General features: G+C 40.2%; 19 protein-coding genes and 1 long non-coding RNA gene across 33 annotated transcripts; 15 read left to right on the top strand and 5 right to left on the bottom strand.

The window, feature by feature from the left end:
- Positions 1 to 99,061: 99,061 nt before the first annotated feature.
- On the bottom strand, positions 99,062 to 248,512 carry LOC124111027 (phenolphthiocerol synthesis polyketide synthase type I Pks15/1-like). 4 transcript variants are annotated; one of them, XM_048383543.1, is made up of 8 exons: positions 149,818 to 149,852; positions 147,144 to 147,222; positions 137,526 to 137,747; positions 137,182 to 137,342; positions 118,236 to 118,439; positions 112,928 to 113,109; positions 108,727 to 108,901; positions 99,062 to 104,583 (listed from the first exon to the last, which is right to left on the bottom strand). In XM_048383543.1, exons 3-8 carry the CDS (start codon positions 137,744 to 137,746, stop codon positions 99,377 to 99,379), a joined length of 6,150 nt encoding a protein of 2,049 aa, XP_048239500.1. In that variant the 5' UTR covers position 137,747; positions 147,144 to 147,222; positions 149,818 to 149,852; the 3' UTR covers positions 99,062 to 99,376. The 4 variants fall into 4 exon arrangements, with proteins under 4 accessions (XP_048239500.1, XP_048239501.1, XP_048239499.1 ...); XM_048383544.1 differs by lacking the exon at positions 147,144 to 147,222 and having other exon boundaries at positions 149,818 to 149,855; XM_048383542.1 differs by lacking the exons at positions 108,727 to 108,901; positions 112,928 to 113,109; positions 118,236 to 118,439; ... (2 more) ...; positions 147,144 to 147,222; positions 149,818 to 149,852 and adding exons at positions 246,085 to 246,170; positions 246,273 to 246,447; positions 246,847 to 247,028; positions 247,308 to 247,672; positions 248,243 to 248,512 and having other exon boundaries at positions 99,062 to 104,503.
- On the top strand, positions 188,505 to 191,806 carry LOC124111025 (gastrula zinc finger protein XlCGF8.2DB-like). Of its 3 annotated transcripts, none has more exons than XM_046470572.2 (2): positions 188,505 to 188,572; positions 190,221 to 191,806. In XM_046470572.2, exon 2 carries the CDS (start codon positions 190,434 to 190,436, stop codon positions 191,460 to 191,462), a length of 1,029 nt encoding a protein of 342 aa, XP_046326528.2. In that variant the 5' UTR covers positions 188,505 to 188,572; positions 190,221 to 190,433; the 3' UTR covers positions 191,463 to 191,806. The 3 variants fall into 3 exon arrangements, with proteins under 3 accessions (XP_046326528.2, XP_046326527.2, XP_046326525.2); XM_046470571.2 differs by having other exon boundaries at positions 188,518 to 188,586; XM_046470569.2 differs by having other exon boundaries at positions 188,518 to 188,674.
- Positions 218,131 to 222,466, bottom strand: LOC124111029 (patched domain-containing protein 3-like). The gene is made up of 4 exons (XM_046470576.2): positions 222,417 to 222,466; positions 220,738 to 221,742; positions 219,885 to 220,094; positions 218,131 to 219,086 (listed from the first exon to the last, which is right to left on the bottom strand). The coding sequence occupies exons 2-4, from the start codon at positions 221,717 to 221,719 to the stop codon at positions 218,131 to 218,133; spliced, it is 2,148 nt and encodes a 715-aa protein (XP_046326532.2). The 5' UTR covers positions 221,720 to 221,742; positions 222,417 to 222,466.
- A 30,444-nt stretch (positions 248,513 to 278,956) lies between the features above and the next one.
- On the bottom strand, positions 278,957 to 291,246 carry LOC124111031 (patched domain-containing protein 3-like). The gene is made up of 4 exons (XM_046470578.2): positions 291,053 to 291,246; positions 284,269 to 285,279; positions 283,908 to 284,114; positions 278,957 to 283,491 (listed from the first exon to the last, which is right to left on the bottom strand). Exons 2-4 carry the CDS (start codon positions 285,251 to 285,253, stop codon positions 282,113 to 282,115), a joined length of 2,571 nt encoding a protein of 856 aa, XP_046326534.2. The 5' UTR covers positions 285,254 to 285,279; positions 291,053 to 291,246; the 3' UTR covers positions 278,957 to 282,112.
- An 18,887-nt stretch (positions 291,247 to 310,133) lies between these two features.
- LOC125373039 lies at positions 310,134 to 311,936 on the top strand. The gene is made up of 4 exons (XR_007218302.1): positions 310,134 to 310,268; positions 310,364 to 310,415; positions 311,251 to 311,359; positions 311,861 to 311,936. It is a non-coding gene; the product is annotated as an uncharacterized LOC125373039 (long non-coding RNA).
- A 635-nt stretch (positions 311,937 to 312,571) lies between these two features.
- On the top strand, positions 312,572 to 320,501 carry LOC124111023. The gene is made up of 9 exons (XM_048383565.1): positions 312,572 to 312,820; positions 313,119 to 313,220; positions 314,799 to 314,907; positions 315,019 to 315,098; positions 315,371 to 316,147; positions 317,025 to 317,129; positions 318,070 to 318,178; positions 318,999 to 319,078; positions 319,857 to 320,501. The coding sequence occupies exons 1-9, from the start codon at positions 312,605 to 312,607 to the stop codon at positions 319,980 to 319,982; spliced, it is 1,704 nt and encodes a 567-aa protein (XP_048239522.1). The 5' UTR covers positions 312,572 to 312,604; the 3' UTR covers positions 319,983 to 320,501.
- A 1,537-nt stretch (positions 320,502 to 322,038) lies between these two features.
- Positions 322,039 to 802,139, bottom strand: LOC124111021 (dystrophin-like). Of its 8 annotated transcripts, XM_048383638.1 has the most exons (75): positions 802,020 to 802,139; positions 788,309 to 788,476; positions 700,622 to 700,683; positions 700,329 to 700,421; positions 698,695 to 698,775; positions 677,208 to 677,300; positions 675,387 to 675,478; positions 674,933 to 675,013; positions 674,272 to 674,387; positions 672,091 to 672,305; positions 643,509 to 643,700; positions 640,881 to 641,062; positions 627,383 to 627,527; positions 625,920 to 626,010; positions 624,688 to 624,926; positions 623,557 to 623,736; positions 622,455 to 622,718; positions 621,746 to 621,833; positions 621,016 to 621,257; positions 620,158 to 620,308; positions 617,737 to 617,909; positions 617,144 to 617,359; positions 616,092 to 616,205; positions 614,688 to 615,014; positions 613,764 to 613,977; positions 613,277 to 613,380; positions 612,819 to 612,971; positions 612,401 to 612,562; positions 611,627 to 611,755; positions 611,157 to 611,330; positions 610,283 to 610,438; positions 607,273 to 607,440; positions 606,688 to 606,870; positions 605,178 to 605,333; positions 592,745 to 592,903; positions 590,819 to 591,052; positions 589,182 to 589,322; positions 588,611 to 588,775; positions 547,551 to 547,955; positions 533,910 to 534,085; positions 513,263 to 513,404; positions 511,957 to 512,132; positions 511,073 to 511,217; positions 510,384 to 510,533; positions 507,643 to 507,834; positions 506,940 to 507,159; positions 505,874 to 506,040; positions 495,685 to 495,802; positions 489,582 to 489,793; positions 488,751 to 488,905; positions 476,803 to 476,992; positions 391,728 to 391,897; positions 391,113 to 391,269; positions 389,733 to 389,862; positions 388,302 to 388,453; positions 386,255 to 386,389; positions 381,167 to 381,297; positions 380,802 to 380,896; positions 366,649 to 366,709; positions 363,388 to 363,449; positions 360,800 to 360,874; positions 359,979 to 360,183; positions 357,551 to 357,636; positions 356,212 to 356,369; positions 355,495 to 355,661; positions 354,408 to 354,519; positions 352,527 to 352,663; positions 333,475 to 333,543; positions 332,617 to 332,661; positions 330,897 to 330,963; positions 327,308 to 327,399; positions 326,520 to 326,751; positions 325,600 to 325,771; positions 324,729 to 324,803; positions 322,039 to 323,937 (listed from the first exon to the last, which is right to left on the bottom strand). In XM_048383638.1, the coding sequence occupies exons 2-75, from the start codon at positions 788,397 to 788,399 to the stop codon at positions 323,786 to 323,788; spliced, it is 11,211 nt and encodes a 3,736-aa protein (XP_048239595.1). In that variant the 5' UTR covers positions 788,400 to 788,476; positions 802,020 to 802,139; the 3' UTR covers positions 322,039 to 323,785. The 8 variants fall into 8 exon arrangements, with proteins under 8 accessions (XP_048239595.1, XP_048239594.1, XP_046326517.2 ...); XM_048383637.1 differs by lacking the exons at positions 788,309 to 788,476; positions 802,020 to 802,139 and adding an exon at positions 774,643 to 775,087; XM_046470561.2 differs by lacking the exons at positions 788,309 to 788,476; positions 802,020 to 802,139 and adding an exon at positions 774,643 to 775,087 and having other exon boundaries at positions 610,355 to 610,438.
- On the top strand, positions 795,090 to 836,771 carry LOC124129005. The gene is made up of 8 exons (XM_048383834.1): positions 795,090 to 795,122; positions 798,821 to 798,916; positions 802,149 to 802,264; positions 826,214 to 826,365; positions 827,107 to 828,039; positions 828,422 to 828,609; positions 834,888 to 835,285; positions 835,863 to 836,771. Exons 1-8 carry the CDS (start codon positions 795,090 to 795,092, stop codon positions 836,065 to 836,067), a joined length of 2,121 nt encoding a protein of 706 aa, XP_048239791.1. The 3' UTR covers positions 836,068 to 836,771.
- Positions 836,772 to 853,477: 16,706 nt separating this feature from the next.
- LOC125373126 lies at positions 853,478 to 857,116 on the top strand. Its single transcript, XM_048383999.1, has 3 exons — positions 853,478 to 853,571; positions 853,956 to 854,965; positions 855,599 to 857,116. The coding sequence occupies exons 1-3, from the start codon at positions 853,508 to 853,510 to the stop codon at positions 855,599 to 855,601; spliced, it is 1,077 nt and encodes a 358-aa protein (XP_048239956.1). The 5' UTR covers positions 853,478 to 853,507; the 3' UTR covers positions 855,602 to 857,116.
- Positions 857,117 to 863,187: 6,071 nt separating this feature from the next.
- On the top strand, positions 863,188 to 868,110 carry LOC124111019 (deleted in malignant brain tumors 1 protein-like). Its single transcript, XM_048384000.1, has 2 exons — positions 863,188 to 865,426; positions 867,202 to 868,110. The coding sequence occupies exons 1-2, from the start codon at positions 865,062 to 865,064 to the stop codon at positions 867,404 to 867,406; spliced, it is 570 nt and encodes a 189-aa protein (XP_048239957.1). The 5' UTR covers positions 863,188 to 865,061; the 3' UTR covers positions 867,407 to 868,110.
- A 9,225-nt stretch (positions 868,111 to 877,335) lies between these two features.
- LOC124111018 (cell adhesion molecule 2-like) lies at positions 877,336 to 881,134 on the top strand. Its single transcript, XM_046470553.2, has 4 exons — positions 877,336 to 877,493; positions 878,930 to 879,033; positions 879,562 to 879,766; positions 880,984 to 881,134. Exons 1-4 carry the CDS (start codon positions 877,442 to 877,444, stop codon positions 880,992 to 880,994), a joined length of 372 nt encoding a protein of 123 aa, XP_046326509.2. The 5' UTR covers positions 877,336 to 877,441; the 3' UTR covers positions 880,995 to 881,134.
- Positions 881,135 to 886,305: 5,171 nt separating this feature from the next.
- LOC124111017 (heavy metal-binding protein HIP-like) lies at positions 886,306 to 891,879 on the top strand. The gene is made up of 3 exons (XM_046470552.2): positions 886,306 to 886,447; positions 891,028 to 891,186; positions 891,593 to 891,879. The coding sequence occupies exons 1-3, from the start codon at positions 886,366 to 886,368 to the stop codon at positions 891,841 to 891,843; spliced, it is 492 nt and encodes a 163-aa protein (XP_046326508.2). The 5' UTR covers positions 886,306 to 886,365; the 3' UTR covers positions 891,844 to 891,879.
- A 38,761-nt stretch (positions 891,880 to 930,640) lies between these two features.
- On the top strand, positions 930,641 to 933,264 carry LOC124111008 (myb/SANT-like DNA-binding domain-containing protein 4). Its single transcript, XM_046470538.2, has 8 exons — positions 930,641 to 930,883; positions 931,516 to 931,678; positions 931,881 to 931,941; positions 932,106 to 932,168; positions 932,416 to 932,490; positions 932,690 to 932,743; positions 932,857 to 932,901; positions 933,033 to 933,264. The coding sequence occupies exons 1-8, from the start codon at positions 930,720 to 930,722 to the stop codon at positions 933,221 to 933,223; spliced, it is 816 nt and encodes a 271-aa protein (XP_046326494.2). The 5' UTR covers positions 930,641 to 930,719; the 3' UTR covers positions 933,224 to 933,264.
- A 19,728-nt stretch (positions 933,265 to 952,992) lies between these two features.
- On the top strand, positions 952,993 to 957,737 carry LOC124110997 (organic cation transporter protein-like). Its single transcript, XM_046470529.2, has 6 exons — positions 952,993 to 953,143; positions 953,521 to 953,739; positions 954,266 to 954,492; positions 955,675 to 955,856; positions 956,125 to 956,276; positions 956,701 to 957,737. The coding sequence occupies exons 1-6, from the start codon at positions 953,007 to 953,009 to the stop codon at positions 956,813 to 956,815; spliced, it is 1,032 nt and encodes a 343-aa protein (XP_046326485.2). The 5' UTR covers positions 952,993 to 953,006; the 3' UTR covers positions 956,816 to 957,737.
- An 11,123-nt stretch (positions 957,738 to 968,860) lies between these two features.
- On the top strand, positions 968,861 to 970,990 carry LOC124129762. Its single transcript, XM_048383833.1, has 5 exons — positions 968,861 to 969,051; positions 969,622 to 969,689; positions 969,895 to 970,047; positions 970,450 to 970,488; positions 970,851 to 970,990. Exons 1-5 carry the CDS (start codon positions 968,861 to 968,863, stop codon positions 970,922 to 970,924), a joined length of 525 nt encoding a protein of 174 aa, XP_048239790.1. The 3' UTR covers positions 970,925 to 970,990.
- Positions 970,991 to 988,124: 17,134 nt separating this feature from the next.
- On the top strand, positions 988,125 to 990,978 carry LOC125372893 (complement C1q-like protein 4). The gene is made up of 3 exons (XM_048383595.1): positions 988,125 to 988,242; positions 989,911 to 990,066; positions 990,753 to 990,978. Exons 1-3 carry the CDS (start codon positions 988,170 to 988,172, stop codon positions 990,974 to 990,976), a joined length of 453 nt encoding a protein of 150 aa, XP_048239552.1. The 5' UTR covers positions 988,125 to 988,169; the 3' UTR covers positions 990,977 to 990,978.
- A 63,322-nt stretch (positions 990,979 to 1,054,300) lies between these two features.
- Positions 1,054,301 to 1,060,810, top strand: LOC124111016 (heavy metal-binding protein HIP-like). The gene is made up of 3 exons (XM_046470548.2): positions 1,054,301 to 1,054,458; positions 1,059,531 to 1,059,695; positions 1,060,523 to 1,060,810. The coding sequence occupies exons 1-3, from the start codon at positions 1,054,386 to 1,054,388 to the stop codon at positions 1,060,771 to 1,060,773; spliced, it is 489 nt and encodes a 162-aa protein (XP_046326504.2). The 5' UTR covers positions 1,054,301 to 1,054,385; the 3' UTR covers positions 1,060,774 to 1,060,810.
- Positions 1,060,811 to 1,093,356: 32,546 nt separating this feature from the next.
- Positions 1,093,357 to 1,098,497, top strand: LOC125371590 (heavy metal-binding protein HIP-like). Its single transcript, XM_048384554.1, has 3 exons — positions 1,093,357 to 1,093,514; positions 1,097,291 to 1,097,455; positions 1,098,210 to 1,098,497. The coding sequence occupies exons 1-3, from the start codon at positions 1,093,442 to 1,093,444 to the stop codon at positions 1,098,458 to 1,098,460; spliced, it is 489 nt and encodes a 162-aa protein (XP_048240511.1). The 5' UTR covers positions 1,093,357 to 1,093,441; the 3' UTR covers positions 1,098,461 to 1,098,497.
- Positions 1,098,498 to 1,111,350: 12,853 nt separating this feature from the next.
- On the bottom strand, positions 1,111,351 to 1,131,164 carry LOC124111015 (toll-like receptor 2). Of its 2 annotated transcripts, XM_046470547.2 has the most exons (3): positions 1,131,014 to 1,131,164; positions 1,129,811 to 1,129,908; positions 1,111,351 to 1,114,677 (listed from the first exon to the last, which is right to left on the bottom strand). In XM_046470547.2, exon 3 carries the CDS (start codon positions 1,114,670 to 1,114,672, stop codon positions 1,112,222 to 1,112,224), a length of 2,451 nt encoding a protein of 816 aa, XP_046326503.2. In that variant the 5' UTR covers positions 1,114,673 to 1,114,677; positions 1,129,811 to 1,129,908; positions 1,131,014 to 1,131,164; the 3' UTR covers positions 1,111,351 to 1,112,221. The 2 variants fall into 2 exon arrangements, with proteins under 2 accessions (XP_046326503.2, XP_048239940.1); XM_048383983.1 differs by lacking the exons at positions 1,129,811 to 1,129,908; positions 1,131,014 to 1,131,164 and having other exon boundaries at positions 1,111,351 to 1,112,603; positions 1,114,544 to 1,114,679.
- Positions 1,131,165 to 1,140,201: 9,037 nt separating this feature from the next.
- LOC124111012 (toll-like receptor 4) lies at positions 1,140,202 to 1,150,933 on the top strand. Its single transcript, XM_046470542.2, has 2 exons — positions 1,140,202 to 1,140,500; positions 1,145,972 to 1,150,933. The coding sequence occupies exon 2, from the start codon at positions 1,145,977 to 1,145,979 to the stop codon at positions 1,148,425 to 1,148,427; it is 2,451 nt and encodes an 816-aa protein (XP_046326498.2). The 5' UTR covers positions 1,140,202 to 1,140,500; positions 1,145,972 to 1,145,976; the 3' UTR covers positions 1,148,428 to 1,150,933.
- The last annotated feature ends 2,500 nt before the right edge of the window (positions 1,150,934 to 1,153,433 follow it).

Genomic DNA, 1,153,433 nt, shown 5'->3' with positions numbered 1-1,153,433 from the left:
TCAGGTGTCCAGATAATGTAACTTATTGCAGCTCGACGAAACCGAAGCATGCTCAAACCATCTTGATCAATTGCCTATACATATTGTTTTTACTCTCCTTTAGCGGCAATCAATCAGGCCTTTATCAAAGGGAAGCTCCTCTAAACCTCGTCTATAAGACATCACGTTTGTTTAGAGCCTGTCTGTCTTGTCATAACTTTACACAGAGCAATATTTGATGTATACACAGCGAAAGAATGAAACAAAGTAAACATTCGGACATCCAACTGTTTTTGTTTTGGAAAAAGGCCTCAAGCTGTAAAGTTCGATAAGCACACGTGATCTCGCTGTGTCGTCGCCAAATTGTCTTCGCACTGATTCTCTCCAAAGTTGCTAAATGTCTCAGCGACGTCCCAGTAACAATGCAAATACGTAAACGTCAGCTATTTTTCCGTATATGGTCATTGGCTTGGAAAACGACTAAAATTCATTAAAATTGATTAATTGGTTAGCGTCCAGAAAGTTTTTCAAGTTTGTCCATTTGAAGACGGAAAAACGATTTTGCTCCGTCTTGGTAAACTGTTAACGGCCAATCCTTTAGGAAGCATTAGGTTTGGTATTTCTGGCATGCCAAGTTCTAGCTGTCGCGCGAAATGAAGCGAGATTTTGTGACGGTCACCACGAGCCCACTTGCCTACACAACCTCTGGCGACACTGAATAGTGTTACAATGAGCATGTAGAGCATTTTGTCCGTCAAAAACATGGATGTGTATCAATAATATATTATTTTTTTATAACTTTATATTCCTGTTGCATGTTTACACATGGGCTATACTATGTAATACATAGGCAGTAAACAAAAGTTGAGAACAAAATTATTGTTTTGGAAACAAAAGATGACATGATGACCAAAATTTCTAGAATTTATCGATAGTATTACTTATGAGAGCTGTGTATTTTGTAAGCATGTAATATTTGTAAATCTCTTTTTTTTAAAACTGGAAGTTCGGTACCTTTTTTGAATATCTATATTTAAAAATTACGAATTTTACATTTATAAGATCGTTGTGTCGTTTTTGTCAAATCCAAGCAGAATGTTTTTTCTTGTTAATGTGAGCTTAACTTGAATCTCATCTGATAGTCACTCTTCCAGTTTTTGCCATATGGGTTTCACTTTGCTACAGACTGCCAGTGCATGGGAAACAGATTCTATACTACTTAAACAAAAACTACATGTCTCCGAATCAACTAGTCGCATTATAAAAAAGTCTTCTATTTGTTGGTAGTATATGATGTAATACTTCATACTGGAACCATTGTAGTTCAGTATCTTTTGTGCATGAGAATGGTATATGGTTATAAGTATTCCACACGCTTAAATCGAGATCGTTTTCTGGAATATGTTTCCATTTTGCACAATATTGGTTATTGACATTAAATTTTGTCATCAAGGTTCTGTAGTATGACTGGCTATTGCCATTCAGTAGTTCAGACAGATATGTAGGTATAAATGGCTTTTGAAAGGTCTGTATGTCCTTAAAGTCGACAAAGTTATGAGCAATACTGTTTTAGTGCGCTTATTATCCCTCTATATCTTAAAAAATTGGTGTTTACATTGTATTTGTCTTTAAACTGTTCATATGATAGAAAGTTTCCGTTTTTGCACAAAAGGTCTTTGACATAGTGTACACCACTTTCGCTCCAATTTGGATAGTGAACTACTTTGTTATCTATTAGAATATTTTTATTGTTCCAAATGATTTCTGAGGTTATAGTATTAGTAACTAACTTAGATGTGTTGACAATGGATGTAAAATCCCACCAGGCTGAGAGAAGATCGCTGTAAAACGTATTACGAATCAGCGGACTGAGAGTATCTTTAAGATTCGAACAATTATATTCAAATATTTCTGCAGAACCTAGTTTCGGTAAATTGGCTTTGAATAATTTGCCCCATTTAGATGTCTGTTTATCATATCGTTTAATTACTGTGATTTTTTGAGACTGTATAATTTCTTTAAGTTTAGGAGCATTTAATCCTCCATCTTTCACACCGCAGGTGAGTTGAGTTCTGTTTATTTTATCTGGTTTATTTCCCCATATAAATCTAAAGCATGTTTTTTCAAATTTTTCAATTACACTTTCTGGGGGGTTAGGTGTAGTAGCAAAAAGATGGTTTAGTTTTGGAATGATTAGAGATTTTAATACAGTGATCTTTCCAAGAGGTGATAGGTTTCGGACAGACCAGATATGCATGAGTGTCTCACAGTGTCTTAACTTCTCTTTGTAATTAGAATCTATCATGTTTTCCAAGTCTATGTCGAATTTTATCCCAAGGAGTTCAAAGTTACCTTGATCCCATTTTAGTTTCCAATTATGGCATATTTTCAATCCTTTGCATTTTTTGGAACCAAACCCAATAATTCTTGTTTCATCGACATTGACTTTAAGTCCGGAGAATCATCTTGCAAAAAATGTTAGTACTTGTGGCACTGATTGTAGACTGCGTTCTGAACAATCTAAGACGCATAATGTGTCTTCAGCAAACAGACTCAGAAAATAGGAGGTTGGTTTTTCACACTTTTTGTCCAGGTTGCTTTTGCTCTTATCATTTGCCCTTGAGTTTTTACCCTTATAATATCTTCTAGTTCTAGTTGCAATTCCTGATTTCGTTCATAAAGTTTGTTTCATATCTTCCTTTTCACATTCGTCCAATTTGATTTCTTTACATTGTAATGTTTCAATAATTCTTGTTCTTTTTTATTTCTCTCTTTTTTTCTTGTATGAAGAGTACTAAATGGTTTCTCCTCTTATCATTAATAAACGAGTTTCAAAGAAAAGTTGGTCATTGATCGAAAATTCATTTGCACAATCACTATTATCATTTTTGTATTGTCGTATAGTTTCAGATATGACATTTCTTATTTTTTTCACATAATCTGGATCTCTCAAAAGCGAATTGTTGAATTTTCAATACCCTCTCCCCCTTTGCAAAGTGAATGTTATCGATAAAGGGGAGTGATCAGACATGAAACTGGGTTCAATAGATGTATTAGTTTTAGATGATAACATATTGTGGGAAACTAAGAAATAGTCGAGTCGAGCCTGTTTAAGCGGAGTAGGTTGTCGCCAGGTGTACCTTCTGTCTGCATGGTGACTGTATCGCCAAGGGTCTATTAGGTCGAGTTCATCTTTGAACTGCTCAATACGCTCATGGGCATTTTTATTTTCCATGTGCTTGTAATTATATGTATCCATAAAGAAAACTTGGACTTTTTTGGGACAAATTACAATGTGATTGCTGCTGAAAGATTTTGTCAACAGGTTCAGTTCTTCATACAACTTCGGATCATCAGCATTTGGTCCGTACAAAATTTTCAATCCAAGTTTATATCTATCTATCGTGATTTCAATTATAATCATATTGCCCTTATCATCAGAAAAGATAGTGTCAAGATTAAACGCAAGATTATTTGAAAAGTGTATGGCGAAACCACGAGCGTTACTTTTATATGAGCTAAAGAAGCAATGTTTGTTACCCCATTCTTGGCATATTGTCTGTTTCATATCTTCAGTAAAATGTACATCTTGCAAACAGTATATTGTGGACCTTTTACGCTTAAGAAAATTGAATGTCTGTTGTCTTTTAACCCTGTCATGAATACCCCTACAGTTCACTGATGTTATCTTGATCTTTTCAGTCATTGCAGATTTTAATAGATTCATGAAACATGGTAGACTGCAACAAAGTGAAATAATGATATACAGTAATGGTGGCCATTAATCCTTGTAGTAGCGATAAAGTGATGGAAAATATAACTATGCTTTGTTCTTGGTTCATGTACATTTGAATGAAGTAGTGCAACAAAATGAAAGAAATAAAACAAACTAAAAACAAACATTTCATAGGTGTCTGGTAGTTTTCAGCTCACGGATAATAGCAATTGTGTGACTTTACCAGTTGAATTTTTGATTTACTAATGTAACATCAATTGGATACTCACTGATATCTTGTAGTATCAAGTCCATGTGAATCGAACATAAATAGGAATAATATCCTTCAAAGTAGTTATTGATCCGTCTTTAATTAATAATGAATAATATCAGCTCCACCAGTGATTAATCCGTAGGAATACACATCAGGAAAGAAACACTGATACAAGGCCTATCCTCGGCCACGTGGTAGCAGATAAGAAAAGCCCGCGTGAAGTATGTGCGTATTGTCAGGGCACGTGCACAAAAGTTGTTTCCAATAAACTGCTCATAGTTGTAAGGTTTATTTGAATATCTATCTAGCCTTTTTACATGTTGTTCCTAAACACAACAAGATATGCTAAAAAGCAGATCAGGCAATGTTTAAGTGATTTTTGTCACAAAATTTATATTATATAAATTTGGTAATAAGCCTGACAGATGCTAGATAGTTTTTCAACCTTTGAACATAGGTGTACAGGGGATAGTGTTTTTTTATGTATGGGCTGTATAAATAATATGTTCCCACAGGTAATACATGTCATACATTTGGCAAAATGTATTGACTCAGAGCATTATTGTTAATGAAAGCATATAGACTCGGCATGCAGTTGAACACATCACCCATCCCCTATATTGATAATCCTTCTTGAAGAGCTACGAAATCATAAGCTGCATTAGCGCATTTTTACACATTATCTTTTAATTGGCATGTTTGGCTTCTATTTCATAACTCAGTTTTATTTGCATGGATTAATGTGGAATCCTGGAAGGGACATTGTCGCGTTGTCGCATTGTCGCCCTCTCAAACAACAAGAAAAACGTGTCAAATTAACCAAAGCGCGAAAATTCGACAACGCGTTTATTTCGCCATTTGTCGCGTTGTCGCATTGTTGCTTTTTGTATAATCTTCTATTTTTACCAAAGGGCGACGATGCCGTAGCGCGAAAAGTTCAAAATATGTCTCATTGTCGCCTCATCACATATGTGTAAAAAGGGGCCTAAAGTTCTGTTACAGTTAGGAAGTGGTAACAAACATATCCGTCGTAGAAATTCAACCTGATACATGTACGTGCGTCCGCGGTTCCATAACGTTTTATTGTGAGCTCTTCTCTATAAGTGCTCAGTGTTCAGTTCCAAACATGGGGTAGGAAATGTGTGCTCCTGACAACCGCAGAGCTTGCGACACACTGTATGTATACTGCATGTTGTAGACAGTATATTGCAGTTGATATACAGTATACTGCATGTGATACTTATTTGGGGAAAAGTGACATCTTTCAAGATTCAAAATTCAAGTTGCATTTATTTCTTATACAACAGAACACCGTCATATATCACTGGAATACTGCTGATAACGGCGTTAAACAGCACACACAATTTGTTTTCATAATGGAACGCTGCAGTCATTTAAAATAGAACCATATACATACGGAGTACCAACTCAGTCACTCTGTTTCGAACATTCAGCAGAAAATATATATTAACCAGCTGTGAGGAGAGATATCAAATTTTTACAAGCAGTCGAAGGATGATAAAGGACTCCTCACTGATTAGGTTCTTGTTTACTTAAGAGCTCAGTTGACCATGTTAGATGATATAACCAAAACACAATTGGTCTTGTCATTGTGTGGTATGAGCTGTGACGTAGATAATAAAGTAAAAAAGGAGACCAACTCAAAGTCTACAATGATTAGGAAAGTCTAGATTTGCACACCTCTAGGCTGAAATTACGAATAGTTATGTGCTCCTTTTTAATGTTATAATTTTTATTTTGTAGACATGGATAGACCAACCAGGAATTTTTTTTATGAAACATTAATATCTCATATTACCACTGATCTAGTTACTATTTGATATGACGAAGTGCATGATCATGGACATGTTCAATGTAGTAATGTACATACAGTACTTGTCAACTTGATTATAATTTTTATTATAGTGTAACGCGATATCAACGATTATATGATATCCTCACTTGTCATCGATGTATTGTTGACATCGAACAATGGACGACAATTCAACATTCATATGGGACACCACCGGTGTCAATAACAACTTCGAAGTAATAAATATGTATCTACAAAATATAATGTAAGGGAGCCCAGAGCATTGCTTACTTGAGCTAGACTCCTTTAAAATGTATTATCCATGGTCTGGGATACATACACGGGCGTCAGTATCACATGGAGGCCTGATGCGTAAAGAGAATCCCGCTCGGGCCAGCCTGGGTCAGTGTAATCGGTTTTGGCTGTTTAATGAATAGAACAAGGCTCACGAGCAAGGGCACAATGTAGAGATTTAAGCATTACGAGCTCACACAAGTGTGATATCAGATATGTTATTGTGATTTGAAATCTCTTTTTGAACAATTGCGTGTTATTGTATACTCTGTATTCTTTCGTCATGAAAGAATATATATTTTCTATGTTGCTTCTGAATTACCCACAAATAATGAGAACTACAATGAAAACATCTATCTGGAGATATAAAATAACACTGATATCTGATGAATGGGACTTTTCGACTAATATTTCCTTCTTAAACACTGCCCGTTACAGGCATTCTAATCAGTATATACTCTTCAAAAAAGAAAAGAAACGCAAAGCCAGCTTTGTATGTGGTAGGAAAATACATTCATACGAAGAACCTTACAAGGTATTGAGCCAAAATTTTCTGGCGAGAACACTTGGTGATTATAGTTATCTCAGTTATCGGTACATAGGATTGAGTGAGTTTTGATTTACAGTCACATCGGCAGTATTTCAGCCATATCGTGACTACAACCATATAAACATACATACGAAATATTTGTAAACTTTCTAAAATACCTGTCAGCAAAGGACAGTAAAATAACTAGAGTTTCACAGACATATTTAAAACTTGTATTGAACGATAAAACGACATTACTATACATAACAAAACATGATAAAAACGAGCTAGAGATCGCCAGCAACCAAAGTTAGGCCACCATACTGGGGACCGTGGGGACTTACAATACTTCTGCTTCCTACACGGCTCCCCCTGCAGGATTTACACCATGCCTTCAGCCGCTGGTGATTACAGTCAGTTGTAGCCATCAATTAAAACTTACAAATAAAATACGATTAAAAATGGGGTAGACCCAAATGTAGTTTGAATGATGTGGAACTTACGTTGGTTGTTTGGTTGGTTGGTTGGTTTGTTTGTTGTTTAACGCCGCACTTAGCAGTATTGCAGCTATATGACGGCGGTCTGTAAATAATCGAGTCTGGACCAGACAATCCAGTGATTAATGTCTTGAGCATCGATCCACGCAATTGGGATCGATGACATGCATCAACCAAGTCAGCGAGCCTGACCACCCGATCCCGTTAGTCGCCTTTTTACGACAAGCATAGTCGCCTGGAACTTACGTACTCTTTCATGGGGACAATAATTTTACAGTACTTCAATCCCTTTCAAGAATACAGCCATTAACCACCTCAGTTTGCAAATTTAATCTACCAATTTTTAAAATGACATATAGACAATTTCAAAACATATCAATCAAATGTTTTCAAACAATTCAATTTCCTTTTCAAAACCAATAATTAAATGAGAACCTATACCAAAGATCCTTTATAGTTGATGATTTGAAATATGTATCCCTTGTGATGGCAAAATCAATACAGTCAAGCAGGACATGCTTGACCGTGATTCGTTCATCACAAGGGATACAGAATGGAGGATCCTCACCTTTTAATAAATATTCATTTGTATATCTGCTGTGGCCAATACGACACCGTCACATAATGACCTCTCCAAATCTGGACTGACAACCCAAGTAAGCGTAACCGATAGTTGGTTTAATTTCATTTAATGTGTTGATACCTACTTGGGTGTCCCACTTTTTTTGCATAAGATCTTTGATGTAAGATCTTATAAGAGGTTTATAATTATTGTACGGGATCAGAAGTAGTGTCACAGATTTGTTGAGTGCTGATTTTGAAGCAGCAACGGTCATTGTGTTACCTACGATACCAACATGGCTGGGTAACCAACAGAAAACGATGTCGAATTGGCCAGTAGCAAGATTATTGAACAATTCAAAAATGGCATGGCATTTTTCTATATAATCACAGAATTCAGCGGTCCGTATCCCCAGATTGGCCCATGAGCCACAAACAATGTATTTTTTTTTATATTTCTAAATACAGTTTTCCACGCACAGTGCATGGCGTGACCAGCCGATTGAAAAAACCTTGCCCATTCTACCACCCGTCTGGGTGAAGTTAGGGTCAAAGTGGTGTGTTGGGCAAAAGGATTATTTTTAAATAAATGAGATGTAAGTAATTAAGATCAATGTTTACAAATCTGTGTATTGTGGTTGTTGTTTTTCTGTTGTAACCTAGCTAAAGGTAACGTAAGGTGAGCCAGGTAAACATCGACATTGTTCTGCGTAATTTTGCGTAGGCCATAGTGTCTGACAAAGCTGATATTTTTAAAATTTCTGCTGAAGTAACCAAACAATAATATAAATAAATCTTGCCACGATTACGCTTCAGACCAACGCCTCAGTACCCAAAGCCAATGTAGGCAACAAATAGACGTATATATCTGTCAAAATAGTACAAAATAAGTGTTAAGTATTTTGTTTTGTTAACATTTTCAAACGAACATACATCCCTGATTACTGTCGGCTGGTTCTAGCCAGATCATTTGTATAAGTGACATAGACAATTTATTATTAGATTTCTAAATGTATTAGGACTGTAGGGTATGTATGTTATAACTCAATGTTATATTCTGACTGATATCTAATTGATTTACTACCGGCATATACGAAAGGTGATTTTTGTGAAAAGTCAACGACAGAAAATTATAAAGAATTTCTAAAGCATGAAAATGAATAACATTTTATTGGTGCCGTTCCAGAATTTCATATTTTTTATTTTATAATGTCCAGAAACCCGAGATCCCTAATGAGATACTTTTGTAAATGAATGCATTGTAATTCAAATATACGATATTTAGATATACAATAACGATGATATACGAGATATACAGATAATGCTGATTTTTTTTATAAAATGCTGATGGTTAATTTGGACATTCAAAACTTCAACGCTTCAGCTTCGATTATCTTCCGAAACAGATTCCATCGGTCGTAAAAGGCAAAATAGCGATACAAATTATTTTTACAGATCACCGAGAATCACCGGGTGTTCGCGAAAAGGATAAGCGCGCCCTTACTATTTTGAGTCCAAGGCATAAACATGGGGCTTTAGGGCTGGCGACATATATATGGCACTTTTCACTTGACTTCCAACATTTTTACAAAGTGTCATATGCTAAGCGGCTGTAAAGCCATTACACATTGGGCTTTCAACGTTAGCAACGCATCACCAGAATAAAAATCGTAGTTATATGTTCAGGGTAATATGCTCTCTACAATTTTGTCAAACAACCTATACTTTTGGCCGCCCCGCAAGTTAATTGTGGGACAATCACAAAACATCTTTAATTTGAAACTGCCTCTTTAGAATATATATCCGGTACGTTAGGTTACGCTGCTCCGTGCATTATTTGACTTTCAATAGAGGGTTTCATGCTCTCCCGCGCACGCTCCGGGATATTATTACACGATTGTTTGTTGGAGCCTTAAAAACTACGCTCACTGCAGTAAAATATTCCCATTCAAGCCTAATTCTTCTAGGGAACACAGAGCGTTTGTCTGTCTAAATATTTAGCATACACATTTCACGGTCAAATAACGTGAGAGGAGCACATCACCCGAGAGAACAACGGGGATCTAAAGGTGTCACCTCAAAACATAAGTCGCTGAGTTCATGATGTGAGGTATTATCAAGTTTATATTTATAGACATCAATTCTATCTTGTGTAGAAATTTAAGTCACTCTCATGCGATGTTGTATATTTGAACTGAGCATATCAGTGCATGTTTAATATTTAGATTTATGATTCAGAGTGACAAAAACCTACCCACAAGACTGTATTACTGCCCTTGACGTGCAGTGGAATTTGTTCCGGTGGATAATCGAAACTGGTTGTTGTCTGGCGTTGACGTTTTGTTCACTTGAACTGGGTCGATCCCAAATGGTGACTGTTTTTCACTATTCGTAATCTTATTTAATTTCAACCTTGATGATCAGTTTTGCCGAGTTTCATCTTTTTAAGTCTCAAAGTATGCTTACAGTGTTTGGACAAATAAGGTTTCTCATATATCTATCCATGGTGACGTTTCTTCGGCGGTTCAGTATATTACCATAAGATAATATAATAACATAGTGTCATAGATCCACATCTGACTCAAAAACAAGAATTTTTTTCTTTCCTGTATATCATGTTCTTTCATACATGCCTAGAATCTCTCTCACACCAGTGCTATGGGGTTTAAAAACTGAGAACTACAGTTTTAGAAACACTGGTCATGGTTCGTTGCACCAGAGGCTGTAATCTATTCCAGTAAGCAGATGAGCCTTGTCATAACACTCTCTCATTCTAATTTATGATAAATAAGACAATATAGTTATTGGACACAGAGAAGACAACTATGTTTACGATATTTACATCATGGAAACTACATGTAGTCATATATTAATAGATAAAAGATGAAAACACTTCATTTTGTTCTTTGATAAGTTTATTAATTAATTGTAACTGTGAACTGCCTACGAATATAGTGCCTCAAAATTGAAATCTTTAGCTAACAATCTACTTCTCAAGCATCAACCATACAGCGAGCCTGACCACACAATCCCGTTAGTCGCCTCTTATGACAAGCCTAGTCGCCTTTTACGGCAAGCATGGGTTGCTGAAGACCTATTCTACCCCGGATCTTCACAGGTAATCAGGCCGATTCCAATATAGCGTTCAAAGGAATCTAACTTGTACCCCACAGCTTTATTGTCTCATGTGGTGTGCCAAGCATGAGTGCAATTGTTGCTGCCCTAATGCGAAGGGAATGAGATTTAAATGCAGCCTCTGGTAGTTGACTAAACATGAGGGCATTGGCTAGTAAAGCTGAAAACTGTGCTCTTGTAACTGGAGAATGGTTGATGTGATGCAAAAGAGTTCAACAATCCGTAGAAATGAGAGAGAGTATAGTCGTGAAAAGAATAGTTTCATAACTACACGGTTTAATGTTACATGTGCTTACCTTAAGCAGTAAGTGCAAAATATCAGGTTTGCTTTTGCCATTGCGTATGCCGAGCTACCTTTTTCTAGGTATGAATTGATCAGTGGTGTCTGCAATTTTCATTACTTTGTGATACATGCAGATTGCTAGCGTATGTAGTGATGCAGTTGAATGATCTTTGATGTGCAGAGATAAATTTGTGATATATTGTAGTAAGTGTTCTTTAGGGGCTGGCCATAGTTCCGGTATGTTGTAAATAAAGCGACACAATCATTTCTATATCCACTAGAAATCTCTGCATAAAGCAGATTCGACAGTAAAATCATTCCTTTATTTATATCTGGCCAACAATTTGCTACTCATTTTGTTTACCTTATATGATTGTTGAATTTTATGAAAAATACTCAGGTGTTACTGTTTAAAGGATGTCTTCAGAACCATCAGTCAGAAAAGGGTTCAGCAATCTATGTAGATAAAGTTTCCAGAAACAAGGCTTAAATGATCTTCCATTATTTAGTGTATTATATTTCCATTATATTGAGAGTAATACCCGGCTACGAAAGCTTCGTTTTGAGCCGGATTTGAAAGGCACTCTTGAACTTTAAAAGCACATGTCGGAGCAAATTATCCTCACGAGTAAGAGAAATTCTGTGCTAAGTTAGAGATAGGAGCGATGGAGGTTGCGACTTCACTTTTTAAACGAGATTCTGGTGGCGAATGTTTCCAGGGTATTTAGCATAAAAGTAAGAACATAATTATCATACCATGGATAATCGAGGATTAGATTAGATCAGACATTCACTTTGTTGAATGCACACTTGTCACCATTTGTGATACTTTCATGAATGTCATGAAAAATACAATAGGTGCCTACTTGGAACCTCATATCGCTCATTGTAACTATATGTTTATTTGTTCTTTAAGATTGTTTGCAGAAACAATGTGAATTCCATATTTTTGCAGCTACTTGTAATACTGAACAATGGCTGACGGAACAGCCATTATTGGCTTTGGGTGCCGGTTTCCAGGTGCCACCTGCCTGGAGGAATTCTGGAATGTCCTTGCAAAGGGAGAGAACCATGTGGTGGACATTCTCCCTGAGAGATGGAACATAGACGCTTTCTTTGACTCTGATGTCAATGCTGCGGGAAGGAGCTATGCTAGGAAAGCAGGCCTAATAAAGGAGTGAGTACCAAAGCTATATACAGCTTGGATATACTTAAACTAGCTTTACTAGTTTCATAAACATAATAGCACAGGTTTCATAACCATACATGTATGTGGCAGAATCCCTTATGAGTATACAAGCCACAAAATACTAACATAATATCCTTTCAGCTTTGATTACTTTGACAACAAACTTTTCAAAATCAATGAAACCGAGGCTGCCCAGATCGACCCCCAACAGCGCCAGTTGTTGGAGTGCACGTACATGGCGCTGGAGGACGCTGGCTTCACCAGACAACAAATAGCGGGACAGAAAGTGGGAGTCTACATAGGTTTGTTCATACCTTCAGAGTTATTATTTTTCTTCATGGAATTTAGATTTTCTTTTTTTTTGCACTCAGCAATATTTAAGATATATGACAGCGGTCTGTAAATAATCTATATCATGTTACGTGTCGATTCCCAAATAGAAACAATTAGTTAACCCAGATATCTGTACTGAAAAGAATTTAGTGTGAAACAAACAAGTTGTATACAATCAACACTTGTATTACACAATTAATTAGGTTTACAAACCAATACAAATTACTGCACAGCAACTACAATGGCAGTATGCAATAGAGTGGTAGTACAATATTCAATGGCAGTATCACATACAAAATATGATGGCAGTGGTGATAGCAAAAAGTTCAGTGATCAAAATATTCACCTATCTGCAACAGTGGACAAGCTTCCGACATAGCCCAGGCTGGGAAACCGGGGTGATAAGTGATCTTAACCCCAAGATAGTCTTGACGTTATGTGAGATGAAATGTGAGATGAGACAGATTATTAATGTGGAGCTGGCGCGTGACTAACTAGATTCCAGCACTTTCCACACAGTGCCAAACCAACCAGTCCAATGTCACTAGAACATCAAAGAATATTCCTGATGTTTTTGTTACGCTTGACATCCATTCATGCTATTCCGGAACTTCCTCACCTCTGCTTACATTAAATGGTACTACATTCCTGACAACTAATCATTGCCCAAATACAATGCAATGAACTTCTAAACAATAAGATACAGTTACAATCATTGTTTGACGTTAATTTACACTGCCATGTAACAACAGCATGAAGGCATGAATTTGTAGGGAACTTTTGTTATCTCTCAAGAAAAATTAAATGTGAGGTATTCAAGAAGTAGTAATAACAATTTCATTTATTAACTTCCATGTCTTCATCTACACAGTCATCTTTGTTGTGATGAAATGCCCAAGATATTTTGCTCTAAACTTGTGATAAACAGAAGTAACGTCCATATACTATATCTACATGTAGATACTAAAAACATCATTCTTCTACTAAAAAGGTTCCATGACCAAGGATTATGGTGATCTGATCTCCAGCAAATCACCAGATGTTACCAACCACACCATCACTGGGCAGTCAAGTTCCTTGTTATCCAACAGGGTGTCCTACGTGTACAACCTGACTGGACCATCCATGGCCATAGACACGGCATGTTCCTCATCCATCGTAGCCATACACCAGGCAGGACTGGCACTCAGAGCAGGTCAGTATTCACTGACAAAACCATAGCAATGCACGAAATAACAATGGAATGCAGCAAGGTATGACAAGGCAGCAGAAAGATTTTAATAATTTCAGTGGTTCAAAGTTTAATGATTATATATCCACCTAAGATATTACCAACAACGGATTAATGAACAGACAGTTAGTGTGATATCCACATTCTTCATTGAGATCATATATATGATTGGATTAATAAGTCCAAATAGTTAGCTTTATTTATTTGTTTTGGATCACTGCCCATGTTTGAGGACATAGATAAAAAAAACTGCTGTTATGAATGTTCCCAGCTTGTTTCCAACTCTATCTGCTGTAGTTTGACTGACAAATATATACTTTGATCTTTCTTACCTTCTAAAGAATTGTTAATATTAAATACTTTCAGGTGATTGTCCTATTGCGATTTGTGGTGGCGGGAACCTTATACTTCACCCAGCATATTTTATCAAGTTAAGCAAAGCTCGGATGTTGTCTCCCACTGGACAGTACCGTGCCTTCTCCGCAAATGCTGATGGTTACACCAGAGGAGAGGGATGCGGAGTTGTCATCATGAAACTCTTAAGTCAGGTAATTGCATAGTAATGTGTGTCCCCAAAATAACCTAATACTATATAACTGAACCAACAAAACCTTTTCCATATCCAACAGCAATCTCTGCATGAAGCAGAGTCGATTGTACAATTCCGACTATACCATGAGCACGTGTTTATGAATCACCATCAAATAGTAATGGTGGGATTCGCGAAAAAGTTAGCGTATCGTGCACCACCGGTGGCACCCGTTACAAACACACGCAAATTCAAGTCAATTGTTCACCTGAAAGAACACGGGATGATATGTTACAAGTAAAAATTGGTAATTGTAACTATGCAGCCAGGATATCATTTGACAGAGGATATCATTTGACAGAGGAAAACATAAACATCCATGCCATTAGTTTCATATTTCAGGCTTTGCACGATGGTGACAACATTTGGGGAACTATTGTGACGGGTTTGAATCAAGATGGCCGCCAGGTTACGCCCATCACAGCTCCCTCAGGGAAACAACAGCAGGAAATGCTCAATGACATCTACACACGACACGGGATCGACCCGACTGACGTAGATTACATTGAAGCTCATGGTATGTTTCGATGAAACACATTTTATCTGTTTTGATTGAAAGATGAAAAATAGTATAGAATCAAGGACATATATGTCAAGAAGTACCCTTTTCAATGGTCGATATTTTCGTCTTTTGCCAAGTTACTGACCTTATATAGTGAACAAATTGTTTGGAAAATATTTTAAAAAAACAAATAAACGTAATTTGTTCCCGAAACATTGCAAAAAATTTATTTGGAACTATTTGTCCTCAAGATTGTCAAAGAGAATTATTGTTCACTGGACATGCTGGTGTGTTTTGAATCAGTTACTACAAACCTATCTTGTCTCTAACAAAGCAAATGAATATTGTAGCCACCGCTACACTACATAACAACCCAAATGACAATGACTGGAAAGAATCCCTATTCTGTAAATATTACTTTCCCAGGTGATGCGGCATCAGTGTGTTGTGAATTGAGACGTCTGATTGAACAATAAAACACAAGTATTTTTCAAATTCATGATAGAATTGCTCATAAACCATCAGAAACAACATGGCTTAACTAGTTTGACCATTTATCAAGTTGGTAATTAACATTCTCTCGTAAACATTGAAATATCAGCATGAATTAACAAACAAAAGTGGCATGAGTATTTTGGCATTTAGCATTAAATAAGTGGGATAGTCATGTGTCTTTTATGATAAATGCTGAAGTTGACCTTTGCAAACATTATCTCCTCAGGCACTGGAACCAAAATAGGTGACCCTGTAGAAGCTACAGCACTGGGGACTTTCTTTGAGAAGTATCCCCGCCAGCGCCACATCGGTTCAAGGAAGACCAACATTGGCCATCTAGAAGCAGCAGCAGGTGTTGCCGGATTCATCAAGGTCCTGCTGATGATGAAACACATCACAATCGTGCCATCCCTACACTTTGACAAACCCAATGAAGCAATTGACTTTGACAGGTTTCATTTTGTAGTACCAACAGAAAATACTGACTGGAAACATCATAAAAAGGTTGCATGTATTAACTCATTTGGCTTTGGGGGTAGCAATAGTCATGCTGTTTTAAAGTCATTCACAATGGAAACATCAGTTATGAGAGACATTTCCTTACCAGTTTGTTTCTCCGGCTCAAGTGAGAAGACATTGAACAAATCAATGTCAAAATTCACTGAAAGTGGGAACAGTTCTGAATTCAGTGTTCTTGCTTACACTTCATGTATGGCCAGAGAACATTTTGCATTCAGGAAGGCTTTCTTTGCAAACAGTCATTCTATTCTGAAATCTCAAATAGAGACATAGTTACAAATGAGAAACAAGCCATCTCACTGTATTTGTTTTCTGCGGCATGGGAACAGCCTGGGAAGGAATGTGCAATGATCTCATCACCAACAATGATCCATTCAAGGGAAAGATTATGGAAATTGACAAATCCCTCTCCAGGTTCGTTGACTGGTCCTTGTTGAAGCGGCTCCAGGAATGTGATGATGTGAATGATCCTCAGTTCGGTCCAATAGCCATCTTTGCTTGTCAGGTGTCACTAGCCCATGTCTTGGAATACTGGGGGGTGAAGCCTGCGGCTGTTGTAGGTCAGTCAGTGGGGGAGGTGGCTGCAGCACACATTGCTGGGATCCTGTCCCTGGATGAAGCTGTGAGGGTTATCTACCACAGGACTCGGATCCTGGCTGAAACAACAGGTGGAAAGATGATGCTTGTCAGGAATGTTGACACTGGACAAGTAAAGACAGCCTGCGGCAAGCACCAGGGACAGGTAGATGTAGCTCTTTACTACAGCCCAATCTCATGCACTATTAGTGGGGATGAGAGGTCAGTTCTGTCAGTCAAAGAGGAATTGGAGCATCTTTCAGGTAGTAACACACTGTTTCATGAGCTTCCCGTTACTAGTGCATTTCACAGTCCTTATATGGATTCAGCAAGATCTGAGCTTGATGAAATAGTATCCAATTTGAAGACATCAAAGATGACAAGTATATTTTTGTCGACAGTTGATCCAGATATGGATGAAATTGCAGTTGCCTCAAAGAATTACTGGGGCCAATATGATGCAAATATCATAATGTCTGAAATATCCCAAGTCTTTATAGTCAAAGGTCATGCTGAATTTGAAAGCCTTCATGGAAGCATATGTGGACAGACGTTTAAAAAAGAAACCAACCCAACGCCAGAGTTTAGACTAGAACGAAAGATGACCAGTCTGGACACTATTCCTTATTCAACTTCTGATGATGAAATATCACAACCTTTCTTCACAATATCACAAAACATGCCAGAAAGGGGGAAAAACGACATTTTGTTTAATGCACAGTCTGTTGAATTTCACTCTATATTCCTGTCTGAACAAGTTCTGCACACTCTTGACAAAGGAGACCACATGGAAAGCAGCAAGGGAAGTCCTGTTGTCACATTTGAATCAACTGGCTTTGTACAAAGCAACAGTGGAAGAAAGATGTACATGGCTTGCTATCCACACCAGGTTAGATATATATGCTATGTCCCAGTGAAGTTCATGTTGAATGTCAGACACTTAGGTCATTTTGAGACAGGGTATATGTTGAAGTTGTACTGTCTGTGGCAATTGTGTGATGAGTGTAACACAAAAGATGCCATAATACTGTACACACAACAGACAGGGAAATATGCAGAAGTAATGGAAATCATATTGTTGTCAAAACAGACAAGGAGAATTTCATTACTGACACCAGAAGAAATATCAAGTCACCAAGGACATCATGTAGTCATATCAACTACACAGATTACAGAAGATCTAGTACAACAGATTGTCATTGCATCGAGCTGTCTTGAGCAGCTTATATCCTTTGAGAAGCTGATGTCACTCAAAGTGATACATCTCCTAAAGACTGCAAAGCCAAGACTTAAAATAGCAGTCGTCAGGACGCATGAGATTCTTCCTTTCAATCAAATGGATGAACATATTCCAAAGTTGTACACATGGATAAAGAAAAATAAACAAAATATCAGGAAGATAGGCTGTCGTTTAAGGGATTGCAAAGACATAGCACTGAACCAGCAGTTTGCTCCTATCAATATTGCTGAAATCCTAGAAACACGGGAGTTCAAGTTGCAAGAGAACAACAACATCACCACAACACAGTTGAAGATACCCGAGATTCTCTTGTTTGACAGACGGGGAATGTACCTTGTTGTAGGTGGATTGACAGGACTAGGATGGGAATGTGTCTTGTATCTGGCTTCCAAAGGTGCTGGGTGCATTACTATTATCAGCAGGCGTAAGCCAGATCCAACCAAACAGGATGAAATGAAGCATGTGTCCCAGATCTATGGATGCACTGTTACATAAGAGCAGGCAGATGTTCAAGATATCAAAGCAATTGCATCAGCTTTGAAGAAGCTGGGAACCCGGTTCCCTGCCTATACTTTGAAAGGGGTATTCTTTGGAGCTGCTGTTCTGAAGGATGGAATTCTTCTGGAAATGACGAGAGACAAGTTCAAGACAGCTTCTTCTCCCAAGGTTGCAGGATCATGGAACCTGCATCTCCTGACAGACCATCTTCAACTGGACTACTTTGTTCTGTTTTCATCCGTAGTATCAGTCTTTGGAAATGCTGGACAGACAAACTATGGCGCAGGGAATGGATTCATGGATGCCCTAGCTCATGTCAGGAGGCAAAATGGCAAGAGTGGTCAGACTATAAACTGGGGCCCTCTGAATATGGGCATGTTGCAGGAAAAGCACATCAAACAGATGGAATCATTTGGATATATTCTGATACACAGGAGAAGTATACCAGACTGTCTCACACATATCCTCATGTTGAATAAACCACAGATAATTATGTGTGGTCTCCATTTGGTGAAATTTGGACAAAACATCAACAGGGAGACCGATTTGGATCTGGCGTCTCGATTTAAATCAATCCTGTCCCCATTTAAGGCAGCTTTGTCTTCAGCATCACCAAGTAATGTGGACCAAAGAAAATGCCCTGGACAAACTTTTGAAGTATGTGATGGCTGTTGTCATTGATGTGGCAATGCTTGATGAATCTTCAATTGATGTTCAGCAGGGAACCAGAGACCAGGGTGTTGACTCAATGAATTTCATGCAAATTACTGGAAAAATCATGGATGATACACATGTCCAGTTGTCAGCAACGAAACTGAATGTCGAAAACGCTTCAGTGACTCAAATCTCACAGTACATTTATGATGAATGGATGATCAATGGGAATTATGATCAGAAACTTGAGCAGCCTCTTCAAATCAAATATTCATCAGAATCTGATACCATTCTCATGTCAGGAGAACAGTTTGTTTTTGACAACTATTTGAGAGATCCAAACCATATATCTCATTTAATTATTGTGGAATTCGAACTGCCTGACGTTTTTGAACATACATCTCTGAAGGAAATCCTCCAGGAAAACGTCAGAAGACACCCAATGTGCAGAACAACTTTTCATGTTGTGAATGGAGAAGCAAGAAAGTCAACACTGGGCCCGGATGATGATATTGACTTCAGGATAGGTGATTTGACAAATCGTTCTGATGTTACACGTCTCACAGAAGAGCGTTTCTATCTTGATCGCCAAGGACCAATACGATTTGTCTTTGTGAAAGGAAATCCCACTCACCTCATCGTTGTCTTCCACAGAATCGCCTTTGACTACCAGGGAATCACAATTATGACAAACGACTTAAAAAATTTGGTGCAAGCATTCTCAAAGGGTCAATCTCTAAGCAGTGTACAGGGTGCTCCAGACGTCCCCATTGGTCCAGAAATAAGGACAATCCTCCAACCAAAATATCAACACATTAAACAGTTTTGGATGAAAACACTTGACAAAGTTCCACACATTTCCTTTGCAGACAGAACAGTGTCATCCACGCCACAAATGGACAGTATACGTGTACAGAGGATTGTACCAACTGATCTGTACCAGAAGTTGAAGTCTTTCACTGACAAAGAAGGGCTATCACGCTTCAAGTGTCTTGTAGGACTCATTCAACTCCTCTGGTCAAGCAGAGCAAATGGTCAGAAATTTGCCATGTCAACATATGCTGACCAAAGAATCTTTAGCCCAAAGATAACAACATCTGTTGAAAGAGGTGTTAATTTTACACCACTATCCTGTGAAGTAAGAGATGTTGACAGATTGTCAGTTGTTAGATTTCTCAGAGACAATGGTACTTTACTTGAGCAATGCATAGAGAATGGAATATTTCCTTTCGGAGATCTAAAGAATTTCCTTCCAAAGGATCACTACAACAATGTCATGACGTCCTTTGTCACATTTGGGAGTGATGAGATGAGGGACACGCGGAAAGGAAACGACATTGGTAGGGACTTTCGTGCCACCGTTCGGGTGAAAGCATTGTTTGGCCCAAACACAGAACTGTATTTTGACATTCTCAACAGGAAAATGTCTCAGACAATAGCCATTGTCCTGTATGCTCGGAAAGATTGTTTCACTGAAAAACGCATCCAAATGATCCTCGATGCATTTTTGGGATTACTCGGAGACACACTAGCAAATCCCCAGATTACGGGGATCAGTATGTGAAGTGCTAGGAGATACCGCGGGCATGGAGAACATTTATTTCATTTATCTTGTTCATAGCATTAACGCTGGTACTTATTTTGCAAAGAATGAAATTGTTTCTTCTATTGTGTGATGTGTGATACAATGATCAGTATTGATAGATCAGCTACCTTGTTGTCAGTGTAGATGTAAGCTGTGTGAAGAAACCTCATGCGCTCCTTGTGCAGAGCCGTTACTGTATCTCAGCAGCAGATGGCTGAGAGAGAGAGAGAGTCTGGCGACACCGCGAGGAACTTTAATTGGATGCTTGTGTTGTTGAGAGGGACTCGTGGGGTAGTCCGAGCATCATGGTGTGGGGTGGAATTGGTCTTGCACTGAGGGTCGGCCCTGTGGTCTTCCAGAACATTGGTCCAGGGAGAGGCAATGGTGTCACAGCAGCTCGGTACATTGATAAAGTCTTGAGACCACACGCCATACCTCATTTGGCACGTCGCCACAACCACGAGTTTCAGCATGATAACGCCCCTGTCCACACTGCGAGAGCAACAAGATACTTCCTCCAGCAGAATGGCATCAGAACCATGCAGTGGCCTGCCCTCAGCCCCGATTTAAATCCCATTTGAGATTCAAAGACGGCTGAATGACGTCCAACCAAGGCCGACAACTGTAGATGAACTGCGTCAGGCGTTCCTCAGAGTGTGGGCTCAAGTGCCTATGGCCTTCATCAACCGCCTCATCCATTCCACGTATCGACGTTGCACGGAAGTCATCAATGCACATGGCGGACACATGACATACTGATTTGTGATGCCATTTTCTCAGAGACTAGTGTTGTGTTTCACTTTAAGAACATGTGACACTTTAATTTCAACCTTGATGATCAGTTTTGCCAAGTTTCATCTTTTTAATATGTCTCAAAGTATGTTTACAGTGTTTGGACAAATAGGGTTTCTCGTATATCTATCCATGGTGACGTTTCTTTTGCGGTGTATTATATATAGACATGCACATGTACATATGTACAAAGATGACTGACGATTGATGAAATGACCATGTTTGCCTCTTTCATACTATCTTATTTGGACATCGTTACTTAGTCATTTTGAAATGAGTTTGTGTATAGTGCTCATCAGTGGGAACAGTGGCAGGAGAACAGGTGTGTTCATATTCATATGTGCAGTCAGGTTGAAACTGTATATCTAGTTTGGGTACATTCATCATTATCATGGTTTCATAGTCCAAGCTAATATCAGTGTTCTATTATATCTAAACTATGTCATGTGCTACTGATGTGAATAATACTCAAATTTGTGTTGTAGCTTAACTTTGTCTTATGATTTTATCTTTCAATCATTCAAACTATATACATTATGATTTAAAACATAAACTGGGAAAAACACAACATTTTGCTTTTTTATCCCCCCGGCATATAATGCGGGGGGATATAGCGATCAGCCAGTCTGTCTGTCCGTCCGTCCGTCCGTCCGTCCGTCCGTAATCATTTCCTTTTCCGGGGCAGAATTCGAAAACCATTCAGTGTATTTGATCGAAACTTGGCAAATCTATCAGGCACATACTGAAGTGGTGCCTTTTGATATTTTGGGATTTTTCTAAGTTTTATTTTTTCAATTGTTTATGGAATGAAGTTGGACATAGACTCAATTGGGGATGGGGTTCGTTTCCGGGGCAGAATTCGAAAACCGTTCAGTGTATTTGATCGAAACTTTGTAAATCTATCAGGCTTATACTGAAGTGGTGCCTTTAAAATATTTTGGGATTTTTCTAATTTTTATTTTTCACACTTTTTATGGAATGAAGTTGGACATAGACTCAATTGGGGATGGGGTTCGTTTCCGGGGCAGAATTCGAAAAACATTCAGTGAATTTGATCCAAACTTGGCAAATCTACCAGGCACATACTGAAGTGGTGCCTTTTGATATTTTGGGATTTTTCTAATTTTTATTTTTTAAACTTTTTATGCAAATAAAGTTGGACATAGACTCAATTGGGGATGGGGTTCGTTTCCGGGACAGAATTCGAAAACCATTCAGTGTATTTGATCCAAACTTGGCAAATCTATCAGGCACATACTGAAGTGATGCCTTTTGATATTTTGGGATTTTTCTATTTTTCATTTTTTCAAATTTTTATGGAACGAAGTTGGACATAGACTCAATTGGGGATGGGGTTCGTTTCTGGGGCAGAATTCGAAAACCATTCAGTGTATTTGATCCAAACTTGGCAAGGCTATCAGGCACACACTGAAGTGGTGCCTTTTGATATTTTGGGATTTTTCTAATTTTTATTTTTTCAAATTTTTATGGAATGAAGTTGGACATAGTCTCAATTGGGGATGGGGTTCGTTTCTGGGGCAGAATTCGTAAACCATTCAGTGTATTTGATCCAAACTTGGCAAATCTATCAGGCACATACTGAAATGGTGCCTTTTGTTTGTTTTTTTACGAATTTTATTGTTTACAATTTTCATGGAAAGAAGTTGGACCACATGTAGACTCCATTGGGGAACGGGTTCATTTCCGGGCCAGAATTCGAAAACCATCCAGTGGGTAAACAATGTATGCTTCTTAAAGAACATTCAACTGTTGACTCATTACATACAGAATTGCACATTTACTAGTGCTGCCGGGGGGATATGTCATCTTTGTGATGACTCTTGTTTTTACAAAATTCTCTATTGTGTCTTGAATACTATTTTCATTTTCATGTGTGCATTGCCGTTTTGTCTACAGGATATACTTATTCTTTTAAAAGAGAATTGTCTTCTCTACATCAGGCCGGACAAAGAAAATCAGCAGAGGGATTGTGTCTTGTTTTTTATTTGTGTGGCTATTTTTTAAGTGTGTACATATTCTATATTTTGGTTGCCCTCTGGTGGTTTTCCTTGGGTAAGTCTATACATATATATTCAGTGTTCCCCAGTAAATTTGATGATGGATATTATTGTAATTATGTTTATGTATTTCTTCTTGCAAGTGGTAGTGGTCTCACATTATGGTGCATGTAAGGCATATATTACACTGTAGCTTGATATTTTTTAACCAGTACTATTATGTAAAACTTGGAACACAGGGAATTACAACTGATTAACATGACTTCAGGTTTCTCCTATCAATAACTTCCATTGTATATATGTACCTTTTCATCCAATGTGCCTTATTTCAGTGTAACTATTTGCACCAGATAATCGTATTCCTCATTCTCAGTTATTACAGATAAACATGAGAAGTATAAAAATGTCTCAAATCTAAATACATACATAAGCTTCTCGTTTCTAAAAACTATCCGTTTTCACATTAATTGGTTTGTACTGTATATCACTCTCCCCTTCAACAAGGTTGGCAGCTTTGGGGATTCTAGTTGACCTGTGTTGATTCTGTGCTCACCTATGCAGGTAGCAATAGTACTATAGGTCCCCATTGTCCCTGGTGAGGTGATCTATCTTCAGTTGCTGGCGATCTATAGCCTTTATCATATTGTATCGTTACGTATAGTGAAATCTTCTTATGGCTGTATGCTAGTTTTAAATAATATTCTGTGATCTTCTAGTCGTTTTACTGTCCTTTGTTGACAGGCTTTTATTGTATTGTTTAAATGTATATATTATGTATAACTTTTGTCAGTCACGATATGGCTGAAATACTGCCGATGTGACTATAAATATTAACTCACTCACTCACTCACTGTGCTCACCTGGCACATGGTATAAGTAAAAGTGCATTGGTCTGTTCAAACATGAACCCAACGTTGGACTTAATGGATATGAAATATGCCTGTTACCATAAATGTATGAGTGTAATGCAAACACATGTGCAACAGAGGGATGGGGTGGAAAGTAGAATGTACGGTGTGCACATTGTATCAGTATGCCCGGTAAATGCAATCACAAAATCGTTTTTACTTTTATGTATGGTATTTGGTACAATAAAAAACGTAATATGTGTCTTCGTTTGACATTGATCTGTTTGGTGGCAAAACAATGTTACTCGCATGGAATGGCCAGCATCTTCTCCTGATATGACACCCATTGAACACGTATGGGATCTGTTAACGAGGCGTGTTAGGGAGAACCACCCTCCACCTCAAGATGTGCGCCAGCTTGCTCAATGGCTGGGTTTGGAGTGGCATGCCATCCCACAGAACACACTACAGGCATTAGTGACATCCATGAGGCGTCGTTGTGTTGCATGTGTGGCTGCTAGGGGCGGACACACTCGTTACTGATCTCTTATGGCCTGGATTTCCAATGTTGACCCCAGTGACATTATTGACATCAACACTTGTTCACGTTATAAAATGTAGTGGATTGTTCATGATTCTTTCTTACTGCATGCTCGGTCATTATTGAATTAAATACTCATGTCTTCGTCTTCTGTTCCTTTTTGATTTTAAGTGAAAAAATGAACACCCTATTCGTGATACACTGTAACAGTGCCACCAGTCTCCATCCACGCCCTAATCATGGTACACTGTCACTGTGCCACCAGTCCCCATCCAAGACCTAATCATGGTACAATGTCACTGTGTCACCAGTCCCCATCCAAAACATAATCATGGTACAATCTCACTGTGCCACCAGTCAACATCCACTACATAATCATGGTACACTGTCACTGTGCCACCAGTCCCCATTAAAGACCTAATCATTGTACACTGTCACTGTGCAACAAGTCCCCATCCACGCCCTAATGTTGGTACACTGTCACTGTGCCACCAGTCCCCATCCAAGACCTAATGTTGGTACACTGTCACTGTGCCACCAGTCCCAATACACGCCCTTATCATGGTACACTGTCACTGTGCCACCAGTACCCAACAATAACCTATTCATGGCACACTGTCATTGCGCCATCAGTCCCAATCCAACGCCTAATCGTGGTATACTGTCACTGTGCCACCAGTCCCCATCAACAAACTATTCATGGTATACTGTCACTGTGCCACAAGTCTCCATCAAAGACCTAATCATGGTACACTGTCACTGTGCCACCAGTCCCCATCCAAGACCTAATCATAGTACACTTTCACTATGCCAAAAGTCCCCATCTAAGACCTAATCATGGTACACTGTCACAGTGCCACCCGTCCCCATTCACGATCTTCTTATGGTACACCGTCACTGTGCCACCAGTCCCCATCAATAACCTATTCATAGCACACTGTCATTGTGCCACCAGCCCCCCTCCAAGACCTAATCATGGTACAGTGTCACTGTGCCACCCGTCAACATCCAAGCCCTAATCACGGTACACTGTCACTGTGCCACCAGTCCCCATCCAAAACCAAATCATGGTTCACTGTCACTGTGCCACCAGTCACCAATCCAAGCCCTAATCATTTTACAATGTCACTGTCCCACCTGTCCCCATCAACACACTAATCGTGGTACACTGTCAATGTGCCATCAGTCCCCATCCAAGGCCTAATGAAGGTACACTGTCACTGTACAACCAGTCCCCATCCATGCCCTTATCATGGTACACTGTCAATGTGCCATCAGTCCCCATCCAAGGCCTAATTATGGTACACTGTCACTGTGCAACCAGTCCCCATCCACGCCCTTATCATGGTACACTGTCACTGTGCCACCAGTCCCCATCCAAGGCCTAATGTTGGTACACTGTCACTGTGCCACCAGCCCCAATCAACAACCTAATCATAGTACACTGTCACTCTGCCACGAGTCCCCATCAAAGACTTAATCATGGTACACTGTCACTGTGCCACCAGCCCCCATCAATAACCTATTCATGGCACATAGTCATTGTGCCACCAGTCCTCATCAACAACCTAATCGTGGTACAGTGTCACTGTGCCACCCGTCAACATCCAAGCCCTAATCACGGTACACTGTCACTGTGCCACCAGTCCCCATCCAAAACCAAATCATGGTTCACTGTCACTGTGCCACCAGTCACCAATCCAAGCCCTAATCATTTTACAATGTCACTTTCCCACCTGTCCCCATCAACACACTAATCGTGGTACACTGTCAATGTGCCATCAGTCCCCATCCAAGGCCTAATGAAGGTACACTGTCACTGTACAACCAGTCCCCATCCATGCCCTTATCATGGTACACTGTCAATGTGCCATCAGTCCCCATCCAAGGCCTAATTATGGTACACTGTCATTGTGCAACCAGTCCCCATCCACGCCCTTATCATGGTACACTGTCACTGTGCCACCAGTCCCCATCCAAGGCCTAATGTTGGTACACTGTCACTGTGCCACCAGCCCCAATCAACAACCTAATCATAGTACACTGTCACTCTGCCACGAGTCCCCATCAAAGACTTAATCATGGTACACTGTCACTGTGCCACCAGCCCCCATCAATAACCTATTCATGGCACATAGTCATTGTGCCACCAGTCCTCATCAACAACCTAATCGTGGTACACTGTCACTGTACCACCAGTCCCCATCCACGCCCTAATCATGGTACACTGTCGCTGTGCCATCAGTCCCAATCAAAGACCTAATCATGGTACACTGTCACTGTGACACCAGTCCCCATCCACTACGTAATGACGGTACACTGTCACTGTGCCACCAGTTCCCCATCCACGCCATAATCAAGGTACACTGTCACTCTGCCACAACACCAAAGACCTAATCACTTTCAAGGAACAGGGTTCCATCAGTCTCCATCCAAGACCTAGTTACACTGTGCTACCAGTCCCCATCCAGAACCTAATCATGGTACGCTGTCACTGTGCAAACAGTCCTCATCCAAGACCTAATCATGATACAGTGTCACTGTGCCACCCGTCCAAATCCAAGCCGCAATCAAGGTACACTGTCACTGTACCACCAGTCCCCATCCACGCTCTAATCATGGTACACTGTCACTGTGCCACCAGTCCCCATCCACGTCATAATCATGGTACACTGTCACTGTGCCAACAGTCCCCACCAAAGACCTAATCACTTTCATGGAACAGGGTTCCATCAGTCCCCATCCAAGACATCGTTACAATGTGCGACCAGTCCCCATCCAGAACCTAATCATGGTACACTGTCACTGTGCCAACAGTCCTCATCCAAGACCTAATCATGGTACACTGTCACTGTGCCACCCGTCCACATCCAAGCCGTAATCAAGGTACACTGTCACTGTGCCAACAGTTCCCATACACGACCTAATCATGTTACACAGTCATTGTGCCACAAGTCCCCATTCATGCCTTAATCGTGGCACACTGTCAATGTGCCACCAGTCCCCATTCCATCCACGCCCTAATCAAGGTACATTGTCATTGTGCTACCAGTCTCCATCCAAGACCTTATCATAGTATACTGTTACTGTGCCACCAGTCTTCATCCAAAACCTAATCGTGGTACGCTGACACTGTGCCACCAGTCCCCATCCAAGCCGTAATGAAGGTACACTGTCACTGTGCCACCAGTTCCCATCCACAACCTTATCATGGTTCACTGTCTCTGTGCCACCAGTCCCTATCCACTCCCTTATCATGGTATACAGGCACTGTGAAATCAGTCCCCATCCACGTCATAATCATGGTACAGTGTCACTGTGCCACCCGTCCACATCCAAGCCGTAATCAAGGTACTGTCACTGTGCTACCAGGTCCCATCCAGACCCTACTGATGATACACTGTCACTGTGCCACCAGTCCCCATCGAAGACCTAATCATGGTACTCTGGCACTGTGCCATCAGTCCCCATCCAAGACCTAATCATGGTACACTGTCACTGTGCCACCAGCCCCCATCCACTACCTAATAATGGTACAATGTCACTGTGCCACCAGTCCACATCCACTACCTAACGATGGTACACTGTCACCGTGCCACCAATCCCCATCCAATACCTAATCATGGTACACTGTCACAGTGCCACCAGTCCCCATCCACGCCCCAATCTTGGTAAACTGTCACTGTGCCACCAGTCCCCATTTGCACCCTAATAATGATCCACTGCCATTTTGCTATCAGTCTCAATTCAGGACCTAATCATTGTACACCATTACTATGCCACAAGTCCCCATTCAATCCCCGCCCTTATCATGGTACACTGTCATTGTGCCACCAGTCTTCATCCAAGACCTAATCAAGGTACACTGTCACTGTGCCACCAGTGTCCATCAATAACGTAATCATGGCACACTGTCATTGTGACACCAGTCCCCATCAACAACTTAATCATGGTACACTGTCACTGTTCCACGAGTCCCCATCCAAGACATAATTATAGTACACTGGCACTGTGCCACCAATCCACATTCAATCCACTCCCTAATCAAAGTACGCTGTAATTGTACAACCAGTCCCCATCAAAGACTTAATCATGGTACACTGTCACTGTGCCACCAGCCCCCATCAATAACCTATTCATGGCACATAGTCATTGTGCCACCAGTCCTCATCTACAACCTAATCGTGGTACACTGTCACTGTACCACCAGTCCCCATCCACTACGTAATGACGGTACACTGTCACTGTGCCACCAGTCCCCATCCACGCCATAATCATGGTACACTGTCACTGTGCCACCACACCAAAGACCTAATCACTTTCAAGGAACAGGGTTCCATCAGTCTCCATCCAAGACCTAGTTACACTGTGCCACCAGTCCCCATCCAGAACCTAATCATGGTACGCTGTCACTGTGCAAACAGTCCTCATCCAAGACCTAATCATGATACAGTGTCACTGTGCCACCCGTCCACATCCAAGCCGCAATCAAGGTACACTGTCACTGTACCACCAGTCCCCATCCACGCTCTAATCATGGTACACTGTCACTGTGCCACCAGTCCCCATCCACGCCATAATCATGGTACACTGTCACTGTGCCAACAGTCCCCACCAAAGACCTAATCACTTTCATGGAACAGGGTTCCATCAGTCCCCATCCAAGACATTGTTACAATGTGCGACCAGTCCCCATCCAGAACCTAATCATGGTACACTGTCACTGTGCCAACAGTCCTCATCCAAGACCTAATCACCACACTGTCACTGTGCTACCCGTCCACATCCAAGCCGTAATCAAGGTACACTGTCACTGTGCCAACAGTTCCCATACACGACCTAATCATGTTACACAGTCATTGTGCCACAAGTCCCCATCCATGCCTTAAAAAACACTGTCACTGTGCCACCAGTCCCCATCCAAGACCTTATCATGGTACACTGTCGCTGTGCCATCAGTCCCCATCCCAAACCTTATCATGGTACACTGACACTGTGCCACCAGTCCCCATCCAAGCCGTAATGTCGGTACACTGCCACTGTTCAACCAGTTCCCATCCACAACCTAATCATGGTACGCTGTCACTGTGCCAACAGTCCTCATCCAAGACCTAATCATGGTACAGTGTCACTGTGCCACCCGTCCAAATCCAAGCCGCAATCAAGGTACACTGTCACTGTACCACCAGTCCCCATCCACGCCCTAATCAAGGTACATCGTCACTGTGACACCAGTCCCCATCCACTACGTAATGACGGTACACTGTCACTGTGCCACCAGTCCCCATCCACGCCATACTCATGGTTCACTGTCACTGTGCCACCAGCCCCCATCCACGCCATAATCATGGTACACTGTCACTGTGCCAACAGTCCCCACCAAAGACCTAATCACTTTCATGGAACAGGGTTCGTTCAGTCCCCATCCAAGACCTTGTTACAATGTGCGACCAGTCCCCATCCAGAACCTAATCATGGTACACTGTCACCGTGCCAACAGTCCTCATCCAAGACCTAATCATGGTACACTGTCACTGTGCCACCAGTTCCCATCCACAACTAATCATGGTTCACTGTCTCTGTGCCACCAGTCCCTAGCCACTCCCTTATCATGGTATACAGTCACTGTGAAATCAGTCCCCATCCACGTCATACTCATGGTACACTGTCACTGTGCCACCCGTCCACATCCAAGCCGTAATCAAGGTACACTGTCGCTGTGCCAACAGTTCCCATACACGAACTAATCATGGTACACTGTCATTGTGCCACAAGTCCCCATTCATGCCTTAAAAAACAATCTCACTGTGCCACAAGTCCCCATCCAAGACCTTATCATGGTACACTGTCGCTGTGCCATCAGTCCCCATCCCAAACCTTATCATGGTACACTGACACTGTGCCACCAGTCCCCATCCAAGCCGTAATGAAGGTACACTGTCACTGTGCCACCAGTTCCCATACACGACCGAATCATGGTACACTGTCACTGTGCCACCAGTCATTATCCACTCCCTTATCATGGTATACAGTCACTGTGAAATCAGTCCCCATCCACCTCATAATCATGGTACAGTGGCACTGTGCCACCCGTCAACATCCAAGCCGTAATCAAGGTACACTGTCACTGTGCCACCAGTTCCCATACACGACCGAATCATGGTACACTGTCACTGTGAAATCAGTCCTCATCCACCTCATAATCATGGTACAGTGGCACTGTGCCACCCGTCAACATCCAAGCCGTAATCAAGGTACACTGTCACTGTGCCACCAGTTCCCATACACGACCGAATCATGGTACACTGTCACTGTGCCACCAGTCCACATCCAAGCCGTAATCAAGGTACACTGCTGTCACTGTGCAACAAGTTCCCATCCACGAACGAACCATGGTACACTGTCACTGTGCCACCAGTCCCAAACAAAGATCTAATCACTTTCAAGGAACAGGGTTCCACCTGTCCCCATCCAAGACCTTATTACACTGTGCCGCCAGTCCCTAACAACGCCCTACTCATGGATCACTGTCAATGTGCCACCAGTCCTCATCCAAGACCCAATCATGGTACACTGTCACTGTGCCACCAGTCTCCTTCCACGCCCTTATCATGATATAATGTCACGGTGAAACCAGCCCCCATCCACGCACTAATCATTGTACATTGTCACTGTGCCACTAGTCCCCATGAACACCCTATTCAGGAAACACTGTGACTGTGTCACCAGTCCCCATCCACGACCTAATCATGTTACACTGTCATTGTGCCACAAGTCCCCATGCATGCCTTAAAAAACATTCTCACTGTGCCACCAGTCCCCATCCAAGACCTTATCATGGTACACTGTCAGTGTGCCACCAGTCCCCATGAACACCCTATTGATGACAGACTGTCACTATGCCACCAGTCCCCATCCACGACCTAATAATGGTATACTGTCACAGTGCCACCCGTCCCCATCAACGCCATAATCATGGTACACTGTCACTGTGCCACCAGTCCCCATCCAAGGCCTAATCACTTTCAAGCAACAGGGTTTCACCAGTCCCCATCGACGCCCTAATGATGGTACACTGTCACTGTGCCACCAGAACCATCGACGCCCTAATCATGATACCCTGTCACTGTGGCACAAGTTCCCATCGAAGACCTCATCATGGTACACTGTCACTGTGCCACCAGTCCCCATCCAAGACCTAATCATGGTACACTGTCACTATGCCACCAGTCTCCCTCCAAGACCCAATCATGGATCACTGTCAATGTGTCACCAGTCCTCATCCAAGACCCAATCATGGTACACTGTCACTGTGCCACCAGTCTCCATCCACGCCCTTATCATGATATAATGTCACGGTGAAACCAGCCCCCATCCACGCACTAATCATTGTACATTGTCACTGTGCCACTAGTCCCCATGAACACCCTATTCAGGAAACACTGTGACTGTGTCACCAGTCCCCATCCACGACCTAATCATGTTACACTGTCATTGTGCCACAAGTCCCCATGCATGCCTTAAAAAACATTCTCACTGTGCCACCAGTCCCCATCCAAGACCTTATCATGGTACACTGTCAGTGTGCCACCAGTCCCCATGAACACCCTATTGATGACAGACTGTCACTATGCCACCAGTCCCCATCCACGACCTAATAATGGTATACTGTCACAGTGCCACCCGTCCCCATCAACGCCATAATCATGGTACACTGTCACTGTGCCACCAGTCCCCATCCAAGGCCTAATCACTTTCAAGCAACAGGGTTTCACCAGTCCCCATCGACGCCCTAATGATGGTACACTGTCACTGTGCCACCAGAACCATCGACGCCCTAATCATGATACCCTGTCACTGTGGCACAAGTTCCCATCGAAGACCTCATCATGGTACACTGTCACCGTGCCACCAGTCCCCATCCAAGACCTAATCATGGTACACTGTCACTATGCCACCAGTCTCCCTCCAAGACCCAATCATGGTACACTGTCACTGTGCAACCAGTCCCCATCCAAGACCTAATCATGGTACACTGTCACTGTGCAATCAGGCCCCATCTACTCCCTAATAATGGTACGCTGTCATTGTACAACCAGCCCCATCGAAGACCTAATCATGGTAAACTGTCACTGTGCCACGAGTCCCCATCCTTGCCTTAATCGTGGCACACTGTCACTCTGCAATCAGTCCCCATCCTTGCACTAATCGTGGTACACTGTCACTGTGCAACCAGTCCCGATCCACTACCTAATGATGGTACACTGTCACTGTGCCACCAGTCCCCATCCAAGACCTAATCTTGGTAAACTGCCACTGTGCCACCAGTCCCCATCGAAGACCTAATCATGGTACACTGTCCCTACCACCAGTCTCCCTCCAAGACCCAATCATGGTACACTGTCACTGTGACACCAGTCCACATCCACTACATAATGATGGTACACTGTCAGTGTGCCACCAGAACCATCCAGGCCCTAATCATGATACCCTGTCACTGTGGCACAAGTCCCCATCGAAGACCTCATCATGGTACACTGTCACTGTGCCGCCAATCCACATTCAATTTAGGCCCTAATCATGGTACATTGTCACTCTGGAAACAGGCCCCATCCTCTCCCTAATTATGGTACACTGTCATTGTAAAACCAGCCCCATCAACGCCCTAATCATGATACACTGTCACTGTGCAACCAGTCCCCATCGAAGACGTAATCATGGTACACTGTCACTGTGCCACCAGTCTCCCTCTAAGACCCAATCATGGTACACTGTCAGTGTGACACCAGCCCCCATCCACTACCTAATGATGGTACAATGTCACTGTGCCACCAGTCCACATCCACTACCTAACGACGGTACACTGTCACTGTGCCACCAATCCCCATCCACGCCCCAATCTTTGTAAACTGTCACTGTGCCACGAGTCCCCATCCTTGCCTTAATCGTGGCACACTGGCACTGTGCCAGCAATCCCCATCCAATACCTAATCATGGTACACTGTCACTGTGCCACCAGTCCCCATCCTTCTCTTAATCGTGGCACACTGTCACTGTGCCAGCAGTCCCCATCCAAAACCTAATCATGGTACGCTGTCACTGTGCTACCAGCCCCCATTCACACCCTAATGATGATACACTGTCACTGTGCCACCAGCCCCTATCCACTACTTAATGATGGTACAATGTCACTGTTCCACCAGTCCACATCCACTACCTCACGATGGTACACTGTCACTGTGCCACCAATCCCCATCCACGCCCCAATCTTTGTAAACTGTCACTGTGGCATGAGCCCCAATCTTTGCCTTAATCGTGGCACACTGTCACTGTGCCAGCAGTCCCTATCGAAGACCTAATCATGGTACACTGTCGCTGTACCACCAGTCAACATCCACTACCTAATGATGGTACACTGTCACTGTGCCACCAGTCCCCATCCAAGACCTAATCTTGGTAAACTGTCACTGTGCCACGAGTCCTCATCCTTGCCTTAATTTCGGCACACTGTCACTGTGCCACCAGTCATCATCCTTGCACTAATCGTGGTACACTGTCACTGTGGCACAAGTCCCCAGCGAAGACCTAATCATGGTACACTGGCACTGTGCCACCAGTCCCCATTCCATCAACGCCCTAATCATGGTGCATTGTATTGTGCTACCAGTCTCCATCCAAGACCTAATCATAGTATACTGTTACTGTGCCACCAGTCTTCATCCAAAACCTAATCATGGTACGCTGACACTGTGCCTACCGTCAACATCCAAGCCGTAATGAAGGTACACTGTCACTGTGCCACCAGTTCCCATCCACAACCTAATCATGGTTCACTGTCTCTGTGCCACCAGTCCCTATCCACTCCCTTATCATGGTATACAGGCACTGTGAAATCAGTCCCCATCCACGTCATAATCATGGGACAGTGTCACTGTGCCACCCGTCCACATCCAAGCCGTAATCAAAGTACTGTCACTGTGCTACCAGGTCCCATCCAGACCCTATTGATGATACACTGTCACTGTGCCATCAGTCCCCATCCAAGACCTAATCATGGTACACTGTCACTGTGCCACCAGCCCCCATCCACTACCTAATAATGGTACAATGTCACTGTGCCAACAGTCCACATCCACTACCTAACGATGGTACACTGTCACTGTGCCAACAATCCCCATCCAATACCTAATCATGGTACACTGCACTATTCTGAGTATATCGTGAGTATGTGTTTACGAATCACTATCAAATAGTGAGTGAGTTGGGTTTAATGCTTTTTTTAACATTATTACAGTAATATCACGTCGTGTCAGCATCATGTAGAAGGAAAACACAGAGTGACGTTTATCACTTTGGTGAAACCCATGAGCACTGTGTGGTGCTGACAAACCTACTGGGCAACTCGTGCCTTTCATCAAATAATTTCATTGGTTCCAAATATCAACGAAAAGGTGGCATTCATCACAAACACATGCAAAGGCGAGTCACATGTTCACCTAAAAAACACACGGGGGCATAAGATATAGGAAATTACATCGGACATCCTTATTGATGCATCAAATTTGGAAATGTCCTCCACATGACTTCCATTAAACATTTTGAAAGCTTAACTGAGGAGTTGAATGTTGTAACCTAGATGAATGCACTTCTGAGCATGAACCGTAAACCGATGTTGAAAGCATTGTATGTCGCAATCCAGATGAACTACTTTTGAGCAAGACCCGTAAACTGCTTTTTGATATATTCGCAGAAAGAAAATGTACTAATGCATCTCAAAATGTCTGAAATGTAGATAGCGAAGGAGCTTTGGGAATATTGCTCGACATAAAGGTTACTACTACTGGATATTTAAAGTCATCCCTCTTGTCACACAGTCTTTCAGAGCAGTCTTTGTCGCTTTGAATCTTTATGCATACATCTAGATCTAAGTAAGAAATATACAAGGCGGTTTCACTGGTTTCTTTCATTTCTAGTTCAGGTGGCTAAATTGGCGGAAGGGAATTGGCTATTTGACAGTTATTGATCATTGATATAACTGAACCTCAAGTTAAACTTCTTGGCCAAATTGCTTTGTTCTGATTTGTCAAACCGAGCAGAATGTCAGATTCATATGCACAAAGAAACAGATCAGTAAGAAGGGGAGCGCAATCAGTGCCCATGTAGATGCTTACGTCTTGCCTAAATGTCTTACCCCCAGATTTCACATTGATGTTATCAATCAGAAGGTCCAGCATTTGACATACTGTTTTCTCAGTAAACTTCAGATGACATTTGATTTCATTTTTGACAAATTGCCCTGATCCTGAAGTTCGATGTGTGGGATAATGGATTTCAAAGTTGACAACATATTAATATAATTGAATTTGGTTCTTTTCTGAGATTAAGTTTTTGGGAGTCTGTGAATATAAAGAATGTCCTTCTATCTTTGTAACAGAGAGTGTATACATTTTATAGCTCTTTGGAATCCAGTACAAAAGAGGAAAAGACATGTCTTCAGATGTTAGAGTCGAATCAAAAGTTGATACTGCTTATACATGGTTTTGACAGGTTTACACATTTGTTTGAAGGGAGCAATGACATTTCCTGCTATCATAGTCAATTGGTAGAAATGTAGCTTAATTGCCATGGGAAGAGATGAGTGTTCCATTGCACAGACGAGGAATGCTGAAGCAGTTGTTCATCTTTACAGGCACAGGGACGAGACTGGGAGACCCTGTAGAAGCTACAGCTCTGGGGACCTTCTTTGAGGAGTTTCCTTGACAACGTCACATTGGTTCTGTGAAGACCAACATCGGCCATCTAGAGGCAGCAGCCGGAGTGGCTGGACTCATCAAGGTCCTGCTGATGATGAAACACAGCACCATCGTGCGATCCCTACACTTCGACAAACCCAATGAAGCAATTGACTTTGACAGGTTTCGGTTTGTGGTGCCTGTTGAAATGTTGACTGGAAACGGGAGAAGAAAATTGCATGTATCAATTCCTTTGGGTTTGGTGGTAGCAGCAGTCATGCTGTTCTGAGATCTTATTCTGTGGAACGTTTAGGCATTTGTAACGAACCAGATGAAATTTTACCAGTTTGCTTTTCAGGCTCTGATTTTGATACATTACACAAATCAATTTCACAGTTCTTCAAACATCATGGGGAGTTACATTTCAAAGCCATGGCATACACATCATGTGTGTGTAGGGAGCACTTGCATTTCAGAAAAGTGTCCTTCTCAGACACCTTTAAAGATCTTAAATTACAAAATGAAAGCCAGTTATCAAACATATCTCGAACTCTCAAAAGAGACAAAGGGCGCATCATATTTGTATTTTGTGGAATGGGTACAGCATGGGTTGGAATGTGCAATGATCACATGAAATGCAATAAATGCTTCTTAGCAAAGATGCAGGAAATTGAAGATTGCCTCTATCACTTTGTAAACTGGTCTTTAATCAAGAGACTGCGTGCTAATTATGATGTGACAGATCCTTTGTTTGGTCCCATTGCCATCTTTGCTTGTCAGGTGTCTCTAGCTCACCTCTGGGAATCCTGGGGGGTGAAGCCTGCAGCTGTTGTTGGTCAGTCAGTGGGGGAGGTGGCTGCAGCACACATTGCTGGGATCCTGTCCCTGTATGATGCTGTGAGGGTCATCCTCCACAGGACTCGGATCCTGGCTATGGGGCCACGTGGAAAGATGATGCTTATCCGAAATGTTGACATTGAACAAGTAAAGACAGCATGCAGAAAGCATCAAAATCAGGTAGTTGTACAGCCCAGTCTCATGTACTATCAGTGGTGATGAGAGGGCTGTTCTGTCAGTCAAAGAGGAATTTGGGCATTTTTCAGATAGTAACACACTGTTTTATGAACTTCCTGTTACAAGAACTTTCCACAGTCCCTTCTTGGCTTCATCTACACACCAGCTGGACAAAGTGTTGTTGCCTTTGCAAACATCAAAGATGGCAACAGAATTCATTTCATCATTTGACCCGGGCTTAAATGAAGAAGCCAAAAGGTCTGTTACCTACTGGGGTAGGAACATAAGGGAACCAGTCAGGTTCTGTGATGCCATTATGAAGGCTGCTCGCAATTTCCATAACAATATCTTCGTGGAAATAGGCCCCAAACCAGTATTAAATTCTCACATACGGGATATTTTTCAAGCATACATCTCTGGATGTAACAACTGTCTCATCTATCCACAAAGGATCAAAGTACACTGATATGTATAATGCTCTGAGTGTACTGTATAACTCTGGAGTCAGCATCAGGTGGAACAGTTTCTTTGATGAACAGATGCAGCCAACAAGTTATCCAGCTCATGTTTTCGATGGAAAACTTGTTCTGTTGGTATCTGACACTGAACACCAAGTGCTTATGTGTAGAAAAGAGAATTCGGGCGGCCATCTGTTTCTGAAGGGCACTGTTGAATCTGGATCTGCAAGATTAATTATTGATCCAAACATTTTTAAAAGTGTGTTTGAGCACAAGGTGAAAGGAGCAATTATTCTTCCAGGTGCCGTGTATGCCGAGGCTGCACTTGCTATTGCAAAAAGGATAGCTTTAAATGAACACGAGGTAGTAAACATCTCAGTGTCTTTCAAAAGGCTATTAAACCTACACACAACAGGACACACAACAAACATTGAAATCAAGGATAACACAGACAATATCCCCAAATGTGTGATGGCAGTTACTATTAGGAAAGGCACAACAGAATACGCAGAAGCAGTGATCAGGCAGACTCTGGATGACGTCACACCAGACAGGCTTGATGTGCTATCAATTAACGACCGATGTAAGCACACGCTGACAAAGGAGGATATTTATGAGAAGTTGGAAAAGGCTGGATTCAGTTATTGGGTAATCATGTCTGTTATTCAAAGTAGCCGGGTGGCTGAAAAAGAAAGTCTCACTTTGATTGACATTGGATCACAGCTAGGAAGTGAAATGGAACTTACAGTTCTTCACCCTGCTGTTCTGGATGGAATGTTTCAAGCAGCTGTTACTGTGGCAACGGACATGAAAGAGATGCTTCCATTTTTTCTGAAAGGTTTGGTTGTCAAGAAGAAAATATCAAAGAACATGCTCATCCATGTTAAGGTTCTTCAAGAAACAGAAACGCATGCAACACTTTCACTATCATTACTGACAATGGATGGATACGTCATCGCGCACATTGCAGCTTTCACGTTGAAGGTGATTGGCGTGGAGACTTTTAATGTCAGAAACGTTGCTTATGAAATTCAGCCCAGGGCCATAGATCATGGTGTTCCAGTCTGTAACAGTAAAACATTTCAAGATGTTTAGATGTTTAGCGATGGTGACAGCTCACTCACCTCAGTGCCTTGGAGAACTCATGATATTTCCACTTTAATCGGGAGCAGTTTTCCTCTTGAACTACAACAGGCAACAGCAGTGGCTGTCCTATTTCAAGCAATGCCTGAGAAAACTGAAGATGGGTTGTATCTGGAGAGATACTTGGAGGATAAAATTATGCCACTGAGATCTCTCATCCTCTACATATCCGAGAAATTTCTCAAAATACCAATTCTTATCATGACAAAGACTACTCCTGCTGATCGCCTTAATGCAAACAAAGGGCATGATGCACAAGCTTGCATAAATGAAGGTATTCAAGCTTTCATTAGATGTGTCAGACGAGAATTTCCTAGAATGGCCATAAAGCTTCTAAAGCTGATTATAACAGTGTTTTAGAAATCCAAAACTATCCAGAGATCGAGATGAACAACAAACAGTTCTATGGACAGGTGTTTGACCCAGTAAATATATCTACACCACATGTTCGACCAGAAAGTCAAAGAAATGGTTTGGGGACAATTTTAGTTACAAAAACGAGAGAAACTATTACAGAACCATTCTTTGCAGTTTCAAGACAAGCATCTCAGACGGCAGTGAAAGAAGTTAGCAGTTAGTTTGCAGTTCACAATACATTCCTGACTGAACAGGTGCTCTGTGCTGACGATAACGAGGACAACCCAATGACCTATCCAGTTCTCACTTATCAGTCGAGTGGAACCATTGAGACATCTGATACAGATATAACAGCTGTTATTTGCTACCCACATCTAGTCATGCCAAAGACCTGTGTCCCCAAGAAATTTGTGATTGATTTGAAGGACCTCAAGAATTATAAAACAGGATCCTTGTTGAAACTTTATTGCATTTGGCGATTATGTGATCAAGTGATGAAAGAAACTGCAATATTGTACACACACCAGACGAAGAAATATGCTGAGGCAATTAAGGTTCTACTGTTGGCCAAACAATCACAACCAGTTATATTGTTGACACCAGATGAAATACCATCTCACCATGGCAGCCCAGTGGTTATATCTACAATACAGATAACTGCAGAACTAGCACAAATGATTGTTCAGAAATGGCATTGTCTAGAGCACATTGTCTGCTTCAAAAATATGATGAAAACCTCCATTTTAAAACTGGTGAAATGTGACAGATTACAACTGAAAGTATCCATTGTGAGGTCCTTGGAAATTCTGTCATTCAGTGAAATGGAGACACATATTCCAAAACTGTACATGCCGATTAAGGACAATAGCAGAAGTGTAGATGAAATATTTCGTTGTTTCAAGTCTGTGTGTGACTCATCTCTTATGTCGCAGTTTCTACCAATTGACCTTACCGAATTTCCCACTAACAAAGGAATGGAATATTTACAGAGATGCAAGCCTCCATACAGAACAAGTCGGTATACCAGAGGATATGCTGTTTGATATGACTGGAATGTATCTTGTTGTTGGAGGTTTGACTGGATTGGGATGGGAATGCGTCTTGTATTTGGCTAGCAAAGGAGCAGGATGTGTTGCAATTCTCAGTAGACGTACTCCTAATGATGACAAACAAGCAGACATTGAACAGATATCCAAGGACTATGGATGTAGTGTGACATCAGTACAAGCTGATGTTCAGGATATCAGTGCGCTGAAATCAGCATTGTCGGAGTTGAAAACTAGTTTCCCTATGTTCTCATTGAAAGGGGTGTTCTTTGGGACTGCTCTGCTTGAGGATGGTCTACTTCCGGACATGACAAGAGAGAAGTTCCACACAGCTTCTTCTCCCAAGGTTGCTGGATCCTGGAACCTGCATCTCCTGACAGAGTGTCTCCCACTGGACTACTTTGTGCTGTTTTCATCTGTAACATCAGTCTTTGGAAACGCCGGGCAATCAAACTACAGTGCTGGGAATGGTTTTATGGATGCCCTTGCGCATGTGCGGAATAAAAATGGTCAGAGTGGACAAACTGTTAACTGGGGCCCTCTGCGAATGGGACTGCTGCAGGAAAAGTGCATAAAGATTCTTGAGTCATATGGATATAAAGTCATACAGAAAAAGGACATACCAGAATGTCTAAAACATACTCATGTTGAACAAACCACAAATTGTCATTTGTGAACTTAACCTAGCAAAGTTTAGGGAGACTCTTCAAAGAGAAAACAACCCGGATTTTGCATCTCGTTTTCGGCTGCTTGTTTCTCCTTCTGCATCTCCTGTGCGACCAGCTTCTCATCCAACTTGGAATCTGAACGAATTGACCAAAGTCTCAAAAGAAGAAGCCATGTTGAAACTCGTGGACTATGTGAAAGCTGTTGTTATTGAAGTTGCCATGCTGGACGAGACCGCAATAGATGTTGACCAGGGAACACAAGAACTGGGTGTTGATTCGATGAATTTCATACAAATCACGGCGCAAATCAGGGATGACACACATGTTCAGCTGTCGCCAACAACACTGATCGTCGAAAATGCGACGGTGTCCCAAATTTCGAACTATATCTATGAACAATTGAGAATAAACGTTCAACAGGAGTAAACACAAGAGATATCCTTTCTGTAACAGTCAGCATGCATGTAGTCATGCCATGAAGGACAAACCTGACACAGGATATTGTCATGTCAACCAGTATCTCGCTGCCACAGCACATAGTCATGTCATCACGTTGTTACCTGACACAACATACAGCCATGCCATCAATTAGCTCTCTGGCACAGCATACGGTGATGCAACATGGACCTATCGGTAATCACGGTAGCAGTCTGCTGTACTGTTTACTTCATGCTTTGCATCAGGTTTGGTTTGTTTGTTGTTTAACGCTGCACTCAGCTCTATGACGGCGGTCTGTAAATAATCGAGTCTGGACCAGGCAATCCAGTGATTGATATCATGACGATGGTCCACGCAATTGGGATCGATGACATGCATCAACCAAGCCAGCGAGCCTGACCACTCGATCCCGTTAGTCGCCTTTTACGGTAAGCATAGGTTGCTGAAGACCTCTTCTACCCCGGATCTTCACGGGTCCTTTGCATCAGCATTTCCCTGTCATTACTCAGTCCTTTACAGGACTGATTCTTATGTTGTAAACACTTTATACAGATGTTTTGATAGCATGAATGTGAAGTTTCTGTGTATCTAGGATAACCTGTCCGTGATCATGATTCTTTGAAATTATGACCACTTGGACCAAATACACAAATTAATTAATAGATTACCCACTAGGAGATTGTCAAAATCCGCACCGCATAACATTTTAATTTCATATGGCCTGTCAGCTGGATGTGGGAGGAAAATCCCGAAGTGATGCAGGCCTTAGATGTTTACCCTTTTGGTGAAACCCACGAGCACGGGTATGGTGCGGACAAACCTATAATTAAAATCGGGTCAAACCGGGATTTGAACGCACTGTCATAGGTTTCACACTGTCAAAGATGTTTTACTGAGATTGCGTAAGATTCCATATAGAAACGGTGGAAATAAAACTACAAAATATATGCACAGTAAGTACAAAACACACAGGTACATACAAAGGAAGTACATTATAACAATTTATTTTTAAACAAGTGTATTATAATCATATGGAAACGATATGATAATGGACCAAAATTATGGTAATGTTGTACATACAAGGGATATATATAATTGTAGATATGATAACAGGTCTTGGAACTTGTTTCTGGATAACTGTTTGGTCAAATGTATTGAGAAGTGACTCTTTTTTCAGAGTGTACCAAATTCTTTATAATGATACTTTGTAAAAATGATTCTCTTTCTTGGTTGTTCTTTATAAGTGTTGCCCATCTCCTAAGGCATTGCATCACCACTTTGTGATTGCTCAAAAAAGAGTTTTGAGAAATGTGACTTATGACCTTTGTTTTTACAATATGTAAGATACTTCTCAATATTTATAGATGACTTGATCAACCTGTATGTTCTTAACTTGTTGTTGGATATAAGGGAATCCCTTAATGAATGCTTTTACATGTCTTGAAAGTTGGACTGAAGTTTATTTTCAGTAGATTCATTACATTTGTGTTGGTGTTGAATATGTCAAAAGTTTGTTTTATTTAACACAGGCAACATTTTGACCGGAAAGATTGTTATTTGCTTCCAAAGCATTTAAGAAATGACATTTGTTTTGTTATCTATAAAGGACTTGTAATGAATTCTTTTTTATATTATTGGTACAAATAGTGGGTCTATGCCTGACAGGCCCAGTTATGTGTTTTCTTGCCTACTCATAGTAATGATTTATAAAACTGAAGCTGTAGTCTTTCTGGAATAGTTTTTAACATTGCAAAATCTACACGCAAAACTTCACAATTGTATTATTAGTTCTATAAGGGTTTTAACAATATTATTGCAAACTTTACCAGGATATCGTCACAAAAGACTGATGTTTTTAACCTTTGGTAAGCACCCGTGGCTTTCATGTGAGTGACTGTATATAGCTTTTGATCTTTCCATTTTTTAAAGTTTTGTACATAGATATGTTTATCTGTCAGCTTTGGTTTTGGTTTTCCTTGTGCTGACCATTTAAAGACATTGTTGTTTTTATTGTGCTTTCCAAAAAATAACTTAAATTAATAACAACCAATTTGTACTTTACACCAACCCGCTTCTCGCTTACACTTCCTTCCTCTGCATATGACATTATATGGCGGGGAACAATTGATGCACTGCAGCAATCTCAACTTGTTTGTGTAGTATGTGTATTTAAGTGTAGTAATAGAATATTATGCAGATGTATGGATTTGTGTATACAATGGATTATATAGTGTCAGGTGACCGGAGAGGAACCTGTTCAGTGTTGAAGGCTGCTGGCCTCTGTGGTAGAAGACTGACCAAGGAAGTGACGACGACCGACCAACTGGAACGAGAGGGATATGTAGCCGATGTGCACATTGGACATACGTCTTTGGAGACAGTTATATCATATCTGTTAACGTTATTATAAATAGATGGTGACTGTGATGTTCCTTAATGTACTAGTAGTAGTGTGTGGTGTGTTCTTTAAAAACTACCTGATGCCTTGCTTTATTGCTGTGATGATGTTGATGTATTAATATGATGATGTAATATAGTTGTTAAGGTATGTATTGGTGGGGAGCAGGCAGTTAGGAAGGAGAGTGGTGAGTTATGAGTAATTTCAAACTATATGTGTGTATATGATATGAGAGTGGGTTGACATGAAATGTGTTAGTGTGTAATATTTTCATTAAGTTAATTGGGTTGGGGTAAATTGTTAGGTTTAGTAAATAAATTAATTATTAATTCATATCTGGAATTGTCTCTGTTTTGACAATCAAAGGTGCCGTAAATTGTAAAATCATTTCAGATCAATTATGTGAAAAACAAAGTACTTTGAAAGTGCTTGAAAACCGTCTCATGCAGTAAAGGATTCAAGGATGAAAGTACATGTCTTGTACTTAAAATGTAATTGAAAATACACATGGCGCTGTTTGTAATAACATTGGACAGAAATTCTTTCTTGAAAATTGTTGTTTTACTCTTCTCATGTGCACTCATGGATGAATGTAAATGTCTTGTACTTAAAATGTAATTGAAAATACCAATGGCGCTGTTTATAATAAAAGTGGAAAGAAAATCCTTCTTGAAAATTGTTCTCATGTGTATCTGCATACATCATGGTATATCTACATACGTTATAGTGTGTTCACATTTCTCGGTATATTTGCATACGTCATAGTATATCTGCATACGTCATTGTGTGTTCACTTTTCTTGTTATATCTGCATACGTCATGGTGTGTTCACTTTTCTTGGTATGTCTACATACGTCATGGTATATCTACATACGTCATGGTGTGTTCACTTTTCTGGGTATATCTGCATACGTCATGGTATATCTACATACGTCAGGGTGTGTTCACTTTTCTGGGTATATCTGCATACCTTAGGTGTTTTCACTTTTCTGGGTATATCTGCATACGTCATGGTATATCTGCATACGTCATGGTTTGTTCACTTTTCTGGGTATGTTTGCATACGTCATGGTATATCTGCATACGTCATGGTGTGTTCACTTTTATTGGTATATCTGCATACGTCATGGTGTGTTCACTTTTCTTGGTACGTCTACATACGTCATGGTATATCTGCTTACGTCATGGTGTGTTCACTTTTCTGTGTATATCTGCATACGTCATGGTATATCTACATACGTCATGGTGTGTTCACTTTTCTGGGTATATCTGCATACCTTAGGTGTGTTCACTTTTCTGGGTATATCTGCATTCGTCATGCTATATCTGCATACGTCATTGTATGTTCACTTTTCTGGGTATATCTACATACGTCATGGTGTGTTCACTTTTCTAGGTATAACTGCATACATGGTTTAACTTCATACGTCATGGTGTGTCCTATTTTCTGGGCATATCAGCATACGTCATGTTATATTTACATACGTCATGGTGTGTTCACTTTTTTCGGTATATCTTCATACGTCATCATATATCTACATACGTCATGGTGTGTTCACTTTTCTCGGTACATCTCCATACATCATGGTATATCTGCATACGTCATGGTGTGTTCACATTTCTAGGTATATCTGCATAAGTCATTGTGTGTTCACATTTCTAGGTATATCTGCATACTTCATGATATATCAAATTACGTCATGGTGTGTTCACTTTTCTTGGTATATCTGCATACATCATGGTGTGTTCACTTTTCTGGGTCTATCTACATACGTCATGGTATATCAACATACGTCAAGGTGTGTTCACTTTTCTGGATATATATGCAAACGTCATGGTGTGTTCACTTTTGTGGATATATCTGCATACGTTATGGTATATCTACATACGTAATGGTGTGTTCACCTTTCTGGGTATATCTGCATACGTCATGGTATATCTGCATTCGTCATGGTGTGTTCACTTTTCTTGGTATATCTGCATACGTCATGGTTTGTTCACTTTTCTGGGTATATCTGCTTACGTCATGGTATATCTGCATACGTCATGGTGTGTTCACTTGTATTGGTATATCTGCATACGTCATGGTGTGTTCACTTCTCTGTGTATATCTGCATACGTCATGGTATATCTACATACGTCATGGTGTGTTCACTTTTCTGGGTATATCTGCATACCTTAGGTGTGTTCACTTTTCTAGGTATATCTGCATACGTCATGGTATATCTACATACGTCATTGTGTGTTCACTTTTCTGGGTATATCCGCATACGTCATGGTATATCTACATACGTCATGGTGTGTTCACTTTTCTGGGTTTATCTGCAAACGTCATGGTGTGTTCACTTTTCTGGGTTTATCTGCATACGTCATGGTATATCTACATACGTCATGGTGTGTTCACTTTTCTTGGTTTATCTGCATACGTCATGGTTTGTTCACTTTTCTGGGTATATCTGCATACGTCATGGTATATCTGCATACATCATGGTGTGTTCACTTTTCTTGGTATACGTCATGGTATATCTGCATAAGTCATGGTGTGTGCACTTTTCTTGGTATATCTGCATACGTCATGGTGTGTTCACTTTTATTGGTATATCTGCATACGTCATGTTGTGTTCACTTTTCTGGGTATATCTGCATACGTCATGGTATGTCTGCATACGTCATTGTGTGTTCACTTTTCTGGGTATAACTGGGGGGAACGGGTGGCCCAGTCGTCTAAGGCGCCGCGATTCGCTGTGCAGAGTTGCGTCCCTTGCATACATGGTATCAGTACATACGTCATGGTGTGTTCTATTTTCTGGGTATATTAGCATACGTCATGTTATATTTACATAAGTCATGGTGTGTTCACATTTCTGGGTATATCTGCATACTTCATCGTATATTTACATACCTCATGGTGTGTTCACTTTTCTGGGTCTATCTACATACGTCATGGTATATCTACATACATCAATGTGTCTTCACGTTTCTGTATATCTATGCAAACGTCATGGTCTGTTCACTTTTGTGGGTATATCTGCATACGTCATGGTATATCTACATACATCATGGTGTGTTCACCTTTCTTGGTTTATCTGCATACGTCATGGTTTGTTCACTTTTCTGGGTATGTCTGCATACGCCATCATATATTTACATACGTCATGGTGTGTTCACTTTTGTGGGTATATCTGCATACGTCATGGTATATCTACATACATCATGGTGTGTTCACCTTTCTTGATATATCTGCATACGTTATGGTGTGTGCACTTTTCGGGGTATATCTGCATACGTCATGGTATAACTACATACGTCATGGTGTGTTCACTTTTCTGGGTTTATCTGCAAACGTCATGGTGTGTTCACTTTTCTGGGTATATCTGCATACGTCATGGTATATCTACATACGTCATGGTGTGTTCACTTTTATTGGTATATATGCATACGTCATGGTGTGTTTCCCTTTCTGGGTATATCTGCATACGTCATGGTGTGTTCACTTTTCTGGGTATATCTACATACGTCATGGTGTGTTCACTTTTCTAGGTATAACTGTATACATGGTATAACTTCATACGTCATGGTGTGTCCTATTTTCTGGGCATATCAGCATACGTCATGTTATATTTACATACGTCATGGTGTGTTCACTTTTCTCGGTATATCTGCATACGTCATCATATATCTACATACGTCATGGTGTGTTCACTTTTCTCGGTACATCTCCATACATCATGGTATATCTGCATACGTCATGGTGTGTTCACATTTCTAGGTATATCTGCATACGTCATTGTGTGTTCACATTTCTAGGTATATCTGCATACTTCATGATATATCTAATAACGTCATGGTGTGTTCACTTTTCTTGGTATATCTGCATACATCATGGTGTGTTCACTTTTCTGGGTATATCTGCATACGTCATGGTATATCTGCATACGTCATTGTGTGTTCACTTTTCTGGGTATATCTACATACGTCATGGTGTGTTCACTTTTCTAGGTATAACTGTATACATGGTATAACTTCATACGTCATGGTGTGTCCTATTTTCTGGGCATATCAGCATACGTCATGTTATATTTACATACGTCATGGTGTGTTCACTTTTCTCGGTATATCTGCATACGTCATCATATATCTACATACGTCATGGTGTGTTCACTTTTCTCGGTACATCTCCATACATCATGGTATATCTGCATACGTCATGGTGTGTTCACATTTCTAGGTATATCTGCATACGTCATTGTGTGTTCACATTTCTAGGTATATCTGCATACTTCATGATATATCTAATAACGTCATGGGGTGTTCACTTTTCTTGGTATATCTGCATACATCATGGTGTGTTCACTTTTCTGGGTATATCTGCATACGTCATGGTATATCTACATACGTCATGGTGTGTTCACTTTTCTTGGTTTATCTGCATACGTCATGGTTTGTTCACTTTTCTGGGTATGTCTGCATACGTCATGGTATATCTGCATACGTCATGGTGTGTGCACTTTTCTTGGTATATCTGCATACGTCATGGTGTGTTCACTTTTCTGGGTATATCTGCATACGTCATGGTATATCTCCATACGTCAATATGTGTTCACTTTTCTTGGTATATCTGCATACGTCCTGGTGTGTTCACTTTTCTAAGTATAACTGCATACATCTTATCAGTACATACGTCATGGTGTGTTCTATTTTCTGGGTATATTAGCATACGTCATGTTATATTTACATAAGTCATGGTGTGTTCACATTTCTGGGTATATCTGCATACTTCATCGTATATTTACATACGTCATGGTGTGTTTACTTTTCTGGGTCTATCTACATACGTCATGGTATATCTACATACATCAATGTGTGTTCACGTTTCTATATATCTATGCAAACGTCATGGTCTGTTCACTTTTGTGGGTATATCTGCATACGTCATGGTATATCTACATACATCATGGTGTGTTCACCTTTCTTGGTTTATCTGCATACATCATGGTTTGTTCACTTTTCTGGGTATGTCTGCATACGCCATCGTATATTTACATACGTCATGGTGTGTTCACTTTTGTGGGTATATCTGCATACGTCATGGTATATCTACTTACATCATGGTGTGTTCACCTTTCTTGATTTATCTGCATACGTTATGGTGTGTGCACTTTTCTGGGTATATCTGCATACGTCATGGTGTGTTCACTTTTCTGGGTATATCTGCATACGTCATGGTATAACTACATACGTAATGGTGTGTTCACTTTTCTGGGTTTATCTGCAAACGTCATGGTTTGTTCACTTTTCTGGGTATATCTGCATACGTCATGGTATATCTACATACGTCATGGTGTGTTCACTTTTATTGGTATATCTGCATACGTCATGGTGTGTTTCCCTTTCTGGGTATATCTGCATACATTAGGTGTGTTCACTTTTCTGGGTATATCTGCATACGTCATGGTGTGTTCACTTTTCTAGGTATAACTGCATACATGGTATAACTTCATACGTCATGGTGTGTCCTATTTTCTGGGCATATCAGCATACGTCATGTTATATTTACATACGTCATGGTGTGTTCACTTTTCTCGGTATATCTGCATACGTCATCATATATCTACATACGTCATGGTGTGTTCACTTTTCTCGGTACATCTCCATACATCATGGTATATCTGCATACGTCATGGTGTGTTCACATTTCTAGGTATATCTGCATACGTCATGGTGTGTTCACATTTCTAGGTATATCTGCATACTTCATGATATATCTAATTACGTCATGGTGTGTTCACTTTTCTTGGTATATCGGCATACATCATGGTGTGTTCACTTTTCTGGGTATATCTGCATACGTCATGGTATATCTACATACGTCACGGTGTGTTCACTTTTCTTGGATTATCTGCATACGTCATGGTTTGTTCACTTTTCTGGGTATGTCTGCATACGTCATGGTATATCTGCATACGTCATGGTGTGTGCACTTTTCTTGGTATATCTGCATACGTCATGGTGTGTTCACTTTTCTGGGTATATCTGCATACGTCATGGTATATCTACATACATCATGGTGTGTTCACTTTTCTTGGTATACGTCATGGTATATCTGCATACGTCATGGTGTGTTCACTTTTCTGAGTATGTCTGCATACGTCATGGTGTGTTCACTTTTCTGGAAATATCTGCATATGTCATGGTTTGTTCATTTTTCTGGATACATCTGCATATGTCATGGTATATCTGCATACATCATGGTGTGTTCACTTTTCTGGGTATATCTGCATACGTCATCGTATATCTACATACGTCATGGTGTGTTCACTTTTCTTGGTTTATCTGCATACGTCATGGTTTGTTCACTTTTCTGGGTATGTCTGCATACGTCATGGTATATCTCCATACGTCATGGTGTGTGCACTTTTCTTGGTATATCTGCATACGTCATGGTGTGTTCACTTTCCTGGGTATATCTGCATACGTCATGTTATATTTACATACGTCATGGTGTGTTCACATTTCTGGGTATATCTGCATACGTCATGGTATATCTCCATACGTCAATATGTGTTCACTTTTCTTGGTATATCTGCATACGTCATGGTGTGTTCACTTTTCCAAGTATAACTGCATACATGGTATCAGAACATACGTCATGGTGTGTTCTATTTTCTGGGTATATTAGCATACGTCATGTTATATTTACATAAGTCATGGTGTGTTCACATTTCTGGGTATATCTGCATACTTCATCGTATATTTACATACGTCATGGTGTGTTCACTTTTCTGGGTCTATCTACATACGTCATGGTATATCTACATACATCAATGTGTGTTCACGTTTCTATATATCTATGCAAACGTCATGGTCTGTTCACTTTTGTGGGTATATCTGCATACGTCATGGTATATCTACATACATCATGGTGTGTTCACCTTTCTTGGTTTATCTGCATACGTCATGGTTTGTTCACTTTTCTGGGTATGTCTGCATACGCCATCGTATATTTACATACGTCATGGTGTGTTCACTTTTGTGGGTATATCTGCATACGTCATGGTATATCTACTTACATCATGGTGTGTTCACCTTTCTTGATTTATCTGCATACGTTATGGTGTGTGCACTTTTCTGGGTATATCTGCATACGTCATGGTGTGTTCACTTTTCTGGGTATATCTGCATACGTCATGGTATAACTACATACGTCATGGTGTGTTCACTTTTCTGGGTTTATCTGCAAACGTCATGGTTTGTTCACTTTTCTGGGTATATCTGCATACGTCATGGTATATCTACATACGTCATGGTGTGTTCACTTTTCTGGGTATATCTGCATACGTCATGGTGTGTTTCCCTTTCTGGGTATATCTACATACGTCATGGTGTGTTCACTTTTCTAGGTATAACTGCATACATGGTATAACTTCATACGTCATGGTGTGTCCTATTTTCTGGGCATATCAGCATACGTCATGTTATATTTACATACGTCATGGTGTGTTCACTTTTCTCGGTATATCTGCATACGTCATCATATATCTACATACGTCATGGTGTGTTCACTTTTCTCGGTACATCTCCATACATCATGGTATATCTGCATACGTCATGGTGTGTTCACATTTCTAGGTATATCTGCATACGTCATGGTGTGTTCACATTTCTAGGTATATCTGCATACTTCATGATATATCTAATTACGTCATGGTGTGTTCACTTTTCTTGGTATATCGGCATACATCATGGTGTGTTCACTTTTCTGGGTATATCTGCATACGTCATGGTATATCTACATACGTCATGGTGTGTTCACTTTTCTTGGATTATCTGCATACGTCATGGTTTGTTCACTTTTCTGGGTATGTCTGCATACGTCATGGTATATCTGCATACGTCGTGGTGTGTGCACTTTTCTTGGTATATCTGCATACGTCATGGTGTGTTCACTTTTCTGGGTATATCTGCATACGTCATGGTATATCTACATACATCATGGTGTGTTCACTTTTCTTGGTATACGTCATGGTATATCTGCATACGTCATGGTGTGTGCACTTTTCTTGGTATATCTGCATACGTCATGGTGTGTTCACTTCTATTGGTATATCTGCATACGTCATGTTGTGTTCACTTTTCTGGGTATATCTGCATACGTCATGGTATGTCTGCATACGTCATTGTGTGTTCACTTTTCTGGGTATAACTGGGGGGCACGGATGGTCCCAGTCGTCTAAGGCGCCGCGATTCGCTGTGCAGAGTTGCGTCCCTTGCATACATGGTATCAGTACATACGTCATGGTGTGTTCTATTTTCTGGGTATATTAGCATACGTCATGTTATATTTACATAAGTCATGGTGTGTTCACATTTCTGGGTATATCTGCATACTTCATCGTATATTTACATACCTCATGGTGTGTTCACTTTTCTGGGTCTATCTACATACGTCATGGTATATCTACATATATCAATGTGTCTTCACGTTTCTGTATATCTATGCAAACGTCATGGTCTGTTCACTTTTGTGGGTATATCTGCATACGTCATGGTGTGTTCACTTCTATTGGTATATCTGCATACGTCATGTTGTGTTCACTTTTCTGGGTATATCTACATACGTCATGGTATATCTACATACATCAATGTGTCTTCACGTTTCTGTATATCTATGCAAACGTCATGGTCTGTTCACTTTTGTGGGTATATCTGCATACGTCATGGTATATCTACATACATCATGGTGTGTTCACCTTTCTTGGTTTATCTGCATACGTCATGGTTTGTTCACTTTTCTGGGTATGTCTGCATACGCCATCATATATTTACATACGTCATGGTGTGTTCACTTTTGTGGGTATATCTGCATACGTCATGGTATATCTACATACATCATGGTGTGTTCACCTTTCTTGATATATCTGCATACGTTATGGTGTGTGCACTTTTCGGGGTATATCTGCATACGTCATGGTATAACTACATACGTCATGGTGTGTTCACTTTTCTGGGTTTATCTGCAAACGTCATGGTGTGTTCACTTTTCTGGGTATATCTGCATACGTCATGGTATATCTACATACGTCATGGTGTGTTCACTTTTATTGGTATATCTGCATACGTCATGGTGTGTTTCCCTTTCTGGGTATATCTGCATACGTCATGGTGTGTTCACTTTTCTGGGTATATCTGCATACGTCATGGTATATCTGCATACGTCATTGTGTGTTCACTTTTCTGGGTATATCTACATACGTCATGGTGTGTTCACTTTTCTAGGTATAACTGTATACATGGTATAACTTCATACGTCATGGTGTGTCCTATTTTCTGGGCATATCAGCATACGTCATGTTATATTTACATACGTCATGGTGTGTTCACTTTTCTCGGTATATCTGCATACGTCATCATATATCTACATACGTCATGGTGTGTTCACTTTTCTCGGTACATCTCCATACATCATGGTATATCTGCATACGTCATGGTGTGTTCACATTTCTAGGTATATCTGCATACGTCATTGTGTGTTCACATTTCTAGGTATATCTGCATACTTCATGATATATCTAATAACGTCATGGTGTGTTCACTTTTCTTGGTATATCTGCATACATCATGGTGTGTTCACTTTTCTGGGTATATCTGCATACGTCATGGTATATCTACATACGTCATGGTGTGTTCACTTTTCTTGGTTTATCTGCATACGTCATGGTTTGTTCACTTTTCTGGGTATGTCTGCATACGTCATGGTATATCTGCATACGTCATGGTGTGTGCACTTTTCTTGGTATATCTGCATACGTCATGGTGTGTTCACTTTTCTGGGTATATCTGCATACGTCATGGTATATCTGCATACGTCATGGTGTGTGCACTTTTCTTGGTATATCTGCATACGTCATGGTGTGTTCACTTTTCTGGGTATATCTGCATACGTCATGGTATATCTACATACATCATGGTGTGTTCACTTTTCTTGGTATACGTCATGGTATATCTGCATACGTCATGGTGTGTTCACTTTTCTGAGTATGTCTGCATACGTTAGGTGTGTTCACTTTTCTGGAAATATCTGCATATGTCATGGTTTGTTCATTTTTCTGGATACATCTGCATATGTCATGGTATATCTGCATACATCATGGTGTAATCACTTTTCTGGGTATATCTGCATACGTCATGGTATATCTACATACGTCATGGTGTGTTCACTTTTCTTGGTTTATCTGCATACGTCATGGTTTGTTCACTTTTCTGGGTATGTCTGCATACGTCATGGTATATCTCCATACGTCATGGTGTGTGCACTTTTCTTGGTATATCTGCATACGTCATGGTGTGTTCACTTTCCTGGGTATATCTGCATACGTCATGTTATATTTACATACGTCATGGTGTGTTCACATTTCTGGGTATATCTGCATACGTCATGGTATATCTCCATACGTCAATATGTGTTCACTTTTCTTGGTATATCTGCATACGTCATGGTGTGTTCACTTTTCCAAGTATAACTGCATACATGGTATCAGAACATACGTCATGGTGTGTTCTATTTTCTGGGTATATTAGCATACGTCATGTTATATTTACATAAGTCATGGTGTGTTCACATTTCTGGGTATATCTGCATACTTCATCGTATATTTACATACGTCATGGTGTGTTCACTTTTCTGGGTCTATCTACATACGTCATGGTATATCTACATACATCAATGTGTGTTCACGTTTCTATATATCTATGCAAACGTCATGGTCTGTTCACTTTTGTGGGTATATCTGCATACGTCATGGTATATCTACATACATCATGGTGTGTTCACCTTTCTTGGTTTATCTGCATACGTCATGGTTTGTTCACTTTTCTGGGTATATCTGCATACGTCATGGTATATCTACTTACATCATGGTGTGTTCACCTTTCTTGATTTATCTGCATACGTCATGGTGTGTTCACTTTTGTGGGTATATCTGCATACGTCATGGTATATCTACTTACATCATGGTGTGTTCACCTTTCTTGATTTATCTGCATACGTTATGGTGTGTGCACTTTTCTGGGTATATCTGCATACGTCATGGTGTGTTCACTTTTCTGGGTATATCTGCATACGTCATGGTATAACTACATACGTCATGGTGTGTTCACTTTTCTGGGTTTATCTGCAAACGTCATGGTTTGTTCACTTTTCTGGGTATATCTGCATACGTCATGGTATATCTACATACGTCATGGTGTGTTCACTTTTCTGGGTATATCTGCATACGTCATGGTATGTTTCCCTTTCTGGGTATATCTACATACGTCATGGTGTGTTCACTTTTCTAGGTATAACTGCATACATGGTATAACTTCATACGTCATGGTGTGTCCTATTTTCTGGGCATATCAGCATACGTCATGTTATATGTACATACGTCATGGTGTGTTCACTTTTCTCGGTATATCTGCATACGTCATCATATGTCTACATACGTCATGGTGTGTTCACTTTTCTCGGTACATCTCCATACATCATGGTATATCTGCATACGTCATGGTGTGTTCACATTTCTAGGTATATCTGCATACGTCATGGTGTGTTCACATTTCTAGGTATATCTGCATACTTCATGATATATCTAATTACGTCATGGTGTGTTCACTTTTCTTGGTATATCGGCATACATCATGGTGTGTTCACTTTTCTGGGTATATCTGCATACGTCATGGTATATCTACATACGTCATGGTGTGTTCACTTTTCTTGGATTATCTGCATACGTCATGGTTTGTTCACTTTTCTGGGTATGTCTGCATACGTCATGGTATATCTGCATACGTCGTGGTGTGTGCACTTTTCTTGGTATATCTGCATACGTCATGGTGTGTTCACTTTTCTGGGTATATCTGCATACGTCATGGTATATCTACATACATCATGGTGTGTTCACTTTTCTTGGTATACGTCATGGTATATCTGCATACGTCATGGTGTGTGCACTTTTCTTGGTATATCTGCATACGTCATGGTGTGTTCACTTCTATTGGTATATCTGCATACGTCATGTTGTGTTCACTTTTCTGGGTATATCTGCATACGTCATGGTATGTCTGCATACGTCATTGTGTGTTCACTTTTCTGGGTATAACTCGGGGGCACGGATGGTCCCAGTCGTCTAAGGCGCCGCGATTCGCTGTGCAGAGTTGCGTCCCTTGCATACATGGTATCAGTACATACGTCATGGTGTGTTCTATTTTCTGGGTATATTAGCATACGTCATGTTATATTTACATAAGTCATGGTGTGTTCACATTTCTGGGTATATCTGCATACTTCATCGTATATTTACATACCTCATGGTGTGTTCACTTTTCTGGGTCTATCTACATACGTCATGGTATATCTACATATATCAATGTGTCTTCACGTTTCTGTATATCTATGCAAACGTCATGGTCTGTTCACTTTTGTGGGTATATCTGCATACGTCATGGTGTGTTCACTTCTATTGGTATATCTGCATACGTCATGTTGTGTTCACTTTTCTGGGTATATCTACATACGTCATGGTATATCTACATACATCAATGTGTCTTCACGTTTCTGTATATCTATGCAAACGTCATGGTCTGTTCACTTTTGTGGGTATATCTGCATACGTCATGGTATATCTACATACATCATGGTGTGTTCACCTTTCTTGGTTTATCTGCATACGTCATGGTTTGTTCACTTTTCTGGGTATGTCTGCATACGCCATCATATATTTACATACGTCATGGTGTGTTCACTTTTGTGGGTATATCTGCATACGTCATGGTATATCTACATACATCATGGTGTGTTCACCTTTCTTGATATATCTGCATACGTTATGGTGTGTGCACTTTTCGGGGTATATCTGCATACGTCATGGTATAACTACATACGTCATGGTGTGTTCACTTTTCTGGGTTTATCTGCAAACGTCATGGTGTGTTCACTTTTCTGGGTATATCTGCATACGTCATGGTATATCTACATACGTCATGGTGTGTTCACTTTTATTGGTATATCTGCATACGTCATGGTGTGTTTCCCTTTCTGGGTATATCTGCATACGTCATGGTGTGTTCACTTTTCTGGGTATATCTGCATACGTCATGGTATATCTGCATACGTCATTGTGTGTTCACTTTTCTGGGTATATCTACATACGTCATGGTGTGTTCACTTTTCTAGGTATAACTGTATACATGGTATAACTTCATACGTCATGGTGTGTCCTATTTTCTGGGCATATCAGCATACGTCATGTTATATTTACATACGTCATGGTGTGTTCACTTTTCTCGGTATATCTGCATACGTCATCATATATCTACATACGTCATGGTGTGTTCACTTTTCTCGGTACATCTCCATACATCATGGTATATCTGCATACGTCATGGTGTGTTCACATTTCTAGGTATATCTGCATACGTCATTGTGTGTTCACATTTCTAGGTATATCTGCATACTTCATGATATATCTAATAACGTCATGGTGTGTTCACTTTTCTTGGTATATCTGCATACATCATGGTGTGTTCACTTTTCTGGGTATATCTGCATACGTCATGGTATATCTACATACGTCATGGTGTGTTCACTTTTCTTGGTTTATCTGCATACGTCTTGGTTTGTTCACTTTTCTGGGTATGTCTGCATACGTCATGGTATATCTGCATACGTCATGGTGTGTGCACTTTTCTTGGTATATCTGCATACGTCATGGTGTGTTCACTTTTCTGGGTATATCTGCATACGTCATGGTATATCTCCATACGTCAATATGTGTTCACTTTTCTTGGTATATCTGCATACGTCATGGTGTGTTCACTTTTCTAAGTATAACTGCATACATCGTATCAGTACATACGTCACGGTGTGTTCTATTTTCTGGGTATATTAGCATACGTCATGTTATATTTACATAAGTCATGGTGTGTTCACATTTCTGGGTATATCTGCATACTTCATCGTATATTTACATACGTCATGGTGTGTTTACTTTTCTGGGTCTATCTACATACGTCATGGTATATCTACATACATCAATGTGTGTTCACGTTTCTATATATCTATGCAAACGTCATGGTCTGTTCACTTTTGTGGGTATATCTGCATACGTCATGGTATATCTACATACATCATGGTGTGTTCACCTTTCTTGGTTTATCTGCATACATCATGGTTTGTTCACTTTTCTGGGTATGTCTGCATACGCCATCGTATATTTACATACGTCATGGTGTGTTCACTTTTGTGGGTATATCTGCATACGTCATGGTATATCTACTTACATCATGGTGTGTTCACCTTTCTTGATTTATCTGCATACGTTATGGTGTGTGCACTTTTCTGGGTATATCTGCATACGTCATGGTGTGTTCACTTTTCTGGGTATATCTGCATACGTCATGGTATAACTACATACGTAATGGTGTGTTCACTTTTCTGGGTTTATCTGCAAACGTCATGGTTTGTTCACTTTTCTGGGTATATCTGCATACGTCATGGTATATCTACATACGTCATGGTGTGTTCACTTTTATTGGTATATCTGCATACGTCATGGTGTGTTTCCCTTTCTGGGTATATCTGCATACATTAGGTGTGTTCACTTTTCTGGGTATATCTGCATACGTCATGGTGTGTTCACTTTTCTAGGTATAACTGCATACATGGTATAACTTCATACGTCATGGTGTGTCCTATTTTCTGGGCATATCAGCATACGTCATGTTATATTTACATACGTCATGGTGTGTTCACTTTTCTCGGTATATCTGCATACGTCATCATATATCTACATACGTCATGGTGTGTTCACTTTTCTCGGTACATCTCCATACATCATGGTATATCTGCATACGTCATGGTGTGTTCACATTTCTAGGTATATCTGCATACGTCATGGTGTGTTCACATTTCTAGGTATATCTGCATACTTCATGATATATCTAATTACGTCATGGTGTGTTCACTTTTCTTGGTATATCGGCATACATCATGGTGTGTTCACTTTTCTGGGTATATCTGCATACGTCATGGTATATCTACATACGTCACGGTGTGTTCACTTTTCTTGGATTATCTGCATACGTCATGGTTTGTTCACTTTTCTGGGTATGTCTGCATACGTCATGGTATATCTGCATACGTCATGGTGTGTGCACTTTTCTTGGTATATCTGCATACGTCATGGTGTGTTCACTTTTCTGGGTATATCTGCATACGTCATGGTATATCTACATACATCATGGTGTGTTCACTTTTCTTGGTATACGTCATGGTATATCTGCATACGTCATGGTGTGTTCACTTTTCTGAGTATGTCTGCATACGTTAGGTGTGTTCACTTTTCTGGAAATATCTGCATATGTCATGGTTTGTTCATTTTTCTGGATACATCTGCATATGTCATGGTATATCTGCATACATCATGGTGTGTTCACTTTTCTGGGTATATCTGCATACGTCATGGTATATCTACATACGTCATGGTGTGTTCACTTTTCTTGGTTTATCTGCATACGTCATGGTTTGTTCACTTTTCTGGGTATGTCTGCATACGTCATGGTATATCTCCATACGTCATGGTGTGTGCACTTTTCTTGGTATATCTGCATACGTCATGGTGTGTTCACATTTCTGGGTATATCTGCATACGTCATGGTATATCTCCATACGTCAATATGTGTTCACTTTTCTTGGTATATCTGCATACGTCATGGTGTGTTCACTTTTCCAAGTATAACTGCATACATGGTATCAGAACATACGTCATGGTGTGTTCTATTTTCTGGGTATATTAGCATACGTCATGTTATATTTACATAAGTCATGGTGTGTTCACATTTCTGGGTATATCTGCATACTTCATCGTATATTTACATACGTCATGGTGTGTTCACTTTTCTGGGTCTATCTACATACGTCATGGTATATCTACATACATCAATGTGTGTTCACGTTTCTATATATCTATGCAAACGTCATGGTCTGTTCACTTTTGTGGGTATATCTGCATACGTCATGGTATATCTACATACATCATGGTGTGTTCACCTTTCTTGGTTTATCTGCATACGTCATGGTTTGTTCACTTTTCTGGGTATGTCTGCATACGCCATCGTATATTTACATACGTCATGGTGTGTTCACTTTTGTGGGTATATCTGCATACGTCATGGTATATCTACTTACATCATGGTGTGTTCACCTTTCTTGAAATATATGCATACGTTATGGTGTGTGCACTTTTCTGGGTATATCTGCATACGTCATGGTGTGTTCACTTTTCTGGGTATATCTGCATACGTCATGGTATAACTACATACGTCATGGTGTGTTCACTTTTCTGGGTTTATCTGCAAACGTCATGGTTTGTTCACTTTTCTGGGTATATCTGCATACGTCATGGTATATCTACATACGTCATGGTGTGTTCACTTTTCTGGGTATATCTGCATACGTCATGGTGTGTTTCCCTTTCTGGGTATATCTACATACGTCATGGTGTGTTCACTTTTCTAGGTATAACTGCATACATGGTATAACTTCATACGTCATGGTGTGTCCTATTTTCTGGGCATATCAGCATACGTCATGTTATATTTACATACGTCATGGTGTGTTCACTTTTCTCGGTACATCTCCATACATCATGGTATATCTGCATACGTCATGGTGTGTTCACATTTCTAGGTATATCTGCATACGTCATGGTGTGTTCACATTTCTAGGTATATCTGCATACTTCATGATATATCTAATTACGTCATGGTGTGTTCACTTTTCTTGGTATATCGGCATACATCATGGTGTGTTCACTTTTCTGGGTATATCTGCATACGTCATGGTATATCTACATACGTCATGGTGTGTTCACTTTTCTTGGATTATCTGCATACGTCATGGTTTGTTCACTTTTCTGGGTATGTCTGCATACGTCATGGTATATCTGCATACGTCGTGGTGTGTGCACTTTTCTTGGTATATCTGCATACGTCATGGTGTGTTCACTTTTCTGGGTATATCTGCATACGTCATGGTATATCTACATACATCATGGTGTGTTCACTTTTCTTGGTATACGTCATGGTATATCTGCATACGTCATGGTGTGTGCACTTTTCTTGGTATATCTGCATACGTCATGGTGTGTTCACTTCTATTGGTATATCTGCATACGTCATGTTGTGTTCACTTTTCTGGGTATATCTGCATACGTCATGGTATGTCTGCATACGTCATTGTGTGTTCACTTTTCTGGGTATAACTGGGGGGCACGGATGGTCCCAGTCGTCTAAGGCGCCGCGATTCGCTGTGCAGAGTTGCGTCCCTTGCATACATGGTATCAGTACATACGTCATGGTGTGTTCTATTTTCTGGGTATATTAGCATACGTCATGTTATATTTACATAAGTCATGGTGTGTTCACATTTCTGGGTATATCTGCATACTTCATCGTATATTTACATACCTCATGGTGTGTTCACTTTTCTGGGTCTATCTACATACGTCATGGTATATCTACATATATCAATGTGTCTTCACGTTTCTGTATATCTATGCAAACGTCATGGTCTGTTCACTTTTGTGGGTATATCTGCATACGTCATGGTGTGTTCACTTCTATTGGTATATCTGCATACGTCATGTTGTGTTCACTTTTCTGGGTATATCTGCATACGTCATGGTATGTCTGCATACGTCATTGTGTGTTCACTTTTCTGGGTATAACTGGGGGGCACGGGTGGCCCAGTCGTCTAAGGCGCCGCGATTCGCTGTGCAGAGTTGCGTCCCTTGCATACATGGTATCAGTACATACGTCATTGTGTGTTCTATTTTCTGGGTATATTAGCATACGTCATGTTATATTTACATAAGTCATGGTGTGTTCACATTTCTGGGTATATCTGCATACTTCATCGTATATTTACATACCTCATGGTGTGTTCACTTTTCTGGGTCTATCTACATACGTCATGGTATATCTACATACATCAATGTGTCTTCACGTTTCTGTATATCTATGCAAACGTCATGGTCTGTTCACTTTTGTGGGTATATCTGCATACGTCATGGTATATCTACATACATCATGGTGTGTTCATCTTTCTTGGTTTATCTGCATACGTCATGGTTTGTTCACTTTTCTGGGTATGTCTGCATACGCCATCGTATATTTACATACGTCATGGTGTGTTCACTTTTGTGGGTATATCTGCATACGTCATGGTATATCTACATACATCATGGTGTGTTCACCTTTCTTGGTTTATCTGCATACGTCATGGTTTGTTCACTTTTCTGGGTATGTCTGCATACGCCATCGTATATTTACATACGTCATGGTGTGTTCACTTTTGTGGGTATATCTGCATACGTCATGGTATATCTACATACATCATGGTGTGTTCACCTCTCTTGATTTATCTGCATACGTTATGGTGTGTGCACTTTTCTGGGTATATCTGCATACGTCATGGTGTGTTCACTTTTGTGGGTATATCTGCATACGTCATGGTATACCTACATACGTCATGGTGTGTTCACTTTTCTGGGTTTATCTGCAAACGTCATGGTTTGTTCACTTTTCTGGGTATATCTGCATACGTCATGGTATATCTACATACGTCATGGTGTGTTCACTTTTATTGGTATATCTGCATACGTCATGGTGTGTTTCCCTTTCTGGGTATATCTGCATACGTTAGGTGTGTTCACTTTTCTGGGTATATCTGCATACGTCATGGTGTGTTCACCTTTCTAGGTATAACTGCATACATGGTATAACTTCATACGTCATGGTGTGTCCTATTTTCTGGGCATATCAGCATACGTCATGTTATATTAACATACGTCATGGTGTGTTCACTTTTCTCGGTATATCTGCATACGTCATCATATATCTACATACGTCATGGTGTGTTCACTTTTCTCGGTACATCTCCATACATCATGGTATATCTGCATACGTCATGGTGTGTTCACATTTCTAGGTATATCTGCATACGTCATGGTGTGTTCACATTTCTAGGTATATCTGCATACTTCATGATATATCTAATTACGTCATGGTGTGTTCACTTTTCTTGGTATATCGGCATACATCATAGTGTGTTCACTTTTCTGGGTATATCTGCATACGTCATGGTATATCGACATACGTCATGGTGTGTTCACTTTTCTTGTTTTATCTGCATACGTCATGGTTTGTTCACTTTTCTGGGTATGTCTGCATACGTCATGGTATATCTGCATACGTCATGGTGCGTGCACTTTTCTTGGTATATCTGCATACGTCATGGTATATCTACATACGTCATGGTGTGTTCACTTTTCTTGGTATACGTCATGGTATATCTGCATACGTCATGGTGTGTGCACTTTTCTTGGTATATCTGCATACGCCATGGTGTGTTCACTTTTATGGGTATATCTGCATACGTCATGTTGTGTTCACTTTTCTGGGTATAACTGGGGGGCACGGGTGGCCCAGTCGTCTAAGGCGCCGCGATTCGCTGTGCAGAGTTGCGTCCCTTGCATACATGGTATCAGTACATACGTCATGGTGTGTTCTATTTTCTGGGTATATTAGCATACGTCATGTTATATTTACATAAGTCATGGTGTGTTCACATTTCTGGGTATATCTGCATACTTCATCGTATATTTACATACCTCATGGTGTGTTCACTTTTCTGGGTCTATCTACATAAGTCATGGTATATCTACATACATCAATGTGTCTTCACGTTACTGGATATCTATGCAAACGTCATGGTCTGTTCACTTTTGTGGGTATATCTGCATACGTCATGGTATATCTACATACATCATGGTGTGTTCACCTTTCTTGGTTTATCTGCATACGTCATGGTTTGTTCCCTTATCTGGGTATGTCTGCATACGCCATCGTATATTTACATACGTCATGCTGTGTTCATTTTTGTGGGTATATCTGCATACGTCATGGTATATCTACATACATCATGGTGTCTTCATCTTTCTTGATATATCTGCATACGTTATGGTGTGTGCACTTTTCTGGGTATATCTGCTTACGTCATGGTGTGTTCTCTTTTCTGGGTATATCTGCATACGTCATGGTATAACTACATACGTCATGGTGTGTTCACTTTTCTGGGTATATCTGCATACGTCATGGTATATCTACATACATCATGGTGTGTTCACTTTTCTGGGTATATCTGCATACGTCATGGTATATCTACATACGTCATGGTGTGTTCACTTTTCTTGGTTTATCTGCATACGTCATGGTTTGTTCACTTTTCTGGGTATATCTGCATACGTCATGGTATATCTGCATACGTCATGGTGTGTTCACTTTTCTTGGTATATCTGCATACGTCTTGGTGTGTTCACTTTTCTGGGTATATCTGCATACGTCATGGTATATCTACATACGTCATGGTGTGTTCACTTTTCTGGGTATATCTACATACATTAAGGTATATCTACATACGTCAAGGTGTGTTCACTTTTCTGGATCGTCATGCCGAAGACCCGGGTTCGAATTCCGACATGGGTACAATGTGTGAAGCCCATTTCTGGTGTTTCTAGAATATTGCTCAAAGCGGCGTAAAACCATACTCACTCACTCACTCACTTTTCTGGATATATATGAAAACGTCATGGTGTGTGCACTTTTTCTGGGTATATCTGCATATGTCATGGTGTTCACTTTTATGGGTATGTCTGCACACGTCATGGAATATCTGCATACGTTATGGTGTGTTCACTTTTCTGTGTATATCTGCATCCTTCCTGGTGGGTTCACTTATCTGGGTATGTCTGCATACACCATGGTACATCTGCAAATGTCACGGTGTGTCAACTTTTCTGGGTGTGTCTGCATACGTTATGGTATATCTACATACGTCATGGTGTGTTCACATTTCTGGGTATATCTACATACGTCATGGTATATCTAAATATGTGAAGGTGTGTTCACTTTTCTGGGTATATCTGCATACGTCATGGTGTTTTCATATTTCTGGGTATATCTGTATACGTCATGGTATATCTACATACATCATGGTGTGTTCACCATTCTAGGTATATCTGCATACGTCATGGCGTATCTACATACGTCTTGGTGAGTTCACTTTTCTGGGTACATCTGCATACGTCATGGTGTGATCACTTTTCTTGGTATACCTGCATACGTCATGGCGTGTTCACTTTTCTTTGTTAATCTGCAAACGTCATGGTGTAATCACTTTTCTTGGTATGTCTGCATACGTCATGGTATATCTGCATACGTCATGGTGTGTTCACTTTTCTGGGTATATCTGCATACGTCATGGTGTGTTCACTTTTCTGAGTATGTCTGCATACGTTAGGTGTGTTCACTTTTCTGGAAATATCTGCATATGTCATGGTTTGTTCATTTTTCTGGATACATCTTCATATGTCATGGTATATCTACATACGTCATGGTGTGTTCACTTTTCTTCATTTATCTGTATACGTTAGGTGTGTTCACCTCTCTGGGTATATCTGCATATGTCATGGTATATCTGCATGTGTCATGGTGTGTTCACTTTTCTGGCTATGTCTGCATACGTCATGGTATATCTAAATACGTCATGGTGTGTTCACTCCTCTGGGTATATCTGCATACTTTATGCTATATCTACATACATCATGGTGTGTTCACCATTCTGGGTATATCTGCATACGTCATGGCGTATCTACATACGTCTTGGTGAGTTCACTTTTCTGGGTACATCTGCATACGTCATGGTGTGATCACTTTTATGGCTGTGTCTAAATACGTTATTGTATATCTGCATACGTCATGGTGTCTTCACTTTTCTTGGTATGCCTGCATACGTCATGGCGTGTTCACTTTTCTTTGTAAATCTCCAAACGTCATGGTGTTATCACTTTTCTATGTATGTCTCCATACGTCATGGTATATCTGCATACGTTATGGTGTGTTCACTTTTCTGGGTATATCTGCATACGTCATGGTGTGTTCACTTTTCTGGGTATATCTGCAAACATGGTATATCTACATACGTCATGGTGTGTTCACTTTTCTGAGTATGTCTGCATACGTTAGCTGTGTTCACTTTTCTGGAAATATCTGCATATGTCATGGTGTGTTCATTTTTCTGGATACATCTGCATATGTCATGGTATATCTACATACGTCATGGTGTGTTCACTTTTCTTGATTTATCTGTATACGTTAGGTGTGTTCACCCTTCTGGGTATATCTGCATATTTCATGGTATATCTGCATGTGTCATGGTGTGTTGTCTTTTCTGGGTATGTCTGCATACGTCATGGTATATCGGCATACTTCATGGTGTGTTCACTTTTCTTGGTATACCTGCATACGTGATGGCGTGTTCACCTTTCTTAGTTAATCTGCAAACGTCATGGTGTAATCACTTTTCTGGGTATGTCTGCATTAGTCATGGTATATCTGCATACGTCATGGTGTGTTCACTTTTCTGGGTATATCTTCATACGTCATGGTGTGTTCACTTTTCTGGGTATGTCTGCATACGTCATGGTATATCTGCATACGTCATTGTGTGTTCACTTTTCTGGGTATATCTGCATACGTTAGGTGTGTTCATATTTCTAGGTACATCTGCATACGTCATAGTATATCTACATACGTCATGGTTTGTTTACTTTTCTTGGTATATCTGCATACGCCATGGTGTGTTCACTTTTCTGGGAATATCTGCATACGTCATGGTGTGTTCATATTTCTGGGTATATCTGCATACGTCATGGTATATCTACATACGTCATTGTGTGTTCACTTTTCTTGGTTTATCTGCATAAGTCATGGTTTGTTCACTTTTCTGGGTATGTCTGCATACGTCATGGTGTGTTCACTTTTCTTGGTTTATCTGCATACGTCATGGTATGTTTACGTACGTCATGGTCTGTTCACTTTTCTTGGTATACCTGCATACGTCATGGTGTGTTAACTTTTCTTAGTTAATCTGCAAACGTCATGGTGTAATCACTTTTCTGGGTATGTCTGCATACGTCATGGTATATCTGCATACGTCATGGTGTGTTCACTTTTCTGGGTATATCTGCATACCTCATGGTGTGTTCACTTTTCTGAGTATGTCTGCATACGTTAGGTGTGTTCACTTCTCTGGAAATATCTGCATACGTCATGGTGTGTTCATTTTTCTGGATACATCTGCATATGTCATTGTATATCTACATACGTCATGGTGTGTTCACTTTTCTTGATTTATCTGCATACGTCATGGTGTGTTCATTTTTCTGGGTATATCTGCAAACATGGTATATCTACATACGTCATGGTGTGTTCACTTTTCTGAGTATGTCTGCATACGTTAGGTGTGTTCACTTTTCTGGAAATATCTGCATATGTCATGGTATGTTCATTTTTCTGGATACATCTGCATATGTCATGGTATATCTACATACGTCATGGTGTGTTCACTTTTCTTGATTTATCTGCATACGTCATGGTGTGATCACTTTTCTTGGTATATCTGCATACGTCATGGTATATTTAGATACGTCATGGTGTGTTTACTTTTCTTGGTATATCTGCATACGTCATGGTGTGTTCATATTTCTATGTACATCTGCATACGTCATAGTATATCTACATACGTCATGGTCTGTTTACTTTTCTGGGTATATCTGCATACGCCATGGTGTGTTCACTTTTCTGGGTATATCTGCATACGTCATGGTGTGTTCATATTTCTGGGTATATCTACATACATCATGGTATATCTACATACGTCATTGTGTGCTCACTTTTCTTGGTTTATCTAAATACGTGAGGGTTTGTTCACTTTTCTTGGTATGTCTGCATACGTCATGGTGTGTTCACTTTTCTTGGTTTATCTGTATACGTCATGGTGTGTTCATATGTCATGGTATATCTGCATACGTCATGGTGTGTTCACTTTTCTGAGTATATCTGCAAACGTTATGGTGTATTCACTTTTCTTGATATATCTGCATACGTCATGGTATATTTAGATACGTCATGGTGTGTTTACTTTTCTTGGTATATCTGCATACGTCATCGTGTGTTCATATTTCTATGTACATCTCCATACGTCATGGTATATCTACATACGTCATGGTCTGTTTTCTTTTCTGGGTATATCTGCATACGCCATGGTGTGTTCACTTTTCTTGGTATATATCCATACGTCATGGTGTGTTCATATTTCTGGGTATATCTGCATATGTCATGGTATATCTACATTCGTCATGGTATATTTAGATACGTCATGGTGTGTTTACTTTTCTTCGTATATCTGCATACGTCATGGTGTGTTCATATTTCTATGTACATCTGCATACGTCATGGTATATCTACATACGTCATGGTCTGTTTTATTTTCTGGGTATATCTGCATACGCCATGGTGTGTTCACTTTTCTGGGTATATCTCCATACGTCATGGTGTGTTCATATTTCTGTGTATATCTGCATATGTCATGGTATATCTACATACGTCATGGTGTGTTCACTTTTCAGGGTATATCTGCATACGTCATCGTGTGTTCATATTTATGGGTATATCTACATACGTCACGGTATATCTACATACGTCATTGTGAGTTCACTTTTCTTGGTTTATCTGAATACGTCATTGTTTGTACACTTTTCTGGGTATGTCTGCATACGTCATGGTGTGTTTACTTTTCTTGGTATGTCTGCATACGTCATTGTATGTCTCCATACGTCATGGTGTGTTCACTTTTCTGGGTATATCTGCATACCTCATGGTATATCTACATACGTCATGGTGTGTTCACTTTTTTTGGTATATCTGCATACGTCATGGTGTGTTCACTTTTCTTGGTATGTGTGCACACGTCATGGTATGTCTGCATTCGTCATGGTGTGCTCATTTTTCTGGGTATATCTGCATACTTCAATGGTTTGTTCACTTTTCTTGGTATGTCTGCATAAGTCATGGTATGTCTGCATTCGTCATTGTGTGTTCATTTTTCTCGGTATATCTGCATACTTCATGGTATATCTAGATACGTCATGGTGTGTTCATATTTCTGGATAAATCTGCATACGTCATGGTATATCTACATACGTCATTGTCTGTTCACTTTTCTTGGTTTATCTGAATACGTCATGGTTTGTTCACTTTTCTGGGTATGTCTGCATACGTCATGGTGTGTTCACTTTTCTTGGTATGTCTGCATACGTCATGGTATGTCTGCATACGTCATGGTGTGTTCATTTTTCTGGGTATATTTGCATATTTCATGGTATATATACATACGTCATGGTGTGTTCACTTTTCTGGGTATTTCTGCATACGTCATGGTTCGTTCACTTTTCTCGGTATGTCTGTATACGTCATGGTGTGTTCACTTTTCTTGGTATGTCTGCATACGTCATGGAATGACTGCATACGTCACGTTGTGTTCATTTTTCTGAGTGTATCTGCATACTTTATGGTGTGTTCACTTTTCTGGGTATATCTGCATACGTCATTTTGTGTTCATTTTTCTCGGTATATCTGCATACGTCATGGTGTGTTCACTTTTCTGGGTATATCTGCATACCTCATGGTGTGTTCATATTTGTGGGTATATATGCATACGTCATGGTTTATCTACATACGTCATGGTGTGTTCACTTTTCAGGGTATATCTGCATACGTCATCGTGTGTTCATATTTATGGGTATATCTGCATACGTCATGGTATATCTACATACGTCATTGTGTGTTCACTTTTCTTGGTTTATCTGAATACGTCATGGTGTAATCACTTTTCTCGGTATGTCTGCATCCGTCATGGTGTGTTTACTTTTCTTGGTATGTCTGCATACGTCATTGTATGTCTGCATACGTCATGGTGTGTTCACTTTTCTGGGTATTTCTGCATACCTCATGGTATATCTACATACGTCATGGTGTGTTCACTTTGCTGAGTATGTCTGCATACGTTAGGTGTGTTCACTTTTCTGGAAATATCTGCATATGTCATGGTGTGTTCATTTTTCTGGATACATCTGCATATTTCATGGTAAATCTACATACGTCATGGTGTGTTCACTTTTCTTCATTTATCTGCATACGTTAGGTGTGTTCACCTTTCTGGGTATATCTGCATATGTCGTGGTATATCTGCATGTGTCATGGTGTGTTCACTTTTCTGGGTATGTCTGCATACGTCATTGTATATCTAAATACGTCATGGTGTGTTCACTCCTCTGGGTATATCTGCATACTTTTCGCTATATCTACAATAGTCATGGTGTGTTCACTTTTCTTGGTTTATCTGTATACGTCATGGTGTGTTCACTTTTATTGGTATATCTGCATACGTCATGGTATGTTCACTTTTCTGGGTATATCTGCATACGTCATGGTATATCTGCATACGCCATTGTGTGTTCACTTTTCTGGGTATATCTGCATACGTCATGGTGTGTTTACTTTTCTAGGTATAACTGCATACATGGTATAAGTACATACGTCATGGTGTGTTCTATTTTCTGGGTCTATCTACATACGTCATAGTATACCTACATACATCAAGGTGTGTTCACGTTTCTGAATATATATGCAAACGTCATGGTGCGGTCACTTTTGTAGGTATATCTGCATACGTCATGGTATATCTACATATATCATGGTGTGTTCACCTTTCTTGGTTTCTCTGCATACGTCATGGTTTGTTCACTTTTCTGGGTATGTCTGCATACGTCATCGTATATCTGCATACGTCATGGTGTGTTCACTTTTCTGGGTATATCTGCATACTTCATGGTATATCTGCATACGTCATGGTGTGTTCACTTTTCTTGGTATATCTACATACGTTGTGGTATATCTACATACGTCAAGGTGTGTTCACCTTTCTGGATCGTCATGCCGAAGACCCGGGTTCGAATCCCGACATGGGTACAATGTGTGAAGCCCATTTCTGGTGTTTTGGAATATCGCTCAAAGCGGCGTAAAACCATACTCACTCACTCACTCACTTTTCTGGATATATATGCAAACGTCATGGTGTGTTCACTTTTTCTGGGTATATCTGCATACGTCATGGTGTTCACTTTTATGGGTATATCTGCACACGTCATGGAATATCTGCATACGTTATGGTGTGTTCACTTTTCTGTGTATATCTGCATCCTTCTTGGTGGGTTCACTTTTCTGGGTATGTCTGCATACATCATGGTATATCTGCATATGTCATGGTGTGTCAACTTTTCTGGGTGTGTCTGCATACGTCATGGTATATCTACATACGTCATGGTGTGTTCACTTTTCTGGGTATGTCTGCAAACGTCATGGTGTGTTCACTTTTCTTGGTATGTCTGCATACGTCATGGTATGTTTGCATACGTCATGGTGTGTTCACTTTTCTTGGTATATTTGCATATCTCATGGTATATCTACATACGTCATGGTGTCTTCACTTTTTTTGGTGTATCTGCATACGTCATGGTGTGTTCACTTTTCTGGGTATATCTGCATATGTCATGGTGTGTTCATATTTGTGGGTATATCTGCATACGTCATGGTATATCTACATACGTCATGGTGTGTTCACTTTTCAGGGTATATCTGCATACGTCATCGTGTGTTCATATTTATGGGTATATCTGCATACGTCATGGTATAACTACATACGTCATTGAGTGTTCACTTTTCTTGGTTTATCTGAATACGTCATGGTTTGTACATTTTTCTGGGTATGTCTGCATACGTCATGGTGTGTTTACTTTTCTTGGTATGTCTGCATACGTCATTGTATGTCTCCATACGTCATGGTGTGTTCACTTTTCTGGGTATATCTGCATACCTCATGGTATATCTACATACGTCATGGTGTGTTCACTTTTTTTGGTATATCTGCATACCTCATGGTGTGTTCACTTTTCTTGGTATGTGTGCATACGTCATGGTATGTCTGCATTCGTCATGGTGTGCTCATTTTTCTGGGTATATCTGCATACTTCATGGTTTGTTCACTTTTCTTGGTATGTCTGCATAAGTCATGGTATGTCTGCATTCGTCATTGTGTGTTCATTTTTCTCGGTATATCTGCATACTTCATGGTATATCTAGATACGTCATGGTGTGTTCATATTTCTGGATAAATCTGCATACGTCATGGTATATCTACATACGTCATTGTCTGTTCACTTTTCTTGGTTTATCTGAATACGTCATGGTTTGTTCACTTTTCTGGGTATGTCTGCTTACGTCATGGTGTGTTCACTTTTCTTGGTATGTCTGCATACGTCATGGTAAGTCTGCATACGTCATGGTGTGTTTATTTTTCTGGGTATATCTGCATATTTCATGGTATATATACATACGTCATGGTGTGTTGTCTTTTCTGGGTATTTCTGCATACGTCATGGTTCGTTCACTTTTCTCGGTATGTCTGTATACGTCATGGTGTGTTCACTTTTCTTGGTATGTCTGCATACGTCATGGAATGACTGCATACGTCACGTTGTTTTCATTTTTCTGAGTGTATCTGCATACTTTATGGTGTGTTCACTTTTCTGGGTATATCTGCATACGTCATTTTGTGTTCATTTTTCTCGGTATATCTGCATACGTCATGGTGTGTTCACTTTTCAGGGTATATCTGCATACGTCATGGTGTGTTCATATTTGTGGGTATATATGCATACGTCATGGTATATCTACATACGTCATGGTGTGTTAACTTTTCAGGGTTTATCTGCATACGTCATCGTGTGTTCATATTTATGGGTATATCTGCATACGTCATGGCATATCTACATACGTCATTGTATGTTCACTTTTCTTGGTTTATCTGAATACGTCATAGTTTGTACACTTTTCTGGGTATGTCTGCATACGTCATGGTGTGTTTACTTTTCTTGGTATGTCTGCATACGTCATTGTATGTCTGCATACGTCATGGTGTGTTCACTTTTCTGGGTATATCTGCATACCTCATGGTATATCTACATACGTCATGGTGTGTTCACTTTTCTGAGTATGTCTGCATACGTTAGGTGTGTTCACTTTTCTGGAAATATCTGCATATGTCATGGTGTGTTCATTTTTCTGGATACATCTGCATATTTCATGGTAAATCTACATACGTCATGGTGTGTTCACTTTTCTTCATTTATCTGCATACGTTAGGTGTGTTCACCTTTCTGGGTATATCTGCATATGTCGTGGTATATCTGCATGTGTCATGGTGTGTTCACTTTTCTGGGTATGTCTGCATACGTCATAGTATATCTAAATACGTCATGGTGTGTTCACTCCTCTGGGTATATCTGCATACTTTTGGCTATATCTACAATAGTCATGGTGTGTTCACTTTTCTTGGTTTATCTGTATACGTCATGGTGTGTTCACTCCTCTGGGTATATCTGCATACTTTAGGCTATATCTACAATAGTCATGGTGTGTTCACTTTTCTGGGTATATCTGCATACGTCATGGTATATCTGCATACGTCATGGTGTGTTCACTTTTCTTGGTATATCTACATACGTTGTGGTATATCTACATACGTCAAGGTGTGTTCACCTTTCTGGATCGTCATGCCGAAGACCCGGGTTCCAATCCCGACATGGGTACAATGTGTGAAGCCCATTTCTGGTGTTCTGGAATATCGCTCAAAGCGGCGTAAAACCATACTCACTCACTCACTCACTTTTCTGGATATATATGCAAACGTCATGGTGTGTTCACTTTTTCTGGGTATATCTGCATACGTCATGGTGTTCACTTTTATGGGTATGTCTGCACACGTCATGGAATATCTGCATACGTTATGGTGTGTTCACTTTTCTGTGTATATCTGCATCCTTCTTGGTGGGTTCACTTTTCTGGGTATGTCTGCATACATCATGGTATATCTGCATATGTCATGGTGTGTCAACTTTTCTGGGTGTGTCTGCATACGTCATGGTATATCTACATACGTCATGGTGTGTTTACTTTTCTGGGTATGTCTGCAAACGTCATGGTGTGTTCACTTTTCTAGGTATGTCTGCATACGTCATTGTATGTTTGCATACGTCATGGTGTGTTCACTTTTCTTGGTATATTTGCATATCTCATGGTATATCTACATACGTCATGGTGTCTTCACTTTTTTTGGTGTATCTGCATACGTCATGGTGTGTTCACTTTTCTGGGTATATCTGCATACCTCATGGTGTGTTCATATTTGTGGGTATATCTGCATACGTCATGATATATCTACATACGTCATGGTGTGTTCACTTTTCAGGGTATATCTGCATACGTCATCGTGTGTTCATATTTATGGGTATATCTGCATACGTCATGGTATATCTACATACGTCATTGTGTGTTCACTTTTCTTGGTTTATCTGAATACGTCATGGTTTGTACACTTTTCTGGGTATGTCTGCATACGTCATGGTGTGTTTACTTTTCTTGGTATGTCTGCATACGTCATTGTATGTCTCCATACGTCATGGTGTGTTCACTTTTCTGGGTATATCTGTATACCTCATGGTATATCTACATACGTCATGGTGTGTTCACTTTTTTTGGTATGTCTGCATATGTCATGGTATGTCTGCATACGTCATGGTGTGTTTATTTTTCTGGGTATATCTGCATATTTCATGGTATATATACATACGTCATGGTGTGTTCACTTTTCTGGGTATTTCTGCATACGTCATGGTTCGTTCACTTTTCTCGGTATGTCTGTATACGTCATGGTGTGTTCACTTTTCTTGGTATGTCTGCATACGTCATGGAATGTCTGCATACGTCACGTTGTTTTCATTTTTCTGAGTGTATCTGCATACTTTATGGTGTGTTCACTTTTCTGGGTATATCTGCATACGTCATTTTGTGTTCATTTTTCTCGGTATATCTGCATACGTCATGGTGTGTTCACTTTTCTGGGTATATCTGCATACGTCATGGTGTGTTCATATTTGTGGGTATATATGCATACGTCATGGTATATCTACATACGTCATGGTGTGTTCACTTTTCAGGGTATATCTGTATACGTCATCGGGTGTTCATATTTATGGGTATATCTGCATACGTCATGGTATATCTACATACGTCATTGTGTGTTCACTTTTCTTGGTTTATCTGAATACGTCATAGTTTGTACACTTTTCTGGGTATATCTGCATACGTCATGGTGTGTTTACTTTTCTTGGTATGTCTGCATACGTCATTGTATGTCTGCATACGTCATGGTGTGTTCACTTTTCTGGGTATTTCTGCATACCTCATGGTATATCTACATACGTCATGGTGTGTTCACTTTGCTGAGTATGTCTGCATACGTTAGGTGTGTTCACTTTTCTGGAAATATCTGCATATGTCATGGTGTGTTCATTTTTCTGGATACATCTGCATATTTCATGGTAAATCTACATACGTCATGGTGTGTTCACTTTTCTTCATTTATCTGCATACGTTAGGTGTGTTCACCTTTCTGGGTATATCTGCATATGTCGTGGTATATCTGCATGTGTCATGGTGTGTTCACTTTTCTGGGTATGTCTGCATACGTCATAGTATATCTACATACATCAAGGTGTGTTCACGTTTCTGGATATATATGCAAACGTCATGGTGCGGTCACTTTTGTGGGTATATCTGCATACGTCATGGTATATCTACATATATCATTGTGTGTTCACCTTTCTTGGTTTCTCTGCATACGTCATGGTTTGTTCACTTTTCTGGGTATGTCTGCATACGTCATCGTATATCTGCATACGTCATGGTGTGTTCACTTTTCTGGGTATATCTGCATACGTCATGGTATATCTGCATACGTCATGGTGTGTTCACTTTTCTTGGTATATCTACATACGTTGTGGTATATCTACATACGTCAAGGTGTGTTCACCTTTCTGGATCGTCATGCCGAAGACCCGGGTTCCAATCCCGACATGGGTACAATGTGTGAAGCCCATTTCTGGTGTTCTGGAATATCGCTCAAAGCGGCGTAAAACCATACTCACTCACTTTTTCTGGATATATATGCAAACGTCATGGTGTGTTCACTTTTTCTGGGTATATCTGCATACGTCATGGTGTTCACTTTTATGGGTATGTCTGCACACGTCATGGAATATCTGCATACGTTATGGTGTGTTCACTTTTCTGTGTATATCTGCATCCTTCTTGGTGGGTTCACTTTTCTGGGTATGTCTGCATACATCATGGTATATCTGCATATGTCATGGTGTGTCAACTTTTCTGGGTGTGTCTGCATACGTCATGGTATATCTACATACGTCATGGTGTGTTCACTTTTATTGGTATATCTGCATACGTCATGGTATGTTCACATTTCTGGGTATATCTGCATACGTCATGGTATATCTGCATACGCCATGGTGTGTTCACTTTTCTGGGTATATCTGCATACGTCATTGTGTGTTCACTTTTCTAGGTATAACTGCATACATGGTATAAGTACATACGTCATGGTGTGTTCTATTTTCTGGGTCTATCTACATACGTCATAGTATATCTACATACATCATGGTGTGTTCACATTTCTGGGTATATCTGCATACGTCATGGTATATCTGCATACGTCATGGTGTGTTCATTTTTCTGGATACATCAACATACGTCATGGTGTATCTGCATACATCATGGTGTGTTCACTTTTCTTGCTTTATCTGCAAACGTCATGGTGTGTTCACTTTTTCTTGGTGTGTCTGAATACGTCATCGTGTGTTCATTTTTCTGGGTATATCTGCATACTTCATGGTATATCTACATACGTCATGGTTTGTTCACTTTTCTTGGTATATCTGCATACGTCATGGTGTGTTCACTTTTCTGGGTATATCTGCATACGTCATGGTATATCTGCATACGTCATGGTGTGTTCACTTTTCTTGCTTTATCCGCAAACGTCATTTTTTGTTCAATTTTCTAGGGTATGTCTGCATACGTCATGGCATATCTGCATACGGCATGGTGTGTTCACTTTTCTGGGTATCTCTGCATACGTCATGGTGTGTTCACTTTTCTGGGTATATCTACATACGTCATGGTATATCTGCATACTTCATGGTGTGTTCACTTTTCTTGCTTTATCTTCAAACGTCAAGGTGTGTTGACTTTTCTTGGTATGTCTGCATACGTCATGGTGTGCCTGCATACGTCATGGTGTGTTCATCTTTCTTGGTATATCTGCATACGTCATGGATATATCATGACGTATGCAGACGAACCAAGAAAAGTGAACACACCATGACGTATGTAGATAGAAAATGACGTATGTAGATATGCCATGACGTATGTAGATATACAATGATGTATCCAGATATACCATAAAAAGGAAACTCAACATGACGTAGGCAGATATACCACAAAAAGAGAACACACCATGACGTATGTAGATATACAATAACGTATGTAGATGTGCCCAGAAAAGTGCACACACAATGATGTATGTAGATATACCAAGACGTATGTGGATATACCATGACGTATGTAGATATACCATAAAAAGTAAACAAAAACATGGCGTATTTAGATATACCCAGAAAAGTGAACACGCAATGAAGTATGCAGATATACCCAGAAAAGTGAACACACCATCACGTATGTAGATATACCATGACGAACACAGATATACCCAGAAAAGGGAACACACAATGACGTATGTAGATATACCATGACGTATGCAGATATACCAAGAAACGTAAACACAGCCTAACATATTTAGATATACCATGACGTTTCTAGATGTACCCAGAAAAGTGAACACACCATGACGTATGTAGATATACCATGATGTGTGCAGACATACCCAGAAAAGTGAACACACCATGACGTTAGTAGATATACCATGACGTATGTGGATATACCATGACATATGTAGATATACCATGACGTATGTAGATATACCCAGAAAAGTGAACACGCAATTACGTATGAAGATATACCATGATGTATCCAGATATACCCCAAAAAGTGAACACACCGTGACGTATGTAGATATACCATGACTTATGCAGACATTACCCAAAAAAGTAAACACACCATGACGTATGTAGATATACCAAGAAAAATGAACACGCAATGACATATGAAGACATACCCAGAAAAATGAACACAGCATGACGTATTTAGGTATATAATGACGTATGCAGACATACCCAGAAGAGTAAACACAGCATGACGTATACCATGACGTACATACCATGACGTATGTACATGTATCCAGAAAGGTGAACACACCATGACGTATGTAGATATACCATGATGTATCCAGATATACCCAGAAATGTGAACACATAATGACGTTTGTAGATATACCATGACGTATGAAGATGTACCCAGAAACGTGAACACACCATGACGTATATAGATATACCATGATGTATGCAGATATCCCCCGAAATGTGAACACACCATTACATATGCAGATATACCATGATGTACATGTATGCAGACATACCCAGAAGCGTGAACACCATGACGTAAGCAGATATACACAGAAATGTGAACACACAATGACGTATTTAGATATAACATGACGTATGAAGATGTACCCAGAAAAGTGAACATACCATGACGTTTGTAGATAAACCATGATGTATGCAGACGTACCCAGAAAAGTGAACACACCATGATGTATATAGATATTCCATTGCATGTGTAGATATACCATGGCGTAGGTAGGTATACCATGACGTATGTAGATACACCATGGCGTATGTAGATGTACCCAGAAAAGTGAACACACCATAACGTATGTAGACATACCCAGAAAAGTGAAGACGCAATAACATATGTAGATATAATATGATGTATGCAGATATACCCAGAAAAGTGAACATACCATAACGTATGTAGATATATCATGACGAACGTAGATATACCATGATGTATGCAGATATACCCAGAAAAGTTAACACACCATAACGTATGTAGACATACCCAGAAAAGTGAACACGCAATGACGTATGCAGACATACCCAGAAAAGTGAACACACAATGACGTATGTAGATATACCACGAAGTATTAAGATGTACCCAGAAACGTGAAAACACCATGACGTATGTAGATATACCATGACATATACAGATATCCCCTGAAAAGTGAACACACCATGACACATGTAGATATACAATAACGTATGCAGACATTACCAAGAAAAGTGAACACACCATGACGTATTAAGATATAGCATGACGTATCTAGATGTACCCAGAAAAGGGAACATATCATGATTTATGAACATATACCATGACGTATGCAGATATACCCAGAAAGGTAAACACAGCATGACGTATGTAGATATACCATGATGTGTGCAGACATTACCCAAAAAAGTAAACACACCATGACGTATGTAGATATACCAAGAAAATTGAACACGCAATGACATATGAAGACATACCCAGAAAAATGAACACAGCATGACGTATTTAGGTATATAATGACGTATGCAGACATACCCAGAAGAGTAAACACAGCATGACGTATACCATGACGTACATACTATGACGTATGTACATGTATCCTGAAAGGTGAACACACCATGACGTATGTAGATATACCATGATGTATCCTGATATACCCAGAAATGTGAACACATAATGACGTTTGTAGATATACCATGACGTATGAAGATGTACCCAGAAACGTGAACACACCATGACGTATATAGATATACCATGATGTATGCAGATATCCCCCGAAATGTGAACACACCATTATGTATGCAGATATACCATGACGTATGCAGATATACACAGAAATGTGAACACATAATGACGTATGTAGATATACCAAGACGTATGAAGATGTACCCAGAAAAGTGAACATACCATGACGTCTGTAGATAAACCATGATGTATGCAGACGTACCCAGAAAAGTGAACACACCATGATGTATATAGATATTCCATTGCATGTGTAGATATCCCATGGCGTAGGTAGGTATACCATGACGTATGTAGATACACCATGGCGTATGTAGATGTACCCAGAAAAGTGAACACACCATAACGTATGTAGACATACCCAGAAAAGTGAAGACGCAATAACAAATGTAGATATACCATGATGTATGCAGATATACCCAGAAAAGTGAACATACCATAACGTACTTAGATATATCATGACGAACGTAGATATACCATGATGTATGCAGATATACCCAGAAAAATTAACACACCATAACGTATGTAGACATACCCAGAAAAGTGAACACGCAATGACGTATGTAGATATACCACGAAGTATACAGATATGCCCTGAAAAGTGAACACACCATGACGCATGTAGATATACAATAACGTATGCAGACATTACCCAGAAAAGTGAACACACCATGACGTATAAAGATATAGCATAACGTATGTAGATGTACCCAGAAAAGGGAACATATCATGATTTATGAACATATACCATGACGTATGCAGATATACCCAGAAAGGTAAACAAAGCATGACGTATTTAGATATACCATGAAGTACGTAGATGTACCCAGGAAAGTGAACACATTATGACGTATGTAGATATACCATGACGTAAACAGACAAACCCAGAAAAATAAACACACCATGACGTATGTAGATATACCATGACGTATGTAGATGTGCCCAGAAAAGTGCACACACAATGATGTATGTAGATATACCAACACTGCAAACACGAAAACGTCGTTTTTTTCCGTATATGGTCATTGGACGGAAACACGACGTTATTTGGACGTATTCAAACCATCGTTTTTCCGTCCAAATAACGTCGTTATTTGACATCGGAATTTACTGGGAGTGAACGATAGCGTTAAGCTCCTCCTTTTCTTGATTGACATCGTCAATCAAGCAACAGCGTCTACCGGTATTTCTACTTCTCAGATTTCCCCGCGTGTTAGATTACAGGCGCGCGTTTGACGCTGCACTCGGAGCGCTTAGCGGAAGTACTTAAATCAATCGTTCTGCGCATGCGGATTACTTAATGCCTTGACCAAATTTTCCGTTCTGTGCATGCGCGATTTCGCGTATTGTTTCCTAGATTTAATGTCACCACTATTTGACAATGGTTCATAAACACAGTCACGTGAAGGTTCGGAATCGTAACGAGTAATTCCATTTAAATTGAAGAGGATCCCCGGTGATATGGGAGATTCCAAGATGAAACTATTCTATGGCTATCTAGGCTGCCACCCAAACCGATCTAAACGGGACCCGATAGCTTATTGTATGCTATATAGTCATATGGAAGTGGACAAGAACTATACATTGTATTCCGGCCGATTGTTCTTGCATTTACTTATAAGTCAGGAAAATGGACTTAAAAGGGGATTTGTTGAATGTAATTATTTTAATTATTAAATGTTGTCTATACACTAATCTGGACGAACTTCTCAATGTTGTGTGTTCTAAAGTCAACCTCTCACATAACATTATATTGTTCATAGTATCAAAGTTTAATCAACAATATCAAGAGCAGCGATTTAAACCACTGAAACACCCAAACACAAGGCTGTTATCAGGCGCTAGTGCAGACGTGATGCATCGTAAAAACTGTATCGTGATGTCTTCAGAAATACAATTATACTACGAGATAGTACGGCTAACGCTGACTCACCGGTGGAACAAAGACAATATCGCTAATACAGATATAACGTATTTGAATGTTAATACTAAAGACAAACAATCATTATTTTTGCAGTGACGATATAACACGTATACACGTTTATTGTTAACTTTCATCAGTTTTGCTCTTCATTTTAATAACTTTGTTTTGACATATACATGTTGCAATACCCGACAAGCATGTTATACATAATTATGGGGCAGTTTTCAATCTTGTACTGACCTACTCTGGTGTTAATGAGCGATGTTTATTGGCTTGGGTGTAAAACCCCGTTTTTCTGGTAATCCTATTATTACTTAGTTTATTTCTATCTAATGACACCCTGTTCACTGGATCATGGCTCCGTGACTATCCATAACAATTAAGATGAACATTCAGTTCAAGTAAATGAATGAGTTTGTTTTGACGCTACAGTCAGTCAAAAAACCAATGCTGTGAGGTTTGATAACACACTTCTACCAGGTCGAACATCGTGGATCCTCATTTTCTGCCTAAAGAGAATCATAGTTCATATGCTAATCCATCTGCGAATACCCTCCCACTCAAGATGACCTTACTTGTTGCGTAATCTATCATCTATCCCCCCAATCTCACCCCCGCCCCCACCCCCACACGCACGCACGCACGTACGCACGCACGCGCACACGCACACACGCACGCACGCACACACACACACACACAACTGACCTAAATAACCTGGACAGGAAATACTGCTGATAGCCTCTGGTCAACTCAGCCGCGCCGACGCAGAATGTTCGTCCAACTCTGCAGGGGGCATTCTCAGTGGCTTCAAACGCGCTGAAATGTTTTCGCCTTGCATCCAAGATGGTGGACACGTGAAATCGTATGAAATTTGGCTATTTTAGGTCCTATCTCTTTTTTGATTACCCAATAAAGTCAATTCATATTTACACGGTTGTGAAGAAGCTTACAACTTTATAAGACTTATTCATCTCATTCCAAAAAAGCTACTCGCGCTCAAATAAAGTTGTAGTTATTATGTCACTGTTTTATTTCTTTAAAAATATATTACATGTTCAACAATAACAATTAAGATGAACATTCAATTTCCGATATAAGTAAATGAATAAGTGTGTTTTACGCCACAATCAGTCAAAGACCAACGTTGTCCGGTCTGATGACACACAATCTACCAGGTAGCACATTGTGTACACCCTATCCCCATTGAAGTCTCCACTGTGGGTATTCCTGGGGACGAAAAGGCCCCATGTACCTAGGAATTTCATCAATACATTCATGCGCGGCATTCTCTGCCTAAAGAAGATCATATAGTTAACATGCTAATCCAACTCGAACTACCATCCCGCTCAAGATAAATGTTTTATGTAACATCCAACAGGCCAAGATTTACGCACGCACGCACGCACGCACGCGCACACACATATTTGGATTTACCAATCCCTGAATTGAGAAGACGTGCGTTACGAAGCTCCTCCAAGTCATCATCAATATCCGTATATGTCTGTGATATCATTACCCATCCAAAGCCGAATATACATTTATTGTGTTTTCTTGTCAACAAATGTTATAATTGGGATAACACTTTCTGAGTAAAGTACAGATTATCGTACTTTCTTGGGTTTAGTCCCGTCCGGGATTTGAACCCACACTGTGAGTGAGGCACCCAATCGCCAGAACACAAAGTTGGCGATCTAACCCAGCAACCGAACCAAAAATGTTAGTCCAGATGACGTATACTTTGTGTACTCCTCTGACAAGAGAAAAATGGCACGGCTAAAGAAAGTGGTCAACAGTAACACACATTATATTTGGATACCACTTTCTAAGTAAACTACATATTTTTAGGGTGGAGATAATAGACGTTGATGGTTGATTATCAATGGACAAATTAAAGACAAAACTTAACTTATGAATGATTGGTAATGGGAAATGGACAATGGGCAAACGGGAGGCGGGGTAATCAGCGCCATGCCAGTTATCTGTTGGCTTCCCTTGTTGCGTTCCCTTCTTTGCTATCTTTTTACTTTTGTTGTTCTCACAGGTACAAATATATGTTCTCTGCCTCATAGCATTTAATAATATGCACCTGATGAAGGAAAAAGTATATATTCTGAAACGCAGTGTTCCTCCGTTGACATCCATAAATATTTTTCCTTGTGTGTATCAGTTCTTAATGCCCTTCAAAGACTCAATCTAGCTTTGTTTTTAAATGTGGTGATATTTGCGTAGAATATAATATGGCCATGCCTATATACATTTGGGTCTTTGTCTACATAAGCATTTAGACATACAATTTAGAGCTAAGGACATTGCTAATTCTGCAGGCATGAAGTACACGTCATAGCAAGCTGTGATCTTTATTCATACTTTAGATATTCGTAATGGAGATCTGTAACTGAAGTTTACCGTAATCTTCCGCAACTCTCACCTCCTGACCAGTTGAACGTCTTAGTGCATTCAGATGCCATTGTAAAATTCCAGGCTGCCCCTCTTTCTGTGATGTAATGACGGATGAAATCTATTGCGTTATAATAATCTCTGTTTGCTGATATATAATATGTACATGTTGTAAAGTATTTACGATATTTTAAACGTGTAATTCGATACATATGCAATGCAATGTGAACATAAGTGCGGATGCACGAAGGCGGTTATAGTCATAGTTATACTGCGATGGATGTAGGGGAATGGTAGGGGTGTGTATGTATGTATGAAAGCACGAATACCGATACATGAGGGAGGATATAGTTATAGTTCGATGGATGTTGGGGAATGGTGGGAGGATGGATTATGTATGAAAGCATGCGCATGGATCCATGATGGCTGACGTAGACATAATGGTGGGGAAAGAAGAATGTGATGTGTGTGTGTGTGTGTGTGTGTGTGTGTGCGTGCGTGCGTGCGTGCGTGCGTGCGTGCGTGCGTGCGTGTGTGTGTGTGTGTGTGTGTGTGTGTGTGTGCGTGCGTGCATGCGTTGTGATACGAGGGTTGGCGAACATGTTGTCAGATGATTGTGTGAGTTAGTTAAGTGGTTGAGGATGTGGCAGGTATGAGTATTGATACATGCAGACTTGGGGTTAGGGGAATGGGGGTGCCTGTACTGAGGTCTTTTGTTTCACTCACTTATAGTGTTTTCTTTCACTCAAATACTGTTTTACGCATTTTAATGACTGAAACTGTAGTGACTCAAAGGTCATACTGGCCGGGCATTCAACATATCTACCCCAACTACATACGTAGCCATTTTTATGGTGTACAATTCTTCTTTTACCTCACACACACACACACACACACACACACACACACACACACACACACACACACACACACACACACACGCATTAATTGTTTTATTAAATGTCTCTTCGAGAGTCAGTAAGAAACTAGAAATAACTGCCTTTGTTCTGTAAACCTCACATAGTTTCAGCTTTCGCCTCTTCCTTTGTGGACTGAGGTTTCACATTTGTAAAATGATCTCTCTTATCTGTCTGTACCATCAACTTAACTGCCCTCACCCCCTGCAGTTTTCCCGTCCCATATTGCCAAGCAGGTGACCCACAAGCAGGAATACCGCCCTCCTTCAGTCCAGTGATACTGTGCCTAGCACAATATGTTGGGGATACGTAGCCTTGCTGTGGGCAAACATTTTGTAACAATTTGGCAAACTTTGATATGTAAACAGCAAATATTAATCAGTTTTATTTCAACAAAAACGGAAAAAATCGGATCCTACTTATTTTGTGGATACCATAACAATAAATCAAGCCAATAGATCGTTTGAGCTGGCATGAATATAAAAAATAATTAGCAAGTCGATAGTCATAATTCCCTCTGTTGGTCCCACGTGAAATGTTCTTCATGAATAGAATAGATGGCTGATAGACGTTCGACCGAATAATATCATTTGCTAACTTCAACTGTTCATCTAATTTCCATGAATGTATGTTACATAGTTCATATGTTCATGGGCTTCTTCACTGAATGTATAGTGTGGAGGACTACTTCACTTGAGGATAAGTAACATAAATAATGACGATAATTATGATAGTATTGCCATTATTATTCCTTCAGATTATTAAAAAAAAGTTATTATGTTTTCATAGAGAGAAAGAGGTATGGAGATTGTGAGATTATTTTTAGCATCGGAATTGTTAACATAATTCTTAAAGATATTATGTTTTGTTTGTTTGTTGTTAAATGCTGCACTCAGCAACGTAAGGATATTAAAACATTACATTTAGGTTCAGTTGTATTTTTATATTTGTATCATTTTGCAAATGTTACAGAGACCTGATAAGGGATATATAATAATGTATAGTCGCTATTCTTAAAGTAAGAATATGTTAGATTTATCAACCAGAAATATTGCACACAAGAGGATAATCATATTTCATGACACTATTCAACGTCGAAGTCAACGATATTTGTGTATGTTATTGCTACATGACACGGATACGTCATAATAAAGCAATTAGAAATGGGCATTTGATGATATAAGATAGCTACGTGATAAATCACAAAGAACAAAGAAGGAAGCGATATTTATTTCACGATAAAACATTGTTCTATCATGACGTCATTTATTGAGATTCGAACATGCACTCGCAACTTGAAAAGTAAAATTTGTAAATTTGACCTTATTTTTGAGAGGTATGTGTCTAGTGAGTTGTTCCCAATATATGTTGCTGGAGAATCCGAAAGTGAGAGTGATATGACAATCGGTATTGGGAGAAAAGGTACAGATGATTGACGAGAAAATTGTGAGAATATGCGGGACCAAACTCAAATCCTAAAATGGATTTATCTAGCATGGCCGCTGTCGGATTCTATTCAAGGAATCATCATTATTTAAGTACGGGTAAATATTGTAAAGCGTGTATTTTTTCCTAATTTAACACCCTAAAAGAGGCTGTACGTAATGTTGATATCTCATATAGAAATAAACGAGTCTCGGTCGTTGTTTATCGTACAATAAACAACTCCCACTCGTCGTTTGTTTCTTAATTACATGACCATATACACTAACATTATATCTTATCATGTTTATCGGTCAACAAAAGCGACATAAGCATTTCCATTATCATGAGAAACCCTTGCCAAAAGTAGCGCCAACTGCACCATTGCGACAACATCAGGAGCATGTTTCATGATTCATCATAATAAATGATGACATTGGATGCTCGCAAAAACGCGAGCTCATTCCGATCCACTAGTGGCACCCGCCTAAAACACATCCAAAGGCGAGCCAATTGTTCACCCGAAAAGGCAGAGAATTGCATCTGACATCATTTTAGTCATTGATACGTCAAACCTGGAAATGCCGTCTACACGTCCAACACAAAGCCCAAGCCAGGACCCAAATCCTTCAAACCCGGCCAAAGTTCTGTTAATTACATACATTTCCCCCTAACCTTAAATAATCTATACTAGTTCTGAAGTAAATCGTATTTACCCGTATGAATCGTCTTATGTTATTTATTGCCGATAAACAGAATATGCACACTTTCTGAAAGTACTGTGTGATAAGTCACTCACCAAACCTATACTCTCGATATACATGCTGCTCTTACTTAAAAAAGAATATTGGGTTAACAAGATACGTATATTAAAGTACCATGCTTTCCTGATGTGCTCTCATTCTAATTTGCAAATAATGGCATAAATAGTTACCACTCATCTTTCAATATTTTTCAAGGTTGGGTTAATCACGAACATATTTGAATATGTACAACATCTATACTTACTTATCTTTATACTTAAAGGCATCAGGTTTGTCTGTCATAAGACCCCGAAACAAATATGTCCAACACAGCCCAATATTTGGCTCTTGGCTCCTTGTTCTTATATTTTATAAGAATTGTTTAAACAACTGTTTTTTTTCTGTAAAATATGTTCATTTCAGAAATTAGATGTTATTTTAGCATTAGGTCTGTGGTACGTTTACTGCATCAGCATTACATTAAAACGATATTACATTATATAAATCCATACAGAGAAAATGCTTAACATTTATCTTTTAAGGAAGAGTGCAGGACGACTTGCTTTATACATATAAATGTGGACATATATGTATGGACATTTGGTTTCCAACATACAAGACGGACCATGAAATTATGACTTGAATTTGGACCTGGCTTTCTGGTGTGATGTAACACCCCAGAATCTCCGGTAGAAAAAGGGCTCAAAGCACGAATTAAGATCACGAGATGATACTGATGTATGCATCTGGACATATATTTGCGTAGTATTACTACCTTAATTCATCAGTATTTATGTATTTTGCATAAAAGGATATTATAGGATCGACGCTGACATGCGCATATAACTTATTCACCAGTGCTGTAATATTTCATTTCTTCTGACACATATCGACACGAGAAATTATATTTAAATTTAAAAGGAGCCCAAGTGGGATAGAAATTTGAGTCTGAACCTGTTGAACAAGGCTTGTTTCATTTTGGGCTATAGCATTGCCGCAAGGCCTGGGCGGAAGGGAACACCTGTTTGCACCCATCAGATACCAATCACAACTTCTCTCTCCAAACGAAAACAAAATACGAAAAATGTCGGAAGTGTATCCTTCTAATTTTCTATTTAGATACATGTTTTAACTTTAAAGTAATTATATGTATCTCATGTATTATTGGTATCTGTGATGCTGGTACCGTTTTGTTGCAATTGTGTAGCTTTTGTGGAGTTATTATGAATATCAAATACATGCCTTGAAATATGGACTTGTGAAAGAACTCATCATTGAATCATTTGCATTTAAATTAATGCATATACCATTTACTTGGCGTGTATGGACATATTATCCATCTACTTATACACACTTATTATGGACATATACAGAATTTCATTGTACCTTATTATTTAAAAAAATACCCGTGAAGATCCGGGTTAGAATAGGCATTCAACAACCCATGCTTCTACGAAGGCGGCTTGGCTCGTTGACTTGGTTGATGCATGTCATCGTATCCCAAATGCGTAGATCGGTGCTCTTGATGATAATGACTAAATTGTTTGGTCCAGACTGGATTATTTACGAACCACCGTCATATAGCTGGTATATTGCTGAGTGCGGCGTTGAACAACAAACAATCAAACAAAATCTATATAATTATTAAACACCTTCCAACAATGAGAAATTAAACTATATTTTCTAAATATTCTGTTATATATTCAGCCCAAAACCGAAACTCCACAACATATCCGATTACACTGATTAAGGCTGTCCCAGTTCTCCATGTGATACTGACGCCCGTTCGTCTCCCAGACCATACAGGATAAGTTTAAAAGGAATCCAGCTCAAGTCTAGAACGATTTGGCAAGCCTAGATTGCCTTAATTCTATCCATGAAAGTAAGCATTAATAAAACAATATTGTTCTTGTCTGCTTCAGATTATATTTTGTAGATACTTATTTTAACTAGGAAAATTGTACTGACACCGGCGCTGTCCCTATTGAAGCTATCCATAAGAATTTCGAATTGCCGTCCATTGTTCGATGTCAATACATCGATGACAAGTGAGGATATCATAAAGTAATCGTTGATGCCGCGCTACACTTTGATAAAAATTATAATCAAGTTGACTGGTATGTACATTACTACAGTGAACATGTACATGATCATGTCAAATACTATATTATTATTGTGTGATGAATTTAACTGGATCAGTGGTAACATGTGATATTAATATTCCATCAATTTCTTTCCTGGTTGGTCCATCCATGTCTACAAAATGAAAATAATACAATTAAAATGGAGCATTGAACAATTCTTAATTTCAGGCTAGAGCTGTGGAAATCTAGACTTTCCCAATCATTATAGACTTGAGTTGGTCTCATGTTTTACATTATTCTCTTGGGTCAACGTCACAGCTCATACCATACACTAACAAGACCAGATTGCCCCCCGCCGGAGCTCCTGGATTTTGGTTATATCATCTAACATGGCCAACTCTGCTCTTAAGTAAACAAGAACCTAATCAGCGAGGGGTCCTTTATCATCCCTATGTGGCTGCTTATAAAAATCTGATATCTTTCCCAAAGACCTGGTTAATAATATATTTTCTGCTGAATATTCGAAACAAATAGAGTGAGTTGGTACTACATGTACATATGTATACGGTTCTATTTTAAATGACTGCAGCGCTCCATTATGAAAACAATTTGTTTTAACGCCGCTCTCAGCAGTATTCCAGTGATATATGACGGCGGTCTGTTGTATATGAAATATATGCAAATTGAATCTTGAATCTTGAAAGTTGTAACATTTCCGCAAATAAGTATCACATGCAGTATACAGTATATCAACTGCTGGGCTGGAGCACACATTTCCTACACCTCTCCCTTCGGCAAACACATCACGAGGGTTGCAACGAGCTCAGTTGTCCAATACGGTCAAGAGTAAGATCTTCCGGAAGACCACTGCACTGGAGGTATGTGGAATATTGAGGAGGTACTACGTGTTTGGAACTGGGAGTTGAACACTAAGCACTTTTAGAGAAGAGCTCACAATAAAACGTTATGGACTCGCGGACGGTTTTCATTTCAAGACGTACATGTATCAGGTTGAACTTCCTAACTGTAACAATAACTGAACTTTACGCCTTTTATACACATTTGTGATGGGGCGACAATGCGACAACGAGACATATTTTGACCTTGAAAATGTCGCGTTAAGGCATCGTCGCCCTTTTGTAAAATAAAGAAAAGGATTACCAAAGAGCGACAATGCGAACACGCGACAATGCGACAAATGGCCAATTGTCGCGCTTTTGTTAATTTTGACACGTTTTGCTTGTTTTTGTAAAGGCGTCAATGCGACAATGCGACAACGAGACAATGTCCCTTCCATAGTAATCCGTGCAAATAAAACTGAGTAATGAAATAGAAGTCTGACATGCCAGTTAAAAGATAGAGTGTTGCAGCTTCTGATTTCATAGATCTTCAAGAAGGGTTATCAATAATGGGATGGGTGATGAGTTCAACTGCATACGCTGTGGTTAACAATAATGCTCCGAGTCAATACATTTTGTCAAATGTATTACATGTATTACGTGAATGAACATATTGTTTATACTCGTCCATGTTTTTGACGGACAAAATAATTTACATGCTCGGTAAAACTGAGGACGGGCATCATTGTGTGTTTCCGTGCTTTGTTCAGGTGAACAATTGACTTGTCCTTGCATGTGTTTGTGACGGGTGCCACTTGTGTGGCAGAATACGCTCACCTTTTCCCGAACACCCATTGGATGACCTGAACCACTTCGGATTTTTATCCCACATCAGTCTGATACACCATGATATAACTGAAATACTGATATACTGTACAGTTGAAAATGATGTTTAATGCGATTACCGTAGTGTGTTACTGCAACTGTTCATATTTTGTGCAGTGATGTTATGTAATATGTAAAAGAAAGCATATTCAATTATCCAATTGATTTGAATAGAATATACTTGCGTCAGTGTATTTTATTAACGCCCCAAATCGTAATTTAATCACATAAAATAACAGATCACGCATGGTGCCTTGACTTACTACTAGATTTAATGGGCCACCCCGGAATAAAATAGTTCCCCCCAAAGCGAGGAACATATGTTTTAGTATGTTTACAAGAAATATATTCCAAACAATATCCTCATGAGATAAGAAGATCTTTTACAGAATTACCTCAGTAAGTCAATTACAACGACAGAGCGTCGTAATACATTTACATCAAGTACAAAATGGCCGACACGATAAACGTGACGGGAGATATTTTCGAAGTTGTTAATTAACCTGTGGCTATTTCAAGCCTTTGGCATCACTGATCAATTGGCCGATCATTAAAAGGTGATTGTGAAGATGTGTCAAATAGATACTAAGGTAAATTCATAGATTTCTGTAAATTGTCACTGCGACATTTTGGATTTTTTTTCGTGTTTTTTCTCTCTGGGATGGGTTGTAGCGAGGGTATCCTTAAATGGGCTTGCAACCACGCTTCTGTATGAATTCGTACCAGGGAATTCCAAGGGTTTTCCCCAGGAATGTGGAAGTAGTCAGTGTTTACGCCTTTTCAAGAATACAGTCACGTGAAGAACGTCATGTGACCGACCTCGCGTCCAAGTCGTATATCTTGTAAACTTCACATTAAAATATTAGTTATTGTTATAACCAAATGAAACACAACCCATTATCCGATAGGGGTAACTGTACATAGCCGTTACCACAATAAACTTAGTAACATTGTTTGGTTTGACTTCTTGGCGCGTGTCTGAATTCCATTAACATGTAATATATCCTATAACTAGCTTATCAACAAATCTCGCTGCACTGCGCGCGACAGATACTAGAGCAAGGCATGCCAGAAATACGAAACCTAAAGCTTCCGAAAGGAAGCCTTGGGCATCACGTGCGCCGGGGGACCCGCGCCATCTGATTGGCCGTCAACAGTTGTACAAGGCGGAGCAAAAAGCATCGTTTTTCCGTCCATTTTACGCTTGAAAAACTCGACCCTTTTCTGGACACTTTCTAGACGCTGACCAATTAATCAATTTTAATGAATTTTTAGTCGTTTTTCCGTCCAATGACCATATACGGGAAAAAACGACGTTTTCGTGTTTGCAGTGCAAGACGTATGTGGATATACCATGACGTATGTAGATATACCCTAAAAAGTAAACACAAACATGGCGTATTTAGATATACCCAGAAAAGTGAACACGCAATGAAGTATGCAGACATACCCAGAAAAGTGAACACACCATGACGTATGTAGATATATCATGACGTATGCAGATATACCCAGAAAGGTGAACACATCATGACGTACGTAGTTATACCATGATGACTGCAGATATACCCAGAAAAGTGAACACTATGACATATGTAGATATACCATGACGTATGCAGATATACCCAGAAACGTAAACACAGTCTGACATATTTAGATATACCATGACGTATCTAGATGTACCATGATGTGTGCAGACATATCCAGAAAGGTGAACACACCATGATGTATGTAGATATACCATGACGTGTGCAGACATATCCAGAAAAGTGAACACAGCATGACGTATGCAGACATACTCAGAAACGTGTGCACACCATTATGTATGCAGACATACCAAGAAAAGTGAATACACCATGACGTATGCAGACACACCAAGAAAAGTGAACACACCATGACGTATGCAGACAAACCCAGAAAAGTGAACACACCATGATGTATGCAGACTTTCTCAGAAAAGTGAACACACCATTACGTATGCAGACATACCCATAAAAGTGAATACACCATGACGTATGCAGACACACCAAAAAAAGTGAACACACCATGACGTATGCAGACACAACAAGAAAAGTGAACACACCATGGCGTATGTAGATATACCATGACGTATGCAGACATACCCAGAAAAGTGAACACACCATGACGTATGTAGATATATCATGACGTATGCAGATATACCCAGAAATGTGAACACTATGACATATGTAGATATACCATGACGTATGCAGATATACCCAGAAACGTAAACACAGCCTGACATATTTAGATATACCATGACGTATCTAGATGTACCATGATGTGTGCAGACATATCCAGAAAGGTGAACACACCATGATGTATGTAGATATACCATGACGTGTGCAGACATATCCAGAAAAGTGAACACAGCATGACGTATGCAGACATACTCAGAAACGTGTGCACACCATTATGTATGCAGACATACCAAGAAAAGTGAATACACCATGACGTATGCAGACACACCAAGAAAAGTGAACACACCATGACGTATGCAGACAAACCCAGAAAAGTGAACACACCATGATGTATGCAGACTTTCTCAGAAAAGTGAACACACCATTACGTATGCAGACATACCCATAAAAGTGAATACACCATGACGTATGCAGACACACCAAAAAAGTGAACACACCATGACGTATGCAGACACAACAAGAAAAGTGAACACACCATGGCGTATGTAGATATACCATGACGTATGCAGACATACCCAGAAAAGTGAACACACCATGACGTATGTAGATATACCATGACGTATGCAGATATACCCAGAAATGTGAACACATCATGACGTATGTAGATAAACCATGATGACTGCATAAATACCCAGAAAAGTGAACACTATGACATATGTAGATATACCATGACGTATGCAGATATACCCAGAAACGTAAACCCAGCCTGACATATTTAGATATACCATGACGTATCTAGATGTACCATGATGTGTGCAGACATATCCAGAAAGGTGAACACACCATGATGTATGTAGATATACCATGACGTGTGCAGACATATCCAGAAAAGTGAACACAGCATGACGTATGCAGACATACTCAGAAACGTGTGCACACCATTATGTATGCAGACATACCAAGAAAAGTGAATACACCATGACGTATGCAGACACACCAAGAAAAGTGAACACACCATGACGTATGCAGACAAACCCAGAAAAGTGAACACACCATGATGTATGCAGACTTTCTCAGAAAAGTGAACACACCATTACGTATGCAGACATACCCATAAAAGTGAATACACCATGACGTATGCAGACACACCAAAAAAGTGAACACACCATGACGTATGCAGACACAACAAGAAAAGTGAACACACCATGGCGTATGTAGATATACCATGACGTATGCAGACATACCCAGAAAAGTGAACACACCATGACGTATGTAGATATACCATGACGTATGCAGATATACCCAGAAATGTGAACACATCATGACGTATGTAGATAAACCATGATGACTGCAGATATACCCAGAAAAGTGAACACTATGACATATGTAGATATACCATGACGTATGCAGATATACCCAGAAACGTAAACCCAGCCTGACATATTTAGATATACCATGACGTATCTAGATGTACCCAGAAAAGTGAACACACCATGACGTATGTAGATATACCATGACGTGTGCAGACATATCCAGAAAAGTGAACACAGCATGACTTATGCAGACATACTCAGAAACGTGTGCACACCATTATGTATGCAGACATACCAAGAAAAGTGATTACACCATGACGAATGGAGACACACCAAGAAAAGTGAACACACCATGACGTATGCAGACAAACCGAGAAAAGTGAACACACCATGATGTATGCAGACTTTCTCAGAAAAGTGAACACACCATTACGTATGCAGACATACCCATAAAAGTGAATACACCATGACGTATGCAGACACACCAAAAAAAGTGAACACACCATGATGTATGCAGACACACCAAGAAGAGTGAACACACCATGGCGTATGTAGATATACCATGACATATGCAGACATACCCAGAAAAGTGAACACACCATGACGTATGTAGATATACCATGACGTATGTAGATGTACCCAGAAAAATGAACATACCATGACGTATGTTGATATACCATGACGTATGCAGACACACCCAGAAACGTGAAGACACCATGATGTGTGTAGATATACCATGAAGTATGCAGATATACCCAGAAAAGTGAACACACCATGACGTATGTAGATATACCATGACATATGTAGATGTACCCAGAAACATGAACACACCATGACGTATGTAGATATACCATGACGTATGCAGACATACCCGGAAAAGCGAACACACTATGACGTATGTAGATATACCATGACGTATGCAGATATAGCCAGAAAAGTGAACACACCATGACGTATGTAGATATGCCATGACGTATGCTGGCATACCCAGAAAAGTGAACACACTATGACGTATGTAGATATGCCATGACGTATGCAGGCATACCCAGAAAAGTGAACACACCATGACGTATGTCGATATACCAGGACGTATGTAAATACACATGAGAACAATTTTCAAGAAGGATTTTCTGTCCACTTTTATTACAAACAGCGCCATATGTATTTTCCATTACATTTTAAGTACAAGACATTTACCTTCATCCTTGAGTACACATGAGAAGAGTAAAACAACAATTTTCAAGAAATTAATAAATCGACATCAACGGGCAATACAGCACAACATGAGGTAGCTTCTGCCTTTAAGAATACACCACACATTACTAGTAGCACATTATGGAACTTCACAGTCACCGTCTATTTATAATAAAGTCAACACAGTAATGATATAACTGTTTCCAAAGACATATGTCCAATGTGCACATCGGCTACATATCTCTCTCGTTCCAGTTGGTCGGTCGTCGTCACTTCTTTGGTCAGTCTTCTACCACAGAGGCCAGCAGCCTTCAACACTGAACAGGTTCCTCTCCGGTCACCTGACACTATATAATCCATTGTATACACAAATCCATACATCCGCATAATATCCTATGACTACACTTAAATACACATACTACACAAACAAGTTGAGATTGCTGCAGTGCATCAATTGTTCCACGCTATATAATGTCATATGCAGAGGAAGGAAGTGTAAGCGAGAAGCGGGTTGGTGTAAAGTACAAATTGGTTGTTCTTAATTTAGTTATTTTTGGAAAGCACAATAAAAACAACAATGTCTTTAAATGGTCAGCACAAGGAAAACCAATACCACAGCTGACAGATACACATCTCTATGTACACAACTTCAAAAAATGGAAAGATCAAAAGCTATATACAGTCACTCACATGAAAGCAACAGGTGCTTACCAAAGGTTAAAAACATCAGTCTTTCGTGACGATATCCTTCTAAAGTTTGCAATAACATTGTTAAAACCCTTATAGAACTAATAATACAATTGTGAAGTTTTGCGTGTAGATTTTGCAATGTTAAAAACTATTCCAGAAAGACTACGGCTTCAGTTTTATAAATCATTACTATGAGTAGTCAAGAAAACACACAACTGGACATGTCAGGCATAGGCCCACTATTTGGACCAATAATATAAAAAAATAATTCATAACAAGACCTTATGGATGTCATTTTTAAAATGCTTTGGAAGCAAATATCAATCTTCCCGGACAAAATGTTGGCTGTGTTAAATAAAACAAACTTTTGAAATAGTAAACCAAGAAAAATATGTAATGAATCTACAGAAAATAAACTTCAGTCCAACTTTCAAGACATACATTAAGGGATTCCTTTAAATCCAACAACAAGTTAAGAACATACAGGTTGATCAAGTCATCTATAAATATTGAGAATTATGTTACATATTGTAAAAACAAAGGTCATAGGTCACATTTCTCAAAACGTCTTTTGAGCAATCACAAAGTAAATATTGAAAGTAGTGATGCAATGTCTTAGAAGATGGGCAACACTTATAAAGAACAACCAAGAAAGAGCATCATTTCTAAAAAAAATCCTCAATCATTATAAAGAATTTGATACACTCTGTAAAAAGGAACACTACTCAATTCTTTTTACCAACAGTTATCCAGAAACAAGTTCCAATACCAGTGATCATTTCTACAATTATAAATATGTCTTGTATGTACAACATTACTTGAATTTACTCCATTCCCATATCGTTTCCATATGATTATATCTTACGCAACCTCATTAAAAAATCTTTGTTGTACGATAGTTTGTTACAGTTGTGTACGGGGGCACGGTTGCCATAGTCGCCCGAGGCGCGGCAATTCGCTATGCAGAAACCTGATACGCCAGAAACCTATGACAGTGTGTTCTAATCCCGGTTCGACCCGATTTTAATTCTAGGTTTGTCAGCACCATACCCGTGCTCGTGGGTTTCACGAAAGTGGTAAACATCTAAGACCTGCAACACTTCGGGCTTTCCTCCAACATCCAGCTGACAGGCCATGATATAACTGGAATACGATCCAATACTGTTGTGTACGGTTTCGTTTGGTTCCCTGGGTTTGCGTTTGGATTACTTTCGGTTTAGATTTGGAGTATCTTTAGAAGAATGTTACTATGTTAAACCCAACATCGTGAATATATCATGCAACCTTATTATTTTTTAGGAAAATAATTGCAAACTACAGACCAGCAAGTTAATTTCATATGTACTTAGAAACAAAAAACATATACGTGTGTATAATCTGTGCCGGAAGTAAAAGAAACTGTTAGTGCAATTAGCCATGTAGAACCGTAAACCACTGCACGAAACGGTATGAACTATTCATTACATACAGTGAAATGACTTGAAATAATACTGTGTTTAACTATGCACAGCAAGCACAATACAACTAATTACAAAGTATCAACTCATATCAAACCGGTTGTTGTACATGTGTTGTTTTTACAAGATTTGCAGGCACACTTTTTAGAAGCCTGCTATTTAATCGTGCTGAACAATGTGTTGCAATAGAAGTGTGAAGGGAGAAAGATTGAGTGCGCATCACATGTTTGATCTGAAGTCCCTGGATATTTTTCTGGCTGGCTGCCTGAATAACATACGATACATTGCAAAGGTAGTGCGCAATAGAGCTATTATGCTAAGGGAGATAATCACTCACTCTCAAAATCCGCAGGTTGAAAAAGAGAGGATGTACAGCATTGCAATGTCAGTGTGTGATAAAGCTATATACCATGCCTATAGCTCAATGAGCAATATTATATCATTACAAATATGGACCGGTTAACTTTAGCGAAAGAAGATAAATTTCCCCTTAGTATTTTTAGCTTTCTTTAAAAAAAATAATTGAACAAATTGCATGGCTTATCTACACTACTAAGCATGACTAAGTCACAGAATGTAACAGGCGATTGGTTAAAACATGTCCAGATTAAGTCACCCTCAGACTCCAAGTTTAAAGAAACAAAAAATGGCGCTCTTCTTCAGTCAAAGTAACCCTAACACTTCCCCGCCTTCAGGACGGAGAAGAATGATACAGGCACAAGATTGAATGTTCAATATAAAAGGCATAAGCAAAAAAAAAACATCTATATAAGAATATTGCCCACGCCCCGAGGCCACAATCTCTTTTATACCCACCCATTCACTCAGCACATGCAATAAAGTAGTTCACGCCAAATCAAAGCAACTAACACAACCACCACACATTAAGACATTATAGATTACATACAGTACAACACAACGCTTACATTAACAGTGAAATCAAATTAAAATGTTATGCGGTGCGGATTTTGACAATCCCCTTGTGGGTAATCCATTAATTAATTTGTGTAATAGAAGCACATCCAAGTGGTCATAATTTATAAGAATCATGATCACTGACAGGTTATCCTAGATACACAGAAACTTCACATTCATGTTATCAAAACATCTGTATAAAGTGTATACAACATAATAATCAGTCCTGTACGGGACTGAGTAATCACAGGGAAAGGTTGATGCAAAGAACCTGTGAAGATGTGGGGTAGAATAGGTCTTCAGCAACCCATGCTTGCCGTAAAAGGCGACTATGCTTGTCGTAAGAGGCAACTAACAGGATCGAGTGGTAAGGCTCGCTGGCTTGGTTGATACATGTCATCGATCCCAATTGCTTGGACCGATGCTCATGATATCAATCACTGGATTGTCTGGTCCAAATTCGATTATTGACAGACCGTCGTCATATAGCTGAGTCAGGCGTTAAACAACGAACAAACCAAACCTGATGCAAAGCATGAAGTCAACATAACAGTAGACTGCTACCGAGATTACTGATAGGTCAATGTAGCATCACCGTATGCTGTGCCAGAGAGCTAATTGATGGCATGGCTGTATTTTGTGTCAGGTAACAACATGATGACATGACTATGTGCTGTGGCAGCGAGATACTGGATAACATGACAATATCCTGTGTCAGGTTTGTCCTTGATGGCATGACTGCATGCATGCTGACTGTAAATGAAAGGATATCTCTTTCTGATTACTCCTGTTGAACGTTTATTCTCAATTGTTCATAGATATACCTCGAAATTTGGGACACCGTCGCATTTTCGACGATCAGTGTTGTTGGCGACAGCTGAACATGTGTGTCATCCCTGATTTGCGTCGTGATATGTATGAAATTCATCGAATCAACACCCAGTTCTCGGGTTCCCTGCTCAACATCTATTGCGGTCTCGTCCAGCATGGCAACTTCAATAACAACAGCTTTCACATACTCCATGAGTTTCAGCATGGCTTCATCTTTTGAGATTTTCCTGAATTCTTTCAGATTCCAAGTTGGATGAGAAGCTGGTCGCACGGGAGATGCAGAAGGAGAAACAAGCAGCCGAAAACGAGATGCAAAATCCGGGTTGTTTTCTCTTTGAAGAGTCTCTTCAAACTTTGTTAGGTTAAGTTCACAAATGACAACTTGCGGTTTGTTCAACATGAGTACATGTTTTAGACATTCTGGTATGTTCTTTTTCTGTATGATTTTATATCCATATGACTCAAGAATCTTTATGTTCTTTTCTTGTAGCATTCCCATTCGCAGAGGGCCCCAGTTAACAGTTTGTCCACTCTGACCATTTTTATTCCGCACATGCGCAAGGCCATCCATAAAACCATTCCCAGCACCGTAGTTTGATTGCCCAGCGTTTCCAAAGACTGATGTTACAGATGAAAACAGCACAAAGTAGTCCAGTGGTAGATGCTCTGTCAGGAGATGCAGGTTCCAGGATCCAGTAACCTTGGGAGAAGAAGCTGTGTAGAACTTCTCTCTTGTCATGTCCGGAAGTAGTCCATCGTCAAGCACAGCAGCCCCAAAGAACACCCCTTTCAATGAGAACATAGGGAAACTAGTCTTCAACTCCGACAATGCTGATTTCAGAGCACTGATATCCTGAACATCTGCTTGCACTGATGTCACACTACATCCATAGTCCTTGGATATCTGTTCAATGTCTGCTTGTTTGTCATCATTAGGATGACGTCTACTGAGCATTGCAACACATCCTGCTCCTTTGCTAGCCAAATACAAGACACATTCCCATCCCAATCCAGTCAAACCTCCAACAACAAGATACATTCCAGTCTTATCAAACAGCATATTCTCTGGTATACCCACTTGTTCTGTATGGAGGCTTGCATCGCTGTAAATATTCCATTCCTTTGTTTTGAGAAATTCGGTAAGGTCAATTGGTAGAAACTGCGACACAAGAGATGAGTCACACACAGACTTGAAACACAGAAATATTTCATCCACACTTCTGCTGTTGTCCTTAATCCACATGTACAGCTTTGGAATATGTGTCTCCATTTCACTGAATGACAGAATTTCCAAGGACCTCACAATGGATACTTTCAGTTGTAATCTCTCACGTTTCACCAGTTTTAAAATGGAAGTTTTCATCATGTTTTTGAAGCAGACAATGTGCTCTAGACAATGCCATTTCCGAACAATCATTTGTGCTAGTTCTGCAGTTATCTGTATTGTAGATATGACCACTGGGCTGCCATGGTGAGATGGTATTTCATCTGGTGTCAACAATACAACTGGTTGTGAATGTTTTGCCAACAGTAGAACCTTCATTGACTCAGCATATTTCTTTGTCTGGCGTGTGTACAATATTGCAGTTTCTTTCATCACTTGATCACATAATCGCCAAAGGCAATAAAGTTTCAACAAGGATCCTGTTTCATAATTCTTGAGGTCCTTCAAATCCATCACAAATTTCTGAGGGACACAGGTCTTTGGTATGACTAGATGTGGGTAGCAAATAACAGCTGTTATATCAGTATCAGATGTCTCAATGGTTCCACTCGACTCATAAGTGAGAACTGGATAGGTCATTGGGTTGTCCTCGTTATCATCAGCACAGAGTACCTGTTCAGTCAGGAATGTATTGTGAACTGCAATTGAATGGGTAGTGAACCTAACTTCTTTCACTGCCATCTGAGATGCTTCTCTTGAAAGTGTGAAAAATGGTTCTGTAATAGTTTCACTAGTTTTTGAAACTAAAATTGTACCCATACCATTTCTTTGACTTTCTGGTCGAACATGTGGTGTAGATATTTTTACTGGGTCAAACACCTGTCCATAGAACTGTTTGTTGTTCATCTCGATCTCTGGATAGTTTTGGATTTGTAAAACCCCGTTTATAACAGCCTGAAGACAGGTGTCCGAATCTTCCATCAGCTTTAGAAGCTTTATGACCATTCTAGGAAATTCTCGTCTGACACATCTAATGAAAGCTTGAATACCTTCATTTATGCAAGCTTGTGCATCATGCCTTTTGTTTGCATTAAGGAGATCAACAGGAGTAGTCTTTGTCATGATAAGGATTGGTATTTTGAGAAATTTCTCGGATATGTAGAGGATGAGAGATCTCAGTGGCATGATTTTATCCTCCAAGTATCTCTCCAGATACAACCCATCTTCAGTTTTCTCAGGCATTGCTTGAAATAGGACAACCACTGTTGATGCCTGTTGTAGTTCAAGAGGAAAACTGTTCCTGAGTAAAGTGGAAATATCATGAGTTCTCCAGGGCCCTGAGGTGAGTGAGCTGTCACCATCGCTAAACATCAAAACATCCTGAAATGTTTTACTGTTATAGACTGAAACACCATGATCTATTGCTCTGGGCTGAATTTCATAAGCAACGTCTCTGACATTAAAAGTCTCCACGCCAATCACCTTCAACGTGAAAGCTGCAATGTGCGCAATGACGTAACCATCCATTGTCAGTAATGATAGTGAAAATGTTGCATGCGTTTCTGTTTCTTGAAGAACCTTAACATGGACGAGCATGTTCTTTGATATTTTCTTTTTGACAACCAAACCTTTCAGAAAAAATGGAAGCATCTCTTTCATGTTTGTTGCCACTGTAACAGCTGCTTGAAACATTCCATCCAGAACAGCAGGGTGAAGAACTGTAAGTTCCATTTCACTTCCTAGCTGTGATCCAATGTCAATCAAAGTAAGACTTTCTTTTTCAGCCACCTGGCTACTTTGAATAACAGACATCATTACCCCATAGTTGAATCCAGCCTTTTCCAACTTCTCATAAACATCCTCCTTTGTCAGCGTGTGCTTACATCGGTCGTTAATTGATGGCACATCAAGCCTGTCTGGTGTGACGTCATCCAGAGTCTGCCTGATCACTGCTTCTGCGTACTCTGTTGTGCCTTTCCTGATAGTAACTGCCATCACACATTTGGGGATATTGTCTGTGTTATCCTTGATTTCAATGTTTGTAATGTGTCCTGTTGTGTGTAGGTTTAATAGCCTTTTGAAAGACACTGATATGTTTACTACCTTGTGTTCATTTAAAGCTATCCTTTTTGCAATGGCAAGTGCAGCCTCGGCATACACGGCACCTGGAAGAATAATTGCTCCTTTCACCTTGTGCTCAAACACACTTTTAAAAATGTTTGGATCAATAATTAATCTTGCAGATCCAGATTCAACAGTGCCCTTCAGAAACAGATGACCGCCCGAATTCTCTGTTCTACCCATAAGCATTTGGTGTTCAGTGTCAGATACCAACAGAACAGGTTTTCCATTGAAAACATGAGCTGGATAACTTGTTGGCTGCATCTGTTCATCAAAGAAACTGTTCCACCTGATGCTGACTCCAGAGGTATACAGTACACTCAGAGCATTATACATATCAGTGTACTTCGATCCTTTGTGGATAGATGAGACAGTTGTTACATCCAGAGATGTATGTTTGAAAATATCCCGTATGTGAGAATTTAATACTGGTTTGGGGCCTATTTCCACAAAGATATTGTTATGCAAATTGCGAGCAGCCTTCATAATGGCATCACAGAACCTGACTGGTTCCCTTATGTTCCTACCCCAGTAGGTAACAGACCTTATGGCTTCTTCATTTAAGCCCGGGTCAACTGATGAAATGAATTCTGTTGCCATCTTTGATGTTTGCAAAGGAAATAATATTTTGTCCAGCTGGTGTGTAGATGAAGCCATGAAGGGACTGTGGAAAGCTCTTGTGACAGGAAGTTCATGAAACAGGGTGTTACTATCTGAAATATGCCCTAATTCCTCTTTGACTGACAGAACAGCCCTCTCATCACCACTGATAGTACATGTGACTGGGCTGTAGTGAAGGGCGACAACTGCCTGATTGTGATGCTTCCTGCATGCTGTCTTTACTCGTTCAATGTCAACATTTCGGATAAGCATCATCTTTCCACTTGGCACCATAGCCAGGATCCGAGTCCTTTGAAGGATGATCCTCACAGCATTATACAAGGACAGGATCCCAGCAATGTGTGCTGCAGCCACCTCCCCCACTGACTGACCTACAACAGCTGCAGGCTTCACCCCCCACGATTCCCAGAGGTGAGCTAGAGACACCTGACAAGCAAAGATGGCAATAGGACCAAACAAAGGATCTGTCACATCATAATTAGCACGCAGTCTCTTGATTAAAGACCAGTTTACAAAGTGATAGAGGCAATCTTCAATTTCCTGCATCTTTGCCAAGAAGCATTTACTGCATTTCATGTGATCATTGCACATTCCAACCCATGCTGTACCCATTCCACAAAATACAAATATGATGCGTCCTTTGTCTTTTTTGGGAGTTGGAGATATGTTTGACAGCTGGCTTTCAATTTGTAATTTAAGATCTTTGTAGGTGTCTGAGAAGAACACTTTTCTGAAATCCAAGTGTTCCCTACACACACATGACGTGTATGCCATGGCTTTGAATTGTAACTCCCCATGATGTTTGAAGAACTGTGAAATTGATTTGTGTAATGTATCATAATCAAAGCCTGAAAAGCAAACTGGTACAATTTCATCTGTTTCGTTACATTGGCCTAAACGTTCCACAGAATATGATCTCAGAACAGCATGACTGTTGCTACCACCAAACCCAAAGGAATTGATACATGCAATTTTCTTCTCCCGTTTCCAGTCAACATTTTCAACAGGCACCACAAACTGATACCTGTCAAAGTCAATATCTTTATTGGGCTTGTCAAAGTGTAGGGATCGCACGATGGTGTTGTGTTTCATCATCAGCAGGACCTTGATGAGTCCAGCCACTCCGGCTGCTGCCTCTAGATGGCCGATGTTGGTCTTCACAGAACCAATGTGACGTTGCCGAGGAAACTTCTCAAAGAAGGTCCCCAGAGCTGTAGCTTCTACAGGGTCTCCCCGTCTTGTCCCTGTGCCTGTAAAGATGAACAACTGCTTCAGCAATCCTCGTCTGTGCCATGGAACACTCATCTCTTCACATGGCAATTAAAGCTACATTTCTACAAACTGACTATGATAGCAGGGAATGTCATTGCACCCTTCAAACAAATGTGTAAACCTGTCAAAACCATGTACAAGCAATATCAACTTTTGACTCGACTCTAAAATTTGAAGACATGCCCATTCCTCTTTGTACTCAATTCCAAAGCGCTAAAAAATGTATACACTCTCTGTTACAAAGATTAACCATAATTCTTAATACAATCAAGGAAGGACGTTCTTGATATTCACAGACTCCCAAAAACTTAATCTCAGAAAAGAACCAAATTCAATTACATTAAAAGGTTGTCAACTTTTAACACCATTATCCCACGCATCAGGATCAGGGCAATTTTATAAAAAATGAAATCAAATTTCATCTGAAGTTTACTGAGAAAACAGTATGTGAAATGCTGGACCTTCTGATTGATAACATCAATGTGAAATCTGTGGGTAATACATTTAGGTAAGAATTAAGCATCTACATGGGCACCGATTGTGCTCCCCTTCTTGCTGATCTGTTTCTTTATGCATATGAATCGGAAATTCTGCTCGGATTGACAAATCAGAACAAGGCAATTTGGCCAAGAAGTTTAACTTGAGCTTCAGTTATATCAATGATCATCAACTGTTAAATAGCCAATTCCCTTTCGCCAATTTACCCACCTGAACTAGAAATGAAAGAAAGCAGTGAAACCGCCTCATATATTTCATACTTAGATCTACATGTATGCATAAAGATTCAAAGCAACAAAGACTGCTCTAAAAGACTGTATAACAAGAAGGATGACTTTAAATATCCAGTAGTAGTAACCTTTATGTCGAACAATATTCCAAAAGCTCCTTCGGTATCTACATTTCAAAAATTTTGAAGTGCATTAGTACATTTTCTTTCTGCGAATATATCAAAAAGCGGTTAACGGGTCTTGCTCAAAAGTAATTCATCTGGGTTGCAACATTCAATGCTTTCAAAATGTCTTATGGAAGTCATGTGAGGACATTTCAATAAGGATGTCCGATGTAATTTCCTATATCTTTTGCCCCCGTGTGTTTTTTTAGATGAACATGTGACTTGCCTTTGCATGTGTTTGTGATGCGTGCCACCTTTTCATTGAACCAATGGTATTATTGATGAAGGGCACGAGTTGCCCAGTAGGTTTGTCAGCACCACAATGTGGTTTTCTCGCTTCTTTCAAAATAGTTGGTCGAGATTTAGATTAGGCTTTTGGTAGTGTCAATTGGACATTGTTGTTACATGGCAGTGTAATATATTACGTTGTTTTTGTTGAGATTCAGTAAAAGCTCATAGCATTGTGTTTTCACAATGGTTAGTTTTCTGATGTAAGCAGTGGTGTGGAAGTTACTGTTACTGTTGATGATTTTGGAGTGAACTGTAATTTGGAATCCTCTAGAACAACTAGAGTATATGATATATAACCTGCTCGAAGGTATTTAGACTATATAAGGGAGCAAGAGAATGCCTTTCTCATATCACATTATATCAAGACGAGAAGATCATTGTTTTCACTCTGAATATTCTGCCTAGGCCTATTTTGGAAACTTGGCCACTATTGCTGCTAGGTGAATGCTATTCTCACTAACATTTTTGCTATTACCACAGTTATTATACACTGAACAACAAAAGTTCCTGTGACACTGAATAAGATTTAATGCAAAGTTATGTTTTATACCAAATCTGAAACAATTTCGGTTTGCAACAGATAAAAGACTCCTGTAAGTGTTCAAATGGTTTTATTTGCCATACTGACTTCAGAAAAGGCGTGATTTCATAAAAAAAAACATGAACATGCCAAAATGTCAATTTACAAATCAATAGCGTGTGTGTCCGCCTCTGGTTGCGATGCAAGCAACACATCTTCGTCTCATGGAATGGACCAGGCGTCGCACAAAGTCCTGTGGGATATCTGTCCATATCTGCTGGAGCATGTTTCGAAGTTCCTCAGACCTGGATCAATCTCACCCACATGTGCTCGACTGGTGAGAGATCAGGGGAGCGAGCCGGCCAGGGGATGACATTCACATTGTTTTGTTGAAGAGAATCCTGAACAAGTCGAGCAATACGAGGCCGGGCGTTGTTATGTTGAAAGGTAATGCCTGGGCCATGACGACGCAAAAACGGTATAACAACAGGGTCGATGATCTCGTCGCGGGAGCGCTGTCCATTGAGATTTCCCTCTACCACTATCAAACGGATCCTCTGTCTTGCTGTAATGCCACCCCATACTATAACGCTGCCGCCCCCGAACCGATCTTCTTCAATGACACAATGATTGACGTAACGTTCACCTCGACGTCGGTACACTCGAATCCGTCCATCGCTGTGGCTGAAGTGAAAACGAGACTCGTCAGTGAATAGAACTTGTCCCAACTGCATGGCCGTCCAGCGTAGACGTTGTCTGCACCACTGTAGACGTGCTTGACGGTGGTGTCCTGTCACAATTGGACGTCTGGCGGGTCTTCTGGCGACAATCCCTGCATATCTGAGGCGTCGACGTACGGTTTGTGAAGATATTCGTCGAAGGCCAGGGATGCTTCTTCCAGGTACTGTTGCTGGCTGGAATCGATTTCGTAGGGGTGTTGTTCAAATCCAGTTGTCTTGTCGATTATTGGTTACGCATGGCCTGCCACTCCGAGGATGGTCTCTGACTGCATTCGTCTGTTGCAAACGTTGCCATAAACACCAAATGGTGTTTCTGTGGACGTTAAGTTGCCATGCAACATCACGTTGACTCGATCCTGCTTCAAGCATACCGATGGCTCGCAGACGCTCATTTTCGGACAGGCGTGGCATTTCGTAATGTTGAATAATTGCGTAATTTTGTTGTTTTTCTAAATGGTTGTTGTCAGCACGATGTTAAACAATGCATATGGAATAACGCACATGTTTTTATACCCATTCTTGGGGCTTGCATAAAAGTAAACTTTTGCATGGAATGCATGCTTTTCTGTATTGCAAATTGGGGGCAGCCCGAGCAAGGCACGTGATGACATCAAACCTGTTACAAATAGACTTCCAACATAAACCCCAACAGAAAGCAATATGAACATGCCTGTTTGAACAAGGGTCGTCAAATCGCAGACTGATTCGAAATGTCATCATAAATACTTGTTTTAGAAAGTAGTCTTTGTTTTATATAGGTAGTCTTTGAATTTTCTGAATACTTACTGTTTAAGACATAAGATTAACATAGCATTTTCCGGGGTTCGACAAATACGCCGGCCAGCTCGACAAATGCTAGTGAAACTTGACCAGCTGGCCATTTAAATAATATGGTGTACCAATCGCTTTAATTCAGGTTAAAACTCACTCGATCTTTTATTCAGTCAACAAATGCCGTACATCAACTTGTCTCTGCCAACTACCAAACTTAGTTACCTCCCTTACCGAGATCGTTACACGACGTATAAAATATCTGTAAAGTGGCTATTCACATGTATGTCCGTGTGGCATGCACGTGCTATGATAACGACTCTACATAGGAAAGTGAGAGACCAGTTGTTAGTAACCAATAAATTCCATCGTAGCAAACAGGAAGTGATTATGGTGACCAATCAAATTAATGCTACTTTCTACGCTTCACATACCGGTATTCTGTAATGGAATTTTTTAAAGCCACTGCGGCAAATTGAAAAGCCCTGTGAACCAACACAAAGTGCAAGAAAGAGGGGAAGGACATTCCAACAATCATGGAAGTTTAAATTTCCATGGTTAGAAGTGCATGAAACAAAGTCAGTAAAGTCATGAATAAAATGACTTTAACTATATTGACAAGTGTTTGCTCTCTTAAATTTCTGAATTTTTGTTGGACTTGTACCTTAATATCTGGGCCAGTAGTTTTTATTTCCTACTGGACCAGTGGGCTTGTGTGTAGATAAGACATTTGTCAAACCCTGTAATTTTCTTATGACAATTAATAAACATCAAAATTTGCTATTGTTGCAAGTCTTTCAGAGGCAGACGTCATGGGTATTGTATAATATAGCCTACATTATAAGACTTTACGGTCAACTACAACATTCGTGGAGAACTCAATTTTATATAAATGTCGTGAACCCACCATGAGCTTCAATGTAGTCTACTTCAGTCGGGTCGATCCCGTGTCGTGTGTAGATGTCATTGAGCAGTTCCTGCTGTTGTTTCCCTGAGGGTGCTGTGATGGGCGTAACCTGGCGACCATCTTGATTCAATCCCGTAACAATAGTTCCCCATATGTTGTCACCATCATGCAAAGCCTGAAATATATAATTATGGGATGGATGTTTATGTAATCCCCTGTCAAATGATCTTCTGGTTTCGTGGTTATAGTATTAATCGATTTGGTAAAATCTAAATATTTTTTTACATTTGTATACTTATCCTGCAGAGGGGAGGGCATATCTGCGATGGATGGGCCTTCAACATAGTAATGCAGGATAAGTATAAAAATGTAAAAATGTAAAAACTATTCAGGTTTTACAACATTTGTTACTTATCCTGCATTACTCCTTAATGCATCTGTATCGGACGCTTTGGAGGTGGGTAAACCTTTAGAATGCAGAAACCTCAATAATTTACAGCTGAAATACGACACCAATTGGTCGATAAACCGAGAAGCAGAAAAGTTCAGAAATACGCCATTACGGTAGGGTTGTTCAAATATCAAAACGATTGAACATAGGAATTAAAGAGAAATTCCCCATACACATTTAGTAATAAAGAAAATAATAGCTAATCAGCTACATTCTTTACTCACTACGTCATAGAGCCAGTGTTGACAAACAAGATTGTCTGATATCCTTCCGCTGGCGGTAACTGAGTGACTGCAAATGGAAGTAGGTTGGCTCTGTATAGGGCGAGTTCATTATTTGCGTCGTGGGTTGGTTGGTAACCAGGGCCAAAACTGTGTAAAGGCATGGTAAAAGCCAACACCCTGAACTCGTGAGGGTAATTCGCTCTCGGCGGATTCCGTTTGGATATCACGTAAGCCTGAAGCATGACTGCGCGTTACCATAGGGATATGGTGTTGCGACTAACTTTGGTCGTGGACGTACTATACATCGGTATAAATAATTGCTATCTCGAACCACGCTTAGTCTTGGAGCGGCGGGTGAAAACTCGAACTGCCCTCAGCGAGCCCAGGAGAAACCTTCCTCTTCGGCTCCAACAACAATCGATTTTGGTTGGATGGTGAAGAAACGATAGGATTGGCCTGATCCCCACTTGTCATCGTACAGTCGTCTGGGAGAGGAACAATGAACTAAAGCTATTATAGCTTTTGCTGCCTGCGCCGAATAGCCCTTCACATTTAAACGCCGTTTAAAGACAAACCATGCATGCAGCCGCAACCTGTCTGACGTTGGGTGAGGCAATTTGCTGTGAGGGTGGATGAGTAGGTTGGACCACTGTGGGAGGGGTAGTGGATCGTCTTCTGCTAGATTTTTCTGAGCCACCAGGACGCGACCAAAGTGAGAGCAAGATACCTTGTCTCCTTGATCCCTTGTGTCACCTTGGGAAGTAAAACTGGTGGCGGAAAAGCGTACGCTTTTAGCCCTTCGCAAGGGATGCTGAACGCGTCCACCGCCCAAGTCCGCGGATCCAGTTACGGGGAGACACACGTCATTAGTTGGTGGTCTAGTAGCAAAAAGTCGATGTTTGGTTGCCCGAACTTCTGAAGCAGTAACTGGAATACTTCTGTGTGAAGTTCACACTCAGTGGACGCGATAAAGAATCGGCCAGAAAGTTTCGACATCCGGGGATGTGCTGAACAATAAACTGTAGTTGCAGACGATCCACTGCATCTTAATGTCTGTTGTAGGAGAGAGCGAGAGTGCGTTGTTCCCTGGTTGCGCAGGCACCACACCACAGTTCTGTTGTCTGTGGATATTGCGAGTTGGGCTGACTGTAGTAGATTCTGCCAATGTGATATGGCCAGAATTAAAGCTTCCAACTCCAAGTTGTTTATGTGCCAGTTTCGCTGAGCGCCGGACCATAGCCCTGAGGCTGTCTGGCCCTGCAAGTGAGCACCCCACCCCTGATGGGAGGTGTCTGCGAACAGGTGTAGATTCGGGCATAACCCGAATAAAGAGCCTCCTCCTAAGACAACTCCACCAACTGAGGTAAGGCCTTAGTTGAGCCGGCAGATAGAGTGATGACCTTGAGTGGATCATGACGCCTGATGTAAGGGTTAAGGAAATGATGAATTGGGTGCGGTTGTTAGCGGCCTATGCTAGTTAAATCCTGTGCCGAGGTGAGTAACCCTAGCAACACTTGCCATTGGCGAAGCGTGCGTGGTTGGTGTAGAGCAGGTGACAAGAGGCGTAGAATTTTGTGCCATCTGTCCCTCGGTACTGATAGGAGATCCTGGTCTGTCTGGAACAGGCCTCCTATGAACTGAAGCCGATAGGAAAGAGATAACTCCGACTTCGCCTCGTTGATTATCCATCCCAGTTGATAAAGTAGCCGTCTGCCTGGTGAATTCCCGGTGGCGTACTAACGTTGGCGTGTGTTGATGACACAGTAGACCGTCCTCTATCTGCGACTCGAAGTAAGTGTTCGTCAGGTGTAGAAAAGCATTGTAGATAAGTTATTGGCTTCATTACTCTTGTAGCTAGCTATGGGGTCAGTGAGATGCCAAATGGGAACACTACCCATTTGTAGTGAACTCCACTAAACTGGAACCTGAGGAATCTGGTGTCGGAGGGATGGATAGTCGAGACTGATCAAGGTTCGAACGCTTTGATGTTGATTCTGAGCAGTCTCAACGTCGTGAGGCGGCAATAATGCGGACGCTTCGGGTGACGTTCTTTGAACACGGAGAGATTTGGATAATTCTCATCTTGTCTGAGTCCTTCATGGGTACCAGGCAGATGTGAGGATAAAACCCCGGTGTTAAGACTGGGTTGTGAGCCATCTCTACAGCTCTTCTCACCAACAGTATGTCTATGTTGGATTTTCCAAGTTAAACTGTGGTCAGCCGTTGGGTTACCTCTACGTGTACACTAAAACCATGATGTAGTACAGTGAGTACGTAGTCGTCCTTGAGACTTGCCTCTGCCACGCCACTCCGGTATTGTTGATTTCTGTGGAGGGTGAACTTCTGCAGTCACAGTTACGGGCGTCATATTACCCGCCGAAAAGAATGGTTGGGTGGTACTGAGCGAACCATGTCTTGCCCTATTCAGCGATTGTGACATTCGTCTCGTCTCACGATGGGATTGCTTCATAATATGATTGCGTGTAACCTGCCTTAAAACTCGTTGGAGAGAGATTTACATTAAGAATTTGGCGAGAATTTGGCGAGCACATCTGCGTGCATGCCGAAGAACGTGGATAAAGATCTTTGGGCGATTTTCCCCACGACAATATGTACAACGTGGAGCATAAGTTTCACAATGAAAGCCTTGTTGACGAAACGGTACCGGAAGAATGCCGCAGAATTGAAAAATAATCTATCGGAAAAGATACGAGTTGAAAGTGTATACAATATCTTTATATACGCAACTCAAGGTAAACCAAAGCTATTTACATTTAGAGTTTTGCGAGCACATGTGCGTGCAAGCCAACCAACGTGGATGATAACCTTTGTAAGATTTTCCCCACTACCATTTGTACAACGCGCAGGCATAAGTTACGCTATTAAAGAATTGTTGATGAAGCGGGACTGGAAGAAAGCCGTAGAATTGATATCGATCTAGCGGCAAACATATTTTACGAGTTAAAAGTGTATACAATAAGTTATACCGGTATATGTATGCGCATCTCACTGTTAAGCCAAAGCTAGTAGTATTTAAGAACACAAGAATATGTTATACATACGGAGCTGAGAATTGTGAACAATTTGACTACCCTGGCAGGCAACCAATTTATAATGGCGACGAACAACAAATATGTGGCGGGGAAAAAGTCTTTTTACGCCTAATTAATTCATATAAACTACACAACATAATGAAAAGAATATTAAAGAATACATCACCCATCGCAGATCAATTTTAGAATTGTAGGCGAAAACTAAAGGTCTAAATTAATTCAAAAGGAGACCTCCGCTGGGACAAGCAGTGGTGTAAAGAAGGTGACCTTAGGTGTCATCAAGCTCACAGGACAGCGGAGGTGGTCAGTAAAAGGGACTTCAGAACAACAACTTTGTTTCTTCACCCAGGACCATCGCTGTAGCGCTGTCCTTCTAGTTGTCGTAAGGTAATCAGTGAATTCATTTAGGAGTAATGCAGGATAAGTAAAAAATATATACTTTTGCGACACACACAACTGTGCAATTGACTTACTTGACTTAAGAGTTTCACGATGACGATTCCACATCCCTCTCCTCTCGTGTAACCATCGGCATTTGCTGAGAAGGCGTGGCACTGCCCAGTGGGAGACAACATCCGAGCCTTGCAAAGCTTGATGAAATATGATGGGTGAAGAAGTAGGGTTACTCCTCCACAAATTGCCATTGAACAATCACCTGGAAAAATATAACAAGAGTCATCAGAAAGATGACATATCCCCCCGGCAGCTGTCTGTAAAGTAGCCACAAGTAAATGTGCAATTCTGTAGGTAATGAGTCAAGAGTTGAATGTTCCTTAAGAAGCATACATTTTTTACCAACAAAAGATCCACCATGGTCGCATCCATTTGAAATGGAAAGAAAAACGTGGGTTTCTGTGGGTTTTTTTTATGCAAACAAATGACAAATTACAAGAAACAAGCGTATAGTCAACGAAGTCATCTATATCCCCCACCCATTTTAACACGTTATGGTCCCAAACCAGGTATCTGACCCAAAATTTCTCTTAACCCATGTCAAAATAGCTGCAATGGAAATTCTAAAATAAACATTTCTAAAACTCCTTAATATCAAATGGCACCTGTTCAGTATGTACTTTATATATGGACATGCACTGTTTGGCAAGGAAATATTTAACAGTTTATTTGTTGTACTTCATAAGTGAACCAACCCTATATGAAAACTTAAATCCAACTTGTTGCCATGGAAACGTAAAAAAATAAAAAATAAAAATTCCTACATAGCAAAAGGCACCAGTTCAGTATGTGCCTGGTAGACATACAAAGTTTTGTAAGAAAGTATTTTTGATTTACGCTCCGGAAACGAACCTTATAGAACCTAAGTCCAACTTGTTGCCATGTAAACGTAAAAAATAAAGATTTCTAAAATTCCTAAATAGCAAAAGGCACCAGTTCAGCATGAGTCTGATAGACATGCAAAGTTTTGTATGAAAGTTTTGAATGGGTTTTGAGTTATGCTCCGGAAACGAACACCACCCTTATAGAACCTAAGTCCAACTGGTTGCCATGGAAACGTAAAAAATAAATTTGAGTTACGCTCCGGAAACGAACACCACCCTTATAGAACCTAAGTCCAACTTGTTACCATGGAAACGTAAAAAAAATAAAAAATTCTAAAATTCCTAAATAGCAAAAGGCACAACTTCAGTATGTGACTGATAGATATGCCAAGTTTCGATCAAATACAATGAATTATTTTCTAGTTCTGCCCCGGAAAAGGAAATGATTACGGACGGACGGACGGACGGACAGTCGGACGGAGAGACGGACGGACAGACAGACTGGCTGATCGCTATATCCCCCCGCATTATATGCCGGGGGGATAAAAAAAAAAGCATGTAAACAAACGAACGTCCTTGACAAAAGGACACTGTGGAAGGGATGAAGAAGAAATTTCTTTAGGAAAAGAATATAATGTTTGCTCGAATTCATTGTTTTATTTGTTTGTGAAGCATCACATCAACGTTATACTATTTTTCTCGAATAATATCTGACGGTTTTTGTCAGGTTCATAGTGATTGATTGATTGATTGAGTATGGTTTTACATCGCTTTAAGCACTATTCCAGCAATATCACGTCGGGGGACACAAGAAATGGGCTTCACACATTGTACTCATGTGGGGAATCGATCCCGGACCTTCGGCGTGACGAAGGAACACTTTAACCACTAGGTTACCCTACCGCCCCATGTTCATAGTGGAAAAGAAGGTTGTTCTTGATATTTGCGTTGGCAAAGCAAGAAAGCAAACAAACGCTTTCAAAAGCGTACGATTGATAATGTACAGCGAGTATGGTTTGATGTCGCTTTTAGCACTATTCCAGCAATATCACGTCGGGGGACACAAGAAATGGGCTTCACACATTGTACTCATGTGGGGAATCGATCCCGGACCTTCGGCGTGACGAAGGAACACTTTAACCACTAGGTTACCCTACCGCCCCATGTTCATAGTGGAAAAGAAGGTTGTTCTTGATATTTGCGTTGGCAAAGCAAGAAAGCAAACAAACGCTTTCAAAAGCGTACGATTGATAATGTACAGCGAGTATGGTTTGATGTCGCTTTTAGCACTATTCCAGCAATATCACGGCGGGGGACACCAGGAATGGGCTTCACACATTGTGCCCATGTCGGGAATCGAAGCCGGGTCTTCGGCGTGAAAGGCGAACGCTTTAACTACTAGGCTACCCGACCGCCCCTGATAATGTACAGAACAACTGTATAACAATATTAACGAAATAGAAGTATGTATAGAAGTCCTCCTGGACAAACGGCCAATGGAGATTCTATGACAGGATAGATTATCTAATGCTTGACGTATGAGCCGTCTAATGAGGATCGGTTGGCTAAAATGTGTGACCTGCCGGATTGAAAGCCCCCTTGGTGTGGGCTCGTTATGTTGTCAATTTCAATTATTTCAAGGTTTTTATTATATTGAGCAGCATTAAGATCGCATTTGGTGGATTGTTGTAAATTCGCCTGCTCTGAGTGACAGTCATGAGATGCTATGCCCACCTACCCTCAGTGACAGTCATCGGGTGTTACACTCACTTGCTCTGAGTGACAGTCATGAAGTGTTGTACTAACCTACCTTGAGTTATGAGGTACTATACACAGCTTCCCTGAGTGATAGTCATGAGATGCTCTACCCATCTGCCCTGAGTGACAGCTATTATTAGTTATGATGTCTTAAGTTGCCGTATGCGGTGTCATATTAGGTTAGTTTTCTGCTAACCTAATATGACACAGAATGCGGCCACTAAAGACACCGTAACGAATTTATTATGCCGACAAGTTTACACTAGTTGGTATCTTCATCGCACATGTCATGTCAAAACGTACAACCGGGACAAACCACTGGACCAGTACATATGTTTAAGATACAACGCTTTAATGGAAACATAAACGTTTACAATGGAATTTATAATGCCCTAAATGTGAATGTTTAAACAAGTATTATAGCTAAAATGGACAGAATTTTCATAAAAGTGTACGCATGTTAACAAAAATTTGCGGGCAACTGTTATTTGATAGCAGTCCGCCTTCCCATAACAACGGGCTGCTCAGCAATCTATTCTATTGCTAGGTGACGTCATTGGCGTCACGTTTCTTGTTTGTGACGTCATCCTATATCATGTTCTACGATGTTGATATTTGTAAATCGGTTACCTCTGTTGCAAGCTTATTTTCTCTATAATATTTATAAAAAAAGACACGAACGTGGTTTCTTTAAACATCAGAATTAAGATCAGAATTAACATCAGAATTAACGATCTTAAAACACAAAACAGTGTTGAATAACGAATATCTGTACCAGAGTTTTCATGAGAAATATGTGAGGCGGGTGTTGCCAAATCAATATTGACTGCTACTGACGGAACGCGGTCTAATATTAGGTCAGTACCAGCCATCTTGGATGTTTACTGACGGTATACGGGCACATATATGGGGCTAGCAGTTCTGCTCTCTGATTGGTCAATCTCACTTTGAGGCATAATAAGAGATGTTATACCCACCTGCTGTGAGCGACAGTCATGAGATGCTGTACCCACCTGCTGTGAGTGCCCGTCATGAGATGCAATACCCACCTGCTGTGAGTGCCAGTCATGAGATGCTGTACCCCCCTGCTGTGAGTTCCAGTCCTGAGATGCTGTACCCCCCTGCTGTGAGTTCCAGTCCTGAGATGCTGTACCCACCTGATGTGAGTGCCAGTCATGAGATGCAATACCCACCTGTTGTGAGCGACAGTCCTGAGATGCTGTATCCACCTGTTGTGAGTGCCAGTCCTGAGATGCTTTTCACACCTGCTTTGAGCGACAGTCATGAGATGCTATAAGCACCTGCTTTGAGTGCCAGTCATGCGATGCTGTAACCACCTGTTATGAGCGACAGTCATGAAATGCTATACCCACCTGTTGTGAGCGACAGCCATGAGATGTTGTACCCACCTGCTGTGAGTGCCAGTCATGAAGTGTTGTGCCCACCTGCTGTGAGTGCCAGTCATGAGATGCAATACCCACCTGCAGTGAGTGCCAGTCATGAAGTGCTGTACCCACCTGCTGTCAGTGCAAGTCATGATATGCTTTTCACACCTGCTGTAAGCGACTGTCATGAGATGCTATACGCACCTGCTGTGAGTGCCAGTCATGAGATGCTGTACCCACCTACTGTCAGTGCCAGTCATAAGATGCTGTACCCACCTGCTGTGAGTGCCAGTCATGAAGTGCTGTACCCACCTACTCGGAGTGCCAGTCATGAAGTGCTAACTGTTCCAAAGTAGGGGAAGCTGATATTAAAGGGTTCAGACTGTTGACCCTAGCAGGACGAGCTCCCAACATCTGTTCCATGAAGCAACATCTAACTACTGAACTAAGCTACCTCAAACAAGTATTTACACAGTATAACCTCCATCCTGAGCAACTAGTATAACAGACGATACAGAACATCACCAAGAAATCTCAGAAATCCCCACGTTAACAGCCTGCACCCTTTGTTATCAGCCTCCCCTACTTTGGAACAGTTAGCCATAAAAACCAGAGACTCTTCAAGAAACAGGCCAACATTGATGTAGTTTTCAAGAGAAGTCATACCATTCAGAACACAAATAAAGCCCCAGGGAAACCACCATCCAGTCACAAGCTATAACCATCAGGAGCAGTGTACCACATTCTGTGCAATTGTGGACAAACTTACATAGGAGAAACATCTAGGCCCCTCAAAACCCGAATAAAAGAAAATCAAAGCTCAGTCTCCAAAGATGACTCTAAATCAGCTCTATCAGACCACATCCCTGCAACCCAAGCAACAACATTCAGTGGGAGAGAGTCACAGCCCTCACCACCAACCTCAAAGACTTCAAGATCAGGAAACTACAAGAAGCCATCAACATCAAAAGATTCCAGCAGTCAATCAACCGTGACCAAGGCTATTACATACCATTACATACCATTACAACTCATCAAAGACCCCTCAGCCATAATCCCGTTGTTTATATTACTGGCTTCATCCTTTGTTTATGTCACTGACTTCACCGATGGTTGTCATCACTACCCTTCTTCATAACAGGTCTTGTGTATAAACATTACCTCCTACTTGTATATATACTTGCAAACTACACTCTGTGTATCACTTGCTTGATAACGTCGCTCTTAATTGTAATAAAGAAGTTCTTCATCCAGAAATTATTTTCCTTACTTAGTATTCCAACTTCTAAATGCCTATCAAAGAAGTCATGAAGTGCTATACCCAACTGCTGTGAGTGCCAGTCATGAGATGCTATACCTACCTGCTTTGAGTGCCAGTCCTGCCTGGTGTATGGCCACGATGGAGGAGGAACACGCTGTGTCTAAGGTCATTGACGGTCCTGTCAGGTTGTACACGAAAGACACCCTGTTGGATATTATAGAACCGGCCTGTCCTGTAACGGTATAGTTGCTGACATCCGGTGATGCAGCTGATATCATGAGACCATAGTCCACAGCCATGTTTCCTACAATTGAAACAATGTTATATTACCATGAGTGTCGTTGCCACTTGATGATGGAAAATGACTAAATAAATCTGTCAATGCATAAGTCATCAAATCAAATCCGCAATTATTGAACTATTATAAACCTACAATGAATATCTGCATCAGTTGTATGTGCACTTGTGTGGATTGAATGTCCTGTGCAGTCACAAGGTTGATGACTGTCCATATGATGCCTGGTGTCATAAAGATTCCCCACTTACCCCCCTTGATGCCATTTGGACATGTATGTCCCTGCACAAAACGCTGTTGCTGTGCAGGGACATATAGATCTATGTCCTTCTGAAACCTCATGCTAAGAGAATTGAAATGAAATATTATTGGATTACCCTAAACCCATAGCAATTGCAACATCGCAAAAAATAGTAAATTTCTAACACATCTGAGTCATTTTCACAACTCTACTGTCCATAAACAACGCATATGAAGTTAGTCAAATTCCTTTGGTTTACACTTTCGTTCAAATGTGCCGCCATTGAATTATTATTTTTCAGTTTGAACAAATTGCACCGACTGATTGAAAATCCACATGCGAAGGAATGTTTGAAACCTTCATAATTATGTTGGTTAAAAGTTTGAAAATGATCAAATATCTACGCATCTATGTATTTATCAATGAAACCCATTAAATACCCAGTTTAACGATGGTGAATGGAGTGTATTTCTTTCTTCACTGTATTTGAGCAAGGCATCGTTTATCACAAAGAGTACCAAAGCGTATTTAAAAACATTCATACAGTAATACATAACTACTGACATCTGTAAAAAACAGTTTGTGTGAAAAATTGCCGCTTTTCATATTCGTACGTATTCTTGGAAATTCCATTAATGCTTTCTAAACCTCAAATTGAGCAAAAACACAGAAAAGGTACCACAACTTCTTCGCAGAACTTTTTAACACATTGGCGACCGAAGTTGAAGGTCGCTCAGTGGTACTATTCATTGGAGAAAATATGTTGAAAGTATGTCTCAAAGAAGAAACAAAAAGGCACATGATAAACTTAATCACACCATTTTGGGTCATTGTTGTTCATGTTCATGTTTAATGAAGCGTGCCAGTTGAAAGACGTTGAAAAGTAGGTTGGTACGAACGACATATATGCAGTGCCGAATATATTTATAATTTATTGGTTATATCAATATATAAACAAGAACTTTATGATTTTGAATTATGAACGTGTGAATGTCAGTTAAAATAACTTGAATACCTGTTCCCGATTAGGCTATTTATTACTTCGGACCAGAGACCATATAATAAATAATAGATCTATTAAATAGTCTCTGTTCGGACTGAACGAGTTCGTGTGTCCAAAAAAGAAATAGCTTGGTCTTTGATCTATATGAAATTATTAAATTCTTAATCCATTGTTAAATTTCAGTATGTAAATTTGGCATTCATGCTGATTGCAAGCTCCGACGTTCATACAGTTTGGCCCTCACTCTGTGAAAGTTCATTTAAGAATTGACCTTCAATTTGTGTGAGTTCATTGGAGACAAAGAAGATGTTTTAATGAAGAAGACGGTGCCTACAAAGAAAAGAAACGTCCTCAGTGCCGTTATTGGTGGGAAGCCCATAACAGAGTCTTCTATTGTGAATAAAATAGTTCCACATCAGGCAAAGACATATGTGCCAAAAAGAAAAATTCAACCACCTAAAAGCTCCAAACCAATATCCAAGACGAAATGCATCGCCCCGACCGTCAACAAGCAAATCGGGGGATAATTCTCACGTATCTATCAACGATATCGATCTTCTGACAGCGACAGAGAGGCAGATAATGAAGTTTGTTGTGTTTACAGCAAACGTGAGCCACAGGCAACTGGCAACTGTTATTCAGAAGTTTACACTAACTACGCTTAATGTACTCATCCAACCTGTCAGCACTGGGTACACCTTCGTTATTGCACTTCCGTGCGTGTAGTTAGAAGAAACTCTGAATTCTGGTGTCCTTGCCATAACGAAAAAGAAGAGTAATATCCAGACTGTATCTTGTGTAAATACATTGTATGTTAATTTTCATGTTTTCTTCATTTTTTAACATGTGTGTAGCATTTTTTTTAAATTACGAGAAAAACGATAAATCTGACAACGTGGCATTGTGTGATGTACTTTGACACGGATAGCATTCCATACATTCCACTGTATGCGGGAGAGCGAGCCAACCAATCAGGTACCGAACTTATGTGACGTTGTTTCTAGGTCATGTTTGTTGGCTTAAAACATAGCGGACGAAGTATCGATCGATCTGACTGTAGATTTCATTGGAACTTGCCAAAATTGAAGCTAAAAAACAGTAGTTAAGGTGAGCTTTTTTTTTCATTATGTTTGCTTTGTTTTCCGCTAGTACGGCGCGGGATTGTGTATGTGATCGAACTTATGTTACGCAAGGGTACGTGTGACTTCATGTTTACACTGACAGCCATACCACCACCAGTTATATCGAGTGATAAAGTAGTTCCTCGAAAAGAGAGGTGACATGAGTGTATGGATGCCCAAGTTGCTCTGCAGAAACATCTTACTCAAAACATGTGTTCAAATAATATCACCATTAGATGATAAAGGTCTGTAAAGAACTACCTCAGTAAGTCAATCATAATGACAGCGCGTCGTAATACATTTATATCGAGTACAAGACGTCAAAATGGCCGACACGATAAACGTGACTGGAGAGATTTCCGAAGTTGTTAATGAACCCGTGGCCTTACATGTGTTTGTCATCATTGATCAACTGGACGATCATTGAAAGGTGATTAAAAATGCGTCCACCAGACACTAAGGTAAATTAGTAGTAGTAGACAGTACCCTAGAACCGCCCGAGATTCTGGAACCGGAAGTGACTCTGCGCATGCGCAAGATTGCGGCACACCCTGGTCCGGGGGAGGGGCGTGTGCGCATCCAAGATGGCGGCACTTCATGTTCAGGGGAGGGCGGCACCTCCGGTTCAGGGGAGGGAGTGCTTCTACGTCACGTCCGGTTCCGAGAGGGCATCCCCATCTAAGATGGCGGCGGGAGGGAGGAGGAGGTGGGTTCTTTGTTTTGTTTTGTTGTTGGAGAGGGTAGTCAAAGCAATGATGAAAGAGATCTTTCAAGGAAGTGGGAGGCCCTGGAAATGGCCGTTTGGAAGGGGAAGATGATAAAACGGGAACCGAAAACGGGAACGCAAATCAGAGCCACCTTCCTAGGATGACGTTTCCGTTCCCGTTCCTGTTTCCCGTTTCCGGTTCCCGTTCCTGTTTGTTTCCAACGGCCCTTTTCAGCGCCACCCATCTCTCCCGAAAGATTGCTTTCATCATTGCTTTGACTACCCTCTCCACCACCACCAAACCAAAACAAAGAACCCTCCTCCTTCCTCCTCCTTCCTCCCGCCGCCGTCATCTTGGATGGGGGATGCCCCTCGGAACCGGACGTGACGTATAACCCACTTCTGAGTGACGTCATCAAACCGGATGGCGCACGCTCCTCCCCGGAACCGGATGTTCCGCCATCTTGGATGCGCACACGCCCCTCCCCGAACCGGAAGTGCCGCCATCTTGCTCATGCTCGGGTGGTCCCCATAATCTCGGGCGGTCCCCAAAGCACTGTCCTCAACAACTTAAATTCATAGATTCGCTGTCAGCCTGGATAGTCTCGAGTCGATACTACGATAGTTTGGATGTGCATTTCTTCGTTTGTTCATTAGAATGGGCCCTTGCGAGGATATTCGTGAACAATCATGGAGTCAAGCTCTCTGACGTTTCTTAATGTATACTGAAACGCTGAGACCAAGACTAAAGGTTCTAAATTATCAGAAAGAACGCTTATGTATGTTTTCGTGCTAGGGAATTCCCAGTGGTTTCCCCAGGTATGTGGAAGTATTCCGTCAGTGTTTACGTCATTTCATGAAAACGATCTCGTGAAAAACGCATGAACGACAAATTGTGTCGTTCATACACTTATGAACGTCAATTTCGCGGTCATGTGACTGACCTCTCGTCCAATGGAAAAGCCAATGAATATGTATATAATGAGTAGTATAGGTAATGGGGGTTCTGCCGCAACTCCACTGGAGCCAGATTTATATACCTATACTGCTACTACAGGGGGAATTTTTTATGTGTAAACACTGATGCGATTTAACGATAGTCATGAGATTAAACTAAATTGTAATGAAAATATTCTCTATTATTTTTATTCTTGCATATACCATTATTTTTAACAAAGTGATATTCAAAATTTTTACTAAGTTCTTCGTTCATTTTACTAGAAGACAAGACTATATACTCTTCTTGGTAATTGGAAAGAAACATTTGATGACCATATTTTGTTGGTTTGATATCACTGATATAATATATACCTTGTGGTAATTCTCTGATAATTTTGTCCCTGAGCATAAATTTCATTATTATACATTTATGTAAGCATTCTTCTAAATGTTGGTTTTGGCACGGAATAATTGTCTCCCCTGTTCTATGAACTTTTTTTCCTCGTCTTCCCTACTAATACCACTGGTCTTTGATGGAATCTCCTGCTTCATTGCGTTGTATTTGGTTAGTTCTGACAACACTAAACGAAACTCCTCTTCAGATATTTTACAATCAGCCATTGTTGTTGAAATATGATCCTCAATGCTGTCCAACTTTGCTTCGGTGAGTATCCGAATATTATCGTGTTTTAATGCTTTCTTTTGCAACTTACGAGAAATTAATTTTATCGCTATTACTGCCAGTCCTGAGACTCCGGCGGCTATTTGCATTCCAAGTACGATAGTCGCGGCAATTATAGTTGATAATAAACCAACAACGGCTACACCAAGTCACATGCTAGCCGTGACAAGCGCGGTGTCAACTCCGTCGAGAGCATTCACAGCTCTGCGATACTTTTTATACAATCCAAGTCTCAACTCCCTCTCCTTCTCTATTCGATGTTTTGTGTCGCTTATTTGATGTAATCGAAATTCATCAACTTCATCGAGCGCTGGATATAAATCCATGTTATTATTATATCATATAATAGTCTTTAATTGGTCTTGCTTAAATGTTTTGAGAGTATACATCAACCTTATCAAATGTATATTATACGGCATGAATATCTTAGTAAGAGAAATGCTGTCACTTTTAATGATTTGGACCCCCTCAAGGGTTGCAATGGGTGATGCTCCAATATGAATAATACTGCAACGTCGACGCTCATGTTTCTTTAGCCATTTAATCGATAGACCTGGTAATATTTCATAGGCATCTTCCGGTGCATCTCCGAACAAGACTTCAATAATAAGCATAGAAAGATTAGGTATTGCACTCAAGTTCTGTTTAATATCATTGAATTCAGTAACCAAATTTAAACTTACATTTTTAACTGCCGGACGACTAAATAACATATAACCTGGGTTTTTTGGCAGGGGAGAGACTAACACACTTTTCCGTTTTGATGGGATATAAGCCCTGAGTACGACCCCACTATTATTATGTTAGTTATATTATGTGCCTTACCCGTCATCACATACGGTGGGGTAATGACGATATTCAGTAGCCACTCTATGTTTGCTTCAACCATAGATCATTTATTATCATCGTTGTGAGTAAGATTATACAAAGTGTTTTTATGGAGTCTACTAACGTGGACATCGCTTGAATCTCCTAGATTACCTGTGAATGTAACTTCTTTCCGCTTGTATACATTATCTTGTAAGTGTAAAGCATATAACTTACCATCGGTAAGGGGTTTACCAAATCCTTCTGTGTCTCCTAGATCGGAAAGCACAATTGTATTACATTGTCTAAGGGCCTGATGAATCAACGATTATTTATAATATGGAGTGTTACTCTCAAGTATCCTATATTTACAGGTTGGTGTTTTACATCTAATAGAGAAATTTTGAGGTCTGAAATAATACCACGCTTTAATTTTATATATTGTAAAGATGAGAAAGATTCTGTTTGACCGCTATTATATATTTCATCTTTGACTGGAACAGATCTGAGTAGAGTTGAAGGACTTTCTAGTTGAATATTAACCGTCATACTGATCTGATCAAGATTGATGCACAACTCTTTATAGGGAACTAAATCGGGTAATGTATATCCCTGTCATGATTACTGTTATTTCTCCCCTCCATCCAAGAGTAATTGCTAAATTCGTTAAAAGCTTTACACTCTTTTCTCCAGCGTTCAAAATCAGTATCCCATTCGACTCATTTTGTGTGAGACTAATTCCATTAGGCTTAAAAATTTCATCATTGAACGAGCATACACTGTAATACCCATCAGGTATAATAATGTATTTGTCAATAACATTGATTTCACCTAATATTGATACCTCATTATTTCTTCTCGCAGCATTTATATTGGTCCACCGAGTGTAATACATTACATCTCATAGAGCGACTTCAAGTTGTCCATCCGAGTTATCGATAGTATGAAGCAGTTCAATAGACTGACCATTTGTTATTCCTGGGAGTGTAACATACATATTAAATATACAATGATACTATATCATAGCTTAAATATGAAATCAACTTATATTACTAATCAGTCGATTTTAGTAAGTGCCTCTGCTAATTGTTTTGTTGAATTCCCTGATATCTTTGAAAAATACAGGTTCACGGCAATAGTGATAAAATGGTGCACAATTGGTTCCACAATCCAATGCAATTTTGGCAGAATCAGCTAAACTTTGCCATATGGTGTGCAACAACAGGATGTGGTGTATCTCTTTATGCCCCAGGATTTGAACTAAATAAGTCTGTTTTATCATTTCACGTGTACTATCAGATTAGACGTATACCTAAAGAAATTAGTGCCCCATTACCGCAGGATTGAGCATGGAATGCATCAAATAATCTGTACAACAGGTGGGCATTCGAACGTTTTTGTCAGGAATTTAATGTTTCTACGAGTAAAGATTGGCATCTGAGTGGAGTTAACCATGGTCTAGGTATTCCGTATGCTGGTGCACACTCTGTTAAAGAAGTCATCGATGATTTACTGAAAAGGGGTCGGCTTCTTCCAAGCTTTGCTCTCTCGAGGAACGAGTGGAGAGATGATCATATGAACTTTAAGGGTGGTGTTGCTTTCACCGTCCAAAAGGTTGAGCAACCACCGCGAAATGCTTGGAATGAATTTCTATATGATAAAACAGAAAATAATTTTACTAACCCAGGAGTTAATGAATCAATAAGAACTTAGGTATGGGCAATTCTTGGTGCACAATCGCAAACACGAACGGGAATAATCGGTTCTGGGACGGCACTCGATGCGCATAAACAGTTTGTCGAAAACGTGGAGGATGCTATTAATTCACCAGTTGACATACCATCTCCTTTAAAACGTTATCAAGATGTATTACAGCACGATCAATCCAAGGTAGACTACGTTTATGCGCCGGGACCCACAAGTTTTGACTAAGCCAAGTGGTGGTCTTAGCTAATAAATTCAAGAGCCAGGAAACAATCCTCCCTTTTATACCGGGAAGTGCAGATGCGGCTTTCCCAGCAAGCTTTCCCAGTGCTGAACTTAATGCTTTTAAATGCTTTTTATCCACTCTTTTATACCACCCCCATCACTAGGTGGTGTGCCACCTCCTGTACCACCGGTTAACGCAAGAGTCAAAGTCGATACAATAAATCCCAATGCGGTTAAAATACTGGCAATGGTTTTCCCCTGTTCTCTGAACAATGTTTTAATTTTATTGGCTAGTGTCGCATCATCCTTAAGGACTTGATCGATAGTGTCTCGAATTCGACTGATTTGTGAACGAAGTGCCTTTCTATTACTGGAAGCAGCTTCGAGGTGGGCCGATCTTTTGTCTTCTAAGTTATACAATCTTTCTGCAACGTCTACTGAATTCATCAACCGCCTGTTCAAGTTTTGTTTTCTCATAAGATATATGCTTGTCAAGTTCGGAAAGCTTGGCTATATTATTGATGAGTTCTCCCCGCATTGTTTGCATTGCCTTGTCAAGACCTCGTAATTCCCTAAAACTGAACTCTGAGGATGGTACGCTGACCATGGAATTATCGTAGTAGGTATCCAAGATTTCTTCGAGTCCGTCCGAGGCCACCTTTGAGCTTTCTTCCAAATTATCTATGTAACCGAGTTCATCACGCACAGTCCGAAGAACCTTAGTAGTCTTCGTGGAAAGTTTTTCTCGTCGTGAGTAGTCTACAAATCTAATTCATTACGAACAAAGTTGATGCCATGTTTAGCTGCTATCGTAGACAAAGCTAGGGGCTTACGAGTATGATAATGCAGAAGGTCAATATCAGGTTCACCGCGTATTCGCAATATTCCTTTACTATCTATCGTAAAGTTTGAATAGTCATGACCAATTGGGCTAACATCTTTAAAGGTATCGTAATAACCATTAACGGTTGATTGTAAAAGTTCATCGTTAAGATTCATAAAGCTGGTTTCATGAATACCCTCTTCGATTGTACTAGTATCAGTTATGTTATCTAGATTAAAATCATCCATTTTTATATTAAACATAAGGTTACATAATTTCAATATAACAATATCTTCGCAATACGGGCGCAAGTTAAACCCACACTGTAGACTTCGAGATCCATTAGGGGTCAAAGCAATTCGTCAGTCTGTAACTATAACTAATAACCCAAGTACCATCGATCAGAATCAAACACTTCTTGTTCGCTTTCCTTATCTCGGCACACACGATGTGTTAGTTCCGGGAACTGTCCGACTAGCATTTATGATTAGTTTGACTTCTGCCGACGTTAACAGGGAGCCTGTTCAGAACATAGGTCGTGCTATCGTTAAGAAAATCGCGATTAAAATTAGCGGTAATGAGGTTTTGAGTATCAACGATAGCGATGTATACTATTGTTACATGGATCTCTGGAGAACGGATAAAGAGCGGGAAAACTTACAGTACCAAGGTATTTGTAATGAGAACACATTGAGACTGCGTGTGGGTGCTGATAATTGTGATAATACCATCGTAAAAGATCTCGCTGTTGCCGGCGCATTAGGTAACCGATTCCGCTAGACTTTGAATTACTAGATTCCCACATGCCCTTTTATCAAGCATCCCTAGGCAATAGGTTAGAATACGAACTCACTTTTAATGACTACGGTAGAGTAATCAGAGCTGCTGAAGATGCTAGCTATCCCACTGACAATATCTCACTGGAGTATAATATGATAACAGATCCTGAATAAGCCAGACAAATTCGTAACCAGTATACTGGAAGTTTAGCTATTTTGTACGATCCCGTGCTTCGACACCGAAAGATCATAAGGAGCAAAAAAGATACGACAAGGAATATCAATCTAAACGTCCCCATGAGATCGTTGAAGGGTATTTTAATGTTGTTCGAGGACCCCTCCGAAGCATTTAAAAGAAATACCGAGAAGTTCTACAATCACAAGATTACAAAAGTAGAATTGACTATCGAGGGTGTTCCTAATCAACTATATAGTCAAGGAATGGTAGCGTATCAACAATGGGATGAGATTAAAAAACTCCCTTCTATAAAACGAAACCCAGAAAATAACACGGTCGTGAAAGATCTGTCTCATGGGGGGTGTATCGATGGGTGAATACCTCACGACGCTATGCGCTATGGCTCGACATGGAACAACGGACGATGACCAACTACACGGCAGTGGGCGGAGAATAGAAAATGCTAGCAAGGGTGTCACTATACAGATAACGAAGCTCCAGGAATCAGCTGGTAAATTAAACATATATGTGTACGTGATTATGGGCGCGCAACTTAATATACAGAATGGACGATTTGTGCAAGCAATCTATTGATAATCTTTTACCTAAAGAACCGCACTGCGCTATCATTTGCGGGCAAATGGGTTGTGGAAAAACAGCTTTTATTCTAGATATTTTAGAAAGTTATTATCGGGACGTTTTCGATCATATTAGTATTCTGTGCCCGACTATAAGCGTTAATAAAACATACCTATCGAGAGATTGGGTAATGAATGATGACGGGGTACACAGAGTTGATCCGGGTGATTGTTTACAAGACTGTTTACGAGTATGTCACGAAAAATACTAAGGAGAATCAACCCTTTTCATAATAGACAACTGCAGCACGAGTAAAGAACTAACCAAAAAGAAAGATATGCTTTCATATTTAGCATTCTCTGGTTGGCATACTCAGCATAGCATTTGGGTACTTACTCAAAAATACAACTCTGTCCTGAAAGATCTCAGAGAGCAGACCAAATGGGTAGCCCTGTTTCGTTGCAAAGACCGTATGAGATAAAGTCAGAAAACTGTTAGATTCAACGAAGCACTGTAAACTCGTACTACAAACCAATCAACCAGCTGCTTATTCAATTGCTTAGCAAATGTAGCAAAATTATAGCAAAAATATGGCAAAATTATAGCAAATATAGCAAAAAGTAAATATAGCAAGTAAATTGAACATTAGCGGTTATTATGTAATAATGTGGCTTGAAATCCTCATTCTTTCACAACAGTTTATTATTACGGGCTGTATTGGATATTCCATATCATATTATGTTAGACTTAAATATCTCCTTAGGTATTACGTTATGGAATGCGACGGACTCATCGAACAAATTCTCAAAGATGAGCCAGATCAAGATGTATATAAATCTTTAGATAAACATAGAGAAAGACTCGCTGCTTTGGTAGCCGGTGGAAAATGTTCCGAATATTTGGGGGGAATTATACCATCGAAAAAATTGATAACATGACCGATGAAGAAATTTAAAAACTGTACACAAGTTACGAGTCTAGACTGGGAGCTACCATGACTAAAACAATAGGGTCGGCTATGTTACAACTATACACAGTCGTAGCTAGTACTTTTCTCCCTATCCCGGCAGACGATTGCATGTGTTTATGCGAATCTCTCATCGAACACGCTATAAGCTCAGTAAGCTGTAAGTTTTATCATAGATACGGAATGTTCTTAGCTCCACTCACCACAGCTTTAATAACGGCTAGGTATTGTCAATTTAAACATAAGTGCCCACTTAATAATAATGGAGACTCAAGTGACACCACAGATTGTGGAACAAGTGAACAAGGATGCACAACAGATTGTAAATGAGGAAATAACACAAGCCAGAGTGACGAAGAAGAACCCCAAAACAATCGCAGAAAGGGTGGGCTGTTGAGGAAAGCGAAACTAATGCATAATTCAAATATTGAACATAGTCGTCCGATTAAAATCTTGGGCACTAGTAGGAGTTGTTGCTATAGTGGTGGTATTGTTGTTTTATAAGACCGGAGAAGAGAAAACATCACCCCCAATGTCACAACAAGTTCAATTAGAGGTTAGCCCCCATATAATGGTATAAGAAGCATGACTACTCCAGTTACAGATTGTAAAATGTTGGTAAACGCAACGTATCATTGAGTAGTGGTCACCAACCAAGCTAGATTTTAATGGTTATGATATCGGTATGATGATTGTCGATATTGGATTGGCTATAGCAACAAAAGAAATGCTCATCAAACAAGGGCTTATCCGGAAAGATATAATGAAGTAATTAAACATTTGAATATTTTATATTATCGAACATGGCATCAATTGCGATGATGGTTGGTTGGGCTTTGTGAATGCTCTAGCTTTTTCGGGGATAATTTTTTATTTTCTACTCTGAGGGAATCAAACGCTAAAGAAGTTGAAGAGGAGAGCAAACGACATAATAAAGCATTAGAACAACTCGAAGTAGCCCAGTCACAATGGACCAGGAATAGAATATTAAGATTAGATTTTATTAATGAAGAACCGGTAAACAAGGACATTCAATTCAAACGTTTAAGGATGGGGAATCTGCCATGCATGAATACTTCCTCGTTTATGGAAAAAAACTTGACCCAATGCGGAGACCAACAATAAGTCAGTTTTATACACCATCAGAGGAACAAAAAAAAACCGCGAGATAGCATTTATAATGTTTGGGTTATCTGTTATCGCTATTTATAGCTTCACAATACGCATAAACCATGACCAAGTTAGGGCGAGTCTTATCAGCCATTATAACCTGTAAACACACTGTTTCACCCTGACTGCTTATCTATAAATGGCAATGACAGCTATGACTCACCAGTGGAGATGTAAGGCTGAGCATGCATTTAGACAAATGATACTAGAAGTGTATATTTATCACAATGGTGAGAGGCACATCAAGATGTAAATTCATACGCTTGGGCCAATCTCAAATTTGTGGAAAGAGCTGTATGTGGGACTTTTGTGGAATCCACTCCATGCCAATTAGAAAAGGGCACATTAATTATTTGTGTTCTGTATGTGGGATTGGGGTCAAAGGTAGTTACTGTTAATGTAAGAGTCACGGTGGTGACAAGAAACGGTTTCAAATTATTTATGAGAGGAAAAAGGCTTACCAAAATGAGATAAATAGATTGGGTAGAATTCAAACCAATTAGACATTAGTTCACATGTATTTATATATCACAATGACTTATGTTGTCAGAGGGCTGAAAGCTTTGGCAAAGCAACGTGGTCTACATTGATATTCTCGAATGAGAAAAGCTGAATTGATCGATCTACTCGGTTTGGAATACAACAAACCCCAGACTGTTAGAGAACTCAAAGCTCAAGCGAAAAACATTGTGCTGAGAGGTTATTCTCGAATGAGAAAAGCTGAATTGATAGCTTTACTAGATAATAAACAATCCGATGATGTTGATAATAAATCAGTTGACGATGTTGAAAAAAATAATGAGTTAAAATTTGTACCCTCATCCGTCGGGATTGGTAAATATCTAAGAGGTTGGAAGATGGATATTAATTCCAACATGGATGTTAATGATGTTAAGCCTATCATATCGAGTAAAATTAAGGAGGAATTAGATCATTTACATAGTATAAAATACAAGCTGACGATTAACATGTCATTGAGTAAAAGTAGCGCAGACGATAGCACTGAATATACCAAACCATATTTCTGGAGCAATCAAGAAGTTATAACCGAATCCGATACTATAAGCGCATCATTAGATACATCAATTCAGAGGATACAGGAAACTTTAGAACGCAGGACTAATAGAGTTTTGGGTTGGGGTGTAGATAAAATCGATAGTTTATATTTAGATATAGCAAATTATATGCCCTTTAAAGGTGGATCTTATATAGATTTACCCCCGTATTATAAAAAGAAAAAAGCCATAATTAATGTAAAAAATAACATATTCACAGAATCAATTCATTTCTGATCGAAAAAGATGGAAAATATCAAAAGAGTTTAAACAGGCTATTATATGATCAAACAAAACATAAGGAAAAGAAATATTTCTGTGAAAGATGCCTGCATGGGTACAGCAGACAAGATCTATTAGAAGCGCATAAAGAAGACTGTAGAGGTATTGGACAGACTGCTATCAGGATCGATATGCCTAAAGAGGGGAAAAATATATTAAAATTTGAACATTATTGTAATCAAATGCCAGTACCGTACGTAATTTACGCCGACTTCGAAGTGCTTATCAAACCTATAGAAAGTACTGAATGAAATAATCAAGATAGTTTTACGTACAAAACTCAAGAACATATTCCTTGTAGGTTTGGATATATAGTTGTAAGGTATGATGGGAAAACAAACCCGTCAGTGATTTACAGAGGTCCCGATGCAGCGGGAAAGTTCCTAGAATATCTACAAAATGAAGAGAGAAAAATCAGGGAAAATTTATCGCGTAAGAAACCCATGTGTATGACGAGTGATGATTGGAGGGCCTATAAGAAGTCAGTTAGTTGTCATGTTTAAAATAAACCCCTGAATTGGGATTCTGTAAGAGATCATTGCCATGTCACGGGTAATTATCGGGGAGCTGCGCATAACGAGTGTAACTTGAAACTAAAAATGATTCTCAAACAATACCCATCCCTGATGTGTTTCATAACCTTAGAGGATACGATTCTCATCTCATCATGCAAGCTATCTCAAAGACCGACGGCGGCTTAACGTGCATTCCTAATAATATGGAAAAATATATATCGTTCTCGTTGACTAAAACTACACATTATACGGACAAGGATGGGAAAGTCGGAATTAATGAACTTAGATTCATAGACTCTGTACAGTTTCTGTTATCTTCCCTGGACAATTTAGCTAATGCGAACAATCCCAATGACTTTGCAATAACAAATCAATATACCGATCGGTGCCGTCATTTGTTGCTGAGAAAAGGTGTATATCCTTACGAATATATGGATGATTGGTCTAGATTCAACAAAACTAAATTACCACCCCTTGAATCATTCTATAGTAACTTAACAGAATCTAAAATAACCGATGCCAATTATGAACATGCTCTGACGGTCTGGGATAAATTAGGTTGTAAGAATTAAGGTGATTATCACGATCTGACTTAAAAACCGATGTACTGTTACTCGCCAATATATTCGGGATATTTAGAAAGACATGTTTAAAAAAATATGGCTTGGACCCGGGATGGTACTATTCCAGTCCTGGACTATCTTGGGATGCATTGTTGAAGAAGACCGGTGTAGAACTAAAATTACTCACCGATTACGATATGCACTTGTTTATTGAGAAAGGATTAAGAGGTGGTATATCGATAGTAACGAAAAGGTATTCTAAGGCTAATGATAAATTAGTGGAAGGATATGATCCGAGTAAACACACATATTATATCTTAACACTAACAATTTGTACGGATGGGCTATGAGTCAACCTTTACCCATGGATGGTTTTGAATGGGTTGAAGTGAATGATATCCATACTATCAATGTGAATAAAGGGTACATACTAGAAGTTGACTTGGAATATCCAAATTCGTAACATAAAGACAATGACAGTTATCCGCTAGCTCCCAAAAGATAAATGGTGAATAAAGATTGGATGTCAGAATATCAACACTCCTTGATGGGTAATACTAGGTTAGCTAATGTAGAAAAACTCGTACCAAATTTGATGGATAAGACAAAATATATAGTTCACTACAGAAATATCCAGTTATACCTATCGTTAGGTATGAAACTAAATAAAATACACAGAGTTCTAAAGTTTGATCAAAGCCCTTGGATGGAGCCCTATATAAGGTTGTACACAGATTTAAGAAAGATAGCTACCAGCGATTTTGAAAAGAATCTATTTAAGCTCATGAATAACTCAGTATTTGGTAAAACTATGGAGAATCTAAGGAAGCATGTTGGTGTTAAATTAGTCAGATCTAATGAGGAAGAAAGACTCAGGAAACTTATAGCCAGTCCGTCTTTTAACAGAAGCAAGATATTCGATAACGACTTAGCCGGGTTGCATATGCAGAAGAAGAATATAAAATTCAACAGACCGGTGTACGTTGGTATGAGTATTCTTGACTTGTCAAAACACTTAATGTACGACTTTTATTACAACGAACTTAAGAAGCAGTACGGCGATAGATGCGAGGTGTTATTTACCGACACAGATTCTTTGTTGATGGAAATACAAACCGAGGATGTGTATAAAGATATGGCAGAAAAAAATAGATATGTACGACACGAGCGATTACTCAAAACATAATCGACTGCACAGTGTTGTAAATAAAAAGGTGTTAGGGAAGATGAAGGATGAATGTGCTGGGACTCCTATAGCGGAGTATGTCGGATTAAGACCTAAGATGTATTCTATAAAGAAGTCCGATAATGGAGAGATAAGAAAAGCTAAGGGTGTTAAGAAGTATGTGGTAAAAAAGCATATCAAACACGAACAGTATAAAGAAGCATTATTCAATGGTAGAACATTCAAACACAAGATGAACTCTTTAAGAAGTTACAATCACAGGATATATGGATTAAGAATGAACAAGACATCATTATCCCCCTTAGATACAAACAGATGGATTGATAAGGATGGTGTAACTACCTATGCTTATAGTTATTTAGGGTGGTAATACTGTATCGTTGGGAACTGTGAGCAACTCTTCTCGTACAAATGCCCTGCCCTCCATCTTTAAGATAATAAAGAATAAACTCTCCTTCTTTCATAACCAATCGACTAATGTTATATATCTTAAGGGACTAAATCGGATCGGTTGCGCGACGTAGGCCTACTTCGAGTTCACTGGGCTGGTATAATATCTTACGCTTATTCTATCTGGAAGTTTTTGTTCTTTGCCTCTCCTCGGTGCTGAAGATTCGGAAGTCACGGATTTCATTTAATCGCATCGGATGGTTTCTTCCCGATTAATCTCATTACATCATTATTCAGCGCTGATACAACAGCTGATATTCGTGTCACCCATTTGGTTGATCTCAATCGTTCCGATTTCATTTCGATCCCATACTGATAGCCAAACAAACGTTCCGCTAATGTCCGGTTAAATCTTTCAATGATAGCTTGACTACGGTGGGCCTCTTTTTCACCAAGCCTGATTTCGACATCATGCTTCGTTAACAGTTTAGTTACTCATCCCATAAACTCGTGACCCGGATCTACTTGAAATAGCTAAGGCCATTTTAGTGGTCCACGTTTATATATGCAGCTCAGTGCATTAGCTACTTCTGTTGAATCTTTCGAGGTTAATGGCTCAGCCTCTTTGTACCAACTAGTCACATCCACTACGGTTAAAGTGTATTTATACATTTTGCATCTAACCTTATCATGGGGAAGAAACAAGAGGTCAGCCTGATGAACTTCATTTGTTGTAAAAATATCAAACTTCTTCCTCGGTATATAACGCGGAGCTGGTAAATATATTTGCCACACAGCTTGTTTTTTTAACCAATCCTTGGCCACATCTTTAGATACCTTAGCCGCAGTGGCTAATTTTTTTATTGCTCCTATACCTTTCCAATATCCTCGTGGGATATAGTAAATTTTATTCATTATTAATTAATATTGATGTTTCTTTTAATTAGTCTCATGACGATCGTTGAATCGCATCAGCGTTTACACATAAAAAATTCCCCCGTAGTGGTGGTATAGGTATATGAATCTGGCTCCAGTGGAGTTGCGGCTGAACCCCCATTATCTATACTATTTAATGAGTGATTTGTACATTTGTCTTATATATCTCATTTAAACAGTTACAGGTTTTGTGAGTGATGATGCTTGGAAATTTGGAAAATGACTCGTTTAGAGTATCTAAAACAATTATTTAAGTGACGTCTTAGTAATATCATGTAAACTTCACGCTGTCATTTCATTAGGCTTAAGCATTACATCTAGGAAAACACAAATGTATTTCATGTTTATATACATATAAAAAAATAATCAAAAATGTTCTCAGATTATTCTGTGCATAAAGATATGTGCATCTGTAGGAATACTTTTCATTTGATAATTGATAATCTATAGAAATGATAATCGTTTCTCCAATTTTATCATAACCAAGGACGTATATACATCAACACAGCTATAGAAACTAAATGTTGTTTTGTCTTCTAGTCCTTATCATGATAAACCCTTAAAATGGCAAATTTCTTCTAGTCCGTATTATACCTTAACTATTGGGCAGTTTGCCAAGGACTATTGGACAAGTGCCAATTTCTAACGCTGCTACACATGTACGTCTTTGTCGTAATGTATTCTGATCAAGTTCGCTCAACTGACATAACCTAGTTCATAAATTTGAGCGGTAAATGCCACGAGCAAGTGGGGCCGTGAGAGAAGACAGCAAGTCGTGATCGTATTCGTCACGGCTTGCGCTAATCTGAAACGTCCGTTTTTTCGGGCGGGTAACATGTGCCTTTTCAAATTCGTCAAACACTACCAGTTACACAAAGTTTACGTTGAAATGATGTTAACCTGTTACTTTAGAAAACGGTATTGATAATAGGCTACCACATCGCCATGGAAATCAGTCGTCAAAATGGTACCGACAGATAGATTGATTATAGAGTTCAAATTCGACATTTCATGACAAAAATCACACATAAATCCAACTGATAAATACATGTTAGCTAATACAGGTCCTTTGGGTTTGTGTTCAGTGTTCCATGTCTTGAATACTGCTTGAAGGTCATGCAGTGGCTGGTGATGTAAACAGGGACGCGAAAAATGGAAATCGGGAATATATGAGCAGATCGCAACGTTAGAATCTTTGATGAATCAATGCGTTTATCATTTACACATTATTACAGATTTCAGACCATCACTAGAACAGTAAGCTATGCTTACATCATGATGTTTCTGTCAAAGAAAATAGTATAGTAAATCCAAAATCAGCGCTGAACACGATCGACGACATTTTGAAATAGGCCAACCTGTATTCAAAACTAAAGCTGTCGAAAAAGGGCATTTTCGTATTGTTCCTGCTTCACGAGCATCCGCCATCGCCCGGTAGAAGTATTTTCAGTGAACCGATTTACATGAGCCGTGAGGAATACCTTTCGGTGCCAGATAAGTAAAAATATGCCATGCATAATGGCATGTTCTTTGCAGATTACCTAATGTGATTTTTTACTACGAAAGGAATAATGGCCGAAAAGAATAATGATTTATTGCAATGAAGTAAACACAACACTTCGTGTAACTTTTATTATGAAATGCGATTTCGTTCTCCTCTTGCGAAAAGTATGTAGATCTAATTTTAAATTTCATAGTTAAAGTTACACATTACAATTGATATGAGCATGTAGGTAATAAACCACAGATTTTAGGGATAAGATTTCATTTCTTTATTATAAATAGATTTTTCATAAAAATGCATTTTCCGATATGATATGCAAACGATAAAACGTTGCAATTTCACTAATTTACGGACAAAAAATGGCGCCACACATATTTAACAGATGTTTAAACAAACCTATGAACACTCCCACTTTCTGTCCCGCTATCTGTTGTCTGGTGATGCCGGCGTCCTCCAGCGCCATGTACGTGCACTCCAACACCTGGCGCTGCTGGGGGTCCATCTGGGCAGCCTCGGTTTCGTTGATCTTAAATAGCTTCTTGTCAAAGTGATCGAAACTGTAAAATAAACATGAAGGGGTAATTTCTCACAATGCTTGATTATAGTCAACTGAATTGGATCATAATCATAATCACACAACAATAGTTTGTAACAAGCTTCGCCCTCATGATCACAACTTATAAGAAAACAATAGCGAAAATATTATTCATGAATATACGACTATTGTTGATTTTTATTACTTTTCTATGAGCCCTGCTCTCCTTGCGTAGCTCTTCCCCGCAGCATTGACGTCAGAGTCAAAGAAGGCGTCCATGTTCCATCTCTCAGGGGGAATATCCACCACGTGGTTCTCTCCCTTTGCAAGGACATCCCAGAATTCCTCCAGGCAGGTGGCGCCAGGAAAACGACATCCCACGCCTATAATGGCTATTTCGTCACTCATGCTTCCTTTCGACTGCATCCTAGAAAAAATGAAACTAGGGCAGTTAGACATATCAGCGTCACCTCTCCCGGGCTGTCAAACACCTTTTTTTATCTTCATCAACCCATGACGAACATGCATTGCTTGAGCATAATAAATCTCTCTAGACATCTCAGTAAAATGTCACTATACCTCACGTGACATTAGTATGTATCGTCAAAAGTGAAGCTCTTTATTTTTACTCTTCAGCTTTCTTAAGAAATAAACGACGAGTTGTCGTTGTTTACCGTACAATAAAACACTGCAGGGAGAATAAACCATGAGGGGCGTAGCAGAGTATGGAAAGGGTTTTGTCTATCCTATTTATATGGTACAGGCAATCTGGCTCTTCTGCATCTTCTGTATAGTTCAAGCAAAATGGAATTTTATTCACGCATACCTTGCTAAAGAAAGGCGTTTTCTGAAACAAAGCTTGACAAGTTTATTGCTATGGTGTGTTTTTAACATTTTAGTCCCCATTATATTGTGTCAATAATTGATTTATTTATCAAAACTAATTACTAATTCCGTTTTGGACATCAATAAATAAATTTTCTTGAAATCACGAATTTGAAATGTATTTATTGATATTTTCTTGGTATATATCACAACATATAAGCTATTAGTAAACACTATTGTTGTTTCAAACGTCTGTCACGCTGTTAATGTTATGGGTATATTTATTTGTGCTTGCTTGTGAATTAGTGATAATAAATTTCCAGATATTTAGCAATTGTAATAGGCTAAACCTGACATCGTGCTAAAAGAACTCTCGTAATCTATACAGTGAAGGGATCATTTTATGTGAGCAGTGCAGAATCATTATATTAATTGATATCAGAAATTCACTTTATTGACATGTAAAATTCGCCATTAAAATAATTAGATATTACAAAAGAAATATTGACATTACAAATTTTATTACAATACATCATTAAATAAATCATTTAGATCACTAAATAAAATTAATGGTATCAAAAATGCTTCTGATGTTTAAAATATCTCAAAAACGTTTTGATATGACATCTTATTCGCGAATTATTTTCAAATTATTATATTTTATTTTAAAGAGGTCATTGTGCGATCGTATGGGCCATATACTCATGAATATCTATTGGAAGGTGAAGATCCTCTATTCTCTGTCCCTTGTGATGAAAGAATCACGGTCAAGGATGCCCTGCTTGACTACATTGATTTTTCCATCACAGGGGATATCTATACTCTTTTAAAAAGGGGCGGAAGTGGTCTAGAACACCCCGGGATACTCCGGCACATACACGCCAATTTCGGAGCGGCGATGTCCTGCAAGCGGTGACTTACTTTTAACGGCGTTATTGGACCGTGAAAGTTCCATGCTTACCCGCTTTGTGTTCTCAGGAAAGATTAGTCTTGAAGAAGAAGAAGAAGAAGAAGAAGAAGAAGAAGATTTTATTAACAACTCACTTGTATACCACATTTTTGTTAAACAAATTAAAAATGTAGTTACATTAAAATTGTATACAACCAATCGCAAAGCGATTTATGAGAGACGGTACATTGTAAACAGGCACATAGTAAAAAAAAGCAAAAGCTAAATATTAAAATATACATACATTAATATACAATACAATGTTTAAGACTCAATGATATAAAATATTCCTCCGGGTATATAAAATGTCATGGCAGGTTCTGGTACAGTAAAAGGTGAGGTCATCAGTTGATAGAATCCTAATATATTTATCTTGCTCTGTCAAAGAAGTAAAATCTATCCATAAACTGTTGCACTTGTTGATGAGGCTAAAACGTATTTCGTCGTAAAGGGGACAGAATAAAAGGACATGCTTCTCATCTTCTATGACATTTTTACAGTTAAGACACAGCCGCATCTCTCTGGGTATGTTCTTGTATCTGTCCGTTTCGAACCGGAGAGGGGCCACGCACAATCTAAACGTTGCTAGTGCACTACTTCGTTTGCGTGGGATTGGTCGACTGACATAGCTTCCTTGTCCATATTCACTCTTAAATTGTTTGTACGACCGTAACTTGCTGCTTCCACTATGTGTTGCTTCACTCCGGATTGTTTCCTCCCATGACTGTTTGTATCTGTTAAAGACTGTATCATGTACAGTTTTAATAAAGAGACCCTTTTCCAGATTGCCGTCGTATAGAATTAAATGACCCAAGTTGAAGTTCTGTAAAAAGTTCCTCACACGATGATTCCAGTTTTTCAATGATGTCTCATTTTCCCATCGGAATATTCTCTTGTTGATTCTCCTTGTACTTGTGTTGGTCATTCTCGCCCACTGTCTAGCAACACATGTCCATTGTCGGACCTCCGGTGGCACCCATCCAGAATCTCCATTCACGGCCAAGTTAGGGGCGTATTTTCCCAAACCAAGGTAAAACCGAATCGCTCTGTGGTGTAGCGCATTGACTGGCGAATGGACCTTGGTACCCTATATTCCTGCTCCATAGGACATTATTGGCCACACTATTGCGTCATAAAGCTTTGAATACACGTTAAAAGGCAGATCTCCAAACGATTTCACTTTTGCAATTAGAAGTCCAGGGGCCCTGCTTGCAGATTAGGCGCCGCCTTTGCCATCAGGTTATAATCTAATTGTTCTGTGAAGAGCACTCCCAAGTAATGATAATTATCCACAATCTTCAGGACATTATCTCCACATCTGAAAGTTGCCGCTGTCTGGGTCACGGATGATTCTTTGAAATGAATTATATTTGACTTGTCCTTATTAACGACCATCTTCTTGTTGCCACACCAGGTGTCCAGCACTGACAGGAGTGTGTTGAGATCCTCCGCTGTCTCTGCAAGAAGAGCTACGTCATCGACGTATGCCAGGAAGCTGACAACGTCTTCACCACATTGTACTCCGATCCCCAGTCCCTTCATGGTTGATATTAAGTCATTAATGTATACATTAAATAACATTGGCGATAAAATACATCCCTGTTTAAGCCCTTGTCTCACATTGAACCATTCGGTGTTAGAGTGGTTGACACGAGCAACACATTGTACGTTGTGATAGAGGGATTTCATAGCACTAAACATTTTACAATCGATTCCAGCTTGGGTCAGCTTATGCCACAGTCGTTCCCTTCTAATGCCGTCATACGCTTTCCTAAAATCTACAAAAGCTACAAATGTGGACTCTTCTTCAATTTTCTCGTTTCAATAATGGATGTCTTGAATGAGGATCTTTTTCTGCACGCAACGAATTATCGTGTTACACCCTAGAGCGTGCGCGGGAGGTTATGGAAACCTCTTTTGAAAGTCAAATAATGCACGGAGCAGCGTCTGCTAATAAACCGGATATCTATTCTAAAGAGGCAGTTTCAAATTTCGGAGCTGCATTCAAGTTGTTTTGCTCTGCATATTTTACTGAGAGTGTCATAGACTCGAAAATAGTCAGGGCATGCGTAAGCCTTTCGCGAACACCTTGTGTTATTATAGGCATAAAAGTGTAATATATATTTAGATAATTAACAAGTAATTAAAGTAATAAATAAGCATTAAGATACATTCTGATTCTATAAAAGATCAAGAGGGAGAGTTGGGGTCGGTAAGTCGGGAATATGTATATGTATAATACAGGCAGCTCTGGTTAGTTGAAGACTACGGGAGCATGCCTGGCCACGAGCATCCAGGGACGAGGGCAGTAGGTCGAGGGTTATACATGAACGAAAAATGATTAACAGATGAGGAAATAGATAAAGGGGTAAAATAGAGTTGGGAGGTACGGGAACGTCAGGGACATTGGACATATATGGTCTGAGGGGGGAAATAGTCCGAATTCCAAAGGGTGAGGAGTTACATGATAGCAAGTCCGAATAAGGTTCTGGTTATTAGAGAAGAGTGGGGAAGAACGACCTAAGGTAAGGGGGGAAAGGTGTTTGACCAATGAAATAGGACAAAATGGGTAAAACCTTGACGTAAGCTGGGGGGTAAAAAGACGGGGAGACCCAAGCTTCGGGGAGACTAGAGGATCCCAATTGAGCACCACGATCTCGAGCTTACTCTGAAAAACACCAGTTTACGCCTCCAGTATTTCGGCCAGGGCTGAAGCTTTGCGGCTAAAGACCATAAACCATCGTGACTAGAAGTTGGTGATCAATCTTGTGGTGATTGAATAAACAGCCATCAACGAAAGAAAACTCTTTGTGCTCATTGGGAGAACTACGGTAATTTATCCAAGGCCCTCGGGTACTGACCTTGTACCTCTCGCAACATCCCAGTCTGTCAGCACCAAGAACGAGGGGATTACCATGGTACAGGTGAGGAGGTAACGACTGTTACACTCCGGTTAATTAACACCAATTAACACCTGTAATTAAGGTGTAAAAGTACCTTGGATAGTGTCATCACTGATTTTCAGTGATCCGTTTATATAGTTTGTATCACTATGTTGCCTTTAACGTCCAATGGAATATGTTTCGTTAGATATTCGAAGCTGATTATTTCCCTGACTTTGAAGTTTTGAATGTTCAAAGTAATCTTCACCATTGCAAAACTCATTATCTGCAGTTATATTGTATATCTAAATGTCGTATACTCGAATTACAATGCATTCATTTACAAAAGTATCTCGGGTTCCTGCACATTATAAAACCACCAATAAGACATTCTAAAACGTCACCATTATATGTTATTCATTTTTTATGTTTTAGAAAATGCTAATTATTTTCTGGAGTTGACGTTTCACATTTCCAAAATCACCTTTCGTTTATGCCGGTAGTCATCTTCCCGAGGCAAGTGAGTTAACTGACTTTTAAAAGTCCAGTTTCCACCCTTGCCGAACTAGGCTGGTATTATGGAAGTACATTTTGGCTGGCCATAGTCCAATCAAACTCGCGCAACGAAATCGAAATCCAGTTCGTAAACTGTCGTGCAGATTCGGTCGATTGCAGGATTTGCATGTGCACCGCCAACTCGTTGTCAACAGATATTTTCCAAATCTTTTCATGTTTTTAATCAAGGTGGTCACGTGATTTGATGCACTTCACGATGTAAGACCCGTTTCATCACAATATAGATCTTGATTACCGATCAGATCGTTTTGACTGGGCGTCGCCATTTTGTTTGAAGCAAATGCAAGTGACACGAGAGGTGGAATCTGATTGGTCCATAGGAGAGGCATAGAAGGGACATAACTCGTAATAGCCACCGATGGCGCTACGATCGAGCCCAGAAATTCGTAGGTCGGTAAGGGTGGAAGCTGGACTTTTGCAGTCAGTTAACAAGTGATCTGGCTAGAATCAGGCGACAGTAATCAGGGGTGAATAAGAAATCTATGTTCGTCTGAAAATGTAAACAAAACAAAATACATAACACTAATGTTGTACTTTTTTAGATAGATAAATTCGTCTATTTGTTGTCTACATTCGCTCTAGATATTGAGGCGTTGCTCTGGGGCATAATCGTGGCAAGAATTATTTATTTTTATTGTTTGGTTAATTCAGCAGAAATTGTAAAAGTCTCAGCTCCATCAGACACTATGACCTATACAAAATCACACAGAACAATGCCGATGTTTGCCTGCCTTTCCCACGCATTATCTAGGTCACAACAGTAAACATAACAATACCTAAATTGTTTTTAAATCATACATGTCTCATTTATGTAAAAATGATCCCACAATCAACGAAAGTCTTGACTGAACATCCAGTGTCCTCCTGTTATGAACACATCTGGTGTTTGGGGTTTTAGATTAAAGTAAAATGTACCCACATGTATTCATTTTATGCATCTTCGTGTATTATGTGAATACCTTTTTATTAATTGTTACTTGCTACAGTTAGTTGTTATAGCACATCTGTCCCGTTTTTACAGTGATTTACTCACCCTCAATGTCAATACATTGTTCACACTTTAAAAGAAATATGTTGTGAAGAAAAGGTGTAAAGTAGCTATTCTATTAATCCAATATTATGCATATTATGAACCAAAAGTAGTTGAAATGTACGCCCTGAACTAAAACAGACCACGACACCAAACACCAATGTATCAATAATTTATTGACGAGCAAAACCTGTCAAACTACTCTTGCATAATCAGTTGCATGTGGGGATTACATTTTAGATACGGCCATTAAAACACTTGTTTGTTGTAGCATTTTTTTTATCCGTGATGTACCGGTGAAGATCCGGGGTAGAATAGGTCTTCAACAACCCATGCTAGTCATAGGAGGCGACTATGCTTGTCGTAAGGGGCGACTAACGGGATCGGGTGGTCAGGCTTGGTGACTCAGCTTCAGCATGTCAACGTATCCCAAAGGCGTAGATCGATGCTCATGACACCAATCACCGCTTTGTCTGGTCCAGAATCGATCATTTACAGACCGGTGCAATTTGAGTTTTTAATTCATAATTCAATGAACTTTGAAAAAGTTAAACGTTAGGGATATTGTTATTTGGTAGTTTAATTTATTTTTCAACAATGTAGTAATTGTACATTGTTTCTATTAAGATTCATTGTGAGTTTATAACATTGTGTTCTGACAAAAATTATGAAATTTTCTTGTCCCTAATGTCTTCCGAAATTATCTTGTCCCTAATGTCTTCCGAAATGCCGATTTTAAAACTTTGTGAGAGGGAGAAGGCTGTGGCAAAGACATGTCCCAACTGGATTAAAGCGGTTCATATATCCAAAACACTCCAGAAAGCCTGGTGTAGACGACGGTCTGTAAAATCCATTCTCACAACCTCGATCAAAGTCACTCTCAGTTGGGAATTTGCCATTTGGGTGGTATAATTATGAAAGATAGGAATTATAGATCATACATGTTTTACCAGTGTCACATCGATATTAATACAATACAGCATATCATGCAGCATATATGTTTTTGGATACTTTTGATATTCAAAAACAATGTATCTGGTAACACAGTTAAGAACTCTTGAGGTGTTTGATCGCTTTAACACATCCGCATTTTGAGTAGATTCACTGCTAATTAGCTGTAAATTGATAATCACGTGGTCAGTTTAAATTAATTGTATTTTTGTTTTACGCAGTTCATATGTAGTTTGTACTAATGTATTTCTGCGTGTAATATTTATATAATAAAACGGCATCCACGGTTCAAAATATTCACGTCTAATCCCATAAGCCCGATATCGATTAGCCCAAGCCTTAAATATATTACAGTACACACTGGTTATAATGCCACCGTTTGTACATTGGGAAATATGGGATTATAACCAGGTTGGCATTATTTCCAGGCATTTATCCTAGTTACATATTTACACACTGTACAATTATGAATATTAATTTGGTTTGGAAAAGTCTTTGACTGGCGTTTGTCTTGAGCCAGCTTATTTAGTTTCCCCAAAGAAAGATTAATAGAGTATTCACTGTGAAAACAACTAAAATTAATACACTTAAGACAGGGTCTGGTTTACAAAATATGAACGATAATAATACATATTGGTGAACATTACCCTCTCCCATACCAGCCCCCACCCCACCCTTTGGCGCTCGTGCAAACACATCAAACATTGCCACAAGAGACATGGGCTTGAGCTCAAGCGTGACCCAACCACGAATGAATGTATATAGACTGTGGTTACAGCTACCTAGCATCACTGCAAACTCGAAAACGTCGTTTTTTCTGTATATGGGCATTGGACGAAAAAACGACAATTTTTTTTATTAAAATAGATTAATTGGTGAGCGTCCAGAAAGTATCCTGTTAAACGTGAAGTTTTTCAAGCGTAAAATAGACGGAAAACAATGCTTTTTGCTTCTATTTCGGAGGTGGCAGGTTTCGTATTTCTGGTTGCCGTGGCATACTTTTCTCTAGTAACTGTCCCGCGCAGTAGTTTTAGGATATTTAAACTGTCATTGAAATTCAAACCAAACCATGGTTCCAAGCTTATTGACATCACATATCCCACCGCTATGCACATTACCTTTATCGGACACTCAGTTCTGTATTATTTGGCTACAACAATGAATGAAAGTAAATCTTACGAAATATAGTGATTAGAATAGAACATTTTTAAGTGAGATTTGTAGTCACTTACACTCAACATTGTCATTATAATTGTTTGTAAATTAATTTTGTATGGGTTAAATACTGTAAAAGTTTGCCTGCCGCAGCCTTGTACATTGCACCAGTGTTATCAAAATAACTTTGTTAGAGGAAAAATAACAGTGATTTGTGGAATTTCAAGTTTACCCCGCCAGTTGCATTGTAGACTCACCAGGGCAGCCTGAAAATAACTTATATGTCAAATTTGGAAATGTCCTTCACATGTCTTCCATAAACTTTTGAAAACACTACTGAGGCCTTGAATGTTGTAAACTTAATCAAACAACTTTCAAACAAGGGTCGTTTACGCTCGTGAGAAATTTTCGAAGAATTGAGCATTCTCTGCTGATGTGATATTTAATTGTTGTTCTTTTTTATCATATTGGTATGAAAGTAGAAGTTGCTGTTTACGTAAATACAGGCATTTGTGTTTTGTATCTAATATATATGTGAAGGTGTGCAGGTAATGTATGTAACTGTATTTCTGAGTGACGGTAGACTGGAAATGACTGATGAGAGTATAATTATGAAGCCGGTTGTCCGTGTGTGTGCGTGTGCGTGTGTGTGTGCGTGTGCGAATGTGCGTGCGTGAGAATGTGCGTGTACGTATGACTGTGCGGGCATGTTGAACTTGTTGAGTAACACTGTCCACAACTTGCTTGAAATCATTATCAGTTAACATTTACGAAATATGGCCACGGAACCTACACGTCGTGATGGATTCTGACTTAATTTGTAATAATTGCAACTCACACACAGGTTTTAACAACTTTGCACCTAATATTTCTGATCACAGAGTGTTCGCCACAATGAATGTTTTTCAAAACACGAATAATTCATATAAAAGACAGGTTTGGCTTTGCAAACATGGTGATTTTAATAAAAGTAGCGTTCTCATTTCGCAAATTAAGTGGAATAGACAATTTGATGTATGTAAAGATGTTAACTACATGTGTGGTGTGTTCATTCGAATATTAAATGCATCATGACATACCACATAAAACTATAACCGTTCGACCGTCTGACAAAGCCTGGATTAATAATGAACTCCGACATAAATATAGATCACCAGACATACACGGCAGTATTGGTGACATAACGAATAAAAACATAGCAATAATTTTGATAATATGAAAAAGGTCATATTGAAATATAAATCGATTACTAGGTCCGCAATTGACTAATAAAAATAATACTTATTACTGGAAACTATTGAGATACATTATAATAGATGGAGAAATGACAACATATATTCACCCGGGTTATATCGATGCTAGGACCTTTAAGCCTTTACTGATACTGACAAGGCTAAAGTTCTTAATGATTATTTTGTTCTATAAATACTGTTTCAACTAATAAGCATCATTTACCTCCCTCTGAACAGCGTTGTGAATCCTTCCTTGCTGACATCACCGTACAAGACCAAGATATTACTATCTAGTAGTAGTCCTGATAACATTTACCAAACATTGTTAAAGCCAACAGCAGATGACAACAGCATTATGTATGATCTTCAAGAAATATCTACACTGTTCAACATTTCCATTTGACTGGAAATTAGCTTATGTTATGTCGTTGTATAGGAAAGAAGACAAATCGTTTCCTTCGAGTTATAGACCAATAAGCTTATTATCCATAATTTGTTTTAAAATTATTTACACAACAAGAAATCCGCTTTTATATAAAGTCAAATCTGGATTTGTTCCAGGCCACGCTCCTGTCTCACAAGTACTTGAAATACATAATAACATTGTTTTATCTGTTGACAAGCACAAATTGTATCGTATGATATTCTTTTATATCTCAAAAGCGTTTGATTGGGTTTGACATAAGGATCACTATATAAAATTGAAAAATTGGGTATTAATTGAAAACTCGTATCATGGTTACATTATTACATTTCTAGACAAAAAAGTGTTTGTAAAAATTGTAACCTATGCTCATTGAAATACACGTCAGATGGAGTACCCCAAGGTTCAAGTATTAGGTTCCTTTTTATTCCATGTATACACACATGATTTAGCTTAACAATTCAACTCGTTTATTTGCTGATGAGACGTCTGTTGGTGCATAGTCAGTTTGAATATATCTGAACATAATTGTCATGATTTTTTCTGTCACATGTACCAGCACTTTGTAAGGATTACCCATGGCGACATTGAGTGTAACATAAATATAATCCAATCAGTAAGAAATCCGTCACACATTCACAGTTCATGTGGGGCAGAGGCAATTCAAACACAGAGTAAATCGTTGAAGTGTTTTAACTGTGACACAGGAACGATCAACCTCATTAATGTAATTGCCAATGTCAATGAGTCGCCATTGTCAGGCTTGTGTCACTGCTAATGGTGGTCATACCAGATACTGACTTGTGAACTGACAGTTAAACCCACACGACTCTTAGCCAGACATAGTGTTTATAGAGGACATAATGTTGACACTGTAGTGATAAATTCATATTTCATGGACATCAATATATTTTTCTGTAGCAAACTCGTTCTTTGTTTTCATTAATTTATTATTTCCCATGATCGTCAGTGATGCACGGGAATCTCTTTCCACAAGTATATAACGCAAGGCACTAATTCAAAACGAAAATCATATATATCATATATCATACTATATTCTATGCATGTTTCTTATTCTTTGTGTAAAGTATAATAGCTACATTATAAAATACATAACATGTAACACAACACAAACTGAAACATGTTTTTTTCATTGAAGTATGCTAACGTTTAACCGAGAAACTCCAGTGCTCTTTCAGTAAAACGGGATCTCTTTACCTTGACAATTTTTCTCTTGATGAAATTGATGATGAATTGTTCAGTTACTGATCTACTCTTCTGAGCAGGGTAAAATGTATTAAATGTTTGCACTCAAATGTTTTACATATTCAATGACAATGAGAGGAGGGATCATGTCAAGATGTTAATGTATTGTTTAAACCGGTGACCTGGCGGAAACATGTCCATAGTGGTATTTTTCCTTACCAGGCCCGCAGCACTATAGTGAGTGTGTTGGGTCTGATGCTGCAGTTTTCCAGTTATATTATGGCGTCCTAGCGCTATAAGATAAATGACGTTACACAAGGATTCATAACAAAAGGTATCAGTATATATGAAAATAGACCAAAGTGGTCTATGTTGAAAAGCATCTTGTGCTTATCAACTATTTAAATACATACGCCTGGTATTTGAATTTCTACATAACTTTTTGAGGCATATGAATATTAGAAAACTTACAAATTTACAAATGTGTCACTGCCCAATGAAAACCCCTGTAAATGTTGAAATTTAATACCCTGCAATGTAGGACAATCGAGAGAAAGACTGATATAAAGTTTTACTGGGGAATCTACTTTGGAATTGATGCTTGGAAATTTCTGAAAATCTGGTCATAGCGTTCGTGATAATTGTGCTTATACATATGATAATATACGATGTACGATGGTCATATATTTCGAAGGGGGAGCTGCATATGAAATAAACCTATTCATGATTGTCGCTGTATTGTAATATCTCGAAAAAGGCAGGAGATGGGCACAAGACCGTAGAGAACAATTTCCCTATTATTGTTGAAAATCTCGGGACATGTTATCTTTTCCAAATTCCATTTAGCGCTGTCATGTTAACGGACAAATACCTTTACGTTGCAAACACAATATGTGAAACCTTGTCGTCACAAAGTCGAAAAATCTGGAGCTCGAGGCAAGCAAAACTAAGACCATAGTGCCGATAGGGATTGTGCAGGATGTATGTTGTCTACTTAAAGTAAGTTTAATAGCAAGGCATACTTGTGTTCGTTGTGTATGGCTTAATGTGCCTCCATAAAAGTAACAACAAAAAGTGCGCAAGGCAGTAAGAAGTGTCAAGACTCGACAATTGAGTAGAGAATCAAGATATAAGAGATCCGTAATGCTTGTACACAGTTTGTAGAAATAAGGATACAGCGCTTAAAAGGAACATTCATTCGAAGTCAAACCAAGATTGTGTTCTTAATGTATCAATCTTTTCGTATAATGTCAAAAGAATAACTCACCTACACCATGTTAATGGTGGCAAACTTCATGGGTGCACCTGAGGAATATGTATACAGCTTTCTATTAGTCTGAATATATATATAGATATATGTGTACAATTTGTCACGTGACACGTTGTACACGCAATATGCAAACGTCTAGTGTCACGTGTTCTGGATTCACGCCCAAATTGATAACATCCTGAAATGTTGAGTGGGCGAGAAGAAAACTGACTGGGTGGCTTGGTAAGAAAAACTTGAAACTAGCATCCTTGTACGGTTAAAGGTAAGAGAAATTTGAAACTAACACTTTATGCTATATCTGAAAGAGATTGCAGTCTCAGTAGAAAGATCATGCTCCAGTGTACCTTATACTTAAACGTCGTGAAATGTAAACGCAACAGGCTGGAACTGCGGAAACATTGCTCGATATTAAGGGAACGTTTTCTGTTGAGAAGATTAAGTCATCCGTCTAGTTATACAACCGTGTGGATATTTGTTCACACTAAATCTTTATGCATAGACCTAAACATGTAACAGTTGAAGCGGTCTCACTGGTCTCTTTTATTTCTAGCTCAAGTGTGTAAATCAGTAGAAGGGAATTGGATACTTGACCGTTATTGGTCGATACCTGAAGCTTAAGTTAAACTTCTAAGTTGAAAAATCAGAGTGCTTGATCGAATATTTCCTCGCTGCGACCCATACCAAAGACGCAGAACCAAACTAACGACTCAAACATGCATAGACTGAGAGTCAACAACATTCTACAGCAATCTATTTATTACTTCAGTATCAATTTAAAACATCTTTATTGTCACCTTTGATTATGTGGCCAATTGATTCGCCACACTTATTCGCCACATGTTCATTAACAACTTAATAATCACCATGGCATATATTTAATATCTCAGATAACATTGGTCGATCATACTCAATTACATCAATTTGGAAGAGGAAAGAATATTGCCGACATTCCTGTTTTGTGCCCCTCTAATACGTGCACAGTAGCCCAGCATCTTGTGTACGGGTTTGTTGGCAGATTAAAACGTCAAAGGCCACCCGCTATGTTAACAGAACTTGTCCAGACACTGTAAGGCTCCCTCAAAATGATCATTGTGAGCTTGATTGAGGCCATGCCAAGCCGCATAGCGAGTGTTTGACCAACCGTAGGGGTATGACCCGTTATAGATAAAATAATTTCAAACACATCCCTCTCTCTTGGTTGTGAGAATACACCGTGAACCTGTTCTGTTGATTGTTATGTTACACATAGTCCTTGCTTTTTTTCTTATCCATCTATAACCATGCATCTTTGTATTTCTGTAATCATCTGTTATTTTTTATATCTACTTTTTTTAAAGTATATATAAGTTATCGCGAAAGCGAGACTTCATTCAACATGGCGTCGCTAAGCGAGTGATCGCGTTCCGTTTCGCCAGAGAAACGTGTTCACTGCTAAGTAATGTTCTGTTTAGTTGTACATGTGAAGTGAGTGGTGTAGGTTCCTTGGGAAAGGGACGTTACACGTTAGTCTGATTGTGAGTGCTCCTGTTTAGAGCCAGTGACCAGTCCCTACTATCCTGCTTTATGCCCCTGCATAGACCCAGTGACTGAACCAGCCTCACTACTCGCACTCGCATTCCCCACACTCGCATTGTTTATGCATGACACTCTCAAGGGCCACAGGTACATAGTTCAACATATTAACAAGGCATGCGTGTTTCTTTGAACTAACAATCCATTATTATGTACAATGCAATATTTTGTAATAATGTAACATTTGATGTTGACAAGAGCATGTAGAACAAGCTGATGTTTGGATACCATGTAAACTTCTTTGCACTATATTTGTTTCTTAATTGAAGGTTTCCACATATACAAAAACTTATAATCATTTTCTACAGCATTAAGGTAACAAGATGTACAGGTATTGTTAGACGTTTGTAATTTGCCATTTGATCAGAATAACCTCCTCTGAATTGAGCGACACTTGGATCATTATATTGTAACAAATATTAGATATACTTCGAGTATAACCTGTTGTTTGAAGACAGAATAGGTATTTGTATATTTGCAATTTCTTAGTTTTTGCTGGAAAAAATTTCACCCGTTTGGAGTAATTATGGCATATATATTTCGAAATTCCCAACACCCTGATACAGCCATGCATGTCCGAGGCCTAAACTTAAAAGAGTATTTGTTGCCCTTTGTTTATATTGCGTGAGTGACTAGTATTTTGATCGAGATAGAAAAGGCTTCTACTGGGTATTGTGTGGATGGAAGAGTCGTTAGCTTTCTAAAATATAATTTATGCAGCTCTTAAGCATCTGCCACATTTCCCAAGTACACTACCATTTGATAGATAGGCTCAAACCCGAATTACGCGTTTATATGCATAAAGACTTTTTTATGATCCATAAATTACAATTATTGTAGTATACATTTAAAGGCAGAATTTTTGCAGCATTGACATCATAACTTTTTAACTTTAACAGATTTATTCTCGGCTATTTATTGCCACTCAAAGTGAACAATATTCCAAGGTAATGATGAGTTAAAACTACCTCTCTATATATGCATCTTTGTGTATACGTTTTTTTAAAACAAGATCACAATGTGAAAACACAATGCCATTAAGAAACTGGTCATTTGTAACAAATGTTATATTTGGGATAACACTTTTTTAGTAAAGTACAGAGTGAGGCAACTAATCGCCAGCACACAAATTCAGCGATCTAACCCACTCAACCACCGAGGCTTCCACAAGTGACCCACTGGCTTGTCCCTGTGATCCTACCCTACATATGTGTGTGTGTGTACAACCAGTAGCTCGTCCCTGTCATCTTATGTGTGTGTGTACAACCAGTAGCTCTTCCCTGTCATCCTACCATACATGTGTGTGTACAGCCAGTAGCTCGTCTCTGTCATCCTACCCTACAAGAGTGTGTACAACCAGTAACTCGTCCCTGTCATAGTTCCCAACATGTGTGTGTGTGTGTGTGTATGTATGTGTGTACAACCAGTAGCTCGTCCCTGTCATCCTACCCTACATGTGTGTGTACAACCAGTAGCTCGTTCCTTTCATCCTACATGTGTGTGTGTACAGCAAGTGGCTCGTCCCTGTCATCCTACCCTGCATGTGTGCGTGTGTACAGCAAGTAGGTCGTCCCTGTCATCCTACCCTGCATGTGTGTGTGTGTAAAGCAAGTAGGTCGTCCCTGTCATCCTACCCTACATGTGTGTGTACAGCAAGTAGGTCGTCCCTGTCATCCTACCCTACATGTGTGTGTCTGTGTGTCCAACCAGTAGCTCGTCCCTGTTATCACCAGTAGCTCGTGTGTGTGTGTATGTACAACCAGTAGCTCGTCCCTTTCATCCTACCCTACATGTGTGTGTATACACAATAGCTCGTCCCTGTCATCCAACGTGTGTGTGTGTGTGTGTGTTTGTGTGTGTGTGTGTGTGTGTGTACAACCAGTAGCTCGTCCCTGTCATCCTACCCTACATGTGTGTGTGTACAACCAGTAGCTCATCCCTGTCATCCTACCCTACATGTGTGTATATATATACAACCAGTAGCTAGTCCCTGTCATCCTACCCTACATGTGTGTGTGTACAACCATTAACTCGTCCCTGTCATCCTACCCTACATGTGTGTGTAAACACAATAGCTCGTCCCTTTCATCCTACATGTGTGTGTCTACAACCAGTAGCTAGTCCCTGTCATCCTACCCTGCATGTGTGTGTGTACAACCAGTAGCTAGTCCCTGTCATACTACCCTTCATGTGTGTGTATACACAATAGCTCGTCCCTGTCATCCTACATGTTTGTGTCTACAACCAGTAGCTAGTCCCTGTCATCCTACCCTGCATGTGTGTGTGTACAACCAGTAGCTAGTCCCTGTCATCCTACCCTACATGTGTGTGTATACACAATAGCTCGTCCCTGTCATACTACCCTTCATGTGTGTGTAAACACAATAGCTCGTCCCTGTCATCCTACATGTGTGTGTCTACAACCAGTAGCTCGTCCCTGTCATCCTACCCTGCATGTGTGTGTGTACAACCAGTAGCTAGTCCCTGTCATACTACCCTTCATGTGTGTGTATACACAATAGCTCGTCCCTGTCATCCTACATGTGTGTGTACAACCAGTAACTCGTCCCTGTCATCCAACATGTGTGTGTACAACCAGTAACTCGTCCCTGTCATCCTACCCTGCATGTGTGTGTATACAACCAGTAGCTCGTCCCTTTCATCCTACCCTACATGTGTGTGTATACACAATAGTTCGTCCCTGTCATCCTGCATGTGTGTGTACAACCAGTAACTCGTCCCTGTCATCCTACATGTGTGTGTACAACCAGTAACTCGTCCCTGTCATCCTACACTGCATGTGTGTGTATACAACCAGTAGCTAGTCCCTGTCATCCTACCCTACATGTGTGTGTGTACAACCAGTAGCTCATCCCTGTCATCCTACCCTACATGTGTGTATGTATATATACAACCAGTAGCCAGTCCCTGTCATCCTTCCCTAAATGTGTGTGTGTACAACCATTAACTCGTCCCTGTCATCCTACCCTACTTGTGTGTGTAAACACAATAGCTCGACCCTGTAAGAAGAACCAAAGGGACTCCTGGAAACTACTGCGTAAACGTAAGCGTGCGCATAATGACTCATCCCCTGGTGTTAATGAACTATATGAATACTTTAAGAATATAAACGCACAAGAGTATGATGATACAGTTCCTAAAAATATTAATAATACACATGTACCCCTAGATTGCTCAGTTCTTAATGTTGCCATAACACAACAAGAAATTAGTGAATCAGTATCACAACTGAAAAGAAATAAAGCATCAGGTGAAGACTTTGTAGAAAACGAATATATTATTGACTCAATAGATTTATTTCTCCCATTTTTGGTAAACTTTTAATGTCGTACTTGACACAGGTAACGTTCCCGACTCATGGTTAATTTGGGTCATTAAACCAATCTATAAAGGTAAAGGTTACTCGTGTGATCCTAGTTAGTATAGACCCATTACTATTTTGAGATGTCTGGGAAAACTTTTTACAAGAATACTTAACTGTAGATTATCCAGATTTTTAAACATTAACTCTTTATTATCCCCTTGCCAAGCCGGTTTTCGTAAAAGTTACTCAACAGTTGATAACATGTTTGTTCTTAATTCAGTTATAGAACACAACAAACAGAAATTGTACTGTGCATTCATTGACTTTTCCAAAGCTTTTGACAACGTTTGGAGAGTTGGTCAAAAATGTTAACTTATGGTATCTAAGGAAAATTCTTTACATTAGTAACATATTAGTAATATGTATTCCAATATTAAATCCTGTATCGAGTTTAATCATGAAAAATCTGCGTTTTTCCCAAGTTTTTCGGGGGTCCGACAGGGAGAAAACCTTTCTCCGTTATTGTTTTCTATCTTTATAAATGATTTAGAATCCTGGCTAAAAACATTTGATTGTAATGGTGTTGATATATCCAGCAAACATGATTTGAATTTAGTTTGTCTACAACTACTAGTTGTGTTATATGCAGACGATACAGTGCTATTTGCTACTTCAGCGTCAGCCCTGCAGAGGTCCCTGGATTATTTTCATGTATATTGTCAGAAATGGAAACTAACTGTAAATAGTGACAAAACTAAAATTGTTATTTTTGGAAGTGGTAAGTGTAGAGTAAACAAGCTATCGTTTTACTTTGGCAAAGAAGAAATTGAAATAGTTCATAATTATAAATATCTAGGTTTTAACTTTCACAAAAATAGAAAATTGACATTTGGTATAAGTGTTCTAGCCACACAAGCTAAGAAATGTAAGTTTTTGTTATTGAAAATGGCAAGAAACAATGATTTACCACTTGACTGCGTATTTAAAGCATTCGATTTAATGATTTTACCCATTATGTTATATGGCTCTGAATTTTGGGCCCATGTTAAAATAGATATACTTGAAAATATACATACCAAGTTTTTAAAATTAGCCTCTGGTCTCAGAATGTCCACACCGAATTATTTCTTATATGGTGAATTTGGAAGATTTCCTATCAGCATCCATGTTTCTAAAAGAATTATTAGTTATTGGTATAAACTCAACACGCCCCTGTCTCACTTTAAGTTATCCTCGGTACTGTACAATTTCATGTCTTTAGATAGTGTGTTAAATAATCATTCTTATTCTTGGCTTAAGTTTGTTGAAAATATCCTTAACTCATGTGGGCTAAGTAATGTTTATATGTTCCCAGGTAATTTTAATAGAACATGGCTGCTTAATAAAGTAGAAACTACACTAAAAGATCACTTTTACCAAGTGTGGAGGAATGCAATATTATAAACACATTAAGACCCTACCATCACTTGATGCCTTTATCTTATTGCCCAAATATATTTACTACCCAATATTAAAATATAGAACATCCAATCATTGTTTACCTATTGAGACAGGGCGTTGGTATAATACTCCAAGGGAATTTAGAACTTGTAAATTGTGTGACTCTCCGACAATTGCAGACGAGTTTCATTATATATTTCGTTGTCCTGCTTTTGATTAAAATGGAAAAAGATTTATTTCAACAAAACTAACCAAATTTTCAAATATGGCATCTTATAGACGGTTGTTTACATCATCGGATTTCACTGTTTTAAGAAACTTTTAGCAAAGTTTATAAATGTTATCTTCTCTGTAATATCAAAACTTAGATCATAGACATGCTTATTATATCTACCACTGTTTACCTACAATATTTTGTTTTAGTCCGCCGCCATTTTTACTGCTCGTATATAATGACTGACAAGTAAAATGTACTCTAATACCACCATGCGTGGTTCTCTGGAGAACCATGCGTGGTTCTCTGGAGAATAAAGTGAAGTGAAGGGTTGCTGAATATTCTTACCAGACATGTTTACTTGGGCTGAATACAAACCCTAAAGGCAATAAATATAGTGGTGAATATAGACCCCCATCTAGACATTATATAGAGTAGTGGTGTTTTATTAGTGATGAAGATGGACCCCATGGGCATTGTAAACAGTAGTGATGGTTTAATGGGATGAAGATAGACCCCACAGGCAATATATATAGTGGTGAATATAGACCCCCATCTAGACATTATATAGAGTAGTGGTGTTTTATTAGTGATGAAGATGGACCCCATGGGCATTGTAAACAGTAGTGATGGTTTAATGGGATGAAGATAGACCCCACAGGCAATATATATAGTGGTGAATATAGACCCCCATCTAGACATTATATAGAGTAGTGGTGTTTTATTAGTGATGAAGATGGACCCCATGGGCATTGTAAACAGTAGTGGTGGTTTAATAGGATGAGGATAGACACCACAGGCAATATATATAGTGGTGAATATAGACCCCCATCTAGACATTATATAGAGTAGTGATGTTTTATTAGTGATGAAGATGGACCCCATGGGCATTGTAAACAGTAGTGATGGTTTAATGGGATGAAGATAGACCCCACAGGCAATATATATAGTGGTGAATATAGACCCCCATCAAGACATTATATAGAGTAGTGGTGTTTTAATGGCCAACCAACTGCCCACATGTGTTTTATATCCATCTGGTTCCTCAGCTTGTGTTATCTGGAATAAGGGAAAATATTATAATGATTACTGATCATGTATTTCATCTCACTTTGTTATTTGCGAAAAGTGTAAATTGAATTTGAAAAAAAATATCGAAACAGAGTTTATATAAATAGGGCATTATATCATATATTGTTTGAACATAAAAAGTTTTGCCACTGGAATAACTTGAATTGTATTTTTTTTTTCAAATTCAGTTTTCTTTTATATTCTACATGTATGAGGACCATTGTTAAGCAGTACAGAATGGATTAAATTGTTGTGTGGACGTGTGGATGAAAGAGGGGGGAGAAATCAGAATCTCTGTTCATATGGTTGTCTATCTGTCCGAAGTCGCGGCTCGCAAATACTGTACTGGACGATCTTCAAAGACACATAAACTACATGTTATATACCTGATGTGACTAATTGCGAGTAAAACAACGTATCAATGACAGCCGAGAGAGCGATGCGGAGCGATAGTGTAACGTGATCACATAAGCTCCGCCGAACGCTCACGCGATGGGTATAATAAATTTTCTCCCAACCAACGCAGAGTGCAATGTTACGTCTTTGTTGGGTCATTTTAACTTCATGTCATTGTGTCACATCTGATGCGCAGAGATAAGCCTGTCCAGGCGAACTACTCAAACAACAATAGGTCGTTATGTCAAGCTTCTGTAGGACAAAATCCTTACAGAGTTCTGCGTGCAATATTCAGATGGCTCTGTGCCCTCACCTATTGTTATAGGGTACAGGTGTAGGCAGCCGTGGTTAAGTGGGTAATAATAGGGACCTATTATCATCAAATAATGTACATGAGAAAACTGTTCACCTATTATCATCAAATAATGTACATGAGAAAACAGAATTTTGAAATCTATGTATAGTGGTATAAAATCGTGTGTAAAGGTACATAGCATTGAATCAGATTTTTTCCCTCGCCTTGTAGGAGTTAGACAAGGAGAAAACTTATCACCTGTTCTATTTTCTTTGTTTCTAAATGACTTGGAAACATTTTTAATGTCCAAAGACTGTCCAGGTCTGTTAACTAACTCAGAAATAACACATTCCATGCTAGATGTATCTATTAAATTGTTTGAACTGTTATATGCCGATGACACTGTCCTTCTCGCTTCCTCAAAAACGAATCTCCAAAAAGCTATCAAGCATTTTTTAATCATATTGCAAACTTTTGAAATTAACTATCAATATTGATAAAACTAAAATTCTAATATTTGGTGGTAATAAAAATGATATGAGTAAAGATATTTATCTCCGTGGTGTTCCTTTAGAATATGTCACTGAATACAAATAGCTTGGTGTTATATTTGATAAAAAGTGTTCTTTTAAAGCATCCATTGCTAATCTATGTCAACAGGCTACAAAATACATGTATTTCGTACTACGTAAAAGCCGTAACCTTAATTTATCAATTCAATGCCAATTATATCTTTTTGACACAGTGGTAAAACCAATCTTATTATATGGTTGTGAATTATGGGGTTTTGTTAATCTAAACAAATTGAAAATGCACATTTTTGTTTCATGAGAAAATTATTACCTGTTAAAAAGAGTACCCCTTTATGCATGCTTTACGGTGAACTAGGTAGAGTTCCGTTATCTGTTGATGTTAAAACCCGTATGTTAACCTTTTGGTCGAAATAACTTACAGATAAATCCAGCAAAATATCTTCAATCAATTACTCTATTGCATATAACATCCATAATACAGGTGTTTACAACTATGACTGGATTTCATGTATTCAAAATGTTCTAAACAATATTGGTTTAAGTTATGTATGGTTGTCACAGTCTCCTGTTTCATCTTCCTGGCTCAAAGCAACAGCTCACTCTATTTTAACTGATCATGCTAAACAAACCTGGAGCTCTAAAGTGGAAAATTAAAAAAAAAGTGTAGTCTATTCTCTCTTGAAACCACAATTTGAATTAGAAAATTATCTGACGTCCCTACCCCTAAATAAAGCTATCCCTCTACTTTTATTTCGTACTACATGCCACCACTTACCAATTGAAAAAGGAAGATGGAATGGGATACCTATTTGTGAAAGAAAATGTAAACTGTGTTTTATTGATGATATTGGAGATGAATTTCACTATATTTTTAAATGTCCATATTTTACTAAAGAAAGAATTTTGTATATCCCACCTACATATTCTAAAAGACCTAATATGATTAAATTTCAAAGACTTTTCACTTGTAAAGAGATATCTGTATTAAAAAACCTTAGTAAATTCTGTAAATATGTAATGCAAATTGTAAATTCTTCCGGCTAACCACATATCCGCTATTATAATGTGTGTGTGTACAACCAGTAGCTCGCCCTTGTCATCCTACCCTACATATGTGTGTATGTACAACCAGTTCCTCGTCCCTGTCATCCTACATGTGTGTGTGTGTACAATAAGCAGCTCGTTCGAGTCATCCTACCCTACATGTGTGTGTGTACAACCAGTTACTCGTCCCTCTCATCCTACCCTACATGTGTGTGTGTACAACCAGTTACTCGTCCCTGTCATCTTTCCCTACATGTTTGTGTATGTGTGTGTGTGTGTACAACCAGTAACTCGTCCCTGTCATCCTACTTGTGTGTGTGTACAGCCAGTAGCTCGTCCCTGTCATCCTGCATGTGTGTGTACAGCCAGTAGCTCGTCCCTGTCATCCTACCCTGCATGTGTGTGTGTACAGCCAGTAGCTCGTCCCTGTCATCTTACCCTGCATGTGTGTGTGTACAGGCAGTAGCTCGTCCCTGTCATCTTACCCTGCATGTGTGTGTGTACAGCCAGTAGCGCTCGTCCCTGTCAACCTACCCTGTGTGTGTGTGTGTGTGTGTGTGTGTGTGTGTGTGTACTCTGCATGTGTGTGTGTACAGCCAGTAGTTCGTCCCTGTCATCTTACCCTGCATGTGTGTGTGTACAACCAGTAGCTCGTCCCTGTCAACCTTGCATACACTGCAAAAAAATCCATCTATACAAGCTTGTATATGTTTTGGAAAGATGATATATCCGAAGCATATACAAGTTTCGAATCATGAGATATACAATAATATACAAGTTTGTATATATGACATATACAAAAATATACAATTTTGTATATATGATGTATCCAAAAAACAATTTTCTTTGTATATATCAGTAAAGGGAGATAATTGTTATGTATTCGGGTATAATTATTGTATATGTGCAAATTGAAGAGTTTTAAGTTGAGCACTGTGTTGCTTTGTAAATGTTGGTAAAGGGGAATATTGCTCGTACGGTACGGTAAAATGTGAGCCATAATTCTTGGGAACAATCCACGCGAATAGCTAGACGATTGTTGATGCGGCGTTAAACAATAATCACTCAATCACTCAAAAGAAATAGATATGTTCCCTGAAAACGGGAAAACACGGAAAGTTAGAAATGAAACCCGAAGACATGAAAGTTGTGAAACCGAAGCGAGTGGGGACAAAAACAGGCGAGCGAGCCTGCACGTTTGCTGTTCATTCCTTCTCGGCCTTCGGTTTCAAAGGGTGGTTTGGACAATGAATATGCATGAATGTCGCTCAATGTCCTGTGCATGACGATACACGTAAGCATAAAGGGAATTCCCTCGACGGTAATATTGGGATTCCCTGACATTCCGCAGTAATAAAAGTAGTGCACCTCGGTGGGCGTGGCTTAAGTTTTTACTTTTATTGGGAAAGGAATGCAATAACAAGTGACCAATTTAGCTAATCGGAATGCAGGAATTTCAATGAACACAGCGAAAATTTAATAATTATCCTATAGACGGGACGAGAGTAATAATACACTGAATACCGCAACAAACTATCAATATCCAATGTGAATTATAACATGTGAGTGAACGCTCAATGGCTCAGTCATTTATCCGAAGCCCTGGTCTCCCACACTCCCACTCAATTGTCAAATGAACTGGCAACCTGGTGAAGGGAAGCGATTAAATTGATGACCTAATGGGAGTTTCAGCTTGCATAATAGTGTTTTATTTAACCCGAACCTTAACAGAAAGGTTAATGGGGGCATATGAACCTTGATGGCAAAGGTTTCAGCATAAGTGAAATTATAGTTAACCCAATATTTAAAATGTTGGAAACGTATCATCATCTTATATTAGTACCGATAATATGAGCATAAACTATTCAAATACATACCCTTGATATCCGGAATGATACATAACTTTCTAAGGCTTGAAAACATTTGAAAATTATATATTTACAAATGTTTCCCCACCTAAGGAAACGTTCATATTTCAAACCCTAGTACACTTAGAAAGGACTTGGAAAGCTCAGCACCTATTACAATTAAAAGGAATGCATTCGAGTACTCTATGATCAAGTATTTACTGGGGTATCAACTTTTTATTTCATGCCTTGGAAATGTCAGAAATCCGATCAGAGCATTCAGGACAATGGCGCTTGTGCATACAACAATACACGGTGATCATATGTCTCAAAGTTGAAGCTCCATATCAAATAAACGCCCAAAGTTAATTCATATCGGAAAACACCACATAAAGCCAGTCACAGCATACATTTTCTATTGTATTTGCGTTTGTTTCAATGGTGTAAAATCCGGCTTTTAGAAACTTGTAATGTGTGTCAAGATATGTATATTAAATACTAATCACAAATAATCAAGTCATTTTGATCCTCACGAGTTATGCAGATTCACGTATAATTCAGTTATGTGTTAGAAATATTACATTGTCAATAATCTGGTCATCTCCATTTTATTGAATAACAGTAACTTCAACGTATGTTTCTTGGCATCCCCTGAGGCGGTCGGGTAGCCTTGTGGTTAAAGCGTTCGCTCGTCACGCCGAAGACCCAGGTTCGATTACCGATATTGGTATAATGTTTGGAACCCATTTCTGGTGTCCCCCGTCGTGATATTGCTGGAATATTGCTAAAAGCAGCGTAAAACCATACTCACTCACTCACTCACTTGACATCCCCTACTGTGTGAAATTCGATGCTGAGTGAAAAGCTGATTAAAAGGGCATGTCATTCTTTGTAATAATACAGTTAATGTATAAATTCCAAAAAGATATTTACTCTGGTAAAGGATCCGTATCATATGGATAATATATGTTTTTTTATTGCAGATACTGAGGTAATAAAGCACAACAGAGATACTCACCCATGCCACTCTGCAGTACCGTCAAAAGAACCACCAAACTGAAGCGCTTGTAAATCATCCTCTCCATAGTTTGTTCATGGTTCCTATCACAACAAAGGACGAAGATCCTAAATGTCTATAGAGATGGCAGGGGGGAAAATCATTCCGCATCTGAGGGAGAGAACATCCCGTCACTGATAAGGCCTACATATACATGTACACCAAGATTTTACATCCTTGTTTTACAGGATCCTTGTTTTGTTAGTGAGAATATATCAGAAAGAATGTTTCAAAGTCCATGTTTGTGTCAGATGGCTACATGGAAGTTCTATTTCATCCCTGCGAGTGAGTGTTTTGACGACGCAGTCAACAACGTTCAAGCCAGATCAGGAATCGAATCGTAGAAGTGTGACAGAAGTATTCCTGTTGTGGTAGTTCTCTTGCACTCCTGCATTTTGTTCAACATGTTATAAGAAGATGGTCACTGAGAGGGGTCCTCGGGGGAACTACATGCATTCTTCAAAGAGGGATATGTCCTTAAAAGTGAATTTGTAACATCGTACTTCACAGTAACAATATTACAAGTGTTGTTTCAATTTAATCCTCTAGGTCACACTTACTAGCATGCAAGTCTTACCTTATTCACCTTCAAACTCAGATCTGTACAACTAAGAATACTCTTTCACAGAATGTAGGCGAATGTATTTATAATAATTTATTATACTTGTAAGTGTTTTATGCGTAATATTTTCCTTTATCATTCAAGTTAAAGTTCCATATAATTTGGCATTCTTGTTGAGTCCTCGCTCACAACAGAAAACGTTTTTCTCGTATCCTTCATTGCATGTAAATTTTGTATTGGAATAACGATGATTATTTTTCAATGTCTGTGAAAAGACTTTTGAAGATATTGGGATACTCAAATAGCATAAAGTAATCTAATGATCTCTGCATTTATATTAGCAGTGGGCACTTCCTTTCCCTAGAAGACGTCTAATTGGTAACAACGTTGTAAATAGTGTTTAATCCTTGCCCGATAAGTTAAACGGGTTTTAATGCCTAAATATGTTTGTATCCTAAGCTTGTTTCGGAATTGCTTAGAATGAAAACGTTTCAGATTTAATTAGCAAAGCAAAATGATACAAGAATCAGTTAATCAAGTACATTTAATATCGAAATTTGTTTGTGTCGGACGATATTATCTAGTAAGTATATGTGATTGATCACTTACAGTCGTTAATGGTGTCACCAAACGATCGAAATTTCTCTTCTGATACGCTTGATTTAATTGCATTGTGATTAAATTTCACCAAGACCCCAAACATAAGTTTGATATAACGATTGTAACAGAAGAAGATTGACGCGCGAAAGAGACCGGTTAACTAAGGAATGACACCATTAACTATATTACAGTTTTCAAAAACATGTTTATGTTCAAAACATGTGGAGACTTTAGGATGTTGAGATCGCGGCAAAAGTCTTACATGACATAACGTGTTAATAATAAATCAAATTAATCAAATTCTCTGTTCCCTTTGGGACTTAAACATAAAACTTAAGCACCAGTTTTATACCTCAACATATTTTTACAGTGTATTAATGTGGTAATATCGTTTGAACACGACCCTTAACATTTCATTATTGCAGCAGATAGCAGAGCAAAATACGATGCAGTTGATATATAATATAATATAATAGATTTGAAAGTGATACTTAAACAGTTAATTTGAAACTGAAGGGTATTATGTTCAAGTGGTGTCTGTGATTATGTTCATGCGTGTACATGTGGAACGCAATAACTGAGAGTATTGATTCAAGGAACATGTACCTTTCACTGCTATTATTAACTTACCATAGACAAACACTTGGAAGGGTAATATATGTAATAAAATCATTTTCATTTACGAGGAGGAAGGCAAAGACAAAAGCCATCACTATTGTCATAATAATATGCGATAACATCAAATCTTATAATGGCGTAAAACACTATTGGCAATGCTAAATCTGCCCTTGAAATTTCGTATAAAGCAGGACCGGATCGTACCGTGGTCTCGTGGAAAGAGCGTCAGTCTTGAGAGCAAGGGCGGTCGGGTAGCCTAGTGGTTAAAGCGTTCGCTGGTTACGCCGAAAACCCGGGTTCGATTCCCGACATGGGTACAATGTGTGAAGCCCATTTCTGGTGTCCCCCGCCGTGATATTGCTGGAATATTGCTAAAAGCGGCGTAAAACCATACTCACTCACTCACTTGAGAGCAAACGGGAACACTTCTTACTAAAAGACTTTGAAAGATGGTACTTGTTGTCGGCATGGTACCTCAGTGGGCTAGCATTATTAAAACGAATTTATAGTCATTAGGAGAAGCTCTAGGAAAGCTGCATCTGCACTTCATGGTATATTAAGAAGTATTGTATCCTGGCTCTAGAATCTATTCGCTCAGACTGCTACTTAGCTTAGTCAAAACTATTTGATACCTAGTGTTTGTTTATCAGTAGTAATTACAATTTTATTATTATAACCTACCACGTGAACAATCTTAAGTTCAATGTTACTCGGTGTCATATACAGACCTGTCCCAAAAACATAGTCTACTTTACCACCAGCATACTGTAGAGCATCTTGATATGTGTTGTTGGCCGAAGGTGGATCAACAGGTGACGAAATAGCTTCCTCTACGTTTCAGCAAACTGCTTTTGTGCAACAAATGCTGCGAATCCACCAATGATGTCTGTACGTGTTTGCCCCTGAACCCCAACAACAGCCCATACATAAGTTCTGACTGAGTCATTAAGTCTTTCAGTACCGGGGTGAGTAATAACTTCTGATTTATTTTAAATCTTCAGCATATTGTGGTTGCTCAACCTGTTGAACAGCGAATACAACTCCACCCTCAAAGTTCATATGATCATCTCTCCACTCGTTACTCGAGAGAGTCCTATCGAAGCCAACCACTTTTCAATAAACTATTGCTGACCTCTTGAACAGAGCGTGTGCCACTGTATGGGATACCTAGACCATGATTAACTCCATGCAGACGCCAATCTATATGTGTTGAAATAGCAAATTCACCACACATATGTTCATATGCCCGCTGATTGTATTGATTATTTGATGGATTCCATCCTGTGGTAATGGTTGACTTAAATCTGCAAGGATACGTCTAATCTAATAGTTTATATGAAAAAAAAGAAGAAAAAAACAACACACACACACACACACACACACACACACACACACACACACACACACATACACACACCAGAAAACCAAGATGCATTCGCGCATTTACTCTAAAGATATTTCTATCATGTTTCCCGTTCAAGATATTAGTGTTTACAAGAGTTCAATACACAATCTGAGTCAAATTAAAAACTTCACATTTTTAAAAGTAATCCCATATATGATATACTACGGACAAATGTATCAGAGAAGGTAATTTTTAATCATTAATGTCCAAAGAAGGATTTTAATTAACGGTGGTAACCATAATTTGTTCCAAGCACCTACGGTATTCGGAAATAACATCAACAGTTTAAATTATAAGTCCCTAGCACGAGAATCTGATGGCACACAAGTTCAGTAGCGTGTATGGCCACCATGTGCGTTGACAACTGCCACACAACGCCTCCGCATGGACCTTGTGATGCTTGTGAACACATGATTGGGAAGACGACACCATTGTTGCTGCAAAATGGTGCCAAGATCTTGCAAATTCTGTGGTTGGTTCTGGAGAGTGCGCAGACTTCTGCCAAGAGCATCCCAGACGTGTTCGATGGGATTGAGGTCTGGAGATCTTGACGGCCAGTCCATGACGTTGACTCCAGCATTCTGAAGGAAATTCCTTGTCAAAATTGCTGTGTGGGGTCTGGCATTGTCGTGTTGGAAGATCAAACCGGGTCCATGTGCTGCCATAAAAGGCAGAAGCCTTGAACGTGCATTGCCACAGAAAGCACCCCACACCATGATACTTCCGCCTCGAAATCTGTCAACTTCCTGTACACAACACTGGGCGTAACGTTCATGACGGCGCCTCCACACCCTCGCCCTACCATCAGCAAATCGAAGATTAAATCGGGATTCATCACTGAAGACGACTTGATTCCAATTCCTCTGAGCCCATCGTAAGTGTCGCTGTGCCCACAATTGACGTTGACGTCTGTGTAATTGAGTCAGAATCGGCCCGCAGTATGGCCGTTGTGCTTGAAGGTGAGCAGTTCTCAGACGGTTTCGAACAGTTTAGGCACTCAGTCTACCCCTAAACAGTTCATTTCTGGTTGATGTAGCCGTCAAAAATCGGTTACGGAGGTGACGTAAAACAATCTGACGATCCTCTGCATGTTACGTCACACGTGGTCGACCTGGCCGAGGGCGATCAACGGTGGTACCCGTTTTTTTCTTTTTTGTTAATGACTGCTAACAAGTATGGCTGATAACACGTGCGGTATTATGGCCACGTGACCACTTGCACGTAAAAAACCACTTTTTCCACTATAGTGCTGTGCACATGATTTTGATCGATTCACCTGCACAAAAACGGGTGTTATCTGAAGACAATACGTGGCCATTACTGTTTAAATACACAATAAGGGCCCACAATGATAACTGGTCAAAATGTTAAAATTTTAGGATTCTGAAGTTTTTAATGTGGTTCAGTATATTTGGGTCTGACAGTACCAGTATAATATAATAAGGATTTTTAAACCGATTCAACAAATTGTTGATGTGAAATTCGTCATTATCAATAAATAGGACAAACTGAATAGGTTATTACAGACAGGTGTTCAAAAGTCTCAATGGCCATGGATACTCGTTATGTGTTTTATGTCATGTTCATGTCGTTATTTATGTCAATTAGGCAGGCACATTCTTGGTATCAATAATCGTGTATATGCTCAAACAGTTTTTGTTTTCACGTTGTCAATTCAAATTGAAGGAACATTATTACGGCCCCAAACGCGAACGTTCACTTCTGTCTCCCAAGTCTGTAGACATATTCTGGTTCCACTAGACGGTTACTGTAAAATACCTTGGTTTATCAGGGTTGTGTTATGTACTCCAAGATGTGGGGAAAACTGATGAAACAGTCAAATATAGGAAGAGTAATCCATGTGAGCATCTGTGCTATCGGTGTTTATGTAAGTTGTTACAGTGGATTTGTATCACAGCATGAACTCAACAGATCATTTTTATATCCAAGTGTTTTTTTAGAGTTATTTAAAACTTACAAGGTTCTTGTAAACTCACACACACAAACAAACACACATACACGCGCGCACATACACGCCAAAATTTGAACATAGCACAGCACCATTGGTAGATCCCGATTGCAATTTTAACTATATCCATATATTAAGTGAGCACAGGTCGTTCACCCGAAATTCCCATAGACGACTACAATCACATTGCAGAGAAGTCTCAGTTTGCTAAAATTTGATATAATTCCTTTTATATTGATGCATATTCGTATCAGACAGACATGTATTTCATCCGTAGAAAGGCGGTCAAGCCTAGCGTACAATTCACAGTTACAATTAATTTATAAACTACCTCAGAACAAAATGAAATGTTTCATCCATTATCCTTTCAAAATTGAGTAGCCCCCATGACGTAAATATTTTTAAAATAGTTCTCTTGTCTCTGTCAAATAATTAAATTGTCTTATTTATCATTACTTAAATTGAGACAATGTTATTACAAGGCCCATCTGCTTACTGGGATAGATTACAGCCTCGGATGAAACAAACCATGACCGGTATTTTCAAAATTGTAGTTCTTAGTTTGTATGGCCTCAAATCAGTGGCGTGGGGGAAATTCGAAGCCTGTAATAAAAGGACATGATATATCAACAATACGTGTCTTGGAGTCAGATATGGATCCATGACAACGTGTTATTGTATTATCGTATGGTAATATAAGGTATTATTCTTTTCATATCGAAACCAGAATGATGTTGTTGCTATATTAGTATCAAAATAATTTAGATATTAGAATCAAAAATAATTTAAATGTAATGAAGACAATCTCTTAGTGTTTATAAATATAAGATAACTAACATAGGAAATGCCAAATGTATATGCAATAAAGAATGTCACTAATTGTAAAATCATGATTAAAGTAAGCATCAGTTCTAAAAATTTGAAATAATATACATTCGAGCATAAAAAGTTTAGCATCTTCAAATGGCTCTCCACATGGACAAGACGGATCGGGGAAGATTTGCCATTAGTATCGCTGTACCTTGTTTCACAATTGCAAGTTGTCTGTTAAGATACTTAAATTATATGAACTATATGATCGCTTATGATACTGTGTTATAGACTACATGAACACACAACAAATGTTAAGTAATTATATGAAGGTGATTTCATAAACATAATTTCATCCACAGCTTATTCTGTTCAGTTAGTTTAATTCCAACGGAAATGTTCATGCATCAATGTTTTATGAAGCTATGTACAAACGTAGATTTGTACCCTTGGTAAATGCATATAGCTGTACATCTACCGTATTTTCAAACAGACAAAACGATTACTTGTTACACTGCAGCAGATGACATCTTTACTACCTTTGCGTTACAAAAGAAACTGAGCATATTCTATCCCAGTAGATGGAGAAGAGGATAATCCCATTGTTGTTTGGTCAGTTAAGAGAACTGTTACATGAGAATCATTTGCCAGACATTCTCATTCACAACAAACCAAACACGAATTTAAATATTATATTTACTAAATAATGCAGCCATTATATTTGATAAATACGTTAATTAGAAGTGAGGCGCTCTAACAGAACAGAACTTTGGTTAATGAAGACATGAGTTAACAATCTACGTCTTGTTTTATAAGATGTAGAACACAAAAACCCAAATATTGGTATTCGTCACCGATGTCTTTTAAACCACATAAAGTGCATATTATTTTATTATGTAGGATACATTGCCACCAACCTACTCTAATTGGCATATAAAAGTCAGCCAAGCATCATCTATGTAGATTATAGTTTCATCGATCGCGACGTCGATGTTACTTTCATCTACGTAGATGATACAATTTCTTAGACCGTGGCCCTAATACGCTTCCTCAAGGTGATGACATTGAATTAATTTTGTTGATATGACTCATGTCATTTGAATTGTTAGTGCTGTAAATAAACATATGAGTAACAGTTTGTGGTGTTCTTTCCTTCCCCCTTACTGGCTGACAGATTGGTGAAGAAAGGACTGAGTCGTAGGTAACAGGCATGGGACGAGTAATGAATCAACCATTACTAAAAGTGTCTAACAAGTGAGATGTCTGACAGATGGGAGGACACCAAATTTTCGGGTCACCAATTCTCGAACAATGAATGTAAAGACACTGGACAACGACAACCACCGGACTTTGCCGGATGGTGACGGAAGCCAGACAACTAAGCGAGAGGGAAACGGTACGGTCATTAGACCGTGACTGTACAGTTTTTCTCCCTTTTTCCAACATTTGAAATATTGGGTTCACGTTTCTTTGTTCTCACATATGTTGATACCTTTGCCATCAAGGCTCATATGACCACACCCCCGTCATAAAGTTGTCCTTTGTAGTGAATTCAATATGAAATCGGCTATTAACTCAAGATGTCAAAGTCTTTCATGTTTTATTTCCTAAAAGATGAGGATAAATTTTCCTGCTTTTGATTTAATAGAAGTTAGATCAACAGTTTAAGTCAAGTTTTTGAAGATAGCAAATGGTAGTTTTCGATCGAGCTGCCACCAAAACTACATCATAGAATTCTAAGTCGACAGTCTTGGTGTTTTCGTTTGCTGGTTAGCTTTTACAGGTCAAAAGCAAAGTTACTTTCGTGACGCATTTTAGGCCTGTCATACAGTTCCTAAAACAAATATATCCAACACAGCCGATGCAAGTCAATCATATTTGGCAAGACTAGATTACTGCAGTTATATATTTTATCAATATAATTAAACAATTGTTTTTATTTTTGTAAAATATGTTCATTTCAGAAACTAGATGTTAGTCTTCCCAGCGGTCTAAACTCGCATTAATTTGGTTACACGTTACATGATTTACAGTATTCGTGAAGAATATTTAACAATTAGCCACAATTAGAGCCTTTTTCTGTAGGAGGAGAGGGAATGATAAGCATAGACTTGCTAATTATTTTATGATATTCAAGCTAGCTCAAAAGAAACTTGATTTATGTTTGTAGTACACCCCAAATATAAATGCCTTCCAGGTGAAGGCTATCACTTAAAATCAAAATAACAAAGCAGATTTTAGTCAAAGACACATCTCTTGGGGTAAAAGTTCATCTCTGTCACCATTCTATGGTATTTCTGGAAAGGAAAGTTAACTTACAAAGTTGTAATATACGTGAAAGGCTAAATGTTGCTGATTAAGCGCAAAGATATAAACTCTCACTGACTGCTCAGTAACACTCATGTAATATTAGTAATATTCAAATAAGTGTACTTGTTCTTGGTGTGTGTGACGTGGATATATATATATATATATATATATATATATATATATATATATATATATATATATATATATATAAGCAACTAATGTATTATGATCAGGGTCCACTGGTATCCCTTCAGCAAGTGCGAATCAGGTCCTAACACATCTGTTCTGTCATGTATCACGCGCTATGCAGTCGAACCTCGCTTATCCGGACAATTGCTTTTTCTAAAATGTTGTCCGGATAAACGAGTTTCTGGATATCTGAATACCTTGTTAACTGACCAGGAGTCCTTCCTCTACCTCAATTCTACCGAGGCATATGTGATATGAATGGCAAAAATATGATTTAAGAAGGATCGACTAATTACTAATAAAATACACTGTGCTGTACAGACCTACACAGCATGCTGTGACAGCGCACTGCATAATTGAAACGGCTGAAGAAATGCATATGTAGCCTAGTTTAACAATGCACTTGTTTTGGGTACAGATGTGACGGCGAGGTTAGGGCAACCTGACACACATGAGCATTAATAGCCATGTTTACCTGTACAAATTGTTTGGCAGGTAGGTTTTGTTAAGATTTGTTATTTTGTTCTCTCTCTACGCGCTACTTCCTTAATCACAATTTAAATCCTAAATAGACTTTAGAGCTTAATTCTGTGGCAATTTTAGACCCTCTTTTTCTGTATTTACCTGAGCTCATTTCCCCTAATGTTTACATCATCTCATAAGACTATGATATATCAATGATGTCAAAGATGTCTGACATGTTTCTTATGCACAGTTTATGAAGCTAAACAATGTACAAGTGACTTGAGGACAAAAATACGCGCTATCCATTTGATCGACGTTTGTATGTGATTTTTGGGGAGAGGAGGTGCTAACTACAACTTCAAAACAGAGATCATATTAGATTACTAATGAGATGGTGATAAGGCTCAGGTTATCAAACAATCTGAACTCACAGTCTTGAATTACTACACAATACACTGCCTGGGACCCAAGCTTCAATGGCTACAGTGTGCAAAGATTGTTTGTGAATCAGATAAGCTATATTGTGAGATTTAGTTCTCAGGATATTAGTTCTTGAAATGCATGACGTAGCAGTCCCCTCTTCCTCCCATACTCCTCCTCTCCTGTACTAATGACCAGCCACTCTGCTTCCTCCCATACTCCGCCTCTCCCATACTCATGACAACTGCATCTGCTTCCTCCAATATTCCTCCTAACCCGTAGTCACGACAAGCACCTTTCCTTCCTACAAAACTCCTCCTCACCGATACTAATGACCAGCCACTCTGCTTCCTCCCATACTCCGCCTCTCCCATACTCATGACAAAAGCGTCTGCTTCCTCCAATATTCCTTCTCTCCCGTACTCATGACACCACCTCTGATTCCTCCCATACTCCCCCTCCCCCGTACTCATGACAACCGCCTCTGCTTCCCCCCATACTCCGATCTCCTGTACTCATGACAACCACCTCTGCTTCCTCTTATACTCCTCTAGCTCCCATACTCATGCATATGACCACCCACACTGCTTCCTCAATGACTCCTCCTCTCCTGTACTCATGTCAACCACCTCTGCTTCCTCCCATACCCCTCCTCTCCCCTACTCATGAAACCACCTCTGCTTCCTCCCATACTCATCCTCTCCCGTACTCATGACAACCGCCTCTGCTTCCTCCCATACTCCTCCCCTCTTGACTCATGACAACCGCCTCCGATTCCTCCCATACTCATCTTCTCCCGTACTCATGACAACTGCCTCTGCTTCCTCCCATACTCATCCTCTCCCATACTCTTGACAACCGCCTCTGCTTCCTCCCAAACTCATCCTCTCCCGTACTAATGACAACCGCCTCTGCTTCCTCCCATACTCCCCCTCTCCTATACTCATGACACCACCACTGCTTCCTCCCATACTCCTCCCCTCCTGACTAATGACAACCGCCTCTGCTTCCTCCCATACTCATCCTCTCCCGTACTCATGACAACCGCCTCTGCTTCCTCCTCTCCTGTACTCATTACAACCGCCTCTGCTTCCTCCCATACTCATCCTCTCCCGTACTCATGACAACCCACTCTGCTTCCTCCCATACTCCCTCCTCTCCTGTACTCATGACACCACCTCTGCTTCCTCAAATACTCCTCCACTCCTATACTCAGGACGCCACCTCTCCTTCCTCCCATACTCCTCTCCCGTACTTATGACCACCACCTCTGCTTCCTCCCATACTCCTCCCCTCCTGTACTCGTGACCACCACCTCCCCTTCCTCCCATACTCAGCTCCTGTACTCATGACCTCCACGTCTGCTTCCTCCCATACTCCTCCACTCCTATAATCAGGACGCCACCTCTCCTTCCTCCCATACTCCTCTCCCGTACTTATGACCACCACCTCTGCTTCCTCCCATACTCCTCCCCTCCTGTACTCGTGACCACCACCTCTCCTTCCTCCCATACTCCGCTCCTGTACTCATGACACCACGTCTGCTTCCTCCCATACTCCTCTCCCGTACTTATGACCACCACCTTTGCTTCCTTCCATAGTCCTCCCCTCCTTTACTCATGACAACCGCCTCTGCTTCCTCTCATACTCCTCTCCCATACTCATGACCACCCACACTGCTTCCTCAATTACTCCTCCTCTCCTATACTGATGCCCACCACCTCTGCTTCCTCCCATACTCCTCCTCTCCCGTACTCATGACAACCGCCTGTCCTTCCTCCCATACTAACCCTCTCCTGTAGTCATGACAACCGCCTCTCCTTCCTCCCATACTCACCCTCTCCTGTAGTCATTGCAACCACGTCTGCTTCCTCCCATAATCCTCCTCTCCTGTACTCATGACAACCACCTCTGCTTCCTCCCATACTCATCCTCTCCCGTACTCATGACAACTGCCTCTGCTTCCTCCCATACTCATCCTCTCTCATACTCATGACAACCGCCTCTGCTTCCTCCCATACTCTTCCCCTCCTGACTCATGACAACCGCCTCTGCTTCCTCCCATACTCATCCTCTCCCGTACTCATGACAACCGCCTCTGCTTCCTCCCATACTCCCCCTCTCCTATACTCATGACACCACCTCTGCTTCTTCCCATACTCCTCCCCTCCTGACTCATGACAACCAACTCGGCTTCCTCCCATACTCATCCTCTCCCGTACTCATGACAACCGCCTCTGCTTCCTCCTCTCTTGTACTCATTACAACCGCCTCTGCTTCCTCCCATACTCCTCCTCCCCGTACTCATGACAACCGCCTCTGCTTCCTCCCATATTCCTCCTCCCCGTACTCATGACAACCGCCTCTGCTTCCTCCCATACTCCTCCTCTCCTATACTCATGACACCACCTCTCCTTCCTCCCATACTCCTCCTCTCCTGTACTCATGACACCACCTCTGCTTCCTCCCATACTCCTCCTCCCCGTACTCATGACAACCGCCTCTGCTTCCTCCTATACTCCTCCTCTCCTATGCTCATGACACCACCTCTCCTTCCTCCCATACTTATCTCCCGTACTCATGACCACCCACTCTGCTTCCTCCCATACTCCTCCTCTCCTGTACTCATGACCACCACTTCAGCTTCCTTCCATACTCCTCCTCCCCGTACTCATGACCACCACCTCTGCTTCCTCCCATACTCCCCCTCTCCTATACTCATGACACCACCTCTGCTTCCTCCCATACTCCCCCTCTCCTATACTCTTGACCACCACCTCTGCTTCCTCCCATACTCCCCCTCTCCTATACTCATGACACCACCTCTGCTTCCTCCTATACTCCTCCACTCATGACACCACCTCTGCTTCCTCCCATATTCCCCCTTTCCTATACTTTTGACCACCACCTCTGCTTCCTCCCATACTCCTCCACTCCTATACTCGACACCCCTTCTCCTTCCTCCCATACTCATGACCACCACGTCTGCTTCCTCCCTTACCCCTTTCCTGTTCTCATGACAATAACCTCTGCTCCCTCACAAACATCTCCTCTCCCGTTGTCATGACAACCGCGTCTGCTTCCTACAATCTTCCTCATCTCCCGTACTAATGACCACCCACTCTGCTTCTTCCCATACTCCTCCTCTCCCGTACTCATGACAACCGCGTCTGCTTCTCTCCAATATTCCTACTTTCCCGTACTCAGGACACTACCCCTCCTTCCTCCCATACTCCTCCTCTCCTGTACTCACGATACCACGTCTTCTTCCTCCCATACCTCCTCCTCTCCCGTACTCATGACAACCACGTCTGCATCCTCCCAAACTTCTCCTCTCCCGTACTCATGACAAGCACCTTTCCTCACCCCCCCCCCCCCCCCCCCCCCAAATTCTGCTCTCCTGTACTCATGACCACCACCTCTGCTTCCCCCAATACTCCGCCTCTCCCATACTCATGACAGCCACGTCTGCATCCTCCCATACTCCTGTCCCGTACCCATGAAACCACCTCTGCTTCCTCCCATACTCCTCCTCTCCCGTACTCATGACAACCACCTCTGCTTCCTCCCATACTACTCCTCTCCCATACTCATGACAACCACCTCTGCTTCCTCCCAAATTCCTCCTCTCCCGTACTCATGACAACCACCTCTCCTTCCTCCCATACTCATGACAACCACCTCTGCTTCCTCCCAAACACCTCCTCTCCCGTACTCATGACAACCACGTCTGCTTCCTCCCATACTCCTGCTCTCCTGTATTCATGACCACCACCTCTGCTTCCTCCAAAACTCCTCCCCTGCTGTACTCATGAGAACCGCCTCTCTTTTCACCCATATACCTCCTCTCCTTTACTCATGACACCACCTCTGCTTCCTCCCATACTTCTCCTCTCCCGTACTCATGACAACCACGTCTGTTTCCTCCCATACTATTCCTCTCCCGTACTCATGACCACTCACTCTGCTCTGATCAAAAACAGGACAATCCGCGACGGTTTTTCGGAGTATTTTCTTTTAAATCTTTGATTATATTTTTACGCGGAAGATGATTTTTCCGAGGACTACTGTCTTAAAAAACGCGATTTTCCGCGGAGATTTCACATTATAACAATGTTTACCGTACAATTAAACCGTACAAACCAAATTCAACACTTTTAAGTAATAACGATATAGCTTTCATCCTCTGTGCAATCCACTCAGTTGGCTTATCTGCTATGCGCACGAGAGCATGTTACAAATCACTTCGCGGCATCCCGTACAAACCAATCTGAGCTAAACACAAATCGATTTCAACAATTTCAAGTGATTATTATAAAGAAGTCACCGCCAATGCAACCACCTCCGACTGCTAATCCGCTCTGTGCATTTGACCATAAAGTCTACACGCATACTTGTTCTCCTTTTTGCAGTGTATCTAATATACTACACGCAGGAATAAGAGACATGTAATATGGTATGAGGTATGTGGGTTTTTTATTTGTTCCAAATATATTTTATTGTCCAAGGAGACAAAGGCATGGGGCACAAGTGCCTTACTTTTTGCCACTTCCACGCTATATACAATTAAACATAATATCTCGCATCGGAAATTAACACTTTACACTTGAAGTCACACACACACACATACAGTGCTCCACTCATCACAGTTATCGTTTGTCTCTTTTCCTCATTTGCTTGTAAATATTGTGTTGAAATAAGGATGAATATTTTCCACTGTCTTGGAAATGTCGCCTGAAGATACTTGGATACTGAAATAGCATATATTGAGTACAGAGGGGGAGTATGGAAGGAAGCAAAGGTGGTGTCATGAGTACGGGAGAGGAGGAATATTGGAGGAAGCAGACGCAGTTGTCATGAGTATGGGGGAAGGGTAGTATGGGAGGAAGCAGAGGTGGTGTCATGAGTACGGGAGAGGAGGAATATTTGAGGAAGCAGACGCGGTTGTCATGAGTACGGAAGAAGCGGAGCATGGGAGGAAGCAGAGCGGGTGGTCATTATTACAGGAGAGGGGGAGTATGGAAGGAAGCAGAGGCGGTTGTCATGAGTATGGGAGAGGAGGAATATTGGAGGAAGCAGAGTGGGTGGTCATTAGTACGGGAGAGGAGGAGTTTGGGAGGAAGGACAGGTGCTTGTCGTGGGTACAGGAGGGGAGGAATATTGGAGGAAGCAGACGCGGTTGTCATGAGTATGAGAGAGGCGGAGTATGGGAGGAAGCAGAGTGGGTGGTCATGAGTATGGGAGAGGAGGAGTATGGGAGGAAGCAGAGTGGGTGGTCATTATTACATAAGAGGGGGAGTATGGAAGGAAGCAGAGTGGGTGGTCATGAGTATGGGAGAGGAGGAGTATGGGAGGAAGCAGAGTGGGTGGTCATTAGTACGGAAGAGGAGGAGTTTGGGAGGAAGGACAGGTGCTTGTCGTGAGTACGGGAGGGGAGGAATATTGAAGGAAGCAGACGCGGTTGTCATGAGTACAGGAGATGGGAGTATGGGAGGAAGCAGAGGCAGTTGTCATGAGTACGGGGAGGAGGAGTTTGGGAGGAAGGACAGGTGATGTCATGAGTACGGGAGAGGAGGAATATTGGAGGAAGCAGACGCGGTTGTCATGAGTATAAGAGAGGAGGAGTATGGGAGGAAGGAGAAGTGCTTGTCATGAGTACAGGAGAGGAGGAGTATTGGAGGAAGCAGAGTGGGTGGTCATGACTACGGGAGAGGGGGAGTATGGAAGGAAGCAGATGCGGTTGTCATGAGTACGGAAGAAGCGGAGCATGGGAGGAAGAAGAGATGGTTGCCATGAATACGGGAGAGGAGGAGTATGGGAGGAAGGACAGGTGCTTGTCGTGAGTACAGGATAGGAGGAATATTGGAGGAAGGAGAGGTGGTCATGAGTACAAGAGAGAAGGAATATGGGAGAAAGGAGAGGTGGTTGTCATGACAACCACGTCTGCTCCTCCCATACTCCCCCTCTCCCGTACTCATGACAACCGCGTCTGCTTCCTCCCATACTCCTTCTCTCCCGTACTCATGACATCCACGTCTGCTTCCTCCCATAATCCTCCTCTCCTGTACCCATGATAACCACCTCTACTTACTCCCATGCTCCTCTTCTCCTGTACTCATGACAACCACGTCTGCTTCCTCCCATATTAGTAGTATAGAACGGGTCTGCAGGAACCTTTTTTGGTTGATCCGGTTGATCCAGGCGGATGCGAAAGTGATTGGTTGATCCAAGTCACGTGATCGGATAGGATGACTCATACATCAACAGCGCGTCGGGAAAGGGTGGGGAATGAAAGGTGTGTGTTTATAAGGCAGAAATGAATTCATAAGAAAACAAAAGTAAAGGGTTATGAATAGAGCTAAATGTATAGCGTGCTGCTCTGAATAGACAAGCGTCGTCGTTTAACCCGCGCTCGCTAGAGCGTGCGACCTGGTTTGATGAATACAGGGTGTGTGTTGAAAGTACATCATACCACAATAGAGACGGATTGTGTCAACTTTATATACCCCGGATAATGGAAAAAAAAATGCACGTCTAGCTGGATCAAATTCATCTTGTCCCGACTTGCATAGTTGATGTTTCAATGCTAGCGTTTCCATTTAACGCGATGACAAATAAACCGTGCGGTTTGAGTTTTAACCGTGTAACATGATGTGCACAGTTTTACTTCAGAACGTGCTATTTTGAAAATAGATAGAAAACTGATAAGTACATGTACCAGTGTGAAGGCACGAAGCTAGGTTTGTTGGGAAAGTGATGGAAGCAATCTATAGGACATTTTCATGTTTACAATACTCACCCTTAATTCGAAGAAAGAACAGAGTTTATCATGGAAAATTGTTTGACGAGGAAAATGTTTTATTGGAAATATATGTCGAAGCAGGTTTATTCATAGCTAATGTATAGCAGAGAGACTAAGCGACCGACCGCCCATAACATTGTCAACATACCCCGGCCTTACAGTTAATGTTAACATACCATCCTCGCCTGAAGCTTCCCATTCATAAATTGTGTGACCAGTGTCCCGTATTTATGATATGTTAGGGAAGATGTGTTGTACATTTGTTATTTTAAAAGGGAGTTATTTCAGAGAGGATATATATGGGTATTCCCCCCGTCATTAAACCTTTCTTTCGTTGCATGGTGTCTTTTAAACGTATCCGGTATTTAATACATTTGAATGATGTAGGAAAGTATGTGCGTGTAGATGTTGTACGTATATCCGAACACGAATGTATGACACCTTTCAATAGATCAATTACGGTTCTAACTACGACACGCAACATGACTATGAGCGTGGTTAGCAGTTCATATTTATAAACACATCGTAAATGACAGATTTCTGATGAATGAACTCTCCCGCACACATGTCTATAGGGTTATGTTCGCCCAAACTGTAAACAGTGACACATTGATAACAGGAAGGGTGTGTGGAATGCACTCGTCCTTGTAAGGGTAAAATACGCGTTTAAACTCACCATTTAAATGATGACATTACTTTTTAGATGTATTGGTATCAGTGAGTGAGTGAATTTAGTTTTACGCCACACTCGGCATTATTCCAGGTCTAGGACGGTGGTCTGTCAATAAACGAGCTTGGACCAGACAATCCAGTGATCAACAGCATGAGCAGCGATCTGTGCAACTAGGAACCGATGGCACGTGTCATCCGAGTCGGCGAGACTGACCAACCGATCCCCGTCAGTCACCGATAAGCATGGGTTACTGAAGGTCGATTCTATAACCCGGGACATTCACGGGTGTAGTATGACGAAGACTATTTACTAATATGCCAAAAACTGAGAAAAAAACCAAACAGTTCATTCGTATCATTTATTGATTCGAGTCAATCGGTTCCATACAAAGCCGTGATATACGAATGGACAATAGTATTCACTCTGGAACATTATTTAGTCACTCATATACACATGCTGCTGCTGCTCGAAGGCCCTATTGTTTAAACAGCGAGTCCATGTTTTGAAACACATTTCATACTGTTGAATGTTTCCTTTTCTACGCTGTTTTAAGGTTGAATGGTTGTCTATAGTCCATGCTTTATCCATTGCTTGTAACGATTTCCGTCCAGGAGGTCCCAGTTTCACAATTCCTCTCACCTACAGGGAAATTCGGCGTTTCTTATCGTTCAAACGCCTCAGTTTACGAGGTGTTTTCAAAATATGAATCAAACTAGACGCATGGCGTTGACTCGGCATTCTCTTCTGATTGTTAGACTGATATAGTAGTGATGGGTATTTATGCCTAATCGTTCTGCTCACGATCATCATCCTCCTCCTCGTCATCACCGTCGTTATCCTCTGCAACGCTATCAGATTCAGTCTCACTTTCTATTTCAGGCATATCCATCAAAGGCAGGATCTCTTTCATCTTTGGTTTTAGGAGGAGTTTGATTATATTTTTGAGAACGGATTGTTCCGTGGAAGGATTCATGTCTCCCAGGTTGTATAGCATGTTTTGAAACAGAGGTGCCTCTTTAAAGTACGTGGTATATTCCATCGCATAGTTGAGAGTACTACGCACTAGATCCTCCCACCTCAATTTCAATCTTCTCTCAATCCACTCTTGCGTTCGTCCATGTCGCTTGTACTGTTTTTTCTGCAGTTTCATCTTGTCATGAAACGTATCGTACACCTGCTTCCAGATGCGCTGTAAGCCTACATTTTGCCACTCCTCGGCTTCCATATTAGTGAATGTTGACTTCCCACGTGGAGGTTTGACGGCAAGACCACTGCCTTTCTGGGAAGAGGCTAGGTCGTCAAAGTCACTGTCATCGTCATCACTCTCGAGTCTGGCACGCTTTCTCTTAGGTTGAAGGCTATTGGCCGGACACCAGTGTTTGATATGTCGCTGTAGATCGTGCATGTTATCTATCAGCATCTCGCAATCTGCGCAAGCCGTGGCCATAGTCAATGATGTCTCACTACTCGTGTCTGAATTGGTTTCAATTGGCGTGAGCTGATTTTGGGGCAATCTCTCTTCTTGTGTCAGAGGACGATCCAGAGATTCTGTTGTAGTCAACTTCTCCCTACGCAGATCAGGTTCAGACTGTGTTGTTGTTCTCCTGTTTTCCTCATTTATGAGGTTAACATGCAGTCGATCCTTATCTTTGGTGGTAGGTTTTAGATCGATGGTGAGTTGTCCATAAGGGTGTTTCAGCAACCTTTTCATACATAGCCATAAAGTGATCCATAAGTTCGGGGGAAATTCTACGAGCGAAGAGTTTGATTTGCTGTTTATCTATGGGGGAATGAAACTGGGTGACATAATGCACGTTCAAAGCAATGTCTCTCGATTCCTTACCTCTCGGAAACAGATTTTGTATCAAGAGAAAGATCAATACATTCTTGTGATGTGAGGTTTGTGTAAACAGCCGCGAAATACGCTTGTCGTGCTTTGCTTCGGCCAGGAAATCATCCAGGACCAACACATTCTGTTGACGAGCATCAAAGTAATCCTCGTCCAAGATATCGTAGGGAATTCCTTTTACAAAGGTCAGCTGAGGCAGCTGCTCACCGAGGTCCTTATATTATGGCTGCCATTGAGTATAACACCAAACGATGCGGGTAGGTTGGGGTTGGATCAGGCCATGCCGGAGTACATGAGAGGTAAACACAGACTTTCCACAACCACTGGGTCCCACAACGAGCGCATTTGAGGGAATCAGGAACTTGAATTGTTCTCGAAGATCAGATATACATGGTAAATGAGGCAGCCACGAGTGGACTTGCGATGGCGGCGGCGGCGGCGGCGGATGTGCTTGTAATGGCGGGTTGGCTTGACGCAGCGGCGGCGGTGGGTGGACTTGCGGCGGCGGCGGCGTTAGCGGGTGGGCTTGTAATGGCGGGTGGATTTGCGGCGGCGGCGGCGGTAGCGTATGGGCTTGCGGCAGCGGCGTTAGCGGGTGGGCTTGTAATGGCGAGTGGACTTGCGGCGGCGGGTGGGCTTGTAACGGCGGTGGTATGCTATGTTTATTTCTCCTGTGTCGTAACATGACATCTCTTCTTGAAACATTTTTTCACAGTTCGGACAGGTGGCAACCCCCATGGTGATCCAATACGGTGTGCGATTAGAGGGTATGAAGCTTTCTTTTATACCCTTGACTCTGTTGACGCTTCAAGGCAGCAAGTGCCCGTTCCACCACAGCCTTCAACTCCGACACATGTTGTATTTTCACGGGTTGGGGTGTTGTCTTCGATCCCTGTTTGGTTGTCATCGTTTTCATTTTAGGTGTTACCTGTCTCTTCTTTGTCTACAGCGTCGACTTCTTGGCTGCTTGTGGTTTCTTTCTCTGTTGTGATTTTCTCAACGTAGTCTTCCTAAATATATCTCTAGGGTCAAGTCTAATCTCTGATGCTTTCTTCATGTTGTTCACGTCCAATCCGTTTGCTGGCGAGAGTAAAACTGTTTGTCGGGCCACACTACTGTAGAGTTTATACTGTCTTACACGTGCAGGGAATCTTGGAAGACACTCTTTTCTTCACAGCACACTTGTGAGTATGTTAAAAAAGCGATCAGTATGTGTATTTTAATTTGGTTTTACAATACACACTGGTAAATAATCCTTGGTGGTCTTCACCTTTGGCTTCCACAGGCAGCAGGCCCAGTAACCCATGCTTATCGGCGACTGACTGGGATCAGTTGGTCAGTCCCGCCTCTCTGAAATAACTCCCTTTAAAAATAACAAATGTACAACACATCTTCCCTAACATATCATGAATACGGGACACTGGTCACACAATTTATGAATGGGAAGCTTCAGGCGAGGATGGTATGTTAACATTAATTGTAAGGCCGGGGTATGTTGACATTGTTATGGGCGGTCGGTCGCTTAGTCTCTCTGCTATACATTAGCTATGAATAAACCTGCTTCGACATATATTTCCAATAAAACATTTTCCTCGTCAAACAATTTTCCATGATAAACTCTGTCACTGTTTACCGTTCGGACGAGCATAACCCTATAGACAAGTGTGCGGGCGAGTTCATCAAACAATTTTCCATGATAAACTCTTTCGAATTAAGGGTGAGTATTGTAAACATGAAAATGTCCTATAGATTTTCTATCATGTTGACATGATGTGTTTATTACAATTGGTTTGAATACTTCTTGAAATATCGTGAACATATTTCAATATCACTGATGTAATTTAATAACCTTACATGTTACATATGTTTTTATAACTGTCTCACAAATAAACATTTATGGTACTAGAGATTTATTTTACATGTCAGATTTGTTTGTTTTGCATGATTGATATTCAAATGCATAATAAAATAAATTGATGAAAGCTAATGATATTATATTTTTTCTAAACTTTATTTCAAGTGTTCATATAAGATAGGATGGTGGAGTAGCCTTGTGGTTAAAGCGTTTGATCGTCACACTGAAGACCAAAGTTCGATTCCCCACATGGCTACAATGTGTGAAGCCCATTTGTGGTGTCCCCCGCTGATATATTGCTGGAATATTGCTAAAAGCGGCGTAAAACCCTACTCATTCACTCATATAAAAAATGATTATTGAAGATGCAAAACCATCTTAATCTGAAACTGTTCCAGGTGATTGCTGAAGGTAACAACACTAAATAATTATTATCATGATTTACCCATTCCTTGATTGTGGGGTTCTAAGGTAATTCCTTTTGGACATATACATCTGTTTCCACCTCTCTTTAGAGTCACAACATTACATTCATAAAGCAAAGAATTTAATCAAAGATGTCAGGGCATATGTTCATATGAAATTTGAGCTCTGGTTCATCTCTTACTGGTCCACTGGTGTAAACAACTCATCGCATTAGGCCTGAACACTGTATTTTGTTTTGAAATTGGATTGTTACCACATGATATAAGGTATGTTAACATTTAGAACACACTGAACACAGGTTATGCGGTTGATCTGCATGCGATTATTTCCAGTCAGTTCGGACAAAGTTTTAGGGGGTGGTTGTTACAGATGTTTTTGTCGAAAACGTCAGATCAGGAGGTCTAAATTTCCAAACAAAAATTTACAACTTGTTTGATAGGCATTACTTAGAAGTTGGCGGATGACAAGATAGACACAATTTTATGGATATCAACTTCTTTAATACTGTAAAAAGCGATGTTTCGGTATAGATCCTTATACCGTTGTCAAGCAAGACTGAATGTGCAAGTGGAGGATTAACAGTAGAGGATTAACAGTAACAACAAGGGCATACATGAGTGGGATAACATAGGTAGGTGTGACAACAAGGATGATGCTATCACAACACGATGGACAGAAAACACATAGCTAGAAGCCAATGGGGCATGAAGCCAATAAACAGGTGATTATTGTTTGATGAGTTCATAGTAGGCGGATGGGATGAAATAGCCTTGATCTCTGTTGATTGATGGGTTGTGGCGGCGAATGTCGACTGCTTCTGTTAGTTTTCTTTTGGTGAAATCATGGAGGTTGTTGGCGAGGTTGTTTATTGGCTTCATGCCCCATTGGCTTCTAGCTATGTGTTTTCTGTCCATCGTGTTGTGATAGCATCATCCTTGTTGTCACACCTACCTATGTTATCCCACTCATGTATGCCCTTGTTGTTACTGTTAATCCTCTACTGTTAATCCTCCACTTGCTATATATATTCTGCACTATGTCCCTCATTCAGTCTTGCTTGACAACGGTATAAGGATCTATACCGAAACGTCGCTTTTTACAGTATTAAAGAAGTTGTTATCCATAAAATTGTGTCTATCTTGAAAAATTTACAATTTCAAATATTTTATATTAATTTTAAATAAGTTTTAATTATAGTTTCTTAAATAATTTATATATATATATTGATAGTGACAGTAAATGAGCTTTTTGTAAACATTTTACATATCTCTGGTCCACTCAGTTAAACAACCCACCGTTTTTAATAATTAATTATATATTAATCCTTTCATATTTTCTTAAGTTTGTAAACATTGTTTTTAAAAATCTGGCCTCATAATGGATGATAAATAGTTTCCCTGCAAAGTTGCAATGCAGTTTTCTATGAATGGTTGTCAGACGAACCAAAAACTAATTATCTATTAAATAGATATAGGCCAACTGAAGTAACTGGTTTCAAACACTTAAACACATCAATGGGGTGATCTATCGTTTCACTTTCAAATGGGGACGGTTTTGTTCGGCTGATGCTGATGTGACATACGGAATTTAGTTACTTATCCATAAAATATGGCAGTTATTTTGAATTCGGATGGGGGAAAAATCAAAGAGAATCTATTTTTCCCCAGTACGTTTCCACGCGGCAACCGACTTTAGAAACGTACTGGGACGTACCCCATTTTCGTGTTACTCAAAGCATATGCTCTCGTAATCTGGTAATGTGTAATCTTGTTGAGACAACGTTTGCCAAGTAGCACTGGGCCTAGATTTTCGAAACGATCGTAGCCCTAAAATTATCGTAAATTTGTCGTAAGGAAATCGTAGGCTATCGTAGCATATTTTCGAAGCTATCGTAGCCCTAAGATATCTTAAGTTTGTCGTAAATCTAAGATAGCCCTATACCTGTCGTAAGTTTATTTTATCTTCATCCAAGATGGCTGCATACTTTTCCATAGATATTTTGCCAAACAATTAGTCCGCTTTACGTTCAAACATTGACATTTCATTTTGTAAAACTGAGTGATTCAAATTGACACTTCGAAAACACGAAGAACGCATCAAGGATTTCACGTCAAAAATGTTCTTAATCGCGACAGCGATACACATAACTGTGGAGTCGATAGCTTACATTATTTTTCTATCCGAGTCCATGCTGAAGAAGTGTGAAACAACATACCTTTTCGATAATTTGGGAAGGTGTCGACAGGCTACAGTAATGACCGTGACCTTATTGATAGTTTAGGGGGAGCTAATCTTAGTTCAAACTCTAGTTGAGAGTGGTTTCCCTTTGTATTCGCCCGGGACACCATGCTCAATGGTACAGTTTTCATAAAGCGCAGAGTTCCGCTGTTATATTTTCTGAGTCGCATTTGTGTCAATGCTTTAGTCTTTATTTTCGCATTTTATAAAACTATATCAATCTATATGTGTAAAAACAACCATAAAGGTTTCGCATAAGTTTTTACATCTAAAATCGTGTGGGATTTGACTAAACAAGGAAATACATGTGATCAAATATTTGTATACAATAACTTATATTTTTCTTGCAAAAGTAATTGTAATTTGTTTCGTTTAAATTCAATACCTACGTTATCTATATCCTCTTGAAAGACAAATATTTGATAAAAAGTGATTAAAAACTGTCTGTTGAACAATTGCATTCTTTAAGCCCAGGTGATTAACGGCATATAGATGTATTCCCTTATAAATATAACAATTTACCGAAATTTTGACAGCAAAAGTTAAGCACAGATTTTTGTATCGACAAATCAAATAAAAAATGAGTTCCCATGCTCGTTCTGGTTCTCGTCAAAATGTAGCATAGATTGCAAATTGTCCAAAATTCACTTTCAAATATATGTTCGTAGAAACAAAGTTTATTAAATGAAATTTACTGATCAACATAAAATACACATTTTCAACACAATAATCTTTGCATTCAATAAACGGGTTTTAAAATATTTTGATGTTTTTAATATTTAAGTCTACATCTTCCCGTTTTATGTTTAAAATATATATATATATACTTGAGACCATTCAAACAATAAAATCGTTGTCACGTTTAGGGTCAACGGACAAATACTAGTAAACGATCCTCAGCAATGCTGTCAGACAAGCCAAACACCATTGAACTACGTTCTGGAATAGATTTGACACATTACAAAGTATTTCGCTCCTTAGTCAGATTTAAATGAAATCAGACAAATCAGTTTATTAACTCTACTTAATTTAAAAGGATAGAAAATGACTACATTATATGTATGTTTACATTAACTTGTGGCGTGTTCCATGAGACAACATAACTTGGCAATTCCGAAATTATCTCTCTTTGCGAACGAAAATTAGTGTCACTTTTAAATTTTGAAAGAATTATGGATCTAGATAGATAAAAAATAATGTCATCATCTGAATACTTATAGGTTGATATTGTATTTAAGTCCTTGGTTACTTCGTGAAATATATTGGTTACATAAATAACAAAACAAACTTAACAAGCTTAGATTGTCATAAAATCTTGCTTGTGGGTGCGCTGCTTCCTGAACAATTTTTGTTTTGAGTGTTTCCACGTATAATGTTGGTGTTTACACTAATATAAACTTGACTTTTGACATAAACACAAACATATACAGTATACATCACTTAACATCAGACTTGAACACGCATGTTAAATGCTGAACGCATATGCTGTTCGATCAAAGGTCTTGTCGTTGTCATTTAGAATAACGTCCCTTACTTTCGTCCTTGACTTTGTTACGCGATGTGTTTATATCATAAAGTTCTGCGTGGTCACGAAAGGACCATTTGAAGGGAAAATAGTGAAGTATCTTTTGGCACATTATTTCTATTCTAATAGCTAAAGTGTGGTAACACTAGACTTATTGATTATAACATGTTTTGGCTTTGAAAAATGCTATTGCATGGCACACGAATGCTTTTTGTGTTCGGTTAGTCATGGCATCTTTTATCATAAGAACAACACGTCTACATGTAGGACATATGTAGGATTGTACAGAATTTCACTCAAATATGTACGTGTTAAACAATTTGACATGACAATGTGATCATGAATTCCGTGTCAATTATCTATGTTGTTATTGTCAGCAGCTGGGAATCCCCGTGACGTCATTGGGAAACACCCGCTTTTTCGATCTCTAACACAAATGAGTTCTCTGTCAGAGTTACGATAGGTATCGTAGCTCTGAACGATCTGCGACAGGTTTACGATAGTTTCGAAAATCTATCTTATCTTAACCTTAAGATATCTTATCTTTGAACGTAAGTTGTTAAGATTTATCTTAGCTAAGATCGTTTCGAAAATCTAGGCCCATCTAGGTGATGGGAATTTTGCGATTTCTTGATGGGTCAAAGGAACTTCTTCGGATCAGTCAATATATCGGATGCCATGGTGTATCACCATAAACTGGTACTTAATATCTTTTGCGTTGTGACAAGACAGGGAAACCAGTTAAATTGGCACCAATTACGTCATAATCTAAGGGGGATAACTCAGGCCTGTTCAGCTCGGAAACCGAAGGCCTCATAACGGCATAACATTTTCACACTTACCGTGAGCTTCCTACTTTCACTGTGAGAAAAATGAGGGTATATTTTCAAACACTGATACTAACTAATTCTAAAATTGCGTTTTGTTTAAAATAAGTAAGAAAGTGATTTTTGCGTGTACACTTCCCCTTTAACTGTGTAAACATTGGTCCGTTTCTGTCATTCTTTTGGGACCGTTTTCACTTGGTGCCGTTTCAGCCGTAACCTAAGCTCCACATCAGCGCATGCTACCTTCATAGTCCATTAGCACGACATGTTGGTAGACTGGTTCCCGTTCGTTCCTGCGACAGACTTGCAAAGCAGAGCAAGAGCAGCGGGCGGAGGATCCGGGAATCAGTCTAGACATGTTGGTAACGGTACATCGCTGCAGGAAGCTTTATACCGTTATGCCCGCGCATGGAAAGTAAGGAACTAGAAGTATGTCTAGAAATGTTGTCAGTGAATTTGCTTTATGATTAATCTGTTGTGACTCCAACGGGCACCCGACAAAATCATAACATGCCAGGTGTGTTCCTAAATCGTTGATCAACAACAAAACACAACCGTTATCATCTGTATTTACCATGTGAATGATTAGCTACAGTCACGATTGTCCTGTTTTCGATCTAACTTCCGAAACGTGAAAAGTTATTCATAGTATGGTATACGTATGTCAATTGTTTTGAACATTTTGTATCGATAGTAAAGTTGGTCAGTGATGCGATTTACGTGGGTACTTTTTTCTATTTCTAATAACAACATACGATAGGCCCTAATGGAAGGGCGAACAAACGTTTCGAATTCGTGTTTACACTGGTTGGGCTACTCTGCGTTTTTGTGGATCACAATTCCCATGCACCGTGAAAAGTTGCTCATGATATCAACCACTGGTCTGCTCGGATCAGACTCGATATTACTAAAGAGTTGACCCGTGAAGATCCGGGTAGAATAGGTCTTCAGCAACCTATGCTTGCCGTAAAAGGCGACTATGCTTGTCGTAAGAGGCGACTAACGGGATCGGTTGGTCAGGCTCGCTGACTTGGTTGATACATGTCATCATATCCCAATTGCATGGAACAATGCTCATGATATCAGTCACTGGATTGTCTGGTCCAGACTCGATTATTTACAGACCGCCGTCATATTGCTGGAATATTGCTGAGTGTGGCGTTAAACAACAAACAAACAAAAACTAAAGAGTCTGTTGTGATATATCTGCTATATTGCTGACTGATGAAGAAAAAATCCACTCATTCAATGATTCATTTTCTAAGCTAAATAGGATTTATTTATTATCATTGATATTCCACAAACTCAACACCATTAAAGATAAAGAATGGGATTTAAAAATGTTGTTCCTAGGTTCTTTGACGCACCAGCATTGAAGCAAACTTTACTTTTCCAAATCCTGTCCCTTTGCATTTGCACAACACGCTGAAGGAATCACCACTCCACAAATTGTGAAAATTTGTACTCAGAAATTATTTATCTCACATATGTTTTATTAAACTATATATATAGCAACAAATAACACAACATATACATATATACATTCTTGGTTATCAGCAATCAGCAAGTACAGAACATGTTCGACCCGTGAAGATCCAGGGTAGAATAGATCTTCAGTAACCCATGCTTGCTGTAAAAGGCGACTATGCTTGTCGTAAGAGGCGACTAACTGGATCGGGTGGTCATGCTTGGTTGTCATCGATCCGAATCGATCCGAGCCTTGTTGCCAATTTTGTGCTATTTTCTAGAAATTGTATGTCAATTAATCCTTCTTCTAACAAGCCGAGAAACGTTATCAGGGCGAACAAAGATTCGAACCCACAGTCATATGTTTCTGGCATCTCCAAGGGATGCAAATATAAATCAAAGGAAAGGCTAAGTGTTATGAATAAGAATTTGATATGCGATGGCATTTTTGTCCACCATTAGTTATGGACATTAAAAATTGATCATTTCATGTGTGAAGGGGTAGACAATCAATCATTGATTATTATCATAATAATCTCATAACAACATAACTATGATAACCATGTTATATGTAAATGATTTTATTTGACTTTCAGATTCCTCCTGCTTGGAATTCTGGATGAACTTGACATAGGTGCTACAACAGCTGTATCATGCCTTAATAATTATGAAATTTGGGGTATTGTGGAGGTATAATTTGACAACTCCCTACTTGCTCAAGACTTGAGTATTACATTTAGATGACATTTTATAATTATATATAATTCTTGGAATATAGCGAAGGAATATTGTTTGAAGTTTAGGTACCAATGACGACGGAATCGTACAACTGTGGCGTTTGCAAGCGTACTTTCAGTCGGAAATATAATTACACTCGTCACTTGACAATTCACACAAACTGCCAAATATTTTCTTGTGAGGCATGTGGAAAGGAATTTAAGCACCAAGGGGGTCTTGAGGCACATGGTAAAATCCACACAGGGGAGGATCTCTTCAAATGTGATGTGTGTGATGACAAGTTCAACTACAAAAGTAGCTTACAACAACATATGCTTATTCACAAGGATGTAAAGGCCTTTGAGTGTGAGTTCTGTAGTAAATCTTTCCGTAAGATGGGCACTCTGAGAAGACACAGGACCATTCACACAGGGGAAAAGATGTATTCTTGTAAAATATGTGACAAAGGTTTCACCCAGAAGAATAACTTGACAGTGCATTTACGTTTACATTTAGGTTTTTTATTGCACTCATGTAAGTTGTGTGGAAAACGGTTCAAGCGGAAGACTGATCTCAAAGCACACCATCAAGTTCATACAGGAGTTCCCAATTTTTCTTGCAGTATTTGCAACAAAACCTTCTCACGGAAATTCACTTTAAATCAGCATCAGGCTGCTCATTCAGTTTCGAAGATGTTCAGCTGTGATTTGTGCGGAGAATTGTTCACATACCAGAGCACATTGATAAGACATAAAAAATCAAAATGTGCGAAGACCTTTTCCTGTCATTTTTGTAAGAAGATATTTACCAGACAGAATCATCTCTCAAACCATCTCAAAGGCCATACTGAAAATCTTTACAAATATTATTCCACTCCAGCTGATGAGTTCTCTGACTCGGACCTGCTTGAAAGCTACTCGTGTTCCCTGTGCCAGAAAAAAGTCAGTCACCTCGACCTCAGCATGCATTTCAGGCTCCATACAGGGGAGCTAGTGCAGTGTGAGGAGTGTGAAGAGGTCTTCTCAGACAACAAAATGTTTGAGCTGCATGTACAGACTCATAATATGCAAAGTATAGTCGATATCACCACGATTAAGTCGGAGCAGTCATCTGACAGTTAGGGTTAGGCTAACCAGCTTGTCCCTAGACTGCAAGTGGAAAAACTTATTGTTTTATTCCTGTCACGTTACACAATTACGTAGAAATGAGTTTGAGAATGAGCTGGAGTTTGTTTATTCGTTGTGTTGATTGTAGCACATCCACTATTTTTTGTTAAAGTTTCTTACAACAATATCAGGGCACAGTTGTAAGTATGACATATAACTGAACTGTGTCCCCCTTTTCTAATGACTTGTTACATGATCATGATGATGTTTGTTTGTTTGTTTGTTGTTTAACGCTGCACTCAGAAATATTTCAGCTATATGATGGCTGTCAGTAAATAATCAAGTCCAGTGATAGACATCATGAGCATCAATCTATGGTATTGGGATACGATGACATGCATCAACCAAGTCAGCGAGTCTGACCACCTTGATCCGTTAGACACTTAACCCGTGAAGATCGGAGGTAGTATAGGTCTTCAGCAACCCATGCTTGCCTTGAAAGGCGACTGTGCTTGTCGTAAGAGGCGACCAACAGGATCAGGTGGTCAGGCTCACTGACTTGGTTGTCATCGTATCCCAATTGTGTAGATCGATGCTCATTATATCAATCACTGTATTGTATGGTCCAGGCTCGATTATTTACAGACCATGTCATAAAGCTGTAATACTGCAGAGTGCAGCGTTAAACAACAAACAAACATTGAAACAAACGAAACTTAGACACCTCTTACAACAAGCGTGGGTTGCTTAGGACCAAGCCTAACCTGGATTTTCACTATGTTCACCAGGATTCTTATCAATTAGTTTTTGCTTTTGTTTGTGATTTTATTAGCTTTTTTGGTATATCGTTTGTATTCAACATCTTGTTTATGTTGTTCACTTCACTTCCTAACAAATAATAAGTTGACAAATAGTTCTGCAAAACAGTATCAATATGTACTTTATTTCATGAAATGTGTATTTGATTGTTTTGTGACAATGGTTGGTAGGTGGAAAAAAAGTATGAATATTTTTTTTTTGGTCTTCGTGTCACATGAGTATGTAGCCATAAGATAAGATAAGATAATATTTATTGCAGAAACGTTCCATTACGGGACAGATGCAATTTTAAAAGACAAGACATTATGATTTATATATACATATATACAGACATACATAATTTACATTCCTGTAGACACATACAGAAACAAAATAATCAATATCACATATTTTTATACATAAAATGTCAACGGTTGATTATGAAGGGGTATTTATTGTTTGAAATTATAGATGTGGAAACAAATGCAGTTGATATTGACTGCTTCATTATTTGACAGGATGTATTGAAATAATTTGTCTTCATGACTGTGGACATTTACATTTATATTTTGTCTGGATAGTTTTTCAAAGAGTATATTTCTTTCTCGAATGTGTTTAATACAGTGAAGTAAGTAATGTTTTTCGTTATCAATGATTGAACATGTAGAGCATAGCCTCTGATGTAGTGGGGTTGGTGGCTTTGTGTGTCTTCCAAGTTCAATATTTAATTTATGGTTACTTAATCTTAGTTTAGAAAAGTGAACTCGATATTTTTTTACTTTACAGTGACTGAGATAGGGTTCTAATTTTATTTCATTTTTAACTATCCTATATGTCCTAAGTTTGTTTCCTGTGCCTCTTGTTGTATTTACATCTTGAAGAGATTCCTTGAAGAGGGAGTTGAATTTAGATTTGATTGTCTCTTTGAATATTGGTGATAGGAAAGCTGAAATGCTCAAATTGTGTTTTCCTAAGAATAGATTTAGCTGGTAAACCCATCCTAATCGTTTTTTCACCAAATATGTACTTTCTGTAAAAGCGTTCTGAAGTATTATGTTTTTGGAAGAACAGACATGGTGATAAAAATTTGCTATTTTGATTAATACTGTGTTGATAAGGGGGTAGAGTCCTAGTTCAGCTCGGCTTGCCCAGTTATGTGTTGTTTTGTTGACACCTAATATGGATTTACAAAATTTGAGCTGCAGTTTTTCGGGGATAAATGAATCAAAGTTGTTCAGGAGGATTGAATCTACACCCCAGATTTCACTATTATATAAAATTACTGGCTCGATTAATGTTTTAAATAGTTTGCAAGCAAGAGCTATTGGTATATCTTGGTTAAAAATGGTGGACTGAAGCTTGTGGTAGGCCCCTAGGCCTTTTTTCAAGAGAGGTTTAGCACTGTTTTTAAGTTTACCATTTGCTTGGAATCGTATTCCTAAATAGTTATAACTATCTGTAACTAGTATTTTTGTATCACCTATGGTCCAAGTATTCTTTTCTTCTGTTTTAATTGATTGTCCAAACACTACAACATTTGTTTTATCACTATTAATCTTTAGGTTATTTGTGGCACAAAATACCTTTAGTCCATCAAGTAACACTTGTAGCTTTTGGGGGGAATCGGCAAATAGAACTAAATCATCGGCAAACAACAAATGACAAATGTTGAAACCATTGAGTGTTATATTATTGCTATCTGATTTGATATAATGTGGAAGGTCATTGAGGAATATATTAAATAATGTGGGAGACAAAATGCACCCTTGTCGTACCCCAATGTTGGATTTAAAGGATTGTGAAACGCCCTTGTCAGTTTTCACTTTATAAGAGATATCACTGTATAGTGATGATATTATTTTAAATATGTTTCCTGAGATTTTATTTGATAATACCTTTGTTAGGAGTAGTGATCTGTCAACTGAATCAAAGGCCTTTTGAAAATCTACAAAGCAAGTGTATAGTTTTTTCTTTTTACTTTTTGTAGAATCTATTAATGTTTTAAGAACAAATACATTATCTGATGTTTGGTAGCCCTTCCTAAATCCAGACTGACAGTGGTCTTGTAATTGATTTTTGTCCATGTGTTCCATTATTCTTTCATTAATAACCTTACAGAATAGCTTACCTAAGCAGCTGCTTAGTGCAATACCCCTGTAGTTGTTAGGGACAGTCTTATCACCCTTCTTATGTAATGCGGTAACAACCGAGGCTGCCAAGCTCTGTGGAAAGTGACCGCTATTTAATACGTCATTAAACAGTTTAACCAACTGATCTATCAATGAACAAGATATTGATTTTAAAAGTTCGTTACTTATGTTATCTTCGCCTGGACTTTTGTTTGTTTTGAATTGTTTTATACAAGTGAGAATTTCATTAGCTGTTATTGGTTTATTAAGACCGTCACATATATGCATATCTCCATGTCTTGAAGAATTTTGTAGAGGATCCAGAGAAGATATTTTTGTTTTAGTGTTGTAAATATTCCTAAAGTGGTTTGTTAGCTCCTCAGGATCAGGATAAACAGATTCCTTTGGGATGAGGTTCTAAGTTTATTTAATAGTTTCCAGAATTTTTTGGGTTCCTTTTTTGACAGGGTTTCCAGTTGTTCAATGTGATTTTGTTTATAGATACGTTGTTTTCTTCTGAGTAACTTCTTGTATTCTTTTTTGGATACAAGAGCCCTATTTTTAATTGATATATTGCTTTCTTTATTGAACTCTTGATATTTTTGTTCCATATTACGTTTTGCCGCTTTACATTCAGCATCATACCATTGGTTTTTTGGTACATTTGATTTATTTTTGCAAGGTTTTGTTGACAATTTGTTGACAGTTTGTAATATATCAGAGAAGGCATCAACAAGCGCTTCACATTCAGAACCATCTTTTGGACTGGAGGTTAACATAAAATTGTTTAAGGCAGTTTGAATATTGAAGTTTGAGGTAGCATCTTTAACACATGTGTGGCTGTTGGAATGCCAGCGTCTTCTACCCCAGTATTTAGTAAAGATTACATTTGTGGCCTTATTAATGTTTTTGTTCATTTTAGGGAGTTGATCTGTGGTTACTGAAAGTTTAAGGGATAGCTGGCAGAGATCTGATAACAATGTTAATGGTTTTATGTTGAAATATGAAATATTTTGGTAGATTCCTTCTGTGACTAACGCGTAATCAACAACACTATGACCATTATACGTGTGACATGTAAAGTTGCCAAGTCTGTCACCAATAGTTCGCCCGTTTAATATTATTAATTTACAGCATGTGGCTATATCAAGGAGCGATTTCCCATAATTATTGGTTTTAAAATCAAGACTACATCTTCGGGTTTGTATGTCTGAGGTTATATCACTGGGTAGGTCTGGCAGGTGATCTATGTTTGTATTATCAATACATTCATCCTCGCACGCTGTACGGGCATTAAAGTCCCCCCCCAAAATGATCTCACCTAAATTAGAGAATTTGATTATTTCTTTAAGGAGGATGTCAAATGGATCAATATTGCATTTTGTCCAAAATGAGGACCCTTCAGGACCCTCGACTACTGTTTCCAATACTATGTTTTCTAGATACACTAATGGTATGAAATCCATGAAAGCAAACATCACTTTGGTTTTCCCATGTCTCAGTTAAACCAAGAAAGTCATAGTTTTTCAGTTTGTCATACAAATCATTGTCTTTTGTATGATGGAGTCCTTGTATGTTCCAAAATGAAAAGTTCATATCACTCTGGGTGTACATCATTCAAAGAATAATAAAACAAAGCAAAATATAGCCTAATGTGGCACAGGCAGGAAAAAGCATGTTTGCTGAACTGCCAGGTTGGTCCGGAGGAGAGTCATCATATATGCATTGCACAATCTTGTTTTGGTATTATTATGAATATAATCCACATGGAATTTGGCACTTGAGGATGGTATGATATAATCCTTGGATACATGAAAGTAAGGTATGTTAATATAACACAGAAAGTTGATGGCACATCAAACCAATATGGAGAATAAATATACTCCATCACTCTTTTCAAATAACTCCAGAGAGGCACATACAGAGTTTGCGGATTATGTCCTGTGCTGAATCACTTGTTTGTAGTTGTGATGGTGGCGATGACCACCATATGGAGGCGGGGTCCATGGACGGGTTCAGTTGAGCGCTTGGTCCTGTCTGTGGGGGGACAGGCCATGGGGGTGGTACCTGGTGCCCAGGAGGTGGAGGTGGTCTCAGTTGTCCATTCCTGCTGTCATGGGATGTAGGATAAGGGGGCAGCAGCTGTATCTGCCAGGGTTGCTGTGATTCCTGGGGTTGATGTAACATTAGATCAGGATTTACATTTCCAAACATTGAATGATGGTGATGTTTGTTGTTGTTGTCACTGATCTGATGCACTGGATTACTTGTAGGCTGAGGTCTGGATGCTTGTATATCTCTTAAGTTCGATGACAGAGGTGGAAAATTAGTACGATCAGGTTTTGGCGGTGTCATAAACGAAATGTTGTCCGTAAAGGAATTGACGAAAAGATGGATTTTGTGTTTGCTTGGGTGAACCTTATCATGGTACATGTTTTTCTTAGGAGCTCCTGAGGCAGTAATGAACACACTGTCATGGTTAATAACGTTGTGTTTGTACTTCTGTCCAATACGTCTTATTGTATCGTTGCCTTTTGCAATGGACTGGAACAACATTCCACGTGTGGAGCTTGGCACCATCAGAGACAAGTGTATCTTTGCCCTGGGGAATGCATTTTGACATTTCATTATCAATTTTTCATATTTGTCTTGGTCCAGTGAGAAATGTGGTGGAAGCCAGCAGTCGTTTACACCAACATGAAGTACCAATGTCTCCACTGAATGGTTAACTTTGAACTTATTGAGTTCTTCGAATAGTTGTTCAGTGGTTGTTCCAGAGAAACTGAAGACTGCTGAATGATGAGAGTCTGGGAGGTGTGGCCTTACAAATCTTAAGACTGAGTCTCCTATGAACACAGTCTTAACATGACTGTTTACTCTGAACATTTGCTCCTGTGCACTAGTGGTGATTTGCCCTCCATTTCTGGTGTTTCTATCATTCTGTGATGACTCCTGCTGTGAGGTTTTGTCTTTCACTGGCCTTCTGTCCTTCACTACTGTGAATTCTGAGGGGCTTGAGTCAGCACTAGGGGGTGAAGTTGGTTGCGGAGGCATGCTGCTCTCTGTTTCAACTGCTTGGCCATCCGAGGTCACAGGGGGTGCAGGTTTGGGATGAGGTGATGAGGTGATGAGTTGTTGATGATTTCTTCTCTGTCCTCTATGAGTGTAATACGAGAGGCCAGTTGTCCAATCAACATAGTAATCTCAGTGTCTTCGGGAGGTAGGGGGGTTACAGAACGCTTCTCTTTCAGGGATTGGACTCTGTGGTTTAATTTTGTGATGGATTCTTGCATGGTTTTATGTCTTTTGGTATCTGAAATACGTTCAGATTTTAACATTTCCAGTTCTTTTTCCATTTTAGTGTATTTTAGAAACAAATCTTCAAATTTACCAGCCCAGTCACATTCGATAGCTTTAGTCCTGTTGCCTGTTTGAATAGAACTGTCTTTGATTAGTTATTCAGTTGACATCATGTGTTCTTCAAGGTGAGCTTCTTGTGCAGTGAAAGACTCTTTCAGTGAGTTCACAGAGTGCTGGTAGGTCAAAATACTACCGAAATCCTGTGTCTTTCTTGATGATTTTGATTTGGTCATTTTATTGGTTTTCTTTTGTGGGGTAATCTCAGTTTTGTCAGCACTGACCCTCACAAGTTGGGATGTCCTCCTGTCCTCTTCTGCCATAAGTGTTGGTAGATTTGAGATGATTCCTTGTTGAATGTCATCCACGAGTGATATGAGTTTGAGGACTTCCTTTTCGTACCAATCTTTTGCTCCTATCCCCTGGAATTGGAGCCTGTTTGAGGTCCGGTAGATATGCAGGGTTCCATATCTCTTATATTGATTTGATACTGAATCAAAGAAAGACACAATAATGTTATTTCACATATAGCCCCTGTCTCGTCTCTGTGTTCTTTCCATTCTGTATGGATATGTGTGCCCGATTCACTTGACACCCAGTATAGTTGGAAAATTGCTTGTCTATATATTTCAAAAATGTCAGTCCTCAAAACAACATTACAGCATCTGTCAGAGTTTTTCCAGCATACATCTTCAAGAGAAACATTTTTGCTGATATCTTGAAGGTTGTCTATTTTCTTTTTGAGCGCCTTTTCTCTGTTAAGTGTAAAGTTAGTAACTTTGGTTTCACTCACTCTATGTCCTTGGCACTCTTCTGCTGGGATGTCCCTCAGGTCAACCAGGGGTCTCTCCATGCCGGCCATGTTGGCCTGGAAGCACTGGCTTAGCACATGCTGCAGTTATGATTCCTCAACTTTGAAGATGTAGAAGTCGTGACATTCTTTTTGTTGACAGGATCACATTCTTGATGACTTCTTACATCTTGACTCATACATATGAGGTTGTATTCCACTTTTTTACTGAGTTATCCGCATAATTTTCTGCTACAGATGTGAAGTGTAACCCATTAATCAGGGGAGGTAACCCATATATATTCAGAATTTATGAAGCTGGTCACATCAATCTTCTAGTTTAACATATTTTATGCTTAATTCTCTTGAAAATATAAACTATTATTTCTTCCACTTGTAATTTTTTAGGGTCCAATGATCTGTAAACAAATTTGTGTTTTTAATGCCTTACTGGTGCATTGGAAGGTCTGTATCATCACCAAAGTAGATATGTTTCAACGCGCGGCCACATAGGTGTGCGTTCGTGTGCCCGAAAAAGTATATATATGTTGTTACACTACGACGAATAAGCTTTAAGAAAATACTGAATTATGTTACTGAAAAATATGCACATAGGAGAAATTCGCTGTCCAAAATCGGCAAATTTGGCTCTAATTTCGTACATTTCTCTCCAAATTTGACTCTTTAAATTTATTTTTCTACTTTTTATATCGTTCGATAACAAGCATCTAACAGTCAACTACGTACATTTGTTTATATAGGAAGCGTGTAGAAACGGGTTGTTTGTGTTGTCACATGCAGACATCTGTAATGCATCGACAGGCAGTCACGCCTACAAGTGACTCTCTCTCAGGCCGTCTTTCACTGCTTGTTCGGAGAGCCGTCTCTCGTACGCGTAACGGGGCTGTGGGTTGACTTGTTTAGCAGTTGCGAGCAGTTTGAGGAAAGTAGATATGTTTCAACGCGCTGGCACATAGGTGTGCGTTCGTGTGCCCGAAAAAGTATATATATGTTGTTACACTACGACGAATAAGCTTTAAGAAAATACTGAAATTATGTTTCTGAAAAATATGCACATAGGAGAAAATCGCTGTCCAAAATCCCCAAATTTGGCTCCAATTTTGTACATTTCTCTCCAAATTTGACTCCTTTAATTTATTTTTCTACTTTTTATATCGTTCGATAACAAGCATCTAACAGTCAACTACGTATATTTGTTTATATAATCACATAGGAAGTGTGTAGAGACGGGTTTTTTTGGTGTCACATGCAGACATATGTAATGCATCGGCAGGCAGTCACGCCTACAAGTGACTCTCTCTCAGGCCGTCTTTCACTGCTTGTTCGGAGAGCCGTCTCTCGTACGCGTAACGGGGCTGTGGGACGACGTGTTTACTAGTTGCGAGCAGTTTGAGGAAAGTAGATATTTTTCAACGCGCTGCCACATAGGTGTGCGTTCGTGTGCCCGAAAAAGTATATATATATTGTTACACTACGACAAATAAGCTTTCAGAAAATACTGAAATTATGTTACTGAAAAATATGCACATAGGAGAAAATCGCTGTCCAAAATCCCCAAATTTGACTCTTTCAATTTACTTTTTAATATTTTATGTCGTTCGATACCAAGCATTACTCATTATTTCACAGAAATACTTTGTTTTCCAACATTTTAACTTCCACCTAAAAATATTTTACCCACTTCCAAGTTGTTTTCCTAATACGTGATCAAAATACATTTCCTCCTTGTTCTAACCACGAAACTTCGCGCTAAATAAATATCGTACATATTATACGCATCATTCTGATTCAGACACATTTAGTGTAACAAGACGGATGTTCCGGTTGAACATTTTAGTCAGGCATCGGTTACCTCCCTTTATCGGCTTGTCGACCAGTCACTTGTACGCGAGACGGTTTCGAAGAAAGTAAACATGTTTCAACGCGATGGAAAATGGGTGTGCGTTGGTGTGCGTGAAATAATATATATATTTTGTAACTCTACGATGAATAAGCTTTTAGAAAATACTACGTGTTAGTTTCTGAAAAATATGTACATAGGAGAAAATCGCTGTCAAAAACAGAACATTTTGCTCGGTTTTTGCACATTTTTCTCCCAATTTGACCGTTTATTTTTTTTCTTATGACATTTTTTTCATGTCATTCGATTACCAGTAGAATGGTCAATAACTGTACTTAATTTTGTTTTATTATTTTCACAAATAACGCTTGTAGAGACATTTTTGTGCAACATGCAGAAATCCATGGTCCACTGACAGGCCGTCACGCATACGAGTGTCCCCTCTCAGGTGGTCACTTGTACGCGAGACGGGAGAGCTTTTTTTTTTTACTGAGTTATCCGCATAAATTTCTGCTACAGATGTGAAGTGTAACCCATTAATCAGGGGAGGTAACCCATATATATTCAGAATTTATGAAGCTGGTCACATCAATCTTCTAGTTTAACATATTTTATGCTTAATTCTCTTGAAAATATAAACTATTATTTCTTCCACTTGTAATTTTTTAGGGTTCAATGATCTGTAAACAAATTTGTGTTTTTAATGCCTTACTGGTGCATTGGAAGGTCTGTATCATCACCAAAGTAGATATGTTTCAACGCGCTGCCACATAGGTGTGCGTTCGTGTGCCCGAAAAAGTATATATATGTTGTTACACTACGACGAATAAGCTTTAAGAAAATACTGAAATTATGTTACTGAAAAATATGCAGGAGAGCCGTCTCGCGTACACGTTACGTCCTCTACTGATCACACACCTGTCTAAAAGTGGTGGCCTAATTGAACACAGGTAGCTGAGGTAGTGCTCATATACAGGTGCTAGACCCCATGTACTCACTCACTTTACAAGAACAAGGGGAATTATCTACATTTGTTTCTTGTTTGCATGCTTATTTATTTATTTACTTGGTTTATCATGTCTTTTTTATATCAATTGAATTGATGGATTAAATTAATTGGATTTAAGTTTTAAAAATATTGAAAAGAGTGATCTTTTGAAGTTAATTGTATTTCTTGTCAAGAATTTGGTAGAATGAATATTATTGTGTGTCCCTTGGGACGCAGCATGTTTTTTTGTGTGCATCCATTCTATGTATATATATGTGCTAACTAGACGCATGATTCTGCTTCGCATAGAACCCTGCTTCCTGATTTGTATTTGTTGATGTGCTACTTTCTAAGAAAAGTTTAGATTTTGTCATCACATGTCATTTAGTGATGTTCAGCTGTTTAATGATTGGTTACTTGTAAAGCAAGGCATGCTCAACTAGTGCCCAATAAGTGCCTGCCCGCCTGCCCGTGGCTAATAACTTTTATGTCGGGCTGCATGAAATTTTCCTCCACCTGCCCAACTGTCTGACAGATAATTTTAAGACTACTTGTCAGCACCATACCCGTGCTCATGGGTTTCACCAAAGTGGTAAGACCTGCATCTCTCTGGCCGTCCCTTCCACATTAAGCTGACACCCTGTGATATACATGTAACTAGAATACTGTTTGAAGCGGCATCAAACCAAACTAACTTACTCCTTCACTTAGTCAACCAGCGATACAACAGATTGGTTGTGTCTTACATCACACCAGGGGGCACGGGTGGCCCAGTTGTCTAAGGCACCGCACTTCGTTGTGCAGAGTTGCGTCCCTTTGGCCTGCCAGAATCCTATTATTGTGGGTTCGAATCCCGGTTCAGCACCATACCCGTGCTTGTGGGTTTCACCGAAGTGGTAAACGTCTGAGACCTGCATCACTTCGGGCTTCCTCCCACATTAAGCTGACACGCCGTACACGATATAACTGGAATACTGTTTAAAAGTGGCGTTAAACCCAACTCACTCACTCACTACATCACACCAATACATAACAGTTGAGATGGCGTTAGAGAATAGAGACCTCCAAATTTAATTGAGAGGCCAATGCCTTTAATGTTAAGTATTTGTGTTGTGTTGTGTTTACTTGTTTCCTAACCTACACCTGTTGTTTTGATGTGGATGTATGTGTATACATGTACTTCTGTGTAGTTGTAAAATGAATGTAATAAATGTCAGAGCAATGCATTTTACACAAGTTGAGTAGATACATCCTCCATCTTGGGATCAAAATAAACAGGATGAGTCACCCCTTAATTATTTTTTTTGTTTTTGTAACAAGATGGCATTAATAATAATATAAAAATATTGATGAGAATGGTCCAGTGCTTTATATCGCTGTACTGTATGGAGGTCTTGTTGGAACTTGGTGGAGTCCATATTATGTGTGATGTTTGTTTGTTGTTATCGCTGCACTCAACAATATTCCTGCTATATAATGGCGGTCTGTAAATAATCGAGTTTGGACCAGACAATCCAGTGGTTAACATCATGAGCATCAATCCACACAATTTGGATACAATGACATGCATCAACCAAGTCAGCAGGCCTGACAACCCGATCCCGTTAGTCGCCTTCCAAGACAAGCATAGTCACCTTTCACAGCAAGCATGGGTTGCTGAAGACCTATTCTACCCAGCACCTTCACGGGTCCTGCAGCACATTTTGACAGAAAAGTGTCGCCTTGTAGCACCAGGACTGATAGATTTGATAACTGGTACACGAACGAGGGGATATATATCCGTATTCTATCTCACAGTCTGGGAACCATATTGTTTTCCCTTCCGCCTAGCCCCATATCTAATACCAATACAAAATCCCAAATCTGTAGCTTTAGTTAAAAAAAACACATTTTTTAAGCCTAAAAATGGCACCTTTATTTTTAAAATAAGAAAAACTCACTTCACTATCTATGCAGTAAATTATTAATATGAACATATAATAACATGATAATTATTGTCTAACTTGAAAATCTGTATCTTACGCTCTTTTGCATTTTAGTACTAGATAGTTTATCAAATTGTGAGAGTGGTGTCCCTTTGTTGACACGATGATCAAAAGGGCCTACAAACATCACAACAGATTATTATGTAGGATTAGAAGCCACACAACATAGACATGTACTTTTCAACGTAACATTTTCAGTCTCTTGGTGATTACATTAAACATCAAAATGTTTGGAATTCGTTATCATAATAATACAGATGGAAATGTTTTTCAGTCACTTTGTAAAATAACTCAATATTTAGACTTTAAAATTAATTTGAAAATGTTACACATTTTGACAGTAAAAAGATATACACACTATAAAAAAAGCAATGCTCAGGTGAAATATTTACTTTGTGTTGCAAGTCAAAATAGTGTTAACGCAAATCGCAAAATTACCAAGCAAGTGACTTATCAAAACTTCGTCACCATTACCGATGCTACCCACAAAGATACCTACATTTCCCTATTATCTCGAAAACTGTATTTCATTTTGTTGATCAATGTGAGCCAATACGCCCTTATTACTACCCATAAAAGTGACTGATGCGCTTACGAATTGCGCAGCAGAGGTCGCGAACTAGTCTAGATTTCTGCTATACATCCGGGTACTCACTGGGAAAAAACAATAACAAAGGCAACAACCAGTCCCGGGGAATTGCGTTAGATCAGTGCCCCTTTAAGTGTTTGAAACCAGTTACTTCAGTTGGCCTATATCTATTTAATAGATAATTAGTTTTTGGTTTGTTCTGACAACCATTCATAGAAAACTGCATTGCAACTTTGCAGGGAAACCATTTATCATCAATTATGAGGCCAGATTTTTAAAAACAATGTTTACAAACTTAAGAAAATATGAAAGGATGAATATATAATAAATTATTAAAAACAGTGGGTTGTTTAACTGAGTGGACCAGAGATATGTAAAATGTTTACAAAAAGCTCATTTACTGTCACTATCAATATATATATATAAATTATTTAAGAAACTATAATCAAAACTTATTGAAAATTAATATAAAATATTTGAAATTGTAAACGTTTGTTTGGAAATTTAGACCTCCTGATCTGACGTTTTCGACAAAACATCTGTAACAACCAACCCCTAAAACTTCGTCCGAACTGACTGGAAATAATCGCATGCAGATCAACCGCATAACCTGTGTTCAGTGTGTTCTAAATGTTAACATACCTTATATCATGTGGTAACAATCCAATTTCAAAACAAAATACAGTGTTCAGGCCTAATGCGATGAGTTGTTTACACCAGTGGACCAGTAAGAGATGAACCAGAGCTCAAATTTCATATGAACATATGCCCTGACATCTTTGATTAAATTCTTTGCTTTATGAATGTAATGTTGTGACTCTAAAGAGAGGTGGAAACAGATGTATATGTCCAAAAGGAATTACCTTAGAACCCCACAATCAAGGAATGGGTAAATCATGATAATAATTATTTAGTGTTGTTACCTTCAGCAATCACCTGGAACAGTTTCAGATTAAGATGGTTTTGCATCTTCAATAATCATTTTTTATATGAGTGAATGAGTAGGGTTTTACGCCGCTTTTAGCAATATTCCAGCAATATATATCAGCGGGGGACACAACGAATGGGCTTCACACATTGTAGCCATGTGGGGAATCGAACTTTGGTCTTCAGTGTGACGATCAAACGCTTTAACCACAAGGCTACTCCACCACCCTATCTTATATGAACAATTGAAATAAAGTTTAGAAAAAATATAATATCATTAGCTTTCATCCCCTTTATTTTATTATGCATTTGAAGATCTATCATGCAAAACAAACAAATCTGGCATGTAAAATAAATCTCCAGTACCATAAATGTTTATTTGCGAGACAGTTATAAAAACATATGTAACATGTAAGGTTATTAAATTACATCAGTGATATTGAAACATGTTCACAATATTTCAAGAAGTATTCAAACCAATTGTAATAAATACATCATGTCAACATGATAGAAAACTATAAACTGTTTTGGCTATTAATGAATTATTAACATGGTATAAAAATTATGCATATATCATATCTTCTTCTGTAGGCTTCCCTCCAGATTGCATGACAAAAATATATATTTAAACGGTATCATATGAATATGTAGAGTTATTCGTATAATTCAACCTCTGAACACATTTAATGTCTTTGTTGTCAAAACTGCTTATGGCCAGATTTAAGTTCCAAGATTCAGATTGTGATGTTGCCAGAAACTATTTCTGGTGCGCCAAGATCAACACCACCAACTCCGGGTTTGCGTCTATGTTAGAGGACTTGCTGTTTGGCGAATTTTATGACCACCCGAATAAAAAAAACGGACTTAGTACAGACAGGTTTGCCTTTTGTGAACGACGATAACATCGATAAGAATCTTAATTGCAATTGAAAATGAAAAAGACTAAACTTGACAAGTTGACATTTATTTATACAAAATTTATACAGTAAAGCGAAACACGAGACTACTCACACTTTCAACAATGGCATCAGAATGTAAACAAACTCATTTTGCTACAACTTTTAGACATTCCGTAGACATTTCGTAGAATTTTGTAACGTTGTGTGAAGAAATAAGAACGTTGTGACGTTTTTTATACGTTTTTGTAACCGCGACGTCAGCACAGTGCGGCACTGAGCGGTATGCAGGCTGACAGACGTCCAGGCATCATGAGGGTCAATGACACAGACGGTTCAGAATTCGAACTGTCAACAACAAAAGGGGATCAAAGGTAGCATAGAGCGTTACCTTAACGACATGATTACTAACATATGCTCGCGAAATCGATGAACTCAGAGAGGTTTTGAAATATAACCAAAAATAATTAAAATAAAAATACAAGGAAAAGGAAACTTACAACAACACGCTGATCCTGTGTCCGATATGGAACTAAATAAACTTCGTGAATGCGAAACAGCTTGGCACCTAGTCTCCAGTTACAGTGTTAGTCTATCAACAGCTATTCGACCATTATGAATTACATCAAAATTTATCATGCAAAACTGGCTCCCATAGTAGATATCGCATGGGTGACAGTGTTGACACAAAACAGCAATTCTTGATCGGCGACAATTTTCCCCCCTTGAGACACGTCTTTGATATGATTATGGGTAATAAATAGAATAACCCCCTCGGTACGAGTGATAACAGAAAATATGTCACTCGTGAAATTAATGTTTTAAGTTCCTCGCTAAAGCAACATTAATTTCACCTCGTGGGTTATTCTATAAGTATTTCATTTCTCCATAGAGACGGTGGGGTAGCCGAGTGGTTAAAACGTTTGCTTGCTCGTCACGCTGAAGACCCGGGTTCGATTCCCCACATGGGCACAATGTGTGAAGCTCATTTCTGGTGTGACCCCTGAAGATCCGGGGCAGAATAGATCTCCAGCAACCCATGCTTGCCGTAAAAGGCGACTATGCTTGTCGTAAGAGGCGACTAAAGGGATTGGGTGGTCAGGCTCGCTGACTTGGTTGATGCATGTCATCGATCCCAATTGCGTTGATCGATGCTCGTGGATCTGATATTATTCACTGGATTAGTCCAAACTCGATTATTTACAGACCGCCTTCATATAGCTGGAATATTGCTGAGTGCGGCGTTAAACAACAAACCAACCAACCAACCATTTCTGGTGTCCCCCGACGCGATATTGCTGGAATATTGCTAAAAGCAGCGTAGAACCATACTCACTCCTCCATAAACGTCAAATATGATCATGTCATAGAATGCTGTCTGTAAGTTCTTACCTGAAAGGTACAGGCGGCCAAACTTGTCATGGCGTATTTCACCATACGAAATGTTTGTGTTCAGTTTTCCTTTGATTGCGTCTGTCATTTTCTTGTTGTTTCTTGATTGTGCAAATGTAGTAGCAACCGCAGGGCGAACATGTAGTTTCCGGGCGACCTCGCATCCAGGAAGTAGCTGTTGCGGTTCATCTCCCTGTGTAATTGTTCTTCTACTTGCGAATTTATTGTGCCTTTCATTTCGGGAACAAACGTTATACGCCTTAGCAGTTCCTCCTCTCTTGGTATTTCCTTCATGAAATCTATCAAACAAACAGAACGTTTCCTTTGAGGGCGGCAAGTCAGTGTCGGAGTCCACAGCATTGACTGGAGCTACTGTTAACCATTCTTTCATATAAGGAAAACTCTTAGAAAATATCCCTTAGCTGGCAGTTGCTTCGGCCAAGCGTCCCTCGTTAGAAGAGAACATGTTCTTCCGCCGCTTGTTTCCATGGCGTGGCATCATAGAGGCTAGTCACTTATGTCTTGACATAGATCGATGTGGTCTCTCACGCTTTCAGGCCTCAGTTTGTTTGTTTGTTGTTTAACGCCGCACGCAGCAATATTCCAGCTATGTGACGGCGGTCTTGTATGGACAAGACAATCCAATGATTGACGCCATGAGCATCGATCCACGCAATTGGGATAATATGATTGCTATCTCTTGTTGTCATCCATGTTTCCTGGTGTGACTCTGCACCAGTGTATTTGTTGTCATTTACTTGAAGCTCAGTTAATGAATTTATTACAGGTATAATTAATGGTAGCACCACTCAGATTACCCGACAAAGGATCCCATTTGGCATTTCTTATGTCTGGGGTAAGTATTTAATCTAAATCCATGTTTGAAGTGGGTATAATGTGTATATGTAAAATGCACGAGGCAGCGCACTTTTTTGTAAATCATCTGATCATTCCTCTCCAACGAAGGATCAACAGAAAATACGCTGATTGATTAAAAATCCGTTATCTTGCACAGTGGATTTGTCCAAAAGTAAGTGTTTACATGTGTAGGTTTACTAAATCAGACGGAATATCATATCATGGCGTGAAGTGCCGATGTAAAAACAACACACTTAATTCTAGCTTTGTTCAAAGGATTAACCGATATATACGTTGATTGATTGCTCATTGTTATTTAACTCAATGTATTTTTTTAAGAACATTATGAAAATAGTTGTCACGCGTGTTATCTCAGCTGACCAATGAGACTTGATACTTATGTGAAACACCTGAAACAAACTTAGTGATCATTTGAGAAACGGACACGGGTTATAATATCCAGAAAAGCTATATATATATTTTAAAATATTTGATTGTCACAGAGCTACGTGACATCGAATATTTTTATTTGTACTGCTACAGACGCATGGGATATTGTTCCTTTATGTGGATATTCACGGAACAAGGTAGCTACCTAAATTTATACATATAACTTTGGTAGGTTGTAATTATGATATTTGCATTTTGTTTTCATTCATTTGCTGTCGCATTGAATAGAATCATTCTCCCCCCCCCCCCTACGTTTTCGTTGGGAAGTTCTTCGATGCGCGACAGACGTTGTTTTCACAACCCTTTTCGTTTGTAGGCGTGTATGTTACAGTCAATGTGTAAAATGTGATTCACTCAGGCAATTTATAAAATGTCTAAATATTTCAGTAATTTACAAATTGACTGAAACATCTGTCCATATATTTAACAGATTGACTAACAATTATTACGAGGTTAAAAGGGCTTCACAATAGACTAATTATGCTAGGATTAGAAGCCAAAACTATAGAAATGTACTTTCGTTTTCTTTTAATCCTATCATTATCATCACTGGGTGATGAAATTAAAACCTAAAAATGTTTGGAATTCAAAATAACATAAATGGACAGATTTTGAAGTCAATTTGTAAAATAATTGAATATCGTTTGATAAATTGCCTAAGTGAAAATTTTACACATTTTTCTAAATATACACACGACAAAATAAGCAAAGCTCACATGAAATATTTACTTTGTGTTGCAAGTCATAGAGCGTAAACGATAATCGCACAATAGCAAGCAACTGGCTTTTCAAATTTTCGTAACCGTTACCGATGCTACCCTCAAAGATTCCTACATTTCCTTATTATAATCAAAACTAAACTGTATTTCATTTTGTTGATCAATGTGATGATAAGCCCTTATACTTTAAATAAAAGCGACAACTGCGCTTACGAATGGCAGCTGGGAAAACCGTCAAAAAGCTTAATATACGTCCAACGCTGGCAGCACCCGGAGAAAATACCTGGATCATACTTTCCCTGAACTCTCAAACCTCAAATTGACACTTTCAGACACTTAGTTATCCTTACGTTTGCATACACCATTACTCTTACTTTACGTACAAGACCGCCTCCGTGGTCTAGTGGTAGAGCGTCCGCCCGGAGAGCGAAAGGTCCGGGGTTCGATCCCGACCGCGTCATACCAAAAACACGTTAAAAGATGGTACTTGTTGTTACCCCATCTGGCGCTCGGCATTAAGGGGCTAAAACAAGGACTGGTCGGCTCGGAGTCAGTATACTGTGTCTGAGTGGGGTATTCATGTTAAACTGCGACATGGTATCTCAGTGGGCTAGCACTATAAATCGGCATCAGTCCGGACTAGTACAAGCAGCCACACAAACACACACACGTACATGCACGTCGCTATATAAGTGCAATAATCTTGGACGCGACGTTAAACCCCATTTCACCTCACCTCACCTACTATACGTACATATGAGTGAATAACACGAATGTAAATGAACGCCTTCATTACTGAGGCTAAGTTTCGTTTTATAAGAACTTAAATTGAAAACAGAATAATGTTTTTAATTTCTTCAGTTTATTAGCAAAATCAAATTATATACTTATACAATTCATATCCATACATGACGACGTGGAAGCAGTTTGCGTCGCCAATTGGTGCCAGAATGTATGGTTTTGGGTCCGAATCCCGGATTCGCTCTCATTGTTTCAAAGTTTGCCAGCTGCATACGTGTGGGTTTCAACAGAATGGTAAATGGTTATGACCTGCATCACTTCTGGTTTTCCTCCTACATCGAGCTGACACGCCTTCATATGCTTGTCGTAAAAGGCGACTAACGGGATCGGGTGGTCAGGCTCGCTGACTTGGTTGATACATGTCATCGATCCCAATTGCGTGGATGGATGCTCATTATATTAATCACTAGATTGTCTGGTCCAGACTCGATTATTTACAGACCGCCGTCATATAGCTGGAATATTGCTGAGTGCGGCGTTAAACAACAAACCAACCAACCAAATTCATATAACTGAAATACTGTTCGAAGCGGCGTTAAACCCGCCTCACTCACTCACTTGAAGCTTACTGTATGTTACAATAAATGTCACACATAACATAGACATTTCTGTGTAAGGAATTAATAAGGGTACCCCCAACCAAAATATGTACAATGCATCCTATTTCGTGTTGTGCTATGGTTGGAATATGCCTTACATAAGTAAACATGATGATCATCATTATAATCTGTACCCTCGTGGGGATCAGGGGTTCGAACTGATCCTCAGCAGCCTGTGTCAGTCGTAAAGGCGACTAAAGGATCAAGTGGTCAAACTCGGTGACTCGGTTGATTTGCGTGTCATCGTACCTCGACGGCGTGGATGGTTATATACAATTTCAATTACAGAACTGACTGGTCCAAACTCGATGATTTATAGACTACCGTTATTTAGCTGATATATTGAGCGAGTTCGATCGCCAACAATTGTGTCAACCGGATATGGTAAATGCGCATGTATGGCAGACTGACGCGATGAAACTCGTCTGGTCGTCACTACGGTAAACAACATGGCCGATCTTGGCTTAGCTCATCTATTTACAGTCATTGAACTTTTGATTGACGATGATCTTGAGGTGCTTTTGACTGAGAACAGGAAGAAATGCAGTTTGCTAGCAGTTAGTATTGAACCGAGAGAATGGATGCCAAAGGTACAATTGTACATGGCAAATGTGATTCGTCTGTTTGACTTACCAGAGCACATCGACGACTTTTCTACACACTTCCGTGTCACAAGACGTCTATTCGAGATAATACTCGGTGACATCTACCCGTACCTAACGAGGACTGGAAGTGGTCCCCATGTGCCTGTGGCACCTGAAAAACAGTTACTGGTTGCACTCTGTTATATTGGAAATGCCCAGTCCATGCGGGAGGTAGGGCATACGTTTGACCTGTCGAAATCAACGATACACAAGACTGTGCTCTCCGTTGTTGGTGCGATTTTGTCACTCAAGGATCGTGTGAGTATAAACATAGTCTCCAGTTATTATAATAAATCCACAACATGACCAACTTCGTTTTTAGTTTCACCTGTCCTGTAAAAAAGTATTCATGTTATGTTGGTGAGGCACAAATCAGCTTGAACAATTGTCTATATCTTAAACCCTTTCATTTTTTTCTGCTTAGGAAATTGATAGAGTAATGTGTTATTATTGTGAAAAGCAGAATGATCACATGAAGCTTTGTATTTTTGTTGATTACTGATGAGATAAAAATTCAGGTGTGTGTTGTTTGTCATTACCGCCACACACACACACACACACACACAAAATTCCCCTGAAATTGTGTCTTTGGCAATTCAGCAAAAACAGATCCAAACATATTCAAATATTTGAACAAAAAGTTTCTAAAAATTATATCTGAATTTTAATATTTACATTTCAAAAGCACTAAGTTAGCAAACATTTGGAAAAAAACTCATCTTTTAATTGATATAAAAATACTTTCAATATGTTGAATTGAAAATGCTTGTTTACATATGTATTTAATATTATTTTATATAACAGCAGTGCCCTTTTCACAATCAGTTTGAATTTGGCCTATTTCAGATAATCAAATGGCCTACTCCCCAGGAACAGGTAGACATTGCTGATGAAGTTCAGACTGCATGTGGATTGACAGGTGTTGTTGGTTTCCTTGATGGAACACACATTCGACTTACTTCTAGCCTAGATGGTGACAGAGATTATTACAATCGAAAAGGATTTCCATCAATTCAGCTTCAGGTATACATGGCTTATTACCCAAGTTTACCTGTAACAAATGTATATGAATGAGTAGATAAAAATGATGTCATGATATTTCCCATTTATAACGGTTGTACTTGTATATTTTCCACACGATGTGTTCACTAAATATTTCAAATGTCACATGTATAGGTTTGTTGTTCTTTCATTGACGAGTAATGATTTCTTGTTTCAGATTGTTGTGGACCACCGTATGGTCATCACCAGCTCCTACACTGGATGGCCAGGCTGCACGCATGATGCACGTGTTCTAAGAAATTCATGTTTGTTCAAAAGGGCAGAACAGGGGGAATTGTATTTGCAGGATCATCATATTTTGGCTGATAACGCCTACCCCTTAAGGAATTGGCTCATCACACCTTTCAAGAACTTTGGAAACCTTACTCCCCAGCAGATACGCTTCAACAAAAGGTTGTCGAGTGTGAGACAAACAGTAGAGAGAGCCTTTGGACACCTAAAAGGGAGATTTCGAAGACTCAGGGAAGTTCCCTTACATGATCATTCAGCTATATGTCAGATGATAATTGCATCATGTATTTTGCATAACATTTGCATCTTGAATGAAGATGATGTTGAGGCATTTGTGCAAGCAGATCCACACCTAAATGTCAACAACTACCAGAATGTGTTTCAAAATGGTCGAAATGGAGTGGCTCGTCGTTTGAGACTTGTCAATGCAATGTGAAAACGACATGCATTTCAGACTACCTTGCCAAGAAGTCACATGCACATTGTGCCAAAGTTATGTATACGTGTTTCAATTCATCAGTGATGAAATCTTCATATGTCAGTATCATTTGTAAATAAATTTAAACAGCTCTCAACTCATCTGTCACTAAGTTCATTACTGTACCCTTGTGTTCTTCCTGACTACTTTGTTTTGACTGATACACTAAAGAGCAAAACAAACTGAATGTACTTCTGCTTAGCAAATTCTTTATTAACAAGAGTCATCCGTAGATGACAAATCTCCCAGCCCCCACACATTTGAAAGAACAAATCTTCGTAGTTCCATGTCAGGTACACAAAACTATGAAAAGAGTAAAAATGAAACTTGTAACCATGGAAACAGAATTTTTTTTCTAAAAGGCAAAAGGCACCAGTTGACAGCCTCCTGGTATTTGTGTACAGTTTCACGAAATAGTGCCTATTAGTTTCAGAGATGTGGTCCGGAGAAACACATCGCCATGTACTACAGTAAACTTGTTGCCATGGAAACATGAATTTTTATTTTTTTAATTTTAATATTAATCCATTGCAGCCAAGTATAACTTGTTTTCATGGAAACAGGAAAAAACAAATTACAAAAAAGATGGAAAGACAGACAAGGTGTCAATGATATCCTCCCACATAAACTTTCTGATAACAACTTTGTGAAATATAAAGTAAGAACATGTTTTCTGTAGCACCAAGACACGTTATCTGGCATGGCCAATACATTTACTGTTCATCAGTCCAATGAAACCAGTTTCATAGCAATGAAAACATGATTAAAAATATCTTAAGCCTTGCTTAAGGGTAAACAAATTTGTGACAAACCACATGTTTGGATATGGTGTGCAATGCATCAGTACACTACACTGTACATGAACTGTACGAGAATCTGATGGGGGAATGTTTCTCTTTTTCTTGTGTGAAGTATTTCACTAAACATTATATCCTTTTACGCTTCAATAAATAAATAAGTAAATACATTCCTAAATAGCAAGATAATAACAACATTGCATTACCCAGTTCACAAAAAAAATATCCTTATTACAGGAAAATGTACGGATGATCAGTCAGGGAGAAGATAGCACGCTGTCCATCTTTGCCCTGCATTTTAGTGGTATAAGATCTAGCTAGAGTTGATCATACATAAAGAAAGATGCCTCATGTGACATGTTCAAAACCTCATGTGACATGTTCAAAACAAAAGTGAACAGCTATTTTTTGCTACCCAAATACTACTGTTTGTTTCCTTTCAGTGTGCATTGATACTTCTGTAATAGAGACAATCCAATTTTCAAATGCACAGTCAGCACTTATGGAGCTGTAATGCCAAGCCTGGATGGATGGCTTTCTTCTCCCTGGCTGATTACAACGTGAACAGTTGTAACAAGTGTAACTCCACTCCAATATATGCTAAATTCAAATCAGAGCCTTAGTGTCCAGTAACCTAATGATCAGTAGGTTAAACGTGTTAAACATCTACACAGAAAACATGAACGCAACTGTCTGTTTAACATCTGCAAGTTCAGTTATTTGTTTTTTTTACAGACTCCTCATAGAGATCCAAAAGACGATCTATTCTTCGCATCTTGTCATTATGCATGCTTGTTATCTGTTCATTGAACTGGTTGTGGTGGGACTCAATGACATCCATCAGTGACAACTTTCTTTTCTTGTCCTTTTTCACCTTTTTCTGAATTCGGCTTCACACCAGAAGATGTATGTTGAACATCTTGGGAATTATCCTCATTAGTCATGTTGCTGTCCAAGATCATTTTGGGCCGTGTAGATGCCTTGGTACCATATTGCTGGTCAAATTCCTCACGGAGCCGAAAGTACTTGGCCTCCGATCCACTGGGGCTGTCAATTATTTCTCTCCATCGCTTTTTCAAACTATTATATTTGTTGAGACACTGTTGAGGAGTGATGTTAACATTAAAGGTGTTTTTGATTTCTGTGGATATTCCCTTCCAAAGTGTGTTGTGATTGCGTGACACTTGAAAGTCATCACTTTTCTGATGTCTCAGGTGAGTTAGAAGTGATTCCTCATTCTCTTTCCATATGTGAATCAGTGGACATGGTGAAGCAGAGGAAAAATGAGCACCTGATTCTTCAGTGGTGGCGATGGCAGCAGCTGTTGATTTTCCAGTGGATTTGGTATTGCCAGTATCAGTTGATACTTCTTGAGTGGCTTCTTTTTGTTACTGCTGTGGGTTTTGTGGATGTTGATCTCTCAGTAAGGTATTTATGATCAATTCCTTGACTGCAAGTTCTGAAATAATAAGGTCTAAGTTTGAACAAGGATTCACAAAAAGCAGATATTCGGTTTTCCGTTATTTCAAATAAGTTATTTAACAGAACATATTTTAGGAAATTGCAAATTTGTGATTACAAGGTTTTTGTTTTGGCCACAGATTTTATTTTTCTACATTCCTACATTTGGTTTATAGGCATCTATCGGAATTTCCTGAAACGGAAGCAACAAAACTCCTTCCATATTCTAAGAAATTTGTGCTACAAGCACTAATGTGCACAAAAACCAAACAACATAAGGCTGTTCACCTCTACTTATTTTCATTCCTCAGCTTAATTCAATTCCAGTCACCATAGAAATATTTCATACCTGTTCCCCTTGACGTCAAAATCGTGGCAATCTCATCTGTGCAATTGACCCGTATTATGGTCCCATTTCTGGTAACTTCTAAAGTCTTCATTCTGAAATTTCAAGTGGATAAATGCCTATAGATAGATAACATTTATAGTCTTGAAAAAGCGAGATAGTTCTACCAAGCAAGTTACCCATGAAGATCCATGGTAGAATAGGTCTTCAGCAACTCATGCTTACCGTAAAAGGTGACTATGCTTGTCATAAGAGGCGACAAACAAGAACCGCATGGTCAGGCTCGCTGACTAGATTCATGTCAACAATCGCAATTGTGTTGATCAATGCTCGTGATGTCAATCACTGTATTGTCTGGTCCAGACTCGATTATTTACAGACCACCGTCATATAGCTGGCATATAATTCTGATTGGCTGCCACTGATAGCCTGCCTTAAGACTGTTCTGTTCATAGACAATGGCTTTTACAGGCAAGTTACTGTAATCTTGACATTAACATGAGCGTGAATTAAATGCGAAAAATGTGAGTGGTCTTTGCTCGCATTATTAAAAATCTCATTTACATCAACAACAACACACTTTGGATAGCAGAAATACCAAATAAGACATACGCTGAAAAAACCTATGTATTCCACATCACTGTTCATTGAACTTCATTCAGTTCGTTAATGTAAGGTTGGATTAAGGTGAGGATTCTCCTATAAACCTGACATGAATCCACTCATGCTTGAGAGGAGGGGTGTTACATTCATTTTGTGTCACATTTTTGGCAAGGGGCCAAAGGTCGCATTCTTTTGGAGACGCATTTATTTCACGATTTACGGTATTCATTTTAACAGACTATAAGATTTGCGTCACAACAGATGCAATGGGGAAATAATATTGCTTATTTCCTACTTAGATGGAGTCAAATAGGCAACTTTCTGCATCAGGGCAAACCCTGCACTGTCAAGGCCATGACAAGCAGCCTACCTTGACAATGTCTATCTGTTAGTTTCAATCTAGAGTTTGTACAATGTACTATAGATATAGAAATATACTACAGATATACTACAGATAATAGTAAAGATCTCCATATTTAAAAAAAAAAAAACCTGCAAAGACCTACCTGGTCAACAGCACTTTCTGTCAGACAGGCTAAAATTCTATTGCTATTTTTTCAATCAGCATGGAAGGGCTCTCAATCAGCTCGGAAACGTCACACTTCGTGGAACTTCTGTAACGCAAGAAATTACATTATCAGGGATGTGAGCAGGTCCCCCCTCCTCCCCCCCAACAAAAAAAAGAGAGGAAAACTGTAGGGGGGTCAGGGGGCATGCCATCCAGAATTTTTTACAACATTTCTAGGCATTTTAAGCACTTTAAAAAAAAAGTTAATTCAGTACTTTTAACAAATTTAGGCATACACATGTAGCTTCCGCGCACCTGGCTATCCCCCCTCCCCATGTCTAAAAGCAATGCTGCCATAAACTTCACCCTACCCCAATCCCCCTAACACAAGACCAACTGTCACAAGCGTGCAATGTCTGACCCTTTCCCCTATGTTGAAGTATATTGAAAAAAACTTACCTTGTACTTACACATTATCTCCATTATTTGTAATTTTTACATCTAATTTGTGGCATTTGATTTAAAACTTTGATCACAGAAAAACACACACGGGTGACTAACATATACTGATATATAGGCCTAGGGTCGAGATCAAACCGTGGCGCACTGTAGGCCTACTCCCGGTAACAAAAGCGCTAAAATCAACACACATGTCAATGTGTTGCAAGTATATTTGAAGGAGACGTACTAAACAGTTTCCACTACATAGGATTAAACATTTAATTTTTTTTAACTAAGTCTGTTTACCTCGCTTTAGTAAATTGAAAAAATACAAACCTTCACACAGCCGCCATTTTGAAGCCTGCGCAACCAGAGCGTGTCAGGTGGCGGGACCGTAGTTGACTTGTGACGTCACTTCAGTTGGACCAGTGGTCGTTCGATGACGTTCTAGTCGATCCGTGGTGGTACTATAGCGCGATCGAACTCGCTCATTGTTATGTGTAGTGTTAATCAAACAATCGAACAAATAAACCATAATTTGTAAATTATGACTCCACGTTTGCCTGGCCTGAGGCTGAGATTTCTTCCTTGTATACGGTCTTTGAAGGTTCTGTCCTGTTATCGGCAATAGGACCAATCAGGGACAACAACACCGGCATAAGAAGCACTGCATGTGACATCCCAAACAGTATGACCAACACCATTATGCGGAAGAAGGACTGGAACACATAGGACTGTGAGGCCACCAATGTACATATACCTATAAATGTTGACAAGCCGCCATTGAATATGGGACCAGCAGCGTGTGTAATGGCGTTCCTTGCACGGTCATTCCGTGTTTTTCCTTCACTTAGCATATAGGCAGAACACACGTGGACGGTGAAGTCCACAGAGAAACCAACACTCATCACCAGGTGGATCATTGTGATGGCACTGAGGCTCAAATCCCAGATAGCCATGAAGCCAAAGATCCCTAGATCATGAGGATGTTGAAGAGGACGGCGAGGACAATGACGGGGTGTGGGAGGAGGATGGCAGTGACGACCACCATGACAGCTACAGCAACACCAACGGTCCTCAGCACCGTTGGCAGGACTGACACAAACTGCTCAAAGTAGATGAATAAGGGATGGTAGGCAAATGTTTGCAGCGGGCCGGACTTGGATATCTGCCGCATTGACAGCATTAGACTAGCCTGGTCCATTGAATCAGGGACGTTTCTTGAAACCATGTGGCACCGGGCTGCCGTTATGGTTTCATTAGGACCAAACACTACATCATTTCTTAAATCAGACCTGTCATTTAAGAACCTTTTCAAATTCTCAACAAAGGCTGAGTTTGAAGTTATGTTGAATTGTTGAGAAGAAGCATAGTCCAAAAGCCAACATGCTTGACTGTCATTATTCATAGTCGAAGACTGTCCTATATAATGGAAGAGTTCCCTGACCTGCTTGAGTGTGGTCTCGTTTCTGTAATCAATATCTGCCTGGGTAAACACAAACTGGACAGGTAGCTTGACCCCAAAGTAGTGATAGTTGGATAAGCTATAGCTGTAGTAATAGGAAGATGGAGGGACAAGAAGGTTCAGGAATAAGCCCTGCTTTAAACCTGTTACACCCCAGATAGAGACGGATACGTAGACCACAAACAACAAAAGCGTTATGGCCTTGCCAGGGATGGTGAGAAGAAAGTTTGTGAGACACAATGATGGGAATTTCTCAAAGATGGAATCACGTCTTTCACGGGGCGGCTTGCCACCACAGCAGCATATAATCAGGAATGGCCTCCCTTGTTCCCGAAGAGCCTCCCGACTTGAGATCTTGTGGCACGTGCAGCAATGGCGGGATGCTTCCACACGTCGTCCTTGAAGGGACATGCACCCGGCAAAAAACGTCGTTTGAAAAAGGAAACACAACAGTATGGCCGCACCTGAAATAAGACATAGGATACAGTACATGTCAAAAATATAAAATATTAATCAGAACATGTTTATTTCTCACCTTATTTGAACATTCTACGTAAAGTTCAATTACTTACCCGAATCTACTGAGAATGAATACTATTGTTATAAAACACAGTGATGTAAGTTATTTAGAAGAATATTTATCTACGGTAACTACGGTTATAACAAACTCAAAGGGACCACTAATTTTAGGTCGTTATAACCGTAGTTCGTTATAAGCATATAAACAGCAAATGGCCGAGGATAAAAGCCATTTCGTTATGTCCGTCTGTTCGTTATAAGCGTGTTCGTTTAAACCATAAAACGAATATCAACTGATTCTGTCACTCTTTTATATCAACTGCATCATGAGGGGCAGTCGGGTAGCCTAGTGGTTAAAGCGTTCGCTCGTCACGCCGAAGACCCGGGTTCAATCCCGACATGGGTACAATGCGTGAACCCCATTTCTGGTGCCCCCCGCCGTGATATTGCAGGAATATTGCAAACAGCGGCGTAAAACCATACTCGGTCACTCACTCGGCCAACTGCATCATGAGATTTGTTTAACGTTGAATGTAACTAAAGCGACAAAACCATTTCCATAATCATAAGAAATCTCTACCAAAAGCAGAATCCTTTGTACGATTCCGACTACTGCTATATCATGAACATGTGTCTGTGAATCACTATCAAATAGATAGGATACCAGCTGTTCCATGCATGAAACTCATTATATGTATTGGGAATTATTGTGTATTTGCCTCGTTTACATCGCCTCTACGCACCTGTGAAGATGCAGAAGTTTCTGATACCGAGGAAGTCGGAGGAAGCTCCGATCATGAAAGCGAGGAAGTCTGTCAGGGAGGTGATGGTGATGCCGACCCCAGCCAAGCTGAAGGTGCGTCCAACACGTGTTGGGATGTCCCACTCGTCGCCGTGGATGTTAGTCTCCGCCCACGCCGACATCATTAGGAACATGTCGTCCACTCCTACAGCTGTAAGTGGAGCACAATAGTAGCTAAAACTGCAATTCAATCATTAATTGGAAATCATGAAATCAATGCATTAGGTAAATATTGCGAGCTTAACCTTAAAGACGTAAAGATCCGGGTTAGTCTTCAGCAACCCATGCTTGTCGTAAGAGGAGACTGCTTGTCGTAAGAGGCGTCGAACGGATAGGGTGGTCAGGCTCGCTGACTTGGTTGATGCATCGTATCATGATATCAATCACCAGATTGTCTGGACTATCATTTACAGACCGCAGTCACATAGCTGGAATATTGCTGAGTGCGACACAAAGCTTAACATTAGCCTCAAAGGTGGACAGCTGGATAATGGGGCTAAGTAACAAAAATCAATATTTTATGTCATGTTTTGTGTTATTAACGAAATACCCCGGGTGGATTCCTGTGCTAGTCGTAAGAATAGACTCAATTGATGGGGTGATCGGGCTCGGTGACTTGGCTCATTGCGTGTCATTAGAAACCCCGACTGCGTGGAGCGTTTCTCACAATACCAATCAGTTGCTTGTCTGGACTAGACTTGATTATTCACAGATCGCTGTTATAGAGCAGGAATATTTCCGAGTACGGCGTTAAACAATACCCTAAAACCTAGCTTGAACATTACGATACCTACCTAGAACCATGATGGGCATGATTCCGACCACGTTCACCCACTTGACACCACAGAGACATACCAAACCAATGCCTGCCAGGATGCCGAATCCTGCAGCTAGGATTCCAGCTCTGGCAAGATGGTTCCTGGAGCCAACACAGTCCCCACTAGCCACGAGACTGGCGTATGTGATCAGCATCGAAAAGGACAGAGAGAACCAGTATACGTCACCATCCGTGTTCTGGTTGAGTTCATCGCCTGGAGACTGGGACGTCGCGAAATGAACCCGTGGCTGCTTAAAGAAAGAGGATTCGTTCTTCATGTGTGCAACAAATGTGTCTTCCCACGTGAGCGTTGACGCCAACATCGTGTCATTGTCCTGCCGCAGATGGAAGGTGAGTTTCATCACTGACGCTGATTGGAGAACCTCGCCTGAGACATTCACACCTGCTACAAAGAAAGAGATGTCAACGTCGTTCCATAACGGGTAGGTGACGTTACCTTGCTCAAGAGAGGACAGGAAGTCATCTTGTAAGAGGAAGCCACCACTGATGACACACACGTCTGATGCGCGCGCACACACATCCGTGTAGTAGATTATCCTGCCTTGAAAACCCACTTTAAACTGTTTAATCTTGTCTACCAGGTTCCTCATCTCGTCAATGCTGGTATTGGAGAAGATATTTCCTTCTGTGATGGCGATGACCTCCCCGTATCTGTCCTCGGCGTTCAGACTGTAGGTGTTATAGTTCGTTCCTGTCCGGTCTGGAAAAATGGCCTTCATTGTTTCTCGGTCCTGAGTCGCCTGGCTGTTGATGGGGGTGTACAGGCGCTCCACCTCCGTCTCCGTCTCCATGCGAAGAAGACCCAGAGCCAAGAGACCCGTTGACACCAGTGCAGCGACGATGAATACGACGGGATGACGTCCAACAAGTTGGCCGTAGCGAAAGAACACTCTCCCATACAACCTCTGGGCCGACTTGTAAAACGTTATAAACTGCATAGTGGCGTCTTCAACGGTGAAATCTAAATAAATTAAAATATGGCATTGTCAGTTATTATGTTTTGATAAGATTTAAAACCTTTTATACAACTATTGATAAAAACCGATCGAACACAGAGTCAACGAAAACAACAATACCCCAAATATTCCACAACTAGCAACAAGAATATTGTATCACAAACAAATGTGCTGCATTTGTATAATCGCACCAATGTTTACATGAATACAGATCACGTTAATATTTTGTTTCTTTGTTTGTTTGTAATTGTTTAACGCCGCACTCCGCAATATTCTAGCTATATGATGGCGGTCGGTGAATGACCACCCGATCCTGTCAGTCGCCTCTTACTCACGTTAATAAACAATCTGACATCAATTTATTATGAAACGAGAAATTATCTGTACATCAATCAACTATCTGGAAATTAAATGACAAATTCACAATTTAATGAATCAATACCTATTTTATGTAATAAACCATGCCTGTATCTACCTATGTACACATTGTGAATTAAATATATGTCGTGTATATTATTGCTTTTTATATGCCTGAAAAAAATAAAACTATGAATGTACAATCACTATATTATGCACAAAAATGCTGGCGTGCCTATCTCGCATATCAAAGATCCAAATCAATCTCGAATTGCAATTCTTTCCTTATAATTGCTTAATATATTACAGCCGTTTTACTCACCGTGCGAGAAATCTCAGATGTCCATTGGAATCATTTGTTCCGAGGCGGGCCGGCCCAAACGTCATGCCTACGTATACACCACGTGCAAGTATATCGCACTTCCTGGTCTCAGATTTCAAGTATAATTATTCATATGAAACTGTCAATATATGGCTGCAGCTATTGTTATGTTGATTACTAGTATACGTAATGGTTCGTGCAGCATGCTGTAAAAACAGTCAACTAACCGCCAGCAATAAAAAAAATTCAGTTGTTCACGTCTCCTTGGAACATGCATCAGTTAACATTCTCTGACATATGTTTTGTTCTTGATAATTTGTTTATTCACATGCGCGGCTGGGACTACTTGATACCGATAATCAATAAACTTGTAGGGCTGATCAATAAGTCAGCTACAATATTTACCAAGTTTTAACTTGGCCATGGTGTCCATATATATTATGACTATTTTAAAATGTATATCTGCACAACCATCGAAAGTTGTTTCAAATCATGTTCCGATATGTCCAATTGACTAATACCAGTTGTATATAAGTTACGCAAATTCAATTTGACAGTAGAAAAACCTTATGGCTGACGTGACCGTAATTCAATATTAACATATCGTTTTTGCTTTTAACAACCTCAGTAAATGCACTATCGTGTCACTGGATTTTCCGGTCCACGACATGATTGTCTGTTTTGTTTGCAGGCCGCCTTCGCATGACAGGAGTATCATTGTTCGGCGTCAGGCAAACATTTACTTTTTTATGCCAGTTTATGCGAGTGGCGTGTTCTACGGTTAGAGCAGGGCATACTTGCCTTCTTTGTGAGCACCTGGTTCATTACTGACTTTTAGTGGTTTATTCAAATCATTTCTACCGCTATTTTGCCTTTCCGCCCTGTGGGGTGTTTCGGTAGATACTCGAGGCCATGCTATGTTTGTAATCTGTAGTTTGTTCGGATTCTTACTCTACATAATTTGCCTGAGAATTTTGGTTCTATTTAATTCATTTGTGTCATGGTATTTTTACTTCATACATGTAATTCAAAGACACTATTTGTAGAATATAGAGACGTTAAGTTACTATGCAACACCGATATGCTTTGGTCACTGCATGAACATATTGATTAAATATTCTTGTATAGATGATAATAATAATAATAATAATAATAATAATAATAATAATAATAATAATAATAATCAGGGTATTGACAACCTCACACGAAGAATCATGGCAGACAATAGATCCCACCATCCTCGCTCTTCCCTCAATCGCATATATTTACCAATCATTGTGGAAGGACGTGGTTTTTTTATTAACGTTAGGGCTCTTCATGATAGAATTATTTTGTGCACTCTTGTAAAGCATGTCAAGACTCATGATGAAAACAACGCATTCCACAGTTTTCTAAAACGAGCCCAGAAATGAGTGTCAACCAAGCGAAGTCGGCCCAGACTCAGTTTTTCAAGGAGAGGCTTTCTGAACGACCACTGCATCGAGTTTATGTGCAGTGTGTTGAGAAGATCAGCAATCCTGCAGAGTCCTTCGCTTGGATGAAGTCGCCTGGCCTGAAAAGTGAAACTGAAGGCTTTCTGTTTGCTGCTCAGGACCAGTCACTTCCCACTCGAAACCGTCAATGTGTGATTTTGCATCAAAATGTAATATGAAATGTTGATTATGTAATGAATTGAATGAGACTGTCCAACACATTGTCAGTGGATGCCCAGCTTTGGCACAAACACAGTATCTTAAGCGACATGATGGTGTAGCTCGATCCTTTTATTACCGTCTTCGCCATGCTTGTGGTTTTGACCCAGAGGTCCACCCATGGTACGACCCGGAATATGTAGAGGGCGTCATGGGAAATGATAAATACAAAATTCTTTGGAATAGGCCCATTTGCAGCCTTAGACGTATCCAGGCCAACAAACATGATCTTGTCCTTTTTGATAAATCCAATGAAATCATTTATGTCATTGAATTTACTGTCCCCTTTGACACTAATGTGATTGACAAGATTGAGGAAAAACATGGCAAATATGCGGACCTCGCTTTCGAAATGTCACGCTTGCATCCCAAGTACCAAGTTGTCCGACTCCCCATTGTTCTCGGTGCCTAAGGTTTGGTACCTCCCAATCTGTTGAGTGGCATTGGGAGAGTACCCGGGATTGCTTCCAGGAATACAGCCCTTCTGACAATCTGGGTAATGCAGAAGGCTGCAGTGTCTGGGAGTCTTCACATTCTCCGAAAAGTTCCGGGTGGGTTTGACTAGGCAGCGCTTCCTGGGAGAAGTCCCATTCGCTGTCTGGGCTGCGTGTAGAGGGGGCAAGGGCCCTGAGCTGATGATGAGCCTAACATGCCTCACTGTGCCAGGATCACCCAAACCCTCTATGCTGCATTTTTTATTTTCATCTGTAAACAATAATAATAAGAAGAAGAAGAAGAAGAAGAATTTCTCTCAATGGTATTTCTTTGTTGTTTAACGCCACAATCATGGACTTTCCAACTGTATGACGGCGGTATGTAAATAATTGAGTCTGAACCAGACAAACCAGTGATTCACATCATGAACATCGGTCTACGAAACTTGGACACGATGACATGAATCAATCAAGTCAGCGCGCCTGACCACCGAATCCCCTAAGTCGTCTGCTACGACAAGAATGGGTTGCTGAATATCAATTCTAACCCGCATCTCCATGGCGGATCTCTGGCAGCTGCCGTCTTGAAAAAGCAGGTCACCCGGCTCGTACAGATCTTCCTTGTAGTCTCTAAAACAACCAATGGCATTTGTCCAATCAATCACTGCATCAAGGAAGGTCTACGTTGTGGAATTTTCATTCATGTTAATGTCACCAGGGTGGATTATGATCACGACTAGTGAACCACACACAGGTCACATCTTTGTCAAGAAATACCAATACGTTGTAGATAAAGGCTTTTCCTAGAAAGGTACCAACATCGAAGCCAGGAGATAGTATCAGCGATATTGTACAAAGTCACCCCCCACTGAGCAACAGTGTCTCGTTTAAAAGAAATTATATATTTTTATTTTATATTCGATGTTTACAGGGACCAACTGGGTTCTTGTAACGATAACAAGTACGTAAACAACATTCTCAAAGGCTACGTAATTCAGTTACTAATGACGACGGATATGTGCGTAGCATTATGATGATATACGTATGCTTGCAGAATAGGATAAATACTTTATTTTAGGTTTCACTCAACATCGCACAAATTTACTATCAGCTCAACGCCCAAGAGCTAACATCACAAAACATAATGGATAATGTATGTGTGTCTATCGTCTGATTCATAGTATAGAATCCTGTCACTACATCCTGTGTACGGAAGAAATGATCTTAACTAGAGCCAATACAACTGCAACTTCTTTCACATGACACAACTAGTTCCTTAAATATCTAGCTTCAGTGTATGGTTTCTTCAGATGATATGTAGGACACATAATGACACATGGTTTCTTCAGATGATAAGATGATACGTAGGACACTTAATGACATATGATTTTATCGGATGATCATATGTAGGACACTTAATGACATATGGTTTTATCGGATGATATGTAGGACACCTAATATCATATGGTTTCTTCAGATGATATGTAGGACACTTAATATCATATGGTTTCTTCAGATGATATTTAGGACACTTAATATCATATGGTTTCTTCAGATGATATTTAGGACGCTTAATATCATATGGTTTCTTCAGATGATATGTAGGACACTTAATATCATATGGTTTCTTCAGATCATATGTAGGACACTTAATGACATATGGTTTCTTCAGATGATATGTAGGACACTTAATGACATATGGTTTCTTCAGATGATATGTAGGACACTTAATATCATATGGTTTCTTCAGATGATATGTAGGACACTTAATATCATATGGTTTCTTCAGATGATATTTAGGACACTTAATGACAAATGGTTTTATCGGATGGTCATATGTAGGACACTTAATGACATATGGTTTCTTCAGATGATATGTAGGACCCTTAATGACATATGATTTTATCGGATGATCATATGTAGGACACTTAATGACATATGGTTTTATCGGATGATATGTAGGACACTTAATGACATATGGTTTTATCGGATGATCATATGTAGGACACTTAATGACATATGGTTTTATCGGATGATATGTAGGACACCTAATATCATATGGTTTCTTCAGATGATATGTAGGACACTTAATATCATATGGTTTCTTCAGATGATACGTAGGACACTTAATATCATATGGTTTCTTCAGATCATATGTAGGACACTTAATATCATATGGTTTCTTCAGATGATATGTAGGACACTTAATGACATGCAGTTTCTTCAGATGATATGTAGGACACTTAATATCATATGGTTTCTTCAGATGATATTTAGGACGCTTAATATCATATGGTTTCTTCAGATGATATGTAGGACACTTAATATCATATGGTTTCTTCAGATCATATGTAGGACACTTAATGACATATGGTTTCTTCAGATGATATGTAGGACACTTAATGACATGCAGTTTCTTCAGATGATATGTAGGACACTTAATATCATATGGTTTCTTCAGATCATATGTAGGACACTTAATATCATATGGTTTCTTCAGATGATATTTAGGACACTTAATGACATATGGTTTATCGGATGGTCATATGTAGGACACTTAATGACATATGGTTTCTTCAGATGATATGTAGGACACTTAATATCATATGGTTTCTTCAGATGATATTTAGGACACTTAATGACATATGGTTTTATCGGATGGTCATATGTAGGACACTTAATGACATATGATTTCTTCAGATGATATGTAGGACACTTAATGTCATATGGTTTCTTCAGATGATATGTAGGACACTTAATATCATATGGTTTCTTCAGATGATATGAAGGACACTTAATATCATATGGTTTCTTCAGATGATATGTAGGACACTTAATATCATATGGTTTCTTCAGATGATACGTAGGACACTTAATATCATATGGTTTCTTCAGATCATATGTAGGACACTTAATGACATATGGTTTCTTCAGATGATATGTAGGACACTTAATGACATGAAGTTTCTTCAGATGATATGTGAACCCTTAATAGCATATGGTTTCTTCAGATGATATGTAGGACACTTAATATCATATGGTTTCTTCAGATGATATTTAGGACACTTAATGACATATGGTTTTATCGGATGGTCATATGTAGGACACTTAATGACATATGGTTTCTTCAGATGATATGTAGGACACTTAATATCATATGGTTTCTTCAGATGATATTTAGGACACTTAATGACATATGGTTTTATCGGATGGTCATATGTAGGACACTTAATGACATATGGTTTCTTCAGATGATATATAGGACACTTAATGTCATATGGTTTCTTCAGATGATATGTAGGACACTTAATGACATATGGTTTCTTCAGATGATATGTAGGACACTTAATATCATATGGTTTCTTCAGATGATATGTAGGACACTTAATGTCATATGGTTTCTTCAGATGATATGTAGGACACTTAATATCATATGGTTTCTTCAGATGATATGTAGGACACTTAATATCATATGGTTTCTTCAGATGATATGTAGGACACTTAATATCATATGGTTTCTTCAGATGATATGTAGGACACTTAATATCATATGGTTTCTTCAGATGATCACATGTAGGACACTTAATATCATATGGTTTCTTCAGATGATCATATGTAGGACACTGAATGACATATGGTTTTATCGGATTATCATATGTAGGACACTTAATGACACATGGTTTCTTCTGATGATGTTTATAGCGCTTAATGAGATATGGTTTCCTTGATATGATCATATATAGGCCATTTAATGATAAGGTGTCTTCGGATTATATATGTGGGTCATTTAATGACGTATGGTTTTACATATCATGATATATAGGGCACATAATGGTATATTGCTTCGTCAGCTGATCATATGCAGAACTCAATGACATACTCTCTTTAGATAATCATATTTGGGGCACTTATTGACAAACTGGTATCAGTCTTCAACATCCCCTGTTTTATTTGCCCCAGATTAATCTGATGTTGTGACTATCAAAAATACCCAATATCCTTACATCGTTGTGTAAATCCATTCAAGAATAATGTACAGTATCGACACTATTTTTGACAATCCATGCAGCACCAAATCCGAATGGCAACAGGATATCTATATTACACGTTACCAAGTGTAGTACTGAATATTTTCTAGACAATATAACATTCCATACGATAATCGAGGGAAACGGTAAAAGGCATGGTAAGCGTTTTGTCCAATATTAAATAAATCTCAGGTGAGGAAAACAACACATCGAGAGACTTCCACATTCACCATGCACCCATGCTGACGGAGAACTCCACCCCACTTTAAGAAAAACATTGCCATACCTGATGCTGTACTCTTTAAAATGGGGGGCACGGATGGCCCAGTCGTCTAAGGCGCCGCGATTCGCTGTGCAGAGTTGCGTCCCTTGGGCACGCCAGAAACCTATGATTGGGGATTCGAATCCCGGTTCGCCCCGATTATGTTTCTAGGTTTGTCAGCACCATACCCGTGCTCGTGGGTTTCACAGAAGTGGTAAACGTCTGAGACCTGCATCACTTCTGGCTTTCCTCCCACATTAAGCTGACACGCCGTGATATAACTGGAATACTGTTAAAAGCGGCGTTAAACCCAACTCACTCACTCACTCTTTAAAATGCGTCATACTTTTGAAATCCCCATATCTCCAACCCGTATAAAATTATCATTTTGCCATAAATTGGTACATCGAAAAGCCACCAAGTATTTGCTGATACTTTGTTTTATGTTCATTACCATGTTGTCACTTTTCATTTTTACACAACCTAACACCACTCCGAAATACAACTATCATGGTGGGCTTAAATACATATACTCAGTTTCCATAACTTCAAATTCTAGTCACACGTATACATGTGTTTGCAGACTAAACACAGTATTTGAACAGTCTGGCGCCATCTGCAAACAGTTAATATCGTTCATAAATCGTTCGTTCGCAAAGAACAATGAAGAACCAAGCCAATGAAACATTGTTCTATCATCACGTCATTTCTGAAGATTCGAATATGGGCTCGCAACTTGATGGCGTCATATATTGGGCAACGTTATTTTTGAGAGGGAAGTGTCTAGTAATTGTTTCCCATAGATGTATCTGGGCTACGTAGATAAACGCAGTGGCCGAGCAATCGCATCCAAAAGTAGGAGAGATATGACAATCGGTATAGGAGAAAAGGTACAGATAATCGACGTGAGGATTGTGATAATAAGGGGGAAATACCGAACCTGATACACCTAATCGTAAAATGGACCTGTCCGACATTTCCGAGGTCGGATTCTGTTCAGGGTTTCATCATTATTTAAATATGGGTAAATATTTTTAAAGCTTGTACAGCTTATCAACATCCTTAAATAGTCTGTACATAATGTTGATATCACAAATATGAAATAAACGACTCGTGGTCGTTTATTTCTTAAATCAGGTCAGGAAACAGTAGGATGTCCCTGTATAGAAGAACTCCTTCATGTACAATGAGGTGAAATGGGGTTTAACGTCGCGTCCAAGATTATTGCACTTATAAAGCGACGTGCATGCACGTGTGTGTGTGTGTGTGTCGGGAGGGGGGGGGGGGGGGGGGGGGGGGGGTGTTGGCGTGGCTGCTTGTACTAGTCAGGACTGATGCCGATTTATAGTGCTAGCTCACTGAGATACCATGCCGCAGTTTAACATGAATACCCAACTCAGACACAGTATACTGACTCCGAGCTGACCAGTCCTTGTTTTAGCCCCTTAATGCCGAGCGCCAGACAGGGTAACAACAAGTGCCATCTTTTAACGTCTTTTGGTATGACGCGGTCGGGGATCGAACCCCGGACCTTACGCTGTCCGGGCGGACGCTCTACCACTAGACCACGGAGGCGGTCTCATGTACAATGAAGACAGAACAGTGGCCCTGACATGTAAACAAGCACACTGGAGACACGGCAGCAATCGGCTCCTCTCTATTGAGTCACAAAATCTGTAAATATTACTTGCCCCAATTAATCAGTGAGATGTTTCTATATAACATCATGTAATGGGAAACTGTTGTGCTCTGCACATTACCCAGCCCACATACTATCTGAACACATGATATCATCACCATTTAGTAGTGATTCATAAACACACGCTTATGATATATTCGGAATCGTAAATCGGCAGATTTTAGAAGAGATTTCTAATGAAAGGACTCGTCGTTATGTCATCAGTTGTACCAAGAGTGAGTGAGTGAGTGAGTGAGTGAGTGAGTATGGTTTTACGCCGCTTTTAGCAATATTCCAGCAATATCACGGCGGGGGACACCAGAAATGGGCTTCACACATTGTACCCATGTCGGGAATCGAACCCGGGTTTTCTGCATGACGTGTTGTACCAAGATGTACTTATTCGGTTCGTAATTCTTTCGAGTCATAAATGTAATATCACTTTTACTAAAAGAAGATCGGAATTGGGGAAATTTCGAAATTGAACTAAGCCACAGACAGGTAAGATAGGACTCAAAGTTTAAGTTCTTCCTTCAAAGCGCGTATAAACATTTGAAGAGTCTGTATACAGGATAACCACGATGGACAGAAGAAATCCCATTACACTTACTGTTTAATATACAATTTTTGTGAGCGGCGAGCGCTACCGGTAGGTCAGACAGTCATGTTACCCTTCCGCGAACACCCGGTGTCACCACTGATTTTCAGTGACCAATTCATATAATGTTGGTGTCCTTACCTCGTGTACACGTTATTATGCAATCCATATATATTACCACTCACCATGTGGTCGTTAGATACAGCACTGCCTGTTTGTTGACTGTTATTTGCGTGCATAGCTTTAATTGTATGCTCTGCGGCAGAGATAATGCGATAACATTGGTGATTATTCAACTGTCGAAAAAAATCACGTTCGGCCTCCTACAAAGATGTTTTTATATTGAACCTTCTTCCTGGTGCGTCCTTATCCACTGAGACTTATTATCCCATTGGTTCTATATCGGTTTTTCTCCTTTGCTCGGAACACCTCAAAATAGAATCCAATCGAAGAGTTTTCTACATCAAGAAGCAAAGTTTTATCGTAGTAATTTGTATTTTATTTGAACTTTTTTTCATATTTTATTTGGGACACGGTGGCCGAGTCGTCTAAGGCCTCGCAATTAGCTGTTCCTATCCCTACCAGGAACCTATTGTCGTCGGTTCGAATCCCGGTTCGCCACGATTATGTTTCTAGGTTTGTCAGCACCATACCCGTGCTCGTGGGTTACACTAAAGTTGTTAAACGTCTGTTACCTGCATCACTTCTGGCTTTCCTCCCACATTAATCTGACACGCCGTTATATAACTGGAAAACTGATCAAAGCTGCCTTAAAACCAACTCACTCACTCATATTAAATTATCGTAAGTAACATAGTAATCACCTCGAGGGCCCATCATGCGTGGACACCTGCGTCACACTTCTGCCTTCTGTCTTGTTCGCGGAGACAGAAATGTACGAATCAACTCTCAGGCGTCCTCTTTCCTTTATTGCGATGATCCTGTTCTGAACAACATGATTTGGCAATTTGGAGTTGGACTTCCATTCTATTTGAGTGAACTATAAAATATTTGCTTAAATCCAGCATATTATTTGAAATACATCTTCATATTATTTCATATAAATCCTGCAGTTTTACTTTTCAAATAATAGGATTTATAAAATGAGTATAATCGGAGATAAATCCTACAAATACAAGAGCTATATCTTACAGTCCTATGGGATATATCCTGCATGTTATAGGATATACATCCTGCATGTGGTCAGAGTAAAATGTTATTTGATTTCAACATGTATGTTATAGGATAAATATCCTTGGTGTGATCAGAGACATATCCTGCATGTTATCGGAGATTGATTCTGCATGCTATGAAGATACATTCTGTGTCGTATGGAGATAATTATATTCTGCATGTTATGAAGATAAATTTTGCATGTTATGGAGATATATTCTGCGTCATATGGAAATATATTCTGCATGTAATGGAGATACATTCTGCATGTTGTGGTGATATATTCTGCATGTTATTGAGATATTGAATTTTGCATGTTATAGAGATATATTCTGTGTCATATGGATATATATTCTGCATGTTATGGATATATATTCTGCATTTATGGAGATATATTATGCGGCATATGGAGATATATTCTGCATGTTATGAAGATAAATTTTGCATGTTATGGAGATATATTCTGCGTCATATGGAGATATATTCTGCATGTTATGAAGATAAATGTTGCCTGTTATGGAGATATATTCCGCGTCATATGGAAATATATTCTGCATGTAATGGAGATACATTCTGCATGTTGCGGTGATATATTCTGCATGTTATTAAGATATTGAATTTTGCATGTTATAGAGATATATTCTGTGTCATATGGATATATATTCTGCATGTTATGGATATATATTCTGCATTCATGGAGATATATTATGCGGCATATGGAGATATATTCTGCATGTTATGAAGATAAATTTTGCATGTTATGGAGATATATTCTACGTCATATGGAGATATATTCTGCATGTTATGAAGATAAATTTTGCATGTTATGGAGATATATTCTGCATGTTGTGGAGATATATTCTGCATGTTATTGAGATATTGAATTTTGCATGTTATAGAGATATATTCTGTGTCATATGGATATATATTCTGCATGTTATGGATATATATTCTGCATTTATGGAGATATATTATGCGGCATATGGAGATATATTCTGCATGTTATTAAGATAAATTTTGCATGTTATGGAGATACATTCTGCGTCATATGGAGATATATTCTGCATGTTATTGAGATATTGAATTTTGCATGTTATAGAGATATATTCTGTGTCATATGGATATATATTTTGCATGTTATGGATATATATTCTGCATTTATGGAGATATATTATGCGGCATATGGAGATATATTCTGCATGTTATGAAGATAAATTTTGCATGTTATGGAGATATATTCTGCGTCATATGGAGATATATTCTGCATGTTATGAAGATAAATGTTGCATGTTATGGAGATATATTCCGCGTCATATGGAAATATATTCTGCATGTAATGGAGATACATTCTGCATGTTGTGGTGATATATTCTGCATGTTATTGAGATATTGAATTTTGCATGTTATAGAGATATATTCTGTGTCATATGGATATATATTCTGCATGTAATGGAGATACATTCTGCATGTTGTGGTGATATATTCTGCATGTTATTGAGATATTGAATTTTGCATGTTATAGAGATATATTCTGTGTCATATGGATATATATTTTGCATGTTATGGATATATATTCTACGTCATATGGAGATATATTATGCGTCATATGGAGATACATTCTGCATGTTATGAAGATAAATTTTGCATGTTATGGAGATATATTCTGCGTCATATGGAGATATATTCTGCATGTTATGAAGATAAATGTTGCATGTTATGGAGATATATTCCGCGTCATATGGAAATATATTCTGCATGTAATGGAGATACATTCTGCATGTTGTGGTGATATATTCTGCATGTTATTGAGATATTGAATTTTGCATGTTATAGAGATATATTCTGTGTCATATGGATATATATTCTGCATGTAATGGAGATACATTCTGCATGTTGTGGTGATATATTCTGCATGTTATTGAGATATTGAATTTTGCATGTTATAGAGATATATTCTGTGTCATATGGATATATATTCTGCATGTTATGGATATATATTCTGCATGTTATGAAGATAAATTTTGCATGTTATGGAGATATATTCTGCGTCATATGGAGAGATATTCTGCATGTTATGAAGATAAATGTTGCATGTTATGGAGATATATTCCGCGTCATATGGAAATATATTCTGCATGTAATGGAGATACATTCTGCATGTTGTGGTGATATATTCTGCATGTTTTTGAGATATTGAATTTTGCATGTTATAGAGATATATTCCGCGTCATATGGAAATATATTCTGCATGTAATGAATATACATTCTGCATGTTGTGGTGATATATTCTGCATGTTATTGAGATACATTCTGCATGTTATTGAGATACATTCTGCATGTTGTGGAGATATTTTCTGTATGTTATGGAGATTTATCATCCAAAACTGGCTCCCACAGGAGATATTGCTTGGATGAGATCAAGCGATATCTACACTGTAGATATCGCTGCAATGAAATTACATCACAATGCTTTGCAGACCATTGTGACGTCACTGGCTACCATGACTTCACAATCAAATGACATCACTAATCGCTCTGCTACTGAAGCTGTTAGCAGTACCTTTTACACTTAAGACACTGCTTATTACTGTCTACAAACTGAAAAGGTTTGAAGAATGATGTTGGATGATCTTAAATCTCTTGTGTCTTTTGATATCAAATATATCACCACTCGTTGATAAAAGTGGAAAACATACTCGGCAAGCCTCGGAGTTATCCCGCTTTTATCAACTTGGGTGAGATTCTCTATATATTCTGCATGTTGTGGAGATATATTCTGCGCCATATGGAGATATATTCTGCATGTTGTGGAGATATATTCTTCATGTTATGGAGATACATTCTGAATGTTATGGAGATATATTCTGCATGTTATGAAGATATATTCTGTGTCATATGAAGATATATTCTTCAAATATATTCTAAATGTGATAACGCGTAATTTTCCAACCTAATTCATGAATAGGAAATGACAAAATGACCATGAATAGCTGAATGAATAAGAACAACTGAGCAGAATGAAAGAGTTTTTATTAATTGAAGATGTGTTACAAAAACATGAAAACCTGGTAAACAATCTTGACTTAATAAATAGATTAACCACTAGACCTTTTCACAAAACAGAGGCAACCAATTCACTGTCACAGAGTGAGTGAGTGAGTTGGGTTTAACGCCGCTTTGTACAGTATTCCATTTATAACACAGCATGACAGCTTAACGTGGGAGGAAAGCCCGAAGTGATGCAGATCTCACGCGTTTACCACTTCGTCGACTCCCACGAGCACAGGCATGATGCTGACAAACCTAGAAGCATAATCGTGGCGAACCGGGATTCGAACCCACCATTATAGGTTGCATGCCCAAGGGACGCATCTCTGCACAGCTAATTGCGGCGCCTTAGACGACTGGGCCACCTGTGCCAATTGATGAATTGAACTGTTACTGTTATTATTAATATGTACATAACATCAACATCTTAAAATATGTTCGTAACACAGTGTCTTATATTCTTATTATCTCACCATAAAATGTTCTTTATGTATAACTCTGATAAAATGATATCAATAACGTGATCAGTAAATACTCTTCGTGTAAAAGAACACAGGAACATGAAATTAATTTTCTTGTAAATGATTATAATAAAGGATATTTATGCAAGTACATCGATCTCTTCTTAAATGGGATAAATGACATGAAACGTATACAAAACAATGGAAACATTCAACTGATGAAGCCTAAATGATATTTGCTTCTAAAAAAAGCACTACCACGAGTTTCATTCCACAGCATAGTACCTCTGCCACAGGAGGTCAGCGCCATGTGACGATTCGTCACATCTTACACAGTCCATTCAAGATATTGCATATGTTTTTAATCTGTTACATTTTTGACACGTCTACATATCTAGATAAACATGTGTCTTAGAATGGTTAACTTTCATTGAGAAAATATCCTAAATCCTATTTCCATTTGCATAGTTATCCCGTGTTTACATTCGTTCTACGGCTCCACGTGCTGCCATCAAAGCCCTACGGAGAGCTAGCGATAAGGTCACTTTGATGTGTAAATATGTATTGTCATGCAACTCACTGCCGCAGTAGTAGCATATCTATATAATTATTCAAAACAGTATGTAAAGTGCCCCCAAATACCTGCATGAGTCCGTTCAATTATGATTTCTGAAAAAGCGCTTTTGTTTACAAACAAGAAAAAAAGTCCGGTCACGTGATAAACAAATTAGCCTGTGGCAGTGGTGTTACGCTAAGTCTCCAATGTGCTGAAACAGCTGCCATGTGCTGAAGAAGAGCATTAGTTTCGTATGACAATTGTTCATATAAACGCAAACGACCAGACTCTGGTATTCATGTATGACTTGAATTTATAGATACATTTTAGGATGAAACGATGGGTTTTACTATCACTAACTTATGATAAGGGTGAACAATGCTACATGCTCGAGACAGGTTCTTCACTCACCAATTATATCCATTCAGAGTTGAGTGGCAAGATGAAGAAAATGACATAAGCTCTATATTAATGTAAAGTGTAGGTAGTTCCACATGGACACATAACGATGATGGTTTGGCAGATGGATGGAGGTGCCGACTAAAGAATGGCTTTATAAAGACAAAGCATGGCTACTGTAGGATGGTTTTACTCAGATATATGGAGTGCCTAATATAGGATATTTCTTACACAGAGGAGTGCCTACTGTAGGATGGTTTTACTCAGAGGTAAGGATATCCCTACTGTAGGATGGCTTTACACTGAGGGATGGAGTGCCTACTGTAGGATGGTTTTACTCAGAGCTATGGATAAGCCTACTGTATGATGGTTTTACACATAGATATGGATATCCCTACTGTAGGATGGTTTTACACAGGGGGATGGATATGTCTAGTGTAGGATGGCTTTACACAGAGCGATGGACTGCCTATTGTAGGATGGTTTTACTACGAGGTATGGATATACCTACTGTAGGATGGCTTTACACAGAACGATGGATATCCCTACTGTAGGATGGTTTTACACAGAGGGGTGGAGTGCCTACTGTAGGATGGCTTTACTCAGAGGTATGGATATGCCTACTGTATGATGGTTTTACACATAGAGATGAAAATGCCAACTGTAGGATGGTTTTACACAAAGGTATTGATATGCCTACTGAAGATTGGTTTACACAGGGGTATGGATATGCCTACTTTAGGATGGCTTTACACAGAGTATGGATATGGCTACTGTAGGATGGTTTTACACAGAGGGGTGGAGTGCCTACTGTAGGATGGCTTTACTCAGAGGTATGGATATGCCTACTGTATGATGGTTTTACACATAGAGATGAATATGCCTACTGAAGGATGGTTTACACAGGGGTATGGATATGCCTACTTTAGGATGGCTTTACACAGAGTATGGATATGGCTACTGTAGGATGGCTTTACACTGAGGGAAGGAGTGCCTACTGTATGGTGGTATTACTCAGATGTATGGATATCCCTACTGTAGGATGGCTTTACACATAGAGATGGATATGCCTACTGTAGGATTGTTTTACTCAGCGGTATGGATATGCCTACCGTATGATGGCTTTACACAAAGGTATGGATATGCCTACTGTATGATGGTTTACACATAGATATGGATATCCCTACTGTAGGATGGCTTTACACATAGAGATGGATATGCCTACTGTAGGTAGGTTTTACTCAGAGATATGGAGTGCCTACTATAGGATGGTTTTACTCAGAGCTATGGATATGCCTACTGTATTATAGTTTTACACATAGAGATGGATATGCGTACTGTAGGATTGTTTTACTCAGCGGTATGGATATGCCTACCGTATGATGGCTTTACACAGAGGTATGGATATCTCTACTGTAGGATGGTTTTACACAGATGTATGGATAAGCCTACTGTATGATGGTTTTACACATAGATATGGATATCCCTACTGTAGGATGGTTTTACACAGAGGTATGGATATGCCTACTGTATGATGGTTTTACACAGAGCGATGGACTGCCTACTGTAGGATGGCTTTACTCAGAGGTATGGATATGCCTACTGTATGATGGTTTTACACATAGAGATGGATAGGCCTACTGTAGGATGGTTTTACACAGAGGTATGGATATGCCTACTGTAGGATGGTTTTACACATAGAGATGGATAGGCCTACTGTAGGATGGTTTTACACAGAGGTATGGATATGCCCACTGTAGGATTGCTTTACACAGAGGTGTGGATATGGCTACTGTAGGATGGTTTTACACAGGGGGATGGATATGCCTACTGTAGGATGGCTTTACACAGAGCGATGGATATCTATACTGTAGGATGGTTTTACACAGAGGGGTGGAGTGCCTACTGTAGGATGGTTTTACCCAGAGGTAAGGATATGCCTACTGTAGGATGGTTTTACTCAGAGGTATGGATATGCCTACTGTAGGATGGTTTAACACATAGAGATGGATATGCCTACTGTAGGATGGTTTTACTCAGAGGTATGGATATGCCTACTGTAGGATGGTTTAACACATAGAGATGGATATGCCTACTGTAGGATGGTTTTACTCAGAGGTATGGATATGCCTACTGTAGGATGGTTTTACTGTAGAGTGCCTACTGTAGGATGGTTTACACAGGGGTATGGATATGCCTACTGTAGATGGCTTTACACAGAGGTGAGGTGAGGTGAAATTGGGTTTAACGTCGCGTCCAAGATTATTGCACTTATATAGCGACGTGCATGCACGTGTATTTGTGTGTGTGGCTGCTTGTACTAGTCCGGGCTGATGCCGATTTATAGTGCTAGCTCTCTGAGATACCATGCCGCAGTTTTAACATGAATACCCCACTCAGACACAGTATACTGACTCCGAGCCGACCAGTCCTTGTTTTAGCCCCTTAATGCCGAGCGCCAGACAGGGTAACAACAAGTACAATCTTTTAACGTCTTTTTGTATGACGCGGCCCGGGATCGAACCCTGGACCTTCCGCTCTCCGGGCGGACGCTCTACCACAAGACCACGGAGGCGGTCCTTTACACAGAGAGATGGAGTACCTATTGTAGGATGGTTTTACACAGAGGGATGAGTGCCTACTGTAGGCGATAATAGCGATACATATAATGCTAGACCGATGACCACAGATACTTAACAACATAATTACCATGCTGGTTACACATTTAAGGGGCGATGATTTTATACATATTGTTTCCATGCAAACAAAAGCAAAACAAAACCTGTCCATATTCATAAGGACATATCTGATAAAAGCAAAGTTGATTGTACGATTCCGTCCATATCATGAACATGTGTTTATGAATCACCATCAAATAGAGTTGATACCATAAGGGTTGACAAATAGTTGCATATGTCTTTTACAGCAGGGAGCACACATTGGACACTTTCGCTTTCCTCTCCACTTGCTGCTTCAGATGTTGAAGTGTCCATTCAGGATGATTTGCTACATAAGAAACGAGGCGCAGGAATGTTTGCATGATCCATTGACCTCGGGGAAGAGGGAACATGTCAGACCTCAAATGCAGCTCAATGTATTTTGAATTGTCCTTTTTGTTGTATACAAATACTTTTGTTTCTGCAGCAGGGGCAAATGTCATATGGCTTTCACCTTCCTTATCATTGAAATGCTCCTTCAGTGTTTGATCTTCGTACACAAACTGATTAGTGTGCATATTTTTGGAATTTTCCCCGGAAAGCAAGGCTTTGATGTTTTTATAGAGGAATAGGCCATTCTTCTTACATTCTCTAAGTCTTTTCTTGTTCTCATTGAGGAACATTTCCACTGTGGTTGATCCCAGATCTGAAGTGTCTGCAATGACAGGGATGTAGTTTGCACATCTACCTACACATCTTACCAGTGAGGGAACATACTGACGCAAATCTACAGGGATTAGGATTGATGGTGAATTCGTATTCCCTATAAACGCTACCATTAGTTGATACACACTAATAATGAAGTCAAATGGTGTTGTATTCCGTGATGTTGTAAATCGGAGCAAACTATCATTAGTTGCATCATCCATTCTTCTCCCAATGAGTATGCTACTGCCATATTCTCCAATGTAGGCATTGGGGCTTATAGAAAGTGTGGTATATGGTATCACATGCAGGGTTGACTTCCAGAATGCCTCGAGGTTTTCGTACAGTGGAGCTAATACACGTTGTATCTCTTTAGCAATATTTCTGTCAGGGTTTGTTTGAACATCTGACAGTAATTGTCCATGCAAAAGAGCATCTCCAAACCTTCGAAATTCTTCTACCAGTAGCATCACCCCTTTGAAGTCAAATGCAACACGGTGAAGAAGAAGAACAAGCTCTGAAGTATCAGACAGAAAAATAAATTTTATCGGTCCTGTCTTTTCCAAGTCCAGGAGATCGTGGGCTTTGCTCACTATTTTAGCGGCAGATTCTCCTGTGACTATTTGTAAGCTGTCCGGAGATTTGGATTCTTCTCTTTTGACATCACCGTTCAGAAAAGCAAATGTTGTTCTTGCTATATGGTGTCTGGAGAGACACTCAGTAGCTACGTCAACCATTTGGGAAGTATCCAAAACATCTGGGAGAGACAGTACACGTGTATAAATGAATCCAGACTTGTTCAGACTTTGCTGTTCCTCTTCTAAGACATTCCTTTCAATAGAGTCCTGGATATCAGTTTGACTGATAACATTTTCATGCTCCTCTGTGTATACCTCTGTATCTGTGACGTTGAAAAGACTTTCATTAATCATACTTGCTAAGACAGACACCGGTTTTACCAGAATATCACTGGCTGTAATCTCTACACGTGTATCAGCATGAATTTGCCCAGCAACTTCCATGGCATACATTGAGTCTAGTCCTTGTTGAACTAAGGGAACCTCATCTTCAAAAGAAATTTCTTCAAGCAAAGCCTTTTTACACACTAGTGTCCTTAGATAGCTTTGTAAGCGATTCATCCTGTCTTCTGTTCCTAATAAACTTAATTCTGCCAAATCCAACTGTTGTTCACAAGAACCTTCCTCCGGTTGATTGAAAAAGGATTCCAAATAGTCATGTAGTCGGAGCATTACAATCTTCTCTTTGTCTCGCATTAGTTGCTTAGCCATCCCCTTTCGGTCAACGTTTATTACAAACATCTGCACTTTATTCAGCATCAGTGTTTGCTCTAGGCAGCTGCTTATGTCTTGTTTCTCAATCACAAGCAATCCTTACTCTCGTAAACGGTCCCGTACATACTTTGTACTATGCTGTAGAATTCCTGTGTCTAGTGGACCCCAGTTGATACTCTGACCATTCAACTCAAACCTTCTCCGCAAATGTGCAAGTCCATCCAAGAAGCCATTTCCCGCACCATAATTAGATTGACCAGCATTTCCCATTCCAGATACTACAGATGAATGCATGACAAAGAAATCCAAGCATAGGTGTGCAGTGAGGAGATGCATATTCCACACCCCAGTTACTTTTGGAGAGACCACTTTGCGAACCTTTTCTTCTGTCATATCTATTAGAGGGCTGTCATCAATAACGGCTGCACCATAGAAAATACCACGTAGTGGATATTCTGAAAATTTGGCTTTAAGCGTTGCCAAAGCAGATTCCAAAGCCTTGAAATCTGACACATCTGTTTGGATGAATGTCACCACACAACTGAATGTTTCTCTTAGAAATTGTACTTGCTCTTGTTTCTCAGGATCAGGCGCACTCCTGGAGAGAATAACTATGCACCCAGCTCCCCCTTTTGCAAGGTATGAGACGCACTCCCACCCAAGTCCCGTACGCCCACCAACAACAATGTAGGAACCACGTCTGTGGAAAGGATTGTTGATTTGTGTTCTCATGATCTTCATGTCCAGTCCATCTTCTTCTGACAAATCTAGGCATGTTGTCTGCACGAGCTCTGCTATGCTGAGAGGTGTGCAGTCACCTTGTGGGGAAAATTCCCTTGTGTGGGACACGAAGAGGTCTGGGATTTTCTTCTGATGTTTCTCAATCCAAGCAATGAGTTTAGGCACATTTTCAAGCATTGCAGAAGGAGAAAATATGTCAAATGGACGCACGATGTACACCGTTGGACTTGATATACCCGAACGGAGGAATTGGAGTGTTCTTTCTTTGTTTATTGTTTCAAATGTGATTACAGTCTCAAGTTGAGACCATTTTGAAACAAGGTTTGTGAGAATGTCAGTAGATATCGCCACAGTTGTGATTAAGGACCGGTGGGAGCAATTTTCGTCTGTAGCCATTTCTTCTGGTGTGATGAGGGCTACAGATTTGGTGCCATTACACTGTAACATGTCAGAAAGAACCTTGGAAAGAGCTTCAGTTGCCGAGGAGAACAGGATTGCTACATGTTTCAGTTTTACCACATGGCTCAAATTCCACAGGCAGTAGAGCTTGATCAATAGGCCAGGCTGGTAACACTGAAACTTAGCAATATTGATGGTGCACCGCTTTGGGAGCCTAACACTCAGTTTTATAGGTGATGGAAAGAGAGCCGCGATTTGAGGTTGCACAGATCCATTTCTAGATGCAACCCTGCCAACAAACTCAAAACACAAGATCGGGTACATATGAATGTCTCTGAAATGTTGATTATTAGCTGTGATGCTGTGTAAGCATTGTTTATGAAGTACAGCTGAAACAACCGAGATATCCATGGCATCTTTTTCAACATAATGCTGTGTGTCAGTATCTTGGACAAATGATGGTTCAACAATTTTACAGTCAATCGCTGAACACAGAAGGGCATCACCTGGGTCATGAATACTGCTGGTTCTGTAGTTTGGAGCTTCTTCAGAAATGAGTTGCATTGACAATGTGTAAATGCTGTCGTTTTGAAGCCGTATTTCTGGGTATTTGGTTGGAGGAATTGCATGAAGTCTTGCCAGAAAGTGTTTCATATTTTTCATCAATTCCCCTCTTGTACCCACAACAACTTCCACCAGTTGAATGATCAGTGTTTTGTGTTCTCGTATGATGCATCTTACCGTTGCTGTCATTGCATCATTCAGACATGCTGTAGCAGCTGCTGCATCAGTTGCAGACTTGGCTTCTGTTGCTTCTGACATGATTATCAAAGGTGTCTCTGCACGTTTGTTTGTAAGATAGAGAACTATCAACCGTAGAAAAAGGAAGCGCTTAATAAGTTCTTCTTGAATAGTGTACCCATTGTCTGTTGAAACCTCAATTGTCCGAAATAGGAAGCACACACTTGATACTCCTTCTATAGCTGATTCCAGCTCATTCTTCATCCAATCAGTTGTCAGCACATCCATGCTGAAAACGACCTGAGTGTTATCATTTACACTCACTCTTGTATCTGTGAATACAGCAATCTTTGTGTTCAGGGGATCTTCTTTGAAAGTCTGGTCCAGTCTTTTCCAGGTTGGTACAATGACGTCATAGGTGTCAGTACCTATTATCTTGATCTTGAACACTCCTACTTCAGCAAGAATTCTTCCATTCTCAGAAAGAAGCTTCATGTGAAATGAGTGGTAACGTTCAGTTGAGTGCAATCTTTGGGTGTAGGTGAACATTTCCGTCTCTAAAGCTTGATTCAGGTGTACATCCTTTAACTGAACAGGAAAGAACTGTTTATCTATTTCAGTGGATGTTGCTGCGGCTGCTTGAAGCATTCCATCAAGGATAGCTGGATGAAGAAAGGTGTGATCCATTTCTTTTCTAAGCATCTGAGGGATTTTCATTTTGACTAGTGCTTCCTCTTGTCCAGTACATGCATAGTCAATTGTGGCAAAGTTGTCACCATAGCTGAATCCAAGATGTGAAAGGTTTTGATATATATCTTCCCTGCTGATATTTTCTGAGCATCTTTTCAAAATACGCGCCATGTCTACCCTCTCCTCCGTGGGTTGCTCTTTTCTGTGATCTATCTTTCCTTGTGCATGAACAATATCATTTCCTCTCACTTGGAAGTGGGTACAGCTGTCACTCGGTGTAACGTCTACAGACATATCAGCTGGGAAACCCTTCTTCAAAATAAATGGATTTTGAAACACAACTGATACTGTTGATGCGTAGGGATTCGAAAGCTTCAGCAGACTAGTGATTCCAAATCCAGTCTCTGCATAGGTTGCTCCTGGAATAATGATAACATCCTTGATTTTATGCTCATAGATGGAACCAAAGGATGATGGATCTATGAGCATCTTCAGTCTGGTGTCTCTGGCCACTTGTATCATGAAAAGATGATGCATGGCGACAGATGCTCCTTGAGAACTATCCTCTGTTTCATTTGGGAATGCCATGACATGTTTGTGTTCGAAAGCGTGTGTTGGTTCAGGGGTTGTAAATCTGCTCATTTCACAAAGTCCAGACCAACATATGTTGCAATTCCACGCATACAGTTCACCAAGGGATTTCAAAAGGTTTTCATATTTCGAATTTGGTGTCATTGATGGCACAGTGTCTGCAGTCTGAGAAGTGCCTTGTAAGATATCTTCAATGTGTGCTTTCAGAACTGGGCGTGGTCCAATCTCTATGAAGACATTGTGGGCATTTTCTTTCATGGCAGCCTGTATACCATCCCCGAATTTGACTGGTTCTCTGACATTCTTTGCCCAGTATGTTGCTGCTCTAATATCCTCCTCTGTGAAGTTTGAATCAACGGTTGAAATGAATGGAATTGTAGGATGTTGCGTTTTCAGATTTTGTAAAACAGCATCAATTTCCTCCTTGTAAGGATCCATGTGATGGCTATGAAAGGCAGTTGTCACTTGCAGGTCTATAAGTTTCATGTCTCCATCGATTTCTGATAGCTCAACTTTAAGCTGATCAACTGCAGACGCATCACCACTTACTGTGCATGCTTTTGGGCTGTAGTAGAGACCAACAGAGATTTTGCCTTCATACTTCTCACAGTGATTTTCCACTTCTTTGGTGTCCATATTCTTCACAAGAAGCATTTTGCCACCGGCAGCCCTGGACAGGATCTTTGTCCTCTGGTAGATGACCCTCACTGCTTCATCCAGGGACAGGATCCCAGCAATGTGTGCTGCAGCCACCTCCCCCACTGACTGACCTACAACAGCTGCAGGCTTCACCCCCCACGATTCCCAGAGGTGAGCCAGTGACACCTGACAAGCAAAGATGGCAATTGGACCAAGGACTGGATCTGAGACATCATCTTCTTTCAGTCTTTGGGTGAGAGACCACCCAACAAAGCGTTTCAAAGACACGCCAATAGATTCCATGGTTCCCCGGAACCCTTTGTTTTGTTCCATCAGATCTAGACACATCCCCTTCCAGGCGGTGCCCATACCACAAAAGACGAAGACCGGTCGCAACTGTCCCTTCTTTGGTTCTGCTCTGCTCTCTGTCTTTATGAAGTCTGTTAGTTGAACTACAAGACTCGACATGTCACTTACAACAAACAGCTTTCTACATTGGAAATGTTCTCGTCTCACACATGATGTGTATGACAAGGCATGAATGTCATAGTCATGATTTTCAATGGAAAGAAACTGTTCAATGCTCTTTGTCAGAGTCTGGTGGTTAGAACCAGAAAAGCATATAACAATAGGTTTAGTACACGAATATGTGCTGTTAATTTGTCTGTTTGAAATGCTTTTCACTAAGGCATGACTATTAGCACCCCCAAACCCAAACGAATTTAGACATGCTACCTTCTGATCAGGTAACCATGGGACTGTTTTTGTTGGTACATCAAACTGAAACTTGTCAAAGTCAATCTCTTCATTGGGCATGTCGAAGTGCAGGGATGGCACGATGGTGCTGTGATTCATCATCAGCAGGACCTTGATATCGGAACCAATATATCGTCTCTTTGATTGTTGTTGTTGCAGAAAGAAATGCCCAAAAGCTTTGACTTCAACTGGATCACCGATTTTTGTGCCTGTTCCTTTTCAAGAAAAGAGAAAAAGTAAGTATGATGATTTTATGGATAAATGAGGCATACTGTCATAAAATGCGAAGTGATAAACTCAAAAATGAAATAATTTACCATGTGCCTCTATGTAGTCAATGGATGCTGGGTCGATGCCATGTTTGGTATATACATCTTGTATCAATTGTGCCTGTTGCTCGCCAGATGGTGCTGTGAGAGGTTTGGCTACATGCCCATCTTGATTCAAACCAGTTACTAACGTTCCCCAAATGTTGTCACCATCTTCCAACGCCTGAAACATAACCGTATCAATGAATTAAACTATTTTTCAATTCTGATATTCTAAACAAATATTGAAATGCAAATAATGTATGTTTGTGTGGCATTTAGAAGTCGGGAAGTCGGACATGTAACTGATGATTAGTGAGAATGGACATCGCTACGTTTCGGTGTAGATTCTAATATAATATCATCATCCATATTTTCCGCCATCAGTTAAGACGTTACAAACATGCGCAAAGGCAGGTAGACAGACAGACAGACAGACACACTTTACTTACCTCACCTTGTATATTGCATCTTAATTATTACAATTAATTATGTCGTCACATTCTGTCATGTGTCACATTTCTTATTGGTATAACAAAACCACATGACTGGGACAAAGTAAATGTTCTTCTCAATGGTTCACCTGCTTAAACGGCTTGATAATGACTATGCCGCATCCTTCCCCTCTTGTGTAGCCATCTGCATTGGCCGAGAATGCATGACATTGTCCTGTTGGGGATAACATCTGAGCTTTGCTGAGAGGTACAAACACTCCTCCAGACAGAAGTAGATTCACTCCTCCACATATCGCCATGGAGCAATCACCTGTGAAAGACAAGCAGTGAATTGGGTTATGAAGGTCGAGGAGTGTACATGAACGTCCACCTCGTTATTAAGACTAATTTGCCAATGAGATATATCTTGAGACCGCCGTCAAACCCAATATGACTATTTGATAGCACGTCAAACGTTATGACGTTACGCTCTCGGTAGTGGAGAATCAGCTGGATTTTTAGACGTCAACAGGCCAGTCTGGAAAACTACAAATGTTCCATGGCTTTTCATACAGACGATGTTTAGACAAGTGTAAACTCTATCTTTCACCTTCTTTCATAGCTAGCCCAGCTTGATGTATGGCCACGAGGGATGACGAACATGCTGTGTCTATGGTCATGGATGGTCCTCTGAGATCGAAGGCATAGGACACCCTGTTGGATACAATGCTGTTGCCTGTGCCAGTCACGGTGAAGTTGTCAACAAGATGTGGGTGTTTGTTGGCCAGCTGGGTGAAGTCATTGTTCATGCAGCCGAGGAAGACACCCACTTTCTGTCCCGCTATTTGTTGTCTGGTGATGCCAGCGTCCTCCAGCGCCATGTACGTGCACTCCAACACCTGGCGCTGCTGGGGGTCCATCTGGGCAGCTTCATGCTCATTCATCCCAAACATTTTGAAATTGAAATGAGCATAACTGCAAAGAGTGAGTGAGTCAGTGAGTATGGTTTTACGCCGATTTTAGCAATATTCCAGCAATATCACGGCGGGGGACACCAGAAATGGGCTTCACACATTGTACCCATGTCGGGAATCGAACCCGGGTCTTCGGCGTGACGAGCGAACGCTTTAACCACTAGGCTACCCGACCGCCCCCATAACTGCAAAGAGAATAGTACATATCTTTCCTAGTATTGTTTGAATAATGCATTTCAAAGAGTTGTATTTGATTTATCTCATGGAAATGAATAGAAATACAGTTGAAAGTCTTCATGCTAACAATGTGCTTGCTTGTAAACCTATTTATCAAAGATTTAAACATGCTTCCACTGTCTCGTTTCATACTGATCAGTGAATGAGTGAGTGAGTATGGTATTACGCCGATTTTAGCAAAATTCAAGCAATATCACGGCGGGGGACACCAGAAATGGGCTTCACACATTGTACCCATGTTGGGAATCGAACCCGGGTCTTCGGCGTGACGAACCAACGCTTTAACCACTAGGCTACCCGACCGCCCCTGATCAGTGAGTAAATATAAACATACTTCTTAATGAAACCTGCTCTTGGGGCATATGACTTGCCAGGGGTGCGTGGGTCTTTGTCATAGTATGCATCCTTATTCCATCGCTCATCAGTGATTTCAACGACATGGTTTTCGCCATTCACAAGGACCTGCCAGAATTCTCTGAGGCAGGAAGCACCAGGGAAACGACAACCAATGCCAATGATGGCAATTTCATCACCAGTGGTTCCCAGGTTGGTGTCTCTACTGCCTTTCCTCGACATCTCCCTTTTGAAGAATGGCTGGTTTCAGTCCCGAACACTTTGCTAAAAAACATAAACACAAAGGAAAATTGTACAGATCAGTTATGACAACTGCAAATACTTTGTTCTAAACTGGTAGAGGGTGTCCAAGGAATCAGCTACTACTAAGGAATCGACCATTTTATATTCGAGGGATGGGTAGGTGCGGCTGAGAGTTTGTCTTGTGATTAGATAATGTTTTAGCTGCAGCTACAAAACCAGATATTTGTTATATTTAAAGCTATGAACCTTAATTTCTTTTTTTCCCACCCTCATGCCCAGAAACACTATCTGCTTAACCATCTACTTAACCCCTTCGTCAGGCGAGTGACAGTAAATATATCAAGGACGGATATATGGTGACTGTACAGGCGAGTGGAAGCAAAGATATCAAGGACGGATATATGGTGACTGCACAGGCGAGTGGAAGCAAAGATATCAAGGGCGGATATATGGTGACTGCACAGTCGAGTGGCAGTAAATATATCAAGGACGGATATGTGATGACTGTACAGTCGAGTGGCAGTTAAGATATCAAGGACGGATATATGGTGACTGTACAGTCGAGTGGAAGCAAAGATATCAAGGGCGGATATATGGTGACAGTACAGGCGAGTGGCAGTAAATATATCAAGGACGGATATATGGTGACTGTACAGGCGAGTGGCAGTTAAGATATCAAGGAGGGATATATGGTGACTGAACAGTCGAGTGGCAGTTAAGATATCAAGGACGGATATATGGTGACAGTACAGGCGAGTGCCAGTAAAGATATCAAGGGCGGATATATGGTGACTGTACAGTCGAGTGGCAGTTAAGATATCAAGGACGGATATATGGTGACAGTACAGGCGAGTGCCAGTAAAGATATCAAGGGCGGATATATGGTGACTGTACAGTCGAGTGGCAGTAAAGATATCAAGGAGGGATATTTGGTGACTGTATAGTCGAGTGGCAGTAAAGATATCAAGAACGGATATATGGTGACTGTATAGTCGAGTGGCAGTAAAGATATCAAGGGCGGATATATGGTGACTGTACAGTCGAGTGGCAGTAAAGATATCAAGGAGGGATATTTGGTGACTGTATAGTCGAGTGGCAGTAAAGATATCAAGAACGGATATATGGTGACTGTATAGTCGAGTGGCAGTAAAGATATCAAGGACGGATATATGGTGACTGTACAGTCGAGTGGCAGTAAAGATATCAAGGAGGGATATATGGTGACTGTACAGTCGAGTGGCAGTAAAGATATCAAGGACGGATATATGGTGACTGTATAGTCGAGTGGCAGTAAAGATATCAAGGACGGATATATGGTGACTGTACAGTCGAGTGGCAGTAAAGATATCAAGGAGGGATATATTGTGACTGTACAGTCGAGTAGCAGTAAAGATATCAAGGACGGATATATGGTGACTGTATAGTCGAGTGGCAGTAAAGATATCAAGGGCAGATATATGTGATGACTGTACAGTCGAAAGGCAGTCAAGATATCAAGGAGGGATATATGGTGACTGTACAGGCGAGTGGCCGAAATATATCAAGGGCAGATATATGGTGACTGTACAGGCGAGTGGCAGTAAAGATATCAAGGAATGATATATTGTGACTGTACAGTCGAGTGGCAGTAAATATATCAAGGACGGATATATGGTGACTGTACAGTCGAGTGGCAGAAAGATATCAAGGGCGGATATATAGTGACTGTACAGGCGAGTGGCAGTAAAGATATCAAGGACGGATATATGGTGACTGTACAGTCGAGTGGCAGTTAAGATATCAAGGGCGGATATATGGTGACTGTATAGTCGAGTGCCAGTAAAGATATCAAGGACGGATATATGGTGACTGTACAGTCGAGTGGCAGTAAAGATATCAAGGGCGGATATATGGTGACTGTATAGTCGAGTGCCAGTAAAGATATCAAGGACGGACATATGGTGACTGTACAGTCGAGTGGCAGTAAATATATCAAGGAGGGATATGTGATGACTGTACAGTCGAGTGGCAGAAAGATATCAAGGAGGGATATGTGATGACTGTACAGTCGAGTGGCAGTAAATATATCAAGGAGGGATATATGGTGACTGTATAGTCGAGTGGCAGAAAGATATCAAGGAGGGATATATGGTGACTGTACAGTCGAGTGGAGGTAAACATATCAAGGACGGGTATATAGTGACTGTACAGTCGAGTGGCAGTTAAGATATCAAGGACGGATATATAGTGACTGTACAGTCGAGTGGAAGCAAACATATCAAGAGGAGAAATACATGTCGTCTTCGCACTTGAAACAGAATCTCGAAATGTGGCGGTGATTAATAAACGAAGCTAGCAACATTTGGCCCAAAGGTGAAAAGATCGGAGAAAGTCACCAGGTGCTTGCGAAAAGGGTAAGCATGTCAAGAATCAAGAGTAAGTGAGTGCGTTGGGTTTAACGCCGCTTTTAACAGTATTCAAGTTAAATCGCGTCGTGTCAGCTTAATGTGTGGGGGAAGCCCGAAGTGATGCATGTATCAGACGTTTACCACTTTGGTGAAATCGACCAGTATGGGTATGGCGCTGACAAACCTAGAAACATAATCGGGGCGAACCGGGATTCGAACATACAATCATAGGTTTCTGGCGGGCCCAAGGGACGCAACTCGCGGCTGCGGAGCGAATCGCGGCGCCTTACACGCCTTAGAATTTATTCCCGACCGCAGCTCTATGACCTTCGGCTGTCATATTCAGTATCTCAAAAGGCTATATATACTTTACAGTTGTTCTATGGCATAAATAATCTCAATGGACAACATTGTAAACGGTCTTTTTCAGTAGCTCAAAAGTCTATACCTTACATTGATTTATAGTATGAGAAGCATTACGTGTCGATTCCCAAATTAAAACAATATGTTAACCCAGAAATCTGTACGTAAAAGAACTTAGTGTAAAACTAACAAACAATAGAGAGATAAAAATCAACAAATGTGTTACAAAATTCACTAAGTTTACAAATCAATAAAAGTTACTGCACAACACATACAACGGCAGTACATATTAGAGTGGTAGTATAATATTCAATAACAGTATGCAAAGCGACGACAGTGGTCAGCATCTAATACAAAAATACAGTGGTGATAGCAAACGCCAGTGATAATACTATGTATCCACCTTGTGGTCTAATACAAATGCAGTGGTGATAGCAAACGTCAGTGATAATACTATATATCCACCCAGTGGTCAATGACAGTGGTCAAGTTTCCGAAAGGGAATTAGGGATGATGAGCGATCATCACATGAAAGCTGGTTCCAAAGCAATGAAATACGTGAGGGATACGTAAGTACGCTATTGTCCCCTTATATACAACGTAAGAAGCCACTTGTCATTTCTATACCGTGCCCTCACCACATAGAACTTTACTGAAAGTTTGGTACTATCACCGTCCGCGGTATAACGTACCGGAAGTTTACACACCACCCTAGCATCTACATATAGTAACTTCCTGACGATTGGTAACTGTCCAAACAATGCAGTGAGTGTCTCCCTATCGAATGGTAATAGAAACAATGCAACTCAGTTACAATCATTGTTAAACAATAAAATACACTGCCATATAACAATGGCCTCAAATCTTAAGTAAAGAATACTAATTATTATTTCATACTTCTTTAATATAAAACTTGTAAAGGAACGCTTGATGTTTGAAAACAAAGAAAGAGCGATCCTAAGTATTCTTTTGCAAATGGGTCATTGAAGGCAAAAATAAAAAAAATAGTGTTGTTAAAGTATATGCCAATATCATACTAATCAGTAAATTCCAATCTATTAACATTTACAGAGAAAAGAATGGATTAAAACACAGTGAATTTTTGACAATTTTCAAAATATTTTATTTATTTCGTAACATATTACTGAATAGAAGCTATATCGTGGTATACAACAGTATAATCAACTACATAGAAGTTACATCAAAGTATACAACAGTGTTATCAGAAAAACTGCCGTTCAGCGGCGAAATGTCTTGTGTACATAAAGGAGTTTTGACACACATACATATCTAGACTCTGTTTATTAAATTTAATGCTCATACACCTGAAAGAAATTACTTTTTAACATAAAAAGTAAAGGAATACCGAAACAATATACGTATGACATTATTCTTCAATACCATTCATCATGTAGATAACAGTTTGTTCAGAATGCAGAAAACCCTTACTGTCAAATGACGATGTCCATGTCTTGGACAAGGATGACAATCAGCTGATTTATACAGACGGGTTAGCTACGCGACAAATACACGTGGCCTCCTTGATTCCTAACAACACTTCCCGGTGTGAAACGATTGGCTAAAATTTGCATACGCCTTATACCCATATAAGTATCTCAGACATTAACAGTTGTCTTCTGGCATGTATACTTGTTTTGTTAACATCAAGTTTAGAGAGAACATTGACAATAACCTAACGGAATCCCACTGGCCTATTTTAAGAGTAACTTTTTCTATGATATAATTTTGCACAATCTGTCCAAATGAACAGGAGGTTTTACGCATTAGACGCTTATATGTAACGCACAGTGTATTAGTCCAGTGAAATACAATGTGGTACAGGTGCAACCTGGCCGACCTTTGTGTCATATCACCAAATTCCTCATCATATTTTCAATGAGGAAATCCAGCAATTAACAATTTGTTTTCTCAGTAAATTTCAGACGACATTTGCTTTCATTTTTGACAAATTGTCTTGAAACTTTGAAGAGTTGAACAGATTTGTCACAGTGTACTATTAGTCCAATGAGGTGTGTCGTAAGTGCTCTGACTACCTACCTTCTCGAAGTTAACATGTAAGCGCTGTTAACAGGAAAAACTGTGAACGTTATTGAACGTTGATATTGCTTTGAAACGTTTAGCCAATCCAGAAACATACTCCACTAAATCAGTCAAAGACCGCATGCTCTTGAATTTGAAATTTGCACACGGTAATCGATGCCTTAAATTTAAGTAACATTCTCAGACAAACATCAGTTTCCAAAAGATGTGCCATAATATTCAAATTAGCACCAACTATTTCATTTTCCCATAGCAACACCATTCATGCAGCCTGTTCAATTATAGGAACCTGTTGCAGAACGTGGACTTGGCAGCACTACTTGTGACTGCCAAGACCAATCATACTGCTACCAATTGTAGGTCATATAGGTGACTCTATTATTGACAACAATCTTCCCTACGTGAAAAGTTTGGAGTTATTCCCATTGTAAAGGTCTCAGACATCATAATCATTATTCGTTGGTATTACTACGTTAATTGTTAGGACTTTGGACTGAGTATAAGTGACATATCAAATAATGACACATGGAAGGCCATTATTTTACCTGAGGAAGTAATCCGCCCAAACCTTCATTTGTAATATCAACATTTGCCTTGACTCTAAAACCTGAAGACCTGTTCATTCCACTTTTGTGCTTGATAGGCATGTATTGCTGGGTCCAGCAAATGCACCACCAAATCCCTGTCTCAAGGATAAACCATAATCCTTAATACAATTAAGGAAGCGTTTTCTATATATTCACAGAACTTATATGAGACAAGTGGAATTAATAACATGTGGATTCTCAAAAACTCAAAGGATTTGCTTGCTTTTTTATAATCTAAAAAACATCCCAGGCTCAATTCTGTTTTTTTCCACTTTGTGAACCACTATCCAACATGACAAACATGGAAAAATCTCATTCCTTGATCCATGGGGCTTTTGTTACAAAACGTGGTGACCATAGATATTGTTACATGTCATCTTCAGGTCAATTTGACAAAAATGAAAGCATCTGCCATCTAAAGTCAAATGAGAAACCAATACGTGAAATGCTGGACTTCTCAATGATAACATCGAGATTTGGGTATGAGGCAAGAGCTAGGCATGTCCATGGATACCAATTGCGCTCCCCTGATCAATTTCTTTATGCATATGAATCAGAATATCTGCTTGGATTGGCAAAGTCAAAACAAGGTAATTTGGCCAAGAAATTTAACTTCAGCTTCAGGTATATCGACGATCTGATATCGTTCAATAACCATCAAATGGCCAATTCCCTTCCACTGGTTTATTCACCTGAACTAGGAAAAGGGGGCCAGTGAGACCATTTCATCTGTTTCATTTTGAGAGCAATGTTCCTGCATCTCCAGCTCTTGCTGTCTACATTTCATTTTTTTGTGGTACAATCGAGCGTGCTCTTTCTACCAAGATTGCAAAGAGAGTCATACAGTTCTTGCTCAGAAGTTGTTTGATCAAGGTAACAACATTCAAGGCCTCAGTAAAGCTTTCAATTTTTTAATGTCTTATTTATGACATTTCCAAATTTGACGCATCAGTGACACAAATGATGTCCGATGCATTTCCCTATTCTGACTCCCGTGTTTTTGTTTCAGGCGAAAAATTCACTAACCTTTGCATGTATTTGTGATGGTGCCATCGGTGGGGCAGATTACGCCCACCTGGTATCATCACTATTTGATAATGATTCATAACCACATGCTCGTGATATAGTCTGACTTGCACAATCTTCTCTCCTTTTGGCAGATATTCCATATGAATATAGAAAGGGTTTCGTCGCTTACACTTATTTGTATCACTTCAAAGAAGTAATGAACAACTTTTAGTTGGACTGAAGAATGATTGGAGAATATGCCTAAGGTGGTACCATTAATTGCGTTGCTTAACTATGTCTCACGTTTTGCAGACATACGTCTGGGACCTTATCTTGCATGGTTCTTCTACACCATGTACCTCGTATACTCGGCCGCTCTGGAGAAATAGGTGGTCTTCTAACGTTACACAATGCGGTCATATTTCTTATTTTGGCAATACGCGATGACACCAAAACGTACCAGGAAGATCGTAACCAGTGTGTCATGCATTGCCTGCTATCAGATAAGTGATCGAACATGTTGGTTCCAAGAACAGCATTATAATGATAGGCCTCAGTTAGGCTTTAAAACGTTTTATGGTATACAAATGGAGACAATTCCCATTTTGTCGCATCCAAAACTATGTCCGATGTTAATACCTATTTTGACTTGTACGATATGAACACATGACTTCCCTGTGGCCCGTGAAGAACCGGGGTAGAATAGGTCTTCAGCAACCCCATGCTTGCTGTAAAAGGTGACTATGCTTGTCGTAAGAGGCGATTAACGGGATCGGGTGGTCAGGCTCGCTGACTTGGTTGATACATGTCATCGATCCCAATTGTGTGGATCGATGCTCATGATATTATTCACTGGATCGTCTGGTCCAGGCTCGATTATTTACAGACCGCCGTCATATAGCTGGAATACTGCTGAATGTGGCGTTAAACAACAAACCAACCAACCTTTGCAAGGGAAACAGTCCAATTTAGTTCACACATAAGAGCTAGATGAACATGCTATTAATACACGTTTTAAATAAAAGGTGTAGTTGAAAATAGGAAAGGATGTAGAGCATCTTATGACAATTGCGTGAGCCTAATGCTGGAAATTGTGGCAACATGGAGAAGTGAGAACGTGACTCAAAGTACCGTATAACGTGACTCTAAAATGTCCCTAAGATCTTATAAACATGTAGATAATTCCAGTATAGTTCCTGCAAACAATACTTTGTACACAAGAATGGGTACACTGGTACTGATATACATGTAAGCACATTCTGTGAGATAAGTGGAAACTATAGCTCATGTATTTTGTTACAGTCCCCAAACAGGTAATCTTTCATAGTACCATTAAGTTGATTTAAGTTGAATAAAAAATTACAAAATTACACATTTGTTTTAGGGACGCACAATTGGATATTCTAGAGAATGGGGGTGAGTCCTTTGATGTTTGTTAGAGACACACATGATATCATCTGTTACTACTTCAACACACACAATGTTGTCTGTGAAAGTAGGATTCCAACAGTATAATTTGTTTTACAAAACATTTCTTTCAGGACATCCATCATGTGCAACAAATGTTATTTCTTTGGGTAAAATATGAGGGCAAATTATTTGTTCCCAGTTTTTATAAGGAATGAATGAATTTTTAATAATGTGAAATGGGAAGGACCTTCGAAACCTTCTCATTACAGTTGAAAAACATACGTTTTACTTCTAGACTATCTCACAAACCCCATGTTTTAATTATATCAAACAATAAATACTGAAAAATAGAGGTAGCAAAACAAACTTCTCCAGCGTCTGGTTTATACGCCACATGATTAAATACAATGAACACCAATGTAAAATATTCTTTTACAAAATACATATACCATCAATGAGCATATATGAATACAATGACATGATATGTATAAATGCCATACACAGCAACTGAAATAAAAGGAATTTAAACAATAAATTAAAAAAAAGAAAGAAAAAAAACCCCTCAACATTGCTAGAGTCTGCCCACCATTATATTGGTTCATATTTTATCGTTCAAAAGTATAATTTGGGTTCGTGTGAACAGTACGTGAGTTATACAACCCATTGTTGCAATCTGTGGCCCATAGCAAAAATATGTTGCGATACCAATGTGCTTGTCATACGTAAGAAAAGTCTCCGCTGCTTTCCTGGAAGTTATGTAAATGCGTCACACAACTGAAATGTGCATGAACGTCCCAGCACCCAAGGCTCGCTATGTCACAGACATCACGAGGTCACAACGTGGCTTGCCAGTTGTCTTCCTGGTTGCAACCATTTCGTGGAAATGTAGTGACACAAACCATTACAAATCATGTAGCACGCATAGAGGTGTAGAGTTACATACGACTTACATATTGATTTCTTTGTCATCATACTGAAAGAGAAATGGGTTTTTTATTCGTCCATTAGCTTGTTCTTGGAAAATGATTACGGCGTGATTTAAATCATGTTTTTATTTCTTTCTTAGAAATTATTTACATAACCATTATGAAAGTACCCCATAATCGTGCAAAAACGGTGTATGGAGTATCACCTTTGGTTATCTGTCTATTGGTTGTGGCTTACTAGCATGACAATAGCGACAAACACGACCTGCCAAAAATTGGTTACGGTAACATGTCGATCCTATGGTCTTGACAACAAGTCAAATGAATCACTTGGAAGAATACTGATCAAAATATATCACTTAGTGTCAACAGTAATAAGAAGCCAAGTATTTGTGAAGGATGACATACGAATCCTGATTTCAATGTCGCCCGACAAAGACAATTTGTCTCGCCCTTATCAACCGTAGACGGGAAAGAAAAACAATGTTTGTTATACATCAGAACAGACAATTGCGTACGGTTAGAAATCAGTGTCGTGAGATATTTAGACACAAGGAGGTTTCACTGTAAAAGCTATATAGTTTTTCTCTCAGTGGTACTGATAAAGCATTCTGGTCTCATATCTGAGGGGGCACGGGTGGCCCAGTCGTCTAAGGCGCCGCGATTCGCTGTGCAGAGTTGCGTCCCTTGGGCACGCCAGAAACCTATGATTGTGGGTTCGAATCCCGGTTCGCCACAAATATGTTTCTAGGTTTGTCAGCACCATACCCGTGCTCGTGGGTTTCACCGAAGTGGTAAACGTCTGAGACCTGCATCACTTCGGGCTTTCCTCCCACATTAAGCTGACACGCCGCGATATAACTGGAATAATGTTAAAAGCGGCGTTAAACCCAACTCACTCACTCACTCTAATATCAGATACTTAAATTCCAGCACAACTTTTACGAAAGTTCTCATAATTAGTAACGATTGGATAATTTATGTCCTACACATTCAAGATACTACCTTCAATGATGAATTTGTTAAGTTTTCCAAGCACTATATTACATCAGTTCAAAACATGTTGTAACGTTTGTAATAATGTTGGCTACAATGGTGTACTGAATAGTGATATTACTCTGTAGGAAGTTATAAATGTCATACAAGAACCAAAACTGGTCAATGTAGTCATTCCATCTGCATGTCTCTGTAAATTGATTAACTGTATTTTTAAGGCTGGTAATTTTCCAGAGCAAGGGGACCCGTGAAGATTCCGGGGTAGAATAGGTTTTCAGCAAACCATACTTGCCGTAAAAGGCGACTATGCTTGTCGTAAATGGCGACTAACGGGATCGGGTGGTCAGGCTCGCTGACTTGGTTGATACATGTCATCGATCCCAATTGCGTGGATCGATGCTCTTGATATTAATCACTGGATCGTCTGGTCCAGACTCGATTATTTACAGACCGCCGTCACATAGCTGAAATATTGCCGAGTGCGGCGTTAAACAACAAACCAAACCAAAACCAGTCAGGGAAGTTTTATGTTTGTTTTACACTAAAGGCAGTTTACATGATGTAAACAACTAGATAGGAATTTCTCTGATGTATGGATGTGGAAAGATATTTCACCATGCTGTTGAGAGTGAATATCAATATTTAATTATATTAGTCATGTGTCCTATATTCTTAAGTATATACCCCTCCACGTTAACAAGGACTATTTAATACAAATTTTGAAATCTTGTTGTCCAGGTATTGTTATTAATTACAGTAACCATATCAAGGATACATTCGCTGTGCAATCCTTGTTCTACTGAGTGCCATATACCGTATTCGACGTAAGAAGCGCCCAGGGCGCTCTCAATATTAGAAATAGGGGGCTCTTATTAGAATATAATTTTGGTGAAAGGTCGAAAGATCGTAAATTTTATGGTTTCTGCTGACAGCCTGAAATGATACAAAAGAAAAGTCTGTGCGTATTATACACGACAGATATATTTTTCAAGAATTTAATTGCCCGTAATTAAGGATGCATGTAACACACGAGTGCGTATTATACATGAATAAATGTACACGAATTGTGTACATTGTTCAGTCGGAAGGGTGCTAATTGGGATTGTTCACTAGCCAATATATTGGAAAATATCGCCGTGGGCGCTTATTACGTCGAATACGGTACCTGTAGCACCATCAATGCTTGTGGCTCATTTACACAGATGGTATTATATGTTTATTTGTACACTTTGTACATGGGCCCTAGGCCTCATACTGAATAAAAGTTGATTGATTGAATCGGAACCTTTTTATATATATTTTACACAGTAAACACAATCCTATGGTGTGGTGTATGTTCATAGCTCATGAATGGTCTTCCTGAAACAATTCACTTTTAAACGGCCGATGAGTGTTTTTTGTGCTTACATTTGAAAACCAGGGGGCAGTTGTTGTGAATATTCTGGTAATGGTAAACAATACTGTGAAGTGTTTTTGAGAATGATCATCTTGTTGTACATAATTTTCTTCTGCAAATCGGGGCGGTCGGTGAGTGTAGTGGTTAAAGCGTTTGCTCGTCACGCCGAAGACCCGGGTTCGATGTACATGGGTACAATGCGTGAAGCCCATTTCTGGTGTCCCCCGCCATGATATTGCTGGTATATTGCTAAAAGCGGCGTAAGACTTAACTCACTCACTCTTCTGCAAATCTTCCAGAAGCTGTTCCCTTCTACCTGTAACTCTTTATGTCTCCCTATCACCCCCCTTCCTACTCCCTGTTACCCCACATTTTCCTTCTCCCTGTAACTTCACTCTTCTTTCTTCCTGTAACTTCAGACTCTTCTTCCTCCCTGTAACTTCAGAATATTCTTTCTCCCTGAAAACTCCCAGTCTTCTATCTCCCCGTAACCCCAGAGTCATCCTTCTCCCTGGAATCTCTTCCTTCTGTCAAAGTAATTTTGTCAAGAACTTAAACATGGGCTTCAGGTATATCGATGATCTGATATCATTCAATATTCATGAAAATAGCCAATTCTTTCCACTGCCTTGCCCACCTGAACCAGAAATAAAGGCGATTAGATCATATTTATACATTACAAAACATACAACAACATGTCTAAATGTCTTCAAAAGTCTTTCTCTCTCCATCCTATACAACGCGCATTCCTTATCATACCATGGCTGGAATACTTTTTGTGTGTATATATTATTTTTCATACTGCTGAAGAAAGTATCCTTATATCGGAGTCAATATCATTCAATGCTTCATCACAGCATGACATTAACATTTCTAAAATAGCTGGAGGCAAAAGATTTTCTCAAAATTCAGACAGTTTGTCAATGTCCCACATGTATTTGAAACGAACATTTACACTAGCACGTGCATCTCGCCTCCCAGCACGGGGCAAGTTTGAACTGGCGACTGAAATGAACATGAAACTGGCAGATGCGGGGATTCCCCTCTCGATATAATGTTAAAGCTGTTGCACAGGGTTAACAAATTAGTGGAAGCGATAAAATAGTCGATCAACACTTGTTTTCACGAAGTAAAATCGCCTATTCCTGCATGATCACCAGCCCTTCCATTTAGTCTAAGTTTTTACCATATTTGTTTACAATTTTATCACAAGAGTATCTCACAAGATTCAAACTGTCCAATATAAAATCAAAGAAGTCTGTATCTAGACGTTCAGCAATATCATCAGTAACAAAATCTACCTCTTTACCTGTCCGGGCATTACGATCACCTCCAAGAATAATATCTACATCTCCAATTTTCGGTATAACATCAAGCAGGTCTTCTTGGAACAAAGTGATACCACACTTGCAATATATATTATCATACCATGACGACCTATCTGGGTTTATATACATTGAACATAACGAAATAGTTTTACCATGTGCAACATTTTTTTTTCGAAGAACACAAAAACCGCATTATGGCCAATGTGTTCAAATATTACTCGAATATACGGTTTCAATATTTTTTTCAGTAGCACAGTTCCACCGGCTAATCGCCCACAATGCGCAGTTCTTACTGCATTAACACTGTAATAGATATAGTAAAAATAAATCTTTGAGGTCAATATCTTTGACCAAGGTCTCTGATAGGCCAATAATGTCATATTTGTGGAGAAATGAGATAATGTCACTATCTGATAACTTTGTTACCAAGCCATTCACATTCCCTGTTCCAGTGCCATGCTGAGAGCCCATGTAAGATCGCAGGCGTCTGCGACTATCTGCACTTTGATCCCCTGAATTGTTCTTGGTGTTTGCCGTCTCTAGATTGGTGATTGGGTCCCGTGAAGAGTTGTCACTCTGGTTAGATTGACGTTCGGCTTCCTTGATGAATAGCCTGCCATATTTCATCTTCCCGAGGCAAGAGAGTTAACTGACTTTAAAAGTCCAGTTTCCACCATTGCCGAACTAGGCTGGAATTAATCGGCTCGATCGTAGCGCCACCAGTGGCTATTACCAGTTATGTCCCCTCTAAGCCTCTCCCATGGACCAATCAGATTCCACCTCTCGTATCACTTGCATTTGCTTCACACAAAATGGTGGCGCCCAGTCAGGACGATCTGATCGATAATCAAGATCTATATTGTGATAAAACGGGTCTTACATCGCGAAGTGCATCAAACCACGTGAGCACCTTGATTAAAAACATGAAAAGATTTGGAAAATATCTGCTGACAACGAGTTGGCGGTGCACATGCTTTGCAAATCCTGCAATCGACCGAAATCAGCACGACAGTTTACGAACCGGATTTCGATTTCGGTGCGCGATTTTGATAGGACTATGCATAGACTCGTTAGTCCAGCCAAATTGTAACTCAATAATACCAGCCGAGTTCGGCAAGGGTGGAAACTGGACTTTTATAGTCAGTTAACTCTCTTGCCTCGGGAAGATGGCCATATTTAAAGTAGCTCACCTTATTATCTTCTCTCATGTTATTTAACACCGTACGCTGTTTTATAGTGAGGTCGCTCGAAATTTCAACAGTTCATTTTTGAAGTTATTCCTCCTACCCAAGGCCCAGACCTTGCCCAGACCTTGTACTCATGCTCATGGGTCGAGGTGTCCTTCTTGGTCCTGTGGTGCTTGGTCCTAGTCTATGGGCAGCTGCGATGGAATCAATATTAATGGGCGTGTCCCCTGGATCCGAGTTGTTGTTCAGTCTTCCCAAATAATAACCCAAATAATATCATATTGTTCTTTCGGCTTTACTGCTCTTGCTTGTCTGTCTCCATCTCCATCTCAAACTTCTCTAATCTATCTTGCAGCTTTCTCCATGTATAATGATCTCCCTCCGGTGACCTTTCTTCAACTTACTCCAATCTCTTCGTCACATCGTCGATATTGACTCTCATAACATCTAGCTGAGTTCTCAGGCCCGCTAGGTCCGACTTAAGTTCAGTTAGGGAATCATTCACTTTACTAGTATCCGACATAAAGGCCTTTAATCTCCTTAGACAAGTTAGAAATGTCCCCCTTTTCAAATCTAATTTCTGTTAAAAATTCGTGTTGCAAATTTTGTGATTCCTGATCCCTTCCTGTTGGTCAAGGATTTACCTATGTCACCGCTTAGGATGAGAAAGATACTGTTTACAAAAAGCCCGAGGTCAGTGTTTACCTTTCAACACGTCCACCGATCCGCCCGGGAAGTCCGTGGAACATGCCTTCACTCGATACGACGTACACATTGCCAGAAGTTACACCATTGTTGTAGCTCGTTTGATACACTTTTGCCGCCACCACAGATATACTTAGTAGAATCAACATAGTACTCAATAGTCTGTATCTAAATTCAAGTTCAACTGACCATGTTGTGTTGAGGGTGTATTCACCAATATGGCGGCGTCCTCGCTTCGCACAAGGTTGACGCCAAATTCAATTCCAATGTCCATTTTGTGACCGATCGGTGCTTTGATGTCTAAGGTGGCTTCTCTTTCAGTATGGAGCGTGTGATTCGTAAATTTTAGTAGTCTCAAACTCCCACCAATGCCAATCAAGAGATCTAACTCCAACCTGTAATAAAATTCAAATATTTTTCCTGTCTCTAAGGATGTTCAGCTGATGAAAAGACAATGTATTATGTGAGGGAATACAATGTTTGCATTTTTATTCTCATTTATGGATTTAATAATGTCGCAAAATAAAGTTATAGTATAACATGTGTCAGCTCAAAGAGAAAATAATGTTATGATAGGAATAGCCAACCATCCTATATAATATATTGAAATTTTGGTATTATGTTAAAGAAATGTCCTACATAACGGAGTTTTTTTGTTTTGTTTTATTGTTTCACGCCACACTCAGTAATATACCAGCTATATGACGGCGGTCTGTAAATTATCGAGCCTGGACCAGGCGATCCAGTGATTCATATCATAAGCATCGATCCACGCAAATTGGATATAAGGGAGACCGCCTCCGTGGTCTAGCAGTAGAGCGTCCGCTCGTCCCCGGCTGCGTCATACCAAAAGACGGTAAACAATGGCACTTGTTCGTACCCTGTCTGGCGCTCGGCATTAAGGGGCTAAAACAAGGACTGGTCGGCTCGGAATCAGAATACTGTGTCTGAGTGGGATTTTCATGTTAAACTGCGAAATGGTATCTCAGTGTGCTGGCACTATAAATCGGCATTAGTCCGGATAAGTACAAGCATACGCACGCACGCACGCACACACGCACGCACGCACGCACCCACACACACACACCTCACCCCACCTCTGAGTAATTAGATATATGCCCCATGTTATATACACAAAGAAAAAAGTTAAGCACCACCCTATTTCTGAACCATGACAAATGGCAAAACTCATGGCATGGGATGACTGACCACAGGAGCTGGGCGATACCAATGTCATCGGATAGAACAAATATTTGACAACCAAAAAACAAAAACATCATGGTAACACAGGTTCTGTTTATGACCTCAGACAATACGGAGCTGCAGGATTAAGTAAACGACTTATGTTTGATGTTTCATGTGAAAATGTTCCTTTAAGTCTCTACTTGACATGACATGTGAAACAGATCAGTAGCGGGTATAACCGCGACGTGCTCGGATGACGCTTTCCACCCTACGTCTCATGCCTCCAGTCAGACGTTGGATCTGTTGATGGGTCATTCAGCCGTCTTTGAATCTCGTCCCACAGGTGCTCAATGACATTTAAATCGGGACTGAGGGCAGGCCACTGTATGGTTCTGATGCCATTCTCGCACTCGTGGTTGCGGCGACGTACCAAATGAGGTATGGCGTCTGGTCTCAAGACTTGATCAATGTACCGAGCTGCTGTGACACCATTGCCTCTCCCTGGACCGATGTTCTGGAAGACCACATTGCCGACCCTCTGTGCTAGACCAATTCCACCCCACACCATGATGATCGGACCACCCTACGAGTATCTCTCAACAACACAAGCATCCGAATAACGTTCCCCTCGGCGTCGCCAGACTCTGTCTGCCATATGCTTTTGAGAGACAGTAACGGCAATCGTCTGAGAGGAGGACTCTTCTCCACTGCTGGTGTTGCCAATGCTGGTGCTGTGTTGCCCACTGAAGACGGTCCCGGCGATGACGTGATGTCAGAATGGGTCCTCGGTGTGGCCTGTGACAGTGGAGGTGTCTGCTCGTCAATCGTCGACGCACGGTGTCCGCACTAATGTGTTGCTGGTGTGTCCCCAGGCCTGTCGAGCAGTTTCCGCAGCAGTAACAAGCGATCTTGAAGATGCTGTCACACAGTCTGACAATCCTGACGTCGGGTGGTGACCCTTGGTCTTCCACTACGTGGTCGGTCATCTGTAGTGTTGGTGGTCTGGTACCGTTGCTGGAGCCTGTATATGGTCCTTATGTGAACTTGAAATGCATTGGCTACATGCCGGGCGCTTTGTCCAGCTTGCACTCGTCAAAGGGCTTGGTGTCGCATATTTCTTGTCAATCTTGGCATGTGGTAGCAATTCAATAACGAATGAATGTTATCCGATCTGGGTGGATTTTTATAGGGCAAGAAATGGGGGAAAGTATGTGCATTTCAATTTGCACATAACTCACGTGCATCGGGTTACCATGGTCGTTGCCGTGATGCGTTTGGCCGATCGGTTTTATTGTCATCTGCTTTGTTTTTTTATCATCAAATTTCATTTTTACGGACAAGGTAATGTTTAATTTTAGAAACTTTGACAAAAAATACCCAGATATTTAAATGACAACTTTTCATGCAATGTTTCTTAGAGTGACGTTTCTTTTGCGGTTCAATATATAAACCAGAACATCATTTCACAGGGGGAAACATAAACAGCCAACCCATAAACTTTATATTTCAGGCTCTGCATGATGGTGACAACATTTGGGGAACTATTGTGACGGGTTTGATTCAAGATGGCCGCCAGGTTACGCCCATCACAGCACCCTCAGGGAAAGAACAGCAGGAACTGCTCAATGACATCTACACACGACACGGGATCGTACCGACTCAAGAAGACTATATTGAAGCTCATGGTAGGTTCGCGACATTGCTTAAAAGTAACACCTGCACTGAAAAACGAACTCATATTACTTGCCGTGTCTGAGGTATATCCTGATGTTAAATATCACCTTAATGTCTTACGTTGTCTGCACTAACCGTGAAGTATACATAGCCACTATAGGACGCTTTGTATTGTATTGATATCAGTATGTCTTAAAGATATAACTCAAATCTTTCAAATAGTTCTTCATTTTATTAAAAGTACCATCTACAATGTACAAATACAAAACGAAAATGTTATGATCGTGATGTGTTTTGAAAGTAAGGCTTCACTACTCGTTGTTTTCATCAGTATGTCTTTTAACCAATAAATGAAAGATATTTAAGCATTTGTTATTGTTAAAACCCTTATAAAATGTTATGTCCATTTATAAGTTGACCCTTATTAAAAAAGGGCAATATACATATTTTATTTAGTCGGAGTTTATGTAGGAAGCCCATTTGTATTAAGTATTTGTACCAAACAATTCTGTGCACAAATGTCTAATCTAAGTGTTTATCACGACCAACTCTTTAAACACATTTCTTTGAAGGGGCCACAACACAATCTGTTATTATTATGTGTTTCAGATAAAAAACACTGTCAATTGTAGAAAAATACACAGCATTATTTTGTCATGTGAAGGGGGATACAGTGTTTCCATGGCACAGACGAACGATGCTGAAGCAGTTGTTCATCTTTACAGGCACAGGGACGAGACTGGGAGACCCTGTAGAAGCTACAGCTCTGGGGACCTTCTTTGAGAGGTTTCCTCAGCAACGTCACATTTGTTTTGTGAAGAACAACATCGGCCATCTAGAGGCAGCAGCCGGAGTGGCTGGACTCATCAAGGTCCTGCTGATGATGAAACACGGCACCATCGTGCGATCCCTACACTTCGACAAGCCCAATGAAGATATTGACTTTGACAGGTTTCGGTTTGTGGTGCCTGTTGAGAATGTTGACTGGAAAGGGGAGAAGAAAATTGCATGTATCAATTCCATTGGGTTTGGTGGTAGCAACAGTCATGCTGTTCTGAGATCTTATGCAGTGGAACGTTTAGGCGATTGTAACGAAACAGATGACATTTTACCCGTTTGCTTTTCAGGCTCTGATTATGATACATTACACAAATCAATTTCACTGTTCTTCAAAAATAGGATAAACGTCATGTGTGTATAGGGAGCACTTTGATTTCAGAAAAGTGTTCCTTACAGACTCCTACAAAGATCTTAAATTATGAATTAAAAGCCAATTTGTCAAACACATTTCAAACTCCCAAAAGAGACACAGGACGCATCGTATTTGTATTTTGTGGAATTGGTACAGCAAGGGTTGGAATGCCCAAAGATCACCTGAAATGCAGTAAATGCTTTTCAGCAAAGATGCAGGAAATATCTCGCCTGTCAGGTGTTTCTTGCCCATCTCTGGGAATCCTGGGGGTGAAGCCTGCAGCTGTTGTAGGTCAGTCAGTCGGGGAGGTGGCGGCAGCACACGTTGCTGGAATCCTGTTCCCGGATGAAGTTGTGAGGGCCATCTATCACAGAACTCGGATCCTTCCAGGTGGGATGATGATGCTTGTCCGGAATGTTGTCACTGAACAAGTAAAGACAGCCTATGGGAAGTATCAGGGTCAGGTAGATGTAACAGCCCAATCTCATGTACTATCAGTGCGAATGAGAGGTTCATTCTGTCTGTCAAACGGGCCTTGGGACACTTCAATAGTAACACACTGTTTCATGAACTTCATGTTACAAGTGTTTTCCACAGTCACTTCATGGCTTTATCTAAACGCCGGCTGGACAAACTGTTATTTCCTTTGCAAACATCAAAGATGGCAACAGAATTTATTTCATTAGTTGACCCGGTTTTAAATGAAGAAGCCATAAGGTCTGTGACCTACTGGGGTAGGAACGTAAGGGAACCAGTCAGGTTCTGTGATGCCTTTATGAAGGCTGCTCACAATTCCAAACGCAATATCTTTGTGAAAAAAGTCACCAAACCAGTATTAAATTCCCACATACGGGATATTCCAAGCATACCGTTCCTAATATATCAACTGTATCATCTATCCACAAAGGATCGAAGAACACTGATATGTATAATGTTCTGAGTGTACTGTGTACCTCTGGAGTCAGCATCAGGTTGAAGTTTCTTTGATGAACAGAGGCAGGCAACAAGTTATACAGCTCATGTTTTCAATGGAAAACCTGTTCTATTGGTATCTGACACTGAACACCAAATGCTTATGGGTAGAACAGACAATTCGGGAGGTCATCTGTTTCTGAAGGGCACTGTTGAATCTGGATCTGCAAGAATAATTATTGATCCAAACAGCTTTAAAAGTGTTTTGGAACACAAGGTGCAAGGAACAATTATTCTTCCAGGTGCCGTGGATGCCGAGGCTGCACTTTCCATTGCAAACGGATAGCTTTAAATGAACACAATGTAGTGAACATAGCAGTGTCTTTTAAAATGCTGTTAAACCTAAATCGGGGACACATAACAAACATTGAAATTAAGGATAACACAGATATCCCCAAATGTGTGATGGCAGTTGCAATCAGGAAAAGTACTACAGCATACGCAGAAGCAGTGATCAGGCAAACTCTGGATGAGGTCACATCAGACAGACTTGATGTGCTATCAATTAAAGAACGATATAACAGCTGTTAATTGCTACCCACATCTAGTCATGCCAAAGACCTGTGTCCAAACATCATTTGTGATGGAAATGAAGTACCTAACAATTATGAAACTGGATACATACTGAGACTTTATTGCATTTGATGACTATGTGATCAAGTTATGAAAGGCACTGCAATACTGTACACACACCAGACGAAGAAGTATGCTGAGGCAATGAAGGCTCTTTTGTTGGCCACACAAACACAGACAGTTGTATTGTTGACACCCAATGAAATACCATCTCACCATGGAAGCCCAGTGGTCATATCTACAATACAGATAACTGCAGAGCTAGCACAAATGATTGTTCAGAAATGGCATTGTCAAGAGCGTATTGTCTGCTTAAAAAATATGATGAAAACCTCCATTTTAAAGCTGTTGAAATGTGACAGATTACACGTGAAAGTATCCATTGTGAGGTCTTTGGAAATTCTTTAATTCAATGAAATGGAGACACATATTCCAAAGTTGTACAGCTGGATTAAGGACAACAGCAGAAATGTGGATGAAATATTTCTGTGTTTCAAGTCTTTGTGTGACTCATCTCTAGTGTCGGAGTCTCTACCAATTGACCTTACCGAACTTCTCAAAACAAAGGAATTGAATATTTACAGCGATGCAAGCCTCCATACAGAACAAGTGGGTATACCAGAGGATATGCTGTTTGATAAGACTGGAATGTATCTTGTTGTTGGAGGTTTGACTGGATTGGGATGGGAATGCGTCTTGTATTTGGCTAGCAAAGGAGCAGGATTTGTTGCAATTCTCAGTAGACATAATCCTACCGATGACAAAAAAGACATTGAACAGATATCCAAGGACTATGGATGTAGTGTGACATCAGTGCAAGCTGATGTTCAGGATATCAGTGCTCTGAAATCAGCATTGTCGGAGTTGAAGACTAGTTTCCCTATGTTCTCATTGAAAGGGGTGTTCTTTGGGGCTGCTGTGCTTGAGGATGGACTACTTCCGGACATGACAAGAGAGAAGTTCCACACAGCTTCATCTCCCAAGGTTGCTGGATCCTGGAACCTGCATCTCCTGACAGAGCATCTCCCACTGCACTACTTTGTGCTGTTTTCGTCTGTAACATCAGTCTTTGGAAACGCTGGACAATCAAACTACGGTGCTGGGAATGGTTTTATGGATGCCCTTGCGCATGTGCGGAATAAAAATGGTCAGAGTGGACAAACTGTTGACTGGGGCCCTCTGCGAATGGGAATGCTTCAAGAAAAGAACATAAAGATTCTTGAGTCATATGGATATAAAATCATACAGAAAAAGAACATACCAGAATGTCTAAAACATGTTCTTATGTTTAACAAACCACAGTTTGTGATGTGTGGACTTCACATGACAAAGTTTGAGGAGACTCTTCAAAGAGAAAACAACCCGGATGTTGCGTCTCGTTTTTGGCAGCTTCTTTCTTTATCTACAACTTCTTCTGTGCGACCAGCTTCCCATACAACTTTGAATCTGAACGAAATGAGCAAAATCTCAAAAAAGGAAGCCATGTTGAAACTCGTAGAGTATGTGAAAGCTATGTTATTGAAGCAGCCATGCAGGGTGTTAATTTGATGAATTACATACAAATCACGACGCAAATCATGGACGACACACATGTTCAGTTATCGCCAACAACACTGAACGTCGAAAATGCGACGGTGACCCAAATATCAAAGTATATTTATGACGAATGGAGGAAAAATGTCCAACAGGAATAAAAACAAGAGATGTCCTTTCATTTCCAGTCAGCATGCATCCAGTCATGCCATCAAGTAACTACCCGATACCTCATACAGTATTGTCATCAAATAGCCACCTGGCATAGCATGCAGTCATATATATTATCGTAGCTACCAACCACAGCATACACTCATGACGTCGAATTGATACCTCACACTGCATGCAATCATGCCATCACGTAGTTACCTCTAACAACTGACAGTCATGTAATCAAGTAGATACTTGACATAGCATACAGTCATGCCATCAAGCTGCTACCTGTCGACCCTCACAGCCATGCCATCTAATAGTTACCTGTCACAAACAGACCAAACACACTTGCAATGAACTACTCAAACAATGTATTACATTGACTGGTTCACTTTATTATGGCACATAGTTGAAAGTTAGTCAGGCCTAGAACTTTTTGACCAGCCCTTGTATATAGGCAAATCACATCTTATTTTTATGAAACATTCTTTCACAATTCTATCTGTACATATCAACTGGAGTCGTATAATGTATTGTGATGACCATCACGAAGAATGTATAAATATTAATGTATCCTTAATGTAAAATGTGCAAGTTATGACAGAATGTAAAAATTCCTAACTATTTCCCTGTTGTATTTTTTATGGTTATATTACAGTGTAAGTTTTGCAGGTATACACCAGTATATTTTTGCCAACCTCGTTTTCACGTAATTCAATGTTTCGATATTCGTTTTGGTAAGAAATCTATCAGAGGATCATAGCATGCTGTTATAGAACTTCAAAACACACTGTTATCTCGTAGAATAATCATATGTCAATGCCATCATGTTATGTATATTGTTTAGGTTATGTCAGTACCTCATAAGCATCGATGTCTGTTGACAGAGTTTTCAATTGACCGTAACTTTTGAAGAATTTATCGTTCCAACCGTAGTTACGCTAATTAACCATAAGATACAGATTTATCATACCTTCGTTCTTCAACAAACATATTTACCAATGTCTGTATCAATTTGTGATCAGGGCTGAGGAACGTGTTTTGCTGACGCCCGCCATTTTCATCTTTGTAACAACTGGTCGCAATGCAGTTTCTGAATTTGGCTAAAGCTAAGCAATTTGAGTTATAAAACTATTTAATCTAATGAATAACGTACAGAGGAACCCAGAATCGTATTTCATGATATCTGAAGACGTGTATTAAAGTTGATGTTAATTCTGAACTGTGTGAGTGAGTGAGTGAGTGAGTTGGGTTCAACGCCGCTTTTAACACTATTCCAGTCATATCGCGGCGTGTCAGCTTAATGTGGGAGGAAAGCCCGAAGTGATGCAGGTCTCAGACATTTACCACCACGGTGAAACCCACGAGCACGGGTATGGTGCTGACAAACCTAGAAACATAATTGGGGCGAACCGGGATTCGAACCCACAATCATAGGTTTCTGGCATGCCCAAGGGACGCAACTCTGCACAGCGAATCGCGGTGCCTTAGACGACTGGGCCACCTGTGCCCCCTCTGAACTATGTAATCTTCGCTGATGTATTCATGCGCAGCATTTAGCATCACTATTTATGAACATGTTTCTCATAAATATGACATCCAGTGCTACTGTCAAAGCATATCAGTCGCCAATTCGTGTTATTAAACGTTTTGTGAATCAGATGAACACAAATTGCCTAATGACGTTTGTAATCTTCCTCTTTGAATTGTCCATCGTAATTCCCAGTCGATGTTGCTTGTTGTTATTACGTCATCTTGGCAGGCAGCAAGGACGTAGCTTCGACGTAGCAGGACGTAATTGTTTTCTTGTGATATTGGAAGGCAATTAGGGAATCAATTAGACACAATTAATTGATTAGTATAAATACTCATTTTTATATCAAATTACCTCCTGAGATGGTTTGCTTTCCTCTATATTTCAATGATTTTACGTTGTAAAAGTAGATCCCTCAAAGGAATAAGGACGTAATTGGACGCAATTTCTCGTAATTTGATTGGTCAAAAATAGACATGTGACCATTAAATCACACCTATAAATACGATGAGATCCATACTTGGTCATTCTGACTTTGGCAGTCTACAGGTCAGTTTCAATCCAAGGGCAGATAATTCAGCCCAAGAGTTCCCCTTGTCCTCACATATTCATTTCTATAAATAGACTGCATTTCTGAAAACAGACACAAATTACTATCTAAGTAACTGTAAAGTCATTCAGATAAAGAAGCCATCTATATATATACCAGTAAACTACCATTATAGTTACATGCAATAATTATTTTGCCCTGACACAGGTCCTTACAAATAAACCTCAAAACTCAGAGGGATCACCTTATTTGGAAGCATTGCGTTATCCATATAAGATATTGTTATACCTACATGAATAAAGAAAAGAATTATTCATTGAACAGAAGTGTTTGACCCTCAGTGACATCCAGACGTCAAGGTTTATCGGAAGTTCTGGTCCGGGCCGCTACAATATGCATATCAATAAGTAAAAGTAATCATAAGTCCAGGATATTAATATCAGTATCAATACCATCATATCCATACAAAGATGTATATTCTCACAAGTACTGTTCCACGTGAAATTCAAAATGAATATCCATGCTTCAGAACAGTCGACGATTTGAAAGTGTCGGCAGTTTGATTCCCCAAACCACATTGCAATATACCGTATTCAGTGTTATAATTATAAGATAATAATAACCCGCTCATTAAGATGACTTATGGAAAAGAGTTAAACCCCTCAACCATTTTTAGAAATAATATGACAGTCACAAAAGGAATGAATCGTGCACTCGTTGGACTGAGTGTACACTGACAGACTTGAATGGGTGGGTAGCAATTTCAACCCGTCCGGACAATATCTTTGTTTGTTGTTTAACGCCGCACTCAGCAATACCAGCTATATGACGGCGGTCTGCAAATAATCGAATCTGGACCAGACAATCCAGTGATTGAGATCATGAACATCGATCCACGCAGTTGGGATCGATGACATGCATCAACCAAGTCAGCGAGCCTGACCATCCGACCCCGTTAGTCGCCTTCTACGACAAGCATGGGTTCCTGAAGACCTATTCTGACCCGGGTTTTCACGGGTTCCGTCCGGACAATAAGCAGACCTCGAGTCAAAATGGGGGCAGCTTCTTGGGATGAATCGATGAATGGGAAGCGTACAACTCGAACAGGTTGTGTGTTAACAATATATAACTTCAACTGAATAAGTGTCCGTAGCCAAGCAAATGGTGAATTTATCAGAATAATAATTTCAAGAGATTTATTCACACATGGTGAAAAGAACATCAACCGATGATATTATAGCTCAGTGGACACATAACCTAATGTCACATACGTATGTGGACATTGCTGTTGCTAAGATGTATGAAAAAAGACAGGAAAACAAACCTTCATTTCAAAGTCCGACGATACAGTAAGTCACATATATTTACCTTCATTCTACTTTTTCTCAATTTAAGGTTCTTCTCAACCACAGTCAAATGTTTAAATTAGAAATTCACGATCGAAGAAAAAAAATATGAAAAACTAATTAAGAGAATCGTCAATGATTAACATAAGTAGACAGGTCACGACGATTGTTGGTTGGTTGGTTTGTTGTTTAAGGCCGCACTCAGCAATATTCAAGCTATATGACGGAGGTCTGTAAATTATCGAGTCTGGACCAGACAATCCAGTGATTAATATCATGAGCATCGATCCACGCAATTAGGATCGATGACATGCAATCAAATCAGCGAGCCTGACCACCCGATTCCGTTAGTCGCCTCTTACGACAAGCATAGTCGCCTTTTACGGCAAGCATGGGTTGCTGAAGACCTATTCTACCCCGGATCTTCACGGGTCTCACGACGATTGTAACAAACCTGCTCACTCATTTTTCTTTTCGTTGACAGTTATGATTTTGTCTGTTTCAGCGAACTGGGTTCGACTGACAATTTTATTAAACTAGAATACCAGATTGTAGCCGAAGAAAATGTCTCATTACACTAGTTACCCGTATACAACTATCAAAATACTACTGGTTTGAAACCTCCACTGGTTATATATCAGAAGAATTGAGGACCATATCATCAGTCCTTGTTCAACATTATTCCATGATCATCATCCTTTAAAGAGACACACGAAAAAGATCATGTTAATGATAAAGAAGCAGTGACGAGTCTATCCTGTTGCACAACCCTATCGGACTTTACTATCCGAACACACACAAAATGTGATTTGTAAGAAGGCAGTAAAAATGACTCCGAGAATTTTCATATTTTGGACCCCTCCCTTTTAAAAATAGGGATCCGCCCTAGGCGCACTAGCACTTTGTCATTCATTTTGCTGCATTCCAGATCTATTTACGTTTATGTTTGAAACTAGTTAAAATTCACAAAGTAATGAAATCTTTGCAAAGTAAGTGAATGAAAACCTGCATCAATATTAACACTCAGATGAAACTGGCAATGACGACTCCAGGTGATAAGCACTATCTTTTGGACGTTGGCATTGAATCACGTCCGTCACGTCACGTCCGGGTATAATGTAATGTGAATTCTCTTCTTGATAGATCAGTTAATCGTGTAAATTGTGCAGTTGTTATGTAAATATTACTTACCGTATTCGACGTAATAAGCGCCCGGGGCGCTCTCAAAATTAGAAATAGGGGACTCTTATTAGAATATAATTATGGTGAGAAAAAACAGAGTTGAAAGATTGTAAATTTCGTAATTTAGGCTGACAGCCTGAAATGATACAAAAGAAAAGTATGTGCGTATCATACATGACAGATATTTTTTCCAGAATTTAATTGCCCATAATTAAGGGTGCATATAACACACGAGTGCGTATTATACGCGAATAAATAAGTCTTGTGTACAATGATCAATCGGAAGGGGTGCTAATTGGGATTGTTCACTAGCCAATAGCAAATATCGCCGTGGGCGCTTATTACGTCGAATACGGTATATTTATGTCCACTGAAAAGAAATAGTTGTCTAGCAGACATATAACTGCTCTTGCAATATTCGCGGTGTATGAACTACGTTGCTTACTATGATTGTCAAAGCTAAGTGAAGATGCTTGCACCAAAGATGGTGGATACACCAACAACCTTGTGAGTGAGTGAGTGAGTGAGTGAGTGAGTGAGTGAGTGAGTGAGTTGGGGTTAACGCCGCTTTTAACATTATTCCAGTTATATCGCGGCGTGTCAGCTTAATGTGGGAGGAAAGCCCGAAGTGATGCACGTCTCAGACGTTTACCACTTCGGTGAAACCCACGAGCACGGGTATGGTGCTGACAAACCTGGAAACATAATCAGGGCGAACCGGGATTCGAACCAACAATCATAGGTTTCTGGCATGCCCAAGGGACGCAACTCTGCACAGCGAATCACGGCGCCTTAGACGACTGGGCCACCCGTGCCCCCCAACAACCTTGTGCTGGCCACCCATGAACAACGTTTAGGAATATATTAATGTAAGTATATCTTCTACTGTCTGGCATACAGCTTCGTGACCTTACTAAATATTTTATTGTCATTCTGTTAAAAATAATATGATGTTCAATAATCGCTCTCTATTCTAGTATCATTTGTGTTAATATTCAATATATCTGTAACCAGTCAACAAGCATATAAAAGAATTCTTATTTTCAAATTGCTCACGAGACGACCTTTTGACATGACAGCGAAGAAGATGGAACGCAATCACAAGAATTATTACGCCAGAGTGAAAAGAACTACTTCTACCTCAGTAGTAATAGCAACATGAACCTACGCGGATGGTAATGTGTACCTACGTGGATAGTAACGTGTACCTATGTGGATAGTAACGTGTACCTACGTGGATAGTAACGTGTACCTACGTGGATAGTAACGTGTACCTACGTGGATAGTAATGTGTACCTATGTGGATAGTAACGTGTACCTACGTGGATAGTAACGTGTACCTACGTGGATAGTAATGTGTACCTATGTGGATAGTAACGTGTACCTATGTGGATAGTAACGTGTACCTATGTGGATAGTAACGTGTACCTACGTGGATAGTAACGTGTGCCTATGTGGATAGTAACGTGTACCTACGCGGATAGTAATGTGTACCTACGTGGATAGTAACGTGTACCTATGTGGATAGTAACGTGTACCTATGTGGATAGTTACGTGTACCTATGTGGATAGTAACGTGTACCTATGGAGATAGTAACGTGTACCTACGTGGATAGTAACGTGTACCTATGTGGATAGTAACGTGTACCTACGTGGATAGTAACGTGTACCTACGCGGATAGCAACGTGTGCATACCGGTGAAGATCCGGCGTAGGATAGGTCTTCTGCAACCTATGCTTGCAGTCAAAGGCGACTCTGCTTGCCGTAAGAGGCGACTAACGGGATTAGACTCGTCTTACTTGGTTGAAACATGTCAACGTATTCTAACTGCGTGGGTGGATGGTCATGATGTCAATTACAGGATTGTCTGGTCAAGACTTGATTATTTACAGAGTCTTGCTGAGTGTGGTGTTAAAGAACAAACAAACAAGCAATGTGTACTTACTTATATAGTAACGTGAACTCTGTGATAAAATAGACATATCATGTGTAAATAATAGTAAGACTAATACGCAGTGTAAACTCTATGGCTATGTGTTCTGATGTTCTGACAGCCTCTAAAGTAGACTCTGCCGTGTGCCAAATACTCTCCGGTGAGGTACTGCAAGAATGACTGCATCGCATGTACAAAATGGAATGTACCATAACAATAACAAGATACAAAGCGAACGCAGTGTTGTATTTACTTATGTTGAGATGTATCTACAAAGATCGCAACTTCACATACATCACAAGGTCACACCGTGGCTCACATTGCCTGCTGGCTTCTTGGTGAAAATCATTTCGAGGAATTGTGCGCTCATACTGGGTAATGTCGTGACACAAACCACTACAAAACAAATGAGAAGAAATCATGCAGAAAAATCTGGCGCGCGATAGACATAAATAGCCTTCGTATTGATTTTTTTGGTGTCACATTTCAAGGAAAAACCGGTTTTGATTCGTCCACTGACTGCCTTGTTCTTGGAAATTGATTACATCGAAAATCATAAAAAAAAGTTATATGGAATAACACCATTGATTATGTGACTATTGATTGTGGTATGCTGCCATGACACCAGTGAGGTAATACCTGGAATAGTTGCCGACTTTCTGACAGGCAAAAGATAGGTCACCTGTAAATCTTATTGGCTCTCTAAACGCCCAGCCACATGGATCATATTACAAGAAGACGGCAAGGATCACCCACGAACAAAATATCTCTGTATACTGTACAGAATGTGTCGCATATCACCAACGGAAACCAAGCCAAAACGTGACCCAAAGCTAACGGGGTTTCGATGTTATCATTCGAATTTATAGAGTTCTCGCGTTCCCTAGTTACGCAACTCTGCACAGCTATTGTGGCGCCGTAGACGACTTGGTCTTCCGTGTCCTTCATTGACAAAGAAATGCATTGTCATGTCTCTCATTAATCTTTTCCCACTACCAAAATGTGTTTACAGATGTTTATAGGCTTTAATAAAAAATGGCCTGCTCAGTTTGTATTTACATTCTTTTGAACACTGAAATGCAGATTTTGCTGGTATAAAATATAAGTACCCTATGTTGGTTTCGAAAGGATTCCACCGGATTTATGTTGAATCGTCAATTATACAATAACCGTATGTACGTCTCGATTTTGATTAGTTAGCTGTTATCTTGCAATTTTATCCTTTGTGATAATAGACCGTCTCCGTGGTCTAGTGGTAGAGCGTCCGCCCGGACAGCGGAAGGTCCGGGGTTCGAACCCTGGCCGCGTCATACCAAAAGACGTTAAAATATGGTACTTGTTGTTACCCTTTCTGGCGCTCGGCTTTAAGGGGCTAAAACAAGGACTGGTCGGCTCGGAGTCAGTATACTGTGTCTGAGTGGGGTATTCATGTTGAACTGCGACATGGTATCTCAGTGTGCTAGCACTGTAAATCGGCATTAGTCCAGACTAGTACAAGCAGCCACACACACACGTGCATGCACGTCGCTATATATGTGCAATAATCTTGGACGCGACGTTAAACACAATTTCACCTCACCTCACCTTTGTGATAATAAAGAGCTATTACTTTCGTTTAACGTCAGTTATCAATATTCTATGTATATTACTGCGGTCTGTTAGTGATTAAATCTGGGGCAGACAAACCAGTTATTATATAGTACGATAACATGCATGCACCTAAATCACCACACCTGACCACTTGATTCATTGAGTCGCCTATACCTAATAGCATGAACAGTATATTCCAAGAAACTTCTATGTATTTCCCGCATTACATAAAATCCAACGTCTTGATATCATAAGAAATTCGGATATGTTTGTTAATAAGTCCATGTTACTAAGGACAAAATGATGTAAATTGTAATTACAACAATGGCTGCTATACAACTGCTGTAACTGCCGATGGCCTACGTAACCTTGCTGAATAAACAACAACAACAACAACAACAACAAGATTAATGCAAGCTTACGAGTGATCCAAAAGTTCATGTGCTTGATAAGAGAACTTAAGAGGAAAAGGCAGGGATACTCGTCGCCTCTCACGCAAGGCACATGACAAGGAAATCGGCCTAGTTATCATATTACAGGCGATAAAGTCATGTGTGGCGGCAAAGGTCCCAGTGTTTGTGATTAATTCCTCAAGATTATGTTACCCCAACACTGCTTTCATTGTACAAGTAGTACGCAGGTATCTAAAATTGCATTGATATATATGGAATGATATAACAAAGATAAGAGACTGGTTTATTCATATATCACAGTAGGGAAGGCAATACATCACAAAGAAAGTCATCCACATAGCATTAAATAATCAATGATCAATGGTTCTAGTGTTGTAGTTATACAGACACCAGATCAATAATTGGTGGTAGTGTATGACAGTTTGGCAGGTACTTTTTTACAATGTCCATCTCTGGTAGATGAACAAAAAACCTTCTTCCTGTTACACATGTTACCAAACTGTGAACCTATTTCAGGATAATTATATGGTTTATGTACATGGACAGATGTACTACGAAATCAACATAGATAAATAACATGTGCACACTAAGACAGTTAAACACACATAAGTAGATGACCATACTATCTGAATGAATATTGGGACAGTAGAAACCCAATTGGTATAAATGTCATATTATTTGCAAACCACAGCACACCAACAGTAACATATTTCAGAACAGAGAGTATGTACTCTTTCTCTGTATTGCTGAGGTTAATACATACATGTTATTTCTTTCTCAAATACTAGTATTGTGGATTTACATCTCATTGGATTTGACAGAAATATTCTAGTTTAGGTATCTGTGTGTTCAGAGGGAGGACATATTTAGGTGTATGTCTTTTATTTTTGTGTATGTGTTTAATTTTGTAAAATTCTCAATTCTGAAACGAACACATGTAATAATGTTGCGTATTACCAGTGGTCTTTGTTATATGTCGTCTAGACAAGACAAGACAAGAAGTTTATTGTATGAAAGGCCTCCGGCCTATATACAAATACACACAATGTATGCATACTTTCAACATATAAGTGCGTTCTAGGAGACATTTGTATTTACAAGTTCTTGCCGAATATTGAGTGCTTGATGGAGAAATTGAGCTAAACTGTAGATTACACCAGAAGATTGATTAGACATAAGTGATATAAGGGATGTGGTACATTGCTGTTTAAGGTATTTAGCGGGTACAAAACGTTTTCGGATATCTTGGTAAAACTCACAGATAAAAAGTACATGAAATTCGTCCTCAACACCCATATCACATAATGGTCACAAACGCATAGATTTTAACGTATTTAGTCTTCTTCCGGTATTTACTCTAAAATCACTCAGTCCCATACGAAAACGCGTGAATGTTGAACGAAGATTTAAATTACAAAGAACACTTAAATATTTTTCAGGCTCCAGTAAGGATTTGAATGATCTATACACATCTTATCTGCTACTTGCATTTAAATTAGACATCCATGTTTGATAAAAGGTATTTACAATTCTTTCTTTGAACATATTTACAAACATACAGGTGTTACCAACTCCTTGATAAATCCAAGCATAGCCAAAGCCATATGAGAACAAAAGTACCCGAATATTTGATGCCCAAGTTGTGTAACCCAGATTATCATAGTTGTATAACATATTGTAAGCTTTCCTTAGCAGTCGCTGTTTGTGCATAGTAAGTATTTTTAGCCAATATCTGATACAACGAATATATGAATTAACGTACAGAGGATATCTACCGCACTCTCCGTAAACAATATTATTAGGGGAGTTGACTCCAGTCATTAAAAAAATTTTACAAGCAAGAAGATGTCCTTTTTTCGATTGTATTAAAATGTTTAAAACCCCATAATTCAGAGCCATACAAAAGTATTGGTTGTATCTGTGTGTCAAACAATTTAAAGAATATACTTGGGGATAAAGGCTGGAGTTTAGATAAAGTTGACAATAACATGACCATGGCTTTTTTACCCCTTACAGATAAATCCTTTACAAGATTACCCATACTTAAAGTGTTAGAAAATAGAACACCTAGGTATTTATACTTGCTAACAACTTTAACTCTCGAACCCTTATATAACCATTTTTCGACTGAAGCTAATGGGCCACCTCTTCTAAAAACGACTATGTTTGTCTTTTCTAAGTTTACAGTTAACTTCCAATCATCAGTGTAATCAGTCAAAATGTTTAATTGGTTCTGAAGACCCGAGACTGAGTGTGATATAAGAATAACATCATCAGCAAACAATAATAAGAACAATTCTAAAATATCCGGACATAATTGGACCCCGTGTTTGCCACTATTCAATATTTCTATACACAATTCGTTAATAAAGAATGAAAATAGAATGGGACTTAATACGCATCCTTGTTTCAAGCCAAGCGGACAATCAAAAAAGTCAGTGAAATCACCTTTACAACGCACACACGCCCTGACATTAGAGTACATACTTTTAAGAATCAGGTACATTTTGCCCCGTAATCCAGCTCTCCTAAGGCACACCCACAGTTTATGACGATTTACAGAATCAAAAGCCTTCCGGAAATCAACAAAAGCTACATACAGTTTTCTCCCACGTTTCATCAAATATTTTCCTATAATTGCATTTAATGTAAAAATATGATCTGGAGTCGAATAGTGTTTTCTAAACCCGGCCTGATATTCTGGAATTCTATCCCTCATATTGGCCCATAACGTTAGTCTGTTGTTTAATATACTCGAAAATACTTTCCCCAAAATACTGTTTAATGTTGTACCTCTATAATTATCTGCATTGCTAGCATCTCCTTTCTTATGAATAGGTATAACAATGCCCTTCGACCACGAACTTGGAAATACGCCTGAACGAAAAATCATATTAAACAATTCTGTAAGATAGGGCAAAATTATCTCCCTTGATGATTGCAGCATTTCAGCAAGAATATTATCCAGTCCCGGGGATTTACGTTTTTTTAAGTGACTGAATTGCTGTCAGTACCTCATGACGTTGAATATCAGATTCAAGGATTTCCCGATCTATTTCAGAAAAGAAATCATCTTCATTTATAGGATCAAATATGTCATCAAAAAGCGTATGATCAAATACGTCATTTGTTGAAAATACTTCTTTAAAATGAATTGCCCATTCAGCTTTTGAAATGCTACCAGCAGGGATGTTTTTCATGTTAATGGATCGAACCTCTTTCCAAAATTTCTTAGCATTACCCATTGCATTACATAGCTGTCCAATTCTATTGTGTCGTATCTTGTTCTTATATAACCTGATTTCGTACTAGGAGGCGAGCTTGCAGGACTTATGAAAGAGTTGGTTACATGCCTGTTAGATCGGAATATGGCCCAGATGACACAACGATGATATCTTGAGTCAAGGTTAGGAACTCGAATATCAACGAGGGTAATCTGGGGGAGGTGACGGTGGACGTGAGCTTGCAGGACTTACGAAAGTTTTGGTTACAGGGCCAAGGATGGACAATACAACAGGGAGGAGGAACACAGCATGCAGCATGCCGAACAGGATCACTGTGAACATGATCTTGAAGAAGGAGTTGAAGATGTAGGACTTTGAGAACACCAGCACAAGAATGCCCAGAAAGGATGACAGTCCACCGTTTAATATGGGACCAGCTGCATGGACAATGGCAGATTCGGTTTTCTCTCTCCTGTTTCTTCCCTTTCCAATCATATAGGCAGAGCACACGTGCACGCTGAAGTCCACCGAGAAGCCGACAGACATGATGAGATGGATCATTGTCACTGAGCTGAGACTCAGTCCCCAGATGTAAAGGAACCCGAAGATGCCAACGAGGATAGAAACGATGTTCAGGACGACAAGGAAAACCAGAAGAGGATGAGGAAGGAAGATGCAGGTGACCACAGTCATGACGACCAGTGCCACGCCCACAGTTTGTAGTGTATTGGGTAGGATGGCAACATACTGCTCAAAGAAGATATAGGCTGGGTGGAAGGTGTAGACAGAGAGAGGTGAGTTGTCTGCCAGAGCTCGCATTCGAACCATAACATCGGCTTGAGCGTTGGATTCTTTAATATTTGTTGATAAAAGATAACATCGGGAAGCTTCGATATCAGTATCAGTTGAGTCAAATACCACATCGTTATCAAATACTGTGGTTGTAGTAAAAAATGTTTTCAATCCCGATACAAAGGCTGTGGTGCTGCTGTTATCATAAACAGCTGTTGCTTTATAAGAATCGAACCAGCAAATCAACGAATTCTCATCTACTCCAGAGTCTGTTTTTGCACTATTGATCAGAGACTCGATATTATCTACAGTATTCTTGTCTGTGTAATTTGTGGTTGGGCCAAATACAAACGGGACAGGGAAAGAGCTTGAGAAGTATGCATCATATATCTCACTATAGGAATAATAGTATGAATCTGTGGAGACCAGGTTCTTCAGAATCAAACCTTGTTTGAAGTTCAATGTTCCCCATATTGACACTCCGAGGTAGGCCAAGAATAGCACAATCACAATTACCTTCCCCCACACACTCAGTAACATTCGTGGCAGGTACTTCCGTGGCAGTGTCTCAAAGAATCGTTCATCCTGACCCCTCTCTGTTGGTGGTGAGCCTCCACAGCAGTACACTCTGCAGGTCGAGGCGCCATCTTTCCTGAGTTCGTCTCTGGATTTAGTTTTGAGGCAGGTCATGCAGTGTCTGTTACTGTTAACCCGACGGCCATGGAGGGCAAGGCAGGGGGAGAAGAGGAGGCACTGGTACAGGTAGCAGAAGATGACAGCCACTCCTGTGAACGAGAAGAATATATAAATCAACACCATGTTAGTTTTCGGGGTGAAACGAATGGACTACAGGGGAGAAGAGAACCTGCGCTTTTGGCAAGATTGCTAAAATGCGGCCCAGAGAATTTAAGAATTTGTCAAATTATGAAATGAACAGAAAGCAAGAAAACCATTTTGATAACGATAAGAAATCTCTTTTAAAAGAAGAATGCATGGTACGATTCCGACTTCACACCATCAACCTGAACACAAAGAATGTACAACACACACCGAAGGGGAGAAAATAACCTGCTCAGAAAGGTCCATTAATCTGAACATACTCTATGGAAACCACTAATCTGTATAGAGACAGATGGTAATTGACATCTTAATTGAACCAGGTAGGTGTAACTGGTTTGGGGCTAATGTACATCATACTAACCTGTGTATACACAGAAGTTCCTCACACTGAGAAACACAGAAGACACGCCAGTTAAGAAGGCCAGGAGATCAGTGAGGGACGTGATGGTGATACCGATACCCGCTGAGGCAAAGGTCATTCCCATCCTACTGGCGACGGACTTGTCTTGGTGAGGGTAGGTCTCCGCCCAGCTGGACATCAACAGGAACATGTCGTCCACACCGATACCTTCAACAACAAGAGGATGTGAGTAATGATTTGTTTCACAGCATGGGAGATTCAAAGTGCGACTAATGTGGCAAGGCTACTTAAATAAAATATATCTGACCATTAATCTCTTGTCTGTATTCTATAACTCTATTATCAAACTATTCGAACATACCTATGATCAGAAATGGTGTTACACCGACGATATTGACAAACTTTACACCACAAAGGCTGACAAGTCCAAACGATGACATGATGCCAAATCCAGCTGCCATAACGCCAGCCCATGATGCCCACGTCCTCGATGACACCACATCACCTCCGGCGACGACAGTGGCATACGTGATCATCAACGTGAAGGTTATGGAGAAGAACAAGATGTCTCCGTTTGTGTTTTTGTTCAACTCTGTGTCTAATGAATGGGAGGCAGCATAGTTTATCCTTGTAGATGTTGTGTTTAAACTTGCTGCTCTCTTCAGGAACGCTTCTTCCCACGCTCTTGCTTTTGCTTTGTTAACCGTTGAGTCCATTCGTAAATTAAACGTGACACTCAGGTACTTTGCTGATAGCACTATTCCACCTGTCGAATCAACCTGTCCCAAAATTGCTGATAAGTCTATGTTATTCCAGTTTGGGTAGGTGATTCCACCAGCCAGATAAGCATTATATACAGCATCTGTTGTGAGGAACTCTCCTGAAACAAAACAACTCCCGTTTTGTCGAGCACAGATATCATCATACTTGATCACCACCCCATCATATGTAATACTGATATCTTTTATTGTGCTTATATGATTCCTTATTTCTTGCAAGGGTGCATTGGACAGTACATTTACATCTGTCGAGCTGCTCACTACAAGTCGGCCATACATGCCGAGATCTGACAGTGCATGCCCTCGGTAGTTGCTCCCTGTTGCGTCTGGGAACGTGGCCTGGTACTGAACTCTGTCTTGCGATGCTCTGCTGTTAATGGGCGTGTACAGTGTCTCTGTGTCAGTCTCGTTGGACAATGTTATCATACCACAGCTGAGACAAAGGGTTACTGAAAGTGAGGCAACTACCAGTACAACTGGGTAGGTGCCAATGAAAACACCGATCTTTCTGAAAATCCTCTGGAAGAAGCCAGACACAGCCTCGAAGCATCTATTTAGGCAGCCCATCCTGGACTATTCATTTGCCGTTACATCTGGAAAAGATTAAATGAAATAATGTTAGAAAAGGGTACCGAACACGTATGGTGGTCACGATATCATTTTCATACATGTTGAGTGAAATGGGGTCGAGTGAAAGATTATTGCACTTAACGATGGGCATGTGGCAGCTTGTTCTAGTCTGGAGAAATACCAGTTTTATAGTGCTGGCCCACTAAGATACCATGACGCAGTTTAACATAGATAACCCACTCCGACACATTTTACTGATTCTAAACCCAACATTCCTTGTTTTGTCCCCTTACTGTCGAACGCCAGGCAGGGTAACAACAAGTCTCTATTATAGATGTCTTTTTGTATGATTCCGGACCTTCCGTCAAATATAATTTGCTTGTTTACTTCATGATTGTCGGTTAACATTTTGTTAATAAAAGCGTGTGGAATACATATTTTAGGACGGTTTTTCATGTGGTCTAGTAAGGTGATATTGCTTTTGTAAGTTTTATGTAAGTCTATTTCGGGTATTAAAATCGTTTCAACCATACATAAGGTGCACAGAGCCGTTGCGTGCACAGAGAGATCACGATTGAATAGTTATATTTTTAAATTGCAAATTACCAACCACACGGTATTGTTCATAGATTTATTGTTTCATTAGTATCAGTCAGTCTGACATTCGCAGAGTTAGAAACTGAACCTTCGAAAACTGTAAGAATACCTGAAGACTCAACGTTTTAACTCTATAAATTTTGTTTGATTTGTAATGTCCGTATGGCACACACACACACACACACACACACACACACACGCACACACGCATCAGAATACCGTTTTACATTAGGATTCTTGATAAACGGAATAACAACCCGGGGTCCATCTTCAAATACTTGCCGTTATAAGAATCAACAAAACAATATGAATATGAAATGTGAAACGAAATTTTCTGCCGTGTACATTCTACTCCTCTGTGATACCATCTTCGAAGAGTGAGTGAGTGAGTTTGATTTTACGCCGCTTTTAGCAATATTCCAGCAATATCACGGCGGGGGACACCAGAAATGGGCTTCACATTTTGTACCCATGTCGGGAATCGAACCCGGGTCTTTGGCGTGACGAGCGGAAGCTGTAACCACTAGGCTACCCGACCGCCCCTGAACAGCACAAAGAGATGAACAAATATTATTTGTGAATGTCAATGATATAAGCAGGTACTTTACACTGGAGCAATTACATTAATTCATCCTGGGAACAATATATATAACGACCATGGTAACTCCGTGGAAGCAAAAGATATGACGTCCACACAAAATGAAACCTTTTTCCTAGTATCTATTTCACCGATTCCCTTGTATCCTGGATTGTATTAACACATGCTGGGTATGGCAGGAGTACTGCTGGGCGCATAGTTTCTATTTCATCTATTCCCTTGTATCCTGGATTGTATTAACACATGCTGGGTATGGCAGGAGTACTGCTGGGCGCATGGTTTCTATTTCACCTATTCCCTTGTATCCTGGATTGTATTAACATATGCTGGGTATGGCAGGAGTACTGCTGGGCGCATAGTTTCTATTTCACCTATTCCCTTGTATCCTGGATTGTATTAACACATGCTGGGTATGGCAGGAGTACTGCTGGGCGCATAGTTTCTATTTCACCTATTCCCTTGTATCCTGGATTGTATTAACATATGCTGGGTATGGCAGGAGTACTGCTGGGCGCATAGTTTCTATTTCACCTATTCCCTTGTATCCTGGATTGTATTAACACATGCTGGGTATGGCAGGAGTACTGCTGGGCGCATAGTTTCTATTTCACCTATTCCCTTGTATCCTGGATTGTATTAACACATGCTGGGTATGGCAGGAGTACTGCTGGGCGTATAGTTTCTATTTCACCTATTCCCTTGTGTCCTGGATTGTATTAGCACATGCTGGGTATGGCAGGAGTACTGCTGGGCGACGTCAGGTAACCACAAATAAACACCTACTTTATATGCAAATTGTTTGAGTGGCGGGTGATACCTGTTGACATGCTTACCCTTTTCGCGAAGCCCTGGTGTCATCACTGATTTTCAATGATCAATTCATATAATTTTCACAGCTACTCTGTCTTCTACGTCTGTTCGTGAAATGATCGCTTGGCAGATACTCGATACTGATTATTTTCTGGCGTTAAGTGGTTTAATTATTATATACATATGAATGAAATACTCAAATTTATCAGTGACGATAGATCAAGTTATCAGTCACTAGTGACAGATATAAAAAAGTTATATCAGTCACTAGTTACTGATATAAACAAGGTGCCGGAACTACTTTCTCCTGAATCAAAACATTAAAGTGTTATCCCCCTTTGTTTACGTCAGATGCCGACTGTACTCAGTCTCAACCGCAGGTGCATATATTCTCTTCAACTGACCACAGGAACTTTTTGACGAGTCTGATGTCTGGAAATAACATATATGGCAGTGTTAATATCACTCGTGCGCCGGACATGCTTCGCCAGACATTAGGCACAACTGGCGACAGCGAGACGTACCGCCGAGGCGACAAGCGCCCGCTTGAATTTTCCGAATGTTTCAGTTAAAATGTTCGGGGTTCTATAAATGTGTTTATGTCAACTTTCATACTTTTCTGTGAGAAAATTTGATCAAATTTGGCGGATTTTGTAAGCCTGGAGAGCGCTCAGCTGATCGTTCGACATGGTCACAGTTCTAACTGTTTATATATTCCTACGCCAATAAAATAATCGCTGTTTGAAAATGATTTTTGTTTTCATTTTAAACAGGAATGTTTAATTATGACAAACAAAAATGTCAACGGAACTTAATACTCGTTATGAAATAATATATTTCGCATAACATATATTAACAGGGCTAGTTTTATTTACGAACTTTATTCTTTTCGCAAACCCCGTTTATACGGCGGTGGTAAAGGGGCGACAGGGAGAACTTAGTAATTTATCAGACACTGTTTTCGAAAAAATATATAAATTGCAAGTAATAAAAATAAAACATGTATAAAATAAATAGAAAATTCAATGTGTTTTCTCAAATACCACTTTTATCTCATCTCTCGTGAAAATGCGTCACTCGTGAAAATATTAGACTCTCCCCACTTAACTCGATGAGATAAAAGTGGTATTTGAGAAATCACATTAAATATCCTCTATATATTCATATGTATTTTGTTATATCTGCCATATCTAAATATGTCATTATCATCGCCATCGAAGTGCAACTGCTTCCTTGTTTCTTGTCCTCGACAACCAAACAGAATTTATTTCCTTAATTGTCAAACTAACCAGGGATAAAGATCATATTTCAAAATATTCACATATTATTAACTTAAAAATGAAAAAATATTAATATGATTTATTACATTTTGATTTTTTTAAATGATATACTTGTAGATACAGGCATAAATTCACATATATGCAAAATATCTAACATTATTATTTTCATAAAATAACTTTAAATATTGGAAACTACGAGCCTTAAAGATACATGTCCGTGATATGTAATAGATACAGTAGCTGGTACTGAACTTGTGTAGGTTTTTCAAGCTGAAATACATATTAATAAGATTGATGCTAACTGTTCTGGGGTTTTAAGCAAACGCAGTCGGCAGCACCAGGACATTTAGACTGGTGTAGTCTCAATTTTGTAATGATAATAAATTAACAAAAACAAGCAAACACCCAACAAGCAGATAAATAGTCAATAATTTGGAACATTGTTCGAAGTTAAGTTAATAGAGGCGTTGATGCATTCGGAACACTTCAAGGAAGAGAAACAAATATATCTCGAATTTCTAAATGGTATATTTGAAATTCATATTGGAATCAGGGACAAATGTGTTTCTCATCTATTTTGTTTCATTTAAACTTCCTTGTTTTTTTTAGATCGAAACACAATGAATTTTCATTGTATGATCTTAGAAACTTTTGTAATGTCATTTCCAGAGTTTACCTAGAAAGAAGATATTCGTTAGAAACATACCAATCACTTGTACAACATTTTCGAGGAAATATAATGATATAAATTATTGAGTATTTCTTCAAGCCAAGGCCTTTGTTCATTTCGTTACTGAATGCCTGTGATTGTAATTTGTCAGGTACATGGAAATATATTGGGTGTCTGGTATAACAAAGAGTACGTTTCTGCCATAATAGGCTCCGTTTGCACAAGAAGACTATTGTGAAGTCATATTAGTTACCAGTAACGTGTTATTATACATACATGTAAAGTTTTGGTACTTCTGCAATCATATATGTAAACATAAGCATATATACTTGGATTAAATCGTTAAAATAAACTGTTGAAATACCTGAACATTGAATCTACACTTAACGTCCATTCTCGCCCATTAAAACCTCGAAATCCTGATAACCATCGACACTATATTGACCTATTTGAATCGAAAAATGATTAGGTGTTCTATGTTATGTAAATGATACTCAGGAACAAACAGTAACAGTTACCGGGTTTGCTACCAGGAATACAGCCATTCAGATAATCTTGGTAATACAGAAGGCTGCAGTGTTAGGGAGTCTTCACATTCTCCGAAAAGTTCTGGGTGGGTTTGACTAGGCAGTGCTTCCTGGGAGAAGTCCCATTCGCTGTCTGGGCTGCGTGTAGAGGGGGCAAGTAAGAGCCCTGAGCTGATGATGAGCCTAACGAGCCCCACTGTGCCAGGATCACCCAAACCCTCTTTGATGCATTTTTTTATTTTTGTCCGTTACTACTACTACTACTACTACTACTACTACTACTACTAGTCAATTTATATGGCGCTGTACCCATGCTTAAGCATGCCCTAAGTGCTAAGACATTTATTACCCTGGACAATGGATCAGTGTCCACTCAACAATCATTCTCAGTTCCCTTGGTAGTATACAACCAGTGCTGCCTGATTGGTGTTAAACGTCGCATTCAGCAATATTCCATGTGACGGCAGTCTGAACATAATCAAGTCTGGACCAGACAATCCAGTGATTCAGATCCTGAGCATCGATCTACGCAATTTGGATAAGATGACATGCATCAGTGGAAGTGTATTTTACCAGATATGATTTAATCGCATTTGGAATCCAGACGGTCAGTAAATAATAATAAGAAGAATATATAAAATAGAATAAAACTTAAGCAGAGCAAATGTTGTCCGAAGGTTGAGTTGAACAAGTCTCTGACACCATCCTGAGCCGCCGATGTCAGTCTGCATTTTCGGTCAGGAAATGATTAGCGTCATCTCATATTTTGTCAGTTGTTCAAACTTAATTTGACCCGTGAATAGGTCTTCAGCAACCCTTTCTTGCCGTAAAAGGTGACTATGCTTGTCGAAAGAGGCGACTAACGGGATCAGGTGATAAGACTCGCTGACTTGGTTGATGCATGTCATCGTATCCCAATTGCGTGGATCGATGCTCATGTTGTCAATCACAGGATTGTCTGGTCCAGACTCGATTATTTACAGACCGCCGTCATATAGCTGGAATATTGTTGAGTGCGGCGTTAAACAACAAATCAACCAAACAAACAAACTTAATTTACCAGTTCTCTATAATATGATGTATTGGTAGGAAGTAGAACCAATTTGACATTGAGCCGTCTCTGACACCAACCTGAGCTGCGATGTCAGTTTGCATTATCAGTCAGGGAATGAAAAGTGTCATCGCATATTTTGTTAGTTGCTCAAACCTAATTTACCGGTTCGACGATCTTCTCAATAATATGATACACTGGTATGAAGTGTAACTAATCTGACGTTAGTTTGTGTAGATGATCATGCTTGAGCAAGTACTTACCCCATATAAGCTGGATCTTGGCCTGTCGTTCGTTGAGAACGTCTTTGTATCACATTCCAGCGGTCTTTACTTATATGTAGTCTACTGTGGAATATTCTATATTCAACATCACAGGTAAATTCGTCCAACGAATCATGGAGATATTGAGATTCCCTCCCCTCAATGCTACCTGGCCACGGTGATCAGTATCTGTATCAACGCACGGATCAGGAAGTAGACGTTGCAGCCAATCAGTGGCTTGCACTCACGTGACTCAAACACAATACTGGACGTTATGAGTAAGATCAAATTTAGTCTCAATTTATCCTGGTACGCGAGGGTGGTGTGGTAGCCTTGTGGTTAAAGCATTATTTCGTCACGGGTCGTCACATTGGCTCAATGTGTGAATGCCATTTTGGTTTGATGAATTGATACAAGACATTTGTTTTCACCTACAGCATCATACCATGATATTTGTTAAACTAAAACCAGGACCAAATCCGCTAATAAAATGAAACAACATCAATTGACACCACGCATAATGACAATGAAATATGACAGACTGATAACATGAGGTGAGATAAGGTTTAATGTCGCGTTCAAGCATTGCACAGCATGCACGTGTGTTGAACTGCTTGTACTGGTCCGAACTTACGCTAGTTTTATTGTGCCAAGTAAGATGCCACGCCGCATTATAACATAAATACTCCACTCAGACACATTAATCTGACTCCGAGTCCGTCTTTCTCTTGATGCCCAGCTCCAGGCAGGGTAACAACAAGTATCATGTACGTCTTTTGGTATGACGCAGCCAGGAGATCGAACCACCAACCTTCCGGATTCCGGGCAGACGCTCAATCCCTTTCACCTCAACACGAGTTGGGGATGACAGACGAATAGATGTGATTCATCAACCTCAAGGATATACTAGATAACGTCTTCCCCGATGTACTTATAGAAACATTAGAACCTGTCTAGTAATGATATGTATCTATCTGGCTTTCTTTTCTCAGTCTGCCTTTTTAGTGATAATTTGTATGTACCTAGCAGACTTTTCGTTGTTCTTCTAGTGATAATTTGTATGTACCTAGCAGACTTTTCGTTGTTCTTCTTGTGATAATTTGTATGTACCTAGCAGACTTTTCGTTGTTCTTCTAGTGATAATTTGTATGTACCTAGCAGTCTTTTCGTTGTTCTTCTTGTGATAACTTAAGCTTGTGTCGTCCTGGCACTTTTCGCTTGCTTCTGATTGTCGTAATAGCTGTGTTTTAACCTGGAACGATCTGCTTCTTCGTTTACAAGTAGAAACCTGAATCTACCTGGCACCCTTACCTACTTTGCCAGTGCTAACACCCCTCTTGTGTATGTCGAGCAAATAAGTCACTAAAACGGTGCACGGTGGTAGGAAACTCCCCGAGGTAGTAACACAGGAGTTGTGTCCCTTTCATCACACCTCATGCCAGGTACACACAAACTATCACTAAAATAGCAGACGGAGAAAAGAAAACCACAATACATACATATCATTACTAGACAGGTTCAATCCCTACCAAGTCGGGTGTTTATCCACTAAGAAATCCCCAGCTGGTTTAAAACGGTATTGAGGTTTGGTGTCATGTATTAAATGAAGATATTGTCACCAGTAAGGTAGTTTGATCTTGGGAATATAAATTCCCAGCCTATTTCTGAAGTAATTAAGGGGCCGGCCATTAGATATTTAGGCTAACATTTTAAATTAATAGCAATATCTGGTTTTGCAGATTAGGCTGAAAAATTCTAACCTCCATACAAAATAGAATTCTTACTCTGGCAGATAGATGTTAAGGAGATACATATCTGTTGAAATATAATATGTCAATGCTAGTGAAATATCATTCTCGATTATCTGCCGAAACATGTTCCATTGGGTATAAAAGGCAAATTAAAGTTAAAATTATATGAATTGATCACTGAAAATCTGTGATGCCACCGAGTGTCCATTAAAAGCGTAAGCATGTCCTGTTTAATCGGTAGTTCCCGCCACACACACAATTTGCATACAAAAGTAAGTGTTTATCTGTTGCCTGTTGCCTGTAAACAATCGAGTCTTGACCAGACAATCCAGTGACAATCTAGCGCATTTACAGTTTTTTTTAAAAACTAAACACGATTTCTTAATTTTGAAGTACAAGTGCAGAGCTTATATACATTTAAAGAGAAACACTTAAAAAACATGTTCAACAAGCAGAAGGGCACAATTAGTACCTATGCGAAGACCTGCTACCAAATGTTCTATCCGCAAAATTGAGTTATGGACTGGCCTACGATTTCAAGTATATATCTTTTAAATATGTCCACATTTCCACTCCGCTTGTCTCATATATTCCATGGCAGCTTGATATTTTTCAGAATTAAGGTGAGTATACTGAAACTCATTGACAACATATACACTCTTCAAAAAAGGGTAAATAAGACCATTTTTAGTAAATTTATTGTACGTAATAAAGTTGATATATTTAATTTAATATCATAGATACAAATATGACATTTTGGAGCTACATAGTCACATGTTGTCGTTGTACAAAGGCATTGACAAGTGTTCATTGTCATGTCACATAAGGCCACGAGGTGGCGCTGAACTCAGTATCTCGTGTGACCGCCCGGGGCAGCAATCACGGCTCTGCATCTACTCGGCACTGGATAAGTGCACGAATTCTGTCCTTCGGAAGTGTCTGCGGCGTGTTCTGACGTTGACGTACACGTCGATCGAGTTCATCCCAGGGGTGTTCGATCGGGTTGAGATCTGAAGATCTCGAAGGCGTTGATGTTGGCATTATGAAGGTAGTCTACCGTGACACGAGCTGTGTGTGGTGGAGCATTGTCCTTTTGAAACAGCTCCCTCTGGAATTCAATGATTGGAAGAAGGTGAGGTTGAAGAATTTGATTCATGTAGCGATTTGCTGTCAAATATCCCTGAACCACAATCAAGTCAAATCTCGTGGTGTAGGATATGGCCATGTGGAGCAAAAGGCTCATTTCGACGACGATAAACACATTGTCTCCCATCTCGCCGGTGAAGAAGAAATCGTGATTCATCGCTGAACCCAACTCGTCTCCAGTTTCTCAAATTCCAAGGCTGTAAGGTATGGCACCATCGCAAGCGTCGCTGTCGATAGATCTGTGGCAAAACAGAAATTAACTGGTCTTCTGGGTCAGATTCCAATCTCGCGAAGATGGTCACTGACAGTCTGGTACGATGTCATCCTTAAACCAGGGTTGCGTCCTGAAGTCTCCGTAGATGTGGCATTGCGATGAAGTATGTGGAACAGTCGAATGTAACTCTTGGTCGGCCGGTTCTAGACGGTCTGCAGTGGAATTGATATGTATGTATCGGTCACAAAGGCGGCAAATGGTGCTGTGGTGGACGTTGAAGTGGCGTGCAACAGAAGACTGCGATTCCCTTCTTTGGATACGTCCTATGGCGATGATCCGATCGGCAGCGCTGAGTCTCGGCATTTTCAAACTTGAAAAAATGTTGACAATTGAATGACAAATTATTGGCTTATGCTTGCCTTTTTATAGCCACTACCACGAATGCCATAACTTGCACGTGCATTTTGCTTTACTGTTTTTCTCCATGACATTTTTGAACAAGTGTGAAAACAATGCCGTTTAAGACATTGCAAATCGACAATGGCTGCGTTTTGACGCACCGTTTGTCGAATATCGGGCCACCACCATTTTCAAATAACATATATCCAATCTATATACCGCATTTTTTTTTAAGGAAGTATATACTACCTGTGCGTTCATTTTTTGAAGAGTGTATTCGATTTAAAAAAAATATATTTTGCAAAATGGCCACAAAAATCAAATTAAGTTGTTCTGGGGATTTAGGCATCAAATAATAAAACTTTACAATGACGTACAAACAAACTACGGGTTCGAATCACATTTGAAGTAACTGTAGATGGCCTATATCACAAAAATCAAATTAAGTTGTTCTGGGGATTAGGCATGAAATAATAACACACTACAATGACGTTCAAACAAATTACGGGTTCGAATCTCATTCGAAGTGTCTGTAGATTTGTAGATTTGTAGATTTGTAGATTTCGAGTTCATTGTGTGTGAGTATAGCTTTGACAAGGATTTGGTGGTACATTTGCTGGACCCTGCAATCTATCTCTCCTCAAATAGAATATAATGAAGCTTAGGAATCCAGTGTCCTCCCTGTTCAATGTCAGAGAATGACCATTTAATGTTAAACATTGGACAACATTATGCCATTTAACAATGGACAGATTATCATATCGATTCTGAAAACATAATTCCTATTTTCATCTGGACATCCGATTTACAAGTTTTTCATCTATAGTGATGTTACATGTAACCAGTGATAGCGTCTCATATGGTTCAAATTTATGTCTATACATAAAGATTCAGAGTGACAAGAAACTCTCTCTAGGACTGCATGACAGGAGGGATGACTTCATTTTTTCCAATTGTAAGCTTTCCCTTTATGTGGAGCAATATTTCAGCAGTTCAAGCCTTTGGTGTCTACATTTCACAACTTTTGAGGTTCAATCAAGCATGCTCTTTATTTATGGAGGACATTTCTAAACATGTTGCATCGGTGACAGGTGAACAGTTGACTTGCATTTGCACGTGTTTGTGATGGGTGCCAGGATACGCTCGCCTTTCGCGAACAGCTGGTATCATCACTATTTCATAGTGATTCATAGTGATTCAGTGGAAGGGAATTGGCAATTTGACCATGATAGGAAATGAATATTTAATATGATAGTTCAACTGCTATCTGAAATTAGAAGTTTCATGATAATAGTAAGGTTAAAAAGTATATAGTTGGAAAAAAACTTGCAGAAAGCTGATCAAGCCTTTTGTAAGCCATGCATCTCTTGGTTTGGTTCACGGCAATGCTGACCTGAAAGTTGGGAATTGGGTAACATGATCAGTATTGCACTATAGGTCAACAGTATAATCGAATAGATATATCCTCAACGGATTTGGCTTGGTCTTCAGTGCATTTTTGCAATACCAGTGAGCCACGATTTTTTAAAATATTTTCACCTTCCGTCTTACCCATTAAGTCTTCAAGTTCCTTCAAAACATTTGAAAGCAATATAACTGAATTTTAATCCCGGCGAAGCTTATCATTAATATAATCTGAACACCTCCATCCCCCACCCCAGTCCAAAAGAAGTCTAATGTTCACAAAACATCTACTAACTCTATAGCCTCATGTTACTATATTTTCAAAGGATTCTAATAGTAATACTTCGAGTATCGAATGGGATCTCTCGCAGACAATTCCCCTTTATCAGTATATGTATATAATCAGGCTTTAATCCTTGTGTGCGTGGCGGGTGCTTCTAATAGGGCAGGGTATGCTTAACCTTTCCGCGAACACCTGGTGTCATTACTGTTTATTTTCACCTCTGTTTGGGCTCGTATGCCCAGGGAAATTTGTTTCGGGGGAGTCTTTCTCTGGCGTTGACGTCTGAAGTTCAAGGCTCCCACATAACAGTTTCATTTCGATTCCTGTAACAGGACAAGATACTGACAACACTGACTCTCTCTGAAGAATGAAGAATGGAACTACACGGTGCATATAAAGCGGAGTGTCGTTTTGTGGCATATTCGTTATTAAGTAACATAGACGCCGTAAGTTTACCCAAACTGACCATGCTATCATCTGAAAGTATTGGAAACACGTGAAATTCAGAAATACATTTCTTTTACTATCACAATAACATATCCCCATGATGGAAACTTAAACCTTCGAAGCCACTTCACACTTGATTTTTTATGTCAACAATAAAACGTGGCCCATTTATCTCAAACCGCTGGTCAAAATTGTCCTTAATCTACTAGGAATCGTCTATCATGGATTCGAATCCAAGATGAAAACAGCATAATGGTCATTGATCTGTTTTGAAATGCTGGACAGACAAACTATGGCACCGGGAATGGATTCATGGATGCCAGGATGCATGGATGTCAGGAGGCAAAATGGCCAGAGTGGTCAGGCTGTAAACTGCGGTCCTCCAAACATTGACATACTGCAGGAAAAGCATGCAAAGCAGATGCAATCATTTGGATATGGACTGATACACAAAAGAAGTATACAAGACTGCCTCTCGCCTCATGCTGAATAAACCATGGGTTACTGTGTGTAATCTTCAGCTGGTGTAATTTGGACAAACTCTTCTCAAGGAGGGTAACATTGAGTTAGAGTCTCGTTTTCAATCTGTTTTAGCTCCATACATGACAGCTGTGTTTTCAGCATTACTCGGTACTGTGAAAACATTTTACTTTGAAGCACTGTAAAAAAGAACCAAAATTAGAAGCAATGGCAAAACTACTGATGTATGTAAAAACTGTAGTTGTGACCAAGTTTCATGACGTAGACTTTTCTTTCATCGACAGGGCCCAATACGAGTTGTCTTTGCTGAGGTACATCCACCTCATATTTTCTCAACATTGTCTTTCATAGAATTGCCTTTGAGCCTTTGGCTACCAGGGAATCGTCACCGTCATTAATGGCATAATGGAGTTGGCTCAAACATTCTCAAAGGGACATTCCTTCAGCAATTTGCCACTTTTACCAGACAGACCTATTGGACAGGAAATAAGGTCTGTACTTCAACTATGATACTACTGCCGAATTTTGGAAGCAGAAGTTGGTGACGGTTCCTCGCATATCACTGGCGGACAAAGCTGAGGCATCCCAACCACAGATGGACAGTTTTCGTGAAGAAAAGAGCCTGACTGCTGACATGTACCAGAAATTGATGCTGTTCTCTAAAAGTGCATAAGTTGCCTGTTTTCCAGTGCCTACTTATTCAACTCCTTTTGTCCCTAAAATCTCATCAGCATAATGTGAGGTAAAGGTGGTGTGAAATGGGGTTTAACGTCGCGTCCCAGTTATTGCACTCATATAGTGACGTGCACGTACGTGTGTGTGGCTGCTTGTAGTCCGGACTAAGCCGATTTTATAGTGCTATCCCACTGAGATACCACACCGCAGTTTAACTTGAATACCCCACAGTATAATGACTCCGAGCCGACCAGTCCTTGTTTTACGCCTCTTAATGCCAAGCGCCCTGTATGGTAACAAGAAGTACCATATGTTGATGTATTTTGGTATGACGCGCCCGGGGAACGAATCCCGGACTTTCCGCTCTCCAGGCGGACGCTCTACCACTAGACAACGGAGGTGGTCTCGGCATAATGTCACCATATCAACATGTTGATCTGAGAATGTTCCGCCCAACAATGTGAACATACGTGTGGTATGAAACTGTTTGATCAGATGACAGTGGCTTCCTTCACGAAAATAGCAAGGAACTGGATGAATGCAAAGGCAATGGAATATTCCCCTTTGGAGACTTACATAAGCTGACAGCACAGGAGCATGTAAGGAATATGATGAGAAACTTTGTTATATACGACGGGCGTTCAATAAGTTTTGCAACTTCAATATAAGACCAAGTTGCAGAATATCTTTAGCACTTTTATTTTTCAATATAATCTGCATTTACCTCGATACACTTATTCCATTTGTCCTTTCAGCATTTGTCCTTCCAACACTTTTATAGAAATCCGCAGATTGGCCCTCTAACCACACCTCTGTGGCAGCCTTTATGTCCTCGTCATCCTGGAAGCGTCGTCCACGAAGGGCAGATTTGATTTGCCGGAACAGGAAATAGTCACTGAGGGCGAAGTCTGGGCTGTACAGTCAAATCACCCAGCCGACAGCCCAGACTTCGCCCCCGGTGACTATTTCCTGATCCGGTAAGTTTAAACAAAATGTGACAGAGAAATTACTGTTTGGGCCAGATACAGGTTTGTGTTTTGACATAATCACACGGGAAATTTCTCAATCAATTATGATTTCTCTCAATGCAAGGTCAGGTCGTTTCACTGAGAGGCGCATGAACATTGTCACTGATACGCATTTTAGACTGTTAACAGAAACACTTTAAGATCCGGGCATGACGATCACTAGTTTAAGTAGTCTCCGTTTGTGTTTTTGTTCAGCTCTGCGTCTAGCGAATGATTGGTTAAAGAGTGCGGCGTTAAACAACAAACCAACCAACCAAATCACCGAAGTGGTAAACGTCTGAGACCTGCATCACTTCGGGCTTTCCTCCCACATTAAGCTGACACGCCGTGATATAACTGGAATACTGTTTAAAGCGGCGTTAACCAAACTCACTCACTCACCCATACGTACATTAAACTCAGGTTCTTTGCAGACACCACTTTTCCACCTGTCGCATCAACCTGTCCAAGAAAGATGCTGATATGTCTTTCTTATTCCAGTTTAGGTAGTGATTCCACCAGCATGATAAGCATTATGTACATGAGAGTTTGACTATATTTACTAATTTCCTCGCTTTACGGCCCATTGTAAGTGAACAAAATAAAAAATGCACATGCAAACTATCGACTCGATCCCTGTCTAGACTGACAGTGACAGTCCAATTGCAAAGTCAGCAATCTATGAAGTTACCTCAGAAGGTGTCGGCCCGGGAAGTCGAAAATCTATTTACCAGTAGTACCGGAAAGGCGAATGGAGGGGTAAGGGACTGGGGACCGGGAAGGCGAATGATAAGATCAGTGATGTGTACCCTCGTTATGTATACAACGGACACTTATACATTGAGGACACTGGGGTGTTGTGAGACGGAAAAGTGAAGAAAGAGATAAAACAAATTGAACTCAACTTACTTCCATTGAACTCGTGAGACGGAAAAATAAAGAAAGAGATAATCTACTAAAATTGTTAAAATTGAACTCAGAGAATGTGATTACTAACTTCCATTGAACTCAGATTAAGTAATCTAGTAAAGAAACGATGAAGCTATAACAACACGCGGGAATCAGTTAATCTCTACTACTATATCTTGTATTGAGAAGATGCGACTTTAACGCAAAAGTTGTTTGAATTGTGAGTAGGATGTCTCTTTGTTCTGAAACCCAAGTAAGAAGTATATAAGAGTTTTATATGTACAAGATCATTAACGTTCAAAACGATGGCTAATGCACAGGTACGTTTGATTTTCATCGCCTCTGTTCGTGGCGGCAAGCATCTTTACTACAGTGGTCATAAGTATCGTATTAACAAGAAGGCTGATGAGAAGACTTATTGGAAGTGTGTCACCAGCCAGTGCAAGGCCAAACTCATCACCTCCGATGATGTCCTTCAGTCACAAGGACAGGCACACAACCATGTAGAACAGCCCTTCATCATGCACGTTGATGCCTTCAAATCGAAACTAGTTCGTCGTACCAAGACCGAGGTGACTCCTATACCCAGGATCTACGATGATGAGATCGCCAACCTGAGGAAGAACCATGACGTTGTACCTGATGGTGTGCTGGCTGCGATCCCGACCTTTGCAGCGATGAAGACTATCCTTTACCGCCAGCATCACAAGACTGTTCCACGCCTGCCCCAAAGTAGACTACACGTCAACTTAGAAGGAGAGTGGACCCGTACTCAAGGAGGAGAGAGATTTCTTCATACAGTACCTATGTCAGAAGGCGAAGACCCTATCCTTATCTTCACTACTGACAAGAACCTAGAACTGTTGTGTGAAGCAGACATTGTGTATGCAGATGGCACTTTCTCGTCTTCTCCGAAGCTGTTCGACCAAGTGTACACCATTCATGCTGAGTTTCAAGAGCATATGTTCCCTCTTGTATTCTGTCTTCTACCAAACAAGGCAGAGTGTACTTACGTGAGAGCTTTTGAATACATCCAAGAGGCTGCACACAACTTAGGTTTTGACTGGACTCCCCGGGTGTTTCAGCTAGACTTTGAGCGCGCTGCCCACAACGCCGTTCAATCTGTGTTCGCAACTACACATACTAGAGGCGGCTTCTTTCACTTTACCCAGTGTATGTGGCGACGCGTACAGAAGGAAGGACTGACCACAGAATACACTAGCGTTGAAGAAGTGAAGAAGGTTGTAAGACGAGCTTCTGCCCTTCCCTTGGTGCCACTAGACATGGTTGAAGACGTGTGGGCTGATGCGATTGCAGACAGTCCTCAAGGCGTCAAGGTGACGCGCTTCAAGGACTATGTTACCACTACATGGGTAGAAGGATCTTGGAGCAAGGACCTGTGGAATCACTTCGGAAACCAGGGACGCAGAACAAACAACAACCTTGAAGGATGGCATCATCACCTGAACAAGAGCGCCCAGAAGACCCACCCTAACATCTTCGAGGTAGTGAATCTTCTGAAACGTGAACAATCTCTAACAGAAGTGAGGGTTGAGCAGCTAGGCGCTCACCCAAGAGCACCTGCTCGGAAGAGAAAATACCGAGTGATTGACTCTAGACTCCGTGCCTTGAAAGAAGATCTGTTGAACCAATTGACGACAACAATGGACTACACTGACGATGTGGCAGATCTACTGCACTGGGAATGAACTGAATTATTACATAAATGATAAAATGTATGTCTATATACATCTTCAAATACATGCATGATATATGATATGTTATACTATACTTGTTATGTATTGACTTTGTTGCCCAGATTAAATAGTGTCCTCATTTCATTGGTGTTTTCTTTGTAATTAACAAGTACCGGGAAGGCGATCATCTGCCATAATAAGAATTTTTGTGATGACCGGGAAGGCGAACGTAATTTCTAACTCTGAGGTATTGATTTTCGCCTTCCCGGCCCATAACCGGGATTGGGGGAAGGCTCCTTTGTGCCGTGGGCCGGGAGCCACGAAGAAGTGCCAGTAAGCGTGAACCCAGGGGAGAGTTGGGTTACATAGACTGGCGGCAAGTCTCCCTCACCAGATCCCGTATTACAGGGCTGTGGAAATACGGGACGCCCCCCGCTCACCATCTGTCTCCAGAACTCTCACACCGGCTTCTTGAAAAAAAATTCAATGTTCTGTACTTTTTAAAATCAAAATACATTTAGTGTTTGTCAGAAGAGCTAGTTACATACTTAATCAATTCTAAGTCGATTAAATGGTTTGTTTACGGTAGGCGAAATTATTTGACCATAGTGTCATTGCCAAACCCTTTAGTTCAATTCTAATTGATCCAGACTGCACAATATCGGGGGAAATCATCATTACATCTCTGGGTTTTTTTGGTACCGTTAACGAAGGCGAAAATATTGCATTAGTGTGTCACATCATGTATGACGAACAATACACAATACATTACTAAAAATACAACATCTGGCCGATTCAAATGACGGGGATTGCTAATTGTAACAACCTGTAAATACCTCCCATCTTCGGTGAGGCGCCGTTTATGTATTTCAGATCGAAGTGCGGCGAGGGGGTTAAGAAAAGTAGAACTTGACATTAAATTAATTAGGGAAGCTACATCTTTCCCAAAATCTAAGATCAGAGTAAGATTGAAAATGAACTTCATCTTCAACAGCATCACAATTACAGAATTTACAAAATCGTTCTTTAAGTGGAAATTTCAATGACATTTTTGTTTAAGTATTTTTAACAATCCTATTTCGTAAAAATGATTTCTTAGTTATGCTTTTTTTCAAATCTACATTTGTAGGTATGTGGGTAGGTAGGCTGTCTGATAAAGACAGTGCCTTCTCACGTGAACAAATTCCGACCCTCTCTGATGTTATTGTTAGACATCGGGGAATTCGTAATTCGAATTGATAACGCAATCATGCGGCATACGGGCATTCATTGGGAAATGAAGGACTATTGGCTTGGTGGTGTTCATCCAGGCGTGGTCACCCGCTACTAACAATATTAACCCGTGAAGCTCCGTGTTAGAATTGGTCGTCAGCAACCCATGCATGTCGTAAAAGGTGACTAACGGGATCGGGTGGTCAGCCTCGCTGACTTAGTTGATGTATGTCATTGTATCCCAATTGTGTAGATCGATGCTCATGATGTTAATCACTGGATTGTCTGGTGCAGGTTCGATTATTTACAAAAGCCGTCATATAGCTAGAATACTGCTGTGTGTGGCGTTAAACAACAAACAAACAAATGTAGATCTCCAATCATCATTTATCACCATGCATTTGGTGTAGTCTACCGTGAGGACGAGCGCAGAATTCTCTGGAATGCAGAGAACACCGCAATCTATGTGTACAAAGCTTTGAAATTCCTTTTGCCTCCAACATTTGAGAGAATTACCCTATCGCATCCGCATTGCGCATTCATGCGCGGGGCTTTTGACGTTCAATGTGTATTGTGTAGTACAGTGGAATATCTGCTTTGGACTTCATTGAGTCATTGTTTTGACATCCAGGTGAAATGAACGCTTTACTTGTTGTGGGGCCAAAAGTTAGTCTGACTTAGACAGAGGTCCGTATTAGGAATATTATAACATATGATAACACATGTAAATAGAAACAAAGTTCAAAGAAGTATTATTATGAATCATAGTACATTCGACACAATTGATATCGCCTTGTATTACAAATGCTGATTAGTTAAAGTCCTGTCTCGACATATTCCAGTGTGCGCGGTAATATTTGTAAATGTAATATGTGTGAAGAAAATATGTCCATATTAGTGATAAGGTAGCTCAGTGTCTCAATCAAGTTTTGGCACGTCACGCCGAAACTGCCGAGCTCGATTCCTTTCATCGGGGTAATGTTTCGAATGAAGCCCATTCCTGCAGCCACCCGACGCCGTGATATAGCCGTTGAAGCGTATAACACCATACACGTGTATTAAGTGCACTTATAAACTGATTTGAAAAACTATTTTACTCCTTCCTTAACTGTTTATGTATAACGTAACGTAAAAGGAATCGCTCTATACCCCCGTCTGAACACTGTATGGCTTCCCTTTAACACGGGGGGTTGTTATCTATACAAACGTCCCTCTGGAAATAGCCTGAAAACTAAGTGGCAAATCTGTGAGCCTCGCTTTTATCGCATCAAAATACTTTAAAATACGGGTTTGAAATACTATGTTCACCTTCCTTAACTATTTAGGTATAAAATGACGTAAAAAGAGTCGCTCAATTCCCCTTTTGGAAAACTATACGGGGGGCTGTCTGTGCAAACGTCTCTATTGAAATAGTCTGAAAACTTAGTGGCACATCTGGGAGCCTCGCATTTTTTGCATGGAAATAGTTTAAATACGGGTTTGAATACTATTTAGGTATAACATAACGTTAAAGGAGTCGCTCTATACCCCCGGTGGAACACTATATGGCTTTCCGACGTTTGCATAGACAAACTCCCCCCCCCCCCCCCCCCCGTCCCGTGTAAAAGGGAAGCTATAAAGTTTCAGACACGGGGTATAGAGCCGCTATTTTAAAGTTATTTTGTGCCTAAACGGTTAAGGAAAGAGATAATAATATTTGAGACCCGTATTTTAAACTATTTTCATGCGAAAAATGCGAGGCTCCAAGATGTGCCACTAAGTTTTCAGGCTATTTCCATAGGGACGTTTGCATAGACAACCTCACGTGTTTGAGGGAAGCTCTATAGTTTCCAAGAGGGGGGTATAGAGCGACTCTTTTAAATTTATTTTATGCCTAAATGGTTAAGGAAAGAGATTATAATATTTCAAACCCGTACTTTAAACTATTTCGAAGCGAAAAATGCGAGGCTCCTAGATGTTCCACTAAGTTTTCAGTCTATTTCGATAGCGACGTTTGCATAGGCAGCCTCCCTTGCTTGAGGGAAGCTCTATAGTTTCCAAGAGGGGGTATAGAGCGACTCATTTTAAGTAATGTTATGCCTAAATGGATGAACTATGTCAGGCTATCCGGAAACTGAAGAAGGGAAAATCTGGGGGCCCTGACCTGGTGATTAATGAAATGATCCTGTGTTCCTCCTCTATTCTTATAGATCACTACCTTAAACTCTTCAACACCATCTTAGATGCTGGCACTTTCCCCTCACAATGGAGATCGTCATACATCGTACCTGTCCACAAGAAAGGGGATCTTAAGGATGTTAACAATTACAGAGGCATAGCCTTGGTTTCTCAAAACTGTTTTTATCAATATATAATATTGACCGTCAACGAAGATTGAAAGGCTGTTTTAGATAATTAAATTATGCCAACCCCATGCGGATTTAGGACAAACTAATAACCTATGAGTAGTCATTTTTTAGAAATTATTATAAATAAATTACCAATATTTGTTACAAATTCAATTTAACGTAAACGGTCCCAAAATGCAGGAAATAGCGTTTGAGAGCCTCGCGCTCTCGTGAAATTGGTTTTTCTTACACTTAAAATTAGCCTGGTCGCACCCCTGATGTCCCATACCCATTTAGTTGTGATTTGTTCTGTCTAATACTCTATCATCTGTACAATTCCTATAATAATAGTTGTCATCATAAGAAAAGCTGTACATTTCTTTTAAATTTCTTGCATTAAAGTCATCCGAGGCGTTTTGCTTCGAAGCAGGGTATTAGGGATTTATTCTCCGTCTCATAAATCCACGTGCAGCCAGTCTTGTTCGTGAAGGGGTATAAGGGATTTAGTCTCCCGCTGAGAAATTCATTTCCCTAAAAGGCTGAATACATAGTATTTTATCAAGATCACGTGAACCAATCAGATCTCAGCATTCTGACATAAAGGTACAAATATAAAACACGTCTCGTAAAATGATCAAACTTTTTTTTTGAATTGCATGACTTTATTCCATATGGAATGTATGGAACGTATGAAGGCACTTCACATATCAACCTCAACAATGTCTCCCAACACAGATATACCACCCGAGTAGCGTCCTCGGGGTCGTTTTGTGGATGACTTATAGCAATCTGTGAGTGGATCGAATAATCACAAAAATACGACGAAATATGAAAACCATGCAACCATGTCCCTGTGAGTCCTCTTACATGACTTTTCAGAAAATGTGTCTCCATTGAGAAAATCGGTGGGAATGAAGCCCAGAAGGGTAATCAAGTGTCCCTTCCTTGCCGGTCATAAGCGGAGAATACTTTTAACATGGTGTTTGGCCCGGAGAGCTTGGAATCTGAGGTTCTGCTCTATGTCACTGATGGCCGATAGAGGGTTTGGAGGCACAAACATATGGCCTACACACCCAGGAACATGAGACCTACGACCCAGTTTGGTGGAGGTTTGGTAGTTGCTTGGGGTTGCCTGTCACACGATTGTAAGCTGGATTGTATCACCATCCAATGCAACCTTCAATGGTGATCGGGGGCGGTCGGGTAGCCTAGTGGGTAAAGCGTTCGCTCGTCACGCCGAAGACCCGGGTTCGATTCCCGACATGGGTACAATGTGTGAAGCCCATTTCTGGTGTCCCCCGCCGTGATATTGCTGGAATATTGCTAAAAGCGGCGTAAAACCATACTCAGTCAGTCAGTCAGTCAATGGTGATCGCTACATCCGTAACGTCCTGCAATAATTTGCCGCATTTCCACAACCACCAACCCGACCTGTGTACAGGGATGACAATGCTAGGCCACATTGTTCCCCAGCAGTAACAGCTTTTCTCCAGAATGACACTGTAGCGACTCTGCCGTGGCCTGTCGTGATATCATTAAAATCATATCTAAGTTCTCGCTTCCGCTTAACAAAGCTTTGATTAGCGATAGCGAGAACTAAGATCCGATTTTAATGAGATTGCCATGAGACCTGACCTGAACCTGATGGAGCATATTTGGGACGTCGACATTTTGGGGCATCGAGTACAGGCACTGGACCCACCCGAACAGACTCTGGCCCAAATGGGGGGAGCTCTTCATCGGGAATGGCTGCAGATGCCCAGTCAGCAGATCAGACGACTTACGGGAGGATGAGACGAAGGCTGGGAGCTATCATCTGGTTTACCAGCTATTGCTGATTTGTTCATCATGAATCATGATGTGGAACTGTGTTCCTGACTGCACCTGCATACTTATTGTGGCTACTGTTTGCGCATAAATACAGTGCCGCTGAGTTTTTGTTAGAATCATGATCAAAATGTCAAAACAGGATAATGTTTTTATGTTTTGTTATTGTCAATGGGGTCTTCTTGCAAACCACATTCGTTTTTCCTAGGTTATGGTATTAGGGTTTCAATGCCAACCCTCGTAGGACCGGTCATATTGTAAAATATACAGGTGGTTTGCCCGTGTTTTCTACCAGTCTGATGATGACGGTATAATGGTACCCTGGTTGACGTCCTATATACTTGTGTATGTCATGCCTGTCGAATGAAGTAATACGCCTTCTTTGCGCCTCCGATAACCTTCTTCGTACCATGTTTACAGATGATGCTTCTTAAATGCAAGACGGTGACGTTAAATACCCACAATTGGGTGTACAGATACTGCATTTTAGCAATGCACGGCGGGTTGCATGCTGCACGTGCATGTCGTGCTGCAGTGTGACGTCACAGTTGACATTGTACTGTCCTTTCATTTCAGGGGATATTTCAGTATCAATTATTTCCAGTGGTGCTTAACGTTTGTCTTTGTGTTAGGACTTTTTTCAAGCATTCTCTGGGCACGCCAGAAACCTATGATTGCGGGTTCGAATCCCGGTTCTCCCCGTTAATGTTTCTAGGTTTGTCACCACCATACTCGTGTTTGTTGGTTTCATCGAAGTGGTAAACGTCTGAGACGTGCATCACTTCGGGCTTTCCTCCTACATTAAGTTGACACGCTGTGATATAACCGGAATAATGTTAAAAGCGGCGTTAAACCCAACTCACTCAGGCATTCTCAACATGAATACAAAATGAACTAAATCAGAGGTAGTTAACTTATCGATTCTCTCCTTGCACTCTCGTCAAGTTTTTTCGGGAGAAAAATTCAAAATTCGTTTTTAATCTTTATATAAATACTTGGACACATTATGTCATGACCAGACACGGAGTGCATGAGTGAATAACAATCAAAACAATTCCAGACATATCGGGGCGGCCTGTAAATAATCTAGACTGAACCAGGCAAAGCAGACCATGACGCTAGTCACACATTATTGGCCCCCAATCCTCATCGGTCGTGACGACGCACATTGTATAAGTGAGTGAGTTGGTTTTTATCCCACGTATATCACAGCGTGTCAGCATGATGTGGGAGGAAAGGCCGAAGTGATGCAGGTCTTAGAAATTACCCATTTGGTGGAACTCACGAGCAGGTTTAGTGCTGACAAACCTGAAAAAAAAACTTAATCGAGGCGAACCGGGATTCGAACCCACAATCATAGGTTTCTTACGTGCTCAAGGGACGCAACTTTACACAGCGTTTTGCTGCGCCTTAGATGACTCGGCCACCCTTGACCCAGACACGTATTGGATCCTTGAGCACATTTTGCCCAGACATACCACAGGGTTCAAAACAATGAAAAAAAGACGGATTCCAGGTCGGTGATAGACAGTGGACCGGGGTATTTATTACTTTCCGATTTAAGAATCGGAGTTTAAACCGGAATATTCATTTCAGAATAATTTATGAGAATTAGGAAACAAATAAGTTTTAGGAATTCCACAACCGTTCCTTCTTGTATGAAATATTAACTTTGAGACAAGAATACTATGGAGGAAACATTAACCCCGAACTGTTGACTTTTAATAATATAGCTCCTGTTTACCTAAATGACTAAGAGCGGCGAAAAGCGCTCACTTTACCAGTTAACACAAATGACCTCGTGGGGAGCCGGCTTTGAATACACCCCGGCAACTAGCCTATATGCATGAATATACAACATAACACAATTCCATAAGTTTATAAAAATATCTCATTTTCATCGCATTAATACGTTTATCGTCGTGCCCCTACCCCACCCCTTTGACTTAGGTTGGTTTTGTTTACGAGGCAAAAAAAACCACAATTGAATAATCAAAGTAATTTTGCACCTACACATCATGTGAGAAAAGGCAACAAGTTGGATTTATCAGTGATGGATGAAGGTTGAATAAATGAGAGTTGGTAACTGTACCAATTCTAAATTTCGCGTCAAGGTAGAACAGTTTCCCCAGTATGTGTGCATGAACATGTATTTTTCTTATCAAATTAGATTCATAGTTTCACTTATTCGAGGAGTAGTACTGTATCCGTTCGCGACTCGTATGTAATGTTAGCTTATACACTACAAAGACAATGCCTGTTTTCATATTGTTAGTGTTAGTGTGCATGGACCTGCAAATGTTTGTTTGACTGTGTTAACACGGAGTATAGACTAACATCTAGTCTCTGAAATGAACATACCGTACAGAAAAAAACAGTTGTTCAGTTATCTAATAAAAATATAATAAAAGGGAGCCCAGTGACTCTCTTCATTTCCTGATACTGCAGTAATCTAGACTTGCCAAACATTATAGACTTGCATGGGCTGTATTTGATATATATTTGTATCAGGGTCTTTAAGACAGACTACACGGAGTATTGACGAAAAGAAACAATTCTCTATCGAACAGTATCAACGCACCCAACATACACTTGGTTTAAATCAACAATGTATGAGTGCAAACTTTGAAAGCTGGGCAACTGTATTTCTCGCCCCTATGTCTAGAATAAACCCGGCGTAACTGACTGGCTTATTGTGACGTCATAAAGAAATATATATTATGACGTAAAACATTGTGACAACTGCATTCCCACCCTGGTGATCGTACAGTGCGGATGCAAAATTTCTACCATCTACTGATTCAGAATATATAACGTCGTGCGACAGACATCCGTTATTGCAAGGTAGGTGCGACTGTACTAGCGGACTGGTAGTGTGTTGATAAAATAAGTTTACATATTTGGATGTCATGATATCAATCACTGGATTGTCATGTCCAGACTCCATTATTTACAGACCGCCGTCTGGAATAGTGATGTGTGTGGCGTTAAACGACATACAAACAAAAACAAACGAAAACTTATTAAACTCAAAATAGCTTCAGGAAATTTCCATAATCGCATTTTACTTCACGTGAAGATTGCTCTTTGGTATGCAAAGAAGGGGGAATTAGTCAACATTTGAAAACATAACATATGTGGCTTTAGTAAATTAGTAAAGAAACCAAATTATGAAATGAAAGTAAAACCACACAGATTACATTATTGTCGTATATAGAGTCGACAACATATTTGTTCTGTGACGTAGTATGATTATGACGTCCTCATTGTGCACTACGTCACGCATATACGTCTATGACGTCACGTCATTGTCCTACTGCCACAGTAAGACGGTCGAGGTTCTGAAAACGGGATACTTTTTCACTGGTATTTACCGAAATCTTGAAAGTTAAAGTCAAAGTGATCATCTATATTCCATCTATACCAGCAAGGCACAAGGTAGGTAAATTCAAACATTTTTGAAAGCATATTGCACGAAATAATACAAAACATTACATTGAGTACAACTGTGAGTGAATTGTCTCTGTTCTCAGGTTAGCAACCATGGTTAGCTCCCCAGAGGCTGGGATAGTGCGAACGTTGAAGGTAAGACAAATATGTTTCGTGTTGTTGCCCAAAAGGTTCCACGTGATCATGCTTGTAAGAACCGACTAAATAGAGCATCGGACAGATAACATTGCTCCACATCAGAGTTGAGCCATTGAGTAATCATTCTCATTGGGTTTATTATATTTTTCTATGGGAATTCAATATGTTTTACTGCCATTGGTCCAGCCTATTGTGTATTTTGAACCAATGTATATGAGACATATTTTAGAAAATAATTACTCTTGAAACTCTTTTTCATAAGACTTTTAATTTGTATCTGTCCACGTGTTCCCCAAAATGTGTTGCATAAGTTGACAAAAAATAGCGATACATGTCAAAGCATGTTTGTGCATTATTCACTGCAGTTTATGCATGTAGTGCCTGCATCCAATCAACGAATAATAATGTGCGGATAATTATGCACATTGCTGGTGCAATTTTGGGGTGTTTACAAAATTTTAACTTGTATTTGTACGCATTTCAAAAATAATTGGTTAGTGGTGAGTTTATTGGCCTATTTCACGCAGATGCGCGGCTGATATGAGGCTATGTGTGTGATCTGATGAATCGAGTGTAATTGTAGTCCGACAACCTCGATCATTGTTCGTTCAATCAACCATTTGTCAGCCCCAGACTCGGATATGTATATTTTCTCAATGTAGCTGGAAACAACCGCAAACTAGATTCAAATGAACGGCTACAACAAGGATGGATAAGTGTCTACTTATTTTCTTGAATCAAAATTTATTTAAGAATTAAACGTATCAAACTACTGTATTCCTGACATGTATACCATAGGGCCCTGTAACCGACATATGTCTTTTGTTATCAGGAAGAGAGAGACAAATTCGCCTGCCAGTTTGGCAGCCTGGAGAAGTATTTGACAGAAGTCCGTGAAGAACGTGTTGCCATGAACAGGCACACGAAATCCTACAGATCCGGTGAGCGCATTCACAGGACGGACCGTAGCTTTCTGATTGTCTTTGTATTTACATTGAGGCCAGACCTTTTATTCTTCCTTTACGAATGAGCCTGCTTAAAATAACACAAAGAAAATGAAGCAATACAAATGCTTGTTCTAACATCACTTTGCATGATTTTGTTTTCTCAAGAAGGAAAATAACGATTTCCATGTACCTACAATGAAAATTGCTTCACCGATTAACTACATTCGTGTTGCACATGTATGTTATAGTGTGATTACAAAGCGAGGATTTACAGTTTGCTACGGAAGCCTCATAGGGCCATCTGTATCGAAAAACAATTAAAAGAAAAATGACCCTAAAAGGCTTCCGTAGTTTGCACACGGGTTTTACCTTTATTTCCCCATAAACGTAAAAATATATAGAAGTCAATTCTTAAATACTAGTATACAAACATACATGATATATATTATTGTGCAAAATTTCAAAATATAATCTCAATATTTTTCACTTGCACAGAACTTGCAGGTCTAGGTAGTTCTCAACAGGAAAAGCGCTTGAAAGGAATCGAGTCCAGGCTTCAAACACTTCGAACCAAGGTAAGGCCAGATTTTTTCCCTGCATATTTCTTTGTTTAAGAATGTTGATAGTGAGAAAATTGGTCGGTAGATTGAAAAAAAAGTATTTATAAAAATGAAATACATTGTAAAGGATTTTGTTAATCGTTTTAAAATTTGATTTGGACCGGTGGGTGATACAAAAAAATAATCCTGGCCTGGTATATAAATATAATAATATGACAGCGGCATTTCTTTGTATTATTGTCCGTAAGCAATGTAAAATGTAAGGCAAAAGCTGTCACTGTTATGCCTATGATTCTGATAATGCTAAAGAAGCTATCCACGAACGTTATTTTCATTTTAAAAAGGTCGTGGTATATCCTATTCAGAAAAAAACCAGATAAATTGAGAATCGGAGGCAGACAGGTCGCGATGCATTTGTCATATATCTTGTAAAATAAGAGTCGGGTGGCGACCTGGTCGATAGTGTTCCACGGTACCCGATGACGCAGGACAACGTTCCAGACGCCGATGTTACTATACGTCGTGTTTCATAGATAAATTATGTTGAATTGCCGCATCATTCATTGAGATCTTCGGAGATAGATAATAGTTCTGAAAGAAACCAGAGCGTCATCAATCGCCGGCCTTTTCCTTGCAGTCGAAAAGCATCAGCTACCAAGGGAGACAACTGTTGGCGTCCATGGAGAAAGAGCTCTGGGAGATGGACCTTTACATCATCAGACGCAGCAAACATAACTTTGGGGATACCAAGGTGGCCAACACGCCCGAACAGCCCTGCCTGCCTCACCCTGACAGTCCACGAACTCCTGGACAGGAAATGCTCGCTGTCACCCTCGGTACCAAAGGAGACATCACTTGTAACCTTGATGTCAAAGTCCAGAAACAGCCAGCTGAGGTAGTTACCGTATTTCCTCAAATAATCTCATTTCCCAACTGTGTGGGTTGCAGATTTTAATGGAGGCTTACAAATCAGTCTGTAGTTTATTAATATGTAATGTGTATAACTTAATTTTGTTTGGAAAATTAAATTTCTAATGAGGGAAAAAAACAGAGCCGAGTTTTTAGTTTTTACAGGCTGAGCCTTAGATAAATTAGGAACTTGAAAAGTAACTTATAAGTCCTTTGAAGATGAATAAAATCACATAAGTTGATATTTCCATCAGTTGTCAGAATATTATTCTTGTATTCGTCAGACTTTGGCTGGACCACTGAAAACAGTCCATTCTATCAAGGTGGATTCCAAAATGAAGAATAGCCTTCTCCAGACACCACAGACAGATCTCCGTACACAGCTTGTAAGTATTCTTTCATTTGTGAGCCATTTTAACTTTTCCTTGTTTTCTTTCATATAATTTGCTAAAGTAAATGTAATTTGAAAATGCTGGGTTTCTAAATATGATTTTTGTTATGTTCCTTCAGTGCAGAACATGCTTACTGTTTTTATGAACACGGGGTCATAAATGATTTTCAGTGATCTATTCACCATTATTTTGCTTTTTACACACAATGGAATCTATACTATTCAAAATAAGTTAAGGAAGACCTGATTTTTTCACTATCTGTAATCGGTCATGACAGAAAATATTGGGTGTTCTTTAAATTGTTTTGAGTAGAGTGAGTGAGTATGGTTTTACGCCGCTTTTAGCAATATTCCAACAATATCACGACGGGGGACACCAGAAATGGGCTTCACACATTGTACCCATGTCGGGAATCAAACCTGGGTCTTTGGCGTGACGAGCGAACGCTTTAACCACTGGGCTACCTGACTGCCCCTTGTTTTGAGTAGTCACTGATGACCTGGTCTTCAGCAACCCATATGCTTGTTGTAAGAGGCGACTAACGGGATCGGGTGGTCATGCTCGCTGTCTTGGATGATACATGTCATCATATCTCAATTCCGTAGATCGATGCTCATAATGTCAAACACTGGATTGTCTGGTGCAGACTAGAAAAATTTCCAGACCGTCGTCATATAGCTGGAATATTGCTGAGTGAGGTTACAAACAAAACAAAACTTATGAGTAGTATATTTCAGCAGATAATAGAGACTGATTATTCTCTGGTCATGACATATCATATTTAATTTTGCCTCACTGACCAAGAAACTCTGTAATGCCAGAATTTAAACATCATGCTATAGTATCTTTGTGTTGACTGTCAATGTAAACATGCATTTCTAGCAAAATATAATGTTTGTCCATTGGACCTTCAAATTTCCTTGCATACCTCAAGATAAGGGGATAGTGGACCAAATGATGATGGTGAGGTGGTGAGGTGAAATGGGGTTTAACGTCGCGTCCAAGATTATTGCACTTTTATAGTGACGTGCATGCACGTGTGTGTGTGTGTGGCTGCTTGTACTAGTCCGGACTGATGCCGATTTATAGTGCTAGGTCACTGAGATACCATGCCGCAGTTTAATATGAATACCCCACTCAGACACAGTATACTGACTCCGAGCCGACCAGTCCTTGTTTTAGCCCTTAACACCGAGCACCAGACAGGGTAACAACAAGTACCATCTTTTAACGTCTTTTGGTATGACGCGATCGGGGATCAAACCCTGGACCTTCCGCTCTCCGGGCGGACGCTCTACCACTAGACCACGGAGGCAGTCAAATGATGATGGGAATACATCTATCACTGTTATGAATATGATAGTGTTATAGAACATGAGCAGCCATATTGCCAGCATCTTCCCATGGCAAGAGTGCTTACTAGGCTGTTTATCAAAGTCTCTTAGAAACTATAGGCTTTGATATAGGACACATTTATGTATGGATGTATTGCCAGAATCTTCATCTGTTATATCTATAGGCCCTAATGGGTGTGTTGTCATGACTAAAGTGTCCTGAACATATTCTATTCAGGAGGAGAGAGACAGATTTGGTTTTGAGTTTTCCCAGTTTAAGAAGATTTTGGTGGAGATACGTGAAAAACGAATTTCATTCAACAAGCAGATAAAGATATTGCAGACTGGTAAGCTTGCTCTTGTAATATTGAATTCATTTAAAAGTTCCATTTAATTTGATTCTTACTCATGGATAAATGTTTTAAGATGCGACATCTCATTCCATTTTCCCTCTTCAGACATTGCAGCCCTACCTAAGGTGAGACAAGACACCAGGCTGAACAGTATCAAGACAAAAGTGACCGCATACCGGAACCAGGTAGGTTTTGTTTTATTGCTTGTCTGTTGTAGGTTGTGGACTATATTTAATTTTAAAGGGATCACATTTTGGCTAAGTAATTGCATGGATGGTATATATACAATCAGGTTTTGTCTTCTTATAGCTTATTTTGGGTGAAGACGAGAAGAGAATGGCTGAACTTGATATTGACTGATTTTTATCAAAGTTATCAAATTGTTTTTTGCAATGTCTTGATTTACAAATCTTTGCTTTTGGACCAATGTGCCAGCATATATTTTCTGTTATTGCAGTCTAAACGCCTCAGCTATGAAGGGAGACAACTGCTGGAGTCCATGCAGAATAATCTTTGGGACATGGATCTACACATTATTCGAGAAAGTGGCCACTGCAACAATGATGCCAAGAAACAGGTTCCGCCTTCGAAGAACTGCCTACCACATCAAGTCGCTACCTCTGACACATCTGTTGTAGACAAGACATGGAGGCCCAACGTTTCCAAAGCTGCAAATGATGAAGGTGTCAATAGAGGAATGAAGTCTTCCACAACATCTGCAAGATCTGTCAGACCAACAAGGAAAAGAAATGCCACCATTGCAAGCCCAACTTCATGCTCCAGTACAGTGCTGAAGAAGCCTCTGTTAGCTCCAAGCCTGGCGAAACGGGTGAAGAAAAAGAAGGGTATGACAACTGTCACCAATACAAGCTTTACTTCATCCTCCAGAGACAAGCCTACAACTTCTGGAAACCAGGTACCGGACAGGCCAACAGAGAAAGAGGTCATGATGGTGGAAACTAAAGCAAGCCACAAGACTTCTCGTGACACCCTGAAGAAGTCTGATCCTTCAGCTTCTGCCATCCATATCCATTTGACACAGAAGGTCAATCCTACTGCACTCAATGCAAGCCATGTTTCTTCTCAAGGCACCTTTAGGAAGTCAGACCACACAACGCCTGCAATCAAAGTGAAGCTGACAAAGGAAAAGCCCATGACTGCTGCCACCAATGCAAGCAACAGTTCCTGCTCTGGTGATGACCTGAAGAGGAAGTCCGATTCTGCTGCCATTCAGGTCTGATTATTTACACAGAATGTGCCATTTAACAAGAAATAAACAAAAAAGCATACAAGATTGACAAAACTAGAAGTTATATACAGTCAAGTCCTGTAATCCGACATTGTTGGTTGCATATGATTATGTCAGATTAAATAGGTAGTATCAACGTTCGTGATCGAAAATTGGACAACTTTCTAAATACTTTTTAAAGCATAGTCTGGAATGGAAGTCGCTAATTGAAACTAGTGCCTCAATGCTTAAGAAAGCTGCTTTTTTAGTGGCTAATGTCGACTTCCTGTTAGTAATTTCATTGGTCGGTCAAAGATCGCGAAAGGTCGTTCTGACGTGACCTGTAATGGGATGTCCTCAGCGATAGCGAGAACTTGTATCCGATTTTAATAAGATTGAGGTAATCTAGACATGTGATTAATCCTGTTTTGTTTATTTAAAGCAGTAATTGTTTATTATTAAGCAAATTTATCTCTGCAGCCGTTGAAATATGCAGCTACTCACCGACTTGTCTTGCATCAAAACGCGGGCAGATGACCACGGAGTACACTGATCACTGTGTCGGATTAACGAGACTGATTAATGAGTGATTTCAGCAATTCGTTGCATTAGGTGTGTCGGAGTCGGAGTGCGAGACTGTCGGATTAACAGGTCTAAATAGCACTGATTAAATCAGTTCCCATTATTTGTGTTGGATAAAGCCGATTGTCGGATAAACGAGTGTCGGTTTAACAAGACTTGACTGTAATACAAAATGAGATAGATTGATAGGCTATCCTTGGTGCTGTTCCTAGCATGTTACATTCATCAGTGGTATGGAAGCAAGTTGTGTATACACCGTACAACTGAATCTCAGAGTTATTGAACGAGAATTGTGTTCCAGACGATGCCCTGTAAAGCCGCCACACTGAGACCTGTCACAGCAGGAACCGGAGATTCCAGGAAGATGAGCTTGCAGGAGGCACGGACCGTTCTTCAGATCCTTCAGGTGAGACGTTCGTGTGATCCACAAATAGTATTGTACCGAGAACATGAGAACGGTGTGGACCATGGGTTGCTGAATGTTTATGCCACAGCATCCCATCCATATCATGTTGCCAGTAAATTATCAAGTTGTGACACGGACCAATGGTTAAGAGCGTTATCACGACCAGTATGGCGTACTTTTGACTGGAGCATTGTCCATTTTATTATGATATTATTTAATAATGTCTCAAAGAACCTTACACAAGCAAACAAAACCGAATACAACAAAAGTAAAATTGAAACATTGTTTAATAAAAGTAATAAAATAGTATTATGCTTTTGGAACACAACAATTTTTTAATTTATATATATATAAATGACATATAAATGATGCATCAACTATTCTTAAATAAACAGATAAAGTGCACGAAAAAAATTAAAATGAAAAACATTGTTCCAAAAATGTGATAGAGGTTTTTATGCATTCGGAACACGAGGGTGAAGAAAACATTGTCTGGGGTATTTTTATTAATATTTTATATTTTTTAAAGTACACGTTTTGTGTTGGGGTTTTGGTGTTGGGTTGGTTTATCAAATTTTGAAATAGGTTCAATATATTTTGCTGTAGGGGTGTTGGGTAGCCTAGTGGTTAAAGCATTCGCTCGTCACGCCCCAGACCCGGGGTTCGATTCCCTACATGGGTACAATGTGTGAAGCCCATTTCTGGTGTCCCCCACCGTGATATTGCTTGAAAATTGCCAAAAGCGGTGTAAAACCATACTCACTCACTTACAATTTTGTAGATGAAGCTAACATGAATAGAATAAACAAAATTTTGAGACAAGTGTAGATGTTTCATAATACAAGATTTCCATGATTCTAGTTCCATGCATTTAACTATATATTCAAGCAACCAGATTGTGAAACAGACAGAACATCCATATCTTGTGTTTGTGTTAAAGATGCAGCATGACCTTTTGGTGACCTCTATGGGTGGTATCCGGTTAGAACTGGACCTGGGGCAGCAGGAAGACTGCATCTGGCGGAGTACGATGGATGAGCTGGACACAGGTAGACAGATCACACAGTGTTTGATGTTCTTTTCAGGAACAGGTGATTCCTCAAACACATCACCCTTGTCGAGATACTGGTCTTCTGCAACCCATGCTTGTTGTTAGAGGCGACTTAAGGGATCGGGTGGTCAGATTTGCTGACTTGGTTGATGTCATCATATCTAAGTTGTGTTGAGCAATGCTCATGATGTCAATTACTGGATTGCCTCCTCCAGACTCTGTTTTCAGACCTCCATCATATTGCTGGAATATTGCTGAATGGAGCATTAAACAACCAAAAGGGAATAGTACAGAATTTAATGAATTTCTTTCAAATATGCAAAGTTTAGGTGCCTTAGAGAATTATAAGAGGTAATTTCAAACATACTTAAGAAGCCCTACATTGTTAGGCTTAAAAAAATAACAGAATTGGTTCTCAATCAGTGACTTAAAAAAATATATAGAGAGGGTGGGCTGTGTTTAAACTAGTATGAAACCAAATAAACAATTGTCCATCAACCTGGGAAAGGGCCTCCCTACATAACAAGCATTCAAACTCCTATTGCCGCCATGACCAACACACGAGATGTGCAGTAAAGCAGTGTGCATGTTAAGGGAAGTAACTGCATGGTACATTGCATTGGATTATTTTTAAGTATTAGGATTTTAATTTGGGGGAGGGAAATGGAAATAAAAGCAAAATGTGCAACAGACTTTATGATGATGTGGGTGGTGCCTGAGAACCAAGATGATTATTTTTTTTCGCCTTACCAAAGTTTCCAATTTGCATGGATTCAATTCTCTTTCTGTGACACTGCACTGTTGTTTTATCACACCAGAGTTGCACCAGACGAAGCGAAGCCCCAACAACCATCGGGTGGCATCACTGCGGGCAAAGGCCACTTACCTGAGAGTGCAGGTAAGGGCATACATAGTTTCCTTAAATGAGGAGGAGTTATTTGAGTGAATCAAAGTGCAAAGAATTTGTAGTTAATAATCGCAATGCAGTCATCAGGTCTTGTGGGGCGGTCGGGTAGCCTAGTGGTTAAAGCGTTTGCTCGTCACACCGAAGACCCGGGTTCGATTCCCGACATGGGTACAATGTGTGAAGCCGATTTCTGGTGTCCCCCGCCGTGATATTGCTGGAATATTGCTAAAAATATTGCCATCGGGTCTTGTATTTTCTGAACACTTCTACCTCGTTAACTGTTAGTGTTTACATGTATAGCCCGTGGAATCATTCTTGTGAGGGTGAGGTGAGGTGAGGTGAGGTAGGGTTTAACGTTACAAGATTTCTGCACTCATATAGTGCTGTGCATGCACATGTGTGGGGGGCTGTTTGTACTAGTCCGGACTAATGCCAATTTAATAGTGCTCGCCCACTGAGATACCATGACGCAGTTTAACATGAATACCCCACTCAGTCGCAGTATACTCACTCCGAGCTGACCAGTCTGATTCTGCTCCTTAATCCTGAGCGTCAGGCAAGGTAAAAACAAATACCATCTTTTAATGTCTTATGGTAGGCCAGGAGATCAAACCCCCGACCCTCCGCTCTCTTGACAGACACTCTATCCACTAGACCCAGGGCCAGGTTGTCAGTCAGACCACGTACATGTTTGGGTAATCTTAAACACCTTATGTCATGGACACTTTGCAACACAACTTGATACCACAATATCAATTGTTTGTTTCAGATGTCAACTCTGTCACTCCGGGGGAACGTCTACCTCACCAACATGGAGCGGGTCATTGCCCACCTGACATGTGTTATTAGGGGGGTCAGAAGCAAGATAATGGCTGCCTCTTATCTTAACACCTGAGTCACGATCTCAAGCAGATGTTGTGTACATGTGTACAAACTTTCAAGTGTAAACATTGTAGTCTTAGGCTTAAAAAAATTAAAGAATAGGTTCTCAAGCAATGGCTTTTGAAAATATAGTGCGACTGTTTTTTGGGGGGTTGTTCAAGCTAGTATGTAACCAAATTTTGTTTACAATAATTTCAGCAAAATCCTGTTGTTCTTCTTAATTATTGTAGCATTTCACGTGTGTTGGAAAAGCGAAATATTTTAAGATTTCTTTTTTGAAAATGGAAATAAAACCGAAACGTACGGTGGACTTTATGATGATGCGGGCGGTGCCTGAGAACCAAGACTATTTTTGTTTTTGTCTTACAATGTATGCCATAAATACAGATCAAGGATTCTTGATATTCCATTTCATATTTTTTGTTGTTGGTTTCTGTGTGTAAACATATATCAGTGTCTCATTGTTTGTAAGGGTCATTGTAAATTATGTAATATATTTGTATATTAGTTTTGTTGATTATGATAATAAATGTAAAATATATAATTTATGAATTGCTGCATGTCTTTATTCCTCATTTGTTCTGGTGTGTGTGAAACTTCGCAAAAATCATTCTTATGGCTCTTCTCTGTGCGTATTGACCGCAGTAGGGACCAAGGTTAGAAATGTTGAAGCATCCGTTGAAGCATGCACTAAGTGCTAAGACCATTATTACTGCAGTCAATAGATCAGTGTACACACATTTTGTTCCTTCTCAGCTCCCTGGGGAGTATACAACCCAAGCAAGCTAGGTGCTAGAAGGTTATCCGTCACGTAACCATCTCATCCTACTGGGTACCCATTCACTGCTGGGTGAACAGAAGCACATTTTGAACAAACTCCTTTGCCCAAGGAGACACCACATGTGACATGTGCTTCAGTGTGGGTCAGGACTGAACCCCTAGAAACTCTCAGGAGACAAGCCGCCAAACATGGTCACCCTTCCAACTACTCTCCGAGACCAAAGTTGTTTAGCTTCACCTGATATGTGCCTTGCATGCTGTACACAGGACCATGCGCCACCACAAATGACTGTACTCCATTCCTGAGATTGATTCCTAGACAATATCACTTGAATCAGTAGCATCCACACTGACAGTATAACATTAATTACCTGCTGTAGGTTAAGAGTGAGTATGGTTTTAGGCCGCTTTCAGCAATATTCCAGCAATAGCATGGCAGGGCCAGGCACACCAGAAAATGGGCTTCACACATTGTACCCATGTGGGGAATCAAATCCTTGTCTTCTGCAAAAGCAATTGCATTAATCCAAAGGCTACCCTATCACCGTCAAGAAAGAATGAGTTGGGTTTACCTCTCTTTGAACCGTATTTCAGCTACCGTATTCGACGTAATAAGCGTCCCGCTCTAATATGCGCCCAGGGTGATATTGTCTTATATACTGGCTAGTGAACAATCCCAATTAGCACCCCTCCGATTGATCAATGTACACAAGACTTATTTTTTTGTGTATAATACGCACTCGTGTGTTATATGCACCCTTAAGTATGGGCAATTAAATTCTGGAAAATATATCTGTATAATACGCACAGACATTTCTTTTGTATCATTTCAGGCTGTCAGCATAAACCACAAAATTTACGATCTTTCAACTCTGTTTTTATTTCTTATCAAAATTATATTCTAATAAGTGCCCCCTATTTCTAATTTTGAGGGCGCCCTGGGTGCTTATTACGTCGAATACGGTATATATCATGGCATATCAGCTTAACGTGGAAGGAAAGCCCGAAGTGACACAGGTCTCGATCGGGATGAAACCCATGAACACAGGTATGGTGCTGAGTGAGTGAGTGAGTGAGTGAGTGAGTGAGTGAGTGAGTGAGTGAGTGAGTTACGGCACTTTCAAGCAATATTCCAGCAATTTCATGGCGAGGGACAGCAGAAATGGGCTTCACACCCATGTAGGGAATCAAACCCAGGTTTTATGCGTGATGAGCGAATGCTGTAACCAGTGGGCTACCCGACCGTCCAGAAGCATAATGTAAGGCAAGAAGGACAACACAACAAGGTAGAAGGTTTAAATACAATATATTACATTTATTGCTGATACAATTATCTATAATTCACATAATCAATAGGTCACATTGTATGGTCAATCAGACAGTGTTCAGCATCGCCCAGATTAAAGTTCAGTGAAGGGACTCTGGAGGCCCAGGGTAGTCACCATGTTGAAAACCAGCATTAGAAAAGTCACCTTAGTGTATACTGAGTAATAAAACAGTAGTGAAAAGTAGCTGGTCACTTTCATAAAATAACTTGTTTGGCACTGTTAAAACCGATTTCCTCTTGAGAAATATGACTGCAGAATCACCCTAACATGATGAAATTGTTTATTATTTACATATTTAAAAGTGACATGCTGATGGAGTCCATACGTTGATCACAACATGCAGACTGTGCATCAGTAATGGAAGACAATTGGGAAACAAACATCAGATTTTGCCAGTTGTGGATGTAACACATCTCATAACTTCCCCCGATATCTAACGAGTCACAGTTCCTCAACGAGGGAAGTTTACGAATTTCATAATTTCTTGCAGTATTAACACTCAATTATTGATAAATTTGTAAAATATCTGAAAACTGTCACAAAAAGTACTTTGTAACTGAGGAATATAATTTATGCATGACTTCTTTTGGTGATATAGCTCCCCGAATATTGGTAATTATGCTGTAGTTCCTGATATAGCTATACCACTGATGAAAAGACAATTTTTCAAAATCCAACAAAAGAAGTTCAAGTTTCTGTGGCAACCCTCGACATTTGTAGTAAAGTGAAAAGTTATATATTCTTTGTACTTTTTATGTGATTGGAGAGAAACTTGCTGCCTTTTCTGTGCCAAATAATGTAATGTTTACAGGCACCTGCGTGTTATTATTTGTGCAACCTCAAGGCTTCTCTGATAACATTAAAGTTATCTGACAGAACACAGAAATTGGAATTGTATAATCGGTGCTATTCTGTTTTTGTGATTAAAATTATTTTGTTAACCATGTGCTGGGTCTAATAAAATAATATCAAAATAATCCCTCAGATATAAACTGAACAGACAAAATATAATTATTTGATGTATGTTCAGTCACATATTTCATAATGTGCAGCGACTAGTGTCAGAACTGTCATTGTTTTGAGTGGTAAACGGAATAGAAAAAATATGGCAGAAATATTATTCTGTGAAACATTAAATTACCACTGAGAGAAACTGATATGATATCTTACAGTTTCCGACGACAGACCCAAATGTTTAAATATGATGTTAATTCATTCTAGAATAGTAAAAATATCAGTACATTTAAAAGATGGTATAATCTGTATATATCCCGGTACACTGAGAAGGCAGAACTAAATGCATTATAATTTGAACAGGGTAAATATTTATACCACTTCATAACAAAATGCTGGTAACAAAAGATAAATAATTAGAACAGAGGTACAAGTTTGTAGGAATCTGGTGATAATGTACGCCGGATGTAACATCTGGTTGATAAAACCACTAAAATCACATAAAAACGTAAGGTCGTTATAACTCAATTCAACACAAAACAGTTGACTGTAGGGTTTTCAGCTAAGGGCACAATACACAACGTTTGACCACGGTCAGTACTGTAGCTCCATCTGCAGGACTCCGGACTAACAGTTTATGTTGCATTGTGACCACTGGATACAAACGTCACAACCACTTTTCGTTTCTGTACAATTGTTCTTTTCAAAATGATGTTATGATCATGATGATGTTGCTATGAAAATGCAAATGTTGCTATGAGAATGCACTTTTTGCCGCAGGGGTGGGTCCGTGTTTGGACTCATCAATGGCAATTTCGTCTTCATCAGTCATCACTGTAACTAGGGAGCCGACAGCCTTCCCGACCTGCCCTGCCATATGGAACAGGTTACCCACGTTGTTGGCACCTGCAACAGAAGGGAAGATAATCAACGGCTCAACTTAGTCAACAACCACTAAAAAATTGACTGTGAATGGGTTTTGAGGACAGAAAGCAATATTTCACCTATATTAGATCTCTACAAACAGACTGATAACCTAGACAAATTCCAGAAAAAAAATTTCTATCCAGTATTTTTTAAAATAAATCATGTTTTGCAAACACTGACCCACAACAGTACAACATGAAACCTGAAAACCCCAAGATGTGTGGATTTCAACTTTTTCCCTGATGAAAGAGCAAGAAGTAGCCTTGAAACATGGATAAAGAAAATGAAATCCATATTTCTTGCGTCACTTTGAACAACGTTTTTGATAAAAACATAATTTATTTCTACCATTTATTAGTTTCCTTTCTCTCCATTGCTTGATAATCTAACCTATGATTATGAAACAAATCTTAAAAAGGCAAAGTCTAAGAGGAATATCAGTTCTCACTTAAATCCATATATACTACAGTAAAATACGTTTATAACGAACATGCTTATCACGAACTGACAGATATTACGAATTTTGGTCCCGGACATTTGCTGTATAGATATTGTATATATGCTTATAACGAACTACAGTTATAATGAACTAAAATTAGTGGTCCATTTGAGTTCGTTATAACCTAGTTTACTGTACTCAAAAGAAGTTAAAGAACACTCAATGTTTTCATATGGCTATAACAAGGCCATGACGGATTAACTATAGTCATATTAAAATAATCGGGTGGTCTTTAGTATCACTAATAGAATAGTCTGTTATGGTGTCTTACCTTTTGACCTGTCTGTGTTAAAAGATGCATTTGGTTCCCCTGAGAAATCACAAAGCTCCTCCTCTCGACTTGTACCTGACAAACAGACAAGTCGACCACATGTGATGAGAAAAACCCCAAGGGGGACAACTCTTGTAGACCAAATATCCAAATCTCAACAGATCAATGTTTACAATAAGTCTATGAAGCAACTGTATGTCTTATAAATTTATTTCTTTTTGATAATTTACCGTAGCTGAGATAAGTCATCTTTGAAAATGTGAATAATTTTCCAATGTAGACTTCACCCTGCCTGTTTCAAGGTGTACTGTGTTTAATAGCTATAGTCTGGAAGGTAATTTAAGGTACCGACGTTTACTACAATATCTGAAAAACTATCAGACCTACTCCAGTCAAAGTTGGTATGAGATTATTAAACAATCATACATAACTGGATATTACATTTAAAGACAATCGGTGCATGAATAAAAAATCTGTCTATTTAGCTATCACTATAATTCATCAACAACCAGACCTGTTCGTCACGGGTGGAACGAGCATTCATTGAAACAGCCATCTGCATAATGCTACCCCTGCGTCACAGGGCCATATGACACAGTTGAACCAATCAACTCAACTCGAAAGGGTGCACGGGAATCACTCACGTTGAGACGCCCAATGCTAACACCGTATTCGTGCGTGCGTGATTCCTGTGCACGCTTTTCAACATTCAAGTTTATAACCCCATAATATACAGAATAAAATAAGTCATAAGTATGTTTGGGGTGTTTTTTTTATGAAATTGTGTGCTCAGGCTTAACTACAAAAATAATATCACCAAACTATTCGTGATCCCTAACTTTCTTTTTACAGTATATACAGTATATATTACCAGCTGCATATCCGTTGCCATTGATGATCCTGGGCGTGGACTCCAGCTGGGGGTTGAACCTGTACCGAGGGGGCCCCCCAGGCAGAGAGCTGATAGAAGAGGAGGGTGTGGTCATTGGGGTTGTCCGTGACGATGAATTGAGTGACAGCGGTGTGCGGGGCTCTCCTGGAGGCTGTGGAAACAAGTTCTTCTCAATTAGGCCTCAACTCTTAGTTAATGATGCTGTTTTATTGCTGGTGTGCATAGAGAAAATAACAGGTGATAATCCTATTATTCCATGATGCAACCAACTGATTGCTTGATAACATACGTTATTAGTATGAAATATCAAGTATTCCAAACAGGGGTATATAATTAATAAACTCAACCAGCATGATAGTGTAGTAAATAATGGACTTGAATAGTTGCTGAGAGTGTATGGAGGACAGCAGCCTTGTAGACCACCATTAATATCATATGCACTTCATATGCAAACAGCCTGAGGGGGATTGTTGTGACTCCCCCCAAAATAAAAAATAAAAAATAAAATAAAATTTAAAAAATTAAAAATAAATAAAAATTATTAAAAAAAACCTAACAAGTGTAGTATGTTGTAGGCAGTAAAATGACAGAAAAGATTTTGATATTTTGGACCCCTCCCTTTTTTAAATGCCAAATCCCCTCTTGCTACTTTAGGGCTTTATATGGCGTGTTGTGTTAAGCCGATTGCTTGTGTTTCCTTGTAATACCTCAAGTGAATGTGTAAGTACTATAACACAGAGCATACCAACAAGGGGAGATAATCATGTTGTTAATCACAACAACATTCATTTGGCCCAAGTTCACCTTTACTACTTATCAACAATGGCAGAAACATAAACTTGTCTTCTTGAAGGTGTATGTAAGAGTATCAAACTAGAAATCAAGGGGAGATAACTGACCTGGTCGAGCAGTTGTCGTAGACGGTGTAGCTGTGCCTCTAGTTGATGGTTGTGGTCTTCTAGTATCCTCATCCGTGCCTCCAGACGACCTTTGTGTTGCCGTAACAACTTTGCCTCTGCAATCATCTCCTCGTCCCTACTTGTGTTGCTGTCTCCATCTTCTGACCGGGCCATGCTGCCCTCGTGAGCGTTGTTGGCTTGGCGCAGACGGTCATATTCAACCTGTAGTGTTCTGTGAGAGAAACAGTATTCCATGTCATGCAATAGGAATAACAGGAAATTTAAGAAATGAGAAACAACATGAATAAACTATAACATAACAAATTGTCTTCATATTTGCCATTGAAATTGCTGAGTTAAACATACTGTCACACATCAGGATAAATCTCAAATGCAGTGTTAAATACTAAGCCCAGGTCACCAAGCATTGTTCTGACAATGTGGCTACGTTACATTTGGGGAGGTTGGCAGTCACAATTGTTGAGGTGGCAATTGCACTAGCTGTATCACATATTGATGATGATCGGGTATTGGTAATTACAACAGCTAACCAGGGGCCCTCAATCACAAGTCATCCTCCCTAGAAACGTCCTTAACAACATTTGTTATTCGATACTTTTCCATCCATTATCTTATTCTCTAAGAACCATCCCAGCGCAGCCATTTTGACCACTGAGTCCCCATTGTATTTTACAAGCATGGCTGTGGGTCCATATTATCCCAGAACGCAACAATTATTGTTTAACAATCAATACGTATACAGATCAACATCATATCGATGTGCCTACCTGTTTTCCTCTTCTAGATCTTTGATTAATATTTCCAGCTCCGACTTCTGGTCTGAATCCACTGCCATCATGATCTGCATTGGGCTCTTCAACTGTAACATAAACACCAACCTGTACACCCCTATCACCACAGTGGACTCCCTCTACAAATATGGCCACCACTTGTCGGCAATAATGATAACATGATAGTCAAAGAATGGCGGAACTGAGGCAAGAGGCAAGGTTACTCAAACTGATAGTCCAATTCTTGGCCCAAGTTCACCCCACATCCAACCCTCTGCAAAGTTGCGTCCCTTGGTTTGCCCTGAGTGTTTCTAGGTTTGTCAGCACCAACATCTGAGATCTGCATCACCTGCATTCCTCCCACACTAAGCTGACATGCCATGTTATAGCTGGAATACTGTTAAAAGTGGCATTGATCCCAATTCCCTTCCTCACTGACTACAACTACCACTACAATTAATTGTTCACATTTGTACAAACTGTATGAAATTGCACAGTTCAAACATATCATGAAGAAATTATCAAAGTCATTATACTTTGAAATCAAATAAATAACAGTTTACTGATTGAATGCAGCATGAACAAAGATGGTTAACTTGAGCAAACTGAAGTAATCAAGGGAGGTCACTCCCAGCTGGACTGCTAGCTCTGTATGCCATCATTAATCATATCCAGATTCTGCTGTGATAAATCCAACTTTTAGTGAAACCTTGGCCTAAATTAGCCATCAAGTTTCCTGCAGACAAGCAGGGAGAGTACACGTATCCAGTGCATGTTGTAAAACCTAGGCAGATCGGCTCAGCTGTGTTCGATAAGCTGGCACTATCAACAACCATTAAAAACGCTACTTAACGTTTCCCTTAACTTTTAGCGTACATCAAGTACATCTTGACAGATAACACCTGTTTCATGTAGACTGGATTCAGTCCATGTTTCCAAAAAATTGAAAACGTAATAATGTCATAGTATTGACAATTTGCTACAAGGCAATGGAGACACTTGTAAGAATACAGGAGCTTGTCATCCATGGCCGCAGTACTCCGTACACAAATGTCTCAAAATATTTTATAAAATTTAGATAACTGGCAGCTGCAACTTTCCTCAAGTTTTAATCACCCCAGTTAAATGTTCTCTGACATCTCCCACCTGTTGCTGACCTGCTCACGCTGATAACTCCCTTATCGTACCAATTGCAGCTCAGCAGCTCTAACACTGCAGCTCTTACTGGCCTCATTCCCCCTCCAACCACACACACGTCTCTCCAGTCTTACCACCTGTACACAACACTGATACCTACTGATGTCATATTCCCCCCTTCCCACATCAGCGGTGTAACGATGCAGCTCTCCCCAACCTCATCTCCATCAACTATCCCCAGACTTACCACTACCCCTACCCCCTTCCATGCAATATAACCCACCTGACTACACAACTCTTACCAATCTCATCTCCCCCTTCCCCCACTCATCAGCTGTGTCTCACTGCAGCTCTCACCGACCTCATCTCCATCCACCCCCACACCCCCATCCATACCCCAACCCAACACACCCATACCCCCACACCCTCACCCCCACAACCCGACCACCACACACCCATACCCCCTACAACCCCTCACCCCCACAACCCGACCACCACACACCCACCCATACCCTCACACACCCATACCCCCACACACCCATAACCCAACTATCACACACCCATACCCCCGACCCACACACCCACACCCACCCCACACACCCATACCCTCACCCAACCCCCACACACAAAACCCCACACACCCGTAACCCGACCATCACACACCTATACCCCCACCCCACACACCCATACCTATACCCCACCCCCACACACCCATACCCACACACCCCTTGCCATCCAGGTGTGTTGATCACACTGCAGTTCTCATCTCCACCCCCATCTGTGTACAACACTGATACTCCATCATCTCGACACCCCACTGATCGCATCTATGAATGTATCTGCAGGAACCCCATCAACCACACCTGTCTACACACACCTATACCCTCACCCCCACACACCCATACCCCTACACACCCCTTGCCACCCAGGTGTGTCACACTACAGTTCTCATCTCCACCCCCATCCGTGTACAACACTGATACTCCATCATCTTGACACCCCACTGATCGCATCTATGAATGTATCTGCAGGAACCCCATCAACCACACCTGTCTACACACACCCATCTCAAGCTGCATCATCCACAGTCACTGGATACCATCTCAATGTCTCTTCAACAACAGTCTTCAGTCCCTATTGCAAAGGTCACTTATTCCTGACGTTATTTTCCAAAATTAACCTCCATGTGATGTGTAATTCTATCAACAAACCTTTCATTAAGGGCTCATACACTGTCATACTACCTCTCTGTATGTTCCAACTATCCTAGAGCAAATGTCATGATAGTTTCTTCATGATGTCTGAGAACATCTGTAAATTGCCTCAGCTAAATGAGATATATAAATACCAGATTCTCTTACATCAACAAACTGAGGTAAAGGCAAATCTACATGGCTAAAAGGTTAAAAAACACTGTATCTTGCATCCTCTTCAACACACAAATACAAAGCCGATCATTCAGCAGACACTACACAAGAACTAAGTGGAAACAAATTCCCATGTTTATTGTATGAGGCGACCTCTTACTTTTGTAAGAGTAGTCCAAAGGACTAGTTAAAACCTTATTTCACCAGTCCTCAGAGATTGTAGCTAGTCCTGCTTGAAGAAGATACAAATGGGTCAAAATCACAGCCTAGTCAATGAGGACTACCATCTTTGGATTTCTACTAGTCCTCTGCAGAGTTAAGCAGTCTCAGGCTGGTGTACTAGCATGGATTTCGAAGTATACTGAGTATTAGGGCTGGGACAGGTAACTCGGATATTCAGGTCGGGTGGGTACTGAGCAGGACCCGGGTACCCACAGGACTACCTGGACCTGTGCTTAGTCACGGGATATATCGTTTAATGACAAAACTTATCTAAAACTCAATGGTCACACTACAAGTCACTTATGTTCCCATTTCTTTCTGACTATGCACGCATTCCTTCTGACTTTTATATGTTTGAAAAAAAGATAAAACTTCATGCAGTCAACTTCAGTGTATGCATGACCAGTTCGTTTTACACATGTATCTAAAAACATTTTGCCAGGGCTACGGTCAAACTTTACCCAATCGGACACTTTGTAGCTATCTCTTGAGACCTACAACGGGTACCCGGGTCGGGTCAGGTAATAGCCAGGGCTACGGTCAAACTTTACCCAATCGGACACTTTGCAGCTATCTCTTGAGACCTACAATGGGTACCCGGGTTGGGTCAGGTAATAGCCAGGGCTACGGTCAAACTTTACCCAATTGGACACTTTGTAGCTATCTCTTGAGACCTACAACGGGTACCCGGGTCGGGTCAGGTAATAGCCAGGGCTACGGTTAAACTTTACCCAATCGGACACTTTGCAGCTATCTCTTGAGACCTACAACGGGTACCCGTGTCGGGTCAGGTAATAGCAGGGTGGGTACCCAGGTAGTAAATTTGGACTCGTCCCAGAGTATATACTTTAGTTACTCACAGCATGTGTGGTTGTGTCCCCGTTCAGACTCTGGCAGTACTGGGCAATCAGGTGGTGCTCGTCCTCTCTGTACAACAAATAACAGGAATCAGTGAACACCTCACAACAGACAACACCTTTATTGATGGAATACCTACACAAGTCAGTCTATCCATTCCTATGTTTATGTTGTGTGGAGATAACAGGTCGAAGCCAGAACAACTGGAATCACTTACGGCCGGAATGAAACATTGAGTAGGGATCATAAGTTAGTTGTGTAGGATCAAGTCTGGTTACCTAGCGACAGCTTTGCATGAGCGTGAAGGCAATATTACATTTATACGAGTGCCCTTCACTTATAATCATCCCATACTACAGTACTGAAATAAGCACAGCTAACCTAGACAGTATCTAGCCAGGACTCCGATGGCCAACTTAAATGGCAGTGTGTTACAATGTTTTCAGTACTTTTCAAACTGAACTGACAGTCTTGCATAACACCAATCACATCTACCGTATTCAATGTAATAAGTGCCCAGGGCACTCTAAAACTTAGAAAAAGGGGGCTCTTATTAGAATATTATTTTTGTGAAAAAAAACAGTTGAAAGATCGTACATTTCGTGGTTTATGCTGACAGCCTGAAATGTTTATTTACGACAGATATATTTTTCAAGAATTTAATTGCCCATAATTAAGGGTGCATATAACACACGAGTGCGTATTATACACGAATAAATAAGTCTTGTGTACATTGATCAATCGGAAGGGGTGCTAATTGGGATTGTTCACTAGCCAATATATTAGCAAATATTGCTAATGGTGCTTATTAGAGAGGGTTGCTTATTACGTTGAATACGGTATATAACATAGGCCTCAATACAACAGCACCAATTACCAAGCGAGATAATCTCATAATCATTTGACCAGCGTGCAAATTCAGATTACAAGGCCTTAAAAGACAAGGAAAAACAACTAATTCTCAGAAAATAACCATGGCAACACATCCCAGTCTTCCCCAGCCATTATACCTCAATCCCGTATCAAAAAACAATTATCAAATTGATATTTCCTAAATAGAATATTATAAAATAACCTACAGCTAATCCTAACCCACAAAAAGGGAATTTTTCCGCGACATATACTAAAGCCTGCTACTAAATCAATGGCCTGCTACGTCCTGTGATGATATTACGAGTCGTACATAGATAACCCACATTCAGCTCTGGGAGGAGGACATTACAGGACAAGATAATGGCTGCAGCGTCTGGCAGCAAGATGAACATTAAACCTATACGACCAAAACTGGCACTTAATCCTGCTTTATGATGATAATTTAAGAAAAGCTTAAGTTATAAGCCTATCGTAAGTCCTACAGCCACAGCTGACATCCAGCATTAATATTGCCATGAGCAGGAACACGTCCTGTAGACCTGAAAGATAAACCCTTATTCTTGTATCCAGACATAAACAGCCCAACCGTAAAGGAAAACTAGCAAAAAACAATAAAAACCAACTTAACAACAGAGCTGTATTTAATATAAAGCATATAATAGACAAGGTACATGCAACCTAAAGGTTAGAACAGCTGATGTTAGGAAAGGGTATGAAATAAGCAATAATAAACAACCACCTTCTCATTAAGCAGAGCTGTATTCGATCTATAACATGTGATAGATGTGGTAATGGCAACCCTGACACGGGTAATGTTAGGGAATGGTACGAAATAAGCGAGCAACTTACGACTCGGGAGTGGAGGATGCTTGCCTCTGTTCCACCTCTGCCAATCTGAAGAGAAACCCGCAACGTCAGTGAGCTGGTAATATCTCATACACACACACACTCACAGGTGACTCACTGGGAGACAAGCACCGCCTGGCCATACACACTGACAAACATATATACATATATACAATTACATATTTATCTTTAGAATATCTTATTTGGATATTAGAAATGGTAGAATTTTGAGTGAGTGAGTGAATATGGTTTTACGCCGTTTTTAGCAATATTCCAGCAATATCACGGCGGGGGACACCAGAAATGGGCTTCACACATTGTACCCATGTCGGGAATCGAACCCGGGTCTTCGCCGTGACGAGCGAATGCTTTAACCACTAGGCTACCCGACCGCCCCGGTAGAATTTGAAGGAACCTAGATTTGTTTTAGTTCTTTCATGAAAGATCGATTAATTCAAAATGTTTCGGAATATTTTCAAATCATCTTTTCAGTCATATTTTAAGAACAGGTTGGTATTTTTTTGTTTTTCTGTGAAAGCTTAACAGCTCCTATTCCCTGTTCCTCACAGACTGACGATCAGGCACAATCATGGCAATCCTGGTTTCATTGATTATCAATTCCGGGCAATTTGCAGACAAATTCACCACTTTTCATTTTACATGCAAAATAAAACTACATTCCTCAATGAAAACAGTTAAGTTCACAGTGACCTACCACAAAGCTACCTCCATTAACGTAACCTGGGACAGTGGCCTGTTTCCATCTCGCACTGCAAGAGGAATAAACTCCCCTATTCCCATGTGCTACCTCGCATGCCACAAGAATACTAATCCCATAATATCCTTCCACGACCTGCTCACCTGTTTGCATAGAGCTCCAGCCGAGAGTGCATATCTTGTGAAATACTATGCTGGGGGGAGGGAGAAGGACTGAAATAAACAATCAAATATGTTACCATGGTAACAGCACAATCTCATTGGATAAAAAACCCAGCACGATTCCAAAAAAAGTGAAATTCAATTTTGGCATTGCGCTGCATTATAGGAAAAGGTGTCAATATTGAAAAATCTACTTGGAAATAAAAACATTGCATGAAATTGATTGACATGATTATTAAAAGATGGAAAAAACTGCCTAAAAAGTTAGAGAAATAATATCCAAGGGAGATATAAAGGTTATAGCCTCCACGTTTGTTCATTTGTTGTTTAACGCCACATTCAGCAATATTCCAGCAATATGACGGCAGTCTGTACATTATCCAGTGACTGACATCATGAACATAGATGAATGCAATTGGGATACAATAACATGCACTAAGCAAGTCAAAGGGCCTGACCACCTCATCCTCTTAGTCACCTCTTACAACAAGCATGGGTTGCTGAAGACCCTCATGTTCAACTTAAAAAATATTCTAACTATAAAGTACGACTGTTTTAACATTCTTATCAAAACAACCCTTTCCTCATCTGCAAATTTAAGTTTGTTTATGTCTAACCTGGCCTTTACTTTCACTCAACAAACAAACTGCAAACCAGTAGTAAGACAAGACTGTCAAAGCATCAAACTACGAGACGCCATCATTAAATAAACTTCGACTCCTCATCGCCGCGGAAGTGAAACTTGTCGTCTATCTAATCATGTTGCCCCCATCTCTGTCTTGTAGACTTTAACCATGATGACATAAGCAATGGTTCTTCCTCGGCAAGACAGACAATACAAACACATCACCATGGGACGATTGATTTTAACAGACTAGTGAAATGCAAACACATTTCCACACATAATATTCATAACTATCACACAATCCAAGTCTCCAAGTCCTTCCCTGAGGAAATCTACCACAGAATTACCCCAATTCAAAATATGTCGAATCTCCAAACAGTTACAGGCACCTAGTTACAACATTCAAAGATTGTAGACCAATTTGTCCGATTTTGAATGAAGGATTTCTGAGTAATCAAGTCTTTGTGGACAGATTACAAGATTACTTTAAGACTAGTTTTATCCAATTGTTCCCTGATGGCATTCAAGACAGTCAGATCTTATTCTTCACAGCAAGAATTCCCAATCAGAGAAGAAATCTTAGAGCTTTTTGACAAATAAACTTGTCAGAATGTTGATTATGTAATCACAATTTCCAAATTGTTAATGCCAAAGAACTATTTGTGGGGGATATGAACCATTAGCAGTCTCGATAATTACACAGTGCCACCACTACAGCCAAGCCAAAGGAATTATTTTTAAGAAAAACTGATAAAGGTTCAATATTCCTGCCAATAAAGTTTGAGTCAGGACCACAAATATGTCTTACCTCACCACTGAATATCCAAAAAGCCACTGCATGTAAAATTCAGAAGCATTTTACTGATGGTGAGTAGGGATATTGAATGAAACAAATATGATAGTAACGGTGAAAATTGTGGTTTTATCACTGCGTAGGCCTGTTGATCTGTGTTAATGACAGGATGTGAACAGCTCGCTACAAGACCTATGTGGCCAGGACCTAATTCAGTCTCTGTACACTCATTGCCATTACGGAGAGTATGTTGGGATAGGCTCCAGGCGGTGAAAACATTATTGGACTCTAGGAAGCAGAATGAGTGAGTGAGTTGGGTTTAACGCCACTTTTAACATTATTCCAGTCATATCACAGCGTGTCAGCTTAATGTGGGAGGAAAGCCCGAAGTGATGCCAGTCTCAGACCTTTACCACTTCTGTGTAACCCACGAGCACAGTTATGGTGCTGACAAACCTAGAAACATAATCGGGGCGAACCGGGATTCGAACCCACAATCACAGGTTTCTGGCATACCCAAGGGATGCAACTCTGCACAGCGAATCACAGTGCCTTAGACGACTGGGCCACCCATGGCCCAGGAAGCAGTTTGATAATCCTTCAACATCAACGCCAGAGAATAACCAGTTTGATTATCTGCCGAAACAGATTCCATTGGGTGAAAAAGCTCAAACCACCAGAAATGCTGCTCTTTCAATTTGGAGAAAAAGTAAGAGAAGTGTGAAAATCATAGAAGGAGTTCAAAGAACTGATACCATAAATGTTTTTCTTTCAACATTCCAAGTCCAATAGTAAAGCATTTTAAGACAATTTAATAATTTAGGCACTTCATCATTTGTTAACATGAGCATGTATTTGACAGATGCTGTTTTTTCTTGGATATAGATATTAAGGTGAACTGGTGTTCATCACAATTTAGGACATTTTGTCAAGATGACAAAAGTGAAACAGTTTTAGGTTAATGTTTTTCACACAGTAATGTTTTTTGTTTATGAAAAATATCTGTAATGATAAAAGTTGACCATAGATGTCATAACGAAGAGGCTTGACATAGAGAATCTCACCTGAGTGTCTTTTGATATCAAACATATCAACGAGTGTTGATATATTTGATATTAAAGATATGAGGGTGAGATTTTATTTATCATCAGTTTGTAGACAGTAATGGCTTTTCAAATAACACAATTCTGATACAAAAATGAATTGTGACCAAAGCAAAAAATATATATAAAAAATTGACAAATGAAAACTAGAATGCCATGCTTACCCCTTCAAATTTCCCATGTCAGAGACGTATGCGAGTTCAGCTAGCAATCCAGTGACTTGCTAACAGGTCTGGTACTTTAATGTCTCACACACCATGAACAGTATCTTGCCATCAAATGCAAATAACAAAGTCGACAAAATGAGGCAACCCACGAGTAAGGCAAATACCGGAAGCCTGACAGATTAGGACAGCAATTGGTACAAATCCTTGCTGTCATTCAAAACATCACAAGATAATGGACTGATCGACTGAATTAAGACTTGCCATCTGAAGCATGATGCAACCATGTCCATCTTGGCGGCTATAGAGTGAAGCACGAGAACCACACCACCAAGCCCTGCCCCAATCACTTGTCTGGCCCAATGTGTTATTACATGTGCCTTGGACAAGGCCAGTCGATACACCCGACAGCTGATTACGAAAACACCAGGAGGCTGCAGAATGTAACACTGTCTGATATTTCCTCGGCTCTATCACAGATGTCAGCCGCCCTTGTTCCAATATCAACACACTGGACAACTGACCGATTCCAACATTCCAGATATTGTCATGGCTGGTCACAGCTACTGGACGCAGTTAGGTAATATCAACAAGCGGACTGCGAATCTGCAGAAAGCCATCACTTCAACAGCAGGCTGTGCACCGACAGGCCCGGTCGGAAAAACCCTGTCCAACCTCGTTCAATCAATACCCAAATGAAGTTAAAGTAGCTGTGCTGCGCAGTCGTTATGCTAAGCCAATCAAGGAATCGCAATCTTCAGATGGCCCACATACAATATGAAATCCCAATTGCTGACAAAATAAAATTGGAGCTTATGTAAAAAGATCTGGTCTGTCAAGCACTCCTGAAATGGTTCATGTAAGATGAAAATTGTTTTCTGAAGGGGGTCTTCTGGAGAATATCGACATTCCAAGTCTGATAGAAATAGTTTCCCTGATCGATAGGCTTTTTTGTTCAATCTAATTTTTACACCAGTATCATGTGACTCTAATGTTTTCTTCTGTTTATTTTTCAAGTTTCAGACATGTAAAACCACTTTATGATTTGCCATTTGAATTGATAAATTTCAGAGCTTAAAATCTGGAAGACGAATAGACACTGAAACCCTCCCTCACTTCCTCATTCATAGCAAGTCATGTATGAAATATAAAAAATGACCCACTAACTGTTCAGTCGAAGAGTTTTTATATTGTGTGCACATGCATGTGCATGTGTGTGCATGCACTTCTGTAATAAGCCGAGAAAGTTGTCACAAGCTTTCTCCAGCTAGTTTAGTTCACACTGACAATGTCACCTGCCCTATGCAAACCAGCACAATTTACTTCCTTTGTTATTTGCGAATTTAACAATTTTTTAAAATGTTTATTTATGATATTTTCAGGGAGTAATGACTTGATAGCTGAGAAGATTTATTTCAAGAACCTTCCTTTACAAAACTCTGCATGGAGCCACGGATTATGCCCTTGATGACTTGTGCATCACAGATCAATAATATAATGCCTTGGTTAAAAACTCATACACGCATAATATGCTATTACATGCTAAAGGATCCCAGGTATTGTTTCTAAAGCGGGATAACTTCACATAATAACTTTATACATAAACTCCCTAATAATCACTTATTACAAAGACAGGGTGGTAATACAAATCTTCCCGAGGCAAGGCAGTTAGCTGACTATATAAGTCCAGATTCCACCCTTGCAGAACTAGGCTGGAATTCCTGGGTTCGATTGTAGCGCCACCTGTGGCCATTACGAGTTATGTTCCTTCTATGCCTCTCCTATTGACCAGTCAGATTCCAATTCTCGTATCACTTGCATTTGCTTCAAACAAAATGGCGGCGCCCAGTCAAGATGATCTGATCGATAATCAAGATCTATATTGTGAGAAAACGAGTCTTACATCGCAAAGTGCATCAAATCACGTCAGCACCTTCATTAAAAACATGAAAAGATTTAGAAAATATCTGTTGACAATGAGTTGGGCTGCAATTGATCTGCATGACAGTTTACGTACCGGATTTCAATTTCGTTGCAAGATTTTGATTGGACTATGCATAGACTCGATAGTGCAGCCAAAATATAACTCCATAATACCAGCCTTAAGTTCAGCAAGGGTGGAAACTGGACTGTTATAGTCAGATAACTCCCTTGCTTCGGGAAGATGGGTAATACAAGGCAATGCAAAACAGCTATATTAAAGGTGTTAGGTCTTTTTAATAGGTTGATTCATCATGCATGGTGGTAGTTTTGGATGATTTTTGTTTGTTTGTTGTTTAACACCGCACTCAGCAATATTTCAGCTATATGACAGCGGTCTGTAAATAATCGAGTCTGGACAAGACAATCCTGTGATTGACATCATGAGCATCGATCCACGCAATTGGGATACGATGACAAGCTCCAACAAAGTCGGCGAGCCTGACCACCCGATCCCATTAGTTGCCTCTTATGACAAGCATAGTCACCTCTCACAGCAAGCATGGGTTGCTGAAGACCAGTATTCTAACCCGGATCTTCACGGGTCAGTTTTGCATGTACGGGAGGACAAGGATATTCCTGTGAACTAAACACCCTTCTTGTTTAATCAATATAAAAAAATCACTTTTTAAGCCGAAATAAACTACATTTCCACAGAAACACGACAGCACTAACAAGCTGCAGCCTCTCTGCAGACCATTCCTCATTAAATATTGATAGTTTACACGCATTCCACAAGGATAATCTATTAACCATCAAAAACAGACATATTTCACGTATGACATATACACTTTCGCTCTAGTGGATAGAGCTTCCCTGCTTCGATGTGAATATTTATATAACGTCTCCTGTGGGCACGTGGTCCATCACTACCATCAGAAACAGGTCAATACAATAACATAGGAAGTAATCCAAGTTGAAAAGCTCGGCCAAGCATCAATTTGTTAAAAGCGAGAGCAGAAAATACACAATAAAGCTGTTTGATGTGCCATATCAACCTGTCAAGCAGATAATGTGCGCGTCAGAAAGTCGTCAATGACATGCTATTAGACAACCTCTTGGAACAAAACTTTCAAAGTGGTAGGAATAGCGAGCCCTTGTGTCAAATGTTGACAGTGAGTGCAATGGGTAGGACTTACAGTGGGATCATCCCTTCGAACTATCACTTGAGGTCTTGTACTGTTATGGTTGCTCTGATCTGGCATATTAATATCGGGAGTTTGCAAAGGTGAAGGTGATTGTTTGGCTACTTCACAGACAGTGACATTTTGTCATCCTGTTGCCATGGAAACTTGAAACATTCATCCTACCTTAGTACCGAGCTGTTAGGTGTAATGAATATTTTGGACTCATTGTCTAAGGAGTGAGTGAGTTGGGTTTAACACCGCTTTTAACAGTATTCCAGTTATATCGCAGCTTAATGTGGGAGGAAAGCCCGAAGTGATGCAGGTCTCAGACGTTTACCACTTCGATGAAACCCACGAGCACGGGTATGGTGCTGACCACACAATCATAGGTTTCTGGCATGCCCAAGGGACGCAACTCTGCACAGTGAATGGCGACACCTTAGACACCTGGGCCACCCGTGGCCCCCTCATTGCCTAAAGGTATACATAAGTACATATGAGTTTTGTTGTTTACATATTGACCACATGCTGTCAAAAGTCGACCAAGACATATTATTTTTTTTGCATGTTCTTTCATGATGGATTTTGAAATTAGACAAACTAAAACACAATTATTACAAATATATGTTCAACTCATGGAAATAAAAAAGCGAACATGCTGAAACATGGCAAAGAAATATTTCTTGATGCAGTCAATGCAGCTGCTTCATATCAACAAAAACTAAGATTGCTTTATAATATTTGTTTCTTGTTTAATGTCATATTCAGCAATATAATAATATTTGAGCTATATGCCTGCAGCCTGTAAATGATGAAGTCTTTACCATACAAACCACTGATTGATATTATCAGCAACCTCAAGACATGATACACAATCCCCACACATTTCTCAGAAACATAGGTCCATGGTGATCCACACATTGCTCAGAAACATAGGGCCAAGGTGCCCCACACATTGCTCAGAAACATAGGGCCATGGTGACCCACACATTGCTCAGAAACATAGGGCCATGGTGACCCACACACTGCTCAGAAACATAGGGCCAAGGTGACCCACACACTGCTCAGAAACATAGGGCCATGGTGACCCACACATTGCTCAGAAACATAGGGCCAAGGTGACCCACACATTGCTCAGAAACATAGGGCCAAGGTGACCCACACATTGCTCAGAAACATAGGGCCATGGTGACCCACACATTGCTCAGAAACATAGGGCCATGGTGACCCACACGGCCAAGGTGACCCACACACTGCTCAGAAACATAGGGCGATGGTGACCCACACGGCCAAGGTGACCCACACATTGCTCAGAAACATAGGGCCAAGGTGACCCACACATTACTCAGAAACATAGGGCCATGGTGACCCACACATTGCTCAGAAACATAGGGCCATGGTGACCCACACATTGCTCAGAAACATAGGGACAAGGTGACCCACACATTGCTCAGAAACATAGGGCCATGGTGACCCACACATTGCTCAGAAACATAGGGCCATGATGACCCACACATTGCTCAGAAACATAGGGCCATGGTGACCCACACATTGCTCAGAAACATAGGGCCATGGTGACCCACACATTGCTCAGAAACATAGGGACAAGGTGCCCCACACACTGCTCAGAAACATAGGGACAAGGTGCCCCACACATTGCTCAGAAACAAAGGGGCAAGGTGACCCACACATTGCTCAGAAACATAGGGCCATGATGACCCACACATTGCTCAGAAACATAGGGCCAAGGTGACCCACACATTGCTCAGAAACATAGGGCCATGGTGATCCACACATTGCTCAGAAACATAGGGACAAGGTGCCCCACACACTGCTCAGAAACATAGGGCCAAGGTGACCCACACATTGCTCAGAAACATAGGGCCATGGTGACCCACACATTGCTCAGAAACATAGGGCCAAGGTGACCAACACATTGTTCAGAAACATATTGCCAAGGTGACCAAAATTTGGCTCAGAAACATAGGGCCATGGTGACCCACACATTGCTCAGAAACATAGGGCCATGGTGACCCACACATTGCTCAGAAACATAGGGCCATGGTGACCCACACATTGCTCAGAAACATAGGGCCATGGTGACCCACACATTGCTCAGAAACATAGGGCCAAGGTGACCCACACATTGCTCAGAAACATATTGCCAAGGTGACCAAAATTTGGCTCAGAAACATAGGGCCATGGTGACCCACACATTGCTCAGAAACATAGGGCCAAAGTGACCCACACATTGCTCAGAAACATAGTGCCATGGTGACCCACACATTGTTCAGAAACATATTGCCAAGGTGACCAAAATTTGGCTCAGAAACATAGGGCCATGGTGACCCACACATTGCTCAGAAACATAGGGCCATGGTGACCCACCCACAGCTCAGAAACATAGGGCCAAGGTGACCAACACATTGTTTAGAAACATATTGCCAAGGTGACCAAAATTTGGCTCAGAAACATAGGGCCATGGTGACCCACACATTGCTCAGAAACATAGGGCCAAGGTGACCCACACATTGCTCAGAAACATAGTGCCATGGTGACCCACACATTGTTCAGAAACATATTGCCAAGGTGACCAAAATTTGGCTCAGAAACATAGGGCCATGGTGACCCACACATTGCTCAGAAACATAGGGACAAGGTGACCCACACACTGCTCAGAAACATAGTGCCATGGTGACCCACACACTGCTCAGAAACATAGGGCCATGGTGACCCACACACTGCTCAGAAACATAGGGACAAGGTGACCCACACATTGCTCAGAAACATAGGGCCATGGTGACCCACACATTGCTCAGAAACATAGGGCCAAGGTGACCCACACATTGCTCAGAAACATAGGGCCATGGTGACCCATACATTGCTCAGAAACATAGGGCCATGGTGACCCACACATTGCTCAGAAACATAGGGCCATGGTGACCCACACATTGCTCAGAAACATAGGGACAAGGTGCCCCACACATTGCTCAGAAACATAGGGCCAAGGTGCCCCACACACTGCTCAGAAACATAGTGCCATGGTGACCCACACACTGCTCAGAAACATAGGGCCAAGGTGACCCACACACTGCTCAGAAACATAGGGCCAAGGTGACCAACACATTGTTCAGAAACATATTGCCAAGGTGACCAAAATTTGGCTCAGAAACATAGGGCCATGGTGACCCACACATTGCTCAGAAACATAGGGCCATGGTGACCCACACATTGCTCAGAAACATAGGGCCAAGGTGACCAACACATTGTTCAGAAACATATTGCCAAGGTGACCAAAATTTGGCTCAGAAACATAGGGCCATGGTGACCAACACACTGCTCAGAAACATAGGGCCATGGTGACCCACACATTGCTCAGAAACATAGGGCCATGGTGACCCACACATTGTTCAGAAACATATTGCCAAGGTGACCAAAATTTGGCTCAGAAACATAGGGCCATGGTGACCCACACATTGCTCAGAAACATAGGGCCATGGTGACCCACACATTGCTCAGAAACATAGGGCCAAGGTGACCCACACATTGCTCAGAAACATATTGCCAAGGTGACCAAAATTTTGCTCAGAAACATAGGGCCAAGGTGACCAAAATTTTGCTCAGAGGTTAATTATTTGTATAATGACCCAGGCCCCCTAGCAAGCTAAAGCACTCTACTAACTGCTGTATGTAGCACACATACAACATGTACTGTGCCAGAAAAGTGAAAATTCAAAGAGTCCAAATACCAGTACCAGTACCAAGGTAAAATGGCTGAGTATTGGAGTGACAATCAATAACCACACCTGTCTGTGATGTAACACAGTCAGTGGGTGGAAGTCCACATACCATGATACAATCTAGCCATATCACTGCAGGGGATAACAACACCTAGTTTTATAACCTGTGTTGGGAATCAAACCCAGGTCTTTGTAGCGATGAGTAAACTCATTAACCACTAGGCTACCCCTACGCTTCCCTACGTAACACAGTCAACAGCCATCCTCTGCTGTGATGTGTCGGCTTCCAAATCAGGTCTGATCTGATCTGTGAGCAACGATAATCACTCTCTGCCTGCTAGTATTTGGCAATGATCGTCTGTCACTCCACAACACAAAAGTTGTCTTGCAAGCAGCCCACAGTGGGGAAATTACTACTGAATCACAAAGCTACGTTTTATCAGAATGTTTAAAATCAATTAAATGGAACATGATAGGTTGCATCAGAGACCACACACAGACCACTGAATAGTCTCACGTTATACCCATACAATCTAATTGTCTGCCATTTGTCGGAATGAAATGTATCCAAAAGATTGAATTTTCCTTTAATACAATCACATTAACTAGGAACTATTTCTGTCCCATGACTTAAATATTCAACAGAAAATATTAACTGTACAAAAAAATTAAAATGTCTATAGTTTAATGAATAAATTGTTCTGTGCAGGGATAATCTGTTCTATGCTGAATCTTGGATTTGAACATTGTGATGATATGATCTGGCATGCTCAAGGGACATAACTCTGCAGTCCCTTTGTGCTATGGAAACAACAGCTATTCAGGCTTAATGCAAAGTTTCAACTGATGTTTGATTGGCAGCTGTTGGATTTATGCTCTTGGCAATAACTTTCCTTTGAGATATAAGCTGCCCTGGTGTCCCTGTTGTTTTGGGTTTAATGTGTACGTAGCGTGATTATCCACACGGGTAGGACAATACAACAATGTTTGCAATCACTCGCAGGATTGATATCAGCTAGTGGGCAATAAATCACCTGTTAATTTCCATCGTGCTTAACGCAAACACAAATCGATCGGTCTCAACAATACTGTAATGATTATCCTAATACTGCAAACTTCAAAACTATCAACTATCAAAAGGAATGACTACAAAGACCAAGCATTGTCACAAAGCCTAGTCCATCTCCATGTTGACGAATACTACAATATGGAAGCATTAGTGTGTTATGGATGATTGTAGGGTGGGGGAGACAATGCTGGTCTAATTGGGTTTGCAGGTTTATTTTCAAATATCAACTGAAACTATCAATTATATTCAGGAAATGATATCAGCATTATACTTGAATCAACACACAAAAAATGAAAAATGCATCATTGGAAAAAACAACTGATGAAGTTGATTATTTAAAATTAGTGTATGACTTCATTCATTTGAAAATGTTTGAGGAAAGCATCAAAACTGTATTTTTTTACAAACCATCCACTGTGTCAAACAAGTGCATATCTACAATGTTTTTAAATAGTATGATCTAAATAAATATTTGTCACAAATTTGTTTGAAGAAATACAAATTGTATGAATGGTATAAATTGTAAATTGGTGACTTTCTGAAATAGATGTGATGCATCTGAAATTGATTTGTTTTAATGTCATGGTTAGTTAAAGATTTGTGAACAGGTTTGATATTGTTTTGCTTTCCTTTACATTTGATTCGCGAAAACCAACATGAAGACAAAACAACCTGAATCAGCCTTTCAGATAGAATCTTTTATCAGGATATCAGAATGTTTGAAACGATAGCCTTAATTCCAGCTGAATATCCATGTGAAATAGATTCCGATATTTACGAGGCTGAATCTGGCAGCGATCAATAAGTGAACACAATGTACAGGTACAATTCATGACTAACAAACTAACTGGCATAACTTAATAATGCTAACAACACAGTTCCATGATGCAGAGTCTGATGGGAGCTGCTGTGCATGTAAAAATACCCATACACTTCAAACAATTATTTCGTTATCAATTAATGTGATTTGCAAAGCTACCCTGGGACATAAATGATGAAATAAATGAATCAGATTACTTTATAACTGGATAATACCATAAAACCATTTAGCTGTGATTAACAAAGCACTTCTGATAATGGCATACCCCAGTTGCATTTACTCAATACACACAAAAGTTAGTTTAGTTGAATCAATGGTAGCTAAATGAAGTTATGGTTAAAATGCAAATCATTGTATGAAATATTTTGTAAGATCATTTAATCATACAAATAATACACGGAAATGTAAAATATGTTGATGCTATCAAATTCCAATCATTCAACAAGACTATTTCCATTATATAATTCATACTGTAAAAGTATTCACATATCTAGAAATACTAGTCACATATAAACTATACATACATATCATAATATATAATCTCCATGTTGACTTCAGTGTCCTCCAACACACATATCCAAGTAAACAGTCCGAGAATGAAGTGACCTTCACTTGAATTCAAAACCAGTTATCTTGCACGGATGGCAGCGTGCATCGAATCATTCCTGCGTTGAGTTGTACGTTGTGGCTGACATAGCTGGATAGTCAACACGTCGCTCTCACCAACCTGGTTAGAGTGAACTCAGCATGTGTGGCTAGTGCTCATGTCAAATATACACCCACAAAAGGGAATTGGCAGGGCTTTCATGGAGGCTGATAGACTCAGTCGACAACCTCATGAGCTTTGAATGTTACAAAATTGTGGTTTATATTCCTGATTATATATCCATAAGCATTCTGAACTAAAAAATAAATAACCACTATTGTCTTTCCGCATGTTGGCTTCACTGGGGTGATTTTCAGTAGCAAACATGAACAAAAATCTTAACATTTAAATTTGTTGTCTATATAACATTAAAAATTGCTGCTATTGTCTTTCTATGTTCAAGGCTTCCAGAATATATTTTAAGTCCCCAGAAGCTCTAAAAAGATTAAATGACAAATCCCTCCAGGCAACAAAAACAATGACGATATTTATATGTGAATTTTATATGCCCCTTCAAAAGTCTAATAAACACGTTGTTGTCAACTCTTCCCATTCTCCTTGACTTATCGGGGAAACAACAGAGAGCTCCATCACTCCGGCGCCATCTCAGAGAGGCAGACTTACCACTTTGGTGAGACCCAGAGTATGTCTATATATATGGGATCTTTAAGTGGCATCTTAGAAGCCGTAGTATCAATGAAGATAGAGCTGTCTACAGGGTTTTACTTCTTTATTCGGTACAGATGCTAGTACCCTTATCAAGTACTTGTTGATTAAGGTACTTAAGACATCTGTACCGGAACATCTCTTTGAAACCGTTTGTTTGATTGGCATTCTAGCAGTTGGTGAGTAAGTAAGTAAAACCTACTTTATGGATAACAACTTCTGGTTTATTGCTATTCGCACTGATAGTCTCATCGAAAGTATTTAAAAGTTTCAATCCACAAGTCAACTGTATGTTAATGTGCAGGATGCTGACACACCTTGGACCATCAGGACATGTTCAAGTAAATTAATGAACACACAATTCCAGATGGGTTTCCTTTTATTACCAGACTGATCTAATTATGTTTTTTTCCTGCCCCTAGAGTGATCATGTGCATTGGGGTGTTTTAAGCAAATGAAAGTAATGGCTCCCAGCTATCAGTTGTCCCTACACACTCCAATTAAGGAATGTGACTGTTTTTTAAAAAAAAAACGCTTAAATTTTGCCAGGTGTCTGGGGGACTATTTATGTGTGTATTGTAATAGTATCAATCACAGAAATTACCCTTGATGCAACGGAATCTGCGGAATTCCGCAGAACCGCAGAAAATTTCATCCCTGCCTGTTACCTGGAAACTCAGCATTCAAAGCACACATCTTTCTTTTGACAAAAATAATTCTGGTGATGTCACGCTATTGTTCGAACCGAGTATTATTTGCCATGAACAATTTCTGCCACACAGATTAAACACCCAGTCGACACGAACTATTCCACTGTCATCATACATCCGCGAGGGACCTGTACATGCAATCACCTGTTTCATGCCGACACAGGTGTAGCTGGTTGTTTGAAGTTGGCGTTAAACTATTCATGATAACAATACACTCGGGCACTCCATGACCTTGGGTAATATTTTTAAGAAATCCATGATTTTTAATCCTCGGCACAACATAATACATACTTTTTTAATTTTTGACACTTTTTAATAACATCATTTGCACCTAATTTTTTTTTTTACTTTATGAAATTTAAATCTAGAAAACCTAACTTGAAAATGCTTCCAACAAGATAATAAAGATGAACGTCGCCTGTTATCTGTCACCTATCATTGAAAGACATCATGATAAGCAGTGGTTAGGAAACCTCATCTATTTCAAAGCACCAATTTAACTGGCATGTGTCAGAAACGTCCGTCAACTGTAATGAGCATCCCGATAATAGGTGAACAAATTTATCTGTGAAATAGGTTTAATATCCTAGTTTATCAAGTTTAATAGCAACCGTGTGAGGAACTTTATGATAAACAACAATACAAAAATTGTTTCCCTGTTTCGTGCCAGAGTATTTGTGGTATCTCACTGCTGAAATAGATTTTATCTGTCAAATTACATCCTAAGATAGGAAATCTATTGGAAAATCAATATCTTAACCAAAAAAAATGCCTTATATTTTCTGCTGAATAAGGATGCTATATTGGTGACAACTACCTCAAGGAATATGTTTTTAAATAATAATTTCAATCGCATTTATAACCCTTAATTCTGACAAAAAAGTTACTTTGAATTTGAAGAAGATGAATTCTGGAAGTTGAAATAACTTTGTAAATTATTATTGTTGAATTTTACAGAGATAACAAAATTAAATCAAAGTCGACTTTATCTCAGTCCTGGAATTCTGGGAATGAAGTCTTGAATGGCATGACATAAATTTCCGACAATCTATCAAAGTTTGTCACATGATGTGAATGTGACCATTTGTAATTCAATTACATGTGTATTTCCAAAAAACAAACTAATTCCATGTGAATATGGCTCAACAACAGATTCACTTAGGAGAAATGTGTCTGTGTCCAAGATGCAATTACAATTCTCCATCACTCAACTGTCACTTAAAGTACACACGAACCTCCAAACATGGTTAGGTGAGACTGGCAGATGATCCGTAGAGATATATTCCGCTTCCATAAATATAGCTAATTTGTTGTTTGAAAAGAATGAGGCAAGTTACAGAGGAATATAATCTATTTACGTATATTGAAAATGAGCCTTTAAAACAACTAGGTCATTGGGATGCCACTTCGCTTTGCAGGGGCTTCTTGAATGACAGTAATGGAACTTGTCAACATTTCACAAAGTTTCAAAGAGGACTTATGCAGCAAGGCTAAAAAAGATTCTCAACTGACAAAAATACTTCAAATGAAATTTGACACTGTAACCAGGATCTAAATTCTCTAATTACATTGCCAGCACAGAAAAGCATCTTATGATATTAGCGTGCTAACCGACATGTCACGACCTTTGTGTATTAGGTTTCCTGGTTATAGGTGAGGTGAAATTGGGTTTAACGTCGCGTCCAAGATTATTGCACTTATATAGTGACTTGCATGTACGTGTGTGATTGTGTGGCTGCTTGTACTAGTCCGGACTGATGCCGATTTATAGTGCTAGCTCATTGAGATACCATGCCGCAGTTTAACATGAATACCGGCCACTCAGACACAGTATACTGACTCCGAGCTGACCAGTCCTTGTTTTAGCCCCTTAATGCTGAGCGCCAGACAGGGTAACAACAAGTACCATCTTTTAACGTTTTTTGGTATGACGCAGTCGGGGATCAAACCCCGGACCTTCCGCTCTCCAGGCGGACGCTCTACCACTAGACCATGGAGGCGGTCTTTCCTGGTTATAATTCAATCCTTCATTTTGGGGAAATGTCATTGAATAATACCCAACTCTAAAGGGGAGACTGAAGATGTTTTGACTAGTTTCCAATATGTTTATCTGATAAGGGTAATTCTGCAATACATGTAACAGCATGACATGTATGGAGGTACAAAGTCAATGAAACCTTTCTCAAACAATATCAACTGAACTGCTTCATTTTTCATAACAATGACAATATAAAAATAATGACCCAAAAGTTTTTGTTTTGAAAGATGAATCTGTTAAGAAATGGATCACCATGCAAGTTGTTTGAGGTCTGTGTTTCAGGTGAGGTGAAATGGGGTTTAACTTCGCTCTCATGGGATTACTGCACTTGTATAGCGACGTGTGTGCGTGTGCGTGCGTGCATGCGTGCATGTGTGCACACTTGTACAAGTCCGGACATATGATGGTTACATTGTGCTAGCCCACTAGGATACCATACCACAGTTCAACATGGATACCCTTATCAGACTTTGAGCTGACAAGTCCTTAAATTTTTGTTTTATCCCTTTAATGCCGAGAGCCAGACAAGGAAACAACAAGTACCATCTTTTAACGTCTTTAGGGATGAGCCAATTGCATATGATCAGACTTGTCATCCGTGCTAATTCAATCCATACATGGTTCTCAGCTCTACAATTCTACTACCTCTAGATGTATCAAGTAGGTATTCAAGCCAAACTATCAGGTCAATAGTAAGAGTGAGTGAGTGAGTATGGTTTTACGCCGCTTTTAGCAATATTCCAGCAATATCACGGCGGGGGACACCAGAAATGGGCTTCACACATTGTACCCATGTCGGGAATCGAGCCGGGTCTTCGGCATGTCGAGCGAACGCTTTAACCACTAGGCTACCCAACCGCCCCCAATGGTAAGAGAGTGTACAACCTGTTAAACCTGACAGCTATTTTCCAGTTGTTGTTTTGTGGATAGTTTTGCAAGAGGGATTGCATGTTCCCATGTCTACTGTCAACTTCCAGTCTAGATCCAGGTGGGTTTTTTGCGTCCTGTGTGAAACGTACACACACAGACATTGTGAGTAAATGCGGTAGTGAGTATGGCCGTGCGCCGCTTTTGGTAATATTCTAGCAAAATCGGCTTCACACATTGAACCCATTTGGGGAATCAAACCCGGGTCTTCAGTGTGACAAGCGAATGCTTTAAACACTAGGCTACCCCACTGCCGCTCATCTTCCTGAGACAGGGAGTTAACTGACTGTAGAAGTCCAGTTTCCACCCTTGCCGAACTAAGCTGGAATTATGGAGTTACATTTTTGCTGGTTGCAAATTTCGGTTGGTTGCAGTTTTGCAAAGCATGTGTACCACCAACTTAGCGTCAACAGATATTTCCAAATCTCTTCTTATTTTTAATCCAGGTGCTAACGTGATTTGATGCACTTTGCGAAGTAAGACCCATTTTTTAACAATATAGATGTTGATTATCGATCAGATAGTCTTGACTGTGGATCAACATTTTGTTTGAAGCAAATGCAAGTGATATGAGAGATGGGATCTGATTGGTCAATAGGAGGGACATAGATGGGACATAATTTGTAATAGCCTCTGGTGGCACCACGATTGGGCCTATTTCCAGATCCAGCCTAGTTCGGCATGGGCTTAAATTGGTCCTTTACAGTCAGTTAACTCCCTTTCCTCGGGAAGATGACTGCCCCTGTCGGTAAGCATACTGTCGTCATAAATAACATGGAGGCACCCGGTCCTGTGAACAGCACATAGGAGCACGGGTATGGTGCTGACAAACCTAGAAACATAATCGGGGCGAACCGGGGTTCAAACCCACAATCATAGGTTTCTGGCGTGCCCAAGGGACGCAACTCTGCACAGCGAATCACGGCACCTTAGACGACTGGGCCACCCGTGCCCCCCTAAAGCATATGTGGTGTCTCCTTGCTTGGGCAAGTGACTTTGTTCAAAATATGCCTCTGTTCTCCCAGCAGTGAATAGGCAGTGATGAGATGATGATGGCTAACATTCCAGCCCCTCACAGGCAGCTTGGGTTGCATACTCCTCAGGGAGTTGAGAATGAAATGGAGTTTACACTGATCCATTGGCCAGGGGAATAATTCCCTGTACTATGAGCATGACATCCAGCTACGGAAAGCACCATACAAATAGACTATTAATACTGACATTATCAGGAGGAAAATATGAAAGGATAGTTAGATACAGTTCAGCCAGATATATATTTCGTGAAGAGCCAGACATTCAGAAGTGACAAGCTCTGTTTGCACAACAAGAATCGGTTGTCAGTCAAATAGCATCTAAACCTGGTGTGTGTGTATGAACCATAAGCTCACAGTCTTGTGTCTGTGATGGGCTATAGTCTTGTTAATGCGACACTGACAACTTCCAGTAAGTATGTTAAGTAAGGGAGTTACGATCATCTTAGTGCAAAGGTTGCTTTAAACTTTCTCATGCCTCAAATTTCCCTAAGCCTATAATCCAATAGAGCTAAGATCACTTTATACTTTTTCATGCCTCAAATTTCCCTGAGCCTATAGTCCCTTAGCGCTAAGATCGCTTTAAACTTTCTCATGCCTCAAATTTTCCTGTGCCTACAGTCCCTTCCTATATTCTCAAACCTAAATGTGTTTTCTGTTTTTCAAAGTCTTTGAAATATTAGATTTTAACTTGCCCAAGTTTTAAATTTACATCAATTACATCTTCTTAAACCAGAAACTTAAATTTGCAGACAAGAAACATCCTGTTTAACAGCGACAATATGGTAATCTGCATCCAACTGTGAGAGACAATCAGGCAAATCTGCATCCACCTTTACAGCGTTCGAAATACCTGCCTGCCCGACCGTCCGAGACGGGTTGATTTCAACTCGGGCTGCCTGATTTTCAAATCCCCATGCCCGACGGTCGGGTTATATTTCATATGTGAAAATATTCTAAATATTTCCCAATGATAAGCATTAATTCACATGTAAAGATGAATGATAAAATGTAACCAAAAAGAAACCCCGTTAGCTTTTAGACAACCTAAAATTTAGGCCCTATTTAGGAATAAGGATATTTACATGATGTATTCTAGGATATTATATACAAATCTGACCCAAAAAGTGTTTGCTATTTCTTTTCTTGCATAACTTCATGTTCAATGAATTCGATTTAAAGTTTTAATTAAATTATCCTGAGAAACATATGATTATAGTGGGCAGGCAGGTTTTGGTCAGGGCTGGCAAGTATTTCAGCTAGCCAGTCCTGTGGTCTGGCTGAAATCTTTGGGAATTTCATACCCTGACCTATAGCCTCCTCTTAACCAGATTATCAAACTTAAATTTGCAGACAAGAAACATCCTGTTTAACAGCGAGAATATGGTAATCTGCATCCAACTGTGAGAGACAATCAGACAAATCTGCATCCACCTATAGCCTCCTCTTAACCAGATTATCAAACTTAAATTTGCAGACAGAAACATCCTGTTTAACAGCGAGAATATGGTAATCTGCATCCAACTGTGAGAGACAATTAGTTTTATCTATAATGGAAGGAGAATCCAAAATGTAGCAGATATTTCTGGACCTACCTTTCTAAGTTGTCCCCTTCCAAGACAGTTTGAACAGGGAGGTAACCGAGGCGAGGATGTTTCTTGAAATAACGTTTTGACTTGAATTTGTTCTTGAAAACTTTGGTGAAATCTCTCATATCTTCTCCTGAGGTTGTCTGAAACAATTTAACGTTACAACATACAACAGTACTGTCAATGTATCATTCAGGTTTGAAAAAAAATAAGGAAAAATAAATGTCAGATTAATTGACAAATATCGTGGAAGCAAGAGCAGAATTCTAACCAATCAAATTCTGTTATTTTTTATTGAGTCCTTTTAAGTTGAAATACATATTACTCATCCCTCATTACAAACAAATAAATTACATCACAGCGAAATGGCAAATTGTTATTCGAAATAACATGTTTCACATGAGAAAAGATTGTGAAAGTAATATAATGGATTTTCATGGTTTCTTTGATGAACATTCAAAGGCAGCCTTCAATTTATGTAAACACTTAAAATTTGATCTTTTTCCGCATCCACTGTATTTTAAAAATAGTGATTTATGTTCTTAGTATAGAAGTCTGAAAACAAATTCAAAGGCTGTTTATGTTCTTCAGGAAGACATCCATAACTTCAAGATCCTAATGAATATTCTGCAAAGCTATTACTGGTTTTAACACCTGCTCACGGCGGAACCCTAAGTTAATTTACATCTCTCATGCCTCTTTGTTGATACGGGGGCACGGGTGGCCTAGTCATTTAAGGCGCCGCAAATTCGCTGTGCAGAGTTGCGTCCCTTGGTCACGACAGAAACCTATGATTGTGGGTTTGAATCCCGGTTTGCCCTGATTATGTTTCTAGGTTTGTCAGCACCATACCCGTGCTCATGGGTTTCACCAAAGTGGTAAACGTCTGAGGCCTGCATCACTTCGGGCTTTCCTCCCACATTAAGCTGACACGCCATGATACAACTGGAATAATGTTAAATTCGGCGTTAAACCCAACTCACTCACTTTATTGACATTCTTAAATGGGTCATTGCTCATAACGCTGAAGAGCCGGGTTTGATTCCCTACATGCCTACAATGTGTGAAGCCCATTTCAGATGTCCCCCCTCCCACCCATGTAATGTTGCTGGAATATTGTCAAAAGCGGAGTAAAACCTCACTCACTCACTTTACCGAGTCAATGATTAGGCCAAAGAAAGAGAGTTTTGTTTGTTTGTTGTTTAATGCCGCACTTTGCAGTATTCCAGCAATATGACCGATGTCTGTAAATTATCATTCTGGACCAGACAATCCAGTGACTGACATCATGAGCAGTGATGTATGCATTTGGGATACAATGACATTAGTGAGCCTGACCATCTGATCCTGTTAGTCGCCTCTTATGACAGCAAGGGTTGCTGAAGGCCAATTGTAACCTGGATCTTCACATGGTAGAAGTGAGTGAGTAAGTGAGCAAGAGAGAGTGGGTGTAGTTTGTGAAAGTCAGCAATATTCCATCTGTATCATGGCCGTCTCTAGCAGTCATATTGAGGCAAACCAGTGACTGATAGTATGAGCATGAAGACAAAGAATCAGTCACATCAAAGAGTTGAACGATGTGATCCACTTTAGTTGACTCTTACGACACTAAGTTTCTAGGGATCAAAACTAAAAAGAAGAAAAAAGGGATCACAAAATATATTTGAGGATATTTTTTTGTAGTTTAGACACACAATTTCATGAAAATATCCAAAAAAATATTTATGAACTTTGTTGTCCAGTATAGGTAACAAGTAGTGGAATTTTTTTTAAATTCCAAATTGTAAATATTTACTGTAGACTTGGCGCTGAATATCGGCCTCTGGGCAGGTCTATGTAAATCCATGATCATGATCAACGTAATGATAAATGGTTATCCATACTCACAGCAGTACAGTATTCTTGCATAGGGTGTGTCAGCTTATGACTTTTATGTTTCCTCCCAGAGAAGAAACAGTTTTGGCAGACATCAAAGTTAAAGCACCGCAAACAACGATACCTGAAAAAAAACAAAAAAAACATTTGAACTTAAATCACAAGATAAAATTTTGAAACAATCCTAAACAGCAAAAATAAAAATGATAAAAATTACAAAATAGCAAAAGGCACCACTTCAGCATGTGACTGATACATCTTTCAAGTTTCGATCAAATATACTGAATGGTTTTCGAATTCTGACCCAGAAAAGAACCCCATCCCCAATGGAGTCTATGTCCAACTTCTTTCCATAAAAATTTTAAAAAATAAAAATTCGTAAAATGATATGCCGGGGGGATAAAAAGCTGGGGTAGTGTTTAAAGCGTTTGCACGTCACGTTGAAGGCCTAATTAACCACATGGGTACAATGTGTGAAGCCCATTTCTGGTGTCCCCCACAGTGATATTTCTGCAATATTGCTAAAAGCGGCATAAATCCAACTCGCTCACTCACTCATTCCATATAACATAACAATTAATTGACTATTATTTGCTAAAACAAATCGCCTCTTTCAATTTTTATTTATTACATTATTAAGTGACCCCAAAAACAAAAACAAAAACAAAACAACAACTACAAATAAAAAAAGTAATATATATATATATTCATAAAAACTTAAAGGAACATTATGGCACAAGTTGCATTTACTTGGCCGAAAGTTGTACACGATACTGTCCAAAAATGACATTTGTGTCACTTCTTGTTTATTCAAATTGCTATCTTTACTCTGTTTTTTTTGGGCCACAAACTGGCTTAAATTACACACTGAGAACCAGCAGGTATCAATAAGTGAGTAAGTGAGTATGGTTTTACGCCGCTTTTAGCAATATTCCAGCAATATCATGGCGGGGGATACCAGAAATGGGCTTCATACATTGTACCCATGTCGGGAATCGAACCCAGGTCTTCGGCGTGACTAGCGAACGCTTTAACCACTGGGCTACCCGACTGCCCCTTCATCAATAAGAGAACAGTACGCCACAAGAAAGTGTCTCACCTGAACCCCACTATAGGGAATTCTTTACAAATATTGCACTTGGCCTGATGTTTGGCTGTCTCAGCTGCTGCAAGTCTGTGCATGACCGGCAGCCACACCAATGACTGGGGCTCCATCTTGGACCAGTCGAGGAAGTGAGAAGCTTGAATCTCAGGCCGCCCATTTGCCTGAAAAAAGCCACACAGGTTGGAACATCAGTTGACCTAACAAGAGGTAATTTATGTAATGTTGGGTGTTACTGAACTGCTAACACGTTATCCTGCCTAATTTCAATTGTATTGTCACTGAAACAAATCATGACTTAAGTTCCATGATTCCTTTTGAATAAGGGGAGACAATTTTACATTAAGCAAAAGTTGTCCCCCCTTGATTATATTTTGTGCTTATTGTGAAGTCCTTCACAGGCATATTCTCTCACCATTTTGATCAGAAATTATGACCCGAACTTAAACAGTTTCTATATCAGCACTTGCTGAATCCTGCCCAAGAGGAAACCACTATGGCTGATATTTAAACTCAACAGTAGTTATAGCCTCATGTTCCCTGTACGCTTATAGTAAAACTCTGATGTTAGTTGATCATCAGCTGGATTGACACATCAGCACATACTGTCCTAATGTAAACCGATGAGAAACACATCTGTCTACAGGTAAACACTCTGATCCTGACCTACATGACGCAGGATATTGTTCACCTGCAGATACCTCACAGACTTACCTTAGCAAAACAGCTTCGTACACTGGGCTCGATGTTGCTGCCTCCAAACGCTGCGACCTCCCCCAGCTGACGAGGAATCTGAATACAATCATGGACGAGCAGTCCCAACTTCCGCTGATCCGTAAACCCGTTTGTGTCCGCTATCAGGCGGAAAATGACTGCAAAGAAATAAAACACACATAATAATTGTAATTCCACGATACAAAAGCAAATCAATAAATGAATGAATAAAAAATGAATTGAAAAAAGAAGAGTGAAATTCAAGACCACAAAGGTTCAAATTGACTGATTTGACAAAACAGACCAGGTAGGAAGAGTATTTTCCAGACCATTGTGAGTGAGTGAGTTGGGTTTTCCCGCTGATCTCAGCAATCTCCCAGCAGTATCAAGATGGGGGACACCAGATATAGGTTCACACATTGAGTGAGTGAGTGAGTTGGGTTTTCCGCTGATCTCAGCAATCTCCCAGCAGTATCAAGATGGAGGACACCAGATATAGGTTCACACATTGAGTGAGTGAGTGAGTTGGGTTTTCCGCTGATCTCAGCAACCTCCCAGCAGTACTACGATGGAGGACACCAGATATAGGTTCACACATTGAGTGAGTGAGTTGGGTTTTCCGCTGATCTCAGCAATCTCCCAGCAGTACTACGATGGAGGACACCAGATATAGGTTCACACATTGAGTGAGTGAGTGAGTTGGGTTTTCTGCTGATCTCAGCAATCTCCCAGCAGTACTACGATGGAGGACACCAGATATAGGTTCACACATTGAGTGAGTGAGTGAGTTGGGTTTTCTGCTGATCTCAGCAATCTCCCAGCAGTACTACGATGGAGGACACCAGATATAGGTTCACACATTGAGTGAGTAAGTGAGTTGGGTTTTCCGCTGATCTCAGCAATCTCCCAGCAGTACTACCATGGAGGACACCAGATATAGGTTCACACACTGAGTGAGTGAGTGAGTTGGGTTTTCCGCTGATCTCAGCAATCTCCCAGCAGTACTACGATGGAGGACACCAGATATAGGTTCACACATTGAGTGAGTGAGTGAGTGAGTGAGTGAGTGAGTGAGTGAGTGAGTGAGGGGACACCAGATAGAGGTTCACACATTGAGCCTTGTAGGGAATCAAACACAGGCTTTTAGTGCAAAAAATGAATGTTTTAACAAACAGGATACTCCACCAGCTCTCAAGACCATAAAGCACCATACGAAGCTGAACATAATTGTGGACAGATTCCAATTTAACCAACAATGTTTGACACAATTTAAGAGACAATTGGTTCAGGTTCAAACTTAGCATTCTGTATTGAATTGGTTAAATTGTAAGCTACTTACACCTATACTTGTCTTCTAGCTGCGCCTTGCACATTATGATAATTCCTATTTTGAAAGACAGCACCCGCACCTTGCCACTCCTTGCCCTGCAAAACAACATAACAGAAATATAAACACTGATCTTGTAGCATGAAACATCTCTCTCATGTGTAGGTGACGGAAATGAGTGCATATTGGTGAGTCAGCAGCTATAATACGGTAGTAAACTACTGAAGTCTGGACCAATCAAACCAGTGGTTGATAGTGCAAACAGCTGTCAGTACCTAATTGGTGTGATGGCACACAACCTGGTCGGACCAATAACCAACTCATTAGTCTTTTTCACAACCAACACTCTGAACTTTTCTACCCTGGAATCCTCATGCGTTACACATGGATTTTATGCCAGTAATATTTTGGCCATTTCACTGTTTGTGCCAAAAATGTCTGCGTCTTCGTAATTGTTTCTAGGCATTATTTTCAGCAGATATTAATGTAAATATATTAACTTTCAGTAACTGCATTATTATATCAAACAAAATATTACAATATTTTACTAGACTCTGGCTTCTGACTTGATACTTAAGTAGAGACTGCTGCAAGCTTGACCTGGAACAGGCACTCCATTGGCTGATACAGTGAGTGTCGATGCACACCACTGGTACAATAACACCTCAATCTGCCTTGTACACAGTGGTCACAACCCAACAACCACATAGCTACCACATCCACTCTCCAAGTCACCACATCCACTCCGAGTCACCACATCCACTCCGAGTCACCACATCCACACTCCAAGTTGCCACATCTACTCTCCAAGTCACCACATCCACACCGAGTCACCACATCCACTCCAAGTCACCACATCCACTCCAAGTCACCACATCCACGCTCTAAGTCACCACATCCACACTCCAAGTCACCACATCCACGCTCCAAGTCACCACATCCACTCCGAGTCACCACATCCACACACCAAGTCACCACATCCACACTCCAAGTCACCACATCCACGCTCAAAGTCACCACATCCACACTCCAAGTCACCACATCCACGCTCAAAGTCACCACATCCACACTCAAAGTCACCACATCCACACTCCAAGTCACCACATCCACACACCAAGTCACCACATCCACACACCAAGTCACCACATCCACACTCCGAGTCACCACATCCACACTCCAAGTCACCACATCCACACTCCAAGTCACCACATCCACACACCAAGTCACCACATCCACGCTCCAAGTCACCACATCTACTCTCCCAAGTCACCACATCCACACTCCAAGTCACCACATCCACGCTCCAAGTCACCACATCCACTCTCCCAAGTCACCACATCCACACACCAGGTCACCACATCCACTCCAAGACACCACATCCACATTCCAAGTCACAACATCCACACTCCAAGTCACCACATCCACACTCCAAATCACCACATCCACGCTCCAAGTCACCACATCCAATCTCCCAAGTCACCACATCCACACTCCATGTCACCACATCCACTCCGAGTCACCACATCCACACTCCAAGTCACCACATCCACTCTGAGTCACGACATCCACACACCAAGTCACCACATCCACACACCAAGTCACCACATCCACACTCCAAGTCACCACATCCACACCCCAAGTCACCACATCCACACTCCAAATCACCACATCCACACCCCAAGTCACCACATCCACACTCCAAGTCACCACATCCACACACCAAGTCACCACATCCACACACCAAGTCACCACATCCACACACCAAGTCACGACACCCACACACCAAGTCACCACATCCACACTCCAAGTCACCACATCCACACCTCAAGTCACCACATCCACACTCCAAGTCACCACATCCACACTCCAAGTCACCACATCCACTCCAAGTCACCACATCCACACACCAAGTCACCACATCCACACTCCAAGTCACCACATCCACACTCCGAGTCACCACATCCACACCCCAAGTCACCACATCCACACTCCAAGTCACCACATCCACACTCCAAGTCAGCACATCCACACTCCGAGTCACCACATCCACACACCAAGTCACCACATCCACACACCAAGTCACCACATCCACACACCAAGTCACCACATCCACACTCCAAGTCACCACATCCACACACCAAGTCACCACATCCACGCTCCAAGTCACCACATCCACACTCCGAGTCACCACATCCACACTCCAAGTCACCACATCCACACACCAAGTCACCACATCCCCTCCACGTCACCACATCCACCTCTCCATACTTGTCTTTCTGTCAGGGAAACGTGCATCAAAGCTTTTAGTTAATCTGTCCTGCAACCCATATCTGCTCGACAATGTCACCTGAAATTGGATTATTGATTTTTATTTAGCCTTATCTTCCTACACTGGGAAGCTCTTAGCTGTGAATCCCAACAGGAGGCGGTGTCTACTTACATGTCGTAGACATCTAGAATCCAGTTTAGCACCATATCAACACAGAAGGGCACGTTGACAAGAGTAGGGTGTTCGGTGGCCACAACCTCGAACATGGAGGTAACACAGTTAATGATTTCAATGACGTCCATGAGTTTGTCATTTTGTGCACGGAGGCCGTGACGGTCGAAGGAATCTGCTGCCGTATTCATAGACACAAGATCCACTGAAAAACAAGAATAGTGTTCACCTTACAGAGTTATCAGTGACAAACTTGGAACGTCAGTGCTTGCATCATTAAAAACACCTGCATCTTAAGACAGCAAACTTTCGTTAAGATGTATTATTTTATTTCACACCAAGTCTGCTCAGTTAGTCCAGGATCAAAGCATTATCTGACAATGCAATTTCAATATTGTACTCAAACTGATTACGAACAATGCATTTTGAAAAATGATACGAGAAATGTATGGTAAAAATTGAGTTCCTGTTTCCAGAGAAATTAGATTTGTCAGAATTAATCAATTTTCAGATCAAACATTCATGGCTAAAGAGTACTGTCTCTTTCTAAATGTACATGTTCTTTTTATACTCAAGGCAACTTTTTATAACAGTCTACAAACTAAAAAGGTAGGGAATGTCTTGGATGATAAATAGAAACTCATATTTGAGTCTAAAATAAAAAATACCAATACGCATTGGAAAGGTCAAAACTCTTCAGCAAGCCTCGGAGTTTGAAACTTTTATCAACTCGTCTTGTTATGTTAGTGTGAGATTCTCCATGTAGGTCATGTGAAGATGGCCACTCTGATATTGTTCAAGACACAGATGCTACAACTTACTACATAGCTTCTTCTGCAGCATCCGCAACTTCATCGCTGTGCGGTAGGCGGCAAACCTCACATTGTTCAGCTCATCTGAAAGAAGACGCAGTTTCATTATCACCACAAACATGCGGCAAGGCTAGTCGATCCTGTCTCACCGATCAACAATACTGAAGTCAGTCAAAATTAAATAAAAGGGAAAAATACTGTGTCTTATTGAAGATATGCTTATTTTGAACGTATTATTGTCGGATCTGGTTGTTGATGAAATATAGTGATAGCTAAATAGACAGATATTTTATTCATGCACCGATTGTCTTTAAATGTAATATCCAGTTATGTATGAGTGTTTAATAATCTCATACCAACTTTGACTGGAGTAGGTCCAATAGTTTTTCAGATATTGTAGTAAACGTCGGTACCTTAAATTACCTTCCAGACTATAGTATAGTTGGTTGGTTTGCTGTTTGACACCGCACTCAGCAATATTCCAGCTATATGACGCCAGTCTGTCAATAATTGAGTCCAGACAATCCAGTGATTGATATCATGAGCATCGATCCATGCAATTGGGATCGATGACATGCACCAACCAAGTCAGCAAGCCTGACCACCCGATCCCGTTAGTCGTCTCTTACGACAAGCATAGTCGCCCATTCTACCCCGGATCTTCACGGGTCATATAGTATCTTAGTAACTAAGGACATCTGTTAACAAGATACTCAATTCAAAATTTAAAACAATTATTACAATATCATACATTTTCATAATCAAGTGGAGAACAACTTTTAAAGTGACAATGTGTGTAGATAGTTCACCTTTAGCACCAACAAACAATGTCGGCATTTCCTTGTCAAACACTTTTATAAGCCCAATCTCACTGCAGCAAACTAAAGGTCAAGTACATTACTCAATAAATCAACTTTGTCAAAGTGGTTCGCCTTCAACATTAAGAAGCAGGTACACATATGCTCCGGCTCAGACCTCAGAAATGATGTGTAAATTAGCACTCATGAAATATACTTACAAACTGCCAGTCCTGTCAGATAGTAGGGTTGTGTGTGGGGCCCTAATAGGGTTGTGTGTGGAGTCCTAGTAGGGTTGTGTGGGGCCCTATTAGTGTTGTGTGTGGGGCCCTAGTAGGGTTGTGTGTGTGGCCCTAGTAGGGTTGTGTGTGGGGCCCAGGGTTGTGTGTACTGTAGACTGATATTTAGTCCTAGAAATAGGTGTCTTATTAACAAAATATATCTACAAAATAACATCCAAATGGAGCCCAGAACAATCTTTAATTTCTAGAGCTGAGGCAATTTGGACTTGCCAAATCATTCTAGACTTGAGTTGGGACTTTTTTTCAGTTTATTCTCTAGTGAGTGAGTATGAATTTACGCCGCTTTTAGCAATATTCCAGCAATATCATGGCAGGGGACACCTGACATGGGCTTCCCACATTGTACCCATGTGGCGAATTGAACCTGGGTCTTCGGCATGAAGAGCAAATGCTTAAACCACTAGGCTACCTCACCGCCCCCAATTTAATCTCCAGGGTTTGGGAGACAGTCTAGGTGTAGGATTGACCTCTACCCTGTTGTCCTTCTGACAGACTCACTCAACACTCTCTCAGTTGACACAGCACTGATACAAGGGCAACCCTCATCCCCACCAGTACATCGGACTACTTTACAGTACAGTAGACCATTACAATATTGGAATTATATAAGTAAATAAGTAAAGATTACTGCTGCCTATAGATTCTGTTTGTGAATATAATTTTCTATTTTAGTTCATGATTTGAAATGAAGAATGTATATACTTGTCCTGTAATGAAAGTGTGAGTTCAGTGTTACATGGCCATTCTTGTGCTACAAAACCAGTATTAAAGAGTGGTATGTCAAAAGCATTGATATTACTTAAAGGGAGGTCATGCTTGTTCAATTAGAAGCCCAGTTAGTTTATTTTAAGTCCCCAAAACCTTTATTTCTTTGTCTGCACACTACAACTGTAAGATGTAAACCTATCTACCTGTTAACGCTCAGCCTTAAAACACTAACATATGTTTGAGGTTCACACATGACAGTGTCTAGATCTAGAGCCAGACTAGACACAGGCACCAGTCCATGGTTCAACCCCCCCCAACCCCCACAAAGAGATCGTGCCCAGGAGGGATAACTCCCAGACAATCCAGTGATCAATATTGTGAGCACCAATGACATACAATCAAGTCACAAAGCCTGATCACCTGATCTAAATGGTTGCCTCAAACGACCAGCATATATGGTTGCCTCAATTAACCATCATAAATGGTCGCCTCAAACGACCAGCATAAATGGTCGCCTCAAACAACCAGCATATATGGTTGCCTCAAACGACCAGCATATATGGTTGCCTCAATTAACCATCATAAATGGTCACCTCAAACGACCAGCATAAATGGTCGCCTCGAACGACCAGCATAAATGGTTGCCTCGGACAACCGGCATAAATGGTTGCCTCCAACGACCGGCATAAATGGTCGCCTCGAAGACCAGCATAAATGGTCGCCTCGAACGACCAGCATAGCTTGCTGGGATCTCCTCCAACCCAGACCCCCACGGCTCTACAAGACTTACTGAGTGCGAGCATTAAGGCGGACATCTCGGGGTGGTCCCACTGGGTGGTTTCTGTGGTGTGACTGAAACAAAACATAATCATTACGTCTTGGTATAGTGACTTTACATGAATGGTCAGCGTTAGAAATTGGCAGTAGTCCTGTAGTCCTTGCCAAACTGTCCAACAGTTAAGGTATCATAAGGACTAGTAGAAATTTCCCATTTTTAAGGGTTCTGCTATAAGTTATCATCATAAGGACTAGTGGACTAAAACTGTTAGTTTCTACCACTGCCATTACGACCTGTATTCATGCACTTATTATACCAACAAAGTCCCTTTAAGAAATATATCAACTTGATATACCCACAAGGTCCCTTTAATAAATATATCAACTTGATATACCCATAAGGTCCCTTTAATAAATATATCAACTTGATATACCCATAAGGTCCCTTTAATAAATATATCAACTTGATATACCCATAAGGTCCCTTTAATAAATATATCAACTTGATATACTCACAAGGTCCCTATAATAAATATATCAACTTGATATACCCATAAGGTCCCTTTAATTAATATATCAACTTGATATACCCATAAGGTCCCTTTAATAAATATATCAACTTGATATACTCACAAGGTCCCTATAATAAATATATCAACTTGATATCCCCATAAGGTCCCTTTAATAAATATATCAACTTGATATACCCATAAGGTCCCTTTAATAAATATATCAACTTGATATACCCATAAGGTCCCTTTAATAAATATATCAACTTGATATACCCATAAGGTCCCTTTAATAAATATATCAACTTGATATACCCATAAGGTCCCTTTAATAAATATATCAACTTGATATCCCCACAAGGTCCCTTTAAAATTACTCCAGGTGATAAAAGTTTCAAAATTGAAATGTGACAAAACTCCCAATTTTCTCCTTGGCTGCAAATTCCAACATGTACCATGGACATACTTTCATGTATGACAGCATACGCAGTATAGCAGACAGTCTATCTGGTGAGTGCTGTGTAATGCCAACATTATAATTGTTAAACAGTGGACGTATTAAACACACGTATGTCCAGCACGTGACTCACTTGTAAAACATGGCCAACACTATCATGACAAATAGCTGTGGATGACCTTCCTCAAGCCACCTACTTCAAGCGATTCTCAAGTGCATGCAGTTTGTCCAATATAAATGTCATGTTTACACAGACATGCGGAAAACGTAAGTCTCAGAAACAAGAGACATTGCCTTACATTACATAGTAGATGTATGTCATGTTCACAGCTGTCAGTACACTGGTTGGTTACAACACACACCGTCCCTTAATGGCACTACACACAATGTCTCAGTCTCATTGTGGTATAACATACAATATCTCAGTCTCATTGTGGAATAAGATACAATATCTCAGTCTCATTGTGGTATAACATACAATATCTCAGTCTTATTGTGGTATAACATACAATATCTCAGTCTCATTGTGGTATAACATACAATATCTCAGTCTTATTGTGGTATAACATACAATATCTCAGTCTCATTGTGGTATAACATACAATATCTCAGTCTCATTGTGGTATAACATACAATATCTCGGTCTTATTTTGGTATAACATACAATATCTCACAGTCTTATAGGGGAATAACATACAATATCTCAGAGTCTTATTGTGGTATAACATACAATATCTCAGTCTTATTGTGGTATAACATACAATATCTCAGTCTTATTGTGGTATAACATACAATATCTCACAGTCTTATTGTGGAATAAGATACAATATCTCAGTCTCATTGTGGTATAACATACAATATCTCAGTCTCATTGTGGTATAACATACAATATCTCGGTCTTATTGTGGTATAACATACAATATCTCGGTCTTATTGTGGTTTAACATACAATATCTAACAGTCTTATAGGGGAATAACATACAATATCTCAGAGTCTTATTGTGGTATAACATACAATATCTCAGAGTCTTATTGTGGTATAACATACAATATCTCAGTCTCATTGTGGTATAACATACAATATCTCACAGTCCCTTAGTGGTATAACATACACTACATCACAATCCCTTAGTGGTATAACATACACTATATCACAGTCCCTTAGTGGTATAACATACAATATATCACAGTCTCTCAGTGGTATAACATACACTATCTCACAGTCCCTCAGTGGTATAACATACACTATATCAAAGTCCCTTAGTGGTATAACATACAATATCTCAGTCTCTCAGTGGTATAACATACACTATATCACAGTCCCTTAGTGGTATAACATACAATATCTCACAGTCCCTCAGTGGTATAACATACACTATATCACAGTCCCTTAGTGGTATAACATACAATATCTCACAGTCCCTCAGTGGTATAACATACACTATATCACAGTCCCTTAGTGGTATAACATACAATATCTCAGTCTCTCAGTGGTATAACATACACTATATCACAGTCCCTTAGTGGTATAACATACAATATCTCACAGTCCCTCAGTGGTATAACATACACTATATCACAGTCCCTTAGTGGTATAACATACAATATCTCACAGTCCCTCAGTGGTATAACATACACTATATCACAGTCCCTCAGTGGTATAACATACAATATCTCACAGTCCCTTAGTGGTATAACATACAACATCTCACAATGTCATTGTGGTATAACATTCAATATCTCATTTTCTTAGTGATATAACATACAATATCTCACATTTGTTTAGTGGTATAACATACAATTTCTCAGTGTCTGTGTTATAACTTAAATACCTCACAGCTTCATAATGGTATTATATATGTTATGGTGCTACACTCTCTCTCTCCAACTGTATACTGGGTACCTGTCAGTATAGTATCTCTGACTGGGTACCTGTCAGTATGGTATCTCTGACTGGGTACCTGTCAGTATAGTATCTCTGACTGGGTACCTGTCAGAAAAGTATCTCTGACTGGGTACCTGTCAGTATGGTATCTCTGACTGGGTAGCATTCAGTACACTATCCCTGGCTGAATATTGAATATGAGGAGGCACAAGCAATCCTGTTGTATACTGGGTACCAGGAAGCAAACACTATCTAGCTCCATACTGGGTTCTAGTAAGTCAACGCCACCCGGTAATATGCTTAGGGAACCACATTCATCTTGCCAACTTGCCAGGTTACACGTACATTCCATCTGGCTGTATACTGGGTACCAAGAAGTTCTCATGTAGCCACAAAGTGGGTACCAGGCAGGGATATACTCACTTGATATAGTAAGGCACTTTATTCCCTGACACAGATCGCTCAAAGGGGGACTCCACAGACACTGCAACAGACAAAACACATCATGGTCAAGCTAAAAGGTCGGGGTTATAAAAATGAAATAAAAATCATTGGCAGACATTATGTTCACATTATCTTTTTTATCATCATTAAGGATAGCTATCATTTTTTTATCCAAAAGAATAATACTGTTTGATATTTACTAACACTGCTACCCCACGTGAGAGAAATAATTTAACTACCATTAATATCCATAGTCTATTGTCTCTTATTAACCAAGCATGTTTATTAGATTTCTAATGGAACATGGTGGCCTTCTGCTGCCTGACATAAATCACTTAATGCTCAACGTTAAAATCAATATGGGGCCTAATTTATGCACCAAAATATGATTTTTTATGACCAGGCCGATCCCCTACATGATCTACTTCAGCTCATACCTCAGTGCTGGGACATGAAACTGTCCTAAAGGAGTTCAAAGATATTTTCATGAATCTTAATAAACATCATTATGCATACTGTCATAATGCAGGACAAACCTTAGACTTTCACAAGTCTCTTAGGCAAAAATTGTTAGTTTAAATCATAATTTCTAGATGATGTAAATAATAAGAACAAGTTGTCCCTATAAGAGACTGGAGTCCTTAGTAGTGTCACATATCTAGACTTGCCTATTAGGAGGATAGAATTACTACACATCCATGAACCTTTCTTTCAGTACAGCCTTGGAGCAAGGCTAGACAAACCTTGGAAGTACAGCTTATGATAATTTGAAAATAATAGCTGGAATATAATTGATGGATGTTTCAGGAACAGCGGTGACAGTAATATTCTAAATAACAGATGAGAGGGACATTTCAATACATATTTTTGTATTTCTATTCTGAAAATAATATGGGATATGAATTAATGTAGAATAGTATTAACAACACCGGTAAGCCACTTGAAACTTGGAATTATTGTTCATTTAATCAGAACAAACATTGTAGATAAGCAAACTATGGAAGCTGTCCTTTACTGGTATCTCATCCAAGGCTTGTATACAATGCATTTTACCACATTACATCTTTAAAGAGTATTTACTTCAGAAGAGAAAAGTATTCACATTCTTATCAGTTAAGTTATTGTGTTAACAGAAGAGGTTACTGTGCCTGGATGAAGACTCTGTCTATAATTCCATCATCAAAACATACTTGTCTTGAACCTTTTGTTTAACAAATATCTTTTCTATATTAAAGTTAATTCCATTCAAAACAGCAGCTTTCGAAATAAATTCTCCTCTTAACAAGCCACACAAACATTATTCTTTCAGGCTCTGTGAAAAACACATGATGGAGATTGAACCACAAGATGCCTGCCTCCAGAACCAGGCTTCCTCAGCCAGCCGCTGCCTCCATTACACATGGTAATGTTGTTCAGAAAAAAGAAGACCCAGTTTCGCCATCTGGTCTTACTTGCTCCACTCCCATCAGGAATTCCACACTTTGTTTAAAACAGGACTCTCTCCTTCAGCCTAGCAGGACCACTTACAGCATCAGCCATCGACAACACCAGCAATTCAACAACTACAACCACGAGACAAGTCTTTGCAGATGTCGACATCAGCCCCAGTTTGCAGCACGTTTATGCCAAACAAGTCTCACAAACCACAAAACCACACATTTTATTTAGCCTTCATTTTTGTTTCCCAGAGGGTTAACCTTTCGTATTGTTTAAAGTTTCGAATGTTTACAGCAAAAGCAAATCTAAATCAGAGAGAGCATCCCAACATAAACATGCGCACGTGCTCCTAAAACCTGCACGCTGCAAGTCTGCGCCAGATGTAAGACGCACTGAAAACTGAAACAACTCTATGACCCCTCTCTTGTGTTGAACTGAGTGAATGCAGGAGAAGAACAGACGGTGTAGTGGCACAGTGGTTAAAGTGTTTGCTGGTTACCTGAAAAACCCACATGGGTGCTTTCTTGTTAAAAAGCACCCACAGTGACAGACCTGGCATATTACTAGCTAACGCACAAAACCTTCTTCATTCCCTGAGGGACCGCCTCCGTGGTCTAGTGGTAGAGCGTCCGTCCGGAGAGCGGAAGGTCCGGGGTTCGATCCCCGACCGCGTCATACCAAAAGACGTTAAAAGATGGTACTTGTTGTTACCCTGTCTGGCACTCGGCATTAAGAGGCTAAAACAAGGACTGGTCGGCTCGGAGGCAGTATACTGTGTCTGAGTGGGGTATTCATGTTAAACTGCGGCATGGTATCTCAGTGAGCTAGCAGTATAAATCAGCATCAGTCCGGACTAGTACAAGCAGCCACACAAACACACACACGTCCATGCACGTCGCTGTATAAGTGCAATAATCTTGGACATGACGTTAAACCCCATTTCACCTCACCTCATTCACTGAGTGAATATTGTTTTACGCTACACGTGATGTCACACATTGTGGTCACCAGATTCTCCTTTCCATTGGTACCATGAAGAGCATTGAGAGCTGAGGTCTTGTACTGTCCCCACAAAATAGTCAAATACTGTTTGATACATGTCTAAAATTTGCAACATGTCATTCCAAATGGAGAGATTATAATAATATGTATGTTGATACATGTATTCACGATCCGTGAAGATCCGGGGTAGAATAGGTCTTTAGCAACCCATGCTTGCCGTAAAAAGCAACTATGCTTGTTGTAAGAGGCGACTAACGGGATCCACAAATTGCGTGGATCGATGCTCATGATATCAATCACTGGATTGTCGTGTCCAGACTTGATTATTTACAGACCGCCGTCATTTAGCTAGAATATTGCTGAGTGCGGCGTTAAACAACAAACCATCCAACATGTATTCACATAGTTCGTTATGACTGAGGATTAAAAGAGGATGTTTAGCATCATGAATGTAGTAGGTATCTGTCATATATCGGACACACTCCAACATGAACTATGTAGACACTTGTGTACAAAGTGCCAAGCTGGAATAAAGGATTAAAACATCATCCATTCCTTTCCAGAAAAGTCATGACATTTTCTTTGTAAGTCGGAAACAACCAAATCACAACAGAAGAGTGAGTGAGTGAGTGGGGTTTTACGCCACTTTTAGCAATATTCCAGCAATATCATGGCAGGGGAAACCAGAAATGGGCTTCACACATTGTACCCATGTCGGGAATCGAACCCGGGTCTTCGGCGTGACGAGCGAACGCTTTAACCACTAGGCTACCCGACCGCCCCACAACAGAAGAGGCTAGGGAGAATGCTGTAAAGGGTGGTGCTGTGATGATCTAATGATCCATGACCATAGGTAGATCCAGGTGGTGGATCCAGGTGGTGGATCCAGGGGGTCCGGACCCCTTCCTTCTGAAGTTTGTTTGTTTCTTTGTTGTTCAACACTGCACTTAGCAGTATTTCAGCTATATGACGACAGTCTGTAGATAATCAAGTCTGGACCAGACAAACCAGTGATTGACTTCATGAGCATTAATCCACGCAATTAGAATACGATGACATGCATCAACCAAGTCAGCGAGTCTGACCACCCAATCCCGTTATGACAATCATGGGTTGCTGAAGACCTATTCTACCCCAGATCTTCACTTTTGAAAACCAAATGTAGTATGTTGTAGGCAGTATAATTATTTAGAGGGAGGATTTTGATATTTTGGAACCCTTCCTTTTAAAAATGCTGGATCTGCCCTTAATGAGACTAGCTCAATACAGCATGTATTTTATCACATACAATTTTCTTATGATCTGATACAAGGAATTGTCACAAAATCAGGGGCGGTCGGGTAGCCTTATGGTTAAAGCGTTCGCTCGTCACGCCGAAGACCCGTCTTCGATTCCTGACATGGGTACTATGTGTGAAGTCCATTTCTGGTGTCCCCCGCCGTGATATTGCTGGAATATTGCTAAAAGCGGCATAAAACCGTACTCACTCACTCACTCACTCACAAAATCAATCGCAGAGATCCACATAATAGCTATCCAAGTTTCTTTTGAAAACCGACATTGGAAGTCACTGGGCTAACAACACTGTCATCAAACACTTTCTGTACAGTTCTAACCTTAACAAGAACCATTAATTCAACCATTAAAATAACAAGTAGCCACACTTCCTGTACCCCTGTAGAGCTGGATATAGGACACAGTCATTGAAAAATCTACATTATGAACAGATAATAATCAGACAAATATTGACTATTTCCGAACAAGAATATGTACTTTACCAGAGTGCTGAACAATGGACGAAGTACTTGCGATCCACTGAAATCTTCAAGAGTCTACTCCGACATGCAACAAAATAACCTAGTCCACGAACACAGGCTACCTGTCCCGAAAGGTGGTTGAGGTTGGCGACCCATCGATGACAACAACACTCTCACATTGATAAGGGCTGGACAGAGTACTCGAAGCTTTAACAGCTCCTTGAGACTTGATAAGAGCAGCCCTAATGATATTAGCTGTAGGTAGACAATGTTTGATCAGCAACCCAGTTGATGGAAATGCTGGTGTATCGGCATTGACAGGTGATTGACAGGTCATGAGCGAGAGCCTCCTGCCCATAATGTCAAATGAATGTCAATCCCGATTAGATTACAGTGATGATCTCCAGATGATACTTACTGATTATTACTAATGACAAGGATCTTTTCATTAATTAGAGGATTGATTTAATATGATCAGCAAAAGGCAATAATGGATGACAGTCATGATTGCGGAGAAAACTAAGAAATTCATACAAGGATGAAATAATCACTACAGTGAGGGAGGGTCAACAGGTATCGGATCCTGGCGTCGCCAAGGGACTTAATTATACGAAATTATTATCCTTGATCATTGGGTCTCTCTAAACATCATGATCAGGACATAATGCTGACAGATCAAGGATTATTGTGGTGGCATATCTGGGATTCAAACCCACAAGTGGATCCTGTCATGACTAAGGGACATAACTCTGGAGAGCTAATTGCAGTGCATTAGACTAGTTGGTCACCCGAGGCCGAGGAAAAACAGGAGAAATAAGGCTGGAGAAGAAATAGGATGGAACAAATGGATAAATGGATGTTTGCAGTGATGGACGAGTGGATGACAGGGAGACAGACACATGAACAAGAAAATCAATTTTCTTCTTTTTTTTTAGTGGACACAAAATTCTATATTATTGATTTTCAATAACTTTTACAAAACAAATTTTTTTCATATCCAGCTGTTGTTATAGATACATTTCATAAGTGATTCTGATTTGATTTTTGGGAACACACTGGCGCATATGTTGCCATACTTGTTCATCCGAAACAACATAAAATACCATAGAGTACATTCAGAACGAAACTTTCACTAATCTAGGCCAGCATCTGATATTGATATACGAAGCAATATGACTTGACTTAACTGTTTATAAGGAGGGAGACATTCATCTTATTTAAATGACAAATAGAATATTGGCATCTCATCCAAAAAGATATATAAAAATATTGTTAATATTCCAGCATCACAAATTGTCATGACACATACTACCTACCCGACAACTGTTGCAAGATCAGTTTATACAATCTACATCAATGAAATTAAGAGCTAAGATAATTAATACACAAAACCAAACATTCATAATCTGAAAACAGATGATACTTATTAAGACTACTTTCATTATATTTAATATTAGTAAACAAAAATTATTTCCAAAATCATAAATATGGTTATTATGAATGGAATACACTTTTTGTGTACAATGAATAATTACTAAAAAAAGACCAGATATCTAAGAAAGGTAAAATGATGATTTTAAAAACATTTAAAAAATAGCATAAAGCATGTTAAAAGCCACATTACCTTAAAATGCATGTACATCGCTACACGTCACCCAAAACACTGCATGTGGACGTTAACGGTAACACTCTATCACATGTGGCTGGTAGCTCATAACATTCTTATCACACGTGGTGAGTGGATTTACGTGTTGGGCAACGTTGCTTCAAGATGTGACTAGAATTAAAACAATCAATATATGGATCCTTATCTGCAGATATTCTTTGAGAAACCCCATGAAATGAACACGCAGGTATGACTGGTCTCAAATCTGCTGTGACTAACAAGCCTAAAATCAACATGCAATGCACGAGTGTCCCTGCATGTGAGTTGGTGCATCACGTTCAGCCAAACGGACATGCTTCCCTGATGTTTCGGATCACAGGTCTGACATTGATGACTCACTGATCCCAGGCAGAGAACCAATGGTCTTCTGCCTGGCACAAGGAACAATATCCCATTGAAATACGACAGCGGAGGCTTGAAAAGCCATAATAAATAACAGAGAGGCTGCAACTGAAACCGTTTAACAGAAGAATGTTTTGAATACAAACAACCAGACAATCTAAAACAATATTCCCAATTCTTATTAAAATGTAAAGGCAAATTATTCACACAAAATTAGTTCCTTGATATCACCGTATTTCAAGATACGCAAATAACAACACCCCCCCCCACACATTGATTCCCCCCCTCAACCATATTCTTCATCTTCTAAACACCTTTCCACCCATCTTCAGAGAAAACTCAAAAAGTAAACTAACTATGACGAAATTGAAAGCAAACACACCTGACTCCATGAAATAAGCAGGTAAAAGAAGTATACACAAGAACCAGTCCCCATAATCGCTCCATCGCAGCAGAGACACCTGAATCTATGAACTGAACCAGGAGATGAATCATTTGTTGTAAACAGAATAACTGTCATAAGAATCTACACAATCGCAAAACCACCTGAATCCATGTTATGAACATGCATATGAAATATACGTGTTGTACGTACGGATCCTAGCTGCGTAATCACCATATTCAATGAATCTATGAAATGTACATGCAGACGAAATATACACATGTTACACAGCCGCGCTACCATTATCAGTATATTCAATGCCCGAGACACCTGATATATATTGTATACATAGGCTTTCACAATTCATGCAATATAAGCAATCACAATATTCACCCGGAAAGACAATGAAATATATGTTTTACACTGCCAACCCTCCCACATCCCCATATTTAACATATCAGTAGTACCATTCACTCACCGCCAGTCCACGACCATAGTGCACAGTAACTACCGTCCGGCACACCTTACAGCAACCACACGATGCTCACACTCGCAGAATTCCACCAGATAATACACATCCATGCAATTATTGATTTTTTCAGTCACAGAATACTGTTTCAATATTTTATACCAGTAGCAAATATGACAGTGTGAAGTTTTATCAGCTACATTCCCTACAGGTACAGCTGAAGCTGTGAAGGGAATACTGAACAGTTGATTACAGGCTAGTTACAGGTAACTACAGGTAAATCATCTGCCACTCTCAGGTATGTTGGGAAAGTGGTGTACATTTCACAGGTAAAGCCTATAGGTGATTAAGCCGTAAGGACCATGCAGTGTTTGATCAGAGTCCAAAGTTTCAACATGTTGAATGTCCTGATTGCTTATAATCAATGCGGTTGAGCTTTTCAAATTTATCCAAAGAAGATTAAACCTCCACCTTGCCAGAGAAAGGGTTAAATGAGCCTCTTCAATTTGCTTATGAAGTCAGATGAAGAAGAGCCTTTTGTGGTAAATAATATTCTACTCAAAAGAAGTTAAGAACCACTCAATTCTTTCATATTAATTTGTCATGCCATGACAGATTGTAACTATATTGATATGAAAGAATCAGGTGGTCCTTAACTTATTTTGAGTAGTATATAACAAAAGTTTTGATTAACTATTGCAACCAATTAACCAATTACAAGATACATATTTCATATTATCATATGCTGCTCAATGTAAAGATTACTTCATGAACGTCCTAAACAACAAACTTACATTTCTTAACCATTGCACACAAAGTACATCCCAACGGTCAACACTGACTGCCTGACCATCGATCCTGCACAGCAACGATCTTATTGAATAAAGTCCTGGTCAGTATTTCAATGACCATGGTCAAATGAGCACTCTGTGACCCCATATCATCCAATACAGGTGAAGTAAACAGGTGATTAATTGTTTCCAAGTGGACACGACCTTCATCCATGTGTGACACGACCTTCAGCCTGGCAGCAGGACACAGTATGATGCACACAGCATCACATGGATCATTCAGTGTGACAAGGGAATGGACTTCATGTGCACTGACCAGACACTGGTTTATCTGACATGAACACTGGTGATTCTGTGGCCTAGGTGATACAAGTCATGTTTACATGACAGCATGACACTGAGTTGTATGGGACTCAACATGGCAACAGTGGACAATACAGGACACTGGGTACTGACAATTTTAATGGTCAATCTGTCCTGAGAAACATGAATAAATTAGGACCATGTACAAAGTGCTCGTGGATAGCATACAACATGGGTCATGGTCAGTATCCATTCAGGTAGATAAATACAAACTGAAGCTGCTTCTACAGACTCTGTAACGCACATCAACACACGTACCTGCATATTTACTCTCCTGTCATACCATGTTAATACCAACCTTGTACATTCATATAGGTGTAAACCACCATCACAGAGATATGGACTGACCATAACGGAATCTTTAAGAGTACAAAGCTCCACTTCCAAAACAAAACTTAAGCAGTACACAGGCCATCGTAACACTTTTGTCTGAGACATGATTTGTTGTTTTGATACTCAATATAACCATTAAAAAAAATTATGTATTTTTCTCTTAACGTTTGAATTATTGTCTGTATGAATGAAGGATGTCATCAAATGCTTGATTAATGTACTTTTGTACAGGTTTTGAGATTTTGAAAGACTTCAATATACTATATCCTCCAGTGGTGAGAATGTGCTCGGATCTGACCAGAGATTGTGGAGTTTCAAGTTACAAAATGACATTCCATTAACAGACTCAGTGCTGGTCCTTATGCAGAGAGGGCTGGGGATGACTTATCTTGAAGACATTTAATGGAGATAATATTACCAAGCAAAAACCACTGTGTTACAAAGTAAATAGTACTTCCTAGGACTGTAATCGCCATAGCCTAATTCACCTTCAGATAGCTAGAGCCTCCACTGTCAGCCTTACTGTCTCTGTGTTGACCATGCGGCATGTCACCTGGTCGTAAATATCAATCAACCTGAGAGACAAGCATCCAGGTAAACAAACAACTCCACAGGTAAGGAGGGAGGTGGCAAAGTCTCAGTCAGCAATTGGGTGTGGTGGCGAGGGAGAGATGGACAATAATCGGGGTCACCCACTGGTCAAGTGCAAACGTCTTGTTACAACATGATGCTACATTCACTCCGTCAAGCACTGTCGCGATAACATTGTGTATGAGTGAGGGAGTTGTTCTCACAAGCCATTTCATCAGTATTTTGTACACTAATCAGCTGAGACTTAAATGTGTTAAACTTTAACTCACTCACTCATTAAAGGAACTACATTGTGTAATCATCTACATGGGGAACGAGATAGAATTTCTAATTTTCAAATCAAAGATTTTGAGGAAATTTTTGTCAAATGGGAAACATTTTCTGAGATGGTTCAAAACATGGAAGGTAAACAAAATTTACCTTTCACCATTATTTAAACACTGATAAACATGAATGAAGTAATTTGCTGACCAAACAACAAAAAACAAATGCTGTTTCTAAGAGAAAAACAACAAGAAAGAAGTGAGCAAAGCTCACATACCCCCGTTATCCCCGCTGTTCAACAACAAATAGTAAATAGTTTGTTAATTAATGAAATATACCTGTTGCTTTAAGTCAGAGGAACTGCCCTTTCCTTTGTAACTCCATGAGGATGCATTATGTTTGAAATGAACACATGTTTTTGCAAATATATTTCAATCTAGTGTGGGATAATCAATGCTTAGCACAACATACATTCTTGATGTTTCTTAATGTGTCCATGGAAATGGCAAAAATTAAAAAGTTCAGAATCTTCAAACTAGCAAAAGGCACAAGTACTCATTGTGGTAAATGTGTGTAGCAAGTTTGGTGAAGCTAGGGTGCATGGTTAAAAAGTTATAGGCCGTACAAAAGCTCGGACGGAAGGATGGACGGACGGAATGCTATATACCCCCAATTTACTTCGTAAATGGGGGTATAATTATTGAAGAGCTGGAGCTGGTTGATGCTGCACATCCTCTATCACTTAACCTACAGTATATGCAAGCATGAACACCAAGGGACTCCTGTCCGAAATCCAAAGTTCAAACTGTTACATATTAAGTCCTTATATAAAATTACCTCCAGGACCTCTCTAATGTCTGACAGTTGTAGATGTTGCTGCATTGGTATAGAACACACTGACAGTAGATGGAAGCAGAGCCTCGTACAATGCATGGCCAAACAGTCCGACAGCCCCAGCATCCCTCACTGAACAGCAATGTCCAACATGAGTGAGATATACCCCGACTCGAAGCCTGTACACTGACAGTAGATGAGAGCAGAGCCTAGTACCGGGTACAATACATGGCCTAGTACAATACATGGCCAAACAAGCCTAGTACAATACATGGCCAAACAAGCCTAGTACAATACATGGCCAAACAAGCCTAGTACAATACATGGCCAAACAAGCCTAGTACAATACATGGCCAAACAGTCCGTCAGCTCCAGCATCCCTCACTGAACAGTTATGTAGTACAACATGAGTGAGATATACCCCACTAGAAGCCTGTACACTGACAGTAGATGGAAGCAGAGCCTAGTACCGGGTACAATACATGGCCAAACAGTCTCACAGCTCCAGCATCCCTCACTGAACAGCAATGTCCAACATGAGTGAGATATACCCCACTAGTAGCCTGTACACTGACAATCTAACTGTGTCACTGTCCAAGCTATTTAGCTGTATCACAACTGATTACAAATGCCATGGCAACAGATTGTTGAGAAAGGGTTCGTTTACCTGTGGGAGTCATGTCTGAGCAGACCTTGGCGGAAGGCATTGCGCTGAAATCTACACACGTATGTAGCACTGATACTGACGACTTGATTGACATACTTATCTCTGCCCACTGTGTAAACTGGGGGAGCGGATAACAATGTTATCACATTAACGCTCACTTTCATCCTGAACACTGATCAAAGGAAATAAAGGAAAACAAACAACTTTCAGTTGATTTTCCTATTGATATAGAACTGACTGGGACACGGCAGTCATATTGGTTATCAATATTTTTCTAAAGCCCCCCCTTTCTTTGAATAATGGGCTTGTCCGCCAGCTGTTAAAACTAACATTTGGACCTTCCCATTGAAGTTCAAAGGGTGACTGGAAGTATGTGCGACTGCTTGACCTCTTATATGGGGCTATCAGTTTATCAGTTCCAAACATTGACATAACAGTACTTATCTTAAAGGTGTCCTCAAACTCATTAGACACAGGTAATTTCATAACATTTTGAAACGAAACCTTGTACACAAATACAAATAACATGATTGACATGCATGTCAGGAAATACTGTTTCAGATAGAAAGACTTTAGCCTGGCTCCAAGGCTGTATTGATGGTAAGTCCATTGGTGTGTAGTAATTCTATCCTTCTAACAGGTAAGTCTAGATCAGCGGACACTAGTCTCTTATAGGGACAATTTGTTCTTAATATTTATATTATCAAGAAATAATAATTTAAACTATTAATATTTGCATTAGAGACTTGTGCAAGTCTACTAGAAAGTGTCTGCATCGAGCATCACTGTCCATAATTCCCCCCAGTTCAGCGGTAGCTTATGGGCTAGTGGTAACAGCGTTTGCTCAATATGCCCAGGTTTGATTCCCCCATCATCAGGTTACAATGGGCGAAGCCTACTCTTAATGTGCTATAACATGGTAGTCTAAACATGGTCCAAAACCTAACGAGTCGGGGGGCTATGATTTTAGCACCCACTGTTAAAAAGATACATCTAAATTTGTCATTTCATTTGTGTACTCATCCCCCGTCATGATGATAGTGATGATGATAATGATAATGATATAAAATTAAGTTTGTTTTCGTTTTATTCCGCAGTCAAGTGAATATCACATCTTGTCTGTAGTCTCCTGCCCCACCTTCTCACAGACATAACATTCAAGCTGTGGCTCAGGCTCCGAGCAGTAAAATCCCTCTCCTTATCATTTAAAAAAATATTTTGTCTTTGTTCAGTGTAGCAAAAGAGATACCTAAATAATTATGTCCTAATTTCATTTCAAAGGAAAATGAAAAATATTTATACAGAGCTACAGATAAACTGTGTATTTGTGTAAAATACCAACAACAAAAATGTTTAAAACGCCATTGCTTTCAATTAACTTGTGTACAGAAATGCATTCCTTAAATGAAAAACTCAAATGTATAAAAACACCACACGTAAATACCCAATGAAGCTTTTTCAGCATGCACACAACAGAGCTAATTTCCGAAACACAATTACGAGCTAATTTACTTTTTAAGCCAAGTCTATATAGAACCCTTATCTACATCTAAAACATTTTGCATTTTTTTATATATCTCAAAATGTTTACTTATTTTGGGAAAACCCAATAGAGTGGTGATCCAATTAAAATGGAAACCTTTGATTAAAAACTCAATTGCTCAAAAAGTTATCTGGAGCTCTGTATATAACATTGTCACAAACAACCCCCTCCCCCCCACCCCCAAACCCTCCACAACAGCAGCAATGAGCTCACAATCCAAATTGACAACCTTTAAAATAAAATTTCTTATCATCTTTAAATCTTGGAAAAACATCTCCAGACTTTTTACAGCTGCTTGAAACGAGGTCAACATTTCCGAACATGATGTCCTACAACTGCAAAAGGCAATAATTTATTTGTTTACTACAAAACGACTGCTTCAGTGAAACCTTTTCCTGTACACCTTTTCCCCATATAAATAAACATTACGTCTCCCTTAGACAAGAACAGCTATGTTTATTGTTGTGAGTAAACAAGTGATTGCTGCAAGCCCTTTCAAGTGGCAATCTAGTCGGTGGTCAACACGAGATTCGGGTGAGATAAATGCCGATCTATTCCATCACTTCCTGCAAATACAACACATGTTTGAAGTCTGATGTCCAAATTACCAACACATTGCACAGTGTTTACTATGAAATTACACGTACTTCAGACACCACACAGTAATGTCACACGTATATATATACTGCTCAACACTTGGTAAGGACAGCAAGCTATTTCATACTGGGTTGGTTGGTTGGTTTGTTGTTTAACGCCGCACTCAGCAATATTCCAGCTATATGACAGCGGTCTGTAAATAATCGAGTCTGGACCAGAGAATCCAGTGATTGATATCATGAGCATCGATCCACGCAATTGGGATTGATGACATGCATCAACCAAGTCGGCGAGCCTGACCACCCGATCCCGTTAGTCGCCTTTTACTACAAGCATAGTCACCTTTTACGGTAAGCATGGGTTGCTGAAGACCTATTCTACCCCGGATCTTCACGGGTCAATTCATACTGGGAAAACATTCTGCACACACTCTGACTGGCTTAAATGTATGCATGTGGACTTCTTTTTTCTTCTTTTTTTTTGTTGCTCATTGTCCCATTTTCCCCCCTGGCCTTCCTTTGTATCGAGATTTCTGTTTTTTGACAACTTAAATGGCTTTAAAGTCATTATTTTGGTGGTTTTGATGTATTTTAGTTATACAGTCGAATGCATTTTGAAGAGATTTCCATATATCTGTACAATCAACTATGTGCTAATCAACACACAGGAAAAAAGTGAGGTTTTCCTGTCTTGTACATGCACAGGAGGCAAGAGAAGCAAGATAGTATTGCTTGCACAACTAATTATGTATATTTGATGGTGAGGAGGACTTCTGTTGAAAACCTGAAGATATTTTTAGTGTGATGACAAGCCAAATTGCGGGAATTAGGCATTGATATAACAGAGGTAGAGTATCTGCAAGAATGATTACAAACAACAAGATATGGGCCAAAACAATGTATGTAGAGTTTAGTTGTCATTGGTTTAGGGTAATGGTTGCATAAACAAAACCATTAAAACCACACACTAAAGGAAATAAAGGTTAAAGACTCGTCACCAAAATGCCAAGTGTCGTGAATTCAGACATATGCAACCATAGATCTTTTTACTTATGATACTTCTAATAAAGGGATTAAAAAAGAAATTTGACATACCTGAGAGAAAATGTTGAGAGTTTGGACCAAAATCTCTATAAGCTTCTTGTAACTGCTTTAATCGATCTTCTATCGCTATTTGTAAGGCCTTCCACCTGAAAATATACAGACATTTTACACAAAATACCTTTCCAAATAATATTTATACCATTGCTTTCAAGCACATAGCAAATATCACATGGCCAAAGAAAACAACCAATACCAATATTGTGATTATTTACAACAAAGTACATGTACCAAAGCCAATTAAAGGGAGGTAACTCTTGAATACATGCAGAAATAGTTCCCATAAACAACATTTTAAATGACTTATCAACTTCATCATATGAACTTCATGTTAAAAAAAAAAGATTCATATCGCTTACCTTGTGTTGAAATCTTCAAGTTTACGGACGTTGACGTGGGACAGGATGACGTCTGCTGCTTGAAGGTCATTAGCTTCGTCATTGACATGGTCAACCTCCCCTTGAATGGGAGCCACCTTCTGCTGGAAGGCCTGCAACAAACAAGTCAAACTTTAAAAAAAGCATCCACAGATCACAGATCATAGCTTGCAACACAAGGCTGACCATTTGTCATAATTATCATAGTAAGTGAGTTATTATGATTTTACGCCGCTTTTAGCAATATTCCAGCAATATCACGGCGGAGGACACCACAAATGGGCTTCACACATTGTACCCATGTCGGGAATCGAACCCGAGTCTTTGGCGTGACGAGCAAACTTTAACCACTAGGCTACCCGACCGCCCCTAATTATCATAGATTTCCTCCTGTTCCTTGGTCAGCCCCACACTGGGTGTCAATGTAATGGCCCTTAATTATAACTTAATATAAGATAGCTTCGCGAAAATCGCAAAGAACAAAGACGAGTGGTTTATTTCATGACAAAACATTGTTCTATCGCGACGTCATTTCTTGAGATTGGAATATGCGCTCGCAACTTGATGATGTCATATACTGAACAATGTTATTTTTTTAAAGGGAAGTGATAAGTAAGTTGTTCCCCATAGATGTAGCTGGGCTACGCAGATAAACACAGTGGCCGAACAATCACATCCCAAAGTGGGAGAGATTTGACAATCGGTGCTAGGAGAAAAGGTACAATCGGCGTGAGGATTGTGAGAATATCCAGGAAATACCTAAGTTCACCCATCTGTTCGTAAAATGGACTTGTCCGACATTTATGAGGTCGGATTCTATTCAGGGAGTTACCATCGTTAAAATTTGGGTAAATATTTTTAAAGTTTGTACATTTTATCAACATCCTTAAAGAGGCTGTACATAATGTTGATATCTCACATCGGAAATAAACAACTGTGACCCTCATGGTTTACCAGTATTCTCCCTGTAGTGTTTTATTGTACGATAAACAACTCCCACTCGTCATTTATTTCTTATATAACAAAAGTTTGTTTCTTAAAGCCTCTGCTTCAAGCCATTCATTATACACTTTGGGGTCTGTGTTGGTGTGTGTGTGTGTGTGTGTGTGGGGGGGGGGGTGGGGGGGGGGGGGGGGGGGGGGGTGTAGAATTGTTGAAAAAGTACAGTACAATTGCTGTACCACCCCATAATTAATTTACCTGGTACAAATTATTCATAATGGTCTTTTAAATTTTTTTGCAAAAGGGTAGATAAAGATAATGAAGTTTTCTTAAACTGCTTTGAGTATATTTAATATGTATAGAAGCTGACAATCACATCAATATTGACATACAAACATCAGGCAAATAAACTCCTGCCATTACGGACTGTTGCAGCCATTTGTAAATGGCAACATTGTTAACAGCTGTAACTGTTGGTCAGCATTCAGGTGTTGTGGAGAACAGCTTTGTGCATAGCTGGTGTAGAATACAGCTGTTACAGCCTGGATCAATACCTCATGTATTGATCAATACATTTGTGCTGCTGTGATCATGTTTATTCATTACAACATCGAATCATTTCTATTTTTTGTAATTAATTCAACTTTAAGTGAATTATTTTGTTAGTCCACAATCACAGCCTCAATATTACTATAAAACACAGAATCAAAGAGGTGTAAATAATTTCTGCCTGAAATGTGCCAAAATTGAATGATAAATTTTCTCAAAAACTTTATTGGAATGTTGTTTATTGAAATTGATCACACGACACATTGATAGAAAAATAAGGGCGCTGGGTGTCCATGGGATTTTCTGCTTTTGTTTATTAATCAAGGGACTCATTAAATTTTTACCATTAGGGTTATAGGAAGGACCTCCACTCTTTCATACTCCATTTCAAACAGTGATGTCAGATACAACATGATAAACGACTTGTTTCTCTCCAGTACTCTGAATATTTAGTGAATATAGTGAGTGAGTGAGTGAGTGAGTGAGTGTGTTGGGGTTAAAGCCGTTTTGAACAGTATTTCAGTTATATCATGGCGCGTCAGCTTGATGTGGGAGGAAAGCCCAAAGTGATGCAGGTCTCAGACGTTTACCACTTCGATGAAACCCACAAGCACAGGTATGGTGCTGACAAACCTAGAAACATAATCAGGCCGAACCGGGATTCGAACCCCAATGATAAGTTTCTCGCATGCCAAAGGGACGCAACTCTGCACAGCAAATGAGGCGCCTCAGACGACTGGGCCACCCCCTGAATATATTCCACTCCCCTAAAGGAAACAACTGTTTGGAGCAGATTGCTAAGGCAACACATTTTTAATTCTATGTTTCACAGATATATTCCAGCTTTTCCACACAAAGATGGTTGAAGTAATAGTTAAAATAAATGTCAATTATTTCATTATTCACATGAAAGTCATTCTGTCAAGGACTTAAAACTGCAGGTGGCCTCTTGAATCACTGATAGTGATGAAGACATGGAATTTATATACAACATTTTATTTGGTATACAAGGGACTATATTACTAGTTACTAGTGGGAAACATAACAAAAATAAATATTTTAATGTTTAATTTATTTCTTAGATCACTGCTTTTCAGTAGGGGTGGCCAGCCCATGAAATTAAAAATATAACATGTGTGGCCTAAGGGCATTATGGCAAGTAACGAATATATTCTGTTACAAGTGACATTCTAGAACTACAGAGAAATCTCATCACGTCTTATCATGAAAATATTTTGTGACTGGTAACATGGCTAGGATGATAACATTTCTCACCTTCTTGACTTTGGGGTTCATAAATCCAACATTTCAACGATAAGAAAAGCAGAAATTTATCAACAATATGGGCATCAAGACGGATTGCTCTGGCTGCTGACAAATTATGTCTCCTCATGTGTAGCATCCATCAGGGATTCCATCGCGTTTTGTGATGTCGGTAAATTTGAAATATCAGTGAGTGAGTTGGGTTTAACGCCCCTTTTAACAGTATTCCAGTTATATCGCGCATGTCAGCTTAATGTGGGAGGAAAGCCCGAAGTGATGCAGGTCTCAGACATTTACCACTTCGGTGAAACCCACGAGCACGGGTATGGTGCTGACAAACCTAGAAACATAATCAGGGTGAACCGGGATTCGAAACCCACAATCATAGGTTTCTGGCGTGCCCAAGGGACGCAACTCTGCACAGCGAATTGTGGCGCCTTAGACGACTGGGCCACCCGTGCCCCCTGAAATATCAGTACTGTATCATATAAAATTTATTAATAAGAATATTAGAATTAATAATTCTCTGCGACATAAACATATATTCATTAAGATTACCATGATAAACATAGACAATGAAATGAGAAATTCAATTTTGAATGTTTAATGGTTGGTTGGTTTGTTGTTTAACGCTGCACTCAGCAATATTCCAGCTATATGACGACAGTCTGTAAATAATCGAGTCTGGACCAGACAATCCAGTGATTAAGATCATGAGCATCGATCAACGCAATTGAGATACGATGACATGCATCAACCAAGTCAGCGAGTCTGACCACCCGATCCTGTTAGTCGCCTCATACGACATGCATAGTCGCCTTTTACGACAAGCATGGGTTGCTGAAGACCTATTCTATCTTCACAGGTCGAATGTTTTATGGATCAGCCTTATTCATATTTAGCATTAAGTTGATTAATTGCAGGTGTATATAGATTATTTTTTATCTGTACACCTATAGAATAATGTAATTATTAATTGATAAATTGATATATCGTGATACTTCTGAGTCAATATATCAGTAATAAGATACCCAATCAGAGACACTCCTAGCATCCATTGATAAACCAGAGATGTAAAACTTCAGATTAGGATGTTTAATTACAGAACTGTAAATCAGAGTTTGAAACCATAACAGTAAAAAGTCACTTGAGTGACAAGTCCTACCGACTCGTACCAATTTCTTTGATTCAAGTCCGAAACTGCTTTCACAAGTTGCTGGCCAATCAAGCATGTGGCAGCATTTGTAAACCCAAAGCTCCTAACATTGTCACAAGGAACTACCCCTGTGTGGAGCTGTTAGAGATGTTTTGTTCAAACTGGTTGAGTGTATTGTGCTCTGTCCACATGTTTGAACTCTGGACTATATTTTAACAGATCAAGCACATTATTCAATGTCTTGCCAGTTTGGGTCTGCTGACAGCTTCCAACCAATGCGATGTCCTGTCAACTTTGGAATTCATACATAAAAGATCGGACTTCCTAAAATCCAAGTGGACTGTATTATACAATGTCTGAGTAATGTGGATGCATGCCAAGCAATAGAGTGTCAAAATCTTGTCAGCTTGTTATTTTTGTTTTAAAATTTGACTATGGATGTACAAAACTCAACTTTGGATAGAGATGATGAGATCATATTAACTATTATTAGCTTAATAATTTCTTAAACACAGGTTGGAAAATAATTCAGTTTTATCACGGAGGGAATCCCAAATTGATGCCAGTCTTAAGACACCTAGATTGAGGTATCCGGTGAGGTATCTGGTGAGGTATCCGGTGAGGTATCCGGTGCCAGACAGCCGGATTCCAGGTGTCCAATCTGGTATCCGGCAAGGTATCTGCCACCGGATACCCGGATGCGTTTCGGAGGTAGTCGGAAGAGATCCGGATACCAGAAACTGCTTTTTATTTTTGCTGTGCATGTACCACAATGTTTTTGTTTTTTTGTAGAATAATGCCACACTATTCCAGCCATATGACAGCGGTCAGTAAATAATTGACTTTGGAACAGACAATCCGGTGATTTACATCATAAGCATCGATCTACCCAAGTGGGATATGACGGCATACAATCAACATGTCAGTGAGCCTGACCACCCGATTCCATTAGTCGTCTCTTCTTCCAAACCCATGATCACAGGCCAGAGCCAACAAAACCAGTATCATGATCGAGGTGGTTCCAACACGCAACACATGGATCCCTTTACAGTGAAGGACACAAGCTACGTTATTGATGACCACTTTGGTGAGCCATGAAACAATAAAACATCCTTCTAAAACACTGAGTGGTATAAGAAAACAGTAGGTCACTTTCTTACCTTAGTTGCGTCAATCTCATCCTGGAGGTTTTCAATGATGATGTCGCCGACCGACACCCACTTGGCTTTCTCCTGTTCAGCCTGCAGCAGGTGGCCGTTGAGATCCTCCATTGCTTCATGGAACATCGCCATTTTCTGAAGTGGGGAAATCATTGACATGTCTCCATTGCCATAAACATCATATCTGACAGGCAGGGTAAAAACATAATGCTACATCGGCAGTAATTCAGACACACGCAGAGTGAGTTCAAACTTAAAGTCACATTGGCAGTATTTAGGCCATATCGTGACTAGAGTTAAACATTATTACTTGTTGTTGTGTGTTGTTTAACGACGCACTCAGCAATATGCTATATGACAGCGGTCTGTAAATAATCAAATCTGGGCCAGACAATCCAGTGATTGACATCAAGAGTATTGATCCACAAAATTTGGGATCGATGACACGCATCAGCGTGCCTGACCACCCGATCCAGTTAGTCGCCTCTAACGACAAGCATAGTTGCTTTTTATGGCAAGCATGGGTTGCTGAAGACCTATTCTACCCCAGTACAACAACTTACAACAAACATTGTTGTACAGTATGGACACTACAACAACTAGCAATATATCACATTGATAGTTTTGAAACTAGTTTGAGCACATTTAACTGAGAAACTGTTCTCAACAACAAAATATAAAAACAGGAACAAGATCTGACAGGCAGAGAGGAAAGAACTAAAGGCAAATGTGAACAGATAGATTTCAACAACGGCTTCTTGAAGAGATGCATTACATAATCACATCATGGAGAATAAACAAGTCGACACTGAGTCTATCTTGCTTCAATCAACCTATGTGTTTTTTCAGTCAGGGCGAACATTAGACACGTTATCTCATCTGCCTTTGTTGTGACTTGGGAAAAGAAAATGGTGGCAACTTTCAGGATGTAGATACAGCTCTTTAGGCTGATAAAGTTTACAGCTATTTGTCTGGCTCTGGTCCAGGGTTCACCAACAAATGATCGTAGCTACGACTGTTTACGTCTTGAAGTACACGAGGTATGAAAGTGGTACTGCTACCCTCACATAGTGAATATGGGCCCCTGGGACCTTGTTTGCTGTATAGTTGGGAACTTGGCACCCAGCAGCGACAGGGGTGGCAAAATGGTCGACAGAGGGGGTAAATGATTGACAGAGTGGGCAAATGGTTTATAGAGGGGGCATATTCTGTAAAGAAGTTTTCATAGATGCTAACATAGGAGGATCTAGAAGGGAGTTCAGGGGGTCTGACACCCCCCCTTGAGGTTCAAATGAAGTATGTTGTAGGCAGTTAAATTGACTGACAGAGGATTTTGATATCTTGGACCCCACCCTTTTAAGAATGCTGGATCCACCCTTTGCCATCCTCAATTGGCAATTATTAATATGTGTGATAACTGGAGTCAAAATCTAGTCATTTAAAAGACCATTTAACCATTAGGATGATTGTTTGTATTCGTTCGACAAAATTCATCTTTTATATTGCATCCCCCGAACTCCCAAAAATCTGGAAACGTGAAAAGCAAAAGTTATGTGACAATGCCTGTTAGGAGTTACACTATGAACTAGAGGATAAAAGCTTTGTGACATACAGTAGACGTAACTGTCTTCCATAAAGTCATATCAACATACCGTCTGTTTTTTTAACCAACATGCTTTCTAAAGCACTGCAATCTAGTAGTGAAAATCAATAAATCAGAGGAAACGTTTTTTTGCTTAAACTCATATACTTCACTTTATCACATTGATAAAAATATCATAGTGATTCTGACATGTCATAAAGGTTGGCATATCTCATTTTGGGTCATCCACAGCTCCAAAACTGTCACAAGCTATCTATCTCTTAGCTTCATACATATATCAACAGACACATAAGAGTTGTCCCCCTTTAAAGTATATCACAATCTTAAATTACAGTCATTTCCTTTTCTTTGGTATTAAAATAACATGGAAAGGAATTGATGTTAATCTGCCTAGGTGAGATTCAGTAATCCCCAGTCTTGTTAGTCACATGTACGTGGACTCACTTCAATAACTTCATCGATCTTCGATTGCCACTCATTGCTTCTCTGGTTAATCTCGATCCACTTTCTGTTGAGCAGTCGAACTTGTCGCCGGATCTTCTTGATGAGGTGCCGAGCGTCCATGTCTGCTGACACATCCGTCATAGAACCCTCGTCTGACAAAACACACATTAACACTTGCAAAAACTCCAAAGGTGAATAATACAGTTCAGAAAAGGAGATGTAATACCGGATGAAATATCTGCATGTTGGACACACTACTACCGTAATCTAAGAATGAAGCCAATTTTAATTAAAATAATTGACATGAGTGTGTGAATGAATTGAGTTTTATAAAATTTGTATGACTTCATGAAATTGTTTGTTGTTTAATGCCGTATTCAGCAATAGTCCAGCTGTATGACAAGGGCCTGTACACAATCGAGCCTGGTAATCCAGTGATCGATATCGTGAGCAATGATCCACCCAATCAGGGTACGATGACATGCAATCAACCAAGTCAAAGAGCCTGACCCTCGGTCCATGATGTCTTCCCCGAGGTAGCTGGGAGGAATTCCAACCAGACATGCCCACAGGGTATTTTATGAAGTGTAATGAACCTCACAGATTTTACCCATGTTGGGAATCAAACCAAGGACTTGGGCATGAGCCCGGCCGATGGTTTAACCTGATTCCCCCACTCCCCATAATACAAAGTCAAATCAGTAAGCTTTATGAACGCTACAAGCGAAATATATTTTACTGAAAATATCATGTTTAACTTTTATGTAACAGGAAGAGTTAAGTTTTGTGCACCTACAAAGTCAATTTTACATTGTAATCTAAATCATGAAAATATGTATAAAACCACTTATATCACATAAACTTGTGATTAATTACAGCATTTCTCCAATATTAACAGATGACAAATTGTTGGTTCAGAATAAATCTTATATCATTTGAATTTCAATCTGATATTTTATCAAATCAACAAATAATATTTTAAAGAGGAGATGCATTAATATATTCTCAGGCTGTTTACGAATTCTCATTAATTTCATGTATACCGGTAATACCATTTGAAAAATCGGGAATAAAATGTGGTTTACCTAATAACAATCTAAGTCTTTATACAGTGGTTAGAATTTAAACCTATTCCATTGATTACACTTAAGGAATTCACAATCTAGTTCCTGTCCACAGGCGCCCGTTCCACAAAGCGATCTTAGTGCTACGACTATCGTAAGCCTATGTTAAAGTATGGGAGTTAAGATTGACTTAGTGCTACGACTATAGTAAGCCTATGTTAAAGTATGGGAGTTAAGATTGACTTCGCGCTACGACTATAGTAAGCCTATGTTAAAGTATGGGAGTTAAAATTGTCTTAGCACTAATTTTGCTTTGTGAAATGAGGCCCAGAACTACAGGAGATGATGCTGTCGACACGACCCTCACCTGTTTCGTTACTGTCCCCGCTGTCTGTACTGAGCCTCTTGTCGTCACCCTCTTCGCGCAGGTAGAAGCGACCTGCCTCCAGGCTCTGCTCCACTAGGGGGCGCTTCAGGTTCAGCTGATCATGGAGCCTCTGTAAATACAGGCATATACAGACTTAGCTGGTAGGTTCATAGTGAAAGCCTTGTGCATCAAGGGAGATAATTCTTGCAGCGCTCTCATCTGAATTGGCCTTCATGGTTTAACCTTTGCTTGTTTTGGGGTTTAACGCCGCACTCAGCAATATTCCAACTATATCATGGCAGTTTGTAAATAATCAGCTTGGATCAGACAATCCAGTGACTGACATGAGCATCGGCCTATGCAGTTGGGATATAATATCATGCATCAACCAAGTCAGTGAGCCTGACCACCTGATCTCCTCCCTCCTCTTTTGAAAACTACAGGTTTTTGCCCAATTGTAACTCAGATCTTCACAGGGGCTTTAACCTTTATCAATGAATGTTTGTAATTGAAAAGTGAAAGAGTGAGCGAGTCGAGTTTTATATCACAGTAGGGGAATATCAGTCAAATTAAACAAAAGTATTGGTGAATATGTTACTGAAGTTTTGATCACTAAACTGTTGCACGGATAAAACTTATTCAACTGCTTTCCTTGCAACATATACCACTCAAAACAAGTTAAAGAACACCCACAATTGTAAGCTGTGTGTTGCACTACCCACCAGCAGGTTAACTATAATATGAAAAAATTGGAATTTCTTTTACTTCTTTTGAGTAGTATATCTGGCAATGTACATCTGTATTTTTTTTCTCTTGGCAGACAAAAGATATCCTGTTTCAAGGATGAATCGGTCTTTAATTTAAGAGGGATGTACCATACCAATCAAAAGAAAGTTCATTTACATTGAGATCTCTTCTTTCAGTTTCATTTTGAAAAAAAGCCACCTCGTTAATATAGTTCCAGGTCAGTATCCTGAACTCATAGTTAATGAAAAACCTTCTCTCCAAATTGGATTTTTTCTCCTTAATCTCTTGCCATAAAGCATTTAGGCATGTTCATCCAGAAATCAGTTCAAACAAGTTCCAAGATCATAAGTGAGGCCTGACTAAATTCGGTGAGATACAGATTTCGTCAACACAAACAAAGGGGGCGGTCAGGTAGCCTAGTGGTAAATGTGTGCACTCATCATGCTCAAGGACTGGGTTCCATTCCGAACATGAGTACAATGTGTGAAGCTGTCCGCTGCTCTGCTATTGATGGAATATTGCTACAAGTGGTGTAAAACCCGACTCACTCACTCACTAACATAAACAGATATGGAAGACATGAACAAGCAGAGTCCTTGGTGATGTGGGTAGTCTGTTCCTGTTGTAGCTCACCTGGTTCTCGGAGTGCTGGCGCTGCACGCTGATGAGGTCTCCACCGATGGGCTGCTGTTGCTGGAGCTCCTCTTGCCGCTGCAGGATCCAGTTGATGAGGTTCTGCAGCGTCCGCAACAGGTGCATCCACTGCTCTGCATTGCTCTCCAGCCGACCCCTGCACGACAAACAATAGTTGCTGGTTATATACTCAACCCTTGACTATATTGCACACCTTACCTCCATACTGACAGACTATTCCCCATAGCTCACCTCCCTGCTATATACAAAATATCCCACACCTGATCTGCATGCTCTATAGAGTATACTTCACACCTGACCTCCATGCTGTATAGAGTATACTACACACCTGACCTGCACACTATATAGAATATTCTACAGATCTGACCTCCATGCTATATAGAGTACGCTACACACCTGACCTGCACACTATATAGATTATTCTACAGATCTGACCTCCATGCTATATAGGGTATGCTACACACCTGACCTGCACACTATATAGAATATTCTACACATCTGACCTCCATGCTATATAGAGTATACTACATACCTGACCTGCACACTATATAGACAATATACCACACCTAACCTGCACACCATAGAGACACATACCGGATCTCCATGCTCTTGGTCATGAGGCTGAGCCACCTCTGATTCATCTCCTCAAGGCGACGGTGCAGTTTCTGGGCATCTGATGTCCCCATCCCGCGTGCCAGTTGGTTGCCTGCACTGTTCAGAGACTCATACGCCCCCTGGTGGCCATCGACTTCGGCTTGCAAGTCCTGAAACACAAATCAGAAACATTAGCATGTATCAGTACATAGTAGATATTGAAGTGTATTGCAAAGGCAGGCCACTCTCACTCGCCTGCACAATCGTAACGACAAAGGACTTACAGTGTACAACTATAAGAGTCAACACGAAGTATTCTCAAAAGCATTGATAGAAGAACCTGCTAGTTGCTTGAAGAGTAATAATCTAATTAGACATGACAACAGAAATTAAAGTTACATTCCAAACATTCTTTGAAGGTTGGTTGCCTTCAATCATAATTTGTTCCCAAGTCGTATGAAAAATACGTTATTGGCATTATCTGTCATGGTATTCTTATGGGATGTTCCAATTTCTGTCTGCAGTGGCAGTAAATGTCAGCATATCAGTCCAGGGATTTCAGCATAAAGTTTTGTGGATTCTCGTTTTGTTTCTTTGAAAGCAGCCAGTACGAAACTGAGACATGTGAGTGAGCTGGGTGTATCGCTGCTTTTAACAGTATTCCAGTTATATCACGGCATGTCAGCTTAATGTGGGAGAAAAGCCTGAAGTGATGCAGGTCTCAGACGTTTACCACTTCGGTGAAACCCATGAGCACGGTATGGTGCTGACAAACCTAGAAACATAATCATAGGTTTCTGGCATGCCCAAGGGACGCAACTCTGCACAGCGATTCGTGGCGCCTTGGACGACTGGGCCACCCGTGCCCCCACTGAGGCGTGTTCTTTGAACATTACCACAGTTGTCTGCACCATGAACAGACATAAAACTGATGGCAATCCATCTCAACGTTGCCAGAAGTCTGCATCTGACACTAAGTGATCTGACACGAGCAATGTATATTCAACATGCAATAATGACAGATATCGCATAGCTCCACAGTCGTATTGCATGCTTTTTATCACAGTATCTCACTCATGTACATGTCAACAGAAATATACAATACAAAAATAAACGCCATGTTCAGAATGTAGGAAAAAGCAACAACTGTCAAGGCGAACCCCATTACACGGTTGCCCTTTTATCATGTTGGCATGGTAGATTACCATGAAATGCATCAGGCTACCAACAAAACGGACTCCAGCGAAACAGCAGGTATCTAGAAAAAACTAGGCAAGTGATGGAGCGCTGCAGACTTCAGGCCCACAGCAATACAATCCTCCATGTGTTGCTCCCCGTAATGAACAGCTTTCTGCAAGATGATCCACTCTGTGAGAGAATGACCTGTAATTCAGCGAGACTTTTGTCACCGATTATCTTGGAGGTTTTTTGGAGGACGTCAGTTGACTTAGATGGGTCCTTCAGCTCTTAACAGCTCGAGCCCGAACACAAGCTGGGTAGTGAACAATATGTATTGTGGTCAGAAATATAGGTGAACTGCCTGCAGTAATATTGGATCTGCTTTCATTTCACAGTACCATGGATACCGAATATCATGAGAACATAAAATATTTCCAGCTGTTTGAAGGTAGAGTCAGAACATAAAAGATATTATGTGAGTGAGTAGGTTTTGTGTGAGCAAGTTAGTGGGTGGGTTTTGAGTGAGTGAATGGGGTTTGAGTGAGTGAGTGAGTGAGTGAGTGAGTGAGTGAGTGGGTGTGTGGATGTGTGTTTGGGTGAGTGAGTGAGTGAGTGAGTGAGTGAGTGAGTGAGTGAGTGAGTGAGTGAGTGGGTGGCTTTATGGTTTCATTGAATGAGCGAGTGAGCTTTGGGTTTGTGGGTGGGTGGATCTTAAGTGAGTGAGTGAGTGAATAGTGTTTGGGTGAGTGAGTTTGGGGTGAGTCAGTTGGTGGTTTTATAAATGAGTAAGTGGTTGGGGACTTGGGTCGAGTGAGTGAGTGAGTGGGTTTTGATCGAGTGAGTAAGTGACATGCATGTCAAAAGAGCCCACTAAATGTGGATTGAGTGGACACAATGACCTATTTGGCTGACAATCACCATGTTCTTATCCTTCCTCATTCTGGCAATGACAAGTTTGCCTGGTCCAGACTTGACTACAAACATGCTGCAACGTTATGACATGAATATGTCTGACTTCCGCACAAACAATTCACTCGATCACTCAAGAGGTGATCATTTATAAAACTACAGGTCAGGTGACATGTTGAACAAACACCCAACATCCTTTAACATCGAACATCACATTTTTATCGTTGCTATAGAAACATACCACATTGAAACGTGTAGATAGAACTTTTTTTAACAAAATAAATTCAATTTGATAACACAGAACATCCCTGCAGTAATTTCCGAAACATATGACAGAATATTCCAAGTATTTATCTAGCCACCTCTCCTATAGCAATTAAAATTCCCTGCAGATGAAATCCAATCGCAGAAAGCCTAGCAACGGCTATAGGTAGAGCCATAATGAGGCAACGATTTTTCATTTCCTCAGAGCACTCAGCGGCCATCTCCCTCACCTCGTTTGTAAGATGTGCAGCCCAAGATTGCCGAGTCAGCGTATTGATCATCTCGACACACTATTGTCAGGGCCTGTCTGGCCGATTGAGACTATTCTCTACCAATTATAGCTATAGCTTAGTCCCAAATGCTTGAAGTATTCACTCCTAATAAGAGGTTATCATCAGATATTTTCTCTGTTACTCCCTTGACAACTCAGAGATGTTAAAGTAGCTTATACCCCTCCATGGAGAAATCAGTGGTACATAAATGTTCTTCAGCTTGCGTACAAAACAGTTTAGGAATTTTAAAAGTATGCAAAGAAAAACTTTAAAACAGATCCTCTGTTTGGCTTGTCTAGAAGCAAAATAAATGTTTTTCATTCTGAGTATAAATTTATAACCAAATATCATGGGACTAACTTAGAAATATAGCATCCTACACATATTTTTCATCAATATATGGAGTTAACTTCATATTCTAATGGGAATAAATGTTAAAAGCTGTTTTTATGAAGGAAATTGAAAACACAGGTTTTGACATCAAGCAAATAGCACTTCTTCTCCAAAAAGCTGGAAACATGTCAGTAATATCACCCAACTATTGCCTCAAACATATTGGATTTTCCAGAGCTAAACCATTTATTCTCAAAATCAATAAACACAAACATTTATTTTTATCTTTAAGTAAAGAAAAACTTCATCATGAACTTCACAATTGAATTTCAAGGTTGTCTGTTAAAAATGTTGCCTCACACAGTGAAAATCCAGCCAATTTAAAAAATGAAACTCCAATCCAAGAAAGGACACAAAACCTTTCCCCAGGTGGACATAATTCAATTCACAAAGAACTCTTGAAAAGGATTTTTTCTGACTTGTTGAACTTGTAGGAAATTGAGATCCATTAAAAAATTGTTCACACATTTTTATTTCCAAGACAATCTGTCCAGAAGGATCAAATTTGCCACATCTAACCGCCATGTCTTGAGGAGGTATCAAACTTTCATGCTGAAGATGAAATCTTAACTTGGGTGATTTTACTGTAATCGGTTTGTAGTGACATGGAAAATTACACTAACAAACTCTGCAAACATTAATGTACTAGAACGTGTGATAAAATATATTAGTAACAAGTTGAAGTTTCATATTTAATATCAAATACTTATGTTATTGACAAAACTAAAATTTGTCTAAGCATGAACATACATTGATATCTGGTACATATGGTCAACATGTGCCTACTAACTCAAACTTGGTGCAGAATATTTGAATAGTTGACACAATATGTGTGTGTGATCATATCATGTAATGCTATTGCCATTTCACTTTAAAATTATGTTGACACCTGCCATGTGCTTGCTCATTATACACAGTCACACAGGTACACAGCCCTAAAGGTACAGTCACAGCCACACAGGTACACAGCCCTAAAGGTACAGTCACAGTCACACAGGTACACAGCCCTAAAAGTACAGTCACAGTCACACAGGTACACAACCCTAAAGGTACAGTCACAGTCACACAGGTACACAGCCCTAAAGGTACAGTCACAGTCACACAGGTACACAGCCCTAAAGGTACAGTCACAGTCACACAGGTACACAGCCCTAAAGGTACAGTCACAGTCACACAGGTACACAGCCCTAAAAGTAGTCACAGTCACACAGGTACACAGCCCTAAAAGTACAGTCACAGTCACACAGGTACACAGCCCTAAAGGTACAGTCACACAGGTACACAACCCTAAAGGTAGAGTCACAGTCACACAGGTACACAACCCTAAAGGTACAGTCACATGCAGTCACACAGGTACACAGCCCTAAAGGTACAGTCACAGTCACACACGTACACAGCCCTAAAGGTACAGTCACAGTCACACAGGTACACAGCCCTAAAGGTACAGTCACATGCAGTCACACAGGTACACAGCCCTAAAGGTACAGTCACAATCACACAGGTACACAGCCCTAAAGGTACAGTAACAGTCACACAGATACAAAGACAAACATGTGAGTAAATCCGCGACCACATATTGTAACTACCAGATCCTCATTTATAATCAACTTGGGAATCTAATCTGACTCTGAATCCTCACACAGTGTATCTGACTGACAAGTGTCAAACACACAATCTGAAACTCCAAGTAGCAAATTAAGATATGCTCTTTAGGGCACCAACTATACAGCTGAGTTGACAGTGTAAAGAACCGTCTACAAGGGTACAACAAGGGCAACTGTAAATAACCATAGGTCCTTCAAGGTCACGGTCCACACACTCTGGGACACAAGTGTCTAGACAAAATATTTGAAAGTAAGCCACACATAAATAAATTAAAACTTCATACGTTGAAACAAAATCTGTGGTACCATTCCCACTTGTCCTACAGTTAATCACAGACCACGAAGTGACTGCCATCAGGTTGATCCCCCTCCACCGACTATAATTATGAAACCCAATCAGCTGACATTGCAGCCAAATTGGTTCCTGTGACCACTGACGATCCGTTTAATCTTACAGTGTCTTCACAACAGTTCAATATCAATCACGTCTACTTGGAGACAATTGTGGTGTGACCTATGTCTTGTGTCAAGGGGCTGTAGAGGTCAGTCAACTCGCCAGACACAAGGTCAAGGTCAAAGGACACACCAAAGTGCAACTGATCACCTCGTGAATAATGCATCACAAGTGTTACACAGTCTTTATTGAACACACTGGGAGGATTACTTCATAGCTGACCAACTGTTCCTTGAAGAAATAAAACAAGTATTCATCTATTTTATCGGAGAGTGTCACGGTAAAAAAAACCATTCTATTGGAAGAATTTATCTTCCCAGAATGGAGCATGCCATTCCTTCGCAGTGTGATAATAGATATATTCCTCAATCATATCCTATATCAATCATTCTTCCTTTATGCATTACACATGCATAGAGCTACACAACAAAGAAACAACAGAATGCAGAAGGTATGAGCAGGGAGTTCATTCATAGCTTCCACAATCCCTGTCTGGAAGTGTGAGGTACCCTCACTGACACCGCTGTGATAAATCAGTGCAAAATCCACATGATTACTCACTCAATTCACATAAAAAGTAACACAGTGAGCAGGTTTTAAATCACCTTCAACAAAAATCTACTCGTATCACATCAAAAACATTCACATTTTACCAAGAAGAGAATTGACCCTCAGGAAGACAGGCTAACACTTGAACCATTGGGCTACCCAACCAACCAGCTAGGACTTAATAAGATTAGTTCTGCAATTTCTATCCCTTGTAAACAAAGAAGATGAAAGCTGGTTCCACAGTGAGTCCATTCCACAAAAAGATGTCTGGAAGACTGTAGATAGATCACATTCCTTCCTCCCTGCATCTCAGTGCCGGCTAGTCCACAACATTGTCCTGTGGAGTGGGGATAGAGCAGTCCTATGTGGCCATCTGTGTCTCCCACATGCAGTCTTCATCTACAGGATTGTGTATTTCTGCTGGGGCCCCACAGTGCAGGGAACTGCTGCAGGAGCTGCTGGCATCAGTTGTGTGACTATACCCACACATGTTATGTGACTATACCCACACATGTTATGTGACTATACCCACACATGTTATGTGACTATACCCACACATGTTATGTGACTATACCCACACATTATGTGAATATACCCACACATGTAATGTGAATATACCCACACGTTATATGAATATACCCACACATTTTATGTGAATATACCCACACGTAATGTGAATATACCCACATGTTATGTGAATATACCCACACGTTGTGTGAATATACCCACACATGTTATGTGACTATACCCACACGTTATGTGACTATACCCACATATGTTATGTGACTATACCCACACATGTTATGTGACTATACCCACACATTATGTGAATATACCCACACATGTAATGTGAATATACCCACACGTTATATGAATATACCCACACATTTTATGTGAATATACCCACACGTAATGTGAATATACCCACATGTTATGTGAATATACCCACACGTTGTGTGAATATACCCACACATGTAATGTGAATATACCCACAGGTTATATGAATATACCCACATTTTATGTGAATATACCCACACATTTTATATGAATATACCCACACGTAATGTGAATAAACCACACTTGTTATGTGAATATACCCACACATGTTATTTGAATATACCCACACGTTATGTGAATATACCCACACATGTTATATGAATATACCCACACATGTTATTTGAATATACCCACATGTTGTGTGAATATACCCACACATGTTAGGTGAATATACCCACACATGTTATATGAATATACCCACACATTATGTGAATATACCCACATGTTATGTGAATATACCCACACATGTTATGTGAATATACCCACACATGTTATGTCACATAGCTTAAACTTTTACTACATGTACGATTTTTACTTTTTTGGAAGAAAACAATTTCAAGATTGTCTTAAATCTAAGCTCCTGGGTCCATGTGAATTTCTCCTTATGCAAAATATAATGTTTTGGTGTTACTTTTTGACTATATGTTAAATTGGCTAAATGACTTATGGCTGAACGTCGAGTTTGAATTTTTGGTTTCATATCAAGAATATCATGTCAGTCAGTGAGTGTGATTGCTAATACCAACACAGTATTTGAAATTATGCATTTTAATACGTAAAGGTGTCATTGTCATCAGCCTGATTTAATGGTTCCTACATTAAAATAACAACAGCAATAAAACCCACGGACCCAAGGAACCCCATATAATTTAACTCTGCTGACATCAGTGTGTGGGCATCACTGAAATAAGGGTTTTTAAGAATTGTTTGTAATGTACTACTCAAAAGAAGTTAAAGAACACCTGATATTTTCACATGACTACAGTTAATTTGTCATGCCAGGAAACAGTAACTTATTATAGTCCTATGACAACACAGAGTGTTCCTCAACTTCTTTTGAGTGGTATACACATGACAGTGGTCTATCTTGACTACTCTGTGTGTCAAATAATCGTGAAGGTCTGACCTTAGTCCTGCACCATGACCGTGGAATATATTTATTCTCTGAAAAAATAATAATCTAGAAATGCATACAAAAGCAAGTCTAGCCAGCTCAAGCTAGCTCTATTCCACAATCTGAAAACAGCATAGGGAATTTTTGTATATTTTTAGAGTCAAGAAGGATATTGTGTAATATAAGATTTCAGAGACTAAATGTTAGTCTAGTCTGACCTGTGTGTTAAGGGATTGGTCACACAGCTGGGCATTATAGGCCAAGAAGAGACTACACATCCTGAAATAGGTTATAACTGCTTCAATTTGCCCAAGCCATGTTGCAGGTATACTGACTGAGTATTAACATAGTGTTATAGTTTATCTTTTCCTCTGACAGATCCGACTGATCTGTTTATTAGTTTCCAATATTTCCAATACACACAGTCCCATGGAATAGAGAAATAATCTTGATATTTCCAGTCGAAGGTCTACATCATTACTGATTGATTGATTGGTTGGTTGGCTGGTTGACTGATTGATTGATTCATTCATTGATTGAGTATAACTTAATGCTGCATCAGCCATACAATATGGCGGGTGACCTTATCTGAATTCTCAACAAAAATATAATATGCATTAAGGCCAGAGACTCTTCAGGACAGTCTCAGAAGAAGAGGAATCTTGATATTCTGAGCCAGAGTCTACATATTGCCTATATCAATCAGAAAAAAAGAAGATGATAACAATACCCGGAACCATCACCCCGTGCATGGTTCTCATGTCGCTAACTGAGTAGCTTCATGTTGGGAAATATTCAAATCCATAACTACAACAAAAACAACCTGGTGTCGTTATTAGCCATTTTGAGTTCTTACGAAAAAAAGACATGGTCTCATTATCTTCCATTTTGTGTTCTGATGGAGTGCTGTAAGCCAGGATTGTCTATCAGACATTGATGATTTCGGCATCACTCAACTGGTGTGTAAATTCCACACTGACATTCTAGTCATCAGCTAAGAAGTAGCAGACATAATCAGAACGCCACAGTTTGCCATTTTAAAGCAGGGCATTTATTAGAAGGTCTAGACTTGGTGGACACAGACACCCGACAGCAATGATGAACACACCTTTACGGTAAACCAAGACGTACCACAAGCCTTCATCATGATGTCTAGCTTAATGGCAATAAATCTTGCCTTGACATGCAACACGGCGGTGGCACATTCTCGTGGCACACTCTCGGTGGGGGACTGCTGTGTCCACAGCGTTCTGGAGACTACAGACAGACATGGGGAGAGTGTGGGGTGAAGCTGCAGCAAGAGCCCTTGCAGTAAATCAAGTCCCGTAGAGTCGTGGGTAAGATGGAGAAGAGCAAGGTCTGAACATGACAGTAATAGCTGACCAAATCACATCCCCCTGGTGGCGTAGGGAGATATAGATGGTATTGCTGACCTGGGACTGCAGGGGGTGGCCAATATTGATGTACTGCTCACTTGGACCTATAGGTTTGTTTGTTGTTTAACGCTGCACTCAGCAATATTCTAGCTATATGACAGCAGTCTGTAAATAATCGAATCTGGACCAGACAATCCAGTGATTGACGCCATGAGCATTAGCATTGATCTACACAATTGGGATCCGATGAAATGCATCAACAAAGTCAGTGAGCCTGACCACCCATTCCCATTAGCTAGGCACCTTATACATTAAACATCAGTTGCTCGGCAAGAACCAACAATATCTGTGATGAATCCCTTTGATCTGGACATTTTGGAAGATGGCAACAACCCCAGCCTTGAGTGCCTGGAGATGACACAGTGAGTCCAAGTACTGGTACTCCTCCACTTAACTAATTATTATTGCCTTAGAGACTTGTGGAAGTCTAGATGGTACCTTGTATTCTGTGTCAGAGTGGGGTATCCATGGTAACTGTTGCATGGTATCTCAGAGTGAGTCCAAGTACTGGTACTCCTCCACTTCAGGCCATCTTTACACCTCATTGACAAGGACCACCTCTGTGGTCTGGTGGACAGAGCATCTGCCTGGAGGTTCATGGATGTATAGTATATCTATCCTCATAACAGGCAAGTCTAGATAATCTAAGGATGCCAGTCTCTTGTAGGGACAACTTGTTCTTATTACTTATAGAATCCCGAAATTATGATTAAAAACTAATTATCATTGCCTTAGAGACTTGTGGAAGTCTAGAAGGTACCTTGCATACTGTGTCAGATTGGGGTATCCATGATAACTGCTGCATGGTATCTAAGTGGGCAGAGCCGTATCAGAACAGCATAAAAATGGACTTGTACAAACAGCAACAAGTGCAATAATCTTGAATGTGACATCAAAGCCCATTTCACCTCCCTACTTCATCGACGATGGACATTGATCTGAAGGACCTTGACCACCGATTAGTCTGAGTATCTCCACTGACCATCAAGTCACCATCAGCCTCATCAACACTTGCATAACAGGACAGCCTCTAACAGAGCTCTTCACAAACACAAACTGATCTGTATCTATCATCCAATAAACATGTAAATTGAAACCTTAATGATGAAGGGGTATTCATATTTGTCTCTCTGTAATGAAAGATGAGATGTCAGAAGACTCGGATCCACCGTCTCTTAGCAGAATCCCAGATCTCATCTCCGGCAGGTTTCCTGTCCACCACAAATAGACCCATCATAGTTGCAAGGGTTTTGGTTTGTTGTTTTATGCCACACTCAGCAATATTCCAGCTATATGACGGCGGTCTGTAAATTGGGATCGATGACATGTATCAACAAAGTCAGGGGGTTGATAGGCACTTGGCTGTTAACTAAGGAAGGTCCTCAGATCACTGATCAAGTGGAGATGGTCAGTAGTTTGATCCCTTGGTGGCATCATAGCATAAGATGTTAGATGTCAGTGTTAGAAACAAACAATTTTAGTCCACTAGTCCTTACAATGTAACATACAACAAAACCCTTAAAAAGGGCAAATTTCATGATTTTATGACACCTAACTATTGGGCAGTTTGGCAAGTACTATAGGACTAGTGCCAGTTTATAATGCTGCTTGTTACCCTGCCTGGCATTTGACAGTAAGGGGATAAAACAAGGACTGGTCAGCTTGGAGTCGATACATTTTCTATGTAGGGGATTCATTTCAAACTGTGGCATGGTATCTCAACTGGTTAGCACTAAAAAACCAGCATTAATACGGACTTGTACAAGCATACTCACACACACATATGTGTATACATGCATGTATGTCACTATGTAAATACAATAATCCTGAACATTTAACTTCACCTCATTTACATCTACCTGTACTTCTATCTGGACCCCCTTTATCCCCTTAATGCTGGCAAGGTACCATCTAGACTTTCTCAAGTCTCTTAGGCAATAATAATTAGTTATAATCAAAATTTCTGATTCTATAAACTCGTTATGGTAGTGTAAAGAACACAAAGATTTTCATATTTAAATAGGAAAACTAGAAATACATGTCATTATTTATAACTATGGCTCTATCTGTGTTATAGGTTTTTGTTGAACAATATCAAAATAATGTGATATTTCAAATCAACTAACAGCAACAGAAATACCCGTTTATACCTACATGTTTGTCATGTTGTCATACTTCCAATTACCTTAATATCCTCGCACGATGGTGTTGTTTAGAAAACATGGAAACTTCAAAGGGGAAACATTCTAATGGTATCACATTTCTCGTAACAAACCAGGTGGAAGGATCGTGCTAATTACCGTGGAAACCCAACCCTTTCCAGCATGCCAGGCTGACCGCAAACCAGAAACAGTTCTACCACACACAGACAAATCTTATTTCATGCCCAGGTAATGACCCCTTTCCAGATCAAACGTTTCAGGTTACCTTTTGAGAGAAAACAACGGAAGGTGTCTTTAAGAATTAAAACCACATCTCCTGATGGAAGGATACCAAACTCCCATCCGAAGAAACCAGACTCTCCACCATCTTGGCACAATGCCTGAGAAGAGAAACTTGCTTTTACCTTCTGACAATTTTGGTCTTTCTGACCAGTGTTAATTAGGTTTTCTGATGATTTACCACCATTTCAAGGCCCTGGCCACTTGAAGCAATTGCTGGACGCGTAGACTAACACTATTTAGTCACCGATACATACCACCGTCTTGCATTGTGGGCAACAAGGGTAATCGAAAACACAGCTGGAAATATAGTAGACACATTCTACACACAGAAAGTCATGGATTTTTCTTTCCGACCCATTTTCTTAATATTACTTTTGTTTTTTAAGTCGATTACCAGTTGTCCACTATTCCATTTTTTTAGGGATATTAACCAGTAGTTTAGTTTAACATAACTTGTTATGAATACCATATTTTCTTTAGTATAGCGCACCCCCTCTAGCGGATTCAGTATTTTGGAAGTGAAGCAATTGCTGGACGCGTAGACTAACACTATTTAGTTACCAATACATACCACCGTCTTGCATTCTGGGTAACAATGGTAATCGAAAACACAGCTGGAAATTTAGTAGACACATTCGACACAAAGTACACACAGAAAGTCATGGATTTTTCTTTCCGACCCATTTTCTTAATATTACTTTTGTTTTTTAGGTAGATTACCAATTGTCCACTATACCATTTTTTTCAGGGATATTAACCAGTAGTTGGCAGTTTAACATAACTCGTTATATGAATACTTGAAATGTGAAAATGGAAATATAATTCCGGAAGTGTGTCAGGGTTGTAATGTGGGTCAGTTGACAGATTGAAGAACACAAATCTATCTAGAACTCCGTAATGTTGGCCATGCATGCCTATCGGTACATTACAAATAGCCACATGATTGGAGTCATGTGGTAATCCATGTGAAATATTTTGACAAATGAGAGGAAATGTCAATTTCAAGCTGATTTCCAATCAATACCTTAGACCGGCGACTCATAACTTGTCATTTTCTAAATCTATATAACCACCATTATAGTACTTCATCACATTTTCAACGCATGTTTCATCTGACAACTTTGCATTTCATTTCCGACGTACCATGACTTTAGTATCTCCATCATCAAATCCACCTTCTACTCCAGTTCTGAACATCCCAATATCTATCAGATTACCAGCAGGATAAAAAATTGTCTGCTATTTGGAGTCCAGCTAAACAGATGATATCTTTGCCATAATGTTTAGTTTATAAACAGCATGTAATTTATTTTTTAGTTTTGCATTGATGACTCATCATCAGGCATTAATGGCGACATACGCCCATGTTGATTACAAGTTTATACGAACACGGAGTGATTGCTAGTTTTGTTTCCACCACCACAAGCAGAAATAATGACAATAAAACATCATTGGAAAGGCATCATTCTATTTGTAGCATCTGTGAGAAGGAAGGTGTTTCAATCTACTACACAAATTTCTTCGCTATTTTCCTCCGATAAAAATCACTGAGAAGCAAATAAAACCATTGAAGCAACTACGTCTGCTTTAATGAGAATGAGTCAGTGAGTGAGTTGGGTTTAATCCCTCTTTGAAGAGTATTCCAGTAACATCACGGCATGTCAGCTTAATGTTGGAGGAAAGACCAAAGTGATGCAGGTCTCAGACGTTTACCACTTTGGCAAAACCCACGAGCATGGGTATGATGCTGACAAACCTAGGACAAAATTGGGCAAATTTAATCTATTACAAAACTTTCCTCACTATTTTCCTCCGAAAAAAATCACCAAGAAACACACATAAAACAATCAAATAAAGAAAAAAGAAAAAACCCTTTTCGTAATCAATAGAATTCTCTGCAAACAGTCCACTGTATGGTTCCAGCAACTTCAGGAGCAACTGCGTCTGCTTTCATGAGAATGAAAAATTGGAGAATGGAAATTCATTGAGTGAGTCTACATTGCTTTATACTGCTATGGCAAAGAATATAAGCAAACAAATCACCATTGAAACAGTTGATTCCATTTGGACAATGACCATGTTTCTGGATAATGTGACACATGTTCACACTTAAAAACAACAGAATTGGTGTACCCACTCAAAATAGGCTTTGCATTCAACCCCAACAAATTTGACATTTTGTAGGATAAAAATGAAAAATCTTTAACAATCAACACGCATGTCAAACATATTCTGAATTCTTATACCATTAATTTCAAGATATTTTCCCTTTTTTCACATTTATCTTTTCAGTCATTCTTATTATTAATTTCTTGTCATAATGGCCTTGAAAATCTGTAAAATCAGTTATAAATCTGTATGACCTTAATATTACTAATCTGCAGCCACAAACAACTGCAATTTATCACTGGAGTTTGCAAGTCAATCTTTTGTCATGTGGACAACAAAATACTCTTTCTTAAAACTAATCCAAAATATTTCGGCCCGGCCTTCAAGACAAATAAACATTGACAGCACTATTCAAACAACTGCAGGCAATACCAACCATACATTCCCTCATTCACAGAAACCCCTAGAAGTAAAGAAACACAGCTTATCATATATGGAAGTGTATCTTCATTCTGGCAACAGTCTCCTGTCCTTCCGGGATCAAGCATCTGTCGGTCCATCTGCCGCAGGAATGCAACCTAAGACCTCAATATGGCTCAACCATTCCCTCTGTCAATACAAACCCATATGGTGCCATGTTTCCAAATATTTAGCAAGACACCAGACATGAAAGTCACGTGCTAACAACATGCTATCTGACTGAGCGCTGTCATGCACCGATGGAACGTCAGGGAATCAACTGTTAGCCATTGTCGACTCCATTGGTGTCGTGCTGGGTGAAGTGAGAGACTTGAGCTCTTTAAATGAAGCATGCCCTAGTCAAGAAGCCTTTTTATGATTGATTTTGTCCATGGTGGAAACGATCATAAAAATTGCAGCATGAGTCATTAGGAGACTTTAGAGTGTGATTTTTAAAGAAAGATCAATAATTGTCAGAAAAAACATAACGCTTGGAAAATTGTGTTACGCTGACATGATTTAGACCAAACAACTCTGGTGACAGTTTTTATATATCGTACCAGGCCAAACCAAATAAACAAATATGGGTTAAAACTGATACTATCAGTATCAGTACATTCAGTGGCAAATGAATTCAAAGATAAACAAATCGTTATGTAAGTTATTTTTGTAAATACACTTATTGTTTTATCAAAAGACTAAAGTTTGTCATTTTTCTGAAATCCATGATATACCCATTTAGAGACATGCCCTTTTGCAGCCGAGTGAGTGAGTGAGTGAGTGAGTGAGTGAGTGAGTGAGTGAGTGAGTGATTGAGTGTGGTTAGCTGCCTTTACTAATATTTCAGCAATATCACATTAGGGAACCCCCCAAAATGGGCTTCACAAGTTGGGAATCAAACCGGGGTCCTTGACGTGAAGGGCAAACACCTTAACCACTAGGCTACCCGACAACCCCTTGCAGCTAAACAGTAAGATTGGTGGAATTAAACCAAAGACCGTCAGGGTAAAATATAATATAATCAAGTGAAACAGGTGATGAAAAAAAAACTCCTAATCAATCATATGGCCTATAAAAATACTTGCAGCAGACTTTAAAAATGTAGCTCCAAACACAAGAACTAGTCAACAGGAAACTAGCACCTATCAGAGACTGTGATTGAAAACATTGCTATACCCTTTGATGAATTGCTTCCAATAAAGAATGTAAAGGTCCTCCTCATGCCAACAAATCATACTTAATAACAATTCGCCTGCCAATTTCTCCATGTCAACCGACACCCTGAGTTGTGGATGGGTCTTGCTAACGATAGCACCAAGCACTCAAAATGGAGGCAAACAGTTTGCCTTGCAGCGCGGTGTAACTTGGACAGCTAGGGATTTCTAGTTTAAACACCACAGATGAAATGGTTTGTTCTGCTAATCGCCTTACGTTCCAGAACAAACGTGTCATATTCAAGCAGCAATGGAAGTGAAATCATGTGTTTAGATTACGAAATTGACTTCTGGATCTGGTGTGAATATCTGGTATCAGTACCAATTTAGCTGCAAGATTGAGTTGGACTGATGAACAGTGCTATGAGAGTGATTACATAACATTCTTCTCTTAGCATTGCTGAGGGAGGAGAGGAGTTCTGACAGTTTTATTGAAACCTACGGATTGCCCAGCTAAACCGGTCTTAATATTAAGGTGGCGATGTGTCGGCTGCTGTGTCTGTGTGGAACAATAGTCATTTGTAAAGGACATTCAATACTCTGAGATGTTCCTTGTAGCCTTTTATTGTAAGGGAAGCATGTTGAGAAAGGTGCAGATACACGACAGCCATATTTGTGTTCATCAACATCATTGCCTAGAAAACGAGAATCTGTCCCTATCAACACCATGATCATGATCATCTCAAATAAATTGAAATCACTCTCATTCAAAGAGTCAGTTAAATTAAAATTTAATGCTGAATCAGCAAGATCTCAGCAAGCTTATAAGTAATAGTGAGTGAGTGAGTATGGTTTTACGCCGTCTTAGCAATATTACAGCAATATCATGGCGAGGGACACCATAAATAGGCTTCACACATTGTCATAAGATCATAAACAATTTCCCCAGCAACCCTGCAGCACCCCATGGGGACAAGGGTTAAACAATTTCCTCAGAAACCCTGCAGTACCCCATGGGGACAAGGGTTAGACAATTTCCCTATCAACCCTGCAGCACCCCATGGGGACATGGGTTAGACAATTTCCCCAGCAACCCTGCAGCACCCCATGGGGACAAGGGTTAGACAATTTCCCCAGCAACCCTGCAGCACCCCATGGGGACAAAGGATCAGACAATTTCCCCAGCAACCCTGCAGCACCCCATGGGGACAAAGGATCAGACAATTTCCCTATCAACCCTGCAGCACCCCATGGGGAGAAGGGTTAGACAATTTCCCTATCAACCCTGCAGCCCCCCATGGGGACAAGGGTTAGACAATTTCCCTATCAACCCTGCAGCACCCCATGGGGACAAAGGTTTAGACAATAGCCCTATCAACCAATTGCCAGTTCTACGTGATTCTGTGTCGATGATGGAATGAGTGTCATGTGATGGGCATGGCATGGGCTGTTGTTTATACTGTCAACCACTGGACAGTTTGCCCCAGACTTGATCATTTACAAGCTGCCTTGATACAAGGGGAACAGAGCTCACAGCAGCAACACATTCCCTCACCCGTCTAATGACAATCCTCATCCACATCATCAGCTTCAAAATAATCCTCGTGACGACGACAACATCACGACTACAACAGTGTCAACAACTTCAGTCAGCAGCAACAGCCCCGACATCAAGTCCAATCCTATGCATGACAATAGGCACCATTACACAACGCTGATAAACCACGACTTTCGGAGCCTAATCTTGGCGCTCCCACTACACATGCAACCAACAATTTACTAATAGCCCTGCATGAAGCAATCACTGGCCTTTGCCCTTTCAGAACCAACTATCTAAGAGTCGCTCAACACAGAAGTGCCCTGGAATAGTTGCCTAATCCCCTTTTTCAAACCTGCTCACAAACAGTTCCACAAAACCTGTCTCAACACACTCAATTGATTTTCCATGTTCCTGATCAAATCTAAAGCGAAAGCTGGTGTTTATGAACAAGTTCCTCATGGTGTTTCTGATGGGTACAGACCCATCGGTCCTTCCTTACCCTCATCCTTCAAGCAGATGGAGGTGGAGGTGAATCTTGCTGTGGACATTAAAACAAACAGAGGCTTCGCCATATGAGGCCAATAGGAAGTCATATACTGTCTGTTGTTGTCTTTACTCCGGGCACGTCTGCCGAGCAGGCCCATCCAAACATACAAGAAATGTGCAACATTGAACTGAGATCAAACATGTCTGCTGGTACGAGGGGTCAGACACGGTGTACATTTGCAGAATTGTCGGATCCACACGCGGTGAGGAGGGTTTTCATACGGGTTTGATAACGATATGTCATAATCATGGGATTGAACGAAGAACATGATTCAACAGTCTGCATGGAATAGTAAACATAAAATGTCAACACCAGAGAATTATCAGTCTTGACTATCTGCCCAAACAGATTCCATCTATCGATCCCTAATAAGCCTTTTTATGTTTGTTCTGGGGTAGAAATAATAACAGATTCCATCTAGCAATCACTAATAAGCGTTTTTATGTTTGTTCTGGGGTAGAAATAATAACGGCTATACAGTGAGATTATACAGAGTGAGTGAGTGAGTGAATGAGTCTGTGAGTGAGTGAGTGAGTGAGTGAATGACTCTGTGAGTGAGTGAGTGAATGAGTGAGTCTGTGAGTGAGTGAGTGAATGACTGTGAGTGAGTGAGTGAATGAGTGAGTCAGGCTGTGAGTGAGTCAGTCTGTGAGTGAGTGAGAAGAGAGACTTAATCTCAAGATTATCTACAGTTCAGCACAATTAGACTTGTCAATTATAACAAAAGTTCAAACAATTCACAAAGGACTTTTGAAGACATATCAGTGACTTCAAATAAAAATCTGTTTCCATCCAAAAGACTCTAAATTCAAATCCCATTATATATTTCGGATCAATATCTAAATTATTCAACAAGACTTGAAGACTATGAGATCTACAATGAATTAATCTCAATGGATGTGAATAAACTTAAACCCTTTCTAAACAATCTTCCTAGAAATGTCAAGCCAACCCAATCAGGAAGCAATTGATCTTTTAATTCTATTGAAGTGAGGAGATCTTAATTTAACCACACGGCGCTCGCTCTCTCTCCCCACTCTCATGGAACACGGCAGCCAATCAATCGGCAAGTCTCGCCAGTAGCACGGCCAAACATACATATGCCATTCACAGCACAATACACTGTGTACCTCACACTTGAAAATACTTATTGGCCAGTCCAGGAATAAAAGTTCCCCATCCCAAGAAGAATTCACTAATGAAAGATCAGACCTATTGACCAAAACTGTAGTTTTAAGTGTTGTGAAGCAGTGCTTCTGAAACTAGAACTTGGGTTGAGTGACCGAACAATTTTTCACAATACAAAAGGGAGACATAGAGAATCTCACCCCAGAGCTCCAGATAAGCTTTTGGTGTTGTGAGTATTTTACCCATGCATTTTAAAATCATTGGGTATCAGTAATTCTATCTGGGTATTCAAATTTCTGTTACCCACTAGTTTTTACACATGTGGGTATTTAAGTTAAATATTTAAAAACACTATTCATCTAGTCCCTGCAAACTGGCGTCGTGTGGGTTCGAGAACTTTATAGGATTCAAAAATACCACGATACTTCCACAAGAAAGTGTGATGGCAAAATTTTTAATGATCGTGATGTAACTATCATGGTGGAGTTTGGCAAGGTTGACAGAATGCCCGTTTATAATTTCAAAATATGTTACTGATTTGCTAATCGAATACGCAGGGTTACTTCACAATATTTTGATGATACGCACAAGTTTTATTTTTGTAGCTTATCTGTAATGTTCGTTGCGTTTTTGATACGCTTGGATTTTATTTTACTGCGTATTTCTGCATTTCTGATGCGTGTTTTACGCAGATACTCAGCTTATCTGGAGCTCTGTCACCCTTGTGTCTTTTGATATCAAATATATCAACACTTGCCAATAAAAGTCCAAGACTGAAGCTTGCAAAGAAGTTTTAAACTTTTATGGGTGAGTGTTGATATATTTGATGTCAAAAGACACTTCTGTTTATCGTCCAAATTCATTGCTCCAATTATTCCAGCTTGTAAACATAAATAACTAGTGTCTTGAGTGTAAAAGGTCCAGCTAACCAGCTTCAGTGTAAGAGAGATTAGTGATGTCGTTTGATTGTGATGTCTTGGTAACCGATGACATCACAATGGTCACCAAAGCATTGTGATGCAATTATATCTCACCCAAGCATAAAGATTCCAGCAAAGGGAGACATTTCATTGTGTTGGGTTTGGGGAAAACAAGTTCCTGGTAATTCCCATTCTATTTTTAGTAAATCAATAAGTCAATACCGTAAATTATCGGACCCATTCTTGGCCAATGAATATCACAGAAATATTTGCATTACATACTTCAAAAATATCTTGGTGCACTCAGCAATATTTCAGCTATATATGACGTCAGCCTGTAAATAATAATGTCTGGGCCAGATAATCCAGTGATTGATACAGTGAGCATCGATCCATGTCATTGGGAGAGTTGACAGGCAATCAACCGAACCTGACCACCTGATCCATCGCCTCTCGTGACACCAAGTTGAGGAGGACATACCAGGTATGCTAACCAAGAACATAATGGATGATGATGATGATGATGATGATGATAGTGACTATGATGATGACTCTGATATCATCAATGAGGATTCTTCTTGTTGCTGAAGACGAGGCCAATTATGTTAACGATGACAATGAAGATGAGAACATTTCTGATGTGCATGAGAGTTGGAGTTGATTTAAGTCAATGACTTCAAATTCTAAATAAGAATAATCAAATTACTCTCTTGCATTTCACCCGAAATAGAAATCTCCAATCAATAAAAGGACAAAATGTCTCTTACAGATCCTAAAACCACCACCCTCCAAGGTTGGTCGGGTCCACAGCCTGGAAGTCAAGTCTGTGGAGTCGGACATCAATAATCTTTCCTGCGCTTGCATGAGAAGTTCACATTCTTTCATCATATTTTTAACAAGGTCTCTTTTTCGAACCCGACAGACAAATTTTGGGGCAGTTTTGTAGTCAAAACACTGATCAAAGAATGACAAGCACAACAAAACATTCACCATCAGCCATGGAAGAGAAACACATCAAATAAAAGTCATTATGTCTGAACAGAGGACAGCTACCATGTGGCAGCTTCATTTACATAAAGTGTCCGCAGTTGAAAAAGTCTAATGGTTAAGGATACACAGCAGGACATTGTATGCTCCCCTTTGAGGTCTGGCTCATAATGAAGCCTCCCTTTGAAGCCACAAGGTTAGCCGAAAGCAGACACAGAATAGTCAACTCTTATATGTGAATTCTGTTTGAGATCATATAGGCTTTGAACATTATGAATCATCTGTCAAATATCCTGTCTGAAATGACTTCACTCCTTCCAAACATTTGCAAAAATGACAAATGTAAAATTCTGGAAAAAGTAATTCATTACAAATACAAGATTTACAGTAAATATAAATTCCCAAAAGTCACCACGAATCAAAAGTTAGTGAAATCACCACAAAATTGTTTCATAAAAAACTTAAGAGACGGGCTCTAATTCTCAATTAAAGACTAAGTTTCGAAAATAGTTTTCAAGAACTTTCACATCTGCCACTTTCCTGTCATCCACTTCATCAGGGGTATAGATGCAAGAAAGTTGCACATGAGAGATGCATCACTTCCTGCGTCCGCAACCCTCCACGGACACTGCTACCGAGCACTCAGCTGTCTGTTCAGGTCTAATCAAGCAAACGTGTCTCAGAAAAATTGGAGACGGTAGGTAACAGACACCTATCTGCCGAACCATCACAAAAACCTTCCTCAGCATGGGAGCTGAGGTACACGGACATCGAATTAGTCCTAATGTTGCCAAAAAAATTAACCTCCAATACTCTCAGCAATTTGCTGTATGCAGACAGGCAGGCTGCAATGCTGGTGGAGACAGCAGTGGCAGCTCAAAAAGTCAGTGCGGAATCGTGGAGGGAGGGTAACACAAATTCTTCATTAGTACACAGCTTACACTTCTTGTTGTTACTATAAACTCCATTTTTTATATAGTACCAGACTGAACCAATTTGTGTTCATCTCAATGACATGGTGCAGCGTCAGACTGAACAACAGCGACTTATGTAGAAATGTTGAAAAACCAGGCCACCGATCCTAAATGCTAATCCTTGAAAAGAAAAAGATTATATCATTGGTCTCAATCAGCAACCTGTTTTATCAGGATTCAAAATATGAAGTACTTGTTTTGTTCAACTGGAATTTACTAAAGATTTTGATCGTTCCAGACTTTCAAACACATAAAATAACAGTGTCATGTTTGACGAAATATCGCATAAATAACAGCCAAAAGTTAATAATGGCTTATTGGTAAATGCAGCCATTAATTGGTATCTTCATGTTAGCAACTTCTGCTTAAAGAATTCTTGTTACAAAATCAACAGTGACAGTAATAAGTAGTCCTGTATGAACCCCATCCACCAAACATAATTCTTAATAACCAACAACAAGTTCAATCCACCTAAAACTTTTCAGATATTCTCTTATTACAATCAACATATAATTCTCAATAACCAACAACAATTGATATCTACCAAACTTTGTCCAATTTCTCAAGTACAATGAAAGCCTGGCAGACCTGACCGAGGCAGTCAAGAAGCTTCCCCTGGTAATCAGATTTCCAGCAGCACTGACAGAAGGAGAAGGGCCCAGGGTCCACAGTGTCCATCTGAACACTGTCTTCATGTGAGAACTAGTGGTGCATGAACTAGTAGTGGTGTGGGGATGGAGATGGTGGTCTATTATCGCCTCTCTACGGTCACATATCAACTTCATAAATCCTCCAAACAGTCACCAAGGTGATGGAGATTTAATAGTTTTGTTCTTGGAACAAGTGTTTCAGGCTTTGAGAGAGTGCTATTTGTTCGGTTCAGCTGTTCGGAGAATTCACTTAAATTGGGTTGATTGGATGGAATGGCACCACAATATGATTACTTGAAATACTTCCTTAAAATAATTTGCTTACGTGGCTCAAGCAATTTGACAGCATTGTCCTGCAGCTTCCCATTTTGTTTGATCATGAGCATCCACTATGTGCGGGTGAATTTTGTTTTCAGCATTGCAACTGCATCATGGCATCCTGTAAATAATCAGCCAAGGGCCATGCAGACCAGGAGTCGACAGAAGAAGCAATAACTGACAGAAGCAATAACCAACAAGAGAAGCAATAACCAACAGAAGCAATAGCCGACAGAAGCAATAACCGACAGAAGCAATAACTGACAGAAGTAATAACTGACAGAAGAAGCAATAACCGACAGGAGAAGTAATAACCGACAGAAGAAGCAATAACCGACAGAAGCAATAACCGACAGGAGAAGTAATAACCGACAGAAGAAGCAATAACCAACAGGAGAAGCAATAACCGACAGGAGAAGCAATAACTGACAGGAGAAGCAATAACCGACAGAAGCAATCACTGACAGAAGCAATAACTGACAGAAGAAGCAATAACTGACAGAAGAAGCAATAACCAACAGGAGAAGCAATAACTGACAGGAGAAGCAATAACCGACAGAAGCAATCACTGACAGAAGCAATAACCGACAGGAGAAGCAATAACCAACAGAAGAAGCAATAACCGACACCATCGGTACAACCGCACACAATCACCCACATCACAGCGTGTGACCCGATCCTCATGGGTGGGTGGGCTTGAGAAGATGAGGAAGTAAGTTGAGTGAGTGACACAATGAGTTCTTGAGTGAGCAGGCAAGCCAACCATCTGCTGGAAAAGGTGTCAGTCCACTAGGTGTGAAACCCAGCATAGCAAAGTTATCTTACTTCAAACATTGAGAATCAGCCATGTGCCTTGTTGAAAAAAGAAAATAGAATCTGTATAATAAGCAGAACATTCTTCATTAAGCAGAGGCTAACTTCTTGCCAAGAATTTAATTTGAAACTATTAAATAGGCAGATTTTCATTTCATTTTGTAGATTCAATAAGACTGAAAAAAAATCCTCTCCATCACCGACGTCTCTTGAAGAAACTGTTACATTTGCTCAAGCTATTATTCAAAGTGAGCTGTGACTCAAGTCTGAGACTCCAGCAGTGTGTCTAGTGGACCAACAATAGCCAATATGCAAGGATTTCAGTGTGTAAGCAAGCAGTAAGTTGACATGGGGTAATCCCCTCAGCTCTATTGATCCTGTCACAGGATTATCTGTCCCTGTGTAACTCTCCAGTGGAAGAGGACAGCTCCTTACCTCCCAGACAAATACAGATGTGGTACTGTTCGATATTTGAATGTGCCTTGGAAGACGACTTGACTGCTATGAATATAGTGGTTGTGTCATATGTGACTGTTGCAAACATACGACCTTGTTGGAAATGTTTTCTTGATACTTACTTGTGGACATAATGGGTTAACAGTATATATATTGTTGCCCAACTGTAATGTCACTTATCTGCCACTTGAGTGAGTGAGTGAGTGAGTGAGTGAGTGAGTGAGTGAGTGAATGAGTGAGCGAGCTACAATTTCATACCACATTGGCATACATCTCCACACAAAGTAATCAGTATATCTTTCTTAAAACTGAATTAATATGCGAGAGAGAGAGAGAGAGAGAGAGAGAGAGAGAGAGAGAGAGAGAGAAAGAGAGAGGGAGAGGGAGGGAGGAGAAGGAAGAATGAAGCGGAGGAGGAGGGAGGGTGAGGAGGAGAAATGAAAAAGATAATAAAGAACAAAGAAAGGATGAAGGAAAGGGTGAAAGAAAAGAAAAAGAAAACAGGTGGATAAATAAAGGGTGAGAAAAATGCAGAGAAAGAAAGCAAAAAGAATGAAAGAAGGGAATTGAGTATTAAAGGGTGCAAGAGCCAGGGAAGGAGACCACTCTGTCCCCCTCACAGGACGTTCAGGGGAAGTATCTACAGCACTGCTGTGCGCTTGATGGATTTGAGTGGTCAGTAATGGTCACTCTTCATCTACTTGTGCTGCTGAGATACATTAATAACATCACAGCCCCAGGAAGGCAGTGTTGGTATGGCATGGACAGACTGCCTCGGACCAGTAGCTGCTGCTGCTGAGGAACTGACGAACTGTGGTAATGGCGAGTCCATGCCAACAACCAACATCAAGTGTGATGTATTAACAACAGCGAGAAGGGTTGGGGAGGGGCACTTGGTACCCCACTGACAGGCATAGGACCATGTCTAGACTGCCTGTTGTCATAGCAACAATGATGCTTCACTACCACTTCAATAACTATCAGTCTTCCGGGCAGAATTATGAATGTCGATTAATTACTACACATTGAGTGAGACAAGGATCTACTTTCTGTCCTTCATTGCTTCTGTCTGGAACTAAAGGAGCATGAAGGCTATTTCAAGACAAGACCGAATATCTCTTACCAATATTCATGTTATTCTAACATAATAAAGACGTAATTTCAAGATGTTTACAGATTTACTTAAAATGACGCATTCAAATTATCACCAGGCAAAACCAAAAAATCAATGTAAACAGTCTAACAATATGGCATGCATGTTTGTCAGTCACAATACAGCATCCATTATCTGTGTTCCAATCAGAAAAGAAACCTGCCCTAACAAAGAATAACATCCATGGCATAAAATAACATTTACCATACACCATGTGTATTGGATGACCAGAGATATAAACAGACCCCCTACTTGCCCCTTGAAATCCCAATCTCAATAACCTGAGTTGATGTGGACAGACCACGGAATGCAGCCAATCATGAGCATATGATTTAAATAAGCAAATAACACACACATATTGATTAAACCACTTCATTTTTGATTAATATTAGTCAAATATATCACATAGCCATGAATTATTTCTGTACGGAAACAAATTGCACTTTGTCAACCTGACGAACACAAGAACACACTTGTTAAGAATACCCTCTGATACCTGAGCTAGCTTAATTAAACTGATAAGACCTTCACTTAATTAACCTCTGCCAAGGGACAAGGTGTATCTCGGCCTGACCTAATCTCCCCAATACCGGGCGTGATAAGGAAGACTGGACAAGTGAACTCTGGACACACCAAGACTCAATGGAGACGCAAATCAAATGGGCCACGCTTGAAATGGACAAACACAAGTTTAGATTCAAGGATTCATCAGAAGAATTCCTCTATCTCTAGCCAATATGGAGACATAGAAGGCTAGGTCGTGAAACGTGACTCTTCCTTGGGGAGACAAGAACAAAGGGGTGAAATGGACAGCCAGCTCTGGCTTCAATGGTTGGGATCTGATGTTTGTTAACTGAGATACCAAAAAAATTATGAGTGAAGAAAGAAATGAAAAATAAATTAATGAATGATTGAATAAACAAATAATGACAGAACAAATGAGTACTCGGATGTCTCATCCACAACTACTCTATCAGAGATGCTTTGAGATGAGCGACTTCTAAATACATCCTACATATGCAGCCAATCAAGAATGACAATGTACATCAAACACACCATAAATCTTGGAGAACAAAAAGCTCATTACTTCTCTAAACACTGATAAGAAGTGTAATAATAGTCAATTACAGGAAACATACAAATCAAAGACGTGATAATTGTGACAGGCAGATAGGGGAGTATGGCTTGTTTTCTCCCTGGCCTGTAATTGTGTCAGTCAAAGCTGACATCAGACAATGCACTAAACCGACTCCGATGTTCCTGATGTCCTTGGGAACGGTAAGGTGCTGCTAACGACTCTGGTGATTATAAGGTTCATGTGGGTCTACCTTGTTTTCCATGGAATGAGATACGAGGCTGATGGCAGCACCAGAGAGTGCTAGACAGTGGCTTGATTGAGAGGAATGTCCAAAGTGACAAAGATTGTAGAGTACAGACGTTTACCAGTTTGGGGAAACCAACAAACATCATGCTGGTGCTGACAAAACAAGAACCATTCCACATAATCAGGGATTCTAACCAACAGCCAGCAGATCCTTTACAGCCAAGGGAGACAACTCTGCCACCACTTTCACTTTGAAAACAAACAGATTCATTAACAATTGTGAAAGATTTCTCACACAAGAAACAGATCTCCAAAAGATGCAAGTTACAATACCAACAAATCAGTTCATACTAATCAATCAAACAGAATCTGTTATCCACAATGAACAAATACCACAGACGTGACACTATAAAGAGTTATCTTTCTTTGATGAAAGTCATAAGAAGTTATTGTTTAGCTTCTCAACACCTTTTTGTCAAAAAAGGATTGTGTTAGCATCTGCACATAAACGTCCTGCGACACACAACAAAGAGCTTCAATCGATGACACTGGCAGAACACAAAACTTCTAAAGCTGCATGAGGAGTTGGTAAACATTGCTTATGCATCTACAAAAAGAATCATGTTTCCTGGATAGATGTTTGATCTAGCCTTGCAATGATATTGAAAGGTCGGCTTCAGAGCCTTTACACTTTGATTGACTGACAGATCAATTGACAGATCAACGAACCAATTGTTTAAGTAATTAAAAGGGCTGCCTTGCCAAACCCTACTATCTTTTTTACCAAAGGACAGTACCTGTCTTGTAAAATTGATTCTGTGACTGAACAAATAATGACACATTAGCTGTTAGTTACAGGCTAATTGTGGTATTAGCTCAAATCTCATGGTAGGAAAATGACTGTTGTTTTGGTACAGGAATGTTAATTTTGAGGAAAAGCTTAATTTAATCTGTTGTTACCCAAAATGAGACCTTTGAGGACAAGACTAAGTGAGCGAGTGCGTGAGTTGGGTTTAACACCGCTTTTAACAGTATTCCAGTTATATCATGGCGTGTCAGCTTGATGTGGGAGGAAAGCTGGAAGTGATGCAGGTCTCAGACGTTTACCACTTCGGTGAAACCCACAAGCACGGGTATGGTGCTGACAAACCTAGAAACATAATCGAGGCGAACCGGGATTCAAACCCACAATCATAGGTTTCTGGTGCGCCAAGGGTTGCAACTCTTCACAGCGGATCTCGGCGCCTTAGACGACTCGGCCCCTGTGCCCCGACAAGACTAAGATCTTACGGGACAAACATGAGACCATTAAGGACCAGGCAGGAAATCTTTGAGGACCAACATGGAACCTTCAGGTCAAGCTTAGTACTAAACCTGCAAGGACAAGCTCTAGTAATTCAGTGGTCAGCATGTAATCATGAAATACAAAGATGAATCCATCGAGGACCGGCAGGATTTGTTTCTTTTGTTTTGTTTGTTGTTTAATGCTTCACTCACAGACTACAGACATGGGGAGAGTGTGGGGTGAAGCTGCAGGAAGAGCCCTCAGTAAATCAATCCCGTAGAGTCGTGGTTTAGATGGAGAAGAGCAAGGTCTGAACATGACAGTTGTAGCTGACCAAATCACATCCCCCTGGTGGCGTAGGGAGATATAGATGGTATTGCTGACCTGGGACTGCAGTGGTCGGCCAATATTGATGTAGTGCTCACTTTGAACTATAGGTTGGTTTGTTTGTTGTTTAACACCACACTAAGCAATATTCCAGCTATATGACAGCAGTCTGTAAATAATTGAGTCTGGGCCATACATTCAGTGACTGACATCATAAGCATCAATTGGGATATGATGACATGCATCAACCAAGTCAGCAAGCCTGACCACCCGATCCCTTCTTTGACAAGCATGGGTTCTTCATGGACAAGAGATTTCTGAAACTTTTCAGGACAAACAGGAAACCATTTGAGAGAAGCACAAATTGGTTTTTTTTCAATGGGAATGTGAACCAAGGACTGAAGCATCTCCGGAGAAGCACCATATTTCATCTGCTTTCTACAATTTTGAGCTGATGAATGACTCTTGTCAGTTTGGCGATTAATAACCTGTCCTGTCACACCTCATCAATAACACATACATACAATTTTCTGCTGCAGTAATCATCATTAAATCATTCACCATAACACTGTGTGACAAGCAGCGTGAAAACACTAATTCCAAACAGTCAACAACATCCAGAGATGGAGCTAATGATTTATCTACCATGGATAAACATGTTCTCCGCATCTCATACACAGACTATGCTTCCTGAATATCTCCGGCACACCTCCCCCTTGTTCTGGAGGTGGTGAGGAATTCCAGAGGGGCAGGCTCCAATGTATAGGTCAACGAGAGGTCAATGGTGTTGAGAAAGTAAAGATTGGAAAACAATCCCTCAGAACTGTTTCTGGTCCACACTAAACAGACTGCTTCATGTTTTGGCAGTCTGTTGAGTAATGTGTGAATGAGTGAGTTGGGTCAAAACTCTGCTTTGAACAGTCATATCATGATGTGTCAGCTTGACGTGAGGGTAAAGCCAGAAGTGTTGACTTTTACCACATGCTTGGTGAAATCCACAAGCACAGGTATATATTGTAGACTTGCATGGGCTTTTTTGGATATATTTTGCAATGGCTCTGATGAAGCTCCATGTCTCCTGTTCAAAGGAGAACAATGGTGTAGTCTGTCACACAGACCCTGAAAACATATATCCAAAACAGCCCATGTAAGTCTATAATATTTGGCAAGTCTAGATTACTGCAGTATCAGTGAAATGAAGAAAGTCTCTTGCTCCTTCTGATTATATCTTATAAAAATAACTTTACTGTTTTTCTGTAAAATATGTTCATTTAAGAGACTAGATGTTAGTCTAGTAATGGTGCCGACAAACCTAGAAACATAATCAGGGCGAATGTAGAGTTCAAACCATCAAAATAGACTTGTGGCACGCCTTTGGATCACAGTGAATTGCAAAGCCTCCTACGAAACTCCGTGTCTCCTGTTCAATAAAGAGTGAGTGAATTTGGTTACCTCAACTTTAAACACTACTTCAGTTATATCACAGTGTGCCAGCCCGGATTGTCCCCATACAGGTTTCTGCACAACTAGTGATTACTTAGTTGTTGTTTTTTAAGAACATGCCGGTATGTCTTTACTGTCACTCTACCAAGTAATCAGCTTCAAGGACTAGATGTTTTTAAATGTTCCACATGAACATTTGTAGCTGTTTGCTGTGCATTTAAATTTGTTCAATCTGTCACACTCAATACATTAGACTTGCACAAGTCTCTAAGGCAATAAGGTCAAAAGACTGGCATTCTTAAAGCATACTGTCCGCTTATCTAGACTTGCCTATTATAAGGATAGAAATACTACGCATCCATACACTTTCCAGTAAGCCCTGTGAAGATCTGGGTTAGAATTGGTCTTGAAAACCCCTGCTTGTCGTAAGAGGTGACTCATATGATCGGGTGATCGTAGTTCATGCATGTCATCATATCCCAAATGTGTCGATCGATGCTCATGATGTCAATCACTGGAAATTGTCTGGTCCAGACTTAATTACCTACAGACCGCAAACACATAGCTGAAACACTGCTGCTTTAAACAACAAAACAAACAAACTTTCCAGTAAAATAGGTATCAAACCTCATCGTCTGTTCCTGAAAATTGTGGACCAGTCTAGTTATTACTCTCGTCTACCACCTGCCATGTTTGACATGAACCATAAAACCCTCATAAAAAATACATGACTCCAGCAGTTGGTAAATACAATAAAAATACAAAGATTAATATAAAAAGCCGCCACACAAACTTCTCAATTCCAATATTGCTTCCAGTAATCAAGAAGACCAAAACACTCCTGAAGGATGTCAATTTCGATACACAATAATCAATCATATGTGCCAAGCCAGGACCACTATGTAGAAACACAAGGGCTTCTGAGTAATACACAAGTGAAGTATGATATATCAAAGGTACACTCATCTGCAGTTTCTGCTCGGCCTTCTCGACACTAGATGAACATTATATAAGGAACCGCGATTTCAGCCAGACAAAGCATCCGTTGGTGCCAGCTCTTGGCGAGCTTATTGTCTCGGGTGTATTGCTCTAAAGTAGCATTTGACATTATATTGAAACCCTGAAATGTTTCCCGAGTAGAAATGCAAACAAGGTCAACAAGTTTTATCTTTACAAACTGGTAGAATAATAACTGGCCAAAATTGAAGTACACAAGGTAGAACAATAACTGGCCATGATTGAAGTACACAAGGTAGAACAATTATATAACTGGCCAAGATTGAAGTACACAAGGTAGAACAATTATATAACTGGCCAAGATTGAAGTACACAAGGTAGAACAATGACTGGCCAAGATTGAAGTACACAAGGTAGAACAATAACTGGCCAAGATTGAAGTACACAAGGTAGAACAATGACTGTCCAAGATTGATGTACACAAGGTAAAAAAAACATAATGGCTAAATCAGATTAGAGAACACAGTTGTGTCTGAATGTCAGGATATTTCTTAATGGCTGCTTTGGCTCGGAACCACCTGAAACATGATGCGTTCATTACAGCCACTGAAAGTTGGGCGTTAATGTTCTCTATGCATCCATAAAGAATAGGCTACCAGTTGTATGAAAGGCAACCTGTAAGCTGAAGATATTTAATCATGTCCAAGAACATTCTGATAATATATAGTGCCCCCACACTAGGCATGTACAGGCAACACTTAACAAAAGTTTCAATCAGCTCAGTCAGGTGAGTTAAAAAATATCTACACTGTAGATATCGCTGCAAAGAATTACATCACAATGCTTTGCAAACCATTGTGACGTCACTGGTTACCATGACGTCACAATCAAATGACATCACTAATGGTTCTGTAACTGAAGCTGTTAGCAGTACTTTTTACACTTAAGACACTGCTTATTACTGTCTACAAATTGAAAAAGTTGGAAGAATGATATTGGATGATAAATAAAATCTCACCCTCATGTCTTTTGATATGAAATATATCAACACTCGTTGATAAAAGTGGCAAAAATCCTTGGCAAGCCTCTGAATTTTTCCACTTTTATCAACTTGTGTTGATATATTTGATATCAAAAGACACTCGTGTGAGATTCTCTATTTGTCACACATACATAAATTGTGCCAGTGTTTCTGGTTTCTGTGCATCAAGTAAGAGTATTAACTCCGAATGACATGCAATATATAGATATATATATATGTAACTATTTATTTCATAGATGCAAACATCTTCAGAAAAATGCATTGTCTAACTATTGTGTACTACTAATGAGCTATTTAAAAAATAATAATATGTTGATAATCTTGCCTTGTTCCAAAATGTCAAACTAAATGATTTCATTTTAGTACTACTTGCATCAAATATGTGCAAGAACAAATATTATCACATATTGAATGACATTTTTCATTTGGAACTCAAGTCCTACAAAAATATATTAATTATCCTGATGACCTTAAACATACTCCAGTGATATTCCTCCTACCCCAGATCCCACATTCTAAAACCAGAAACATATTTCCATGTACTGTCTACATCACAGCGGCATCAAGCGGGATGGATATGTTATCAATTTCACAAGGGCCATAAGAACCATTGTTCAAAGAAATCAGGTTATGTCACATTTTTTTCACATTTTTTGAACGTTTTTTCAAAGAAAAGCAAGAGAGGGACCAAAAACATAACTGTTTCTTTAGCCTTTGAAACTGTCAACGTTTTTATTGTCTTTCTCCAAAGGATTTAACACTAAATCTGTTTGATCGCTGCCAATATATGCTTCAAAGCTTGTAACTTCAGTTGTCCCATCCAGTCTTCGCCAATGGAGCAGTCACTGTTGAGGGTTTAGCCACAACTATGCAACCATAAACCACAGGAATGCTATTAGCACATGGAGGCTACTTAGCCCAGTCGCTGTAAACTTGTTGGATCGTGAAAGAAAAACCCTTTGAAGAGAACAGAATAAGCCTTGGTGGTGTTTTATAGGACCTGGGATGTCTAAAAGACTTGTGCCAGTTTATACAACTTTAGGATTGTTTTACACGGAAGACAACAGCTAAATGTGTCAGCCTTTCATGGCCGATGGTTTGGCAAAATCAAACTGTTGATTGATAGCCTAGAAAGTGTTTTGTGTTGTAACACTAAAATTATCGGCAATTGATGTTTATAAACTTTATAAACTTTATAAAAATATGTGTATGCAACGGTTGATTTCTCATCTGTGAAAACAGTTTCGTGGAACATGTGCCTATCATAGAACGAGATCAGTTGCAATTATTTCTCACAAATATTCCTGGTGTTCTGACATCACTATGACGTCATTTAAAGATGTAGATTTCACAGATTTACTAAAAAAAACACAAGCAAGACAAATTTCTCTCTACCAAGAATAGTCATAATCCACAGTATCTACAGTATTCTCTGAAACTTGGAAAGGTTATGTCATTATGGAACTATTTGCATGTAAATCTGGTTAGTTTGCACACAATGGGCAACACTCCAAGATATCTGAATAGGACCAGTGCTAAAACGACAGGATTTGGGTTAGGTCCCCAGTAGGGGGGGGGAACGATACATCAGGACACCGCTTCATCGTAAGTTACGATACAACGATATGATACACGATACATTTTCTTCTGTATCGATACAAGATGATACACTGGCTATAATATATTACTTACTACTCGTTTAATGACCCCCAGGAATTTTGTCAGTCAAATATCGTAAATGTGTTGTAATTAGCATTCCAAGTTCACTACTAAAAATAGCAGCTACGAACATGTGTCTACAGCTAGATTTTCCTTTAAAACAGACTCCTAAATATTTATGTTTCCAAGCAATTTGACGTAAATATAGAGAATCTGAGGATTTTTGCCACTTTTATCAACGAGTGTTGATCATACACAAATAGTGTAGATTGGTGTGCATGATTTCAGTCAGTGATTTGCTTGGTCCAAACTCAATAATTTACAGACCTCAAATATTTCTGATGCTGCATTAAACATTGCTCACTAAGCCTTAAAAAAATAAAAGAATTGGTTCTAAGGCAGGCAATGGCTTTTGAAAATATAGTTCTGGTGGGGAGAGTTTTTTTTGTAGTTGTTGTTCAAACTACTATGTAACCAAATAAAACAATTGTGTACAATCAACCTGGGAAAGGGCCGCCCTACATAAATGTATTCCTTGATGAGTAAAACACTGGAATACAGTATTTGACTACCATTGGACTACCAGTGTGTGGATAATACACGCATACAATGAGCTTTGATTTTATTTCACAACGTGAAGATGAAAAATTTATCGTAAGTTTAATGATTTGTTGTCCAAATTTGCAAATGGCAAAACCAGCAAACAAACTCTTATTCCCGCCATGACCATAACATGAGATGCGCAGTAAAGCAGTGCGCATGTAATGGGAAATAACTGTTATATTGTATATCATTGTTTTTAAGTATTGTAGCATTTCAACGCCGGGGTTGTGTGTTTGAGACGCGAAATATTTCAGGATTTTTTGTTTTCCTGAAAATGGAAATCAACATCAAAACAGGAGGCAGACTTTATGATGAAGCAGGAGGTGCCTGAGAACCAAGACTAATATTTTTTTAGCCTAACTAACTCACTCACTGACACAGCCTCAACATGAGATACATGTATGGCCCATTGCTATGACACAGATGAGTTATGGAAGGAGTTCAGGAAATATCAATTCAACGGAATTACCCTGATGGATCAAAGAAACATTTATCAGTGATTCTGTTGAAGGAAATATTTCTTTCCTTGTCCACTTTAACCTTCACTAATACCTGACTACACCCTGAAAAAGTTCAAACATTGATCGCCTATATTTAGCTAGGAGCATATCCAGGTTATCTGACAAAGAATTACACAAGGCCATTTTTCTTTCAGAATTTGCACATACAGTAGGCCTTGCTTCAGGAGGAGGATGTTTTATGGGAGCTGCCCGTGTTCGTGGGTGGCAGCTAGGTATCGGTGTATTACATCCAGTCAGCATTGCAGGTCCCTTGGGGACACTGCTTGAACTAGACCCGACATACTCTACCTCAACCCTAGCAACACAAACATCAACGTAAGGGCTCAGGGGAGGGGATTGGGAGAAGCAACGAGGAAAGACACACTATACCTCACCCCACAACACAAACATCAACGTAAGGGCTCAGGGGACAGGGGTAGGAGATGGGGCGGAGTACAGACATACCACACCTCACCCCTACCAACACAATCATCACCGTGAAGGCTCAAGGGACAGGGGTGGGAGATGGGGCGGAGTACAGACATACCACACCTCACCCCTATCATCACAATCATCACCGTAAGGGCTCAGGGGACAGGGGTAGGAGATGGGGCGGAGTACAGACATACTATTCCTCACCCCACAACACAATCATCACTGTAAGGGCTCAAGGGACAGGGGTGGGAGATGGGGCGGAGTACAGACATACCACACCTCACCCCTACCAACACAATCATCACCGTAAGGGCTCAGGGGACAGGGGTAGGAGATGGGGCGGAGTACAGACATACCACACCTCACCCCACAACACAATCATCACCGTAAGGGCTCAGAGAAGTGGGTTGGAGAGGGGACGCGAGGGAGAGGTGGGTGGGGTAGGAGAGGGTGCGTGGTGGCAAGGGTGGGGTGGTAAAAGAGGGTGTGGGATGGAAGAAGGGTGGGCAAGGGGTGGGTTGGGAAAGTGTAAGAAATAGACACTTAAACCTTGTCCGAGGAAAATATATTTTCTAAATCATTACAACTTAAGACTTCAACAATAAAGAAGATGAAAGCATGTGAACGAAGAAAGGCTATACACTGAAAGCTGATGGTGTTGAGGAAGCATTGAGGCAGAGGACCGCTTGCTGCATGGTCTCCAGTTTGATGGAAGACATGATAGATCGGACAACACAGAAATCAATGGCACAGGAACAAGAGCAACAGCCCTGACACATGATAGCCTGGCCCATGAAGAAGACATATGTGTGCAGATGGGGAGAAACATTCAAAGCATGTGAAGGGGAAGAAACCCAAAGCACATGAGTGGAGTGGGATGTGATTAGCCATTATTACAAAGGTACAGGGCCCAAGCAGCAGGCAGACAGGCGGGAGATACGGTATTTATACATCATAAACAGGAGAAATATGGTTCTGTGACTTAAGCGGGAGGGATGTGTGGCTTCACCACAGATGCTCAAGCTCAAGCATGATGGCTTTAAACAGTCTGGACCATCTATGTTTTAAGGCTGTAGTAGGTTTATGATCCAGAATCAGTTTTGGGTTGTTTCATTTCTTGCAATTCATTTACCAGACAGAAATAAAATATGTAATGGTTTCAAGTAATGTGCAATTTCATATCTGACTTATTAGAATTTCAGAACTGAATCAATTTGGGAGAGATATTGACTTTTTTATATGGGTGAAGTATACTGCTGAGCAAGCAAAAAAGAGTCACACTCAACTTATTAAGTGACTTAAGACACATTCTGGGTAGTTATTCAAAACTTTAATCTCAGTGTGTATACCGGCTTGATAACCTACTGGTAATTGATAGTCCTAGACCATGACTATGGAATATATTTATTTTATGAAAAAACAGCAATCCAGAAACGCATACAAAAGCAAGTCTAGCTAGCTCTAGCTAGCTCTATTCCAGAAATCAGCATAGGGAAATTAAAAAAAAAAAAAAAAAATTTTTAGAGTCAAGAAGGATATTGTGTAATATAAGATTTCACAGACTAAACGTTAGTCTAGGTAGCTGAGTGGGTTACTCGGTATGTTGTTTGTTTGTTGTTTAACGCCGCACTCAGCAATATTCCAGCTATATGACGGCGGTCTGTAAATAATCGAGTCTGGACCAGACGACTCAGTAGGTGAATAGACCTTAATGTAATATAATTTAATGCTGCACCAGCAATATTTGAAGTTGTTCCATCTTCATAACAAAGACTAAATCTTAGAAATGATTCAACATGCCATACAAGGCAAACTACTCTACTCAACTTCAAAAAGGGAAACATTTTGAACTGTTGCAAAACTCAGAGGAGAGCTCATTGATATATGTTCCTGTAACTATTTCACCTTGAGGCTGACGATGAGTGAGTGAGTGAGTGAGTGAGTGAGTGAGTGTGTATGTTTTTACGCCGCTTTTAGCAATATTCCAGCAATATCACGGCATGAGGCTGATGATGAGGTCCTTGGCAATGTCAATACTATTCATTGGACATCACCAAGCAAACCAGGCTAATTCAGCCCCAAACTTGTTTGTTTGTTTGTAGTTTAACATTACACTCAGCAATATTCCAGCTACACCATGGCGGTCTATAGATAAATGAGTCTGACCAGAGAATCCAGTGATTGATGTTGTGAGCATCGATCCATGCCATCAAGGCACGACACACAATTACCCAAGTCATGAAGTCTGACCATCCGATCCATAACGTTTCCTTAATTACATCAACATAGATTACAGTGAGTAATTTTACCAAGCATCGTTATAGTGGTCCCAACCTTGACACAGAGAATATCCCTATCAAAGTTGAGTGGTACATCTTACGTTTATCACTGCAACTATGCCACTACGGGTTACATTACTTGGAAATAAGCTCAGCCTTCACCCACAAAGCATGTAGTATCTCTAACCACAAAGCGTGCCGTGCAGTAATAAACCTCATCTGTTCTCCATCTGTTTCAATGTCTAGCTCAATATGAAGCTGATATAAAATGGGACAAAATTAATGTCAGCTTGAGATGGAGGCCAGACTCCATCAGAGAGCCATCTGCGTCAATCCAGGACAATCCTGGAACTCCATGAAGGCTACACCAGCCTTCAAAACGATATTGCCAAACGCCAGCAAACCTTGAACTGGTCAGTCAGTCCAGAAGTCATTATTGCCCAAATGACCCTCTGATTACAGCAATTGGTCAGGTGTCACCTTGGCTTGACCTTCCTAATGTTTCTCAACTTGGTTTAATTGACCACAGCTGATAACAACGACCCCCCCCCCCCCCCCCCCGCTTGTGATTCTGGAGCATACGCATATTGTATGTTGAAGGCATCCCACCCTAACAGCAGTTCACACAGTATGGGTGTGTCTAATCCTATTATTATACTGTAGGACTTTTGGTGTCAATGCAATTAGCAATACAAAACTTTCAATACAAACTTTTGTATTATTGTATAATCTGTATTATAACAAACTACCAATTATAATAAATCCTCACTTTCTGCTTTGAGAAATAAATTTGATAACAACTTTCTCGTGACAATTTTGTTGTATAGTCATCAACATGTTCATGCTATCAACCACTGGTTTTTCTGACCCACACTTGATTATTTACAGCCTGCTGTGAAAGGAATAAAGTGATAACGAAAAAAAATATTGATGAATGAAATTTCATTTCCTTGCAGCGTGACAAAACTTTTAGTTATGCAGACTACTTTCAACACTATGTTAATGCATTTACCCCCAGCAGTACCATGCCTAGGAATGAGGGATTTCTAATGCCTGGGGTGTATATTGATGAAACTTCTGAACCACATCAGTAACTGATCTTCCTCTGGAAGAAGTAACACCCTCCACCAACTCTACGTGCTGAGAGGAATGGCAAACTGGGACTTTCCACACAACATGAAAGTGGACCCTTTGAAAGCAGCAAACAAGACTTCATGAAATATAGATACCAACCAAGGTTTGCATTCAAAGAAAACACACAAAAACCAATTAACTCTCTAGCACTGAAAACGACACCACGACCACAAGATCTAAATCTAGTTATCATTCACAGCATACAAGGATCTGGGTCGGAGTTAAACACAAAATACACTGCAGGTCAGGCCGATGCCGGCACACCGCCAACAGGAGGCTTTCAAACACCTCCGGTCCTCGTATTTGTGTCCAAGTGCCAAATCTTGTATCTCAGAATAAATAAAGTTTGCTGAGAGGCTGACCTGTACACAGGCCCCACCTTTCAACAGTTTTATCTGTGTGTTCTCGAGGTCCATCTTCTTGATTGGTTATGTTCAAGGGGAAAATGACCAGTAAAATGGACGCCAGGTGTGGAACTTGGCACTGGAAACTTGTTAACAGCGACAAGGAAGAGCTCTACCCTGTGTTTCCAGTAATGAGATAAGACGTTAATGGAACTGTTACTTCGGTCAAAGTGGCTACATTGCACAAAGAATGTCTATTAAACCGTGCATTGTACCATATGTTGACACAAATAGAAAGAGAAACTGCGAACATGAAATGTCAATTGAAAAGGATCAAACTAAATCGGTTTCGAAATAACATGCCTTGGTTTTTTTATGATTTATGAAGTCTTTTTGAGCTTATTCTGATTTTTTTTGTAAATATTTACCATTTTCACACACAGGACAAACACTCCACTCAAACTGTAATTGGGCTAATTATAATGACGGCCTCTTTGAAGACGAAGTCAACACTTGTCAATCACACGCTCAGCTGGCCACAAAACATAAAGGTCTGCCTCTTCCACGGTCAGGTGTTCAACATGAATTATTCACCAACTTTGAACACCAAGCGCCAGGTCCTGACCTGATTAACACATTCCAACGGCCATAACAATAACAATATGTGCTCTTGAGACCATTCCATGTTTACAAATCATAAATATGCTTTTTGTCCAATATTTTGGGAGACACGTGCAGGGCCAGGTTTTTCATATAGGTGACATAACACTTTCAACAGATCGCTCTTGTTAAACTATAGGACCAAAAAGTGTGACAATGTGACTCAGTATGAGTCAATATACAAAACCTGACCCCACATGCAGGACAAAAAAATAATTATCATTTTTTCCTCTGTGTCATAAAAATGGGAGACAATATGCTGGCCCTGGGTATGCCTCATAAAATATGGGGCCGAAAAAATATTATCCTCAATTCTTTGTTCAGTCCTAAAAAATGTGAGTCAATGTGAGTCACCATACAAAAGATGACCCTGGGTGTGACTCACCGATAGCCTTCCTGAAACATTTCCTGAGTTTTTTTCTACCCTCTCCTATCATGGTTTAGTCATACCAAACAGGACTAATAACACAGATATTAATGTTAAAATATCTAAAACAAAAATGAGCATATAAAAAACCAACTGTTGAAACATTGAAAGCTGCTCCACCTCAGAAACATCGAAACTTGTTGAAACATTTAAACTTTTTGAAACATTTAAACTTATTGAAACATTTAAACTTGTTGAAACATTTAAACTTGTTGAAACATTTAAACTTGTTGAATCATCGAAACTTGTTGAAACATTTAAACCTGCCAAACCTGTTGAAACAACAACAGTCAGCATCCTTCTCGAACATTAAACTCACTGACACATTCAACCTGCACGATGACATGTCCAAAGACAGGAACTGACATAATAATCACATGATTAATAGTTACAAAGAAGCAGGCGAGCTCTCAGCAAGGCCCTTTAAATAGCATCAATTACAAGTATTCCAACTACACTCGGACCTTGTGCTCGTCATGATATAATTAATCCCCATTCATCCCGATTGTCCCAGATAATGGATGGGGCGGCATTAGCTGGCAAGGAAACTGACACATTAACACTGCCATATCTCCTAAATGTCAGGGAAATAAAATTTATTCATAGGTTAAATCCAAGAACTGAAACTGCTATCGAAACACTTAATGATCACTCAAAGCTGTCAAGGAATAACAGGATAAGACAAACACAAACACGAAAACAAAGACAACCCTGGTCAGGTCTGAGGCAAATGTAGGATTCATATTTTAGATCACAAGGACTTATTAAACCTTGTAGAGAATCAAGCCCAGATCCCCTCCCCTTGAAGAGCAAATGCATCACCTACTAAGCTACATCCAAAGAAGTTGACAAAAGTTTAAAACTCTGTGGCTTGTCAAGTGAGTGAGTGAGTGAGTTTGGTTTTCGCCGCTTTTAGCAATATTCAAGCAATATCACGGCGGGGGACACCAGAAATGGGCTTCACACATTGTACCCATGTCGGGATTCGAACCCGGGACTTCAGCGTGACAAGCGAACGCTTTAACCACTAGGCTACCTGACCGCCCCTGTGGCTTGTCAAGGAGATTTAACTTTCATCAACACGTGTTGATATATATGATATCAAAACACATGAGACTTAGATTCTATTGATCATATTAAATCATACTTCCATCTTCTTCAGTTTGTACAGTAGTAAGCAGTGCCTTGTGACTTAACAGAACAGCTAACTTGCTGCAGGGGCAGGGAGAATACTGATGTCATTTGATTATGATGTCATGGTGACCAATGATGTCACAAAGGTCTGCAAGCATTGTGATACGACTTCTAAACAGCGTTATCTCCGAGGAGGTATTGCTTGATCTCATCCAAGCAATATCTCCGATGGAAGACAGTTTATAATGATAAATATCTTTAGCATCCAAGTTTTGAAGTGAGTTGGGATTAACGATGCCTTGGACAGAATTTCAGCTATGTCATCATGGTCAGCTTGATGTGGGAGGAAAGCCTAATTTAGGTTGTAGATGTTTACCACATTGAGGAAACCGAAGACAAGGTGCTGACAAACCAACAACCATTATCAGGAATCTGAAACACTATCAGCAGATCCTGACACAGCAAAGGAATGCAATTTGACACAGAGAACTGCAGGTAACCCTTGACCACCATGCACCTAGGTTTCACAATACTCTATATATCTCTCATCACTACAACAGCCACAATGCACCATACATTATCTCTGAACTACTTGCAGCTTTGAGGTGGTGAGGTGAAATTGGGTTTAACGATGTGTCCAAGATTATTGCACTTATATAGCGACGTGCATGTAAGTGTGTGTGTTTGTGTGGCTGCTTGTACTAGTCCGGACTGATGCCGATTTATAGTGCTAGCTCACTGTGATACCATGCCGCAGTTTAACATGAATATCCCACTCAGACACGGTATACTGACTCCGAGCCGACCACTCCTTGTTTTAGCGCCTTAATGCCAATGCCATCTTTTAACGTCTTTTGGTATGATGCGGCCTGGGATCGAACCCCGGACCTTCCGCTCTCCGGGCGGACGCTCTACCACTAGACCAGGCGGTCTCTCATTGATGAAGACAGGTATGAGGGTTGTAAGTTGGCCTTGAAGTACATCACACATACACAGATAAACAGCTCGTTAAGACACAAAGTGGGATGTAAGTAATGTGCAGGTATGCCCAAGCACCAACACCTGTTAATCATCACATCAAGATCGGTAAAATACAGATAATTCCTTCCTGGAAATATGTGATTAGGATGTCCAAATGCTTAGAGGAATGGTGTCAAAAACCAACAAGATTGTTGCCTCAAATACCTCAAACATTGATGCAGCTGTGTTCTGCAATATTCCCTCACTCATCCAAGGCTGGTGGTAAACGTCTGGACAGACAAACCAGTGGTCAAGTAGCACAGGTGAGGAAGCCTGGAGGCCGAAGCTGTTACCTCATCATGCCTAAGGCCTGGGTTTGATTTTCAACATGTGGAAGCCCTTCTTGATCCCAATATCCTCTGGCCAAGAGTTTTGGCAAACTGTGATCAAAATTTTGTTCATGGCATGTTCTAAAAGACATGAAGTCTAAACCATGAACCGAGAGTGAGTGATTATGGTTTTATGCCGCTTTTAGCAATATTCCAGCCATATCACGGCGGGGGACACCAGAAATGGGCTTCACACATTGTACCCATGTCGGGAATCGAACCCGGGTTTTCGGCGTGACGAGCGAACGCTTTAACCACTAGGCTACCCGACCGCCCCCCCAAGAACCAAGAACCACATTTGGCTGCATTAAAAAGAGAGGTAGACGTAGCACTCCATGAGTTGTATTACAAAGTCCGGAGACTCAGCTCTGGAACTGTTCTTTGGATGACTGAGTGACTGAAGTTTCACATTGATTTCAACAATAATCCATTCATACCGCAGCAGAGGACAAAATGAACCAGCCTCTGACAATGTACCTGATGAATTCAAACCCAGGTCTCCAGGGTGACAGGCAAATGCTTTGACCACTTGGCTACCTCAATGCTAAATTTATACAGTATGCCAATATTAGTGAGTGAGTGAGTTAAATTTTACATCGCATCGGCAATATTTCAGCCATATAGCGATGGGAACAAGGTATTAGATTTAAAACATCTGTCGACAAAGGACAGTAAAATAGTAAGGTATATCACAGTTTTTAATAAAACAAACCAGATCCAATAATAGCATGGGTCATAGCTGTGACATTTATGCAGGGCAGCCACGAGGTATTATGTCTAATAAGGCAAAAACTGACACAGGAAAACTGCCATTTCAATCCTCAATTGCCATCCAGGAGTCATTTCAACCTCATCTTTAAAAAATATGTCTATTCTTAAGCTGAAACTTGAAGCACCAGGTTGCCGAGAACTTTCATCTTCATCGTAAACCCACAAATATATTAATTTCTCAGTGATGCAGTTTGAACATATCAAATGTCAGTTAGCTGTGTGTGTCTAATTTTGTACACAGACACTGCGGGGTATTTGACATCATAAAAATAAAAGTGGTGTTCTATGTATTGCTGCCAGATGGAAATGACATGAATGTAGGGAAAAAATGACAGCATTCTGTTACATCTCTGTTACACTGAGTAGAAGTTGGTCTCTAAAAGAAGATGGCACCAAGAACGTCTGGCTTCAGCTCGATACCATCACTACTGTTATGCACCAGCATGGATTACATGGAGCCAAAGAATTTTCTTTAATACTTCCTTTGTAATAATTGAAAATTACATTATAAAGAGAAAGTATTTCTTTTATTGTCACTACAGCTACAAAAGATCTTTGAAAAGAAGGAATCAAGACATGAAAAAATGTAAAAATATTGTGAATATTTTTCATTGTCACTTATCACGAAAAAGTGTTTGAAAAGAAAAGTGGTTTCATTATTGAAGATAACAAGTAACTGATCAAAATATCTTTGAGATGTTAATTTCAGCGCCATCAATTACACGTCCATTTACGACACTCTGACTTTCGGCGGCTTCTTTCATGTGAGAAAGTCTGCAAAGAACTAAATTGGCAGGCACAAAGATTGAAAGTAATTAAAATCAGATCTTCCAACGATATCATCACTCTGAAAGTTTACCCTTTCAATTCCCACTTGTTACTGTGTTATTTTCCGTTTTACACTAACATTTATTGCTATTTTGGCAGCAGAAGGGTTAATTGCTTATTTTTAGCAGCAAGACGTGCACAAGCAGGCTCTAAAAGACACATAAAAGAAAGTTTCATTTACATGTTGCATCATGGGTGCAAAAATGTTGTCAAGGTTAATCACCAACTTTTTTTATGGTGGTATTACTGAACCCATGTTTTGCTTCCTGTCTGACGAAGATGGAAGGGGTCATATGAAAAGAACCTAACAAAAGGGTTAAGAACCTGTGATAAATGATTTCAATAAGCCAGCATTGAGAAGAGACCTACTTCAATGTGGCAGCATTGAGAAGAGACCTACTTTAATGTGGCATCTTAATACAAGAGGGACTTCAAAGCTCTTTATACTTTATTAGAGTCAGAGAAAAGTCAATCAAATCCTTTTACATTGAACATTTAAATATGACTATGATTCTAAGATCAAGTAATTTTACTGGAATTGTATTTTTCAAATTATCAAAATCAGTTTTTAGATGCTAAAAAGAATCATTATTTGGAAGTTAATGTTGAGTAGCTGATATAATATCTGGTACGAACATATGAGAATTTTCCAGGTTAGCTATCAATATGTCAGATGAAAGGGGAGTTTGTAACATGACACTTGTGTTAGGAGAGACCAAGAACTTCAGACATCTAGAAACAGGTTTAATCTAACAGAACCAATATAACAGATGTAATATAACAGATCGGATATAACACATCTAATTTAAGAGATAAGCTATAACAGTGAGTGAGTGAATATGGTTTTACCCCGCTTTTAGCAATATTCCAGCAATATCACTCTGGGGGACACCAGAAATGGGCTTCACACATTGTGCCCATGTGGGGAATTAAACCCTGGTCTTCAGCGTGACGAGCAAAAGCTTTAACCACTAGGCTACCCGACCTCCCTCAGTTATAACAGATCTAACAGATCAGATCTAACAGATCAGATCTAACAGATCAGATCTAACAAAACAGATCTAACAGATCAGATATAAACCAGGGTGGCCCAGAAGGAACTGGCGGATCATGTAAGTTAATCAAATATTGATGCTGGTCAATTTCACAGCTATCTTACCTGTTCAAATCGATTAAGTAACCTCTTCAAACTGAGACTGAGCTCTATCATAAACGGCGTGTATATCCCGGCCAGAGTTCCTCCTCCGTCCTGATGTCATGTACAGTCCTTGCTAGCTGACCACTCACACGACCACTGTCCACCTCCACCGGCATCTAGCACGATACTGACCACGAAAAATGAGCACAGAGTCCTCTGACAATCTGCCTATAATCTCCACGAGGCGAAAGTTCCACTGCCTGAGTCCATTATAACTTGAGTTGGGGTTAGGAGGTGTGATAGGTGTCTTGGAGGAATGATAGCGAAATGGGCAGTTGAGCCGCACACGGAGACATGTCTATAGCGACATTGACAACATGTCAATCACTGGTCACTGTCATAGAGCACTCGATAAGGTAATCCGTGTACACATGTAAGAAGGAATCTTGCTACAAACGTAAACATCGGCAGCCAGGCTAAAGACAGGCTTAACTAAACAATAGAGAATCCATACAACTGAGAGGTATCAGAGGAAAGTAAATGAACAAAAGTTGAAACAGCCTAGAGAAGGGGAGGCACTACGAGCGCATATTGCGCTGCAGGCTGCTAGAGGGAGAGAGCTAGTGAGTGCGCGTGTGGAGCGACCAGACGGGACTGATGCCTTCTCACAGCTCTATCACAATCTTTCCCAATGCCCTCACTTTGTTAAACATGGACTCAGTAATGTACACCAGATGATAGTGGTATGATCCAGCCTGCTGCCAAAACCCTGCATCTCCAGCAGCAGAGGAGAGTCCATTGTTTACAGGAGGGAGTTCAGGATGGGATCTGTCAAATGTCGCCCTGTTGATAGGATGGTATTTCATTGATATCACTCCCAAGACTCACAACAGCCCCAGTGTGATATTCCACGATGATAGGTACACAGACAGTGACATATTTGAAACAAAAACTCATCATCACAGATGTTAATTTCCCAATTCGTATCACCTCAATGAAGGGGGAAATAACATTAGAGATAGGAGATATTCGATATGGGAGCATCATGTGTTCATATTATTCTGCCATTTTTATTGATTAATTTCCTGGAATCGATTTCAAATCTACAATGTTTTATCTAAACCTGATATACATGGCAACCATCATCATCACCGGAGAAATATTATATCCTCATCCTTTGATGTTTTGAGGAAACACATGAATAAAATATCAAGAAAATATAACATGAGATCATCGTGTAGCAAATCATTTCTGAAATACAACCATTATTTCTATGTTGATAAGAATGATAAAGCAATTTCAAAAGTAATGTGATCCTATCCAAAAATAGATTACAACAATGACCCTGTTAAAACATAAAACAAACTTGTACTCATACCCATATTATCTTGATCATATATAAAAGGGAACATTCTTATCCAACACGATGAAACTATTTAAAATCAATTTGACGTTAAATTACATGAAATCTTCTCTGACCATGTACACTTAAAAGTCAAACAGTAGAGGCCATTCAGAATAAGATAGAAAAATAAAACCTTCCAAAACGACTCAGAAGAATTTCCTTATTTGATTTGCTGCTCCCTAGTCTGAGAATTGAGTTAATTACACTGAACACGCACATAGACTGAAACTGGCAGCGTGTGTGAGTATACCTTTGGGCGACAACGGAAGACAAGCAACACAGCATCAATACTGTAAGAGCTTCCTTACCGTCCGACATACACTGACGACCTCCACAAACAATTCCAGTTGATTAAAATCCTCATCTACGGAGGACTATGTTTTCCAGATAAACCAGGAAAACAGGAAGTCCTTGGACACCTCCATATCTGGAATCTCCCCATGGGGAATATATCCGATATAACCCTGGCCCAGAAGGCTGTTATCTGACAACTTCCCAACAGCGACACAGTGTATACATCTTCTTCTGCTTGAAGATACACAGTTAGAACAATGGAATACAATTAAAACTGTTACAACATGTTGCAAGCTGTATGGCATGATTGGCTAGTGGTCTTGAGTGTTTGGAACTAGACAGAGAAGAGTGGTTTTACTTATGTTGGAGTAGGAAATAAAATGTACAGAATGTGATTGTTTCAGAGAGTTTATGTCACACTGTGTCGTCTAGGATCTGCATTCTTCCTTTTACCAGATGTCTTTTTATAACTGTTCTGATGAAATCTCAGGAAGAGATTCCATTATCTGAAATATATACCGTATTTGCCCTAAAAACAGCTTTACCCAATCTAAGCAATCCCCTATGCAACTATAGTGAGATCTTCCATTTACAGATCTTTACACACACCTGCACTGATGACAGGTTAGAAACAGCAACACAATAATCTGAAATACATACCGTATTTCACCTAATAACAGTCTGTATCCTAAGACTCCCTATTACAATATATATTAATTGTTGATCCCCTTTGCTCCTCCAGGTCATTTAAGATGATAAAGGGGGGCGGTCGGGTAGCCTAGTGGTTAAAGCGTTCGCTCGGCACGCCAAACCCGGGTTCGATTCCCAACATGGGTACAATGTGTGAAGCCCATTTCTGGTGTCCCCCGCCGTGATATTGCTGGAATATTGCTAAAAGCGGCGTAAAACCATACTCACTCACTCAGTAGGATGATAAAGCACTTTCTTCAAGGCAACATATTCTTGTTAGCCAAAACATTCCCCAGTCATTTCAAAAAAACTTAACAAAAACAAAAATTGATTGAGTAAGTTGTGTTTAACATCACTTTGAACATGAGTTCGGTTTGTCGCAATATGTCAGTTAAAATGAACGGAAAGAACAAAGTGATGTAAGTCAAAGACATTTCCCAGAATGAAACCCAGAATTATGGGTTGGTGCAAACAGACCAAAGACTATGAGGGATTTGAACTTATGATCAGCAGATCCTGGCATGGCTAAGGGATGCAACTCTGCACAAAAGACTGCTGTCTTAGACCACTGGACCACCAGTGCTCTTTATTGTTTGCTTGACTGATGTACAAATGTGCTTTGTTCTGGAAAAATATGGCTACAGAATAAAGACGGAGCATGTCAAGTGTTGCCTTCCTAATTCAGACCAACTTACTGAAATGCTGTCGGCACTTACTGGGATGAATACAGTCTGTCAGATCAAAGGCCAGTCAACACGATCACTGGGATTTCATACCCACTCATCACCAACGGTTTGACATTATACACCATGGAACCTCTCTCAACAATCATGAATATTCATAACCATAATTTCATTAGCATATCCCATAGTTCATTTGCATAAATTCGAAACCATGTGCGTTTCATCATCAAAGGAAAAACTAATTCCAATTGATTGCCCTAATTAGGACATCCTCGTCAGCTAGCGAACAACTTGTCAAATAAATGTCAATTTCAATCATTTCTGCCATCAATATTATTTACTAATTGAGTTAATTACATCATTCATCACGTCAGCATTAATAAATGTTTATATTACACAGGTGAGAAGGGACATATGGTAAATACTGACTGGAATGAAAGTGTTATACAAATCCTGGGTGTCCTGAGCTGATTGAGTATGCTACATTAAATTACATATCAATCTTAATTGCAAATAAATAGGATGGTCATGCAGTGTTCACCACCCAAAGACAAAACCATAGCAGACTTGGAATAGAGACAATCCCAGAAGTGTTTTTCAAACAAAATCTTAGCGAAAACCAAATTTAATCTACTGTCAGTAATATCGCACAGCTGCCATCATATTTTTCTTCCTAAATTTAATACTTCTATTCTAGGTGGGATGGATTTGAGAGTCGATGGAATACACTGGACTTATTTAATTTTTTCTGGTTCAATTGTTGCAGAGGATGTGCCGATATTGGCGCCAATATTGGCGCTGACAACATGTTGTCACAACTCCGTGATTGGTCAGACTTTGATCATGGCTGGGAACTCTATAGACACGGATTTACATGGAAGAAATGGAAAATAAACTTCCTCAAAACATTTTTTTGCGTTACATATCCAAACATTTTTCATTACAAATTTAAATAATTTTGTATTAATCAGCAGTACTTGTAGATATTTTCTTCTTTTTTTTTGTCATAAATAACAGACACAACTTTCAGGCCATCAGTCTGTGATAAATAAGATTTTTTAACTTCATTAATAATACATATATTTTGAATAATCGAATCACTTTTTAAAAAATGTTCTTAATCAAAACCAGAATGTCTCATTTTGTTCTTTTTCTTCATTTAAAAACGAAAATCCTGATTTTCTTCTGCCAATGATAAGAAACCTGTCAAAATTATGCTGTTCATATGTATAAGTCCTCACAGGTAGAGAATGAATGGTGTATATAGTTGCTTACAAATTGTAATTCCTTAAGATTTATTGACATGTACAATGCAAGGTGCTGAAGTGAGTGAGTGAGTTGGGTTTTATTCCGCTTTCAGCAATATTCCAGCAACATCACAGCAGGGAACAAAAGAAACAAGCTTTACACATTGTACCCATGTGTGGAATCACCCGGCCGGTGTGACGAGCGGATGGTTTAACCACAAGGCGACCCCCACCACCCTGTGACGATACATAACAGCATGTATATATACTTACTACAGAATGACAAGCCTGGGTAAAATTGGCAGGAATTTAGCACAAGACTGATGTGCACTTTCCGTGAATCCTAAATTCCATCACTGAGTCGCATGATGCAGCATGGCCGATTCATCATGGTGGCAGGCTTTTTAAAGTATTTTCTTACACAAAAGACATAAAACAGGAACAGCTTATTTATGGCGATCGCCATTTTTATGAAGGACAAATGCATCTTATGTATCCTAACCTATCATTGGAATACTTGAATCAATGGTTGGTTGGTTGGTTTGTTGTTTAATGCCGAACTCAGCAATATTCCAGCTATATGACAGCGGTCTGTAAATAATCGAGTCTGGACCATACAATCCAGTGATCGATATCATGAGCATCGATCCAAGCAATTTGGATCGATGACATGTATCAACCAAGTCAGCGAGCCTGACCACCTGATCCCGTTAGTCGCCTTTTACGGCAAGCATGGGTTGCTGAAGACCTATTCTACCCCAGATCTTCAAGGGTCACTTGAATCAATGGATTTTGATCTGTACAAGCAGAGGATCTTCTTGTCCAATACTGGTGTTCAGTTTGCCAGTACACTCCCTACTGAACATACCTGGGTACAATCAGTGGGAAGACACCTTGGTAAGGAAAGATTCCGGCGACGTCAGTTAACAGATAACAACCCAAAGGTTGAGTCTGGAGCTCACAGAAGTCCTCAACAATTGTTACCAACCATGAAATAGGGACCTTATGGTTGAAAAATCACATTTTGTCTTTACATAATATTTTAAAACTACAGCATCTTCGGAACACAAAAATACAATTCACAAGCTTCAATTCATATTTATTACAGTGATACAAGACATCACACATGGCGACCTTCACTGAAGTAAGATGACATTAAACATCTTAATGACATCACAGCGAAATTGTATCATGGCACCCATAAGGTCCCTTTTCTCTTGGTGCGTTGGGGGGCACAGGTGGCCGACGTCTAAGGCGCTGCGATTCGCTGTGTCCCTTGCGTCCCTTGGGCACAGCAGAAACCTATGATTGTGGGTTCGAATCTCAGTTTGCCCCGATTATGTTTCTAGGTTTGTCAGCACCATACCCGTGCTTGTGGGTTTCACCGAAGTGGTATAGGTCTGAGACCTGCATCACTTCAGGCTTTCCTCCCACATTAAGCGGACACGCCGCAATATAACTGGAATACTGTTAAAAGCGGCCTAAAACCCAATTCACTCACTCACTTGGTGCGTCACAAACAGTGTACTTCTGCTTGCTCTACTTGTGTCAGAGTATGTTATAAATATGTTAATTCGCTGACAGTTAAAGGCTGCCCTATATTGGAGGGTATATATCAGCTTTCTTCCATCACATGGTTCTACGATTAAGGTAATTTGTCTGTCGGCTCTGCTGATGAAGTTCTTGTATTGCACACATCAGAACATTGTTGCCATTTAACATTCGAGTTGAGGCAGCAAAAATATGATACATATAATTTTTCTTCACGATTTATGGCAAGTACTAATGAAATATTCCATAAATCAGGGACTAGTCAAGATAATGAATACCTACAAATCATGCCAATATCTATTTTAAGCACAACTAAATATGATCACGGCTCGATCCCAGGACAAGAAATGTGAACCTCTTACAAGATCTTTCATTACTTAAGATAGGACACGGTTAGCAAAAATATCACACGTTCAACATTTAGGGGTCCACTTTGATTCGGAGAATTAAGCAGCCACCCCAGGGACCACGGACCCCCTTATTTGAACACGGTAGAGTGTGTTCACAAATGTGTTGCTGGAGTGTAACAGTATATATCTCATTACCTTTCAAGGTATGCCGCCACCAATGCCGCCACCATTGCCGCTAAACCGTTCTGAAGACAGGTGCAACACTGAGTGCCAGTATCTATCACAGACTTTTTACCAAACCAAAACATCTTCCTATTACATTTTCAGCTTTTATGAATGTATTATGATCTGCTAATAATGTGCCAGTATTCCATACACCTCCAGCAGAATGTATCGTTGCATGGTAAGAAAATTTTGACCTCATCAGAACAACATTATTTCTGTTATGTTTCAAAAAGTTATTGAGGCGGTCTTACTTCCATGGCTTTGTCATTTTTTTTAAACCCTTCACTAAAAAGTAAATCTACAATAACACATTTAGTGTACAGCATGTTTAAATTTAAAATGATGCCACTCTATAGCTTTGAAGATGATCTATGTATACACAACTGTGGTGTTTCGTTTGTTTGTTCTTTCAACACTCAACAATATTCCATCTATGACAGTAGTCTGTAAATAATCAAGACTGGACCAAACAATCGTGTGATAGATATCATGAGCAACCACACGCCATTGGGGTACGATGACAAGGGGGGTTCCAACATTTTTAAAAGGGAGGGGTCCAAAATATCAAAATCCCCTCACTGGATAATCGTACTGCCTACAGCATATAACATTTGGTTTTCAAAAGGGGTGGGGTGGGCTGGGGGTATACTACTCAAAAGAACTAAAAGAACACCAGAATCTTTCATATCAACAAAAGTCGTATGAAGAAGCAGGTGTTCTTTAGCTTCTTTTGAGTAGAATATTTGTTCTGTATCAGTCTGTTTGAATAATTGACACAATTCTTCAATATAATCAATTTTACCGAAAAGTTTACCAAAAATCAGGTAGAGTCCCCTAATATCTATGTAATAAGTAATAAATGTGTTACATGGGGCAAACAATAATTTGAGACAGCCTCAATTCAGTACTTTGAATATGCATGAAAGACGATTCAAGGGAGATAATTTCATAAAAATGATCCAAACTTAGATCAAATCACAATAGAAATACCTTTAAACAATCAACGAGCACAGCCATCATTGTGTCCCAAATACTCAAAAAAAAATTCTTTCAAGTCAAAACTTTAACTGGCCTGGAAAATTGGAACCGGATTCTAATTCAGGATTATCCTTAAAAGTTAATAGTGAAGCAGGACGAGTGGGTTTGCAACTGTCTTGGGACCTGTTACAATGAGCCAGCATGACACTCCATATCGATTTCCTTCTATCAGATATGATGTCATGCAAATTTTCCATCTGACTTGTTTAATTGCTCAGGTCATGTGATCAGGGGCTGATGTCTCAGTGGATTAGATTAAAGGCCGGGTGAAATACACAAATCTCATTAAGCTTTGTCATCCAGTTCACATGGGCAATGACGTAAGGCTGCAGCTATCAAATTTTGATGACATACTTTTCCACTGCAGGAAAAAATATCTTAAATGAAATTCTTTCAACAATTTAATTTTTTTTAATGGTTTACTTATAAAATGTGGGAGTTTTTAAAATAATTGGTATGAAATAGCTTCTTATTTTCAGAATTAGCCTGAATATCAGCAAGCAAAGCTATAACAGGTGTCAATACCTGGACATACTGGTTGGGTAATTGTAAAAAGAGAAATGTAATATTTTTTTGTATACTAAACAAAAGAAGTTGTAGAATCCCCTTTTTTTTCATATGACAACAGTAAATCTGTCGCAGCATGGCAGTCATGACGACAGTGGGTTCATGACATGACAGATTAACTACAGTCATGACGACACCGGCTTCATGATGACATTGGGTTCCTGACAAGACAGATGAACTACAGTCACCACGACAGTGGGTTCATGACATGACAGATTAAATACACTTGATGACAGATTAACTACAGTCATGACATTGGGTTCCTGACATGACAGATTAACTACAGTCATGACAGTGGGTTCCTGACATGACAGATTAACTACAGTCATGACGACAGTGGGTTCATGACATGACAGATTAACTATAGTCACATGACAAATCGGGACTTATAATAGGTATATATATGTACATGATATTTAGGTTAGCAGATTTGTGTGTGATTTGTTCTTTACACCTAGTTTAGGTTGTTGTACAAGATGTGCAATAGACCTGTTACATTTGGCTCTCTTAGTTCTTCCCGTGGTACGGAGCAGACATAAAGTTATTACTTCCCTAGATAACACCATACAATTACAGGCTATTTATTTCTGACACACCACTTAGCAAGTATGAGCACTTGAGATACAGAGTATGTTGGCCACATCGGCAATTACACCTACAGTGAAAACTCATTAACACTGGACAGATCACTCTATCACTGCCCAGGACTCACCACTGCCCAGTGATATAGGACCATAACGCCCTGCCTAGTGGTCACTTGATAGTGGTCAGATATTGAACTGGCTATTTGGGGGTAATAAAACACAGTATCTTGGGTTTGTGGTCAGTTGGTAAATACGGTCTCAGACATATTGTAACTCCTAGAATGGTGATCAATTTGTAACATAGGCCAGCTTGGTCTGGCCATTTTCTGAAATCTGGACACAACACACAAATCTTGTAGTCAGTTTGATTTATCTAGACTTGGACAGATGAGGTGATATGTCCATGTAACAACCAGACTTTTTATCAGCGTGTGTGAGAGACCTGGGTTTTGTGGGCCACTTTTAGAAATATTTCAGCAGCAGTTGGGTTTAAGGCCGCTTTTAACAATATTCCAGTTATATCACGGCGTGTCAGCTTAATGTGGGAGGAAAGCCCGAAGTGATGCAGGTCTCAGCCGTTTACCACTTCAGTGAAACCCACGAACACGGGTATGGTGCTGACAAACCTAGAAACATAATTGGGGCGAACCGGGATCCGAACCCAAAATTATAGGTTTCTGGCGTGCCCAAGGGACACAACTCTGCACAGCGAATTGCGGCACCTTAGACAACTGAGAGAGAGAGAGAGAGAGAGAGAGAGAGAGAGAGAGAGAGAGAGAATGGACCTCACACACTGTACCCGTGTGGGGAATCAAACCGAGATCTTCGATGTGACGAGCGAACGCTTTAACCACTAAGTTACCCCACCTCCAACTTTTTATCAGTTAAGGTTACAGAAGTCAACCACCTCTCAGCAAAACCTACTGACGGCAGTTTTGTGGAAAATAGTTCTGTCAAGATTCATGACAAGGGGGACCGAGACCCAGCTTTCACAGGTCTTGACAACTGATAGTCAGTGAAGCCAAAGTATGCACACCATCCGTAACATATTAGTCAAAGGGTCAATAATCATGGCAACTACAGATACATCGGCTGAGGTCGATATCATCTGAGTTGAATCCTGGTATCATTCTGCTGTAAGATACACTGATTATTCCACAGTCTGACATAACGATGAGTTGACGGCATGGCCAAAGGTCAGTAAGTCCATAATTCCTCGGATCAATGGCATATTGTCTCTGAATATAACGCCATAATGCAACAGATTAACAACATTTGTCATTCCCACTTAGTAATAAAATTGCGGAAATTCCTATGAAGCTCTTGATGAGAAACGTAATCAATTTCATACCATTTGAAATTTACGACCTATCACGATTGAAGGCTTCACATAATGCTTCATTGATTAGCAATATTTCTGCAACCGATCGCCCAGCTTAAGCAAAGATGACTGCTGGTATCACTGAAAGGTTGATTGAAGCATCAACGTCTAGCTGCCATGGTTCCTGCAACAGATATGGCATTGTGCTACCAGCCTTTCTGATTCCTTCACAATGGATGACGAAACCAATGAAATTAACAAGAGCAGAAGTAGACTGCTGCATTGTGGGACAATGGAGGGGGCGGAAGTTGGGCAGGGCAAGTTGCTTAAACCTCCGAGGGGGGTAGATTCTTCTCCTGGTTTCAATTACAGCTCTCATCAATATCCGGAAAAATGTCAACTTGCAATCCTATCATTCTGTTTAGAGATTGAAGAAAAATCATCAGTGTTCAATAATTATGATTGATAACAACAGGACATTTCTATTTGTACAAGCCATGATACAATGCATCAGTTAGTTAAACTGCAGCCCTATACTTCATGGTCTACAGATTTAATAAAAGCTGTGGATATTTAGCCATTACTGTGTATAATGTTTAGAGATCCTCTCTATTAGATTCCTATTTTATGGCAACAATGTCGTGACAGTGAATAATATTTCAGGAAGGTTTTCAAACATATTGATTAATAATACACTCAGGATTGTAGGATTTGTCCAAGCATTTAGAAATCATGTCATACAAGAAATATGAAAATAATATTCTTTCAAATAACCTGAGATTTCCTCAGCACGAGCAGAGAGGTACACAACCATTTGACATTTCAGCAGTTGCCCAGACAATAGTAGGATAAAACAGAACTCTGTCACACACACACTAAAAACAACAACTCAGATCAACTTTTTGCCTCTTTTTACCAAGTGTAATGAAAAGACGAAAAGATTTCCAGCAGTTTAATATCTGATCGGCCATGCAACACGTCGGATACCATCCTGACGATTGATTTCATCCGGCTTGTCAATTTCAATTTGGGGCGAAATCTGACTAGCAGTAGCATGCTTTGTGTCAGAAAGAGAACCGACCAACATGGCAGACACAAATAAATTTTGCTTGTTCCTCAAAGACAACGTCCATTTCAAAGGGAAATTTTAACATGTAATGTGAATGTGTGTCGACATAAATTGCATTAAATGGCAATTTAACAACTGTTGTGGATTTGTGCCGAGATAAATTGTATTTCTGCTTCCCACTCTTCTGGTGGTTGCACTGTACAAAAAAAATATTCCTGGAAAAGAGCAGAGTGTTTTTGTCAATACTTTACCAAATTGGTTGAAGCCCACTTTGAACAGGTGGAGTTTTTTGTAAAACATAACTCTCAAAGAAATGGTTCTTCCATGGTCATTAAACTGTCAGTGACAAAACGACAGGGCTGACAAAGAGGGATGACTGGAGAAAGAGGCAGTAAAATCCTTCTAGGAAGAGGTCATCAGTCCCAGTCATTACTTGCCCCATCAAATAGCTGAGGGGATTGGGGATGAATGTCAGGGTCAGGATTATTGCACTTATATAGAGACATGCATGTACGTGTGTGAGGCTGCTTGTACAAGTCCAGACTGATGCTGGTTTTATAGTCCTCACCCACTGAGATACCATGCTGCAGTTTAACATGAATGACTCCGAGCCAATAAGTCCTTGTTTTAGCCCTTAATGCCGAGAGATAGTAAGGGTAACAGTACCATCATTTAAGGTCTATGAATATGACATGGCTGAAGAACGAAGCACTGACCCTCCACTCTCTGGGCAAATGCTCTATCTACTAGTCCATGGAGCTGATCCCACATAAACTAAATAAAACTGGCATTGTGTATTTCTTATTGTGGAATATGAAGAATACTCCAAGTTTACAAAACACAAACATACAAACACAGTACTACCAAGTGGTTGAAACAAAAATCCTCCCATACATATTTAATTTAATTTACATATATTTAAGTTTTCTGATGCATTTCCTGGCCACCAAAATTTACCAAATTTAATGTGATCTTAAAGATAATTTTCAATGAAGTTATAACATCAGAAAATATTTTTACTAAAATCACTGGATACTGAGATAAATCATTAAACACATCCCAGTGCATTAATCATGTAAACAAATGCAAAATTAATAACTATGAAACCGATTTCAACAGGTGGAAAACTTAAAGATTTTTTTTCAAATCCAACACTGGGAACAAATCAGGGATTGATCTGGACCGACTCTGAGGCCAGTATTCGGTCATATATTGTGTGTAAGATTTCCAATTCACGTTACTATACAATTATAAAACTATTTTTGTGATGACTATTTCACTGATAACAAGACCAGTAAATAGGAAGAGGTCTTAATGCTTCGTTTTATATTCTTGCATTGAACACAATCTCCAAATACAGTGTTCAACTAACTATAAAAAAAAACAACCTTTAAAAAATCCAAATTTTGAACAAAATAACAATTGGTTTCAATTTTGCCAGCCAGGGGCACTTACTTTAGATCTACAGATAACCCCTAGACTAACATTTAGTCTCTGAAATCTTATATTACACAATATCCTTCTTGACTCTAAAAATAAAAAAATTTCCCTATGCTGATTTCAGTGGAATAGAGCTAGCTTGAGCTGGCTAGACTTGCTTTTGTATATATTTCTAGATTATTATTTTTTCATAAAATAAATATATTCCACGGTCATGGTGCAGGACTAGATAACCCCCTGCATACATTTATAAACTAAACCATGCAACCATGCAGCCTACAAGTTATGACAGCACCTTAGGGTGTAAAGCAAGTATTGTACATGTAAAGGTAACACTATATTGGCACTACCAACTGGTACTGGTCACAACCAACTCATTGGGATTATATAGCCTGTGAAATTGACCAGTTATGAAATACAGAGCCTCCCAGTCCAGAACATGCCCTGAAGAGAATAACGTGCACCCAAAGCATTAAACATCGATAGTCTAACACCCACCTAATCATGTTAATCAAAGTGGCTGCCTCAGCAGCATCTATAGCACGTTAATCTGTGTCGTCCTTATATCACAATTTAAGCCCATCTTGGTCGGAGGTGCACATACCAGTCTCACAATTATGGTCGGACCTGGAATGGATGCCTTCTGACAAGGAGAGTTTATCATTCTGCCATAATTGATCAGGGCTACGATCCATGGTTCCCAGTGGTATCAGACGTGGAGAGAAATGGCTGGTGACCAGTCCCTTCTGAAACACAGCTAACACTGAGCTGACATGTAGCTTCGTAATACCAGTGTAGGTATCTTGTTTAACGCTAATAGCCGTTATTCTTTCAATTTGGGGTGAGTGGTCTTGACATTTGACACTAAACACTGAATCATAGCTGTTTAACTTGCAAGCCAAACCTATCCTTGGTTTGGGGTTATATCCAGTGTTAACAGCCTCGAGGACTTGGCCCGACACCCTTCATGTCGGCCTGTGTTGCTTCAAGCCGATGGACCTGCCAGTGATCATCCTTGCAGGACTTTACCAATCAGTGATGGAGATGAGGTGACAGATGACACCAGACCAAGTGTCACTTCATCTTTCAAAACTTAAACTAAAGTGTTTTCAGGGTCTATACGTTTAGAATAACGGTATTTGTCCTTCAAATTGCTTGCTTTGTTTGTTTATTTGTCTGTTGTTTAACACCACACTCAGCAATATTACAGCTATATGACGGCAGTCTGTAAATAATCAAGTCTGGACCAGACAATCCAGTGATTTACATCATGAGCATCGATCCACGAAATCAAATTGCTTTGTACAGGAAGAACTCATATGCGAATTGGGGAAACTTTGGTGTTGCACTGTTTTTTGGCCGTTTTCAAAAAACATTCTTAGAGTTCTAAAGCATGGAAACATTCTTAGAAATATCAAAGTTACAAAGTAGACACAATTTATGGATAACAACTTCTTTATACAGTAAAGGCAACATTTCGGTATAGATACTTATACCGTTGTAAAGCAAGGATCTATACTGAAACGTCGCCTTTACAGTAATTAAAGAAGTTGTTACCAATAAATTGTGTCTACTTTGTCATCCGTCAACTTTTAAGTAATGTCTATCAAACAATTCCATATCAAAGTTACTTTTAAACATAAGAATTGTGCACAAAGTCACAGTGTTCAAGTTCTAGGACTAAGCTTAATCTTGAAAGTGGCAAAAACACAGTAGTTACAATGAATGGTGTATTCTGATTTATGTAGAAGAGAAGTATTGATGGTTTTTAAAAATAAGAATCACAATTTTGGGCAACATTGCAATGCTTAGATCACTCGGTCCCCTTTCTCCATGACCTTCTGCGATGTGTTTCAAGGCCATGGCACGATGACATGTGGAGATATTACGGTCTTCAGGTTTTGTCTGATATGACGAAAGCTGAACTGTACAATGTCAGCACTTCATATTAGTTTCCACAAGTCATATCATTAATATCAAGCAAACCAATAATCATAAATGTCCTCATATCAGATATAAATGATTATATCCTCCAAAGTTTGACAATCAATATTTTAAGCCTTGTTAGTGCAAGATATCAACACATGAGTGAAGCACGTTATACAGAATTTGATATTATTGATGACAATTAAAATGAATCTGCAATACTTCTACATGACAGCGGTGTGTTCTGCACGACTTTCAAAACAAACTTTCTCCAATACTCAGTGTGATGAACAACTAAATATTATTGACCAAAGTGCACTTCTGATAATTAAATTTATTTGGCTGAAGATGTCTTAAATTTTGAAATTCCCTTTCCACAATCGAAGGTTTGTCATGGTTCAACTATAATGAGGATTTTTCTGCTTGAAGGTACAAAGCCCACAGTAATGGCCCCTTTGCAAGTGACTGACAGATTCGAGAGCTATTCTTGTCCCTTTTCAGAAGCAAATCAATCTTAAGAGTTTTTAGCCTTCTATTTCACAATTATATGCCATGTCCTGAGCTGACAATGCCCTAGAAGGCACCCAAATAAATCCATCAATTAAATTTTGGTTCTCTTGAACCCTACCTTGAAGAGTTTGGTGATTAGGGCGATGTGGAGATTCTGGAGGAACTATGGGTAAACCCGGAAAAGAAAGTGGGCAGTAATTGATCAAAGTTGTTAAGTTGTTAGCCAATTTTTTGTCCTGTTTGGCTTAAATACGGCTCAGGGGCGGTCGGGTAGCCTAGTGGTTAAAGCGTTCGCTCGTCACGCCAAAGACCTGGGTTCGATTCCTGACATGGGTACAATGTGTGAAGCCCATTTCTGGTGTCCCCCGCCGTGATATTGCTTGAATATTGCTAAAAGCGGCGTAAAACCATACTCACTTACTCACTCACTCACTAAATACAGCTCAGAACAAAAGGTCACAGAAGGGTCAGGAGCTAAAATGCATTTAGAAGAGGAAAATATAAGTAAGAAATTATTTCATATTTATTCGTAACTATTTATTTGAGGTAATGATTATTTGTCAAATTCTTTGACACGTACAGCTGAGGTTTCTTTGGAAATATTTCATGACAAAACAACATTTTTCATCCAAATTTGGAAGAAATTTGACTTGATGAATTGGAAGAGAAAAGAAACAAGATCTCAAATCATGGCAGTTTTGACCTGGCATTTAACACAAAGGGGGGTAACTCTTGACACTAAGCTTGGACATTAACAGTCTCTAAAAAATTAACACCTGAAACAGGAAATATCTATCACTGTCAGAGAGATGGATGATTTTTTCACCAATTAGAGATTGTGCTGTTCATTATTCTTGACACAGACTCTCTTGAACCCCCGACTGAGACATTTCTGGTTGGAACTAAATGTTTATCAAACAACATCTTTCAAGGCCAAACCCGACAATGAGAGGGAAGAATACACTTGTTAATAGACTGAATTGAAATATGATCATTAAAACAAAGTGTTTTGTTTTAGATGTTACAAGGTTTTACAGCATGTGAAACATTAGTGCAGTCACAGAATATAGACATATCATTGATAGTTACAGCACTAAAATCAGACTTGCCCTCATCACAGCGCTAAAATCAGACTTATGATCATCACAGCGCTAAAATCATACTTAAGCTTATCACAGCACTAAAATCAGACTTATGCTCATCACAACACTAAAATCAGACTTATGCTCATCACGACACTAAAATCAGACTTATGCTCATCACAGCACTAAAATCAGACTTATGCTCATCACAGCACTAAAATCAGACTTAGGTTAGCAACAGCACTAATATCAAACTTACATTAGCAACAGTACTATTATGAAACTTATTTTCGCCACAGCACCAATATCAAACTTACGTTAGTAACAGCACTAATATCAAACTTACATTAGCAACAGCACTAATATCAAACTTATGTTCGCCACAGCACTAATATCAAACCTACGTTAGCAACAGCACTAATATCAAACTTACATTAGCAACAGTACTATAATCAGATTTACACTTATCACACCACTGACAGCGGACGTGCTGAGCACAGCACTCGCAGAGGCTCTGAACAAAAAATCAAATTGAAAACATAATAGATTTACTGCACGGTTCGGAGATATTAATACTTTATGATGAAAGACAAGTTCTGCTTCATAGCAGATTTTTGATTCATTAACGTCATTAATGCTGATAACCTGAAACTGTTAATATAACGCACTATGATATTTCATCACGTTCCCATTAATGTCTACGCAATCTTTCCCTGATTACTTCACAGAAAATGGTCCCCTCATGATGGTGATTTATACTCTCATGTCGCAGAGGAGTCTACTTTATGAATCTCTCAACTGCCAGTTGACACCAGAGTTAAAGAATTCCTTAACGAAATCAATAAAAGTGTGACAGTGCCACTGAGATAGCTCACATAAAACTGCAATAATGCAGCCAAAGACTGGCACTAACTGCGAATGGTGCTATTGTTCTACCACAGCCTTGGTACACTGGCCTACTTGGCTAAATTGTCCTCATTCGCAAACACAATGAAAAAAAGACACTGCATGAGTTCAAGAGCATTATCATCTGGTCTCAGTACTTGTTAAATGTAGATTGTCCTTTTTTGTCCTTCAGTTCCGTATGTCTTCATAGATTGTCCTTTTGTGTTCTTCAGTTCCTTATGTCTTCATAGATTGTCCTTTCTTGTCCCTACTTTCCTTATGTCTACATAGATTGTCCTTTTGTGTCCATCAGTTCCTTATGTCTTCAGAGATTGTCCTTTCTTGTCCCTACTTTCCTTATGTCTTCATAGATTGTCCTTTCTTGTCCCTACTTTCCTTATGTCTACATAGATTGTCCTTTCTTGTCAAATCAGTTCCTCATGTCTACATAGATTGTCCTTTCTTGTCAAATCAGTTCCTCATGTCTACATAGATTGGACTGTCTTGTCAAATCAGTTCCTCATGTCTACCCTCTAACTGAACTCTTAAAGCTAAACTTCATATGATTTAATGTTTAATTTAATCATTGAACAAACTGCACATTTATTGTTTATATCTCCTGACACTGAAGAACAACAAATCTTAAAATCAATTCCGATATGCCAAGAGCAAAACACATTGGAAAACTGACAAAAACAACATCCCAATTAATTCCCTCTATTACTCAAACGTAAAAGGACCCTGAAGGTTTTACTGCCTACTAACATAATACAGAACTGTGATTCCTCATATTGATTGTCTGATTCTCAGAGATTTCCTTCCTCTTTTCACCTGCCCGTACATTATCTTCTATATCACCCCAAGCAAGTCCAGTCTTGACTTGTCCATGCTCTCATGATGGAGATTTAAACCATATTCTTTTCTTCTTCTCCCCCACTGAATAAACTCGCTTGGAAGCCAGCGGACCGATCTATAGCACTAATTGGTTGTTGATAGAGGAGTGGTCAGTTGTCTAAAGATTGGTCCAGCGTCTTGACCAGGGTCAACATTGATTGTATGATTCACAACACTAAATAACCCCCTTGACATGATTGACTCTCGGTACTTAATCTGAAATATGGCTGAACAATATTGTGCTTTTACATCACTGTCACGTTGTCACATCTTGGTTGCCATGGTTACAGTACAACCGACAACCGCCAGAGTCTACTTCCTTTACACCGAAGGTAACAATTGTTCAAGAATAGATATGTTAAGTTGACCTGAGTAGGCAGGATCATATATCTACAATTACCGGTAGAGTTGCTAAGTGAGTTGAAGGATCGAAAAATCAATATCTTGAAAGATATAGACACATAAAGGGTTGGCGAGCATCTTATAATGGGAAATGTCCACTTTTTAAAATGACAACTCATTGCTGACATAACGTTAAAGAGTGTTGGGGTAGCCTAGTGGATAAAGTGATTGCTTGTTACGCCGAAAGGCACAGGTTCGATTCCACACATGGGTACAATGTGTGAAGCCTATTTCTAGTGTCCCCACCATGATATTGCGGGAATATTGCTAAAAGTGGCGTAAAACCCAACTCCCTCACTCACACAAACGGTATTCAATGATATCAACCTGTGAGTGAATGAGAAAGGCATAAGCAACTGCTTCCTTGTACAGGAATAACAGAGATTCACACTAAAAGGACATATTTGCAATATTTTAGCTTGTTTTTGTAATGTTTTTATTTTAAGCTCATAGCTTTCCGCCATGGGAGCCGTGCCAATTTACACTTGTCAGAGGGGTACACAAAGTATGTGATCTAGACTACCAGTTGTCAGACTTTCAATTTTGTGGCTGGGTGGGTTACATCGCTGACTTTGTATGCTGGCGATTAGGTGCCTCACTCTGGCAGTGTGGGTTCGAATCCCAGACGGGACTCAACCCAAAAAGGTACAAGAATCTGTGCTTTACTAAGAAAGTGTTATCCCAAATATAACATCTGTTACTGTTTATCTTAAATTTTCAGTTTTCGTAATTAGAAACCTCTGTGCAGTTCTTTAGTATATTTCTTGTTGCCTCCTACCCCTTGGCATCGATCAACTGAAACAATCCATGAAACATAACACAATAGATATATTCTTTTACAAAATAATTATCACATACAACTTAATGTCTGTTTGGTTTTGAAAGCAAAATGTCAAAAACCTACAAACTACCAAAGTACCCTATCGATATCTCCTTGTCAAATCTAAACACACACTACAAAGAAAACGTCATGAATGTCGTCAAAGACGCTCCACCCAATAGATTATTTCCTACATAACTAGTGTAAATTAGCAACGTTGTAGGTGGCGGAAATGTGTGTCGTGCACGGCACCGTTGTGCCGGGGGTATCAAGATGACTACCTGTGTCAGGGTCGTCATTATCAGCAAAGATTTACAGGTGACAGGAGGCCTCATAATCAATAGCTTCCACCTTCGTCCACCGTTCTCATCCCTTCTGCAACCTGAGGATGGACTTTGTCTTGTTCCTCCAAGGCTTGTTGATGGAGACGTCTTATTTTCCTCTACTTAGGGCGGCTGTGCAACTGGCCTGCTTGTCACCTTCAAAGCACTTGCTTTCATCATTGTTTTTGGTATTGTCATCTTTGATATGGGAACGTTATGAAAATAACAGCTACAGGGCACTGTAGCTCACCTGAATTTTGCAAACTTTAAACAATATGCTCAAAAACAAATAAGTACGAGGGTAGTCCTGGACTCATAGGTTCGTAGTACATTTCAAACATTATTGTTTGTGTCACAAGTAATGTGACTTCAAAAACCTGGAACAAATTGCTACCATCCAACAATCAATCAAAGATCTGTTCTTAATGCTTAATAGGACCGAAGTGATAAAGGTGCATTAATTTTCATTGTAAACAAACAAAGAGCTATGAAATTTTCACAAGTTTCCGGCACACCTAAGGATATAACTACACAGTGAATCGTGGTGTCCTTATGACATGGGCACCCCTGCCCCTTCAGTAGACATAGCAGTGCAGACATTGCTGTATTTGCACACAACTTATACACACTGTATATTTTTACCTACGAGGGCAAACATATCAGACTTCATAAAAACCATGTCCTTCCACAACATGAGACAACAGTGTATTGTTTCCGGACAGAATTGTTGATGTCATTCCAATCTTATTGTGACATCTGGTCGAATGACGTCACACCAGAATCAACGTCAAAGCTAAAGAATGTTGATGCATTCGACAAATTGTGGTTCCACTGCTGTTGTGACTTGCTGTCCCTATAGGTTAACACTAAAATTTGTATCTGTATGTAGACATTCTTTGGTAATAAATACAACATTATATTCATGTCCATGTTATACTATGTTTATGACACTTGATACAAGCCTAGCAGGGCAGAAATACAACTGTGCCCACATTTCAGCCATCTTGGACAAGGGCACATCAATTATTCACAGAAATACAGTAGCTCTGTAGAACATCAAGTATCCCACTGTGTGATTATTCTAAGATGTTGTTTTAAAATCAGGATAAGAAATTATCGATTTTTCTATTTCGAATCGAGATTCAGCAATATCATAATAGGTCATCAAGAATGGCTTCATACATTGTACCTATGTGGGAATTCAAACGAGGGTCTTTAGCAAGTTGCTCTATCCCCAAGACCACGGCAGCCGTCCAGTGTCACAACGAACATGTGGGAATCAACAAAGTTAAGACTTCAGATGAGCTACCTTATTAGCATGTAGGAATCAAACCTAGGACTTCAGCCCGACAAGCAGATGCTTGAACCATGTTTGTTCTTTAACGCCACACTCAGCAATATTCCGGCTACATGATGGCGGTCTGTTAAAAATCGTGCCTGGACCAGACAATCCACTGACTGATATCATGAGCAGTGATCAACGCAATTGGGATACGATGACATGCATCAACTGAGTCAGCGAGCCTGACCACCTGATCCCGTTAGTTGCCTCTTATGACAAGCATAGTCACCTTTTTACGGCAAGCATGGGTTGTTGAAGACATATTCAAACCCGGATCTTCATGGGTAGCTTTAGCCATTAGGCTCCCCTATGATATATATGGAATAATATGTGGGGAATCAAACCTATGACACAATGACAAGCAAATGCTTTCAACATGGGTTACCCAACTATTTTGATATAGAATAAGCGTTGTTAAAATATGACACATTACCTGAAATGGCACTCGTCTATGAGGCGACACGCTGACGACTTTGGGAGTGGTGATCCGCTGACAGTTCGGCACGGGGACTTTGAAATGGGCATGTCGGAAAGGCTCCATTTCTGATCAGTACTCCTTACTCTTAAAACACAACCTTGTCCATTTCAAACTGATGGAGCCCCAACAACCTCCCAAAATAAACTCATGTAATTTGAGGATGAACTCTCATAAACATCCTAAACCCTTCATAGCCTAATGCCTATTTTTCTGTTTCACAAAAGATGAAAACAGCGTGAATGATGACCCATTACAGGACGAGATCCATCAAAAGGAATTTTTCACACATCAAAGTTAAAGTTATCCAAGTTGAATGAAATTCTAATTGAAGCTTATTTGGACGTGGCTGCTACGTAAACTGCAATGCATAGGAATTCAATTAATCATTGCTTCTAACACACAGTGAAGAAACCGTAGATGTAAAATCGACAGACATAGATTTCAATCATCATGAAAAACATCGTTGTTCAGTCAGCCAATGAGAACACCTGTCACAAGTCATTCCTGGGACACACCGCTTTATGCTGGAGAACGTAAATGCTGTAACATTTCCTGGCAAAGTGCACAAGTAGGTAATTCAATGTTGTTTCATGCCATCACTATCAAACTTCCGCATCAACAGGCCTGCGTGTTCTCCAACAGCCGACACTGGCAGGTTTATGTTGCAAACATGTCTCCCAGGACTTCAGTCCATCAGCCTCAGCCAAGAAAACTTCCAATTTAGATCACGAGTTGTCTTTAGTGTAGGCAGGTGAGCTATATGGGTCAGGCAGGTGAGCTATATGGGTCAGACAGGTGAGGTGGTTCCTGTCTTCACGGCTTGTTGTAATGATGGTCAGTACATATCATATATCAATTGAATGCTGACATAAAGACTGTAATGGCATCATCCATTGCTGTCACAAGGACTGTGAAATATATGTATCCATACAATGGTTGCACAAGGACTGTCTTCATAATTGTATCCAGAATTTTTTTTTCTCAGGGGCTGTCAGTATTAATCTAGCCAACTAATGCTTTCACAAGGACGGTCAGAACAATTCTATCCAACCAGTGCTCTCACAAGGACGATCAGAGCAATTTTGTCGATCCAGTGCTCTCAAAAGGACTTTCAGAACAATTTTGTCGATCCAGTACTCTCACCAGAACTGTTAGAATGAACGTATCCAACCAGTTTTTTCACAAGGGCTGTCACCACATAGACATCCAACCAATGCCTTTACAAAATATGCACTTCCAACCATAAAGTCTTCATGAAAAATGAATGTCAACTAAATTTCATTTCGCACCTAACAACAAAAGGACAATCAGTACAGCCCCAAACACACAAGCCTCCATTCATTAGCTGTCCCAGCCAACTCCTGCACCCCTAGCTCCTCTCCACAGCCCTTCCCCCACTGGTGCCATCCAAGGACTGGTGATACGTCGGAGCCATGTACGTTTCACGTGCAGTTGGCATCGCTCCGTCCAGCTGACAGAGTGTCCGATACAGCACGTGGGGAGGAGACAGTGGTCAATATTGATCCACTGCCTGATTACATGCTGGCCAGTCAAAGGATGGCAAATACGCAAAGTGCGACGACACACGAACCAACCTGGGCTAAAATATTGATGTCCCTCCACACGCGAAACCCGATTACAGCCAACTCAATTTCCCCCCCAGAATCACAGTTAGCTACCTTGGCCTCTATCTCTCGAGTTTCCTGCTTCTCAAAATGTACTCCCTGATTGACGAGCTGCTTTTGACCGTGAACCAAAATCAACCAGAATTGACTGAACGGCTCAATCCATCGTAATGCTGAGCCAAAACTGTTGCTACCGCAGGTGAATGTCAGTTTATACGGCCACCAACCCATGAGACTCATTCAAACCGACTCCATTCCTGAACAAACCCACTTTAACTGATCCGAGATTAACAGACTAGCATAGCGAGAAAACCTGCCTGGTATTTCTCATTTCAGTTGGATGGTATCACAGAGTGGGTGTGAACTTATCAAAGAATGCCAAGTACCGTCACCATGGAACAGTTTCTCCATATGGGATTTCCACAGCCTACAATCGCTCCGAGCATATTCTATGCTCATACTGTGCGTGCTCAAGTAGGACTATACCCCTTGTCCCGCACAATGGGCAGCTTTCAAAACTAACGCTAGTATCACTGTGATAACTTCAATGAAATATTCATTGCCAGAGTGTTACCGACGCCTTCATTATTAGCTAGTAAAACATTGGCTTCAGTGCCTAAACACTATTCCCATACCACACGTAACTTTCATTTCTAATACAGGCTTTGTCGTTATCCGTCATTCATTTAAACCTTTTCATGGTTCAATGCTGATGAAGCTTGCCATGTGACTTGGCGAAATTAACGCTCAGTCGCTTATTTCAAAACATGTCATCAGCTGGGTCATCTTAGGGGCTTATTGTGGATCAGCATTATGCGAGGACATTAGCAACATCAACAAAATGAAATATTCAATTAATACCAATCTTGGGGGCAGAAAATTGTCAGATTTTACCTAAGGTGATCAATGGTTTCTTTTGCGGGTCGCTCTAATTATAGATCAACTGATTATTGATTGCTCTGCATTTCTTCTTCTGGTTCAATGATCGGTGTGAAATGGACAACACTCCACGGCTCTCAGGCTGTAGGTGGATGAATAACCCAGTGTTGGGGAAAAAAAACATAAAAATAAATTGGTCCAGTATTTGTAATCAATGGAAAACAATAATCCTGTAACGGTTTTCATTTCCACTCCTGAAGAGTTACTAAAAGAATTTCAATATCAATAATGAATATTGTTACAAAAACACATGACTTGAGAAAAAAGAGTATGCAGATGTGTCAACATTATTCCAACAGATTATTAAAAAGTGTTAGAATTCTTTATTATGTTCAGTGTATAAGACAATCTTTTTATGACACCTGTCTAATAATATCATTAGATATTAATGACAGGTAATTATTCAAACCATGGCACTGTTAGTGAAGGATGTTCTTTGTTCTTTCAATAATCAGAGTGATATCAATAAAATATCCCATTAAGCCATAAAGACCCATAAACATGTTTACTCTCACTTCTACCTCTCGTACTCCCTGGAGAAAGGGAGACAACTGTATTACCATATGGCTGTATCTATGAAACAATCAGGCCTCCAGGAGAATACACTGTAAGTATAATATACACCATGCTGCCAAGTCTGGAGTTTCAAATCAACAGGCTTGGCTGCAAACAACACTCTTGCATTCCCTCTCATGAAAAAAACCCCACAGATCTTTTTACAGCATTTTTTCATATACAATCCAAAGTTTTTTTAAAGGAGGTTTTTCATATTCCGTGACATTGCCATGGAAACTGTTTGTATCAATTGACAACTGTCTCCAGAATGTTTTCAGTGAGTTTCTAAAAGAAAATCAGTGAGTAAAAAAAATCTGATTACACTAACCAAGCTGAAGCACTAAACACTTATAAGCTATGTTCATATACGGTATGTCTATCATACCTCCGTGTCAGAATGATGAGATCTGATTGGTCCACATGATCTTGATGAAATACTGTGTAACCCTCCTTCGAGGGGAATAAATTTCTTATCAGGTGAATAAATGTTTTATACCCCGCCATGAGCAAATCTGGCTGCACGTGGATTTCTGAGACAGAATAAATCCCTTATACCCCAGTTCAAAGCAAAAATTCTCAAGCTTTTTCCGAATCAATGGAAGTCACGTGACAAGGTGCAAGTTAACCTCAGCTCAATCGAACAGCTGTTTTCTATCAATTTGAATTTGTTTGAATTCTTTTAAAATGTCATATTTAAACATGTCGGTAAGATAAATTCGTTGTAGCAGGAACATGAGGGGAACATGGGGTTTCATGCATCCCTCATTCGGTTTTAGACCGCTCACCTCCGGCTCAGGGAATAAACCCCAACTCGGGGACACACAAAACCCCATGTACCCCTCGTACGTACACGGCGATATTTGCTAATATATTGGCTAGTGAACAATCCCAATTAGCACCCCTTCCGATTGATCAATGTACACAAGACCTATTTATTCGTGTAAAATTCGCACTCGTGTCTAATATGCACCCTTAATTATGGGCAATTAAATTCTGGAAAAATATATCTGTTGTATGTAAACATTTCAGGCTGTCAGCAGCATAAACCACGAAATTTATCTTTCAACTCTGTTTTTTTCCACCAAAATAATATTCTAATAAGAGGCCCCTATTTCTAATTTTGAGAGTGCCCTGGGCGCTTGTTTCGTCGAAAGTGAGGTATTACACAACTTCTAACAAAATTCCAGCATAATCTCAGCAGTGGCACCGAGAATGGCAATAAGTGTTTTATACATGTGGGGAATCAAACCCAGTCTTCAGTATGACAAGCAAACACTTTGACCACTTGGCTTTCTAACATAGACACACAGTTGATTTCTCAATTTCAATTTCTTCATTCATGCAAAATTTCAGTTCACATTTTTAAGCAAGAATATAGAGTCAAAAACTGTGTTGAAGTTGAAGGGACCAACATGAATACTTCGAGTTATCGGAAGTTCGACACAACCTAAAATAATGAATAAAGAAGGAAAACACCGGAACCAAGCTTTTACATTGAGGCAACCGTAAGTTTGACGGATCAAAGTTCAACACAACAGTGTTTGACTGTATTGGAATAACTTGCTTCATAATGACACTAGCATCTGTACTCAAACATTGCACTGAGTGCGTGTGTTTGGTTTTACGCCGCTTTTAGCAATATGCAGGGGACACAGGGGACACCAGAAATGGTCTTCACTCATTGTACCCATGTCGGGAATCGAACCCGGGTCTTCGGTGTGACGAGCGAACGCTTTAACCACGAGGCTACCCGACCGCCCCGAACATTGAACTGAAGAAACACAGAAGCTGAAATCCATGTCAACTGTCTGTGCTGATGCTTCACCTTCCAAAATGCTACTTAAAGAATATGTCCTCTTAGAACGGCAATGATATGAAGATTATCAAAACACTCAATTGCAACATGCAAATAAACCATACGTGTCCACAATCCATCACAAAACACGAATACATTAGTAATTGACAGACATTTTGTCAGAAAACGAATAAGAACACTGTGAGAATGAATACGCCCAATTTCAACAGCCTCAGACAATCAACTAAATACACACATATCTATTTCTTGCCCAAAGCCTCTATTATTGGGCAGACAAACATCTATTATCTTATCATTTGCCTGGAAATTGGTTTAGAGATGAATTAATATACTCGCCATCAGCCAGCTGTCACATTTTGTTTATTTTGATTATTTAGATCAGAGACAGTGGATGATGAATAAAACGTCCGATTGTCAGATGACATGAAATGACATTCTGCCAAGGAAATAATGACTCCATTTCAATTACAAAATAAAATGACACATCAATAATCTGTCAACTCACAACTCGCTTAGACAGAAAATAAACACAACATGTTTCCATCAGCAATTTCAATAATGACCCACACTGGCATATTTTGTTAAAAAATTGTAACAATGATTTATAATCACTTTCTTTCTAAACAATTTCAGTATCAAAACAATCCAAACTCCTTACCTTAAGCAGCTGGACTTCTGTCCAGTAGATTTGTTCCAGCAAATCTTCCTGATAATTCATATCTGCATCTCTCCTCATCATGTAACAGGTGCCCCTTTATTATATGGTACATCCGATTGCGTCTCAGTCTCTCTCAATGTAGTATATACGACAGCAATGACAAGTAAGCTCCATTTCAAATGTCTTTGATAAGAGGTGTCACTTAATATAGAAAATAATATTGAACATCCCTCACTATGACGACTTCACTCCATACAGTATATAAACACTGCAATGACATAACTCCATCTTGTGTCCCTTGATGATGTATAACCAAGTGGCGCTAGTTCCTGGCACGGCACATCACACAAATGACACACTCTGTGTCATTGGGCTATCATTGTTTCCAGATCAGAGAAACATCTTGAAGCTATCTGCAACACAGTCCGGTGTCCATTTCGTGTCAACTGTGTTCAGTTTCACGTCAATCCATGTCTATTTCAGCCTCAGCTGTACCACTATACTTAAATGTGGAGGCTGCTGAGGTTTCAGTCTACACCATGCTCGGCTTACGGTTGCGTGCCCTTCCTAAATTGTTCGTGCTTAAAGATACAGTGGATCAAAGAAGATCTCTAATCAATTACAAGACCTCGCAAAAAGACTTGAAAACGCTTGTGTTCGGTAAAGACTGTTGTCATTGACAAGTTTTTACATTCTGATGCTATTTTTGACATTCACAAGATTTGAGGCCGTCAATGACATGTAGATCTTATCGAATTGGCAAGTTCAAATCTATGTGGATCATCATAAAACTATCATGTACACTTCCAATCCGGAACACCACAATTTCAGCTCCATCAGTATCCGTGGGAATCCAACTACACCTAACCCAGATGCATCACTAACGAAATACTGATACGGTAGATATATCAGCAGGTGATTGTTTATATCACATTAGTTTCACCTGAACGGTGGCAGCAGCGTGACGCATCAGCTCTGTGTATTTCTGTCCTCTGCCACAGAGCTGAATACAACTCTAACAGAATATGTTGATATACCATGTATGTGTGTCACTATACATCCCCAGGTAGATATACTTTGTATCTGTCACTATACATCAATAGTTAATATACCATGTATCTGTCACTATACATCCACAGGTAGTTATACTTTGTATCTGTCACTAAACATCAATAGTTAATATACCATGAATCTGTCACTATACATCCCCAGGTAGTTATACTTTGTATCTGTCCTTATACATCAATAGTTAATATACCATGTATCTGTCACTATTCAACAACAGTTAATATACCATGTATGTGTGTCACTATACATCCCCAGGTAGATATACTTTGTATCTGTCACTATACATCAATAGTTAATATACCATGTATCTGTCACTATACATCCACAGGTAGTTATACTTTGAATCTGTCCTTATACATCAATAGTTAATATACCATGAATCTGTCACTATACATCAATAGTTAATATACCATGTATCTGTCACTATACATCCCCAGATAGTTATACTTTGTATCTGTCACTATACATCAATAGTTAATATACCATGTATCTGTCATTATACAACAACAGTTAATATACCATGTATCTTTCACTATACATCCCCAGATAGTTATACTTTGTATTTGTCACTATACATCAATAGTTAATATACCATGTATCTGTCACTATACATCAATAGTTAATATACCATGTATCTGTCACTATACATCCCGAGGTAGTTATACTTTGTATCTGTCACTAAACATCAATAGTTAATATACCATGTATCTGTCACTATACATCCTGAGGTAGTTATACTTTGTATCTGTCACTATACATCAATTGTTCATATACCATGTATCTGTCACTATACATCAATAGTTAATATACCATGTATCTTTCATTATACATCCCCAGGTAGTTATACTTTGTATCTGTCACTATACATCACAGGTAGATATACCGTGCATCTTTCAATATTAATACACAAATATTACCGAGATATCAAAGGCAATCACCAGACAGCCATCATCATACATATACAGATGCACGTTCGACTGACACAAACATATTTTGAATGATGAGCAGACAGATGTTACCAATTTGCTGAAGAATTTTCTTAAGGGCCTGATGAGAACCTGGCGCGCTCATCTGTCAATCACAAAACCCGAAGGGGGGATTATAACTCATTCCTCAAAGAGCATATTGAAATTGTTTTCCAGAAATCACACTAAATGATTCAAGATAACCCAAAACATGACACAATGTAACAAACAGAAACTGTGGATATTATTCTTACCTAGTTATACAAAGTGTTGCCAAACCAATGACTTGAACACAAGGTAAGGATAACCAAACTGTAGACGTTATTCCTACCTAGTTATACAAAGTGTTGCCAAACCAATGACTTGAACACAAGGTAAGGATAACCAACTGTAGACGTTATTCTTACCTAGTTATACAAAGTGTTGCCAAACCAATGACTTGAACACAACATAAGGATAACCAACTGTAGACGTTATTCCTACCTAGTTATACAAAGTGTTGCCAAACAAATGACTTGAACACAACGTAAGGATAACCAACTGTAGACGTTATTCCTACCTAGTTATACAAAGTGTTGCCAAACCAATGACTTGAACACAACGTAAGGATAACCAACTGTAGACGTTATTCCTACCTAGTTATACAAAGTGTTGCCAAACCAATGACTTGAACACAACGTTAGGATAACCAACTGTAGATGTTATTATACCAATAATTTGAAAAATTTATTCAAGAAAAACTGTCCTCCATTGATGCCGATGTGGCAATCACCTGACAATATGTCACCACTGAACACCTTACTCACAACAACTGTCAATTTCATCATCAAATTGAAATGTACGAGGTGCAGATTGATGGTGCATAACAGAGAAATGTACGCCAATTATAAGACTTCACTACCAGGTGATATTTCACACCATAAAACCTCCATTCCCCAGAAGGGAACCACTATGAAACATACAATCTCATTGTAATCCCATGCAAGATTTTGAGCAGTTTCATACACCTACACCTTGATCAAATAATACCAATATCCCTTGAACAACAATGATCAAAGATAACAAAATGCCCTTAACAAAACACAATCAGAATTGAAATGAAAACTGATTGGAAAACATAATATTTAAATGCTGCTGAAATTTTGTTTAGATTTTGTATTCCCATCTATTCGTACTGATAACATATTATTTGTAACAGTATGTTAACTTTTTTTGGCCATTCCATCTGCTAGCAAACAGCCCATGGATATCCGCACAGCCCCACACCGTGGAAATGTCATTGGCTAATCCCCAGGGTAATCAACGCCACCATGACAAATGTATGAAATCGGAACTTGTCAATTTCAGTGCCCATTTGAACTATGAAAGCGGAGACACAATGTGTGTCATTGTTGCTCATGACAGACGTGTTCTTGTAGGGCCACAGTAATGGAAACACCGATATCCCCATCCAGGAGGGTAGCACATTTTATGCAACGCCATGTTGTATCTGTACACGGAGTCTATTGCCAATTTCATCCAGGAAACACTTGAACGGTAATTCCTCCAAACACCCTCCACACTTGTTCTCCAGAACTCTAATCAATTGTAACGCCAATCACCAAAACGCTTTCTTCATAATCTTATGTTTTTGTCAATTTCGTCATGAAAATCAACTTCACACATTTCAATAATCACTGATGATTACATCCTGAACCAGCTCAAATCCAATCAGGTCTTTCAATATTGATTCTCTTAACTTTCAAATCTTGAAATATACTCCACTCTGTATGAAAAGTTTGAACAAATGTGAAAGTTGCCGATTCACAATTTCCAAATGAAACAAAACTGTGTATTTCAAAATCACTTTTCTTGAGTAAACTCCGACACCTTGGACATGAATGCCATGTACATACAGCCTTGGCAGCTAGGTCCTAAGAACAGCAGGTACTGGGTTTGTGTAATAAACCCAACTTCTGTATCTAGGATGGTCTGTGACGAGATAAGAATACAAGCAGACCGATCAGTGGAGCAGCCATGGAGAGAGCCGACTGGATCCCAACGTCACAACACACGCCCTCCTATCCCCACTGATACCATCTGTACCTGGCTAAACTCTTCCAGTCAGGTTCCTTTTTTGTCTCTAAGCAACAAAAAAGCTCTTTTCCTGAACAAATAGATTGTCTTGTTTCCATGTCAACTGTATCTGTGAATCACTTTGGCCTAATTCTTGATCAAATCATGACGGTGATTTCTTTTTTTTCATAAAGAAGAAACTTTTCAGTTTGTCATTGAATTGATGAAGATGAAATAAAAGCTGCACACAAATACACAATAGGTATCACTTTGAACAGTTTGTGTTAAAAATTCAATATGGCTGAAGAGTATCCATATAATCTGAAAGGTTTCTCAGCAATGAATATGGTCATCAGACAATGGAGATAGAATTCAGCAGATTCTCAGTGTAATATGGTATTGGTTTGTAAAATGAAATATGTTTTTTTCTTGATTCTATAGGGTCAATGTCTGTTGTCTTCTACTTTTGAAAAATACACCAACACAAGGGGTGACAGCACCCTGGTCCTGTCAATCTGAAATAGTTCTTCTCTACCAGACAAAAAAAATGAATCCAAAAAATTAAAAAATTATTTCACCCAACTACCACACTACAATTATTTCAGTTCTGTCAATCCTGTATGTCTAGATCTCCACCTGAAATGACACTCGTGACGACAACGCACATTTCAACCAATGGTCACAGAGTTAGTATTCCATTCCATCTAAACACTCACAGTCCGTCTAAAACTCAACTTGTTGGAAAAAATGTAGGTTTCATCTATCATCAGTTGCCTAGCAATTATTAATAGTTCCATGCAAAACAATCCGTTATGAAGGCCGTGTATATTTCACATCCTGATTGATGCATCTCATCCAACGATCCTCGTCTAACAGGCCCCAGGACACATCAATTTCACAAATGAAACGCAAAAAGTTTGACCATTGGATTCCCTTTTGAAAAAAAATGTCAAAAATCCATTCCCTATTCCCCTATGGGTAGTTTCTTGGAGCATACTTTCACGAAGTAGTTTCCAAAGTGAAGGTAAGCAAACACCTTTGCCTTGAAGACAGCTGTGTGTGTCAGTCGTGTTTAGTAGTCGGGCACTGAAGTCCTGAAGATGCTTACCCAGGGACTGCTTCACAAACTAACATGTCGTTATTTAACCATTGGACTTTTTCTTGTACATTTCATGTAGTGAAGCTTTCGTTTCCAGCGCTCTGGGGAATGGAGTCATAAATCGCAGCAAGATCACATCTTATAACAGATACATGCAAAGATGTGAACTGTGTGAGTGCTTCACACACAGAAACACATCCCTGGAGGTATGAAGACAATCTTTCCAATATTTCCACATTTCATAACTGAATTCCATTAGTTTAAAGAGAGGGATTATAATCCAACTCCAGATTTTATTAAAAAGATTTTGAAAGAAGACAGTTGGTTGGTTTATTGATTTACGCCGCACTCAGCAATATTCCAGCCATATGACGGCGGTCTGTAAATAATCGAGTCTGGACCAGACAATCCAGTGATTGACAGCATGAGCATCGATCAACCCAATTGGGATACGATGACCTGCTTCAACCAAGTCAGCGAGCCTGACCACCCGATCCCGTTAGTCGCCTTTTACGACAAGCATAGTTGCCTTTTGCTGCAGGCATGGGTTCTTGAAGATCTATTTTTCCCCGGATCTTCACTGGTCAAGAATTCCACTATTCAAGCTCCTGGGGAAGAATCATCAAATGATTCAATGTCCCATGTGCATCAACAGGTATTGAAATGATTCAATGCCCCATTTGCAACAACAGGTATTGAAATGATTCAATGTCCCATGTGCAACAACATGTATTGAAATGATTCAATGCCCCATGTGCATCAACAGGTATTGAAATGATTCAATGCCCCATGTGCAACAACAGGTATTGAAATGTAAGTTTCTGTATGATTCAAACACAATCCTGCAAATCAGTGATCATTAACAAAACTTGAATCTTTCAAATGACGACATACACACATCTACCCACAATTTCAACACAAAGGACAAGAGAGTAGCCCAAACCAAAATGTTTTTGCCTATCCTGCAAAGCAATGCTCTCACCGAGACACATTCATCATACTGTTTATACTCTAGATCCAGTAGTGTGTTTATGAAATGATGGTATGTTGATATCATACTCCACGCGTGTCTTCATCAAAGCTTCCCTCAGGAAAGAAAGCAGCCCAAAGTTCCGGTAACCCCCCAAGCAAAGTCGATACATTTGTTCATCCACCAGCTTATTTCTTTCCCCCATGAAACAACAGGAACAGTCAGAGGTTGGCATCAACTGCAAGTTGTCTTTGTAAGGGGAGAGTTTTTCTCTTCAACAAACATTGTTTTGTAAATTTGCTAAATATTACTCTGTCAATCAAAACATAACAGATGGGTTTTTTAGCAGTTTCAACCATGTTATGTGAAGCGACTTTCCAGCCCCAGGTTACAATCTGGGAGATATCTTGGCTAGTTCCTAACCTAGAACTCACACTGCCAATTATCTTCAGAAGAATTCAGGAATTTTTCTGGTACAAAAACACAGTGCCTGTCACTCAAAATTTTCAACAATTGTCAACAACATTGTGAAACAGACAACCTTGTCTGTGTTTCGCAACCCAAGCACTAATCTGTAGCATAAGCTCTGCCACCTACCTCCAAGTAATTGGTGAAATGACAAGACAGGCCAACCCCTCCCAACAACAAAAGTAAAGACATCTGTATTTTCTCTCATATATTGTTCCAGTGATGCAATATGTTCTTTAAAACATTGTTGAATATGTATCAATATCAATATATCATGTACCGTATTTGACGTAATAAGCTCCCTGCTCTAATAAGCGCCCATGTCGATATTTGCTAATATATTGGCTAGTGAACAACCCAATTAGCACCCTTCCGATTGATCAATGTACACAAGACTTATTTATTGTGTATAATGCGCACTCGTGTGTTATATGCACCCTTAATTATGGGCAATGAAATTCTGGAAAAATATATCTGTCGTATATAAACATTTCAGGCTGTCAGCATAAACCACGAAATTTATCTTTCAATACTGTTTTTTCCACCAAAATAATATTCTAATAAGAGCCCCCTATTTCTAATTTTGAGAGCGCCCTGGGCGCTTATTACGTTGAATACGGTATTATTATGCCAAATATATGTCATAATCTACTATGTTTCTACCCTGTCTTATGAGGACGATCTGTACATTAAAACCTTTTCTTTAGGGCCTCGTTCCACAAAGCGATCGTAGTGCTACAATTGTCTCAAGTTAGAACGTAACTCCCATTCTTCATACGGGAGTTACGATCATCTTAGAGCTACGATCATTTGTGGAACAGAGGCCTGCTCTTTTTGACTAATGTGATTAAATAAAAAATTAAGATTAACAAATTAACATACGGCATGAAATGACCATTCCTAGAAAATGAATATTCAATCTTTAAACCATTAATGTCAAAAGGAGTCCAAACATAGCTTCATCTTCATTTCATTCTCATCAGCATCAGAAACACAGCCAGCAGTATCCCCAATCTCAGCAAGCACCTGCTCTCAACCTCAATTTCATAATTCTTTGGCATCAAGAAGGCAATATGTGACAGACCTTCACACCAAGCTGCTGGGATCTGGTGGGGAAATGTACAAGCAATCAACATGAAATAGCCACCATCTTGAGTGGTGCAAATATACCTGGGACTTTGAACTCGGCATATTAGTGACCGGCCTCAGATGTGTACCACATTTAAATATGGTTATTGGTATTATAAACACATCACAGGATCATATGGAACAGGGGTTTGGAGATGCTCAATTGATCCCCGAGAGACTGAGGGTCTGAACAGGTGGGTATCAGTGGGCACATTCTGTGATTTCTAAATCGTATGTCGCGTTGGAAATCAAGTCAATGTCTCTTAAAGAATAAAAACATCAAAGGAATGGACTCCGTGAAGTTAATGTTTATTTCCATGTCATTATCATTGTCTGTTGAACCATCTCACATTGCAAGTAGTTGATTATGTCTAAGGAGAGGTGAAATGGGGTTTAACGTCATGTTGAAGACTATTTCACGTATAGAGCGTGAGGCTGCTTCAGATTTGTGCCTGGTTTATAGTGCAGGACACTGAGACACAATGCCACAGATTGATACAGACCTTCCGTTCTCCGCGATTACACTCTATCCACTACACCACAGAGGCCATCCAATATCAGAGAATCAGATGGGTGAGTGAGTGAGTGAGAGTAAGAGTCTAGGAAGGAGGGAGACAGGGAGAGAGAGAGAGAAAGAGAGAGAGAGGGTGGGGGAGAGAGAGGGAGAGAGGGAGAGAGGGAGAGGAAGAGGGAGAGAGAGAGGGAGAGAGAGAGAGAGAGGAGAGGGAGAGAGAGAGAGGGAGAGGGAGAGAGAGAGGGAGAGAGAGAGAGAGAGGAGAGGGAGAGAGAGAGAGAGGGGAGAGGGAGAGGAGAGGGAGAGAGAGAGAGAGAGGGAGAGGGAGTGGGAGAAGGAGAGGGTGAGAGAGAGAGAGAGGGTTGGGGAGGGGGGAGAGAGAGAGGGAGAGAGAGAGAGGGAGAGGGAGAGGGAAAGAGAGGGAGAGGGAGAGGGGGAGGAGAGAGAGAGGGTGGGGGAGGGGGGGAGAGAGAAAGAGGAGAGGGAGAGGGAAAGAGGGAGAGGGAAAGAGGGAGAGGGAGAGAGAGGGAGAGAGAAAGAGAGAGAAGGAGAGAGAGGGAGAGTGAGAGAGTGAGCCCCAAAGTGATGCACTTCTTATGTAGTGGTATGTAGAGGTATGGTGTTGACGAACCTACAAACAAACAGGGGCATCCCCTCCCAACCATTGGGCTGCTGAGCCCATGCTAAAAAGGCCAAGATTCACTGTGAAGCAGGTAAAGTACCTATGTTATTGAGCAGATCTTCCCAGTGGACACACTTCTACAGCTGGTCAATATGTTGTTGTGTACAGGACACACAAAGTCCCGCGCCATGACTATCGAATTAATTTTTTTTAGGTATATCTTTTTCACTAAAAGCCAAGGCAAGTTAGGATAAAACTAACCAAGTCTAGTTTGCTTGATTCCACACAGCAGAAGAGGAAAGGTTCTTTCGAAGAAAAAAAAGAAAAATTATTATAAAGAAATATTTTTATTGACTAAGTGTTAGTCTGAGGACACACATACAACATGCATGTTCACTTTGATGCTGACACACCAGAGAACAGATTCAGCCCATGAACTGTAGCTGTGTATCTGCATCGCCATGGAGACCAGACATTACAAGACTTTAAACATGCATTTGGGCCTACTTTGGAAAACATGGTGAATACATCGCTGAAGGTTATAGATGCAATGTATACAGCACATTTCCGCCCAGAAGGTTTGATTCACAGGTGATGTTTTTCATCAGTCTGTGCATTGTAAATTTTAAAATATAGATGTACCTGAAGCAACACAACGGAATATCCTGCGAGAGTTAAATGGAGAGTTAAACTTCGGAAACAGATCTGAAGTTTGTGGATACTGGCATGTGAACTAAAGAGTATTTAAAGTCTGTTATTTAATACACAGGTAAGAAGCACTCAAGCTAATAAACTTTGGTTTGGTTGAGCAAGCATAGAGGTGACTAACGGGATCGGGTGGTCAGGCACGCTGACTTGGTTGATGCATGTCATCGCATCCCAATTGCGTGGATCAATGCTCATGATGTCAATCACCGGATTGTCTGGTCCAGACTCGATTATTTACAGACCGCCGTCATATAGCTGGAATATTGCTGAGTGCGGCGTTAAAGAACAAACAGTTGATCCGATGGTGTTAACTATTATTTTACAGAAACATAGTAACCATGTTTTTATAAAAATTTAATGACCAAGGTGCCCAGTGATTTTCTTCATTTTCAGACTGAAGAAACCTACACTTGTGACACATGTAGACCTGCACAGAATTTTGGGATATGTTCGTTTCCATGTGTTGCCAGACTACCCAGGTCAATGCCCTGATTCAGTAGCACCCAGCATCTGAATAAGCATGGATGCCACATTCCCAGCCTCCAGACCCGGTCACACTCAGCATTGGTCAGACTTCCCAGCTTCCACATGCACTCAAATAGACCACATCTTCTGGATCAAGTGTAGAGCATTTTCTTGTATCACAGTAAACCAACCCGAATCCCAGTAACAAGACAGGCTGCCATCAGTAATAGCTTGACAACCGTGACTGAATTATGCTGCCACTCCTACCGTAGTCACAAATCTTTTTGTCATGGGAGATTATTGGCATCAAATTTGTTTCAGCTAAGCAATTGCGAATTTTGTTTTTCTAAAACAATATACACATCACTAATTGCCAAAAAGACAATGCAAAAGAACTCAGCCCCTTCTTGTCACATTGTGAGTGATAAACAAAGTATCTCCAAAATAGATTCTTGCCACAAGATGTTTGATTCAAAGCAATCCTATGAGTGAGTGAGTGAGTTGGGTTTTACTCCATATTTAGCAATATGTCATGGCAGGGGACACCAGAAATGGTCTTCACACATAGCAACCATATCGGGAATCGAACCTGGGCCTTTGGAGCCATGAGCGAATGCTTTATCCACAAGGCGACCCTTCCCTCAATCCCTTTGAAGAAACAGAAGCTGACAAGTCTTGTTGTTAATGTGTTTACCTTTCATACACAATAACCAGGTGGGTGAATAAAATGAGTAAATAGAACAAAAAAATGAATTAATCACATTATAAAAAAACAAGCCGCAATAATATCTTCTGATTGCTTTTTACTCTGAAACAGCATGGTTATACAGCTAATTTTCACATGCAATGGCGTGAAATTAATTCAGCTCGAACACTCATTCTAATTAATTTCCCATGCTCGGGGAATTGGATGACACAAATGTGTATATATCAGAGTCATGATTATCACCATGGGGATATATACACCAGGATGTCAGTTTTTCAAACCCTACGCGCGTACTGTACTTGATGAACTTTGATGATCGAGTGATACCACTAATTCCAGGCCTTTATTGTGGATCACTGCAACCGACTGCAAAATTATTGGTTTTGTTTAATGAAGGCATGTTGAGCAAGAAAACACTGCTTCAGGCTAAAACATGGCAAACTTCCCTGATGAAGCGCATTGATTCAACATGCCAATGATAATTAAAAGCTATTAGTGATTGATATTGGTGAAAGGAATTACAGGTTTGCATAGTAACTTGGAATTGTCATTTCAGCTTTCAAAGACAACTGAATTAAGCTTATCAAATATTTGCTTAGAGTCTTCACATGCATTGGCCAAATACTGTATTCAACATGCAAGGTGTCCTGTGACAAGAAGCATCCCCTACCTCTCATTTGTGTCACTGGTTTATCAAATAGAGAATCTCCCCAGAGTGGCTTTTGATATCAAATGTATCAACAAGAGTTGATAAAAGTGGAAAAAGTCCGAGGCTTGCCGAGAAGTTTTACCAATTTTAACAACGATTGTTGATATATTTGATGTCAAAAGACACTCGTCGGAGATTTAAATTATCATTCAACATCATTCTTCCAACTTTTTCAGTTTCTAGACATTACTGTTTCATCTTATTGAAATAATCAAAAGCTTAACCAAATTAATACATTAGTCTTCAGCAAGCTTGTATCCAAACTTAAATGCATGGGCGCTGATGGTTTGATAATATAAAATTCTTGTTTTTCATGATCTACCCTCATCTAAAATTGCCCTGCCTCTAACATATATTTTCAAGCATGCAAAGCGTACATCAGAAGAAGAGTCTGTAAAAGTTTCTCACTCGCATTCAGTTCTGATACCATCTAGAGGCAGATGAATTTAACCCTGCTTAAAACTCCTTGCAATTATGTACTCGGGTCATAATATATCTCAAAGAACATGAAACAGATACTTCACCAAGAATCAACCAAGTACATCAGTCAAAAAACAATGAATTACACATTGCACCCTGTTCCATTAGCTTTCTTAAAGGAGCCTCACCTGAGGTCAATTGGCAGTCCAGGCAAGTTCAGTTCAAATCCCTTAAAAAAACACCTCATTGTATCCTCACTATCCATAATGACACATATCAATCTAACTAGCAGTTTAATGTTTGTCCTTATACACAAACAAAGTTAATGCCAGAATTGTTCCCATGGCACAATGATCTGGAAAAGGTCTCTGTGGACCCCTCACCCCCTGAAGACTGGTGAAATGGTATAACTTTTAACACATGTAAATCCAATGGAGACTTGGGAACAGTGCTAAGACAGCCATACAATACAAGACAAGGCATTTGAACCAAGTTCCATCTAAGATTTACTATTTCAGTATTACGTAAATGTCAATGTTATATGTGTCTTCAAAATAACAGGCTGATGCTTGTATGCTGCTCTACATGATGCACCCTTGAATGGATATTGACATTTTCACAAAAGACAAATGTGTGCTATCTCTGAACATAAATAAACATTGACCGTCTTTCCACAGCAGGATCATGAAATACCAAGGTAATAATTATCTGTGAATGTCAGACTTTCTGAATTATTGATTTTCCATTTATAAAATAGTAATTCACGCAGTACAAAACTGAAACAGCCAATGTGATCCTTCAACCCTAACTGAGAACGTGCCCCTAAAGTCGATGTGACTTCCAGTTGATGTGCAAGCTGGTGTCATCCTCAGGTTGTTGTGACCTTCAGTTAATGTGACCTCCAAGTCCATGTGACCTCGAGTCGATGTGATCTCAAGACCCTCAGGTCCATGTGACCTCGAGTCGATGTGATCTCAGAGACCCTCAGGTCCATGTGACCTCGAGTCGATGTGATCTCAAGACCCTCAGGTCCATGTGACCTCGAGTCGATGTGATCTCAAGACCCTCAGGTCCATGTAACCTCCAGCTGTGACCTCGAGTTAATATGATCTCAAGATCCTCAGGTCCATGAGACCTCCAGCTGTGACCTCGAGTCAATATGATCTCAAGACCCTCAGGTCCAAGTGACCTCCAGCTGTGACCTCGAATCGATGTGAACTCAAGACCCTCAGGTCCATGTGACCTCCAGCTGATGTAACATCGCGTCGATGTGATCTCAACACCCTCAGGTCCATGTGACCTCAAGTCAATGTGATCTCAAGACCCTCAGGTCCATGTGACCTCCAGCTGTGACCTCGAGTCAATGTGATCTCAAGACCCTCAGGTCCAAGTGACCTCCAGCTGTGACCTCGAATCGATGTGAACTCAAGACCCTCAGGTCCATGTGACCTCCAGCTGATGTAACATCGCGTCGATGTGATCTCAACACCCTCAGGTCCATGTGACCTCCAGTCAATGTGATCTCAAGGCCCTCAGGTCCATGTGACCTCCAGCTGTGACCAAGTCAATGTGATCTCAAGACCCTCAGGTCCATGTGACCTCCAGCTGTGACCAAGTCAATGTGATCTCAAGACCCTCAGGTCCATGTGACCTCCAGCTGTGACCAAGTCAATGTGATCTCAAGACCCTCAGGTCCATGTGACCTCCAGGTGTGACCTCGAGTCAATGTGATCTCAAGACCCTCAGGTCCATGTGACTTCTAGCTGAAATGACCTCGAGTCGATGTGATCTCAAGGCCCTCAGGTCCATGTGACCTCCAGCTGTGACCTCGAGTCAATGTGATCTCAAGACCCTCAGGTCCATGTGACCTCCAGCTGATGTTACCTCAAGTCGATGTGATCTCAACACCCTCAGGTCCATGTGACTTCCAGTTGACGTGACCTTGTGTCGTTAAGACCAAAAGACCATCAGGTCCATGTGACCTCCAGGTGATGTGACCTTGACTTGATGTGATCTTAAGACCTCCAGGTCCATGTGACCTACACACAGTTGATGTTTACCTCCAGTCAGCGTGTGCCCACAACAATGTTACTCTGGTCAAGGTTACATTTAACAATCAGGTTAGAGAACGAACTCAAGAGAAGTTGAAGTACTCACCCTAAACTGCTCCAAGTATTCGTTACAAAGTTCCTCATTTTCCCGAACTTCCTCTTTCGCAGTCTCGTCCGCAAGCCGGACGAAGCTGTGTTCCATGCCCTGAAGCCAGGCGATGAACTCCTCCATGGACGTGTCGAACTGCTGCAGGGAGTTGTGGTTGTCCTGGAGGGCCTTCCAGTTGTTGGTCAGTCTGAAACACAATCCAGGTTTCAAATTATTCATATATTAACAGACCCGTGAAGATTCTGGGGTAGAACAGGTCTTCAGCAACCCATGCCTGCTGTAAAAGGCGACTATGCTTGTCGTAAAAGGCGACTAACTAGATCGGGTGGTCAGGCTCGCTGACTTGGTTGATACATGTCATCGATCCCAATTGCTTGGATCGATGCTCATGATGTCAATCACTGGATTGTCTGGTCCAGACTCGATTATTTTACAGACCGCCATCATATAGCTGGAATATTGCTGAGTGCGGCGTTAAACAACAAACAAACAAATCATATCCAGTCTTAACCATATGGTCTTTGAGCACCATGCAGCATGGACAACCAAGGAAGACACCATTTTGTTGTTTCTAACTGAAAATATATAATCCCTGACCCCAAGGTAAAACACATATAGAGGCATTTCCAACCTAGATCTTGATGTTGTATAACTGCCTTGTGTGCAGCCGAGGCGTTGTGTCTCTGAAATTAGGGTAATCAGTGGATCGCTTTACATCATGCAATTCATTGAAACCATGTGGGCAATTGAACCTGTGTTACAAGCATGACAAGCAAATACTCTGACCACTCCTCTACGCCAACCCCAGTAAGTTGCCTCAGATAGGTGGAGGCAAAAAGTGGGATGAACTCTATCTAAAATATAGCCGAGGTTGACATAAAAAAAAGAAAAACTGTTAGTCATGAAGTAAAAAAGATGAGACAGTCACAATATACTACAATGTGAAACAGATTTGTTCTTAGAAATCAGAGTACAAACAGAAGCTCGAGAGAAACAATACCTCAGAAAAGAGGGTTTTCCTCCAAATAGTGCCTATTTCCTATCCAGGTCTTTGAGTGACTTGGAACATTAATTGTCTCCTTGTCATTACATCGCCTATGTGGTCTACTGGATAGTGTGTTTGCCATGAGAGCGGAATGTCAGTGGTTTGAACCCTGACTGCGTCAAGCAAAAAGACATTAAAAGATGGAACTTGTTACCCTGATGGGACGGGTCGGGTGTAAGTGGGGTACAAATAAATCCATGGTATCTCAGTGGGCTGAGGGGCGGTCGGGTAGTCTGGTGGTTAAAGCGTTCGCTCGCCACGCTGAAAACCCGGGTTCGATTCCCGACATGGGTACAATGCGTGAAGCCCATTTCTGGTGTCCCCCGCCGTGATATTGCTGGAATATTGCTAAAAGCGGCGTAAAACCATACTCACTCACTCAGAGGGCTAGTACTATAAAACCTGCATTAGTCTTGTACAATCAGTCCCACTGACACTGACACCCACACACGTCATTATACAAGTGTAAAAATCTTGAACTCAACGTAAAACCCCATTTCACCTCAGAGTCACTGTCAGACTGACACAACATTTCTGTACAAAAAAGGGAATTTATGGGAATTGAATGACACTTGTCCGAGCCAAGTCTTCCTTAACAACAACCATCCTGTTACCACCCTTTGGACAATGGCAATGTACTCCAAGACAGGGGTCGGACAATATACTCTACATCCTAATATCAGACATTCATTAATTTTAACCCATATGCATAATTTAATATCAAGACATGAATATTTAATGCAAATTAACTCCTGCACATAGGATGTCCAACCCTGGGGAGTCCTCCACAGTTTATTCCAGGGGTTCTACAAAGTCAATTCTCATTTCATGGTGGCAATGTAAATGTCCGACCCTGGGATTGTTGGATGTTTCTCAGATTCCATTACACCATGCTTATCAATATTTGATTGCCAGAAGTCACACAACTTCTTCAATACCACCAGCAACAATTCAAGTCCACAAACCTTTTAAACATCCAGAGTTACCCCCCTTTGTGTCATCACAACTAAATTAATAGCAGTTGAGAGCAAAACACTGCATTGAAAGACAAATTTATTCTACTCGTAATCAACACTATTCACTAATGAGCCATTCAGTCATGTTTATTTTATTACAACAGACAATTTGATGAGTGAATTTACAATTATCATCATGCCGCATTGACAAGCCAGTGAGTTTTTGGTACACTTTTCACCATCAATAACACTTTCAATACTTTCAGCAAGCATACTTTATTTAATTGTTAGGCAAGGTTTTGTGTGACAGCGCTATGGAGGTTAGGCTAACAATACAGTTTGTTTGTTGTTTAAAACAGCACTCAGAAATATTCCAGCCGTAACCCAGGAAGGTAAGGCCTAGTTCTTCCCTGGGAAGGTTAGGCCTAGTTCTTCCCTGGGAAGGTTAGGCCTAGTTCTTCCCTGGGAAGGTTAGGCCTTGTTCTTCCCTGGTAAGGTTAGGCCCAGTTCTTCCCTGGGAAGGTTAGGCCTAGTTCTTCCCCGGGAAGGTTAGGCCTTGTTCTTCCCTAAGAAGGTTAGGCCTAGTTCTTCCCTGGGAAGGTTAGGCCTAGTTCTTCCCCAAGAAGGTTAGGCCTAGTTCTTCCCTGGGAAGGTTAGGCCTAGTTCTTCCCTGGGAAGGTTAGGCCTAGTTCATCCCTGGGAAGGTTAGGCCTAGTTCTTCCCCAAGAAGGTTAGGCCTAGTTCTTCCCGAAGAAAGTTAGGCCTAGTTCTTCCCCAAGAAGGTTAGGCCTAGTTCTTGCCTGGAAGGTTAGGCCCAGTTCTTCCCCAAGGAGGTTAGGCCTAGTTCTTCCCCTGGGAAGGTTAGGCCCAGTTCTTCCCCTGGGAAGGTTGGGCAAAATTCTTCCCCGGGAAGGTTAGGCGCAGTTCTTCCCCAAGAAGGTTAGGCCCAGTTCTTCCCTGGGAAGGTTAGGCCTAGTTCTTCCCCAAGAAGGTTAGGCCTTGTTCTTCCCTAAGAAGGTTAGGCCTAGTTCTTCCCCAAGAAGGTTAGGCCTAGTTCTTCCCCAAGAAGGTTAGGCCTAGTTCTTCCCCAAGAAGGTTAGGCGGAGTTCTTCCCCGGGAAGGTTAGGCGGAGTTCTTCCCCGGGAAGGTTAGGCCCAGTTCTTCCCCGGGAAGGTTAGGCCCAGTTCTTCCCCGGGAAGGTTAGGCCCAGTTCTTCTCCGGGAAGGTTAGGCCTAGCTCTTCCCCGGTAAGGTTAGGCCTAGTTCTTCCCTGGGAAGGTTAGGCCAAGTTTCTATTATACAAAAATCGGCCTCAGTCCAGACCAGTGCAAGCAGCAGAACACATTTGACAATCATTAGGTATATATTTAATCAAACAATATTTCTTTTGAAACTTAGAAAGGAAAATGCTGAGAAATGGATTTGGTTATGTCGTTAAGCTTCTGACTATATTTCAACATTTTCCCATACAATGTGTCCCTTTTTAGCTGAACAAAATTAAATCTTTTTCTCGCTTACATAACTCATGACGAATGTTTGCTGACAATCAATGACTTTCAGAACGAACATTGCAATCCATCAACATGGGCTGATAATTACAAGAAATCGGCTTGTAAAACGAACTGTACAGAAAACACCTCTCACATGCACATCCATCACCGTCCGTCTTGAAACTGATGAAAAATGCATCCATAGTCAAACACGTGCCGATACTGAGAGCAGTGATATTTTCTTGCAAGGAACATCATTTGCTGCACTTCTGTGCCCACAAAGATGCAATATATAGCTCCAAGACAACTAATCCCTGGGTCTGTCTCAATATCTGCTGTCATGCTTCCTGTGATGACAGCCATGGAGGTGACCTTGGTGTCTGTGGGTGCAAGGTGGCATGTGCTTTGGTCACTCTGATGTGTTCGGTCACTCAGATGTGTTCGGTCACTCTGATGTGTTCGGTCACTCAGATGTGTCCACACATAAACAAGCTAGGCTCGATTTGGGAGGCTGGACAGGGGACTTGCTATCATCGAGGTATGACGACATGTTTCATCGTCAAAGTGCTTGGTCAAAGTGGTATCCATTTGATTTCAACACTTTTCCAATAATATTAATTAAAAAATAACACATTTGACAATCATTAGGGATCTATTCATATTCATGGAATTTATGGGAATTGAGTGACACTTGTCCGAGCCTAGTCTCCCTTAACAACAACCATCCTGTTACCATCCTTTGGACAATGGCATTGTTCTCCAAGACAGGGACTGGAGAACATACACTTCATCTTAATATCAGACATTTAGGAATAACACTTGCATGAAATGAATACCACAGGTCAAGTTTAATCCATATGCATAATTTAATCAATATCAAGACATGAATATTTAATGCAAATTAACTCCTGCACATAAGATGTCAAACCCTGGGGAGTCCTCCAGAGTTTATTCCAGGGGTTCCGGTATGCATATGCTTTGGTCACTCCAGGACAACACAAATTAACAACAAGTCAGGCTAGATGTGAAAGGCTAGATGCGAGAGGCTAGATGTGAGAGGCTAGATGCGAGAGGCTAGATGCGAGAGGCTAGATGTGAAAGGCTAGATGCGAGAGGCTGGACATGAGACTTGCTTTCATCGAGGTATGACGACATGTTTCATCATAAAAGTACTTGGTCAAAGTGGTATCCATTCTCCTGATGCAATGTTATTGTCACCTTACAGGAATAGAATGTAAAATTGGTTCTTACCCAGATGATATTATCAACATATTTACTATGCTACATACCTGCATAACAACCTGTGTCGTCTGCTTATGGCCTCCCTCCTACACAGTCCATGTCTCCTCCACCCCACACACCTACCCCACATCCACTGACGTCCGCTAGGGGCAACACCACCTCCCTCCTACACAGTCCATGTCTCCTCTTCCCAACACACCTACCCCACATCCACTGACGTCTGCTAGGGGCAACACCACCTCCCTCCTACAGTCCATCTACCCTCAACCCCACACAGCTACCCCACATCCACTGACGTCTGCTAGGGGCAACACCACCTCCCTCCTACACAGTCCATCTACCCTCTTCCCCACACACCTACCCCACATCCACTGACGTCTGCTAGGGGCAACACCACCTCCCTCCTACAGTCCATCTACCCTCAACCCCACACAGCTACCCCACATCCACTGACGTCTGCTAGGGGCAACACCACCTCCCTCCTACACAGTCCATCTACCCTCTTCCCCACACACCTACCCCACATCCACTGACGTCCGCTAGGGGCAACACCACCTCCCTCCTACACAGTCCATGTCTCCTCTTCCCAACACACCTACCCCACATCCAATGACGTCTGCTAGGGGCAACACCACCTCCCTCCTACACAGTCCATCTACCCTCTTCCCCACACACCTACCCCACATCCACTGACGTCTGCTAGGGGCCACACCACCTCCCTCCTACACAGTCCATCTACCCTCCACCCCACATACCCACCCCACATCCACTGACGTCTGCTAGGGGCAACACCACCTCCCTCCTACAGTCCATCTACCCTCAACCCCACACAGCTACCCCACATCCACTGACGTCTGCTAGGGGCAACACCACCTCCCTCCTACACAGTCCATCTACCCTCTTCCCCACACACCTACCCCACATCCACTGACGTCTGCTAGGGGCCACACCACCTCCCTCCTACCCTCAACCCCACACAGCTACCCCACATCCACTGACGTCTGCTAGGGGCCACACCACCTCCCTCCAACACAGTCCATCTATCCTCTACCCCACATCCACTGACGTCTGCTAGGGGCAACACCACCTCCCTCCAACACAGTCCATCTACCATCTTCCCCACACAGCTACCCCACATCCACTGACGTCTGCTAGGGGCCACACCACCTCCCTCCTACAGTCCATCTACCCTCAACCCCACACAGCTACCCCACACACCTACCCCACATCCACTGACGTCTGCTAGGGCCACACCACCTCCCTCCTACACAGTCCATCTACCCTCTTCCCCACACACCTACCCCACATCCACTGACGTCTGCTAGGGGCCACACCACCTCCCTCCTACCCTCAACCCCACACAGCTACCCCACATCCACTGACGTCTGCTAGGGGCCACACCACCTCCCTCCTACAGTCCATCTATCCTTAACCCCACACACCTACCCCACATCCACTGACGTCTGCTGGGGCCACACCACCTCCCTCCAACACAGTCCATCTATCCTCTACCCCACATACCCACCCCACATCCACTGACGTCTGCTGGGGCCACACCACCTCCCTCCAACACAGTCCATCTATCCTCTACCCCACATTCACTGACGTCTGCTAGGGGCCACACCACCTCCCTCCTACAGTCCATCTACCCTCTTCCGCACACACCTACCCCACACACCTATCCCACATCCACTGATGTCTGCTAGGGGCCACACCACCTCCCTCCTACACAGTCTATCTATCCTCTACCCCACATACTTACCCCACATACTTACCCCACATCCACTGACGTCTGCTAGTGGCCACACCACCTCCCTCCTACACAGTCCATCTACCCTCTTCCCCACATACCTACCCCACATCCACTGACGTCTGCTAGTGGCAACTCCTCACTCCCATCTCTCCAATGTGCATGTTCTATCTCACTGTGCACTGCCAAATTGTGCATCCGACCTTGGGCTGATCTCTCACTATATCTAAAGCCCACAAATTAGCCGTATGACGACAGGATGAGCATCACATCGTGATACACACTACACCTCCCGTTTTGTGCGGGAACTTTGGAGCGCAGAGTTCGTCTCTACACACTGGAGCAAGTCAGGCTGTATCATCATGTTTGATACTGATATACACTGTATTCAAACATGCTAAAACCCTCATGCTACAAGGAAATCCTGTTTCAAAAGGCAGAAGCAATAAGGTACGTTACCCAGACCATTCTGTTCACTCATTATAATAATGAAAAGTATAGAACGAGGGTCCCATGAAGCTAATTCACCAAGAAGTATACAGATCTAAGATACCGTAGAGTAGATCCATGAACATCATAGGAAAACATACTCCCTCTGTTCAGCCTTGGAACACCAAACACTACATATGACATTTCTGCCAGGGCTGCCTTGAACCTAGACTGACATCTAGTCCCAGAAACAAAATTATCTTATTCAAAAATATATTTACATAAAAATTTAATCAAATCCAAAAGGAGGCAAGGACAATTCTTAATTTTATTTTTTCATTTCATGGAGTTGAGGCAATCTAGACTTGACCAATCATTCTAGTCTTGAGTTGGACTCCTTTTTTAATTTATTTTCTAGGGTCTGGGAGACAGTCTACCTTCAACCTACCTCGCTTGGATGTACATGCATGTGGGGTCGTGTTGACCTTCCGCACGTGCGTGGCATGTCGCATGTTATTACAGCTGACCCTGGAGAATGTTGCACAATGTTTCCATGCCCAGGGACTCAGCAAGTGCTTGTTGTGGCTAGTGGTTTAGATTGCATATGTCACTGGTGAATGAAGACCACCATGGTATGCTAGATACTCATCACTGAGGTGAGTGTGTCTTACAAGAAACGCCACGAATAGCTGCAAAACTGCTGAGGCGGCGTTAACAATATTCACTCACTAACTCTCACAAGAAATATACTACTCAAAACAAGTTAAAGAACATCCACAATTGGAAGGCGGTGTGTGTTCCAGCCAGTCATGCCAGATTAACTATAGTCGTATGGAAAATATGGGGTGTTTCTAAACGTCTCTTGAGTAGTATACATCAAGTTTATTACTAAACATTGTGTTTATTCATGTGGGTATTGCTAAACCATATTTCAAATATGTTTTCATATAATGTTTGTTGGTACTGGGAATTAAACTGGCCGGAGACTTGTCTACATCAATAGCGGGGAATAAATCTGCTAAGATTATATTTGGTTTGACACAATGTAATATCACATAGTGAGTATGGTTTTACGAATCTCAACTGATATTCCAGTTAAAACATGGCAAGGGGCAGGGGCAATGGGTGTCACACATTGTGCCCATTTGCAGAATCAAACCTGGGTGTTCCATAGCTTGTAACCACGACTACCTTACCGCTTCTATTTCTGTACAAATAATGATGCCAAGGCATTAACAATTTTCAACTGTTCTGCCCAAGAAAATCCTATTCCACCACCTCCACCACCACCAAGGGTGTGCGGTATTACCGGTACACCGGTATATTGTGGTGCAAATCTTCAGCAATACGTATTGCGATACATTAAAATGTAAATGTAGCAATATATTAGGGCAAATATAAATAAGTATATTTATGTGTTCCTAATCGATATGGAGATGGAAAATAGTATCTTTCTGATACAACTTGCCTCCGACAATCTTTTTATCAATTAGCGTGTACACATCGCGACTATCAAGCTCCTCACAGCAATAGCCCGTTCGGTTAGCTCTGTATACCAAGAGTATAACAAAGGTGTCACGTGTTGGGATGGAGCTTGCGCTACCATGTGACCGTATTATCTCCCTTGATCGTTGCTGGGATACAAAATGGCAGATGATTTTGACATCGTCCCAAATAAGGGACACTGACTGATGGTATCTGACATTAATACAGGGGGGGCGGTCGGGTAGCCTAGTGGTTAAAGCGTTCGCTCGTTACGCCGAAGACCCGGGTTCGATTCCCGACATGGGTACAATGTGTGAAGCCCATTCTGGTGTCCCCCGCCGTGATATTGCTGGAATATTGCTAAAAGCGGCGTAAAACCATACTCACTCACTCACTCACTCATTAATACAGGGTATAACTCTGATTAACTCATGAAAAGGTAAATTGGCAATATATTGCAATACGTATTGCAATACAGGTTAGAGTATGGCAATATATTGCAATACAAAATCCAGGTCAATACACAGGCCTAACCACTACCACCACCAATGGTGTGATGATGATACTAATGATGATACTGATGATGTTTATTTTGATGGTTTTGTTGACAATAACTTGTACAAGCACAATGTAGTTAAAAAAACAAGTTCCCCATATCCCAGTGATGCAGGTGGCCAGAATCATCCTGTGTTGCCTCGCTCACAACCCCTCTCCTTACCTGTTGAAATATTAATGAATAGATTGGAAAGTGTCCGTCAGTGAGCCTACACAACTGCGAAACAAACTCTGCAATCTGTGAAATCCAATCAACTTCAATATCCTACAAAAACAGCCTATCAAAGACAACTTGCCACAACAGACTGAACACAGGGAACTCAACACACTGGATAATATCTCACCTTCATGGCAACGTTTGTGAAAAAAATCTCGGCAACCTTTTAAACCTGATCATCCTGCTTCACAAATGTGATGTTTTGAAATTCATCTGATTTAGGATTCAGTGAGAGATAATGTTAAACCATAATGGACTTGTGTGGTGCTGCTGCCCTTCATTCATCTCCTTCCACTCCATCACACATTAATGAAAGGATATGTGGCCTCTTTACAGCTGGTGAGTCAGTGCATTGTAACACTGCATGAGCCAATACTCTAGCACCAATACTCCTGCATGGTGTGACTCTAGTACCAATACTCCAGCCATGGTGTGACTCTAGCACCAATACTCCAGCAGTGGTGTGACTCTAGCACCAATACTCCAGCCATGGTGTGACTCTAGTACCAATACTCCAGCCATGGTGTGACTCTAGCATCAATACTCCAGCCATGGTGTGACTCTAGCACCAATACTCCAGCCATGGTGTGACTCTAGCACCAATACTCCAGCCATGATGTGACTCTAGCACCAATACTCCAGCCATGGTGAGACTCTAGCACCAATACTCCAGCCATGGTGTGACTCTAGCACCAATACTCCAGCCATGGTGTGACTCTAGCACCAATACTCCAGCCATGGTGTGACTCTAGCACCAATACTCCAGCCATGATGTGACTCTAGCACCAATACTCCAGCCATGGTGTGACTCTAGCACCAATACTCCAGCCATGGTGAGACTCTAGCACCAATACTCCAGCCATGGTGTGACTCTAGCATCAATACTCCAGCCATGGTGAGACTCTAGCACCAATACTCCAGCCATGGTGTGACTCTAGCACCAATACTCCTGCCATGGTGAGGCTCTAGTACCAATACTCAAGGAATGGTGTGACTCTAGCACCAATACTCCAGCCATGGTGTGACTCTAGCACCAATACTCCAGCCATGGTGTGACTCTAGCACCAATACTCCAGCCATGGTGTGACTCTAGCACCAATACTCCAGCCATGGTTTGACTCTAGCATCAATACTCCAGCCATGTTATCACTGGATTGCCGAATTCTAATAGAAGGTGAGGTGAAATGGGGTTTAACGTCGCGTCCAAGATTATTGCACTTATATAGCGACATGCAGGTACGTGTGTGTGTTTGTGTGGCTGCTTGTACTAGTCCGGACTGATGCCGATTTATAGTGCTAGCTCACTGACATACCATGCCGCAGTTTAACATGAATACCCCACTCAGACACAGTATACTGACTCCGAGCCGACCAGTCCTTGTTTTAGCCCCTTAATGCCGAGCGCCAGACAGGGTAACAACAAGTACCATCTTTTAACGTCTTTTTGTATGACACGGTGGTGGGTCGAACCACGGACCTTCCGCTCTCCGTGCGGACGCTCTACCACTAGACCACAAAGGCGGTCTCCATGACAAGTGATTGAAACAACAGTCTCAGCAGAATTTACAATTAAATCGGGGTTAGACACGTCCGTTCATCTGAGACTAGTGAACATCCAGAGGAACTAGTTGTTTTCTTCCTCAATTAGTTATTTTACATAAACCACTAGTCCGAAATCAGCTGCACACTTGTTGGATGCAACAAGAAGATTGTAATTACTCATCTAGGCAATATTCAATATATTACCATACAGTGAGACATGATCAATCCATGCAGCTTTCCATCTGCCAAGATTAACCAATATATATATTAACCGTCTGCTGACAATGGCATTGCAGGAAAGAGGTGGCACCACAACAGAATGCATCCATGCATACTGAAACAATAATGAAACTACAGATCCAACATTTCTTGACCATCAACCCATCCTGCAAAAGAACTATACAAAGTACAAAGAGAAATCTGACAGATCATAACCCATTGTCATAACTTTCCAAACTTCTGAAGAAGTTTCCTGATGAAACAATCCTAGTCTTGAACGGATTCAAATGTAACCAGACAACCTTGAAATTAAACTTTTGACAACGCCAATCATTCCTGGGACAATGTAATGAAGAGGAAAGTCAGGTGAACCAACTCCCACGTTGGACTTCATGAGGCAGCGAGTTTTGGGCTGCTGTCAGTAACATTCTGCACACATTTCATTTTGTCATCCCTCAGGAAATTTGTTTGGCATTATACAGGCCAATTCATTCACTAATTCGTTTGATCCTAAAAGTGTTTACCACAGTTCAAGACATGACTGTGACCTTAGCTCTGACAAGATCTTCAGTCTTGTGGAAGGTGCAAGGACTGAGACCTAAGTTGAAATTGGTAAAACTACACTTGAGTACTTTTCACTTTGCATTTCAACATTTCAACATTTCAACAAAAGAAGTGTGAGGGCTAAACACAGCATGAGCCTTTCTCATTCACTGACATAGGTCTGTCATGAACAGAAATAGGGGTTGTCTCCCTTAGCAGTGCCAGGATCTGCTGGTTTGGGTTAAATCCCAAATTTGACTGTATCATGATCCTTGGCAGGGAATACTTTCAAAGTGGTGTTGAACCCAACTCACTCACACACTTTGAGGTTGTGGTATCTTCGGGGGCATGACAAAGAAAACATCAATAATAACTTGCCTACCGATAAAATGTAAAAAAACATCAAATATGAAACATGAATCTCATAAATATGCAAAAACTATGTTCATATTGTAATAATAGATAACATTTACCTGTTTAAGAGTGTAGACCATCGATTGGTCAGTCTCTCCAACTGAAGACGAACCTGTCTTGTGTCATCTTGATTGTAGTCGTCGATTAATTTTTCCGCCAATCGTTTGAGATTGTCGACAGTATCCTGTCGCTGGTTCACCTCTTCCTGCAGCTTCTGTAAGCCATGAAACAGTAATCTTGAAACTGGCCCTGAATAATTGATACACCGGCTTCTACTGTCATCATGTCAGAGGCAGAGGAAAACTATTACAACTGCGTTATCACCTTCTGACATTCCTGACAATCAAATCTTTACGCTGACAATCATTAATAAGCTGCACAATTGCTTACAAGATTTGTACGCAATATTCGTTCTTGCAGAAAACAACCAATACCTGAGGATTTGAAAGATTTAGAACATCATTCCAAAAAAAGTGCCATGGCACTGTAGCTCACTTGGAAATGTAGTCAACAGTTATAAATGTAAACAGTTAACAAAGGATACTGAGAACAAATGAATATTACATTTAATATGTTATTTAAATTGAATTGATTTTTTTCTTCAAATTTTCAACACTTGACATGAAATATTAATACAGAATTCTTTGATAAAAAATGTGAATGCATGCAAAAGTTTGAAATGTGGAATATACAAAAATTAGTTTTTTTATATAAATTGATTTATTGACACTGATTATATGAATTGAATTATTGTTGTGTTTTCAAATTTGGAATGTGGATAACAATTACTATTTAATGTGGAATCAAAGAATATTAGATTTTTATGCAGTATTTAAAAGGATTTACTTTCTACATATAAACAAGATAGACAAATTCATAAACTTTGCTACCTTGTGCTCCTTCAGAAGTCTGTCAACATCGTTCGGAGACTGGGGTCTGATTGGACGAGCATCCAGCTCCTCCTCGATCTGTGACAGCCATCGTTCAAACTCGGCATACAGCTCGTCAAACTGTCTGCACTCCAAGAGCATATCATCGAGCAGGTTCTTACGTCTATTGACATTCCGGAAGGCCTCGTCCCAGTGCTCACGGAGTTTCTTAGCTGTCAAATATAGAAATAACATGGAACAATTTTAAACAAAATCATAATCATGAAGCACATTTCAAACACAATAATTCTGGCATTGATTTAAATCTTTCAAATTGATTTTAAAATTATTTTCTAATTTTCCTCTCCAATTCAAAGATTCATAATTTTTTTAACTTGATTATTTTTTCCATTCACAGAAGCCATGTCATAATCATGAAGCACATTTCAAACAAAATAATTATGGCATTGATTTAAATATTTCAAATTGATCTTAAGTCTACTTTGTAATTTCCCTCTCCAATTCATAGATTTATAATTTTTTAAACTTTTTTTTCTTTTTTCCACTGACGGAAGCCATGTCAGTTTAAAATATAATCAATTTCTGGTTGCTTCGCGGATGCAGACCACCAATCATGGCATTACATTGATGGCTATCACCATCATCATACATCATTTCATCAAAAAGAGGAGTTTGTCACCAGGTTCACTGAAAGCTTGTCATTGTTTCAAGATAATATGTCAACAAGTGTGACAGCTGTGAAAATCACATGGTAGGAAAGTGTTGCCTTTTAATCTCTAAAGCAGACTCAGAGTAATTAGGACTTGGGTGTAGATGGATGGTCACTGGAGAGTGAGTGAGTGAGTTTGATTTTACGCCGCTTTTAGCAATATTCCAGCAATATCACGGCGGGGGACACCAGAAATGGGCTTCACACATTGTACCCATGTCGGGAATCGAACCCCGGGTTTTCAGTGTGACGAGCGAACGCTTTAACCACCAGGCTACCCGACCGCCCCTGGTCACTGGAGAAATTCCAGAGGGGACTATTTCACAACCAAGTTTTTTTTGTAAAAGGCTAAAATGGCTTTTGAGTGTGTGTGTGTGTGTGTGTGTGTGTGTGTGCGTGTGTGGGTGTGTGCGTGCGTGCGTGCGTGCGTGCGTGCGTGCGTGCGTGCGTGCGTGCGTGCGTTTGTTGCACTCAGCAATTCCAGTAAATAATCAAGTTTGAACCAGACAAACCAGTGACTGATATTGTGAGCAACAATCCACGCCATCAGGGAACAATGACACACAGTCAAGCAGGTCACTGAGTCTAGCCACCCAATCTATTAAGTAGCCTCTTACGACCAGCATTGATTGCTGGAGACCAATTTTAACTCGTATCCCCATAGTGTATTGAGTGTGTGCATGACTTGGATGTAACTCTGCTTTGAACAGTATTCCAGGAATATTACAGTGGAAAGCCTGAAATGTTACAGTTTCTGAACACTTTGACAAAAGAAGCAGCAAATCTTGAATCTGATCCCAAGGAGCATTGGACACTGGCATGGCCAAGGGAAACAGCTCCTCACAGAGTTATGTCCCTTGGTCCACAGTAAAAGAAAATGGCGTCTGAACTTTGGCAGCTTTTCAAGTTTCACATCTAAGCCCTATTCAGTCATATGACAGTGATGGTAAAATAATATGCTTTAGACATTATTACAATGTCCAGAATCAAACTGAGTCATTGGTGTGATGAAAAACCCGACTATGCTTGACGTAAAAGGAGACTAACGGGATCGGACGGTCAGACTCGCTGACTTGGTTGATGCATGTCATCCATCCCAATTGCGTGGATCGATGCTCATGATATTAATCACTGGATTGTCTGGTCCAGACTCGATTATTTACAGACCGCCGTCATATAGCTGGAATATTGCTGAGTGTGGCGTAAAACAACAAACCAACCAAAACCAACTTGAACCACTGGACTATAATGCTTCCCTCTCATTTCATACTACAGGGAATTTATGTTCACACAAAGTGCCTGACACACATCTGCCAACAAAGTGATCGCATCACTACCACTGTTGTAAGACAAATACCACAAACTTTGTAATGGCCCACACAGATAATCTTCCAACCCTCTCCCAACTAACAACGACCACCAATGCTGGTGCATCCTCAAACTGTTCAGCTTGCTATCCAGACAGGTAATCACCACATTACACAGGAGCTGTCAGCTTTAAACTACTGAACTAAATCAACAACTTAAATAGACCATCCTAAATACCTCACAAGGTTAATGATTTCTAAAACTGGTTATTCTGTGTAGGTTATACGATATCTTCTGTAGAAGGAATTAACTCAATTTGAGCTGACATCATGGATTCTTATGAGAAAGTCTTCAAGGTGAAGATAATGCACCATATCACAATCCTACTTTTGTGAAACCCTGTACCCATTATATTGAAACATCTTGAACAGCAAAAGATCGATATACCTATTGAGGTTTGTATGGATAAATATCCATCCACGCTCAACATCGCTAATTCACAAAACAAACCCGTTTCTAAATGACACAATATGCATCAAAGCTCAACATCGCTAATTCACAAAACAAACCCGTTTCTAAATGAAACAAAATGCATCAAAGCTGAACATCGCTAATTCATGAAACTAACCCCATTTCTAAATGACACAATATGCATCAAAGCTCAACATCACTAATTCACAAAACTAAACCAATTTCTAAATGACACAATATGCATCAAAGCTCAACATCGCTAATTCACAAAACAAACCCGTTTCTAAATGACACAAAATGCGTCAAAGCTCAACATCGCTAATTCATGAAACTAAACCAGTTTCTAAATGACACAAAATGCATCAAAGCTCAACATCACTAATTCACAAAACTAAACCCATTCCTAAATGAGAATTCTTAACAGAAGAAACCCTGACATCAATAAAATCTTGATACTGAGATCCACCCAAATGCTGAAAGAATTTTATCATTGCTGAGGTCCACGAACTCCATCAAAGACACCTGACATGAAATCACTGACCTTTCAAAGATAAAGACTATTGTGCTCACTCAATACCTGATAAGCTGACCATTCAAAACAACAGGACATTGTTTGAGCTGACATCTGAAATCCATGAAGAAAGTTTCCAGTAATTAGCATCCTGGGGCAAGCTATGTTTTTTAAACAAACAACACATCCAGATCAGTGTTAATTTCAAAGCAAAGGTCAGCGATAACCAGCAGCGATAACAGCCATCTAAGGCATTGAACATAATCACAGATTATGACATGTTCTTTAGGGATTAGCTGACAAAGGAGATGCAAGGTTGTACATTCAGGACGTTTTTTGTCATCGATGAAAATGCGGTAACCGTAATGCTGACAGGTTATAGTTTTGACATTCCATAAAATAATTAGAGTATGGGCTGAGTGAATGTTTGTGACCTTTGCTGGTGCTGTAGGGACAGCAGTGTGGTTGGCAGTGTGGTTATATCACATACATCAGCTTGAGAATAATGCTGAATGTCAGTTTTTGAATATATGACTCCCGTAAGGATGAGGCAGAATGGGTCCCCTGCACCCCATTCTTGTCTCCCCATGAGGATTTCGGGGCAGAATAGGTCCCCTGCACCACATTCTTATCTTTACATGAGGATTTCGACCCGTGAAGATTCCTGGGTAGAATAGGTCTTCAGCAACCCATGCTTGCCGTAAAAGGTGACTATGTTTGACGTAAAAGGCGACTAATGGGATCGGGTGGTCAGGCTCGCTGACTTGGTTGATGCATGTCATCGATCCCATTTGCGTGGATCGATGCTCATGATATTAATCACTGGATTGTCTGGTCCAGACGCGATTATTTACAGACCGCCGTCAAATAGCTGGAACATTGCTGAGTGCGGCGTTAAACAACAAACCAACCAACCAACCTTGAGGATTTCGGGGCAGAACGGGCCCCCTGCACCCCATTCTTGTCTTTCCATGAGGATTTCGGGGCAGAACGGGTCCCCTGCATCCCATTCTTGTCTCCCCATGAGGATTTGGGGGCAGATTGGTCCCCTGCACCCCATGCTTGGTGTAAGGGCCCACAAATGAGGATTGGTTGGTCAAAGTGTGTGTCTGATTCTGGGTTGCTGGGATTATTTACTGACTGACGTGATATTTCTGACTCTGATGTAACATTCACCATATGGGGATTAGAACCCTTGTCCTTGAAGTGATGAGCAAACGCTTTACCAGCTGGGCCATGCTACTGCCCTCCAACAGAACAAGAACTGAAGCATGTTTTTCAGAAGATTTCTTCTTGATGTTTGTTATTAACTTATTGTCTTTTAATCTTACAGACGTGATTTGAGTTCTGTTACAAACTGACACTCAAAACACTTAAATTTTCTTCATTGCTCATATCGAAATCGTAGCTAGATTTGTAGAGTAGCAAAAAGTTCTTATATATTCTAAAGAAAAGTCAATGAAAAATAACTTAAATATCTTGCCAATTCCTATTGCTGTGGAACATATTATTAATCATACTGACAAAAAATCACCAAAAATTAAATTTTCTGAAAATGTTACAAGGAGAAAATGCACACTTAATCTGTGAACAGAGTTACTTCAGACCAGACAAGAAGCAATCATCCCGTGGTTTAGGAACCTCAATTTGTAGCAATTTTTAAAATGTGCCACCAGTTCTATCTCACTATCCCAGCAAATGATTATGGAAAATGACTGCACCAATTATTCTCTAAACTGCATAGTTCCTGTTGCAATATTTTTCGCATCATGAAACCACATTTTTCCCCCTACTCCTGCATCTTTGAATGCATCATTTTAACGAAAATGGCCTCAATTTAGAGGCACTCAAAATTCCACCCTCCAGCCCCAATTATGTGTAGAAATCCTTGACAGCTTTAACCGTTTCTAAATGTAGGAAAACGTTTGTGTAGACAAAGCAGTGCCGGGGACCAGTGCGTTACCTCTGATGCCATGCTGGAACTGTAACCCTTTAACTGTCAGGTGCTTAAACTACTGTAACCTTTTAACTGTCACTGTCACTGTCATGCTAGAACATTTACCCTCCAACTATCAGGTTCTTATACTGCTGTAACCCTGTAACTGTCAGGTGCTTACACTACTGTAACCTTTTAACTGTCACTGTCACTGCCATGCTAGAACATTTACCCTCCAACTATCAGGTTCTTATACTGCTGTAATCCTGTAACTGTCAGGTGTCTTAATGCTGTAACTGTCAGGTGTCTTAATGCTGTAACCCTGTAACTGTCAGGTGTCTTAATGCTGTAACCCTGTAACTGTCAGGTGTCTTAATGCTGTAACCCTGTAACTGTCAGGTGTCTTAATGCTGTAACCCTGTAACTGTCAGGTGTCTAAATGCTGTAACCCTGTAACTGTCAGGTGTCTTAATGCTGTCACCCTGTAACTGTCAGGTGTCTTAATGCTGTCACCCTGTAACTGTCAGGTGTCTTAAGGCTGTAACACTGTAACTGTCAGGTGTCTTAATGCTGTCACCCTGTAACTGTCAGGTGTCTTAATGCTGTCACCCTGTAACTGTCAGGTGTCTTAATGCTGTAACACTGTAACTGTCTGGTGTCTTAATGCTGTAACTCTGTAACTGTCAGGTGTCTTAATGCTGTCACCCTGTAACTGTCAGGTGTCTTAATGATGTAACTGTCAGGTGTCTTAATGCTGTCACCCTGTAACTGTCAGGTGTCTTAATGCTGTCACCCTGTAACTGTCAGGTGTCTTAATGCTGTAACCCTGTAACTGTCAGGTGTCTTAATGTTGTCACCCTGTAACTGTCAGGTGTCTTAATGCTGTCACCCTGTAACTGTCAGTTGTCTTAATGCTGTCACCCTGTAACTGTCAGGTGTCTTAATGCTGTAACCGTAAGTATGGCTGAAAGCATGAGTGAGTGAGTGAGTGAGTGAGTGAGTGAGTGAGTGAGTGAGTGAGTGAGTGAGAGCGATGACACTGAGCCTGACCACCCAATCAGCCCTGCCACCAAGCCTGACCACGCCAAGTCACAACTGCAAGCCTGGCCACCAGATCAGACAAGTTCCCCAGCCTGCCCACCTGATCCCCTTTTATACCAGAACCTACCTCTCTCTCGGAGCATCTGGCGGTCGTTCTCGCTGTTGGTCTGCCTCTGCAGCTGGTCAGCGGTACTCAGGACACTGTCCAGCTGGGCCCTGCGGGTTTCCATGTCCTGCAGGATCGCCTGCAACACACAACACACAAGCTCACTCACCATACAGGGCGCTTCTACAAGACAACGAAAATACAACACATTCTCTCAAAAATATCTCTACACTGCAGTGCTGGGTTTAACTGTCACCGAGTGAGTGAATGTTGTTTTACGCACCAGTTCAACAGTATTCAGCTACACCAGTGTGGCCGGACAATATATTGTCTGAGCCAGGCAAACCAGTGGTCGACTGCATGAACAATAATCAATGTGGTCGGAACATGAAGACAAAGTCAGCCAGGTCACTGAAACTACACTCCATATCTGAGTCAGCTCTTACACAAGATGCAGTGCTGAGGACTGAATCTGCAAGACTCCACACAGGGTCATGTATGCCTTCAAGCTCCTTGCTCTGTGCTCTGACAGAATGATCACACACTTTCAGACACCAGAATTCTGTAGTAAACTCAGCACTGTTCATTTCCATAAGTAAACAGATTCTTGATCCAATTTGGTAGGCTGGCTGTTTAACGCCGCGCTCAGCAATATTCCAGCTATATGACGGCGGTCTGTAAATAATCGATTCTGGACCAGACAATCCAGTGATTAATATCATGATCATCGATCCACGCCATTGGGATCGATGACATGCATCAACCAAGTCAGCGAGCCTGACCACCCGATCCCGTTAGTCGCCATTTACGACAAGCATAGTCGCCTTTTACAGCAAGTATGGGTTGCTGAAGACCTATTCTACCCGGGTTCTTCACAGGTCTCTTGATCAGAGATAGCCTGCAAGCTGTCATAAACATTTCAACCTCCTCACAAAGACAATGACCAAACGTAGAGATTTTCAAAAGGTAACATACCAGTAGACAAACACTGCTGAGAATTCAGAACGAAAAGTGAACTGAACATCCAGACAGATAATATCCTGGGCAGGCAAAGAATCAATATATACAATGACAAACAAACATTTTTCATGATCTACTCAAGTTACATACTTGCCAAATTTAACACCATCATTTCAACTCACACTTACTGATTTTCTTAATGCCCACCCCGTATCAACAAAGAATTAATGTCGTCTCTTAAGTGATAATATTGCTCAGTAGACACTAAATAAAATATATTTGTGTAACATGCACATAGCAAAGGAGTTAATCTCTGGTTTTACTCCATCTCCCAAAAAGAATGAGAAGAAAAAACTCCTTTCAGTTATCAATTCTTGAATAAAAAGCAGTTTAACTTTCTTAAAACTAATGTTGAGAGAAATTATGGCTTTTTGGTGGAACAATCTAATCAACGGAATGCTTGGTCTTCTTCTTAACTCACATAAATTCATCCAAATCTGCTATTTAATTCAAGTCACAGAGAGGGGAAGTTTATTGAGTGTTTGTTGAAGAAATATGTTCATGAAGCGCAAGACAAATGGTAATAGTTCAAGTTGCTCCTAAAGTTCCTAAATGATTTGCAATTGACCACCCAAAATATCAATTACTCCAGCAGTCTCTTCTTAAAGGTGAGGTGAGGTGAAATGGGGTTTAACGTTGCGTCCAAGAATATTGCACTTATATAGCGACGTGCATGTACATGTGTGTGTGTGTTTGTGTGGCTGCTTCTACTAGTCCGGACTGATGCCGATTTATAGTGCTAGCTCATTGAGATACCATGCCGCAGTTTAACATGAATACCCCACTCAGACACAGTATACTGACTCCGAGCTGACCAGTCCTTGTTTTAGCCCTTTAATGCTGAGCGCCAGACAGGGTAACAACAAGTACCATCTTTTAACGTCTTTTGGTATGACGCGGCCGGGGATCGAACCCCGGACCTTCCGCTCTCCAGGCGGACGCTCTACCACTAGACAATGGAGGTGGTCTCTTCTAAAAGGCTTCATTCATGCTGTTGTGGAGTGCCGTGGTTATAGTAACTGTTTCTTATTGGCCACAATGTGTGCAATTGCTGCACAAAGGTGGATTTATTGTGTCCTAAGTCTTGCTGTGAGGCTGATAGCAGAACACTGCAGTAGCAATCTTTCAGCTTCCATTTTCAGATTTGGGTGAGTTCGTTGGTGAGTGAGGGAGTTGGGTTTAACGCCACTTTGAACAGTATTCCAGTTATATCATGGCGTGAATGACTTACTGAGTGAGTGAGTTGGATTGAATAGTGCATGGAACAGTATTCCAGTTATATGTATGTGAGTGAGTGAGTGAGTGAGTGAGTGAGTGAGTGAGTGAGTGAGTGAGTGAGTGAGTGAGTGTGTGTGTGAGTGTGTGTGTGAGTGAATGAGAGTGTTTCTTTTGTTTTGTTGTTTAACGCCCCACTCGGCCATAATCCCGCTATATTAAGGCGTACCAGACAATCCAGTGATTGGGATACGATGACATGCATCAACCAAATCAGCAAGCCTGACCACCCGATCCCATTAGTCGTCTCTCATGACAAGCATAGTCACCTTTTATGGTAAGCATGGGTTGCTGAAGACGAGTGAGTGAGTGAGTGAGTGAGTGAGTTGGTTTTAACACCCCTTTGAACAGTTTTTAAGTTATATCAAGGCGTGTCATCGTAATGTGCCAGAAGTGATGCAGGTCTGACATTTACCACTAAAGTGACACCCACAAGCGTGGGTATGGTGCTGACAAACCTTGAAACATAATCACAGCAAACCGAGATTTGAACCCACGATCATAATTTCCTGGTGTGCCCAAGGGATGCAACTCTGCACAGAGAATTACAGTGCCTTAGATGGCTTGGCCACCCTCAGCTTTGAATGTTTGGGAAGGGTTTGATGGTATTCATTAATGATCAACTCTCTGTATTGTAGTTATGATGCCGTATAGGTCTGTAGAATTACTCTACTTAGAACTACTCAGGTAGAATTACTCTATGTGAATGAGTGAGTTCGGTTTAACGCTGCATTTAACAGTATTCCAGTTATATTGCGGCATGTCAGCTTAATGCGAGAGGAAAGGTCTCAGATGTTTACCACTTCGGTGAAACCCACGAGCACGGGTATGGTGCTGACAAACCTAGAAACATAATCGGTGCGAACCAGGATTCGAACCCACAATCATAGGTTTCTTGCGTGTCCAAGGGACACAACTCTGCACAGTGAATCGCAGCGCCTTAGATGACTTGGCCACCTGTGCCCCCTACTCTATGTAGAATTATCTGTGATATATCGTTGATGCTCTTATACAAAACTGAGATCATTTAGAATTGTTTTAGCCCTATTTCTCTGGATATAGTCATCATATACTAACTAACTTTGATTTAAAATTCAAAATCACATTATAAATAATAAGAAAACATTAATAATATTCTATCCATCATATTAAGACAGTAAACCCAATTAAAACGCTAATAAAGAAATTACATTGAAAATATTTGGGATATTGTACATACATGAATATGATATATTTTTCATGCATACATCCACTGTATTTAACACGAGAACACACATTCAACACACAAACGACATCATGTATAGCACCAATAATCATAGTATTTAAAAATAGTGCCAAGGTACTGCTGCTCACCCAGTATATTCAGAGTAAGCGGAATGTTATGTCAAAGGAGATCTCTAGTCAGCAAGTAAGGCAAGTGGGGCTGTGTAATGTGGTTGGGTTGATGTGAAAGGATAGAATAATCTCCAAGTAAAGGTCTTCACCAACCCATGCTTGCCCTAAAAGGCGACTATGCTTGTCATATGAGGCGACTAACGGGATCGGTTGATGCATGTCCCAATTGCATGGGTCGATGCGCATGATGTCAATCACTGGATTGTCTGGTCCAGACTCGATTAATTACAGACCGCTCTCATATAGCCTGAATATTGCTGATTGTGGCGTTAAACAACAAAAAAACAAACAAACACAAAGCTAATTCCTTGACCTCTCAATTCTTTAAAAATGTCATTTCTCAATATGATTTTATTACTACAAATAATAGAAAACACACTGAAATTTCTGCTTTTCGATCAAGAGAAGAAGAAATTGATGGATGGATGGACAAGCGCCATGCTATAAGCTCACTAGGACCTTCAATCCTGGTGAGCATAAACATTGCCCATGAAAACACAAATAAAATATTATGGTCATGTGCAGAGAATAATTAAAGAAAGGTGCAACCACACTGTTAAAGGGAGATAACCCACAACACTGACGTCACTGATGATGATTGTGAAGATTGTAATGGCCAATGTTCCTCACACAGGGGACAAGCAATGGACCACTTCCTCGTAACATTTGAAGCACCTGACTACAAGCCCAGCGGTTTCACTAGGACATAAACATCTGAAAATTTTAGTAAGAGTGATTGAAGCCCAAATACAGTATTTATGGCAGATATGTAATAGAGGTAGAAGTTTCATAAGAACTATAGAGCTAGAACTGTTTGCAGCAAGCGGTCCTGGCCGGACAGTGAATGCAGCATCAAGCAGGGTTTGAACTTCGCAGAATCATGATAAAGATTGATGAAAGATATCTTTCCAAATGATGCACTAAAACAAGTTATTGTATATCACTCAAAAAAAGTTAAGGATCACCCACTTCTCTCATATTACTATAGTTAATCTCAGCAATTATTAAAAAAACCAACTATGGTTAATCTGTCATGGCATGGCAGATTATCTACAGTAATATGAAAGAATAGAGTGGTCCTGAACTTCTTTTGAGTAGTACATCATACATAACAAACTAATTTTTTTTTCTACATGTGACGTCATCAGCTGTTTGAGGACGCTCCCTGCCCTTCTGCCCTTTATTTGATTTCTTTTGATTTTTTCAATTCTTTTGATCTTGGACTAGCAACTCATGCATGGATTTACACATGAATGTTTAATTAAGTCCCTTGACAGGATGAGAGAAATGCATGTGGTAGCCTTACCTGAGACATAGAGAAAACGTGTTTCTCATACATTTGAGATATTTATTCTGTTTTTGTTTTTATCAAATACAGCGTGGGAAGTTCAACGAAGTGTTACAGAACCAGGGTGCCCGAAACACACAACCCACAAATGTGGAAAAATAAGTGACAATAGTGTCATTACATTAAATTATTCAGCATTACTTCAACCAAATCCACCTTTCTGAAGACGTCACATGTATGAAACAATTCCCCCCTCGATCTTGCTAGTTCAGATTGCAGAGTGTTCCCGCTCAAGCATGACTCAAAGCCAGCAAGCTACACGGGTTAGTGATCATGCACGGGTTAGCTCAGTTCAGTCAATCCTCACTCTGTCTCTCTCACACACCTGTACTGCTGCACTTAACATCTGTACTGCTGCACTTTACACCTGTACTGCTGCACTTTACTCCTGAACAGCTGCACTTAACACCTGAAAAGCTGCACTTTACTCCTGAACAGCTGCACTTTACTCCTGAAAAGCTGCACTTTACTCCTGAACAGCTGCACTTTACTCCTGAACAGCTGCACTTTACTCCTGAACAGCTGGACTTTACTCCTGAACAGCTACACTTAACACCTGTACTGCTGCACTTAACACCTGTACAGCGGCACTTTACTCCTGAACAGCTGCACTTTACTCCTGAACAGCTACACTTAACACCTGCACTGCTGCACTAAACACCTGAACAAGTGCACTTAACACCTTTACCCTACTGTGTAACAACTGTTTTGTCAAAGTCTTACACTGTTACACTTAACACCTGTACAGATACACTGAAACACCTGTACTGCTGCACTTAACACCTGTACTGCTGCACTTAACACCTGTACAGTTACACTAACACACCTGTACAATTACACTGAAACACCTGTACAATTACACTTACACACCTGTACAATTACACTGAAACACCTGTACAATTACACTGAAACACCTGTACAATTACACTTACACACCTGTACAATTACACTTAACACCTGTACTGCTGCACTTAACACCTGTACAGCTGCACTTTACTCCTGAACAGCTGCACTTTACTCCTGAACAGCTGCACGTAACACCTGTACAGTTACACTAGACACCTGTACTGCTGCACTTAACACCTGTACAGTTACACTAAACACCTGAACAAGTGCACTTAACACCTGTACAATTACACTTACACACCTGTACAGATACACTGAAACACCTGTACAGTTACACTTAACACCTGTACAATTACACTGAAACACCTGTACAGTTACACTTAACACCTGTACAATTACACTTACACACCTGTACAATTACACTTAACACCTGTACTGCTGCACTTAACACCTGTACTGCTGCACTTAACACCTGTACTGCTGCACTTAACACCTGTACAGTTACACTTACACACCTGTACAATTACACTTACACACCTGTACAATTACACTTAACACCTGTACTGCTACACTTACACACCTGTACAGTTACCCTGAAACACCTGTACAGTTACACTGAAACACCTGTACTGCTACACTTAACACCTGTACTTCTACAATTACACATCTGTCAGCTACACTTGAACTACAAATTCCAATCTAGAAACATATAACCAAAATATACTTCACCTAAATTCACATTAAAAACATCGTGCATTAAATAAAACAATATACAGTATTTTAAAACTTCCAAAACAAAATTGTTCAACACTCTAGAGGGCAGGGAGAGAGAGAGAGACAGGTGTATGTGATGGCACAAGACAGGACGGAGGACAATCAGGGGAGGCAACACACCTTCAAATGTAGCAATTGGGCACTGATATCTACGACCATGACCTGTAGTGCGTCTATATCTACAACACTGAGGCCATGCACAGAGTCAATGTCCGTGCTCAACCCACATGTATTCTGGAAACGGTAAACAAACACAAGTTAGGAGTTAGTAGCTAGCTAAGCTCTCTGCAGGTACGCCCCTATCACATCTCATACGCATAAAGCGATTATCCAGAAAACTTTGAATTCTGGGACATCTAAACTCGGCAACATGTTTCATTTCTTTCTACAAAGAGAATATTGAAAATTTCAAATATCAAATTTCAAATTATCACAAAAAGAAATTGTGAACAGACTAAAATTAATGAGATAAGGAAGGCACTTCAAACTTTTCTCATCGTCAGCAGAAAATGAGTTTAATAAAAATAGAAACGCTCAGAGGAGAATGATACTTTGTAAGTCATGTCTAGTTTGACGGTTTATTATATTTTTGAAATATCAAATATCACAAAAAGCAGTTGAATGTTATTGATTTTCGTACAGGACTCTGCAGAGAGGTGAAGAAGCATGTTTAAGTTCGGTTTTACATTAACAACTGAACAAAAATTCAAATTCAACAGAACTTCAATAATATACAGAATTTTTCAAATCTGAACAAAACAGAATATTAACAAAACCTTTTAACACAATCAACATAAATTTAACAAAAACAGGATTTAACATAACCAAAATGCAAATGCCTTTTGTAAAACTTCACGATAATGCACAATATGCACATTTTACTAAGAATACACAATCTCAAAATCTAGAAATAAATGTTTTCAAACAGATTCCTCCAAATCTTATGTGTGTATTTTTTCTTTTGCCAAGAATCCCATGTGATGAGAAATAATTCATCGTCAAAATATTTCCCAATTTATTTTTTATTTCATCCAACGAGCTCCAGATCACATGTTCCAAGAAATCATAGAACGGAAAAGTGAATTTCAGTCACATAACATTCATTATTGATTTTATCGGTAAGAAAACAAGAATATGAGCTGGATATTCTTTATTCAATATCTCCCGATTTAGATCGGATTTAGATTTAGATCAGAAAATTTACGATCTTTCAACTCTGTATTTTTTTCTCACCAAAATTATATTCTAATAAGAGCCCCCTTTTTCAAATACGGTATATATGTCCTGGTGAAAGTGCTGAAATCACATGCTCCTAAATCAGCTTTTTAAAACAAACCTATTTGGGGGCGTGGCCTAAAGCTACCAGCACAGTGTTGACAACTGTTTTCATTGGCTAATTTGTTGTTCATCTGTCTCTATCTTGTGCGGTTGTAATACATATACTGTTTCTGCTATTTCTGTTAATCCCAAAAGAATAACAACATTGTATACATTGTTGAATGTGTGAAACAACCATTGATCTTGATATTGTGAATAATTAAAATAACAATTAACAATCGGTACCAGTGTTATATTTCTAACATCCTGTTTGGGTAATAAACCACCAGCTGCCCTTGGTCCCATTCCCCACAGTAAATGACTGTCAGGAATTAATCCCGAGTAAACAACTCAATGCATATTCAGTGTTGTTACTAAGGTGACGTAAGCTGTGGACACGGTAGTCAAATCGAGGAGCAGATGGAAAAAAGACATAATGTATTAAATAATCCGAGGCTGAATCAGGCAGAATGGACATCGGTCCGATCATCGTGACATTTAAATTGGGCAGTATACGTCAAACACCACATTTTAACCCTAGTAAGGGGAATCCCCTCACTGGCGGAAGTTTTTATTTTTTACCTCTCGTTTTTTATCATCTGTTTTACACTATTTCTGTTCTTCAAAAATATTGTTGGTCAAGCATTTGTGATTACGCATCCCCTAAAGTATTAAAATCTGCAAAGTCGCTATGTTGACTTTAGTTGCCCTTTAAGGTACAAATCTTGCATCTATGGTGCCATCTTCCCGAGGCAGGGGAGTTAACTGACTATAAAAGTCCAGTTTCCACCCTTGCCGAACTAGGCTGGAATTATGGAGTTACATTTTGGCTGGACTAACGAGTCTATGCATAGTCCAATCAAAATTGCGCACCGAAATCAAAATCCGGTTCGTAAACTGTCGTGCAGATTTCGATCGATTGCAGGATTTGCAAAGCATGTGCACCGCCAACTCGTTGTCAGCAGATATTTTCCAAATCTTTTCATGTTTTTGATCAAGGTGCTCACGTGATTTGATGCATTTCGCGATTTAAGACCCGTTTCATCACAATATAGATCTTGATTATCGAGCAGATCGTCCTGACTGAGCGCCATCATTTTGTGTGAAGCAAACGCAAGTGATACGAGAGGTGGAATCTGATTGGTCCATAGGAGAGGCTTAAGGGGACATAATTGGTAAAAGCCACTGGTGGCGCAACGTTCGAGCCCAGTAATTCCAGTCTAGTTCGGCAAGGGTGGAAACTGGACTTATAAAGTCAGTTAACTCACTTGCCTCGGGAAGATGCTATGGTGCCTGATTGAGCTGTTACTGGAATACAATAAATATTATAAATATACACTGACGATGTATGTTCCCTGTGTTCCTTTGATAGCACGCTTAAAGCACACTTGTGTCAGCAGAAAGGAATTTGAAGTCATTATTATCATGTGAAGTCCCCAAAGAAAGATAGCAAATAGCTCCCTAATACAGTCTGACAAACAAATGACCGATTTGACATTATTAAATTTGGTATACCTAGAGTGGAACATTTATTTGCTCCAGAGCTCATTGGATGAAATCGTAACGTAGTGCATATATATGTACATATATGAGGTGTGTATAGATATATATATTGGTTGGTGGCTGTCATTATGTTCGAGAGGAAGAAAGTGATAGGCAAGGGGAGGTAATTTCAAAACATGCGAACAGGTTGGAGCGAAGGAAGGCATTCAAAGAGTGAATGAGCTAAATGCAGTCAGTGCAAGCAAATGCTTTTAGTTGGAAATATTGAATAATATTCCACCATTACCAAACCTTTAGTATCTGATCATTGTCACAAATTGACATATCAAGGGAGGTAACTCCATGTGCTATTGTGGTGCACTTGACTAATCTGGGCCCCATTAAACATAGCGACCTCAGCATGACGGCTATCATAAGTCTGTGTTAAAGTACAGGAGTAAGGATAACCTTTGTGATAAGATTGCTTTGTTGAATGGGGCCCAAACCAACCTCAAGCAAAATACTGTTGATTTCCTGGGACATTTTCTTGATAAGTCTATCGAACGAGCTGCACACAGAGATAATGATATATCATTCACCCATCAGAATGAAAGGAATGGGGACGATGCTGATCCTAAAAAAAGCCGATATATATGCATGATGCGATCAAGGTGCTTCTAACCATGCATTCAACATGCAGTGTTGCCATGACAACTTGAGTATTACATGGCACATACAGCCCGTATTGCCCACCTTCTCTCTGCTGATAATCTGCTCGATGTCCTTGATGTCCCCGACTGTCACCTTCTGTGTCTTTAACATCCGTTCTAGCACTGTCAGCCAGTCTCGTAGATCCCCCACGGACTTGTCGAAGTCAGGCCAAGCAGAGGACGGTTGCTTTTCAACATGGCCCACTTTCACTGAAGATGGGAGAATGTCAGTCATTGAGAACACTTCCACACTACCCAGGTTACATTTTGTTATGAAAGAACATATAGCAATTAGGTGAGGTAAAAGGGGCTTAACGTCGCGTTCAAGATTATTGCACTTACAGTGCTAGCCCACCTAGATACCATGCAGCCATTGTGACATGGATATCCCAGTATTCTGACTCCGAGCCGATCAGTCCTTGTTTTATCCCCTGAATGCTGAGTGCCAGGCAGGGTAACAACAAGTACCATCTTCAGGGATGAGAATTGATTTTTTTTTTTAGATGAAACTTATTTGCAATGGAGTGTGGTTCATAACTTGGGGGTGTTTAAGAGGGATGCCATCTTATTTTAACAAATTTGTAGTCACAAAAATTTGCAGAAATTCGCGGATTCGCAGAAGATTCTCACTCCTGCATCTTTTAACATCTTTTGGTATCATGAAGAAGACTCAATTTTGATTCCCAACATTGGTACGAAGTCTGAATCCATGACTGGGTGAATCCCCATGATACAGCAGGAATGTGGCTTGAAGAGCCTTAAGGCTAAACACACTTCCAACACTTGGATATTACACCTAACCAGATGATCCGTCCTAGCCTCCTCACCATGGGCGAGACCCGTGAAGATCCAGGGTAGAATATGTCTTCAGCAACCTGTGCTTGCCGGAAAAGGCAACTATGCTTGTCATCAAAGGTGACTAATGGGATCAGGTGGTCAGACTCGCTGACTTGGTTGATGCATGTCATCCAAATTGCGTGGATCGATGCTCATGATGTCAATCACTGGATTGTCTGGTCCAGACTCGGTTATTTACAGACCGCAGTCATATAGCTAGAATATTGCTGAGGGAGGCATTAAACAGCAAACAAATAAACAAACAAACAAACCTTGAGCGAAAATCTCTTCCACCATTGCCTCCTGGCGTGTCTTCAGGTTGTCGGCGAGGTTGCGGACGTCCTCCCAGTCGGAGTTGAGTTTGTTCATCTGTGCCTGGATGTTGGAGGGCATGTCCCCGCCCTGTTCCACACACTCCTCCACGTACTGGCGGTACATGCGGTTCACGTTGTCAACGTTCACCTGCCGATTCTGTATCGCTGCCTTCGTTGTCTGGCAACGAGAATTGATAAGTAACTCTCAACGTTTACATGGGATGTTAACAGTTTGAAGTGTCTTCAAATATGAGAAAGATTTTCTTGGCTCAAAATTAAATATATAACAGTACTCTGATTTTCTCAAACAAAAAGTAAATATAAGAGTAAACTGATTTCTACTAAAACTGAAAAGTTTAATTTGAAATTATTGTATCACAGGGGCTTGTCAAGGAATTTTGATGAAATTGAAAAAGAATTGCTATGTCTTTTCAGCGACAGAAACAACATTAGCTCAAATGAAACATTCCACGCCTATGCCTTGTCAGCCATAACCAACATCACGACTGTCTCTTTAAAGGGTCAGTAAGTTGTCTGGTCCAGACTCGATTATTTACAGACCGCTGTCATATAGCTGGAATATTGCTGAGTGCGGCATAAAACAAAAAACCAACCAAAGCAACTATTTTAATGGAACCAAGTGCTTTGGAGAATGACCTACCTCAGGGTCTACAATGACGGAGTCGTTGCCGTCTGCTGATGTAGCCGACATGATGGGTCCGGACTGGGTCTCGAGGAGCGTCTTGGTTTCCGTCATCCAGGACTGCAGCTGACATGTTTCTGCCTGGTACAGTCGGAGGCGCCGCAGGTAGGTCTCGATCTCCTGGATCTTGTCGGGAACATCCTTGATTACCTGTGGACAAACACCAGGCTCAGCAACTTCCACTTCAGGATATTGTGCTTGATGACAGTGGGAAGCTACTACATCCCCTCTGCCTATGAAGATCTAATCAAGCAAATACTCTTTTTCAATTAGTACCCAGTCCTCCTGTTCCAACTTTTTAATCATACCTGTATATCTGGCTTCATTACCTGTGTGCCACCTTTGTTATTCTTACTGCACATCTAGCTTCATCCAATTATCTGTGTGCTACTCATTATCTATCACATCTTGTTGTTATTGTTAATGTCACAACATATCATGTATATATATATATACCGTATTCGACCCAATAAGCGCCCAGGGCGCTTAAAATAAAGAAAGAAGGGGTGGGCGCTTATTGGGACCAATTCAGAGTCAAATTGGCGTAAATTCATCAGTAAGCCTTAAGTCACAAATATCAAAAATAAACAGAATACAGTCATGCCCCGCTTATACAGACTTTAAATGTCCAGAAACCTCGGTTCCCGGAGGATTTTCATTTAAAACGAAATAATTACCATATAAATTTCCGGAACCATTGGGGGGCGCTTATTGGGACATGGGCGCTTATTGGGTCATGACTTGGTTGTGGTCACTCCAGCTTGATAACAGTGCAAGACTCTTCATAGAAAAGTTGCTAAATGCAATAAACTAGAAGTTGTTATCATTAGGGCTGTTACGATTCACTCGCATTTTTGGTGATTCGAACCGTATCCATTCATGAATTGAATTCGTTATTCGTGGCCACTAGAATCGAATATTTATGAATATTCAAGCATGTGCAGTTACATACCCTGTACCTAAAAATATCCATAAGAACATATTATATGCCTAGATTTCTTTCAAAGACAACACTGTTATAATAATTAATTTAACAGTTTTGTGGTCACTGGTCATTGTCACATTTGAGCAGATACTAGTACCTGGATAAGTCCAGTATATAAATGTATAATGTATTAATAATTAACAAACCATGTCAGATAATTTATGTTGTAAATGTTTCACTGAATATAACAAATAAGACATTCACTGCTGACTTTTTATTGTATTCGTGAATAAATATTCGTATTCGTTGCCCTATTTTCGTGATAAGGATCGTATTCGCCTCATAGTGTATTCGTTGCAGCCCTAGTTATCATACTATAAAATAATATAAAGTTGTATGTTTTTTATTTAGATAGTAGAAAGACATCATTAATTCGATATAACCTGCAGGGCTTCTGATAATTGCGTTAGCCACTCAGTATTAACATACATGTCGTCATTCACACTGGGAAGTGATAGTTTTCTTTGGGTAGTCAATATATTTTTACTTCCTTTGAGTATTTTTACACCAATAAGCAGACATTTAAAAAAAATACTTCTACTTGAAATGCTGGTTCGTCTGAAAGGATATATTTGCTAATTACACTAATTGTTCTACTGTTGGGGTTTTGAAATTGTTCATGCATATTTGTTCGCACATTGTTAATAGGATAATAGTAATTTAAAAGCTCTGAACTTGTTGACAAAGAACCAAGTTAACAAGCGTTTACTATTACAACCCTAAGCAGAAGTAATACAAAAAATGATGGATCTCAAGTTTTCATACAATACCCTTCTTACAAACAAATTCACTCTACTGAACTTGACATAATAAAAACATTGGATAGTTCTTGAAGCCTTCATAAAATCCCTCTGAAGTCGACTATTGTCAGCAAGACTGGTTCTTTTCACCAAATATAAAGAGTTCTTGTTTCATAAATGTAAAGAGACAACACTCCCCAAACGTACGTCTTATTATTTAGTACTGACACACAAGCTTGTCAGGTTCTTTAAGACTCACCCGAAAGAAGAAAAATGGCAAAATGTATTTCTGGTTTTTAAAATACATAAATACTAAGGCTGGGATGATACACCACCTGTGTGATCCAATACGTATCATGATACCTTGCTCAGAACTGATACGTATCACAATACTTGCATGTGCTCTTATCTGTGACAAATAAGCAAACGTTTTCATAAACAGGATGGCCAAATACCTGGCACACTAATGATTTACTGTTGGCAGTGTCAGGTATGGCACAATGGATGAAAATATTTATGTTTTCACTACTTATTTTCACGAGTAATTAGTGTTTAGTGTAACATTTATTAAAGAATACGGTAAGAAATGTTACTTTTTACTTTGCGTGCGATTGTGATTGATACTTGTATCGAAAATAAAAAAATCGCGACCAACCTATGCATTGCGTTATGGTCCCACTACTAATAAATACTATCAATATTCTGTCCAAACATAAAGGTTGAAGGGAAAACTTCCAGCCCTGAGGTTCTCCTTCAATGCAGCCCTCACTGCACTACTGAATTCCCATCACATAGTCAAAACATTTTCAAAACCACTCTTGCTTGTAGTTACCTCCCCTGATTCAAGCTTGCTTTTCCCGACAAACAACCCAACCCAACCCAAGAACGACAAACAACCCAACCAAAGAACAGGTGAGTTTCATGATACTATATAACCAAGACAGCCAAGTTTGGCAGTTGCCACGGTTACCTACCTTCTTCCATCGACTGTTGAGGTTCTCCAGATCCTTCTGGATGTTCTCGGCGTCCTGGTTGGACAGAGATTCCGTCTTCAACATCTTGATCCCATTCCTGTTGACAGCATCCAGACTCTGTTGTCGAGGTCCAATGTCGTCTTCGCGATCCTGACAACAGAAGCAACAGCCTTAACATTGAGTGAGTGAGTGAGTTGGGGTTAATGCCACTTTGCACAGCATTTGAGCCAAATCATGACATGTCATCTTAATGTGGGAGGAAAACCTGTGAAGTGACGCAGGTCCTAAAATGTTTACCACTTTGGTGGAACCCACGAGTATGGGTATGGTGCCAACAAACCTATAACCCTAACCCAAACATTTCACGAGACGGTCTGTTGAGATACACACCTCTGGTCCATTACAGTGAGTGAGTGAGTGAGTATGGTTTTACGCCACTTTTAGCAATATTCCAGCAATATCATGGCCGGGGACACCAGAAATGGGCTTCACACATTGTACCCATGTCGGGAATCGAACCCGGGTCTTCGGCGTGACGAACGAACGCTTTAACCACTAGGCTACCCGACCGCCCCCTGGTCCATTACATGGACAAAGATGAACATCACACGGTTTGAGAAAGACATTGCAAGTGTATTCTTCAGGAAATCATACAAAACACTGCTGAAAGTTCAGCTGTTAAATCTCACCTTGACCTTCTCGAGCAGGTCCTCGAGATACTCCTCGTCAGGGCGGATCGTGGAGGACAGGATATTCTCCGTCTCGTCGATCCAGAAGAATAGTTCATCCATGTCATCAGTGAACTCGCTTGTCTTCACGCTTCCTTCGTCAATTCTGGTCAAGCATAAACAGACAGGTAAGATACGGAACCAACAGTTCACACCAGCAGCATGTCAGCCGACATTGTGAGTCATTGTTGCTGATAGTTGCTGCTGTATTCATTGAATCTCGGTAACTGTACATTTTTTAACATTTTTTAACAAAGTATTATTTTACTTATAAAGCAATGTTTATGCATGCATGCGTGTGTGTCTGTTTGTACTAGTCTGGACTGATGCCGAAATGGGCTTCACACACCTCCTTGGTGTAGCGGAAGGTCCGGTGTTTGATCCCCGGCCGCATCATACCAAAAGACGTTAAAAGATGGTACTTGTTGTTACCCTGTCTGGCGCTCGGCACTAAGGGGCTAAAACAAGGACTGGTCGGCTCGGAGTCAGTATATTGTGTCTGAGTGGGGTATTCATGTTAAACTGCGGCATGGTATCTCAGTGGGCTAGCACTATAAATCGGCATCAGTCCGGACTAGTACAAGCAGACACACACACACACACGTGCATGCACGTCGCAATATAAGTTCAATAATCTTGGACGCAACGTTAAACCCAATTTCACCTCACCTCACCTTAACCTATGTGAATGTTGTTTTCGGAATTGTACAATGGATGAAGATGTCTTATGATGATGGAAAGGGTTTTGTTGTTTTTATTTACAATGTTCAATCTACATCACAGTGGCCAGCAATAGCTGAGTACTTTCTCCTCAACAAGGTACTATTTACAACGGATCCACCCACCGATCATGTCTCTCTGTGACATCGGTGGAAATAACCCTCCATCGCTGGTTGATGGCGGCCAGCTTGTCTCGGAGTCGGTCAGCATCAGGTGCTGCCGACAGTCGGATGATCTCGTTGCCTGCAGCGTTCATACTGTTGACTGTGCCTTGCTGCAGACGCACACTGTTTTCCAGCTCCTAAACACACAAAAATAGTTGTGTCATTTGAAGATGCAAGCATCCAGGCAATATTGTCAATCCTCACAAGGAGGTAGGGATCGGGGTTAGTGAGTTCACAGGGTTCAAACCAATTTTTGAAAATAACATGGACCCAAATGTAATCAACCCCTCAAATACCTTCATGTCTTTTTGTCAAGTAAACCCTCTACTCTCACACAGAGTGAGTGAGTGAGTATGGTTTTATGCCGCTTTTAGCAATATTACGGTGGGGGACACCAGAAATGGGCTTCACACATTGTACCCATGTCGGGAATCGTACCCGGGTCTTCGGCGTGACGAACGAACGCTTTAACCACTAGGCTACCCGACCACCCCCACTCTCACACAGAAGGTACAGCAATGATGTGTGCAGTATGTGTATGAGGAAAGGTCAAACTCAAATCCTTATTATGTCCTGACAATTCCCAAAGTTGATTACAAATAGTATGTAACATTTTCAAATGGTAACAAGAGCACATTATGCAGGATCACTTGCAATACAAGCACATGTAATATCACTACATCTGAGGCCCAACTTTTTTATTTTTTTTTGTTAACAGATTTAAATTTTGTCGCAAGGTGGGACAAGAGAATGAAAATAATTGCATTGTGCGGCATTATTTCAATCACCTTAAAGTTTGATTTGGATTTCTGTTTTAGTCATACAGTAAACTACGTTTATAACGATCACGCTTTTAACTAACTAACGGATATTATAAACTATTTCTCGGTCCTGTCAATTTGCTGTATATATGTTGTACATTTGGTTATAACAAACTACGTTTATAACGAATAAAATCAGCAGTCCCCTTGAGTTCGTTATAAGCATAGTTTACTGCACACAAATCCTACGTATTTTCTTTATTGTTAAAGCAATCTTTACCATCGCTGGTATTAAAACCATCAGTTCCATAACCAAGAACAACAAATGTCAGGATTAAAGTTCAATATCAAGATAAGACAATGATGTGTTTTTAATTTAAGCCACATGGTCCAAAATATAGAAGTTAACACAGTGAGTTGCAATACTCACAGTATTTCAGTTGTATTTCGGCGACAATATCACCTATGCTAAAAAAAAATCAGTGAAAATTTGTATGATTGCTTACAGTGAAAACCCTGTCACTGGCCTGTATATCGTCAGTCTGCTTGGCGTCGGCCAGTTTGGTCTCAGCACTGTCCAGCCACACTGCCATTTCCTTCATGTCAGTGTGGAACTGGCGCCATTGTTCCATGGCCTTGTTCCACCGGCTGAAACATCCACCATTTACGTTAAACAACACATAAAAATACACAATCACTCCAAGAATATTAGGATGAAACCATGTGAAGTATGGAATCGAAAACATCAGGAATCAGGGAATATATTCTGCAACAAACAAGCCCTAAACAAATAATACATAAGAGTTTGGAATGCAAAGAACATGAAAACATAAGTTACCATGTAGTAATGCGTACCGGTTGATAACAGGTCACATACACATGTACCACCAGTGTCGTCAATATTTACACTATGTCACACTGCATGACACACCTGTGAGTTATAGTCCGTGCATTGTTTGAAAACATTCAGTTCCAGTTCCAATGCCAAACCGTGACAAATCTGACATCAACAAAACTCAACGCCCAACTACAAACTGTTGAACAAACTGGCAGCAGACATCTTGTTGCTGACTTTGATGCCATTTACCAATTGGGAAATCAGAGTTACCTCCCTTGCACTGTCGGGGGAAAAAGATGTGCTGTTGCTGGCGAAACTGGCACAAACACTCAAAGGCACTTTTGAGGCCTAGATGATCATGATAAATACCTCTCTGAATGAGAGAGGGAGATAACAGAAGCCTTTTAAGCACTAGTCCAGCCATATAATGACAGTGACACAAATATAAGGCTTCAAATTTGAATACATTGTAGTGAGCTAGGGTTTTGATTTGATCAATGAACACCATCGCTACCCTCTGCTCTTAATAGAACTGCAAATTAGTTATCACAGGAGTTTGGTTGACCGGGTGTCATTATTAAACAGCAAGTACCGTATTCGACGTAATAAGCGCCCAGGGCGCTCTAAAATCTAGAAATAGGGGGCTCTTATTAGAATATAATTTTGGTGAAAAAAACAGAGTTGAAAGATAAATTTCGTGATTTATGCTGACAGCCTGAAATGTTTATATTCGACAGATATATTTTCCCAGAATTTAATTGCCAATAATAAAGGGTGCATATAACACACGAGTGCGTATTATATGCGAATAGGGGTCGGAAGGGGTGCTAATTGGGATTGTTCACTAGCCAATATATTAGCAAATCTTGCCGTGGGCGCTTATTAGAGCGGGGCGCTTATTACGTCGAATACGGTATACACCAAGTTACATACTTCAGTTACATACAGCTGTCATAGATTGCTGAGTGCGACATTAAACAAACAAACAAACAATTAGAAATGATTGCTGTCGTGTATTTGTGATGATCACTTGCAGTCCCACTATCATTTGCAAAAAAAACCGCACTGCTGAATAAAACGATGTGTATCAGCAAAGGCCATGTGTAAAATTCGACCGTGCACTTAATATTTCCGTACTTTGAAGTTTTTTATCCTCGTCGCCACTGTAGTGTATTTGTAAGACTGTACATCATGCTCAGGTACTTGTACGACCCACACCTAGTCTGGGAGGAACATCAAGCAACAAGACGTCTGAACTGATCGTGAACGATGATTTATTCGTAACTGACCACAGATACATGGTCATGACGTCTCTCCCGATGCTGGGGCATCCGACGTATGACGTAGTAGCGCATGCGCATTGGCGCTCACAATATGTAAACAAACCAAACACAACAATTGTATCGAGAGATTAACTTAAGAGCTCCAGTGAGTGAGGGAGTGTATGGTTTTACACCGCTTTTAGCAATATTCCAGCAATATCACAGGACCCCAGAAATGGGCTTCACACATAGTACCCATATGGGGTGTCGAACCCGGGCCTTCGGCGTGACAAGCAAAAGCTTTAACCACTAGGCTACTGACAGCCCCTTAAGAGCTATAAGGGATAAGAGATCATATGTCACAAATGAATTAATTTTGGATGACGTCATCTTCAATTATTTGCAACAATACCTTGACATGATATCACATGAAGGGCAAGGTCACAAACAATGAAAACAATGGGACGACTGGCTTGAACTCACTATCTGCATGAAGCAAACAACTGAAGAATGTCACCAATATCCATGCCCATATGTGTAATACTACTCATTAGAAGTTAAAGAACACACAATTCTTTCAGTGAGTGAGTGAGTTTGGTTTTACGCAGCTTTAAGCAATATTCCAGCAATATCACGGTGGAGGACACCAGAAATGGGCTTCACACATTGTACCCATGTCAGGAATCAAATCCGGGTCTTCGGCGTGACGAGTGAGCGCTTTAACCACTAGGCTTCCCGACCGCCCCACACAATTCTTTCTTATTACAGTAGTTAATCTGTCATGCCACATATAATACATAGTTCTAATACCCAATGGACCCGTGAAGGTGCAGGATAGAATAGGTCTTCTGCAACCCATGCTTGCCATAAAAGGCGACTATGCTTGTCGTAAGAGGCGACTAACAGGATCGGGTGGTCAGGCTCGCTGACTTGGTTGATGCACGTCATTGTATCCCAATTGTGTGGATCAATGTTCATGATGTCAATCACTGGATTGTCTGGTCCAGATTTGATTATTTACAGACCGCCGTCATATTGCTGGAATATTGCTGATTGCGGCGTTAGACAACTTGATACAAACGAAACAAACAAATACCAAATGATTCATTGTGTATGAATTTTTCCATGTTTTAAATGTCGTTGGAAGTGGACACAGCAACGCAACATTAGATACAAACAAATTACCATACATAGTCCATGGAGGCTGCCCTATGATAAGTCTCTAAGGCAATAATTATTAGAATAAATCATAATTTCCAGATTATGTAAATTATGAGAACAAGTTGTCCCTTAAAAGACTGGAGAGTACTGTCCACATATCTCAACTTAGAGGATAGAATTACTTCACATACGTGGACATTTCTTAAGTTACAGCCTTGGAGCAAGGCTAGCCCTACAACTGCAAGACTGAATGTACACTGTTATACATTGTCGTACATTTCATCCTGCTGGCTTGTCATCTGTCCATCACACTGACAGGTGAGGAGGTCAGCTGGTGCACTAAGTCAGTCAACCTAATCCCAGCCTTGTCCTGACATCACTATACATGTGTCAGATTAGGCTCTGACGTAACCATACATATGTCATACTAAGATTCCAACCACAATTAGGGTCCTTCAGATGACAAGGTAGAACTTGGTGACATGACTCATTGGGTCAGACAGATCATGCAGCGAGGGAGATGGGAGCGTTACTGTTATGACTGGAGTGAGTGAGTGAAAATGGTTTGACACATCATCGGGGCATGATGCCCCACAATCAGCCAGACTGCTGGACCACCAGGTCCCCGTCTTACTCGGCAATGACAGGCAGCAGGTACGAACCAGAGGCCATTTCTGATACATTATTTTCAAAAACCTACATCACCTTACCTTCAAGAACACATTTGTGCTTGCATAGTTATGGAGTGAGTGAGTGAGTGAGTGAGTGAGTATGGTTTTACGTTGCTTTAAGCAATATTCCAGCAATATCATGGCGGGGGACACCAGAAATGGGCTTCACACATTGTAACCATGTTGGGAATCGAACCCGGGTCTTCGGCGTGACAAGCGAACGCTTTAACCACTAGGCTACCCGACCGCCCCGAGTGAGTGAGTGAGTGAGTGAGTGAGTGAGTCTAGTTATGGAATATACTTTTGTTTGTTTGTTTACTTGTTTGCTTGTTTGTTTGTTGTTTTATGCCACACTCAGCAATATCCCAGCTATATAACCATGGCCTGTAGATAACTGAATCTGGACCAGGCAATCCAGTGACTGATGATGTGAACAACAATCCTTGCCATCAGTATACAATGACACACATCAACCAATCACCAAGCTTGACCACCTGATGCATTTGGTCGGCGCTGCTGACCAGCAATACTAGGTTGCTGGGGATCAGTTCAAAATCGGAATCCCCACAGGGTTTGATAAAACTGGATATTTAGGAACTGAATGCCTATCTCATCTCGATCGCACCTGATGTGACATGCATGTGTGGTGAACAACAACCAATTTGCTCTCCGCTTAACAATAATTACCAACGACAATCCTGACCATGAAATGAACCACTCAATTATTTACAGCCATTATCAGTTACATAGTGTAACATGATATACACATGTCTCCCACGCAGCAGTGGGTATGCAATACTATTATCATTACCGTATTAACCGTAATTACTGCAACAGGACCTCATGAGCGAGTAAGTAAGAGGCATTTTACACTGCTTTTACAAATATTCAAGCAATATCACGGCGGGGGACACCAGAAATGGGCCTCACACATTGAACCCATGTGGGGAATCAAACCCGGGCCTTGGGCGTGACGAGCGAACACTTTAACAACTAGGCTACCCCGCCGTCCCTTCAAGCCTGTATCCAGTGGATGCTGGAACAGCTTAGGTAGAGGTAAAATGGGTTTAACCTTGCCTTCAAGATTATTGCTTTGATATAGAGACCTGCATGCATTTGTGTGTGGCTGCTTGTACTTGTCCGGACTTATGCCAATTACCGTATTCAACGTTATAAGTGCCCAGGGCACTCTCAAAATTAGAAATAGGGGGCTCTTATTAGAATATTATTTTGGTGGAAAAAACAGAGTGGAAAGATAAATTTCATGGTTTATGCTAATGGCCTGACTGTTTATATACGACAGATATATTTTTCCAGAATTTAATTGCCCATAATTAAGGGTGCATATAACACATGAGTGCTTATTATACACGAATAAATAAGTCTTGTGTACATTGATCAATCGGAAGGGGTGCTAATTGGGATTGTTCACTTGCTAATATATTATCGCCGTGGGCGCTTATTACGTCAAATACGGTATATTGTGTTGGCCAATGAGATACCATGACTCCAAGCCAACCAGTCCTTGTTTTAGCCCCTAAGTGCAGAATGGCAACAACAAGTATCATTATTGAGTGTCTGTTGGTATGACGTGGCTAGGGATCGAAACTACTGATGCTCTGCTCTCCGGGAGACGCTCTATCCACCAGGCCATGGAGGGGGTCACATACATCAAAACATCCAAGTTGCCAGACAAAATGGGTTCTGAACAACTTGAATCAAACTGGTAAACATGGCCAGAATCTGGTCATTCTCACACGGAATACAAATTACCTAGGGAATACGGTAGTCATAATTCTGTGCATGATTTATTCTCCACCTGCCAAAGTCCAGGGAGAGAGAAGCAAGTCTATATTGTGCTAACTGGATGTGGAGTTCTCCCAGCCTCCTCTTTTGATCGATTCCTCACTGCTGTGATCACTCATACATCAACAGCTGGCCATTTAACAAGCATAGATGTCTCATGAAGCACAGATTAATGCAATACTTGCCCCCACAGTTCTTATGAGGGCCATGCTAATTTGTGCTGAAGCTTACATACACATTCTACATTAAAGTTTTTACTCCATTAGATAGCTTAAACCATGTCTAGCATAAAGCAAGTCTACATATTATTTGCATTTCTTACTTTTACTTTGTTTATCTAAGATCTTATATAAGCATTTTATTTGATTCCAGTTACCGTATTCGACGTAATAAGCACCCCGCTCTAATAAGCGCCCATGGCGATATTTGCTAATATATTGGCTAGTGAACAATCCCAATTAGCACCCTTCCGATTGATCAATGTACACAAGACTTATTTATTTGTTTATAATACACACTCATGTGTTATATGCACCCTTAATTACGGGCAATTAAATTCTGGAAAAATATATCTGCCGTGTATAATAGGCACAGACTTTTCTTTTGTGTCATTTCAGGCTGTCAGCATAAACCACAAAATTTACGATCTTTCAACTACTTCACCAAAATTATATTATAATAAGAGCCCCTATTTCTCCCTGGGCGCTTATTACATCGAATACGGTAACAACACATTAATCAAATATCAGCAAATATGAAATAAAACTGTATAAAGTCAGGTGTTAGGAAGTTAGTATTTGAAGAAGTCCATTGCATTTATATATTCTAACAGCATAAAAATACTCAGCACATTAAGTAGTCCTACATAGCGAAATGCAATGAATATTAATAATATTATAACCATTATGAATAATTCACACACAAGAGTTGACAAGTAGGTTGTGAGATATATAGCAATATGGATACAAATATGATGTTTCCCTGTGAACATACTCACATTATAAGTCCTGGATCATGAGGCAGGGTAATGAATCCTCGGCCTATCTCCGCCATGGTAGAGTATTTCATGGAATGTATCAACTGTGCGTATCATAAGAATAAAAACGTTTCCTTCACCCTAGGGAATCTCCTGATTCATGTGAAATATCACTTCAAACACAGAGAATGGCTTGACACTGTTGTCACCCTCCTGGCTCTGGTACTAATTCCTCAAATTCATCCCGAACATCTTCAAAAACTGATAAATCTCCATCAAACACAACACTCATCCAGCCTTGTCTCTCAATATCCACAAAAGTTCACTTAAACGTGTGGACAAAACTTTTCCAAACTTCTTGACAGCTGTAAACGTTGAGTGACACAAGCCCCGCCCTTCCTTCTAATCCTCCTTGACCATTGGCTAACTGTCCAGTCTGGATCAAAGCAAATCCTATCAAACAATCTGTCAGCAAATCCTTAGACCAGCAGAGCATTGAGAAGTCCCCGCTAATTGTGGAGTGAGGTCATTCAGCAAGTCCATTGTATGCTGGTTAAACAGCACCACGGGATGCTAAGTAGAAACCAATGACCTCATTTAGTAAACAATATGCGCAGATTTACTTTTGAACTAACACTCTTTGGCTTTTAATGGAGGCAAGATTCTACCCAAAGACTGAACAAAAATGGAAAATTACAGCATTTTAGCCAACTATTGTTCACTCACATAAAGGCTAATAAATAATAATATTGTTATTCCTTTAAAAAGACAATATGTATCTTTTGAAATGAATACCCAAGTACAAAATAAGGAAAATTAAACTGTATCAATCTTCAAAATAACCCTTATAGAAAAACTGTTCCTTCACGTGAGGTCCAGCAAAATCACTCTACCTGTATGATAAGTTCCATGACAGTAGTACGCCTTGCTGAAAACACTTTCCCTACCACACCTGTGCACATAGAGGAATGAATATACAGGAAGATTCGTCACAAATGGATTCATGTACGTCGAGAAATACACACCACATTCACCACAATTCAGATTCCCTACCTAGAGCAACACAGAACCACAGACATCACGTTGTCCGGTAACTTCGTCAATTACAAAGACGATCTACCATCTCAAATGTTTGTCAAGATTAGTAACATGACACCACGTGAGATTACCACCCATCAAGTACGAGGGTCTCGATTATTACGAGGACTTAGAATATCCATATGTGGACATAGCTTTAAGTACCACCGTTGTCAAAATAGATCTACAGTAAGCTGTTGTTGATAAATTGAATTGATGATGAAACAATGCTATGAATGATGCTAATATAGTCTATAAAAGATCAACAAATTGGCCTGTCAGACAGATGCTAAAGGCCATTGTTGTTGATAATTCAATCAGTCAAGGGAGGTATGTGCAGGCAGTGCCTTCTGATTTAGTATCAGCTATAAGTAATCAATAGCGACTGCATGTTGTTGATATCCGTCCTCAGGCTATCCCTACTGATGATATCCGCTGTCTTGATCTACAAACATGCGTGATGTGAATCTGGTTATTAATATGCACTGGTACAGAAAATGATGACTCCACATATCCTTTGGCAAGAAAACAGACCTCGGTCAACAAAATCTCATCCTCGCACCTGTTTGTGAATTCAATGATAGGCTATAGATGTGTTGTACTTATTCCCAGGCTTGCTTCAAACCCATTTGAGAAATGCAGCATTAATATCCCATGCAGATCAAAACACTCTCTTCATTCCTTCTTGAGATTGATGACATTTGAAATATTTCCACAAAATTAATATCCCCTAGTCTTCATCCATCTCGATCCAGGGCGATCAGAAAGCTTTCTATTAAGGTTTTACTAAATGTCAGTAGACAATGTATAAGCTGAATCAACACAAGAAGTTAAGAATCCTAGTTTCCAGGTCAAATCGCCTTCCTTCACAATCCACTTTCGTCAGAATGTGTCGTCTCCCCGACATCCATTAGAGAAAACTGATACACACTGGTCAGTTTCAGCTGCAACCTATGTTCATCCGTTACGAGATCTTCTGTCACTCAGTCAAACACACAACCCTTTCTTCTCTGGGCGACATCATCCTCGGAGTAAACACACACGGATTAGCAGACGACAATGGTCACAATGTCGCACCGACTGGACGGTTGACCAAAGGCTAAGAGCAATTTTCAAGCTGAACTATCTGTCAAGTATTCAAAACATTGACACAATTGCTTGAATTTCTACACTAAAAGTCATTATGTAAATAAACATGATAAGTTAATCAATCAAGACATGAAGTAAGTCTATAATTTTCCAGCATCAATCACTGTCATCCAGCTACAAATTGTAGGTATTTCGTTACATCATAAGAAGTAACTCCTTGCTCCTATTCTCCTTGAGTGGTGATTAATTAACAAGTATTATTCTAACCCCACTAAGAGATTAATTCTTGTTATAAACCTTCATAAATCCATGTGATCCTTGAACAATGTTGTATAATATCCTGATTAATACAATAATCCTGGGCACCGCGGTATACACAGCGTATCACCCTTCAAGAGGAGTATATCACACATAATCCACTCAGGTATGTTAACGATCCAGGTATGTTAATTACCTGTAATGGCCACATGTCAGGTCCCGCTCAAGGACACAGTGGACATTGGTCAGTTTACACCACCATTATCTATCTCACCTGTTTGTGTCAATAAACAGGCTATTACCTGTAATTAGTGGATTTACAGGCGTTAATTTCACAGGTATGTTGATTGCAATGGGTTTCTCTTCCGAACCGATATATATGTCTGATGTATTTCACACTTGTCATGTCATAAATTCATCATGATAGAGGAAACTGTAATTGAAAACTGTGCTGTGCCTTTGTGGTTGCTGAAACAATGTCAGGACCAGGAATGTGTCTTCGGAACATTCACAAATCTGTGTCACATGAGTGCTTGTGTTGACTTGACACGTGTTTATTGCAAACTGTTTTTCACTTGTCATATCAAAAATTCACCATCAAGAAAACTGGGGATGAAAGTTGTACTGTTCCTGGGACCACATCAGGCCCCGAATCAGAAGCATTGATGAATGTATGTCACATCCCAAACACTTCCGTGACCCACTAATCCCCCAGCCTGCAGAAAACAGTACACCCCAATTTGGGACGAGTCAATATATCCATACTGCCATTATATACTCTTGGCATCCAGGGAGGCAATTCATCCTCATGAGAGTCCCAGCACTCGCTGGCATTGATTCTGTACCATGTAGATATTGGGATCAATAATTCATCAAAGTCGGAACGTTTTGCTGAGTCCAATACAACACCTCACTGCATCTCAAACAGCCCATGGAGATCACACATAAACACACCAACTCCACAAATCTTCATAATCATCAATTTCTGCCACTCAATGAAGGAACACATGATCCCTTACTCTCAAACCGATTCTTTCCACTCCAAAATAAGTCTCTACTCTCCAAACAATTGTGTTGGAGAGCAATCTGAATCCTTGTTGTCGTTTATGGTAATGGAACTCTCCCAAATCAGACTTTACTTCTCTACATAAATCCCGAACGACAATTCGATAGAAAAGGATTCCTTTTTGTGGATTCTGTAACACTTTATGGCTTATTTGTGTCTTTGCTACTCCAGACTGACAGATTTAACAATAGAAGCACATTTACAACCTGAGGATTTCTCTCGATTTCTTTTTGACTTCTGTTCCTTCCAATTCTTCCTCACGTTACGATCTTCTTCCTCGACAATCAGTACCGAGTCAGCTAAGGAGGTTGCCATAGCATTGACACCAGCCGTTCATCCGTGACAATCAATTCCTCAGCACTTAATCCGTATCTCCAACTCTCAAACAACAGAATTACCAACCACAACAAAGAAAATGCCTGATGTGGAATTACTCACTTGTTGTCACGTTTCATTCATCACATAAACGTCCACATCACTCACTGAAAATGTAAATACCCATTCGCAATGAAACATTCCCAATGTCCAAACTGACAAGCTGATACGGTATCAGTTTCAATGTCTTCTTGAAATGTCATCCTAATGTCTTTTCATCAGTGCAGGTGTCCCAACATGGATGCCATACGGACATCCTCAAGAGATAGATCTGCGTGCACCACAGCACCCTGTATCACTGTCCATCTTAATCAGACAGTGACGTGGATGCACACAAGCATCCCAGTGCAAAGTCAAGTAGATAGCACTATCAGCACAGGTGTGTGATATTGACATAACTCAGTGCCGGGATATACATGTCAGATCACCCATGTCAATGTCGATCACTCATCAAAGGGTCATGAAGCATCTTAGATGCTGATCTAATGTATATGTTCCTAAATATCTGGATCCTTGCAACAGAAGCGTGACAAATAAAATTCTGAGAAAACATTAATCCTGCATGCCAGAGTTTTAAAAGACATAATTTATGAATTTTTACCTTATCTTCAGAGAGGTGCAGCATTTTTGGCAAGACTTAGAAATAGACAAAATGGATATTTATCCATGGAAACTGTCGCCATAGAACACTTGTACACAGGTGATAAGGAGTGTAAAAGTGGCTAAATGTAATCAGTTCCACCTGTTGGATAGTTTAGTAAATTAAAGCTGCACATCGTAACTAGGAACAGGAGGTGTGATATCAAGAATTACTGAATGCAGCATGCCATCAGTGATATAAGACACTAACACATGATTGTTTATTTGTTGTTTAACGCCGCACTCACCAATATTCCAGCTGTGTGATGGCGGTCTCTAAATAATCGAGTCTGGACCAAACAATCCAGTGATTGACATCATGAGCATCGATCTACGCAATTGGGATATGATGACATGCAGCAACCAAGTCAGCGGGCCTGACCACCCGATCCCGTTTGTCGCCTCTTACAACAAGCATGGGTTGCTGAAGACCTATTCTGACCCGGATCTTCACAGAGCTGCAGCACACAATGATATGCCAGCCTTTTAGTGAGTATGTCCACAGTTCCAGAGTCACATCACACTGAATGCAAAGTGTTAAGAAGAGAGTGAATGTTGTTTTACGCTGCAATCGGCAGTACTTCATCTGTATCAGAGGCCTGGTCAAGTCGTGGCCAGTCAAACCAGTGGTTGATAGCATCAGCACATATACATTCCAACCAGGATACACTAAATTTAAAACAAAAGCTTCCATATTGTCGTGCATAATTTCCTTAATTTCTAATCTGAAGTACCTTTCCACTGATGTCGTCCTCATAACGCTAGGACATCATGCAACCAGGCTACAGTGTAGTGATGTCAGCTCAAGAGTGTTGAAGAGCAACAAACATTCTCTTAAGCTGTATTGAGTGAGTCAAGTTTTACACCAATTTGAGTAATCCAGTAATAACACATTAGGGAACACCAGAAATGGGCACCACACAACCCAGAGAATTGAACCTGGGCCTTAGGCAAGATGAGCAAACACTTTAACCACTAGGCTACCCCACAATGCCTTTATCTATTGGAATATGCAAACTGTAAGAAGATGCTGTATCTTTGACAGTTGGACTTTTAGTCACTGATTCTCAGCTGCATCAAAGCAGGATGCACAACAGTTAAAAATCTGCATTTAAACAAAAACATACCAATAACAATCCTGAAGCACACCTCCCTTAAACCTACAGAAATATGTTCACCCAAATAAAATTCTGAATTAAATGTCAAACCATTGAAATCAACAGAATATGAGAATCTCATTAAGAAAACGAGTCAGCATGAAAACCAATCCAGACAGCCCATTCTCATTATCAATGTTCAGCAATGTGTTCACCAAAATAAAATTCTGAATTAAATGTCAAACCATTGAAATCAACAGAATATGAGAATCTCATTAAGAAAACGAGTCAGCATGAAAACCAATCCAACAGCCCAGTCTTATTATCGATGTTCAGCAATATGGTCACCCAAATAAAATTCTGAATTAAATGTCAAACCATTGCAATCAACAGAATATGAGAATCTCATTAAGAAAACGAGTCAGCATGAAAACCAATCCAACAGCCCAGTCTTATTATCGATGTTCAGCAATATGGTCACCCAAATAAAATTCTGAATTAAATGTCAAACCATTGTAATCCACAGAATATGAGAATCTCACTAAGAAAATGAGTCAGCATGAAAACCATTCCACACAGCCCAGTCTTAGTATCAATGTTCAGCAATATGTTCACCCAAATAAAATTCTGAATTAAATGTCAAACCATTGTAATCCACAGAATATGAGAATCTCATTGAGAAAACCAGTTAGCATGAAAACCCGTCGAAACTCCCCAATCTTAAACTCAATGTTCAAGCAAACAACTCGAGATCCAGGAAAGAGGAGAATCTTCAGAAATCTTGATGAGATGACAACAGAAATCATAAGCACAATACAATGGCAGCACTTATGGTCAATTCCCTCAACAAACATGATACCATCAAGTAGGTATGCACACACTTCACTGTCAATTCGACCTCTTTGATCTCAATAACCTACGGACACACACACTGATCGCCCGAGTATGTTTCAACTTGACCTCTTCTCAGGACGAGATCATTGTTTGTCTTCTTGAGCTGCTAATGGCAACGTGGTGTGGACAACATAGGTACTCGGAGAGGTTGGGAGTGATGGTGATAGCAGCTTGGAACAAATCATATCTGGCCCAGGTTCATTAGTGGTGACAAGGTGAGGTGAGGTGAAATGGGGTTTAACGTCGCGTCCAAGATTATTGCACTTATATAGCGACGTGTATGTACGTGTGTGTGGCTGCTTGTTCTAGTCCGGACTGATGCCGATTTATAGTGCTAGCTCACTGAGATACCGTGTCGCAGTTTAACATGACACTCAGACACAGTATACTGACTCTGAGCCGACCAGTCCTTGTTTTAGCGCCTTAATGCCGAGCGCCAGACAGGTTAACAACAAGTACCATCTTTGACGCGGCCGGGGATCGAACACTGGACCTTCCGCTCTCCGGGCGGACGCTCTACCACTAGACCACAGAGCCGGTCCAGCATGACAAGACAAGCAGGAGGTACTAAAGCTGCATTCGGCCTTGGAAGGAGTCGAGTCTTAGACCTGACGAGGATGAGGTACTGGAGATCTAGTCTGCAGTGCAAGAGTCGAGTCTTTAAATGACAAGCAACTGGGGATTTATTCTGCCCTGGAAGGAATCGAGCCTTACAACACGTTTCCCCCCTTGCCGAACTAGGCTGGAATTATGGAGTTCCATTTAGGCGTGTCTTATGCATACGCCAATCAAAATTGTGTAACGAAATGGACATCCTGTTTGTAAACTGCTATGCAGCTTTCAGTTGATTGCAGGACTTGCAAAGCATGTGTGCCGCCAACTTGTCTTCATCAGATATTTTCCAAATCTTTTCATGTTTTCTAATCAAAGTGCTCACGATGCGTTTGGGTAGCCAAGTGTTTGATGCATTCGCTCGTCACGCCAAAGATCTGGGTTCAATGCCTCACAAGGGTACAATGTGTGAAGCCCATTTCTGGTGTCATGTTATTGCTGGAATATTGTTAAAAGCAGCTTAAAAAAATACTCACTCCCTTAAGGTGCTCACGTGATTTGATGCACTTCGCGAAATAAGACCTGTTTTACTACAATGTAGATTTTGATTATCGATCAGATCATCTTAACTGGGCGATGCCAGTTTTGTTTAAAGCAAATGAAAGTTATATGAAAGGTGGAATCTGATTGGTCAATAGGAAGAACATGAAAGGGACATAACTCATAATAGCCACTGGTACCGCGACGATTAACCCCAGGAATTTCAGTCTAGCTAAGCAAGGGTGGAAACCGGACTAAAACAGTCAGTTAACTCCCTTGACTCAGGAAGATGCCATGGCATACACCTAGTTGAGAATATAAGTCAGAGTAAAAATACCATCAAAACATGAAATGATATGTCTCTCTCAGGTGCAAACACAAACACAATAAAAAAAATTGCTAACAAAATAAATTATTAAAATCATTGATAAACTGAAAAGCTAAACACTCACTCTAGCCTAATATTTATCAAAGAGTTAAAACAGTTCCTTAACAACAAAGTGTCGATAAAATAAACTTATGACATATTTCTGCAATACCTAAAATTTACAGAACAACCATATTATTAGGAAATATTTCCAGAACATTGTGTGCTTTGCACACAAATTGACAGTTGACGTCAAGGTTCAAAACACGTCTGGCATTTTCTTCACCTCAGTAATGAAATTGGCCAACACCCAAAATGAGAACCCAGCAAATTGTAAGCCTCCAAATTCAATTTGCAGCAAAATGGTGTAAAACCTTTAGAAACCTCAAAGCCAAAGCTAAACACATGTCACCGATGACAACAAGAAGCAAACACTGCACACAGCGCCAATGCAAGTGCCACTAGATTATGTCTACCACATTACCTCCCACTTCAGGAGATACACAGTTACACTGTAGCTCACCTGGAGATGTAGTCAACTGTTAAAAATGTCAACAACTAAGAAAAGTTGTTGTCGGCACTGATATTCAAATATTTATCATATATATATTGATATATGTAAAATGTAAAAAATAACACTAAAATCGTTATGACTTGAACAAAATATGACATTATCATTAAGAAAAACATAAATGCTTAAGTTCAGCTCCATCAGCCTGAAAATTTCAGAGGAGAAGGGGGTTGCAGAGCCAAATACGCATATTGAAGAATTAACAAAATGGTAAGTACACAAAGGTCAAATCACTGTCAAAATATAAAATATCATAAACAATGGAATATTATTTTGAGACCCACTTCTATATATTCACATAACTTTCATTACAACTTCTATCTATCTATTCACATAACTTTCATTACCACTTCTATCTATTCACATAACTTTCATTACCACTTCTATCTATTCACATAACTTTCCTCACCACTTCTATCTATTCACATAACTTTCATCACCACTTCTATCTATTCACATAACTTTCATTACCACTTCTATCTATTCACATAACTTTCATTACCACTTCTAGCTATACAAATAACTTTCATTACATTCTAAAAAAGAAATGTCTGAGTACTGCACATAAATAGATTTTTCAATATGGCTGCATTGGTGGCCATATTGGAAATCAAATTTGAACCTCTGTAAGCCAATGGAGTGTATCAGTGGTAGAAAGAAACTCATGAAGTTTAAGCTTCATTGGCCGATGGCTTCTCAGGAGATGATGCTTGTAATTTACCGTATTACCTGTTGTTGAAGAGATACACAATTACATTACAAAACAAACAGGCCATGACTCACTCGACGTCCAGTCAGGTGAGCTATTCACCAGTGGTCGTCTTCAAGCACTGTCTGTATCAGTTAAACATCCCTGTATCACAACATTTTATTTTAAGAAGTTATTGAAGTCTCCCTGAGAAGTACTTGTTACTAGTGTTTGAAGTGTGCAGCTCCGTCTCAACTAACCCAGACTTCCAAATGTCACATGAGTGGGTCGGAAGGCTACCTGAGAACTGACTGTAATTAGGTTTTAAGCCTGACAACTCTGGCTCAAAATGCCTCCGTCTTCAAAGTTGAGTTATTTTGATAATTGTTTTCATAATGGGCTAGAAGGACTGGTGTGATGGGGGCAAGGTCGCCACATATGTGATAATCCAGTTGATAATATCTGGATAACAACCTCCAACATTGTTTTGTTTTGATTCTGATACAAACTGTGATGCTAAAAATTCTCCTCCAATAAAATACTCATGTGCAAGAGAACTTCTGAACGGATATGGATAATGGCGTCACTTCCAAAATGGTGGCTACTGGGAACTGAATATTAACATAATTGAATAGGGATATCCTGCATGGTAGAGGATGCATCAATCAGTGCCCTATTGGTGACTGATTATTAACAGTTGAGTGAGTGAGTGAGTATGGTTAATAAACCAATGTTTTTCATAAGAATATAGTTAATCTTTCATGGCTGGTGGGTATTGCAACACATAGCCTTCCAATTGTGGGTGTTCTTTAAATTGTTTTCAGTTGTACCATATTTGACGTAATAAGCACTCAAGGCGCTCTCAAAATTAGAAAAAGGGGGGTCTTATAAGAATATAATTTTGGTGAGAAAAAAAAAACAGTTGAAAGATCGTAATTATTGTGGTTTATGCTGACAACCTGGAATGATACAATAAAAAAAGTCTGTGCGTATTATACACGACAAATATATTTTTCCAGAATTTAATTGCCTATAATTAAGGGTGCATATAACACATGAGTGCAATATTATACACAATTAAATAAGTCTTGTGTACATTGATCAAATGGAAGGGGTGCAAATTGGGATTGTTCACTTGCCAATATATTAGCCAATATCGCTGTGGGCGCTTGTTAGAGCAGGGCGCTTACTACGTCGAATACGGTAAATATATATATAAAATATATATATAAAATTACATAAACAAAGGCAAACGTTCAGTAAACCTGACATCAATTATGATTTGACCTTTGACTGACAGCTTTAGAGAAAGATCCCATCCTGACACTTTGTCTGCCATATACCCAACTGCCATCTTAGACCTTCACATTGGGGCCAGCCTGTTAATCTCTCCAATTTCCTATATTTTCTCTATCGACCACATGGATCAGCAAACCTCTGATCGTATCAACTAGGGAAATATGTCTGGTCCTATGCAGGGTCTACTTCAAAAGACAAAAACACAAAAGTAAAAACTTCCTTGTTGTGAAAGTTTGCCTACTTTGAACAAAGAACATAATGAAAGCTGTAGGTTGGCTCAAATCGTTTGACATAATAAACTAATTGGCCCACATAATTTGACATGGCAAATTTCGCCCACATGATTAATTACAGAAAGTGATGCAACAACACTGAGTGTTTTTTGGGGTAATTTATGTGACTGAGTACCAGCAATGTTGAAAACTTCATATGGCAGTGGGCATCAAGAAGGGCTCACAGATTGTACTCATGGGGATTCAAACCCAGGATGACATGTGAACACTTTACCCGCTCGGCCATGACCGTGGGATCAGTGCTGAATATCTACTTGATAAAATATACACATGGAGGCTACCTCTCAAGCATGCTCCAATATTCTTCCAATATCGGATGATTCATAGCCAGATATTATCACTAGGGCTGGGACGAGTCAAAATTAGCTACCCGGGTACCCACACCGCTATTACCCGACCCTACCTGGGTACCCGCTGTAGGTCTCAAGAGATAGGTACAAACTGTCCGATTGGGAAAAGTTTGACCGTATTCCTGGCAAAATGTATTCAGATACTCAAAAAAACGATCTGGTCATGCATATGCACTGATGTTTACTGAATGAAGTTTTAAATTTTTTTCAAACATATAAAAGTCAGAAGGAATGTGTGCATGGTCAGAAAGAACTGGCAACATAAGTGACTTGTAGTGTGACCATATACATAGAGTTTTAAATAAGTTTTGTCATTCAACAATATATCACGTGACTAACCACGGGTCCGGGTAGTCCTGTGGGTACCCGGGTCCTACCCGGGTCCTACTCAGTACCCACCCGACCCAAGTACCCCGTCCCAGCCCTAATTATCACACATACCTCGTCATCTTGTCTGACTGCATTTGTGTACTAAACACTGTACATCCTTACAATTCAACTGTCCAAGGTATTACCCATAATATGTGGTTTCAGTATCCAGTTTCCCTTTCATCAGTGATGATTTAATTGAGTGCTTCAGAAATTGCAACATGATGACGTCAGGCTAATGTTATTGCAGTTGAGTTTGAGCCAGAGTTTCACTGGCCTTTCTGAATGTGCATTTTAAATAAGTACAACCAAAGGAGCTATAGTTAATTATGCAAAATACAAGAGAAATCATATATCAACTACTACATGAATATCATGACCGCTCTCTTGCTCCCCATCCTACCAAGCATGCAACAAAGCTGTTTTTTTCTCTTCATCGGTTAAATTGAAATAAAATAAATCAAACTTTACCCAATAATCAAACATTTATCACCAACATCATACTATAGTGAGTGAGTTTGGTGGGTTTAATGCCACTTTTAACAGTATTCCAGTTATATCACTGCGTCAGCTTATTGTGGGAGGAAAGCCCGAAGTGATGCAGGTCTCAGACGTTTACCACTTCGGAGAAACCCACGAGCACGGGTATGGTGCTGACAAACCTAGACACATAATCGGGGCGAACCGGGATTCAAACCCACAATCATAGGTTCCTGGCGTGCCCAAGGGACGCAACTCTGCCCAGTGAATCACGGCGCCTTAGACGACTGGGCCACCCGTGCCCCCCATCTTACTATAGACAATGTATGAGTGAGGGAATGAATGCTGTTTTACATCCTACAGGTATGAGGGAATGTGGACACACTGGAAACAGAAACATCTGTGGTTAAAGCCATGAGCAACATTCCACAGTTGAGGTACCATGTAACCAGTCAACCATTGTATCCATCAAATACACATTGGTTGCAACAAATATGGCTGCTTGGAACCGATTCTCCCTGAAAACACCACAACACCCATTGTATCCATCAAATAATGGCTGGTGGAGACTGATTCTCCCTGAAAACATCACAACAAGCCAGTGATTAGACATCCATTGTATCCATTCAATACACATTCTCCCTGAAAACATCACAACAAGCCAGTGATTAGACATCCATTGTATCCATTCAATACACATTCTCCCTGAAACACTGTGGAGAAAACGAACTACCTCATGATATACCACACAGCATCAAAGACTGTTGGAACATTCAGATTGACAAACCAGCCAACACCCATCAGTCAGGACGAGGCGGACCATCCATCCCACACCTCCAATATCTGCAGCCATCATGTAGCCACATCTACATAGTGGATCTGTTTCAACCACAGTTGAGAAATACTCCAAAAGCAAGAATCCATTATAAAAGCAGTTTGAGACACTGACCACCAAGTCTTGTTATTGTTGATAAAAATATTGATTTTTCGCAAGATCCCAATCTAGTCTGAGGTTTAGCATGATCTTTCGTCTGTCTTGGATAATACAACATCTAAATCCTCACCACAAGTTCGGGTAGGTCCTAAACATTACCAGTGTCATTACATTAATTACACACTCGTCAACAGATGTCGATTTCTACACCAACATGCTTCCCACAATACAGTGCCCTATCAATATAGGGAACTAGGCCATGGGACGTTAAACCACAGCATTGTCAATTTCCATTCAAGAGCCAATGAAGGCAATTTCCTAATGGGATATGGGTCAAATAACAGCTCTCTTTCCATGAGGAGTAGAAAATAGATCAGCCTTTTTCTTGTCAGCTGATCATGGTCGTGTGCTGTCTGGCGATCAATTACAACCCTGAGACTCAATTACATTAACACAGAGAAACAGTCTAGACATTGGTCGGTTCCTCCTAACACTCACAGTTCTATCATACGACGATAACCGATGTGCATTATGCATGCACTGATGTTGATATTCGGAGATGAAAAACTGACATGAGGTCATTCATGTACCTACCTTCATCAATCACAGCATCCTTAGAATTATGTTTTCTTTTTCAGTGTGGAAGGCCTTTACGGACAGCATGGTATTACAAATTTCATAAACAGCTGATTTTTGAAAGGCTGGAGGATGACAAGAGTTACCTCCCTTTGATTATGCGCTCTCACATAAATAATTAATTCTTGTGTTGTGGTTGGAACTGATTGATCCTTGGTCATGTCAAATAACCGTTGTTTAGTATTTCCTTTTGTCAAGATTTTGTTACCTTGTTCTTCTCCTACATGTGTTTGACTGCTAATATTCATTTCATAAAACAGATTAAATTTATACTGCTAAAAACCACCAGATTCAACAACTGTTAATGTCTGCTCAGGTACGTGAACTAATAAAAAACTCAAAACGGTCTACATTAAATCGATTGTCTTTTCGTTGATCCCTAAACTTGCATTGTTTCATTTGACTGACCTAATCAGTGCCTCTTCTTGATTGTGCATTGCAATAGGAAATCCAGGTTTGTTTGTTTGTTTGTTTGTTGTTCTTCCCCAAATATAACATTTGTTACATTTGACCACTTTCTAAATGTGTGATTAATGGGGACTATTCTTTTGATGGAATCTCTATAGGGGATACTAAGGACTGTAATATACCAGCTGTAAAACCCACTCATCACAAGTTGAATCCGATGACCAGTCTTCAAAAATTCACAGTAGTCTGCAGGCCCGAGACTACTAAATTGTGCCGAGGACAAGTAAGAATCCAATGATGGTAGTCCTCATAGTCAAGCAGCCTTTAAGTATGATGAGCATGATGAGCGAGCACCTTAACCACTGGGCTACCCCGCCACATGTAAAGAATCTGAACATATATTTCACATAATAAGGATCTATGATGCAGTATTCTCAATCTTAAGTCTTCTACTCACTCAAGTGTCTCGGTGTAGGCGCTGTTGACCGCTGTCCAGTCTCGGTGAAGGTGTCCGGCAATGTCGTGGATCCTTGCCACCTCGTCTTCATTGGCTGACTGGTACAGTGCATCCTGTTTCTGTGACTCCAACTCATCGACCGTTCCTCGGCACTTGTCTAACTCATCTTTCAGTTTCTGAAAACATTCAACAAAGGACACATATTTAGGATGGACAGATTTATAGCTGAGAGTATCTGAATCACTTCATGGAAGGTGCCTTGGCAATTAATACATGATATCAACAAAGTGAATGAGTGAGTGAGTGAGTGGGTTTTAAGTGAGTGAGTGAGTGGGTGAGTGAGTGAGTGGGTTTTGAATGAGTGAGTGAGTGAGTGAGTGAGTGAGTGAGTGAGTATGATTTTATGCCACTTTTAGCAATATTCCAGCAATATACTGATGGGGGATACCAGGAATGGGCTTTACATATTGCACCCATGTGGGGAATCGAACCCGGGCCTTCAACAGGACGAGCAGACGATTTAACCACTAGGCTACGCGACTGCTACGGTATAAACCTAGACTGCAAGTACAGTTACTAACATGAGAGGAGGAGGTTAGTCAGCCTCGATGGTGCAGAAGTCGCTCATCATGCATGTAAAGACCTGGGTCTGATTTCACACATCGGTACAATGCTAGTTGGAGGAGGGGACCATCTGGATCAGGTGGTCTGGCTTGATGACATAGTTGATGACATAGTTGATGACATAGTTGATGACATAGTTGATGACATAGTTGATGCCATAGTTGATGACATAGTTGATGCATGTCATTGTACTCAGACACTGCCTGCCCAACTGCCCGTGGCTGGTAACTTTTCTGTTGGGCTGCATGAAATATTTGTCTTCCTCCCCGACTGTCTGGCAGACAATTTTAAGACAAGTTACGCATTAAGTTTTATTATAACTCCTCGTAGTTCTGAAGTAATTGTTAGCAATATTTCAACTAAATCAAGACACAATTGTTTCTTAACATTTTGAAATATTTGTAATGTATTAATGCAGGCAACTTTGAATATAGGCAGGCAACGTTTATGGTTCACCTGCCCAACAGTCTTGTTGGGTTTTAGAATTAACACTGATTGTGGGATGGTACTTATGATATTAATCACAGGATTGTCTGGTCCAGACTTGATGAATATTGCAGAGAGGAAGATTAACAACAAATAATACAAACAATGTGTGATGCTGTTGTGACGTATCTACAGTATATTACAGTAAATAAGAACTTCTTTCTTTCTTTGTTGTTTAACGCCACACTCAGCAATATACCAGCTATATGACAGCGGTCTTAAAATAATCGATTCTGGACCAGACAATCCAGTGATTGACATCATGAGCATCGATCCACACAATTGGGATACGATGACATGCATCAACCAAGTCAGCGAGCCTGACCACCCGATCCCGTTAGTCGCCTCTTACGACAAGCATAGTCGCTTTTTACGGCAAGCATGGGTTGCTGAAGACCTATTCTACCCCGGATCTTCATGGGTCAGGTAAATAGGAACTATATTAACTGTCATTTAACCTTCACTGAACTTAGCCAAGACCATCAAGACATGCCTTATGCATAATGATTGAAGGGTACCTAAAATCCTCCCAAGTCTACCAAACTGCACAAGGGGTTGTGGCACATTGAAACACTGAATCGTCTATGACTCCTGACATACAAATAGGAGTTGTTTCACTTACAATACTGACAACACAGTTATGAAGCCATACATTTCTAAGTTACTTTTAAAATCCTTTGTATTTCTAAGTATCAATGACACAATGTTAGGATCAGTAATAACCATCTAACCAACTTCAGTGGCAGATATATTAGTGAAATCATTTGATTGTGACGTCATGGTAACTGATGACATCACAATGGTCTGCAAAGCATCGTGTTGCAATCTCATTGTAGCAATATCTCATAGGTGATATCACTTCATTTCATAGGGGCAGCCCTTGTGTCTAAGGTGCCATGTTATGCAGTGTGGGGGCACAGGTGGCCCAGTTGTCTAAGGCGCTGCGATTCGCTATGCAGAGTTGCGTCCCTTGGGCACGCCAGAAACCTATGATTGTGGGTTTGAATCCCTGTTTGCCCTGGTTTCCTTGTTTGTCAAATATCAAACAATGTTCTCTTGATTAGTGAGTGAGTGAGTTGGGTTTTATGCCGCTTTTAACAGTATTCCAGTTATATTGCGGCGTGTCAGCCCAATGTGGGAGGAAAGCCCAATGTCGGAGGAAAGCCCAAAGTGATGCAGGTGTCTGATGTATACCCCTTGGTGAAACCCACTAGCACGGGTATGGTGCTGACAAACCTAGAAACATAATTGGGGCAAACCGTCATAGGTTTCTGGCGTACCCAAAGGACGCAACTCTGGACAGCGAATCGCGGCGCCTTAGACGATTGGGCCACCCATGCCCCCTCTTGATTGGCATCAGTTTCATAATGAAGGTGCCCCCGGAGATCACAGGGTACATGGAGTAGGTTCCAGGGCCCCATGCCTGCCATAAGAGCCAACTGATGGGGATTGGGTCGTCAAGATGATTTACCAGTTTTGCGTGCCATCTTGACCAGATAGTTGCTCAGGCTATCGACCCCTGGTTTATCTGGCCCACGCATCATTAAGTACAGGCACCCATGCAAGTGGTATTTTCAAAATACCTTCTGTTTCAACACTACCAAATGCTTAAATACCTCCATGTTGAATTTCCATCACACTTCCTACAACAGCCATGTACGAGATGAACCAATACCTGATAAATTTCTGCCAATCAGCATCCAACACCCATGCCTCAAAAATACACGGTACTATTTGAGCACATTTGTAAAACAAACAATCTTTAGCTTACAATTAAATGCTGAGAAACTTGATACAATCTCAAAGTATAGTCAACTCATTTCACACATCCCCCATACCTGCAACAGTGTTCCCCCACCACAAAAACAAATCGTGTTTGCTTAAAAAACATGTAAGGTACAAAGAAAAGTTAACAAACTGGAAGAGTATAATCACTTTTCATCATGTGAATGTCAAGATATGAGCCTCTGATTTGAGCTTGATGGACTCTGTTGGTTTCAGCTGACACAAGTGGCAATCAAGCATCAAACACATGAGGCTACAAAATACACCTACAGGTGTCCATCTCCTTACCTTCAACATTGAGTAACCTATGACCTGACTTCAGTTTCATATTTTTTTTGTATTCCTTTTATAACAGCTTAAAGCTGGCTGGTTTTTTACATCCATCTTTATTTCAACGATGAGGTTTAGTTAGATATACAAGGAAAGATGAAGGGCAGTATATTTTAGTGTCTGACAAGGAACGATTCTTAAAGTTAATTGAGGCAACTCATTCCAAGGAATACATTTGAACTGAAACTACAACTGGTTGGTTGGATGGTTGGTTGGTGGGTGGGTGGGTTGGTTGGTAGTTGGGTGGGTGGGTTGGTTGGTTGGTTGGTTGTTGGTTGTTGGTTGGGTGGGTGGGTGGGTGGGTGGGTGGGTGTACGGGTTGGTTGGTTGGTTAGTTTGGGGGTTGGGTGGGTGGGTGGGTTGGTTGGTTGGTGGTTGGGTGTACGGGTTGGTTGGTTGGTTGGTTGGTTGGTTAAACAAGTTATTTCTATTCCTCATTCAAGACAATTTAATTGTACACACATCTGATAAAAATCAAATTAAACTTAACCAGGCACAAACTTTTTTCACAAACAACTCGAAACAGTGTCACAGTTTACTCATAAATCTTCAATTACATCCATTTCAACAAGACAGCAAGAGATCAAAGGGATGCACACATTCACTTGACGCAGCTTCCAGAGCCATTTCTGAACATAACTAGCAGTGTGCGTTGTTTCCCTGCAAGCTCCCTCCTCCACTGGAACTCTCGTTACTTGTAGCTGCTGCCATCCTGGGCAGATAGGGTCTGGAGCTGTGTTCAAAGACACCTCTCTCCTCTCTATCTCTCAATGAGCGTTATCAGGGCTGTGGATTACACTTGCGACTGCACCCACGTAAGACCTGATCATCTGACAGGCCTCTACTGGCATGACTCTTTCCAAAAAACCTCATGGACCTTGCACACTTCAATTCCCTAACAACAAAACACTGTTTTTGTTTTTGCTTTTATTTATCAAAAATAGCTCTTTAGGGTGGCTTTGATGTTGATATTTCGCTCATTTATTTCGAATCGGCTCTGTCAGGTTGGGAATAGGGACGACACGGACATATTGTGTTCAGCTGATGATCAGTATGGCAGGGAAGCATGGTTATATGTCTGGGTGAGGTGGGTGAATTTGGGGTTAACATTATTGCATTTATATAGCCACATTCATACACGTGCGTGCATGTGGCTGCTTGTAGACGTTTAGTACACAAAATAAAGTTCTCATATTTAAAAATAGCTACAAACTAAAAAAAATACCGTATTCGACGTAATAAGCGCCCAGGGCTCTCTCAAAATTAGAAATCTGGGGCTCTTATTAGAATATTATTTTGGAGATGAAAGATGAATTTCGTGGTTTATGCTGACAGCCTGAAATGTTTATGTACGACAGATGTATTTTTTCAGAATTTAATTGCCAATAATAAAGAGTGCATGTAACACACGAGTGCGTATTATACGCAAATAGGGGAAAGAACAGTGCATATTATATGCGAATAGGGGTCGGAAGGGGTGCTAATTGGGATTGTTCACTAGCCAATATATTAGCAATTCTCGACGTGGGCGCTTATTAGAGCGGGGCGCCTATTACGTCGAATACAGTATATCAAAAAGAGCCCAGAGCAATGCGTGCTCAAGCTGAGGCAATCGAGACTTGCCAATTCCTTCTCGACTTCGATTCCTATTTTTATTTATTCTCTTGGGTCTGGAAGACAGACTTAGCTGCTTGGACTAGTCCTGACTTATATGTATAGGTGTAAAGCCAGTATATGCATATAAATGAGTGATTGAGTTGAGTTTTACCCTGATATTTCCAAAACATTTTTTTAAATTTACATTAAGAAAAATGGAATTATTTTACATTCAAAGTTGAACAACAATGAACTCACTTTCATCTTTCAAAGGTCACTTAATAACAGGAGTGTAACGACATATCGAACTATCAATGCCTTACGATAGTACTATATCATTAGGAATTTAAACATGACAATAGTACCCGTGTTGATAGTATGCATAACAATTAATACTTTCAAAATAAGAACTCAGCAAATTTCATACCTGTTTGTTAGCAAATATTCCAACAACTTCAGATTAGAGTTACTTCCCTTTGTTTTGAGTAGCAACAAGGAAAATGGTCCATGCTTAGGATGTCAGCAATACTTCATTCATTTCTATTACACTGATTAATATAATTATTAACCCTTAAAGTTTACTACTATCGTAATACTATTGCAATAGTGTTGGCTACTATTGCAATACAATCGCAGTAGTGAATAGCCAACTTTTACCTTTCAGTCACCCTTACGTAATATTAGTTGGTTGGTTGGTTGGTTTGTTGTTTAACGCCGCACTCAGCAATATTCCAGCTATATGACGGCGGTCTGGACCAGACAATCCAGTGATTAATATCATGAGCATCAATCCACGCAATTGGAATCGATGACATGCATCAACCAAGTCAGCGAGCCTGACCACCCGATCCCTTTAGTCGCCTTTTACGACAAGCATAGTCACCTTTTACGGCAAGCATGGGTTGCTGAAGACCTATTCTAACCCGGAATCTTCACGGGTCACATAATATTAGTAGTGGGATGTGATACCGATGCATCGGTTGATCGCAATTTTTTACTTCATGATACAGTATCAATCACAGTCGCACACTAAGTAAAAAATATCAATGTTTGCTTTTATAACTGTTACCCCAAACACTAATTAGTAGTGAGAATTAGTAGTGAAAACATAAATATTTTCCTCCACTGCGCCATACTTGACACTGCCAGCTGTGTCAGTGAGCAAGGTATTCGGCCATCCTGTCTATGAAAAAGATGGCTAACCACAGATATGAGCACATGCAAGTATCGTGATACATGTCAGATTGTGAGCAATGTATCATGATACGTATGGGATCACAAAGTTGGTGTATCGTCCCAGCCCTACGTAATATACAAAGTTCACAGAACACCTGGTTCCTTCATATTGCTACAGTAAATCAGTCATGCCATGTCACTTCTTTCGAATCATACTTTTATCCCACATACCGTATTCGACGTAATAAGCGCCCAGGGCGCTCTCCAAATTAGAAATAGGGGCTCTTATTAGAATATTATTTTGGTAAAAAAAAAACAGAGTTAAAAGATAAATTTTGTGGTTTATGCTGACAGTGTGAAATGTTTATATACGACAGATATATTCTTCCAGAATTTTTTTGCCCATAATTGAGGGTGCATATAACACATAAGTGCATATTATATGCAAATAAATAAGTCTTGTGTACATTGATCAATCGGAAGGGGTGCTAACTGGGTTTTTTCACTTGCCAATATATTAGCAAATATCGCCGTGGGCGCTTATTAGAGCGGGGCACTTGATACGTCGAATACGGTATCCCCCAAACTTCAATCACAGGCATCACAGTTCCGAAACTACTTTCATTAATGGTTTCCACTGACACTCTGTGCACTTGATCCCCACTGCCAAACCAGTTGAAAAAATATTTACATTTTCCCACTGCCATTGGTGTGGCCTCAGGTTACCCAAGAAGAAGAGGAGCGTATCATCCCTTCTCATGAACAAAACTCCCGAACTGTTGGCTTTGGCAGCCATCCAGTCGACCACACTCGAACAATACACAACTCTCTTCTCCCTGCCTGTCACTCATGCTATTTAAAAGCAATGACTAGTAATTAACAATTAGAGTCCCGCTGTGGCTTATATTATGGCTGAGGTAAATCTGGGTTCAGTGGTACACGTTGTCATGGTAGGAACTCTTCAGGGGTAGGAGGTAGATTGTTTCTTACTCGTTTATTATTCTTTCTGGTTAGAGTGATAGTCAATCTCAGAATAAATACCTCTGATTATGAAAGTGGTTATATTACCACATTCAACGTAATAAGCGCCCAGCTTTAATAAGCCCCCACGGCGATATTTGCTAATATATTGGCTAGTGAACAATCCCAATTAGCACCCCTTCCGATTTATGAATGTACACAAGACATATTTATGCACCCTTAATTCTGGGCAATTAAATTCTGGAAAAATACATCGGTCGGATATAAACATTTCAGGCTGTCAGCATAAATCACGAAATTCATCTTTCAACTCTGATTTTTTCACCAATATAATATTTTGATAAGAGCCCCCTATTTCTAATTTAGAGAGAGCCCTGGGCGCTTATTACGTCGAATACGGTATATGGAAATAGAAATATTGAGGACTTTACAGCATGTTTTTATTTGGTGTTGATGTGAACATCCTGGTTCATGCAAGAGTGAGTGAGTGAGTGAGTGAGTGAGTGAGTGAGTGAGTGAGTGAGTGAGTGAATGTCGCTTAACGTCCCAGTCAGCAATATTCCCGCTGGACCACACACTTCAATTTAGACAACCCTTACAACCAACAACACGATTGCTGGGTACCAATGGTGGGTCCAGGCAGGGACCCCAAGAATGGGTTTCAGACAGTGTAGCTCCGGCTAGTCAAAGCCCAGGTTCTGGACCTGCTAAATCTTAGCACGAACACCTCCCCTTAGGCTGACAGACGAGTTGAAAAATTGTTTGTATCATTCAAGGCTACAAATTACCAATGAATACAAAGACACCATGATACAATGGAAGTTGTGTTCTTTTAGGATAACTGAAACAATCTAGTTAGCAGAATGTGGAGAGAAAACAACTAAATAGAAGCAGTTTTGATAAATATTGATCATACTGAAAAGATGCGGTATCCATTTTGCCAAGCCAAATGCCACAATTATCAAATCTGTTATTGAGAAGAAAAAAAGATTTTTGTCAAGAAATGTATTCACACAAGTATCATTACCATCAATCCAATGGCGACATAAAATATACTGTCAGCAATACAACAAACTACAACTATTGCACCTACATCACATGAACCAATTTGTATTTCTTCTTATGCAATTTTTCGCCGTACCATGTGTGCCTGGAATGCCATGCTTGATTACAGGCGTGCTGTTGTCCTAACAAATCCTATCAGGAAGAATGCAAGTGCAAACTGCTTTTTTTTCGCAACACGAAAAGTTCAAAGTATTTATTTTGGAACACAACTTCTTATGACAAGTGCCCAACTACTGCTTCAGATAAACTGTTACGAAAATCAGAAATGTTATATTTTCTTATCTCGGAAACATATGCTTGTGAGCCAAATATTTTATAAAGATAGAATTGATTATGACAATGTGCCAGCACTGAATCTACACAGTCAGAAACCTGCCTTGAAATACACTACAGAGACTGACGTATCGCTTCAATAAACAATAAAAAGATATCCTATTTATTTGTGAACAAATGCAGACAAAAAATATTTCACACTTATCTGCTCATCTATTATTCTGCGAAATGTTTCTTTTGAGATTACGACAAATAAAAACATTATTTCCAGATGTAGGGATTCTCAGATGTCTGCAGAAAACCTTTTCTCCCTGAAGCTTCGACAATACATGAAGATATCCAAGATAAACTTTTGCAAATCAGCAACTTTCAGTGAGCTAGCGTTTCCCTAACCACCTATTCGATGACTGATCTATACAATTATACTACTACCCTGAACACATATCAACACCAGTCACTTCATCAGTTTCACCACATCAAGAAGGCTAGTTTCCAACATAAATAAGTCATATTTTCCAGCTGAAGATAATCTCTGTAACAAGACTTCACTGGCTTATTTGCCATTTCACACATCAAGGATATTCCGAGGCTTACAATACAGAGCTGAACACGTGGTCCTCCATTCACGAAACTGTCATCCCTATTCTTGATAGTCTGATTCTTTGCAGTGTTTCAAGGAGTGAGTGAGTTGGGTTTAACACCGCTTTTAACAGTATTCCAGTTATATCACGGCGTGTCAGCTTCATGTGGGAGGAAAGCCCCAAGTGATGCAGGTCTCAGACGTTTACCACTTCGCTGAAACCCACGAGCACGGGTATGGTACTGACAAACCTAGAAACATAATTGGGGAGAACCAGGATTCGAACCCACAATCAACTCTGCACAGAAATCGCGGCACCTTAGACGACTGGGCCACCCGTGCCCCCTTGTGTTTCAAGGAGCTCTTCATAAAAACAAGAACAAATCATTTTGAAATAATCATTATTGTTTATTTATCAAGATGCTTACTATATACTACTAAAAAGAAGTGAAAGAACACTCATATTTTTTTATATGACATTAGTTAATCTGTCATGGCGCACATGAAAACATTTGGGTGTTCTTTAACTTGCATCGAGCAGTATATGTAAATCCCCCATCTAAACATCCTTTCCTGCCAATTCTTATTATGACTTACCGTAGTCTACGTAATAAGCGCCCAGGGCGCTGTCAAAATTAGAAACAGGAGGCTCTTATAAGAATATTATTTTGGTGAAGATAAATTTCGTGGTTTATGCCGACAGCCTGAAATGTTTATGTACGACAGATATATTTTTCCAGAATTTAACTGCTCATAATTAAGGGTGCATATAACACACAAGTGTGTATTATACGCGAATAAGTAAGTCTTGTGTACATTGATCAATCAAAAGGGGTGCTAATTGGGATTGTTCGCTAGCCAATATATTAGCAAATGTTACCATGGGCGCTTATTAGAGCGGGGCACTTATTATGTTGACTACGCTATTTCCATTCATATACTTCCATGTAACAACTTTAACAATACAACCAATTATTTACCTGTCTCAAATGACAAATAAGAATGTTTCTTTAAATGTTTTTGAGAAAGTTGGTCAAAACACATGAAACACGCATACCAAGTGTAACCCAGTAAATGTGGACAGTGACATTCAAAGCAACACTGGCCGGATTAACAACTTTCATGATTAACAAATATCCAGACAAACAATTACATCCATTTAATACTTTCTCTCCAAACAGCTTGATTTCCCCATAGTAACTGTCTGGAAGATGTTTCAGAATTCACAAGGTTTCACTGTTTCAAAACATGAAAACACTTTCTTACTTTGTTGATGCTAAAGCTGATCACTGACCAGAGTTATTTTGACTGGATTTTAAAATGCCACGACAAATAATGAAGCCAGTGTTTACATAAAATGAAAGAAACAATTATATTTTATCATTGTGCTTTCCTGGCCTGGACTGAGAAATACGCAGATGAAATGGATAGCATAGACACAATGAAAACTAAGCTCCTGACATAGCTGCCAACAAACTGACTTTCAAAGAGATTTCTTTGCTCAAGTCTTTGAAATGGCAGTGTGTGACATTTGTGGTAGACAAATCAACAGCCACAGTCTTCAGAAATTTGAGTTGATCTGTGATAAATTGAACGGGACAGACTAATTTTTGTGTTTTCCTGTTAAACTGACCATACTGAATAATTGTCCCCAGGAAAAATAATACAAGGACTTTTATAGATTTATATTACCTGTAGCCTACATTAAGTCAAACTAGTGAGTGCATCTTATTTTAAGGCTTCTATGATTTATACCATGGCATATGTCAGGTAGGGCTGGGACGAGTCCAAATTTACTACCCGGGTACCCACACCCCTATTACCCAACCCTACCCGGGTACCCGCTGTTGGTGTCAAGAGATAGGTACAAAATGTCTGATTGGGAAAAGTTTGACAGTAGCCCTGGAAGACTGTATTTAGATACACATATAAAACGATGTGGTCATGCATACACTGAAGTTGACTGAAGTTTTAGCTTTGTTCAAACATATTTAAGTCAGAAGGAACGAGTTCATAGAAATGCGAACATTAGAGACTTAAAATTGTCATGTTACCATGAAGATATACAGTGAATTATTGTCATGAAACAATATATCACGTGACTAACCACGGGGGACCGGGTAGTCCGGCAGATCAGGTCTTGCACTGCCATAGATAAACAGTCCTTGGCACTCATCTGTTAAAGTCACACTCTGAACTCAGATTGGCTGCAGGTACAAAGCACCGACATCTCAAACACATTCACTGAAGAGATTTGTTTGTTTATTGTTTTACGCTGCACTCAGCAATATTCCAGCTATATGACCGCGGTCTCCTAATAATCGAGTCTGGACCAGACAATCCAGTTATTGACATCATGAGCATCGATCCACGCAATTGGGATACGATGACATTCATCAACCAAGTCAGCGAGTCTGACCATCCAATCCCATTAGTCAGCTCTTACGACAAGCATAGTCGCCTTTTACGACAAGCATAGGTTGCTGAAGACCTATTCTACCCCGGATCTTCACAGGTCTCACTAAAGAGAAACTATATAGTCACAAGAACACATTCATGTTTCTCAGATCTTCATACATCTAAAGGACAAAAAAAAGATTTAGCTTCTTGCGATATATGAACAGGAAGTACAACAGCAGATTTTTTAAGAAATGAAGAAACTGTCTTCTCAATTAAATCCCCACATTGCAAACAACCTCTAACACTGTCTGGTTTTCAGTGTTAAATATGTCTTTCTTGATAAAAGGCGGTTGTATAGAATATCACATTCAGAAAAAAACTTGTGGAACTGATTAGGTACATGTGTGCAGGTGTTCCATTATTGGCCCAGTATTTCCAGGAATGAGAGAAACTCTACCAGGAGATACAGGCTTCCTGAATTTCTGCTTCACCTATGATCCAAAGGTAACCAGCAATGTCTACATCTCATCTGAACGGACACTTCATCCAGAGATAACATGGTTTATCAGTTAATCATTCTACAGAAATGTAATGTCCATTTGAGTGTTAGAAGCATGTACATAAAGGGTTTTTTGGTTTTTTTTGTGTTAAATGCAACACTCAGTAATATTCCTTAATATGATGACACCCTGTACATGATCAAGCCTGGACCAGACAAACCAGTGATTGATATTATTTGTAACATCCCACACCAGGTGGGTACGATGACACATAACTTAACCAAGTCACAAATTCAGAATTTTCATAAATTCGCCTCATACACAAGCACTGGTTGCCAGGGTGAGTGAGTGAGTGAGTGAGTGCTGAGTGAGTGCTGAGTGAGTGAGTGCTGAGTGAGTGAGTGAGTGAGAGTGAGTGAGTGCTGAGTGTGTGAGTGCTGTGTGAGTGCATGAGTGAGTGAGTCCTAAGTGAGTGAGTGAGTCCTAAGTGAGTGCTGTGTGAGTGCATGAGTGAGTGAGTCCTAAATGAGTGAGTGCGTCCTAAGTGAGTGAGTGAGTGAGTGCTGAGTGAGTGCATGAGTGAGTGAGTCCTAAATGAGTGAGTCCTAAATGAGTGAGTGCGTCCTAAGTGAGTGCATCCTAGGTGAGTGAGTGAGTGAGTGAGTGAGTGAGTGAGTGAGTGAGTCCTAAGTGAGTGCATCCTAGGTGAGTGAGTGAGTGAGTGCATGAGTGAGTCCTAAGTGAGTGAGTGAGTGAGTGAGTGATGCTGCCTTTCAGCAATATTCCAGCAACATCACAGAAATGGACACAACAGATGGGCTTTATATTACCCACAGTACTTGTTTCTTAGAAAATGAAGAAAAAACAGATTCCCGACTACAAGCGGAGGCATAAGCTAAGTTCCTCCACTGTGGAATGGCGTCACATAAAGTGACATCACAAAACTTTTGGCACCTTAACAAACAATGAAAAGAATGAAACAATTGGCATGAATTAGCCAACAAGTACAGCAGACATTACTCAAATGCTCATTGAGATCAACTGACTACACTATCACTGATAGCCTCCACTATGGTAATATGCCAATATTTGTCTTCCCTTCCCAACCAGATCAAACAGTCGTACGCTATCACACGCCATGTTTTCAGAACCGACATCCTGACATGTGCTATGATTTACATTTCTGAGCAATCTCTATTTAACACTTCTATTCAACAGTTCTAGCTGTAGGCAACATGGCAATGTTGTGAAAACAATTTACTCAAACATACACACAACAAGTGCTGTAATACTTCATATTCCACAAACAACATGACAGACATATTAACAAGGTGCTACTGGAACATAAACATCCCCATCACCACCTGCTGAAGTTTACTTACCGCCACACAAATATATCAGTAAGGTTGTAAACAGCAAAGGAAGAAAGTTCTCTACTATCCTTTATTAGGCTTAGATAGAGCAATAAAACACCGAAAAAACATGCACACATTTTCATATGTATACAAATTAGCAGACTGGATAAGTGTAACAATTTTTTCACACTACTAAATCAAGGAGTATGAGTGTTTGTTTATTTGTTTATTTGTTTTTTAGCCCACAGTCCGTTATTCCAGCCATATGACGGCAGCTGTTACGTCTTAAGCCTCCTTGCATAATTTGTCATATCACAGCATGTCAGCTTAATGTGAGAGAAAATTTTGGTGAAGCCCTCAAGCATTGGTATGGTGATAACAAACCAGGGATCATTATTAGGTTGATTCAACCAATGATCATATTATCCTGGTGCACCCAGGGGACGCAACTCTGCACTGATTAGACCTTGAAAATGTAACGTGACCTCACCTGTAACCGTTCCTCCTGTGCTCCGATCTCCTCGAAACCCCGCCCTTCATCCAGCGGGGGTAAGCTCAGCTGCTTCTTAATCTCTGAAATTCTCATGAGCGTTCTTCGGACATCCTGCACGTACTGTGTCGGCGAGCGAACATTGGAAGTAGTGCGTGTCACACTAGTAGACACAACGTTAAACGACGTCCGTGTGATTTGACTGTCCCCGTTTGTGAGATCACCATTTGTAATGCTGGGTGGCCGTGGCTGTGCAATCTGCTGACTGATGTCCTGCCACCGTTGGTTCAGCTTGTGCATCTCTGGGGCAACGATGGCCTTGGCGCCACTGGACTCCAGTTCCCCTGCACGTTGTCGCAGGAAGTCCAGCTCTTTCTGGCGCCGTCGCATCTCATCTTCAAAAGCCTGTTGGAACAAAATATTAGATTTAAAAACTAGTGTACTGAAAATACTTCATCTGGGAACATCTGTCCTATTAGTGCCATGTTCAAGCCAAACAAATAAAACTAGGAGACAACAACCAAACTATGTAATGTGAATACACCTCAAACAGGAATAGCCACTCACGATGTGTTGCAGTCTGATTGGTTGGTTGGTTTGTTGATGAACGCCGCACTCACCAATATTCCAGCTATATGACGGCGGTCTGTAAATAATCGAGTCTGGACCAGACAATCCAGTGATTAATATCATGAGCATCGATCCACGCAATTGGGATCGATGACATGCATCAACCAAGTCAGCAAGCCTGACCACCCGATCCTGTTAGTCGCCTCTTACGACAAGCATAGTCGCCTTTTACAGCAAGCATGGGTTGCTGAAGACCTATTCTACCCCTGAATCTTCACGGGTCGTTGCAGTCTGAGTGCCGGGGTCTTAATCACAACAATGAAAATGTAATGGGGATTTATTCAATAGTTTGGTTGCTCTCTACTGGTTTTATTTGGTAGGTCTGGTGTTTATATCTTGACAATACATAGTAAGACTAATCTGGCCACAATGAAACACTATTAAAAGATGTAACACTGTGACACTGAGAAGGCAACATATATGCAGGTACCATCATTTCTCTACAACGAGTTGGCCAATTTTTAGGATCGGAAGGTAGCCTAGTGGTTAAAGTATTCGCTTATCACATCGAAGGCCTGGGTTCGATTCCCGACATGGGTACAATGGGTGAAGCCCATTTTTGGTATCTCACCTCACGATATTAGTGGAAGATTGCTAAAAGTGACATAAAACCATTTTCACTCACATGCTCACTCTTTTTGTGAAACCAATGAGGACTCGTATGGTTTTGACAAATCTAAAAACATAATCATGGTGTATCTGGGATTTGAACCTGCCCAAGAGATAAAAATCTGCTCAGTGAACTGTGGCACCTTTGATGAAAAACCAGCCAAATGTGCTTCAAACTACAAAGAGCAAGATAACAGAGGGTTTGCCACAGCTTCACAACATAAAACAATAGATCTGAAAACTGAATCTCTGCCAAAGTCGGTGAAGAATAATACATATCTCCCTGTCTTTTGTAACTGATGGGCTATTCCCACAGATTGACAGAGTTATCCCCCCTGAATACTACATGTATATTGCCTCGTCAAGGTAAAGGGGCTCTTGGTGAAGTCCTACACAAATATCTCCCTGTCTATTATAACTGATGGGTACTGTCAAGTTCATTTCCACTGATTGACGGAGTTGTTCCCCCTGTGTGATATACGTGGATATACTGCCTGGTTCAGATGGATGGGCTCTGGTTCAAGTCCTACACACATATCTCATGTCTGTTACAGCTAATGGGCATTGTCAAGGTAACTTCCACTGATTGACGGAGTTGTTCCCCCTGTGTGATATACGCAGATGGTGGCCCAGTTTGGATGCAGGGCTCAGGGGTGAAGATTAAGGCTACAGGAGGCACTGAGCATATCAGGAGTTACATGTGCATGACAAATTGCCTGTCAGGTGGACGGAGGAGAAGAACATTAAGCTTTTTTTATAGTCTCCACACACACCTAAGGGGTGATGGCCCATCCGATACTAGCTGTAAACTGTTCTGTATCATTCAAATGAGTTGTGGTATTGAGTTCCTTTCCATAAGCATTTGCAGACATGTTTACCACAGTGCGACTGGGTGTAAATAATTCACACTTTTAAATAACACTTCAAACACGGAAATGTAAGGCCAAAGAAAAATACACAGGAGGTGCTGTTTAGAGAATTATACAATTGCAAGCACTTAACATACATTAACCAACAGTTACACAGTGATCAGACATGCATACCAATAACAAATAGTCTTTCTAGTGTTGACATAAACCCAGAAACCCAGTAAAAAGCCTGCCACACTTTCAGAAAAGAATTATGACATTTCGGTAAGTATAATCCATTATATTTCTGTCAGAGGTCTGTATAAACATGCAATTACTGTAGTTTTGTCCTCAATTACAAAGCCACACTGTGCTGGCATTTCTACAGAAACCTCCTCTGGGAGTTATCCCCCTTGCTTTGACCCTTGATGACCTTCTAAGTGTCTGATTAATAAACACCCAATTATATGTGCTCTCTCCTCTGAGGTTCGCAGACAAGACTGGTGTGAGTCAGCTGTTGGGGAAAAGCTATCTGGGCAGCCGCCTGGGGGCCACATCAGGTTGATGGTTTCCGCACAGTTGTACCTTCTGGGACTATCAGCAGATTTACTGTCTGACAATTACCTAAATATACCCTTATCAACAGTAATAATGTGTCATTCAAAGTCTATCTTATCTAGGAATGTTACTGAATGCAAATATTTCCAATTCTGAAACTATTTTTGGTGGATGCCATATTTCTCACATTGATAGAACGCATATACAATTATTGAAAGTTTACACAAAGGAAATCATTCTATACTTGCAGTTCTGAATGCATATCTGTATTTGGTGTTTTTGTCCCGCTTGTATTATGTCTACATTTTGAGGACAAGTTGCCTGTGAGGATCCAGGTAAGAACACAGGGCCCCAGCATGTGGCAAGAGGCGACTAAACTGATCGGGTGGTCACACACACTGACTTGTGCATGGCCCAAAGTGAAGAAAATCTTTCAATAACCCGACAACTAAGCATAAGAAGAACAAGCTACCAAACCCATTTGCAAGTGAATGAGTGAGTATGGTTTTATGCCGCTTTTAGCAATATTCCAGCAATATCACAGCAGGGGACACCAGAAATGGGCTTCACACATTCTACCCATGTCAGGAATCAAACCCGGGTCTTCGGCGTGACGAGCGAACGCTTTAACCACTAGGCTACCCGACCGCCCCAAACCCACTTGCAACATTTAGAGACTGGGGCAAATTGACAGTCCTCTCACATATTTGACCACAGTCATTCAAAAACTACCGTGTATGTTTGTTCATTCAAATTTTCTAATGCACAGAACCATAATAGTTAATGATCAGCATTACAAAGAGGCAAATCTCAGTCAGGGCACTGACTGCCATGTCTCAGCCTACACTGGGCACTAGACCTTGGGGGTATTGTACTTCTTTAAGTGTTCATGTTCAACTACTGGGATGTGACCAATAAACCTGCAGTCACAAATCATAATACTCCTCAATCTCTTGAATATTTCTCATACGGATCTTTGGGCTTTTTAACTTCAGGTCGGTTGGTCGAAAAAACATAAAAATATAAATTCCAATCTCAAATGGTTTTTTTGATTTCCTCAAAATGTTGAGTAGGTAGGCAGCCCTGTGTGGATATTGTGAGGCGAGTTTAGAGTTACCTCCCTTCCGTAAAATCATGTCTGTTGCAATATGTCATAATCTGTTGTGTTTTCAAGTTATAAAGATTAAGTTTTCAACAGGTTTTAATAACAGTATTCTAAATAATTTATTTACATTGATAGCAACTGAAAACAATTTTATTTAACATTTTACTTATGTTTGGTTGCCAGAATTAAAAAAACCTTGCTTTGATTTGATTTCTTTTTACAAATTTCAAGTTTTTGTAGCCAGCCAAATCTGAAAAAAACTTCTGCCCTTACCTTCACAGGCAAGACTTAGACCAGGAGTTTGAATGCAGATCTCCAACATGGCAGAAATGTGATTGATACAACCATTTTTCTCTGCCACTTGAGAACAAAGCCAACTTATCTGCACAAAGAATACCAAGCTGATACAGCAATTAACATCTGCCGCACACTGTATCAAAGAGCTTCGGCTCGCCTACGTCTGTTCTGACATGCTGAGTATCTTTTAAAGTTTTAGCTTCAAAGACAACTTGGCAGGAATCTGGTACATGTTCAATTATCTAGCCAGCTTATGAAGTAGTTTTTTATTTGGAGGACAGTTGTTATTATTGTCAATCTCCCAAACAACATTCTTCCTGCACAGTGTGTACATGTGACCTTGTATTAACTGTAAAGGTCAACAGATGCCCACTGCTAACAGGAGGTTCCAGTTGTGTAAAGTGCCAAATTTGGCGGAACAGTACGTGGCGCAATCCTCAGCAGTGTTTGGAGCTGTTGATCCTGGGTTCGAACACGAGATTTGTTCATGATGAGTCTCGGTTTGTCTGCACCAAGCTCAGGGGTTTCAACAAAGGGGTAAATGTCTTCTCACCAAGTAAGCAATATTCCCTCAATCAGCAGTCAGTACATCATCAATCAGTACATACTTCCAGTCACAATTTGGCTGGACAACTTTTATAATGTACTGGTTGGCGTAATAGTGATAGAATTGCTTTTACTGATTTATTTTTTTATTTATTTATTTACTGTATTCGACGTAATAAGCGCCCCGCTCTAATAAGCCCCCACAGCGATATTGGCTAATATATTAGCTTGTGAACAATCTCAATCAGCACCCCTTCCGATTGATCAATGTACACAAGACTTATTTATTCACGTATAATACGCACTTGTGTGTTATATGCACCAAATATATTTTCACCAAAATAATATTCTAATAAGAGCCCGGGGCGTTTATTACGTCGAATATGGTATTTATTTATTTCTTTATTTATTACAGAAAAATAAATTCTATCAATAGCCAGCTTGAAATACTCATAAGTCCCGCTAATATGACATGTCCTGTTGTGTGCAAGGCAAGAAATATTGAACGGTTCTCAAAATCTGCACTACCATCATTTTCTGTCCAAGTCAAAGTCGTTGCTATCGAAAAAAAATAAAATTTAAATCCCAAACTATCAAAAGGCACCAGTTTACCACTAGACCTATCTATGAGCCAAGTTTCATGAAGAAATATTTACATTTTTAAGATTTAAAGAGTCCTACCACCATTTTCAGTTTAAGTCAAAGTTGTTGCCATGGAAACTTGAAAAGTTTTTAAAAAATCCCATACTGCCAAAAGACACCAGTTCACCACTATACCCCTCTCTATGTGCCAAGTGTGGTTAACCTATCTTTCATGATTTTTTAGTTCTGCTCCGGAAACGAAACGTGAAGGACGGACGGAAGGACGGCACCCATTCCACCTCATGGCGGGGGATAGTTAATTACAGTAGCCGTATATAATCAAGTCCTGATGAGGCGAACCAGTGACTGGCAGTGTGAGCATCAATCCAGGCCATCATGCCATAATGACACACAATCTGCCAAGTCACAGAGTTTGACAACCTGATCCCTTTTAATTGATTTTTAAAACCTTCCTAAGTTAATGAAGACCTACCACAGAATCTCCACAGGGATCTCATTCAAAGCAGCATGGCAAAAGAGGCTAATTATTTCATGCCAATGTAATCATAAACTTACCGGAAAAAAAATTTCGTATTTTTTTTATTACCATTCCTCTACCAAGAAAAATGAAGCAAAAATGAATCTTATTTAAAAGTCGGCAAAAACTGTCCTCTGAACTCATACATATATGTACCCTGCTTCATCAGATAAACTCTTAACTTTCTTCATGATTCAGATACATTTGAAATTGTTCTTCAAAACTTGCACAGCCAGCAAATTTACCGTCTCATTTGTAGGTAATAAAATAGTTATCAGACATCTTCAGACTAAAGCAGTGAATGTGCAACTCGTAGACAACAAATATGTGATCTTATCTTCGAAATCGGCCATCTTTAAGGCCTACCTGAAGTTAAATGTTATGCTTGGGTTTCTGAACTGGAATGGCAAAATGAGGCAAAGGAAACTGATTGGAACCATATGTTAAAGCATCTGACATAGTCATCTGTATGCTCATCTGTTGAGCAAAGTCAAGAAGAAGCTGTGTAGGTAGGGAATCATTTTCCTAAAATCCTGATGAGGTCAATTGTGAGCTTTCAGTCATATCAATAACAGTGAATGAGTGGTTTAGGCTGTCGTGCAATATTCTAAAAATACCACATAGGGAGCACCATACTTAGGCTTCACATATTGGACGTAGCAGGGACATATGGTGTGACAAGTAAACACTTCAACCACTTGGCTATATTAAAGATCATAATGGCGCAAATCTGGGTTTAAGATTCATGACCAACGGAGCCTGGTATGTCTAAGGGACACAACTCTGCACAGTATTTGACATTTTGCCACATGTCCATTGATGTAACATTTAAACTAATATAAAACTACAAGTGAGTGAGTGAGTTGGGTTAAACACCGCATTTAACAGTATTCCAGTTATATCCAGTGTGTCAGCTTATTGTGAGAGGAAAGCCCGTAGTGAATCAGGTCTTAGATGTTTACCACTTCGGTGAAACCCAAGAGCACGGGTATGGTGCTGACAAACCTAGAAATATAATTGTGGCGAACCGGGATTCGAACCCACAATCATAGGTTTCTGACGTGCCCAAGGGATGCAACTCTGCACAGCGAATCGCGGCACCTTAGACGACTGGGCCACCCGTGCCCCCTATAAAACTCCAAGGTGTGGTGCCCATTTTCAGTCTAGGTCTACCCATTACTGCAGTGAGTGAAACATACGTGTACATACACTATACTGCTACACTAATATTCATCACACAACTGGAGCTCGTAGACAAACAAAGGTGAGTGAGTGAGTGAGAATGGTTTTATGCCGCTTTTTGCATTATTCCAGGCTTCACACATTGTACCCATGTCGGGAATCGAACCTGGGTCTTCTGCGTGACGAGCGAACGCTTTAACCACTAGGCTACCCGACCGCCCCGATATTTTGGTGTAACCAGACACTGTCTGAATCTATGGGGCCCTGGGATCCTAGAGGTTTGGTCCACTGGTATCTGAATCTTGGGACTCCGTCAGTCTCTGACATTCAACATCACGGCTAAGACAACGACCACTTAACTTTCATGCTTAATTTCAACACTGGTAATTAAACTTACAAAGACCACCAATTGCCAAAGCCTATAACGATTACCCAGAGAAAATGTGTCTGTTAACAGACGGTTGTTCTAAACCCTAAGACGCCTCCATAAAACCACTGTCAAGGAATCTGAAAACTGCAGACAGTTTCAAATATGTTTCATCTTATGATTCTGTGCTAATCCACAACTAAAGAAGTCGCCTTACTTTACACAACCACAGCAGACCTGATTGATTCAAAACCTGTAGCAATCTTCAAAACCAGCGACAGACATCCCTGAGATGGATTTTCATCAAAGATGAAGTCCAGTTAATAGGAAATTGGTAAACCGATCGTCTTTGATGTATTTGTTCTTGTACGTTTACCAAATGCTGCTGTCAGAAGCACCACGTGTGCTTCATAAACGACTGAGTTATTTCCACAAATGTCAAGAAGCAACGTACAAAACCTGAGATGATTTTTCCAACTGAGTTCAGCTGAACACCATATGAATGTCATACAAGCCCACACATTCTTTACGAAAATTTACATACGTTACTATTCCTAAACAACTCATCTGAAAAACTGGTGGCCATTACTGCGATGCATTGGATGCACTGTTAGTTTCTCTGTCAGAGTGCTTGAGAGGGGTACACGATAGGAGATATAATAGGATTTCCATTTACCGAAAAAACGTTTCTCCATTTTTTCATACTTAAAACAACTCAAGCAGACAATTGTTTCAAGCGTCTGTAACTGAATGAGCTAGTTGTCTTACTTTCGGTCGTTTTTTACAGTGATGTTTCTTCTCATGGTTGAGGTGGTTATTGTCTGATTATGTGCTAACTCTTGTTCTGCTGGTGCCTTGAACAGAATTTCAGCTGTGCCACCTGCCAGGTCAATGAGGGAGGGTAGGGAAAAGCGATGCAGGTTGTTATTCAGAGACTGACCACTATATATTCAGCTGGGGTGGGGGGGCTGGCCAGAAAATATATTTTGCTGCTTCAAGATATAACTCTTTTTCTTAGTGGGAGGAGGAGTTGAAGCTTTTGTTTTATAACATTTTGTCGTAAATCTTGAAGCTCTGTGTCTTTTCTTGTTTGTTTGTTTGTTTGTTGTTTAATGCTGCACTCAACAATATTCCAGCTATATGACAGCCGTCCGTAAATAATTGAGTCTGAACCAAACAATCCAGTGATTGACATCATGCCCCTCGATCCACGCATTTGGGATACAATGACATGCATCAATTAAGTCAGCGAGCCTGACCACCCAATTCCGTTAGTCCTCTCTTACGACAAGCATAGTCACCTCTTACAATAAGCATGGGTTGCTGAGGATTATTCTACCCCGGATCTTCACGGGTCACTGATTAGGTACAGGTGTGCAGGTGTTTCAGCATTATTGGCCCAGCATTTCTAGGAACGAGAGAAACTCTACCAGCAGATACAGACTTCCTGTATACACCAAAACCAGTCTTTTCTTTCCAAACCCCCACTATCCTACCTCCAATATCAAATGCAGACAGACCATGGACTCAAACACATGATCAGCTTATCCAGGCAGCCAAGGGGCACAACTCTGTACAGTGAGTTGCAGCACCATGAACCACTGGGTTGATCACATGCAGTGGGTGAGTGAGTGAGTGAATCAGTTTAATGCTGTTTTGAACAGTATTTTTATAAATAGTATTTCACAGCATTTCACCTTAATGTGGGAGGAAAGTCCGAATTGGTGAAACCAACAAGCAGTTATGGTGTGACAAACCTAGAAAGCAAAAGTCATAACCAAATGGGATCATAATAAGGGTTAGTACGGGATTCAAACCCACTGGCATAGGATCCTGGCATACCAAAGGGACACAACTCATGACATTGAATAACTGTATTACACAACTTGGCCACCAAAGCCACCTTATAAGAGAAATAGACTGAAAGTACTTTCTAGATAATTCATGACTCCAGGCCACCATCAGCTGTAAGATTGCAGAGTGCAATTAAACATCAAGCAATCTTTATCCAGTTTGACAAGAATGTTCCTTTGAATGGACCCCTTCACAGTTCAGTGTATCGCCTTGTCCCCTCCCCTCCTCACCCCCTCTCCCTCCATCTTCCCCTCTAACAAAGGCCAGGGGGGTATTGGCGCCATGAGCTATACCCAGTGCCCTTCTGGGTGTATACACCATTACATCTGCATGTATAAACCAGCATTATTCCACATCTATATATTGCTGGTGGAGCACTCCTGTCGTCAGACTGAACCACTTCAGAGGTCTAAACACTGGCAGTAATCTCATTACCGCTGCATAAAAACGCATCTCGTTGCTTTCAACATTGAGATTCATCACCTATTTATAACACATAATTTTCAACAGACATCATAATAATAGAATGAAATGGGTAAATTAAATATTTTGGAAAAATAAATTTATTGCTTTAGTTCAAAATATGACATTGATGTATGAGAAAGACTTATCGTCATGTGTTAATACATCATCAGGCGTTAGATAGTGAAGACAGTTGCCAAAATGAACATTTATGTGCATACTTTTCTTTAAAACAACAGGTGAATATCTTACTGATAAAATGTATTCATGTTCTCTTTGACATAAAGTTTCCATAAGAGTCCATATTACCAAATTCACCCTAATAAGGTGCTCCCCATTAGAAATTAAGGTGTAACAAAACACTTTGTCCCGTACCACACAAATCTTGACGGTTAAAGGTCACGATAAGCTACACCTGATATGTGAAAGTGTAACACTTGTCATTTGAGGATGCATATTGGATGGACTGAACAGAAAACCACTAAAACTACACTTGAGTTCATAATACATAAAAGGTAATGATGCTTAAGACCTCTTGTACATATCATCAGAAAATTGCATTTTATGTTTAACTGTCATATAGTGAGTGAGTGAGTTGGGTTTTAATGCCGCTTTTAACAGTATTCCAGTTATATCACGGCATGTCAGCTTAATGTGGGAGGAAAGCCCGAAGTGATGCAGGTTCTAGACGTTTACCACTTCGGTGAAACCCACGAGCACGGGTATGGTGCTGACAAACCTAGAAACATAATTGGGGCGAACCGGGATTCGAACCCACAATCATAGGTTTCTGGCTACCCAAGGGACGCAACTCTGCACAGCGAATCGCGGCGCCTTAGGCGACTGGGCCACCCGTGCCCCCCAACTGTCATATAATTTTACATGCACCCTTGCATATATTTGTATCATTTTGTATCGATAACTGATAGGCTACTTGTATCATTTTGTATAGACTTATGATACCATGATACTTGCATCATGGTACAAAGTATTGTATAGCGACAATCAGTCATTACGCACCGGTCACAAATGTCCTCCATCTCATCCAGTAACAGGTGCTTGTCAGGTCAGTTACTATAACTGGCACCATGCAGTCACATGGCCAAAATCAGAGGTTCCGAGGAAGAATATTTGAAATGCAAAGATCAAATGTTTGATTTTGACACACTTTCTAAACTATGGAATGTTGTTTTAAAGACCATTTTAAAAAATATATACACTAAACTGATCAAGCATTTCTCATTGCAATAGGTCCTCTGTTTCCATGGAAACTGTTTCAATACACTTAATGAGTATGGCCTTAATTTGTGAACAGACCAAAAGTACACACCATAAACACTGCCCCTAGCATGGTGATGCTAAAATATCAGCAAATACTGTACCACAGGTTTCTTCAAAAATTCTTTCTAGGTAATAAATTTTATATTTTTCAATATTTGAATGAAATTCAAAATTGAATAGCATCATTTTCTCCATAAGACATGTTTTTTGCATGAACAGCATTCTCAGAACCTCGTAATTTTTTTTTTACAAATCACTCTGTGTATACAGTTGGTATTAATAAGTTTTCTTGTCTAGAAGAAATGCACCACCAACATTGCGCTACTGCACAAAACAAAGTGGCTATTTGTTGGCGTCAGTCAACCCCCAATGACGTACGTAACTCCATTAACATACAAAGTGCTCTCGTCAATTTCCACCAAGGTACACCTTGTACATCCCCACTGCAACAAAACACCACAACCGATTTTCTCCTCCAAAATGTCAGACCAAACTAATATTTTCCTGACAACAAACCCCACATACAAACACGCCTGCCACTCTAAAACAGAAGTTTAATTCAAGAACAAAATTGTCAATTTCGCGTCTATTGCGGTTTTATCAAATTATTGTACATGATGTTGTATGAGCTCTGGAACCCAGAATTCAGCAAATGTCAAAAGAATGGCAAGTCCACATTCACTGCGGGCAAGTCATCGCTCCCAGCAGGGGACGAGAATCTAAGTCAGATGTTGTAGGGAAATGTATAGGAACCAGGTCGAGACTCAAAGACGTGCTCGCCGCTCCTCACGCGCACTCATGCCCGGAATGCACATGCAGCTAGAGTGATGGCTACCTGGTCGTCCCGGGTTTCCGGAGTCCCGCTACCAGGGCACATGTAGCGCAATCAGAAGTAAGCTTAGTGAAGCACAGGAAACAGGGTGGAAAAATACGAAATATTTGTTCGTAAATACGATCAGGTTGTTGTTCGAGAACTGCTTACTTTAAGATGTTTAAAGATGCAGGTGTTTTGATTGGGTGGCATTTCGGGAGTAGTTGATGGTGACATGGAATATTCAGGTGTTGAGGCAGCAATGTCACACGCTATGGGGGTGGGGGGTGGGGGGTGGGGGGTGGGGGAAGAGTTATGTGACCTGTAGGGTGGAGCTGTGCCAGGGCAGATACTTAGCGTGTGGTGTTAGTGTTGGTGGGGGTGGCAGGTGGGGGGGTGGGGGGTGGCAGAAGGAGTGTCAGGGGTGCAAGGGTGTGGTGTTTGTGTTGGTGGGGGTGGCAGGTTGGGGGGTGATCTGTGGGGGCAGGAGTGTCAGGGGTACAAGGGAGTGGTGTTTGTGTTGGTTGGGAGGGGAATGGAGGTGGTGATCTGTGGGGGCAGGAGTGTCAGGGGTACAAGGAAGTGGTGTTTGTGCTTGTTGGGAGGGGAATGGGGGTGGTGATCTGTGGGGGCAGGAGCGTCAGGGGTGCAAGAGAGTGGTGTTTGTGCTTGTTGGGATGGGGGTGGTGATCTGTGGGGGCAGGAGCGTCAGGGGTACAAGAGAGTGGTGTTTGTGCTGGTTGGGATGGGGTTGGTGATCTGTGGGGGCAGGAGCGTCAGGGGTGCAAGGGAGTGGTTAATATAGGATGGGTACATGAGCCTAGCTGTAGGTGCCATGGGCTGCACAGCCTGGATCACTGTAAGCTGAACAAGGTTAGAAAATGGTGAGGCTGCACGATGAAGGAGGAAGCTGACACACATGATTAGTGAGTGAATGCCATTTACTACTATCAGCAACACAACAGCTATATCCTATGATCAAATCTGGACCAGGCAAACCAGTGATTGACATCAGGCCTGGCTACAATGACACACTCCATCACCTGATCCCCGATTTCAAGCTCCCAACACAGCTAGGATGCATGGGGACTGATGAATGGTCAGTCTGGGAAAACCCACCAGGAGACCTAATACCTTCAATGTTAATGGGGAAGGGGAGGTGTCATCGTTATTGGACAAAACAGGACAAAACAACGAATATATCCAGAGTTCCCGCTGGCTTTTGAAACTATCAGTCCTTGTGGGCTGGCAACTCTAAAAATTACCAGTCCCCCCTAATTTTTGCCAGTCCCAACTTTCAACAAATAAAAAAACATATAACATATGAAAATTATTTGGTTTTAATTCTTTCAACTTCATGTTCAGTGCAAAGATGACATCTCTGAAGTAACTTAGTTAGATCTATACGTCATTCACATAAACTTCATTCACAATTTTCTCTTTGTTTTTTTTATATTTCGAGACAAAGTCGCTACAAATGGATATTTCACCTAGAAATAGACAAGGGGAAACCCTGATGGTAACAGACAAGCTGACTTTGTTTGAAAAATGTACTTATATGAATATCACTGATGTTTTGTTCAACAACAAGGATTTATTTGCCAGGCCACAGGGACTGGCAGTCACATTAATAACCGGTCCAAGCCTAATTTTACCGGTAAAAAACTGGTAATAACCGGTAAACGGGAACACTGATATCCAAATACTGACACCATGATCAACTAAAGGTAATACAAGACCTGAAGAGATGCATACTGAGTGTGAGTAAAACACTGGTTCCATTTCATTTCATACACAATGTTAGGCCAAAGAGACACACAAAGAATGCATAAATTTGGTAAAACCTACGCTTTAATTCCAGTCCATAGTAACAGCCTGGAACAGATTTGTACTCAGTTTTATACAAGAAACAATAAAATACCTATTAATCCCCTATTAAAAAACGAAAAATGAAAAAAATGAAGTATTTGATCTGAGAAAATAAAAAATATGTAATTCTTTAAACATCTTCCTGTGACTTACTTGAATACATAGAATAGACAGCTATAATGTGATATACAGATAGCAGACTACAAGCGTTGAATACACAGAGCGACCAAGTGATACAGACATTCAATGTGTAACGTACACAGACATCGGCAGGAGTTACTGCATGCATAGCCTCAATACACCTGCTTGTTATTTCCTACTTATTTAGTATATTAGAATAAAAAACTATTTCTTGGCTTTTTGCTCAGCCATATAACATGACAAATGATCTGTATGAGTGATATCGTGGAAACCTGTTAATCTGGGTGCTAGTATTGACAGTGACATTGTATAAATTAACATATTTCCAGCTTTATGAATGACAGGTACGGAGTAATGTCCCTTTGTCGGTTCTGGACTCAGCAAGGTTAAACCACTTGGAGCCAGTTTCACAAAGTGAGGTGAAATTGGGTTTAACGTCGCGTCCAAGATTATTGCACTTATATAGCGACGTGCATGGACGTGTGAGTGTGTGGCTGCTTGTACTAGTCCGGACTGATGCCGATTTATAGTGCTAGCCCACTGAGATACCATGCCGCAGTTTAACATGAATACTCCACTCAGACACAGTATACTGACTCCGAGCCGACCAGTCCTTGTTTTAGCCCCTTAATGCCGAGCGCCAGACAGGGTAACAACAAGTACCATCTTTTAATGTCTTTTGGGATGACTTGGTCGGGGATTGAACCCCGGACCTTCCGCTCTACCACTAGACCACGGAGGCAGTCCCACAAAGTGACAGTAACATTGGGATTACCATAACTCAGTGTTATTGTTGTTAACGCCACACTCAGCAATATTTCAGCTATATGATGGCAGCCTGTAAGTATTAGAGTCTGGACCAGACAATTCTGTGACTGATATTGTGAGCAATGATCCATGATGTCTGCGTACGAGGACACGCTATCAAACTAGTCACGGAGCCTCACCACCTGGTTGCCTCTTACGACCAGCAAAGGTTGCTGGGAACCAAATTCTAACCATGAATCCCCATGGACAAGTCAATGTTTATGTAAGAGAGTTAAAACAGTCTCAGTGCTCGGACCGCTTTGTGAAATTGGGCTCTGGAAGGCAAGATATCGACACCAACGAAGTACAGACTATCATGGTTTCACTGTATATGCAAAATGGATGATGTGGGTGGGGAGATGAAATGAATCTTGTTTTTATTAAACTTATGCTAAACAAAAGAATTAAAATGAATTACGTTTTTGAGCATCCAGATTCCGAACGCCAGGATGCAAGCAATGAAGCAGAGAAAGGCCAAGGACATCATCGCCGTCAAAGCTGTGATCAGACCAATGATGTCATCTGCCATCTTTGCTGTTGGGTAAAACTCCGCAACTCGTGAATGTGCAACAACCATTAAGAGCTATGGAACTTCCAGAATGTTTGGAAGAAACGGCTGTCACTTCAAGCGAGAAACTTCTTTTTTTCTCACTGTCCTCTCATAAATGACGAAAATCATAGTATGGTGCAACTGATTTCATACACACATCAAAGCTATGTCTTGTGATGCAATTTTCCATGTCACTTCTTCGATTGTCAGGAATCAAGCAATTTCTCACTTCAACACATCACAATTTTCCGTTTTCATTCATTGACTTGTTTTTTTCTTTGCTCCCAAATTATCCATATGTGATCCAAGTAGTTTCTTCATTTGGCTTGGAATGATTTAATAACATTAACCTCTGTGAATGATACATCCGCGAGGTCCATATACACCAACAAAAGGTCACAGATGTCCATATACACCAACAAAATGTCAGGGAAGTACACGCTCAACTCAAAACAGGCTTGTTGAATTTGTTAAGCATCAAGGTCACAAAACTGACCTTGAAATCACAGAGAATTCATGTGATGCACAGGTCTTGATCCATAATATCTGCACCCTCCGGCAATATCCAGACTTCACGTCTGCTGCAAGATATTCTGTTATCACCCTTCCCTACTCCCCCACAAACAGCCCTCAACTCCTGGCCCCTGTCCTCATACCTTTGATAGCTGGTGCTCTAGCAGGTCGTAAATCCCAGCAAGAATCATCATAATTGTTCCACACACAAAATCTTCATCAAGACAATACCCACTTAAACAAGGAACACCTTATCAATGACAATCAGAAATCAACAAAAAAAACTGCAATGAAAAAAAATTCTTCTCAAAGCACCATTGGTTACACTCCACTATTTTCTTGACACCAATCCTTCCAGAGAAATCTTCACAGATTATAACTATCTTAAAAACATTCAAATGACCCTGTATGGGGAACACTTATCACTGACTTTTTTCCTCTCCGGGGAACTCTGTTTTTGTGGACGTTTTTCATCCACATATTCTCACCTTGTAAAGGAACCCCGGAAGGTGATGGGTCGAAGGTTTAGTTTTCCAGTGCTCTTATCTCTAATCTGATACTAGTCTGGTACAATGACTTCCACACGTGGGTATGGCACACATACAACCCTTGCTTCCAAACCGGCGCTACAAACCAAAAACAATGTCAGAGACAGGAAAGAGTGAGGACTATTCAGAGCCTTATCATATAAGTTGTGGATCAGTTCCTGCTCAATTTACCAAAAATAACTGCAATATTACAATATTTCCACTTCAAATCCTCAAATATTTATTAATCTGTGGTTCTTGTACAATTTAACATTCTATGATCAAAGATCAAAAACTTTCTAGAATAGAATGTTATGTCCCACCATTGATATTCCATTTTGAAATTATTTTTTGGTCTAATCTTTGAGCAAAAGGATCTGTAAGAAATAAACTTTCATGATTCACACCATAAATAAACTCCTTTTATATTCCAAAATTACCTGAAACCACCTGCCTGTGTTTGATAACAAAATCCTCAAAACACATCAACGTCAAAATTCTCTTAAAACTGATGATATTTAATTAATCACTTGATATGACTGATAGTTTTTGCAAGAGTACCTCATGGGATTGATGGCAACATAAACTAACTCTGCTTATCAGATAAGCGAAATAAAATCTCCCTAGGAACTATAATGAAGAACATATCCTATTTCCAGGAACAAAAAGATTCAAACTTATCAATTAACCAGAATTTTGGCAGCAACTGTAAAGACTAGAAAATATATTATTAAAATCAACGTCCCTCCCAACTTACGAAATCCTTATGAAATTTCAAAGCAAGCATACCTGAAGAGATCCTTGAAATGCAACTTAGGAATGCAACACAATTTAAAGATTCCAAAATATTATTTTTTCCATAATTTGAACACAATCCTCCAAGAATCAAAGCTCCATTTGAGGAAACTCAGCAAGCATATTTGTGCCTGTAGTTGGCTCTGTGATGGCGAAGGTATCAATGTGAACGACCGCTTGTTTCTCACCACTGTAGTGCCTACCTAACAAGTCTATTGCCATGTGTTTCATTTTCTCATCCCAGCATTCCAACAGCGCCTTTGCATTTTGGTGAAAAGCGTATTCACCACCAAACGAAAACAAAAATGATTGAGAATCACATAAATCTTCTCTGGGATACTCTTGTTCCAAAATTACCAAAATTCTTCTGTGAAAATGGAAAAGTTACGAAAAAAAGACAATGAGAAGCAATTCTTCAAAATCTATCCCTTGTGATCTTGATCTTTGCCTAGACGCAAAACAAATGTTGCTGGACGTAAGGGGATCAGGCCACAGCTGGAATGTATGAAATAGTTGGACGTCCTGAAACAATGCTTCCTGAATCTGCACCACACACCTGTACAGCTATAGATAACAAACCTCTCGACACGTCTAAAACGTCCCTGATTCCTAATCAAGCAACTTCAGGTCTCATCCCGTTTCTTGATGGTTATTCAAAGCCGACTCTACAGCTATGAAAACAAAACGTCACACCTCAAGGAATATAACCCTGTCATGCAACCAACAATTACTGCTCTGACAGGTTAACTCCTTCATGACATAACAACATCATTAAGACATCCAGGTAAGTTCGTTAAGAAATCCAGGTAAGTTTGTAAAGAAATCCAGGTAAATTTGTAAAGAAATCCAGGTATGTTTCAAAGAAATAACATTTGGTTTTTCACACAGGAGGAACGGCCAGGCTCCTGCCTACTCTGACTGACAGATTTCGACAAGTGGCCACAGGAAAATAAGCACTTGGCTCATAGAGCAAAGTGTTAACGTGTATGATGGTGGGCAAAGAGGGGCAGTTTGGCTACACTTCACAAGCCAGAGAGACCAGGGAGAGAACGTGACTGCTCCTGAGAATTGCCACAGACTCTCTCCATCACGGCTGGGGGGTCAGGGAGCCAACTGCACATACTGCAAGTACCTGCCTGTGTTGGAGCTCCCTCCTCCCCAGTACCCCCCTGGAAGGTACCGCCAGGTGTGCATGTGCACAGAGAAGTATAGGGATATATATCAGTTTCGCCATTTTTGATTTTGTTAAAAGGTGTGTTGTTCTGAAAATCAAAATCGTTTCATATACTGTTATAAAAGCCTAGTGGATATTCAAATCATCAACATCATCCTTGTTTTCCTCATGAAAACATGAAACAATTATCACGGTTATCATCATCATCATCATAAGTTATCTCTATTATGAAACATGATTTTTTGATACCATTGCATGGCTTTCATCATCATCATCATCATCATCATTGTCATATTGTCATCATCATCAGTAAATCGTTTTTTTGAAACATGATTTTTTATTATCATTGCACGATTATCATCATCATCATCATCATCATCAAGAATTAAACATTATGTACAACTAATTACCATTGAGTGAATGAGCTGCTCGGGATGTGTGTGGACTGCAGGGTTAGCCATCATCGAGTTGCGCTTACATGTTTCCCTTTATTCATGATCCAATACAACGTCCATCTCATGTTAGTTTCTTTGATAAGAATCATACTATATACATTCTAACGGAACATTATCACTACTATTAATCTGGTACGTTCACCGACCACCAACTACAAAACACTCTCCTCCACAGTTTCTTCCAATCACAGCCAACAATTCGCTGTTCTTGCAAAAAAGTCATGTCTCCCTGCAGGAACTTCACAAGATTCCAGTTGGACAAGAAGTCTCCAGAGCGGAGATTTATGTCTCCATGTCTCGGAAACACATCACCTCTCGACACTGCACGTCAGTGACAAAACAAATTTTGAAATGTTTTTTGTTGTCAGAATAGCCCAAATTATTTTATGCCAAAATTCTGCCCCAAAAAATTCAAACTGATTAAAAAAAAGAAAAATTATTGCATTATTTAAAAAAAGAAATAACACTCAACTCCAGTACCAAATATTATATATTAGCATTTTAACCAAGAAAATCTTTTAAAGAAAAAAATATATGCATGCTCTAGCAATAAACAATTGTGGGAATACAAATATCTGACACATTTCAGTGTTCCATCTTTGTCTTAATGCCACAAGAGTGTTTCACAATTTTTCCAGTTAGTAATTGCTATATTTGAACATAAAAATGAAAAGTTTAGACACAATAATAATATCCGTGGCATTACACCTATGTCAGACCACACATTTTCAAAAACTTGGTTTACAAATCCACTGACTCCAAACAATTTAAAAAAAGAAAAGAAATGAAACACAGTTGACAGATGACAAAGTGACAAAATTTACGGATAACAACAATATTGTAATATAAAGAAGTTGTTATCCAAATGTGACCTGCCCGGAGAGAAGGGACCTCTGGAAGCTCGGATACAATTGTGCTGTCATGTCATAAAGAAAGACGTTTGTTTGGCCTCAACTTACTTCCGTAAAAATCGCCACCTAGATCAAAGCAGATTGTACACAATTATCTTATTCTGCTCTTGTCAGGTTGTAATATGCTAAACGCATTATTTCAAAACATATTTGCACAGATGTGAACTTTAGATTAACCAGGCATTATATCTCAATTTTACAACAGGTATTATATAAAGTGAGTGAGTGAGTGAGTGAGTTGGGTTTAACGCCGCTTTTAACAGTATTCCAGTTATATTACGGCATGTCAGCTTAATGTGATGGAAAGCCCGAAGTGATGCAGGTCTCAGACGTTTACCACTTCGGTGAAACCCACGAGCACGGGTATGGTGCTGACAAACCTAGAAACATAATCAGGGCGAACCGGGATTCGAACCCACAATCATAGGTTTCTGGCGTGCCGAAGGGACGCAACTCTGCACAGCGAATCGCGGCGCCTTAGACGACTGGGCCACCCGTGCCCCCTATTATATAAAGTCTGAAAATGGGATTTTGTAGAAAATAAGTCCAAATGTTTGATGTCAAGTATCTCTTTAATAAATAAGAATTGAAGCTTGTGTATTGTGTTCCTGTGTTCTGAAGATGCTGTAGTTTAAAAATATAACGAGAAATCAAAATGTGATTTTTCACCCCTAAGGTCCCTCATCACATGGTTGGTCACAAATTGTATCTATTTAGCTCTCCCCGATCTTTAATGGTCTGTAATCATGTCTGTTGAAAAATATAATTAGAAAAATAAACTCAGACACATTTCTCCCAACTGATTCTATCTGCAAGAAGCAAACACATCATAAACTCAAACAAGGATTACCAGGGCTTCATTACATTAAAAACGTTATTCTAAAACCGAAATTGCTAAGCCCCAAGTTTTTCTACCGTCTTTCATCTCGTATTGTGGCATTCTTCCGACTCCCCAGTAATGATGGATGCCACATGCTTGTTGGCCCACTCCTGAATCCCTCCATGCAGTCATGGAGAAAAGTTTCCGCCACAACAAACTGACTATTTGTTCTCTGGACCGTTCACCTGGTGTGAGCATGTTTAAGCATAAGTGTCTTCGATTATTTCATAGAAGGCAATATTTAGTGCGATAAATATTTCAATATTTTACTCGGGTTCATAAATAAGTTCAAGTCATTTTCAAGGCTACTCTGTCACACTTGATAACACTGAATATGAAACCTTGACAGTTTTCAGTAGTTGTGTACAAATTAATTGAAATTAAAAAGGTGAAAAGGCAAAATATTTCCCGCACTGTCAACCCGGAGTTAGTATTAATATTGCGTGCTGACAAGGTATATTCTCTATAAAAGGCTATTTATAGTGCACATATTTCCACACCACTCAGGGGCATGCTCAAAGTGCTGTTATTACCCCGGTCAGTGGATCAGTGTGCACTAAACAATAATTCTCAGCTCCTTGGGGAATATACAACCCAAGCTGCCCATTAGGCGCTAGAAGATTAACAACCACATTGCCATCTCATCCTACAGGGTACCCATTCACTGCTGGATGAACAGAGGCATATTTTGAACTTGCCCAAGGAGAGGCCACTTGTGTTACATGTGCTTCAGTGTGGGGCAGGACCGAAGCCCAAGAAACTCTCAGGATCCAAGAAACTCTCAGGATCCAAGAAACTCTCAGGATCCAAGCTGCTCAGACGCAGTCCTCCATTCAAGGATTCTCCGTGACCGACTTGCTTTTACTTGACCTGATATGTGACCTGTGACCTGTGCAGGACCACGTGCCACCTCGTACTTGTAGAAAAAAGTGACAAAAAGTGAATCCAGAAGACCTGAAGTAAGTACTGTATAGGACATAATAAGCGCCCTGCTCTAATAAGCGCCCACGGCGATATTTTCTAATATATTGGCTTGTGAACAATCCCAATTAGCACCCCTTCCGTTTGATCAATGTACACAACACTTATTTATTCGTGTATTATACGTATGTTATATGCATTCATAATTATGGGAAATTAAATTCTGGAAAAAATATATCTGTCGTATATAAACATTTCAGGCTGTCAGCATAAACCGAGAAATTTTTGATCTTTCAACTATTTCTAACTTTGAGAGCGCCCTGGGCGCTTATTTTGTCGAATACGGTAGTTGTGTTACATTAAAAACAGCCAAATTTCATGCCAACCAATGTTTTTCAATCATCAACCGATTGGGATGATCAAATCATCAACGATAATCTTTCAACCATTTCTTAACACTAGTCTTTAACATTTGCTGGAGGCTATGTTTAGAAAGGTAGATCTTGAAGTACTTAAAGTAAACCTATTCATGATGAGCAGGTGGGGTGTTACAAGAGCACAAATAACAATTTGTTGCTGCCTTCCAATATGGCCCTGACATTCAAAATACTACATACCGGAAACAAACAATGTATACCAAATGTAAAAGTGATCATTGTTTTCCAGAAATTTCCTTGTTGAAATTGAACGACATTTATCTCAAATTCGTGTGCAGTTAGACACGAACACAGCACGTTTTAGTCACGAACGCAGTATGTAATGACGACAATATGAGTGTAAAGTTTATTGGGTCTACAAAACAACTTGGCTTCAGAGTGGCTGAGCCTCTATTTTATCAGACGTATAATTCCACTATATTTCCTACTGGAGGTTTATCTGGTTTATGCAATGACTATAATTCAGATTAAACGTTAACTTTATTTTCTTCATTTCCCTACTATATTATGACTGCAATATGCCAATAGTGAGTGAGTGAGTATGGTTTTTACGCCGCTTTTAGCAATATTCCAGCAATATCATAGCGGGGGACACCAGCAATGGGCTTCACACATTGTACCCATGTCGGGAATCGAACCTGGGTCTTCGGCGTGACGAGCGAACGCTTTAACCACTAGGCTCCCCGACCACCCTGCAATATGCCTTTAATAAACACATCTAACAAACAAATCCTGTTATATACACAGTCAAGCTTTCCGCCTCCCGGCCTTCATAAGACCCCTACTTCATTCTTATGTTTGCAATAAATGCTTATTTTTTAATTTTTTTAAAAAGTTTTCCTGTACTGAGTGAGTGCATATGATTTTACGCCGCTTTTAGCAATATTCCAGCAATATCACGGCGGGGGGACACCAGAAATGGGCTTCACATATTGTACCCATGTCGGGAATCGAACCTGGGTCTTCGGCGTGACGAGCGAACGCTTTAACCACTAGGCTACCCGACCGCCCCCTTTCCTGTACTGCCTCTTAACAGTATGCGATTCAAGATCCTTAAAGAGAAATAATTCTCTTCTGGCAAAATAATCAGTTAAATAATTTGACTGAGGACTAGCACTCTTGTGAATGTTTATTTTTCGGTTTTCGATGAAAGCGGTCTAACTGTTTCCCCTTCACCTCCAATTTGTGACGACCCAACTGAAAAATCTGTAAAGAAATAAAATTCCTACGACAAACAGTCTTTTTGATATATGAAAGTGAACGAGTAGCGTGCACACGCTGGCAGTAGCAGCAGGGATGTTGGCTCAGGCAAACTGGCAAACTAACACTGCTGCTAGCTCAATGTTGAGGATTGTTTCAAATCTAGCAGCAAATAGTTATCAGAATTACACAATGAATTTCTCACTTTCACACAAGGCTCCAAAAAATGTCTAGACCTTTATAGCAGGGTGTGGAGCATCTTCCCTGTTTTAATCAACTACCTGTGACAGGGGCCGACTAAAGGTGGAGTCATATCTGACTGTAGAACACCTTCACCTGTTGCCTAGAACCCATCAACCTGTGTGACAGGGGCCGACTGCAGGTGGAGTCATATCTGACTGTAGAACACCTTCACCTGTTGCCTAGAACCCATCAACCTGTGTGACAGAGGCCAACTACAGGTGGAGTCATATCTGACTGTAGAACACCTTCACCTGTTGCCTAGAACCAACCCATCAACCTGTGTGACAGGGGCCGACTACAGGTGGAGTCATATCTGACTGTAGGACACCTTCACCTGTTGCCTAGAACCCACCAACCTGTGTGACAGGGGCAGGCTACAAGTGGAGTCATATCTGACTGTAGGACACCTTCACCTGTTGCCTAGAACCAACCCACCAACCTGTGTGACAGGGGTCGACTACAAGTGGAGTCATATCTCACTGTAAGACACCTTCACCTGTTGCCTAGAACCCACCAACCTGTGTGACAGGGGCCAACTACAAGTGGAGTCATATCTGACTGTAGGACACCTTCACCTGTTGCCTAGAACCCATCAACCTGTGTGACAGGGGCCAACTACAAGTGGAGTCATATCTGACTGTAGGACACCTTCACCTGTTGCCTAGAACCAACCCACCAACCTGTGTGACAGGGGCCAACTACAAGTGGAGTCATATCTGACTGTAGGACACCTTCACCTGTTGCCTAGAACCCACCAACCTGTGTGACAGGGGCCGACTGCAGGTGGGAGTCATATCTGATTGTAGAATACCTTCACCTGCTGCCTCATTTGTTGTGTGGAGGTAGCCTATCCGTCAGTGGCAGCACCATCACTGGCAACACCATCAGTGGCAGCGCCATCAACACCGATACCATCAAACAGCCAGAGACAACAGCACTGACACATTGAGGGGATGCCTGGCTTGTGACCTGATTCCACGACAAGATGATGTTATCTTGAAGAACTCAGCCCTACACAAGAGTACAAGGTGTCGGTATGCTGGAATAATGCTTTCTCCAAACGATACTTATTACTGATGGTTACGAAGTCCAAGCCAAGAATACAACCTGAAACAATCCCCGGCCATGTTATACTAAAAAACATCAAAAGATGGTACTTGTTGTTTCCTTGGTGCTCCGCCTCCGCGGTCTGATGGTAGAATGTCCGCCCGGAGAGTGGAAGGTCCGGGGTTCGATCCCCGACCACGTCATACCAAAAGACGTTAAAAGATGGTACTTGTTGTTACCCTGTCTGGCGCTCGGCATTAATGGGCTAAAACAAGGACTGGTCAACTCGGAGTCAGTACACTGTGTCTGAGTGGGGTATCCATGTTAAACTGCAGCATTGTATCTCAGTAGGCTAGCAGTATAAATCAGAATCAGTAAGGAGTAGAACAAGCAGCCACACACACGTGCATGCACATTGGTAAAAAGTGCAATGACCTTGCATGCATCATTTTACCCCATTTCACCTCACCTCACATAGTTCAGGGAAGCGTTTTTTGGTTGTTCAATTTGTTTTCTGATTACGATAAAAGCTGAACTTTTGTCAGTGATTTACACTGAGTAAATAGGGTCGGTCCTGTGGCACTTTGAGCAATATTTCAGCACTAAAACAGCAGGGGCACCAGGAACGGGCGTTACACTCGAGGATCCAAAAATATACAAGTTTTCTAAAAGGTTCACATGGATGCTGCATTCTATAATAAATTAGAACAGTGTCACGTGACAAAGCTTGTGTAAAAATATAACAATCAAGTTCCAGATGGTTTTGGTTGGTTGGTTGGTTTGTTGCTTAACGCCGCACAAATAATCGAGTCTGGACCAGACAATCCAGTGAATAATATCATGAGCATCGATCCACGCAATTGGGATCGATGACATGTATCAACCAAGTCAGCGAGCCTGACTACCCGATCCCGTTAGTCGCCTTTTATGGCAAGCATGGGTTGCCGAAGACCTATTCTACCCCGGAATCTTCATGGGTCAGTTCCAGATGGTAATAACATAATAATGTGCTCATTAATAATGCGTCAATCCAAGCCCTAAGGCATCCTCAAAGCACCACATTATTACCCCAGTCAATGGATCAGTGTGCATTTGAGTTTCGTTCTCAGCTCCCTGGGGAGTATACAACCCATGCTGCCTGTTTAGGCACTAGAAGCTTACATTAGCAGCCACATTGCCATCTCATCCTACTGGGTACCCATTCACTGCTGGGTGAACAGAGGCACATTTCCAACAAAGCCACTTGCCTAAGTGAGTGAGTATGGTTTTACGCCGCTTTTAGCAATATTCCAGCAACATCACGGCGGGGGACACCAGAAATGGGCTTCACACATTGTACCCATGTCGGGAATCGAACCCGGGTCTTCAGCGTGACGAGCGAACGCTTTAACCACCAGGCTACCCGACCGCCCCCACTTGCCTAAGGAGACACCACAAGCGCTACATGTGCTTCAAAGTGGGGCAGGTCCGAATCCCCATGAACACACTGTTATATTAGCAGCACTTTACCATACTGACACTTTATTTATGAGAAGAGTTCCTAAGAGTTTATTTATGAGAAGTTGAAGGAAAACAGTGCCATTAACCTCACATAAAACATCTTCCTTGACATTCATGAGTCGAGTTCTTGTAATAGTGAGAAAAAACTCATAATCAATATAACTACAAATTTTGTGGTCTTGTCCAAACAATAGATCTCCAAGATGATCAACTAGGTTTTATAGTTCTAGTGTGTCAGACTAGGGGGTCTGTATTTTTGTTACTTTGTTGAGTGAGGTGAAATGGGGTTTAACGTCGCGTCCAAGATTATTGCACTTATATAGCGACGTGCATGCATGTGTATGTGTGTGTGTGTGGCTGCTTGTACTAGTCCGGACTGATGCCGATTTATAGTGCTAGCTCACTGAGATACCATGCTGCGGTTTAACATGGATACCCCACTCAGACACAGTATACTGACTCCCGAGCCGACCAGTCCTTGTTTTAGCCCCTTAATGCCGAGCACCAGACAGGGTAACAACAAGTACCATCTTTTAACGTCTTTTGGTATGACGCGGTTGGGGATCGAGCCCCGGACCTTCCGCTCTCCAGGCGGACACTCTACCATTAGACCACGAAGGCGGTCATTACTTTGTTGAAATCATTGCTTCGGATTGCCAGGAGGAAGGCATGGTTGGTTTGTTGTCAGTTGGTTTGTTGTCTAACGCTGCACTCAGCAATATTCCAGCTATATGACGGTGGTCTGTAAATAATCAAGTCTGGACCAGACAATCCAGTGATTAATATCATGAGCATCGATCCATGCAATTGGGTTCGATGACATGCATCATCCAAGGCAGTGAGCCTGACCACCCGATCCAGTTACTCGTCTTTTACGACAAGCATAGTCGCCTTTAACGGCACGCATGGGTTGCTGAAGACCTATTCTACCCCGGAATCTTCATGGGTCTCCGTAATGATTGACAAGCAACGATTCAGGTTACAGCCAGGTTACACATTGTTACAGTAAGTATTCATCTCATCATCATTCATATACATCAAACATGGGATCCTGGGAGATTTGTCCAGGCCTGGTGTTGACACAGGGAGACATGCATGGCCTACTGGCCATCTGTTATTACCCATCAGAATGAGTGAGTGAGTATGGTTTTACGCCGCTTTTTTAGCAATATTCCAGCAATATCACGGCGGGGGACACAAGAAATGGGCTTCACACATTGTACCCATGTCGGGAATCGAACCCGGGTCTTCGGCATGATGAGCGAACACTTTAACCACAAGGCTACCCAACTGCCCCTATTACCCATCAGAACATCTGAGAACAAGGCAAGCACAAACAAATGCTGGCGATACATTTCCCTACAAGAAACAAGAGTGGACCCGCTGTCATTACCACGGTGATTCAACACCCAAGTCAGAGTTCGTACACTACCTGCAATCATGCATCGGCAGATGTAGCCAACTCACAGAAACTTATCAGCAAACTTTGTCAAACTCCCAAAATAAACCATTTCTGTTCTGCAATTTGCAAACTTTACCCATAAAACAGCATCAGGCAATTTTGTGGCAATGAACTTCACCATGTGAATCGAACAGTACACAGCAAACATACGTGAGATTACCCACTAACCTCCAGCATGACGTAACACATGTTTCCTGGCTTTCCTAACAGCCAGTTTCACTGTACTTGACCTTACCATAATCATTCTGCTTAGCGAACTTTAACTATACTTGACCATACCATAATCATTCTGCTCAGAGAACTTGGACTATACTTGACTATACCATAATCATTCTGCTAAGAGAACTTGGACTATACTTGACTATACCATAATCATTCTGCTAAGAGAACTTGGACTATACTTGACTATACCATAATCATTCTGCTCAGAGAACTCGGACTATACTTGACCATGCGTAATCATTTTGCTGATACCAACAGGAATTCACATAAACATTTTCCATTATATTTATAGTCCGAGAAACAAATTTGAATCGAACCAGGGTTCAAACCCACAATCATAGGTTTCCTGTATGCCCAAGGTAAGCAACTCTGCAACAGCGAGCTGCAGCACCTGAGACAACTTGGCGACTCGTGCACCCATCACATATCCTGATTATCATCCATTATTGCTGGTGGTGTCTCTGGTGTCATGGAGCTGTCATACGTTCATAATAACAAGTATTTGTTGCATGCAGCATGTTCATACTATTGGGATTATTGCGGTACCCCATTAGAGCGTTTTCCAGATCCAAACGATAACACTTCAACAAAATTAACTGCAGAGAAAATGGGAAAAACCTTGACGAGAGTTTCTGATGCTCCATTGTTTCTGTGAGATGGCAAGCAATGTTCAAGCCCCTGGCGGGATAATGTAAACACTCCTAGATCTGATCACGCTGCAACCAGCGGCGGCAGCAAACAGTTCCTTGTTTGTGATCTACTTAGTGCTAGCTCTGGGGTGTAGTGTACTGGAATAGATATCAATTTGGGACGTACATGGGATAAATGTTTATGTATGATACTGAGCAATACTCTCCAGACAAGCTACTTGGGCACAGGCAGGTCACAAAGGGGAAATAATTAGGAATGTATCATTTTTTCCCCTGCAATGATGATGACAACTATCATCATCATCATCATCATCATCATCATCATCATCATCGGTATCAGCAGCATCATTGCAATCATCATCCTCGTCATTGTCGTATTGTCATCAACATCAGTTATCATTATTACGAAACATTATTTTTTATCATAATTAGTATTTTCAATATTCTTCTTATTATCCTAGTTTCAATATTCTTCTTATTATCCTAGTTTCAATATTCTTCTTATTATCCTTGTTTCAATACTCTTCTTATTATTATTATCATTGTTGTTATCCTTACATCAATCAAAATTCTTCTTTTTCTTCTTCTTCTTCTTATTATATTATTATTAACATCATTGTTGTTATCTTTACATCAATCAAAACTATCTGTAAAGTCTCTTTATCAAAATGATTTCAATGCATTAAAATGAACATGACAACAGGTTGACTATTCCTACAAAATTTGAAAATGGCTTGAGAGAAATATAAACTCCTGTTATAGTTGTGGGGTATTGAATGTGTTTACTTTGTGTGAGATGCAGGGTAACATGACATTCATCAGTATCATCCAGCACATGCAGGTAACACCAACAGCAGGTTCTGGAACTACACAAAACATCCCCCATACCTCAGCAGTGAGGAACAAAACCCCAGAACCATGGCAGTTTGTCAACGCCTGCCCCATACGTTGTTTACTGCATCCCACTCCACTAAACATAAGTAGCCTTCTGATTCCCTTCAACTAAGTTAACCTCGCCCTGTTTCATTCCTACCCAACCCCCATTACAACCCCACCAACTACTACACCCCTCCCCCTCTGCCATCTGTTCCTACCCATCTGACTCCCTAACCCTGTTGTGCTACCATACCCCATCTCCCCTAATTCTCCCAGCCCTGTGGTACTACCACCTCCCCCCATACCCCTATCCTGTGGTACTACCACCTTCCCCTCTGACCCCCTACCCTGTGGTTTATTCTACCACCTCCTCCTCTGACCGCCCCACCCTGTGGTACTACCACCCCCCAACCCTGTGGTACTACCACCACCCCCTCTGACCCCCTACCCTGTGGTTTATTCTACCACCTCCTCCTCTGACCCCCCACCCTGTGGTACTACCACCACCCCCTCTGACCCCCTACCCTGTGGTTTATTCTACCACCTCCTCCTCTGACCCCCCAACCCTGTGGTACTACCACCACCCCCTCTGACCCCCAACCCTGTGGTACTACCACCACCCCCTCTGACCCCCCACCCTGTGGTACTACCACCTTCCCCTCTGACCCCCTACCTGTGGTTTATTCTACCACCTCCTCCTCTGACCCCCCAACCCTGTGGTACTACCACCCCCAACCCTGTGGTACTACCACCACCCCCTCTGACCCCCTACCCTGTGGTACTACCACCTCCCACCACCCAGTCGTCCCAATGCTGTGGTACTACCAACTACAACCTTCCCCTATTGCCCCCACCATTCACTACCACCCTATCCCTCCAGTCCCTAACCTCAACCTGAGGATTCTCTCTCCCCCAACCCCCCACACAACTACCACTCACGTCCCCTTACCCCCATGCAACATGTCCTATTCTACCTCTTCTCCCTCTGATCAGGGGGGCATAATACTCCTCTTCTCCCGCTTATCACCTACCCCACCCCCCAACCCCCACCACGTCCATCCTCATCAGGTGAGTCCGTCCCACATATGATTATCTCCATCCACTGCCTGTACATCCAAGCATCCACAGAGACCCCAGCAACACAGTAACAGGTACATCAATATACACACCCTCCTGTCAGACTCCATGTATATTATTGTTTATCACAGCTAGGCTGGCCAGTCACAATACTCAGGGTAATGGTCAGAGCAGGCTGACTGCGTGTTATGTTGAGGAATGAGTCTGATCATCCAGTGATAGCAACTGGCTGCGTGTTGCCATATGTCACGGCGCCACATGCACACAGCAGCCACCTCTAGGGATCACCCATCAACTGATGGAGCTTGGTTGTTTTGTTGTTTAACGCTGCACTCAGCAATATTCCAGCTATATGACAGAGGTCTGTAAATAATCAGTGATTGATATCATGATCATCGATCCACACAATTGGGATCGATGACATGCATCAACAATTCAAAATCCAGCTTTAACACGCTAAAAAACCTCATGTACCTACTTACCAAATGTTTTCACTGTCAAAATCCATAAACCGAAATAAATCTTTTTAAAATCTGGCGTAATGTTGGACCATTCAGGACATTGTCAGAACAGTGCTGGACACTTAGTCTTAACCTTGGTGTAGTCTCTCCAACAGACAACCTCCACCCACAGCAGTTCACCCCTCTCAGCTCTATCAGCCTATACTCAACCCGTGAGATCCTGGGGTAGAATAGGTCTTCAGCAACCCATGCTTGCCATAAAAAGTGACTATGCTTGTCGTAAAAGGCGACTAACGGGATCGGGTGGTCAGGCTCGCTGACTTGGTTGATGCATGTCATTGATCCCAATTGCATGGATCGATGCTCATGATATTAATCACTGGATCGCCCTGTGTCAACACCAGGCCTGGACAAATCTCCCAGCATCCTATGTTTGATGTACGAGATGAATACTTAATGTAACAATGTGTAACCTGGCTGTAACCTGAATCGTTGCTTGTCAATCATTACGGAGACCCGCGAAGATCCGGGGTCAGAATAGGTCTTCAGCAACCCATGCTTGCTGTTGAAGGCGACTATGCTTGTCGTAAGAGGCGACTATCGTGATCAGGTGGTCAGGCTCGCTGATTTGGTTGATGCATGTCATTGATCCCAATTGCGTGGATCGATGCTCATGATATTAATCACTGGATTGTCTGGTCCAGACTCGATTATTTACAGACCGCTGTCATATAGCTGGAATATTGCTGAGTGCGGCATTAAACTACAAACTACAAACTTTCTCAGCTTGGAAACTGAGAGACTTAATACATGAGAGCACATTTTAGAATTATTTTTGTTTAACCTTGTACAGAAGTTTATTTCACAAACCCTATGTTCATCTAACCCTGATGACGGCGTCCTCTTGTTCTACGACTATTAACAGAGCCTGATCAAGTAGGGGCATCTAGGGTTGAAGCAACTGTCACGCCAAACATTGTCACACCAAAAGTTTCCCTAGCCATTCACTACTCAAAACAGAAAAAACAACTATAAGATGATTCATGGAGGGGGCTCATCTGGCCACTGACTTTCAATGACAGCACACCCTCTGCCCCTGTGCTATTTGTGCTGGCCAAAGGCTAAAGGGCCAGCATTTTAGTCGACCTCTGATAATGTGAGTGAGGAAATGGAGCTCCCACCACACACAGTATCACAGCTATCTCAGACATCAATACATGTTGCCTCCACCAGGCAAACCAGCAGCGTAGCTACCCTCACCATGATTACAAATATCTGTCTCACGCAGTGCGACATGGTTACATGAAGTTCAATAAGTAGGTAGGCTGTTGCATGGGATTCCGCTACCCCAACCAGCCAATCACTTTTCTCACAATATATTTGTATCACATCAGTTGCTATATTATGGTGTTTGAAGAAAATTCTTCATAGAACTATAAGTTCCCTGCCCCGCCCCTCCCCGCCCCCCTGCTCATCCACCCACCCACCTGCCTACCAAGACCTATTGCAGGGTAAGTTTCCCAAAACACGAATACTTTGTTTATGACTAAAGAGCATCCTTTGTTAGATATCTTAAGTAGAATTTGTACGTGCAGACACGTAACAGAACATTTTAATAAGAAAATGTAAATGTATTTGTTAAAACTGAACTGTACTATGGGCCATATGGCCTTACATAATGAATAAAGAGTCTGAGTGTCTGTCTGTCTGTCTGTCTGTAAGAAAACAGCTGCAGTGAGTGAGTATGGTTTTACGCCACTTTTAGCAATATTCTAGCAATATCACGGCGAGGGACACAAGAAATTGGCTTCACACATCGTACCCATGTCGGGAATCGAACCCGGGTCTTCGGCATGACGAGCGAACGCTTTCACCACAAGGCTACCCGACCACCCCGAAAACAGCTGCAAGTGATCGAAAGGATCAAAACTTCCTTCTCAAAACAAAACGAGAAAATTGTCCAGAATTTATACATTCTTCAACACCAATTTTCCCATCCATACAAGATGAGACATTATCATTGCCAACTTCGACTTCGTTATCACCAAGTTTGAAGGCCCCAAGTGATCATCTGCCACTTTGTTTTTATCTCATCCGTTTGTTTTAAAGTTTAAATTTGCCCCCTGCTGCGAGCTTGAACTTCCTACACCATTGACGTAAACACAATCATGACGGAAATCAGTTTGGGAGATCGGGGAGAAGAACATCCACAGACACAGAATCCCAGCATCTGGCATCATGCCCTTTCCCTCGTCAGTCAGGTACCTGGGAAAAACACTACTGGCACTGCTAAATAAGTACTATCGGGGCTATACATAGAGAGTTTTCTTATCAAGACAATGGAGCCATACACGATGGATTAAATTCATTGCCAGGCATAGAAGTTATTAAGGAGATTAACATTGATACTGATATACAATTATTATGAAAATAGCATCATTGGCCAAAGCTGTTGTATAAATTGTATGATGTTTTGAGATGAGAAATATGGACGAAGTTATTGGATTTTGATATTTGAAAGTATTGTTTTCTAAAGAGCTTTGTCCACATTTAAAGCAGTTAACATATGTTCTTGGATAATATTAGAAATTGTGCCAAGTGGACAGGTTGTCAAAAAAAGGAAGGAAAGTGAATGATTGATGAATTCAAGTTATCATTTTGAAACAGTGTTCATGACAGTAACAGAAACAAGTTGAACTCTGTTTCAAATTTCGGCAAAGCCAGTGTTTATTGTTGTTTTATATACATGTATTCTAAACCTTAATGCCAGCAGGGTCTGCTAACACTTGACACTTTACGGTAGATCTATACAGTACAAAGATCTACAATACTGTGGTTAATGTTATCTTCATCTCACAACATAACTGCAAGTGATACCACTTAATATTATTTAATTATTTATTTATATAAATTAAATATTACTATTAAATATTTATAAATAGCATATTCGACGTAATAAGCGCCTCGCTCTAATAAGCTCCCACGGCGATATTTGCTAATATATTGGCTAGTGAACAATCCCAAATAGCACCCCTTCCGATTGATCAATGTACAGAAGACGTATTTATTCGCGTATAATACGCACTCGTGTGTTATATGCACCGTTAATTATGGGGAATTGAATTCTGGAAAAATATATCTGTACATAAACATTTCAGGCTGTCAGCATAAACCACGAAATTTATCTTTCAACTGTTTTTTCACCAAAATAATATTCTAATAAGAGCCCCCTATTTCTAATTTTGAGAGCGCCCAGGGCGCTTATTACGTCGAATACGGTATAACTAATAATTGATCATTTGTAAAATATAACAAAAAACACACTTGCTCCCAACTCGTATTGTTTGGAGCCATAAAAAAGACTTGTCGTCAAGACAGTAGTATCCACAAGTAATAATCAATCCTGATTTTGGAAACAGTGTCAGGAAATGAAAATTATTCTGCTTTTGAAATGTCAAGTTTCAGGTAACATAATTCAGACATGAGACCATGGCACCATGGAAACCAATCTTACCGACATTATTGAACATTAACCAAGGTGTGCAAGATAATACTGCTTGTCAACTACTATTAGCTGATACACCAGAAACGGAAACCTCAAGCTGTTAATATCAAGAAAAGGTATAAAATGTCAGTTATCTAAAAACCTCAGCACAAACAAATGAGAGTGTTATATGCCATCAAGACAATAGCATCTTCCACACAAATAATCATTGTCAGCACAGATGGTGAGCTCTGATAACGCATTGTTCTGACAGCAATATCTACTAAGCAACGCCACATACATCTAATCAGTTAAAATGGATTTAACTGTCAGAACATGAACAATGACATGAAGTTAGTTGTTAATATTTTGACTCAAAACTTTATTATATATTTAGTTGCCTTCCAGCGTGTTCTGGTCAAAATTACTGCACACCTATATAATTGAAATTCATCAAGACAGCATCTAACTCATCACATAATGTGTTCCTCACAACTATGCAACACTATATACAGATGACAAACAGTCTTCTGTCAACCAAAACTGATAAGAAGGCAGTGTCAAGTAGTAATAGAATCTGGAACTGACAGTTTGTTTTAAATAATGACAACAGTATAGCATGTAACACTGTTTTCCTCACAACTAATATTGGTCATGCAGATTGAGCTAACAGGCTTCTGTCAGCCAGGTTTACCATCAATGGTGGATTCCTGGCCAACTACTGACAGTTGTTTATCAAGCTTATCACAACCAATTACCTTTTATCTTAAAAGTTATGCAGACAAGTTTCCTACAACGGCAGATATTAGATGAGATTATCATTTCTTTCTTCTGGAGGGAGGGGAGAAAATGTCTCTGGTTGTCAAAAATAATCCATAAAATTACGAAAATATAGACACTTAAAGACAGGCTCCTTAAATTCTGATTCTAAAATATACAAAAATATTTTCTTATCGGAGCTTTTTCCATATCAATTAACAATCTTCAAAAGCTAGTTATAGATAAATACATCAAGATGAAGTATTAAAAAGATTTCTCTTTAAAAATGATTAATAATAGTCTTACTCCTTCATGTTCATTATTGATGGTGCTCCTTCGTGAAAGCCTGCCAACTATAAACCAGGCATAAAGCACAAGTATAGTCACTCCTGTGCTTAAATCATTACAAATTACATAACAGACCTCTTATCTTTATTCCCCAATTATTCTATTTCAGTTTTCCAAAACATCTGCAAATGCAAATAATTTAACAGACTAAAGCAATATGTATCTGAATAAACACTGAATTAAATACAAGTCAAAGCACACATGTCCAAAGCACTCCCACAATAAATTCTCCAAGGGGCTCTCTATGTTAATGTAATATATCATAAGGGAAACGGTATCTGCAGTGGAGGAATAGACAAACACTTGGCCCAGGTGTCCGCACCTGCAGAGACAAATGTCTACCTGCAATATGGCCAGCCCGGAGAGTGGCAAACCCAAAAGTCAGCCCAACCATGAAAATGCCACATCCTATGCCGAAAATCCTAACCTCCCAACATTTAAAGCATTCCTTCCGTTTTAATCGACTTCTTTGACTTTCCGCAACATGTGTTCACAAACGTCAGATGCTTGTGCTCAATTAATGTCAGTCTACTTGGAGTATTCTCATACCAAGCCAGCTCCTCTGTAATATTCCTCTTAGTATTTCATGTTTTACCGATTACCGTGGAAACGGTGCCTAACAAATGGGTTTGGCGAACAATGGTGGGAGTATGTGCAGTATATCTTCATTACACACGCCCCTACCTGGCTGGGGATGTCATGGTGATTGATGAAACAGGGGAACAGGACCTGGCACCAGTTCTTGTCGTGTGAAGACGTAAGCATGAAGAAATACAACATCTGACAAGCATGATGACATCCCCACAAGGTCTTCTGATTAGAATGAATGATAATTAAGAATAAGAATAATCAGAATGATTTTTTCTTTGTAAAAGTTCAGGTCTAATATTGAGCGTCTCCTATTCTAATTTCATTATAACATCTGTTAGAATGACACATTTTGAATATTGGTACACGGCCAATTCCACATTGAGAGTGAGTGAGTTTGGTTTAACGCCGATTTTAACAGTATTCCGGTTATATCATGGCATGTCAGCTTAATATGGGAGGAAAGCCCGAAGTGATACAGGTCTCAGAAGTTTACCACTTCGGTGAGACTCACGAGCAAAGGTATGGTGCTAGCAAACCTAGAAACATAATCGGGGCGAACTGGGATTCAAACCCACAATCAAAGGTTTCTGGCGTGCCCAAGGGATGCAACTCTGCACAGCGAATCGCCGCGCCTTAGACGACTGGGCCACCCGTGCCCCCTACATCAATTTTACTTGTTAAAATGCAAATCAGAATGGCCAGTGAATTCCTTGCTCAGAATCAATTGCAACAACAACAGCATTTATACACAGCAACTTGTCACCCATGCCTTTCTATTATTTCATTGAGTGCACATATTTGTTCCAAAACCCACAGACTACAAGAGAGCTCCCCGATGCATGGAAGAGACACCTAGAATATGCTTTACACACTACCCATGATGAGACAGAAACTTGGTGCTAGGCGTGTGGAATCGACGCTTTAACCACTGGGACAAACACAGCTCCTTACAAAACCCACAGACTACAAGAGAGCTGCCCGATGCATGGAAGAGACACCTACAATATGCTTTACACACTACCCATGATGCGACACAAACTTGGTGCTAGGCGTGTGGGATTGACACTTTACCAAAATGCTACACACTGACACAAAGACTATGAGAGAGTTCTCCAACACAGGCCAATCTTGGTGGATGTCAGTCTCGGTATTCCCATCTTGCTGATTGACAAATGGGGCATGCTGATAACTTCCCTTGCTCGCAGGTGTGCTGGAATACAACCCGAGACGGAATATATTGACCGTGGAAATCATTACAGTTGTCCCACCTATTTCTCCCAACAGTAAACAATTCCTGGCTGAAACATTGCCAGGAAACACAACCCACAGGGACGGCAGGGTTGATGGCGAATAAGGTGAGGTGAGGTGAGGTGAAATGGGGTTTAACGTCGCGTCCAAGATTATTGCACTTATATAGCGACGTGCATGCACGTGTATGTGTGTGTGTGGCTGCTTGTACTAGTCCGGACTGATGCCGATTTATAGTGCTAGCTCACTGAGATACCATGCCGCAGTTTAACATGAATATCCCACTCAGACACAGTATACTGACTCCGAGCCGACCAGTCCTTGTTTTAGCCCCTTAATGCCGAGCGCCAGACAGGGTAACAACAAGTACCATCTTTTAACGTCTTTTGGTATGACGCGGCTGGGGATCGAACCCCGGACCTTCCGCTCTCCGGGCGGACGCTCTACCATTAGACCACGGAGGCGGTCCTGGCGAATAAGGCAAGACACTGTTGTATTTATGTAAAAACTAGTAAAATCTAAACATTTTATACACTAATCCTGCATTACTCATTGACTGCTTGCTTTTGAAAGAAATGAAGCTGTGATTGGTCCTGCTGATGAGAAAAGAGGTTGTGCCATTCAATGAGCAGGACCCCCAATCACCAGCTGCCATGCTGGTTTTTTCATGAAAATATGCTAGACAAATAAGTACCGTATTCGACGTAATAAGCGCCCCGCTCTAATAAGCGCCCACAGCGATATTTGCTAATATATTGGCTAGTGAACAATCCAAATTAGCACCCCTTCCTATTGATCAATGTACACTTATTTATTCGTGTATAATACGCACTCGTGTGTTATATGCACCCTTAATTATGGGCAATCAACTTCTGGAAAATATATCTGTCGCGTTTAATACGCACAGACTTTTCTTTTGTATCATTTCATAAAACAAGAAATTTACAATCTTTCAACTCTGTTTTCTATCTCCAAAATTATATTCTAATAAGAGACCCCTATTTCTAATTTTGGGAGCCCCTGGGCGCTTATTACGTCAAATAAGGTAACTTGTTTCTTTAGCCATTTTATACATGTTTTGGAGATCAAAGATATAATCTATAACTTGGATGTAATTTTTTTTTTAAAATGACTTACAGATTATTAAAACATTTTTCGGTGAAAGAGTGAGTATCGATTAATGCTTCTTTGAAAAGTATTTCAGTTTATATCATTCCGCTGAAAGTGATGCAGGGCATGGTGCTGACAAAATATAGATCTGCTAATGATCTGCCCATTAAAAGTCCGGCAACTCTGTCTGGGGCAGTAGCATGACCTGGACCACTGGCCCACCCATGGCCTCTTTAGTCATAAGGGAAAATCACATACGCAGGAAATAATTGAGAATTCTATTTTAGACTCTCAACTGTCATTGTGTTAGTGTCAGAGATTTGTTAATCTTAATAGCTACTGAAAAATGTATTTTGAAGTATCTTATAAACAAGTTCTTAATGAAAAAATATTTGATGAGCATGTTTCATGTGCTAAATTTTGGTGTTAAATTCACCATGCTTGAAAAAATGAATGATTATCAAAAACATTTTCAGCTCAATTATTTACATACAACAAGAAGAAAAGTTGAAAAAGGTAAATAATTCAATTATCTCACAAAGTTCATTTCCCTGCTTGAAACAAAAGAAGTGGAAAGCTCGAATTTACTTTTGTAATTTTCTTCCAAACACTGATTACCAAGGGATAAAAACACTGAGCAAAAACCAAAATGGTGGATAACAACTGAATATAGAAACAGAGTTCCACAGGAGGTTGTGGTAACATGCCGCCAATCTCCCTCTGTTGACAAGAGCGTCAAGACATTCTCACTGTACATAGATACGCCTCTACATACAAATCTGCTATTTCTACCTTGGCAGACTGCATATAGCTTCCACTGTGTAAGCCAATCCCACGACCATAGACTCGTGCCTTGGCCGAAAGCTATAATCATCACAACCTCGTTTACGATCTACACACTCAGTCTCACACCTGCCCCACTGACGGTTAAACTAAGATCATTTTCTATTTCATGTACTCAAATCCTAAACAAAATAAAGCAATCCACTTAGGGACGATGTTGTCATCAACGGGGAAATGTTTTTTATCCTAAACAAAGTGCTGATTGAAATCTCGTTATAGACACTGTAGAGGAAGATGTTGAACTGGGGAGTACCTGCATCCTTTCAAGCCAGGAGCAGGGAAACTGACACATCCGATGGCTAAATGTCTTTCGGCATAAAATGCTTCATTTTCTCCACGGTTCTTTGAAGTCGAAATCTGCTGGAAGTTTTTATTGAGCTCAAAGCATGGGGAGTGGCAGAGAGCATGTAATGATTCTATTAGCCAACCTTTCGTGTGATGACTCCGTTACATCGCTACAGTGGAAGTAATTCACACATTTTTGGGGTAATTTTACAAACTACATTGCATGTTTCTGGAGGCCATGACAAAACTATCAACATGCCCCTGATCACATAAACATCATCGATCAGACAGCCATTGGCAACAATAAATGAAGGCTGCCACGTGATATTATCCTATTATCACACTGAGTGATTAAACTTTGGGTTTAACAACTCTTAGAGCAGAATTTCAGTTGTATCAACGCATGTTTGTTTTATGTGAACTATCATTCCAGTTATATCAGGGCGTTTCAGCTTAATGTGGGAGTAAAGCCCGAAGTGATGCAGGTCTCGGACATTTACTACTTCGGTGAAACCAACAAGCACGGGTATGGTGCCTGCAAACCTAGAAACATAATCAGGGCGAACCAGGATTCCAACCCACAATCATAGGTTTCATTATAACATCTGTTAGAATGACACATTTTGAATATTGGTACACGGCCCATTCCACATGAGAGTGAGTGAGTTTGGTTTAACGCCGATTTTAACAGTATTCCGGTTATATCATGGCATGTCAGCTTAATATGGGAGGAAAGCCCAAAGTGATGCAGGTCTCAGAAGTTTACCACTTCGGTGAGACTCACGAGCAAAGGTATGGTGCTAGCAAACCTAGAAACATAATCGGGGCGAACTGGGATTCGAACCCACAATCAAAGGTTTCTGGCGTGCCCAAGGGATGCAACTCTGCACAGCGAATCGCGGCACCTTAGATGACTGGGCCCCCCGTGCCCCCTACATCAATTTTACTTGTTAAAATGCAAATCATAATGGCCAGCGAATTCCTTGCTCAGAATCAATTGCAACAACAACAGCATTTATACACAGAGACTTGTGCCTTAGCTGAGTCACCCATGCCTTTCTATTATTTCATTGAGGGCACATATTTGTACCATAAATCACAGAAAATATTCCTCCTCTTTTCTCCAAGATCAAAGCCATGAATATTCTGCTTCAGTTTTCTTTGTATTAGCATTAAATCATCAAAAACAGACGAAACATCTTTCTGCTCTGGCATCTCATGACCCATGTGCACTGGGACACAGTAGCATCAGCCACAGGGGGACGGCCGTTGCAGTCCACATCTGTCTCCCGAGAACTGTCAGCTCAGTGTGGGAGGAAGCCCAGGGATTATAGCTGTTTACCACTTTGGTCAAACCCACAAGCACTGATGATTGGTGCAAATTTTAGTTTCGAACTTATGATTAGTGAATCCTGGCACATGTAAGGGATTCAACTCTGCACACTAAAAAATGGGGCTTTAACTGCAGGGCATATATAATTCCAAGGTATCAGGGACCTTGTGATCAAATTCCATCTTAGACATGGACTATACAGGAAAAAGGAACAAGATTTCCACCTTGAGGTCGACACTCTCTTAGTCTACATGGGAGGTACCAGATCCCCACATTGAGGCTGATGTCTTCATGAAGATTATGCCAAGGGACAAGCTATAAAGAGGTACAAGATCCTCATCTTAATGTTGATGTTCTCTTTGACATGGACGATGCTGGAGGTATAGTATCCTCATGTTGAGGTCGACCTCCACTTGGACATGCACTGAAGAAGAGGTATAATATCCCCACTTTGAGGTCGACCTCCACTTGGACATGCACTGCAGAAGAGGTATAATATCCCCACTTTGAGGTTGACCTCCACTTGGACATGCACTGCAGAAGAGGTATATATATCCCCACGTTGAGGTCGACCTCCACTTTGACATGTACTGCAGAAGAGGTATAATATCCCCACTTTGAGGTCGACCTCCACTTGGACATGCACTGCAGAGGAGGTGCAAGATCCCTACCTTGAGGTCGACGTCCCTCTTGGACATGGAAAGTCGGCGTTCTGCGTTGTCCAGCCATAGTTCCAGGTCCTTCTTCTGCCGAGAGAACTGATACCACACTGGGGCAATCACGACAAGACGGCGTTTCTTTGTTTCGCTGTCCTCGCGAACTGTGTTCCACTTACACTTTCAAAAAAGAAACTTATTATCAGGGCATAATTCATAAATGTTCTTTTTCAGAACAAACAATACAGGACATAGAACCCTTGTTACTAGACATTGATGCAGTGGACTTGGCATCAATCATGGTTGCAAATTGGAGTTTAATGTTTTAAAGTATAGTATTATTTAGACCTGTTGTAACAAAAAAACAACAAAAAAAACATTGTTTGTGTACAAATTCACATCAGTGCATCCAGGAAATGGTCATTCTACTCCTAACGCAGACAGACAGACAGACAGACAGACAGACAATGAAAATGTCTTTTATAACAACAATTATAATATTTTGGTCAAAATCATAATGCCTCATAAAATTAATATTCTTTATTATTTGGCATCTTTCCTCCAAGAATGTTCTCATTACATTTACCTTCAATTCCTGCAGTCTCTTGTGAACTCGACTGTGTGTGCCTTGGTCTCGACATGCCTCGGCTGCCTGCAAGAGGTGTTCCCCTTGACCGATCACCTCTTCCACTGGTCTAACAAGGCTGTGAAGCTCCTCATCGACAAGCTGAAGAAGACATCAATGAAATGTTGAAATCATTACCTACACCATGAGTATTGATGCTTATCCTAGTGGGAACACAGGGCTAAATACAGACCCAGTACAAAGAACACTGGCGTACAAAGTCACTTCACCAAGCAATGCCATGATCCCTAGGTTGTCGGGTAAACCACCATGAGTTACAGTCACAGCAGTTAATCTGCAAGTTTGGGTCTGGATCAGGCAAACCAGCTTTTGCACAGATTTAAGACAGCCGTAGCTCAAAGACGATCATATCTCACACACTTCAGCACAGTTTTAAGACAGTCAGAGCTCAAAGACAATCATATCTCGCATACTTCAGCACAGATTTAAGACAGTCAGAGCTCAAAGACGATCATATCTCACACACTTCAGCACAGATTTAAGACAGTCAGAGCTCAAAGACAATCATATCTCACACACTTCAGCACAGATGTAAGACAGTCAGAGATCAAAGATGATCACATCTCCCTTACTTCAGCACAGATTTAAGACAGTCAGAGCTCAAAGACAATCATATCTCGCATGCTTCAGCATAGATTTAAGACAGTCAGAGATCAAAGACAATCACATCTCCCATTACTACAGCACAGATTTAAGACAGTCAGAGCTCAAAGATGATCTCATCTTACACACTTCAGCACAGATTTATGATAGTCAGAGCTCAAAGATAATCATATCTCGCATACTTCAGCATAGATTTAAGACAGTCAGAGATCAAAGACAATCACATCTCCCATTACTACAGCACAGATTTAAGACAGTCAGAGCTCAAAGATGATCTCATCTTACACACTTCAGCACAGATTTAAGACAGTCAGAGCTCAAAGACAATCATATCACGCATACTTCAGCACAGATTTAAGACAGTCAGAGCTCAAAGACGATCATATCTCACACACTTCAGCACAGATTTAAGACAGTCAGAGCTCAAAGACAATCATATCTCACACACTTCAGCACAGATGTAAGACAGTCAGAGATCAAAGATGATCACATCTCCCTTACTTCAGCACAGATTTAAGACAGTCAGAGCTCAAAGACAATCATATCTCGCATACTTCAGCATAGATTTAAGACAGTCAGAGATCAAAGACAATCACATCTCCCATTACTACAGCACAGATTTAAGACAGTCAGAGCTCAAAGATGATCTCATCTTACACACTTCAGCACAGATTTATGATAGTCAGAGCTCAAAGATAATCATATCTCACACACTTCAGCATAGATTTAAGACAGTCAGAGCTCAAAGACGATCATATCTCACACACTTCAGCACAGATGTAAGACAGTCAGAGATCAAAGATGATTATATCTCCCATACTTCAGCACAGATTTTAGACAGTCAGAGCTCAAAGACAATCATATCTCACACACTTCAGCACAGGTCTATGACAGTCATAGTGCCAAGACCATGTTGTGGAATGGGACCTTGATCAGTAAAGTTCCACCACTACGTCTCATCAGCAACTGCTTACCTGAACATTGGCCTCCAAGTTGTCAGAGATGTCGTTCTGCTGCAGGTCGCCGTGGGTGGAAATGTTGCTCTCGAACACTGCCAGAGTGGCCACCACACGATCACACTGCGTGTTGAAGGGCTCCTCGCCTTCCACCTTCGACATTTGTCGCTCCAGACTGTGACCTCTGGAGGACATCAATGGGGAGGTCTTGGCCATCTCGATGATCTCAACATGGCTGGTAGATTGTTTCTCCTGGACAACCACAGAAATATGGGTTACGAGGCGAGGCGAGGTGAGGTGAGGTGTGGTGAGGTGAGGTGAGGTGAGGTGAGGTGAGGTGAGGTGAGTGTTTTAAGCCGCTTTTAGCAATATCCCAGCAATATCAAGGGAGGGGTGGGCACGAAGCAACTATAGAACAATACCAGTAGCAACACCCCATACCTCATAAAATGGAAAGTGTTGCCAATGTAATAAACCATTCTGATAAACTTGGTATCATGATTTGACAAATATGCATATGAAGTCACCGAGCAGGAACTACTTTTAGTAGTATCCATACATTAATGTGATTCACGTATAGTTGTCACATCAACTCACTGTCAACAACGTCGCACATTGTAACCACCAAATCTTCACTTTAGTCGGGTCTTGAGAAAAGCATTGGGTGCTGGGATGAGGCAATCTGTACTACAGTTTGTAGAAGGTGATTGTATTTTAGGTTGACTCCTCACTTGTAAGATCTACTTTCTTCTTGTCCAACATGATTACCAACACAAACTACAAAGGTAACTTTACTGTTACCAGCAATAACTATTTTTGATTGGCTTAATTATTGCAAGAGATTTGTCACATGGTGAGGTGAGGTGAGGTGAAATGGGGTTACGTCGTGTCCAAGATTATTGCACTTTATCGCGACGTGCATGTGTGTGTGTGTGTGTGTGTGTGTGTGTGTGGCTGCTTGTACTAGTCCGGACTGATGCCGATTTATAGTGCTAGCACACTGAGATACCATGCCGCAGTTTAACATGAATACCCCACTCAGACACCGTATACTGACTCCGAGCCGACCAGTCCTTGTTTAAGCCTCTTAATGCCGAGCGCCAGACTGGGTAACAACAAGTACCATCTTTTAACGTCTTTTGGTATGACGCGGTCGGGGATCGAACCCAGGACCTTTCGCTCTCCGGGCGGACTCTCTACCACTAGACCATGGAGGCGGTATTTGTCACATGGAAGAGGATGAGTTCTAATCCATTCTACTTCTTGCAACATGTTGCATGTTACACTAGAACAATACAACTCTGGGTGTTCACAATACAACTCAAATACATGTCACATGCAGTGGTAACAAATCCCACTGCGAGTATCCCCTGTACTAGTCTCAAAAGAATTAAACTAGCTCTACTGCTAACCTGAGCACCACCTAGACTAGTCTCCGACCAACTAGCCCTAGTGTAGACCTGAGCACCACCTTGACTAGTCTCCCACCAACCTGAGCATCACCTAGACTAGTCTCAGACCAACTAGCCCTAGTGTTGACCTGAGCACCTACTAGACTAATCTCCTACCAACCTGAGCACCATATATACTATTCTCCCAACAACTAGCCCTCGTGCTTACCTGAGCACCACATATAATAGTCTCTCACCAACTAGCCCTCGTGCTGACCTGAGCACCACATATACTACACTCCCACCAACCTGAACACCATATATACTAGTCTCCCAACAACTAGCCCGTGTGCTGACCTTAGCACCACATTTTCTAGTCTCCCACCAACTAGCCCTCGTGCTGACCTGAGCACCACCTAGACTAGTCTCCCAACAACTAGCCCGTGTGCTGACCTTAGCACCACATTTTCTAGTCTCCCACCAACTAGCCCGTGTGCTGACCTGAGCACCACATGTACTAGTCTCCCACCAACTAGCCCCATGCACTGCTGACCTTGAGTTTGTTCGAGACCTCCTCCCATCGCTGATTGAGGTGAGTGAGTTCTGGTTCCACCATCTTGTTGTAGCGGTCACTCTTGGTCATCAGGCTGATGGCCGAGTCTCGGACCTCGTCCACCTGGCTCCGCTGATCATTCATCTCCAGCTGCAAGCCCTGAATGACACAACATGACATTCCACATCACCAAACAGACACATCCAGGAAGGTGAATGAGGACATCTGGGGTAATAACCTATTATATGATATACTTAGAATAATGTCATAATTCCCTCCCAGCTCGACCTGATTGAGGTGCCCTGAACAGGGATTTTACTCTCATCTTTTCTGAACCAAAAAATTAAGGATCAGGAATATTTTGGTGAATATTTTTATTAAATTGTGGGCTCAGTTTTCAATACAATAAAATATCACCAAAAATAGTCATGGTCCCTTTTTGTTCAGCATTTATTTTTGAGATCCTTGGGGACTCTCGGTAATACATTTGTGGAGGTCATGGGGGCATTTAAATGGTTTGGTTTGGTTTGTTGTTTTACGCCGCACTCAGCAATATTCCAGTTATATGGCGGCGGTCTGTAAATAATCGAGTCTGGACCAGACAATCCAGTGAGTGATGTCATGAGCATCATTCCACGCAATTGGGATTGATGACATGCTTCAACCAAGTCAGCGAGCCTGACCAGGTGATCCCGTTAGTCGCCTCTTACGACAAGCATAGTCACCTTTTACGGTAAGCATGGGTTGCTGAAGACCTATTCTGCCCCGGATCTTCACAGGTCGTATTTAAATGGAAATATTAGATAGTTTCATTCATTCTAGCATACATATTCTTCTGCGTCAAGTGGGTCTTGCAGTTCATATCATTTGCGTCCATTCTTAATCTTATGAGCAGACAGGCAATATTTTGTGTCTGGTAAAATCCTGTCTGGATGTCGTTGGTCAGGGAGGACGAGTTGGAGCAGGGTACATAGTACGGTGAATACGGTATGTATTGTGTGTAGTTGATTACCACATACAAGCCTGATATCACTGTACAGGAACTGGTCCATGTCAACAGATGAAGGCTGTTATCAACACACAGAAGCTTAATAATTTCAACAGGGGCGGTTGGGTAGCCCAGTGGCTAAAGCGTTCACTCGTCATGCCAAAGACCTGGGTTCGATTCCCAACATGGGTACAATGTGTGAAGCCCATTTGTGGTGTCCCCCGTCATGATATTGCTGGAATATTGCTAAAAGCAGCGTAGAACCTCACTCACTCACTCACTAATAATTTCAACAATACACAAGGTCTGTAATAAATTTACAGGATTCACAAAAATAGTGTCATAAACTTTTGAACAGGACCAGTGCTACCAAATACTCACTGTTCACATCGAAAGTTTGCAGGACCACTTCAGAACATCAGTTATCAAGTTTTCACATGTTTCTATCAATACAGCTAACAAAACAAGGAGACTGACATTTTATATTTGTCACAGTCATGATTAGTTTTCTCTGGTATTCGTCTCGTGGACCAACTTATTTGTCGAAGGCTGATTTAGATTTAAGTGATTTTCCTTCTTTTTACAGACATCAAGGATTGATCTAGACATGCTCAAAGGTCAATATTCAGCCCCAATCCGAAACAAATGTCAGTAAAAATTCCCAAATTGGATCTAAAACAATTCCCAATTCCTGTTATTATAGTTACGACTAATGGCATCTGTTTTGGATTTGTAGAGGTGTCTTGTATTTCACTGATAACAGGAACACTAAAGAGGAAAAGTCTCTGAGGCATAACTTTACCTATCTGCATTGAATGCAAAGTTAAATTACTTTGTTGAAATACCTCTGAATTTTAGAAGAAAATAACCAGGAAAAATTTTGAACAAAATAATGATTTCCCCCCCCCCCCTTCTCGATTTGCAAGGCACTTAGTTCGGAATCCACGATAAATCTCTCTGGATATAACACGGCATAGTCGACACAAATTTAATCCATACTCCGGGGTGATTGGTTTTACAAGATAGAGTATTTTTCAGCTTGCTCGGTATTGTGAAAACAAACCTAACACAAGCCTAATGATAATAAATATCTTAATCAATCTGTCTGAACAAGTGATCAATTGTCAATCAATTTATGTTGTTGATGGAAGGTTAATATTTTCCCTTACATAATTAACCAGCTGATCAATACACTGGGCCTGAAGGGAAACGTGGCACACTGAACTACTGAACCCATTATCCAGAGTGAGTGAGACAGTTGGGTTTGATGCTGGTTTGAACACCATTTCGGTTACATCACGTGTGTGGGCTTATTGTAGGATAAAATCCCGACCTGATACAGGTCCTAGACATTTCGGTTACATCACGTGTGTGGGCTTATTGTAGGATGAAATCCCGACCTGATACAGGTCCTAGACATTTCGGTTACATCACGTGTGTGGGCTTATTGTAGGATGAAATCCCGACCTGATACAGGTCCTAGACATTGATGACTTTTTGTGCAACGAACAAGTTTGTTTGTTCGTCTGTTATGTTTTTTTTGTTTGTTTGTTTGTTGTTTAACACCGCACTCAGCCATACTCCAGCTATATGGCGGCAGTCTGTAAATAATCGAGACTGGACCAGACAATGCAGTGATTGATATTATGAACATCCATCCACACAATTGGGATACGATGACATGCATCAGTTAGCCTGACCATCCGGGGGCGGTCGGGTAGCCTAGTGGTTAAAGCGTTCGCTTGTAACGCCGAAGACCCGGGTTCGATTCCCGACATGGGTACAATGTGTGAAGCCCATTTCTGGTGTCCCCCGCCGTGATATTGCTAGAATATTGCTAAAAGCGGCGTAAAAACTATACTCACTCAATACTCACTGACCATCCGACCCCATAAGTCGCCTATTACGACAAGCATGGGTTGCTGAAGACCTATTCTATCCTCGACCTTCACGGGCTGTCTCTTACAACAAGCATGGGTTGCTGAAGACCTATTCTATCCTCGACCTTCGAGGGTCGCAACAAACCAGTACAGGTATAGTTTGGACAAACCAAGAATCTTATCAGAAAAAGTGTCTGCAACAAATTCAAATTCCTGGAAAGCACAAGAAACCACCATCCATTTCTAGAGTGGTACGATACTCAGCAGTATTCCAACTACATGACAGCAGTCTGTAAATGAAGTCTAGACCAGACAATCCAGTGATTGACATCATGAGCATCAATCCACACAACTGGGATACGAAGACATGCATCAACCAAGTCAGCGAGCCTTACCATCCAATCCCCTTAGTCGATTCTTACGGCCGGGGTGAAATGGGATTTAAACCCACTATCATAGGTTTCTGGTGTGCCCAAGGGATGTAACTCTGCACAGCGAATTGTGGCACCTTAACCAACTGGGCCTCCCGTGCGCCCCAGACACCTCAAGAAACCTTAATAAGAAGGTTATAGGCACTTCTGGTTTAAAGAGGGGCGGTGGGGTAGCCTTGTGGTTTAAGCGTTCGCTCGTCACGCCAAAGACACGGGTTCGATTCTCCATATGGGAACAATGTGTGAAGCCCGTTTCTGGTGTCTCCCACCCTGATATTACTGGAATATTGCTTTTAAAAGTGGCATAAAAAATACTCACTCTGGTTTAAAGGCAGTACTTTGCAAAAGCCAAACATAATACAAGACAACTTTAAACAAAGTTCCAACTTCAGGACACCGGATATATCATTAGTAAACAGTATCCTAACATCAAACCAATGACTGAAGAGAAAATGATACCAGAAATAAAATCAAAGGTCCCCTTTAATCATCAGTGAATCAAGCCAAGTCTGATCCCAATTTAAAATTGGCCCTCATTTATCTCACAGCTTAAAGATCAAACACCCTGATCCTGGTAACTTGGGTGGTATTGTTTTTGTGCAAACTCCGCAAACATTCTTTACAAACACATTGAAAACACAATACTTGGACTATGCTGTATCTTCAAATTGAACAAAAAATATTTCTTCAGATATCAAATTTGCATATATCAAATTTCCTTATTCAGAAACGATAACATTTCTTTAAAGCTTGTTATTTCTTTATACTATTCTTTCAACAGCCAAGAATGTTTTTTCTCCCCTTACATGCACATTCTACAGCACCACACTTAATCCCATTTTATTTCTTGATAGAAACCCATCACAAACAGCGGGGAGTCGAAATAAAGCAGTGACGCAAACACATCACGTAAATACATCTTTTCCCACCAATCTCTCCCAATCTAAACATAGCCTTCACTCTGACATATCTAGTGTATCATCCCTGATGCTGTGGCAGGCCCATCATGTATCTACCACATCCCACCTGTCTCGTTAACACCTGGACTGTCTGCCAGGTAACACACAGGTGAGTCGGTTCATTCCCGCTGCCGATACGAGGAAAATTTATCAGCATTTTGCAAAACAATTATGGTTTAACAACTGGAACAGAATTTATTTGTTTATTTATCTTTAAGAATCCTTTTAAGAAACTTGGCACATCTGCATGTGCTGCAATTATTGCTGTAAATATTATGAATCATCTTTTCATGGCAGGTTTTAATTTAAAGGATTTCTGCTGAGCGAATATTAAGACCCTCTTTGAAAACAGATCAAGTCAGTATACATATTTCATTGACAGTAATGATTCTAAGATATTATAAAGTATTTCATAATGAGTCTACAAGTTTCCTCACATCACTGGTTATCCAGGTTTTTGTATTTTATTCTATTGAAATAAACACCCTGAACCACCATAATTTTGTTTTGAGTCAGGGTTGAATGACACGTGCACGATGCTAAAAATAGCCATTCAATCAAATTACATTTGACTTTCAAAGCAGAAGTAGCATCAGTACTTGGCTCGCTAGACTTCGTTCAGATACAACTGGGAACATCTTGCAGCATGAGTAGTCCTGGCTAAAATTACCATATTCGACGTAATAAGTGCCCAGGGCCCTCTCAAAACTAGAAATAGGGGCTCTTATTAGAATATTATTTTGGTGAAAAAAACAGAGTTGAAAGATAAATTTCGTGGTTTATGCTAGCATAGACAGCCTTAAAGGTTTATATTCGACAGATTTATTTCCAGAATTTAATTGCCAATAATAAAGGGTGCATATAACACATGAGTGCGTATTATATGCGAATAAGGGTCGGAAGGGGTGCTAATTGGGATTGTTCACTTGCCAATATATTAGCGAATCTCGCCGTGGGTGCTTATTAGAGCAGGGCGCTTATTACGTCGAATACGGTAATATAAAGAATACCTACTCGCAACTTGGGATTCCAAGTTATCTGTCCGTGAAGGTTCGAAATTCACGAAATAAATTCATGCGGAAAAGATACGTAGACTGGAGGTCTCTTTCATGATCTCTCAACTTCTACCCATCCTGCACTTGAAATCGAGAACAAGTGAATATCATGTCACGACACATTCAACACTTTCAAGATCCTTAAGGGGAGGTCACCAAGTGAGTGAGTGAGTTGGGTTTAACATCGCTTTTAACAGTATTACAGTTATATCACGGCGTGTCAGCTGAATGTGGGAGGAAAGCCCGAATGATGCAGGTCTCAGACGTTTACCACTTCGGTGAAACCCACGGGTATGGTGCTGACGAACCTAGAAACATAATTGGGGCGAACCGGGATTCGAACGGGAGGTCACGAGGCACAGGCTTCACATGTTGTACTCGTGAGGGGAATGGTACCTTGGTTTCAGAGCATGCATACAGTTGACTACACGTGAGACATGATCATCGTTCCGACACCCATCAGTCAATATCAAGCTGTGCCTTAATACAGTGTTCCCGTTTACCGGTAATTACCAGTATTTTACCAGTAAAATTAGGCTTGGACAGGTAATTCATATGACTGGCAGTCCCCGTGGCCTGGCAAATACAGCACCTTATAAATCCTTCTTTGTTGAACAAAACATCGGTGATATTCATATAAGTACATTTTCGAACAAAGTCAGCTTGTCTGTTACCATCAGGGTTTCCCCTGGTCTATTTCTAGGCTAAATATCCATTTGTAGCGACCTCGTCTCAAAATATTAAAAAAAGTGAGAAAATTGTAACTGAAGTTTGTGTGAATGACGTAAAGATATAACTAAGTACCAGCGGGAACACTGTAATACAGGGCCGACACAATGGGGAGTCCAGTAGAGAATAGGACCCAAGCAGCCTACACTTGTCATACAATATACAAAGAAGACCTCTTGACAAAGTCATATGTGAAATCAAGCACCTGAGGACCCTAGGACCCGACCTCTGAGGTGGTCAGACCACCTCAGGTGTTGGATCCAAGGGTCTTTGTTTTCGCATATATATCATCAATGGTAATCGTTTTTTTGTTAAACCGAAATCCATTTTTCAGTTTATGAAGCCTTTACACTGTCCTCTGTTTCATTATAGAAGCCTAGCTGTTTGTACCAGATGCCATCTTGTATTCTAGCAGATGAGTCAATATCCATCACGTCTGTACTGATCACGTGATGAGTCAATTTTCGAGAGAGTCAGTCATGTGATTTGGGGTCTACATTGAAATGTAGCTTTTCGTTACGTGGTACGGATTAACCAATGTAATTGCAAGAATCTTATTAGAGGTGTAACACAGTGACTCAATGGATCTGGTCTGTCAACGTGGAACGATCCTCATATCAATCACTGGTTTGACTGATCCAGTCTTGAATATTTACAGGAAGCCATCATATAGATGGAATGCAGCATAAAACAACAAAAATAAAAATATTTATGGTCTCTGTTGTGTGAGCTTAACCTGCCTCGTCCCGCCGGGTGTAGGTCTGTCCCCTCACCACACCATGCGGGAAACATCCCCATCAACAACAACTCAACGTGACACACCTCCACAGGCTGACACAGCACCATCACATCCCCATCAACAACAACTCAACATGCCACACCTCCACAGGCTGACACAGCACCATCAACAACAACTCAACTCAACCTCCACAGCACTCCGACATCTATGATTCAACCTCCTCGGTGTATTACTACAGCACCACTGACTCATCCTTGACATTAGCCAGAGTTGTCAATATCTGTGTTCTGATTCCATCGTGGACAATCAAGGCGTGATTTGTGATCAGTTACATTTCATGGTAGAGTGAGTGAGTGAGTGAGTGAGTGAGTGAGTGGCTGGGTGAGTGAGTGGCTGGGTGAGTGAGTGAGTGGCTGGGTGAGTGAGTGAGTGGCTGGGTGGGTGAGTGAGTGGGTGAGTGAGTGGCTGGGTGAGTGAGCGGCTGGGTGAGTGAGCGGCTGGGTGAGTGAGTGAGTGGCTGGGTGAGTGAGTGTGTGAGTGAGTGAGTGAGTGAGTGGCTGGGTGAGAGTGGCTGGGTGAGTGAGTGAGTGGCTGGGTGAGTGAGTGAGTGGCTTGGTGAGTGAGTGAGTGGCTGGGTGGGTGAGTGAGTGGCTGGGTGGCTGGGTGAGTGAGTGAGTGAGTGAGTGAGTGAGTGAGTGAGCGAGCAAGTGAGTGGGTGAGTGAGTGGCTGGGTGAGTGAGTGGCTGGGTGAGTGAGTTTGATCACATCTTATGAATGTATATTCTGGATTGTGTTATACTATACAGTGGTGTCGGGGGGGGAAGGTATTTTTCACTCAAATGTTCAATAAACAGGGGAATTCTCTATATATATTTCACATATTTCTCAAAATGCTGAGTGGACATGGGTAGCCCAGTGGGCCAAGTTCCCCAACTCTCAACAAAAGGTGGCTGTAGACTCTTTGGGCTTTCCTAGCGCAACACAAATTGACTATCAGTGATGTTAGTGAAATATTCCCCTAACAGTATAAAGCTGTACATTGCTGATTCAGTGAGTGAGTGAATTGGATCACAGGCAGGGGACACCAGACATAGGCTTCACACATTGTACCCATGTGGGGAATCGAACCTGGATCTTCAGCCTCATGAGCGAACGCCTTAATCACAAGGCTACCCAACCGTCCCCATTGCTGATACAAATCACTGGCATACTGCATATCATACTATGACTGTAGTTCTCTTTATAACAGTATGTCTCTGTGAAGTCTCCAATCACTCAAAATTCATTCAATGACCAAAAAAAAAGTAAATATGACAACCAATTTGCTGTGTAGGCACAAAATAAAAATTTGCTCAAATAATTCTTTGATAATAAAAATATCTAAACACAAAGTCATCATAAAAACTATATTTGTACAACGTAGCAACTAAATAACACCTGATAAATAACATTAAAACCAATAAACACCACCATCAATTCATCAAACTCATCAAAATCTACATAAACAAAAAATAATTTCATAAACAAAACCCCACATTAGTGTCAACACCGCTAAAAGTCGAGATATTCACCCTACCTGTGTATTTCCTATGGGAATCTACGATGGTGACACCAAAACTGTCATCACAGAGCCCACTGACATCAGCGTTGCCTTGAAATTCAACCTATTGTATACGGTTGTATTGTATATCAGTCCCTGACCATTTAACACCAGACCTGATGAAGTGTGACTTGAGAGAAGCAGGTTTTAGTCATTACTTCCAGACAACCCTCCTCCATGTCAATGGCTTGTCGCAGGACTCACATCGCCGTGCCATGTACGTGCAACTACAATTCAATCGCCTTGTACACTCCGATGCCAGCCCATTGATTTGCACTGAGATGTCCGTGGCCAGCTGCCTTAGACGGAATACCTTGACACTGGGTAATGTGGAACTGTCACAGTGGTATGATGGGTTGAGATGGGGAGGAGGGGCGAGATGGGGGAGGATAGGGCGAGATGGGGGAGGATGGGGCGAGATGGGGAGGATGGGGGAGCATGGGGAGGATGGGGGAGCATGGGGAGGAGGGGGCGAGATGGGGAGGATGGGGCAAGATGGGGAGGATGGGGCGAGATGGGGAGGATGGGGCGAGATGGGGGAGGATAGGGTGAGATGGGAGGATGGGGCGAGATGGGGGAGGATAGGGCGAGATGGGGAGGATGGGGCGAGATGGGGGAGGATAGGGCGAGATGGGGAGAATGGGGCAAGATGGGAGAGGATGGGGGATGTGGTGAGATTGGGTGAGATGGGAAGGAGGGGGGGAGATGGGGGAAGATGGGGAGGATGGGGGGATGGGGCGAGATGGGGGAGGATGGGGCAAGATGGGGATCAGATGGGATGGAGAGGGGCGAGATGGGAGAGGATTGGGCGATATGGGGAGGATGGGGCGATATGGGAGAGGATTGGGCGATATGGGAGAGGATTGGGCGATATGGGGAGGATGGGGCGATATGGGGGAGGATTGGGCGAGATGGGGAGGATGAATGTTGCACATGAGACTTAAGGGCTAATTACAGATGTGACCAGCTGTTCAAAATTGGGAATAAGAAAGCTTTTCAGTGCTGACTTAAATGATTTTCTGTGGTGGATAGTTTTTTAGGTTATAAAAAGACAATTTAAAGAAAAATGGAATTCAAAGATACCTGCTGGAAAACTATGTGAGATAACAACCATTCTTTGAATGATACAAATCTATGGCAAAAGTTTGAACTGCACAATAACAATACTACATATGTCAGATAAAACTTCTACATCTTCATTGAATCCTTTGATCATCAAATCAGGAAGAGATTTTACAATAAGGACAACACAAAAAACAAAAGTAATCTATCCACGAAATAATTGTTTTGCAAAAGTTTGTATTTCACAAGACAAGATCTTAGTTGCTTTTTCTTTTCAAGAAAACAAATTACGATGAAGAAAAATTAAAGTTTAGGATACAGAAAAAACAACAAATCAACACAGAATTAAATATTTAACTATTTAAACTAAATATGCAATATCAAATTCAATATTAATCAAATACAGCCCAACCTACCCTCAAAAGATCCACAGTGACACATCAAATATTCGCAGATTAACCGAACCATCCGTCAACGTAAGACAAAATCAAGCGCCTTTACCATTTATACAATATCTGTATAATTTTATTGAAAATCAAAAATGATGTTGCCATGGAAACAGTTTCTACATGGATAACTGATTGCAACAAAGTAATCAAGACAATGCCCATGGCCCCGCCTGTCAAGTGTCCACCTTGGTTGTAGTGACGCAATGCCAGGGGCAGTGTCTGTGGCCGATGTCAGCAGCCCACGTGTGTGTGTGTGTGTGTGCAGCACTGCAGTGGACTGGCCGGCCACAAGAATCAATACTGACTGCTGGCTTTTTGAAATTGACGCGTCCATACCAGATGGAATAATCTTAAACTGTGTTTGTATTTGATGTTAACAAAGAAATATTTACTTGAAGGTGGAGAACTCTGGAGACTCCCTTGCTTACTGTGTTTGACTAGTGAGTGAGTGAGTGAGTGAGTGAGTGAGTGAGTGAGTGAGTGAGTGAGTGAGTGAGTGAGTGAGTGAGTGAGTGAGTGAGTTGGGTTTAACGCCGCTTTTAACAGTATTCCAGTTATATCAAGGCGTGTCAGCTTAATGTGGGAGGAAAGCCCGAAGTGATGCAGGTGTCAGACATTTAGCACTTCGGTGAAACCGACGAGCAAGGGTACGGTGCTGACAAACCTAGAAACATAATTGGGGCGAACCGGGATTCGAACCCACAATCATAGGTTTCTGGCGTGCCCAAGGGATGCAACTCTGCACAGCGAATCGCAGTGCCTTAGAAGAATGGGCCCCCCTTGCCCCCTGACTAACTTTCAACTGTGGGCCAAAACAAAGTGAACTAGTCAATGTGGTTCATTGTTTGAGAAGTTCATTGCAAGTGTATTTGGTCTGTTGAGGCCATTTGTATATTAGTGACAGCCAGTTGAATGTGATAGGGGTCCAAATGGACACAGAAATGGAAAAGAATGAGTACCGAGCAGTCATCAAGTTTTTTACTTTTAGAGAAAAGTACTCCCCAAGAAATTCATGACCACATGTCACAAGTTCATAGGGATGAGTGCCATAGCTATTTCACTGTTAAACGCTGGGCAGCTATGTTTAAGGCTGGGAGAACAAGCCTTGATGATGACCCTTGGTCTGGATGTCCCTCTACTTCCATTCATTCAAATAGAAAGAAAAACTTATGCTGTCAGATAGACGTTTTACCATTGCTGACCTTGAGGAAGACACAGGTCTTAACCATGGATCCATTGAAACTATTATTCATGAACATTTACAGATGAATAAGGATATATTCTTCTTGGGTGCTAAGATTTCTAAATTCTGATCTTACGGTAAAAACAACTGACAGTGCCAGAGAAAATTTAGAGCTAATTGAGGAGGATTTCGTCAAATTCAAAAAGGGTTTGACCATGTAACCAAACACCAAGCAGACAATATCTCTCACACGGCTCCCAGCAGAAGCTCCTGGGCTGTCAGTGATGTCAACTCTATAACTCAACTCTGTCTTCACTCACGGTTGCACTGGATGCAGAACATTAAATCCTGCATGCATACACATTGAGAGTGAGTGAGTGAGTGAGTGAGTGAGTGAGTGAGTGAGTGAGTGAGTGAGTGAGTGAGTGAGTGAGTGAGTGAGTGAGTGAGTGAGTGAGTGAGTGAGTGAGTGAGTGAGTGAGTGAGTGAGTGAGTGAGTGAGTTGGATTTAACGCCACTTTTAATAGTTTTCCAGTTACATCACGGCGTTTCAGCTTAATGTGGGAGGAAAGCCCGAAGTGATGCAGGTCTCAGATGTTTACCACTTCGGTGAAACCCACGAGCACGGGTATGGTGCTGACTACACATTGAGAAGGGATGCAAAAAGTATAGGTGCTTAAATCATAATACACTACATATAATTGTAGACAGCAAGAAGAGGCCTTCCTATTTTGGTAAGAAATGCACTCAAAGTGGCAGATTTTCTTCAATTAAATTAAATCCCCATCAATAATAGTCTCAATTTTCAGAACATGAGCTATGAGGTGACATCTGTATAACTTTGGAAGTCAAGTGAAGCAAAGACCCCAAAGAGTGAGACTGACTGATCCCGATAAACATCCCTAACAAGTACCATAGTTTCTTGAGTATAATTTTTCCCGATCCTTTAAAGTTATATCATTGGGTAAGTTTTAACCGAAGTAGATTCCAAGAAAACATGTGTACAGCTGTTTCCGGCTTAGTTTACAAGAAAATACACAAGGTTATCTTAATCCCTGGACGTAAAACAATGCCTAGCTGAACAAAAAATCTGATTTAAACGGTAGAACAATATGTCTGGTGATTTTGTATCTCAAATTTCAAATTTGTACTGATCAAGTTTCTTATCCCCCGATTGTTCACCGGAGCTCACTGTAGGGGTGCAGTGTCATTTTTTTCTGCGCATAATATTCAAATTATTTTTTTTCAAAATACTGTATCTGCTAGATGGGGGTGCGTATTATACTTGGGTGTGCATTATACTCAAGAAAATATGGTACTACAGTTTCCAAAATGTCACGAAAAGATGGGGTGTTTACCTTGATGGCCTCTCTCTGGGTGAGTGTTGACTTCTGCTGGTCCGGCAGCTTGTCGTGTGATGCCAGGACAACCTCCGCTTTACCAAGCCAGTCCTTGACCTTGAGGATCTGCGTCTGGAAGTCGATGAACTGACCATCCAGCTTGCTGCTCTCCTCCTGGGGTGGGAAGAGAGGAATGATGGCTTTAGTGAGGTGAGGTAAAATGGGGTTTAATGTCGCGTCAAAGATTATTGCACTTATATAGCGACGGGCATGTACGTGTGTGTGTGTTTGTGTGGCTGCTTGTACTAGTCCGGACTGATGCCGATTTATAGTGCTAGCTCACTGAGATACCATGCCGCAGTTTAACATGAATACCCCACTCAGACACAGTATACTGACTCCGAGCCGACCAGTCCTTGTATTAGCCCCTTAATTCAGAGCGCCAGACAGGGTAACAACAAGTACCATCTTTTAACGTCTTTTGGTGTGAGGCGATCGGGGATCGAAACCCCCGACCTTCCGCTCTCCGGGCGGACGCTCTACCCCTAGACCACGGAGGCGGTCCGATGGCTTTAGTGAGTTGGGTTTGAATAGAATATCAGTCATATTATGGCATGGCATGTTCATGTGGGAGGAAGCACACAATAATGTGGTTTGTGGATGTTTACCACACTGGTGGAACTCACAACCATGGGTATGGTGGCGACAAACCAAGGATCAAGCCCACAATCAGTGGCTCCTTGCACTTCTAAGGGAAGCAACTCTGTACAGTGAACACTGGAACAGTGCTCAGTAAACTAAATGACTCATCAGAATACCATCCGAACCACATCCGTCATAAACGATATATGATGAAGAGATGAGAATGTAACAATGTGAGAAACATAATTGAATAATACCACATTGGATGATATCCCTTCTTCAAGAGTAGATTTAGATTTAGGGCTAGGACGGGTAACTCGGGTACTCGGGTCGGGTGGGTACTGCGCAGGACCCGGGACTACCCAGACCCGTGGTTAGTCACGTGATATATTGTTTCATGACAAAAAAATCACTATATTTAATATAGTGGTTACACGACAATTTTAAGTCTCTAATGTTCGCATTTCTTCAAGACTATGAACACGTTCCTTCTGACTTATATATGTTTGAACAAAGCTAAAACTTCAGTCAACTTCAGTGACCACATCGCTTTAAATGTGTATCTAAATACATATTGCCAGGGCTACTGTCAAACTTTTCCCAATCAGACATTTTGTACCTATTTCTTGACACCAACAGCGGGTACCCGGGTAGGGTTGGGTAATAGGGGTGTGGGTACCTGGGTAGTAAATTTGGACTCGTCTCAGCCCTAGATTTGACAAATGTGTTTTGTGAGTCATTCCCTTCAATGCTGGAAAATTGCCCCTCAACAAGACAAGGCTTCCACATAATTAATAATGTATCTTACTGCTACATTATTACAGTGATCTTTAAGTGTATAAATCCATATTGTTACGAGTCAAATACACTGTGACAATCAACTCACTTGCATCTTCTGTTTCCGTGTTGACAACCTGGCGGACAGCTCCTCTACCGACAGCTCCATCTTAGACACAGTCTCGGCTGCCTCGATTACCTCCCCTTCTTCAGCCAGGTCCTGGAGCTGGAGAATGAGTTCCCTGATAGAGGGCACCAGCGCCTGTCTCTTGGACAGGTCGTCTTCAGCCAGCTGGGGATTGGTGAAGATAACATACTGTTTACACAAGCACGGGTAGATATCATTACACTGCAATCTTACACAGCAGTAGTCATTGAGTCTTGACCAGACAAACCAGTGTTGAAGAACAGTCTAACAGTCTACACAGACAAGAGTGAATGCAGATATTTTTTTGCTATGGGGGTCCAAATTAAAAGTATGATACGTATCCTCTTGTTATGGGTTTTCAAACCCTAAGAAGTATTTCTGATTATTCGACTTCTGAATACACTAAAATGAATTTTACCTTGGAGAAAATTTATTTTTGTTCACACATGGTCAAATGACGTCTTATTAATTTCAGTGATAAAGCCGCGCGGAGCGAGACGATTTGATCAGGGGCCATCTTGTTACCGTCACATGATCTCGACTCACCCTGACATGGTTGACCTCCTCTTCCAAATTATAGACGGTTGTGTTTAACTCCCTTCGGTCAAGGTCATGATTTGTCGTTGACACAAACTCACTAACTGCACTCATTTCTTTACGTAGCTTCTTTGACACTTTCAGAGCTTTTTCGAGATTGGTCTTTCCCAGTGTGACCTAACATGGGCATAACATAATCGTGGGTCATTAAAAAGTAATATAATGCTAATATTGTATTGATGGATGAAATTTTCTTAAAAGTTAAAAATACAAATTATTCTTATTCATGAAAGCTTTTAAACAGGAACTAGTATGTATCGAATTATTTATTATAAATTACTTAATTTATTATTAAGTATGAATATTAATGAATATTTACAAGGACTGATAAAAGTTATAGGAACTGAGATATTCAAAGATTAATAGTAGAGAATTATGTTTTAATGTTTAAAAAACCATGTATCCTTATTAGAAACATTGAAAAAATCCCCAAAGCAGGACATAAAATCTTATGTTTTGAAAGCATGCAAGTAGAATAAAAAGACGAAACTGGCTCAACACATAGGATGAAATAAGCAAGCACAGAGTTACAAAAACAATCATTACCTTGTTTAAAAACATAATGTAACATCAAATGTTATTCTCCATGCCTGTGTCAGTGTTGATTGTTTGTTCAGTGACTAATTACAATTATGACTAGACAGCAAACATACAGCTCGAATCAAAACAAATCTACTTAGAAAGTCATGCTGTGAGGTGACAGGAAAAAGGTTATAATAAAAAATAAACCACAACTGTCATACAATATAACATTTGAAATAAAATATCCTGTCAAAATATCGAAATATGTCATATGACATTTCAAGTTCAATATATACTACTCAAAAGAAGTTCAGGAACACCTGTTTCTTTCATATTACGAAAGATAATCTGTCATGGCAGAATATGACAGAACTGGGTGTTCTTTGCCATGACAGACTAAAGTAAAATGAAAGAATCAGGCATTCCTTAACTTCTTTTGGGTAGTATATAAATCCAGAATTTAAAAAAACGACAGTTCAGAATCCAAGCACAACAGTCTGATTTTATGTGAAAAGAGTCCTACATAAAAACAAGGTCATGGTCTTGTCAAATTATTGATGAAACTAAAAACACCAACTTTATTTAGTGGGGTGTGGAGGGTGGGGTGTGAATCTTTACAAGCCAATTTATTTTCTCAATTAACATATATACCGTATATGATGTAATAAGCGCCCACGGCAATATTTGCTGATATATTGGCTAGTGAACAATCCCCATTAGCACCCCTTCCGATTGATCAATATACACACGACTTATTTATTCATGTATAATACGCACTCATGTGTTATATGTTTCTTAACTATGTGCAATTAAATTCTGGAAAAATATATCTGTCATATATAAACATTTCAAGCTGTCAGCATAAACCATGAAATGTACGGTCTTTCAACTCTTGTTGTTGTTTTCTTCAAAATAATATTCTAATAATAGCCCCCTATTTCTAATTTTGAGAGTGCCCTGGGCACTTATTATGTCAAATACGGCATTTCCTTTTTGGAGAAGTGTGGATTGAAAGGCTGGCCAGGGCCACCATAATCTTGATTTTAAGGGATTGAAGTTTAACATTTCGGAAAAGCTGCTTCCAACTGGCATTAATTACAATCATGACCGAAGATTGGATCATCCAAGTGATCGAAAATAATCGGTTTGCATCATTTTTCTGTTTTTCAAGGTTTAGGTTCAGTAAAACTAAATCACAACTTTTACAATTTTGCACAGATACCTCCTTCAGCACCTTATTTCTAAAAAATGACAATGGTCTCGCTCTATCTCACTGTTTCACTGGGGCGGTTGGGTAGCCCAGTGGTTAAAGCGTTCGCTCGTCACGCCAAAGACCCAGGTTCGATTCCCGACATGGGTACAATGTGTGAAGCCCATTTCTGGTGTCCCCCGCCGTGATATTGCTGGAATATTGCTAAAAGCGGCGTAAAACCATACTCACTCACTATTTTACTTCAGACATTTTGACAAGATCCTTCACCTTACTTTACGGATCAGTCTCATGAAGGTTGGAGCTGGAATATTTTTTAGATTATCTTACATTTGTAACGGCGAAAATGACAAGTGTTATCGACATGCAGTTGTTAGTGCATGTTAATGTCAGTCAATAAAGTATCAAGGCCGATGTGGTTAGTAGTCTTGAGTAGCCTGGCTTACTGCCTGTATATAGGTATATCAGCATTAACACTATTTAATATTCAATTAAACATAAGTAACCATGGCGACCCGAACCTCTGTAATGAAATATTTGTCAGTCATGTCACCAATAATATCTCATGATGCATATCAGAGAAGCTGTTTAATACACGTAAAAATATAGTCTGTATTTGGTGTTCAGTATTAGATATCTGTCAGTGTCTTGTGCAATGTAAATCACTTGGTTATCTCACACAAATGGCATTTTGAAAACATTTCATGCAATGAAATCACACAAAAATGACAAAGTTAAGGTAAATAAAAACTGAACTGAAAATAGCCTAATGATTAATGAACTCATTCTTTTCACAACAGAGCACGGAAAGTCAGTTTGGACAGAAGAATGATTTAAATTTGAAATAATGAGCAAACAGTACCAGTATCAGAACCAACAAATTGATCTTCGAGTACAATTTTTTAAACTTTTTCTTACAAAAATCAATGTACATATTTCATAAAACAGACCCCCCAAAAATCACCAAATGAGTGTATATTTCTTCAAAGTAAAACAACAAATCTTGAAATTAAGTTTTCAATTAACTCAAATTCCCTTTAATAAAAATTCCAATTTGAAGTAATTTTGAAGGCATCATTCTTCTGATCTCCTTTGGCCACTGTATGCAGGAGTAACTGGACGCCTACGCTACCATCCTGCCAGAGACAGGGGGAAAGCTAGAGGAAAGCCAGGCTACAGCAAGTTGCTGCTGCTGCTGCTGCAGGTGTTATGTGACTGAGCTAGTACCTGTGCCCCCAGGTCATTATATTGTTGTTTAATGGCATCCAGCTGCTTATTGAGCTTGTCGGGGAAGTCTACCTGTTTCTTCTCCACCACATGCCGACCTGCCTTGATCACATACTCCACCTCAGGCTTTAGCTCACTCATTGTCTTGTAAAATTTCTGGAAATGAATCGGTGTGAAACATTATATTTCTCATTTGGCCTGTTTCACCAGATAAGTCCACCATCTCTACCCATCACATCTCTCCACCCATCGGTCTCTCCCTCCATCCATCAATCTCTCCATCCATCAATCTCTACCCATCAATCTCTCCACCCACCCGTCTCTCCATGCATCCATCAGTCTCTGCATCGATCTCTCCATCCATCCACCCATCCATCAATCTCTCCACCCGTCAATCACTCAATGCATCCATCAATCTCTCCATCCATCTCTCCCTCCATCCGTCCGTCTCTCCATCCATCAATCTCTCAACACGTCCGTCACTCCACCCGTCCCTCTCTCCATCCATCCATCAATCTATCCATCTCTCCCTCCACCCATCAGTCTCTCCACCCATTCACTTCTCCCTCCATCCATCTCTATTGATTATCTCTCATCCCTACACCTCTCAATCCATCAATCTCTCCACCTATCAATCTCTCAATCCATCTCTCCCTCCATCCATCAATCTCTCCATCCATCCCTCAATCTTTCCACCCATCCACCTCTCCCTCTATCCATCTCTATTATCTCTCTCATCCATCTTTCTCTCATCCATCTTTCCCTCAACCTCTCAATCCATCAATCTTTCCACCTGTCAATCTCTCAATCCATTCATCCATCAATCTCTCCATCCATCAGTCTCTCCACCCATCTCTCCATGCACCCATCTCACCATGCAGGTGTCATGCCTGGACTGCAGCATCTCGATGTCCTCCCCCGGGACTTCCAGGAGGTGAGCTCTGTCCTGGATGTTGTCCAACTCTCTCTTCACGTGACTCAGCTTCGGCTCAAAGTCTGCCGGGCGCTGGAACTTGCGGAACTTCACCATCACCTCAGCAAAGTGTTTCTGTGAGGAACAAATAACGTAAATAAATAAACAAATAAAGTAAATCTGACTTTGAGTAGCTGTGTAAATCTGACTTTGAGTAGCTGTGTAAATATGACTTTGAGCAGCTGTGTAAATCTGACTTCCAGTAGCTATGTAAATCTGACTTTCAGTAGCTATGTAAAATCTGACTTTCAGTAGCTATGTAAAATCTGACTTTCAGTAGCTATGTCAAATCTGAATTTAAGTAGCTATGTCCAATCTGGATTTCAGTAGCTATGTCCAATCTGGATTTCAGTAGCTATGTCCAATCTGACCTTGAGAAGCTGTGTCTGCTGCTCCAGCCTGGCACTGGCCTCCATCTTGCCCTGCTGGCGGTACTCTAGGACATGCTTCTCCAGCTCACGCAGGAGATCCTCCTGCTGCTGAAACTCCTCCTTCAGAGACTGTTGGAATAGAAACATATTACAGCATTATATATGTGTAACAGCGCTCCAGATACGCAAAAGTACTTTTGGGTCGTTTGGTTACAACTACACATGAAAAAATGAACAAACCCAATAATACAACAACACTGTGAGTAATTACTCTATGTAGTGTTTCCACTTGCATACTTCCGGTTTTTTAAAGATCTTTATGTCCTGCATCTCATGTATTGTAACATACATATGTATCTCAGTCTTGAGCTTATGCAACATGTAATACATTAAAGCAGTTCACAAACAAATGCAGATTAGAAGTCATCTGAACAAATTTTGTAGCAGGAACATTTTTAAAAATGGTCTCATTGTTGGCTTAAATTCCCTAAATTATGTTGATTACCCATAGAAAGCTATAAAAACTCAATGTGAATGATAACTTGGAATTAAATAATCAACAGCTGAACCAATCATCTGGAGCCCTGAATAAGGACCTGGGCCCTCTTCTTCTTAGTATTCTTAGCACTAAGATGATCGTAACTCCCATACTTCAACATAGGCTTACGATATTCGTATCACTAAAATGCTTTGAGGAATGGGACCCTGCTCTGTTGTGTACCAACTGAACCATGACCTCATCTGTATCAATTGACCTCATCTGAATACACTGACCTCATGTTCCTGAGGAACGTCTCCAGCCACCATGTCGGCATCCAGGCGAGACTGCAGATACTGGGTGATGTCTGACATCCATTGTGACATTTCCAGCATTTGACGCTCGATATTCTGTGCCTGGTGGATTGACCGCTCTAGACGGTTCACCTTTTCTTTGGCCTGTGTACAGAGATATTAGCTCAAGATCCATACAACTCAATCATAAATTTGCCTATAAATTTTTTACATATATCATCCCACTACATGTTCACCATAAGTTGTTTAGTTCAGCCCCAGGAACCAACCGTAACCATCAACAGAATCAAAGACTCGATTCCATGAAAATGACAAAATGGGATCATCAGAAAGCACCAACAGCAACAGTTCCAGAAATGAAATGATTACGGGCAGCATGTGACACCTGTGATCCGCTCACCTCTGCTTCCAGGGAGTCGTACTTCCTGTTGTACTCATCCAGCTCCTTCTTGACAATGTCCACCATGATGGAGTTGGTGATCAACTCTCCCGCCAACTCGTTCACCCGCTTCCTGTTACTGTCGTTGTGTTCCCGGAGCAGATTCTCCACATCCTGCAATACAATATCAGAGTCACACTTGTACACACTCTCACTCACCTTCACAAAAAAATTTTTTTACCAATACAATTGCAGGTCTGGCATCTTGTCTTTCTTGTTACCATCTGCGACTGAGTAAAAGTTAGTCTCTGTTACGACTTTCTCAATTTAGGTGACATAATGAACTTGAACATTTTCTCACAATAATTGGAGACAGTATTTCCCCTCCCCTTCAGAACAAAGCTAAAATGCATTGTACACCCAGGAAATATGTCTATTAAACAAAGGCTGTTTGGAAATTCTTTTTCAAAATGACTCACATCTAGTTCTTCTGAAATCTCTTCAGCATCTGAACTGGTTGCTGATGTTCGACGGACTTTCCTTTCAAGGTTCTGCAGAAACCGCCTCTCCAAATCCAGTAGGTCTGAAACAGTAAGGCCATTATTCAATGTAAGCCAAACAGTCATGGTAGTTCAGCCCTGAGTATGCTAAATGGAAGCCCTTTGAGAATAAAGGTCAATATATGCCCTTGAAACTCATGACCTTCACATGCTTGCAAATAATGGTCACAACTTGATCTGCAGTGCAGGGTAGACCATTGGGCAGGTGCCCCCATTCGTGGTGGGTACATCCAATAACTTCTTGCTCTGACTTTATCTCAACATTTCTGGGTTAAAAATTAATTTTTATTTCACTAATCCACAAAAATGATCTGCAAAGAAAGACCTACAAAGAAATATCACAAGTATTTCCACCATTTTACAAGTCTTGAACAAGTGGAACGTTAATTTCAAACCCGACATTTACCTTTTAACTCCTTCCACTCAGCATCAGAGCTGTCGTACAGAGAATAGTATCTGTCCACCCTCTGGAACACGTCTGTCCACAACGCATTCATCTTCATCAATGACCGCGCCAGCTCCTGCAGCGTGCCGGACGGAGCTTTGTTCAACATCTGGTTAGCTTCTTCGTTAAGTGCATCTACATCAGATTCTCTCCCACTCACTTCTTTCTTCAAGCTCTGGAAGGTAGTGTTTTAACAATCTCAACTGGTTCCATGTTCATTAAACTAAAAAATACACAGACACTGCACATGACTCTCGTCATCTTTCACAGTGAGGTGAGGTGAAATGGGGTTTAACGTCGCGTCCAAGATTATAGCACTTATATAGCGACGTGCATGTACGTGTGTGTGTTTGTGTGGCTGCTTGTGCTAGTCCGGACTGATTCTGATTTATAGTGCTAGCTCACTGAGATACCATGCCCCAGTTTAACATGAATACCCCACTCAGACACAGTATACTGACTCCTAGCCGACCAGTCCTTGTTTTAGCCCCTTAATGCCGAGCGCAAGACAGGGTAACAACAAGTACCATCTTTTAACGTCTTTTGGTATAACGCTGTCGGGGATCGAACCCCAGACCTTCCGCTCTCCGGGCGGATGCTCTACCACTAGACCACGGAGGCGGTCTCCTTTCGAAATGAAATTTCTTATATAATTAGCATTCTCTACTTTCAAAATATGAGTATTGTTTTACCAAAATATGAGCAAGTGAGTATTGTTTCACAATATTTTGGGCATCATTTCAACTATTTCAATGTTGAGAACCATTTGGCATGTCAAGCAAACCCTAAACCTGGGCCACCCTTCGCGAATTAGAATGAAACATTTCCTTAGCAAGAAATATGGTGCAACAAAAAACATATGTAGAAGACAGAAATTCAACAAACCTTGAATTTTTTGTTCTTTACAAGCAGATCATTTGCATTCTCCACGGAGTAATCCTTATTGGCCAGGTCGACCTTGAGTGGCTCCAGCCACTTGGTGATGTTCTCGATCTTGTCGTACACACACTGACTGTCACACAGAAGTTTCTTCAGGCGCTCGTTTTGTTCCTCGGCCATTTGAACCACCCGGTCCCACTTACTGTTCAGACTCACTACCTCATTGCCGAGACTCTCCTGGAACGTGTCATCACCCTCCGTGGACAGGGACTTGCTCAAGTTGCTGATGTTGATGACGTTCTGCCGCAAGGTCTTAATGTCCTCCAGGACTCCCTGAAAACAAGTTCACAAATTTCAAACTTTGTCCGATGTTTAACTCATCCGTCATCATATTTCTTTGGTCCAACTTTTAATTTTAGGTATTTGTGTAAATGACATGTCGCTATTTCAGTCCATGGTTGCACGGGGTGATGGTATGGAACAGAGGATGGTATGGTACAGAGGATGGTATGGTACAGATGGTATGGTACATAGGATGGTATGGTACAGATGGTATGGAACAGAGTGAGTGAGTGAGTTTAGCACCGCTTTTAACAGTATTCAAGTTATATCGCGGCGTGTCAGCTTCATGTGGGAGGAAAGCCAGAAGTGATGCAGGTCTCAGACGTTTACCACTTCGGTGAAACCCACGAGCACAAACCTAGAAACATAATCGGGGTGAACCGGGATTCGAACCCACAATCATAGGTTTTTGGCGTGCCTAAGGGACGCAACTCTGCACAGTGAATCACGGCGCCTTAGACGACTGGGCCACCCATGCCCCCCGTAAAGAACAGAGGATGGTATGGTACAGATGGTATGGAACAGTGAGTGAGTGAGTGAGTGAGTGAGTGAGTGAGTGAGTGAGTGAGTGAGTGAGTGAGTGAGTGAGTGAGTGAGTGAGTGAGTGAGTGAGTGAGTGAGTTTGGTTTTACGCCACTTTTAGCAATATTCCAGCAATATCACGGCGGGGGACACCAGAAATGGGCTTCACACATTGTACCCATGTTGGGATTCGAACCCGGGTCTTCGGCGTGACGAGCGAACGCTTTAACCACTAGGCTACCCGACCGCCCCTTTATGGAACAGAGGATGGTATGGTACATAGGATGGTATGGTACAGATGGTATGGTACGGAGGATGGTATGGTACATAGGATGGTACAGAGGATGGTACAGAGGATGGTATGGTTATTCCAGGCTTATCTGTATCATCTTGCTCCGAAACTCATTCCTGAGACTACCTATTGGCGATTCTGGGTTAGAATTGATCCCCAGTGACCTATACTGGTCTGTAGCTGATTTTCCTGTGTATCTGACCGTGCTATCCAGAGTTGGCTACAAGCCTTTTTGACACAGGAATACCACTTACGTTACTCTCGTGGAGCTGTGCCTCAAGGGTGGGGATGTCGCCACTGACTGGGTCCTCGGCATGGAGAAACACATCCATCTCATCCATCCATCGTGTCAGCCCAACCAGCTGATTCTGAAACATGAAGACACAGATGAAGATGTGGCTGTATAATGCATAACAGTAAACAAGCGAGTAATTGAGTTGGCTGTTATGCTGCTTTGAACATTTAGCCAAACGTGTCCAGGAAGTCAATGCAGGGTTAATACTACTTTTGTTAAGCTGAAAATCACTGTTGTGGTCCTGACAAACCAAGAATAAATTAAGGTTGAATCTGGAATCATAGGATCCTGGCATGCCAAAGGGATGCAACTCTGCACAATGACCCAATTAATAAGAACTAATTTGGACAAAACTAATACTTAATCATCTATTTGTCCTAACATATCTTGTTGTTATGATTTGAAGCTTGTCACAGCACAATGTTTTTGCAGGCAATGTAATTCACCACTTCCTCAACTGTCCTCAACATTCAACCCACATATTGATGAAGTGGGTGGGCCAATGGGGTGGGCCAGTGGGGTGGGCCAGTGGGGTGGGCTGACATTGGGAAGCCAGCTACCAGCTGTGCCTTGCCTGACTTCTTGTTTTAAGAATTGACTTCAATATTTTTCTCCTTTGTGGATCTGTAGGTGATTCATGCATAAAGTGCACACCGTTTTTCACACACGCCCGTGCACTATCATTAGCCAATAAGGAAACAGTAGTTTGACAGTAGGCGTGGCCTAAAAATTTTCAGTTTATGGACTTATGAACCAGTTTATGAACCAATTGCAATTTACTCATGTCATCATACACAAGTGGATTACACAGATATTCACACCAACTGCCATGGACATGCTGTCAGCAAGTTGGATCCCATTTCAAAGACTGAGTGAAATAAACAGCTGCAAGTTTACATATACCCAAAGACATCCATGTCTCTGAAGGGCACATTTTGTGTTAGCCAAGTGTGCCTGAGACCACATCTTAAAAAGTCTAGAATGAACAGGACTAGACTGAGGACAGCGTACCTGATACTGTTTCATCTGGCCAATAGTCCTGTCCAGTTTGGCCAGTCTGTCTGTAATGGCGGCTGACACGTCTGACCAGCGGCCATTCAGGTTCTTGAGGTCATTCTGGAGATCCCCAACATCCTCATCAGAGGACTTCTTGTCGATGAGCTCCTGCCCAGTCCTGTTGACATAGTCCAGGCTGGACTGGTGGTCTTGGAGGTCATCTTGCAGCTCCTAAACACATCAACACTAAATTCAGGACTTGACATTATCAAAATAAACTTTTATATAAATCATCACACACAAGAAATAACCATGTATAATCTTTCTACATTTACATATTCCACAAAACGATGTTTTCTATTGTGGGAGAAAATTTATCTCGTCAAAAACAACTTTTCAATATGAAGGGAGACAACTCCACCAAAACTCGATAAATTATCTCCCTTGATGTGCTAACATTCATTATGTTGTTTGAAAATAAGGAAAATGATCAGAAAATAATGACCAAAAATATTAAACAATAGTTTAAATTTATTCTTCCCAACAGATAAAAAACTACTGTACATCACAAAACAGGATCAACAGAGAAGCTTCAAGTCAAAACACACCCGGTACTGCAGCTGTTGTTCTTCCATAGTCTCCAGACTTGCCAGTGAGATCTTCTCCGTCTGCAGTATGGCCTCCATATCACTCACCCACTTGGAGAGGGCACCGATGGCTGCCATGTAGGACTTGGACGGAGCTCGCTCCATTGCCTCCGCTAACAACCTCTGCCGCTCCCCTAATAAGCAATGGTGTGTGTGGAGGGATTAGCTGCAGTAATGTCACCACCCAGCCCTGTATATCATTAACATACCAGGGCTTAAAGTCACTGTGTCATCACACAGAATGCACAAGTCATGGTTAGTGTAACACACGGCATACTTTCATGCAAGATTGTCCCCATTGACATCAGATTAAGAATAATTTCATGAAGACTGTAATCCTTTAAGAAGTGAAAATACCTGTCTTACATTATTCTGTATAAATATATAGACATCCTACCCTCCTAGAAACCAAGTCTGACTCCTCCAAACAAGTGGTTGAAAGCATGAGCAACGGTAAATGTCTTTGGGGTACTATGACATGCACTCAACTCGGCCACACTGAGACCTCATCTTCAGTGAGACCAAACACTCCTGACATGCACACAAGGGTCTAAGGACCCACTCTGTCCCAGAGTGAGTGAGTGAGTTGGGTTAAACGCCACTTTGAACAGTATTCAAGTCATATCATGGCGTGTCAGCTTAATGTGGGAGGAAAGCCCGAAGTGATGCAGGTCTCAGAAACTTACCACTTTTGAGAAACCTATGAGCACGGGTATGGTGCTGACAAACCTAGAAACATAATCGGGGCGAAATGAGGTTCGAACCCCCAACCATAGGTTTCTGGCGTGCCCACGGGACGCAACTGGACAATGTATTGTGGCACCTAAGACAAGTAGGGCACCCCATCTCCCCTAATATGCCCCAGAGTCCCATAGGGGTAATTGCCATTGCAACAACAAACTTGATAGTGGAACTCTACCAGTTCCTCTCCATCTGCTGATGGACCTCAAGCAAGGGGAAGAATGGTACACTGAGCACACACTGACACACAACATCGCCACGACACAGATGATGATGAAAGAAACACAGGATGACACATACATGCTAATGATCCTATCAGTCATAATTATCAATTATCAAATAATTATCATTATTTAGTACACAACCATGCAAGTATCATGCACAATCTACACAATTCATGAGGTCAAAGCCGTATCATGCTTGGGACATATGAAACAATGAACAAGTGTTTCGTAACTCAAAAACAGCTCCAACTGAGAAGCAATGGGTATCAAAATAATTTTCTAAATTTATTATTAAATTGTCCAAATAAATTTGACTGGGAAGTAACATAACTTAAATCAAAAGAGAGTTTACAACATTTTTATGTATTATTTATCATAGTACTCACACTCCTCAGGATCTGGAACATAGCACTCGATGCAGACAATTGTATCTTACTGCCCACTTGGTGGGGACACTCGCAGCAACGGCAATATTTTAGTTCACGACTTTAAAAAGGCATGCATTCATATCGATCGTTATGTGAGCTAATGATTTGGTGCTGAAAACTTGTGTATTAATGATGATTAAATATTAAATTACAACTATTATATCAAATACGAATATCATAAAATATTTTAGTCAGCAACTTGGAAAAAGCATTTATGTCCATCACTATGTGTAATTATGAGTCACGCCCTTTTGTCATATAATATTTCAGTCGACAACTCGGAGTAAATTTTTATTAAAAATCATGCATTTATGTCCGTTGATATGTGAGGTTATGATTTGGTGTTGAAAAGTCATGCCTTAATGACGGAACATTTAAGTGTTGAAAAGTCATTCATTTATGTCTGTTAATATATTAGCCAATAACTTGATGTTGAAACTCATGCAATAATTTTAATCACTATGTCAGACAAGGACCTGATGTCGAAACTCATGCTTACTGATGGTAATGATGATCGTCACTGAATTGATGCAGAAAACCATAGCAATAACATTCAGTGCGGCCCGCTCTTGTTATAGAAAACTCATGTCATACCTCAAGTTCATTGACATGTTTGCCTTTGATTGTCTCAGCAACACATCTTTATACATGTCAGTCAAACAAAACCAATCAAATGCCTCTAACATCTTTGAGCAATTAATATGCCCAAGTTGCATACAAGTTTACAGTTGTTTTACGAATTGTAATTCGTTTTGTGGTCTCTAGTTTATTTGGTTTCGTTTCAGTCGAGATTAGGAAACTAGGTGATGTGAAATATGAGATGTGTGTCCAGCAGTTGCATCAGCATCATTAGTGAAATACATGACAGTGGTGACGTGACGCACATTGCAAGATGGACACGGTGACCAGGAAGCCGCCACATATCACACATTGTCACACTTGCAGCGAAACTCACGAAAAAACACGCTTGTAACAATCGTAAATCTCACCGATTTTATCGAAAGTTGTCTGCCACTTTGAATTGAAGACATTGAGGTCTTCCTGTATCTGCTTGTTGGTCTTGAGTTGCATGAGACTCTCGCCATGTTTCCTCAGCCTGCCGACTCGATCCTCGTGGGATTTGATGGACTTGAGCTTCAGCTTGACACACACAAAGTTCAATAATTCAAAGTTCATTTGTTTTGTTTTTTAATGCCACACTCATCTATTTTCAAGCTATATGACAGCTGTATGTAAATAATAAAGTCTGGGCCAGACAATCCAGTGATTGAAACCATGAGCATCGATCCATGTAATATGATGACATACATCAACCAAGTCCTTGGGCCTGACCACCAGATCCTGTTAGTCGCCTCTTACGACAAGCATGGGTTGCTGAAGACCAATTCTAACCCGGGACCATCACAAGGATCAGCTTTGCTGTGGTAGTATAGTGATTAGTGTTGGCTTGTCATGCTTACGACCCGGGCTTGATTTCTCAACTGGGTACAAGCACGTGAGAATTGGTTTACAGTGCTTTGAGCGACATTCCAATCAGGGTTGGAACAACCAGAATGTTTTCTCTACAGCCACTACCAATCAACTTGACTTCCAAAGAAAATATATGACAGGTCTGCTTAAATGGGTCACATTTGTTATTAATATACAAAAAATTACTTTTGACATGGTCAGTATGCGACAACAAGGAACCACCGACCAAACCCTCGATATGGTCTGACCGGATCAAGACCTCAGGGCGAGGTCCAGTCAGGACTGCTGAAGACAGTCCCGGTCAGTGTGACAGTGTCGATGTGCCTGCTCAATGGGACAGTGTCGGTCAGTGTGACAGTGTCGGTCTGCCTGCTCACCTTGCACTGGTCCAACTGCTGACTGATGTCCATGGCCTCGTCAGCGATCCTCTCCGCGGTAGTCACCCACTTCTCGTAGCTGGCCATCAGGTCCTGTAGGGTGGCCAGCTCGCTGTAGAACTTCTTAGTCTCCATGTTGAGATCCACGCGGTTCTGGGTCTCCGACAACTTCCTGTTGATGTGGTCCCATCTCTCCTCCACTTGCTGTGTGGCCTTCACGATATGCTCGTTGGGCTCGTCAGCTGAAACACAAGAGAGTCATGTGATATTCAGTGTCCTGTTCCGCAAAGCCGTCGCTACACTGACCTATCTCTCATTCTTTATAACAAAGACTTACAATCGTCATGGCAGGAAGATCATTGTTAGGAACAGGATAGCTTAGTGAGTAAGAGTCAGGTCCATGTCTGAACCCTGCAATGACTGGGTACTAACATTGTTAATGTCACTGGCTAAAGGGAGACAACTCAAGGGGGAAAACATTTCTGTCTCTTTCTACAAATTACAAACGGCTGTCAACTATTTCTCCTACAGTCAATAGATGCTGCCATTTAGTCCTCCAACAAATGCTATTATTTCTATTTTGTACTTAAGGCATTGCCTCGGGCCACTATGACTGACCTTGGACCTACAACAAGGCCAATAGAAAAACACCTATATAATAACATAACACGGTTTAGTCCACCAACAGGCAACAAGTGCTGTCATTTCTATACTGTTTTCCTTAACTCACCAATTTTAAGTTCGGTCGTGACTGTTTTTCCCAACCTCAGCAGGTTGAACACGTCATCCGTGTGAGCTTTCACTTCACTCTCCATGTCCTGCAACAAATGCCACCACAGAATCATACCTGCAAAAACTAAGTCTGACTGCTCACCCAAATATTAATACATGTGTAATACAGAAGAGATCAATCTCTCATATCCAGATGTAAACGACGTAAACCTCCAGCTAGGGCTTGGACGGGTAACTCGGGTACTCAGGTCGAGTGGGTCCTGAGTAGGACCCGGGTCCTCGCAGGACTACCCGGACCCGTGGTTAGTCACATAATATATTGTTTAACAACACATCTTAACTCTGTGGTTACACTATAAGTCACTAGTGTTCCCATTTCTTTCTGACAATGCACCCATTCCTTCTGACTTTTATATGTCTGAATAAAGATAAATAAACTTCATCAATAAACTTCAGTGTATGCATGACCAGATTGTTTTACACGTGTATCTAAATACATTTTGCCACGGCTACGGTCAAACTGTTCCAAATCGGACAGTTTGTACCTATCTCTAGATATCTACAGCAGGTACCCGGGTAGGGTCGGGAATAGGGAGGTGGGTACCCGGGTAGTAAATTTGGACTCATCCCAGCCCTACCTCCAGCGCCCAAATTTGTATCAAACCAGGGTTGGGGGTGGTACTATCTACTGAGCCATTCAAACAAACCTGTGTGAGCACCAACTGTTCCTCTTCTGTGAACTGTTCTTGCGGACTGTTGGATTCTGACACGAGAAGCTCAAGCGTTGTTTCTGTCTTGTCAAACCAATCATATAGTGTGATTAGATCCTGGTCAAATTGCACCTGATTGGCTGACTCAACTCGACGCTTCTTAGCTGACGAGGCTGAAGGGGATCGAAGTCTTGCTTCTTCCGAAACTTCCGAAATCATCTCCTCCGATATCTTTCCCAGTTCTATCCCTGAGTTTGCAATCTGGGCAAGAAATAAACAAACTCAGCACACAATGTCACTAGCCTGTTTCCTAACCGATCTTTTACAACTTCTCGGAATACAAAGATTAGGCCAAATTGATTTCTTGATTAACATTTGTTTGTTTGTTGTAAAACACCCCATACAGCACAATTCCAGCAATATGATGTCAGTCTGTAAGTAATGAAATCTGGCCCAGACAATCTAGTGATTGACATCATGAGCATGAGTCTGTGCAATTGGGACACGATGACATGCATCAACTAAACCACCCTGCCTTAGCAACTGATCCATTCAGTTGCCTCTAACAACCACTGTAGGTTGCTGGGTGCTTATTTTACCCTGTATCCCAAAGGGTTTCTTGTCTAATAGATTCTCTTGGTCAATATTCCAGGATGCAGGTAAATTAATTAATAAATGACAATTGTATTTTAGAAATAATTGAAAATAATTTGAGAGTTAAAAACACACTGTGGAAATTTGCAAATAAACAACAATACAAACATAAAAATGTGAGCAAAAAAAAAGCATTTTCAAACAAAACTGCTACAATTATTTCTTTTATCCTTTACTGTGTGTACGATTTAGAGTTTGCTTGTCTCGTTTCATCCATTCAGACCTATATAGATCTAATATGGTACAGTTTTCCTCATACAGAAAGGCCTTCATTGGAAAACTCCAAACATAATGCACAAACTTTCCGAAGATTACATAGCATCATACCAATGAATACATGTGAATAGCAGTCTTCACTTATCACCATAGAACTGACAATGATGATTCTAATTCATTTCAGCGTTAATTCAAAATGGCTGCCATGTGCGTCTGCTCTCTTCCTCACCTCTTTACTCTGGTACTCCATCTGCTGGACAAGTCGCTCCCACCGTTCCTGGAACTGCTCCAGCTGGGAGCTGATGCGATCCACAGCCACCTGATTGTCTACATGCTGGACGATCTGCTGACCACAGTCGTTCAGCTCGTCAAACCTCTGGACTTGTTCCACCATGTCTTTCTCAATTGCCTGGAAAATACAGAGTCAGGTGTTTACAAAACAAAATCTCCCATGTCGGCAATTTGCAGCCGCAGAACTGTCGGGAATATGAAGAGTGATTGAGTGAGTGAGTGAGCTTGGTTTAAAGCTGCTTTGAATGGTACTTCAGTTATATCACAGTGTGTCAGCTTAACGTGGTGATGCAGGCAGGCAGTCTCCCTGTACTCTGGTGAACCCATGGTGCTGAGAAACCAGAAAACATAATCAGGACGAATCTTGGATTCATCATAGGTTACTGGCATGCCTAAGGGAGGTAATTCTGCACATGAATTGCACCTTAGACGAGGGTGTCACCAGTGCATGCAATAAAGCTCAGGCAAATTGGCAGTAAATTAGAGTCGTTCAGATATCAGACACCACCATTTTATGTCTGCTGACTGAAAGTTTCTGATGTATATCATTAATGTTAATGATTGTACAGTAATAACACAGTGACATTTTTTTCCAAATGTTTCCTTGAATACCAATACTATAAGTACAAACATACGATAGCTATGCTATAAATCGCAAAGAACAATGAAGAACGAGGTGTGATTGCACCCCTCATGGTTCATTCTCCCTGCAGTGTTTTATTGTACGATAAACAACTCCCACTCATCATTTATTTCTTTATTATATACCACTCAAAATGCCATGACAGATTTACTAAAGTAATATTAAATAATTGCATGTTCTTTAACTTCTCTTGAGTAGTATATATAGTGAATGAGCGAATATTGTATTACATCCCAACAACACTGAGGTGCAGGGGCCCGTTCCACAAAGCGATCGTAGCGCTAAGATGATCGTAACTCCCATACTTTAACATAGATCTACGTCATTCGTAGCGCTAAGATGGCTTTGTGGAACGGGCCCCTGGTAATTTTGCAACTATCCATACACTACATAACATAAACCACTTCACATATTTAAGAGAACTACCTTCAACTGTCTGACTTGAGCTATCACTTCTTCTGCAACATTCAGATCAGCCAATCGCATCCTCCCTAACACTTGTTCCTTGTCTGCCAGCCAATCAGCAAATTGGTTTTGTTCCTCATTGAAGTGCTGCCACTTGAGGAGCAGCTCCTGCAATATCATCCACTTCTTTTCTGTCCATCGTCCGATCGTCGCCCACCTCTTCCCCAGCGACTCCAGCTGCTTCTCCATGGCTTCACACACTGAAATATTCAACAGAAACAATATGATGCTGCTTGTTATGTCAATAAACCTTGTTGCAGCAGATGGAAATATTTGCAAAAATTGAATGAAGATAGATCTGACCCAGATCTCTTCAAGAAGATGTATAAATTCAATGAAATTATAAGGAGGCATTGGAGGCCCAGTTGTCTATGGCAGGGGTAGAAACTAACATATTTAGTCCACTGGTCCTTATAATGATAACAAGTAGCAAAACCCTTAACAATGGCAAATTTCTAATAGTCCTTATGATGCCTTAACTATTGGGCAGTTTGGCAAGGCTTTCAGGACTAGTGCCAGTTTCTAACGCTGTATGGCACCTCCATTGGTTGTGCAGAGTTAAGCCCCTTGGGCATGCCAGAAACCTTTGGTCATGGCCTTGAATCCAGGTTCACCCGGATTGTTTCTTGTGCATTTATCAGCCCCATACCCATGCTTGTGAGTTTCACCAACATGGTAAACGTCTAAACCCTGCATCACTTCGGGCTTTCATCCAACACAAAACTGTCATGCTGTGATACAGTTCAACTCACTCAAAGCACATTTAAAGAAGAACCAGGGCGAGCACTGATAGCAAGACTGAACTTGACAAAAATACATATAAACATGGAATAAACAGTTGAACTATTCAGTGGCTGATTTCTACACGTAGCAAAGTGACCAAAATACTTTCAAAGAATGCTGGTTTAGGTGATTGGCTGACGTCTTCCATCACTTAAAATTTTGATCTTATATCTCAGCATACAACCCTAAATATACGGTACTTTGTCTGCAAACTCAAAGTTATTTATGATGTACATATTTCAATCTAGAAGGCTATGGTCAGCCTTCACAATTACCAAGAGGAATAGTCCCCCTACAAGTGCCAGGCAGACTGTGTGTTTAGTACCTTGAGTGAGACAGTCTTCACTGTACTGACAGAGCAAGGCAGGCCCAGAGTAATGGCAGGGAGTCTGCCAGTAGGAATTACTCACCACTCTCAGTGTTTGTGTCATCCACTACCACCACCATGTTCTGCAGACTGTCCACCCTCTTCTGCTGCTTCTCCAGGGATTCCTGGATCCGCTACAACATACAGGGACCACATGCACAAAGTGATCTTAATGCTGAGTCTAGCATAGCTTTCATAGTTCTACAGAGATTCCTGAATCTGCTACAACAGGACAACCACATCATACAGGGACCATGTGCACAAAGTGATCTCAATGCCTAGACTATCATAGCTTTCACACTTCTTCAGAGATTCCTGAATCCTCTGCCACAGGACATCCACATCATACAAGGGGCCACGTTCACAAAATGATCTTAATACTAAGGCTCTCATAGCTCTCAAACTTTGACAGAGATACCTGAATCCTCTACAACAGGACAACCACATCATACAGGGACCACATGCACAAAGTGATCTCAATGCTGACTATCATATCTCTCAAACTCCTACAGAAATTCCTGGATCTGCTACAACAAACATGGACATCCACATATATGAACCATGTGCACAAAGTGATCTCAATGCCAAGACTATCATAGCTTTCACACTTCTCCAGAGATTCCTGGATCCCCTACAACAGGATATCCACATCATACAGGGACCATGTGCACAAAGTGATCTCCATGCCAAGACTATCATAGCTCTCATACTTCTCCAGGGATTCCTGAATCCTCTACAACAGGACAACCACATCATACAGGGACCACATGCACAAAGTGATCTCAATGCTGAGACTATCATATCTCTCAAACTCCTACAGAAATTCCTGGATCTGCTACAACAAACATGGACATCCACATATATGAACCATGTGCACAAAGTGATCTCAATGCCTAGACTATCATAGCTTTCACACTTCTCCAGAGATTCCTGGATCCCCTACAACAGGATATCCACATCATACAAGGGGCCACGTTCACAAAATGATCTTAATACTAAGGCTCTCATAGCTCTCAAACTTTGACAGAGATACCTGAATCCTCTACAACAGGACAACCACATCATACAGGGACCACATGCACAAAGTGATCTCAATGCTGAGACTATCATATCTCTCAAACTCCTACAGAAATTCCTGGATCTGCTACAACAAACATGGACATCCACATATATGAACCATGTGCACAAAGTGATCTCAATGCCAAGACTATCATAGCTTTCACACTTCTCCAGAGATTCCTGGATCCCCTACAACAGGATATCCACATCATACAGGGACCATGTGCACAAAGTGATCTCCATGCCAAGACTATCATAGCTCTCACACTTCTCCAGGGATTCCTGAATCCTCTACCACAGGATATCCACATCATACAGGGGCCACGTTCACAAAATGATCTTAATATTAAGGCTACCATAGCCCTCAAACTTCGACAGAGATACCTGGATTATCTTTAAAAATTGATATAGCTTTATTGCTGGAATAAACAATCATGGATGTCTTACTTTGTGTTCACTGACTTGTCGCTTTATGGAGTCGAGATCGGAGCCGAGCGGCTCCTGCTGGTTGATGCGCTCCTCCATCTGGGCCAGCCAACTGGCCAGCTCATCCAGCTGCTGCTGCTGCAGGTCCATCAGCACCTGCTGCAATCTGCAACACAGAGGGCAGTACTAGTACTGGGAGCACACACAGCATCTGGAGTCTTACAGAGGGCAGTACTAGTACTGGGAGCACACACAGCATCTGGAGTCTTACAGAGGGCAGTACTAGTACTGGGAGCATACAGCATCTGGAGTCTTACAGAGGACAGTACCAGTACTGGGAGCACACACAGCATCTGGTGTCTTACAGAGGGCAGTACTAGTACTGGGAGCACACAGCATCTGGAGTCTTACAGAGGGCAGTACTAGTACTGGGAGCCCACACAGCATCTGGAGTCTTACAGAGGGCAGTACTAGTACTGGGAGCATACAGCATCTGGAGTCTTACAGAGGGCAGTACTAGTACTGGGAGCACACACAGCATCTGGAGTCTTACAGAGGGCAGTACTAGTACTGGGAGCACACAGCATCTGGAGTCTTACAGAGGGCAGTACTAGTACTGGGAGCACACACAGCATCTGGAGTCTTACAGAGGGCAGTACTAGTACTGGGAGCATACAGCATCTGGAGTCTTACAGAGGGCAGTACTAGTACTGGGAGCACACACAGCATCTGGAGTCTTACAGAGGGCAGTACTAGTACTGGGAGCACACACAGCATCGAGAGTCTTACAGAGGGCAGTACTAGTACTGGGAGCACACACAGCATCTGGAGTCTTACAGAGGGCAGTACTAGTACTGGGAGCATACAGCATCTGGAGTCTTACAGAGGGCAGTACTAGTACTGGGAGCACACACAGCATCTGGAGTCTTACAGAGGGCAGTACTAGTACTGGGAGCACACACAGCATCTGGAGTCTTACAGAGGGCAGTACTAGTACTGGGAGCACACACAGCATCTGGAGTCTTACAGAGAGCAGTACCAGTACTGGGAGCACACACAGCATCTGGAGTCTTACAGAGGGCAGTACTAGTACTGGGAGCACACACAGCATCTGGAGTCTTACAGAGGGCAGTACCAGTACTGGGAGCACACACAGCATCGAGAGTCTTACAGAGGGCAGTACTAGTACTGGGAGCACACAGCATCTGGAGTCTTACAGAGGGCAGTACTAGTACTGGGAGCACACACAGCATCTGGAGTCTTACAGAGGGCAGTACTAGTACTGGGAGCACACACAGCATCTGGAGTCTTACAGAGGGCAGTACTAGTACTGGGAGCACACACAGCATCTGGAGTCTTACAGAGGGCAGTACCAGTACTGGGAGCACACACAGCATCGAGAGTCTTACAGAGGGCAGTACTAGTACTGGGAGCACACACAGCATCTGGAGTCTTACAGAGGGCAGTACTAGTACTGGGAGCACACACAGCATCTGGGCCCACTTGCACAGAACAATCTTAGTTACAATCGATCTTAGGCGGCTACAATCAACTTTACAATCACCCTACAATTGTCCCATTCCACTTGCACAAACCGATCTTAGCGCGATTGTAAGACGGCTTGGAGTTAAGATCGCGATCTTAACTAAGATTGAAATCTTCAATGGTGGAGGTACAAATATCTTAAACTAGACTCCTGTCTATGGTTGTCTGCAAACGCGCAAATCTTGCTGCGCATACAACGTGTGGAACCGGTTACGACATACAACACGTACCTCCCTCCACGCACCTTGCACAGTTGAAAGGTCTCAACTATTTGAAGGAAACTATAATTAGAATGTTGGTCTATAGATTTAGTGACATTCTTATTATGAAAGTAAAAATAGAAAATAATAATAGATCTCTATGTCCAAATAACATAACAGGTAAATGTATGATCGTCATCTATTTGGGGGAGCTTTCCGTAAAATCCTAAATACATGTATATCCTTCATGTTTTAGTTTTGTGGCTATTACAAAGGATGTTATGACACCCTTTTCAAAAAAACAGTAAGACGGGAGATTTCAAGAATGCATGTACGGGAAATAAGAATAATGTTTCAAGAAAGAAGTTGTTTAATATATATTCATTTGGTATTAATTATATTTTTTAAAAAGTGTGAATTTTACTTTTGCTATTTATGGGATATTTTACACAAATTTCAAATGTCTCATCATGTGTATTTGCTTGTTTGATGAATATTTGTATTAGTTTCTTATAAATTCAGATATTACAACCGCTCGTGACTGCCCCACTCGATTTTAGATATAAACGTATGATTTTGCACTTCAACTTGTGTTTCCTTGTAGATTAATTTAATGATAAACTAAAGACAAAATAACTGACACGAATGTGACCCAAAAGATATACAAGGGGAGCTCGGCGGTTCTACAACATTAATACACTGGGCAAGGTAGATTCTACGATACTTATACAAAGGGAAACCACTCCCATCTAGAATATAAACTATGATTAGCTGCCCTTGATTTATCTTAAAGGTCACGGACGTTACAAATCGCTTGCAGACGACTTAGGTTTTATCCTTCCCTTGATAAGGTATGTTGTTTTAGACTTCTTTCAGCATTGACACGGGTGGGAATAGTACTTTTAACTATCGACTCGATAGTTATGTGGTTCACTATCTCAATTAACGATATTTTTTACGTTAAATCTGTGGTGCGGTCTTCGTGTTGTTGAAGTGTCGATTCGAATCATAAAATCTAACAAAATAAAGAGGCAGTGTTTGATCATAAAGCAGATTATTAATGTGGAACTGGCCCTGTCTTGCACGCCATTTTGTCAGGGACTACAACGATCTTAGCTACTTAAGATTGGTCTGGACCAATTGTAAGTTTCGATTGTAGCTTACAATGATCTTAACCTACAATCGCTTTGTGCAAGTGGATGGCGATTGTAGCGGAAGCCTAAGATCGCGATCTTAAGGATTTACAATAATTGTAGCGCTAAGATCGCTTTGTGCAAGTGGACCCTGGAGTCTTACAGAGGACAGTACTAGTACTGGGAGCACACACAGCATCTGGAGTCTTACAGAGGGCAGTACTAGTACTGGGAGCACACACAGCATCTGGAGTTTTACAGAGGGCAGTACTAGTACTGGGAGAATAAACAACATCAACAGTACTAGTACTGACAGCAAATGTAACATCTGGAGTCTGTAACATGGAGTACAGTATTGATACTTGGAGCCTAAATAAACAGAGACAACACAATTTCATTGGGTTTTGATATTTGTTGAAAGGGGAACACTGATGGGTATATTACAGTTTCATGAAATTATACTGTCCACTCATCCAAAAGTCAGCTAGGAAACAATGATGTTGCTTGTTCTACACAATCTGATCAGAAACATGTTGCTGTTTCATATTACCCAAGGCAAATAACCAGGTTTCTGTTCAACGCAGAAACAAATACCCGGCATCTCCGCAAAATGGAATGTCAATGTTATAGATACATTAAACAAAATATATTTTCTTCCAACAAGAAAAATCATCCATAAAATATATCATTTAGTATCCACCCACATGTGAAACAGACAGTTTATTCTTCAATCATTTTCAATCATTCCGAGAAGGAACTCAAGGATGTAATTACAGACATTGTAACTTCAAAGATGAATGTTTACCTACATCCAAAACACATCTGAACCCCCTATCTCATTGACGTCTGCCACCGAGATCTCTCCATGTTTCACATACACCACACAGGCATAGTCAGACAAGATGCTTCAGCGAATGGATTCTGTCTGAGTACACCCCATCTGGTGCTGAAGTGTTTCCATGCCACACTCCAGCGCTGTGAAAACTTAGCATTACATCACTGCCACAAGCTAATTTGCTTGACTAGATTTTTCTCTTGATTGTAAACAAATACACTTAATCGGAGATCAGAGCCAATAAAAAGAAATTGCCTTCGACAAAAATTACATTGTTGCAAGGCGTTTTCTAAAAATATATTCAGGGTCATAGTTTTAATTAGTTAAATATCCAGTTTAGCTGTTGAAACTGAAAAAATATCTAATCTCCATACAAAATCGCACCAACAGGCTTGCTGACTTGGTTGATGCATGTCATCGAACCCAAATGAGTGGATTGATGCTCATGATATCAATCACTGGACTGTCTGGTCCAGACTCGATTATTTACAGCCCGCACTCATATAGCTGGAATATTGCTGAGTGTGGCGTTAAACAACAAACCAACAAAATCCCAGGCCTCCCAAGAATATCAAATGTTTGTTACCTTACATAGCCAAAATGTCTTAAATGATGTTATATACTGTATGCCATGATCCGAAATTCAAAAACTCTCCAAACAATGGAAACTAAGAATTCCATAATTCAACATATATTTCACACAAGTCTTTTGCACACAATAATGTAATATTTCAATTCAAAGCATAAACCAAATTCATCAAATATAAAAAAATATAATCCCTTTTTCATTCTAAAGAACACTAATCACACTTACAACAACCATGAAGTTCATCATCATTCAAAAAATAAACTTCTGTCTTGTTCAAAGGAGTGCAAGACCATCAACGCCTTGATAAGATTTTATGCACTAAATATCAAACATTAGCAGCACTTATAAATACTGGCAGCAAGGTGTTGGCGCCATGCCGCCACGCCAGCAGGTGAGGGTCCCACAACACAGTATAGGGTAGGATGCCTGTTGGTTCACTCAGATCTCTGACAAGAACCACTTCTACTGCTGCTCTGTCAGCAGGGTATAAATGTTGCATTGCCAACCCAGCAGCTGCCAGTTCAATGTCCCCATTAATACTTGGGAGAAGTTATTTTTTTGGCAGCATTTACCGAAAGACCTAATTTTCCCTTGAGCTGTAGGAATAAAAGCGTTTGGATCGAAGATGTTAGAGAAGAATACATCTAATGCTTTTCTCAACTCCTGTCCCGACAGACGAGTGCATTAAGTTTCTGACACTGACAGGTAGCAGTTTTCAAACGAATTGTAAGGGACACTTTGTTCTTATCATCAGACCATAGTGAAGTAACTATGGAAGTGTGAATGGTGTTTAATGCTGCGGTCAGCAATAGTCCATCTATATCACATTGGACTGTAAATAATCAAGACTGGACAAGGCAAACCAGTAACTGGTAACATGAGTAGCAATCCACGCCATCGAAGAATGATGATCAGGTATCTGGTCGCCTCCCACACAAAGCAATCTGACCTGTGTGGGTCCTCATGGAGTGGCTACAACAGTTTGTTGGCGACCAATGTTGGTCCTCATGGAGTGGCTACAACAGTTTGTTGGCGACCAATGTTGGTCCTCATGGAGTGGCTACAACAGTTTGTTGGCGACCAATGTTGGTCCTCATGGAGCGGCTACAACAGTTTGTTGGCGACCAATGTTGGTCCTCATGGAGTGGCAAGCAACAGTTTGTTGGCGACCTATTCTAATGTGCGTTCTCATGGGTGTCGGCAACCTATTCTAATGTGTGTCCTCATGGAGTGGCAAGCAACAGTTTGTTGGCGACCTATTCTAATGTGTGTCCTTATGGGTGTCGGCGACCTATCCTAATGTGCATCCTCATGGAGTGACAAGCAACAGTTTGTTGGGGACCAATGTGTGTCCTGACGGAGTGGCAAGCAACAGTTTGTTGGCGACCTATTCTAATGTGTGTCTTCATGGAGTGGCAAGCAACAGTTTGTTGGCGACCAATGTGGGTCCTCATGGAGTGACAAGCAACAGTTTGTTGGCGACCCATTCTAATGTGTGTCTTCATGGGTGTCGGCGACCTATTCTAATGTGTGTCCTCATGGAGTGACAAGCAACAGTTTGTTGGCGACCCATTCTAATGTGTGTCTTCATGGGTGTCGGCGACCTATTCTAATGTGTGTCCTCATGGAGTGACAAGCAACAGTTTGTTGGCAACCAATGTGTGTCCTCATGGAGTGACAAGCAACAGTTTCTTGGCGACCTATGTATGTCCTCATGGAGTGACAAGCAACAGTTTGTTGGCAGCCAATGTGTGTCCTCATGGAGTGACAAGCAACAGTTTGTTGGCGACCAATCTGGGTCCTCATGGAGTTACAAGCAACAGTTTGTAGGCGACCATTGTGTGTCCTCATGGAGTGGCAAGCAACAGTTTGTTGGCGACCAATCTGGGTCCTCATGGAGTGGCAAGCAACAGTTTGTTGGCGACCAATGTGTGTCCTCATGGAGAGGCAAGCAACAGTTTGTTGGCGACCATTGTGTGTCCTCATGGAGTGGCAAGAAACAGTTTGTTGGCAACCAATGTGTGTCCTCATGGAGTGGCAAGCAACAGTTTGTTGGCAGCCAATGTGTGTCCTCATGGAGTGGCAAGCAACAGTTTGTTGCAAGCCAATGTGTGTCCTCATGGAGAGGCACCTAACAGTTTGTTGGTGACCTATTCTAATGAGTGCATGTCTTCATGGAATGACAAGCAACAGTTTGTTGGCGACATATGTGGGTCCTCATGGAATGACAAGCAACAGCTTGTTGGGGACCTATGTGTGTCCCCATGGAGTGACAAGCAACCGTTTGTTGGCGACCAATGTGTGTCCTCATGGACTGACAAGCAACAGTTTGTTGGCGACCAATGTGTGTCATGGAGTGACAAGCAACAGTTTGTTGGTGACCTATGTGGGACCTCATGGGATGACAAGCAACAGTTTGTTGGCGACATATGTGGGTCCTCATGGAATGACAAGCAACAGTTTGTTGGGTTGACATGACTGTGACACTGTCACATACAGTAAGAAACAAATTCAGTTGTTGAAATAGCAAACTTGACGTTTTAATGTTCACTGGAGTGAGTGCATGTCTTACTGACGTTGGAATCTGCAGTCAAATATCTCTGTCGTCAAATACCGGTGGCATGTACATAGTCAGGAATAGATGACATACAGTCAGCAGCCAGGTCACAGAGTGCAACGACAGTTAGATCTGATGACAATCATAGGTTATTTGGGTGCCCTTTGAGGGAGCAAGTGAGTGAGTGAGGTTTTACGCCGCTTTTAGCAATATTCCAGCAATATCATGGCAGGGGACACCAGAAATGGGCTTCACACATTGTGTCCATGTGGGGAATCGAACCCGGGTCTTCAGGCGTGACGAGCAAACGCTTTAACCACAAGGCTACCAGACCTCCTCCTGAGGAAGCAAGAAACCCTTCATGATGGCCGACTAATTCTGTAGTCATACATTATAGTAGGTGTCAAATATTTTGTACAATGAGCTCACACGAGGCCACCATACAGTCTTCAAATTTGTAAATGTTGACACTTAAATCTTTATGGCTACCATCAGATCTAATCCACTAATCAAACCCGTATGACACACTTTCCAAAATGCGATGTCCTTGTAGTGAATTATTTTCAATGATTATTTAATGACTACCAGCAATGAAAACAAGGTTTTTTTGTGTGATTTCATCAAATATTCAGAGCATTACAGACACTTTTATCACAAATCAATGGCCCCGCAACACCACAGATCCTTTGAAGTCTGATGGGTTGGAGTGTGCAGCATATTGACGGAGTACTTGGCATAAACAAAGACAAGGATTAAAACTACACTATCTTCCTGTGATTTGTTATTTCTAACCAGCTAATTACAAATAAAGACAAGAAAGGAGTACTCAATTTATAGGGACAACATATCCTGTACTGGCAGGATTTATCAATCAAATAATGAGTGAGTTTGGTTTAACACTGCCTTGAACAGTATGTCATCATGGTGTGTCAGCTTGTAGTTTTTGTAAAATCTGAAGTGATGCCGATTTTCATGTTTACCACTTTCAGGTGAAACCCACAGCACGGGTTTGGCGCTGACAAATCTAGAAACATAACCAGGGCAAACTGGAATCCGAACCGACAATCATAAGTAGCTGTTGTGCCTAAAGGACATACTCACCATGTCTAATTACGATGCCTTTTACGACAGTGCAACCTTATCAATAATAAAAATCCTGCTTTATTTCTCTCATTTATATTCTAGATAGGAGTAGCTTCTAATGAGCAAAATGGGAACTAACTCTGAAGCAGCGTGATTGCAACAGTCAGCAATATGCATCTGTATCTATTTTACATAATAGAGTAAGGACAAAGCAAACCAATGGTTGATATTATGAGCAACATCCCACGTCATCAGGGTATCATCACACACAAAAATCACAAAATTCACAGGATCACATAATGTTTTAGTTTCTTGTTTTGTCTCTTTGTCTCAGCAATATTCTAGCATTATTCTAGTCTATAAATAATTAAGTCAGGACCAGACAAACCAGTGATTGTTATTGTGAGCAACAATCCACACAATTTGGATACGAAGACATCCTGTCAACCAAGTCCCCAATCCGGATGACTTGATGCAGTTTATCAGTAAGCACAGTCTCCAGTAAGCACAGTTTGCCAGAGATTAACTCTAACCAGGGTCTGGGTTACTTTGCAAGAGTGAGTGAGTGAGTTAGAGTGTACTGCTTTTAGCAATATTCCAGCAATATCATGGTGGGCGATACCAGAAATGGGCTTCACACATTGTACCCACGTGGGGAATCGAACACAGGGTCTTTTGCGTGACAAGCAAACGCTTTAATTAATCAATTAAAAGACAAATCACATAGATAGAAACACACTTAAAACTATGCCAACTACATCTGCCTCACACAAGGCAAGCATGACTTGATGACAGATCTACTTGATGTGCTTACTCTTATAACTGATAAACACCATTGATAATTCATTGTTTAACTACTCGCTTTGAGTGACTTGGTCCTCCTTCTGAATACCCATTGAAGGGAAGATAAGACCAGTGTTGAAACATTACTGTACACTAGGGGAACAACTGGAATGAAACCTGGACCATTCAGCATCGAGCAATTCCACGGCTGAAGCTTCACCACTGAGCTAATGCAGGCCATTTAACACTGAATTCACAATCGTGCACTGACTTGACACATCACATCCATGTAAGTGAGTGAGTGAGTGAGTGAGTGAGTGAGTGAGTGAGTGAGTGAGGGGTTAAATGCCACTTTTAACAGCATTCCTGTTATATCACGGTGTGTCAGCGTAATGTGGGAGGAAAACCCCAAGTGATGCAGGTCTCAGACGTTTACCACTTCGGTGAAACCCATGAGCATGGGTATGGTGTTGACAAACCTAAAAACATAATTGGGGCGAACCGGGATTCGAACCCACAATCATAGGTCTGGCGTGTCCATGGGACGCAACTCTGCACAGCGAATTGCGGTGCCTTAGACGACTGGGCCACCCGTGCCCCCACATCCATGTGAGGATACTGTTCAGAATATGTCCCCAGTACATCATGGGGGTCCAGATAACGAGGATTGGGTGGTCACAATGTGTAAGCTGAGTGACTGTGTTGAACCACAACAGGGTAGATCATTGCTTCCTCTATCAACCACTACCTGGCCCACGACTGATTATTTGCAAGCCATCATGATACAATACTCAAGGTTAAGTAAACATGGATTTTTCATATTACTATAGCTAATATGTCAAATTAACTACAGTCAAATGAAATTAACTGAGGGTAACTTAACTTCTTGCGTATATATTAAGTTAATATTGCTGACCATGGCGTAAAATGGCATTAACTCATATATACAACTCAAATATAGTTACTTGCGTATATATTAAGTTAATATTGCTGACCATGGCCTAAAATGGCATTAACTCATATATACAACTCAAATATAGTTACTTGCGTATATATTAAGTTAATATTGCTGACCATGGCGTAAAATGGCATTCACTCATATATATTACTCAAATAAAGTTAAAGAGCACCCAATATTTTCAGATGACTACAGTTTATCCATCTTGGCTGGTGGGTATTGCAACTCATAGCCTTCCAATTGTGGGTGTTCCTCAACTTATTTTGAGTAGTATATCAAATGGTGCATCAGCAATGATATAGTGGTGGGGGTGATAGCTGTTCTCTAATCTTGACTATCATGTCATGTTGAGTGCAAGAAATCAACCTTATCTTTACATGCAGTGAAATAGTTTACAGATTGGGGAGATGCTTAAAGCTTGTAAGTGATGAAGGAGCTCTTCCCCTGCTAATGCTACAGAGAGAATACAACCCAAGTACGTCATGTCATGCAGGGAAATATGGCCCGTATACCATGCAGTAACACTTTTAACAGCTGTGTATCTGTTGAAATTATGAATCATATTTTAAAGAGTTTTGAAAGAGGACTATTATAAGAAATGATATAAAGATTCTGACACATTTATCTATCATTAATAACATCTAAGGCTTCAAAGTAAATTGGGGAAATGAATTAGGAGGAAGGATGTTCCTGATTTCAATAGAGTGCTTCATACTTGTTATTTTCCATTGGGAGGATATTTCAATGTTCGAACTTAAGGGAGGCACCGGTTTTCTTTGGGAGAATTTGAATGTAGGGACCACATTAATTTTAAGTGTTAAAAAGTATTGACAGAGCACCCTGACATTCCTGCTAAACACTATGTAGGTCTTTGAATTGAGTGAGTGAGTGAGTGAGTGAGTGAGTGAGTGAGTGAGTGAGTGAGTGAGTGAGTTTTACGCCGCTTTTAGCAATATTCCAGCAATATCACGGCGAGGGACACCAGAAATGGGCTTCACACATTGTACCCATGTCGGGAATCGAACCCGGGTCTTCGGCGGGACGAGCGAACGCTTAGACCACTAGGCTACCCGACTGCCCCGAGTGAGTGAGTGAGTGAGTGAGTGAGTGAGTGAGTGAGTAGGATCATATTTCACTTTTTGCAATATTCCAGCAAAATACCCTAAAAGGGTACACTAAAAATGTTTCACAAATTATACCCATACTGGAATCAAACCCAGGTGTTTGATGTGACGAGCTGACACTTTAACCACTAGGCCACCTGATTGCACAGTTTTTATAAGTAGTTTGTGAAGATAGATGTGATCCAGAGACTGTCTTAATATCTATAAACACATGCACCCTCCCCATCTTGTCCCAGCTCTACTCCAACTTTCAAATAAAACTGTATTTCATTAATTTTTAACATCGCCTAGTTTTTAATTTACATTCTTTGACAAAACAATATTTCAGGCACATTTCCTTTATGAGGGCACCACCCCCCTTTTGGTAGCCGGATGCTGATCCCTGTTAAGTGGTATTATGTATGCTGCAGTGTTGTAACTGGATGTTATGAAATATGTTATGCCAATATTTCATGGATGAAATTCAATTTTTCTGCTTTTTTTTAAAGCTTTACACTGAATAAATAAAATATATTTAGCCCAAAGCTTATAAGCATGCATGGTCATGCATTCAATGTAAAAATCCCAGTCTAGTTTACTTCACCAGCTGTGCTCACTGATAGGACTCGAGAGTTCTTGGATGCCAAGACAAAATAATTAGCATGCTGTAACCTGGAGAAACCCCACTAAACCCCCATATCTTATCGCTCATAATATCAATGTACAAACAAAATTAACGTGTGATTATTTCTCAAAATCTTAAGTGTACAGACAACTTTGCACTGACACTGCACAATGTACTGATATCAAACTGACAGATCAATCTGACGCATAACTATACGATGTCCAGTGGTACATTTCCTGTACCAACTTCCTCGTCTGAGAGGGTGTTATCAGCTACATCAGGTGCCCCCCAGACACTGTAGTTACCTGGCTGGCCAAGCATGTACATAGCAACTCCATCAACTGATAAACCTAGCCCTATACAGCAATACGGCTGTCAAGAAACTGATGACTTTGTTATTAAAGATGGTGGCCCTGATTATTCAACAGACTGCAGTTTATGCCCATGTTCTATGGGAACAGGTGGGTGACTGTCAATCTCAGACTATACATACCATGAAATTTGGTTTGGTTTTGGTTTGTTGTTTTAGGCCGCACTCAGCAATATTCCAGCTATATGACGGCGGTCTGTAAATAATCGAATCTGGACCAGACAATCAAGTGATTTCCATCATGAACATCGATCCACGCAATTGGGATCAATGACATGCATCAACCAAGTCAGCGAGCCTGACCACCCGATCCCGTTAGTCGCCTTTTACGACAAGCATAGTCGCCTTTTATGGCAAGTATGGGTTGCTGAAGACCTATTCTACCCTGGAATCTTTACGGGTCCCATGAAATTAGGAAACAGATGGCTGAATTATAGAGATATCTCAGACTATGAGCTGGAGAATATACTGACATTTGGATTGCAGGATAATAGCGTTGTTCCCGAGTCTCAGCAGGTTTAATCTTTGAGAATATGATTTTAGGTCAAGCTATTGTTCTGTGTGCACAAATGAGAATCAAATAATATTTTAAGCTCACTTTTTCAATAAAAAGCAAGTCAATAAATACCTTCCGATCAATATGTCACTGTCACTAACATGGAGAATGGACTCTGATGATGACAGTATCGGTGTGACATACAATGGGGGCAGAGCACCCAATCTACAGATTATCCCTGAGTTCACACTTTGACATGCTATAATCTATTCCCTAATCTTCACACCTGCAGATTTAGGCTAATCTGATTATAATAAGAACTCAGTGCTGATAATCTGCTTTCCATGAACTATCAGACATAAGTAAAAGGGGCTTCACCATTCACGATGTCAAAGTTATAGCATAGTAGACTCGTCCAGCATTGAAAGTATTTGTTTCGTGCAGTGCGAGCAATATAAACGAAGGTGGGTAGGCAAGGAGTTTTTATTTTTTAATCCACACCATTAGATGTTTACAATGGACAGACAGACGACGATTTGAGGCGCATATACATAAAAAAAAAATAACAAAATGCTTTTGAAAAGTTTTTTTCAGTCAGATCTATTTAGCAGGGTGGGGAGAGTCACAAAACCAAGTGTTTTTTTCCATTGTGACTGTGTGATGTAAACAGTTAGTTGTTGGTTGGTTGGTTTGTTGTTTAACGCCGCACTCAGCAATATTCCAGCTATATGACGGCGGTCTGCAAATAATCGAGTCTGGACCAGACAGTCAAGTGATTGATATCATGAGCATCGATCCACGCAATTGGGATCGATGACATGCATCAACCAAGTCAACAAGCCTGACCACCCGATCCCGTTAGTCGCCTTTTACGACAAGCATAGTCACCTTTTATGGCAAACATGGGTTGCTGAAGACCTATTCTACCCGGGAATCTTCACAGGTCCATGTAAACAGTTCATGCCACCAGGGAAACATGACATACACAAAGTAGCAATTGTTGCCATCAAATCATCTTCAGACTAAACTTAGTCTGTATCAAGAGTTTGAGTTTCGAAATTTTTAGATGCTGATCAGCAAATTCAAGATCAACGATCGAGCAACGATCCAGATAAGGATGATCCAACTCTGCCAAGTCAAACACCCAAACCTCATTAGTAGGATGCTGAAACAAGCATAGGTGCTGCTATGCGGCCTTATTCTACATTGGGCTCCCCGAGGGGCAATATATGATATACATACCTGCTTTGTCTGTCGAGGGCCTTGAGGCGGAGGTCTTCCCACCGATTGTTCAGCAGCCCCATCTGCACACGGATCTCATTCTCCTCCTCTTCAGTGACCTTGCCCTCTGCAATGAGGTCATTTCCCTCCTTCAGGACGTTCCCAATACTGTCCTGGTGCTTGGTCAGTTCCAGCATGAACTCCTGCAAGCAGACACGTTGGCATCACAGCAGGGCCTGGGTTCGTTGGTTGGTTGGTTGTTAAACGCCGTACTCAGAAATATTCCAGCTATATGATGGCGGTCTGTTAATAATCGAGTCTGGACCAGACAATCCAGTGATTGATATCATGAGCATCGATCCACGCAATTGGGATTGATGACATGCATCAACCAAGTCAGCGAGTCTGACCACCCGATCCCGTTAGTTGCCTTTTACAACAAGCATAGTCGCCTTTTACGGCAAGCATGGTTTGCTGAAGGCCTATTAAACCCGGGAATCTTCACGGGTCGCCTGGGTTCGGATACATGGGTGGCACTTGGGTACTTGATATTTGCATGGGTGAATTTTGTGTGTGTGATATTTGGGTGGGTTGTATTTGGTTGGGTGACTTTTGGGTGGGTTGTTTGTGGGTGGGTCGTATTTGGGTGGGTGATATATGAGCAGGTTGTATTTGGATGGTTAATCTTTGGGAGGTTGATATTTTGGTGGTTGAGGTGGGGTGAGGTGAAATGGGGTTCAGGGTTTTTGCATTTATATAGCGACATGCATGCACATGTATGTGCGTTTCTGCTTGATCAAGTCTGGCTACTGTATACTGACTCTGAGCCGACCAGTCCTCGTTTTAGGCCAACAATGCCGAGTGCCAGACAGGGTAAAAACAAGTACCATCTTTTAACATCTTTTGGTATGATGCTGCATGGGACCGAACCCCCAACCTTCTGCTCTCGGGGTGGATGCCCTACCACTGGACCATGGAGGCGGTACTTTGGATGGCTGATATCTGGATGGTTGTATTTGGGGGAGTGGTATATGGGTAGGTGGTATATGGATGGGTGGTATATGGATGGATGGTATATGGATGGGTGGTATATGGATGGATGGTATTTGGATGGATGGTATATGGGTGGATGGTATATGGGTGGGTGGTATATGGATGGATGGTATATGGATGGGTGGTATATGGGTGGGTGGTATATGGATGGATGGTATATGGGTGGGTGGTATATGGATGGGTGGTATACGGATGGATGGTAAATGGATGGATGGTATATGGATGGATGGTATATGGATGGATGGTATATGGATGGATGGTAAATGGATGGGTGGTATATGGATGGATGGTATATGGATGGATGGTATATGGATGGATGGTATGTGGATGGATGGTATATGGGTGGATGGTATATGGGTGGGTGGTATATGGATGGATGGTATATGGGTGGATGGTATATGGGTGGATGGTATATGGGTGGATGGTATACGGATGGATGGGTGGTATATGGATGGATGGTATATGGATGGATGGTATATGGGTGGATGGTATACGGATGGATGGTATACGGATGGATGGTATATGGATGGGTGGTATATGGATGGATGGTATATGGATGGATGGTATATGGATGGATGGTAAATGGATGGGTGGTATATGGATGGATGGTATATGGATGGATGGTAAATGGATGGATGGTATATGGATAGATGGCATATGGATGGATGGTATATGGATGGATGTTATATGGATGGGTGGTATATGGATGGATGGTATATGGATGTGTGGTATATGGATGATGGTATATGGGTGGGTGGTATATGGATGGATGGTGTATGGGTGAATGGTATATGGATGGATGGTATATGGATGGATGGTATATGGGTGGGTGGTATATGGGAGAGTGGTATATGGATTGATGGTATATTGGTGGGTGGTATACAGGTGGCTGGTATATGGCTGGGTGGTATATGGATGGCATATGAAATTTGTATTGGTGGTATTAAGGTTACTGGTATTTGGCTGTGAGTTTGTGAGTGGGGCTGCACATTATTATCAGGCAGTACCCTGTTTACACAAGGGTCTTTGAGATGGTTGTGTCAATGAGTTTTTTGTATTTGGTTTACAGATACGCCAACCCAAATTACTGAGAAAATGGAAAAAAATCAAAATCAAATTATCATTTTAAAAAATATTTATAACACCACCAACTAAAAAAAGTGTCTGTAAAGATTATGCAAAAATATTTTATAGTCTTGCAACGCAGTAAGGATATGACATTGGTATCAAAACTCACTACTGATTAAGTGACAAAGCAGTATTGAGAGTAAAGGGATAAAGCTCCAGCCAGATCCATGTTCCTTGCCATGTGCTCTAAAGCCAAATGGCAGTTTACTCTCGTTTGTACTTCCAGGTGCAAATCGGATTATTTCCCCACAAAGTGCCAGTTAAACACAATTTGCCAGAAATTCCCCCCTCTACCAAACTCAATTTATTGGTGAATAATCTGTAAACCAACAAAAATAAATACAAAAGAGACTTAATTTAGCTTAATTTAACATTTTGCTCAATCAGATTGTCAGGATAAATAACTGTACCAACAGCGTGTATTCATGACAAGTTGTCCCTTGCTGTCAGATGTGCAAGCGGACGTACCTCATGTTCATTAAACTGTTTCTTGACACTGTAGACGAGGTGTCCAATGGAGGCTTGTTTCTCGATGACCTCCTCCGCCTCCAGCAGCCAGGTGAGGACGTTCTCCAGGGCGTCCTGGTAGGACAGGAGGTCAGAGGACGTGGTGCTCATCGTGCTGTGTCGACTCTCAGAGCTGCTCATGGACATCGCCGACTGCAATACAAATAGCAATCTTACATCATCTTCCAAATTCAAAAGCATAATAGAAATAATACAAAGTTTAATATCCAGGAAAACAATATTAATCTGGATTGTACATCTGCTAGACCAACATGTTTATGGATTAATAATCACAGGTAAAGATCCCTTGTAGTGAGTGAGTGAGTGAGTGAGTATGGTTTTACGCCGCTTTTAGCAATATTCCAGCAATATCACGGCGGGGGACACCAGAAATGGGCTTCACACATTGTACCCATGTCGGGAATCGAACCCAGGTCTTCGGCGTGACGAGCGAACGCTTTAACCACTAGGCTACCCGACCGCCCCCCATCTCCCTTGTAAATATGCAGACACGGTGACCAGTCATGAGAGTTAGAGGCTGTCTGGACAATCAGGGCCTTGACTAATGGATGCATGGCACTGTGTTCAACATAACAGCAATGAAGTCTTAATTTGTCATGACATTCTGACTGGTCCCAAATACCAGCAATTCCATACCCTCTCTCCTAATAAACACAAAGCCCTTGACAAATCAATGGTTGAAATATCACTCTGAATGAGGCCTCTTGCGATATTTCATATTGGGACTTCTCAACAAAATATTGCTAAAAGCAGAAGAGTGATTTAGTGAGTTTGATTTTACGCCGCTTTTAGCAATACCTCAGCAATGTCACACCGGGGGACACCAGAAATTGGCTTCACACATTGTACCCATGTCAGGAATCGAAGCCGGGATTTCGGCGTGACGAGCGAACGCTTTAACCACTAGGCTACCTGACCACCCTATTGCAGAAGAACAACCAAACTCTCATGTGACGTTTCAAACTAAATGACCGTGAGCATACCAACAGCAAATCCCAAAAGACACCAGATGAGACTGACCAAATAAATTAGATTTTAAGAATAGGAACTACTTACTGAGCAGAGTTCATATTACATGCCTCAATGATATGGCGCCAGAAGAGTACCATCTTCATTGTTTAGAAACTGAATTACAGGAATTAACATGGCTCTCTCTTCAACTTGGCCCCCTGTCAGTGCTCATTGTCACAGACAGAACACAGAACAAAACATGTAGCACAATATCATAATTCATGGTCTCACACCGTTCAGATGATTAATAACAAAAACAATCAAGACATCGGCAAATCGTTATCTAATAACACACGTCATGCTCTTTATACAATAGCTGAAATTTTTCCTGTTATTCCATTAATATAAAAAAAATTATTTTAAATTGCGATTTCATTTTTTAACAAAGTTAAGTTTTCTTGATGCTAAAAATAGACACAAACTGTTTTAGTTAACTTGTCAAGAGATAAAAAAAAGAAGAAGCAACTCTTCCCAGAGATCAAGTCATCCTCCAAGTGGGGCTGTGGCGTTCCACTCACTCCACTGTTCCTATCACATGACGTTCTTCTCCCATCACGGGGACAACTCAATACTCCCTTTGAACCGCACATGCAAACCCAATTGCTGAAAGTCACATGTAATAAATTTCAATTTTGACAATTACAATAATTGATAACTACGCCTGAATAATTCAGGCTCAAAAAGAAACAAAGTGGTCTGGTGACTCTCATCTGATGCATAGACTGGATTGAGTTTCCTGACACTCATATTGGATATACTGTCTGTAGCAGCTTGTGCAAAACTGAAATTTTTACATGTCAAGCCACATGAGTGGCAACATGTCTGCCACTAATCCAAAAAGACATGAGATGAGATGAAATAAATAATTTAGACTTTAAGAGTAAGGAACTACTTTTCTGAGTTTATATTAAACAGCAGCAGTGGAGTTTGAGTGACTTGTGTCAAACTGGCTGGGGCTAGCTATTGGCCTGAGGATAGCGCCCCTTTAAAGTATGAGAAAATCCCAGAGCAAAGTTTGAACACTTTGGCAAATCCCTGAGTATGGTGTTTACAGAACATGGATAATAATCAGGTTGAATTCAAAATAATGAACAGCAGATCCTGGCACAGCTAAGGAATGCAACTCAGGAAAATACAGCATGTTAAACAGCTGGACCCACTCGACTTACTTGAGAACCCTTCTAACAGGTAACAGAGGTTTCATGATTTTATCCTTCAAAACCTGGAAATGATTTGAGAACTAATTTTGCTTCAAAATAAAAAAAAGTTGTCTTCCTTTAAAAAATGTAACAAATGTTTTGTTTCAAGGCTGTTTATTTACATTTTAGTGTTAAAAGTAAGTCTGATGAAATAAAGGCTGGTACATACACACCTACTGCATAGCAATACATAGCCTTGCTCCAAGGCTGTACTGAATGAAAAGACCATTGATGTGTAGTAATTCTATCCTCCAAAAAGCAAATCTAGATATGCGGACATTACATCGCTCCAGTCTCTTACAGAGACAACTTGTTCTTATTATCTACATAATCTAGAAATTATGATTTAAACTAATAATTATTGCCTTAGAGACTTGTGCAAGTCTAAGCAATGCACATCCTTTATAACCTCAAGCTCAAATTTCGGTAAACGCCAGAATAACCCTGGAGACATAGAGGATGATCATACAGAAAATGACGGTAATTAAAAAACTAAGAATTTTTTGCATGAAGAATTGTAAATGATACAAAGTTTCCTAATTATAATCCAGATGGGATGCGAGTCTACATCAGATAGAGAAGTGGCCTTTGTTTCAAATTAGTTTTGAGAATTTTAAATGATATCAATTTCCTGAAAAGAATTCAAACTGGCAGCATCCGATCAAATCAAATCCCCAAGTCTACATCAGACAACAGAGAGCGTAGTCAGCAAGTCTACAAGGATCTTGTACTGCGCATTGACTGGCATCAAGTCTAATCTAATCAGATACCCTACAGGCTATATTGACAGGTATTGATGACTGTCCATGTCACACCAATTGCTCATACAACGAACAAGGGGACATATTAAACTAAGATTTTCTGATTAGCCATATTTGATTTCCCAGCTCTTAATGTCTATTATGGAACTTTTTTGAATGCAAACTTGAAGCAAACAAAGATTTAACTGCCAATCAATGCTGCATTGTGTGCTGCCTAACATATTTCGATTCGTTCCATATTCTCGGGGGCAGTTTACACTTCCCTCATATATAACCTTCTGCGAAATTCTGAGAATACAGAAAATGTATCCAACTGATTAATAACATCAATGTTCTGAATACCAGAACAAAATTGCTGGAATCAAGACATCATTTGTTAATTATAAATACTAAATTAGAAATATAGTTATGAAATACTAAACTCTGCAACTGATAATGAAACAAAGGGCCTATAAGGTTTGGTTTGTTTCTTGTTTAACGCCGCACTCAGCAATATTCCAGCTATATGACAGTGGTCTGTAAATAATTAAGTCTGGACCAGACAATCCAGTGATTGACATCATGAGCATCAATCCACGCAATTGGGATCGATGACATGCATCAACCATGTCAGCGAGCCTGACCAACCGATCACATTAATCGCCTCTTGCGCCATTTTGTTGGATGTTGCTTTTGTCATAATGCATACCTAAAAGACACATAATGTACAGTAACCTGGTTGAGAATAGTTTTGCTCTTCCGATCACAGGAATCAGTTGCTAATTTCTGAATTTCAAAATTTCACTTTGACTGGTCACTTACTAAACATTGCCAACAAGATGAAAATATGCATGATTTTGAAAAACGCAATATTCTGGTATTTTGGGGGGGATATGCATTCCTCAGTATTTCAAAACGTGGCAATACCATACAGCTCTACCTTCGAGAATGTGAAGATGCAACACAAAGGAATCCCAGAAATAACAGACTCCCAGTCCTATGGCAACCTTGCATCAACAGCCTCCATACATCATCATTAGCATCTTACGTTGTCTTCTACCACATCCCTCCGCCATAACTCTCCGTACAAACACAACTCATTAACAAGGCACAAGTTTACATCTGAGAAGAAAATGCCTTCAAACGTGTAAAGATACTAAAGACAAATTTGAGCTGGATCATCAATGACAAAACATAGCTCGTTAACTCAAGAGTTGGAAAAACAAAGGAGCTCTTGCACTGACTTTCCATTTCTTGTTACAATCCTCTCCCTGGGATCAAGGGGTCGATGTGATAGAAGGTTGGTGGGTCTTTAACACAAGTTATCAGTCAGGTCGCACTGACCTGGTTTTGTATTCAGGACAGACTGCAGATTGAATAGCCTTGTACTGCACTGGGTGACATGGATATTAATGCTAAACGTTATGAACGATATCTGTTTCAAAAACAAAGCCTTATTCTGATGTTTTTGAGTGTGTCAGGGGTTCATTGAATTTTTCTGTTACAGCATTTGGAGCTAGGGACCTCTGATACTTGAAATTCTCACAATTGGGTTTTGACAGGTTCCCTAAATTTCAATAATATTTTCAATGCTGTATTCCATTGAGAAAATAGTTTCAAGGACATGACACAATTGTAATTGTTATTCTAGTCATGCAGAAACAAAACAGAATAAATTCTTGTGTAAGATACATTGCAGCAACATTAAATGATATTATACAGGCATCAACAGAGGGGATACAGGCAAACATGACCTCCACACATTTACATTCCGAGACATGGCAAGTGCAATGTCACAGCACAATCATGTTTTTGTACAATAACTCAAGTAACAATGAGAATGCCTTTTGGGTGAGACGCATGGTAGTGAAAGTGACAGAATTAATGCCCTTGTCTAAGGAGGTCACCCTTGTGGAGGTAGAGAAAACAGAGAAGACAGCGTTTGTCTAAAGGCACATTGTTTCAGCTCTATTTGTGTTTTTTGTTTAATGCCGCACTTAGCAATTTTTCAGCTATATGATGCCAGTCTGTATATAATAGAGTCTGGACAAGGCAATGGAGTGATTGACATAATGAGCATCGATCCATGCAATTGGGATCGATGACATGCATCTACCAATAATCAGTGAGTCTGACCACCAAATTTTCCTCTTTCGACAAGCATGGGTTTCTGAAGACTAAGTCTAACCCGGATCTTGACGGGGTCAGCTTCAGTAAGGGATGACGAGGTGGCATAGTATTTAAAGTGTTGGCTTGTCGTATTGAGATCCTGGTGTTGATTCCTCACATTTGGAACAATGTCCAAGCTTTGGCAGGACAAGCCAACGCTTTAACCACCAGGCACACCGTCCTTGTTCAATCCACAAGTTCAATAGTAAAGTCAACTATTTACCGTACAACACACTACTCAATCTGTCAAGACCTGACAGTGTTTATATCTATCACACACTTACTGAGGACACAACACCTGTATAACAACTTCAACTACCGTATTCGATGTAATGAGCACACAGGGTGCTCTCAAAACTAGAAATATAGGGCTCTAATTAGAATATTATTTTGGTAAAAAAACAGTTGAAAGATAAATTTCCTGGTTTATGCCGACAGCCTGAAATGTTTATATACGACAGATATATTTTTCCAGAATTTGATTGCCCATAATTAAGGGTGCATATAACACACGAGTGCGTGTTATACGCAAATAAATAAGTCTTGTGTACATTGATCAATCGGAAGGGGTGCTAATTGGGAATGTTCACTAGCCAATATCTCAGCAAATATCGCCTAAGGGCTTATTAGAGCAGGGCGCTTATTACGTCGAATACATTATATATAGCTCAATTTTATTGAACTAGTGAGTATGAGTGACACTGGAATTCAGTTCATTGACAGACCAGATAGACCACAGGCCCATAGCCAGTGTCCGAAATAACTGCCTGTCCCCCTGCCCGTGGCTGGTAACTTTTCTGTTGGGCTGCATGAAATTTTCCTCTACCTGCCCGACTGTCTGGCAGACAATTTTGACTACATGTACCTACATTTTCTCATAATTCTTTATAAATTCTCAAGTAGTTGTTCGTGTTATTTCAACTGAATCAAGACGCAATTTGTCTCTCTTTTTTGCAATGTTTATGACTGAATGCGGACAGGTAGCTTTGAAGATGGGCAGGCAACGTTTATTGGTCATCTACCCTACTGTCTTGTTGGGTTTCAAAATTAGTTCGAACACTGCCCACAGCACATTTTTGCACAAGGCATGGGTATATTGCTTTTCTCACCAAGCATGGTGAACTCTGCAACGAATACACTATGAGGTGAATACGATTTGTATCACGAATATAGGGTAACGAATACGAATATTAATTCACAAATACAATAACAAATCAGCAGCTGATGTATTATTTCTTATATTCAGTGAAGCAATAACAACATAAATTATTTGACATGGTTTGTAAATTATACTGCACTTATCCAGGTTCTAGTATCTGCTCAAATGCAACAATGACCAGTGACCACAATACTGTCAATTTAAATAGTATAAGGGTGTTGTCTGTTGAAGAAATCTTTGCATATAATATGTTCTTATGAGTATTTTTATGTAAATGCACATGCTTGCATATTCATAAATATTCGATGCTAGTGACCACAAATAACAAATTCAATTCATGAATAGATACGGTTCAATTCACCAAATACGCGAGTGAATCGTAACAGCCGTAGTGAACACACAACAATATTTGCCATTTCTTGTTGACATAGGTTAACTAGGATGCATCTGTTAATGTCCGAAAAATACATACTGTACAAAAAAGTCAGGGATCATGAAATATTTTTTATATACTGTACACCTTAAAGACGATCAGTCCTCACTACACAAAAATATCCCCCCAAAATATTCATGATCCCTAACTTTTTTTGTACAGTATACATGTTTCTTCACTCATAGTAATTGTTACATACGACTATAAATAGGAATTCATTTACTAAACACACAGCACAACATGATATATGTTGGTCGTTCAATGAAATTTCCTATTATTAAACATTAAGTGATGGTAACCTGTTTGGAAACTGTTCCCCAACAAATGTCATGACACCAGACGGCAGACTAAGATTGGGATATGCACAGCTGTGTTGATGAATGAATGGAGAAATCTCTGTGAGGGAAAGATTGGGATATGCACAGCTGTGTTGATGAATGAATGGAGAAATCTCTGTGAGGGAAAGATAGCAGAATTTTATGATAGTTGAGTCAAATTTAGCCCCACCATTCACAGGTTCCAAGTGATGCCACATGTTTGCAATAAGGAAAACTGCTTTAACAGGGAGAGCTTGCTTTCCCCGGAGGCAAGATCATCACATCGGGTTCCATGTCATGTTCTAGACTTACATCTAGTCTCTGAAATGAACATATCGTACAGAAAAAAAACAGTCGTTAAATTATCTTCAGAAAAATTTAATAAAAATGAGCCCAGAGACTCTTCATTTACAGATACTGAAAAAATCTAGACTTGCCAAACATTATAGACTTGCATGGGCTGTATTTGATATATTTGTATCAGGGTCTGTAAGACAGACTGGTCATGTTCCGTCAAAGCTCCTGCAGACAGCATCACATTGGTTCATAGTCTCACAATATTCCATTCATGCTTGTAGCTTCATCACAACGCACCGGGGGCACGGGTGGCCCAGTCGTCTAAGGTGCCGCGATTTGCTGCGCAGAGTTGCGTCCCTTGGGCATCCCAAATACCTATGATTGTGGGTTGGAATCCTTGTTCGCCCCAATTATGTTTCTAGGTTTGTCAGCACCATACCCATGCTTGTGGGTTTCCCCAAAGTGGTAAATGTCTGAGACCTGCATCACTTCGGGCTTTCCTCCCATATTAAGCTGACATGCCGCGATACAACTGGAATACTGTTCAAGGTGGCGTTAAACCCAAATCACTCACCCACTCACTCACAACACACCCTCATAAGGTTAGGTGAGGGGAAATGGGGTTTAACGTCACGTCCAAGATTATTGCACTTATATAGCAATGGCTATATGATGGCGGTCTGTAAATAATCAAGTCTGGACCAGAAAATCCAGTGATTGAAATGAGCATCGATCCACGCAATTGGGATTGATGACATGCATCAACCAAGTCAGCAAGCCGATCCCGTTCGTCGCCTCTTACCCTGCCCCATGGGTACACTTATCGAAGCTTCCTTATTCAATATGGTCCTTGTAGTTTCATTACTGGTTCAGTAGAGTTTTATTTCACGACTGCTTCTAACTTGATATTTAAAATTTAAAATTCCGCAGATGGGTGCTCATGACGTAAACCACTGGATTGTCTGGTCGGGACTTGGTTATTTATAGACCGCTGTCACATAGTTGGAATATTGCTGATTCCGTCATGAAACAAAAAACAAACAGAATAAAACTTGATTCATTTGGGACATAAACTTACTATGTTTTCAATGAAGAGCGAGGTTACCTTTAGATGAACCATCCTAAATTGAATTTGGAACCGACCACGTGTATATTTTGCAATGCAATCCAGTACCCCAGGCAACGCATAGTCTCATCAGAATCTAATTACCGGACTTGCTGACATAAATACAGAGAAACAAATCAATGTTTACACATTCATGGCCTCTGTGATTAAAAATCATTAGGGAAGTGTAAATCAGTAATTATAGACAGTGGGAACATTGGCCTCGTGAGATTGAGCCATCGCAGAAACTTCCCTCGACAGCACTGCACATCCTCAAGCCAGATAGAAATACTTACGCGTTAATTCTAAAATCTTTTCGCCCTTACTCATTTAGTCGTCCCAAAGGTGAAGGTCAGTATCGTGTCAGAAAGAATCTGATGCTATTAGGCTGCGATAAGTGAGCCAAGTGTGTGTTTTATATCTGAAGTACACAAATGTTCGGATTTCTTTTGCTAAACGCTGTCATTTAATTTGTCAACAAGGAAATTAAGAAGATCCAAGAGGCAAAGAATGATCCTGTTAAATTACGACCCTGTGAAAGAGGTCAGGGCGAACACAATACAGAGATTCAGATCAACCATTCTGACATTGAACTCGTTTCTCTGACAATCAAATGTTGATAATTGTTCATTGTTCAAAAAGGAACATCATAACTAAAAGCTTTTCCATAATACAACTACAACAAAAGTTCATGATATTCTGATTCCATTTTAGCTAATTTTACCGCGATTCCAGCCATGTCAAGCAGTACCAAGAACCGGCTTGACACATGGTACCAATGTGGAGATTCGAACCTGTGTGACCAGTGTGATCAACACTTTAACCACTAGGCTCCTTTCAACTGATGACTGCAGTGCTTAAGGCTTTGAACACCTGTAACATTTACAATATAATATTTGGAAGGGATCAATTGTTTTGAAAAGAATATTTATTTTGGTTTTGCCATTGATTGACTATGATGATATATGTAGAGCTTATAATAACTCAACACCTGGCAGAGTAATTATGTCAAATAGATTGTGAGCAGCCTAACTGGAACTTGACACTATTTAAATAGATTAGATTATTAGATAGGTGTTTGATACAGATGTAAATATATCTCAGGACATTGTGCCATCTCCCCCAGCCAATATCCCCCACCCCCTATCCCTCACCACTACTCCCCACCCCTATCTGAAACCTCCCCCAGCCAATATCACCCACCCCTATCCCTCACCACCTAGCACCACCCACTATACTTCACCCTTGTCCTCCACCCCTATCCAAAGTCCGATACCCCCATCTACTATCCTTCACCCATATCCTTCACCCCTATCCAGTACCCCCCACCCCCATCTGATACCTCCCACCCCCATCTGATATCCCCAACCCCCTACCCCTTAACACCATCAACTATCCTTCACCCCTATCCAGTACCCCCCACCCCCATCTGATACCCCCCACCCCCAACCCCCTACCCCTTAACACCATCAACTATCCCTCACCACTATCCCCCACCACCTAGCACCACCCACTATACTTCACCCTTGTCCTCCACCCCTATCCAAAGTCTGATACCCCCATCTGATACCCCCAGCCCGCTACCCCTTAACACCATCTACTATCCTTCATCCATATCCAGTACCCCCCACCCCCATCTGATACCCCCCACCCCCATCTGATACCCCAAGCCCCCTACCCCTTAACACCATCTACTATCCTTCACCCATATCCTCCACCCCTATCCAGTACCCCCCACCCCCATCTGATATCCCCAGCCCCCTACCCCTTAACACCATCTACTATCCTTCACCCATATCCTTCACCCCTATCCAGTACCCCCCACCCCCATCTGATACCCCCCACCCCCATCTGATACCCCCAACCCCCTACCCCTCAACACCATCAACTATCCTTCACCCATAACCTCCCAACACCTATCCAAAGTCCCCCGCCCCCAATCCATCAAAGTGATACTAAACACCCTTAAATCGAGACAAAAGGCACCACAGAACAAAGCTTACGGCACAATAATGAAATTAAATTCACAGAAACTAGATTCAAGCAAATCACAATGATTGATTATGATGTAAAAAGTGCAGTAGGTTCCCAGTCCGCAAGCTTTGGGACTCTGTTATTGCAATGTCCCCTTTTGGCTCCAACACAGTCAGACAAATCAATGACCTTAATACACAAGTGGTGGGTGACTATTGCCATGTGATAACCAGCATATACACCATCCAACAACAACATCTCAACGTCTCTAACACACTCAGCCCTACAGTTCATCCTGAGGTAAATCGAAATATTCAACCTGAGTGATGACAGGAGAAGCAATGGTGGGTTGTCAGTCTACTAATTCCAAACAAAAAAGAATGCCACCAAAATGTCATCGCAATTTATCATAACATATGTTTATATCTTGAACATACGGTGAGATCCAACCTAGACTTGCTTTCTGACTCACTCCACATGGAAACAAAACACATGACCAAGACATCAATACCAAATATACAAAACCATATTAATTGTACATTCCCCAACAAAACACAATTGTGAATCTGACACAAAAATAGACTTACTGAAATTAGGTAAACTTGTAAACATTGCCAGGTCTCGGATACTTCTCACCTTTATCACAGATTTGCTGAGGTTGCTATATTTGTGAAAGGTAATTTAAACACAGCACAATTAAACTCCACCCTCATGGCTCCTCGGTTGACGAAGAAATTAACACACACACCAAAATAGCTTCCCGGCACATCCAGCTATCCAATATAGCTCTCACTTCCGATGTAATTCTCCTTCAGGGAGGCGGCGCCAGAACAAAAACAATTGACGGTTTTCAACTCTCAAAGACATCCAATACAAGTGAGTGTTGCGTCAGCAGGATGGGAAAACCCCATGTCCACGAAAACAGGAATTGGACATGGGGAGAGCCGATGAGTTGGATGGGGGACGAGGCTCCAACAACACAACATTCAAAAATAACTGTCGGGGAGGATAAAAAACACTGCAGTTATCAGTGCGAGGTATCAGGTTACAGTATAGCACTTCCATGTGCAGTGGAACTCTCCCACAGCAAGACGGAGAGGGAGAGAGATCCGCAGAGTGTAGAGAGGCAATTGATGGCAGTATGTAGACTAACATCTAGTCTCTGAAATGAACATATCGTACAGAAAAAAAAGTTGTTAAATTATCTTAATAAAAATATAAAAGGAGCCCAGAGACTGTCTTCATTTTCAGATACTGCAGTAATCTAGACTTGCCAAACATTATAGACTTGCATGGGCTGTATTGGATATATTTGTATCAGGTTCTGTAAGACACACTAAACAGTATGGTGTACTGGACATCCATACCATCCACCTTGTTCCGAGAATGATTGTGAAGAATGGTTTCTTAGCAGTGCCCTGACCTTGACATATTGACCTAAAACTGATGTTGGGATAAATGGATGCAGAAAGTTTGAGCAATAATCACACAATATATCCTTCACTTTACTGCGTTTGGACAAAAAGTGTAAAAGATATCATAAAATGTTACGCTATTTACACATGTTAATTAAATATCCTCTCAGCCAAGCTATAATCTTATTGGTTGATGAGTTCAGAGATACAGATGACTAATTCTTCTAACCTGCTTGATGATGATAATGCAAACATCCTCAGTCAATATTCTTCAAGGATTATCACAAATCTTGCAGATATTTTTCACTATGAATATATTTCACGAACAACAACTAAACAATTACCTACAGCTGCTATCTTGATATAAAATATTCACACTGTTCGAATCGGTCATTTGACGAGGAATGTGAACTACATTCCATCACAGGCTGCTCACAAACATTTCCTCAGTTTCGATACAAGCTTCAGCTTCATCAACCCAGCTCCTGCCATCCCGCCACTAATTTCTTACCTGCCTAAATATTTACTCTCTCACGGAGACTGACATAATGTTTCTCCTCCCTAGTCTCCTACAGTCAACAATCTGTGAGCAAGTCGGTTAACTGTCAGAAGAACGGCATCCTCACGGGACATACCATCCAACATGGCAGTACCTCACATCAGCCATATATGTCTACATAGGAAGTTCAGTAGGTTAATATGTTACGGAGCTTGGTAATTATGGCTTGTATCCACCACCTGGTCATCGCCTGGACCTACCCAGTGTAGCCATCACCACTACCTGACCTGAACATTCATCAGTGGCACAAGGTGATGAGGAAGAATTACTGGGGTCAATGAAACCAACACAGGAAACCCTCACACACATTGGGGCAGGGATGGCATGTAGGTTGAGATACTGACATACTGATACATTTTTTATGTCGATACTGTATCGATACAAATTGATGAATATCAATACTAAATTAAAAATTCACTGCTGATGAAATATAACATTTGTTACATTTGACCACTTTCTAAATGGCACTGTGTGTTCATGACAATACGAAGTCAGAAAAAATTGAATTCTCAACAGTGAGTGAGTGAGTGAGTGAGTGAGTGAGTGAGTGAGTTGAGCGTGTCACCTTAATGTGGGAAGAAAGCCAGAAGGGTTGCAGGTCCAAGACGTTTACCACTTTTGTGAAAACCACGAGCATGGGTATGGTGCTTACAAACCTAAAAACATAAACATGACAAACCGGGATTTGAACTCACGATGATAGGTTTCTGGCATGCCCAAAAGACACAACTCTGCCCAGCGGGCTGCCCGGACCCCTAATTTTGTTATTAATTGACATATCGTGATAGTTTTGAGTTGATAATTGATACTCAACTTTCCAACCAATGAGACCTCTAATTGGGGCATCACAGGTTTTCAGTGAATAAAAAAAAACTACTCCTATTTTGTAAACTTTGCCGAGTGAATGATGCGACAGTCACAGAATATCCTGGTCTGAACACCCTGACTGCTCTCCATCTTCTCTATCAATGGACCCGTGAAGATCCGGGGTAGAATAGGTCTTCAGCAACCCATGCTTGCCATAAAAGCTGACTATGCTTGCGTAAAAGGCGACTAACAGGATCGGGTGGTCAGGCTCACTGACTTAGTTGATGCATGTCATCAATCCTAATTGCGTGGATCGATGCTCATGATATCAATCACTGGATTGTCTGGTCCAGACTCGATTATTTACAGACCGCCGTCATATAGCTGGAATACTGCTGAGTGAGGCGTTCAACAACAAACCAACCAACCAACCAACCAAACTCTATCAATGTACAAATACCAAATCATAATTCACCTCCTGCCAAAGAATAACCCAATTACATACACACTAAGGTCAAGTCATCATAGGCTTCAGGTCACATGAGCCATGAAGGAAATAGAAACTTTATTCAAATGTCCTGACAACATACCCATCAGAAGTCATCACATATCAATCTGAATCTCTCACTCTCAAGACAATCCTAATATGATACACTGACAGGTCTTATCTGCCCCCATGTAATCTGACACACTTCGGATATCTGTGCTGGCGTCATCCGACTGTGTTCTGGGTGGACGGCTGACACACCTGTCAGATAGCACCTGTGTACCTGCATATCTACACACATAGAATGAGTGAGGGGGATGCGTTTCATGCCCTGACTGTGTTCTGGATGTCAGATAGCACCTGTGTACCTGCATATCTACACACACAGAGTGAGTGAGGGGGATGGGTTTCATGCCCTGACTGTGTTCTGGGTGTCAGATAGACACCTGTGTACCTGCACATCCACAGAGTGAGTCAGGGAGATGGGTTTCATGCCCTGACTGTGTTCTGGGTGTCAGATAGCACCTGCGTACCTGCATATCTACACACGTAGAGTGAGTGAGGGGGATGCGTTTCATGCCCTGACTGTGTTCTGGGTGTCAGATAGACACCTGTGTACCTGCACATCCACAGAGTGAGTGAGGGAGATGGGTTTCATGCCCTGACTGTGTTCTGGGTGTCAGATAGACACCTGTGTACCTGTACATCCACAGAGTGAGTGAGGAGGATGGGTTTCATGCCCTGACTGTGTTCTGGGTGTCAGATAGACACCTGTGTACCTGCACATCCACAGAGTGAGTGAGGGGGATGGGTTTCATGTCCTGACTGTGTTCTGGGTGTCAGATAGACACCTGTGTACCTGTACATCCACAGAGTGAGTGAGGGAGATGGGTTTCATGCCCTGACTGTGTTCTGGGTGTCAGATAGACACCTGTGTACCTGTACATCCACAGAGTGAGTGAGGGAGATGGGTTTCATGCCCAGACTGTGTTCTGGGTGTCAGATAGATACCTGTGTACCTGCACATCCACAGAGTGAGTGAGGGAGATGGGTTTCATGCCCAGACTGTGTTCTGGGTGTCAGATAGATACCTGTGTACCTGCACATCCACAGAGTGAGTGAGGGAGATGGGTTTCATGCCCAGACTGTGTTCTGGGTGTCAGATAGACACCTGTGTACCTGCACCTCCACAGAGTGAGTGAGGGTGAAGGGTTTCATGCCGGCACTGTGTTCTGGGTGTCAGAAAGCCACCTTTGTACCTGCACCTCCACAGAGTGAGTGAGGGAGATTTATCCCCAAGTGTGCAATCAGAAATAGCCTTCCCAAATAGGTATGAACTGCAGGCCAATCTGATGACACACTCTGTACAAGCTGGACAAAGTGTATCCCACATGTAGCACAGTGCAGCACTGATAGCATCACAGCTGTGTTGTACCCACATATATCTGTCACAGTCTGATACAGTTGATTATCTCTATGTGCAACATATTCCATATACCACACAGTTGTTTATCTCTATGTGCAATATATTCCATATATCATACAGTTGATTATCTCTATGTGCAACATATTCCATACAGTTGATTATCTCTATGTGCAACATATTCCATATATCATTCAGTTGTTTATCTCTGTGTGCAATATATTCCATATATCAGACAGTTGATTATCCCTATGTGCAATATATTCCATATATCAGACAGTTGATTATCTCTGTGTGCAACATATTCCATATATCAGACAGCTGATTATCTCTGTGCAATATATTCCATATATCATACAGTTGATTATCTCTATGTGCAATATATTCCATACAGTTGATTATCTCTATGTGCAACATATTCCATATATCATACAGTTGTGTATCTCTATGTGCAATATATTCCATATACCAAACAGCTGTTTATCTCTATGTGCAATATATTCCATATATCATACAGTTGATTATCTCTATGTGCAATATATTCTATATATCAGACAGTTGATTATCTCTGTGTGCAATATATTCCATATATCATACAGTTGATTACCTCTGTGTGCAACATATTCCATATATCATACAGTTGATTATCTCTATGTGCAATATATTCCATATACCACACAGCTGTTTATCTCTATGTGCAATATATTCCATATATCATACAGTTGATTATCTCTATGTGCAATATATTTCATATATCATACAGTTGATTATCTCTATGTGCAATATATTCCATACAGTTGATTATCTCTATGTGCAACATATTCCATATATCATACAGTTGTTTATCTCTATGTGCAATATATTCCATATACCACACAGCTGTTTATCTCTATGTGCAATATATTCCATATATCAGACAGTTGTTTATCTCTATGTGCAATAAATTCCATATCTCATACAGTTGATTATCTCTATGGGCAATATATTCCATATATCAGACAGTTGTTTATCTCTATGTGCAATAAATTCCATATATCATACAGTTGATTATCTCTATGTGCAATATATTCCATATATCAGACAGTTGATTATCTCTGTGTGCAATAGGGGGCACGGGTGGCCCAGTCGTCTGAGGTGCCGCAATTCGCTGTGCAGAGTTGCGTCCCTTGGGCACGCCAGAAACCTATGATTGTGGGTTCGAATCCCGGTTCGCCCTGATTATGTTTCTAGGTTTGTCAGCACCATACCCGTGCTCGTGGGTTTCACCGAAGTGGTAAACGTCTGAGACATGCATCACTTCGGGCTTTCCTCCTACATTAAGCTGACACGCCGCGATATAACTGGAATACTGTTAAAAGCGGCGTTAAACCCAACTCACTCACTCACTCACTGTGTGCAATATATTCCATATATCATACAGTTGATTATCTCTATGTGCAACATATTCCATATATCATACAGTTGATTATCTCTATGTGCAACATATTCCATATGTCATATAGTTAATCATCTCTATGTGCAACATATTCCATAAATCATACATCTCTATAGTTCTAAGTGTTATACCAGCATATATGTCATACAGTTGTTCAGTCATATCCATAAATCCCCTAAAGACACCTAAATAAATATCTTCTTTCATGTCATCTTTTTATTCTTTCATTCTTTTTCCTCCTTCCTTCCGATCTTAATATATAACATTTCTCCCCCACTCGCTAACCCCATACTTTCTCTCAATCATCAACAAATCATCTCCATGCGATGGCTCCACATCTTGAAATACCTCTACATCCTTATCTTTTATCTTGCAATAAACCAAAACATTTTGAGAAATCACTTACACGCTTATCACCAGGCATATCTTGATGTATTTGTCACTTGGCCTAACATTCCGCATTTCTGAAAATATCTCAACAGGTTTTTGCATCTACTGCAGCATAAACCTTGTTGACTTTTAATCAAGAAAATGTGCCCAAGGTAAAAACACAACCTGAAGACTTATTGGTGTTTAACCAGAGAAGTGACATGAAATCTCATCTACAAACTCGGGCTCCCTAAGGGCAAACATCCTACACATTCCAGGACGGATTACGTCTTCTCAGGTAGAAGTAATTATGCAATGAGCTGTTTTTTCTCTTCATGTGGCACCTGTGTAAGGGGATTTTCTGCTAGCTTACTGTTATCTGATGGGGGATTACTTCTGCATTTCTGGGCAACTGAAGAACGGATAGTGTCAGGGGTGATCCAATTAAGAAAGGAATGAAAGAATGGGTGAATGAATGAAGGATGGATGTGGTGGATGAATGAATGATAGGTGATTGAATAATTAAAGGTGGATGAAAGAATGGGTGAATGAATGAATGAATGAATGATAGGTGATTTAATAATTAAAGGTGAATGAGTGAATGATGGATGTGGTGGATGAATGAATGATAGGTGATTGAATAATAAAAGGTGAATGAAAGAATGGGAAAAATGAATGAATGATGGATGTGGTGGATGAATGAATGATAGGTGATTGAATAATTAAAGGTGAATGAAAGAATGGGTGAATGAATGATGGAGGTGGTGGATGAATGAATGATAGGTGATTGAATAATTAAAGGTGAATGAAAGAATGGGTGAATGAATGAATGATGGATGTCATGGATGAATGAATGATAGGTGATTGAATAATTAAAGGCAGATCAATGAATGAATGAACGAATGGATGAATGAATGAATGAATGAATGAATGAATGAATGAATGAAGAATGAATGAATGTGATTGAATTTTTTATGAATTCATATTTTTTCATTCATGACAATAGTTAATATGTGAGGTTACAAAAATATCCAAAATATGCTCCAGCAATTGAGAGACATGAACATTACAGCAGCAGTGGTGACGTGAGTGCAGCCATGTTGCTGCACATGACGAGCACTCCCTAAACAGTAGCTTCATTCATCAGTGTCAGCACAACAAGGCCATGTTTCCACCCACACGTCTATTCCATCAAATATCTGTCAATTCAATCTATTTCTTTACAAACCACTTAAATACGGCATCAATAAAAGTAGTAAACCAGCTCACATTCATGTTCTTTTCATTGTCGGCGTTCTCCGAAACGTCACGTGTTGAACGCAAACAATTCATTCAAACAGCAACCAAACAATATGGGCTCTTTTTCATCTGTTTGTGTTTAATGCAGCTGAACGCACAGTTAATGGTGAATGAGGTCTTTCTGCTGTAGTAAAACTATCAAGACGATCATCATTTAGTCAGACTGACACACACCCTGTACAAACTCTTGAATCTACCACTCCTAACTTGAAGAAGGGTTACAACTAATCTCAACAGCCTTACTAGCAAGGATTGAGATGTACTACCCTTGTAATGTTAAAACAATGGAGAATCTGGGAAATTTGTACCAGCCCCCAGGAATCTGTACTGGCCCCCATGAATCTGTGCTGGCCCCCAGGAATCTGTGCTGGCCCCCATGAATCTGTGCTGGCCCCCATGAATCTGTGCTGGCCCCCAGGAATCTGTGCTGGCCCCCAGGAATCTGTGCTGGCCCCCAGGAATCTGTGCTGGCCCCCAGGAATCTGTGCTGGACCCCAGGAATCTGTGCTGGACCCCAGGAATCTGTGCTGGACCCCAGGAATCTGTGCTGGACCCCAGGAATCTGTGCTGGCCCCCAGGAATCTGTACTGGCCGTAAAGGCAACTAATGGGATCGGGTGGTCTGTTGTAAGCTCGCTGACTTGGATGATGCATGTCATCATATCTCAATTGCGCAAATAGATGTTCATCACATCAATCACTGGATTGTCTGGTCCAGTCATGATTTAAAGACCACCGACTTTGGAGAACAATAAGGGTAACTAACCTTCACTTATTGGCCAACTTAAAAATAGATTCATTGTTGAAATCAATGACAAAACTCCTGCTGCGATAGGATAAAAAGACTCCTCCAAATGTTACATTTTTTCCGCAATTTTGGTTTGCCATATATGTAAGTCTAATGATTAACAAATAAGCCGTGCTACTTGTATACTACTCAAAAGAAGTAAAAGAACACCCGATTCTTTCATAGTCCTTTCAACATTAGTCCGTCATACAGACCCTGAAACAAATATATCCAATACAGCCCATGCAAGTCTATAATGTTTAGCAAGTCTAGATTACTACAGTATCTGAAAATGAAGGTCTCTGGGCTCCTGTTTATTATATTTTTATAAAGATAATTTAACAACTGTTGTTTTCTGTAAGATATGTTCATTTCAGAGACTAGACGTCAGTCTATTTCTAAATGAAAAAAAGCATATAAAATAACCTGGGAGTTTTTAAAATTCTTTTCAGTGGTACATATGTCACAAACACCTTGTAGGTTTGTTCACACAGAGCAACTGGGTTAAAACTGTCTTAACAGCATCAATCAAGTTGGTGAAATTAATGAGAACTGTGGAGCACTGAGCACACTATCGTGAACTCTCCCCAGACGTATAGCTGCGAGGAGCTTGGAGCGACATTGGACAGTACACTATACACCAACCTACTGTAGCTGCCAGCCATTTGGACTGAACACTGAATTAAGGACTATCAATGGCACAGTGTTGTTCAAATATATCCATATATCAAACAAATGAACAAACACCATGAGTTGTGAGGGAAGTAGCACTTAACACTACACACTGTCCAAATATGATAAGTTGTACACTTGGTGTACTATCTGCACAGAAAATAGGACATTGTTAATATTGCTAAACATAAATATCTGTTGCTCTTCATGAAATATTTCCTTAATCGTCCTTTACATCGTTATGATTTTTATAACCAAGGAAATGGTTACATGATGAAATACAACACGTATCTATCCACCATATATACCTTTGGGAAAAAAACTTGCCAAAAGCATACCTTAAATTTGTAATGCGTCATATCAAATATGATTTACTTGCCATCATAGATGTTTACACACCCATGAAGCTCCTAGCTGCGTCTTTCATGGGAACAGTTGGCTACCTGTTAAATGATCTTCTATTCTATCTCTTTTTTATCAGCACCTTTCTGCATAATCAATAACACCTGCCAACATTTAGGTCAGCGTTTTCATACTTTCTCACAGTGATAAATGAGCAGCAGGTCAAATGTTTAAGTATTTGGACAAAGATACAAGCTTCAGAAAACAGAGCTCAATAATTGCATCAGAATAGATGTTATCTAACGACATGGACTAAAGAAAGTTGTGAATTTCGGTATGACTTTTTCCTGAAACTGCCCCTCTAACTTTTACCTCCATATTCCTATTCAATATTCATTAGCATAACCTTTTCTTTCATCATAATCCTCTGGAGTATTCCCCTTCGCTAGAATGACTCAATGCTAATTACCATATCACCAAACACCACAGTATAACAAGCAACAAACACCACACATGAAAATATGTAAACAAACAACGTCCATATCACCCACCTGGGAAATATACAATCCAATACGAATCACCTATTTCAGTGTAATCCATATCATCACAGTCATTATAGCACCTTTCACTGCTAACTCAGCGACAGAAACATGTGCAATCTGGCCAAGTTAATATGGGTCAAGACAGTCTGTAGAGTAGTGATCCCTCACTTGGCCCACCCTGAACAGTCTGACGTACACACTCCAAAGGCTAGCCAACTCGCGTGCCTGTTCAACCCCTCTCACGTCCGCCTCCCAAACTCCACTCACTGTATGTTTCCAGAACACTGACTTCCATCAGATCTTCTGGGTGAGCATGGTTAGATCATTAATCATGCTGTTATATAATTTACAATGGGAGTTGTTAACAGGTAGGTTTTTCCACATACACGACTGTAGGCAGGGAGGTGGGATGAACAGTTTACACGAGTTTGCAGTGGAGCATGGACGCTGAGCTGGCTGGGAGATAATGTGCTGACTCGAGGCAGCGTGTGTACACCGTCAATTGCGATACTAACAACAACCTATTGACAGGATTACTATAAAATGTCTGGGAGGACAATGAACATAATAGAGAGTTGCAACAGTAATATAAAGACTGGATTTCCCGTAGGTGTCTTGTAATCATAGCTTAATGTCAGTATTCATCTACTCTCTGTTCAATTTCCTTACCTTCATAAATATTAATTTTCAGATTATTCCCAGGTATATTATAAATACAGCTTTTAATTGATGTTAGTTTATATCTGATACACAGGCAGGATTGTATGTGAATGATTTAATGCTGACTTGGTCATCACACTAAAACAGTTAGTTAAAATATTTAAACATTTGATTCCACAGATACAAGTAAAATTCATGCACTATGACTTGAAAATAGACAATCAGTAAAACTTTGTGATTAGCAAATCAAAATTTCAAAGCATAATAATAACAAGGGCAAAAGTGAGTGTGGCTCACTAATACCCCCGACCCGCCTAGTGTGTCAGTAGTTTCAAATTAAATAATGGATAGGGTTAGGGTTTGAAAAATTCATGAAAAAATGGAAAATTAATAAAAACAATTTTTTTCTTTTGACTGCACCCCCTCCATATGACACAGATTATATGCACTATGTTTGAGATGAATCCGCTGAATAGTTTAAGAGAAATCGTGGGGACAAAGTTTTCGGACTGATGGACGGACGGACGGATGGAATCTTGGTATAACTATATACCCCCGACCTAAAAGGTCGGGGGTGTAATAATAATAATTCCCATGATCTGTGTCTAGACATCATGAAAGTAATCCAAATTCAATTTGGTTCACCTTCACTATACGACACCCACTCACATTATGGATAGTCCACATTGGACTCAAATCAAACATGATTTCATATCCAACTGAAATAAGCGCAATATTCTATTAATAGCCACTGATGTAATTTAGACGGTCAAGGTTGCAACTTATCTTTACCTAACAACTCACATCAGTCCATGCCTTGTGCTTTATACATAGTTCCTGTTTTACTGTCTCACAATTAAAGGTAAACAACTAAAGCCGTACGATGGGGGTATGTGAATAATCCAGTCTGGACCACATGATGAGCATCAATCAAAATCACAAGGACGTGACGACATGCATCAAGAAGTCACAGAGCCAGACCACTCAGTCTATGCAGTATATTAGCTTTAACAAAACCTTTAAAACAAAACTGGTCCAGGCAGGCGGGCTAGTGCTAATTTCAATCCCTGTCCATTAAGTTGCCTCAAATATGTACTACTAGCCTTGCTCCAAGGCTGGACTGAAAGATAAGTCCATGGATGTGTAGTAATTCTATCTTCCTAAGAGCAAGTCGAGATGTTGTGGACGGAACAAAGACTCCAGTCTCTGAAGGGGACAACTTGTTCTTATTACCGTATTCGACGTAATAAGTGCCCCGCTCTAATAAGCGCCCATATTTGCTAATATAATGAATAGCTAGTGAACAATCCTAATTAGCACCCCATCCGATTGATCAATGTTCACAAGACTTATCTATTCGTGTATAATACGCACTCGTGTGTTATGTGCTCCCTTAATTATGGGCAATTAAATTATTGAAAAAATATCTGTCGTGTATAATACGCACAGACTTTTCTTTTGTATCATTTCAGGCTGTTAGCATAAACCACGAAATTTACAATCTTTCAAATGTTTTTTGTTCTCACGAAAATTATATTCTAATAAGGGCCCCCTATTTCTAATTTTGAGAGCGCCCTGGGCGCTTATTACGTCGAATACGGTATATACATAATCTAAAAATTATAATTTAAACATATAAATATTGCCTCAGAGACTTATTGCCTACAGGTGTCAAGTCTCTGCTTTGTGCAGCATTCTTCAGAAATTAATTGAAAAACTACCCTGATTGCATTTTGTGCCTTGTAAAAAGCATCATGTCTGTTGAAGGTGACTCTGTGTCTTCATCTAAGATTCATCGTGAACTGTCAAATGTTCGTTCCATGTAGCCTAGCTGTAATCTATTCACGAGAAAAGAATGAAGCTATTTTTTAGGTGATAGTATCTTTCTATTTATAATCGCAAAACAGCAAACACTGCCCAACACCTGTTTCCTGGGACGACCAGGAGCTGTGAGGATCATAAGATGAATGAAGCAAGAGTTATCCAATAAAAGTCAGAGTTCACAAACAGCTAATCAAATATCAGCAATATATACATCAGTATGTTTTAGCCCTGGGACACCCCAGGGTGATATATCTCGTATTACATCCCTCCACCGACCTATTCCTCTATACTGGGGGAAATCTAACAGTAATGTCCTCCAGAAAGAAATAGCCAGGACATTGAGCAAAAGGTTATTAAAGGTATATTAGGTTAAAACCAAATGTCAATCATTTCACATCAGCTTTGTCTTCAAGACTGTTATTATGCATGTCAATCTAGCAGATATATTTCTCTTAATAAAACAAGTATCAGTCAAAACCCTGTTGAACGAAGTAAGTCTTTTGAAAGAATTATCCTACAGTGAAACACTGCGGTACTGTTGGTCTGTAGGTGTTTGTTTGTTTGTTGTTTAACGCTGCACTCAGCAATATTCCAGCTGTATGACGGAGGTCTGTAAATAATCAAGTCTGGACCAGACAATCCAGTGATTTACATCAGCAGCATTGATCTAAGCAATTGGGATACGATGACATGCATCAACCAAGTCACAAGCCTGACCACCCAGTCCCGTAGTCGCCTCTTACGACAAGCATAGTCGCCTTTTACAGCAAGCATGGGTTGCTGAAGACCTATTCTACCCTGCACCTTCACGGGTCCTGTAGGTGTTCACTGGTTGTGTTTGGCTGGGCAGTCCTGCATGAGCTCTCATCCAGATTGATTAAAGCTCAACTGTGAGACAAATTAGGAGACTAGTGATGATGAAACAATACAATTTGTCCCACTCTATCAAATGTCAAGCCTGTGGTTTACTGTGGTCATATTTTATACAAGTTTGCCATAAACAAACATGTTTTATTTTTTGAATTTTTTGTTAGCATCCCTTCATGTTCAATAATGGCTTGGAGGCAGTAAGGGATACTGTTCGAGTTATGTCAAAACCTGAATAAAACCTGATAAGGTCAACATGACATGTTCACCACACTGCATGATTCTGCATTTCCAATTTCCTGCATACCTGACTTCCATGTCACTTAACTTATCCAAACATCCTGCTAGCCACAAGCAGGATCACCCTTATGAGCTTCTAAAGTGCTCTTTGTGATATTGAGAAATTAAAATTCCTCTGAGAGAGGAATTGATGACAATAATATGGAGACGCCCACTCTGATGATTGTATGGATGGAAAGTGCTGTGAAGTACATCATTCCTCTTGGGGGATCCAGACTGCAGCTGCTGGAGGGGGATGTCTGTGCTGGGGCACATTGACCTGGGGACATGGGGGGACTGGCACAGTGTGGGTGGGGCTGCCTGATCTAGGGACGTGGGGGATAAAGGTACAATGGAGAGGTGAGGCGCACTGGGGGTGGGGCATTCTGATCTGGGGACGTGGGGAGGGAGGCAGGGTGGTGGGGCAGTCTGATCTGGGGATGTGGGGAGGGAGGCAGGTGGGTAAGGCAGTTGGATCTGGGGACGTGGGGGAGGGAGGCAGGTTGGGTGGGGCAGTCCGATCTGGGGACGTGGGGACGTGGGGAGGGAGGCAGGGTGGGTAAGGCAGTCGGATCTGGGGACGTGGGGGAAGGAGGCAGGGTGGGTGGGTCAGTCTGATCTGGGGACGTGGGGAGGGAGGCAGGGTGGGTAAGGCAGTTGGATCTGGGGACGTGGGGGATAAAGGTACAATGGAGAGGTGAGGCGCACTGGGGGTGGGTCAGTCTGATCTGGGGACGTGGGGAGGGAGGCAGGTTGAGTGGGGCAGTCGGTTCTGGGGACGTGAGGGAGGGAGGCAGGGTGGGTGGGGCAGTCTGATCTGGGGACGTGGAGGGAAGCAGGGTGGGTGGGGCAGTCTGATCTGGGGACGTGGGGGAGGGAGGCAGGGTGGGTGGGGTAGATGGGGGTGGGACAGTCTGACCTGGAGACACAAGGAGTGGCATGACATAGGGTTGAGGGCAGGTGCAGCCTTGACTCTTTCACATAGCTGGCACACAGCTGGGAACATTGTAGAGAGGGATAAAAGAGGAGTGATTTACTATGCATATACTTTGACTTGCCTTAAATAAAGGATTTGGAAAAGTCGTATTTAACACACTAACACATACACACTCGCACACGCACACCCTAACACCAACACACTGTCATTCATAAACACAGCTGTACAGACTAATGCCGGTCATATAGTGCTAGCCCACTGAGATACCATGCCGCAGTTTAACATGAATACCCCACTCAGACACAGCATACTGACTCCGAGCAAACCAGTCCTTGTTTCAGCCCTTAATGCCGAGAACCAGGCAGGGTAACAACACTTTTGGGTATGACACGGCCAGTGATGAAACCACCGACTTTCAGCTCTCACCGACGACAGACGCTCTGTCCACCAAACCACAGAGTGGGTCCACCCCAGTGTGACCTTGAACACCAGAGAGGAGACAGTTAATGATATCATTACATGTTCTAGCCATGTCATCCCGACTCCAAGCCGACAACACAGCTATTCCTGTGTGTGGACATATCTGCAAGCTGCGATACACGCACAGGGCAGAGTGACCTCCAACAGGACGCAGAGGTCTAGCAGACCAATGGAACCTGGATGTCCTAACCTGATTTCAGTCCCATACTGCCATCAAAATAGATTGACACAGCCTAGTGACTGGTCATGGTGTCGATATCCATATCACATCAACAGTCCATAGGATGTCTGGGTCATTCTGTATAATAAAGTCAAATGGTGTCCCCCAACTAACACATGTCATACTCAAATTGTTTTATTGGTTTCAATTACACTGAAGTTTTGAAAATATAAACTGAATATATTCAAAAACAATTTTTTTTTTTACAGGTACATATTGTTCATGATAGTTGAAATATGCACGGCAGTGTCATTTCTCATCATTTTAGATGCTTACAATTGATGGATAAAGGTTACCGGAAATAAAGGATTATTTATTTGGCCCAACAAGATAACACTGCCAGGTAACACAGCCTACATCCTGGCTTCTCCATGTGCAGCCTGTGAATGGTCACGAGTGAGTGAGTATGGTTTTACGCCACTTTCAGCAATATTCCAGCAATACGACAGTGTGGGACACCAGAAATTGGCTTCACACGTTGTAACCATTGAGGAATCTGACCCAGGTTAATTATCAGCGTGACGAGCAAACACTCCAGCCATCATGCTATCACACTGCCAAGATCTGTCACAATGCTAATTCAATGGTAGCTGTTTACCAAAAACAGTCCTGGCCCAAAATCTCACTCCCTGATCAACTCAAAGGGACCACAAATGGTAGTTCGTTATAATCGTAGTTTGTTATATCCGCCAGTTTGTTATAAACGTGTTTGTTATGAACATATTTTTCTGTACTTCTAAAAAAACATTTAAGGACCACACGGCTCTTTCATATCCCCATTATAATCTGTGACAAAATGACAAATTTACTACAGTAACATGTAAGAATTTGGCAGACCAAAATGTTGTTTCTGTAGGATATGTCCAGCGCATCTCAACTGAATAAGATGTAAAACTTAATGCTAAGATTTTATATAGATCCATTGTAACTGTCAATATGCTTGCCTTGATTGGCGAAATCACTGTTACACCAATGAAGTTATTAAAATCACAAGTACAATCTAACCACAATCTAGTCCCACCATAACACTACACAGTCCTACTGCACTGAGCGTCGTGTGAATGTTTCATCATGATTTTGAAACAAACAGAAGTATCTTAAATCATGTTTACTGCTCCAAAACCCCGAAGATGTATCTATAAGTTTTCCTTCCGACCTTTCCAATAAACCTTTCTGATTTTACACTTCAAGTAAAAAACTAGAGCTCTAATCATCATATTCTTAGTTTGAAAATGAACACTTTTGTACACACAAGAAGAAATCCACAACAGATCATGTTTGCACTTCCATGGCGGGTTGGTGCACATTTTCATAGCATTTATGCAATGATTTTGAGGATGTCAAACCCTTGAGGATGTCAAACATTGGCACAAGTAAGATTTAAAGGGGAGGGGGTATGCACCACAACAAAACACAAGTTTCTTTATCTGACAAGACTGTTCCCTTAGAATCTAGCCCTATGTTAAATAAAATAACAATGGACTTGTTACAGATGTGATAAAATGTCAGAGTTGCAAGTCAGATTACCAGAAACACAAATATTGTTTTCACTTTCGACCTGAGTGACAAACCACATTTAACACATGTATAAGGTGCCCTGTGTGACTGAGCACTGAACACGGCTATTGGCAGATTTTACGACTGCTTCAACACAAGGCTGGTTTGGCAGGAAAGGAAGGGCAACCCATACTTTGAATGCTGGATCAAAAATTGGTTGCCCATAGTCGTGATTATTGCATAGACGCTTTGCGTAACTTATCTAATCAGGTCTAAAATGTGAAATTGTTGCTGCTTGTGACATAACAGTTGTCTATATGACACGACACAAACAGACAATCGTGAACGTTGTGATAAAGGCTGATGGGCAATTAAGTAAACAGCAGACAGGTCACAAAACAGGAGAGGCTTGGTCACATGACGAGGTCACATGACGAGGTTAATGCCGATACTTGTTTGTCCTCTCTGAGGGGATTTCCCAGGTTCAATTCTGTTTCAATGCATGCAGTATAAGGGTAGCACTTCATTTCGTGGCAACCTGTTGTGTTTCGTGTCCACACCTTGTAGCCCTGTCTAATTTAAAGTGACACCTTGTATCCTGGTGATTTCTGTTCGGATCAACTCTATGATATTGAAGAGCCATCAATAATAATCCTGATATTTGTTGATCGAAACGAACCATCAGGACACTACCATCCATATTAATGGTAAAACTGCAACTAAATCCCAGTGACAGTCCCAATCATACTGATGATAATGTTCCCTTTCCAAAGGCTATCTGAGTGTTGTGATTCCTGTTAGCGTATTCGACGTAATAAGCGCCCTGCTATAGTTAGCGCCCACGGCGATATTTGTTGATATATTGGCTAGTGAACATTCTCAATTAACACCCTTTCCAATTGATTAATGTACACAAGACTTATTTATTTGTGTATAATACACACTCGTATGTTATATGCACCCTTAATTATGGGCAATTAAATTCTGGAAAAATATATCTCTCGTATATAAACATTTCAGGCTGTCAGCATAAACCACAAAATTTACGATCTTTCAACTCAAAATAATATTCTAATAAGAGCCCCCTATTTCTAATTTTGAGAGCGCCCTGGGCGCTTATTACATCGAATACGGTAATCTATGTAAAGTACAGAAGCGGTGTGAAGGTTCCAGGGTGGTCAGATCAGTAGCCAGAGTTCCCCTGGCAGGGTTTCCTACCTCGGACTGTTTGACGGCGGTGGGCTGGATGGGTTCTGCCGTGACCATGTCCCCGATGTCTGGCGTGGTCGGGGTGGCCTCGAACTCATCCACGACGACGGAGGAGGATGGTGACACAACTTCCTCGACGGTGATGTTGGAGTGGGGGAGGACTTGGAAGAAGCACATCAGGTAGGTCATGATGGACTTCTTGTCAGGGTGGCTCACATCCACATCTGAAACATCAGGTCGTGACTGCAGGTTCGTGGGGTGTACTGATGGGGTGTATGGATGCAGTGAACTGATGGGGGTATTACTGGTGGGGTGTACTGGTGGGGTGTACTGGTGGGGTGTACTGATGGGGTGTACTGATGGGGTATACTTGTAGGGTGTATTGATGGGGTGTACTGGTGGGGTGCACTGATGGGGTATACTTGTAGGGTGTATTGATGGGGTGTACTTATGGGGTATACTTGTAGGGTGTATTGATGGGGTGTACTGGTGGGGTGCACTGATGGGGTATACTTGTAGGGTGTATTGATGGGGTGTACTGATGGGGTATACTTGTAGGGTGTATTGATGGGGTGTACCGGTGGGGTGTACTGATGGGGTATACTTGTAGGGTGTATCGGTGGGGTGTACTGGTGGGGTGTACTGGTGGGGTGTACCGGTGGGGTGTACTGGTGGGGTGTACTGATGGGGTGTTCTGGTGGGGTGTACTGGTGGGGTGTACTGGTGGGGTGTACTGGTGGGGTGTATTGATAGGGTATTACTGGTGGGGTGTACTGATGGGGTGTACTGGGAAGGTGTACCGGAGGGGTGTACTGATGGGATGTACTGATGGGTTGTACTGATGGGGTGTACTGATGGGGTGTACTGGTGGGGTGCACTGGTGGGGTGTACTGATGGGTTGTACTGGTGGGGTGCACTGATGGGGTGTACTGGTGGGTGTACTGATGGGGTGTCCTGGTGGGGTGTACTAGTGGGGTCTACTTGTAGGGTGTATTGATGGAGTGTACTGGTGGGGTGTACTGATGGGATGTACTGATGGGGTGTACTGATGGGTTGTACTGGTGGGGTGTACTGATGGGGTGTACTGATGGGGTGTACTGGTGGGGTGCACTGATGGGGTGTACTGGTGGGTGTACTGATGGGGTGTCCTGGTGGGGTGTACTAGTGGGGTCTACTTGTAGGGTGTATTGATGGGGTGTACTGGTGGGGTGTACTGATGGGATGTACTGATGGGTTGTACTGGTGGGGTGTACTGATGGGTGTACTGATGGGGTGTACTGATGGGGTGTAGTGGTGGGGTGAATTGATGGGTGTACTGATGGGGTGTACTGGTGGAGTGTATTGATGGGGGTGTACTGATGGGGTGTAGTGGTGGGGCGTACTGATGGGATGTACTGGTGGGGTGTATTGATAGGTGTACTGATGGGATGTACTGGTGGGGTGTATTGATAGGTGTACTGATGGGGTGTACTTGTGGGGTGTATTGATGGAGCATACTGATGGGGTTGTTCTATTGGAGCTAACTATACATTGATTGAGGACAGATATCAATACACGTCAATAGTTGACATTGATACCACACCTGACTCGCAAACATCCTTAGTAAATGAGTGAATGTTGTTAAACACTGCACTCAGCAATATTTTAGCTACATGAGAGCATCTGGTAACTCACTGAGTCTGGCCAGGGACAACATTGGTTGACAGCAAGAGCAACGACCCACATCAGTGAGGTGTGATTTGACACACTATCAGTCAATCTTTATATTAGTCGGCTCTTACAGTTTGTTTGTTTGTTGTTTAACACCACACTCAGCAATATTCCAGCTATATGACGGTGGTCTGTGAATAATCGAGTCAATCCAGAGATTGACATCAGGAGCATCGATCCACGTAACTGGGATACGATGACAAGCATCAACCAAGTCAGCGAGCCTGACCACCCGATCCCGTTAGTCGCCTCTTACAACAAGCATAGTCGCCTTTAACGGCAAGCATGGGTTAATTGCTGAAGACCTATTCTATCCCGGATCTTCACGGGTCTGTCGGCTCTTACAACAATCAGGTGTCTGGTGACCTACTCTGAATGACCTTTCCTACTCAGAATCCTTACAGAGTTAATAAATTATTTTTAATGAAAATTAGTGTTTTCTCTAAAACGAGTGTATTTCTCCCCTGTAGCCCAACTCACCTTCTGCGTCCAGCAAGCTGTCGATGGCGAGATGGTCCTGAGCAGTGCGAAACGCATGCTCCAAGTTAGCTTGGTTACCATTGGTCAGCAGGTCTTCGTACTTAAACAACTCAGGCCTGAAACAAACACAGACACAAATTTAGTGAGCTCAGCTAACAACAGTCCATCTGGTCACACTACAATGTACAAAAGAAATGTCAAATATTTTACATAGACTGCAGACATACTTGCACAAAACACAATACTGCTAACCTAAACACAAAAACAAAATGGAAGAAATCCTAAAATCCTAAAATACATTTACAGTGACATGAAACATTAAAACAACAGTGTTTAGTGGATAAATCATTGGTGGATCCAGAGGGAGGTCCAGGGGATCCGGATTCTGCCCTTTCGAAAACCAAATGATAATACTATGTATCACACTACACCGTGGACCGATCCAAAAATACACTTACAGTGACATGAAACATTAAAACAACTGAGTTCAGTGGACACTTCATGGGCGGATCCAGAGGGGTTTGGATCCTACCCACCCTGACCCCCTTTGAAAACCAAATGCAGCATGTTGTAGGTTAATTATCTGAAGGAGGATTTTGGTATTTTCGACCACTCAATTTTAAAAATGGAACCGCTCTTCCACTTTCTTGATCTATCCTACCTGAATCTGTGTATGAGGGCATTGAAGGCGAGGCCAGTCCTCCAACTGGAGGTGAAGTTGTTGATGCTGACGTTCTTGTAGCTGAAACACAACACATCCACATCCTGTACAAAACCTCAACATCTCTGTGGTGCATATAAATGAAAAGATACTGGGGTTTTTTTCAGGGACAGATTAGGATTTTCTGGACATCAACATCACTGTGGTGCATATAAATGAAAAGATACTGGGGGGTTTTCAGGGACAAATTAGGATTTTCTGGACATCAACATCACTGGTGCATATAAATGAAAAGATACTGGGGGGTTTTCAGGGACAGATTAGGATTTTCAGAACATCAACATCACTGTGGTGCATATAAATTGAGAACTTGTTTCTTTCATCATAGGGATAGAAAAGGATTTTCAGGAATGTCCCACTGAATGACATAAGAAAGACGAGTGGAGTGACGCACCCACTGGTACACTGTCTGCACCAGGCCAGCAGAGTCTTCTCCAGGTTGGTCTGACGCAGGTCCTCCATCACGTGTTTCATGACGTCCTTCACCTGAAGACCATCAAGAGTCAAACATTCAGTGTTGATGATAGAGTCAAACATTCAGTGTCAATGATACATCAAACGGTCAAACATTCAGTGTGGCTGATAGCGTCAAACAGTTAGTGTTGATGATAGAGTCAAACAGTCAATGCTACATCAAACGGTCAAACATTCAGTGTGGCTGATAGCGTCAAACAGTCAGTGTTGATGATAGAGTAAAACGGTCAAACAGTCAATGTCAATGATACATCAAACGGTCAAACATTCAGTGTGGCTGATAGCGTCAAACAGTCAGTGTGGATGATTTTGAGAGTCAAACTGTCAAACATTCAGTGTTAGCCAATATTGTGTTCCTCAATCTGATTGGTCAGCCTTTCTTGTCGATTATCATCTGATTCCCTCAAGTCCACACAAGCCCCTTCACTGCGTATGAATAAATAAATAGAACTATTTTTCAAGACAAGACAAAATGTCTGAAGATCATATTCTCCAGCTGAATTTGGGAAACTTTGAGGACGTTTTCAGTTTTGACACGGATGATGCCATACTGAAAGAACTCCTGAATGACGGCAAATGTTGAATGATGATTGACGCCTCTATCAAGTCTATGTTTAAATTAGGAGAAAAAACACTCATTTCATGAATACTAGGAGCTAACAGCGTTAATCGGTGAACATACTGTTAAAAAATACATACATTTGCTGATATAAATATAATTTCTTCAATTCCCTAGTGTAACTGCCCAAGGTTGTCAGTTTTAAATGTAGTTGCAGTCATTGAATGCCAGTACTAATGGGAAAAAGTAACATCATAACTTTTAATCAAAGTAGTCTGTGGCTAAGAGTCATACATTAAGTGTTCTGCAGAGTCAAATACCATCAAACATTCAGTAATTCTAAAGCTTCTATAGTCAAACATACAATCTCCATTGACGAGACGTTCAGGAAACATGTCATTCATACATGCAGGAAGGGATAAAAGTGAGACTTGTCAGCACTGTTCTAAGGGGAGTAACTCTGCTTGTCCTAAAGAAAAGAGCTGATGTGGAGAACTTCTGTTGAAAAAATCCAATTTCCATCATTAACATTTTAATACAGGCCTCAAGAATAATTATCAACCTATTCTACCCCAGGTCATCACGGGGGAGACAAGCATGGGTTGTTGAAGACCTATTCTACCCCAGGTCTTCATGGGGGAAACAAGCATGGGTTGCTGAAGACCTATTCTACCCCAGATCTTGACGGGGGAGACAAACATGGGTTGCTGAAGACCTATTCTACCCCAGATCTTGACGGGGGAGACAAGCATGGGTTGTTGAAGACCTATTCTACCCCAGATCTTCACGGTGGAGACAAGCATGGTTGCTGAAGACCTATTCTACCCCAGATCTTCACGGGGAGACAAGCATGGGTTGCTGAAGACCTATTCTACCCCAGATCTTCACCGGGGAGACAAGCACGGGTTGCTGAAGACCTATTCTACCCCAGATCTTCATGGTGGAGACAAGCATGGTTGCTGAAGACCTATTCTACCCCAGATCTTCACGGGGAGACAAGCACGGGTTGCTGAAGACCTATTCTAACCCAGATCTTCACGAGGAAGAAAAGCATGGGTTGCTGAAGACCTATTCTACCCCAGATCTTCACGAGGAAGACAAGCATGGGTTGCTGAAGACCTATTCTAACCCAGATCTTCACGAGGAAGACAAGCACGGGTTGCTGAAGACAAGCCTACTCACCTGCCAATGGAGGATGATGCTCCACACCAGTCCCAGGGTCAGCTTGGCGTTGCCATCTACTATGTCATTGCTGCTGATATTTACAAGTTTTATCTGAAACAGACAACAAATAAACATTGACAGTTCAAACAAAAAATATTCCAAATACCTCAAACATCTCGTTCTTCTGCTCATTTTATTAAAAACTAACACATATGTGAAGAATCTCTACAAAAAACAACACAAACGAAGAAGCACATTTCAAATTTTTAACTTCACGTAATATCTCCGGAATTCGGAGACAGGCAAACACTGAAGGCTTGAAAGTGACATGTGGCAGTGTGTTGCTGAAGAAAAACTCCCCCCAGACAGCAGGCCAAATACACATGCCTGGCAAGACAACTGAAGGCCCATCTTGAAATAAACAACACAAAAACACAGGAAGGGGACCAGCATCTGGTGTGATGTTCATCACTTCTTGTTTTGCAAAACTTTCAAAAGTATTTACTCCCCAGTAAACAGACACAAAGCACCCAAAAAGGAGCATAAACTAACAAAATTATTATTCACAAACGATATTTCTAAAGATAAACACTCGAAACCTGAAGGAATCACAAAATTGAAAACACACATAAAAAGCCCAGCGCAAGGGTGAAACCATTAAATTATGTGTTACCCTGACAACCACCATGCAAATTACTTCTCTAATGTTCAAGTAGCACTCCATCATGTTAAGTTAATCACAGTTCAACTTTACAGCAAGAAACAGTCCTGGCTGCATGAAGATCCCCATCCCCATATATATACTGTAATAGATTTCAAGTTCAGAGACTAATAGTGTTTTACATATAATTATACTGAAATCAGAGCAGACTGGCCTAATGGAGTCTTTCAGTGCATGCACTTTACATATTGTTTTACATAATAATATAGATATGCTAATACACCTGCATCAGTGAGGATCAGGACAAATATACATCAATGTGACCTCACAACTAGTTCTCCATAGGGCTTTGTTGATCGACAGCACTTGTAGCCTACCAGGGACTTATCCAGGATTCCATACTAAGAGCCCTTGATAGGCAACTTGGTAAAATATTGTGACATTGTTCAAAATAGGACTTTTATACTGTTCATAATTTTGTAAATTCAGAAAAATTGAGAAATGTAAAATTCAAATTAGGAATTTTTACTGTCATCTGTACTGCTTTGGGCATACGAGATGTGCAGATAAATTCCTGTGTACAACCATGGTAAACAAAGGATAAATACACAAATGCAAATAAGTTTTCACATTTTATGATATTTTCTCATTAATAGTTGACCATTTTATGACATGTTTATCAAAATGTGGAGACTTTTCAAAATTAAAGCGTCCCCAGGGAGGTCGAGCACTGTTGGAACTAGTTGTCTGGCCATCATCATCGTGAAACTGTGACAAATATACTTCTGATGTGCAAAGACGTCTCAGTCCACTCAATCATTCGTTGGAAATGGCTGTCTGCTTTACTTATGCATGGGCCTCACTGTACTGTGAAGTAATGTATATATAGTGTATCAGGTGCCTACAGCTATGGCTGGAATTGTACCATGTGTTTACAGTATATTCTGACGTATTTGACATAATAAGCGCCCCGCTCTAATAAGCGCCCACGGCGATATTTGCTAATATATTGGCTAGTGAACAATCCCAATTAGCACCCCTTCAGATTGATCAATGTACACAAGACTTATTTATTCGCGTATAATACACACTCGTGTGTTATATGCACCCTTAATTATGGGCAGTTAAATTCTTGAAAAATATATCTCTCGTATATAAACATTTCAGGCTGTCAGCATAAACCACGAAATTTATCTTTCAACTATTTTTCGACCAAAATAATATTCTAATAAGAGCCCACTATTTCTAATTTTGAGAGTGCCCTGGGCGCTTATTACGTCGAATACGGTATATCTGACTGAGTCTTGGGATGTGCTACTCTGTCACTTCCTATCTTGGGAAAGCGTGTTTTGTTGGGAGGTGGGCAGCAATCTGATAAATGAACGTCTGCGGAAAGCTCGGAATATATATCCTGTCCGAAAATACACCTGCATTCGTGCTCAAGGATGGATAACATTATCAATATTCCTATTCGTTCAATCATTGTAGCACATCTGTTGCACAGTGTTTACTCAAAAGAAAAATTCTTTTGGCAAAAAACTTCACAAGTATAGTGTGCTAACTGCTCACATGGTAAAACTGATTCCAGCAATTATAAAATTGTACTTTAAAAAACAAAATTATTAGGTTTAACAAAATAAAAGAATTGATTCTCAGGCAATGTTTTTTGAGTGAGTGAGTGAGTGAGTGAGTGAGTGAGTGAGTGAGTGAGTGAGTGAGTGAGTGAGTGAGTGAGTGAGTGAGTGAGTGAGTGAGTGAGTGAGTGAGTGAGTGAGTGAGTGAGTGAGTGAGTGAGTATGGTTTTATGCCGTTTTTAGCAATATTCCAGCAATATCATGGCGGGGGACACCAGAAATGGTTTTTGAAAATATAGTGTAGGTTGGAGGTGTCTTTTTTCCTTTTTTGGTTGTTCAAACTAGTATGTATTATGTAACCAAATAAGCAATTGTGTACAATCAACCTGAGAAAGGGCCTCCCTACATAAATGCATATCTTGATGAGTAAAATACTGGAATACAGTATTTGACTACCATTTTATTTGGAATATTTAAGGATTTTAAAAAAATAAAAATTAAATGTTATATTTATTTGTGCTACCGTTGCCATGCCTACAACATAAACTACCATTAATTTACAGTACTTCTGCTATTAAATCTTGACAGCAACAGCAATATGAATTCACAACAGAACATTATAACCTTTTATAAATACAACAGTTCATTTGACATACTGTGTACTTGAACGAATCAGATTAAAATACAACAGACATGTACCCCTAAACTGTGTACCCGTGAAGATTCTGGGGTAGAATAGGTCTTCAGCAACCCATGCTTGCCGTAAATGGTGACTATGCTTGTCGTAAAAGGCGACTAACGGGATCGGGTGGTCAGGCTCACTGACTTGGTTGACGCATGTCATCGATCCCAAATGCGTGGATTGATGCTCATGATGTCAATCACTGGATTGTCTGGTCCAGACTTGATTATTTACAGACCGCCGTCATATAGCTGGAATATTGCTGTGTGCGGCGTTAAACAACAAACCAACCAACCAACCTAAACTGTGGCAAAGCTTGTGCAACACCAACCAAACAAGCACACTAATTCTGCATGTGTAACTTTCACAAAACCTTTGATGAAGTATTCACAAGCCATTCATCCTCTCAAGCAAGTTGAGGCTACGGAGATTTGATAAAGAACACACAATGACAGCTCTGCCCCTTTTTCTCCTCTCAATAATTCAAGAGTCTTGCACCCTCTGCTGTAGCCTTCCACCAAGGCTGTACTGAAAGAAAAACATGGTTGTATAGCAATTCTATCCTCCTAATAGGCAAGTCTAGATATGTGACAGTCTGAGGACTCCTGTCTCTAAAAGGGACATTTTGTTCTTAATATTAACATCACCTGGAACTTATGATTTAAACAGATGATTATTGCCTTAGAGACTTATTCTGTAGTACAGATCACATGGTTCACTTTCCCAAGACCGGAGACCCACTGGAGCACACCTGTCTGCGATACATCCTCACAGACTGATCCCCATACCAGCAGAGTGAGTGAGTGAGTGAGTGAGTAAATGTGTCAGGTTTAATTCCCCTTTGAACAGTTTTCCTGTCATATCACTAGTCAGCTTGACGTAGGAAGTAATGACGAGGAAACTCCAGTCACAGGCATTCAACACTTCAGTGAAACCTTGATCAGTGGCCATCTGAGATTCAAACCCATGACCAGCGGGTTCTACCACAGCACAGGAACTCATTGACTTGCACAAGTCTCTAAGGCAATAATTGTTAGTTTAAATCATAATTTCTAGATGATGTAAATAATAAGAACAAGTTGTCCCGATAAGAGACTTGAGTCCTTTGACTGTCCACATATCTAGACTTGCCTATTAGGAGGATAGAATTACTACACATCCATGGACTTTTCTTTCAGTACAGCCTTGGAGCAAGGCTAAGGAACTCAATGCACAGATGTAGATGTGCTACATTAGACCACTCGGCATCCATACTCACTTATTTCAGCTCAAACTCTTATTTGGTTTGTAGAATTCTAAAACCTATTTTACACATATTCACTGGAGGCAAATAGTTCCTCAAGGTTATTGCTCTCTGCAAGAAGTATCCATGTGAATGGTCTTGTCGTTGTTTGAAAGGTCATCAGGGAATTGTGTCCTTCATCTTCTGTGTGTTACATGTGTTATGGAAACTAAACTTGTTTGATATTCTGACCTTCACAGCTTCACAGCAAACTGAATTGTTATTTGATGAGAAACATGACAAAAAGAAGTTTTGTTTTCTTAAAAATTATGAAAGAACCAAACGATGATATAAACATGAAATTAGCCACATGAAGATCATAAAACATCTGCATCTCTTGAGACCCCATCAAAAGGATGTCAGGGGGTTAAGACATGGTGAGGTGAGGTGAAATGGGGTTTAACGTCGCGTCCAAGGTTATTGCATTTATATAGCGACGTGCATGCATGTGTATGTGTGGATGCTTGTACTAGTCCGGACTGATGCCGATTTATAGTGCTAGCACACTGAGATACCATGCCGCAGTTTAACATGAATACCACACTCAGACACAGTATACTGACTCCGAGCTGACCAGTCCTTGTTTTAGCCCCTTAATGCCGAGCGCCTGACAGGGTAACAACTAGAGGTGTAACGATACGGGAGGGTCGCGATACGATACGTATCCCGATACAGGGGTCACGATACGATACATATCACGATACAGTGTTTACTGGTACAAGCTAAGCAAAGTTGCTGTCTTTCTGCTATCTAAAAGATGTGACAAGTACAGTTGAAGAAGATATAAGGTGTTTATTTACTGTTATAGCAAATTGTCAGCAATACAGTATGTTTTACTGAAACAACAAACTGGCTTTGAAACTGTTAAAGTATTTCATGGGCGCACACCCCTTTTTATTTCGAAAAAAATCTTTATTTCTGTATAAATTACCACCAAAGACAATAATAAATAGATCTTAATTGTGCACCCCCACCCCTTTTCAAAAAAGCTGTATCCGCCCATGTATTTCATCTATTTTCTTGAGTATAGTGCGCACCGATGTATAATGCGCACGCCCCTCTAGCGGGTTCAATATTTTGGAAAAAAAAAAAATGAATATTATGCGCAGAAAAAAATTACACCGTACCCCTTCAACGAAGTCCGGCAAACGAACGGGTGATGAGAAACTTCGTCAGTACAAATTCGTAATTTGAGATAAAAAATCACCAGACATGTTGATTTACCGTTTAAATTGTATTTTTTGTTCAGCTAGGCATTGTTTTATATCCAGGGATTAAGATTACCTTGTGTATTTACTCGTAAACTAAGCCGGACACAGCAATCAGCTGTACATGTACACACGTTTTCTTGGAATCTACCGGTGATTCGGGCAAGACACACCCAATGATATAACTTTACAGTATTTTAATGCAAGGATCGGCAAAAGTTGTATCTAAAACTATTTTTTGATCAGGAATAATATATTCCAATATATTGTTAATTTAGATGCAGCTTTTACTACCGTATATGACCGCGGATAAGCCGACCCCGTAGATAAGCCGAGGTGTTAATTTGACCATTGAAATACGAAAGAAAATGATATGACCCGCAGATAAGCCGAATCAAGAATTGAAAGACAAAAAACACTGCGAAGTCGGACTGCAAGACATGTGCCGGTACTCGCAAATATTCAAAAATATAAGATGAAAAACGTTGTAATTATATTGAAAAAGTCATTATTATTTCTAAAAAAGATTTAACAAACCAGTCATCCACTTTCATAATGTGGGAAGCTGTTTCTCGTGGGTTTTTTTAATCTCATAATGATCGTTATATGTTGCCATCAACAACCAAGCGCCATTTTGTGAATCGGTGTATATAGAATTATGAACCCGTGAGAAAATATATCAGCTGGAGCGAAGACTCGCAGTTTGAATTCAGCATCGTAAGCATGGCGTTTTTGTTTAAAACTCATGATGAAAATGTCAGTCTGTAAAAATATACCAACTTTTATAACCCCCTTTACACCACTATTGTATGTTAATCCAATTGAATTAAATAAACTATAATACTATGAACACATTGAATGACCATCACTTACTCACAGGCTTCTCCAGTTTATTAAACTAATCTCTCGAAAACAAAGGAATTAAGCCCCTACTCCCAAACACGATCGCTAAGCACCCACAACTTGAAAATGTTTGTGTAAACAACATGACAATACCAATCGGCCCGTTATTATCAATGCTCATTTCTTTGTGTACAGTGTTGCTTTAAACAACAGGAAGCAATCACAGTGGTCACCGTTCGTGACGTCACAGGTAACAGCTGATCACATGTTTTTGCAAATGGCGAACGGAATAACTCGCCGATACAGTTGTTTATTTGCCTCTTTCAATAAAGGTAGACACTTGTTCACTATCAATTTATGAACTTTGCAAAACGTACGTAATAGCTATTGGCGATTTTATCTGGGGATTATATATTATAGCTGTGAATTACATATATTGTTACATGTAAAGATTGTGGAGTTTACGAAGAACGATAAACTTTGAACATTCAATTGAAAACTTATTATCGGAAGGAGTAACATGCATAACATTTTTTTAATAATGACAACATTGGTGTATAATAATAACTTTATTGATAATTTATAAGAATAATGGCTCTAGTCGTGGCAACTTCCAAACTTTCGGGAAGTTGTAATCTATCGGACCGTCATTCAGCCGATGTTTCTGACAGATCACGATCTGAAAAATACTATCACGAAAGTGTATCCCGTGGATAAGCCGACCCCTTTCTACAGAATCTTTTTTCTGGTCCTCAAAATTCGGCTTATACGCGGTCATATACGGTAAACATATTTAAAATAATAATAACCCTAAGCGAAGCAGCTGATCGCCATTGCCGGGTATTATTTTTTACATGGAACCAGTCTGACCAGTCACCGTCAAGGCTCCCATGCACGTGATCGCGTGATCGCGAGAATTACGTGTTGACATAGAATCGTCCAACAAAAACAAATCTGACTTTTAACGAATCAAAATATGGCATTTATGATATATGTATCCATTCTCTGTCAACTAAAATTCCTTTCAAGGCGTCAATAGCGGTAATCTGACCGTGGTTGCTGTTAATAACGGTGAGTTGTGCGATCTTCCGATCGCTTCACACACGATTTCGCCGAAATTAATTATAACAATATTAAAAGGAATTTTGAATAGAATTAATGAAATTAGTTACAAACATGAGTCCAGATATACAAAGAACACTTTTTTTTATAGCCAGACAGTGTAATTACATGAATAATTTGCGAACTTCAGTATGGATTTGTTGACATGGTGTTTCCGGGGTTACGTGCTCACGGTAATGTCTTTCCATGGGGGAAAAACATCAAAACTCATTAATTTGTGTATAATGCGCAACCCCTTCTACACAGCTGTGTTTTTTGGAAAAAAGTGCGCACTATACTCAAGAAAATACGGTAGGTATAACTGCTGTTATGAAAATATCGTATGTATCGCGATACATGCTTTCCAAATCGATGCATCATATCGTGGGCTGTGCATCAGGATACAATACTGTATCGCCGTATTGTTACACCACTAGTAACAACAAGTACCTTCTTTTAACATCTTTTGGTATGACGCGGCCGGGGATCGAACCCCTGACCTTCCGCTCTCCGGGCGAACGCTCTACCACTAGAGCATGGTGGTTAGGCCAAGACTTAAATCAAAGTAGTTACTAGTTATTGTGGACACATTGAGAAATAAGGACATATTAAAGCATTGTTACAAAGAAACATAGTTCTATTAGTCTAAGGGGGACTGTGCTCTTTGGCGAGGTCTGGACTCTGTAATTAGCGCCATTGGTTCTGCTTGACATTGTCATAAAATTGGAATTGGAGACAAATAGTTTAATGACTTGCTGTGTCTGTCAGTTGGCTCAAATCTATTCTCCATATTCTTTTTTTAAACACATAATATTGTCAGACAAATGGATTGTAAAACTTCCATGGTTGTCTCCCTTTAAGAACTCATTTTACATTGAGAAACAAAGGCCCTGTAGAGGTCCACGTCACCATCAAGTCTTTCTACATATCTATATAGGAGTGTTCCCGACATACTTCATTAACATTTTTATTCTTAACGCAGCAAAGTGTCTTGTCTTGTTAACGCCGAAAATGACGGCAGTCTGAAAATAATCGAGCCTGGAGCAGACAATCCATGCCAGTGATTGATATTATGAGCATTGACTCACACAATTGGGATACGATGACAGGCATCAACCAAGCCAGCAAGCCTGACCACCCGATCCTGTTCAATAGGTCGCCTCTTACGACAAGCATAGTCGCTTTTTATGGTAAGCATGGGTTTCTGAAGACCCATTCTACCCCGGATCTTCACGGGTCGCAGCAAGGTGTAGCAAACATAATTCTTCTAAAACCAAACACGTTTAATCTTGCCTGCTTTACATCCTTCTTCATACAGTGTGGTATAGTTTCATACATGCAAACATGTATGTGGCTTGATAACTGGATTGATATTCTAAATAGCAAAACAGTTGTTCGTATCTAGATATGTATCATGAGGTGAGGTGAGGTGAGATGGGGTTTACCTCGCGTCCAAGATTATTGCACTTATACAGCGACGTGCATGCACCTGTGTGTATGGCTGCTTGTACTAGTGCGGACTGATGCCGATTTATAGTGCTAGCACACTGAGATACCATGCCACAGTTTAACATGAATACCCCAATCAGACACAGTATACTGACTCCGAGCCGACCAGTCCTTGTTTTAGCGCCTTAATGCCGAGCGCCAGACAGGGTAACAACAAGTACCATCTTTTAACGTCTTTTGGTATGACGCGGTCAGGGATCGAACCCCGGACCTTCCGCTCTCCGGGTGGACGATCTACCACAAGACCACGGAGGCGGTCATATGTATCATGAACAACATAAATCCTGAGTTTAATCAGAGAATTTGATGACTACACAAATATATATCCTCAACAAAGCACCTCCCCTATCTTCTATACACCATTGTATATTTGCACATCTTGTGGAATGTATACATACACGATGATCTGACTAAAGGTATGAACACATGGGTCAGGACTGGTATGGTCGCTGCCTCCATATAACACCTCATATAGATTTACCGTATTTGACGTAATAAGCACCCAGGGCGCTCTCAAAATTAGAAATAGGGGCTCTTATTAGAATGTTATTTTGGTGAAAAAAACAGAGTTGAAAGATACATTTCCTGGTTTATGCTGACAGCCTGAAATGTTTATGTACGACAGATATATTTTTCCAGAATTAAATGCCAATAATTAAGGGTGCATGTAACACACAAGTGTGTATTGTAGGCGAATAAATAAGTGTTGTGTACATTGATCAATCAGAAGGGGAGCTAATTGGGATTGTTCACAAACCAATATCTTAGCAAATGTCGCCGTGGGCGCTTATTAGAGCGGGGCGCTTATTACGTCGAATATGGTACATTTGGTTTCGTATATGGGTCAAGAACTCAGTAAGGTCGCTGAAGCCATATAACAGCCCATATAGATTGACAGATGCTGGCCAATGGTCACCAGCTGATGAAACTCCTGTATCAATAGCGACCATCAGACCTACAAGTCCACCAGGTGGCGCTCTTCAGAGAGTTGCAACATGCTTTTGTTAGCTTCCATAATGACCTTCAGTACCCACACAGTTTGTTCTCACAGAATGGGAAACACATTTGGATTTCAACTTTTTTCTAATACGGTACTTTCTATGTATCATTTTGGTTATCAGTACATATATTAGTACATTTTGACTGAATTAAGTATTGGTATAGGTACCAAAACATCACACTTAAACATAATAAAAAAATAATGTTATTATTTTAACAATCCTGCCTTCATAACGACTACAGCTCCACAAATAAACTGCAAGTGATTACATGGCATATGATATGCTAACCAAACAACTTATTTTGCGTTCATGTTTTTGCAACCTGGACAGCAATTAGGCCATGCCCACTAACAGACCACTGTTACCTGATTGACTGATAACAGGTGACGAAAGCAATGTCAAGCCCACTCTACTGATGCCAATATATTATGAAACACGGTGTTGGGATACTGTAAGCACATTCATAGGATGCAAGTACTTTTGATTAAAGCACTTGTAATCAGAGCCTCTAACATGTAAAGTAGAAAACAAATATATGGAAGCCTGTTAGGGCCACTTGTATTTTTTCGTCTTTTTCTTGAAAACTTCAAGATGCTAAGTTGAAATTTCAAGATACATAAGTGAAATTTCAAGTTAAAATCTTAAAATTGCAACTTATTATCTTGAAATTTCATGATCATTATCTTGAAATTTCAACTTAGTATATCTTGAACTTTCAACATAGCTTCTTGAAATTTCAAATAAGCAACTGCTTAGTATAAATTTCAAGTCATAATTTTAAAACTTTAACTTATTATCTTGAAATGTCATGATCATTATCTTGAAATTTCCACCTTAGTATATCTTGAACTTTCAACATAGCATCTTGAAATTTCAAATTAGCAACTGCTTAGTATAAATTTCAAGTCATAATTTTAAAACTTTAACTTATTATCTTGAAATTTCATGATCATAATCTTGAAATTTCCACCTTAGTATATCTTGAACTTTCAACATAGCTTCTTGAAATTTCAAATTAGCAACTGCTTCGTATAAATTTCAAGTCATAATTTTAAAACTTTAACTTATTATCTTGAAATTTCAGGATCATTACCCTGAAATTTCAAAGAAGTATATATCTTGAAATTTCAACTTTTTATATTGAAACACAGCTCCTTGAAATTTCAAATTAGCATCTTAAAATTCCAACATGGTATAAATTTCAAGTCATATAATCTTAAAATTTCAACTTATTACCTTGAAATTTCAGGAGCATTACCTTGAAATTTCAACTTAACATATATCTTGAAATTTCAACTAAGCATATATCTTGAAATTTCAACTAAGCATATATCTTGAAATTTCAACTAAACATATATCTTGAAATTTCAACTAAACATATATCTTGAAATTACAACTTAACATATATCTTGACATTTCAAGAAAAAAAGAAAGAAACAAGTGAAGACTTCCATACATATGACATGACAACTTTAATACAAAACGAGGGGTCTGGACTGGTGCCAACAATGACATATGCCACAAAACAGTCCAGTATTCATTGAAAGAAGATGAGATAAGTATTATTTGTGACACATTCAGAAATATTCAAACTATATCATAGCTGTGTGTGAATAATCAAGTCTGATACAGCTAAATGAGTTATGACATCATATAATCCAGGCAGTTGGAGTTCATGCACAGTCACACCTGATCAGAAAATACGAGACTAATATTTCGTCCCAGAAATAAAGTTATCTTATTAAGAAATATATATCTACAAAAAAGAAATACATAATGCAGATAAGGCCCATGGCAATGCTTAATTTCAGGCTTAGCTGAGGCAATCTAGACTTGCCAAATCATTCTAGACTTGAGTTAGATCCTTTTCTAATTTATTCTCTTGGGTCTGGGAGTCAAACAATGAAAATACCAGAAAAAAAACTAATTTTGTCCCAGGGTGTGAAAACTAATAATTGTTTGCAGGACATGCTGAATATCCTGGAATAAAACGTATATTTTGATGACAATAATGCAGATTGCCATTTTTTATCAGAGCATATATGATGATGTTATGATGGTCCTCATTAAATTTGACCCTAATGTTAAATACACCTTCTCCATGCCTCCATGAAATGAACCAATCATTGGGAGATAAAACATTATTTAGATGATCATCAATGATGAAACCTGAACCAATTCCTAATACCATATACAACTTAATAAGCACCCAGGGCGCTCTCAAAATTAGAAATAGTGGGCTCTTATTAGAATATTATTTTGGTGGAAAAACAGAGTTGAAAGATAAATTTTGTGGTTTATGCTGACAGCCTGAAATGTTATATACGACGGATATATTTTTCCAGAATTTAATTGCCCATAATTAAGGGTGCATATAACACACGAGTGTGAATAAATAAGTCTTGTATACATTGATCAATCGGAATTGGAAGGGGTGCTAATTGGGATTGTTCCATAGCCAATATATTAGCAATTTTCGCCGTGGGCGCTTATTGCAGCGGGGCGCTTATTACGTCAAATACAGTACTGGGTCTCAGAACTTGCTGTTCTTTGGTCACAGTATTTGCAGCCAAGTCATGAATTTAATGTCGATTTGATAACTAAAACTGAACAATCATAATGTTTGTTTGTTTTCCCTTCAGCAACCCATGCTTGTTGTAAGAGGCAACTAACAGGATCATGTCGTCAGGCTCGCTGACTTGGCTGAAGCATGTCATCATATCCCAATTGCGTAGATCAATGCTCATGATGTCAGTCACTGGATTGTCTGGTCCAGACTCAATTATTTACAGACCACCATCATATAGCTGGAATACTGAGTGTGGCGTTAACCAACTAACAAACATTAACAAACACCACACTCAAAAATATTACATCAATAGGACGACAGCTGTATGGAATCAAGCCTCGACCAGACAATTAATTCAGTGACTGATATTATGAGCAATGATCAAAGCCATCAATCCATGTCTTACCACCTGAGCCATTAAGTCACGTCTTCCGACCAACACGGGGGACCAATTCTGACCCCGAAACTCTATGGGGGCCCTTTCCCCTGCAATGAATACAGTACTCTTTTTCAATAAGTGTACTTGAGCGATGTTTCCCTGCCCTGACAGTGTGACAACAACCAACAAACAATAATTAAACACAAACAATCCATTAGTAATAACACACACATATTTTCACCAAAAAATGAAGAAACTAACTACATATCAGGCCCACATGTTCTGAATTCATAACGAATGATTCAAGGACCGATAAATCAGCTATCTTCAGAAGCTCCAACTATCAGGCCAATCAAACAATTTAAGGTCTGATTGGCTTAAAGTGTGTTTTGAATTTCAAGCAATGAGCTTCTTAGGTTAGTTGAAGTGAAAATGGCCGTTTTTACTGGGAAATGGCTTCTGATCATCGGTTCAATGCAATTGATGTCAGCTTGACTGGAGTATTTCCAGGAATCTCACAAGGTCATAACCACTGAGTGGGCATCTCAGGGCAAAATGTGTCTCAAGTGTCTAACAATGGTGCTTATAGATACCGGTAGCGATGGTAACTAGCATAGGTTGCCCGATAACCCTTTCTTTAAAACAGTTCTCTATTTTAAGCTGATGTACAATTTTATGGCCACATTTCTTTCTCAAATGACAGTGATCGAAGAGGCAGTTACACAAACACTATTGGTCACACAACTACATGTACTTCCATTGTAACAGAATACCCCTGACATCCTGTTGCATGAAACTCTGATAATTAGCACTTACAAGCAGCAAGCATTATACTCTCCACTGCTATGAAGAACGTAAAAAATAATTGCTTCCTTTTTCTGAAAAAAAAATACCTCCAACTCTACACACAGGAAGAAATAATTGTGTTAGAAATTAAATTCAATGGATGCTTACCATCAGACATTTTCATTATAGAATTGTAAATTTATATCAGTACCATGTATTTAAAATGGCACTTTTCAACATCAAAACAAACCCAAAATGACACCCTACTCTCAATCTTGCAGAATCTAACCATGTACGAAGGCAATGTTTTTTATATACTATTCAACATTTGAATGGGATACTGAGATATTTTATACTGTGACAGAACTTATTGAACTGTGTATTTATGTTTAATCAACTTGAAATGAAACTGCTTCAGTTCCATGGAAAATTTGAATACTATTTGTTTAACAACATATCCAAGCAATACGTCACATTCAGACTCCACCTGTATACTACCTGTCCCTATCAAAAGTTGAGTGTTATAGTTTGGTTTATAGATAATAATTTTACCAATAAGGAATAAAATTTAAAAAAAGAGTCTCCTTTCATCCCTGGGTTCAAGACTTTTAATTACTTTTGGAAATGAAAAAGTTTCTGAAACAAACTGTAACACTTGTAATGAAAACTTCAAAGTGGGTCAATAGGAGAAAAACAGTGACTTAATTTTTTTAATTTTTTTCGGTGACTTTCTAAGAATTAAAGTGTTATTTCAGTCATTAAAGATTATGAATAACTTTCGTTTATGTAAGGCTTAATTAATTGTGCAGTGTGTTGTACATGTCAACAGTCAATCAACAGTCAAGAGAGATAACTCAGATTTACAAAGTGCAAAAGAAGTATGCTAAAAGCTTCACAAGACTTACCTGAAGATAAATGTTCTAAATTCACAATATTATTGCCACTCAAAATAGGTGTTCTGTGCCAACAAGTGCCAGTGAGAGATAGGAAACAAGGGAGATCACTCTAACATAATAAACTCACATAATCACATTGACTCAAGATCACCCTTACTACCTTTTCTAAATAAAGCTACTTTCTTGAAAATGCAGATAATGTCAGTATCTTAATCCACAAGCATAAACTGTGTCCCTTAAAGTCTGACGTCATGATGACGCAAAACCCTTTTTCACTAAGCTAAAATAATCACACAAGCATGTGAGGCCTGGATAACGGCTAAATTAACACTGTTTACATCTTCCTCATCGGTTTCCACAGAACCAGTTGTCATCACACAGGTGCTGAGCAATTACCAACAAAATCCCCACTAAAATCCATCACAGTTGTAGCCACAGGTAGCGAGATAAGGCAAGCCACGTCTCGGCAAGGGAGATGACTTCATTAGCTTGTCAGTACCTGCATAAACATGCTGCTGTCAAACCTCTCGGTGCAGCGTATGTAGTCAGGGTCTTACTGAAGACCTGGGGAAGACGAGGATGTTATTGTTTTGAACCTGCTGCAGGATGTGTTGTCAGGGTTAAACTGAAGAATGGGGGAGACGAGGACGTTATTTTGTCGAACCTGCTGCAGAACGTATCATCAGGGTTTAATTAAGAACTGGGGGAGACGAGGATGTCATTTTGTCAAACCTGCTGCAGAATGTGTCGTCAGGGTTTAACCTATTAAGACCTGGGGGAGATGACGTTATTTTGTTGAACCTGCTGCAGTGTGTGTAGTCAGGGTCTGACTAAGAACTGGGGGAGACGAGGATGTTATTTTGTCAAAGCTACTGCAGAATGTGTAGTGAGGGTTTGACTATAAGAACTGGGGGAGACAAGGACGTCATTTTGTCAAAGCTACTGCAGAATGTGTAGTGAGGGTTTGACTATAAGAACTGGGGTAGACAAGGGTGTCATTTTGTCAAAGCTACTGCAGAATGTGTAGTGAGGGTTTGACTAAGAACTGGGGGAGATGAGGATGTCATTTTGTTAAACCTGCTGCAGAATGTGTTGTCAGGGTTTAACCTTTTAAGACCTGGGGGAGATGACGTTATTTTGTCGAACCTTCTGCAGTGTGTGTAGTCAGGGTCTGACTAAGAACTGGGGGAGACGAGGACGTCATTTTGTCAAACCTGCTGCAGAATGGTAGACTGTATTGAGGGCTTCCATCATAATGAGGAGCTGCTTCCTGTAACTATCACAGAGAAAACTTAATTTCACACAACTTGTTTTTGACATTTGTCATGATTAACAGACAAACAGTAAATGTTGACAGGTCACTACAGTAATTTATTGGTAGCTTAAAGATCTTAACTTCTTAAGCTACATTTCATAATCTGGGCAGAATTTTATGTATAATAAATACTCACTATATCATGATTTATGACTGCTAACGGTTTACACTAATGTGAACTCTGTAAACATCTGGTGGTAATAAAAATGTGTGAGTCAGTTTAGGTTATTTTACCAACACTGCAGAAACACCTTGAAGTGAGCGAGACTGTCAGTGTATGCTGCTGTCAGCCATCATATTGAAATATACTATGGCAGCCTCACACAGTCTGTGATCAGGTTGGACAAGACAAACAATTCATCCATAACCTACACCACTAGGGTACAATGACACCCAATCAGTAGGTTACACACTGAAAACAACTGATTCCCATTGACATTTGATAAGGAATTATAGGTATTAGGGATTTGTTCTGTCATGGAATCTCCATGGAGTTGAGAGTTGAGGCTATACAGACATATGTACCCCCTTAGAGAACAGAACTCCTGAATGAGACGAAACAGCATTAACCACTGGGCTTCCCCAGTGCTCTTGTCAATCACTGGATAGTGCGGTTTTAAACAACAAACAGACAAAACAGTGCCACTGGGACTGACAGATGTTTGATTAAGGTCCCTTCATTAAACAATGTTTTGAATTCAATTTCTGGTTCCCCTGCCATGATATCGCCGGAATATTGCTAAAAGCAGCATAAAACCAACTCACTCACTCACTCTCTGTCAATAAGAAAGTAAATGTTCTTATATCACACAGGAAATACAATAATGCTCTGAAAATATAAGCCTGGGCCAGGCATGAGCAGAAACCAAAACAAATGGGGAACAGTGACATGCCTTTGTTTAACGCCACTCAGCAATATTCCAGCTATGTGAAGGCGGTCTGTATATAATTGAGTCTGGACCAGACAATCCAGTGATAGACATCATGAGCATCAATCTACGCAAATGGGATACGATGACATGCATCAACCAAGTCAGTGAGCCTGACCACCCGATCCCGTTAATTGCATCTCACGACAAGCATAGTCGCCTGTTACGGCAAGCATGGGTTGCTGAAGACCTATTCTACCCCGGAATCTTCACGGGTCTGACAAAGAAATGCAATCAGCAAGGCAACTGTTTGGGTACTGGGGAGATATCCTGCACTAAAGTCACCATGGGGTAGGCTTTTTTCTTGAACAGCAGCAATTATAAGGTAGCCAGTACTTAGTTAGTGCTTGCATATAAACTAATTGCTTCAAAAAAGGATGGACTTAAAACTAAGTATGAATTTACAGAAATATACCAAAACATCTAATTGGATGTCAAAAGTCCGTTCTGAAGTAAAGAGATCAAAGAGAACCCTGTTCAGACCATAAGCGCCATGTTGAAGAGCTGCCTGTAGCACCGTCATGTCTAATTACCATCTCAATGCCATGGTACAGCAGATCATTATGACATGCTTTGAGAGAGCTATGTAGAGGAGATGCAGGGGCTGGCAAGCTGAGAGGCAAGCCTACACTAATAATCTAGTTTCTGACAAGCATAAAACATCAATGTTACTCTAAGTGAGTATGGTTTTTATAGTATTTTCTTCAATAAAATGCATTTCCCACTCTTTTATTAGCATATATTGAGTGAGTGAGTTGGGTTTAACGCCGCTTTTTAACGGTATTCCAGTTATATCGCGGCGTGTCAGCTTAATGTGGGAGGAAAGCCCGAAGTGATGCAGGTCTCAGACGTTTACCACTTCGGTGAAACCCACGAGCACGGGTATGGTGCTGACAAACCTAGAAACATAATTGGGGCGAACCGGGATTCAAACCCACAATCATAGGTTTCTGGGGTGCCCAAGGGACGCAACTCTGCACAGCGAATCGCGGCGCCTTAGACGACTGGGCCACCCGTGCCCCCTTATTAGCATATATTGAGTGTGAGTGAGTGAGTATGGTTTTACGCCGCTTTTAGCAATATTCCAGCAATATCACGGTGAGGGACACCAGAAATGGGCTTCACATACTGTACCCATGTCGAATCGAACCCGGGTCTTCGGTGTGACGAGCGAACGCTTTAACCACTAGGCTACCCGACCGTCCTCAAATGTTATAACTCTAAACAAAGACATCCATTTTCTGTTTTCCCTGCAGTTATAGACTTGATTCTTTTACACAATATTTGGTCCAGACCCTTTTTAAACTTGGTTTTCAAATCTGTTGACTCAATTGAAATTTTTAAAAATAATAAATATATATTTTTTTTAATTCAAGCCACCAGAACTAAGTAAGGATAAGATAAATGGATGAACAACTTCTTTATTACCATTAGGAGAGACGTTTCGGTGTAGATTCTAACATCGCTATCATCTGAGTGAGTGAGTGAGTGAGTTAGTATTATTTTAGGCCACTTTTAGCAATATTTCAGCAATATCATGGCGGGGCACACCAGAAATTGGCTGCACACAGTGTACCCATGTCGGGAATCGAACCCGGGCCTTCAGCGTGACGAGCAAATGCTTTAACCACTAGGCTACCCGACCGCCCCCACTGCTATCAAGCAATTCATAAATAGGTTGTTCATCCATATACCTTTTTCTTTACCAAGTACTCCAAAATAAATAGATTATTTGAAATACCATAATTAAAACTTGTTGAAAAGTTATTATAAAAACTTGAAAACACAATGAATAATGATAAATTGCAAGGAAAATATATTTGAAAATGGATTTTTTAAATACATATTTTTTTTACCTACAAATCTGAATTTTTGGGCCAAAAATCAGTGAATTTTATAAATAAAAAAATCTGTCCTTGACCAGAAACTTTGATAACACCAAATTGATATCGTGCATCTCACAATCTGCACTTTTAGTCACAAAGTCTGGCTGTCTGATCGATGAATGGCTGGTCTGTTGGTACAAATTACAGTTCCTACAAGACACGTTTCGGTAGAGCTGCAGATCTCTCCAATTCCGTATTTTTATTCTCTTTTAATGAAAAACTCAAAAGAAACTCCACCAATTGATGAGTTCTGATCTTTACATCCGTATTCCTTATTACTGAATAATCCTGTGTATTGATGGTCTGTGCAGCTCGGTTGTGCAAGGGAGTGAGTTAGAAATATTTTTACACCACAACCAGCAATCTTCCAGTGGCATATCACCAGTGCCCGAAATAACTGCTTGCCTGCCTGCCCGTGCCGGGTAACTTTTCCGTCGGGCTGCATGAAATTTTCTCCCATCTGCCCGACTGTCTGGCAGATAAATTTAAGACCACTTACTCATTCAGTTTAATCATAACTCCTCGTAGATTCTCAAGAGATTGTTTGCATTATTTCTACTGAATCCAGGCACGATTTGTCTCTTATGTTTTGCAATTTTTCAATATTTATAGTGTCTGAATGCGGGCAGGTAACTTTGAAGATGGGCGGGCAACACTTATGGGTCACCTGCCCAACTGTCTATTTGGGTTTTAAAACTATTTCAATCACTGCATATCCCAGCTGCCTGTCATTCATCCAGTCTGGTCAGGCACATCAGTGGGTGATGGCATGAACAGCCTCAGAACCTCATTTTTCCTATCAGTGAGTGAGTTTGGTTTTACGCCGCTTTTAGAAATATTCCAGCAATATTCCAGGAATATCATGGTGGGAGACACCATAAATGGGCTTCACACATTGTACCCATGTTGGGATTCGAACCCGGGTCTTTGGCGTGACGAGCGAACGCTTTAACCACTAGGCTATCCGACCGCCCCCCATTTTTCCTATCTGTTTTATTCAGCTACTATTTGTAGCCAAATTGAAGCATTGAGATCTGATTCACAATTGTAGCCGTCAAATGCTACAAGTCAGTGAGGAGGACCATCAGTGGATTAACCTCACGACAATGTAGTAGCGAGCTAGCGGACTTCCATGATGAGCAGTGATACTTAGGGTATCCTGATACTTTATCATCCAAAACTGGCTCCAACAGGAGATATTGTTTCAGTGAGATCAAGCGATATCTACATTGTAGATCAGTGAGTGAGTGGTTGAGTGAGTGGTTGAGTGAGTGGTTGAGTGAGTGGTTGAGTGAGTGAGTGAGTGAGTGAGTGAGTGAGTGAGTGAGTGAGTGAGTGAGTAAGTGAGTAAGTGAGTGGGTGAGTGGGTGAGTGAGCGAGTTAGTGAGTATTCCGTTCATATCCCAGCATGTCAGCTTGATGTGTGAGAAAAGACCGAAGTGATGCAGGTCTCAGACGTTTACCACTTTGGTGAAACCCACGATCGCAGGTATGGTGCTGGAAAACCAAGAAACATAATAGGGGGAAGCGCGATTCAAACCCTCAATCATAGGTTTCTGGCATGCCAAAGGGACGCAACTCTGCACAGCAAATTGTGGCCCCTAAGATGACTGGGCCACTCCTGCCACCCCATAGAACCAGTAACTCAAACTGCTTGGTTTCTGCTGTTAAAACAGCCACTACCCAGAACCTCCACACCTTGAACAACCTCCACCAGAGATCCTGCTACTTAGCACCTTGTGACCTTTCCATGCTCAATAACAAAGGTCAGGAGATAATTCTCTTCCCCTTCATCTCCTCTGCCCACCCCCCTTCCTCCAGGGACCCCCCTGCTCCTCCTTCAAAGCCATAAGCCCACACCTCTGGAGGGAGCGGAGCCTCCAGGCAGAGTACTTGAGGCAGGAGATCTACATTCTTGCTAGATTGTTGTTAGAGGAGAGACGATCTGGTAGATAAAGTAATCAGTGTCTTTGGGTTCATGTGTCTTCTAGATGTTGATGGACTTCCACCACTGACAGGGTAGTTATTATAATGCTCACATGTCAGCTGAGTAGTCTAATGGACAAAGCGTCAGCTTCTCACACTGAAGATCTGGGTTTGAATATCTGCTTTAGTGAAATATGTACAGCCCATTTCTTTAGTCCCTCCCTTCCTTTCTCACTCACTACTTCCAAATTCATTTACTCTTTCATGGGGGCACGGGTGGCCCAGTTGTCTAAGGCGCCGCGATTCGCAGTGCAGAGTTGCGTCCCTTGGGCACACCAGAAACCTATGATTGTGGGTTCGAATCCTGGTTCGCCCCAATTATGTTTCTAGGTTTGTCAGCACCATACCCGTGTTCGTGGGTTTCATCGAAGTGGTAAACATCTGAGATCTGCATCACTTCGGGCTTTCCTCCCACATTAAGCTGACACGCCGTGATATAACTGGAATACTGTTGAAAGCGGCGTTAAACCCAACTCACTCACACACTCACTTTCACGTCAAAATAGAGGGAGAGTCCAAAATGATGCAGGACTCTTAATTAGACTTTTACCACAGAGGTGAAACCAACGAACACAGGCATATAGCTGACAAACAAAAATATGAAAGGACAATTATGGGAATCAAACCCACGATTATAAATTTCTGGCACATCTATAGGGTGCAACTTTTCACAGTGGATAACAGCACCTTGGATGACCAGACCATCCCACCTCTCAAATTGATGTTGAAGTTCTGACTGTGTTAAGTAAGGTAGTGACAATGAATATGGTACTGCCTGTTCTACCATGAAACAGGTTTGATGAGAACAACTCCAGCTTTGTGGCCGAGTGGAGCAAGCAGCATCTGCCCCTCCCCACGGTAACCCTGATATTTACATCATCTGCCATGCAGTACTCACATTATAATTATGCTCCAGCACTTCCAAGGCCCGGTTTACATTGTTGATGTGGTGAACCCTCAGACGACCCTTCTCCCGCTTCTGTAACACACCCAACATCTGCAGTCACAACGCTGAAAGCATCTTGGAACACATGTATTCAATCTAGGTATTGGTAACTGACTGATACAAAAAAAATACTAATTGTAAAAAACAAAGCAGAAGATAAGGTACATCACAATTAGTGGTAACACATCTATCTTCTCATCCCCAGATCCTTGTCTGTCCTTGTGCCCTAATCATGCAGACAATCCTTGTGCCCCAATAATGCAGACAATCCTTGTGCCCCAATAATGCAGACAATCCTTGTGCCCCAATAATGCAGACAATCCTTGTGCCCCAATAATGCAGACAATCCTTGTGCCCTAATAATGCAGATAATCATTGTGCCCCAATAATGCAGACAATCCTTGTGCCCCAATAATGCAGACAATCTTTGTGCCCCAATAATGCAGACAATCCTTGTGCCCCAATAATGCAGACAATCCTTGTGCCCTAATAATGCAGACAATTCTTGTGCCCCAATAATGCAAACAATCCTTGTGCCCCAATAATGCAGACAATCCTTGTGCCCCAATAATGCAGACAATCCTTGTGCCCCAATAATGCAGACAATCCTTGTGCACTAATAATGCAGACAATCCTTGTGCCCCAATAATGCAGACAATCCTTGTGCCCTAATAATGCAGACAATCCTTGTGCCCCAATAATGCAGACAATCCTTGTGCCCCAATAATGCAGACAATCCTTGTGCCCCAAAAATGCAGACAATCCTTGTGCCCCAATAATGCAGACAATCCTTGTGCCCCAATAATGCAGACAATCCTTGTGCCCTAATAATGCAGACAATCTTTGTGCCCTAACAATGCAGACAATCCTTGTGCCCCAATACTGCAGACAATCCTTGTGCCCTAATAATGCAGACAACCATTGCCTTGAACTAACTGATCCCCTCAAGAACCAGGTCTTACCAGTACTGTGGCCCTTAATCACACAGTCAATCCTTGCCCAGAGCTACTCAACTGATCCCCTCAAGAACCAGGTCTTACCAGTACTGTGTCCCCTAATCACACAGTCAATCCTTGCCCAGAGCTACTCAACTGATCCCCTCAAGAACCAGGTCTTACCAGTACTGTGCCCCCTAATCACACAGTCAATCCTTGCCCAGAGCTACTCAACTGATCCCCTCAAGAACCAGGTCTTACCAGTACTGTGCCCCTTAATCACACAGTCAATCCTTGCCCAGAGCTACTCAACTGATTCCCTCAAGAACTAGGTCTTACCAGTACTGTGCCCCCTAATCACACAGTCAATCCTTGCCCAGAGCTACTCAACTGATCCCCTCAAGAACCAGGTCTTACCAGTACTGTGCCCCCTAATCACACAGTCAATCCTTGCCCAGAGCTACTCAACTGATCCCCTCAAGAACCAGGTCTTACCAGTACTGTGCCCCTTAATCACACAGTCAATCCTTGCCCAGAGCTACTCAACTGATTCCCTCAAGAACTAGGTCTTACCAGTACTGTGCCCCCTAATCACACAGTCAATCCTTGCCCAGAGCTACTCAACTGATCCCCCCAAGAACCAAATCTTACCAGTGTCCTGCCGCTGAGCACCTCCAGGAGAGACAGGAGGATGGTGCCATCTTTCAGATCCTCGAACAGATCACTTATCACAGATCGATGGGCCTGAAACAAGTAAGTCCACATGTAACTTGACATACCAATACCTAGTGACTCCATGTTCACCAGTTAATGTATAGTTTGCATCTACCATTAACAGTACATTGTAATTTCTACCGGATTATTCCCGAATTGTTTTGGACAACATGTCAAATTGTCTTGAAAAACAGAAACTGTGTCTAATGAGTTGAAAAGTGTCAACTTACTTTTGATAGCTGGGAGTTTATCCATTTTGTGAAGGTTTTCCTTTGGACATCCTCCCTCTCATCTGAAACAAACAGGACATGGTTGAAAATGAAGGCTTGTCAATATCACAGGTGCATCGTTGCATTCTGGGAATGTCCCAATCAGGTGTCGAGCAGTATATGTTTCAGGCTTTTAACAGGGAACATGTTGTCAAGTCCACCATTGTCAGAGGTATGGAGTCAACATAGACTAACATTTAGTCTCTGAAATTAAAATACATTAAAATTCTTAATTTATATAATTGTCCTGTAATATATAAGAAATAATCACTTCAGTTCAGATAACACTGGAGTAACCAGGGCTTGCTGAACTATCAAAGGTCTGCATTGATGTTATTGGACATCTTTGTCTGAGGGTCTGGATGAGAGAACATGATGCACCTTTTTTTGCAGGTTTCAACATGCCATCTTCTTTTTTACAGTAATGACTAGTGGTGGGACGATACACCGATCGCGATTTTTTTAAATTAAAAAAATTGATTCTTGCCTTAAATGTTTGCTTTAATAACTTTTATGCTAAACACTAATTAGTAGTGAAAGTTAATTGTGAAAACGTAAATATTTTCCTCCACTGAGCCATACTTGACACTGCCAACTGTAAATCATCAGTGCGACAGGTATTTGACCATCCTGTATATGAAGAAGATGGCTTACGGACCACAGATAAGAGCACATGCAAGTATCGTGATATGTATCGGATCGTGGGTAAAGTATTGTGATACGTATCGGATCGCACAGTTGGTGTATCGTCCCAGCCCTAGTGATGACTAGGATCATAACATTTGACAATGGCATGTTCTCGTAATCCCACCAATACATGTCATTCAAAAAAAGTAATTTTCCTATAAATAAAAGTTACTTTTGCTCAAAAGCATTGATGAACTTTGGTACAGGGGACCTATTCTACACAGGAGAGCAGTGATGAACTTTGGGACAGGGGTCCTATTCTACACAGGAGAGTAGTGATGATCTTTGGTACAGGGGTCCTATTCTACACAGGAGAGCAGTGATGAAATTTGGGACAGGGGACCTAATCTACACAGGAGAGCAGTGATGAACTTTGGGACAGGGGACCTAATCTACACAGGAGAGCAGTGATGAACTTTGGGACAGGGGACCTAATCTACACAGGAGAGCAGTGATGAACTTTGGTACAGGGGACCTATTCTACACAGGAGAGTAGTGATGATCTTTGGGACAGGGGACCTATTCTACACAGGAGAGTAGTGATGAACTTTGGTACAGGGGACCTAATCTACACAGGAGAGCAGTGATGAACTTTGGGACAGGGGACCTAATCTACACAGGAGAGCAGTGATGAACTTTGGGACAGGGGACCTATTCTACACAGGAGAGCAGTGATGAACTTTGGTACAGGGGACCTCCTCTACACAGGAGAGCAGTGATGAAATTTTGGTACAGGGGACCAATTCTACACAGGAGAGCAGTGATGAACTTGGGTACAGGGGTCCTATTCTACACAGGAGAGCAGTGATGAACTTTGGTACAGGGAACCTATTCTACACCAGACAGCATTGATGAACTTGGGTATCGGGGACCTATTCTACACAGGAGAGCAGTGATGAACTTGGGTATAGGGCACCTATTCTACACAGGAGAGCAGTGATGAACTTGGGTATAGGGCACCTATTCTATACTGGCATTCAGACTTCAACATTACAAATCAACTTTCTTAGTCAAATCCAAAACACCTTGGCAAAATACAAGATACACAATGAAAACACTCTCGTAACTTGAAATCAACGTCCAGGTTACAGACCATGGCATTCCAGTCTGAATGGGCAGCTACAAGCCTCGATAAGGCTGTACAGATTACAAGAATATCATTCGCACCTCCCACTTCTGAACAACCTCAACATCATGTGTCAATTAGAACTGAATATATTGAAATACAGTGACGGTTCTTATGCTATCTATACATAGACAAACACCATAAACTACACTGGAAACAATTTCTGCCAGTTTAAGATAAGCCCAAATCCCCTCCACCTTCACCTGGCCTCCATCCACACCGGTTATTGACAACGTTGGCGACACTGCCACCATAACTGATGATTTGTAAGTAAGCATCTATTTCATGGCACAGCCATCTTTAATCTGAAGGCCATGTGAGAATTTAGGGGACAGAATAGGTCCCCAGTACTCCAAGTTTGTCTCCCTGTGGCAATTAAGGGGAAGAATAGGTCCCCAGTACTCCAAGATTGTCTCCCTGTGACAATTAAGGGACAGAATAGGTCCCCAGTACTCCAAGATTGTCTCCCTGTGGCAATTAAGGGACAGAATAGGTCCCCAGTACTCCGAGATTGTCTCCCTGTGGCAATTAAGGGGAAGAATAGGTCCCCAGTACTCCAAGATTGTCTCCCTGTGGCAATTAAGGGGCAGAATAGGTCCCCAGTACTCCAAGATTGTCTCCCTGTGGCAATTAAGGGGCAGAATAGGTCCCCAGTACTCCAAGATTGTCTCCCTGTGACAATTAAGGGGCAGAATAGGTCCCCAGTACTCCAAGATTGTCTCCCTGTGGCAATTAAGGGACAGAATGGTTCCACACTACCCTAGCCCTATCATAAGACCTAACTAAAATGAGGATACACCAAGACAGCTTGTAAATCATTGACTTTGTTCCATGCAAACCAGTGGTCGATAGCATGAGCAACAATGCATGCACTCAGGATCCAATGACACAAAAAGATCAAACCAGGTCACACATTGTTTAAAAGTCAAAACAGCGCACACATGTACTGGAGTGCTACCATAAGATGAGAATAGGGTTGATGACAGATCGGCAGGGAACAGCACTTCTTCCCAACGTCTCTCCTTAAAGCTGTCAGTGCTGGGTGTACGAACGTCTCTCCTTACAGCTGTCAGTGCTGGATGTAAGGTAAGGATTAAGCTATTTCACGTATTTCAGTCACCACTCCTTACTCCCACTCTTCACCCTTGATTCCCTGCAAACACTCAGCACTACATCTGTATAGAAGTTACTGTGGGTGGGAACACGCTGCATCGTGACTTTAGTGATGTACATCAACATGTATGAGCAGGACTACATCTGGGAATGCTTCACAGGGCATGTAAATTAGAGTCTGGCTGCCTTGAGATGTTAAGTGACATTAGCAGTTCATAACAACATCATGAGCAGATCTATATTGAGGTATACTTCTAAGATATGATTTTTTTGCTGTATGTTATCATTGTAAGGACTAGTGGACTAAAACAGTTAGTTTCTGTCGCTGAAATGGGAGCAGAATCCGCAGGTCCTCATGTGTGCAAGGCCCCACTTGTGGTAATGAGGTGAGGTGAGGTGAAATTGGGTTTAACGTCGCGTCCAAGATTATTGCACTTATATAGCGACGTGCATGCACGTGTGTGTGTGTGTGTGTGTGTGGCTGCTTGTACTAGTCCGGACTGATGCCGATTTATAGCGCTAGCTCACTGAGATACCATGCCGCAGTTTAACTTGAATACCCCACTCAGACACAGTATCCTGACTCCGAGCCGACTAGTCCTTGTTTTAGCCCATTAATGCCGAGCGCCAGACAGGGTAACAACAAGTACCATCTTTTAACGTCTTTTGGTATGACGCGGCCGGGGATCGAACCCCGGACCTTCCGCTCTCCGGGCGGACATTCACAGAAGCATCAGACTACTTGTATTATTTCTGTCACTGAGAATTTTCAACTACCTTCACATTCATCAGGGACATGTCTTGTAACATCTTCCTGAGGCAGGGGAGTTAACTGACTATAAAAGTCCAGTTTCCACCCTTGCTGAACTAGGCTGGTATTACAGAGTTACATTTTGGCTCGACTAATGAGTCTATGCATAGTCCAATCAAAATCGTGCAATGAAATCGAAATCCGGTTCGTAAACTGTCATGCAGATTTCGGTCGATTGAAGGATTTGCAAAACATGTGGATCGCCAACTCGTTGTCAACAGATATTTTCCTAATCTTTTCATGTTTTTAATCAAGGTGCTCACGTGATTTGATGCACTTCGTGATGTAAGACTCATTTGCTCACAATACAGATCTTCATTATCGGTCAGATCGTCTTGACTGGATGCCGCTGTTTTGTTTGAAGCAAATACAAGTGATACGAGAGGTGGAATCTGATTGGTCCATAGGAGAGGCATAGAAGGGACATAATTAATAATAGCCACAGGTGGCGCTACCATCGAGCCCAGGAATTTCAGCCTAGTTCGGCAAGGGTGGAAACTGGACTTTTAAAGTCAGTTAACTTTCTTGCCTCGGGAAGATGGTCTTGTAAGTGTGGCATACATAGGTTCTGGAATGTCTCAAGCCTGAGTGAGGGAGTGAGTAAGTATGGTTTTATGCCGCTTTTAGCAATATTCCAGCAATATCACAGTGGGTACACCAGAATTGGGCTCCACACATTGTACCCTAGTCGGGAATCGAACCCGGGTCTTTGGTGTGACGAGCGAACGCTTTAACCACTAGGCTACCGTCTCAAGCCTTAGCAACAATCAGCTGAAGGAACTATACTCCATTCATTGAACTCAGGCTGAGTCGGGCTGTTAGGTCATTGTTGGCTCAGGTGCTACAGAATACCTCATATACTACGGGTGGACGATTCTATTTCTATTTTTACTAAATGCATGAAACATGTTTTAGTGTGGCTGTCAAGACATTTTGTCCCATGTGCCTTCATATAGTCCTGTTCTGTAGGGAAGTAACCTGGATACATTTCTGTAGTTCCTGTGCCGACAACGACCTCAACAGCTTTAGCTGGCTGGAAACATCTGAGAAATTACAATATCCACAAAATATTTGAACTATGTCAGCGACCGTATATTGTTTAACTGGTCAGTCAGCTATTATCCAGCACAAGTCTATGAGGCAATAATTATTAGTTTAAATAATAATTTCTTGATTATATAAATAATAACAACAAGTTGTCCCTGGAAGACGCTGGAGTTATAACTGTCTGCATATCTAGACTTGCCTACTGGGAGGCTAGAATAACCACACATCCATGGACTTTTATTTCAGTACAGCCTTGGAGCAAGGCTAAGGCTTCAAGGCAATTTCACAAAAAATATCACCTGGATAATGTTTCATAATGAATGGAAATAGAAATCTACACACTCATAACTCAAGAATAAGAAGAGCCGTGATGGGAAGGGGCGGGGAGACCCAGCTCCCAGTGTGACCTTGATGACCTTGATGACCTTGATGACACGCAAGGATTAAGTGTTAATCCCGACAATTACATCAGGGTGACTCTTGCAGAGACTTTAATACCTCTGTCTGTCCCTTGATTACTTTGTTCCCTCACTAATCTAATCAGCACCTGACAATCTCCTTGTGGACTTTCCATATCAGCCTTAACTTTAGAAACCACATTAACTCAACGCTCCAATAATCAATGCTTTTGCAAGCTGAAAATCAAAATAAACCATAAATCTTGAAATTATGGTTTTCAATATTTAAATTCTTACAATGATCAATACATATATATCAATGGTGAATCACTTATCAAAATATATTTCCAATAGATCAAGAAATGTTCAGATTATTTCATTTCAAATAACCTCACATTCATCCCGCCAGAATATCAGCATGTGGTCTTGAAAAAATGACCTGTTCTATCAGTGTGTAAAATACCTGCGAGACAGTCCAAGATGGTCTATTTGCTGACAGAAAGTCGGGAGTTAATAAAGTTTATAATCCACCAGTTTATTGTTGTTTTCTGAGAACTAACATTAAACAGTACTATTCTTATGTTTACCCTTTGTTTACCCTTATTACTTTTGTTCGTTTGTCTAGAAAATTCCGACATGGCAACATTTTATCTGGACTCGTAACTTTGCAATGTTGCCAGTCCAGTTGTCTGACTGAAAGTTTGGGGAACTTTATACATTGGTTCTGTCCCCAAATCTGTCACCTGAACTTACACAAGGGAAGCCAGCTAACAGGAAATCATAACACAGGCAGTCAAATCTAGCCATCTAGCCTCACATCACAGCTGTAACTTGCTACTTTCGGTCACTGGTTTGCCCTGTGTACTGACAGACAACTTAATTTAGCTGGCACATTGCTGACTGGGGTGGTATTCAAGATTCACTCCCTCGCCATCTTCCTGAGGCAAGGGTGTTAACTAATCACAAAAGTGCAGTTTCCACCCTTCCCGAACTAGGCTGGAATTCCTGGGCTCAATCGTAGCACCACCAGTGGCTATTACGATTTATGTCCCTTCTATGTCTCTCCTATTGACCAGTCAGATTCCACCTCTCATGTCACTTGCATTTGCTTCCAACAAAATGGCGGCGCCCATTTAAGATGATCTGATCGATAATCAAGATCTATGTTGTAAAAAATGGGTCTTACCTCGCGAAGTGCATCAATCATTTGAGCATCTTGATCAAAAGCATGAAAAAATTTGGAAAATATCTGTCGACACCCAATAGACAGTTCACATGCTTTGAAAATGCTGCAGTGAATGGAAATCTGCACGATGAAATCCATGTTGTTTAGGAACCGGATGTCTAGTTCGTTGCACAATTCTGATTGGACCATGCATAGAGTAGTTAGTCCAGCCAAACTGTAACACCGTACGTAATTCCAGCCTAGTTCGCAAATGGTAGAAACTGTACTTTTACAGTCAGTTAATTCCCTTGCATCGGGAAGATGCTCCCATGTATGCATTTCAACCTGTTTTCATTCAGAAAAAAACCAGGTGCCTATTTATATGTTTTTTTATGCTCTGGGATCTGTAGGAGAGACTATCCATAATGACGCCATGCACGTTTGGTGCAAATTAGACTTGGCAGATTGCCAAGAATGAAATAATGTCCTTAGCTGTGGACCTTTGTGGTTATCTATACATAATATGGCCTATGGACGATCCTGGTCAAAATTGGTCCCCAACAACCTAAGTCCCCTAGTTGTAAAATGTGCCTTAATTGATCAAGTCGGGTGACTTGGTTGGCAGCGTATCAGCATACCCCAAAAGCATGGATCATTGCTCATAATATCAATCACTGGTTTGCCTTGCCTAGACTTGGTTATCACTGAGAATAGCTGGAACACTGCTGAGTGCAGCATTAAACAAAAAACAAACAAATAAGACATATGGACATCGTGTCAATTATTTTGATTTGTCAAAGGCAAATTATTCCAATTTGAAACCTCTGATTGGTGAATGGTAATTCTGAGTGGCAAGTGCATGGTATACAATATCTTGATCCCTTCTCCAATGAGACAACCGACACTCAGAACTTCATATCTAAAATCTTCAAAGTAGGGCACCACAAATTTGGAAATGCTTTGATGTTGAATACATTAGAGGAGTCATATCTCTCGGATAAACACTCTGTTGAACAAAGCAAACAGGCGATGTCCATATCTCCTTCAAATATAAGTGCTAACGCATATGCTTTATCATGCATTGGAAAGAATGTCACAGATAATGTAGTCCCATGTCAAAAATTTACTCAACAAACAAAATTTATTTTCAAAATATTTTCATCAGCAAAAGGCAAACAAGATGTTTAGCAATATTTGCTCACTATAACTACTGTATTGGACGTAATAAGCTCCCCACACTAATAAGCGCCCGTGATGATATTTGCTTATATTGGCTAGTGATCAATCCCAATCAGCACCCCTTCCGATTGATCAATGTACACAAGACTTATATATTCGTGTATAATACGCACTCTTGTGTTATATCACCCTTAATTATGGGCAATTAAATTTTTGAAAAATATATCTGTCTCATTTCAGGCTGTTAGCATAAACCACGAAATTTACGATCTTTCAACTCAAAATAATATTCTAATAAGCGCCCCCTATTTCTCATTTTGAGAGCGCCCTGGGCGCTTATTACGTATATTTGGTAGCGTCATCTGTATATTTGTACGTATCTATGACTTGTGTAGCACCTTGAACATACATAGATAAGATAAGATAAGATAATATTTATTGCAGAAACGTTCCATTCCGGGACAGATGCAATTTTAAAAGACAAGACATTATGATTAACATATACATATATACAGACATACAGTATAGTGTACATAGTGTATGGGATTTAGCATGATTCAAATACATTCATTATTATTATAATAACAGTCTGAATCGAATGATATTCAGTTTCACTGCATACTAGATTATCACGATATCAAATGTGTAAAAAAATATCATGGCACAGACATCAAAAACTGTATCGAATGTCATCACTGCAGTGGACTGTTAGTGCCGTATGTCTGGCCACAATGTTAATTCCACCGCCTCTTATTTACTCTGTACATTGTCCACATACTGCTGACTCAACTAAAGCAATACCAACTGTATTTGTTTATCAACAACATCCAATTAAAACAATATTTGCTGACGCCTTCAATGTAGAACATTTGACTTGAGCACTTGTCAAAGCCTAATGTCTGAACACCCCTTCAAAGACACCAGCATCAACATATATAGCACACTTTCTCTGGCATCCCTGTAAATAGCAACTAAGTGTTTAGTTTCTACCCATTAGAAGTCAGATAGCAGGAGTCAAACAGATTAGCCTGTCAGTCAAACATGGCGGACTGGCTTGTTGGAATGTTGGAGTGTTTACACCTCCAGTACATAGGTCATATACCTATAGGGACAGGTCCCAAGTAACCTATGCTTGTCTACAAGGTGACTAAATGGATTAGGCTTGGTGACTTGCATGCTGTCACAAACCCTGTGGTGGATCGTTTCTCTTTACATTAATCACATGTTTGTCTGGTCAGGCAAGATTATTTACAGGCCATCATCACATAGCTGGAATATTGCTGAGTGCGGTGTCACACAACAAACAAGTTACCCACTTGCCACGGATTCAGGACCTGGACAATCTGGTTATTCCGGAGTTGAAGGTCACAGGCAGCAAGGTCATAGTTAATAAAGGTGTTGAAATTATTGATGTATCGCAACCTGATCGTAATGCATTGATGGCAAGTTCCAGTTAACATCAACACTATTCTAGTGATGGCAAGTTCCAGTTAACATCAATACCATTCTAGTGATGGCAATTCCAGTTAACATCAATACAATTCTAGTGATGGCAAGCTCCAGTTAACATCAATACAATTCTAGTGATGGCAAGTTCCAGTTAACATCAATACCATTCTAGTGATGGCAAGTTCCAGTTAACATCAATACCATTCTAGTGATGGCAAGTTCCAGTTAACATCAATACCATTCTAGTGATGGCAAGTTCCAGTTAACATCAATACCATTCTACTGATGGCAAGTTCCAGTTAACATCAATACCATTCTAGACAACATTAGCAACAAAGTAAAAGAAATTAAAGAACCATGTTGAGCAGTTTAAGCAACTGCGTCCTGTGTTTTCAGGATCTGACAAGTGGACCGACCAACCGTCTGAGGTGAGGCTTTATGGTATGAGTGTGAGTTTATGTTCCTTGTGGAATGTACAACGGTGATGAGAGGTGGCACGTGAGCAATTACTGTCGGTCCAAGATCAGTAACACTACATCATGAGATGCTAGACAATAGACTGGACACATCCCCAACACCACAATCAGTGGTTGGGAGAGATCCCGGTAATACCACATCATCAAGTGCTGGAGAAGACAGGAATGTACACCTCCCTCACACAACATCATCAGGTGTTGGAGGAAAACTGACCACCACATCATCAGATGTTGGAGGAAAACTGTACACCACATCATCAGATGTTGGAGGAAAACTGACCACCACATCATCAGGTGTTGGAAGAAAACTGTACACAACATCATCAGGTGTTGGAGGAAAACTGACCACCACATCATCAAGTGCTGGAGAAGACAGGAATGTACACCTCCCTCACACAACATCATCAGGTGTTGGAGTAAAACTGTACACCACATCATCAGGTGTTGGAGGAAAACTGTCCACCACATCATCAGGTGTTGGAGGAAAACTGTACACAACATCATCAGGTGTTGGAGGAAAACTGACCACCACATCATCAAGTGCTGGAGAAGACAGGAATGTACACCTCCCTCACACAACATCATCAGGTGTTGGAGTAAAACTGTCCACCACATCATCAGGTGTTGGAGGAAAACTGTCCACCACATCATCAGGTGTTGGAGGAAAACTGTACACCACATCATCAGGTGTTGGAAGAAAACTGTACACCACATCATCATGTGTTCTACCACATCAGCATCATATAAATTGACAACAATCCGTAATACACATTATCAGGTGTCAACACTCCCTCACTCACTGATGCACCAACGGCCGACAGTTGAACTGATAATGCTGAGTGCCCAGCAACACAAGCAGTATTGGAATGGGAGTAAACATGGATATGTATTTTAAATATACACCTACATCTTATTACCACAACCAATTTATTTTACTGTGTGAATAATAAGACCACATACACACATAACAATTTCCAATAAAATATTTAATATTTAGTTTTATGTCCAAGTAAGTGAGTGAGTGAGTGTGGTTTTACGCCGATTTTAGCAATATTCCAGCAATATCACGGCGGGGGACACCAGAAATGTGCTTCACACATTGTACCCATGTTGGGAATTGAACCCAGGTCTTCGGCGTGATGAGCGAACGCTTTAACAACTAGGCTGCCCGACTGCCCCTTAAGTCCTAGTAAGAAGCATAACGAATGAAACAGCATTGCCAGTGTGACTGCTCTCAACTGCAAGCAAGTCTATTTCCAGCCCTAAGACCTGCATCACTTTAGGATTTCCTCCATCATTAAGCTGCCATGCCGTGATGTAACTGAAAAGCATCCTTAAACTAAACTCACTTAATTCCTCTCCTCCTTCTCCAACCTTCTGCCCCAACCAACATATGTAAAATGACATGCCTATATCTCACACCGGGCACTAATGGTGTAATTCTGTCTTCATTTGACTTGTCAATGACACATCATGACAGGGCCTGGGCTAACAGACTCTGACCATCAAGACCTAATGCCTTCAATCATCTACGATATAGATCCTTGTCAATATGATTCTGCCAACATGTCGTGCAACAAAATATGCACTGTGAAATATGAAAGATAATAGGATGTTGTTTCTGAGTTTTCCAGCAGATATATGTCAGCCGCCCACAGCTGTGGCAGAAAATGAGAATCCCATCAAGTCTGCAATTATATTATGTAGACTTTTTCAACAAATGGCGCCTGTTTTAATCTTGTGGTTATTAATTTCATGTGGTTCCCTGTTTACCAGGGCAAAATATGGTGAAGGGTCATAACTGACTGAAGATGTAATGCACTGGACTACCGAAGATGTCAGCCCAACCACTCTTATAATTAGACTTAGAATTATTTTGTTGTTGTTGTTTTGTTGCTGATGTTTTACACAAATATATTTCAGCGTGAGTGAGTGAGTGAGTGAGTGAGTGAGTGAGTGAGTGAGTGAGTGAGTGAGTGTGCAAGCGAGCGAGAACGGCTTAACACTATTTTGAACATGTCAACTTAACGTGAGAGGAAAGCCTGAATGGATGCAGGTCTCAGATGTTTACCTTTTTGGTGAAACCCACTAGCATGGGTTTGGTGCTGACAAACCCAGATACTAATCGTGGCGAATCGGGATTCGAACTGACCACCGGATTCAGGCGTGTCCAAGAGACGCACCTCTACAGTGACATTTCAGCCTTAATTACAATGTAAACATGTCAAGGTAAGTTGTGACCCATTTTCAGAGACCTGGGTAGGTACAAGTAGAGTAGAGCTATAACCTGACTGCCACAATCGTTAATATTCCAGGGTACAAGAAAGATCTACCACACACAGAAATATGTCACACTTCTGAAAACCCGGGCACAAAGTGCTAGTATAGATCAGACTTCAACCTGTCCACAAATACCTCACTAGTCTGGAAATCCTGCAATCTGGACATATTACATTTGGGGACGTTTACATTCAATTTAAGGGACATCAACATGTTCTCATGATTTGCTAATCCAGAAAGATGTTAATCTGGATTACTTCTCTGTGAAGGTGCCGTCCCATCCGGGTTGACAAAGTTTTCCCCCGAAAAGGGTGAGGGTGAGGGTAAGTTGGGTTTTACGCCACTTTTAACAGTATTCCAGTTATATCACGGCGTTTCACTGAAAAGTCTTTCAGCAAACTAGGAGCACTTCTCTGTTCATGTTTACAAACTTTCCACCACGGCTGCCATGGACATCAACAATAAGTCTATTTCCAAATAGCATGCGAGGGATAGATAAACACAACCAACAGTAACCAATCTGCCTCAACCACCATTAGTTCAACAACAGACAAAACACAAACACGATTAACCTCCCATACACAGGTACTGCATGTAGGAAATACACATGGTAACTGGGACATTACGAAAGAAAGAGATCAGAGTTTCTGTAGGAAGTACTTTAAAGGATTGCTCACTGCACTCAATCAATGCTGCCTACAGCGATGGAGTAATAGCAACGAGGGCTGCCAATTAGGGTAAGGCCCTGCACAGGTCAACAGAGGAGAATCTGGGCTAACTTGCATGAGGGCAATATATGGATCGATAGCATTTATGTGTTGAAGATTTCATCTTATTTGATGGAATCTTGGAAATATATCGATCCTTATGCTTTTTAACCACCATTGTTGAGATGTTGATAGTGTTTATTACGATGGCTATGTTCATGCATCTTACTTTATTTCCAATGGACAAAATCTTTATTAACTCAGTGACAGGGATCAGTTCAATTCCCAAAGTAAACTCGGTGTAAGCTTGTGTTTGAACGTGAAATAACCAGAACTAAACTGAAATGAAGTGAAAGCTCAGTGGGCCAAGCGTTAGCTTTTCATGGACACGTCTGGTTTGAATCTCAATAGTGCTTTACTAGATGTAATCAGTATTTCAGACTGGAATTCCTCTCAACCCAAGAACAATCAACCATTGGAGATTGCATGAACATCAATCTGTTTCTTTGCTTGCTTTGCTGTTGAAGTCAGCAATACTTGAGCAATGTAATGGGGGCATGTATGCATCATCGAGTCTGGATTAGATAAACCTGTGATACAAAGTATGGGGTTGAACAACAGTCAACACAAAGGCCAAAGTCACCTGAGCATCAGATCCATTTAGGAGACTCTTGCGAGAAGCGTAGTTGATCGATCTACGTAACTGGGGTGTGATGAGGATACTCCAATGCAGCCAGGTCATGCATGGAGTTGCCGGGTGTCTCACTGTGAGCACTGTGTCAGCAGCCATCACTGTCCACCATCTACCCATGAATATCCAGACCTTGTGGCTGGCAGGCTGTAAAAATGCTCTCTCCAAGATCCTTTCTGTCTCTACCTTTCGTATCATGCATATTTCTACCCTCCTCAATCCACTTCCTTCAACACCAGACCCAGAAGAAGACAACCAATCCCTGTCCCATCACAATCCACATCCTTCAACACCAGACCCAGAAGAAGACAACCAATCTGTCCCATCACAATCCACATCCTTCAACACCAGACCCAGAAGAAGACAACCAATCTGTCCCATCGCAATTCACATCCTTCAACACCAGACCCAGAAGAAGACAACCAGTCTGTCCCACCACAATCCACATCCTTCAACACCAGACCCAGAAGAAGACAACCAATCCCTGTCTTTACGCAATCCACATCCTTCAACACCAGACCCAGAAGAAGACAACCAATCTGTCCCACCTCAATCCACTTCCTTCAACACCAGACCCAGAAGAAGACAACCACTCCCTGTCCCACCTCAATCCACATCCTTTAACACCAGACCCAGAAGAAGACAACCAATCCCTGTCTTTACGCAATCCACATCCTTCAACACCAGACCCAGAAGAAGACAACCAATCTGTCCCACCTCAATCCACTTCCTTCAACACCAGACCCAGAAGAAGACAACCAATCCCTGTCTTTACGCAATCCACATCCTTCAACACCAGACCCAGAAGAAGACAACCAATCTGTCCCACCTCAATCCACTTCCTTCAACACCACATCCAGAAGAAGACAACCAATCTGTCCCATTGCAACCCACATCTTTCAACACCAAGCCCAGAAGAAGACAACCAATCCCTGTCCCACCTCAATCAACTTCTTTCAACAACGCACACATCAAGAGTTTACCAATCTCCTAACCATAACTACAGCAAACTAAGTTTATAATGAACACGCTTATAACGAAATGACAGCTATAACAAACTGTTTTTTTTTGTCTCGGCCATTCGCTGTATGTATATACTGTTTATGTGCTTATAACGAACAGCAGTTATAACAAACTAAAATTAGTGGTCCCATTGAGTTCGTTATAACCATAGTTTTACTGTATATGAATCCTTCAACACCAGACTATCAGTGTACCATCCCTACCCCGCCTCTACCCAGTCCTTCCCTCCCCTGATCACACCACATTTCACCCACCTTCATGAGCTCTCCACTCGCGGAAGTACTTCCACAGTTCCACAACGAAGAAAGACAGTGTAAACATTGCATGAAATCACAAAGCGGGTCACGGTATCCATTGAGTTACCCAGAGGTCATCACAATGCACTACTCCAGAAACGGTTCCAGAAAGGTTGTCCTGCACAAACTCTATCGCATGCAAGGTAACAACAACTGATGTCCACTGAGGGTGGGATTTCATGGCCATTTCTCTTCCCTAACCACAAGACCCACATGCAACGGACTACACAAGTTGTAAGTTTTAGCTCATTTCCTACAACACAAATGATCGCCCGGAAAATGTTTGCATCCCACATTCAAGTGACAACTGGTTACATGGGTATCACATCCTTTCTTGTCAACATCAAATGTCAGCGACACAACTTCCATTAGATTAATCCCATTTTGGACAAGAAAACACACAAAATTAGGCTGAAAAAGTCACTCAAATTTATGTGATATTTACGCTTGCAACCACCAGTTGAGCCTCATTGATTACAGTCAGGAACTGGGAGACCTTCGCTATCTGTAAACGTTCAATGCAGCAGTTCAATTCCACAAATCACCCACATATCCAGGACAGGATTCTATAGATTCTGACCAAAACGTAAGTATGGCATCACAGCATATAAGTCAGCAGTAATTCAGTCCTCGCTGGCAGTATGAACATTTGCCTTACACTCAGCATTATGATGAAGATTGCCATAAAGTCTGTCACTTTTAACTTCTTGGGCGGAAATAGTCGTCGGTACTTGATATTAGCGCTAAAGCAGTGCCAACACACGACTATTGAGGTGTATAAGACTCGAAGCATCACGTCCATGGGCGCACTGATCTGTCTATGCCCGTGAGTGTCAGGCCCATCTGTGTCAAATGTACAATCCAGGACCACAATAGTTCTATCATAAACAATCAATGGAAGCAGTCACCATGGAGACAAGTAACTTGGAATAATTTCATGAATATGTTGGAAAATATTGATTTGAAATTTGGAAGAAATGTATCATTTACTTACAATGTAATTACATTCATAAAGAAAATGTTTTCATCAAACCGCTTTTGACAAACCAAATTATTTAAAATGAGACTTGTCCCAGTTCGACTTATATTTTAACACCTTGTTTCTGTTAAAATACCTTCATTATCACATCATGGTACTGCTTTCTCAATCACTTGATCAACAGCAGCAGAAACCTGCGCCATATCTCCCCAACTGTGCTTAGAAACCTTATCATCTGACCCACACCTTGACTTGCACAAGTCTCCAAAGAAAACATTTTCAAAAAAATGAACTTATCTAAATTGAAAAAAAAATTGGCAATGACCTTTCTAAAAATCTCAACTTATACTTTGGAGCAATAAATGACAGTCAATGTTCCTGGCGTGCATGTACAGTCAGCCTATATTGGCTTGCTAATTACCAAGATATACCTTAAACAGAACCACACTGGTATTTTCCTTCAGTAAAGCAGAACGGGGCAAGGCTATCCCAAATCCCCAGACCAAAATACAAATGTACACAAATGTGCTCTGACCTCAAACAATGAATTGTACAAGAACTTGATCTACGCTTTAAAACCCTGCTAGAGTGACAACATTTATGTCACGACTGACAGATATACTGCACGTTCACAATATACAGTACACTGACAATAATTAGGTGTTTGGCCTAAAGGGGTTTAAATAAACAAATAACAGGGACAAAAATCATGTTAAGTATTCTGTAAAAGGATAGTTTTTATTAGAACATTAAACATTGGCTTTCCTCGAGTAGTTATTGATTGGTTTGGTCAGCTTGAAGTGACTGAATGTTGTTTTCCCCATTCATATTAATAAAGTTACAACAACTTGACAATGACATGGTTTAAGTGATTTTACCCTGACGTTGTTACTGCATTGAATGCAATGTCATAATACAGCGTTGGAATACCTCTGAAATCAAGAGAATAAGAACTTAAAAAATACCCAATTTTAAACAAATTCTCAATTAATTCCTAATTTCCCTGCCAAGAGCAGTGAGTTTGGAATTTTAGATAAGCAACTCCTTGATAACGATGTCCTGTAACTAATCATGTCTTTATTGTATCGTAACATGCCAATCAAGATATGCAAACCAAATGGCCTGCTGCAACCATAGCATGTTACTAGCATGCTGATATAAACAACAGGCGTGAGGTTGATAATGAACAGAATGGCGGACTGATTGGGCACAATACCTGGCACTTAATCCATGATTCAAAAGTAAGTGCCCTTGAAACATAACTTTGGGAAAAAATCATTTTATTTGTTGGAATCATCAATTTTAACATCGCATCCACATAGCTGTCAACCCCTGGATGTCTAAATAAGTGAGAAGCGTGAGAAGCCAGGGTGCAAGGGCTGCAAGCCTCGCTGGGTCCCCCCCCCCCCCCTCCAATGGTGAAAACTGGTTTTGAATTATTTACAACTGTGTTGGTTGCAATCGCGATAAATCGAAAGAGATGCGAGATGCGTGAGAGTTGACAGGTATGCATTCAATTAATAACTTAAAACTAAGCACTATTACTTCTTCAACTATAGTGGTCCTATTATAAATGTTATACAGGACAACTCTGCGATTTTATAACATTAGTTACAATAATAACATGAACAAAGTCATTCTTTATTCCAATTTGAGAATTTCCAGAAATTTTATGCACAGCCCGATTTTGAGCCCGATTATCGACCCTGATTATCGACCCCTGAGCAGGTTTAGGTAAATATGTGAATACCGTCCCTCAATTTATCACAGTTATTCTATCTTTGCAGTACACCTGCACCCAAATCCTGTGTAATGATAAGACAACAGATCTACCTGCACTGAGACAGGTGTGTTAATGAGCTCTGGCTGTAGGTGAAGGAGGCACGAGGTGGTCTTATCTGGTTTGTCTGATGGAGGTATTGTAAGAATGTGAACAGATAATTCTCCTCCTCCAACATTTCAAACAGCCACCATAAAACTCTCAATGTAAGACACACAACAAATACGTGTCCAGTAACAGGTTTAGGTGTACAAATTGTTGTAGCTGTTCCCATTACCTTACCTAATGTCTGACCGCCTCCGTGGTCTAGTGGTAGAGCGTCCGCCCGGAGAGCGGAAGGTCCGGGGTTCAATCACCGGCCGCGTCATACCAAAAGACATTAAAAGATGGTACTTGTTGTTACCCTGCCTGGCCCTCGGCATTAAGGGGCTAAAACAAGGACTGGTCGGCTCGGAGTCAGTATACTGTGTCTGAGTGGGGTATTCATGTTAAACTGTGGCATGGTATCTCAGTGAGCTAGCACTATAAATCAGCATCAGTCCGGACTAGTACAAGCAGACACACACACACGTGCATGCACGTCGCTAAATATAAATGCAATAATCTTGGACGCGACGTTAAACTCCATTTCACGTCACCACCTAATGTCTAGGTGCAGATTCCAGTATAAATTCCTTTGGACACATAACAGCCTTAGACTAACATCTAGTCTCTGAAATGAACATATCGTACATAAAAAAACAGTTGTTCAGTTATCTTAATAAAAATATAATAAAAAGGAACCCAGTGACTCTCTTCATTTTCAGACTGATACTGCAGTGATCTAGACTTGCCAAACATTATAGACTTGCATGGGCTGTATTTGATATATATTTGTATCAGGGTCTGTAAGACAGACTAATAACAGCCTCAAATACAACTAAAAACTTAGATACCGTATTCAACACAATAAGTGCCCACAGCGATATTTGCAAATATATTGGCTAGTGAACAATCCAAATTAGCACCCCTTCCGATTGATCAATATTCACAAGACTTATATATTCGTGTATAATACACACTCATGTCTTTTATGCACCCTTAATTATTGGCAATTAAATTCTGGAAACATATATCTGTCATATGTAAATATTTCAGGCTGTCAGCATGAACCACAAAATTTACGATTTACTTTTTTTTCACCAAAATTTTATTCTAATAACAGCCACTTATTTCTAAATTTGAGAGCGCCCTGGGCGCTTATTGCATCGAATACGGGTGTCATTTTCTTACACCACTGGCCCATATAGATCCATGCTTAAACTATGTAATCAGCCATTAATTGTGGCCCATCTTCATTAAAATCTGGATCCACCTGAATCATTAACATCACGATATGATCCGACACAATTCCATCGACCAATCAAACAGATGAAGGCCATGTCAAAAGGTGAAACTACAACATCTGTCACCAATTACACAATTACACATTCCCTTGTGAAACCATATCCCATTTTCCCCAAAGCAACACACCTGTGTGATCAGGCATCCAATCATTTAATCACTGTCCATTTCAAGCATCTATTTCATCTCGCTACCTTCTCCACCTGCCTCCACATCATCTCACAACCTCGAACAGGTCCTTCCTCAACATTCAAATTCTATCTGAAGGGAATTAAATTTACGAGGAAATGACAGCGCAGTGATGTCATGCGTAACAGCCCATGGCCAAGATCAACCATATCTGATAATCAGAGCAGGGTGCTCGCCAGTGTCAGGTGATCCCTGCTGATTTGCACCTTTTGTTGAATGAAGAATGTCCTCGGAGATAACAGCGGAGGTTTCTCTGCTCTGCGGTCCTATTGTCAAAAGGCGGTGTCGTTTCACATGAAATCACAACCACGCTTTAGAAGACTTCCACCTTGAAGATTGAAACACTGACCGCAAACCAAATGAAAGAGAGAAAAAATTCTTTGAAACTTTGTTAGCTCAAGATCCTGGGGACCAATGAAACAATTTCAAGTTATCCATGATTTGAGTGAGTGAATGAGTATGGTTTTACTCCGCTTTTAGCAATATTCCAGAAATATCACGTCGGGGGACACCAGAAATGGGCTTATCCAGGATTTGAGACAAGAGGATTGACAATATTAGACCAGTGTCACTGAACATTCTGTCCAGACCTGAATCTTCATCCTTATAGCAATATATCAAGTCTTTGGAGTCTCAAGTGTTTGTAAGTTGTTGAAGGCCACACTCAGCAATATTCCAGCTATATGACAGTGCTATGTAAATAATCGGGTCTGGACCAGACAATCCAGTGGTTGACATCATGATAATCAATCAATGACATGCATCAACCAAGTCAGCGAGCGTGACCACCCGATCCCATTTGTCACCTCTTATGACAAGCATATTCGCCTTTTACTGCAAGCATGGGTTGCTGAAGACCTATTCTAACCCGGATCTTCACGGGTTGAGTCTCAAGTAAACAGAGAATGACTGTAGTACTAAATTCAGTTCATGTACTGCCTGTATGTACTTTTCAGTTCACTTTTCAAAATAGTACCTTCGCTTCTTTTTCAGGAGATTTTCGTGTTGGTATCCAGGATATTATTTTTCAATAGTAAACATATTTTGTTACAAAAAATTAAGCCAGATTTGGGTTTCGGACAAGTCGCTAAAGAAACTTTTATGATCACATGCTTTGTAAGAGCTATCAAAGACGAGATTCCATCTGTTTTTTTGTTGTTGATAAAATCATCACGAAGCATTAACCTAGGAGTATAGCCACTGGCAGAGCATTTTTAAAAATAACTGGCAATATTTCAAGTGATAACTGCCTCCTACAATAACCTGCTATTTCAATCTGTGATCATTATATTTCAAACAAACACAGACGCTGGTAGTACCTGTTGTTCTGGTCTGACTTGATAAGAAGTATCTTTACCTTGAACATATTACACCCACCAGCAGATGAAGCGATAAGGTGGCCATTATAATGATTACATGGAGATTACCCCAAGAGTTTAAAAATGGACAACGGTATATCAACTTTCCCAGACGATACAAATAACTAAACAGCGTTCCCGTTTACCGGTAATTACCATTTTTTGACCGGTAAAATAAGGCTTGGACCGGTAATTCATGTGACTGCCAGTCCCTCTGGACTGGCAAATAAAGTGCCTTATAAATCTTTGTTGTTGAACAAAACATCGGTGATATTCAAGTGGGCTTGTCTGTTACCATCTGGGTTTCCCTGTGTCTATTTCTAGGTTAAATATCCATTTGTTGTGACGTCTCAAAATATATATATATAAAAAAAGAAGAGAAAATTGTGACTGAAGTTTGTGTGAATGGCGTATAGATCTAACTAAGTTACTTCAGAGATGACATCTTTGCACTGAACATGATGTTGAAAGAATTAAAACCAAATAATTTTCATACGTTTTTTTATTTGTTGAAAGTTGGGACTGGCAAAAATTAAGGGGGACTGGTAATTTTTAGAGATTGTTGTCTAGTTCTTTATATGATTTTGATTGGACTATGCATAGACTCATTAGTTTAGCCAAAATAAAACTCCATAATTCCAGCCTAGTTCGGCAAGGGTGGAAACTTGACTTTTATAGTGAGTTAACTCCCTTGCCTGGTAAAGATGAGGATCACCATACAGGATATATCTCCATTTCACACAGGATGCTCTGGACCATGAAGAATAAAGGATTGACCACTATGCTTGTCCACATCCCAGAAAATCCATTCAATGATGTCAGGAATATTAAGGTTCCAAATTGAAGCAAAACCTCTGCCATATAAAGAGATTTGAACCAGATCCACCTCATATAGCCAGCGTTAGAAATTGGCACTAGTCCTGTAGTCCTTACCAAACTGCCCAATAATAAAGGTATCCTAAGGACTAGTAGAAATTGTCCGGCCCATTTTAAGCATTTTGCTATATGTTATCTTTATAAGGACTAGTGGACAAAAACTGTTAGTTTCTAACCCTGTGTAGCCAGTTCAGATTCACACAGTCCTGTGTGTGACAAGCGAGCACCCCACCCACAGATACAAAGTATTTCCAATAGCAACTACTAAAACTTTAGTTTATTAAAAATGTTCATAAAATTTGAGTGCCATGCATTTCCGCGCGAAAACCAAATTAGCACTATATTGAAGGGCACAACAGCGAGAGAACACTGTACATGGATGCTCTAGATTCTACATTTGAATATCAAGAAATATCAAGTTTTTGGGATGCTTTCACCAAAGCTAAGTTAGCATTACAACAGTCATATACTAAGATTGCTTTGTGAAACTTGGTGTCTGCATCTGATAGAACCTTCACTAACAGATCACATATTTTATAACACCAACTTCGTATTCGAAGCTAAAATATGCACAAAAAACCTACAGATAAGGATGATGTAGACTGTTTGTATTTATTTGTTTATTTGTTTCAAGCCTCACTTGGCAATAGCCCAGCTACAGGCCTGTTAATGATCAAATCAGGTCCAGACAAACCTGACCCATGAAGATTTCGGGGTAGAATAGGTCTTCAGCAACCCATGCTTGCCGTGAAAGGTGACTATGCTTGTCGTAAAAGGCGACTAACGGGATTGGGTGGTCAGGCTCGCTGACTTGGTTGATGCATGTCATCGATCCCAAATTCGGGGATCGATTCTCATGATATTTATCACTGGACTGTCTGGTCCAGACTCGATTATTTACAGACCGCTGTCATATAGCTGGAATATTGCTGAGTGTGGCGTTAAACAACAAACCAACCAACCAACCAACCAAAACCAACCAGACAAACCTGTAACTGACAATGTGAGCAACGATCCACGCGGTGGTTACAAGGATGCGCAATAGACCAAGTCATTGAGTCCAGCCACCCAATGCATTAAGTTTCCTTGTACGACAAGCCTAAGTATATGGGATCCCCACGGGGTACTGTTCACGTGTATATGAAAGTATCACTTTAGTGTGACAATATTGTTCATACTTCATTCAGATCAAACACTGGACCCAAAATACACAACAGACATTTTGCTTTGACTGAAAGATCTGCAAATAACAGTCTCACACACTGGTGGATCAGCTTCTGTGTCCATGGCTGGATATCTAACCAGCCATCGCTGGACAATGTGGTTGACTGCACCCAAGCGACTCCCACACAGGGGATCAATCAAGTATTTAAATGCCTGACTGCCTTCAGTCATCTACTGACAGACAGCTGGCAATGAGAAATGCCCGCAGGTAATCTACAAACAGGTCATGGTCATTGAATCTAGCCAGGGGGACGTATTAAACCAGCGATGGCGCCCATCATGGTTATTATTTTTATATTAATCAAATTTGAATCCAAGGTCAAAGTTACAGCTACACACAAAAGCACCTGTTCCTCAAAGCAATCATTCACTATGTATGCATGTCATAAGTCCTTCACACAAACAACTTCATATTATAGTCATAGCAATACAAATAGTAGTATACAGATGGAAATAAACAGAGACTTTGATGTCAGGGTCAGAGTAAACACAATCTAGTTTTTGGATTTTGCCAATTTTCAAAGGTTGGTTGGTTGGTTTGTTGTTTAACGCCGCACTCAGCAATATTCCAGCTATATCACAGCGGTCTGTAAATAATCGAGTCTGGACCAGACAATTCAGTGATTGACAATAGAGCCAATAGAGCACGCAATTGGGATCGATGACCTGCATCAACCAAGACAGCGAGTCTGACCACCCGACCCCGTTAGTCGCCTTTTACGACAAGCATAGTCCCCTTTTACGGCAAGCATGGGTTGCTGAAGATCTTCACGGGACAATTTTCAAAGGACAATAATACACATCGTGTTGATTTGAGGTTTATAAGAAAAACACTTTCATAATTTAAGAAAAATACAAACAAAAATATTCAAATTTAAGATGTTGTATGTCAATCACAATATTTACTTTCATTGTTTCTAAATTCTGCAAAGGGAAGGCTCAACTATAATGGGCAGTGGGGTGGCCCTGTGGTTAAGGTGCTTTCTCCTCCTGCCACAAACCAGGTTTAATTCCGAACAGGGGTACAATGTGTGAGGCCAATTTCTGGTGTCCCTTATGATTTTGCTGAAAAAGTGCTAAAGGTGAGTGAAACCATTTTCACTCACTCATTCAACTTCTAAGAACGTGAATTTTTGTTCCCTGGCAGAACTTCATTTCAAAATTTAACATTTAAATGAAGTGACGTTTCACATCATTAATGCATGTGAGGTGTAGTAAATAGTGTTGAAAATATGTGACCATTTTTTACTGATAAACACGGCAGCGATTTAAAAAAGGTTACTGATCAGATCCCATTGCCCATTGCAGCAGAAAGAACAATCTATGAATTCCATGCACAAAATAAACTTATAACAATCTGAAAAGTCAACAAATAAAAATACATCTCTTTCACTGACCTAAAACCTCACAAAAATCAATCATATTTTTTCATTACTTTCAACAACAACAAAAAAGCCCTATAATCCAGCACCTCTTTATTGAGTTTTTTTAAACAACAGGCACAAACTCCTAGTCATGTACTCATTCAACACAATAAAATGGACGTAGATTACAAGAACATAATGCAACAATACTGCTCGGGGAAGTCGCACTGAGCTAAGCCATATGCACCCAAAGGTTGTCTTACACAATAACAGCCAACCACAACCCACATAATGCAATACCCAAACTGCCTCCATCTGTATGCGAATACCTTCACGACTAGCCTGCCCTTAATGTGTCAAAATGTGAAACTAACTTCCTGTTCGGACACAAAATTCTGTCTTAGATTATTCTATTTCCCTTGTAAGTGTGCACAGGTGACCCAGATACCAAGTTAATCTAAGACGCACCTGGCTTTATTGTAAGCGAAAACTCAATGATAGGATAATACCAACCTCTGTTTGTTGTGGAGAAAGTTGGAAGCAAATACAAATTTATTATCAAGCAGTAAATGAAATGTGTAAATGGCCTCAGTAGTCAAAGCTGAAGCTAAAAGTAAGTTATGCTGTAGTCTGGATAAAGGCAAATACGCCTGGTCCTTGTGACATGTCAATATAGCTTTTACTATCACTGAACATATATGAATATGTGGATCATCATGTTGACAGATGAAGGGCTCCCTAAGGGTTTCCATTAAGACACCTCTGTGATATTTGACTATGGAGAAGTTAAGAATATCGGTCTCGGTGAGTAGTTGGATGGGTGACCGTGTTCAACAGCTTGACTCCTGAGAATTTCTAGGGCTTCAGTCCTGCCCCACACTGAAGCACATGTACCACATGTGGCGTCTCCTTGGGCAAGTGACTTTGTTTGAAATGTGCCTCTGTTCACCCAGCAGTGAATGGGTACCCGGTAGGATGAGATGGTAATGTGGCTGTTAACCTTCTAGTGCCTCACAGGCAGCTTGGGTTGTATACTACCCAGGGAGCTGAGAATGAATGTTGAGTGCACACTGAACCAAGGACCAGGGTAATAATGTGTAGGTGCTTAGAACATGCTTATGCATGGAGTACAGCATCATACAAATGGAATATTATTAATATCATTAATATTATTAATATTATGTATAATATTAATATTATTAATATTATTTATATTATTAATGTTATTAATATTATGTATATTATTAATATTATTATCATTCAACAAAGCCTTTCAGTATTTACTCTGTTATCACTTGTGTAGATGTACACATATTATATGGTTGCAACATTAATGGAGAGGGAGGAAGGAGAGATCCTTGTTGTACTCCATTCTTCAGTGTACATTGGTGAAAACATTCTAGTAATTACAGAATGTGTATCAACTTCCACTGCGTGTTGGGCTTAATGCTGACACATCAGAGATTCCAACACATAAATAGAAGATCCAGAAACGACAAAGGGACAGAACTCTGCAAAGTGAATTGTGGTGCCTCTTGCATTCTTGGATCATGGGCAATCCATAAACATACAGGTTTTCCAAACATACTTTGTCACACAGTGTGTTTTTTTTTGTTATATGATCTCCGTTAAATGTCTTCAAAATAAGCAATCCCCAGCCCTCTCTGCACAAGGACCAGCACTGAGCCTTGTTAATGGATGTCATTTTGTAACTTGAAACTCCACAATCTCTTCTCAGATCTAAGCACATTCTGACCACTGGAGGATTTAGTAAACAGTTGTGCTTAAAAAAAATAAGTAGTTACATCAACAAAATGTATGTAAAAAAACTACTCAAAGTTAAGTTTAGCAAGTGGATAAAATTGAATTGCAGGATTGAAATGTGACACAAAATGTCACATACAGAACTTCAATCAGCAAGTGTGTACATACTAATTCCCTCCCAGGCACAAGAAACACAATATCAGCTCAAGTGTATATACTAACTCTAAACCTCACCTGAGAAACAATCAAACTATTGTCAAGATTGAAATACATGCCAAGATGACACAGATAGCTTCAGGTTATACCTTCATGACCTAGTTTCTAATCTATGTAATCATCATCCGAACACTTGTTTAACGGTTTAGTTTTTTATCTTCATTATACTATGTTTTCAAAGTAGAGGAGTGAATTGTGAATTGAGTGAGCGAGTGAGTTGGGTTTAACGCCGCTTTTAACAGTATTACAGTTACATCACGGTGTTCCAGCTTAATGTGGGAGGAAAGCCCGAAGTGATGCAGGTTTCAGACGTTTACCACTTCGGTGAAACACACGAGTACTGGTATGGTGCTGACAAACCTAGAAACATAATCGGGGCGAACAGGGATTCGAATTGTGTATGGAAGTGAATGAGTGTGTGTATGTCTTCTTATTCTCCTAAAGCTATAAAACTATTTCTTCAAATGGTACAGAACATATCATCAAAGTCGTTCCAGACATAAATATTTTCTGTGCCAATTCAATTCCCATGGGAAAACCATGTTTGTTACTAGCAAAGTAACCAAAACCGATCAATGCAGATGTATATTTCTAGTCCAATTTCTTCTCCTAGGTAAGGAATTCAGTTCAACCAGTATAACAGAAGTTTCAAAGAATAAAAGTGGTCAATCATGAAAACACTTAAGTTTTCTGTAACCATTATCACATTGTGAATATCTAAGTTTTGGTTTTCAGAAACCAGTGCTTCTTGTAAGAGGTGGCTAATGAGATCGGACGGTCTAAAGTTCACTGACTTGCTTGACGCATGTCATCGTATTCTAATTGTACAGAGGGACGGTGGGGTATAGCCTAGCGGTTAAAGTGTTCATTCGTTGCGCCGAAGACCCAGGTTCGATTCCCCACAAGAGCACAATATGTGAAGTCCATTTCTGGAGTCCCCAGCTGTGATATTGCAGGAATATTACAAAAAGTAGCGTAAAACCCAACTCACTCACTCACACACTTAATGTGTGGATCGGTGATCGTGATGTCAATCACTGGATTGTCTGGTCCAGATTTGATTTATATAGCTGGAATATTGCTGAATGCATTCGGTAAACAACAAACAACCAAAAATACAAACAAACCAAAACTTTACCTAGATGTTATGTATGTTTTTCCACAAATACATGAAGATTTGAGATGGATACCTGGCCTCTTAGAAATATCTCAGCTTGCTGACCCAAGAATTCACGGTAATCAGAACCATCGTCTTCATTTGCAAGCCTCATCACTTGATGTCCTACTGACTTTCTGATTGGACTGACACACACACAGGTCGCTCACCCCGATCCTGTTGTTACCCATTCCTTGGAAGTATTAGACACCTTGTACAGCAAACTATTCCACAAATTCCAGGAACCACAGAGAAACAAAGATGCTTGGAAGTCTTGCACAACATGGGTTCTGGTAAAATTATAAGTCTTGCACATCATGGGTTCTGGTAAAATTATAAGTCTTGCACAACATGGGTTCTGGTAAAATTATAAGTCTTGCACAACATGGGTTCTGGTAAAATTATAAGTCTTGCACAACTTGGGTTCTGGTAAAATTATAAGTCTTGCACAACATGGGTTCTGGTAAAATTATAAGTCTTGCACAACATGGGTTCTGGTAAAATTATAAGTCTTGCACAACATGGGTTCTGGTAAAATTATAAGTCTTGCACAACATGGGTTCTGGTAAAATTATAAGTCTTGCACAACATGGGTTAATAGAATTATGTCTACCTTGTCATCCGTCAACTTCTAAGTAATGCCTATCAAACATGTTATCCATGAAATTGGGTCTACCATGGGTTCTGGTATGTTCAAGGTCAACAAACCTATTTGTATTTGGATACTTAATGACTTTTACCACCATGGGAGGCTGGTAGAGTGAGTGAGTGAGTGAATGTTGTTTATGTCTGTCATCCATATTCTAGCTATATGAAGGCAATCTGTAAGCAATGAAGTCAGGGCCAGGTAAACCAGGGGTTGATAGTGGAAGCAAGGATCCTCTTTGGGGTACAATGGCACAATCAGAAAGGGGACACCCTATGTGTAGTAGCTGTAGTAGTAGTAGTAGCAGTAGTAGTAGTAGTTGTAGTAGTTCTTACGACAGTGTAGATGATGAGCAGTCATTATCATCATCATTACCATCAGTAGTAGTATAGTAGTAGTAGTAGTAGTAGTTTAAGTAGTAGTAGTTCTTATGACAGTGTTGATGATGAGCAGTCATCATCATCATCATTGTTAGTATAATGTCTTATGAATGTTTTGAAGACTTGCTATCATCATCATCATCATCATCATCATCATCATCATCATCTTTATTACTGAAACTATAAGCTCTTATGAATCTTGATTATTGTAAGCATAAGCTCTTATGACTGATACCGAGCTATCATCATCATCATCATCATCATCATCATCGTCGTTGTTAGTATTTTAGTGCTGACGACTATTTTGATGACTAGCTACAGACAGGGTGTAATTTCAGAGTTACATGTGCAATGATGGGTCAGTAATTTTACTGTAAATACAAGTAATTTTGTTTGGGCCTCATCTGGTGTTGCTTGCATGTACCTTTAATTGGAGCTTTATTTCTTGACACAGTTACTCTAAACAAACAACCATCCATCTTAAATCTTCCCTCCAGAGACATTCTCCAGGGGTTCTGGCACCTTTCCAAGAGCTTGTGTTCCTCAGTAAGAGTCACATCCGGAGATTCTCCCAACTGTGCTGCCAAGGTGCTGAGGTAATCAAGTTGGTCTGTTTTTCATTTCAGCCATGCTCTTCAGTTGTCAGTTGAATGTTAGCACTAAGAAAATTTTCATAGAGAGACTGTTTTTTCCAAGAGTTTGTACAACAGGATATAGACCATCCTTGTGTTGTTTCTAGAATGCATATAGTTTGTTTGCCAAGTCGAACATGAATAAAAGCGACAATACCCTTTCCATATTATAGATTCCCATAGCTAGATACTGCTGGCAGGTATATGAAAGAGGCTAGTTGATTATTGTTTCCCCAAACATGTTGACTGATAAGCAATTTCAGCATAAAGAAAAAGATAGTCAGAGTTCAAAACAAACATAATCCAAGAAAATATTAATCACAAAATTCAGGAAGTATGAGTAACACTTCCTTGTAGATAACCACTTTTACCCCAAGGCAGATCACAGCTCCACCAACTTGAGCAAATACCGAGTCATTTCTATAACCCTGCAAAACTCTCAAAACATACTTCTACCATGATATATTAGACATCTGCATAATGATTGGTGCCCCATGAAGATCGGGGTCGGAATTGGTCTTTAGCAACCCATGCTTGTCATAAGAGGCGAATAACGGAATCAGGTGGTCAGGCTTGCTGATATGGTTGATGTTCATGATGTCAATCACTGGTTTGTCAGGACCAAATTTTATCACGTACAGGCTCCTGTCATATAGCTGGAATATTGTTGAAGGGGTGTTAAACAACAAACAAACAAACAAACAAACAAACAAACAAACATTATGATTGGTCAGTTTGAGGTATCAAATGTACATTAAATCACGATTTTGCTGTGAATACTGTGATCAAACAACAGCAAGTTCCAAGACCCCGTATTAGGAATTGGTTAAGATTTTATCGTTGATGATCATCTCAATCAAACTTCATTGCATCAAATAGTATTTTTCTCAATAATTACAACAATCAATCATCCACACATCACGACCACTAGGCATCCCCCTTCGTAACATGATGATTGATTCTAAAGTGGACAGCATGTACCAGCCTGGTGCCAGTCCACTCAAGTCTTGCACCATCCATGCTAATCCATGTGCTAAACTGGGGGTATCCCACTGTCCCACTTCAGCAGCCTTGATAAAGGGGAATCTACTCCTAAAGTGACAATTTCCAGTGTCGGTCTAGATTTTGTAATCAGTGATTTGTAACAAACTGAGATACTGTCCCAGTGTACTTAAACATTAGCTCATTGATTGATTTACATCATAAAATCTGAGTTTACACAACATAGTTTAAAAAGACTTGAATCAAACTGGGTGGGACTGCCAACTGGACAGAGTTTAGTCTCCCTTTAACAACTTTTGTTTGTTTGTTTGTTGTTTAACGCCGCACTCAGCAATATTCCAGCTATATGATGGTGGTCTGTGAATAATCAAGTCTGGACCAGACAATCCAGTGATTAACATCATGAGCATCGATCCACGCAATTGGGATATGACATGCATCAACCAAGTCAGTGAGCCTGACCACCTGATCCCGTTTGTCACCTTTTACGACAAGCATAGTCACCTTTTACTGCAAGCATGGGTGGTTGAAGACCTATTCTACCCCGGATCTTCACAGGTCGGCTGCTTACAAGTGTGTTTTATCAATTAACGACTTGAATCAAACTGGCTGGGCCTGCCAACTGGACTGAGTTTTGTCTCCCTTTAACAACTGCAACAACAGCTCCAAATGTTAAAACATGGCAATGTGTCCTTTATCCAGTGACAGTACATTCATGAAACGTTTGTTTGTTTGTATGTTTGTTATTTAACGCAGCACTCAGCAATAATCAGCTATATGATGGTGGTCTGTAAATAATCAAGTCTGGACCAGACAATCCAGTGATTGACATCATGAGCATCGATCCACACAATTGGGATACAATGACATGCATCAACCAAGTCAGCGAGCCTGACCAACCAATCCCATTAGACTCCTCTTACAACAAGCATGGGTTGCTGAAGACCTATTCATCCCGGATCTTCGCAGGTCCCATGAAAGGTACTTCAATAGTAACATCAGTACTGATATGGACCATATATTGTCTTGATAGACAAAATGAAACAGAACACAACAATTAGCAATTCCAGTCAACATGCTTTGTATACAAGCTATTACTTTTCTATAAAATGTACCTTATTTAAAGAAACATACACGTATATCCTCTCTGAACATGTTCATAATTAATATAAGACCGTACGTAATCATCATACCTCTCTTAAGGTACAAACAGTTTTACTGATTTCTCGGAAGATGAAGATTAAAAGGTACCCATCCCCCTGTCATTGTATCCTTGCAATATAGAATCCTTCATTCTGATTGGTCCACCAGCAGTAACAAAGTTACATTAAAGCAGGATTTCACTGATCACAAAAAGAAAAAATATTAAAAACATACTTGACTGGCAGAAAATTTCAATTTTTAATAATCACAAAACATATTTGATGATGCAAACAGTTTTGAACATTTACAGGTAGCAAATCTATGTTTGAAACCTCAAAATTGAAAGAACGCTTCTAGGCTTATCTCCTAATTCACTTATAATAGCATGGCAATCATGTTTCACTATTGGTATAATTTTGCCATAGTTGAAATGCCCTTAGAGCCACCACGTTTAAACACACCATTAAATCACTTAGTCATCTAATGTAAACACACATCATTGACAATCAGCTCCGTGTCTCTGCTGCATAATCAACAGCTTCCTCAATTTGGGCTGTCAAAATTAATATTGATAATGCATCGTTCATTAAACACAGCCATTGGGATCAATACTGCACCATCTGTGGTCACTGCTGGGGACTATCCATAATGTCCTTGTCAACTCCTCACCACTCTGAGTGTTGTATATAGCATGTATATGTCATAGTCAGAGTGAGACATAACAAGGCAGAGGTGTTGTATATAGCATGTATATGTCATAGTTAGAGTGAGGCACAAGGGAGAGGTGGTGTACATAGCATGTTTATATCACAGTTAGAGTGAGGCATAACAAGGCAGAGGTGTTGTATTTGGCATGTATATGTCAAAGAGTGAGGCACAACAAGGGAGAGGTGGTGTACATAGCATGTATATGTCATACAGTTGGACACAACAAGGCAGAGGTGGTGGATATAGCATGTATATGTCATAGATAGGGTATGCCACATCAAGAGAAAGGTGGCATTATAGCATGTATATATCACAGTTAGAGCGAGGCATAACAAGGCAGAGATGGTGTATATAGCATGTATATATCACAGTTAGAGCGAGGCATAACAAGGCAGAGGTGGTGTATATAGCATGTATATATCACAGTTAGAGCAAGGCATAACAAGGCAGAGGTGGTGTACATAGCATGTATATATCACAGTTAGAGCGAGGCATAACAAGGCAGAGGTGGTGTATATAGCATGTATATATCACAGTAAGAGTGAGGCATAACAAGGGAGAGGTGGTGTATATAGCATGTATATGTCATAGTTAGAGTGAGGCATAACAAGACAGAGGTGGTGTACATAGCATGTATATATCACAGTTCGAGTGAGGCATAACAAGGGAGAGGTGGTGTATATAGCATGTACATGTCATAGATAGGGTACACCACAACAAGAGAAAGGAGGCATATATAGCATGTATATGTCATCATAAGTTAAGAGTGGGCTACAAAAAGGCAGACTCAGGTGTTGTATAAAGCATGCACATGTCAAAGATAGAATGGGTTGTTAATGGCCAAAGTAGTATTTAAAGTGAGCACACGCCATGTCCTAGGCAAGATAACAAGGCTTAAACAGTACATAAATGGCATCCACCATACTGACCTATCAAACACCCCATTTCCCATTACAGATAAATAATGCTACATGTTATTCACGCATCTGTCCCCAACAATCAGCACAACCTTCTCAGTGCCCTGAGTGTCTGTTGGGTCAAACACAGGAACTGCATGTACATAGCATCTCATGGCTGGTTAAAGTACATTAATGTTTTTCACCTTTTCCAAATGGAAGATAACAAGGTGACGACAGTGTACATATACTGTGTACATCAGGCAATTAATGTGTACAACAAGGTCAAGATTGTGTACATCCAGTATGTACATGCTGTTCTTGGTTGGCTTTGTGATAGAGGAAAGTGGCAAATCTCACTGATGTTCAGTACTTGGGCAGACCAGACCATTATCACACCTCAATGTCAGAATGATGAGATCTTATAGGTCCGTGTGATCTTGATAAAATACTATGTATCCCACCTTGGATGGAAATAAATTTGTCAGCAGGAGAATAAATCCCTTATACCCCGCCATGAGCAAGACAGGCTGCACATGTGTTTCTGAGAGGCAGAATAAATCCCTTATGCACTGCTTCGAAGTAAAAACTGCCCGCTTTTTACAAGTCAATGACAGTCACGTGACATTGCACTTGTCAGCTAACCTCCGCTCAATTGCACAGCTGTTTCCTATAAACTTTGAAACTGTTTTAATTCTTTATACAATGTCATATTAAAAGGTGTTGGTAAGATATATGTTGCAGCAGGGTCACTTTGGGTACATGGGGTCTTATTGGTCCCGCATTAGGTTTTATACCAGAAGCAGGAGGATGCGTCCCTTGTTAGTTTTTTACCACTCGCCTCCGGGACCAATAAAACCCTGAGTACTCCTCATGATCCTGCTACGACTTATATTATATATATGAAAAGTGAAAACCTGAGACACTGTATGTCAAAGGGATGTCACTTGCCACAGTAAACTGTCGCACCATAGACAATCTAACCTGTGACCCACACCTTAATTCTGCACTGTGATTGTGGAATATCGGCATTCAACTTACCAATTGAACAAACAGCCAAGCTTATCCATAGGTTAAATCAGAACTGGAAGTCTGAAATTACTTTTTAAAACCCAGAGCAATTTATTGTTATAAAAGATTTCAGAGAATGTGAGTCTCTCATGCCTTTTCTATCTTGTTGGCCTCCAATACCAACAACCTATTAACAGCTCCATATCCTATCCCTGTCACCTATCCCCGTCGCCTATCCCCAGTATGCTATCCCCTGTGTGTCACAGTCTCATGGTCACCAGCATTTGGGGACACTGACAGCAGGTGAAACTCGACATGAACACATTTCATGGTATAAGTATTGATGTGTATCCTGAGAATAGATATGTCAATCTCACATACCGTATTTTCTTGAGTATAGTGCGCACCCATGTATAATGCGCACCCCCCTCTAGCGGGTTCAATATTTTGGAAAAAAAGAAATTTGAATATTATGCGCAGAAATTTTTTACACCGTACCCTTTCAGCGAAGTCCGGCAAACGAACGGGTGCTGAGAAACTTCGTCAGTACAAATTCGAAATTTGAGATAAAAAATCACCAGACATGTTTATTTACCGTTTAAATAGTATTTATTGTTCTGCTAGGCATTTTTTTTATATTTAGGGATTAAGATTACCTTGCGTATTTTCTCGTAAACTAAGCTGGAAACAGCAATCAGCTGTACACACGTTTTCTTGGAATCGACCGGTGATTCGGTCAAGACACACCCAATGATATAACTTTATAAGATTTTTAATGCAAGGATCGGCAACAATTGTATCTGAAACTATTTTATTTATCAGGAATAATATATTCCATTATTTTCTTAATTATATGCAACCTTTAATAAACATATTTAAAATAATAATAACCCTAAGCGAAGCAGCTGATCGCTATTCCCGGGCATTATTTTTTACATGGAACATGTCTGACCAGTCACCGTCAAGGCTCACGCGCACATGATCACGTGATCGCGAGAATTTCATGTTGACATAGAATCGTCAAACAAAAACAAATATGACTTTTAACGAGTCAAAGTATGTCATTTATGATATATGTATCCATTCTCTGTCAACTAAAGTTTGTTTCAAGGCGTCAATAGCAGTATTCTGACCGTGGTTGCTGTTAATAACGGTGAGTTGTGCGATCTTCCGATCGCTTCACACACGATTTCGCCGAAATTAATAAAAACAATATTATCAGATTATAAGGAATTTTGAATAAAATCAATGAAATAAGTTACAAACATAAGTCCTGATATACAAAGAACACTTTTTATAGCCAGACAGTGTAATTACATGATTATTTTGCCTACTTCAGTATGGATTTGTTGACATGGTATTTCCGGTGTTTCGTGCTCACGGTAATGTCTTTCCATGGGGGAAAAAAACATCCAAACTCATAATTCGTGTATAATGCGCAACCCCTTCTACACAGCTGTGTTTTTTCGAAAAAAAGTGTGCACTATACTCAAGAAAATACGGTAGATTTAACAACACATAGAGCCTGCCCCTTCACAGACAACAAGGAATTGACACACCGAGGTCCATCACAGGTTAGGAAGGTCTGTGCTTTCTGAACTGACCAATATCGCTTCTCCAGTGATTGAGTGAATTGGTTTGAACAGTATTTTAGTTGTGTCTCTGTATGTCAGCTTGAAGTGGGAGGAAAGTCAAACGTGAAGGAGGACTCTGATGTCTACCACTTTCATGAAACCCAATTGACTTGCCTTACTAAATACTGTAAATCTTTAAATTAACGTGAGCATGAATTAAATGTGAAAAAAAGTGAGTGGTCTTTGTTCGCATTGATGAAACTTCGCAATTATGTCTCCAAAATGACTATCAACAATAAGATGGCCTCACTGCATACTTTGGATAGTGGAAATACCAACTTAATATATTAACACAAACATGGTTTATTGAGCAGCAGTTGTAACAAGTATATAACAATGTCATTCAAAGAATAGGAATTACACAATGGGCATCTGGTGAGTTATCACTGCTGGGATTAAGAGTTCTTGGATTAAGGTAAGGATATGTATCATTCAACTTGGGATGGGGTGGGGAGAAAAACATTGATATTGAGTCACATTTTGGCTAGGGGTCAGCATGCAGTCTTATTAATTTAAAGACACATAAATTTCAAGATTTACAGTATATAATTGCTCTGATTAATATCAACTTATCTCAATATAGTAATTAAACCAATCATCATGTCCGAAAGCAAAAATGATCAAATTTAGGACTGAGAGAAAGATTACAATAAAGAAGGGCAAAAGTGAGCGTGGCTCACTAATACCCCCGACCCGCCTAGTGTGTCAGTAGTTTCAAATTAAATAATGGATAGGGTTAGGGTTTGAAAAGTTCATAAAAAATGGAAAAATTAATAGAAACAATTTTTTTCTTTTGACTGCACCCCTCCATATGACACAGATTATATGTACTAAGTTTGAGATGAATCCACTGAATAGTTTAAGAGAAATCGCGTGGACAAAGTTTTCGGACGGACGGACGGACGGATGGAACCTTGGTATAACCTAAAAGGTCAGGGGTATAAAAATACCCAGTAAAAAGTCCAGGAAATTTCCTGGCTTAGAATACCATCTAACTCAGGGCCTTTCCCCTAATCAGATGGCACACACACTCCCTCGAGTTTATGAAGGTCTTCAATCTGCCAGTGCCTCACTGATAGCCATGTTATGGCTACTACAGTAGGCCAGCCCCACACTTGCATAAAACCCATACCTAAATCAAAGTCATTAATTATGTCGTTCACCTTCTGTATTCATTATCACTTCTAGCACACAACAGAACAATCACTTCCCTGCTTAAACGAGGACAGCTTTGGGGATGGCTGATGAAACGGGCAACCACGGCAAAACATGATCTACCAATGTTTCAGAGAGTTGACATAGATTGTAGTAGTTAAGGCTTGAAAAAGAAAATAATTGTTTCTCCAGAAATTATTTTCCAAGCTGGTGGCAGCAACCCCATTAGTCCTGCACCATGACCGTGGAATATATTTATTTTATGAAAAAATAAATAAATCTAGAAACCCATACAAAAGCAAGTCTAGCCAGCTCTAGCTAGCTCCATATGAAATCAACAAAGGGAATTTTTTTAATTTTTTTAGAGTCAAGAAGGATATTGTGTAATATAAGATTTCAGAGACTAAATGTAAGTCTACAACTCCATGTCAGCATCCTTTTCCATGCAGCATTTGTTAAAATTAACAAGGGTCCACAGAGTTGGTGTTTTAATCAAGGGATTCGCTATTTATATGTTTCTAAACATCAGAGCCGTTACCAGGTACCTTGGACTAAAATTAATATGATTTTCACTGATTTGTCATGCTGGAATTGTTTGCATTATGTTGTTTTGTGTATCTCTGAAATAATGTAAAATTTTCTCTTTTGATGTTTTGTGCTACATCAAATATAAAATATCCTACAAAAAGGAAAATATTACATATTGACTTCATTATCAACAATTCATCAGCAAAATGACTTATCTCCTCAGAATGAGTACACATGCCCTCGTGTACCATGTGCCACATTCAACACATCATCATGATATAATAATATGTCATTGTTTCATTACAGTAGGAGACACCAAGCCCTTTTGTCAAAACTAAAAAGCTGTCACTATCATAAAATCCAGTAGGCACTTGAAAGCATGTGAAACATGATATTTTCCTCAAATATGCAAAAACAAATCAAACCAGCAGTAAGATGGTTGGTTGGTTTGTTGTTTTAAACCAGACAATCCAGTGATTGATATCATGAGCATCGATCCAGGCAATTGGGATCGATGACATGCATCAACCAAGTCAGTGAGCCTGACCACCCGATCCCGTTTGTCGCCTCTTACAACAAGCATAGTCACCTTTTACGGCAAGCATGGGTTGTTGAAGACCTATTCTACCCCGGATCTTCACAGGTCACCAGCAGTAAGACAGGGCTAGAAATGAGAAATCTGCTACAAAGCTGCCATCTACCAATGGTAAAAGCAGCAATCCACAGAATTTTAAAAATTACACACAACAGACTTATGTTAATTTTGTTCCCTGTCAGGTGAGCTACAGGCAAAAAACAATGAAGCCAATACAAAAATAACATACATACCATTAACACGAGGATGATCTTCAATGACCTTTCCCTTGTCGTGAATTGACAAAAATCATTAACTGGATACACAACTCCAACACTTACCATCATCAAGACACAACAGAAACATACAACAGCCTTCCCCTTGTTGTCTCTTGTACAAGGAATACGTTCAAGTCATTTGTGCGCGCCTTTCATTTCCCAACACAAACGGCTTAATAGAATCAACCAAAGACACCGATAACTCAAGCAGAACAAAGTTCTTACCTAACTTAATTACAACTTATATTATTAGTCTTTATAGCCCTTGGGTAACAACACAGCTTCTCAAAGGTCTCAGGAGCCCAACCACTGCCGCTAACATTCCTGGAAGTCTTGGAGGGTAAAGATCACAGAAGGGCACCAAACTCCTTACTGATCCCTTTGGAATACTGTCAGTTCCAAGGCCATCAGAAAAAGAGCAGTAAATTAATTGAATGGATCGGAGAGTCTAATCTCTAATGGCAACTCAAGACTGCCTTTGTTTTATTATCAGAAATTTTATTCGAGAATGGAGCAAAAAGGTGGGTTAAGGGAATAGAACTTAGTGAGATTGTTCGATGAAATGATTTTTGTTTTGTTGGAACATTGATCTTTTTCGTTAATGTATTTGAGGACAAAAGCTCCAGCTGCAGACAGAGGTGATTAATGAAGCATGGGGAACGTCGGAGTCAGAGAGTGGGTGGATGGGGCCCCGTGGGTTGGTTCTGGGTGAGTGAGTGATAAGGATGAAGATAAACATCTGCTTATCGAAGGATGAAGTCACATGCTTCTGTGATAACTGAACTCCCCAAGCAAGAAGAATGTGGAAAAAACAACTATATCAAAGTTGCTCTGATAAATATTTGATCCGACTTAATATTTATTGTATATAGCATCCATTTTGCCAAGCTGAATGGCATGATTTTCCAATTTAGAAAAACAATATGCTTATCAAGAAAAATATTCATGTGCAATGAATAGTCAAGGAGATTTCTGAATGCCATTTAATCCTGTTTTGCAAGCTGTCAGATTTTGGCACACATCCCACTCATTTTCCAATAAGCCTTAATACTTTTTCAGTTACTCCACAGCATGCCAGCTTCATGTTACAGAAAGCTGCAAGTCACGCAGGTTGTAGACATTCAACTCTATGGTGAAAACCACAAGCATCTGGATAGTACAGAGCAAGAATAATAATTAGGCCAAACCTAGGATTCAAACAAACTATCACAGGATTCTGGTAAGCCTAAGGGATGTAACTCTGCCCAATGTATTGCAATGCCTCGGACAAGTCAAACAGCCATGGCACTAATCTATTTGTAATACAGTAGAGTTATCTTATCATGTCTCTAACATGTTTGACTCCCAATTGAATGTAGCCCATCTTACTTAACTACCTGTGCCAATTATATATATTAGTCCATCATATCACGTCTTATCTTCCTAAACAAACTTCCACCGGTGATAATACTTGGGTGAGATCCAGCAATATCACCTACTAGGAGATAATGCTGCAATGAAATTGCATCACAATGCTTTGCAGGCCATTGTGACATCACCGTTTCCATGACATCACAATCAAATGATATGCCTCATCTCTCTGCCACTAAAGATGGTTAGCTTTACCTATGAGACACTGCTTATTATAGTTCATAAACTGAAAAAGTTGGGGAATGATAATGGATAAAACATATAATCTTTCCCTCATATCTTTTGATATGAAATATATCAACACAAGTAGAGTGTGCGATATTTGTCATTATGCTAAACTATTTGTCATTATGCTAACGACCTGTGAAGATCTGGGGTAAAATAGGTTTTCACAAACCCATGCTTGCCATAAAAGGCGACAATGCTTGTCGTAAGAGGCAACTAACGGGATCTGGTGGTCAGGCTTGCTGACTTGGTTGATTGCATGGATCGAAGCTCATGATGTCAATCACTGGATCGTCTGGTCCAGACTCTATTAATTACAGACCGCCGTCACATAGCTGGAATATTGCTGGGCGTGGCGTTAAACAACAAACAAACAAACATGCTAAACTTTTGATTATCCCACACCATTTCCCTCAATAGCAATAAAATGTAAGAGATTTGCATCTAAAAATACTCAGTCAAGTCATGATTTATTCCTTATTTAGCATTTGAATTTGCTTCAAGCAGAGTTAGGGACAGTATTAAGCTAAATTAAATAAATTCCATCATCATAATCGTATTTCCAAAAGACCAAATTAAAGAAACTTAAAACCATTCTACCACAACAACTAGTCTAAAATCAACATGAATATTCCATGCATAAATGTGTCATGAAACTTCAATATGTTTCGTACAATTTCTTAAATGTCATTTAGTCTGTCACAGTACAATTCTAATTCTGGTGCCCATTCCACTACGTTAATGGAAGTCCAACCATGAAACCGAGGAATGTAATTTTGTGACAAATAACATTCCAAAATATTCAATCAATCAATCGCATTTGCAAATTTCAACAAATCACTGCAATCCATCATGGCAGAATGTTAGACAAGGTTATTACATTCTTCTAGTCTCTCGGCTGGCATGTCATTTTCAAGCTAAGGATCGGCCACACAAAGCAAATAAAACCAAGCTTGGCAGTTCGTAATTAAATCAGATTCTCTCCAGCTATGGACACCATCAACACAGTTCTTGGAATTTTGCAAATGAAAACATCAAAACACTTGGAGTCCAATCTCAAAGAATTTACAAACAGAACAAGTAATAAATGGCTGCCCCGTGGTACTGGAAGTGCAGCGAGAGTCCCCAGGGTATTGGGCAAGACACTAAGACCCTGCCCGACTGACAAGCTAAAAGAGAAGCTTAATTGACTTATTTCCATGGTGAGAAGTCTATGGGCTTGGCGTGGTCTGACTTGCAGGAACTGCTGGTCAGCGTGCACTGGTCAGTGAATCAGACAGAGTGTTAGGGAGGGAGAGAGATGATGTTTTGTTCCTTTAAGCTGGGAGAGAATCTAGGACTGATATAGGGTTTAGGACAACCATGTCTTGTTGGAAATGAATGATTGGAAATAGTGGCACTGCCGTCCTACTTAGTGTTTAACTCGCATATGCACAAGGTCATATGCTTTGGGTTTCTCCAACTTTCAGGTCTGAATTATTTCTTTCATTGATTTTATTACTTTAAAAATTTTACATTTTAAATGCTGTTGAATTGAAATTAACTTAAGACATTGTTGTTGTTAAGTAACTTCAAATACAACCCTGACTATATATGGGTTTTTTATGCATATTGACAAGGATAATTTCTTAAACAAAATATAAAACTGATCTGGCCTAATGATCCCTAATAGAAAATCCATGCTTAATAATGTTATCCTGGACAAATACAATCCATCTGGCAATCAGAGCCATGAAAATACTGCTTAATCACCTTCCATCAAATAGATAATGAATGAAAATAACTCCTGATAAAAATACAGATCAGAGATACAGATCCGTTGAAAGCCGACTTGAACTGATCCTATCCGTGATGATGTGTCATTTCAAAAAGAGCAAAAACCATGACAACCAAAATCTAATAATCGGCAGGTTCATTCTGGTGCAACAGATCAGAGATCAATAGACCATGGATACTGTCATGTCTGGAAATCTAACATACAATCTTAATGATAACTGTCATGCCACAAAATGTCGGTGTCATTGATAATGATATGAAAATTATAAAGCTTTTGGTAGAGATAACAGTGACAACAACTTGAGCAAATATACTACTCAAAAGAAGTTAAGGAACAGGTGACCGATAACTGTAGTGATATGAAACAATCTGTGTCCTTAACTTATGTTGAGTAGTGTACGTAAGGTGAGCCATGGCACTGGATCTGTTACATCAGTGTTCAGAATTAAGGGGGTTCTGGGGGGCGTTAGGTCTTCTATGGTATTTGAATCGAGAGACCCCTTAAATCTTTAATAATTTTAACATTATGGTATGACAAGGACTCCTTGACTTTAATGACTGTTTTTGAAAACTGTAAAGACGTAAAGAATAATATTCCTTAAAGAATGTCACTTCACAAGCAAATAAGATTAAATAACATGCCAGTTTGTTATAATAAAAAGTTTAAAAAATGAAAAACATATCTATGTAGAAGGGAGGCACACAAAGTCACTTTGTTGAAGGCTCTTAGTCTGTCTTACAGACCCTGATACAAATATATATCAAATACAGCCCATGTAAGTCTATAATGTTTTTAGACTAACATCTAGTCTCTGAAATGAACATATCGTAAGAAAAAAACAGTTGTTCAGTTATCTTACAAAAAATATAATAAAAGAGACCCAGTGACTCTCTTCATTTCCGGATACTGCAGTAATCTAGACTTGCCAAACATTATAGACTTGCATGGGCTGTATTTGATATATATTTGTATCAGGGTCTGTAAGACAGACTAAAAGAGAGTCACTGGGCTCCCTTTTATTATATTTTTATTAAGATAACTGAACAACTGTTTTTTCTGTACGATATGTTCATTTCAGAGACTAGATGTTAGTCTAGGAGGCTCTTAATTATACAAGTTCTCAAACAAATGCCTTTTAGTTGATCCAAGATTGGCTATGGTTTAGGAAACCATAAATAGTGCACCAAGGACACTGAATTACAACTCAAACCACACTATAATTATAGGGGAATATTCATGTTTAGAGGAAACGAGGGGTCAAAGTTGAAAGAACATGCCCTTGAGTCAATGTCCAGCAACAATCACTGACCTTCAACCTCTGACCTCTATGGTTTCTCCTTCATGGCTTGCCTCTGGCAAGGTCTCATTATAAATAATTCATATCACACAAAACCTTCTCCACTCATAAAACTTGCTCCATGATTTAATACCGACCAGTTTGACAAATTACTGTCATTGAATATCTGACCCTTCGTATTCAAGGTTTTGTTACAACAAAAACCGGGGAAGAAATTGGCCAGTTGCATATTACAATCTGGCTTGTTTTCTTGTTGAATGTAATAATGTCTAAAAGTCAAGGGTAATGTTGTAATGTTTCTGGTATTTTGGCTTCAGACCGGCCTTTAATGGTCCATGCTGTCATGAACATAATTGGCTTGACATTTAAAACATATGTCTCCCTAAACATCACATTGAATAACAACATATTTAACTAGATATTTTAATGTCATTATTTGAGCATAAATATTTAAAAAACATGGCAAAAGTCTTTTCCCACATTATTTACCATAATTTATCAAAAGGGTTATTTTGTTCTTAAACAATAATTCTTTAATAGAAATATTTAAACCTGCTTAAGAGGAGTAGCAATTTTCATAATGATGGGTAATTTGGTAAGAGTACTTCAACCTTTTTCAAATTTGTAATGAGATAATTCTTTTGACATATTATGCTTTTTTCAGAACAGGGGTTCGAGATACTTGCAAAAATCATTTTGGCAGTTTAATAAATCCAGTGTTTGAAAAAGTAACTGTCTGTCGTAACTTTAATTCGGACAATACAAAGGGAAGCGTTTTCATCTTCTACCTTGTTGAAGTTATATATTTTGAATATTCTCTGGTAGACAGGCCTGTTAGTGTATCTGCCTCTTTCAATCTCCAGATTATGCGACTGAGTATTAATTTAGTAAGCTAATCTATGATCTTTACATGATGAAACTATTTGCAAAATCTCCTTACAACAGTTGAAGAATACAAGGCTTGAATAAGGCGCTGACTGACTGTGACTGTGACTGTGACTCTGACTCTGACTGTGTGCCTGACAGAGGAACTGACAACCTGCAATTTACTTAAGTGATCTGACATTGTGTGCCTGGCATTCATCTTGACACCGAGTCATTTTCACCATAAACATGCCACCATTGCATCTCCATGGTCAGCAAGATGCATATCAGCAACTTCAGCAACATGCAATTTTCTCAATTACTGCTGTTTCAAGACAATTAAGCCAATGATATATGGCAGTGGTTGAAATTGAGCACGGCTATCAAGGGGCCGTGTCATAACCCTAATGGTCAAATGCTATAGCAGCAAACCTCAAGGACCAGCGGTCAACTCCACAAAGTGATCGTAGCCCTAAGGTGATCGTAACTCCCATACTTTAAAATAGACTTACAATTGTCATATCAAGGTGATCGTAACTCCTTACTTTAACATAGACTTGCGACTGTCATAGCCCTAAGGTCATCGCAACTCCCATACCTTAGCAAAGACTGTGTAGCCCAAAGGTGATCATAACTCCCATCCTTTAACAAATTCTTACGACTGTCCTAGCGCTACGATCACTTTGTGAAACGAGGCCCAGTGCATATTCCTAAAAGCCATGATAGCGCTAAGACAATTGTAACTCCAGTAAGATTATTTTCTGAAAAACACAAAAATTACCTGAAAAATCTTTTTAGATTTTACTTTCTTTCCACATCTACTGACCATGAGTTTTCATTAAAAAATTCAGCGAACCAAGAAATAAAAAATGTCTGGTCTAGGTACATGACACTTGGACCACCTTCCAACTCTTGTGTCGTCTAGTGCCAAGATACTTGTACCCAAAACATGGTCTGTTGTCCCTGTCTGAACTGTCCAAAACATGGTCTGTTGTCACTGTCTGAACTGTCCAAAACATGGTCTGTTGTCACTGTCTGAACTGACCAAAACATGGTCTGTTGTCACTGTCTGAACTGACCAAAACATGGTCTGTTGCCACTGTCTGAACTGTCCAAAACATGGTCTGTTGCCACCGTCTGAACTGTCCAAAACATGGTCTGTTGCCACTGTCTGAACTGTCCAAAACATGGTCTGTTGTCACTGTCTGAACTGTCCAAAACATGGTCTGTTGTCACTGTCTGAACTGACCAAAACATGGTCTGTTGTCACTGTCTGAACTGACCAAAACATGGTCTGTTGCCACTGTCTGAACTGTCCAAAACATGGTCTGTTGCCACTGTCTGAACTTTTCTTTTCCTTTCTTTCGATTAAACTTTTAGAAGAAAAACACTAACTGGTCTACATTGTCTAAACAGTCCGACAATACATCTGAGTCCTTTTATAGAAGAAAATATATATTTTTTTTAGATTCAAATATTAATTTTAATTCCACTAATAATGTTTAATGAAATTATGTCTTTAGAGACTTAAGCAAGTCCGACATCCTCTGCACTGTAACTGAATCCCCAGCCTCTATCAGCAACTGTAGCAGCCCCTGGATGTTCGATGCCTGGATTGCATGTTAATGTCCAGTAATGTCCAGTAGGGGCAGTGTCGAGTACACCCCAGGGACGTCACAGTCCGCCAGGCCCAGTAAACACCAGTTTACAACAGGAGTGGACAATGGGGATCACTACTTGGTCTTATGTAGGAGGGCAGGTATTGTCTGGCCCTGACTTCAAATGGCTAACTGCAGCAAATGATAGACATTAGTAGTTTGCCTTCGATGACGCTGACACCTGACAGACTTACGAGGCCCTGATTGATGAATCGCTGAGCACGTATATCTGTACTTGACTTCAGGGAGACATGTTGAGAGTATGTTAGTATCCCACTGGCAGCTGTTGTCCCTCACCTAGTGCTGGGTCTTGGTTCACGGTCAGTCTACTGAATGCAGAAAGCTGTCACCCTGGTCTCGACTGATAGCATGTTTGCTGTATTCGACTGCAGCAATATTCAAACAATATGATAATTGAGACTGGACCAGACAAGCCCTTGAAGAACAGGGTTAGAATTGGTCTTCAGCAACCCATGCTTGGTTGACGAATGCCATGAAAAAAAAAGCAAAGAAATGTATTATATCATATACTGTTTGCGCCTAAATTGTATTTTGTCTGTACAAAAACGCCTGTGGTCTACAAGTACTGAATATAGTGAAGCGAAGTGAGTTGCATGTCATTGTATCCCAGCTGCTTTGACCAATGCTCATGATGTCAATCACTGGATTGTTTGGCATAAACTCGATTATTAGTAGACTTCCGTCAAACAGCTGAAATATTTCTGATTCTTTGTAGACTTCCGTCAAACAGCTGAAATATTTCTGATTGTGGCATTAAACAAAAAACAGGCAAAATATAACAGTGGCCGATATTCTGAGTAATCTCTCCGGCTGACATGTCTCGGAGTCTGACAAGTAGATCCAATTTAGTCGCCTCTGAACAATGTGCTGGGAACGCACTCTAACAATGGTAACAACATGGGTTCTGTAACAGGAGATTTACCCATAGTACCTCATAGCTCCTAATGGAACTCACGCAACCCACTCAAGATGGACACAAATACAGTCAATCTGGTTCAACAAATCAGTATAGCAAATAGTTTGTTTAACAAAACAAGTCCTAATCCATGGGGATTGACTATTGATGATAAAGTCCATCATAGTCTATGTTACAACACTGACACACTGTCAGTCTCAGAACTTCCGCCCGATGGGTGTGCTTAGGGGGACCAATTATCAGTACAAACGTTGGGTCAGTTAGGGGAATGTAGAGCCAGGGGACGCTTATTGCCCTGAGCCCTGTTTCAAGCAATTGTGGCTCTTCGACTGTTATAACTCCTACTTGAACACAGATGTACAACAGACATTGTGCAAGTTCAGGCTGCCCACCGTAGTTTAAATTCTTCTACAGACATTGTTGTCCCAATCTTAGACTAAAACTGTCTAGGAAAACATTTCTTTAAAAATTAAATAATTGTAATTTTTTTTTTTTTCAAAAGAACCTTTCTTCTTCTGCTTTTTTCAGATGTGGAATAAACTTGGTTTAGTTTGATCTGAACTAATAAATAAATAAATAAATAAATAAATAAATAAATAAATAAATAAATAAATAAAAATAAATAAATAAATAAATAAATAAATAAATAAATAAATAAACTTGGTTTAGTTTGATCTAAATAGATAGAAAGATAGAAAGATAGATGATTAATGGATGGATGGATGGATGGATGGATGGATGGATAAATACACATTCAACAGTCATGACGCGGAAAATCAATCCTATCAGTGAGATGAATGATCTGAACACTTGAGGTATCAGAAGGTCTGTTTTCAATGTATGCTCTTTTCAATGTATTTCTGTTCTCCCCCTGGACATTCTGTGTTAGAATTGGTCCCCAGGAACCTGTGACAGTTGTAAGAGGCTACCTGATGGATCGTGTGGTCAGGTTGAGTGACTTGGTTGATTGCATGTCATTGTAACCATGCACACTGGACTGTCTGGTCCAGATTCCATTATTTACTGTCATGAACCTGGAATATGCTCAGTGTGGCATTAAACAACAAACAAATCTTTCTTTTCTATCATCCACACTTCATAAAAGGTCTGTTTTTCTGTAATGTGTGTCAGATATTTAAAGTAGCAATAATGCTCTTATTTCTTCAAACTGTTACAGAGACAATACTGACACCAGCTTGCAAGCTGAGTCAGTTCATCTAATGTTAAATGTTTCCCGAAGGCTAGCAGCAATATAGGCTTTGGGAAGGGCTTCCGTATGTGTTATTCATGCTTGTAAATGTTTCAGGTAAATGTCTTTCACAGCTGTTATATTTCCATTGGTAATGAAATCACCAAGATCTCTGCCAAATCCACGGCAAGACAAGACTCGGAAAACAATGTATTAATCAGTGGCATTACAATAGACAAACTAACTGATCGGGGCTGGAGGCAGCTTGCCCGAAAAGCCATGTACAACGTCACGACTGTGTTAAGCAGCTCATATGACCCCTTACAGGCGTTATTGTGTTATGTACCACCCTTCTACATTGTCTATTGCACAGTCAAACAAATAGGTTAGAAATCTACAACAAACAGGATCATTCCAAATTATTGTTGTTGAAATTATAATTTTGAGAAGACAGTCAAAGGAAATCTTAGGATTCATTCTGCATTAACATTTCTATTGACATTATTAGTATCAAACATAAAAAACATTATGCAAATTATTTCATTTTTTAACCAAAGAATATTACATTTATAGATCTCTATCAATACCAAATAGAAGAGCCAGGCAAACCTTTAACAGGAAAACCAAGTTATAGAAGTAATACAATCTTAAACTTTCTAACAAATTTAAACAACTATTTTAAAGCGTTCTAGTTCAACCATTGAAACACAGCACAATATAAGAGTTTCAGATCGACAGCGCCATAACAGCCCTCAAACCATACTTTGGGGGGGGGGGGGGGGGGGGGGGGGGGGGGGTGAGGGGGGGGACTTGAAGCTTGACTTTAATGTTACTGAAGACATTATTTCCTGTGAAAGACGAACGGGTATTATATGAAGTGGAATAGTGATCCAGTATACACAAGCCCTTGTTCAAGAACACACCTGCAGAGCAAGAGTTGAAATCACTACCCCTGAAATTGACATCCGTGACAGTACACTTCATACAATAATCCAACAAACTTGACATGATTAGCCTTACAGTCCATAACACCTGGTAAATATCAATAAAATCCCTTGTAATGATGTAATTTAAATTTCTGCTGATTGTGGTGTTTAACTGCTGTAAAAATCAATACTGAAACGGAGCGGCTTTCGTGTTTAAATGTTGCACTGAAATTCACTGAAAGTAGGAGACAATAGGGAAGGGAGCCATCGCGGAACAAGACGATGAATAGTTGCAAATTGAGTCTGTTTGCTTTTATCAGCAAAACTCATTCGCGAATATAAAAAAAATTACATCAAAGGCTCTTGCCTCCCTACCAATCCAGTCATCAATTTCATTGCCAGTCGTAAACGCTGAAATCAACATGGTGAGATTTCGCATCACCTGAAATTAACCCATTCGCTTTCAACACTTACCCTTTCCTTTCTGAAATTTAAGCGTAGTTTTATCCATTTTTTTCTCTCACAAGTATTCCAGTGAAACACAAATATCCCCTCGAAGCATGACACAGGTATGTTCCTCTCTCTTCCTGCTGAACGTGGAAAACTATAGGACAGACTCTTTGCCAAACACAAAGCAATCAAACGGTAATCCTGCAGTTGACAGGGCTGTCTTACAGCTCTATGGTTTGTGTATCCATTCCTTTGGGACGACCCAAAACGTGGACCGAGACCCCGCGGAAAAGGAGCCAAACAGAAGTACGCTAACACAAGTCCAATTCTCACAACAGTACAATGACAACACTACAACAATGCTATGAGAGTTGGCCCACAATGGGTACAACTGACAACGTCCTACAACGGTGATGTTGCGACAATGCTGTAGGTTAAGGTGGTCAGTAGCGAGGGTGTGCGGTCAGGTTATCGTCCACCCCTGTCCACTGCAGTGTCCAGCGTAGTGTGGGCCGTCACACTATCGGACAGACCAGTAGCCCTTGTTTGCTGTTGACAAACCATTCAGCCACTGAGCGAGGTCGCTTGTGGGGGCCATCTCAAAAGTCAATAACACATCTCAGCCACACTTCCTATTCCAATTGAACATAATTAAACGAGGTAACGAGACATAGAGCTAACTGAAGTAGGGTTCCCCGGAAACAAAACATTTTCTGCAGCCTTGCAATAACCCGGTGTTGACCCACGTAACTGGTTACGTATAATGACATAACAGCCAATTGACAATCTGGTGCCGTGTAATTTCATTATTTCCACAAAGGCAGTCTTGATCATGGTGTGATAGATTTTCGCTGTGGCGGTCATCAGAAAGCTGTGACATCCCTCCTGCTGCTGCTGGTGACGTCTCAGACTTAACACCATCTATTTATTGGTAAACTTAATTAAAATATATTACATACATATTAGATACCATTAGATCCTATACACCAATGAACAAATAGTAAAGACACCTAGGACTAAATACAGATTATACAGATATGTCAAATACCTGGCAATATTAAATTTGAAAATTCAATTATTCTAAAAACAGGCCACATAATTGAAAAATCTGAACTTTCTAATAAATAATCCCAAACTATATATATTTATATTTCCCATTCAAGAGTACAGTCCAATATAATTAAACAAAGCAAGATAGAAAATAGGTTTTATTGGAGAAAGTATTCTGCCTTGTGTTTTGTTTTGAATTTTAAATAAATATATGTATATAGGCATTTATCTAGGATTACCAAACTAAGTGCCCTTGGCAAGGAATTGGGGAAGAAATTGCTATTTTGTTCATAATTAGGATTTTTTGGAGGTCTTATTTTCTAAAATTCAGAGGTTTTTTAACATTGCATTCACTGCTTTTCAGCATCTACCACTCTTTTAGGTAACTCATGGCCTCAGTTATCTCTGTACAGCAATAACATCATAGTAATTACCGCAGTAACATGAACTGGACAATTTTAATTATTCATTTATTTATTTTTTTTAATTTTCTTTTGGGGGGGAGGGGGAGATTTTTTATTGACAGAAACTTTATTGAGCCAAATATCAGCCTCTGAGAGGGTCTACATAAGTCCTCAATAACTTATCAGATTTTCCCTCGCAATATGCTTAAATGTTGGGGTATATAGTCACACATGGGTGAACATGTCAAGCCCGCCCGGTCATTTACCTACTGTACACATTACAACAAACACAATATTTCCACAAGAATTACCTGCCAAATTAGACAATCCAAACAGCAATGCCAATATACAGACAAAATTGTCAACGTTTACACACAACCAGTAAAAGGTGGTACTTCAAGTGCTGATCTCTTGTGATTAGGTTCCCAGTGATTTCATGGGTTATTTTGTTAACGGGTTACTCTCTACCAAAACAAGCCGCGATTATTGAGTAAAGCTGCATGAATTAAGTGGTTATGGTCGAGGGGATTTGTTTAAACTGCTTTCTTACATGTATAAAGGGTTTGAAGTTTGACATTTTCCCAGCCTATTTTCGTTTTGATAATATTTCGACAGGTCTTTTCAAGCGTCACTTTGAAGTTGCAATTTATACATAAGCTTTTGTGATATATTACTTTTAATCTTGTGTTTACGTTTCTTTATCTATTTTTGTTTTGTTGTTAAATTTTCTGGATTCACAGGTCTCTGAATGCAAGAAACAGGCATTATGAAGTTTAACATGATTTACCAACTACAATAAACAATTTAAGATGAACCTCTGCATGTATGATATGATGGTTATTCGAATTAAACATCTTTTACAGCTACTTTGAACATGTTGCCTGACATCACTTGCTGGTGTCATGTCTTAAATATGACTGACAAAAGAGGTAGACGCGATGATTCCAATCCAAGCAGCCTTGAGCTCATTATTGACTAGATCCAAGTACTCATTCCACGTAACAATCTGTGACTGTCGTAACTTGGCCGTAACAGACAGTGACCGTGCTTCATTTACTTTATGGAACAGGACCTGTTCCACAAAGTGATCTAAGACCTGTGATTCTCGTAAGTCTATGTTAAAGTATGGGAGTTATGATTGTCTAAACGCTAAGATCGCATTGTGGAAAGGGCCAACATCATCCCTGTCAATCAGGAATGTTTTTGTGTTTGTTTTTTTAACTCCGCACACAGCAATATTCCAGCTATATGACGGTGGTCTGCAAATAATCGAGTCTGGACCAGACAATCCAGTGACTGACCTACGCAATTGGGATACGATGACATGCATCAACCAAGTCAGTGAGCCTGACCACCCGATCCTGTTAGTCGCCTTTTACGACAAGCATCGTCGCCTTTTACGGCAAGCATGGGTTGTTGAAGACCTATTCTACCCCGGATCTTCACAGGAATGCCTTCAAACAGGTGGACATGGTCTTCATCCCACAAAGGGATTCATATGAAAAGGCCTTGGAGTGCCTGTAGATTACAGATACCACGGTGTCTGAAGGTGAACATGGCCCTCATCCCACAAAGGGATCTGCAATTGGCGTAAGTTTGCATTAACCGGACTTACGCTAGTCTTAGTTCTACATTCACTTTGTGAGACAGTGGTTCTGCTCTATCTTCAATTTTGGAATTCAGACGAGCAGGTCACTTTTTACAGGTGGGATCCCACAAAGTGACCTACGATTGGCATTATTTTGCTTTGACCCAGACTTACGATAATCATAGTGCTACAATCACTTCATGGGACTAGGGTCCTGCTCTATCTTCCTATTGGGAAATCACATAAGCTGGCCATAGATGACCGTCGGTCATTCACAGGTCGGATCACACTTTACACAGTCCTCATCCAAAAGAGTGATCTAGGACTGGCGTATCTTTGCCTGAACACAGACTTAGGATAGTCCTAGTGCTACAATCACTTCATGGCACACGGGACCTGCTCTATCTTCCTTTTGGGAATTCACATAATCTGGCCATAGATGACCGTCGGTCATTCACCGGTCGGATCACACTTTACACGGTCCTCATCCAAAAGAGTGATCTAGGACTGGCGTATCTTTGCCTGAACACAGACTTAGGGACCACTTCATGGGACACGGGACCTGCTCTATCTTGCCTTTGGGAATTCACATCAGCAGGCCACAGGTAACCGTTGGTTGTTCCCAGATCGGATCACAATATTGACAGCGAGCATAGTAAACCAACAGTACGACACCAAGGTCTCACAGCCTCACACAGCACTCCAACAGATTAATGCCCAAGATCTGACAAGATATGTGATGGTTGTGTTACCATCAGACTATATGGGATAAGCAGTGGTTGAGAGGCTATCGGGGATTAATCTTTCAACAGCGGCAGATTATATTGTTAGTGTGGAATTGTGGGCATACAATAACAGGTGGATTAGCTGTACCGTAGTCAACACCTTGGGGGCAAATGGAGGGTTTAGTCTTCCATCACCAAAATATCAGAGCTCCAGTTAACTTTTTGAGCAATTGAGTTTTTACTCGAATGTTTCTATTTTAATTGGGTTATTACATTTTTCATTTGGTAACCAATATTTTTTCACTCATCTATTCATCACTCTATTGGGTTTTTCCCTAAATGAGCTAACATTTCGAGATTTCAAGAAAAAATAAAATGATGCTCTAGATGTATATAAGGGTTCTAACTAAAGGCTTGACTCGGAAAGTGAGTTAGCTCGTAATTGTGTTTCAGAAATTAGCTCCATTGTACGCATGCTGAAAAAGCTTCATTGGGTATTTACGCATGCTGTGTTTATACATCTGAGTTTTTTATTTAAAGCATGTGTTTCTGTATGCAAGTTAATTGAAAGTAATTGGGTTTTGAATATTTTGGGGGGTATTTTACGCAAATTAGCAGCTTATCTGTAGCTCTGAAATTACTATTTGTTTAGATTCTTAAGACAGCAGTTCAAAAATCAGATGTTGATAAAACTCATTATGGCCTTGATGTGGTATACTTTTATCGAAAAACAACTAAAAAGAAACTATTGTACACATAAAATCAGTCACATTTTTAAAGTAAAAGTTTAATGTATAGTGTCCATGTAAAAACTGTTTAGCGTAAATTAAAACTGTACTGTTCATTGTAATTGTACTAAAGTTTCATAAACGTTACATATAACTAGATCTGACACAACAAACCCGGTCTGTGTTTGGAATTTGCTCAACATGAAATACAGTAATGAAAATGAAAGCAAGATCAGCTATCCCCACGTCTACCTATGAACAGACTGAAGGTCGACCTTCACAAAGAGATGATTACCGTATTTGACGTAATAAGCGCCCCGCTCTAATAAGCGCTCGTGGCGATATTTGCTTATATATTGGCTAGTGAACAATCCCATTTAGCACCCCTTCCGATTGATCAATTTACACAAGACTTATTTATGCACCCTTAATTATGGGCAATTAAATTCTGGAAAAATACATCGGTGGAATACAAACATTTCAGGCTGTCAGAATAAACCACGAAATTTATCTTTCAACTCAAAATTCTCTTTTCAACTCTTTTTTTCCCACCAAAATAATATTCTATTAAGAGCACCCTATTTCTAATTTTTAGAGCGCCCTGGGCGCTTATTACATTGAATACGGTAAGCATGATAGATTGACCTTGACAGCTTGTCCACTTTTCCCCCTGTTTTTTGCACTGACTAAGCAAAAAACATGATTACTTCTGACTAAAGCCCCAAATTTGACTTATAACTGACTTGTAACATGCCCTATTTATCTTTTATCATGTTTATGCTTCAGACCTTAAGCATCTGCATTAGAATTTAAATTTCAACCTGAATTAATCTTCTTGACTGATCTACAGATGGCGTTCAAAGTCCAGGAACTGAAGAGCTCCAGATAACTTTTTGAGCAATTGAGGTTTTACTTGAAAGTTTCTATTTTAATTGGGTTAGTACATTTTTCATTGGGTAACCAATATTTTTTCACTCATCTATTTATCACTCTATTGGGTTTTTTCCCCAAATGAACTAACATTTCGAGATTTCAAAAAATAAATAATGTTTTAGATGTATAAGGGTTCTAACTAAAGGCTTGACTCGGATAGTGAATTAGCTCGTAATTGTGTTTCAGAAATTAGCTCCATTGTACGAATGGTGAAAAAGCTTCATTGGGTATTTACGTGTGCTGTTTTTATCATTTGAGTTTTTCATTGAATGCATGCGTTTCTGTACGCAATTTAATTGAAAGTAATTGAGTTTTGAATATTTTGGGGGGTATTTTATGCAAATATGCAGTTTATCTGTAGCTCTGAGTGTCATAGTAGAGCTCGTGTGAAGAGTGAGTGAGTTGTGTGTCACTTAGAACAGTATTTCACTAATATCACGATGTTTCAGCTTAACGTGGGAGTGTTGCAGTTCAGACATTCAAAACTTTGGTGAAACCCACAAAAACATGGTGCTAACACACCAAGGATCCTAATAGAGTTTATCGTATAAAGGCATGTGTTATGTGCTATAAACCAATCAGATAAACTTGGTATCATGATCTGATAAATATGCAAATGAAGTCGCCTAGCAGGAACTACTTTCAAGCTCCATATATCAATGCAATGCCTTCTTTCTCAAAGACCACTGACGAATGTTCCTAACATGCTAAGATACAGGTTTTCCAAAGTGTTGCTAAAACATGGCGACAGACAAGTCATTTGGCACTATATGACAAATTGGGTAGTTCACTCAAAACCTGTATTCATACATGGTTCCAATGCTAAATCATTGAGTGTACTTACGTCTTAAAAATCCATTATTTTTTAATTTTACATTATATCATTGAGAGATTATTAACTTTGTGTGTTTCCTTATGCCAAACAATTAATCCCAATTTTAATCATTACCAAACATTTCTACATTCCAAGAATAATCATTTTGTGAAAGATATTCCATTCATAGAATATAAAAAACAAACTTTTCACAAAATTTGAAGACAGTGTATTCTGTAACCAGCTGATTTAGGAATCAGCAAATCATTGAGAGTGAATGAGTGAGTGAGTGAGTGAGTTGGGTTTAACGCCGCTTTTAACAGTATTCCAGTTATATCACGGCGTGTCAGCTTAATGTGGGAGGAAAGCCTGAAGTGTTGCAGGTCTCAGACGTTTACCAATTCGATGAAACCCACAAGCATGGGTATGGTGCTGACAAACCTAGAAACATAATTGGGGTGAACCGGGATTCGAACCCACAATCATAGGTTTCTGGCGTGCCCAAGGGACGCAACTCTGCACAGCGAATTGGGGCGCCTTAGACGACTGGGCCACCCGTGCCCCCAAATCATTGAGAGAGGCTTGCTCTTGATTTAAATAACCAAAAGAGGTGACCCAGCAGGATGGAATTAGCAACATTATACTGAAGCACTAGCAATTATTGTCCAGTTTAATAATTCAATGACTGTATGACTTCTCAGTCCAGTAATAATCTGCTGATTCAATTATTTATATTAGGTTAGTAAATTCAGTCATTATCGGATGGCTAAACTAATAATATTTTCATTAATTGATTCAGAAAAGTTTGAACTATACAGTTAACTAATTTGTTCTTTCATTTTGGTTAAAACCACTGTCAGAATTTGCAGGCTGTAGCAGAATCTAAAAGCCATCCCTGGAGATGTAAATGATCAACAAGACAATAGTAACCATGGGACCGTATCATCAGCAACATATACGTACACAAGAACAAACTGTTATCTTATAGCAATTGTTTGAGTTTCATCAAGAAATATTCAAAGGTTGAGGAGTTCTTCTCCGGAAACAGAAAACAGGTGGCTGACCGATGGACGGATGGACATGCTTATCGCTATATCACTCCGTTTAAAAAAAATAAAGATGAAGACAACCTGTTACCATGTATATTTGTGGATAACTGGATAATTATGATATGGACTATTTAAAAATTGACTTCAATATTTTTTGTGTTTATGGAGGAGTGAGAGAGTGAGTGAGTGAGTGAGTGAGTGAGTGAGTGAGTGAGTGAGTGAGTGTGAGTGAGTGAGTGAGTGAGTGAGTGAGTGAGTGAGTGAGTGAGTGAGTGAGTGAGTGAGTGATCAAGTGAGTATGGGTTTACACCGCTTTTAGCAATATTCCAGCAATATCACGGCGGGGGACACCAGAAATTGGCTTCACACATTGTACCCATGTCGGGAATCAAACCCGGGTCTTCGGCTTGACGACCGACTACTTTAACCACTGGACTACCCGACCGCCCCTATGAAGGTATAAATGTATAATCTGGTGTGCATACTGTGCAAAAAATATTGAAGTCAATTCTTATCAATAAATATGTCAAGTACAATAACTTCACATATTGCTTACTTATTCATTACCACAAAAACAACTGTAAACAACAATATGAATTCAGTGACAACGTTCCCCACAACAATGTAACATAAACCCTACTCCTCATATTATCAGAAATCAGTAGGACTTTGTCTTTTTGGTTTACGGAAACAAGTGAAAAAGAAATTTGCTGGGTTAGCCAATCAAATACCATGGATTCATTTGCAATCATTTAACTGTGTGCACCAAATAACACTTGCGAAGAAAGACCAGTTTAGCTTGTTGCTGTTCTAAAATCTTTAGGAAGGATATCGTCAGCCCTGTTTAACACATTTTTTTTTCAGTTTTAGTGTTAAACAATAAGATAAAAAAAAAAAAAATTTAAATAATGCAACAATTATGATAATGAAAAAAAAACCATCTTCTCACTGCTGAAACAGGACACAACTATCTGCAAATGGCATCACACCTACACTGACATTATCAGAAATCAGTTGGACTTTGTCTTTTGGGTTTATGGAAACAAGTGAAAAAGAAATTTGCTGGGTTAGCCAATCAAATACCATGGTGAGGTGAGGTGAAATGGGGTTTAACATCGCGTCCAAGATTATTGCACTTATATAGCGACATGCATGCACGTGTATGTGTGTGTGGCTGCTTGTACTAGTCCGGACTGATGCCGATTTATAGTGCTATCACACTGAGATACCATACCACAGTTTAACATGAATACCCCACTCAGACACAGTATACTGACTCCGAGCCGACCAGTCCTTGTTTTACCCCCTTAATGCCGAGCGCCAGACAGGGTAACAACAAGTACCATATTTTAACGTCTTTTGGTATGACGTGGCCAGGGATCGAACCCCAAACCTTCCGTTTCCAGGCGGACGCTCTACCTTTGGACCACGGAGGCAATCATTTGCAATCATTTAACTGTGTGCACCAAATAACACTCGCAAAAAAGACCAGTGTAGCTTGTTGCCGTTCTAAAATCTTTAGGAAGGATATCGTCAGCCCTGTTTAACACATTTACACTTAAATCTTTAAACCATAACAGTCTATTAATATCCTCCTGCAGCCTGTGCCAAAATCATTTTAACCAGCTGAAACTTCCAAACTTTTTCCACACATTTTACTCCGAATATATGAGCTACCATTAGCTAAGTTTAATAGGCCAAAAGAAATCTTGCTTACCGTAAGTATGGCAAAGTGACAAAAATACTGCAATTATGTGACAGTGAACAGAGAGCAATTAATTCGGCATTAAATAAAATGCAGAAAACCATGTAATTACTCAACTGGGATGTGTACACCAAAGGCTGAGAGCAACCACTCATCAAAATCCAAACCCTGGTCCAAGGCAAGACAAGTGAACCCTTTACCACTAGGCTACCTCACCACAACAAAATCCCTACCAAAAAGAATACCAAACCATGAACAAGGTGTAGCTGGATTAAAACATAGATCAATGGATGATAGCATTCAGTCATTAAAACCAGAACTCGTGTCCAAGGCACGACAGGCAAACACTCTAACCACTGAGCTACACAAGTGTCCCAAATCACTAGCCGAAACTGACCACAAAGTCATGAACAACAAAAGATCTAGGTCTACATACAGCCAAACCAAGATGCGTAGATCAATGGCTGATAGCAACCTGTCATCAAAACGGTCCCACCCACATTCAGCATCTGAATCTACATCACAGCAGCTGGGATGTTTCAGCACATTCCTCATTCCTTGACCATCAGATACAATTCAAGTTCAGAAATGTCTTTATTTTCAGTATCACCAAGATCACAGAATATCAGCACAGCTGTGTGAAGTGGCGGTCACTACCAGTGCTATAGAGCCCTGCGTGTCGATTCATGGCTAAGGCCACTCTTTTGTTTTCTTGCTATACAGATTTTATAGTCAGAAGGTGGGGAAAAAAGCAAAAAGCAAATCTGTTCTCGTTGTCTTTATTTTCAGTATCACCAAGATCACAGAATATCAGCACAGCTGTGTGAAGTGGCGGTCACTACCAGTGCTATAGAGCCCTGCGTGTCGATTCATGGCTAAGGCCACTCTTTTGTTTTCTTGCTATACAGATTTTATAGTCAGAAGGTGGGGAAAAAAGCAAAAAGCAAATCTGTTCTCGTTGTCTTTATTTTCAGTATCACCAAGATCACAGAATATCAGCACAGCTGTGTGAAGTGGCGGTCACTACCAGTGCTATAGAGCCCTGCGTGTCGATTCATGGCTAAGGCCACTCTTTTGTTTTCTTGCTATACAGATTTTATAGTCAGAAGGTGGGGAAAAAAGCAAAAAGCAAATCTGTTCTCGTTGTCTTTATTTTCAGTATCACCAAGATCACAGAATATCAGCACAGCTGTGTGAAGTGGCGGTCACTACCAGTGTTTTAGAGCCCTGCGTGTCGATTCATGGCTAAGGCCACACTTTTGTTTTCTTGCTATACAGATTTTATACAGTCAGAAGGGGGTGAAAAAAAGCAAAAAGCAAATCCGTTCTCGTTGTCTTTATTTTCAGTATCATCATGATCACAGAATATCAGCACAGCTGTGGTCATTACAAGTGGTACTGAGCCCTGTATGTTGATTCATGGCTAAGGCCATATTTTTTTTTACTTGCAGTACATGTTTTATGCAGTCAGTAGGTATGGGAAAAAAGCAAAAAGCAAAAAGCAAATCTATTTTTGTTATCTCTTCCACTACAGGTCAGCTAGTATAAAAAATATAAATGGTTCAATGTGGAAAGAGACCCTGCAACACAGCTGCTGCTTTAGTGAGTGAGTGAGTTTGGTTTTACGCTACTTTTAGCAATATTCCAGCAATATCACGGCGGGGGACACCAGAAATGGGCTTCACACATTGTACCCATGTCGGGTCTTCGGCGTGACGAGCGAACGCTTTAACCACTAGGCTACCCGACCGCCCCAGCTGCTGCTTTAAGCAATGCAAACCTGACGAATCAGGCAGGGAGACTGTTGTGCATCTATGCAGCCTATCAGTTTCAGGCAAAACAACTAACTTTATTTTAATTCCCATGTTTAATATATGTCAACTTCAGTGGGTCCTTGTTTAAAAATAATATTCTTTTGGAGAAGAATGCAATCAGCTTATCAGCATGATATATAAAAGAGCATATATCTGAATTATTTTTTTTTCATTTCAACAAAATTTTCCATCAGCCGATCCGTTAAGCAAGTAAAAAGATTGTGTAGCCTAAAGAGATGTTTCTACTACCTAGTGTGAAGTAGAGTATCAAGGTCAGCGCCTGCAGGTATTCCTCGCCCACGTGGGCTGCCTGGCTGATTGACATATGGATACAAGCAGTGCAAGCTGGGAAATGAGGCTATATGGTCGGAAATAGTCTATTCATAAGGGCAGCTGCGAATATGAGACCTCATTGACAATTAGGACGTGATTTCTTCTCTGTCGGCAGTGTTCATTGACAGTTCTTGACATTGTTATTTCCTTTGTTACCTAATTTATTGACAGTTTCATTCAGTCCATCCAAACATAGGGAAGACAGGTTGTTTTTTACTTCCGTTGTTTCTAAAACCTCATTTCTTTCAGTGACAGGTTTTAAATCGTGAAATGCAAGAAATTTACATGAGTGGCATAAAGTACCGACAGTTCTTGGATGGTGATAAAAGCTATGGTACAACTGGAGCAAGCTTTTTTTTCAGTTTTGTGTTAAACAATATGATAAAAAAAAATATTTTTTTTAATAATGCAACAATTATGATAATGACCATCTTCTCACTGCTGAAACAGGACACAACTATCTACAAGTGGCATCACACCTACACTGACATGTTATTGGGGCACAGGTGTTATCAGAGGAGCCAAACTCATTCGTAATACAGAGTTGTGTCCCCTCACATGCCAGGATCCTCTGATCATAGATCAAATGTTTTATTCGCCTGATATGATCATTGGTGTGTCAGCAACGCACCAGTGCCCTTGTCTTACACCATCACTGACATTCAGTATCTGAAACACTGTTCAAAGCAGTGTTTAAATAGGCGTAAACCCAACTCACTCACTCACTCACTCACAGCTGCTCTGCTGTACCCTTGTTAAGATAGATGAACAGAGGTTCTTCCATGAACTATCACTGACATGCAGTGATGTATCTGAAACACTGTTCAAAGAAGAGTTTAAAAAGGCGTAAACCCAACTCACTCACTCACTCACTCACAGCTGCTCTGCTGTACCCTTGTTAAGATAGATGAACAGAGGTTCTTCCATGAACTATCACTGACATGCAGCGATGTATCTGAAACACTGTTCAAAGCAGTGTTTAAATAGGCGTAAACCCAACTCACTCACTCACTCACTCACAGCTGCTCTGCTGTACCCTTGTTAAGATAGATGAACAGAGGTTCTTCCATGAACTATCACTGACATGCAGTGATGTATCTGAAACACTGTTCAAAGAAGAGTTTAAAAAGGCGTAAACCCAACTCACTCACTCACACTGTAACCTTGTTAAGCCAGAAGAACAAAGGATTTTCTACCATTAACCATCAAGTACCCACTCTTTTATCACTAATTACATCAAGGACTTTCTTCAAAGGCTCTTTACCCTGGTCCCTGCGATTAATGCTACACTAAGGTCGACCTGTCCGTAATGACCTCGATAATTTGTAGAAGATTGAATACATTTATGATAAGCCCAGTTTCAGATAAGAGCCCAACTTCAGAATGATTGATGATTCTCAATTAAGATATCAAATGGGATAATCAAAGAATATTCATACTCTAATATTAGATGATTCATTGGGCTAAAATTGGTCACTTTTAATGTCAGACTATTTTTGGTTGCGAAGTCTGTCTGATGATCAACGACTTAAAGTTTAGAAATTCATAATTTTTATGGAAATTCCATTTCAACTGAAGTAAGCTTTTTTCATTGTTTAACACCATTTTCTGCAATGTTCCAACCATATGAGTAAAAGCATCAGGGCCAGCAAACCAGTGATTGATATCATGAGCCACAATCTATTCAGTCGGGCTGCAATGACATGACACCAACCATGTCCCTGTCCAACCACCCAATATATACTCTCAGTAGTTGCCTCTTACGACCATGAGCTTCGTTCACATCCATGTGGGGAATCAAACCAAGTTTTCAGCAACATAGCAACACTTGAACCACTAGCCTACACTTTACCATCCATTTTTAGTAACATACAGAAAATATGATTTTTAAAAACATCAGACACAGCAGGGCTTAGAAATCTTTCTGTTTCAGAAGCACAATCTGATGTAAAAGAAAAAAACATCCTTGTTGAATCAATATAAAAAATTACAGAGATCACATTACTCCAACTTTGGGCTTAATTCTTTATTAATTCAAGAGTTCATTTTCGATCTATTATCTTTTTCCGTTTCCTTTTCTAATTCAAACTTCAAATTTCAATTAGACAAAAACTGTCCATTTAAATGTCCACACAGCTTTTGAGAGCACCCCTACTTTATAGTTTCCAGATCTTTTTTTTTTATAAAAACTGCCAAGCAGGATTCCTAAATGATGCCCTACAGTGAGGCTGTTAGCCACACAAAGTGTAATTTTCCACCCACTGATCTCTTATTGACCAGATCCCAGGGGGACGCCTTCAACAGGGCCACTGTCAGGTTCAATAAGGCGGGACAACGAAGTCAGTCACTTCAAGGTAAGATTGAACAGGGTTTTCAGGTTGTAAGTGATGCAACTGAATGTGTTTTGAAATCATCTGGTTCCAAATTAAGTAGGTCCTTCACAAAAAATATCCCTTTCATGTCAGAGCTTGTGACACCAACTGCTTCGTTTTAATTTGGGTACATCACCTTGTTTTTCACTGACAACAGCTTTATTTGTAAGTGTAATAATTATTGGGAACAAGGCAACAAGCCATTTATTCATATAATAAAATTAATATCATAATCAACAGCATTGAATATCCAACATGTTTGTCACCATGGTATTGTGTTGCAGTTTTCATAGCATCATGATTCATAGACATTAGGGTTGGTTGTTAGTGCAGTAGTTTCTCGAATCGGGGATCTATTAGGAAAACACTACGGGACAGCCCGTAGCTCATGGCTCGACAAGTCAATATGACAATCATTTATAGGGACCAGCAGTGATACGGATACTATAGCTACGTCACCACATGCTTGTTTGTCGTTTAACGCACTCAGCAATATTCAAGTGGTACAATGTCGCCTGTGAATAATGGAGTCTGGACCAGACAATCCAGCTACTGATCCCCATTGTCAGGGTGTGATGACGCACATGCAACAAAATCACTGAGTCTGACCACCAGATCTAAGTCGCCTCTTATAACCAGTACAGGTTGCTGGGGACTCACTCCAACTCTGGATCCCCACAAGGCAGACAGATGAAGAGAAGAATAACATTTACCACATTAATATTTCAGTTTAGGAAATCACTGCATTAACTGTACTGTTCCTCTATTGCTAAGATGGATAAATATAAAAGGAAAAAAGAAAAACACAATAAATTTCCTTTATATGATCTTGTGAAATGCTCATAATCACAGTAATTGAACATGATGGTTGTTGGTTGTTTAGCGCCACACTCAGCAATATTCCAGCTATATGACAGCGGTCTGTAAATAATCAAGTCTAGACCAGGCAGTCCAGTGATTGACATCATGAGCATCGATCCACGCAATTGGGATCGAAGACATGCATCAAACAAGTCAGCAAGCCTGACCACCCAATCCCTTTAGTCGCCTCTTACGACAAGCGTAGTCGCCTTTTACGGCAAGCATGGGCTAAGCATAAACAACATAATAAAGGCAATAAGCTGTTGTTGCTTTTGAAAATGACTGATTTGATGATATTCTCCGGTTCAAAACCGAAATAGAATCGTCATGGCTTTCATTGGTGCTTAACTCTATTTTGATACATCCACATTGCAAAAACCTCTCAAAATGCTTGAAGCTTCTTCAGAAAATACCAGCCTCATTTGCAGCATATCATCGAATACTACTCCCTCCAGTATCCTGATTCAAATCAGAGTTCGAGTTGGTGGCTGCATTGGCATTGCGATTTATTGCCATGAAAACATGTCCCAAACAAAATCAATACGCCGTTCATTTTTTCAAACAATAACATTTAATTTGAGGGAAATTCTTTCACAAACAGTTCAAGTTAGATTGGCCGAGGCGTGCATCGTGATGTAACTGCACTGACAGGGATGAAACAGGTCTCATCAGAGACCCTTTACACAAAGCGATTGTAGGCCATGAGTTCGTAAGCATGTTGAATGATAAGAGTTACCACACTTTGTGAAGGAGGTGAGGGGAGGTGGAGGGGTGGAGAGGGCTGTCTGTTCCTTAGGCTAGGTGATACATTGTCTGCCATCACCACTTCCATTTTAACAGCGGAGCCATGTGGCAGTCGACAATATTGCAAGTATATCACGACAGCCCTGTAAACATTACTTCAGAACTTTGAAGTGTACATCTCTAACATGCAAGGTTATTCATAAGTAGTGATTTCAGCGTGGAACAGAATTAATAGCATTGAAGATGACATCTTTATGAGGTGCTGAAATAGTTACACCCTTTGTGGGCTCTGACCTCCTCGTGTCTGCCACGAGACAAACACGGCTGAGCTATATATATATATATATATATATATCTGTCCAGGTGTCCTGAAGAAGCTGTTGACCCATAGTGAGTGAGTGAGTGAGTGAGTGAGTGAGTGAGTGAACAGTGTCAGTCAGTCAGCAATATTCCAGTTTAATATCCATGCTTGTCATTGCTCCCGTGAAGATCCAGGTTAGCAACCCATGATTGTCATAAGAGTAATGGAGCTGGGTGGTCACGCTCGCTGACTTGGTTGATGCATGTCATCGTATCCCAATTGTGTAGATCGATGCTCATGATGTCAGTGACTGGATTGTCTGATCCAGACTTGATTATTTACAGACCGCCATCATATAGCTGGAATGTTGCTGAGTGTGGGGTAAAACAACAAACAAACAAACAAAGTTTGTCACATGACCCAACTAATTATTTATAGGGATACTGCTGACCTAAGCATGAATGAATATTCACTCACTCGATCACTCCACTTGTAGACAAGATCCAGGATCTAGAAACAGTCGCTGTGATCCATTCAGAAAGAGCTATTTCTATTGTTTTTTCTTGTTTGTTGCTTAATGTCCATTTCAGCAATATTCCAGCTATATGACGGGGATCCGAATATAATAAAGTCTGGACCAGACTCCCAGTGACTGACATCATGAGCATCAATCTATTGGGATACGATGACATGCATCAACCAAGTCAGCGAGCCTGACCACCTGATCCCATGAGTTGCCTCTTACAACAAGAAGACCAATTCTAAACCGGATCTTCACAGGTCTCTATTGTACTTTAGGCAACTGACACAGATACTCGCTGCTGGATGGCCCCAGGGCAGCTGTGGTTCTGCTACCTGGGTGATAAGAAAGGTCACGCCAGAGGGGTGGTCCCCCCTGGTGGTCACAGATGTAAGCTGTATGGATGTTCACAGTATCGACCACTTGTTTGCATCTTCCGGACTGCAGGCCACGACTCCATGACAACATAGAGATCCTGCTCTACTTGCCAGTGGGTACACACCTGGAGGTCGTCTGAGGCCCAAACAAGAAATGCTTGCGTTTCAGGTAACCTGCTCTGGACAGATACAGGGCTGGACTTAGCAAGTTAGTCCTGCACCATGACCGTGGAATATATTTATTTTATGAAAAAATAATAATCTAGAAATGCATACAAAAGCAGTTCAAGCTAGCTCTATTCAGCATAGGGAATTTGTTGTTTTTTTAGAGTCAAGAATAGGATATTGTGTAATATAAGATTTCAGAGACTAAATGTTAGTCTATTAGCAAGTGGAAGAGTTGGGATAACAGACTGACAGTAAGTCCCAGAAATTAAGTTGAATTTATATCTACAAAATAAACACACACAAAATCCAAATGGAGCGCAGAACAATTCTAGACTTGAGTGGACTCTTTTTAAACTTTTTATCTCGGGTCTGGGAGACAGACTAGGTTTAACACCACTTTGAACAGTATTTCTGTTATACAACAGCATGTCAGCGTGATAAGGGATGAAAAGGAGGGAGATGCAGGTCTTTACTGGTGCAAACAAAGATAAACACAATCATGGCAAATCAGGGATTTCAATCCACGACCACCTGGCAGACCTCAACATTTTAAACTCTGCACAGATGACTTGGCAACCCATGCCCCTGGCAGCCTCTGTTAAAAAACTTTGATGTAACTTTGACAATTTTTAAGTTTTACTTGATGACTAGTTGCAGATGTGACACAAAATACAGGGTCGCCAATGAGATGTGTAAGTCGGTCAGGTTACCAGAAACACAGGTAGTCCAAGGAGGCCTTATCTCAATGGACAGACACCATGTCTGCCAAACAGGTTCCACAACATGTCAGTCAGACGGACACAGAGTGACCGGATTAACATTCTTGTCTAACAGCATGTAGCTGGATTTCATCATCAAACAGAACATTTCACGATCTATCATACATGTCATATCACTGAGAATAAAGATGTTTACAGATGGACGAATGTTGACTATGAAGTTTTTACATTCTTGGCTAAAGTAGCTCCTTGACTTTCAGTCCTGGCTAAGAATATTGGTATCTGGATAGTACATTCCATGTGAGACAGAATCAGTGTAGCGGTATTGCATCAATCGATGTCATCTTGTGTCCAGTCGGTTGTCCTCTTAGAGGGATAAATTGACCATGACCGCAGAAACAAGGTATGTGGTGTAGACAAAGTAACCAGTTGTTGGACTTTCATTCAGCCTCGGTCACCAGGCTAAGTGGGAAAGATCGCTGACTTTGTGTTAGATTAGGTGCCTTACTCAGAGTGTCGGGATTCGAATCCCGGATTGGACTCAACCAAAACAATTACTGGAATTTACTAAGAAAATGTAATCCCAGTTTAACATTATTACCTGATATGTCTCAACACTGATTTGCTTTCAGCTCACTACTCCTACCCAGAGATCCTCGCCCCAACCTTGTGCTACTGCCAAAGGTCAGTTGTGTTTCAAGTAGGTCTGGGACGAGTCCAAATTTACTACCCGGGGAACCCATCACCCTATTACCCGACCCTACCCGGGTACCCGCTGTTGGTATCAAGAGATAGGTACAAATTGTCCGATTTCGAAAAGTTTGACTGTTACTGAGCCCTGGTAAAATGTATTTAGATACACGTGTAAAGCGATCTGGTCGTGCACACACTGAAGTTTACTGCATAAAGTTTAATCTTAATTCAAATATATAAAAGTCAGAAGGAATGGGTGCATAGTCAGAAAAAAATGGGAACATTAGTGACTTGTAGTGTAACCATAGAGTTTTAGATATTTTTGGGCATAAAACAAAATATTACATGACTAACCATCATGACCATGGGTCCGGGTAGTCCTGTGGGTACCCGGGTTCTACTCAGGACCCACTTGACCCTTGTACCCGAGTTACCCATCCCAGCCCTAGTTTCAAGTAGTTTGTCTTTTGTACAACAAGACACTCAGCAATATTTCTACTATATTACAGTGGTCTGTAAATAATGACATCTGGACCTGGTATAAAACCAGTGATTGATACAATGAGCAACAATACATGTTGTCAGCATACTTCACTATAACCACCATTTTTTCAGAAATCACAAACTGCTAAAAACTTACAAAAATCATTAAATCAAATCATGTTGTGGGGAGCCCTGTAGTCAAAGCATTCATTCATCATGCAGAAGGCTTAGGTTTGATTTCCCACATGGGTACAGCATACAGCCGAAATGGGGTTTGCCCAATACTGCTGGAATATTGCTAAAATCAGCATAAAACAATTCCCACCCACTTCAGGAATAATCACAGCTGTTTCTGTTGTGACTAGTAGAAGCAACCGTTAAACGATCTCTTATATTTGCAAATTGATTTATAACGCAATATCAGAGAGACAAATTTCAGAACCAGCAATTCAGAATAAACACATCTCCGCCACATCTACAGAGTGCTGATTTACCTTTCCTAATCCTGTTACCAAATCATTCCTGGTCTTGTCCGTAAAGGATAACACAACATAAGGCTGTTTTCTCCCCAAACATTGATATTCTCCGTGTCTCATTCTCCTTCAGGTGAATCTTATCCACAAAACAAAAACGCTGGCTCAGCATGAAGAATAACAATTACAGCACTACAGTAAATATTTATAGTCCCTACTACTGATTGCTCAGGAAATACCAACATGAGTTTGGAGTTGGGAGTTTATATTCCGCAAAATTGTGTTAAAAGATGTCGGTCATTAGTTCAACCAGGAATTAAATGTCACCACAAATTGTAAACATTAAATTCTGAAAATACAGTTTCAGTAAATATCAACATACATAATAAGTTGTGAGGGTAGTATCATGAATAAGTGTAACCATTCAATTCTAATGACTACATTTTCTGCATATATCACAGAGCTCAAGATAAGCTTTGGGGTTGTGGGTATTTTACCCATACATTTTAAAATCATTGGGTATCAGTAATTCTATCTGGGTATTCAAATTTCTGTTACCCACTAGTTTTTACACATGTGGGTATTTAAGTTAAATATTTAAAAACACTATTCATCTAGTCCCTGCAAACTGGTGTCGTGTGGGTTCGAGAGCTTTATAGGACTCAAAAATACCACGATACTTCCACAAGAAAGTGTGATGGCAAATGATCATGATGTAACTGTCATCATGGAGTTTGGCAAGATTGACGGAATGCCCGTTTATAATTTCAAAATAAGTTGCTGATTTTCTAATCGAATATGCAGGGTTACTTCACAATATTTTGATGATACACACAACTTTTATTTTTGTAGCGTATCTGTAATGTTTGTTGCGTATTTGATACGCTTGGATTTTATTTTACTGCATATTTCTGCATTTCTGATGCGTATTTTACGCAGATACGCAGCTTATCTGGAGGTCTGTATCAACATACATGATGTGAGTGAGTGAGTTACGTTGCTTTTAGCCATATTCCAGCAATATCACGGCAGGGGATACCAGAAATGGGCTTCACACATTTTTAACGACGTGGGGAATTGAACCTGGGTCTTCAGAATGACAAGCTAACCCTTTAATCGCTAGGCTAGTAACCCAACCACCCACATGATAGATAAGTTGTGAGGGTAGTATCATCAATACTGTAGCTAACAGCCATGACAGTGGTCAGACTGGGGCAATACTGGTCTATTGATTTTAGGTAACTGAGGATATTACAGAGATCAGAATGGACACAGAGCCAATACATTGTGTATGATAAGGGGAAGCTAATCCTTAGGGACCTGTGTGGGCTCACTGGTTGAAGCTGATAGGTTAAGGGGTCGAAATTACAGATACTGGTTACCTATCACAAGTTATCTTCGTAAATGTTACATTAGATCATAATTCGTAAATAGATTCTGCAGATCTGATATATACCTGCATTAAAACATTTGATGAGTGTGGTATTGGGTGTGTCAGCTGATTAATGGCTGTCACGTAACTTTAACTGCTGAAAGGCTTTTCTTGTGCTTTGAAGGGTAAATGTGTTCAAGATTTGTGAAGCTCACTCCAGTGGTCTCTGTCTAATTAGATGCTGCGGCTATTGAGTGAGTAAGTCTTGTTTAACGCTGTTTGAACATTATTCCAGTCGTGTAAATGTAATGTGGGAGGAAAGCTCAAAGTGATGCAGGTCTCAGACGTTTTCCACTTTGGTGAAATCCAGGGGTACAGAGATGGAGCTGACAAACCTCGAAATATAATTGGGGCGAACCAGGATTCGCACCAAATCATACGTTTCTAGCATGCCCAAAGGACACAACTCTTCAGAGTAGCTCTGGGCCACCCGTACCCCACGATATATTGCATACTACAGATATTGCTACAGGCGTTTGTAAGACTTCACTCATACATTGAAATGAAAAAGTTATTGAAACCTGCAAACATTTACAGAGCTCGAGATAAGCTGCATATTTGTGTAAAACACGCATAAAATAAACTGAAATACACAGACAAATCAAATACGCAACAAAATCTATAAATACGCCATTTAAAAAAAAATAATGCATATATTATAACTATTAGATAAAACGATTGCGTATATTACAACTGTTTGATAAAATGATTGTGTATCTGCCGACCACCAAATTCACTTACCGACAGTTACATTCGGGAAAGCTTCTGCTGCAAACATACTGATAGATGCCAATTGAAAGGACATCGTGCCTGAGTCAATGTGCATGTTGTATCTTAGCTGTTGATTGGTGATTAAAGAAATAAACAAATTAACAAAGAATGGCTTCCGGGAGTGGGAGCCGCACACAGTTGCAGACGGGTATACTACTGTTCACTTAGTTTTAAATGATTTGCAGGCATTGTTACCAAACAGTTTTTAAGTTCAATACCCAAATGTCAAGAAACAGGTGGGTTAAAAAATATTGAATACCCTCTTAAACTTGTGGATACCCAATCAAAAACAAACCCCTGGGACAAAATACACAAATAACCAAAAGCTTATCTATAGCTCTGTATTTGCACATTAAGAACCTCAGCTCTACAACTGATGTAGGTCTTAGTATACTATGTGAGCTCGGTTAGATCAGTGTAGCTCTCAGATCTCCCAGGTCCCCTTCTCACAGATAGATCTTTACATTACTACAAAACTCCTAGCCTCTTTGAAACATGGGAGTAATGACAATCTTACCGCTAAGATCACTTTGTTAAACTGGGCCACAACTGCAACAAAGCCGCCCAAACTAAAGATTTACAAAGGTCAGTAGGTGACCCCATTTATCACTGAAATAACAGCCCCAGAATTAAAGGATTGACCACACTGATTACCGGTCTTAAGGACTATGTCTAACCCTTCTTTCACAAAGCCTTACCCTGATAACAGTGTCAGGGAAGCCCCTAATCAGACAGACCCTGAAGAGTATAGGGAGTCAAGGGTCAGATAACAGTACCTGGATCCCCTTACCCCAGGGTGTGCTCAGGCTGTACATGTTTATCGTTATGGGCGGGGCGGGGTAGGGCTGGGTCCCGGGCAAAGTCAAGCGGACAAAAGGTAAAAAGATGTTTATCTGTCAGGATCTCATGGGATGATGTTTGCTGAGTCCTGGATGCTTAGTAAAGACTCTATGCGTATTATTGACAAAGAAAATGGGAAGTTGATGTCAGTTCAAGCTTTGATAGTGTCTCTGGTATGTGTGGAATGTTGCCTGTTTCTGAGGTATTTTTATTTGTGACCGATCATCAATGCAGTCAATAAAACAGACATAACATTAATTTTGTTGATTTCAGTCATAAATTCTCCTCAAAACATAAATATGATCATGCCATCAAACTGATGAATAGCCTTGAACTAGAAACAGCATTACAAAATGTCACTAGTCCTCTATCAAGACCATTGGTGAGTAACTATTACAAGAATTTGAAAAGTTTTCCTACATAAATCTTTCAGAGGACTACTGACTTAATTAAGTTAGTCTCTGATGTCTTCAAACTAAATAAATGTAAGTCACAAATCGCCTCTGACAGCATTCTTTGTTGTTTTGATGCTGCATTCAGCAATATTCCAGCTGAATCTGGACCAGATGATCCCATGATTGATACTATTGCTTAATATTATTATGAGTGATATTATTGATTGACAACGACATAAGGATCTATACCGAAAGGTCGCCTTTACAGAAATTAAAGAGGAAGTTATCCACAAATTGTGTCTACTTTGTCATCCGTCTATTTCTTAGTGATGCCAATCAAACAATAAGTCACCGAACCTGACCACATGATGAGTAAGTCGCCTATTACTACCAGCACAGTTTGGTTGGGACCAGTTCTAACCTGGACTCCCTACAGGGGCACGGGTGGACCAGTCGTCTAAGGTGTCGCGATTCCCTGTGAAGAGTTGCGTCCCTTGGGCATGCCAGAAACCTATGATTGTGGGTTCGAATCCCGGTTCGCCCGATTATGTTTCTAGGTTTGTCAGCACCATACCCGTGCTCGTGGGTCGTAAGCTGACATGCCACGATATAACTGGTAAACTGTTAGACGCGGCGTTAAACCCAACTCACTCAGTGGAATCCCCACAGGATTATGAGGACTACTGACTTAAATGTACTGGTTTCTGTCATCAACAACGTAAAGCACAAAATAGTCGCTGAAAGCATCCCAACTGGCAGAGATATTTGAATATTAAATATATGATCAAGAATATAATGCAAGTTTTATATTATATGTATTATGTAAAGTAGAGAAAAGTATTTCTCACAAATCCTTTACAATCTGAAATGTAGCTAACAGCAACTTGAAATGATAAGGGTGTTGTTTTCAAAACATATTTTGACAGAACAGCAGAAGCCAATAAAACAAAAACATCCAAAAATCCCAATCAAGACGATAATACTCTATCACATCTTCAGTTTTTAGAGATTCCCTGGGCTACCTTCTATCATGTATTAAATTCAATAAAAAAATCTTAAAATATTGTCATTTCAGAGACGGAAATTGCCCTTCCAGGACAAGCCATCTTGTTGGTTATTGAGAAAGAGAGTGATGAAGCATGGCCATGAAGGCTAATAAGACCAAATGAGTGCGAGATGCTGAAGAGACGCAAGCAGGGTTTGTATTCCCAAAGATAATTTATCACAGCCAAAGAGAAACACTTTTCAAAAATGTTATCGTATGCAGTCCAAAATGTTTTAAGGGCCCACACCAGAGAATCCTGTAGTTGAGATAATGGGAAGAACATTTCTTTCTACCTCTAAGTTGGCAGGTTCTCAGAAACAGTCGTGAGGCTAGGTTATCTGTGAGAATGCAATCAACATTCCTGTGCTCAAGCAGCACAACTTCTCAGCATCTCCAGTCTTAACGGGTGTTTACATTGTGTAGTAAAGCGGGAGTGCCATATTATCATATACACACCTGCTGATGTCCTGAGCAATATAGCCTGTTAACCATATAGCAGAGTACCATATCATATACACCTCAGTTGATGTCCTGGACCGCCTCTGTGGTCTAATGGTAGAGCCTCCGCCCGGAGAGCGGAAGGTCCGGGGTTCGATCCCCGGCTGCGTCATATCAAAAGACATCAAAAGATGGTACTTGTTGTTACCCTGTCTGGTGCTCGGCATTAAGGGGCTAAAACAAGGACTGGTCGGCTCTGAGTCAGTATACTGTGTCTGAGTGGGGTATTCATGTTAAACTGCGGCATGGTATCTCAGTGAGCTAGCACTATAAATCGGCATCAGTCCGGACTAGTACAAGCAGCCACACACACACATACATACACGTCGCTATATAAGTGCAATAATCTTGGACGCGACGTTAAACCCCATTTCACCTCACCTCACCTGCTGATGTCCTATGCAATAGAACCTGTACAACCATATAGCAGAGTACGATATCATATACACACCTGCTGATGTCCTGTGCAATATAGCCTGTGCAACCATATAGCCGAGTACCATATCATATAGACACATGCTGATGTCCTATGTGTGAGTGAGTGAGTGAGTTGGGTTTAACGCCCCTTTTAACAGTATTCCAGTTATATCACGGCGTGTCAGCTTAATGTGGGAGGAAAGCCCGAAGTGATGCAGGTCTCAGACGTTTACCACTTCGGTGAAACCCACGAGCAAGGGTATGGTACTGACAAACCTAGAAACATAATCGGGGCGAACCGGGATTCGAACCCACAATCATAGGTTTCTGGCGTGCCCAAGCGACGCAACTCTGCACAGCGAATCGCGGCGCCTTAGACGACTGGGCCACCCGTGCCCCCTGATGTCCTATGTAATAAAACCTGTACAACCATATTGCAGGAGTACCATATCATATACACATCTGCTGATGTCCTATGTAATAAAACCTGTACAACCATATTGCAGGAGTACCATATCATATACACACCTGCTGATGTCCTATGTAATAAAACCTGTACAACCAAATTGCAGGAGTACCATATCATATACACACCTGCTGATGTCCTACGTAATAAAAAAGATCCTCATTTTCATGTATAGCCATGGCAACCAAATCTTTTCACTGAAACTATTACCCATCAGATGTGATATTATTCTTGAAATCTAAACCCAAGAACTCTGCAAGCAATGCCAAACGAAGGGATGACGCAACACTGACCCAAACTATGAACCTCCTTCAATCTAAAACATCCATCATATCAATGAAAAAGACAGCACTTGTTATGATTTCTCACCAAGTACAAATTACATATGATGATCATTCAACATGAATCTGAGATTTATGTGTAAATATAAATATAAACATAAAACGTCAACGCCAGAGAATAATCAGTCTCGATTATCCAATGAAACAGATTCCGTTCCAAAGGCGGTGGTGAAAATTATAGGAAGGATCACTGAATGTCAGTGATGACACCAGGTGTTCTCTCAAAGGGTAAGCCTGCCCTGTCCTGCCCAACATCCAGCACCCGTCACTCACCCAATTTGCTTAAAGAAATATGTGTTTGTTTGTTGCCCGACATCGCACAGCAGTGCCCCTTCCATGACATGGCAGCATGTAAACACATGTTTATCATTTTTATTTCCACAAATAGAAGATCTACGTACTTTTTTATGACTCAGGATAGATACGTGTTCTGAAGATTACCCGAATTCATACAGGAATGTTCTGACACTTTATCTTCTTGAACATGCTGAAAGCCCTTCAAATCATCCCTAAGACAATCAACAAGAATAGGAGGAATACTTCAACTCCCACCACATAGTCCTGATGCCCATGTTTACGACTCACAGATGCAACTGGAATAAGCCAATAGCCTCAAGGTGACAACACAGAAATATCTAAAAAGGAATTTCCCATGCCCTTTGATAACATGGCATTGGTCTTACGTTACATGTACATGTGTCTGGGGAACATTACATCTTAAACAACAAGAAATAAAGAAGAGGTTACAAAGGGAAAAATAACTGTCATCCATGAAATTCTGGTATGAGCATGTAATGTGACAACTAAATCTGTCAGTGTCACACTCACGATCATCACAACCCCTGGTCAACTTCCACCAACCTCACCTTCCTCAACAAACTCCATCTCTTCAAAGTCGGCCACGGGTAATGGCGATCCTTCCCTCCATGTTTTCAACGATTCTTCCCCATCTTCCTGTTTATCCAGCGGAAGATCACCACCACCTGGACCCTCTTCCGTATCCATATCCAAAGGTTACACCAATTTCCAACGAATTTTACGCGAATCCAAAAACTTATGGCCACCCCGTTCAGATCTGGGCCAACATGGCACAGCAAGCACCTTGTTCGTCAGGTGCCAAAAAGTACACTCCGAGAGAGAGAACTGTGTAATCTATGATAACAACCCCAAGAGCACAAGGCTGAGTGGAACACAAGCACTGTCTAAGACACAAGGTTCACACATGGACCTGATTCAATGCTCTGAGGCCCTTCTGGCTACTCCTACGGTGCACAGTGTTGGTGTATGAGAGTGTTGGTGTTTGAGACGTTGCTGCTGCCTTCCCCTCATTCTGACTGGGTGTAGTATCAGCGGAGAGGATGAGAGGGGTATCTTGCCTGCTGCTGCAACCCGAGACTACCAACAACATCTGCTAGAGAGATACAGGGGGATGCTCCAAACTCTCCTGAAGAGGAGGAGGAAAGTTTACCCTGATAGAGGATTGATGAATGGGGGAGAGGAACACACAGTGCACGTGGTCAGGTGGGATGGAAACATTGCCAATTGGTACACTTCCTTTAAAGAGAAATGGATCTGATTGCAAAATGTTATTGACTTGTGTAAAACAAACCTTTGTTCCAGAGTACACACCATATTTCCTTGATGTTAAAAATTTCCTTAACTTCACACAGTCTGTGTCCCAGACCCTTGGGAATAAGTTAAAACGGAATCCATCTCCAGCCAAGAATGATTTGGCAAGTCTAGATTGTCTTTGCTCAATTAAGCATTGTCCTTGGCTCCATTTAGATTTCACTTTTTATTTTGTAGATCAAATAAGATTTCAGCGAGTAACAGTGGTAATATTTTACAAACTACAAATTTGTAAATAAATATCTTTATTTCTTGGACTTATCTGTAATGAAGCTGGTTCACAGGTCAACTCCAATGAGCATTTATGTCCAAAAGTACATTTAAATTAATAACGACCAGGCTCTTTATGGAGGACTGACTGACTGAGTATGGTTTTACGCCGCTTTTAGCAATATTCCAGCAATATCACGGCGGGGGACACCAGAAATGGGCTTCACACATTGTACCCATGTTGGGAATCGAACCCGGGTCTTCGGCGTGACGAGCGAACGCTTTAACCACAAGGCTACCCGACCGCCCCCTTTATGGAGGAAATACAGTAACAAGATTGGGGGAGTAAAGAACAAGTCCTTTCTGCAGGTCTCGGGACTATCGGACTAGTCACCAGTGTTGGAAATAAAACAAAATACCAGGCTGCAATCAGGACCCACAGACTCCAGTCCCCGACTAAACTCTTCAGGCCCTCATTTAAAACACTGTAGCTTATTGTTTGAAATAAATCAACACATTATTTTAACATTTTATTGTAGGCCAAAAGGACCCAAACAAATTTGAAACTACAGGCCCAACTTAAGCTCTTCCTGCCACTGGCCTATGGGCAGACATTATTTCAAACACTGCTTGTGACCATACCTAAGGCCAGACGGATTTTTCAGCCTAAAGTCCAGGGTTGGAGGAGGAGGAAAAAAATATTTAAAAAAAGCCAGATGCATTTTTTTAAATGCAGAATGCCTCTGGCATACTTTATGAACATATTCTGTGCTCAGAAGACCGCCATTTGCGACAATAAAGCCCCTTGTAACAATAACAATTCTACCACTTACAACACAGACAATTGTCAAGGGAGGCTATTCATGTTCGGCTTCGAGATCAACAAAGATCGATTATGTATTTCTTTACTAGTTTACAACGGTAAATTCATGTTTTTTATTAAAAGGCGATAACAAATAAAATAAGTGACTACGAGGCTATCGGCGGGGGAAAAAAAAAATGGAAATCTGATTTATTTATTTTTTATCATTTTCTCAAAAATTAAGAGTCGGCGGGTCCGTAATCCGAAAAATATAAAACACCTGGCATAACCACAAGTCTTTCAAATCTCTTTTCCCAAAGTGAGGGCTGTGCTGGAGGGGAATCTCTAAATGACAAAATACTGCAAAGACTGAAAAAAATTATCTGTTTTCTTGGCACAAGTCATATGTCATAAACTGATGGAATACCATAAAGCTGTGTGTGTCTTGATTTCAAATTCTGTGTTTCTTATTTATTACACCTATGAGGCAACTAAGTGGTGTGGGTGGTCAGACTTGCGACTTGCTTGAAATGTTACCCATGAAGATGCGGGTTAGAATACATCTTCAGCAACCCATGCTGGCTGTAAAGGCAACTATGCTTGTCGTAAGAGGCAACAAACGTGATTGGGTGGTCAAGCTCGTTGACATGGTTGATGCATGTCATCGCAACCTAATTTGGTGAATCGATTCTCATGAAGTCAATTACTGGATTGTCTGGTACAGATTCGATTTTTTACAACAAACAAACAAAGCTTGAAATGTGTCAAACCCTGACAGTGTAGAATGTTGCTTATTATATCAAGCATTGTTTTGTCTGGTCCAGACTTGATCATTAAGAAGTTGAGATCATACAGCTGGAATATAGCAGAGTGCTGCTTTGAACAACAAAGTTAGCAATTGGACAGAGTTCATATTCCGGAAGTCTCATTCCTCACCAATATCCTGTTCATTCTCATATCAGACAGATTCTAAACCATTTTACCAACAACTGACAACAATTGTTTTCCCATCACTACTTCTTTATGGTTTCTTTGAATACCTGCATTTAGAAACTAAAGAAGCAAACCCCACAATAGACCATGTAAATCCTTGTGTTCATTTTTAGGTAGGTCTGCTTTAACATGTCATAATTCAGACCAAATAATGTGCTTAGCAGATTTTTTTAGGTGTGTGTAAAAATGGAACTAAATTATGATGAAAGTCAGACCAGTGTTTCCAAACACACTCATTATCAACCATGTTGAGAAACTCCCATATGTTAGTGCTGTCTTCACCAGATGCTGTCTGTAACGCTCGCCAATTAGCACCGTCATAAACCATCCTGCACTTTACCACGTCCCTGTGTAGACAGGAGCAAGGTAGGTGTGAGTGAGTGAGTGAGTGAGTGAGTGAGTGAGTGAGTGAGCGAGCGAGCCAGCGAGCAAGTGAGGGAGCGAGTGAATGAATACCGTCCCCCTACCCCCACCCCCCTCAAATATTCCAGCTGCATCTGCAGAGATGCCAATCCCAAAGCTTACCAGGTAATGAGACTAGATCCAGGTGGGTCTAGTGAAGATGAAGATGTGGTGTGCTAAAACTGTTGCTGGGAGCCTGTTTCAGTTAATTCAACACTTCTTTACTTAACTCAAAAGAAACAACAATACTTGAAAACAGATACGTGTAATGTGGCTTCATGTGAGAGGGTGGGTTTGGTCATAGAGTGTAACCTATTTTACACTGATCTTATTTACCGTATTCTCCACAATAAGCGGCGAATATTCACCAAGTGGGGTTCTTATCCAAACATACACAGTGAGTTACATTTGTTTTCAGTGACTAGTAAACAAACTTAGTTAGTTCAAATGTCGATGAAACTAATATAGTTCCTAGGAGATTATATTCGCTTTCAGTGCTGATGTTTTCTGTAAAAAAACTGTAACAATACACAAGTCTGTCATGTTAACTTTTGGTCAAAGTAAGAGGTGGTCATAAAAACTACTTACACATTCAACAAACAGTTGGCCCGGGGGCACTTATTGGGTGAATAAGATACACTGATTAGTGCAGCTAGCATGGTGTTTGGGCCCTATTTCTACCCCAGAAGAACTGTGAAGATCTGGGGTAGAATAGGCCTTCAGTAACCCATTCTTGCCGTAAAAGGCGACTATGCTTGTCTAAGAGGTAACTATGCTTGTCGTTAGAGGCAACAAATGGGATCGGGTGGTCAGGCTTGTTGACTTGGTTGATGCATGTCATCATATTTCAATTGCGTGCATCGATGCTCATGATGTCAATCACTGGATTAAGTGCTCTAGACTGGATTATTTACAGACTGCCGTCATATAGCTGGTATATTGCTGAGTGTGGCGTTAAAAAACAAACATCACATCTACCCCAGTTTACCCATGGGGACTGTATAGAGAGTGGATAATCTGTTGGTAAACAAATCAACACTAGCAAGACTAGAAAAGATGGTCATATTGTACACATCCACCCACTTGGGGCTGCATACACACTGGTAGGCTATTGTACATTAGGATTGGGGTTAAAATTGGCCCCAGCAATGTATGGCAGACTAGATGATTGCGTGTGGATTGTTGCGCATATCAATCACTGGTTTGTCTGGTCCAGATTTAACTATTTAAAGTTGGATATCATATAGCTGGAATATTGCTGAGTGCAGAATTAAACAACAAACAAACAATCATTGAGAAGGTATACATCTTCGGAATTATAATTTATCTACACCGATGGTTTTAATTCTTCACGTACAGTCTGTGAAAAAACCCATTTAAGTCTAACCAGGTTGAACTTTTCTTATGAAATTGTTATCAGAAGACTTTAATCTTAGTATATGGACACATAAGGAAGTATATGGACCTATATGGACGTATATGGACGTATATGGACGTATATGGACTAGTATAAGCTGATCATACAAGACCAGAAGAAATGTGACCAGATTCGGACTTCGGACTAGTGGCTATAGTCACAAGAAGCAGACGTCAATTGTTCACAGGATGAAGAGTAGCACCTACAGCATAAGTAGATGAAACTATAGATGCTCTGGATAAGCCATCATCATTTCCTCAGATTCATCTGTTTCTTGGATCAAGCTCGGATGTAACATGTCTTCCATATCTGCAGTCAATTATCACCTTCAGTCTACAGCTCATAAATCAATGGCTTCCTTGTTGAGGGTAGGAATAATAGCACCCCCACAGGGCCCCTTGTATGTTCTTATAAAAGCAACCCAAACTTCTGAGTTTTCAATTACACAACCAACTTGATTTTTTCTGTGTAATCCTTGTATTTTTGTTTTATTGATTTTCCAAACCAAGTCAAGAATACAACAAAAACATTCATTCCTTGTTTGCTTTTTCACTGAAGAACAATGTCTAGTTTAAACCTCTAAAACAGACCTAAATTTGAAGAAAAATGTTCCTGGAACAAGAACCTTTTTCTTCAAGCAAACAATCCTTGTAAAAACAAAAATACATCTCTCAAATCCTCAAATAAAAAGTTGATGGCCTGGCAGCAGTGTGGAATATTTCTACTGTGAGTGGGGGCAGACGGGTAGCCTAGTAGTTAAAGCGTTAGCTCGGTACGCTGAAGACCAGGGTTCGATTCCCAATATGGATACAATGTGTATTGATGTATTGATGAATTAGTCAGTCTCCTGGTCCAACCCAGCCAGTGGCATTATGTCTGTACTCTTAATGGAGGAAATCGAGTTACTGGATTTGAGAGTAAAGGATTTGTCCTTCTAGATTTCAGCATGTCTTGGGACTATTGGACAAGTGACTAGGGCTGGGACGAGTCTAAATTTACAACCCCTATTAGCATCCTTAGAAACTAGCACTAGTCCTGTAGTCCAAACTGCCCAATAGTTAAGGTATCATAAGGACTGGTAGAAATTTGCCCTTTTTAAAGGTTTTGCTATATGTTATCATTATAAGGACTAGTGGACTAAAACTGTTAGTTTCTATCGCTGCCTGTTACCCGACCCTACCCGGGTACCCAGTGTAGTCTCAAGAGTTGGAACAAAATATCTGATTGGGAACTGTTTTACAGCAGCCCTGGCCAAACGTATCAAACGATCAGATCAGGCATACACTGAAGTTGACGGGGACTGAAGCTTTATCTTTATTCAAATATATACAGATCAAAAGGACTGTGTGCACTGTCAGAAAGAAATGCAAACATTAGTGACTTGTAGTGTAACCACTGAGCTTTAGTGAGTTTTTGTCACTAAACGATGTGTCACTAAACGATGTATCACGTGACTAACCAGGGGTCCGGGTAGTACCGTGGGTACAAGTTTCTTATAACATGTACAGGGCATCTTAGTGGATAATGACTTGGTTATTTGTTTATCATCGTACTCTGGTGGCGTGGGACACTGTACATTAAATATCAAGCACTGGTTTGTCTGATCTGGACCTGACTGCTTATTGATATATCAATTACATCCATACAGGGCCCCACTACCTCCAAGTTGTTTACACCCATACAGGGCCCCACTACCTCCATGTTGTTTACACCCATACAGGGCCCCACTACCTCCATTCTGTTTACACCCATAAAGGGCCCCACTACCTCCATTCTGTTTACACCCATACAGGGCCCCACTACCTCCATGTTGTTTACACCCATACAGGGCCCCACTACCTCCATTCTGTTTACACCCATAAAGGGCCCCACTACCTCCATTCTGTTTACACCCATACAGGGCCCCACTACCTCCATTCTGTTTACACCCATACAGGGCCCCACTACCTCCATTCTGTTTACACCCATACAGGGCCCCACTACCTCCATTCTGTTTACACCCATACAGGGCCCCACTACCTCCATTCTGTTTACATCCATACTGGGCCCCACTACCTCCATTCTGTTTACACCCATACAGGGCCCCACTACCTCCAATCTGTTTATACCCATACAGGGCCCCACTACCTCCATGATGTTAACACCCATACAGGGCCCCACTACCTCCATTCTGTTTACACCCATACAGGGCCCCACACCTCCATTCTGTTTACACCCATACAGGGTGCCACTACCTCCATTCTGTTTACACCCATACAGGGCCCCACTACCTCCAAGTTGTTTACACCCATAAAGGGTTCCACACCTCCATTCTGTTTAAACCCATACAGGGCCCCACTATCTCCATGATGTTTACACCCATACAGGGTCCCACTATCTCCAAGCTGTTTACACCCATACAGGGCCCTAATCCCTCCAGGGACGAATGGACGAAGTACTCCAAAATCAGAAAATCTGTCAGCTCCATCAAACTATTCTCACACTAAGCCAATTGACTGCTGAAACCATACCTCATCGCCTGCGAAACCTGTCAAGTATTTCATCTCATGCATAACAAGCCTGCTGCCAAACTGTTGGTTTTGCTCCATTTCCTTGTTTTTGCTACTTTGTGAATGTAGCAATGATTACTGTAATATCAATACACTGTTCAGCTAACTTGCACTTTCAACACTTCATTTGATAATGTAGGCATCATTTGTCTACCTCTGCCAAGGGACTGGAGATGATGACTTGAGATATTCTTGTATCACTTAATCCGTGTAAAGGTGAGGTAAGGTGAGCGAAATAGGCTTTAATGTTGCATTCAAGATTATTCACTTATAACATAGCAATGTACATGCATGTCTGTATGTGTCTGCTTGTACTAGTTATGACTTTCGTCGTTTTTATAGGCTGAAATACCATAGTTTTAACACAGAAACCCATTCCGAGAAGGCAAGTCCTTCTGCCGAGCACCAGGTAGGGTAACAACAAGTACCATCTTTTGACGGCTTGTGGTATAGCATGTGCTGGGGATTCAACCACCGACCATCAGCTCTCCGGGGAGAGACACTATCCACTAGACCACTGAGGTTATCAACACTCAGACAGGTATAACAATGGTTTACATTATAGTGAGTGAGTGAGTGAGTTGCGTTTAACGCCGCTTTTAACAGTATTCCAGTTATATCACGGCTTGTCAGCTTAATGTGGGAGGAAAGCCCGAAGTGATGCAGGTTTCAGATGTTTACCACTTCGGTGAAACCCACGAGCACGGATATGGTGCTGACAAACCTAGAAACATAAACGGGGCGAACCGGGATTCGAACCAACAATAGGTTTCTGGCGTGCCCAAGGGACTCAACTCTGCACAACGAGTCGTGGCGCCTTAGACGACTGGGCCACCCGTGCCCCGGTTCACATAAGTCATCATCAATAATGACAGATCCCTCTGTAGTCTAGTGGATAGAGCGTCTATCCAGAAGTTTGGCAGAAGTTGGGCAGAACTTGGCATAATGGGGGATAAATGCACTCTGTATTATGAGAGATAACACAGGGCTTGTCATCTTGAACACCTCGTCGAACCCCGTTTCCCCTCACCATTATGACCCAAAATCACTACTCCACGGATCAGAAGAGAATCACAGAACCCCAAGCTGACTATAATGGACAAGGTGGCTATAACGTTGTGTAACCTTGGCGATAGGGTGTCATCATACGCCAAGGGCTCATGCTATCAACCACTGGTTTGCCTTGTCCACACTGGGTTACTGACAAGCTACTGATGGAGGCACTATGGTAAGCAAACACAGACTTAAAACAGATGTTGGTTGGTTTGGTTGGTTGGTTTGTTGTTTAATTCTGCACTCAGCAATATTCCAGCTATAAGACGGCGGTCTGTAAATAATCGAGTCTGGACCAGACAATCCAGTGATTAATATCATGAGCATCGATCCACGCAATTGGGATCGATGACATGCATCAGCCTGACCACCCGACCCTGTTAGTCGCCTTTTACAAGCATAGTCGCCTTTTACAGCAAGTATGGGTTGCTGAAGTCCTATTCTACCCCGGAATCTTCACGGGTCCGAAACAGATGTAGCAATTACAACGAAAGGACCACTTTGTGAAACAAGGACCACCCTCCTTACCATTTTGAAATAATACAACTGTTTCTCAATACAAACCCATTTATCTTATTTCCGTACATCTTCAGAATATGACTGTATGGCGCCATACAGTCGGTGACTTTTACCTTCAATTAGAAAGGGTTATAACATTGAAGTTCAGTTCTCAAAATAAACTTGCAGCATTCGACAAAACTCATAAAATTCCACAAATTACAAACACAGGCTCATTATTCTACAATAATGTACCAGGAACATTTGGTGCAGAGGTGCAGTAAAAATCTAGATAAGTGGCGGTAGGTGGATTTATTACAAATGATGGCTCTAAACCTCCATTTTCAACCCTGGCATACAGCTATTTTGTGCTTATAAGATCATTTTCGCGCTTAACACAAATTCCTTATCTTTATACGTCAGTTTGCGGTTTGTGGTCATTGTACTCGATTAAAGCTTCAACGTCAGTGACACACATCTTCTTCAAGATCTGCATCGCAAATATTCCATGAAAGGGACACTAAGTTTCTCACAATCTGCAGCCAAAACAAATAAATTGTTTGTATGCAAACTCAAATTTTATGATGGCCAATCAAGAAGCTGATGGTTAACCTAATAACACATGAAAGGTCTCAGTTCAACACATGTCTCTATGGAGAACGTCCATACATAGATAAAACTTTACACCAGATCATGGGGCCTAAACAATCCTAAAACAACACACAAAGTCTGCAAAATGTAAATAAGGATTTTTCTTAATCAAGATTTACTGCTTGTCGTTCTGTTATTCCATTTTCAGGGCCACATGTACTCCCTGAACCCTGACACCAACAGCCGGCCACAGTGTTTACAAACACCAGTCATTCCTGGTCAGAAATTCCTAAAACTGCCCACCCATATGTCAATGAGAAGCCATTACGAGCTTGGCTGACAGAATAACTGGGGTATATCCTAATTGTCCTGGAGTAAGCTGAAGCCAGCAATTGCTCCTACTTGAGTAGTTCCCAAGATAGTAGCATACAAACACAGATTGTCGGTGCTTTACTGCCCCAGTAACCACCCATAGGATCTGTGGACCGCGCCAATGGGTACCAGCTAGACTTGCACAAGTCCCTAAGGCAATAATCATTAGTTTCAATAATAACTTCTAGATTGAATAAATAACAAGAACATGTTCTCCTTATAACGAATGACATCATCAACTGAATGCCTATCTAGACTTATCAATTATGGATTTATCATTTAGTACAGCCTTGGAGCAAGGCTAGAGACAAACTATCTCAAGCAATGAACAGGTTGGTCATGTGATAGAGGAGCTATCAGAATTTTGGAAGAGATATCAATATGAAAAGTCATCCATGTGAAAAAACACATTGAACAATACACGGTATAGCTCCAGGAGATTTTGTTATATTCAAGACTGTTTACATAGAGACAGGTACAAGGACAAAACTGTGCTTTCATCTCCTTCAAGGTTTACAGTGATACTCTCTAGCACAGACATCTATTGTTTGAACTGATGTAACGTTATAGTACCATTGTACAGGCTATAATCTTAAAACATGTAGCAAGGAACGAAACTCTGGAAAACAATTATTTCACCAATTTTTTAACAGTCTGGAAAAAGTATCTCCTAGCTAAGCATGCAAACTTTCATTCATGCAACTTCAGTATTTTCTCAGAAAACCTGTCTCCATTGCAGACAGTAAGTAAAATAAGATGGATCAAGGACTGAAGCTGAAAAAAAATAAATTCTTGCACCAATTTTTGAACTCAAGTCTGGAAAAAGTATCTCTTAGCTAAGCATGCAAACTTTCATTCATGTAAGTTCACTAGTTTCAACGAAAACTTGTCTCCATTGCAGACAGTAAGTAAAATAATAGTTGATGGCACCAATTTTCAATCTCAGTCTTGACAAGTATCATAGCTAAGCATGCAAACTTTCATTCATGTAACTTCAGTAGCTTCTGACAAAACATTTATGCACTAAGTTGAAAAGCATTGAGCAAGGACCTTAAACTCTGTACAAAATGAGAGAGGGTGTTCTGACAATGCATGAAGTATTGTTTAAGAAAATGTGAATGTAGCTTTTCATTCCGGGGCCAATTGGTATCTGTATTATGGCACTGTTTGGTCTTGAACACAGATAACACAAGGTCATCCAAATATCAGTACAATGTGAAAGACAGACGAATCCTGGACTTCAAGTTAACAGAGCAATATTGTACTACATAAACAACGACTGTGAGGTGTTATCGGGAGTTGTACACCGAGGCCGACAATAGGCCTGGGGACTGTGATATGATCGTATTATCCCCCTCCTGCTGCTACAGCATCAGCTGTATCATCACATCTGTGGACGAAGTATCAGTTTATTGCAGCAACCTGCAATCAACTGAAGAGCCAGGGCAGCAATGGACACTTTAATTGAGGTGGCGACCAGTTGACAGGGACCGTGGGTGTGTTGAAGAGGCGGTGATTAAGTCTGTATGTGCAGAGTCAGTTGGGAACAGGGATTAATGATGTGTAAAGTAGATCATGTCTTCAATTCAACCCCATGGAGCTCTTGATGTAGATGTAGACTGTTTCGGGGTAATGTGTACAAGTACAAGAGTGATCGTATCGTATGATTCAGCAAGCACTCAAACTGTAAAACTAGGAGGCAGCCAGATGAGCCCAGACGATCAGTCTGGTTGCCAATGTGACTACATTTTGAACACTTAGCATCCAAGATTAAAGTCACCTCGTTATTGATGACAAAAACTGGCGATTGGAACAATTATTCCAAATACAGATCCCACTGTCAACACTTTGTGATATATTGTTTGTTTATTTGCTGTTTAACGCCACACTCAGCAATATTCCAGCTATATGACGGCGGTCTGTAATTAATTGAGTCTGGACCAGACAATCCACTGATTGACATCATGAGCATCGATCCACGCAAATGGGATACGATGACATGCATCAACCAAGTCAGAGAGTCTGACCACCAAGTCCCGTTAGTCGCCTATTAAGACAAGCGTAGTCGCCTTTTACTGTAAGCATGGGTTGCTGAAGATCTATTCTTCCCCAGATCTTCACAGGTCCTTTGTGATTCATGTACTATGCAGCATAATAATAATAACAATAACAACAACAATAATAATTGTATTTCCTCATTCCATCGAGGCATGCCAAAAGTGTTACGCCACTAAAAGCCCAGTCAACAAATCACTTTACACTCCATTTCATTCTCAGCTCCCTAGGGAGTATACAACCCAAGTTTCCTGTGAGGTGCAAAAAGGTTAACAGTTACATTATCATCTCATCCTACCAGGTACCCATTCACAGCTGCGATCACAGAGGCATATTTCAAAGTCTCTTGCCCAAGGAGACACCACATGTGACATGTTCCTCAGTGAAGGGTTAGAAATTGGCACTAGTCCTATAGTCCTTGCCAAACTGCCCAATAGTAAAGGTATCCTAAGGACTAGTAGAATTTTGACATTTTTAAAGGTTTTGCTATATGCTATCATTATAAGGACTAGTGGACTGAAACTGTTAGTTTCTACCGCTGCAGTGAAGGGCAGACCGAAGCCCTAGAAACTCTCAGGAGTCAAGCTGCTGAACACAGTCACCCATCCACCTACTCTCCTCCACCTACGCTGATTACCTTCACTGCCACCATGTTCATAGTAACTTGACCCGTGAAGATTCCGGGGTAGAATAGGTCTTCAGCAACCTATGCTTGCCGTGAAAGGCGACTATGCTTGTCGTAAAAGGTGACTAATGGGATCGGGTGGTCAGGCTCGCTGACTTGGTTGATGCATGTCATCCGTCCCAAATGCGTGGATCGATGCTCATGATGTCAATCACTGGATTGTCTTGACCAGACTCGATTATTTACAGACCGCCGTCATATAGCTGGAATATTGCTGAGTGCCGCGTAAAACAACAAACCAACCAACCAACCAAATCATAGTAACTTGTTTTGTTGACTAGCCCTCCTTGCCAGTTAATTTTGAAAACAGAGAGCATTTTAATGTCACTCATTATATACCACTTTGTAAGTGTATGGCTATTCCTGATCCATGACAGTGGAATTTAAAAAAAATAATTCTAAAAGCCTTGGCAAGTCCAGATCAAACTTAACCAAGTCTAGTTTCCTTGATTAACAGCAGAGGAGGAAAGGCTCTTATAAAACAATATTATTACAATTTTTATGAAGAAATGTTTTCACAGACTAAGTGTTAGTCTAGTACATGGCATCCTCTGCAGGTTATGAAACAGAGATAATATATCTCGTTAACTCTCCCTTTGTTCCACTAATTAGACCTGGTAATGAGAGCCACATGTGTCCCCACTATCACTGCCACCGTATCAACTGACGGTGCGAACCCTACACCTAGCTGGGATGAGCTCTCTCTCACAGCTTTATTCTACACATATATTGACAGTCATTTGTTCAAACAGACACTGCATGTTCCTTGCACATATTAGCTTATTGGAAACCTTGGACTCCAAAATACTTGTTTTCCATATTTCAAGAAAGAAAAATGCAAGTTGAAATTAACTTGCCAAGCAACCTTTTTCATTCATAAATTTATCAAATAATTACATTGTTTGAGCATTCTTTCCTTTATTAGTTAAACTTGAGCTGTTTAATATTGTTGCGGCAATCAAACATAGCAAACACTACCACCATTTGAGACATTCCATCTGATGATATTTATTTGCTGCTTGGACGGTTCATGATTGACAAGAATTTATTTTTTAAACTGGCTCATAAACAAACCATAAACAATATTTTTTAGAAAATAATCCTTGTTGCCTCAATATAAACATCTGTAAAGAATTATGTCAAATACAGAATATGATATCTATGAGGACCCCATGAGGAATATAAGACCTCATATTTGGGCATGGTATTTCCATATGTACACAAACATTATTTTATTCAATTTTGGTGTTGGACATGTGAGGACGGGTGGACCTACCTGCTGCCTCCCTGATCTTCTGCATGAAGCCAGCAACTTCCTCCTCCCCATCCTCCGGGCTGCTGGAGGTGCTGCCATGACCGGCATCCATGACGGTATCCCACAATGCTCCACACTATCCACACTAACACTGCGACGAGGTATCCATTACACTGTCACCGTGGTTACCTGAAATACATACATGTCGTCTTAAAAATAAAGAATCAACCCGTTTCTTTAAATAGGAAATGACGGAGTTAACAGAGAAGATTTGAAGTTGGGAAGTCGTTACCTATCTTGTAGTGTTTGACAGTCTGTGACAGTCTGTGAACGTACTTGGCTACACTACTGAATGAACCTGAGACAATACCTAAGGATGTTAGTAATTACCGATCTCACAAGATAATCCCAAGTATAGCTAAGGTCACCAGGACTAACTTATGGAAGTTGCCATATTGCTTGTAAGTAAAAAATCTCAGACCAGACAAACCAGTGATTGATAGAATGAGCATCAAATTTCATCAGTTTACAGCGGCATAATTAGAGGTCACATTCAATGAACTGTGTCCATTTTCTCAAAGTTGTATTAGAACTTTGATTATTGTAGCACTTATAATGTTTAAGTATGGCTGTTACTTCAGGCAGTCATAGCACAGACACTGGTCTTTCCTCTTCAACGTAATTCATCATTGGCTACCATTGTGGCCACCTGATCCCCAGCAGGCCATGTGCACCCAGGTCAGTGCCCTCTGGTAAGTCCCCCCAGGTTTGTAAGCTGCAGAAGGTGGAGGTACCCCGAGGAAAGACTAAGATGAAGGGGAGACAACTCAGTCTAGACTGCTGTCCTCTGCTTCAACAAAACAGGTCAGTACCAGTTCTGGCTAAAAAGATCGGAATTATCGTTGATAGGAAGTAATATTAACAATTCTCAATATCAAATTGTTGTCATCAATAATAACTTACATAAACTATTATGATGAAATACAGTTTAGATTTACCAAAACAGACTTGTTATTGTCAATAATGCCAATTGTCAAAGACAGAAAGCAACTGTTTCTGTTATATCTCAATGTCCACAAAGTAAATTATGCATAAATGTATCACTACTCACCAGTGGTGTGAAATGTGTTGATTTCTTTCAGGACTTATTTGCTTTAAGTTACTCCTCCGAAATTTATGGATAATTGATCGATATTTAGGTAGCGATTATCAGCCCTTGTCTGTACACAAGCTCACACATAATTTTTCCTCCTGTCCAACACATGAACATCCATCTACACAGAGACATCTTCCCGAGGCAAGTGAGTTAACTGACTATAAAAGTCCAGTTTCCACCCTTGCCGAACTAGGCTGGTATTATGGAGTTAGATGTTGGCTGGACTAACGAGTGTATGCATAGTCCAATCAAAATCGCGCACCGAAATCGAAATCCGGTTCATAAAGTGTCATGCAGATTTAGGTCGACTGCAGGATTTGCAAAGCATGTGCACCGCTAACTCGTTGTCAACAGATATTTTCTAAATCTGTTCATGCTTTTAATCAAGGTGCTCACGTGATTTGATGCACTTCGCGATGTAAGACTCGTCTTATCACAATATAGATCTTGATTATTAATCAGATCGTCTTGACTGGGCGCCACTGTTTCGTTTGAATTAAATGCAAGTGATACGAGAGGTTGAATCTGATTGGTCAATAGGAGAGGCATAGAAAGGACATAACTCGTAATAGCCACTGGTGGCGCTACGATCGAGCCCAGGAATTCCAGCCTAGTTTGGCAAGGGTGGAAACTGGACTTTTAAAGTCAGTTAACTCTCTTGCCTCGAGAAGATGACAGAGAGGACATATCTAGATCACATTTTGAACACCACCAGCTCAATAACATGGATAGATTTCATCAGTAATTGGCTGTTACAGACATGAAACAAAACTCGACACATCCTAAGATATATTGCATTACCATGGCTACATAACAATTGATATTGACACATCTTATAGATTAACTAAAAAAGAAGAAGTCAATTTCGCAAATTGAGCAAATATTAATTATTCAAATTCTGAGTTTGGCTGAAAATATGCTCTTTTTGCTGTTTGTTATGACCTTCATCTTAAAAGTTCAGGAAATATAATATCACATCTTGAATTTTGAAATTAAATTTTTCTTTGAGTGAGTGAGTGAGTGAGTGAGTGAGTATGGTTTAACGCCGCTTTTAGCAATATTCCAGCAATATCACGGCGGGGGACACCAGAAATGGGCTTCACACTATGTACTCATGTCGGGAATCGAACCCGGGTCTTCGGCGTGACGAGGGAACGCTTTAACCACTAGGCTATCCTTATGTCATAATAAACTGAAATGAAATGTACCTTTTATTAACCCAAATAGCTCTTTGATTTCTTTTTAATTATTTTCCTGAAACTTGGCCAACAAATTCTGTATTAAACAAAATTGGTCTAGGCTGACATTAAAAAACAAATATGTTCACACGACCTGCACGAACATCTTTCCATTCTCCGCAAAGTTACACAAAGATGAGAAAGTATATTACAGTTACTCTCACAGAGAACAAGATGTCAGATGTCAAGGGGTTGACAAAAAGATACGTTTTCATTTGAGCATCACTTTCAATTACATTGCACAGATTTGCAAAGTCACTATCATGGCAACAAAATCGGTGAGATCTCTTCGCAAGAAGCATAAACCCAACCCATCCTATTATTCAGCTCTCGTGTTATCATAATCATCGGTCATGCTTGAGTGCTGCCCCATTGAGAATCGCATCAGTTATTACACTGTGAAAACCTCCTCACAAAGCCTCCATATGAAAATACCTATCAATTTTCATGACAATGAACACACGACCTACTGTGATAAAAATGGGGCTGTATTAGACTTGCACAAGTCTCTAAGTTAATAATTATTAGTTCAAATCATAAGTTCTAGATAATGTAAATAATAAGAACAAGTTGTCCCTGTAAGAGACTGGAGTCCTGCCACATACCTAAACTTGCCAATTACGAGAGAATTACTACACATATATGCACTTTTCTTTCAGTACAGCCTTGGAGCAAGGCTAGGGCTGCATGAATGGCTGGCGTTATCTTTGTAACCAGAGCATGTCTAGGCAATACATTATATTTCCTTCACGCAGGTGCTTGCTTGGAGGCATTCCTGATCAACTGTCTCCCCATGAAAACAATGGCTGCACAATGAGACTGGCACGTGTGATATCACAAGGACAGACATGTGTAGAATGTGTGGATTCTTGTCAGACATTTTCATTCAACAATTATTCAGAAAATTCAACATCACTTAAGTATCATTCATTTCATCTAGTTTTGCCCTTAGGTGGTGAGTGAGTATGGTTTTATGCCGCTTTTAGCAATATTCCAGCAATATTACGGCGGAGACACCAGAAATGGGCTTCACACATTGTACCCATGTCAGGAATCAGACCCGGGTCTTCGGCATGACAAGCGAACGCTTTAACGACTCGGCTACCCAAGCACCCCTTTTGCCCTTAGGGGATTTGAGTTTTGTGTGTGGTGTTGATGTGTTTACGAACTGTTCATACAGTTTCACACCATCCCGCGTGATTACATGTCATGTCAGGACTGCAATGGGTTTAACTTTGCTTCCAAGATTATTGTGCTGATATGGCGATAGCATGTATGTGTGTGTGGCTGCTTGTACTATATGGACTAATGTCAGTGTTATAGTGCTAGCCAACTGAGATACCATGCCACAGTTTAACATGGATACCCCACTCAGACACGGTAAACTGACTCCCAGCAGACCAGCCCTTGTTTTAGCCCCTTAATGCCAAATGCCAGGCTGGGTAACAACAAGTACTATCTCTTGACGTCTTTTGGTAAGACACGGCCACCAACCCTCTGTTCTCCAGGCAGATGTTCTTTCCCTGAAAAACAGAGTCAGTCCCCAGGCTGATTCTCTGTCCACTCAACCACAAAGGCGGTCCCTAGACAGATACTCTATCCACTAGTCCACGAAGGCAGTCCCAAGACAGATACTCTATCCACTAGACCACGAGGCAGTCCCAAGACAGACACTCTATCCACTAGACCACGAAGGCGGTCCCCTGGCAGACGCTCTATCCACTCAACAACAAAGGCGGTCCCTAGAAAGATACTCTATCCACTAGACCATGAAGGCGGTCCCTAGACAGATACTCTATCCACTAGACCACGAAGGCGGTCCCTTGACAGATACTCTATTCACTAGACCAAGAAGGCGGTCCCCTGGCAGACGCTCTATCCACTAGACCACGAAGGCAGCCCAAGACAGATACTCTATCCACTAGACCACAAAGGCGGTCCCTAGAAAGATACTCTATCCACTAGACCACAAAGGTGGTCCCTGGACAGATACTCTATCCACTAGACCACAAAGGCGGTCCCTAGAAAGATACTCTATCCACTAGACCACAAAGGCGGTCCCTAGAAAGATACTCTATCCACTAGACCACGAAGGCAGTCCCTAGACAGATACTCTATCCACTAGACCACAAAGGCGGTCCCTAGACAGATACTCTATCCACTGGACCACGAAGGCGGTCCCTAGACAGATACTCTATCCACTAGACCACAAAGGCGGTTCCTAGAAAGATACTCTATCAACAAGACCACGAAGGCGGTCCCTAGACAGATACTCTATCCACTGGACCACGAAGGCAGTCCCTAGAAAGATACTCTATCCACTAGACCACAAAGGTGGTCCCTGGCTATATACTCTATCCACTAGACCACAAAGGCGGTCCCTAGAAAGATACTCTATCCACTAGACCAAAAAGGCGGTCCCTAGAAAGATACTCTATCCACTGGACCACGAAGGCGGTCCCTAGACAGATACTCTATCCACTAGACCACAAAGGCGGTCCCTAGAAAGATACTCTATCCACAAGACCACGAAGGCGGTCCCTAGACAGATACTATATCCACAAGACCACAAAGGCGGTCCCTTGACAGATACTCTATTCACCAGACCAAGAAGGAGGTCCCCTGGCAGACGCTCTATCCTCTGGACCACGAAGGCAGTCTTAGACAGATACTCTATCCACTAGACCACGAAGGCGGTCCCTAGACAGATACTCTATCCACTAGACCACGAAGGCGGTCCCTAGACAGATACTCTATCCACTAGACCACGAAGGCGGTCCCTAGACAGATACTCTATCCACAAGACCACGAAGGCAGTCCCTAGACAGATACTCTATCCACTAGACCACGAAGGCGGTCCCTAGACAGATACTCTATCCACTGGACCACGAAGGCGGTCCCTAGAAAGATACTCTATCCACTGGACCACGAAGGCGGTCCCTAGACAGATACTCTATCCATTAGACCACAAAGGCGGTCCCTTGGCAGACGCTCTATCCACAGAGTCTGAACTGAGGATTGGGTGGTTAAAGTCTGTGACAATTAACAGTGGCATGGATTGTTGGTCATACTATCAACCACTGATCTGCCTTGTCCAGGCTCAACCATTTACATGTCGCCACGGTAACTTGAATATTTAAAATATCATTTACCCATTCACCATCGGGTAGTCAGGCTCGCTGACTTGGTTGTTGCATGTCATCGGATCCCAATTGCGTGGATCGAGGCTTGTGATGTCAATCACTGAATTGTCTGGTTAACAAGGTTAACGATGCTGAGGACAGCGTTAAACAACAAACACACATTCACCCATTCTGAAAAAAAGTCATATGTCTTAAAAATATAAGTATCCATACAAAGTACAAACAAAAGAAATTAAACAAAAGCATAATTTTATTTATATACTTAATTTTTTGCTTTCACTTTTTCAAAAATGAGAAACTAAGTTAGTCAAAGCTAATAAATTCCAATACGCTTCATAATATCCCAGTTTCAAGTAACACGCTAAAACATAGCACATTTCTTTCTGGATCAGTAGGCAGCCCTGTAATAAAAAACATGGGTACACACAGCTTGATTGTTAGTGACATTAAGTTATTAAGACAAAACAATTCAGCAAAACTGAATGGTCCCAACCGAAAAAACCCAATCCAATCTGTATTTACAATTTCTTTTCAAATGAAGGAAACATGTCCTTGTTTTCAGTCATCGATATATGTCCTCATAATACGATATACATACAATATACCACAATGCACTGATAATGTATTGAATCCTTACAGCCCTAGGTCTGCACTTTGTCAATGTTGACAACTATTTAGAATTCAATTCCTAGACTGTAGAGGCATATCAATGGAAGCTACCAGTCACCTCCTGCTGCTACAAATCCGTGGCTGAGAATGACACAAGCACATGCATACTTACAACAGCCAAAAGGCCATCTCACAAAAACAGAAACTCACCAAACAGCTACAAGTATATCCACGGAATCAAAAACACATTAATCACAAAAATGAAACTCTCCCACAAAAATCTGAGAGAGATCTCGGACAGACACTGACCACTCAGGACTGTGTCCCTATGGGCAACCTAGTTCCTCCCAACTCAGTCGGTGACTACCTACTAGAATGTCCACTATCACATAACACCAGCAGGACAGACCACCTGTCCATCCATTTGACCACAGCGGCCAATTAGCCGGCCTGACTGAGAATCTAATCTAACTGACAACACCCCACTCCTGAAAGGTTTAAGTCCTAAGCATCATTTCATAGTCAACAGTAACCTTAGAAGCGTATTTGCAGAAACTGCCGTGCATACCTGCGAAATACCTGTGTTACCTGTACTATTGGTAGACAGTTAGTCAGGTGAATCGTGTATTCAGACAGGTGGATCAGGTGGGAGGGTAATGCCTGCAAGGTCTTGCAGTGACTGGGGCCAGGTATAGGACACAGCTGTACACGCGTATAACACTGACTACGGTATGCATACCAATTACGAAGGAACACATCTTACTTTGTGAGTCCTGTCAAATGAATAGGGCAGTCTGTTTCAATCATTAAATTGATCAAAACTGTAGATTGCATGTTAAATATAAGTGAGATTTCTATTCTCGTAAGAAATACACTCACTGGATGATTTTCGTCAGTCTCACATTGAAGTCCCCATCTGTGATAGGTTTCGGTGCATTTGGAACGATATAACAGCAATTAAACACCTGGAAATCAAGTGAAGAGATGCCATATGTTGCCACCAGATCTGGACCCTAAATAGAGTTAGTAGAATAGATAGTCACAAGTACATCATTGATACAGCACAGGGCACACTTCAATGGGATAGTGTATTGTGGCCAACTTGTGGCTATAAAGTGACATTTCTTGCTGAGGCCAGACAAACTGAATAATGCATTCTCCGTATTAAGCGGCCTGTTCCAAGATGCGCTCCATGACAAACTCCTAGACCAATCTTAAAGTTATCTTCATTAGCGCCCCCACTGAAACTGAACACTAACATCACAGTCCATCTTTTCTTGTGTATATCAAAGAGTTATTTATATAATTGTCAAGTAACTATTATCAAAAATGTTTTAGTGTCTGAACTAAGACACAATTCTCAAGACAAAATTAACCTGTTTCGTGTGGTTTTAACAGGAACCACCTTCTTTCAATTCTATAAGCACCCAGGGCCCTTATTATTGCAAATACGGTACCTGTTAGACTAACATTTCATCCCAGAAATAAAGTTATCTTATTCAAAATATATATCTACAAAATATATAATAAAATCCAAATGAAGCAAAGAACTATGCTTAATTTCAGCTGGAGCTGAGGCAATCTAGACTTGCCAAATCATAAGACTTCAGTTGGATTCCTTAATTTATTCTTGGAGACGGACAAGGAACTTGTTTTCGATTCCACCTGTCACTGTTACACCAATTTCAAACAGAATGCAAAAATGTGATAACAGGAAATAACTGTGTCTTGTACTTGAGTAAACAGGGCAATTGCACAATACAATGTACATGATGTAATAAATGAAGTTCTTGATTATTTAAAATATAAAAAGTGATTTTGTATTTTTCTATTATTCCTCCATGTATTTGGGTGATAAAGTTTGTGAAACCTTTAATTCCACAGGTCTGGCATAACATAACTTAACACTAGCAGTACGAGTGAGTGAGTGAGTTCGGTTTAACGCCTCTTTTAACAGTATTCCTGTTATATCACGCCGTGTCAGCTTAATGTGGGAGGAAAGCCTGAAGTGATGCAGGTCTCAAATGTTTACCACTTTGGTGAAACCCACTAGTGGATCAGTGGCTACTTATATATAGCATGTTTTTTCTATCAGATTCAAGAAGATGTAATTTCTAAATATGCACGTGACATCATATTATGAGTTGGTATCAATTGTATTTTAGGCCACATGGCCATAATACTGTATAAACCTGTCTGTCTGTCTGTCTGCCTGTGACTAGCACGGGCATGGTGCTGGAAAACCTAGAAACATAATCGGGGCGAACCAGGATTCGAACACACAATCATAGCACTAGTGGTATGACCACAGGTGGCACAGTGTTGTATGAAGTCACATGACATTCACAGTAGTGAGTGAGTTAAAGTTTTACGTCACATCGGCAGTATCTCAGCCATATAGTGACAAGACGTTCACAGTAAAGGTGTCTAAGGATGGAGCTATCTTCACCTCAATGTCTGAACGTATGGGCACACGGTCAGCCGGCAGCCGACTGGTTTAGCCAGAACCCATGTTCTAATATTCTAAACTATATAGCGTTTCGGGATGTCATAACCTATGTTCCTCTCTCAACTTTGTATCAGGTACATGTTTCACATAGGTGTCGTCTCATTGGTCAGCTGAGAGAGCACATGTGACAACTATATTCATAATGACCACGGTTCTTTAAAAAAAAACCTTTGAATTAGATAACAATCAGCAATCAGTCAACATATTATCAGCTAATCCTTTGAACAAAGTATGTTATTTTTACATCTGCACTTAACGCCCAGATATGGGTGGATTCTGTCTGCTCTAGTAAACCTACATAAAGGTCTTGTCTGACTGCTATATCTCTTTTGACACCTTTTTTAGCTTAGTCTTTGTCAGGTTTGTTTGTTTTGTTTGTTTGTTTGTTGTTTTACGTCACACTCAGTAATATTTCAGCTATATGAAGGCGGTCTGTAAATAATTGTGTCTGGACCAGACAATCCAGTGATTAACATCATGAGCATCGATTCATGCATCAACCAAGTCAGCGAGTCTGACCACCCGAGCCCGCTAGTTGCCTCTTACGACAAACATAGTCGCCTTTTACGGCAAGCATGGGTTGCTAAAGACCTTTTCTACCCCGCATCCTCATGGGTCTCTTTGTCAGGTAATCTGAGTGGTCCTAGCGCTTATAATACCTGTAATAAAGTCTTTAGTTGAGCATCAAGTGAATGATGACAAATACAGAGGTGTAGGGTTTATGCCACGAAATATGCACGATAAGGGAGTAGTAATTGTTGCATTGTATGCAATTTGCCTGAAAAATAAGGGTCATTGCAATTCAGAGTAGATGAACTGAACTTCATTGTTGCAAACATAATATGTACACATATTTGCTGTATACTAAACTACACAATTGTACATACACATTCACACATGCTGATAGCTTTTGCAAGGTGAAAGGTTATAGTAAGCATAATCCATTCAAATGCGAGGATTCAAGGGGATTCCCCCTCGCTGTCAATGAGGCCCTCCCTCGTTGCTCCAAAGCCGGGTTTGTTGGGTCTCTGACCCTAATTGGCATCTGGTAATTGCACAGGCTAATCAAAACGACACCGACAAGACGACAGAGATGGAGTGTTGTTACCCTTTATGCAATTAAAGTTGGAGAAGAAAACCCAACTAAAAATATGCAGTGAAAGGTGCATCTGTGGGTGGGATCAAGCAATATACCAGGTGATATCACAACAATGGATTTGCATCACAATGCATGCAGACCATTGTGACGTCATGGCTTATCATGAAATCACAATCAAATGACATCACCATTCATGAAGCTGGTTTGCTGTCACACTTTTACACTCACGACACTGGTTATATATTACTGATTACAACCTGAAAAAGCTGGAAGAATGAGTTTGGATAATAAATAGAATCTCAACCTTGTGTGTTTTGACATAAAATACATCAACAATCATTCCTAAAAGTTTAAAACTCTTCAAACACCTTGGAATTTTTAACGACTCGTGTTGATATATTTATTATCAAAAGGCACTCAAATGAGGTTCTCTATAAACCAACCTTGGGACAGAAGATTGTTTCAGAAAGTGAGGAAAAGCATGCAGCCAGCAATAGTCTAGCCATAATTCAGAAAGCAAAGTGATGCAGGTCTCAGACGTTTACCACTTTGGTGAAACCCATGAGCATGGGTATGGTGCTAATAAACCTAGAAACATAATCGGGGCGAACCGGGATTCAAACCCACAATCATAGGTTTCTGGCGTGCCCAAGGGACACAACTCTGCACAGGGAATCGCGGTGCCTTAGACGACTGGGCCACCCGTGCCCTCTAAATTACATGGAGAGCCAGGGACTTCATGTAATAATTGCCTGTGATGCCTTTTCTTTCTGTTGCAGTGGAAGGGAGACAACTCTCATGTAGCAACTGGATGCACATGCAACACTGTACAAGAGATGGCTGAACATCATATGCAGATCTGGGGCAAGTGCAGGGTAGGTCAAACACAGTTTTTGCAGCACATTTATACATTTAAAATTTGTATAGAAGCTAAACATGTCAGAATAGTGGTCATTTTTATGTTTTAAAAAAATATTACATGACAACCAAACTCACTTTTATGCTAACTTGGTCACAAAATGCATCCCTGTCTTAAAAAATAAATCTGTGTCCACTCTTGCATGTCTTGAGTATATCTAACCAGTCCTATTCACTCCAAATGATATCAGTCATTCTGATAATAATGAAAAGGTAGAAAACATAACAAAGGTTGTTGTTTTTTCTTTTTAAATGAACAAACGATGACCAACCTCAGTGAGATGCCGAGACAGTTTGTGAGAATCATATATCTACTTACAGTACAGTGTTCCCTCGTTATTGCACCCTTCAATATAGCGCTAACTCGGTTAAAGCGCGCGGTAAAGCATGGCTGCCAAAATTAACTAACATTTTCATTAAACTCAAGTTTTCCAATGACACGATGTTTTCCCCCATCTCAGAAACCAGTCAACAAATCTGAACTGAAGTATGCAATTTAATCCTATTATTACAATATCTGGTAATAAAAAGAATGTTCATTATTTATCAGGACTAATGTTGCAATATATCTTTTTAATTATATTCAAAATTTCATTCAATAATTATGATAATGTTTACAATAATTTCGGCGAAATCGTATGCGAAGTGATCGGTAGATCGCACAACTCACTGTTATTAACAGCAACCACAGTCAGATTACCGCTATTGACGCCTTGAAACGAACTTTAGTAGCAAGAGAATGGATACACATATCATAAATATCATGTTTATCATGACTGACTAAAAGTCATATTTGAGGCAGTTTGACTATTAAATGTCAACATAACTTTTTCGCAATCGAAATACATGTATACATAGGGTGACTGGTCAAAATCGTTCCATACGTCAAAAAATATCCTGCATACAATCTGTACAAAAGTGCTACGCTTGTGGTTCTTATAATTTTAAGTATATATGGTGGAAGCTGCAACTAAAATAACACGACATTGGAATATATTAATCCTGATAAAATAATAATCTCAGATAGAGTTTCTTCCGACCATTGCATCAAATTTCTTTAAAGTGGTATCACTGGGTACGTTTTAACTGAATCACCGGTAGGTTGGGAGGAAACGTGTGAACAGCTGATTGCTATTTCCAGCTTAGTTTACAAGAAAATACACATGGTAATCTTAATCTCTGCATATGAAAGAATGCCTTTGAGAGCAGGAAATACATTTTAAATGGTAAATCATCATGTCTAGTGATGTTTTATATCAAATTTCATACTTTTATTGACAAAGTTTGTTATAGATCTACCTGCTTATTCACCTGAAGGGATATGATGTGGTGTTTTTTTTAAAGCGTATATTAATACTCGATACATCTTTTTTTACACTATGAATCATAAATAACTTCTATTCTAATCTTTTTTTAAACCCTGAAATGTGCAACGTAGATTGTGTTAGGTAGGCAGAGCATGTATACTGTTTTGTTGGTCATCTACCACCTACGACTCGACCTTCGTTAAACCGCCGATCATCTATAACGCTCATCAATTATTTGGACCCTGAAGGTAGCGTTGTAGCGAGGGATCACTGTACTTCCAAGTGTTGATGAGTCAAATACTGCATTCATAACTAAGCATGTTAGTATGTCAAACTTTGACAGCATGACTGTCTAATCTGACTTTGACTAATCATTGCAACAATGGCTGCTGGACTATTTGTGATTCTTTTTCAATAATATAAAAAACGATACAGAAAAAAAAGTTTGTTTTTTGTTTCTTGTTTATCGCCACACTCATATTCCAGCTATATGACAGCAACCTGTAAATAACAGTGAGTGAGTGAGTTAGTGTGGTTTCATGCCGCTTTTAGCAATATTCCAGCAATATTACGGCGAGGGACACCAGAAATGGGCTTGTACCAATGTAGGGAATCGAACCCAGGTTTGGCGTGATAAACGAATGCTTTAACCACTAGGCTACCCGACCACCCCTGTAAATAACAAAGTCTGGACCAGACAATCCAATGATTGATATGAGTAACGAGCCACGACATCGGGGTACAATGACATGCAATTGACCAAGTCATCACGTCCCAATCCATTAAGACCACAGTGTTTGAGATAATTTTAAAACCCAACAAGACAGTCGGGTAGGTGACCCCTAAATGTTGCCTGCCCATCTTCAAAGTTACCTGCCCACATTCAGACATTATAAACATTGAAAAATCGCGGAAAAATAAGAGACAAAGTGCATCTTGATTCAGTTGAAATAACGCAAACAGTTACTTGAGAAAACTGAATATGTAAGTAGTCTTAAAATTATCTACCAGACAGTCCATCAGGTGGAGGAAAATTTAATGCAGCCCGACAGAAGAGTTACCAGCCACGGGCAGGCAGTTATTTTGCACATTGATTAAGATCCCTATTTTGACCTACATAGGTTGCCGGGGACCTATTCTTTCTAACCTGGAATCTCCACGGGAGAGCAAATGAGCAAAGAGATCACGGATTACCACATGGAGCCTTCTTACACTACAACCCTTTACTGCAAAAATCATTGCTAATGAACAACAATCGCATTATGCAGCACCAAAACGTTAATGTTTGGACAACCATGACAAATAAGAAGAATACAATAAATTTATGACCTGCCTAATTGTTCTGCCTAAGAGAAGACAAATCTGGAATAGAATCTGAATAGAAACTTCAAGCAGCACAACAAACCCACAGTTCCATGCATGCAAATAGAGCAACACTTTTTTAACAAGACTGGAAAGACATATTCTAACTTCATCACGATGACTCACAAAACGTCCTTGAAAAACAACTCTTACACATCATCTGGAACATGTCGTCCCAGGCCTACAAAAGACCATTTACACGAAAACATTTCAGGATCTCATTAAACTTCATAATCATATTCAAGCCACATTCTAAAGATAATCAATTCTTCCTCTTCATCAATCAATTCAACTCTCTCAAAAAATGTTACAATCCATCCATGTATCATAACACAGTCATTTGCATATAAATACATTGCTAACTTTACAATTAGCTCGTGAAGTAACTTACCGTCAACGTCCCAACATATTCGTGAATAACGTCAAACCTTGCCTCAACATACTCAGAGGACATCCCATCCCAGAAGTCATCCAAGAAAGTGAGACAGTTTAATTTTGCTATAAACCTTTCATCTCCCAGGCCAAGAATCTTTGGTGGCTGGGGAAGAAGGGGGGAGCGGCCGTGCAGCTGGAGGGGGGAGCGGCCGTGCAGCTGGAGGGGGAGGGGCTGGCTTGGAGCTGGGGGGGACCGGCTGGGTGATGTGGGGGTCTGGACCAGCCTGTATAACAGGGACAGGGTCTGGTTTGAAGAGCCAAACAGCAGTTTACATCAGATAATGAGACTGAACTTTACAGCTTGCTGGAAATAGTTGAAACAAACGAGGTCTGACAGCGGAATCTCACTTGAAAGAGGAACACTTAAACCTTTAAAATATACTGGGCAACAAGCTCGAATTACCCATAAAGTGACACAGAGTGTGCTAGATTGTTGAATTTGAATTTCATATTATTTTTTTTCCAATCCTTAATACTGGTCCTAATATAAACATGATAAAGAGACTGAATCAAAAGGATGTCAATAAATAGCTGCTCTGGTATAAAACATTAATCTTGTGGTTTTCAAAAGCAATTCGAAAGCAGACTTGTTGGAGAGCAATTACTTGTTTCATAAATTTGTTATTAAAGTAAGTTCATGCATAACATCTGGTCCCACTTGCACAAAGCGACCTTAGCGCTAAGATGATCGTAACTACCGTACTATAACATACGCTTACAATAGTCTTAGCGCTAAGATGATCGTAACTACCATACTATAACATAGGCTTACAATAGTCTTAGCGCTAAGATGATCATAACTACAATACTTTAACATAGGCTTACAATAGTCTTAGCGCTAAGATGATCGTAACTACCATACTATAACATAGGCTTACAATAGTCTTAGCGCTAAGATGATTGTAACTACCATACTATAACATAGGCTTACAATAGTCTTAGCGCAAAGATGATCGTAACTACCATACTATAACATAGGCTTACAATAGTCTTAGCGCTAAGATTATCGTAACTACCATACTATAACATAGGCTTACAATAGTCTTAGCGCTAAGATGATCGTAACTACCATACTATAACATAGGCTTACAATAGTCTACCATACTATAACATAGGCTTACAATAGTCTTAGCGCTAAGATGATCGTAACTACCATACTATAACATAGGCTTACAATAGTCTTAGCGCTAAGATCGCTTTGTGCAAGTGGGCCCAGGATTCCGCAAGTATAATCATTTTGTTGATACCAAATCACTTGTCCCGTAGAAAATTGGCTACAGAAACTGAAACATGCGAGAAAATTTGAACTCTTATGTCAAAAACATTTGCCCTTTTCATATTGGATCTGAGGTCTAGATCAATCCTTGTTCACTGAAAGTTAACGAAAACGATTCTACTCTGAATTTCGATAAGGGGATTGTGGGACTATCGTGTGACCTGTGCTGCTTACTGCATCGGACACCACCGATAGGGGTGGGGTCTTGGCACATATACCTTATCAAAATATATCGCAATACGGAAAGCTGTATTGCCAAACATATTGCAATACGTATTGGGGCCCAAATTATATATATTTGTTCTGTTCAGATGGTACTTCTCCATTCGATAATCCAGACTTCAGATTGCCAGATGGGCAGTATGGATAAACGAAACTACCTATCGCGTCATCAATATGGAATGTAACTGTAAACAGCGTGAAGCTTGTGCTGTTTACATGGCTTAGATAGGAACCCAGGCCATCCAAATGCCTCAAGATATAATTTATATAATTATATATTCATTCTTCTGTGACTATACCAAATATATCGATACGAAAAGGTTGTATTGTGATATGTGTATGGCTGATGACCTAATTGCAATATAAAGGTATACCAGTTATATCGCACACCTATAACCACTGATATCAAACATGAAAAGTTGGGACAGATTGTACTTTGTTGGTCCCCATCTTTCCGTATTTGCAGAAATTATATAATCCTTTGCCACTGATAAATTATTTAACATCAGTGATGCATTTTAGTTGGGAAGGGGGTCAAGGGAGTTTTCCCTTCTTCATTACAATGCTGGATACAATAGGCAGTGTTCCCATTTACTTTTGAAAATACCAGTCCACCAGGACTGGCAACTCTAAACATTACCAGTCTCTCCTAATTATTGTCCTCCCAAACTTTTAGCAAATAAAAAAAGTATGAAAATTACCTGGTTTTAATTCTTTTAACAACATGTTCAATGCAATGGCGTCATCTCTGAAGTAACTTCGTTAAATCGACATGTTATTTACAGAAAGTTCAGTCATATTATTCTCCTTTTTTTGGTTAATATTTCAAGCCAAAGTTGCTACAAATATATAGTTCATCTCGTAGCAAAGTGAAATGTGATTTGCTTGCACTAAAAATAGACAAGCGGAAACCGTGATGGTAACAGACAAGTTGACTTCATTCGAAACATATACTTGTATGAATATAGCCAATGTTTTGTTCAAAAACAAAGATTTATAAGGTACTTTCTTTGCTGGTCCACAGGGTAAAAGACTGGTAATTACGGGTAAAAGACTGGTAATTACCGGTAAACAGGAACACTGAAGCGGTATTTATCAAGGGCAGGAAGCAGCAAAGTATGCACGTCTCCGGACGAAAGTTACATTCAACATTATATATCCTTGAAGAGGATCCAGTTTATCTATGATTATTGTCCAAAATAAATTTATGAACATTTTCTGTAATGGAAAACTACATTTAAAATGATGAAGAGAAGGAGCGAGTTGAATAATCTGTACAGACCCTGAAACCAAAACACCTGAGATTCTCAAGCACTTTCACAATACTCCTGTTGAGAAACAAAAGCCTACAGTACTATTTACTAGATTTCTTCAGTTTTAGTCAGTAAATGAATAGATTCTCTGGGCTCTCTTATATCATATATGAGAAGAAAATTTAGCCAACATAGATTTTTAAAATATTTTAATTTCAGAGACTGATGTTAGTCGAGGTTGGTTGGTTGTTTTGTTGTTTAACGCAGCACTCAGCAATATTCCAGCTATATGACGACAGTCTGTAAATATTTGAATCTGGACCAGATATTACAGTGATTAATATCATGAGCATCGATCCATGCAATTGGGACCGATGACATGCATCAACCAAGTCAGAAAGCCTGACCACACGATCCCAACCGGTGGCTGAAGACCTATTCTATCCCAGATCTTAAGGATCTGTTAGTCGAGGAGTTTGGTTAAGTTCCATATATGTGGTGAGAGCAATCCAATATATCAATGTTTTTACCATTTACCGTGAAAGCTGTGCTGAGTCAATGAAAAGGGCACTCAAAACACATACACACAACAATAAATTAGTCAGAATAGGTTAAACAACCAATTTACATATCTTTAGACTTTAACAAGTTAATTTATGAGGCTCCATGAGTTTGAGAGACACGTGTGTTCTTGCTCCATATCGTGTAGGATGTGTTGCAGTCTCAAAAGAAAATCTACTTAAAAAACATTTCTACATCAGAATGTCGGAACAGCATCATAGACTTTCAAAATAATAAATTCTCAATACAACATTGAGATTGTGCCTTTAAGATACAAACCATATATCCTAGTGTATGTGAAAACTGTAACAATCAAAACAGACCCATATGGCTGCTGTCACAATGTGCAGGCAGGCCGAATTACTCATGGGTGTAAACCAATTCCTTCCACAACAAAAAATAACACCAAATGCCGCAGCCAACATCTTAGCATGCTCAGCACTATCATGTCTAAAGTAGATCTTGTTGCAAGCGCTTAATGACAAAGCGGTACATGCAGCTAGCTAAAACATGAGGCCACCAAAACTGTGTTTCATACTTGCCTTGTGCACGGTTAATTTTCAACATTATGGAAATTCAACTGTATTGGATCACCAAAATGTCTGCAGCCAGTCAATTAGCATAACAGAGTTTTTTCAATCATTTCAATTGGTTGGTTGGTTGGTTGGTTTGTTGTTTAATGCCGCACTCAGCAATATTCCAGCTATATGAAGGCGGTCTGTAAATAATCGAGTCTGGACCAACAATCCAGTAATTAATATCATGAGCATCGATCCACGCAATTGGGATCGATGACATGCATCAACCAAGTCAGCGAACCTGACCACCCGATCCCGTTAGTCACCTTTTACAACAAGCATAGTCGCCTTTTACCGCAGGCTTGGGTTGCTGAAGACCTATTCTACCCCGGATCTTCATGGGTCTTTCAATTGGTACCAATATGGTTGTTTGTACTGTGCCCAGATAGTTTAGAATAATGACTTTCATCAAGCCACTGTAATTGTTTTGCTTGTCTAACGCCACTCTCAGCAATATTCCAGCTACATGGCGGCGGTTTGTAAATAATCGATTCTGGATCAGACAATCCAGTGACTGACATCATGAGCATAGATCTAGGCAATTGGTATACGAAAACATGCATCACCAAGTCAGCGAGCCTGACCACCCAATCCCAGATCTTCACAGGGTACCATAATGGTGGTTGCCATGTAATATATTGCGCACTTTACATGAAAGTTAATACCCTGGTTGCATAGATATAGTTTCATTGATATTTGGCATCGAAACTGGCAGCTTACACTTGCTCTGTGTCAAGTCAACTTTTTTAAATAAAAATTTAAAACCGTGTGCTTAGAATAATAGAGTTTCATCGATAATCAAAGCTTATGCTTGACCGGTGCACACATAACCTTTTTTTAAATACAGAATTTTTAACCCTATCTGTATTAAATAAATTACCCATTAGGGTAACCATGGTAATGGGAAAAACAACTATCTCAGATTTTAAACTACCGGTATATTCCTATGACAGGCATATTGGAGAAAATTGTTTTAGTCAAAATCTTTTTTTTAACCTTATATTCCACATGTTCTGTAGAACAGGCATGACAATGTAACACTACACATTGAAATCTTGTCCTCATTTTGTTCCCAAAACAATAGTTTACTTGTCATAACCTCACTTAGGTAACTTTACCCATGAAGATCCGGGGAAGAATAGGTCTTCAGCAACCCATGCTTGCCGTAAAAGGTGACTATGCTTGTCATAAGAGGCGACTAACGGGATCGGGTGGTCAGACTCGCTGACTTGGTTGATAATGTCATCAGATGCGTGGACCGATGCTATCAATCACTGGATTGTCTGGTCCAGATTCGATTATTTACAGACCACCGTCATATAGCTGGAATATTGCTGAGTGCAGCGTTTAACAAAAAAAACAAAAACTTAAGTAACTTGTCATTCAGGCAAAATCTAGACAAGCGGAGAGTACAGTTTCCACTTTCTTATGGGCACAACTTGTTCTTATTAATTATATAAAATAGAAATTATGATTTAAACTAATAATCATTGCCTTGTAGACTTGTGCAAGTCTAGTCCCCCAGTATTAGTTGTTAGAAGATAGACCACAAGCATGGCTGCTAAAACTGATCATGTATATGCAATGTGATGCAAAATATAGTTTTTACTTGTTTATTTTTTTAAATCTGTATGCTTTATCATTATGGTTTACAAATGTCATGAGAAGACTACAACTTGTTTATTCATGGCAAACTCCGAGTTGGTAATGATGTTTAGGCTGACTTGTAAGGTTGGCCATTCAGTCAGAAAATACAAAGTTGAAATAAAGGACAAAAGTACACAATAATAGTCAAATGTTACGACTATTATATTGAGAATTTTTACCTTTATTTCAACTTTGTATTTTTTAACCAGCGTCTGTTTGTTTTCTACTTTGACCTTTATTAGTAACATTTAATACTTTATTTGTAACATTTGACTATTATTGCATACTTTTGTCCTTTATTTCATTTTTGTAATTTTTTACTGAATGGCCGCACATAGACTTGAGTATGCTAAACAAATTGATATTTGTGTTCCTCTTTGTGAACGTTGTGTTCTTCAGAATAAACAAGCTGACATCCATAAATTCTATTTCTTAGGTGTATCACTTCTAAATGCCATTCAAAGACATGAAATTGATATTTGGACAAGATGTAAACTTTTTTCTCATATATTTGTTCTTATCTGAAGATCGATTTTACACACAAGCATAAAATGATACTCATTTTCAACAACATTAATGATACAAGATGAACAAATTTTGTTAATCTTTAGAAATATGCCTTTACATATCCTTTCATCATAATAACCTGCTCTGAATTGAGCTAGAGAAACTCAAATCTTTTTTACTGTAGACTATATAAAGAAACACAAGTACATCTGTTCTTAGAAAGGTTGGTGGTGGTGTTATAAGCAGTTTGGCATTATAACCAAGGTAGATCATATTGGTAATTCTATTGTCACGTTTTAGTTACGTATATTTAACTCTTTATTATTGTGTGTGTCTGTGTTTCTAGGATAATCTGTACAGTAAAAAATCATTATTCTGAACGAAAATTGATATTAATAAACTTAACATGAATATTAAATCACATAGACAAAGGATATGGCATCATAATTTCCCTTCTCAGCCCACTGGTGATAGCAAATATTCAAGTTATTGCCCAAGGAAACTTTGAAATATTGTTTTTAAGGTGACTGGATAAGTTCACAAGACTGAAAAGGAACAAATATCCATCCTCACAAGGTCGAGACTGACCTAAGATCATGCATCAACACTTGATATTATCTTAAGTATTTCTGATGTCTTCAAAGTTTTTCTTCCTGATGGACACAAATGTAAAGTGAGAATAAATTCATTGTTAGATTTTCAACAGTGATGGCCTCACCACCACACACATCGTCTCATGATTTAAATTTATTGTCCAAATGAAAGTTTGTACTGTATGTGTACCCATTTATCCTTCATGATTAAGTACTGGTACTCCATATATACAATATATACATCCACTCCTAAAACGAATTATACATATGTATTACATAAATAAACAAGTCAAATAAAAAATAAGTTTATTTGTGTACTGCTTTGAATTCCTGTGGTCATTTAGGCATATGTGAATCACACCTATCGACGGTCAGTTTATGCCGATGCTTTGAACAGTTTGTTGAAATTATTTATTATGAAAAACAAATCTCTCCCGACTCACATTTTCTTAAAATATTGAATGGAAATCTAAAAACTATAAATCATGGTATATGTAATGAAATCGGCGTTTAAAAACTGATCCAAGATCACAAAATATGACACACCAAATGTCAAAGACGTTCTCCAGAAGACTGACATTCGGTCCGTGCATCGAATAGCGATATCAAAAACCACGTGTATTTGTTTACATTATGCTTGACACCGATGACGTAACTATTCAAAAAAACGACCACGTTACAAAAAGCCGTAACATGACAACAAATCTTATTTGATATGCAACTCTCACCTCAATATCGATAGCATGCTTAGTCCACCTTCTAAATATACATGCAATTATCGCCAGAGGCTCCGTTGATGTCAATTTGCATGTAAATAGCACTCTTTGTCCATGTCAATGTACACAAAAACCTTTGATGTGTGGCGCGTATTGTCACGTGATAGGCCACGAGATATTTCGTGAAAAGGCGCGTCGTTGAGTTTTATACTATATGTAAGGCAACATATTGATAGTATTGTTGCCGTTCTAAATATGTAACAAACTGGTACTTGATTGTGTAGCTTTCTGTTTCAAAGATAATACACTGATATTCTTCGTATTTAAATGCGTAATGTGTATTCTTTCAAGAGCGATCTGTTTCCCAAGTTCCAAGGGTGGAACTGTTATAGATAATTTTTAAATGTTCCGTAAAACAGTAAAATAAACAAACGTTGAAAAATTATTATGACCCCAGTTGTAGATATCAGTCGACTGTTTCATACACTTGACATCTTATTGAGTTTGTATGCTGCTAACGGAGCGTATGTTAACAGACGCATTCGTCTCGCCATTCATTTTGTTATTAGTTACTTAGAAACTAGTCTCCCTTGAAACCTAAAATCCGGACCAATCGAATTTCTTCGTCAGTCTCAGAAACGCCAAATGATGTTATGTAACCGAATATATTATTGCCGCCTTTCTGTTTATCCGATGTAAATATCGCATATTTTAAAAAACAATATAATTCATATAAGTTTATGTTAGAAAGGCCCAGAATGTGTTTTTTTTTATGGTAAATGTGCCATGAGAATTTAAAAAAAGATAATAAAATATTTCCAGATTTTATTTGAGGTAAATTTCCTGAAATAATTAATAAACACAAAGGTTTTAACTGAAGTAAAACAAAAGATTATTTGATTATAAATCCACGATTTCAGTTGCCATCTGCGTTTGTCACCTTCATATGCATGGTAGTATACGGATCTATTTTATCCGAGGGATATGCATAATTATAGAATTAAGAAAATGTCGAGAAGTCATTGTAAAAATTGTGTTCATATGAACTAGAAATAGACCTCTGCGTGTTGGACTCATATCGATACTTAATGTACATGGTATGGACCTAAGGATAAAATGTGTCGGAAATGGTTAATTTAAATGGTATACTGTTTTCAGGGACCTCGCAAGTTAGGCAGGAATATGGTCTACTGCTGGGGTGGATGAACCGAGCAAATGATATTTTTCATAGAGTGAGTGATTGAGGTGGGTTTAACTTAGCTTTGAAAACCATGCCGCTCATATAATGGCGTTTCAGCTTGATGTGGGAGGATAGCCCTTAGTTATTTAGTTGTAATTAAGACGCCTACTACATTGATGAAGTCAACTTCATATGGGCTGACAAACCAGAAGACAAAATTAGCGGGTCAGCCGGTATTAGAATCGACGATCATGGGTTTCTGGCACGTATAAGGGACGCAACCCTGCACAGTAAATTGCGGCGTCTTTGACGACTGAACCACCACCGCCCAATTCCGTTACAGATTCGCGTTATAATTAATCTTATTAATTTGTGAGTCCGATGTGAGCAACTTTAAACCGCATCACAGCTTAGAATTCCATACTGGCTTCATGTATTTGAGACCCGTGAAGATCCGGGGTAGAATAGGTCTTCAGCAACTCATGCTTGCCATAAAAGGCGACTATGCTTGTCGTAAAAGGCGAAAAACGGGATCGGGTGGTCAGGCTCGCTGACTTGGTTGATGCATGTCATCGGTCCCAAATGCGTGGATCGATGCTCATGATGTCAATCACTGGATTGTCTGGTCCAGACTCGATTATTTACAGACAGCCGCCATATAGCTAGAATAGTGCTGAGTGCGGCGTAAAACAACAAACAAACAAACAATCATATATTTGAGGAAACGAATACGTTTTTCTGAATTTCGATTTGGCTTATTCAATCTACATAAAAAAATAGAAAGTCGGAGTTTGGAACTAAACTGGAAGTTTAATTCAAATTAATTTTTATAATTCAAATAATTCAAAGCGCCTGCTGCAGTAATCAGTTTGAGAAGGCCAATTCCGATACCATGTACCGTATATATTTCGTTAATAGACACCATATGATAAGCATTGTCCAGGTGAAATCATCAGTTTCTGTTACAAGTCAAAACAGTGAAAACGAAAGTCACAGAATGCCTAGCAAATCAAACTTATAGCGTCAACATATAGCGATGCAACACCACGAAGTTGCTTACAGCTCACGAGTAACAAAGTTATTTTATTTTCCACCTATGTTTGATAATTACGTCGCCAATTCTTTCTTCTTGTTGCTCCCCATCATCGTGTGAAAATATAACAACAGTATATACAGTGCCCATGGTCATGTGGCTCAACACGAAAAACAGTTGTGATACGATGACATGCATCAACAAAGTCAGCGAATCTGACCCTCCGATCCCATCGGTCGCCACTCAAGACATGCACTGTAACCCGTATCTACACCTATTATAACCCGTATCTTTACGAAGGTACGTTATGTACACGAAGTAAAAAAATAAGGAATTAAATATAAGGAATTAGCAAGATAAACATGAAAAATCCCATTAATAATACCACATACACAGTTGCTTGTTGTCCACATGTGTTAGCCCAAACAAGATGAAAACAGCATTTGACCAGGTGTTAGACATTTGGAAGCTATATTCAAAATGTCGCCTTTCTGTTGTTGTCTTTGACGTCAGCGATTAAACTCAGTTCACTGGCGGGGTAAATAAGAAGGTCATGCGTGCATTTAAACTTGCGTTATCAATTAGTGTCTACTGATTATTGCCTCACAACATATTAACTAACTACTTCATTCGTCCCTCATGATCGTGGGTTCGAATCCCATGATCGCCCCTTTTACGATTCTTGGTCAATCATCACCATACCGTGTTTGAATCTCATTGATATCAGATCCTATAGTTCTCGCTACCGCTAAACAAAAATCCTTAGAACTAAGATCTATTTATAAGCAGATTGATCGTGCTAGTGAGTTTCGTCAAAGTGGTAAAACGTATACAGCCTGCATTACTTTGGGTTACTGACACGCCTTATGAAAAACAAAAAAACAACAACAAACAAACAAAATCCGTCTGCCCGGAAGGTCGGGGTACGATTCTCGGCCGCCGCGAAGCAAAAGGCGTCAAAAGATGGTAAAATTGTTGCCCCGCCTGGCGCTGTGTATACTGTGTCTGAGTGGGGTATTCATGTTAAAGTGTGTCATGGCATCTCATCAGTGCATGGGCTAGCACTAAAAAAAACCGACATTAGTCCGGACTAGTTCAAGCAGCCACACATACACTCACGCGTGCATGCACGTCGCAAATACTGTTGAAAGCGCCGTAAACTCACTTATGCATGTTCAACCACAACCGACCAAGTGAAAATCGGACCCACCGGAAGCGCTCGTTAAATCATCAACCTACAGGGAGATTAACTGGCATGTATGTTTCTTTCAAGAATGGCATCAACGTCTGGGTCACATGGTTCTGATTTTATTGTGAGTCTTTTTGTTTTTGTTTAAAAATATCTGCTTCTCAAAAGCAACATGCCCCCGAAAGCGAAACCTTATATGCGAATGGTAATGATTACAAGATGACATTAAAGTCTGTTCACAGTATCATGACAGCCATTTAACTTCAGTTGTCGTTGACGATGTTTGCACGTTACTTTGAACGTTGAACGTAGCAGCGTTGAAGGAAATGAGGTCAAAATGCTAAAAATGCCTAGTGTTCTCAGTTACACTTTCTCTTAATTTATCATTTACCTTCGAACTTGTACACATTCTCTGGTGTTGGTCGCTTTTTACAGGTTTTTTTTGGTTGTTTTCAGGATCATTGAGTGTTCAGGTTAGTGTAAAACACAGATGTATTAGTGTCAGTGTCTCAGGCTCTGTTAAATATTTACAACTGCTTTCACTAATCACCATGTATACTCAGTTACAAAAGTTACTGTGATGTCCATTTTAATCACATTTCATGGCCGGTTCAAACCAGACACATACTCGATGTTTAGAAACATCGTACCCAATCACAAATATTTCTTGAGAAACATGCATTTTGTGTATGTGTACCAAAAAGCAGTATTCAGGTATGTTTGGTTCCGTGTGTCAGTTGTTTACGAGAAAAACACACACAGTTATTCAAAGTCCATTACGATTAGAGATTCCACGCTTGTCCGAAAACGACGGTTTGATAACAACTAGAATAATAAAAGCTGGAACGTCGCAACAGGAAGTGGCACGCTATTTCAACGTGCACAGAAGGTTAGGTGAGGTGAAATTGGGTTTAACGTCGCCTCTTAGATTATTTCATTTATATAGCGACGTGCATGCACGTGTGTGTAGGCTGCTTGTACTAGTCCGCACTGATGCCGATTTATAGTGCTAACTCACTGAGATACCATGCCGCAGTTTAACATGAATACCCCACTCAGACACAGTATACTGACTTCGAACCGACCAGTCCTTGTTTTAGCCCCTTTATGCCGAGCGACAGACAGGGTAACAACAAGTACCATCATTTAACGTCTTTTGGTATGACGCGGCCGGGGATCAAACCCCGGACCTTCCGCTCTCCGGGCGGACGCTCTACCACTAGACCACGTAGGCGGTCCAACGTGCACAGAAACACAATATGGCAATAAGCAAACCACAGTAGAAAACGACCTATTGGAGAGGTAGCACCCGAGCATTCACCGCCATTCGACAGGACCGCTGGATTCGAGCAACGCTTTTAACGTCGTGATGGACGTATTCATGTTTACCGACGTCACGGGGAGCGTTACTTGGATTGGATGGCTTTGGTGGAGGTAGAGTTATGGTATGATAAGGGTAACAGCTACACAGATGATTCGTTTGATTGTGATACATAAGAAAAACAGAACACTCACAGTTACCACGACGATATCATTCAGTCAGTTTGTCACCCCGTTTCTAAATAAAACAATCTAAACCTCATGGTTTGACTTTTCAACACAATTCCAGAAAACGCAGTGGATTTGTTATCCTGCTCTGCTCGATCTCCCGATCCTTCCCCAATGTGGGGTGAAATGGGCCGACATCTGCCACAAGCATTCGTCACCACTCGCCGCTTTCCGTCACCTGCAAGCGCTATTCGGCTTGTCCCGGAATAACACGAGTTGGTCACGAATGCTGCCACAAGCTCCAGAAAGTCTTACTGAACTCTGTGACTTGTTCGGGTCTAGGATGCCATTCCACAGATCTGCATCCGATGCTTCCTTGTTTCCCTGCGATGAAGATTCCTAAACACTCTGTCCGTCCGTCAAATGTACTTTCCAACCAGGTTGGAACAGGTAAGACTACAGTAAACTACGTTTATAACGAGCACGCTTATAACGAATTGACGGCTATAACGAGCATATTAATGGTCCCTTTGAGTTCGTTCTAACCGTAGTTTACTGTATTGTATTGTGTTTCACCTGATAATATCCCCCCCCCCCCCCCCCCCCCCCATGTCCATGCAGCATGCGTAGATGGTTGGTGCGCCAGGAAGTACGTAAAGGAGATATGCTGTTGGAATGGAACAGGTGGTGGATTTGATGTAACCATCTCACAATACCCTAGATAATGGTTTCCCAAGAACAAGAGTTGTTATTGGAATGGGCATATTTTAAGCACCCTTTCTACAAGCAAATGGGCATGGAAACAGTAAAATTAAATTTTGGGTGTCCTCCCTATTCCCTGAAGGTGTCTGGACACGTGTAATGGATAAGTGGCGACTATGCTTGACGTAAGGGGCGACTATGCTTGACGTAAGGGGCGACTATGCTTGACGTAAGGGGCGACTAACGGGATCGGATGGTCAGGCTCGCTGACTTGGTTGATGCATGTCATTGATCCCAATTGCGTGAATCGATGCTCATGGTATTAATCACGAGATTGTCTGGTCTGGACTTGATTATTTACAGACCGCCGTCATATAGCTGGAATATTGCTGTGCGCGGCGTTAAACAAAAACAAACAGACGTATAATGGTACATTAATGTACGGCAAGCCTGTTTAACTGTGGGTGCTGTTGGAGACTTCCAAAGGTGCACTGGTCACATGACTGGTCACATGACGGTGTAGATGATATGCTGGATATACTCTGAGACAATTTAAACGCACACGACAGAAACGCTGTATCCGTTGTGTGCTGGTCAAAGATAACTAACTCGCCCCAAACTAAACACAGTTATTTCAGCCACAGTCATTCGTGTGCCATTCTGATTTAAAGTTAGTTCGGTTGACTGGTCATTTTGAGACCCACTTCCGTTTTCAACGAAAGAACAAGGTAAGATAAAATGGCCGATATGGGTCAAGGAGGAACTATCGAAATCAGAGCGGTTCGAGTATGAGTATAGTTTGTCCTTCTATTGTGGCGTAGATCAATACAGGGCAAATACGTGACACGGTTGATGCGATGTCTGTATGGGCGAGACGAGGTCAAGTCGTGTTTGAACCTTCGATGGCTCCTGAAAGGAGAGACCGATTAGGGGGCGGTGTTATTTTCCCATCCAGACACAAGGGTCGTGCTTGTCACTACCCAAGTTTATATTCAAAACTGTGTCTGACGGGTGCATGTATTCAGTGTTAACTATGCACTTATTCAGGAGTTTTCTCATGAGGAATAATATGATGTTTCATTTCAAACTACTGTTCGTCGTTGTTTAGCCAATACCAACAACAGTTTGCACTCGAAAGCAAACACATAGAAATAGTGCAGCATAATACTTTGTCTTTCTGACTCCGCAAGAAAATGTTTTGCTGAAACTTTTTCGCATTTCCTGCAAAAAAAACAACATTGTTGTGTTTGGACGAGGTTTGCAATTTCAAAAGGTGACCCTTTCATCTCACATTACATCAAGACCAGCGGTTGTGTAAAGGTCACGTTTCCACCCTTGATATTCACCTATTTTGGAAGCTTGACCACGTTTATTACCACTGACATTTTGCTATCACCACTGCTGTTGTAATCGTTCTGCCAATGGATTTTGTACTGCCACTCTCTTGTGTATACTGCCATTGTAATTACTTTGCAGTAATTTGTATTGATTTGTAAACGTAGTTAATTTTACGATACAATTGTTAATTGTGTAACATTTCTGTGTTGTTTGTTGGTTCACACTAAATTCATTTACGTTTTTCTGGGTTAACTTATTATTTCAATTAAGAAGTCGACACGTAGTTTTATCCAGAGACCATATACCGATCACTGTTTTATCTAAACCTCAAGTTTTTTTAAAGTCGATTGATTTCATGTTTCGGCACCATAATTTGAGAGAACGGTTCTAAAAAACATTGTCTTCATTAAAGAATCCGACCGCATTAACAGTCGCTCGTTGAAAAGAGGATCAGTGGGCTTATGTTAACAGGTGCCAGATGAAAACATATTTTTGTATGTTTTTTTTTTTATCTTTCAGGAGGAAAAGCCTCCTGGGTAATCCTAGATAATGAAGGAATCAAGGGACCAACGGCACCATAGAAGCGCATTCAACTACAAACTTCCTGCTTGTATTAGCACAATGAAAGAAATAATCCCTGGTCTGAAAGTTCACATATTGTGTTTGTGGCAAGTCGTATGTATAAAGATGTTGTGTTTGTGGAAAGTTGTATGTATCTAGGTGTTGCGTTTGTGGCAAGTCGTATGTATTAAGGTGCTACGTTTGTGGCAAGTCGTATGTATAAAGATGTTGTGTTTGTGGAAAGTTGTATGTATCTAGGTGTTGCGTTTGTGGCAAGTCGTATGTATTAAGGTGCTACGTTTGTGGCAAGTCGTATGTATCAAGGTCTTGTGTTTGTGGCAAGTCGTATGTATCAAGGTGTTGCGTTTGCAGCAAGTCGTATGTATCAAGGTGTTGTGTTTGTGGCAAGTCGTATGTATCAAGGTCTTGTGTTTGTGGCAACTCGTGTGTATCAAGGGTTTTTTTTATGGCAAGTCGTATGTATCAAGGTGTTGTGTTTGTAGCAAGTCGTATGTATCAAGGTGTTGTGTTTGTGGCAAGTCGTGTGTATCAAGGTGTTGCGTTTGTGGCAAGTCGTATGTAACAGAGTGAACACTTGAGATATGTCCTGTAAATAGAGACTCTTCGTCAAGCCATGTCTAAACGAGTGATTGAGCTTGGTGTTTAATACGGCTTTGAACAGTGGTTCAGTTATATCACAACAAGTCAGCTTAATGTGGTAGAAAAGACCAAAGAGATGCTGATCTTAGATATTTACCACTGTAGGTAGAGTGCTGATAAACCTACAGAGACAATCAGCGCAACCCGGGATTCAAACCCACGATCATAGGTTACCAATGCTCCCCTATCTTACTTTTAGCACTGCCTTGAGTATCTTCGGGTCTTATATGGTAGGATATAAAAGAAAGTTGCAAAAACATGTGTGTTTTCGATTATCTCTTAAAGGGCAAGGAAAGTTAATATGGCAACTTTGTAGATTTTTATACGTTACAGGACATACTTAATCACAAATATTTGACCAAAATAATCTCCCATTCAAAACAGTCACTGAGGGGATTCCCTTACTGGGGTTAAAACGAGTTGTCGGCCTTGGTCGGACGTCATTCAGCCGTCTTTGAATCTCGCCCCACAGGTCCTCAATTGGATTTAAATCTGGGCAGGCCACTGCATGGTTCTGATGCCATTCTGCTGGAGGAAGTATCTTGTTGCTCTCGCAGTGTGGGCACGGGCGTTATCATGCTGAAACTCGTGGTTGCGGCGACGTGCCAAATGAGGTATGGCGCGTGGTCTCAAGACTTGATCAATGTACCGAGCTGCTGTGACACCATTGCCTCTCCCTGGACCGATGTTCAGGATGACCACAGGGCCGACCCTCTGTGCATGACCAATTCCACCCCACACAATGATGCTTGGAGCATCCCACGAGTCTCTCTCAACAACACAAGCATCCGAATAACGTTCCCCACGGCGTCGCCAGACTCTCTCTCTCTCTCTGCCATCTGCTGTTGAGATACAGTAACGGCTCTCGTCTGAGAAGAGGACTCTTCTCTACTGCTGGTGGCGCCAATGTTGGTGCTGTATTGCTCACTGAAGACGGTCCCGGCGATGACGTGGTGTCAGAATGGGCCCCGTGTGGCCTGTGACAGTGGAGGTATCTGCTCGTCAATCGTCGACGCACGGTGTACGCACTAATGTGCCGCTGGTGTGTCCCCATGGTCTGTCGAGCAGTTTCCGAACAAAGTGATCTTGAAGATGCTATCGCACAATCTGACGATCCTGACGTCGGGTGGTGACCCCTGGTCTTCCACTGCGTGTTCGGTCATCTGTAGTGTTGGTGGTCTGGTACCGTTGCTGGAGCCTGTATATGGTCCTTACGTGGACCTGAAATGCATTGGCTGCTTGCAGGGCGGTTTGTCCAGCTTGCAATCGTCCAAGGGCTTGGTGTCGATGATTTCTTGTCAATCTTGGCATGTGGTAGCAATTCAATAACGAATGAATGTTATCCGATCTGGGTGGATTTTTATAGGGCAAGAAATGGGGGAACGCGTGTGCATTTCAATTTGCACGGAACTCACGTGCATCGGGTTACCATGGCCGTTGCCGTGATGCGTTTGAGAGATCGGTTTTATTGTCATCTGCTTTATTTTTTTATCATCAAATTTCATTTTTCCGGACAAGGCAATGTTATATTTTAGAGACTTTGACAAAAATTACCCAGACATATAAATGACAACTTTCTATGCAATGCTACTTGGGGTGACGTTTCTTTTGCGGTTCAGTATACATCAGATTATATAAATATAGCGCAACCTCCTCTACGGGGATCTTTTACATTAGGATTACCAGTTATTCTTCTGTCCTGACGCAAACTTAGTATATTAATGTTGAAATTACTTTCAGGCCACAAAGACATTTCCTGGACGCAAATAATATCTGGCAGTTATGAAATACTTGATAAATAGTTTACGGTTATATTCCATGGGCAACAAGAAAAAAATGAAGATATCTCATGACACATCAAGAAGATATCTCTTGACACATCAAGAAATACATGCATGAGTTTTTGCAGCGGATGTCATTCGATCTATTTCAAGTGATACAAGTTCCCCAATAACCGATGAATAGATTTGCAATGAATCACCATGACACATTTTCACTTATTCAACGTCACTAATAGTTTTCTGAATGTTACGAGCCAAATTAAGTGGGCTCATGTTTTGAGCTCAAGTCTGGGGTCAACTGGCGAAAACAATAACTCCAGGTTTCCCTGGCACACAAGAATCGTTGAAATCGTTCAGAGACACGTCATGGTGTTTACGCTTTTTGGATACCATTGTAATTTAATTTTCAAAAGATTCTGCATCGGTAGATGTTTACTCAAATATGTGCAGGTTATCCTCATCCCCATGTCCATCAATATCACTGTCCATATCGAGGACCAACGAAGAGATCGCCAAAACAGAACCAGCGAACACCGAGATTTGTATACTCCCCAGGGAGCTGAGAATGAAAATCGAGTGCTCACTGATCCATTGACAGGGGTGATAATAGTGTAGCGCTATGAGCATCCACTTGGTGAATGGAATCTGGCGCATTATAAATGCACTTAAAAACCATACAACTGATTCTAAAAAGTTTGAAAGAGTATGTTTAAATGCAGAGGCAAGTGAAATAATTGTTTTTGAAAACAAATATACAAACAAGATTTATCACATCTTCTCAAATGTGATTTACAAGGATTCGCTTCAGTTATACTAAATAAATTAGTGACGATAAAATGTTTTGCATTACTAAAAATAAGGTGGGATTGGAGGAGACCGCACTCGGGCCACGAACAACAGAGTGAGTGAGTGAGTGAGTGAGTTGAGTTTAGCGCCGCTTTTAACAGTATTTCATTCATATCACGGCGTGTCAGCTTATTGTGGGAGGAAAGCCCGAAGTGATGCAGGTCTCAGACGTTTACCACTTCGGAGAAACCCACGAGCACGGGTATGGTGCTGACAAACCTAGAAACATAATCGGGGCGAACCGGGATTCGAACCCACAATCATTTTTCTGGCGTGCCCAAGGGGCGCAACTCTTCACAGCGATTCGCGGCGCCTTAGACGCCAGGCCCAGCCGTGCCTCCCACGAACAGAATACGAAGAAACCAAACCAAACCTGAAAAGATATTTATTTTGAGTCAAGGTTCATTATTTAAAGTTCACGATCAGAAATGTTTCAGAAACCTCTCAAATTACGTGTTTTACTATTTGTAATATGGACGATTATATGATACTTTTGTGACCTAAGTGTCATTTAGAAACACATCCTTGATTTCAGAATTTCCCAAACTGCATTGGATTACATTTCGTATACATGTACATCTAATTTTTTTTAAAATGTATGAAACACAATATCTTACAGACACAGTGACATTTGCGCATGAATTGACGCATGCAAGGGCGCGTGAATATTTGACAAGTACAAAATTTATAACAAACACTCAAGATGTTTCCAATTTATTATGAAGAATATAATGTGGGTTATTTATTCGGAATGGAACATGGAAATATATAAATGATCATAAGTGGGATAAACTCCATTGAGAATTATATTTCGCATGCAACCATCTATTTAATCGACGAACAGTTAAAAAGAGCAAAATCACCTCCACTTCTAGTGTTTTTAAAATTTTTAAATCCGTTTTGTAAAGCACGCCAATGGCAGTGCTACTTACTCCATGTCCACCATGATCGTAGCTGAATATAGCAGCGTGTAAAAAGGGGTAACGCGTAACTAAAACAGAATACAATAATAGAAGGGATTGAGGCTGAAGAATTCTCTTCATACTTTTTAAACAATCCTGAAAAACAATCCATTCAAGTTATTGTTTTAATTATCGAAAATCCAATTTATGCATTCACAAACATGACAATGTATCTTTAACCATGATAAGGAATTATGTTTGTTTGTCGTCAAGTTTTTTTCAACGATAAAATGTATTATATTTTCTGTTTAATATATTTTTGCTTCACAGTCGATACCTGATGAATTTTAAAAAAATGATACTTTGTCATTATTGCTGCATGTTCTGAAGTCTCCGAGCATAAACACAAACACAGAAATGCAGAAAGAACGGTAAACGTCACCGTTATAGAGATAATCCGGCAGCCGATGCAGATGGCGGTCTAAGGGAGATAACCGCGTCACGGAGATCCGTGCATTCATGCAATGTTGTTTCAAATAAACGCCTGAATTAATTTGCACGTTTGAACATTCTTCCTCCTTTATATGATTCTTTTTTCTTCTTAAAATGGATTAAGCCTAGAAATGGATTTGCTGAGGACCTCGCGGAACTACTATGGTCAAAGGGAGGTAATCGTGTTTGTACAGGAGTTAGCTGCCTTGCCTTAAACTCAACCACGAGCCTTCCAAGCGCTTGACACCAAGCTCCTTCCCAGCGCGTGACACCTTCGTTACACACTCGGTAACATCGCTGCCACCACTGTGGCGTGGCCATTACAAGAATCTTGAAATTTGCCCTCTAACCCCAAATGTAGAAACGGTTATACTTTTGCTTATGTCTTTGGGAATGCCAGCATATTTCATTTTGAAAAGGTTTACGACTGACCATGTTTTCCAGATGAATTTACTTTGTTGTTTTAATAATCAGATTGGTTCGAGATTGCAGACTAACAGAAAATCAACCAGCTTCTCCCTAACATTCTTATTATATCAATTAAAGATGATAGTTTTAATGAAATAGAAATTCAAATTGACAAAGAAAGAAAGTAATTTAGCAGGGGTGAGTGTATTCGGCGTCACGACTGTCGTCAATTCTTTGTAAACATAACGGTCATTTGGTTGCGAGCATGGTTGGGGACAGTGGGGAGTTTTGGCTGGTGGCAGGGATAGAATAGAGAGCTGTGCGAACGGGCTATCGCTGTGAGGAGATTAAAACTCAACCCAAGCTCCTCATGGCGATATCCCGTTCGCGGAGCTCTACGAGAGTCACACTCCGCCACAGGCTAATTTGCGTATCATGTGACCGGACTTTTCTCTTGTTTGTAGACAAACGCGCTTTTTCAGAAATCAGTATAGAACTAACTAATGCAAGTATTTGTGGGCGCTTAACATATTGTTTTTCATAATTATATAGATATGATACTACAACTACGACAGTGAATTTCATGACATAATATATCTATACATTTTGTTCATCAAAGTGACAGTATCGCTAGCTCACCGTTGGGTTTCGATGACAGCACGTGGAGCCGTACAACTAATGTAAACAAAGGTTAACTACGCAAAAACATGTAGATTTAGGATACTTTCGAATGAACCGTAACCATTCTTTGACATTTTTTTATGAACTTTATGTGTTGACTTGTCAAACATGAAACGGATGAAAAGCATATTCAATATCTTGAATGGACAATGAAAGATGTGACGAATCGTGGCCTGTGGCATAGGTACTATGCTGGCTGGCTGCCGGCCGCATGGAACTCTGGGTAGGAGAGTGTACGAGAGTGCGTGTGCCCTCTTTCAAAGGGAGCTTACCCCTTACAACAAATCAAGAGTTACGTCCAATATCCCAAAGGGGGTTTGTCCGTTTTGCAAATGGTAAACAGGGTTATCAGTTACTTCCCTTTGAAGTAACGACAGGCCACGCCACACACTCCGACGCAATTGTGACTTAGCATGTCACAGGCTAATTTGCATATCACGTGACCGGACTTTTTTCTTATTTGTAAAAAACGCGCTTTTTCAGAAATGAGAATAGAACAGACAAATACAAGTATTTGGGGGCGCTTTTGCATAATTATGAAAAATATGCTACAACATCTGCGAGTCTGCGACAGTGAGTTGCATCACAATACATATTTACACATCAAAGTGACCGTATCGCTAGCTCTCGGTAGGGCTCTAATGACAGCACGTGGAGCCGAACAACCAATGTGAACATAGTATAACTACGCAAATGGACAAAGTAGACACAATTTATGGATAACAACTTCTTTAATACTGTAAAGGCGACGTTTCTGTACAGATCCTTATACCGTTGTCTGGCTTGACAATTCCTAAGTCATGCCCATCAAACAATTCATATGCAAATGGATTTGATATAGACATGATAGAGAACAAAATAAGATCGCAAAGGACCATGCGTTATGGTCAAAGGGAGGTAATCGTGTTTGTATATGAGTTAACAACTTTACCTTGACTCCGCACAGTGTCTCTCTATATACTTCACACACGGCACATGGCCTGAATCTACCGGCGCTCCGGGGCAGCGGTGCGTGACAAATAATTTCAATGCCTGATAGACTTGGTTGTCCATGCTATCTACTATTTAATCTTTTTGTGATGTTCTGCAGCTTAACAGATACCGCAGGAAGCGGTCAATCAAGAGAAATCTTAATGTGTTGCCATTTCTGTTCATCAACAAAATAATGTGTGATATGTGTTCGTTATATAGTGTACATGTACTGCAAACATATCACCTAGCGTAGATACAAGATAGAAAAGTTCATCCAAAAAGTTGCCTTTGACATCACAGCACAGAGAAAGATTCCATTCTCAACAAAAGAGGTCATAACTCGGAAGCTGTCCTTCCGTAAACATGGAAACAGACTTGCACAGTTATATTTTATGAACAATGCTGTACAACTATATATGAGGTGGGCGTATTCGGTTGTGTGTTGATGATTGAGGGATATGTGAGTCCCGACATTTCTAAATTGCCACGCCTCATGAGTTCCTGAAATGACTTTGAAAGTAGCTAGAAAACATCTCACCCAAGCCAAACATTCACGCATCTATCAATGCACTAGAGAAATTGTATGCATCAAAACAAAAGTATCTTCATGGTATATTCATTGACATGTCTTTGTATGTGTTTGTGAAGAGTGTCATCGTGGGACAGGACACGCAGCCCTTTTCTCGGAAATCGTGTATGTCTCAAATACAAAAGAACACTACATTTATTTTACATTAAGTATATATATTTTTATGCATGGCAAATACCGTTTTTTATCAAAGTAAATACTCTGCAAAGAGTACATGATTGTACAAAACCACGGAATTTTACATTCTATTCTGTTTGAAAATGGTCTGAAGGGACTGATGGCAACGATGTTAGTTTGGTACGAGTGACGACAGCTCACTTTGGAGGAGGTTGCGCGTTTGTGCGTTCCTTTTGGGGAAAGGAAGTTAGAATTTCTTGCCCTTGGTAAAACATCCGGAAAATGAAAAGAAAAATACGGACGTAGCTTTTGTAAAGGACGCGGGCATGGACCAGAACCACGCTAATTTTGTTCGACCTAAACGTATATTGTAGCAGAAATTGACGTAAGATTAATAAATGTTTTCCAGGTTGTTATGTTAGAGTGTAGATAATGATCAACCATGGTTCCATTGCAATTGTCCCTCTGCCTACTGCATGACACCAACGACAAGATATATACCAACATCTTACATTAAAACATCATACATAGTAGACACATGTTAAAATATATAATGAATATAATTAAAAACGCGCGTAATATAAATTCCGCTTGTCTTTTAATCAGAAAATAATCCGATCTTTGTGCCAGATTGTATTCAAAGTCAGATGCCTAACAACTGCCTTCGCTCCAGCATCTCCGCACATCATATTGTTACTCAATGTACACACACATATTAAAATACAAGGATTCAAAGGATCTGGTATACACAGCAATATTTAACTATTAAATCCAAACATGTATTCAGTTTGTAAGTACAAGATTTAGAGCAATTTCAAACACATCAAATCACATTTGACCTAATACTGGTGCAAATACCACGTAAAAACACTGACATATTTACATACAACCAAAGGCCATGTTTAATTTAATTTTGTTTGTTTTCCTAAGATTAAGAGCAAGATCGCATTCAACTACGAAATAAATTCACATTCAACAAATTAAATCAATTCATTCAATTGATATTAAAGAGCAAAAGTGAAAATTTACTTGCTTCCTTTCGTGACCGCGTCGCATTGCCGCATTTATGTAAATTACTGCTCATTTGGAAACGTTTTACAAAACGTAACAACGCGACTATTCCTCATCATGCTTCAGTTAATTATGATACTTTTTTTCTTGTTTTTGTAGGGGCGACGATTTCTCTTCCTCGATTCGACCCGTGAAGGTCCGGGGTAGAACAGGTCTTCAGCAACCCATGCTTGCTGTAAAGGGCAACTATACTTGTCGTAAGAGGCAACTAACGGGATCGGGCGGTCAGGCTCACTGACTTAGTTGAAACATGTCATCGATTCCAATTGCGTGGATCGATGTTCATGATGTCAATCACTGGATTGTCTGGACCTGACTCGATTATTTACAGACCGCCTTCATATAGCTGGAATATTGCTGAGTACGGCGTTAAACGACAAACCAAACAAACAAACAAACAAACAAACAAACGAACGAACTCTTCCTGGATTCTGAACTGCATCCGGCAACACTGAGTTTTCACAACATGCGTTTGCTTATTTCACGAGTGGAAAGAACGACTCTTGATAAATATGTGTTCGCTTTGTGGGTAAAATTTACCTTTGATAACCGAGGCTAATATGAGAGCTGTCAGTTGGATTTGTGAGTATAATTTGATCAGATTACATTAGTTTTTAGATGCTTTGTTATGTTATAGATTAGAAAGATTTAACCTCTAACAATTCGTTGTAATCATGGCTTGAAAAGCTCCATGGGTCGTATCAGGTGACACTGTGTGGAAATGCGGCGACCTGTAACAAACAAATAGGTTAGGATGTGCACATAAACTCATTTTGGTTTTATACAGCCGAGATAAAAATGGATTGTTATCTTTTTCAAAAGCATATGCCCTTTCACAGTGTATGACGAGGCCCACACCTGCCTTACATTTAGTTATGGCATTGTTGCACGTGGCAAGTCTGTTGCTCTGCTTTGGCGGTCTCCAATATGCAAACGCAGGTAGGAAGCATAACATTTCCCTGTTTTAAAAGGCCATCACTTGTTTAGCAGGATAAGGAATATGGACGAACAACGTCTTATTTTAGGAGCAATAAGAACAGATAAAATAAATAGATAGACGCTCCTTATTGTTAATTTGTTCATCCATATAAATGTATCTTATCCTTACTTTGAAGTCCAACTATTATAATACCTGTCGAAGAAACACTAAAATGATGCTGTGAAAACTTGGACGTATTTAAGAAAACAAGACGAAGCAGTTATCTTGGAAACATTCATGAAATAGTGGTAAAAAGCAGTGTAAGTAGCCTGAGTCCTACAATAGTACAGGATCTGACTGGAGATAAACACATTAGTGTATGCGCATGTTTCTATCATATTTTCCAGTTGGAGATACACATATTGCAGGCACCAGTGGAAAAGAGTTTTTCTTTGCATTTTTTGCAAACAATTACTATAACCAACATTCATATCTGGAAAACGACATCTACGTATCTTCTACATCAGACTCTCTCTGTACCATAGATTATGACGACGGAATGAGGAATCTAATATCTATCAACATAACTGCCTACTCTGTGATGAGGAAAACACTTAGTGGTACAACCCACCTCCATGCAAAGAGCGGCATTGAAAATAAAGGAATACGTATACAGTGTACCAATCCTGTATCCATATATGGATATAACAGATATACACAAAATGATATAAGTGATGCCTTTACCGCACTCCCTCTTGCAGCTCTATCGAAAGAATATATCATCCCTGGGGTCAACAACAATCCCTACATTGGAGTCGTGGCCACACAAAACAACACCTTAGTCAAGATAGATCTCATCTCGTCCTGTTCAATATCGTTTAATGGAAGCCTGTACAAAACTGGCGACATATTTGCAGTTTCCTTAAACATAAATGACGCTTTGCAGATAATACATAAAGAATCATATGAAACATCACTGGATTGTGATTTTGGTGGTACATACATCCAGTCAACTGCACCAGTGGCTGTATTCTCAGGATCTGTTTTCTATTATCCAAACAATGCGGTAAACACATATCTTGCACTCCAAGTTCCCCCTATCAGTGCCTACAGTACAACCGTCATAGTTCCCAGGGTTCCATCACCAGCTAATCACACGGTGGTTCGTCTAGTGGGCAGTCAGAATGAGACGTCCGTGTCCATAAAGTCTGTCAGTCATACTGATGTCAAGGTGATCCAGCACTCACTAAACTGGAGGGAGTTTAAGGACATTGATTTCAGCCCTGACGCTGATTTGCTTATCACGTGTGATAAACCGATCATGGTCGTACAAAATACGTACTTTGTTCCCTATGGTGGATTTTCAATGTTTGTTCCTGGTCAAAGGTCGTACGAAAAGGAGTTTGTCGTTGAAAGCATGGACGCTGCTCAAGGTACAGATCCAGTTTGTACAATTGTTTGTGAGACATCATCTATTCAAAGAGTATCTGTTGTGGGAGCAGGATCCGTAGATGTAAATGTACGCTGGGATAATATCACATCAACACTCTACTCAGTTGGAAGTCTAGTTCTTCAGAAGAACACCTCATATCACATCAATAGTGGATACCCTATTTATGTTAGAGTACACGAGTACGCAAGTCGTGCAACCTACAGTTACAACGCAGGATATCAACTTTCATCTGAAGATCAATGTGAGTCAGAAATGGAGTTAATATTCAATCTGATGAAATATCCCCTGAAGATATCATGTTAATTTTTACATACCCATTTCCGTCTTTGTTGACTATACATTTTATATGAGTTATTATCCAGTCTTTTACCCCCATGATTATCACTTCTTTTAGTTTACCTACACACTTCCGTCTTTAAAATCTTTGCTCTCTTTAATTTGTGTTTGTCTTGAATGGAATATTTTACATATTTTATCAGACCATTTATGTGTGTTTCAAAATCAGTGTCTATAATTGTCACAAGTTGAACTAAATCCATGTCAAGTTTCTGCTGATGTGTTTGACCTTGTCTAGGGACAAAGATACCAATATGATCACCCGTAATGTCTCGTTTGTTTCACAGTGAAGGATGCTGTACGTGTTCAATGTCTTCCGAGTAACTGGTTTGTGACTATGGACCTGAGTAAGCTGCGCCGTCCACCCAGTGACGTCTCCCACATCTACATGGCCACACACGCATGTACAGGGACGCTGCAAGGGCATCTGCTTGTATTCAACGTTTCTTACAACCTCTGTCACACTAAAATAGAGGTAAACTCGAATCTTAGTGGGCCAAGAATGTAATACGTTTCTGTTTTTTTTTGTTTGGGCCTAAAATGACTCGACGACAGATCATTTTTGGTATGACATTAACTATTTTATTTAAATGCTGAAGGAAAAACTTAGTCTCTGGTATTAATATGCCTTATTGCCTCATAAAGTTCAGTCGAGTATTTTCTTAAACAGCCCAAAAGGCTCCCCCCTCACTCCCCCCCCCAAAAAAACAAAACAAAAAAAACAAAAAAGAACAAACCCAACAAAACAAACCCCAACAACAACAAACAAAACAAAACAAAACAAAACAACAAACAACCAAACCACAGACAAACACGCCCACGCCCACACACACAGACACAAGGACACACACAAACAGACACACACACGCCCCCACACACACGCCCCCCCCTCCCCCCCCCCCCCCCCCCCCCCCCCACACACACACACACACACACACACACGGTCAAATCAAAAGGTAACCTTCCTTAACATTAAAAACCCAATATGTTTATCCCCGTGCTATAATGATTAAATAAAACGCGAAGCTTTTCGTGTCCGCAAATACATTGAGTGAAGTGGCGTGGTTTCAGACAAGTGTCTTGAGTGGGAACAGAATTTAGGGAATCACGGAAAACAGCCTCTTAACAAATTATGGCGCTCACATATGCTTAAGCAGTAACTTATGACAGGCACTGAATGGATAGCACAGCAACTTCGTTAGCTGACATGAGGTGGGCACTGACTCAGCATTGCAAAGGTTTCGTTCCACACTGCACGTCACCATTATGACGTCATATCGCTCATTGTGACGCAAAAGATATGACGTCACAGTTGCATATAGAAAAGCGCCAAATAGCAAGCTGTCTGTTGTCCTCGAAATGTATTGCCGCACATCCTTTGGATATTGTAGTAACCGCAACTTTGCAGTTTGTAGCCTATAATTGTACAAATAATTATTTCAATATGCCTACCGACAATGACGGTAAAAAAAGTACTATTCTAAAAATATAAGCTTCTGCAGTGATGCAGCCTTCAAATCGGCTGTTTCAATCAGAGGGGGGTTTATTAAGATTTGACCCCTTAATTCTTAAGCAATGCCATATTATAATCAGGAGAAGGTTTACGGCTGACTTACTTTCTTTCCAGGTGAAATTACGTTTGTTTAATCAGATTGGTTCGAGATTACAGACGAACAGAAACACCCACCTGCCCGTTACATTCTCATTGTACTAGTCACATGACTGAAAGCCGCCTAGCACAGTGTGATTGGTACCAGTGACAATTAAGAGAACTCTGCAAACGGGTTATCACTGTAAGGAGCTTGCATGCGTCAGGTTTGTCAGACCACTGCCACCAGTGCCAATTTACCCTTCAAAATGAATAGTTCTTCATGCGCCATAGAAGACATAGATTTATTAATAAAAATAACTGCATGAACTTTTTAGTTGGCATCCATGTCATATGTATAGTGACATGTAATGTATATTGTTTCTACTACCGACAACATGCAGAATGTTGAAATAGAGATAAAAGTAGTAGAAGCACCTCTAACCAAACATCCAACTAGATGCCGAGTTCACCTTGTGGAAAGAGCGTGGTGAGATTTTAATTTTAAGACAGTCAGTTTTTAAGGGTGATACAGAGAAAAAATGTTTGTAATTTGGTTGCAAATATCAATTTAGTGAATTCCCGAAAGAAAAAAAATCATTACATTCGTAGAAAGTACTTAAATGTCCAAGTGAAAGTGCTAAAATCACACGCTCCGTAATCTGATTCCCCAACAAATCTATTTGGGGGCATGGTCTAAATGGTCCCGTCTAAATCTACTGGTGCACCTGAGCAGCGGTGCGTGACAAATGTTTTCATTGGCTGATAGACAGACAGATTGTTTATTTGAGTCTCAACTCACAAAAATATTTACATAGATACATGTAAAAGGGCATAAAAGTGAGCCATCCGTTAAGGGTTACGAGAGACTTAAAACATATCACAGTATGTACAGCATAAATACATTAGTGTAAGAGAGGTGTGTAACATATACTACCCGTCACTAGCCATATAACATATTTTTTCTTTGTTGGAGAATTAAAAAGCAGGTTTTGGCTGTAAAATATACGTAATATTTAAAAAGGTCAATAGCTTTATCAGTATTGCATAACTCTAGAAAGTTGGGATAGCTAAAACTGACCTATTCGTATAAACTTTCACGCAAATCATCGTATACAGGGCAATCCAACAATACATGACATTCATCCTCAATACTCTCCTCACACTGAAAACACACTCTTTCATTCACATTCATATTCGTATATCTGCCTGTTTCCAACTTCAGAGGAACAGTACCTGATCTAAATTTGGAGAAGGCAGAGCGATAAGAACGAGGCATATACATACTTACATAACTTTCACATCCATACCCAAACATTCTATACGTACGTAATTTATTACCACCCGTTCTTCCGCCAGGCTTGCATAACAGTTAATTCCAGTCAGACACATACTTTCCCATCCATACATCATGCACACGTACAACTACACTTTTCACGATAACATTCACAGAAATATTCAGACCCCATTCGTTCAGCTTTGCCCTCACACGAAAATTCCAGATTTTCACACGTCCACCAGCATAACGTTCAGACCACATAAAAACATACTTATTTAATCTAAGGGACATTTTAGTAAAACGACAATACTGTCTAACAATACACATCCACTGTCTAACTATCGGGGGAATCCATCCCATATCTCCATTAACAGCAATATTTGGAGCGTATTTACCCAACCCTAAGAAGAATCTGAACGCACGATGGTGAACGGCATTTACAGAAGAAATTGCACAATGACTCCAGATAGATGCCCCATAACTTAAGACTGGCCAAACCATCGTATCATACAATTTGGAATAAGTAGTGAATTGCATACCTCCGATTGCCTTATATTTACATATAAGAAGACCTGATGCTCTGTTAGCCGATTTAGCTGCTGCTTTTGCCATAGCATTGTAGTCAAGATGTTCCGTGAGCAGTAGGCCTAGATAATTATAACAATCAACAATGTCTAAAACAGAGTTACCAATATTAAAAAAGCTGTTCTTGGAACGCTTACATTTCTAAAGTGTACAATCTTGGATACTATTACCAACACACCATGTATTTATAACATGTAACAGCCGATTCAAATCATCTACCGATTCCGCAAGTAAAATAATGTCATCAGCATATGCTAAGGCTGCAATAGTAATATCATCAACACAAATACCAATACCAGTTTCATTTAGCTTGTCAAGCAAATCATTGATAAATAAGTTAAACAGAATTGGCGAGAGTAAACATCCTCGTTTTAAACCCCGATTAACATTAAACCAGGGTGTAAGCATACCATTTATACGTATACTGCATTTCACTTATCATATAAAGATTGAAGTGCTAGAAACATTTTTTCTTTCACACCAATGTTACTATAATTCCCCCACAACACACCTCTGTTACTGCTATCATACGCTTAATGAAAGTCAATAAAAGCAGAAAAAAGTGTCTTTTTAAATAAATTTTCTAGTTTCAATAAAAGAACAAACAGAGTGAATATGATCCGTAGTTGATCTACGCATCCGAAACCCATTTTGTGCATCATTTAGAGCCCCTGTGCTTTCAGCCCAAGATTGCAGACGGTTATTTATGATATTACAATATAATTTGTACATAGAATTTGTGAGGGTCAAACCTCTATATGTTAAAGGATCCGCAGGCTCTAAAGTAGAACACTTTGGTATGGGGTTAATTATGCCCACAATTCAGGGATTTTCCCTAAAACATATATTGAACATATTGTGCATCGCCGAAATAACATTTTACGTATGATTTAAGACATTCCATCGGAATACCGTCAACACCATGAACCTTGTCACAGTGGATTCTAGTAATTGTGAGATATGTAGACTTGGTTGCCGCTGCTATCTATTATAAACTCTTTTTGTGATGTTTAGCAGCGGTCAGGAAGCGGTCAATCAAGAGAAATCTAAACGTGTTGCTCTTTCTGTTCATCCTGTTGCGTGTGTGAAACGACCTCTGATTTTGACATTGTGAATTGTCAGTAACTACCTTCATAGAACCAAACCCCTGTTTGGGTACCATAACAAACCCTTGCTGCTGTCCCCAAACAGGTTTAACCCTAGTAAATCCGTCTGGGTAACGGTTTTGTCTGTCAAGTTTTAGCGTCCGTTTTACGCTATTTCCGTTTTTCAAATCTAATTTTGGTCAAGCATTTGTGATTAAGAATGCCCTGAAGTATTAAAATCTCAAAGCTGCTATGTTGAGTTAATTTTCCCTTTAAAGTTTGGTACCAAATGTGTTTTTCTTTTGTTTATTTTACGTCCAAATAAGTTACCCTTGTAATTATACCATGCTATATTTGTTTGATAATTGTTTTGTTCCAAATAATTGAGCAAACAAAATAATGTGTGATATTTATTCGTAACGGTTATAAATTCTACATATAGGGCAAATATATCACCGAATTTGTCTTTGACATCACAGTACAGAGAACGATTCCATTCTCAGCAAAAGGGTTCATAACTCTGAAATACATATGTTTTCGACATTGTGTACTAATGCAGTGCGTAGTATTAGATGTTGATGACAGTATTATGCTCTTTAGGAACTTCATTCACACGTCACACAAGCTGTCCTTAGCAAACACAGTTACAATTTATCAACAATGCTGTAAAACTATCTATAAGGTTGGCATTTTCGGTTTTGGATGGATCATTGAGGGATATTTGAGTCCCGACATTGAGGATGTGGAATACCACTTTGCAGCTAAAAACATAAACCGAACAGGCGCCTATTTTCTGTAATTGCCACGCCTCATGAATTCCTGAAAAGATACATTTCACGTCTTTTGACTTTGAAAGAAGCTTGAAAACATCCTACCCAAGCCCATTATTCATGCCCCTGTCAACGCAGTAGGGAATTGTATGCATCAAAACAATAGAATCGTCATGGTATATTCATTGACATGCCTTTGTATGTGTTTGTGAGTGAATGAGTGAGTATGGTTTTACGCCGTTTTAGCAATATTCCAGTAATATCACCGCTTGGGACACCAGAAATGGGTTTCATACATTGTACCAATGTCGAGAATCGAACCCGGATCTTCGGCGTGACGAGCGACCGCTTTAACCACTAGGCTACCCGACTGCCCCTCATGTAGTTGTGACGAGTGTCATCGTTTGGCAGGATACGTTTCCCTTATCGCAAAAGCTACATATATTTAAAAAAAATGTAAATCTATAACCTAATGCATGACAAATCACGTTTTTGTATCAACGCAAATACTGTGCAAAGAGAACTGCTGAATGTTACATTCTGTTCTGTTTGTAAATGGTCGTAAAATCTGTTGTCCTATATTATTTTTCTATATTTGCAATATATGTGCTTATGTTGGTGGACATAACAGCCACCTATATACTACAGTCTGTGTTAATTGTTTGACGTATAAAACGACCAATATCCTAAAGTTATTGCTATTTAGATAATGTGACGTCAACTACAACTTCAACTTATTTGAATGTATTTCCGGGGACCGGTGGCAGGGGTGTTAGTTTGGCACGAGCAACGACAGCTCGATTTGGAAGAGCGTGCGTGTTGATGATTTGCTTTTGGGGAAGGCAAGTTAGAATTTCCTACCCTTGGTAAAACATCCGAAAAATGAGAAAAAAACCAAAACCCAACATGGCTTTTGAAAAGGATGCGGGCATAGACCAGAACCATACTAATTTTGTTACAGAAATGTACTAGCTTAGAATTTATAAGTGTTTTTTGGTATGTTATGTCAGAGTGTAGATTGCTTCATTGCAATTCTCCCTCTGCCTACTGCATGACACCAAAGACAAGGTTAATACCAACAGCTGACATTAATACATAATACATTATAGACAAAATATAAAAATATAGAATGAATATAATTAAAAACGCGCGTATTATCTATTTCATTATAAATTCCACTAAGTACTTACCGCTTGGTTTGTAATCAGAAAATGATCCAATCTGGAGCCAGATTTTTTTCAAAGTCAGACAACTAACAACTGAGTTCGCTACTTAATCGAGGAATTGCCTTCGTGTTAGGCATCATGCGAATCAAGTCAGGACATTTGTACACGGAAAACTACTACAGTTTCGATATTTTCACAGTTGTACTTTTAACTATCACAGAACTATTAGAATACTCACGATAAGGATAATAACCATTGCAAACTATTGTCTTAATTGCAGGTGGCACAAGACAAAGTCATATTCAGTAACGACATGTTGTACACATTGCCATCCTCTGACAATGTTACAAGGGATGTCGAGTGGAGAGTCAATCTGGAGTGTTCTCACCTGCTGCATGAAATCGACTCAGTTCACATCTACCCCCAACACAACTCAACCAATCACATAACAGTATCCGGTCAGATCCAGGGATCTTCAGTACACATCAGTCTCTTCAAGGATCCAGCCTACCAGGTTCCCTTTGTGGAAAGTGTACACAAGGCACAGCTCGGACAGCCGATATTTGTCCAAGTGTCAAGTCCACAGTCTGAAAACACAATCATGATTATCAACACATGTCATGCCCACCTGACGAATGATTCAAGAAGCCCCGTCTCACACATCTTGATAGAAAATGGGTAAAATATTTGTTCTCTGTTTTAGAGAATTTGTTTCTGAAATTCCTACTTGTATAGCAATTTATTTTATATACGTGGTGCATTATTATAACATAAAACACATTGTACCTCGAAAGTTATTTTTTCACATCAATATGCGTTACTCGAATATTTTGAGAGTAAAGCAGGTAAGCCTTGTGAGGGTGAGTTGTACACTGCGCGTCACTTTTTTGAGGTCACACTGCTCGTTGTGACGCAGAAAATATGACGTCACAGTCGGCTATAGAAAAGCCATTTTGAAAGCTCTCTGTTACCGTAAATACTTGAAAAGCACTCTCTCAGTCGATTACTATCGTGTTTGCTGCACAAAATGTATTGTCACACACTCTGAATGTTGACGTTACCCCAAACCTGCATTTTTTCTGTCACTATTATCATCCGCGGTTATTTGGTCGTCAAGTAAGCTGTTTCTGCCACAGCTGGTAATTGTGTTTGAATACTCCTGATTGACCAATCCACTTTACGTATCGGTAAAACTAATCAAAGTATTACAGATTAATAAAATAACGGTACTGAAAATGAATTGATTTATTTCCAGCTGTCCAGTGGACAAGAGAACAAAGATGTTGGTGTCAAGGGACCACTTGAAACGATTCACCTTTGACATGTTTGATCTGCCGGATGAGGATGAGGACAAGGGTCTCTACGTCACATGTAACGTCACGTTCTGTGATCAGATGGACTTTTCACCCATCTGCCAGCAAGGATGTCAAACCCACCCTGATGTTGGTATTATTGGCTAGCGATACACTTAATCAACCGAATGACTGCCCACAGCAAACTTACTTCCAACACTTAACTTGCCGTGCAGGATTGATTGCCCTACCTGCCAGAATCATTTGGTGGTTGGTTTGAGTTCCAGATCGGGACGCCATATGATGATCCTTGTACTTGATTTATCCATACATGTTTTCACTTTATCAGCGTGATAATGGCTCATGACTTTGGGCTTTCGTCTCACGCTACACTGCAATGCCTTTATAAAACAAGAGTGCTATTCAATGGTGTGCAAAAATTCAAATTCAAATGCTCACTGCAAGATATCGTTCATTTTGATTTTAAATACCCACTTTGAGCGAGACGGCTACAATATATGATGAGAGTCGAATGCTAATGTAATCTAATGCAATATTTCACTAATATGTCTTTTCTTGTCATATATAATTACTTAAAAAATGATTGATGCTGAGAAAGCTTTGTGTGTGAATAATAGCGTTATTCCTAGGGTTTTGGATAATTGATATAAAGAGATCTTGTCAATAATACGATTACTCCAAGTTACCGAACATGACTACGCATCTCACAACAAGATACAGTGAAGGGGAACTATCTTAATAAATGAGGCAACCAAATTCTGTTTATCCTGTGGAATATTGAAGAGTTTACAACCGCATTTATACCTATATTGTGTGTCAACTACAGTAAATCTATTTAAACATAATGTCAACATTGTTCGCTTTTCATTGGAAGACATCCATTTTAGCTTGGGTGCACATGGAACTTGTCTGAGTCATTTCCTTCAATGATTTCATTTGAATAGTCGAAACAGGTTGATTAGAAGTGAGGGGGGAATATTACATTTTGTCAGTTGTTGCTGAAATAAGCACTGGTTGTGATCCAAAGTGAAATTGAAATTAGGGAAAGGTGAAATTGAAATTTAGGGAAAGGTTGATACAACCGAAAAGAAGCCTTGTGTCTTAAGTGTCACCGGAGATCATTGATGACTTTAACTAACCACGTGTACTGTGTCTCTCGTGTCGCACAGGGACGTCTCGTCTTTAGATCAAACATGGCTGTATTCAGGCAAACTTCAATGTGGTTCCGTTGTTAATATTTGTGCGAGTAGGCACATTACCATCAGGAAATTATCAGGTTAATGTTGAACATAATTGCAGCTCTGGCTTCATGCAATTTGTAAATAGCACTATCACCTTGAATATCTAGGTTGAATAACTATTTTGGCAGTCATGGACAGTGAAGAGTAAATACAAAAGGGTTCAGCCAGGTTCGGATGTGGAGATATATTCATTCTGAATACGTTATACTTTTGGGGAGTACAAATTTGAAAATAATTATAATCATATTATATATTAAAGTTTGTTGAGAAATAAATTTGATCCGTATCCTTTGTCATTACTTCTAGAACCTGACACCCCCACAATGGAAGTTTTCATCTTGATTTACAAGAAATGACTTAGAGTGAGTTCAAGAAGTCAAATATATGCAACAGGTTGGGAAAAATTAAATAGATATCAATGGAGGATTATTTCCCAGTTAAAGCAAGAGGTATATACAGTTAGACTACCTCAAATGTCAAAACTCAGCAGGTTTATCTCTGAATGATATCACTGAGGATACACGAAAACAAACCCCTGCTCATATGATGTCTATCAACTTATTTTGGAAATTATTCGTGTAGGACTCACCCATTGAAGAATATAGTATATAGTAATGTCAAGCCTGTAAGCAGTCGAATTTGAATATTAATTATGTTGTGGATTCAAGGAGGATAACAATGAATAAAAGCGACAAAACCCTTGCCACAATCATAAGACATTTCTGCTGAAAGCAGAATTAATTTACAATTACGTCTGTATCATAAGTATGTGTTTATGCATTATTATGAGTGAGTGAGTGAGTGAGTGAGTGAGTGAGTGAGTGAGTGAGTTATTATTTAACGTCACATGGGCAATATTTCAGCCATATCGTGACGAGAAGTAACATGTATGATACATTTATGATACATTTATGATACATATATTTAGACTGAATAAAAACCTGTCAACGAAGGACAGTAGAATAACTAGAATATCACAGACTTGATTTAAAACTAGTTGAGTATAGTAAAAGGCAGTAAGCATTTATGAACACCACAATATAAAAATGGGCTAGACATCGTCAGCAACTGAAGGGAGATCACCATACTGGGGACCATGGGGACTTACAGTACTTTTGCTTCCTGCATGGACCCCGGCAGGATTTATATCATCCCTTCAGTCACTGGCGACAGTGTACCAGTTAAGCCTTTGATTAAAATAACGAAGATACTATGTTTAAAAGCCTAGTGTCCTGAAATAAATTTTACGCTACTTCAACCCCCCTCAAGGGTACAGCCACTAACAATCTAAGTTATGAATTTCGCACTACCAATTTTTAAAACAATACAGTTAGTACATCAAAATTTATGAACAAGTTCTATTTCCTTTAAAAAACATAATATTAAACGAGAATTAACATCATTAAAAAGGTCCTTAATTGTTTTTACATTGAAATATTTATCCCTTGTGATGGAAAAACCACACAGTCAAGCAGGACATGCTTGACTGTGATTCTTTCATCACAAGGGATACAAAACGGAGGATCCTCACATTTCAACAAATATTCATGGGTATATCTTGTATGGCCAATACGGCATCGTCGCATAATGACCTCTTCAAATCTGGACTGACAGCCCAAGTAGGTGTAACCAATATGTGGTTTAATTTGATGTAATTTATTAATACCTACTTGGGTGTCCCACTTCTTTTGCATCAGATCAATGATGTAAGATCTAATTACAGGTTTAAAATCAGTGTAGGGGATCAGAAGTGGTGTCACAGATTTGTTGAGTGCTGCCTTTGCAGCAGCATCAGCCATGGTATTACCAATGATACCAACATGGCTTGGTAACCAACAAAAGACGATGTCATATTGGCCAGTAGTAAGATCATTTATTAATTCGATAATCTGGATTAAAAGTGGATGTTTGGGTGACATATTTTTAATCGCCTGAAGGCATGAAAGTGAATCAGAAAAAATAATAAATTGTTTATGTTTAGATTGATGACTGATATATTTTAGTGCTGTGAAAATGGCATGTGCTTCTGCTGTAAATATGGAACTGTTATCGGGTAATCGTGAAGATATTGTTCTGGATCCAATGACAGTGGCACTAGCAACTGCGCCACCATCCTTGGATCCATCTGTAAATATAGATTTAGAAGTGTCGTAAGTGTTTCTTAGTTGAAGGTAATCTTGTTGGTAAATTAATTGGTTAGTATCTGATTTCTTTAGTTTTGTTAATGTAAGATCTACTTCTGGCTTTACAATCTGCCAAGGAGGAGATGAGAAAAGTTTAGTGGGAGCTATATCTTGGAGTTTAATATCAGAAGCTGATATTGCAGATTTTATTCTGATTCCTAGTGGTGGAGTGAGAGTTGATTTCTTATTGTAAAGAGGATTGAAGATGCATTCAAGCTGGATTGGACTGATTAGAATATAATTTAGTGATGTATTGTAAAGATAATTTTAGTCAGCGTTGTTTAAGAGAAGGCTCATCTGCTTCTATATATAGACTGTGAATGGGAGACGTTCTGAAGGCTCCAAGGCAAAGCCTCAGACCCTGATGATGTATCGTATCAAGTTTGTTTAAATTACTTTTACAGGCTCCACCATAGACGATGGAGCCATAATCAAGTTTTGAACGGATTAGTGACCTGTATAAGTGTAGGAGGGTGGATTGATCCCCTTCCCACTTTGAATTAGAAACAACTTTCAATGGATCGAGTGCCTTCAGGCATTTAGCTTTAAGGTATTTAATATGTGGGAGGAAAGTTAAGTGGTTGTCAAAAATAAGTCCCAAGAACTTGGCCTCCTTAACAACTTTGATAGGGGTGCCATTCAGAAATAGTTCAGGGTCCTTATGCGGTTTATATTTTCGGCAGAAATGTATGCAATTAGTTTTTGATTTGGAAAATTTAAACCCCTTTTCTAGACACCACTTGTTAATTTTAGTTAGACATAATTGTAATTGCCTTTCAATTGTGCGCATATTTTTACCCACACAAGATAGATTAAAATCATCCACAAAAAGTGATCCATCAACTGAATCATTTAAAACTTTTGACAAACTGTTAATTTTTATACTGAACAAAGTGACAGACAAAATACTGCCTTGTGGGACACCCTGATCCTGATTATGATCAGACAGGGTTGTACCCACTCGGACTTGAAATTGCATGTCTGTTAAAAACTGGGATATAAAATGAGGCAGACGGCCTCTTAATCCCAAATCATGAAGATCTTTTAAAATACCATGTTTCCAAGTTGTATCGTAAGCTTTTTCTAAATCGAAAAAGATCGATACAGCATGTTGTCTATTTACAATGGAATTTTTAATGAACGATTCTAAACGCACTAAATGATCGATAGTACTTCTGTTCTTCCGGAAACCACATTGTATATTAATAAGAAGATTATTTGTTTCCAAGTACCACACTAATCGATTATTTACCATGCGTTCCATCGTTTTACAAACACAGCTAGTTAGAGAGATAGGTCGGTAATTTGAAGGATCAGAATGATCCCGCCCAGGTTTGGGTATTGGTATAACAATGGCATTATGCCATGAAGGTGGAAACGTCCCTGATGTCCAAATGTCATTGAATATAGTCAACAAAGTTTCAAGGCATGATTCGGGCAAGTGTTTCAGTAGCTGATAATGAATATTATCAGCGCCTGCTGCTGGATCATGAGCTTGCCCGAAGGCAGTAAATAGCTCATGTAGTGAAAATACCTCATTGTAATCTTCACCATTATCAGATGTAAAATTTACTTTTTTCTTTTCCTGTTGGAGCTGATATTTTTGAAATTCGGGAACGTAATTAGATGAAGACGAATGTTGAGATAAAGTTTTCCCAAGTCTATTGGCAATAGCAGTTTTATCAGTCAGTAAAGTATCGCCATCCTTCAGATGGTTAACTGTAGAATTTGATCCCTTGCCTTTGATCTTTTTAATCATGTTCCATACCTTGGATATAGGTGTACGAGTGTTTATTTTGGAGACATAGTTCCTCCATGATAGACGTTTATTTTGCTTAAATAGACTTCTTTCCTTAGCATTTGAAATTTTGACAGTGTTTAAATTATGGACAGTAGGATGTTTACGGAAGTATTTCTCCGCCTTCTTACGACATTTCCTAGCTTGTTTGCAAGTGTCATCAAACCATGGTTTACGAACACGTGGGTTGAGGGAGGACTTAGGAATTGATTCATAAGCAATTTTATTCAGTTGATCTGAGAACAACTGAATCGGGTCAGTAACATTCTGAATAGACGTAGGTTGTAATTTATCTTTGCATAAAGACTGAAATAAAGGCCAATCAGCCTTCAAAAAATTCCATCGAGGTGAAGGTGGATCATCAGCGGGATTAATGGGTTTAAGTACAGTGGGGAAATGGTCACTTCCACACAGGTCATCGTGGACTGACCAGGAGAATTCATTTAACAAAACTGAATCCGTCAAAGACAGATCGAGAGATGAATACGTGCCAGTAGCAGGGTGTAAATACGTATCGGAGTCATCATTAAAGATGCAGAGATCATTATCGGAACACTTTTCCCTTTTGATTAATGATTGCACTTCCCCATAAAGGATTATGCCCATTTAGATCACCCATGATAACACAGGTCTTTGGGAGCTGGTCGTATAGTTTTTGTAGATCATTACGCTGAAGATTTGAAGAAGGTGGAATGTATAAGGAGCGAAGTGTCAAGGCAATATGCAGTGTAAGTCTAACTGCAACTGCTTGCAGATTTGTGTCAAGCGGAACAGGACTGTGAACAACGCCCCGCCGCACCAAAATAGTAGCTCCTCCAGTAGCTTTATCACCCGGAGGAGAAAAAGAATGATAGGAACTATACTGCCTTAATTCAAATTTATCTGTATGTTTTAGGTACGTCTCTTGTAAACAAATTGCTGATGGACATCTGTTGTTAATAATTGCAATTCGTGAAAATTGTGCCTAAGTCCTCTGCAATTCCATTGAAATATATTTGAATGGTTCATGGCGGTTCTATAGGAGATCGCTCACGTGAACGTGAAGAAGAGTCACCACTCATGGAAGATGGAGTAACATCCATCTCGAGAGGATCAAAGTAATTGTGAACATCTACAGATGTTTCAGTGAGAGTCGGGATCTTAGTAGAAATTTTCTTGTTTTGTTTCTTCTTTTGTTTTTTTGGCATTTCAGGCGATGGTTTGTTAGGTGCTGGTAATTCAGGAGTTGGTTTAGGTGGGGCCATAGTCTGAGTCACAACCTGAGATGCTGAAGAGATGCCACATGATTAACTATCTGAATCATTGGTCTGACTCTCTGATGTTGTAACCATAGGCACAGGGTGTTCAGAGTGTGTCCATGTCAAGTCAGTTTGACATTCTATAGATCTTGTGGTAGAAGGTCGAGAGACAGCAGCAGCATAGGTGTGCGCTGATGGAGGTGACCGGCTGGCAACGACTTTTTTAGCCTCCTGAAAAGAAATGTTGTTTTTACATTTGACAGTTAAGATTTCCTTTTCATGATTCCAAAGAGGACAGGAGTTCGAAGACGCAACATGTTTACCCATACAATTAGCACATTTGGGGTCAGCTGTACAATCTGAGGCGTCATGATTTGCACCACAACGGTGACAAACAATCGGCCGATCGCATGATTTGGAGCCTTGCCCAAACTTCTGACACTGGTAACATGGGAGTGGATTGGGGACATACACCTCCACTCCGATGTTAAAATAGCCTGCCTTAATTGATTGTGGTATAGTCGACAGTGCAAATGTGAACAAATAAGTATTTGTTTTGATAATGTTTTCTCCGTCCTTTCTAGTAAACCGTTTCACTGAAGTGACATGTTGATCTTTGAGTTCGTCAAGAATATCATCTTCATTCTTTTCCGCCAAACAACGGCCTCTGTCGCGGATGATCCCCCGACTCGAGTTAAACGTTCTGTGCGCAGAGACAGCAACTTCAGTGTTTGCAAATGTAGTACATTTCAAAAGATTTACAGCTTGCTGTCTCCGTGCACACTCTACCAAAAGAGAACCGCCCCGGAGCCGTGAAACATTCTTAACTTCACCACAAATACCTGCAATGGCTTTATATATGGCAAAAGGATTTATTTTTAGTGGTAAATCATTTCTGGATTCAACTACCAAAAAACGTGCCCAAGAATTATTATTTGGTAAGACAGAAACATCATCATCAGATGATAAAATCTCAGTTTCCAGACGTCTCTTCTTTTCATTGCGGTTCGAACCAGAGTGATTGTGAGCCATGATGAAAGTAATTGATTCAGCACCCCTGCTCCCCACCCACCATGGAGTGCTACAAAGAGCGATGTTTTATTGCACCGGATCTCCAACATGCAAACATCAGGGATACAGAGGTGGTATACTCCAGTAAAAACAACATGAATAGCTGTATTTGTCTATCAAATAAAATGCCAGGCTGGTCCGGCCCATGACAAGAAATTGAAGACATACAGAACTCAGAGGTCGAAAGTACCAGATTGGCCCATGAGCCACCGCCTTCTGGCGTAAGACTCTAGGCAATGTATACAAGCCAAAATTGAGAACATACACAAGGTATGCATGGCTAAGACCAAAATATACAGTAAAATACAACACATGTGTGCATATACAATATTACGCACAGGGCCTGGCATGACCAGCCGATTGATAAGACCGGGCCCATCTTACCACCCGTCTAGGCGAAGTAAGGGTCGAGGTAGTGTGTTGGGCAAAGGAACACAGTTCCAGGAACCAGTGCCCTCAACTACCAGACTCCCGTCCTCCGCCGACACAGGGACGCAACCCACGGCAAACGGGCTGCCCACTTTGGTCGCCTCTTACGACCAGCAATGGGGTGCTGTGGAAATATTCTACCCCGGTTCCACACGGGGGAAGAGCTATTAGCGCTACCCAGCACTCACCACGAGGCGGTTGCTCTTTACGAGTGCCGCATTATTATGAAATAGTCACGATACAAGAGTTTCGCGAAATGGCGAGCGAATCCTGCTCCACCGGTGCAATGCAAGGATTTCCGATAGATAGAGGTTATCACGCGAGTGTGTTTGAGGATGGTAAATATCCTGCATTTGGAATAAACATTGTATATAGCGAGCCTTGGCGAGCTAAATACATAGTGTTTATTTCTAATACAGGATATTTACCATCCCCAAACACACAAGCGTGGTAACCTCTTTATCATATAATGTCATTCTTTAATTCTTTAATTCACAAACATTACCGTGTTTCCCTGGAATGCGCGCATTAATAGTTATTACGTCACAGGGTAAGTGATGTGACAGTCGGACAGTGACAGTAGCCGATATAGCTCCAACTAAAATCTGTTTCTTATACAGTGGCGAAGGAACATATACGCCATCTTCCCGAGGCAAGAGAGTTAACTGACTTTAAAAGTCCAGTTTTCACCCTTGCCGAACTAGGCTGGAATTCCTGGGCTCGATCGTAGCGCCACCAGTAGCTTTTACGAGTTATGTCCTTTCTAGGCCTCTCCTATTGACCAATCAGATTCAACCTCTCGTATCACTTGCATTTGCTTCAAACAAAACGGTGGCGCCCAGTCAAGACGATCTGATCGATTATCAAGATCTATATTGTGATAAAACGTATCTTACATCGCGAAGTGCATTAAATCACGTGAGCACCTTGATTAAAAACATGAAAAGATTTAGAAAATATCTGTTGACAACGAGTAAGCGGTGCACATGCTTTGCAAATCCTGCAGTCGACCTAAATCTGCATGACACTTTACGAACCGGATTTCGATTTCGGTGCGCGATTTTGATTGGACTATGCATAGACTCGTTAGTCCAGCCAAAATGTAACTCCATAATACCAGCCTAGTTCGGCAAGGGTGGAAACTGGACTTTTATAGACAGTTAACTCACTTGCCTCGGGAAGATGAATATACGCAAAACAACAATTGTTTTTAATTGCCTTTCGCGGCAATCCATCGGTCTGTCCGCTAGAGTAACTGTCCTTTGTCAAAGGGAAGCTACTCTAACCTTAGTCTATGAGACGTCACGGCCACGTTCAGACGTTAAGTGCAGTCAGATGTACACACAGTGACAAAACGAACAAGGTTACAATTCAAACATATTTCGGCCAAATCCAACTATTTTAATTTTTGGAAAAGGTTGCAAGCCGCAGAGGTCGACAAGCACACATATATGGCTACTGATCCCGCTTGGCTAGGCCTAGTGCCCTTGCAAAATTGTGTAGTGATTTATAACTCAAAAGTTGCCAAAAGTTATAAAATGCCTGAGCTACATCACAGTTAGACACTGATGTTCAGTATATTAGACTGTTCTTTTGATAATGATAACATTATCCCTTTAGTTTATCCAGATTCCCGATGGTTGATTCTGACTCGATCGCCGAATGACAAGAGCGACGCCATGTTTGTTTGTAAACACTGAAAGTAGTCCCTACTTGACCCTTGCTATTTGTATCTCTCGCCGCATGTGACCCCAACGGATATCGTTTTTATCCGTTGGCTTTATCCTGCCGAGAAACCTACCCATAGTATGTTCATACTAATTTCGTGATACATTAAAATTGATCAGTATGACAATATTAACTATATGGCCTAGACCCTGATCAATGTTTTAAATGTTTACACAACAAACCACTGTCGAGACAGACCATTCTTGACGTCGTTTTCCGGTCAAACACAACAGTTGTTCACCTCACTGTTGCAAAAAAATATAATCTTAAATTTCCCTTTTAGCTGTAATGCCCATGAAACAGTTATGTAATTTTTGTCAACAATTTTCCTGCATGGATAAAGCAAGTACATCGTTACTTGTTTCTGACTGTCACTCTAACATGTTGACATGCGTTGCCATTATATATCGAATAGTTAAACATTTGAATCACGGCGATCATCGAGAGTGGATGAGGCTGGCTTGTGACTGATGTCATGAACTACGTCTAATGTCTTCGGGGTGCGATGACACCCACAACCAAGCCACTGAACCTGACCCGTTATATATAGTCTTCCCAAGGTGTCTAGGAAGTGACTTACTCTAGGAGATTCATTACACGTATGTTTTACTCAAGGCCCCCAGTGACACAGGTAGCGAAGTTGTGATCTATCTTTTGTGAACCAAAAACACTTCAATTCCTGTGCATCCAACATTATGTTATTCCGAATGACATCTTACTGCAGATTTAGAAACATTGTAGCTCCATATAGACACAAGAAATCTCTACTAAAAGCAGAGTTGACTGTGTCATGAGCTCATGTTTATGAATCACTATCAAATAGTGATGACATCAGGTGTTCGCGAAAAGGTGAATGTATCCTGCCCCACCGATGGCATCCGACACAAACACATGCAAAGGCAAGTTATTTCTAATTGAAGAAGGTAAATCAATTGAATGGAATTTCCTATTTGATGGTTACTGAATGATATCGGATACCTGATATGATGCCTGAAGTTAAAGTTCAACTTCCTGGCAAAATCATCTTGTTTTGACTTTGCTAGTCCGGGCATATAACCGGTACATGAAGCGTGGCACAATCTCTAAGCTTCAGTGTGGGCACCAACAGCATGACCTTAGTAAATTCAAACTGTTAACTCCAGAGGATAATCAGTCTCGACATCTGCCGAAAAAGATGCGGCGGCAGAGTAATGATGTGGGCTGTGGTCTGCCACACTGGTAGAAAACACCTCGAACAAGAGCAAGGCACTGTAACAGGCCAACACTATTGTGATTACATATTACAGCCCCACGTTATTCCCATTGTCAAACATCGTAAAGCCATCTTTCAACACGTCAGTGATACACCATATGCATCATATACGTATATAACAACAGCATTCCTACGGAACCGCAATGTACATGTCCTCACAGGGACGCCATTCTTAACACAAACACTGCAACCGTTTGCACATGCAGTAAAGGCGAACGTGTGATCAATACTAATTTCAGTCAATGGGCAGGCGATGCCATGCAATAGTGGTGGAAACACGAGATAAAGAATTCTTAGTTGTCATTTCCCGTGTATTGTCTTCACATCAGACGCATGTCCAGTGATGTCCTGTTTGCAGTATGTCATCACTTTTTCTCGTTTTGCGTTTCTTTTTGAAGGAGTATATATCAGTCTGATTTGTTTAGAAAATGACCTTCTCCCTGCTACATTTAACGTTTGTCTTGACGTTTGACACAGAGTACTTGTATAGAAATCAGTGTTTGTGGGGCCCGTCTCACAACATTTTTATAGTATGTTAGAAGTGTCGAAGAAGTGTAGACTTTTCGCTTGTTTTTATAGGCGACGATTTCCCTTCCTGGGTTCTGAACTGCTTCCGGCAACACTGATTAACAACTTGCGTTTGCTTATTTTACTCGTAGAAAGAACAACTCTAATTAAATATATTTTCGCTTTGTTGGTAATAAGACCATGACCCGTGGTCATTAAGAGGCTGTCAGTCGGATCTGAGGAAATAATATGATCAGATTTCATTTGTGTTATGAACATTTGTTAGAAACATTTAACCACTGACAATTCGTTGTTATCATGGCTTGAAAAGCTCCATGGGTCGTATCAGGTGACACTGGGTGGAAATGCGGCGACCTGTAACAAACAAATAGGTTAGGATGTGCACATAAGCTCATATACAGCCGAGATAAAAGTGAATTGTTATCTTTATCAAAAGCATATGCCCTTTCACAGTGTAAGGCACGTGGCAAGTATGTTGCTCTGCTATGGCGGTCTCCAATATGCAAACGCAGGTAGGAAGCATAACATTTCCCAAGTCCTGTTCTTCAGGTAGGTTTGAGTCTATAACAACACTAAAATGAAGAAAGGATAAGGAATATGGACGAACAACTTATTTTAGGAGCAAAACGTATAGATAAAATAAATAGATAGACGCTTCTTATTGTTAATTTGTTCATCCATATAAATGTATCTTATCTTTACTTTGAAGTCCAACTCCTAAATGCCTCTCGAAGAAATCCGAAAATGATGCTGTGAAAACTTGGACGTATTTAAGAAAACAGGACGAAACAGTTATCTTGGATACATTCATGAAAAAGTGGTAAAAAGCAGTGTAAGTAGCCCGAGTCCTACAATAGTACAGGATCTGACTGGAGATAAACACATTAGTGCATGCACATGTTTCTATCATATTTTCCAGTTGGAGATACACATATTGCAGGCACCAGTGGAAAAGAGTTTTTCTTTGCATTTTTTGCAAACTTTTACAATAACACACATTCATATCTGGAAAACGACATCTACGTATCTTCTACATCAGACTCTCTCTGTACCATAGATTATGACGATGGAATGAGGAATCTAATATCTATCAACATAACTGCCTACTCTGTGACGAGAAAACGACTTAGTGGTACAACCCACCTCCATGCAAAGAGCGGCATTGAAAATAAAGGAATACGTATACTGTGTACCAATCCTGTATCCATATATGGATATAACAGATATGAAGGTTATGCTTCAAGTGATGCCTTTACTGCATTCCCTCTTGCAGCTCTATCGAAAGAATATATCATCCCTGGGGTCAACAACAATCCCTACATTGGAGTCGTGGCCACACAAAACAACACCTTAGTCAAGATAGATCTCATCTCATCCTGTTCAATATTGTTTAATGGAAGCCTGTACAAAACTGGCAACATACTTGCAGTTTCCATAAACATAAATGACGCTTTGCAGATGATACATAAAGAATCATTTGAAACATCACTGGATTGTAATTTTGGTGGTACATACATCCAGTGAACTGCACCAGTGGCTGTATTCTCAGGATCTGTTTTCTATTATCCAAACAAGGCGATTCGCACATATCTTGCACTCCAAGTTCCCCCTATCAGTGCCTACAGTACAACCGTCATAGTTCCCAGGGTTCCATCACCAGCTAATCACACGGTGGTTCGTCTAGTGGGCAGTCAGAATGATACGTCTGTGTCCATAACGTCTGTCAGTCATACTGATGTCAAGGTGATCCAGCACTCACTAAACTGTAGAGAGTTTAAGGACATTGATTTCAGCCCTGACGCTAATTTGCTTATCACGTGTGATAAACCGATAATGGTCGTACAAAATACATACTTTGTTCACTATTGTGGATTTTCAATGTTTGTTCCGGGTCAAAGGTCGTACGAAAAGGAGTTTGTCGTTAAAAGCATGAACGCTGCTCAAGACACAGATCCAGTTGGTACAATTGTTTGTGAGACATCATCTGTTCAAAATGTATCTGTTGTGGGAGCAGCATCCGTTGATATAAATGTACGCTGGGATAATATCACATCAACACTCTACTCAGTTGGAAGTCTAGTTCTTCAGAAGAACACCTAATATCACATCAAAAGTGGATACCCTATTTATGTAAGAGTACACGAGTACGCAAGTCGTGCAACCTACAGTTACAACGCAGGATTTCAACTTTCATTTGAAATTCAATGTGAGTCTGAAATGGAGTTAATATTCAATCTGATGAAATTTCCCCTGAAGATATGTTCATTTTTACATACCCATTTCCGTCTTTGTTGACTATACATTTTATGAGAGTTATTATCCAGTCTCTTACCCCCATGATTATCACTTCTTTTGTGTTTACCTCCCATTTCCGTCTTTGTTGACTATACATTTTATATGAGTTATTATCCAGTCTCTTACCCCCATGATTATCACTTCTTTTATGTTTACCTACACATTTCCGTCTTTAAAATCTTTGCTCTCTTTAATTTGTGTTTGATCACACGTAAACAATCTTGAATGGAATATTTTACATATTTTATCAGCCCATTTATGTGTGTTTCAAAATCAGTGTCTATAATTGTCACAAGTTGAACTAAATCCATGTCAAGTTTCTGCTGATGTGTTTGACCTTGTCTTGGGACAAAGATACCAATATGATCACCCGTATTGTTTCGTTTGTTTAACAGTGAAGGATGCTGTACGTGTTCAATGTCTTCCGAGTAACTGGTTTGTGACTATGGACCTGAGTAGGCTGCTTGGTCCACCCAGTGACGTCTCCCACATCTACATGGCCACACACGCATGCACGGGGACGCTGCAAGGGCATCTGCTTGTATTCAACGTTTCTTACAACCTCTGTCACACTAAAATACAGGTGAGTTCCAAACTTAGTAGAACAAATATGTATTACGCTACTGTTTTCTGTTTTGGCCTAAAATGACTCGACGACAGGGCATTTTTGGTATGACATTACGGATTTTTTCAATGCTGTAGCAAAATCTTAGTCTCTGGTATTAAAATGCTTTTTTTGGCACCTGCTCATAAAGTTCATCCGAGAAAGGCTGTATACTCCCTCTCCTCCCCCACTCCCCCCCCCCCCAAAAAAAACCAACCAAAACACACCCCTGAAGTTTGGCACCCCTGAAGAAAACTAACTGAGCATTGCAAAGGTTTCGCCCTCGTCATTCGGCAATCGAGTCAGAATTAACCATCGGGAATCTGGATAAACTACAGGGATAATTGCTATCATTACCAAAACAACAGTCTAAAATACTGAAAATCAGTGTCTAACTGTGACGTAGCTAAGGCGTTTTATAAGTTTTGGCAAGTTTGGAGATATAAATTTCGAAACAATTTTGCGAGGGCACGAGGCCTAGCCAAGCGTGATCAGTAGCCATATCTGTGCTTGTAGACCTCTGCGGCTTGAAACCTTCTCCACAAATTAAAATATTTGGATTTGGCCGAAGTATGTTTGAATTGTTACCTTGTTTCGTTTTGTCCCTGTGTGTACATCTGACTACACTTCTTACGTTATGACTGGACAGACCGACTGTCAACAAGGTCTGACCGTGGCCGTGACGTCTCATAGACTAGGGTTAGAGTAGCTTCCCTTTGACAAAGGGCAGTTACTCTAGCGGACAGACCGATGGATTGCCGCGAAAGGGAAGTAAAAACAATTGTTGTTTTGCGTATATGTTGCTTCGCCACTGTATAAGAAACAGATTTCAGTTGGAACTATATTGGCTACTGTCACTGTCCGACTGACACATCACTTACCCTGTGACGTAATAAATATTAATGCGCGCATTCCAGGAAAACTCGCAATGTATCGGTAATGTTTGTGAGAGAGGGAAAGCGATTTTGAAGCACAGAATGAAAGAATGACATTATATGATAAAGAGGTTATCACGCTGGTGTGTTTGGGGTTTGTAAATATCCTGTATTAGGAATAAACACTATGTATTTAGCTCGCCAAGGCTCGCTAAATCCAATGTTTATTCCTGATGCAGGATATTTACCATCCCCGAACACACTAACCTCTCTCTCTCTCTCTCTCTCTCTCTCTCTCTCTCTCTCTCTCTCTCTCTCTCTCCTCGCTCGCTCGCTCGCTCGCTCTCTCTCTCTACTATATATATATATATATATATATATATATATATATATATATATATATATATATATATATATATTGTTTAATGCATGACAAATACCGTTTTCTATCAAAGTAAATGCTCTGGAAAGAGTACATGTACAAAACCTCGGAATTTTACATTCTATTCTGTTTGAAAATGGTCTAAAGGGACTGATGGCAACGATGTTAGTTTGGTACGAGTGACGACAGCTCACTTTGGAGGAGCTTGCGCGTTTGTGCGTTCCTTTTAGGGAAAGCAAGTTAGAATTTCTTGCCCTTGGTAAAACATCCGGAAAATGAAAAGATAAAAACGGACGTAGCTTTTGTAAAGGACGCGGGCATGGACCAGAACCACGCTAATTTTGTTCGACCTAAACGTATATTGTAGCAGAAATTGACGTAAGATTAATAAATGTTTTCCAGGTTGTTATGTTAGATTGTAGATATTGATTAACCATGGTTCCATTGCAATTGTCCCTCTGCCTACTGCATGACACCAACGACAAGATATATACCAACATCTGACGTTAAAACATCATACATAGTAGACACATGTTAAAATATATAATGAATATAATTAAAAACGCGCGTAATATAAATTCCGCTTGTCTTTTAATCAGAAAATAATCCGATCTTTGTGCCAGATTGTATTCAAAGTCAGATGCCTAGCAACTAACTGCCTTCGCTCAAGCATCTCCGGTCATCATATTGTTACTCATTGTACAAACATATATTAAAATACAGGGATTCAAAGGATCTGGTATACACAGCAATATTTAACTATTAAATCCAAACATGTATTCAATTTGTAAGTACAAGATTGAGAGCAATTTCAAATTCAACACATCAAATCACATTTGACCTAATACTGATGCAAATACCACGGAAAAACACTGACATATTTACATACAACCAAAGGCCATGTTTAATTTAATTTAGTTTGTATTCATAAGATTAAGAGCAAGATCGCATTCAACTATCAAATAAATTCACATTCAACCAATTAAATCAATTCATTCAATTGATATTAAAGAGCAAAAGTGAAAATTTACTTGCTTCCTTTCGTGACCGCGTCGCATTGCCGCATTTATATAAATTACTGCTCATTTGGAAACGTTTTACAAAACGTAACAACGCGACATTTCCTCATCATGCTTCAGTTAATTATGATACTTTTTTCTTGTTTTTGTAGGGGCGACGATTTCTCTTCCTCGATTCGACCCGTGAAGGTCCGAGGTAGAACAGGTCTTCAGCAACCCATGCTTGCTGTAAAGGTCAACTATGCTTGTCGTAAGAGGTGGCTAACGGGATCGGGGAGTCAGGCTCGCTGACTTGGTTAAAGCATGTCATCGATTCCAATTGCGTGGATCGATGTTCATGATGTCAATCACTGGATTGTATGGTCCTGACTCGATTATTTACAGACCACTTTCATATAGCTGGAATATTGCTGAGTACGGCGTTAAACGACAGACCAAACAAGGAAACAAACAAACAAACAAACAAACAAACAAACAAACAAACAAACAAACTCTTCCTGGATTCTGAACTGCATCCGGCCACACTGAGTTTTCACAACATGCGTTTGCTTATTTCACGAGTGGAAAGAACGACTCTTGATAAATATGTGTCCGCTTTGTTGGTATAATTTACCATTGATAACCGAGGCTAATATGAGATCTGTCAGTTGGATTTGTGAGGTTAATTTGATCAGATTACATTAGGTTTTAGGTGCTTTGTAATGTTATAGATTAGAAACATTTAACCACTGACAATTCGTTGTTATCATGGCTTGAAAAGCTCCATGGGTCCTATCAGGTGACACTGTGTGGAAATGCGGCGACCTGTAACAAACAAATAGGTTAGGATGTGCACATAAACTCATTTTGGTTTTATACAGCCGAGATAAAAGTGGATTGTTATCTTTATCAAAAGCATATGCCCTTTCACAGTGTATGACGAGGCCCACACCTTACATTCAGTTATGGCATTGTTGCACGTGGCAAGTCTGTTGCTCTGCTATGACGGTCTCCAATATGCAAACGCAGGTAGGAAGCATAACATTTCCCTGTTTCAAAAGTATATCACTGTTTTAGCAGGATAAGGAATATGGACGAACAACTTCTTATTTTAGGAGCAATAAGTATAAATAAGATAAGTAGATAGACGCTTCTTATTGTTAATTTGTTCATCCATATAAATGTATCTTATCCTTGCTTTGAAGTCCAACTCCTAAATGCCTCTCGAAGAAACCCTAAAATGATGTGAAAACCTTGGACGTATTTAAGAAAACAGGACGAAGCCATCATCTTAGATACATTCATGAAATAGTGGTAAAAAGCAGTGTAAGTAGCCTCAGTCCTACAATAGTACAGGATTTGACTGGAGATAAACACATTAGTGCATGCGCATGTTTCTGTCATATTTTTCAGTTGAAGATACACATATTGCAGGCACCAGTGGAAAAGAGTTTTTCTTTGCATTTTTTGCAAACTATTACGTTGACCCACATTCATATCTGGAAAACGACATCTACGTATCTTCTACATCAGACTCTCTCTGTACCATAGATTATGACGACGGAATAAGGAATCTAATATCTATCAACATAACTGCCTACTCTGTGACGAGAAAACGACTTCGTGGTACAACCCACCTCCATGCAAAGAGCGGCATTGAAAATAAAGGAATACGTATACTGTGTACCAATCCTGTATCCATATATGGATTCAACAGACGTGGAGATTATGCTTCAAGTGATGCCTTTACAGCACTCCCTCTTGTAGCTCTATCGAAAGAATACATCATCCCTGGGGTCTACAACAATCCCTACATTGGAGTCGTGGCCACACAAAACAACACCTTAGTCAAGATAGATCTCATCTCATCCTGTTCAATATTGTTTAATGGAAGCCTGTACAAAACTGGCAACATACTTGCAGTTTCCTTAAACATAAATGACGCTTTGCAGATAATACATAAAGAATCATATGAAACATCACTGGATTGTGATTTTGGTGGTACATACATCCAGTCTACAGCGCCAGTGGCTGTATTCTCAGGATCTGTTTTCTATTATCCAAACTTTGCGCTATACACATATCTTGTTCTCCAAGTTCCCCCTATCAGTGCCTACAGTACAACCGTCATAGTTCCCAGGGTTCCGTCACCAGCTAATCACACGGTGGTTCGTCTAGTGGGCAGTCAGAATGATACGTCTATGTCAATAACGTCTGTCAGTCATACTGATGTCAAGGTGATCCAGCACTCACTAAACTGGAGGGAGTTTAAGGACATTGACATTTGCTTATCACGTGTGATAAACCGATCATGGTCGTACAAAATACGTACTTTTATCCGAATGGTGGATTTTCAATGTTTGTTCCGGGTCAAAGGTCGTACGAAAAGGAGTTTGTCGTTGAAAGCATGGACAGTGCTCAAGGTACAGATCCAGTTTGTACAATTGTGTGTGAGACATCATCTATTCCAATGGTATCTGTTGTGGGAGCAGCATCCGTAGATATAAATATACGCTGGGATAATATCACATCAACTCTCTACTCAGTTGGAAGTCTAGTTCTTCAGAAGAACACCCCATATCACATCAATAGTGTATTCCCTATTTATGTTAGAGTACACGAGTACGCAAGTCGTGCAACCTACAGTTACAACGCAGGATATAAACTTCCATCTGAAGTTCAATGTGAGTCTGAAATGGAGTTATTATTCAGTCTGATGAAATATCCCCTGAAGATGTCATGTTAATTTTTACATACCCATTTCCGTCTTTGTTGACTATACTTTTTATATGAGTTATTATCCAGTCTCTTACCCTCATGATTATCACTTCTTTTATGTTTACCTACACACTTCCGTCTTTAAAATCGCTGCTCTCTTTAATTTTTGTTTGATCACACGGAAACAATCTTGAATGGAATATTATACATATTTTATCACACCATTTATGTGTGTTTTAAAATCAGTGTCTATAATTGTCACAAGTGTAACTAAATCGATGACTAGTTTCTTCAAAAATACCAATATGATCACCCGTAATGTCTCGTTTATTTCACAGTGAAGGATGCTGTACGTGTTCAATGTCTTCCGAGTAACTGGTTGGTGACTATGGACCTGAGTAAGCTGCGCCGTCCACCCAGTGACGTCTCCCACATCTACATGGCCACTCACGCATGTACAGGGACGCTGCAAGGGCATCTGCTTGTATTCAACGTTTCTTACTACCTCTGTCACACTAAAATACAGGTGAGTTCCAATCTTAGTAGGACAAATATGTATTACGCTACTGTTTTTTGTTTTGGCCTAAAATGACTCGACGACAGAGCTTTTTTGATTTGACATTCACGATTTTTTCAATGCTGATACTCTGGTCATTCTGTAATTTAACCTCATGAAAATTGCAACAGAATATTTTACGACTGTTTCCATTTAATTGAATGTATTTGAGTTTGTATTAAAAAGTCTACCAAAATCAACCTTCGGGAAATTGGTTAATTCCCGCATCAAAAAAGATAAAAACCAACGAGGAGAATATGGCACCTACGGGCCGCCGTACATCAACAAGAGCTCGCAAAGGGAGATGAATCGTAATGATCCTGCTGGTGCCTTGGAAAATATTCAGAAAAAAACAACGATAACGGAGCCCTATTATTTCATGGTAAGTTGACAAATACACATTCATTTAAAAATGTAATTAATAATGATGAAAATAATAGCAGTCCAATATACTTCTAACACGCCCATCAACCATAAATTGTGTAGCGTCGTCTGCTTTGTAACTACGGCCGCACCGGAAGAGAACATGTGTGTTAAACACGACCGATAATCATATTCCTGTCTTTTATAAATTCATCCAACATTGTTACAATTATTAGAAACATAATTATGTGAAAATTATATCGAAAAGTGTAAAATCAATAAAAACCTTGGACCCTCCTTGATAAAATAAAAAATGTATGGAAGCCCATGAGTGACATGATGTATAATCATTTGCGTAATGCGTACGTAATTTGCAATTCATTAAATTCATTACGTTTTACAACCAATCTTGACAATATTGATATCGGAACAAGTTACCTATTTCTAAAACACCCGATATTGACATTTCTCGTCTTGAGTGCATTTGTTTAACTGTTTAAAGTCACAAAATTAACTCTTTTAACAATCTTGTAACTTTTTTTTTTGTCTGGGAAATTGATGAGAAACGGAACCAGGAAAATTCAGCAAATGCAGATGTAATTACTTGAAATATATAGGAATTTAAACAACTTTACTCTCTTTTGACACGATGTGGTAAGACATTTTTCTTCTTTCAGAATTACGGCTACCATTCTGGAACGGCATGATCTCAGACAACAGCGCCAGTGGATTCTGTCTCCGTTTCTTGACTTGAAACTAAATTTGTAGCAGGAGTAGAACAAATACTGTCCCCAAAGATTGTTTGGAATACAGCGAGGCACTTGTGTGTTTATTCGTCGAAGGCCCGGGTTCGATTCTCCACATGGGTGCAATGCGTGAAACCCATTTCTGGTGTCCCTCGGGGCAATCTCATTAAAATCAAATCTTTGTACTCGCCACCGCCAAACAAAGATATGAGGACACCCCATTAGGGGTCGCGTCAGAACGACCTTTCATCCGACCGATCAGAGCGTCGCTTACCAGATCAGGGGCGGTCGGGTAGCCTAGTGGTTAAGGCGTTCGCTCGTCACGCCGAATACCCGGGTTCGATTCCCGACATGGGTACAATGTGTGAAGCCCATTTCTGGTGTCCCCCGCCGTGATATTGCTGGAATATTGCTAAAAGCGGCGTAAAACCATATTCACTCACTCACTCACTTACCAGATCATGAAAGTGACAGTCGGAATGTGTTTTCTAATCATGCAACCACGGAATATTTGACACAGGGTATTCCGAACGAAAGTTACGGGTTTCATGATTATATCCATACAATCTAGGCCATCTATAAGCCATTCCAGAGTGTTCTTCTTATCAGTTTTAATTTTTTTTAATCGAGAATAGGTCAAAATATGTTTCGAAGCGTAGTCGCCAGTTTGAAACTAGTGTTGTAAAGCTCGACAAAGCTGCCTTCTGATTGGCTAATGTCGATTTCTTGTCAGTTATTTCATTGGTCGGTCAAAATTCGAGAAAGGTCGTCCTGACGTGACCCGTAATGGGATGTCCTCAGATCTCTGTTGAGCGGTAGCGAGAATTAAGATCTGATTTTAATGAGATTGCTCTCGGGGGCACAGGTGGCCCAATCGTCTAAGGCGCCGCGGTTCGTTGTGCAGAGTTGCGTCCCTTGGGCACCCCAGAAACCTATGATTGTGGGTTCAAATCCCGGTTCGCCCCAATTACGTTTCTAGGTTTGTCAGCACCATACCCGTGCTCGTGGGTTTCACCGAAGAGGTAAACGTCTAAGATCTGCATCACTTTGGGCTTTCCTTCCACATTAAGCTGCCACACCGTGATATAACTGGAATAATGTCAAAAGCGGCGTTAAACCCAACTCACTCACTCAGGTGTCCTCCGCCTTGATATAACTGGAATATTGCTAAAAACGGCGTAAAACCATAATCAATCACTCACTTGAGCGTTTGCCATATTGCTATGCTATGCAACAGTCTATGATTATCTTGTACTTATACTCAAATTCAATAGATTCTCTCACTAAAATAAATGAATCTATAGTCAGTATAGCCTGTGTTCACTCACAGTAATAGATAACCGGCTGACATGAGTTTCGCCGGGGCTCCTTTCACCAGAATAGACTATAGTCGGCCAACTACCCATGCGTTACCAAGTTCCAGTTCTTTATGATATTAACATATTTATTTCCATAAAGTGGAGGGATTGGCAAACAAGCAACTTTTGCTTATCTGAATGCCTCTCCCAAACATGATACACATACAAATTACAATGTATTAAAGTGATATGAGAAATAGCATACATGATATAATTGACATTAAAGATGATTATTGTTCTGTAAGTGTTTTATTACTGGATTATCTTTCGAAACTACAGCTACGTTATATTATTTACATCTAGCACAACAACATCACAGTATCATATACTTGCCGTAAAAGGCGACTGTGCTTGTCGTTAAAGGCGACTACTAACGGGATCGGGTGGTCAGACTCGCTGACTTGGTTGATGCATGTCATCGATCCCAATTGCGTGGATCGCTGCTCATGATGTCAATTACTGGATTGTCTGGTCCAGACTCGATTATTTACTGGCCGCCGTCATATAGCTGCAATACTGCTGAGTGCGGTATTATACAAAAAAAAAAAAAATAACTCCTGAAATATGCAACCAATATACTTACTTAAACGAATGAGTGTTCAACTATCAGTAGTTGTGAATAAGCATCGGAGTTAATAAAAGTTAGGACTTATACGACAATAGTTTGGTAATAATTTTCTTTCAAATCTAAAACAAGTATACTGGAACATATGATATTCATTTCCCCTTGTACGCGAGTCACAATTCGGGCAGAGTCTCAATCAAAGGAACATTCTGCCACGACCCGTTTCTACGGACAAAATATTATTACTTGTACGAAATTGTAAAACTTGTATTGAAGGACATTTTACTTATCAAAATCATTGTATTTGGAATTATTTAAAAACGTCAAAACTTGCATCCAAATAACATAAAGTAGGAAATATTTCAGGCTTGGAGGCTTGCCCCCCCCCCCCACACACACACAATTAGGTGATTTATTCTACAATTAGTACATTAAGTTCTTAAAATTATATATGAAGTGTGATTATCTTACATTTGAATATAATATGAATATGACTTCATTCCAATATTTGAAAATCTATGGCAACATTTAACTTCTCGGCCACTCTTCATATATGTCCTCTATTTGACCTTGAACTATTATAATGAATTAAATTGTCCCTGTGATATTTTTTATAAAGTAAATACAAGTTGTATACCCAGATTGTTCTTTAATTTAGTTATATTAGAAAGAAAACTATAATAAATTTGAATCTCTTCCTTCCTACAAATATCCAAGAATACGAAAATACGAATTATATAGGCCTATATCTTGTGACCTTGAGAAAGGTCATTCCCATGAGTTGATTGTGGTAGACTTTTTTTCCTGAAAGCTGACATGCCACCAAATAACATAAAGTATGAATTAATTCTTTTGCAATTTTCTTGAGGTTGGCCATTTATTTCGACCAAAATGACCAGACTATGAAGCAAAAACTTAGTCTCTGGTATTCAAATGTCTTTTGGCACCTGCTCATAAAGTTCATCCGAGCAATGTCACAGACTCCCCTCCCCCAAATAAAAAACAACCAACACACACACACACACACACACACACACACACACACACACACACACACACACACACACAATTAGGTGATTTATTCTACAATTAGTACATTAAGTTCTTAAAATTATATATGAAGTGTGATTATCTTACATTTGAATATAATATGAATATGACTTCATTCCAATATTTGAAAATCTATGGCAACATTTAACTTCTCGGCCACTCTTCATATATGTCCTCTATTTGACCTTGAACTATTATAATGAATTAAATTGTCCCTGTGATATTTTTTATAAAGTAAATACAAGTTGTATACCCAGATTGTTCTTTAATTTAGTTATATTAGAAAGAAAACTATAATAAATTTGAATCTCTTCCTTCCTACAAATATCCAAGAATACGAAAATACGAATTATATAGGCCTATATCTTGTGACCTTGAGAAAGGTCATTCCCATGAGTTGATTGTGGTAGACTTTTTTTCCTGAAAGCTGACATGCCACCAAATAACATAAAGTATGAATTAATTCTTTTGCAATTTTCTTGAGGTTGGCCATTTATTTCGACCAAAATGACCAGACTATGAAGCAAAAACTTAGTCTCTGGTATTCAAATGTCTTTTGGCACCTGCTCATAAAGTTCATCCGAGCAATGTCACAGACTCCCCTCCCCCAAATAAAAAACAACCAACACACACACACACACACACACACACACACACACACACACACACACACACACGTGGGGTGAGTCAAGCGTCTTGAGTCGAATAAGAATTTAGGGGATCACGGACAACAAACAAATGATGGCCTTCAGTATGCTCAAGCAGTAGCTTATGACAGGCACTGAAAGAATGTAGCATGGCACCTTCGTTAGCTAACATGAGTTTGGCACCCCTTAAAAAAACTAACTCAGCATTGCAAAGGTTTCGTTTCGCATCTCACTATTATGACTGACAGCCGCCTAGTACAGTGTGATTGGTACCAGTGATAGTTTAGAGTTATCACTGTAAGGGGCTTGTCAGACCACTGCCAGCAGTGCCAATTTACCCTTCAAAACGAACAGTTCTTCATGCGCCACAGACATAGATCATTTAATAAAAATAACTGCATGAACATTTTAGTTGGCATCCATGTCATATGTATAGTGACATGTAATGTATATCGATGTTGTTTCTACTACCGACAACATGCAGAATGTTGTAGAAATAAAGTTGAAAATAGTGCACGTAGCTCTAACCAAACATCAAACTTGATGCCGAGCTCACCTTGTGGAAAGAGCGTGGTAGGATAATTTCTTTTGCATGGGATTAGGACATCCCTGAACTTTTATGAAATTTCCTCTCGCGTAAAAATTAAGATTTAATTTTAAGACAGTCAGTCATTTAAGGGCAAATAAAGAGAAAAATTTCATTGGCTGATATGTCGACTTGGTTTCCGCTTCTATCTATTATATACACTTTTTGTGATGTTTCGCAGCTGAACAGACACCGGTCAGGAAGCGGCCAATCAAGAGAAATCTAAAAGTGTTGCTATTTCTGTTCATCCTAGATATACATACATTGTTATGTGTGTGAAACGACCTCTGGTTTTGACATTGTGAATTGTCAGTAACTACCTTTTTAGGACCAAACCCCTGTTTGGGTACCATAAAAAACCTGCTGCTGTCCGTGGTATTATTCCACTCAAGGAATGCCTGTCAGAGGTTAATCCACTGAGTAGACAACTGAAGGCGTCTTCAATGTTACTAATAAATCATATAAGATGACGTAAGTTGCAAAAACGGTAATCATACGAATGCGCAGACAGAAAAGGCCCCCTAAAGCGATTCTAGCAGGCAGAGTGGGCACCGCCCAGTCGCTGCAATTGTGCAGCGCGTCAAACACCGCGAGCCGTTTTAATCCCAGTAACGGAAAATCCGTTTTGGGAACGATTTTCAAATCCATTTTTCAAATCTAATTTTGGTCAAGCATTTGTGATAAAGCATGCCCTAAAGTATTAACATCTCAAGTTGCTATGTTGAGTTAATTTTCCCTTTAAACTTTGGTACCAAATGTGTTTTTTGTTTATTTAACGCCCTAATAAGTTATCCTTGTAATTATACCGTGCTATATTTATTTGATAATTATTTTGTTTGAATACATTGAGCGAACACTCTTCAAAAAAAGAAACGCACAGGTAGATTTTTAGTAAATTTATTGTTCCTCATAAATTCGATATATTAAATTAAATATCAGAGATACAAATATGAAGTTTTGGAGCTCGATAGTCACATGTTGTCGTTGTACGAAGGCACTGAAAACTTTTCATTGTCATGTCACATAAGGCCAAAAGGCTCTCAGTATCTCTTGTGACCGCTCCGGACAGGAATCACGGCTCTGCATCACCTCGGCACTGATAAGTGTACGAATCCTGTCCTGCGGAATTCTGCGCCATTCTGCTTGTAACGCGTTGCCATGTTGTGGGAGTGTCTGCGGCGTTTTCTGACGTTGACGTACACGTCGATGAGTTCATACCAGAGATGTTCGATTGGGTTGAGATATGGAGATCTCGACGGCCAGAGCAAGACGTTGATGTTGGTATTAAGGGAGTAGTGTACCATAACACGAGCTGTGTGCGGTCAATGATTGGAAGAAGGTGTCGTTGAAGAATTTGACGTGATTTGCTGTCAAATTTCCCTGAACCCATGACACTACCTCCACCGAATTTGTCGAATTCACGTGGACCATGTGGGGCAAAACTCTCATTTTGACGACGATAAACACGTTGTCTTCCATCTCGTTGGTGAAGAAGAAATCGTGATTCATCGCTAAACCACACTCGTCTCCGGTTTCTCAATTCCAAGGCTGTAAGGTATGACACCAACGCAAGCGTTGCTGTCGATGGATCTTTTGCAAAACAGGGACGATAATTGGTCTTCTGGGTCGGATTCCAGCTTTGCGAAGATGGTTCCTGACAGTCTGTTCCGATATGCTCCTCAAACCAGGGATGCGTCCTGCAGTCTCCGTAGCTATGGCATTGGTGGAACAGTCGAATGTAGCGATCCTGTGCAGGGGTGGTAACTCTTGGACGGCCGGTTCTCGGACGGTCTGCAGTGGAATTGAAATGTGTGTATCGGATCCAAAGGCGGCAGATGGTACTGTGGTGGACGTTGAAGTGGCGTGCAACAGCAGACTGCGATTCCCCTCTTTGGATACGTCCTATGGCGATGTTCCGATCGGCAGCGCTGAGTTTCGGCATTTTCGAACTTGAAAAATGTTGAGGATTGAATGACAGATTATTGGCTTATGCTTGCTTTATTATACCCACTACGACGAGTTACGAATGCCATAGTTTGCACGTGCATTTTTCTTTACTGTTTTTCTCCATTTTTGAACAAGTGTGAAAACAATGCTGTTTAAGACATTGCAAATCGACAACGCTGCATTTTGACGCACCATTTGTCGAATATCAGGCCACTAACATTTTCCAATAACATAAATCCAATTTATATACCGGATTTTTTGTGTAGTCAGGTTCAGTGAACGACATACTATCTATGCGTTTCTTTTTTTGAAGAGTGTATTGTGTGATATGTGTTCGTTATATAGTGTACATGTAGTGCAAACATGTCACTCAGCGTAGATACTAGATTGAAAAGTTTATCCAAAAATTTGCCTTTGACATCACAGCACAGAGAAAGATTCCATTCTCAACAAAAGAGGTCATAGCTCTAAAATTACATATTTTTTCGACATTGTGATTCTTATGTAGTGCTGAGCATTAGATGTTGATGGTAGTATTATGCTTTTGAGGAACTTCATTCACACGTCACACAAGCTCACCTTACGCAATCATCGGAAAAAGACTTGCACAGTTACATTTTATGCTGTAAACTATCTATAAGGTGGGCATTTTCGGTTGTGGATGGATCATTGAGGGATATTTGAGTCCCGAAATTGAGAATGTGGAATACCACTTTGCAGCTAATAACATACCCGAACAGGCGCTTAAATTTCCAGGCCTCATGAGTTTCTAAAACGATACATTTCACGTCTTTTGACTCTAAAATTGCTTGCCAACATCTCACCCAAGCCCCTCATCCATGCATCTGTCAATGCAGTAGAGAACTGTATGCATCAAAACAGTAAAATCGTCATTGTATATTCATTGACATGCCTTTGTCTGTGTCTGTGACGAGTGTCATCGTAGGCAAGATACGCATCCCTTTTCGCAAAAACTGCATATATATTACATAATTTATAAAAATATAAGTTAATGCATGACAAATCACGTTTTTGTATCAACGCAAATACTGTGCAAAGAGAACTACGGAATGTTACATTCTGTTCTGCTTGTAAATGGTCGTAAAATCTTTTGTCCTATATTTTTTTTTCTATATTTGCAATATATGTGCTTATCTTGGTGGACGCTGCAGGCTCCTATATACTCCCGTTTGTGTTTCTTGTTTGACGGAAAAAACGACCAATATATCAACTTATTGGAATGTATTTCCTGGGACTGGTGGCAGGGGTGTTAGTTTTGCACGTGTAACGGCAGCTCGATTTGGAGGAGCTTGCGTGTTGATGCTTTGCTTTTGGGGAAGGCAAGTTAGAATTTCCTGCCCTTGGTAAAACATCCGAAAAATGAGAAAAACAAAACAAAACCCAACATGGCTTTTGAAAAGGATGCGGGCATAGACCAGAACTATACAAATTTTGTTACAGAAATGTACTAACTTAGAATTTATAAGTGTTTTTTGGTATGTTATGTCAGAGTGTAGATTGCTTCATTGCAATTGTCCCTCTGCCTACTGCATGACACCAGAGACACCAACAGCTGACATTAATACATAAAACATTATAGACAAAATATAAAATTATAAAATGAATACAATTAAAAACGGGCGTATTATCTATTTCATTTTAAATTCCACTTAGTACTTACCGCTTGGTTTGTAATCAGAACATGATCCAATCTGGAGCCAGATTTTTTTCAAAGTCAGATCCCTAACAACTGAGTTCGCTACTTTATCGAGGAATTGCCTTCGTGTTAGGCATCATGCGAATCAAGCCAGGACATTTGTACATGGAAAACTACTACAGTTTTGTACAACTATTTCGATATTTTCACAGTTGTACTTTTAACTATCACAGAACTATTAGAATACCCACGAAAACGATAATAACCATTGTGAACTATTGTCTTAATTGCAGGTGGCACAAGACAAAGTCATATTCAGTAACGACATGTTGTACACATTGCCATCCCCTGACAATGTTACAAGGGATGTCGTTTGGAGAGTCGACCTCGAGTGTTCTCACCCGCTGCATGAAATCGACTCAGTTCATATCTACCCCCAACACAACTCAACCAATCACATAACAGTATCCGGGCAGGTCGAGGGATCTTCAGTACACATCAGTCTCTTCAAGGATCCAGCCTACCAGGTTCCCTTTGTGGAAAGTGTACACAAGGCACAGCTCGGACAGCCGATATTTGTCCAAGTGTCAAGTCCACTGTCTAAAAACACAATCATGATTATCAACACATGTCATGCCCACCTGACGAATGATTCAAGAAACTCCGTCTCTCACATCTTGATAGAAAATGGGTAAACATTTTGCTGATGATTTATTTTAAAATTTGAATTGCTTTTATGCAATGGGTGCCTGTTAATTAATATAATTCCTGCGAAAACACTACCTCTATTAAATCACTGCACTAAATACTGTATTTTGGCTGTACTCACAGTATAAAATCTTCAGATTTTAAACAGAAGTCATCTTTACTGTCATCTATCCATTAAGAGACAATAGTGTCCTGCTACCCAATACTGGGAACCTCACTATTTTCCTGTGTGCTGAAGTCAGCATCTGAAAATTTAGTTATTGTCTGGCACATTTTGATAGTCACATTGTAGTCAATCTATATCTTCAGTTTACGTCACTAGATACTCAGGGTATAGATATCCAGCACATGGATTGGTGTTAAAGGATATTCCTGTGTCATGCTACAATCATATATATTTAGTCAGCTCCACTCCTACTTCAGTTACATCATATTTCCATTTTTATTTCAAGTAGGGGACGGTGCGGTAGCTGAGTGTTGAAAGCGTTCACTCGGCACAAAGGACCGGGTTCGATTCCCCACATGGGTACAATGTATGAAGCCCATTTCTGATGTCCCCCGTCGTGATTGTCCTGGACTATTGCCAAAAAGCGTCATAAGCCATACTCACTAACTCATTTCAGATACAACATTACAGATTAGTACAAAGACATAAGTAATGAAAAAACGTACAGAAACATCATGCATATTTGTTGTAGCATAGAAGCTTAGTCTAGGATATTACTTCCTCACGGACGAACTGGCCGAGGCCAAACCTTCTATAAAATATACATTAAAATACCTAGGCCAAACAGACTGTTCCTCAGATGCTGGAATGTGCTGGATGTTACGACCCATTGTCTTCGGCTAAGACGCCAAACCCTCCCGGGTCGAAGTTATGTGAAGCAAGTGATAAATCAGATCATAGGCTAACCCATGGAAATTAGAATCGCCTGTCGTAAGTGGCTGGCTGACTTGGTTGATACATGTCATCAAATCTCAAATTCGTAGACCGATGCTCATAATGTAAATCACCGGTAGTGGGATCAGAATTCAAATATAATTCATTTGAAATTTATCATGTTTATCAAGTAATCCAGGCCACCTCTCCAATTATCTGCATCTAGGGTGCTGTTTTGTTGAAGTTTCACGCCATGCGCATCCACACGAGCATCCACCAATGTTGCCTGTGCAACTGTTAATGGATATTTGACAGTGAAGAGGACTTCTGTATAAAATAGAAAGATTTTATTGTATGATGACAGCGAAAACACAGGATTTATGGCAATGATGTAGGAGTATTCTGAGGTGAGGTGAGTTGATTTTGGGTTTAACGTCGCGTCCAAGATTATTGCACTTATATAGCGACGTGCATGCACGTGTGTGTGTGTGTGTGGCTGCTTGTACTAGTCCGGACTGATGCCGATTTATAGAGCTAGCTCACTGAGATACCATGCCGCAGTTTAACATGAATACCCCACTCAGACACAGTATACTGACTCCGAGCCGACCATTCCTTGTTTTAACCCCTTAATGCCGAGCGCCAGACGGGGTAACAAGAAGTACCATCGTTTAACGTATTTTGGTATGACGCGGCCGGGGATCGAACCCCGGACTTTCCGCTCTCCGGGCGGACGCTCTACCACGGAGGCGGTCGAGTATTCTGAGAATTACAATGATAATTATTGTTTGATTACTTATAACTTGTCTCTGTAAAAATGGTTACCTTACAGGTTGCGGAATTAGATGGTTATTACTAAGGGATCCATGTATTTCCAGTTGTCCAGTGGACGAGAGAACAAAGATGTTGGTATCAAGGTACCAGATGATAAGATTCACCTTTGACATGTTTGATCTGCCGGATGAGGATGAGGACAAGGGTCTCTACGTCACATGTAACGTCACGTTCTGCGATCAGATGGACTTTTCACCCAACTGCCAACAAGGATGTCAAACTCACCCTCATGTTGGTATTATTGGCTAGGGATAAACCGAATGACTGCACACAACAAACTTACTTCTAACCCATAACTTGGTGTGAAGCTTCGATCTCCTTACCTGCTAGAAACATTTAGTCCTTGGTTCGAATCCCCAAATCGTTACAAGAATGAGCCTTGGTTTATCGTAATTGTTATATTTTTTCCTTCGTTCACATTATCAAAGTGATAGTCGTTTACGGACCAGGTCACTTTGAGTTTTCCTCTCATGCTGAGCTGCACAGCCTTTACATAAATAACCCAAGTACTATTCATCGTTGTGTGAAACTTCGATTGAATTACTAACTCCGATACAAAAATATCCTTAACTTTGTTTGAATGACTAACTCTTGGCGAAACATATAATTGATGAAAAAGGAATATTAATGCAATGAGTCATTTCTTTCTAGATTACGTAATTGATTTATATGCTGATTGGTGCGGGGAACGCATTATGTGTGAGTAACGTTTAACATATGGTGTAGGATAATTGTATTTGGCTCAAAGGATGTGGTGCTTTTAACAATGTTAAACAGGGTGAGCAGATCATTTGCCCTTCATTCTAATTGTTGTTTTGAAATGTGCAACACTTATAATCAACCCAATATCTCTACAACTTCTTTGTTAATGTAGAAATTATACAATGAATTTGCGTGTATTATATTTATTTTATTATTGAATGTGTTTAATGAGCAGAATAATTGTAAGAATAGATTCATGTGAATTAAAAATTCAAGATTGATTGTACGCTTTTTCATTACAACACATAGTTGTCTTAGACAGTCATCAGGTCACTGCCTAAATGGTTTGAAGATGTTGCGATGGCGTTTGTCTTCAGTGGGATGTAGAACGTATTACCTGTTAACTGTTAATTGTGCTCGGTATGCAACCGAAGCATTAATGACTGAACGAACCCGACTCACTTGAATAGCGTACACCGGAATGAGGCATGAGAAAAATGGGTAAGTCTTCCTCGCACCAACCTTCATAGCGTTCTGAGAGAGTGGATAAATGTTGCTTAACGCCAAAGTCATTGAACGTGTTTCATGACTCCAACATCTTTCAAGAGTCAACTTTCCCTTCATGTCGAGCAATATTCCAGCAGATGCAGCCTTCAGTGTTTCCGTTTCACAACATTTGAGATTCCTTTAGGCCATAAAATAATTTGAGATATTTTAGAACAATACAGGGATTTCTCGAGCACTATTTGCAAATACCACATATTTATTTTGTTGGTTGTTCAGCAACGTTATATTACACATAACACAAAATATGTAGTTAAAGCAGCCCTTGAGAACTTAATTTCTCCTCTTATATTGTTATCTTAAACTAAAGAGGAAGAAAACCCATTCGTAACTTAATTCAGTTGAGGTTGGACACACAAGGAGATATGAATACATGTCACGAATTAATATTCAACAGTCAACATTACACATGTGGCTACTTGACTTGTAATACTAGAATCCGGTGGATTTGGTTTGAATTGACCGCTAGTAACCAATGCGTGCCTATCGTAGGAGTCATCAAATGTGAATCGGGTAGTCAAGCTCTTGGCTGATTGCATTACATCTTTCCCCGATGGCGTGGTTCATGCTTGAAGTCTTGTTGAAGGCAGAATGGTCAAGTAACAAGCCCTATTGTTTTTTTTTTCGGATTGTCATTAATATTATTATCTATTATTTTCCCGCTGTTATAAATATCAAGGGTCTCCCAAGAACAAGTCGTTCGATTCTGTCCAAAAACACATTAGGATCAATGCATATAAAAAATCTGGACTCCAGATAACTCAGAATTAATTCATTCAAAATGACACAATTTACTCTGTTGCTCCTGAACAGGTCAGCCTATTACTTTCAAACGCTATAGCAACATCAGATACCAGTAACTTATTGTTTCTTTGATTTAGGTCTTAGGTCATGTACTTTGGCGGCCAGTATCTGATTAAAGGTTTTCCAAGTACCCCTAAGGGCTCTTTAGGAGTATACGTCATACAAAATCTTCTCCGAACTTTCCCTACTTCCCGTACATGTGCGTCAGATAACCTCGATTGGAGCGAAGCCAGAACACTAATTCTTCTGACCATAGAACAAAGGACAACGGAGTTGCAGTCTGATGAAGAGAGAACTCTTTCTTCTGACGACAACTTAACATAGAAATGACACCATGTATTCTGTGGTGTGTCTCCTCGATCCGTTCGATTTTTGTGTCATTAACGGGCTCTATGTGTCGAATAGAGTATTTTGTAACAATGTAATTTCGAAACAAGTAGTCATATTTTGTCATATTTTGTGAGTGCATGTAGACTATGATTGTTGAGTGCTCCTCAACGCTCATCCAATAACCATCAACCTTTTTTAGTATTATCAGTCTGTTTTCATCAGCTGGTAATGGGTCATGCAATTGGGTAGCCACTTTGGATTTGAGAGTATCAGATGCATTTTGCATTATTTTGGGTGCAGGTCTTCTGCAATGTTCTCTGAACCTGCCAATTGAAATGCTTCAAAATTATATGGTTTTCATACTTGATAAACCAAACTATTATCTGACATTGTTCATGAATGTAATTTTGTGTTCGAATAAGATTTACTTCCTGATACACAGTGCCTTTTAGAAAGTAGTCAAATGTATCAAATGAGTGAGGCACCTAATGGTTAACTGCCAGAAGGTATCTGTTGAAATAGTTGTAATATGTGTAAGTGATCTAAAACGATGAAGACCATTGGGTCATTCTTTTTGTATTCTTATTAACCTAAGGTGCCACAATGCGAAGGAACATTTGTGTGTAATAAACTGATAAGGCAGTTAGGAGTGTCCCAGTAGCCATGCATTACTGCTCTATATATTAATTTGGCTTTATTTGAGTCAAAAAGATATTATCTTGGTCAAATATTATTGTTTACTGAGGTTGTTCAAGACCGAAACGGTGCACATTCAAGGACTGGAGATATCGTAACATATTATTCCCATGCCTACGGCATGTTTATTAAAGTTTTAACGCTATTAGGAATATGAATAAATATTTTGAGTAGAACTACATACAGCCAGGTGCTCGACCGAAAATGTCAATCCAGTGGGATTTAAATCTGTTAACACGCTACCATCTGGACATGGATGCAGTGCTGCTTATAAGACGTTCAGTTGAATTCATTCACTCATTTCACAATAACATTTGGAAAAACTAACGCTGTCCAATGTTCGACTCTCAAATGGTAACTGTTTTGACTACTACTACTACTACTACTACTACTACTACTACTACTACTCAATGTGCATAGGACCCGTGATGATCCAATCAATGCTTGCCGTAACTACTACTACTACTACTACTCAATGTGCATAGGACCCGTGATGATCCAATCAATGCTTGCCGTAAAAGGCGACTATGCTTGTCGTTAGAGGCGGCTAACGGGATCGGTTGGTCAGGCTCGCTAACTTGGTTGATGGATATCATCGTATCCCAATAGCGTGAAGCGATGCTCATATTGTCAATCACTGGATTGTCTGGTCCAGACTCGATTATTTACAGACCGCCGTCATATAGCTGGAATATTGCTGGGTGCGGCGTTAAACAACATGAAACAAACACAAAATGTGTATAGCGCATGCGTATAGAGAATGCACATTGAACAGACGTTTCAGGTAATGGCAGATAATAGTGGGCAAGAAAGAGAATATTGAATTCAATCTGTTGTTTAAGAGGCAGTCAGTGAAGGGTTTGGAGAAGTAGTGAAATGAAATCTGAGCTGCAGCATTGTGAATTCGTTACAGTTTTAAAAGTAAGCGTGAAATTTGCAGTATTCTAGATACTCTTAATGATTACAGAAGAAGCTTGGTTAAACAACGAACAGGATAGCTAAAAACATCGTCAGCATAATTACTTGACAGGCTATGTGTCATCGCGCCACATCGATTACTCTGCTTGACGTTTTTACTAAGAGACTACTGTCATATGATTGATTATTCATCGCTTATTACGGCTAGAAGTACATGCACTCGCTCGATCCTTCACATTTAAAATTAAAAAAAGTCACAACTCATTCAGTTGTGAAGCTTCTATGTCTGTAAGAATAATTCACCTTTTCTTGCAGCATTTCGACGGCCCGAGATCTTGTCATCCACTTTGACCAGTGCAGGGGGGCGACACTGCCATACTACCTTGCACTATCAGGGATAAGGGAAATTACCAGCTAAACCAAAATAACAAAACAGTGGACATGAACGGATTCTGATGCCGAACATCACAACATCCAATCAACATCATTGGGAAAGTCAGCAATGGGGTAATGGGACCGACCAGTTTAGGGGTTTGGATGATTATTAGAGACCGGAGACCAAACATTTTACTGCAGTCATGCAGACCACGAGCAAAGTTGTTCGTTACCAGTATTTCTGTGAACAATTTAAAAAAAACCCATTCCAGTCTTTCACAAATCAAATAGATGGTAACAAGTAGTAAACATGCATGGTCAAGGTTATTGCCAGCACTATAGTAAACAACGAATTAATGGGAGGAGAAATAAAACATACACACACATACACGACCACACAAACGCATGTATGCACACTGCACGAATTCATACGTGGTTGTGTTATTGAGTTTAATGTATTCTCTATATCTGTAATACTGTGATTCTTTTCAGATGGTTTGGACCGGTTCTTCTCATTTGTTGACGTTTGATGAGACAAGCATAATTGATGACCAGCGTAGAAGTGTGGAGAGACCTTTCAGAGATGAATGGAATCAGTCAGTACCACTGTATAATTAACACCAGCCCATTCAATCAGATAGCTGTAAACCTGATTGAAGTGAGTGAGTGAGTGAGTTGGGTTTAACGCCGCTTTTAACAGTATTCCAGTTATATCGCGGCGTGTCAGCTTAATGTGGGAGGAAAGCCCGTGATGCAGGTCTCAGACGTTTACCACTTCGGTGAAACTCACGAGCACGGGTATGGTGCTGACAAACCTAGAAACATAATCGGGGCGAACCGGGATTCGAACCCACAATCATAGGTTTCTGGCGTTCCCAAGGGACGCAACTCTGCACAGCGACTGGGCCACCCGTGCCCCCAAACCTGATTGTAACAGGTAAGTGAAAGCGACAAAATCTTTCCCATAATAATAAAAAAAACCCCATAAGTTAAAGAGAAAATCAATAATAAAGTATACAATCCCAATACAATCTGATGCCTGTTTTGCGCTCTAACATTCCAGTACCAGAGCAAAGCAAATAGATGAAAGGTTGTGAAAAAAGATTAATTTAATCACAGCACAAGACAGATCAAGCATCATGAAAGATCTTTGTGTCCATCAAATCATAATTCCGTTCAAGTAGAAAAGACTTTTAGCAAGTGAGGTATAAGTTGCGGAACATGTCCCTATATAAACACATGAGTGAGTGATTGCGTTAAAATTTAACGTCGCTTCAGCATTATTTCAGCCATATAGCGACGTAATACATATATGATTGAGTGAGTGAGTGCGTTAAAATTTAACGTCGCTTCAGCATTATTTCAGCAATATAGCGACGTCATAAATAAATCAGTGAGTGAGTGCGTTAAAATTTAACGTCGCATCAGCATTATTTCAGCCATATAGCGACGTAATAAATAAATGAGTGAGTGAGTGCGTTAAAATTTAACGTCGCATCAGCATTATTTCAGCCATATAGCGACGTAATAAATAAATGAAGACGGTACTTGTATAACTTTTTAAGGTTAATATGCCACAGTGGAATTGTGATTTATGTCACAGAATGTGCCGGTTGTGGCGCTAATTATATTGGCGACAGTGAAATGAAATTAAAAGACAATGGTACTGTACATAAACAACCGATAAAAGATCCGAATGTACATGTACAGTACTTAGAAATGAGTGGACACATTGACATTACAAACTATTTACGGATGCAAAATCAATTCATCCAGAGAAAGAGATACTATTCATTAACATGTTTCAACCAGTACAAACTCTCGTATACATTTAATGCTTTGCTGCTTCGTACGATGAATGTTTAAAATATATTATCGCTGTTGTGTGACTTTGCACGATTTCCTCTGTTTTTCACTTTGTGGATGCGAGATTGGAGCCAATTGTATCGTCGAGGATGTCATTTTTGTAAGATCCATTGATGTAGATGTCTGAGGCACGGCAGCCATCTGTATCAGGTAGCTCATACTGGTGCATAAATAACACAAAACACATGCTGATATGTTACGTTTTGTTGTACGAAACTGACTGAAAAAATTGTCTTGCCCAAAGGATTTTCTTCACTAAGTTGATATGAAGGAGGAAAAGGAGAGAGGAAAAGTGGACATATCGACCTTTTCCATTGCCGGTAGTTGCATGTATGTTGTGCTCTATGAGGAATAAAGTGACAGTTGAAAGCTATTTTGATCTTCTTGTCATATCACATGTTTAACTGATCAGACAATATTAATGTTTTCACGAGTGGCGCAGTCAAGAGTGTAGATGCCAAGTGTTTTAAGTCGCATAATTAGATTATTGTGTATTTTCTCACTGATCCTACATGTCCGAGTCTTAAAAACACAATTCCAGGCAGACTGAAGAGGTTGCGGCATTACACGTTACATGTATTAGGCGCCAATGGCCTCAAATATCGATATTTTCTTTCAGATTAACATGATAAGCTATGGACTTTGTGGAATTATGGATAATCTGTCCATGGTGAATAAGGTTTTAAAGTTCCGAGCCTACTTTCCGACAATATCATGAGCATGTGTTTATGAATCACTATCAAATAGTGATGGCACCAGGTGTTCGCGAAAAGGTGAGCGTGCCCTACCACAAAGATTTGCAAAGGAAAGTGAGTGAGTGAGTGAGTGAGTGAGTGAGTGAGTTGGGTTTAACGCCGCTTTTAACAGTATTCCAGTCATATCACGGCGTGTCAGCTTAATGTGGGAGGAAAGCCCGAAGTGATGCAGGTCTCAGACGATTACCACTTCGGTGAAACCCACGAGCACGGGTATGGTGCTGACAAACCTAGAAACATAATTGGGGCGAACCGGGATTCGAACCCACAATCATAGGTTTCTGGCATGCCCAAGGGACGCAACTCTGCACAGCGAATCGCGGCGCCTTAGACGACTGGGCCACCCGTGCCCCCGCAAAGGAAAGTAAAATGTTCACCCTGAAAAACACGAGGACATGCGGTACAAGTCAAAATGGTAAATTACATCGGACATCATTCTTGTTGTGAAATGTTGACACCTATGACCGCATCTGCAGTAATATTGCACACCATAAAAGAAAAGTTCTCTATTGGAACGTTGAAGTAATCCCCCTAATCTTACAGTTTGGTGTGTTTTGTCACCCCGAATCTTTATACATACATCTAAATTGAAACAGATAAAGCGGTCTCACTGGTCTCTTGTTCAGGTGGGGAAATCAGCGGAAGCGAATTATTGAACGATACAACGTTATTCTAGGCCATATTACCATGTTTTCACTTTGCCAATCCGAACAGAAATTCTGATTCATATGCAAAAAGAATCAGATCAGCAACAAGGGATAAGTAGAATATTAATAATAGCGATATGTGAGGTTAAAAACAGTTCATGATTGATTATTCATTGTAACACATAGAGGTTGACTTTTTTTTATTCCAACGGACAGTCATCAACTCGCGTAAGTGTTTTGAAGATGTTGTTGTACCTGTTTTTTGTTCATTGTGCTCGGTATGCAATGTCTGAACGAGGACCGACATGACTGACGTACAGTTGAATGACGGCATGACAAAATAGACAAGTCTTCCTCACACCACCCCTGCCTAGCGTTCTGAGCAATGTTGTATAACGCCGCGGCCAGTAATATCCGAGGTGTCTTAAAGACGGCTGCTGGAAACCTTACCACTTCAAATTTCATCCTACTACAGTGAACAATATGCATATCCTTGGGAATGAATTTAAAATATATTATCAGTTGCAGGTATTTCAATAATTTTCCAGCGTATAAATCAAATATGTACCCAGTTAAATTTCAGTGTGGCAACGAAAAATATATATTGTGCTACTGACCTACAACTTTACTATAACATCGTCATCACTTGCGATACATGAGTATCCAAATAATATAACCAACATCGGAATTAACAATGTCGACAGTAATATAAAAATCTTACTTTTAAAAGACATATCAATGTATTATCAGTTTGGTGTGAGCGGAAAGCCCGAAGTGATGCGGGCACTCAATCAGAATATCGAATGAAAGATTCATTGTAAATTGAGTTGTATAGTTGTGTATCAAGTGACGAATAATTTCAAACGGCCTAAAAAATAAAATGAGTGAGTGAGTGAGGATGTTTTACGCTGCCTTTACAATAGGTGTAGACAAAATCTGATGAATTTACCACCCAAAACGCACCCAAAAAGGTCTTCTGCCAAAAAGGGTGTGCTTGTGCGTGCTTGTGCGTGCGTGCGTGCGTGCGTGCGTGCGTGCGCGTGTGTGTTGGCGTGTGTGTGTGTTTCACTGTCACATTTGAATAAAATCCCTTCCTCCACAAAATTATTAACACTCACAATATTAATTTCACATGACCAAGTTGTATGAAGGTCCAGGCACACATTAAACCAGCATCTGACTGCTTAGCACTATGCTCTAAATTGTTTTGAGTCAAAAAGAACATATCTAAAATTTCACAAGAATATAGTTCCTGGCATGTATGCTGACCTTTTCGCCTTCCAAGATTGAGCGGGGCGGTCAGGTAGTCTAGTGGTTAAAGCGTTCGCTCGCCACGCCGAAGATCCGAGTTCGATTCCCATTTCTGGTGTCCCCCGCAGTGATATTGCTGGAATATTGCTAAAAGCGCTGTAAAACCATACTTACTCACTCACTCACTCACTCACTCCCAGATTGAACCTTCTTAAAACACAGAAAAAAGACATTGTGTGCAAAAATAAGGCTTCGGCTTGGGAGGTATTCTTTGTGTCTTTTGCGGTGTACTGCCGGTGCAAAGTTAAGGATAAAGGGTCTGGAACATGAACATTAAATAATCCTTCTGTCCTGCTGGTCTAGTAGTGGAACAGCGTAGCCTCCATGTGGTCTAGTGGATAGAGCCTCTACCGGGAGAGCGGAAGGTGGCGACATACCAATAGACGTTAAAATATGGTACTTGTTGTTACCCTGCCTGATGCATGGCATTAATTGGCCAAAACAAGGACTGGTCTACTCGGAGTCGGCGTCTGAGTGGGGTATATATTTTAAACTTTGGCATGGTAAATCAGTGGACCAGCACTATAATAAACAAACGACAACGCGAGTAAACAACCCATATCGATTGTTTGCCGAAACAGATTCCATTGGGCGGTAATGGCAAAATGGCGGTGAAAATTATGTGAATGGGTCTCCAAAACTCATTGCGGACACTAGGTGTTCACAAATAAGGTAAGCATACCCTACCGGTAGCACCCGCCATTCCCAAGTTCCATAAAAAGGTAAGTGTTTGTTGCCTGATGCTTCACAGCAGTACAGTAAGATTTGCACGTGGACAAGTCGTGCCGGATCCGACAATCCAAGTCTCGCCCCGGGTAATATTCTTGGTAGCTGTGCTCTACAAAGCTACGGGCTGTTCTGTAGTATTTCCCGATTTTTAACACACCGCACTAACAACCCTATGGAAATGCCCGTAGGACTGTCCAGCTGTAAGTCAATATCAAAATCGTTTGTAGTGAGCAGTACAGAGAGACGGTTACCGAAGTTGGCAGTGCATTTGGAATTGACCTGAGCTGTAAGCATCAATTTTGGACTTTCCTCCCACATTAAGCTGACAAGCTCTGTTAACTGAAATATTTCCCAAACAGTATTAAACGCGACCTATGCACATTTCACAATCGTGAACGTAATTGGATACTAATAAATACATCGGTGACATTTCAGCGGTAAATACATCGGTGAAATTTCAGCGGAGCAGAGCAGGTTAATACTTATTTCCATTGCCTGACCCACATCTTGATTCTCAGCTACCATATCGAACAACGACATACTAACTTCCTCTGTATGCGTAGGCGTCCTTTTGTTGATGCGGGAGGATGGCGGCATTCTGTGCATTCGTGTTTTTGCTTGGGGTGGCATTGTGTCATGGTAAGTGTTTTTTAAAATATGTTGAAATATGTTGATATGTCGAACTAATCATAGTCCACTTCCTCTTATGGGTTCAAGATTGATTGCAAAATATCCAGCATATATCTGCTTATGGCGCCGTTACTTATTTTGAACTTCTATTTGAGAGATTCCTTCAGGCCATGTAATGGTATTTTAGATATTTTTTTTAACTCCACGGTGATTTCCCGCGCGCCTTATGTCCAAAACCACGTATTGATTTTGTTGGTTGTTTATCAACGTTAAATTGCATATAACACAATAGATGTAGTTTAACAGTCCTTGTAAACTAGTTTCTCCTATGTAGTTATATAAAACTAAACATTAAGTGAACCCACTCGTAACTTCGTTCAGTTGAGGTTGGACACACAAGGAAATATGAATACATGTCATGAATTAAAGGGGGCACGGGTGGCCCAGTCGTCTAAGGCGCCGCAATTCGCTGTGTTCGAAAATTGGTCCTGTAAATGATTTTTTACGGCCCTTGATCCTCGTTGTTGTGATTAGTGCATAGTGTCTGCAATAGGGACAGGTTTTCTCAGAAATTACTAAAGTTAGCTTACCTAAGAGATACTTATCAAGAATGAGTTATTTTTTTCAAGAGAACGTGCCTTTTGTCCGTATTAAATTCAATTTAATGATTTTTCTGATGACAAAAAGCGGTGCAAGTGCCTATCGCTGCTGACGGCTGTACAGTGCTCTTTTGCATAGTTATTATTCACTACTTTTACTGTATGTACAAATAAAATTCTAATGTGCCCTGTGCCGGGAGATAGTTGTTTTTCTGTTTTATGCTTATCAGTACGAAGACAGAATTGGGCAAGTAATCTTCAGTTGAGATCTTGGCCATACTTGATGTTGGATTAAAATTCGTCTTTATAACCTCTATCACGCCAGACTGAAAGATATGTAGAGCCAAAAATCGACTAATACTTTATAATCTAGTACTAGATATAAATGCTATACACTTTTTATGCCAGGCCTAGAAGCAGAAACATATTATAAATTAATTGATCCGACCTTGTGTACATTTGCTTTTGCTCCTGCTGGAACAAGGGTTAGTATTGATACCTGCAGACACCACGAAATTCCAAAATGTGAAAGATTATGTAAATATTGTAGCCGAAAGAGTGAGTGAGTGAGTTGGGTTTGACGCCGCTTTTAACAGTATTCCAGTTATATCACGGCGTGGTAGTCTAAAGAATATTGCAGATCTTTATATGTCCATTTTTAAATGACATTCGAACGAAATGCAAACCAAATAAATGTGTAATAGATGTATTGTACGCACTATTTGACTTTTGTACAGTCATACTTCATCACATTCAAATAAGCCACTACTCATTCATTAATTCGCTGCATGTAAACTGCTTGAGGGAAGCCTCTATGTCTGTAAGAACAATTCATCTTTCTTGCAGCCACTCGACAGCCCGAGTTCTTGTCATCCACTAAGACCGTGACTGCAAGGAAAGGCGACGCTGTCACACTACCTTGTTCTTTCAACTCTTTGGGACGCCACAGAGTAAGCCAAAATAGCAAAACATTGACCATGAAAAGATCAAACTGACGAACATTATGACAACCAGCTTCGTTGGGAAAAACAACCAGTTTGGGGGTGGGGTTGAGATGGGTCTAGGCTGGCATGGTGTTTATCGGGGACACTTTTTCAAGACAAACATTATTTTCTTTATTTACAAAGACTTTTTTGAGATATTTGGGTACTGATATTCATGTCCAGTATGCATATTTCATGGAAATAATTATTTTTTCTGAAAAACATCACATCTCTTACATATCCAATGATCGGCCCCCAAGTAGTAAGCATACGTGTTCAAGGTTATTGCCAGTACTATAGTAAACAATGGATTGATAGGCGTAGAAGTGAAACAATATGCATGCCAGAATCCTTACCCATACACAAACACACACGTGTGTCACACACGCACACAATACACGCCCACACGTACGTATGTATACACACTGCACCAATGCATAAATGTTCATAGTGATTTAATTTATTCTCTATATCTTTTCATGTGGTTCCTTTCAGGTTGTTTGGACCGATGGACAATTTGTTTTGTTGACGTATCAGGATAGACGCGTGTATCATGACGAGCGACTAAGCGTGATTAGACCTTCAGTTGGCGAATGGAATCTCGAAATAAGGGCCTTGACCATGACTGACCAGGGCCAATACCACTGTATCATTAACACCAGTCCATTAAGAGATATATCCGTCAACCTGATTGTAACAGGTAAGTAAAAGCGAAAAATTGTACAATAACGACAGTATATAGGGCATGTGTTTATGAAATATTTTCAAATAAATAAGCTAGCTATATACGATAAGATAATCCTTCAAATTAAAACTAAGCCGTAACTCATCCGAAACAAACTGTGTAAGCTGTTTGCAGGAAGCATGTCTGTTTGTAAGAACAATTCTTCTTTTCTTTCAGCCAATCGATAGCCCGAGTTCTTGGGGGGCCAAACAGCCTTTCTTGTTTGTACTATCTCTATATGATTTCAAAGATAAATATACCAAGTGGAATCTAACTAATGTTATATTTGGGATAACACTTTCTTAGTAAAGTACAGATTCTAGTACATTTTTGGGTCGAGTCCCGTCCGGGATTCGAACCCACACCTGCCAGGGTAAGGCACCTAATCGCCAGCACACAAAGTCAGTGATCTAACCCACTCAGCCACCGAGGCTTCCACAAAAATGAAAGTCCGACAACTGGTAGTCTAGATCACGTACTTTGAGTACCCCCCTGACAAGTGTAAATTGGCACGGCTCCCATGGCCGAAAGCTATGAATACACAATGCCATTTATCTAGTCGTTGCAAATGCAAAATTAACCACTTGGTATGTTCGATTATATTTTTATTTCAATACATTGGTAAACTGCTACATATTTCTGCATGTGAATGGACATTCTTGACAAAGCAAACTTAACATAGAACAGAAACAGAACATGAATACTCTGAAGAAGTGTTTGACACATTTATACTCCGGGTGTGCGTTAAACAAACCTTTGTAAAGGCTAATCTTAACTAATACTGTCATCCCCTTTTGTTGCTTTGCTTTTTCACTGTCAACGCAGATGTTTGACGGCGTCAAAATATATAATCTAGTAATTTAACCATCTACGGGGTCAGGGTACGATGGCACGCAATCAACCAGGTCACCAAGCCTGACCATCCAAGCATTTATTTCGCCCATGGTTGCTAGGGACCAGTTCAAACCCGGAACTCCTATAAGGCTTTTAGCTTTTGAGATAATTGTGTGACTTTTCACCTTTCATCTGCTTTGCATCTCGATGCTAGATTAGAGCCAATGGTACTCTCCAAGTTACCTTTTTCATTCGCCACATTCATGTGAATGTTTCCAACATGGTAGCCATCTATACCAGGAAGGTGACACTGGAGTATAAATAACACTATATACATACTTATATGTTATCTTTTGTAGAACGAAACTGACTGGGGATGGTCTTGTCCAAAGGATGAGTTGATGTGAGGGAGCAAGCGGGGAGAGGAAGAGGAAACATATCGGCCCTTGCCCTTGCCGAGCTGTTGCATGTATTTTGTGTCCTGTGAGGAATAAAGAGACTCTCAAAGGATAATTTGCTCTTTCTTTCATATAACACGTTTAACTGATCAGACAATATCAATATTCAATGAGTGGCACAGCCGTGAGTCAGGATGTCAAGTTTTTCAGTTCACATGATTAGATTATTATGTATTTTCTCACTGATCCTACGAGTCAGAAAAGCGCAATTCCAGGCAGGCAGTCTGAACGTAGTTACGGCATTACATGTTACATGTATTTCATGTTACTGGCCTGATATATCGATTACTATTTTCATATCAATAAGATACGCTACGGGCTATTTGGAATTACGGAGTATCTCTTCATGGTGAATTAGCTTTTTAAGTTGCAAGTCTTGGTTGTTGTTGAAACAACATGACATAATAGTTTGTGACGTCATAAAGAATGCACAACCTCATTTTGAATTATTTGTGACAATGACCTCATGTTACTGTGGACCTCTGGTACAAAGTAGTCTTTCAGCATTGATTACTTTCACATATATCCGTGCCTCTGTTGGTAATTTAAATATAGTTTTTCATCACTCAAAACTTGTTTATATCCTTATGGTTCGAAATACGCCAGTTAATGCAATACTCAGTGAGCACACGTTTTAATAGGTTAAATATGTATGTCGTGTCCATAATCTCATTTGTCAATTTAACGATTTCGACTACATCACAAAGATGAATCAGTATCAAATAGTGACGATACCAGGTGTTCGCGAAGTGAGTGTGTTCTGCCTTGCCGGTGGCATCCGTTGTAAACACTCGAAAAGGCAAGTCAATTGTTCACCTGAACGAAACGAGAGAATATATGGTACAAATCGAAAGAGGCAACTGTTGTGGGCATAGCTTTTGTTACTGATGCGTAACATTTGGAAATGCCCTCTCCATGTCTATCTATAAGCTTTTTTGAAAGTTTTATTTCGGCCTTGACGGGAGGCAAATTGTATGATGCACTTTGATAAGCATATGCATATGTATAACTATTTAAGTATTATAACTCTCACTTATTTTGCTATTTCAGAAACATATTGTTCAACAAAGCGAAAGAAAACTCCATTTGGTACATTTGGCTTTTGTCGCTACAAAATACCTCCAATGAAGAATAGGTAATTCGATCGTTCATATAGTTGGTGGAAAATAACATTAATAGTGGATTCCTATTTTTGTCGAGTGCATCAGCATTTAAACCACTGTTACAACGCACATTTTCAAAATTTCATCTCAATATCAATATGAGTCTGATACGGAGTAATTCAGTCTTATAAAATTACCCCTTAGAATATCATGTTTATGTTTTAAATTACATACACATTTCCGTTTCTAGGCTAAAGGTAATGCTAAATTTAACATTTGATTTGCTCCTATATCGACATACATGTATATTTTATGACATAAAAGTCTTTAATGCAGAATGAGAAAAAGGAATATATTACATATTCATCAAAACATACGTTTCATTTTTATACATGTAAATAGTTTTCTTGTCTTGTGACAAAGATACCAATACCCGTAGATACCCGTAGGGTTCTTTTTGGAAAATGATCTTGTAAAAGTGCAGAAAAAGGGTTTAACACCAACCGCCATCTATGAAGATTGAGTAAATTATCAATATTAAACGTCAGTGCCAGTGGATAACTAGCCTCGGTTACCGGAGGTACAAAAGGCAAAGTAGCGGTGAAAATGAATAGATATGAATATATTTAGAATAAACGAATTGTGCCATTAATGCACGTTCCTCCAGTTTTTTCCATTTTCATAAAAGTCACAGGGCCCTGCCCTACAAAAGGCAAAGCAGCGGTGAAAATGAATAGATATGAATATATTTAGAATAAACGAATTGTGCCATTAATGCACGTTCCTCCAGTTTTTTCCATTTTCATAAAAGTCACAGGGCCCTGTTTATCTTACTGACTTGTCACAGCGAAGCAGTTTTATCAAATGAATAAAGATTTTGTGAATATATCTCTATGACGTCATGTAATGTCCACAATAATGTCATCAGAACACAATTGCTCTCATCCTAGTTGCAAATCCTTTTTTATAACTGAATTACTATTCAATGTTGTGTGAAAACTCCATTGAATTACCTTGGTCCCTAGTATGGTGATCTACCTTCAGTTGCTGGCGATCTATAGCCCGTTTTTAAAATGTAATGTATATGTATAGTGCTATTGATTTTATGATTACATACAAGTTTTAAATTTATTGCTGTGATAAGTCTAGTTGTTTTACTGTCCCTCGTTGACAGGTTTTTACATACGTTTCAATATATGTATTATATTTAACTTTTGATAGTCACGATATTTTAACTCACTCACATTCCATTGAATTACTCACCCTGATCAAAAACTATCCTTCATTTGGTATGAAAAACAACTGATAAGAAAGGAATACACCGTGGTGCATTTCTTTCTACTTTACACAACTGATTTGTTAACTGATTGGTGAGGGGAAAGCTTTGTGTATTCGTAATTGAATAACGTATACCATATGGTGTTGGAACAGTAGATTTGGCTCAATGGATGATGTGCTCATATCACTGTTATAAAAAAGAAAGCAGATAATTAAAAATGTGTACACTTATGTATTTGGTGTGCAGAATAGTTATAGCGATATGTGGGACAAAATATAGTTCATGATTGATTTTTCGTCATAACACATAGATGTTGACTTTTGTGATTCCAACGGCCAGTCATCGACTCACTGAGTAAGTGGGTTTTGAATATGTTGTTTTACCTGTTCACGGTATGCATCTGAGGCTTTAATGTCTGAACGGGGATTGACATGATTGACGTACAGTTGAATAATGGCATGACAAAATAAGCAAGTCTTCCTCACACCACCCTTCCTAGCGTTCCGAGGAAGTGGGTGATTGTTGTATAACGCCACAGTCAGTAATATCCGAGGTGTATCTTAGGTGGCTGCTCTAAACCTTACCATGTCCAAGCCCCATCTTAAGTATCATATCTACGACATTTCATCTTACTACATTGAACAGTGGTCAGTGCATGACCCCGAGAGTGAATTTAACGTGCATTATCAGTTACAATCCAACATGTAAACCAAATGTCCCCAGATTGAATTCAACGTGGCAACGAAAATATATAACCTACCTATATTTGACCTACCAGTGTATCATAACATTGTCATCACTTGTGATCACTCGTGATACACAAGTATACAAATATACTCTTCAGAAAAAGAAACGCAATACCGATATTTTTGGCCATAAAAGCAAAATTAGCGGACCAAGTGGTGCAAAAATGAAGAGGTTTAATGTGTTATGGTGTCCGGGAAAAATTCTCGGATCAAAATGATCACAGCAAGGACATGCAAACAATTTGTTGGACCACGATTCGGAAAAACGCACCCAGTGCATTAGCAAAAGGGCTTTGGAGCTGCACGTAATGCACGTGCAGCAGCACCATGTATGGTATTAAAGTGCAGGGTTTTTGATTGCCTGGCATCTGCGTCAATCGAAAAGGGTCAGTTCAATAACGTGCCAAGATTAACAGAAGTACAAAGAAACAACGTCACAGGCCGCTTGCAGGCAGGGGAATCCCGATCAGCTGTATCCAGGGTTTGCAATGAGCGCCCAGCACCATCACAAGGCTATGGGATCGGTTTCAACAGCAGGGGACAACACGTGATCGACCAAGAGTAACCAACCACACCTAAGATCGCTATAACTGACTGCGCCACCTTCGCGAAAATACCCAGACTGCGCAGAATCTCCGACCAGACCTACGAAACCGTTTAAGAGCAGCAGGTTTACGTCCTGTTAGACGTGTCATATACATTCGACAACATTGTCAACAACGTATGCAGTGATGTCGTCAACACAGGATATGGCCCCAACTGCGATGGAGAGATGTCTGGTATGGCGACAAATCAAGATTTCTCCTCCGTTGAACGGATGGAAGAGCACGGGTCTACAGACGTCGGGGAGAACGTTACGCCGGAAAAAGCGTATTGGAAGTGGACAGGTTTGGTTGGGGTAGCATTATGATCTCTCATCACTCGACAACGCTCGACCGCATACAGCACGGATCACAAGAGCCTGTCTACACAACAACAACGTTGATCTTCACACCTAGTCCTCCAGATCCACAGATTTGATCCCGATAGAGCACCTATGGGATGAATTGGATAGACTGTTATGCCGACGTAAACCACGACCCCAGACGTTGCAGCAGTTGGCTTTTGCACTGCCGGCTGAGTGGGCTACCATTCCCCAGGATGTGATTCGCATACTCGTCTCTTACATGGGCAGGAAATGTCAGGCCACTATCAATTCCAACGGGGGACATACGCGTTATTGCTGGTAGCCGATCTTTACTTGGACTTTTCCTATGTACCGATAAATGAGATGACTACAATCACCAAGTGTTCTCTCCACAACATTTTGGCTCAATACTTTGTACGGTTCCTCGTATAAATGTATTTTCTTACCTCACACAAATCAGGCTTTGCGGTTTTTGTTCTGAAGAGTATAATATAACTTGCACCGGAATTAAAACTATCAAAAGAAATGTAGTGAACAAACTTTGAAATGACATATCAATATTATATTTCCAGGGTTATTCAGTAGATATACATGATATGATATCCCTGAGATGTCGAACCACCGCGTGAAATTGGATAAATCATTCGACTTCTTTAAGGAACTGTACATGCAGCGTAAATGAAAGTGGGTTTACACTGTGGAGGACTGAGGCTTCAAGCTGCTTTTATCAATATCCCAGCATTGTAACGTTGGGCATCCAGAAGGGGCTTCATTGACTTCAAGTGCCCAAAAGACGATTCTACATTCGTTTGTTTCTTTGTTTGTTGTTTAACCCCACACTCAGCCATATTCGAGCTTTATAACGACAGTCTGTAAATTATCTAGTCTGGACAATCACATGAATGATATCATGAGCATCGATCCACGCAATTTGGATACGATGACATGCATCAACCAAATGTGCGAGCCTGACCACCCGATCCGATAAGTCGCCTCTTACGACAAGCATATTTGCTGAAGACCTATTCCTAACCGGATCTTCACAGATCTCTTCATTCGTATGAATTACATACCAGATCAGTCAGTCTTACATGTTCTTATCAGAAAGTTAAAATGTCCTGTAACCTACACGGTGCGTATCTGTGCAAGCGATACACCAGTGACACTTGAGCAGAGCCGTTTAATTCCTTGACCTGACAAACGTCTTGTTTCTCATCTATTACTGCGCACTACAAAATACACATTCTTATGCAGGCGTCCCTCTGTATGTGCGGGAGGATGATGGCGTTGTGTGTATTCATGTTTTTGATTGCGGTGGTCTTTTGTCAAAGTAAGTCTTTTTTAAAATATATTGAATTATCTATATTCTAATGTTCTCTTACCATTTTGAAATTAAATCTGTAGTTAATGATTGTCCCTTTTAACTAGTGGGTCCAAGGTTGATTACAAAGTGTTCACCGAATATCTGCTTGCGTGTCTCTAGTACTTTTAAATCACTATTCGAGATTCCTTCAGGCCATTTCGAATATTTTACTTCGATATGGTGATTTCTCGAGCGCTATCGGCCAATACCGCATATTCATTCGTTGGTTCTCCAGCAAAGTTATATTCCATAAAATACAAACGATGTAGTTCAGGCAGACCTTGACAAATTAGTTTCTCCTCTTTTAATATCATATAGTGGTGTAGGTGGGATGTCAAGCACTGCGGATATTGGTTGATTGTGTGCCATCGTGTCACCATCTCACCAGGCTCATCATAAGCTCAGGGCCCCTGCCCCCTCTACACGCAGCCCAGACAGCGAATGGACATCTCCCAGGAAGTGCTTTGGGAAACTTGTCTTTGCCAGTGTCTTTGCAAGTGTTTGTGATGGGAAGCACCGGTGGGGCAGGATATGCCTATCTTTTCGCGAACACATGGTATCATCGCTATTTGATAGTGACTCATAGGCACATGCTCATGTTAAAGTCGGAATCGAAGCTGCTTTTAAGCAAATATTTCTTATGAAAATGGAAAGCGTTTTTTCGCGTTTATTCCAAGTTCATTTTAAGTTCTTTAAGGGTACGTTTCTTCCATGAGCTTACCTTTGAAACTATCCAGTGAAACGCATCCAAATTTCCATATTTTCTATATTTGAGCGTCAGACTAGGTCTGACAGAGCACTAATATTTTCGAACATAGAAGTAATAGCAATGACCTCTACAGAACTCTTTCTTCTGCTTGACAACTTAACGGGTACATGCCCCCGCTGCTTCTGTGGGGTCGTTCACTGATCCGTTCTAGTGTCAAAACGAGTTGTATGTCTCTAATAGACGGTTTTAGGGAGGAATCACATTATTTGTTTGTAAACCTGGTCAAGGGAAGGTAATTACTCCGGAGGCGTTTTAGTGTAGCCTACAATGAGGGTAGATCTTACTGGACTAGCATTTCTATTTTGGGTATGCTCCAAGGGGCACAGTCATTTATATATGTGTCGTAGGTGGCATCATGTTCATAACCACCATGTTTGCAGTTGGGAAGGCCACTGAATGAGCTTGAATTAGTTTTATTGTAAATAGGTTTTCTAATGGCTGAGAAACATTCTTGATATTGTTCATATCAGCCTTGTCGCCAGCAACAGTGAAAATTCTGGAAAATAAGGGAATTGTCACACAAAAAGCTACTTGGGGCATTGTCAGAAACTGACGTGCTTGAACTCAAGTTATCCATAGGACAATGAAATGTCCTTATTCAAACTGTAAAGTCGTTCAAATTGGACATAGGTGAACCTGAAAAGTCACAAAAGTCTATCCAAGGTTTGACAATCAAGGACTTGGCAAAGACGGTGAACTGATGAGCCTTGTTGGCTGATGTGCATATAAACGATTACTTAAAAGAGCTTGAAACCATGTTGGACAATAGGGAAAATGAAAAGAAGGGAACACGCAGCTCTGCACAGTAAATCGAGGCTTAGATGACTGAGCCACTTACAATTATTATCAGTATTATCAGATAAATAAAAGTGACAGCAACCTTTCCATACTCAAAAGAAAGCTGTACTTATAGCAGAGTCCGATTACGACTACACCATAAACAAGAACAGTTTAGACAAAATATTTTGTTTCACAGTGTTACAGAACTCCTTGATAAATCAATAGACTATGCATTTACATGTATTGGCACAAGTATTGAATATATTGCAGAGGCTGTTTGTCTGCCTGCATCCGATATGAAATGAAAATTTGGCAAAATGAGAAAAGATGTAACAAATTGGTTTGACGATGAATGTGAAAGGTTAAAATAGGAATGATGCGGGTCTTTAAATAAATTTCTAAACTGTCAAGCTAAAGATTCATTAGAACAATGCAAAATCATTAGAAACAAATATAATGTTACTTGTAATCCAAAACGCATTGACTGCACTAGCACTAGCACTAATGACTACAAAACGTTCGGGTATGAGCTTAAACGCTTAAACACAATATATGTGGCACGAAATAATATTCAAAATAACGTGTGGTCCAACCATTATAAGAACTTATTCTCATTTGACGATACCATTAGCGATTTAAATTCTACAAAAAATATATATGATAACTCAATATATGTCAACCCAGTTCGGGAACTCTCGGACAAGATTCTGGATTCACCAATTACCAGGGAGGAAATCTTAGACAGCATTCAGAACCTTACACATAATAATTCTCCCGGAATTCATACCTGCATTTTTCAAACGTCTATGCATTTTTGTAGACTTTGCAAAAGCGTTTGACTCTGTACAAAGAAATAAGTTATGGACTTTTTAAACACTAGCGGATGAGCTATAACATGGTAATATATTAAGTTACATCTATATATAGATACTATATCTATATATACTTTGACATACAACTCGGAGTAAGACGGGGCTGTATACTTAGTCCCATTTTGTTATATTTCCTTATAAATGAATTAGCAACTCAAATTGAAAATAATTGCACAAATGGTGTACCATTACACCCGTATATAGTTCATTTCTTTCTTTTATGATTTGCAGATGATATTGTGTTAATTTCAAGTAGTATTTGACTACAGAAACAAATTGAGAAACAATAAAATTATTGTGAACAGTTAAATATGGGTGAGTGTGAGTGAGTTGGGTTTAACGCCGCTTTTAACAGTATTCCAGTTATATCACGACGTGTAAGCTTAATGTGGGAGGAAAGCCCGAAGTGGTGCAGGTCTAAGCCGTTACCACTTCGGTGAAACCCACGAGCATTGGTATAGTGCTGACAAACCTTGAAACATAATCGGGGCGAACCGGGATTCGAACACACAATCATAGGTTTCTGGCGTGCCCAAGGGACGCAACTCTGCACAGCGAATCGCGACGCCTTAGACGACTAGACCATCCCTGCCCCCAGGTAAATATGGACAAAACTGAAGTGAATATAAAGGAATTTAGCAAAAGCTTAGCACATTTTCGATGACTTATTAACTGAAAAAGGAAGATATACTATAAATATTCAAAGAGAACTGAGAATTTGGCAACTGTTAATTCAGATGCAGTTGAAGATGAGTACCACTTCCTCCTTGTATGTCTAGCTTTAACAATGTTAGGCAATCGATACATCAAACAAAGTAACTAGTCTTGTGTTCATCCAAACAAATACATTTTCATCTTCGCTGAGCAGTACAAACCATGATACACTTCAGAATCTGTCTGTGTTTATTTAGTATACAATGTTACAAATTATTATACTTTAGTAAACTTGTTACATCATAATGTTTGTAATGTATTGTAGGCCTGTGGTCTCATGAGTACCAAATTAAATGAAGATGAAATATGAATATGAAGCATGAGTTTATGAATCACAATTAAATATTGAGGATATCGGGTGTTCGCGAAAAGGTGAGCTATAATCCTGCCCCACTGGTGTCACCCGTCGACTGCAAAGACAAGTCACCTGTTCGACTGGAAAAAAACCAACAGGGAACATATGGTACCATACCAGTAAAATTAGGGAAAGGTATCGGACATTGTTCTTGTTACTGATGCGTCAAATTTTGAAATGTGTTCCATATTTCTACCATAAAACCTTGTCAAGGCCTTGTACATTGTGATTGATCACAACAGTATTCACATTTTCCTGCAAAACCACATATCAAAAGAAGACATCAGCAAGTACCTTGCTTAACATGTTTTAACATTTTTCGTTAGGAAATCCAAAATGACTCTCCTTGTTTCCAGCTACAATTTCAGCTTAACATGATTCACGTTTGGTCAAAAGTTTGTTCCCTCCGCAATGCGTGTGACACCGTGTCACACGCGTGGCGGACTGGTTCCACACGAGTGACCAACCCGGTGCACACAGTTTGCGCCACGCGTTTAAGCACGTGTTTAAGGGGAATGATCTGGGCAGTAGTGTGTGTTGTAACCTTGATCAACAACTTTTGAGCAAGAGACACATCCTCATAGTAAGAGCTTGTACCTCAAAAGTTGAGAAATGCAGACACCAAAGGCTGGAACTGCTCTGAGCCATGATTTTACTTTACCTTTCCTAAGTTAACTTTACCTTTCCATTTCAATATGGAAAAAAAGTATTGCTGAACATCTTTGTATTGTGTAATAATCAATGATCCTCGCCAACGCACTCACACACAAGCTCTGTAATAATTCAGGGCATATATAAGTTCAGCATCACGTTATAATATTTTGACTTGATTTGATGTGTTTAATTAATGCTTTATATTTTTATATATGGGCCGTTTGGGCAATATTTTACTAAAAGCATTCGCTCCACATGCTGAAAACATTGGTTCGTGTTTCCAATGGCACAATGCCTAAATGGCATTCGTGGTGTCTCCCACCTGATATTGACCATGGCCATGTTAAACCATACTAACTCACTGACAACTCACTCGCAAATGCACATTCTGATATCGTTTCAGCTCCTTTGGTGTACTTTAAGGCAACTCTGACAAAGAGGTCGAACAATATGGCAGCTTTTCACTTTGGGGTTAACAGAATAATCCCATTTAGCAACGTTGAGGCAAACATTGGTCATGGGTATAACCCTACATCTGGGGTATTCGTTGCCCCTGAATCAGGTAAGAATGGGATTTTTTATACCCAGAATTGTTGCTCATCATTTTCCCATGAGATATCGTGTATATTTTGATATGATGAGGCAAAGTGGTCGGGTACATTTATTTCATCAAATATCCATGTTGATGTCATTATAAAAGTATATTTGTCGGTCCAACCGTGACATATAGCCACGTGCTAAGTGTGTCAATTTATCGTCTGATTGTGTTGTTGTGGTAACGACGTTTCTGAGAACACTGTTTTGGCTTTGGACCCTACAACATCAAATCAACCCAACTTTTCCTCACATCTCAATACATTGTGTCGCTTAAACTGCTGTAAGAAAACTCCATTATGCGTGTTCAAATTGTAACAGGGTATATTGAAATTTAGATACAGGGAACAATATGATATTCTTTATATTTTCAGGTTACTATCAGTTCAGGACAATTTTACAAACAACTCGTGTAGGAAACTCCGATTTCGCTCTGGTTGCACAGGGTTCTCCGAAAGCATTTGTAACCATTCCCAACCACTGGTCAAGCACCGCCATGAGCGCTATCTTTCATGTCAACAGAGGTGACCACGTTTTCGTCAAGAAGATCTTCGACAACCGTAACGCCCCATTAAGACAAGGACTGTGGTCGCAGTTTTCTGGATACCTGCTTAGAATAGACTGATTCGGCATCCGTCTACAAATAAAGTACCATAAATTATCTTCTGTTTTTGTCTCCTTCGAACTGTGTACTGTATCAATCATGTACACATGTGACATGTTGCAAATGGCTACAACATTATAAATAGTACATTACCTGTATTGATCTACCGTTATGTCTGGTATACTGCCCGAAATCAGTCATCTAAAGACATACTATAGTAAATCCCCGGTTGTATGTTTGAAAATGACTACTTCTATCTTAGATCACTGGACTCGATCAAAATATACACGTAACTAAACTAAATTAGCACACTACAATTAAATCAGATCAAATTATTGATCGAGCATAGTCTTGACATTCATATATACGCAAACAACCATCTGTTCTTTAATTGTATGTGTATACACCATGTTGCCAAATGAAACAAAGTTAGAGTGTGTAGCATGGTAAGGACTTATTGTTAATGAAGAGGCTGAACAATGAGTGTGAAGTGTTTTCCATTACAGTTTACATTGAATGGAACGAAACATGCCATCTGTACATAAGAATACTTCCACGTGGTAAAAAAAGAAAAATGTCAGAGGTGTCTTTATGGATGAAATGTATATTACTCATTTGAAGTCTCTGTCAAGTGACTGATGTCGTTTGAATAACATATAAGAATCGGTAAAATTTATAAGAGACTACTCATGGTTTGGGCGACAGTATCTGATTCCCGGACGTTATATAAGGTGAGGTGAGGTGAAATTGGGTTTAACGTCGCGTCCAAGATTATTGCACTTATATAGCGACGTGCATGCACGTGTATGTGTGTGTGTGGCTGCTTGTACTAGTCCGGACTGATGCCGATTTATAGTGCTAGCTCACTGAGATACCATGCCGCAGTTTAACATGAATACCCCACTCAGACACAGTATACTGACTCCGAGCCGACCAGTCCTTGTTTTAGCCCCTTAATGCCGAGCGCCAGACAGGGTAACAACAAGTACAATCTTTTAACGTCTTTTTGTATGACGCGGCCCGGGATCGAACCCTGGACCTTCCGCTCTCCGGGCGGACGCTCTACCACAAGACCACGGAGGCGGTCGGACGTTATATAAACTGGCGTTATCCATGACAATGACACTGACGTTGTTTAAAATGGGCAATAGCTGAAGTTCCAACCAGCCTATAATTTCCTTACGAAATTTCTTTTTCGCCTCGAAAACTAGCACACATCCATCAATAAGCCCAATATCATGGGTTGCAGCGTGCAAAACAATGACACGATTACCTTTAGCTGCTGGTACCATGGGTGTTTTTTGTCCATCTGCCGATAGCCATATGTAGTCAGTGGAATGATTAATCAATGTATATTATCTGGACGCCCTGACTGTGATAGTTATGAATGGTTCGGAGATAATGTGACCTCATAGACAGGATGGATCGGTCATCGCCACGCGCAGTGTATCGAAATCCCATCTTTCGGACAGCATTAGTTAGTGCAGTCCGGGAAACATTAATTGTATCTTTAATTACTCCCAAATTGTACTACAAGTCAGGGGTTACCTTCTGCTCATAAAGCTCGTACACTATACGCCTGAGAACCCTGTATCAAAGCTGTCTAATATCATTTTACGTCCAAGTTTTGTTTTTGAGACCACCCATATACCTGTTTTGTTTTCTTATCATACTGTCATAGCGACTGATTTGGGACAACCATTGTCTGAAGAACATTTGATTTGTCTCCATAACTTAATTGCCATTATTTATAAGACGCTAATCCCCGTTGTTAATCATTGTATATTGACTGTCAGCCAACCTGGGCTACCATATCACTTCCCGTTAATTACTGTTATTTATAGGATGACATGTATTGCCTTAATTGATCATCCCCTGAGCCGTGTCGCTCATCACGCCCATATGCCCCATGTCCAGAGCAACGTCATTGTCTGTCCATTGTTGTTCATTACTATATATGCTTTATCACTAGTAAACGTTAGTAACCTATAAAACTCCTTTTAGTAACCCCCCCCCCCCCCCCCCCCCTCTCCACCTTTTGCATGGCATATTTCAAAATTCCAAATTTGTTCTCCAAATTAAGGAAGCAATCCTAAAAAGCCCCACCTAGGTTGCCTCACCTTTTCAGACATACCCTTTTCGACCAAACACTAAATGGCCTGGCGGGCCCGTGCGCGAAATACGCATATGTCGGAAAGCGCACGTTAAATTCCTAATTTAAGTAAGTAAGTACTGTTAGTCATCTTTGTATTCCGAGTGCTGGTGTAGGGACGACCTCGAGCAGGATGTGCCGCTCGTAGGAAACGACCTGAGGTTGAGTTGGAGCTCCGCTCACCTCATGTATACCTGAGCTGGAAGGTCCCTCATCGCTGGGTTTATGTTTGTCAGAGCAGGTATACCTCTCACTGTGTATTTGCTGTTTATTGTTTATATGTTGTGCATAAAATCTTCCGGGACAGTGATGCCGATTTTATCCTTTATTCCCCCCAAGAGCCAATTCTCCGTCAACATGCGCGTTGACAATATCGTAGACTTGATGGTATGAATTGAAAACCCCATAGCTTGGGCATTTCGGTAATTCACCCTATCTAAATTAATTAATGGTTTCCCTCTATCTCTCAAAAGTGTAAAGAACTTGTATACATTTCCAAGTACAGACTCCTTATCGTGTGCAGCATAGGAGCATTATTAACAAAACAAACGAAGCGTCATTTTGTCATTTTAGAAGATGCACATCTAAAATTTTCTCAAAATGATTTTTGTGCGTGGATTAGATGTTTTATGAAGACAACATTATTATCATTATAACGGAGTCACGTGCACATATTTCTATAGTTCGTTTCAGACTGCCATCATTGGACTTAATAAATGTGTACTTCCTGCTTTCGTTCGAATTTGTCTTGATATTTCAATAACAACAGTCTGCGAAAAAAAAAATCCTTTTTTAACAGGCAAAAAGCAGTTTTCTAGCATTTCCGACAGTACTTTAGTTTGGAATCCATTACAAATGGGAAACTGACTTGGCTTCAGATTTTAGAGTCAATCCAAAAGTTGATGGTACTGATGCGTAGTTTGGCAGATTTCTTCCTCAGTTAACATACTTGTCACTTATTCCAGGTTCTTTGATCAAACGATTTTTGCCGTGATGCTAACAAAGGTTATTATACTGAGGCCTTGTCAGCAGGAACAACTACAACTATACAGCCAGACTATGGAAAACAAACACATGACCACGCTGTTCCACTGGTTATGTAAATTCTCTGAAGATTCGGTGATTACTTCAAATGCGCCAAATTCGTTGTGCAGAGCCTTGATCCTGACAGGATGTGATCGTGGATTCGAATCCCAGATTCTCACTGATACTGTCATTTTGGGGGACAGAGGTCCGACTCTGTGTAATAAAGAGATCCTCTTCGTCTGACTTTTCAACATTAACTAGCAGACCGGAAAAGGCAGAATTCAGCGTGAAAAGCAAATATATATCCACGGCTACGGACGATACGATTACAGCCAGAGGAAAGTAAAGAGCACATCAACACCTTCAAACCTATATTTCTTATAATTCAACATTCTCCCAATATATTCAGCAATAATAAACAAAACACTTTGTCACACTTATATTATTAGTCAACAAGTCTTCATGTAATCATTGTAATAATCTGTCCACTACTCACCTGATTGTATCACCTTATGATAATAGTTTATCCCAAGTAATGGAGAGTTGTTGTTAAAGTGCACGTGTTACATGTTAGGTACATGTTAAGCGGGTACGACCTACAGCGTGACGCTGGTTGTTGTGAGTCACTTAACTAGGGACCGCTTCTAACCGATTGTTTTTTTAAAATGTATACGTTTTCGCAATAATTTTGAAGTAATGTCATCACATTCCTGCATTAGGGTGTAGGAAATGTATCAAGACGCGTTATACCAAATCACATAAAATATTATTTAAGTAGGGGAATTCCCCTCTACGTCTGGGGCTTATGTTAGTTTTAAGGATTTGTTGGTTTTGTTGAGTTGAGGTCCAGTAATTTATTGTTAGATGTTCAGAAGTCCAGGGGTATTTCGCCTGTTAGTGCCTGTAGAGATATGCGCGGCGTGCCATGCTGAGTGCGTGTAATTATCTTTAGTGCTTGGTATTGAATTGAGTTTAGTTTATTGCTTAATGAGGAGTTGGAGGTGTTGTATATTTCGCATCCATAGTCTATTTCTGATCTAATTATTGATAAGTAAAGTGATAGAAGTGTCTCCTTGGAGCCCCGACAACCACCCCCACCCTCACCCCCAGAGGGAACCTGTCAGGCAGCGTAGTGTGTTTAGGTCTTTAGTGCATCTATTTGTTAGGTTTTTAATGTGAGCTCCTCAGGTGAGGTGTTCATCCAAAATTAGTCCAAGAAACTTAGTTTCTTTTTGGAATTGTATTGTTTTTTTGTTTAGTTGTAGTTTGGGGTATTTGCACGTATATTTCTGTGTTTGAATACTATCACTGTAGGTTTTTTTGGCATTTAATGTGAAATCCCATTTAAAGCCCATATTTGAATTTTATTTAATGCATTCTGCAGTAATTTTGTGGCCATATATATGCTTCTGGTGCGGATCGAGAGGGCTACATCATCCGCGTATTTGGAAATTTGAATTTTATTGGGTATTCCCTGGAATAGGTCATTACTGTTTAATTCCGCAAACCGATGTTATATAAATCAAAGTTACCGTGTTTGAATGCGGGTCATTGACCCGGAACTGCAACGGGATTGTCCGGCGTAGGACGTTCATTGGTTATCCGGCTGGTCACGTGATTTTGATCGCCGTACTGTCATCGCGGTTTTATCATTTACGGCTCGAGCTGTTGGAGATATCGTACGTGAAAATGGACGTGGACAGTGGGATCGGATATTATGGATATTCCCGATCATACTTCCTATGATCTATCTTTTTCGATCTCGAAAAGGCATATGATACCACATGGAAGTATGGCATTTTAGAAGATCTTCATGATTTTGGTTTCAGGGGCCGTTTGCGTCTGTTTATATCTTAAAAGATAGACAATTTCAGATTCGTTTGGGTTCAACCCTGCCTGACCATTATAATCAGGATCAGGGTGTTCCACAAGGCAGTATCTTGTCTGACACATTGTTCAGCATCAAGATTAACAGTTTGTCAAAGGTTTTAAACGATTCACTTGATGGATCATTGTTTGTAGCTGTTTTTAATATTTCTTGTCGTGGTAAAAACATGCATACAATTGAAAGGCAACTGCAACTGTATTTGAATAAAATTCATAAATGGTCAATTGAAAATGGTTTTAAGTTTTCAAAAGCCAAGACAAACTGCATTCATTTTTGTAGGAAATATAAGCCATATAAGGACCCTGATTTAGTTTTGGATTGTGCTCCTGTCAAAGTTGTCAAAGAGGCCAGGTTTCTTGGTATTATTTTAAACCATCACTTGACCTTTTTGTCACACAATCATTTAAAAACTAAATGCCTGAAGGCTCTTGATTTATTAAAAGTAGTTTCAAACGGAAAGTGGGGAGGGGATCAGAAAACCCTCCTCCGATCCCTCCTCATCCGCTCTAAACTTGATTACGGCTCCATTGTCTATGGTGGAGCATGTCAAAGCAATATGAAGAAAACTGGATTCTATTTATCATCAGGGCCTGTGGCTTTGCCTTGGAGCCTTTAGAACTTATCCAATTCATAGTCTGTACGTGGAGGCTGATGAGCCTTCACTTAAACAACATCGCGTTAAATTATATTTGCAATATATTTTTAAATTACGTTCTTTGAAATCCAATCTAGCCTATGACTGTGTTTTTAACCCTCTCTACCAAGACCCCTATACAAAAAAATCCTCACTTATTCCACCTTTGGCCTAAGAATACAATCGTCTATTTCGGCTGCTAAAATAAATCTTGAAAATATAGCCCTACCCAACTTTTGACTTCCCCGCCATGGCAGTTTGTAAAACCAGAGGTAGATCTAACCTTAACTAAATTTACAAAAATCCGAAACAAATCAACTCATTTTTTCCAACAAGTATATAATCAATTGCGAAACAAATATGATACTTACAAATCTATATTTACAGATGGATCCAAGGATGGTGACGCAGTTGCTAGTGCCACCATCATTGGATCCAGGACTATACCATCTAGAATACCAGATAACTGTTCCATTTTTACAGCTGAGTCAAAGGCCATATTAACATTACTAGAATACATTCGTAAACAATCAAAGCATAAACAATTTATCATATTTTCCGACTCTATTTCCTGTCGTCAGTCAATTACAAATCAATCTACCAAACATCCACTTTTAATCGAAATTCTTGAATTATATAATGAACTTGTAACTGTAACGTTTTTTCCTGGTTACCAAGCCATGTTGGCATCATAGGTAACACAATGGCCAATGCTGCTGCTAAAGCAGCACTCAACAAATCTGTGACACCACTTTTTGTCCCATACACTTATTACAGGCCTGTGATTGGATCATATATACGAGATCTGATGCAAAAGAAGTGAGACATCCAAGTAGGTATCAATAAATTACATGACATTAAACCAAATATCGGTTACACCTACTTGCGTTGTCAGTCCAGATTTGAAGAGGTCATTTTACGACGATGTATTGGCCATTCGCGTTACACCAATGAATATTTATTGAAAGGTGAGATCCTCCGTTCTGCATCCCTTGTGATGAAAAAATCACGGTCAAGCATATCATGCTTGACTGTGTTGATTTTCCCATCACAAGGGATAAATATTTCAAGGTAAAATCTATGAAGGATCTTTTTAACACTATTAGTTCTCATTTAATTATTGACTTTTTAAAAGAAATAGAGTTTAATTGTTTAATAAATTTTGTTAATTTGCTTTGTATAAAATAAATGGCTTTTTATTATCAGTGGAATAAATCAACATTGGTGATTGATCGTGGCTGTATCATCAAAGGTGGTTAAAGTAGTGTAAAATTATTGTCCCCCTGAGAGGGCATCGTAAGTCCACATCATTCAAAGTATGTTATTCCAACTACAGTTTTAATCGTAGAATATATGTTCTTTTAATTTGGCTAAATTTGTCAATAATCGCCAACAGCTGACGGGATGTTGTAAATTCGGCTGGGGTCCATGCAGGTAGCAAAAGTACTGTAAGTCCCCATGGACCCTAAGCATGGTGATCTACCTTCAGCTGCTGGCGATCTATAGCCCTTGTTTTATATTGTACTGTTTCATTTGGTGATGTATTTTTATGGTTGTATTCTAGTTTTAAACATTAATCTGTGATATTCGATTAATGTTACTGTCAAGTTAAAATTGGTATCAAACATTTTCGTTGCTCTATGTACAGGTAAACCTCCATAAAGATGATGGATTTTATATATCAGAAGAATTGCACTAAGTGTGCTACGTTTGTCCAGATTAGTTTTGGCGCGAAGAATAAACCCAGGTACTTGTTAGAAGAGACTTTTTCTAATTGATTTCGTCTGTAATGCCATTTTTCGTAGTGCCGTAGCGGTCTTCATTTTCTGAAAACTATATGTTTTGATTTCTCGACTTTTAAAGCCATACCCAATCTCATACAAAAAATCACTGATACAGTTAATCCACTCCTCTAATCTCCCTGCACTGTCAGCTGAATTTGCGACGTCAAACACACATATTAGGCTTTCTTCTCAAATGTTAATTCCTCTGCAATTTTCTTGATTCAATTCGGTGACAATTTTATTTATAAATAATATGAATAATGTTGGGCTGATCATGTATGCTTGACGCATTCCGACACAATAGTTGAAATACTCAGTAAGACCATTTGCAGTCCTTACACATGATTAAAGTTTAGAGTACATATCACGAATAGAAACACTGTCAGACAATTCACATGGATCCCATATGAGAACCGGACTCCTATCTCCCCATCTCCTTAACTTCCCATTTCTGTAAAATTATGGAATCCATCATCAATAATAGACTAAAATTCCAAATTTCCTCACAAAACCTCCTTAACGAGGACCAGAGTGCTTTATTATGTCTAACCGCCAAATTTTAGACCACGTTTTACATTTGGAACACGACGTCAAAACAGCACTCGCCCAAAAACAATACACTTTGGCCATTTTCATAGATTTCAGTGAAGCATTCGATATGGTTTGGCATAACGGCCTGATCCAAAAACTTAAAGAACAAGCTATAGATGGTAGAATTCTAAATTTCATTCACTCCTTCTTACCCGACAGAAATATCACAGCAAAAACAAACAATACCCGATCAGACCCACACTATATAGAAAATGGCACCCCACAGGGAAGTATCATATCACCAACCCTTTTTAACTTCATGATTGCAACATTTTTCCGCCCAGAATTAAAAATATAACTACTGCCAAATTTGCCGATGACATTTCTTTTTGGACGTCGTCAACCTCACTAAAAGAAATCCAAAAAAAGAATCCAACCCCTACTGAGTGACCTAGAATACTGGGCAGCCCAGTGGGGATTCAAAATTAATACCCCAAAAACCATCGGCCTACTTTTCAAAAACAGACACATGCCAAATTATCAACCCAAACTCACCTTAAACAACCAAAATATCATATTCAAAAAGGAAGCAAAATTTCTGGGAATCACCTTTGACCAACAACTAACATGGGCCCCCCATATTCATAATTTGGTCACATCATGTCAAAAAGATCTCAATCTAATGAGAGCCATCACCGGCTCTGATTGGGGCGCTGACAAACAAACACTACTTAACATATATAAATCACTTATCCAACCTAAATTAGACCATGCCGCTCCGGTCCTCCACTCCATCACAGAAAAACTAGACAAAAAACTTAACTCCATTCAGTATAAAGCCCTTAAAACAGCCCTGGGTACCAGAACCGGTACCTCATTAAACACACTACAGCTTATATCCGGCACCACCTCCATACAGTTAAGACGCAACCAAACCATTCTAAATTACTGGACTGGGGCCCAACACAACCCAATATTCAAACAGATTACAGACAAATACAAAAACCTTAGACCCGCCACCCTGAATTTTTTTTAAAACAATCAAAATCTAGCCCCATATCTAACACATCTACACAAACTCATCAAAACCCACAAACTCGAAAGCATCAAACACACACCCACATCAAACATATACATTAATGACAAACCAACCCCCGAAACAGACTTCACCTTACATAAAACATTTACACTCCACCCAGGTACCAAGAATTCAGACAAAACATCAATAACAAATAACTACATTCATCAAAATTGGCCAAATCACACCCACATCTATACCGATGCATCCCAAACAATCAACAATATAACAGGACTAGGCATACAGATTACACAACCCTCATCAATCACCACTAACTTTCACTATACAACTACATACATACCAATACAGCTGAACTACTCGCCATCCAATGTGCCTATCACTACATATAACTATCAAACGATACAAACTTCCTAATAATTACAGACTCATTAGGCTTATTAACCCAGATCCATAACAAAAAATCCAAATCGCCCCAGGACATCATTAACAATATTATAGATATTCACACTAACATCACAGAAACAAACAAAACCACAACACTACTATGGGCACCTGCACACACTGGCATACAAGGAAACCCACTAGCAGACATAGCAGCCAAATTAGCCACCACACACTATCATGCAGTAAAGCCGAAACCAAATCACTAATCAGAAAAAAACATCCTATCTCAAAATTTCAAAATTAATATTCAAAATTGTAAATCCACATGGACAAAATCCCTTTTCAGTAAACCAGTCACCAAATGCCACAACTTCACAAAGTCCATTTTAACAGATAAAATTATAAACAGAATGTTAAGCGGCCAACTAAACCTAAACGAAACACTATACAAACAAAACAGACACCCACACCCAAACTGCACCCACTGTAACACTCCAGAAAACCTAGAACATATATTCAACCACTGCCCACAATATAACCAAAAACAAACACAACTATACAACTCCCCCCCCCCCCCCCCCCCCCCCCAGTTCAAAAACAACATCATCTTACTACTAAACCCATCAAATCACCCCTCAAAATTCACCCATATAGCTAAATTCCTTAAAACTACAAACCTTATAAACAAACTTTAGAACAATCCCAACAAACCACAGCTTAACTTCTATCTACAAAATCCACACTTTTTCAAATTCCTAGCGCGGATTGTCTTCTCCGACGTCCGCGCGAAAAATTCGCTCATATCCAGCCACTAAAAACCATGCCCGTTTAACCAGCCGCTCACCCAACCCCAGCTCACAAGCACATGGCGACCACTTACCCCTCACACGCGCCTCCCCCACCCCCACCAAATAAGCCCAATGTTTACTAGACTATGTTTCTTACCACCCCTCTGTTGTTTTCTTTTTATTAGATATAATATCACATTAATATATCAGCCTAACTGATAATATACTAGTTATAACTCTATTCCATTAGCCTAGGTTTCTATACAGCTCCACAACACTTCCACTAGGCTCTCTTATCCCATTCTATCCCCTTTACTATATTTCTTTCTATCGTTATCCCCCCCCCCCCCCCCCCTAATTTACAGTTTTTTGGGCCAGCCGATTACTTTCCTTATTCCCCATTATGATCATACCAAGTGGTTGGTAGAATTATATCCTCTTTTTGTCCAATTCGGACCTCCATACACAACTTTTCTCTGTACCGCGATACGATGGTGTTCTCACCCTTGTCAAACAGAGCGCGAGGCCTGGCTTTTACTCGGAGCTACTAATGTAAATAATGAACTTTTATCAGTAAAATATGCATTGTTTGATAACATGAATGATATCTGATACAGAGAACACGAATAAACATAAAGGTTAGTGAGTGTATTTTGTTCCGTTTTGCGTACATGACAAGTACCGCGATACCCCGAGGTTGCAGGCTATATAGCGTGTGGTAAAATCATCGTGGCTACCCCCAGTAAACTGGTAAAATACTATATTTTTACATATTTAAGCCTCTGTCAGGTGACTCTAAACATTTTTATGTAAAAGATTGGCCTTGTGTATTTTTAATATCAATTAAACGGCACACGGCCATTAGTCTTGCAAAGGGACAACTACAGACTGTTTATTTTGTCTTGTATATAGGGTGTGTGAATACTTGCATAATGTGTATATTTATATAATACAAGTATTTTTTTATATATATTTAACCCACATGATTTTCACAATACACATTAGTATATAAAACAAACATCCTTGCGTTTTGTCAATGTGAACTGTTTATATAATAAGTTACCTAATTTTGACTTTTGTGACTTTTTGATGAAATATAATATTGTATATTAACAGAAACTTTGGCCAAAAAAGTTGATGAATTTAAACACATATTATTTTTACAAATCTGAATACAGTCGTGCCTTGTTTATACGGACACTTGCATCATTTCACAATTCGTCCGTATAACCGAATTTCCTTATAACTGAAAGCAGCTTCTTACTGGAAGAGTTACTTCCCTTCAATTATGCAACTCATGACAAAATTCCTTATAATATTGTTTTTATTAATTTCGGCGAAATCATGTGTGAAGCGATCGGAAGATCGCACAACTCACCGTTATTAACAGCAACCACGGTCAGAATACCGCTATTGACGCCTTGAAACGAACTAAATTGTCCAGATCGCAAGTGTTCTCGTAATACGTAATCAAGGTCAACTTTCACCTATGACCTTACTTACTTTGGAGGGAGCGGTCGGGTAGCCTAGTGGTTAAAGCGTTCGCTCGTCACGCCGAAGACCCGGGTTCGAATCCCGACATGGGTACAATGTGTGAAGCCCATTTCTGGTGTCCCCCGCCGTGATATTGCTGGAATATTGCTAAAAGCGGCGTAAAACCATACTCACTCACTCACTCACTTACTTTGGAGATTTAACGTGCGCTTTCCGACTGATGCGTATTTCGCACGCGGGCCCGGCCAAGCCATTTAATGTGTTTCCAAAAGGGGCGAAAGTGGTCTATGCAACCCAAGAGGGGGCTTTAGGGGTTGCTTATATAGAATTTGGGAATTTTTAGATTTGGAATAGATGCCGATGGGGTTGGGGAGGAGAACTAAGGGAGCTGGGTATGGTGTATGTTTGTTTGTTTATGTGACTTTGATTTGGTAGGTTATTGTGTTTTTAGATGCATTTTATTAGTTCCATTTTGATTAAGAATACGCCTAAGGCCTTGAAGTTTTCTAGTTTATTTTGTGGGTTTAGTATTGCTTCTAGAGTGAGAGCCTTGTTTAGATTGAGGGTGGTTTGTAATGCGGTTCGATGTGTTAGGTAGTGTGTGCAGTGGATGAGTGCATGTTCTGGGGTTTCTAGTTGTTTGCAGTGTGGGCAGTTACCTGTAGTGTTTTTTTATATTTTTTTAGGTGGTTATTTAGGTTGGTGTGTCCTGTGTGGAGTTTAGTGATTACTCTGTCGATTTGTTTTGATGGAGGTAGAATTTTTGGTTTGGTTAGTGGTTTGCTGAGCACTTTTTTGATTTGGCTATTTGAGTTTAGATATAGGTTATGCCATTTTTTGTGATTTTTTGCTTGTTTACACTTTAAATTTCTGATTTTGAGATGGGTAAGTTTAAGCTTATTTCTGGGATTTTGAGGGATAGTTTAGCTGCTTTATCGGCGTTTTCATTACTGTATATTCCTACGTGGGCGGGTATCCACAAGAAGGTTATTTGTTTGCCTGCCTTAGTTAGGTCGTTGGAGCTTTTAAGTATTTGATTTATTAATTTAGGTCGGTTTTTGGTATTTTTGTTTTGGAGGGCTTGCAGTCCACTTAGGGAGTCGGTAAGTATTAGGATTTTTTTGTGTTTTTTGGATTCTTGATTATGGAGGGCTGAGGCCATGCCCATTAGTTCTGCCGTGAATATTGATTGGTTGTTTGGGAGTCGGAAGGATTGTGTGGTTTTAGTTGGTTGTGTGGTATGGACTCTGAAACCTGTGTGTTTGGAGGTCGGATCTGAGGATCCGTCCGTGTAAATGTGACACCAATTTGGCAAATTTTCGTGTATGTATGCTAGTGTGGTAGTTTTAGCTATGTTTGGGTCGGTGTGTTTATTTATTTGGCTAGCTAGTGTTGTGTCTATTTTGGGTATTTTAAGGTTAGGGGCGAATATATTTGATTGTTTGCAGTTTTGTTTAAGATTTTTAATTTGGTGTTCATTTAGGTAGTTTGTTATTCTTTGGGATATTGGGGTAAGTAAGGGGTGTTTACGAGCTAGAGCTTGGTTTTCGGGGCTGATGTTTTGGTTTATTAAGTTTTGGATGAGAGGGTTTGATTGGGACGCAGCCCAGAAATTTAAGCTTAGCTGTTCCCTGCGTAGACTTAGTGGCATTTCTCCTGTTAAGGCCTGAAGTGAGGTGTAAGAGGTGCCATGTTGGGTGCGTGTAATTAGTTTGAGAGCCTAATATTGTATTGAGTCAAGTTTTTTAGATAGAGAGTTGTTTAGGGTGTTGTATATGGCAGCCGTAGTCTAGTTTTGATCTAATTAGTGATATGTAGAGAGAGAGGAGGGTATCTTTGGATGCTCCCCAGTTAGAGCCAGTTAGGCATCTTAGGGTGTTTAGGTCTTTACCGCATTTAGTTGTTAGGTTTTGGATGTGAGCATCCCAGGTGAGATGTTCATCGAAAATAAGTCCTAAGAATTTGGTTTGTTTTTGAAATTTGATTGTTTGATTGTTTAGCTGGAGGATTGTGGAGGCGGGTTTCATGTTTTTATGTTTGAATACTATTCCTGTTGTTTTTTCTGAGTTAAGGGAGAAGCCCCATTTGTCAGCCCATTGTTGTATTTTATTAAGAGATTTTTGGAGTAAATTTTGGGCCATTTTCATGCTTTTAGTGCGGATCCAGATGGCTCCTCTGACCTCCACAGACGGGATTACATGTACAATAAACAAGCTCGTCTCAAACGTAACTCAGTGTCACTCGGTTAATTGACTTCTCACGAATCAAAGGATTACCACCAGCGGAAGGATTACCACCAGTGGAAGTGTATTGTCTGGATAAGTGAGACATTTTTGAGTGCATTTCAGTGTTTTGTGAATGAAAATGACCGTCCGGTTCCGGAAACTGAATTTCCGTATATACGGGTAAATTTAATTTATATAGTAATTATTTCGTTTTGATTGAAAATCTGAAGTCCGTATAAGCGGGGGCACGACTGTAATAAACTTAAAAAAACATCACATCACTGGTATGATGTGGCTGGGGATCGAACCCCAGACCTTCCGCTCTCCAGGCGCTCTGCCACAAGACCACGGATAGGGACAACTACAGACTTCTCATAGCACTACCCACACAGTTGGCATACTACAATTATCTCTATTTTATCTTTGACCTTGATGTCCAGCAATATTTCTGCACCTCCAGCCTTGGTTTCACACTTTAAAACTTTTGAGGTACAATATAGAACAAACTCTTTTCACCAAGATTTCAAAGTGCAGCATACAACTCTTGCTCAAGGCCTAAAAGAATTATGGTACAGGAGGACATTTCCAAATTTGACACATCAGTGGCAAAAATGATGTCCAATGAAAATCCCTTTGCATGTGTTTGTGATGGGTGTCTCCGGGTGGGCAGGATTCACACACCATTCTGCACACACTAGGTATCATCACTATTTGATAATGTTTCATATAAGTCCTTCACCATCACTGTGGAATATATGTATTTTATGAAAACAAAATGATCTAGATTTAGGAGAGAAATGTATTTTGTTAATAAAAGATTTCATAGGCTATGTGTTTGTTATCTTCCCAGTCCAGGGAGTTAAATGACTATAGAAGTGCAGTTGCCACCCTTGTGGAACTAGGCTGTAATTATGGAGTTTATATTTTGGCCGGAGTCTATGCACAGTCCAATCCAAATCATATAAAGAAATCTACATCTGGCTCGTAAAGCGCCATGCATATTTCTGTCAATGGCAGCATCTGCAGAACATGTGTACCACCAACTTGGCATCAGCAGATATTTTCCGAATCACTGCATGTTTTTAATCAAGGTGCTCACTTGATTGAATTCACTTTGCAAAGTAAGACCCTTTTTATTACAGTATGGATCGTCACGGCTGGGCACTGCCACTTTGTTTGAAGCAAATGCAAATGATAAGAGAGGTGGAATCTGATTGGTCATTAGAAGGTACATAGAAGGGACATAACTTGTAAACTAATAGTCACTAGTGGCTCTGCAATCATGTCCAGAAATTTCAGCCCAGTTCATCAAGGGTGGAAACTGGACTTTTACACACAGTTAACTCATAATTTCATAAACACATGCTCATGATGTAGTCGGAATTGGGCGGCGGGGTAGCCTAGTGGTTAAAGCGTTCACTCATTACGCCAAAGATCCCGGTTCGATGCCCCACATGGGTACAATGTGTGAGGCCCATTTCTGTCATATTGCTGCAGTATTGCTTAAAACCATGCTCACTCACTTGTCATAATTGCACAATTGCACAGTTGTCACCTGATTGTGAGCAATAGAGGCGGAAAACAAGTCTTATACTCTGATAGGCAGGATATTCATAGGCTCCTGTCTCCTATGTATAGGAGAAGACAATTGCTTAACCACTGGTTCAGAAGACTACCTCTTCATCTAAACGTTATATCATCACTATTCTACAGTAATACAGAACCCCATGCTCACATCAGCATATATTTCTTTTCATATGATCATCACGGAAAAGGTTTTGTAGCTTTTGTTATTACTCTGATTGGGAATACACATTTATTCCTTTTCATTATCACTCAGTTACCTTTTATTTATCTTTTAAAATAAGTTGTGATATTGATCTTTTGATACATATGTTATGTTGTCTGAATCATGGCCAAACAGATAAAAAGGTGTATTTAAGGTTCCAATTCCTTATTACTCACTATTTAGAATTAAACCATGGCTCCTTTGTCTTTTACCATGGTCGAACTAACTGAATTGTTAGTTAAACACCACTTGGCAATGACAGAACTTCTTTTTTCCCAAATCATTTGTCTTGATGATAGAACAATTTCATGAAAACCATTTGTCGCCAGCGAGATTCAAACCCGCGAAGTCCGCACTGAAGGCTAACGAGTGTATGTAGTCTTCTACCATGGCTACATGGGGGAAAGGGTATGAAATTAACAACCAAATATTTACTTACATCAGTACCAACTGCTTATCCCTTTATGAACTGTGAAATGTGTTTTATGCAATTTTTAAACAGTATGTTACTCTATGCATTCTAGTATTTGTGCAGTACTTGTGATTTTGTAGCTTTTCGTTCAACGAAAGGAACAGATAGAAAAGAAATGACTATTATCTTGATCAGGGCTATATTTGCTCATAACAGGCCCATCAACATGGGCAAGTAATATTTAGTTGATTGATAAATGTGCTCGAGTTGGTCCAAAATGAATGGTATACTTCCCCCGGGACATGCATTTCATTACCCAAGTTGGTAAAGTGCGAGGTGCACGTGCGAAAGGCTCGGGGAACACATTTCACGTGCTTCACGCAGGGCAGACTCACACAATGTCCTCACAGTTGAGCATAGAGTTCCTGAATATCTTTCAAAATACCTTTAACAAAACAATGTTTTTTAAGCATTTTAGGTGCCATAAATGGTGGACATGGTTTAAGTATGTTTGACCACTGGTTGATTAAACCACTCGAAAACCATTTCAATGATTAGACACTGGCTCCTCGTGGTCTAACCTATACATATCAGTCGAATGAGGAGAAAAGAACAAGGCAGTGCCTTCAACTGTCGAGGCAGAACCACCCACGCTGATGATACAGGTAGTCAGACCTTTTTCCATGTTACTGCTAGGTGACCTGTGACCCCGAAACTGTAGTTTGTTTATTTTCGCGAAGGCCACCATAGAGTTTAGTCCCTGGAAAACCCTTATAACATGACATGAAATGTCTCAACAAATAACATCAGAAATAAGCAAATATTTACAAATAGGGCCCCTTTCATGAGTAATATAGGACCATGCTTTTGCGTGTACTACAGGGTCATCTCTCTTGCTGAAACGCTTGGTGTGGACTTGCAACCACAATAATCCGTAGCCATCAGCTGGCCATGTAGAATTCATTGACACCCCCAACTTGAAGACAAAGTTTACAGTGAACTCGTAGACAAAACAAGAATTTGGAAAAAAAACCACTTGAATATTGATTAATTTCATAAACATATGAATTTATGTATAACACTGCAAAATCATAGAAAATATTGACATTTAAATTACTATAAATATGTGATACATTATGTACTGTCGTTATGTGCCAACGATATGTTTCTAATATTTTACTAGTGCTTTTACTTTTATGAAGCACATGTTCAACGAATTATATTCATCTAACATACATTTTAAATACTGGTACATTTACAGACTTTAAGTCTCTTGCACTGTATTTATGTGACCGCCTCCGTGGTCTAGTGGTAGAGCGTCCGCCCGGAGAGCGGAAGGTCCGGGGTTCGATCCCCGGCCGCGTCATACCAAAAGAGTTTAAAGATGGTACTTGTTGTTACCTTGTCTGGCGCTCGGCATTAAGGGACTAAAACAAGGACTGGTCGGCTCGGAATCAGTATACTGTGTCTGAGTGGGGTATTCATGTTAAACTGCGGCATGGTATCTCAGTGAGCTAGCACTATAAATCAGCATCAGTCCGGGCTAGTACAAGCAGCCACACAAACACACCCACGTACATGCACGTCCCTATATAAGTGCAATAATCTTGGACGCGACGTTAAACCCAATTTGACCTCACCTCACCTGTATTTATGTAAAAAGCATATTTCATCTCCTTTTCAACGTCACAAGATGAGACCATCATGTTTAACTAGACACATGAAATATCCTAATTATTATATACTTCATTTGTAGCTGACAGTCTTTTTTTTAAACAAATAACCCCAAACAATATAAATACAAAATCTACTATACACCATGTACACTTTGACCTTTTCAAATGCAAACCATATATTCCCTACCTTAAACCAAATATAGCATGATAGAGTGCTAATTCAAAAACAAATAATTAAAAATAACAATAAACTGCATAAATTATTTGAATTGATTTTTCATATACATTTTATTTGACACTATGTAAATTAATGAACGCTCGTTACTGCACAGAATGATTCCCCGATCAGCTAATCGTGAGTTTTTTTCATGACAGGCTGTTCATCTGAAACTGACATGTTTAATCCAAATGCGTTGGGTGAAATATATGTGTAGACATTTCCATTCATTGTGTTATTTTCTCTGCATATTACTTTTCTGTCACTGCCATTATAATATCACTTTTGTATACTTTAGAAATTACAGTCTTTCACACTTTATCATATGTTTGTTTATGAACATTCATAAATATTTGCTTGTCTTTCAGGTAGATGCAGCATTACTTGGCTGGAATGACAATGGGTCTATTCATTTGGTAGAACTTGACTTGATGTCATCTCAGTCATAGTTCAAAGCATGAACAGAAAAGGGAGGCCCATTAACTTCTTTGCATCTGCATCACTGTTGTAGGCTGAGGTTAGTCCCAAGTTCTGTACTTTCCCATTGAAATCGGTGACTCTTATCTCCATGGCTACCAGGTCATCTCCCAGGAGCATCTTCATCTTCTTACAAACGAGACACAAAGCTTAGAAAACAACCAACTATAACCACATTAAATAAACATACAATTGAGTATTGTCTGTGTAAGGCAAGGCTGTCCTGCATCATAGACACGTTTCAATGTCATGTTCTGTTTGGTGTGGCAGTTTTGCCTTGGATGTTGTGGCCATTTTGATGTGTGTCCCTTTTCACTATAACCCCATGTACAATGAAAACACTCTGTGGTAAGCTAGCAATGATACCTGCAAGGTTCTCCAAGTCCAGTCACGAATCCAGGAGAAAGGGCTAGAAGAATGCTGATAGGTAAGCAAGAATGGCTACACCTTGTCATGGCTCTGTGACATGAGCACTAATGCACATTCCAGTGTTATTGTGTCCTAAATATATTCATATAGTGCTACATGTATCATGTGCAGTGAAGTCTACATCTAGTGTAACTTTGAACAACTTCGAAAAGAAGGACGTTCAGTGACAATCATATTACCACTCTGATCTCAAGTCTATATGTTTCCATTTATCGGTCCATGTGATGGTCTTATGATGGGTGTAATCCTCCTTGGTCTGTAATAAAGATATACAATTGAAAATTTATCTCTTTTACCTGTCTGTACCATCAACTTAACTCTACACAGTTCTTCAACCATCCGTGCCAAGCCTGTCCCCTACAGTAAGCCATAAAGTTGACTGATTAGCAGGGAAAGGGTCCACTCTGTCCATCTGCCTAGCACATAATTTAATTAGTTTCATTTATTGTCATTGTTTTATACCTTCAGATTATTAGAAATAAAAGTTTTGTTATTATTTCATATTAAACAGAGAGAGGTATGCATATGATCAAGATAATTTCTAACATTGGCATTGTTAATACAATTTTTAATTCTTTAGGATATTAGAACATGAACAAATGTATGTTTACTTTGTAATGTTTCATTTGCATTTTTTATATCATTATAGAGACTTGAAAAAGTTTCAATAAAATGTGTAGTCCCTAAGCTTTCAATTGTTTTTTAATGCATCTAGGAATAGTGTTTTGGCTTTACGACACTAGTTTCAAACTGGAAAATACGCTTCGAAACATTTTGACCTATTCTCGATTAAAAGAAAATAAAACTGATAAGAAGAACACTCTGGGATGACTTATGGATGGCCTAGATTGTACATGTTGTATGGATAGAATCATAAAACCCGTAACTGTCGTTCGGAAAACCCCATTTTAAATATTTCGTAGTTGCATAATTAGAAAACACATTCCGACTGTCACTTTCATGATCTGGTAATCGACGCTCTGATTGGTTGGAGCAAAGGTCGTTCTAACGTGACCCATAATGGGATGTCCTCAGATCTTTGTTCAAATCACGAGAGCACTTGAATTAAAAGCATGAATGAATTTGCCAAATATCTGTCAACGCCTAGTTGACTGTACACATGCTTTGCAAATCCTGCATTTGACTGAAATCTGCATGTAACGTATGACTCGTTTGTTACAGGATTTTGATTTGACTATGCATAGACTCATTAGTCCAGCCAAAATGTAACTCCTTAATACAGTTTTTCAGAAATTTTGTCCCCTTTGAGAAGCAGGCGGCTGGACGGACCTACAAACTTCGTTCCTATATCCCAGCCCACTTTGTGGCAGGGGATAATAATCAGTGTGGATACATATAGGAACCAAAATTATAACTCATAAAGTGGAGGTGAGGTGAAATGGGGTTAACATTGCGTCCAAGATTACTGCACTTATATAGCATGCATGTCTGTGTGTGTGGATGCATGTAGTCCGGACTGATGCCGATTTATAGTGCTAGCCCACTGAGATACCATGTCGCAGTTTAACATGAATACTCCACACAGACACACTATACCAGACCAACCAGTCCTTAATGCCGAGCCCCAGACAGGGAAACAGCAAGAACCATCTTTTGACGTTTTTTGGTATGACACGGTATGACACATTCAGGGATCGAGCAGCGGACCTTCCTCTCTCCGGGCATATGCTCTACCATTTGACCATGGAGGTGGTGTCATGGAGGGGTCGTGGGGATGCCAAGTGGTTAAAGCTTTCGCTCGTCACACGGAAGGCTCAGGTTCGATTCACGACATGGGTACAACGTGTGCAGCCCATTTCTGATATCCCCCGTCGTGATATTGCTGGAATAGTGTTAAAATCGGCATAAAGCTACACTCGCTCAGTCACTCACACTCTCACTCACTCACTCACTCATAAAGTGGAGTAAATAACCAATGGACAAGTCATTCTATCTGAACAATGAAATTCTTTTATTAGAAACCATACTCTACAAATGACAAGTAAATGTAAAAAGTTAAAAATAAGTACAGCAAAACTTGGGACATGACACTTCAGAAAACATGATGACATGGATGAAATAACAAAGGCAAAATAACAAATCACAAACATATATCTCATTAATTATAAGTAGGGATTTTTTTCATTTGGAAGTGTTTTACAAAAATAAAAATAAATGTACATTATGTGTCATATATATCTTCCTGGGGCTATTCAGTGCCCTCTTAGTACAAAGTCTGGGTATCTAACTCCTCAAAAGATCAGATGTCCCAGGCTTGCAATTGGCACATTTCAGGTTATTTCACATATCTTTACCTTACTTATACTCTTGTAATGTCACATAACTGCAACTGTTCAGAAAAATTGTGCCTCTTTGTTCAGAATGTCATGCCTACACCATGTACTCAAGTGTGGCATTCACATCTTCATTTTGGTCACTGCAGCACTGCCAACACATCAAAGACATCCACAATGAAGCACTGCCCGCATGGCAAAGAAGACACCAATGAAGAACTGCACACGCAACAAAGAAATCCACAATGAAGCACTGCCTGAATAACAAAAAAGACACCATTAAAGCACTGTACACGCAACAAAGACATCCACAATGAAGCACTGCCCGCATGGCAAAGAAGACACCAATGAAGAACTGCACACGCAACAAAGAAATCCACAATGAAGCACTGCCCGCATTGCAAAGAAGACACCAATGAAGCACTCCACACGCAACAAAGAAATCCACAATGAAGCACTGCCTGAATTACAAATAAGACACCATTGAATCACTGTACACACAACAAAGAAATCCACAATGAAGCACTGACCGCACAACAAAGAAGACATCACTGCAGCACTGCCAACACATCAAAGACATCCACAATGAAGCACTGCCCGCATGGCAAAGAAATCCACAATGAAGCACTGCCTGAATAACAAAGATGACGCCAATGAAGCACTGCACACACAACAAAGAAATCCACAATAAAGCACTGACCGCACAACAAAGACACCACTGCAGCACTGCCAACACATCAAAGACATCCACAATGAAGCACTGCCTGAATAACAAAGAAGACACCATTGAAGCACTGTACTCACAACAAAGAAATCCACAATGAAGCACTGACCGCACAACAAAGAAGACACCACTGCAGCACTGCCCGCATGGCAAAGAAGACACAAATGACGCACTGCACACGCAACAAAGACATCCACAATGAAGTACTGCCCGCATAACAAAGTAGACACCAATGAAGCACTGTACACACAACAAAGAAATCCACAATGAAGCACTGCCTGCACAAAACAGAAATCCACAATGAAGCACTGACCACACAACAAACAAGACACCACTGTAGCACTGCCAACACATCAAAGACATCCACAATGAAGCACTGTCCGCATGGCAAAGAAGACACCAATGAAGCACTGCACACGCAAGAAAGAAATCCACAATGAAGCACTGCCTGCATAACAAAGATGACACCAATGAAGCACTGTACACACAACAAAGAAATCCACAATGAAGCACTGCCTGTACAACAAAGAAATCCACAATGAAGCACTGCCTGCACAACAAAGAAGACACCACTGCAGCACTGCCAACACATCAAAGACATCCACAATGAAGCACTCTCCGCATAACAAAGAAATCCACAATGAAGCACTGCCTGAATAACAAAGATGACGCCAATGAAGCACTGCACACACAACAAAGAAATCCACAATGAAGCACTGACCGCACAACAAAGAAGACACCACTGCGGCACTGCCAACACATCAAAGACATCCACAATGAAGCCCTGCCTGAATAACAAAGAAGACGCCAATGAAGCACTGCACACACAACAAGGAAATCCACAATGAAGCACTGACCGCACAACAAAAAAGACACCATTGCAGCACTGCCAACACATCAAAGACATTCACAATGAAGCGTTGCCTGAATAACAAAGAAGACGCCAATGAAGCACTGCACACACAACAAAGACATCCACAATGAAGCACTGCCTGAATAACAAAGATGACACCAATGAAGCACTGCCTGAATAACAAAGATGACACCAATGAAGCACTGCACACACAACAAAGAAATCTACAATGGAGCACTGCCTGAATAAGAAAGAAGACACCAATGAAGCACTCCCAGCAAACAGTGCTTCATTGGTGTCTTCTTTCTTGTGCAGGCAGTGCTTCATTGTGGACTTGTTTATTCGGGCAGTGCATCATTGTGGACTTCTTTGTTGTGCGAGCAGTGCTTCATTGTTGACCTCTTTGTTGTGCGGGCAGTGCTTCATAGGTTTATTCTTGGTTGTGTGGGCAGTGCTTCATTGTGGACTTCTTTGCTGTGTGGGCAGTGCTTCTTTGTTATCTTCTTCATTGTGCGGACAGTGCTTCATTGTTGCCTTCTATTATGTGCTGTCAAGGCTTCTTTGAGGTCTTCTTCTACACTTTCATTACTTGTGAGGCACTTCCAAGTGTATGACACTTGTGAGCATCTGTCAAAGTTATTTTAGGATGAATGACAAGTTGTCTTAAAGTGAAGCCTGGATTGCTAGCCATTATGCACTGAGCTCTGCAGTGGTAATGACAGTTCTGACAGCTTTGTTGGTACTGTCTACGTGTCTTGTTGTAGTACTGCCTTAGCTCTTTATGTCTTACAACCATATCATTTGGTATTCTTGGTGGATGATCAAAATAATCCCTGCAGCCTTGACAAACACTAATTCTACCATTCAGGGGAATCAACTGGTAGCTTTGTCTGTCATGTCCATGTTGTATCCTTGTATTATTGTAACATGGTTCTTCATGTGGTTTGCATCTGCTTGTGCTTGCTTTGCTATTCCGCACATCCTTAGAGTCATTCTTCATGACAGGAATGCTTGTTGCATTGTCAATTTCCACTGTACCCCCCTGACAAACAATGCACAAAAAGGTTTCTTTTTGCAGCTGTTCAAAGGAGCTTTGTCTTTGACAACATTCGTAATGGTACCACCACCTGCAGCTTTCACACTGTACCTGTAAAGAAGATAGGTTTGGGTTTCATTCCTATTTTTTTTCAAACAAAAAAATAAATACATTACCCATTTGCATTTGATAATTTCTCTCAGTATTTCATCTCCTGTTACTTATACACAGCATGAAAGTACAAAAAATATTATTCAGAATACACATAAATACAGAACATGTACAACATACACCTTATATTTTATGTGCACATTATAATTTGTATGTAAATGACATCTACTCAATGTCATCAACCAATTTGCCTGTCCCAGTCTCAAATATTTATAAACCATTACCAGGTAGGATATAACTGGTATATTTCTCACCAATATATTTGTTTATCACTCTCGCTTAATGAAACATTTCTGTGCTGCACTGATATGCACAATGCAAAACATTCCATGCAAACAGGCATCCCCAACTGTTCACTGTGGAGTTCATTGACATTTACTCATTCCAACTTATAAAGGCTTTTTCATTTTGGGTACTGCTCATGCATCACTTCTAACTGCTTTGGTTGGTCTTACCCAGTTCTTTGACGTAGTTTATTGTTTTAAAACTTCTTGGTGGTTGTGGTCAGGACATGCTTATGAGATGAACAGCTCCTACAGATGTTTGCCATATCTGTCAAGCCTATGAAGAAAATAAGAAACTACATTACATTCGCATTGACTTGGTTATCTGCTATGCCCATAGTCATGATAATATATGCTCATTTTCGTAAGATCATCACTGACCAAAAATAATACAAGTGTATCTTGTTATTTCTACAGAAGCATTCACTTTCCATATAAACATTGCATCGTGGTATTCATAATCCTTACTTACTTGTGCTGTGTAGTAAATATGCAGCCATGTCTTTTCTTGATTGGTTTGTATCGAATTGTGTATCCATGTCATCACCATCAAGAAGGAATTCTACAAACTTAAAGTTTAAGAAAATGTTTAATGTCTCCATGCTGCATTTGTAGAAGTAAATGCGTTTTTCTTCTTTTGGCCCCCTTTTCATTTTCAGGCATTTTGTCCCTCAATGCTCATGCAATCAATAACTTTTTTTTCAAATATATTCTCATTAAACATTCATTTCGACTCACAGTAATGTCCTAATGCATTTGTATTCCTAATAGAAAATAGTACAATGCAAATTATATTTTGGCCAAAACGTCCTGCTTTTTTTAATGTAAAAATTCCTGAGTCATCTAAGCATACAGGCCATTTCCATGTTTTTCAGTTTACGAGTTTCCTGCTCTTTAGTTTAGCCCTAATGTTCATCTATCCTACTTTGAATGTGTATGTGTCTCTCATTTTTTGTTTTTTAATACTGCACTCAACAGTATTACAGCTATATATGTAGACCAATTCAGTCATTGACATCATGAGCATTGATTATATTCCTCTAATGTAATCTTAAATTATTAATGACATCATAAAGAATACATGTACAAGTCAAAAATCTTATCTGTCATTCTCTTGTCCATTTAAGTGGTTAAGTCCATTTGATTCACTATTACTTCAATATCACTTAATATTTTCTTCGCAGACAACTTCCTATGGGCCTCATACCTGCATCACAAATATTCCACAGCTGGTGGTGTCCTGTTGCTTTTGATGCTTTAATTTTTCATAGTCCATCGTTTTTTAAGAACTTGTATGTCTAGGAGACCACATTTGCATCTTGTTTGTAGCACTCGTCGCCATGCTGTCCTGACTGCCTGTAAAATTGGATGATTGCTCTCTGTCCCATATGGGTTGATATATGTGATCTCAAATGTTTTGGGATAAACCACAAACATCTGCCAGTGGTCATCTGTCACAAATGGTGCTATAACCATCTCCTTCTCCAGTATGTCCACCTGTCAAAATAAAACATGCATAGCTTCATTACATTTTCAATACATCATGGCCATCTAAAATAAGAAAAGTGTCCTTTCAAAAAAACACTGTTGCATGTGTTTCTCATTCACCCAACCAGGCTTGTTGCTGATAGTATGTATATAGTATAAGTAGAGACCTTACGACTACCTGTTCATTAAATCTTTTCTTAGAGACAATAACATCATCATCAAACAGTATTTAACAATATATTATTTCTGCATTTTCATTTTATTTTACCTTGGACAGCCTGCAGTCCATATACCTATAATTCTAAAATAATGCATAGTGAGGTCCCATTAACATCTACTCTATATATTGTTTCCTCCAAAACAGTAGGGTTTTTGTACTACAAAGTATTTATTTGAGACTCACATTTTTTAACATTGGTACCTTTCCAATGTTAAGAACTAGAGAGGTGGCAACAAGGCAGTCCATCAGGAATATGTCATCTCTGTCTTGACATTTGCTTCCACAGTAGGCATTCATAACCTATATAAATATCATGAAATGTATTATTATAACTGTAATTAATATACTATTCAATACTTGGCATGAAATAATGCTACAAATATTCAATCAAACATAAAAATATTGGGAAAACAACACAGTTCTCGCTGTACTGCGCAGCCACAAAATAAAGATTCTGTCGTCAATTTTTTAAATTTCTGCAACCACATTTTCAAAATTATGCAAACTTTTAGGCTTTGTTTTTTAGTTATTTGCGGCTTGAATAGCTTATTGAAGTGAATATGGACATCACTAGTGTTAACGTAGAGAGACATGCAGTTTGGTTAAGCAATGATACAAAAGTCAATTGCAGTTCCTAACTAATTAAGGGTGGTCGGGTAGCCTAGTGGTTAAAGCGTTTGCTAGTCACGCCGAAGACCCGGGTTCGATTCCCGACATGGGTACAATGTGTGAAGCCCATTTCTGGTGTCCCTCGCCGTGATATTGCTGGAATATTGCTAAAACGGTGTAAAATCAAACTCACTCACTAACTAAAAAAATTACATATCCGTTTTCATGTCTCAAACCAGCTTTCTACCAACATGTGAAAATTCTTGGGTGTATTTGATGAATCCTATCACAGAAACAAAGAAATTATGCATAAATTCTGCGCAAAATATGATTTTCAGGCAGTTGACCAAATATTTCATTACACTGTACCACAATAGTACATATATTATATTGTGTATATTATTGAAAAGCAAATAGCCAAAGAACATTCTCTTTCTACACACCTTATGAATTCACATGCATGCAATTTCATTATAATGATATTGGATTACCTCGTCTGAAACCTCATGGCCTGGTCTTAGTGATCCAAAGCTGCTTCCCAGTAGCTTATGGCCATTGACATAAGCCATCACAACTCTTGAATTTGGAAATCGTGCCCATATTGTCTGGTAATCCAGTGGTATTGGCTGAATATGAAAAGAGTCAATGGAAAATAAAGTACATATGTTTATGCTAATAAATGAAATATTTCCTTTCGGTCATTAATTTAACTTGAGTCACATATTTTCAGTTTTTCTCATTTATTGCCATTGTATACCAACTGCTTCACAACAGGAATGCAAATGAGTTGGCTATTAGTGGTTTGCTTTTTTTCCATACGAACCATAACTTTGATCCACATGTCAATATTATCCCTGAGGGTTCTGGATAAAGATACAGGTCCCCAGAAACATATACTTGTTTGCAAGGTGCGACAACATGAATCATATGGCCACACTCAGTGACTTGTTGATGCATGTCAACAATACCTTAAAGACATTGATCATGATATCAGTCATTGGATTGTCTGTTCCTGATTCGATTATTTATACACAGCCAACATATAGCTGGCATATTGATGGGTGAAACATGAACAACAACTTAACTAATAAGTCATTTGACAACATCACACTTTAAGTCAAAAACTCTCAGCAGCATCTATATGTGAATAGTCATGGCAATTGTATCATACAAAGACATGTCCATTTACATGTATGAAGAATAGCTTTCATGTCAAATTCATCTACTTACGGGTTGACTTATTTACACACACGCGCTATATACAAGTAATAGGAAAAGTCTGTACTTGTCCCTTTCCGCGACCACTGTTCGTCTCGCGCTAAATGGATAATGTAAAACACACAGGGATGTTTCTTTTATCTAATAATGTGTAGTGTGGCCAGTAGGGGTCTTACATAGTGCGAATAATAAATACAACAGTTGTGGAGGTAGCGACGATTATTTACACACACGCGCTATATACAAGTAATAGGAAAAGTCTGTACTTGTCCCTTTCCGCGACCACTGTTCGTCTCGCGCTAAATTGATAATGTAAAACACACAGGGATGTTGTCCGTTTTTATTAAGAATACGCCTAAGGCCTTGAAGTTTTCTAGTTTATTTTGTGGGTTTAGTATTGCTTCTAGAGTGAGAGCCTTGTTTAGATTGAGGGTGGTTTGTAATGCGGTTCGATGTGTTAGGTAGTGTGTGCAGTGGATGAGTGCGTGTTCTGGGGTTTCTAGTTGTTTGCAGTGTGGGCAGTTACCTGTAGTGTGTTTTTAAAAAAGAATTAGGTGGTTATTTAGGTTGGTGTGTCCTGTTTGGAGTTTAGTGATTACTTTGTCGATTTTTTTGGATGGAGGTAGAATTTTTGGTTTGGTTAGTGGTTTGCTGAGCACTTTTTTGATTTGGCTATTTGAGTTTAGATACAGGTTATGCCATTTTTTGGTGATTTTTGCTTGTTTACACTTTTAATTTCTGATTTTGAGATGGGTAAGTTTAAGCTTATTTCTGGGATTTTGAGGGATAGTTTAGCTGCTTTATCGGCGTTTTCATTACTGTATATTCCTACGTGGGCGGGTATCCACAAGAAGGTTATTTGTTTGCCTGCCTTAGTTAGGTCGTTGGAGCTTTTAAGTATTTGATTTATTAATTTAGGTCGGTTTTTAGTATTTTTTTTTTCGAGGGCTTGCAGTCAACTTAGGGAGTCGGTAAGTATTAGGATTTTTTTTGTGTTTTTTGGATTCTTGATTATGGAGGGCTGAGGCCATGCCCATTAGTTCTGCCGTGAATATTGATTGGTTGTTTGGGAGTCGGAAGGATTGTGTGGTTTTAGTTGGTTGTGTGGTATGGACTCTGAAACCTGTGTGTTTGGAGGTCGGATCTGAGGATCCGTCCGTGTAAATGTGACACCAATTTGGCAAATTTTTGTGTATGTATGCTAGTGTGGTAGTTTTAGCTATGTTTGGGTCGGTTTGTTTATTTATATGGCTAGCTAGTGTTGTGTCTATTTTGGGTATTTTAAGTTTAGGGGTGAAGATATTTGATTGTTTGCTGTTTTGTTTAAGATTTTTAATTTGGTGTTCATTTAGGTAGTTTGTTATTCTTTGGGATATTGGGGTAAGTAAGGGGTGTTTACGAGCTAGAGCTTGGTTTTGGGGGCTGATGTTTTGGTTTATTAAGTTTTGGATGAGAGGGTTTGATTGGGACGCGGCCCAGAAATTTAAGCTTAGCTGTTCCCTGCGTAGACTTAGTGGCATTTCTCCTGTTAAGGCCTGAAGTGAGGTGTAGGAGGTGCCATGTTGGGTGCGTGTAATTAGTTTGAGAGCCTGATATTGTATTGAGTCAAGTTTTTAGATAGAGAGTTGTTTAGGGTGTTGTATATGGCGCAGCCGTAGTCTAGTTTTGATCTAATTAGTGATATGTAGAGAGAGAGGAGGGTATCTTTGGATGCTCCCCAGTTAGAGCCAGTTAGGCATCTTAGGGTGTTTAGGTCTTTACCGCATTTAGTTGTTAGGTTTTGGATGTGAGCATCCCAGGTGAGATGTTCATCGAAAATAAGTCCTAAGAATTTGGTTTGTTTTTGAAATTTGATTGTTTGATTGTTTAGCTGGAGGATTGTGGAGGCGGGTTTCATGTTTTTATGTTTGAATACTATTCCTGTTGTTTTTTCTGAGTTAAGGGAGAAGCCCCATTTGTCAGCCCAATGTTGTATTTTATTAAGAGATTTTTGGAGTAAATTTTGGGCCATTTTCATGCTTTTAGTGCGGATCCAGATGGCTCCTCTGACCTCCACAGACGGGATTACATGTACAATAAACAAGCTCGTCTCAAACGTAACTCAGTGTCACTCGGTTAATTGACTTCTCACGAATCAAAGGATTACCACCAGCGGAAGGATTACCACCAGTGGAAGTGTATTGTCTGGATAAGTGAGACATTTTTGAGTGCATTTCAGTGTTTTGTGAATGAAAATGACCGTCCGGTTCCGGAAACTGAATTTCCGTATATACGGGTAAATTTAATTTATATATATATTTTTCTGAGTTAAGGGAGAAGCCCCATTTGTCAGCCCATTGTTGTATTTTATTAAGAGATTTTTAGAGTAAATTTTGGACAATGTTCATGCTTTTAGTGCGGATCCAGATGGCTCCATTATCCGCGAATTTTAATGTATTTACTTTAGGGGATAGTCCCTTGAATAGATCGTTTATCATTATATTGAAGAGGGTGGGGCTGAGGATACTGCCCTGTGGAGTACCATTTTCTAGGGGACATTGGTCCGATAGAGTTTGGTCTATACCCACGGTTATTTTACGATTGTTTAGGAAGTCCTGGAAGTAGTTTATTATCTGACCTTTGAGTCCTATTTTTTAAAGTTTTTGTTTTATGCCATACCATGTCGAAAGCTTTAGAGAAGTCTAAGAAGATGCCTGTGGTATATTGTTTATTTAGTTGTCCTGTCTTAATATCTTGTTCTAGTCGGGCGAGGTTATCTAGGGTTGAGCGGCCAGGAGTGAAACCGCTTTGATCTGGGTTTATGATGTTATTTTGGGTTAAGTAATGTTAAGTGACTAACTAAGCCGTCACTACTCAATTAAGTAATTAACAGACAATTGCTAGTGAAAATACCCACCTGACACTAATTGTCCTGTAAATCCCTAATCCACCATGAGTTGACATTGAGTTCATCTTGCTAACGAGCTGTTGTCAGCTGTTGTGAGCGTAACGAGATGATAAACATCAAAGGTGGGGCAGGCTTTGATCATGTGTTCTGTAGAAGCGATGATGTCACTTGTTTAATGTTTATTTAGGATTAGCTACATCCCTTGATGCTACCAAGACCATACTTGAGATTATCAGACAGTTTGTCTGGATACAACCTGATGTCTCAACTGTACTTATTGGATTCTGCCTTGTAGCAAACTATGTATGTGACAAGGACTTTGACCACTCTGTGCAGATGCATAACAATGCATAATGAACTTGGGGTATGATTCAATTATGTCACACAAGTCAAAGATGGGTTCCACTGTATTTAGAAACAGACGAAAGATGGAATACTGTGTAACTTTATAACAATCAAATGAGTATTCAGATAGGAATACACATATATTTACAAATACCCTTGAAAAGTTCCAAAACCAAATAGAACTACATGTACTTAAATTATGATTACACTTGACCAATATATTTGGCAGTTTTTCCTGTTATTGTTAATCTTAATTAAAGATAGGATAAATGATAAAAATATGTTTATGATTTTACTCATGACTAATCATTGGCGGATACAGCTTTTTTTAAAAGGGGGGGGGGGGGGGGGTGCACAATTAAGATCTATTTATTGTCTTTGGTGGTAATTTATACGGAAATAAAAAAAGGGGGTGCGCACCCCCGCCTCTGTATCCGCCCATACTATTGCCAGTAGCCGAATTAAGGTCCCTTTAATGTAATATACATAGTTTTTAGTCGATTGTTCAGGTGGTTCTTTTCAGTTGATTTTTTGTATCAGTGTCTATTTTGGCCTACCAATTAATGGTAGATATTAAATATCAATAATAAGTGAGATTATTATTTTCAATGTGGTTCCCCTTGCAACAAAAGCAAGGAACGATTCAAATTAAGCCTGATTCAGCTGCTACATTGAAATGTATTTTCTCCTCTAATCTATAATTCAATCAGTTGTATAGTGACTTGATATTTGGCGAAAATATATGTAGTATGAAATCCTAATGTTACTTACTTTTGTATTTGAGATGATATTTGTATTTGGTAGCCTAGTGGATAATGCGTTCTCCGAAGCATTGGGTTCTGTTCCCCACATGGGTACTGTGTGAAAAGCCCATTTCTGGTGTCCCCGCAGATATATTGCTGGAATATTGCTAAAAGCTGTGTGAAACTATACTAACTTGCTCACGCATTATATAGTATTTTGAGGTCACTTACATGACTTGTGTGATTGAAAGTTTTGATAATTATGAATACCGTATTCGACGTAATAAGTGCCCAGGGCGCTCTCAAAATTTCGTGGTTTATGCTGGCAGCCTGAAATGTTTATGTACAACAAATATATTTTTCCAGAATTTAATTCCCCAATATTAAGGGTGCATATCACACTTGAGTGTGTATTATACGCAAATAAATAAGTCTTGTATACATTGATCAATTGGAAAGGGTGCTAATTGGGATTGTTCACTAGCCAATATATTAGCAAATATTCCCGTGGGCGCTTATTAGAGCGAGGCGCTTATTACGTCAAATACGGTAGTTCTGTTTTTATGTATAAGAACCTATTTTATGCAATTTTGCATTGCCTTGTTTACCCTTCCTTATATTTTGATGTAGTGCAAACATTTGAGAAAAATTCAGGTGAGCCTTATGGCACTACAGGAATTGTTTTCAGATCAATTACAATTTTGTAATTTCTGTAAAATTTACTGTTTTCTATGGCTTTTTTACATTGGTTAACATGGTTTGGTTAACAGTTGCTTGATAAATTGTCATTTCCTTACTCATTGAGAAACCAACTTTTTACCCTTTGTCCATATATGTGTGTTTCTTATATTTTTAATAACAAGCTTTTGAAGTTGTTATAAATTGTTTCAGGTAGCTGGATTTCACAATGACACCAGATGAGACAAGTCATACAAAGGACTCCAGGAAACCGGAAACTGCATTATTTTTGCTGTGTTTCTGAAAGGACAACCTACCCACTGTGACCATCCTCCTGTGGAGACCTTGTTTGATCTGCATGGCCTTATCCAAGGCCGTGTCCTACCCCCGGCACATCTCTACCATCCTCTCCTACCATTCAGGTCGGTGGCTCTTTCCTTTGTGCCGCACTTGTGCCAAAACCCAGTTAGAGACGTCCTGTGAGCACATGGACGAAGAGATGGCCTGGGTGGGTACGTACACCAACCTAGAAGTCCAAGAAGCCGTGAAGCAGTGTGGCTACATGGTAATTCAGATCAATGAACCTTGGCATTTCGACACCTTTGACACGTCTGACCAAGAGACCCAGGAAGGAGGACTCTTTGCCCGTTATTTAGACCATTTTTTCAAGTTGAAGACGTGAAAGAAGCGGTTCGTGCCTTGCCAGAAAAAAAGGTGGCTCGTCATTCTTGATTTGCTGGGCGACAATAAAAAAGAAAAAGAAACGAAAGTGTTGCGGCGGTTCACCAAGAAAAGTCATCACCGAAACACATCTGTGTTGTACCTCACTCAGAACACCACAACATCGCACAATAAGTCTGCATGCTCACTACATGGTCCTCTTTAAAAATCCGAGAGATGCATTGCAGATCGACAGTCTCGTTCGCCAGGTGTTTCCAGGCAAAGTTCTTTTTCTGCGTGAAGCCTATGAAGACGCCACAAAAGAACCTTACACTTACCTGTTCTTGGACTTGTTTAAGCCCACCACGTTGCAAGACCATCGAGTACGTGCCTTCCTGTTTTCATTGTGCTTTTTCTCCCATGGAACAGGCTGAGTTTTGCACCAATCAGGAAGCAGGGTTTCTGTGCCTCTCTTATAAAAAAAGAGCGAAGCCATGCACACAGTCACAATCCTAGCACTGAATGAGAGATCAACCATGTCGTCTCGATACACCTGTATGAAGTGTCAGACCGACAGTAACAGTTAACTGTACTGCCCTGAAGTGACACGTAGCGAGTACCACACTCAAGGTCACTGCCACTATGTCTGTCCGAAGATAAGCAGTCAAGATAAGCAGAAGACTCCCCCATGCTACAACTGCCAAGCCGTGGGCCATTTCGCTGCAGATTGCCCAGAACCCCGCAAGAAGACTCCACAGGGTCAATGCTACAACTTCAAAGCCGTGGGCCATTTTGCTGCAGATTGTCAAGAACCTAGTCGAAAGAAGACTCCAGCAACACCGCGCATGTCGACACAAGTGACACAAGTGCTCCATCTCATAGAAGACATGCATATCGATGTCCGTGCCCTAAAAGAATGCATCACACAACTCCATGTAGCCCGTCACACCACACCTTGGCAAAAGAAAACATGACAGAAGCCCCTCAAGAAAGCATCCTTCAAAGTGCCGTCGATGTCATCAGTCCGAGGAGGAGGAGGAGGAAGAAGAAGATATATCATCTGAGCAAAGTGACTAACGCATGGCACATGCTGCTCAACTGTTTTTCCAGTTTCCAGTTTCCAGGTGGTTTGCAATTTTAAGAGGTTTTATTTTTGGTCTGTCTAATAAATATTAAATATGTATATGAATAAACTAATTGCTTGTTCTTACATTTGGTGTGATGTCTTTTGAACAGATATTAGTGAAGTTTCTGCCAAGGAGGTTAAAGTACCGAAAATTAATTGTCCCCCTATGAGTCACGTAATTCCTGTTATCATACTTCCATGTCAGAATGATAAGATCTGATTGGTCCACGTGATCTTGATAAAATACTGCATACCCACACTAGAGGGTAATAAATTTCTCAGCGGGGGAATAAATCTCTCATACCCCCCCACGAGCACAACATGCTGCACGTGCATTTCTGAAAGACCGAATAATTCCTTTATACCCGCTCCAAAGCTTGTGATATAAATCCTAACGCGGGACGTATAAACCCAATGTACCCCTCCTGATCCTGCTACAACTTATATTATAATCGATGTAACCTTCATCAACAAGTGCTTTGAGCCAACTCATTGTTGAACATTTTCTAAATATTGGGTAGTACTGTAGCTAAAGTACTAGTGGCTAAAGTGATGACCTGAATCCTGCTGGGATACTGTGCAAGGAAGCACAGGCACCGTAAGTCCCCATGATGCCCAGTGAAGTGGCCTAGCTTTGGCTGCTTGCTTTGGTTGCTGTAATGCTAAAATAAGTTTGACAAATTTATGTTGAAAGATAACATTGTATTCATGATTCACTTGTATATGTATCAACTTGCTATCGTCGCCATATGGCCACGTTGACACATAATTATATGCACCACTAATATATATGGTAATATTATCCTGACACCCGGTTTATGGGCCTGTATAAATGTAACGTGTAGCGTAGGTATGGTTTTCCCCTGGTAATTGACTGTCTTATCCAATTGAATAATGCATTTAGGATCTACGTTTTTGATTGGTCGTCATCACGTGTGGACTTGTGTGTTGACTCACTGCTTTATCATTTCCTTCAATTCTTGAAAGTTTGGTTGGTGGTCTTCAAGAACGATGAAGTTCGACGACGTGCTGAGGCAACTGGGGGAGTTTGGGACGTACCAGAAATGGCTGTATGTACTTCTGTGCCTACCAGCAATACCGGCATCTCTCCAGGTTATACAGGCAGTTGTGTTTCTATTTGCCGTTCCTGAACATAGGTATGTATATTGTTATATGGCAGTGTATTTTATTATGTAACAACCAAAAAACTGTGTTACATTGTGTCGAGATTCGCTAGACGCTCTGTATTTGCATTGTGTTCAGTCAGTAATCAGTGAGTTATTTTAACGTGTTAATATTTAACGTCACATCGGCAGTATTTAAGCAATATTACGAGAAGAAGCTATACATTAATACATATATTTAAACAACAAAAAAACTGTCATAGAAGGACAGTACAATAACTAGAATACCACAGATTCGACTTAAAACGAGCTAAAAGCAGAAAGAATGGGTTAACAACACAAAAATGGGCTAGAGATAGTCAGTAACTAAAGGAAGATCACCATACTAGGGGCAATGGGGACTTACAGTGCCTTTGCTACCTGCATGAACCCCGGCAGGATTATAATCATCCCTGGTGGCAGTGTACCAGTTAGGCCAAAGATGAAAATGACGAATATACTAGGTTTAAAAGCCTGGCATGCATAAAAATACTTCGAATGATGTGGAACGTACATACCCTCTTAGGGGGACAATGATTTTAGCCTGCTTCAACCCCCCTTGATAGTACGACAACAAACAATCTAAGTTATTACTTTCCACTAACATTTTTTAAAACTCTACAGTTAGTACATCAAAATTTATGAATAAGTTCTATTTTCTTTTCGGTCTTCGTGTTGTTGAAGTGTCGATTTGAATCATAAAATTTAACAAAATAAAGAGGCAGTGTTGAACGTAAAGCAGATTATACATGTGAAACAAGCCCTGTCTTGCACGCCATTTTGTCAGGGACTACAACGATCTTAGCTACTTAAGATTGGTCCGGACCAATTGTAAGTTTCGATCGTAGCTTACAATGATATTAGCCTACAATCACTTTGTGCAAGTGGATGGCGATTGTAGCTGAAGCCTAAGATCGCTTTGTGCAAGTGGACCCTGGTGATAAAGTCGTAGTGTTTTGTTAATCCCTGGGCAACCATTAGGTGCTAGTAGCTACCATGGTCCGTATGTTATTGAGAGAAAAGTCAGTGATACTGACTATGATGTACAAACACCAGACCGTCATAAAGAACACAGCTTTGTCATGTCAATGTGCTTAGAAAGTATTAACAAAGAAATGACAATGTACCTACTCGGTGTGTTGCTACTGTTTCACCTGTATATATTGTATTAGATTGTGGTACTGATGAGAATTGTGACTTTGTCAAGTTTGAAGGTATTGCTGATAATTCTATCCATAAACTAAACAATTCTGAAGTTTTAGTTAACTTGGATGCTAAGTTATGTCATTTGTTATTTGAGCAAAAGGTTCAATTGTCAGCGTTGATTCAAGAGGTTACTCACTTGTTAATGGATGTACCTGGTCATAAATATTTGACGCTGTGAAACATCCCTACTGAATGAATTCAATCAAGCTTGAAGCTCTAAAGAAGGAGATTCAATATATGCTGGATAATGACATTATTGAACCAAGTCATAGTGACTGGAGTTCACCTTGCATTATTGTGCCGAAGCCTGATGCTTGTTACCGATTTTGTACTGACATGAGACGTGTGAACTCTGTTTCTAAAACTAACTCTTATCCAATACCAAGAATCAATGACTATCGACAGAATCGGTCAAGCCAAATACGTAATCAAGGTGGACCTACTGAAAGGGTATTGGCAGATTCCACTGACTGAGCACGCCAAGCTGGTATCAGACTCCAGATGAACTTTATTAATACAAATTGATACCATTTGGGCTCAAGTACGCTCCGGGCACCTTCCATCGTCTCAACAAATACAGAGAAATTACAGAGCATACGTTGACGATGTCATCAATCATTCCATGGAGTTGGACGAACACTTTCTTCGAGAGACTCACTGAAGCCATGTTGACTGTAATTGTAGTGAAAAGTTAATTTGCACAGGCACGTGTACATTTTTTAGGTCATGTCATAGGCCACGGTCGGGTATAGCCCGTACCAACGAAGGAGAAATTTGTTTGGGACAGCAATTGTCATGCTGCTTTTGAGAAAATTAAAGTCAGTCTCCTGATTTCTCCTGTTCTCCGAGCACCTAACTTTGAAACATCTTTCACATTGGCAGTAGATTATAGTGACATTGGTGCTGGAGCTGTCCTGTTGCAGGAAGGTATCTCAGGCTTTGATCATCCTGTTTGTTATTATACAAGAAAATTTGACAACCATCAGAGAAATTATTCGACCATTGAAAAAGAAACTCTTGTTCTTTTGTTAGCTTTGCAACATTTTGAAGTGTACTTAGGTACTACTTTTTTCTATTCAAGTGTACACTGATCACAATCCACAATGACTTTTCCTTAATACAATGAAGAACGAAAACCAATGCCTGATACGCTGGAGCCTGTCTTTGCATGACTTTGATGTAGACAGCAAGCATATCAAAGGCAAGCACAACGTTATTGTTGATGCGTTGTCTCGAGTTGGATGAATGTGATCAGTTCTGACTGCAAACATGATTTGCATTTTTTGTAAACATTTCTCATTGTTATCATGTACATGTATAATGTCTATTATTATGTACTGTACTTTGAACTTTTATTAGCTAAGAAAGTTCTCACTATGTTCAAACATTCTTTCTCTGAAGGAGAGTGTTACATGGCAGTGTATCTTTTGTTGAAAAATGATTGTAACTGTGTTACATTGTTTCTGTGGAGATTCGTTTGACGCTCATTGCATTCTGTTTTTGGACAGTGATTAGTTGTCAGGAATGTAGTACTATTTAATGTAAGCAGTCGTCAGGAAGTTACTTCATTTAGATGCTGGCGTGATATGCAAACTTCCGGAGCACCGTAGACTGTGATAGTGTATTATAGAAACATGGAGAATATTCTTTGTTATGAGGGAACTATATGAAACTTTCAGTAGCTAGTTGGACGGTGTCTTAGGGGACAAGAGCATGCCTCTCGCATCTCTTACGCATTTCACCACATCAAGACCTGGGTGCCGTTTCACGAAAGCCTCTTAGCGCTACGACCTCCTAACCGCTGCGACCTAGTTTAGGATGTCCTAATGACTTGTCTTACGACCGTTTCACAAAGGCATCGTAAGCCCGTCGTAAACCCCTCTTAAGATAAGAGTGAGATTACGATTTACGACATCCTAACTTGCATAGCAACGCTATACAATTCAAACCGGAAATGGAAGCGCACCTGTTAATTTTTTATCAAAAAAGAGCCAGATGCTAAACATGAATGAAATTAAAGCTCATATGGTGAGTATAGATAACTACAAACCTGTTCGAGTTTAATGCTAGTCTGTTACACATCAAAGTTCCATCAATAGCTGTCAAGTGTGAGGGTTTGAATAGTAAATTACAGCGACAACACGCTGCATCGGAAAAAAATAGTAACTCTCTTGTGTGGAAACACGGAAGATTGTAATATTAGAGTTGTTCCCCTTCGTAGCGGCAGACGACCTTAAGATATATATTATGGACGCTTCTGGACTGAAGAAAAGAAAGAGAAACTTCACCTCGGCTGACATAGATGTCATTGTGTCAGGCGTGGAAAGTAATTTTGACACGCTGAATTCGGCCTTTACAAATACAGTGACAAATAATACAAAGAAGAAGATTTGGAAAGATATCACCACGAAGTAAGCGCCTTTTATTCTGATGAAACCTTAAAATGAAACTCTCATAAAATATAAAAGTGAGTCTATGATTTTCACCCATGAAAGCAGGCGGACATTCCACTATATATTCCTTTGTTTATTTATTTCAACTTACATATTTGTTTCCCAGAATGTTCAAAAACGTAACAAGAATTTGTCATGTGTTTCAAGGGTCATAAAATGTGAGGTATAATTAAACAAATTGGAAATGGGGGGAAAGGTTTATTGAGAGAAGTGGATCTATACTGGATTACATAATGTAATGATAGTTAAATAAGGTCAGATTATTTTCATTTGTTTGGTTTCACTTTATGACATAAACAACTACGAACCACCACTTCACTTCAAAATTTTATTAACCTCTCACTGTTAATGATCATTGCATAATGATCAAATATGAAAGAACAGGAGAGTGGGTGAGTGATTGTTCCTCAAAACCACATCATCAATCTTGTCATTTTTTTCATGATGAACAAATAAAGTAACATCTTACACGAATTTTACACAGTACAGTCATATTTTTAAAGAAAGATACCAATTTCAAATAATTTTCACAAATGACACCATTACTAATCATAATAATATAAAATAATAATAATAATTTTGAATATCAGACTAAATGCCACTGGTGACATAACCCGGAATGAGGATGAAGTACGTAAGAAATGGACGGACATGAAGGGATGTGTGAAGAAGGCAGAGTCAGCCAGGAGGCTGAATGCTAGGAGGACTGGTGGTGGACCACCCCCAGTTGACCTAACTGCAACTGAAAAGAGGGTAAATAATTAACATAAATTCATGTCAGCATGAAGCCTACAAACAAAAATGTTTCAATATGTACCTGATAAAGTAAAATGGTTTGAAACATATTGAGTTTGTGTGACAATAGACATAATTCATGAAAAACTAATTGTGTATTACACATTTTAAAATAAACTATTATTATAGTAATATAGCCACCAATTCCTTCTTTAAATAGATTCTACAACTGATTCCATCCTGTGCTATTGAGGGGATCTCAGGAGGCATGGAAACACCTGGTAATGATGACACTTCCTTCTTGGGATTCATGTACATGTGTACTAAAGTCAATAAAGTATGTAACTTAATCAAGTTTTATTGGTATTTGATGGTATATTTATGACATATTGACAGTATTTGTTATGATAACACCAATGAAAAAGATGTTTTATTTATTTAACAGTGTTCAGCATGATTCCTTCAGTAGCTGATGAAGCCGAAGAAGCTACACAGGCATTAATGTTTGGTAAATAATACTTCAAACTCATTTATTTCTTTGTTTTGAAGATGTAAATAAACTAAATATTGCCATACTCAAAAACTAATACCTCCTGCATATTGGCAAATTCCCCTTACATATTAAATGTATTATAAATGAACACATGTATACAAAAGAAATATTTGAGATTTCTCGATGCACTTAACGGTCAGGCACAATTAAGCAATATGTTCAATACAAATATTTTAGTGCACTCACAACTTATATATTTCAGATTCTCCACAGGAGGTGTTTTACACTCCACTGACAGCTACAAGCACAGGAGAAAATGATTGTGGAACTATCACAGGTATGAAATAATTTTTAATAATAAAGATAATCAATGTTACAATTTACACTGACATGGTGAATAAATTCATATACTTGGTGCTATTTTATTCTAAAAATCCAAGTGTATGCTGTAAATACATATGAACAAACAGAATACTGGTACCCCATGTGAGATTCTAGCAGTTACAATTATCTTAAAAATACTATATACATTTCAGAAAAGAACCAAGCCAGTCAGGAGGATATAATGATGACTCCTGCTATCAGAACCAGTATGTATTAAACATTATGCAACTTTATTCAATAGTAAATTTGTATTAACATTAAAAAATCAAGTCACTATATCATGAATTCTAGTTAATAACAATACAAATTTGTTTTCAAGGAAAACCTAAAGGGAAGCCTCTGATCAAGAAAACATCTAATGAAGGTATGGCATATATTTGTTCATAATGTAGTGGTTTCAGTATTACATATCATGATCATAAATGTTTAATAAAATAATATTAATGAACATCCAAATATCATTGATATAACCCAAAATTGTCTAAATATTTTCAGAAGACATTCTGGGAGAGATAAGGTCCTTACAAGCCCAGGAGGAGAGAAAGATGTCTCTCCTTGAAGAAATTCTGTCTGTGCAGCGGGACATCCGTGACATCCAAAGACAGAGCCTGGACCTGGAAAGAGAAAAATTTGAATATAAAAAATCATTTGGAAACTCATTGTCTCCCATAATCAAATTTGATTAAAGGCAGTGACTCATGTTACTGTTTACTTGTGATCACAAAGATGTTTAGTTTGTTTGTGTTATTATTTGGATATAGCATATGTACAAAAACAATACATTTTCATAAACTCCAAAAAACAATAATATGCAATATTCACAAGTGAGGCCATAAAGTGGTGCTGGATTTTGAAAAAGTGCTACCTTACAACTTTTAGTATGGGATTATTGACATTATGTGGCCTCTTAGTAAAAGTATCACAATTGGATATGTATGCTACCTCATTTAAAACCTAGTGTTGATAAGATTTCCCCTGACTCTACATCCATCCATGTTGTGGTTATCAGCAGGATTGCTGTCCACCTCTGGTCCAGGATTCTCACAAAGAACATCAGGCTCAGGCAACCTCAGTAATATTGCCAAATTATGAAGTTGAAAGCAGGCAGTAATAATTTTGATGCTCTTCTGTGGGCTGAATAACAGGCATCCTGTTGATTTGTGTAGACACCTAAGCAGATGTAACATACTTATATAGTTGTGTTTACAAATACAGTGATGAATATATCATGATATAACATTTATACTACGTTTTCCTATAATAATTAGATCCACATCAAGTGCTTTTATGAGTTATCATGGTGTAATATTTATACATCATTTCATATATAATTATAGTTTAGCAAGTAATACTTATCATCAGGTAAAACGCATATTTCATATTATGCGTTTTACCTGTTAGTATAAATGTTATATCATGATAAATACATGCCAACAGCACAGGTATTTTGAAATCAGAATGACATACAATCAGCAATACACATGCTCATTAGTCCAGTTACTTCAGCAAAACCTTGAATTAAAACATAAACCTTCCATGAATTAAATATTTACCTGAATCTAAATTTGCACAATCCAAATGCCCTCTCAACTGAGTTCCTTGTTCCAATATGACAGCGGTTGTATTTCTCCTCTTTTTCATTTGCAGGGTTGTTGACAGGTGTCAGGAGGTAGGGTCTACAGGCATACCTAATGTAGAATGTTTTGATAAATTTAATGTTCCCGATATATATGTATGTATACATTAAAAGACAAACATGACATAAATAACTTGGACATACATGTACCTACCCTGAATCACCAAGAAGCCAAATGTCATATTTCCCTTCCTCCAGATGCCTTTTCAAATTGCAGTTGTTGAAAATATGTGAATCATGGGTTGATCCTGGCCATTGTACAATAATGTTTGTGAATCTGCAAAAATAAAAAATAAAAAAACATAAATAATTAAATCCACAAGTCCACATTTGTTAAGAAAATAATATTTAAATAAGCCGAATAATTATGAAACATTTGGACATAAATAAGCCTACATGAGCTGTTGACAAATCAATTATGACACAATGACGTTTATTATCTGAAAGTACCAGCAAGTCTAGATTGTTTGTTTACATTGCAAGGGTCAAGGACGTCAAGGATATTTACCGGAGTTGGGCGTCGCACACAGCTTGCACATTGATGGCGTGGAATCCTTTTCTGCACACATATACTGCTTCATCTAATGCTGGTCGTTGAATGGGTATCAAAGTACAATCTATGCAGCCAACAACTTTCGGAAAACCACAGATGTGGAAGAAATCCTCCGCTAGTTTAGCGTGTTTGTCGGGCGTTGGAAACCGGATCAAGTCATACGACTTTACGATTGCATCTGTCGTCTTTTCCAACACGCGACAAACACTTGATTTGGCAATACCATGTATATCTCCTAATTCGCTTAGGAATCCCCCTTTTGAAAAGTATCTAAGTGTTACTAACACCTGAACATGGACAGGTAAGGCACACGAACGTTGGGTCGGCCGAGAGATCTCCGAGCTGACCCGATCAACCAGCTGTAGGATGATATGCCGAGGGAAGCGATACCTGGCAATCAGTTCCGTGTCGGTCAAAGTATCCAACACTTCAGTCCTATCCCTGAATATTCGCTCTCGCCTAATGTTTCTCCTGTTCAAAATGTCTTTGATTCTCAATACTGTCGCCATATCGGACGCTGACTTAGGATGTCGTAAGCTAGTTACAAGTGCCCCATACCTATCGTAGGTTAGGAGGTTGTTTACGGTGGGGTGTAAAGTTAGGAGGTCTTTGTGAAACGGCACAAATATTTAAGAGGTGCTTTACGACGTGGTTTAGGAGGTCGTAGCGCTAAGAGGCTTTCGTGAAACGGCACCCTGATTTCGTGTGAGGGTCACTTATAACCCCTGATTCCCTGCCTTAGCCCATCTCGGAAGCTTGACTATCATCATGCTGGGTGAATATACTATTGTCACAGACTTTTACTGTCACCATTGCATTTTTGTATTTGACACTGACCACTGACATATTATATACTGTCATAGAATATTGTACTCCCACTCTATTGTGTACTACCATTGTAATTGTTGTGCAGTAATTTGCATTGATTTGTAAACTTTGTGAATTTTGTAATACATTTGTTGATTGTATTCCACTTGTTGGTTGTTTGTTGGTTTCTCACAATGTACTCTTACCGTTCAGATTTCTGCGTTAACATTCTGTTACAATTTGGAAATCGACATGTAACAATATACTGGACTATTGATACTAATTTCTCTTTAAACGCCCCAACACGTCATAATATGGTACAATTATGTGCCAATGCTTAAATCAAAATCGGATATTACTATTTCAATAAGGTAGTAAGGCTGCGTATTTTCGTCATAGTACCCTGTATTATGTTCGTATTCTTTCTGATCATGGTTGATAAAAAACATGTATATGTTATATATGTATGCCCCAAATTTGATTCCTGACATGCCACCGTTAAAACGCTGTACGTTTACGTTTACTATGTTATTTCCAATGGCAGGTGCGCTATTCCAGGGTTTGCCAATGACACCTACGAAATTCAGAATGAGTTTCACGAACAACTCGTAAACCGCTCCATTCCCATGACATCTGGTTACTATGGTGAGGAAAAGTATTCCCGCTGCCAACTGTATCTACAAACCAATGCCTCCAATGTTTGGTCTTCCACAAGAAATATCTCAGAACCATGTAATGCCTGGGTGTACGATCAATCACAGTTCATATCCACGGTTTCAGAGACGGTGAGTTGTAAATAAATAAGCAAACTGCAGATTATTAACATTCAGGTGGTTTCATTTGTAATCTAATATCATTTCCACAATATTTACATAAATCTCTCAGAAAAAATATGAAACCAGCATTTCTCTGAAAGATATTAAACATAAGTGCAATTTATATATCCGCCATATTGTGACATGACCTGAAATGAAATTGGTTTCATCAATGTGTGCAAGAGTATCGCACTTCCGTGTATGGCTGCTTCAACTCGTCAGGACTATTCGATTTTTTTTGTACTAGCCTACTGAGATATCATGTCTGAGTTTAACATGGACTCCCCACTCAGACACATAATACTGACTCCGAGCCTTTTATTAAACCCTTGACAAGGTCCATTACCTTCTGCGACTAATAACGAAATTATTCCCAAAATTTAAATGTCCATACAACGCATCTACTACGGCCGATTGAACGGTATCATTTCCAGATGGATTTTGTTTGCGAGAAACGGTCCTACGTGAGTCATGCCAAAATGCTGGCTATGTTTGGTCATTTGGTTGGAGGTGTCATCGTCGGACCATGGTCAGACATGTGAGTACCCAGGATCATCTAACAATGCATGTCTTTGCAATGAAATCATCTCCTACTCAGAAACGACGGGGCATACGAAGCTGAAACAGTGACACTTCACCCGCATCTTCCTACCAGTGACAGCACACAAATGGTTTTAATAATGGACTCCATGTCACTCACATTGCTTAAACCATCACTCAGCCAATTTTATTCAAAACGAGTTGCGAACATTATAATCATCAGTGAAGCTGATGACGACCTAATGTGTTTTAGAGTTTCAAAATAACTTTCAATAATTAAGGCCAGCTTTATTAAGCGAAGATGGCTGTGCATGATGTCAATCACTGGATTGGCTGGTTCAGACTCGATTATACTCATACCGGCGTCAAATAGCTGAAATAATGCTGAGTGCGACGTTAAACAACAATAAAAAGCAAGCAGTAAAAACTTAAGAACCAGTAGATCCAACCAGTCATGGAGATGGCGGAGCAGGTAGACTGGTTACTTATGCAAGCTTTTTTATGTTGGGATAGCCTGACGGGAAAGATAAAGTATCAATCCGCACAGTGCAATAACATACATTGGATGTAATGTAAGGCTGTTTGTTTTGTCTGAAAAATGATTATAGTGTGATTACTGTTAATTTATAAAATGTAGAAGTAGCATCTATGGTTCATGCTTTATAAGTCATGATTAACGTTCTTAGCGATTTGATGCTCATTAATTCTAACATATATGTATTTTACAGTTTGAAAACTTATAATACCTTTGTTACTGAGGATATTAATTATCATAACCTATTATAGCTAAAATGGATTATCATAAAATCACTATCACAACATTTTTATCTTATGTTTGTAATGTACCAAGGAAGAGTGAGTGAGTGAGTTGCGTTTAACGCTGCTTTTATCAGTATTCCTGTGATATCACGGCGTGTCAGCTTAATGTGGGAGGAAAGCCCGAAGTGATGCAGGTCTCAGACGTTTACCGCTTCGGTGAAACCCACGACCACGGGTATGGTACGGACAAACCTAGAAACATAATCTGGGCGAACCGGGATTCGAACCCACAATAATAGGTTTCTTAGACGACTGGGCCACCCGTACCCCCGTAAAAGGAAGAACAAATGACAAACAATATAACATTGACTATTTAGGTAGTGGTGTTCTTCAGCTTGTATGCGGCCGGTGCATGGCTGCATTGGCTTGCATGTGTAGTGAGTGAGTTAAGTAAAATGTATAGTCACATCGATAGTATTTCAGCCATATCGAACCTGCATCACTTCGGGCTTCCCTCCCACATTAAGCTGACACACCGCGATATAACTGGAATATTGTTAAAAGCGGCGTAAAACCCAACTCACTCACTCACTCACACACTCAGCCATATCGTGAAAATGTAATAAATCATTAAAAGTATATAAAAGTCATGCACATTCCAAATTACATTTTCATCTGTATACATAATGCTAGACATAAACATGACGCAGGAGTGATAACAACCAGACATTATTCATAATACACATAGAAATGTTCCATAGCATATCCTAGATATCCCTGCTTGAACAAAGAACCAAAGCTATATTCGGTACAACTGTTTGTATCTGCAGCCTCAGATAGCAGGGAAACCGATCAAAGGTCACATGATCCATTAGGTAATTCCATTGAAGAAGCATACTTGTATTGGACATAAATGCTGAAGACAGTTTGAAGAAAATTTCAGGAAATTAACGTTTTAATAATATTTCACACACCCGATATAAACAAATCGAAAAAAGGATTTAGCTGCATTGACTTATACACCATTGATATTTTCCTTTGTTATAGCAGAACCATTCTTATTCGATGGTTAAAACAATGAAGTTATGGCTAAATATACATTCATATTAATTACTATAACTGTTATTCCTAAATTGGACGTATTCGGCGTCAAATCTACATGTGTAACAAGGCCGACAAAATAATTATTTGGGCATTGAACTCAATACATCCTGAGGCTGAAACCACTGACAATCATTTGTCAATGTTAATCGCATATACTTAATTCATCAGATAATTTGTTTTTCTTCAATCTACTGACCTTATCATATGAAATCATCTTTTAAGTTTCAGTGATAAGATTAATGATTTATTGACGTAAAAGGGGGCCTGGCCCATTAGATATACATAGGAAAGTGTTAAGTACATCCAGCTAAAGCGCAGAGTATCAGCTAGTATAGGATACAACACACATCATGCTGTTAAATAATTAATTATAATATGCATAAATAATGCAATCAACAATTATGCACGGTATAAACACTTCCTTAAAAAAACTGCTACTGTAATTAATTTTCAATACGTCAGATTTTCTACAAAACAACATTGGAAGCGTTGCATTGCTGGGAATTGGGCAATAGTACTTGGGAAAATTAGAATTCCTTAAATTAGAAACAAAAGCAATACTCGCTTGTATCTCAAATGGATACAGCTACTGGGGTATTGCTCGACGTAAAAAGGGAAGTTGATTATTGGAGAGTTGAAGTCATCCCTCTCGTCGTACAGTCTTCTGGAGAGTTTCTGCGTGCCTGGACATTTTTTCATAGATGTAAATATGAAACAGTTGGGATTCTCGCCTAACTGCCTTTTCCTCAAGTTCAACACATATGTTATCAATGAAGTCCAGAATTTCACATGTTGAAGACCATTTGATCATGAAAACAACTTCCATGTACATTATCATTGCCAGCCATCTACCTGAACGAAGTTCACAAGTACGATCTGCAGGACTAACCTGCAATTCCATCGCTTCACAATTTTTTAAATGATATATGCATGTAATGTACCTTGATGAATGCATGTAATGTACCTTGATGAATGCATGAAATGTACCTTGATGAATGCATGTAATGTACCTTGATGAATGTATGTAATGTACCTTGATGAATGCATGTAATGTACCTTGATGAATGCATGAAATGTACCTTGATGAATGCATGTAATGTACCTTGATGAATGTATGTAATGTACCTTGATGAATGCATGAAATGTACCTTGATGAATGCATGTAATGTACCTTGATGAATGCATGTAATGTACCTTGATGATTTAATGTACCTTGATGAATGCATGTAATGTACCTTGATGAATGCATGTAATGTACCTTGATGAATGCATGTAATGTACCATGATGAATGCATAATGCATGTAATGTACCTTGATGAATGCATGAAATGTACCTTGATGAATGCATGTAATGTACCTTGATGAATGCATGTAATGTACCATGATGAATGCATGTAATGTACCTTGATGAATGCATGTAATGTACCTTGATGAATGCATAATGCATGTAATGTACCTTGATGAATGCATGAAATGTACCTTGATGAATGCATGTAATGTACCTTGATGAATGCATGTAATGTACCTTGATGAATGCATGTAATGTACCTTGATGAATGCATAATGCATGTAATGTACCTTGATGAATGCATGTAATGTACCATGATGAATGCATGTAATGTACCTTGATGAATGCATGTAATGTACCTTGATGAATGCATGTAATGTACCTTGATGAATGCATAATGCATGTAATGTACCTTGATGAATGCATGTAATGTACCTTGATGAATGCATGTAATGTACCTTGATGAATGCATGTAATGTACCTTGATGAATGCATGTAATGTACCATGATGAATGCATAATGCATGTAATGTACCTTGATGAATGCATGAAATGTACCTTGATGAATGCATGTAATGTACCTTGATGAATGCATGTAATGTACCTTGATGATTTAATGTACCTTGATGAATGCATGTAATGTACCTTGATGAATGCATGTAATGTACCTTGATGAATGCATAATGCATGTAATGTACCTTGATGAATGCATGAAATGTACCTTGATGAATGCATGTAATGTACCATGATGAATGCATGTAATGTACCTTGATGAATGCATGTAACGTACCTTGATGAATGCATGTAATGTACCATGATGAATGCATAATGCATGTAATGTACCTTGATGAATGCATGAAATGTACCTTGATGAATGCATGTAATGTACCTTGATGAATGCATGTAATGTACCTTGATGAATGCATGTAATGTACCTTGATGAATGCATGTAATGTACCTTGATGAATGCATAATGCATGTAATGTACCTTGATGAATGCATGTAATGTACCTTGATGAATGCATGAAATGTACCTTGATGAATGCATGTAATGTACCATGATGAATGCATAATGCATGTAATGTACCTTGATGAATGCATGAAATGTACCTTGATGAATGCATGTAATGTACCTTGATGAATGCATGTAATGTACCTTGATGAATGCATGTAATGTACCTTGATGAATGCATGTAATGTACCTTGATGAATGCATGTAATGTACCTTGATGAATGCATAATGCATGTAATGTACCTTGATGAATGCATGAAATGTACCTTGATGAATGCATGTAATGTACCTTGATGAATGCATGTAATGTACCATGATGAATGCATAATGCATGTAATGTACCTTGATGAATGCATGAAATGTACCTTGATGAATGCATGTAATGTACCTTGATGAGTGCATGTAATGTACCTTGATGATTTAATGTACCTTGATGAATGCATGTAATGTACCTTGATGAATGCATGAATTGTACCTTGATGAATGCATGTAATGTACCTTGATGAATGCATGTAATGTACCTTGATGAATGCATAATGCATGTAATGTACCTTGATGAATGCATGTAATGTACCTTGATGAATGCATAATGCATGTAATGTACCTTGATGAATGCATGTAATGTACCTTGATGAATGCATGTAATGTACCTTGATGAATGCATGTAATGTACCTTGATGAATGCATGTAATGTACCTTGATGATTTAATGTACCTTGATGAATGCATGTAATGTACCTTGATGAATGCATGTAATGTACCTTGATGAATGCATGTAATGTACCATGATGAATGCATAATGCATGTAATGTACCTTGATGAATGCATGAAATGTACCTTGATGAATGCATGTAATGTACCTTGATGAATGCATGTAATGTACCTTGATGAATGCATGTAATGTACCTTGATGAATGCATAATGCATGTAATGTACCTTGATGAATGCATGTAATGTACCTTGATGAATGCATGTAATGTACCTTGATGAATGCATGTAATGTACCATGATGAATGCATAATGCATGTAATGTATCTTGATGAATGCATGAAATGTACCTTGATGAATGCATATAATGTACCATGATGAATGCATGTAATGTACCTTGATGAATGCATGTAATGTACCTTGATGAATGCATGTAATGTACCTTGATGAATGCATGAATTGTACCTTGATGAATGCATGTAATTTACCTTGATGAATGCATGTAATGTACCTTGATGAATGCATGTAATGTACCATGATGAATGCATAATGCATGTAATGTACCTTGATGAATGCATGAAATGTACCTTGATGAATGCATGTAATGTACCTTGATGAATGCATGTAATGTACCTTGATGAATGCATGTAATGTACCTTGATGAATGCATAATGCATGTAATGTACCTTGATGAATGCATGTAATGTACCTTGATGAATGCATGTAATGTAACTTGATGAATGCATGTAATGTACCATGATGAATGCATAATGCATGTAATGTATCTTGATGAATGCATGAAATGTACCTTTATGAATGCATATAATGTACCATGATGAATGCATGTAATGTACCTTGATGAATGCATGTAATGTACCTTGATGAATGCATGTAATGTACCTTGATGAATGCATGAATTGTACCTTGATGAATGCATGTAATGTACCTTGATGAATGCATGTAATGTACCTTGATGAATGCATAATGCATGTAATGTACCTTGATGAATGCATGTAATGTACCTTGATGAATGCATAATGCATGTAATGTACCTTGATGAATGCATGTAATGTACCTTGATGAATGCATGTAATGTACCTTGATGAATGCATGTAATGTACCTTGATGAATGCATGCAATGTACCTTGATGAATGCGAGCAATGCCCCCAAGTAGTAATGCATTATACCTTGATGGTTTATTATGTGACTATTATAACCTATAAGCCTATAAAACACAATAAAAGTCTTTTCATATATTTATCTTATATTTATGAGGTGTCTGCCAAATTGGATAAGATCGGAACTAATAAATTTTATCACTTGGATAACAACAAGCCTTCGAGAGTGGGACAACTCAACCGTGGCATTTGTGATTTTAAGGTATCTGACAAATGGGAGTTTCTCAGAGACCTTCAAATGACATTTGCTTTCATTTGTGACAAATTGTCTTCAACCTCTTAATATATGGATGTAACTATACCTAGGGCCATCACGTTTGAGCCATTATTGAGAATGCTGTTTCTGTTATGTTTTGTTTTCTCCAGGTTTGGAAGACGACCGATAATAATCACAACCATGTTCCTAATGGTGCTGTGCAGCATCTGTCTGGTGTGGTCCTACTCAGCCCCTGTGGTCCTCTTCCTTGAATTCGTCATCCACGCCTGCACCATGAGCAGATATGTCGCATGCTTTGTATTTGGTAAGCCTTTGAGTTTATTTCATTTCCTATATTGATTCAAAGTATCACGATGTTCTTTTGTGAATTTATGTCATCTCAACGTATATGTTCTATAACAGAGAGAGCGACCGAGGATAATCTATTGGCGTTCTCTTTGGCAGTGATGTTCGGTCTTGTGGTTGGTGCCTGGGCATTTAAGCAAAGTAAAATCAAGTTATGAAACATATTGGAGGATAATATATTTAAAAACAATTGATGAAACATATTTGAGCATAACAATATCATTAATACAGTTTAAAACTCGGGCCACCAGTAACCAAAGCTAGGCCACCTCGCTGGGGATCATGGGGACTTACAGTATCTCTGCTTCCTGCATGATACCCAGCAGGGCAAACAGGCTGCCCAATTTGGTCATCTTTTACGAATCTGGTGTGAACCCATGTGACGTCTTAGTACAGCTGTTCATAAAGGAAAGCAGACATACCCTGAACAGTTTCTTGCTGACGTAATGTGTTTGGTTCTTGCACAAATGGTAACGAAACAGTACCTTATCAGTGTCAATGTATAGTTCGACAGAATTGGACCCATTGGCATCGAAAGTATCTGTGTGAGTTGTCTTAGGCAAGCCTTGTATGGGCTTCAAGCAAAATCTCCACAGCAATTATTTCATCTTTTCTCAGACGAAAAACGAAACTTGGTAAAGGCACCATGATGATGAATTTTGCGCTCAGCGGAAGATTGTTTATCCCTTTATTTCACAGCCTGCCCTCTGCAGAGACATAACAGTGGATTTCGTTTTTGAGCATGTAATGATGGCCCTGTACATGCTGCTGAAGAGAGATCCCATAGAGATATGTTGATGTAACTTCCACAGGACTCCGGTGTGCCATACCTTTTTGAAAGCTTTCAAACTGTCTAAGAATGCCACTTTGGTTTCATTCCCTCTTTCAGAAAAAGTTGCTTCGTGTCATGAACCAAGAACGAGGCGTGGCAAGAAAAGCTCTTGTAAAATCCACACTGTTTGTTTGTTCTTCAACGTCGCACTAAGCAGTATTCCAGCTACATGACGGCGGTCGGTAAACAATCGCGGCTGGACCAGACAATCCAGTGACTGACATCACGATACGATGACATGTATCTTACAAGTCAACGAGTCTGACCACACGATCCCGTCAGTCGCCCCTCACAAGAGTAGTCGCCTTTCATGGCAAACAGCAAACAATCAAACAAAAGAAACAAAACACAGTCAGTGCAAATATTAGTCTGTTATAATACTAACACGTCCCATTTTAATTCTGGAAACCCAAAAGTCCAGAAACTCTACGCTCTTTGCCCAGTCTCGGTTAAAGGTATTAAACATGCCGTTTTCATGGGAACATACCAAGGAAGAAAAAATGAAAAAAAAATTGTTTAAAAACTCAATATTTAGACTATGTCGCCCATGGGCCTGCCCATGCATGGGCGTCGTGTGTGGCCGATGGGTAAGGCGATGGGCAGGCCCACTGGCGAGAATATAGCGATATTGAAATATTTCGCCCATGGGCGAGAAAAAGGTTTGGCCCATGGGCGAGAATATGTTCCTTTACTTAAAACTCATGATTTTGTTTCGCAAATACATTAAATGTATTTATTGAAGTATCATGACACAAAATTTAACTCATTTTAACTTAATTCAACGATTTTATAGCGATATTGAAATATTTCGCCCATGGGTGAGAAAAAGGTTTGGCCCATGGGTTGGCCCATGGGTAGACCCATGGGCAGGCCCATGGGCGAGAATATGTTCCTTTACTTAAAATTCATGTTTTTGTTTCGCAAATACATTTAATGTATTAATTCAAGTATCATGACACAAAATGTAACTCATTTTAACTTAATTCAACGATTTTATAGCGATATTGAAATATTTCGCCCATGGGCGAGAAAAAGGTTTGGCCCATGGGCGAGAATATTTTCCTTTATTTAAAACTTATGTTTTTGTTTCGCAAATACATGCAGGTGTTCTTACTATTTTCATGGCACATAATGCAACTCAATTTTACTCAATTCAGCTATTTTACAGATTTAATGAAATATTTCGCCCATGGGCGAGAAAATGTTTTGCCTTCGAAATCCTTGATTATTATATCATGCCAGAGTTCTGAAATTCAGTGACAATGCTGTTGAACAGTAGAATCTGATGGACGTATTGTGCAGAACCTGTTTGACACTATGGGTTCCAGGACCACTAACACTCTGAGCTGAAAAAGTTTGGCCCCAACCGCACCCAACATCTTTCAGGGATGTGAGCAGGTTTTCCTGGAAAAAGAGGAAAATACTAGTTTTTTTTTAAACATTTGATTGCATTTTAAGCAATTTCGTGCAGTTTGGACAACATTCACATCAAGAAATGTAATAAGTCAATGGAAAAAATCAAAGTCAAATAAACAAGATTGCAGATGCAGTAAAATTTCGAAGTTAAATCAGTACTTTTAAAAAATCGGGCATAGCTTTCGCGCCCCTTGCTACCCGCCAGGTCTGGGAGCAATACTGCCATAAACTTCAACCCCCATCCCCCAGACACAAGGACAACTGTCACAAGCTTGCAATGTCTGACCCTTTCCCTTTGTTGAAGCATATTGAAAAAAAACTTACCTTGTACTTACCTTTTGATGAAAAAAAAAAAAATTCCATTGCAAACATAAGACATTAATACAACATATATCTACATGTTATGGGGTTTTGGACGCTGAAGAAACATTCATAGTTTTCTCGCTAATCACTTGAACAACTGTAAAACATTCACTTACAGGCTAAAAGACAACTTAAGACAACTTAAGATTCTTTAATGAACCCGGCCTTATCTCTCAAAACGTTTTGGCAGTTTATCATACGAATTCATGTGCGTGTACAACATTAAATTTTAGTTAGTTTCTATTTCATTTCCCATTTTATGACCCGTTGATACATCACACTGTGCAATTACGTGACAGGTACGCGTGCGCGTATTTAAATTGAAAGAAACTATTCGTCTTTTATTGCATAACGTTTGGCTGAATATCTTACATTCTGACGAAATCTCGAAATAATTATTTAATTACAAGCAGTGTCGAACTGACCAGTGGGAAGGAATTATGTTTCAATGCGATTGAGGAAAACGTGAATGAATATTGTGACACTAAAGCAACTTTTAATTGCATTGCCACTTTTGGTATGAAAATGGTAATAGTTAAGAAAAACGTAACAGCCTTCTTATGATAATTCTCATATTCTCATTAGTACGTTGTGTCTATTTGCAGTGTCGGCCTTATTTACAGGTGATTCTACAATACTTGTTGTCGGTCAATTACAATCTGCCACACCACGCGTGAATAAACAGTTATGCAGGTGTTGCTGTGGGCAAATACCTAGCCTGTACATGTATATTTTTGTGGATACATGTATTACAAATGTTCGTTGATATGTGGATATATTAAGCACCAAGACACAAAAAGTTTATGAAAGATGAATTTGTGCCTTGATATATATATTCAACGCGAACGAAGCTTGTATTTTCTCCGCGATCCTGATGTGTATCATCGTTTAATTGGTCATTCATTAAAAGTATGTTGTGAGGCGATATCAAAGGAGCCGCTCAATATACACAGTGTCGTCCGTTTCGCGTGAACTACCACCCTACCCTGTCAGTAAGAGTTATGTAATCGGTACACAAATATATTTGGTGCGATGTCAGTGTGGAAGGAGTTTGAATTACGTCCACCAGTGGCCACAGAAAGTATAGTACCAATCAACAAGGCCAATGCCGTACTAATAACCTAGTGACTCGCGTAACAACGGCTGTCAATATGTCTGCTACATCTACCATACCATCATCCCTGTCACAACTGGCGTATTAACGGCTTATTCAAAATATTAATTGTAGAAATGTCGTTACCAGACTAACGTACGTCGTATTCAGTCCTCAACTGGATGTTACATTCCTTATATCAGTTAACAGCCCTGTTTGTGAAAATATGTACTAGACATAAGATTTAAAGACTAATAAAATCAATTGTAAGACCGCATAGACCATAAAACCGAATAAAATATGTCTTGGTATCATCTCTTGTGTATTAGATGATGGCAATGATCGGAAATGTTATAACGTTAGATTAAGAAGGAGAAACATTAAAGTGTTTTACAATACTTGGAAACATGAGCAATAAGATGTAGCAACATAAACATGCATGGAACAGAAGGGGTACCCAAACTTGTTTGACAGTTATTCGTGTGTTGTAGACTGTCGAATGGGACTCATGTGTGTACGTAGGGTACGCATATCTATTGCAAGTTTTAGTACTCATACACTTTCTCTTTTTGTGTTTTGATTGTTTGTTAGTTGTATAACGCCACACTTAGCAATATTTCAGCTGTATGACGGCGGTCTGTAAATAATCGAGTCTGGACCAGACAATCCAGTGATTGACATCATGTGCATCGATCCACGCAATTGGGATACGATGACATGCATCAACCAAGTCAGCGAGCCTGACCACCCGATCCCGGTAGTCACTTCTTACGACAAGCGCTGTCGCCCTTTTACGCCAAGAATGGTTTGTTGAAGATCTTCACGGGTCTATTAAATGCAGGGATTTGTGTAAAGTCATTCAGACAGCATACAATGCCAACTAAAATATTATACTCAGTGTCTCCGCAAAGTAATATAGTACGGTACTTAGAGTACATGTGAGATTATACTCAGATTAGGGAGATGTTTTATCCATATAACGTGTTATTATTCTACCTAACAATGTATTTAATGAAATGAATGCAAAACAAACTCAACGGCTAAAAGGTTTCATTGAAAAAAAACTACCCCTAGTCTTGACTAATAAAACAACTGCAACCCGACACAGATTAAACGCAACTTACAAACACAATCATAATCTGGTTAGTCTGTATCACTCAACGAGGCCGCTTACTCTGCCCACAGTATGAAAGTATTGGGCAGTTCAGTAATTAGGAGCCAAAACCAGGCAGGTACGCTGGTCACACTTGACTGGTCTGACTGATGATTAGGTCGTCTGACAATTGTGAGTGAACCATAGCAAGAAGTATCTGCGAAACTATTTGCTCCTTTTATGGGACCGATTAGTTTTATGACCATGGGCCTCGGCACAAGCGTGGTGTTGGAAGACAAGTTATACATGTACATCCGATATGGTGACTGTTTTTCGCTATTCATATTCTAAATACATTCATAATACCACAACATTTTAGTACTCCTTGAAACTTTACAATCACTTCAATATGTACAATAGATTGAACGAGAACACTTGATATATTGCAGATTATTAAATCATTGTCTCTATTATCAGCCGCTACGTTTGTATCGTTTGCATTGTACCAAGAAATATTTTATCTGTCCTTTTGCAGATTTAGCCTCAGAATGTGCGCATTCGAATTAGGAACGAAAATAATTGCTTATAATGAGTATATATGATACAGTTAAAAGTTACTTGTACACTGTAGACGTATTCACTTTAAAGTCGCATACGACCTTCGCGAGCGAGTTGAATGATCCAGGTTAATTGGAACGAAGTCTAGAGAGGGTTATAAAGTTTTGTATTTGGTAATGTGTAGGTTTGTTAAATATAATTGTTTAAATTCCTTTTATTTCAATATGTAAAAACATAACTATGCGCTTAAAAACAGAGCTGACTTGATGGGAGATAGCCACCTCAGATTGTCTGTTGGACACGGTTTAACCTTACTGTGTCCTCACCCTGGTTGTTGTTACCGTTGTTATAAGGGATTAAGAGCTGCGGCTCATTGCATTTTTGGTTACAGTCTGTATCACTAAAGTTGACATGTGCAGGTGAACTCTGTTCAATTAGTATATGAAATGCCCCAAAATGTGAACTCCAGACAATAATAACCTGAGGGTAAATCCACGTGCGTCTGCCTTTCCCCTCGTTCACCTTCGAAATCCTTGATTATTATATCATGCCAGAGTTCTGAAATTCAGTGACAATGTTGCTGAACAGTAGAATCTGATGGACGTTTTGTGCAGAACCTGTTTGACACTATGGGTTCCAGGACCACTAACACTCTGAGCTGAAAAAGTTTGGTCCTAACCGCACCCAACATCTACAAGTTTGTAAGCTTGTAGACATCATTAAGAAGTAATTAACAGTCCCATGCTGAGACCTTTCTCAAAATTCAGACCGGTGGCAGGCTGCCAACAAAGAGAAGAAAATATCGCAACCCCGACACGAGTGTGCTCAGTCAAACAATAAACTTACGACCGGCAGAAAACAACTCCAGTTGAGTATGCCGATGCTGTATCTCAGCCGTGTTGGCCTGAAAATTTAAACATGCTAATTAAATCCAAAATCGTATAATTATTTTTAATAGAAACCATATCTTAATTTGTTCTTGCACTCCATCATATCGTGTATTTCATCTGTATATGTGTAATGTGTATATGTATCAATGACTACACTTATACCGCATATTCCGCAACAGACTATAATTAATCACCTTATTATTGTCTCTCCATTTACCATGGCTGACTGCACTAATACCCTTTTAACAGTGGACACCAATATCAATATACATGAAGGCTTTTTGTTCAAAAAGGAATATGCAGGAAATTATATGTAACAATTAACTGTGTACTAATTACGTGTTTGAATGTTATCAGTTTTACGTTCTGAGATACAGTGATGTAAGCATCTTCTAAAATCTTCTAAAAATATAATAAAATACAAAACTCTCTGCCGTAATTTTTTGTGGAAATCATTCGATCAAGTAAAAATGACTGCGTGACAAGACGAATCATCTATTTATACCCGATAAAAGAAACTGCCGTATTTTAGGAACAGTGCTATAACAATACATTTGAAATTTCTAACAAGCAGATACATTAGAGACAGTGACTAGACTACAGGTACGTAATCCGTATCAATCAAAGGTGTAAAAAACTGAAAATCATATCTGTCGGAGACCTACCAAATTACCAAGTTTTATCATTACTATATTTATTACAATGCAAATACTTTAGTGATACATTTTTTAGAGGAGAGGGCATACACACAAGTATATTGCTTCCGTGTGTGAATGCAGGTTGTACTTGGTATCTCAGTTCTCAGTTTCATACCGGTTGTATAACTGAATTTGTATATGGAACCATGCGTACAGCATGACAATTACTTGCTATTCGTCAGTTTACAACACACATAACACGGTCAAACAATTTTAGGCACCGCTTTTGCGAGTTATGTAGTACAATAATGTTTTATTAAAATCTATTTCAATTTGTTTTCACCATTTTCCCTATTGACAGTCGTTGTTACGTGCGTCACTAGGTAATTAGTACGGATTGACCTTGTTTATTGTTTCTATACTTTGAGGATTTCTGTGGCAACTGGCGGACGTAATTCAAACTCCTTCCGTACTGACACCGCATCAAATATATTTGTGTACCGATTACATAACCCTAATGGACAGGGTGGGGTGGTAGTTCACCGGACGACTCTGTGTATATTGGGCGGCTCCTTTGATATCTCCTCCAAACATACGTTTATTGAATGACCCCATTAAACGATGATACACATCTCGATGAATATATCAAGGCACTAATTCATCTTTCATAAACATTTTTTTGTCTTTGTGCTTAATATATCCACATATCAACGAACATTTGTAAAACATGTATCCTAAAAAAAATAAACATTTTCAGGCTAGGTATTTGCCCACAGCAACACCTGCATAACTGTTTATTCACGCGTGGTGTGGTAGATCGTAATTGACTGAGAGCAGGTATTGTAGAATCACCTGTAAATAAGGCCGACACTGTAATTAGATACAACGTACTAATGAGAATTATCATAAGAAGGCTGTTGTTTTTTCTGAACTGTTACCATTTTCATACCAAAAGTGGCAATGCAGTTAAAAGTTGCTTTAGTGTCACAATATTCACTCACGTTTTCCTCAATCGCATTGAAACATAATTCCTTCCCACTGGTCAGTTCGAAACCGCATGTTATTAAATAATTATTTCGAGATTTCGTCAGAATGTAAGATATTCAGCCAAACGTTATGCAATAAAAGACGAATAGTTTTTTTCATTAAAATACGCGCACGCGTACCTGTATATTGCATACCTAGTGTCACGTAATTGCCCAGTTTGATGTATCAACGGGACATTAAATTGGAAATGAAATAGAAACTAACTAAAATTTAATGTTGTGGAAAATAATTCCAATGAATTGGAGTACACGCACATGAATTCGTATGATAAACTGTCAAAACGTTTTGAGAGGTAAGGCCGGGTTCATTAAAGATCGCTACAATATGTAAAACAGGTGAAATTTGTAGAACTAAAGGAAACATCCAACCAAATGCCCTTTTTAAATAGTAATGTAATGAAATAATATAAAGTATATTTCACATGATACAATATACTTTGCAAACAGTTAGTTGATGCTTGAAAGGGACTGACGAAAACATGGGCGAAATATATTAATAACGCCGTAAAATAGTTGAATTAAGTAAAAATTAGTTAAATTTTGTGTCATGATACTTGAATAAATACATTTAATGTATTTGCGAAACAAAAACATGAGTTTTGAGTAAAGGAACATGTTCTCGCCCATGGGCCTGCCCATGGGCCAAACCTTTTTCTCGCCCATGGGCGAAATATTTCAATGAGTTTAATTTTGTGTCATGATACTTGAATGAATACATTAAATGTATTTGCGAAACAAAATCATGAGTTTTAAGTAAAGGAACATATACTCGCCCATGGGCGAAATATTTCAATATCGCTATACAATCGTTGAATTAAGTTAAAATGAGTTAAATTTGTGTCATGATACTTGAATGAATACATTAAATGTATTTGCGAAACAAAAACATGAGTTTTAAGTAAAGGAACATATTCTCGCCCATGGGCCTGCCAATGGGTCTACCCATGGGCAAAACCTTTTTCTCGCCCATCGGCGAAATATTTCAATATCGCTATAAAATCGTTGAATTAAGTTAAAATGAGTTAAATTTTGTGTCATGATACTTCAATAAATACATTTAATGTATTTGCGAAACAAAATCATGAGTTTTAAGTAAAGGAACATATTCTCGCCCATGGGCCAAACCTTTTTCTCGCCAATGGGCGAAATATTTCAATATCGCTATAAAATCGTTGAATTAAGTTAAAATGAATTAAATTTTGTGTCATGATACTTGAATGAATACATTAAATGTATTTGCGAAACATGAGTTTTAAGTAAAGGAACATATTCTCGCCCATGGGCCTACCCATGGGCCAGACTTCGCCCATGGGCAGGCCCATGGGCCACACTTCGCCCATGCATGGGCAGGCCCATGGACGACATAGTCTAAATATTGAGTTTTTAAACAATTTTTTTTCATTTTTTCTTCCTTGGTATGTTCCCATGAAAACGGCATGTTTAATTTTGTAAATACCTTTAACCGAGACTGGGCAAAGAGCGTAGAGTTTCTGGACTTTTGGGTTTCCAGAATTAAAATGGGACGTGTTTACTTGATTTGTATGGAACAGGCATGGAGATAGTCGGCCCCTCTAAGCGCATGTGGGCAGGTGTTGCCATGAACCTCTTCTGGAGCGCGGGGAACATGATCACAGCTCTAACGGCCTATCTCTTCAGGGACTGGAAGACTCGACAGCTGATTGTCAGTGTCCCTGCGGTTGTCTTTGCCTATTTATTGTAAGTATTGAAATTTGGTGTGCATACACATGAATCACATACATACAGATTGAAAGTATGCAATGTTTATGGAACTTTGCAGTGAAACAGTAGAAATGCTATTGTTGATACCTCTCGGAATAATATTGACCTAAACAAAACAAATATGATGTATCTTTTCCATTTTTAGTGTACATGAACGAATAACAATAACTTAAGTTTCAAACGTATATCTATTTTACTAAATATGAACATAAACGTTAGCTTCACTACCTTCTTTTAATACTTAATTGGTTACTGACATATATTGTGCATTTACAAGTATTACGAGTTGTTCCTAACTTCATAACCTCTGTCCATTTAGTTCTGAAAACCAGGTTTATATTTTTTCATCACAGTTTTATCCCAGAGTCTCCAAGATGGCTTCTGAAACATGGCAAACGAGAAGAAGCTAAAGGGGTAGTTGCAAATATTGCGAAAAAGAACAAAGTACAAATAGATCCACAAATACTTGATGAGGTCGATATCCAAATGGAAGAGGTGATTCAAGAACCATTCTGGAACATTTTGAAGTCATCTGTGATGATGCGCCGACTGATGATCATCTGCTATATTTGGTACCTAAAATTCAGTTCCTAAAACATTAGTTCTGATCATAGGTTATACATAACATTACATGAAAACTAGTTTTAAAAGTAAAGAAACACACTAGTAAAAGCAATTCAGCCAGTACAGGCAATAGTGAGTGAGTGAGTATGGTTTTACGCCGCTTTTAGCATTTTCCAGCAATATCACGGTGGGGGACACCAGAAATGGGCTTCACACATTGTACCCATGTCGGGAATCGAACCCGGGTCTTCGGCGTGAGGAGCGAACGCTTTAACCACTAGGCTACCCAACCGCCCAGTACAGGCAATAAGCACAATCATATAATGTGACCTTAAGTGAAGGGTACTGTTTGCTAGTGTTTGAAGAGATTGTTAATAGTTATTACATTCCATTTGGATATGTTTTATATGACGTTAAACGTAAACATCTGTGTTTCTCTGTGTGTGCGAGTGAGTGAAAAGCCTGTTAATGTGGTACTTATATAGCGACAAAAGTTAATAGTGAGAAAAAAGATAGCTGTCATTGTTCTTGCAGGTTTGCAGTTGGAATGGGTTTCTATGGCCTCACCATGAACGTCACCAACCTTTCTGGTAGCATCTACCTCAACTTCCTCTTGTTCATCATCACAGAGGCTGTTGCATACATTTCTTGTTTTTTCCTAATGGATCGCATTGGTCGCAAGTTGCTGCTATGTCTATCTTTGTCGCTTACAGGAGCAGCTTGCATTCTTCCTTTGGTTCCAGTACTAGTTTCAGATACACGTAAGTGTCATTACCAAAAATCACAAACGTGTTTATAAGCGTATGCATGAATAATGGACCTAAATTTAAGGTGTTATTTTGAAGAATGCACATATATGCACATGCATTGAACGTATTTATACAAGACGTACGAAGGAAACATATTCATCGTTCAACATGTTATCTATTTCGTCCATCACGAGGTAAGGGAATATACATTTATATAATATTTTATTGCCACATACAAGTCCTTCCTTGGTTGTACTTTAACGGCGCACTCAGAAATATTCCAGCTATATGACGGTGATCTGTAAATAATCGACTCAATACAGTGTTTGACATCATGAAGTGAAATGGTGTTGACATCGCTTCCATGATTCTTACACACACACATGCACACATAAGTACACTGACTCTGAGGCGACCAGTCCTTGTTTTGCGCTGTGCCAGACAGCATAACAACAAGTACCATCTTTTAACGTATATTGGTATGACGCATCAGTACTATCAACTTTTAGCTGGACACTAAAACCTGAATACATGTACATTCCTCTTTTTCTGAGAGATATATTGCAGGGCCATGCAAACAAAACACCAAGTCTCTGCTTCATACCTTAACTATATAATCCATCAAAGAAGGAATTTCTTATATTAAAAGAAAACATGTGAGAAAAGTGTTACTAGCCCTTGTGGATTACCAATATTCGAATTTTTGCAATATCAGAAAGGAACCAACTTGAATCTGTCAATATATTTAATGTTACCAATCTGTACACCACATTCATACACGACACACTTAAGGACAAAACGTCATTCCTTGATGCATTTGGAATTAGCAACTGAAGGTGACAATAAATATACATATATTTGCATCTCTATCTTCAAGGTTAGGACAGTTTGTCAAAAATAGACGCCATTGAGTTCTAGTCAGAAGCAAAACATATGTTCACCATCAAAACATACGTATGAAGTGCTGAACTTTCTCATTGATAAAATCAATTGGAAAATTTGGATTAGGACAATTAGACAAAATTGCACTCACCTCCCTGTTAATTCATGGTTATGAATAGGAATTTCTTCTCGGATTGGCAAAATATAAAAGAAGAAGTGGAACTGAAGCTTCAGGTGTATCGATGATCTGATATTGTTCAATATACATGAAGGTCATATTGCTAATTCCACTCAACTGTTTCACTCCATTAGCGGACAAATTGGTCATCAACATCCTCGCCATTATCGGAAACACGTGTGCCTCTGCAGCCATGTGTGCCGTCTACACCTTCACAGCTGAACTCATGCCGACCACATCCAGGACATTTGGCATGTCTCTGAGTTCCTTGTCTGGTCGAGCTGGAAGTCTAGTTTCTCCCTACATTGTTAACTTGGTGAGGTTAAGGAAAATCATTTTGACTGTACACATTTCCTATTTATTTTTAAGGTCCAAAAAATGAAATATAGCCCCAGGTGGAGTAAAATGGGTACCTCTTCAACAGCTGTGAATATCCTTTGGGACCATGTTTAACTTAATAATGTAATACTGGGGAACCGTGGACAACATAAAGATCATCTGTAGATAAACAAAGGCCCGTACTTCATACTTTGTTTTCCGTCATCATATGACCAAGAATAGTAACAAATATACACACATTTCAGACGATGTACATATCCGGACGTTTCAGCCAGATTCTCCCTATGTTGATATTTGGGGGTATCAGCATTCTGGCGGCCCTCTTGGCTCTTCTTCTCCCGGAAACGCTGTACAAGAATCTACCGGAAACCATCAAGGAAGCTGAGATACTCGGAACGTAAGTAGTATTATCACTTCAGTCTTTGTGTCAGGGACGTAGCAGACTCAATCTAAGGTGTGGGTTATTAGTCAAATTGCGGTTTCAGTTATGTGAATTGTTGCTTGGTTTTGGTAAGTCTGTCATTTATCTGGGTTAAATTTAAATATTGTAAAACATTGAGTTTGGATTTGAATTTAATCATATATATGTAATCATATATGTAACGGATGCAAACGGATCACAGTGAAAATGTACTTGCAAACCGTAATTGTGTAAATGAGACATTAACATAATTACAACTTGCTTCCATTTGTATATCCAAATATTATCACGATCGTTAGATTGAAATGATATTGTCCGAAAGAGATGCAAATATAATGTATTATGAACATGTATCCAACTGAAATATTTATTTGTGAAGCTCCAGATTCGTTGCTTTCAGGAACGCGTTTGACGAGGACGCTACAGGTGCATCTCCTACGCATGTTGAGCTGATTCCACTTGAGTCTTTGAGTGAAGACGCAGCTGAAGATTCTCACAATGTCCTACTTGCGTAAAAACAAATACTCTGGAATTATTTACATGGTCATTTTAAACTAATGATGAAAGTCAATACCACGTAATGAACATATCAGAGAACAATTAGTAGAAATACCTACTGTGTATTCAGTTTTGAGATATCGAACGAAGATTCGATACCTATACATGTACGTATATCACAGGACCAAAGGCCGGATTTTACACCATTGAAACAAACGCAAATACAGTAGGAAAGGTGTTCTATGACCGGATTTGCATATGTTTCCCGATATGCATGTCATATGTAGCTGCAGCACATGATCATCCTGTATTTCCGTATGCACCAGCACCACTGTCATGATATGCAGACATGTCTAAGCCTGAGTTCCAAAGTTGATACTCCAGTACATACTTGACCAGAGTATTTCCTATGCATTTATCGTAATTGTAATCGGTGCAAGCATTATTTTGTAAACTGCTTTGTAAGATTACTAGGGTTTGAAATATGGAAATTTCTTAGGTGGAGAAACATTTGTAAATTTGTAAAGTTTCAAATGGTTACATGCCTAAGAAAGTTATGTATCATTCAGGATATCAAGTGTATGTATTTGATTACTTTGTATTTGCTCATTTTACCGATACTCAAGCAAGATGATATTATGTTTCCAACATTTGAAATATTGGGTTCATGTTAACGTTATTTTCACATATTCTTGATGTCCTTTGCCATCCAGGCTCATATGATCTCACCAATCTCATAAGGCTAAGGGACTGTCTAAGCAAAACATTATTAGGCAAGCTGACACGTGTCTGTTAGGTCATCAGTTTAATCACTTCACTTCACCGGGTTGCCAGTTATTTTGTAATTGTGTGGGAGTGTGGGAGACCAGGGTTCAAAATATATTTGAGCTGTTGAACGATTACTTACATGTTATCATTCACATTGGGTATTAAAATGTATTGGGGTATTCAGTGTATTATTACTCTCTCACTCTCTGTTAGGTGGAATTGGGTATTTACTAAACCTATGAGTGACCTTTTTGTGATTAATTGTACTTCTGTTTTAGATTTAAACGTCTAATTACCATGTGTCCGTCTGTTGCATAACCTCATTACTGTGATGCACGTTACACTAAGCGAAATGTTGCACATTTGTGCATTAGTAGAATTCGTTGATACACGATGCTTGCATTCAGTTGGTAAGACTGAAAGTTCTGCAAAAACAGTTGTGTACAAAACTGAAAAAGTAACATATACAGTAAATATATAGTTGAATTATCTAATTTCTTAATGCACATTTGTACACAAGCAACTCAAACGGGTCATGGTGATTTACAAATGTAGTTAGCGTATTGTACGCAAATTCGTTGCTTATCTGTAACACTGGGGAATTATGAATACATTGACATCTTGGAAAGATCCCTCCCGTCTCACAGCAACTATCTGTGAGCAATATGTGGACGACTTTAAACTTTTTATTGATATTGTGAATTTGAATATATGTCCCAACGATCGCCTTGGTCGAAAATGGCTACAGAAGAGGATATTGTAGAGGCTATCCGAACTTATCATACTAATGAAAGTCTTTATCCAAGCACCAATTGCCTCTTTGAAATAAGAACTGTATGATGTGAAAGGTAAAGTGAAGCTCTAGTTAAGACCCTGAGGTTTTCTCAATCCAGCTAGGACGACATGTTTTTTAAAGTCGTTCACAGGCTTCCGCTGCCCGAGTACCAGAAAGAGATATCTGTGATAAGTCTAGTAATTTAACTGTCCTTTGCTGACAGTTTTTTATAAGTCTAAATTATTGTTTTCTTAATGTATTAATTGCTTCAGTCACGGTATGGCTGAAATATTGCCGATGTGACCATAATTATTGACTCTCTCACTCTGAGTACCAGAAGGCACATCGACCCAACGCACCTCACCGCAACGCACCTCACCGCAACGCACCCCGTAGCATAATATGGCTACATTCGCGTACATGTCAGACAGAGAGGCAATTTTTGAGGCAAAAACACTGTTGAGAGTGTCTGGGATCAGTATTCAGACAGAACTACCACCAAGAAGAAGCGGGCAATTCTCAGCAGACAAGCCGCATCAATCCACGAGACTAACAAGATCAGGACGCGCATGAGAGTCGTCTCTACAGAAGGTATCATGGAGACCAAGGGCCCTCAGAAACCTGGACCTGCACTGTAAATATGACTGAAGATATATAATCAAGAATAGTATCTGTTCACATTAAAGTCCAATTGACATATTGTGAAAATATTTCTGTGCTTAGTTATGTACCTTTTTTAACAGGGACACAATAATATAACACATTAAGAATTGTGTTAGGCTGCTTAAGACACCCAAAGTGCATCACGGTAATCCACGTTAAACAAGATATCATTACCTTTATTGACTACTCCTTCCATTAGCCGGATATGTTGTACTCCATGCCCTCTCGCTCTATTTGTAGTCGTACACGGGCATAACTTCTTGGTCGCATGATGATAAATGAACAAGAACGTTTTATAAGCAATCATATGATATGATGTATATCTAATATGATATTTGGTTTGAGACCAAAAGGTGAAGAAGCATTCGATCATTTCCAAGCATATTATGATAATAACAAATACCAATTTACATGGGATTACCGTAAATGACACAGAACATAAACTAGGACAGTATTTCGACAAAACTGAATTATTTCTAGACAGCTCTGAAGTTTCACAAAATGTTTGGACTTAAAATATATATCGATAAAATCCAGGCGCTATAGATAAGATCAATGACAGGAAGTAACCAAATCTCAGCCAAGACTTAAATTTAGACAGGTCTATGGATAATTTGAAGCATTCGGAAATACACTAAATTCCTATTTGATAGATATTTGGATGATAAAAGCGAGAAACCGAATAGTGTAAGTGAGTTGGGTTCAACACCGCTTTTAACAGTATTCCAGTTATATCGCGGCGTGTCAGCTTAATGTGGGAGGAAAGCCCGAAGTGTTACAAGTCTCAGACGTTTACCACTTCGGTGAAACCCACGAACACGGGTATGGTGCTGGCAAACCTAGAAACATAATCGGGGCGAACCAGGATTCGAACCCACAAACATAGGTTTCTGGCGTGCCCAAGGGACGCAACTCTGCACAGCGAATCGCGGCGCTTTAGATGACTGGGCAGAAACCGAAAAGAAACAATGAAAAGAATTCTTTCAAATTGGTGAAAACGAAACCTAACTTTTGCAACTCACAATTTTTATTTAGAAAGTGTCCAAATGTAACAAATGTAATATTTTGGATAACACTTTCTTAGTCAAGTACAGATTCTAGTACTTTTCTAGGTTGAGTCCCATGCGGGATTCGAACCCACACTGCAAAAGTGAGGCACCTAATCGCCAGCTCACAAAGTCAGCGATCTAATCCACTGTGCCACCCAGGCTTCCACGAAAATCAAAGTCCGGCAACTGGTTGTCAAGAACACATACTTTGTATACCCCTCTGACAAGTGTAAATTGGCACGGCTCCCATGGCCGAAGCTATGAATACGCCATTTAGAAAGTGATCAAATATAACAAATGTTATATTTGGGATAACAACGTCTTAGTTATGCACAGATTCTCGTACTTTTCTAGGTTGAGTCCCATGCGGGATTCGAACCCGCACTGCCAGAGTGAGGCACCTAATCGCAAGTACACAAGCCATCGAGGCTTCCACAACAAAAAAAGTCCGGCAACTGGTTGTCTAGATCACATGGGACTTAACCCAAAGAAGTACAAGTATGATCTTTTAGGTACTGTTCTAAATAATTTTCAAAAGGTGCGAATAGTAAAGGTGTCAGGTTTTCACCTTGTCGCACCCCAATTGAGTACGAGAAGAGCTCAGAGCAGCTCCTATACTAAGAACACATGATTTGATAGTTCTATACATATAATAAATAACATTGAAACATTTTCCAGAAAAATTATAGGACAGTAGTTTTAGCCAAAGCCCGACTCGCCTAACACAGTCGAACGCTTTACTAAAGTCAATTAGAGCACCAAATAGATTTTTCTTCCTTGCTCACAGCAATTCAATAAGGCCGTACAATGTAAATATATTGTCTGTGGTTGAATCATTCTTTCTGTATCCTGTTTGTGGTTCACTAAGAAGCTGATTTCTTTCGATAAAGTTGGTAAGTCTGTTAATGATTACTGAGGTGTATAATTTTCTTACACAAGTAAAGTAATTATAGGGCGATAGTTTTCTGGTTGGAATAGGTCACCTTTTTAATATATATTTTTTTGACACCGACAAGCCAGGATTCAAGGAAAATGCCCCCATATAATGTAACCGATATACAAAAGTTTTCTTGTACGGGATGCACAACATGTTCATTCATGATTCCATCAATTCCATATGATTTGTTAGTTTTTAGCTTTTAGGCGATGTGATATTTCTTCTGGTGTTATGGGACTGAATTATTCAAGTGAAACTTCTCATCCATGCTTTTGATAAAAAAAACCTTCAGGCTTACTACGAAGTCCTATTTGTAATTGTACAGATTGCTATAGAAGGCGAATAACTCCTCCAGTGTCGGTTCTTTGCCAGGTGTCACACCCTTCACCCCAGATTTCAGAATCTTTCAGAACGATTTTGGGTCCTTAACCCTTTTCGATTTTTGCAAATTTGAATATTGTAACATACATTTCTTATACGATTTGCTTTTGTTCTTTGGGCGCTGCAAATTCGCTACTTTATTTCTTTCTATATTTAAAGACATTTTAGCCTCAAAACATTTCCCTCATTTTTGTACAATCTTTACCAAACCATGATTTTTGCCTTTTGCTTTTAGTCTTGGTCTTTGAAGAGTATCTAAAATAAGTACCAATCGTCGTTTCATCTGTCTTCATGAAACGTTCATCAATTTTCTCCTTTATAGGTTCAATGTCGGGTGATGAAGGGGTGGCCATAGAATCCAATCCATCGATGTCATCATTGTTAATTATTATCTTAAAACTTTGTATTTAAAGTCTTGTTCCATATGTTTCACGCCTGCATCTACAGTCGTTGTAAATTCACAAAGGGTTAGTGAGTGACATGGATATACCGTAGTGTATGTCAGAGAACAACAGGCCAAAGTCTAATTCCTCAAAGTTAATAATATGGGCAAAAGAGCTGAGAGTTGCAATACAGTAGTCTACTTGACCAACATTCTTACAACTTACATTACCAACAAACTTATCATCCCCAACACAACCGTTCACATATACATATTTGTTGAACCTGCTGGGTTACAAATAAATACACTACACAGATATGTAAAGATACATACTTCCAGAGTCAGTTAACTCAATCCTTTGAAGACCCGTGAAGATTCCGGGGGTAGAATAGGTCTTCAGCAACCCATACTTGCCGTAAAAGGCGACTATGCTTGTCGTAAAAGGCGACTAACGGGATCGGATGGTCAGGCTCGCTGACTTGGTTGATACATGTCATCGATCCCAATTGCGTGGATCGATGCTCATGATGTCAATCACTGGATTGTCTGGTCCAGACTCGATTATTTACAGACCGCCGTCATATAGCTGGAATATTGCTGAGTGCGGCGTTAAACAACAAAACAAAAAAACAAAAAACAACAATCCTTTGAATCAGATCGGTAGTTTTATCCACGACTGTATATTTGATATAGGGTCCATTTTTCACTGCATCGATGACACCGCCAGCTTTGATCGCAGTTTGCGTATTCGTCTGTCTATTATTCAAAAACACTTTATAAACCAGGGATTGTGATACTGTCCGGATCATCTGTTTAAGTTTCAAGCCTTTAATTTCAGAAAGGGTTTTGTCACTTTTACGTACCAGTTCTGCAATAACTATTCAGTGTAAACTATAAAAAGCTGATTGCTTTTATACACGGGTGACTATATCTATGGTTCCTATGGCTGTCATTTTGTTCACATTCCAAAAACAATTTCTACCCCTACGATATAATTAGGAGATAAACATACTGTGTTTTCAATGTAGAGCTAGGTTACCTGTGGATTTAACCGCGCTAAATTGAATTTGGAACCGAACGCGCAGCGTGAGGTTTCAAATGTTAAATTTACACTACTACACTCACGTGCAAAAGAAACGTCCCCAAAGTTAGAATTATATTATAATTGTTGAATATAGTCAAAAACATGAAAAACAGTTCGGAACACATTGCCCAAACACACCAATGCATGGTATCTCAAGGAAATTCACGTGCTGTCAGAAGCGGGTAAAAATGACTTTATTCAGTCAAATTCCCTGCACGTGCAGGAAATCACCCGTATGAAGATCGGTTATAAAACCTGTTGGAAACTGTTCTTTGCAATCATCAGAGTCTGAAAAACCCACAGAACATGCCTAGATTAACTTTGGAACAGAGACAAAGAGTGATTGGAATGTTGGAGATGGGGGCAACTCACGACCATGTTGCAAGAATTATGGGCTGCGCAAAAAGAACGATTGGCAGACTAGTCACACGTTACAGACAAACTGGCAGGACAGCAGACAGGCCAAGGAGCGGTCGACCAAAAATCACTACGCCACAAGAAGACCGTTATCTACGTACGCTTCATTTAAGGAGCAGATTCCTAACTGTGACGTCATTATCAGCGCATAGCCTTGGTCATCGTGTCAGCAGGTGGATAGTCTCGAGACGACTGAGGAATCAGAGCCTACAGACCGTTCAAGGGCATGACGTTAACGCTGGAATATCGACGTCGAAGATTGGCATGGGCAAGACGTGTTCGTCAGTGGCAGCAACGAAACTGGCAAAGAGTCCTTTTCAGCGACGAGAGTAGGTTCCAGTTGAACAGAGCTGACGGCCGAAAACGTGTCTACCGCCGGCGTGGGGAACGGACGGCACGTTGTTGCGTTCAGGAAACGGAACCATATGGTGGAGGGGGTGTGATGGTTTGGGGAGGCATTTGTGGGAACACCAAGACCGACCTCATTATCATCGATGGCAACCTGACAGCCCGTCGGTATATTGATGAAGTTCTGGAGCCCCATGTTCTGCCTTTCCTCCAGCAAAATCCAGGAACCTTGTTTCAGCAAGACAATGCAACACCACACACCGCAGCTGTCACAACGGTCTTTCTCAACGCCAACAACGTGCCCGTCCTGCCTTGGCCACCAAGATCCCCAGACATGTCTCATAGAACCCTTGTGGGACCATCTTGGACGTCGGATTCGACAACTGCCACACCCTCCCGTTGACGAGAAATGCACTGGTTCAGGCACTGCAGAGAGAATGGCGTCAGATCCCCAATCACGTGATCAGAAGACTTACACACTCGGCCCGACGACGTGTTCTGTCATGTATCGACGCTAGGGGTGGACATACGCGGTATTGACAGTCTGCATTCCAATTTCAACCTCTGTGTTTTTGTGATTTGCCGCTTTGGCTTGTGCTCGAATACTGTACAATCGACCCCCTTGTGATAACATTGACTCTACAGCTGTTCTATTTAACATGTTCTTTTTACTTCTGTCACACATGCTTTACATATAGTCCATGAGCCAGACCCCAAAATTTTATGAAGCTGTACCACATGGGGTGACGAAATCTCAGTATGATTTTTTGAAAGTCATATATCCATTGGTGAAAAATCTTAAAAAGCAATCCGGGACTCACAGCCTAGTGGTAGTAATCACCATATAAAGGGGGGTCCCAGAGTCGAAACCACGGGACTAGATTTAAGGGTAGGGGAAACCAGAAAGTGAAATAACTTTACAAGCAATAGTCATATGGTGTGGTATGACCACTCAAAATGTTAAGAACCTGATGATCTACATGTTGGTATGTAATATAGGACTAATACAGTAAACATGTACGCCACCAGAGGTCAAAAGGTCACAACATTTGACCTCTGCTTAAAATATTACCACCTGTCAGAAAATAAACTGCACATACCACTACGATGGGACTTTCTTAACCCAAAAGGGCTATGATTGAAGCCAAGAAGTACTTAAGTCCGTTAAAAGTCTGAAAAAACGAAATTTATTATCTTTGTGGTGTGGTAAAGAACGGTTTTGATGCATTTAAGAAAAATGTCGTTTTGCGCTAAAAGCATACAAGATTTGTTTGAAGTTGGCCTTCCTGAAATATGTCATTATGTTGTGATAAAAAGGTTTGCTCATAGTCATGCCCTATATGTATTCAGATGATGGTAAAGTTACATTTTGATGTAATTTGGTTATCACTTATCCAAGAAGAATGCCATCTAGTACCATATATGAACTCGGTTTAAACCTGAATATATTACAAAATATAACCCTTTGAGTGAGAATGAGAAGGGACCTTTATTCTGCAAAAGTAAAGAAAAACTTAATGTTTTGTACTAAAGTTGAATTTTGAGACAATGACTGCTCGCTTTCAATGGCCTGTCCTCATGAGAACAAGAACAGGGATGTGAGCATAGAATCTCTTTTTCTATTGCAAAACAGTTGCTAATATTTAACTCTACTTAACTTATGGGAAAGTTTAAATGATCAAATACACATTTTCCAAGTCACATTACCAGTAGTAAACATTCTTAAAAAGGAATCCAAACAGTGTTGTCTGCTTTTCAAGAGAGATAACTTTCATCTATCGTTTTTCAAAAGGGAGCAGTTAATGTTTTTGAAGTCGCTGCTGAAGGACATTTCCATCGCTCTTGCTATACACTAAGCCTGGAAAGACGCCACAAGCCAAATCTAGTGCTGCTGCAGCTTCCACAGACTCTGTTCCGTGCGACCTTGACCAAACAAATACTGAAATTGAAGAGTATCCATATGATACCTGATGAAAAAAGCAAACCTTCGGATTTTCCTTACAAACATTGACTGAGCTAGTCAAAGAAAACCAGAAGTTGAAGGAACAGCTCCTAGCTGCCAAGCAGGACACTTCTCATTTTGATACAATGATGATGAATGTATTTGTTATGCTTAGAAATGAAGTCAAGGGATAAGATGTTACAATGTCAACAGAAATGAAAAATGCATCTGCCTACAAATTCCCAAAACATTGCGAGAAGGAATATCCTGTGGGTATACTGATATGGTGTTTGATGTTTATCAAGAAGAATCAAACAAAAATGCAGAGAGAGCCAACAGAGGATCCCAGCATGGCATACCATTTGGGACCCTTGCACCCGAACATTGGGTCATACAGTGAATGTCCTCGTGAACCTAGAGAACAAGGCACACCTGATTTAAGTACTTGTTACTGGCTGGAGTGAAGATGAACGGAGAAGCAGACTTGCATAAGACTAACGGTGGAGCCAGTCAACAATGTTAAAGCCCTCAGATGTAGCCAAGAAGAGGCAGACACCAGACTCCTCCTTCATGCGAAGTGCTGTACTGATTCTGGCTTTACTGCAGTTGTGATTGTGTCTGATACGATACGTATGTCCTTATTATTGACTTGGCATTACCATCACAGCTACCATCCTCAATTTACATGAAGGGTGGAACCAGGACATGAAATGAATATGTTGACGTCCAGAAAGTTGCTGACACGCAAGGCCTTGACAAATCTGCAGGCCTTCTGGGACTGCATGTGTTTACAAGGTGATTGCCTAAAAGTCGGGCCAAGAAAAGTCGTGCCGGGCCGGGCCAGCGGGTAATACTTAAAATGGATTGCAGAATATTAAAACGAAACGTGCATATCAAGGCAGATCGCAAATGTCCACAAACGTATAGGTTTGCTCATTTAATTGAGTTTGAATCAAAATGCATCTTCAACAATGTAATAAACTGATCATTATGACTACATACCGCGAGTCCTCGCAGAAAAGTGTCTTGACTGTGCGTTTTCTTTGATGAGAAAGTTTCTCACCGACCTTAGCGTGTAGGGGTGTGATGTCCAGGGCAGGAAACGACAGTGTTTTGACTACTCTTCTTTCAGTAATTAATGTGTTGGGCATCCCTAATTAACCTTTACTAATTCATGTTATACCAACACAGGATGTTTTCTGGAAGTGTATATTCGCGAATGTCATAGGGCTGACACGACACGTGTTAAGAAATGTCCTAGCACTTCTAAAGTTCCTAACATTCTTTATATCTAAAGACTAGTATTATTTATAGAACAACCCACGAGGTACGAGTGATTACGGAAATTATGTCACGAGTGAAATTAATGTTTTAAGTTCCGAGCTTTAGCGAGGAACTTAAAACATTAATTTCACGAGTGACATAATTTCCGTAATTTTCCGTAATCACTCGTACCGAGTGGGTAATTCTATTTATTACCCATATTCATATTAAAGACATGTTTCAAGAAAAAACAAAAACAACTGTCGCCGATTAAGAATCAACTGTTTTGTATCACTCCGCGTATGAAAAAACACTGTCCAATCATTCCAACGGCATTACTCAATTAAAGTGTTGTTACGCATGAAAAATATAGTTCTGTTAAAAAATTGTAAAGATCCGATATTGCAGTTATATTTCTGTCCGATTTACACAGCGTACACTATCTAGCATTGATAAAGAAGACAGGTTTCCAAAAAGGTTCATCAGGTTTTTTAATCAAAGCTTGTTTTGACAAGATCTCGTCACTGACGTTACAGCCCCCGTCGTGCATCGGCAGAAACATGCATTTTACATTGAGAAGAGGAAACACGGAAAACTGTCAATTTTTTAATGTGTCATTTGACAAAAATGCCAAAACCTATAACAACAACATAGACGGAATGTACAGAAGTCCTGTTTGTTAGAGAAAAGTTGCGAAAAGAAGGTAAACTTTGAAAAGTACGATTGCTGTCACAGTGTCTGAATGAATGACCCGAATTGACCCAGATGAGACAGCCGAAACCAGGAATGACAAGAGAACCGGCGTTACAGTTTAATCCGGACAACAAGTTTAATGAACATCGTGTGTGATTTGAGTCAAGTGTCACTGATGGGAAACATGTGCATGTGGGATTTCAGGAGGATTTGTCAAACGTGGAGTGGACACAGTCAGATGACGGGAGTTTGTTGATATTTTGATGTGATTCATAATGGTCGAATACCTGTTGATAGACAAACACGGTATCTGGAGACTTGGTGCTAAGCTGTCCGCATTCACGGAGTTCATTTACTTCAATATCGGACACAGGATCAGCTCGCTGGGGTAAGTTTTCTTTTCCTTGTATTTTTAATTATTTTTGCTTTGATTTCAAAACCTCCGAGTTCAGCAAAGTGCATCGATTTTGCAACCAGATGCTGGTAAACACGTCGCTAAGGTAACACTCTATGCTACCCTTGATCTCCTTCAAAGTAGACAGTTCGAATTCTGAACTGTCTGATGTGCATGCCGAAATGATAAATTTGCAAATAATAATGTTTAGTTGAACCTGTCCTGTGTCATTAACCCTCGTAGTCATATGGTCCCCGGACGTCAGTCAGCCTGCATACCACTCAGCGCCGTACTGTGCAGACGTCGCGGTGACAAAAAACGTATACATTGTATAAAAAGTGTCACGTTCTTATTTCTTCACACAATGTTACAAAATTGTACGAAATAGTGTATCTTTATGATGTCTTTCGGAAAGTCTAAATGTTGTTGCAAAATGAATTTGTTTTTATGCTCATGCCATCGTTGAAAGTGTGAGTAGTCATATTTTTCGTGTTTTTCTTACCTGTATACATTTGTGAACAAAGTTCATGTCAACTTGTCAAGTTTAGTCTTTTTCATTGTGTTTTCATTTTCATTGGCAGTTATCGATGTCATCATCGTTCACAAAGGCAAACCTGTCTATACAAAGTCCGGTTTTTGGATTCGGGTGTTCGAAAAATTCATCAAACAGCAAGCCCTCTATGCCTAACACAGACGCAAACCAGGGCCCGAGGTTATAAAAAAAATTTCGTGCTCAACTCAGTTTCGTGCTCAAATACATGCTCATGCTCAACTTCGTACTCAGTTGAGATTTGTACTCAAGCAGAGGTTATAAAACATCTTGAGTCTGTACTCAGCTGAGAACAACTCACGCTCGGCTTGAGCATGCTCAAAGGACTCTTTGTTTATGACATAAGCGGCAATTTGGAACTCTTCCGTCGAGAATGGTAAGAAAACAACCCGGATGTTGTCGTCTGCTTATTTACAATGGCAACGGAGGGCGTGACCGAATCGCGAAGGCGGGGTAATGGGTGGTCAGAGGCGGAGGAGGTTTGTCTCATCCAGGAAGTCGTTCAGCGAGAGCAACTGTTGTTCGGCGAAATAAAGGGAAGCGGTGTGAAGTCCATCCATCGACAGCGGACCGATGGATGGCAACGCATCACGTATATCCTCAACACGTAAGTTGTTCATATGTTATTGTTGCTTAATATCATTTGCAGCATGGTACGCTATATCATCGCGGTGGTTAAGTTATAAATACGTCTTGCGCAAAGTGTTCATTCAACTTTTATGACACAGGATTGATCGATGCTGATTTTTTCAATGTGTTCGGTAAAACAAAGTTAACCTGTCATAAGCGAGTAAAAAAGTAAGGGGGGGGGGGGGGGGGGGGGGCTGTGTCTAAGGTCAAGGTCAAGGGACATCCTCCAAACAGTTTTAGTGGATTCTTTTCAAACCAATATCGAGTGGAGGTTGGGGTAATTAAGTTATAAAGTTCTCAGGCGTAGGCGTGACATATCGCAACGAGTCCTGTATTCGATCATGCGTTGAAATGTGGTGCCCATGCAGATTTGCACAAGTAAACAGTCGAAAATGTGATTCTTCGTTGCATTAACTTTATTGTATATACCGGTAATCTAAATGGAGACATGTATTTTCATTTTCTCCACAATTCCTTGACTGTGAAGAAGAAAACATGTTCTGTATATTAATTTTCAAATAATATCTCTTCTTTTATATACTTTCAGAAGACACATCAATGCCAAAAGGGAGGCTATTGAAGTGAAGAAGAAGTACTTCAATTTGAAACAAAGAGGTACTCTTTTATATTAGAAAAATACTAAGAGGCATCTTGTATCAACATTGTTACTCCATCATAATGTATTAAATGGTTATTATATAATTGATGAAACACATGTTTATCCCTCAATAACACATGAACACATGTCAATGAAACCCAAATTTAATATTTCAATATATATGTTATTGTTACTGAACTAAACTGCATATTTGTATTGTAGCTAAAAGCAAGATCGACGGCCTCAAAAGGTCAATGGCCACAACTGGAGGAGGGCCTCCACTCCCAGCACTGTCCAACGCGGACGAGGTCCTTTGTCAGTCTTTGGAGGGGAGGCCAGGTATTCATGGCCTAGAACATGGCATTGACACTGATGGTATGGGCAGTTCAATATGTAAAAGATTAATGTAAATTTTAAAGCCAACTATTTCTCATTTATGTTGGTTATGGTGAGACCTATCACCTGGGACAATGTATTTGGATGACAAAAATACTTATCAAAAATAGTACAAACAAATCAAGTACTGTCAAAAGACAAAGGAAACAACAACAAAAATTTCAGACACCAACTTTTTTATGCCTGTGATCAAAGTAATGAATACATTTGTTGTGAATTGCACTGGTACAAAATCATTCAAATAATGATTAATATTTGTCAGATAATCAAATTAATCACTCATCACAATTTCAGTCACAAATGCAATTGTTTTTGTCAATTGTAACCCGAAAATTATTAAAATAGCTGCATTACTGTATTTTAATATTCTGTTCACTTCAGTCATTCATGATGGCGATGTAGCTGCCGCTTCACCAGAAGGTAATACATGTCATCATATGTCTGAACATTATTAACATGTATTATTATACATAATCACATCTATAACATGGGACATGTATCTAATTACTCTGTGGGTTGTCTCCCTTATATAGGTCATGTCTTGAACATAATACCAAAATTTCCAACATGTATTGTAGAGCATAGTTTGCTATTCCTGTCATAACATTATTGTCTGAGCTGACACATTGTATACAATCAATGTAATTATTCTCAATTAATAACATTAAAGTATAACTTTATTTTGTGACTTTATTGAATTCTTAAATATATAAATGTCTGAAAATGATACAATAATTTTTTGCATTTTTTCAATGTTAAAAATTGTATCCCCTTATTTACAGGTCTGCAAGGTGAAGCACATCACATTGATGAGCAAAACAACCCAGCAGAAGGTACATCAGAAGGATCTGAGTAATATCTGTAGAACATATTACTCTACTAAATAATGAACATTTTCAGAGTTTATTTCAGTATATTCAAGATTAATATCAAATTTATGTTTGTATAATCCTTCTATAATACTAGTATAATACTAGTATAATACTACTACTAATAAACCATGACCTTTGTATGATTTATTGAAAGCATAGAAATGAAAACACTCATAGCAAGATGCTAATACATGTATTACCCCAAACAATACATTCACTGTCTTGTCACAAGCTGAAAATACTAAGAGACTGGAAATATATTCGAATTATATTTCAGTCACACTAACACTCATAGTGCTATCAACAATACTAAACTCCCAAAGATGACGCAGAGTACACAAGTCAGTCTCATTATATTCACTGTCTTGTCACACTAACACTCATAATGCTATCAACAATACTATACTCCCAAAGATGACGCAGAGTACACAAGTCAGTCTCATTATATTTACACACAAAAAGACCGGGCGCAAACGAAAAAGAACACAAGCTGAGGCAACATATGACAACACGATACAGGACACGGAAAGGATCAAACTTGAACAAAGGAAGCTGAAACTGGAAATTGAATTATTAGAAAAAAATCAAAAGAAATTAGACATTGAAATTCAAATGCTGCAGAGGAAATCAGTCTACTACCAACTAAAAATGAATGCGGAATTTGGTGTTTCTCTTGTCGAATCATGTCCAACTGAAGAATAATTATTATCAAAATTACTAAAGTTAAGTAGAAATGCAATATGAATGACAACAACATTTACTGATTTGCTTGGACATGATCAGTTGAATTTGACAGATAAAATAGTTAATGATAATTCAAAGAAATATTGTTACACAATATCAACTCTGTCTGTATTGTTTTATCACTATTCATTACATATGCAATTGCTCCAAAAATCCTGATTTTTTGTTATGTGCTCTTAAGTAAGATCATTTTAAAGCAGCTAACTCTAACATTGTGATGATAATTCAGCATTTATGCATGTATGATGTGCCATCAGAAAGACCTAAATATAGAATATCTAGTGATCATGACTTTACTTATAGTTTGTGCAATTTGTGGAGACCTAGATGATGAATACCATGCATTTTTCATTTGTCCAGCTGATACTAACATTAGGTCCAGATATTTGTCCTTCATACAGACTATTATGAATATCCTAACATGCATAAGTTCTGTATCTTTACTCACAACAAATGACAACATTTTATTCCAGCTAACTCTTTATCTTGTTCAAATTTAGAAATTATGAAACAAATATGAATTGAATTGCTCTCTCACAATGTGCAATGTTAGAAATTTGAACTAGTCCTGCAGTTCGTGCCAAAGTGTCCAATTGTCAATGTATGAAAGAACTTGTAGACGTTTGACATTTTTCAGGTTTTTGCTTTATGTTATCATTGTAAGGACTTGTTGACTAACAATGGTAGTTTCTACCGTAGTATGTGCTTTATATTATAAAATTTTCCCACTTTACTTGCCGTAAAAAGCCAACAAACGGAATCATTATTATAGTATTTGGCCTAAATCTGTAACGGTAAAAAACTTCATCCACATCTAAATCTTCCAGCGGGTTAGAACGATCTCGAAAGACTCTCGGAACACGGGTGTTCCGCCTCGCTTGTCGCGTCTGTCGCAGGTGAGCTGCCATTGTTGTTGTCGAACTCAGCGTTGAGCACGGTCCAAAGCGTACTTGAGATCATACTGATTTCATGCTCAAGTTGAGCACGAAAACGTACTCAGATTATTTATAACCTCCGTTTATTGAGTCTGAGTTTTGACTTGAGCACGAAACCGGATTTGAGCATGAAATCGTACTCAGGGACGTTTTATAACCTCGGGGCCAGGACTTGGTGGTGATGATCTTGGCGCCCTAGAAACAGTTTCTGGCAACAGCACAATCTGAATCTTGGAACTTCAATCTGGCCATATCCAGTTTTGACAACAAAGACATTAAATGTGTTCAGAGGTTGAATTATACGAATAACTTTTCATGTCAGTCAGATCTCCGTCCGCTTAACGAGGTCATTTACAGATCTCAAATGGCCAGCCATGTTTGTTTACAAACGGGGACGTAGTTTTGGTTTTTACTTACAGTAAAAATCATGTGAAATAAATGAAACAATTGATAATGTGAAATCATGTTGTTAATATGAAACTATGTGTCTTGTCTTAAAAATCTCGAGTCAGTGAGATTGTAGCACGTAAAACATCTGAAGGGAAAGGCGTGGATTTGTGAATGAATGGGATGAGAAAAGAATAGTTCCGTTGTCCAATGAAAATTGATCTTTGTTTTACTGACCAATCAGCTTCGAGAATCACTAATTGCACACTGTGCAAATATAAAAAAGTTATTACACTGAATATTTGAGCCCATTTGGGTAATAAATCTAATTATAAATCACTTTCAATACATCTTAGACTGGTGAGCCGTCTGCTCGATGATAACCAGCCTACTCATATTTTTACCCTGTTCCCCATTGTTGGAAAGTGTGTCGTCTGCTACCCCAGCTGGAGCCATCTGGTAACAATTAATCACAAGCTGTCAATATACAATACATTATAATACATCAAGATGGCAGTTTCAAAGTAACGATTAAGTATTTCTAAGCAACTGAAAGATATGTACTATATCTAGGTATATGTATCTTTATTTTGCTTAGAAATACTTAATCTTTACATGAAAACTGTCATCTTGATGTATTGTTCTGTTTTCCATATTGACAGCTGGTGATACAGCCGTGATTGAAAAGCGTGAGTTCAGCACACCCTTGTGGCCTTATGTGACGTGACAATGAACAGTTTTTAATGCCTTTGTACAACGACAACATGTGACTATCGGACTCCAAAATTTCATATTTGTATCTGTGATATTAAATTAAATATATCGACTTTATTAGGTTCAATTAATTAACTTACAAATCTACCTATTGCGCATCGAGCGATTATCTCCTTCAGCTGTATGCGTAGTATAGAGCTTTATCACGCGTGACCTTGCAATGCTGTACATCGTATCTTATTCAAGCTGTATCACTTAGAGTGAGTGATTATCTCCCTTACCCGAATAGCTCTTTTGCGACATACCTGTGCAATGTATCGTATGTTATTCAGGCAGCCAGCGAGAATGGTTCCAGAGGGAATTATGGTCAAGCATGTAACGCGCACTCAGTCGTTCTCCCTTCGCACTGCTATTGCAAATTATTGCTCAACACGATTAAATACTAGGCTTCTATGAAGCATGACTTTGTTCAATAAACAACACATGTAAAACAACGGGTTTGATATCAGATATTTGTAATAAGTTGTCTTCAAAATCACATGTATGGTGCTTGCTGTGCAGATTTGAGCACAGTTTCAAGTAGTTCACTGTGTGTAAAATATGATTCATACCGTTTCATATGGCGGTTTATGGTTCTGCATGGTTTATTGTATTGACAAATGTTTTAACTTCCTGCAGAGATTATACACCCGTATAAGACATCTGCTTTTGGATACATTGAAAATCAATATGTTGGCCCTTAGTTTGCAATTATTCTCCTGAAAAATAATTCGGTTGCATGATATATTCACGATGTTTGGCTTGAACATAGTGACATCCTTCTGAAACATACTTCAAATTTAAGCCGGAAGTAATCACAACACAAACCCAGTTAACCAAACGGAACCGTACACAAGAGTAGTGAGTGAGTGAGTTGGGTTTAACGCCGCTTTGAATAGTATAATTCCAGTTATATCACGGCGTGTCAGCTTGATGTGGAAGGAAAGCTCGAAGTGATGCAGGTAATAGACGTTCACCACTTTGGTGAAACCCATCAGCACAGGCATAGTGCTGACAACATAATCGGGGCGAACCAGGATTCGAACACACTGTCATAGGTTTCTGGCGTGGAAGAGGAAATGTTTCAGCCCTCAGGCTCCTTTTCAGCACAAGGACACTTATTGAGAAGTGAATTGCGGTTCAACCTGTTTTGCGCAAAGAAAAAGGAAGCTGAATCCTGGCAGCTTCCTCCTTGCGCCTCGTCACCGCAGAACCATTGCAGGAGGGACAATTAACAAGTATGGTAAGGAGCATGGAGGCTTTTCCTGTTGGTCATGGTTGAAGGAGGAGGGTGGGGCCTTGGTTATTGCCGGGGGGTGGGGGGGGGGGGGGTGGGGGGGGGGGGGGGGGGTGCACAACGGAGAGCTGTACCTGCCTTCAGTATAACACGAAATAAACATACCTTTGCTAATTACAGACATGTAGCAATCAGCAAGTTAAGGACGAGGTTGAATTTGAAGCGAGTGATGTTGATGATGGTCCAGATGATGAGTAATCAACAGTGTACAATGAAGACTCGGTCTACAATAATGAAGACTTAAGTTTCTAACATAATGTGATAAAATAGTTGTAGTGTCTTATTGTGTGATCTTATCAAATATTAATATTCATTATGCAACAGATAACTGCATTTTATGTTATTGCGGTTAGCATATCCAATTTGACCCCTATTTGACCTTCTGTTTAATCTTGTGAGCCAAAACAACAGAACAATGTATCTTCAAAACAACTTCTGACTACATCTAGCACAAGGCCTTTATAATTTGGAGTTGAGAGTTATAAATTCATGTGAACTTATTTCAAGCAGCCCAACCTCATACAATTTTACATCTTTTTAGCGAATGAAGACATTCGTTTTAAGATGTACCAAAATCCGTTCTGTACCACATCATAAAAGAAACTAAAGTTACTTTTATCAGACTATAAACAGACTTAGGTACTGCTTGGCTTCAATCATAAACCATTTGGGTTAAGAGAGGCCCACTGGTGTGGCATCTGCAATATATTTTCGGGTAGGTGATGATATCTTAAGCAGAGGTCAAATGTTGTGACCTTTTGACCTCTGGTGACCTACACTTTTACTGTATTAGTCCTATAGTACATACCAATATGTAGAGCATCAGGTTACCAACATTTTGAGTGGTCATACTTCACCACATGACTATTGCTTGTAAAGTTATTCCACTTTCTGGTTTCCCCTACCCTTAAACCTAGTCCCGTGGATTCAACTCTGGGGTCCCCTTTTATGTGGTGATTACTACCACTAAGCTGTGAGTCCCGGATTGCTTTCAAAGTTTTTTTTTCATCTATGGATATATGACTTTCAAAAAATCATACTGAGAATTTGCCACCCCAGATGGTACCACATCTGGTCTGGCTCATGGACTTATACCTTTTTGTTATTCATATAACAAGTCATTATCTATTCGGGTTTGTGTTTGTGTTGTTTGTTAGTTGAAAAATGTTTGGAGACGTTTCTTTTGCACGTGAGTTAAGTAACCTAGCTCTACATTGAAAACACAGTATGTTTATCTCCATTCTACCATGACTAAATAAAACGCGAACTCTTTGGTGTTAGCAAATATACTGAGTGAAGCGGCATGGGTTGAGTCCAGTGTTTTGAGTGGGTTGTCGATCTGAATTACGGAATCACCGAACAAAATATGGCGCTGTATATACTCAAGAAGTTTTTTTACACCGTAATACTTCACTCGAACATATGACAGGCATTGGGTGAGTGAGTGAGTGAGTTAAAATTTTAAGTCACATTGGCAATATTTCAGCCATATCGTGACTAGCAATAGTTAAACATAATACATATATTGAAATTTATATAAAAACCTGCCAACGAAGGACAGTAAAATAACTAGACATATCACAGAAATATATTTTAAAACAAGTATGGAATCATAAAATTGATAGCACTAAATATAACATCACGGTTTTAAAAACGGGCTGTAGATCACCAGCAACTAAAGTTAGCTCACCATACTAGGTACCATGGGGACTTACAGTACTTCAGCTTCCTGCATGGAACCCAGCAGGATTTACATCATCCCTTCAGGTGTTGGCGATTATTAACATACTTAGCCATATTAAATAACATATATTCTACGATTAAAGACAATTGTAAGAACAAATCTACTTTGAATGACGTGGTCTTACATATCCTCTCCAGGGGACAATCATATAAAATTACTTCAACCCCCTTCAAGGATACAGCCACTAACAATCTCAGTTATTGCATTTATCCTGCCAATCATAAAAAGTATATTATATACACAACATATTAATCAAAATTTATGGTACAATTCCATTTCTTTTAAAAAACAAATAACTAAATGAGAACTGATATTAAAAAGATCCTTTATAAATGAAACATTGAAATAAGTGTCCCTTGTGATGGCAAAATCAATACAGTCAAGCAGGACATGCTTGACTGATTCTTCCATCATAAGGGATACAAAACGGAGGTTCCTCTTTGTAACAAATACTCATGTGTATATCTGGAATGGCCAATACGACATCGTCGCATAATGACCTCTTCAAATCTGGATTGACAACCCAAGTAAGTGTAACCGATATTTGGTTTAATTTCATGTTATTTATTGATACCTACTTGGGTGTCCCACTTCTTTTGCATTAGATCTCGGATGTAAGATCTAATCACAGTTTTAAAATCAGTGTACGGGATCAGAAGTGGTGTCACAGATTTGTTGCAGCATCGGCCATTGTGTTACCAATAATTCCAACGTGGCTAGGTAACCAACGAAAGACGATGTCGTACTGGCCAGTCGCAAGATCGTTATGTAATTCTATAATTTCACGTAAAAGTGGATGTTCAGATGAAATATTTTTAATGGCCTGAAGACAGGAAAGGGAATCAGAAAATATGATGAACTGCTTATGTTTAGACTGAGTATTAATATATTTGAGAGCAACATCTTTTTTGCTAGATACAAAGAAGCCAAACGGTTATTTAGAAAACAGCATCGGATCTCAAAACAAAAGCTGATAGATGATAGATACAAAGAAGCTTATGAAGCTGCTGAGGTTGATGTTCATGAATACTTCAGGGTATCTAAACGTTATCGTAAAAACAAAGGTCATACTAAAAAACTTGTCTATTCAGATAAATCATCTAATGACCCGAAGGATATATGTGATATGTTTGGTGAATATTACAGAAATCTAGCTGCCCCGGATACTGATCTGAAACATGATGTTCTATTTTCCTCTTACGTCAAACAACGTGTTAATGACCTTGAAAATGAGGTATTAGATAGCACTGATTCTTATGACAATAATGGTGTGGCTATAGCATCTCCCCTTTCAAAACCCTTCACTGGTGAAGAATTGATGGATACTGTCAAATCCCTTAAAACAGGTAAATCACCATCTCATGGTTTTATTCAATGCAATTGTGCACTATGAATATATACCATGTGAGTACAACATAGGTCAAATCCTCCCAATCCATAAAGGTCATGGTAAAAGCAAGTCGGATCCTGCTAATTACAGGGGAATAACTATGACATCTGCCTTTGGTAAACTTTTGGAAAGGCTCATACTCAACAGAATCGAATCCTGGGTAACTAAAAACTGTAATTTCCCACATCTTCTCCAATTTGGCTTTCGCAAAAATGCAGGTGCAGACACTGCGGCCCTCACACTATTAGAAGCAATAGCATATTACAATGAAAGAAGTTCTCCAGTCTACTGTGCATTTCTAGATAATGAAAAAGCCTTCGACAGGGTATGGCTAGATGGCCTTTTTCTAAAACTTTATGACCTTGGTATCACGGGTAAAACATGGCGAATACTACGTAGGTCTTACATGTCTATGTACTCCTATGTCAGCTTTGCAGGCTTTAGATCAGATTTGTTTCATGTACGCCAAGGAGTTGGTCAAGGCAGAGTTATATCTGCTTGGCTCTTTACATTATATATAAATGATCTGTTATGCGAGCTGGAACGCTCTAAGCAAGGACTAAATCTGCTGTGGGCACATACTCCAGGCCAGCTCTTGGCAGATGATACAACACTGTTTAGTAGCTCACCAACAGGCCTTCAAGATCTTCTCAATGTTGTAAATCAGTATGCATATAAATGGCAGCTTAAGTACAATGTCACGAAAAGTGCTGTTCTAATATTTGATGTGCAGCGTAAATTTATCTGCTCTCAATCACTGTACTTGGGCTGTATGTGTGTTCCACTTCAGCAATCTATAATATATGCAGGTGTCAGGATTAGCTCTGATAAGTCTTCCTTAGAACGAACACAATTGGCTTGTGAAAAGTTAAAAATGTTAATAAATAGTAATAACGATACTGGACTAAAGTTTGGAGGCATGAATCCAATCCCAGCAAAAAGGATCTGGGAACGAGTGATACTCCCATGCGGACTCTATGGATGTAATGTCTGGGGGCTATTAACCCTCAAAGAATACGATATGCTGGAAGTTATTCAACGTTATTTCAGTAGAAAAATACAGGGCATTCCAAGTGTACATCAGGTACTGTTGCTGTGGACAACATGGGCTTGATATCTCTCCAATCCTATATTGACAAACAGTCACTGTTACTACTTGGAAAACTATGCCGATCCAGTTACAGCTATGTCTTTAAAAAGGTATTCATTACTCGCCTTGGGCAGTTTAGATACGAAATAGCGTTGGATAACTTCAAAAACGATGTGCTTTGTCATCTGTATATAACATGCTCAGACTTGTCAAAAAATACAATCTTAATGCAGAAATAGAAGATTATCTAATTAAATGTAGCTTCCAAAGTAAAAAGGCATGGTCTGATATTGTTAAGGAAAGGATTATTTCTGCAGACCAGGAAGCTGTATGCTCTAAGCTGCTATCTAGACTTTAACTTAAATAGATATGTTTCGCTACGTAATGATAAAGAACACAGACTCTGGCTACTTGCACTTGAACGTCCTGAACAGTTCCCAAACCTGTCTCATCTTGTACGGCTGGGATGCATAAATATGGAATCTAGGGAATGTCGATGTGGAATTGTAGCTCATGATATTATTAAGCATGTCTTTCTGTATTGTACATTGAATATGAATGACAGAAATGAACTATTTGAAATCATTTGTGATGTGATAGATGTCTCTACATTTGCAAGACTATGTAGTGAGGACGATGATATAATCCTGTCTGTACTACTAGGCGGTATGCCTGAGTGTGTTAGCTCTTTATCTCAAAGTCTATGGGGTGACCTTATGGTTATTGTGTCAAGACATTGTAGGAAATGGCTTTATCTGTTACAAAACAGTTATAAGAATGCTTGATTGTCATGCATTTTGTAGTTATCATTTTTAATAATAGTGTTCAATTGTACTACTGTACAGCTCTGTAATTATACATAATATCATATATGATATGTATCTTCAATATCTGGAGGAAATAAAGAATATCTATCTAATAACAGTGGCGCTAGCTACTGCTTCACCGTCCTTGGATCCATCAGTAAATATGGACTTGGAAGTGTTGTAAGTGCTTCTTAATTGATTATATTCTTGCTGATACTTTAGTTGGTTAGTGTCTGATTTCTTTAGTTTAGTTAAGGAAAGATCTACTTCTGGCTTTACCAGTTGCCACGGAGGAGACGACAGTATTTGAGTGGGAGAGATATTATTGAGGTCAATTTTTGCAGCAGTTATATAATAAATAAATAAAAATGATACGAATTATACTGTCTGATATCCATTAGATCCCTGGTTTTCAAGTAAGTCTCTTGGAGGCAAAATGCTGATGGTTTATGATCTTGTATTAATAATTGCAAATCATTAACATTATTTCTTAGTCCTCTGCAATTCCACTGGATGATATTTGGAGAGCTACTCATGGTGGCTCAACTGGTGATCTGGAACGTGAGGGAGGACCACTCCCAAGTATGGAGTTGGAAGGAGTGACCTCCATCTCCAGAGGTTCAAACGAATTGTGAACCTCAGCAGGGTTAGGCGTATGAGAAGGCACCTCCAAGTGTTGGAGGGCCCTGGCTCAGATGTTAGAACAGTTTGAGTCTCTGATGTTGATGTTCCTGGGAGAGCGATAATAGGATCAGTGATGATCTGTTGATCAGTAACCCACAAGATCAATGTCCGACACTGAACAGATGTTTTGGTTGGTGAGGGAGAGGAAGCTGCAGCTGAATAAGATTTAGCCAAAGGAGTTTGCGATTGAAGAGGTATTAACTTTTTAGCTTCATGATAAGAAATATTGTTGTTGCATTTGATTTTTAGGATTTTTGTTTCATATTCAAACTTTGGACAGAATTTGGAAGATGCCATATGCCCTCCGCTGCAGTTAACACAATTGATGGTGTTTGTGCATTCGGAGCTGTCATGAGCTCCACCACAACGGAAGCATGCTGCATTGTTACGACATTTGAAACAACGGAGCGGGTTAGGTACAAAGACCTCCACTCCGATGTTGAAGTATCCGGCTTTAATGGAAGTGGGAAGGACTGATAGAGAAAAGGTGAAAAGGTAAGTATTCGTTTGTGTGATTGTTCCATCTTGCTTTTTCCTCGTAAAACGTTTAACATCAGTTACTCCTTGGCTTTTCAGCTCATCAGCAATTTCCTCTTCGCTCATGTCAGCCAGACAACGAGCGCGGTCCCTGATGATGCCTTTTTTGGAATTCAGTGTCTTGTGCACTGAGACAACAACCTTAGTGTTAACAAACTGTTGTAAGGACAACAGATTAACAGATTGTTGTCTCCGTGCACATTCAACTAACAGCGAACCTGAACGAAGGCGTGTGACATTTTGAACTTCTCCGCATGCACCTTTGATACCAAGGGAGATAGCAAAAGGATTGAGTCGCAATGGATTACCGTCTGCAGAAGCAATGACTATGAACCTTGGTCCAAGAATCTTCAGAAATATCAGGAGATATGTTTATTTCTTCATCAGAATGAGTAGAATCTACATGTCTACGTCTGTTGTTTTTGGCTGAACCAGATTGATTGTTGTGAGACATGGTAAAAGGAATAGTATTCAGCACCCCTGTTCCCCACCCACCATCGAGTGTCAACAAGGACGGTGTTCCAGTGGAAGCCAGCCTGCAACACCAGGGCTACAGGGGTGTTATACTCCAGCAAATATAAACTTGAATAGCTATGAGAACTAAAAGAATAAGTGCCAGGCTGGTTCGGCCCATGACACCTCTCTCAAGAAGCACAGAATTCAGAGGTCCATATCACCAGTTTGGCCCATGAGCCACCGCCTTCTGGCATAGGACTCTAGGCAAAATACAGATATACATAAATAGGGTATCATATATCGTGATTTCAAACTGTTTGATATAATATTTCAACTTCCAATTATTCTAAGCACAGGGCATGGCATGACCAGCCGATTGATAGAATCGGGCCAATTCTACCACCCGTCTAGGCGAAGTAAGGGTCGAAGTGGTGTGTTGGGCAAAAGGAACACCAGTTCCTGGATCCAGTGCCCTCAACCACCAGACTCCCGTCCTCCGCCAACACAGGGGCGCAACCCACGGCAAACAGGTTGCCCAATTTGGTCACCTTTTACGACCAGCAATGGGGTGCTGTGGAAATATTCTACCCCGGTTCCACACGGGGGAAGAGCTATTGGCGTACCCAGCACTCTCCACGAGGAGGTTGCTCTTCACGAGTGCCTGACAGGCATTGAAAGCATATAAGCACGGCAACGTGGTAAGCTAACATGAGGTTGGTATCCCTAAAGAAAACAAAAAGCAAGCTTTGCAAGGCTTTCGCTCGACATCGCGTATCTCCATTATGACGTCATATCGCCTATTGTGACGCAAAAGATATGACGTCACAGTCGTATACAGAAAAGCGCCAAAATTCCAAGCTCTCTGTTGTCACATAAACGTAAATATATTCCCTTTGTAGATTTCTATCGTATTTTCTGCATGAAATGTATTGTCACATTTGAATACTGTAGTAACCGTATCTGTGCATTTAGTAACCTGTAATTGTAGATATAATTATTTAAATATGCCTACCGAGGATGACTGAAAATAGTACTATTCTATGGATATTAGCTTCTGCGGTGATGCGGCCGTCGAACCAGCTGTTTCAATCAGAGGGGGTTTATTGTGATTGAATAGCCTCTGACTGACCAATCAGAATCGAGTAAATTTCAAATTCATGGTAGAATAACCAATATATAGGATCTATTGCTCAGCTATTGGAATGTGATCTGCAGTGATCTAGGCTACCTGTACTGGATTATTTACATGTAGAATTCTGCACTGTGAATTCCTATATGTAAATATTTAGTTTATATTTGAAGAATCATATTACATATTAAATAACTGTGTAACACAAAGAACGATGGTTTTCGAAGTACTTCATGTGACAATCGGTATACACATCTTTTTGTTTAATAAATAGTTGTGTCAACGTGACTTTCTTCACGATGTGTTATAATATAAATGTATGCCCTTGTATACTCAGATGATAGATATACCTTTACTTTTATAACAATGAATAATATCAGAAACAATGTGATATTCGTCATTCCATGAACAAAGCTATTCTCTAACTGATGATATTGGGAACCTATAAACACTGATAAGAATGCCGGTCCAAACTCCCCCAGTTACCTCAAAACGTCGTTAAAGTACATCGCTCTGGAAAACCACAAACCGCTAGTTGAGAAATTTAACTGGGAATTGAAGGAAATTATTACAGCAGTGAGTCAACACACAGGTGTACATTCTCGTATGATGGACACTTATAAGTGTAGCCCCTGTATAAACACGGTGCTAGGATACAAATCATAAACAGCACCTATACTGATTTCAATATCCCAATTCCTGTATACATTTTGACCATCAGACACCTGAAACTACATGCGGAACGAAGCAAATAATATATAATGAATTGGTATATTGATAACTGTACAATGAGGGGGCACGGGTGGCCCAGTCGTCTAGGGCGACGTGATTCGCTGTGCAGAGTTGCGTCCCCTGGACACGCCAGAAACCTATGGTTGTGGGTTCGATTCCCGGTTTGTCAGCACCATACCCGTGCTCGTGGGTTTCACCGAAGTGGTTAACGTCTAAGACCTGCATCACTTCGGGCTTTCCTCCCACATTAAGCTGACACGCCGTGATATAACTGGAATAATGTTAAAAGCGGCGTTAACCCAACTGACTCACTGTACAATGAATCGAACGCTGACTACACAATTTGCATCCCGTAAATAATTTCTTTTATTTACTTATTAATGAGAAACTCATAATAACTATTTCATTCTTAAAGCATTAATGTAAACATGTTGTAATTGGAGTGAGTGTGAGTGAGTTAAGATTTAACGTCACATCGGCAGTATTTCAGCCATATCGTGACGAGAAGTACACTAAGAATACACATATTTATACGAAATAAAAACCTGTCAACGAAGGACAGTAAAATAACTAGAGTTATCACAGATTATATCTAAAACTAGTAGTTAGCCATAAAAATATAACATCATACGAAACAATACACGATAAAAATGAGCTATAGATCGCCAGCCACTGAAGAGAGATCACCATGCTAGGGTCCATGGGGACTTACAGTACCGTGGTATAAATAAATATACTTTGAAAGACGTGGTCTTACATACCCTCTCAGGGGGACAATAATTTTACACTACTTCAACCCCCTTCGAGGATATAGCCACTAACAATCGCAGTCACTGATTTATTTTACCAATTGTAAAAAATCAATTTATTTATAGACAAAACATACTCAAAATGTATGTAACTATTCAATATCCTTTAAAAAACCAAGAATAAAATGAGAACTTACCTGATTAAAAAGATCCTGGATTCCCCTGTGATGGAAAAATCAATACAGTCAAGCAGGACATGCTTGACCGTGATTCTTTCATCACAAGGGATGCAGAATAGAGGATCCTCACCTTTAAGTAGATAGTCATGAGTATATCGAGAATGACCAATACAACATCGTCTTAAGACGACCTCTTCAAATCTGGACTGACACCCCAAGTAAGTATAACCGCTGGCAACAGCACCTCCATCCTTGGATCCATCTGTAAATTTTGATTTGTAAGTGTTATATTCGCTTCTTAACTGATTATACTCTTGTTGATATTGTAGTTGGTTCGTGTCAGATTTCTTTAGTGTAGATAATGTAAGATCCACCTGTGGCTTTACCAATTGCCAAGCAGGAGAGGAAAGCAGACGGAAAGGAGATATATTTTCAAGGTTAATGACAGCAGCAGAAATAAAAGGTTTAATTCTTATTCCGAGAGGCGGAATAAGAGATGACTTTTTACTAAACAGGTCCTCTTAAAGGGGATTAAATACACAGCTGTATGCAGGGTTTGACTCATTAGAATATAACTTTGTGATATACTGTAACGAAAGTTTAATACGGCGCTGTTTAAGAGATGGCTCGTCAGCCTCAATGTACAAACTGTCAATAGGGGAGGTTCGGAAAGATCCAAGACAGAGTCTTAGACCTTGATGATGGATTGTATCTAAAAGTTTAAGATTGCTTTTACAGGCTCCACCATAGATGATGGAGCCATAATCGAGCTTAGAACGGACAAGTGATCTATATAAGTGAAGGAGGGTCGTTTGATCTCCTCCCCATTTGGAATTAGAAACTACCTTCAATAAATCTAGTGCCTTCAGACATTTAGCTTTCAAATGTTTAATATGTGGTAAAAACGTAAGGTAAAAAAATATTTCTAAAAATTTAGTTTCTTTTACGACTTTAATTGGAGTTCCAGCTAGATGTAATTCTGGGTCCTTATATGGTTTATATTTTCGACAGAAATGTATACAATTTGTTTTAGATTTAGAAAACTTGAATCCGTTCTGCTCTGCCCAAACATTGATTTTATTTAGACAACGTTGCAACTGTCTTTTTTATCGTGTGCATATTTTTACCTCGACATGATATATTAAAATCGTCAACAAATAACGACCCATCAACAGAGTCACTTAAAACCTTAGCTAAACTATTTATCTTTATACTAAATATGGGTATCTGGTTAAATGTTTTAACATATGTACTAACTTAAAGTATGTGTGTAAAATATTGGGAAAAGGCACTATTAAATGTATTTTTTCTTCAAAATTAGATAAAGATGCTCTAAAAATCCCATAACAGATATTTAGATGAAGTGTAAACTCCATAATCAACAGTAAGCTATGCTGTCGTCAGAGGTGACGTGTGGATCGTATGATTGATTGCGTGTCGGGGCAGCCCTGAGTTTTATAAGAAACCACCACACATTTGTGCCAGTGATACAGAATATACATAAGTATTGAACAAATCAGAAATTTGTATCATCACTAATTCATTAACACATGCTCACGATATCGACGAATTATAAACCGGTGTCGACAGCAGCGAGTGGAGCTTTCCGGAATGGTTTTGGGCTACACTTGTTGGAGTAATATGCACCTTGATGTTTATATGGCCACAGCAAACTTGATCGTTCGATAAAGTTCGGGATGGGACAATTTCTATAAGGATCGCTGTATAGAGGCGACGAGAGGACGATTGGAGATCTCTTTAACCTGTTAATCTATGTACCAATTGAAAAGCCTCTTTCAAAACAATCAAAAGTGATGATATTCTGAACATCAGCGAGCGCAGTTACATTTACAGTTACAGATCTTGTGTGTTCATTTACTGATGTTTTCTAGTTAGGTCTGCGCGAACGGATTTCTAAATTAAAGTCTTCGTTTAATTTTGGAAATCACCCCGTAACAACTGTATATGCGTTGGATATTCATTTTCATGAATGTCTCACGCCTTTGGATGATCGTGATTTACATGTTTATTATCTATAGAGCCAACTGTTGCCAGTTAATGGATTTAACACCTTGCATTTGTGTCGCACCCAGTGGCGATTTTATCAAATGTCCATTGGTGCACACTCACCTTCCACTTCATACCATGTGTTATCTATTATCAGTGTAACGTGAACTCACACGTTGAAGATTCATATTGATTTACGAACATCCTTCTCCCCCTGTGGGGGCTTCCAGGGGGCGGAATAGGCAGGGTGTCAAAAGCGCCAGGCTAGCAAACGTCAGGTGCTGACATCGTATCCCGCAAGTGACACGATGCTCATATTAATCACTGGATTGTCTGGTCCAGACTCGATTATTTACAGACCGCCTTCATATAGTTGGAATATTGCTGAGTGTGGCGTTGAACAACCAACCAACCAACCAGCCAAGTGGCCAGGTTGTTACTCAGCGTAAGGACCACCAGTATTTACAGGTCTTTACAGTGTGGTCACTACCGCTAGTATACATTACATTCACCCTATGCACTCCAAAGAATCCACCCATCCTATGGTAGATGACCAGATGGTAGCAACACGAATACATACACCTGAAACAAAAGTGTCAAAAAGTGTGGCGTCACCCTGGGCAAGTACATTTGTTCCAATGTGCCTCACCAGCAGGGAATGGGTACCCGATACATCTATCTTGGGATGTATACTCTCCTAGCTCGTGACATGTCATTTGAAACTGCCGCCTCATCCCTTGCATATTTATTCTGGTTACTAGTAACAGTCATACTGGGCTGTTCTTGCCTCTTGTCTTGATTGACAGGTACTATGAACTTTGTTTGATGCTGCTCTCCGTTGATTAGATACTGACTTTCTGGGCGTGTCATGTATGTGCATAAAGAAAAAAATCACATGAGTGGTATCACGCCACAGTACGTCATCCTACGCCTGGAATGTTGTCTGATATGAGTGATTGAGTAAGTGAGTGAATTGTGTTTAACGCCGCTTTCAACAGTATTCCAGTTATATTGCTGCGTGTCGACTTAATGTGGGAGGGAAGCCCGAAGTGATGCAGGTCTCAGACGTTTACCACTTCGGTGAAACACACGAGCACGGATATGGTGCTGACAAACCTAGAAACATAAATCTGATTTGACATATACATAATTTTTTTTATAAAACTTAAGGAGATAACACATTTTCTTGTCGAATTTAATTACAAGGATGTTTTTTTTCCGGTTCATAGAGGTATGAATCATAACCGATGGTCAAACTTTTGTAAGAATCCGCTATGCACAACGGTTTTTCACACCTTAATGAACCACAAAAAGTACACACTCAATCCTTAACAATACAAATTTTCAATTTGAAGTCAAATATACATTTTCGTGGAATACATTGAACACGATAGTAGAAGTGTCAGACTGCACGTAGTTCAAAACCGTATGACGTATTGAAAGCTCTGGAAACCCACCTGGAACATCTGTCATGAGTGAGCAGAGATTTAATGTGGGTGGGGTTTGCATACTTTATGAAAGCTTTTGACAGCTTGAAACTGTTATATTGTAAGCTGTAAACTGTAAACGCTTCATTCGATGCAATTCACTATCCCTGACAGCAGCCAGACATGGAACTCCACCTGATGTTATTTCTCTGCGTGGCAGTCTGTTCATTTACGGGAAAGGAGGTTGCCGGAAACGGTAAGCAAAAAAGCTTAATGTAAACAAATGGCAGCTTTCATTCTCCAACAAGAATTGTATACCACTTTGCGTTTTAAGTTAATCTGAAAAAATCTGTAAAACAAGTAATCAAATTCTGCCGAAATTCTGATTCAAAGTTGTAAGGGACTTTCAAACCGACAGTACATAACCGGATGAAGTGATGATGTGAAGCAGATAATGTGTTCGACGGTTTTTGAAAACGAATATATTAATTAAACGTTTTTCTTTACTTATAAGTAGCAGAATATCTCAATTTGCACCTAGCGAAGGTTATTCAAAATTGACATGTTTTCATTTGTTCCAACAAAATCAGTAAATGCACTCATTGCACTTATATTATTCACTCATTATAAAAATCGCTCTGCACATATAATTTATAACAATATCGCTGTTAGCGCATCTATCTTGCGTCATCAACATCTGTGCGTTACTCTCTCTCATATTATGATACGGACAACCTACGTTGATACCATTTGTCACTCAGCTTCCAAAATGATTTGTTCGTCTTTACCGTTATGTATTTACTGGACAGACCAACCCTGTCCAAAATATATCTCGTTTTCATGAGGCCTATATTAGAATATGCTTCAGAGGTATTCCGAAAAACTTGAAATGATTCAAATAGAAGCCGCCCGCATAGTAACAGGTTGTCAGCGCGTCATTACTTTACCCTAGTCAACCAAACCACCACACACCAAACCCCAAACAAACAACATCCTACATGCAAAACCCAAACAACAAATCACAACACAGGCCCAAACCACAACCTCCATATATCAACTACACCCCCACAAAACACCCATCTTCACCGCAACCAAACCACCAAACCCAGGAGATATCTGGTCACAGGGTTCTCAAGCACAACATCAACACCATCATACAAAAAAAACCCACAAGGGCCTGCAAGGCACCCCACGAACACTTACGGGCCACAAAACCCACTGCAGCCCCGAAGTCAACAACCACCGTATAGCATGTTACATCAAACATAACACTATAAGAAATATCCGACATTCTACCCGCATCCTTCAAAACCAACAAAACATTTACGCGCAAAACACCAAAACTTGCAAACCCAAAAACCCAAAACAACCTCAAACTTCTCCTTGCATACATCCAGAAGCAAACAACACCCAGCGCAAGCATAAAAACTTTTCACACGGTGGCCCATAAACTTAAATCAACCACACTTTCTTTCCCATCATTCAACAACCAACTAATCCAAATCACAAAATATAAAGTTATATGAATAAATAATCAAAACCAAAGACAAAAACACGGCGCCACCAAATCCAAATAGCAATCCGTGCAAAACTGTGTAGATACTATAGAGGTGCAACGGTTGGATCACGACGTCAAAGCATTAGTTTGAGGTTGCAACAAAACGACATCGAACAACAGATCTGGACATATTCGTTTTCATATTTTAAAAGTGGTCTTTAATTAAGGGGAGCCTAAAAGGAAACCATATCCGTACTTCGTTTCTTGTATGCTTTAATGTTTTCGAAATCACCTTAGAAACCATTAGATGTATGAAGCCTTAAGACGATTGTTAGTAGCCCTGTGGTGATATTGACAAAATATTTGTCAAACCATACTTACTCACTGACAACTCACTCGTAAATGCATATTTTGATATCGTTTCAGCTCCGTTGGTATACTTTAAAGCATCTCTGCCAAAAAGTTTGAACGCCGGTTATTACTACTTTGGAGTTGGCAGCATCATCCCATTCAGCAGCGTTGAGGCAAACATTGGTCATGGGTATAACCCTACATCTGGGGTATTCCATGCCCCTGTCTCAGGTAAGAGTGGGATTTTTTAAATAGCCAGTATTGATGCTCATAATTTTCCCATCAGAAATCCAGTAATACTTTAATACGATGCTTGAAGTTAAGTCTGGTCATTCCTGGTTCAATAAATTGCTGGAACTATGAGTTCCACTCTACTCAATATCCTATTATTTACCTTGGTGAATATTTATTCGAATATTGTCGGATACTTTCAAAGCACAATTGCATGACATTATTTGTAGTGGGAAGTTGCATGTGGCCCTTTAATTAATCCAACATCTAGCTTTCCTCGAGTCCTTTGCTAGACATACAAAAATAGGTGTAAGTTGTATTGTTGTGGATATGACCTTTCTGATAAAACTGTTTCAGCTTTGTACCCTGACACTATCACATCAACCCTACCTTTCCTTACAGCTTATCATCTTGTGACGTACAGACAGCTTAAACAAAAGAGTGTTTGAGTTTGGTTTTACGCCGCTTATAGCAATATTCCAGCAATGTCACGGCGGGGGACACCAGAAATGGGCTTCACACATTGTACCCATGTCGGGAATCGAACCCGGGTCTTCGGCGTGACGAGCGAACGCTTTAACCACTAGGCTACCCGACCGCCCCTTAAACAAAAGAAAGGAAACATATATGCATCTTAAATGAAATTAAGACATGAGGAATATGTACAATGCTCTTTCCATTTTCAGGTTACTATCAGTTCCAGACACTTTTACAAACAGAAAGAGGTCCACGTCAAGGTACATCTGATTTCGGGCTGTTTTCCCAGGGCTATGCGAAAGCATGGCTCACCATTCCAATGCCTTACGCCAGTACTTCAATGAGCGTTATCATTCACGTCAACAAAGCTGACCACGTGTTCGTCAAGAAGACCTTGGACAACGGTAAATCTCCATTAAGACAAGGGGCGTAGTCGCAGTTTTCTGGATACCTGCTCAGAAAAGACTGATTCAACATCTGTCTACAAGTAAAAGTACCATAAAATGATTTGGCTTTGTTCTCTCTTGCGAACTGTATACTGTATCAGTAAAAAACAGTGTCTTCAATGTTGCAAATGGCTACATCATTATCAAGTGAAATTAACCTTTATTGATTTCCCGCTAATTTAAGTGTACTATACATTTCAATTGACCAATATCAGTAATCTAAAGACATGCACTAGAACATCCGCGGGCGTATTTTCGCCACGTTGCGAATAAGAGAGTAAGTGTTTCACTGAAGCCGTGTGCAAAACTTGTTTTGATTGAGATTATTGTGTTTTCTGTTATCTTAGACATCAAGGTTTCCACGTAACTCAACCAATGTAGGACATTAAATTCTAAATATATCACATCAAACTATAGATCGAGAATAGATCTGGACATTCTTATCATATACTTATGAAACCATCATACTTCAGTCTACAGTATAGACTTAATATACACTGAATGTAGCTGTCATGATATATCAGGGGATATTGTTGGCGTTAAACAACAGTCACTCATTAACTCCAGAAATATGTGTATTTAATGCATCTTCCCGTGGTAAGGGAGTTAACTGACTTTAAAAGGCAAATTTCCACCCTTGCCAAATTAGGCTGGAATTATGGAGTTGTAGTTTGGAAAGACTAACGAGTCTATACAAAGTCCTGTAACACAAAATCCTGTAACGAAATCGACATCTGGTTCATAAACAACATGGCAACTGCGGTGTCGAATTCGTTCGATTGCAGGATTTCCAAATCTTTTCATGTTTTTCATCAAGGCGCTGAAATGATTTGCCGTTTTATTATTACAGAATGTAGCTCTGATCATTTAACCAAATAGTGAGTTATAAGATAAGCTATGTTATGACCAGAATCAACGCATACTTTATACACCGTTTGGCGCCATGTTTTCCCATGGTGTCTTAACATCAGTATACTCCTGTATACGAAAGACATTGCAAGTGTGTAGTACTTCCTACTTTTTGAAAAAAAAAATGAAGAAGTTACCTCTAAGGAAAATGAAGTCCTGCAAGGTTTTGTTCTAAATCACAAATCACTATTATGACGCAACACTGCTATTAAGACGCAGAAATATGATATCAAATTCGGAGATAGAAACACCCTAATGTTAAGATGTTGTAAACTTTGAATTGCACTTGATATATATTGAATTTTCTGCCCAAAATGTATTGCCATACACACTTTCAATATTGGAATCACCGTAGGTCTGCGTTGTGTATCCTTAAGTTGTGCATATCAATATTTATAAATGCCTTTCGTCAATGATTAAGAAAGAAGTATCCCTCCAGACATATTAACTTCCGCCTTGACGCGAAAATAGGCATCCATGAAACACACGCATCAAGTTGCCAGTCATCTACACATGTTCTACAGTACCCATGATACACAGACATCAAGTTGCCAGCCACCTGTACAAGTTCTACAGTATCCATGATACACAGGCATCAAGTTGTCAGCCACCTGTACAAGTTCTACAGTATCCATGATACACAGGCATCAAGTTGCCAGCCACCTGTACAAGTTCTACAGTATCCATGATACACAGGCATCAAGTTGTCAGCCACCTGTACAAGTTCTACAGTATCCTATCACACGGGCATCAAGTTGCCAGCCACCTGTACAAGTTCTACAGTATCCATGATACACAGGCATCAAGTTGCCAGCCACCTGTACAAGTTCTGCAGTATCCATGATACATGGGCATCAAGTTACCAGCCACCTGTACCAGGTTCTTCAGTATCCATGATACACAGGCATCAGGTTGCCAGCCACCTGTACGAGTTCTACAGTATCCATGATACACAGGCATCAAGTTGTCAGCCACCTGTACAGGTTCTACAGTATCCTATCACACAGGCATCTAGGTTGTCAGCCACCTGTACAAGTGCTACAGTATCCATGATACACAGGCATCTAGGTTGTCAGCCACCTGTACAAGTTCTACAGTATCCATGATACACAGGCATGAAGTTGCCAGCCACCTGTACAAGTTCTACAGTACCCATGATACACAGGCATCAAGTTGCCAGCCACCTGTACAAGTTCTACAGTATCCATGATACACAGGCATCAAGTTGTCAGCCACCTGTACAGGTTCTACAGTATCCTTGATACACAGGCATCAAGTTGCCAGCCACCTGTACAAGTTCTACAGTATCCATGATACACAGGCATCAAGTTGTCAGCCACCTGTACAAGTTCTACAGTATCCTATCACACGGGCATCAAGTTGCCAGCCACCTGTACAAGTTCTACAGTATCCATGATACACAGGCATCAAGTTGCCAGCCACCTGTACAAGTTCTACAGTATCCATGATACATGGGCATCAAGTTGCCAGCCACCTGTACCAGGTTCTTCAGTATCCATGACACACAGGCATCAGGTTGCCAGCCACCTGTACAGGTTCTACAGTATCCATGATACACAGGCATCAAGTTGTCAGCCACCTGTACAGGTTCTACAGTATCCTATCACACAGGCAACTAGGTTGTCAGCCACCTGTACAAGTGCTACAGTATCCATGATACACAGGCATCTAGGTTGTCAGCCACCTGTACAAGTTCTACAGTATCCATGATACACAGGCATGACGTTGCCAGCCACCTGTACAAGTTCTACAGTACCCATGATACACAGGCATCAAGTTGTCAGCCACCTGTACAAGTTCTATAGTTTCCATGATACACAGGCATCAAGTTGCCAGCCACCTGTACAAGTGCTACAGTATCCATGATACACAGGCATCAAGTTGCCAGCCACCTGTACAGGTTCTACAGTATCCATGATACACAGGCATGAAGTTGCCAGCCACCTGTACAGGTTCTACAGTATCCATGATACACAGGCATCAAGTTGTCAGCCACCTGTACAGGTTCTACAGTATCCTATTACACAGGAATCAAGTTGCCAGCCACCTGTACAAGTTCTACAGTATCCATGATACACAGGCATCAAGTTGCCAGCCACCTGTACAAGTTCTACAGTATCCATAATTCACAGGCATCAAGTTGTCAGCCACCTGTACAAGTTCTACAGTATCCATGATACACAGGCATCAAGTTGCCAGGCACCTGTACAAGCTCTACAGTATCCATGATACACAGGAATCAAGGGTTCAGCCACCTGTATAGGTTCTACAGTATTCATGATACACAGGCATCAAGTTGCCAGCCACCTGTACAAGTTCTACAGTATCCATGATACACAGGCATCAAGTTGCCTGCCACCTCTACAGGTTCGACAGTATCCATGATACACAGGCATCAAGGGTTCAGCCACCTGTATAGGTTCTACAGTTTCAATGATACACAGGCATCAGGTTGCCAGCCACCTGTACAGGTTCTACAGTATCCATGATACACAGGCATCAAGTTGCCAGCCACCTGTACAAGTTCTACAGTAGCCATGATACACAGGCATCAAGTTGTCAGCCACCTGTATAGGTTCTACAGTATCCTATCACACAGGCATATAGTTGCCAGCCACCTGTACAAGTTCTACAGTATCCATGATACACAGGCATCAAGTTGTCAGCCACCTGTACAGGTTCTACAGTAACCTATCACACAGGCATCAAGTTGCCAGCCACCTGTACAGGTTCTACAGTATCCATGATACACAGGCATCAAGTTGCCAGGCACCTGCACATGTTCTACAGTATCCATGATACACAGGCATCAAGTTGCCAGCTACCTGTACAAGTTCCACAGTATCCATGATACACAGGCATCAAGTTGTCAGCCACCTGTACAGGTTCTACAGTATCCTATCACACAGGCATCAAGTTGCCAGCCACCTGTACAAGTTCTACAGTAACCATGATACACAGGCATCAAGTTGCCAGCCACCTGCACATGTTCTACAGTATTCATGATACACAGGCATCAGTTTTCCAGCCACCTGTACAAGTTCTACAGTATCCATGATACACAGGCATCAAGATGTCAGCCACCTGTACAAGTTCTCCAGTATCCTATCACACAGGCATCAAGTTGCCAGCCACCTGTACAAGGGCTACAGTATCTATGATACACAGGCATCAAGTTGTCAGCCACCTGTACAGGTTCTACAGTATCCTATCACACAGGCATCAAGTTGACAGCCACCTGTACAAGTTCTACAGTATCCATGATGCACAGGCATCAAGTTGTCAGCCACCTGTACAGGTTCTACAGTATCCTATCACACAGGCATCAAGTTGCCAGACACCTGTACCAGTTTCTTCAGTATCCATGATGCACAGGCATCAAGTTGCCAGCCACCTGTACCAGGTTCTACAGTATCCATGATACACAGGCATCAAGTTGCCAGCCACCTGTACGAGTTCTACAGTATCCATGATACACAGGCATCAAGTTGCCAGCCACCTGTACAAGTTCTACAGTATCCATGATACACAGGCATCAAGTTGCCTGCCACCTCTACAGGTTCTACAGTATCCATGATACACAGGCATCAAGGGTTCAGCCACCTGTATAGGTTCTACAGTTTCAATGATACACAGGCATCAAGTTGCCAGCCACCTGTACAAGTTCTACAGTATCCATGATACACAGGCATCAGGTTGCCAGCCACCTGTACAGGTTCTACAGTATCCATGATACACAGGCATCAAGTTGCCAGCCACCTGTACAAGTTCTACAGTAGCCATGATACACAGGCATCAAGTTGTCAGCCACCTGTACAGGTTCTACAGTATCCTATCACACAGGCATATAGTTGCCAGCCACCTGTACAAGTTCTACAGTATCCATGATACACAGGCATCAAGTTGTCAGCCACCTGTACAGGTTCTCCAGTATCCTATCACACAGGCATCAAGTTGCCAGACACCTGTACAAGTTCTACAGTATCCATGATACACAGGCATCAAGTTGTCAGCCACCTGTACAGGTTCTCCAGTATCCTATCACACAGGCATCAAGTTGCCAACCACCTGTACAAGTTCTATAGTATCCATGATACACAGGCATCAAGTTGCCAGCCACCTGTACAAGTGCTACAGTACCCATGATACACAGGCATCAAGTTGCCAGCCACCTGTACAGGTTCTACAGTATCCATGATACACAGGCATCAAGTTGCCAGCCACCTGGATAGGTTCTACAGTATCCATGATAGACAGGAATCAAGTTGTCAGCCACCTGTACAGGTTCTACAGTATCCAATCACACAGGCATCAAGTTGTCAGCCACCTGTACATGTTCTACAGTATCCATGATACACAGGCATCAAGTTGCCAGCCACCTGCACATGTTCTACAGTATCCATGATACACAGGCATCAAGTTGCCAGCTACCTGTACAAGTTCCACAGTATCCATGATACACAGGCATCAAGTTGCCAGCCACCTGTACAGGTTCTACAGTTTCCATGATACACAGGCATCAAGTTGCCAGCCACCTGTACACGTTCTACAGTATCCATGATACACAGGCATCTAGGTTGTCAGCCACCTGTACAAGTTCTACAGTATCCATGATACACAGGCATCAAGTTGCCAGCCACCTGTACAAGTGCTACAGTATCCATGATACACAGGCATCAAGTTGCCAGCCACCTGTACAGGTTCTACAGTATCCATGATACACAGGCATCAAGTTGCCAGCCACCTTCACATGTTCTACAGCATCCATGATACACAGGCATCAAGTTGCCAGCCACCTGTACAAGTTCTACAGTATCCATGATACACAGGCATCAAGTTGTCAGCCACCTATACAGGTTCTACTGTATCCTATCACACAGGCATCAAGTTGCCAGCCACCTGTACAAGGGCTACAGTATCCATGATACACAGGCATCAAGTTACCAGCCACCTGTACAAGTGCTACAGCATCCATGATACACAGGCATCAAGTTGTCAGCCACCTGTACAGGTTCTACAGTATCCTATCACACAGGCATCAAGTTGTCAGCCACCTGTACAAGTTCTACAGTGTCAATGATACACAGGTATTAAGTTGCCAGCCACCTGTACAAGTTCTACAGTATCCATGACACATGGGCATCAAGTTGTCAGCCACCTGTACAAGTTCTATAGTATCCATGATACACAGGCATCAGGTTGTCAGCCACCTGTATAGGTTCTACAGTATCCATGATACACAGGCATCAAGTTGCCAGCCACCTGTATAGGGTCTACAGTATCCATGATAGACAGGAATCAAGTTGCCAGCCACCTGTACAAGTTCTACAGTATCCATGATACACAGGCATCAAGTTGCTGCCACCTGTATAGGTTCTACAGTATACATGATACACAGGCATCAAGTTGCCTGCCACCTGTACAGGTTCTACAGTATCCTATTACACAGGCATCAAGTTGCCAGCCACCTTTACAAGTTCTACAGTATGCTATCACACAGGCATCAAGTTGCTGCCACCTGTATAGGTTCTACAGTATACATGATACACAGGCATCAAGGGTTCAGCCACCTGTATAGGTTCTACAGTTTCCATGATACACAGGCATCAGGTTGCCAGCCACCTGTACAGGTTCTACAGTATCCTATCGCACAGTCATCAAGTTGCTGCCACCTGTATAGGTTCTACAGTATACATGATACACAGGCATCAAGGGTTCAGCCACCTGCATAGGTTCTACAGTTTCCATGATACACAGGCATCAGGTTGCCAGCCACCTGTACAGGTTCTACAGTATCAATGATACACAGGCATCAAGTTGCCAGCCACCTGCACAAGTTCTACAGTACCCATGATACACAGGCATCAAGTTGCCAGCCACCTGTACAGGTTCTACAGTATCCATGATACACAGCCATCAAGTTGCCAGCCACCTTCACATGTTCTACAGCATCCATGATACACAGGCATCAAGTTGCCAGCCACCTGTACAAGTTCTACAGTATCCATGATACACAGGCATCAAGTTGTCAGCCACCTATACAGGTTCTACTGTATCCTATCACACAGGCATCAAGTTGCCAGCCACCTGTACAAGGGCTACAGTATCCATGATACACAGGCATCAAGTTACCAGCCACCTGTACAAGTGCTACAGCATCCATGATACACAGGCATCAAGTTGTCAGCCACCTGTACAGGTTCTACAGTATCCTATCACACAGGCATCAAGTTGTCAGCCACCTGTACAAGTTCTACAGTGTCAATGATACACAGGTATTAAGTTGCCAGCCACCTGTACAAGTTCTACAGTATCCATGACACATGGGCATCAAGTTGTCAGCCACCTGTACAAGTTCTACAGTATCCATGATACACAGGCATCAGGTTGTCAGCCACCTGTATAGGTTCTACAGTATCCATGATACACAGGCATCAAGTTGCCAGCCACCTGTATAGGGTCTACAGTATCCATGATAGACAGGAATCAAGTTGCCAGCCACCTGTACAAGTTCTACAGTATCCATGATACACAGGCATCAAGTTGTCAGCCACCTGTACAGGTTCTACAGTATCCATGATACACAGGCATCAAGTTGCTGCCACCTGTATAGGTTCTACAGTATACATGATACACAGGCATCAAGTTGCCAGCCACCTGTACAGGTTCTACAGTATCCTATTACACAGGCATCAAGTTGCCAGCCACCTGTACAAGTTCTACAGTATGCTATCACACAGGCATCAAGTTGCTGCCACCTGTATAGGTTCTACAGTATACATGATACACAGGGATCAAGGGTTCAGCCACCTGTATAGGTTCTACAGTTTCCATGATACACAGGCATCAGGTTGCCAGCCACCTGTACAGGTTCTACAGTATCCTATCGCACAGGCATCAAGTTGCTGCCACCTGTATAGGTTCTACAGTATACATGATACACAGGCATCAAGGGTTCAGCCACCTGCATAGGTTCTACAGTTTCCATGATACACAGGCATCAGGTTGCCAGCCACCTGTACAGGTTCTACAGTATCCATGATACACAGGCATCAAGTTGCCAGCCACCTGCACAAGTTCTACAGTATCCATGATACAAAGGCATCAAGTTGCCAGCCACCTGCACATGTTCTACAACATCCATGATACACAGGCATCAAGTTGTCAGCCACCTGTACAAGTTCTACAGTATCCATGATACACAGGCATCAAGTTGTCAGCCACCTGTACAGGTTCTACTGTATCCTATCACACAGGCATCAAGTTGCCAGCCACCTGTACAAGGGCTACAGTATCCATGATACACAGGCATCAAGTTGCCAGCCACCTGCACATGTTCTACAACATCCATGATACACAGGCATCAAGTTGTCAGCCACCTGTACAAGTTCTACAGTATCCATGATACACAGGCATCAAGTTGTCAGCCACCTGTACAGGTTCTACTGTATCCTATCACACAGGCATCAAGTTGCCAGCCACCTGTACAAGTGCTACAGCATCCATGATAGACAGGCATCAAGTTGTCAGCCACCTGTACAGGTTCTACAGTATCCTATCACACAGGCATCAAGTTGTCAGCCACCTGCACAAGTTCTACATTATCCATGATACACAGGTATCAAGTTACCAGCTATCTGTACAAGTTCTACAGTATCCATGATACAGAGGCATCAAGTTGTCAGCAAACTGTACAGGTTCTACAGTATCCATGATACACAGGCATCAAGTTGTCAGCAACCTGTACAGGTTCTACAGTATCCATGATAGACTGGCATCAAGTTGCCAGCCACCTGTACAAGTTCTACAGTATCAATGACACACAGGCATCAAGTTGTCAGCCACTTGTACAGGTTCTACAGTATCCTATCACACAGGCATCAAGTTGTCAGCCACCTGTACAGGTTCTACAGTATCCTATCACACAGGTATCAAGTTGCCAGCCACCTGTACAAGTTCTACAGTATCCATGATACATGGGCATCAAGTTGCCAGCCACCTGTACAAGTTCTACAGTATCCATGATACACAGGCATCAAGTTGCCAGCCACCTGGATAGGTTCTACAGTATCCATGATAGACAGGCATCAAGTTGCAAGCCACCTGTACAAGTTCTACAGTATCAATGACACACAGGCATCAAGTTGTCAGCCACTTGTACAGGTTCTACAGTATCCTATCACACAGGCATCAAGTTGCCTGCCACCTGTATAGGCTCTACAGTATCCATGATAGACAGGCATCAAGTTGCCAGCCACCTGTATAGGTTCTACAGTATCCATGATACACAGGCATCAAGTTGCCTGCCACCTGTATAGGGTCTACAGTATCCATGATACACAGGCATCAAGTTGCCTGCCACCTGTATAGGTTCTACAGTATACATGATACACAGGCATCAAGGGTTCAGCCACTTGGATAGGTTCTGCATTTTCCATGATACACAGGCATCAGGTTGCCAGCCACCTGTACAGGTTCTACAGTATCCATGATACACAGGCATCAAGTTGCCAGCCACCTGTACAGGTTCTACAGTATCCATGATACACAGGCATCAAGTTGTCAGCAAACTGTACAGGTTCTACAGTATCCTATCACACAGGCATCAAGTTGCCAGCCACTTGTACAAGTGCTACTGTATCCTTGATACACAGGCATCAAGTTGTCAGCCACCTGTACAAGTTCTACAGTATCATATCACACAGGCATCAAGTTGCCAGCCACATGTACAAGTTCTACAGTATCCATGATACACAGGCATCAAGTTGTCAGCAACCTGTACAGGTTCTACAGTATCCTGTCACACAGGCATCAAGTTGCCAGCCACCTGTACAAGTTCTACAGTATCCATGATACACAGGCATCAAGTTACCAGCCACCTGTACAGGTTCTACAGTATCCATGATACACAGGCATCAAGTTGTCAGCAAACTGTACAGGTTCTACAGTATCCTATCACACAGGCATCAAGTTGCCAGCCACTTGTACAAGTGCTACTGTATCCTTGATACACAGGCATCAAGTTGTCAGCCACCTGTACAAGTTCTACAGTATCATATCACACAGGCATCAAGTTGCCAGCCACATGTACAAGTTCTACAGTATCCATGATACACAGGCATCAAGTTGTCAGCAACCTGTACAGGTTCTACAGTATCCTGTCACACAGGCATCAAGTTGTCAGCCACCTGTACAAGTTCTACAGTATCCATGATACACAGGCATCAAGTTACCAGCCACCTGTACAGGTTCTACAGTATCCATGATACACAGGCATCAAGTTGTCAGGAAACTGTACAGGTTCTACAGTATCCTATCACACAGGCATCAAGTTGCCAGCCACTTGTACAAGTGCTACTGTATCCTTGATACACAGGCATCAAGTTGTCAGCCACCTGTACTAGTTCTACAGTATCATATCACACAGGCATCAAGTTGCCAGCCACATGTACAAGTTCTACAGTATCCATGATACACAGGCATCAAGTTGTCAGCAACCTGTACAGGTTCTACAGTATCCTGTCACACAGGCATCAAGTTGCCAGCCACCTGTACAAGTTCTACAGTATCCATGATACACAGGCATCAAGTTGTCAGCAAACTGTACAGGTTCTACAGTATCCTATCACACAGGCATCAAGTTGCCAGCCACCTGTACGAGTGCTACTGTATCCTTGATACACAGCCATCAAGTTGCTAGCCACCTGTACAAGTGCTACAGTATCCATGATACAGAGGCATCAAGTTGCCAGCCACCTGTACGAGTGCTACTGTATCCTTGATACACAGGCATCAAGTTGCCAGCCACCTGTACAAGTGCTACAGTATCCATGATACACATGCATCAAGTTGTCAGCCACCTGTACAGGTTCTACAGTATCCTATCACACAGGCATCAAGTTGTCAGGCACTTGTACAAGTTCTACAGTATCCATGATACACAGGCATCAAGTTGTCAGCCACCTGTACAAGTTCTACAGTATCAATGATACACAGGCATCAAGTTGTCAGCAACCTGTACAGGTTCTACAGTATCCTGTCACACAGGCATCAAGTTGCCAGCCACCTGTACAAGTTCTACAGTATCCATGATACACAGGCATCAAGTTGTCAGCAAACTGTACAGGTTCTACAGTATCCTATCACACAGGCATCAAGTTGCCAGCCACCTGTACGAGTGCTACTGTATCCTTGATACACAGCCATCAAGTGGTCAGCCACCTGTACAAGTTCTACAGTATAATATCACACAGGCATCAAGTTGCCAGCCACCTGCACAAGTTCTACATTATCCATGATACACAGGTATCAAGTTACCAGCTATCTGTACAAGTTCTACAGTATCCATGATACAGAGGCATCAAGTTGTCAGCAAACTGTACAGGTTCTACAGTATCCATGATACACAGGCATCAAGTTGTCAGCAACCTGTACAGGTTCTACAGTATCCTGTCACACAGGCATCAAGTTGCCAGCCACCTGTACAAGTTCTACAGTATCCATGATACACAGGCATCAAGTTGTCAGCAAACTGTACAGGTTCTACAGTATCCTATCACACAGGCATCAAGTTGCCAGCCACCTGTACGAGTGCTACTGTATCCTTGATACACAGCCATCAAGTTGCTAGCCACCTGTACAAGTGCTACAGTATCCATGATACACAGGCATCAAGTTGTCAGCCACCTATACAGGTTCTACAGTATCCTATCACACAGGCATCAAGTTGCTGCCACCTGTACAAGTTCTACAGTATGCTATCACACAGGCATCAAGTTGCTGCCACCTGTATAGGTTCTACAGTATACATGATACACAGGGATCAAGGGTTCAGCCACCTGTATAGGTTCTACAGTTTCCATGATACACAGGCATCAGGTTGCCAGCCACCTGTACAGGTTCTACAGTATCCTATCGCACAGGCATCAAGTTGCTGCCACCTGTATAGGTTCTACAGTATACATGATACACAGGCATCAAGGTTTCAGCCACCTGCATAGGTTCTACAGTTTCCATGATACACAGGCATCAAGTTGCCAGCCACCTGTACAGGTTCTACAGTATCCATGATACACAGGCATCAAGTTGCCAGCCACCTGCACAAGTTCTACAGTATCCATGATACAAAGGCATCAAGTTGCCAGCCACCTGCACATGTTCTACAACATCCATGATACACAGGCATCAAGTTGTCAGCCACATGTACAAGTTCTACAGTATCCATGATACACAGGCATCAAGTTGTCAGCAACCTGTACAGGTTCTACAGTATCCTATCACACAGGCATCAAGTTGTCAGCCACCTGTACAGGTTCTACAGTATCCTATCACACAGGTATCAAGTTGGCAGCCACCTGTACAAGTTCTACAGTATCCATGATACATGGGCATCAAGTTGCCAGCCACCTGTACAAGTTCTACAGTATCCATGATACACAGGCATCAAGTTGCCAGCCACCTGGATAGGTTCTACAGTATCCATGATAGACAGGCATCAAGTTGCCAGCCACCTGTACAAGTTCTACAGTATCAATGACACACAGGCATCAAGTTGTCAGCCACTTGTACAGGTTCTACAGTATCCTATCACACAGGCATCAAGTTGCCTGCCACCTGTATAGGCTCTACAGTATCCATGATAGACAGGCATCAAGTTGCCAGCCACCTGTATAGGTTCTACAGTATCCATGATACACAGGCATCAAGTTGCCTGCCACCTGTATAGGGTCTACAGTATCCATGATACACAGGCATCAAGTTGCCTGCCACCTGTATAGGTTCTACAGTATACATGATACACAGGCATCAAGGGTTGAGCCACTTGGATAGGTTCTGCATTTTCCATGATACACAGGCATCAGGTTGCCAGCCACCTGTACAGGTTCTACAGTATCCATGATACACAGGCATCAAGTTGCCAGCCACCTGTACAGGTTCTACAGTATCCATGATACACAGGCATCAAGTTGTCAGCAAACTGTACAAGTTCTACAGTATCCTATCACACAGGCATCAAGTTGCCAGCCACTTGTACAAGTGCTACTGTATCCTTGATACACAGGCATCAAGTTGTCAGCCACCTTTACAAGTTCTACAGTATCATATCACACAGGCATCAAGTTGCCAGCCACATGTACAAGTTCTACAGTATCCATGATACACAGGCATCAAGTTGCCAGCCACCTGTACAGGTTCTACAGTATCCATGATACACAGGCATCATGTTGTCAGCAAACTGTACAGGTTCTACAGTATCCTATCACACAGGCATCAAGTTGCCAGCCACTTGTACAAGTGCTACTGTATCCTTGATACACAGGCATCAAGTTGTCAGCCACCTGTACAAGTTCTACAGTATCATATCACACAGGCATCAAGTTGCCAGCCACTTGTACAAGTTCTACAGTATGCATGATACACAGGCATCAAGTTGTCAGCAACCTGTATAGGTTCTACAGTATCCTGTCACACAGGCATCAAGTTGCCAGCCACCTGTACAAGTTCTACAGTATCCATGATACACAGGCATCAAGTTACCAGCCACCTGTACAGGTTCTACAGTATCCATGATACACAGGCATCAAGTTGTCAGGAAACTGTACAGGTTCTACAGTATCCTATCACACAGGCATCAAGTTGCCAGCCACTTGTACAAGTGCTACTGTATCCTTGATACACAGGCATCAAGTTGTCAGCCACCTGTACTAGTTCTACAGTATCATATCACACAGGCATCAAGTTGCCAGCCACATGTACAAGTTCTACAGTATCCATGATACACAGGCATCAAGTTGTCAGCAACCTGTACAGGTTCTACAGTATCCTGTCACACAGGCATCAAGTTGCCAGCCACCTGTACAAGTTCTACAGTATCCATGATACACAGGCATCAAGTTGTCAGCAAACTGTACAGGTTCTACAGTATCCTATCACACAGGCATCAAGTTGCCAGCCACCTGTACGAGTGCTACTGTATCCTTGATACACAGCCATCAAGTTGCTAGCCACCTGTACAAGTGCTACAGTATCCATGATACAGAGGCATCAAGTTGCCAGCCACCTGTACGAGTGCTACTGTATCCTTGATACACAGGCATCAAGTTGCCAGCCACCTGTACAAGTGCTACAGTATCCATGATACACATGCATCAAGTTGTCAGCCACCTGTACAGGTTCTACAGTATCCTATCACACAGGCATCAAGTTGTCAGGCACCTGTACAAGTTCTACAGTATCCATGATACACAGGCATCAAGTTGTCAGCCACCTGTACAAGTTCTACAGTATCAATGATACACAGGCATCAAGTTGTCAGCAACCTGTACAGGTTCTACAGTATCCTGTCACACAGGCATCAAGTTGCCAGCCACCTGTACAGGTTCTACAGTATCCTATCACACAGGCATCAAGTTGCCAGCCACCTGTACGAGTGCTACTGTATCCTTGATACACAGCCATCAAGTGGTCAGCCACCTGTACAAGTTCTACAGTATAATATCACACAGGCATCAAGTTGCCAGCCACCTGCACAAGTTCTACATTATCCATGATACACAGGTATCAAGTTACCAGCTATCTGTACAAGTTCTACAGTATCCATGATACAGAGGCATCAAGTTGTCAGCAAACTGTACAGGTTCTACAGTATCCATGATACACAGGCATCAAGTTGTCAGCAACCTGTACAGGTTCTACAGTATCCTGTCACACAGGCATCAAGTTGCCAGCCACCTGTACAAGTTCTACAGTATCCATGATACACAGGCATCAAGTTGTCAGCAAACTGTACAGGTTCTACAGTATCCTATCACACAGGCATCAAGTTGCCAGCCACCTGTACGAGTGCTACTGTATCCTTGATACACAGCCATCAAGTTGCTAGCCACCTGTACAAGTGCTACAGTATCCATGATACACAGGCATCAAGTTGTCAGCCACCTGTACAGGTTCTACAGTATCCTATCACACAGGCATCAAGTTGCTGCCACCTGTACAAGTTCTACAGTATGCTATCACACAGGCATCAAGTTGCTGCCACCTGTATAGGTTCTACAGTATACATGATACACAGGGATCAAGGGTTCAGCCACCTGTATAGGTTCTACAGTTTCCATGATACACAGGCATCAGGTTGCCAGCCACCTGTACAGGTTCTACAGTATCCTATCGCACAGGCATCAAGTTGCTGCCACCTGTATAGGTTCTACAGTATACATGATACACAGGCATCAAGGTTTCAGCCACCTGCATAGGTTCTACAGTTTCCATGATACACAGGCATCAAGTTGCCAGCCACCTGTACAGGTTCTACAGTATCCATGATACACAGGCATCAAGTTGCCAGCCACCTGCACAAGTTCTACAGTATCCATGATACAAAGGCATCAAGTTGCCAGCCACCTGCACATGTTCTACAACATCCATGATACACAGGCATCAAGTTGTCAGCCACCTGTACAAGTTCTACAGTATCCATGATACACAGGCATCAAGTTGTCAGCCACCTGTACAGGTTCTACTGTATCCTATCACACAGGCATCAAGTTGCCAGCCACCTGTACAAGGGCTACAGTATCCATGATACACAGGCATCAAGTTGCCAGCCACCTGCACATGTTCTACAACATCCATGATACACAGGCATCAAGTTGTCAGCCACCTGTACAAGTTCTACAGTATCCATGATACACAGGCATCAAGTTGTCAGCCACCTGTACAGGTTCTACTGTATCCTATCACACAGGCATCAAGTTGCCAGCCACCTGTACAAGGGCTACAGTATCCATGATACACAGGCATCAAGTTACCAGCCACCTGGACAAGTGCTACAGCATCCATGATACACAGGCATCAAGTTGTCAGCCACCTGTACAGGTTCTACAGTATCCTATCACACAGGCATCAAGTTGTCAGCCACCTGTACAAGTTCTACAGTATCCTACCACACAGGCATCAAGTTGTCAGCCACCTGTACAGGTTCTACAGTATCCTATCACACAGGTATCAAGTTGCCAGCCACCTGTACAAGTTCTACAGTATCCATGATACATGGGCATCAAGTTGCCAGCCACCTGTACAAGTTCTACAGTATCCATGATACACAGGCATCAAGTTGCCAGCCACCTGGATAGGTTCTACAGTATCCATGATAGACAGGCATCAAGTTGCCAGCCACCTGTACAAGTTCTACAGTATCAATGACACACAGGCATCAAGTTGTCAGCCACTTGTACAGGTTCTACAGTATCCTATCACACAGGCATCAAGTTGCCTGCCACCTGTATAGGTTCTACAGTATCCATGATAGACAGGCATCAAGTTGCCAGCCACCTGTATAGGTTCTACAGTATCCATGATACACAGGCATCAAGTTGCCTGCCACCTGTATAGGGTCTACAGTATCCATGATACACAGGCATCAAGTTGCCTGCCACCTGTATAGTTTCTACAGTATACATGATACACAGGCATCAAGGGTTCAGCCACTTGTATAGGTTCTGCATTTTCCATGATACACAGGCATCAGGTTGCCAGCCACCTGTACAGGTTCTACAGTATCCATGATACACAGGCATCAAGTTGCCAGCCACCTGTACAGGTTCTACAGTATCCTATCACACAGGCATCAAGTTGCCAGCCACTTGTACAAGTGCTACTGTATCCTTGATACACAGGCATCAAGTTGTCAGCCACCTGTACTAGTTCTACAGTATCATATCACACAGGCATCAAGTTGTCAGCCACATGTACAAGTTCTACAGTATCCATGATACACAGGCATCAAGTTGTCAGCAACCTGTACAGGTTCTACAGTATCCTGTCACACAGGCATCAAGTTGCCAGCCACCTGTACAAATTCTACAGTATCCATGATACACAGGCATCAAGTTACCAGCCACCTGTACAGGTTCTACAGTATCCATGATACACAGGCATCAAGTTGTCAGCAAACTGTACAGGTTCTACAGTATCCTATCACACAGGCATCAAGTTGCCAGCCACTTGTACAAGTGCTACTGTATCCTTGATACACAGGCATCAAGTTGTCAACCACCTGTACTAGTTGTACAGTATCATATCACACAGGCATCAAGTTGCCAGCCACATGTACAAGTTCTACAGTATCCATGATACACAGGCATCAAGTTGTCAGCAACCTGTACAGGTTCTACAGTATCCTGTCACACAGGCATCAAGTTGCCAGCCACCTGTACAAGTTCTACAGTATCCATGATACACAGGCATCAAGTTGTCAGCAAACTGTACAGGTTCTACAGTATCCTATCACACAGGCATCAAGTTGCCAGCCACCTGTACGAGTGCTACTGTATCCTTGATACACAGCCATCAAGTTGCTAGCCACCTGTACAAGTGCTACAGTATCCATGATACACAGGCATCAAGTTGTCAGCCACCTGTACAGGTTCTACAGTATCCTATCACACAGGCATCAAGTTACCAGCCACCTGTACAAGTTCTACAGTATCCATGATACACAGGCATCAAGTTGCCAGCCACCTGTACAAGTGCTACAGTATCCATGATACACATGCATCAAGTTGTCAGCCACCTGTACAGGTTCTACAGTATCCTATCACACAGGCATCAAGTTGTCAGGCACCTGTACAAGTTCTACAGTATCCATGATACACAGGCATCAAGTTGTCAGCCACCTGTACAAGTTCTACAGTATCAATGATACACAGGCATCAAGTTGTCAGCAACCTGTACAGGTTCTACAGTATCCTGTCACACAGGCATCAAGTTGCCAGCCACCTGTACAAGTTCTACAGTATCCATGATACACAGGCATCAAGTTGTCAGCAAACTGTACAGGTTCTACAGTATCCTATCACACAGGCATCAAGTTGCCAGCCACCTGTACGAGTGCTACTGTATCCTTGATACACAGCCATCAAGTGGTCAGCCACCTGTACAAGTTCTACAGTATCATATCACACAGGCATCAAGTTGCCAGCCACCTGCACAAGTTCTACATTATCCATGATACACAGGTATCAAGTTACCAGCTATCTGTACAAGTTCTACAGTATCCATGATACAGAGGCATCAAGTTGTCAGCAAACTGTACAGGTTCTACAGTATCCATGATACACAGGCATCAAGTTGTCAGCAACCTGTACAGGTTCTACAGTATCCTGTCACACAGGCATCAAGTTGCCAGCCACCTGTACAAGTTCTACAGTATCCATGATACACAGGCATCAAGTTGTCAGCAAACTGTACAGGTTCTACAGTATCCTATCACACAGGCATCAAGTTGCCAGCCACCTGTACGAGTGCTACTGTATCCTTGATACACAGCCATCAAGTTGCTAGCCACCTGTACAAGTGCTACAGTATCCATGATACACAGGCATCAAGTTGTCAGCCACCTGTACAGGTTCTACAGTATCCTATCACACAGGCATCAAGTTGCTGCCACCTGTACAAGTTCTACAGTATGCTATCACACAGGCATCAAGTTGCTGCCACCTGTATAGGTTCTACAGTATACATGATGCACAGGGATCAAGGGTTCAGCCACCTGTATAGGTTCTACAGTTTCCATGATACACAGGCATCAGGTTGCCAGCCACCTGTACAGGTTCTACAGTATCCTATCGCACAGGCATCAAGTTGCTGCCACCTGTATAGGTTCTACAGTATACATGATACACAGGCATCAAGGTTTCAGCCACCTGCATAGGTTCTACAGTTTCCATGATACACAGGCATCAAGTTGCCAGCCACCTGTACAGGTTCTACAGTATCCATGATACACAGGCATCAAGTTGCTAGCCACCTGTACAAGTGCTACAGTATCCATGATACACAGGCATCAAGTTGTCAGCCACCTGTACAGGTTCTACAGTATCCTATCACACAGGCATCAAGTTACCAGCCACCTGTACAAGTTCTACAGTATCCATGATACACAGGCATCAAGTTGCCAGCCACCTGTACAAGTGCTACAGTATCCATGATACACATGCATCAAGTTGTCAGCCACCTGTACAGGTTCTACAGTATCCTATCACACAGGCATCAAGTTGTCAGGCACCTGTACAAGTTCTACAGTATCCATGATACACAGGCATCAAGTTGTCAGCCACCTGTACAAGTTCTACAGTATCAATGATACACAGGCATCAAGTTGTCAGCAACCTGTACAGGTTCTACAGTATCCTGTCACACAGGCATCAAGTTGCCAGCCACCTGTACAAGTTCTACAGTATCCATGATACACAGGCATCAAGTTGTCAGCAAACTGTACAGGTTCTACAGTATCCTATCACACAGGCATCAAGTTGCCAGCCACCTGTACGAGTGCTACTGTATCCTTGATACACAGCCATCAAGTGGTCAGCCACCTGTACAAGTTCTACAGTATCATATCACACAGGCATCAAGTTGCCAGCCACCTGCACAAGTTCTACATTATCCATGATACACAGGTATCAAGTTACCAGCTATCTGTACAAGTTCTACAGTATCCATGATACAGAGGCATCAAGTTGTCAGCAAACTGTACAGGTTCTACAGTATCCATGATACACAGGCATCAAGTTGTCAGCAACCTGTACAGGTTCTACAGTATCCTGTCACACAGGCATCAAGTTGCCAGCCACCTGTACAAGTTCTACAGTATCCATGATACACAGGCATCAAGTTGTCAGCAAACTGTACAGGTTCTACAGTATCCTATCACACAGGCATCAAGTTGCCAGCCACCTGTACGAGTGCTACTGTATCCTTGATACACAGCCATCAAGTTGCTAGCCACCTGTACAAGTGCTACAGTATCCATGATACACAGGCATCAAGTTGTCAGCCACCTGTACAGGTTCTACAGTATCCTATCACACAGGCATCAAGTTGCTGCCACCTGTACAAGTTCTACAGTATGCTATCACACAGGCATCAAGTTGCTGCCACCTGTATAGGTTCTACAGTATACATGATACACAGGGATCAAGGGTTCAGCCACCTGTATAGGTTCTACAGTTTCCATGATACACAGGCATCAGGTTGCCAGCCACCTGTACAGGTTCTACAGTATCCTATCGCACAGGCATCAAGTTGCTGCCACCTGTATAGGTTCTACAGTATACATGATACACAGGCATCAAGGTTTCAGCCACCTGCATAGGTTCTACAGTTTCCATGATACACAGGCATCAGGTTGCCAGCCACCTGTACAAGTTCTACAGTATCCATGATACACAGGCATCAAGTTGCCAGCCACCTGCACAAGTTCTACAGTATCCATGATACAAAGGCATCAAGTTGCCAGCCACCTGCACATGTTCTACAACATCCATGATACACAGGCATCAAGTTGTCAGCCACCTGTACAAGTTCTACAGTATCCATGATACACAGGCATCAAGTTGTCAGCCACCTGTACAGGTTCTACTGTATCCTATCACACAGGCATCAAGTTGCCAGCCACCTGTACAAGGGCTACAGTATCCATGATACACAGGCATCAAGTTGCCAGCCACCTGCACATGTTCTACAACATCCATGATACACAGGCATCAAGTTGTCAGCCACCTGTACAAGTTCTACAGTATCCATGATACACAGGCATCAAGTTGTCAGCCACCTGTACAGGTTCTACTGTATCCTATCACACAGGCATCAAGTTGCCAGCCACCTGTACAAGGGGTACAGTATCCATGATACACAGGCATCAAGTTACCAGCCACCTGGACAAGTGCTACAGCATCCATGATACACAGGCATCAAGTTGTCAGCCACCTGTACAGGTTCTACTGTATCCTATCACACAGGCATCAAGTTGTCAGCCACCTGTACAAGTTCTACAGTATCCTATCACACAGGCATCAAGTTGTCAGCCACCTGTACAGGTTCTAGAGTATCCTATCACACAGGTATCAAGTTGCCAGCCACCTGTACAAGTTCTACAGTATCCATGATACATGGGCATCAAGTTGCCAGCCACCTGTACAAGTTCTACAGTATCCATGATACACAGGCATCAAGTTGCCAGCCACCTGGATAGGTTCTACAGTATCCATGATAGACAGGCATCAAGTTGCCAGCCACCTGTACAAGTTCTACAGTATCAATGACACACAGGCATCAAGTTGTCAGCCACTTGTACAGGTTCTACAGTATCCTATCACACAGGCATCAAGTTGCCTGCCACCTGTATAGGTTCTACAGTATCCATGAGAGACAGGCATCAAGTTGCCAGCCACCTGTATAGGTTCTACAGTATCCATGATACACAGGCATCAAGTTGCCTGCCACCTGTATAGGGTCTACAGTATCCATGATACACAGGCATCAAGTTGCCTGCCACCTGTATAGGTTCTACAGTATACATGATACACAGGCCTCAAGGGTTCAGCCACTTGTATAGGTTCTGCATTTGCCATGATACACAGGCATCAGGTTACCAGCCACCTGTACAGGTTCTACAGTATCCATGATACACAGGCATCAAGTTGCCAGCCACCTGTACAGGTTCTACAGTATCCATGATACACAGGCATCAAGTTGTCAGCAAACTGTACAGGTTCTACAGTATCCTATCACACAGGCATCAAGTTGCCAGCCACTTGTACAAGTGCTACTGTATCCTTGATACACAGGCATCAAGTTGTCAGCCACCTGTACTAGTTCTACAGTATCATATCACACAGGCATCAAGTTGCCAGCCACATGTACAAGTTCTACAGTATCCATGATACACAGGCATCAAGTTGTCAGCAACCTGTACAGGTTCTACAGTATCCTGTCACACAGGCATCAAGTTGCCAGCCACCTGTACAAATTCTACAGTATCCATGATACACAGGCATCAAGTTACCAGCCACCTGTACAGGTTCTACAGTATCCATGATACACAGGCATCAAGTTGTCAGCAAACTGTACAGGTTCTACAGTATCCTATCACACAGGCATCAAGTTGCCAGCCACTTGTACAAGTGCTACTGTATCCTTGATACACAGGCATCAAGTTGTCAGCCACCTGTACTAGTTCTACAGTATCATATCACACAGGCATCAAGTTGCCAGCCACATGTACAAGTTCTACAGTATCCATGATACACAGGCATCAAGTTGTCAGCAACCTGTACAGGTTCTACAGTATCCTGCCACACAGGCATCAAGTTGCCAGCCACCTGTACAAGTTCTACAGTATCCATGATACACAGGCATCAAGTTGTCAGCCACCTGTAGAAGTTCTACAGTGTCAATGATACACAGGTATCAAGTTGCCAGCCACCTGTACAAGTTCTACAGTATCCATGATACATGGGCATCAGGTTGTCAGCCACCTGTATAGGTTCTACAGTATCCATGATACACAGGCATCAAGTTGCCAGCCACCTGTATAGGTTCTACAGTATCCATGATAGACAGGAATCAAGTTGCCAGCCACCTGTACAAGTTCTACAGTACCCATGATACACAGGCATCAAGTTGTCAGCCACCTGTACAGGTTCTACAGTATCCTATCACACAGGTATCAAGTTGCCAGCCACCTGTACAAGTTCTACAGTATCCATGATACATGGGCATCAAGTTGCCAGCCACCTGTACAAGTTCTACAGTATACATGATACACAGGCATCAAGTTGCCAGCCACCTGGATAGGTTCTACAGTATCCATGATAGACAGGCATCAAGTTGCCAGCCACCTGTACAAGTTCTACAGTATCAATGACACACAGGCATCAAGTTGTCAGCCACTTGTACAGGTTCTACAGTATCCTATCACACAGGCATCAAGTAGCCTGCCACCTGTATAGGTTCTACAGTATCCATGATAGACAGGCATCAAGTTGCCAGCCACCTGTATAGGTTCTACAGTATCCATGATACACAGGCATCAAGTTGTCAGCCATTTGTACAGGTTCTACAGTATCCATGATACACAGGCATCAAGTTGCCAGCCACCTGCACATGTTCTACAGCATCCATGATACACAGGCATCAAGTTGCCAGCCACCTGTACAAGTTCTACAGTATCCATGATACACAGGCATCAAGTTGTGAGCCATCTGTACAGCTTCTACTGTATCCTATCACACAGGCATCAAGTTGCCAGCTACCTGTACAAGGGCTACAGTATCCATGATACACAGGCATCAAGTTACCAGCCACCTGTACATGTGCTACAGCATCCATGATACACAGGCATCAAGTTGTCAGCCACCTGTACAGGTTCTACAGTATCCTATCACACAGGTATCAAGTTGTCAGCCACCTGTACAAGTTCTACAGTGTCAATGATACACAGGTATCAAGTTGCCAGCCACCTGTACAAGTTCTACAGTATCCATGATACATGGGCATCAGGTTGTCAGCCACCTGTATAGGTTCTACAGTATCCATGATACACAGGCATCAAGTTGCCAGCCACCTGTATAGGTTCTACAGTATCCATGATAGACAGGAATCAAGTTGCCAGCCACCTGTACAAGTTCTACAGTACCCATGATACACAGGCATCAAGTTGTCAGCCACCTGTACAGGTTCTACAGTATCCTATCACACAGGTATCAAGTTGCCAGCCACCTGTACAAGTTCTACAGTATCCATGATACATGGGCATCAAGTTGCCAGCCACCTGTACAAGTTCTACAGTATCCATGATAGACAGGCATCAAGTTGCCAGCCACCTGTACAAGTTCTACAGTATCAATGACACACAGGCATCAAGTTGTCAGCCACTTGTACAGGTTCTACAGTATCCTATCACACAGGCATCAAGTTGCCTGCCACCTGTATAGGTTCTACAGTATCCATGATAGACAGGCATCAAGTTGCCAGCCACCTGTATAGGTTCTACAGTATCCATGATACACAGGCATCAAGTTGTCAGCCATTTGTACAGGTTCTACAGTATCCATGATACACAGGCATCAAGTTGCCAGCCACCTGCACATGTTCTACAGCATCCATGATACACAGGCATCAAGTTGCCAGCCACCTGTACAAGTTCTACAGTATCCATGATACACAGGCATCAAGTTGTGAGCCACCTGTACAGCTTCTACTGTATCCTATCACACAGGCATCAAGTTGCCAGCTACCTGTACAAGGGCTACAGTATCCATGATACACAGGCATCAAGTTACCAGCCACCTGTACATGTGCTACAGCATCCATGATACACAGGCATCAAGTTGTCAGCCACCTGTACAGGTTCTACAGTATCCTATCACACAGGTATCAAGTTGTCAGCCACCTGTACAAGTTCTACAGTATCCATGATACATGGGCATCAGGTTGTCAGCCACCTGTATAGGTTCTACAGTATCCATGATACACAGGCATCAAGTTGCCAGCCACCTGTATAGGTTCTACAGTATCCATGATAGACAGGAATCAAGTTGCCAGCCACCTGTACAAGTTCTACAGTACCCATGATACACAGGCATCAAGTTGTCAGCCACCTGTACAGGTTCTACAGTATCCTATCACACAGGTATCAAGTTGCCAGCCACCTGTACAAGTTCTACAGTATCCATGATACATGGGCATCAAGTTGCCAGCCACCTGTACAAGTTCTACAGTATCCATGATAGACAGGCATCAAGTTGCCAGCCACCTGTACAAGTTCTACAGTATCAATGACACACAGGCATCAAGTTGTCAGCCACTTGTACAGGTTCTACAGTATCCTATCACACAGGCATCAAGTTGCCTGCCACCTGTATAGGTTCTACAGTATCCATGATAGACAGGCATCAAGTTGCCAGCCACCTGTATAGGTTCTACAGTATCCATGATACACAGGCATCAAGTTGTCAGCCATTTGTACAGGTTCTACAGTATCCATGATACACAGGCATCAAGTTGCCAGCCACCTGCACATGTTCTACAGCATCCATGATACACAGGCATCAAGTTGCCAGCCACCTGTACAAGTTCTACAGTATCCATGATACACAGGCATCAAGTTGTGAGCCACCTGTACAGCTTCTACTGTATCCTATCACACAGGCATCAAGTTGCCAGCTACCTGTACAAGGGCTACAGTATCCATGATACACAGGCATCAAGTTACCAGCCACCTGTACATGTGCTACAGCATCCATGATACACAGGCATCAAGTTGTCAGCCACCTGTACAGGTTCTACAGTATCCTATCACACAGGTATCAAGTTGTCAGCCACCTGTACAAGTTCTACAGTGTCAATGATACACAGGTATCAAGTTGCCAGCCACCTGTACAAGTTCTACAGTATCCATGATACATGGGCATCAGGTTGTCAGCCACCTGTATAGGTTCTACAGTATCCATGATACACAGGCATCAAGTTGCCAGCCACCTGTATAGGTTCTACAGTATCCATGATAGACAGGAATCAAGTTGCCAGCCACCTGTACAAGTTCTACAGTACCCATGATACACAGGCATCAAGTTGTCAGCCACCTGTACAGGTTCTACAGTATCCTATCACACAGGTATCAAGTTGCCAGCCACCTGTACAAGTTCTACAGTATCCATGATACATGGGCATCAAGTTGCCAGCCACCTGTACAAGTTCTACAGTATCCATGATACACAGGCATCAAGTTGCCAGCCACCTGGATAGGTTCTACAGTATCCATGATAGACAGGCATCAAGTTGCCAGCCACCTGTACAAGTTCTACAGTATCAATGACACACAGGCATCAAGTTGTCAGCCACTTGTACAGGTTCTACAGTATCCTATCACACAGGCATCAAGTTGCCTGCCACCTGTATAGGTTCTACAGTATCCATGATAGACAGGCATCAAGTTGCCAGCCACCTGTATAGGTTCTACAGTATCCATGATACACAGGCATCAAGTTGCCTGCCACCTGTATAGGGTCTACAGTATCCATGATACACAGGCATCAAGTTGCCTGCCACCTGTATAGGTTCTACAGTATACATGATACACAGGCATCAAGGGTTCAGCCACTTGTATAGGTTCTGCATTTTCCATGATACACAGGCATCAGGTTGCCAGCCACCTGTACAGGTTCTACAGTATCCATGATACACAGGCATCAAGTTGCCAGCCACATGTACAAGTTCTACAGTATCCATGATACACAGGCATCAAGTTGTCAGCAACCTGTACAGGTTCTACAGTATCCTGTCACACAGGCATCAAGTTGCCAGCCACCTGTACAAGTTCTACAGTATCCATGATACACAGGCATCAAGTTACCAGCCACCTGTACAGGTTCTACAGTATCCATGATACACAGGCATCAAGTTGTCAGCAAACTGTACAGGTTCTACAGTATCCTATCACACAGGCATCAAGTTGCCAGCCACTTGTACAAGTGCTACTGTATCCTTGATACACAGGCATCAAGTTGTCAGCCACCTGTACTAGTTCTACAGTATCATATCACACAGGCATCAAGTTGCCAGCCACATGTACAAGTTCTACAGTATCCATGATACACAGGCATCAAGTTGCCAGCCACCTGTACAGGTTCTACAGTATCCTATCACACAGGCATCAAGTTACCAGCCACCTGTACAAGTTCTACAGTATCCATGATACACAGGCATCAAGTTGCTAGCCTCCTGTACAAGTTCTACAGTATCCATGATACACAGGCATCAAGTTGTCAGCCACCTGTACAGGTTCTACAGTATCCTATCACACAGGCATCAAGTTACCAGCCACCTGTACAAGTTCTACAGTATCCATGATACACAGGCATCAAGTTGCCAGCCACCTGTACAAGTGCTACAGTATCCATGATACACAGGCATCAAGTTGTCAGCCACCTGTACAGGTTCTACTGTATCCTATCACACAGGCATCAAGTTGTCAGGCACCTGTACAAGTTCTACAGTATCCATGATACACAGGCATCAAGTTGTCAGCCACCTGTACAAGTTCTACAGTATCAATGATACACAGGCATCAAGTTGTCAGCCACCTGTACAAGTTCTACAGTATCCATGATACACAGGCATCAAGTTGCCAGCCACCTGTACAAGTTCTGCAGTGTCCATGATACACAGGCATCAAGTTGCCAGCCACCTGTACAAGTTCTACAGTATCCATGATACACAGGCATCAAGTTGTCAGCCATTTGTACAGGTTCTACAGTATCCATGATACAGAGGCATCAAGTTGCCAGCCACCTGCACATGTTCTACAGCAACCATGATACACAGGCATCAAGTTGCCAGCCACCTGTACAAGTTCTACAGTATCCATGATACACAGGCATCAAGTTGTCAGCCACCTGTACAGGTTCTATTGTATCCTATCACACAGGCATCAAGTTGCCAGCCACCTGTACAAGGGCTACAGTATCCATGATACACAGGCATCAAGTTACCAGCCACCTGTACAAGTGCTACAGCATCCATGATACACAGGCATCAAGTTGTCAGCCACCTGTACAGGTTCTACAGTATCCTATCACACAGGCCTCAAGTTTTCAGCCACCTGTACAAGTTCTACAGTGTCATTGATACACAGGTATCAAGTTGCCAGCCACCTGTACAAGTTCTACAGTATCCATGATACATGGGCATCAAGTTACCAGCCACCTGTACAAGTTCTACAGTATCCATGATACACAGGCATCAAGTTGCCAGCCACCTGTACAAGTGCTACAGTATCCATGAACAGGCATCAAGTTGTCAGCTACCTGTACAGGTTCTACAGTATCCTATCACACAGGCATCAAGTTGTCAGGCACCTGTACAAGTTCTACAGTATCCATGATACACAGGCATCAAGTTGTCAGGCACCTGTACAAGTTCTACAGTATCCATGATACACAGGCATCAAGTTGTCAGCCACCTGTACAAGTTCTACAGTATCCATGATACACAGGCATCAAGTTGCCAGCCACCTGTACAAGTTCTGCAGTGTCCATGATACACAGGCATCAAGTTGCCAGCCACCTGTACAAGTTCTACAGTATCCATGATACACAGGCATCAAGTTGTCAGCCATCTGTACAAGTGCTACAGTATCGATGATACACAGGCATCAAGTTGTCAGCCACCTGTAAAAGTTCTACAGTATCCATGATACACAGGCATCAAGTTGCCAGCCACCTGTAGAGGTTCTACAGTATCCATGATACACAGGCATCAAGTTGTCAGCCATTTGTACAGGTTCTACAGTATCCATGATACACAGGCATCAAGTTGCCAGCCACCTGCACATGTTCTACAGCATCCATGATACACAGGCATCAAGTTGCCAGCCACCTGTACAAGTTCTACAGTATCCATGATACACAGGCATCAAGTTGTGAGCCACCTGTACAGTTTCTACTGTATCCTATCACACAGGCATCAAGTTGAAAGCTACCTGTACAAGGGCTACAGTATCCATGATACACAGGCATCAAGTTACCAGCCACCTGTACATGTGCTACAGCATCCATGATACACAGGCATCAAGTTGTCAGCCACCTGTACAGGTTCTACAGTATCCTATCACACAGGTATCAAGTTGTCAGCCACCTGTACAAGTTCTACAGTGTCAATGATACACAGGTATCAAGTTGCCAGCCACCTGTACAAGTTCTACAGTATCCATGATACACAGGCATCAGGTTGTCAGCCACCTGTATAGGTTCTACAGTATCCATGATACACAGGCATCAAGTTGCCAGCCACCTGTATAGGTTCTACAGTATCCATGATAGACAGGAATCAAGTTGCCAGCCACCTGTACAAGTTCTACAGTACCCATGATACACAGGCATCAAGTTGTCAGCCACCTGTACAGGTTCTACAGTATCCTATCACACAGGCATCAAGTTACCAGCCACCTGTATAGGTTCTACAGTATCCATGATACACAGGCATCAAGGGTTCAGCCACCTGTATAGGTTCTACAGTTTCAATGATACACAGGCATCAGGTTGCCAGCCACCTGTACAAGTTCTACAGTATCCATGATACACAGGCATCAAGTTGCCAGCCACCTGCACAAGTTCTACAGTATCCATGATACACAGGCATCAAGTTACCAGCCACCTGTACAGGTTCTACAGTATCCTATCACACAGGCATCAAGTTGCCAGCCACCTGTACAAGTTCTACTGTATCCTTGATACACAGGCATCAAGTTGTCAGCCACCTGTACAGGTTCTACAGTATCATATCACACAGGCATCAAGTTGCCAGCCACATGTACAAGTTCTACAGTATCCATGATACACAGGCATCAAGTTGTCAGCCACCTGTACAAGTTCTACTGTATCCTATCACACAGGCATCAATTTGCCAGCCACCTGTACAGGTTCTACAGTATCCATGATACACAGGCATCAAGTTACCAGCAACCTGCACATGTTCTACAACATCCATGATACACAGGCATCAAGTTGCCAGCCACCTGTACAAGTTCTACAGTATCCATGATACACAGGCATCAAGTTGTCAGCCACCTTCACAGGTTCTACTGTATCCTATCACACAGGCATCAAGTTGCCAGCCACCTGTACAAGGGCTACAGTATCGATATTACACGGCCATCAAGTGACCAGCCACCTGTACAAGTGCTACAGTATCCATGATACACAGGCATCAAGTTGTCAGCCACCTGTACAGGTTCTACAGTATCCTATCACACAGGCATCAAGTTGTCAGCCACCTGTACAAGTTCTACAGTGTGAATGATACACAGGTATAAAGTTGCCAGCCACCTGTACAAGTTCTACAGTATCCATGATTCATGGGCATCAAGTTGCCAGCCACCTGTACAAGTTCTACAGTATCCATGATACACAGGCATCAGGTTGTCAGCCACCTGTATAGGTTCTACAGTATCCATGATACACAGGCATCAAGTTGCCAGCCACCTGTATAGGTTCTACAGTATCCATGATAGACAGGCATCAAGGGTTCAGCCACCTGTATACGTTCTACAGTTTCCATGATACACAGGCATCAGGTTGCCAGCCACCTGTACAAGTTCTACAGTATCCATGATACACAGGCATCAAGTTTCCAGCCACCTGCACAAGTTCTACAGTATGCATGATACACAGGCATAACGTTACCAGCCACCTGTACAGGTTCTACAGTATCCATGATACACAGGCATCAAGTTGTCAGCAAACTGTGCAGGTTCTACAGTATCCTATCACACAGGCATCAAGTTGCCAGCCACCTGTACAAGTGCTACTGTATCCTTGATACACAGGCATGAAGTTGTCAGGCACTTGTACAGGTTCTACAGTATCATATCACAAAGGCATCAAGTTGCCAGCCACATGTACAAGTTCTACAGTATCCATGATACACAGGCATCAAGTTGTCAGCCACCTGTACAGGTTCTACAGTATCCTATCACACAGGCATCAATTTGCAAGCCACCTGTACAGGGTCTACTGTATCCTATCACACAGGCATCAAGTTGCCAGCCACCTGTACAAGGGCTACAGCATCCATGATACACAGGCATCAAGTTGTCAGCCACCTGTACAGGTTCTACAGTATCCTATCACACAGGCATCAAGTTGTCAGCCACCTGTACAAGTTCTACAGTATCCTATCACACAGGCATCAAGTTGCCAGCCACCTGTACAAGGGCTACAGTATCCATGATACACAGGCATCAAGTTGCCAGCCACCTGCACATGTTCTACAACATCCATGATACACAGGCATCAAATTGCCAGCCACCTGTACAAGTTCTACAGTATCCATGATACACAGGCATCAAGTTGTCAGCCACCTTCACAGGTTCTACTGTATCCTATCACACAGGCATCAAGTTGCCAGCCACCTGTACAAGGGCTACAGTATCCATAATACACGGGCATCAAGTTACCAGCCACCTGTACAAGTGCTACAGCATCCATGATACACAGGCATCAAGTTGTCAGCCACCTGTACAAGTTCTACAGTATCCTATCACACAGGCATCAAGTTGTCAGCCACCTGTACAAGTTCTACAGTATCCTATCACACAGGCATCAAGTTGTCAGCCACCTGTACAGGTTGTACAGTATCCTATCACAAAGGTATCAAGTTGCCAGCCACCTGTACAAGTTCTACAGTATCCATGAAAGATGGGCATGAAGTTGCCAGCCACCTGTACAAGTTCTACAGTATCCATGATACACAGGCATCAGGTTGTCAGCCACCTGTATAGGTTCTACAGTATCCATGATACACAGGCATCAAGTTGCCAGCCACCTGGATAGGTTCTACAGTATCCATGATACACAGGCATCAAGTTGTCAGGCACCTGTACAGGTTCTACAGTATCCTATCACACAGGCATCAAGTTGCCTGCCACCTGTATAGGTTCTACAGTATCCATGATACACAGGCATCAAGGGTTCAGCCACCTGTATAGGTTCTGCATTTTCCATGATACACATGCATCAGGTTGCCAGCCACCTGTACAGGTTCTACAGTATCCATGATACACAGGCATCAAGTTGCCAGCAACCTGTACAAGTTCTACAGTATCCATGATACACAGGCATCAAGTTACCAGACACCTGTACAGGTTCTACAGTATCCATGATACACAGGCATCAAGTTGTCAGGAAACTGTACAGGTTCTACAGTATCCTATCACACAGGCATCAAGTTGCCAGCCACCTGTACAAGTGCTACTGTATCCTTGATACACAGGCATCAAGTTGTCAGCCACCTGTACAAGTTCTACAGTATCCATGATACACAGGCATCAAGTTGCCAGCCACCTGCACATGTTCTACAGCATCCAAGATACACAGGCATCAAGTTGCCAGCCACCTGTACAAGTTCTACAGTATCCATGATACACAGGCATCAAGTTGTCAGCCACCTGTACAGGGTCTACTGTATCCTATCACACAGGCATCAAGTTGCCAGCCACCTGTACAAGGGCTACAGCATCCATGATACACAGGCATCAAGTTGTCAGCCACCTGTACAGGTTCTACAGTATCCTATCACACAGGCATCAAGTTGTCAGCCACCTGTACAAGTTCTACAGTATCCTATCACACAGGCATCAAGTTGCCAGCCACCTGTACAAGGGCTACAGTATCCATGATACACAGGCATCAAGTTGCCAGCCACCTGCACATGTTCTACAGTATCCATGATACACAGGCATCAAGTTGCCAGCCACCTGTACAAGTTCTACAGTATCCATGATACACAGGCATCAAGTTGTCAGCCATCTGTACAGGTTCACCAGTATCCTATCACACAGGCATCAAGTTGCCAGCCACCTGTACAAGTTCTATAGTTTCCATGATACACAGGCATCAAGTTGTCAGCCATCTGTACAAATTCTACAGTATCCATGAAACACAGGCATCAAGTTGCCAGCCACCTGTAGAAGTTTTACAGTGTCAATGATACACAGGCATCAAGTTGTCAGCCACCTGTACAAGTTCTACAGTATCCATGATACACAGGCATCAAGTTGTCAGCCACCTGTACAAGTTCTACAGTATCCATGATACACAGGCATCAAGTTGGCAGCCACCTGTACAAGTTCTACAGTATCCAAGATACACAGGCATCAAGTTGCCAACTTCCTGTACAAGTTCTACAGTATCCATGATACACAGGCATCAAGTTGCCAGCCACCTGTACAAGTTCTACTTTATCCATGATACACAGGCATCAAGTTGTCAGCCACCTGTACAGGTTCTACAGTATCCATGATACACAGGCATCAAGTTACCTGCCACCTGTACAAGTTCTACAGTGTCAATAATACACAGGCATCAAGTTGCCAGCCACCTGTACAAGTTCTACAGTATCCATGATACAGGGGCATCAAGTTGCCAGCCACCTGTTCAAGTTCTACAGTATCCATGATACACAGGCATCAAGTTGTCAGCCACCTGTATAGGTTCTACAGTATCCATGATACACAGGCATCAAGTTGTCAGCCACCTGTATAGTTTCTACAGTATCCATGATAGACAGGAATCAAGTTGCCAGCCACCTGTACAGGTTCTACAGTATCCATGATACACAGGCATCAAGTTGTCAGCCACCTGTACAAGTTCTACAGTATCCTATCACACAGGCATCAAGTTGGATGCCACCTCTACAGGTTCTACAGTATCAATGATACACAGGCATCAAGGGTTCAGCCACCTGTATAGGTTCTACAGTTTCCATGATACACAGGCATCAGGTTGCCAGCCTCCTGTACAGGTTCTACAGTATCCATGATACACAGGCATCAAGTTGCCAGCAACCTGCACATGTTCTACAGTATCCATGATACACAGGCATCAAGTTACCAGCCACCTGTACAAGTTCTACAGTATCCATGATACACAGGCATCAAGTTGTCAGCCACCTGTACAGGTTCTACAGTATCCTATCACACAGGCATCAAGTTGTCAGGCACCTGTACAAGTTCTACAGTATCCATGATACACAGGCATCAAGTTGTCAGGCACCTGTACAAGTTCTACAGAATCCATGATACACAGGCATCAAGTTGTCAGCCACCTGTACAAGTTCTACAGTATCCATGATACACAGGCATCAAGTTGCCAGCCACCTGTACAAGTTCTGCAGTATCCATGATACACAGGCATCAAGTTGTCAGCCACCTGTACAAGTTCTACAGTATCCATGATACACAGGCATCACGTTGCCAGCCATCTGTACAAGTTCTACAGTATCCATGATACACAGGCATCAAGTTGTCAGCCAACTGTAAAAGTTCTACAGTATCCATGATACACAGGCATCAAGTTGTCAGCCATCTGTACAGGTTCTACAGTATTAATGATACACACGCATCAAGTTGTCAGCCATCTGTACAGGTTCTACAGTATTAATGATACACACGCATCAAGTTGCCAGCCACCTGTACAGGTTGTACAGTATCCATGATACACAGGCATCAAGTTGCCAGCCACCTGTAGAGGTTCTGCAGTATCCATGATACACAGGCATCAAGTTGCCAGCCACCTGTACAGGTTCTACAGTATCCATGATACACAGGCATCAAGTTGCCAGCCACCTGTAGAGGTTCTGCAGTATCCATGATACACAGGCATCAAGTTGCCAGCCACCTGTACAGGTTCTACAGTATCCATGATACACAGGCATCAAGTTGTCAGCCACCTGTATAGTTTCTACAGTATCCATGATAGACAGGAATCAAGTTGCCAGCCACCTGTACAGGTTCTACAGTATCCATGATACACAGGCATCAAGTTGTCAGCCACCTGTACAAGTTCTACAGTATCCTATCACACAGGCATCAAGTTGGATGCCACCTCTACAGGTTCTACAGTATCAATGATACACAGGCATCAAGGGTTCAGCCACCTGTATAGGTTCTACAGTTTCCATGATACACAGGCATCAGGTTGCCAGCCTCCTGTACAGGTTCTACAGTATCCATGATACACAGGCATCAAGTTGCCAGCAACCTGCACATGTTCTACAGTATCCATGATACACAGGCATCAAGTTACCAGCCACCTGTACAAGTTCTACAGTATCCATGATACACAGGCATCAAGTTGTCAGCCACCTGTACAGGTTCTACAGTATCCTATCACACAGGCATCAAGTTACCAGCCACCTGTACAAGTTCTACAGTATCCATGATACACAGGCATCAAGTTTCCAGCCACCTGTACAAGTGCTACAGTATCCATGATACACAGGCATCAGGTTGTCAGCCACCTGTATAGGTTCTACAGTATCCATGATACACAGGCATCAAGTTGCCAGCCACCTGGATAGGTTCTACAGTATCCATGATACACAGACATCAAGTTGTCAGGCACCTGTACAGGTTCTACAGTATCCTATCACACAGGCATCAAGTTGCCTGCCACCTGTATAGGTTCTACAGTATCCATGATACACAGGCATCAAGGGTTCAGCCACCTGTATAGGTTCTGCATTTTCCATGATACACATGCATCAGGTTGCCAGCCACCTGTACAGGTTCTACAGTATCCATGATACACAGGCATCAAGTTGCCAGCCACCTGTACAAGTTCTACAGTATCCATGATACACAGGCATCAAGTTACCAGACACCTGTACAGGTTCTACAGTATCCATGATACACAGGCATCAAGTTGTCAGGAAACTGTACAGGTTCTACAGTATCCTATCACACAGGCATCAAGTTGCCAGCCACCTGTACAAGTGCTACTGTATCCTTGATACACAGGCATCAAGTTGTCAGCCACCTGTACAAGTTCTACAGTATCCATGATACACAGGCATCAAGTTGCCAGCCACCTGCACATGTTCTACAGCATCCAAGATACACAGGCATCAAGTTGCCAGCCACCTGTACAAGTTCTACAGTATCCATGATACACAGGCATCAAGTTGTCAGCCACCTGTACAGGGTCTACTGTATCCTATCACACAGGCATCAAGTTGCCAGCCACCTGTACAAGGGCTACAGCATCCATGATACACAGGCATCAAGTTGTCAGCCACCTGTACAGGTTCTACAGTATCCTATCACACAGGCATCAAGTTGTCAGCCACCTGTACAAGTTCTACAGTATCCTATCACACAGGCATCAAGTTGCCAGCCACCTGTACAAGGGCTACAGTATCCATGATACACAGGCATCAAGTTGCCAGCCACCTGCACATGTGCTACAGTATCCATGATACACAGGCATCAAGTTGCCAGCCACCTGTACAAGTTGTACAGTATCCATGATACACAGGCATCAAGTTGTCAGCCATCTGTACAGGTTCACCAGTATCCTATCACACAGGCATCAAGTTGCCAGCCACCTGTACAAGTTCTATAGTTTCCATGATACACAGGCATCAAGTTGTCAGCCATCTGTACAAATTCTACAGTATCCATGAAACACAGGCATCAAGTTGCCAGCCACCTGTAGAAGTTTTACAGTGTCAATGATACACAGGCATCAAGTTGCCAGCCACCTGTACAAGTTCTACAGTATCCATGATACACAGGCAACAAGTTGTCAGCCACCTGTACAAGTTCTACAGTATCCATGATACACAGGCATCAAGTTGGCAGCCACCTGTACAAGTTCTACAGTATCCAAGATACACAGGCATCAAGTTGCCAACTTCCTGTACAAGTTCTACAGTATCCATGATACACAGGCATCAAGTTGCCAGCCACCTGTACAAGTTCTACTTTATCCATGATACACAGGCATCAAGTTGCCAGCCACCTGTTCAAGTTCTACAGTATCCATGATACACAGGCATCAAGTTGTCAGCCACCTGTATAGGTTCTACAGTATCCATGATACACAGGCATCAAGTTGTCAGCCACCTGTATAGTTTCTACAGTATCCATGATAGACAGGAATCAAGTTGCCAGCCACCTGTACAGGTTCTACAGTATCCATGATACACAGGCATCAAGTTGTCAGCCACCTGTTCAAGTTCTACAGTATCCTATCACACAGGCATCAAGTTGGATGCCACCTCTACAGGTTCTACAGTATCAATGATACACAGGCATCAAGGGTTCAGCCACCTGTATAGGTTCTACAGTTTCCATGATACACAGGCATCAGGTTGCCAGCCTCCTGTACAGGTTCTACAGTATCCATGATACACAGGCATCAAGTTGCCAGCAACCTGCACATGTTCTACAGTATCCATGATACACAGGCATCAAGTTACCAGCCACCTGTACAAGTTCTACAGTATCCATGATACACAGGCATCAAGTTGTCAGCCACCTGTACAGGTTCTACAGTATCCTATCACACAGGCATCAAGTTACCAGCCACCTGTACAAGTTCTACAGTATCCATGATACACAGGCATCAAGTTTCCAGCCACCTGTACAAGTGCTACAGTATCCATGATACACAGGCATCAAGTTGTCAGCCACCTGTACAGGTTCTACAGTATCCTATCACACAGGCATCAAGTTGTCAGGCACCTGTACAAGTTCTACAGTATCCATGATACACAGGCATCAAGTTGTCAGGCACCTGTACAAGTTCTACAGAATCCATGATACACAGGCATCAAGTTGTCAGCCACCTGTACAAGTTCTACAGTATCCATGATACACAGGCATCAAGTTGCCAGCCACCTGTACAAGTTCTGCAGTATCCATGATACACAGGCATCAAGTTGTCAGCCACCTGTACAAGTTCTACAGTATCCATGATACACAGGCATCACGTTGCCAGCCATCTGTACAAGTTCTACAGTATCCATGATACACAGGCATCAAGTTGTCAGCACACAGCATACGTATAGGTGTTGGCTAGCAGCATGTTGCAGTAATTGTGATGGGAGAAACACATGTATGACACGTGATATTCCAGGATGTAGACATCCAAACGCCGTGAAACAAATCTGACTGGACAGAAATAAACACCATATGAAATAAGAAAAGCAAAATATTGTCCTCAGGTCCTAGCAGTCTCTGTATTTACATGAGTTCCTAACTTGGCAGTTCAAGTGTGACACATTTAGCCTAACAACATGTACGTGATATACTAATACCATAGAAACGTCTTATGTATACTTACCAACATATACAACATACATGAATATTGTGGGTATATTTTAAACTGGTAACAATTTTCTTTTCCTACCTCCATGCCAGAATATTGAGATATGATTGGTTCACGTGATCTTGGTGATTTACTAAGTATCTCGTTGGAGGAAAATACAATTCTGAGCGGGAGAATATATCCCTTATACCCCACCACGAAGAAAACAGGTTGCACGTAGATTTCTCTGCTGGAGAATATATCCCTCATATACCCGTTCGAGGAAAAAAGCCGCACGCAGGTTGAAACATGTCGGTAAGATAAATTCGTTGTAGCAATATAACTCGGGATATATGTCGTTTTCTGCCTCCGGCTCGTGGTATAAAACCAAACGCGGGACGCATAAAACCATATATACCCCAAGTGATACTGCTACAACTTATATCAAAACCATGTAACTAAATTTAACAGGATATCTTCTGTTGTTTTTAACTTCCACATCAATAAGAGCATAATGCCCACTTAAGAATTAACTTTCACTTTGTGTGAGTGAATTGGAGCGAGGGCAAACTATAAGAGCGAAGGAACTTACACCTACTAACCCACACACTCACTTGGTACGTGTGACGTCATGTCTACAATGGGGGCAAAGGTGGCCAAGACATATAAGGCACCGCAATTAGCGGAGCAGAATAACGTCATGAAAAGCCAGAATCCTTTGATCGTAGGTTCGAATACCGGTTTGCCCCGATTTTGATTGTCAGCACAAAACCCGTGCTCGGGCGTTTCTCCAAAGTGGTATTCAGACCTGCATAACGTTCGTCTTTCCTCCCACATTAAATTCACACGCTGTAATATAACTGGAATACTGTTCAATGCGGCGTTAACGTAATTCACGCACTCCACGAAAACAGTGGATGTAAACCCCAAATGCCCAAGATTAACACCCTTTGTTTGTAACAACAACAAATATTGAATGCCAGAGGGGAGTTGCGTGTTACGACCCAGTAAGTCACAGTGACAATGCGTCGCAACACCTGTTTTTAAGCAAGTACACAACTTCAAAATTGCCGACTGATAAAACTGGTATTACCAAATGTGTTATTCACCATTTAAATAGCTTCGTGATAAATCACAAAGAACAATGAAGAATGAGCCATGTTTATTTAACGATAAAATAACTTGATGATGTCGTAAATTGGACGACGTTATATTTGAGAGGTAGGTGTCTTGTAAATTGTTCCCCACAGATGTAACTGGCTAACATAGATAAAAGCAATGGCTGTTCGATCGCATACAAAAGTAGGAGAGATATAACAGTCGGTATGTGGAGAAAAGGTAAAACAAATTGACGTGCAAATTATGAGAATATGCAAGAAAGGCCAAATTTACCCCCCCCCCCCCCCCCCCTGTTGACTAAACAGACTTTAATACAGTAGAACACGGATATAACGAACTACAAGGGACCACAGAAATCAGTTCGTTTTTTCCGTTGTTCGTTATACACGTTTCGCTCGGAAACGTCCGCCATCTTGGATAAGACAAATCACAATACACGTAATTGCAGTGTTACACTGAAATCTTCATGGCCTAATTTCACTGCAAGTTCGTCAGCTTTGGTCTGCAGTAACGGACCACTAAGCGGAATGTTTTCGCTTCTCACGGCTTGAAACCACTTGAAGAGGGCGTCCTCTACGTCTTGGTGATTGGCAGCTCGTAACCTCTTCCGGGCGGGGCCAAAGTCAGTCGAGTCGCAGGATTCAAGAATGGATTCTCGCTTCTTCATAATGGTACTTAATGTTGATTTTGGAATGTCAAATTCCATTGCAATGTCTTTCTTGATTTTTATGCCACCATCAACAGCATTAATAATTTTTGATTTCGTGTCTAAACTGATAGCTTTCCTCTTATTATTGCCTGCCATGATGTTGTTGTTGTTGCATTAGGTGTTTAAGAGGTCGCCTTCTGCCTAGGCAATTTCGGCTGACCTGTTCCTCTTTGGGACTCCTGTGTGTGAGAAGGGTTCACATATCTATTGTGAGTTCGGTGTTCACATAATTTCTGTTTTTGCATTGATATGATTTCTATTTTCTTATATTGATATGATTTCATTTTTATCCTTGGCTGCTCTGTTTATATACGTTCGAGCAGCTGTCCATCTCTCAGAAATAGAGTTAGTTTGGCCTTCGCTATTGCATCTCTTGGCTTTAGGAGATCTATGACAGATAGCGGATCTAACTGCAATTCTTGTTTTAACCTAGCCCGGGCCGGGGCATGGTCTTGACATTCTAGTAACAGGTGGTCAATGGTTTCAGCCTGATTGCAAGATGAACAAACCTTGTCATAGTGCTTTTTGTGACCAAGTCTGAGGCGTGAGATAGCAGTTTCAATTTTCCTTTCATTTGAGTATGAGTTTGGCTTTTGTTGGACCTTGGGTTGAATTTTGTATAGCCATCTGCCGATCTTACTTGCGTCCCATTGGGTTTGCCATCTTTTTGCTATGGAGGCTTTGATTTTGCTTTTTATCTCTAGTTTACTAAAGGGAATAGGCTGTATATCCGCTTTGTCTAGAGCTAGCTTCGCCAGTGAGTCTGCTTTTTCATTTCCATGAATATCTATGTGAGAGGGGATCCAACACAGCTCCACCTGTTGCCCTTGGTCCGATAGTTTTGTATATTCGTATAGAATATTGTTGACTGTGTTTGGCCTGGAGTTTGAGTTTCTTCCACTGATGGCCTGAAGTGCACTTAGCGAGTCTGATAGGACGACTGCCTTTGCTTCCGGGAGTTCCGGTATGAGTTTGAGTGCATGATGAATTGCCTCCAATTCAGCCGTGAATACTGACTGACCATCGGGCAAGCGAACTGAATGTGCTTGGGGTTTGGAGCTGTGGATATGGATCCCGTAACCAGCACTGTTGTTGATAGGATTCTTGGATCCATCAGTGTATATATGGGCCCAGCTGTCCCAGGTAGTTTGAATTTTAGTGATAGCTACTGAACGTAGTAGGGTTGGGTTTTCTCTTTTAGTGACTTCTGATGTTAAAGCAGTGTCAACTTTGGGAGTTTGTAAAGTCCAGGGAGGGTGTAACCCTTTGTAGTGACTTTCTGGAGGCTGAATGTCATCGCAATTGTGACTTCGAATGAGTTCACGTACTAATATCCCAGATGGCTTTAGTGAGGGATTTTTTCGAGCTAGGGCCTCATCTCGAGCGTTTTTGTCTTGCCATATCTTTTTAACCAAAGGGTTTGATGTTCGTCCCCAGAACGATAATATTGCCTGCTCTCGTCTTAGTTTCAATGGGAGTTCTCCCGTTTCTACTTGTAGTGCTTCTAGTGAGGTGCCTGTCGCTGCGCCTGTGGCCAGTATTAGGGCTTTGTATTGTATTCTGTCTAGTCGCCTCAAGACAGTATTTGATGCTGAGTGAAAAGCCTCACAACCATAGTCAATTTTTGATCTGATAAGAGCTTTGTAGAGGTCCAGCTGAGTGTCCCTCGATGTGCCCCAAGATGTGCCTGAAATTGCCCGTAATACGTTCAGGTCTTTTTGACATCTGTTTTCCACATATTCGATATGCTTGCGCCAAGTGAGGTGTTGATCAAGGATAACTCCAAGAAATATTGCAGATTTTTCGAATTTGATAGGTTTGCCTTTTATGGAGACACGGGGTATCATAGCATCTTTCCCCCGGCGTTTGAATAGAACTCCAACAGTTTTTTCACTTGAAAGGGTGAATCCCCATTTATTGCACCATTGATCTACTCCGTCCAGGGCTGACTGGAGTTTTTTTCTGATTTGTGAGATATCTCTGTGCTTTACCCATATTGCTCCGTCATCAGCGAACTTAGAAGTTTGGGTAGGAGAGTTGACATGGTCAAAAAGATCATTGATCATGATATTAAACAGGGTTGGGCTTATAATGCTGCCTTGTGGCGTGCCATTGTCCAGTGCCATAGGATCCGATCGATTGTTCCCTATTTTAACTGAAAGCGACCTGTCTTGCAGGAAGCTGTCTATGAAGTTTGCCATGTTCCCTTCAACTCCATTTTGTGATAGTTTTGAGAGGAGTCCGTCATGCCATACCATGTCGAAGGCTTTGCTGAAGTCCAGAAATACTGCGGCTAGGTATTGTCTGTTTAATTGGGCTTTTTTTATTTCATTTTCCAGTCTTAGAATATGATCTAGACACGAGTGTCCCTTCCTGAAGCCACTTTGGTCAGGTTTTATGTGGTTGCCAGTTTCAAGATGATGCATGAGCCTTTTTGTAACCATGGCTTCCATGGCTTTGCACATGTTTGAGGTGAGTGAGATCGGTCGATAAGAGTTTGGTAGGGCTTCGTCTTTCCCTTGCTTTAGCAGCGGGATAACCGCAGCATGTTTCCATGCTTTTGGGACTTCTCCTTTGGACCATATCGTGTTATACAACTCAGTGAGTAAGCCTTTGGTTTGATCAGGTAGGTTTTTCAATATCTCGTAGCTGGTTGTGTCAAGACCAGGTGCTGTGCCTTTTCTATGTTGTATCGCATCATCAAACTCTGTCACAGTAAATGGTATATTGTATACCAGATGCTTGCTTTGCGGCCGTTTTGAGATCTTAGGCATAAGCATTTTTGCCTGTTTGAATTCTTCGCTGCAATTTGTGTTGCTGCTGACAGATGAGAAGTGCTCAGCTAGAATGTTGGCCTTTTGTTTGACTGTATGGGCGTTGGCTAACTTGGGAATTTTTGTGGGTTTACGCTTACCCCTGATTGCGTGTATTTTGCTCCAGACTGTTTTAGCATTTGTTTTCTCATTAAGGGATTTGCAGAAGGTCTGCCATGACTCTTTTTTAGAATCGTCTATGAGTTGTCTTACTTTCGTCCTGGCTGCTCGGACTTGGGCAAAGGCTGATTTATCCCTTTTTGACTTATTTAGGGCTTTCTTTCTCACTCTCCTAGCTTTTGCTATTTCCCTGTTCCACCATGGTACCGGCGTTTTGCCAGTTTTGTGGTCTTTTTTTGGAATTGATTTTTCAGCTGCGGCAATAATTGCTGAGGTGAGATTTTGCTGCCATGATAGCATGAGCAACAGATATATAGTGGACAGACAATGGACAGACAATGACGTACGTTGCTCTGGACCTTGGACTTCTGGGGGTGATGAACCGACACGGCTCAGGGGATGAACAATTAATGCAATACATGTCATACTATGAATAACAGTAATTAACGGGAAGTGACATAGTAGCCCAGGTTGGCTGACAGTCAATATACAATGAAATGTTGGTGAGGATTAACAACGGGGATTAGCGCCTAATACATAATGACAATTAAGTTATGGATACATGCACACGTGGAGACATGCACATGTCATGGCTACAGGGTAATTAGCCTTTTGAATCAAATTTTCTTCAGACAATGGTTGTTATAAATCAGTCGGCATGACACACGTTTTATTCATGAGTGGTTGTTATAAGGTGTAATGACTCACAAGGACTCACAAGAAAATATCGATTAACATAATCTATACTTGCAGTATATACTTAGAAACGTAATTACTTCATGACTTGACAACAACGTATTATATTCCCTATGAAACGTCTCTCGAGTGACATCTGATTGCAACGGTAACACATACGTTGGGGGAGTGCTATCGATTTATCTCTGCATAGGAAAATTTCACACATCTACTTATCACGCAGGCAAACACAGCATACGTATAGGTGTTGGCTGGCAGCATGTTGCAGTCATTGTGATGGGATATATGATTCGAGATATTCCAGGATGTAGACATCCAAATGATGTTAAACATAAACAAGCACCATCTGAAAACAGTAAAACAGTAAAATTCAGCATGTTTGTGCTTCATAAGCATTTCCCCAGATTGTTGAATAAACCATGTTCATTGACGATTTCAATGATCTTATGTAGGTGTGTTCATGGGTGTTATTTCTACACAGCTTATTGTAAGTAACCAAAATATTGTCATCACTTCCTCCCAGTCTCTTCACAGTCCCTAACTTGGCAGTTCATATGTGGCACATGTAACCTAACAGCACGTATGTAATATATCATAGGGCAAATCTTTTATCAATATTAACAAGGAATTCAACATACTTTAATCAATAATGTTGGTAGATTTAGACTGGTAAGTTTAAAACCATTGAACGTGACTGATATTGAATAGTTCTGCTTTCAAATACTGCATCAATAAGTGAGAGCATGATGCCAACTAAAGAATTACCTTTCACATTGTGTGAGTGCATTGGAGCCAGGGCAAACATTATGAGCGAAGGGACTTCCGCCACTCGCCAACTCACACGCTTTGTCTACGCAGGTGACACGCACGGGTTGCCCTGACGTCGGAGGCGACAAAGTTCACTGTGCAGAAAAGCGTCCCTTGGGCACACCAGAAACCTATAATTGTGGGTTCGAATACCGGACCGCCCCGATTATGTTTCTAGGTCTGGGTTTCATCAGAGGTTTTACGTCTTGACACCTGCGTGGCTTTCCTCCCACATTAAGCTGACACGCCATGATATAACTGAAATACTATTAAAAGCGGCGTTAATCACCACTCACTCACAAACTAATACTACTAGTAATTGAAATGGACCTACATTAACATCCTTTGTAGTTTGTTAACAACTAGTTTTGAATGTCAGAAGAGAGATGTTATTGTCATGCCTCAGCCATTCACATTGACAGTGCATCTTAACACGTTGGTTTGAAGTAAGTACGCAACGTCAAAATGGTCGACTGACAAAAAGTGGTATCACTAAGGGAACATCCCTTTCATTTATATAAGGGGGTAGGCGTGGGGATAGGGGCGTAAAGGAATAGTTTGGTTAGTAATATGCCAAAAATGAATAAATTGTTGTGGGTGGTGAAAAAATTAATAGTTTGTTTTGTAGGTGAAAAGGAATAGATTGTTTGATGGTGCTCAGTTAATTAATAACTGTTGGTTGCAGCTTGATAAATGTTCTTGAATTGGCAAAGTGATGAAATGCCATTGTTTGCTTGACCCCTTCGGAAAACTTTCAAGAAGTACTGTATATAAGCAGTAGGATTCGAACTAACTGCGAAGGTGTATATACTGGAATAGTTGCGCTTTGGTTGTTCATTCCTGAATGAATAAGAGCATGTTTGAGTTGAATAACTGGGACCAATTTCAGAACGTTATGTTTCTGTCAGCTGTCCCAGCCTCCATCACTGCTGTTGTGACATGGGATGAATCCATACAAAGCCACTGTTGATTTCTTTCTGAGTGGGGGCTTATTCCTAATGCGATTGTGAGCTTGGGTGTATTTTCGCCCCCAGGCAACGCGCTTACCTCTTGGAAGACTAAAGTCAATAGGATTGACAACTTTGTAAGCAGTCTTGCAATAAAGCGCAGAAACATATGAACGAGAATGAACTTAATGCTTTTCACTTAAAATTGGAAAGAGTTCTTTTAGGAAAAAATCCGTTCCTGGTGGGTGTGAACAGCAGAATTACCGACTGACAGTAAATGTTGTCAACGATCATTTAGTAATGATAAATATATATATTAAAATCATTTTGAAGACAAATCAACCGCACGAACCTGACTCAAGCAGTCATAAAATCTCTGATTAATGCAACAAATACACACTTTCACAGACCCACTGTCCTGAGTGAGTGAGTTATTATTTAACGTCACATGGGCAATATTTCAGCCATATCGTGACGAGAACTGACATAAAATACATATATTCGAATGGAATAAATATCTGACATCGAAGTAAAGTTACATTTATGATACATATATTTAGACTTAATAAAAAGCTGTCAACGATGGACAGTAGAATAACTAAAATATCACAGACTTGATTTAAAACTAGTTGTGAACATTAAAAAACAGTAAGCATTAATGAACACCACAATATAAAAATGGGCTAGAAATCGTCAGCCACTGAAAGGAGATCACCATACTGGGGACCATGGGGACTTACAGTACCTTAGCTTCCTGCACTGACCCCGGCAGGATTTATATCATCCCTTCAGTTACTGACGACAGTGTACCAGTTAAGCCTTAGATTAAAATAACGAATATACTACGTCTAAAAGCCTGGTATGCAGAAAAATACCTCGAATGATATGGGACTTACATACCCTCTTAGAGGGACAATAACTGTACGCTACTTCAACCCCCCTCGAGGGTATAGCCACTAACAATCTAAGTTATTAAATTGCACTACCAATTTTTAAAACAATACAGTTAGCACATCAAAATTTATGAACAAGCTCTATTTCTTTTAAAAAACATAATAGTAAACGAGAGTAAACATCATTAAAAAGGTCCTTAATTGTTTTAACATTGAAATATTTATCCCTTGTGATGGAAAAATCAACACAGTCAAGCAGGACATGCTTGACCGTGATTCTTTCATCACAAGGGATACAAAACGGAGGATCCTCACCTTTTAATAAATATTCATGTGTATATCTTGAATGGCCAATACGGCATCGTCGCATAATGACCTCTTCAAATCTGGACTGACAGCTCAAGTAGGTGTAACCGATATGTGGTTTAATTTCATGTAATTTATTGATACCTACTTGGGTGTCCCACTTCTTTTGCATCAGATCACGGATCTAAGATCTAATCACGGGTTTAAAATCAGTGTAGGGGATCAGAAGTGGTGTCACAGATTTGTTGAGTGCTGCCTTTGCAGCAGCATCAGCCATTGTGTTACCAATGATACCAACATGGCTTGGTAACCAACAAAAGACGATGTCATATGGGCCAGTAGCAAAATCATTTATTAATTCGATAATCTGGATTAAAAGTGGATGTTTGGGTGACATATTTTTAATCGCCTGAAGGCACGAAAGTGAATTTGAAAAAATAATAAATTGTTTATGTTTAGATTGATGACTGATATATTTTAGTGCTGTGAAAATGGCATGTGCTACTGCTGTAAATATGGAACTGTTATCGGGTAATCGGGAAGATCAGGCCTTGATGATGGATGGTATCGAGTTTTTGTAAATTACTTTTGCAGGCTCCACCACAGATGATGGAGCCATAATCAAGTTTTGAACGTATTAGTGACCTGTATAAGTGTAAGAGGGTTGTTTGATCCCCTTCCCACTTTGATTTAGAAACAACTTTCAATAGATCGAGTGCCTTCAGGCATTTAGCTTTTAGGTATTTAATATGGAAGGAAAGTGAAGTGGTTATCAAAAATAAGTCCCAAGAACTTGGCCTCCTTAACAACTTTGATAGGAGTGCCATTCAGAAATAGTTCAGGGTCCTTATGTGGCTTATATTTTCTGCAGAAATGTATACAATTAGTTTTTGATTTAGAAAATTTAAACCCGTTTTCTAGACACCACTTGTGAATTTTATTGAGACATAATTGTAATTGCCTTTCTATTGTGTGCATATGTTTACCCCGACAAGATAGATTAAAATCAATCATCCACAAAAAATGATCCATCAATTGAATCATTTAAAAGGCTATTTATTTTGATACTAAACAATGTGACAGACAAAATACTGCCTTGTGGGACACCCTGATCCTGATTATAATGATCAGACAGGACAGAACCCACGCGGACTTGAAATTGCCTGTCTGAGAGCGCCTCCTAATCCAAAATCATGAAGATCTTTAAAAATACCATGTTTCCATGTTGTATCGTAAGCTTTTTCTAAATCGAAAAAGATCGATACAGCATGTTGTCTATTTACAATGGAATTTTTAATGAACGATTCTAAACGCACTAAATGATCGATAGTACTTCAGTTTTTCCGGAAACCACATTGTATATTGCTAAGAAGATTATTTGTTTCCAAGTACCACACTAATCGATTATTTACCATGCGTTCCATCGTTTTACAAACACAGCTAGTTGGAGAGATAGGTCGGTAATTTGATGGATCAGAATGATCCCGCCCAGGTTTGGGTATTGGTATAACAATGGCTTTATGCCATGAAGGTGGAAACGTCCCTGATGTCCAAATGTCATCGAATATAGTCAACAAAGTTTCAAGGCATGATTCGGGCACGTGTTTCAGTAGCTGATAATGAATATTATCAGCGCCTGCTGCTGTATCATGAGCTTGCCCTAAGGCAGTATATAGCTCATGTAGTGAAAATACCTCATTGTAATCTTCACCATTATCAGATGTAAAATTTACTTTTTTCTTTTCCTGTTGGAGCTGATATTTTTGAAATTCAGGAACGTAATTTGATGAGGACGAATGTTGAGATAACGTTTTCCCAAGTCTATTGGCAATATCAGATTTATTCGTTAGCAAAGTATCGCCATCCTTTAGATGGTTTACTGTAGAAATTGATCCCTTGCCTTTGATCTTTTTGATCATGTTCCATACCTTGGACATAGGGGTACGAGAGTTAATTTTTGAGACATAAGTCTGCCAGGATTGACGTTTATGTTGCTTAAATAGACGTCTTGCCTTGGCATTTATAATTTTAACAGTATTTAAATTATGGACAGTGGGATGTTTACGGAAGTATTGACAGAGGACTTAGGTATTGATTCATTAGCAATTTCATTCAGTTGATTTGAAAACAACTCAATCGGGTCAGTAACATTCTGAAAAGACGTAGGTTGTAATTTATCTTTGCATAAAGATTAAAATAAAAGCCAATCAGCCTTCACAAAATTCCATCGAGGTGACGGTGGATCATCAGCGGGATTAATGGGCTTAAGCACCGTGGGGAAATGGTCACTCCCACATAGGTCATCGTGGACGGACCATGAGAATTCATTTAACAAAACTGAATCCGTCAAAGACAGATCTAATCATGAATACGTACCAGTTGCAGGGTGTAAGTAAGTGTCTGAGTCATCATTAAAGATGCAAAGGTCATTATCAGAAACAAAATCCTCGATTACCTTTCCCTTTTGATTAATGAGAGAACCTCCCCATTAAGGATTATGCCCATTTAGATCACCCATGATGATACAGGGCTTTGGGAGTTGGTCATATAGCTTTTGAAGGTCATTCCGCTGAAGACTCGAGGAAGGAGGGAGATATAAGGAGCAAAGTGTGAAGGCAATATGCAGTGTAAGTCTAACTGCAACATCCTGCAGATTCGTGTCAGGCGGAACAGGACTGTGAACAACGCCCCGCCGCACCAAAATAGAAGCACCTCCAGAAGCTTTATCTCCCGGAGGAGAGAAGGAATGATAGGAACTATACTGCCTTAAATCAAATTTATCTGTATTTTTTAGAAATGTCTCTTGTAAAATCTGTTGTTAATAACTGTAGTTCATTAAAATTGTGTCTAAGCCCTCTGCAATTCCATTGAAGTATATTAGAATGGTTCATGGTGGTTCTACGGGAGATCGCTCACGTGATCGTGAAGAGGAATCATAACTGTTGTCGTGATGTGAAGATGGAGTAACATCCATCTCTAAAGGATCAAAGGAGTTATGAACAGATGTTTCAGTAAGAGTGGGGATCTGTGTTGTAATTTTGCTGTTTTTTTTTTGTTTTTTTCTTTGTTTTTTCTGTTGGAGTGACAGTAGCTGGTATTGCAGGAGTAGGTGTAGATTGGGGCCTGAGTCTTAGTCACAGTTTCAGTAGTTGAAGACATTGCACAAGGATTGTCTGAATGATTTGTCTGACTGTCAGATGTTGTAGTCAGAGTCAGCGGGTTGTCAGTGTGTGTCCATGTCAGGTCAGTCTGACATTCAACAGATCTAGAGGGATTAGGGCGAGAAACAGCAGCAGCATAGGTATGTTTTGTTGAAGGTGTCCGGCTGTCAAAGAGCTTTTTCACATCCAAGTAGGAAATGTTACTTTGACATTTGATGGTCAAAATATCCTTTTCACGTTGCCAAAAATGACAGGACTTGGACGACGCCACATGTTGGCCCATACAATTTGCACATTGGAGGTCTGCTGTGCAGTCTGAACCGTCATGGTTGCAACCCCAACGGTGACAAATAATCGGACGATTGCATGTTTTGGAGCCGTGTCCAAACTTCTGACATTTGTAACACCGGAGTGGATTGGGGACATACACCTCCACTCCGATGTTAAAATAACCTGCCTTAATAGATTGGGGAATGGTTGAGAGAGAGAAGGTGAACAAATAAGTATTTGTTGGCACAATATTCTCACCATCTTTCCTGGTGAAACGTTTCACCGACGTGACGCATTGTCCTCTCAATTCTTCAAGAATGTCTTCTTCAGACATTTCTGCAAGACAACGTGCTCTGTCGCGAATGATCCCCCTACTCGAGTTTAATGTTTTGTGTTTGGAGACAGCAACTTCAGTGTTTGCAAAGCTAGTACATTTTAAAAGATTGACAGCTTGCTGTCTTCGTGCACACTCCACCGAAAGAGAGCCGCCCCGGAACCGTGAAACATTCTTCGCTTCACCACATATACCTTCAATGGCTTTACATATGGCGAAAGGATTAATTTTCAACGGTAGTTGATTTTGTAATTCAACTACTATAAATTGTGCCCAAGAATTTGAATTTTGTGGAATCGAAACATCATCATCAGATGAGAAAATCTCAGCTTCCAAACGCCTCTTCTTGTCATTGCGGTTCGAACCAGAGTGATTGTGAGCCATGATGAAAGGAATTTATTCAGCACCCCTGCTCCCCACCCACCATGGAATGGTGTAAAGGGCGATGTTGTATTGCACCGGATCTCCAACATGCAAACATCAGGGATACAGAGGTGGTATACTCCAGTAAGAACAACATGAATAGCTGCATTTGTCTATCAAATAAATTGCCAGGCTGGTTCGGCCCATGACAAGAAATTGAAGACATACAGAACTCAGAGGTCGAAAGTACCAGATTGGCCCATGAGCCACCGCCTTCAGGCATGAGACTCTAGGCAAGTTGATAACAAAGAATTTATATGTATAATATTCACACCCAACATTCATATTAATCGAAAAATTATAATATGAACGTGTTGCATACACAGAGCATGGCGTGACCAGCCGATTGATAGAATCGGGCCTATTCTACCACCCGTCTAGGCGAAGTAAGGGTCGAAGTGGTGTGTTGGGCAAAAGGAACACCGGTTCCTGGCTGCAATGCCCTCAACCACCAGACTCCCTTCCTCCGCCGACACAGGGGCGCAACCCACGGCAAACGGGTTGCCCAATTCAGTCGCCTTTTACGACCAGCAATGGGGGGCTGATGACAAATTCTACCCCGAGTCCACACGAGGGAAGAGCTATTAGCGCTACCCAGCACTCACCACGAGGAGGTTGCTCTTCACGAGTGCCCACTCTCCTGAGTGACACTCGGATACCATGTTGGAATATAGACTGTTTCCAACGCAACATACCCACGTTGTTCCACCAGCTTCATCGAGCGTCTTAAGTAATGATAGAAATCCCACGATTGTCTAGATGTACTTCTACACCAGTTTTTAATTGTTTTTTGGTGAGGTGAACTCATAAATATTTTTGTATGTCATAGTGGTGTATTTTGACGGAATAGGCTTATAAACGTCGGTTTTGCAGTCACCATGTCCAATGGAAAACATGTATATCCAGTAAATTTCACATTACAAAAGTACAAATAAACAGCCCGTTAATGAAAAGAACCTGGGGATTCCGTGTTAAAATACGTTCTCACGTTATGCTTTGAGTAATAGGTGACTAAAATCAATAGGGCGATCAGTTTCGGAGACCTGTTTAATTGCGTGTCATTGTTCTCCAACAGTGTTGCTCATGACATCAATCATGAGTTACTTTGTACAGGCCCTTTATAGGCCACCGTGATACAGCTGGGATATTGGTGACGGTAATACTTTATATTTCTTCACTCATATAACTTACATTTACTGAATTTATTTTTGGAGAAATAAACTGGAAATCAATTTTTATAAAACCTTTCAAAATAACCAAAGATACAAAGCTTCGGTGGTTTCAGTTCGGATAATTCATAGGATACTTACAACCAACTCTTTTCTATTTTGGCACTCGTGAAGAGCAACCTCCTCGTGGTGAGTGCTGGGTAACGCTAATAGCTCTTCCCCCGTGTGGAACTGGGGCAGAATATTTCCACAGCCTCCCATTGCTGGTCGTATGAGGCGACTAAAATGGACAACCTGTTTGCCGTGGGTTGCGTCCCTGTGTCGGCGGAGGACGGGAGTCTGGTAGTTGAGGGCACTGGTTCCTGGAACTGTGTTCCTTTGCCCAACACACTACTTCGACCCTTACTTCGCCTTCGCCGGTCTTATCAATCGGCTGGTCATGCCAGGCCCTGTGCGTAAAATTGTTTATGCACACCTGTGTTGTATTATAATGTATATTTTGGTCTTGGCCATGCATACTTTGTATGAATTAACAATTTTGGATGTAATAAATTGCCTAGAGTCTTACGCCAGAAGGCGGTGGCTCATGGGCCAATCTGGTGATGTTGGCCTCTGTATTCTGTATGTCTCCAGTTTCTTGTCATGGACTGAACCTGCCTGGCACTACATCTGGTAGATAAATATAGCTATTCAAGTCATATTTGCTGGAGTATAACATCCCTGTATCCCTGGTGTTTGTATGCTGGAAATCCGATGCGCTACAACACTGTCCTTGTTGACACTCCATGGTGGGTGGGGAACAGGTATGCTGAAACACTTTTATTTCACCATGGCTCACAATCATTTTGGTTCAAAGCGTCGACATTTAGAATCAAGCTCATCTGATGAGGCTGTTGCAAATTTTGATTCCTGGGCTCGATTCCTCGTGATCGAAGCTAAAGATCATCAACCTATCAAACTTAATCCCTTTGCCATTTCTAAGGCAATCCATGGCTATTGTGGTGATGTTAAAAATGTGACCCGACTTCGTTCTGGCTCCCTTCTTGTTGAATGTGTCAGAAAACAACAATCCCTCAATCTATTATCAGTAAGTACATTTGCCAATGTTGAGGTTGTTGTTACTGAACACCGTACACTCAACTCTTGCAGAGGCATTGTTCGTGACAGGACTCGTTCCTTGTCCGACATGTCAGAACAAGAAATAGCAGATGAATTGGAAAATCAAGGAGTGTCTTCTGTGAAACGTTTCACAAGAAAGAAGGACGATTCAACTATTGAAAAGACTAACACCTACCTATTAATATTTTGTAGATCTTCATTACTTCAGTCAATCAAAGCTGGTTACGTCAACATTGGAGTTGAGGTGTATGTCCCCAATCCACTCCGGTGCTTTAGGTGTCAACATTTTGGCCATGGCTCTAAATCATGTACTCGCTCCGTTGTTTGCCAACGTTGTGGTGACAACCATGACAGTACTGATTGCCAGCAAACACTCAAATGTGTAAACTGTGATGGAAAACATATGGCATCCTCTAAGCTATGCCCTGTATGGCAAAATGAATAAAAAATACTGAAAATAAAATCTGAAAACAACATCACCTTTGGAGAGGCTAGACAACTCTTAAATCTCAGTCACCACATCAATCAACCCTTAACTACTCTGCTGCTATCTCTAAGCCAGTTCAATCTTCATCTGTCTCGTGTCCGACGGAATTGACTTGGGTCAAATCTGATCGACCCGTGGCAACTACAACTGATATCGAGCTTGACAAATCTAATGCTCTTACGTTAGCACCACCTACAACATCTCAGGCAGAGAGTCAGACTCCTACTGACTTACTACTTGAACGACCTGCAACTGAATCTGTCCATCGGAAAAAAAATGAAAAGAAAAAGTCACAAAGAAATAAATCATCAAGGAATCTCGACCTTTCAGAGGTGCCTCTCCACAACTCTTACAATGCTGTGGATATGGAAGTAACTCCATGCTCACAGCATACTGATGGGAGTTCTCAACACTCACGTTCACGTGAGAGGTCGCCTATTGAACCACCATGAGTCATTCACATACTATACTCCAATTGAATTGTAGAGGACTTAGGAATAATTTTAATGACCTTCAATTATTGATACAGGATCTCAAACCGTCTGCTTTATGTCTACAGGAGACATACCTTAAAAGTACAGATAAATTTGATATTAGGCAGTATAACTGTCATCATTCATATTCCCCCCCCCCCCCCAGGTGACAAAGCAACTGGAGGGTCGTCTATCTTGGTTAGACAGGGCGTGATTCACAGCCCTGTTGCTCTCAATTCAAATCTTCAAGCTGTTGCTGTTCGTTTAACTTTGAACATTGTCTTTACTCTGTGTTCCTTGTATATTCCTCCATCTACTTTGCTTCGACAATCTGATCTTCAAAATCTATATGATCAGCTCCCCAAGCGATGTATCATTGTGGGGGATCTGAATGGACACAACCCACTGTGGGGAAGTGTTACCACAAACAATAAAGGGAAAATACTTGAGGAATTCATTTCTGATAATAATTTGTGTATATGTAATGATGATTCGAACACCTCTTTACATCCTGCCACTGGAACATACTCAGCACTTGATCTGTCTCTCACAGATTCAAATCTATTTAACGAGTTTGAATGGCTTGTCCATGATGACCTCTGCGGTCATTCTTAAATCGAATCCTGAAACCTCCACATCCAGGTGGAATTTTACAAGGGCCAATTGGTCATTGTATGAAACATTGTGTACTGCAAAATTAATCCCTCATCATTTTCAAAATGTTGAAGATCCGATTCAATTGTTTTCAGATCAGCTCCATGCAATAGCTGATGAGGCAATTCCTAAGTCCTCTGCAAATCCTCATATTCGCAAACCGTGGTTTACCTACGAATGTAAACAGGCACGGAAGTGTAGGAAGAAAGCGGAAAAGTTCTTCCGCCGACATCCCACAGTTCATAATTTAGGTCAAGTAAAAATTACAAATGCAAAAGCCAGGCGGGCTTATAAACAAAATAAGCGCCAATCTTGGAGGAACCACGTCTCCAGGATAAATTCCCGTACTCCTATATCCAAAGTATGGAACATGATACAAAGAATTAAAGGCAAAGGATCAAAGTCTTCTGTTCACCATCTTAAGGAAGGTGATCAGTTATTAACTGATAAATCAGACATTGCCAATAAACTTGGTGAAACATTGGCAAAACATTCCTCATCGTCTAATTATGTCCCTGAATTCATAAAATATCAGAAACAACAGGAAAAGAAAATTGTGAATTTTAACTCTGATAACGGGGAGGACTATAATGAAGTGTTTTCCTTCCATGAGCTACTTACAGCCCTAGGGCAAGCTCATGATACAGCGGCTGGTGCTGATAATATTCACTATCAGCTCCTAAAACATTTGCCTATATCATGTCTAGAAACACTTTTAGCTATATTTGACCAAATATGGACGTCGGGGAATTTTCCTCCTTCTTGGCATAATGCCATTGAAGTCCTTATCCCAAAACCTGGTCGGGATCATACAGATCCATCAAATTACCGTCCTATATCTTTAACCAGTTGTGTCTGTAAAACCATGGAGCGAATGGTAAATAATCGTTTAGTTTGGTTCTTAGAAACCAATAACCTACTAACAAATATTCAATGTGGTTTCCGCGATTGGAATCGTTTGTAAAAAATGCACGGTCCATAGATTTACACGAGTTTGGTCTGAGAGGCCTCTTACCACATTTTATATCACAGTTTTGAACCGGCAGGCAATTTCAAGTTCGAGTGGGTTCAACCCTGTCTGACCATTATAATCAGGAGCAGGGTGTCCCACAAGGAAGTATTTTGTCAGTTACTCTATTTAGTATTAAAATCAATAGTCTGGTCTTGAAAAACTGAATCTAGAAGTAACAGTTTGTATGACATCGTCACTTTTCGCAACTCTAAGTATATACCGTATGATGTTATACAGATCTCAGGCACTGTTGGATTAGACGTTTAAAGAGGATGACAATTTTAGAAGCTTCCCAAGTCAGATATAACAAATATATGTTAAGATTTAACGTCTACGCCAGAGATAAATCAGTCTTGATTATCCACAGAAACAGAATCTATTTGGCATAACAAGCAGGTGTTCGTTAAAAGGGAAAAGCACGTCCTGCGCCACCTGTTACACAAAAACACAGAGCTTTCATTGCCCGACGCCGGACAGCAGTACACGTGCCATGTGGCAGCGGCCTGAAAACAAATCAGAAACTCCAGTGACACTATAAAGCTTTTATTGATTTTGGCGAAATTTAAACGATATGTTAATTTTGAATTAGTCCTGTCGTTTACAAGTGCAGATATTCTCCCGGTTGTAACAACATCCTTTATTCACCCCCTAGGGGACCACGCGTGGTGGTACATGAACCATACAATTCATTAACAATTATACATTTATATAACATATGACACAGTAAGATGGCAAGTTCATAAACACAATGTACCTATCTTCAACTAATATGAGGATTCAAGAATACGATAAACTTTGATTTTTCTCTTGATAACAGATGGACAATTGCACGTTTGGTGTTTTATAAATTAGCAAACATAAAGATGTTTGGCCAATCATAATGTTATTTATTAATCAAGGTAGCTCGATTATTTGGAATAAATAATTTAGGAGAACAGAAAAAAGGCTTTTGTTTTGCGCCGCTTTTAGCAATATTTCAGCAATATCACGACGGGGGACATCAGAAATGGGCTTCACACATTGTACACATATGGGAATCGAAACCAGGTCTTCGGTAAAACGCTTTAACGATGTGGCTACCCCACCGCCCCTATTCTCACAAGGCTTGGCTTAGGTGACTGCGGTCTCAATACCCACCAAATTATTTAAGGTAGTTAGGTCTTTCCTCTCGGCACTCCTAATAAACTGAACAACAAAAGTTCCTGTGATATTGAATAAGATTTAATGCAAAGTTATGTTTTTTTACCATATCTGAAACAGTTTCGGTTTGCAACAGATAAAAGACTCCTAGGTGTTCAAATGGTTTGATTTGCCATACTGACTTCAGAAAATGCGTGATTTCATAAAAAAAACATGAACATGCCAAAATGTCAATTTACAAATCAAAAGCGTGTGTGCCCACCTCTGGTTGCGATGCAAGCAACACATCTTCTTCTCATGGAATGGACCAGGCGTCGCACAAATTCCTGTGGGATATCTGTCCATATCTGCTGGAGCATGTTTGGAAGTTGTGTCTGTGGAACACGTGGTTGACGTCGAAGGCGCCGATTCCTATCATCCCACATGTGCTCGTTTGGTGAGAGATCAGAGGAGCGAGCCGGCCAGGGGATGACATTCACGTTGTTTTGTTGAAGAGAATCCTGAACAAGTCGAGCAATATGAGGCCGGGCGTTGTCATGTTGAAAGGTAATGCCTGGGCCAAGACGACGCAAAAACGGTAGAACAACAGGGCCGATGATCTCGTCGTGGTAGCGCTGTCCATTGAGATTTCCCTCTACCACTATCAAACGGGTCCTCTGTCTTGCTGTAATCCCACCCCACACCATAACGCTGTCGCCCCCGAACCGATCTTCTTCCATGACACAATGATTGACGTAACGTTCACCTCGACGTCGGTACACTCGAATCCGTCCATCGCTGAGGCTGAGGTGAAAACGAGACTCGTCAATGAATAGAACGTGTCCCCACTGCATGGACGTCCAGCGTAGACGCTGTCTGCACCACCGAGGACTTGCTTGAAGGTTGTTTCCTGTCAAAATGGGACGTCTGGCGGGTCTTCCTGCGAAAATTCCTGCACATCTGAGGCGGCGACGTACGGTTGTGAAGATATTCGTCGAAGGACTGGGATGCTTCTTGCAGTCACTGTTGCTGGCTGGAATCGATTTCGTAGGTGTGTTGTTCGAATCCAGTTGTCTTGTCGATTATTGGTTATGCGTGCCCTGCCACTCCGAGCATGGTCTCTGACTGCATTCGTCTGTGGCCAACGTTGCCATAATCACCAAATGTTGTTTCTCTGGACGTTAAATTGTCTTGCAACATCCCGTAAATGGAAACTGTCGGAAGATTTGCTGAACACTTCTAATCCGGCAAATTCGTCTTGTGGAGCATTGGATAAAACAGGATATAATACTCGTGGATTCGATCACCAGATTCCAAATGATAAGCATCGCGAAACATGAAAATAGACACTGAGGGTCCTGAGTGAGTGAGTTGAGTTTAACGCCGCTTTTAACAGTATTCCAGTCATATATCGCAGCGTGTCAGTTTAATGTTTACCACTTCGGTGAAACCCACGAGCACGGGTATGGTGCTGACAAATCTAGAAACATCATCGGGGCTAAACGGGATTCGAAACCACAATCATAGGTTTCTGGCGTGCCCAAGGGACGCAACTCTGCACAGCGAATCACGGTGCCTTAGACGACCGGGCCCCCCATGTGGTTTTGTTCTAATTCACTATGTTCAAACGAACATAAAACATTTACTATGACAACATACTCCACTCTTGGGTAATGCCTACCGCTGTTAACAGGCGAGCGGGTTTATTTACAAAATCATACATGTAGATACGCGCGACTGTCGAGTTATATTCCATTGCAAACATCGACACACCATATTCTTTATGGTATTCTTTCTGTAACAAAAACGTACGTTTTAATAATTTTGGCACATAAAACCTTTACGAAATACTGCAATATCCTTGTATTATAACACATTTTAAAAATTACTGCGAAATTTACTTTTTGGAAATATAAAGATAAATTGATTTCTTGCCAGTCGCCCACTTATTGTTTCCTTATGAGTTCCTATTCTATGCATTGCATTGTCTATGTCCATGACTACGCCAGTTACATTTGGTGGTTCACTCTTCTCCTTTCAAACTGCATTATTTTAACCTTTTGAAAATAATGTACCATCAGAATGTAAAAGTAAGAGAAAGCATAACTACTTGTCACAAAGCCTTTACTAATGATTAAAGGGAAACAGTGCATTTAGACGAAAGGTGGACTGGTTTATGTGGTCAAAACACCTCTAAAAATGAAAAAAAACTAATTGTAACCTAATTTAATGCAATGAACAACTTTTAAAAGGATAACCTGTTTCCTTCATTAAGTTAAATTGATATCAAAACAATATGCTGTATGTCAATTATACATAACCCAACCGATGCTTGTTAGCAGAAAATGCAATTTTGTGAGTAGAAACAGTTAAGCGAAGATCATCGTTCAGTAATTTAAAAAAATAAATAATGGTTGATCGCATTTATTTGGTGCGCATTAAAGTCTACCTTTGGTCAGACGTATTATTTTCGAGCCGCATTTTATTTGTGTTTTACAAAAGTTAAGAAACAATATAAATAGTTAACGTTATTTATGGTTTAATGTTGATGCATCCGTTGATGCAAATGAAAACATTTGAGTGAACAGATCTTTGTAAAATAACTCGGTGAATATATACTTATAAAATAACTTTGTCCGTTTGAATTCTGTGAATAAGATTATAAAACTCACACACGTCACTGTCTTTGGGATTTGCTTATTTTAGGTACTGTAGGAAAGACAATCAACTCGAGTTGCATGTTATACAATTTAGTTACACTCTGTGAAAAAATAAGAACGTTGTAACACTATTGATGCAATGTTTTCGTTTTTGAAACCGCGTCGTCATTACAGTGCGGCACGGAGCGGTGTGCGCAAAGCCAGCATACGGCTAGGCACCATGATAGCACTCTACACTGAAAACACATTATGTTTATCTCCTAATTCGATTTGCAAGTAAATTTAAATGAAAGTGCAACCTATCCGAACTGGTGTTAAAAGTTCACAATTATTAAGGAAAAATATTGGATTCGTTTCAACTGTTTCAAAATTAAATCATCAAACAATATCAATGTGATGGCTACTCCAGTTTTTAATAAAAATATGACTAGGGCATATAAACGTATTGGACATCTCAAACCTCACACCTTTGCTGGTCACGTAATGAAACATGAAATATCATGTCGTGGGTGCTGGTCCACAACCCAAAGTAAATGTAGATGATATGACAATTGTAACATTTGGATACGATCTGATAAGAATGCATGGTTGCAGCTCATGATCGAGCTCCGTTTTATTGCCAGTGATACACAATGTACGTTGTCAGAAGGCTAAACGTCTCACACCTTTTGACGATTGTACATGGGACGGATATTATCTATCTCCCGTCATCTGTTGCCAGCTCACGGATGTAACACCATGCATCTGTGTCGCAATCATTAGCGATTGTATCAAATGTTGTCCACAGGTTTCATCCACTGTGTAACCATCATATGTTATCTATCCTCTGGTGTAATATGAACTCGCACGATGGTGATCCATATTGATTATCCCATGGTATAGCTGAAATGAATAGACTTAACATTAAACCGCCCGCATTTAATCTGAAATGAGCGGGACACTATAACTTGATAATGCCATCATATTGCTTGAAGACGGGCCATTATCACACCCGTTGCAGGTAAGAGAGGCAAATTCCCTGACAAAGGTGACAGCAGCCCTAGCGGTATAACTAGGGCTACAAGTAGTTGCACACCATTTATTCGAACATTCGCAACAACTCGTGCACCATTAAAACTGTTTACATCCCCATAAACACAGGCATGTACTCATGATCTAACACAATATGAATATATAACGTAGCTGCCGGAATCAGTTACTCCCTGTTTACATCCGAACATCAGTTATTCCCTGTTTACATCCCCACATCAGTTATTCCCTGTTTACATCCGAACATCAGTTATTCCCTGTTTACATCCCCACATCAGTTATTCCCTGTTTACATCCCCACATCAGTTATTCCCTGTTTACATCCGAACATCAGTTATTCCCTGACGGAAAAAAAGACGACGAAACTCTTTCCTTTTTCACTTTATCTGCAACCGGAAACACAGGTGCGTGTTAGAAACGAAGTTTACCGACTCACTTGCGAGGCTGTCAAGACATTTTCGAACCCGGCATGGTGGATCACTTTCCTTTAGAAGAGTGGAACGTTTGGGAAGCATTCCAGCCACAGAGAGTTTTGATCAGCGCAATATACCCCTGGAGTCACGGTTGAATTAGTACTAGGTCCAAATACTCTATTACTAGTCAAAAGGCCATGGAATTAGATCGGGTTGTAGGGATCGGTGCCTTGGTGGATTGCGTTTGTAATCGGTACCAGACTGCGCAGGACATTGCTCTTAAAGTCCACAGCTGGTTTTATCTTGACTTGATTTGATTAGATCAGAACATAAGCAAACACAAACAAGGCAGTGTATAATTGTTAGGGGCACTACTGGTGCAACAAGGCGAGGCTGGTTGGTTGGTTTGTTGTTTAACGCCGCACTCAGCAATCTTCCAACTATATGACGACGGGCTGTAGAGAATCGAGTCTGGACAAGACAATCCAGTGATATATATCATGAGCATCGCTCCACGCAATTGGGATCGATGACATGCATCAACCAAGTCAGCGAGCCTGACCACCCGATCCCGTTAGTCGCCTTTTACGACAAACATAGTCGCCTTTTACGACAATCTTGAGTTGCTAAGGACCTATTCTCACATGGTGAGGACAGATGTAGAAGTAGTAGGACGAGGTTCGGACAATGGAAGCACATGTGAGAGTCCTTCATGGGGATATTACGACCCCTTTGTATGTACAATGTATTGGTGACTGAAGGAGGGAGCCCGACCTAATTTCCCGAACTCCCAGGGCTTACATTTCCCGTCAAGACCGAGAAGGAAGTTTTGATCTGACGTATAAACCGTCAAATTAACTAAGGACCGTATTAATGAATATCAGTGATTCTCATATGACTGTGTGTCTCGCTTTCATGAACGCTGTTTACGCAGCGGTAATCAATCGCACAAACGCAACGCACGTGCATTTGCTGCACGAGCAGGATATATCTCGGTCACGTTCACGTGGTTTCATTCACTTGTTTTCGAAAAATGGCCGATGAAGGGGAAGACTTTTTTTATTACACAGTCCACATTTATCAATGAAATTTCCGAAAGTAATGCTCGTGATGCAGATAAAGATGATGTAGACGATTTTGCGTTTCGCTTTGGAGAGCCAATGTGTGAGTGGGAGATAGAAGAAAAATGTGCCATACAAAAAGATTATACCGTGGTGAAGTTGATGAGCAAATGATCTGCGAAGTAACTGGTAGGTATAAATTTAAAAAAAAAAATATTAAGTAGAAAACACATTTCTCGGAGAAATCAGTCTACATGGTATTTTATTATTTGGGATACTTGAAATTGCACGAAAGATCATTGGAACAACGCAGAAAGCCGTAAAATCAATTTCTTTTATCAACTGTTCGTTAGGTATCACAATGGTGGCGATGCAGACTTTTCACCTGCGGGTGACCCTGATGACTGAAGAATTGCTGAAAACCGTTTAAATATATCTGGTAACCGCGATATGAAAACAAAATGTATGTTTTGAAATGTTCATAGTATTTTCGAAAAAGCTCTTATCTATATACTCTACCAAGCGGGTCAGATGAATGTGTTTGAACTGTTTGAACATATGTTTCAGGGCATAGAAGTGATGCCGTACGTACGTATAAACGTACTTCAGACGAGCAAAGGAGGACCCTGTCGGACATCATTGCCAAAAAGAGAAAGCAGGATGTTAGCTCTGAGCCGACGCCGATTGTAACTGAAACGTCTAAGCCCGAGACTTCCCCCGAAAAAGATGAAATGGACATTGGTCGTCGTTTTGTACTCAATTTTACTTTTCATTAAACCTACTTCAAAAGTGTTGCTTTCATTAATTTGCACTTTGAGGCATTTGGGAAACGAGGTTTGTCCCGAGGCCCATCCGCACAACGCGATTTTAGTGCTAAAACTATTTAAAACTATTTAACTTGGGAAACTCAAACATTAGCACTAAAATCGCTTTGCGCATCTGAAGCCAGATCTTGCCAGCGGAATGCCCAGGTCTTACCGGCATAATGCATTCTGCTGGTAAGACCCGGGCATTCTGCTGGTAAGACTTGTGGGAACGATAGTGGAGTCTATCTCCGCAAAGAAGAGACTGTCTGAACAATGGAGTGACGTCATCAAAGGTTTATAAAGTGTTGTCACTACCGCTAGTATACATTACATTCACCCTATGCACTCCAAAGAATCCACTCATCCTATGGTAGATGGCCAGATGGTAGCAACATGAATACATACACCCGAAACAAAAGTGTCAAAACGTGTGGCGTCACGCTCGGCAAGTACATTTGTTCCAATGTGCCTCTGTTCACCAGCAGGGAATGGGTACCCGATACATTTTTCTTGGGATGTTTACTCTCCTACCTCGTGACATGTCATTTGAAACTGCCGCCTTCTCCCTTGCATGTTTATTCTGGTTGCTAGTAACAGTCATACTGGGCTGTTCTTGCCTCTTGTCTTGATTGAGAGGTCCTATGAACTTTGTTTGATGCTGCACGCCGTTGATTTAGATACTGACTTTCTGGGCGTGTCAAGATATGTGCATAAAGAAAACAATCACATATGATATCACGCCACAGTACGTCATCCTACGCCTGGAATGTTGTCTGATTTGAGTGAGTGAGTGAGTTGGGTTTAACGCCGCTTTTAACAGTATTCCAGTTATATCGCGGCGTGTCGACTTAATGTGAAAGGGAAGCCCGAAGTGATGCAGATCTCAGACGTTTACCACTTCGGTGAAACACACGGGCACGGCTATGGTGCTGACAAACCTAGAAACATAAATTTGATACGATACATACATATTTTTTTTTATAAAACTTAAGGAGATAACACATTTCGTTGTCGAATTTAATTAGAAGGATTGACTTTATTTTTCGGTTCATAGAGGTATGAATCATAACCGATGGTCAAACTTTTGTAAGAATCCGCTATGCACAACGGTTTTTCATACCTTAATGAACCGCAAAAGTACACACTCAATCCTTAACCATACAAATATTTCAAGTTGAAGTCAAATAAACATTTTCGTGGAATACATTGAACACGATAGTAGAAGTGTCAGACTGCACGTAGTTCAAAACCCTATGACGTATTGACAGTTCAGGAAACCCACCTGGAACATCTGTCACGAGTGAGCAGAGATTTAATGTGGGTGGGGTTTGCATACTTTATGAAAGCTTATGACAGCTTGAAACTGTTATATTGTAAACTGTAAACTGTAAACGCTTCATTCGATGCAATTCACTATCCCTGACAGCAGCCAGACATGGAACTCCACCTGATGTTATTTCTCTGCGTGGCAGTCTGTTCATTTACGGGAAAGGCGGTTGCCGGAAAAGGTAAGCAAAAAAGCTTAATGTAAACACATGGCAGCGTTCATGACTAAAGGATCACTTTGCGTTTCAGGTAAATCTAAAAATAATCTGTAAAACAAGTAATCTAATTCTGCCGAAATTATAATTCAAAGTTGTAAGGGACTTTCAAACCGAAAGTACATAACCGGATGAAGTGATGATGTGATGCAGATAAACGTGTTCGACTGTTTTTGAAAACGAATATATTAACTCAACGTTTTTCTTTACTTATAATCAGCAGAATCTCTCTATTTCAGCAAAGGTAATTCAAAATTAACATGTTTTCATTTGTTTCAACAAAATCAGTAAATGCTACACTATTTCTGGTTCAGGGATCACTTGATTGTCTGGTTTGTTTTCAAGCCATCGTCGCATGGCAGGCAATAAATACTTACTTTTTATATGCAAATTGTGTGAAGTGCGGGTGTTACCGGCAGGGGAGAACATGCTTACCCTTATCGCGAACATCTGGTGTCATCACTGATTTTCAGTGGTCTATTCATATCATTTCACTGCTAATTTTATCCTTTACGACATATCGAATCTGTTTCGGCGGATAATCTAGACTGGTTATTCTCTTGCATTGACAATATATATTTACTAGTTTATACGATATTCCTGTTGTAATGATGCATGTCAATACTCTTTTCTACAATATTCTTTTGTCTTGTGATCAGTTAAATGTCATTATCTCTTGGGGACACGGGTTGCGCTGGAGTCTTATGGGACCGCTTTTCGCTGTTTCGACATACTTGCCATAATTAATCCGCTGATTGTGGTATCTAGTACCTGATAATGATCCTTGGTTTGGCAGTACCTTTCACAAAAAGTTATGTTATACCTAACTGATCAATGTCACTCATTTCATTTATGTTGTGTGATATAGCCGCGTCTCGCCACGACGGGTTAGCTTCACAAAATGGGCTAGAGAGTGATAAAAACCCAGTGTGGGTATTCCGAGCCCTGATATGACTGAAATAATAGTTAAAGCAATTTAAACTGCAAACACATTCTGTCGCACACACACGCACGCAAAACATATTACCAGAAGTGTAAAAACATATTACCAGTGTATATCTTTAGATAGAAGCATTTGATTTTATACAGATGCAGCTGTTTTAACATTCAACTGTTTTGGGCGTGTGTACATGTACGTCACTACCTACCTGTTCACCGACGCTTGGTATCATCACTATTTGATACTGATGTATAAACAATCGTTTATTTCCGTCAGTGATTAGCTGTCCCCGAGATGCTCAGTTTCCTTGTTTGCTTCCATAAATCAACTCCCGTCATTGAGTAGTTTTCTTCTTTAGTCGTTTTCTTCAACTGTAAAGCACATGGGAAAACGCGTGTTATACATTGCTTGAAAGCAAACACAATGGTTCCTAGTTGCGTACACGTGAGTATGTTAACATTGCGACATTATTTCTCGAAGCTGTCACATTTCTTCATTAGCTCAATAGAAAGCCCTTGCAATGCCGTTTTGGGACATATACAGTGTGACACGTCACCAAGAGGAGTTACATCACATCGGACATTTTGTAGCGCTGCTCACGAAAGCCAAAGCCATAATCATAATATATATCCATAGTCTTTAGATGATTGGTGTGACAAGTCGAGGACAGATGATGAGGTGGTAAGGCGAGGTTTGGACAATGGAAGCAAACGTGAGAGTCTTTCATGGGGATGGTCCCCATACCAAAACCTGTCCAGGATCATTCAGATCCCTCAAATTACCGAAGAGAGGCAGTTACAAATCTGTCTCAATAAAATTCACAGGTGGTCCCTTGAAAACGTGTTTAAATGTTCTAAATTAATACCTAATGATATACAATTCTGCTGAAAATATACTAGCCACATAAAGAAACTGTGCACGGAGAAAATATAGAAATAAGGGCACACCGTCCACATATGAAATATAGGTTTGAACACAGCAATTATTGGAGACATTCAAACGCTCATGCACGTGCCATGCGATATGACGTCATTGATGGGGGCCTATGGACGGGCAATTTGTTACTGCACGTGCATCCTGTGCAGCTGTACACAGCATGTGCAACTCAAAATTCGCTGTCACTTTGGAAAGCATGATCTGTGGTCATTCAAAAATTCAAAACTTCTCAGGCGCAGACACAAGCATATCACAAGCAAATCATGCCAAGATTGACAGCTGCACAGCGTCATGAAGCCATTGGAATGATCCGAGCGGGAATGAGGCAACAACAGGTGGCAGCACATTTCCAATGCCATCGTAACACGATATCGACATTGGTGAGGCGTTATCAGAACACAAATCCATCCCAACACTGTCAGGAATCGTTTACGTCAGTACGGGATTCGACCACGACGCCCTGCAATACGTCCCATCCTGTCACACCGTCATCGCGTCAACCGTCTAAGATGGTCGAAATCATGTTTGCCAACCCCAATATGGTGGAGAAATGTTGTCTTTACAGATTAATTGAGGTTCAACATTTCCCACAGTGACAGGCGCCAACGTGTCTACCGGCGTTTGGGAGACCCTTATGCACGCAACTGTATTGTGGAGAGGAATCGTTTTGGAGGTGGCTCTGTGATGATTTGGGGTGGGATAACAGCACGGCACTGAACCCCTTTGGTGGTTGTTCAGGGCAATCTCACCGGTGTTGGCTACAGAGATCAGATTCTGAGGCCTGTGGTCATTCCTTTCCTGCAACGTCATGGCCCGAAATGACATTTCAACAGGACAACGCTCGTCCTCACACGGCTAGGGTCGCAATGGATTTCCTTTACCATAACAATGTCATGTTACTGCCATGGCCTGCAAATTCTCCAGATCTCTCCCCAATAGAGCATGTGTGGGATGAAATGGAGCGCCGTCTGCGTCGTCTTCCACATCCTCCACATAACGTCCGTGACTTGGCACAGGATTTGAGGAGGATATGGCAGGCCTTTCCCAAGGCCTTCCATGCCCATTTGGTGGACTCCATGCGTCGCCAATGGACTGCTGTGATTCACGCACAGGGTGGTCATACCCGTTATTGACTTTGTGACTTTGTCGTTTGACCCCCTACTCCATTTTGATCTTCTGACGTCATCGTAACAGATGTTGTTCAGGTCCCGTTGACATTTTCTTATGGTCCGATCATTCAGCTGCTACAGCGTCTGCATCATTTTGTTCTTGCTGTGTTGTATTTCAATCCAGAATATATTTTCTCCGTGCACAGTTTCTTTATGTGGCTAGTATATAGGCTGCATAAGAACCCTGAACTAATTCTTGGGACTTACCTTTGATGGCCATTTAACTTCCTTACCGCATATCAAATATCTCAAAGCCAAATGACTGAGGCCACTCGATTTGTGGAAAGTCGTCCCTAATTCAGTGCGCTCAAAACTTACGGCTAGATCGTCTATGTTGGAGAATGTAGATGTTATTTACACACAGGGTGTTAACATGAACCCTAGCGAGACAATGCAACAACGTGACCATTTGTCGCATTGTCCCGCTTTGAATAATAGTTTTGAATTTAACACAACGGCGACAATTTCAAGGTAAAAATATGTCGCTGTCGCCGCATCTAAATTGTGTGAAAAGCGTTAAAATGCGCGACAACGCGACATATTGATAACATCACATTGCCGCCCTTTTCCTTCAATGTGTACATGTGTCATTTGTGAATTAATCTACGCATGTGTAGAAATGGTACACTCTTTTCAAACTCTAGTGTTTTTTTCCAGCTCCAATGGTTGAATGGCAATATTGGTTGTTTTCTCAAAAAGATAGCAACTATTTTATCGCTTCTTCAGAAGTTGTTTCATATATCAAAGAATGTTTGATATTTAACTATATCTGTGTAAATCAGACCATTTGAATTTAAGTGTGTGCGTATGTACATATAACATAAATATGATGAATGTAGTGTACCGTTATGACTGAGCCACCTGCTATTACTACTGGGAATGAAAAAAGAAAATAAACCTTTCTATCATCATAAGAAATCCAATCCGATTATATCATAATCATGTGCTTATGAAACATTATTTTAATAGGGATGATATCAGATCAGCTGAGCGTAGCCTGCTATACCGGTTGAACCTGTCACAAACACACGCAAAGCCAAGGCAATTGTTACTCTTAACGAAAACAGGAGAACATAGAGTACAATGTTAAAAAACAAGTACAATAGAGAATTGCCTCGGACATAATTTAGAAATGCCCTCTACATATCTCTCATAAAACATCCGGAATGCTTTCTTATGGCATGGATCAACAAGTTTTGAACAAGAGTTATGTGACGTTCTTTGAAATCTCCACAGAAAGACTATGCTCGATTGTACCTCAAACGTTGTGAGATGCAGACACTAAGGGCTCGAGCAGCTTGAATGTACCTGGCATGAAGGAAATAATGACTATTGGAAACTCATCTCTCTTGTCATACACTCTTTTGGATAGTTACTTTTCTTACTCTGAGCCAAGTTTACAGAATAATGCTGAGTTAAGTTTACCTTTCAGACCCATGAGTCTCAAGAGGCGACTAATGGGATCGGATGGTCGGGCTCGCTGACTTTGTTGATAAATGTAATCTTATCCCAATTGCGCGGATCAATTCTCATGATATAAATCACTGGATTGTCTGGTCCTGGTTTTACTAATTACACTCCGCCGACGCTTAGCTGGAATATCGCTAAGTGCGGCGTTAAACAACACAAAAACAAACAAACAAGACCTTTCCATTTCATCGTAGATATGGGTTTTATAGAATCACTTTGAATCGTGTAATAATGCAATGTTTTCTTCATTCAGCCTCCTGTAAAAGTTCAGGGCACAAATGAAAGTGCAGCATCACGTTTATTACATTTGGACCTAATTAGGGCTGAATAGTGTGGACAACCTAGTGCTAAAAGCAATCTCTCCTCATGTTGACGATTCGGCTTTGATTTATATCGAAACAATGTCAAAAGCCCATTTTGGGTGTCCACACCGTGAAATTGATGTAATATTGACAATGGCGTTGTTAAACTCTACTCATTTACTGACATCTCACTCGCAAACGCATATACTGATTTCGTTTCAGATCCTTTGGTGTACTTTAAGGCATCACTGCCAAAGGGTTCGAATCCCCTATCCTTGAAATCTTACCACTTTGGTATTGGCAGCATCATCCCATTTAGCAGCGTTGAGGCAAACATTGGTCGTGCGTATAACCCTTCATCTGGGGTATTCACTGTACCTGTATCAGGTAAGAATGTGATTTTGAATATCCACAATGGTCACTCATCAGTTTTTGGATTAGATGACATTTATCTAAGTCCAGTTTTACTCAGGGCTATGTAACATTTGATTATATGTAGTCACGTCATTCCTTGTTCAATAATTTAAGGAATTCAACAAATCCTCCATAATTCCAAGAACATATACTTTTCATCTGTCTTTTATAATGGTAAGCCAAAAGTGGCAAATGTTTCAAAACATACATACAAAGATACATACATACATACAAAGATACAAAGATACATACATACATACATACATACATACATACATACATACATATGTATTTGTCTGAAATTATGAGTCGGAGACAGTAATACTTCCACGTTTACGAAAGCAGAAGGTAGCCATATTGTCTTACTGGAATGTTTTTGTTGTGATAAGGTTAATGCAACGTGGTTGGATACTTTAGAAACATTAGTTCTTTCATCAAATATTCATGTTGATGTCATTACAATGAATATAATCACCCTGGGAAACCAAGTACCAAAAGGTGATAACCGGTATTTTGTAAGGCCTTGTTCGGCCAAACCGTGACATGTATCCAACGTGTGACTTTCTATGAGCTAAGTGCACAATCTTTGCAAGTCAGGTAATCGTGTGACTGTGTTGTGGTAACGACGTTTCTGGGAACAACGTTTAAGCTTTGGACACTACAACATCAAATCAACCCAACTTTCCCTCATATCTCAGGAGATTTCGGCACATAAACTGCTAAAGGAAAAATCAGTTATGCGTTAGCAACAGTGTGTATTGAAATTTAGATACAGGGGAAAATACAATTTATATTTTCAGGTTACTATCAGTTCAGGGTACTTTTACAAACAACTCGTGCAGGTCATTCCGATTTCGAGCTGGTTGCACAGGGTTCTCGGAAAGCATTTGTAACCGTTCCAAGCGTCCATGACAGCACCACCATGAGCGCTACCTTTCATGTCAACAGAGGTGACCACGTTTTCGTCAAGAAGTTCTACGACTACGGTAACGCCCCATTAAGACATGGGCTGTGGTCGCAGTTTTCTGGCTTCCTCCTTAGAAAAGACTGATTCAGCATCTCTCTAAAATAAAGAACCATAAAATGGATTTCCTTTGTTGTCTCTTTCAAGCTGTATACTGTATCAATCATTAGTATAAACAGTATCCACCAACATGTTGTAAATGCCTACAAATTATCAAGAGAACACACCTTTGTTAATTTATCGCTATTTGTCGTATAACATACATTTCAAATATACCGAAATGAGCCACCTAAAGACAGTCGTGCATTTTCGAAAATGATTTATTGAATGAGTGAGTAACTAAGTACAGCCAGCTGCCACAAAGGGCTGAACTTGTTCTGGTTGGATTGGCGTGACACTAAACCAAGTAAACACGTTAGGCACTAATAGGAGGTGAGGTGAGATGAAATTGGCGTCCAAGATTATTGCACGTATATAGCGACGTGCATGTACATGTATGTGTTTGTGTGGCTGCTTGTACTAGTCCGGACTGATGCCGATTTATAGTGCTAGCTCACTGAGTTACCATGCCGCAGTTTAACATGGATACCCCACTCAGACACAGTATACTGACTCCGAGCCGACCAGTCCTTGTTTAAGCCCCTTAATGCCGAGCGTCAGACAGGGTAACAACAAGTACCATCTTTTAACGTCTTTTGGTATGACGAGGCAGGGGATCGAACCCCGGACCTTCCGCTCTCGGGGCGGACGCTCTACCACTAGACCACGGAGGTGGTCCACTGACAGGAAGTGTATTCTAAATCAATCTGATTAAACTATAGATCGAGAACAGTACTTACATGATATAGACTTACTGTCGTAGCAATTAGTGTCAGGTGTCAGGCACTGTGCCCCGATGGCTTGGATGTTGCTGTCTGTGGTGTTACTATACTCACTCACTCACTGGCAGATAAGAAATTGTGGTTCATTATATTGGTCACACACGTGCCAACGCACATGTTGACGGGGAATTACCTCTTTTGGGAATCATGGACAAAATCGACATCACTGTCCCGGAACGTTTTATGCACAACATTTAAACAATAAACAACAAACACAGCAATGAGCGGACCATCCAGCTCAGGTATACATGAGGTGAGCAGAGCTCCACCTCAACCTAAGGACGTATCCTACGAGCAGCACATCCTGCTCGAGGTCGCCCCTACACCAACCCTTGGAATACCAAGCTGACTAACAGTGTTATGATAACACAAATTGAGAGATTCTGCTGACGTTTAAGAAACATATTCGTTTTCCGGAACACTTTATCTGCATCACATCATCACTACATCCGGTTACATGTATGTACTGTCGGTTTAAAAGTCCCTTAAAACTTTGAATTATAATTTCGGCAGAATTTGTTTACTTGTTTTACAGATTTTTTCAGATTCACCTAAAACGCAAAGTGGTATACAATTCTTGTTGTAGTGATCATTTAGTCATGAAAGCTGCAATTTGTTTACATTCACCCTTTTTTGCTTTCCTTTTCCGGCAACCTCCTTTCCCGTAAATGAACAGACTGCCACACAGAGAAATAACATCAGGTGGAGCTTCATGTCTGGCTGCTGTCAGGGATAGTGAATTGCATCGAATGAAGCGTTTACAGTTTACCGTTTACAATATAACAATTTCAAGCTGTCATAAGCTTTCATAAAGTATGCAAACCCCACCCACGTTAAATCTCTGCTCACATGTGACAGATGTTCCAGGTGGGTATCCTGAGCTGTCAATACGTCATACGGTTTTGAACTAAGTGCAGTCTAACACTTCTACTATCGTGTTCAATGTATTCCACGAAAATGTATATTTGACTTAAATTGAAAATTTGTATTGTTAAGGATTGAGTGAGTACTTTTTGCGGTTCATTAAGGTATGAAAAACCGTTGTGCATAGCGGATTCTTACAAAAGTTTGACCATCGGTTATGATTCATACCTCCATGAACCGAAGAATAAAGTCAATCCTTGTAATTAAATTCGACAACGAAATGTGTTATCTCCTCAAGATTTATAAAACAAAATATGTATATGTCAAATCAAATTTATGTTTCTAGGTTTGTCAGCACCATACCCGTGCTCGTGTTTTTCACCGAAGTGGTAAACGTCTGAGACCTGCATCACTTCGGGCTTCCCTCTCACATTAAGCTGACACGCGGCGATATAACTGGAATACTGTTAAAAGCGGCGTTAAACCCAACTCACCAACTAACTGAATCACTCAAATCAGACACAGTTCCAGGCGTAGGATGACGTACTGTGGCGTGATATCACTCATGTGATTGTTTTCTTTATGCACATATCTTGACACGCCAAGAAAGTCAGTATCTAATCAACGGAGAGCAGCATCAAACAAAGTTCATAGGACCTGTCAATCAAGACAAGAGGCAAGAACAGCCCAGTATTACTGTTACTAGTAACCAGAATAAATATGCAAGGTAGAAGGCGACAGTTTCAAATGACATGTCACGAGCTAGGAGAGTATACATCCTGAGAAAAATGTATCGGGTACCCATTCCCTGCTGGTGAACAGAGGCACATTGGAACAAATGTACTTGCCCAGCGTGACGCCACACGTTTTGACACTTTTTCGAACGTATGTATTCGTGTTGCTACCACCTGGTCATCTACCATAGGATGGGTGGATTCTTTGGAGTGCATAGGGTGAATGTAATGTATACTAGCGGTAGTGACCACACTGTAAAGACCTGTAAATACTGGTGGTCCTTAGGCTGAGTAACAACCTGGCCACTTGGCTGGTTGGTTGGTTGGTTGGTTGGTTGTTTAACGCCACACTCAGCAATATTCCAACTATATGACGGTGGTCTGTAAATAATCGAGTCTGGACCAGACAATGCAGTGATTAATATCATGAGCATCGTGTCACTTGCGGGATACGATGTCAGCAAATGACGTTTGCTAGCCTTGCGCTTTTGACACCCTGCCTATTCCGCCCCCTGGGAACCCCGCGGGGGAGAAGGATGTTCGTTAATCAATATGAATCTTCAACGAGTGAGTTCACGTTACACTGATAATAAATAACTCATGGTATGAAGTGGATGGTGAGTGTGCACCAATCGACACTGGATAAAATCGTCACTAACTGATCCATTAACTGGCAACACTTGTCTCTATAGATAATAAACACGATCAATTTACTTCAATCAAGAATGGGGTTTCTTTATATTCACAGGAAGTATTTGAGACAAGAGGAATTATTACCTTGTGAAGTCTTGAAGTCTTTTTGAATTTTGAATCCCTTTACTCATATGAGTCAGACTTTCTGCCCGGATTAACAAAATTAAGACACGGGAATTATCGGTCAACAATTGATTTGCCTTTGTATGTGTTTGTGACGGCTGCCCCCGGTGGGGCAGGTTTTTTGATAACTTCAACATCTGCGATGAACTAGTTCATAAAACACAATAAATTACAGGGGGCACATTGCAACATATATGCCTGCAGAAATGAATAAAAAAACCTATGCGTCTATATTTGGTTATGAAAACCTGCATACCACATACATCTAGCTCACGACATTACTTTACCATAACCAAAATAGTCAATGAAGCTCATTAATAAATCGACTATAATCTCGGACAATCCATTGGTCTTGTTTTAAAAATAACCATCGCTGAGGTAATCACAATATTTAAGCATTCCATTATTGATCTGGATACTTTCCAGGCTAGTAGATCGCAATCGATGCATAATGATATATGCTTGATTCTTTTAAATATCATGATTATTCTTGTATACAACGAATAGGCATTTATGCTATATGTTATTATCTGACTATTAACTGTTTCGTAAAATATTGACAGCCTTGGTAGCAGTGTGGAATTCTGACAGAAGGTGGGAGATGGAATCTTTGGGGGCCGTAGTTAGGCAGGCTTTGCAGTGGTTTAAAACCATGATCGTGTGCTCAGATAGCGTATGAAATATAGGCTGCCCAAGTTGTGTCTATTGCTGAGTCTCGAGGAATGGGATCCTTGAGGAAATCTGAGGACACATTTTTGATGGCTAGTTGTATTTTGTTCAGGTTATTAGTGATTTGCTTCGTTCTTTGTTTATTTTTGTAACGTCACACTCAGCTATATTCAAGCTATGGTACTCAAAAGAAGGTATGACCACCAGTGTTTCATATGAAAGAATCGGGTGGTCCTTAACTTCTTTTGAGTCGTATGATTGATGGCAGTCTTTCAATAATCGAGTCTAGGCCATATAAACAATCCAGTGATTGAAAACCATGAACGTCGATCTACGCAATTGAGATACGATGACATGCATCTGAACACCTGATCCCGTTAGTCGCCTCTTACGAAAAGCCTGGTTTGCTTACACCCGGAGTTGTCATTTGAAGGCGTTGGAAGATGTACATGTAGTTTCTGAAGCTGATACCGTCATTCTTAACCTGGAAAAGAAGTATAAAATGAATTTAATTTAAAACAGAATTTGTATGAATCTTTCTCTTGTTATACATTAAATAGTGACACCCTAAATCCGTCTTTCACACCTTAATATTGCACCTAACGTAAGTAACCCATGAGTTGTAGAACTCATGTCAGGTGATCTGAGGCGAGGTAAGGTGAGGTAAAATGGCGTTTAAGACTATTACACTATTATATATAGACTACACCACGGAGGCTGTCTAAAGTACCCAGGTGTACCTCATGAATGCCATTATGGTTTTGTGGTGTAATAGTTACAGCGTTCGGGTGCCATGCTTTAGAGCAGCGTTTGATCAAGGGTGAAGCCAAATCGTGGCGTCCACAACCCAAATATTGCAGGAATAGTCCTACAATCGGAATAGAAGTCATAACCATGTTTTTGTTCTACTTGATGCAGATACTGTATTAGAATATAATGTTTTGTTTCTGTTTTGTACCGAATTATGAAACATATTTACAAGCATGTAGCGGTTCAAGTGTGACGATGATTTCTTACACCTGTTTTAGTTTGACAACCTCTTTAAAGAGATATTGAAACGAGGACATTTCCCTTCGTCTATGGCCATGTAGATGTGTGAGACGTCACTGGGGGTGGCTGACAGTTCACTCAGGTCAACTGATGCAAACAAGCCCTCTGTCAGACACTGGAGGTGCAGCACTTTGCTCTCTGTTTATCCAAATAAGTTACTATGACGAAATAATATCTCACGAAGACCATAAATGAAACTACCCTAATAATGTAATTGTAAATAACACTATTTCTCTGTACCCAAACTCTAATATATATATATATATTAACTGTTTATGTATATGATTCCATGGTAACTTGAACGTGAAATAAAGAGAAACCCGTTTTGTTCAAATTCTTATACTTAAAATCCCGTATTCGAGTGCAAATTTATGTTAATGCTGGGTGCGGCGACCGAAAACAACACTTAATTTCTTTCATATAAATTGAGTCTCCGCAGTTATCGGTACAGCCGTTGTCATGAAGACATGGTGTCATTACTGATTTTCAGTGATCCATTTATATAATTGTCATCACTTTTTTGCCAATGGAATATGTTTTGGCGGAAAATCGAGACACGTTGACGTGTTATATTTATTTAGATGGCACATGAACGGTAATTATGGTTCTCTAATCTGCAATGGTAGTCCTATTTGGGGGTTTCAACATTCAATACTCTTTATTTCAAATTAGACCCGTGAAGATCCGGGGTAGAATAGATCTTCAGCAACCCACGCTTGCTGTAAAAGACTGAAGAAATGAAGAAACAAAATCTTGAATCGCACAACAATTTCTCATCTGTGCATTCAAATTTTGACAAATTGAATGGTTTACAAATTTGCTCCACGTGACGATCGGACGGGTGACGTTTATGTATACCCAACCACATCGTTTGCGTAGGGAATAATTAAGAAGTGTATGTTCAACTGAAATAACTATAAAATGTCAATGCCAGAGAATAACCAGTATCAATTATCAGAAACAGATTCCATTGAACGTAAAAGGCAAAATAGCGGTGAAACTCATATGAATAGATCACTTACAATAAGTGATGGCACAAGGTGTTCGCGAAAAGGGTAAGCATATCCTGCCCTACCGGTAGCACCAGTCATTCACAAAAAATGCACTCAAAGTATGTTTGTTGCCCGAAAGGTACACCTGCAGTGACACGCCAGACAATTCAGTGATTGACCAGTAATAATGTTATCAAGAAGATGGAACAGAAGTAATGTTATCGTCCTTTATATTGTCGAAAAGATGATACCTTTTCTTGGCGTGTGACTTGGATCGTGATCAGGTCTATTTGTCCGCCAGCAAATCGGTAGGATTTATATAGTTTCATGCAGATTCCCCTTCTGAAGTTGTGTCGAACGTTGTAGTTATGAATACTCAACAACAAAAGTTCCTGTGACACCAATATTTTAGTGTATTTTTTCAAACAAATAAAATGTTTGGTTTTCAATATTGTAGTACATGTATGGAATCAAGTCACAAAAACGCAACTGCTACAGAAAAGGATGAATTCCATGCAAAAGTCGACTTTTATGCAAGCCCCATGCATTTAACTACCCAAGAATGGGTATAAAAACATGTGCGTTAACGGGATTCCACATGCATTGTTGAGCATCGTGCTGACAACCACTCAGAAAAACAACAAAATTACACAGTTATTCAACATTACGAATATGCCACGCCTGTCCGAAAAAGAGCGTCTGTGAGCCATTGGTATGCTTGAAGCAGGATCGTGTCAACGGGATGTTGCAAGACAATTTAACGTCCACAGAAACACCATTTGATGTTTATTGCAACGTTGGCCACAGACGAATGCAGTCAGAGACCAACCTCGGAGTGGCAGGCCACGCGTAACCAATAATCGATAAGAAAACTGGATTCGAACAACACACCTACGAAATCGATTCCAGCCAGCAACAGTGATTGCAAGAAGCATCCCAGTCCTTCGACGAATATCTTCACAAACCGTACGTCGCCGCCTCAGACGTGCAGGGATTGTCGCCAGAAGACCCGCCAGACGTCCCATTTTGACAGGAAACCACCGTCAAGCAAGTCCTCAGTGGTGCAGACAGCGTCTACGCTGGACGACCATGACAAGTTCTATTCACTGACGATTCTCGTTTTCACCTCAGCCTCAGCGATGGACGGATTCGAGTGTACCGACGTTGAGGTGAACGTTACGTCAATCATTGTGTCATGGAAGAAGATCGGTTCGGGGGCGACAGCGTTATGGCATGTAGTGGGATTACAGCAAGACAGAGGACCGGTTTGATAGTGGTAGAGGGAAATCTCAATGGACAGCGCTACCGCGACGAGATCATCGGCCCTGATGTTCTACCGTTTTTGCGTCGTCATGGCCCAGGCATTACCTTTCAGCATGACAACGCCCGGCCTCATATTGCTCGACTTGTTCAGGATTTTCTTCAACAAAACAACGTGAATGTCATCCCCTGGCCGGCTCGCTCCCCTGATTTCTCACCAATCGAGCACATGTGGGATGAGTTGTATTGCGTTTTCGACGTCAACCACGTGTTCCACAGACACTCCAGGAACTTCGAAACATGCTCCAGCAGATACGGACAGATATCCCACAGGACTTTGTGCGACGCCTGGTCCATTCCATGAGACGAAGATGTGTTGCTTGCATCGCAACCAGAGGTGGACACACACGCTGTTGATTTGTAAATTGACATTTTGGCATGTTCATGTTTTTTTAAAATGAAATCACGCATTTTCTGAAGTCAGTATGGTAAATTTTATCTGTTGCAAACCGAAATTGTTTTAGGTTTGGTAAAAAAACGTAACTTTGCATTAAATCTTATTCAATATCACATGAAATTTTGTTGTTCAGTATATTAGGAGTGCAGAGAGGAAAGACATAACTACCTTAAATAATTTAGTGGGTATTGTGACCGCAGTCACCTAGGCCAAGCCTTGTGAGAATAGGGGCGGTGGGATAGCCACATGGTTAAAGCGTTTCACCGAAGACCTGGTTTCGATTCCCATATGTGTACAATGTGTGAAGCCCATTTCTGATGTCCCCCGTCGTGATATTGCTGGAATATTGCTAAAAGCGGCGCAAATCAAAAGCCATTTTTCTGTTCTCCTAAATTATTTATTCCAAATAAACGAGGTACGTACCTTGATTAATAAATAACATTATGATTGGCCAAACATCTTTATGTTTTCTAATTTATTAAACACCAAACGTGCAAATTGTTCATCTGTTATCAAGAGAAAAATCAAAGTTTATCGTATTCCTGAATCCTCATATTAGTTGAAGATAGGTACATTGTGTTTATGAACTTGCCATCTTTACTGTGTTATATGTTATATAAATATATAATTGTTAATGAATTGTATGGTTCATGTACCACTGCGCGTGGTCCCCTAGAGAGTGAATAAAGGATGTTGTTATAACCGGGGGAATATCTGCACTTGTACACGACAGGACTAATTTAAAATTAACATATCGTTTAAATTTCACCAATATGAATAAAAGCTATGCAGCGTCACAGGATTTTCTGGATTTTTACAGGCCGCTGTCACATGACACGTGTACTGCTGTCCGGCGTCAGGCAATGAAAGCTCTGTGTTTTTGTGTAAATTGTGTGACAGGTGCTACAGGTGGCACAGGACATGCTTTCCCTTTTAACGAACACCTGCTTTTTATGCCAAATAGAATCTGTTTCTGTGGATAATCAAGACTGAGTTTTCTCTGGCGTGGACGTTAAATCTTAACATATATTTGTTATATCTGACTTATAGCTTATAAAATTGTTATCCTCTTCAAACGTCTAATCCAACAGTGCCTGAGATCTGTATAACATCATACCGTATATACTTAGAGTTGCGAAAAGTGACGATGTCATACAAACTGTCACTTCTAGATTCAATTTTTCAAGACTAGTGAACCCATGTTAGTATTTGGAGAATGTCAATGGTTTCATTCATGACTTTAGCGACAAAAGAATTTAGTAATGTACGCGTGTGTGGTTTTGAAATTATGGAGAGGATTGTAAATCGATTTCAGTAATAGTCCATTCAGATTTATCTCCCTTCAAAGGAAGGCATTGGATATCAATGCTTCAGTAAATGTGACAAAGTTATATTAGTGAAGAAATATAAAGTATTACCGTCACCAAGATCCCAGCTGTATCACGGTGGCCTACAAAGGGTCTGTACAAAGTAAACTCGTGATTGATATCATGAGCAACGCCTGACACTGTTGGAGAACATTGACACGCAAATCAAACAGGTCTCCGAAACTGATCGCCCTATTGATTTTGATTTTGTTTTTTGTAAAAATCTTTTATTCAGGATTCAAAATACATTGTACACGATATAATACATATTAATACATTAACTGTTCGCACATCATTTGTAATGGGATCATTGATATTACCAACACTGCAAACACGAAAATGTCGTTTTTTTTCGTATATGGTCATTGGACGGAAAAACGACTAAAAATTCATTAAAATTGATTAATTGGTCAGCGTCTAGAAAGTGTCCAGAAAAGGGTCGAGTTTTTCAAGCGTAAAATGGACGGAAAAACGATGCTTTTTGCTCCGCCTTGTACAACTGTTAACGGCCAATCAGATGGCGCTGGTCCCCCGACGCACGTGATGTCCAAGGCTTCCTTTCGGAAGCTTTAGGTTTCGTATTTCTGGCATGCCTTGCTCTAGTATATGTCGCGCGCAGTGCAGCGAGATTTGCTGATAAGCTAGTTTTAGGATATGTTACATGTTAATGGAATTCAGACATGCGCCAAGAAGTCAAACCAAACAATGTTACTAAGTTTATTGTGGTAACGGCTATGGACAGTTAGCCCTATCGGATAATGGGTCGTGTTTCATTTGGTTATAACAATAACTGATTTTTTAATGTGAAGTTTACAAGATATACGACTTGGACGCGAGGTCGGTCACATGACGTTCTGCACGTGACTGTATTCTTGAAAAGGCGTAAACACTGACTACTTCCACATTCCTGGGGAAAACCCTTGGGAGTCCCTGGTACGAATTCATACAGAAGCGTGGTTGCAAGCCCATTTAAGGATACCCTCGCTACAACCCATCCCAGAGAGAAAAAACACGGAAAAAAATCCAAACTGTCGCAGTGACAATTTACAGAAATCTATGAATTTACCTTAGTATCTATTTGACACATCTTCACAATCACCTTTCAATGATCGGCCAATTGATCAGTGATGCCAAAGGCTTGAAATAGCCACAGGTTAATTAACAACTTCGAAAATATCTCCCGTCACGTTTATCGTATCGGCCATTTTGACGTATTGTACTTGATGTAAATGTATTACGACGCTCTGTCATTGTAATTGACTTACTGAGGTAATTCTGTAAAAGATCTTCTCATCTAATGAGGATATTGTTTGGAATATATTTCTTGGAAACATACTAAAATATATGTTCCTCGCTTTTGGGGGGAACTATTTTATTCCGGGGTGGCCCATTAAATCTAGTAGTAAGTCAAGGCACCATGCGTGATCTGTTATTTTATGTGTTTAAATTACGATTTGGGGCGTTAATAAGATACACTGACGCAAGTATATTCTATTCAAATCAATTGGATAATTGAATATGCTTTCTTTTACATATTACATAACATCACTGCACAAAATATGAACAGTTGCAGTAACACACTACGGTAATCGCATTGAACATCATTTTCAACTGTACAGTATTTCAGTATTTCAGTTATATCATGGTGTATCAAACTGATGTGGGATAAAAATTCGAAGTGGTTCAGGTCATCCAATGGGTGTTCGGGAAAAGGTGAGCGTATCCTGCCACACAAGTGGCACCCGTCACAAACACATACAAGGACAAGTCAATTGTTCACCTGAACAAAGCACGGAAACACACAATGATGCCCGTCCTCAGTTTTACCGAGCATGTAAATTATTTTGTCCGTCAAAAACATCGACGAGTATAAACAATATGTTCATTCACGTAATACATGTAATACATTTGACAAAATGTATTGACTCGGAGCATTATTGTTAATCACAGCGTATGCAGTTGAACTCCCATTATTGATAACCCTTCTTGAAGATCTATGAAATCAGAAGCTGCAACACTCTAGCTTTTAACTGGCGTGTCAGACTTCTATTTCATTACTCAGTTTTATTTGCACGGATTAATATGGAAGGGACATTGTCTCGTTGTCGCATTGTCGCATTGACGCCTTTACAAAAACAAGCAAAACGTGTCAAAATTAACAAAAGCGCGACAATTGGCCATTTGTCGCATTGTCGCGTGTTCGCATTGTCGCTCTTTGATAATCCTTTTCTTTATTTTACAAAAGGGCGACGATGCCGTAACGCGACATTTTCAAGGTCAAAATATGTCTCGTTGTCGCATTGTCGCCCCATCACAAATGTGTATAAAAGGCATAAAGTTCAGTTATTGTTACAGTTAGGAAGTTCCACCTGATAAATGTACGTCTTGAAATGAAAACACAAGTCCGTCCGCGAGTCCATAACGTTTTAATGTGAGCTCTTCTCTAAAAGTGCTTAGTGTTCAACTCCCAGTTCCAAACACTGTATACTGATGTATACAGTATATTGCAGTTGATATACTGTATACTGCATGTGATACTTATTTGTGGAAATGTTACAACTTTCAAGATTCAAGATACAATTTGCATATATTTCATATACAACAGACCGCCGTCATATATCACTGGAATACTGCTGAGAGCGGCGTCAAAACAAATTGTTTTCATAATGGAGCACTGCAGTCATTTAAAATAGAACCGTATACATATGTACATGTAGTACCAACTCACTCTATTTGTTTCGAATATTCAGCAGAAAATATATTATTAACCAGGTCTTTGGGAAAAGATATCAGATTTTTATAAGCAGCCACATAGGGATGATAAAGGACCCCTCGCTGATTAGGTTCTTGTTTACTTAAGAGCAGCGTTGGCCATGTTAGATGATATAACCAAAATCCGGGAGCTCCGGCGGGGGGCAAGCTGGTCTTGTTAGTGTATGGTATGAGCTGTGACGTTGACCCAAGAGAATAATGTAAAACATGAGACCAACTCAAGTCTATAATGATTGGGAAAGTCTAGATTTCCACAGCTCTAGCCTGGAATTAAGAATTGTTCTATGCTCCATTTTAATTGTATTATTTTCATTTTGTAGACATGGATGGACCAACCAGGAATGAAATTGATGGAATATTAATATCACATGTTACCACTGATCCAGTTAAATTCATCACACAATGATAAATTAGTATTTGACATTACGGCATTTGATTATTAGGGCATGATCATGTACATGTCCACTGTAGTAATGTACACACCAGTCAACTTGATTATAATTTGTATCAAAGTGTAGCGCGGCATCAACGATTACTTTATGATATCCTCACTTGTCATCGATGTATTGACATCGAACAATGGACGGCAATTCGAAATTCTTATGGATAGCTTCAATAGGGACAGCGCCGGTGTCAGTACAATTTTCCTAGTTAAAATAAGTATCTACAAAATATAATCTGAAGCAGACAAGAACAATATTTTTTTATTAATGCTTACTTTCATGGATAGAATTAAGGCAATCTAGGCTTGCCAAATCGTTCTAGACTTGAGCTCGATTCTTTTTAAATTTATTCTGTATGGTCTGGGAGACGAACGGGCGTCAGTATCGCATGGAGAACTGGGACAGCCTTAATCAGTGTAATCGGATATGTTGTGGAGTTTCGGTTTGGGGCTGTTTGCTGAATATATAGAATTGCGAGTTATGTATACTCTGTATTCTTTCGTCATGGTAGCATATATATTTTCTATGTTGCTTTTTGAATTCTCCACAAATAATGAGAACTACAATGTAAACCTCTCTCTGGAGATATGCAATAATACTACTGAAGGGCATATCTGAAAAATGGGACTTCTCGACAAATATTTCTTTCTTAAATACTACCCGTTACAGGCATTCTGATCATTATATCATACTTTGTACAGTTTAAAAGTCAAATAATGGCAAATTGTGTATCTTTCTACATTTTGAATTAATTATATTTTCTGAAATAAAACCTTAGCATCAGATAGTGATATACACGAATATGATCTAAACTATTATAAATGAATTATCAATTTCGTATTATGAATTAGATAAACAGAAATATGATAGTAAAACAAATTATTTTAATCTATTCTTGTGAGTAGGTAACGAGAGATCCAGGCAACGCACTAGCGTAGCCATTTATGAAAAATGAAATATTAAAAGTTTAGGGGTTTGAACATGCACATTGAATGACAGGGAAGAAAGCAACGCAATAATTAAATTATGAATCAAATTATGTTATAAATATAACAGAATATTTAGAAAATATAAGTTTAATTTCTCATTGTTGGAAGGTGTTTAATAAATATATAGATTTTGTTTGATTGTTTGTTGTTTAACGCCGCACTCAGCAATATACCAGCTATATGACGGTGGTTCGTAAATAATCCAGTCTGGACCAAACAATTTAGTCATTATCATCAAGAGCACTGATCTACGCATTTGGGATACGATGACATGCATCAATCAAGTAAGCGAGCCAAGTCGCCTTCGTACAAGCATGGGTTGTTCACTGGAATTTTTTTAAATAATAAGGTACAATGAAATTCTGTATATGTCCATAATAAGTGTGTATAAATAGATGGATAATATGTCCATACACGCCAAGTAAATGGTATATGCATTAATTTAAATGCAAATGATTCAATGATGAGTTCTTTCACCAGTCCATATTTCAAGGCATGTATTTGATATTCATAATAACTCCATAAAAGCTACACAATGGCAACAAAACGGTACCAGCATCACAGATACCAATTATACATGAGATACATATAATTACTTTAAAGTTAAAACATGTATCTAAATAGAAAATTAGAAGGATACACTTCCGACATTTTTCGGAGAGATAAGTTGTGATTGGTATCTGATGGGTGCAAACAGGTGTTCCCTTCCGCCCAGGCCTTGCGGCAATGCTATAGCCCAAAATGAAACAAGCCTTGTTCAACAGGTTCAGACTAAAATTTCTATCCCACTTGGGCTCCTTTTAAGTTTAAATATAATTTCTCGTGTCGATATGTGTCAGAAGAAATGAAATATTACAGCACTGGTGAATAGGTTATATGCGCATGTCAGCGTCGATCCTATAATATCCTTTTATGCAAAATACATATATACTGATGAATTAAGGTAGTAATACTTCGCAAATATATGTCCAGATGCATACATCAGTATCATCTCGTGATCTTAATTCGTGCTTTGAGCCCTTTTTCTACCGGAGATTCTGGGGTGTTACATCACACCAGAAAGCCAGGCCCAAATTCAAGTCATAATTTCATGGTCCGTCTTGTATGTTGGAAACCAATATCGCAATATGGCTAAATATTGCTGAACGTGGTATTAACCCGATTACTCACATAATTATTCCATTTTCTACAGTCATCTACGAACACTATCTTTAAGGAGGTATATCTGTATCATCCAAATGTCCATACATATAGGTCCACATTTATATGTATAAAGCAAGTCGTTCTGCACTCTTCCTTAAAAGATAAATGTTAAGCATTTCCTCTGTATGGATTTATATAATGTAATATCGTTTTAATGTAATGCTGATGCAGTAAACGTACCACAGACCTAATGCTCGAATAACATCTAATTTCTGAAATGAACATATTTTACAGAAAAAAACAGTTGTTTAAACAATACTTATAAAATATAAGAACAAGGAGCCAAGAGCAAAATATTGGGCTGTGTTGGACATATTTGTTTCGGAGTCTTATGACAGACAAACCTGATGCCTTTAAGTATAAAGATAAGTAAGTATAGATGTTGTACATATTCATATATGTTCGTGATTAACTCAACCTTGAAAAATATTGAAAGATGAGTGGTAACTATTTATGCCATTATTTCAAATTAGAATGAGAGCACATCAGGAAAGCATGGTACTTTAATATACGTATCTTGTTAATCCAATATTCTTTTTTAAGTAAGAGCAGCATGTTTATCGAGAGTATAGGTTTGGTGCGTGACTTATCACACAGTACTTTCAGAAAGTGTGCATATTCTGTTTATCGGCAATAAATAACATAAGACGATTCATACGGGTAAATACGATTTACTTCAGAACTAGTATAGATTATTTAAGGTTAGGGGGAAATGTATGTAATTAACAGAACTTTGGCCGGGTTTGAAGGATTTGGGTCCTGGCTTGGGCTTTGTGTTGGACGTGTAGACGACATTTCCAGGTTTGACGTATCAATGACAAAAATGATGTCAGATGCAATTCTCTGCCTTTTCGGGTGAACAATTGGCTTGCCTTTGGATGTGTTTGTGGCGGGTGCCACTAGTGGATCGGAATGAGCTCGCGTTTTTGCGAGCATCCAATGTCATCATTTATTATGATGAATCATGAAACATGCTCCTGATGTTGTCGCAATGGTGCATTTGGCGCTACTTTTGGCAAGGGTTTCTCATGATAATGGAAATGCTTATGTCGCTTTTGTTGACCGATAAAGATGAAAAGATATAATGTTAGTGTATATGGTCATGTAATGAAGAAACAAACGACGAGTGGGAGTTGTTTATTGTACGATAAACAACGACCGAGACTCGTTTATTTCTATATGAGATATCAACATTACGTACAGCCTCTTTTAAGGTGTTAAATTAGGAAAAAATACACGCTTTACAATATTTACCCGTACTTAAATAATGATGATTCCTTGAATAGAATCCGACAGCGGCCATGCTAGATAAATCCATTTTAGGATTTGAGTTTGGTCCCGCATATTCTCACAATTTTCTCGTCAATCATCTGTACCTTTTCTCCCAATACCGATTGTCATATCACTCTCACTTTCGGATTCTCCAGCAACATTTATTGGGAACAACTCACTAGACACATACCTCTAAAAAATAAGGTCAAATTTACAAATTTTACTTTTCAAGTTGCGAGTGCATGTTCGAATCTCAATAAATGACGTCATGATAGAACAATGTTTTATCGTGAAATAAATATCGCTTCCTTCTTTGTTCTTTGTGATTTATCGCGTAGCTATCTTATATCATCAAATGCCAGTTTCTAATTGCTTTATCATGACGTATCCGTGTCATGTAGCAATAACATACACAAATATCGTTGACTAGTGTTGAATAGTGTCATGAAATATGATTATCCTCTTGTGTGCAATATTTCTGGTTGATAAATCTAACATATTCTTACTTTAAGAATAGCGACTATACATTATCATATATCCCTTATCAGGTCTCTGTAACATTTGCAAAATGATACAAATATAAAAATACAACTGAACCTAAATGTAATGTTTTAATATTCTTACGTTACTGAGTGCAGCATTTAACAACAAACAAACAAAACATAATATCTTTAAGAATTATGTTAACAATTCCGATGCTAAAAATAATCTCACAATCTCCATACCTCTTTCTCTCTATGAAAACATAATAACTTTTTTTTAATAATCTGAAGGAATAATAATGGCAATACTATCATAATTATCATCATTATTTATGTTACTTATCCTCAAGTGAAGTAGTCCTCCACACTTTACATTCAGTGAAGAAGCCCATGAACATATGAACTATGTAACATACATTCATGGAAAGTAGATGAACAGTTGAAGTTAGCAAATGATATTATTCGGTCGAACGTCTATCAGCCATCTATTCTATTCATGAAGAACATTTCACGTGGGACCAACAGAGGGAATTATGACTATCGACTTGCTAATTATTTTTTATATTCATGCCAGCTCAAACGATCTATTGGCTTGATTTGTTGTTATGGTATCCACAAAATAAGTAGGATCCGATTTTTTTCCGTTTTTGTTGAAATAAAACTGAATAATATTTGCTGTTTACATATCAAAGGTTGCCAAATTGTTACAAAATGTTTGCCCACAGCAAGGCTACGTATCCCCAACATATTGTGCTAGGCACAGTATCACTGGACTGAGGGAGGGCGGTATTCCTCCTTGTGGGTCACCTGCTTGGCAATATGGGACGGGAAAACTGCAGGGGGTGAGGGCAGTTAAGTTGATGGTACAGACAGAAAAGAGAGATCATTTTACAAATGTGAAACCTCAGTCCACAAAGGAAGAGGCGAAAGCTGAAACTTGGTGAGGTTTACAGAACAAAGGCAGTTATTTCTAGTTTCTTACTGACTCTCGAAGATACATTTAATATAAAAATTAATGAGTGTGTGTGTGTGTGTGTGTGTGTGTGTGTGTGTGTGTGTGTGTGTGTGAGAGAGGTAGAAGAAGAATTGTACACCATAAAAATGGCTACGTATGTAGTTGGGGTAGATATGTTGAATGCCCGGCGAGTATGACCTTTGAGTCACTACAGTTTCAGTCATTAAAATGCGTAAAACAGAATTTGAGTGAAAGAAAACACTATAAGTGAGTGAAACAAAAGACCTCAGTACAGGCACACCCAGTCCCCCAACCCCAAGTCTGCATGTATCAATACTCATACCTGCCACATCCTCAACCACTTAACTTACTCACATAATCATCTGACAACATGTTCGCCAACCCTCGTATCACAACGCATGCACGCATGCACGCACACACACACACACACACACACACGCACGCACGCACGCACGCACGCACGCACGCACGCACACACACACACACACACACACAAACACACACACACACACACACACATCACATTCTTCTTTCCCCACCATTATGTCTACGTCAGCCATCATGGGTCCATGCGCATGCTTTCATACATAATCCATCCTCCCACCATTCCCCTACATCCATCGCAGTATAACTATGACTATAACCGCCTTCGTGCATCCGCACTTATGTTCACATTGCATTGCATATGTATCGAATTACACGTTTAAAATATCGTAAATATTTTACAACATGTACATATTATATATCAGCAAACAGAGATTATTATAACGCAATAGATTTCATCCGTCAAAACATCAAGAACGAGGGGCAGCCTGGAATTTTACAATGGCATCTGAATGCACTAAGACGTTCAACTGGTCAGGAGGTGAGAGTTGCGGAAGATTACGGTAAACTTCAGTTACAGATCTCCATTAAGAATATCTAAAGTATGAATAAAGATCACAGCTTGCTATGACGTGTACTTCATGCCTGCAGAATTAGCAATGTCCTTAGCTCTAAATTGTATGTCTAAATGCTTATGTAGACAAAGACCCAAATGTATATAGGCATGACCATATCATATTCTACGCAAATATCACCACATTTAAAAACAAAGCTAGATTGAGTCTTTGAAGGGCATTAAGAACTGATACACACAAGGAAAATATTTATGGATGTCAACGGAGGAACACTGCGTTTCGGAATATATACTTTCTCCTTCATCAGGTGCATATTATTAAATGCTATGAGGCAGAGAACATATATTTGTACCTGTAAGAACAACAAAAGTAAACAGATAGCAAATAAGGGAACGCAACAAGGGAAGCCAACAGATAACTGGCATGGCGCTGATTACCCCGCCTCTCGTTTGGCCATTGTCCATTTCCCATTACCAATCATTCATAAGTTAAGTTTTGGCTTTAATTTGTCCATTGATATTCAACCATCAACGTCTATTATCTCCACCCTAAAAATATGTAGTTTACTGAGAAAGTGGTATCCAAATATAATGTGTGTTACTGTTGACCACTTTCTTAAAGGCATTGTTGGTTCAAAGCTTTCGGTCATAGAAGCCGTGCCATTTTTCTCTTGTCAGAGGAGTACACAAAGTATACGTCATCTGGACTAACATTTTTGGTTTAAGTGGCTGGGTTAGATCGCCAACTTTGTGTTCTGGCGATTGGGTGCCTCACTCACAGTGTGGGTTCAAATCCCGGACGGGACTCAACCCAAGAAAATACGAAAATCTGTACTTTACTCAGAAAGTGTTATCCCAATTATAACATTTGTTGTCAAGAAAACACAATAAATGTATATTCGGCTTTGGATGGGTAATGATATCACAGACATATACGGATATTGATGATGACTTGGAGGAGCTTCGTAACGCACGTCTTCTCAATTCAGGGATTGGTAAATCCAAATATGTGTGTGCGCGTGCGTGCGTGCGTGCGTAAATGTGGGCCTGTTGGATGTTACATAAAACATTCATCTTGAGCTGGATGGTAGTTCGAGTTGGATTAGCATGTTAACTATATGATCTTCTTTAGGCAGAGAATGCCGCGCATGAATGTATTGATGAAATTCCTAGGTACATGGGGCCTTTTTGTCCCGAGGAGTACCCACAGTGGAGACTCCAATGGGGATAGGGTGTACACAATGTGCTACCTGGTAGATTGTGTGTCATCAGACGGGACAACGTTGGTCTTTGACTGATTGTGGTGTAAAACACACTTATTCATTTACTTATATCGGAAATTAAATGTTCATCTTAATTGTTTTTGTTGAACATGTAATATATTTCTAAAGAAATAAAACAGTGACATAATAACTACAACTTTATGTGAGCGCGAGTAGCTTTTTTGGAATGAGATGAATAAGTCTTATAAAGTTGTAAGCTTCTTCACAACCGTGTAACTATGAATTGACTTTATTGGGTAATCAAAAAAGAGATAGGACCTAAAATAGCCAAATTTCATACGATTTCACTTGTCCACCATCTTGGATGCAAGGCGAAAACATTTCAGCGCGTTTGAAGCCACTGAGAATGCCCCCTGCAGAGTTGGACGAACATTCTGCGGTGGCGCGGCTGAGTTGACCAGAGGCTATCAGCAGTATTTCCTGTCCAGGTTATTTAGGTCAGTTGTTTGTGTGTGTGTGTGTGTGTGTGCGTGTGCGTGTGCGTGTGTGCGTGTGTGCGTGTTTGCGTGCGTGCGTGCGTGCGTGCGTGTGGGGGGTGGGGGTGGGGGTGGGGGTGAGATTGGGGGGATAGATGATAGATTTAGCAACAAGTAAGGTCATCTTGAGTGGAAGGGTATTCGCAGATGGATTAGCATATGAACTATGATTCTCTGTAGGCAGAAAATGAGGATCCACGATGTTCGACCTGGTAGAAGTGTGTTATCAAACCTGACAGCATTGGTTTTTTGACTGACTGTAGCGTCAAAACAAACTCATTCATTTACTTGAACTGAATGTTCATCTTAATTGTTATGGATAGTCACGGAGCCATGATCCAGAGAACAGGCTGTCATTAGATAGAAATAAACTAAGTAATAATAGGATTACCAGAAAAACGGGGTTTTACACACAAGCCAATAAACTTCGCTCATTAACACCAGAGTAAGTCAGTACAAGATTGAAAACTGCCCCATAATTATGTATAACATGCTTGTCGGGTATTGCAACATGTATATGTGAAAACAAAGTTATTAAACTGAAGAGCAAAACTGATGAAAGTTAACAATAAACGTGTATACGTGTTATATCGTCACTGCAAAAATAATGATTGTTTGTCTTTAGTATTAACATTCAAATACGTTATATCTGTATTAGCGATATTGTCTTTGTTCCACCGGTGAGTCAGCGTTAGCCGTACTATCTCGTAGTATAATTGTATTTCTGAAGACATCACGATACAGTTTTTACTATGCATCACGTCTGCACTAGCCCTTGATAACAGCCTTGTGTTTGGGTGTTTCAGTGGTTTAAATCGCTGCTCTTGATATTGTTGATTAAACTTTGATACTATGAACAACATAATGTTATGTGAGAGGTTGACTTTAGAACGGTAACATATTAATAGTATATAGGATGACATAAACAGAACAATGTGAAGTTCGTCCAGATTAGTGTATAGGCAACATTTAATAATTAAAATAATTACATTCAACAACTCCCCTTTTAAGTCCATTTTCCTGACTTATAAGTAAATGCAAGTACAATCGGCCGGAATACACTGTATAGTTCTTGTCCACTTCCATATGACTATATAGCATACAATAAGCTATCGGGTCCCGTTTAGATCGGTTTGGGTGGCAGCCTAGATAGCCATAGAATAGTTTCATCTTGGAATCTCCCATATCACTGGGGATCCTCTTCAATTTAAATGGAGTTACTCGTTACGATTCCGAACCTTCACGTGACTGTGTTTATGAGCCATTGTCAAATAGTGGTGACATTAAATCTAGGAAACAATACGCGAAATCGCGCATGCACAGAACGGAAAATTTGGTCAAGGTTTGAAAACGTCCAAATAACGTCGTCTTTCCGTCCAATGACCATATACGGAAAAAACCGACGTTTTCGTGTTTGCAGTGCAATGATAATAAATTATTTACTGCATAAGATATATGTATCACATGATGGAATCACTTTTATATCATAAAAGCACAACAGCCATTCACGCTTCTCATACAAACTGCCATTTACACACACTCACACAAGGACGCCACAAGCACTCTCATACACACATACATACAATATATTCTCAAAGAGATATCTCAAACCTCAAATCAGTGGTTTCAGTGGAATACTATGGAAATGTAGACAGTGACACATGGGCATACCATGATATATGCATGTACACAAGCATATATATAAATGTATACATATACATATTCTAAAACTCTAGAAGCTTGTGGTACATCATCCAGTCTTTGTTAAATTCCAAACCTCTGTTTGTGGACAAAGAATATCTTTTTCTCTATCTTGTATCGAAGTTTGAGTTCATTCTTTAAAAACTGTATATTCAGTGGTATATTTTGTACAATAGCAGACTCCCACAAGAGACGAACGATCGTCTCTCTATCATCACTGCAAAAAGTACATTTATCACTATTCACATTCTTGACATAAAATAGAAAAGAGTTGGTTGTAAGTATCCTATGATTTATCTGAACTGAAACCACCGAAGCTTTGTATCTTTGGTTATTCTGAATGGTTTTATAAAAATGGATTTCCAGTTTAATTCTCCAAAAACAAATTCAGTGAATGTAACAAAGTTGTATGAGTAAAGAAATATAAAGTATTACCGTCACCAAGATCCCAGCTGTATCACGGTGGCCTATAAAGGGTCTGTACAAAGTAAACTCATGATTGATATCATGAGCTAATGAGCAACACATTTCACTGTTGGAGAACAATGACACGCAATCAAACAGGTCTTCGAAACTGATCGCCCTATTGATTTTAGTCACCTATTACTCAAAACATAAAGTGAGAACGTATTTTAACACGGAATCCCCAGGTTCTTTTCATTTAGGGGCTGTTTATTTGTACGTTAGTCATGTGAAATTTACTGGATATACATGTTTTCCATTGGACAAGGTGACCGCGAAACTGACGTTCTTAAGCCTATTCTGTCAAAATACACCACTATGACATACAAAAATATTTATGAGTTCACCTCACCTTACCTCACCAAAACCAATTAAAAACTGGTGTAGAAGTACATCTAGACAATCGTGGGATTTCTATCATTGCTTAAGACGCTCGATGGGACAACGTGGGTATCTTGTGTTGGAAACAGTTTATTCCAACATGGTATCGGAGTGCATTAATCAGAGATTTTATGACTGCTTGAGTCAGGTTCGTGCGGTTGATTTGTCTTCAAAATGATTTTATTATATATATTTATCATTACTAAATGATCGTTGACAACATTTACTGTCAGTCGGTAGTTCTGTTGTTCACACCACCAGGAACGGATTTTTTCCTAAAAGAACGCTTTCCAATTTTAAGTGAAAAGCATTAAGTTCATTCTCGTTCATATGTTTCTGCGCTATATTGCAAGACTGCTTACAAATTTGTCAATCCTATTGACTTTAGTCTTCCAAGAAGGGAACACGTTGCCTAGGGGCGATTATACACCCAAGCTCACAATCGCATTAAGAATAAGCCCTCACTCAGAAAGAAATCAACAGTTGCTTTGTATGGATTCATCCCATGTCACAACAGTGATGGAGGCTGGGACAGCTGACAGAAACATAACATCCTGAAATTGTTCCTAGTTATTCAACTCAAACATGCTCTTATTCATTCAGGAATGAACAACCAATGCGCAACTATTCCAATATATACACTTTCGCAGTTAGTTCGAATCCTACTTCATATATACAGGACTTCTTGAAAGTTTTCCCAGGGGTCAAGCAAACAATGGCATTTCATCACTTGGCCAATTCAAGAACATTTATCAAGCCGCAACCAACAACAATTAATTAACTGAGCACCATCAAACAATCTATTCCCTTTCACGTACAAAACAAACTATTAATTTTTTCACCCCTCACAATAATTTATTCATTTTGGGCATATTACTAACCAAACTATTCCTTTACGCCCCTACCCCCATCCCTACCCCCTTATAAAAATCAAAGGGATGTTCCCTTAGTGATACCACTTCTTGTCAGTCGACAGTTTTGATGTTGCGTACTTACTTCAAACCAGCGTGTAAAGACTCACTGTCAATGTGAATTACTGAGGCATAACAATTACATCTCTCTTCTGACATTCAAAACTAACTGACATTAACAAACTACAAAGGATGTTAATGTAGGTCCATTGAGGTCACACGTACCAAATGTGTGAGTTGGCGAGTGGCGGCAGTCCCTTCGCTCATGATGTTTGCCCTGGCTCCAATGCACTCACACAAAGTGAAAGGTAATTCTTTAGTTGGCATCATGCTCTCACTTATTGATGCAGTATTTGTAAGCAGAACTATTCAATACCAGCCAGGTTCAGTGGTTTTAAACTTATTTGTTACCAGTCTAAATATACCAACATTATTGATTAACGTATGTTGAATTCCTTAAAATGTATGATAAGCATTGCTAAGAAGTTGACGGATGACAAGATAGACACAATTTAATGGATAACAACTTCTTTAATACTGTGAAAAGCGACGTTTCGGTATAGATCCTTATACCGTTGTCAAGCAAGACTGAATGAGGGACATAGTACAGAATATATATAGTAGGTGGAGGATTAACAGTAACAACAGTTGCATACATGAGTGGGATAACATTGCTAGGTGTTGACAACAAAGGGATGATGCTGTCACAACACGATGGACAGAGAACACATAGGTGGAAGCCAGTTGGGACATGAAACCAATAAACAGCATAAGTGATTATTGTTTGATGAGTTCGTAGTAGGCGAGTGGTATGAAATAGTCTTGATCTCTGTTTATTGATGGCTTATGGCGTCGAATGTGGACTGCTTCTGTTAGTTTTCTTTTAGTGAAATCATGGAGGTTGTCGGCGAGGATTTGGACGTTGTCCCAGTAGATGATGTGATTGGGACAGTTGCTGATATGGTCCGAGATGGCTGATTTGATGTCGGATTTAATGGTGGAGGTATTATGCTCTTTCATTCTGGTGTTGATTGGGCGGGATGTTTCACCTACGTAAGATTGTCCACGGTTGCACTCAATTTTGTAAACTACACCTTAAGGTTCTTGGTACTTACTAACTTTCTAACATGAGTCGGAAAGCGCACGTTAAATCTCCAAAGTAAGTAAGTAAGTAAGTACTAACTTTCTTTGAAGATTTAACGTGCGCTTTCCGACTGATGCGTATTTCGCACACGGGCGAATGTGTTTCCGAAAGGGGCGAAAGTGGTGTGTGCAACCCAAGAGGGGGCTCTAGGGGTTGCTTATATATAATTTGGGAATTTTGAGATTTGGAATAGATGCCAATCGGGTTGGGGAGGAGAACTAAGGGAACTTGGTATGGTGGATGTTTGTTTGTTTATGTGATTTTGATTTGGTAGATTATTGTGTGTTAAGATGCGTTTTATTAGTTCCGTTTTGATTAAGAATACGCCTAAGGCCTTGAAGTTTTCTAGTTTATTTTGTGGGTTTAGTATTTCTTCTAGAGTGAGAGCCTTGTTTAGTTTGAGGGTGGTTTGTAATGCGGTTTGATGTGTTAGGTAGTGTGTGCAGTGGATGAGTGCGTTTTCTGGGGTTTCTAGTTGTTTGCAGTGTGGGCAGTTACCTGTAGTGTGTGTTTTTATTTTTTTAGGTGGTTATTTAGGTTGGTGTGTCCTGTTTGGAGTTTAGTGATTACTCTGTCGATATGTTTTGATGGATGGAGAATTTTTGGTTTGGTTAGTGGTTTGCTGAGTACTTTTTTGATTTGGCTATTTGAGTTTAGATATAGGTTATGCCATTTTTTGGTGATTTTTTGCTTGTTTACGCTTTTAATTTCCTGTCGGTAAGTATTAGGATTTTTTTGGTGGTTTTTGGATTCTTGATTATGGAGGGCTGAGGCCATGCCCATTAGTTCTTCCGTGAATATTGATTGTTTGGTTGTGTGGTATGGACTCCGAAACCTGTGTTGGAGGTCGGATCGGAAGATCCGTCCGTGTAAATGTGACACCAATTTGGACAATTTTCGTGTATGTATTTGGTGCTAGTGTGGTGGTTTTAGCTATGTTTGGGTCGGTTTGTTTATTTATTTGGCTAGCTAGTGTTGTGTCTATTTTGGGTATTTTAAGTTTAGGGGTGAAAATATTTGATTGTTTGCAGTTTTGTTTAAGATTTTTAATTTGGTGTCCATTTAGGTAGTTTGTTATTCTTTGGGATATTGGGGTAAGTAAGGGGTGTTTTGTTTTATTAAGTTTTGGATGAGAGGGTTTGATTTGGACGCGGCCCAGAAATTTAAGCTTAGCTGTTCCCTGCGTAGACTTAGTGGCGTTTCTCCTGTTAAGGCCTGAAGTGAAGTGTAGGAAGTGCCATGTTGGGTGCGTGTAATTATTTCGAGAGCCTGATATTGTATTGAGTCAAGTTTTTTAGATAGAGAGTTGTTTAGGGTGTTGTATATGGGGGCTGTGGTCGCAGATTTCTGGAACCTTCTTAGAAAAGACTTATTCAACATCTGTCTAAAAAAAGTACCATAAAATAGATTTCCTTTGTTGTCTCTTTCAAGCTGTATACTGTATCAATCATTAGTATAAACACTGACAGAAAAGAAATTGTGATGACACGTTTTAATCATGAGTGGTTGCTATAAGGTGTAATGACTACATTACAGTTTAGATTGTTTGTATGGACTCCCAAGGAAATATCGATAAAACATAAGCTACACTTGCAGAATATACTTAGAAACGCGGTTACTTCATGACTTGACAACAACGTATATATTCCCTATGAAACGTATCTCGGATGACATCTGATTGCAACAGTAACACATACGTTGGTGCAGTACTATCGATTTATCGCTGGATAGGAAAACTTCACACATCTAATCACGCAGACAAACACAACATACGGATAGGTAGGTGTTGGCTGGCAGCATGTTGCAGTGATCGTGATGGGGCATATGACAGGTGATATTCCAGGATGTAGACATCCAAATGCTGTAAAACATAAACAAACACCATCTGAAAACAGTAAAACAGTAAAATTCTGCAATTTGTGCTTCATATGCATTTCCCCAGAATGTTGATAAACCATGTTCATTGACGATTGCATGGTGCATACAACGGTTCTTCTGTAGGTGTGTTCATGGGTGTTATTTCCACACAGCTTATTGTAAGTAAGCAAAATATTGTCATCAGTTCCTCGCAGTCTCTTCACAGTCCCTAACTTGACAGTTCATAGGTGGCAAATGTAACGTAACAGCACGTGTGTAATACATCATAGAATAAATCTTATATCTATGTTTACCAAGGGATACAACATACTTTAATCGATAATGTTGGTATATTTTACACTGGTAACAAATACGTTTAAAACCAGAGAACGTTGCTAACATTTAATAGGAGTTCTGCTTTAAAAATACTGCATCAATAAGTGACAGCATAATGTTAACTTAATTAATTTTCAATTTGTATGAGTGCATTAGAGTGACGGCAAACTATTTCAGCGAAAGGAGTTCCGCCAATTTCTCACTCACTCACTCACTTGGTACGTGTAACCTCATGCCTACGCTGGTGGCACAGGTTGCCCAGTCGTCTAGGGCGACAACGTTCGTTGTGCAGAATAGCGAGCTCGCCAGAAAACTATAATTGTGGGTTCGAATCCCGATCCGCCCAGATGATGTTTCTAGGTGTGACCGCACCATACCCGTTCTCCATGGTTTCACCAAGGGGTTAAACGTGGCTTTCCCCCTACATTAAGCTGACACGCCGTGATATAACTGGAAAACTGTTAAAAGCGGCGTAAAACAAAGCTCACTCACTAGCTGACTAATACTATTACTACTCATCATTGAAATTGACCTACATTAACATCCTTTGTAGTTTGTTAACAACTTGTTTTGAATGTCAGAAGAGAGATGTAAATGTTATGCCTCAGTAATTCACACTGACAGTGCAGCTTTACACACTAATCGCAATATGGCTGCAATATTGCAGATGCGATGTAAAATTTTAACTCACTCAATCTTTACACACTGATTTCAATTAAGTATGACAAAAATAGTTGCTCATTGGTAGTTCATGAACATCATGTTGAGTTGAATAACTAGGACCAGTTTCAGCACGTTATGGCGATATGTTTCTGTCATCTGCCCCAGCCTCTATCACTGCTGTTGTGACATGGGATGAATCAATACGTAACGAAAGCAACTATTGATTTCTTTCTGAGTGAGGATTTATTCCCAATGCGATTGTGAGCTTGGGTGTATATTCGTCAGAATGATAGAAGTTACGACATGCAACGTGTTCACCTCTTGGAGTGAGTGAGTGAGTTGGGTTTTACGCCGCTTTTAACAATATTCCAGTTATATCGCGGCGTGTCAGCTTGATGTGGGAGGAAAGCCCGAGTGATGCAGGTCTCAGACGTTTACCACTTCAGTGAAACCCACGAGCACGGGTATGGTGCTGACAAACCTAGAAACATAATCGGGGCGAACCGGGATTTGAACACACAATCATAGGTTTCTGGCGTGCCCAAGGGACGCAACTCTGCACAGCGAATCACGGCGCCTTAGACGACTGGGCCGCCCGTGCCCCCTTCACCTCTTGGAAGACTAAAGTCAATAGGATTGACAACTGTGTGAGCAGTCTTGCCATATAACGTAGAAACAAATGAAAGGGCGGTGCCTTAAACTTGATGCCTTTCACATAGAATTGGAAAGAGTTCGTTTAGGAACAATTCCGATTCTGGTGGTTACCGACTGACAGATGTACTTCTACACCAGTATGTAATTGGTTTTAGTGAGGTGAGGTGAGGTGAGGTGAAATGAGGTTTGAGGTCAGGGTCAAGATTAGTGCACTCATATGAACACATGCACAAAAGTTAAGCGCCACCAACCATATTTGTGAGCTGTTACTTTTGGCACTTAATGATGACTATTATAACGAGATGAACGATTGTTATAAGCCGTATATGTAAGCCTCATGTGATGCGAAAGTTGTCCCAAAGCCAGTTTATCTTGTGTTCCAAAAGAATATGAGCAGAACGGAATTTTACCGAAGACCAGAAATTGAAGGATTAGATAAAAATGAATTTTGTTGTTGTCATGTAACTGTCATGATATCAGCAGATCATATCAGGTGTCACATAGACACCCTAGGGAGTGCAGAGCCTATTGCAAGACAGAAACGTCAGTAACGTGTGTATGACCCACGGACATTGACCACAGCTCCAACCCTACGCCTCATACTCATTACAAGTCGTTGAATGCTTCTCTGAGGCAAACGGATCCATTCTCCATGAAGTGTGACTTCAAGTCCAGCGAGATTTTGAACTGGGGGATCACGATGTCTGATCATGATGCCAAGAATGTCCCAGAGATGCTCAATCGGATTAAGATCCGGACTACAGGCCGGCCATGGAAGAGTGGCAATAGCTTCTTGACGCAAATAGGCCAAAACTGCCCGAGATCTGTGTGGTTTAGCATTGTCGTCCATGTAAACAGGTCTTGTCTGAAGAGGATGGTTGTCAAAATGAGGGACTACCACTTGACGAAGAACGGCATCTTGGTATTGTTGGCCATTCAGGTTTCCACGAATTGTCACCAGCGGAGGTTTGCAGCCGAAGGAAACACAACCCCATATCATGACAGACCCCCCGCCACATGCTAAGGTCTTCTGGATGTTCCTTGGTGCAAAACGAGTGTTACGTTACCAACAAACACGTATTCGACCATCAACAGTTCGTAGCAGCATTCGACACTCCACAGACCAATGTATCCTTCTCCAGTTGGCCAAGTTCCATCGACTACGGGCACGACACCATATCAGACGATTCCGCATGTGCCTCTCACTCTGTTGAGGACGTTTTACTTGCCTTCTGGCGTTATAACCAGCTGCTCTGGAGCGACGCCTTACGGTCATCGTCGAGAGTCTCTGATGGGTGATCCACTGCAGTCTTAAATCTGTTTAACTGGCAAATGGATTTCGTCTGACTATCCTGAAAAGTCGTCTATCCTCTCTGTTAGAGGTCTTTCTTGGCCTACCAGACCTATGCCTGTCATTGACATCATTGGTTTGACCATGTTTGACAGTCAAACGAGTGATAACACTGTGATTACGACCCATTTGTCTCTCAATTGTTGACCGATAATACCCGTGTGTTGATTTTGTTAATCCGAGCAAAAAGTCTGACTCATAAGTGTAAAGGGATTCAAAATTCAAAAAGACTTCAAGACTTCACAAGGTATTAATTCCACTTGTCTCAAATACGTTCTGTGAATATAAAGAAACCCCGTCCTTGATTGAAGTAAGGATCATGGCTAATCTTCCAGACACGGTTTCCATGGTACAATTTGCTGGATCCAGTAATGTATCTCTTTGGAATCCAGTTCAAAACAGAAATGGACAAGTCTTCAGCTTTCAGTTTATATTACTAATTCGTGGTTATGTCATACATGTGGCATTATTTGATATAAAGTTCTTTAACCAAAACAATTGTGTAGTGATGCTTACATATGATTACAATGGTTAGGGTATGTGAAACCTTGTTGGAGGGAACATCTACAAACTCTTGGGTCATCCAAACTACGGAAAAAACAGTACCACTTGGTTAGTTCCCACAAATGGGTACCACCGAAAATGGAAACTCTCGGAAGATTTGCTGAGCACTTCTAATCCGGCAAATTCGTTTTGTGGAGTCTTGGATAAAACAGGATATGATGCTCGTGGATTCGATCACCAGATTCCAAATGATAAGCAAAACATGAAAATAGACACTCAGGGTCGTAAATAAATTCGGATTGCCAGTTAATTGAAATGACCGCGCATCCTATCTGACGGACTTGTGCTAATAGGCGAACATAATAAGTATTATTTGAATTAGAATTATATTATAAAACAATATCAATGTGACGGCAACTTCTCTGTTATAAAAATATGAAAAGGACTGTTAAATGTATTGGACATCTGGTACAACTTACGGCGCTACCACCAAGCGAGTGATCAATACATGGGCGATGCGCTTCACATGGGTATCTGGTTAAATGTTTTACTATATGTACTAACTTAAAGTATGTGTGTAAAATATTGGGAATAGGCACTAATAAATGTAATTTTTTTTCAAAATTAGATAAAGATGCTCTAAAAATCCCATAACAGATATTTAGATGAAGTTTAAACTCCATAATCACCAGTAACCTATGCTGTCGTCAGAGGTGACGTATGGATCGTATGATTGATTGCGTGTCGGGGCACCCCTGAGTTTTATAAGAAACCACCACACATTTGTGCCAGCGATACAGAATATACATAAGTATGGAACAAATCAGAAATTGGTATCATCATTAATTCATTAACACATGCTCACGATATCGACGAAATCGTAAACCGCTGTCGACAACAGCGAGAGGAGCTCTCTGGAATGGTTTTGTGCAACACTTGTTGGAGTAATATGCACTTTCATGTTAACATGGCCACAGCAAACTTGATTGTTCGATAAATTTCGGGATGGGACAATTTCTATAAGGATCGCTGTATAAAGGCGACGAGGGGACGATTGGAGGTCTTTTCAACCTGTTAATCTATTTACCAATTGAAAAGCCTCTTTCAAAACAATCAAAAGTGACGATATTCTGAACATCAGCGAGCGCAGTTACATTTACAGTTACAGATCTTGTGTGTTCATTTACTGACGTTTTCTAGTTAGGTCTGCGCGAACGGATTTCTAAATTAAAGTCTTCATTTAAGTTTGGAAGTCACCCCGTAACAACTGTATATGCGTTGGATATTCAATTTCACGAATATCTCACACCTTTCGATGATCGTGATTTAGATGTTTATTATCTATAGAGCCAACTGTTGCCAGTTAATTGATTTAACACCTTGCATTTGCATCGCACCCAGTGGCGATTTTATCCAATGTCCATTGGTGCACATTCACCATCCACTACATACCATGAGTTATTTATTATCAGTGTAACGTGAACTCACACGTTGAAGATTCATATTGATTTACGAACATCCTTCTCCCCCGCGGGGTTCCCAGGGGGTGGAATAGGCAGGGTGTCAAAAGCGCAAGGCTAGCAAACGTCATTTGCTGACATCGTATCCCGCAAGTGACACGATGCTCATGATATTAATCACGTGATTGTCTGGTCCAGACTCGATTATTTACAGACCACCGAGTGTGGCGTTGAACAACAAACAAACCAACCAGCCAAGTGGCCAGGTTGTTACTCAGCCTAAGGACCACCAGTATTAACAGGTCTTTACAGTGTTGTCACTACCGCTAGTATACATTACATTCACCCTATGCACTCCAAAGAATCCACTCATCCTATGGTAGATGACCAGATGGTAGCAACACGAATACATACACCCGAAACAAAAGTGTCAAAACGTGTGGCGTCACCCTGGGCAAGTACATTTGTTCCAATGTGCCTCTGTTCACCAGCAGGGAATGGGGACCCGATACATCTATCTTGGGATGTATACTCTCCTAGCTCGTGACATGTCATTTGAAACTGCCGCCTTCTCCCTTGCATATTTATTCTGGTTACTAGTAACAGTCATACGGGGCTGTTCTTGCCTCTTGTCTTGATTGACAGGTCCTATGAACTTTGTTTGATGCTTCTCTCCGTTGATTAGATACTGATTTTCTGGGCGTGTCAAGATATGTGCATAAAGAAAACAATCACATGAGTGATATCACGCCACAGTACGTCATCCTACGCCTGGAATGTTGTCTGATTTGAGTGATTGAGTGAGTGAGTGAGTTGGGTTTAACGCCGCTTTTAACAGTATTCCAGTTGCGGCGTGTCAGCTTAATGTGAGAGGGAAACCCGAAGTGATGCAGGTCTAAGACGTTTACCACTTCGGTGAAACACACGAGAACGGGAATGGTGCTGACAAACCTAGAAACATAAATCTGATTTGACATACACATATTTTTTTATATAAAACTTAAGGAGATAACACATTTCTTTGTCAAATCTTATTTTAAGGATTGACTTATTTTTCGGTTCATAGAGGTATGAATCATAACCGATGGTCAAACTTTTGCAAGAATCCGCTTTGCACAACGGTTTTTCATACCTTAATGAACCGCAAAAAGTACACACTCAATCCTTAACCATACACATTTTCAATTTGAAGTCAAATATTCATTTTCGTGGAATACATTGAACACGATAGTAGAAGTGTCAGACTGCACGTAGTTCAAAACCGTATGACGTATTGACAGCTCAGGAAACCCACCTGGAACATCTGTCACGTGTGAGCAGAGATTTAACGTGGGTGAGTTTTGCATACTTTATGAAAGCTTATGACAGCTTGAAACTGTTATATTGTAAACTGTAAAATGTAAACGCTTCATTCGATGCAATTCACTATCCCTGACAGCAGCCAGACATGAAGCTCCACCTGATGTTATTTCTCTGCGTGGCAGTCTGTTCATTTACGGGAAAGGAGGTTGCCGGAAAAGGTAAGCAAAAAAGCTTAATGTAAACAAATGGCAGCGTTCATGACTAAAGGATCATTCCAACAAGAATTGTATACCACTTTGCGTTTTAGGTGAATCTGAAAAAAATCTGTAAAACAAGTAAACAAATTCTGCCGAAATTATAATTCAAAGTTGTAAGGGACTCTCAAACCGACAGTACATAACCGGATGAAGTGATGATGTGATGCAGATAAACGTGTTCCACTGTTTATGAAAACGAATATATTTCTTAAACGTTTTTCTTTACTTATAATCAGCAGAATCTCTCAATTTGTACCCAGCAAAGGTAATTCAAAATTAACATGTTTTCATTTGTTTCAACAAAATCAGTAAACACACTCACTATTTCTGGTTGAGGGATCACTTGATTGTCTGGTTTGTTATCAAGCCACCGTCGCATGGCAGGCAATAAATACTTACTTTTTATATGCAAATTGTGTGAAGGGCGGGTGTTACCGGCAGGGTATAACATGCTTACCCTTATCGCGAACATCTGGTGTCATCACTGATATTCAGTGGTCTATTCATATAATTTCACAGCTAATTTTATCCTTTACGACAAATAGAATCTGTTTCGGCGGATAATCTAGACTGGTTATTCTCTTGCATTGACAATATATATTTACTAGTTTATATAATATTCCTGTTGTAATGATGCATGTCAATACTCTTCTTGACAATATTCTTTTGTCTTGTGATCAACTAAATGTCATTGTCTCTTGGGAACACGGGTTGCCCTGGAGTCTTATGGGGCCGCATTTCGCTGTTTCGACTTACTTGCCATAATTGTTCCGCTGATTATGGGTTCGAGTACCTGATTATGGCCCTTGGTTTGGCAGTAACTTTCACAAAAAGTGATGTTATACCTAACTGATCAATGTTACTCACTTCATTTATGTTGTGTGTTATAGCCGCGTCTCGCCACGAAGGGTTAGCTTTACAAAATGGGTTAGAGAGTGATAAAAACCAAGTGTTTGTATTCCGAGCCCTGATATGACTGAAATAATAGTTAAAGCGATTTAAACTGCAAACACACTCTGTCGCACACACACGCACGCACGCAAAACATATTATCAGAAGTGTAAAAGTATTTACCAGAAGTGTATATCTTTAGATAGAAGCATTTGATTTTATACAGATGCAGCTGTTTTAACATTCATCTGTTTTTGGCGTGTGTACATGTACGTCACTACCTACCTGTTCACCAACGCCTGGTATCATCGCTATTTGATACTGATGCATAAACAATCGTTTTTTTCCGTCAGTGTTTAGCTGACCCCGAGATGCTCAGTTTCCTCGTTTGCTTCCATAAATCAACTCCCGTCATTGAGTAGTTTTCTTCTTTAGTCGTTTTCTTCAACTGTAAAGAACATGGGAAAACGCGTGTTATACATTGCTTCAAAGCAAACACAATGCTTCCTAATTATGTAAACGTGAGTATGTTAACATGTCGACAATATTTCTCGAAGCTGTCACATTTCTTCATTGGGTCAATAGAAAGCCCTTGCAATGCCGTTATGGGACATATACAGTGTGACACGTCACCAAGAGGAGTTACATCATAACGGACATTTTGTGACGCTGCTCACGAAAGCCTAAGCCATAATCATAATATATATCCATAGTCTTTAGATGATTGGTGTGACAAGTCGAGGACAGATGATGAGGTGGTAAGGCGAGGTTTGGACAATGGAAGCAAACGTGAGAGTCTTTCATGGGGATGGTCCCCATACCAAAACCTGTCCAGGATCATTCAGATCCCTCAAATTACCGAAGAGAGGCAGTAACAAATCTGTCTCAATAAAATTCACAGGTGGTCCCTTGAAAACGTGTTGAAATGTTCTAAATTAATACCTAATGATATACAATTCTGCTGAAAATATAAGCTGCATAACAACCCTGAACTAGTTCTTGGGACTTAACTTTGATGGCTATTTAACTTCCTTACCGCATATCAAATATCTCAAAGCCAAATGACTGAAGCCACTCGATTTGTGGAAAGTCGTCCCTAATTCAGTGCGCTTAAAACTTGATCACGGCTAGATCGTCTATGGTGGAAAATGTACATGTTATTTAGGGTGTTAACATGAACCCTAGCGAGACAATGCAACAACGTGACCATTTGTCGCATTGTCCCGCTTTGAATAATAGTTTTGAATTTAACACAACGACGACAATTTCAAGGTAAAAATATGTCGTTGTCGCCATATCTAAATTGTGTGAAAACCCGTTAAAATGCGCGACAACGCGACACATTGATTACATCACATTGCCGCCCTTTTCCTTCAATGTGTACATGTGTCTTTTGTGAATTAATCTACGCATGCGTAGAAATGGTACACTCTTTTCAAACTCCAGTGGGTTTTTTTCAGCTCCAATGATTCAATGGCAATATTGGTTGTTTTCTCAAAAAGATAGCAAATATTTTATCGCTTCTTCAGAAGTTGTTTCATATATCAAAGAATGTTTGATATTTAACTATATTTGTGTATACTAGACCATTTGAATTTAAGTGTGTGCGTATGTGCATATAACATAAATATGATGAATGTAGTGTACCGTTATGACTGAGCCACCTGCTGTTATGCTGGGTATGAAAAAAGAAAATAAACCTTTCTATAATCATAAGAAATCCGATTCCGATTCTGACTATATCATAATCATGTGCATATGAAACATTATTAAATAGGGATAATATCAGATGTTCGGGAACAGGTGAGCGTAGCCTGCGAAACCGGTGGAACCTGTCACAAACACACGCAAAGCCAAGGCAATTGTTCCTCTGAACGAAAACAGGGGAACATTGAGTACACTGTTAAAAAACAAGTACGATAGGGAATTGCCTCGGACATAATTTAGAAATGCCCTCTACATATATCTCATAAAACTGCCGGAATGCTTTCTTATGGCCGTTAATGTCGTAACATTGTGACGTTCTTTGAAATCTCCGTAGAAAGACCATGCTCGATTGTACCTCAAACGTTGTGAAATGCAGACACCAAGGGCTAGAGCGGCTTGAATGTACCTGGCATGAAGGAAGCAGTGACTATTGGAAAATCATCTCTCTTGTCATAAATCTTGTGGATAGTTTCTTTTGTCACCCTGAGCCAAGATTACAGAATAATGCTGAGTTAAGTTTACCTTTCAGACCCATGGAGATTCGGTTGAGAATGGGTCTTCAGCAATCCACCCTTGTCTCAAGGGGCGACTAACGGGATCGCATGGTCAGACTCGCTGACTTTGTTGATAAATGTAATCTTATCCAAAATTGCGTGGATCAATTCTCATGATATAAATCACTGGATTGTCTGGTCCTGGTTTTACTATTTACAGACCCCCGACGTATAGCTGGAACATCGCTAAGTGCGGCGTTAAACAACATAAAAACAAACAAAACCTTTCCATTTCATCATAGAAATAGGTATTGTAGAATCACTTTGAATCGTGTAATAATGCATTGTTTTCTTCATTCACACTTCTGTAAAACAGGGTACAAATGAAAGTGCAGCATCACGTTTATTACATTTGGACTTATTTAGGGCTGAATAGTTTTTAAAAAGGACCGATTGGACAACCTAGTGCTAAAAGCAATCTCTCCGCATGCTGACGATTCGGCTTTGATTTACATCGAAACAATGTCAAAAGCCCATTTTGGGTGTCCCCACCGTGAAATTGATGTAATATTGACAATGGCGTTGTTAAACCGTACTCATTTACTGACAACTCACTCGCAAACGCATATACTGATATCATTTCAGGTCCTTTGGTGTACTTTAAGGCATCACTGCCAAAGGATTCGAATCCCGCATCCTCGAAATCTTACCACTTTGGTGTTGGCAACATCATTCCATTTAGCAGCGTTGAGGCGAACATTGGTCGTGGGTATAACCCTTCATCTGGGGTATTCACTGTACCTGTATCAGGTAAGAATGTGATTTTTCATATACACAATGGTCACTCATCATTTTCTGATTAGATGCCTTTTATCTAAGTCCAGTTTTACGCAGGGCTATGTGACATTTCATTATATTTAGTCACGTCATTCCTTGTTCAATATTTAAGGAATTCAACAAATCCTCCATAATTTTATGTACATATACTTTTCATCTGTCTTTTATAACGGTAAGCCAATACTGGCAAATGTTTCAAACATATATATATATATATGTATTTGTCTGAAATTATGAGTGGGAGACAGTAATACTTCCACGTTTACGAAAGCAGAAGGTAGCCATATTGTCTTACTGGAATGTTTTTGTTGTGATTAGATTAATGCAACGTGGTTGGATACTTTAGAAACATTAGTTCTTTCATCAAATATCCATGTTGATGTCATTACAATGAATATAATCACTCTGGGAAACCAAGTACCAAAAGATGATAACCGGTATTTTGTCAGACCTTGTTCGGTGACTGTGACATGTATCCAACGTGTGCCTTTCTACGAGCTAAGTGCATAACCTTTGCATGTCAGGTAATCGGGTGACTGTGTTGTGGTAACGACGTTTCTGGGAACATCGTTTAAGCTTTGGACCCTACAACATCACATCAACCCAACTTTCCCTCATATCTCAGGAGATTTCGGCACATAAACTGCTAAAGGAAAAATCAGTTATGCGTTAGCAACAGTTTGTATTGAAATTTAGATACAGGGGAAAATACAATTTACATTTTCAGGTTACTATCAGTTCAGGGCACTTTTACAAACAACTCGTGCAGGTCATTCCGATTTCGAGCTGGTTGCACAGGGTTCTCGGAAAGCATTTGTAACCGTTCCAAGCGTCCATGACAGCACCACCATGAGCGCTACCTTTCATGTCAACAGAGGTGACCACGTTTTCGTCAAGAAGTTCTACGACAACGGTAACGCCCCATTAAGACATGGGCTGTGGTCGCAGTTTTCTGGCTTCCTCCTTAGAAAAGACTGATTCAGCATCTCTCTAAAATAAAGAACCATAAAATGGATTTCCTTTGTTGTCTCTTTCAATCTGTATACTGTATCAATCATTAGTATAAACAGTATCCACCAACATGTTGAAAATGCCTACAAATTATCAAGAGAACACACCTTTGTTGATTTATCGCTATTTGTCGTGTAACATACATTTCAAGTGTACCGAAATGAGCCATCTAAAGACAATAGGGCATTTTCGAAAATGATTTATTGAATGAGTGAGTGACTTAGACCAACCAGCTGCCACAAAGGGCTGAACTTGTTTTGATTTGATTGGCGTACACACTGACAGGAAGTGTATTCTAAATCAATCTGATTCAACTATAGATCGAGAACAGTACTTACATGATATAGACTTACTGTCGTTGCAATTAGTGTCAGGTGTCAGGCAGTGTGCCCCGATGGCTGGGATGTTGCTGTCTGTTGTGTTACTACACTCACTCACTCACTCACTCACTCACTCACTCACTCACTGGCAGATAAGAAATTGCGACTCATTATATTACCTCTTGGGGGAATCACGGACACGGACACATCACTGTCCCGGAACGTTTTATGCACAACATATAAACAATAAACAACAAATACACAATGAGCAGAATACCTGCTCTGACAACACAAACACAGCAATGAGCGGGCCATCCAGTCAGGTATACATGAGGTGAGCAGAGCTCCACCTCAACCTCAGGACGTATCCTACGAGCGGCACATCATGCTCGAGGTCGTCCTTACACCAGCACTCGGAATACCAAGCTGACTAACAATGTAATGATAACACATACAATGTATATAGCAATGAACATCAATGGACAGACAATAACGTTGCTCTGGACATGGGACTTCTGGGGGTGATGAACCGACACGGCTCAGGGGATGAACAATTCAGGCAATACATGCCATACTATGAATAACAGTAATTAACGGGAAGTGATATAGTAGCCCAGGTTGGCTGACAGTGAATATACAATGAAATGTTGGTGAGGATTAACAACGTGTATAAGCGCCTAATACATGATGACAATTAAGTTATGGAGACATGCACATGTCATGGCTACAGGGTAATTAGCCTTTGGAATCAAATGTTCTTCAGACAATGGTTGTCATAAATCAGTCGCCATGACACACGTTTTAATCATGAGTGGTTGCTATAAGGTGTAATGACTCACAGGACTCACAAGGAAATATCAATAAAACATAATCTATACTTGCAGTATATACTTAGAAACGGGATTACTTCGTGACTTGACAACAACGTATTATATTCCCTATGAAACGTCTCTCGAGTGACATCTGATTGATACAGTAACACATACGTTGGTGCAGAACTATCGATTTATCGCTGGATAGGAAAAGTTCACACACCTTCTTATCACGCTGGCAAACACAGCACACGTATAGGTGTTGGCTGGCAGCATGTTGCAGTGATCGTGATGGGATATATGACATGTGATATTCCTGGATGTAGCCATCCAAATGCTGTAAAACATAAACAAACACCATCTGAAAACAGTAAAATTCTGCAGTTTGTGCTTCATATGCATTTCCCCAGAATGTTTATAAACCATGTTCATTGACGATTGCATGGTGCATACCACGGTTTTTATGTAGGTGTGATCATGGGTGTTATTTCTACACAGCTTATTGTAAGTAACCAAATATTGTCAACAGTTCCTCACTGTCTCTTTGCAGTCCCTAACTTAGCAGTTCATACGTGACACATGCAACCGAACAGTACGTATGTAATATATTATAGGACAAATCTTATACCTATATTTACCAAGGAATACAACATACTTTAATCAATAATGTAGGTATATTTTAGACTGGTAACAAATAAGTTTTAAACCAGGGAATGTTGCTAACATTTAATAGGAGTTCTGCTTTAAAAATACCGCATCAATAAGTCACAGCATAATTCTAATTTAAAAAATAATTTTCACTTTGAATGAGTACATTAGAATGACTGCAAACTACTCGTATTAGAGCGAAAGGAAATCCGCCAATTACCCACTCACTCACTCGGTACGTGTCAACTCATGTCTACACTGGTGGCACGGGTTGTCCAGTCGTTTAAGGCAACAACATTCGCTGTGCAGAATAGCGTCCGTTTGGCATGTCAGAAACCTATAACTGTGTGTTCGAATCCCGATCCACTCTGATGATGTTTCTAGGTCTGTCAGCATCATACCCGTTCTCCGGGTTAAACGTCTGAATCCCGCGTGGCTTTCCTCCCACATTAAGCTGACACGCCGTGATATAACTGGAATACTGTTCAAAGCGACGTAAAACACACCTCACTCACTAACTCACTGATGCTACTACTACTACTCATCATTGAAATGGACCTACATTAACATCCTTTGTAGTTTGTTAACAACTTGCTTTGAATGTCAGAAGAGATATGTAATTGTAATGCCTCAGTAATTCACACTGACATCTATACACACTGATCACAATATGGCTGCAATATTGCCGATGCGATGTACAAGTTTAACTCACTCACTCTTTACACACTGGTTTCAATAAAGTATGCAACGTCCAAATAGTTGCGCATTGGTAGTTCATGAACATCATGTTGAGTTGAATAACTAGCACCAGTTTCAGAACGTTATGGCGATATGTTTCTGTCAGCTGCCCCTGCCTCCATCACTGCTGTTGTGACATGGGATGAATCAGTGCGTAACGAAAGCAACTGTTGATTTCTTTCTGAGTGAGAGCTTATTCCTAATGCGATTGTGAGCTTGGGTGTATATTCGTCAGAATGAAATAAGTTACAACAGGCAACGTGTTCACCTCTAATTTTGAATGTCAGAAGAGACATGTAATTGTTATGCCTCAGTAGTTCACACTGACAGTGAGTCTTTTCACACTGATCGCAATATGGCTGCAACGTGTTCACCTCTTGGAAGTCTAAAGTCAAGAGGATTGACAACTTTGTAAGCGGTCTTGCGATATAGCGTAGAAACATGTGAACGAGAGGCGCTTTAAACTTGATGCTTTTCACATAGAATTGGAAAGAGTTCGTTCAGGAACAATTCCGATCCTGGTAGTATCAACAGCAGAATTACCGACCGACAGTAAATGTTATCAACAATCATTAAGTCATGATAAATATATATGATAAAACCATTTTGAAGACAAATCAACCACACTAACCTGACACAAGCAGTCATAAAATCTCTGATTAATGCAACAAATACCCACTTTCACACAACCACTGTCCTAAGTGACACTCCGACACCATGTTGAAATAAACTGTTTCCGACACTATATACCCACGTTGTCCCACCACCTTCATCGAGCATCTTAAGCAATGATAGAAGATTGACAGGGAAATATCATGATTATCTAGATGTAATTCTACAACAGTTTCGTAAATATTCGAGTCTGGACCAGACAATCCAGCGATTGACATCATGAGCATCGATACACGCAATTGGAGTACAATGACATGCATCAACCAAGTCAACGAACGTGACCACCCGATTCCGTTAGTTGCCTCTTGCAACAAGCATGGGTTGCCGAAGACCACGTGTCTATCACTAATGAAAAAACACTGACACTGAAACTCATATTGACGTAACCGGATTTTCATCAATACAAACTGTCATTCGTATTGTAACATAATCTTTGAAACAGTCTGCGTTTGAACAAAATCACGACCACTTCCGTCAATTTTGTTTTGACATAAAAAATACTGAAAATTTCATCGGAATTGTTTTCAGTAAATATATCTGACGGAAAATTCTAAATGAATGTGTACCTCGAGATAAACGATTATTGACTATAACCGTTAGGATATATACTTTCCAATGATATAAATTATTGGCTATTTACATTTCAAACAAGGGCACTTACTTGACTTGTCACATTCGGGTGCTTCGATATAACGATTAATGCAGAAAAGTAGCTAACTTACAATACCGGCACTTTACCGATGTCAGGCAGTGCAGAGATCTTTGGGATTTGCTGAATTTACGTACTCGAGTTGAATGTTATACAATTTGGTTACACTGTGTGAAGGATCAAGAACGTTGTGACACTTTTGATACAATGTATACGTTTTTGATTCCGCGACGTCATTTCAGTGCGGCACCTTGCGGTGTGCAAAGCCAGCAGACGGCCAGGCACCAAATCTCCAGGTAACCTCGCTCTACATCGAACACACTTATGTTTATCTCTTAATTCGACTTGTAAGCTGATTTAAATGAAAGCGCAACCTATCCGAACTGGTGCTATTGTTTTCGTATAACCTATTTAACAATTAAATTATCAAACAATATCAATCTGGTGGCTACTTCTCTTTGTAATAAAAATATGAATTGGGCAATTAAAGGTATGGGGCATCTGGTACATCAGACAGGGCTTCAAGCAAGCGAATGGTCAAAACAGGGGTGAGGCGCTCGGCATGGCCTATTACAGAAGTGTTATCAAATATCTCACCTTTGCTATCTCACGAAATGGAAACATAAGTGAGTGAGTATGGTTTTACGCCGCTTTATTCCAGCAATATCATGGCGGGAAACACCAGAAATGGGCTTGACACATTGTACCCATGTCGGGAATCGAACCCGGATCTTCGGCGTGACGAGCGAACGCCTTAACCACTAGGCTACCCGACCGCCCCAAATGGAAACATGAAAGACCTGTGCTAGTCCCCATAGTACATGTAGATGATATGATATGATAATTATGGTAAGATTTGGATACCACCTGATAAGAATGTATGGTTGCACATTAGGGTCATCGTGTGTTCAAGCATGTACATTGTACATCTATTGGTGGATTCTTGGATGGCCGAGAGATACTGCTGGAAGAAAAACTCTTGAAAATTGTCATTAGATGAGAAGTTTTCCTCTTTGAAAACTTTAGAATTGCGATGTCTAATGGTTGAATAAAGTTTTCTATTCTATACATCACTGGGTTTTGACTGTGTGATTTTTATTGATTTGAATCAGTGTTAAGAATTGGTATTTATGGTTGATTTGTTTAAAAAAGTGTTTCAGGATGTGAGGGAGTTGGTAGGGATGTAGGTGTGATTAATACTCTATCTGTGAACGTGTTGTGTTGATTCCAACTTTGGAAGTGTTTGGGTTTCTAGAATCAGCTTAACATGGAAAGTCATGGCACCTGTAGTGGAAGCAGTGACTCAGGTATGGTGCTAACGTCATGGATCATAATGAGGGTCAATCAAGAATACAACCCCTGACCTCTTGATCCTGACTACTAAAGGTCTAAGTGAGTGAGTGAGTGGCAAAGTGGTCTCACTTAGATGAACTATCTGTATCAATGACACACAATCAACACTGTCTGTATCAGTGACACACAATGAACACTGTCTATATCAATGGCACACAATAAACACTGCCTGTATTAGCGACACACACTCAACGCTGTCTGTATCAATGACACACAATCAACACTGCCTGTATTAGCGACACACACTCAACGCTGTCTGTATCAATGACACACAATCAACACTGCCTGTACCAGTGACACACAATCAACACTGCCTGTTTTAGCGACACACACTCAACGCTGTCTGTATCAATGACACACAATCAACACTGCCTGTATTAGCGACACACACTCAACGCTGTCTGTATCAATGACACACAATCAACACTGCCTGTACCAGTGACACACAATCAACACTGCCTGTTTTAGCGACACACAATCAACACTGTCTGTATCAATGACACACAATCACCACTGTCTGTATCAATGGCACACAATGAACACTGCCTGTATTAGATACACACACTCAACGCTGTCTGTATCAATGACACACAATCAACACTGCCTGTATCAGTGACACACAATCAAAACTGCCTGTATCAGTGACGCACAATCAACACTGTCTGTATCAGTGACACACAGTCAACACTGCCTGTATTAGTGACACACAATCACCACTGTCTGTAAGTTTCTAAAACCTGATTTGAAAAATATATAAATAAATGAAAAATATATATTGCCAAATAAGTTCAATAGTTCCCATGAAGCATGAAAGGTGAATATGAATTATGAATTGACCTACCAATAAGTGATACAAATGGTAACACTTTGGGGTGTTTATCCTAATCAATATTATTATGTTCTATATTACTATGCCAGGATATTTATATATGTTCTTACATTTACAAGATAGTAACGTTGGGAAAATGAACAGAATGCAATGTCACAGATAAATAGATAATTCCTTAATATACACACATAAGTAAACCGCTATGTCATCATCAATACCTCCTAAATAACAACAAACACAATCCCACTGTGTAGATTAATCATTTATCAGTTTTTGATGTACATGCGTAAGTCACTGTTCCTATATATTGTTTTGGGTTTTTGTATATATTTTTGTACATAAGTATACACGGAAATGTATCAGTGATATTAATGGTAACAAACCTTTTCCATTTCCATCATCATCATTGTCCATTGTGCGATTCCGAACATATCATGCGCTAGTGTTTATGAATTGCTATTACATAGTGATGATAGTGTTCGCGAAATGCCGAGGGCGTCCTGCCCCACTGGTGGCACCTGACACAGACATGAAATGAAAAGCTAGTTGTTCATCTGAAACACCATGGGGACATATGGTACGAATAGATTTTGGAAAATTCATCTGGCCTGAATTGTGTCAGTGATGCGTTAAAATGTCCTCCACAAGTGTACAATAAACCTTTTTTAAATATAAAGGACATTTGATGTTCCTGGGAAACTGGGATTTTTGTATGGAGACTGGATATTCTTTCAGCTGCAGCTGCAAAACCAGAGAGTGAAGAAGTAGAGTTCTACTACAATTACTAATATATTAAATGTGATATACTTTGTGTTTTTTTCAGAATTTTACCACAACTGCAGCACATTATTTTTACCTCTCAGGGCTATACTGTCTAGTGCAAATCCCTTATAGCCCTTTGAAGTATATAGACACATCCATAGGTCATGTCAAGAGTTATGCTCAAGGTCATTGCCTGAAAAAGAATTGATCACGTCTTTACTCCATAAGTATTTACTGTATGTCAAAGAAGCATAGTACATGTCCTCCGTGGGACACGTTGGAATATCGCGAGTAAACTACGTTTAAGGAGCAAGGCCACACTGAAGATAATTCGTTAAAACAGTTTGCCATTTCAAAAACAAAATGTCTTTTTTCAGAAATTCCTTAGTGTACACGATAACTCAAGCACTGATATATAGAGATTACTACACGAGTGTCTGTCAGATACCATTGATCTTACGAGTTGTTTCAAAACTCTTTAGATACGCTTTGTAACAACGGGCTGTAAGATCAATGGTATTTAATAGGTACGAGTGCAGTAATCTTACACACCCTAAAATCGCACCTTTTTAGCATCGAACCGATGCATTTTGTCTATTCTCATGATTGCAGTAACGCATTGATACATAACACAGAATTATCATTAGTGATTTGATACCCGTGATCACTAATTGCTATTTTTCTACTTTAATTACTCGAGTAAATATCCGATATTTAGATTTCTAAATACACAGTAAATAACGCCGTTAATTGTGATTTGGCAAGATTAACAACGTACCGTATGGTCTGAAGTCACTTTCAGTAATTTTACTTTGCCTAAAATGACAGTAAATAATATACAGAAGAGGTAATTCAAAACTCTAAAGTGTATAAGTTTGCGTGATGTTTTTTGAACTTTATTCCACTTCGAAGTGAGGGTTGAAGATGAGGGACATATGTGTCGCTGTGGCGTCCACGCGGTTTACACTCTGAAAAACGATAACGTTGACATAACAACAGATAATGTAACTGATAATAATAACAAACAAACTCGCAGACGAGGACGAGTTTTTTATTTGTATTATTAATAACACGGTCCTGTGGTTTAATACAGACGTAAGTGAACATTCGACTGAAGCACGAGAAACTTATGAATGACTGACACTCAGGAAAGCATTCCTTCATCATCTGACCTCAGGTCATCACCATGGAGTAGCCAATCACGGGCCTCGAATTCGATCTCACACATATGTTTGATACCAGTTTTCTCAAATGGTTTCTCACCCACAGGTGTGTAAGAAAAACGATTTCGTCCATGTTATCTTAGATTCTGCAGGTTGTATGAGTAACAGAACTGCAATGATTATCAACATTATCAACATACCAAGGCACCATTAAGTGAATATATATATATTGTCAAAGAGACGAAACCCCGTCAATCTGGATTGTTATGTGTCTAGTGAAATCGACCGGATTAATGGCTCATTAAGGTATAATCAGTCCTTTAATTCACATTAGTATATTTACATATATTACATATAATTCAGAAGATTAAATATGTTTCATATTACATAGCAGTTTTTGCTTGTGGGGATTCCAGTTATGAATATAAGTCCCAAGTACCTTATTGTAAGAGGCGAAAAGCTTGATTTATGTCATACAGTGTGCTGGATGCAACGCTAAATACACTGGACAGACAGGGAACACCCTAAGAGCGAGAGTGAGAGTCAACCAACAACAAATAGGAGACCCCTCTTGACGGTGTATCCCACTCAGTCAACATATTGATCAATGTGCCAGGAATAAAGCTTGATTTATGTCATACAGTGTGCTGGATGCAACGCTAAATACACTGGACAGACAGGGAACACCCTAAGAGCGAGAGTGAGAGTCAACCAACAACAAATAAGAGACCCCTCTTGACGGTGTATCCCACTCATCAATGTGCCAGAAATAAAGCACCAAATATTATTCCCGTTTTAGAAATGCACTGAGAAAGATGAAAGAAAGTTATTTTATGAATACGTTCAAACCAAGACTAAATGGCCTCAAACAATTCAATTATTTCATAAAATTATTGCACATTTTACTGCCACAACAATACTTATGTCTGTATTTCTGTATGTGTCGTACGCCTGTCCCACACAATGTTATGCGTCTTATTGTGACGTCATAATGTTCGATTGCACTTTGACGTCATACTATGTTAGAGTGCACTGTGGCGTCAAAACAGCGTAACGGTATAACTGTACCACATTCGTGAAACCGGTTGAGTAAATTATACAGCTCAATATATTTAAACCCCCTGGATGCCGAGATTGTTTCTGACGCACATTTTCCTAAGATCGGAAAAGTTAAGGTTGTCCTATTTGATGGTGTAAATTTAACTGCAAATATTAAAAGGGTTTTAAAAAAAACTTCTAAGTATTGTCCGAGAATTTATTCTGTGTTGAAAACAGTAAATTTCTCCGCTTTTTTATCGTTCACCGATAAAAGTACTGTGCGACGATTTTTTTAATTTAGAAGCTTTACGGAAACTGAGCAAACAAAATACTGCCTAATATCTGAACGACATAACTATATATCAAATGGAGTTATATGCGTATGTATAACGACATACATTCAATGCCGAAAATAGCATGCCGTAAACGATGAAAACTGATTTTTCTCTATGACGTCAAACGGCGACAGAGAGGTTACACACGTACAAAGAAAAGGGGGTATAAGTTAGGGGGTTTAGTTATAAAAAAAACATAAGAAATTATGAAATGGTACTTCATAGAAAAGAGGTAATGGAGAAATGGATGCCCCTATCTTACCTATAACTAAGTCCTTAGATTCCAACATTCTCCTGATTGTGTACGTGTAATTTGACCAATGTTGCACCATTATTAAATGTAATGAAATACCAAAAACATATCACCATGTCTTTGATAACGTCGGAGAAAGACGACACTGGTATTTTGATTAATATATATCTCCCCTAAGTTTCGTTCATGGTATGGAAAACCTCAATGTGTAAAACGGAATTTGACGCTTTTTCGTCATAGAATTATCAGGATAATCGTATAAGGTTGAACCAACGGGGTACCTGGCATGGGTTATATTTTTTATACTTTTTACAATTCCTGAGGAAATAAAGTAAACAGTTTAATATCCTGTGATCACAATATTGAAAAAAGAATGAACCCATTGATTTTATAATGCAACACGAGAGATAATTCGTTAATTGTTTATACTTAAATTTTCGTTGTGTTCATGGAAATTCCTGCATTCTGATTAGCTGAATTGGTCACGTGTTATTTCATTCATTTCCCAATGAATGTAAAAAATTAAGCCACGCCCACCGCGGCGCACTACTTTTATTACTGTGGAATGTCGGGGAATCCCAATATTACAGTCGAGGGAATTCCCTTTCTGCTCACGTGTATCGTCATGCAGAGGACATTTAGCGACTTTCATGCATATTCATTGTCCAAACTAGCCTTTGAAACCGAAGGCCGAGAATAAATGAAACAGCAAACGTGCAGGCTCGCTCGCCTGCTTTTTCCCTCCTCACCTCGGTTCAACTTTCATTTCTTCGGGTTTCATTTCTAACTAACATTTCTCCAACTGCGTTTTACCGTAATCAGGGAAGGATCATTTGAATCACACAGTAAATGACCATGTTATTTTAAACAGCCGCCTTCTCTCGGGTATATTTCTTCCGGTTCGTTATAGTCTGACTTTTGCAGTTCTTTTCGCCTCTTGCCTTAATTGGCAGGTCCAATGAACATTGTTTTAATCCCACTCTCCGTTGATTGTAGGCGTGTCAAGTTATGTGCATAAATTAAACGATCACCTGATTCATGTCACGCCACTATATGTATTCCTACACCTGGAATGTTTATCAATGTTATTTTTGTCTGTTTTGATATATGCAACTGTTTTGGGTTAAACTATTGTAGATAAAACATGTTTTACGTTGTCGAATTTAATTATAAGCATTGACTGTACGCGGATTCATACAGTTTGCACATCGGTTTTTCGATTCATACCTCAATGAACCGAAAAAAATACACAGTCAATCCTTAAGTGACAAACGCGCACCTGGCGAACTGTTAGATATCACTGCTCTGTATATCAAACGACATAAAAAACAATTCAATTCAGAAATGTGTGCATATATTTTAACGAAAAATATTATCCATTTTGTTAAAGTAATGTATTCAGTTTTAGTTCAATAAAGTGAAACGGCTATTCATGGACATTGGTTATATGAATATTGACAAGACATACGTACATGCCGCAGTTATATTTACACTTCATCTTGTAACACTTGTCCAAACGAAACAATATAACAAACCAAAGGAAAGAAATATCGTATTCGACACTATAAACCTATCAATTTTTATGTAAACAATGTTCAAACAAACAGGATATTATCAAAGGTTCGTTCATACATGTTGTGGCCTATATTTACGTATGATATCATTTTGAACATTGACAAATATCCAAAGTGCAATTATTTATGTGAAGAAAATGTATAAAAGATATGCAAAATCTACATCATAACTGAAACTGTAAACAGCATGATCGTGTGCACTCTCATTCTCATCTGACAGAAATAGTCAGAAATTCCGATAAATACCGTTGTCGTTGTGCGTGATTTTGGGTCAGTCATGGCGTCACACAGGACGGTAACTTTGACAATTTCTGTTGAAAATATCAAATCATTGCAATGTATCTATTCTAAATTCCCTAATTCTTCCTACGATTCTCTTAAATTTTCATGCATATTCTGAAAATGTTGAGCCAATATCATGAACGAATAGACGAGCACAGCGTTCGAAAATGTATGAGGAATTCAAGGATGTATCTATCGCAGCTAAGTTTGAAATATACGTGTCACATCGGCGTTCGTGTTTGCGTATTTTCTAAAACATTCGAAACGATTCTAGGGTTATCGGAGACGTTTTGGAATGACCATAGGTGATTTCATACACGACAGATACCCGTGATTACTAATATGCTGTTTTTGAAATTCATTTCTCCGAGTAAATATCCGAAATTTAGATTTCAAAACATGCTGTAAACAACGTCGTGAGTGGTGATTTAGCAATGTGTAAAAAATGGCATCATTTACTATTTTCCTAATTTTCAGAGGTCATTTACAGTACTTTTGCTTGGTCTAAAATGCCAGTGGATGATATAATGTATTTGTGTGGGTGATGTATTTCTAATTTTATTCGACTTCAAAGTGAGGGTTACAGAGGAGGGACATATATGTCCCTGCGCAATCCAGGGGGTTAAGAATTGACTTGCGCAAGCTCCGACGTTCATACAATTTGGCCCTCACTCTATGAAGGTTCATGAACTCAAACAAAGTGATCTATACACATATATTTGGTATGTGTGACTTCATGTTTACACTGACAGCCATACAACAACCAGATGTGTCGCGGAATAAAAAAGTTCCTTAAACCGAGAGGTGACATGAGCTTATGAATGCTCAACATGCTCAACAGAACAATGTTTGTAGTTGCTGTAAACAAATGTACACAAATAATATCCTCATCAGAAGGAAAAGGTCTGTTAAGAACTACCTCAGTAAGTCAGTCACACTGACAGCGCGTCGTAATATATTTACATCAAGGCCAAGACGTCAAAATGACCGACACGATAAACGTGACGGGACAGAGTTCCGAATTTCTACTATCGTAGTTCTATTACGGTAGTTTGAATGTGCTTTTCTTCGTTTTGTTCTCTAAGATGGGTAGTAGCGAGGGTATCCTTGGACGGACATGCATCAAACTCTCTGACTTATCCTAATGTATGCTTAATCGCTACGTTCAAGATTAAAGGGTCTAAATAATGAGAAACAACACTTCTGTATGTTTTCGTACTGGGGAACTCCCAGGGGTTTCCCCAGGGATGTGGAAGTAGTCCGTCAGTGTTTACGTCATTTCAACACGGTCTCTTGAAAAACGTATGAACATCAAATTGTGTCGTTCATACACTTATGAACGTCAATTTCGCGGTCATGTGACGGACCTCTCGTCCAATGGAAAAGCCGTATATCGTGTAAACTTCAAATAAAAAAATATATGTTTATATAATTTACATAATGTTTAATAGATATAACACATTCTTTTACAGATTAAGTAATTTACTGGGAACATAGACGCCTAAAGAATTATAACCATTTGTAAAACATTTCTCGTATGAAATAAAAGTCAGATACATAATTGAAGGTAAGCCTGATAATCATATGATGAAAGCCAGATACACAGATGAAGAAAGCTAAATAAATAGATGATTAAAGCCGAATAAACAGACGATATAAGCCAGACAAATAGATGATAAAAGCCAAATACACAGATTATATCATGGTTATGGATATGTTTGTGAAAATCAACGATTATCAAAGCCAAACATATCGACAGTACTACAAGTAACAGATATGTATTTACAAAGGTTGGCATCATTAATGGTTTCAAGGAAATGCCACTCTTATTTTCAGTATAAGTCCTTTTATATTTGAACTGAATCCTACCTTACATAAATACACATAAATCATAGCCCAGTTTGGATGCAGTTCTGATGAAAAGAATTAATTAATCTTTCAGAAACAAAACATATTGGAAAAGATAGAAATCAAAGGATGTGAAAAATGTATAAGTTCAGATGTAAGTTATACGAGTATGTGTATTGATGACACTTTATATTTATGCAGACCATTTTTCTTAACAATCAATTTACAATAAATGCACATTGTCAAACATTGTTTAAGATTTAGATCACAAAACATTTGGCAAATCTGAGAGATTTGTCACTGATGTCAAATCATCTGACATTTCAAAAATATGAAAATGTACACACAGAATGGCAACCACCGGGATACTACAATAGGGCAGTTTGTCCCCAAGCAGTTGAGACCTTTCCCTACCATCCATTGAGTTGCTGCAATGAAAACGTTTGACCTTATCAAACACCGGCAGTTTTTCTCAGATCCTTCCACAAAGTCTTATCCCCATCCTGGTAATCCTCAACACGTAGTATGCACTCCTCTTCCACAACATTCAGCAGAATCTCTGGGAGATCCTTCGCCTGCACGGCGCCCATAAGTATCACAATAATCCGGTTAGGAATCAGATCCGATAAAGAGTACAGGGCTGCATCAAGAGTAAACTGTGACCACTGAGAAAGATCTTCAAGAAAGTCATCTGAAATCACCAGGACAGACTTCCAACTGTTAGTGATACCGCAAATAATACCGTCGGCAATAACAACCCCCGGAAGAACATCCCGATCCTTCAGGAAGAGACGCAAGGGGGAATTACACAGTTCCAATGCTGGTCGCAGTTTCCTATAGACAAAAGGGATGTCAGCGTCACAATATCCGATATAGAAGGTGAAAGCAAACTCTTTGGGTGTTAAATATTTGATTCCTAATCCAAATATTCTCATCAAAGCATTACGATATCGCATTGGATTCTTGGAGACCATGTATGATGCAGAAATGGAAGTAAATATTACCACCATAAATGTGACTGAGAGACTGAGGGTCAATTTGCCTGTACAGTAGCGATTTAGACTTTTATAATTGTTGGCCACATCAACGGTTCCCGTCATTCTGCCATTATTCAGAAGGCAAGCGAAGTTCCTGTCAGACTCGTAAATCACTGGTGTATCCATCAACCAAATAATGAAGTCTAGATTTTCACAGCTACACGAAAAGGTGTTTCCTTCGACAATAAGTTTGAGGTTGTTCTTTTCAGCTGACAAGTCGAGTTTCGATCTGGTATCTTTATCCAGATATCCAATGAGGTTGAATGACAAATCGATAAGGATAAGGCGTGGATAATAAAGTGTTTCAATGGGAATGGTATCAAACTCATTATGCGATAGATTTAGATGAACGATTGTATCTGAAAGTGGACGTAGTTGTATATATTGGAGCTGATTCATAGAGACATCCAAATATTCTACAGATTTCATAGAATTGAATATGATGTGTGCGCTGAAGGGTTCAAGGGCAAAATGTAATTTGCAATTTCGTAAAGATAACCGCTTTGCGTTTGCAAATGAGTGAAAATCAAACACATTGTCAAACTTATTTCCTGATAAATCAACATTGCTCACATTTTCAAAACCCCTCACTTTCATTAAACCAAACAGCAAGTTAGAAGCAAACATTACAGTTTCAAGTTTGTGTGTGTTTTGAAAAACGATTTCTTGGACACTATTGGCACCTGTCAGTGTACCAGAAAAACCGAAATATATAATGTTTGGAGGCAACGTGACTGTTATGGAAGAGTTTACATGTAATGTTACAGAACTTGGAAAGTCTTCATCCTGTCTTTGAAAGCTGAAATCCAGATATTCAAGTTCAGAAAATCTGAACAGGAAAAACATTATACCTGCATCCCCAACAACATAGTTGTCAGACAAATCAAGCTTTTTCAAACATCCTTCAAACGGATCTTTGTAGAGTGATTGATATTCAATCAAATATAACTGGTTACCTCTCAAAGATACTTCAGTGACACATATTTGGGTCAAATAACGCATACTTTGTTTAGTTAGGACTCTATCGACAATGTCTTTTTCATCTTGCATTTTGAACTTGAATGTACCATTGAACCAAATTCTTTTCATATTCTGCTTTACGAAGGGATGGAGCAGATGTAAAGCATTGTGAATTCCTATTTGATTATGGGTAAGTTCCAAATGTTTTAGAAATATTAGTGGCGCTAAAACGCCAGACTCGCAGTGTGATAAATCTGAGCAAAAGTTTAAAATCAAAACTTCAAGTTTTGTTTCAATTAGACTCTGAAATGTTTCATTTGTGAGATGTGCAGTTGAACATGTTCCTTCATACAGAAACCGTGAATCCATCTGTAACAATTTCAGATTTGCTAGTTTGGAGAATCCTGAACCAAACAAAGGAGCAGGAACTGAGTCAATATACAGACTGTGGAGGTTGATTAGAGGAAGAAACACCCAATCTGGATAAGAGGACATTTCATTCTGTTCGATATTAAGAGTTTGCAAACTCATAAGGTCTTGGAAAAGTTCATCTGGGAAAGACATTTTGTGGTCTCTTAATTTGTTTCGGGCAAGAAGGAGAGTGGTAAGATTGGACAAGCCACTAAATGCCCGTGGCTCAAACTTTGACAAAAGGTTCATGTTCATGTTCAGATAAATGAGCTTGTTAAATTTGTAAAATGTGTTATTTTGGACTATTTTCAGATCATTCCCACTGATATCCAGGGCTGTTATGTTTCCCGGAAGGTAGTTTGGAACCTGTTGAAGTTTTCTGCCTGTACAATCAGCAAAGATGCCTCCATATTGTTTGTCAAAATACAAGTCACAAACATGTCCACTTCCTTGGCACAGATTCACTGTCAGCAAAACCAGCAGTGCCCTCAGCATTATGTCTGAAACAAAAGAACGCATGACCATCACAAAAACGTAATGTCTTATTCCATAGAAATATCATGATAACACCTAAGGGACCGGCGCTTCTCGGGAAAGGGTGGGTAAGTAAAACTAATTTTAATTTTCCGGAAAATTCGTGAGAAAAGTGATATTTCAACATGTTGAAAAAAATGAAATTGCCTGACACAAAAAAATATGGATCTTGTATTTTAGAACTCTCTCTCTCGATTCCCCCATCTCTCTCTCTCTCTCTCTCTCTCTCTCTCTCTCTCTCTCTCTCTCTCTTTCTCTCTCTCTCTCTCTCGTGGAGAGGGGAGGCCAGGTGGGTGCTCATGCAAACAAGTGAGGACAAGTAAAACTTCAGGAAATAATATTTTTACAAAAAAAAATACATATTTTATTTCATCCTGACTCATACTTATTGCTTGAATCTAATTTAATCTTTCTTTAAGCATTCTAAAACTTTCAGAGTTTGTTATTGAGTTGTTAGCATTTTGTAAATTGCAGATTTCTCAAAGATAGCTTTCTGACATTTGAGAATGATTGGGAAAAGGTATCACTTATATTACCAATGTCATTCCCTGATAAGTAAACGTGATTTACATGTTCCAAACCATGTACACGTTTGAAATGTATGTTGTTATATCCCAAACGAAAGGTCTTTAGGTTATCTGTATTGTGAAATGTCACATCTTGATCTGGAAGATTCATGTCAGTTACTCCCGTTGCATCAAAATATACAATATTGTGGTAATTGTGCTGCTGGAGGCCCAAACAGTTGTGTGTGTGGTATGCCATATACTAGTCGCTGTAGCTGAGATCAAGATACTTTAAACGGGAAGACCCATACATTATTATGGAAAAAAAGCACCATCACCAACCAGAAAGTTTTTAGACACATTAAGCATTTCAATGCATCCCCTGAAAGGATCTTTATTGATAGAACCAGTTTCAATCAAGTATATACCATTTCTTCTCAATGATACATATATCTGTGTTAAATACTTCGTGTTCTTTTATGTTAGTATATCGTCATCAATGTCTTCCTTGTGTTGGACTGAAATAGTACTTGTCCCATTAAGCCAAATCCTCCTCCTGTTCCTGCCTACAAGCGAATAGAGGATGTGTAAACTCTTCTGAATTCCTATTCCATTATGAGATAGTTGAAATAGCTTGGTTTCATTTAAACTCTGGAATGTTGTATTTTAAAGGGTTTTTTTATTCAACAATCTCCTCCATAAACTAAACGTCAGTCCATTTAGAGAACTTTTAAATTGGCGAGTTTGGAATCTCGATTTAAGTCTGAATATATTCTTTGAAGGCTGGTGAGAGGAGGAAACACCCGATCAAGATATGATGTCAAATCATTCTTTTCAAAATTTAATATATGCAAGTTCTTAAGGTCACGGAATATGTCACCAGGGAAGGAGTCATCGAGTTTGTTCTTGGCTGGTAAATTAAACAAGCCTCTGACGAACCTGGCTTGATCTGGAATTGAGTCTAAATATAGGCTGTGAAGGTTGATGAGAGGAGGAAACACCGGACCCGGATATGACGTCATACTATTTTTCTCAAGATTTAATGTATGCAAGTTCTTAAGGTCACGGAAAATGTCATCAGGGAAGGAGTCATCGAGTTTGTTTTGGGCAAGTAACAACACAGTCAGATTAAACAATCCTCTGAACACACAAGACTCGATTTGTGGGAGTGAGTTTGAATTAAGATTTAAATAAGTAAAATTCGGGAACTTTTGAAATGTGCCATTGCTCAACTGCGGCTATATTGCATGGCAGATGATTTGGAATGTGTTGCAATTGTCCCCCTTTGCAATCAACAAATAAACCATATTGTTGGTCATCATGAGGAACACATGCATGCTTCTTCCCTCGGCAAGAACTCGGCTGAAACAGATTCCATTTGACGTAAAGGTGATGACACCAGGAGTTTGCGAAAGAGGTAAGCATGTCCTGCTCTCCCAAGGGCACCTGTTATTCACACTATTAGCATGAGAAATGTTTTTATTGTGTGTGTTTTTGTGTGTGTTCGTGTGTGTGTGTGTTCGTATGTGTGTGTGTGTGTTCGTATGTTTGTGTGTGTTTGTGTGTGTGTTCGTGTGTGTGTGTGTGTGTGTGTATTGTGTGTGTGTATTGTGTAGTGTGTGTGTGTGTGTGTGTGTGTGTGTGTGTGTGTGTGTGTGTGTGTGTGTGTGTGTGTGTGTGTGGTGTTTTAATGTCTCGGCCCATACAATTCTTTTGTAATAGGCTCATCACAGATAAATGCTACTTAGCTAATGTTGAACCACGGGAGCTTCATTCAACCAGCAGATTCATCGAACCAGTTCAAGTAAATACAAACGTCAATGCAAGAGAATAGGCAGGCTCAATTATCCGCCAAAACAGATTTGGCGTTTAGGGCAAATTTGCAATAATATCCTTGCAACAGAATGGGCTCATGATTATTTTACTCCTGTTTTTTCTTCAAATGGGATCCCGGCCACTGGAAAGAAAGAAGCATCGGAAAAACACTCAACGCCACTGATCAACCGTGAACAAAACTCCAAAGATCCCATACAATATACGTTGGACCATATCCATTAACCCACAGTGTTGCCTCGTGCAGGTTGACTTGACTAGATTGTTAGTTGTGCATGTCAGACATATTAAAGTGTCTTTGCTGGAGACATGTCTTGGTCATTGATACCTTACCCCAACCTCAGACATTAACATTAAAGTACCAAAACTATTCCACCAGCAGTGACCCAATGACCTTCATATCATGTATATCGACATCTAGACATCTGTGGGATTCCGGGTCAAAATAGATTTTGCAATATACAAGTATACTTTTGTAAGATGCGACTAAATGGATCGGTGGTTAGATTCGGTGTCTGGAAAGAGTGCAGTATATATATGGTACTCACTTCGCCTTTGGACATGATCTAAATTCAGCGTTGAAAAAAGACATTGTTGATACAAGGGTGGTGTATGAATACAACATTTGGAGCTTATGAGCTTACAGACTGATCACTCAAGGTGCAAACTGGCAATAAAGAACGCAGCTTTCCCCAAGACCGATTATAGGAACTTTAATATGTCGATTTCAAAATTCATAATAACAATTATACACACAAACATTACTAAGTTAGAAATACATGCAATACATCGGAAAATCTAGCATCAAACTCGGTCCAGCTTAGGTAAGGGGGGTCCGAGAGACTCAAGTCCGTCAAGTCATTTTGTCATTTTGGCTATGTGATTTCATTGGAGCCCACTTGGTTCAAAGGGCACTGTTCTCATTTAATGAAAGCACAAGGTCGTAAATAGACAGAGATGATCTTTCAACATAATGTATTGTTTATTCGTGATGTTCTGAACTTAATAATACCACGACACTACAACAATATAAAGTGAGAGTCCATATACTCTGCCAAAACTCACTGACTTCAAGAAAAATAAAGTTTAGATGCTAGTAGTTGTGGACAGGACTCTGGAACCGCTCCTGGCTTCTGATTGGTCGAGAGGATCACGTGACCTCTGTGACGTCACATCCGGTCACGTGACCTGCGCATGCGCGCGGAGCATGATGGGACTTGCGTGCGCATCCAAGATGGCGTCGCATCCGTTTCCGGTGGCGCGCGCCTCCAAGATGGCGTCGCATCCGTGTCCGGTGGCGTGCGCCTCCAAGATGGCGTCGCATCCGTTTCCGGTGGCGTGCGCACCCAAGATGGCGGCGCATCCGTTTCCGGTGGCGCACGCCTCCAAGAGGGCGTCGCATCTGTTTCCGGGGAGGAGGGATGGGGAAAAACCCAGAGAAACGGTCGTACAAGGTGAACAAGATCGACATGGTTGTTGTTCTTTTGTTCTTCTAAAAATAGAAATAGAAAAGGCGGTGGTGGTGAAGGGAGGGAGGAGGAGGAGGGGTAGGGAGGAAGGCGGGAAGGGAGTCGGGTTCTTTGTTTTGTTTTGTTTTGGTGGGTGTGTGGCGATGGCATGTGGAGATGATAGTTCACTGAGACGAGCTTATCATACACAGTCGACGACTCTGCCACTTTGTTGCTAGGTTGACGTCATATCGGCGAAGGATCTTGCAACAACATGTCACAAATCATGTCATCGGGTATGGTGATGTGTTTGTCAACTTTGAGGTGTAAGGTTTCGTTCCACAAGGCGATCGTGTATTGTAGCCCACGATGACAGCCGTTCGTCTAAGTTAAACGTCGGTGAGTGGCAATCACCTCAGCGCTACGATCATGGTGTGGAATTCTAAAGGTGTTGGCTGAATTCTAAAGGTGAATCGACAGGCACAGACATGAACGTGATGTAGGTATATGCCTACGTACTGTCATTCGTGTCTCTATGGGGTGCCACGCGTGACTACAAACACACGTTTATCCATAGGATGATGCATTGTCACTCGTTTATTTATACCGAGGTGCTGGCACTCGTGTATGTTGACATGTGTACTGTCACGCGTGTCTTCATGTACACGTACTGTTATTCTTGTCTCCATGCCAACATGGTGCCACGCGTGACGACAAACACACGTTTATCCATAGGATGATGACGTTGTCACTCGTTCATTTATACCGAGGTGCTGGCACTCGTGTATGTTGACATGCGTACTGTCACGCGTGTCTCCATGCACACGTGATGTACTTCATGTCTTCAAACACACATGGTGTACTACGTCTCTCCATGTAAACGTGATGTACTTCATGTCTTCATGCAAAACGTAGTGTCATGTGTGTCTTCAAAAAGACATTGATCCATAGGATGATGACGTTGTCACTCGTTTATTTATACCGAGGAGTTGGCTCTCGTGTAGGTCTACATACGTACGGTCACGTGTGTCTCCATGCAAACGTCATGTACTTCGTGTTGCCATGCAAACGTGGTGTCACGCGTGACAACAAACGCATGTTTATCCATAGGATGATGGCGTTGTCACTCGCTCATCCACGCCGAGGAGTTGGCACTCGTGTATGTTTACGTGTCTGTTACCATTTGTGTCTCCATGCAAACGTCATGTACTACGTGTTTCCATGCAAACGTGGTGCCATGCGTGTCTACAAACAGACGTTTATCCATAAGATTATTATTTATACCGAGGAGTTGGCACTCGTGTATGTTTGCATGTGTACTGTCACACGTGTCTTCAAACAGACGTGGTGTACTATGCGTCTCCATGCAAACGTGATGTACTACGTCTCTCCATGTAAACGTGGTGCCACGCGTGTCTTCAAACAGACGTTTATCCATAGGATGATGACGTTGTCACTCGCTCATCCATGCCGAGGAGTTGGCACTCGTGTATGTTTACATGCGAACGGTCACGTGTGTCTCCATGCAGACGTGATGTACTTCGTGTCTCCATGCAGACGTGGTGTCACGCGTGTCTCCATGCAAAACGTTGTGCCACGCGTGACTACAAACAGACGTTACTAGAAGTTTAGATCAATACACATGCGTGACGTTTGCAAACGTAGTGTACTTCGTGTCTCCATGCAAACGTAGTGTCACGCGTGTCTCCATGTAAACGTGGTGTCGTGTGTGTTTTCAAACAGACGTTTATTAATATTATTATTTATAACATTTATATTTATAAGGATAGAGATCGAGAGATCAATAGACATACGTGGTGTTTGATTCGTGTCTCCATGCAAACGTGATACCACTCGTGTACACAACCATACATACAACCATACAAACATACATAGAGGCGTGGTGTCACTCGTAGGCGTGTACCTCCAAGAGGACTGGGGAGGGTATGGATTCTTTTGGATTGTTGTTTGTACTGGCAAAGCAAAGGATGAAAGCGTTCTTTTGGGAGAGATGGGTGGCCCTGAAAAGGGCCGTTGGAAACAAACTGGAAACAAGCTGGACGAGGCTTGTCTCTGTTTTACATTACTTTCCTTGATCTCGATACTAGATAATAATACGGACCACCCCAACAGTCGGGGACGTCAACTCCGCGTTGTATAGCTTGTTGTAAAGCTGCAATAGCCTCAGACTTGTTCTTAAACCAGTGTGGGCTCTGCGATAGGATCGTCTCCGATTCACCAGGTGGGTAGGTCACTATTGTCCACGAATAGACTTTACTCATCAACGGACATTGTTGACTGTTGGTCTGACACTTCAGACAGCTGCATCCAGACGACATGGTTGATCTCTCATTCAGTGCTTGGACTGTGACGGTGTGCGTGGCTTCGCTCTTTTTTAATTTTTTATAGGAGAGGCACTGAAACCCTGCTTCCTGATTGGTCGAAAACGCAGCACGTCGATGGTTCCGTTCCGGCGCCTGGTCTGACATTCGGTTTTTCCAAACCGGACACAGACCCTTGTGATGGGTGTACAGGCAGTCTTATATGGGTGTACATGCAGCCTTACATGAGTGTACAGACAGCCTTACATGATTGTACAGTCAGCCTTACATGAGTGCACAGTCAGCCTGACAGGGATGTACAGTGAGTCTTATATGGGTGTACAGACACTCTAAAGGGGTGTACAGTCAGCCTTACAGGGATGTAAGTCAGTCTTATATGGGTGTACAGTCAGCCCTACAGGGTTGTACAGTCAGTCTTATATAGGTGTACATGGTTCACGTGGCATCTATACCAGTGATGTATGTTAAACGGAATCTGGTGGTGGTTCCTGTGGCATCTGCTAATGATGTACGTTGCTGACAGACTCTGGTGGTGGTTCCTGTGGCATCTGCTAATGATGTACGTTGCTGACAGACTCTGGTGGTGGTGCCTGTGGCATCTACTAATGATGTAGGTTGCTGACAGACTCTGGTGGTGGGGCCTGTGGCATCTACTACTGATGTACGTTACTAACAGACTCTGGTGGTGGTTCATGTGACATCTACTAATGGTGTATGTTACTAGCAGACTCTGATGGTGGTCCATCAGGCATTTACTACTGATGTACGTTACTAACAGACTATGGTGGTGGTTCATGTGACATCTACTAATGATGTACATTACTTAGAGACTCTGGTGATGGTTCAAATGGCATCTATACTACTGATGTACGTAACTAACAGACTCTGGTGATGGTTCACGTGGCATCTATACTAATGATGTACGTAACTAACAGACTCTGGTGATGGTTCACGGGGCATCTATACTAATGATGTACGTTACTAACAGACTCTGGTGGTGGTTCACGGGGCATCTATACTAATGATGTACGTTACTAACAGACTCTGGTGGTGGTTCATGTGGCATCTACTAATGATGTAGGTTGCTGACAGACTCTGATGGTGGTCCATCAGGCATCTACTACTGATGTATGTTACTAACAGACTCTGGTGGTGGTTCATGTGACATCTACTAAAGATGTACGTTACAAACAGACTCTGATGGTGGGTCATGAGGCATCTACTAATGATGTTGGTTGCCGACAGGCTCTGGTGGTGGTGCATCAGGCATCTACTACTGAGGGTAGAGGCTGAGTTATGATGTAAACGCTGTCTGTCATGTCTGTGCTCAAGTAAGTACAACACGTGTTCAAGTACAACAGCACGTACAACTAAGTAAAAACGTTCTTAGTTGTACGTGCTGTTGTACCTGAACACGTGTTGTACTTACTTGAGCACAGACATGACAGACAGCGTTTACATCATAACTCAGCCTCTACCCTCAGTAGTAGATGCCTGATGCACCACCACCAGAGCCTGTCAGCAACCAACATCATTAGTAGATGCCTCATGACCCACCATCAGAGTCTGTTTGTAACGTACATCTTTAGTAGATGTCACATGAACCACCACCAGAGTCTGTTAGTAACGTACATCAGTAGTAGATGCCTGATGGACCACCATCAGAGTCTGTCAGCAACCTACATCATTAGTAGATGCCACATGAACCACCACCAGAGTCTGTTAGTAACGTACATCATTAGCAGATGCCACAGGGACCACCACCAGATTCCGTTAGTAACATACATCACTAGTAGATGCCACATGAACCACCACCAGAGTCTGTTAGTAACGTACATCATTAGTATAGATGCCCCGTGAACCACCACCAGAGTCTGTTAGTAACGTACATCATTAGTATAGATGCCCCGTGAACCACCACCAGAGTCTGTTAGTAACGTACATCATTAGTATAGATGCCACGTGAACCATCACCAGAGTCTGTTAGTTACGTACATCATTAGTATAGATGCCACGTGAACCATCACCAGAGTCTGTTAGTTACGTACATCAGTAGTATAGATGCCACGTGAACCATCACCAGAGTCTCTAAGTAATGTACATCATTAGTAGATGTCACATGAACCACCACCATAGTCTGTTAGTAACGTACATCAGTAGTAAATGCCTGATGGACCACCATCAGAGTCTGCTAGTAACGTACATCAGTAGTAGATGCCACAGGCCCCACCACCAGAGTCTGTCAGCAACCTACATCATTAGCAGATGCCACAGGAACCACCACCAGATTCTGTTTAACATACATCACTGGTATAGATGCCACGTGAACCATGTACACCTATATAAGACTGACTGTACAACCCTGTAGGGCTGACTGTACACCCATATAAGACTGACTTACATCCCTGTAAGGCTGACTGTACACCCCTTTAGAGTGTCTGTACACCCATATAAGACTCACTGTACATCCCTGTCAGGCTGACTGTGCACTCATGTAAGGCTGACTGTACAATCATGTAAGGCTGTCTGTACACTCATGTAAGGCTGCATGTACACCCATATAAGACTGCCTGTACACCCATCACAAGGGTCTGTGTCCGGTTTGGAAAAACCGAATGTCAGACCAGGCGCCGGAACGGAACCATCGACGTGCTGCGTTTTCGACCAATCAGGAAGCAGGGTTTCAGTGCCTCTCCTATAAAAAATTAAAAAAGAGCGAAGCCACGCACACCGTCACAGTCCAAGCACTGAATGAGAGATCAACCATGTCGTCTGGATGCAGCTGTCTGAAGTGTCAGACCAACAGTCAACAATGTCCGTTGATGAGTAAAGTCTATTCGTGGACAATAGTGACCTACCCACCTGGTGAATCGGAGACGATCCTATCGCAGAGCCCACACTGGTTTAAGAACAAGTCTGAGGCTATTGCAGCTTTACAACAAGCTATACAACGCGGAGTTGACGTCCCCGACTGTTGGGGTGGTCCGTATTATTATCTAGTATCGAGATCAAGGAAAGTAATGTAAAACAGAGACAAGCCTCGTCCAGCTTGTTTCCAGTTTGTTTCCAACGGCCCTTTTCAGGGCCACCCATCTCTCCCAAAAGAACGCTTTCATCCTTTGCTTTGCCAGTACAAACAACAATCCAAAAGAATCCATACCCTCCCCAGTCCTCTTGGAGGTACACGCCTACGAGTGACACCACGCCTCTATGTATGTTTGTATGGTTGTATGTATGGTTGTGTACACGAGTGGTATCACGTTTGCATGGAGACACGAATCAAACACCACGTATGTCTATTGATCTCTCGATCTCTATCCTTATAAATATAAATGTTATAAATAATAATATTAATAAACGTCTGTTTGAAAACACACACGACACCACGTTTACATGGAGACACGCGTGACACTACGTTTGCATGGAGACACGAAGTACACTACGTTTGCAAACGTCACGCATGTGTATTGATCTAAACTTCTAGTAACGTCTGTTTGTAGTCACGCGTGGCACAACGTTTTGCATGGAGACACGCGTGACACCACGTCTGCATGGAGACACGAAGTACATCACGTCTGCATGGAGACACACGTGACCGTTCGCATGTAAACATACACGAGTGCCAACTCCTCGGCATGGATGAGCGAGTGACAACGTCATCATCCTATGGATAAACGTCTGTTTGAAGACACGCGTGGCACCACGTTTACATGGAGAGACGTAGTACATCACGTTTGCATGGAGACGCATAGTACACCACGTCTGTTTGAAGACACGTGTGACAGTACACATGCAAACATACACGAGTGCCAACTCCTCGGTATAAATAATAATCTTATGGATAAACGTCTGTTTGTAGACACGCATGGCACCACGTTTGCATGGAAACACGTAGTACATGACGTTTGCATGGAGACACAAATGGTAACAGACACGTAAACATACACGAGTGCCAACTCCTCGGCGTGGATGAGCGAGTGACAACGCCATCATCCTATGGATAAACATGCGTTTGTTGTCACGCGTGACACCACGTTTGCATGGCAACACGAAGTACATGACGTTTGCATGGAGACACACGTGACCGTACGTATGTAGACCTACACGAGAGCCAACTCCTCGGTATAAATAAACGAGTGACAACGTCATCATCCTATGGATCAATGTCTTTTTGAAGACACACATGACACTACGTTTTGCATGAAGACATGAAGTACATCACGTTTACATGGAGAGACGTAGTACACCATGTGTGTTTGAAGACATGAAGTACATCACGTGTGCATGGAGACACGCGTGACAGTACGCATGTCAACATACACGAGTGCCAGCACCTCGGTATAAATGAACGAGTGACAACGTCATCATCCTATGGATAAACGTGTGTTTGTCGTCACGCGTGGCACCATGTTGGCATGGAGACAAGAATAACAGTACGTGTACATGAAGACACGCGTGACAGTACACATGTCAACATACACGAGTGCCAGCACCTCGGTATAAATAAACGAGTGACAATGCATCATCCTATGGATAAACGTGTGTTTGTAGTCACGCGTGGCACCCCATGGAGACACGAATGACAGTACGTAGGCATATACCTACATCACGTTCATGTCTGTGCCTGTCGATTCACCTTTAGAATTCAGCCAACACCTTTAGAATTCCACACCATGATCGTAGCGCTGAGGTGATTGCCACTCACCGACGTTTAACTTAGACGAACGGCTGTCATCGTGGGCTACAATACACGATCGCCTTGTGGAACGAAACCTTACACCTCAAAGTTGACAAACACATCACCAAACCCGATGACATGATTTGTGACATGTTGTTGCAAGATCCTTCGCCGATATGACGTCAACCTAGCAACAAAGTGGCAGAGTCGTCGACTGTGTATGATAAGCTCGTCTCAGTGAACTATCATCTCCACATGCCATCGCCACACACCCACCAAAACAAAACAAAACAAAGAACCCGACTCCCTTCCCGCCTTCCTCCCTACCCCTCCTCCTCCTCCTCCTCCCTCCCTTCACCACCACCGCCTTTTCTATTTCTATTTTTAGAAGAACAAAAGAACAACAACCATGTCGATCTTGTTCACCTTGTACGACCGTTTCTCTGGGTTTTTCCCCATCCCTCCTCCCCGGAAACGGATGCGACGCCCTCTTGGAGGCGTGCGCCACCGGAAACGGATGCGCCGCCATCTTGGGTGCGCACGCCACCGGAAACGGATGCGACGCCATCTTGGAGGCGCACGCCACCGGACACGGATGCGACGCCATCTTGGAGGCGCGCGCCACCGGAAACGGATGCGACGCCATCTTGGATGCGCACGCAAGTCCCATCATGCTCCGCGCGCATGCGCAGGTCACGTGACCGGATGTGACGTCACAGAGGTCACGTGATCCTCTCGACCAATCAGAAGCCAGGAGCGGTTCCAGAGTCCTGTCCACAACTACTGATGCTCATGCGCAGTGTGTCTATGCATTGCTGGTGTTTTGATTGAAATATAGCAGTGTCTACCGTGGGAAGATTATCCGTCAAGATGTAGAATAGACGTTTCAGAGTACAGTTGCACAGTGCTACCGACGTCTCGATGCGAATGACCAGACAATGTAAAAATATTGATGAAACTGATGTTATTAAACACTGTTTTACGCCGCGTTTAGAAATATTCCACCAATATCACGGCGGCTACAACTATTGATGGGTCACCCATATAATTATGAACGATAGAACTGAAGGTCTCCTATTTACATCTAAAACTTATAATAAGCAAAGCCCCATTTGTTACAGTCCATATTGATGTAAATGTTTGTGGCTGATATATTCAAAACAATATTTGAACCATGCTAATTAATTCAGTAGCAGGTAAATGCTGAGCAAATTTTCACAAATTTAAACATTGTGTTCATGGTCACAAATCGTATCGCCCGAACACAACTATTTGTCAGTTGCTGCTCGTGCATATCAGGATATGGACACATGGTTATAAATAGTAGCGAATAACAGGAAACACGTCAAACAATGCGTCGATTTTTGAGTGTTGTCAACGTCAGTTGGCTGCACGTCTTAACGTCACTTAGAGAGGTTTTGCGAGGCTGTGGTAGCGGTACCAGGATAGTTGAACAGCTGCCTATGCTTGAAGACCAGGTCGTCCGAGGGTCACAACATAGAGGCAGGATAGGTACCTTGTGAACACTCTAACGCCAATAATGTCCACATTAGCCAGGCCACCATACGAAGCAGATTGCGTTCTCTTGGTCTCCGTTCTCAACGTCTTGCAAATAGTCCACCACTGACACTACGTGACAGACACGCTCGTTTGCAACGGTGCCGACATCATCAGCGTTGGAATCAACATCAGTGCTATGTAATGATGAAAGCAAATTAAAATGTGCTTTCATGATGGCCAAAGGCGAGTATACAGTTTTCATGATGCGACTGTAGTGGCACATAATCCATGTGGGGGTTGTTCGATAATGGCCTGGGGTGGCAAGGACACGATTACACGTTGTTGTTGGAAATCTCAATTCACAACGTCATGGCGTCGAGATACTGGCCCCATTGTGGTACCATTCATGAGGACCATGCTTCTCTTCAGAGGTGCCCCGATCCTGCACGATGATAACGCACGTCCTCGCCGTGGTAACGTGGTCAACGCCTTTATTCATCAACAAGGAGTACGCAGAATGGAGTGGCTGGTTGCTGTCCTGACTTTGGCCCAATCGAACATGTCTGGGATGAGCTAGGGCGCCGTGTTTACAGGAGTCACCCTATTCCACATGATCGTGGGACTTGCAAACAATTTTGCCCCGGAAGTGGAACGCTATCCCTCAGGCTGTGGTTAGGAACCTGGTCAGGAACATGAGGGCAAGTTGCACAGAGGGAATCGAAAGTAGGGGAGGCTACACCAGATACTAATCTTTACAAAGTGTTACAGCAGTTCATGTAAACATGATGCTATGGGGTACCCTTGACCTATTGCCTTTTGTGTAATAAACTTTGAAATGAATGACAATGGGGTTGGCTAAAATATGACACTTCTCTTCATAACATTTAGTTTAAAGATGGATTCGCACGGTATACATTTATCTTGGTACAAAATCGGGACAGTAAAACATATGTAGTGAACACCTTTCAAACGAAATTTACCACAGTCTTATGACTCTGGGTAGATTAAGACCCGCAGCAAAACGTGTGTAACGAGGAGACAAATCCTTATCTGAACATCTTTTCCAAGTATGATGCAACTGATTCTTGGCATGCCACAATAGAAATCAACAAGAAATTAAAATCTTTGTCGTGGGGACACGCGAAGTTTCACAGACTGACGTGGCGCGAGTAACTTTCGGACGAGTGTGCCTCTGTCAAATACATTGCTACTAGGCAATGAAAACATATAACGGACATGACAAAAAACCTACTCTCATCACTTGACAATGTTATTGGGTATTACCAGGATCTTCATGATCATTGTCGTCCAGGTTCCAGATTAGCAGTCTCCAGACCTTTTGGATGAGGTACCACATGTGATACTCGCATACCTACCACCGAAACACTCTCCATGTCCACCAGTTCACCCGTTCTCTAAATTGTGCAAAACTTCACTTGACCAAGACCACTAAATAACAAACTATGAACACTTTTGTGAACGTATACTTATACGGCTTTCACCAAAGTTTAACCAGTGAACAAAACGCAAACAATGTGAAATCCTGAATCTAAATACTTAAGGAATCTGTTATCTGAATCTTTGACAACTAAGATTCCCTTCAGAGTGAGGAACCGACATTCGAAAAATAAGTACATTAGTCAAATACCTAGCTTCAGGCACATTAATAATCAACGTATCTTCAAAGTCTCAGTCAGTCCTCTCAGTCACGGGGCACTGGTCACGACATTTCACGCTCCCCTTGAACATCCTGGACAAAACTTCCTATTGACACATTTCCTATTGTAAGACTGTCATCGTGCATGTTGAAACTCTCAGGCGAGAAAACCCAATTTTATGTTTCCTTGCGAAATTTATGGTGACACATAACCTACTTTATTCTCGTTCTTGCCTTTTTGTGTTAATCTAACGTCTTTCAACAAGAGGTTATACATTTTAGTCATTACACAAATAGCTTCTTTATCTGCTTGTGATGCTCACTGGTTGGTATTTATACATCCCAGGTACACTGTATTAAATGAAATAATGTATTCACTTTTAAGTAATGTTGTAAATATTTGCCATTTCAACAGAAAGTCTCCAGTGGAATTAATATATTACCAGCATCAGGGAGACAGACCAGAGTGTTTTGGTGGAGTAACAGCCATGATTAAGATCTGATCCAGACTCGATTATTTACATTTGTCAGTTTGTTCTTTAACGCCGCACCCAGCAATATTCCAGCATGACGGCGGTCTGTAAATAATCGAGTCTGGACCAGACAATCCAGTGATTGACATCATGAGCATCGATCAACGCATTTGGGATCGATGATATGCATCAACCAAGTCAGCGAGCCTGATCACCTGATCCCGTCAGTCGCCTTTAACGACAAGCATAGTCGCCTTTTATGGAAAGTATGGGTTGCTGAAGACCTATTCTACCCTGGTCCGATTATTTACAGACCACCGTCATATGGCTGAGTTCGGCGTTAAACAACAAACAAACAAATACATAGCTACGAATCCATTATAGTGTTTTTGGACGATTCTCACCGGCCTATACAAAACGCCTTCAAAGTGCACAATGAAAACTAATATGGACTTTTTGAATACTCAAAAGTCCCAACACTCTTTAAGTTCATAAACGTATTTAATTTTAGAAATAATGTTTGCTCTATCCCACGTGTGATGTTATAAAGCACAGTTTTGTCCTGAACTGTGTATTATACTGAGAACGCCTGCGTCTCAGTGCTCAGTTGACGTGATATTGGGGTAGAGCAAACTAGTAACTAGAGCAAATTTAGAACTAACCTTGTATTGTATTGATGATGGATTTGAAATAAAATCTGTAGTTTGTAAATTGAAAATCTTCGAACAGGGCGATCCTTTTGGCTGCTTTACCTAAATACCTGTAAAGAGACAAAATAGGTTTTAAACAACTATAAATTTTAGGGTTTTGGTTCAGGTTTAAATAAGTCACATTTCATTATCTTGTCAGTGTTGGATTACATTTATTTCTTTATACACATTTAGGTCAGTTTATCACGTGACTTGTGGGACCGATGTTACACATGCATCGAAAGCAGTTTGGCGGGGTATGGGTGTTATAAGGGAGTTTATTTATGTTAGATATCCTGAGTTATAGTAAGTTAAATATATCGATATAAATATTCACAGTGTAGACAATACAAAACAGATAAAATCATCTTGACTATTATTACCGTGACCAACAATACAGAGTCAATGTATGGGCCAGCTGCTTATAAATTAAGTTGGAACAAAGAGGGGGTGAGTGAGTATGGTTTTACGCCGCCTTTAGCAATATTCCAGCAATATCACGTCGGGGGACACCAGAAATGGGATTCACACAGTGTACCCATGTCGGGAATCGAACCAGGGTCTTCGGCGCGAGGAGCGAACACTTTAACCACTAGGCTAACCGACCGCCCCTTAGAACAAAGACGTATATAGTTACATGTATATACATGTTTGGTTAGGCAGGCCTGTTGGCCACTGAAACGTGAGGTGGATGAGATGTTAATTCTGCATACATGTGTCGCACATGCGGCATATGGCAGTGTGACCGTGAATGGCTCCTTAGGGATAAATGGGCAATGCTTTGTATTGGTCTGGAGTTGACCCCTCCCCCCCCCCCACCCCCCCCCCCACCCCCCCCCCCCCCCCACCCCGCTCACAGAGCTATATGTGCAGCAAGCCAGAAACACAAGGACACTCCACTCATCTTTATTCACTGTCGCAAGTCACAATAGTATATAGATCAATGCTGGATAAACCATTGAAATTGGGATACTACGTTACTCTAAGCACTGAACACCTTTCACACAAAATATACCACAGACAATATGGTCCTGCCTGTCCCCCAGCGCTCCCCTTCCTCATTCTACCCGTCATCTCCGATCATCTGAACACAGGTAACTGTAGGAGAAATAGCACAAACTGCATAGTATGTGTACTTCCTTTGTATCAAAGCATCTACATGTACATTTATCTCACCTGTGAGCACAAGGTCTATCTCTCTGGGAAGGGGTGCAGGTTACATATCCATAGAACAGCCCAGAGTGTACCTTCAGCCTTCAAGCCGTTCACTCACCCGTATACACAGCGAAGTTAACATTGCTGGGTTCCCCGAAAAAGAACATGAGGATCCGCATGAATAGGTTGACTGCGCGCACTGAGGAAATTTGAATACTATTGGGGTATAAATATCAGGTTACTTGGGTTGGATAATGTGATTAGATTTTCTAACGATAACATAATTAAGTTTCACATCTTTAGTGTATGATTGTTGTTTGAAGGGCAAGTAAATTCAACATAGCAACTTTTCAAATTTTAATATTTTAGGCAATATTTAATCACAATTGCTTGACCCAAATTATACGTTACAGAAACGAAACATAGACCTTGAAAAACGACGAAATCGTCCTCCAAGTGAAACAATTCAAGGGGAATTCCCCTTGTTAGGGTTAAAACTCTAGGATAATTAATCAGTAATTACTTTGACCCGTCTTATCCCGTCTTGGCCCGACCCGAACCCGCCCTGTCCGGCCCCACCTCAACGTAATCCCCCATACTCAATAAACGTGTAAAGGTAATTAAAAGCGACAAAACCCTTCCCACAGCCATAAACAATCTTTCCTAAAAGCAGATTCGATTTTACAATTCCGAGCATCATCAGAATGTGACTATGAGTCAATATTACATAGTGGTGATAAGCGTATATTGCCCCACCGGTGACACATGTCACAAACACATGCAAAGGCAAATCAACTGTTCACCGGAAAATAAACATGGGAACATGCGGAAATATATATTAGAAACAATAAATAGGATTGAAACGTTGTGTTTGTATAATAAAAAAGTTGTTTTCAATAGTACTCCTTGTCATATTGCTGTAGGTTAATGTTGCAGTTATGCTGTGTGAGGTATATCAGTCTGAGCGCAAGGAACACTTTGTGCAACGGATATAAGGTTCTGAGAAAGTAAGTATTGAGTTGGAGGCCCTGGGCAGAATGGGTCCCTTCTACCCATCTTCAACCGACAAACAAGGTAGATAGGTAGATAGAAACAGAGGAAATCTCCCAGAGGTGACCTGGTTAGTCGGTCTCACTATCGACCACCGATTTGTCTGGTCCAGATTCCGATTATGCTGGAATAATGCGGCATAAAACACCATTCACGCGGTCTCACTGAAAAAGTCCGCTTGTTAGCCACCATTCGAACATAAGATAACGAGCAATTCATTCGTGCCATGCGATGACAGTAGATCACTGTAGATTCTCTGGACACATCATTTTCATTCTTAAAACAATTTACACCGGGGATCTTGAAGTATTGGTGCCTGAGACCACTACACGATTGTAGAAACCATTGAATCACACCAGAGAGAGATTCACCATTCCGGCTAGGCTTCTACAGAGATGGGTAATCCAAACAAACGGTGTCTGTGCTATTACAGCTCTTATCCTTTCGTTACGGATGACAGAATAAGAAAGGACGAATTATGGTTTCTTATTTTTTCTTCGACATTCATTTCTAGGTCATGATTGACCCTCTATAGTAAACTACTTGGAATGTACGTAGAAACTCATTTTGCTTCAATGGCACAACATTCGTCTTGCTTCAATGAAATGACATTCGTCTTGCTTCAATGACATGACATTCGTCTTGCTTCAATGACAGGACATTCGCCTTGCTTCAATGACAGGACATTCGTCTTGCTTCAATGACAGGACATTCGTCTTGCTTCAATGAAATGACATTCGTCTTGCTTCAATGACATGACATTCGTCTTGCTTTAATGACATGACATTCGCCTTGCTTCAATGACAGGACATTCGTCTTGCTTCAATGACATGACATTCGTCTTGCTTCAATGACATGTGATATTTTCGAGTCGTGTGACGCATGACGCCTGAGCGTCGTCGTCCTGATTCCTTTAGTTTGTCAACTACTGAAAGTGTTTACAATTATGTCTGTGTTTAAACTAGGCTTTAAAGCATTCGGCCCAGGAAAAAGGCGTAACTTGTGTTATAGGAAATCCTGCGAAGTCGGGTTCACTTTCTCGGGTTGTCTACCTGTCGGAGAGCCGGCCCTTACTTTGAAGTTAAAGGTACTTACGCGTGTGGTCAGTCAATTCGTAGAACTGTCCACTCATCAGCTACAACTGACCGTAGTAGGAGCAGCAGCCCATCTTATGTTATATATTCATCCTCCAGTGCTATTCGACCGTGAACCTCGCTTACAGTGTCCCACTTGACGCATAAATCACGCCCTGACACTCGTCCAGCGTTAGCGAGCTTGCGGGTGTTTCTGACATATACGTATGACTCGTATTTGGTAATTGAAAAATAATTTTTTTTCTTATAGGACATACTATTGTTAACGACGTATACACATCTTTATGCAACATATCAAGCTGTCAACATTGATTATCAGCAGGAATAGCAGGAAGGAAATTAGAGAGAAAATTTCTTGCAAAACATTTGGCATTGATGGATACAAAAGCCAGACCGACAAGGACAAATAAAACATGTCTATAAAACCTCAGGAAATGATGTCTGACAAACACGTCCATGGTTGTCATCAGTCCCTTTTAGTGTACATAACAGGGTGATTTTCAGCGTTGATGTTGCGATCTATAAAACCATTCATCCTTAACGTAGGTGCATATTTTTAGATTCCGTCATGCATAAAGTTGATAGCGTTATGTGAACCCTTGCTCCAGCAGGTACATTCTTTGACTCCAATTATTGCGTGTCTGTAACATTCCCTGCTCAAGCTGCGTTGTCTGTAACATTCCCTGCTCAAGCTGTAGTGTCTGTAACATTCTCTGCTTGAGCTATAGTGTATGTACGATTCCCTGCTTCAGTTATTGTGTCTGTAACATTGTCTACTCTAGCTGAAGTGACTGTAACATTCTCCGCTCTAGCTGCGGTGTCTGTAACATTCCCTGCTCAAGCTGTAGTGTGTGTAACATTCTCTTCTCTAGCCATACTGTCTGTAACATGCTATGCTTCAGTTATTGTGTCCGTAACATCCATTGCTCTAGCTGCGGTGTCTATAACATTCTCTGCCTCAGTTGTAGTTTTTTGTAACATTCTCTTTTCCAGCTAAACTGTGATTTTAACATTTTCTTGTCCAGATTTAGTGTCTGTTGCATTCATTACTTCAGTTGTAGTGTCTGTAACATTCTCTGCTTGAGCTATAGTGTATGTAAGATTCCCTGCTTCAGTTGCCGTGTCTGTTACATTGTCTACTCTAGCTAGCTGAAGTGACTATAGTGTCTGTAACAATCCCTTGTCCAGCTGTAGTATATGTAACACTCCCTGCTATAGTGTCTGTAACAATATCTCGTCCAGCTGTAGTATATGTAACACTCCCTGCTAAAGTGTCTGTAAGAATCCCTTGTCCAGCTGTAGTATATGTAACACTCCCTGCTATAGTGTCTGTAACAATATATCGTCTAGCTGTAGTATATGTAACACTCCCTGCTATAGTGTCTGTAACAATCCCTTGTCCAGTTGTAGTATATGTAACAGCTATAGTGTCTGTAACAATCCCTTGTCCAGCTGTAGTATATGTAACACTCACTGCTATAGCGTCTGTAACATTCTCTGCGCTTCGGCCGCGGTGTCTGTAACATTCTCTGCCTCAGTTAAAGTGTCTGTAACATTCACTGCTCCAGCTATGCTGTGTCTGTAACAGTCTCTGCTCCAGTTGCAGTGTCTGTTACCTTTCCTGTTTCAGCTGAAGTGTCTGTAACATTCCCTGTTCCAGCTGAAGTGTCTGTAGCATTCTCTGTTCCAGATTTAAAGTTTGTAACATTCTCTGTTCCAGATGTAGTGTCTGAAACATTTGCTGCTCCAACGTCAATGTCCGTAACACCCCCTACTTAAGTTATACTGTAACTGTGACATTCTCTATTCCAACAATAGTGTCTGTAACATTCCCTCCTACAGCAGTAGTGCATGTAACATGCCCTGCTACAGCTGATGAGTATGTAACATTTCCTGCTCCAGCTATAGTGTATGTAATATTCTCTGCTTCAGCTGCGGTGTCTATGACATTCTCTGCATCAGTTGTAGTGTCTGTAACATTCACTGCTCCAGCTATACTGTGTCTGTTACATTCTCTGGTCCAGCTGTAGTGTCTGTTACATTCTCTGGTCCAGCTGTAGTGTCTGTAACATTCTCTGGTCCAGCTGTAGTGTCTGTAACACTCTCTGCTCTAGCTGTTGTGTATGTAACATTCTCTGCTCTAGCTGTTGTGTATGTTACATTCTCTGCTCTAGCTGTAGTGTCTGTAACATTCTCTGCTCTAGCTGTTGTGTATGTAACATTCTCTGCTCTAGCTGTTGTGTATGTAACATTCTCTGCCCCAGATATTCAGTGTCTGTAACAGTCTTGTGTTCAGCTTTAGTGTCTGTAACAGTCTCTGCTCAAGCTGTAGTGTATGTAACAATCATTGCTCCAGCTGTAGAGTGTGTAGCAAATGCAGGCGACATTTTAAACATATATTTACATGTAAATCTGCACACCTGTGTAAATATACACGTCTGAGTATACGTGTCATGTGAACGAGTTTACTCTTGTTTGTATAGTAACACCATGAGCAAAGTTGCACCTTGTCTGGAGCTGGTGGAAATGTAAATTGCACATTTTCACTGTAAGTATATGTTCCATGTATTATTGACATGAATGAAAAATTAACATCAGAAGAACATTTCTTCATATTGTTGATTTCAATTCTTTCGATCCTTTCATTGTATTGTTTCAATGTGAGCAATGTGCGTCTCCAAATGGCGATTTGAGGGAATCTGTTCCACTCCTCTTGCAGCGCCTGGCCAAGTTCCGCCAAAATGGCCGGCGGCCTATGACGTTGACGCACACGTCTCACTATCATGTCCCAGACGTGTTCAGTGAGGGAAAGGTCTGGGCTCATTGTTGACCATAGCATACTATGGATGTTATGTTGCTGGAGGTGAGCATTGACGATTCCTGCATGGTGCGCAATGGGCGTTGTCGTTCTGAAAGACCGTCAACCAACACGCCTTGCAAACGGGACAACAACGGGTGGCAGTATTTTGTCCCGATAGTACTGTCCAGTGACCCTCCCTTGCACAATATGAAGTGGGGTTCAGCCAGTCATTGTGATGCCACCCCACACCATAACGGATCCACCACTAAATCTGTCACGAGGTCACAGGTTGACATTGGCTTGACGTTCATTCCCTCATCACCAGACACGAGCACGCCTATCAAAAAAGTGCAAACTGGACCGGGACTCTGAAAAAACGACACGTGACCAGTTCGACGTTGTTTACACTATTGACATATGTTGGCAATATGACGATTTACAACTGATGGCACAACACGTGTCCGCTGAGCATTACGATGAGATGCACGTAGACGATTTCTTATCGTCTGATCCGTCACTCGTACGCCAGTAGTGTGGTGAACGTTTGCAGCACATTGATTTGCCGTTTGGGCTCAATTTCGTTGATCATGGTTTGAAAGAGTCGATCCAATACTCTTGTCGTTGACCTGGGACGCCCTGAATGGTGTTGATCGCCAACGTTTTGGGTTTGTTGGTACCTGTTCCATAGTCTGCTAATCACAGACTGTAAATAATTGAACGTTAAGGCCACTGCACGCTGACTTCTGCCAATACCCCACAGACCTCCCCGCGTTGCCACATCACTAGTTCAAAAACAATAAATGATAATAAATGAATCATAACTGTACAAAATGTATGATAAGCAGAACCAATAAGATTCACAGAAATAATGTTCAACAGGGATTAATCGACCTCCCTTGAATGTGCCCAAACAGGAATGACACCCCAAGCACGTGTATGGCGTTTTTACAGACGTTAACCGAGTGTACATGTTGTTACCCTGTCTTGCGCTCTACATTACGGTAATACATCAAGGCTGGCTGACTCGGAGCAGTATAATGTGGCTGATAGGAGTACCCATGTTAAACTGCGGTATGGTATCTAAGTGGACTGGCACTATTCATCCGGCATCAGTACAAGCACACGCGCGATGTATAATTGAAATACGCTTGTGCCATCTACAACTGTTCATCACTCTACACCACGTTTTATTGTGACTGTGGGAAGACCAGGATGTAAAATTCAATTTGAATAGAGTCGAGACTTTGTCAAGGGTGGTTGGGTGATGCGTCATATGTGCATACTTTACCCCAAATGCTCTGTGACAAAAGCTGATTTCTCAGTGCAATGGAGTGAGATTGTATCTAATGTCAAACTGCTGCATGGTATATCAATGGGCTAGCACAATATAACCGGTTTGAAAGTCCGAACTAGAAGAAGCAGCAACACACACACATCTGTCAGCTGTCTTCATCTGTTTGTAACTCTACACCAACGCATAGCTATGGCTGTGGAAATACAATTGCTAGCGTGACCAGGATGTGAATTCTATTTGAATACAGTCGAGGTTGTGTCAACGCGTACGTCACGGATGTCTGCACAATGTCTCAAGGGGTGATATATACAACTCAAAGTTTGCTGAGGATCAAGCTTTGATGATATCAAAACTCATATAACAAATTAAAGTTGATATATCACGGTACACAATGATTGAGTAACCCTTTATGACCTCAATTCAATTATAAGCTGACATAGGCATGCAGTCATTGGCACGATGTGCGCGATGTGCATGGAAACCTGTGCTTGGATGTATCATGACAGAATCGTTGCACATCATTATTAGAGAGCACAACAACATTTGATACTACCGATTGCAAACGTTGAATGTATTAATGCCCCCTTAACGTCAAATACGTTGTTTGACGACGGAAGAGTTAGGCGGATAGAAAGGGATGCTTGAAACTGGGCCCTTACAACGTCACCTTGCAAGGCACCTTTCTTGTCATCCAAAGTGTGTTCGACACCAAACTTTTGGATCAGCTAACAAGCGACATACAGGTGGTCGACAGCATTCCACTACACAGCGGGATGGTTGCATCAGGACGTCATCACTTCGTGACTGCCACCACACTCAGAAATGAACTGCGGAACGCCATTGGTTTTATCGTTTCTTCTCAGACAGTGCTTAATTGTCCTCATGTCACAGACAACATAGGCAGGTACGTTTGGATTGGGCTGAAGATCACGTCAATTGATCAGGACTCGGCTCCAGTACTTTTCCTTTATGAATCGAAATAATGTCTGGATTTCATAGATCGTCGTGCCCGTGTGTTGGATACACAAAGAGAGAGATTTTAGGATTCCAACGTAGCCGAACATGACTGCTATGGAGGGAGGGGGGGGGGGGGGGGGGGGGGGGGGGCTCAATCATGATTTGGGGTGGGATCATTAGAGCCTGAAGAACCGATCTCTATGTCCTAGCGGGGCTCGATGACAGGTGTGCGCTACAAGGATGACATTCTGGATATCTACGTGAGACAGTATGCTCGTGCAATCGGACCTGACTAAGGATCTCATGGTCGATGGTCGATAACGCACGACCTCATCGTGCCAGGGTAGGTTGAGCCTATTTAGAACAGGATACAATTGTCCGCATGGAGTGGCCAGCTCGGTGACCAGTCCTCAACCCTATCGAACACACGTTGAACGAGCTGCAGATCGCCCTCTCACGACGCCCTGTCCATTCTGCAACTTTACAGGAACTCGGGAAAATGTTCTTACTGAAGAGTGGAACAATATTCCCGTGGCAGCCATCCGGACACTTATTGGGGAGATGAGACGACGGTGCCACACTGTGATCGCATCAAGTGGGTCACATACGCGCAACAGAGTTGTTCTTTTGAACAATGAATTTGGTTTCGTGATTTGGTGACGTTTCAGTTTGTGTCTCATTTTGACGGGAGATGTGACTGATTTTAGTCACATGTTTCTTGGCATTGTTTGGCACATGACAACGGAGTTTTGTTAATTAAATATGTCTTCACGCACATAGTTTGACGTGTTACCTTTCAAAGAGGTGGTCCTTAGCAAATTGTGAGTAGTATTTTCCCGCGTGCATTGGGTGATGCGTCATCGTGCAGATTTTACACAAAAGGTTCTGCTTAAAACATGATTTTTTCTTGTATATTTGATGTACATTATCAATTCTCACAACAATGGAAAGTTGTTTGATGATGGCAGATAGAGAATCTCACCCGAGTGTCTTTTGATATTAAATATATCAACACGAGTTGATAAAGGAGGAAAAATTCCGAGGCTTGCCGAGGAGTTTTGCCACTTTTATCAACGAGTGTTGATATATTTGATATCAAAAGACACGAGGGTGAGATTTTATTTATCATCCAACATCATTCTTTCAACTTTTCCAATTTGTAGACAGTAATTAGCAGTGTCTTCAGTGTAAAAAAGTACTAGAAACAGCTTCAGTAGCAAAGCCATAAGTGATGTCATTTGATTGTGACGTCATTGTAACCAGTGACGTCACAATGGTTTGCAAAGCATTGTGATGCAATTTCATTGCAGCGATATCTACAGTGTAGATATCGCTTGATCTCATCCAAGCGATATCTCCAGTTTTGGATGATAAATCACAATAAGTCCCCGGCAACCTAAGCTGGTTGTTTGTTGCAACTGATTGAATCAGTTGGTCAGGTTCGATTACTTGTTATTAATCACCAATCTGAGTTCCCATGAAATAAGTCGACTTGTTATGTGACAACAATTAAAAGCTAAATTGCAGTCTCACAACTTATTAATTTCGCAGCATAAATATAGTGTGTGCATATCCCTGTGGACATATCTGAAGTAAGGACAAACAAGGACAACAAAAGTAATAAGATAACAAAAGGTGGAAACTAACAAGACAGGCAAGCAGATGATTGGCGATGATAGGTGATCAGCAAAAAAGAATGGAAACCAACACTTTACAGTAACTAGACCTGAGTAAGCATATACTCCGAAATAATAACGTTGACACCTATAAATTCACGGCAGTACTCCTAATGGCTTGTATTATTGGTGTGTTTGTTTTGTGTATGGAAAAATACTCAAAATGACTTTAGATTCCGTTACACTATTATCCTGCCCCTTCCTCCCCTTGTAATAAAAGTGCAATATCGAACGGCGGGGTATGGGTTAATATAGTTTCTAGAGATCAGAGTATGTCGTTCAGTGAGGCTGTTCACTGAGCCGTATAGGGCAGCCAGCCGTAAATACAAGGACACTACAATTATCTTTCTTATTCGTTGTCAGATACATACGAGTCTGCAGAAGATATTACAGGGGCTTTTATTAACGTTGCTCATTAAGAGAATTAAGGTGGCCCTGGCCTTAATCAAAACTTCAGTTCTGGATTATTCAAATGAAGCATTGTCCGCCATGTGTATGATGTCTATCGTCAGTAATTCAATCAATACTGATTAGCTATATACTTCGCGTCGCGGGGCTGTCGCCCAGCGGGGATACGAGACACACACGGACATCAGCGACTGAAGTATCACCTTCTCCTCCATCTACCATCCTAGCAGTAAGTGACACTTGGTTGTACAAAGCTACACACGGATAGAAACACCTCCACACACGTGGAGTAACACTATTCACTCTTGTATTGTTATTTACGGATCAGGGTAAATTTGTCTTCTAAAGCGGTATTCACATTGTATTGCTGTTATTGCTATTGACGGTACGCCATATCACGTACTGATTGGGAAGTCCCATGGTCGTTTGAATTATGTGTTTGTTCTTTGTATATGGTCACGATTCCAAGGAATGTTCAGTTGATCAAGCATGACTCGGAATTGGACTTTTACAAATAATATCTGATAAGAAGAGATTATTTGTAATATTTGTAAAGGTAATGACGTAAACATGTCTTTATCATATAATGGGTAGGTTTCTCGGAAGGATAAAACCAATGAATAAAAACGATATCCGTTAGAGTCATATGCAGATAGAGATGCACAAAGGGCAGTTACTCTAGCGGATAGACCGATGGATTGCCGCGAAATGCAAGTAAAAGCAAATGTTGATTTGCGTACATTTTGCTTCGCCACTGCTTTAGAAACAGATTTCTGTTGTAACTGTATTGGCTACTGTCACTGTCCGACTGACACATCACTTACCCTGTGACGTAAGAAATATTGCGCGGATTCCAAGAAAACTCGCAATGTTTAAGTAATGTTTATGAGAGAGGGAAATCGATTTTCAAGCACAGAATTAAAGAATGACATTATATGATAAAGAGGTTATCAGGATATTTACCATCTCCAAACACCCTCGCGTGATAACCTGTATTCATTCATTTTATTTCCAATACATATAGGCCACAGACCTTTGTGCACAAAAGTTGAGTAACCACTATTTATGCAACATTGTAGCTGTCCGCGTTACTAGGTCTTAATAGCATTAAGAAAGCACTTTGCTTTGATGGATATTATAGCAAGGCCGACGAGGACAAATATAACGTGACAATAAAACCTCAGGAAATGATGTCTGACAAACACGTCCATGGTTGTCATCGATCCCTTTTAGTGTACATTGCAGGGCGATTTTCAGCGTAGATGTTGCGAACTATATAACCATTCATCCTTAACATAGGTGTATTTTTTTTAGATTCCGTCGTGCATAGTTTAATAAATTAATAGCATTGTGTGTACCCTTGCTCCAGCATGTGACGTTCTCTGCTCAAGTTGTAGCGTCTGTGACATTCTCTGCTCCATCTATATTGACTGTAACATTGCCTACACCCGTTGTAGTGTCTATACCAGTCTCTGTACCAAACGCATGAACCATTTTAAACATTTATTTACAATTACTCAAGCGAGTATATATACTCAGGTAAGCTATACCCCATGCACATCTCTCTCTATATGTGTGTGTATATTTGCATACATGTGTAAATGTAAACGCGTGAATATACGTGTCATATGAATGTGTTACGTCTTGTGTCTATATTGACACCAGGTGCAACATTGCACCTTGTCTGGAGCTGGTGCAAATGAAAATTTACACAAGCGCAAATTTGCACTCTAAGAATATGTTCCATGTATTATGGATATAAATAAAAAACACCACAGAACATTTCTTCGCAATACTGATTACAATTCTTTCGAGTCTTTCATTGTATGTGAGTAAATGTACTCATGAGTAAATGTTCTCACAGAGTAAAGCTGAAATAATGAGTTTCCTTTATAGTTAAATCCGCTCATTGGAGTTCAATGTTTGTGCAAATTATGTGTACGAAATGTAGGGTTTATGATATGCAAACAACTATACTGAATTGGCGAACGCATTGCCTCATATCGGCACTAACTATCAAGGAGCAAATACCTTTGCTACCCTGTGTTTACAACCTTCGTCAGTTATTCAAATATGGACCAAACAACCGTGACAAACCGTATCCCCGACTCACAGATACCATAATCCTTAATACAATCAAGGAAGGACCTTCTTTACAGCCACAGAAAGTATTTGAGACAAGTCGAATTTATACCATGTAGATTCTCAAAAAGCTCAAAGGATTTGCTCGACCTTTTTGACCTTTCAGAAAAGAACCAAGTTACATTTTGTCAAAACATTTGATTTTTCATTTTTGTACACTACCATCCCACATGACAAATGTAAGGAAAAACTTCACTTGATCTATGGGGCTTTTGTTACAAAGCTTGGTGACCACGGATACAGTTACGTATCTATATTCAGCGGTTAAGGAGAATGAGTAAAAAATGAAAGCAAATGCTTTCTGAAGTTTACTGAGAAATGTGAATTGCCGGACGTCCTCACTGATAACGTAAAATTTGGGGGTAAGACATTTGGGCAAGATGAAGGCATCTCCATGGGCACTTGCTGATCTGTTTCTTTGTGCCTATGAATCGAACTTTCTGGTCGGATTGACAAAGTCAAAACAAGGTAATTTGGCCAAGAAGTTTAACTCAAGCTTAAGGTATATATCCATGATCTGATGTCGTTCAATAACAATCAATTAGCCAATTCCCTTTCACTGATTTACTCACCTGGACTTGAAATAAAGGAGACCGCTGAGGCCGCCTCATCTGTTTCATATTTAGATCTCTGCATAAAGAATCAAAGTGCCTTAATACTCTCCACAAGTCTGTATGACAAGAGGAATTACTTCAACTTTCCATCGTCAACTCGTCGAGCAATATTCCAGAAGCTCCAGCCTTGGTGTTTACATTTCACCACTTTTTGAGATACAATAGAGCAAACTCTTTCTACCAAGATTTCAAAGAGCGTCATAGTACTCAAAAGCTGTTTGAACAAGGTTACAACATTCAAGGCCTAAGTAAAATGTGGAGGACATTTCCAACTTCGAAGCATCAGGGACAAAAGTGATGACCGATGCAATTCGCTATTTTAACTTGCACCATATGTTCCCATGTTTTTTCAGGTGAACTATTGACTTGCTTTTGCACGTGTTTGTGATGGGTGCCAACGGTGGGGCAGGATACGCTCACCTTTTCGCAAACATCTGGTATCATCACTATTTGATAGTGATTCATAAACACATCCTCATGATATAGTCAGACTCTGCTTTATGCAGAGATTTCTATTGTTTTTTTCCGCTTTATTCACCCGACCAGAATTGGCGTAATATCAAAATTAATGTCTACCAAATATAAGGGAAAAATGAATTTAAATTTGGTCTGAAAAGCAGCAAGTGAATCCTTAGAATTCAATTGTACATTTACTCACGCAATCCAGCACAATGATAGCGGTCAATAAACACATTTTAAAATAAATTTACCACAGATACGTGTATATTTGGCGTTGTGTGGTGTACTGCAGTACGTGTCGGTTCGGTGCGTGCCAATTAATTAAATCTGACTTTGGGCTGTTTCCTTCTAAAAGCAGAGTCTATTATACGATTCCGACCATATGATACCAGGTATTTGCGAAAAGGTGAGCGTTTCCTGCCCCATCAATGACACACGTGTATAGTTGACTTTAGACTGATTCGTACAATCGACTTTACGAATATGTAAAGGGTTTTTTAACTTTCGTCTCGCGTTTTCACGCTGTCTGAACTTTATGCCAGTAAATATATCATACAGTGCCCCTCATACATGATGAATATTGTCTGACAGGTGAAAGAATTCCATGATAATATTTTGCACAATTAGCTTAAACATATTGATAGTTAAAATGCCAAATTTACATAAAAAACACAACACACATTGATGGATTTGCATTCGTCTTGTTCCAACTCAAAGATTGCCTCCGTGATTCGCCTGAATGCGTTTAAGTATTATTTTGTTGATCCCTGATGACAACTCTTAAAATTCCAGATTTCGACTTGTACCATATAGTACGTCATAAGTAATGAAGAATTTCTTTTATCGCCTTATGAAGTTTGGCTTTGTCCCAATTGACTTCATGCGCCTAGGATAGATGTGTTTCAGCTAGTAATATTTTATCTCTCGATACCCGTTTTGGTTTTAAGAAATAACCCAGAAATTATTTCAAGATTACATACCAAGTAGTTTTCTTTTGTGCACCGACATTTGAAATCGAGAACAAAGTGTTTTATTTTCCACCGTGCTTGTAATGCACGCGAAAGTAAAACCTTTCGATGTAATCTTCAAAAGTGTTTACGAAGTCGTATGCATACTATTGTATTATTGTTCTAAGTGGAAAAATATTGTATTGTAAGTTTTGTATATAAAGTTACCAATGTGTGGACGGATCATTATTCAACGTTGAAATGTTACCCATGTCGTATCCTTATTCTGTTCAGAATTGATCACACATGAACAAGGTAGTGTAATTGTAAATTTTGTAAGTGTGAGTGATCGATGTAGTACCCGTATTCTGGTCAAAATGGTCTTTGGGAGTTACTTCCTGATGATTGTTTTAAATATTAAATGTAATAATGTGAAGTGTAATTATTACGCGTCGAAAATCTAACCAGGTGTACTGTTCAACAGGGGTGTTTTGATTTTTACTTTTCAACAAAAAGGGGACATTTTGCATAGTTGAATAATGAACCAGGGTCACTTTTCAACGGGTCTCACTATTCAACGTTTCACCGGCGCTACAATCAGCAACAAGAGTGTCTCTCCCGTCTCGGTTGATATACCCTCCGTTTGCTCTTCACCTCCCGCAGTCCCTGTCCACCCAAACAGGACTGTCATTTGAGACGATAGGCTATACTAGAAGGCTATGGTGGGCTGTTTTCAGACGTGGTTCGGGTCCTTCTCTGTTCAGTGAGACCCGTAAAGATCCGGGTTAGAATTGGTCTTTGGCAACCTATGCTTGTCGTAAGAGGCGTCTTACGGGATGGGGTTATCATGCTCGCTGACTTGGTGGATGCATGTCATCTCATCCCATTTGGATAAATGTTCATGATATCAATCATTGGAACGTCAGGGAGCCGTCATACAGCTTGAATATTGCTGAATGCGGCGTTAAATAGCAAACAAAGTGTTCAGTGACTCCCTGCTGTGTTTCTACAAGTGAAATGTATATATCCTACACAGTCTGGTGATCAATGAGAAAATGTGCCTCGCTCGATCGTATGTGGCATTCAAAATAAGGCGAGGGTTACCGTGCACATCTCAGCAAGGTCGTAATTAAAAAAGTAATTAAAATGTTTACATAAGTCACACACGACAGATGTATTTAAAAAACCGGAAGAGACGCCTTCATACCAAGAAGGTGTACTTAACTTCTTGTCAATACTGTTTGCTTGGGTCTTTTGCAACTGTCTATCGTGGGAGAATGGATGACTCCTACACATTAAAACCAATAATGGTATTAATGTGTTTCAAAAATACAAGATAGATGTATTTTTGTTGCAGGCCATTTAATTTGTTTCAACAGTGTGAATGAAGTATAATTCTTTTTTTCATAAATTTTAGGGAACCATATTATTTTTCACATACGATCCACACTTCCCCAAAGAATGATCGGTCACTTACGTGTCATTATAATATTTCTATATCTAAAGATTTGTGATGGTCATGCATTCTTTGCTTTCAGACACAATGCTGAGAGCACTGCTTGTTTTGCTGACAGTGAATCTGTGCCAAGGAAGTGGACATGTTTGTGACTTGTATTTTGACAAACAATATGGAGGCATCTTTGCTGATTGTACAGGCAGAAAACTTCAACAGGTTCCAAACTACCTTCCGGGAAACATAACAGCCCTGGATATCAGTGGGAATGATCTGACAATAGTCCAAAATAACACATTTTACAAATTTAACAAGCTCATTTATCTGAACATGAACATGAACCATTTGTCAAAGTTTGAGCCACGGGCATTTAGTGGCTTGTTCAATCTTACCACTCTCCTTCTTGCCCGAAACAAATTAAGAGACGACAAAGTGTCTTTCCCAGATGAACTTTTCCAAGACCTTATGAGTTTGCAAACTCTTAATATCGAACAAAATGAAATGTCCTCATATCCAGATTGGGTGTTTCTTCCTCTCGTCAACCTCCACAGTCTGTATATTGACTCAGTTCCTGCTCCTTTGTTTGGTTCAGGATTCTCCAAACTAGCAAATTTGAAATTGTTACAGATGGATTCACAGTTTCTGTATGGAGGGACATGTTCAACCGCACATCTCACAAATGAAACATTTCAGAGTTTAAATGAAACCAAACTTGAAGTTTTGATTTTAAACTTTTGCATAGGTTTATCATACTGCGAGTATGGCGTTTTAGAGCCACTAATATTTCTAAAACATTTGGAACTTACCCATAATCAAATAGGAATTCACAATGCTTTACATCTTCTCCATCCCTTCGTAAAACAGAATATGAATAGAATTTGGTTCAATAGTACATTCAAGTTCAAAATGCAAAATGAAAATGACATTGTCGATAGAGTCCTAACTAAACAAAGTATGCGTTATTTGACCCAAATATGTGTCACTGAAGTATCTTTGAGAAGTAACCAGTTATATTTGATTGAATTTGCATCAATTTACAGAGATCCGTTTGAAGGATGTGTGAAAGTGCTTGATGTGTCTGACAACTATATTGTTGGGGATTTGGCTACAATTTTTTTCCTGTCCAGATTTTCTAAACTTGAATATTTGGATGTTAGCTTTCAAAGACAGGATGATGACTTTCCAAGTTCTTCAACATTAAATGGAATGATTTCAGTAACAATCATATTGCCCCCTAACCTCGTGTATTTTGGGTTTTCTGGTTCAATGACAGGTGCCCAAAGTATGAAAGAAATCGTTTTTCAAAACACACACAATCTTGAATCTGTAATGTTTGCTTTTAACTTCTTGTTTGGTTTAATGAACGTGAGGGGTTTGGAAAATGTGAGTAATGTTGATGTGTCAGGAAATAAGCTTGCCAATGCGTTTGATTTTCACTCATTTGCAAACGCAAAGCGGTTATCTTTACGAAATTGCAAATTAAATTTTGTCCTTGAACCCTTTAGTGCACGCAGCATATTCAGTTCTCTGAAATCTGTAGAATATTTGGATGTTTCAATGAATCAGCTCCAACATAAAGAACTACTTCCACTTTCAGATACAATCGTTCATCTAAATCTCTCTCATAATGAGTTTGATACCATTCCCATTGAAACACTTTATTATCCACGCCTTATCCTTATCGATTTGTCATTCAACCTCATTGGATATCTGGATAAAGATACCAGATCGAAACTCGATTTGTCAGCTGAAAAGAACAACCTCAAACTTATTGTCGAAGGAAACACCTTTTCGTGTAGCTGTGAAAATCTAGACTTCATTCTTTGGTTGATGGATACACCAGTGATTGACGAGTATGACAGGAACTTCGCTTGCATTCTGAACAATGGCACAATGACGGGAACCGTTGATGTGGCCAACAATTATAAAAGTCTAAATCGCTACTGTACGGGCAAATTGAGCCTAAATCTCTCAGTCACATTTATGGTGGTAATATTCACTTCCATTTCTGCATCATACATGGTCTCCAAGAATCCAATGCGATATCGTAATGCTTTGATGAGAATATTTGGATTAGGAATCAAATATTTAACACCCAAAGATTTTGCTTTCACCTTCTACATCGGATATTGTGACGCTGACATCCCTTTTGTCTATCAGAAACTGCGACCAGCATTGGAACTGTATAATTCCCCTGTACGTCTCTTCCTGAAGGATCGGGATGTTCTTCCGGGGGTTGTTGTCGCCGACGGTATCATTTGCGGTATCACTAACAGTTGGAAGTCTGTCCTGGTGATTTCAGATGACTTTCTTGAAGATATGTCTCAGTGGTCACAGTTTACTCTTGATGCAGCCCTGTACTCCTTATCGGATCTAATTCCTAACCGTATTATTGTGCTACTTGTGGGCGCTGTGCAGGTGCAGGATCTCCCAGAGAGTCTGTTGAATGTGGTGGAAGAGGAATGCATACTCCGTGTGGAGGATTACCAGGATGGAGATGAGACTCTTTGGAATGATCTGAGAAAAATTGCCGGTGTTTGATAAGGTCTTCATTGTTAGAACTTCTATGCAGCAACCCAATGAATGGTAGGAAGAGAGTTCAACTGGTTGAGGACTAGCTGTCCTATTGTAATATCCTGGTTGCTGTCGTTCTGTGTGCACCTTTTCATATTTTTTGAATGTCAGATGATTTGGCCAAAACGTACTGTGATCTGAATCTGAAACAATGTTTGAAATTGTGAATTAATTGTAAATTAATTGTTATGAAAAAATGTCTCCATAAATATTTCATGTCTTCGGTACACTTACATCTGAACTTATACGGTTTACATATCCCTTGACTTCTATCTATTCCAGTATGTTTTGTTTCTTTTCAAATTAAGAATTTATCACAACTGCATCCAAAATGAGCTGTAATTTATGCGTATGTTTGTAAGGTTGCATTCAGTATTAATATAGAAATATGAATACTGTAAATAAGGGTGGCATTTCCTTGAAACCCTTAATGATGTCAACCTTTATAAATACATATCTGTTAATTGTAGTACAGCTGATATGTTTGGTTTTGATAATCGTTGATTATTACAAACATATCTATAACCATGATTTTATCTGTGTATCTGGCTTTTATCATCTATTTATATGGCTTTTAACATCTGTTTATTTGGCTTTCATCATCTGTGTGTCTGGCTTTTATCATATATTTATCAGGCTTAACCTTCATGTATTTTGTTTAAAAGGGACAGGTTCTACAAATGGTTATTAAAGTTATTTAGGCGTCTATGTTTCCAGCAAATTACTTAATGTGTAAAAGAAGATGAAATCTTTAGAATCAGTGTTATTATAATTTCAGTTCTCGAATTTTTATGCAGTTTTTCTCAAGGCAATACAAGACAAGAACAAGATCAGATGGTAAATTAATTACGTTTATGATATATTCAAACGGAGTTGCACACTAATCGCCACATTCATCGGGATGGAGGGTGAAATCGTAATCGACAGCCTGAAAGATAGTTCAGATGACGTGAAGGTTGTAATGGCGGCCATTCACAATGTTCAGCCACAGACAGAGAAACAGACAGAGGTAAACCGTGCGCACATCCTAATTCCCAAGCACAAAGAAGTAGAAACAGACATGTCTCCCATGCAGAAACTAATGTGTGGAAAAGACTTTGTCAGAGAGCTGTGCTGCAAAACAACGGCGTTGCCGATGTACAGACGCGTATTGTGTTGGCGGCCATTGAAGATCTCAAGAAATCTATCGACGTCAAGCTGGACGCATTAGAACAGAGACTCACAACAAAACTACGTAGAGAAATACATCAAGAAATCAACAACAAACGAGCAGAAATTGCAACACAGGTCGACGAGCTTGATCAGCGAATGAAAGACGTGGAAAAGGCGTGCACAACTGAAAATGAGCAAGAAACAGATGACACACATTTAAAGATCGTACTCATGAAAATTCATGAAACCAGCGGAGAGAGCACTGCCAACAAAGCGACGTCCGTGCTTAGGGACGGTATGAAAATGTAAAATGTGAAATTCACCAAGGTAGAGAGACGGCAGTCAGCAAATAAGAAGAAACCTGGTGTTGTCATAGCAACGTGTGAGACAAAAGAGCAGAGACTGGAAATATTAAAGAAAAAGAAAGCACCGACAATCTCAAATAATTTCAAGGAAGTTTTCATAGTCCCTTCCAACACACCAGATGAGCAGCGTGAAATACACAATCTCCGGACCCTCGTGCACGCCGTGGGGGACAGCAGACTACGGGTGCGGGGGCGACGGATCGTGTAGAACCAGGAGGGAGCCGATGGTGAGCAGAGCCACCGACGTCAACGTGACGTGGAGCGACGTTCAAGTGGTGGTGAATGGCGCAGAGTGGAGAGGAGAGATGAACAGACGCGACATGGAGAGAGACGCAGAAGTTAGGTAAAATTGGAAATTCAGTGTAAATGGGTGGAGTGCAGACTGTAATTCGATATTCATGTGTTCAGGACTGTGAACTTGACATTATCGGTATCGCCGAAACACATCTAACAGGTGAGGAGGCCATATGTGTCTCTGGATACGTGGGAATGGGACATACATGAACCAGTCTCCACCGTCGGGCCAGGCACGGGCCGGGTGGGGTCTGCTTTCTCATTTAAGACTCTTTGTTACATACATATGATTTTCATGTTTGAGATAAAACGTACGATAGTATACTCGGATGTCCCTTACAGATAAACTGTCAAAGTCTCAGCATAATATAGGGTTATGTTATCTTCCACCAGAAAACTCAAGGAGACGTGTTGATATCTATGATTTTCTTGATTCATTGTTGTTTAACATTTATGAATTTCAAAAGACTGGTAGTGTCACAATATGTAGAATTGGAATATGTCGAATTATATTGAAGGTATAGATTGTTCAGGTGAGAGAGATGTGGTTGATTTTACTAGAAACAGGTATCGTGATATTTTATCTGATTTCTTTAGTTAAAACAAATATGTGCGTCCTATACAGCAGAAATTGTACGCCAAATGAATTACTTCCATTTCTACACGTGCCTCACCTGTGGTTGACTTTTACATAATTCCCCACGAAGATCTGCAGTGTTATGAAACGTTTAAGGTAGTGCGTGCAAGTGAGATTGTCAGCAGAGTTTGTGGTAGCTGTGGCGTGGATCCACGCTTGGTCCCTGATCATTCCATGTTGACATGTTAAGCAAAGGTTTGAGTCATGTAATACTGATTATACAACAGAGTCCATCATATGACCTCACACGTATTCCCGAGCAGCCCATGAGGTCTCATGAGACTATGCAGGTTTTGAGAGATAGTATCTGTATCGTCGTGAAGGCACAAATGAGTAAAAAGCTACGTCACAAGAAGATCACAATACCCTCAGCTCCTGATAATAGACGTAGAAGGGTTAAAAAGGTCTGGTGGACGGATGAGTTAACAGATAAATGGAATGATCTCTGACAGCATGAACGCAGGGTAGTACAATAGTTTAAATTACCTTACTGCGCGCAGTCAACCTAAACATGCAGGTGCTCATGTCATGTTATGCGGAACGCTGCATTGTTGAACCTGCTGTGAGGCGACACACCAGGCTGATGGTATCACTCTGGACTTCGTGGCCATCTAAACTTGCAGCCTGTCACAGCGAGATATACCTTGAACTAAACAGGAAGCTTTGCATGTGTATGTTTGGATAGATCAGGAACGAATGAGAACACCTTCATGGTAATAATAAATTCATTTCTATGAGTGAGTGAGTGAGTGAGTTGGATTTAACGCCGCTTTTAACAGTATTCAAGTTATATCACGGCGTGTCAGCTTAATGTGGGAGGAAAGCCCGAAGTGATGCAGGTCGAAGACGTTTACCACTTCGGTGAAACCCACGAGCACGGGCGTGGTGCTGACAAACCTAGAAACATAATCGGGGCAAACCGGGATTCGAACCCACAATAATAGGTTTCTGGCGTGCCCAAGGGACGCAACTCTGTACAGCGAATCGCGGCTCCTTAGACACCTGGGCCACCCTTGCCCCCATTTCTAGATATCTACTTAAAACCATTGTACAATTCCGACAACATCATGTACATGTGTTTATGCATCAATTAGTGATGATACCAGATCTTCTCGAGGCTTTAAGAAAACGAAATGATCAGGAATGATAACGCTGAATACCTTATGCATAAACAAAATGCAAGAGTAGTGAAGAGATCATCCAAAGCTTTATTTTCAACAATTAAGAAACCTAGTACAAAACGTCACTATCATTTGAGTTTTCGTCATTTTCGCTGTATCAGTATGTTACTCTTTACTGAACTGTGTAATTTGATATGCTTGCAATCACCGACAAAATTGCGGTCAGAGTTTACCCGAGAAACATTGAATACTTCATGTCATCATATGCATTAGCTACAGTCTAATAATTAAGAAATATTTCTTCGTCTTTTATCTCATAAACATAATACTATTTATGCATTCTCGATTTAGACTTGTACAATGAAGTCCGTGAGGCCCATCCTCGTCATCACCAGGGAAAATGTGTGGCGTCTTGTTTGCTTTCTGACTCGCTTTGTTAGGGGACAGACAAGGAAGTGTATTACATGCCCGCGTTTACTGCTTCGTTGCATTTTAAACACATTTAAGAAACAGTATATCTTCCCGTTTCGCCAGCACTATTTGTTGTGGGTTTTTATTTGCCCAAGAGTCATACAAACGTCAGTTTCGTACAGGGTCTTGTTGGTGAACGAAATGAATGAGTGAGTGAGTTGGGTTGAACGCAGATTTTAACAGTATTCCAGTTATATTACGGCGTGTCAGCTTAATATGGGAGGAAAGCCCGAAGTGATGCAGGTGTCAGACATTTACCACTTCGGTGAAACGTAAAAACATAAGCGGGGCGAAACGGGATCGAACCCACAATCATAGGTTTAGGGCGTGCCCAAGGGACGCGAATCGCGGCACCTCAGACGACTGGGCCGCCCATGCCCCCTGGTGAACGAAAGATGCCACTGCTTGTTTTGAGTAACTGTCCCGATTTTCTTACCAATGTACATGCATTCCGTTTAACTAAATTTTAGGAAGTGATGCCAAGTTTTAATCAACTCTCGGATAAGAATAAACTGTGATACATGTCAGGCAAAATGTGTATTTGTATGTACGAAACCTGCAAAGAAAGTTTTGACTTTGACAGGGATGCATCTCTCTGTGATTGGCGGCAAGTTGAAATGGCCATGAACAAGTCCAGAATATGCATCTTATGACGACAAAAGACCTTTTACTTCATACATACTCGTGTTCGTTTAAACTTATACTGTCATATCAATACAGAGTCTCACTTTTAGTAGAGAATAGGTCTAAACAACAAACAAACAAACAAACACTTTTAGTAATTCTTGTACATAACTGTATCGTCTCTCATAACAATAGAAAGAGTGGCATGTCTTAATACTGTATTATAATGTTCAGTGTGAGACTTAAATAAACTAATGTGTCTATCCGTCTGTATATTATACAAAACAATTACACATATGTGAATTATTA

The sequence above is a fragment of the Haliotis rufescens genome, unplaced genomic scaffold (assembly GCF_023055435.1).
Source record: "Haliotis rufescens isolate VD_foot unplaced genomic scaffold, xgHalRufe1.0.p SCAF_5, whole genome shotgun sequence".
NCBI classification, from domain to species: domain Eukaryota; kingdom Metazoa; phylum Mollusca; class Gastropoda; order Lepetellida; family Haliotidae; genus Haliotis; species Haliotis rufescens.
This window is presented reverse-complemented; position numbering and strand designations above follow the sequence as displayed.

What these genes read in the sequence shown, in the direction of transcription:
- LOC124111019 (XM_048384000.1), top strand. Translation starts at nt 865,062, where the DNA reads ATGTTGTACACATTGCCATCCCCTGACAATGTTACAAGGGATGTCGTT. An exon ending in CACATCTTGATAGAAAATGG is followed by an intron (nt 865,427 to 867,201) that starts GTAAACATTTTG and finishes ATGTATTTCCAG; the next exon opens with TTGTCCAGTGGACGAGAGAA.
- LOC124111029 (XM_046470576.2), bottom strand. Translation starts at nt 221,719, where the DNA reads ATGCAGTTTATAACGTTTTACAAGTCGGCCCAGAGGTTGTATGGGAGA. An exon ending in CATGCCCATCATGGTTCTAG is followed by an intron (nt 220,095 to 220,737) that starts GTAGGTATCGTA and finishes CTCCACTTACAG; the next exon opens with CTGTAGGAGTGGACGACATG. An exon ending in AAACTTCTGCATCTTCACAG is followed by an intron (nt 219,087 to 219,884) that starts GTGCGTAGAGGC and finishes GTCTTATTTCAG; the next exon opens with GTGCGGCCATACTGTTGTGT.
- LOC124129762 (XM_048383833.1), top strand. Translation starts at nt 968,861, where the DNA reads ATGGCAACGGAGGGCGTGACCGAATCGCGAAGGCGGGGTAATGGGTGG. An exon ending in ATCACGTATATCCTCAACAC is followed by an intron (nt 969,052 to 969,621) that starts GTAAGTTGTTCA and finishes ATATACTTTCAG; the next exon opens with AAGACACATCAATGCCAAAA. An exon ending in ACATGGCATTGACACTGATG is followed by an intron (nt 970,048 to 970,449) that starts GTATGGGCAGTT and finishes TGTTCACTTCAG; the next exon opens with TCATTCATGATGGCGATGTA.
- LOC124111027 (XM_048383542.1), bottom strand. Translation starts at nt 248,484, where the DNA reads ATGTCGAGGAAAGGCAGTAGAGACACCAACCTGGGAACCACTGGTGAT. An exon ending in TGACTACATAGAGGCACATG is followed by an intron (nt 246,171 to 246,272) that starts GTAAATTATTTC and finishes TTTCTTGAAAAG; the next exon opens with GAACAGGCACAAAAATCGGT. An exon ending in AACAATCAAAGAGACGATAT is followed by an intron (nt 104,504 to 246,084) that starts ATTGGTTCCGAT and finishes CGGCAACGTCAC; the next exon opens with ATTGGTTCTGTGAAGACCAA.
- LOC125371590 (XM_048384554.1), top strand. Translation starts at nt 1,093,442, where the DNA reads ATGAAGCTCCACCTGATGTTATTTCTCTGCGTGGCAGTCTGTTCATTT. An exon ending in AAAGGAGGTTGCCGGAAAAG is followed by an intron (nt 1,093,515 to 1,097,290) that starts GTAAGCAAAAAA and finishes ATATCATTTCAG; the next exon opens with GTCCTTTGGTGTACTTTAAG. An exon ending in ATTCACTGTACCTGTATCAG is followed by an intron (nt 1,097,456 to 1,098,209) that starts GTAAGAATGTGA and finishes TTACATTTTCAG; the next exon opens with GTTACTATCAGTTCAGGGCA.
- LOC124111025 (XM_046470572.2), top strand. Translation starts at nt 190,434, where the DNA reads ATGACGACGGAATCGTACAACTGTGGCGTTTGCAAGCGTACTTTCAGT.
- LOC124111018 (XM_046470553.2), top strand. Translation starts at nt 877,442, where the DNA reads ATGGCGGCATTCTGTGCATTCGTGTTTTTGCTTGGGGTGGCATTGTGT. An exon ending in TGGGGTGGCATTGTGTCATG is followed by an intron (nt 877,494 to 878,929) that starts GTAAGTGTTTTT and finishes TCTTTCTTGCAG; the next exon opens with CCACTCGACAGCCCGAGTTC. An exon ending in ACTCTTTGGGACGCCACAGA is followed by an intron (nt 879,034 to 879,561) that starts GTAAGCCAAAAT and finishes GGTTCCTTTCAG; the next exon opens with GTTGTTTGGACCGATGGACA.
- LOC124111016 (XM_046470548.2), top strand. Translation starts at nt 1,054,386, where the DNA reads ATGGAACTCCACCTGATGTTATTTCTCTGCGTGGCAGTCTGTTCATTT. An exon ending in AAAGGCGGTTGCCGGAAAAG is followed by an intron (nt 1,054,459 to 1,059,530) that starts GTAAGCAAAAAA and finishes ATTTCGTTTCAG; the next exon opens with ATCCTTTGGTGTACTTTAAG. An exon ending in ATTCACTGTACCTGTATCAG is followed by an intron (nt 1,059,696 to 1,060,522) that starts GTAAGAATGTGA and finishes TTATATTTTCAG; the next exon opens with GTTACTATCAGTTCAGGGTA.
- LOC124111008 (XM_046470538.2), top strand. Translation starts at nt 930,720, where the DNA reads ATGGACGCTTCTGGACTGAAGAAAAGAAAGAGAAACTTCACCTCGGCT. An exon ending in GACTCCTGCTATCAGAACCA is followed by an intron (nt 932,744 to 932,856) that starts GTATGTATTAAA and finishes TTTGTTTTCAAG; the next exon opens with GAAAACCTAAAGGGAAGCCT. An exon ending in CAAGAAAACATCTAATGAAG is followed by an intron (nt 932,902 to 933,032) that starts GTATGGCATATA and finishes AAATATTTTCAG; the next exon opens with AAGACATTCTGGGAGAGATA.
- LOC124111021 (XM_048383637.1), bottom strand. Translation starts at nt 774,781, where the DNA reads ATGGATACGGAAGAGGGTCCAGGTGGTGGTGATCTTCCGCTGGATAAA. An exon ending in AGGTCTCGAACAAACTCAAG is followed by an intron (nt 591,053 to 592,744) that starts GTCAGCAGTGCA and finishes GTGGTTGTCCAG; the next exon opens with GAGAAACAATCTACCAGCCA. An exon ending in TCAACAGTCGATGGAAGAAG is followed by an intron (nt 507,835 to 510,383) that starts GTAGGTAACCGT and finishes GTTTGTCCACAG; the next exon opens with GTAATCAAGGATGTTCCCGA.
- LOC124111015 (XM_046470547.2), bottom strand. Translation starts at nt 1,114,672, where the DNA reads ATGCTGAGGGCACTGCTGGTTTTGCTGACAGTGAATCTGTGCCAAGGA.
- LOC124110997 (XM_046470529.2), top strand. Translation starts at nt 953,007, where the DNA reads ATGTGGGCAGGTGTTGCCATGAACCTCTTCTGGAGCGCGGGGAACATG. An exon ending in AGTACTAGTTTCAGATACAC is followed by an intron (nt 954,493 to 955,674) that starts GTAAGTGTCATT and finishes TCACTCCATTAG; the next exon opens with CGGACAAATTGGTCATCAAC. An exon ending in GAAGCTGAGATACTCGGAAC is followed by an intron (nt 956,277 to 956,700) that starts GTAAGTAGTATT and finishes CGTTGCTTTCAG; the next exon opens with GAACGCGTTTGACGAGGACG.
- LOC124111023 (XM_048383565.1), top strand. Translation starts at nt 312,605, where the DNA reads ATGGAGAAAGAGCTCTGGGAGATGGACCTTTACATCATCAGACGCAGC. An exon ending in CCGTTCTTCAGATCCTTCAG is followed by an intron (nt 317,130 to 318,069) that starts GTGAGACGTTCG and finishes TTTGTGTTAAAG; the next exon opens with ATGCAGCATGACCTTTTGGT. An exon ending in CCACTTACCTGAGAGTGCAG is followed by an intron (nt 319,079 to 319,856) that starts GTAAGGGCATAC and finishes TGTTTGTTTCAG; the next exon opens with ATGTCAACTCTGTCACTCCG.
- LOC124111017 (XM_046470552.2), top strand. Translation starts at nt 886,366, where the DNA reads ATGCAGGCGTCCCTCTGTATGTGCGGGAGGATGATGGCGTTGTGTGTA. An exon ending in TGCGGTGGTCTTTTGTCAAA is followed by an intron (nt 886,448 to 891,027) that starts GTAAGTCTTTTT and finishes ATATCGTTTCAG; the next exon opens with CTCCTTTGGTGTACTTTAAG. An exon ending in ATTCGTTGCCCCTGAATCAG is followed by an intron (nt 891,187 to 891,592) that starts GTAAGAATGGGA and finishes TTATATTTTCAG; the next exon opens with GTTACTATCAGTTCAGGACA.
- LOC124111031 (XM_046470578.2), bottom strand. Translation starts at nt 285,253, where the DNA reads ATGGGCTGCCTAAATAGATGCTTCGAGGCTGTGTCTGGCTTCTTCCAG. An exon ending in AACACCATTTCTGATCATAG is followed by an intron (nt 284,115 to 284,268) that starts GTATGTTCGAAT and finishes TTGTTGTTGAAG; the next exon opens with GTATCGGTGTGGACGACATG. An exon ending in GAACTTCTGTGTATACACAG is followed by an intron (nt 283,492 to 283,907) that starts GTTAGTATGATG and finishes TCTCGTTCACAG; the next exon opens with GAGTGGCTGTCATCTTCTGC.
- LOC125373126 (XM_048383999.1), top strand. Translation starts at nt 853,508, where the DNA reads ATGGCATTGTTGCACGTGGCAAGTCTGTTGCTCTGCTATGACGGTCTC. An exon ending in TCTCCAATATGCAAACGCAG is followed by an intron (nt 853,572 to 853,955) that starts GTAGGAAGCATA and finishes CATATTTTTCAG; the next exon opens with TTGAAGATACACATATTGCA.
- LOC124111012 (XM_046470542.2), top strand. Translation starts at nt 1,145,977, where the DNA reads ATGCTGAGAGCACTGCTTGTTTTGCTGACAGTGAATCTGTGCCAAGGA.
- LOC124129005 (XM_048383834.1), top strand. Translation starts at nt 795,090, where the DNA reads ATGCCTGCAAGGTCTTGCAGTGACTGGGGCCAG. An exon ending in AGCTGGGGGGGACCGGCTGG is followed by an intron (nt 802,265 to 826,213) that starts GTGATGTGGGGG and finishes GGTTTTATACAG; the next exon opens with CCGAGATAAAAATGGATTGT. An exon ending in CACATCTTGATAGAAAATGG is followed by an intron (nt 835,286 to 835,862) that starts GTAAAATATTTG and finishes ATTTATTTCCAG; the next exon opens with CTGTCCAGTGGACAAGAGAA.
- LOC125372893 (XM_048383595.1), top strand. Translation starts at nt 988,170, where the DNA reads ATGGAACTCCACCTGATGTTATTTCTCTGCGTGGCAGTCTGTTCATTT. An exon ending in AAAGGAGGTTGCCGGAAACG is followed by an intron (nt 988,243 to 989,910) that starts GTAAGCAAAAAA and finishes ATATCGTTTCAG; the next exon opens with CTCCGTTGGTATACTTTAAA. An exon ending in ATTCCATGCCCCTGTCTCAG is followed by an intron (nt 990,067 to 990,752) that starts GTAAGAGTGGGA and finishes TTCCATTTTCAG; the next exon opens with GTTACTATCAGTTCCAGACA.